We start from the raw sequence: 1,153,433 nt of genomic DNA, 5'->3' as shown, positions 1-1,153,433 counted from the left end.
GAGGCACAGAACTCCAGAGGATAGGGGATATTCGGGAAAAGTCTTGGAGGTGATTGGGTGAGGAACGAATAAGTGTGGAGGAGAGAAGGAGATCTTGGGAGGATCAAAGTTTATATAAGGGAATTTGTTGGGAGACTAATTCAGAGATGTACGAGAAGAAAGGTTAGGGATGGCTTTGTAGGTCAGTGTTAGTAGTTTGAACTTTATACACTGGGCAATTGGGAGCCAGCGAAGGGTTCATAAAGATTGTGAACTTATAGATTGCTGGAGACAGTCCACAGTAATAAAGAAGCCATAGAGTGTTTGGGAACCCTCACACAAACTTTTCTTAGCCAGGGCAGAGTTGGACGGGCCCACCAGAGAACCAGAGACTCCTCCGGTAGGTCCTGGCTTCTCCTTCAGGAGAGTTCATATTGAAAACCTTGCAGGTGGTGATGATGATAGAGGCCACTATCTCTTTTGCTTGCTGCTGGTAATTTTCTATGGGAATGAGCTTGTCTCCAACCATCAACCAACATACAATATTTCCAGTGAATTTTGGCACGCCATGGTATTAGCAGTGCAACAAGTACCAGAAGCAAAGCCATCCAAAATTTTCTTCTCAGGAATTTTATTTGGTAGACTGAGTGGCTGCCCAAACATTAGTCTCTCACAAAGTAGCTGATGACAGAGAGTGGCAATAGGTGCAAGTTTTTTCAGCATGCTAGGTATCAGAGGCATGCTGCCTTGCAGTGCTGGGATCCTGGGTTGAAATCCCACCAAGGACAACATCTGCAAGGAGTTTGTATGTTCTCCCCGTGTTTTCGGGGGTTTACACCGGGTTCTCCGGTTTCCTTCTCAGTAAAAAAGCATTCATAGAGTGTCCGGGAATCTTCACACAGACTTTTCTTAGCCACGACTGTTTCTCGGCAGGGTCGGATGGACCCACAAGATAACTGGAGACTCCTCCAGTGGGCCCTGGCTTCTACTTCAGGAGAGTTCATAGCGCAAACCTTGCAGCTGCTGTGGTGCTCTTGAGCGGGGGAGAAAGGTGGGCCCTCAGAATCAAATCCTCTGGTGAGCCCAATGTTCTTCAGTCTTACACTGCTTTTCGGTGAGAGTTGTTTTTCACCACAGCCATATTCTTTAGCTCGGTGAAAGGACTGTCAGAGAGGCTGTCATTTCTCAAAGGAAGTCCTCTAATGCAGGTTGTTTCATAAGCAATGGCAGCCCGTCCAACATCAGCTGACACTTCTTTGTGGTGCTTCGATACACAAAGATCTTTCTTTAAGCCTTGAATTTCATGATTGCAGAGTTGGGCAATGTCTTGATCTGCAATGCGTTTTAAGAAATAACGTGCATAAGCAAAGCAATGGTTTAAGCCACTGAAGGTCATCATTAAGTGAAACTCATACAGCTTTCCCACAGACTGAGAGGGATATAAAGACTTCCAAGACAGCCAAGACTTCCGTGTCATCACCAAGAGGACGAATGTCCATGTTATCCTCCTCATCCTCCTCCTCATTGTCACCCAATCCGCGTTGAGATGAAATGAGGCTGGCCTGGATAGCTTCACCCTGTTTAGTTCCTTTCTCCGCCTGTAATGCCTCCTCTTTAATTGTGAGAAACGAGCATTTAAGTAAACAGAGAAGTGGGATGGTGGCACTAATTATGGCGTCTTTGCCGCTCACCATCTTGGTGGAGTCCTCAAAGTTTTGGAGGGCAGCACAGATGTCAGACATCCATGCCAACTCATCAGCTCTTATGTGTGGAGGCTGACCTTAATTCCCATGGGCGTGTTGAAGCTGGTACCCAACAATTGTCCTTTGCTGCTCACAAATCCTTCCCAGCATCTGCAATGTTAATTTCCAATGTGTGGTGACATCGCACAGCAGTCGATGAGCTGGAAGCTGCAAATGCTGCTGAAGCACTGCTAGGGTGAAGGAAGCTTTAGCTGACTTTCTGAATTGGGCACACACACGGCATAATTTCACAAGCAGCTTTGGCAGATCTGGGTAGGTTTTGAGAAATCGCTGAGCCACTAAGTTGAGCACATTTAGTGCTCGCTCATCAATAATGTGTACCCCTGTATGTGAATCGCCCCCTGGGCCGTGGGGCACTCGGATCCGGGCAATAGGGAAACGGTGGGAGTAGTAGTGGCAACCCGGTTCCGTGGCTCAGGGTGGTCAGGCCAGTGGTAGTCCGTTATGTGCTGATGATTATGTCCGACTACGCCACCCGTGGATTTGCGGTCATTAGAAACCGCTGCTGCAAGGCAGACCGCTGGGGCTGATGATGTATCAGCTGGGATGGCGTGACTCCCCATGGGAAGAGTGCGGCCCCAGGGCAGTATAATGGATGGTGGGAGTGATGGTGGTGGGAGTCCCAGTGCCGTTAGTGCTGGAGGAGCAAGGAGCACACAGACAACAGGTTGCAGTCCAGGGTCTTTACTAGAACAGGTAAACTGACCCACAAACAGTCCCGGCTAGGAGGGGACCAGGATGTCTGAGAGCAATGGGGAAATTGGCCCTGGTCAGGGTGAGGGTGTAGGCCTACCGTGCTTTCTGCGCTCCTTTTGGCTATCTCCTCCTTATAGGATAACAGCCCACGGTCCGAGCTCTTCGTGTATTCTCGCATGTATGTCCTGCAACGTGGATTCCTTTCTGCTCCCGGCCTGGTACGGCTGTGCTGGTCCCTTCTGTTGAGGCAGAGCCTCCAGGCTTCTTAGGCCAAGGAATATACAGTCCCCTGCAGACTGGTTATCTGCTGTAGGATGTGGAATCCTCCCAGCCTCAGACACCAAAGTCTGGTAAATTAAGTCCTTTATCTGCCAAGACAGGCTCACTTCGCCTCTTGTCTCTGGCTTGTGGCTCTCCTCCTGCCACACTTCCTCTTAGGTGCAATACAACTTTCTGTCCCTGCTCTGCTCCGGGACAAGTCTCAGTACTGAGGCAGGTCATCCAGTTCTCTCTAACCCTGCCCCCAGCACCAGCTTTTATAGGGGCATCCTGCTCCCCCTACTGGCCTGAGACAGGAGGTACTGCATGCTAATGTTCCCCTGACTAGAGAACCTCCCCCTTGCTCTCAGACACAGCTTTATTATACTTGTGGCATCCAGGCCAGGGTGACACATTCCCCCCTAGTGAAATTTAGTACTCCGGGACTAAACAGTAAACAAAGACAATATACATGACTATAAAACATTATCAGGAAAGTGACGCACAGATTGAGTTCTTAAGGTCACAGTGTGGTCTGTGACCGGGTGTCCATATCACCAATACAACGGGGAGCCTTAACCAGGAGGGGGTCTGTCCTACCCCAAGTCCTTTACAGTCTTAGTTCATTCCTTGGCTAGGCTCTGAACGCAGTCCATACAAGGTCCCGGTTATAAAAAAGTCCATAACCTTTGAGTCCTTACGGTAACTGCAAGAAACTGAAACACAGAATTACCAAACATGCATGTAACTTTGCAAACATTTCAACATTTGGCAACAGGGTTATTTACAAATTTAGTGCACCCTATATTCTCCAGCGAGCGGGTATCTGCCCCTTTGTGCTCCTGGTTGACCTCCTTAATCCACTGTCTGGTGGTGGACCAACCTGGCTTTCCCCACTAGCGTTAGGGGTACAGCTACCAGCTGGGTGTACAGGTAGGGCAGGCAGCTGTCTGCGGGTCCTTTGGCTTACCGCAGGCATGGCAGGCTCACTGTCAGCAGAGGGTTGATTCTCCTGGGCTGCTGGTTCAGGCTCTTCTGCCTCTGGAACTGCTTGCTCTTCTTCACCTTCCGGCTCTGGTGCAGGTTGTTGTTGAGCCGGTTGCAGGAAATGCAGGACGGGTACCACTATGGCATCATTTATTCGGGTCCAGGACTGAGGAAACTCTCCGAGAACGGTGCTGATCATTTCTTCCTTGTCCTCTGCGGGTTCAAGGTCACTTTGATCCTCTTCTGCACTACGGAGCTGCTCGGGGCACCTTTTTAGGTGGTCTCCGGAGATGGTACTAGTGGTTTCTCCTCCGTCCTTGGTGATCACGCACACCTTCGGGTTGTCGTGATCAGACTGCAGTACGGTGTAGGGTTCCCTTTCCCACTGGTCGTCCAACTTATGTAGCCTTCTCTTTCACTTCAGGACTTGCTCACCAGGTTCTAGGGGACCAGCAGGGGCATGTTGGTTGAAGAGTTTTTCTTGCCTCTCTCTCACCTGGGCCAGGCCCTTCTCCACACTCTCCTGTACCTTCTTGTACTGCAGTTGCCTTTCCGTATCCCAGTCCGCATCCGGGGAGGTGTCCTCAGGTGTTAGGACTCCCATCTCCAGGTCTACGGGCAGCTTACCTGGTCTGGCTCGCATCAGGTAAGCCGGGGTGCAGTTTGTAGCATTCACCGGGATATGATTGTATAAGTCTATCAGATCCGGCAGTTTTTCTGGCCTCAGGCTGCGTTCCTCCAGGGGCAACGTCTTCAGGAGATCAATGACTATGTTGTTCATTTTCTCACACATCCTGTTGGTTTGTGGGTGGTAAGGCGTTGTCCGAATTTTCTTACAGCCATAGAGGTTGCAGAACTCTTGGAAGATTTCAGCCTCGAATGCGGGACCCTGGTCTGTCAGGACCTGTTCCGGATACCCGTGTGGACGGCAGAAGTATTGCTGGAAGGCTCTGGCCGCTGTTTGGGCTGTCAAGTCCTTTACCGGGACCACCACTAGAAAACGGGAATAGTGGTCCACGATTGTCAGGGCATAGATGTATCCTGACCGGCTTGGAGCCAATTTGACGTGGTCCAGAGCTACCAGCTCAAGAGGCTGCGTGGTGACGATGGGCCTCAAGGGTGTCTTCTGGCTGGCACGGTCCTTCCTCCTTAGGTGACAAGGGCCACAGTCTCTGCACCACTTTTCTACAGCCCCTCTCATGCCGACCCAAAAGAACCGTCCTCTTAGCAGGAACTCCAGTTTCTTCCAACCGAAGTGCCCCGCTCTGTCATGGTAAGCCCCCAGGACCATAGCTGCATCCCACCTTGGGACCACGACTTGCCAGGTCAGCTCGTGCGTCCGGTGGTTGACAATCCTTCTGCACAGCTTGCCTTCGTAGAGGAACAGCTTGCTCTTCTCCTTCCACAGCTGCTTGGCTTCCTCTGGAGCATCCGGATCCATGCGGGCGTCCTCCTGGGTCAGCAGATCTTTCACCAGGCGGATGGCAGGGTCACTCTCTTGGGTCTCGGCCCACCTGTGGTGAGGTAGGGGATTGATCATCACGGTTGTTAGATCCTCCTCCCTCACGCGGTGGGAGTATTGAGCGGCTCCATACCGGTGAAACGCGGGGAGTTCTACCTCCTCCAGCTCTTCTTGGTCTTCGTCACCTTCAGGTAAGTGAGGCATCCTCGATAGGGCATCAGCATTGGCATTGGTTTTGCTGGCCCAGTACTTGATCACGAAGTCATAGTTGGAGAGACGGGCCATCCACCGCTGTTCTAGGGCACCCAGTCTTGCATTGTCCAGGTGTGTCAACGGGTTGTTGTCCGTGTACACGGTGAACTTTGCGGAGGCCAGGTAATGCTTGAAGCGTTCCGTTACGGCCCACACCACCGCCTAGAATTCTAGCTTGAAGGAGCTGTAATTCTCCGGGTTCCTCTCGGTGGGCCTCAGCTTCCGGCTGGCGTACGCGATCACTCTTTCTCTGCCCTGTTGGTTTTGGGACAGTACTGCTCCCAGTCCCACATTATTGGCGTCCGTGTGGAGAATAAAAGGCTGGCCATAATCAGGGTAGGCCAGGATCTCATCCCCCATGAGGGCCATCTTCAACTGGCGGAAGGACTCCTCTTCCGGTTTATCCCATTTGAAGGGCGGCTTTTGGCTCCTGGACTTAGACTGTCCGATTAGGAGGTCCTGCATAGGAGCTGCCATCCTAGTGAACCCGGGGATGAACCTTCGGTAGTAGCCTACCAATCCGAGAAACTGTCTCACCTCTTTGATGTTCGAGGGGCTTTGCCAGCTCTTGATTGCCGTGACCTTGTCAGGGTCGGGGGCCACTCCTTCCGCCTTACCACGTGCCCTAGGTACTGGACCTTTGGTTTCAGTAGGTGACACTTCGATGGTTTCACCTTCAGGCCATAGCCTGCCAGGGCTTCGAACACCTCGGCCAGGTGCTTTAGATGGTCCTCGTAGGTTTTCGAATAGACGATCACGTCGTCCAGGTAAAGGAGGACCGTCTCGAAGTTTCGGTGCCCTAGACTGCATTCCATCAACCGCTGGAAGGTCCCTGGTGCGTTGCAGAGCCCGAAAGGCATACAGTTGAACTCGCTCAGTCCCATCAGGGTGGTGAAGGTGTTCTTCTCCTTGTCAGCCTCTGCCACAGGAACCTGCCAGTACCCGCTAGTAAGGTCCAAAGTAGAAAAGAAGTTAGCTGATTTTAGTGCTGCTAAAGACTCCTCTATTCTAGGCAGTGGGTATGCGTCTTTATGGGTGATACGGTTGATTTGTCTATAGTCTACTCACATTCTCATGGTGCTGTCCTTCTTTTTCACCAGAACCAAGGGGGCTGCCCTGGGGCTACAGCTATCTCTAATGACCCCAGCTTCTTTCATTTCTTTTAGCATGCCCTTTGCGTTCTGATAATGTGCAGGGGGTACAGGTCTGTGTCTTTCTTTTATCGGTGGGTGGCTCCCTGTGGGGATGTGGTGTTCTAACCCCTTTACTCTGCCGAAGTCCAGCGGGTGCTTACTAAAGACTCTCTCGTACTCCTGTACCACCCGGTATACTCCTTGTTTTTGGTGCAGGGGAGTGGAGTCAGCACCCACATGGAGTTTCTGGCACCAGTCCTCCTTTTGTTTCTGGGAGCCATTACCCTCCGCCTGTGGAGATGGAGGCAAGGGTTCCACGGCCCTGATAGCTTTGTGTTCGACAACAAACAGTTTGGCGAGTGTAGCGTACCTGGGTAAGTGTACTTCCCTCTCCCCAATGTTGAGGATGCGGACGGGCACCCTCCCATGACGGACATCAACCACCCCCCGGGCTGTCAAAATGGTGGGCCTGCTGTCTGAGTACACGGGTTCTACCATGGCTTGGTAGTCTCTACCTCTCAACCTGATTGCAGTCCGACACCAGATCATCATTTCACTTTTGGGAGGCATGGAAATGGGGAATGGGTCACTCAGTCTTACGCTACCGATCTCAACACCAGACAGTTCTACCTGCTGCCGTGTCATCAGGGCTTTTATCTCCTTGTTGAGGACTCTCTGTTGGCTGGAACTAGCATTCACCGCCACGTGTTGTAGAATTACAATTACCTCTGAAAGACAATTTTCAATCACGTTAGTACCCACAGTTATTTTTGGGTGACTTTCACGACGGTCAATGTCCACAATAATTACTCCCTGTGCCGACAGTTCAACTTTACCAATCTTAATGGTCATCTCTTTGAACCCCATCTGTGGCACGGGTAAGCCATTACTGGCGATGATGCTCAAGTTACTGTCTGGATACTGTGTGATATCAGCATCAGTCCAATACTGCTTAAAAAGTACATAAGGGATAGTGGTTACTTGCGACCCAGTATCCAGCAAGGCACTCATGGGGATACCGTCCAGCACCACGGGTAAAACCGGGCGCCCCCCAACGTACTTATTACGCCAATTATAAGGGCCTGGTGATCTTATGCCTGGGGGTTGGCCCTCTGCCCCAGGTTGGACCCGTTTAAATTACAGTACCTGGAAATGTGTCCGGGCTGGTTGCATCGACGGCAAATGGGCTGTCCATCCTCTGCGTAACGGTCTGTGGGCCTCCCTCGGAACGACGGGATCCTCCTCTGTCGACGCCACGGGACATCCTCCGGACTTGAAGCCAGCTCGATGGGTCTTGACCGGTCCACTTGTAACGCCTGGACGGTCCTGGTCAACGCCGCGACGCTCCTGGTCAGCTCCTGGACTTGGTGGTGCAGATCTTTCGACGGGGCTTGGTTCAGGGCCTGTGCATCAGCCCCCACGGAGTCCATAGAGGAGGGCGCCGCCTCCTGGTGGTAGGTGAGAGCAGGGCGCCGGGGGTTTATAGCGCCACTTGTTGTGGATTCACGGAGCACCCCTATGGCCCTGTCCTTGAATTGGGCAAAGGTCAGATCAGGGTTCTGAAAGAACATGAGGCACAGCTCGGTCCTGTGGTCGCTAGACAGCAGACCTTCTATAAACTGTTCTGTTAGTAGCTTATCCGTTTCCTGCACGCTGCAAGGGTCAGCTTGTTGGATGGCCCTCAAGGCTTCCTGCAAATTTAGTGCATAGTCTCTGATGCTGTCCTGTGCCCGCTGCTTACATCCATAGAACTTCATTTTAATTTCAGCGGAGGTACGTGTGTCAAAGGTACCCCGCAGCCGGGCTTGAATACCCTTCACGGTCCTTTTCTCCTCAGTGGGCCATGATTTTACCTCCCTTTGGGCTGCGCCAGTTAACTGCCCTGTTAATATGCTGACCTTCTGTTCCTCTGTCAGGGGGTAGACTTGGAACAAACTGTACAGCCTTTCCTTAAAGTCAGTTAGGGCATGGGGCTCCCCTGAGTACTTGGGCAGCCAGGCCGCTCCAGGGATGTAGGGCAGGGAAAATGGCATCACCGCTGCTGCAGCTGCATTGGTGGTAGAAGGCGCCTCTGTATCCGACATCTTCCTCCCCACTAGTTAAGCGTGGCCTACCTTCCGACGATCCTCTTCTGTAGGCCGTGGCTCCGCTGCTGCTGCTCTGGACGAGGACCTTGCGTCGCGTCCTGGTGACGTCAGCGTCGCTCTCTCTCCCTTCCAGGGCCTTGCGCAGCGTCGGTACGTGGGGCAGAGCTTTGGGTCTCGAGCGGTTTGGACGTCCACGCCCCTCTTCTTCCCACGCGGCGTCCTGAAGATGGCGTCCAATGGCGGGAAAACGGCTGAAGATGGCGGGAACCGATGGAAGATGGCGGGAGACGGCTGGAAATGGCGGGAAACGGCTCCGGACGGCGGGAAACCTCTTTTCAGGTAAGTGCAAAGTCTTTTTCAGGCACGCAATACCCGTTTGTGGCGGGTTGGTTGCAATCCTGCCGACTACGCCAAAGCTGACTCGCCCCCTGGGCCGTGGGGCACTCGGATCCGGGCAATAGGGAAACGGTGGGAGTAGTAGTGGCAACCCGGTTCCGTGGCTCAGGGTGGTCAGGCCAGTGATAGTCCATTATGTGCTGATGATTATGTCCGACTACGCCACCCATGGATTTGCGGTCATTAGGAACCGCCACTGCAAGGCAGACCGCTGGGGCTGATGATGTATGCAGCTGGGATGGTGTGACTCCCCACGGGAAGAGTGCGGCCCCAGGGCAGTATAATGGATGGTGGGAGTGATGGTGGTGAGAGTCCCAGTGCCGTTAGTGCTGGAGGAGCAAGGAGCACGCAGACAACATGTTGCAGTCCAGGGTCTTTACTAGAACAGGTAAACTGACCCACAAACAGTCCCGGCTAGGAGGGGACCTGGATGTCTGAGAGCAATGGGGAAATTGGCCCTGGTCAGGGTGAGGGTGCAGGCCTACCGTGCTTTCTGCGCTCCTTCTGGCTATCTCCTCCTTATAGGATAACAGCCCACGGTCCGAGCTCTCCGTGTATTCTCGCATGTATGGCCTGCAACGTGGGTTCCTTTCTGCTCCCGGCCTGGTACGGCTGTGCTGGTCCCTTCTGTTGTGGCAGAGCTTCCAGGCTTCTTAGGCCAAGGAATATACAGTCCCCTGCGGACTGTTATCTGCTGTAGGATGTGGAATCCTCCCAGCCTCAGACACCAAAGTCTGGTAAATTAAGTCCTTTATCTGCCAAGACAGGCTCACTTCGCCTCTTGTCTCTGGCTTGTGGCTCTCCTCCTGCCACACTTCCTCTTAGGTGCAATACAACTTTCTGTCCCTGCTCTGCTCCGGGACAAGTCTGAGTACTGAGACAGGTCATCCAGTTCTCTCTAACCCTGCCCCCAGCACCAGCTTTTATAGGGGCATCCTGCTCCCCCTACTGGCCTGAGACAGGAGGTACTGCATGCTAATATTCCCCTGACTAGAGAACCTCCCCCTTGCTCTCAGACACAGCTTTATTATACTTGTGGCATCCAGGCCAGGGTAAATAAATCCAAAAGAACAAAATAATTGATGACCAGATATCCCTTATTGAATAAAGAACCTATAAATGTGACTCATGGTCAATATAAAATAAGCGTTTATTGAAGAATTCATAAAAACACATGAAAGACAATAATACAAACGAGGAAAAAAATAAACAGAAAAATGGGCATCTGAGGGTAGGTAGAAGCATAGATCAATAAATAAACCATGTATAGGAACACATTGACCCAGGTCAGCCTGAAGTAAAAATACATATGGAGACCATCATTTAAGTAAAGTGCAAAGTGCATCAAAGATGTCCCAAGTGGGTAAATACTTAGACTACATAGAAAGGGGGTCAGTAAATTAATAGGTAAGACAGCTGATACAGGGGGTCAAAGGTACTAAAAGAAAGACATAAAGATATCAAATGAGCTACCTGTAAGTCCCTCAGAGTCCACACAGGTCCGACGCGCGTTTTGCCGTAGGCTTTTACCAGGATACAGAAAAGGGGGGTGAGGAGGGGGTATATATAGGACAATTGGCCAATGAGGAGAAGAGTATGAGGACGGAAGCATAGCGCTATGCAAAAAAAAAAAAAAAAGCGCCAAGCAGCGATCTGTCAGGAGACCGCGTCTCATCAGAGCGCCGTCCACCCACAGCATCGGTGCTGGCGTGCGTGTCACGTTGGAGCGCAACGGCGCCCGGAAGTGACGTGAACAGAACATCCGGGATGCATGTGGAACGCAAACCGGAAGTGGGGTAATGAAATGTCTCCAAGATAGTAATAGCGGAGAGGGGAGAGAGATATCTGCAAGAGATTAATGCGTGCCACCATGGTCTCCTGACAGATCGCTGCTTGGCGCTTTTTTTTTTTTTTTTTGCAAGAATAGAGCATCACACATAGATTAGATATATAGAAACAAGTCAGTCACAAATATAAGAAGTACAGTGACAGTGTTGGTTACTGTACTTGTCATTTAGTGTTAAAGGATTTATTAAAAAAAATAATAGTGTTTTCATGCACCATCTCTTTAAAAAAGCCGGCCGGCAATTCAGCATCGGTACCCGACAATTTAGAACAGAAAGAATAGAGCATTACACATAGATTAGATAGATAGAAACATGTCAGTCACATATATAATAGGTACAGTGAAAGTGTTGATTACTGTACTTGTCATTTAGTGTTAAAATAAAGGATTTATTAAAAAAAAAATTGGCGTGTGGTTCCTTGCAATTTTAGTCTCTAGCGGAGGTTAAGCAGATGGCTCGGGCAGATGTTTGAAACCTGGTAAGGGGGTAATACCCACGGAGCTTCCCAAGCTACTAATATCAGCCCCCAGCTGAATACCTAGCCTTTACTAGCTATTAAAATGGGGGACCCCTCCAAAAAAATGACGTGGGGTCCCCCCTATTTTAATAGCTAGCAAAGGCTAGGAAGACAGCTGGGGGCTGATATTAATAGCCCAGGAAGGGTGCCATGAATATTGGCCCCCTCCCAGGCTTGAAACACCAGCCGTCAGCCGCCCCGAAATGGCCCAGGTTAGTAATGGAGAGGAGTCTATAAGACACACCCATTACTAACCCCATAGTCAAAGTTAAAAAAAAAACACCACTACATCCTCCTTTGTGCAAAGAGGTACAGGAGGAGCACTGCCAGAGCCCGGCAAAATTATCTCCAGCAGGCCACAAATGTGCATGTGTCTGCACAAACGGTTAGAAACCGACTCCATGAGGGTGGTATGAGGGCCCGACGTTCACAGATGGGGGTTGTGCTCACAGCCCAACACCGTGCAGGACGCTTGGCATTTCCCACAGAACACCAGGATTGGCAAAGTCGCCACTGGCGCCATGTGCTCTTCACAGATGAAAGCAGGTTCACACTGAGCACATGTGACAGATGTGACAGAGTCTGGAGATGCTGTGGAGAGCGATCTGCTGCCTGCAACATCCTTCAGCATGATCGGTTTGGCAGTGGGTCAGTAATGCTGTGGGGTGGCATTTCTTTGGAGGGCCGCACAACCCTCCATGTGCTCGCCAGAGGTAGCCTGACTGCCATTAGGTACCGAGATGAGATCCTCAGACCCCTTGTGAGACCATATGCTGGTGCGGTTGGCCCTGGGTTCCTCCTAATGCTGGACAATGCTAGACCTCATGTGGCTTGAGTGTGTCAGCAGTTCCTACAAGATGAAGGCATTGAAGCTATGGACTGGCCCGCCCGTTCCCCAGACTTGAATCCGATTGAGCACATCTGGGACATCATGTCTCGCTCCATCCACTAACGTCACGTTGCACCACAGACTGTCCAGGAGTTAGCAGATGCTTTAGTCCAGGTCTGGGAGGGGAACCCTCAGGAGACCATCCGCAACCTCATCAGGAGCATGCCCAGGCGTTGTATGGAGGTCATACAGGCACGTGGAGGCCACACACAGTACTGAGGCTAATTTTGACTTGTTTTAAGGACATTACATCAAAGTTGGATCAGCCTGTAGTGTGTTTTTCCACTTTAACTTTGGGGGTGACTCCAAATCCAGTCCTCCATTAGTTAATAAATATGATTTCCATTGATGATTTTTGTGTGATTTTGTTGTCAGCACATTCAACTTTGTACAGAACAAAGTATTCAATGAGAATATTTAATTCATTCAGATCTAGGATGTGTTATTTGAGTGATCTCTTTATTTTTTGGAGCAGTATAGTTATACTATAGGTCCGTACCCAGCTGCTTTTATGTATTTAGTCTCACTTGTTAGGTATACTAACATTGTTAATAACTGCTGTATGCATTAGTTTCTTTGAAGCTGGGAACTAAATGTGATATGTATCTAAGCACTTTGCCCTTTTTTGCTGGACTTTCTATTCTATATTATCATATGCACTGCCACTTTACCTTATAAATGGCTTATCTCCAGCACATCAGTGATAGTCCATTGACTATTACATAAGCATATGCATTTCTTTCTTTCTATTTTGCCACATGAGCTGTTACTCAGGATGTAATGTTTTGCAGTGCATTTATATAGTTACATTTTTTCAGTAATGGGGTAATATATGGTCATGAGTCTTGTTGCACAGATATAGGGTATTGCATTTGTTCGTCCCTCACATTTGAGGCTCCAGGTATTTTAATTATTGTCATTTTATGTTACTTTTATAAAATTATATTGTTAATATTATTTGAAGTGTTCATGTTTTTGATTACCCTACCAGGGTTCTGGTTATAGGAGTAACATTTTTTGATATACGGTATATGGTTTCTCAATGACACTATATTTATGATATGGATTTTGGTTGATTATTCTAACATGCTTGTGCAGGTCAGGTATGGACCACATGAAAAAGTAGTGGTGGCTGGGAAAAATGTACTGTGGCTCCCATGATCCCAACATATTGTTAGTAGCCCTTTAGAAATCACTTGTAAGGCCACAAGTAGAATTTGTGATCCAGTGTTTGGGGGATGTACAGCTGAACGCTTCAATGGGATGGTGTGGAGATGTTCGGTGGTGCTGTCACATCCTCTTTTTGCAGGGAGCCTGGTGGCCCTGTTGCTTGGTAACGGGGAGGAGTGGCCATGACAGCAGCAGAAGAGGGAGGAGGCTCAGATCATCCCTGTTTTTTCAGGTGTGTACTCCACTGCAGCTTGTGCTTTGCCATCAGATGTCTTGTCATGCAGGTGGTGCTCAGGTTAAGAACATTTATGCCTTGCTTCAGTCTCTGATGGTGACTCGCCCCCTGGGCCATGGGGCACTCGGATCCGGGCAATAGGGGAACGATAGGGGTAGTTGTGGCTACCCGGTTCCGTGGCTCAGGGTGGTCAGGCCAGTGGTAGTCTGCGACGCGCTGTTGGTATGTCCGACTACGCCACCCGTGGATTGCGGTCAGTGCGGACCGCCGCTGCCAGGTAGACCGCTGGGGCTGATGATGTATGCAGCTGGGATAGTGTGACTCCCCATGGGAAGAGTGCGGCCCCAGGGCAGTATAATGGAAGATGGGGGTGATGGTGTAGGGCGTCCCAGTACCATTAGTGCTGGAGGAGCAAGGAGCACACAGACAACAGGTTGCAGTCCAGGGTTTTTACCTGAAAAGGTGAACTGACCCACAAACAGTCCCGGCTAGGAGGGGACCTGGATGTCTGAGAGCAATTGGGAAATTGGCCCTGGTCAGGGTGAGGGTGTAGGCCTACCGTGTTCTCTGCGCTCCTTCTGGCTATCTCCTCCTGGTAGGGTAACAGCCCTCGGTCCCGAGCTCACCGTGTCCTCTCGCCCGTATGGTTTGCAACGTGGGTTCCTTTCTACTCCCGGCCTGGTACGGCTCTGCTGGTTCCTTCTGGTGTGGCGGAACCTCCGGGCTTCTTAGGCCAAGGAACGTACAGTCCCCTGTGGACTGGTTATCTGCTGTAGGACGTGGAATCCTCACAGCCTCAGACACCAAAGTCTGGTAAATTTGGTCCTTTATCTGCCAGGACAGGCGTACTTCACCTCTTGTCCCTGGCTTGTGGCTCTCCTACTGCCACACGTCCTCTTAGGGTGCAATACAACTGTCCCTCACTGCTCTGGGACACTTCTCTATCCAGAGACAGGTTGTCCAGTTCTCTCTAACCCTGCCCCCAGTTTCAGCTTTTATAGGGGCAGCCTGCTCCCCTAACTGGCCTGAGACAGGAGGTATTGCATGCTAATGTTCCCCTTACCAGAGAACCTCCCCCTTGCTCTCAGACACAGCTTTATTATATTTGTGGCATCCAGGCCAGGGTGACACAATGGCACAGCATGCAAGCCACCTGTGTATTGTCAGGGAGCTTCTTTCAGCTGACTTTAATGTGCTCAATTAGTCGGTGGAGTGGCCAGTAGCAGCCAATGTAGTGGCTAGGGCCTTTTGCACACTGTTCAATTTTTTGTTGTGCAGCTGGGACAGCGTGACCGCCACCTCTTCCTTCGAACTGCCAACTTCACTCAGATGGCCTTGACTCCATGTGGGGTCTTGGACCTCATCATCCCCCATTGCATCATCACACTTCTCCAGTCTGTCCGCAGCTCTGCTACCCTACTAATCCACTTCTGTGCTTGCTACTGCTCCACTTCTTCTCTCTTCAAATCCCTTTATTATCTCCCAATTCCACATTGTATCCACTTCAAGCTACTACCACTGACCTACAAAGCCAGACATAATCTCTCTCCTACAAATATCTCTGAACAAATGTTCCGATATCTCACTCCACGTAATCTCTAGTCCTCCCAAGACCTCCTTCTCTCCTCCAAAATTGTACTTTCCTCATCCAGTCACCTGCAAGACTTTTCCCGAGTATCCCCCATACTGTAGAATTCTGTGGCTCAACACATTCAATTATCCCCTACATTCGGAACTCTCAAGCAGAACTTGAAAACCCATGTCTTCAGAACAGTTTACAGCCTGCAATGACCCCGCTGCCACCTCACCAACACCAGAGCTGCTACAACCCCCAAACCTACTGTATCGTTCCCCATTATCCTGTAGAATGTAAGGCCGTAAGGGTAGGGTCCTCTCCCCTCTGTACCTGTCTGTCACTATTAGATTGGTCATTGTAATTTCTATTTGAGTTTTGTATGTAACCACTCCTCATGTACAGCACCATGGAATCAATGGTTTTATAAAAAAAACAACAATAATAATCTTCCCACCGAGTCATCATCCCTCTCCTCCTTGCCGGATTACACACACACAGGAAAACTGCAGCAGTTGGCACATGTTTTTCATCATCATTGTCAGAGATGTGCTGCGGTGGCCGTTTGCAGTACCCCTCTCAAGTACTCATCCTCGAACAGAACAAGTGGTTGGGCATCAGTGCACTCAATCTCTTCCACTTGTGGGGCAAGGCCAGGTGGATGGCCTTGAAATCACAGCCAGCAGAGTAATCAAAAAGCAGAAGTGACTGCTGCATGACTTGGGGCTCAGACTGCTTGCCTGATTTGCAAGGGGGTGAGGTGGAAGACAGATGCCCATGGGCCGCAGGTGCAAAATCTGTGATTTCACCAGGGGGCCGGGTGGAAGACAAAGATAAGGCACTGAAGACACTTTTAGCAAACCACCTCTACTTCTTCTGGCCTCACTTTTCATCCAGCGGTACTCGGACCTTTGAAATTATGCAGAACTTCCTGTTGCCTGCATGCACCAGAGGAAGGTGTTTCATTTAGGTACATAGCAGGCACAGAACGACAACAGCCTCTCTCTCTCTACAGCAGCTACACCAGCACCACCAGCAACATGGTCACTACCCCTATTTGAAGCTCTCATTGTTTTCACTCAAAAAAAGTGCAGAGTATTACATTGTATACAGAGAGAGTGGCCAGCAGTTTATTACACTACTTGTTTTCACAGTACCCCATTCAAAAATCAATAAAAAAAAATAACAGTGTTGCCTACCTCCTCCTCCTCCTACACCTCTTCCACCTACACCGCCACCTCAACCCGCTCCTCTACCTTCTCCTCCACTTGGACCAACGCCTCCTTGTTCAAGAGTATAATTTTTTTGTTTTTTTTATTCTGTTTTTATTATTTTACATAGTTACATAGTTAGTAAAGCCGAATAAAGACTTGCGTCCATCAAGTTCGACCTGTTAGTTCTGTAATTGCTAAAGTTGATCCAGAGGAGGGCAAAAACCCCAAATGATTTGGCCAATCTTCACCTGAGGAAAAATTCCCTCCCGACTCTGAAACCAGCAGTCAGAATAAATCCCTGTATCAACCTATTTTATTTTATTTTTAAGTATATGCTGAAATCTGCCTGGTATCTAGAAATGCATCCAGTCCCCGCTTGAACTGGTTTAGTGAATCCGACATTACCGTCTCCTCACTCAGTGAATTCCATATTCTCACTGCTCTTACCGTAAAGAACCCCTTCCTATGCTGGTGCTGAAACCTTTTCTCTTCCAGTCTTAGTGAATGCCCTCTTGTTACCGTAATATTCCTCCTTTTGAACAAATCCCGGGCAAGATCTCTATACTGTCCCCTAACATATTTGTACACATTTATTATGTCCCCCCTCAACCTTCTCTTTTCCAGGCTGAATAGTCTTAGTTTTGCCAACCTCTCTGGGTATTGCAGTCCCTCCATTCCCTTTATTAATTTTGTTGCCCTCCTTTGTACCTTTTCAAGCTCATTTATATCCTTTCTATATATTGGGGCCCATAACTGAGCACAGTATTCCAAGTGTGGTCTGACCAGAGCTTTGTACAGTGGAAGAACAATGTTCTCATCCTTTGCAGCTATACCTCTTCTGATACATCCCATTACCCTGTTTGCCCTTACAGCAGCCGCCTGACTTTGGGCACTCCAATTTAGTTTGCTATCAATCAAGATGCCCAAGTCCTTCTCCATCTCTGAATTCCCCAATGATTTCCCATTCAGTGAGTACTGGTGACTTCCATTTTTCCTTCCCATATGTATGACCTTACATTTCTCCTCGTTAAACCTCATTTGCCATTTAATGCTCCACCTACCCAGCTTATCCAAATCCCTCTGTAGGTCTGCACTGTCCTCTTTTGTATTAATTGTTTTACATAACTTTGTGTCATCTGCAAATATTGATATTTTACTATTTATCCCGTTGACTATGTCGTTAATAAAGATATTAAATAACATTGGGCCTAGTACAGACCCCTGTGGTACCCCACTAGTGACGCTTACCCAATCTGAGTATATTCCATTTATAACCACCCTCTGCCTTCTATCCTTTAGCCAGTTAGCTACCCACTTGCAGACATTTTCCCCCAGCCCCATCATTCTCATTTTGTATACCAACCTATTATGTGGCACGCTATCGAACGCTTTTGAGAAGTCGAGATACACGATATCCACTGGTTCCCCCTGATCTACTCGAGAGCTAACCTCCTCGTAGAAGTCAATCAGGTTAGTTTGGCAGGAGCGATTCCTCATGAATCCATGTTGGTTCGGGGTTAATAGATTATTAGCATCAAGATGCTCCATGATTGCCTCATTAATAAAGCCTTCAAAAATTTTGCCCACAACGGACGTCAGACTCACCGGCCGATAGTTTCCGGCGTCACTTTTCGCTCCCTTTTTGAATATTGGCACTACATTCGCCTGTCGCCAATCAAGTGGTACAGACCCAGTCTCAACAGAGTCCTTGAATATAAGATATAACGGTCTGTCTATCACATTACTTAGTTCCCTTAGTACCCGTGGGTGTATGCCATCAGGTCCTGGTGATTTGTTTATTTTAATGTTACTGAGGCGTTTCTGTACCCCAGCTTGGGTTAGATTTGTCATACTTAGTGGAGGATTAAGTTTGTCACTTCTCATTTCTCCTGTTAGTTCGATTTCCTTTGTGAAAGTTGACGAAAAAAATTTATTTAATAGATTAGCTTTATCCTCATCTTTCTCTATGATTTTGCCTTCCTCACTTTTTATCGGTCCAATATTATCCGATTTAATCCTTTTACTATTTATATACGTAAAGAACAGTTTGGGATTTGATCTACTTTCCCTAGCAATACGTCTCTCTGTTTCCTCCTTCGCTATTTTTATTTGTTTTTTGCAGGTTCTCGTTTTTTCCTTGTAACACATTAGTGCCTCCTTACTGTTTTCCTGTTTTAATCTCTTGAATGCCTCTTTTTTGCTGTTTAACGCCCCTTTTACGTTCTTGTTCAACCATATTGGTTTCCTCTTATTTCTGGCCCTTTTATTCCCATACGGTATATACCTCTCGCACTGAGTATTCAGAATTATTTTGAAGGTTTCCCATTTACTATTCGTATTCCTTTGATTAAGAACTTTGTCCCAGTCTATAAGTTGAAGGTTTTCTTTCAGCTGATCAAACTTCGCCCTCCTAAAGTTTAATGTTTTAGTTGTTCCCTTATTGATAACCCTACTGAAGGGCATTTTGAAATTGATAATATTATGATCGCTATTACCTAGGTGCCCCCCTATCTGTACCTCAGTTATTCTATCAGGCCTATTAGTCAATATTAAGTCCAACACGGCCTTCCCTCTCGTTGGTTCCTGCACTAGTTGGGAGAGATAATTATCCTTGATATTTGTCAAGAACCTTTTTCCTTTCTGCGATCTACAGGTTTCTGTTTCCCAGTCAATATCCAGGTAGTTGAAGTCCCCCATTACAATCACCTCATTATGTTTTGCTACTTTGTCTATTTGTCCTAATAGCAGTTTCTCATTCTCCTCTGTTATATTGGGTGGCTTATAGCAGACCCCCAGTAATATTTTATTATTATTTTTTGCCCCCTCTATCTCTACCCACATGGACTCGACCCCCTCTTCTCCCTCTCCTATATCTTCCCTTAGTCTGGGCTTTAGACGTGACTTTACATATAAGCAGACTCCTCCGCCCTTCCCTGTTTCCGGTCCCTTCTAAATAAACTATAATCTGTTAAATTTACCGCCCAGTCGTAGCTATCGTCTAGCCAAGTCTCTGTTATACCTACGATGTCATACCTCTCCTCCGATATAAGCGCCCGCAGCTCATCCGCCTTATTGCTCAGGCTTCTTGCGTTGGTCAGCATGCAAGATAAAACTTTGGGGTTATTTAGCATCCTATTCTTCTCTAACGATCTAACTGTACTATCCCCACCCCCCTCTCCACCCTCATTATATTCACTTCTCCCCTTCCCCCTTGCTTGCCTCACATCCCACCTATTTCCTTGGTTCCCCCCCCCGTCTCTAGTTTAAAAACTCCTCCAACCTATTAGCCATCTTCTTCCCCAGCACCGCTGCACCCTCCCCATTGAGGTGCAGCCCGTCCCTACGGTAGAGCCTGTAGCCGACAGCGAAGTCGGCCCAGTTCTCCATGCACCCAAACCCTTCTGCCTTGCACCAACTCTTTAGCCACTTATTCACCTCCCTAACCTCCCGTTGGCGCTCCTGTGTGGCTCGCGGGATTGGTAGTATTTCTGAGAAAACTACCTTGGAGGTTCTTGCCCTAAGCTTCCTACCTAGATCCCTGAAATCATTTTTAAGGACCCTCCATCTACCACTCACTTTGTCATTGGTGCCAATGTGGACCATGACCGCTGGGTCTTCGCCAGCCCCACCCAGTAACCTGTCAACCCGATCCACGATGTGCCGGACTCGAGCGCCAGGGAGGCAGCACACCGTTCGGCGATCCCGGTCTTTGTGACAGATTGCCCTGTCTGTCCCCCTAATAATAGAGTCACCCACTACCAGGACCTGTCTAGCCTGCCCTACACTTCCCCCCTCCCCCTCATTACTGGAGCATACACTCCCCCGGCGGTCAGAGGATCTGTCGTGCTCCAATAATGCCGGTTCTGAACCAGCCTTCCTATACTTCTTCCCTCTATTCCTTCTAACTGTTACCCAGCTCCCTGCCTGTTCAGCCTGCGCTTCCCCACTAAGCTCCACCCCCATTGTTGACCCATTGAGTGTCTGCTCGGTGAGCAGCAAACTCCGTTCCATGTTGTCGATGCTCCTCAGTACCGCTATCTGAGCACTTAGATCCAGGATTTGGGCTTCCAAGTGCACGATATGCTCACATCTCTCGCAGCAGTATGGATCCCTGAGCGGTAGCTCAGGGAATGCATACATTGCGCAAGATGTACACTGCACGGCTCCGGCCAACATGGACGTCATTCTAAATATGGGGATACAGTCAGTATATATGTACAAGTACAAAACACAATTATTTATATATAGGTGTATGGACGGGGATCAATTAGGGATGTGCAAGTGTATCGATTAGATATCGATGCGGGATCCGTTAAGTATGGACGGGGGATCAATTAAGTATCAATTAAGTGTGGACGGGGGATCAGCTGAGTGGGTCAGGTGGATTAATTAAGTATGGACGGTGTGTCAATTAACTATGGACTGGGATCAATAAGTATGGACTGGGGAAATAATTAATTGAGGACTAGGGAATCAATCAATTAATTATGGACAGAGGGTTTAATTAAATAGGATGGGGGGTAAAGCAAATAAATAGGTATGGACGGTGGGTCAATTAACTAAGGACTGGGGATCAATAAGTATCAATAATATCAATAAATATGGACTGGGGAAATAATTAATTGTGGTCTGGGGAATCAATCAATTAATTATGGACAGGGGTTAATTAAATATGGTGGGGGATAAGGCAAATAGATAGGGACTGGGGATGAGTAAAAGTGGACAAGGGGAATCTATTAAATAGGACAAGGGGGATCAATCAATTATGGGCTGGGGGGGTCAATCATTTAAATGTGGTCAGGGGGATCACTTTAATATGGACGGGGGGTGGTCGGGGATCAATTAAATGAGGACTTGGGGGTCAATTTAATGTGGTCAGAGGGATCAGTTAAATATGGACGGGGGTGTTCAGGGGAATCAATTTAAATATGGACGGGGTGATCAATTAAATATGGACGGGGGGGTAATCAATTAAATATGGACTAGGGAATACAATACAATTACAATACAGATACAAATACAATACAGTACAGTACACACTTGGGTTCAGTAGGGCCGCTTATCGCGGCCTCCTGCACCTCACTCACCTCCTCTAGGGACGCTGCTCGCTATCACAGCGCGCTCGACCCTCCGGTCGCCTCTTACCGGTCCTCCTGATCACCTCCTGGTCACCACCACCTGGCACCCTCCGCCGGCCAGCACTGCACGCTGCCACAGCGCTCTCTTGCGCTCGTGCCTCCGGTCGCCTCCTACTGGTCCTCCCGGTCCGCTCGGTCACCTCCGCCTGGCTCTCCACATTTGTTTGCAGGGCAATTGTCCTGCTCTTACCCCAATTTAGCTTCCTTTTGCAGCCCCCTAACCCTTACTATGACCATTTTACAGCCATTTTGAAGCACCAGAGTTTGGGTCGTCCATGACTTCTATTGGTTTCGAGCTCAGGGTCAAGTTCAGATACCGAACCAAACTTTCAACTGTAGTTCAGCCAAACCTGACGAACCTGAACATCCGCTGATCTACAACTGTATCTCATCATCATCCACCTCTTGAGACAGTAATTGCAATTCCCCACCATCGTCTTTTACTGACCGTGGCTGCTCAGATATTTGGGCATCATTACACATGAGCGCCTCATGTCCCTCTTGAAATGTGCAGGGCGAGAGGCCAGAAAAAACAATAAATAGAGAGCTTCTCAGAGTGTCTGAGTATGGGAATTCTTGTCTCCTGGGACAAAATCTTCTCTCCTGGAACTAAATACAGCTCAGAGCAGTATCTATATATATAATTGTCTTATTCCGTCTGTCTTTCTGTCTGTCTGTCCAGGAAATCCCACGTCGCTGATTGGTCAGGCCGCGGCCAATCAGCGACGCAGGATTTCAGAACAAGATGGCGGCCGTTAGCGGCTCACCCTCACACGCTCACCCGCACACGCTCACCCTCACCCGCTCACCCTCACACCCTCAGACGCTCACCCTCAGACGCTCACCCTCACGCTCTGACGCTCATGCTCACGCTCTGACGCTCACGCTCGGACACTCACCCTCTGACGCTCACGCTCGGACGCTCACGCTCGGACGCTCTGATGCTCAGACGCTCATCCTCAGATGCTCACACTCGGACGCTCGCCCTCGGACGCTCGCCCTCGGACGCTCACATTCTCACTCTCCCACGCTCACCCTCACACACTCCCACGCTCACACGCTCCCACGCTCACCCTCACACGCTCCCATGCTCACCCTCACACGCTCCCACGCTCACCCTCACACCCGCTTCCAAACTCACCCGCTCCCACGTTCACCCTCACACCCTCACATTCTCACCCTCCCACGCTCACCCGCTCCCAGGCTCACCCTTACACGCTCCCACGCTCACCCTCACACGCTCACCCTGTGCTAGCAGGTCATCTCCCTCACACGCTCACCCTGTGCTAGCCGGTCATCTCCCGGCTGCTCGCAGCAGAAGTACCCCGACCAGCGGCCTCGCTCCCCGGTCCTCCAAAATTCATTAGGGGCCCCGGGGGGATACATTGGGCGGTTAATTTAAAGTAGTGCACAACCCATTTAAACACTGCTTCGCCTGATTAGTCGCGCCCGGTCGGATGCATACATATTCTAGAATACCCGATGCGTTAGAATCGGGCCACCATCTAGTTAATAGATAACAGAATAGAATAGAATAGATGTAGACCTGATAAGGAGTTCAGGGTTTAGGTTGCGGCAACAAGGACTGTATAGGCAGGGAGGGTGGAAGCTGAAGTATATAGGAATACACTAACTAGACAAACAAGGGGAAGATGTACAGGGATAAATTTAAATAACAATCATACAAAATACTCTCACCAAACAACAGAGTGGAACACAGAGGACTTAATGGAAGGAGAAGGATGGGTATGTGCAAGCAAACAAAACTCCAAGCAACAATCTCCTGAGCAAATCTCCAAATGCCAACGCCAACTACAACCACAGACTACACCTCCAACTCCACACCAGGCAGTAAGAACAAACACTGACAAGTCTTTAGTGCCAGAGGTGAGCATATAAAGCAGAGGGGAGTGGAAAATACTGAACAGCTGAGACAATATAGATAGGAAAGTTCCAGGAGCTTCAACTAAACAGATTAACCCTTGCACTGCTATCAAGGTAAAAGATCTGCACTGTTTAATAAGACTGTGAAGAACTTCTAACCAGGAGTTTGTGAAACCAGAAGCCATGATCATCTGGACCCTCTTTGTCTCAGTACACTCTCGGTCCGAAGCAAAAATCGGACGTGTGCCCCAAAGATTATCATAGGTATGAGTGCTATCTGTGAAAACCGGTCATGTGCACGAGCTCATAGGAAGTACAAGGAATCCTAGAAGTGATGATATGGCCCCACAAACATTATCACTTTGTCTGGGATTCCATGAAGAGACAGAAAAATTTTCTCAAAATTACATAAATTGTTTATATTTTGTAGACCTGGGTGGCTTTTGACAAATTGTTTTTTTATGTCTTTGGTATTTTCTTCTAAATATAGGTTATATGTTTTGTAATTGGCCTGAAGAGGAAAACCTTGACTACGGCATATAATCTGTAGTTTTAACCACAACAATTTTATAGGACTGCAGTGGTTTCCATGGGAATGTAACACCTGACGTCAAGGGGCCATACCAATGGAGGACTTAGAGACATGCCACCTGATGGTGTAATTGATTTGCTATGGAACAAAAAAAATAGAACCAGCACTGCTAAAGGTGTTTGCCTGATTAAGCAATAGAAAACAAGACAGAAACAGAAAAAAAACAGCATGACATACTGTAACTCTGCATGTAGACCTACTATATAGTGGTGTTCAGGAATGTGTCCTATTAATATGTAAGAAAATATTGTTACTGAAGAAAAGGTTTTTTGTTTAACAGTTGCCATAATTATTATTATGATCATTATTATTATTATTTTTTTTTAAAGCACCTTAATTGCAGGGTGCTATTCATGTGCCAAAGGGGTTAGATACACTATATATACTATATATATATATATATATATATATATATATATATATATACAGTACAGACCAAAAGTTTGGACACACCTTCTCATTTAGGCTATGTGCCCTTGATGCAGAAATGCTCCGGATTTTTTCCTAAGCGTTTCTGCATCTCCCTGGCAGAAAAAAACGCATGCGGATTGTACATGCGGATTTTACATGCGTTTTCCTGCCAGGGACATGCGGAAATGGAGCGTTATTCACTGACATTTCCGCATGCGGATTGACAAGCGCTTTCCAAGCAATTAGCATCACTTGGAAAGTGCTTGTGACAACTAGGTCACACTATATAAATCCATGCAAACAGCATGGATTTATATAGTGTGACCCGAGAGAGTGGTAAAAATAAAAAATAAATATAAACTTACCCTCCGATGGCCCGCGCTGTCTTGTTTCGCTCGGTCCCGGCTGCCGGCAGCAGTGAATTGAAAGACCTGCCGACGTCAGCGTCGCGTGACCCATCACATGACTCTGACGTCAGTGCAGGTCCTTCAATCCACTGCAAGTGCCGGGAAGCAAGGAGGAGCGCAGCGCGGGCCGCCAGAAGGTAAATATAAATTTAATTTTTATTTTATTCTTTTTTTACAGATTTTTTAATGGTACCTGGGTGTGGATGAGACTCTCCTCTCATCTACACCCGGGTACAATCCGCACATTAGAACGCTTGGATTACGCATCTACATATACAGTGATGCGTAATCCATGCGGTCTAATGCAAGTCAATGGCTGCGAAGACACAGCTCTTCTGTAAAATAATTGGTAGTGCTGCATTTTTTTCCGCAATGATAATCTGCAGCGGAAATTTCCGCAGCATGTGCACAGCACATGCGGATTATCATTGGGGAACATTGCTGCCCTTCTACCATGTATTTTTAATGCGTTTTTAATGCGCATTAAAAGCGCATCTTGGGCACACAGCCTTAAAGATTTTTCTGATTTTTAATGACTATGAAAATTGGACATTCACACTGAAGGCATCAAAACTATGAATTAACACATGTGGAATTATATACTAAACAAAAAAGTCTGAAACAACTGAAAATATGTCTTATATTCTAGGTTCTTCAAAGTAGCCACCTTTTGCTTTGATGACTGCTTTGCACACCCTTGGCATTCTCTTGATGAGCTTTAAGAGGTAGTCACCGGAAATAGTTTTCACCCCGCACTACACAAGCACGTGTCCCAAAACATCTGCAGTGCCCTCAACAACGCAGTTACTGGGAGAGTCCACCTGACAACGGACACGTGGACAAGTGCTTGTGGCCAGGGATGGCACATCCCCCTGACGGCACGCTGGGTAAACATAGTGGAAGCCAGGACCCAGTCGGACCTTGGGACGGAACACATCCGCCCCACACTGAGGATTGCGGGCCCTATGTCAGTTAGAATTGCCCCCACAGTGTAGAGCTCCTGCGCATCATCCTCCTCCTCATGTTCAGCCTCCATCTCAGATATCACCACATCAGTTACAAGCTGGAAGCACTGCAGTACTGCCTCAGCCAAGCGGCAACAGGCTCTGCTGAAACTCATAAGCTTAGGTGATAAACCTCACACTGCTTGTGACTTGTGGACAGCTGTGAAAGAGCAGGCAGATCTGTGGCTGAGACCGCTGAATCTACATCCAGGCATGCTCGTGCGTGACAATGGCCATAACCTGGTGGTGGCTCTGAGGCGAGGCGAGATCACACACGTACCATGCCTGGCTCATGTGCTTAACCTCGTGGTTCAGCGGTTTCTTAAATCGTACCCCGAGTTGCCAGATCTGCTCGTCAAAGTACGCCGCCTGTCAGCTGATTTTCGCAAGTCGGCTACAGATTCCGCCGCCCTTGCTGAGTTGCAGCAGCGTTTGCAGCTTCCGGCACATCAACTGGTATGTGATGTCCCCACACGTTGGAACTCTACCCTCCACATTTTGCAAAGGATTTGTGAGCAGAAGAGAGCAGTTGTGGAGTACCAGCTGAAACACGGCCATCGATATTCAGGTCAGACTCCACACATTAGACCTCAGGAGTGGACCTGGATGTCTGACATATGTACCATCCTGGCAAATTTTGAGGAGTCCACCAAGATGGTGAGTGGCGATGACGCCATCATTAGCGTTAGCATCCCACTTGTCTGTCTTTTGCAACGCTCTCTGCAGAGAATTAAAGAGGAGGCATTGCAGCCAGAGTATGATGAGATGGATCAAGAACCCGTAATGGGCGATTACACACAGCCCAGCCTCATCTCATCCCAATGTGCATTGGGAGACAATAAGGGAGAGGAGGAGGAGGAGGAGGAGGAAGAACAGGAGCTGTTATCATGCGCTGTAGACGGTAGTACCTGTACAACTGTCATACAGTCGGTTCAGTGTGGGTGGCCTGAGGACAGGGGGGAGGAGGAGGAGGAGGACAGCATGGTCAGACGTCATCTTGGAGAGGACATGGAAGTCTTGCCCGTCACCAGTCTGGCACGCATGGCTGACTTTATGTTACGCTGCCTTAACCGTGACCCTCGCGTTGTCAAAATATTGGGTGACAGTCATTACTGGTTGGTGACACTTTTAGACCCCCGCTATAAGGAGAACTTTCACTCTCTTATTCCTGAGGTGGGGAGGTCTACAAAAATGTGGCAGTACCAGAAGGCCCGTGCTGCAGAACTGTTAAAAAAATTCCCATCTGAACACGCTAGCGGCAGAGGTCACAGTTCGTTGACCAACCAAGGTGTACAGGCGAGAGAGATGCAACTCCAATCCAGCAGAGGCAGGGGAACACTGTCAATGTTCTGGGACAGTTTTCTGAGACCCGCCCAGCTTACAGGCCCTGAGGTGCGGGGTACTCTCACAAGGAGTGGAAAGTTTCAAAAGATGGTGAGGTAGTACCTTGCCGACCGTACCAGCGTCCTCCGTGATTCCTCTGTGCCTTTTAATTATTGGGTATTCAAGCTGGACACTTGGAATGAACTTGCTCTGTACGCCTTGGAGGTCCTGCCTGCCCTGCCGCTAGCGTATTATCGGAGCGTGTTTTTAGTGCTGCTGGGGGAATTATAACTGATAAGCGCACTCGCCTGTCAACTGACAATGCTGACAAGCTGACCCTTATCAAAATGAACAAGGGCTGGATTGGGACAGATTTCTCATCACCACCAAATGACAGCAGAGTGACATAAAGTCAAATCCACTGTGTTATTTCGGGAGGTGTATTCCCATGCACCGCTTCACACCCACACATGGGTATATGCTTCCTCAATTCAGCTTTTTTTTGCTCTTCTCCTTATCCTCAGCCTCCACTACCACTATACCACAAGGTTGACTGTGGTCCATGTTGCCAGCATTGCAAGTTCCTTCATCCTAATTTTTGGCAGCTTTTGCTTGGAAGGCATAGGCAAAGACCCACTCACCAATAATGGGAATAATGTATTTAATATGCTGTATTGCATGGCTCTTGTAAGGCGCATTAAAATCGTCTTGCTAAACCACTCTGACCTCCACGTCTCTTCCAAGGGGCATTTAAACCATCTTGTTAAGCTACTGAAACCTCCACTTCTCTTCCAAGGGGCATTAAAGCTGTCTTGTTAAGCTAATGCTACCTCCACCACTTTTCCAAGGGGCATTAAAGGTGTCTTGTTAAGCTACTGCGACCTCAACCTCTCTTCCAAGGGGCATTCAAACCGTCTTATTAAGCTACTGCAACCTCCATGTCTTTTCCATGGGGCATTAAAACCGTCTTGTTAAGCTAATGCGACCTCCACCACTTTTCCAGGGGGCATTAAAACCGTCTTGTTAAGCTACTGCGACTTCCACGTCTCTACCAAGGTGCATTTAAACCATCTTGTTAAGCAACGGCAACCTCCAAATCTCTTCCAAGGGGCATTAAAACCATCTTGTTAAGCTAATGCGACCTCCACCATTTTCCCAAGGGGCATTAAAACCATCTGGTTAAGCTACTGCGACCTCCACCACATTTCCAAGGGGCATTAAAGCTGTCATGCTAAGCTACTGTGACCTCCACCAGTTTTCCAAGGGGCATTAAAAACGTTTTATTGAGCTACTGTGACCTTCACCGCTCTTCCAAGGGGCATTAAAACCGTCTTGTTAAGCTAATGCAACCTCCACCACTTTTCCCAGGGGCATTGATATTGTCTTTTTATTCCACTGCGACCTCCTCATCTCTTCCAAGGGGCATTAAAACCGTCTTGTTAAGCTAATGCGACCTCCACCACTCTTCCCAGGGGCATTGATATTGCCTTTTTATTCCACTGCAACCTACACGTCTCTTCCAAGGGGCATTCAAACCGTCTTGGTAAGCTACTGTGACCTCCACCACTTTTCCAAGGGGCATTTAAACCGTTTTGTTAAGCTACTGCAACCTTCATGTCTCTTCCAAAGGACATTAAAACCACCTTGTTAAGCTAATGCGACCTCCACCACTTTACCAAGGGGCATTAAAACCGTCTTGTTAAGCTACTGCGACCTCCACGTCTCTTCCAAGGGGTATTTAAACCATCTTGTTAAGCTACTGTAACCTCCACGTCTCTTCCAAGGGGCATTAAAACAATCTTGTTAAGCTAATACGACCTCCATCACTTTTCCAAGGGGTGTTAAAACCGTTTTGTAAAGCTAGTGCGACCTCTACCACTTTTCCAAGGGGCAATAAAGCTGTCTTGTTAAGCTACTATGACCTCCACCACTTTTCCAAGGGGCATTGAAGCTGTCTTGTTAAGATACTGTGACCTCCACGTCTCTTCTAAGGGGCATTAAAACTGTCTTGTTAAGCTACTGCGACCTCCACCGCTCTTCCAAGGGGCATTTAAACCGTCTTGTTAAACTACTGCAACCTCAACGTTTCTTCCAAGGGGCATTAAAACCGTCTTATTAGCTAATGCGACCTCCACCACTTTTCCAAGGGGCATTAAAACCGTCTTGTTAAGCTACTGCGACCTCCACCACTTTTCCATGGGGCATTAAAGCTGTCTTGTTAAGCTACTGTAACCTCCACCACTTTTCCAAGGGGCATTTAAACAATCTTGTTAAGCTACTGCAACCTCCTCGTCTTTTCCAAGGGGCATTAAAACCATCTTGTTAAGCTAATGCGACCTCCACCATTTTCCTAAGGGGCATTAAAACCGTCTGCTTAAGCTACTGCAACCTCCACCACTTTTCCAAGGGGCATTAACGCTGTCTTGCTAAGCTACTGCGGCCTCCACCACTTTTCCAAGTTGCATTAAAGCTGTCTTGTTAAGCTATTGTGACCTCCACCACTTTTCCAAGGGGCATTAAAACCGTCTTATTAAGCTACTGTGACCTCCACCGCTCTTCCAAGGGGCATTAAAACCATCTTGTTAAGCTAATGCGACCTCCACCACTTTTCCCAGGGGCATTGATATTGTCTTTTTATTCCACTGCGACCTCCACATCTCTTCCAAGGGGCATTAAAACCATCTTGTTAAGCTAATGCGACCTCCACCACTCTTCCCAGGGGCATTGATATTGTCTTTTTATTCCACTGCAACCTCCACGTCTCTTCCAAGGGGCATTCAAACCGTCTTGTTAAGCTACTGTGACCTCCACCCCCTTTCCAAGGGGCATTAAAACTGTCTTGTTAAGCTACTGCCACCTCCACCACTTTTCCAAGGGGCATAAAAGCTGGCTTGTTAAGCTACTGTAACCTCCACCACTCTTCCAAGGGGCACTTAAACCGTCTTGTTAAGCTACTGCAACCTCCATGTCCCTTCCAAAGGGCATTAAAACCACCTTGTTAAGCTAATGTGACCTCCACCACTTTACCAAGGGGCATTAAAACCGTCTTGTTAAGCTACTGCGACCTCCACATCTCTTCTAACTGGCATTTAAACCATCTTGTTAAGCTGCTGCAACCTCCACATCTCTTCCGAGGGGCATTAAAACAGTCTTGTTAAGGTAATGCAACCTCCATCACTTTTCCAAGGGGCATTAAAACCGTCTTGTTAAGCTAGTGCGACCTCCACCACTTTTCCCAGGGGCAATAAAACTGTCTTGTTAAGCTACTACGACCTCCACCACTTTTCCAAGGGACATTAAAGCTGTCTCGTTAAGCTACTGTGACCTCCACCACTCTTCCAAGGGGCATTTAAACCATCTTGTTAAGCTACTGCAAACTCCACGTCTCATCCAAGGGGCATTAAAACCGTCTTGTTAAGCTAATGCGACCTCTATCACTTTTCCAAGTGGCATTAAAACTGTTTTGCTAAGCTAGTGCGACTTCCACCACTCTTCCCAGGGGGAATAAAGCTGTCCTGTTAAGCTACTACGACCTCCACCACTTTTCCAAGGGGCATTAAAGCTGCCTTGTTAAGCTACTACGACCTCCACCACTTTTCCAAAGGGAATTAAAGCTGTCTTTTTAAGCTACTGTAACCTCCACCACTCTTCCAAGGGGCATTAAAACTGTCTTGTTAAGTTACTGCGACCTCCACCGCTCTTCCAAGGGGCATTAAAACAGTTTTTTTAAGCTAATGCGACCTCCACCACTTTTCCAGGGGCATTGATATTGTCTTTTTATTCCACTGCGACCTCCACGTCTTTTCCAAGGGGCATTAAAACCGTCTTGTTAAGCTAATGCGACCTCCACCACTTTTCCCAGGGGCATTGATATTGTCTTTTTATTCCACTGCGACCTCCACGTCTCTTCCAAGGGGCATTAAAACCATCTTGTTAAGCTACTTTGACCTCCACCACTCTTCCAAGGGGCAGTAAAACCGTCTTGTTCAGCTACTGTGACCTCCACCACTCTTCCAAGGGGCATTAAAACCATCTTGTTATGCTACTGCGACCTCCACGTCTCTTCGAAGGGGCATTAATACCATCTTGTTAAGCTAATGCGCCCTCCACCACTTTTCCAAGGAGCATTAAAACCGTCTTGTTAAGCTAATGCGACCTCCACCACTCTTCCCAGGGGCATTGATATTGTCTTTTTATTCCACGGCAACCTCCACGTCTCTTCCAAGGGGCATTCAAACCATCTTGTTAAGCTACTGTGACCTCCACCCCCTTTCCAAGGGGCATTAAAACTGTCTTGTTAAGCTACTGCCACCTCCACCACTTTTCCAAGGGGCATAAAAGCTGGCTTGTTAAGCTACTGTAACCTCCACCACTCTTCCAAGGGGAACTTAAACCGTCTTGTTAAGCTACTGCAACCTCCACGTCTCTTCCAAAGGGCATTAAAACTAGTGTTGAGCCACCCCCGTAGTGTTCGAGTTCGGTTCGGTTCGTCGAACACCCGTGTGTTCGCCGAACTGTTTGTCGAACTGTTCGTCGAACACCTTCGAACACCGTTAAAACCAATGGCAGGCAAACAAAAACACTTAGAAACACATAGAAAACACCTTCAAAGGTGTCCAAAAGCTGACAAACTGCTCAGAAGACACAACTAACACATGGAAAAGTGACAAGTACATATAGTCATGCGAAAAGAAAAGAGGTGGAGGAGTAAAAGGAGGGGGAGACACAGATATAGGCATGTCATGCCCTTCTAAAATCCAAAAAGTGAGAAGCCGAGACGGCCAGTCCGCTCCTGCCCGTGCCACCTCCGTGTCGCCGGGTTTGTGCCAGAGCCGCGGTGAACCCTGACGGCCAGCCCCCCTCTCCCAATACTGGTGCCTGTCCGCTGGTGGGTCGAGAGAGCCCCCCTGTGGTGGAGGCAGCTCTAAGCTTTTTAATTTAAATTGTCCCTCTAATTTGAATGAATACACTTTAAATCCATTTACAAGGATCTATTGGAGGGCAAGTCTCATGCCAGCAGCCGCGTAATTCCAGCTCCAGTAGCGTCCACTAAAGCTGCTGCAGTTAAAAAGCTTTTATAAGGATCGAGCTCGGCTGTCCACCGCAAGGCATCCTAGTGCCAGTCCCAGCCCCTATGCCTTGGGGTGCCTCCTGATGCTCTTCACTGAGTATCCCGTGGTCCCGAAGCATTTCCTTTGAAAAAATTAAGTGTCCAAACTACAGGTGGTGTAGCTTGCTTAACAGCCGGGATAATCCGCTGACTAGCAGACACTGCTACTAGGCACAAAGTATTTCCTAGGCTAGATGCAGTTAAAAATTTGTAAGTAGATACTCTCGTTGGATGCTGAGAAAGCATTCCATAGAGTCTCCTGGCACGCCATATATGATTCTCTTAAAAAGCTTGGGGTAGGGGTCTAGGGGACCCTTTTATAGCCAAAATCACGGCCCTGTATCACAATACGTCACCTAGGCTGAAGATAAATAGAACTGTAGCACCGAGGGCTCGGTTGCTACAGACGTATTGCACCTCACCCAGAGGTGTGATATCTCACTCTCAGATAAGGATGGAGTGTGGATCAGGACCCGACACCTGCATGCATTACACCACATTGCCGTGGGGCAGGGCGACCAATATGCCCCTGAGATGGGCACGACAGTCCCTGTCCCTGGCTGGAGTGGGGGGAGGGAACACTGAGGAAGGGGAACCCTGCAGTGCAGGAGCAGGGAGGAAGCAGTTCCTGGGTGCATTGAGAAGGGAGTATAAAAGGTGGGCACCATCTTAGTTCAGTGCAGAGAAGTCTGAGCAGAAGTGGCAGGGAGCAGGGGCTCTGCATGAGCTCTGCTCCGGAGGCGGGCCTAGTAACAGAGGCCCAGGCCTGCAAGAGGGAGAAGGAAGGAAGAGGAGCGGAGAAGGCTCCAGGAACGAGGAATGAAGGGATCCCAGGGGTGCGGACGGGCGAGTCGCCACCGCACGCCCGAATCCACCTGCGTGGAGGGGTCAGGCCAAAGGGGGAGACCGGTCCCCGAACTAGTGGAGGCAGGAAACGACCCTCAGCTAGAAACCGGAGGCTCTGACATTTTATGTGGCGCAGCCCCTTGCTCCACCCGCTAGGAAGGCACCACATAGGGTCAGGTAAACTGGCGCCAAGTTTACCATGAGGAGGCCCGAGGCAGCCGGACAGAAGTGTTGGTAAGAAAGGCCAGACAAAGGACACACAAAGGGGGTCCTGTGAAGCGCTCCAAAGTTATCTGGGAGTTGTCTGAGCCCCTCACCTGGTGAGCACAGTACGACGTGGGCAGCCGTTACCTGCAGACGTGGTCTGGATAATAAGAACTGTGAGTAAAGGCCCTGAACTGCATCACTGACTCCGTGTCGTTACTGCTGCTGCCCTGCGCCATCACCCCCATCCTCCGCATACACTGCCCTGAGGCTATACTCCTCCCGTGGGGAGTTATGCTACGCTCTGCTGCACCCACAACACCAGCCTTAGCGGTCTGCCCTGTAGCGGCGGTTCACTCTGACCGCAATCCACGGGTGGCGTAGTCGGACATTTAAACATCAAAACCACATAAATAGTTCCGCCACTGGTTTGACCGCCCTGAGCCACGGAACCGGATCGCCGCCACGAAGACTACAACCACCAGCATCCACCAAAAAGGGTCCGGCTCCGGGTGTCCCAAGGCCCAGGGGGTGCGTCTGAACATTTTCATCACCTTTCACAATCACCAATGGGACAAGGCAGGGATGTCCTCTGTCCCCTCTCTTATACATCCTAGTGACGGAGCACCTGCTCTTATCAATTCGCCATAACCCCAATATTAGGTGGATTGAGGTGGGAGGCACCGAGTACAAGTGCTCTCTATTTGCTGATGATGTCCTAGTATATATCACTCAATCACATATATCCATCCCTGCTGTTATGGCTGAAATAGATCACTTTGTTACATGGTAAAATTTTAAAATCAATGCAGCGAAGTCTGAGTCCCTCGATGTCTCCCTCCCTAAATCCATATAGGATTCCATCCAGTCCAACTTTCCCTTTGCCTGGCCCTCACAGGGTATCAAATACTTAGGAATTCCTATTCATAGAGACCTCTCCCATCTATGTTATCTTAATTTTGGGCCCTTTATTGAACAATTCCATACAGACCACGGTTGGCTAGTTAGAACTATAAGATTCACTACGTGAACCACTGGTGTTTTGTGGAAAAGCACATGTACACCGCGTTCCAAATTATTATGCAAAAAGTGTTTAGGAGTGATAAGGGAAGAATTTGTTTGTTTGTCAGTTAAACTCATTGATGGTGATGTGTGTCAGGGCTCTTTATATCACTGTAAGCAATTGCAGACACCTGTGCTAATTAGTTTGGCAGGTGTGTCCAATGAAAGGCAAGACTACTTAAGAAGGCTCTCTCACATTATTAAGCAGCCTACATTTTCTGCCAAAATGGGAAAGAAAAAGGATGTGTCGGCTGCTGAGAAGCAACAAATTGTGGAGTGTTTAGGTCAAGGCATGACTACAATCAACATTGTGCGATGATCAGGATGAAGTGTCTTGGCAATCAAGAAGTATGTAGCTGATTCACAGTACACACGTGTGCGTGCTGATAAGGGCAAATTGAGGACTCTTTCCTACAGGCAATTACGTCAGGTTGAAAGAGCAGCGGCAAAAAAGCCTTGTCATAGCAGCAGACAAGTTTTTGAAGCTGCTTGTGCCTCCAACGTCCACCGAACAACAAGATGCAGGGTCCTTCAGAGGTTTGCAGCTGTGCATACGCCATCCTGTCGACCTCCTCTATCCACTTCACACAAGCAGAAACGGCTCCAGTGGGCCAAACATTACATGAAGACTGATTTCAAAACTGTTTTGTTCACGGATGAGTGCCGTGCAGCGCTCGATGGTCCAGATGAATGGAGTGGAGGATGGCTGGTTGATGGACACCCCACGCAAACACAGCTACAGCGCCAACAAGGAGGAGGTGGAGTAATGTTTTGGGCTGGAATCATGGGGAGAGAGATTGTCGGCCCCTTTAGGATCCCTGAAGGCGCTAAAGATGAACTCCATAATGTATGTGGATTTTCTCAAACAGCACTTCCTGCCATGTATCAAGAAGAAGAACCGTGTATTTCACAGCAAGATCATTTTTCTGCATGATAATGCACCTGTCACGGGTGTGTTGCCACGAAGATCGTCACGAGTACACAGCCTGACTTCTCGCAGCTGACTTGTTGGTGCTTTGTGTTTCTCGGCAGTGAGGGAGTTAATTCTCTCTCTCTCTCTGGGCTAGATGAGGTCCAGCCTCGCCCAGCTGCAATCAATACTTCTGTAGTGAGATTCCTTCATATACCTGCTGGTCTGTTTGGGAGGTGTCGGTGAAAGCATTTCATTCAGACTGACAGAGCGGATCGTGGTGTTTGGAGTTGCTGAGATAAGTGTATTTGGAAGTGTTTTTTCCCTTTCCTCGCTTTATCATTTATCTCCTTTCCCGTTGGTTTTCCCTCTGTTGTAGTTGAGAAGTTGTTTTTATGCAAGGTGGTTTTGGTTTTTCCCTTGTACTGTCTCGTTCGTCTAAGTACTGTGTGTGGGCATATTATTACTTGTCCCCTTTTGTTGTGATCGGGGTCCTTCTCAGGACTAGATTACTGAGGTGCAGGGATCTTCAGGAGGTAGGGGTTACGCTGGTGGCCTGGACCTCTGTACCTTTAACAGTACCTCCAGGTTGAGGGATTAGTCAGGGCCCCAGCTTAGGGTCAGCTTAGGCCCACTACCTCCAGTATACAGAGACAGCGTGACAGCACCATCTCATGCTGCACATAAAACATCTGCATCTCTGGCTGATATGGGCATAAAAGGGGACAAACTTATGGTGTGACCCCCATGCTCCCCTGACCTCTACCCCATTCAGAACCTTTGGAGCATCATCAAAAGGAGTGTCTATGATGGCGGGAGGCAGTTCACATCTAAGCAACAGCTCTGGGAGGGTATTCTGTCCTCATGCAAAACAATTGAAGCAGAAACCATCCAAAACCTGACAAATTCAATGGACGAGAGAGTTCAGAAGCTCCTTTCGAACAAGGGGTCCTATGTGAAAATGTAACATCACCTAGAATAAAGTTTTGAGTTGAAAACTGTTTGATTTCAGTTTCTAACAACCTGCTAATGCTTATAATTTCAAAAATGACCATTTTTTTGGTCTTTATTAAAATGAAAAGGTTGATCGAAAAGTTTGGGGGATCTAAGAGTGTGGCAACCCAGTAGTCATGATTACTTCGAATTCTGACAATATGAGGGTCATGCTGCAGGTAGTGCAGCAAGAAGGCACTTATGTGTCTTGCGCATCTCGGAGCCCCAAAATTATTTTCCGGGCTAGATGCAGCTAAAAATTATTTTTAATTTTAAATCTGGTGAAGCTTATTATAGATGGCCTAATAGGATCAGTGCTGCACACTGCTACAAAGCCCAAATTATTTTCCAGTCAAGATACAGATAAACATGATTAGTAATTTGAAAGCTTAAAACGGTTGGTAGGGTGATTTTAACCAATCATCAAGCTCTTACTCTCCCCAGGATGACACAGGGGTAGAAAAGTCGTTTCGGATCCATGATTTGTTCATCTTTATGAACGTGAGTCTGTCTACATTATCAGTGGAGAGCCGCGTGCGCTTATCTGTCAGCACACCACCAGCAGCGCTGAACACACGTTCAGACAGAACGCTGGCTGCGGGGCATGACAAGATCTCCAAGGCGTAAGTGGCTAGCTCCGGCCATTTATCCAGATTGGAAGCCCAAAAAGAGCAAGGGTCCAGTGACACAGTCGTGGCTTCAATGTTTACTTGGAGATACTCCTGTACCATCGTCTCTAGGCATTGACTATGTGTCAGACTTCTTGTCTCCTGTGGCCTTGCAAAGGATGGGCTAAAAAAGTGGTGAAATGATTCCGCAAAATTGATGTTACCAGCAGATACTGTGGTTCTGTTACGGTTTGAGTGCTGAACACTTGACGGTCCCACGGTTGGCAAGTTGGAACTGTGAGATTCACTACGTGCACCACTGGTATTTTGTGGAAAAGCACATGTAAGATTCTGCAACAGTCTCTGCTGATACTCCTGCATGCGTGCATCCCTTTCTATGGCAGGAATAATTTCTGCAAATTTACTTTTGTACCGGGGATCTAACAGTGTGGCAACCCAGTAGTCAGGATTATTTCAAATTCTCACAATTCGAGGGTCATGTTGCAGGTAGTGCAGCAAGAAGGCACTCATGTGTGTTGCGCATCCAGGAGCACCAAGTCCCTGTTGTGTTGGTGGCGAGGTAACAATCATGCTTCCTTCCTCTGTCCTCTCCCCCCAACCTCGCACAACAGAAATGTGATCAAGGTCTCCCTCATCTGATGAGTCTTCCATCAGTTCGTCCTCCACTTCTTCCTGGGCTCCTGCACCTTCCTCACTAGTTTGGCTGCTACCATGCGCCCTGGTAAAATCATCTCCCCCACCCTCACATGCCTGCCGCCTTGGTGCTGCCGACCGTCTGGACCTTGCAGATGTTAGCCCTTCCGCATACAACTCCTCCTCCTCTACTTCCTCCACCTCCTCTTGTGCCACCACCTGACTCCGAATTCTGTTTAACATGTGCTCCAGCATGTAAATCACCGGAATAGTCATGCTGATAATGGCATCGTCAGCACTAAACATCTTCGTCGCCATTTCAAAACTGTGCAGAAGGGTGCGTAGGTCCCTGATCTGAGACCACTCCTCCAGCGTGATTTGCCCCACCTCTGAATCTCGTTGGCCCAGGCTATACGTCAGAACGTATTGCACCAGGGCTTGTCGGTGCTGCCACAGTCGCTGCAACATGTGCAGAGTTGAATTCCACCGGGTAGGCACATCGCATTTTAGCCGGTGAAGTGGCAGGCCCAACGACTTCTGTAGAGATGTAAGTCGCTGAGCTGCGGGATGCGAACGGCGGAAGTGAGCACACAGCGACCGTGCCCTCTGCAGAAGGCCATCTAGTCTGGGATAGTGGGCTAAAAATTGCTGGACAACCAGGTTCAACACGTGAGCCGTACAAGGCACGTGTGTGACATTGCCCCGGCGAAGGGCCGCACCCAGGTTTGCAGCATTGTCGCACACGGCCTTCCCTGGTTTCAGGTCCAGTGGAGACAACCATTCATGAAATTGGTTCTCCAGAGCTGACCACAACTCCTCAGCTGTGTGACTCACATTTCCCAGACATTTCAATGTAAAAACCGCCTGATGACGTTGAGCCCTACTGCCAGCATAGTAAGGAGGTGTGCAGGATCCCTTCTGCGCAGTTAGAAAGCTTGTGGCATGACCAGACAGGCTTTGGGTGCAGGTGGAAGACCGAGAGGAGGTTGAGGAGGCAGAAGCAGTGGAGGAACTTTGACATAAAGAGGATTGACGCACAACTCGTGGGGACGGCAAGACTTGGACAGCAGCCCCTTGTCCTGCTGTCACCATAGTTACCCAGTGCCCAGTCAGCGACATGTAACGCCCCTGTCCATGCCTACTCGTCCAAGTGTCTGTGGTGAAATGCACCCTGTCACACACAGAGTTTCTCAAAGAAGCGGTGATGTTGTGTGCGACATGCTGGTGGAGCGCAGGCACACCTTTCTTTGAGAAGTAGTGCCGACTGGGCATCTGGTACTGGGGCACTGCGACGGACATAAGGTCTCGAAAATCCTCTGTGTCCACCAGGCGGAAAGGCAGCATTTCTGTAGCCAAGAGCTTGCAGATGGTGAAATTCAACCTCTTAGCTTTCTCATGGCTAGGAGGAAATGGTCTTTTACTTGTCCACATCTGAGGGACCGAGGGCTGGCTATTGTGCTTAGACGGGGTTGATAAGGGTGTCCCCGGCAAACTGCCGGTCTGTGAGGAAGATGCAGGCCTACATGTTAGGTTGCCTTGATCCAAAGGTGGTGCTATCAATGTCGGACAGCGCTCAAGACCAGCTGGTGTTACCACCTCCAAAGAAAATGATGACCTGCCAATCACGCTGGCTGTTGCGGGTAAAGAGGTGGCAGGTCTGCGCCCCAAAACAGGTGTGACTGCTGTCCCCCCAGTCACAGAGGATGAAGAGGCCGCGGATGCACAAGATATGGCAGACGGTGGTTGGCCCGGCCGGCTAGGCCGCATTGTAGCACACTGAGCTTCCCACTGCAACTTATGCTTCATGTCCATGTGCCGGTTCATGCATGAAGTACTCAAACTATGTATTTTTTGGCCTCTACTTAGCTTTTGCTGACAAATGTTACAGATAACACGAGTTGGGTCATCTTTATCGATCTGAAAAAATGCCCAGGCTATGCAAGGCTTAGCACCCATGCGACCTGAAGAGCCACCACGACTTGTGGTGAGAGGCAGAGTTGTGTTTGAGGATGCAGTTGTTGACGTGCTTCCAGTACTACGTCTCTGTCCAGGAAGGCGCAACCTGACCTCGTCGTCACTAGCATCTTCCTCCACCTCCTCTGTTGACCTCATCTCTTGGCTGACTGTGGGTTGACAGTAAGTGGGATCTCCGACCTCATCATCATCACCCTGTGCGTTATCATACCCGTCGTCCTCAGAGCCAACCTGTTCCTGCCCTGACAAAAAACTAAAGTTGTCGCTCCAATCAGGTATTTGAGTCTTATCATCGTCTTCCTCATTGTCTCCACCAACAGGAGTTACAATTTGGGAATGAGGGTCTACATTATGGTCAGAACCATCTGCGTCTGGTCCTGGATCCGACTCATAAAGATTCTGGGCATCAGTGCAGATCATTTCCTCGTCTGGATTCACAGAAGCGCTGGAGTCGACCTCTGATTCCCAGGCTATAGTATGAGTAAACAGCTCTGCAGACTCAACCATCTGTTCTACCTCATACTCAGACGGGCAGCTGGAGATTTGGGAGCTGTGAGGAAGCAAGTGCGATTTGGGTGACACCTTTGAGGACTGGAGTATTTGTGATGTTGAAGTTGATGTGGAGGAGAGCCCACTTAAAGGAGCACTTGATATCCGTTGAAGCACCTGCTGTTTTTGTGCCTCATCTGGAATTTGTAGCGATTGGCGTGGCCGTAAGAAAGGGATCTTATCACATTGTCCGCTAAAAGAAGTAGACATTTTAGTTTGGCTGGAAGATGTTCTTTCTTCTGCACCTACCCCACGGACACAACCTTTTTTCCCCTTCCCAACACGCCTATTCCCCTTTCCACCAGCAGCAGGCCTTTTTCCACTCATTTTGGTGGTTAACTAATTCACAACTCTGGAGTTGTTTGCACAAAAAAACAATGGATGGTAACCGAGCAGAGCTGAGTGGCCAAACTGTGGTATTAGGCCAAAACTATTGGCTGGGTTAGATGCAGAAAAAAATTATTTTTATTTTGCAACCTGATGGAGGTCAGTATAGATGGACTAATAGACCAAGTCCCACACACCGCTAGAAGCCCAAATATTTTTTCAGAGCTAGATGCAGAAAATTTTTTTATTCAATTTGCAACCTGATGGAGGTCAGTATAGATGGACTAATAGACCAAGTCCCACACACTGCTAGAAGCCCAAATATTTTTTCAGAGCTAGATGCAGAAAAAAATTATTTTTAATTTGCAACCTGATGGAGGTCAGTATAGATGGACTAATAGACCAAGTCCCACACACTGCTAGAAGCCCAAATATTTTTTCAGAGCTAGATGCAGAAAAAAATTATTTTTAATTTGCAACCTGATGGAGGTCAGTATAGATGGACTAATAGAACAAGTCCCACACGCTGCTAGAAGCCCAAATATTTTTTCAGAGATAAATGAAGAAAAAAATTATTTTTAATTTGCAACCTGATGGAGGTCAGTATAGATGGACTAATAGACCAAGTCCCACACACTGCTAGAAGCCCAAATATTTTTTCAGAGCTAGATGCAGAAAAAAATTATTTTTAATTTGCAACCTGATGGAGGTCAGTATAGATGGACTAATAGAATGATGCTATGCCCAAAAGATTTTACTTCACTAGGTGCAGTAAAAAAATTGGTATTCTATACACAGGTGGTATATCTTGCAACACAGATAGGCTACTCCACTGACTAACACACTCTGCAATAGGCCAAAAAGGATTAGCTTTGCTAGATTCAGCCAAATGCTGTGAAAAAAACTTGCACAGCACTGGCACAGACCTGCCTGGCAAAAACTGATAGGAACTGATGTAACCTAGTCCTGAAAAGGACTCCAATTACAATTAGTCTGTACTCCCACAATCTATCTATTTAAGAGCACAGACCTGCTTGATAAAAGTCGTAGGAAATGCTGTAACCTAGTCCTTAAAAGGACTGCAATCACAACTATTCCCTACTCCCAAGCTATCTGTATATTTGTGCGAAAATTGGCTTGAAATTAACAAGGTATAGCGCACACAGCAACAGCGGTGCCGTCTAACACGCAGCTGCAGCAGTGAGAAAATGGTGGTGACGGGGAAAATGGCTTGGTCTTATAGGGCAAGGACATGTGACATACACTGCCAATCACACATGCCCTTGCTTGTGTGAAAAAAAGCACTTCGCTCCGTGTGTGCGCTGCTGATAGGCTGACAGATTGCACCTCCCCACTGCAAATGCGGGAAAGAGAAAAAAAAATGGAGATCTTCATTGTTCCTGCAGAGATCCATCCCCTGCCCCTCCCCCCGCCCCGCTGTACACTCAAACTGCGTATTAACATTAATTTTCATCATTACTGAGAAAAAATCCAGTTATGATTTTGGTGCACGAACAGTTATCGAACATAACCTCGAACAGCCGAATTTTTCTCAAATTGTTCATGTTCGCCGACCGGCTCGAACACCGCCCAAAACAGCTCGAATTAGAGATTGGCGAACAGTTCGAGTAGAACAACGCTCATCTCTAATTAAAACCACCTTGTTAAGCTAATGCGACCTCCACCACTTTACCAAGGGGCATTAAAACCGTCTTGTTAAGCTACTGCGACCTCCACATCTCTTCCAAGGGGCATTTAAACCATCTTGTTAAGCTGCTGCAACCTCCACATCTCTTCCAAGGGGCATTAAAACAGTCTTGTTAAGGTAATGCGACCTCCATCACTTTTCCAAGGGGCATTAAAACCGTCTTGTTAAGCTAGTGCGACCTCCACCACTTTTCCCAGGGGCAATAAAACTGTCTTGTTAAGCTACTACGACCTCCACCACTTTTCCAAGGGACATTAAAGCTGTCTTGTTAAGCTACTGTGACCTCCACCACTCTTCCAAGGGGCATTTAAACCATCTTGTTAAGCTACTGCAACCTCCACGTCTCTTGCAAGGGGCATTAAAACCATCTTGTTAAGCTAATACGACCTCTATCACTTTTCCAAGTGGCATTAAAACTGTTTTGTTAAGCTAGTGCGACCTCCACCACTATTCCCAGGGTGAATAAAGCTGTCTTGTTAAGCTACTATGACCTCCACCACTTTTACAAGGGGCATTAAAGCTGTCTTGTTAAGCTACTACGACCTCCACCACTTTTCCAAAGGGAATTAAAGCTGTCTTTTTAAGCTACTGTAACCTCCACCACTCTTCCAAGGGGCATTAAAACTGTCTTGTTAAGTTACTGCGACCTCCACCGCTCTTCCAAGGGGCATTAAAACAGTTTTTTTAAGCTAATGCGACCTCCACCACTTTTTCCAGGGGCATTGATATTGTCTTTTTATTCCACTGCGACCTCCACGTCTTTTCCAAGGGGCATTAAAACCGTCTTGTTAAGCTAATGCGACCTCCACCACTTTTCCCAGGGGCATTGATATTGTCTTTTTATTCCACTGCGACCTCCACGTCTCTTCCAAGGGGCATTAAAACCATCTTGTTAAGCTACTTTGACCTCCACCACTCTTCCAAGGGGCAGTAAAACCGTCTTGTTCAGCTACTGTGACCTCCACCACTCTTCCAAGGGGCATTAAAACCATCTTGTTATGCTACTGCGACCTCCACGTCTCTTCGAAGGGGCATTAATACCATCTTGTTAAGCTAAAGCGCCCTCCACCACTTTTCCAAGGTGCATTAAAACCGTCTTGTTAAGCTAATGCGACCTCCACCACTCTTCTCAGGGGCATTGATATTGTCTTTTTATTCCACTGCAACCTCCACGTCTCTTCCAAGGGGCATTCAAACCGTAATGTTAAGCTACTGTGACCTCCACCCCCTTTCCAAGGGGCATTAAAACTGTCTTGTTAAGCTACTGCCACCTCCACCACTTTTCCAAGGGGCATAAAAGCTGGCTTGTTAAGCTACTGTAACCTCCACCACTCTTCCAAGGGGCACTTAAACCGTCTTGTTAAGCTACTGCAACCTCCACGTCTCTTCTAAAGGGCATTAAAACCACCTTGTTAAGCTAATGCGACCTCCACCACTTTACCAAGGGGCATTAAAACCGTCTTGTTAATCTACTACGACCTCCACATCTCTTCCAAGGGGCATTTAAACCACCTTGTTAAGCTGCTGCAACCTCCACATCTCTTCCAAGGGACATTATAGCTGTCTTCTTAAGCTACTGTGACCTCCACCACTCTTCCAAGGGGCATTTAAACCATCTTGTTAAGCTACTGCAACCTCCACGTCTCTTCCAAGGGGCATTAAAACAGTCTTGTTAAGCTAATGCGACCTCTATCACTTTTCCAAGTGGCATTAAAACTGTTTTGTTAAGCTAGTGCGACCTCCACCACTCTTCCCAGGGGGAATAAAGCTGTCTTGTTAAGCTACTACGACCTCCACCACTTTTCCAAGGGGCATTAATGTTAGAACTCTCCTGTTAGTTTTTTTTTAGTTTACTGGTCACATGACCATTTTTGCCTATTTAATCCGGCTCCGCCCTCCTGGTCTTGCTGGACTTCATTGTATTTACTACTCTTGAGCTAGCTTGGTGATCTGTTGCCGTTCTCTGTTAGTTTTGCTAGGTCTTCTGACCTCTATGCTTTTTGTTGTGTGTTTGTCTTTGACTGCTACTATTTCTGCTAGGAGGTGTCCAACTTATCCCAGTCCCTAGTTCTTGTTGGGATCCCTCCCTCACATCTATAGGTCTTCGTACAGACTATCCGAGGACTTTAGCGGGTCTGATCGCAGGATCAGGTTCCCCGTTACATCGTAGGGATCTAGTTTAGTTCTATTTTAGGGACAGTTCTCCTGTCTTTCCTTAGTCCCTGTAGCAGATCATAACAGTAAGTCCAGCCCTAAAAGAAAAAAAAAATTTTCTCTAAGAAAAGACCTCCAGTTTTCCATCATGGTCTCGGTTCAAGATTTGGCTCAACGCTTGCAGGGACTCTCTCTGGAGGTGGCCGAGCTCCAACAACACGTGAGTAGCTGTCGTGGAGCGCATTTTGTGGAACCAAAGGTACGTCTGCCTGATCTATTTTTTGGCGAACAACAAGATTTTTTTTCTTTTAAAAATGCTTGTTTATTGTATTTTCGTTTGAGACCCGGATCCTCTGGTGATGAATCACAGCGCATAGGGTTCATAATGTCACTTTTGCGCAAAGATCCTCAGGGATGGGCCTTCTCTCTCCAACCTAGTGATCCGTGCTTTAGATCAGTGGATAGTTTTTTTTCTGCTTTGGGTTTGTTGTATGATGATCCTGATCGTGTCTCATCTGCTGAGTCTGAATTGAGACGTTTGAGGCAGGGATCAGGTAATGTGGAAAAATATTGTTCTCACTTCCGTCGGTGGTCTGCCCAGGTGGGGTGGAACGATTCAGATTTGAAAAGCTTGTTTCTTGCAGGGCTAGGTGAAAGGGTTAATGATTTACTGATTGCTTATCCCACACCTGGAAACTTGCAGGAGGCAATGCAATTAGCTATACGGGTGGACAGGAGACTGCGTGCAAGGGTTAATGAGAGCAAATCCTCTGCTATGTCAGCTCCGAGTCCAGAGAGGGTCTGTGCTGACAATGGAGAGCCGATGGAGATTGGGGCGATGACACCCCGCTCTCAGGAAAAAGACCGCAGGCTTTCTGAAGGCTTGTGCTTCTATTGCGGAAATTCTGGTCATTTTATTAAGAACTGTGTGCTTCGTATGAAGAAAGAAAAAAAAATGGTCAGTTATGCCCGTATTGCCTGTTTAAATTCTAAGGGAGTATTCCTATCTGCCACTACTGCTGCTCAGGATGAATTAATTGAATTTCGGGTATTTGTGGATTGTGGTTCTACTCTGAATGTGATTGATGGGGGATTCTTGGAAAAACTTAGATTAGAACCTAAAACTTTGTCATCCCCTATTGCTGTGGTTTCTGTTGATGGCTCTCCCTTGAAGAGTGTTACTCATAAGGTCTGTGAATTTCCCCTCACTATTAATGGTATTCACCAAGAAAATTTGGATTTGGTGGTATTGGATAATTTGCCTTCTCCAGTAATATTGGGGTTACCCTGGTTAAAATTGCACAATCCTGTACTGGATTGGTCTACCAATGAAATTAAGTCCTGGAGCCCTAAGTGTTATGACAAGTGTTGTAACGGACGTATTGCTGCTGTGGATAAAGGGGAATTGCCTGTACCTATTCAGGATTTTTGGAGAGTTTTTTCTGAGGAGGAGTCACAAATTTTGCCTCCCCATAGAGACTATGATTGTACCATTGAATTTGTCCCTGGAGCGACTCTTCCTAAAAGTCGTTTATTTAATCTTACTATTCCTGAGAGAAAGGCTTTGGAGGAATACATACAGACAAGCTTGGCCGCCGGTCACATTAGGCCTTCCAAGTCTCCTGTGGCTGTTGGATTTTTTTTTGTAAAAATAAAAGATGGCGGTTTACGTCCTTGTCTGGACTTTCGTGAGATTAATAAAATTACTGTACGCAATCCTTACCCACTGCCATTGATTCCTGATTTATTTAACCAGTTAGTGGGGGCCAAGTGGTTCTCTAAAATTGATCTCCGGGGGGCAAACAATTTGTTGCGCATGAAGGAGGGTGATGAATGGAAGACTGCTTTTAACACTCCTGTGGGTCATTTTGAGAATCTGGTTATGCCTTTTGGTCTTACCAATGCTCCAGCATTTTTTCAGAATCTTATTAATGACATCCTTAGACCTTTAATCGGCAAAAATGTGGTTGTGTATTTGGATGACATTCTGATTTATTCGCCTGATCTGGATTCTCATTGGCGGAGCGTACGTGAGGTATTACAGTTATTAATGGACAATTCGCTTTTTGCTAAGCTGGAGAAATGTGAGTTCGCTGTACAGAGAATTAGTTTTTTGGGCTACATTATCTCCAGTGAAGGTTTTGAGATGGACCCGGTTAAAGTTCAAGCTGTGCAGGAATGGCCTAGGCCTATTGGTTTGAAATCGATACAGAGGTTTTTGGGTTTCGCCAATTATTACAGAAAATTCATAAAAATTTTTTCTATTATTGTCAAACCGCTGACCGATCTCACCAGGAAAGGTGCTAATGCGGTTCAGTGGACTTCTGAGGCCATTGAAGCTTTTGTGTTTCTAAAGGAGAGGTTCACCTCTGCTCCCATCCTTATGCAGCCTGATGTGACTAAGCCGTTTTTGGTTGAGGTTGATGCTTCTTCGGTGGGGGTCGGTGCGGTGTTGTCTCAGGAAAACAAGGATGGAGTACATCCCTGTGCCTTTTTTTCAAAAAAATTTTCTGAGACTGAACTTAATTACGATATTGGTAATCAGGAATTGCTGGCTATTAAACTCGCATTTGAACACTGGCGTCACCTCTTGGAAGGTGCTGAATTTCCCATTCAGGTTTTCACTGATCATAAAAATCTGATCTATCTTGAGGCTGCCAAGCGCTTGAATGCCCGTCAGGCTAGGTGGGCACTTTTTTTCTCGTGGTTTAATTTTTCCGTTACTTACATCCCGGGTACCAAGAATGTTAAAGCGGATGCTTTGTCTCGCAGCTTTTCTCCCATGGTCGGTGTTGAGGAGGAAGAGGAGAGCATTTTACAAGAAGGTGTTGTGATTGCTGCTTTGGACTCCGTTTTGGAGGATGAGATTCTTAAAGCTCAGGAGAATGCCCCATCTAACACTCCCCATGGGAGGTTGTTTGTGCCTAGGACATTTAAGAGAGATTTGTTTGTTGAGTGTCATGAGTCTCGGTTGGCAGGTCATCCAGGAATTTCTGAGACCAAGAGACTTGTGGGTCGCAGTTTTTGGTGGCCTGGATGGCAGAAGGAAGTCATTAAGTGGGTGCGCCAATGTACTGTGTGTGCTAGATCCAAGTCTTCGCATGCTCCTGCTGCGGGGTTGCTTTGCCCTCTGGAGGTTCCTAGTGCACCTTGGACACATCTGGCTATGGACTTTATTACTGACCTTCCCCCCTCTGAAGGTTTCACGGTCATCTGGGTGGTCGTGGATAGTGTTGAGCCACCCCCGTAGTGTTCGAGTTCGGTTCGGTTCGTCGAACACCCGTGTGTTCGCCGAACTGTTCGTTGAACTGTTCGTCGAACACCTTCGAACACCGTTAAAACCAATGGCAGGCAAACAAAAACACATAGAAACACATAGAAAACACCGTCAAAGGTGTCCAAAAGCTGACAAACTGCTCTGAAGACACAACTAACACATGGAAAAGTGACAAGTACATATAGTCATGCGAATAGAAAAGAGGTGGAGGAGTAAAAGGAGGGGGAGACACAGATATAGGCATGTCATGCCCTTCTAAAATCCAAAAAGTGAGAAGCCGACACGTTCAGTCCGCTCCTGCCCGTGCCACCTCCGTGTCGCCGGGTTTGTGCCAGAGCCGCGGTGAACCCTGATGGCCAGCCCCCCTCTCCCAATACTGGTGCCTGTCCGCTGGTGGGTCGAGCGAGCCCCCCTGTGGTGGAGGCAGCTCTAAGCTTTTTAATTTAAATTGTCTCTCTAATTTGAATGAATACACTTTAAATCCATTTACAAGGATCTATTGGAGGGCAAGTCTCATGCCAGCAGCCGCGTAATTCCAGCTCCAGTAGCGTCCACTAAAGCTGCTGCAGTTAAAAAGCTTTTATAAGGGTCGAGCTCGGCTGTCCACCGCAAGGCATCCTACTGCCAGTCCCAGCCCCTATGCCTTGGGGTGCCTCGTGATGCTCTTCACTGAGTATCCCGTGGTCCCGAAGCATTTCCTTTGAAAAAATTAAGTGTCAAAACTACAGGTGGTGTCGCTTGCTTAACAGCCGGGATAACCTGCTGACTAGCAGACACTGCTACTAGGCACAAAGTATTTCCTAGGCTAGATGCAGTTAAAAATTTGTAATTAGATACTCTCGTTCGATGCTGAGAAAGCATTCCATAGAGTCTCCTGGCACGCCATATATGATTCTCTTAAAAAGCTTGGGGTAGGGGTCTAGGGGACCCTTTTATAGCCAAAATCACGGCCCTATATCGCAATACGTCACCTAGGCTGAAGATAAATGGAACTGTATTACCCTGAGGGCTCGGTTGCTACAGAGGTATTGCACCTCACACAGAGGTGTGATATCTCACTCTCAGGTAAGGATGGAGTGTGGATCAGGACCCGACACCTGCATGCATTACACCACATTGCCGTGGGGCAGGGCAACCAATATGCCCCTGAGATGGGCACGACAGTCCCTGTCCCTGGCTGGAGTGGGGGGAGGGAACACTGAGGAAGGGGAACCCTGTAGTGCAGGAGCAGGGAGGAAGCAGTTCCTGGGTGCATTGAGAAGGGAGTATAAAAGGTGGGCACCATCTTAGTTCAGTGAAGAGAAGTCTGAGCAGAAGTGGCAGGGAGCAGGGCCTCTTCATGAGCTCTGCTCCGGAGGCGGGCCTAGTAACAGAGGCCCAGGCCTGGAAGAGGGAGAAGGAAGGAAGAGGAGCGGAGAAGGCTCCAGGAACGAGGAATGAAGGGATCCCAGGGGTGCGGACGGGCGAGTCGCCACCGCACGCCCGAATCCACCTGCGTGGAGGGGTCAGGCCAAAGGGGGAGACCGGTCCCCGAAACTAGTGGAGGCAGGAAACGACCCTCAGCTAGAAACAGGAGGCTGTGACATTTTATGTGGCGCAGCCCCTCGCTACACCCGCTAGGAAGGCACCACATAGGGTCAGGGAAACTGGCACCAAGTTTACCAAGAGGAGGCCCGAGGCAGCCGGACAGAAGGGTTGGTAAGAAAGGCCAGACAAAGGACACACAAAGGGGGTCCTGTGAAGCGCTCCAAAGTTATCTGGGAGTTGTCTGAGCCCCTCACCTGGTGAGCACAGTACGACGTGGGCAGCCGTTACCTGCAGACGTGGTCTGGATAATAAGAACTGTGAGTAAAGGCCCTGGACTGCATCACTGACTCCGTGTCGTTACTGCTGCTGCCCTGCACCATCACCCCCATCCTCCGCATACACTGCCCTGAGGCTATACTCCTCCCGTGGGGAGTTATGCTATGCTCTGCTGCACCCACAACACCAGCCTCAGCGGTCTGCCCTGGAGCGGTGGTTCACTCTGACCGCAATCCACGGGTGGCGTAGTCGGACATTTAAACATCAAAACCACATAAATAGTTCCGACACTGGTTTGACCGCCCTGAGCCACGGAACCGGGTCGCCGCCACGGAGACTACAACCACCAGCATCCACCAAAAAGGGTCCGGCTCCGGGTGTCCCAAGGCCCAGGGGGTGCGTCAGAACATTTTCATCACCTTTCACAATCACCAATGGGACAAGGCAGGGATGTTCTCTGTCCCCTCTCTTATACATCCTAGTGACGGAGCACCTGCTCTCATCAATTCGCCATAACCCCAATATTAGGTGGATTGAGGTGGGAGGCACCGAGTACAAGTGCTCTCTATTTGCTGATGATGTCCTAGTATATATCACTCAATCACATATATCCATCCATGCTGTTATGGCTGAAATAGATCACTTTGTTACATGGTCAAATTTTAAAATCAATACAGCGAAGTCTGAGGCCCTCGATGTCTCCCTCCCCAAATCCATATAGGATTCCATCCAGTCCAACTTTCCCTTTGCCTGGCCCTCACAGGGTATCAAATACTTAGGAATTCCTATTCATAGAGACCTCTCCCATCTATGTTATCTTAATTTTGGGCCCTTTTTTGAACAACTCCATACAGACCACGGTTGGCAAGTTAGAACTGTAAGATTCACTACGTGAACCACTGGTGTTTTGTGGAAAAGCACATGTACACTGTCTTCCAAATTATTATGCAAAAAGTGTTTAGGAGCGATAAGGGAAGAATTTGTTTGTTTGTCAGTTAAACTCATTGATGGTGATGTGTGTCAGGGCTCTTTATATCACTGTAAGCAATTGCAGACACCTGTGCTAATTAGTTTGGCAGGTGTGTCCAATGAAAGGCAAGACTACTTAAGAAGGCTGTCTCACATTATTAAGCAGCCTACATTTTCTGCCAAAATGGGAAAGAAAAAGGATGTGTCGGCTGCTGAGAAGCAACAAATTGTGGAGTGTTTAGGTCAAGGCATGACTACAATCAACATTGTGCGATGATCAGGATGAAGTGTCTTGGCAATCAAGAAGTATGTAGCTGATTCACAGTACACACGTGTGCGTGCTGATAAGGGCAAATTGAGGACTCTTTCCTACAGGCAATTACGTCAGGTTAAAAGAGCAGCGGCAAAAAAGCCTTGTCATAGCAGCAGACAAGTTTTTGAAGCTGCTGGTGCCTCCAACGTCCCCCGAACAACAAGATGCAGGGTCCTTCAGAGGTTTGCAGCTGTGCATACGCCATCCTGTCGACCTCCTCTATCCACTTCACACAAGCAGAAACGGCTCCAGTGGGCCAAACATTACATGAAGACTGATTTCAAAACTGTTTTGTACACGGATGAGTGCCGTGCAGCGCTCGATGGTCCAGATGGATGGAGTGGAGGATGGCTGGTTGATGGACACCCCACGCAAACACGGCTACAGCGCCAACAAGGAGGAGGTGGAGTAATGTTTTGGGCTGGAATCATGGGGAGAGAGATTGTCGGCCCCTTTAGGATCCCTGAAGGCGCTAAAGATGAACTCCATAATGTATGTGGATTTTCTCAAACAGCACTTCCTGCCATGGTTCAAGAAGAAGAACCGTGTATTTCACAGCAAGATCATTTTTTTGCATGATAATGCACCATCTCATGCTGCACATAAAACATTTGCATCTCTGGCTGATATGGGCATAAAAGGGGACAAACTTATGGTGTGACCCCCATGCTCCCCTGACCTTTACCCCATTCAGAACCTCTGGAGCATCATCAAAAGGAGTGTCTATGATGGCGGGAGGCAGTTCACATCTAAGCAACAGCTCTGGGAGGGTATTCTGTCTTCATGCAAAACAATTGAAGCAGAAACCATCCAAAACCTGACAAATTCAATGGACGAGAGACTTCAGAAGCTCCTTTCGAACAAGGGGTCCTATGTGAAAATGTAACATCACCTAGAATAAAGTTTTGAGTTGAAAACTGTTTGATTTCAGTTTCTAATAACCTGCTAATGCTTATAATTTCAAAAATGACCATTTTTTTGGTCTTTATTAAAATGAAAAGGTTGATCGAAAAGTTTGGGGGATCTAAGAGTGTGGCAACCCAGTAGTCATGATTACTTCGAATTCTGACAATATGAGGGTCATGTTGCAGGTAGTGCAGCAAGAAGGCACTTATGTGTCTTGCGCATCTCGGAGCCCCAAAATTATTTTCCGGGCTAGATGCAGCTAAAAATTATTATTAATTTTAAATCTGGTGGAGCTTAGTATAGATGGCCTAATAGGATCAGTGCTGCACACTGCTACAAAGCCCAAATTATTTTCCAGCCAAGATACAGATAAACATGATTAGTAATTTTAAATCTGGTGGAGCTTATTATAGATGGCCTAATAGAATCAGTGCTGCACACTGCTACAAAGCCCAAATTATTTTCCAGCCAAGATACAGATAAACATGATTAGTAATTTGAAAGCTTAAAACGGTTGGTAGGGTGATTTTAACCAATCATCCATCTTTTACTCTCCCCAGGATGACACAGGGGTAGAAAAGTCATTTCGGATCCATGATTTGTTCATCTTTATGAACGTGAGTCTGTCTACATTATCAGTGGAGAGCCGCGTGCGCTTATCTGTCAGCACACCACCAGCAGCGCTGAACACACGTTCAGACAGAACGCTGGCTGCGGGGCATGACAAGATCTCCAAGGCGTAAGTGGCTAGCTCCGGCCATTTATCCAGATTGGAAGCCCAAAAAGAGCAAGGGTCCAGTGACACAGTCATGGCTTCAATGTTTACTTGGAGATACTCCTGTACCATCGTCTCTAGGCGTTGACTATGTGTCAGACTTCTTGTCTCCTGTGGCCTTGCAAAGGATGGGCTAAAAAAGTGGTGAAATGATTGCACAAAATTGATGTTACCAGCAGATACTGTGGTTCTGTTATGGTTTGAGTGCTGAACACTTGACGGTCCCACGGGTGGTAAGTTGGAACTGTGAGATTCACTACGTGCACCACTGGTGTTTTGTGGAAAAGCACATGTAAGATTCTGCAACAGTCTCTGCTGATACTCCTGCATGCGTGCATCCCTTTCTATGGCAGGAATAATTTCTGCAAATTTACTTTTGTACCGGGGATCTAACAGTGTGGCAACCCAGTAGTCAAGATTATTTCTAATTCTCCCAATTCGAGGGTCATGTTGCAGGTAGTGCAGCAAGAAGTCACTCATGTGTGTTGCGCATCCAGGAGCACCAAGTCCCTGTTGTGTTGGTGGCGAGGTAACAATCATGCTTCCTTCCTCTGTCCTCTCCCCCCAACCTCGCACAACAGAAATGTGATCAAGGTCTCCCTCATCTGATGAGTCTTCCATCAATTCGTCCTCCACTTCTTCCTGGGCTCCTGCACCTTCCTCACTAGTTTGGCTGCTACCATGCGCCCTGGTAAAACCATCCACCCCACCCTCACATGCCTGCCGCCTTGGTGCTGCCGACCGTCTGGACCTTGCAGATGTTAGCCCTTCCGCATACAACTCCTCCTCCTCTACTTCGTCCACCTCCTCTTGTGCCACCACCTGACTCCGAATTCTGTTTAACATGTGCTCCAGCATGTAAATCACCGGAATAGTCATGCTGATAATGGCATCGTCAGCACTAAACATCTTCATCGCAATTTCAAAACTGTGCAGAAGGGTGCATAGGTCCCTGATCTGAGACCACTCCTCCAGCGTGATTTGCCCCACGTCTGGATCTCGTTGGCCCAGGCTATACGTCAGAACGTATTGCACCAGGGCTTGTCGGTGCTGCCACAGTCGCTGCAACATGTGCAGAGTTGAATTCCACCGGGTAGGCACATCGCATTTTAGCCGGTGAAGTGGCAGGCCCAACGACTTCTGTAGAGATGTAAGTCGCTGAGCTGCGGGATGCGAACGGCGGAAGTGAGCACACAGCGACCGTGCCCTCTGCAGAAGGCCATCTAGTCTGGGATAGTGGGCTAAAAATTGCTGGACAACCAGGTTCAACAAGTGAGCCATACAAGGCACGTGTGTGACATTGCCCCGGCGAAGGGCCGCACCCAGGTTTGCAGCATTGTCGCACACGGCCTTCCCTGGTTTCAGGTCCAGTGGAGACAACCATTCATGAAATTGGTTCTCCAGAGCTGACCACAACTCCTCAGCTGTGTGACTCACATTTCCCATACATTTCAAAGTAAAAACCGCCTGATGACGTTGAGCCCTACTGCCAGCATAGTAAGGAGGTGTGCAGGATCCCTTCTGCGCAGTTAGAAAGCTTGTGGCATGACCAGACAGGCTTTGGGTGCAGGTGGAAGACCGAGAGGAGGTTGAGGAGGCAGAAGCAGTGAAGGAACTTTGACATAAAGAGGATTGACGCACAACTCGTGGGGACGGCAAGACTTGGACAGCAGCCCCTTGTCCTGCTGTCACCATAGTTACCCAGTGCCCAGTCAGCGACATGTAACGCCCCTGTCCATGCCTACTCGTCCAAGTGTCTGTGGTGAAATGCACCCTGTCACACACAGAGTTTCTCAAAGAAGCGGTGATGTTGTGTGCGACATGCTGGTGGAGCGCAGGCACACCTTTCTTTGAGAAGTAGTGCCGACTGGGCATCTGGTACTGGGGCACTGCGACGGACATAAGGTCTCGAAAATCCTCTGTGTCCACCAGGCGGAAAGGCAGCATTTCTGTAGCCAAGAGCTTGCAGATGGTGAAATTCAACCTCTTAGCTTTCTCATGGCTAGGAGGAAATGGTCTTTTACTTGTCCACATCTGAGGGACCGAGGGCTGGCTATTGTGCTTAGACGGGGTTGATAAGGGTGTCCCCGGCAAACTGCCGGTCTGTGAGGAAGATGCAGGCGGACATGTTAGGTTGCCTTGATCCAAAGGTGGTGCTATCGATGTCGGACAGCGCTCAACATCAGCTGGTGTTACCACCTCCAAAGAAAATGATGACCTGCCAATCACGCTGGCTGTTGCGGGTAAAGAGGTGGCAGGTCTGCACCCCAAAACAGGTGTGACTTCTGTCCCCCCAGTCACAGAGGATGAAGAGGCCGCGGATGCACAAGATATGGCAGACGGTGGTTGGCCCGGCCGGCTAGGCCGCATTGTAGCACACTGAGCTTCCCACTGCAAATTATGCTTCATGTCCATGTGCCGATTCATGCATGAAGTACTCAAACTATGTATTTTTTGGCCTCTACTTAGCTTTTGCTGACAAATGTTACAGATAACACGAGTTGGGTCATCTTTATCGATCTGAAAAAATGCCCAGGCTATGCAAGGCTTAGCACCCATGCGACCTGAAGAGCCACCACGACTTGTGGTCAGAGGCAGAGTTGTGTTTGAGGATGCAGTTGTTGATGTGCTTCCAGTACTACGTCTCTGTCCAGGAAGGCGCAACCTGACCTCGTCGTCACTAGCATCTTTCTCCACCTCCTCTGCTGACCTCATCTCTTGGCTGACTGTGGGTTGACAGTAAGTGGGATCTCCAACCTCATCATCATCACCCTGTGCGTTATCACACCCGTCGTCCACAGAGCCAACCTGTTCCTGCCCTGACAAAAAACTAAAGTTGTCGCTCCAATCAGGTATTTGAGTCTCATCATCGTCTTCCTCATTGTCTCCACCAACAGGAGTTACAGTTTGGGAATGAGGGTCTACATTATGGTCAGAACCTTCTGCGTCTGGTCCTGGATCCGACTCATAAAGATTCTGGGCATCAGTGCAGATCATTTCCTCGTCTGGATTCACAGAAGCGCTGGAGTCGACCTCTGATTCCCAGGCTATAGTATGAGTAAACAGCTCTGCAGACTCAACCATCTGTTCTACCTCATACTCAGACGGGCAGCTGGAGATTTGGGAGCTGTGAGGAAGCAAGTGCGATTGGGGTGACACCTTTGAGGACTGGAGTATTTGTGATGTTGAAGTTGATGTGGAGGAGAGCCCACTTAAAGGAGCACTTGATATCCGTTGAAGCACCTGCTGTTTTTGTGCCTCATCTGGAATTTGTAGCGATTGGCGTGGCCGTATGAAAGGGATCTTATCACATTGTCCGCTAAAAGAAGTAGACATTTTAGTTTGGCTGGAAGATGGTCTTTTTTCTGCAGATGTTACTGTTGCTTTAACACCTACCCCACGGACACAACCTTTTTCCCCTTCCCAACACGCCTATTCCCCTTTCCACCAGCAGCAGGCCTTTTTCCACTCATTTTGGTGGTTAACTAATTCACAACTCTGGAGTTGTTTGTACAAAAAAACAATGGATGGGAACCGAGCAGAGCTGAGTGGCCAAACTGTGGTATTAGGCCAAAACTATTGGCTGGGTTAGATGCAGAAAAAAATTATTTTGAATTTGCAACCTGATGGAGGTCAGTATAGATGGACTAATAGAACAAGTCCCACACACAGCTAGAAGCCCAAATATTTTTTCAGAGGTAGATGCAGAAAAAAAAATATTCAGTTTGCAACCTGATGGAGGTCAGTATAGATGGACTAATAGAGAAAGTCCCACACACTGCTAGAAGGCCAAATATTTTTTCAGAGCTAGATACAGAAAAAAATTATATTCAGTTTGCACCCTGATGGAGGTCTGTATAGATGGATTAATAGAACAAGTCCCACACACAGCTAGAAGCCCAATATTTTTTCAGAGGTAGATGCAGAAAAAAATATATTCAGTTTGCAACCTGATGGAGGTCAGTATAGATGGACTAATACAACAAGTCCCACACACAGCTAGAAGCCCAATATTTTTTCAGAGCTAGATGCAGAAAAAAATTATATTCAATTTGCAACCTGAGGGAGATCAGTATAGATGGAGTAATAGAACAAGTCCCACACACAGCTAGAAGCCCAAATATTTTTTCAGAGGTAGATGCAGATAAAAATTATTTTTAATTTGCAACCTGATGGAGGTCAGTATAGATGGACTAATAGAGAAAGTCCCACACACTGCTTGAAGGCCAAATATTTTTTCAGAGCTAGATGCAGAAAATAATTATATTCAGTTTGCAACCTGATGGAGGTCTGTATAGATGGATTAATAGAACAAGTCCCACACACAGCTAGAAGCCCAATATTTTTTCAGAGGTAGATGCAGAAAAAAATATATTCAGTTTGCAACCTGATGGAGGTCAGTATAGATGGACTAATACAACAAATCCCACACACAGCTAGAAGCCCAATTTTTTTTCAGAGCTAGATGCAGAAAAAAATTATATTCAGTTTGCAACCTGATGGAGGTCAGTATAGATGGAGTAATAGAACAAGTCCCACACACAGCTAGAAGCCCAAATATTTTTTCAGAGCTAGATGCAGATAAAAATTATTTTTAATTTGCAACCTGATGGAGGTCAGTATAGATGGACTAATAGAGAAAGTCCCACACACTGCTTGAAGGCCAAGTATTTTTTCAGAGCTAGATGCAGAAAAAAATTATATTCAGTTTGCAACCTGATGGAGGTCAGTATAGATGGACTAATAGAGAAAGTCCCACACACTGCTAGAAGGCCAAATATTTTTTCAGAGCTAGATGCAGAAAAAAATTATATTCAGTTTGCAACCTGATGGAGGTCAGTATAGATGGACTAATAGAGAAAGTCCCACACACTGCTAGAAGGCCAAATATTTTTTCAGAGCTAGATGCAGAAAAAAATTATATTTAGTTTGCAACCTGATGGAGGTCTGTATAGATGGATTAATAGAACAAGTCCCACACACAGCTAGAAGCCCAATATTTTTTCAGAGGTAGATGCAGAAAAAAATATATTCAGTTTGCAACCTGATGGAGCTCAGTATAGATGGACTAATACAACAAGTCCCACACACAGCTAGAAGCCCAATATTTTTTCAGAGCTAGATGCAGAAAAAAATTTAATTCAATTTGCAACCTGATGGAGGTCAGTATAGATGGAGTAATAGAACAAGTCCCACACACAGCTAGAAGCCCAAATATTTTTTCAGAGCTAGATGCAGATAAAAATTATTTTTAATTTGCAACCTGATGGAGGTCAGTATAGATGGACTAATAGAACAAGTCCCACACACAGCTAGAAGCCCAAATATTTTTTCAGAGCTAGATGCAGATAAAAATTATTTTTAATTTGCAACCTGATGGAGGTCAGTATAGATGGACTAATAGAGAAAGTCCCACACACTGCTAGAAGGCCAAATATTTTTTCAGAGCTAGATGCAGAAAAAAATTATATTCAGTTTGCAACCTGATGGAGGTCTGATATAGATGGATTAATACAACAAGTCCCACACACAGCTAGAAGCCCAATATTTTTTCAGAGGTAGATGCAGAAAAAAATATATTCGGTTTGCAACCTGATGGAGGTCAGTATAGATGGACTAATAGAGAAAGTCCCACACACTGCTAGAAGGCCAAATATTTTTTCAGAGCTAGATGCAGAAAAAAATTATATTCAGTTTGCAACCTGATGGAGGTCTGATATAGATGGATTAATACAACAAGTCCCACACACAGCTAGAAGCCCAATATTTTTTCAGAGGTAGATGCAGAAAAAAATATATTCGGTTTGCAACCTGATGGAGGTCAGTATAGATGGACTAATACAACAAGTCCCACACACAGCTAGAAGCCCAATATTTTTTCAGAGCTAGATGCAGAAAAAAATTATATTCAATTTGCAACCTGATGGAGGTCAGCATAGATGGAGTAATAGAACAAGTCCCACACACAGCTAGAAGCCCAAATATTTTTTCAGAAGTAGATGCAGAAAAAATTATATTCAGTTTGCAACCTGATGGAGGTCTGTATAGATGGATTAATAGAACAAGTCCCACACACAGCTACAAGCCCAATATTTTTTCAGAGGTAGATGCAGAAAAAAATATATTCAGTTTGCAACCTGATGGAGGTCAGTATAGATGGACTAATAGAGAAAGTCCCACACACTGGTAGAAGGCCAAATATTTTTTCAGAGCTAGATGCAGAAAAAATTTATATTCAATTTGCAACCTGATGGAGGTCAGTATAGATGGACTAATAGAATGATGCTATGCCCAAAACATTTTACTTCACTAGGTGCAGTAAAAAAATTGGTGTTCTATACACAGGTGGTATATCTTGCAACACAGATAGGCTACTCCACTGACTAACACACTCTGCAATAGGCCAAAAAGGATTAGCTTTGCTAGATTCAGCCAAATGCTGTGAAAAAAACTTGCACAGCACTGGCACAGACCTGCCTGGCAAAAAACTGATAGGAACTGATGTAACCTAGTCCTGAAAAGGACTCCAATTACAATTAGTCTTTACTCCCACAACCTATCTATTTAAGAGCACAGACCTGCCTGATAAAAGTCGTAGGAAATGCTGTAACCTAGTCCTTAAAAGGACTGCAATCACAACTATTCCCTACTCCCAAGCTATCTGTATATTTGTGCGAAAATTGGCATGAAATTAACAAGGTATAGCGCACACAGCAACAGCGGTGCCGTCTAACACGCAGCTGCGGCAGTGAGAAAATGGTGGCGACGGGGAAAATGGCTTGGTCTTATAGGGCAAGGACATGTGACATACACTGCCAATGACACATGCCCTTGCTTGTGTGAAAAAAAGCACTTCGCTCCGTGTGTGCGCTGCTGATAGGCTGACAGATTGCACCTCCCCACTGTAAATGCGGGAAAGAGAAAAAAAAATGGAGATCTTCATTGTTCCTGCAGAGATCCATCCCCTGCCCCTCCCCCCACCCCGCTGTACACTCAAACTGCGTATTAACATTAATTTTCATCATTACTGAGAAAAAATCCAGTTATGATTTTGGTGCACGAACAGTTATCGAACATAACCTCGAACAGCCGAATTTTTCTCAAATCGTTCGTGTTCGCCGAACGGCTCGAACACCGCCCAAAACAGCTCGAATTTGAGATTGGCGAACAGTTCGAGTAGAACAACGCTCATCTCTAGTCGTGGACCGTTTTAGCAAGATGTGTCACTTGGTTCCCTTCATCAAACTGCCTTGCGCTAAGACACTCGCTAAGGCCTTTGTCAAGGAAATTGTCAGACTACATGGTGTTCCTACTGACATTGTTTCTGATAGGGGACCTCAGTTCGTGGCTCGTTTTTGGCGTGCCTTTTGTGACAGGTTGGGAGTTCATTTGTCGTTTTCATCTGGATATCATCCTGAGTCTAATGGCCAGACAGAAAGGAAGAACCAGGATGTTGAGCAGTTCTTGCGTTGTTTTGTGGCAGACAATCAAGAGGGGTGGTCTGAGTTTCTGCCACTTGCTGAATTTGCTCTTAACAACCATACATCCTCTTCTGCTGGGTGTTCGCCTTTTTTTTGTTGTTCTGGGAGACATCCGTCTTTTGGGTCATTCTCCAAATTGGTTTCGGCTGTGCCTGAGGAGGAGAGTTTTTCCGGTGATTTGGAGAGAGTTTGGATGGATGTGCGTGGTAATCTTCAGGAGGCTAACAAAAAATCTAAGAGGTACTTTGATAGGAAACGGCAAGAGGTTTTGTTTGCTGTTGGTGACCTGGTTTGGTTGTCCTCTAAGAATCTGCGATTGAGGATTCCTTCTAAAAAATTGGGTCCCAAGTTCGTAGGGCCCTTTAAGGTGCTTCAGATAGTTAACCAATCTGCTGTTAGGTTGGAGGTTCCTACGTCCTGGAAGATTAACCCGGTGTTTCATGTTTCTCTGTTGAAAAAAGCTGATGTGTCGGATGGTGACGCCTCTGCCACTGTTCCTCCGGTGGTGAAGGACCGGGAATATGAAATTTCCCGCATCCTAAATTCTAGACGGTATAGAGGGAGTTTGCAGTATCTCGTCGCTTGGAAGGGTTTCGGACCTGAGGATAACTCATGGGTGAGGGTGGATGATGTTTCTGCTTCCAGACTGGTCAGAGCGTTTCACAGGAGGTTTCCTGGTAAGCCTGGGCCTAGGGGATCCGGAAGATCCTCTTAGAAGAGGGGGTACTGTTAGAACTCTCCTGTTAGGTTTTTTTTAGTTTGCTGGTCACATGACCATTTTTGCTATTTAATCCGGCTCCGCCCTCCTGGTCTTGCTGGACTTCATTGTATTTACTACTCTTGAGCTAGCTTGGTGCTCTGTTGCCGTTCTCTGTTAGTTTTGCTAGGTCTTCTGACCTCTATGCTTTTTGTTGTGTGTTTGTCTTTGACTGCTACTATTTCTGCTAGGAGGTGTCTAACTTATCCCAGTCCCTAGTTCTTGTAGGGATCCCTCCCTCACATCTATAGGTCTTCGTACAGACTATCCGAGGACTTTAGCGGGTCTGATCGCAGGATCAGGTTCCCCGTTACATCGTAGGGATCTAGTTTAGTTCTATTGTAGGGACAGTTCTCCTGTCTTTCCTTAGTCCCTGTAGCAGATCATAACAATTAAAGCTGTCTTGTTAAGCTACTACGACCTCCATCACTTTTCCAAAGGGAATTAAAGCTGTCTTTTTAAGCTACTGTAACCTCCACCACTCTTCCAAGGGGCATTAAAACTGTCTTGTTAAGTTACTGCGACCTCCACCGCTCTTGCAAGGGGCATTAAAACAGTTTTTTTAAGCTAATGCGACCTCCACCACTTTTTCCAGGGGCATTGATATTGTCTTTTTATTCCACTGCGACCTCCACGTCTTTTCCAAGGGGCATTAAAACCGTCTTGTTAAGCTAATGCGACCTCCACCACTTTTCCCAGGGGCATTGATATTGTCTTTTTATTCCACTGCGACCTCCACGTCTCTTCCAAGGGGCATTAAAACCATCTTGTTAAGCTACTTTGACCTCCACCACTCTTCCAAGGGGCATTAAAACCGTCTTGTTCAGCTACAGTGACCTCCACCACTCTTCCAAGGGGCATTAAAACCATCTTGTTATGCTACTGCGACCTCCACGTCTCTTCGAAGGGGCATTAATACCATCTTGTTAAGCTAAAGCGCCCTCCACCACTTTTCCAAGGTGCATTAAAACCGTCTTGTTAAGCTACTGCGACCTCCACCACTTTTCCAAGGGGCATTAAAGCTGTCTTGTTAAGCTATTGCGACCTCCACCACTTTTCCAAAGGGCATTAAAATCGTTTTGTTAAGCTAATCTGACCTCCACCACTTTTCCCGGGGGCATTGATATTGTCTTTTTATTTCACTGCGACCTCCACCACTTTTCCAAGGGGCATTAAAACCGTCTTGTTAAGCTACTGCGACCTCCACCACTTTTTCAAGGGGCATTTATATTGTCCTTTTATTCCACTGCGAACTCCACCATTCTTGCAACGGGCATTGCATTTCCTCCTCATTTTAGTCAGCTTTTGCTTTTCAATGCATAGGTGAACACTAAGGGAGACCCATTCCCCAATAATGGGTAGAAGGTTTTTAGTATGCTGTAATCCACGTCTGTTTCAAGGGGCATTGCAGTTCCTCATATTTTTGGAAAGCCTTCCATTCACTGTTTAGTCCAACAGTGCACACGAGACCCTGTTGCTATAAATGGAAAAAAATGGTTTAGTTAAGGCCCTCTGACCTCCATGTCACTTCCAAGGAGCATTGGAGTCCCTTAGAATTTTTGGTATGGAAGAGAAAGGGAGAAAAAGCGCTCTATGTGAAGGACCTGATAGGTAGATGTGATGGAAACAGCCGAAAGGCCACTCACCTGTTGGAGTTGTGCACCCCTGCACAACTCCGGTGTTAGTATGAAAATGGAAGGAGCAGGCACGTCTCACCGCAAGGTACTGGTCACTTGGCACACCACGTGCCGTGTGCTGCAGACCGCCGCTCGTGCTCACAGCTTCCAGGTTCCAAAATTGCAGGCCATTTGTCCGCCCACAGATCACGTGACTCAGGATCAGATGTGCATCACCTCAGGTCCTGAAAGTTAGGACAATGCAGTACCCAACCGCAGGTCCTGAGTATAGCAGCCAGAGGGGAATTTTATAGTGGGGGGATTTAAGAATGATTAACTAGAAGCTGCTCCTGCCACTAACCCCCAAAGGGGGATTGAAAGTGGTCCAAATTAAATAAAATAAAAAAGTGGTCTATAGGGCGCTAAAATAATGAACACTAGAGGTGACTTTTTTTTTTTTTTTATGGGTAAAAAATACATTTAATGAGCCTTTTCCTTTTGGAAAGGGCTCATTAAATTTATTTTTTACTCATAAAAAAAAAATAAAAAAAATTCACCTCTAGTGTTCATTCTTTTAGTGCCCTATAGACCGCTTTTTTCTTTTATTTAATTTGGATCAAAATTTTTGGTAGGCATTGCACTCACTGCATGCCCTATAACTGTGTAGCCGAACCTCTCCTTTTGGTACAGAAACATATCCTACTAGACATGTGTGGTTGACTGGCCTGATATTGATGTGAATGGTCCCTGTTCCTCCTGCTCTTTCTGCTTTGCCACCGCCTCATCCATCATTCATCACGTGAAGCTTTGTTTTAACGGGAGTCATAGAAATGGGATAGTAGCAGGAAAACATGCAGCAATCCTCGGAGGAGGTAGGATATGCACCAAAACGCTGACCACCTCAGGCCTAGCTGCTATTACATACATGCGCTTGCATTCCAAGAAAACAAAGCAGATGCTAACTTCTATCATCATCATCATGCTCCTCACCTTGGCACTCTCAACTCCCCTGATGGAGAAGCCAGGGCCCACCGGAGGAGTCTGGTTCTCTATTGGGCTCGTCCAATGCTGCCCTAAAGCAGGCCGGGCTAAGAAAAGTGTGTGGGGATGTTCCAAGGAGAAATAGGGGCGGCTGGGGACCATTTATGGACACCCGGCCGCCCCCAGGCGGCAGGGGACCGTGTGTGGACACCCGGCCGCGGTGCGGCTGGGGACCGAGTATGGACACCCGGCCGCCGAAGCAGCTATGACATGGTGGCCGGCGTCTGCCTCCACAAGCCTAAAAGATCTCATTTCAAGTGCAAGCAAGCTAGCAGTATGGTATTGCAGCCTGGGGGTGGGTGGGTGGCAGGTTGCACACTTACGCTTGCATTCCAAGTAAACAAAGCAGATGCTAACTTCTATCATCATCATCATGCTCCTCACCTTGGCGCTCTCAACTCCCCTGATGGAGAAGCCAGGGCCCACTGGAGGAGTCTGGTACTCTGGTGGGCTCGTCCAATGCTGCCCTAAAGCAGGCCGGGCTAAGAAAAGTGTGGGGGGGATGTTCCAAGGAGAAATAGGGGCGGCTGGGGACCATTTAGGAACACCCGGCCGCCCCCAGGCGGCTGGGGACCGTGTGTGGACACCCGGCCGCGGGGTGGCTGGGAACCGAGTATGGACACCCGGCTGCCCCCTGGCGAAGCAGCCATGAGGTAGTGGCCAGCTTCGGCCTCCTCCAAACTAAAAGGCCCCATTTCAAGTGAAAAACAAGCTAGTAGTATGGTATTGGAGCCTGGGGGTGGGTGGGTGGCAGGCTGCATACTTGCGCTTGCATTGCAAGGAATGGGGTCGGTGCAATTGAACACTGCCCTGGGACAAGGACTTGCACGGGGATAGTTGCAAGTCTGCATCTTATGATGCAGAAAGGATCACTTCTGATGGGCACACTTTTAGACAGTGAACCGGGAGTCAGAGATGCTTCCAGGGGTCTTCCCCATGCTGTTCTTATGTCTTTTCAGCACTGTATGCATGTGTCACACAGCACATGGCCAGATAAGATTGTAAAATGTTAAAATGATATTTCCCGGTGAATGCATTTGTCATGGTTGAAAGCAATACAAAAGTGCAAAAACGCATAAAAAATGCTACTTGTGAACATACCCCAAGGTGTGGGGGAGTATTTTTGTTTTTGGTTATTTATTTTACCTTATACACAAGTCTTTACCGTGGAAAGGAAGTTCCTTAACATATTTCACAGTAAAACCGTTTCAGTTTGGTTTTTGAACGTTTTATTGTGAGCCCGTTAAAGTGGCTTAATACCTCTGACCACGTTGTTGACAGCAGTGACCTGAGGGTCAGAAATGCTTCCTGGGGCGATGCCCATGCTGTCCTTATGTCTTTTGAGCACTGTGACTATTGTTTTGGGCACTTTTTAGATTTTCTACAGACTGCCGGGGGTGCCGCCGCAAAAATGCTCGGGTCTCCCATAGACTAACATTGGGCTCGTTGCTCAGGTCGAGCACCCGAGAATCGCGGCGAGCTCGGCCCGAGCTTTGAGCACCCGAGCATTTTAGTGCTCGCTCAACACTATTGGCCACAACAATGGTTAGTAGCTGCAGAGGGGAGTGAGTGCCACTTTTTACCCTAATTTACTTTTGATTAACCAGCCTTGTACAATGTCACATGTGCATTCATGCCACAACAATGATATCTCTCCAGGACGGCTAATAAAAAGGAGGGATGCTGTCAAGTAAGAATCAAGTAAGAAGTGATACTAACTCTCACATCCAGAGCTCATGGATCATTGTAATGGCTGATGGACTGGGATATGTTAAACAAGTTATATTAACTTTACAAATTTCCGTATTTTTCTCCAATAGAGCATTGTCTGGGAACAATTGGGACATATTCATATTCTAACCAAAGTCACAAAGGTGATTTAGGTGATCTACATATATATAATCCGCTTGGGCTTATTATTCTGAGTTTCTCTGAATATCGCTCATAAATAATTCTTTCAGAAGCTTTCTCAACATTCAGCTTCTATAGTAAAATGATTTGTATATTATTTAAGTTAGTTAAAATATAGTCTTGTAAAAACTTAAATAGGCTTTACATTGACCAATTTTTTAAGAGCAACTAATGAACTATGATTATGCATTGATATTTGGGAGGAAAAACACATGTTTTAGGACTGTATTCTTAAGCCCTTTGCTATCAACAGATTTCTGATTTTTTTTCGGTCTTAATTCTGTGCAAGGTACATAAAATTAAAACTAGCCTGTGGAGTAAAAGTACTGCCAAAACTAATGTTTACAAATCATTAGGTGGCTTCTTATGCAAATAAGAAAGTTAATAGGTGTAGTAAATATGCCAAATACCAGAATATCATCTCACAGGTCCAAAAGGTCTTTTTGTAATGAAAGAAAACATTGAATAATTAGTGACCTTCACATTCTCATTTAAATAAGATGATCAGTGAGATTATGCTATGGGAACACTTATAATACAAGTGGGGAGTTATCTGTATATCCCAGGAAACACAGCATGAATATATATTTTCCACATATACAGTGCTCAGCATAAATGAGTACACCCCTTTGAATAGTAAAATTGTAATCAATATCACACTGAATACAAGAACAATTTCCAAACCTTTGACAAGACTAAGTTTCATAGAACATTCTTTTAAGTTATATGAAAGTAAGTTTAATAATATAACTTTCATTGCAAAATCTTCATTTTTACTCAAATTAGTTGATGCAAAAAATATATATACCCCACATCAAAAACCACTTCACCTAGTACCAGGTAAATCACATGCTATTTTACCAGGAAAAATTACTGTAACTACTAAAATAGATGATCTATCGTACAGAAATTTGGACTGTACATATCTTGGATCATGAGAAACTGATGTTAAAAAGCAGGTGTTGAAAATGTCCACCAATCACATCAAAGATTGCCTATTCTTGAATATATTCCACAGGACGTCTAGGGTAATAGCCTGAATTTCTCGCTCTGTGTTCTATCGGAGTGCCTGTATTGTTCATGGCTTGTTAATGCACACCTGACCTTTCAAATGGCCTCAAAAGAAAAACTCTGGCAGTGTTTAATCAGGCAATCTTGATGGCCACAGTCATTTGGAGATTACTCTGTCATCAAAGAAGGCTTCAATACACAGTTTGGACTATGGATTTCGACCTCCAAATTTCTTTAAAAACTCACTTTGGCACCTTTTTAAGGACTCAATTTTCCAAAAAGTTTTCACAATAAAAGCATGTTCCTCTAAACTACAGTATATACATATATATATATATATATATATATATATATATATATATATATTTTTTTTTTTTAATCTGAACTAACAGTCCTTCTGTGGACTAATCCAGCTGCATATAATCAGTGATAGGCAGGAGTTAGGCAGGCAGTGTAAGTGGCAGACTGCAGTGCATATAGCGCAAAAGGGTCCATTGAATATCCTGTCTGCTGCTGCTGTAATAATTACAGATATTTGGAGACATAGCCATAGGTATTAGGGGCAAGGGCAATTTTTTTTTATCTTAATCCTGGTTATTTACTTAAAAAGTAATGCAAAGTACACCATTTTTCTGCTCCATTTGCTTGTTCCCACTGCAAAATAAAGCCAGATCTGTTCCTTATTTCTGCGATAAAAATGCAGATATTTAAACTGAATGTGGAAAATATTGGCCTCCTTTTCCATTCTGTTTCAGTGTGTCGGTTAAGGTATTCACACTAGGTGTTCTGTGAAGAATAGTATTAGCAAACTACAGGCCTGCTATTTAAAACCGTGGTTCTCTGTCAGACATAAAACCTAAAAGAGTGTTCCAAAATCAGCCATTTCTTCCATTTTCATTTCATTGCAGTGTGTCGGTCAAGCTATTCACACTAGGTCTCTGTGTAGAATAGTATTAGTAAATTACAGGCCTGCTATTTAAAACCGTGGTTCTGTGTCAGACATAAAACATATAAGAGTGTTCCAAACTCAGCCATTTCTTCCATTTTCATTCTGTTGCAGTGTGTCTGTCAAGCTATTCATACTAGGTCTCTGTGTAGAATAATATTAGTAAATTACAGGCCTGCAATTTAAAATTATGGTTTTCTGTCAGACATAACACATATAACTGCATTCCCAAACCTGCCATTTCTCATGAACATGGAAAATATTGTCCTCCATTAAAAATGGGCAAGATGCGTGGCAAGGGACTGGGAAGTGGACGTGATGGTGATGGTGCATGCAGAGGCTGAGGCCAAGGACGTTGCTGTGGGCAAGCTGAAATTGTGCCACAACAAACACCCAAATCTTGTCGCTCAACCTTCCTGTCCCAATTACTAGGGGACCGCAAAACACCCCCATTGAACACAGAGCAGTGTCAAAAGGTTGTTGGTTGGATAGCAGATAATGCTTCCAGTCACTTTTCCACCACCACCACCACCCTGTCTTTCACACTGTCAAGTCTCAGTAGCCGTAAGTCTGAATATTCCTCATCCTGATCTTCCTTCCTCCCACCATTCTGAGTGCCCGGAGACAACTGATCCCACACTTGGACACTCAGAAGTGCTGTTCACTTTTCCATTTGTGGATTCAGGCCTCTAGCCTGGCCAGCTTCAAGCGAGTCAAGAGCAGAAGACTTGTAGTGATGCACAAATATTGGAGAAGCCATGGTCACACGAAGGCTATGGTGGGAAAGTGCAATTACTGTTGCAAGAGGGGGATGATGATGATGATGATGAGACACAATTGCCAGAAAGTCAGGAGGAGGACCAGGGTACTGAAGTGGAAGACGAGGTGGTGGATGTTATAGTAAATGACTCAACCTGGAAAAGGGACATACAGAGCGAGGACAGCAATACACAGGGGAAAGGAGGCGTAGAATCACAACAAGCAGGAAGAAGCAGTGTAATCACCGAGCCATGGACACAGGGTGGGAAAACGTTCCTCATAACGCCAACATGACAGAAGTTGCCGGTGCAACTGTTAGGTCTTCCCGAGTCTGGTTATTTTTTAAAGACTCTGCAGATAACCCCAAAAAGGCCATTTACACCACCTGCCAGGCAAGCATCAGCAGTGTAGCAAAGCTAGCAGCCTGACCACCACCAACATGATCAGGCACATGGCAGCAAAGCACCCGACTAGGTGGGCTGAACCCCAGGCTCCAGCAATAGTGTCTGCGGATGACACCACTGCTTATTCCGCTGTTGTGCATGCACGCCAATCCGCTGTCCGTGGCTCATGCCAAGATGCCTCCTGCCCTGCACCTGTTGTTGAACACTCTCAACTATCACCATCAGCAAGCATTTCCACGTCCTTGTCCCAGCGAAGCGTGCAGTTGTCGCTACCCCAGTCTTTGGACGCAAGCGCAAATACGCCTCCAATGCCTCACAGGCCACTCTACTAAATTCACACATTTTGCGAATGTTTGCGCTGGGAATGTTGCCGTTTAGGCTCGTGGAGACAGAAGCTTTCTGCAACCTGATGGCAGCAGCCATCCCTCGGTATTTGGTCCCCAGCCACCACTATTTCTCCCGGTGTGCCGTCCCCTCATTACACGAGCATGTGTCCCACAAAATTAGACATGCCCTTAACAATGCAGTTACTGGGAAGATTCACTTAACCATGGACACGTGGACAAGTGCTTGTGGGAAGGGATGGAACATCTCGCTGATGGCACACTGGGTTAATATAGTGAAAGGCAGGTCCCAGTCGGACCTTGGGACGGAACACGTCCTACCAACACCGAGGATTGCTGGCCCTGGGTCAATCAGGGTTGCCCCCACATTCTACAGCTCCTGTACCTCATCCTCCATCTCTGAAATGACCACATCAGTTGCAAGCTGGAAGCACTGCAGCACTGCTTCGGCCAAGCGGCAACAGGCTGTGCTAAAGCTAATATGCTTAGGTGACAAACCGCACAATGCTGAAGAGTTGTGTACAGCTTTGAAAGAGCAGGAAGCTCTGTAGCTGACACCTCTGACCCTACAGCCAGGCATGGTCATGTGTGACAATGACCGGAACCAGGTGGCGGCTCTGAGGTGAGGCGAGATCACATACATACCATGAATAGTACATGTGCTTAACCTAGTTGTTCAGCAGTTTCTCAAAACTTACCCAGATCTGTTGGATCTGCTTGTCAAAGTACACCACCTATGTGCCCATTTTAGAAAGTCAGCTACAGCTTCCGCCGCCCTTGCCATGTTTCAGCAGCGTCTGCAACTTCCAGCTCACCTACTGGTCTGCGATGTCGCCACGCATTGGAACTCTACATTGTAGATGTTGGGAAGGATTTGTGAGCAGAAGAGAGCAATTGTTGACTACCATAATCAACAAGGCCGTCAGTATTCAGTTCCGACTCCACACATAAAACCTCAAGAGTGGACATGGATGTCAGACTTGTGTACCATCCTCCAAAACTTTGAGGACTTCACCATGATGGTGAGCGACTATGATGCCATAATTAGCGCCACCATCCCGTTTTTCTGTCTTCTGAAACACTCTCTGCTCACAATTAAAAAGGATGCATTGCAGGCGGAGCACAGAACCATACAGGGTGAGTACACACAGCCAAGCCTCATCTCATCCCAACATGGATTGGGTGACAATGAGGAAGAGGAGGAGGAAGGACAGGAGCTAGTTTCATGCTCTATAGACGGTACTACCTGCACAGCTGTCATATCGTCTGTTCAGCGTGGATGGCCAGAGGACAGAGAGGAGGAGGAGGAGGAGGAGAGCATGGTCAGTCATCCTCTTGGAGAGAACACGGAAGTCTTGCCTGTTAGTAGTTTGGCACGCATGGCTGAGTTTAGGTTATGCTGACTTTCCTATGACCCTCGTGTTCTCAAAATTTTGGGTCACAGTCATTACTGGTTGGTGACACTTCTAGACCCATGCTACAAGGAGAACTTTATATCTCTTATTCCTGAGGCGGACAGGTCTTCAAAAATGGGGCAGTACCAGAAGGATCTTGTTGCCGAACTATTAAAAAAATTCCCATCTGAAAACGATGGCGGCAGAGGGCACACTTAGTTGGAAACAAGGAGTACAGGCGAGAGAGACGCAACTTCAATCAAGCAGAGGCATGGGGAACACTGTCAAAGTTCTGGGAAAGTTTTCTCAGACCCTCCCGTCGCACAGGCTCTGAGGTTCGGGGTACTCTCACAAGGAGTGTAAAGTTTGGGAAGATGCTGAGGGAGTACCTTGCCAACCGTACCAACGTCCTCCGTGATTCCTCTGTGCCTAATAATTATTGGGTATCCAAGCTGGATATGTGGAATGAACTGGCTCTCTATGCCTTAGAGGTCCTGGCCTGCCCTGTCGCCAGTGTTTTATCACAGCGGGTTTCTAGTACCGCTGGTGGAATTATAAGTGATAAGCGCATCCGCCTGTCAACTGAAAATGCTGACAGGCTGACTCTTATAAAAATGAACAAGGGCTGGTTTGGGGGTGAGACTTCTCAACACCACCGAATGATAGCAGTGTAACATACTCACATCCAGTGTCTTTTCTTGGGAGGTGTATTCCCATGCACCTTTTCACACCAGCACATGGTTATACGCTTCTGATTTTATTTGCTCTTGTCCTCCTCCTTCTCCTCATCCTCCACCACCATATCACTAGGGTGACCGTGGTCCGTGATGCAACACCCACATAATTTTTTTAAAGGGTGTTTATGATGGCTGTGAAAAATTTGTTTTATACAGTATGTTCATGTATAGCCCCCAAGGGTAAATGTTTGTCAGCCCAAACACTTAGTGCATGGACATTACAAGTAGAGATGAGCGTTGTTCGACTCGAACTGTTCGCCAATCTCAAATTCGAGCTGTTTTGGGCGGTGTTCGAGCCGTTCGGCGAACACGAACGATTTGAAAAAAATTCGGCTGTTCGAGGTTATGTTCGATAACTGTTCGTGCACCAAAATCATAACTGGATTTTTTCTCAGTAATGATGAAAATTAATGTTAATACGCAGTTTGAGTGTACAGCGGGGCGGGGGGAGCGCCAGGGGATGGATCTCTGCAGGAATAATGAAGATCTCCATTTTTTTTTCTCTTTCCCGCATTTACAGCGGGGAGGTGCAATCTGTCAACCTATCAGCAGCGCACACACGGAGCGTAGTGCTTTTTTTCACACAAGCAAGGGCATGTGTCATTGGCACTGTATGTCACATGTCCTTGCCCTATAAGACCCAGCCATTTTCCCCGTCGCCACCATTTTCTCACTGCTGCAGCTGCGTGTTAGACTGCACCGCTGTTGCTGTGTGCGCTATACCTTGTTAATTTCAAGCCAATTTTCGCACAAATTTAAAGATAGCTTGGGAGTAGGGAATAGTTGTGATTGCAGTCCTTTTAAGGACTAGGTTACAGCATTTCCTACGACTTTTATCAGGCAGGTTTGTGCTCTTAAATAGATAGGTTGTGGGAGTAAAGACTAATTGTAATTGCAGTCCTTTTCAGGACTAAGTTACATCAGTTCCTATCAGTTTTTGCCAGGCAGGTCTGTGCCAGTGCTGTGCAAGTTTTTTTCACAGCATTTGGCTAAATCTAGCAAAGCTAATCCTTTTTGGCCGATTGCAGAGTGTGTTAGTCAGTGGAGTAGCCTATCTGTGTTGCAAGCTACACCACCTGTATATAGAGTACCAATTTTTTTTACTGCACCTAGTGAAGTAAAACCTTTTGGGCATAGCATCATTCTATTAGTCCATCTATACTGACCTCCATAAGGTTGCAAATTGAATATAATTTTTTTCTGCATCTAGCTCTGAAAAAATATTTGGCCTTCTAGCTGTGTGTGGGACTTGTTCTATTAGTCCATCTATACTGACCGCCATCACATTGCAAATTGAATATAATTTTTTTCTGCATCTAGCTCTGAAAAAATATTTGGCCTTCTAGCAGTGTGTGGGACTTGTTCTATTAGTCCATCTATACTGAACTCCATCAGGTTGCAAATTCAAAATAATTTTTATCTGCATCTAGCTCTGAAAAAATATTTGGCCTTCTAGCAGTGTGTGGGACTTGTTCTATTAGTCCATCTATACTGACCTCCATCAGGTTGCAAATTGAATATAATTTTTTTCTGCATCTAGCTCTGAAAAAATATTTGGCCTTCTAGCACTGTGTTGGACTTGTTCTATTAGTCCATCTATACTGACCTCCATCAGGTTGCAAAATGAACATAATATTTTTCTGCATCTAGCTCTGAAAAAATATTTGGCCTTCTAGCAGTGTGTGGGACTTGTTCTATTAGTCCATCTTTACTGAACTCCATCAGGTTGCAAATTCAAAATAATTTTTATCTGCATCTAGCTCTGAAAAAATATTTGGCCTTCTAGCAGTGTGTGGGACTTGTTCTATTAGTCCATCTATACTGACCTCCATCAGGTTGCAAATTGAATATAATTTTTTTCTGCATCTAGCTCTGAAGAAATATTTGGCCTTCTAGCAGTGTGTGGGACTTGTTCTATTAGTCCATCTATACTGACCTCCATCAGGTTGCAAATTGAATATAATTTTTTTCTGCATCTAGCTCTGAAAAAATATTTGGGCTTCTAGCACTGTGTTGGACTTGTTCTATTAGTCCATCTATACTGACCTCCATCAGGTTGCAAAATGAACATAATATTTTTCTGCATCTAGCTCTGAAAAAATATTTGGGCTTTTAGTAGTGTGTGGGACTTGTTCTATTAGTGCATCTTTACTGACCTCCATCAGGTTGCAAACTGAATATAATTTTTTTCTGCATCTACCTCTGAAAAAATATTTGGGCTCCTAGCTGTGTGTGGGACTTGTTCTATTAGTCCATCTATACTGACCTCCATCAGGTTGCAAATTGAATATAATATTTTTCTGCATCTAGCTCTGAAAAAATATTTGGCCTTCTAGCAGTGTGTGGGACTTGTTCTATTAGTCCATCTATACTGACCTCCATCAGGTTGCAAAATGAACATAATATTTTTCTGCATCTAGCTCTGAAAAAATATTTGGCCTTCTAGCAGTGTGTGGGACTTGTTCTATTAGTCCATCTTTACTGAACTCCATCAGGTTGCAAATTCAAAATAATTTTTATCTGCATCTAGCTCTGAAAAAATATTTGGCCTTCTAGCAGTGTGTGGGACTTGTTCTATTAGTCCATCTATACTGACCTCCATCAGGTTGCAAATTGAATATAATTTTTTTCTGCATCTAGCTCTGAAGAAATATTTGGCCTTCTAGCAGTGTGTGGGACTTGTTCTATTAGTCCATCTATACTGACCTCCATCAGGTTGCAAATTGAATATAATTTTTTTCTGCATCTAGCTCTGAAAAAATATTTGGGCTTCTAGCACTGTGTTGGACTTGTTCTATTAGTCCATCTATACTGACCTCCATCAGGTTGCAAAATGAACATAATATTTTTCTGCATCTAGCTCTGAAAAAATATTTGGGCTTTTAGTAGTGTGTGGGACTTGTTCTATTAGTGCATCTTTACTGACCTCCATCAGGTTGCAAACTGAATATAATTTTTTTCTGCATCTACCTCTGAAAAAATATTTGGGCTCCTAGCTGTGTGTGGGACTTGTTCTATTAGTCCATCTATACTGACCTCCATCAGGTTGCAAATTGAATATAATATTTTTCTGCATCTAGCTCTGAAAAAATATTTGGCCTTCTAGCAGTGTGTGGGACTTGTTCTATTAGTCCATCTATACTGACCTCCATCAGGTTGCAAACTGAATATAATTTTTTTCTGCATCTACCTCTGAAAATTTTTTTGGGCTTCTAGCAGTGTGTGGGACTTGTTCTATTAGTCCATCTATACTGACCTCCATCAGGTTGCAAATTGAAAATAATTTTTTTCTGCATCTAGCTCTGAAAAAATATTTGGCCTTCTAGCAGTGTGTGGGACTTGTTCTATTAGTCCATCTATACTGACCTCCATCAGGTTGCAAATTAAATATAATTTTTTTCTGCATCTAGCTCTGAAAAAATATTTGGCCTTCTAGCAGTGTGTGGGACTTGTTCTATTAGTCCATCTATACTGACCTCCATCAGGTTGCAAATTGAATATAATTTTTTTCTGCATCTAGCTCTGAAAAAATATTTGGCCTTCTAGCACTGTGTTGGACTTGTTCTATTAGTCCATCTATACTGACCTCCATCAGGTTGCAAAATGAACATAATATTTTTCTGCATCTAGCTCTGTAAAAATATTTGGCCTTCTAGCAGTGTGTGGGACTTGTTCTATTAGTCCATCTATACTGACCTCCATCAGGTTGCAAATTGAATATAATTTTTTTCTGCATCTAGCTCTGAAAAAATATTTGGCCTTCTAGCTGTGTGTGGGACTTGTTCTAATAGTCCATCTATACTGACCTCCATCAGGTTGCAAACTGAATATAATTTTTTTCTGCATCTAGTCCAGACAATAGTTTTGGACTAATACCACAGTTTGGCCACTCAGCTCTGCTCGGTTCCCATCCATTGTTTTTTTGTGCAAACAACTCCAGAGTTGTGAATTTGTTAACCACCAAAATGAGTGGAAAAAGGCCTGCTGCTGGTGGAAAGGGGAATAGGCGTGTTGGGAAGGGGAAAAAAGGTTGTGTCCGTGGAGTAGGTGTTAAAGCAACAGTAACATCTGCAGAAGAAAGACCATCTTCCAGCAAAACTAAAATGTCTACTTCTTTTAGCGGACAATGTGATAAGATCCCTTTCTTACGGCCACGCCAATCGCTACAAATTCCAGATGAGGCACAAAAACAGCAGGTGCTTCAACGGATATCAAGTGCTCCTTTATGTGGGCTCTCCTCCACATCAACTTCAACATCACAAATACTCCAGTCCTCAGAGGTGTCACCCCAATCGCACTTGCTTTCTCACAGCTCCCAAATCTCCAGCTGCCCGTCTGAGTTTGAGGTAGAACATATGGTTGAGTTTGCAGAGCTGTTTACTCATACTATAGCCTGGGAATCAGAGGTCGACTCCAGCGCTTCTGTGAATCCAGACGAGGAAATGATCTACACTGATGCCCAGAATCTTTATGAGTCGGATCCAGGACCAGACGCAGAAGGTTCTGACCATAATGTAGACCCTCATTCCCAAACTGTAACTCCTGTTGGTGGAGACAATGAGGAAGACGATGATGAGACTCAAATACCTGATTGGAGCAACAACTTTAGTTTTTTGTCAGGGCAGGAACAGGTTGGCTCTGAGGACGAAGGGAGTGATAACACACAGGGTGATGATGATGAGGTTGGAGATCCCACTTACTGTCAACCCACAGTCAGCCAAGAGATGAGGTCAGCAGAGGAGGTGGAGGAGGATGCTAGTGACGACGAAGTCAGGTTGCGCCTTCCTTGACAGAGACGTAGTACTGGAAGCACGTCAACAACTGCATCCCCAAACACAACTCTGCTTCTGACCACAAGTCGTGGTGGCTCTTCAGGTCGCATGGGTGCTAAACCTTGCATAGCCTGGGATTTTTTTCAGATCGATAAAGATGACTCAACTCGTGTTATCTGTAACATTTGTCAACAAAAGCTAAGTAGAGGCCAAAAAATACATAGTTTGAGTACTTCATGCATGAACCGGCACATGGACATGAAGCATAAGTTGCAGTGGGAAGCTCACTGTGCTACAATGCGGCCTAGCCGGCCGGGCCAACCACCGTCTGCCCCATCTTGTGCATCTGCGGCCTCTTCATCCTCTGTGACTGGGGGGACAGCAGTCACACCTGTTTTGGGACGCAGACCTGCCACCTCTTTACCCACAACAGCCAGCGTGATTGGCAGGTCATTATTTTCTTTGGAGGTGGTAACACTAGCTGGTGTGGAGCGCTGTCCGACATCGATAGCACCACCTTTGGATCAAGCCAACCTAACATGTTTGCCTGCATCTTCCTCACAGACCGGCAGTTTGCCGGGGACACCCTTATCAACCCCGTCTAAGCACAACAGCCAGCTCTCAGTCCCTCAGATGTGGACAAGTAAAAGACCATTTCCTTCTAGCCAAGAGAAAGCTAATAGGTTGAATTTCACCATCTGCAAGCTCTTGGCTACAGAAATGCTGCCTTTCCGCCAGGTGGACACAGAGGATTTTCTAGACCTTATGTCCGTCGCAGTACCCCAGTACCAGATGCCCAGTCGGCACTACTTCTCAAAGAAAGGTGTGCCTGCGCTCCACCAGCATGTCGCACACAACATCACCGCTTCTTTGAGAAACTCTGTGTGTGACAGGGTGCATTTCACCACAGACACTTGGACGAGTAGGCATGGACAGGGGTGTTACATGTCGCTGACTGGGCACTGGGTAACTATGGTGACAGCAGGACAAGGGGCTGCTGTCCAAGTCTTTCCGTCCCCACGAGTTGTGCGTCAATCCTCTTTATGTCTAAGTTCCTCCACTGCTTCTGCCTCCTCAACCTCCTCTCGGTCCTCCACCTGCACCTAAAGCCTGTCTGGTCATGCCACAAGCTTTCTAACTGCGCAGAAGGGATCCTGCACACCTCCTTGCTATGCTGGCAGTAGGTCTCAACGTCATCAGGCGGTTTTTACTTTGAAATGTCTGGGAAATGTGAGTCACACAGCTGAGGAGTTGTGGTCAGCTCTTGAGAACCAATTTCATGAATGGTTGTCTCCACTGGACCTGAAACCAGGGAAGGCCATGTGCGACAGGGCTGCAAACCTTGGTGCGGCCCTTCGCTGGGGCAATGTCACACTAGTGTTGAGCCACCCCCGTAGTGTTCGAGTTCGGTTCGGTTCGTCGAACACCCTTGTGTTCGCCGAACTGTTCGTCGAACTGTTCGTCGAACACCTTCGAACACCGTTAAAACCAATGGCAGGCAAACAAAAACACATAGAAACACATAGAAAACACCTTCAAAGGTGTCCAAAAGCTGACAAACTGCTCAGAAGACACAACTAACACATGGAAAAGTGACAAGTACATATAGTCATGCGAAAAGAAAAGAGGTGGAGGAGTAAAAGGAGGGGGAGACACAGATATAGGCATGTCATGCCCTTCTAAAATCCAAAAAGTGAGAAGCCGACACGGCCAGTCCGTTTCTGCCTGTGCCACCTCTGTGTCGCCGGGTTTGTGCCAGAGCCGCGGTGGACCCTGACGGCCAGCCCCCCTATCCCAATACTGGTGCCTGTCCGCCGGTGGGTCAAGCCCCCCCACGGTGGGGGGGGGGGGAGTAACATCTGCAGAAGAAAGACCATCTTCCAGCCAAACTAAGATGTCGACTTTTTTTCGTGGACAATGTGATACGATCCCATTCTTACGGACACGCCCATCGCTACAAATTCTAGATGAGGCACAAAAACAGCAGGTGCTTCAATGGATATCAAGTGCTCCTTCAAGTGGGCTCTCCATCACCTCAATTTCAACATCACAAATACTCCAGTCCTCAGAGGTGTCACCCCAATCGCACTTGCTTCCTCACAGCTCCCAAGTCTCCAGCTGCCCGTCTGAGTATGGGGTAACACAGATGGCTGAGTCTGCCCAGCTGTTTACTCATACTATATCCTGGGAAACGGAGGTCTGCTCCAGAGCTTCTGTTAATCCAGATGAGGAAATGATCTGATCCGATGCCCAGAATCTTTATAAGTTGGATCCAGGACCAGATGAAGAAGGTTCTGACCATAATGTAGACCCTTGTTCCCAAACTGTAACTCCTGTTGGTGGAGATAATGATGAAGACGATGATGAGACTCAAATACCTGATTGGAGCGACAACTTGACTTTTCGGTCAGGGCAGGAAAAGGTTGGCTCTGAGGGTGACGGGTGTGATAACACACAGGGTGATGATGACGAGGTTGGAGATCCCACTTACTGTCAACCCACAGTCAGACAGTCGATGAGGTCAGCAGAGGAGGTGGAGGAGGATGTGACTAGCCCTGGGGATGGGGATGACTCGGTACCCGGGCATTTGCCTGGCCTTGGGGATGTCGCGGTGGTCGGCTCCCTGGCCCGTACCCTGGGGTCTCTCTTTAAAAGGGTGGATAATTGTTAATTTTATAAGAGTTCATGACGCCACCTGTGGTATCTGGTGACAAGCACCAGCGCTGCAGCAGTCCACTGAGGCCGGTGATAAGGCAACTCGATGGTATAGCTCCCCACAGGTGGAGCTAGATCTCAGGTCAGCGTATGCAGGGGGAATGCAGGACAGGCGAGACCCAGCTGGGTCAGAGAAAGAACGGGAACGGACACGGTAGTCACTTCAGTACCTTTTACTGGTGGAAATTCAGGCACATCCCGCAGCACTGTAGGGTGAAGGGTGCATATCAGGATCCTCCCCAATGAGCTAGTGTAGGGCCTCCTGTTTCTTGCCTCTGCGTAGTAAGTTTCTGACCTGCCTGGAGCTAGGCCTAACTTTGTCTCTGTCCTGCGCTGGCTGACCTTGTGGTAGGGCCTTCTCTTGGAGTTCACGCTCCCAGTATGCGGGGCCTAAGCATCTCCTGGCTCTGTTACATATCAGCACCTTAGCGATCCTGGGACTTGTAGTTCTCCAGGGATTCCGGTTATGCCTTACTGGGTCATAGAGATACCGGTAAGCTCGGATCCTGTGTCCGGTAAATGCTTCGGGGTGAGCTGGTTAAGCTCCTCTGCCCCTTATGTACTAACTCGCCACTCGCCTTCGGCCTACTCGGGCCCTCACTAGGCTATACACACTAACGGCAGCTTGCCGCGCTTCACTGATCTTACGGCACCGGCACACCTTAAGCTCTATCTGGGCTCCCTGAATCTAGCAAGCAGGAGCCTCGTGCTCCACTGCTGAACTATTAACTGCGTTCTCTAGACTAGACTGAGCTCCACTGCAGACTGACCTCTCTTAGGCTTCTCTACTGCAGGAACTCTTCAGAGGAACTGAACTGCCTAGCTCCACCTTCCCTATTTATATCCCTAACGGGCTCCCTCTGCTGGTCTGAGGTGGAAGGTGGAGATGTGTGAATGTTTATGGGGGCCTCTTGTGGAGGATTCCATCAATGCACTCTTGTAGGATCTGTGATACCAAGCGCAGCGGGGCATCACAGATGCTATTGACGACGAGGTTAGGTTGCGCCTTCCTGAACAGAGACGGAGTACTGGAAGCACGTCAACAACTGCATCCTCAACCACAACTCTGCCTCTGACCACAAGTCGTAGTGGCTCTTCAGGTCACATGGGCTCTAAGCCTTGCATAGCCTGGGCATTTATTCAGATAGATAAGGATGACCCAACTCGTGTTATCTGTAATATTTGTCAGCAAAAGCTAAGTAGAGGCCAAAAAATACATAGTTTGAGTACTTCATGCATGTACCGTCACATCGATATGAAGCATAAATTGCAGTGGGAAGCTCACTGTGCTACAATGCGGCCTAGCCGGCTGGGCCAACCACCGTCTGCCCCATCTTGTGCATCCGCAGCCTCTTCATCCTCTGTGACTGGGGGGACAGCAGTCACACATGTTTTTGGATGCAGACCTGCCACCTCTTTACCCGCAACAGCCAGTGTGATTGGCAGGTCGTCAGTTCATTGGGAAGTGGAAACACCTGCTAGTGTTGAGCGCTCTCCGACATCGAGAGCACCACCTTTGGATCAAGGCAACCTAACATGTCCGCCTGCATCTTCCTCACAGACCGGCAGTTGCAGGGGACACCCTACTCAACACCGTCTAAGCACAACAGCCAGCCCTCGGTCCCTCAGATGTGGAAAAGTAAAAGACCATTTCCTCCTAGCCATGAGAAAGCTAAGAGGTTGAATTTCACCATCTGCAAGCTGTTGGCTACAGAAATGCTGCCTTTCCACCTGGAGGACACAGAGGATTTTCAAGACCTTATGTCCGTCACAGTGCCCCAGTACCAGATGCCCAGTCGGCACTACTTCTCAAAGAAAGGTGTACCTGCGCTCCACTAGCATGTCGCACACAACATCACCGCTTCTTTGAGAAACTCTGTGTGTGACAGGGTGCACTTCACCACAGACACTTGGACGAGAAGGCATGGACAGGGGCGTTACATGTCGCTGACTGGGCACTGGGTAACTATGGTGACAGCAGGACAAGGGGCTGCTGTCCAAGTCTTACCGTCCCCACGAGTTGTGTGTTAATCCTCTTTATCTCGAACTTCCTCCACTGCTTCTGCCTCCTCAACCTCCTCTCGGTCCTCCACCTGCACCCAAAGCCTGTCTGGTAATGCCACCTGCTTTCTAACTGCGCAGAAGGAATCCTGCACACCTCCTTACTATGCTGGCAGCAGGGCTCAACGCATCAGTGTTTACTTTGAAATGTCTGGGAAATGTGAGTCACACAGCTGAGGAGTTTTGGTCAGCTCTGGAGACCCAGTTTCATGCAAGGTTGTCTCCACTGGACCTGCAACCAGGGAAGGCCATGTGCGACAATGCTGCAAACCTGGGTGCGGCACTTCGCCGGGGCAATGTCACACACGTGCCTTGTATGGCTCACGTGTTGAACCTGGTTGTCCAGCAATTTTTATCCCACTATCCCGGACTAGATGGCCTTCTGCAGAGTGCACGGTCGCTGTGTGCTCACTTCCGCCGTTCGCATCCCGCAGTTCAACGACTTCCATCTCTGCAGAAGTCCTTGGGCCTGCCAGTTCACCGGCTGAAATGCGATGTGCCGACACGGTGGAATTCAACTCTGCACATGTTGCAGCGACTGTGGCAGCACCGACAAGCCCTGGTGCAATACGTTCTGACGTATAGCCTGGGCCAACGAGATCCAGAGGTGGGGCAAATCACGCTGGAGGAGTGGTCTCAGATCAGGGACCTATGCACCCTTCTGCACAGTCTTGAAATGGCGACGAAGATGTTTAGTGCTGACGATGCCATTATCAGCATGACTATTACGGCGATTTACATGCTGGAGCACATGTTAAACAGAATTCGGAGTCAGGTGGTGGGACAAGAGGAGGTGGAGGAAGTAGAGGAGGAGTCGTATGCGGAAGGGATAACATCTCCAAGGTCCAGACGGTTGGCAGCACCAAGGCGGCAGGCATGGGAGGGTGGGGGAGAGGGATTAACCAGGGCGCATGGTAGCAGCCAAACTGTTGAGGAAGGTGCAGGAGCCGAGGAAGAAGTGGAGGACGAACTGGCAATGGGCATGGAAGACTCATCAGATGAGGGAGACCTTGATCACATTTCTGTTGTGCGAGGTTGGAGGGAGAGGGCAGAGGAAGGAAGCATGATTCTTACCTCGCTACCAACACAACAAGGACTTGGTCCTTCTGGATGCGCAAGACACATGAGTGCCTTCTTGCTGCACTACCTGCTACATGACCCCCGGATTGTCAGAATTCGAAGTAATCCCGACTACTGGGTTGCCACACTCTTAGATACCCAGTACAAAAGTATATTTGCCGAAATAATTCCTGCCATAAAAAGGTATTGACGAATGCAGGAGTATCTGTTGCAGAATCTTACATGTGCTTTTCCACAAAACACCAGTGGTGCACGTAGTGAATCTCACAGTTCTAACTTGCCAACGGTGGGACTGTCGAGTCTTCATCACTCAAACAGTAACAGTAACACAGTATCTGCTGGTAACAGCAATTTTGTGGAATTGTTTCACCACTTTTTTAGACCATCCTTTGCAAGGCCACAGGAGACAAGAAGTCTGACACATAGTCAATGCCTAGAGAGGATGGTACAGGAGAATCTCCAAGTGAACATCGAAGCCATATCTGTGTCACTGGACCCTTGCTCATTTTGGTATTCCAATCTTGAAAAATCGCCGGAGCTCGCCACTCACGCCTTGGAGATCTTGTCATGCCATGCAGCCAGCGTTCTCTCTGAACGTGTGTTCAGCGCTGCTGGTGGTGTGCTGACAGATAAGCGCACGCGGCTGTCCACTGAGAATGTAGACAGACTCACGTTCATAAAGATGATCAAATCATGGATTCGCAAGGACATTTCTACCCCTGTGTCATCCTTGGGAGACTAAAAGCTTGGGGATTTGGTAAAATCACCTCACCAACCGTTTTAAGCAACAGTGGGGCAATTGATGCCACTTAACCCTAGAACGCATGACCATAAAAATCTACACTTTCACATACCTGGGGCCCTTTAGGCCCGTGTGCAAATAACATGGAATAACTCAAACTCAAATGACAAACAACTATATACATGAAGAATACCTAGAGTTTCAAAATTCTAACTAAAGCAATCTTGCAGAAAATAGAAAACAATTAACTGGGCGGGCCTGCAAGGCCACAGGTATGCGTTCTAGGGTTAAGTGGTGTCTGTGCCACAATTTTGGGAGTCCCCTTGCTGTGTCTTACGTGACGTTGGCATCGTCAATTCCAGGTGGGTTGGGTCGCACCCCCCCCTTTTAACTGTAAGAAACTACATACACTATGGCTTGGGGTAACACAGATGGTTGAGTCTGAAGAGCTGTTTACTCAGAGGTCTGCTCCAAATCTTCAGTGTCTGCTAGTCAGCGTAGAATTTTTAACTGCATCTAGCCTAGGCAATACTTTGGGCGTAGTAGCCCAGCTGCGAAGCAAGCTGCACCGCCTGTGTATCTAATAAGAATTTTTAAATTAATCTAGCCTAGGCAGACTGTGGGGACCCCCAACCAAACCCAGATGCTCAGCCCCCCTACCGCCCCCCTTTCATGGACAACCCAATAATGTAACTCTTACAACTGGATGGGTGAGGATCGGTCACAGCTTTATTAACTCTTTATACTCATTCCATTAGAAAGGCATTTTATTTCTAAAATAATTCAGCTTGTTGCAGCATGCCCTGGGTCCCCACTCCGGCAAGTTGGCCAACAAGTGTAACTCTACAACATGTCCTTTCTATTTCCAGGCCACGGAGGATCCAGCGTACTCGTATGCAGGACTCTGACCCCCACCCATCACTCTTAACGCTTGTTCCACTCCGTCCTGGAGTCCTGACAGGAATATGTCCAGTCCAATATCTATTAAGTGAACACCGTCGGGCCGTATGAGGCCTGCTTTATCTCCTTCCAGTTGTCGGTGTCGTATCACTACACCGCCTCTGTCTCTTCTAAATTTTGCCATCTGAATATTTATTACCCGCCTTGTCCATTCGATGGCCGTGATGTCTCTCGCACCTTGCCATACCACTATCGGCACAATCTCTGACCATACTATAGCTAATTTTGTGAAAAATTCTCTGAAGCGCTCAGTGTCTAGTTTCATTATTGCCATTAGTTATGCGCTCTTGTGATGACCTAGGTTGTTTCCCCCGGCCTGTATAACTAAGAAGACCGGACCTCTTGCCTCTCTCCCTACCTTGATTACCTCCATTAGTACCTGTGGCCATAGCAGGCCTCTAATACCTCTCCAGTTTAAATATGTGTTATGAAACTCTAATTTCCTCCCGCTTGGGCGGACTTTCGCCCTTTTTTGCGCCCAATATATATACGAGTGGCCTATCACTCACACTGTTGGCTTAGCGTCACCTGTAAAAGAAACAAACCACGTTAGGATAACAAGTCCGGTCTTATGTATCTCGCCAAACACGTGGATCGCCATCTCCCTATCCTCTGAACTTCCGTTTATGACAGTCCTGCTCTTGCTGCTTCCGTGGCCGCACCTATGCGGAATGAGTGTGTCCCGTAATCTTTGGGGTGGTTCCCTGCCGATGTTATGCATTTATTAAATATAGCTTGGAACAGGTATCTTGATAATGGCGTTCCATCAATGTGTGATACGAAGAAATTACTTTGTGATCTGATGGTTAGATATGTTTTTACTATTGTTACCCGACTCAGTGTACCGTTTGTGGGTTGTAGAAGTACCCAAGTACCCCTGCCCGCTGGAACCGTTTTCGATTGGTGTATGCGTACATGTATTGCATTATTGGCTATGACTACTTCCTGGTGTAATAAGCGTCCACTGGTGGTAATTTTGGATTGAGGGACTAATTCGCTTATACATAGCGCCCCGAAGAAGGCGATCACAAATGCAGTAGACATTAGTGTTGCTTCAAATTGTGAGTGTCATGTTAATGGTGTTAGGGATAAGATGAGAGAAATCAGTTTTAGTGACACGGGACGGGACGTCTACATTCCTGACTTGGCTGACCCCTTTTCCACCCTTTTATGGATTGTCTGATGATGAATCTTTGTCACATCTCCCCAATTCAGTAGTTGGAAGTGAAATGCTACTCCTGTCAGACACCGCTGTGCTGACGCCCCTGATATGCCCCTCATCATTAGCTGGTGGAGAAATTCTATGGTGACTTGTGATCTGGCTTGTTCACATTGGTCAACCCGTCTGCCTGCTACTAGTCGTGTCCACTCTTCCCATGCCTTACCGTATGCTTGCCACGTTGACGGGGCAACTGACGCTCTGATTAATGGCATCAACTATTCGCCACTAGATCCCATAGGGAGGGTGGGCAACTGTTGCCCGATGGGTGGGCGTTGTGGAAGAGCTCTCTGAAAATCTGCCAATTGAATTGTTATAAAGCGTTAGCAGCAGCTTTATACCCCTCAGCATAGTGGCTAGCGCGGACCCATACATTGTGTTTTAGGCACAGGAATACTAGCCTGCGTAGTAGGCCTAGCACTGGGAGAGACGATGATGCCATCTTATTAATGCAGTGCGCTAGGCTGGTGTTTTGTGTTATGAAGCGTATATTTTTGTTAGCCAGGCGCGCGCCCCATATTTCTATTGCTACCACTAATGGGAAAAATTATTTTCAGGGCTAGATGCAGCTAAAAATTATTATTAATTTCAAAGCTGGTGGAGCTTGGTATAGATGGCCTAATACAATGAGTCCCACACACTGCTAGAAGCCCAAATATTTTTTCAGAGGTAGATGCAGATAAAAATTATTTTTAATTTGCAACCTGATGGAGGTCAGTATAGATGGACTAATAGAGAAAGTCCCACACACTGCTAGAAGGCCAAATATTTTTTCAGAGCTAGATGCAGATAAAAATTATATTCAATTTGCAACCTGATGGAGGTCAGTATAGATGGACTAATAGAGAAAGTCCCACACACTGTTAGAAGGCCAAATATTTTTTCAGAGCTAGATGCAGATAAAAATTATATTCAATTTGCAACCTGATGGAGGTCAGTATAGATGGACTAATACAACAAGTCCCACACACAGCTAGAAGCCCAATATTTTTTTCAGAGCTAGATGGAGACAAAAAATTATTTTGAATTTGCAACCTGATGGAGGTCAGTATAGATGGACTAATAGAGAAAGTCCCACACACTGCTAGAAGGCCAAATATTTTTTCAGAGCTAGATGCAGAAAAAAATTATATTCAGTTTGCAACCTGATGGAGGTCAGTGTAGATGGACTAATAGAGAAAGTCCCACACATTGCTAGAAGGCCATATATTTTTTCAGAGGTAGATGCAGAAAAAAATATATTCAGTTTGCAACCTGATGGAGGTCTGTATAGATGGATTAATAGAACAAGTCCCACACACAGCTAGAAGCCCAATATTTTTTCAGAGGTAGATGCAGAAAAAAATATATTCAGTTTGCAACCTGATGGAGGTCAGTATAGATGGACTAATACAACAAGTCCCACACACAGCTAGAAGCCCAATATTTTTTCAGAGGTAGATGCAGAAAAAAATATATTCAGTTTGCAACCTGATGGAGGTCTGTATAGATGGATTAATAGAACAAGTCCCACACACAGCTAGAAGCCCAAATATTTTTTCAGAGGTAGATGCAGATAAAAATTATTTTTAATTTGCAACCTGATGGAGGTCAGTATAGATGGACTAATAGAGAAAGTCCCACACACTGCTAGAAGGCCAAATATTTTTTAAGAGCTAGATGCAGATAAAAATTATATTCAATTTGCAACCTGATGGAGGTCAGTATAGATGGACTAATAGAACAAGTCCCACACACAGCTAGAAGCCCAAATATTTTTTCAGAGGTAGATGCAGATAAAAATTATTTTTAATTTGCAACCTGATGGAGGTCAGTATAGATGGACTAATAGAGAAAGTCCCACACACTGCTAGAAGGCCAAATATTTTTTCAAAGCTAGATGCAGATAAAAATTATATTCAATTTGCAACCTGATGGAGGTCAGTATAGATGGACTAATAGAACAAGTCCCACACACAGCTAGAAGTCCAAATATTTTTTCAGAGGTACTGTAGATGCAGATAAAAATTATTTTTAATTTGCAACCTGATGGAGGTCAGTATAGATGGACTAATACAACAAGTCCCACACACAGCTAGAAGCCCAATATTTTTTTCAGAGCTAGATGGAGACAAAAAATTATTTTGAATTTGCAACCTGATGGAGGTCAGTATAGATGGACTAATATAGAAAGTCCCACACACTGCTAGAAGGTCCAATATTTTTTCAGAGCTAGATGCAGAAAAAAATTATATTCAGTTTGCAACCTGATGGAGGTCAGTGTAGATGGACTAATAGAGAAAGTCCCACACATTGCTAGAAGGCCATATATTTTTTCAGAGGTAGATGCAGAAAAAAATATATTCAGTTTGCAACCTGATGGAGGTCTGTATAGATGGATTAATAGAACAAGTCCCACACACAGCTAGAAGCCCAATATTTTTTCAGAGGTAGATGCAGAAAAAAATATATTCAGTTTGTCCCTGATGGAGGTCAGTATAGATGGACTAATACAACAAGTCCCACACACAGCTAGAAGCCCAATATTTTTTCAGAGGTAGATGCAGAAAAAAATATATTCAGTTTGCAACCTGATGGAGGTCTGTATAGATGGATTAATAGAACAAGTCCCACACACAGCTAGAAGCCCAAATATTTTTTCAGAGGTAGATGCAGATAAAAATTATTTTTAATTTGCAACCTGATGGAGGTCAGTATAGATGGACTAATAGAGAAAGTCCCACACACTGCTAGAAGGCCAAATATTTTTTCAGAGCTAGATGCAGATAAAAATTATATTCAATTTGCAACCTGATGGAGGTCAGTATAGATGGACTAATAGAGAAAGTCCCACACACTGCTAGAAGCCCAAATATTTTTTCAGAGGTAGATGCAGAAAAAAATATATTCAGTTTGCAACCTGATGGAGGTCTGTATAGATGGATTAATAGAACAAGTCCCACACACAGCTAGAAGCCCAATATTTTTTCAGAGGTAGATGCAGAAAAAAATATATTCAGTTTGCAACCTGATGGAGGTCAGTATAGATGGACTAATACAACAAGTCCCACACACAGCTAGAAGCCCAATATTTTTTCAGAGGTAGATGCAGAAAAAAATATATTCAGTTTGCAACCTGATGGAGGTCTGTATAGATGGATTAATAGAACAAGTCCCACACACAGCTAGAAGCCCAAATATTTTTTCAGAGGTAGATGCAGATAAAAATTATTTTTAATTTGCAACCTGATGGAGGTCAGTATAGATGGACTAATAGAGAAAGTCCCACACACTGCTAGAAGGCCAAATATTTTTTCAGAGCTAGATGCAGATAAAAATTATATTCAATTTGCAACCTGATGGAGGTCAGTATAGATGGACTAATAGAGAAAGTCCCACACACTGCTAGAAGCCCAAATATTTTTTCAGAGCTAGATGCAGATAAAAATTATATTCAATTTGCAACCTGATGGAGGTCAGTATAGATGGACTAATAGAACAAGTCCCACACACAGCTAGAAGCCCAAATATTTTTTCATAGGTACTGTAGATGCAGATAAAAATTATTTTTAATTTGCAACCTGATGGAGGTCAGTATAGATGGACTAATACAACAAGTCCCACACACAGCTAGAAGCCCAATATTTTTTCAGAGGTAGATGCAGAAAAAAATATATTCAGTTTGCAACCTGATGGAGGTCTGTATAGATGGATTAATAGAACAAGTCAAACACACAGCTAGAAGCCCAATATTTTTTCAGAGGTAGATGCAGAAAAAAATATATTCAGTTTTCAACCTGATGGAGGTCAGTATAGATGGACTAATACAACAAGTCCCACACACAGCTAGAAGCCCAATATTTTTTCAGAGGTAGATGCAGAAAAAAATATATTCAGTTTGCTACCTGATGGAGGTCAGTATAGATGGACTAATACAACAAGTCCCACACACAGCTAGAAGCCCAATATTTTTTCAGAGGTAGATGCAGAAAAAAATATATTCAGTTTGCAACCTGATGGAGGTCTGTATAGATGGATTAATAGAACAAGTCCCACACACAGCTAGAAGCCCAAATATTTTTTCAGAGGTAGATGCAGATAAAAATTATTTTTAATTTGCAACCTGATGGAGGTCAGTATAGATGGACTAATAGAGAAAGTCCCACACACTGCTAGAAGGCCAAATATTTTTTCAGAGCTAGATGCAGATAAAAATTATATTCAATTTGCAACCTGATGGAGGTCAGTATAGATGGACTAATAGAACAAGTCCCACACACAGCTAGAAGCCCAAATATTTTTTCAGAGGTACTGTAGATGCAGATAAAAATTATTTTTCATTTGCAACCTGATGGAGGTCAGTATAGATGGACTAATAGAATGATGCTATGCCCAAAAGATTTTACTTCACTAGGTGCAGTAAAAAAATTGGTATTCTATACACAGGTGGTATATCTTGCAACACAGATAGGCTACTCCACTGACTAACACACTCTGCAATAGGCCAAAAAGGATTAGCTTTGCTAGATTCAGCCAAATGCTGTGAAAAAAACTTGCACAGCACTGGCACAGACCTGCCTGGCAAAAACTGATAGGAACTGATGTAACCTAGTCCTGAAAAGGACTCCAATTACAATTAGTCTTTACTCCCACAACCTATCTATTTAAGAGCACAGACCTGCCTGATAAAAGTCATAGGAAATGCTGTAACCTAGTCCTTAAAAGGACTGCAATCACAACTATTCCCTACTCCCAAGCTATCTGTAGATTTGTGCGAAAATTGGCTTGAAATTAACAAGGTATAGCGCACACAGCAACAGCGGTGCCGTCTAACACGCAGCTGCAGCAGTAAGAAAATGGTGGCGATGGGGAAAATGGCTTGGTCTTATAGGGCAAGGACATGTGACATACACTGCCAATGACACATGTCCTTGCTTGTGTGAAAAAAAGCACTTTGCTCCGTGTGTGCGCTGCTGATAGGCTGACAGATTGCACCTCCCCACTGTAAATGCGGGAAAGAGAAAAAAAAAATGGAGATCTTCATTGTTCCTGCAGAGATCCATCCCCTGCCCCTCCCCCCACCCCGCTGTACACTCAAACTGCGTATTAACATTAATTTTCAACATTACTGAGAAAAAATCCAGTTATGATTTTGGTGCACGAACAGTTATCGAACATAACCTCGAACAACCGAATTTTTCTCAAATTGTTCGTGTTCGCCGAACGGCTCGAACACGGCCCAAAACAGCTCGAATTTGACATTGGCGAAGAGTTCGAGTAGAACAACGCTCATCTCTATGTCACACACGTGCCTTGTATGGCTCATGTGTTGAACCTGGTTGTCCAGCAATTTTTAGCCCACTATCCCGGCGTAGATGGCCTTCTGCAGAGGGCACGGTCGCTGTGTGCTCACTTCCGCCGTTCGCATCCCGCAGCTCAGCGACTTACATCTCTACAGAAGTCGTTGGGCCTGCCACTTCACCGGCTAAAATGCGATGTGCCTACCCGGTGGAATTCAACTCTGCACATGTTGCAGCGACTGTAGCAGCACCGACAAGCCCTGGTGCAATACGTTCTGACGTATAGCCTGGGCCAACGGGATCCAGAGGTGGGGCAAATCACGCTGGAGGAGTGGTCTCAGATCAGGGACTTGTGCACCCTTCTGCACAGTTTTGAAATGGCGACGAAGATGTTTAGTGCTGACGATGCCATTATCAGCATGACTATTCCGGTGATTTACATGCTAGAGCACATGTTAAACAGAATTCGGAGTCAGGTGGTGGCACAAGAGGAGGTGGAGGAAGTAGAGGAGGAGGAGTTGTATGCGGAAGGGCTAACATCTGCAAGGTCCAGACGGTCGGCAGCACCAAGGCGGCAGGCATGTGAGGGTGGGGGAGATGGTTTTACCAGGGCGCATGGTAGAAGCCAAACTAGTGAGGAAGGTGCAGGAGCCCAGGAAGAAGTGGAGGACGAACTGATGAAAGACTCATCAGATGAGGGAGACCTTGATCACATTTCTGTTGTGCGAGGTTGGGGGGAGAGGACAGAGGAAGGAAGCATGATTGTTAACTCGCCACCAAAACAACAGGGACTTGGTGCTCCTGGATGCGCAAGACACATGAGTGCCTTCTTGCTGCACTACCTGCAACATGACCCTCGAATTGGGAGAATTAGAAATAATCCTGACTACTGGGTTGCCAGACTGTTAGATCCCCGGTACAAATGTAAATTTGCAGAAATAATTCCTGCCATAGAAAGGGATGCACGCATGCAGGAGTATCAGCAGAGACTGTTGCAGAATCTTACATGTGCTTTTCCACAAAACACCAGTGGTGCACGTAGTGAATCTCACAGTTCCAACTTGCCAACCGTGGGACCGTCGAGTGTTCAGCACTCAAACCGTAACAGAAACATAGTATCTGCTGGTAACATCAATTTTTCGGAATCATTTCACCACTTTTTTAGCTCATCCTTTGCAAGGCCACAGGAGACAAGAAGTCTGACACATAGTCAATGCCTAGAGACGATGGTACAGTAGTATCTCCAAGTAAACATTGAAGCCATGACTGTGTCACTGGACCCTTGCTCTTTTTGGGCTTCCAATCTGGATAAATGGCCGGAGCTCGCCACTTACGCCTTGGAGATCTTGTCATGCCCCGCAGCCAGCGTTCTGTCTGAACGTGGGTTCAGTGCTGCTGGTGGTGTGCTGACAGATAAGCGCACGCGGCTCTCTACTGATAATGTAGACAGACTCACGTTCATAAAGATGAACAAATCATGGATCTGAAACGACTTTTCCACCCCTGTGTCATCCTGGGGAGAGTAAAAGCTTGATGATTGGTTAAAATCACCTCACCAACCGTTTTAAGCTTTCACATTACTAATCATGTTTATCTGTATCTTGGCTGGAAAATTATTTGGGCTTTGTAGCAGTGTGCAGTAATGATTCTATTAGGCCATCTATACTAAGCTTCACCAGATTTAAAATTGCTAATCATGTTTATCTGTATCTTGGCTGGAAAATTATTTGGGCTTTGTAGCAGTGTGCAGTAATGATTCTCTTAGGCCATCTATACTAAGCTCCATCAGATTTAAAATTACTAATCATGTTTATCTGTATCTTGGCTGGAAAATAATTTGGGCTTCGTAGCAGTGTGCAGTATGGATTCTATTAGGCCATCTATACTAAGCTCCACCAGATTTAAAATTAATAATAGTTTTTTGCTGCATCTAGCCCGGAAAATAATTTTGGGGCTCCGAGATGTGCAAGACACATAAGTGCCTTCTTGCTGCACTACCAGCAACATGACCCTCAGATTGTCAGAATTCGAAGTAATCCTGACTACTTAGTTGCCACACTCTTAGATCCCCCACACTCTTCGATCAACCTTTTCATTTTAATAAAGACCAAAAAAATGGTCATTTTTGAAATTATAAGCATTAGCAGGTTATTAGAAACTGAAATCAAACAGTTTTCAACTCAAAACTTTATTCTAGGTGATGTTACATTTGCACAAAGGACCCCTTGTTCGAAAGGAGCTTCTGAACTCTCTCGTCCATTAAATTTGTCAGGTTTTGGATGGTTTCTGCTTCAATTGTTTTGCATGAGGTCAGAATACCCTCCCAGAGCTGTTGCTTAGATGTGAACTGCCTCCCGCCATCATAGACACTCCTTTTGATGATGCTCCAGAGGTTCTGAATGGGGTAGAGGTCAGGGGAGCATGGGGGTCACACCATAAGTTTGTCCCCTTTTATGCCCATATCAGCCAGAGATGCAGATGTGTTATGTGCAGCATGAGACGGTGCATTATCATGCATGAAAATGATCTTGCTGTGGAATACACGGTTCTTCTTCTTGAACCATGGCAGGCAGTGCTGTTTGAGAAACTCCACATACCTTTATGGAGTTCATCTTTACCCCTTCAGGGATCCTAAAGGGGCTGACAATCTCTCTCCCCATGATTCCAGCCCAAAACATTACTCCACCTCCTCCTTGTTGGCGCTGTAGCCGTGTTTTCATGGGGTGTCCATCAACCAGCCATCCTCCAATCCATCCATCTGGACCATCGAGCGATGCACGGCACTCATCCGTGAACAAAACAGTTTTGAAATCAGTCTTCATGTAATGTTTGGCTCACGGGAGCCATTTCTGCTTGTGTGCAGTGGATAGAGGAGGTCGACAGGATGGCGTACGCTCAGCTGCAAACCTCTGAAGGACCCTGCATCTTGTTGTTCGGGGGACGTTGGAGGCACCAGCAGCTTCAAAAACTTGTCTGCTGCTATGACAAGGCTTTTTTGCCGCTGCTGTTTTAACCTGACGTAATTGCCTGTAGGAAAGAGTCCTCAATTTGCCCTTATCGGCACGCACACGTGTGTACTGTGAATCAGCTACATACTTCTTGATTGCCAAGACACTTCATCCTGATCATCGCACAATTTTGATTGTAGTCATGCCTTGACCTAAACACTCCACAATTTGTTGCTTCTCAGCAGCCGACACATCCTTTTTCTTTCCCATTTTGGCAGAAAATGTATGCTGCTTAATAATGTGGGACAGCCTTCTTAAGTAGTCTTGCCGTTCATTGGACACACCTGCCAAACTAATTAGCACAGGTGTCTGCAATTGGTTACAGTGATATAAAGAGCCCTGACACACATCACCATCAATGAGTTAACTGACAAACAAACAAATTCTTCCCTTATCACTCCTAAACACTTTTTGTATAATAATTTGGAACACAGTGTACATGTGCCTTTCCACAAAACACCAGTGGTTCACGTAGTGAATCTTACAGTTCTAACTTGCCAACCGTGGTCTGTATGGAGTTGTTCAATAAAGGGCCCAAAATTAAGATAACATAGACGGGAGAGGTCTCTATGAATGGGAATTCCTAAGTATTTGATACCCTGTGAGGGCCAGGCAAAGGGAAAGTTGGACTGGATGGAATCCAGTATGAATTTGGGGAGGGAAACATCGAGGGCCTCAGACTTCGCTGCATTGATTTTAAAATTTGACCATGTAACAAAGAGATCTATTTCAGCCATAACAGCAGGGATGGATATATGTGATTGAGTGATATATACTAGGACATCATCAGCAAATGCAGAGCACTTGTACTCGGTGCCTCCCACCTCAATCCACCTAATATTGGGGTTATGGCGAATTGATGAGAGCAGGTGCTCCGTCACTAGGATGTATAAGAGAGGGGACAGAGGACATCCCTGCCTTGTCCCATTGGTGATTATGAAAGGTGATAAAAATGTTCTGACGCACCCCATGGACCTTGGGACATCCGGAGCCGGACCCTTTTTGGTGGATGCTTGTGTTTGTAGTCTCCGTGGCGGCGACCCGGTTCCGTGGCTCAGGGCGGTCAAACCAGTGGCAGAACTATTTATGTGGTTTTGATGTTTAAATGTCCGACTACGCCACCCGTGGATAGTGGTCAGAGTGAACCGCCGCTGCAGGGCAGACCGCTGAGGCTGGTGTTGTGGGTGCAGCAGAGCGTAGCATAACTCCCCACGGGAGGAGTATAGCCTCAGGGCAGTGTATGCGGAGGATGGGGGTGATGGTGCAGGGCAGCAGCAGTAACGACACAGAGTCAATGATGCAGTCCAGGGCCTTTACTCACAGTTCTTATTATCCAGACCACTTCTGCAGGTAACGGCTGCCCACGTCGTACTGTTCTCATCAGGTGAGGGGCTCAGACAACTCCCAGATAACTTTGGAGCGCTTCACAGGACCCCCTTTCTGTGTCATTTGTCTGGCCTTTCTTATCAACCCTTCTGTCCTGCTGCCTCGGGCCTCCTCTTGGTAAACTTGGCGCCAGTTTCCCTGACCCTATGTGCTGCACTCCTAACGGGTGTAGCGAGTGGCTGCACCACATAAAATGTCACAGCCTCCGGTTTCTAGCTGAGGGTCGTTTCCCGCCTCCACTAGTTTCGGGGACCTGTCTCCCCCTTTGGCCTGACCCCTCCACGCAGGTGGATTCGGGCGTGCGGTGGCTACTCGCCCGTCCACACCCCTGGGATCCCTTTGTTCCTCGTTCCTGGAGCCTTCTCCGCTCCTCTTCCTTCCTTCTCCCTCTTCCAGGCCTGGGCCTCTGTTACTAGGCCCACCTCTGGAGCAGAGCTCATGCAGAGCCCCTGCTCCCTGACTCTTCAGCTCAGACTTCTCTGCACTGAACTAAGATGGTGCCCACCTTTTATACTCCCTTCTCAATGCACCCAGGAACTGCTTCCTCCCTGCTCCTGCACTACAGGGTTCCCCTTCCTCAGTGTTCCCTCCCCCCCACTCCAGCCAGGGACAGGGTCCATCTCAGGGGCATATTGGTCGCCCTTCCCCACACCAATGTGGTGTAATGCATGCAGGTGTCGGGGTCCTGATCCACACTCCATCCTTACCCGAGAGTGAGATATCACACCTCTGGGTGAGGTGCAATACCTCTGCAGCAACCGAGCCCTCGGGGTGCTACAGTTCCATTTATCTTCAGCCTAGTTGACGCATTGCGATACAGGGCCGTGATTTTGGCTATAAAAGAGTCCCCTAGACCCCTACCCCAAGCGTTTTAAGAGAATAATATATGGCGTGCCAGGAGACTCTATGGAATACTTTCTCAGCATCCAACGAGAGTATCTAATTACAAATTTTTAACTGCATCTAGCCCAGGAAATACTTTGTGCCTAGTAGCAGTGTCTGCTAGTCAGCGGATTATCCCGGCTGCTAAGCAAGCTACACCACCTGTAGTTTGGACACTTAATTTTTTCAAAGGAAATGCTTCGGGACCACGGGATACTCAGTGAAGAGCATCGGGAGGCACCCCAAGGCATAGGGGCTGGGACTGGCTGTAGGACGCCTTGCGGTTGGCAGCCGAGCTCGATCCTTATAAAAGCTTTTTAACTGCAGCAGCTTTAGTGGACGCTACTGGAGCTGGAATTACGCGGCTGCTGGCATGAGACTTGCCCTTCAATAGATCCTTGTAAATGGATTTAAAGTGTATTCATTCAAATTAGAGAGACAATTTAAATTAAAAAGCTTAGAGCTGCCTCCACCACAGGGGGGCTCGCTCGACCCACCAGCGGACAGGCACCAGTATTGGGAGAGGGGGGCTGGCCGTCAGGGTCCACCGCGGCTCTGGCACAAACGGAGGTGGCACGGGCAGGAACGGACTGGCCGTGTCGGCTTCTCACTTTTTGGATTTTAGAAGGGCATGACATGCCTATATCTGTGTCTCCCCCTCCTTTTACTCCTCCACCTCTTTTCTTTTCGCATGACTATATGTACTTGTCACTTTTCCATGTGTTAGTTATGTCTTCTGAGCAGTTTGTCAGCTTTTGGACACCTTTGAAGGTGTTTTCTATGTGTTTCTATGTGTTTTTGTTTGCCTGCCATTGGTTTTAACGGTATTCGAAGGTGTTTGACGAGCAGTTCGACGAACAGTTCGGCGAACACAAGGGTGTTCGACGAACTGAACCGAACTCGAACACTACGGGGGTGGCTCAACACTAATTACAAGTATAGGAGGCCTGCTCCTTTCTAATGGGAACATTTTTTTATGAGGTCCTCCTCCACGTCTTTTGCAAGGGGCATTGAAGTGACTCGAAATTTTTGGCAGCCCTCGCATTCACTGCATAAGCCAACACTATGGGAGACTCTCTCCTTTCTAATGGGAATGGGAATTTGTCGTTACTGTGGCCCTGCTCTATGTGTCTTTAAATTCTTAGTGGAGTTTTTCCTAAAATTGGTCAGCCATTGGAATCACTGCATACCCTATAACTGTATAGCTGACCCTCTCCTTTATAATGGGAACATGTCGTACCTTGTTACTGTGGCCCTGCTCCGTGTGTCTTTAAATTCTTAGTGGGGTTTTTCCTAAAATTGGTCAGCCATTGGACTCACTGCATACCCTATAACTGTATAGCAGACTCTCTCCTTTCTAATGGGAACATCTCGTATCTTGTTACTGTGGCCCTGCTCCATCTGTCTTTGAATTCTTAGTGGGGTTTTTCCTAAAACTGGTCAGCCGTTGGACTCACTGCATACCCTATAACTATATAGCAGACCCTCTCCTTTCTAATGGGAACATGTCGTACCTTGTTACTGTGGCCCTGCTCTATGTGTCTTTAAATTCTTTGTGGGGTTTTTCCCAAATTTTGGCAGCCCTTGCAGTGACGGCAAGAGCATTACCACTATAGTAGACCAGCTCCTTTATAATGGGAACATTTTTGTACTGAGACCCTCCTCTATGTTTCTTCAAAGGGGTATTGGGTTGCGTCCAAATTTTTGGCAGCCCTTGCTGTCACTGGATACGCAATAACAGTATAGGAGACCCACATGTTAAAAATGGGAACAACAAAGCAAAGCCGGCTGATGGCTCTCTAACAATAGCCACGGCCGACTGCTGGCCTTTTAAGAATAGTAAGGGCCGTCTGATGTCCCTGTAAAAATAGGCTTTATGACTTTCAGAGTCCCTCCATCATAAATAAAAAAGGATGTGTCTGATGATGTGTCACACACCACATTGCCAGATAAGGTTGTAAAATGTTAAAAGGACATTTCCCGGTGAATGCCTTTGTCTTAAAAAATAAGGTAAAAAAAAAAAACAATAGGGTCTTTCTTTAGTATAAAAAACAGTGTCACCAATTTAACCTTAATGTAATCACATTTTTCAGCTCATGCACCTCCTCCTCCATCTCCGAAATGATAACATCAGTCACAAGCTGACAGCACTGCAGCACTGCCTTGGCCAAGCGGCAACAGGCTGTGCTGAAGATAACATGCTTAATGCTTAATTGACAAACCGCCCAGCGCTGCAGAGTTGTTGAAAGCTGTAACACAGCAGCCTAATTTGTGACTCTCACTGCTGAACATACAGCCAGGCATGGTCGCGTGTGACAATGGGTAGAACCTGGTGAAGGAGAAATGACAGCCGGAGTAGATATGGTTTCCCTCTATGCCAGTCCTTTCACCCAGCTAAAGAATATGGCTGTGGAGAAATACAACTCCCACTGAGAAGCTGTTTCAAATTGAACAACATTGTGCTCACCAGAGGTTTTGATTCTGAGGGCTAACCTTTCTCACCCGCTCAAGAGCCCCATAGCAGCTGCAAAGTTAGCGCTATCATGAACTCTCCTGAGGTAGAAGCCAAGGCACACCAGAGGATTCTCTGGTGGGACCGTCCAACCCTGCTGAGAACCAGTCCTGGCTAAGAAAAGTGTGTGGGAAGGTTCCCGGACACTCTATGGCTGCTTTTTTACTGAGGCGGAAACACACGCAAACACAGGGAGAACATACAAAGTCCTAGCAGATATTGTCCTTGCTGGGATTTTAACCCAGGATCCTAGCGCTGCAAGGCTTCAGTGCTAACCACTGATCCAATGTGCTGCCGTTCACCCTCTAATATGTAACAGGCTGGAGAAACTTGCACCTACTGCCACTCTATCTTCAGCTCCTTTGTGAGAAACTAATGTATTTGGGGAGCCACTCAGTCTACCTAATAAAATTCCTGAGAAGGAAATTGGGAATGGCTTTGCTACTGGTACTGGGGGCAGTGCTAATACCATGGCGTCGTACCATAGTTTGCTGGAAATATTCCAGACTGGTAGGAGGCAAGCAAATTCCCACAGAAAAGTACCAGCAGTAATGTTCAGGCCACATTTCAAGTGCTAACAGCTTTAGATGACTTCCTGGGAGAAATGACACTCAGGGTAGATACAATTCCCCTCTATGCCAGTCCTTTCACCAAGCTAAATTCAACTCTCAGCCAAAAAGTTGTGGACTGGCTCTGTACCGTCCCTGGCCACATTCACCTGTCCACGTGTTTGTGGTTAGGCGGTCCTTCCCAGTAAGTGCACTAGGGAGGGCACGGATAATGTTGTGGGACCCGTGCTTGTGGAAGGCGGAGGCGATATCGGGAAATAAAGTGGCGTCTGGGGACAGAGTATGGACACCCGGCCGCTGCCGGCATGAGATTGTGAAAAGCTTCCACCTCCAAGAGCTTAAAAGTCCATATTTCAAGTGCAAAGAGCTGTCCAGAAATCTGGCAGTTAAGTGTTGCTACCTGTGGGTGGGTGGTTGGCTGGCTGCATACTTGCACTTGCATTCCAAGTAACAGAAAACTAAGCAGATGGTGGCCTCTATCATCATCATGACCTCATCTCGCCACTATGAACTCTCCTGAAGGAGTAGCCAGGGCCCGCCGGAGGAGTCTCCGGTTCTCTGGTGGGCCCGTCCAACCCTGCCGAAAAGCAGCTCTGGCTAAGAAATGTGTGGGGGAAGGTTCCCGGATGCTATATGGCTGCTTTTTTAATGTGGATCGGCCATGCTTAGGCATGTTATTTCTCAAAACGCATTACAGATCAGGCCATTGTCTAACATTCAACTGTCCATGTGTTTGAGGTTAGGCGGTCCTTCCCAGTAAGTGCACCGGGGAGGGCACAGGTAACGTTGTGGAACCCGTGCTTGTGGAAAGCGGAGGCGATACCGGGAAATATAGTGGCGACTGGGAACCGAGTATGGACACTCGGCCGCCACTTGCATGAGGTTGTGAAAACCTTCCGTCTCCACGAGCCTAAAAGGCCACATTTCAAGTGCAAGCAGCTGTCAAAAATATGGCAGTATAGTATTGCAGCCTGTGGGTGGGTGGGTGGCTGCCTGCATACTTGCGCTTGCATTCCAAGGAATGGGGTAGGGGCAGCTGAATGCTGCAGTGGGACAAGGACGTGGACGGTGATTGTTGCAAGTCTGCAACGACAGGTGCATGGCGGGAAGCATCTTCGCATGCGCCAAGGACCACTTATGATGGGCACACTTTTACGCAGTGAACTGGGAGTCAGAGATGCTTCCAGAGGTCTTTCTCATGCCGTTCCCATGACTTTTCCTCACTGTATGCATGTGTCTGATAGTGTTGAGCCACCCCCGTAGTGTTCGAGTTCGGTTCGGTTCGTCGAACACCCGTGTGTTCGCCGAACTGTTCGTCGAACTGTTCGTCGCACACCTTCGAACACCGTTAAAACCAATGGCAGGCAAACAAAAACACATAGAGACACATAGAAAACACCTTCAAAGGTGTCCAAAAGCTGACAAACTGCTCAGAAGACACAACTAACACATGGAAAAGTGACAAGTACATATAGTCATGCGAAAAGAAAAGAGGTGGAGGAGTAAAAGGAGGGGGAGACACAGCTATAGGCATGTCATGCCCTTCTAAAATCCAAAAAGTGAGAAGCCGACACGTTCAGTCCGCTCCTGCCCGTGCCACCTCCGTGTCGCCGGGTTTGTGCCAGAGCCGCGGTGAACCCTGACGGCCAGCCCCCCTCTCCCAATACTGGTGACTGTCCGCTGGTGGGTCGAGCGAGCCCCCCTGTGGTGGAGGCAGCTCTAAGCTTTTTAATTTAAATTGTCTCTCTAATTTGAATGAATATACTTTAAATCCATTTACAAGGATCTATTGGAGGGCAAGTCTCATGCCAGCAGCCGCGTAATTCCAGCTCCAGTAGCGTCCACTAAAGCTGCTGCAGTTAAAAAGCTTTTATAAGGATCGAGCTCGGCTGTCCACCGCAAGGCATCCTACTGCCAGTCCCAGCCCCTATGCCTTGGGGTGCCTCCTGATGCTCTTCACTGAGTATCCCGTGGTCCCGAAGCATTTCCTTTGAAAAAATTAAGTGTCCAAACTACAGGTGGTGTAGCTTGCTTAACAGCCGGGATAATCCACTGACTAGCAGACACTGCTACTAGGCACAAAGTATTTCCTGGGCTAGATGCAGTTAAAAATTTGTAATTAGATACTCTCGTTGGATGCTGAGAAAGCATTCCATAGAGTCTCCTGGCACGCCATATATGATTCTCTTAAAACGCTTGGGGTAGGGGTCTAGGGGACCCTTTTATAGCCAAAATCACGGCCCTGTATCACAATACGTCACCTAGGCTGAAGATAAATGGAACTGTAGCACCCTGAGGGCTCGGTTGCTACAGAGGTATTGCACCTCACCCAGAGGTGTGATATCTCACTCTCAGGTAAGGATGGAGTGTGGATCAGGACCCCGACACCTGCATGCATTACACCACATTGCCGTGGGGCAGGGCGAGCAATATGCCTCTGAGATGGGCACGACAGTCCCTGGCTTTAGTGGGGGGAGGGAACACTGAGGAAGGGGAACCCTGTAGTGCAGGAGCAGGGAGGAAGCAGTTCCTGGGTGCATTGAGAAGGGAGTATAAAAGGTGGGCACCATCTTAGTTCAGTGCAGAGAAGTCTGAGCAGAAGTGGCAGGGAGCAGGGGCTCTGCATGAGCTCTGCTCCGGAGGCAGACCTAGTAACAGAGGCCCAGGCCTGGAAGAGGGAGAAGGAAGGAAGAGGAGCGGAGAAGGCTCCAGGAACGAGGAATGAAGGGATCCCAGGGGTGCGGACGGGCGAGTCGCCACCGCACGCCCGAATCCATCTGCGTGGAGGGGTCAGGCCAAAGGGGGAGACCGGTCCCCGAAACTAGTGGAGGCAGGAAACGACCCTCAGCTAGAAACCGGAGGCTGTGACAATTTATGTGGCGCAGCCCCTCGCTACACCCGCTAGGAAGGCACCACATAGGGTCAGGGAAACTGGCGCCAAGTTTACCAAGAGGAGGCCCGAGGCAGCCGGACAGAAGGGTTGGTAAGAAAGGCCAGACAAAGGACACACAAAGGGGGTCCTGTGAAGCGCTCCAAAGTTATCTGGGAGTTGTCTGAGCCCCTCACCTGGTGAGCACAGTACGACGTGGGCAGCCGTTACCTGCAGACGTGGTCTGGATAATAAGAACTGTGAGTAAAGGCCCTGGACTGCATCACTGACTCCGTGTCGTTACTGCTGCTGCCCTGCACCATCACCCCCATCCTCCGCATACACTGCCCTGAGGCTATACTCCTCCCGTGGGGAGTTATGCTACTCTCTGCTGCACCCACAACACCAGCCTCAGCGGTCTGCCCTGCAGCGGTGGTTCACTGTGACCGCAATCCACGGGTGGCATAGTCGGACATTTAAACATCAAAACCACATAAATAGTTCCGCCACTGGTTTGACCACCCTGAGCCACGGAACCGGGTCGCCGCCACGAAGACTTCAACCACCAGCATCCACCAAAAAGGGTCCGGCTCCGGGTGTCCCAAGGCCCAGGGGGTGCATCAGAACATTTTCATCACCTTTCACAATCACCAATGGGACAAGGCAGGGATGTCCTCTGTCCCCTCTCTTATACATCCTAGTGACGGAGCACCTGCTCTCATCAATTCGCCATAACCCCAATATTAGGTGGATTGAGGTGGGAGGCACCGAGTACAAGTGCTCTCTATTTGCTGATGATGTCCTAGTATATATCACTCAATCACATATATCCATCCATGCTGTTATGGCTGAAATAGATCACTTTGTTACATGGTCAAATTTTAAAATCAATGCAGCGAAGTCTGAGGCCCTCGATGTCTCCCTCCCCAAATCCATATAGGATTCCATCCAGTCCAACTTTCCCTTTGCCTGGCCCTCACAGGGTATCAAATACTTAGGAATTCCTATTCATAGAGACCTCTCCCATCTATGTTATCTTAATTTTGGGCCCTTTATTGAACAACTCCATACAGACCACGGTTGGCAAGTTAGAACTGTAAGATTCACTACGTGAACCACTGGTGTTTTGTGGAAAAGCACATGTAAGATTCTGCAACAGTCTCTGCTGATACTCCTGCATGCGTGCATCCCTTTCTATGGCAGGAATAATTTCTGCAAATTTACTTTTGTACCGGGGATCTAACAGTGTGGCAACCCAGTAGTCAGGATTATTTCTAACTCTCACAATTCGAGGGTCATGTTGCAGGTAGTGCAGCAAGAAGGCACTCATGTGTGTTGCGCATCCAGGAGCACCAAGTCCCTGTTGTGTTGGTTGCGAGGTAACAATCATGCTTCCTTCCTCTGTCCTATCCCCCCAACCTCGCACAACAGAAATGTGATCAAGGTCTCCCTCATCTGATGAGTCTTCCATCAGTTCGTCCTCCACTTCTTCCTGGGCTCCTGCACCTTCCTCACTAGTTTGGCTGCTATCATGCGCCCTGGTAAAACCATCTCCCCCACCCTCACATGCCTGCCGCCTTGGTGCTGCCGACCGTCTGGACCTTGCAGATGTTAGCCCTTCCGCATACAACTCCTCCTCCTCTACTTCCTCCACCTCCTCTTGTGCCACCACCTGACTCCGAATTCTGTTTAACATGTGCTCCAAGCATGTAAATCACCGGAATAGTCATGCTGATAATGGCATCGTCAGCACTAAACATCTTCGTCGCCATTTCAAAACTGTGCAGAAGGGTGCATAGGTCCCTGATCTGAGACCACTCCTCCAGCGTGATTTGCCCCACCTCTGGATCTCGTTGGCCCAGGCTATACGTCAGAACGTATTGCACCAGGGCTTGTCGGTGCTGCCACAGTCACTGCAACATGTGCAGAGTTGAATTCCACCGGGTAGGCACATCGCATTTTAGCCGGTGAAGTGGCAGGCCCAACGACTTCTGTAGAGATGTAAGTCGCTGAGCTGCGGGATGCGAATGTCGGAAGTGAGCACACAGCGACCGTGCCCTCTGCAGAAGGCCATCTAGTCTGGGATAGTGGGCTAAAAATTGCTGGACAACCAGGTTCAACACGTGAGCCATACATGGCACGTGTGTGACATTGCCCCGGCAAAGGGCCGCTCCCAGGTTTGCAGCATTGTCGCACACGGCCTTCCCTGGTTTCAGGTCCTGTGGAGACAACCATTCATGAAATTGGTTCTCCAGAGCTGACCACAACTCCTCAGCTGTGTGACTCACATTTCCCAGACATTTCAAAGTAAAAACCGCCTGATGACGTTGAGCCCTACTGCCAGCATAGTAAGGAGGTGTGCAGGATCCCTTCTGCGCAGTTAGAAAGCTTGTGGCATGACCAGACAGGCTTTGGGTGCAGGTGGAAGACCGAGAGGAGGTTGAGGAGGCAGAAGCAGTGGAGGAACTTTGACATAAAGAGGATTGACGCACAACTCATGGGGATGGCAAGACTTGGACAGCAGCCCCTTGTCCTGCTGTCACCATAGTTACCCAGTGCCCAGTCAGCGACATGTAACGCCCCTGTCCATGCCTACTCGTCCAAGTGTCTGTGGTGAAATGCACCCTGTCACACACAGAGTTTCTCAAAGAAGCGGTGATGTTGTGTGCGACATGCTGGTGGAGCGCAGGCACACCTTTCTTTGAGAAGTAGTGCCGACTGGGCATCTGGTACTGGGGCACTGCGACGGACATAAGGTCTCGAAAATCCTCTGTGTCCACCAGGCAGAAAGGCAGCATTTCTGTAGCCAAGAGCTTGCAGATGGTGAAATTCAACCTCTTAGCTTTCTCATGGCTAGGAGGAAATGGTCTTTTACTTGTCCACATCTGAGGGACCGAGGGCTGGCTATTGTGCTTAGACGGGGTTGATAAGGGTGTCCCCGGCAAACTGCGGGTCTGTGAGGAAGACGCAGGCGGACATGTTAGGTTGCCTTGATCCAAAGGTGGTGCTATCGATGTCAGACAGCGCTCAACACCAGCTGGTGTTACCACCTCCAAAGAAAATGATGACCTGCCAATCACGCTGGCTGTTGCGGGTAAAGAGGTGGCAGGTCTGCGCCCCAAAACAGGTGTGACTGCTGTCCCCCCAGTCACAGAGGATAAAGAGGCCGCGGATGCACAAGATATGGCAGACGGTGGTTGGCCCGGCCTGCTAGGCCGCATTGTAGCACACTGAGCTTCCCACTGCAACTTATGCTTCATGTCCATGTGCCGGTTCATGCATGAAGTACTCAAATTATGTATTTTTTGGCCTCTACTTAGCTTTTGCTGACAAATGTTACAGATAACACGAGTTGGGTCATCTTTATCGATCTTAAAAAATGACCAGGCTATGCAAGGCTTAGCACCCATGCGACCTGAAGAGCCACCACGACTTGTGGTGAGAGGCAGAGTTGTGTTTGAGCATGCAGTTGTTGATGTGCTTCCAGTACTACGTCTCTGTCCAGGAAGGCGCAACCTGACCTCGTCGTCACTAGCATCTTCCTCCACCTCCTCTGCTAACCTCATCTCTTGGCTGACTGTGGGTTGACAGTAAGTGGGATCTCCAACCTCATCATCATCACCCTGTGCGTTATCACACCCGTCGTCCTCAGAGCCAACCTGTTCCTGCCCTGACAAAAAACTAAAGTTGTCGCTCCAATCAGGTATTTGAGTCTCATCATCGTCTTCCTCATTGTCTCCACCAACAGGAGTTACAGTTTGGGAATGAGGGTCTACATTATGGTCAGAACCTTCTGCGTCTGGTCCTGGATCCGACTCATAAAGATTCTGGGCATCAGTGCAGATCATTTCCTCGTCTGGATTCACAGAAGCGCTGGAGTTGACCTCTGATTCCCAGGCTATAGTATGAGTAAACAGCTCTGCAGACTCAACCATCTGTTCTACCTCATACTCAGACGGGCAGCTGGAGATTTGGGAGCTGTGAGGAAGCAAGTGCGATTGGGGTGACACCTTTGAGGACTGGAGTATTTGTGATGTTGAAGTTGATGTGGAGGAGAGCCCACTTAAAGGAGCACTTGATATCCGTTGAAGCACCTGCTGTTTTTGTGCCTCATCTGGAATTTGTAGCGATTGGCGTGGCCGTAAGAAAGGGATCTTATCACATTGTCCGCTAAAAGAAGAAGACATTTTAGTTTGGCTGGAAGATGGTCTTTCTTCTGCAGATGTTACTGTTGCTTTAACACCTACCCCACGGACACAACCTTTTTTCCCCTTCCCAACACGCCTACTTCCCTTTCCACCAGCAGCAGGCCTTTTTCCACTCATTTTGGTGGTTAACTAATTCACAACTCTGGAGTTGTTTGCACAAAAAAACAATGGATGGGAACCGAGCAGAGCTGAGTGGCCAAACTGTGGTACTAGGCCAAAATTATTGGCTGGGTTAGATGCAGAAAAAAATTATATTCAATTTGCAACCTGATGGAGGTCAGTATAGATGGACTAATAGAGAAAGTCCCACACACTGCTAGAAGGCCAAATATTTTTTCAGAGCTAGATGCAGATATAAATTATTTTTAATTTGCAACCTGATGGAGGTCAGTATAGATGGACTAATAGAGAAAGTCCCACACACTGCTAGAAGGCCAAATATTTTTTCAGAGCTAGATGCAGAAAAAAATTATATTCAGTTTGCAACCTGATGGAGGTCAGTATAGATGGACTAATAGAACAAGTCCCACACACAGCTAGAAGCCCAAATATTTTTTCAGAGGTAGATGCAGATAAAAATTATTTTTAATTTGCAACCTGATGGAGGTCAGTATAGATGGACTAATAGAGAAAGTCCCACACACTGCTAGAAGGCCAAATATTTTTTCAGAGCTAGATGCAGATATAAATTAGTTTTAATTTGCAACCTGATGGAGGTCAGTATAGATGGACTAATAGAGAAAGTCCCACACACTGCTAGAAGGCCAAATATTTTTTCAGAGCTAGATGCCGAAAAAAATTATATTCAGTTTGCAACCTGATGGAGGTCAGTATAGATGGACTAATAGAACAAGTCCCACACACAGCTAGAAGGCCAAATAATTTTTCAGAGGTAGATGCAGATAAAAATTATTTTTAATTTGCAGCCTGATGGAGGTCAGTATAGATGGACTAATAGAGAAAGTCCCACACACTGCTAGAAGGCCAAATATTTTTTCAGAGCTAGATGCAGATATAAATTATTTTTAATTTGCAACCTGATGGAGGTCAGTATAGATGGACTAATAGAACAAGTCCCACACACAGCTAGAAGCCCAAATATTTTTTCAGAGGTAGATGCAGATAAAAATTATTTTTAATTTGCAACCTGATGAAGGTCAGTATAGATGGACTAATAGAGAAAGTCCCACACACTGCTAGAAGGCCAAATATTTTTTCAGAGCTAGATGCAGATATAAATTATTTTTAATTTGCAACCTGATGGACGTCAGTATAGATGGACTAATAGAGAAAGTCCCACAAACTGCTAGAAGGCCAAATATTTTTTCAGAGCTAGATGCAGAAAAAAATTATATTCAGTTTGCAACCTGATGGAGGTCAGTATAGATGGACGAATAGAACAAGTCCCACACACAGCTAGAAGCCCAAATATTTTTTCAGAGGTAGATGCAGAAAAAAATTATATTCAGTTTGCAACCTGATGGAGGTCTGTATAGATGGATTAATAGAACAAGTCCCACACACAGCTAGAAGCCCAATATTTTTTCAGAGGTAGATGCAGAAAAAAAATATATTCAGTTTGCAACCTGATGGAGGTCAGTATAGATGGACTAATAGAGAAAGTCCCACACACTGCTAGAAAGCCAAATATTTTTTCAGAGCTAGATGCAGACAAAAAATTATTTTTAGTTTGCAACTTGATGGAGGTCAGTATAGATGGACTAATAGAGAAAGTCCCACACACTGCTAGAAGGCCAAGTATTTTTTCAGAGCTAGATGCAGATATAAAATATTTTTAATTTGCAACCTGATGGAGGTCAGTATAGATGGAGTAATAGAACAAGTCCCACACACAGCTAGAAGCCCAAATATTTTTTCAGAGGTAGATGCAGATAAAAATTATTTTTAATTTGCAACCTGATGGAGGTCAGTATAGATGGACTAATAGAGAAAGTCCCACACACTGCTAGAAGGCCAAATATTTTTTCAGAGCTAGATGCAGACAAAAAATTATTTTGAATTTGCAGCGTGATGGAGGTCAGTATAGATGGACTAATAGAACAAGTCCCACACACTGCTAGAAGCCCAAATATTTTTTCAGAGCTAGATGCAGAAAAAAATTATATTCAATTTGCAACCTGATGGAGGTCAGTATAGATGGACTAATAGAATGATGCTATGCCCAAAAGATTTTACTTCACTAGGTGCAGTAAAAAATTGGTATTCTATACACAGGTGGTATATCTTGCAACACAGATAGGCTACTCCACTGACTAACACACTCTGCAATAGGCCAAAAAGGATTAGCTTTGCTAGATTCAGCCAAATGCTGTGAAAAAAACTGGCACAGCACTGGCACAGACCTACCTGGCAAAAAACTGATAGGAACTGATGTAACCTAGTCCTGAAAAGGACTGCAATTACAATTAGTCTTTACTCCCACAATCTATCTATTTAAGAGCACAGACCTGCCTGATAAAAGTCGTAGGAAATGCTGTAACCTAGTCCTTAAAAGGACTGCAATCACAACTATTCCCTACTCCCAAGCTATCTGTAGATTTGTGCGAAAATTGGCTTGAAATTAACAAGGTATAGCGCACACAGCAACAGCGGTGCCGTCTAACACACAGCTGCAGCAGTGAGAAAATCGTGGCGACGGGGAAAATGGCTTGGTCTTATAGGACAAGGACATGTGACATACACTGCCAATGACACATGCCCTTGCTTGTGTGAAAAAAAGCACTTCGCTCCGTGTGTGCGCTGCTGATAGCCTGACAGATTGCACCTCCCCACTGTAAATGCGGGAAAGAGAAAAAAAATGGAGATCTTCATTATTCCTGCAGAGATCCATCCCCTGCCCCTCCCCCCACCCCGCTGTACACTCAAACTGCGTATTAACATTAATTTTCATCATTACTGAGAAAAAATCCAGTTATGATTTTGGTGCACGAACAGTTATCGAACATAACCTCGAACAGCCGAATTTTTCTCAAATCGTTCGTGTTCGCCGAACGGCTCGAACATCGCCCCAAAACAGCTCGAATTTGAGATTGGCAAACAGTTCGAGTCGAACAACACTCATCTCTAGTGTCTGATGATGTGTCACACACAATGTGGCCAGATAAGGTTGTAAAATGTTAAAATAACATTTCCTAGTGAATGCATTTGTCTTGGTTGAAAGCAATTCAAAAGTGCAAAAGCGCATCAAAAATGCTACGTGTGAACATAGCCCAAGTTATGGAGGAGTATTTTTGTTTTTGGTTATTTATTTTGCCTTATATACAAGTAGTTACCTGGAAAGGATGTTCCTTAACATATTTCCCAGGAAAATCCATTTTGCTTCGTTTTCATTTTGGTTCATTGTTAGTCCGTAAAAGTGGTGAAATACTCTGACCATGTTGCTGACAGCAGTGATCTAGGAGTCAGAGATGCTTCCAGGTGTCTTCCCCATGCTGTTCCCATGTCATTTGAGCACTTTTCCCATCCATTTGCTTGTTGTCACTGCAAAGTAAAGCCAGATCTGTTCCTCATTTCTGCGTTAAAAATCTAGATATTTAAACTGAATGTGGAAAATATTGGACTCATTTTCCATTCTGTTGCAGTGTGTCGGTCAAGCCATTCACACTAGGTGTCTGTGAAGAATAGTATTAGCAAACTACAGGCCTGCTATTTAAAACCATGGTTCTGTGTCAGACATAAAACATATAAGAGTGTTCCAAACTCAGCCATTTCTTCCATTTTCATTCTGTTGCAGTGTGTCTGTCAAGCTATTCATACTAGGTCTCTGTGTAGAATAATATTAGTAAATTATAGGCCTGCTATTTAAAATTATGGTTTTCTGTCAGACATAACACATATAACTGCATTCCCAAACCAGCCATTTCTCATGAACTTGGAAAATATTGTCCTCCATTAAAAATGGGCAAGATCCGTGGCAAGGGACTGGGAAGTGGACGTGATGGTGATGGTGCATGCAGAGGCTGAGGCCGAGGATGTTGCTGTGGGCAAGCTGAAATTGTGCCACAACAAACACCCACATCTTGTCGCTCAACCTTCCTGTCCCAATTACTAGGGGACCGCAAAACACCACTATTGAACACAGAGCAGGGTCAAAAGGTTGTTGGTTGGATAGCAGATAATGCTTCCAGTCACTTTTCCACCACCACCACCACCCTGTCTTTCACACGGTCAAGTCTCAGTAGCCATGAGTCTGCATATTCCTCATCCTGATCTTCCTTCCTCCCACCATTCTGAGTGCCCAGAGACAACAGATCCCACACTTGGACACTCAGAAGTGCTGTTCACTTTTCCATTTGTGGATCCAGGCTTCTCGCCTGGCCAGCTTCAAGCGAGTCAAGAGCAGAACACTTGTAGCGATGCACAAATATCGGAGCAGCCACGGTCACACGAAGGCTACGGTGGGAAAGTGAAATTCCTGCTGCAAGAGGGGGATGATGATGATGATGATGATGAGACACAATTGCCAGAAAGTCAGGAGGAGGACCAGAGTGCGGAAGTGGAAGACGAGGTGGTGGATGATATAGTAAATGACTCAACCTGGAAGAGGGACATACAAAGAGAGGACAGCAACACATAGGGGAAGGGAGGCGTAGAATCACAACAAGCAGGAAGAAGCTGTGTAATCACTGCGCCACCGACCCAAGGTGGGAAAATGTTCCTCATAACGCCAACATGACAGAAGTTGCCAGTGCAACTGTTAGGTCTTCCCGAGTCTGGTTATTTTTTAAAGACTCTGCAGATAACCCCAAAAAGGCCATTTACACCACCTGCCAGGCAAGCATCAGCAGAGGTAGCAAAGATAGCAGCCTGACCACCACCAACATGATCAGGCACATGGCAGCAAAGCACCAGACTAAGTGGGCTGAACCCCAGGCTCCAGCAATAGTGTCTGCGGATGACACCACTGCTTATTCCGCTGTTGTGCATGCACGCCAATCCACTGTCCGTGGTGCATGCCAAGATGCCTCCTGCCCTGCACCTGTTGTTGAACACTCTCAACTATCACCATCAGCAAGCATTTCCATGTCCTTGTCCCAGCGAAGCGTTCAGTTGTCGCTACCCCAGTCTTTGGATGCAAGTGCAAATACGCAGCCAACACCTCACAGGCCACTCTACTAAATTCACACATTTTGCAAATGTTTGCGCTGGGAATGTTGCCGTTTAGGCTCATGGAGACAGAAGCTTTCCGCAACCTGATGGCAGTGGCCATCCCTCGGTACTCGATCCCCAGCCACCACTATTTCTCCCGGTGTGCCGTCTCCTCATTACACGAGCACGTGTCACACAAAATTAGACATGCCCTTAACAACGCAGTTACTGGGAAGATTCACCTAACCATGGATACGTGGACTAGTGCTTGTGGGCAGGGACGGAACATCTCGCTGATGGCACACTGGGTTAATATAGTGAAAGCCGGGTCCCAGTCGGACCTTAGGACTGAACACGTCCTACCAACACCGAGGATTGCAGGCCCTGGGTCAGTCAGTGTTGCCCTCACATTCTACATCTCCTGTACCTCCTCCTCCATCTCCAAAATGACGACATCAGTTGCAAGCTGGAAGCACTGCAGAACTGCCTCGGCCAAGTGGCAACAGGTTGTGCTAAAGCTAATATGCTTAGGTGACAAACCGCACAATGCTGAAGAGTTGTGGACAGCTTTGAAAGAGCAGGCAGATCTGTAGCTGACACCTCTGACCCTACAGCCAGGCATGGTCATGTGTGACAATGGCCGGAACCTGGTGGCGGCTCTGAGGTGTGGCAAGATCACATACATACCTTGAATAGTCCATGTGCTTAACCTAGTTGTTCAACAGTTTCTCAAAACTTACCCGGATCTGTCGGGTCTGCTTGTCAAAGTACGCCACCTATGTGCCCATCTTAGAAAGTCAGCTACAGCTTCCGCCGCCCTTGCCATGTTTCAGCAGCGTCTGCAACTTCCAACTCACCTACTGGTCTGCGATGTCGCCACGCATTGGAACTCTACATTGCAGATGTTGGAAAGAATTTGTGAGCAGAAGAGAGCAATTATTGACTAACATCATCAACAAGGCCGTCGGTATTCAGTTCAGACTCCACACATAAAACCTCAAGAGTGGACATGGATGTAAGACTTGTGTACCATCCTCCAAAACTTTGAGGACTCCATCATGATGGTGAGCGACGATGATGCCATAATTAGCGCCACCATCCCGTTTTTCAGTCTTCTGAAACACTCTCTGCTCACAATTAAAAAGGATGCATTGCAGGCGGAGCACAATGAGATGGAGCAAGAAACCATACAGGGTGAATACACACAGCCAAGCCTCATCTCATCCCAATGTGGATTGGGTGACAATGAGGAAGAGGAGGAGGAGGAGGAAGGACAGGAGCTAGTTTCATGCTCTACAGACGGTACTACCTGCACATCTGTCATATCGTCTGTTCAGCGTGCATGGCCAGAGGACAGAGAGGAGGAGGAGGAGGAGGAGAGCATGGACAGTCATCCTCTTGGTGAGAACAACGAAGTCTTGCCTGTTAGTAGTCTGGCACGCATGGCTGAGTTTATGTTACGCTGCCTTTCCCATGACCCTCGTATTCTCAAAATTTTGGGTGACAGTCATTACTGGTTGGTGACACTTCTAGACCCATGCTACAAGGAGAACTTTATATCTCTTATTCCTGAGGCGGACAGGTCTACAAAAATAGGGCAGTACCAGAAGGCTCTTGTTGCGGAACTATTAAAAAAATTCCCATCTGAAAATGCTGGCAGCAGAGGGCACACTTCGATGGACAACCAAGGAGTACAGGCAAGAGAGACACAACTTCAATCAAGCAGAGGCAGGGGAACACTGTCAAAGTTCTGGGAAAGTTTTCTCAGACCCTCCCATCGCACAGGCTCTGAGGTTCGGGGTACTCTCACAAGGAGTGAAAGTTTGGGAAGATGCTGAGGGAGTACCTTGCCGACCGTACCAACGTCCTCCGTGATTTCTCTGTGCCTTATAATTATTGGGTATCCAAGCTGGATACGTGGAATGAACTGGCTCTTTATGCCTTGGAGGTCCTGGCCTGTCCTGCCGACAGTGTTTTATCACAGCGGGTTTTTAGTGCCGCTGGTGGAATTATAAGTGATAAGTGCATCCGCCTGTCAACTGAAAATGCTGACAGGCTGACTCTTATAAAAATGAACAAGGGCTGGATTAGGCGAGACTTCTCAACACCACCGAATGATAGCAGTGTAACATAAACTCACATCCAGTGTCTTTTCTTGTATACCTTTACACACCCACACATGGTTATACGCTTCCTGATTTTGGCTACTTGCTCTTGTTCTCCTCCTTCTCCTCCTTCTCCACCACCATATCACCAGGGTGACCATGGTCAGTGATGCAACACCCACATCATTTTTTTAAAGGGTGTTTATGATGGCTGTGAAAATTTTTTTTTATACAATATGTTCATGTATACCCCCCGGGGTAAATGTTTGTCAGCCCATACCGTTAGTGCATGGACACTACAAGTATAGGAGGCCTGCTCCTTTCTAATAGGAACATTTTTTTATGATGCCCTCCTCCACGTCTTTTCCAAGGGGCATTGAAGTGCCTCCAAATTTTTGGCAGCCCTTGCATTCACTGCATAGGCCAACACTATGGAAGACTCTCTCCTTTCTAATGGTAATTTGTCATTACTGTGGCCCTGCTCTATGTGTCTTTAAATTCTTAGTGGGGTTTTTCCTAAAATTGGTCAGCCATTGGAATCACTGCATACCCTATAACTGTATAGCAGACCCTCTCCTTTCTAATGGGAACAAGTCGTACCTTGTTACTGTGGCCCTGCTCTATGTGTCTTTAAATTCTTAGGGTTTTTTTCCAAATTTTGGCAGCCCTTGCAGTCACGGCAAGGGCTTTACCACTATAGGAGACCAGCTCCTTTATAATGGGAACATTTTTGTACTGAGACCCTCCTCTATGTCTCTTCAAAGGGGTATTGGGTTGCGTTCAAATTTTTGGCAGCCCTTGCAGTCACTGAATACGCAATAACAGTATAGGAGACCCACTAGTTAATAATGTGAACAACAAAGCAAAGCCGGCTGATGGCTCTCTAACAATAGCTACGGCCGACTGCTGGCCTTTTAAGAACAGTAAGGGCCATATGATGTCCCTGTAAAAATAGGCTTTATGACTTTCAGAGTCCCTCCATCATAAATAAAAAAGGATGTGTCTGATGATGTGTCACACACCACATTGCCAGATAAGGTTGTAAAATGTTAAAATGACATTTCCCGGTGAATGCATTTGTCTTAAAAAATAAGGTAAAAAAAACAAAACAATAGGGTCTTTCTTTAGTATAAAAAACAGTGTCACCAATTTAACCTTAATGTAATCACATTGTTCATCTCATGCACCTCCTCCTCCATCTCCAAAATGATAACATCAGTCATAAACTGACAGCACTGCTGCACTGCCTTGGCCAAGCTGCAACAGGCTGTGCTGAAGATAACATGCTTAATGCTTAATTGACAAACCGCCCAGCGCTGCAGAGTTGTTAAAAGCTGTAACACAGCAGCCTGATCTGTGGCTCTCACCGCTGAACATACAGCCAGGCATGGTCATGTGTGACAATGGGCGGAACCTGGTGAAGGAGAAATGACAGCCGGAGTAGATATGGTTTACCTCTATGCCAGTCCTTTCACCCAGCTAAAGAATATGGCTGTGGAGAAATACAACTCCCACTGAGAAGCTGTTTCAAATTGAACAACATTGTGCTCACCAGAGGATTTGATTCTGAGGGCTAACCTTTCTCACCTGCTCAAGAGCCCCATAGCAGCTGCAAAGTTAGCGCTATCATGAACTCTCCTGAGGAAGAAGCCAAGGCACACCAGAGGATTCTCTGGTGGGACCGTCCAACCCTGCTGACAAGCAGTCCTGGCTTAGAAAAAGTGTGTGGGATACTCTATGTCTGCTTTTTTACTGAGGAGGAAACACACGCAAACACAGGGAGAACATACAAAGGCCTAGGAGATGTTGTCCTTGCTGGGATTTTAACCCAGGATCCCAGCGCTGCAAGGCTTCAGTGCTAACCACTGATCCAATGTGCTGCCGTTCACCCTCTAATATCTAACAGGCTGGAGAAACTTGCACCTACTGCCACTCTATATTCAGCTCCTTTGTGAGAAACTAATGTATTTGGGGAGCCACTCAGTCTACCAAATAAAATTCCTGAGAAGGAAATTGGGAATGGCTTTGCTACTGGTACTGGGGGCAGTGCTAATACCATGGCGTCGTACCATAGTTTGCTGGAAATATTCCAGGCTGGTAGGAGGTAAGCAAATTCCCACAGAAAAGTACCAGCAGTAATGTTCAGGCCACATTTCAAGTGCAAACAGCTTTAGATGACTTCCTGGGAGAAATGACACTCAGGGTAGATACAATTCTCCTCTATGCCAGTCCTTTCACCAAGCTAAATTCAACTCTCAGCCAAAAAGTTGTGGACTGGCTCCGTACCGTCCCTGGCCACATTCACCTGTCCACGTGTTTGTGGTTAGGTGGTCCTTCCCAGAAAGTGCACTGGGGAGGGCATGGGTAATGTTGTAGGACCCATGCTTGTGAAAGGCGGAGGCGATATCAGGAAATAAAGTGGCGGCTGGGGACAGAGTATGGACAACTGGCCGCTGCCGGCATGAGATTGTGAAAAGCTTCGACCTCCACGAGCTTAAAAGTCCATATTTCAAGTGCAAACAGCTGCCCAGAAATCTGGCAGTTTAGTGTTTCTGCCTGTGGGTGGGTGGGTGGCTGGCTGCATACTTGCACTTGCATTCCAAGCAACAGAAAACTAAGCAGATGGTGGCCTCTATCATCATCATGACCTCATCTCGGCACTAGGGTTGAGCCACCCCCGCAGTGTTCGAGTTCGGTTCGTCGAACACCCGTATGTTCGACGAACTGTTTGTCTAACTGTTCGACGAACACCTTTGAACACCGTTAAAACCAATGGCAGACAAACAAAATACATAGCAACACATAGAAAACACATAGAAAACAGTTCAAAGGTGTCCAAAAGCTGACAAACTGCTCAGAAGACACAACTAACACATGGAAAAGTGACAAGTACATACAGTATAGTCATGCGAAAAGAAAATAGGTGGAGGAGTAAAAGGAGGGGGAGACACAGATATAGGCATGTCATGCCCTTCTAAAACCAAAAAAGTGCGAAGCCGACACGGCCAGTTCGTTCCTGCCCGTGCGACCTCCGTGTCGCCGTGTTTGTGCCAGAGCTGCGGTGGACCCTGACGGCCAGCCCCCCTCTCCCAATACTGGTGCCTGTCCGCTGGTGGGTCGAGCGAGCCCCCCTGCAGTGGAGGCAGGTCTAAGCTTTTTCATTTAAATTGTCTCTCTAATTTGAATGAGTACACTTTAAATCCTTTTACAAGGATCTATTGGAAGGCAAGTCTGATGCCAGCAGCTGCTGGATTTCCAGCTCCAGTAGTGTCCACTAAAGCTGCTGCAGTTAAAAAGCTTTTATAAGGATCGAGCTTGGCGGTCCACCGCAAGGCGTCCTAACGCCAGTCCCAGCCCCTGTGCCTTGGGGTGCCTCCCGATGCTCTTCACTGAGTATCCCGGGGGCCCGAAGCATTTCCTTTGAAAAAATTAAGTGTCCAAACTACAGGTGGTGTAGCTTGCTTAACAGCTGGGGTAATCCGCAGACTAGCATAAACTGCTACTAGGCACAAAGTATTTCCTGGGCTTGATGCAGTTTAAAATTTGTAATTAGATACTCTCGTTGGATGCTGAGAAAGCATTCCATAGAGTCTCCTGGCATGCCATATATTATTCTCTTAAAAAGCTTAGGGTAGGGGTCTAGGGGATCCTTTTATTGCCAAAATCATGGGCCTGTATCGCAATACGTCACCTAGGCTGAAGATAAATGGAACTGTAGCACCCCGAGGGCTCATTTTCTACAGAGGTATTGTACCTTACCCAGAGGTGTGATATCTCACTCTCAGATAAGGATGGAGTGTGGATCAGGACCCCGACACCTGCATGCATTACACCACATTGCCGTGGGGCAGGGCGACCAATATGCCCCTGAGATGGGCACGACAGTCCCTGTCCCTGGCTGGAGTGGGGGGAGGGAACACCGAGGAAGGGGAACCCTGTAGTGTAGGAGCAGGGAGGAAGCAGTTCCTGGGTGCATTGAGAAGGGAGTATAAAAGGTGGGCACCATCTTAGTTCAGTGCAGAGAAGTCTGAGCAAAAGTGACAGGGAGCAGGGGCTCTGCATGTGCTCTGCTCCGGAGGCAGGCCTAGTAACAGAGGCCCAGGCCTGGAAGAGAGAGAAAGAAGGAAGAGGAGCGGAGAAGGCTCCAGGAATGAGGAACGAAGGGATCCCAGGGGTGCGGACGGGCGAGTCGCCACCAGACGCCTGAATCCACCTGCGTGGAGGGGTCAGGCCAAAGGGGGAGACCGGTCCCCGAAACTAGTGGAGGCAGGAAACGACCCTCAGCTAGAAACCGGAGGCTGTGACATTTTATGTGGCGCAGCCCCTCGCTACACCCGCTAGGAAGGCACCACATAGGGTCAGGGAAACTGGCGCCAAGTTTACCAAGAGGAGGCCCGAGGCAGACAGACAGAAGCGTGGTCACTGGTGGGGTAAGAAAGGCCAGAGAAAGGACACACAAAAGGGGTCATGTGAATCGCTCCTAAGTTATCTGGGAGTTGGCCGAGCCCCTCACCTGGTGAGCAAAGTACGACGTGGGCAGCCGTTACCTGCAGAAGTGGTCTGGATAATAAGAACTGTGAGTAAAGGCCCTGGACTGCATTACTGACTCCGTGTCGTTACTGCTGCTGCCCTGCACCATCACCCCCATCCTCCGCATACACTACCCTGAGGCTATACTCCTCCCGTGGGGAGTTATATTATGCTCTGCTGCACCCACAACACCAGCCTCAGCGGTCTGCCCTGCAGCGGCGGTTCACTCTGACCGCAATCCACGTTTGGCGTAGTCGGACATTTAAACATCAAAACCACATAAATAGTTCCGCCACTGGTTTGACCGCCCTTAGCCACGGAACCAGGCCGCCGCCACGGAGACTACAACCACCAGCATCCACCCACCCACAGGCTGCAATACTATACTGCCAGATTTTTAACAGCTGCTTGCACTTGAAATGTGGCATTTTAGGCTCGTGGAGGTGGAAGATTTTCACAACCTCATGCCGGCGGCGGCCGAGTGTCCATACTCGGTTCCCAGCCACCACTATATTTCCCGGTATCGCCTCCGCCTTCCACAAGCACGGGTCCCACAACATTACCCGTGCCTGTTAGAACCCTCCTGTTAGTTTTTGCTATCTTGTGTTTTGCGGTCACGTGACCAGCTGCCTATATATTCCAGCTCCGCCCTTCTGGCTTTGCTTGACTTTTTGCCTGTCTCTCTAGCCTGGTGCTTCGGTGCCTATCTCTGTCTAGTTTGCTTGGTCCTCTGGGACCTCTAGTACTTTTTGTCAGTTTGTCTTTTTGCTCTGCAACAACTTTTGTTAGGAGGTGTCCCATTTTTGTCCCAGTCCTTAGTTCTTTTAGGGACCCCTCCCTTTATTCTATAGGTCTCCGTTCAGACTAGCCGAGGATGAAGGCGGGTCTGTTCACAAGGAACAGGCTGCCGCTACATCGTAGGGATTCAGCTTAGTCTTACTGTAGGGACAGCTTTTCCCATTCTTTCCTTAGTTTATGTTGCAGATCATAACAGGACCGCCTAACCACAAACACGTGGACAGTTGAATGTGGCCAAGGACGGTACAGAGCCAGTCCACAACTTTTTTTGCTAAGAGTTTTATTTAGCTCGGTGAAAGGACTGGCATAGAGGGAAACCGTATCTACCCTGCTTGTCATTTCTCCCAGGAAGTCCTGTAATTGAGCTTGTTGCAGAAGCAATGGGAGCCTGTCCAACATCAACTCGCATTTTTCGGTGGTGCTTTGACACACACACATCTTTCTTTGCGCATTTAATTTCTTGAATACAGAGTTGGACAATGGCCTGATCTGTAATGCGTTTTGAGAAATAACATGCATAAGCATGGCCGATCCACATTAAAAAAGCAGCCATATAGCGTCCGGGAACCTTCCCCCACACTTTTCTTAGCCAGGGCTGCTTTTCAGCAGGGTTGGACGGGCCCACCAGAGAACCAGAGACTCCTCCGGGGGGCCCTGGCTACTCCTTCAGGAGAGATCATAGTGCTGAGTAGAGATGAGCGGTGTTCGAATCGAACTGTTTGCCAATCTCAAATACGAGCTGTTTTGGGCGGTGTTCGAGCCGTTCGGCGAACACGAACGATTTGAAAAAAATTCGGCTGTTCGAGGCTATGTTCGATAACTGTTCGAGCACCAAAATTATAACTGGATTTTTTCTCAGTAATGCTGAAAATTAATGTAATTACGCAGTTTGAGTGTACAGCGGGACGGGGGGGGGGCAGGGGATGGATCTCTGCAGAAATAAGGAAGATCTCCATTTTTTTTGTCTTTCCCGCATTTACAGTGGGGAGGTGCAATCTGTCAGCCTATCAGCAGAGCACACACGGAGCGAACTGCTTTTTTTCACAAAAGCTAGGGCATGTGTCATTGGCAGTGTATGTCACATGTCCTTGTCCTATAAGACCCAGCCATTTTCCCCGTCGCCACCATTTTCTCACTGCTGCAGCTGCGTGTTAGACGGCACCGCTGTTGCTGTGTGCGCTATACTTTTTTCATTTCAAGGCAATTTTCGCACAAATCTACAGATAGCTTGGGAGTAGGGAATAGTTGTAATTGCAGTCCTTTTCAGAGCTAGGTTACATCAGTTCCTATCACTTTTATCAGGCAGGTCTGTGCTCTTAAATAGATAAGTTGGGAGTAAAGACTAATTGTAGTTGCAGTCCTTTTGAGGGCTAGGTTAAATCAGTTCCTATCACTTTTTGCCAGCCAGGTCTGTGCCAGTGCTGTGCAAGTTTTTTTCACAGCATTTGGCAAAATCTAGCAAAGCAAATCCTTTTAGGCCTCTTGCAGTGTGTCTTAGTCAGTGGAGTAGCCTATTTGTGTTGCAAGCTACACCACCTGTGTAAAGAATACCAATTTTTTTACTGCACCTAGTGAAGTAAAACCTTTTGGCATAGCATCATTCTATTATTCCAACTATATTAACCTCCACCAGGTTGCAAATTCAATATAATTTTTATCTGCATCTAGCTCTGAAAAAATATTTCGGCTTGTAGCAGTGTGTGGGACTTGTTCTATTAGTCCATCTATCCTAACCTCCACCAGGCTTCAAATTAATTTTAATTATTTTCTGCATCTAGCTCTGAAAAAATATTTCGGCTTGTAGCCGTGTGTGGGACTTGTTCTATTAGTCCATCTATACTAACCTCCGTCAGGTTGGAAATTCAATATAATTTTTTTCTGCATCTAGCTCTGAAAAAATATTTCGGCTTGTAGCAGTGTGTGGGACTTGTTCTATTAGTCCATCTATACTAACCTCCACCAGGTTGCAAATTCAATATAATTTTTTTCTGCATCTAGCTCTGAAAAAATATTTTGGCTTGTAGCAATGTGTGGGACTTGTTCTATTAGTCCATCTATACTAACCTCCACCAGGTTGCAAATTCAATATAATTTTTTTCTGCATCTAGCTCTGAAAAAATATTTCGGCTTGTAGCAGTGTGTGGGACTTATTCTTTTAGTCCATCTATACTAACCTCCACCAGGTTGCAAATTCAATATAATTTTTATCTGCATCTAGCTCTGAAAAAATATTTCGGTTTGTAACAGTGTGTGGGACTTGTTCTATTAGTCCATCTATACTAACCTTCACCAGGATGCAAATTCAATATAATTTTTTTCTGCATCTAGCTCTCAAAAAATATTTTGGCTTGTAGCAGTGTGGGGGACTTGTTCTTTTAGTCCATCTATACAAAACTCCACCAGGTTGCAAATTCAATATAATTTTTATCTGCATCTTGCTCTGAAAAAATATTTTGGCTTGTAGCAGTGTGTGGGACTTGTTCTATTAGTCCATCTATACTAACCTCCACCAGGTTGCAAATTCAATATAATTATTTTCTGCATCTAGCTCTAAAAAAATATTTCGGCTTGTAGCAGTGTGTGGGACTTGTTCTATTAGTCCATCTATACTAACCTCCACCAGGTTGCAAATTCAATATATTTTTTTCTGCATCTAGCTCTAAAAAAATATTTAGGCTTGTAGCAGTGTGTGGGACTTGTTCTATTAGTCCATCTATACAAAACTCCACCAGGTTGCAAATTCAATATCATTTTTATCTGCATCTTGCTCTGAAAAAATATTTTGGCTTGTAGCAGTGTGTGGGTCTTGTTCTATTAGTCCATCTATACTAACCTCCACCAGGTTGCAAATTCAATATAATTTTTTTCTGCATCTAGCTCTGAAAAAATATTTTGGCTTGTAGCAATGTGTGGGATTTGTTCTATTAGTCCATCTATACTAACCTCCACCAGGTTGCAAATTCAATATAATTTTTTTCTGCATCTAGCTCTGAAAAAATATTTCGGCTTGTAGCAGTGTGTGGGACTTATTCTTTTAGTCCATCTATACTAACCTCCACCAGGTTGCAAATTCAATATAATTTTTTTCTGCATCTAGCTCTGAAAAAATATTTCGGTTTGTAACAGTGTGTGGGACTTGTTCTATTAGTCCATCTATACTAACCTTCACCAGGATGCAAATTCAATATAATTTTTTTCTGCATCTAGCTCTCAAAAAATATTTTGGCTTATAGCAGTGTGGGGGACTTGTTCTTTTAGTCCATCTATACAAAACTCCACCAGGTTGCAAATTCAATATAATTTTTATCTGCATCTTGCTCTGAAAAAATATTTTGGCTTGTAGCAGTGTGTGGGATTTGTTCTATTAGTCCATCTATACTAACCTCCACCAGGTTGCAAATTCAATATAATTATTTTCTGCATCTAGCTCTAAAAAAATATTTCGGCTTGTAGCAGTGTGTGGGACTTGTTCTATTAGTCAATCTATACTAACCTCCACCAGGTTGCAAATTCAATATAATTTTTTTCTGCATCTAGCTTTGAAAAAATATTTCGGCTTGTAGCAGTGTGTGGGACTTATTCTATTAGTCCATCTATACTAACCTCCACCAGGTTGCAAATTCAATATAATTTTTTTCTGCATCTAGCTCTGAAAAAATATTTCGGCTTGTAGCGGTGTGTGGGACTTGTTCTATTAGTCCATCTAAACTAACCTCCACCAGGTTGCAAATTCAATATAATTTTTTTCTGCATCTAGCTCTGAAAAAATATTTTGGCTTTTAGCAGTGGGTGGGAGTTGTTCAATAAGTCCATCTATACTAACCTCCACCAGGTTGCAAATTCAATATAATTTTTTTCTGCATCTAGCTCTGAAAAAATATTTCGGCTTGTAGCAGTGTGTGGGATTTTTTCTATTAGTCCATCTATAATAACCTCCACCAGGTTGCAAATTCAAAATAATTTTTATCTGCATCTAATCCAGCCAATACTTTTGAGCTAATACCACAGTTTGGCCACTCAGCTCTGCTCGGTTCCCATCCATTGTTTTTTGTGCAAACAACTCCAGAGTTGTGAATTAGTTTACCACGAAAATGAGTGGAAAAAGGCCTGCTGCTGGTGGAAAGGGGAATAGGCGTGTTGGGAAGGGAAAAAAAGGTTGTGTCCGTGGGGTAGGTGTTAAAGCCACTGTAACATCTGCAGAAGAAAGACCATCTTCCAGCCAACTAAGATGTCTACTTCTTTTAGCTGACAACGTGATAAGATCCCTTTCTTACGGCCACGCCAATCGCTACAAATTCCAGATGAGGCACAAAAACAGCAGGTGCTTCAACGGATATCAAGTGCTCCTTTAAGTGGGCTCTCCTCCACCTCAACTTCAATATCACAAATACTCCAGTCCTCAGAGGTGTCACCCCAATCGCACTTGCTTCCTCACAGCTCCCATGTCTCCAGCTGCCCGTCTGAGTATGGGGTAGAACAGATGGTTGAGTCTGCAGAGCTGTTTACTCATACTATAGCCTGGGAATCAGAGGTCGGCTCCAGAGCTTCTGTGAATCCAGGCGAGGAAATGATCTGCACTGATGCCCAGAATCTTTATGAGTCGGATCCAGGACCAGACACAGAAGGTTCTGACCATAATGTCGACCTAAGTTCCCAAACTGTAACTCCTGTTGGTGGAGACAATGAGGAAGACGATGGGAAGACAATGATGAGATTCAAATACCTGATTGGAGCGACAACTTTAGTTTTTTGTCAGGGCTGGAAGAGGTTGGCTCTGAGGACGACCGGTGTGATAACACACAGGGTGATGATGACGAGGTTGGAGATCCCACTTTCTGTCAATCCACAGTCAGCCAGTCGAGGAGGTCAGCAGAGGAGGTGGAGGAGGATGCTAGTGACGACGAGGACAGGTTGTGCCTTCCTGGACAGAGACGTAGTACTGGATGCACGTCAACAACTGCATCCTCAAACACAACTCTGCCTCTGACCACAAGTCGTGGTGGCTCTTCAGGTCGCATGGGTGCTAAGCCTTGCATAGCCTGGTCATTTTTTCAGATCGATAAAGATGACCCAACTCGTGTTATCTGTAACATTTGTCAGCAAAAGCTAAGTAGAGGCCAAAAAATCTATAGTTTGAGTACTTCATGCAGGAACCGGCACATGGATATGAAGCATAAGTTGCAGTGGGAAGCTCACTGTGCTACAATGCGGCCTAGCCGGCCGGGCCAACCACCGTCTGCCACATCTTGTGCATCTGCAGCATCTTCATCCTTTGTAACTGGGGGGACAGCAGTCTCACCTGTTTTGGGACGCTGACCTGCCAACTCTTTACCCGCAATAGCCAGCGTGATTGGCAGGTCATCATTTTCTTTGGAGGTGGAAACACCAGCTGGTGTTCAGCGCTGTCCGACATCGATAGCATCACCTTTGGATCAAGGCAACCTAACAAGTCCGCCTGCATCTTCCTCACAGACCGACAGTTTGCCGGGGACACACTTCTCAACCCTGTCTAAGCACAACAGCCAGCCCTCGGTCCCTCAGATGTGGACAAGTAAAAGACCATTTCCTCCTAGCCATGAGAAAGCTAAGAGGTTGAATTTCACCATCTGCAAGCTCTTGGCTACAGAAATGCTGCCTTTCCGCCTGGTGGACACAGAGGATTTTCGAGACCTTATGTCAATCGCAGTGCCCCAGTACCAGATGCCCAGTCGGCACTACTTCTCAAAGAAAGATGTGCCTGCTCTCCACCAGCATGTCGCATACAACATCACCGCTTCTTTGAGAAACTCTGTGTGTGACAGGGTGCATTTAACCACAGACACTTGGACGAGTAGGCATGGACAGGGGCGTTACATGTCGCTGACTGGGCAATGGGTAACTATGGTGACAGGCAGGACAAGGGGCTGCAGTCCAAATCTTGCCGTCCCCATGAGTTGTGCGTTAATCCTCTTTATCTCAAAGTTCCTCCACTGCTTCTGCCTCCTCAACCTCCTCTCGGTCCTCCACCTGCACCCAAAGCCTGTCTGGTCATGCCTCAAGCTTTCTAACTGCGCAGAAGGGATCCTGCACACCTCCTTGCTATGCTGGCAGCAGGGCTCAACGTCATCAGGCGGTTTTTACTTTGAAATGTCTGGGAAATGTGAGTCACACAGCTGAGGAGTTGTGATCAGCTCTGGAGAACCAGTTTCATGAATGGTTGTCTCCACTGGACCTGAAACCAGGGAAGGCCGTGTGCGTCAATGCTGCAAACCTGGGTGCGGCCCTTCGCCGGGGCAATGTCACACATGTGCCTTGTATGGCTCAGTGTTGAACCTGGTTGTCCAGCAATTTTTAGCCCACTATCCCGGACTAGATGGCCTTCTGCAGAGCGCACGGTCGCTGTGTGCTCACTTCCGCCGTTCGCATCCTGCAGCTCAGCGACTTACATCTCTACAGAAGTTGTTGGGCCTGCTACTTCACTGGCTAAAATGTGATGTGCCTACCTGGTGGAATTCAACTCTGCACATGTTGCAGAGACTGTGGCAGCAACGACAAGCCCTGGTGCAATACGTTCTGATGTATAGCCTGGGCCAACGAGATCCAGAGGATGGGCAAATCATGCTGGAGGAGTGGTCTCAGATCAGGGACCTATGCACCCTTCTGCACAGTTTTTAAAAGGCGACGAAGATGTTTAGTGCTGACGATGCCATTATCAGCATAACTATTCTGGTAATTTACATGCTGGAGCACATGTTAAACAGAATTCGGAGTCAGGTGGTGGCACAAGAGGAGGTGGAGGAAGTAGAGGAGGAGTTGTATGCGGAAGGGCTAACATCTGCAAGGTCCAGATGGTCGGCAGCACCAAGGCGGCAGGCATGTGAGGGTGGGGGAGATGGTTTTACCAGGGCGCATGATAGCAGCCACACTAGTGAGGAAGGTGCAGGAGCCCAGGAAGAAGTGGAGGACGAACTGATGGAAGACTCATCAGATGAGGGAGACCTTGATCACATTTCTGTTGTGCGAGGTTGGGGGGAGGGGACAGAGGAAGGAAGCAAGATTGTTACCTCGCCACCAACACAACAGGGACTTGGTGCTCCTGGAAGCGCAAGACACATGAGTGCCTTCTTGCTGCACTACCTGCAACATGACCCTCGAATTGTGAGAATTAGAAATAATCCTGACTACTGGGTTGCCACACTGTTAGATCCCCGGTACAAAAGTAAATTTGCAGAAATTATTCCTGCCATAGAAAGGGATGCACGCATGCAGGAGTATCAGCAGAGACTGATGTGCTTTTCCACAAAACACCAGTGGTGCACATAGTGAATCTCACAGTTCCAACTTGCCAACCGTGGGACAGTCGAGTGTTCAGCACTCAAACCATAACAGAAACACAGTATCTGCTGGTAACATCAATTTTGCGGAATCATTTCACCACTTTTTTAGCCCATCCTTTGCAAGGCCACAGGAGACAAGAAGTCTGACACATAGTCAACTCCTAGAGACGATGGTACAGGAGTATCTCCAAGTAAACATTGAAGCCATGACTGTGTCACTGGACCCTTGCTCATTTTGGGCTTCCAATCTGGATAAATGGCCGGAGCTTGCCACTTACTCCTTGGAGATCATGTCATGCCCCGCAGCCAGCGTTCTGTCTGAACGTGTGTTCAGCGCTGCTGGTGGTGTGCTGACAGATAAGCGCACGCGGCTCTCCACTGATAATGTAGACAGACTCACGTTCATAAAGATGAACAAATCATGGATCCGAAACGACTTTTCTAACCCTGTGTCATCCTGGGGAGAGTAAAAGCTTGATGATTTGTTAAAATCACCTCACCAACCGTTTTAAGCTTTCAAATTACTAATCATGTTTATCTGTATCTTGGCTAGAAAATAATTTGGGCCTTGTAGCAGTATGCAGTACTGATTCTATTAGGCCATCTATACTAAACTCCACCAGATTTAAAATTACTAATCATGTTTATCTGTATCTTGGCTGGAAAATAATTTGGGCCTTGTAGCAGTTTGCAGTACTGATTCTATTAGGCCATCTATACTAAGCTCCACCAGCTTTCAAATTAATAATAATTTTTAGCTGCATCTAGCCCGGAAAATAATTTTGGGGCTCCTAGATGCGCAAGACACATGAGTGCCATCTGCTGCACTACCTGCAACATGACCCTCAGATTGTCAGAATTCGAAATAATCCTGACTACTGGGTTGCCTCACTCTTAGATCCCCCACACTCTTCGATCAACCTTTTAATTTTAATAAAGAACAAAAAAATGTTCATTTTTGAAATTATAAGCATTAGCAGGTTATTAGAAACTGAAATCAAACAGTTTTCATCTCAAAACTTTATTCTAGGTGATGTTACATTTGCACATAGGACCCCTTGTTCGAAAGGAGCTTCTGAACTCTCTCGTTCATTGAATTTGTCAGGTTTTGGATGGTTTCTGCTTCAATTGTTTTGCATGAGGAAAGAATACCCTCCCAGAGCTGTTGCTTAGATGTGAACTGCCTCCCGCCATCATAGACACTCCTTCTGATGATGCTTCAGAGGTTCTCAATGGGGTTGAGGTCAGGGGAGCATGGGGGTCACACCATAAGTTTGTCCCCTTTTATTCCCATAGCAGCCAGAGATGCAGATGTGTTATGTGCAGCATGAGACGGGGCATTATCATGCATGAAAATGATCTTGCTGCAGAATGCATGGTTCTTCTTCTTGAACCATGGAAGTAAGTGCTGTTTGAGAAACTCAACATACATTATGGAGTTAATCTTTTCCCCTTCAGGGATCCTAAAAGGGCCGACAATCTCTCTCCCCATGATTCCAGCCCAAAACATTACTCCACCTCCTCCTTGTTGGCGCCGTAGCGGTGTTTGCATGGGGTGTCCATCAACCAACCATCCTCCACTCCATCCATCTGCACCATCGAGCGTTGCACGGCACTCATCGGTGAACAAAACAGTTTTGAAGTCAGTCTTCATGTATTGTTTGGCCCACTGGAGCCGTTTCTGCTTGTGTACAGTGGATAGAGGAGGTCGACAGGATGGCTTACGCATAGCTGCAAACCTCTGAAGGACCCTGCATCTAGTTGTTCGGCGGACGTTGGAGGCACCAGCAGCTTCAAAAACTTGTCTGCTGTTATGACAAGGCTTTTTTGCTGCTGCTCTTTTAACCTGACGTAATTGCCTGTAGGAAAGAGTCCTCAATTTTCTCTTATCAGCACGCACACGTGTGTACTGTGAATCAGCTACATACTTCTTGATCGTGCGATGATCAGGATGAAGTGTCTTGGCAATGTTGATTGTAGTCATGCCTTGACCTAAACACTCCACAATTTGTTGCTTCTCAGCAGCCGACACATCCTTTTTCTTTCCCATTTTGGCAGAAAATGTAGGCCGCTTAATAATGTGGGACAGCCTTCTTAAGTAGTCTTGCCTTTCATTGGACACACCTGCCAAACTAATTAGCACAAGTGTCTGCAATTGCTTACAGTAATATAAAGAGCCCTGACACACATCACCATCAATGAGTTTAACTGACAAACAAAAAAATTCTTACCTTATCACTCCTAAACACGTTTTGCATAATTATTTGGAACACAGTGTACATGTGCTTTTCCACAAAACACCAGTGGTTCACGTAGCGAATCTTACAGTTCTATCTTGCCAACCGTGGTCTGTATGGAGTTGTTCAATAAAGGGCCCAAAATTAAGATAATATAGACGGGAGAGGTCTCTATGAATACGAATTCCTAAGAATTTGATACCCTGTGAGGGCCAGGCAAAGGGAAGGTTGGACTGGATGGAATCCTGTTTGGATTTGGGGAGGAAAACATCGAGGGCGTCAGACTTCGCTGCATTGATTTTAAAATTTGACCATGTAACAAAGAGATCTATTTCAGCCATAACAGCAGGGATGGATATATGTGATTGAGTGATATATACTAGGACATCATCAGCAAATGCAGAGCACTTGTACTCGGTGCCTCCCACCTCAATCCACCTAATATTGGGGTTATGGCGAATTGATGAGAGCAGGTGCTCTGTCACTAGGATGTATAAGAGAGGGGACAGAGGACATCCCTGCCTTGTCCCATTGGTGATTATGAAAGGTGATGAAAATGTTCTGACGCGCCCCCTGGGCCGGCTGCCTGCATACTTGCATTCCAAGGAATGGGGTAGGGACAACTGAATGCTGCAGTGGGACAAGGACGTGGACGGTGATTGTTGCAAGTCTGCAACGACAGGTGCATGGCGGGAAGCATCTTCGCATGCGCCAAGGATCACTTATGATGGGCACACTTTTAGGCAGTGACCTGAGAGTCAGAGATGCTTCCAGAGGTCTTCCCCATGCTGTTTTCATGTCTTTTCAGCACTGTATGCATGTGTCTGATGATGTGTCACACACCACATGGCCAGATAAGGTTGTAAAATGTTAAAATGACATTTCCTGGTGAATGCATTTGTCTTGGTTGAAAGCAATTCAAAATTGCAAAAATGCATCAAAAATGCTACGTGTGAACATAGCCCAAGTTATGGAGGAGTATTTTTGTTTTTGGTTATTTATTTTGTCTTATATACAAGTCATTACCCTGGAAAGGATGTTCCTTAACATATTTCCCAGGAAAATCCATTTTGTTTCGTTTTCGTTTTGGTTCGTTGTGAGTCTGTAAAAGTGGTGTAATACTCTGATCACGTTGCTGTCAGCAGTGACCTGGGAGTTAGAGATGCTTCCAGGGGTATTCCCCATGCTGTTCCCATGTCATTTGAGCACTTTTCCCATCGATTTGGGCAATTTTTAGGCCCTCTGTAAACAGCCGGGGAGAGCCGCCTGAAAAATGCTCGAGTTTCCAATAGACTTACATTGGGCTCGTTGCTCGGGACGAGCACCCGAGTAATCCAATTTGCTCGACCCGAGCAATGAGTACCCGAGCATTTTAGTGCTCGCTCATCACTATTGTAGAGCCTTCAGGTTCTCGGGACATTTCCAGTCAAGGACTGCACAGATCTTCTATGGATCCATCCGAAAACCCGAAGATGACAACAAGTGCCACAAAAACTGCACCTCCTGATCAGCGAAAACACATTTTTCTTGTTTGGCATAAAGTTTGTTATCCCTTAGTATCTGGAGCACCTGCTTAACATGCCCCTGGTGAGTCTCAAAATCTGGTGAGTAAACCAAAATATCATCCAGATAGACCACCACAAACTTCCCCACCAAATGATGGAAAATATAATTTATGAAATGATGGAACACCGCACATGTATTGGTCAAACCAAAAGTCATAACCAGACTCTCAAAATGTCCTTCCGTGGTTTTGAATGCTGTTTTCCATTCGTCCCCTTGTCTGATTCTAACCAGGTTGTAGGCTCCCCTTAAATGCAACTTGGAGAATACCTTAGCTCCCACAACCTAGCTGAACAAATCAGGAATCAGAGGAAGAGGATATGAATCATGGATGGTTATTTGATTTAATTTCCCGAAATCTAAACAGGGACATAGATAGCCATTTTTTATCTTCTCAAAGAAGAACCCTGCTACCACGGGTGAAGATGATATGTCTGATATGTCCATTCTCCAGACTTTCCACAATGAAATCCTTTATGGTTTGTCTCTCAGGCCCAGAAAGATTATACAGTCTGGACTTCGGTAGTTTAGCTCCGGGGGTCAGGTTAATAGGACAGTCATAAGCACGATGAGGAGGCAAAACCTGACACCCCCTCTCAGAGAAAACATCCTTAAAATCAGACAGAAAAGCAGGTAAAATTTCCATAGAGACAGTAGCAAGAGAAATTTCTAAACAGTTCTCATGGCAGTAATCTCCCCATTCAATAATCTCCCCAATTTGCCAATCCACCAGTGGATTATTTTTAACAGGCCAAGGTATACCCAAGACAATCGGTGTGGAAAGATTGTCCAGAACATAGCAAGGAATTATTTCACAATGAACTGACCCAACCCTCAGTTTTTCACTATGTACAATCTGAGTCAATGGCAAAGATGGACATAGGTTCAGCTAAAGCACAGCAAGCAAGACCTTGAGTTTTCACAAACTCAGCATCAACCATGATGACTCCAGCTCCACTGTCAACAAACACAGAAATTTTCTTGGTTTTGATCTCTAGGACCACCTCAGCTGTCAGGACAAAATGGGAACTGCAGTTTGGCCACAAATGCACCCCTTGTTTATCCAACTCCAAACTACCAATAGTTAATTGAGTCTCCTTTTGTATAGGAATTGAAGGACAGGTCCCAACAAAATGTCCCTTTTCCCACAAAAAATACATATGCCTTTTTTCTTGTGAATCTCCTGAAAGATGAATGATATAGAGACACCCCCTAACTGCATGGGTTTCTACACCTCCCCCACTACTGGTTCACCCCCAGACTGCTCCCCTGGCAGAGATACACAACCCCGACAAGAAGGCCCCGGAGAAGGTGGTCTCACCCGTCTGTCCCGAAGGTGTCTATCAAGACGTATGGCCAACGACATGGCAGCCTCCAAGGACTGAGGGGTTTCACATACTGCCAAGGCATCTTTCAACCTTTCAGTAAGCCCCTCACAAAATTGACTTCTTTGGGCAGAGTCATTCCATATGGAATCCCTCGCCCATCTACGGAACTCCGAACTGTACGTTTCCACTGACTGATTCCCCTGCTGAAGACGACATAGCCTAGACTCAGCCAAGGCGACTTGGTCAGGGTGAGGGCCAGAGCTCCGTAAAACCCCTCCACATACTGGAGACAAACCGTATATTTTTTTTCAGTTGAGAGATCACAATACCGGAGGAGTAAGGATGAAGTTTGAAATACAATTTGCATGCCTCCTTAAATACAAAAAACTACCTCCTGAAAACCTGTCCGGGAGGGCAAGCTTGGGTTCAGGCTAGACAGGCCTACCTGCAAAGACCACTGTAACATACCTGGTGGCGTCCTTGCATAGTGGTCCATCTCCCACTGTGCAAGAGCGCGCACTTGATTTCCAGTCCAGACTATCACTCTGGCTTTCCTCCATGCTGTCTGCTTGCCTCTGTTTCTTCTGCTTAAGGGCGGCGCCCGATTACTTCCTGCTTCTTGTAGCTGCTGCGGGCACACCCCTGGTGCGTCCTCATCCTATTGCTGTCTGTCACCTGGTATTTAACCCAGCTCTTTCCTGGAATCCTTGCCTGAGCATCTTGTTCTGTCAGTTGGCCTTTGGTCGCTGACGTGCCAGGTCCTTCCCTGTTCCCTGCCTTACGGTATCAGTTCCCGTGTCTGAACTGTGTCCTGTCTGTGCACTCTAGCCAGCTACCTGTCTGAACACACTCTTAGCCTGTTCATCCTGCCTTCTAGGGGCTGCATACCTAGATCTGTTTCTGTGTTTGTTTGCCTGTCTGTCCGCCTTCCTGAGGCTGTATTTCTAGGCCAGTCTGAACACGCTCCTTGCCTGTTCGTCCTGCCTCTCTGGGGGCCGCATACCCAGACTCGCTCCTGTCTCTCGCTGCAGTGTCGGTTTCTGTCCGAACACTCAGTTCCTGTCTGAACACTCTCCTACATTTTACCTGTTTTGTTTATATGTCCATCCCTTCCCTTTTTCTGCAGAGTCTGTACCTGCTCCTTACCCATACTCGTAGTCGCTGTACTTTCGTTTGTGAGTTTAGTGTCCACTCGCTACTTCATTGCAAGTATCTAGTGTGTATCTGGTTCTGCCTTTCCCATCCTGTCTGTTCCGTGTGAACAGAGCCCTGTCCCCTCTGCTCCGCCTTGCTCACCGCTACTGCGGTTTCCGCTCTGCTCATCCTTGCTCACCACTCCTGCGGTTTCTGCTCTGCTCGGTCTTGCTCACCGCTCCTGCGGTTTTCGCACTGCTCCGCCATGCTCACCGCTCCTGCGGTTTCCGCTCTGCTCCCCCTTGCTCACCGCTCCTGCGGTTTCCGCTCTGCTCCGCCTTGCTCACCGCTCCTGCGGTTTCCGCTCTACTCCGCCTTGCTCACCGCTCATGCGGTTTCCGCTCTGCTCCGCCTTGCTCACCGCTCCTGCGGTTTCCGCTCTGCTCCGCCTTGCTCACCGCTCCTGTGGTTTCCGCTCTGCTCTGCCTTGCTCACCACTCCGGCGGTTTCCGCTCTGCTCCGCGTTGCTCACCGCTCCTGCGGTTTCCGCTCTGCTCCACCTTGCTCACCGCTCTTGCGGTTTCCGCTCTGATCTGACCTTTTGCTCACTGCTCCAGCAGCCTCGCTCTGCTCTGACCCTTTGCTCGTTGCTCCGGCAGTCTCGCTCTGCTCTGACCCTTTGCTCGCTGCTCTGGCAGCCTCGCTCTGCTCTGACCCTTTGCTCGCTGCACCGACAGTCTCGCTCTGCTCTGACCCTTTGCTCGCTGCTCCGGCAGCCTCGCTCTGCTCTTGCCCGCCGCTCCGGGTGGTCTCACCCTGCTGTGCTTGTCCGCCGCATCTGCGGTTCTGTTCTGGAAGTCCCAGTCTGTACTGGGTCCTATCCACTCTGTGCTCCAGCCTGTCGTGCCTGACAGTACCTCCCTGCCTGCATACCAGTCATGCTTACCAGCATCCACCTGCCTGCATTCCGGCCGTACCTGCCAGCACCTCTCTGCCTGCATACCAGTCGTGCTTACGAGCGTCCACCCGTCTGCATACCAGCCGTGTCTGCCTATACCACCAGTCTGTGTTCCAGCCTTACCTTCCAGTTCCTGTATTCCCCGGTGTGGGCCAACAGCCGTGTCCGGAGTCTGACCTGGAGTAGACCCTGGTCCCTCTGCTCGGTTCCTCCCAGGTGCACTGGCGTCGTATGCCGTCGTGCGACCTTGGTCGGATCGGGCAGATACTTAGTTACGCCCCTCCAGGCACTCTCCGGTTCATGGCCCAGTGGAACTACTAAACACGCACACGCCAGTCAGTCCGGGTGTGTCCATTACAACCCCCACATTGGCGACCTGAAACCACTGATGCTGCTGCTGAACCTCACAGCGGAGGTCATTCACTTCCAGAGACAAGCAGCGTAAGAGCTCTGTGAGCTCTACAACTGAACCCATACCAAAGGAGAAAGGAAAAAAAAAGTCTGTGCCGGAAAACACACACAGAAAGTTTTTTTTTTTTTTCTTTTTCAAAACATGCTCGGCCGTCTATTATGTTATGGCAGGTGTTGGAAAGACTTAGTGCAACACAGAGGGAAAGGGAGCCCAGACGCTAGGTAAAGGGGAAATTGGAGACCTCCTAGTCTGGTCTAGTGTCACCCTGTCTCAACTACCGTCCCTACATTGCCTCTTCAGCAATCGCCGCACGCGTGCCTCGCCCTGTCTTTCCCTGGCTTATGGCTAAGGCTAAGGCTAGGGATGGGAGGAGATGAGCACTAGTCAATCTCCACTAAACTCTAATGACAACAAGGGTAGACAAAGAAGGGGAGAATGCTTAGCTTTCTGACAAATGCGAACTCGACCCCAAGCTCCAGAAAGGACTAAGTACTGAACTTGCTAAGCCTTCACAAGTAGAAATGAATATAGCCGGCACCTCCCTCTCAGACACACCAGGTATATATACACCCAGGCCAGAGAGCTAATTATCAGAGGGAGGTAGCCGCTAGGTCCTAGAGACAGCTTCTCATCTAAGAAGATGTCTGTAATGCCAAACGTAGAGATCCCCTGCAACCAATTGCAGGGCGACTGTCTGTCAGCTCTGATACAGCCATAACAACAGCGTGTCACTGTGGGATTGGAAGAAAGACTGAGAAGTATGCTATGCATGTATCTCCTGACCCCTCTCGCCTAGGCTGAGCTGGCTCTCCTAACCCTTGATGGGGATACCCGGCAGACCTTGATGGCCCTCCCACTTTGGGACCGTGATATCATGGATAAAGTGATAAAAATCATGGAGGACATGCACGGTGATACCACGGACCTGGGGCACTTACATCTGAGGTCATTTCCGTGGGTCAAAGGGGAAAATGAGACCATAAACCAATATGTTAGTGCATTGCAGGAAGTGACAACCCATATCGTCAAGAAGGCTAGGCTCGAGATGAGAACGGAGAACTGGGACCATTAGACTAAGTGTTGACCAACTGATTGCTGATCTGAAGGATCCCTTCCTGAAACAGATCTTAAAGGAGCTTGAGTCCTGATCTGGGCTTCTTGGAGATTGGGGCCAAACTAGAGTCCTGGAGAAAGAGGTTCCTGTTCTAAAGTCCGCAGTCCGGGGTTATGAAGTGACTATTCCTAAATTAACCCACAAAGAGACTGACTGAGTGTCAGAGATACGCCAAGTGATCCAGGATATTCGAGGTGAGCTGCACAATATTAAAGGGACTGCCACTGCCCTCTCCCTGGAGGACCGCACAGCCCAACGTGGACGGAGATAAGAGTGAGAGAACCATTCCTATCATACTCCACCATGTCATATATCCAGCCCATCAGAGGAGTGAGGGCCAGAGTTTTCGACCTGCGAAGGTAGAGGACATATCTCTAAAGATTGCCCAAGTCAAGAAAGGAGGAGACGGAGGCAGCCGTTAAACTATGGCGCCCCACGGTCGTGGAGCATACCGTGGGGTTCTGAGCTTCAGAGAATGGAAAGGGGAACTTTGAAGACTTTGTCTCCAAGAGGCCCATCATCTGGGCTGAATTTAATGACTGACGGATTAGTGGTATAATGGACACAGGGTCTCAGGTGATTACTATGCCTGAGCGGTATTTCCAAAGTCATTTTCCGGAAGTTGCTCACTCCTGGAAAGAACCCAATTTCCGGCTGATGGCAGCTAATCAACTACCTATTCCAGTAGCGGGAGTAGTATGGATGCCTGTCTGGAGTGTGGAAAGGACCTCGGTCGAAAAGGGATAGTGTTGACCACAGGGTCTGGAGGCGAATGATCCATTGTAACTTTGGTCATGAATGTGCTAAAAGAGGTCAGGCAGATCTTAGCCGAGGGCCCGACAAAAACAATTGGACCTGTATCACTCGCGATCTGGCAATCAAGAGAGTGTTCTAGCATCTCAACCAAATTCTAAAGCTACTTGCTGTCTCCCTGTATCTCGGTAAAGTATCAATAAGGCCCGAAGCCACCGTGACACTGCCATTGGGACAGACTGTACTCACTATACCAGTACTGGCACATGTATCCTTTGAAGGTGTGGATGTTCAGATTGAACCAATGGAAGGAGAAGAGGTGCCTTCCAGACTCTTGATTGCAACAGTGGCGGGTGCCCATATGTTGCATCAACCTAAGCAGAGCGAGTCTACAGTTATTGCCCCGACAAGAGGTGGCTCGAGTTTGTATAATGCCAGAGGACCTCACCAGAGCAGTGAAAGGAGAATCATGGACCCTAGAGTTGTCACTCCACAGTCAAGAGAATGGAAGAGAAGCACTGGCTGGATGCCATCTCTTAGAGCAAATGGAGGCTAACCTTACTGAGTTTTCTGCAAGTCAAGTCAGTAAGGTTGAGAAGTTACTACAGTGGTAAATGGGCTGTTTGCTCAGCATGAAGATGACTTTGGGTGCACCCAGGACATTCAGCACAAAATACTTACAAGAAATACTGCTCCTATTCAAGAGAGATATTGGCAGATCCCACCTCAGATGTATGAGGAAGTGAAAGAACTGTTGGCTCACTTGTTGCGGAATGGCGTGATATGCGAGAGTCAGAGTCCCTGGGCAGCCCCTATCGTGTTGGTCCCGAAGAAGGACGGTACTTTGAAGTTTTGTGTAGACTACCGGAAGCTTAATGCATGCACTGTGCGGGACTCCTATCCCTTACCAGGAATCGATGAATCTCTATCAGCATTGGCAAGCACTAAATTCTTCTCTTTCCTCAACCAAGCTAGTTGCAATAGGCTTATTTTCCAACAGCACAGCCTGCACAGTGCAGCAGATTGGTTCACACAGCAACCTCCTCCAATGATGACCTAAACTCCTCGTCACTCCTGTCTGGTTCCTAGGTATTGACCAATACAGAATTATTATCATTTTCATCATTATCCATGATTCGGCTGACATGTACCTCTGTGTATGAATGTCCAGCAATCCTTGAAACCCCTGCTTGGTTCCCACCATGAGGTTTTCTTTTGCTCAAAGTGCTGTTATGTGTGTCCCTGCTATCTACTACATTGTCCCCACTACATCAGCTCACAGAGCCTGTAACACAGATTGTCATTAGAATCGGATTGTCCTTCGCCTCCGGCACCATGTCATTTTGATACATTTTTGCAAAGCAAGCTAAAAAAAATCTGTATTGATGGAGTTTACACATTTTTGTAAAATTCAAGGAGAATTTAATTCTAATCAAATAAATTTAGTCTACTGGAAATAATTAGTCTACTATTTTGCCAAAAACTAATTAACTATTTAAAAAAAATATCTATGGATAAATCTAAGAATAATTAAAAAAAATGGAAACATAAATATGTGTAGAAGTTGCTTAATAAATACCAGAAGTTTAAAGGCATCACTGTAGATTTTTTTGTATATATTTATTGTAGAAACACTAATTTGCCATTTCTTTAGCATTCCTCTGACATAATGTCAGATTTTGCACAGTCTTATTTACTTACTTTACTTATTCTAATACAGTTTCGGATTAAACAAGGGATAAACCCATTGTTGTTAATTTATTAAGCACAACTTCTCCACTGGTGGGATCTTAAGATGAAGAAAGCATAAAGTACGAAACAAATCAATCTGAATCTGCTATTGGACAAACTGTTCTTATTTTCACTGAAGATTTGGAAGGCATATCTGATTTGTTAAGCATTATGTTTCCATTTTTCACAGCTTGTAACTGTAGTTTCTTTCTATGTTAAAGTTAAATGTTTAATGTACTCTGTGTACTATACCAGAACTACAATAACTGCTGTGTACAAAGGAAAAAGAGCAGGAACAATATAACATATGTGCTTTTTTTCTTTTATACTTAATGGAATGTATCTTCTACATAATTTTTAATTAATAATAATAATATAATAATCTTTATTTAAATAGCACCAACATATTCTGCAGCGCTTTACAATTCAGAGGTTCATATACAACAATCATAAGTAACATAGTTAAAGATAATAGAATACTTAAAGCAAAAATAATAATGACGACCCTACTCGTAAGAGCTTGCAATCTACAATGTGGTGGTGTAACACAAAGCACAGTTGCTTATTTGCAATGATGGTCCAGCAATCTTAAGGAAATGAGCATAGATTAAGGCTGCCTGAACTAGTCACCAACCAAAATTTGTAGTGTCTTTGGGTGTGGTGGAGTTTGATTGAGAATTATGTTCAGAGAAATAGTGAATGGGCTATATATAAAAGGACTTCCATTAGGGAACATGATAGACCACCCTAAACAGATGTGTCTTTTAGGGAGTGCCAAAAACTGTGTAAATTATGGTTCGTCCTAATTTCTTGGGTAGAGCATTGCAGAGAAAATGTGCCAGGAGTGGGAGGTATGGATTAGGTCAGATGTTAGTCAAAAGTCGCTTGTGGAGCATAGAGAACGGGTAGGCTGATAAACAGAAATGAGGGAGGAGATGTAGGGGGGTACTGCACTGTGGAGAGTTTTATGAGTGAGAACAAGCAATTTAAATTGAATCCTATTAAATATGAAAAGCCAGTTCAATGACGTGCACATAACGGAAGTGTCAGAGTAACGATTAGCCAGATAGGCGATCTTGGCTGCTGCATTAAGGATGGATTGGAGAGGGGAAAGTTGAGTAAGGGGGAGGCCAATTAATAGAGAGTTAAAGTAGTCAAGGCGGAAGTGGATTAGTTCAACAGTGATGGTTTCTGGTTATCCCCTGGTGAGAAAGAGGGGCGGATTCTAGAGATGTTCTTCTGGTGCATCCAACAAGAGTGGGCAAGAGATTGTATAAGAGATGAAGGAAAGATTGGTGTCAAACATAACACCCAGACAGCCAGCCTGCTGACTAGGCGTTATTGTGGTGCCACACACGTAGAGGGAGATGTCAGATTTAGGGAGGTGAGTAGACGGCGGGAGCAGAAGAAGTTCAGTTTTGGAAAGGTTAAGTTTCAGATAGAGAGTGAACATGATGTTGGAAACTGCGGACAGACAGTCACTGGTGTTCTGTATTACAACAGCGGTAAGGTCAGGGGATGAAGTAATAAAAAACATACCAATATATATTTTTATATTATTTTTCCTTATATTTTTCGTCATCAGCTTGTATTTTCTTATGGCAAACTTTTATTTTTTTCTATGCATGATTATGGGAGTTACCAATGTGCCTTATCTGCAGGTAACACCGTACATGTATATGCAATACTGCAGCTACATGGACCAGAAGCCTGTAGACTGGAAAAGTTCCTTGATTTCTATAAGAGGGTTTTGTATGTATGTCCTTTGAACAGTGCAGAAGTCACAGTAGAGTGAGGAGTAGAAGATGAGCAGTGACATCACCTATTGTGATTGATAAAAATCCTGTGTTGTATGAATGCAAGTGATATCCTAAATGAGATGAATAAGTCTTTTGAAATTCAAATTTGCCAGGTTAGTTGAATTTTTCCCAAAAATTGGATTCACAGCAAATCGGTACTCCACAAATTGCAATACAGCAAAGCCAATAACTGCACTGAAAAGACATGTGTAACATTCTTAGATCTTCTAGGATTGTATTCAACCCCTTCTAAGCTTTTCAATACAAACACTGCCTTATTAATGTCAAAGTCACCTCACAATAGAAACTATTGGTAATTACTCATTTAGTAACACAGCAGAGTAACAGATTTTTCATGTTTTTTTTTTTATTAAAAAATGGTCCAAAAATGATCCCTCTAGTTATTTGTGATCAGACTATTCTTTGTAGAACACAAACTGATGGTGTCACTGTCAGTGATAACATTTTATGACTGTGATTGAGACAAATAATATGCTATATATTCCTTAACACCCTTCAATTTCTCACCACTAATACACTTTCTGGAGGAAAATGAGGTCAACTGTGACCTGTGTTTGGTAATTCTACTGCACAGTCAAATTATGTCAATGGAAGTGGTTCTGCAGCAGCTAGCTGCTCCCACATTCTTGACTTCTTATGCTATTTTCAATTTTACTATATATTATAGTGAACACTATAGCTAACTGTTAACAATCTTTCAACCCCAATTATTAATCCCTTACCAAAAATGACTTAATAAGAAATGCTAGGTAGGTATGTGTACAGAAAGAAAAAAGTGGCAGTAGGCTTCATTTTAGGTGTGGCTTGCATAGTAGCCCAAATGGACTAGTAAAATGTGCAAAAATAGACATGCAGAGTAAAATATCTACATTTTTTTAACAAAAAAAGTTATAAATGCTGGGTAGGCATGTTTACATCTAAAAAGCCAGCACCTACAATATGGAAGGAAGTTAAATTTGATTTGGGAAAGGTATATGCAAAAAAATTTGTTTGTGGCCCACACAATTTGTGATGTAGACAATCTCAGTTAAATGTAAAAACACAAGAAAAAGCTGAGTGTACGGCATATATGAAAAACTTTATTAGTAAAAGTATAAATACATAATATTACATGTATAATAGATAGATGCAGATAGGGAGGCGATACGGATACAAAAAAACACGTAACAAGTATCCACAGCTAACAAATGTAGCAGGATAGTAAAAAGAGGGGGAGAAGGAAGAGCGACCCAAGGGCAACATATGTTAGTTGATGACAAAGTAGGAGAGGTATATGTAGAAGGATATCAATAATTCAAATAATACTGAATAAGTGTCACATTTTTCCCACAGTGGGGCAAGAGTAGGTATAATCCATAATAGAGGATACACTCACCAGTATAATCACCAAGGGACGCTCAAAGGGGAGGCAAGGGGACAAGGCAGGAGCAGACCAGTGTGGGACCTGCAGGCCTCGACGCGCGTTTCGCAAGTTCGCTTTGTCAAGAGGCGTCACAATGAGAGCACCGGCGTCTTTTAAATATCCCTCCAGAAATTGGTCACATGTGCACGCATGTGACCGGAAGGAAATGGCCGCCGACCGGAAAACGTGAGCGGCGCATGCGCAGGGATTGTCAGAACATCCCGCCCCCAGAACGCCCGTCATGACGTCAGCGCGAACCCGGAAGTGCTAAAGAGCAGAGTCCGGGGCAGCGCCGACACCATGGAGACAGACGCATGGGAAGCCAGGAGGGTGAGTAGCCCCGCGCATGCGCACCACCCGACCAGGGAGCCAGGTATAGTTACCAAAATACTAATGTCCACATATACATTGTGCCACCATACTCGGATATAATAAATCTCACATGGGACATATATAGGTAGGTACAGCTACAAAGATTGAAATACATAGGGACAATAGGTGCTAATATGAAAACGTGGGGATGTCCATGGCACAAAGACAGCCTGGGGGCAGTGTCCGTGGATGTCAATGATCATTCCATTTCCTTAACTTCAATCTTATCAACGGGAGGGAGTATATCACCAGAAAGCAGGCTTCACGGCAGGTATGAAGTCCACAAAGAAAAGGACACTATGTATTAAGTATAAGGAAAAAGAAGTTAAAAATAAGCATACTAATAAATATACACATTAAAACAACATGAGCCACAGAGGCTCACTGCCATGATGAAATATATAAAGAAGGGGCCACAGGAGAGCATGCAGCGATTAACAAATAGGCTGCATGGTAAATAGTATCCAGAAAGAGGATAATCATATGGTCATAATATCTGAATTTGTTCCTCCATAGTACCCAATAGGGGATTGGAGGAACCGTCATTCCTGGGAGAGAGAGATTTTTGGCGACGGGGGAGTGCAGGGCGCGGACCGGGTCGTGTCATGGCGAGATATATAGATGACATTCTATTTTTCTGTCTGGGGACGGTGGAGGAGCTCGATGATTTTATGTCGCGACTCAATTCCAATGCTTATGCAATTAGGCTTACCTATACCTATCATCCTAAAAGGATCGACTTCCTGGATGTCACCCTTGAGGTGGATCCAGATGGTCGAATCCAGACAGATGTATTTAGGAAGACTACTGCAGTAAATTCCCTGATTCATGCCTCATCGGCTCATGATTGCTCTACCATCAGAGCCGTTCCAGTTGGACAGTTCCTCAGGATGAGGCGTATCTCCTCCACTAACTCTAGTTTTGAGAAACAGGCTGCAGATCTGGCTGATCGCTTTAAACAAAGTGGCTATAGTAATCGATGTATCGGCCGTGGCTATAAGAGGGCCCGCGACACGCCCAGGGACCCTCTCATCCATCCCTCCCCTGTGCCTAGACATGGGATACCTGAGAGGATCCGCTATATATCCACAATCATGAGTGGGGAGCTATGCGGCGGATCCTCTCTCGACATTGGAGTATACTTCATACGGAGCCCTCCCTTCGGGATTGCTTAGGCGATTTCCCTCACATGACGCCACAACGATCTAGGACGCTAGGGGACGTTCTGGTTTCTGGTTTCCAGCCACCACGTCCCCCCGCGTCCCAATTTCTTTGGATCGCGCGGTCCCACGGTGGGCTCATTCCCTTGTGGCCACTGCGTCGCATGCGCCAATGTCCTACGTTGTACGTCTTTCTCCATCTCTGATGGCTCCCGCCAATTTGACATTCGTCACCATATATCATGTGGCACCACACATGTGGTCTATTTGGCCACATGCGGGTGCCAATTAATTTATATAGGATTGACCAGCAGGGAGCTCAGAATCAGGGTTCGGGAACACGTCCGGGACATTGGCGCGGCTCGCACGGGCACGGACCCCCTGGAGCTGAAGACACTACCACGGCATTTTAAGGCTGTTCACAATTGTGACCCCCGCTCACTCAGAGTGCGGGGGATCGATAAGGTGTGTCTTGGCTCCCGGGGGGGGGAATGCTAAATGCCTCCTGGCCCAAAAAGAGGCGAGATGGAGCATCACCCTTAACACCTTGGCACCGCGGGGTCTAAATGAAAGTTTGGGCTTCTCACCTTTTTTGTGATATATATCGTGCTTTTTTGTCCTGCGCCTCCTTTGGAATGACGCTTCCTCCAATCCCCTATTGGGTACTATGGAGGAACAAATTCAGATATTATGACCATATGATTTTCCTCTTTCTGGATACTATTTACCATGCAGCCTATTTGTTAATCGCTGCATGCTCTCCTGTGGCCCCTTCTGTATATATTTCATCATGGCAGTGAGCCTCTGTGGCTCATGTTGTTTTAATGTGTATATTTATTAGTATGTTTATTTTTAACTTCTTTTTCCTTATACTTAATACATAGTGTCCTTCTCTTTGTGGACTTCATACCTGCCGTGAAGCCTGCTTTCTGGTGATATACTCCCTCCCGTTGATAAGATTGAAGATAAGGAAATGGAATGATCATTGACATCCACGGACACTGCCCCCAGGCTGCCTTTGTGCCATGGACATCCCCACGTTTTTATATTAGCACCTATTGTCCCTATGTATTTCAATTTTTGTAGCTGTACCTACCTATATATGTCCCATGTGAGATTTATTGTATCCGAGTATGGTGGCACAATGTATATGTGGACATTAGTATTTTGGTAACTATACCTGGCTCCCTGGTCGGGCGGTGCGCATGCGCGGGGCTACTCACCCTCCTGGCTTCCCATGCATCTGTCTCCATGGTGTCGGCGCTGCCCCGGACTTTGCTCTTTAGCACTTCCGGGTTCGCGCCGACGTCATGACGGGCGTTCTGGGGGCGGGATGTTCTGACGATCCCTGCGCATGCGCCGCTCATGCCTTCCGGTCGGTGGCCATTTCCTTCCGGTCACATGCGTGCACATGTGACCAATTTCTGGAGGGATATTTAAAAAGACTCCGGTGCTCTCATTGTGACGCCTCTTGACAAAGCGAACTTGCGAAACGCGCATCGAGGCCTGCAGGTCCCACACTGGTCTGCTCCTGCCTTGTCCCCTTGCCCCCCCTTTGAGCGTCCCTTGGTGATTATACTGGTGAGTGTATCCTCTATTATGGATTATACCTACTCTTGCCCCACTGTGGGAAAAATGTGATACTTATTCAGTATTATTTGAATTATTGATATCCTTCTACATATACCTCTCCTACTTTGTCATCAACTAACATATGTTACCCTTGGGTCGCTGTTCCTTCTCCCCCTCTTTTTACTATCCTGCTACATTTGTTAGCTGTGGATACTTGTTACGTGTTTTTTTGTATCCGTATCGCCTCCCTATCTGCATCTATCTATTATACATGTAATATTATGTATTTATACTTTTACTAATAAAGTTTTTCATATATGCCGTACACTCAGCTTTTTCTTGTGTTTTTACACTCATTTTGAGTAGGCAGATTTTTCCTGCGACTATGGGGTGTGAGTTGCGGTTCTTCCGCACTCCATACTCGTGACCTCTATTACGCTGGCCGAAGTGTTTACTACTATTCGTTTCTGTGTTTTCACAGCTTTTCATAGGCCAAGAATGGACTTTCGAGCCCGGGACGATACCTGGCTCGCCCAGCTGAATGAAATCTTGGGTGACGGTGCGGACCAAGCGGATGGGGGCTTTGGGATACAGCAGGGGCTACAGGACAGCATTACTAAATTTAAGTCACTCCTGAGGCGTAGGACACGTACATGGTGGAACAGGGCCTTCCTGACTAAATACATTGAGAAGGCCCTGATTCCACGTGGCTTGCGGGTGCAGATCTTCCCCTCCTTCCCCATTGAGAATGAGGCTTTTAAAGACAAATGGGAGGACCTAGCCAATACCTGCTCCTTTGGTTTCCTTAGCCTGTTGAAGGATCTGAATGACTCATCTCTTGATACAATGGAAAAGGAGATTGAGTCGATTCAAACGCAATTTAAAAAAGAATTGGATTCCACTAAATTGAAACAGCTGAACGACGAGATGGACCTGGAGTGCCAGAGATGGGTGAAAGATATCCACGCCAATAAACTTAAAAAACTACAAAGTGACATTCACGATAAACAATCAAAGAGTGTATATAGGTGGCGGATCCCCCAAGATAGATCTCGAGTCAGATCTCATTACGCCCGTCCCTCGCGCTCCAGGTCCTCCTCGCTAACCTCAACGGCTTCTACAAGTGAACAGCCGTCCTCTGAGAACCTAACCACCTGACGGGTCTCTGAGGTTCAGCAGATCTCGAGGATCAAGACGAGACCCTTCAACAGGAGGAAACCTACCACACCTTACCAGGTGAGTGTGTCCCAGGGAGGGCTCCGTGTTATTAATTTATCTTCACATACTTTTACCCGGGCACAGATGGAGGTCTTGAGCTTAGGCCTATCTTTTTCACCTACGAATGCCTTTGACTATTTCACTGCCCTCAAGGACCTCCACCTGTTTGCCCGGAAATTAATTTTACATAAATTGCATTCTAGAGCACCTGGTGAGGGATGTTCCCTGACTGTGACAGAGAGGGAGGCCCTACGATACCTCGAAGATCTACTGTTGGAGCAGGAAGAATCACCTAGTACAGGTACACGATTACAATCTCGACACCCTAGATCAACGAAGTTCCCTCCCTTGTCTCTGAGTACGGCAATTGAGATTTTTGTGCGCTTGGTAACTGAAGAGTTGGGGCGCCTCCCTACACGGAGACGCCGGGACAACCTCAAGTATCACCAGCGCACAGCACTCCATCAACTACAATCTCTGCCGGACATTGTCATTAAACCGGCAGACAAGGGAGGGAACATCGTTCTTTGGCCCTGCTCCATGTATGAGAAAGAGGCAATGCGCCAATTAAGAGATATTCAGACCTACACTAAACTGTCATACAATCCCACGGCCTCCTTCTCTGCCACACTTCAGGGTATCCTTGGGCGGGCCTGTAATATAGGTATCATCGACCAACGAACTGTGGAGGCATTAACGGTCCGCTTCTCCAAGACGGCGACCTTTTACCTCTTGCCCAAGATTCACAAGGACGCCCTCAGCCCACCGGGACGTCCGATCGTGTCAGGAATTGAGGGGCTATGTGGCCCCATCTGTCAATATATAGACTACCATCTTCGCCCTCTTGTAAGCACTCTTCCTTCCTATGTGAAGGACACGACGGACGTCCTTAAACGGGTTGACGGCGCCCTTGTGACAGATGATACCCTTATGGTCACGGCCGACGTCGAGAGCTTATACACATGCATCAGCCATGATCTGGGCCTCTCCGCAGTTCGCCTCTTCCTGGGGTGCTCTGACCTGGACGGACCCTCCAGGGAATTTATCCTTGAGCTCCTCCAATTCGTCCTCTGCCACAACTATTTTCTCTTCAATGACACGGTATATCTCCAGAGGCGTGGCACGGCCATGGGTGCGGCCTGTGCCCCCTCGTACGCCAACCTCTTCCTGGGAGCCTGGGAGAGAGAGATTTTTGGTGACGGGGGAGTGCAGGGCGCGGACCGGGTCGTGTCATGGGCGAGATATATAGATGACATTCTATTTTTCTGGCTGGGGACGGTGGAGGAGCTCAACGATTTTATGTCACGACTCAATTCCAATGCTTATGCAATTAGGCTTACCTATACCTATCATCCTAAAAGGATCGACTTCCTGGATGTCACCCTTGAGGTGGATCCGGATGGTCGAATCCAGACAGATGTATTTAGGAAGCCTACTGAAGTAAATTCTCTGATTCATGCCTCATCGGCTCATGATTGCTCTACCATCAGAGCCGTTCCAGTTGGACAGTTCCTCAGGATGAGGCATATCTGCTCCACTAACTCTAGTTTTGAGAAACAGGCTGCAGATCTGGCTGATTGCTTTAAACAACGTGGCTATAGTAATCGATGTATCGGCCGTGGCTATAAGAGGGCCCGCGACATGCCCAGGGACCATCTCATCCATCCCTCCCCTGTGCCTAGACATGGGATACCTGAGAGGATCCGCTACATATCCACATTCAATCGTGAGTGGGGAGCTATGCGGCGGATCCTCTCTCGACATTGGAGTATACTTCATACGGAGCCCTCCCTTCGGGATTGCTTAGGCGATTTCCCTCACATGACGCCACGACGATCTAGGACGCTAGGGGACGTTCTGGTTTCCAGCCACTACGTCCCCCCGCGTCCCAATTTCTTTGGATCCCGCGGTCCCACGGTGGGCTCATTCCCTTGTGGCCACTGCGTCGCATGCGCCAATGTCCTACGTTGTACGTCTTTCTCCAACTCTGATGGCTCCCGCCAATTTGACATTCGTCACCATATATCATGTGGCACCACACATGTGGTCTATTTGGCCACATGCGGGTGCCAATTAATTTATATAGGATTGACCAGCAGGGAGCTCAGAATCAGGGTTCGGGAACACGTCCGGGACATTGGCGCGGCTCGCATGGCCACGGACCCCCGGGAGCTGAAGACACTACCACGGCATTTTAAGGCTGTTCACAATTGTGACCCCCGCTCACTCAGAGTGCGGGGGATCGATAAGGTGTGTCTTGGCTCCCGGGGGGGGAATGCTAAACGCCTCCTAGCCCAAAAAGAGGCGAGATGGATCATCACCCTTAACACCTTGGCACCGTGGGGTCTGAATGAAAGTTTGGGCTTCTCACCTTTTTTGTGATATATATCGTGCTTTTTTGTCCTGCGCCTCCTTTGGAATGACGGTTCCTCCAATCCCCTATTGGGTACTATGGAGGAATAAATTCAGATATTATGACCATATGATTATCCTCTTTCTGGATACTATTTACCATGCAGCCTATTTGTTAATCGCTGCATGCTCTCCTGTGGCCCTTTCTGTATATATTTCATCATGGCAGTGAGTCTCTGTGGCTCATGTTGTTTTAATGTGTATATTTATTAGTATGTTTATTTTTAACTTCTTTTTCCTTATACTTAATACATAGTGCCCTTCTCTTTGTGGACTTCATACCTGCCGTGAAGCCTGCTTTCTGGTGATATACTCCCTCCCGTTGATAAGATTGAAGATAAGGAAATGGAATGATCATTGACATCCACGGACACTGCCCCCAGGCTGCCTTTGTGCCATGGACATCCCCACGTTTTTATATTAACACCTATTGTCCCTATGTATTTCAATCTTTGTAGCTGTACCTACCTATATATGTCCCATGTGAGATTTATTGTATCCGAGTATGGTGGCACAATGTATATGTGGACATTGGTATTTTGGTAACTATACCTGGCTCCCTGGTCGGGCGGTGCGCATGCGCGGGGCTACTCACCCTCCTGGCTTCCCATGCGTCTGTCTCCATGGTGTCGGCGCTGCCCCGGACTCTGCTCTTTAGCACTTCCGGGTTCGCGCCGACGTCATGACGGGCGTTCTGGGGGCGAGATGTTCTGATGATCCCTGCGCATGCGCCGCTCACGCCTTCCTGTCGGCGGCCATTTCCTTCCGGTCACATGCGTGCACATGTGACCAATTTCTGGAGGGATATTTAAAAAGACTCCGGTGCTCTCATTGTGACGCCTCTTGACAAAGCGAACTTGCGAAACGCGCGTCGAGGCCCGCAGGTCCCACACTGGTCTGCTCCTGCCTTGTCCCCTTGCCCCCCCTTTGAGCGTCCCTTGGTGATTATACTGGTGAGTGTATCCTCTATTATGGATTATACCTACTCTTGCCCCACTGTGGGAAAAATGTGATACTTATTCAGTATTATTTGAATTATTGATATCCTTCTACATATACCTCTCCTACTTTGTCATCAACTAACATATGTTACCCTTGGGTCGCTCTTCCTTCTCCCCCTCTTTTTACTATCCTGCTACATTTGTTAGCTGTGGATACTTGTTACGTGTTTTTTTGTATCCGTATCGCCTCCCTATCTGCATCTATCTATTATACATGTAATATTATGTATTTATACTTTTACTAATAAAGTTTTTCATATATGCCGTACACTCAGCTTTTTCTTGTGTTTTTACACTCATTTTGAGTAGGCAGATTTTTCCTGCGACTATGGGGTGTGAGTTGCGGTTCTTCCGCACTCCATACTCGTGACCTCTATTACGCTGGCCGAAGTGTTTACTACTAATCTCAGTTAAATGCCTGGATTTTGGGAAATAATTTTATTTTATATTTTAAATAAGTAATTATCCACGGTTAAAAATAATAGCCTAAAAAATGCAAAATATTCGTCTTTTTATTTCTATTGCTGACATCATTTCATCCTAAATCACCCTAAAATAGTTGCTGCATTCCCTGCCTTGACTTTTATACAGATCATGATAGTCTCTCCTGATTAGCTGCGCTATAACATGTGATGTGATTGATGCATGGCATTGAGGGGAAGCCCACACCATTGCACCTGGGGTCATGTGAACTTTATGTGTCTCATGCAATCTTCTGCAATGTGTAAAATGGAAGCAGGCATTTTTTTGTGATTTATACTTTTCAAATATCAAATTGTTTGAATTCGTTAGATACAGTGAACTTCACAAAAATCCGTTACAAATATGATTTTCAATAAATCAATCTCTATAATCTACATTATAATCCTGCTTGATAATTTGGTAATGTAATGACTTCTTAGAACAGAAAGCTACTCAACACGAAGTGTCAGCCAATAATTTTGCTTAGTGGTCAGATAGTTTCAATATACCACAATGAGCAAATGAGTAAACAGTATAGATGAGCGGATTGATCCCCTGCAGATCAACTTGGAGTCAAATTTACTCAAATTAACACGACACAGTGAAATCGAGTAGTATTTTATTGAATTATAGTATCTTAAAAAATGTGCTATTTCACACACTACTGACTCAGAGATCAGATTGATGACTTTATATGCTGCCTGGTGGTCTTCCTCATAATGCCAAGCATTTATTACATGACATGGTCTAGTGCAACCAATCAGGAGGGCTATCACAGGTATGATAAAATATGAAGGCTTGCCAAGCAGCGCCATTTTAAGCCTTTAGAGGTCAGAGTGCACAGTTCTTTTCACGTTGGGATAGAAAAGGCCTTATCCAATTGTGGTGGACTACTGCCGTGGTGAAAAATATTGAAAATGGCAGTGGTAGTCTCAGTCTGTGAATTATAACACAAATTTTCAAGTGATATAGGAAGGTATAGCCCCTGAGGAAGTTTTACATGAAAAAAGCACATTGGGGTTAACAGTCGGCATGAAACTTGCATCAGGCATGAGTAATAGCTGCTTATGCATTTGAATGTTGTTATAAGCTCTGTATTTAGGTGTCCCATGTTGTACTTGCAATGCAACATATACAGTACATACTGTACATTCATGGCCGAAAGTGTTGGCACCCTTGAAATTGTTCCAGAAAATGAAGTGTTTCTCCCAGAAAATTATTGCAGTTATTCCTGTTTCATAATACATAGGTTTATTTCCTTTGTGTGCACTGGGACAACACCAAAAACAGAACAAAAAAAACAGGCAAATTGAACACAATTTCACAGAAAACCCCCAAAAAGGGCCAGACAAATTTGTTGGCACCCTTATTTGGTTGCATATTTGTTTCATTTGTACTTGAAAAAGACGCCGGTACGGCGTTGAAACGCATTGTTAATAAATAGCCTTTTCTTCATCATCATCTCTGAAGAATTGATTTACTTCAGTAGCGCAGCCCACTTGAGTGTTCATCCAACTGTATCCAGACAAAATTGTTGGCACCCTTAACTTAATATTTGGTTGCACATCCTTTGCAATAAATGACTGCAATCAAATCGCTTCCTATAACCATAAAAAAGCTTCTTACACCTGTCAACTCTTCTTTTGCAAAATGCTTCAGGTCTCTTATATTTGAATGAGGTCTTGAGATCCAGACTCATTGCTGCCACTTCAGAACTCTCCAGCGCTTTGTTTCCATCCATTTCAGGTTGCTTCTTGAAGTATGTTTAGGGTCATTGTCCTGCTGGAAGATTCATGACCTTGGACACAAACCTAACTTTATTACACTGGGCACTATATTGCCATCCAAAATCCTTTGATAATCTTCAGATTCCATGATGCCTTGCATACAGTTAAGGCCCCCAGTTCCATATCCAGCAAAACAACCCCAAAACATCTTTGAACCTCCACTATATTTGACTGTAGGTACTTTGTTCTTTGTGTTCTTTTCTTTTTAGGCCTCATTTCATTTTTGGAAAACAGTAGAATAATGTAACCAAGATAGAGCTTTTTGGTAAAGCACATGCACAAATTGCTTTCCCAGAAGGATTTTTGGTTTACAAACATATATTTTGGCAAACTGTAGTCTAGCTTTTTTATGTCTCCGTGTCAGCAGTGGGGTCCTTCTGGATCTCCTGCCAAAGTGTTTAATTTCATTCAAATGTCAATGGATAGTTTGCACTCACACTGATGCACCCTGAGCCTGCAGCACAGCTTGAATTTCTTTAGAACTTGATTGGGACTGCTTATCCACCATCTGGACTATGCTGCGTTGCAACCTTTCATCAACTTTTCTCTGCCGTCCATGTCCAGAGAGATAAGCTACAGTGCCATCGGTTGCAAACTTCTTGATTATGTTGTGCACCATGAACAAAGGAACATCAAGATCTCTGGAGATGAACTTGTAACCTTGAGATTGTTGTATTGTTCAACAATTTTGGTTCTCAAGTTCTCAGACAGTTCCCTTCTGCTCTTTCTGTTCTCCTTGCTTAGTGTGGCACACACAGACACACAATGCAAAGATTTAGTCAAATGTTCCCCATCTTATCTGGTTTCAGGTGTGATTTTCATATTGCCCACGCCTGTTACTTGCCACAGGTGAGTTGAGTGAGCATCACATGCTTGAAGCAAAGTGGTTTACCCACATTTATTGAAAAATACCAACAATTTTATCTTGCCCATTTTGCATGTTTTGTGTGAAATTATATCCAATTTGCCTTTTTTTATCTGTTTGTTTGTGTTGTTCCAATATACACATGTTTATTTCCTTTGAGTGTAACAAAACATGTGTAACTGCAATAATTTTCTGTGAGAAATACTTCATTTTCTGGAACAATATCAAGGGTGACAACTGTTAAGGGGACGGTTGCAAACAACTTTATTATAATGGAACGCAACCGACCCCGGGGTCCGCAATGCAGCCTGGTGGACTGCTGCCGAACACTTTCTGGGTGAGAAAGAAAGCAACCAACTTAAATTATATACCCTTCCGTGTTACTGCACATGGAAATGGGTATAGCGGTTCGCTCAATCTCCGTTAACAGCATGGGAGATGTGCGACCAGGGAAGTAGCTGTAGCCCTGTTAACTACACAGGGACTATGCAGTGGGCGCTAGGATGCGTGTGTGATTCACGCCGGCGTGTAAGTGCCCTCAGCCGGCATGCTACCGGACTGAGCAGAATCACACCACGTGGCTCACAGGCAGTACAGGGAATACGGCATCTGCAGACTGCTCGGGGTGTATGGCGACCCCCTAGTCTGAGCCAGTCTGTACGGCCAAGCTACCTGCCTATTTCCACTAGCCTGCCTATTTCCACTACACCTGCCTATTTCAAGCTAAAGCACACGTGGAGCTCTATAGGCCAAGCGTCCACACAACAAGCATCACTGCCCAATGATCAGAGCGCTCCGCCAAGTTTGTGGGCGGGCTTTTTAAAGATTAAGCCCTGCACACCGTCGCACCATTGGTGACGTCACCCGCGACCAATCAGGCGGTGCCAGGTCACCGGATCAGCTGACTCCCAAACCACCAATCATGGTCCGCCATGTCACGGGCATGCTCAGTACAGAGAAGCCAGGACTTAGACTTTAACAGCCCTGTCTCCCTCCGCAACCTATGCTTCCTGTTGCTAGGCACAAAGGCCTGAGAGACAACCTGTACTTCTCGTTGACCAGCTAGACATTGGGACTGATGATGATGCTGAGCAGCATCAGCCCCAGCTGGACCGGAATGGGAAACCATAGTAGGTTCTGGACCCATTTCGAATCCAGCAAACGCCCGGCACCTAACATTTTCCCCCCTTCCAACATCCCCCTCCACTTGATGCTCATTTTCCTCAATGAGCAGGGGAGCATGAAAGTGGTCCACCGGTTCACAGGGATGATCCTCAGGTCCATGGCCCGTTCAGTGTACTGGGCAACCTTTTTTCCCACGAACCATTTTAGACCACATAATAGCCTGCACCTCGAGATCATCGCCCCTGGTGTCTGTAGGAGGTTGGGGTTCAGCAAGTTTTCACAGGTGAATGGGTCTAAGGAGCGACACATGGAAAGTGTCGTGATTCCTCAGTAGAGATGAGCGGTGTTCGACTAGAACTGATCGCCAATCTCAAATTCGAGCTGTTTTGGGCGGTGTTCAAGTCGTTCGACGAACGCGAACGATTTGCAAAAAATTCGGCTGTTCGAGGTTATGTTCGATAACTGTTCGAGCACCAAAAGCGTGTCCTGCATGTCTGGCACTATTTAGAGCACCAATCATGCAGGGATTGTCTGCCACTAACTGTAATGCCACAGCCATGGTGGTTGTGGCATTACAGTGGTTGCCCAAATCGATGGGAACAGTGCTCACAGTGAAACATGAAAAGCTGGCAATTCAGCAGCGGCATACAGTGATGGCCAAAAGTATTGAGAATGAGACAAATAGTAATTTTTCCAAAGTTTACTGCTTCATTTTTTGTAATGGCAATTTGCATATACTTCTGAATGTCAAAGAGTGATCAGCTTAACAGCAATTACTGTACTTACAAAGTCAATATTTGCCCAGAAAATGAACTTTAACCCCCAAAATACATTTCAACATCATTGCAGTCCTGCCTTAAAAGGAGCAGCTAACATCGTTTTAGTGATTGATCCATTAACACAGGTGTGGGTGTTGATGAGGACAGGGCTGGCGATCAATCAGTCATGATTAAGTAAGAATGACATCACTGGACACTTTAAAAGGAGGCTGGATCTTGGTATCATTGTTTCTCTTCAGTTAACCATGGTTATCTCTAAAGAAACACGTGCAGCCATCATTGCACTGCACAAAAATGGCCTAACAGGGAAGAGTATCGCAGCTACAAAGATTGCACCTCAGTCAACAATCTATCGCATCATCAAGAACTTCAAGGAGAGAGCTTCCATTGTTGTCAAAAAGGCTCCAGGGCGCCCAAGAAAGACCAGCAAGCGCCAGGACCGTATCTTAAAACTGTTTCAGCTGCGGGATCGGACTACCAGCAGTGCCGACCTTGCTCAGGAATGGCAGCAGACTGGTGTGAATGCTTCTGCACGCACTGTGAGGCGGAGACTCTTTGAGCAAGGGCTGGTTTCAAGGAGGGCAGCAAAGAATCCACTTCTCTCCAGAAAAAACATCAGGGACCGACTGATATTCTGCAAAAGGTACAGGGAGTGGACTGCTGAGGACTGGGGCAAAGTCATTTTCTCTGATGAATCCCCTTTTCGATTGTTTGGGACATCTGGAAAACAGCTTATTCGGAGAAGAAGAGGTGAGCGCTACCACCAGCCTTGTCTCATGCCAACTGTAAAGCATCCTGAAACCATTCATGTGTGGGGTTGCTTCTCAGCCAAGGGAATCGGCTCACTCACAGTCTTGCCTAAAAACACAGCCATGAATAAAGAATGGTACCAGAATGTCCTCCAAGAGCAACTTCTCCCAACCGTCCAAGAGCAGTTTGGCGCCCAACAATGCCTTTTCCAGCATGATGGAGCACCTTGCCATATAGCAAAGGTGATTAGAGATGAGAGTTGTTCTACTCGAACTGTTCGCCAATCTCAAATTCGAGCTGTTTTGGGCGGTGTTCGAGCCGTTCGGCGAACACGAACAATTTGAGAAAAATTCGGCTGTTCGAGGTTATGTTCGATAACTGTTCGTGCACCAAAATCATAACTGGATTTTTTCTCAGTAATGATGAAAATTAATGTTAATACGCAGTTTGAGTGTACAGCGGGGTGGGGGGAGGGGCAGGGGATGGATCTCTGCAGGAACAATGAAGATCTCCATTTTTTTTTTCTCTTTCCCGCATTTACAGTGGGGAGGTGCAATCTGTCAGCCTATCAGCAGCGCACACACGGAGCGAAGTGCTTTTTTTCACACAAGCAAGGGCATGTGTCATTGGCAGTGTATGTCACATGTCCTTGCCCTATAAGACCAAGCCATTTTCCCCGTCGCCACCATTTTCTCACTGCTGCAGCTGCGTGTTAGACGGCACCGCTGTTGCTGTGTGCGCTATACCTTGTTAATTTCAAGCCAATTTTCGCACAAATCTACAGATAGCTTGGGAGTAGGGAATAGTTGTGATTGCAGTCCTTTTAAGGACTAGGTTACAGCATTTCCTACGACTTTTATCAGGCAGGTCTGTGCTCTTAAATAGATAGATTGTGGGAGTAAAGACTAATTGTAATTGGAGTCCTTTTCAGGACTAGGTTACATCAGTTCCTATCAGTTTTTGCCAGGCAGGTCTGTGCCAGTGCTGTGCAAGTTTTTTTCACAGCATTTGGCTGAATCTAGCAAAGCTAATCCTTTTTGGCCTATTGCAGAGTGTGTTAGTCAGTGGAGTAGCCTATCTGTGTTGCAAGATATACCACCTGTGTATAGAATAACAATTTTTTTACTGCACCTAGTGAAGTAAAATCTTTTGGTCAAAGCATCATTCTATTAGTCCATCTATACTGACCTCCATCAGGTTGCAAATTGAATATAATTTTTTTCTGCATCTAGCTATGAAAAAATATTGGGCTTCTAGCTGTGTGTGGGACTTGTTGTATTAGTCCATCTATACTGACCTCCATCAGGTTGCAAACTGCATTTATTTTTTTCTTCATCTACCTCTGAAAAAATATTGGGCTTCTAGCTGTGTGTGGGACTTGTTCTATTAATCCATCTATACAGACCTCCATCAGGTTGCAAACTGAATATATTTTTTTCTGCATCTACCTCTGAAAAAATATTGGGCTTCTAGCTGTGTGTGGGACTTGTTGTATTAGTCCATTTATACTGACCTCCATCAGGTTGCAAACTGAATATATTTTTTTCTGCATCTACCTCTGAAAAAATATTGGGCTTCTAGCTGTGTGTGGGACTTGTTGTATTAGTCCATCTATACAGACCTCCATCAGGTTGCAAACTAAATATATTTTTTTCTGCATCTACCTCTGAAAAAATATTGGGCTTCTAGCTGTGTGTGGGACTTGTTGTATTAGTCCATCTATACTGACCTCCATCAGGTTGCAAACTGAATATATTTTTTTCTGCATCTACCTCTGAAAAAATATTGGGCTTCTAGCTGTGTGTGGGACTTGTTCTATTAATCCATCTATACAGACCTCCATCAGGTTGCAAACTGAATATATTTTTTTCTGCATCTACCTCTGAAAAAATATTGGGCTTCTAGCTGTGTGTGGGACTTGTTGTATTAGTCCATCTATACCTACCTCCATCAGGTTGCAAACTGAATATATTTTTTTCTGCATCTACCTCTGAAAAAATATTGGGCTTCTAGCTGTGTGTGGGACTTGTTCTATTAATCCATCTATACAGACCTCCATCAGGTTGCAAACTGAATATATTTTTTTCTGCATCTACCTCTGAAAAAATATTTGGCCTTCTAGCAGTGTGTGGGACTTTCTCTATTAGTCCATCTATACTGACCTCCATCAGGTTGCAAATTAAAAATAATTTTTATCTGCATCTAGCTCTGAAAAAATATTTGGCCTTCTAGCAGTGTGTGGGACTTTCTCTATTAGTCCATCTATACTGACCTCCATCAGGTTGCAAATTGAATATAATTTTTTTCTGCATCTAACCCAGCCAATAGTTTTGGCCTAATACCACAGTTTGGCCACTCAGCTCTGCTCGGTTCCCATCCATTGTTTTTTTGTGCAAACAACTCCAGAGTTGTTAATTAGTTAACCACCAAAATGAGTGGAAAAAGGCCTGCTGCTGGTGTAAAGGGGAATAGGCGTGTTGGGAAGGGGAAAAAAGGTTGTGTCCGTGGGGTAGGTGTTAAATAGTGTTGAGCCACCCCCGTTGTGTTCGAGTTCGGTTCGGTTTGTCGAACACCCGTGTGTTCGCCGAACTGTTCGTCGAACTGTTCGTCGAACACCTTCGAACACCATTAAAACCAATGGCAGGCAAACAAAAACACATAGAAAACACCTTCAAAGGTGTCCAAAAGCTGACAAACTGCTCAGAAGACACAACTAACACATGGAAAAGTGACAAGTACATATAGTCATGCGAAAAGAAAAGAGGTGGAGGAGTAAAAGGAGGGGGAGACACAGATATAGGCATGTCATGCCCTTCTAAAATCCAAAAAGTGAGAAGCCGACACGTTCAGTCCGCTCCTGCCCGTGCCACCTCCGTGTCGCCGGGTTTGTGCCAGAGCCGCGGTGAACCCTGACGGCCAGCCCCCCTCTCCCAATACTGGTGCCTGTGCGCTGGTGGGTCGAGCGAGCCCCCCTGTGGTGGAGGCAGCTCTAAGCTTTTTAATTTAAATTGTCTCTCTAATTTGAATAAATACACTTTAAATCCATTTACAAGGATCTATTGGAGGGCAAGTCTCATGCCAGCAGCCGCGTAATTCCAGCTCCAGTAGCGTCCACTAAAGCTGCTGCAGTTAAAAAGCTTTTATAAGGATCGAGCTCGGCTGTCCACCGCAAGGCATCCTACTGCCAGTCCGAGCCCATATGCCTTGGGGTGCCTCCTGATGCTCTTCACTGAGTATCCCGTGGTCCCGAAGCATTTCCTTTGAAAAAATGAAGTGTCCAAACTACAGGTGGTGTAGCTTGCTTAACAGCTGGGATAATCCGCTGACTAGCAGACCCTGCTACTAGGCACAAAGTATTTCCTGGGCTAGATGCAGTTAAAAATTTGTAATTAGATACTCTCGTTGGATGCTGAGAAAGCATTCCATAGAGTCTCCTGGCACGCCATATATGATTCTCTTAAAAAGCTTGGGGTAGGGGTCTAGGGGACCCTTTTATAGCCAAAATCACGGCCCTGTATCACAATACGTCACCTAGGCTGAAGATAAATGGAACTGTAGCACCCTGAGGGCTCGGTTGCTACAGAGGTATTGCATCTCACCCAGAGTTGTGATATCTCACTCTCAGGTAAGGATGTAGTGTGGATCAGGACCCGACACCTGCATGCATTACACCACATTGCCGAGGGGCAGGGCGACCAATATGCCTCTGAGATGGGCACGACAGTCCCTGTCCCTGGCTGGAGTGGGGGGAGGGAACACTGAGGAAGGGGAACCCTGTAGTGCAGGAGCAGGGAGGAAGCAGTTCCTGGGTGCATTGAGAAGGGAGTATAAAAGGTGGGCACCATCTTAGTTCAGTGCAGAGAAGTCTGAGCAGAAGTGGCAGGGAGCAGGGGCTCTGCATGAGCTCTGCTCCGGAGGCGGGCCTAGTAACAGAGGCCCAGGCCTGGAAGAGGGAGAAGGAAGGAAGAGGAGCGGAGAAGGCTCCAGGAACGAGGAACGAAGGGATCTCAGGGGTGCGGACGGGCGAGTCGCCACCGCACGCCCGAATCCACCTGCGTGGAGGGGTCAGGCCAAAGGGGGAGACCGGTCCCCGAAACTAGTGGAGGCAGGAAACGACCCTCAGCTAGAAACAGGAGGCTGTGACATTTTATGTGGCGCAGCCCCTCGCTACACCCAATAGGAAGGCACCACATAGGGTCAGGGAAACTGGCGCCAAGTTTAACAAGAGGAGGCCCGAGGCAGCCGGACAGAAGGGTTGGTAAGAAAGGCCAGACAAAGGACACACAAAGGGGGTCCTGTGAAGCGCTCCAAAGTAATCTGGGAGTTGTCTGAGCCCCTCACCTGGTGAGCACAGTACGACGTGGGCAGCCGTTACCTGCAGACGTGGTCTGGATAATAAGAACTGTGAGTAAAGGCCCTGGACTGCATCACTGACTCCGTGTCATTACTGCTGCTGCCCTGCACCATCACCCCCATCCTCCGCATACACTGCCCTGAGGCTATACTCCTCCCGTGGGGAGTTATGCTACGCTCTGCTGCACCCACAACACCAGCCTCAGCGGTCTGCCCTGGAGCGGCGGTTCACTCTGACCGCAATCCACGGGTGGCGTAGTCGGACATTTAAACATCAAAACCACATAAATAGTTCCGCCACTGGTTTGACCGCCCTGAGCCACGAAACCGGGTTGCCGCCACGGAGACTACAACCACCAGCATCCACCAAAAAGGGTCCGGCTCCGGGTGTCCCAAGGCCCAGGGGGCACGTCAGAACATTTTCATCACCTTTCACAATCACCAATGGGACAAGGCAGGGATGTTCTCTGTCCCCTCTCTTATACATCCTAGTGACAGAGCACCTGCTCTCATCAATTCGCCATAACCCCAATATTAGGTGGATTGAGGTGGGAGGCACCGAGTACAAGTGCTCTCTATTTGCTGATGATGTCCTAGTATATATCACTCAATCACATATATCCATCCATGCTGTTATGGCTGAAATAGATCACTTTGTTACATGGTCAAATTTTAAAATCAATGCAGCGAAGTCTGAGGCCCTCGATGTCTCCCTCCCCAAATCCATATAGGATTCCATCCAGTCCAACTTTCCCTTTGACTGGCCCTCACAGGGTATCAAATACTTAGGAATTCCTATTCATAGAGACCTCTCCCATCTATGTTATCTTAATTTTGGGCCCTTTATTGAACAACTCCATACAGACCACGGTTGGCAAGTTAGAACTGTAAGATTCACTACGTGAACCACTGGTGTTTTGTGGAAAAGCACATGTACACTGTGTTCCAAATTATTATGCAAAAAGTGTTTAGGAGTGATAAGGGAAGAATTTGTTTGTTTGTCAGTTAAACTCATTGATGGTGATGTGTGTCAGGGCTCTTTATATCACTGTAAGCAATTGCAGACACCTGTGCTAATTAGTTTGGCAGGTGTGTCCAATGAAAGGCAAGACTACTTAAGAATGCTGTCTCACATTATTAAGCAGCCTACATTTTCTGCCAAAATGGGAAAGAAAAAGGATGTGTCGGCTGCTGAGAAGCAACAAATTGTGGAGTGTTTAGGTCAAGGCATGACTACAATCAACATTGTGCGATGATCAGGATGAAGTGTCTTGGCAATCAAGAAATATGTAGCTGATTCACAGTACACACGTGTGCGTGCTGATAAGGGCAAATTGAGGACTCTTTCCTACAGGCAATTACGTCAGGTTGAAAGAGCAGCGGCAAAAAAGCCTTGTCATAGCAGCAGACAAGTTTTTGAAGCTGCTTGTGCCTCCAACGTCCCCCGAACAACAAGATGCAGGGTCCGTCAGAGGTTTGCAGCTGTGCATACGCCATCCTGTCGACCTCCTCTATCCACTTCACACAAGCAGAAACGGCTCCAGTGGGCCAAACATTACATGAAGACTGATTTCAAAACCGTTTTGTTCACGGATGAGTGCCATGCAGCGCTCGATGGTCCAGATGGATGGAGTGGAGGATAGGTGGTTGATGGACACCCCACGCAAACATGGCTACAGCACCAACAAGGAGGATGTGGACTAATGTTTTGGGCTGGAATCATGGGGAGAGAGATTGTCGGCCCCTTTAGGATCCCTGAAGGCGCTAAAGATGAACTCCATAATGTATGTGGATTTTCTCAAACAGCACTTCCTGCCATGGTTCAAGAAGAAGAACCGTGTATTTCACAGCAAGATCATTTTTCTGCATGATAATGCACCATCTCATGCTGCACATAAAACATCTGCATCTCTGGCTGATATGGGCATAAAAGGGGACAAATTTATGGTGTGACCCCCATGCTCCCCTGACCTCTACCCCATTCAGAACCTTTGGAGCATCATTAAAAGGAGTGTCTATGATGGCGGGAGGCAGTTCACATCTAAGCAACAGCTCTGGGAGGGTATTCTGTCCTCATGCAAAACAATTGAAGCAGAAACCATCCAAAACCTGACAAATTCAATGGACAAGAGAGTTCAGAAGCTCCTTTCGAACAAGGGGTCCTATGTGAAAATGTAACATCACCTAGAATAAAGTTTTGAGTTGAAAACTGTTTGATTTCAGTTTCTAACAACCTGCTAATGCTTATAATTTCAAAAATGACCATTTTTTTGGTCTTTATTAAAATGAAAAGGTTGATCGAAAAGTTTGGGGGATCTAAGAGTGTGGCAACCCAGTAGTCATGATTACTTCGAATTCTGACAATATGAGGGTCATGCTGCAGGTAGTGCAGCAAGAAGGCACTTATGTGTCTTGTGCATCTCGGAGCCCCAAAATTATTTTCCGGGCTAGATGCAGCTAAAAATTATTATTCATTTTAAATCTAGTGAAGCTTTAGTATAGATGGCCTAATAGGATCAGTGCTGCACACTGCTACAAAGCCCAAATTATTTTCCAGTCAAGATACAGATAAACATGATTAGTAATTTTAAATCTGGTGGAGCTTATTATAGAGCCGCGTGCGCTTATCTGTCAGTACACCACCAGCAGCGCTGAACACACGTTCAGACAGAACGCTGGCTGCCGGGCATGACAAGATCTCCAAGGCGTAAATGGCTAGCTCCGGCCATTTATCCAGATTGGAAGCCCAAAAAGAGCAAGGGTCCAGTGACACAGTCATGGCTTCAATGTTTACTTGGAGATACTCCTGTACCATCGTCTCTAGGCGTTGACTATGTGTCAGACTTCTTGTCTCCTGTGGCCTTGCAAAGGATGGGCTAAAAAAGTGGTGAAATGATTCCGCAAAATTGATGTTACCAGCAGATACTGTGGTTCTGTTACGGTTTGAGTGCTGAACACTTGACGGTCCCACGGTTGGCAAGTTGGAACTGTGAGATTCACTACGTGCACCACTGGTATTTTGTGGAAAAGCACATGTAAGATTCTGCAACAGTCTCTGCTGATACTGCTGCATGCGTGCATCCCTTTCTATGGCAGTAATAATTTCTGCAAATTTACTTTTGTACCGGGGATCTAACAGTGTGGCAACCCAGTAGTTAGGATTATTTCTAATTCTCACAATTTGAGGGTCATGTTGCAGGTAGTGCAGCAAGAAGGCACTCATGTGTGTTGCGCATCCAGGAGCAGCAAGTCCCTGTTGTGTTGGTGGCGAGGTAACAATCATGCTTCCTTCCTCTGTCCTCTCCCCGCAACCTCGCATAACAGAAATGTGATCAAGGTCTCCCTCATCTGATGAGTCTTCCATCAGTTCGTCCTCCACTTCTTCCTGGGCTACTGCACCTTCCTCACTAGTTTGGCTGCTACCATGCGCCCTAGTAAAACCATCTCCCCCACCCTCACATGCCTGCCGCCTTGGTGCTGCCGACCGTCTGGACCTTGCAGATGTTAGCCCTTCCGCATACAACTCCTCCTCCTCTACTTCCTCCACCTCCTGTTGTGCCACCACCTGACTCCGAATTCTGTTTAACATGTGCTCCAGCATGTAAATCACCGGAATAGTCATGCTGATAATGGCATCGTCAGCACTAAACATCTTCGTCGCCATTTCAAAACTGTGCAGAAGGGTGCATAGGTCCCTGATCTGAGACCACTCCTCCAGCGTGATTTGCCCCACCTCTGGATCTCGTTGGCCCAGGCTATACGTCAGAACGTATTGCACCAGGTCTTGTCGGTGCTGCCACAGTCGCTGCAACATGTGCAGAGTTGAATTCCACCGGGTAGGCACATCGCATTTTAGCTGGTGAAGTGGCAGGCCCAACGACTTCTGTAGAGATGTAAGTCGCTGAGCTGCGGGATGCGAACGGCAAAAGTGAGCACACAGTGACCGTGCCCTCTGCAGAAGGCCATCTAGTCTGGGATAGTGGGCTAAAAATTGCTGGACAACCAGGTTCAACACGTGAGCCATACAAGGCACGTGTGTGACATTGCCCCGACGAAGGGCCGCACCAAGGTTTGCAGCATTGTCGCACACGGCCTTCCCTGGTTTCAGGTCCAGTGGAGACAACCATTCATGAAATTGGTTCTCCAGAGCTGACCACAACTCCTCAGCTGTGTGACTCACATTTCCCAGACATTTCAATGTAAAAACCGCCTGATGACGTTGAGCCCTACTGCCAGCATAGTAAGGAGGTGTGCAGGATCCCTTCTGCGCAGTTAGAAAGCTTGTGGCATGACCAGACAGGCTTTGGGTGCAGGTGGAAGACCGAGAGGAGGTTGAGGAGGCAGAAGCAGTGGAGGAACTTTGACATAAAGAGGATTGACGCACAACTCGTGGGGACGGCAAGACTTGGACAGCAGCCCCTTGTCCTGCTGTCACCATAGTTACCCAGTGCCCAGTCAGCGACATGTAACGCCCCTGTCCATGCCTACTCGTCCAAGTGTCTGTGGTGAAATGCACCCTGTCACACACAGAGTTTCTCAAAGAAGCGGTGATGTTGTGTGCGACATGCTGGTGGAGCGCAGGCACAGCTTTCTTTGAGAAGTAGTGCCGACTGGGCATCTGGTACTGGGGCACTGCGACGGACATAAGGTCTCGAAAATCCTCTGTGTCCACCAGGCAGAAAGGCAGCATTTCTGTAGCCAAGAACTTGCAGATGGTGAAATTCAACCTCTAAGCTTTCTCATGGCTAGGAGGAAATGGTCTTTTACTTGTCCACATCTGAGGGACCGAGGGCTGGCTATTGTGCTTAGACGGGGTTGATAAGGGTGTCCCCGGCAAACTGCCGGTCTGTGAGGAAGATGCAGGAGGACATGTTAGGTTGCCTTGATCCAAAGGTGGTGCTATCGATGTCGGACAGCGCTCAACACCAGCTGGTGTTACCACCTCCAAAGAAAATGATGACCTGCCAATCACGCTGGCTGTTGCGGGTAAAGAGGTGGCAGGTCTGCGCCCCAAAACAGGTGTGACTGCTGTCCCCCCAGTCACAGAGGATGAAGAGGCCGCGGATGCACAAGATATGGCAGACGGTGGTTGGCCCGGCCGGCTAGGCCGCATTGTAGCACACTGAGCTTCCCACTGCAACTTATGCTTCATGTCCATGTGCCGGTTCATGCATGAAGTACTCAAACTATGTATTTTTTGGCCTCTACTTAGCTTTTGCTGACAAATGTTACAGATAACAATAGTTGGGTCATCTTTATCGATCTGAAAAAATTCCCAGGCTATGCAAGGCTTAGCACCCATGCGACCTGAAGAGCCACCACGACTTGTGGTGAGAGGCAGAGTTGTGTTTGAGGATGCAGTTGTTGACGTGCTTCCAGTACTATGTCTCTGTCCAGGAAGGCGCAACCTGACCTCGTCGTCACTAGCATCTTCCTCCACCTCCTCTGCTGACCTCATCTCTTGGCTGACTGTGGGTTGACAGTAAGTGGGATCTCCAACCTCATCATCATCACCCTGTGCGTTATCACACCCGTCGTCCTCAGAGCCAACCTGTTCCTGCCCTGACAAAAAACTAAAGTTGTCGCTCCAATCAGGTATTTGAGACTTATCATCGTCTTCCTCATTGTCTCCACCAACAGGAGTTACAGTTTGGGAATGAGGGTCTACATTATGGTCAGAACCTTCTGCGTCTGGTCCTGGATCCGACTCATAAAGATTCTGGGCATCAGTGCAGATCATTTCCTCGTCTGGATTCACAGAAGCGCTGGAGTCGACCTCTAATTCCCAGGCTATAGTATGAGTAAACAGCTCTGCAGACTCAACCATCTGTTCTACCTCATACTCAGACGGGCAGCTGGAGATTTGGGAGCTGTGAGGAAGCAAGTGCGATTGGGGTGACACCTTTGAGGGCTGGAGTATTTGTGATGTTGAAGTTGATGTGGAGGAGAGCCCACTTAAAGGAGCACTTGATATCCGTTGAAGCACCTGCTGTTTTTGTGCCTCATCTGGAATTTGTAGCGATTGGCGTGGCCGTAAGGAAGGGATCTTATCACATTGTCTGCTAAAAGAAGTAGACATTTTAGTTTGGCTGGAAGATGGTCTTTCTTCTGCAGATGTTACTGTTGCTTTAACACCTACCCCACGGACACAACCTTTTTTCCCCTTCCCAACACGCCTATTCCCCTTTCCACCAGCAGCAGGCCTTTTTCCACTCATTTTGGTGGTTAACTAATTAACAACCCTGGAGTTGTTTGCACAAAAAAACAATGGATGGGAACCGAGCCAAACTGTGGTATTAGGCCAAAACTATTGGCTGGGTTAGATGCAGAAAAAAATTATATTCAATTTGCAACCTGATGGAGGTCAGTATAGATGGACTAATAGAGAAAGTCCCACACACTGCTAGAAGGCCAAATATTTTTTCAGAGCTAGATGCAGATAAAAATAATTTTTAATTTGCAACCTGATGGAGGTCAGTATAGATGGACTAATAGAGAAAGTCCCACACACTGCTAGAAGGCCAAATATTTTTTCAGAGCTAGATGCAGATAAAAATTATTTTTAATTTGCAACCTGATGGAGGTCAGTATAGATGGACTAAAAGAGAAAGTCCCACACACTGCTAGAAGGCCAAATATTTTTTCAGAGGTAGATGCAGAAAAAAATATATTCAGTTTGCAACTTGATGGAGGTCTGTATAGATGGATTAATAGAACAAGTCCCACACACAGCTAGAAGCCCAATATTTTTTCAGAGGTAGATGCAGAAAAAAATATATTCAGTTTGCAACCTGATGGAGGTCAGTATAGATGGACTAATACAACAAGTCCCACACACAGCTAGAAGCCCAATATTTTTTCAGAGGTAGATGCAGAAAAAAATATATTCAGTTTGCAACCTGATGGAGGTCTGTATAGATGGATTAATAGAACAAGTCCCACACACAGCTAGAAGCCCAATATTTTTTCAGCGGTAGATGCAGAAAAAAATATATTCAGTTTGCAACCTGATGGAGGTCAGTATAGATGGACTAATACAACAAGTCCCACACACAGCTAGAAGCCCAATATTTTTTCAGAGGTAGATGCAGAAAAAAATATATTCAGTTTGCAACCTGATGGATGTCTGTATAGATGGATTAATAGAACAATTCCCACACACAGCTAGAAGCCCAATATTTTTTCAGAGGTAGATGCAGAAAAAAATATATTCAGTTTGCAACCTGATGGAGGTCAGTATAGATGGACTAATACAACAAGTCCCACACACAGCTAGAAGCCCAATATTTTTTCAGAGGTAGACGCAGAAAAAAATATATTCAGTTTGCAACCTGATGGAGGTCTGTATAGATGGACTAATACAACAAGTCCCACACACAGCTAGAAGCCCAATATTTTTTCAGAGGTAGATGCAGAAAAAAATATATTCAGTTTGCAACCTGATGGAGGTCAGTATAGATGGACTAATACAACAAGTCCCACACACAGCTAGAAGCCCAATATTTTTTCAGAGGTAGATGCAGAAAAAAATATATTCAGTTTGCAACCTGATGGAGGTCTGTATAGATGGATTAATAGAACAAGTCCCACACACAGCTAGAAGCCCAATATTTTTTCAGAGGTAGATGAAGAAAAAAATATATGCAGTTTGCAACCTGATGGAGGTCAGTATAGATGGACTAATACAACAAGTCCCACACACAGCTAGAAGCCCAATATTTTTTCAGAGCTAGATGCAGAAAAAAATTATATTCAATTTGCAACCTGATGGAGGTCAGTATAGATGGACTAATAGAATGATGCTATGCCCAAAAGATTTTACTTCACTAGGTGCAGTAAAAAAATTGGTATTCTATACACAGGTGGTATATCTTGCAACACAGATAGGCTACTCCACTGACTAACACACTCTGCAATAGGCCAAAAAGGATTAGCTTTGCTAGATTCAGCCAAATGCTGTGAAAAAAACTTGCACAGCACTGGCACAGACCTGCCTGGCAAAAACTGATAGGAACTGATGTAACCTAGTCCTGAAAAGGACTCCAATTACAATTAGTCTTTACTCCCACAATCTATCTATTTAAGAGCACAGACCTGCCTGATAAAAGTCGTAGGAAATGCTGTAACCTAGTCCTTAAAAGGACTGCAATCACAACTATTCCCTACTCCCAAGCTATCTGTAGATTTGTGCGAAAATTGGCTTGAAATTAACAAGGTATAGCGCACACAGCAACAGCGGTGCCGTCTAACACGCAGCTGCAGCAGTCAGAAAATGGTGGCGACGGGGAAAATGGCTTGGTCTTATAGGGCAAGGACATGTGACTTACACTGCCAATGACACATGCCCTTGCTTGTGTGAAAAAAAGCACTTCGCTCCGTGTGTGCGCTGCTGATAGGCTGACAGATTGCACCTCCCCACTGTAAATGCGGGAAAGAGAAAAAAAAAATGGAGATCTTCATTGTTCCTGCAGAGATCCATCCCCTGCCCCTCCCCCCACCCCGCTGTACACTCAAACTGCGTATTAACATTAATTTTCATCATTACTGAGAAAAAATCCAGTTATGATTTTGGTGCACGAACAGTTATCGAACATAACCTCGAACAGCCGAATTTTTCTCACATTGTTCGTGTTCGCCGAACGACTCGAACACCGCCCAAAACAGCTCAAATTTGAGATTGGCGAACAGTTCAAGTAGAACAACGCTCATCTCTCGTGTTAAAGCAACAGTAACATTTGCAGAAGAAAGACCATCTTCCAGCCAAACTAAAATGTCTACTTCTTTTAGCGGACAATGTGATAAGATCCCTTTCTTACGGCCACGCCAATCGCTACAAATTCCAGATGAGGCACAAAAACAGCAGGTGCTTCAACGGATATCAAGTGCTCCTTTAAGTGGGCTCTCCTCCACATCAACTTCAACATCACAAATACTCCAGTCCTCAAAGGTGTCACCCCAATCGCACTTGCTTCCTCACAGCTCCCAAATCTCCAGCTGCCCGTCTGAGTATGAGGTAGAACAGATGGTTGAGTCTGCAGATCTGTTTACTCATACTATAGCCTGGGAATCAGAGGTCGACTCCAGCGCTTCTGTGAATCCAGACGAGGAAATGATCTGCACTGATGCCCAGAATCTTTATGAGTCGGATCCAGGACCAGACGCAGAAGGTTCTGACCATAATGTAGACCCTCATTCCCAAACTGTAACTCCTGTTGGTGGAGACAATGAGGAAGACGATGATAAGACTCAAATACCTGATTGGAGCGACAACTTTAGTTTTTTGTCAGGGCAGGAACAGGTTGGCTCTGAGGACGACGGGTGTGATAACGCACAGGGTGATGATGATGAGGTTGGAGATCCCACTTACTGTCAACCCACAGTCAGCCAAGAGATGAGGTCAGCAGAGGAGGTGGAGGAAGATGCTAGTGACGACGAGGTTAGGTTGCGCCTTCCTGGACAGAGACGTAGTACTGGAAGTACGTCAACAACTGCATCCTCAAACACAACTCTGCCTCTCACCACAAGTCGTGGTGGCTCTTCAGGTCGCATGGGTGCTAAGCCTTGCATAGCCTGGGCATTTTTTCAGATCGATAAAGATGACCCAACTCGTGTTATCTGTAACATTTGTCAGCAAAAGCTAAGTAGAGGCCAAAAAATACATAGTTTGAGTACTTCATGCATGAACCGGCACATGGACATGAAGCATAAGTTGCAGTGGGAAGCTCAGTGTGCTACAATGCGGCCTAGCCGGCCGGGCCAACCACCGTCTGCCATATCTTGTGCATCCGCGGCCTCTTCATCCTCTGTGACTGGGGGGACAGCAGTCACACCTGTTTTGGGGCGCAGACCTGCCACCTCTTTACCCGCAACAGCCAGCGTGATTGGCAGGTCATCATTTTCTTTGGAGGTGGTAACACCAGCTGGTGTTCAGCGCTGTCCGACATCGATATCACCACCTTTGGATCAAGGCAACCTAACATGTCCGCCTGCATCTTCCTCACAGACCGGCAGTTTTCCGGGGACACCCTTATCAACCCCGTCTAAGCACAATAGCCAGCCCTCGGTCCCTCAGATGTGGACAAGTAAAAGACCATTTCCTCCTAGCCATGAGAAAGCTAAGAGGTTGAATTTCACCATCTGCAAGCTCTTGGCTACAGAAATGCTGCCTTTCCGCCTGGTGGACACAGAGGATTTTCGAGACCTTATGTCCGTCGCAGTGCCCCAGTACCAGATGCCCAGTCGGCACTACTTCTCAAAGAAAGGTGTGCCTGCGCTCCACCAGCATGTCGCACACAACATCACCGCTTCTTTGAGAAACTCTGTGTGTGACAGGGTGCATTTCACCACAGACACTTAGACAAGTAGGCATGGACAGGGGCATTACATGTCGCTGACTGGGCACTGGGTAACTATGGTGACAGCAGGACAAGGGGCTGCTGTCCAAGTCTTGCCGCCACCACGAGTTGTGCGTCAATCCTCTTTATGTCAAAGTTCCTCCACTGCTTCTGCCTCCTCAACCTCCTCTCGGTCTTCCACCTGCACCCAAAGCCTGTCTGGTCATGCCACAAGCTTTCTAACTGCGCAGAAGGGATCCTGCACACCTCCTCACTATGCTGGCAGTAGGGCTCAACGTCATCAGGCGGTTTTTACATTGAAATGTCTGGGAAATGTGAGTCACACAGCTGAGGAGTTGTGGTCAGCTCTGGAGAACCAATTTCATGAATGGTTGTCTCCACTGGACCTGAAACCAGGGAAGGCCGTGTGCGACAATGCTGCAAACCTGGGTGCGGCCCTTCGCCGGGGCAATGTCACACACGTGCCTTGTATGGCTCACGTGTTGAACCTGGTTGTCCAGCAATTTTTAGCCCACTATCCCAGACTAGATGGCCTTCTGCAGAGGGCACGGTCGCTGTGTGCTCACTTCCGCCGTTCGCATCCCGCAGCTCAGCGACTTACATCTCTACAGAAGTCGTTGGGCCTGCCACTTCACCGGCTAAAATGCGATGTGCCTACCCGGTGGAATTCAACTCTGCACATGTTGCAGCGACTGTGGCAGCACCGACAAGCCCTGGTGCAATACGTTCTGACGTATAGCCTGGGCCAACGAGATCCAGAGGTGGGGCAAATCACGCTGGAGGAGTGGTCTCAGATCAGGGACCTATGCACCCTTCTGCACAGTTTTGAAATGGCGACGAAGATGTTTAGTGCTGACGATGCCATTATCAGCATGACTATTCCGGTGATTTACATGCTGGAGCACATGTTAAACAGAATTCGGAGTCAGGTGGTGGCACAAGAGGAGGTGGAGGAAGTAGAGGAGGAGGAGTTGTATGCGGAAGGGCTAACATCTGCAAGGTCCAGACGGTCGGCAGCACCAAGGCGGCAGGCATGTGAGGGTGGGGGAGATGGTTTTACCAGGGCGCATGGTAGCAGCCAAACTAGTGAGGAAGGTGCAGGAGCCCAGGAAGAAGTGGAGGACGAACTGATGGAAGACTCATCAGATGAGGGAGACCTTGATCACATTTCTGTTGTGCGAGGTTGGGGGGAGAGGACAGAGGAAGGAAGCATGATTGTTACCTCGCCACCAACACAACAGGGACTTGCTGCTCCTGGATGCGCAACACACATGAGTGCCTTCTTGCTGCACTACCTGCAACATGACCCTCGAATTGTGAGAATTAGAAATAATCCTGACTACTGGGTTGCCACACTGTTAGATCCCCGGTACAAAAGTAAATTTGCAGAAATTATTCCTGCCATAGAAAGGGATGCACACATGCAGGAGTATCAGCAGAGACTGTTGCAGAATCTTACATGTGCTTTTCCACAAAATACCAGTGGTGCACATAGTGAATCTCACAGTTCCAACTTGCCAACCGCGGGAGCGTCAAGTGTTCAGCACTCAAACCGTAACAGAACCACAGTATCTGCTGGTAACATCAATTTTGCGGAATCATTTCACCACTTTTTTAGCCCATCCTTTGCAAGGCCACAGGAGACAAGAAGTCTGACACATAGTCAACGCCTAGAGACGATGGTACAGGAGTATCTCTAAGTAAACATTGAAGCCATGACTGTGTCACTGGATCCTTGCTCTTTTTGGGCTTCCAATCTGGATAAATGGCCGGAGCTAGCCACTTACGCCTTGGAGATCTTGTCATGCCCCGCAGCCAGCGTTCTGTCTGAACGTGTGTTCAGCGCTGCTGGTGGTGTGCTGACAGATAAGCGCACGCGGCTCTCCACTGATAATGTAGACAGACTCACGTTCATAAAGATGAACAAATCATGGATCCGAAACGACTTTTCTACCCCTGTGTCATCCTGGGGAGAGTAAAAGCTTGATGATTGGTTAAAATCACCCTACCAACCGTTTTAAGCTTTCAAATTACTAATCATGTTTATCTGTATCTTGGCTGGAAAATAATTTGGGCTTTGTAGCAGTATGCAGCACTGATTCTATTAGGCCATCTATAATAAGCTCCACCAGATTTAAAATTACTAATCATGTTTATCTGTATCTTGACTGGAAAATAATTTGGGCTTTGTAGCAGTGTGCAGCACTGATCCTATTAGGCCATCTATACTAAAGCTTCACCAGATTTAAAATTAATAATAATTTTTAGCTGCATCTAGCCCGGAAAATAATTTTGGGGCTCCGAGATGCGCAAGACACATAAGTGCCTTCTTGCTGCACTACCTGCAGCATGACCCTCATATTGCCAGAATTCGAAGTAATCATGACTACTGGGTTGCCACACTCTTAGATCCCCCAAACTTTTCGATCAACCTTTTCATTTTAATAAAGACCAAAAAAATGGTCATTTTTGAAATTATAAGCATTAGCAGGTTGTTAGAAACTGAAATCAAACAGTTTTCAACATAAAACTTTATTCTAGGTGATGTTACATTTTCACATAGGACCCCTTGTTCGAAAGGAGCTTCTGAACTCTCTCGTCCATTAAATTTGTCAGGTTTTGGATGGTTTCTGGTTCAATTGTTTTGCATGAGGACAGAGTACCCTCCCAGAGCTGTTGCTTAGATGTGAACTGCCTCCCGCCATCATAGACACTCCTTTTAATGATGCTCCAAAGGTTCTGAATGGGGTAGAGGTCAGGGGAGCATGGGGGTCACACCATAAGTCTGTCCCCTTTTATGCCCATATCAGCCAGAGATGCAGATGTTTTATGTGCAGCATGAGATGGTGCATTATCATGCAGAAAAATGATCTTGCTGTGAAATACACGGTTCTTCTTCTTGAACCATGGCAGGAAGTGCTGTTTGAGAAAATCCACATACATTATGGAGTTCATCTTTAGCGCCTTCAGGGATCCTAAAGGGGCCGACAATCTCTCTCCCCATGATTCCAGCCCAAAACATTACTCCACCTCCTCCTTGTTGGCGCTGTAGCCGTGTTTGCGTGGGGTGTCCATCAACCAGCCATCCTCCACTCCATCCATCTGGACCATCGAGCGCTGCACGGCACTCATCCGTGAACAAAACAGTTTTGAAATCAGTCTTCATGTAATGTTTGGCCCACTGGAGCCGCCGTTTCTGCTTGTGTGAAGTGGATAGAGGAGGTCGACAGGATGGAGTATGCACAGCTGCAAACCTCTGAAGGACCCTGCATCTTGTTGTTCGGGGGACGTTGGAGGCACAAGCAGCTTCAAAAACTTGTCTGCTGCTATGACAAGGCTTTTTTGCCGCTGCTCTTTCAACCTGACGTAATTGCCTGTAGGAAAGAGTCCTCAATTTGCCCTTATCAGCACGCACACGTGTGTACTGTGAATCAGCTACATACTTCTTGATTGCCAAGACACTTCATCCTGATCATCGCACAATGTTGATTGTAGTCATGCCTTGACCTAAACACTCCACAATTTGTTGCTTCTCAGCAGCCGACACATCCTTTTTCTTTCCCATTTTGGCAGAAAATGTAGGCTGCTTAATAATGTGAGACAGCCTTCTTAAGTAGTCTTGCCTTTCATTGGACACACCTGCCAAACTAATTAGCACAGGTGTCTGCAATTGCTTACAGTGATATAAAGAGCCCTGACACACATCACCATCAATGAGTTTAACTGACAAACAAAAAATTCTTCCCTTATCACTCCTAAACACTTTTTGCATAATAATTTGGAACACAGTGTACATGTGCTTTTCCACAAAACACCAGTGGTTCACGTAGTGAATCTTACAGTTCTAACTTGCCAACCGTGGTCTGTATGGAGTTGTTCAATAAAGGGCCCAAAATTAAGATAACATAGATGGGAGAGGTCTCTATGAATAGGAATTCCTAAGTATTTGATACCCTGTGAGGGCCAGGCAAAGGGAAAGTTGGACTGGATGGAATCCTATATGGATTTGGGGAGGGAGTCATCGAGGGCCTCAGACTTCGCTGCATTGATTTTAAAATTTGACCATGTAACAAAGTGATCTATTTCAGCCATAACAGCATGGATGGATATATGTGATTGAGTGATATATACTAGGACATCATCAGCAAATAGAGAGCACTTGTACTCGGTGCCTCCCACCTCAATCCACCTAATATTGGGGTTATGACGAATTGATGAGAGCAGGTGCTCCGTCACTAGTAGAGATGAGCGTTGTTCTACTCGAACTGTTCGCCAATCTCAAATTCGAGCTGTTTTGGGCGGTGTTCGAGCCGTTCGGCGAACACGAACAATTTGAGAAAAATTCGGCTGTTCGAGGTTATGTTCGATAACTGTTCGTGCACCAAAATCATAACTGGATTTTTTCTCAGTAATGATGAAAATTAATGTTAAGCAATTTGAGTGTACAGCGGGGTGGGGGGAGGGGCAGGGGATGGATCTCTGCAGGAACAATGAAGATCTCCATTTTTTTTTCTCTTTCCCGCATTTGCAGTGGGGAGGTGCAATCTGTCAGCCTATCAGCAGCGCACACACGGAGCGAAGTGCTTTTTTTCACACAAGCAAGGGCATGTGTCATTGGCAGTGTATGTCACATGTCCTTGCCCTATAAGACCAAGCCATTTTCCCCGTCGCCACCATTTTCTCACTGCTGCAGCTGCGTGTTAGACCGCACCGCTGTTGCTGTGTGCGCTATACCTTGTTAATTTCAAGCCAATTTTCGCACAAATATACAGATAGCTTGGGAGTAGGGAATAGTTGTGATTGCAGTCCTTTTAAGGACTAGGTTACAGCATTTCCTACGACTTTTATCAGGGAGGTCTGTGCTCTTAAATAGATAGGTTGTGGGAGTAAAGACTAATTGTAATTGGAGTCCTTTTCAGGACTAGGTTACATGAGTTCCTATCAGTTTTTGCCAGACAGGTCTGTGCCAGTGCTGTGCAAGTTTTTTTCACAGCATTTGGCTGAATCTAGCAAAGCTAATCCTTTTTGGCCTATTGCAGAGTGTGTTAGTCAGTGGAGTAGCCTATCTGTGTTGCAAGATATAACACCTGTGTATAGAATACCAATTTTTTTACTGCACCTAGTGAAGTAAAATCTTTTGGGCATAGCATCATTCTATTAGTCCATCTATACTGACCTCCATCAGGTTGCAAACTGAATATAATTTTTTTCTGCATCTAGCTCTGAAAAAATATTTGGGCTTCTAGCGGTGTGTGGGACTTGTTCTATTAGTCCATCTATACTGACCTCCATCAGGTTGCAAATTAAAAATAATTTTTTTCTGCATCTAGCTCTGAAAAAATATTTGGGCTTCTAGCAGTGTGTGGGACTTGGTCTATTAGTCCATCTATACTGACCTCCATCAGGTTGCAAATTAAAAATAATTTTTTTCTGCATCTAGCTCTGAAAAAATATTTGGGCTTCTAGCGGTGTGTGGGACTTGGTCTATTAGTCCATCTATACTGACCTCCATCAGGTTGCAAATTAAAAATAATTTTTTTCTGCATCTAGCTCTGAAAAAATATTTGGGCTTCTAGCAGTGTGTGGGACTTGGTCTATTAGTCCATCTATACTGACCTCCATCAGGTTGCAAATTAAAAATAATTTTTTTTTGCATCTAGCTCTGAAAAAATATTTGGGCTTCTAGCGGTGTGTGGGACTTGGTCTATTAGTCCATCTATACTGACCTCCATCAGGTTGCAAATTAAAAATAATTTTTTTCTGCATCTAGCTCTGAAAAAATATTTGGGCTTCTAGCAGTGTGTGGGACTTGGTCTATTAGTCCATCTATACTGACCTCCATCAGGTTGCAAATTAAAAATAATTTTTTTCTTCATTTAGCTCTGAAAAAATATTTGGGCTTCTAGCAGTGTGTGGGACTTGTTCTATTAGTCCTTCTATACTGACCTCCAGCAGGTTGCAAATTGAATATAATTTTTTTCTGCATCTAGCTCTGAAAAAATAGTTGGGCTTCTAGCGGTGTGTGGGACTTGGTCTATTAGTCCATCTATACTGACCTCCATCAGGTTGCAAATTAAAAATAATTTTTTTCTGCATCTAGCTCTGAAAAAATATTTGGGCTTCTAGCAGTGTGTGGGACTTGGTCTATTAGTCCATCTATACTGACCTCCATCAGGTTGCAAATTAAAAATAATTTTTTTCTGCATTTAGCTCTGAAAAAATATTTGGGCTTCTAGCGGTGTGTGGGACTTGGTCTATTAGTCCATCTATACTGACCTCCATCAGGTTGCAAATTAAAAATAATTTTTTTCTGCATCTAGCTCTGAAAAAATATTTGGGCTTCTAGCAGTGTGTGGGACTTGGTCTATTAGTCCATCTATACTGACCTCCATCAGGTTGCAAATTAAAAATAATTTTTTTCTGCATCTAGCTCTGAAAAAATATTTGGGCTTCTAGCGGTGTGTGGGACTTGGTCTATTAGTCCATCTATACTGACCTCCATCAGGTTGCAAATTAAAAATAATTTTTTTCTGCATCTAGCTCTGAAAAAATATTTGGGCTTCTAGCAGTGTGTGGGACTTGGTCTATTAGTCCATCTATACTGACCTCCATCAGGTTGCAAATTAAAAATAATTTTTTTCTTCATTTAGCTCTGAAAAAATATTTGGGCTTCTAGCAGTGTGTGGGACTTGTTCTATTAGTCCTTCTATACTGACCTCCAGCAGGTTGCAAATTGAATATAATTTTTTTCTGCATCTAGCTCTGAAAAAATAGTTGAGCTTCTAGCGGTGTGTGGGACTTGGTCTATTAGTCCATCTATACTGACCTCCATCAGGTTGCAAATTAAAAATAATTTTTTCCTGCATCTAGCTCTGAAAAAATATTTGGGCTTCTAGCAGTGTGTGGGACTTGGTCTATTAGTCCATCTATACTGACCTCCATCAGGTTGCAAATTAAAAATAATTTTTATCTGCATCTACGGTACCTCTGAAAAAATATTTGGGCTTCTAGCAGTGTGTGGGACTATTTGTATTAGTCCATCTATACTGACCTCCATCAGGTTGCAAATTCAAAATAATTTTTTTCTGCATCTAACCCAGCCAATAGTTTTGGCCTAATACCACAGTTTGGCCACTCAGCTCTGCTCGGTTACCATCCATTGTTTTTTTGTGCAAACATCTCCAGAGTTGTGAATTAGTTAACCACCAAAATGAGTGGAAAAAGGCCTGCTGCTGGTGGAAAGGGGAATAGGCGTGTTGGGAAGGGGAAAAAAGGTTGTGTCCGTGGGGTAGGTGTTAAAGCAACAGTAACATCTGCAGAAGAAAGACCATCTTCCAGCCAAACTAAAATGTCTACTTCTTTTAGCGGACAATGTGATAAGATCCCTTTCTTACGGCCGTGCCAATCGCTACAAATTCCAGATGAGGCACAAAAACAGCAGGTGCTTCAACGGATATCAAGTGCTCCTTTAAGTGGGCTCTCCTCCACATCAACTTCAACATCACAAATACTCCAGTCCTCAAAGGTGTCACCCAAATCGCACTTGCTTCCTCACAGCTCCCAAATCTCCAGCTGCCCGTCTGAGTATGAGGTAGAACACATGGTTGAGTCTGCAGAGCTGTTTACTCATACTATAGCCTGGGAATCAGAGGTCGACTCCAGCGCTTCTGTGAATCCAGACGAGGAAATGATCTGCACTGATGCCCAGAATCTTTATGAGTCGGATCCAGGACCAGACGCAGAAGGTTCTGACCATAATGTAGACCCTCATTCCCAAACTGTAACTCCTGTTGGTGGAGACAATGAGGAAGACGATGATAAGACTCAAATACCTGATTGGAGCGACAACTTTAGTTTTTTGTCAGGGCAGGAACAGGTTGGCTCTGAGGACGACGGGTGTGATAACGCACAGGGTGATGATGATGAGGTCGGAGATCCCACTTACTGTCAACCCACAGTCAGCCAAGAGATGAGGTCAGCAGAGGAGGTGGAGGAAGATGCTAGTGACGATGAGGTCAGGTTGCGCCTTCCTGGACAGAGACGTAGTACTGGAAGCACGTCAACAACTGCATCCTCAAACACAACTCTGCCTCTCACCACAAGTCGTGGTGGCTCTTCAGGTCGCATGGGTGCTAAGCCTTGCATAGCCTGGGCATTTTTTCAGATCGATAAAGATGACCCAACTCGTGTTATCTGTAACATTTGTCAGCAAAAGCTAAGTAGAGGCCAAAAAATACATAGTTTGAGTACTTCATGCATGAACCGGCACATGGACATGAAGCATAAGTTGCAGTGGGAAGCTCAGTGTGCTACAATGCGGCCTAGCCGGCCGGGCCAATCACCGTCTGCCATATCTTGTGCATCCGCGGCCTCTTCATCCTCTGTGACTGGGGAGACAGCAGTCACACCTGTTTTGGGGCGCAGACCTGCCACCTCTTTACCCGCAACAGCCAGCGTGATTGGCAGGTCATCATTTTCTTTGGAGGTGGTAACACCAGCTGGTGTTGAGCGCTGTCCGACATCGATAGCACCACCTTTGGATCAAGGCAACCTAACATGTCCGCCTGCATCTTCCTCACAGACCGGCAGTTTGCCGGGGACACCCTTATCAACCCCGTCTAAGCACAATAGCCAGCCCTCGGTCCCTCAGATGTGGACAAGTAAAAGACCATTTCCTCCTAGCCATGAGAAAGCTAAGAGGTTGAATTTCACCATCTGCAAGCTCTTGGCTACAAAAATGCTGCCTTTCCGCCTGGTGGACACAGAGGATTTCCATCGCAGTGCCCCAGTACCAGATGCCCAGTCGGCACTACTTCTCAAAGAAAGGTGTGCCTGCGCTCCACCAGCATGTCGCACACAACATCACCGCTTCTTTGAGAAACTCTGTGTGTGACAGGGTGCATTTCACCACAGACACTTGGACGAGTAGGCATGGACAGGGGCGTTACATGTCGCTGACTGGGCACTGGGTAACTATGGTGACAGCAGGACAAGGGGCTGCTGTCCAAGTCTTGCCGTCCCCACGAGTTGTGCGTCAATCCTCTTTATGTCAAAGTTCCTCCACTGCTTCTGCCTCCTCAACCTCCTCTCGGTCTTCCACCTGCACCCAAAGCCTGTCTGGTCATGCCACAAGCTTTCTAACTGCGCAGAAGGGATCCTGCACACCTCCTTACTATGCTGGCAGTAGGGCTCAACGTCATCAGGCGGTTTTTACATTGAAATGTCTGGGAAATGTGAGTCACACAGCTGAGGAGTTGTGGTCAGCTCTGGAGAACCAATTTCATGAATGGTTGTCTCCACTGGACCTGAAACCAGGGAAGGCCGTGTGCGACAATGCTGCAAACCTGGGTGCGGCCCTTCGCCGGGGCAATGTCACACACGTGCCTTGTATGGCTCACGTGTTGAACCTGGTTGTCCAGCAATTTTTAGCCCACTATCCCAGACTAGATGGCCTTCTGCAGAGGGCACGGTCGCTGTGTGCTCACTTCCGCCGTTCGCATCCCGCAGCTCAGTGACTTACATCTCTACAGAAGTCGTTGGGCCTGCCACTTCACCGGCTAAAATGCGATGTGCCTACCCGGTGGAATTCAACTCTGCACATGTTGCAGCGACTGTGGCAGCACCGACAAGCCCTGGTGCAATACGTTCTGACGTATAGCCTGGGCCAACGAGATTCAGAGGTGGGGCAAATCACGCTGGAGGAGTGGTCTCAGATCAGGGACCTATGCACCCTTCTGCACAGTTTTGAAATGGCGACGAAGATGTTTAGTGCTGACGATGCCATTATAAGCATGACTATTCCGGTGATTTACATGCTGGAGCACATGTTAAACAGGTGGTGGCACAAGAGGAGGTGGAGGAAGTAGAGGAGGAGGAGTTGTATGCGGAAGGGCTAACATCTGCAAGGTCCAGACGGTCGGCAGCACCAAGGCGGCAGGCATGTGAGGGTGGGGGAGATGGTTTTACCAGGGCGCATGGTAGCAGCCAAACTAGTGAGGAAGGTGCAGGAGCCCAGGAAGAAGTGGAGGACGAACTGATGAAAGACTCATCAGATGAGGGAGACCTTGATCACATTTCTGTTGTGCGAGGTTGGGGGGAGAGGACAGAGGAAGGAAGCATGATTGTTACCTCGCCACCAACACAACAGGGACTTGGTGCTCCTGGATGTGCAACACACATGAGTGCCTTCTTGCTGCACTACCTGCAACATGACCCTCGAATTGTGAGAATTAGAAATAATCCTGACTACTGGGTTGCCACACTGTTAGATCCCCGGTACAAAAGTAAATTTGCAGAAATTATTCCTGCCATAGAAAGGGATGCACGCATGCAGGAGTATCAGCAGAGACTGTTGCAGAATCTTACATGTGCTTTTCCACAAAATACCAGTGGTGCACGTAGTGAATCTCACAGTTCCAACTTGCCAACCGTGGGACCGTCAAGTGTTCAGCACTCAAACCGTAACAGAACCACAGTATCTGCTGGTAACATCAATTTTGCGGAATCATTTCACCACTTTTTTAGCCCATCCTTTGCAAGGCCACAGGAGACAAGAAGTCTGACACATAGTCAACGCCTAGAGACGATGGTACAGGAGTATCTCCAAGTAAACATTGAAGCCACGACTGTGTCACTGGACCCTTGCTCTTTTTGGGCTTCCAATCTGGATAAATGGCCGGAGCTAGCCACTTACGCCTTGGAGATCTTGTCATGCCCCGCAGCCAGCGTTCTGTCTGAACGTGTGTTCAGCGCTGCTGGTGGTGTGTTGACAGATAAGCGCACGCGGCTCTCCACTGATAATGTAGACAGACTCACGTTCATAAAGATGAACAAATCATGGATCCGAAACGACTTTTCTACCCCTGTGTCATCCTGGGGAGAGTAAAAGCTTGATGATTGGTTAAAATCACCCTACCAACCGTTTTAAGCTTTCAAATTACTAATCATGTTTATCTGTATCTTGACTGGAAAATAATTTGGGCTTTGTAGCAGTGTGCAGCACTGATCCTATTAGGCCATCTATACTAAAGCTTCACCAGATTTAAAATTAAAAATAATTTTTAGCTGCATCTAGCCCGGAAAATAATTTTGGGGCTCCGAGATGCGCAAGGCACATAAGTGCCTTCTTGCTGCACTACCTGCAGCATGACCCTCATATTGTCAGAATTCGAAGTAATCATGACTACTGGGTTGCCACACTCTTAGATCCCCCAAACTTTTCGATCAACCTTTTCATTTTAATAAAGACCAAAAAAATGGTCATTTTTGAAATTATAAGCATTAGCAGGTTGTTAGAAACTGAAATCAAACAGTTTTCAACTCAAAACTTTATTCTAGGTGATGTTACATTTTCACATAGGACCCCTTGTTCGAAAGGAGCTTCTGAACTCTCTCGTCCATTGAATTTGTCAGGTTTTGGATGGTTTCTGCTTCAATTGTTTTGCATGAGGACAGAATACCCTCCCAGAGCTGTTGCTTAGATGTGAACTGCCTCCCGCCATCATAGACACTCCTTTTAATGATGCTCCAAAGGTTCTGAATGGGGTAGAGGTCAGGGGAGCATGGGGGTCACACCATAAGTTTGTCCCCTTTTATGCCCATATCAGCCAGAGATGCAGATGTTTTATGTGCAGCATGAGATGGTGCATTATCATGCAGAAAAATGATCTTGCTGTGAAATACACGGTTCTTCTTCTTGAACCATGGCAGGAAGTGCTGTTTGAGAAAATCCACATACATTATGGAGTTCATCTTTAGCGCCTTCAGGTATCCTAAAGGGGCCGACAATCTCTCTCCCCATGATTCCAGCCAAAAACATTACTCCACCTCCTCCTTGTTGGCGCTGTAGCCGTGTTTGCGTGGGGTGTCCATCAACCAGCCATCCTCCACTCCATCCATCTGGACCATCGAGCGCTGCACGGCACTCATCCGTGAACAAAACAGTTTTGAAATCAGTCTTCATGTAATGTTTGGTCCACTGGAGCCGTTTCTGCTTGTGTGAAGTGGATAGAGGAGGTCGACAGGATGGCGCATGCACAGCTGTAAACCTCTGAAGGACCCTGCATCTTGTTGTTCGGGGGACGTTGGAGGCACAAGCAGCTTCAAAAACTTGTCTGCTGCTATGACAAGGCTTTTTTGCCGCTGCTCTTTCAACCTGACGTAATTGCCTGTAGGAAAGAGTCCTCAATTTGCCCTTATCAGCACGCACACGTGTGTACTGTGAATCAGCTACATACTTCTTGATTGCCAAGACACTTCATCCTGATCATCGCACAATGTTGATTGTAGTCATGCCTTGACCTAAACACTCCACAATTTGTTGCTTCTCAGCAGCCGACACATCCTTTTTCTTTCCCATTTTGGCAGAAAATGTAGGCTGCTTAATAATGTGAGAGAGCCTTCTTAAGTAGTCTTGCCTTTCATTGGACACACCTGCCAAACTAATTAGCACAGGTGTCTGCAATTGCTTACAGTGATATAAAGAGCCCTGACACACATCACCATCAATGAGTTTAACTGACAAACAAACAAATTCTTCCCTTATCACTCCTAAACACTTTTTGTATAATAATTTGGAACGCAGTGTACATGTGCTTTTCCACAAAACACCAGTGGTTCACGTAGTGAATCTTACAGTTCTAACTTGCCAACCGTGGCCTGTATGGAGTTGTTCAATAAAGGGCCCAAAATTAAGATAACATAGATGGGAGAGGTCTCTATGAATAGGAATTCCTAAGTATTTGATACCCTGTGAGGGCCAGGCAAAGGGAAAGTTGGACTGGATGGAATCCTATATGGATTTGGGGAGGGAGACATCGAGGGCCTCAGACTTCGCTGCATTGATTTTAAAATTTTACCATGTAACAAAGTGATCTATTTCAGCCATAACAGCATGGATGGATATATGTGATTGAGTGATATATACTAGGACATCATCAGCAAATAGAGAGCACTTGTACTCGGTGCCTCCCACCTCAATCCACCTAATATTGGGGTTATGGCGAATTGATGAGAGCAGGTGCTCCGTCACTAGGATGTATAAGAGAGGGGACAGAGGACATCACTGCCTTGTCCCATTGGTGATTGTGAAAGGTGATGAAAATGTTCTGACGCACCCCCTGGGCCTTGGGACACCCGGAGCCGGACCCTTTTTGGTGGATGCTGGTGGTTGTAGTCTTCATGGCGGCAACCCGCTTCCGTGGCTCAGGGCGGTCAAACCAGTGGCGGAACTATTTATGTGGTTTTGATGTTTAAATGTCCGACTACGCCACCCGTGGATTGCGGTCAGAGTGAACCGCCGCTCCAGGGCAGACCGCTGAGGCTGGTGTTGTGGGTGCAGCAGAGCGTGGCATAACTCCCCACGGGAGGAGTATAGCCTCAGGGCAGTGTATGCGGAGGATGGGGGTGATGGTGCAGGGCAGCAGCAGTAACGACACGGAGTCAGTGATGCAGTCCAGGGCCTTTACTCACAGTTCTTATTATCCAGACCACGTCTGCAGGTAACGGCTGCCCACGTCGTACTGTGCTCACCAGGTGAGGGGCTCAGACAACTCCCAGATAACTTTGGAGTGCTTCACAGGACCCCCTTTGTGTGTCCTTTGTCTGGCCTTTCTTACCAACACTTCTGTCCGGCTGCCTTGGGCCTCCTCTTGGTAAACTTGGCGCCAGTTTCCCTGACCCTATGTGGTGCCTTCCTAGCGGGTGTAGCGAGGGGCTGCGCCACATAAAATGTCACAGCCTCCTGTTTCTAGCTGAGGGTCATTTCCTGCCTCCACTAGTTTCGGGGACCGGTCTCCCCCTTTGGCCTGACCCCTCCACGCAGGTGGATTCGGGCGTGCGGTGGTGACTCGCCCGTCCGCACCCCTGAGATCCCTTCGTTCCTCGTTCCTGGAGCCTTCTCCACTCCTCTTCCTTCCTTCTCCCTCTTCCAGGCCTGGGCCTCTGTTACTAGGCCCGCCTCCGGAGCAGAGCTCATGCAGAGCCCCGGCTCCCTGCCACTTCTGCTCAGACTTCTCTGCACTGAACTAAGATGGTGCCCACCTTTTATACTCCCTTCTCAATGCACCCAGGAACTGCTTCCTCCCTGCTCCTGCACTACAGGGTTCCCCTTCCTCAGTGTTCCCTCCCCCCACTCCAGCCAGGGACAGGGACTGTCGTGCCCATCTCAGGGGCATATTGGTCGCCCTGCCCCACGGCAATGTGGTGTAATGCATGCAGGTGTCGGGTCCTGATCCACACTACATCCTTACCTGAGAGTGAGATATCACACCTCTGGGTGAGGTGCAATACCTCTGTAGCAACCGAGCCCTCAGGGTGCTACAGTTCCATTTATCTTCAGCCTAGGTGACGTATTGCGATACAGGGCCGTGATTTTGGCTATAAAAGGGTCCCCTAGACCCCTACCCCAAGCTTTTTAAGAGAATCATATATGGCGTGCCAGGAGACTCTATGGAATGCTTTCTCAGCATCCAACTAGAGTATCTAATTACAAATTTTTAACTGCATCTAGCCCAGGAAATACAGTACAGACCAAAAGTTTGGACACACCTTCTCATTTAAAGATTTTTCTGTAGTTTCAAGACTTTGAAAATTGTACATTCACACTGAAGGCATCAAAACTATGAATTAACACATGTGGAATTATATACTTAACCAAAAAGTGTGAAACAACTGAAAATATGTCTTATATTCTGGGTTCTTCAAAGTAGCCACCTTTTGCTTTGATGATTGCTTTGCACACTCTTGGCATTCTCTTGATGAGCTTCAAGTGGTAGTCACCAGAAATGGTTTTCACTTCACAGGTGTGCCCTGTCAGGTTTAATAAGTGGGATTTCTTGCCTTATAAATGGGGTTGGGACCATCAGTTGTGTTGTGCAGAAGTCTGGTGGATACACAGCTGATAGTCTTACTGAGTAGACTGTTAGAATTTGTATTATGGCAAGAAAAAAGCAGCTAAGTAAAGAAAAACGAGTGGCCATCATTACTTTAAGAAATGAAGGTCAGTCAGTCTGAAAAATTGGGCAAACTTTGAATGTCTCCCCAAGTGCAGTTGCAAAAACCATCAAGCGCTACAAAGAAACTGGCTCACATGAGGACTGCCCCAGGAAAGGACGACCAAGAGTCACCTCTGCTTCTGAGGATAAGTTTATCCGAGTCACCAGCCTCAGAAATCGCAGGTTAACAGCAGCTCAGATTAGAGACCAGGTCAATGCCACACAGAGTTCAAGCAGCAGACACATCTCTACAACAACTGTTAAGAGGAGACTTTGTCCAGCAGGCCTTCATGGTAAAATAGCTGCTAGGAAACCACTGCTAAAGACAGGCAACAAGCAGAAGAGACTTGTTTGGGCTAAAGAACATAAGGAATGGACATTAGACCAGTGGAAATCTGTGCTATGGTCTGATGAGTCCAAATTTGAGATCTTTGGTTTCAACCACTGTGTCTTTGTGCGACGCAGAAAAGGTGAACGGATGGACTCTACATGCCTGGTTCCCACCGTGAAGCATGGAGGAGGAGGTGTGATGGTGTGGGGGTGCTTTGCTTGTGACACTGTTGGGGATTTATTCAAAATTGAAGGCATACTGAACCAGCATGGCTACCACAGCATCTTGCAGCGGCATGCTATTCCATCCAGTTTGCATTTAGTTGGACCATCATTTATATTTCAACAGGACAATAACCCCAAACACACCTCCAGGCTGTATAAGGGCTATTTGACCAAGAAGGAGAGTAATGGGGTGCTACGCCAGATGACCTGGCCTCCACAGCCACCAGACCTGATCCCACTCGAGATGGTTTGGGGTGAGCTGGACCGCAGAGTGAAGGCAAAAGGGCCAACAAGTGCTAAACATCTCTGGGAACTCCTTAAAGATTGTTGGAAGACCATTTCCAGTGACTACCTCTTGAAGCTCATCAAGAGAATGCCAAGAGTGTGCAAAGCAGTCATCAAAGCAAAAGGCGGCTACTTAGAAGAACCTAGAATATAAGACATATTTTCAGTTGTTTCACACTTTTTTGTTAAGTATATAATTCCACTTGTGTTAATTCATAGTTTTGATGCCTTCAGTGTGAATGTACAATTTTCAAAGTCATGAAAATTCAGAAAAATCTTTAAATGAGAAGGTGTGTCCAAACTTTTGGTCTGTACTGTACTTTGTGCCTAGTAGCAGGGACTGCTAGTCAGCGGATTATCCCGGCTGTTAAGCAAGCTACACCACCTGTAGTTTGGACACTTCATTTTTTCAAAGGAAATGCTTCGGGACCACAGGATACTCAGTGAAGAGCATCAGGAGGCACCCCAAGGCATAGGGGCTCGGACAGGCAGTAGGATGCCTTGCGGTGGACAGCCGAGCTCGATCCTTATAAAAGCTTTTTAACTGCAGCAGCTTTAGTGGACGCTGCTGGAGCTGGAATTACGCGGCTGCTGGCATGAGACTTGCCCTCCAATAGATCCTTGTAAATGGATTTAAAGTGTATTTATTCAAATTAGAGAGACAATTTAAATTAAAAAGCTTAGAGCTGCCTCCACCACAGGGGGGCTCGCTCGACCCACCAGCGGACAGGCACCAGTATTGGGAGAAGGGGGCTGGCCGTCAGGGTTCACCGCGGCTCTGGCACAAACCCGGCGACACGGAGGTGGCACGGGCAGGAGCGAACTGAACGTGTCGGCTTCTCACTTTTTGGATTTTAGAAGGGCATGACATGCCTATATCTGTGTCTCCCCCTCCTTTTACTCCTCCACCTCTTTTCTTTTCGCATGACTATATGTACTTGTCACTTTTCCATGTGTTAGTTGTGTCTTCTGAGCAGTTTGTCAGCTTTTGGACACCTTTGAAGGTGTTTTCTATGTGTTTCTATGTGTTTTTGTTTGCCTGCCATTGGTTTTAACGGTGTTCGAAGGTGTTCGACGAACAGTTCGACGAACAGTTCGGCGAACACACGGGTGTTCGACGAACCGAACTGAACTCGAACACTACGGGGGTGGCTCAACACTAAAGGTGATAACTAAATGGCTCATGGAACAAAACATAGAGATTTTGGGTCCATGGCCTGGAAACTCCTCAGATCTTAATCTCATTGAGAACTTGTGGTCAATCATCAAGAGACGGGTGGACAAACAAAACCAACAAATTCTGGCAAAATGCAAGCATTGATTATGCAAGAATGGACTGCTATCAGTCAGGATTTGGTCCAAAAGTTGATTGAGAGCATGCCAGGGAGAATTACAGAGGTCTTGAAGAAGAAGGGGCAACACTGCAAATATTGACTTGCTGCATTAACTCATTCTAACTGTCAATATAACCTATTGGTACTCATAATATGATTGCAATTATATTTCTGTATGTGATATAAACATCAGACAAACACTAATAAAAACCAGAGGCCAGCAGATCATGTGAAAATATAATTTTGGTGTCATTCTCAAAACTTTTGGCCATGACTGTACACCGGTACCTGACAATTTAGAACCAAAAGAATAGAGTATCACACATAGTTTAAATACATAGAAACATGTCAGTCACATATATAAGAAGTGCAGTGACAGTGTTGGTTACTGTACTTGTCATTTAGTGTTAAAGGATTTATTAAAAAAAATAATAGTGTTTTCATGCAACGTCTCTTTAAAAAAGCCGGCCGGCAATTCAGCATCAGTACCCGACAATTTATAACAGAAAGAATAGAGCATCACACATAGATTAGATAGATAGAAACATGTCAGTCACATATATAAGAAGTACAGTGATAGTGCTGATTACAATTCTTATTTGAGGGCTTTTCATCCATTCTTCCTTGGAAAATTCTTCTAGTTCTGTGAGATTCCTGGGCCGTCATGCATGCACTGCTATTTTAAGGTCAAGCCACAGATTTCCAAAGGTGTTCAGATCAGGGGACTGTGAGGGCCATCGTAAAACCTTCAGCTTGCGCCTTTCAAGGTGGTCTATTGTGGATTTTGACCTGTGTTTGGGATTATTATCCATTTGTAGAAGTCATCCTTTTTTGAACTTTGGCTGTTTTACAGATAGTGTTATGTTTGCATCAAGAATTTGTTGAAAGTGCATTGAATCCATTCTTCCCTCTACCCATGAAATGTTTCCAGAAATTGTGTGCCCTTTAATGTCCACACATACCTTTGATCATTGTGACCAAAGAGTTCTATGTTAACCTCATCAGTCCACAGTACTTGTTTCTTAAATGCATCAAGATTGTTTAGATGTTGTGTTGCAAATTTGTGATGCTGAATTTTATGGTGAGGATGCAGCACAGGTTTTCAACTGATGACAAGTGTTGAGCATTCCGATGCTGAAATATCGGGTATCGACCGATATTCACGGTATCGGAGTTCCGATACTGAGTTCCGATACTTTTAGAATATCGAATACCGGAATCAGAAGTTCCCGTAATGCCTCCGCTCTGCAGTATCTCTGAAGGATGACAAGCTGGATAACTTGTCATTTAGTGTTAAAGGATTTATTAAAAAAGATAATAGTGTTTTCATGCATCGGTACCCGACAATTTAGAATAGAAAGAATAGAGTATCACACATAGATTAGATAGATAGTAACATGTCAGTCACATATATAAGAAGTACAGTGAAAGTGTTGATTACTGTACTTGTCATTTAGTGTTAAAATAAAGGATTTATAAAAAAAAAAAATTGGCGTGGGGTTCCCCGTAATTTTAGGCACTAGCGGAGGTTAAGCAGACGGCTGGGGCAGATGTTTGATGCCTGGGAAGGGGGTAATACCCACGGAGCTTCCCAGACTACTATCAGCCCCCAGCTGAATACCTAGCCTTTACTAGCTATTATAATGGGGGACCCCCCCAAAAAAATGATGTGGGGTCCCCCCTATTTTAATAGCTAGCAAAGGCTAGGCAGACAGCTGGGGGCTGATATTAATAGCCCAGGAAGGGTGGCATGAATATTGGCTCCCTCCCAGACTAGAAACACCAGCTGTCAGCCACCCCAGAAATGGCGCATCCGTAGGATGCACCAATTCTGGCGCTTAGCCTCGCTCTTCCCACTGCCCTGTAGCGGTGGCAGTGGGGTAATAGGGCTGGGGTTTATGTCAGCTGATAATGCCAGCTGACATCAAGCCCAGGTTAGTAATGGAGAGGCGTCTATAAGACACCCCCATTACTAACTCCATAGTCAAAGTTCAAAATAAAACAGAAACTCCCAGAATACAGTCCTTTAATTGAAATAAACACACAATTCTTTAATGTTCTAAATTAAACCATACTTACCATCACGCCCATTCCAGCTGATGCCAATGTCTTCTGCAATAAAAGTTAAATAATAAAGCAACATCATCCTTACCTTTCCATGGTTCCCACAAGAGCTTCAGCTCTGCTACATTGACATGACAGGCTGGATCGCAACAGAACGCTGCCATCCAGCTTGCCATGCCGCAGAGACTGAGAAGCGCAGGCATGCTTGCGCTCCTCAGTCTCTTGCTGTGACGGCATTCAGATGAGCCGAGTTCATGTCCAATGAACTCAGCTCACCTCATGCACGTCACTGACAGCGTGGGAAAATTCTCCTTCTCAAGTGCTGAGCGCAGGAGAATTTTCCCACGCTGTCAGTGACGTGCATGAGGTGAGCTGAGTTCATTGGACATGAGCTCACCTCATGCACGTCACTGACAGTGTGGGAAAATTCTCCGGCACAAGCGCTGAGCGCAGGAGAATTTTCCCACGCTGTCAGTGACGTTCATGAGGTGAGCTGAGTTCATTGGACATGACCTCGGCTCATTTGGATGCCATCACAGCGAGACACTGAGGAGCACAAGCATGCCTGCGATTCTCAGTGTCTGCGGCATGGCAAGCTGGATGACAGCTTTCTCCTGAGATCCAGCCTGTCATGTGAATGTAGCAGAGCTGGAGCCGTCGTGGGAACCATGGAAAGGTAAGAATGAGGTTGCTTTATTATTTTACTTTTATTGCAGGAGATCGTTGGCTTCAGCTGGAATGGTCGTGATGGTAAGTATGGTTTTATTTAGAACAATAAAGAATTGTGTCTTTATTTCAAATTAAAGGACTTTATTCTGGGTGTTTGTGCTTTTTTTGAACTTTGACTATGGGGTTAGTAATGGGGGTGTCTTATAGATGCCTCTCCATTACTAACCTGGGCTTGATGTCAGCTGGCATTATAAGTAGTGTTGAGCCACCCCCGTAGTGTTCGAGTTCGGTTCAGTTCGTCGAACACCCGTGTGTTTGCCGAACTGTTCGTCGAACTGTTCGTCGACCACCTTCGAACACCGTTAAAACCAATGGCAGGCAAACAAAAACACATAGAAACACATAGAAAACACCTTCAAAGGTGTCCAAAAGCTGACAAACTGCTCAGAAGACACAACTAACACATGGAAAAGTGACAAGTACATATAGTCATGCGAAAAGAAAAGAGGTGGAGGAGTAAAAGGAGGGGGAGACACAGATATAGGCATGTCATGCCCTTCTAAAATCCAAAAAGTGAGAAGCCGACACGTTCAGTCCGCTCCTGCCCGTGCCACCTCCGTGTCGCCGGGTTTGTGCCAGAGCCGCGGTGAACCCTGACGGCCAGCCCCTCTCTCCCAATACTGGTGCCTGTCCGCTGGTGGGTCGAGCGAGCCCCCCTGTGGTGGAGGCAGCTCTAAGCATTTTAATTTAAATTGTCTCTCTAATTTGAATGAATACACTTTAAATCCATTTACAAGGATCTATTGGAGGGCAAGTCTCATGCCAGCAGCCGCGTAATTCCAGCTCCAGTAGCGTCCACTAAAGCTGCTGCAGTTAAAAAGCTTTTATAAGGATCGAGCTCGGCTGTCCACCGCAAGGCATCCTACTGCCAGTCCCAGCCCCTATGCCTTGGGGTGCCTCCTGATGCTCTTCACTGAGTATCCCGTGGTCCTGAAGCATTTCCTTTGAAAAAATTAAGTGTCCAAACTACAGGTGGTGTAGCTTGCTTAACAGCCGGGATAATCCGCTGACTAGCAGACACTGCTACTAGGCACAAAGTATTTCCTGGGCTAGATGCAGTTAAAAATTTGCAATTAGATACTCTCCTTGGATGCTGAGAAAGCATTCCATAGAGTCTCCTGGCACGCCATATATGATTCTCTTAAAAAGCTTGGGGTAGGGGTCTAGGGGACCCTTTTATAGCCAAAATCACGGCCCTGTATCACAATACGTCACCTAGGCTGAAGATAAATGGAACTGTAGCACCCTGAGAGCTCGGTTGCTACAGAGGTATTGCACCTCACCCAGAGGTGTGATATCTCACTCTCAGGTAAGGATGGAGTGTGGATCAGGACCCGACACCTGCATGCATTACACCACATTGCCGTGGGGCAGGGCGACCAATATGCCTCTGAGATGGGCACGACAGTCCCTGTCCCTGGCTGGAGTGGGGGGAGGGAACACTGAGGAAGGGGAACCCTGTAGTGCAGGAGCAGGGAGGAAGCAGTTCCTGTGTGCATTGAGAAGGGAGTATAAAAGGTGGGCACCATCTTAGTTCAGTGCAGAGAAGTCTGAGCAGAAGTGGCAGGGAGCAGGGGCTCTGCATGAGCTCTGCTCCGGAGGCGGGCCTAGTAACAGAGGCCCAGGCCTGGAAGAGGGAGAAGGAAGGAAGAGGAGCGGAGAAGGCTCCAGGAACGAGGAATGAAGGGATCCCAGGGGTGCGGACGGGCGAGTCGCCACCGCACGCCCGAATCCACCTGCGTGGAGGGGTCAGGCCAAAGGGGGAGACCGGTGCCCGAAACTATTGGAGGCAGGAAACGACCCCCAGCTAGAAACCGGAGGCTGTGACATTTTATGTTGCGCAGCCCCTCGCTACACCCGCTAGGAAGGCACCACATAGGGTCAGGGAAACTGGCGCCAAGTTTACCAAGAGGAGGCCCGAGGCAGCCGGACAGAAGGGTTGGTAAGAAAGGCCAGACAAAGGACACACAAAGGGGGTCCTGTGAAGCGCTCCAAAGTTATCTGGGAGTTTTCTGAGCCCCTCACTTGGTGAGCACAGTACGACGTGGGCAGCCGTTACCTGCAGACGTGGTCTGGATAATAAGAACTGTGAGTAAAGGCCCTGGACTGCATCACTGACTCCGTGTCGTTACTGCTGCTGCCCTGCACCATCACCCCCATCCTCCGCATACACTGCCCTGAGGCTATACTCCTCCCGTGGGGAGTTATGCTACGCTCTGCTGCACCCACAACACCAGCCTCAGCGGTCTGCCCTGCAGCAGCGGTTCACTCTGACCGCAATCCACGGGTGGCGTAGTCGGACATTTAAACATCAAAACCACATAAATAGTTCCGCCACTGGTTTGACCACCCTGAGCCACGGAACCGGGTCGCCGCCACGAAGACTACAACCACCAGCATCCACCAAAAAGGGTCCGGCTCCGGGTGTCCCAAGGCCCAGGGGGTGCATCAGAACATTTTCATCACCTTTCACAATCACCAATGGGACAAGGCAGGGATGTCCTCTGTCCCCTCTCTTATACATCCTAGTGACGGAGCACCTGCTCTCATCAATTCGCCATAACCCCAATATCAGGTGGATTGAGGTGGGAGGCACCGAGTACAAGTGCTCTCTATTTGCTGATGATGTCCTAGAATATATCACTCAATCACATATATCCATCCATGCTGTTATGGCTGAAATAGATCACTTTGTTACATGGTCAAATTTTAAAATCAATGCAGCGAAGTCTGAGGCCCTCGATGTCTCCCTCCACAAATCCATATAGGATTCCATCCAGTCCAACTTTCCCTTTGCATGGCCCTCACAGGGTATAAAATACTTAGGAATTCCTATTCATAGAGACCTCTCCCATCTATGTTATCTTAATTTTGGGCCCTTCATTGAACAACTCCATACAGACCACGGTTGGCAAGTTAGAACTGTAAGATTCACTACGTGAACCACTGGTGTTTTGTGGAAAAGCACATGTACACTGTGTTCCAAATTATTATGCAAAAAGTGTTTAGGAGTGATAAGGGAAGAATTTGTTTGTTTGTCAGTTAAACTCATTGATGGTGATGTGTGTCAGGGCTCTTTATATCACTGTAAGCAATTGCAGACACCTGTGCTAATTAGTTTGGCAGGTGTGTCCAATGAAAGGCAAGACTACTTAAGAAGGCTGTCTCACATTATTAAGCAGCCTACATTTTCTGCCAAAATGGGAAAGAAAAAGGATGTGTCGGCTGCTGAGAAGCAACAAATTGTGGAGTGTTTAGGTCAAGGCATGACTACAATCAACATTGTGCGATGATCAGGATGAAGTGTCTTGGCAATCAAGAAGTATGTTACTGATTCACAGTACACACGTGTGCGTGCTGATAAGGGCAAATTGAGGACTCTTTCCTACAGGCAATTACGTCAGGTTAAAAGAGCAGCGGCAAAAAAGCCTTGTCATAGCAGCAGACAAGTTTTTGAAGCTGCTGGTGCCTCCAACGTCCCCCGAACAACAAGATGCATGGTCCTTCAGAGGTTTGCAGCTGTGCATACGCCATCCTGTCGACCTCCTCTATCCACTTCACACAAGCAGAAACAGCTCCAGTGGGCCAAACATTACATGAAGACTGATTTCAAAACTGTTTTGTTCACGGATGAGTGCCATGCAGCGCTCGATGGTCCAGATGGATGGAGTGGAGGATGGCTGGTTGATGGACACCCCACGCAAACACGGCTACAGCGCCAACAAGGAGGAGGTGGAGTAATGTTTTGGGCTGGAATCATGGGGAGAGAGATTGTCGGCCCCTTTAGGATCCCTGAAGGCGCTAAAGATGAACTCCATAATGTATGTGGATTTTCTCAAACAGCACTTCCTGCCATGGTTCAAGAAGAAGAACCGTGTATTTCACAGCAAGATCATTTTTTTGCATGATAATGCACCATCTCATGCTGCACATAAAACATCTGCATCTCTGGCTGATATGGGCATAAAAGGGGACAAACTTATGGTGTGACCCCCATGCTCCCCTGACCTCTACCCCATTCAGAACCTCTGGAGCATCATCAAAAGGAGTGTCTATGATGGCGGGAGGCAGTTCACATCTAAGCAACAGCTCTGGGAGGGTATTCTGTCCTCATGCAAAACAATTGAAGCAGAAACCATCCAAAACCTGACAAATTCAATGGACGAGAGAGTTCAGAAGCTCCTTTCGAACAAGGGGTCCTATGTGAAAATGTAACATCACCTAGAATAAAGTTTTGAGTTGAAAACTGTTTGATTTCAGTTTCTAACAACCTGCTAATGCTTATAATTTCAAAAATGACCATTTTTTTGTTCTTTATTAAAATGAAAAGGTTGATCGAAAAGTTTGGGGGATCTAAGAGTGTGGCAACCCAGTAGTCATGATTACTTCGAATTCTGACAATATGAGCGTCATGTTGCAGGTAGTGCAGCAAGAAGGCACTTATGTGTCTTGTGCATCTCGGAGCCCCAAAATTATTTTCCGGGCTAGATGCAGCTAAAAATTATTATTAATTTTAAATCTGGTGGAGCTTAGTATAGATGGCCTAATAGTATCAGTGCTGCACACTGCTACAAAGCCCAAATTATTTTCCAGTCAAGATACAGATAAACATGATTAGTAATTTTAAATCTGGTGGAGCTTATTATAGATGGCCTAATAGAATCAGTGCTGCACACCGTCTCTATGCGTTGACTATGTGTCAGACTTCTTGTCTCCTGTGGCCTTGCAAAGGATGGGCTAAAAAAGTGGTGAAAAGATTCCGCAAAATTGATGTTACCAGCAGATACTGTGGTTCTGTTACGGTTTGAGTGCTGAACACTTGACGGTCCCACGGTTGGCAAGTTGGAACTGTGAGATTCACTACGTGCACCACTGGTGTTTTGTGTAAAAGCACATGTAAGATTCTGCAACAGTCTCTGCTGATACTCCTGCATGCGTGCATCCCTTTCTATGGCAGGAATAATTTCTGCAAATTTACTTTTGTACCGGGGATCTAACAGTGTGGCAACCCAGTAGTCAGGATTATTTCTAATTCTCACAATTCGAGGGTCATGTTGCAGGTAGTGCAGCAAGAAGGCACTCATGTGTGTTGCGCATCCAGGAGCACCAAGTCCCTGTTGTGTTGGTGGCGAGGTAACAATCATGCTTCCTTCCTCTGTCCTCTCCCTCCAACCTCGCACAACAGAAATGTGATCAAGGTCTCCCTCATCTGATGAGTCTTCCATCAGTTCGTCCTCCACTTCTTCCTGGGCTACTGCACCTTCCTCACTAGTTTGGCTGCTACCATGCGCCCTGGTAAAACCATCTCCCCCACCCTCACATGCCTGTCGCCTTGGTGCTGCCGACCATCTGGACCTTGCAGATGTTAGCCCTTCCGCATACATCTCCTCCTCCTCTACTACCTCCACCTTCTCTTGTGCCACCACCTAACTCCGAATTCTGTTTAACATGTGCTCCAGCATGTAAATCACCGGAATAGCCATGCTGATAATGGCATCGTCAGCACTAAACATCTTTGTCGCCATTTCAAAACTGTGCAGAAGGGTGCATAGGTCCCTGATCTGAGACCACTCCTCCAGCGTGATTTGCCCCACCTCTGGATCTCGTTGGCCCAAGCTATACGTCAGAACGTATTGCACCAGGGCTTGTCGGTGCTGCCACAGTCGCTGCAACATGTGCAGAGTTGAATTCCACCGGGTAGGCACATCGCATTTTAGCCGGTGAAGTGGCAGGCCCAACGACTTCTGTAGAGATGTAAGTCGCTGAGATGTGGGATGCGAACGGCGGAAGTGAGCACACAGCGACCGTGCCCTCTGCAGAAGGCCATCTAGTCTGGGATAGTGGACTAAAAATTGCTGGACAACCAGGTTCAACACGTGAGCCATACAAGGCACGTGTGTGACATTGCCCCGGCGAAGGGCCTCACCCAGGTTTGCAGCATTGTCGCACACGGCCTTCCCTGGTTTCAGGTCCAGTGGAGACAACCATTCATGAAATTGGTTCTCCAGAGCTGACCACAACTCCTCAGCTGTGTGACTCACATTTCCCAGACATTTCAAAGTAAAAACCGCCTGATGACGTTGAGCCCTACTGCCAGCATAGTAAGGAGGTGTGCAGGATCCCTTCTGCGCAGTTAGAAAGCTTGTGGCATGACCAGACAGGCTTTGGGTGAAGGTGGAAGACCGAGAGGAGGTTGAGGAGGCAGAAGCAGTGGAGGAACTTGGATTGACGCACAACTCGTGGGGATGGCAAGACTTGGACAGCAGCCCCTTGTCCTGCTGTCACCATAGTTACCCAGTGCCCAGTCAGCGACTGTCCATGCCTACTCGTCCAAGTGTCTGTGGTGAAATGCACCCTGTCACACACAGAGTTTCTCAAAGAAGCGGTGATGTTGTGTGCGACATGCTGGTGGAGCGCAGGCACACCTTTCTTTGAGAAGTAGTGCCGACTGGGCATCTGGTACTGGGGCACTGCGACGGATATAAGTTCTCGAAAATCCTCTGTGTCCACCAGGCGGAAAGGCAGCATTTCTGTAGCCAAGAGCTTGCAGATGGTGAAATTCAACCTCTTAGCTTTCTCATGGCTAGGAGGAAATGGTCTTTTACTTGTCCACATCTGAGAGACCGAGGGCTGGCTATTGTGCTTAGACGGGGTTGATAAGGGTGTCCCCGGCAAACTGCCGGTCTGTGAGGAAGATGCAGGCGGACATGTTAGGTTGCCTTGATCCAAAGGTGGTGCTATCGATGTCGGACAGCGCTCAACACGAGCTGGTGTTACCACCTCCAAAGAAAATGATGACCTGCCAATCACGCTGGCTGTTGCGGGTAAAGAGGTGGCAGGTCTGCGCCCCAAAAGAGGTGTGACTGCTGTCCCCCCAGTCACAGAGGATGAAGAGGCCGCGGATGCACAAGATATGGCAGACGGTGGTTGGCCCGGCCGGCTAGGCCGCATTGTAGCACACTGAGCTTCCCACTGCAACTTATGCTTCATGTCCATGTGCCGGTTCATGCATGAAGTACTCAAACTATGTATTTTTTGGCCTCTACTTAGCTTTTGCTGACAAATGTTACAGATAACACGAGTTGGGTCATCTTTATCGATCTGAAAAAATGCCCAGGCTATGCAAGGCTTAGCACCCATGCGACCTGAAGAGCCACCACGACTTGTGGTGAGAGGCAGAGTTTTGTTTGAGGATACAGTTGTTGACGTGCTTCCAGTACTACGTCTCTGTCCAGGAAGGCGCAACCTGACCTCGTCGTCACTAGCATCTTCCTCCACCTCCTCTGCTGACTTCATCTCTTGGCTGACTGTGGGTTGACAGTAAGTGGGATCTCCAACCTCATCACCATCACCCTGTGCATTATCACACCCGTCGTCCTCAGAGCCAACCTGTTCCTGCCCTGACAAAAAACTAAAGTTGTCGCTCCAATCAGGTATTTGAGTCTCATCATCGTCTTCCTCATTGTCTCCACCAACAGGAGCTACAGTTTGGGAATGAGGGTCTACATTATGGTCAGAACCTTCTGCGTCTGGTCCTGGATCCAACTCATAAAGATTCTGGGCATCAGTGCAGATCATTTCCTCGTCTGGATTCACAGAAGCGCTGGAGTCGACCTCTGATTCCCAGGCTATAGTATGAGTAAACAGCTCTGCAGACTCAACCATCTGTTCTACCTCATACTCAGACGGGCAGCTGGAGATTTGGGAGCTGTGAGGAAGCAAATGCAATTGGGTTGACACCTTTGAGGACTGGAGTATTTGTGATGTTGAAGTTGATGTGGAGGAGAGCCCACTTAAAGGAGCACTTGATATCCGTTGAAGCACCTGCTGTTTTTGTGCCTCATCTGGAATTTGTAGCGATTGGCGTGGCCGTAAGAAAGGGATCTTATCACATTGTCCGCTAAAAGAAGTAGACATTTTAGTTTGGCTGGAAGATGGTCTTTCTTCTGCAGATGTTACTGTTGCTTTAACACCTACCCCACGGACACAACCTTTTTTTCCCCTTCCCAACACGCCTATTCCCCTTTCCACCAGCAGCTGTCCTTTTTCCACTCATTTTGGTGGTTAACTAATTCACAACTCTGGAGTTGTTTGCACAAAAAAACAATGGATGGGAACCGAGCAGAGCTGAGTGGCCAAACTGTGGTATTAGGCCAAAACTATTGGCTGGGTTAGATGCAGAAAAAAATTTTATTCAATTTGCAACCTGATGGAGGTCAGTATAGATGGACTAATAGAACAAGTCCCACACACAGCTAGAAGCCCAAATATTTTTTCAGAGGTAGATGCAGAAAAAAATTGTATTCAGTTTGCAACCTGATGGAGGTCAGTATAGATGGACTAATAGAACAAGTCCTACACACAGCTAGAAGCCCAAATATTTTTTCAGAGGTAGATGCAGAAAAAAAATATATTCAGTTTGCAACCTGATGGAGGTCAGTATAGATGGACTAATAGAGAAAGTCCCACACACTGCTAGATGGCCAAATATTTTTTCAGAGCTAGATGCAGACAAAAAATTATTTTTAATTTGCAACCTGATGGAGGTCAGTATAGATGGACTAATAGAGAAAGTCCCACACACTGCTAGAAGGCCAAATATTTTTTCAGAGCTAGATGCAGAAAAAAATTATATTCAGTTTGCAACCTGATGGAGGTCAGTATAGATGGACTAATAGAACAAGTCCCACACACAGCTAGAAGGCCAAATATTTTTTCAGAGCTAGATGCAGATAAAAATTATTTTTAATTTGCAACCTGATGGAGGTCAGTATAGATGGACTAATAGAGAAAGTCCCACACACTGCTAGAAGGCCAAATATTTTTTCAGAGCTAGATGCAGATATAAATTATTTTTAATTTGCAACCTGATGGAGGTCAGTATAGATGGACTAATAGAGAAAGTCCCACACACTGCTAGAAGGCCAAATATTTTTTCAGAGCTAGATGCAGAAAAAATTATATTTAGTTTGCAACCTGATGGAGGTCAGTATAGATGGACTAATAGAACAAGTCCCACACACAGCTAGAAGCCCAAATATTTTTTCAGAGGTAGATGCAGAAAAAAATTATATTCAGTTTGCAACCTGATGGAGGTCTGTATAGATGGATTAATAGAACAAGTCCCACACACAGCTAGAAGCCCAATATTTTTTCAGAGGTAGATGCAGAAAAAAATATATTCAGTTTGCAACCTGATGGAGGTCAGTATAGATGGACTAATAGAGAAAGTCCCACACACTGCTAGAAGGCCAAATATTTTTTCAGAGCTAGATGCAGACAAAAAATTATTTTTAATTTGCAACCTGATGGAGGTCAGTATAGATGGACTAATAGAGAAAGTCCCACACACTGCTAGAAGGCCAAATATTTTTTCAGAGCTAGATGCAGATAAAAATTATTTTTAATTTGCAACCTGATGGAGGTCAGTGTAGATGGACTAATAGAGAAAGTCCCACACACTGCTAGAAGGCCAAATAATTTTTCAGAGCTAGATGCAGAAAAAAATTATATTCAGTTTGCAACCTGATGGCGGTCAGTATAGATGGACTAATAGAACAAGTCCCACACACAGCTGGAAGCCCAAATATTTTTTCAGAGGTAGATGCAGATAAAAATTATTTTTAATTTGCAACCTGATGGAGGTCAGTATAGATGGACTAATAGAGAAAGTCCCACACACTGCTAGAAGGCCAAATATTTTTTCAGAGCTAGATGCAGACAAAAAATTATTTTGAATTTGCAGCGTGATGGAGGTCAGTATAGATGGACTAATAGAACAAGTCCCACACACTGCTAGAAGGCCAAATAATTTTTCAGAGCTAGATGCAGAAAAAAATTATATTCAGTTTGCAACCTGATGGCGGTCAGTATAGATGGACTAATAGAACAAGTCCCACACACAGCTGGAAGCCCAAATATTTTTTCAGAGGTAGATGCAGATAAAAATTATTTTTAATTTGCAACCTGATGGAGGTCAGTATAGATGGACTAATAGAGAAAGTCCCACACACTGCTAGAAGGCCAAATATTTTTTCAGAGCTAGATGCAGACAAAAAATTATTTTGAATTTGCAGCGTGATGGAGGTCAGTATAGATGGACTAATAGAACAAGTCCCACACACTGCTAGAAGGCCAAATATTTTTTCAGAGCTAGATGCAGAAAAAAATTATATTCAGTTTGCAACCTGATGGAGGTCAGTATAGATGGACTAATAGAACAAGTCCCACACACTGCTAGAAGCCCAAATATTTTTTCAGAGCTAGATGCAGAAAAAAATTATATTCAATTTGCAACCTGATGGAGGTCAGTATAGATGGACTAATAGAACAAGTCCCACACACAGCTAGAAGCCCAAATATTTTTTCAGAGGTAGATGCAGATAAAAATTATTTTTAATTTGCAACCTGATGGAGGTCAGTATAGATGGACTAATAGAGAAAGTCCCACACACTGCTAGAAGGCCAAATATTTTTTCAGAGCTAGATGCAGACAAAAAATTATTTTGAATTTGCAGCGTCATGGAGGTCAGTATAGATGGACTAATAGAACAAGTCCCACACACAGCTAGAAGGCCAAATATTTTTTCAGAGCTAGATGCAGAAAAAAATTATATTCAGTTTGCAACCTGATGGAGGTCAGTATAGATGGACTAATAGAACAAGTCCCACACACTGCTAGAAGCCCAAATATTTTTTCAGAGCTAGATGCAGAAAAAAATTATATTCAGTTTGCAACCTGATGGCGGTCAGTATAGATGGACTAATAGAACAAGTCCCACACACAGCTAGAAGCCCAAATATTTTTTCAGAGGTAGATGCAGATAAAAATTATTTTTAATTTGCAACCTGATGGAGGTCAGTATAGATGGACTAATAGAGAAAGTCCCACACACTGCTAGAAGGCCAAATATTTTTTCAGAGCTAGATGCAGACAAAAAATTATTTTGAATTTGCAGCGTGATGGAGGTCAGTATAGATGGACTTATAGAACAAGTCCCACACACTGCTAGAAGGCCAAATATTTTTTCAGAGCTAGATGCAGAAAAAAATTATATTCAGTTTGCAACCTGATGGAGGTCAGTATAGATGGACTAATAGAACAAGTCCCACACACTGCTAGAAGCCCAAATATTTTTTCAGAGCTAGATGCAGAAAAAAATTATATTCAATTTGCAACCTGATGGAGGTCAGTATAGATGGACTAATAGAATGATGCCATGCCCAAAAGATTTTACTTCACTAGGTGCAGTAAAAAAATTGGTATTCTATACACAGGTGGTATATCTTGCAACACAGATAGGCTACTCCACTGACTAACACACTCTGCAATAGGCCAAAAAGGATTAGCTTTGCTAGATTCAGCCAAATGCTGTGAAAAAAACTTGCACAGCACTGGCACAGACCTGCCTGGCAAAAACTGATAGGAACTGATGTAACCTAGTCCTGAAAAGGACTGCAATTACAATTAGTCTTTACTCCAACAATCTATCTATATAAGAGCACAGACCTGCCTGATAAAAGTCGTAGGAAATGCTGTAACCTAGTCCTTAAAAGGACTGCAATCACAACTATTCCCTACTCCCAAGCTATCTGTAGATTTGTGCGAAAATTGGCTTGAAATTAACAAGGTATAGCGCACACAGCAACAGCGGTGCCGTCTAACACGCAGCTGCAGCAGTGAGAAAATGGTGGCGACGGGGAAAATGGCTTGGTCTTATAGGGCAAGGACATGTGACATACACTGCCAATGACACATGCCCTTGCTTGTGTGAAAAAAAGCACTTCGCTCCGTGTGTGCGCTGCTGATAGGCTGACAGATTGCACCTCCCCACTGTAAATGCGGGAAAGAGAAAAAAAAATGGAGTCTTCATTATTCCTGCAGAGATCCATCCCCTGCCCCTCCCCCCACCCCGCTGTACACTCAAACTGCGTATTAACATTAATTTTCATCATTACTGAGAAAAAATCCAGTTATGATTTTGGTGCACGAACAGTTATCGAACATAACCTCGAACAGCCGAATTTTTCTCAAATCGTTCGTGTTCGCCGAACGGCTCGAACACCTCCCAAAACAGCTCGAATTTGAGATTGGCGAACAGTTCGAGTCGAACAACGCTCATCTCTAATTATAAGTTGACATCAACCCCAACCCTATTACCCCACTGCCACCGCTACAGGGCAGTGGAAAGAGCGAGGCTAAGTGCCAGAATTGGTGCATCCTTTGGATGCGCCATTTCTGGGGCGGCTGACGGCTGGTGTTTCTAGCCTGGGAGGGGGCCAATATTCATGGCACCCTTCCTGGGCTATTAATATCAGCCCCCAGCTGTCTGCCTAGCCTTTGCTAGCTATTAAAATAGGGGGGACCCCACGTCATTTTTTTCGGGGTCCCCCATTTTAATAACTAGTAAAGGCTAGGTATTCAGCTGGGGGCTGATATTAGTAGCCTGGGAAGCTCCGTGGGTATTACCCCCTTCCCAGGCTTCAAACATCTGCCCCAGCCGTCTGCTTAACCTCCGCTAGAGACTAAATTTACAGGGAACCCCACGCCAATTTTTTTTTTTATAAATCCTTTATTTTAACACTAAATGACAAGTACAGTAATAAACACTGTCACTGTACTTATTATATATGTGACTGACATGTTTCTATCTATCTAATCTATGTGTGATTCTCTATTCTTTCTATTCTAAATTGTCGGGTACCACTACTGAATTGCCGGCCAGCTTCTTTAAAGAGACGGTGCATGAAAACACTATTTTTTTTAATAAATCCTTTACACTAAATTACAATTACAGTAAGCAACACTGTCACTGTACTTAATATATATGTGACTGACATGTTTCTATCTATCTAATCTTTCTGTGATGTTCTATTCTTTCTGTTGTAAATTGTCGGGTATCGGTGTATGCCGTTGCTGAATTGCCAGCTTTTCATGTCATTCTACATTATTCTTAGTTGTTTTCCTTCATGTAGAATTAACCTACAAGGAAAGAAAGGGTTTATTTTTATTCTGATATTTGTGTCCCATTGACTTGTATTGGTTTCCGGTATCGGAATCGGCGATATCTGATACTTTTTGGGTATCGGTCCGATCCAATCCGATCCGATATTTCCCGACATCGGAAGGTATCGCTCAACACTACTGATGACTCATCCATGAAGGCCATATTTGTGCAGGTGTCTCTGAACAGTAAAACAATGTATCATAACTCCAGCATTTGCTAAATCTTTCTGAAGGTCTTTTGCAGTCAAGAGGGGGTTCTGATTTGCTTCTCAAGCAATCCTATGAGCAGCTTTCACTGAAATTTTCCTTTGTCTTCCTTTACCTCCACTGTTCCTGTTAACTGCCATTTCTTAATTACATTTTGAACTGAGGAAAGGGCAACTTGAAAACTCTTTGCTATCTTCTTATAGCCTTCTTCTGCTTTGTTGACCACCATCATTTTCATTTTCAGAGTGCTAAGCAGCTGCATAGAAGAACCCATGGCTGCTACTTTTTGGCACAAGCTTAGAGGAGGATGTTTTTTTTTATAAAGCTGGGAACTTTGCATCACCTGACCTTTCCTAATGATGGTAGTAAACAAGCCATAACAGTAGCAGGCTAATTAAGGTCTGAAACCTTCGTCAAAGTTATCTGAGCCTACAAATCTCCAAGGGTGTCAAAACTTTTGCATCAGCCAATTTTCCTTTTTGTAATTTTTAAAATGTAGAAAATGACAATATATATATTTTTTGGCCTGAAATACAAAGGCAATGTGTCATCTTTAACTTTAGGCCTTATAGAGATCATTTCTTCGTAACTTGCTTCCTTATTCACAATAACAGTACTTTTGACCAGGGGTGCCCAAACTTTTACATGCCACAGTATGTGCAATGATAATGTCACAGGATTGTCACAGGTGACAGACAGTCGCCCTGCAGTGGTTTGCAGGAGGTCTCCACGTATGGCAATGCAGACAGCTACCTAGATAGGAGTCTGTGTTAAGGACCCAGCGACTACCTCCCTTTAGTCTGGGTGTATATATACCTGATGTGTCTAGGTGGGCGTCGCCAGTTATATTCATTTCTACTTGGAACTTGGCTGAAGCAGAATCACGTCCTCTTTGGAGTCTTGAGGCCGTATGCCCTGTTGGAGTTCTTCTAACGCTAAGTTATTATTTCTCTGTGTTATCTTCCCCTTTTGTCTTCAGAGTGCTAGCGGAGGTTGACTAGTGCTCATCTCCTTCCACCCCCAGCTTTAGCTTATGCCAGGGATAGTAGGGTGAAGCACGTGATCGGCGACAGCTGTGGAGGCTGTATAGGGAAGTTAGGGGAAGACAGGGTGACGCTAGTACAGATTAGGAGGTCACCTCTTCCCCCTTTCACTAGTGTCTGGGCTCCTTTTCCCCTCTGTGCTGCACTCACACCTGGCATGATTCTCTGTGTTGCACTCACACCTGGTGTGACAGATAAATTGTATGAGAACAGAAACCTGATATAAGCATATGGCTGTAATTAAAATGTAATTCTTGAGCAAATAATATATACGTATGAAAGATTAATTTAGCATCAAATAAGTTTTCTCTTTATTTGATAGGTTAATAGATTATTATCTAGTTAATAGATTATTTTTATCAATCAACAAAATGCAAAGTGATTGAACAAAAGAGAAATCTATATCAAATCAATATTTTCTGTGATGACCGATTCCCTTCAAAACAGCATAATTTCCTCAAATTTTACTTGCACTTAGTTTTTGAAGGAACACTGCAGGGAAGTTTTTTCAAACATATTGGAGAACTAACCAGAGATCTTGTGTGGATGTCCACTTTCACAAATGATTCTGCCTCTTCATGTAAGCCCAGACAGGCTGGATGATGCTGAGTTCAGGGCTTTATAGGTACCCTATTTTCACTTCTAGAACTCCTTGAAGAATGACCATCAATTTTATTTTAATTTGATAAGTCAATAGTACTCATGAAAATAAGAAACTTTGCAATATACCTTATCTGAGAAATTGGCTTCATTCTCCTTCTGGATTGATCTTTCACTATCAATTCATGGGTACAATCTGTAAATTCTGTATTTAGTGAATATAGTTTTTCCCATTATTGAGATAGGAGTTGACAGCTAGTACTTAAAGTTCTATGGAGAGGGAAGGATGGAGGAGCTAGAGGCCGACGCAGACCTTGTTCTTCAAGCTCCCATGAAACAACAGTTACAATCCTTCAGAGAATTTTCTGAGCACCAATTGTCATCTATCTCAGTAATGAGAAAATCTGCATTCACTGAAGACAGAAGGTACCCATGAATTGAGAATTTTGAGAATGAATAATCTGCTCTTAAGGAAAAAGAATCATATTTCTCTAATAAGATACAGTATATTTCAAAATGTCATAATTTAATTTGTACTATTAATTTATGAAAAGTAAATAAATAAAACTGGTTATTCTTCATTGACATTCCCTGTATGTTTAAAGTTGTTATCCTTCTGCAGAATGAATTTAATGACAATTAAATAGAGTATTAATAAAGTATCTGCCTGTATTTCTCAGCATTGAGGACTCAAATTTTCTTGACCAAATCCCCAACTTCATTTGCTGAAATTCAGCCAAAAACTTGCAAGGAACCTGAACAATGCATCCCTTTTGCCTTGGAGAAACCTTGCTGAAGCAAAATAACTTCCTTGTGTCTTGTTCCTGTGATCAGTATAGCCATGGTGTATAACCTGAGACATGAAGCTGTCTTCTACCTTTGTAGCAGAGTTTGGCTGTTCTTCACAGTTTAAAACCTATTATACCTGATACACATCTTACTCTGTTTCAGTTAATTGCTGTGTTTCAACCGACATATCTAAATAATTACTTTAGTCACATTTGGTATAATTAGTTACTCATACAACTGAATATAATCTTAAAAAGTCCCTGACTTGCAAGTATAACTAAAAGAATTGATGCATTGGTGCTGTTTTGAAGGCAAAGGGCGGTCACAACAATTATTGAGGTGATATAGATTTCTCTTTTGTTCATTCACTTTGTAGTTTGTTAATTGATAAAAATTAACTATTAACATTTCTAATTTTGAGAACATTCTTAATTTGTAGAATTTCTTCCAAACCTTCCTAAAACTTTTGCACAGTACTAAAGTTAAAGACAGGAAAAAAATATGAATTATTCCTAATATTGGTTAACATTAGTGATGAGTGAGCACTAAAATGCTCAGATACTCGTTGCTCGGGTCGAGCAAATTGGAATACTCAGGTGCTCGACCAGAGCAACGAGCCCAATGTAAGTCTATGGGAAACTCAATCATTTTTCTGGAAGTTCCCCCCGGCTGTCTGCAGAGGGCCTAAAAAATGCCCAATTCGATGGGAACAATGCTCAAATGACATGGGAACAGCATGGGGAAGAACCCTGGAAGCATTTCTTACTCCCAGGTCACTGCTGTCAACAACGTTGTCAGAGATATTACGCCATTTTTACAGACTCACAATAAAACATACAAAAACGATACCCAAATGGAATATCCTAGGAAATACAGTATGTTAAGGAACATCCTTTCTAGGGTAACGACTTGAAGGTAAGGCAAAATAAATAAACAAAAATGCTCCTCCACACCTTGGGCTATGTTCACACGTAGCGTTTTTGATGCATTTTTCAATTTTGCATTGCTTTCAATGGTAAAACATACATTCAACAGTAAATGTCATTTTCACATTTTACAACTTTAACTGGCCATGTGGTGTATGAGGCATCATCAGACACATCCTGTTTCATTTATGAAGAAGGGATTGTGAAAGTCACAAACACTATTTTTACAGCCTTACTATTCTTAAAAGGCCAGCAGTCAGCTATGGTTTGTTGTTCCCATTTTTAAAGAGTAGGTTTCCAATACTGTTATTGTGTATGCAGTGACTGCAAGGGCTGCCAAAAATTTGGACGCAACCCAATACCCCCTTGAAAAGACATAGAGGAGAGTCTCAGTAAAAAAAAAAATTCCCATTATTAAGGAGTTGGTCTCCTATAGTGGTAATGCCCATGCTGTGACAAGGGCTTTTTAGGAAAAACCCCACTAACAATTTAAAGACACATAAAGCTGGGCCACAGTAACAACATGTTCCCATTAGAAAGGAGAGGGTCTGCTATCCAGTTACAGGGTATGCAGTGAGTGCAACGTCTGCCAAAATTTAGGAAAAACACTTCTAACAATTTAAAGACACATAGAGCAGGGCCACAGTAGTGAGTGTGACATGTTCCCATTTAAAAGGAGTGGGTCTCCCATACTGTTTGCCTATGGAGTGAATGCAACGGCTGCCAAAAATGTGGATGAACTCCAGTGTCCCTTGAAAGAGACGTAGAGGTCGGAGAGCCTCCTGAAAACAATGTTCCCATTATTAGGAAGTGGGTCTCCCATGCATTCACTGCATAGGCAAAAAGTATGGGAGACCCACTTCCTAATAATGGGAACATTGTTTTCAGGAGCCTCTCCGACCTCTACGTCTCTTGCAAGGGACACTGGAGTACCTCCTCATTTTTGGCAGCCGTTGCATTCACTGCATAGGCAAAAAGTAGCTGCTGCCAAAAATTTGGAAGAACTCCAATGCCCCTTGCAAGAGGCGTAGATTTGGTGATAAGGTAGATATGATGGTAATGCGGAGGCGGATGTGGAGGATGAGGATGAGGAGCAGAAGGAGGACAAGAGCAAATAGACAAAATCAGAAAGCATATACTTTATATGGGAATAGAGTTAGACCTCCCAAAAAAAAGCACTGCATTTGAGTTTCTGTTTATCGGCTATCATTCGGTTGTGTTGAGAAGTCTGGCCCAATCCAGCCCTTGTTCATTTTCATAATAGTCAGCCTGTCAGCATTTTCAGTTGACAGGCAGATGCTCTTATCGGTTATAATTGCACCTGTGGCACTAAAAACCCGCTCTGACAAAATGTTAGCGGCAGCGCAGGCCACGACCTCCAAGGCGTAGAGAGCCAGTTCATGCCACGTGTCCAGCTTGGATAACCAATAATTATAAGGCACAGAGGAATCACGGAGGACGTTGGTATAGTTCGCAAGTTATTCCCTCACCATCTTCTGAAACATTTCCCTCCTTGTGAGAGTACCCCGCACCTCAGGGTCTGTGCGATGGGAGGGCTGAGAAAACTGTCCCAGAATGTGGACAGAGTCCCTCTGCCTCTGCTGGATTGCATTTGTGGTTCTCTCGCTTGTACTCCTTGGTTGTCCAATGAACTGTGACCTATATCACCAGCGTTTTCAGATGGGAATTTTTAAAATAATTCTGCAACAAGAGCCTTCTCGTACTGCACCATTTTATTAGGCCTGTCCTGCAAGGGAATAAGAGACAGAAAGTTCTCCTTTTAGCATGGGTCTAGAAGTGTCACCAACCAGTAATGACTGTCACCCAAAATTTGGTCAACAAGAGGGTCACGGGAAAGGCAGCGTAACAAACTCAGCCATGTGTGCCAGACTGCTTACAGCCAAGACTTCCGTGTCCTCACCAAGAGGACGATTGACCATGGTCTCCTCCTCATCCTTCTTCCTGTCCTCAGGCCATCCACGCTGAACAGACGGTATTATAGTTGTGCAGGTAGTACCGGCTATAGCGCAGGAAACTAGCTCCTGTTCTTCCTCCTCTTCCTCATTGTCACCCATTCCACGTTGGGATGAGATGAGCCTGGGCTGTGTGGAACCACCTTGTATTGTTCCTTGCTCCATCTCATCGTGCTCCGCCTGCAATGCATCCTCTTTAATTGTGAGCAGAAAGCATTTCAGAAGACAGAGAAGTGGGATGGTGACGCTAATTATGGCGTCATCACCGCTCACTATCTTGGTGGAGTCCTCAAAGTTTTGGAGGATGGTACATATGTCTGACATCCATGTACACTCCTGAGGTCTTATGTGTGGAATCTGACCTGAATACCGACAGACTTGTTGATGCTGGTAGTCAACAACTACCTATTCTGCTCACAAATCCTTTCCAACATCTGCAATGTAGAGTTCCAACGCTTGGGGACATCGCAGATCAATCGGTAAGCTGGAAACTGCTTCAGGTTGTGGAAAGCTTCCGTCTCAACGAGCCTAAAAGGCAAAATTTCGAGTGCAAGCATTCACAAAATGTGTGAATTTATTAGTGTGGCATGTGGGTCATTGGTTGCGTATTTGTGCTTGTGTTCCAAGTACTGAGGTAGGGACAACTGGACGCTGCGCTGGGACAAGGACGTGGATGTGCTTGTTGATGGTGCTAGTTGAGAATGTGCAATGACACGTGCAGGGCAGGAGGCATCTTGGCATGAACCATGGACAGGGGATTGGTGTCAACGCACAACTCTTGAAGAAGCAATGGTGTGGCCCGCAGACACTGTTTCTGGACCCTGTGGTTCGGCCCACTTAGTCGGGTGCTTTAATGCCATGTGCCTGATCATGCTGGTAGTGGCCAGGCTGCTAGTTTTGCTACCCCTGCTGATGGTGGCCTGGCTGGTAGTGCAAATGGCCTTTTTGGGGTTATCTGCAGAGTCTTTAGAAAACTACCAGACTCGTGAAGACCTAACAGTTGTACTGGCAACTTCCGTCGTGCTGGTGTTACGAGGAACGCTTTCCCGCCTTGTGTCTGTGGCCACCACACTGCTTCTTCCTGACTGCTGTGGTGCTACGCCTCCCTCCCCCTTTATGCTGCTGTCTTCACTCTGTATGTCCCCCTGCAAGGTTGGGTCAGTTACTATATCATCCACCAGCTCATCTTCCACTTCCACACCCTGGTCCTCCTCCTGACTTTCTGGCAATTGAGTCTCATCATCATGATCATCCACCTCTTGCAACAGTAATTGCACTTTCCCACCATAGCCTTCGTGTGAACGTGGCTGCTCCAATATTTGGGCATCACTACACGCGTTCTCCTCTTGACTCGCTTGAAGCTGGCCGGGCAAGAGGCCTGATCTACAAATGGAAAAGCTCTTCGGATTGTCCAAGTGTGGGATCAGTTGTCTCTGGACACTTTGCATGGTGGGAGGAAGGAGGATCAGGGTGAGGAATATGTGGTCCAGTCTCACGGCTACTGAGACTTGACCATGTGGAAGACAGGGTGGTGGTGGTATCAAAGTGACTGGAAGCATTATCTGCTATCCAACCAACAACCTTTTGACACTAGTTTGTGTTCAATAGTGGTGTTGTGCGGTCCCTTAGTAATTGGGACAGGAAGGTCGAGCGACAAGATGTGGGTGCTTGTTGTGGCACAATTTCAGCTTGCCCACGGCCATGTCCTCGGCCTCTGCATGCACAGGGTCCATTGAATGTCCTGTTAGTATAGGTATTCCACAACATATATATATTATATATATACAGTATAAATATATATATCTCCATCTGACCTAACAGTCCTTCTGAGGACTAATCCAGCTGCATATATTCAGTGTTAGGCAGGAGTTAGGCAGGCATGCAGTGTACAATGAAGGAAATAAGTATTTGATCTCTTGCTGTTTTTGTAAGTTTGCCCACTGACAAAGACATGAACAGTCTATAATTTTAAGGGTAGGTTAATTGTATCATTGAGAGATAGAATATCAAAAAAAAATTAAGAAAATCACATTGTATCAAATAGATAATTTTTTTGCATTTTGCAGTGAGAAATAAGTATTTGATCCCCTACAAACCATTATGAGTTCTGGCTACTACAGACCAGTTAGACGCAACTGATCAATTTGTTTCCTGCATTAAAAACAGCTGTCTTACATAGTCACCTGTATAAAAGACTCCTGTCCACAGACTCAGTTAATCAGTCAGACTCTAACCTCTACAACATGGACCAGACCTAAGAGATTTCTAAGGATATCAGGTTCAAAATTATAGACCTACACAAAGCTGGTATGGGCTACAAAACCATAAGTAAGATGCTGGGTTAGAACGAGACAACTGTTGGTGCAATAGTAAGAAAATGGAAGAAATTCAAAATGACTGTCAATTGACATCGATCTGGGGCACCATGCAATATCTCACCTCCTTGGGTATCCTTGATCATGAGGAACGTGAGAGATCAGTCTAAAACTACACGAGGGGAACTTGTTAATGATCTCAAGGCAGTTGGGACCACAGTCACCAAGAAAACCATTAGTGACATATTTCGCTTTAAGGTTTAAAATCCTGCAGTGCCCGCAAGGTCCCCATGCTCAAGAAGGCACATGTGCAGGCCCGTCTGAAGTTTGCTAATGAACACCTGGATAATTCTGTGACTTATTGGGAGAAAATGCTGTGGTCAGATGAGACAAAAATTTAGCTTTTTGGCATTAACTCAACTCGCCGTGTTTGGAGGAAAAAGAAAGATGAGTACAACCCTTATAACATTGCCAACCTATGAAGCATGGTGGGGGAAACATTATACTTTGGGGGTGCTTTCTGCAAAGGGGACGTGACGACTTCACCATACTGAAGGAAAAATGGATGGGGTCATGTATTGCAAAATTTTGGCCAATAACCTCCTTCCCTCAGTTAGAGCATTGAAGATGGGTCGTGGCTGGGTCTTCCAGCAAGACAATGACCCAAAACATACAGCCAAAGCAACAAAGGAGTGGCTCAAAAAGAAGCACAGTGAGGTCAGGAGTAACCTAGCCTGTCTCCAGACCATAATCCCATAGAAAAATTATGAAGGAAGTTCATGCTCCGAAAATCTTAAAGATTTAGAGATGATCTGCAAAGAGGAGTGGACGAAAATTCCTCCTGACATGTGTGCAACAGTTATCATCAACTACAAACAACGTCTGACTACATTGCTTGCCCACAAGAGTTTTGCCACCAAGTATTAAGTGCTGCTTGCCAGAGGGATCAAATACTTATTTCTCACTGGAAAATGAAAAAAGAAATATCTAATTTATACAAAGTGATTTTCTTGATTTTTTTTAGATATTCTATCTCTCAATGTTAAAATTAACCTACCCTTAAAATTATAGACTGTTCATATCTTTGTCAGTGGGCAAACTTACAAAAACAGCAAGGGATCAAATATTTATTTCCTTCACGGTACACTGCCTGCCTGCCTAACTCCAGCCTAGCACTGAATGTATGCAGCTGGATTAGTCCTCAGAAGGACTGTTAGTTCAGATGGATATATATATATATATATATATATATATATATATATATATATATATATATATATACAGTATGTGTGTGTTGTGGAATACCTAAACTAACAGGATGTTCATTGGACCCTCTTGCACTATATGCACAGCAGTCTGCCACATACACTGCCTGCCTGCCTAATTCCTGCTATCACCTTCACCACTGAGAATATGCACCTCGATTAGTCCTCAGAAGGACTGCTAGTTCAGATGGATATATATATATAAATATCTTGTGGAATACCTATACTAACTATAAACAGGCAAATCTCTCCCTGACGCAGCAGCAGCTCCCCTTACTCTGCCTGATTCCAGGGTACACTGTGACAAGCAAGGCGGCGCCATGTCTGATATAGACCTGATGATGCTGTTCGGACAGCCAATCACTGTAATGCCACAACCAACATGGCTACAGCATTACAGTGCATGGCAGGCAATCCCTGCATGTTCATTGGCTCTCTAAAGAGCGCCAAACATGCAGGGAGGGGACGCGAGTTCCTGCCTGAACAACCCGGAAATACTTGCAGAGCGCTTAACTTGTCGAGCACAGTGATGCTCGGGCGAGTACCGAGCAGTGGCGAGCACGTTCGCTCATCACTAGTTAACATAGACACTTGATTCAATAATAGTTAATTTCCTGATGATACATTATCCATTATCTTATAATTTGACCAGCACTTTACTTATTTGGTCATATAGCCAAACCTTACAAAGCTCATTCATCTTAAAGCAATTGTGCATACAAGTCATAATTTGAATGAATTTTTATACGTTATTTGTGAATAAACATTATTGTCACTGTCAGAATTGTCACTAGAGTCAGCACAACAAGCACACAATCAGTTTCTCATGTGCTACATATGTACTAATCCAGAACCACTATTCCACAACCTCACTCCATAACCCTCTTCAGTTCCTACATTTAAACATGTATTCTTCTATATACTGTATCTTTCCTATGAAATTACAATTGATTGTTGCCTTGCATAAATCTTACAAACAACAAATTCTCTTTGAAAATCGATATAAAATTTATTTAGCAACTATTGCTTTTCTTATCTCTGCACAACATTATTACTTTATTTTTACTGTGGTTATTTTAGAGAATAAATGATATTCCGAAAGTGTTCTGAATTTTATTCACATTTTAAGTCATGTTACTGGAAAGATAGGGATATAGATAGATTGATAGATGCAGGGGCAGACACTGACAGCTTGGGGCCCCTTCACAAGAAGGGTGTCTTGGCCACTCTCCTTTTATGACGATATAGCTACAGATTTTATATACATATATATATATATATATATATATATATGTATATGTATGTATGTATGTATATATATGTAATAAGGGATCACGCTATACATAACTAGACAGGATTCTAAGTAATATGGGATAGCGCTTACATAACAAGAGATAATGGTATGTAATATAGGATGATGCTATACATAATAATAAAGAAAACTGTGAAGTTTGTGGTTTTATCACCATATACAGTGCCTACAAGTAGTATTCAACCCCCCTTGCAGATTTAACTGGTTTGATAAGATGCAAATAAGTTAGAGCCTTCAAACTGCAAACGAGAGTAGGTTTTATGAACAGAAGCATAAATCTTACAAACCAAAAATATATGTTGCTCAGTTGAATTTTATTAAATTTTAAACATAAAAGTGTGGGTCAATTATTATACAACCCCTATGTTTAATATTTTGTGGAATAACCCTTGTTTGCAATTACAGCTAATAATCGTCTTTTCTAAGACCTGATCAGGCCGGCACAGGTCTGTGGAGTTATCTTGGCCCACTCCTCCATGCAGATCTTCTCCAAGTTATCTAGGTTCTTTGGGTGTCTCATGTGGACTTTATTCTTGAGCTCCTTCCACAAGTTTTCAATTGGGTTAAGGTCAGGAGACTGACTAGGCCACTCCAACACCTTGACTTTTTCCCTCTTGAACCAGGCCTTGGTTTTCTTGGCTGTGTGCTTTGGGTCGTTGTCTTGTTGGAAGATGAAATTACGACCCATCTTAAGATCCTTGATGGAGGAGCGGAGGTTCTTGGCCAAAATCTCCAGGTAGGCAGTGCTATCCATCTTCCCATGGATGCGGACCAGATGGCAAGGCCCCTTGGCAGAGAAACAGCCCCACAGCATGATGCTGCCACCACCATGCTTGACTGTAGGGATGGTATTCTTGGGGTCGCATGCAGTGCCATCCAGTCTCCAAACGTCACGTGTGTGGTTGGCACCAAAGATCTCGATCTTGGTCTCATCAGACCATAGAACCTTGAACCAGTCTGTCTCAGAGTCCTCCAAGTGATCATGAGCAAACTGTAGATGAGCCTTGACATGACGCTTTGAAAGTAAAGGTACCTTACGGGCTCGTCTGGAACGGAGACCATTGCGGAGGAGTACGTTACTTATGGTATTGACTGAAACCAAAGTCCCCACTGCCATGAGATCTTCCCAGAGCTCCTTCCTTGTTGTCCTTGGGTTAGCCTTGACTCTCCGGACAAGCCTGGCCTCGGCACGGGAGGACACTTTCAAAGGCTGTCCTGGCCGTGGAAGGCTAACAGTAGTTCCATAAGCCTTCCACTTACGGATGATGCTCCCAACAGTGGAGACAGGTAGCCCAACTCCTTGGAAAGGGTTTTGTACCCCTTGCCAGCCTTATGACCCTCCACGATCTTGTCTCTGATGGCCTTGGAATGCTCCTTTGTCTTTCCCATGTTGACCATGTCTGAGTGCTGTTCACAAGTTTGGGGAGGGTCTTAAATAGTCAGAAAAGGCTGGCAAAAGAGATCTTTAATCCACACATGTGAAGCTCATTATTCTTGGTGCCTGAACTACTTCTTAATACTTTTGGGGGACCAAACAGAATTCTTGTGGTTTGAGGGGTTGAATAATAAATGACACTCTGAATTAACTTTTAACGTTTTTTTAAAAAAAAAAAAAAAAATTTGCTGCAGTGCATTTCCCACTTCCAGGCTGATCTACAGTACAAATGTCACAATGCCAAGTTAATTCCGCATGTGTCAACTAGCTAAATCTGCAGGGGGTTGAATACTACTTGTAGGCACTGTATATGTATAAAACTCAGTTTTCTCTCTTATTATGTATAGTACTGTCCCCTATTACATAACATTGTCTCTTATTATGTACAGCACCATCTCTTATTATATATCATACTCTCTTGTTATGTATGGCATCATCCCTTATTATATAGTGTCCATTCTTGTTATATATGGTGCCGTCCCATTATTACATGATATCATATCTAGTTATGTACTGCACCCTCCATTATATAGCAAATTCTCTTATTTTCATAATATCTCTCTTTATTACATAGAGCTAAAGATAAGCGGATCAATATGTGAAGGATCAAGTTTGTATTGAAATTTCTGAAATTACTGTATACTGTATATACAGTATATACGAGGGTCAGTCAATAAGTAATGCCTCCTATTTTTTTTCTCCTTAAATAAGGTAGTTATGTTAAATATTCAAATTTGGCACAATTCCTCAAACCTTCTTCTGCAATCCACAGCAATTGCAACTTCCTGCACCAACAGGTGTCAGGACTGTATCCGTTTGCAAAATGGCTGACATCGATGTTCGTATTAGACAACGTTCTGTGATTGAATTCTTGCATGCAGAATGTGAAACGCCCATTCGAATTCATGAGAGACTGAAAAATGTGTACAGTGATGCAACAGTGGATGTCAGTACTGTTAGACGATGGGTTAGTCGCTATAACACAGCTGAAGGGCCATCACCGTTGGCTGACGAAATGCGGAGTGGCAGGCCATTAACCACAGTGACTCCAAGCAACATTCAGCGAGTCGATGACATCATTCGTGATGACCGCCTGGTGACTGCAGATGAATTGTGTGGCATTATCTGCCTCAGTATAGGCAGTGTGATGAAAATTATTGGACAACTGGGATACAGAAAACTTTGTGCACGGTGAGTCCCAAGAATGCTTTTTACCATGCTGGAATACATGCCCTTGTTAAACGGTGGACCAAGACTGTGGAAAAGGATGGAGTTTATATTGAAAAGTGACAAGTTAATCGTTAATGTTGTGGTTTTCAACCTATGTAATTGCATTTGAATTTCTTGCCAATTAAAAGGAGAAAAAAGATAGGGCGACATTACTTATTGACTGACCCTAACATATATATGCTATATATATATAGATATATATATATATATATATATATATATATATATATATATATATATGCTATATATATATATATATATATATATATATATATATATAGTATACAGTGGTGGCCAAAAGTATTGGCACCCCTGCAATTCTGTCAGATAATACTCAGTTTCTTCCTGAAAATGATTGCAATCACAAATTCTTTGGTATTATTATCTTCATTTAATTTGCTTGCAAGGAAAAAACACAAAAGAGAATGAAGCAAAAATCAAATCATGTACCATTTGACACAAAACTCCAAAAATGGGCCAGACAAAAGTATTGGCACCCTGAGCCTAATACTTGGTTGCACAACTTTTAGCCAAAATAACTGCGAACAACCGCTTCCGGTAACCATCAGTGAGCTTCTTACAATGCTCTGCTGGAATTGTAGACCATTCTTCTTTGGCAAACTGCTCCAGGTCCCTGATATTTGAAGGTTGCCTTCTCCAAACTGCCATTTTGAGATCTCTCCACAGGTGTTCTATGGGATTCAGGTCTGGACTCATTGCTGGCCACCTTAGAAGTCTCCAATGCTTTCTCTCAAACCATTTTATAGTGCTTTTGGAAGTGTGTTTTGGGTCATTGTCCTGCTGGAAGACCCATGACCTCTGAGGGAGACCCTGCTTTCTCACACTGGGCCCTACATTATGCTGCAAAATTTGTTGGTAGTCTTCAGACTTCATAATGCCATGCACACGGTCAAGCAGTCCAGTGCCAGAGGCAGCAAAGCAACCCCAAAACATTAGGGAACCTCCGCCATGTTTTACTGTAGGGACCGTGTTCTTTTCTTTGAATCCCTCTTTTTTTTTCCTGTATACTCTATGTTGATGCTTTTTGCCAAAAAGCTCTACTTTTGTCTCATCTGACAAGAGAACATTCTTCCAAAACATTTTTGGCTTTCTCATGTAAGTTTTGGCAAACTCCAGCCTGGCTTTTTTATGTCTCGGGGTAAGAAGTGGGGTCTTCCTGGGTATCCTACCATACAGTCCCTTTTCATTCAGACGCCGACGGATAATACGGGTTGACACTGTTGTACCCTTGGACTGCAGGGCAGCTTGAACTTGTTTGGATGTTAGTCGAGGTTCTTTATGCACCATCCGCACAATCTTGCGTTGAAATCTCTCTTCAATTTTTCTTTTCCGTCCACATCTATCGAGGTTAGCCACAGTGGCATGGGCTTTAAACTTCTTGATGACACTGCGCACGGAAGACACAGGAACATTCAGGTCTTTGGAGATGGACTTGTAGCCTTGAGATTGCTCATGCTTCCTCACAATTTGGTTTCTCAAGTCCTCAGACAGTTCTTTGGTCTTCTTTCTTTTCTCCATGCTCAATGTGGTACACACAAGAACACAGGACAAAGGTTGAGTCAACTTTAATCCATGTTAACTGGCTGCATGTGTGATTTAGTTATTTCCAACACCTGTTCGGTGCCACAGGTAAGTTACAGGTGCTGTTAATTACACGAATTAGAGAAGCATCTCATGATTTTTCAAACAGTGACAATACTTTTGTCCACCCCCTTTTTTAGGTTTGGTGTGGAATTGTTTCCAATTTGGCATTAGGACAATTCTTTTTGTGTTTTTTCATTGAAGACAAATTGAATGAAGATAATAATACCAAAGAATTTGTGATTGCAATCATTTTCAGGAAGAAACTGAGTATTATCTGACAGAATTGCAGGGGTGCCAATACTTTTGGCCACCACTGTATATATGCATTATGCATTGCATGCATGTACACTGCTCAAAAAAATAAAGGGAACACTGAAATAACACATCCTAGATCTGAACGAATGAAATATTCTCATTGAATACTTTGTTCTGTACAAAGTTGAATGTACTGACAACAAAATCACACAAAAATCATCAATGTAAATTAAATTTATTAACCAATGGAGGCCTGGATTTGGAGTCACCCTCAAAATTAAAGTGGAAAAACACACTACAGGCTGATCCAACTTTGATGTAATGTCCTTAAAACAAGTCACAATGAGGCTCAGTATTGTGTGTGGCCTCCACGTGCCTGTATGACCTCCCTACAATGCCTGGGCATGCTCCTGATTAGGTTGCGGATGGTCTCCTGTGGGATCTCCTCCCAGACCTGGACTAAAGCATCCGCCAACTCCTGGACAGTCTGTGGTGCAACGTGACGTTGGTGGATGGAGCGAGACATGATGTCCCACATGTTCTCAATCGGATTCAGGTCAGGGGAACGGGTGGGCCAGTCCATAGCTTCAATGCCTTCATTCTGCAGGAACTTGTGACACACTTCAGACACATGAGGTCTGGAATTGTCCAGCATTAGGAGGAACCCAGGGCCAACCGCACCAGCATATGGTCTCACAAGGGGTCTGAGGATCTCATCTCGGTACCTAATGGCAGTCAGGCTACCTCTGGCGAGCACATGGAGGGCTGTGCGCCCCTCCAAAGAAATGCCACCCCACACCATTACTGACCCACTGCCAAACCGGTCATGCTGATGTTGCAGGCAGCAGATCGCTCTCCACGGCATCTCCAGACTCTGTCACATCTGTCACATATGCTCAGTGTGAACCTGCCTTCATCTGTGAAGAGCACAGGGCATCAGTGGCGACTTTGCCAATCCTGGTGTTCTGTGGCAAATGCCAAGCGTCCTGCACGGTGTTAGGCTGGGAGCACAACACCCATCTGTGGATGTCGGGCCCTCATACCACCCTCATGGAGTCAGTTTCTAACCGTTTGTGCAGACACATGCACATTTGTGGCCTGCTGAAGGTCATTTTGCAGGGCTCAGGCAGTGCTCCTCCTGTTCCTCCTTGCACAAAGGCAGAGGTAGCGGTCCTGCTGCTGGGTTGTTGCCCTCCTACAGCCCCCTCCACGTCTCCTGGTGCACTGGCCTGTCTCATGGTAGCACCTCCGGCCTCTGGACACTACGCTGATGCACAGCAAACCTTCTTGCCACAGCTAGCATTGATGTGCCATCCTGGATGAGCTGCACTACCTGAGCAACTTCTGTTGTCGAGTCCGTCTCATGCTACCATGAGTGTGAAAGCACAACCAACATTCAAAAGTGACCAAGACATCAGCCAGAAAGCATTGGTTCTGAGATGTGGTCTGTGGTCCCCACCTGCAGAACCAGTCCTTTATTGAGGGTGTCTTGATAATTGCCAATAATTTCCATCTATTGTCTATTCCATTTGCACAACAGCATGTGAAATTGATTGTCTATCAGTGTTGCTTCCTAAGTGGACAGTTTGAGTTACTTGGAGTTATATTCTGCTATTTAAGTGTTCCCTTTATTTTTTTGAGCAGTGTACACTGTGTTCCAAATTATCATGCATGAAAATGATCTTGCTGCGGAATGCACGGTTCTTCTTCTTGAACCATGGAAGGAAGTGCTGTTTGAGAAACTCAACATACATTATGGAGTTCATCTTTACCCCTTCAGGGATCCTAAAAGGGCCGACAATCTCTCTCCTCATGATTCCAGCCCAAAACATTACTCCACCTCCTCCTTGTTAGCGCCGTAGCCGTGTTTGCATGGGGTGTCCATCAACCAGCCATCCTCCTCTCCATCCATCTGGACCATCGAGATCATTTCATGCATGATAATGCCCAGTCTCATGCTGCACATAACACATCTGCATCTCTGGCTGTTATGGGCATAAAAGGGGACAAACTTATGGTGTGGCACCCATGCTCCCCTGACCTCAACCCCATTGAGAACCTCTGGAGCATCATCCAAAGGAGTGTCTATGATGGCGGGAGGCAGTTCACCTCTAACCAAAAGCTCTGTGAGGGTATTCTGTCTTCATGCAAAACAATTAAAGCAGAAACCATCCAAAACCTGACAAATTCAATGGATGAGAGAGTTCAGAAGCTCCTTTCGAACAAGGGGTTCTATGTGCAAATGTAACATCACCTAGAATAAAGTTTTGAGTTGAAAACTGTTTGATTTCAGTTTATAATAACCTGCTAATGCTTATAATTTCAAAAATGACCATTTTTTTGTTCTTTATTAAAATGAAAAGGTTGAAAAGGTTGAAAACTCTGCTGTGCATAATAATTTGGAACTTGCATTTTGAGTGCAGTTTGAGTTTTTTATTTTTTAAAAAATATACTGTTATCATAGGCAGTTTGTACAAAAACCTTTCAATTGTACTCTAATAGTTATTTGACTGGAAAATTACAATGACTGCAATTCATATAGGTAATTTGGGAAAATCTGAGAAAATATTATTTGCATAATAATTTGGAACACAGTGTATATACATCTATATGTCATAGCAACCCATTGGCTTCTTGCAATTGCAAGAGCAGGTGTCACAGGGTGAGGTATAAGTGCCCGAACAAACATCAAGGCCATATCGCGGCTCTTCATTTATATTTAGGCTATGTGCACACAAAGCATTTTTACTGCGCCGCAGAAACGCTGTGGAAATGCTTATTAATAGGTCTGCTAGCTATATCCATGGTAATCCTGATGTGCGGTGCACATGAAGCAGAAATTTCCGCTCAGGATTACCATTGCGGTAAAAACTGCAGCATAACCAATTGTGCGGGCGTTTCCACAGCGAATTCGCACCCATTTACTTGAATTGAACCTTGGCAAATCCACAGGTATAATATTTATACCTGCAGATTTGCTGCATTTTAATTAAAGCAAATAGGCGCGAATTTGAGGTGGAAACGCGGTGCGGGTGGTACCCGGGTCGGGAAAGGAGGACTACTACTCCTCTCATCCTACTACTGCTCCCGTTGATAACAATGACAGCGGCACATCTGGGGGGAGCAGTAGTCTTCTCAGCCAAGCCGGCTACCACACGGTGTAAAAAAAGAAAAAAAAAGTAAAAAATAAATAAAAAACACTATACTTACCTGTCAGGCTCCTCCCCGATATCCTCCTATTCCTGGTCCCCGGCAATATTCTCCTTTCAGTGGCTGGCGGTACACTGCAGGGAGTGTGCTCTCTCCCAGCAGTGTACTGCACCGCCAGGACCTGCGGTCACGTGAGCAATCAGCTGAGAGACTAGTGACTCTGCAAGAGAATTTGACATGCTGCGGTCCTGAAAGTCGCTCCGCATGTCAGTGTCCATGGGTGATTCGCAGCCTCTGATGCACGCATAGTGGACATGCGATTTCTAAAGACTCCATCCACTATGCTATAACATCTGGACGCTGCAGGATTGATGCTGTATAAACATGCAGCGTCAAACCTGCAGTGGCTCTTGATCGTGGCCACATACCCAAACTCACCCACAGCATGTCAATTTCTGTAGCGGACATGCTAGTCTCTGCTGCAGATTTTGATCGATTGAAGTGTCATTATATGCGATGGATTCACATGTACCGACAATAAAAGTGCGGCATTAGAACACCGCGTTTTGGGCGCTGCAAAAATACGCTGCTTCCAAAGGGCTGCTGAGTGTTGATCGGGGGCATGTAGCGGTCAACTAAACAGATGTGAGCTGTTAATAATGGACCATGTTTGCAAATGGCATCTTCCTGGTCTAAAAATAGCAGCTCAAATTACATGAATGGAAATGCTAATGTGATTGGGCAAATGTGATTGGGAAATGAAATTAGCTGACACCTAGCTCTTTTGTTTGGTGATGACAAGGTGTCAATCAGATCTTTTCATCACCAAACCTAATTAAAGTAAAGTAAAGAGTTAAATACGCACACAAACACAGAGCAAACACTTTATTTGAAATACAAAAGACACATTCTTTAATCATTTAAATTTGCCAATATACTCACCCCAGTTCTGATGGTAATCCAAGGGTTTAAGCAATGTGCCACCAAATAACTTACTTTAGCTCCAAAAAGCATTCATTGATGTACAAAAACACTTCAAAAACCGTATAAAAAAACGCGTTCTTTCTGCACAATTTTTCCTGCCAAAGAGAGGCAGAAACACACAGGAAATTTCTGCTTCAAATCCTGAACGTACGCACATAGCCATAGGAAGTTAATAGCAGCCATTTGTGGTCACATTGATGGCTTCTGTTAGAGGCAAATGTAAGCTACACTATATAATATAGCAGTCTTCTGCCGTCTGTGGACCAAGCTCTGTTACAGAGCCCACTACAAAGTCCTTGACTTGCTCCATGGCATAATGATACAACATGGAATGTTAGTGAGTTAGTATTATGCTATGTTGCTATTTTTAGATACAAAGTATTTTACTGCACCAAAAGAACTACGGGGGTTCTTCCTGACAAGGTATTCTGCTCTTGCAGGTTTGAGTTTCACTTTAGCAGCAACCCTGTACATCTTCACGCTAGGCTCAGTGCTATTTTATCCATGTCACTCCTGGAGCAGATGGTGCTCAGTGTGCTCCTGTATAATGAGAGATATTAGCTAGATAGTTGGGTGATTGTTTGGAAATCAGATAGTGTAGATAAGTCTTCTCCTGTGTACCTGTTCAATCGATCTTGCAGCACATTTTTTTTTCTTGTGCAATTACTGAGATTCTGACAGAAAGAGCAGGGCCAATGCCATAGAACAGTGTTGTGCACTGGTTGTATTGTGCTGTGTGCACAAGTATACCTTCAATCTATTTTTTCACTTTCTAATGTCATAAAGCAAGCAAGCCCTTGTAGGCCACTTTTTGTGGGGTTCAAATTCAGCTGTCTGCAGAGCTTCTGAGTGCAGAGCACAAAAAACTTTTTTTTCATTTGCTACTGTGATACTGCAAGCTGTGTTAGCCCAGTTTGTTATTTTTTTTTGGTGGTGAGATTCAGCTGTATGCACAGTAAAACAAATATATTTTTTCTGTTGGCAGGCAGAGTCCACAAAAGATTTTTTGTGTCGCAAACGTGATACACTCTGCTAAAAGCCACCTACTACATTAGTGGCATTGAAGTTCAGCTGTTTTAAGAGTAAAAAAATATATATTTTTTGTCTTGCTAGGCAGAGTGTCATGGGTGTGTCAGAGGTGACAGACAGTCGCCCTGCAGTTGGTTGCAGGAGATCTCTATGTTTGGCTTTGCAGACATCTTTTAAGAGGCTGGCTGTCTCTAAGACCCAGCGGCTACCTCCCTCTGGCTAATTTTCTCTTGGCTTGAGTGTATATATACCTGGTGTGTCTGAGAGGGACGTGCCAGCTATATTCATTTCTTCTTGTAAAGGCTTAGCAAGAGCAGTACTTCTTCCTCTCTGTAGCTTGAGCCGAGTTCGCATATTTCTGGAGTCATCTAAAGCTAAGCATTCTTCCCCTGTTTGGCTACCCTTGTTGTCTATAGAGTCTAGTGGAGATCGACTAATGCTCATCTCCTGACTTCCCTAGCCTTAGCCATACGCCAGGGAAAGACACAGCGAGGCACGCGTGTGACGATTGCCGAAGAGGCAATATAGGGACGTTAGTTGAGACAGGGTGACACTAGACCAAACTAGGAGGTCTCCACTCCCCCCTTTCCCTAGAGTATGGGCTCCCTTTCACTCTTCCCCCTGTGTTGCACTATGTCTTTCCCACACTAGGCATGACACAGAGTCAAAAAAACATTTTTTTGTGTCGCAAACGTGATACACTCTGCTAAAAGCCACCTACTACATTAGTGGCGTTGAAGTTAAGCTGTTTTCAGAGTAAAAAAATAGATTTTTTTTGTCTTGCTAGGCAGAGTCCAAAAATATCTAATTTTGTTTTGCTAATAGCGTGCTCCTACCACAGTATCTGAGCAACATGAGTGGGAAAATGAGAGGTCATGGTGGAAGGGGGAATAGGCTTGGTGTTCAAGGTATACGTGGGGTAGGTGGTAATGTTAGTGAAAGCACTAGTGAACAAACACTGTCATGTCCTATCGGAAGATAACTGACAACTTCTGTTAGTGGACGGGCTACTCCACTCCCTTTCTTTGGCAGCTGCCCAGCGATACGCCTTGTTGATAAGGGTCAGAAAGAGCAGGTGCTCCAGAGGATGACAAGCGCTGCTTCAAGTCGTCTCTCCTCTTTTTTCTCCACCTCAACATCACATATAGTACAGTCATGGCCAAAAGTTTTGAGAATGACACCAAAATTATATTTTCACATGATCTGATGGCCTCTGGTTTTTATTAGTGTTTGTCTGCTGTTTATATCACATACAGAAATATAATTGCAATCATTTTATGAGTACCAATAGGTTGTATTGACAGTTAGAATGAGTTAATGCAGCAAGTCAATATTTGCAGTGTTGCCCCTTCTTCTTCAAGACCTCTGTAATTCTCCCTGGCATGCTCTCAATCAACTTTTGGACCAAATCCTGACTGATAGCAGTCCATTCATGCATAATCAATGCTTGCATTTTGCCAGAATTTCTTGGTTTTTGTTTGTCCACCCGTCTCTTGATGATTGACCACTAGTTCTCAATGGGATTAAGATCTGGGGAGTTTCCAGGCCATGGACCCAAAATCTCTATGTTTTGTTCCATGAGCCATTTAGTTATCACCTTTGCTTTATGGCAAGGTGCTCCATCATGCTGGAAAAGGCATTGTTGGGTGCCAAACTGCTCTTGGACGGTTGGGAGAAGTTGCTCTTGGAGGACATTCTGGTACCATTCTTTATTCATGGCTGTGTTTTTAGGCAAGACTGTGAGTGAGCCGATTCCCTTGGCTGAGAAGCAACCCCACACATGAATGGTTTCAGGATGCTTTACAGTTGGCATGAGACAAGACTGGTGGTAGCGCTCACCTCTTCTTCTCCGAATAAGCTGTTTTCCAGATGTCCCAAACAATCGAAAAGGGGATTCATCAGAGAAAATGACTTTGCCCCAGTCCTCAGCAGTACACTCCCTGTACCTTTTGCAGAATATCAGTCGGTCCCTGATGTTTTTTCTGGAGAGAAGTGGCTTCTTTGCTGCCCTCCTTGAAACCAGCCCTTGCTCAAAGAGTCTCCGCCTCACAGTGCGTGCAGAAGCACTCACACCAGCCTGCTGCCATTCCTAAGCAAGCTCGGCACTGCTGGTAGTCCAATCCCGCAGCTGAAACAGTTTTAAGATACGGTCCTGGCGCTTGCTGGTCTTTCTTGGGCGCCCTGGAGCCTTTTTGACAACAACGGAAGCTCTCTCCTTGAAGTTCTTGATGATGCGATAGATTGGTGACAAAGGTGCTATCTTTGTAGCTGCGATACTCTTCCCTGTTAGGCCATTTTTGTGCAGTGCAATGATGGCTGCACGTGTTTCTTTAGAGATAACCATGGTTAACTGAAGAGAAACAATGATACCAAGAACCAGCCTCCTTTTAAAGTGTCCAGTGATGTCATTCTTACTTAATCATGACTGATTGATCGCCAGCCCTGTCCTCATCAGCACCCACACCTGTGTTAATGGATCAATCACTAAAACGATGTTAGCTGCTCCTTTTAAGGCAGGACTGCTATTATGTTGAAATGTGTTTTGGGGGTTAAAGTTCATTTTCTGGGCAAATATTGACTTTGCAAGTACAGTAATTGCTGTTAAGCTGATCACTCTTTGACATTCAGGAGTATATGCAAATTGCCATTACAAAAAATGAAGCTGTAAACTTTGGAAAAATTACTATTTGTCTCATTCTCAATACTTTTTTGGCCATGACTGTACAGTTCACAGAGGTGGCACCCCAATTACCCTTGCTTCCCCCCGTGGTACAACTGTCCAAGTGCCCAACTGACTGTAGCGAACCACAGATGGACGAGTCTGTAGAACTGTTCACCTATTCTATACCATGGGCATCAGAAGTGTACTCTAAATATTCACAGTGTCAAGAAGAGGAGGAAAGCATCTGCACCGATGCCCAAAAGTTTTTTAGGTTGGATTCGGGTAAGGATGGAATAGGGTCCGAGCAGGTTCCTGACCCTCATCACCAGACTTTAACCACTGTGGAGGGAGGTGATCCTGATGAGACTCAGATATCTGACGCTCATGCGGACTGTACTGTGTTGTCAGGGCAAAAAGTGGAGAAGGGTTACTCTGAGGGCGAGGAATGGGATAACATATTGGATGATGATGAGGTTGAAGATCCTACTTGGTGTAAACCCAGAGTCACACAGCCGAGTAGCTCATCTGAGGAGGTGGAGGAGGAGGTTACCTTTTGTCCTAAGGCGTAGACACAGAGTGATGCAAGCATGAGAAGCACTGCATCCTTAGCCACAACTGTGGCTTTGGCTAGCAGCGGTCGCAGGTCTGCAGCTCACTGGGATGGCAAGGGTTGCCTAGCATAGGCCTTTTTTGAGACAGCAAAGGATGAGCCAACTCACGTTATCTGCACACTTTGCAAGAAAAAACTCAGTAGAGGGAAAAAGTACAATAATTTGACTACTACATGCATGAACCTTCACATGCTCACACAACATGCATTGCGCTGGGAATCTCACTGCACTAAAATGCAGACCAGTGGACTTCAACAACCATCAGCTGCCCCATCAACCTCATCCACTGCTTTTTCCTCCTCTGTTACCGTGCCAAGTATTGTCACGCAGTTCTCCCACCGCAGAACCTCCTGTTCTTTACCGGCTCCAGTCAGGCTGAGTGAGAGCCCGTCAGTGGTATCTGAAGCGGACATGCCTGCTGTTTTTGACCGACCTCAGAAAATGAGCACACCACAACTTTATCGATCCATCGTAATATCTCCTCCAGCATCTCACTCACTTACGGTCCAGGAGTTTGTCCGGTTCTCCGTACTCTGCCCTTTCTCAGCACAGCAGCCAGCCCTCGGTCACGTAGTTTTGGTCACATAAAAGATTTGGCTATGGAAATTGTGGTTTCAGGCCCTAATTTTTTGAACTGTTAACACTCCTGTATGGCAGCTTTTTCATTGAGGAGGAAACCGAAGAACCTGAGGGAAATCTGCACAAACATGGGGAAAACATACAAACTACTTGCAGATGTTGTCCTTGGTGGAATTAGAACCCAGCACTTCAGTACTGCAAGGCTGCAGTGGTAACCACTGAGCCACCGAGCCACCATGCTGTCCTCTCTGTTCTCCCGGTTCTGATGTCTAACTTGAACCTACTGCCACTCAGTATCTACTATTACATTACGCGGGCTGCCAATATCATATGTGCACCCACAGGCCAGACAACCCACATTACCTAGCCACCACTGGAAAAACCTGCACCCTGCATAAATAAGCGTGCAAAAAAAATGTATATAATACATGAAGTATTGGTCGATATTTTGGCCAAAATAAAAAAGCTCGCAACCCACGTCAAGGGTCCTCATTATCTTTATTACTAATAAATAAATAAATGAAAAATCATAATAAATAAATAGATAAATTAATGAAAAAGATGAAGTGGGGTCCCCTCTATTTTTCATAACCAGCCAAAGGGAAAACAGACAGCTGTGAGCTGGTCTTATTATTCTGGAAAGGGCACAAAAAAGGAAATGAATTCAAAAAACATCACAGACAAAAAACAGGCCTTACCAATACCAGGTCAGATTACCATAGCACAAGCAGAATGCAGCAGACCTCAATGATAAAGGTGGGGGCAGCATAGGTGCGGAATACTGATGTGACAGCCATCCCCACCATGAATTGGCAGATATGTGAGAGGCTGTGTAGTATTGCAAATGCATCTAGATGAAGCTTGCATAGTACACCAGTCACCCAGGTAGGTGTGATGCACAGTGTCTGGTTTACAGCCTATTAATAATGCCCATAATTTTAAATCAAGGGGGCTGTCCAGCACTATGTACGTGCACCCCATAAGACAGATGCCCCAATTCACCCAACCAACACTAAAGGCCTGACTGCATCATGCAAGCATTGAAATATGTGCAATAAAAAGATGAAAAATATTTTGGCCAAAATACGCAAGCTCGCAACACGCGTCAAGGGTCCTCATTACTTGCGCATCCCTACTTTAACATTAAAAATTGCGCACAAAAGGACATGAATTCAAAAAACATCACAGACAAAAAACAGGCCTTACCAATACCAGGTCAGATTACCATAGCACAAGCAGGAGCGGCTCATTCTCTCTGGCTCCTCGGCATCTGCTGTCAGAGGATTACAGTGGGGGACATCTCTGGACTGGTTAGTATAAGGATTTTATTATTTTACACTTATTTTTACACATGGACACTGCGGGAGCAGACTACTACTCCCAACATTGTCCCTTGCTCGTGCTGATCACAGCGAGAGCAAGGGAAAATGATGAGGGCAGCGTTCGGCACCCAGCGCTTGGGAGCAGTGCTAAGTGTACACTGATTCCCAGGCGCCGGTACGTGTCACACTGAAGACACATGGATGTCATCTGTGTGTGTGCAACGAGTAAAAAGCGGACATGTCTACGTGTGGAGCACATGGTCACACGGTCCATGGAAACACACTGACATTTGCGCAGACCCATAGATTTGAATGGGTCTGCGTGTGTCAGCATCTCCAGTACGTGTGGAAACTGTTACCTCATGTATCGGACACACTGTCGTGTGAAAGAGGCCCGAATCCATATGTCATTCATTTTTATACTTCTGCACTGAATAAAATTTACAAGAACAAAAACAGTTTCATTTTTTAATAATGGTAATGTATGCATAAAATAGGATGATATTTAGTTAAACCATAGGGAAACTGACCATTTTTGGCCCTTAAATATGTGAGTGTTATCCAAAATTTGTAAGCAACTGGTGCATGCAGCAATTTTTTTTCACTTGGACATTTGGTACTTGTAAAAAAAATGGTCAGCCCAATTGAATATCATAGTTAAAATTTACATTCCTCAAAGTACCCCCATATTTTCGGCCAGAGTGCTGTCCTTGGAAAAAAAATGGAAGCACTCTGAACAAAAATATGTGGACACTTTGAGGAATCCAAGGTTTTGCAAACAGTCTGAATCTACAATGTGCACTTTCCAATAAAAACAAGGAAAACCAATGTGCATGAACAGTTGTATCCAATCTTTTGATTGGCACTGCTTTTAGTTTGTTTTCTTATTTATTTATTTATCATACTTACATTTTATTTGTAGGTTTTTATAAAGTTGTGGATTATTTCTGATTAATAGAAGGTTCATTGTCATACACAGTGTCTAAATTGTCCCCAGTGAAATAAGATAGTTGCACTTTATACTTGCATCCTATTAGTTGGCTGATTTCTTAAAAAATACTCAGAAGAATATTCAGCCATCTTGAAAAGAGAAGCCAATGCATGGTTTAATAGAGTGATTTTACGCTGCTCATTATTACTGATGAGCATGGAAGGCTAGAACTAAAATAACTGTAATTGAATAACACAGCTCTGGAGGATTGCAAGGCAGCAAACTCCGGTTAATTAGTTTTCTATACTCTAATTAGTTGCCATTGTTATGAGTAGTCAGTAGAAGAGAAAAAAATTGCTTAAAGTCATTATTTATTCATACTATATTATCACTTATGCAGTTGTAAAATGTTACTGCATGTCTACAACTTACAAATAAAGTTTAACGAAATGCCTGATTTTCTTTACCATTACACATTCTTTAAAGTCCACTCTATGTTTAATATGTTTTTATAGAAGGCTGTGGTACAAATAATTATTCTCGTGGTTATATCTTTTGCCAGTCATTTGATAAAAAATCATTTGGACAGAGCATTGATTTTTCTTCCTCCTGGCACTTTCTTGAAGGTTATATCCCATCACCAAAGGGATATATACAAAATATATTATACATACTGTAGTTCCTATTGAGATAGGACCATGAGAGGCATGACTGAATATTGACATTAATTGGTCACTTGCTGTTAGTTTGGATTTCTTAGTTTATAAGGTCAACCTTGGTTGCCAGAGGAGCATGTCCCACATTATGCAAGACACCTGATATTTTGTCATAAATAGTGTTGAGCGATACCTTCCGATATCGGGAAATATCGGATCGGATTGGATCGGACCGATACCGAAAAAGTATCGGATATCGCCGATTCCGATACCGGAAACCAATGCAAGTCAATGGGACAGAAATATCGGAATGAAAATAAACCCTTTCTTTCCTTGTAGGTTAATTCTACATGAAGGAAAACAACTAAGAATAATGTAGAATGTATTAGGGGAGGTGGGGGAGACAATAAAGGCATAGAGGTTTAGCCCAATCAAATGGAATAGCAGGAATTAATATTTTTTTTTAAGACGTTCTGAGTTACGGAAATATTGACTATGTTAAGTATTTTTATATTTTGTCAGATATTTATGTTTCACTACTTCCATGCTCTTCACCTTCTTTTTTACTTCTCCCACACTTTCTCCTTCATCATCTTCAGCATCTTTTTCATCCACTTCTTCTTCACCTTCTTCATCTTCTTCTTCTTCACCTTCTTCGTATTATTCTTTTTTTTCAAATTCTTCATATTCTACTTCTTCATCTTCTTCATCTTCTTCTTCTTCATCATATTCTTATTTGTGGCAGGCATTCCTGTAGTTGTTATCTATAAAAGGTTGGACATTACACCTTTCGTTCTGCCCGTCACAAAAGATTTACAACAGGATTTGTCCGCGTTCAGTTTGGCCTGCAGCAGCAGGTCTTTTCCAGGGGCACCACGAGGAGGAACGGACTCACCCCCATACACTGCTTAGTCATCTTCTGCTTATAATTTAGATATTATCTTTTGCTCTGATTTTTAGTCTTATGCTTAATGTTCTTCCGCTTTTTGTTCTGCAGCTTCTTGTATTTCTGCTTCTTGGCTTTCTGTCTCTTGTTCTTCTGTATCTTGGTGCTTGTCTTCTCTTCTTTGTCCTCTTGGTCAACTTCTTCAGGGTCATCTTCTTGGTCTTCTTCGGGGTGGTCTTCGGGGTCATCGTCTTCGGGGGTCCTCGTCTTCGGGGTCCTCGTCTTCTTCCGGGTCCTCGTCTTCGGGGTCCTCGTCTTCGGGGTCCTCGTCTTCTTCGGGGTGGTCTTCAGGGTCCTCGTCTTCTTCGGGGTGGTCTTCAGGGTCCTCGTCTTCTTCGGGGTGGTCTTCAGGGTCCTCGTATTCAGGGTCGTCGTCTTCGGGGTCCTCGTCTTCTTAGGGTTGGTCTTCGGGGTCCTCGTCTTAAGGGTCCTCGTCAGGGAGATCTAGAGTGATTACCAAGAACCATTTCAAAAAGCTTGAACTTGGAAATGTAGCAGAAGGTACAAGAAAGCTGAGAAACTACCGAGGACCAGATGACGGTACTGGAACTCGGTTACTAAGCAGGAGGTACCTACGCCAGAAAGCACTACCAAGGACCAGCAGATGTTGGTGGAACTTGGATACCGAGAAGGAGGCACCTAATCCAAAGGCACTGCCGAGAACCAGCTGACGGTACTGGAACCCGGATGGGTAGCAGAAGGTACCCATGTAAAAGAAAGTTCAAGGCCGCGAGCCGGCCGCAGTTACCAAAACCCACAGTCCTACAGGGGGTGCTTGTCCTATTGGCACTATGGAACCAGCCTTCATTGCCAGATCCCGCAGCCCACATAGGAGTCACCTAAACTGCAGGCACCATAGAGTCGGCTAACCCGACCGCAACACGACAGGACAACGCATTGGAGGCAAAGTGACGTTGACACTACCCGGAAACAGCTGGCGTGCTGGAACCAGGCTGGGCAGGAGGGAGTACCCGTGCCAAAGTCACTGCCGAGAACCAGCTGATGGTACTGGAACCTGGATGGGTAGTAGAAGGTACAAGAGCAAATGGAACTACCGAGGACCAGCTGACGGTACTGGAACCCGGATGGGTAGCAGAAGGTACAAGAGCCAATGGAACTGCCAAAGACCAGCTGACGGTACTGGAACTCGGTTACTAAGCAGGAGGTACCTGTGCCAGAAAGCACTACCAAGGACCAGCAGATGTTGGTGGAACTTGGATACCGAGAAGGAGGCACCTAATCCAAAGGCACTGCCGAGAACCAGCTGACGGTACTGGAACCCGGATGGGTAGCAGAAGGTACCCATGTAAAAAAAAGTTCAAGGCCGCGAGCCGGCCGCAGTTACCAAAACCCACAGTCCTACAGGGGGTGCTTGTCCTATTGGCACTATGGAACCAGCCTTCATTGCCAGATCCCGCAGCCCACATAGGAGTCACCTAAACTGCAGGCACCATAGAGTCGGCTAACCCGACCGCAACCCGACAGGAAAATGCATTGGAGGCAAAGTGACGTTGACACTACCCGAAAACAGCTGGCGTGCTGGAACCAGGCTGGGCAGGAGGGAGTACCCGTGCCAAAGTCACTGCCGAGGACCAGCTGACGGTACTGGAACCCGATGGGTAGTAGAAGGTACAAGAGCAAATGGAACTACCGAGGACCAGCTGACGGTACTGGAACCCAGATAGGTAGCAGAAGGTACAAGATCCAATGGAACTGCCGAAGACCAGATGACGGTACTTTAACTCGGTTACTAAGCAGGAGGTACCTGTGCCAGAAAGCACTACCAAGGACCAGCAGACGTTGGTGTAACTTGGATACCAAGAAGGAGGCACCTAATCCAAAGGCACTGCCGAGAACCAGCTGACGGTACTGGAACCCGGATGGGTAGTAGAAGGTACAAGAGCAAATGGAACTACCGAGGACCAGCTGATGGTACTGGAACCTGGATGGGTAGCAGAAGGTACAAGAGCAAATGGAACTACCGAGAACCAGCTGGAGGTGCTGGAACCCAGGGTAAATACTAAAAACAGAGTGGAGCCAGAGGTGTAATTGGAGCAAGTTTTAAATCCGCAGTACAGTGGATGTGGACAAAGCAGGAGAATTTGCCGGACACACAGCTGGGGATCAGCTGACGTTACTGAACCCCAATAACACTGGAGCAAGCGTTGACTGTGCAGACAGCACTTCTGAGCAGCAACTAGTGGTATTGGAGCCCAGGGTAAATACTAAAAACGGAGGAGCCAGAGGTGTATTTGGAGGAGGTTTAAAATCAGTAGTACAGTGGATGTGGACAAAGCAGGAGAATTTGCCGGACACACAGCTGGGGATCAGCTGACGTTACTGAACCCCAATAACACTGGAGCAAGCGTTGACTGTGCAGACGGCACTTCTGAGCAGCAACTAGCGGTATTGGAGCCCAGGGTAAATACTAAAAACGGAGGAGCCAGAGGTGTATTTGGAGGAGGTTTTAAATCCGTAGTACAGTGGATGTGGACAAAGCAGGAGAATTTGCCGGACACACAGCTGGGGATCAGCTGACGTTACTGAACCCCAATAACACTGGAGCAAGCGTTGACTGTGCAGATGGCACTTTCGAGCACCAACTGGCGGTGTTGGAGCTCAGGGATAATACTGAAAACAGAGGAGCCAGAGGTGTAATTGGAGCAACTTTAAAATCTGTAGTAGTGAGAATGTGGACAGAGCAGGAGAAATTTCCGTCCGCACAGCAGGGGAACAGCTGACGTTACTGAACCCCAATAACACGGCAGCAAGTGTTGACTGTGCAGACGGCACTTCCGAGCGCCAACTGGCGGTGTTGGAGCTCAGGGATAATACTGAAAACAGAGGAGCTAGAGGTGTAATTGGAGCAACTTTAAAATCTGTAGTAGTGAGAATGTGGACAGAGCAGGAGAAATTGCCGTCCGCACAGCAGGGGAACAGCTGACGTTACTGAACCCCAATAACACGGCAGCAAGTGTTGACTGTGCAGACGGCACTTCCGAGCACCAACTGGCAGTGTTGGAGCTCAGGGATAATACTGAAAACAGAGGAGCCAGAGGTGTAATTGGAGAAACTTTAAAATCTGTAGTAGTGAGAATGTGGACAGAGCAGGAGAAATTGCGGTCCGCACAGCAGGGGAACAGCTGACGTTACTGAACCCCAATAACACGGCAGCAAGTGTTGACTGTGCAGACGGCACTTCCGAGCGCCAACTGGCGGTGTTGGAGCTCAGGGATAATACTGAAAACAGAGGAGCCAGAGGTGTAATTGGAGCAACTTTAAAATTTTAAAATCTGTAGTAGTGAGAATGTGGACAGAGCAGGAGAAATTGCCGTCCGCACAGCAGGGGAACAGCTGACGTTACTGAACCCCAATAACACGGCAGCAAGTGTTGACTGTGCAGACGGCACTTCCGAGCGCCAACTGGCGGTGTTGGAGCTCAGGGATAATACTGAAAACAGAGGAGCCAGAGGTGTAATTGGAGCAACTTTAAAATCTGTAGTAGTGAGAATGTGGACAGAGCAGGAGAAATTGCCGTCCGCACAGCAGGGGAACAGCTGACGTTACTGAACCCCAATAACACGGCAGCAAGTGTTGACTGTGCAGACGGCACTTCCGAGCACCAACTGGCGGTGTTGGAGCTCAGGGATAATACTGAAAACAGAGGAGCCAGAGGTGTAATTGGAGAAACTTTAAAATCTGTAGTAGTGAGAATGTGGACAGAGCAGGAGAAATTGCCGTCCGCACAGCAGGGGAACAGCTGACGTTACTGAACCCCAATAACACGGCAGCAAGTGTTGACTGTGCAGACGGCACTTCCAAGCGCCAACTGGCGGTGTTGGAGCTCAGGGATAATACTGAAAACAGAGGAGCCAGAGTTGTAATTGGAGAAACTTTAAAATCTGTAGTAGTGAGAATGTGGACAGAGCAGGAGATATTGCCGTCCGCACAGCAGGGGAACAGCTGACGTTACTGAACCCCAATAACACGGCAGCAAGTATTGACTGTGCAGACGGCACTTCCGAGCGCCAACTGGCGGTGTTGGAGCTCAGGGATAATACTGAAAACAGAGGAGCCAGAGGTGTAATTGGAGCAACTTTAAAATCTGTAGTAGTGAGAATGTGGACAGAGCAGGAGAAATTGCCGTCCGCACAGCAGGGAAACAGCTGACGTTACTGAACCCCAATAACACGGCAGCAAGTGTTGACTGTGCAGACGGCACTTCCGAGCGCCAACTGGCGGTGTTGGAGCTCAGGGATAATACTGAAAACAGAGGAGCCAGAGGTGTAATTGGAGCAACTTTAAAATCTGTAGTAGTGAGAATGTGGACAGAGCAGGAGAAATTGCCGTCCGCACAGCAGGGGAACAGCTGACGTTACTGAACCCCAATAACACGGCAGCAAGTGTTGACTGTGCAGACGGCACTTCCGAGCACCAACTGGCGGTGTTGGAGCTCAGGGATAATACTGAAAACAGAGGAGCCAGAGGTGTAATTGGAGAAACTTTAAAATCTGTAGTAGTGAGAATGTGGACAGAGCAGGAGAAATTGCCGTCCGCACAGCAGGGGAACAGCTGACGTTACTGAACCCCAATAACACGGCAGCAAGTGTTGACTGTGCAGACGGCACTTCCAAGCGCCAACTGGCGGTGTTGGAGCTCAGGGATAATACTGAAAACAGAGGAGCCAGAGTTGTAATTGGAGAAACTTTAAAATCTGTAGTAGTGAGAATGTGGACAGAGCAGGAGATATTGCCGTCCGCACAGCAGGGGAACAGCTGACGTTACTGAACCCCAATAACACGGCAGCAAGTATTGACTGTGCAGACGGCACTTCCGAGCGCCAACTGGCGGTGTTGGAGCTCAGGGATAATACTGAAAACAGAGGAGCCAGAGGTGTAATTGGAGCAACTTTAAAATCTGTAGTAGTGAGAATGTGGACAGAGCAGGAGAAATTGCCGTCCGCACAGCAGGGAAACAGCTGACGTTACTGAACCCCAATAACACGGCAGCAAGTGTTGACTGTGCAGACGGCACTTCCGAGCGCCAACTGGCGGTGTTGGAGCTCAGGGATAATACTGAAAACAGAGGAGCCAGAGGTGTAATTGGAGAAACTTTAAAATCTGTAGTAGTGAGAATGTGGACAGAGCAGGAGAAATTGCCGTCCGCACAGCAGGGGAACAGCTGACGTTACTGAACCCCAATAACACGGCAGCAAGTGTTGACTGTGCAGACGGCACTTCCGAGCGCCAACTGGCGGTCTTGGAGCTCAGGGATAATACTGAAAACAGAGGAGCCAGAGGTGTAATTGGAGAAACTTTAAAATCTGTAGTAGTGAGAATGTGGACAGAGCAGGAGAAATTGCCGTCCGCACAGCAGGGGAACAGCTGACGTTACTGAACCCTAATAACACGGCAGCAAGTGTTGACTGTGCAGACGGCACTTCCGAGCGCCAACTGGCGGTGTTGGAGCTCAGGGATTACAGTTCAGGTGGTAGAAACATGAACAGAACAGGAGACCTGGATACTGTTGCCAACCAATTATTTATTCTGGAAGAGGACTGGCAAATTCATGAGAGATCCAGGCCTTGTTCATTTTGAGAAAAGTAAGCCGGTCAACGTTATCGGAGGATAGTCGCATGCGACGGTCTGTTAGTACACCACCTGCGGCACTAAAGACGTGTTCCGATAATACACTAGCAGCAGGGCAAGCTAGCACCTCCAATGCATACTGACTAAGCTCTGGCCATGTATCCAGATTACAGACCCAAAACTTGAAGGGAGAAGAGCCGTCTGGGAGTACACTAAGAGGGCAAGACATGTAGTCTGTCACCATCTGACGGAAACGTTGCCTCCTGCTGACTGTAGCCGTCTGTGATGGTCTAGACATTTGTGGCGGCGGGGACACAAAACTTTGCCACATTTCGGCCATACTGGTCTTGCCTTGTGCTGAGGCGCTGCTTCTGCTCCCTCTTTGTGCAGAGCTTCCTCCACTGCCTCGACGCACTGAGCTGCTTTGTAAAGCACTAGCAGCACTGCTCTCGGTTGGAATGGAGAACATGATGGAATGCACCAGTGCGTCTTGGTACTCCCGCATTTTACGCTCCCGGTTCAACGGTGTTATGAGGCTTTGTAAGTTGTCCCGGTAGCGAGGATCTAGGAGGGTGGACACCCAATAATCAGCCGTGTTGAGAATGTGGGCGATGCGGCGGTCGATTCTCAGGCACTGCAGCATGAAATCAACCATGTGCTGCAGACTGCCAACTGGCCAAGAAACGCTGTCCCCTGCTTGAGGCGTGATCTCTGACTGCTCTGCATCACCCCACCCTCGCTCTAGATACTGACTACTAGAGCATTGTGCACCTCCCTCCTCTGGACAGATGTCTTCCTCATCCATTGACTCCTCCTCATCCTCCTCACAAAGTGTCCCCTGCCTAGGCCTTTGTGAGGAACCACGTTGCGCAGACTGTAGAGAAGCAGATGGCATTTGTGACTCCTCATCCTCCACCTCTTCCAAAACCTCGTCCCTTAGTGCTTGCATTGTTTTTTCAAGCAGGCAGATAAGGGGGATAGTCATGCTGACTAGTGCATCATCTGCACTCGCCATCCGCATGGAATAATCAAAGGCACGCAAAACGTGGCAAATGTCCTTCATAGAGGCCCACTCAGTGGTGGTGAAGTGTGAACGGCGCGCACTGCGACTTGTTTGTGCCTGCTGCAGCTGGTACTCCATTACTGCTGCCTGCTGCTCACACAACCTCTCCAACATATGTAACGTTGAATTCCACCTGGTGGGTAGGTCACATATGATGCGATGTTCCGGAAGACGTAATCGGCGCTGCAGAGCTGCAATGCGTGATCTTGCATTGCTGGAACGCCGCAAATGAGCGCACTCTATGCGGACCTTGTGAAGTAGTGCATCAAGATCCGGATAGTCCCTCAAAAAACTCTGCACGACCAAGTTGAGCACATGTGCCAGACATGGGATGTGAGTGAGGTTGCCTAGGCCCAGAGTTGCCACCAGATTTCGGCCATTGTCACACACTACCATGCCTGGCTGGAGATTCGCTGGCACAAACCACACGTCGCTCTGCTGCTTGATGGCATTCCAGAGTTCCTGCGCTGTGTGGCTTCGATTCTCCAAAGAAATTAATTTTAATACGGCCTGTTGATGTTTGGCCACGGCTGTGCTCATATCGGTCATGATAACAGGTAACCGTTCACGGGTCGATGTGGAGGTAGACCGTGACGGCTCCTGCAGCGCTGATTCAGAGGAACTGGAGTATGAGGAGGAGTCAATGTGTACAGACTGGATTCCTGCAATCCTTGGAGTTGGCAGAACACGTACAGCGCCACTCTCAAGATCTGTATCCGGCTCCACAACATTTACCCAATCGGCAGTAAGAGAAAGGTATCGTCCCTGTCCATGCTTACTGGTCCACGCATCGGTGGTCAGGTGGACCTTGCTACTGACGGCGTTTTGTAGCGCATGTTTAATTTTTCCGTCCACATGATGTTGCAGGGCAGGGATGGCTTGCCTGCTGAAATAAAATCGGCTGGGCACGTTGTATTGTGGGACTGCCAATGCCATAAAGTTACGGAATGTGTCAGTCTCCACCAGCCTGAATGATAGCATTTCAAGGGCCAGTAGTTTAGCAATGCCAGCATTCAGAGCCTGTGCTCGGGGGTGGTTTGCCGAGTATGGGCGCCTTTTCTCCCATGCCTGTGCTAACGATGGCTGTAGACTGGCCTGGGAGTGTGAGGATGACTGGGAAAGTGGTGCTGTGGGTGGAATTACACTGTGTCTCTGTACAACAGTGCCAGAGATTCTTCCATGGCGATCCTGTGAGGAAGCCGAACCACCTGTGTGTGAGCTGGAGGAAGAGGCTACAACACGAGCTGAAGAGGTGGTAGGTGGCGCTGTAGGTTAACCTAGGTCTTCAGTGTGTTTTTGTAACTCCACCACGTGCTTGGTCCGCACATATTTCCACATATTTGTGGTATTGAGGTTGCTGACACTTTTCCCTCTTTTCACCTTCTGATTACACAGCTTGCATTTGACAAAGCAAATGTCATCTGCAACTGTGTCAAAAAAGGACCAGGCACTGCAAGTCTTGGGAGCGCCCGCTTTGGATTTTGGAAGAGCCATGCTCCTAATGGGTGCCGAAGTGGAGGCTACAGGCAACCAAGTCTGCCCCCTCCCTCTCCCTCCTTTTTGGGTCGTTCGGGGAATCTCTTCCTCAGAGCTGCTCCCACCACCTTCCTGTCCCTCACGCCATGATGGGTCAAGGACCTCATCATCTACACCACCCTCTTCAAACAACTGCTTCTCCTGGGTAGTCTCGACAGCACAGTAGGCACCAGAAAGTGGCACCTGAGTCTCATCATCAGATGCGTACTGAGGTGTGCTGCTGACCATAGGCACTGGCCCACCCGCCTCTTCAGATTCAGAGAGACAAAACGGTTGCGCATCACTGCATACTACCTCTTCTTCAAATTCTAGAATTCTGCTTGGCTGGCCCCCTCTTTCCAAGCCAAGAGATTCAGAGAACAGAAGTAGAGATGGCTCCTGTCCAGGGCTCTCTGACTGCCTGGGCAATTTGGCAGGCGGTGAAGAGACAGATGGGTGCTCTTCAGTGCTCAGGACCTGAGAGGATCTGGAACTAATTGAAGTCGATGCGTTAGCTGCCATCCATCCGACAACGGCTTCAATTTGGTCCTCGCGCAGCAGTGGGGTACGGCTAGCTCCTACAAAGCTGCGCATAAAGGACTGTTCCCTGGTAAAACTGGGGGATGCTGAGTCACTGGTGCCCGCAGCAGGCACAGAATCCCCACGTCCTCTCCCTGCAGGCACAGAATCCTCACGTCCTCTCCCTGCAGAAACTCCACGCCCACGCCCACGCCCACGACCACATGCCTTACTCCCTGCCTTCTTCATCTTGGTAGACTGATAAAGATAGGCAGAAAAGTACTAAGGGCTTAGTGTGCTTATTCCTGAACAGCTGCTAACAGGTATAAGAAACACTAATTTTATAAAGTGTGGACTAGACTTTAATATGAGCTAATGTGGCCTACACAACTGTAAAGTGGAGTGTTTGGTGAACTTTATTTAGGTTTTTTTTGTCACAAAAAGACACTGGATGTGCCTAAAGATGTAATAACGATAGTATCACAAACTTTTTGTAGCTATTACAATGTAGGAAGGTAACCTACAATGCAATAGATGAGGCTGCAAAAAATAGGCTAATACTAATCTGGCTGGGGCTGCAGGGCCCAATGCTGCAGAAAGGCTCCTCTAACTACTCCTATATAGTGTGTTTGGAACCAATTTAGCTGAATACGGATGGAACCACTACACTAATAGGAGAAATCAGGAAAAATTATGAATTGGCAAAAAAGGACAATGTATGAGGCAGTGACACACACTGAGTGCACTACAACCAGACGTGGTTGAAGCACACACTACAGGGTGAGCTGCACTCACACACCAGACCTTGCAGACAGCGGTGAACAGTACAGATGCAGAGCACTGTGCACTAGCGCTGCAAGACCAAAAAAATGTCTCTATCTACTCCTATATAGTGTGTTTGGAACCAATTTAGCTGAATACGGATGGAACCACCACACTAATAGGAGATATCAGGAAAAATTATGAATTGGCAAAAAAGGACAATGTATGAGGCAGTGACACACACTGAGTGCACTACAACCAGACGTGGTTGAAGCACACACTACAGGGTGAGCTGCACTCACACACACAGACCTTGCAGACAGCGGTGAACAGCACAGAGAACTGTGCACTAGCACTGCAAGGCACAGCGATTTATAAAGTAGCTTGGGTAAAGCAGAATAGACCAAATAGGTAGCTAAAACTGTCCCTCAGAACAACAGCGTCCTATCCCTAACTGAATTCACAGCAGAGTGAGCTCAAAATGGCGGCGGCGGCTTTTATAGTGCATCATGACATCATTTCAGCAGCCAATCACAGCCATGCCATTAGTTAAGATGCCTACATGCCTAACAGGATGTGCCCACACTTCTTAGGATCCTCATTGGCTGAATAAAATGAAAATGGCTCATTGCATTATGGGAACTTCCGATTCCGGTATACGATATTGCAAAAGTATCGGAATTAAGTATCGGAATTCCGATACTGCGAATATCGGCCGATACCCGATATTTCAGTATCGGAATGCTCAACACTAGTCATAAATTAAAGAATGACTGCAGAACAAGTACATCATCCTAGATTAGACACCCTATGTAGTCTCAAAAAACGAACCTGCAGAAAAGATATTTGATGCTTTATTAACTTTCTTAGGCTATGTGCCCACGATGCAGAAATGCTGCATATTTTTTCCGCTACTCCCTGGCAGGAAAAACGCATGCGGATTTTACATGCGTTTTTCCTGCCAGGTAGAAGCATTTGTCAAGTGTTTTTGCATGCATTTCCGCATGCGGGTTATCAAGCACTTTTCCAAGCAATTTTAGCATCACTTGGAAAAGTGCTTGACAACTTGTTCAAACTATATAAATCCATGCAACCGGCATGGATTTATAGTAGTGTGACCAAGTTAGTTAAAAAAGATGAATAAGAATGGTAAAAAATAAAGATTATACTTACCTTCCGATGTCCTCCCGGTCTTTTCTCCGCTCGGTCCAGTGTCTTGGACCGCTCGCGGTGTTGTGAAGTACCTGCGGTGATGTCATTGAGTCATGTGCCAGGTCACATGACTCAATTACGTCATGGCAGGTCCTTCACAACACCGCGACCCATACAGCAGACCAGACGGAGTGGAGAAAACACCGGGAGGACATCGGAAGGTTAGTATAATCTTTATTTTTTATTTTAAATTCTTTTTTTAACCGGTACCATGGTACCCAGGTCTGGATGAGAGTCTCCTCTCCTCCAGACCTGGGTACCATCCGCACATTGAACTGTGTGATATCCACATGTACAGATGCAGTGATGCGGATGTCACGCGGTCCAATGCAAGTCAATGGCGGCGATTACGCTGCATGTCCGAAAAATTAACGGACATGCTGCATATTTTTCCTCAATGATAATCCGCAGCGGAAATTTCCGCAGCATGTGCACAGCACATGCGGATTATCATTGGGGACCATGGGGCACATATTACTAAGCAATTTTTAAGCGTTTTCGCTGCAGAAATTCCGAGGCAAAAACACTTGAAAAACGCATAGTGGGCACGCAGCCTTAAGGTCATTTTGTAGACCTCTTTAGAATATTTGGCTCACATCTATTTAACACATCTATTCACATATTATCTCCTCTTTCCACAATCGCATACAAGATTTTTCCCATGCATTCCTCTACTTTGAAACTTTCTACCCCAACATATCAGACTCTCGCCTATGGTGGAAACCTTCAAAAGGAACGTGAAGCCCTATCTCTTCCGACAAGTGTACAACCTGCAGTAGCCACCGCTCCACCATGCTGCTGCACGACCAGCTGTACCCTCACCAACTGTATCCTCCCCCATCCCTTGTAGATTGTGAGTCCTCGCGGACAGGGTCCTTTCTTCTCCTGTACCAGCCGGTGACTCATTTTTGTTCAAGATTATTGTACTTGTTTTTTGCTATATATACCCCTTTTCACATGTAAAGCGCCATGGAATAAATGGCACTATAATAATAAATAATAATAATAACTGTATGAGCCTCATTACAACCAATAACAGCCCATGATTTTAGGATTCATATTAGTAGAAAAATATTCTCTATGTTTTTATACAGGGGTGGACACAGGCAGCTTGAGGGCCTTGTACAAGAAATGCGTTTGAGCTCCTCTCTTTTTATGGTGACCAAGCTACAGAAAATGCACACATTTTTATATATATCTACACACACACACATTATATAATACATAATCTCATTTCTTTGTGTATATCGCTACCCCTTATTACATAGCAACCTCTCTTTTTATGTAAAGCACCGTCCCTTATATATCGGATTCTTTTGCTATTATTGTTCTATATTGCGCCCTCTCTTTATTTCATAGTGTCCTTTCTTAGATATAAACTGAAATGACTGCTGATGGAACATGGAAAATCTTCTTTTCCAATGGAGGAGGCTGATGGACTGCTCTTCTGGTTAGGCACTGCTCCATCAGCAGTAATTTTATATCTAACAACTCTATGTAATATAGAAAGGACACTGTGAGTAAGAAAAATAACAAGACTATGCTATGTAAGGGACAATGCTGTACAGAACATGAGATGATACTATGGAATAATGGGATGGGGGTGAACATAACAGAGGATGCTATACAATGTCTTTGTCATACTTTTTGCATGTGTTCTTCATGCATTTTGTTCCTCAATGATTGGAATGGGTAAAAAACGCTGTTAAAACGTTAAGGTCATATGAACATGTTTAGTATTTGGTAAGACTAAGTATATTACATCAGTATATGTAAGTCAAAATCAGGAGTGGGTGATAAATACAGAAGTGGTGACGTGTTTCTATTATACTTTTCCTCTGACTGTTCCACTCCTGGTTTTAGTTTAAAAATACTGAACATATGAACATGACCTAAAACAATTGACATGCTGCAGATCTGAAACTGCTTCAAATCTGCAAGGAAAAAAACCATCAGCATGTGCATGAGATTTCAGAAATCTCATTAATTTGGCTGGAACGGTAAAGTGCAGCATTTTGGTGCAGGGTTTTGGGGGCATACATTTCTGCTGCTAATACTTAACGTGTGCACATACCCTTATGTGGGCTAATTAGAAGCAAGAATAAAATGACCATAATAAATATTAATAACAAAATCAGTTTTATGAGTTTAGTAGAGGTATAAATCCTGTGGTCACATACTGTACTATACTTCTTTGGGCCAAATACCATATTCTACAATCAGAGCTAGGTTCTTCATTAGGTGGGAGAGGTGTGAACCTATTCTTAGCTGTACAAAAAATATCCCCCCTCTTTTCAGGATGAGGTTGCGGATTTCATATAGTGAAAGCTGGTTCCGTTTTTGGTGTAAAAAGCCTTTTTAGATATTAATCCTGTTCTGGGTGCTATACAGTACATCACATCATATCTGTGTTATTTTGCACTGTGCTAATCAATTCTGTGCTACATTATTGTATTTTACTTGCATTTACATTTCAACAGTTTCTAAAGGCAAAGCTTAGGAGTTAATTGTATTAACACATATGACAAAGTCATTTTTCTTGGAGTTGATAAAAAGCTAAAACATTCCTTAGCGGCCTTATCGAGGTATAATGGATTCCAAATTCCCGGATGCTTATGCCAGGCATTTATTAAAACAAATAGCCCATCATGTCTATTAATGTTTTAACTCCATTCCTCTTGTGTCCCAGAAGCTACATTAAAAAGTCATTGCCTTGAAATATTAGATTAGCAAACAGGTCTTGGCGCCATAAGCAGAAACACAATATTGAAATATTTACATGTCATGGAATATAAAGTAATAACCAGCTTTTACCCATTAACAAATGACACGTACTATTTCATAAAAAATGGAGAGATGTTCTTGTATATGATGCCTTGATAATATGATGTTACTGAAGAACATGCATTACTGTGAAGTTTGTGGCTGAATGTACAGGCTGCATGCTGTTGGAGTTCACGGAGGGGTGAGAGTGTGCCCAACTAATTGGCACTTGTCTTTCTCCTTAGGATATAAAGAGTTTGATGTGAAGATTTTTTTCATCTTCATTTTTTTTTCCATAATTAAGATATGATTTAAATTTTTCAGCTGTGATACTTAGGGTTATATAGGGAGATAATGTAACAATATGAAGTGATATCAGAAAGATATTTGCTTCTATTCAGAAGTTCCATATTGTTGCATATATATAATCTTGAATTACTTTTAACCTTGTAGACTGTAGACCTTTTAAACTTTAAATGGGGCTGTGCTCCGCTAGGAAAGTTTTCGACAAGCCTTGCAGCTTGCTGAATCCTAATTATGTTTAATATACACATGAATGTATAAATCGGAAATCCGAGCTCACTCACATTCTTCAAATGGTTCTGGAGAGCCGGAAATTTCACCTTTTAATGATTGATGATAGACACTGGAAAAAATATAGTAGGTTGTCCATCTCCAGCCGCAATTGAAATTCAACTTCTTTATTTAGATACAAGTAAAATCCATAGTGGGAGGTGCTGTCCGCCAACCGCACCACCATATCTGTTTTTAATTGATTCAAAATTTAGAAGTTGAATTTCAACTGTGTTGGACAACACACTATCTTTTTTCCATTAATATAGATATGGTTAGGATTCAGCACTGTTTTACAGTCCCAATGGTTGTCAGGTGACTGCAAGTAAGTTATTTTCATAGTTGTGGTCACGTGCTAACTGGAGTCTCAGAGATTTCAAGATTTCAATAGATTCTGTTGAGAAGTGGTAGGAACAGTCAGAACATGACTTAAGCAATGCAAATCGCATACTTGTAGTCACCAGACAACCATTGGGACCAGCAATCAGAACCTAATCCTAGTGGTATGTATATTACGCAAAGATACGTTTCGGAAAATTTCCTCAAGACTGAACAACCCCTGTAACATTGAAAATCTTAGAGTACTTTTTTTTATAGAGTAAAACATCTAGAAACTATTTAATCTGCAATAGTGTCCTTTTGAAAAATGCATACGGAGTCATATGAAATGTGCTGCTTCCCTGACTTTAGTCTGGAGGGGAAGAAACTGAGATTGGGGGGCTTGGGAAAGCTGACAAATTCCTTTTAAAACTAATGTAAAGTATATTATGCTTTGGCAATGAGTAAGTTCTATATATGTAACCTGTTTCCTCCTTTGTCATAGCAGCAGCTATGAATAAGGGGACTCACGCTCCATGTGCTATAGCTAGGATTAAAGAAGTTGTCTACTACTTTAACAATGATGACCAATCTTTTATCATCGTTCATCAATGTCTGATCGGTGGGGGTGCGACACTCCATACTCTTGCAGATCAGCTGTTTTCAGTGCTGGCAGCTGACAGTAGTACTTAGTTACGGAGCTGCTCCATGTAATACTGGTGGTCAAGGCCGGTTACTACACATCCACACCTATTTAAATCAATAGGGGGTGGATGTGCAGTACTCGCCTGCGGTCACCATCAGTTTACTCAGCTACTCCATAACTACTTCTGGCCGCCACTGGCACAGAGAACAGCTGATCCTCGAGGGTGCTGTGTGTTGCACTCCCACTGATCAGACATTGATGATCTATCCCAAGGATAGATGATCAATGTTAATGTAGTAGACAACCTTTTTAAGCTTTTCCAAGAGTTGACACATCCAAAACATGTAATGCTGCTTATGACCAAAGCAGATGGCTATACAGTATGTGTTTTTCATAATGACTGAATTTAGTAAATCAAAACAAATAATAATTGGCTTACATTTTTATACCAGGTGTTGAAATTAGCATTTACAGCTTTGAATTTTAGTTCAAATTAAGAGGTGGGTGAGGAACTGATGTAGGCCTGCTGTGCTGTGATCCCTGATACCTCATGCAACAGCTCAAACTGCTTTTCTGCTCAGCAAGACTCAGGTGGCAGAAATATCAGCTTTGTAGACTACTATTGTTAGAAAAATGTAAGGAGAGCAACACAGGTAGTTGACTGAATGTAAATTCAGGCCTGCCAGTCTGGGAGCCCTATTGCTGCAGGCAACACACATGACACACTCAACTTGGAGTCCAAACATTTCCAAAAATTAGGGGCAGAAAACAATAAACTGGCATCATTTTCCCCAGAGTAGAAATATTATAATGGAGCTCAGAATCTCCTTTTACTACAGGCAACCCACCAGATGGAGACCAAACTTGGAGTCTCCACATTTCAAAAAATTGGTAGTAACATCAGCAGCAGTAACAACAGCCAGCACAGAAGCCATGACAAAAGGTGTCGAAGACTGCAATAATGCGAGGTCAATGCAGCACACTAAAACCTACACTATCAACTAGTCTGCCAAGTCTGCGACTGGGGTGCAAAAGTCATTGTAGATCCATGGCTTTTTCATCTTGATGAAAGTTAGGTGGTCTACACTTTTAGGGGTCAGCCAGATGTGCTTATTAGTGATGAGCAAGCATGCTCACTACTGCTCGGTGCTCGCCTGAGCATCTCACTGCTCTAGATCGCCTGAGCATCTCACTGCTCCAGATGCTCGGCACTCACCGAGTATTTCCGGGGTTGCTCGGCGGGAGCTCAGGTCCCCTCCCTGCATGCTTGGCGCTCTTTAGAGTGCCAATCAACATGCAGAGATTGCCTGCCACTCATTGTAATGCTGCAGCTATGGTGGTTGTGGCATTACAGTGATTGGATGGCCGCACAGCGTCATCAGGTCTATATCAGACCTAGCGCCGCTGTGCTCATCACAGTCACTCCGGAATCAGGCAGAGTAGGGAGAGGTGCTGCTGCGTCAGGGAGAGATTTGCTTGTGTATTAGGTAGTGTAGGGAAAAAACAGTACATTACACATATACATCTTAACAAACAGTCCTTCTGAGGACTAACTAATCCATCTGCAGAGATATCAGGCAGGCCGTATATATAGGCAGGCAGGGTAAATAGCAGACTGCAGTGCATATAGCACAAGAGGCTTCATTACAATTCTGCCTTCTGCTGCTGTTAGATATTTCTATACAAAGGCCCAGGTCTCTGGGGCCAGGAATACTTTTTTTTGGATATTAATCCTCATTGTTTGCTTAAAAAGCAATCAAGAGAACACCGTTTTTCTGCGCCATTTGCTTGTTGGCACTGCAGAATACAGCCAGTTCCTTTCCATATTACAGCACTAAAAATCCAGCTTTTTAAAACTTTGTTTTCTCTGTCACATTGATCACATATACGTTTTCAGAAAATACTGCCATTTTTGGCCTCCATTCCAATTTTTTTTCACTGTATCAGCGACATTTTTGACACCGGTTTGCTGTTCAAACTAGTTACCTACAGGCCAGGTATTTAAAACTCTGTTTTCTCCGTCACACTTATCACATATACGTTGTCAGAAAATACTGCCATTTCTGGCCTATATTAAAAATTTCTTTCAGTGTGTCAGCGGAGCAATTCACATCAGTTTGCTGTTCAAACTACGTACCTACAGGCCTGGTATTTACAGTAAAGCTCTGTTTTCTCCGTCACACGGATCACATATACGTTGTCACAAAATACAGCCATTTCTGGCCTCCATTAAAAATTTCCTTTAGTGTGTCAGTGAAGCATTTCACACCAGTTGTTAGAACCCTCCTGTTTGTTTTTCCCATCTTGTGTTTTGTGGTCACGTGACCATCTGCCTTTATATTCTAGCTTTGCCCTTCTGGCTGTGCTGGACTTCAGTGTTTGACTGTTTCTCTAACCTCGTGCTTCGGTGCCTTTTTCTGTCAGTTCGCTTGGTCCTCTGGGACCTCTAGTACCTTTTGTCAGTTTGTCTATTTGTGTTCTGCAACAACTTCTCTGTTTAGGAGGTGTCTCATTTTTGTCCCAGTCCTTAGTTCTTTTAGGGACCCCTCCCTTAAAGCTATAGGTCTTCGTTCGCATAAGCCGAGGACTAAGGCGGGTCTTTTCGCTAGGAACAGGCAGCCCGCTACATCGTAGGGATTCAGCTTAGTCTTACTGTTGGGACAGCTTTCCCCTATTTTTCCTTAGTCCAAGTTGCAGATCATAACAGTAAGATCAGCCCAAAAAACTAAAAGGAATGAAATTCGGGGATCAGTATGGTTTCCATCCAGGATTTGGCTCGACGCCTGCAGGGATTGTCTCTGGAGGTGACCGAGCTTCAGCAACACGTGAGTAGCTGTACTGGAGCGCATTTTGTCGAACCCAAGGTAGGACTGCCTGATGATTTTTATGGTAAACAGCAAGATTTTTTTTCCTTTAAAAATGCTTGTTTGTTACATTTTTGTTTGAGACCAATGTTCTCTGAGAATGAATGACAACTCATTGGTTTTATTATGTCACTTTTGCGCAATGAACCACAGGGGTGGGCCTTTTCTCTCCAACCTAATGATCCGTGTTTAAGGTCTGTTGAAGAATTTTTTTCTGCTATGAGGTTATTATTTGACGATCCTGATCGAATCTCATCTGCTGAGGCAGTACTCAGGCGTTTGAATCAGGGGTCAGGTGATGTTGAAAATTATTGCACACACTTCAGGAGATGGGCTTCAGAAGTCTTATAGAATGATCCTGCGCTGAAATGTTAATTTCTTGCTGGTCTGCGTGAAAGGGTTAATGATCTGCTAATTGCCTTCCCTGCACCTGAGACTCTGCAGGATGCCATGCAATTAGCTGTTCATGAGGACAAGAGACTGAGGTGCAGGCTGAATGAAGTAAAGACTCCTGTAATGTCAATTCCTAGTCCCCAGAAAATCTGCTCAGATGGCGGAGAGCCGATGGAGGTGGGGGCGATGTCACTCCGCTCTCAGGAAAGAGACCGGAGGTTTGCCGAGGGACTGTGTCTTTATTGTGGTTAAGCTGACCATTTGATTAAGTATTATGAGCATCGTTTAAGTAAAGAAAAAAAAAGGTCAGTTACTCCCGTATAGCTTGTTCACGCTTTTTCTGGGAGAAATACTTTGCAGGAAAATTTGATTGAATTTCAGGTATTTGTGGATTGTGGTTCAACACTTAATGTGATTGATAAAGGGTTTTTGGAAACCTTAAATTGAAATTCAAACCTTTGTCATCACCTATTTCTGTGATTGCAATTGATAATACTCCTTTGAAATGTATTACTCACAAGGTTTCTGCATTTCCCCTCACTATCAATGGAGTTCACCAAGAAATTTTGGACTTGGTTGTTTTAGATAATTAACCCTCTCCGGTTGTTGTAGGATTGCCTTGGTTAAAACTGCATAATCCTTTACTGGACTGGTCTACTAATGGAATTAAGTCTTGGAGTCCGAAGTGCTATGATAAATGTTGCAATGGTCGCATTGCGGCTGAGGAAAAAGGGGAATTACCTGTACCTATTCAAGATTTTTGGAAGGTTTTTTCGGAGGAGGAGTCGCAAGTTTTACCTCCTCATAGGGATTATGATTGCGCCATTGAGTTTGTTCCGGGAGCTACTCTTCCCAAGAGTCGCTTGTTTAATCTGACTATCCCTGAAAGAAAGGCCTTGGAGGAATACATACAGACTAGCCTAGCTGCTGGTCACATTAGACCTTCTAAGTCGCCTGTGGCAGTTGGATTTTTCTTTGCTAAAAAAAAAGGATGGGGGTTTACGTCCATGTCTGGATTTTGTGAAATTAATAAGATTACCGTACGCAATTCCTACCCATTCCTGACTTGTTTAATCAGTTAGTGGGGACGAAGTGGTTCTCTAAAATTGATCTCCAGGGGACATACAATTTGTTACGAGTGAAGGAGGGTCAGCCGTTAGACTCACTACATACCCTATAACTGTATAGCAGACTCTCTACTATCTAATGGGAATTTGTCATTACTGTGGCCCTGCTCTATGTGTCTTTAATTTCTTAGTGGGGTTTTTCCTAAATTTGGTCAGCCGTTGGACTCACTGCATACCCTATAACTGTATAGCAGACTCTCTCCTTTCTAATGGGAACATGTCATACTCGTTATTGTGGCCCTGCTCTATGTGTCTTTCAGAGTCAGTCCATCATCAATGAAACAGGATGTGTCTGATGATGTGTCACACACCACATTGCCAGATAAGGTTGTAAAATGTTAAAATGACATTTCTCGGTGAATGCATTTGCCTTAAAAAATAACGTAAAAAAAAAAAACAGTAGGATCTTTTTTTAGTATAAAAACAGAGTCGCCAATGTAACGTCAATGTAATCACATTGTTCAGCTCCTGCACCTCCTCCTCCATCTCCGAAATGACCACATCAGTCACAACCTGATAGCACTGCAGCACTGCCTTGGCCAAGCGGCAACAGGCGATGCTGAAGATAACATGCTTAATGCTTAGGTGACAAACTGCCCAGCGCTGTAGAGTGGTTGAAAGCTATAACACAGCAGCCTGATCTGTGTCTCTCACCGCTGAACATACAGCCAGGCATGGTCGTGTGTGACAATGGGTGGAACCTGGTGACGGAGAAATGACAGCCGGAGTAGATATGGTTTCCCTCTATGCCAGTCCTTTCACCAAGCTAAAGAATATGGCTGTGGTGAAATACAACTCCGACTGAGAAGCTGTTTCAGATTGGAAAACATTGTGCCCACCAGAGGATTTGATTCTGAGGGCTCACCTTACTCCTCCGCTTAAGAGCCCCATAGCAGCTGCAAAGTTAGCACTATCATGTACTCTCCTGATGTAGAAGCCAGGGCACACCAGAGGATTCTCTGAAGGGACAGTCCAACCCTGCAGAGAAGCATTCCTGGCTTAGAAAAGTGTGTGAGAATGTTCCCAGACACTCTAAGGCTTCTTTTTTACTAAGGTGGAAATCCATGCAAACATGGGGAGAGCATACAAAGTCCTTGCAGATGTTGTCCTTGCTGGGATGTGAACCCAGGATCCCAGTGCTGCAAGGCTTCAGTGCTAACCACTGATCCAATGCGCTGCCGTTCACCCTCTAATATCTAACAGGCTGGAAAAACTTGCACTTACTGCCACTCTATCTTCAGCTCCTTTGTGAGAAACTAATGTATTTGGGCAGCCACACAGATTACCAAATAAAATTCCTGAGAAGGAAATTGGGAATGGCTTCGCTACTGGTACTGGGGGCATTGCTAATACCATGGCGTAGTACCATAGTTTGCTGTAAATATTCCAGGCTGGTAGGAGGCAAGCAAATTCCCACAGAAAAGTACCAGAAGTAATGTTCAGGGACCTGGGCTTGTAGAAGACGGAAACAACACAGGGGAGAAATAGTGACGGCTGGGGACCGAGTATGGACACGAGGCATGAGGCATTTGGTTATTAAAAGCTTCCGCCTCCACGAGACTAAAAGGCCACATTTCAAGTGAAAGCAGCTTTACAGGACTTCCTGTGAGAAATACAAAAATATAAAGTCCAGGCTCAACTAATAAAGGAAATGTGCCAGGAACTAAACTCCTCTATGTGATACCAACTGTGGTTCCGGCACTCTAAACAATGATAGAGAGTCAATGGATATTTCAAAAAGGTGGATGCTTTAATAGATTCTTCAAAACAATGGTTGCTCATAGAGTTTCCCAACGTTTCAACCGCACCGGGGTTTTCATCAGGGGCTCCAAATAAGCTTGAAACCAGAGTATAGACATAAATACATACATGAGTATTAGTAAGTGAAGATCACAAATTAATTAACACATAAAGAGTCACATAAAATTAGACAATATTATGTACATATTGGAGAAAAAAAGGAAGAAACAACAAAACAAAAGGTGAGGAAAAAGGGAAAGGTATGTATAAATATACCAGACTGGACCCATTCAGGTGAAAAAATGGAAGGACTAAAGATATGAGGAACAAGGCAAATTTTAGCAGTACCTATATGGTAGAATCTCATATGTTCCGTTTTGCAGGATCTTGAATTATAGCATGGTGTAAACCGGCAATAATGATACAGTATGCTGGTATTAAGAGAAGGGATGTTAGACTAAGCCCCTGGCTGTGCAAAATTGCCCAAAAAGAAAGGGACCAACTGACCTCTCAATAATGAAGTGAAGAATTCCCAGATTGGGGGAGAGGGGTATTGTGCCCTCACTTTATCCTGGTCAAGGAGGTAAGTATTAGTGTCAGACTATTATTTCTAGTTTGGGCCATAATAAATAGGTATACCAACCTAGCAACGGCTGTATCTCAGATGACCAATAGATTGTTGTGAAGGATAACAGGTAAGCGTACCTAAAGAGGAGGAGTGCAGAGGACTAGTCAGAGGTAAGCCTAATAATAATTAGGGCAAGGAATGCAATAGATGACCAGAGTGGCAGTGGTAGTTCAGTGTGAGAAGCACATACCTGGCTGTGGTTCGCAGGTCCTAAAACCGGTGGTGGTATAGTGCTGTATAGGATGTTACTGCTTATATAGCGATGTGATGGTGCGTACTTCCGGTTTCCGGGGTCATAACATCCGGTCCGTGGAACGCAACATCCGGTTGCGTGGAACGCACCATCGCGCATGCGCAATGAGCGTTATGGTATATTGTATCAGATAGTGGAACGCAAATGCGTTCCACCGCCGCTAACAGTGAAGAAATGCCTGTGGGGTGGACCATACATGGTGTAAACGTGTGTGAGGGAATAAACGTGGATAGAATGGACCAAGGTGGGAGAGAAAGAAGGAGGAAGGGGTACAAAAAGGATGATGCAAGGGAGAGGAAAAGGCTGAAAAGGAGGACTAAATGTATGCATATACTTATAATAAATGAATAAAGGGACTATTTTTTGGTTATCTGAAAACACTGTAAATAGGGTACAAAATAAATACGGTTAAGAAAAGGGGGGGGGGACATGAAAACGAAGAAAGGAAGGGTATAATACATACATTATATCCTGGACACGTGTCCAGGGGACATGAATCAATGAATATATACAGACCATATAGTCAATATAATACAATAGGCCAACGTAGGAAGGATACATCAATTAGATGTGAAGAGTCTGAAAAAAGATAATACAGACAAAATATAAGATACAGCATATAGATATAAACATCGTTCAACCTCACTTATTAGGGTAAAGACAGTAGATAATGTTAATATGAAAAATAATTCTAAACATGAATCTCATATTCCCTATTGAGCCCATAGGGCTCTAATGTTTTTAGGGTAAAGATCCAGAAGGCTTCTCTCTCCTTGAGTTTGTTAATCCTATTGCCTCCTCTCCTGCCGGGTGGGACATGATCAATGACCTGGAAGCGGAGTTGCGCAATGGAATGCTGGTGGGTAAGAAAATGATTTGGGACTGGTAATAGAATATATTTACACCAAATAGTAGATTTATGTTTGCTAATGCGGTCTCGGATATGCTGGGTGGTCTCCCCAACATATCCCAGACCGCACGGGCATTTGATTAAATACACCACAAAGGACGAGTCGCACGTAAAGTATCCTTTAATGGGGAACCTTTTGCCTGACAGGGGATGGGTGAATGAACTACCTTGAGTAATGTTGGAGCACTGTCGGCATCCCAAGCATGGAAAATTGCCCAGGCGAGGTGTTGCCAATGTCATCTGGCGTATTCTAGCTTGAAAGCTGCCAATATCGGCTCGCACCAGCCTGTCTCTCAGGTTGGGAGATGGCTTGTTGCATACCATGACTGGCTGTTGGAAATCCATTATGCTCGGGTAGGCGTAGGATCTGCTTAATATTGGCCAGTGGACTCTGAGGATATCCCAAATCAGGGTCTGGTAAGAATGATATGTATTGACAAATATCATCCGATCTGTCCTCGGCGTACGTGGTCATGGATCAAGTGACGGAAAGGCTGTAGAATATGGATATCCCCTATTGACAAATTTGTGTCCCATCTCCATGTGGCGTCTGGTTCGCAGTAGGGGATCAGACACAATCCGCCTGACCCTAGTATGTTGTGAAATAGGAAGGGAGTTCTTGACATGGCGGGGATGACAGCTGGTATAATGTAAGAGGCTATTGCGATCAGTGGGTTTGACAAAAAGATCAGTCGAAAAATGTCCGCTGCTATCCAAAATGACAGTGACATCGAGGAAATGGATACGATGTTTGTTGTGGTTCATTGTGAACGAGATTTGGGATGTGCAATGGTTTAGATAGTCAACGAACTCCTCAAGTTCGTGGTCATTACCGTCCCAGATGACGAAAACGTCATCATTGTAACGTTTCCATATTTTGATATTGGGAAATATGTCATTACTTAATGGCACATATTGCTCCTCAAAATGTGCCATAAAAATGTTGGCATAAGGAGGGGCCATGTTGGATTTGCGTTCCACCATCTGATACACTATACCATAACGCTCATTGCGCATGCGCGATGGTGCGTTCCACGCAACCAGATGTTGCGTTCCACGGACCGGATGTTATGACCCCGGAAACCGGAAGTACGCACCATCACATCGCTATATAAGCAGTAACATCCTATACAGCACTATACCACCACCGGTTTTAGGACCTGCGAACCACAGCCAGGTATGTGCTTCTCACACTGACCTACCACTGCCACTCTGGTCATCTATTGCATTCCTTGCCCTAATTATTATTAGGCTTACCTCTGACTAGTCCTCTGCACTCCTCCTCTTTAGGTACGCTTACCTGTTATCCTTCACAACAATCTATTGGTCATCTGAGATACAGCCGTTCCCAGGTTGGTATACCTATTTATTATGGCCCAAACTAGAAATAATAGTCTGACACTAATACTTACCTCCTTGACCAGGATAAAGTGAGGGCACAATACCCCTCACCCCCAATCTGGGAATTCTTCACTTCATTATTGAGAGGTCAGTTGGTCCCTTTCTTTTTGGGCAATTTTGCACAGCCAGGGGCTTAGTCTAACATCCCTTCTCTTAATACCAGCATACCGTATCATTATTGCCGGTTTACACCATGCTATAATTCAAGATCCTGCAAAACGGAACATATGAGATTCTACCATATAGGTACTGCTAAAATTTGCCTAGTTCCTCATATCTTTAGTCCTTCCTTTTTTCACCTGAATGGGTCCAGTCTGGTATATTTATACATACCTTTCCCTTTTTCCTCACCTTTTGTTTTGTTGTTTCTTCCTTTTTTTCTCCAATATGTACATAATATTGTCTAATTTTATGTGACTCTTTATGTGTTAATTAATTTGTGATCTTCACTTACTAATACTCAAGTATGTATTTATGTCTATGCTCTGATTTCAAGCTTATTTGGAGCCCCTGATGAAAACCCCGGTGGAGTTGAAACGTTGGGCAACTCTATGAGCAAGCCTTGTTTTGGAGAATCTATTAAAGCATCCACCTTTTTGAAATATCCATTGACTCTCTATCATTGTTTAGAGTTCCGGAACCACAGTTGGTATTTCCTGTGAGAAATGACACGCAGAGTAGATAGGGTCTCCCTCTATGCCAGTCCTTTCGCCGAGCTAAATACAACTGTCAGCAAAAAAAGTTGTGGACTGGCTCCGTACCGTCCCTGGCCATAAACCTGTCCACGTGTTTGTGGTTAGGCGGTCCTTCCCAGTAAGTGCACTGGGGAGGGCAAGGGCATTGTTGTGGGACCAGTGCTTGTGGAAGGCGGAGGCGATACCGGGAAATATAGTGGCGGCTGGGGACCGAGTATGGACACCCGGCCGACGTCGACATGAGGTTGTGTATTGCTTCCGCCTCCACGAGCTTAAAAGGCCATATTTCAAGTGCAAAAAGCTTCCCAAAAATCTGGCAGTTTAGTGCTGTGGCCTGTGGGTGGGTGCTTGGCTGCATACTTGCACTTGCATTCCAAGTAACAGAAAACTAAGCAGATGGTGGCCTCTATCATCATCATGGCCTCACCTCGGCACTATGAACTCTCCTGAAGGAGAAGCCAAGGCCCGCCGGAGGAGTATCCGGTTCTCTGGTGAGCCAGTCCAACCCTGCCTAAAAGCAGCCCTGGCTAAGAAAAGTGTGGGAGAAGGTTCCTGGACACTCTATGGCTGCTTTTTTAATGTGGATCGGCCATGCTTATGCATGTTATTTCTCAAACCGCATAACAGATCAGGCCATTGTCCAACTCTTTATTCAAGAAATTAAATGCGCAAAGAAAGATGTGTGTTTGTCAAAGCACCACCGTCAAGGGCGAGTTGATGTTGGCTGGGCTGCCATTGCTTCTGCAACAAGCTGCATTACAGGACTTCCTGTGAGAAATGACATGCAGGGTAGATACGGTTTCCCTCTATGCCAGTCCTTTCACCGAGCTAAATACAACTGTCAGCAAAAAAAGTTGTGGACTGGATCTGTACCGTCCCTGGCCACATTCACCTGTCCACGTGTTTGTGGTGAGGCGATCCTTCCCAGAAAGTGCACTGGGGAGGGCACGGGTAATGTTGTGGGTCCCGTGCTTGTGGAAGGCGAAGGCGATACCGGGAAATATAGTAGCGGCTGGGGACCGAGTATGGACACCCGGCTGGCGCCGGTATGAGGTTATGAAATGCTTCTGCCTCCTAAGACTTAAAGTCTACATTTCAAGTGCAAGCAGCTGTCAAAAAATTGGCAGTATAGTATTGCAGCCTGTGGGTGGGTGGCTGGCTGCCTGCATACTTGCGCTTGCATTCCAAAGAATGGGGTAGAGTTAACTGAATGCTGCAGTGGGACAAGGATGTGGACGGTGATTGTTGCAAGTCTGCAATGACAGGTTCATGGCAGGAGGCATCTTCGCATGCGCCAAGGATCACTTATGATGGGCATACTTTTAGGCAGTGACCTGGGAGTCAGAGATGCTTCCAGACTTCTTCCCCATGCTGTTCCCATGACTTTTAGCACTGTATGCATGTGTCTGATGATGTGTCACATGCCACATGACCAAATTAGGTTGTAAAATGTTAAAATTAAATTTCCTGGTGAATGCATTTGTCTTGGTTGAAAGCAATGCAAAAGTGCAAAAACACATAAAAAAATGCTACGTGTGAACATAGCCCAAAGTGTGGAGGGGTATTTTTGTTTTTGGTTATTTATTTTGCTTTATGTACATTGTACATGTCATGGAAAGGATGTTCCTTAACACATTTCCCAGGAAAATCCATTTTGGTTTTGTTTTGGTATGTTTTATTGTGAGTCCGTAAAAGTGGCATAATACCTCTGACAACTTTGTTGACAGAAGTGACCTGGGAGTCAGAAATGCTTCCAGGGGTCTTCCCCATGCTGTCTCCATGTCATTTGAGCACTGTTCCCATCGATTTGGGCAATTTTTAGGCCCTCTGCAGACCGCCCGGGAGGAGCCGCCTGAAAAATGCTCTAGTTTCCCATAGACTTACATTGGGCTCATTACTTGGGTCGAGCACCTGAGTATTACATTTTGCTCGAACCGAGCAACGAGTACCCAAACTTTTTATTGCTCTGTCATCATTAATCTTAAACAATACTATTCAGCGACTGGTACAGGAGGAGAGAAGACCCTGCCCGTGAGGGCTCACAATCTGCAAGGGAAGGGTGAGGATACAGTAGGTGAGGGTAGAGCTGGCAGTTCAGGGGTATGGTGGAGCAGTGGTTACTGCGGGTTGTAGGCTTGTCGGAAGAGGTGTGTCTTCAGGTTCTTTTTGATGGTTTCCACAGTAGGCGAGAGTCTGACATGTTGAGATACAGAGTTCCAGAGTAGCAGGGATGCACGGGAGAAATCTTGTATGTGACTATGGGAAGAGGAAATAAGAGGGGAGTAGAGAAGGAGATCTTGTGAGGATCAGAGGTTGCAGGCAAGTATGAACTTTATTCCTTCCGGGGTTCTCCGAATTTCATTTATAGAGGCATGCCAGAAGTAACTACAGTCACAGCTCAGTACAGAGTGAGTGGTGACTGGAAGCACGCCCTGGCACTTTGATTTGACACACAAAAAAATTTCATATTTTTTTTGTTTGCATCAAATATGGGTACCTCTTTAAAGTAAAAAAAAGCCTTACCTAGTGCACCTTAATAGGTTGTAGTCTTATTCACAAAACATAAATACACTTTTAATAAAACAGTATACAGGTCATATAAATCATGAGAGTATTAAAATAACTTTTTTGATGTACTTTAAAAAACAATAAATATTAAAAACATATGTGGCACCCCAGGGGTCTGGTTTCCACAGTAACGGCAATGTTATGTCTGAGAGCAGGTGGGAGGTCTCTTGGTCAGGAATCCTATGCATGCCACACCTCCTGCCCAGTCCTGGGAGGGGAAGAACTTCCCCTATATAAACCTGGGGCTGAGGCAGGGTTAGGAAGTTCAGAGGGAGAGTTCAGCCAGGAGGGCTGACAGTGAGCTGTGGCTCCGGCTGGGCCCAGCTCCTGGGCCATGCCAGAAGTAGAGACAGAGAAGAGAAGCAGCTATGGGAAGAAACAACAGGAGCTCTGTGGGAGCAGTGTTACAAGGAGTCAGGGGCTGGCAGCTGCAGAGCTCGCCCTGACTGAGAAGATTTCTTACCGGACCCGGAGTCCCAGGCTGTGGGGACTAACTCCTACCCAGCAGCAGAATCCGTCAGGCAGGGGATTTCAGGTCCTCTGGCCAAGAAACCCGAAGGCCCGGTCACACGCATGGGACCAGCACCGCCGTCGTGGAGCGGAAGCTACTAGAAGGCCCCGAGTCACCGGCCATACGGGTGAGCACCACACGGTACACTCAGGGACGTGGGCTACTTATACCCGCCTCTAGCAAGGTAGCCAAAAGAGTACAGTTAGTTTGGGAGGCCTACAACTCCGCCTGGCCAGGGGAGATCCCATCTGCTCAAGGACTGACCAGGCCCCAATCGCTAGCCAGTACTCCGGGAGGGTCTATCGTTGTCACCAGTAAAGACCCTGAACTACACCGTACCATCTCTGAGTGGTTCCTGCTACCCCCATCATCCACGTCGGCTGCCCTGAGGCCATACCCCTCCCGTTGGGGGTTATACTATCACGCTGCACAATCCTAAAACCGGCCTCAGCGGTCTGCCCTGCAGCGGCAGCTCCTTCGCTGCATTCAACGGGTGGCGTAGTCGTCCAACATCTACCGCTGATACAGCGCCACTTAGTCTGACTCCCTGGGCACGGACCGGATCACCGCCACGAGACTACAACCCTCAAGAGATCCGGCTCCGGGTAAGCTCCCGCGTGCGCAACGCAGCGCGACACAGGCCCAGGGGCGCGTCAACTTTTGGCGTAGTCGGCAGGATTTCGTGCCCGCAACCACCGGGTACTGCGTGCCTGAAAAAGACTGTTCAAACTTACCTGTGGTGAAGATTCCCGCCATCCGGCGCCATCTCCCGCTTCCTTCCCGCCATCGGTGGAGTTTTCCCGCCATCCGGCGCCATCTTCGGCCTTCTTCCCGCCATACGTGGAGTTTTCCCGCCATTGGACGCCATCTTGAGGACGCCGCGCGGGAAGAAGAGGGGCGTGGACTCCGAAAGCGCGCGAGAACTGAACCCCCCCTCACGTCCAGACGTTGCGTAAGGTCCTGGAAGGAGCCCAGCAGACGCCGACGTCACAGGAGCACGACGGAAGGTCCTCAACCCTGACGATCCACTGCGGAGCCGCGGCCTACGGAAGAGGATCATCGCAAGGTAGGCCACGGTCCACTAGGGGGGAGAAGGATGCCGGATACGGAGGAGAGCTTCACCGCTTCAACCCCCGCCAGCGCCACCGCTGTTGCGGTCATGCCTTTCACCATGCCCTATATCCCGGGGGCAGCCTGGCTACCCAAGTGCTCAGGGGAGTCACATACCCTGCATGACTTTAGAGAAAAGCTGGATAGCCTCTTCCAGGTGTACCCCCTCACAGAGGAGCAAAAAGTGAGCATCCTGGTGGCCCAATTAACCGGGGCAGCCCAAAGGGAGGTAAAGTCCTGGCCACCTGGGAGGAGGACTGTCGCAGAGATACTAACCCAGCTAACCGAGGAGGAGCTGCAGTACTACCAATACGAGGAAAGCCAAGAGGACCCGGACGGGTCTGAGGACTACCCTCAGGAGGGAGCACAAAGAGGACATAGCTACTGAAGGGAAGTAGCGTGAATAAAGAGCTGTACATAGTTACCCGTTAGGGTACAAGGACTGCTGCTAATTAAAATATGGTCCCCGTTGGGATTAGTGAATTGTTCCCCGTGTGTCCCTATCCCTTACCAGGCTGAGGACTGTGAGCAGCCATCCCCTATCCCTTACCAGGCTGAGGACTGTGAGCAGCCAATCCTTATCCCCACTGGCCGAGGACTGAGAGCGGCCATATCCTGTAAATAATTATGTGTTTCTAGTAATTTATAGGAGTCCTTGGTGGATTTACCGGGAATCCTTTGTACAGTTAGTGGAGCGTAACCCAGGATGGACTAAAAGACTGTTAAGGACTCGGGGCAGGACAGACCCCTACCTGGTTACGTCTCCCTGTTTTGGTGAAATGGACACCTTTGTTTCCTTCAAAGACTGCACCCGGTTGCGGACACGCCGTAACCATCTTTATATGTTTTTCTTATTGTACTATTATTGTTTATACCTTGTTATGTTTAAAAATATGTTTAGTCCCGGAGTACTAAATTTCACTAGGGGGGAATGTGGCACCCCAGGGGTCTGGTTTCCACAGTAACGGCAATGTTATGTCTGAGAGCAGGTGGGAGGTCTCTTGGTCAGGAATCCTATGCATGCCACACCTCCTGCCCAGTCCTGGGAGGGGAAGAACTTCCCCTATATAAACCTGGGGCTGAGGCCGGGTTAGGAAGTTCAGAGGGAGAGTTCAGCCAGGAGGGCTGACAGGGAGCTGTGGCTCCGGCTGGGCCTAGCTCCTGGGCCATGCCAGAAGTAGAGACAGAGAAGAGAAGCAGCTATGGGAAGAAACAACAGGAGCTCTGTGGGAGCAGTGTTACAAGGAGTCAGGGGCTGGCAGCTGCAGAGCTCGCCCTGACTGAGAAGATTTCTTACCGGACCCGGAGTCCCAGGCTGTGGGGACTAACTCCTACCCAGCAGCAGAATCCGTCAGGCAGGGGATTTCAGGTCCTCTGGCCAAGAAACCCGAAGGCCCGGTCACACGCATGGGACCAGCACCGCCGTCGTGGAGCGGAAGCTACTAGAAGGCCCCGAGTCACCGGCCATACGGGTGAGCACCACACGGTACACTCAGGGACGTGGGCTACTTATACCCGCCTCTAGCAAGGTAGCCAAAAGAGTACAGTTAGTTTGGGAGGCCTACAACTCCGCCTGGCCAGGGGAGATCCCATCTGCTCAAGGACTGACCAGGCCCCAATCGCTAGCCAGTACTCCGGGAGGGTCTATCGTTGTCACCAGTAAAGACCCTGAACTACACCGTACCGTCTCTGAGTGGTTCCTGCTATCACGCTGCACAATCCTACCACCGGCCTCAGCGGTCTGCCCTGCAGCGGTCTGCCCTGCAGCGGCAGCTCCTTCGCTGCATTCAACGGGTGGCGTAGTCGTCCAACATCTACCGCTGATACAGCGCCACTTAGTCTGACTCCCTGGGCACGGACCGGATCACCGCCACGAGACTACAACCCTCAAGAGATCCGGCTCCGGGTAAGCTCCCGCGTGCGCAACGCAGCGCGACACAGGCCCAGGGGCGCGTCACATACAGCAGATAAGATTAAGGGGAGTGAAACAGAGCATATGCAGTAAATGAATAATGCCAAGGCAACTCCAGTATGCATGAGCAATAATATCAAATCAAAGTGATAATCTTTAAAGGGTAAACTACCTACACACGTCATAATAAGGTACAGAAGTATACTTAATGTCTTTTTCAACTGCATAGAATAAATTCTCAATCACAGAACAAAATAATAATAGGCAAATTTAATGGGTTTTTTTCCATAGAGGTGATGTGTATAATACTCCTCAAAATTGAAATCATAACACCAGGAAGGAAAAGTCAATACACGCATTTACACACATTGGCATACTATCAATGTGGATATTTATAGTTGCCATAGGAATGTTATTCTACACTCAATGACCTTGGGTATACAAATCAAGATCCACTGATATCAGCTCCCTTTGCAATTGTCAACCAATGACGTCCTAGATGATATCAGTTGAAGACAAGTACCGTGACGCTGCAGGCCATGATAGCATGTTTAGGCTAAGCAGGCTGCTCAGGTTAGCATGAGCAACATGTGGATTGGCTTTGTCATGTTGAAAAACGGCTCTTAGGACACTTTGAAAAAATGTCTGTACCAATGGGTTAATGACTAAATCAAGGTAACACACAGCTGTTAGTGGAGCTGTTAGGCTGTGTGCCCACGATGCGTTTTTAATGCATCTCTGCAGCGTTTTTGCCGCTGCGGAAATGTATTAAAAACTCATGGTAGATGGTCAGCAATGTTCCCCAATGATAATCCGCATGGGCTGTGCACATGCTGCGGAAATTTCCGCTGCGGATTATCATTGCGGAAAAAAACACAGCACTACCAATTATTTTGCGGAAGTGCTGCGTCTTCGCCGCCATTGACTTGCATTAGACCGCATGGATTATGCATCCCTGTATATGTAGATGCGTAATCCAAGCGTTCTAATGTGCGGATGGTACCCGGGTGTAGAGGAGAGGAGAGTCTCACCCACACCCAGGTACCATTAAAAAATCTGTAAAAAAAGAATAAAATAAAAACTAAATGGATATTTACCTTCCGGCGGCCGCGCTGCGCTCCTCCTTGCTTCCCGGCACTTTGCAGTGAATTGAAGGACCTGCGCTGACGTCAGAGTCATGTGACGGGTCACGCGACGCTGACGTCGGCAGGTCTTTCAATCCAACACTGCCGGCAAGGGAGAACGGAATGAGCAGTACACAGGGGGCCATCGGAGGGTAAGTATACATTTATTTTTTTATTTTTAACCACTCTCTCGGTCACACTATATAAATCCATGCAGTTTGCATGGATTTATATAGTGTGACCTAGTTGTCACAAGCACTTTCCAAGTGATGCTAATTGCTTGGAAAGCGCTTGTCAATCCGCATGCGGAAATGTCAGTGAATAACGCTCCATTTCCGCATGTCCCTGGCAGGAAAACGCATGTACAATCCGCATGCGTTTTTTCTGCCAGGGGAGATGCAGAAACGCTCAGGAAAAAATCCTGAGCACTTCTGCATCGTGGGCACATAGCCTTAGTGTACCTAGAATGAAAATTAGAGGGCTCAGGTTACTGTACAATATTCCGTAGTTGAAAAAAACGGGAGAAACAAAGAGTAGATATGGCATAAAACAGATTTTTTATTTGGTACAAATATAAAATTCAAAATGTATAATCAAAGAATTATAATATCAAGGAATCATAGTAGACAGAAAGTGCAGTGTGCAAGGAGAAACAGCTGCTGCGCCCTACCATTCACCCCTCAAATAAATCATCATCACATCGCAACATTATGTGTTATATTAAATACTGGCCCTAAATAGGGTTAAAAAATGTGCTTGACCTAACATTAGGTCCATGAATTCAAAGGGAAAATTGCACTAAGTAATGCTTACCACTAGATATAATGGGTGTAGCGAGGAGAGCCGCAGCAGAAGAAATCTCAGCAGATTAACGCCCCAACGCGTGTTTTGCCACTGCTAACGCTGGCTTTCTCAAGAGAGGAGAATGGTAAGGCACAGTAGCTGTTTCTCCCAGCACACTGCACTTTCTGTCTATTATGATTCCTTGATATTATAATTCTTTGATTATACATTTTGAATTTTATATTTGTACCAAATAAAAAATCTGTTTTATGCCATATCTACTCTTTGTTTCTCCCGTTTTTTTCATTATATTTCAGAGTAGGCATGTGGGTTGCGGGCACAGGTTACTTATAGGTTGCCCCGTAATCAAATGATAATATGAACCTCGCTGTTTGTTTATTAATATTCCATAGCTGTAGAAATTTACCGCACATCCAAAACATATACATTAATCTATTGTGGCTAAGCAAAAATTTACAAAACTGATCTTGAAGTTCTTAGTTAACATTCTGATCAGACTGTAGGAAGCCCACTGCAACATCACAGTGAACCTCATAGTGGATTCCCGTATTTAAAAGTGTGGTACCATGAGATCACCACCACTGAATCAATAGCACATCAGCCGAGTGATCGACCTAATGCTCCAAAAACACTTGCTGCAAGGCCCCTATCACAGGCAAAGCACTACAGCAACCATGGCTGCCACATAGCACCAACACCAACTGAATAGATCTTAAAAACTCACCTTCTACATGGCTTTAGACTAACAGAGCATTAATCTGTGGAACCTCACTTGTAGTCTCCTGCTAATTAAAAACACTTGGGTCAATTGGGGTGTGTATTTGTACCAAGTAAAACAAAAAAAAAAAGAGTGGACTGACCAAGAAATATACCATAGCTGAAAAAAAGAAGCATGGACCCTAAGTCAAAATTTATACAATGACCAATTTTGCCTGAGTTAAAATTCACAAAACTGAACATGAGGATCTTAGTTTAACATTCTGATCGGACTATATTAAGCCCACTGCCATGTCACAGTGGCATTTCCCACATCATCTCCAGATCAATCCCCAGATATCATACAGAAGTGGGACATCACTGAAGAGGATAGAACCATAATAGCTTTTAGGATTGGTGGCATAAAGTCAATGGAACCCTTGTAGCTTCATGTCTGGCTTGTAGCCAAATGTTATGCTAATGCTTTCTGTATGTTATGTCCAATTTAACTTGCAATACAGACTGGATCAATCATGGAACCAGTCATGCAATAATTTCTGCAAAGTATTCTAGGTATTCTAGCATTCGTTCTTTAACACAATAGCACAAAGATTCTTGGCCTGCAGCATCTTCGGTCTTGTCTCCCATCATATACATCTGAGATGTCATTGGTCGGCAATTGCAAAGGGTACTGCTACGGGGGATCTTGATAATTTACATTCCCAAGTGCATTCAGCATAGAGGAACATTCCGCAGACAACCATTAGTAACCTCATTGATACCATGCTAAAGTAGGTACATGTGTGTATTTATATGTGTGGTGCTCATGCTCGATAATGAAAAAATGTGAATTAATTTTAACATTTTGTTTTAATTTTTTCAGCATTTCCATATCATTAAAATTGTCTATCCATCTTGTGATTTTCATAATTCCACAATTTTTTCTTCTTGGTGCTGCAATTTCAATATTGAGATGTGCATATACAGTATGTGCTTGTAAACATCATTGCAATTACAGAATGTACAGAACTTGTAACCTAGAACGAAAAACTAAATTTCTTCCATGATTTTTGTTAGTTAAAATGTTACATTTACTTCAATGTGTATTTCCTTAAGAAAATTCAAAAATTTTTTTTTGGTTATTACCAACCAATTTACTGCAGTTTGCTTATTATACAGCAAAGGGACTATTAGGAATTACTGGCATCCAGCTACCCCGCTTACTGTTTGCATTTCACCATCTGATGAGATCATTGAAGCATATCTTGTAGAATGCACCCAGGCCGTGAAAAAAGCCCAGACAGTTTAAAAATTAACGTGAACACCATATTGCTTTATGATCATAATAAAGTATTCATGATAAACTCAGGTTGCATCAAAGATCCTGCAGACTACTCCTAAGGGTTATTGGTGGAAGGATTCTAAATGGTTGAGTGGTGTTGAAAATGGCAAAGAATTTAAAATGAAACAGATGCTCGTTGATAGCTTTGTGAACACAAAACTCGGAAAGAAACAGGAATGAATATGTTTTCTCCTCCTATCATATTATAACAGACGGACAGTCTCATTTGCATTCCCTTTACTCCCTGTCTTATCTCTGACCTTTCTTCTAAAGGTATTCATAGAGGGGAATGTCAGTTTATCTACCTGCTGTGCTCCCATCTGTCTTTCCAATGCATGAATGCACACAAAATTATATTTCCTTTGCAAAACTTAAATGGCAGAAGTGCTTGCTGGACTCTTTTTACACACAGCAAAATAATCCAGTCTTATTATTCAGTTTACAATAAAAAAAAAGGAACATAATTTCACATCTGTACGGTTTCACTAGTAACAGGTGTTTGACAAAGCCGCTTTCAGTCCTGGCTTATTGTCTAATATTCCACAGACGTACCTGCCCCCACCATCCTCATCAGTCTTGTCTTAAGCTCTTTGCCTTTGCTATTCAGCAGGGATGTGTCAGACTATAATCTTTAAATCATTTATACATTGGAATATATAAAGTATATATGTCTCCTGAGAACAGACTTGAACTAAGCGGGTTCTCACAGCTGTGTTCTGTTGTATGAACAAATCACGGAGGTTGTACAAATGTTTACAGTGCTTATGGCAAATTGTGTTTCTTCTTAAACATCAATTTTAAAGTAAAAGAATTATTACCATTTCACGACTTGGACAAAACTCAGACCTAGACTAATCATGATCCATATAGGCCACTGTCCAGGGGCCTTCTGCAATTTGAAGAAGGAGGAAATTCTAGGTTAATACTGCCATTATATGAGTCAGTAGGAATATGGCACTCCTGGATAAGTCAGTGCTCGGATAGGATCTTAACCCAAATCCAAAAACAGAAAGAATCTGGTACTCGAATGGAGGTTATGGTGAAATCAGATGAAAATTGTATTTTGTGGTCCAAACTGTGCGTACAATACATGACGTTTCAGTCTTACATAGACATTTTTCAAACATACACACTGGTGATCCTGAAAGATCCTGTTCAGGGTGAATTGTAATTGTATTGTACAAACAGTTTTGACCGCATAATACATTTTTCAACTTATTTCACCATAACCCCCATTCGAGTGCCGGATTCTTTCTATTTACTTCCATTATATGACCACAACATAGTGTCTGAAAATTACCACTGTATAATACTAAACAAAGATAAACCAAAAAGTGCCCACAAAAAACTGCGAATTTCAGTTAATACATTATGGTGGCATGAGAAACTACCAGACCTTTTTAATACTAAAAGGGAATCCGTCAGTAGAATCAACCCTCGTAAGCCATCTATATGAGTATGCAGGTCATAGGAAGCTGAATAAAATGATATCTTGATATATGAAATTTGCTGTTTTATGCTAGAGTAATCTACATTATTCTTAATATGCAAATGAACCTTTAAGATTTATGGGCTGGAAACTGCCCTCCCTGAGAGTTTGCCTTCAGAGCTTATTTTATATGAAAGGGAGCATTACCAGTTTGAGACATGTAATGACTGACAGTCTTCTCTGCTAATCTAAATGTCTCACACTGATAATGTCCTCTTTCATTTAAAATAATCTGTATCTTAACAATAGATCTTATTTTTAACAGCTCAGTTACTTATTAAAAAAACGTGACTAAGTCTGGAATAATAATTACAGATGTCAAGGTTTCACCTTATTCAGCTTACTACGGCCATATAGACGGCTTATGAGGGTTGATCCTACTCACACATGCCTTTTAAATAATAATTCTTTACAGTTTCAAGAAACTGCAACAATAAAATTATACAGGAAGCAGAAGACAACAATACTGGCAGTCACAAGTCTATATTTGCTTCAAAGTAGAAGATAAATTCTCCAGATATGGATTTTCATGGAGTATGTAAATGAGGCTGATGAGAAGATATTGGCAATTTTAGAGATGAATTCTTAATTGCAATTTTCCATATCCACCATGCATGAATCATCCTAATTTGCTAAAGATATCAAATATGGGAAATCATTTTTTTCATATTCAAGCTGAATTTATTAGGTAATTTTGAGGACCATGAGTAAGGATGTTTGCCTTCATATGTGTCATTGGTAGGTGAGCAATCCAAAGTATGAGTAGGGAAAATATGAATTAATGTGAAATTTTGATCTATGCATCTGCTGAAGCATCAAAATGCTTTCAAAAATAGATAATTTATTTTTGTTAGTTAACAAAATGCAAACTGAATGAACAAAAAGAAATCTAAATAAAATCAATATTTGGTATGACTGCCCTTTGTCTTTAAAATAGTATCAATTCTTCTAGGTAATCTTCATTGATTTTGTAGGGTTGTAGTCAAGTGTATGAGTGCCAATTGTACCGAAGAAGGTTGAAACAGTCATTAACTGAAAAAGAAACGGCTGTGTAGGAGTCTTATGTTAGGCTCGCCAGGTGGGTTGGATCCTTTAAGCTCCATACCCAGGTGGGCACATGTATCCGTGGGGTTGATACAATATTGCGAAGCCACATGTGGAGCGAGGACTTAGAACAATCGAAGCCACAGACAAATGGGGCAGAGAAGAAGCAGGAAAATCTGAAACAATGCAGGCAGATGCAGGCCAGGAAAACGGAGAGGTGCATAGCAAAACAAACAGGACTGTGAGTCTTAATATAAAAAAACAGATGCGTGTCTTAGTAGGCCTTAAGTAAGCCTAGGCAGATGACAACATGGGAGCATGCCAGCCCACTTGCAAAACCAGATGTGGAAAACAGCAGAGGACAGTAGACCCAGGGTAAAAAATGGAGCTCGGACACCAGGGGACAAGTGTTTAATATTACAACTTCTTCTTAGAGCCCCTCCCAGATAACCCAGTGACAGCAGAAAGAGGATATGACTCACCCCCTGGGCCATGGGGCACTCGGATCCGGGCAATAGGGAAACGGTGGGAGTAGTAGTGGCAACCCGGTTCCGTGGCTCAGGGTGGTCAGGCCAGTGGTAATCCGTTATGTGCTGATGATTATGTCCGACTACGCCACCCGTGGACTGCGGTTATTAGGAACCGCCGATGCATGCAGACCGCTGGGGCTGATGAGGTGTGCAGCTAGGGTAGTGTGACTCCCCACGGGAAGAGTGCGGCCCCAGGGCAGTATAATGGATGGTGGGAGTGATGGTGGTGAGAGTCCCAGTACCGGTAGTGCTGGAGGCGCGAAGGAGCACACAGACAACAGGTTGCAGTCCAGGGTCTTTACTAAAACAGGTAAACTGACCCATAAACAGTCCCGGCTAGGAGGGGACCTGGATTTCTGAGAGCAATTGGGAGATTGGCCCTGGTCAGGGTGTGGGTGTAGGCCTACCGTGCTTTCTGCGCTCCTTTGGCTATCTCCTCCTTATAGGGTAACAGCCCACGTTTCCGAGCTCTCCATGTATTCTCGCCTGTATGGCCTGCGACGTGGGTTCCTTTCTGCTCCCAGCCTGGTACGGCTTTGCTGGTCCCTTCTGTTGGGGCAGAGCCTCCAGGCTTCTTAGGCCAAGGAATATACAGTCCCCTGCGGACTGGTTATCTGCGGTGGGATGTGGAATCCTCCCAGCCTCAGACACCAAAGTCTGGTAAATTAAGTCCTTTATCTGCTAAGACAGGCTCACTTCGCCTCTTGTCTCTGGCTTGTGGCTCTCCTCCTGCCACACTTTCTCTTAGGTGTAATACAACTTTCTGTCCCTGCTCTGCTCCGGGACACGTCTCAGTACTGAGACAGGTCATCCAGTTCTCTCTAACCCTGCCCCCAGCACCAGCTTTTATAGGGGCAGCCTGCTCCCCCTACTGGCCTGAGACAGGAGGTACTGCATGCTAATGTTCCCCTGACTAGAGAACCTCCCCCCTGCTCTCAGACACAGCTTTATTACATTTTGTTGCATCCAGGCCAGGGTGACACAGATACTTCACATGTAATCTTTTGAGCAGGATTGCAGCATCTATGTTTTTTTAGGCACCCAGCATCTCTCATGAGGACCGCGAGTCATTTCAGAGCTCAGAACTTAGCTAATTTCAAATTTTGCAATTGGATCAGAAGTAGAAGCAGGGACTGTTCTTATTGTAGAAGAGGATTTGTTGAAGAGGATGACCTGCAGATAGAGAGTTGGAAAACAAAGAAGCAGAAGCAAGAACACACATAGGCTCAGTCATGTCTTCTTTGTAGCTCTGTTTGGCCTCATGCCCAAAGAAGACCACCAGCAAAGTTTTGATAGGAGGCAGCTAATGCAGAGCAGAGCTTCTGAGAAGGTGGTTGAGGTGGAATTTTGAAGCAATTATGAAAACAAGATGATCCCCACTGGGTGATATGAACACTCAACCAGTCAATGACCAGAGCGTGTAGCTGTAGCACCGGAAGTACCAAAAGCATCAGCGCATCTGTGGCGCCCCTGAGTGTTCGGTCGCCACAGGGGTACTGCATCTCTTTAACCGGTTCCCGACCGCCCACTGTAGATAAACGTCGGCGCTTGCGGGGCTCTGTGCAGCGCCGACGTTTAAAAACGGTGGGTGGTCTCGCAGCGCTCAGGACCCCCAGAGTCCTGCAAGCGCTGCGATTCCGGTGCAGAGCGTTAGCTCTGACAGGAGACATCATCGGGACCTGATTGGATCAGGTCCCAGTGATGTTAACCCTTAGCTATGTTCTATATGCCGCGATCTATAGTGATCGCGGCATATAGAAGATAGAAGGAGGAGAGGGGGTCGTCTTACTTACCTCTCCGACGACCCCTGATAGCTTCCAGGACCTGGGGTTGCTATGGCAGCTGGAGGTCACATGACCGCCTCCAGATCTGCCATATATGGTGTCCTGCCTGGCTCAGCCTGCAGCTGAAGCCAGGCAGGAGACTGACTGTGAAACAGTCAGCGAAGATCTCATGTAATGTAATACATGCCTATTACATTACATGAGATCAGTGATCATAAAAATAAAAATTAATGTCCCATACAGGGACTAAGTAAAAATGGAAAAAAAAGTAAAAAAAAAAGTTTTTAAACTGTTAAAAAAAATCACAAAATAAATAAAAATAAATAAATAAAATATTAAACCAATAAATCCGTATATTTGTACAAAACCAAAAAAAGTACACATATTTGGTATCGCCGCATCCGAAACAACCCGAGCTATAAAACTGTCACACTAATTAACTCCTTCTGTGCACACCGTAATAAAAATAAATAAAAAACGGAACAAAAAAATATGCTTTTTCATCATATCGCCAAACAAAAAGTGGAAAAAAATGCGATCAAAAAAACAAAATAGAAATAAAAATGGTACCGCTGAAAACGTCATCTTGTTCCGCAAAAAAAAAGCCGCCATACAGCTCCATCAGCCAAAAAATAAAAAAGTTATAGTGCTCAGAATAAAGAGATGCAAAAAAAATATTTTTTTCTATAAAATTGTTTTATTGTGTAAAAGCGCCAAAACATAAAAAAAAATACAGTAAGTGTAGTATCGCTGTAAACATACTGACCCGAAGAATAACGCTGCCTGATCACTTTTACCACACGCAGAACGGCATAAAAAAAAAACTTCAAAAAACAATTCCTGATTTGTTTGTTTTTGTTAATTTTACCTCCCATAAAGCGAAATAGAAAGCGATCAAAAAATGTCACTTACCCAAAAATGGTACCAATAAATATGTCAACTCGTCCCACAAAAAACAAGCCATCAAATTACTCTGTCGGCCGAAATATGGAAAAATTATAGCTCTCAAAATATTTAGTGTGTGACAGCTGTCAGTCATAAAAACCCGATATAAATCTGGTATCTCTGTAATCGCACTGACCCGAAGAATAAAGTAATCTAATCAGTTATATCACACTAGGAACGGCGTAAAAAATAAATAAAACCAATTCTTCACCTGCTACTGATTTGTTTATTATGTCTCCCAAAGATCGCAGTAAGGCTCTGCTCACATTTATCCTCCGCTCTGCGTTAAGCGCTTACACCAGAGTTTCCGTGTAAATCTCTGAAATATGTGATTCAGCCGGAACCCACGGCAGAAGATTATCTGTAATGAGGCAGATATAGGCCACTGTGAATGCCGTCTGGCCTGTGATCCCACGGTGTCATTTGTTTTAGGCGTGCATAAAAGTGCGGTTGGACACAGTTTTGTGCACTTCTGAAAAAAAGGACACCGCTAAACAGAGGCCAGACGGAGTGCAGAGTAACTCTGCTGCCTCATTACAGTAAATGGATCTGGCAGGGGTTTCATCTGAATTACATCACTTGGAAATTTAGATGGAAACCCCGATGTAAGTGCTCAGCCTAGAGCGCCGGATAAATGTTACGTAAAATGTTCCCAATAAAAGCTTCAATTCAGTCCTCAAAAAAAGCTAGTCCCCACTCAGGTCCGTCATCTGTTAAAAATATAAGGGACTTCCAAGTTACTGGTAGCAGAAAGGCTCTGGAAAAGCAAAATGGCCCTTGCCCCCCAAAAGAAAATCAGAAAATTTTGTGCTCCCAAATCCAAATGCCTATTCTACAATAATTTGTTCTCCAATTGTCAAATAGCACTCCGTCCCCCCAGATCTCACCGTATGGCTGAGCGGTACGATACAGCCACATATGGGGTATTGCCACTTTTAGAAGAAATTGTGTGACACATTTCGGCACCATTATTACCCATTGCCCTGTGTGAAAATGTAAAATCTGAGGGTAAAACATTTTTTTGTGGTAAAAATATAATTATGCTTTTTTCACTGCGCAATGGTATAAATTTAAAAATTAAAAAATACTCACTACTTCCCTAGATGAATTCCTTGAGAGGTGTAGTTTACAAAATGGGGTCACTTGTGGGGGTTTCTGCTGTTTTGGCATGTCAGCGACTCTTCAAATGTGACATGGTGTCTGCTGCCTATCCCAGCCAACATAGCGCTCCTTTCTCTTCCGAACCCTGCCATACACCAAAGCAGTGGTTTTCCCCCACATATGGGGTATCGGCCTACTCAGGAGAAACTGCACAACAAATTTCATGGTGCAATTTATCCTGTTACCCTTATGATAATACAAAATTAGGGAATGAAAAACATTTTTTGTGGGAAAAATGTGAAAATTTTATTTTTACGGCTCAATATTATAAACTTCTGTGAAGCAGCTGGGGGTGCAAGGTGCTCACCACACATCTAGATAAGTTCCCTAAGGGGTCTAGTTTCCAAAATGGTGGCATTTGTGGGGGGTTTCCACTGTTTAGGCACATTAGGGGCTCCCCAAATGCGACATGGCGTCTGCTAATTATTCAAACAAATTTTACATTCAAAAGGTCTAATGGCGCTCCTTCCCTTCCGAACCCTGCAGTGCACCCAAACAGTGGTTTTCCCATACATATGGGGTATCAGCACGCTTAAGAGAAATTGCTCAAAAAATTTGGGGTGCATTTTTTCCTGTTACCCCTGTGAAAATAAAAAAAATTGGGTCTAAAGTAACATTTTTGTGAAAAAAGTTAAATGTTAATTTTTTTCTTCCACATTCCAAAAATTCCTGTGAAGCACCTGAAGGGTTAATAAAGTTTTTGAATGTGGTTTTGAGCACCTTGAGGGGTGCAGTTTTTAGAATGGTGTCACTTTTGTGTATTTTCTGTCATAAAGACCCCTCAAAGAGACTTCAAATATGATGTGGTCCCTAAAAAAATGTTTTTGTAAATTTTGTTGGAAAAATGAGAAATCGCTGGTCAAATTTTAACCCTTATAGCTCCCTAACAAAAAAAAATTTTGGTTCCAAAATTGTGCTGATATAAAGGAGACATGTGGGAAATGTTATTTATTAACTATTTTGTGTGACATATCTCTCTAATTTAAGGGCATGAAAATTCAAATGTTGAAAATTGCTACATTTTCACAATTTTCGCCAAATTTCAGATTTTTTCACAAATAAACGCAAATTATATCGAAGAAATTTTACCACTCTCATGAAGTACAATATGCCATGAAAAAACCTTCTCATAATCAGGGTAATACGTTGAAGCGTTCCAGAGTAATTACTTCATAAATTGACAGTGGTCAGAATTGAAAAAATTGGCCCGGTCACGAAGGCAAAAACAGGCTCTGGTGCAAAGTGGTTAAAGAGGTGTGGTATCTTTCCTTCGAGGTAAGGATGGTGCAGCTGTCAGGACCCCACCTCTGCATTCATTACTAAATCTCTCCCAACTGAGGGGGGGCTAATATGCACCAGTGTGCTGCCCCTCCTGGGATAAGAGGAGATGGGGGAACCAAAAGATAGGGGGAACCATGTAGTGGGAGAGGGTGGAGGACGCACTTTTAGGTTACACTTAATAATTCATATTTAATAAACAGCCATCTTGGGCTTATGGTCTTTGATTGTGATCTTCATCACTGAACGTGGCTTTCTGTGTGAACCTGCAGTTGATGGGGACACGGTCCTCGTACTCTGGCCTTGAGTCGAGGAGCGGGCAAGAGTTAACGGTTGTCTCTACCCGGTCAAGGTCCCTACCTAAGAAGGCCTGGAGGAGAGCAGAGGAGACAAGCTCCACAGGCAAAAGGATCCCAGGGGGATGCAGACAGAGCGGCATACGCCACCTGTCCTCACTATTCTGGCCTAGTCAGAGGGACTCCTGCTGCAAAAGGGGTACCGGCCCACGTCACCTGACTTTGTCATTTCACGTCCTAGTCAGGAAAGCCCGGAAGGCTCAGTGGATCCCACCGGGTAACGGACGGAGTGGAGTCGCCACCCGTACTCTTGTTCTGTGAATAGACCAGAGGGAGACCTGGCCTTACCACACGTAGTACACACGGACAGGAGAGGACCCAGTGGAAAGTCTAGGAACACTCTGGTGCGGGGTCCTGACTAAAGCACCTGAACTACCCGTAGGTTGTCAAACCCCTGGTCCTGGTGGCCGCAGAGCGCCATGAGGAGCAGGGAGAAGCCTTGCAGCTGCATGCTCTACCGTGAGTAAAACCTGGAAGACTACCCCTTGAGTCCGAGACTCACCGTTCCCAGGAGCAGTCATGGACGCTTCTGAGGAAAGCCCACCGGAGCCTTCCGAGGTCGGCCCAAGTCCTGCTACCGTTGGAGAAGGGGAGGCATGTTCCTGACCCCGGGAGATACTGAATTTCTCCTTAGGGAAACACAGGACCTTGCCCGAATGGTTGCTGAGGCCCAGCGTGCAGCGTCTGCCGCATGGGGGAAGAGATGCTGCAAAAGATCCGGGCCTGCCGCCAAGGAGCAGCAGCCCAGGAGGAAGAAGCATCAGAGGTCGCGTGCAGCCCAGGATCGGGTAAGAGTGATACCCCGGTCCCGGCCGCTGAGCCCACCGTGCCCCTCCTGGATCTGATGTCAGAATACCTGATACCTGGTGCTGTAACTTGGGAGCAAGTCTTTGCCCCGGAGCTGGAAGCCTCCGTCACCGCCGGAGGCCTGCATTGCCTCCCGCCTCCCATCTCGGAGGAACTTGTGCCCGCTGGGGAGTCCACCGACCCCAACCCGGACTGGTCCGCACTTACCGAGGACCTGCAGCAACCCCTGCTGTCACCGCTACTGGCACTTCCAGATACCTGGCCGGCGGCGGAGGAGATGGCCTGGGACAACCAGGGGGGGGACCTGATGGGCTGAGCCCAGGAGACCCGGGCTGAAGCTCGGAGGAGGAGCGAAAGCTGTAAGCAGCAAATCCTCCAGCTTGACAGGGAGCGACGTCAGAGGGAGATCCGCTGCGAGCGACTGGAGGTGCGCGCAAAGGCCGCAAAATCCAAAGCCCGCCAGGAGGAGGCAGCCCGTCCAAGCCCCCGGGAGGAAGGGCAAGTTGTCCGCTTCCACCAGGAGGCGGGATGGGGCTTCATTCAGAGTCCCCAGATCGAGCACGACGTCTTTGTCAGCCGGTGGGACTTTGAGCCACAACTAAAGAAGGGACACCCTGGCCGGAACCTTTTCCCAGGTGACCTTGTCTCGTACACCCATCACGGGGTGCGGGGGTGGTACGCCCTGGATGTGCATAAAGTGTCCAGGAGTGACGCCCCCTCGCGCTTGACAGTGGAGGATCAGCCAGCCTCCGTTGGGAGGAATGAACCTTTCCCCCCGTGGGGATACTTGGAGAGAGCGGCCCCGATGGCTGTAACTTTTGCAGTTTAAATTGTTATGGTTTGATATGTTGTTTTCCTTTTTTCACCCATTAGAGAGACACCCATCCCTGTGGACTAGCAGTAGACAGATTCTTCTACTACTTGTATATAGTTTGCATCTATTTAGGTGCTCCCTTTTGGTTTTATACAAAACCACTCTATTGCTACCTCAGACCTCAGAAACAAAACCTGTCTGGAGTGGCTCTCCTGGAGGTTCAACTCGGGATCTTCATGCCCTGCAGCCACCCCAGGGCCTACGTTGAGGGTTTGGGACAGGTCCCTCTTGCTTCTGAACTGACTCCTTCCTACTGCACTTTAATCAGTCTGCCTTTATGCATAATGTCTCTGTGATGTTTTTATACTTTTGTACTATTTAAAGTTTGCAACGTTCAAGAAAAAGTGCCTCCCATAATGGGAAGATTGTTACATTGTTATGCAAAAATGTAAAAAGTCTGTACCATGTTTTTGCTCTCTTTGCAGCCCGCGGACGTGCTGTGTTTCACCAGGGGGAAATGTAGCACCGCTGAGGGTTCGGTCGCCACAGGGGTACTGCATCTCTTTAATGAGGTGTGGTATCTTTCCTTCGAGGTAAGGATGGTGCAGCTGTCAGGACCCCAGCTCTGACCTCTGCATTCATCACTACATCTCTCCCACCTGAGGGGGGCTAATATGCACCAGTGTGCTGCCCCACCCGGGATGAGAGGAGATGGGGGGAACCAAAAGATAGGGGGAACCATGTAGTGGGAGAGGGTGGAGGACGCACTATTAGGTTACACTTAATAATTCATATTTAATAAACGGCCATCTTGGGCTTTCGTTCTTCGATTGTGATCTTCATCACTGAATGTGGCTTTCTGTGTGAACCTGCAGTTGATGGGGACACAGTCCTTGTACTCTGGCCTTGAGTCGAGGAGTGGGCAAGAGTTAACGCTTGTCTCTACCCGGTCAAGGTCCCTACCTAAGAAGGCCTGGAGGGGAGCAGAGGAGACAAGCTCCACAGGCAAAATGATCCCAGGGGGATGCAGACAGAGCGGAATACGCCACCTGTCCTCACTATTGTGGCCTAGTCAGAGGGACTCCTGCTGCAAACGGGGTACCGGCCCCCGTCACCTGACTTTGTCACTTCACGTCCTACTCAGGAAAGCCCGGAAGGCTCAGTGGATCACACCGGGTAACGGACCAAGCGGAGTTGCCACCCGTACCCTTGTTCTGTGAATAGACCAGAGGGAGACCCGGCCTTACCACACGTAGTACACACGGACAGGAGAGGACCTAGTGGAAAGTCTAGGAACACTCTGGTGCGGGGTCCTGACCAAAGCACCTTAACTACCCGGAGGTTGTCGGACCCCCGGTCCTGGTGGCCACAGAGCGCCATGAGGAGCAGAGAGAAGCCTTGCTGCTGCATGCTCTACCGTGAGTAAAACCTGGAAGACTACCCCTATGGCCTCTGGTCCTTTATTCCCGCGCCGCACTGCACTACAACAGAATTCACTACTACTCCCTCCATCCGCGTCTCTGCCCTGAGGCCCTGCTCTGCCTGTGGGGAGTAGCACCATCAAAGCTGCCACTACATCTCGCCTCAGAGGACTGCCGCAGCACTGGTGGCCATCACCAGACACCACTGGTGGCGTAGTCTTTCACACCACTCGATTACCACCAAACCCTGATAGCCCATTAAATCTTTTATGTGACGGCCCAGGCCACGACTGCAACCCCCAACATCTGACCCGGTTCCGAGTACCCCCATCTCCCAGGGTGGGCTGTGAGCGTCACACATCAGAAAGTGGCAAAATTAAAAAAGATATATCAACATGTAGTGTAGGAATCTCAAGAGTTACTTTCACTGTCCAGAATTGGATACGAACACTTGGAATTCTTGAGCCATTCATGGAGGTTAGCTCCAGGGGTGTCTTCAAAAAACTAAGGGAATTTTCAGCCTTTTGGCCAGAGAGAAATCCAGAAAATTCTTTGTTGTTCTAGAATCAATAAGTGCTTGTCCCAAGAACACAGAGGAATTGTAAGTATTGGAAATAGGTACGAACAATTTATATTTAGTTGAGGAAAGAGTTAATTCTAGAGTGATACCACTTCCCTGGCTAAGGGTTTACTGTTCTCCCCATTTGGCCTTCAGTTAGGAACAATTTATGTGATAATGATCCCGTTCACTACAATACGAACAGAGTCCACCAGTAAGGTGACAGGATCTTTCAGCTGGACATAATCTGTTCCAATCAATCTCCATGGGTTCCAGTTCAGCCATTTAGGGAATAGATTTTGAAGATGATTTGTGATGTGAGACACGGAAATCAAGTGTTTTTTCCTTAGACTGTTTTTCAAAATGCAAGTCCACTCGGCTGGCAAATGTCTACCATCATTTTATCTTTGATCCAACTGGATTAGCCGGCATGGCAAACAGAAAAGGGAGCATCATTTTTTCAGATCAGTTTAGCAGACATGGTGCGGAACTGAATGGCATAATGTCCCACAGATTTAGGCCCTTGTCTGAGCCGCAGTATGGAATCAGAGATGGAGTGGACACAACCCAGTTCATCAAACGCTTTACAGAAGAAACACAGGAAGAATGGTATGGATAGGGTTAACTAATTTTCTCAATGGCACTGCTCACACCAGGGCCATCTCAAGACAAAAAAGAAAAAATGTAGGCCACTTTGGATAGGTCAGAAAAAAATGCTGTGAACATAACTCAAAATTTACCGTGCATTGGTTTACAAAGCCACAGCAGGCCTTAATGTCTGCATCCAAACATGCAGGAATGGGAAAATATGGAGATTTTTCCCAAGCAGAATGTGGCAGGTGCACATTATTCTATTGCAGTTTTTGAGGATTTGGCGGTGAAGTTTCAAGTGTCTGAGACAGTGCGTCCACATGGGCTGTGAGATCCTGCATAGCCTGGACAAGCTCCAGTTGACTTGCAGCAAATTGAAAAACCAGTACAGACATGTCCACCATATCAAACGGCATTGGTGATGAAGCTGCTGCACCAGGTGAGGTGGGTCCTCTTAGCCCCAGGTCTGGCTGGCACAAGGATCTTGGGTTTTGTTACAGCAGCAGGGCCGCAAGTGTGGAGCAAGGTCTTGGAACACAGAGGCCACAGGAAGACAGGTGCAAAAAAGACGCAGAAAAATCCAAAACAATGCAGGCAGATGTAGGCCAAGAACAAATAAAGGTGACACCAAAACAAAAATTGACTGAAACTGAATACCAAGATACAGGTGTATGCCTTAGTGGGTCTTACATAGGCCTAAGCAGATGGTTTCACAGGGCCATGCCAGGCTACTTGTAAAACCCACAGTAGAGAACAGCAGAGGGCAACAGACCCAATTGAAGAAAACGGAGCCAGGGATACACAGGACAGGTGTGCAGCAGCTTAAAACTGGGAGAGGGACTCCCCGACTCTTCTAAAAAGGTGAAGCTGTTTTGTGTCACACAGGACATACATTATGGCAAGACTGAGCACACCAAGGAGACACCAAATAATTGTACTGCACCAGCAAGGTCTCTCCTAGGCAAAGATTACCAAGAAGACTTGACAGCATTTCAACAGATGGAGTTTGGGATTTTGTCAGGATCAATGCTAAGAAATCAGGCAAATACTTATCTATCGTGTAATACCATCAGGTAGGTATCTGATTGGCCCCAAATTTATTCTGGAGAAAAAGGAAAATCCAGCTTCCACAATGTAAAATCTTCTTTCTTTGTTTAATCCTTTAAAAATAGAGACATGGGTACAAACCACTGAGGGAGGTGTGAGGGGAAGGAAAAACGCAGCACACTAGACGCGTTTCGAGCACATTACATGCTCTTGAACTCAGGTACACATCTGATTGGCCCCAAATTTATTCTGCAGCAGGGTAAACAACCAAAAAACATACAGCCAATGTCTTTAGGAATCATCTTCAGTGTAAAGAAAAACAAGGAGTCCTGGAAAAGATTATATGGCACCCACAGAACTCTGTTCTGAACATTATTAAGTCTGTCTGGGATTACGTGAAGAGACAGAAAGATTTGCTTGGATTAGTTCTCTAGAATGTTTGGAACAAACTCCCTGCCGAGTTCCTTTGAAAAGTGTAACTTGAAGAAGTAATGTTGTTTTTAAGACAAAGGGTGGTCACATCAAATAGTGATCTGATTTAAATTTCTCTTTTGTACATTCACTTTGCATTTTGTAAATTGAACAAATATAAACTTGTAAAACTTCTATTTTTGAAAGTATTCTTACTTTCAAGCATTTTTTTTATACCTGCCTAAAACTTTTGCATAGTATTGTATATTAGAGATGATCTCACATCTTTTGAATTCCACATTTTCCAAATTCTGCAATTTTTTTCAAAATGTTCAAATTTTTTTGGGTGAACTAATTTACAAGTTCTCTAATTGCCCTGTAAAGGTTTGTATAACATTCTGAGGTCTACTAGGATTGTTAAAAAATGCAAAGAGAAAAAAAAACAATAAAAAATACCTTTATTTCTTCACTATTAAAACTATTATTATAGTATAAAAAAACTTTCAAGGAAATGGTGTAATCAAAAGCACCACTGACAAATGACCAGTATGAAATTATACTAGTACTGTGAGAGAACAAATTCCATTTTGCTTCTGTGGTATCCAACTTGTCTTATAACTCCTATATCATGGTGATCAAATAACACTGATGGATGGAGAAGATTGACACCCCTAAAGTTGCTTTTGGATCATATTTTGGCAGGTACTTTTCCTTTGTCTGTGACACTATTGAAGTAGTTTACATATGCTAATAAACCAGAAATCCTGGGTACACCATAGAAGTCTGTGCTGCATTGCTTTTCTGAGCTCTCGTAAACCAATTTTATTAATTTAGAGTTCCAAAGGCATATAAGAGTTTATTTCACTCAGAATTTGGTGCTGAAAGTGCCATGAACAGACTTGCAATATACCATCAGGATCTTGATTGAGAATGGACCCTCCAGAAAACGTAAAGCTAAAAACCTGCAGCATGAGGTAGGAAGCCTGGAGACTGAGTGGTCCTAAAAGGTCACATAAGGAAAAGCCTTAAGCCAAGATTTGATGGGCCAAACAAGATTCTCCTAACCACAGCAAGTTCAATAAAGTGTGAGGGAAAACCCATTTGCATATACTCAGCCGCTATAAAGAGTCACACCACCAGTAGGATTGGGTCTCAACTAGTGTTGAGCCACCCCCGTAGTGTTCGAGTTCGGTTCGGTTCGTCGAACACCCGTGTGTTCGCCGAACTGTTCGTCGAACTGTTCGTCGAACACCTTCGAACACCGTTAAAACCAATGGCAGGCAAACAAAAACACATAGAAACACATAGAAAACACCTTCAAAGGTGTCCAAAAGCTGACAAACTGCTCAGAAGACACAACTAACACATGGAAAAGTGACAAGTACATATAGTCATGCGAAAAGAAAAGAGGTGGAGGAGTAAAAGGAGGGGGAGACACAGATATAGGCATGTCATGCCCTTCTAAAATCCAAAAAGTGAGAAGCCGAGACGGCCAGTCCGCTCCTGCCCGTGCCACCTCCGTGTCGCCGGGTTTGTGCCAGAGCCGCGGTGAACCCTGACGGCCAGCCCCCCTCTCCCAATACTGGTGCCTGTCCGCTGGTGAGTCGAGAGAGCCCCCTGTGGTGGAGGCAGCTCTAAGCTTTTTAATTTAAATTGTCCCTCTAATTTGAATGAATACACTTTAAATCCATTTACAAGGATCTATTGGAGGGCAAGTCTCATGCCAGCAGCCGCGTAATTCCAGCTCCAGTAGCGTCCACTAAAGCTGCTGCAGTTAAAAAGCTTTTATAAGGATCGAGCTCGGCTGTCCACCGCAAGGCATCCTAGTGCCAGTCCCAGCCCCTATGCCTTGGGGTGCCTCCTGATGCTCTTCACTGAGTATCCCGTGGTCCCGAAGCATTTCCTTTGAAAAAATTAAGTGTCCAAACTACAGGTGGTGTAGCTTGCTTAACAGCCGGGATAATCCGCTGACTAGCAGACACTGCTACTAGGCACAAAGTATTTCCTGGGCTAGATGCAGTTAAAAATTTGTAAGTAGATACTCTCGTTGGATGCTGAGAAAGCATTCCATAGAGTCTCCTGGCACGCCATATATGATTCTCTTAAAAAGCTTGGGGTAGGGGTCTAGGGGACCCTTTTATAGCCAAAATCACGGCCCTGTATCACAATACGTCACCTAGGCTGAAGATAAATGGAACTGTAGCACCGAGGGCTCGGTTGCTACAGACGTATTGCACCTCACCCAGAGGTGTGATATCTCACTCTCAGATAAGGATGGAGTGTGGATCAGGACCCGACACCTGCATGCATTACACCACATTGCCGTGGGGCAGGGCGACCAATATGCCCCTGAGATGGGCACGACAGTCTCTGTCCCTGGCTGGAGTGGGGGGAGGGAACACTGAGGAAGGGGAACCCTGCAGTGCAGGAGCAGGGAGGAAGCAGTTCCTGGGTGCATTGAGAAGGGAGTATAAAAGGTGGGCACCATCTTAGTTCAGTGCAGAGAAGTCTGAGCAGAAGTGGCAGGGAGCAGGGGCTCTGCATGAGCTCTGCTCCGGAGGCGGGCCTAGTAACAGAGGCCCAGGCCTGCAAGAGGGAGAAGGAAGGAAGAGGAGCGGAGAAGGCTCCAGGAACGAGGAATGAAGGGATCCCAGGGGTGCGGACGGGCGAGTCGCCACCGCACGCCCGAATCCACCTGCGTGGAGGGGTCAGGCCAAAGGGGGAGACCGGTCCCCGAACTAGTGGAGGCAGGAAACGACCCTCAGCTAGAAACCGGAGGCTCTGACATTTTATGTGGCGCAGCCCCTTGCTCCACCCGCTAGGAAGGCACCACATAGGGTCAGGGAAACTGGCGCCAAGTTTACCAAGAGGAGGCCCGAGGCAGCCGGACAGAAGTGTTGCTAAGAAAGGCCAGACAAAGGACACACAAAGGGGGTCCTGTGAAGCGCTCCAAAGTTATCTGGGAGTTGTCTGAGACCCTCACCTGGTGAGCACAGTACGACGTGGGCAGCCGTTACCTGCAGACGTGGTCTGGATAATTAGAACTGTGAGTAAATGCCCTGAACTGCATCACTGACTCCGTGTCGTTACTGCTGCTGCCCTGCACCATCACCCCCATCCTCCGCATACACTGCCCTGAGGCTATACTCCTCCCGTGGGGAGTTATGCTACGCTCTGCTGCACCCACAACACCAGCCTTAGCGGTCTGCCCTGTAGCGGCGGTTCACTCTGACCGCAATCCACGGGTGGCGTAGTCGGACATTTAAACATCAAAACCACATAAATAGTTCCGCCACTGGTTTGACCGCCCTGAGCCACGGAACCGGATCGCCGCCACGAAGACTACAACCACCAGCATCCACCAAAAAGGGTCCGGCTCCGGGTGTCCCAAGGCCCAGGGGGTGCGTCAGAACATTTTCATCACCTTTCACAATCACCAATGGGACAAGGCAGGGATGTCCTCTGTCCCCTCTCTTATACATCCTAGTGACGGAGCACCTGCTCTCATCAATTCGCCATAACCCCAATATTAGGTGGATTGAGGTGGGAGGCACCGAGTACAAGTGCTCTCTATTTGCTGATGATGTCCTAGTATATATCACTCAATCACATATATCCATCCCTGCTGTTATGGCTGAAATAGATCACTTTGTTACATGGTAAAATTTTAAAATCAATGCAGCGAAGTCTGAGGCCCTCGATGTCTCCCTCCCTAAATCCATATAGGATTCCATCCAGTCCAACTTTTCCTTTGCCTGGCCCTCACAGGGTATCAAATACTTAGGAATTCCTATTCATAGAGACCTCTCCCATCTATGTTATCTTAATTTTGGGCCCTTTATTGAACAATTCCATACAGACCACGGTTGGCAAGTTAGAACTGTAAGATTCACTACGTGAACCACTGGTGTTTTGTGGAAAAGCACATGTACACCGCGTTCCAAATTATTATGCAAAAAGTGTTTAGGAGTGATAAGGGAAGAATTTGTTTGTTTGTCAGTTAAACTCATTGATGTGATGTGTGTCAGGGCTCTTTATATCACTGTAAGCAATTGCAGACACCTGTGCTAATTAGTTTGGCAGGTGTGTCCAATGAAAGGCAAGACTACTTAAGAAGGCTCTCTCACATTATTAAGCAGCCTACATTTTCTGCCAAAATGGGAAAGAAAAAGGATGTGTCGGCTGCTGAGAAGCAACAAATTGTGGAGTGTTTAGGTCAAGGCATGACTACAATCAACATTGTGCGATGATCAGGATGAAGTGTCTTGGCAATCAAGAAGTATGTAGCTGATTCACAGTACACACGTGTGCGTGCTGATAAGGGCAAATTGAGGACTCTTTCCTACAGGCAATTACGTCAGGTTGAAAGAGCAGCGGCAAAAAAGCCTTGTCATAGCAGCAGACAAGTTTTTGAAGCTGCTTGTGCCTCCAACGTCCCCCGAACAACAAGATGCAGGGTCCTTCAGAGGTTTGCAGCTGTGCATACGCCATCCTGTCGACCTCCTCTATCCACTTCACACAAGCAGAAACGGCTCCAGTGGGCCAAACATTACATGAAGACTGATTTCAAAACTGTTTTGTTCACGGATGAGTGCCGTGCAGCGCTCGATGGTCCAGATGAATGGAGTGGAGGATGGCTGGTTGATGGACACCCCACGCAAACACGGCTACAGCGCCAACAAGGAGGAGGTGGAGTAATGTTTTGGGCTGGAATCATGGGGAGAGAGATTGTCGGCCCCTTTAGGATCCCTGAAGGCGCTAAAGATGAACTCCATAATGTATGTGGATTTTCTCAAACAGCACTTCCTGCCATGGTTCAAGAAGAAGAACCGTGTAATTCACAGCAAGATCATTTTTCTGCATGATAATGCACCATCTCATGCTGCACATAAAACATCTGCATCTCTGGCTGATATGGGCATAAAAGGGGACAAACTTATGGTGTGACCCCCATGCTCCCCTGACCTCTACCCCATTCAGTACCTTTGGAGCATCATTAAAAGGAGTGTCTATGATGGCGGGAGGCAGTTCACATCTAAGCAACAGCTCTGGGAGGGTATTCTGTCCTCATGCAAAACAATTGAAGCAGAAACCATCCAAAACCTGACAAATTCAATGGACGAGAGAGTTCAGAAGCTCCTTTCGAACAAGGGGTGCTATGTGAAAATGTAACATCACCTAGAATAAAGTTTTGAGTTGAAAATTGTTTGATTTCAGTTTCTAACTAGTGTTGAGCCACCCCCGTAGTGTTCGGGTTCGGTTCGGTTCGTCGAACACCGGGATGTTCGAGGAACTGTTCGTCGAACTGTTCGTCGAACACCTTAGAACACCGTCGAACACCGTTAAAACCAATGGCAGGCAAACAAAAACACATAGAAACACATAGAAAACACCTGCAAAGGTGTCCAAAAGCTCACAAACTGCTCAGAAGACACTCTCTTTAAAAAAGCCGGCCGGCAAATTCAGCAGCGGCATACACCGGTACCCGACAATTTAGACAAGAAGGAATAGAGCATCACACATAGATTAGATAGATAGAAACATGTCAGTCACACATATAAGAAGCACAGTGACAGTGTTGGTTACTGCACTTGTCATTTAGTGTAAAGGATTTATTTAAAAAAATATTAGTGTTTTCATGCACCGTCTCTTTAAAAAAGCCGGCCGGCAATTCAGCATCTGTACCCGACAATTTAGAACAGAAAGAATAGAGCTTCACACATAGATTAGATCGATAGAAACATGTCAGTCACATATATAATAAGTACAGTGATAGTGTTGCTTACTGTACTTGTCATTTAGTGTAAAGGATTTATTTAAAAAAATAATAGTGTTTTCATGCACTGTCTCTTTAAAAAAGCCGGCCGGCAATTCAGCAGCGGTACCCGACAATTTAGAACAGAAAGATAGAGCATCACACATAGATTAGATAGATAGAAACATGTCAGTCACATATATATGAAGTACAGTGATAGTGTTGGTTACTGTACTTGTCATTTAGTATTAAAATAAAGGATTTATTATTAAAAAAATTGGCGTGGGGTTCCCCTTAATTTTAGGCTCTAGCGGAGGTTAAGCAGACGGCTGGGGCAGATGTTTGAAGCCTGGGAAGGGGGTAATACCCACGGAGCTTCCCAGGCTACTAATATCAGCCCCCAGCTGAATACATAGCCTTTACTAGCTATTAAAATGGGGGACCCCCCAAAAAAAATGACGTGGGGTCCCCCCTAATTTAATAGCTAGCAAAGGCTAGGCAGACAGCTGGGGGCTGATATTAATAGCCCAGGAAGGGAGCCATGAATATTGGCCCCCTCCCAGGCTAGAAACACCAGCCGTCAGCCGCCCCAGAAATGGCGCATTCATAGGATGCGCCAATTCTGGCACTTAGCCTCGCTCTTCCACGCTGCCCTGGTGCGGTGGCAGGGGGTAATAGGGTTGGGGTTGATGTCAGCTTATAATGCCAGCTGACATCAAGCCCAGGTTAGTAATGGAGAGGCGTCTATAAGACACCCCCATTACTAACCCCATAGTCAAAGTTAAAAAAAACACAAACACCCAGAATAAAGTCCTTTAATTGAAATAAAGACACAATCCTTTATTGTTCTAAATTAAACCATACTTACCATCACGCCCATTCCAGCTGAAGCCAACGATCTCCTGCAATAAAAGAAAAATAATAAAGCAACCTCATCCTTACCTTTCCATGGTTCCCACGACAGCTTCAGCTCTGCTACATCGAGATGACAGGCTGGACCGCAGCAGAACGCTGCCATCCAGCCTGTCATCCCGCAGACACTGAGAAGCGCAGGCATGCTTGCGCTGCTCAGCGTCTCTCTGTGACGACATCCAGATGAGCCGAGGTCATGTCCAATGAACTCGGCTCACCTCATGCACGTCACTGACAGCGTGGGAAAATTCTCACGCTGAAGCGCTGATTGCAGGAGAATTTTCCCACGCTGTCAGTGACGTGCATGAGGTGAGCCGAGTTCATTGGACATGACCTCGGCTCATCTGGATGCCGTCACAGCGAGACAGTGAGGAGCGCAAGCATGCCTGCGCTTCTCAGTGTCTGCGGGATGACAGACTGGATGGCAGCGTTCTGCTGCGGTCCAGCCAGTCATCTCGATGTAGCAGAGCTGAAGCTGTCGTGGGAACCATGGAAAGGTAAGGATGAGGTTGGTTTATTATTTTTCTTTTATTGCAGGAGATCGTTGGCTTCAGCTGGAATGGGCGTGATGGTAAGTATGGTTTAATTTAGAACAATAAAGAATTGTGTCTTTATTTCAATTAAAAGACTTTATTCTGGGTGTTGTGTTTTTTTTAAATACTTTACTAGAAATTCATGGTGGTCATGTCTAATACTGGCGTGACCCCATGAATTTTGGGCTTGGGGCCAGCTGATAATACCAAGCTGGCCCTAACCCCTTTATTACCCAGTGAGCCACCGCACCAGGGCCCTGGATGAGTTGGGTACAGCGCCAGAAGATGGCGCTTCTATGAACGCGCCATTTTCCGGGGTGGCTGCGGACTGCAATTTGTAGCGGGGGGGGCCCAGAAAGCTTGGGCCTCCCTGCGCTGCAGATTCCAGCCCCCAGCTGCCTAGTTGTACCTGGCTGGACACAAAAATAGGGCGAAGCCCCACGTACTTTTTTTTTAATTATTTCATGAAATTCATGAAATAATTAAGAAAAAAAGGCCTTCCCTATATTGTTGTGTCCGGCCAGGTACAAATAGGCAGCTGGTGGATGGGGGCAGCCCGTTCCTGCCTGCTGTACCTGGCTGGACACAAATATAGTGCGAAGCCCCACTTCAATTTTTTTTAATTATTTCATGAAATTCATGAAATAATTAAGAAAAAAAGGGCTTCCCTATATTGTTGTGTCCGGCCAGGTACAAATAGGCAGCTGGTGGATGGGGGCAGCCCGTTCCTGCCTGCTGTACCTGGCTGGACACAAATATAGTGCGAAGCCCCACTTCAATTTTTTTAAATTATTTCAGGAAATTCATGAAATAATTTAAAAAAAATTGACGTGGGGCTTCGCACTATATTTGTGTCCAGCCAGGTACAGCAGGCAGGAACGGGCTGCCCCCAACCACCAGCTGCCTATTTGTACCTGGCCGGACACAACAATATAGGGAAGCCCTTTTTTTCTTAATTATTTCATGAAATAATTTAAAGAAAATTGACGTGGGGCTTCGCCCTGTTTTTGTGTCCAGCCAGGTACAACTAGGCAGCTGGGGGCTGGAATCCGCAGCGCAGGGAGGCCCAAGCTTTCTGGGCCACCCCCGCTGCAAATTGCAGTCCGCAGCCACCCCGGAAAATGGCGCGTTCATAGAAGCGCCATCTTCTGGCGCTGTACCCAACTCATCCAGGGCCCTGATGCGGTGGCTCACTGGGTAATAAAGGGGTTAGGGCCAGCTTGGCATTATCAGCTGGCCCTAAGCCCGAAATTCATGGGGTCACGCCAATATTAGACATGACCACCATGAATTTCTAGTAAAGTATTTAAAAAAAACACAACACCCAGAATAAAGTCTTTTAATTGAAATAAAGACACAATTCTTTATTGTTCTAAATTAAACCATACTTACCATCACGCCCATTCCAGCTGAAGCCAACGATCTCCTGAAATAAAAGAAAAATAATAAAGCAACATCATCCTTACCTTTCCATGGTTCCCATGACAGCTTCAGCTCTGCTGCATCGAGATGACAGGCTGGACCGCAGCAGAACGCTGCCATCCTGCCTGTCATCCCGCAGACACTGAGAAGCGCAGGCTTGCTTGCGCTCCACAGTGTCTCTCTGTGAGGGCATCCAGATGAGCCGAGTTAATGTCCAATGAACTCGGCTCACCTCATGCACGTCACTGACAGCGTGGGAAAATTCTCCTGCACTCAGCGCTTCAGCGTGGGAGAATTCTCACACTGAAGCGCTGAGTGCAGGAGAATTCTCCCACGCTGTCAGTGACGTGCAGGAGGTGAGCTGAGTTCATTGGACATGAGCTCACCTTATGCACGTCACTGACAGCGTGGGAAAATTCTCCTGCACTCAGCGCTTCAGCGTGGTAGAATTCTCACGCTGAAGCGCTGAGTGCAGGAGAATTCTCCCACGCTGTCAGTGACGTGCAGGAGGTGAGCTGAGTTCATTGGACATGAGCTCACCTTATGCACGTCACTGACAGCGTGGGAGAATTCTCCTGCACTCACCGCTTCAGCGTGAGAATTTTCCCACGCTGTCAGTGACGTGCATGAGGTGAGCCGAGTTCATTGGACATGAACTCGGCTCATCTGGATGTCGTCACAGAGAGACGCTGAACAGCGCAAGCAAGCCTGCGCTTCTCAGTGTCTGCGGGATGAGAGGCTGGATGGCAGCGTTCTGCTGCGGTCCAGCCTGTCATCTCGATGTAGCAGAGCTGAAGCTGTCGTGGGAACCATGGAAAGGTAAGGATGAGGTTGCTCTATTATTTTTCTTTTATTGCAGGAGATCGTTGGCTTCAGCTGGAATGGGCGTGACGGTAAGTATGGTTTAATTTAGAACAATAAAGGATTGTGTCTTTATTTAAATTAAAGGACTTTATTCTGGGTGTTTGTGTTTTTTTTAACTTTGACTATGGGGTTAGTAATGGGGGTGTCTTATAGACGCCTCTCCATTACTAACCTGGGCTTGATGTCAGCTGGCATTATAAGCTGACATCAACCCCAACCCTATTACCCCCTGCCACCGCACCAGGGCAGCGTGGAAGAGCGAGGCTAAGTGCCAGAATTGGCGCATCCTATGAATGCGCCATTTCTGGGGCGGCTGACGGCTGGTGTTTCTAGCCTGGGAGGGGGCCAATATTCATGGCTCCCTTCCTGGGCTATTAATATCAGCCCCCAGCTGTCTGCCTAGCCTTTGCTAGCTATTAAATTAGGGGGGACCCCACGTAATTTTTTTGGGGGGGTCCCCCATTTTAATAGCTAGTAAAGGCTATGTATTCAGCTGGGGGCTGATATTAGTAGCCTGGGAAGCTCCGTGGGTATTACCCCCTTCCCAGGCTTCAAACATCTGCCCCAGCCGTCTGCTTAACCTCCGCTAGAGCCTAAAATTAAGGGGAGCCCCACGCCAATTTTTTTAATAATAAATCCTTTATTTTAATACTAAATGACAAGTACAGTAACCAACACTATCACTGTACTTCATATATATGTGACTGACATGTTTCTATCTATCTAATCTATGTGTGAAGCTCTATTCTGTCTGTTATAAATTGTCGGGTACCGCTGCTGAATTGCCGGCCGGCTTTTTTAAAGAGACAGTGCATGAAAACAATATTATTTTTTTTGATAAATCCTTTACGCTAAATGACAAGTACAGTAAGCAGCACTGTCACTGTACTTCATATATATGTGACTGACATGTTTCTATCTATCTAATCTATGTGTGATTCTCTATTCTTTCTATTCTAAATTGTCGGGTACCGCTGCTGAATTGCCGGCCGGCTTTTTTAAAGAGACGGTGCATGAAAACACTATTATTTTTTTTGATAAATCCTTTACGCTAAATGACAAGTACAGTAAGCAGCACTTTCACTGTACTTCGTATATATGTGGCTGACATGTTTCTATCTATCTAATCTATGTGTGATGCTCTATTCTTTCGGTTCTAAATTGTCGGGTACAGGTGTATGCCGCTGCTGAATTGCCGGCTTTTCATGTTTCACTGTTGGCACTGTTCCCATCGATTTGGGCAATCACTGTAATGCCACAACCACCATGGCTGTGGCATTACAGTGAGTGGCAGACAATCCCTGCATGATTGGTGCTCTAAATAGCGCCAGACATGCAGGACACGCTTTTGGTGCACGAACAGTTATCGAACATAACCTCGAACAGCCGAATTTTTTGCAAATCGTTCGGGTTCGTCGAACAACTCGAACACCGCCCAAAACAGCTCGAATTTGAGATTGGCGAACAGTTCTAGTCGAACACCGCTCATCTCTATTTCTAACAACCTGCTAATGCTTATAATTTCAAAAATGACCATTTTTTTGGTCTTTATTAAAATGAAAAGGTTGATCGAAAAGTTTGGGGGATCTAAGAGTGTGGCAACCCAGTAGTCATGATTACTTCGAATTCTGACAATATGAGGGTCATGCTGCAGGTAGTGCAGCAAGAAGGCACTTATGTGTCTTGCGCATCTCGGAGCCCCAAAATTATTTTCCGGGCTAGATGCAGCTAAAAATTATTTTTAATTTTAAATCTGGTGAAGCTTATTATAGATGGCCTAATAGGATCAGTGCTGCACACTGCTACAAAGCCCAAATTATTTTCCAGTCAAGATACAGATAAACATGATTAGTAATTTGAAAGCTTAAAACGGTTGGTAGGGTAACCAATCATCAAGCTTTTACTCTCCCCAGGATGACACAGGGGTAGAAAAGTCGTTTCGGATACATGATTTGTTCATCTTTATGAACGTGAGTCTGTCTACATTATCAGTGGAGAGCCGCGTGCGCTTATCTGTCAGCACACCACCAGCAGCGCTGAACACACGTTCAGACAGAACGCTGACTGCGGGGCATGACAAGATCTCCAAGGCGTAAGTGGCTAGCTCCGGCCATTTATCCAGATTGGAAGCCCAAAAAGAGCAAGGGTCCAGTGACACAGTCGTGGCTTCAATGTTTACTTGGAGATACTCCTGTACCATCGTCTCTAGGCGTTGACTATGTGTCAGACTTCTTGTCTCCTGTGGCCTTGCAAAGGATGGGCTAAAAAAGTGGTGAAATGATTCCGCAAAATTGATGTTACCAGCAGATACTGTGGTTCTGTTACGGTTTGAGTGCTGAACACTTGACGGTCCCATGGTTGGCAAGTTGGAACTGTGAGATTCACTACGTGCACCACTGGTATTTTGTGGAAAAGCACATGTAAGATTCTGCAACAGTCTCTGCTGATACTCCTGCATGCGTGCATCCCTTTCTATGGCAGGAATAATTTCTGCAAATTTACTTTTGTACCGGGGATCTAACAGTGTGGCAACCCAGTAGTCAGGATTATTTCTAATTCTCACAATTCGAGGGTCATGTTGCAGGTAGTGCAGCAAGAAGGCACTCATGTGTGTTGCGCATCCAGGAGCACCAAGTCCCTGTTGTGTTGGTGGCGAGGTAACAATCATGCTTCCTTCCTCTGTCCTCTCCCCCCAACCTCGCACAACAGAAATGTGATCAAGGTCTCCCTCATCTGATGAGTCTTCCATCAGTTCGTCCTCCACTTCTTCCTGGGCTCCTGCACCTTCCTCACTAGTTTGACTGCTACCATGCGCCCTGGTAAAATCATCTCCCCCACCCTCACATGCCTGCCGCCTTGGTGCTGCCGACCGTCTGGACCTTGCAGATGTTAGCCCTTCCGCATACAACTCCTCCTCCTCTACTTCCTCCACCTCCTCTTGTGCCACCACCTGACTCCGAATTCTGTTTAACATGTGCTCCAGCATGTAAATCACCGGAATAGTCATGCTGATAATGGCATCGTCAGCACTAAACATCTTCGTCGCCATTTCAAAACTGTGCAGAAGGGTGCATAGGTCCCTGATCTGAGACCACTCCTCCAGCGTGATTTGCCCCACCTCTGAATCTCGTTGGCCCAGGCTATACGTCAGAACGTATTGCACCAGGGCTTGTCGGTGCTGCCACAGTCGCTGCAACATGTGCAGAGTTGAATTCCACCGGGTAGGCACATCGCATTTTAGCCGGTGAAGTGGCAGGCCCAACGACTTCTGTAGAGATGTAAGTCGCTGAGCTGCGGGATGCGAACGGCGGAAGTGAGCACACAGCGACCGTACCCTCTGCAGAAGGCCATCTAGTCTGGGATAGTGGGCTAAAAATTGCTGGACAACCAGGTTCAACACGTGAGCCATACAAGGCACGTGTGTGACATTGCCCCGGCGAAGGGCCGCACCCAGGTTTGCAGCATTGTCGCACACGGCCTTCCCTGGTTTCAGGTCCAGTGGAGACAACCATTCATGAAATTGGTTCTCCAGAGCTGACCACAACTCCTCAGCTGTGTGACTCACATTTCCCAGACATTTCAATGTAAAAACCGTATGATGACGTTGAGCCCTACTGCCAGCATAGTAAGGAGGTGTGCAGGATCCCTTCTGCGCAGTTAGAAAGCTTGTGGCATGACCAGACAGGCTTTGGGTGCAGGTGGAAGACCGAGAGGAGGTTGAGGAGGCAGAAGCAGTGGAGGAACTTTGACATAAAGAGGATTGACGCACAACTCGTGGGGACGGCAAGACTTGGACAGCAGCCCCTTGTCCTGCTGTCACCATAGTTACCCAGTGCCCAGTCAGCGACATGTAACGCCCCTGTCCATGCCTACTCGTCCAAGTGTCTGTGGTGAAATGCACCCTGTCACACACAGAGTTTCTCAAAGAAGCGGTGATGTTGTGTGCGACATGCTGGTGGAGCGCAGGCACACCTTTCTTTGAGAAGTAGTGCCGACTGGGCATCTGGTACTGGGGCACTGCGACGGACATAAGGTCTCGAAAATCCTCTGTGTCCACCAGGCGGAAAGGCAGCATTTCTGTAGCCAAGAGCTTGCAGATGGTGAAATTCAACCTCTTAGCTTTCTCATGGCTAGGAGGAAATGGTCTTTTACTTGTCCACATCTGAGGGACCGAGGGCTGGCTATTGTGCTTAGACGGGGTTGATAAGGGTGTCCCCGGCAAACTGCCGGTCTGTGAGGAAGATGCAGGCGGACATGTTAGGTTGCCTTGATCCAAAGGTGGTGCTATCGATGTCGGACAGCGCTCAAGACCAGCTGGTGTTACCACCTCCAAAGAAAATGATGACCTGCCAATCACGCTGGCTGTTGCGGGTAAAGAGGTGGCAGGTCTGTGCCCCAAAACAGGTGTGACTGCTGTCCCCCCAGTCACAGAGGATGAAGAGGCCGCGGATGCGCAAGATATGGCAGACGGTGGTTGGCCCGGCCGGCTAGGCCGCATTGTAGCACACTGAGCTTCCCACTGCAACTTATGCTTCATGTCCATGTGCCGGTTCATGCATGAAGTACTCAAACTATGTATTTTTTGGCCTCTACTTAGCTTTTGCTGACAAATGTTACAGATAACACGAGTTGGGTCATCTTTATCGATCTGAAAAAATGCCCAGGCTATGCAAGGCTTAGCACCCATGCGACCTGAAGAGCCACCACGACTTGTGGTGAGAGGCAGAGTTGTGTTTGAGGATGCAGTTGTTGACGTGCTTCCAGTACTACGTCTCTGTCCAGGAAGGCGCAACCTGACCTCGTCGTCACTAGCATCTTCCTCCACCTCCTCTGCTGACCTCATCTCTTGGCTGACTGTGGGTTGACAGTAAGTGGGATCTCCGACCTCATCATCATCACCCTGTGCGTTATCACACCCGTCGTCCTCAGAGCCAACCTGTTCCTGCCCTGACAAAAAACTAAAGTTGTCGCTCCAATCAGGTACTTGAGTCTTATCATCGTCTTCCTCATTGTCTCCACCAACAGGAGTTACAGTTTGGGAATGAGGGTCTACATTATGGTCAGAACCTTCTGCGTCTGGTCCTGGATCCGACTCATAAAGATTCTGGGCATCAGTGCAGATCATTTCCTCGTCTGGATTCACAGAAGCGCTGGAGTCGACCTCTGATTCCCAGGCTATAGTATGAGTAAACAGCTCTGCAGACTCAACCATCTGTTCTACCTCATACTCAGACGGGCAGCTGGAGATTTGGGAGCTGTGAGGAAGCAAGTGCGATTTGGGTGACACCTTTGAGGACTGAAGTATTTGTGATGTTGAAGTTGATGTGGAGGAGAGCCCACTTAAAGGAGCACTTGATATCCGTTGAAGCACCTGCTGTTTTTGTGCCTCATCTGGAATTTGTAGCGATTGGCGTGGCCGTAAGAAAGGGATCTTATCACATTGTCCGCTAAAAGAAGTAGACATTTTAGTTTGGCTGGAAGATGGTCTTTCTTCTGCACCTACCCCACGGACACAACCTTTTTTCCCCTTCCCAACACGCCTATTCCCCTTTCCACCAGCAGCAGGCCTTTTTCCACTCATTTTGGTGGTTAACTAAATCACAACTCTGGAGTTGTTTGCACAAAAAAACAATGGATGGTAACCGAGCAGAGCTGAGTGGCCAAACTGTGGTATTAGGCCAAAACTATTGGCTGGGTTAGATGCAGAAAAAAATTATTTTTAATTTGCAACCTGATGGAGGTCAGTATAGATGGACTAATAGACCAAGTAACACACACCGCTAGAAGCCCAAATATTTTTTCAGAGCTAGATGCAGAAAATTTTTTTATTCAATTTGCAACCTGATGGAGGTCAGTATAGATGGACTAATAGACCAAGTCCCACACACTGCTAGAAGCCCAAATATTTTTTCAGAGCTAGATGCAGAAAAAAATTATTTTTAATTTGCAACCTGATGGAGGTCAGTATAGATGGACTAATAGACCAAGTCCCACACACCGCTAGAAGCCCAAATATTTTTTCAGAGCTAGATGCAGAAAAAAATTATATTCAATTTGCAACCTGCTGGAGGTCAGTATAGAAGGACTAATAGAACAAGTCCCACACACTGCTAGAAGCCCAAATATTTTTTCAGAGCTAAATGAAGAAAAAAATTATTTTTAATTTGCAACCTGATGGAGGTCAGTATAGATGGACTAATAGACCAAGTCCCACACACTGCTAGAAGCCCAAATATTTTTTCAGAGCTAGATGCAGAAAAAAATGATTTTTAATTTGCAACCTGATGGAGGTCAGTATAGATGTACTAATAGAACAAGTCCAACACGCTGCTAGAAGCCCAAATATTTTTTCAGAGATAAATGAAGAAAAAAATTATTTTTAATTTGCAACCTGATGGAGGTCAGTATAGATGGACTAATAGACCAAGTCCCACACACTGCTAGAAGCCCAAATATTTTTTCAGAGCTAGATGCAGAAAAAAATTATTTTTAATTTGCAACCTGATGGAGGTCAGTATAGATGGACTAATAGAACAAGTCCCACACGCTGCTAGAAGCCCAAATATTTTTTCAGAGATAAATGAAGAAAAAAATTATTTTTAATTTGCAACCTGATGGAGGTCAGTATAGATGGACTAATAGTCCAAGTCCCACACACTGCTAGAAGCCCAAATATTTTTTCAGAGCTAGATGCAGAAAAAAATTATTTTTAATTTGCAACCTGATGGAGGTCAGTATAGATGGACTAATAGACCAAGTCCCACACACCGCTAGAAGCCCAAATATTTTTTCAGAGCTAGATGCAGAAAAAAATTATATTCAATTTGCAACCTGCTGGAGGTCAGTATAGAAGGACTAATAGAACAAGTCCCACACACTGCTAGAAGCCCAAATATTTTTTCAGAGCTAAATGAAGAAAAAAATTATTTTTAATTTGCAACCTGATGGAGGTCAGTATAGATGGACTAATAGACCAAGTCCCACACACTGCTAGAAGCCCAAATATTTTTTCAGAGCTAGATGCAGAAAAAAATTATTTTTAATTTGCAACCTGATGGAGGTCAGTATAGATGGACTAATAGACCAAGTCCCACACACCGCTAGAAGCCCAAATATTTTTTCAGAGTTAGATGCAGAAAACTTTTTTATTCAATTTGCAACCTGATGGAGGTCAGTATAGATGGACTAATAGACCAAGTCCCACACACTGCTAGAAGCCCAAATATTTTTTCAGAGCTAGATGCAGAAAAAAATTATTTTTAATTTGCAACCTGATGGAGGTCAGTATAGATGGACTAATAGACCAAGTCCCACACACTGCTAGAAGCCCAAATATTTTTTCAGAGCTAGATGCAGAAAAAAATTATTTTTAATTTGCAACCTGATGGAGGTCAGTATAGATGGACTAATAGAACTAGTCCCACACGCTGCTAGAAGCCCAAATATTTTTTCTGAGATAAATGAAGAAAAAAATTATTTTTAATTTGCAACCTGATGGAGGTCAGTATAGATCGACTAATAGACCAAGTCCCACACACTGCTAGAAGCCCAAATATTTTTTCAGAGCTAGATGCAGAAAAAAATTATTTTTAATTTGCAACCTGATGGAGGTCAGTATAGATGGACTAATAGAACAAGTCCCACACGCTGCTAGAAGCCCAAATATTTTTTCAGAGATAAATGAAGAAAAAAATTATTTTTAATTTGCAACCTGATGGAGGTCAGTATAGATGGACTAATAGACCAAGTCCCACACACTGCTAGAAGCCCAAATATTTTTTCAGAGCTAGATTCAGAAAAAAATTATTTTTAATTTGCAACCTGATGGAGGTCAGTATAGATGGACTAATAGACCAAGTCCCACACACCGCTAGAAGCCCAAATATTTTTTCAGAGCTAGATGCAGAAAAAAATTATATTCAATTTGCAACCTGCTGGAGGTCAGTATAGAAGGACTAATAGAACAAGTCCCACACACTGCTAGAAGCCCAAATATTTTTTCAGAGCTAAATGAAGAAAAAAATTATTTTTAATTTGCAACCTGATGGAGGTCAGTATAGATGGACTAATAGACCAAGTCCCACACACTGCTAGAAGCCCAAATATTTTTTCAGAGCTAGATGCAGAAAAAAATTATTTTTAATTTGCAACCTGATGGAGGTCAGTATAGATGGACTAATAGACCAAGTCCCACACACCGCTAGAAGCCCAAATATTTTTTCAGAGATAAATGAAGAAAAAAATTATTTTTAATTTGCAACCTGATGGAGGTCAGTATAGATGTTCTAATAGACCAAGTCCCACACACTGCTAGAAGCCCAAATATTTTTTCAGAGCTAGATGCAGAAAAAAATTATTTTTAATTTGCAACCTGATGGAGGTCAGTATAGATGGACTAATAGAACAAGTCCCACACGCTGCTAGAAGCCCAAATATTTTTTCAGAGATAAATGAAGAAAAAAATTATTTTTAATTTGCAACCTGATGGAGGTCAGTATAGATGGACTAATAGTCCAAGTCCCACACACTGCTAGAAGCCCAAATATTTTTTCAGAGCTAGATGCAGAAAAAAATTATTTTTAATTTGCAACCTGATGGAGGTCAGTATAGATGGACTAATAGACCAAGTCCCACACACCGCTAGAAGCCCAAATATTTTTTCAGAGCTAGATGCAGAAAAAAATTATATTCAATTTGCAACCTGCTGGAGGTCAGTATAGAAGGACTAATAGAACAAGTCCCACACACTGCTAGAAGCCCAAATATTTTTTCAGAGCTAAATGAAGAAAAAAATTATTTTTAATTTGCAACCTGATGGAGGTCAGTATAGATGGACTAATAGACCAAGTCCCACACACTGCTAGAAGCCCAAATATTTTTTCAGAGCTAGATGCAGAAAAAAATTATTTTTAATTTGCAACCTGATGGAGGTCAGTATAGATGGACTAATAGACCAAGTCCCACACACCGCTAGAAGCCCAAATATTTTTTCAGAGCTAGATGCAGAAAACTTTTTTATTCAATTTGCAACCTGATGGAGGTCAGTATAGATGGACTAATAGACCAAGTCCCACACACTGCTAGAAGCCCAAATATTTTTTCAGAGCTAGATGCAGAAAAAAATTATTTTTAATTTGCAACCTGATGGAGGTCAGTATAGATGGACTAATAGACCAAGTCCCACACACTGCTAGAAGCCCAAATATTTTTTCAGAGCTAGATGCAGAAAAAAATTATTTTTAATTTGCAACCTGATGGAGGTCAGTATAGATGGACTAATAGAACTAGTCCCACACGCTGCTAGAAGCCCAAATATTTTTTCTGAGATAAATGAAGAAAAAAATTATTTTTAATTTGCAACCTGATGGAGGTCAGTATAGATCGACTAATAGACCAAGTCCCACACACTGCTAGAAGCCCAAATATTTTTTCAGAGCTAGATGCAGAAAAAAATTATTTTTAATTTGCAACCTGATGGAGGTCAGTATAGATGGACTAATAGAACAAGTCCCACACGCTGCTAGAAGCCCAAATATTTTTTCAGAGATAAATGAAGAAAAAAATTATTTTTAATTTGCAACCTGATGGAGGTCAGTATAGATGGACTAATAGACCAAGTCCCACACACTGCTAGAAGCCCAAATATTTTTTCAGAGCTAGATTCAGAAAAAAATTATTTTTAATTTGCAACCTGATGGAGGTCAGTATAGATGGACTAATAGACCAAGTCCCACACACCGCTAGAAGCCCAAATATTTTTTCAGAGCTAGATGCAGAAAAAAATTATATTCAATTTGCAACCTGCTGGAGGTCAGTATAGAAGGACTAATAGAACAAGTCCCACACACTGCTAGAAGCCCAAATATTTTTTCAGAGCTAAATGAAGAAAAAAATTATTTTTAATTTGCAACCTGATGGAGGTCAGTATAGATGGACTAATAGACCAAGTCCCACACACTGCTAGAAGCCCAAATATTTTTTCAGAGCTAGATGCAGAAAAAAAATATTTTTAATTTGCAACCTGATGGAGGTCAGTATAGATGGACTAATAGACCAAGTCCCACACACCGCTAGAAGCCCAAATATTTTTTCAGAGCTAGATGCAGAAAATTTTTTTATTCAATTTGCAACCTGATGGAGGTCAGTATAGATGGACTAATAGACCAAGTCCCACACACTGCTAGAAGCCCAAATATTTTTTCAGAGCTAGATGCAGAAAAAAATTATTTTTAATTTGCAACCTGATGGAGGTCAGTATAGATGGACTAATAGACGAAGTCCCACACACTGCTAGAAGCCCAAATATTTTTTCAGAGCTAGATGCAGAAAAAAATTATTTTTAATTTGCAACCTGATGGAGGTCAGTATAGATGGACTAATAGAACAAGTCCCACACGCTGCTAGAAGCCCAAATATTTTTTCAGAGATAAATGAAGAAAAAAATTATTTTTAATTTGCAACCTGATGGAGGTCAGTATAGATGGACTAATAGAATGATGCTATGCCCAAAAGATTTTACTTCACTAGGTGCAGTAAAAAAATTGGTATTCTATACACAGGTGGTATATCTTGCAACACAGATAGGCTACTCCACTGACTAACACACTCTGCAATAGGCCAAAAAGGATTAGCTTTGCTAGATTCAGCCAAATGCTGTGAAAAAAACTTGCACAGCACTGGCACAGACCTGCCTGGCAAAAACTGATAGGAACTCATGTAACCTAGTCCTGAAAAGGACTCCAATTACAATTAGTCTTTACTCCCACAATCTATCTATTTAAGAGCACAGACCTGCTTGATAAAAGTCGTAGGAAATGCTGTAACCTAGTCCTTAAAAGGACTGCAATCACAACTATTCCCTACTCCCAAGCTATCTGTATATTTGTGCGAAAATTGGCTTGAAATTAACAAGGTATAGCGCACACAGCAACAGCGGTGCCGTCTAACACGCAGCTGCAGCAGTGAGAAAATGGTGGCGACGGGGAAAATGGCTTGGTCTTATAGGGCAAGGACATGTGACATACACTGCCAATCACACATGCCCTTGCTTGTGTGAAAAAAAGCACTTCACTCCGTGTGTGCGCTGCTGATAGGCTGACAGATTGCACCTCCCCTCTGCAAATGCGGGAAAGAGAAAAAAAAATGGAGATCTTCATTGTTCCTGCAGAGATCCATCCCCTGCCCCTCCCCCCGCCCCGCTGTACACTCAAACTGCGTATTAACATTAATTTTCATCATTACTGAGAAAAAATCCAGTTATGATTTTGGTGCACGAACAGTTATCGAACATAACCTCGAACAGCCGAATTTTTCTCAAATTGTTCGTGTTCGCCGACCGGCTTGAACACCGCCCAAAACAGCTCGAATTTGAGATTGGCGAACAGTTCGAGTAGAACAACGCTCATCTCTAGTCTCAACCCACCATAATGCTAGACTATCTCACAGCAAGAGATTGCAGATGTGTCAGATAATAGTTCCGACATGAGGTTACTGTGTTAACGTTATGGGAAATCTCTAGGTTGGGGCTGATATACAGAAAATAGCCGAAATAAGGAATAAATGGTTACAAGAGCATGATGCAAACAAAGACTCATGATGGGAGAACATTTCTTTTTCTTGATCCAGCCAATTACTTGAAAAGTCTAAAGTGGTGTTTCTCAGAGATCACGCAAACCTGTATGCAACTAGTATTGTTTTGTTTGTTAGTATATGTAGCTATAAAAGCATGAATCAGTGTTATGCCCAAGGTAATCAAGTTATGTGTAAGAGAAAACTTGTCACAGAACCCCTGGTTATATATTATGGACCGTAGAAGAGAAGAAATCCTTTGCTGAGGTACAATTAAGGATGTTAAGGTAAGGGAATTGAGGTCAAGCTAGTAGTAAAGTCTTGAGAATGCTGGGAGTGCACTTCTATATACCTCCTGAGATACCCATAATTGGTCACAAAAGAGAGGAATGTGAGAGAACAGATTCCATTTTATGCCTGTGGTATCCATCTTGTCTTATAATTCCTGTGTCATGGTGATCAAATAACACACATGGACGTGAAAGTTTCACATTTCTATTCATGCCCCTAAAGCTGCTATTTGCTAGTATTTTGGAGGGAACTTTTCTTTTGACTGCGACACTTTTTAACTAGCTTATATATGCTAATAAACCAGAAATCCTGGGTACACCATACAAGGCTATGCTGTATTGATTTCCAAAGCACTTGGCAAACAAATTTTATTAATTTGAAGTCCTAAAGGCATAGAAGATAGTGTAGGTTGCTCACACTACTCTCCCTACTTTTAGAACTGATTAGGTGAGTATTGTATGATATATTGGGATCCCTTTTTTACTAAGTCCCTGCAACTTGCCATATCTATCTGGGCATACATATTGATGCTCCTAATTATTGGCTTAATATGTTCATATTGGTTATTTGTCAATTTCTGAGAGTACTCACTAATTTATTAGTAATACTTATGAAAATTATCATCAGTCAATCACCCAAACCTGGTATGTAATATAGGCAATTTCAGAAGTGTTGAATAGACTAAACCAAAATTTCAATAAGCTAAACAGATGACCCAATGAAACTGCAGCTTGTGGTGAAACGTGTCGGGCTGTAGAGGGACTCAGCTGCTGGCTACCACGGACTGTCACCTTGGCTTTACGTGGAGTAATTGCTATTTGCTACATTATTTCTGCTTAGGATGGGTACCTGTTGGAATATACTCAATCTAGTGGATACACTTTAACATCTCATTTTACATTGACATAGTCAATTTAATACTTCGGAAATTGCCTATATTACATACCAGGTTTGGGTGATTGACTGATGATAATTTTCATAAGAATTGCTAATAGATTTGTGAGTACTCTCAGAAATGTGGCACTATTTGATGTGCCAGTGATACCTGTTGGGTCTGACTTAAACATCTCTGATGTATGTCTTGGTGGCATTGGGGTGTCAGATTTGTGCTATAGTCATATGCAAGTGTGAGCCCTTTAAGGATGTATGCCATGGTTCCATCAAGTTACATATTAGGGTAGTATTATCCATAATGACACTACTGATAACTGTATATGTGGTGTGCATATTTGGTCTCTTCTGATTGTATTCTGTCTAGTTAAACATTATGTTACCTTATGTGTTTAGTAAAGATTTATATATTTATAGAATCTCTGGGTCGTATACTCCTTCTTAGCTCTCTATAGGTAGTATGTAGTGATGAGCGAGTGCTAAAATGCTCAGGTACTCTTTGTTCGAGTTGAGCAAATTGGAATGCTCGAGTGCTCGGACCGTGTAACGAGCCCAATTTAAGTCTATAAGAAACTCAAGCATTTTTCTGGTGGCACCCCCAGGTGGTCTTCAGAGGGCCTAAAAAATGCCCAAATCGATGGGAACAGTGCTCAAATGACATGTGAACAGCACGGGGAAGACCCCTGGAAGCATTTCTGACTCTCAGGTCACTGCTGTCAACAACGTTGTCAGAAGTATTACGCCACTTTCATGGACTCACAATATAACATTAAAAAACAAAACCAAAATGTATTTTCCTGGGAAATAGGTTAAGGAACATCCTTTCCAGGGTAATGATTTGTATATAAGGCAAAATAAACATACTAAAACAAAAATGCTCCTCCACACCTTGGGCTATGTTCACACGTAGCGTTTTTGATGCGTTTTTGTACTTTTGCATTGCTTTCAACCAAGACAAATGCATTCACCTGGAAATGTCATTTTAAAGTTTACAATCATATCTAGCCATGTGGTGTGTGACATATCATCAGATACATCCTATTTCATTTATGATGGAGGGACACTGAAAGTCACAAAGACTATTTTTATAGGGCCATCAGGCGGCCCTTACTATTCTTAAAGGGCCAGCAGTTGGCTGTGCTTCGTTGTTCCCAACGAGTGGGTCTCCTGGTGACTGCAACGGCTGCCAAAAATGACCCTTACAAGAGACGTAGAGGTTGGAGGGCCTCCTGCAAAAAATGCTCCCATTATTAGTAAGTGTGTCTCCCATACTGTTTGCCTGTGCAGTGAAGCAACGGCTGTCAAAAATTTGGAAGAACTCAAATGCCCCTTGCAAGAGACGTAGATATGTTGATATGGTACATATGGTGATGATATGGTGGTGTAGGATGAGAATGCGGAGAAGGAGGAGGATAAGAGCAAATAGACAAAATCAGGAAGCGTATACTCAAGTCTGGGTGTGAAGACAGAGGTGTATGGGAATAGAGTTAGACCTACCAAAAAAAAGACAATGTATTTGAGTTTATGTTACGCTGCTATCATTCGTTGGTGTTGAGTAGACTGGCCCAATCCAGCCCTTGTTCATTTTTATAAGAGCCAGCCTGTCAGCATTTTCAGTGGACAGGGTGATGCGCCTATTGGTTATAATTCCACCAGCGGCACTAAAAAAACGCTCTGACAAAATGCTAGCGGCAGGGCAGGCCAGGACCTCCAAGGTGTAGAGAACCAGTTCATGCCACGTGTTCAGCTTGGACACCCAATAGTTATAAGGCACAGAGGAATCACGGAGGACGTGTGTATGGTCGGCAAGGTACTCCCTCACCATCTTCTGAAACTTTCCCATCTTTGGGAGAATACCCCGCGCCTCAGGGCTTGTGCAATGGGAGGGTCTGAGAAAACTATCCCAGAACTATAACAGTGTTCCCCTGCCTCTGCTGGATTGCATTTGTGTCTCTCTTGTGTGTACTCCTTGGATGTCCAACGAACTGTGACCACTGTCACCAGAGTTTTCAGATGGGAATTATTTAAATAATTCCGCAAAAGGTCCTCCTTGTACTGCCCCATTTTTTAAGGCCTGTCCTGCAAGGGAATAAGAGACAGAAAATTCTCCTTTCAGCGTGGGTCTAGAAGTGTCACCAACCAGTAATGACTATCACCCAAAATTTGAACAACGTGAGGGTCACGGGAAAGGCAGCATAACAAAAACTCAGCCATGTGTGCCAGACTGCAAAGAGGCAGGACTTCCATGTCCTCACCAAGAGGACGACTGACCATTCTCTCCTACTCCTCTTCCTCCTCCTCCCTGTACTCAGGCCATCCATGCTGAAAAGACGATATGACAGTTGTGCAGGTAGTACTGTCTATAGCTCAGGATACTAGCTTCTGTTCTTCCTCCTCCTACTCTTCCTCATCATCATCCAATCCACATTAGGATGAGATGAGGCTGGGCTTGCTTCATCTCAACGTGCTTCGTCTGCAATGCATCCTCTTTAATTGCGAGCAGAGAGCGTTTCAGAAGACAGAGAAGCGGGATGGTGACGCTAATTATGGTGTCATCACCACTCACCATCTTGATGGAGTCCTCAAAGTTTTGGAGGATGGTACAAATGTCTGACATTCATGTCCACTCCTGATGTTTTATGTGGGGAGTCTGACCTGAATACCGATGGCCTTGTTGATGCTGGTAGTCAACAACTGCCATCTTCTGCTCACAAATCCTTCCCAACAACTGCAATGGAGAGTTCCAACGCGTGGGGACATCGCAGATCAGTCTGTGAGCTGGAAGCTGCAAACGCTGCTGAAGCACGGTATGGGCGGCGGAAGCTGTAGCTGACTTTCTAAAATTTCGTACTTTGACAAGCAGATCCAACAGATCTGTGAAGGTTTTGAGAAACCGATGAATCACAAGGTCAAGCACATCGGCCACGCCTGGTATGTGTGAGAGCTCACCTCACCTCAGAGCCGCTACCAATTTCTGGGCATTTTCACACATGACCATGCCTGGCTCTAGGTTCAGTGGTGTCAGCCACAGATCTGCCTGCTCTTTCAGAGCTGTCCACAACCCTTCAGCATTGTGCGGTTTGTCACCTAAGCATATTAGCTTCAACACAGCCTGTTTCCGCATGGCTGAGGCAGTGCTGCAGTGCTTCCTGCTGATGTGGTTTCGGAGATGGAGGCTGTAGAGAAGGAGGAGGAGGTGCAGGAGCTGTAGAATATGGGGGCAACCGTGATTGACCGATGGCCCCTAAACCCCGGCGTCGGGAGGACGTGTTCCGTCCCAAGGTCCGACTGGGTCCCTGCTTCCACGATATTAACCCAGTGTGCCGTCAGTGAGATATACCGGTCATGCTCATAAGCACTTGTCCATGTGTCCGTGGTTAGGTGGACTTTCCCAGCAACTGCATTGCTGAAGTCACGTCTAATGTTGTGGGCCATGTGCTTGTGTAATGCGGGGATGGCACACTGGGTGAAATAGTGGTGGCTGGGGTCCGATTACCGAGGGACGGCCGCAGCCATAAGGTTGCGGAAAACTTCCGTCTCCACGAGCCTAAAATGCAACATTTCGAGAGCAATCATTCACGAAATGTGTGAATTTAGTAGTGTGGCCTGTGGGGCATTGGCTGCGTATTAGCGTTTGCGTTCCATGGACTGGGGTAGCGACAACTGACCGCTGCTCTGGCACAAGGACGTGGACTTGCTTACTGATGGTGCTACTTGAGAGTGTGCAATGACAGGTGCAGGGCGGGAGGCATCTTGACATGCGCCATGGACAGGGGATTGACGTGAACGCACAACAGCGGAACAAGCAGTCGTGTCACCCGCAGACACCGCTGCTGGACCCTGGGATTCGGCCAACTTTGTCAGGTGCTCTGCTACCATGTGCCTGTTCATGCTGGTGGTGGTCAGACTGCTAGTTTTGCAACCCCTGCTGATGCTCGCCTGGCACGTGGTGCAAATGGCCTTTTTGAGGTTATCTACAGAGTCTTTAAAAAATAACCAGACTCGTGAAGACCTAACAATTGTACTGTCAACTTCCGTCGTGCTGGCGTTACGAGGAACGCTTTTCCACCTTGTGTCTGCGGCCTCCACACTGCTTCTTCCTGCCTGTTGTGGTGCAATGCCTCCCCCTGTGTGCTGCTGTCCTCGCTCTCTATGACCCCCCTGCCAGGTTGGGTCAGTTACTATATCATCCACCACCTCATCTTCCACTTCCACACCCTGGTCCTACTTTCTGGCAATTGTGTCTCATCATCATCATCCACCTCTTGCAACAGTAATTGCACTTTCCCACTGTCACCTTCGTGTGACCGTGGCTGCTCCAATATTTGGGTATCGCTACATCCATTTTCCTCTTGACTCGCTTGAAGCTGGCCGGGCGAGAAGCCCGAATCTACAAATGGAAAAGTGAACAGCTCTTTGAAGTGTCCAAGTGTGGGATCAGTTGTCTCCGGGCACTTGGCATGGTGGGAGGAAGGAGGATAAGGGTGAGGAATATGCGGTCCAGTCTCACGGCTACTGAGACTTGACCGTGTGGAAGACAGGGTTGTGGTGGTGGCTAAGTGACTGGAAGCATTATCTGCTATCCAACCAATAACCTTTTGACACTGCTCTGTGTTCAATAGTGGTGTTCTGCGGTCCAATATTAATTGGGAGAGGAAGGTCAAGTGGCAAGATGTGGGTGTTTGTTGTGGCAAAATTTCAGCTTGACCACGGCCACGTCCTCGACACCATCACATCCACTTCCCCTTCCCTTGCCACGCACCTTGTCCATTTTTAAGGAGGACAACATTTTCCACGTTCACGAGAAATGGCTGATTTTGGAACGCAGTTATGTGTGATACGTCTGACAGAGAACCACAATTTTAAATAGCAGGCTTCAAATTTGCTAATACTATCCTTCACAGACACCTAGTGTGAATAGCTTGACCGACACACTGCAATGGAATGGATCCTTTTCTCTTACCCCCCCTTTTTTGCGCCCTTTGATTTCTTTTTTTGTTTCTTCTTCCTCCTTCCTCCAGATTTCCAATTTGGATGGCCTATTATGAAGATGAGCCCCTCCTGGTCAGACCTTGGTAACGCAAGATTCCTCCTCTTACAATGGTTCTATATGACGACTTCCAATTTTTATACTTGTCTGTGTAATTTTGTCTTTACATGTATGTAGATTTTGTATTCAGTTTTTGCATATATCTGTTTTTGCCAGATAGACTGATGAAGGTCTTACTGACCAAAACGTCATGAATCTGGAATTTCTATGAACAATAAAGTAATTCAGTCTATGTGAAGAAGCGAGTGCCAAGTCTTTCTTACACTGAATAATTTGACCGACACACTGCAACGGAGAGAAAATGGAAGAAATGTCTGATTTTGGAACACTCTTATAGGTGTTATGACTGACAGAGAACCACGGTTTTAAATATCAGGCCTGTAATTTACAAATACTGTTCTTCACAGACACCTAGTGTGAATAGCTTGACCGACACACTGCAACAGAATGAAAATGAAATAAATGTCTGATTTTGGAACACTCTAATAGGTGTTATGTCTGACAGAGAACCACGGTTTTAAATAGCAGGCCTGTAATTTGCTAATACTATCCTTCACATACGCCTAGTGTGAATAGCTTGACCGACACACTGCAACGGAATGAAAATGGAAGAAATATCTGATTTTGGAACACTCTTATAGGTGCTATGTCTGACAGAGAACCACGGTTTTAAAGAGCAGGCCTGTAATTTGCTAATACTATCCTTCTCAGACACCTAGTGTGAATAGCTTGACCAACACACTGCAACAGAATGAAAATGGAAGAAATGTCTGATTTTTGAACACTCTTATAGGTGTTATGTCTGCCAGAGAATCACAGTTTTAAATAACAGGTCTGTAATTTACTAATACTATTCTTCACAGACACCTAGTGTAAATAGCTTGACTGACACACTGCAACAGAATGGAAAAGGAGGCCAATATTTTCCACGTTCACTTTAAATTTCTGGATTTTTATCGCTGAAATATGGAACAGATCTGGCTTTATTCTGCAGTGAGAACAAGCAAATTGAGCAGAAAAATGGTGTACTCTGGATTGCTTTTTAAGCAAATAACCAGAATTAAGATAACATTTTTTTCCCCTGGCCCCTGATATCTAGGGCTATGTCTACAAATATAAGTAAAAACAGCAGCAGCAGCAACGTTCAATGGACCCTCTTGCAGTATATGCACTGCAGTCTGCACATACACTGCCTACCTGCCTAATTTCTGCTATCACCACTGAATATATGCAGCTGGATTATTTCTCAGCAGGACTGTTAGTTCAAATGGATGTACTGTATATATATATATATATATATATATATATATATAAATGTTGTGGAATACCTATACTAGCAGGACGTTCAATGGATCCTCTTGTGCTGTATCATGCACAGCAGTCTGCCACATACACTGACTGTCTGCCTAACTCCTACTACCATCACTGAATATATGCAGCTGGATTAGTACTCAGAAGGACTGTTAGTTCAGTTGGATATGTATATGTTGTGGAATACCTATATTAACTATGAAGAAACAAATCTCTCCCTGACGCAGCAGCAGCTCTCCCTACTCTGCCTGGTTCCGGAGTAGACTGTGACAAGCATGGCGGCACCCGGTTTTATATACACCTGATGATGCTGTGTGGCCAGCCAATCACTGTATTGCCCACAACCAACATGGCTACGGCATTACAGTGCATGGCAGGCAATCCCTGCATGTTCATTGGCTCTTTAAAGAGCACCAAACAAGCAGGGAGGGGACCCAAGTTCTCACCCAAGCAATCCAGAAATACTCGCCGAGCTTGTCGATCCAGTGATGCTCGGGCGAGTACCGAGCAGTGGCGAGCACGTTCGCTCATCACTAGTAGTGTTCGGGTTCGGTTCGGTTCGTCGAACACCGGGATGTTCGAGGAACTGTTCGTCGAACTGTTCGTCGAACACCTTAGAACACAGTCGAACACCGTTAAAACCAATGGCAGGCAAACAAAAACACATAGAAACACATAGAAAACACCTTCAAAGGTGTCCAAAAGCTGACAAACTGCTCAGAAGACGCTTTCTTTAAAAAAGCCGGCCGGCAATTCAGCAGCGGCATACACCGGTACCCGACAATTTAGACAAGAAGGAATAGAGCCTCACACATAGATTAGATAGATAGAAACATGTCAGTCACATATATATGAAGTACAGTGACAGTGTTGCTTACTGTACTTGTCATTTAATGTAAAGGATTTATTAAAAAATATAATAGTGTTTTCATGCACTGTCTCTTTAAAAAAGCCGGCCGGCAATTCAGCATCTGTACCCGACAATTTATAACAGACAGAATAGAGCTTCACACATAGATTAGATAGATAGAAACATGTCAGTCACATATATATGAAGTACAGTGATAGTGTTGGTTAATGTACTTGTCATTTAGTATTAAAATAAAGGATTTATTATTAAAAAAAATTGGCGTGGGGTTCCCCTTAATTTTAGTCTCTAGCGGAGGTTAAGCAGACAGCTGGGGCAGATGTTTGAAGCCTGGGAAGGGGGTAATACCCACGGAGCTTCCCAGGCTACTAATATGAGCCCCCAGCTGAATACATAGCCTTTACTAGCTATTAAAATGGGGGACCCCCCAAAAAAAATGACGTGGGGTCCCCCCTAATTTAATAGCTAGCAAAGGCTAGGCAGACAGCTGGGGGCTGATATTAATAGCCCAGGAAGGGAGCCATGAATATTGGCCCCCTCCCAGGCTAGAAACACCAGCCGTCAGCCGCCCCAGAAATGGCGCATTCATAGGATGCGCCAATTCTGGCACTTAGCCTCGCTCTTCCACGCTGCCCTGGTGCGGTGGCAGGGGGTAATAGGGCTGGGGTTGATGTCAGCTTATAATGCCAGCTGACATAAAGCGCAGGTTAGTAATGGAGAGGCGTCTATAAGATACCCCCATTACTAACCCCATAGTCAAAGTTAAAAGAAAACACAAACACCCAGAATAAAGTCCTTTAATTGAAATAAAGACACAATCCTTTATTGTTCTAAATTAAACCATACTTACTATCACACCCATTCCAGCTGAAGCCAACGATCTCCTGCAATAAAAGAAAAATAATAAAGCAACATCATCCTTACCTTTCCATGGTTCCCACGACAGCTTCAGCTCTGCTACATCGAGATGACAGGCTGGACCGCAGCAGAACGCTGCCATCCAGCCTGTCATCCTGCAGACACTGAGAAGCGCAGGCATGCTTGCGCTCTGCAGTGTCTGGCTGTGACGGCATAAAGATGAGACGAGTTCATGTCCAATGAACTCGGCGCACCTCATGCACGTCACTGACAGCGTGGGAAATTTCTCACGCTGAAGCGCTGAGTGCAGGAGAATTCTCCCACGCTGTCAGTGACGTGCATAAGGTGAGCTCATGTCCAATGAACTCAGCTCACCTCCTGCACGTCACTGACAGCGTGGGAGAATTCTCCTGCACTCAGCGCTTCAGCGTGAGAATTCTCCCACGCTGAAGCGCTGAGTGCAGGAGAATTTTCCCACGCTGTCAGTGACGTGCATAAGGTGAGCTCATGTCCAATGAACTCAGCTCACCTCCTGCACGTCCCTGACAGCGTGGGAGAATTCTCCTGCACTCAGCGCTTCAGTGTGAGAATTCTCCCACGCTGAAGCGCTGAGTGCAGGAGAATTTTCCCACGCTGTCAGTGACGTGCATGAGGTGAGCCGAGTTCATTGGACATTAACTCGGCTCATCTGGATGCCCTCACAGAGAGACACTGTGGAGCGCAAGCAAGCCTGCGCTTCTCAGTGTCTGCGGGATGACAGGCTGGATGGCAGCGTTCTGCTGCGGTCCAGCCTGTCATCTCGATGTAGCAGAGCTGAAGCTGTCATGGGAACCATGGAAAGGTAAGGATGATGTTGCTTTATTATTTTTCTTTTATTTCAGGAGATCGTTGGCTTCAGCTGGAATGGGCGTGACGGTAAGTATGGTTTAATTTAGAACAATAAAGAATTGTGTGTTTATTTCAATTAAAGGACTTTTTTCTGGGTGTTGTGTTTTTTTTAAATACTTTACTAGAAATTCATGGTGGTCATGTCTAATATTGGCGTGACCCCATGAATTTTGGGCTTAGGGCCAGCTGATAATGCCAAGCTGGCCCTAAACCCTTTATTACCCAGTGAGCCACCGCATCAGGGCCCTGGATGAGTTGGGTACAGCGCCAGAAGATGGCGCTTCTATGAACGCGCCATTTTCCGGGGTGGCTGCGGACTGCAATTTGCAGCGGGGGTGGCCCAGAAAGCTTGGGCCTCCCTGCGCTGCGGATTCCAGCCCCCAGCTGCCTAGTTGTACCTGGCTGGACACAAAAACAGGGCGAAGCCCCACGTCAATTTTCTTTAAATTATTTCATGAAATAATTAAGAAAAAAAGGGCTTCCCTATATTGTTGTGTCCGGCCAGGTACAAATAGGCAGCTGGTGGTTGGGGGCAGCCCGTTCCTGCCTGCTGCACCTGACTGGACACAAATATAGTGCGAAGCCCCACGTCAATTTTTTTTTAATTATTTCATGAATTTCCTGAAATAATTTAAAAAAATTGAAGTGGGGCTTTGCACTATATTTGTGTCCAGCCAGGTACAGCAGGCAGGAATGGGCTGCCCCCAACCACCAGCTGCCTATTTGTACCTGGCCGGACACAACAATATAGGGAAGGCCTTTTTTTCTTAATTATTTCATGAATTTCATGAAATAATTAAAAAAAATTGAAGTGGGGCTTCGCACTATATTTGTGTCCAGCCAGGTACAGCAGGCAGGAACGGGCTGCCCCCAACCACAAGCTGACTATTTGTACCTGGCCGGACACAACAATATAGGGAAGGCCTTTTTTTCTTAATTATTTCATGAATTTCATGAAATAATTAAAAAAAAAATACGTGGGGCTTCGCCCTATTTTTGTGTCCAGCCAGGTACAACTAGGCAGCTGGGGGCTGGAATCTGCAGCGCAGGGAGGCCCAAGCTTTCTGGGCCCCCCCGCTGCAAATTGCAGTCCGCAGCCACCCCGGAAAATGGCGCGTTCATAGAAGCGCCATCTTCTGGCGCTGTACCCAACTCATCCAGGGCCCTGGTGCGGTGGCACACTGGGTAATAAAGGGGTTAGGGCCAGCTTGGTATTATCAGCTGGCCCCAAGCCCAAAATTCATGGGGTCACGCCAGTATTAGACATGACCGCCATGAATTTCTAGTAAAGTATTTAAAAAAAACACAACACCCAGAATAAAGTCCTTTAATTGAAATAAACACACAATTCTTTATTGTTCTAAATTAAACTATACTTACCATCAAGCCCATTCCAGCTGAAGCCAACGATCTCCTGCAATAAAAGAAAAATAATAAACCAACCTCATCCTTACCTTTCCATGGTTCCCACGACAGCTTCAGCTCTGCTACATCGAGATGACAGGCTGGACCGCAGCAGAACGCTGCCATCCAGCCTGTCATGTCGCAGACACTGAGAAGAGCAGGCATGCTTGCGCTCCTCAGTGTCTCGCTGTGACGGCATCCAGATGAGCCGAGGTCATGTCCAATGAACTCGGCTCACCTCATGCACGTCACTGACAGCGTGGGAAAATTCTCCTGCACTCAGCGCTTCAGCGTGAGAATTCTCCCACGCTGTAAGTGACGTGCATGAGGTGAGCCGAGTTCATTGGACATGACCTCGGCTCATCTTTATGCCGTCACAGAGAGACAATGTGGAGCGCAAGCATGTCTGCTCTTCTCAGTGTCTGCGGGATGACAGGCTGGATGGCGGCGTTCTGCTGCGGTCCAGCCTGTCATCTCGATGTAGCAGAGCTGAAGCTGTCGTGGGAACCATGGAAAGGTAAGGATGAGGTTGCTTTATTATTTTATTTTTATTACAGGAGATCGTTGGCTTCAGCTGGAATGGGCGTGACGGTAAGTATGGTTTAATTTAGAACAATAAAGAATTGTGTCTTTATTTCAATTAAAGGACTTTATTCTGGGTGTTTGTGTTTTTTTTAACTTTGACTATGGGGTTAGTAATGGGGGTGTCTTATAGACGCCTCTCCATTACTAACCTGGGCTTGATGTCAGCTGGCATTATAAGCTGACATCAACCCCAGCCCTATTACCCCCTGCCACCGCACCAGGGCAGCGTGGAAGAGCGAGGCTAAGTGCCAGAATTGGCGCATCCTATGAATCCGCCATTTCTGGGGCGGCTGACGGCTGGTGTTTCTAGCCTGGGAGGGGGCCAATATTCATGGCTCCCTTCCTGGGCTATTAATATCAGCCCCCAGCTGTCTGCCTAGCCTTTGCTAGCTATTAAATTAGGGGGGACCCCACGTCATTTTTTTGGGGGGGTCCCCCATTTTAATAGCTAGTAAAGGCTATGTATTCAGCTGGGGGCTGATATTAGTAGCCTGGGAAGCTCCGTGGGTATTACCCCCTTCCCAGGCTTCAAACATCTGCCCCAGCTGTCTGCTTAACCTCCGCTAGAGCCTAAAATTAAGGGGAACCCCACGCCAATTTTTTTAATAATAAATCCTTTATTTTAATACTAAATGACAAGTACAGTAACCAACACTATCACTGTACTTCATATATATGTGACTGACATGTTTCTATCTATCTAATCTATGTGTGAAGCTCTATTCTTTCTGTTATAAATTGTCGGGTACAGATGCTGAATTGCCGGCCGGCTTTCTTAAAGAGACGGTGCATGAAAACACTATTATTTTTTTTGATAAATCCTTTACACTAAATGACAAGTACAGTAAGCAACACTGTCACTGTACTTCATATATATGTGACTGACATGTTTCTATCTATCTAATCTATGTGTGATTCTCTATTCCTTCTATTCTAAATTGTTGGGTACAGATGCTGAATTGCCGGCCGGCTTTTTTAAAGAGACGGTGCATGAAAACACTATTATTTTTTTTGATAAATCCTTTACACTAAATGACAAGTACAGTAATCAACACTGTCACTGTACTTCATATATATGTGACTGACATGTTTCTATCTATCTAATCTATGTGTGATTCTCTATTCCTTCTATTCTAAATTGTCGGGTACCGCTGCTGAATTGCCGGCCGGCTTTTTTAAAGAGACGGTGCATGAAAACACTATTATTTTTTTTTTATAAATCCTTTACGCTAAATGACAAGTACAGTAAGCAACACTGTCACTGTACTTCATATATATGTGACTGACATGTTTATATCTATCTAATCTATGTGTGAAGCTCTATTCTTTCGGTTCTAAATTGTCGGGTACCGGTGTATGCCGCTGCTGAATTGCCGGCTTTTCATGTTTCACTGTTGGCACTGTTCCCATCGATTTGGGCAATCACTGTAATGCCACAACCACCATGGCTGTGGCATTACAGTGAGTGGCAGACAATCCCTGCATGATTGGTGCTCTAAATAGCACCAGACATGCAGGACACGCTTTTGGTGCACGAACAGTTATCGAACATAACCTCGAACAGCCGAATTTTTTGCAAATCGTTCGGGTTCGTCGAACAACTCGAACACCGCCCAAAACAGCTCGAATTTGAGATTGGCGAACAGTTCTAGTCGAACACCGCTCATCTCTAATCTCTAGTAGTATGTTCTATTTTAAGGGATCCTTTGTACAATGTGAGCATCAAAATATTACTCACTATTAGTGATGAGCGAGGGTACTCGCAAGTACTCGGTACTCGCCCAAGCATCTCAGTTCTCGAGATGCTTGGAGCTCGCTTAGTACTTGTGAAATGCTCAAGCGGATGCTCGGGGCTCCTCCCTGCATGTTTGGCACTCTTTAGAGCACCAATCAACATGCAGGGATTGCCTGCCACTCATTGTAATGCCTCAGCCATGGGGGTTGTGGCATTACAGTGATTGAATGGCCGCACAGCATCATCTGGTCTATATCAGACCTTGTGCCGCTGTGCTTGTCACAGTCACTCCAGAATCAGGCAGAGTAGGGAGAGGTGCTGCTGGGTCAGGGAGAGATTTGCTTGTGTATTAGGTAGTGTACGGAGAAAAAACATACATTACATATATCCATCTTAACAAACAGTCCTTTTGAGGACTAACTAATCCATCTGCAGAGATATCAGGCAGGCAGGGTATATAGGCAGGCCGTGTATATAGCACAAGAGGCTCCATTCCAATTCTGCCTTCTCCTGCTGTTAGATATTTCTATACAAAGGCCCAGGTCTCAGGGGCTAGAAATAATTTTTTTTGGATCGTAATTAGTGTTGAGCGAGTATGTTCTGTCCAAGTATGCTCGGGCCGAGCTTCGAGTAATTATAGCTGCTCGTTGAAATGGTTGAATCGCTCCCGTGTGCATGATTTGCAACTGTTTGACAGTTTTGTTACATGTGAGGAATGTGTAAGAAATAGACATTCTTCACATGTAATAATACTGTCAAACAGTTGTAAATCATGCACACAGGAGCGATTCAACCATATCACCGAGCAGCTATAAATACTCGGAGCTCGGCCCGAGCATACTCGGCGAAAGGGTTAATAGAACATACTCGCTCAACACTAATCTTAATCCTCATTATTTGCTTAAAAAGCAATCCAGAGAACACCGTTTTTCTGCGCCATTTGCTTCTTGGCACTGCAGAATACAGCCAGGTCCTTTCCATATTACAGTGCTAAAAATCCATCACACGGATCACATATACGTTTTCAAAAAATACTGCCATTTTTGGCCTCCATTAAAAATTTCTTTCAGTGTGTCAGTGAAGCAATTCACACCAGTTTGCTCTTCAAACTAGTTACCTACAGGCCAGGTATTTAAAACTCTGTTTTCTCCATAACACGGATCACATACACGTTGTCAGAAAATACTGCCATTTCTGGCCTCTATTAAAAATTTCTTTCAGTGTGTCAGTGAAGCTATTCACACCAGTTTGCTCTTCAAACTAGTTACCTGCAGGCCAGGTATTTAAAACTCTGCTTTTTCCATCACAAGCGTGGAAGATACTGTCCTCCATTTAAAATGGGCAAGGCACGTGGCAAGGGACGGGGAACTGGACGTGATGGTGATGGTGCATGCAGAGACCGTGGACAAGGCCGTGGGCAAGCTGAAATTGTGCCACAACGAACACCCACATCTTCTCGCCCGACCTTCCTGTCCAAATTCCTAGGGGACCGCAGAACACCACTATTGAACCCAGAGCAGTGTCAAAAGGTTGTTCGTTGGATAGCGGAAAATGCTTCCAGTCACTTAGCCACCACCACCACCCTGTCTTCCATATGGTCAAGTCTCAGTAGCCGTCAGTCTGGACCGCATATTCCTCACCCTGATCCTCCTTCCTCCCACCATGCCAAGTGCCCGGAGACAACTGATCCCACACTTGAGCACTCTGAAGATCTGTTCACTTTTCCATTTATAGATACAGGCCTCTCGCCCGGTCCACTTGAAGCGGGGCTAGAGGAGATCGCATGTAGTGATGCCCAAAAATTTGAGCATCCACGGTCACACAAAGGCGACGGTGGGAAAGTGTCACAAGAGATGGACAATGATGAGACACAATTGCCCGAAAGTCAGGAGGAAGATCAGGGTGCGGAACTGGAAGACGAGGTCGTGGATGATATAGTACCTAACCTGGCAGGAGGATATGCAGAGCGAGGACAGCAGCACACAGGGGGAGGGAGGCAGAGCACTCCAACAGGCAGGAAGAAGCAGTGTGGTGGCCGCAGACAGAAGGCAGGCAACCGTTCCCCGTAACACCAACACGAAGGAAGTTGCCAGTACAACTGTAAGGTCTTCCCGAGTCTGGTTGTTTTTTAAGGTCTCTGCCAATAACCCCAAAAAGGTCATTTGCACCACCTGCCAGGCCAGCATCAGCAGGCATGGCAAAACTAGCAGCCTGACCACCACCAGGATGATCAGGCAGATGGCAGCAAAGCACCCAACTTTGTGGGCCAAACCTCAGGGTCCAAGAAAAGTGTTTGCGAGTGGCACCATTGATTCTTCCGCTGTTGTGCATGCAAGCCAATCCCGTCAATGGTTCATGCGATGATGCCTCCTGCCCTGCACCTGTCGTTGCACACTCTCAAGTAGCAGCATCAGGAAGCACGTCTATGTCCTTGTCCCAGCGTAGCGTTCAGTTGTCCATACCCCAGTCCTTGGAACGCAAGTGCAAATATGCAGCCAACGCCCCACAGACCACAATACTAATTTCTCCCATTTCATGACTGCTTGCGCTCGAAATGTTACCTCTTAGGCTCGTGGAGACGGAAGCATTCCGCAACCTGATGGTGGCCTCCTTCCCTCGGTACTCGGTCCCCAGCCACCACTATTTCCCAGCATTACACAAGCTCGTGTCCCAAAACATTAGCCGTGCACTCAACAACGCAGTTACCGGGAAACTCCACCTAACCACGGACACGTGGACAAGTGTTTGTGGGCAGGGATGGTACATCTCTCTGACGGCACACTGTGTTAACATAGTGAAAGCCGGAACCCAGTCGGACCTTGGGATGGAACACGTCCTCCCGATGCCAAGGATTGCGGGCCCTAGGTCAGTCAGGGTTGGCCCCATGGTCTACAGCTCCTGCACCTCATCCTCCTCAGCCTCCTCCTCCTCTTCAGCCTCCATCTCCGAAATGACCACATCAGTCACAAGCAGGAAGCACTACAGCACTGCCTCAGCCAAGCGGCAACAGGCTGAGCTGAAGCTAATATGCTTAGGTGACAAACCACACAATGCTGAAGAGTTGTGGACAGCTCTGAAAGAACAGGCTGATCTGTGGCTCACATCGCTGAACCTACAGCTAGGCATGGTCATATGTGACAATGGCCGGATCCTGGTGGCGGCTCTGAGGCGAGGCGAGCTCACACACGTACCATGCCTGGCCCATGTGCTTAACCTCATGGTTCAGCAGTTTCTCAAATCCTACCCGAAGCTGCCGGATCTGCTTGAGCCCATTTTAGAAAGTCACCTACAGCTTCCGCCGCCCTTGCCTTGTTTCAGCAGCGTTTGCAGCTTCCAGCTGACAGACTGGTGGGTGATGTACCCACGTGTTGGAACTCTACACTGCAGATGTTGGGAAGGATTTGTGAGCAGAAGAGGGCAGTTGTTGAGCACCAGCATCAACAAGGCCATCAGTATTCAGTTCAGACTCCAGACATAAGACCTCAGGAGTTGACATGGATGTCAGACATATGTACCATCCTCCAAAACTTTAAGGACTCCACCAAGATGGTGAGCAGCGATGATGCCATAATTGGCGTCACCATCCCACTTCTCTGCACAGCTGTCATACCGTCTGTTCAGCGTGGATGGCCAGAGGACAGAGAGGAGGAGGAGGAGAGCATGGTCATCCTCTTGGTGAGGACACGGAAGTCTTGCCTGTTAGTAGTCTGGCACGCATGGCAGAGTTTATGTTATGCTGCCTTTCCCATGACCCTCGCTTTCTCAAAATTTTGGGTGACAGTCATTACTGGTTGGTGACACTTCTAGACCCACGCTACAAGGAGAACTTTATATCTCTTATTCCTGAGGCGGACATGTCTACAAAAATGGGGCTGTACCAGAAGGCCCTTGTTGTGGAACTATTAAAAAAATTCCCATCTGAAAATGCTGGCGGCAGAGGGCACACTTCGTTGGACAGCCAAGGAGTACAGGCGAGAGAGACACAACTTCAATCCAGCAGAGGCAGGGGAACACTGTCAAAGTTCTGGGAGAGTTTTCTCTGGCCCTCCCATCGCACAGGCCCTGAGGTGCGGGGTTCTCTCACAAGGAGTGCAAAGTTTGGGAAGATGCTGAGTGTGTACCTTTCCGACCGTACCAACGTCCTCCGTGATTCCTCTGTGCCTTATAATTATTGGGTATCCAAGCTGGATACGTGGAATGAATTGGCTCTCTATGCCTTGGAGGTCCTGGCCTGCCCTGCTGCCAGCGTTTTATCAGAGTGGGTTTTTAGTGCCGCTGGTGGAGTTATAACTGATAAGCGCATCCGCCTGTCAACTGAAAATGCTGACAGGCTGACTCTTATAAAAATGAACAAGGGATGGATTGGGCCAGACTTCTCAACATCACCGAATGAGAGCAGCGTAACATAAACTCAAATACTGTGTCTTTTCTTGGGAGGTGTATTCCCATGCATCTTTTCACACCCAGACATGGGTATACGCTTCCTGATTTTGTCTATTTGCTCTTGTCCTCCTGCTTCTCCTCATCCTCCACCACCAAATCACCAGGGTGACCGTGATCCGTGATGCAACAGCCACATAATTTTTTTAAAGGGTGTTTATGATGTCCGTAAAAAAATTTTTTTATACAGTATGGTCATGTATACCCCCAGGGGTAAATTTTTGTCAGCCCATACACTTAGTGCATGGGCATTACAAGTATAGGAGGCCCGCTCCTTTCTAATGGGAATTTTTTTTATGAGGCCCTCCTCCACGTCTCTTCCAAGGGGCATTGGAGTGCCTCCCAATTTTTGGCAACCCTTGCATTCACTGCATAGGCCAACACTATGGGAGACCCACTTCCTAATTATGGGAACATTGTTTTGAGGAGGCCCTCTGACCTCCATGTCTCTTCCAAGGGGCATTGAAGTGCCTCCAAATTTTTGGCAACCCTTGCATTCACTGCATAGGCCAACACTATGGGAGACCGACTTCCTAATAATGGGAACATTGTTTTGAGGAGGCCCTCTGACCAACATGTCTCTTCCAAGGGGCATTGAAGTACCTCCAAATTATTGACAACCCTTGCATTCACTGCATAGGCCAACAATATGGGAGTCCCACTTCCTAATTATGGGAACATTGTTTTGAGGAGGCCCTCTGACCTCCATGTCTCTTCCAAGGGGCATTGAAGTGCCTCCAAATTTCTGGCAACCCTTGCATTCACTGGATAGGCAAACACAATGGGAGACCTACTTCCTAATAATGGGAACATTGTTTTCAGGAGGCCCTCCTCTAAGTCTCTTCAAAGGGGTATTGGGGTGCATCCAAATTTTCAAAGAGGTATTTGGGTGCGTCAAAATTTTGGGCAGCCCTTGCAATCACTGCATACGCAATAACAGTATAGGAGACCCACTCTTTAGTAATGGGAACAATAAAACATAGCTGGCTAATGGCTCTCTAAGAATAGTGAGGGCCGACTGCTGATCCTTTAAGAATAGTAAAGGCCGCCTGATGGCCCTATAAAAATAGACTTTGTGTCTTTCAGAGTCCCTCCTTCATAAATGAAACACGATGTGTCTGATAATTTCTCACACACCACATGGCTAGATAAGGTTGTAAAATGTTAAAATGACATGATCCTGGAAAGGATGCTCCTTAACATATTTCCCAGTAAAATCCATTTTGGTTTCGTTTTGGTATGTTTTATTGTGAGTCCGTAAAAGTGGCCTAATACCTCTGACAACGTTGTTTCCAGAAGAGACCTGGGAGTCAGAAATGCTTCCAGGGGTCTTCCCCGTGCTGTCCCCATGTCATTTGAGCACTGTTTCCATTGATTTGGGCAATTTTTAGGCCCTCTGAAGACCGCCGGGGGGAGCGGCTTGAAAAATGCTTGAGACTTACATTGAGCTCGTTGCTCGGGTCGAGCACCGGAGTATTCCAATGTGCTCGACCCGAGCATCGAGCACCCGAGAATTTTAGTGCTCACTACTCACTATATATATAGTGCTTCTCACTAAATTTGAATATCATCAAAAAGTTAATTTATTTCAGTTTTTCAATACAAAAAGTGAGACTCATATATTATATAGAGTCATTACAAACAGAGAGATCTATTTCAAGTGTTTATTTCTGTTAATGTTGATGATTATGGCTTGATGGCAATGAAAATACAAAGTCATTATCTCAGTAAATTAGAATAATTAACAATAAACACATGCAAAGGCTTCTGATGCTTTTAAAAAGGTCCCTTAGTCTGGTTCAGTAGGCTCCACAATCATGGGAAAGACTGCGGACATGACAGATGTCGAGAAGGCAGTCATTGACACACTCCACGAGGAGGTTAAGCCACAAAAGGTCATTGCTAAAGAAGCTGGCTGTTCACAGAGTGCTGTATCCAAGCATATTAATGGAAAGTTGAGTGAAAGGAAAAAGTGTGATAGAAAAAGGTGGACAAGAAACCGGGATAACCACAGCCTTGAAAGGATTGTTAAGAAAAGGCCATTAAAAAATTTGGGGGAGATTCACAAGGAGTGGACTGCTGCTAGAGTCATTGCTTTAAGAGCCACTACACACAGATATATCCTGGACATGGTCTACAAGTGTCACATTTCTTGTGTCAAGCCACTCATGACCAATAGACAGCGCCAGAAGCGTCTGACCTGTGTCAAGGAGAAAAAAAACTGTACTGATGCTCAGTGGTCCAAGATGTTATTTTCAGATGAAAGTAAATTTTGCATTTCATTTGGAAATCAACGTCCCAGAGTCTGGAGGAAGAGTGGAGAGGCACACAATCCAAGCTGCTTGTGGTCTAGAGTGAAGTTTCCACAATCAGTGATGGTTTGGCGAGCCATGTCATCTGCTGGTGTAGGTCCACTGTATTTTATCAAGACCAAAGTCAGCACAGCCGTCTACCAAGAAATTTTAGAGCAGTTCATGTTCCCTCTGCCGACAAGCTTTTTGGAGATGGAAATTTAATTCTCCAGCTGGACTTGGCACCTGTCCACACTGCCAAAAGTACCAATATCTGGTTTAAAAACAACAATATCACTGTGCTTGATTGGTCAGCAAACTCGCCTGACCTTAACCCCATAAAGAATCTAGGGTGTATTGTCAAGAGGAAGATGAGAGACACCAGACCCAACAATGCAGATGAGCTGAAGGCTGCTAGCAAAGCAACCTGGGCTTCCATAATACCACAGCACTGCCACAGGCTGATCACGTCCATGCCACGCCACATTGATGCTGTAATTGATGCAAGAGGAGCCCCGACCAAATATTGAGTGTATTTACTGAACATACATTTCAGTAAATGCTCCTCCTCACTGCTGGCAATATCTCCCCAAATCCTGGCCCTACTCACCACATCTCCACAGTCACTTCCACCTCCTATCCACGATCTATCACAAACTCTCAAAACCCTTCTAAACCTCATACACATCCGCCCAACCCCCGCTTCCCCAGTCCCGCTAACAGTAGCTCTATGGAACGCACTCTCTGTCTGCAACAAACTTTCCTACATCCACGACCTTTTCATCACTAACAAACTTTCCTTCCTCGGCATCACCGAAACCTTGCTCACCCCTTCTGACAAGGCCTCTCTAGCTGCACTTTCGCACGGTGGATTCCACCTTTCCCACACACCCCGCCCCATTGGCAAGCATGGTGGAGTAGGTTTTCTCCTGTCAGATAACTGCTCCTTCACCCAGATCCCACTGCCACCCTCCATTATTCTCCCCTCTTCTGAGGTGCACTGTGTGCGCATCTACTCCCCCTCCAACCTCCAACTGGCTGTCATTTACCGTCCCCCAGGACCAGCCACCACCTTCTTAGACAACTTCATCACCTGGCTACTTCATTCCCTTTCAGCTGACATCCCTACTATCATCATGGGTGACTTCAACATCCCCATCGACACTTCTCAGCTGCCTCTAAGCTTCTATCGCTCACAATCGCTTTTCTCTCATCTCAGCTGAAGACTTTGCGTCATTCTTCAAGCAGAAGATTGACACCATCAGACAAAGCATTTGCCTAAAGTCCGCCCAGCCCCTCCTCACACCTACTCAATTCTCCTTCTCCAAAACCAACTTATTCACCACAGAGAAGATCAACTTTCCTCTTTACTCTCCAAATCACACCTCATCACCTGTGAACTTGACCCAATCCCGTCCCACCTAATCCCTAGCCTTACAACTATCTTCATTCCAACCCAAACTCACCTCTTCAACCTGTCACTAACAACTGGTGTATTCCCCTCATGCTTCAAACATGCCTCAATTACATCCATCCTCAAAAAGCCCTCCCTTGACCCATCCTCTCTGACAAGCTAATGATCCATTTCACTTCTCCCCTATACCTCAAAACTACTGGAACAACATGTCCATTTTAAACTGTTCTCCCACCTCATCCTGCTCTCTCTTTGACCGCCTCCATTCTAGCTTCTGACTGCACCATTCTACTGAAACTGCCAAGACTAAAGTCACCAATGACCTACTAAACCCCAATTCAAGCGACACTAATCTATCCTCCTCCTCCTAGACCTGTCATCTGCCTTTTGACACAGTGGACCATTCCCTCTTACTATAGACTCTCTCATCTCTCAGCATCACAGACTTGGTCCTATCTTTGATCTCTTCATACCTAACAGACAGGACATTCAATGTCTCCCACTCACACACCACCTCCTCATCTCACCCCCTATCTGTCGGTGTCCCTCAAGGTTCAGCTCTAGGACCCTTGCTCTTCTCCATCTACACCTTTGGCCTGCGACAGCTCATAGAGTCTGATGGTTTTCAGTATCACCTCTATGCTGATGACACACATATATACCTCTCTGGATCCGATATCTCCTCCCTACTAACAAAAATCCCACAATGTCTGTCCGCTATCTCATTCTTCTTCTCTGCCAGATTTCTAAAACTTAACATTGATAAAACAGAATTCATCATCTTTCCACCTTCCCATTCATCCCCATAATCTGACCTATTTATCAATGTCAATGGCTGGTCGCTCTCCCCAGTCCCGCAAGCTCGCTGCCTTGGGGTAACCCTGGACTCTGATCTCTCCCTCAAACCTCATATCCAAGCCCTTTCCACTTCCTGCCGACTCTAACTCAAAAATATTTCCCGGATCCGCATATTGCTCAACCACGAATCTGCAAAAACACTCGTGCCTCATCTCCCGCCTCGACTACTGCAACCTCCTGCTCTGTGACCTCCCTTCCCACACTCTCGCACCTTTCAATCTATCCTAAACTCTACTGCCCGGCTAATCCACCTGTCCCCCCACTGTTCCCCAGCCTCTCCTCTCCTGTCAATCCCTTCACTGACTCCCCATTGCCCAGAGTCTCCAGTTCAAAACCCTAACCACGGCATACAATGCAATCCACAACCTGTCTCCTCCATATATCTGTGACCTATTCTCCCGGTACATACCTGCACGCCACCTCCGATCCTCACAAGATCTCCTGCACTACTCCCCTCTTATATCCTCTAGCCACAATTGCATACAAGATTTCTCCCATGCATCCCCCCTACTCTGGAACTCTCTGCCCCAAACATATCAGACTCTCGTCTACCATGGAAACCTTCAAAAGGAACCTGAAGGCAATGTCAGGTGTACGATGTTTGGATTCACAAGTCTGCAGTCACATAGAGTGACAGCAAACTTGTGGCCTATGGCCTGACAACTCCTTTATGCTTGGATTAAGGTAAATTTTCTTTATTATTTTAAAAACAATGCTCCCATTACATAAAGGATTGCACAAGAAATGCAAAAACTCAATATAGTCACTTGTGATGAGCAAGCTCATGGTCTGACAATGATTTCAGATTTTTTTTAATGTAACGTTTCTCCTTATGGAGAGTGACACACCAGCTCTGGCACGTCAAGGTAAGGAGGCTTACATTATTCAGAATCTCAATTTGCAGACACGGTGTTTCAGGCTGTTGGCCCTCATCAGTGCAAAGTATGAGAACTGATTTGGCTGGGTGAGAGGCTCTGGACTGAGTTCTAAGGGGTAATGTTTCTCCTTATGGAGAGTGACACACCAGCTCTGGCACGTCAAGGTAAGGAAATTGAGATTCTGATTTGGCTTTTATCCTAAGTCATATTGCACGACTCGTTAAAGGGTTGATTGTGACTTGTAGGATTGCTGCTTCCAATAGGTGGCGCTATAGAGTTCAAGTTCTCTTTTTCTCTGAAGAGGCAATTTGCATATTAAATTTCCCAGAGGAGCATTGCACGGCGAATAAGCCTCCTTACCTTGATGTGCCAGAGCTGGTGTGTCACTCTCCATAAGGAGAAATGTTACCCCTTAGACCTCAGTCCAGAGCCTCTCACCTAGCCAAATCAGTTCCCATACTTTGCACTGAGTGGTATATGATCCCTCATCCTAGTCCTGGCATATGTTCCCCCATCGTGGTATATGCTCCCTCATCTTGGTATATGCTCCCCCATCCTGGTTCCCCATCCAGGTATATGCTCCCCCGTCCTGGTATATTCTCCCCATCCTAGTCCCCCATTCTAGTATATGCTACCCCATCCTGGTCATACATCCTGATATATGCTCCTCCTTCCTGGTATATGTTCCCACATCCTAGCCCCCTATTCTGCCTGTGCTGCTGTTCTTGCCATCTATCCATTCATACCAAAAAAACACTTCTACCCACCTTTTACCTACTCCCCTGCAGTGTGTCACCATTTTATTGAAGAAACTGTGTGCAAATTTGTCTTCAACAAAATGGCATCGGAGATCATGCTATTTGCAGGCACCACACTCCTCCTCCAGTCTTGCCAGAGATCATGGCGACGGTATGTCTTAATGGCACTGGAGATGGCGGTATCCGGTCTGTGCCTACACATATTGTGATCTCCGGTGCCAAACTCCGCCATCTTCGTCCTCTTCCCTGTCACCTCTAAATGCTGGATGTGTCTTACTGTCTCCGGTCATAAGCAAGCTCAGTCTATAGAGGCTTTGGAAAGAAGGACACATCCCTTGGTATATTATAGGTACGAATATATAAATATATATGTGTGTGTCTAAATAAATATATATATATATATATATATATATATATATATATATATATGTACTGTATATACACACGCATTGGTACGAAAAAGTTTGGACACCCCTGGTTAAAATTACTGTTATTGTGAACAGTTACGAAAGTTGAAGATGAAATGATCTCTAAAAGGCTTAAAGTTAAAGATTACACATTTCTTTTGTATTTTAGGCAAAAAAATATATATATTTTTTCATTTTTTACATTTTAAAAATTACAAAAAGGAAAATGGGCTGATGCAAAAGTTTGGGCAACCTGAACAGTTATTACTTAGTATCACCCCTTTTTGAAAGTATTACAGCTTGTAAACACTCTAAACACCAGCCAAGAGTATTTCAATTCTTGTTTGAGGGATTTTCATCCATTTTTCCTTGAAAAATGTTTCCAGTTCTTTGAGACTCCTGGATCGCCTTGCATGCACAGCTATTTTGAGGTCTAGCTACATAATTTCAATGATGTTCAGATTAGGTGACTGTGAGGGCCACTGTAAAGCCTTCAGCAAGTGCCTTTTGAGGTAGTCTATTAAGGATTTTGAAGTGTGTTTAGGAGCATTATCCATTTGTAGAAGCCATCCTCCTTTCAACTTGAGCTTTTTTACATATGGTGTTATGTTTGCATCAAGAATTTCTTGAAATTTCATTGAATCCATTCTTCCTTCTGCCTGTGAACTGTTCCCTGTGCCAATGATGGAACACAACCCCAAAGCATGATTGATCCACCCCCATGCTTATTGGTTGGCGAGATGTTCTTTTCCTGAAATTCTGCGCCCTTTTTTCTCCACACAAACCTTTGATCATTGTGGCAAAAGAGTTTTTAACCTCATTGGTCGACAGGACTTATTTCCAAAATGCATCAGGCTTGTTTAGATGTTCTTTTGCATACTTGCGACCCTGGATTTTGTGGTGTGGGAGCAGGAGAGGTTTTCTTTTGATGACTCTTCCATGAAGGCCCTATTTGTGCAGGTGTCTCTGAGCAGTAGAACAATGTATCACAACTGCAGAGTATGCTAAATCTTTCTGAAGATCTGTTACAGACAAGCAGGAGTTCTGATTTGCCTCTCTAACAATCCCACTAGCAGCTCTCACTGAAATTTTGCTTGTTCTTCCAGACCCCCACTGTTTCTGTTAACTGCCATTTCTTAATTATATTTCGAACTAAGGAAAGGGAAAGTTGAAAACGCATTGCTATGTTTTTATAGCCTTCTCCTGCTTTTTAGGCCTCCACCATTTTGATTTTCAGTGTTAGGCAGCTGTTTAGATCATCCATGGCTGCAATTTCTCAGCACAAGGTTAGAGGAGGCTGGGTTTTTATAAAGCTGGGAAATTTGTATCACCTGGCCTTTCCAAATGATGATGGTGAACAAACAATAACTCTAACAGACTAATTTAGGTCTCATACCTTGGTCAAAGTTATAGGAGTACCCAAATCTGCAAGGGTGCCCAATCTTTTGCATCAGCCCATTTTCCTTTTTGTAATTTTCAAAATTGAAAAAATTACTATATGTATATATATATATATATATATATATATATATATATATATATATATATATATACATATAAATATATATTTTTGCCTAAACTACAAAGGAAATGTAGTCCTCAAACTTTTACATGCCACTGTATATATAATGTTTACTTTTTTAAGAACTGTTTTGGGGTACATATAAATTACTGTGTAATATATGTATTTATTATAAAGGTGCATAGTTGTAACGCAGTGTAGACCGGATTGTGGATAACCAGCCCTAATCAAATTCCAAAGAAATTCAAGCTGTGCTGCAGGCTCAGGGTGCATCAGTGTCAGTGCAAACTATCCGTCGACATTTGAATGAAATGAAACACTATGTCAGGAGACCCAGGAGGACCCCACTGCTGACAGAGAAACATAAAAAAGCTGGACTACAGTTTTCCAAAATGTGTGTGAGTGTGCACACGGACCAGCGGTTGGCACTCATAGCATGTGAGCAAATCTGTTACACACAGGTGATCTGGTCATCGCCTGTGTGTAGTACTGGTTATCAGGCAAGTGCTGCTTCTAGTCTCCCATGGAGACTATTGAAGCATGCAAAAAGTTTAAAAAAATATTTTTAAAAATATAAAAAAATAGAAATCACCCCCCTTTCGCCCCATTCAAAATAATACTGTAAAAAAAACACACATACACATATTTGGTATCGCCGCGTTCAGAATCAATCGATCTATAAAAAATAATTAATCCAATCGATAAACGGCATAGCGAGAAAAAAATTCAAAACTCCAGAATTATGTTTTTTTTTAATACATGTGAGGAATGCTGGAAAAACAGGCATTCCTCACATGTATTAAAGCTGTCAAACAGTCGCAAATCATGTTCACGGAGCGACGAAAATGTAACCCCCGAGCACGCTGAAGATAATAGGTACTCTCTCGAGCATGCTCGTAAATCTCGAGCAACGAGTATGCTCGATCATCACTAATAGAAACCTAATTGCTGAATGGGGTGAAAGAACCCATCTAGAGATGCTAGGAAGCTCAGGGTGGTGCAGGGCAAATATCAGGGGTGCCCCCTTGTATCCTTACCTAGTGGCAGAGCTTCTTCCCCCTTCTGTCTCACCGTGCACCATCTTGCTTCTGGTAGAAGTGTGACACATTGATTACAGTTTTTTATTCCAAGGGGTATGCAACCAAATATTAAGTTGAGGGTGTCAACAATTTAGTCTTGTCCACTTTGTGAGACTTTGTGTTAAATTATGTCCAATTTGCCTTTTTTTCTCTGTTTTGTGTGATTTTCCAATGCATACAAAGGAAATAAACATGTGTATAACAAAATATGTGCAATTGCTTTAATTCTCATGGAGAAATAAGTCATCTTCAGGAACAATTTCAAGGATGCCAACACTTTTGTCCATGACTGTATAGATGTGCAGTATTACAGGCCTAATATGACACTGCAGCACTTGCTAAGAAAATATTATTTCTGTAATTCTAGTAATGTAGTAAGTGGAAAAATAGTTCAATTACAGTTAGCTTTCTAAAGTTTCCTAGGTATAATCTATGATATGTAAGAGAGCATAAATGGAAGAAAGCAAGGTGTTACTTAATATATTGCATTATCGCATAAAGTCATCTTCATTTCAACAGCAGTAATTTATGGTGCATTTCAAATGTTATCTAAAGGACGCTGTAACCACCTTTATCACAGGGTGACAACACCATCTATTGTGTTGATGGGAATACAAGATCACATCTCCAGCTGTATTAGTTTAGATTCTGCGTAAGCCAAGTCCATAAATAACTCCTAAATGTTCTGCAATGATTTCCCAGTTAGCTTGGATTTGAATCCACAGACTGAGGCATGTATCACTATAAGGTGTACAGTGGGGAAATAGTGATGTGTTTCTGCAAGTAAAATGATTTGTTAAGTCCTTTTTCTTGAAGTCAATTTTGGTATGAATCCATAAAAATATGGATGCTGCAAACTATACAAGAAATGCAAACATGATGATAAATTAAATCATTTTTACACAATGTACATATTTTATATACAGCAGTAATGTTGTTAAACATAATAATTTGTGGAAAAATTGATACAAATTAATTATTTTACATCTAAAAACTTTTGGTTTCACTTTAAAAGGGTTTTCCTATGGTGCCATATAACTGACTTCCCTCTCCCTTTATAAGCCAGAACAGTGAGTTTCTCATAAACATTTGTTCTTTCTCAAGCAGACCCATGCTGTGAAAGTGTTAAAAGGTCAAAGAGTTATTGGAATTAAAGGCATGCAATACAACATTTTACCAGTAGTGGTTGCAGTGCCGGAGAATTGTCTGGTTGAAAGCAGATTCCTGTTCCCCAGTTTATCATCAGGGAATTCTTTTGACAAATCTGCAATAATAATATATCACTAGATAAACTTAATATTGCTTAAATTTAATGAAAGGTTGTCTCCATTTTATTATGCCTTTAAGGTTCACACTTTTTATGCATGCTAAAGGGGTGGTCCGAAACCAAATACATTTTCATCCTAAAACCCTATCAATTTTTGCCATAATCTAAACAGTTTTCTTATATACTTAAATGAAAAATTCCATATTCTTCCTTAACTACACTAACTGCTTTTGTTTTATTTTCCCATTTCATTTTTGATGATGCTTCATTTGAGCACTGAGTAACATCGCCCCTTCAAGTGACGGGTGACGCTGGTCTCTGCACACCGGGTGTTCTGTCAACATGCTTTGTTGCCAGCTTGTTACTGCTAAACTGAGCCGGCAAAAGAGCATGCTGTCATTGTGCATATCGCAGAGTGGTAGAGCATGGACAGGGCCAGTCCCTGAAATGAGCCTCACTGATAACACTTTGTTCAAGGGTAAAAAAAAGAAAAAGGAGATCATCCAGCAAAAAATATAATAAAAAATACAAACTTTATTAATCCATCAGGGGACGTCAAAAAACATGTAGACACCACTAGGAATTCATGGAACAACGACCTTTCCATTTCCCCCTTTCCTTCAAGTTGTTTTTGTTCAAGGGTGGGGCAGAGGCTGCCACTACCGCAGCCTCTGCCCACTGATAATTGGGATTCACAAACAAAGCATCATCAAAAAGGAAATATGAAAGAACAAAACCAAAGTAGTTTGTGTAGATAGGGAAAGATGGGCAATTTTTAATTGAAGCATATTATAAAATAGTTCAGATTATGGCATTAAATAGATGTGGATTTAGGATGAAAATTTATTTGGATTTCGAACCATCGCTTCAACCACTGACGTCAATAATAAAAAATCATAACGCATTCTGAAAAAAATAAGATCAAGATGGAACTGATGACAGCTAATGTATTTTGTCAGTTTGAGTTTAAATAAAAAATAGTCAATAATTCTGCTAAGTTCTTTCTTGTTAACAATTTTTAAAATAAAACTGTAAATGTGAAGTGCTTCTTGGGTAAACCTGACCTTTAAAAGGTTCTCCAAGAATGTGATAAAAATGGCCACATCACGAATTTCAAACTGCAGTCTTTAAAAGTCGCTTGTCAGGATGGCTTACAGTCTAAAGAAACACAGCTTGTGACGTGTCTCAACTGTCAGAAGAGCCGAATCATAAACAAACATACTGTACCTCAATCAGCAAAGGAGAAGGGCTGTGACATGAGAAGACATACATTTTATGCTTATGTGATTGAGCACAAAGGATTACAACTGTAATATGCATCAATATCTGGGTGCAAAAGCTAAAATGAGAATCATCACTATTTATGTCTATATAACTCTATATTTGCTGCAGTCTATAGAGTCCATATCATGAGGGAAGTTTGAGTATAAGTGCTGCCTCTGTCAGTGTTCAAACAATAATGCTATAAAAAGTAAGTGTATCAAAGTATTATAACCAACTCCCTGAAAAGGACATAAAATTCAAAAAACATAACAGAAAAAAGGCAGTCATATTTACCAACACCAGGTCAAAATTATAATGGGCTACAAGATGCAACAGGCCCCTATGTTAGTGGAAGAGGCAGCACAGATGCAAAATACTGATGAAACAAGCACTCATACATACTGTGCTACCATCCATATAGGGTTTGGTTGCCAAGTATTATAAATGAACTCAGACAAGGCTTGAATAGGACACATGTAGTACACAGTGCCTGATTAACAGCCTATTGATCATATATACTATTAGAAAAGGCAGGCTGTCCAACTGTCCATATAATTGCACCCCACAGTTCTTTCAGCCAATACTAAAGGGTCCGGTTGTATCCTGCAAAAGAAAAAATGTGTAACAAAAAAGTTGCATGAAATATTGGTGGATATTTTGGCCAATATATGCAAGCTTGCAACTGACATCATAAGCCCTCATTGTCCTGCGAGTTCCAACACTAAAATTAAAAGCAACTCATCACAAAGGGTAAAAATGTAAAAATCTCGGATCTTGCTGGGACTGGCGTGAAAAGGTCAAAAGTCACAAACTTTTTGCAAAATTTAAAGTTGCGCAAATCTTTTGCAGCTTTTCAAAGTGTTTAACTCCAGATATTAGGCGAAAACCTTGGGATGAATCAAGGACAAATTTTTCTGGTTGCAATTAGTAATGTTAAATGTCATGCAGACAATTATTAAGCTTTAGAGGAGAGTTACTTTTTCATATGCATTATTATCTATTTTTTTCTGTGACTAACGTGATGCAACACGCCATAGCCCACCTTGACATTTTGTGGCGGTGAAATTCAGCTGTATGCAGAGCTCATGCAGAGTAAACAAAAATGTTTTTTTTCTGTGACTCACGTGATGCAGCAAGGGAGATCTCAGTTTAAAATTGTTTGGAGCATATTTTCTATGCTATACAGGCCTCATCCACAGTAAAAAAAAAATATTTCTTCTGTTAGTAACGTCATACAGCAGGCCAGATGTCAGTTTAAAATTTTTGGCTGCTGATATTGTTCCCCACACAGGGGTACACATGATAAAAACCAAATTGGTTTTCTTACTACTGTGGTATATAAAGCAGGCTATATTTCATCTTTTTATTCTTTGGTGCAGATATTGTTCTCACAGGGGTACACATAATAAAATCAAAATAGATTTTCTTATTACCATGGTATATAAAGCAGATTACATTTCATCTTTTAATTCTTTAGTGCTGATATTGTTCTTCATACAGAGGTACACATTACCACTAAGTTGAGCAAATGTGCTCAACTTAGTGGTTCAGTGGTTTCTCAAAACCTACCCAGTTCTGCCAGAGCTGCTTGTGAAAGTACGCCACGTGTGTGACCATTTCAGAAAGTCAGCTACAGATTCCACTACCCCGGCAGTGCTTAGCAGCGTTTGCAGCTTCCAGCTCAACGACTGGTGTGCGATGTCATTACACATTGGAAATTAACGTTGCAGATGTTGGGAAGGATTTGTGAGCAATAGAGGGCAGTTGTTGAGTACCAGCTTCAATATGCCCATTGGAATCCAGGTCAGCCTCCGCACATAAAAGCTGATGAGTGGGCGTGGATGTCTGACATCTGTGCCATACTTCAAAACTTTGAGGACTCCACCAAGATGGTGAGCGACGATGATGCCATAATTACCATTACCATCTCCCTTCTCTGCATATTGAAATGTTCGCTGCTCACAATTAAAGAGGAGAAATTGCAGGCGCAGCAAGGAACTATGCAGGGTGATGCTACACAGCCAAGACTCATCTCATTTCAATGCGGATTGGGTAATAATGAGGAGGAGGAGAATGACGAGGAGAACATGGACAGTTAGCCTCTTGGACAGGACAGAGTCTTGCCTGTCTTGGAAGTCTTGATATCCCTCTTTCAGTCTGTGGAAAAGCTGTATGAGTTTTGCTTAATGATGACCTTCAGTGGCCTAAACCATGGCTTTGCTTATGCACGTTATTTGACAAAATGCATTGCAGATCAGGCCATTGCCCAACTCTGTAGTCATGAAATTCAAGGCATAAAGATCTTTGTGTGTAGAAGCAACGAGAAGTGTGAGCTGATGCTGGACGGGCTGCCATTGCTTATGGAACAAGCTGTATTTAAGGACTTCCTGGGAGAAATGACAGCCAGAATAGATACTGTTTCCCTCTATGCCAGTCCTTTTGTCACGGAACAACAAGGGGGTGACCCGAGGATGGCACAAGACACGAATGCAATGTTATGATAGAGGGGGAAGGCGGGCCCAAGCAGTAGAGAAAATATGCTCCAAATAATTTCAAACTCAGATATAGCCTGCTGAATCACGTTTGTCAAAGAAAAAAATAGATTTTTTAGACTATGCATAAGCTCTGCATACAGCTGAATTTCACCGCCACAAAATGTCAAGGTGAGATATGACGTGCTGCATCATGTTAGTCACAAAAAAAAATATTTTTTACTCACATAAAGCTGAATTTCACTGCCACAAAATGACAAGGTGGGCTATGGCGTGCTACATCACATTATTCACAGAAAAATATATCTTTTTACTCTGCATGAGCTCTGCATACAGCTCAATTTCACCACCACAAAATCTCAAGGTGAGATATGGTGTGCTGCATCATGTTAGTCACAAAAAAAATATTTTTTTACTCTGCATACAGCTGAATTTCACCGCCACAAAATGACAAGGTGGGCTATAGCGTGCTGCATCACGTTAGTCACCAAAATAAATAGATTTTTTTACTCTGCATGAGCTCTGCATTCAGCTGAATTTCACAGTCACAAAATGACAAGGTGGGCTTTGGTGGGCTGCATCACATTAGTTACAGAAAAAAAAAGATTTTTTTACTCTGCATGAGCTATGCATACAGCTGAATTTCACCACAAAATGACAAGGTGAGATATGGCTTGCTGTATCACGTTAGCAACTGAAAAAAATAGATTTTTAAAAATGTATTCATGCATGCAGCACAATGGAAGTGGTGGACAACAGACTTCTATGAAATGTGCCCTGCTGTTTTTGTCTGGACCCCACTAATGGCACAAGAAAAAAAAATCTTCTGGAAGGTCGATTTCACAGCCACACAGGACACTAGCTATCTAAACTATCTGACTTAGAAGAAACCGCCTAGCTAACTAGCTAAAATCTCTCAATATCTAGGAGCAGCGTCAGGAGAATCCTCTCTATGCTGTTATACTGACAAAATGAGGCTAAAACAACATGTCCACTCTTTATATGGAGAGAGACAGGTTATTTCAGCAGCCATTGTTGAGGGTTCCTGCGCCCTGATTGGCTACCCTCAATTTACACCCATAAAGTTAGGGCAAAAAAAAAGATTACAGTTATGCCGCTCCTTTGAGCTCTCCCCACCCCCTCCCCTCATAAAACACATCCCCCCACTCATCATACACCACCACTATCCTAGCCAAAGTGCTAAAAGTACTTCGGTTGCAACGCAATCATTTTCCGCACTTTTACCATTTTTTTAAGATTTTTACCGATTTTAAGCAAAAATGCTCATGTTTCCGATCACAAATCTGAATGTGCCATATTCGTGCTGAATTTAAAATTGGCGATCTTTTTTCAAACATGTTTGCTCATCTCTATTGTACATGTCAGTAAAAATTCTTGCAAAATCCCAAATATTCACTGTAAGATGTACCCTGATTTTGGCAAGATTTGTTTGTTCACCAGATCTTTAATTACCTTATATCTTACGTATATTGATCATCTTCTTTAAGAAGATCATCCCTGTAGAAGACCATTTTTCTAGGCAATTTAAGGTCGACTCCCAAAAAGCTGTTACAAGGAAAATCTTCAGGTGTACAGTATACGCTATAGTCTAACACACAGACAACTATGAATTCCAAGCACCACTACGCTGACAGACACAGCAATCCTTCTTGCCACAGCTCGCATTTATGTGCCATCCCGGAGGAGATCCCACAGGAGACCATCCGCAACCTCATCAGGAGCATGCCCAGGCATTGTAGGGAGGTCATACAGGCACGTGGAGGCCACACACAATACTGAGCCTCATTTTGACTTGTTTTAAGGACATTACATCAAAGTTAGATCAGCCTGTAGTGTTTTTCCACTTTAATTTTGGGGGTTACTCCAAATCCAGGCCTCCAATGGTTAATACATTTGATTTCCATTGATGATTTTTGTGTGATTTTGTTGTCAGCACATTCAACTTTATACAGAACAAAGTATTCAATGAGAATATTTCATTCATTCAGATCTAGGATGTGTTATTTGAGTGTTATCTTTACATTTTTGAGCAGTATATATATATATATATATATATATATATATATATATATTGTAAGGCAGTGCTAGTCAGCATACTGGGGGACACTTGCTGCACTGGGTCAATTTAAGCACACATGAAATGTCTTTCCGGTATTTCACAATGCAGCCGTTTATTATTTATAATAAACCGCTTATCACACATATAATGTCCACGAGCCTTTCCAGTGGCAGTCACGTCCACTTGGCTCCAGTTACAGCCCTCAGCTAGGCAACAACATAATTGTCCATATAACGCAGTGTTTTTACCTTTGGCAGGTTTTAAGCTGCTTCAGGTTTATTCTGCCACCACTGTGGCTTTATGGCTTCCCAGATGGGGGTCTCCAGCCCTCGTACCATCCAAGGCTACTGGTATGCTTACACAGCCAACATCCAGCCTCCGCCTTTCAGGCTCTTGCCTTTCAAGTCTCCGGCCCTCCAAGGCTACTGGGATCGCTTACACCGCTAAGGATCCAACCTCCGCCTTTCAGGCTCCACCAGGCTTCAATAGTCCTCACTAGGCCTCACACTCTAGCGATGTCCCACACAGGAACAGGCCTCACGCCTTACACACACACCACTGTGTCAAGACTACCAGGGTTTATATATCCTGTAGTACACACCCACAGGACCTGTGCTGATGTCACAGTCATGTGATCAGACATTCTGTGCATACAGGACCTGCACTATGTCACAGTCATGTGACCAGTCACCTGAGGGGGAGGTACATGGTCAGGCAAAAGACATCCTGGACCATTACTGTAATGCCAAGCAAGCCGCTGCATTACATATTCCCCCCCTCTGTTCAAACTTGTGGGGTTGAACACATAGTATACACAATTACCTCATAACCCACAGTTCACACCAAGTCCATGTACTTGACAATTGCACTGTTCAGCGCCTGGAACATTAGTCATCGACATTAGCCCATTCCTTATGGACCTACCATTCGTCATTGTCACTAACCTCGTCAAGTCACATTTCCGGGTCGTAACTTTGTCAGACCTCCCCCGCTCCCAGCGGTCAGTCGTAACCTTGTCAGACCTCCCCCATTCCCAGCGGACAATACAGCAGTGTGACTCACATGCCCTGGTATCTAAGGTCCGGTTCAACTCCGTACTGTCCCGTCCTCTATTGAGTCATTTGTATGGGCCACTCAAACCTGAGTTACTGGAGGTCTCACTACCTCTAAACCCACGCCCACTACTCTCAGGACATCTTGAAAGGTCCCTAACTTCAGCTGTAGCTGTTCTGTTACTTAGGGGGCCCTTTCTCTGTCTGGTCTCTAGACGGCTGCCATCTTCTGCTGCTCAGATGATGCTGTCTATCCACTCGCAGTCTACCAAGATTCAACTGTTCTACCTCTCGCAGGTAGGTCACTCGGTACTCCATCAGCATGCGTATATATTCCAGGCTTTCTTCCGTTCCTACAGCGGAGAAGGACACCATGCCGTCTTCATCTGGTATCCAGTCCTGACGATCACGTGGACTGCTTACTTTCACCACACCAGACTTCTTTACCATCATCTGCATGGCTCGGCCATTCCTCCCAATGAGCTTTCTCACCAGAACATGAGGCACCCGGATGACCTCTTCCCGCAGACTGTGAGCTTTTCTCATAAGCTCCAGTTGTCTAACGGCTTGGTCCGTCTTCAACCGGAGAAACCGCTTCGTGCGAATACATCGCCAGTGCATGTCACTTAGGATCGCCACCCTCCTCACTGTGACTTCGGTCGTGGACAGGACCACCAGCTGTTTAGCTCCTGAGGTCGAGTACACCTTACAGGCTCCCACGGCCTTCTTAAACTCTTCATGCACGGTCTCACTGGTGCATTCTTTCCTCAAATCCTCGGGTACATCTATGAGTCATTTGTACCGGGACGTTTCTGTCTCACCAGTGGTCCCCAAAAGATCATCTAGCTCAGGTTTCAGGGGCAACTGACTTTCAGCTTCTTCACCCTGTATGCTTCCCCTGAGCTGACTCACAGCTACAACTTCAAGAATTTTCATCTTGACCACTTCCATCTCATATTTATATGCTGTTGACACACTCTTAGCTCTCCTCAGGTCCACCTTCTCATGGTATAAAGGAGTAAGTGCAACTTTTTTTTCCTTTTCCTTATCCAAGGAGGCCTCGTTCACTGAATGATACTTTGCCAGGCGATTTTCGACCTTGAGAACTTCTTCATCTAGCTCAGCTACTCGCCTCTCGGCAGCCCCTCTCTGAAGCTCTTCCTGCTTCAGCTGCTCCTTTAACAGTAGAGTTCTCTCAGACCTCTCTGTCTCCAATGCGCCCACTCGGCTCTCAACAGCCAGTCTCTCAAGCTTCTCTTGCATCATATGGGCTTGTAGCGACTCCTTGAGCTCCTTGATCTCGGCTCCTACATCCACCGAATCATCCGAGCACGCATTATTCGAGGAGGTATCTGTTTCATATCTCCCATCTCCAGTGGCCAACTCCTGGCCCTGGTCTGTGGCTTCTCTGATAGACTCCAACTTTTTCTACTCAGCTTCCATCTTGCTGATTCTTTCCTTAAGGCACGTCTCTGCCCTCTGGAAATTAACATAGAACGTCTGCAGCTCCTTCACCTGAGCTTCCAGACCTAGGGTTTTTCTGCGCAGATCACCATTTTCATCACGGGTGTACTGCAGAGTGGTCCCAACCACTTGGCGCATGTGCTCTGCCTCAGTTTTATCATCCTCTGGTTTTTCCTTAACCTTGAGGAGATCCTCATAGTCTCTCTTGATTTGTTGCAGTTCCCTATTGAACTTTTCATGTCTCTTTTCTGCCTCACGATCGTGACCCGACACTTCATATTTTATTGCCTCTTTCAGGGCGGATAGCTCCTGGTCTCGCTGGTACAGAGAGTCCACCAGCTGCTCCTTCTCCTGCATTAGAGGGTTTAATTGGTCCTGGAATTGCTGCAGCTCCCTCATGAGTAGTGTTGAGCCACCCCCGTAGTGTTCGAGTTCGGTTCGGTTCGTCGAACACCCGTGTGTTCGCCGAACTGTTCGTCGAACTGTTCGTCGAACACCTTCGAACACCGTTAAAACCAATGGCAGGCAAACAAAAACACATAGAAACACATAGAAAACACCTTCAAAGGTGTCCAAAAGCTGACAAACTGCTCAGAAGACACAACTAACACATGGAAAAGTGACAAGTACATATAGTCATGCGAAAAGAAAAGAGGTGGAGGAGTAAAAGGAGGGGGAGACACAGATATAGGCATGTCATGCCCTTCTAAAATCCAAAAAGTGAGAAGCCGAGACGGCCAGTCCGCTCCTGCCCGTGCCACCTCCGTGTCGCCGGGTTTGTGCCAGAGCCGCGGTGAACCCTGACGGCCAGCCCCCCTCTCCCAATACTGGTGCCTGTCCGCTGGTGGGTCGAGAGAGCCCCCCTGTGGTGGAGGCAGCTCTAAGCTTTTTAATTTAAATTGTCCCTCTAATTTGAATGAATACACTTTAAATCCATTTACAAGGATCTATTGGAGGGCAAGTCTCATGCCAGCAGCCGCGTAATTCCAGCTCCAGTAGCGTCCACTAAAGCTGCTGCAGTTAAAAAGCTTTTATAAGGATCGAGCTCGGCTGTCCACCGCAAGGCATCCTAGTGCCAGTCCCAGCCCCTATGCCTTGGGGTGCCTCCTGATGCTCTTCACTAAGTATCCCGTGGTCCCGAAGCATTTCCTTTGAAAAAATTAAGTGTCCAAACTACAGGTGGTGTAGCTTGCTTAACAGCCGGGATAATCCGCTGACTAGCAGACACTGCTACTAGGCACAAAGTATTTCCAGGGCTAGATGCAGTTAAAAATTTGTAAGTAGATACTCTCGTTGGATGCTGAGAAGGCATTCCATAGAGTCTCCTGGCACGCCATATATGATTCTCTTAAAAAGCTTGGGGTAGGGGTCTAGGGGACCCTTTTATAGCCAAAATCACGGCCCTGTATCACAATACGTCACCTAGGCTGAAGATAAATGGAACTGTAGCACCGAGGGCTCGGTTGCTACAGACGTATTGCACCTCACCCAGAGGTGTGATATCTCACTCTCAGATAAGGATGGAGTGTGGATCAGGACCCGACACCTGCATGCATTACACCACATTGCCGTGGGGCAGGGCGACCAATATGCCCCTGAGATGGGCACGACAGTCCCTGTCCCTGGCTGGAGTGGGGGGAGGGAACACTGAGGAAGGGGAACCCTGCAGTGCAGGAGCAGGGAGGAAGCAGTTCCTGGGTGCATTGAGAAGGGAGTATAAAAGGTGGGCACCATCTTAGTTCAGTGCAGAGAAGTCTGAGCAGAAGTGACAGGGAGCAGGGGCTCTGCATGAGCTCTGCTCCGGAGGCGGGCCTAGTAACAGAGGCCCAGGCCTGCAAGAGGGAGAAGGAAGGAAGAGGAGCGGAGAAGGCTCCAGGAACGAGGAATGAAGGGATCCCAGGGGTGCGGACGGGCGAGTCGCCACCGCACGCCCGAATCCACCTGCGTGGAGGGGTCAGGCCAAAGGGGGAGACCGGTCCCCGAACTAGTGGAGGCAGGAAACGACCCTCAGCTAGAAACCGGAGGCTCTGACATTTTATGTGGCGCAGCCCCTTGCTCCACCCGCTAGGAAGGCACCACATAGGGTCAGGGAAACTGGCGCCAAGTTTACCAAGAGGAGGCCCGAGGCAGCCGGACAGAAGTGTTGCTAAGAAAGGCCAGACAAAGGACACACAAAGGGGGTCCTGTGAAGCGCTCCAAAGTTATCTGGGAGTTGTCTGAGCCCCTCACCTGGTGAGCACAGTACGACGTGGGCAGCCGTTACCTGCAGACGTGGTCTGGATAATAAGAACTGTGAGTAAAGGCCCTGAACTGCATCACTGACTCCGTGTCGTTACTGCTGCTGCCCTGCACCATCACCCCCATCCTCCGCATACACTGCCCTGAGGCTATACTCCTCCCGTGGGGAGTTATGCTACGCTCTGCTGCACCCACAACACCAGCCTTAGCGGTCTGCCCTGTAGCGGCGGTTCACTCTGACCGCAATCCACGGGTGGCGTAGTCAGACATTTAAACATCAAAACCACATAAATAGTTCCGCCACTGGTTTGACCGCCCTGAGCCACGGAACCGGATCGCCTCCACGAAGACTACAACCACCAGCATCCACCAAAAAGGGTCCGGCTCCGGGTGTCCCAAGGCCCAGGGGGTGCGTCAGAACATTTTCATCACCTTTCACAATCACCAATGGGACAAGGCAGGGATGTCCTCTGTCCCCTCTCTTATACATCCTAGTGACGGAGCACCTGCTCTCATCAATTCGCCATAACCCCAATATTAGGTGGATTGAGGTGGGAGGCACCGAGTACAAGTGCTCTCTATTTGCTGATGATGTCCTAGTATATATCACTCAATCACATATATCCATCCCTGCTGTTATGGCTGAAATAGATCACTTTGTTACATGGTAAAATTTTAAAATCAATGCAGCAAAGTCTGAGGCCCTCGATGTCTCCCTCCCTAAATCCATATAGGATTCCATCCAGTCCAACTTTCCCTTTGCCTGGCCCTCACAGGGTATCAAATACTTAGGAATTCCTATTCATAGAGACCTCTCCCATCTATGTTATCTTAATTTTGGGCCCTTTATTGAACAATTCCATACAGACCACGGTTGGCAAGTTAGAACTGTAAGATTCACTACGTGAACCACTGGTGTTTTGTGGAAAAGCACATGTACACCGCGTTTCAAATTATTATGCAAAAAGTGTTTAGGAGTGATAAGGGAAGAATTTGTTTGTTTGTCAGTTAAACTCATTGATGGTGATGTGTGTCAGGGCTCTTTATATCACTGTAAGCAATTGCAGACACCTGTGCTAATTAGTTTGGCAGGTGTGTCCAATGAAAGGCAAGACTACTTAAGAAGGCTCTCTCACATTATTAAGCAGCCTACATTTTCTGCCAAAATGGGAAAGAAAAAGGATGTGTCGGCTGCTGAGAAGCAACAAATTGTGGAGTGTTTAGGTCAAGGCATGACTACAATCAACATTGTGCGATGATCAGGATGAAGTGTCTTGGCAATCAAGAAGTATGTAGCTGATTCACAGTACACACGTGTGCGTGCTGATAAGGGCAAATTGAGGACTCTTTCCTACAGGCAATTACGTCAGGTTGAAAGAGCAGCGGCAAAAAAGCCTTGTCATAGCAGCAGACAAGTTTTTGAAGCTGCTTGTGCCTCCAACGTCCCCCGAACAACAAGATGCAGGGTCCTTCAGAGGTTTGCAGCTGTGCATATGCCATCCTGTCGACCTCCTCTATCCACTTCACACAAGCAGAAACGGCTCCAGTGGGCCAAACATTACATGAAGACTGATTTCAAAACTGTTTTGTTCACGGATGAGTGCCGTGCAGCGCTCGATGGTCCAGATGAATGGAGTGGAGGATGGCTGGTTGATGGACACCCCACGCAAACACGGCTACAGCGCCAACAAGGAGGAGGTGGAGTAATGTTTTGGGCTGGAATCATGGGGAGAGAGATTGTCGGCCCCTTTAGGATCCCTGAAGGCGCTAAAGATGAACTCCATAATGTATGTGGATTTTCTCAAACAGCACTTCCTGCCATGGTTCAAGAAGAAGAACCGTGTATTTCACAGCAAGATCATTTTTCTGCATGATAATGCACCATCTCATGCTGCACATAAAACATCTGCATCTCTGGCTGATATGGGCATAAAAGGGGACAAACTTATGGTGTGACCCCCATGCTCCCCTGACCTCTACCCCATTCAGAACCTTTGGAGCATCATTAAAAGGAGTGTCAATGATGGCGGGAGGCAGTTCACATCTAAGCAACAGCTCTGGGAGGGTATTCTGTCCTCATGCAAAACAATTGAAGCAGAAACCATCCAAAACCTGACAAATTCAATGGACGAGAGAGTTCAGAAGCTCCTTTCGAACAAGGGGTCCTATGTGAAAATGTAACATCACCTAGAATAAAGTTTTGAGTTGAAAACTGTTTGATTTCAGTTTCTAACAACCTGCTAATGCTTATAATTTCAAAAATGACCATTTTTTTGGTCTTTATTAAAATGAAAAGGTTGATCGAAAAGTTTGGGGGATCTAAGAGTGTGGCAACCCAGTAGTCATGATTACTTCGAATTCTGACAATATGAGGGTCATGCTGCAGGTAGTGCAGCAAGAAGGCACTTATGTGTCTTGCGCATCTCGGAGCCCCAAAATTATTTTCCGGGCTAGATGCAGCTAAAAATTATTTTTAATTTTAAATCTGGTGAAGCTTATTATAGATGGCCTAATAGGATCAGTGCTGCACACTGCTACAAAGCCCAAATTATTTTCCAGTCAAGATACAGATAAACATGATTAGTAATTTGAAAGCTTAAAACGGTTGGTAGGGTGATTTTAACCAATCATCAAGCTTTTACTCTCCCCAGGATGACACAGGGGTAGAAAAGTCGTTTCGGATCCATGATTTGTTCATCTTTATGAACGTGAGTCTGTCTACATTATCAGTGGAGAGCCGCGTGCGCTTATCTGTCAGCACACCACCAGCAGCGCTGAACACACGTTCAGACAGAACGCTGGCTGCGGGGCATGACAAGATCTCCAAGGCGTAAGTGGCTAGCTCCGGCCATTTATCCAGATTGGAAGCCCAAAAAGAGCAAGGGTCCAGTGACACAGTCGTGGCTTCAATGTTTACTTGGAGATACTCTTGTACCATCGTCTCTAGGCGTTGACTATGTGTCAGACTTCTTGTCTCCTGTGGCCTTGCAAAGGATGGGCTAAAAAAGTGGTGAAATGATTCCGCAAAATTGATGTTACCAGCAGATACTGTGGTTCTGTTACGGTTTGAGTGCTGAACACTTGACGGTCCCACGGTTGGCAAGTTGGAACTGTGAGATTCACTACGTGCACCACTGGTATTTTGTGGAAAAGCACATGTAAGATTCTGCAACAGTCTCTGCTGATACTCCTGCATGCGTGCATCCCTTTCTATGGCAGGAATAATTTCTGCAAATTTACTTTTGTACCGGGGATCTAACAGTGTGGCAACCCAGTAGTCAGGATTATTTCTAATTCTCACAATTCGAGGGTCGTGTTGCAGGTAGTGCAGCAAGAAGGCACTCATGTGTGTTGCTCATCCAGGAGCACCAAGTCCCTGTTGTGTTGGTGGCGAGGTAGCAATCATGCTTCCTTCCTCTGTCCTCTCCCCCCAACCTCGCACAACAGAAATGTGATCAAGGTCTCCCTCATCTGATGAGTCTTCCATCAGTTCGTCCTCCACTTCTTCCTGGGCTCCTGCACCTTCCTCACTAGTTTGGCTGCTACCATGCGCCCTGGTAAAATCATCTCCCCCACCCTCACATGCCTGCCGCCTTGGTGCTGCCGACCGTCTGGACCTTGCAGATGTTAGCCCTTCCGCATACAACTCCTCCTCCTCTACTTCCTCCACCTCCTCTTGTGCCACCACCTGACTCCGAATTCTGTTTAACATGTGCTCCAGCATGTAAATCACCGGAATAGTCATGCTGATAATGGCATCGTCAGCACTAAACATCTTCGTCGCCATTTCAAAACTGTGCAGAAGGGTGCATAGGTCCCTGATCTGAGACCACTCCTCCAGCGTGATTTGCTCCACCTCTGAATCTCGTTGGCCCAGGCTATACGTCAGAACGTATTGCACCAGGGCTTGTCGGTGCTGCCACAGTCGCTGCAACATGTGCAGAGTTGAATTCCACCGGGTAGGCACATCGCATTTTAGCCGGTGAAGTGGCAGGCCCAACGACTTCTGTAGAGATGTAAGTCGCTGAGCTGCGGGATGCGAACGGCGGAAGTGAGCACACAGCGACCGTGCCCTCTGCAGAAGGCCATCTAGTCTGGGATAGTGGGCTAAAAATTGCTGGACAACCAGGTTCAACACGTGAGCCATACAAGGCACGTGTGTGACATTGCCCCGGCGAAGGGCCGCACCCAGGTTTGCAGCATTGTCGCACACGGCCTTTCCTGGTTTCAGGTCCAGTGGAGACAACCATTCATGAAATTGGTTCTCCAGAGCTGACCACAACTCCTCAGCTGTGTGACTCACATTTCCCAGACATTTCAATGTAAAAACCGCCTGATGACGTTGAGCCCTACTGCCAGCATAGTAAGGAGGTGTGCAGGATCCCTTCTGCGCAGTTAGAAAGCTTGTGGCATGACCAGACAGGCTTTGGGTGCAGGTGGAAGACCGAGAGGAGGTTGAGGAGGCAGAAGCAGTGGAGGAAAAATGACATAAAGAGGATTGACGCACAACTCGTGGGGACGGCAAGACTTGGACAGCAGCCCCTTGTCCTGCTGTCACCATAGTTACCCAGTGCCCAGTCAGCGACATGTAACGCCCCTGTCCATGCCTACTCGTCCAAGTGTCTGTGGTGAAATGCACCCTGTCACACACAGAGTTTCTCAAAGAAGCGGTGATGTTGTGTGCGACATGCTGGTGGAGCGCAGGCACACCTTTCTTTGAGAAGTAGTGCCGACTGGGCATCTGGTACTGGGGCACTGCGACGGACATAAGGTCTCGAAAATCCTCTGTGTCCACCAGGCGGAAAGGCAGCATTTCTGTAGCCAAGAGCTTGCAGATGGTGAAATTCAACCTCTTAGCTTTCTCATGGCTAGGAGGAAATGGTCTTTTACTTGTCCACATCTGAGGGACCGAGGGCTGGCTATTGTGCTTAGACGGGGTTGATAAGGGTGTCCCCGGCAAACTGCCGGTCTGTGAGGAAGATGCAGGCGGACATGTTAGGTTGCCTTGATCCAAAGGTGGTGCTATCGATGTCGGACAGCGCTCAAGACCAGCTGGTGTTACCACCTCCAAAGAAAATGATGACCTGCCAATCACGCTGGCTGTTGCGGGTAAAGAGGTGGCAGGTCTGCGCCCCAAAACAGGTGTGACTGCTGTCCCCCCAGTCACAGAGGATGAAGAGGCCGCGGATGCACAAGATATGGCAGACGGTGGTTGGCCCGGCCGGCTAGACCGCATTGTAGCACACTGAGCTTCCCACTGCAACTTATGCTTCATGTCCATGTGCCGGTTCATGCATGAAGTACTCAAACTATGTATTTTTTGCCCTCTACTTAGCTTTTGCTGACAAATGTTACAGATAACACGAGTTGGGTCATCTTTATCGATCTGAAAAAATGCCCAGGCTATGCAAGGCTTAGCACCCATGCGACCTGAAGAGCCACCACGACTTGTGGTGAGAGGCAGAGTTGTGTTTGAGGATGCAGTTGTTGACGTGCTTCCAGTACTACGTCTCTGTCCAGGAAGGCGCAACCTGACCTCGTCGTCACTAGCATCTTCCTCCACCTCCTCTGCTGACCTCATCTCTTGGCTGACTGTGGGTTGACAGTAAGTGGGATCTCCGACCTCATCATCATCACCCTGTGCGTTATCACACCCGTCGTCCTCAGAGCCAACCTGTTCCTGCCCTGACAAAAAACTAAAGTTGTCGCTCCAATCAGGTATTTGAGTCTTATCATCGTCTTCCTCATTGTCTCCACCAACAGGAGTTACAGTTTGGGAATGAGGGTCTACATTATGTCAGAACCTTCTGCGTCTGGTACTGGATCCGACTCATAAAGATTCTGGGCATCAGTGCAGATCATTTCCTCGTCTGGATTCACAGAAGCGCTGGAGTCGACCTCTGATTCCCAGGCTATAGTATGAGTAAACAGCTCTGCAGACTCAACCATCTGTTCTACCTCATACTCAGACGGGCAGCTGGAGATTTGGGAGCTGTGAGGAAGCAAGTGCGATTTGGGTGACACCTTTGAGGACTGGAGTATTTGTGATGTTGAAGTTGATGTGGAGGAGAGCCCACTTAAAGGAGCACTTGATATCCGTTGAAGCACTTGCTGTTTTTGTGCCTCATCTGGAATTTGTAGCGATTGGCGTGGTCGTAAGAAAGGGATCTTATCACATTGTCCGCTAAAAGAAGTAGACATTTTAGTTTGGCTGGAAGATGGTCTTTCTTCTGCACCTACCCCACGGACACAACCTTTTTTCCCCTTCCCAACACGCCTATTCCCCTTTCCACCAGCAGCAGGCCTTTTTCCACTCATTTTGGTGGTTAACTAATTCACAACTCTGGAGTTGTTTGCACAAAAAAACAATGGATGGTAACCGAGCAGAGCTGAGTGGCCAAACTGTGGTATTAGGCCAAAACTATTGGCTGGGTTAGATGCAGAAAAAAATTATTTTTAATTTGCAACCTGATGGAGGTCAGTATAGATGGAATAATAGACCAAGTCCCACACACCGCTAGAAGCCCAAATATTTTTTCAGAGCTAGATGCAGAAATTTTTTTTATTCAATTTGCAACCTGATGGAGGTCAGTATAGATGGACTAATAGACCAAGTCCCACACACTGCTAGAAGGCCAAATATTTTTTCAGAGCTAGATGCAGAAAAAAATTATTTTTAATTTGCAACCTGATGGAGGTCAGTATAGATGGACTAATAGACCAAGTCCCACACACCGCTAGAAGCCCAAATATTTTTTCAGAGCTAGATGCAGAAAAAAATTATTTTTAATTTGCAACCTGATGGAGGTCAGTATAGATGGACTAATAGACCAAGTCCCACACACCGCTAGAAGCCCAAATATTTTTTCAGAGCTAGATGCAGAAAAAAATTATTTTTAATTTGCAACCTGCTGGAGGTCAGTATAGAAGGACTAATAGAACAAGTCCCACACACTGCTAGAAGCCCAAATATTTTTTCAGAGCTAAATGAAGAAAAAAATTATTTTTAATTTGCAACCTGATGGAGGTCAGTATAGATGGACTAATAGACCAAGTCCCACACACTGCTAGAAGCCCAAATATTTTTTCAGAGCTAGATGCAGAAAAAAATTATATTCAGTTTGCAACCTGATGGAGGTCAGTATAGATGGACTAATAGAATGATGCTATGCCCAAAAGATTTTACTTCACTAGGTGCAGTAAAAAAATTGGTATTCTATACACAGGTGGTATATCTTGCAACACAGATAGGCTACTCCACTGACTAACACACTCTGCAATAGGCCAAAAAGGATTAGCTTTGCTAGATTCAGCCAAATGCTGTGAAAAAAACTTGCACAGCACTGGCACAGACCTGCCTGGCAAAAACTGATAGGAACTGATGTAACCTAGTCCTGAAAAGGACTCCAATTACAATTAGTCTTTACTCCCACAATCTATCTATTTAAGAGCACAGACCTGCCTGATAAAAGTCGTAGGAAATGCTGTAACCTAGTCCTTAAAAGGACTGCAATCACAACTATTCCCTACTCCCAAGCTATCTGTATATTTGTGCGAAAATTGGCTTGAAATTAACAAGGTATAGCGCACACAGCAACAGCGGTGCCGTCTAACACGCAGCTGCAGCAGTGAGAAAATGGTGGCGACGGGGAAAATGGCTTGGTCTTATAGGGCAAGGACATGTGACTAGTGTTGAGCCACCCCCGTAGTGTTCGGGTTCGGTTCGGTTCGTCGAACACCGGGATGTTCGAGGAACTGTTCGTCGAACTGTTCGTCGAACACCTTAGAACACCGTCGAACACCGTTAAAACCAATGGCAGGCAAACAAAAACACATAGAAACACATAGAAAACACCTGCAAAGGTGTCCAAAAGCTGACAAACTGCTCAGAAGACACTCTGTTTAAAAAAGCCGGCCGGCAAATTCAGCAGCGGCATACACCGGTACCCGACAATTTAGACAAGAAGGAATAGAGCATCACACATAGATTAGATAGATAGAAACATGTCAGTCACACATATAAGAAGCACAGTGACAGTGTTGGTTACTGCATTTGTCATTTAGTGTAAAGGATTTATTAAAAAAAATATTAGTGTTTTCATGCACCGTCTCTTTAAAAAAGCCGGCCGGCAATTCAGCATCTGTACCCGACAATTTAGAACAGAAAGAATAGAGCTTCACACATAGATTAGATAGATAGAAACATGTCAGTCACATATATAATAAGTACAGTGAAAGTGCTGCTTACTGTACTTGTCATTTAGTGTAAAGGATTTATTTAAAAAAATAATAGTGTTTTCATGCACTGTCTCTTTAAAAAAGCCGGCCGGCAATTCAGCAGCGGTACCCGACAATTTAGAACAGAAAGATAGAGCATCACACATAGATTAGATAGATAGAAACATGTCAGTCACATATATATGAAGTACAGTGATAGTGTTGGTTACTGTACTTGTCATTTAGTATTAAAATAAAGGATTTATTATTAAAAAAATTGGCGTGGGGTTCCCCTTAATTTTAGGCTCTAGCGGAGGTTAAGCAGACGGCTGGGGCAGATGTTTGAAGCCTGGGAAGGGGGTAATACCCACGGAGCTTCCCAGGCTACTAATATCAGCCCCCAGCTGAATACATAGCCTTTACTAGCTATTAAAATGGGGGACCCCCCAAAAAAAATGACGTGGGGTCCCCCCTAATTTAATAGCTAGCAAAGGCTAGGCAGACAGCTGGGGGCTGATATTAATAGCCCAGGAAGGGAGCCATGAATATTGGCCCCCTCCCAGGCTAGAAACACCAGCCGTCAGCCGCCCCAGAAATGGCGCATTCATAGGATGCGCCAATTCTGGCACTTAGCCTCGCTCTTCCACGCTGCCCTGGTGCGGTGGCAGGGGGTAATAGGGTTGGGGTTGATGTCAGCTTATAATGCCAGCTGACATCAAGCCCAGGTTAGTAATGGAGAGGCGTCTATAAGACACCCCCATTACTAACCCCATAGTCAAAGTTAAAAAAAACACAAACACCCAGAATAAAGTCCTTTAATTGAAATAAAGACAAAATCCTTTATTGTTCTAAATTAAACCATACCTACCATCACGCCCATTCCAGCTGAAGCCAACGATCTCCTGCAATAAAAGAAAAATAATAAAGCAACCTCATCCTTACCTTTCCATGGTTCCCACGACAGCTTCAGCTCTGCTACATCGAGATGACAGGCTGGACCGCAGCAGAACGCTGCCATCCAGCCTGTCATCCCGCAGACACTGAGAAGCGCAGGCTTGCTTGCGCTGCTCAGCGTCTCTCTGTGACGACATCCAGATGAGCCGAGTTCATGTCCAATGAACTCGGCTCACCTCATGCACGTCACTGACAGCGTGGGAAAATTCTCACGCTGAAGCGCTGATTGCAGGAGAATTTTCCCACGCTGTCAGTGACGTGCAGGAGGTGAGCTGAGTTCATTGGACATGAGCTCACCTCATGCACATCACTGACAGCGTGGGAGAATTCTCCTGCACTCAGCACTTCAGCGTGAGAATTTTCCCACGCTGTCAGTGACGTGCATGAGGTGAGCCGAGTTCATTGGACATGACCTCGGCTCATCTGGATGCCGTCACAGCGAGACAGTGAGGAGCGCAAGCATGCCTGCGCTTCTCAGTGTCTGCGGGATGACAGACTGGATGGCAGCGTTCTGCTGCGGTCCAGCCTGTCATCTCGATGTAGCAGAGGTGAAGCTGTCATGGGAACCATGGAAAGGTAAGGATGATGTTGCTTTATTATTTTTCTTTTATTTCAGGAGATCGTTGGCTTCAGCTGGAATGGGCGTGATGGTAAGTATGGTTTAATTTAGAACAATAAAGAATTGTGTCTTTATTTCAATTAAAGGACTTTATTCTGGGTGTTGTGTTTTTTTAAATACTTTACTAGAAATTCATGGTGGTCATGTCTAATACTGGCGTGACCCCATGAATTTTGGGCTTGGGGCCAGCTGATAATACCAAGCTGGCCCTAACCCCTTTATTACCCAGTGAGCCACCGCACCAGGGCCCTGGATGAGTTGGGTACAGCGCCAGAAGATGGCGCTTCTATGAACGCGCCATTTTCCGGGGTGGCTGCGGACTGCAATTTGTAGCGGGGGGGGGCCCAGAAAGCTTGGGCCTCCCTGCGCTGCAGATTCCAGCCCCCAGCTGCCTAGTTGTACCTGGCTGGACACAAAAATAGGGCGAAGCCCCACGTACTTTTTTTTAAATTATTTCATGAATTTCATGAAATAATTAAGAAAAAAAGGCCTTCCCTATATTGTTGTGTCCGGCCAGGTACAAATAGGCAGCTTGTGGTTGGGGGCAGCCCGTTCCTGCCTGCTGTACCTGGCTGGACACAAATATAGTGCGAAGCCCCACTTCAATTTTTTTTAATTATTTCATGAAATTCATGAAATAATTAAGAAAAAAAGGCCTTCCCTATATTGTTGTGTCCGGCCAGGTACAAATAGGCAGCTGGTGGATGGGGGCAGCCCGTTCCTGCCTGCTGTACCTGGCTGGACACAAATATAGTGCGAAGCCCCACTTCAATTTTTTTAAATTATTTCAGGAAATTCATGAAATAATTTAAAAAAAATTGACGTGGGGCTTCGCACTATATTTGTGTCCAGCCAGGTACAGCAGGCAGGAACGGGCTGCCCCCAACCACCAGCTGCCTATTTGTACCTGGCCGGACACAACAATATAGGGAAGCCCTTTTTTTCTTAATTATTTCATGAAATAATTTAAAGAAAATTGACGTGGGGCTTCGCCCTGTTTTTGTGTCCAGCCAGGTACAACTAGGCAGCTGGGGGCTGGAATCCGCAGCGCAGGGAGGCCCAAGCTTTCTGGGCCCCCCCCCGCTGCAAATTGCAGTCCGCAGCCACCCCGGAAAATGGCGCGTTCATAGAAGCGCCATCTTCTGGCGCTGTACCCAACTCATTCAGGGCCCTGATGCGGTGGCTCACTGGGTAATAAAGGGGTTAGGGCCAGCTTGGCATTATCAGCTGGCCCTAAGCCCGAAATTCATGGGGTCACGCCAATGTTAGACATGACCACCATGAATTTCTAGTAAAGTATTTAAAAAAAACACAACACCCAGAAAAAAGTCCTTTAATTGAAATAAACACACAATTCTTTATTGTTCTAAATTAAACCATACTTACCATCACGCCCATTCCAGCTGAAGCCAACGATCTCCTGAAATAAAAGAAAAATAATAAAGCAACATCATCCTTACCTTTCCATGGTTCCCATGACAGCTTCAGCTCTGCTACATCGAGATGACAGGCTGGACCGCAGCAGAACGCTGCCATCCAGCCTGTCATCCCGCAGACACTGAGAAGCGCAGGCTTGCTTGCGCTCCACAGTGTCTCTCTGTGAGGGCATCCAGATGAGCCGAGTTAATGTCCAATGAACTCGGCTCACCTCATGCACGTCACTGACAGCGTGGGAAAATTCTCCTGCACTCAGCGCTTCAGCGTGGGAGAATTCTCACACTGAAGCGCTGAGTGCAGGAGAATTCTCCCACGCTGTCAGTGACGTGCAGGAGGTGAGCTGAGTTCATTGGACATAAGCTCACCTTATGCACGTCACTGACAGCGTGGGAAAATTCTCCTGCACTCAGCGCTTCAGCGTGGGAGAATTCTCACGCTGAAGCGCTGAGTGCAGGAGAATTCTCCCACGCTGTCAGTGATGTGCAGGAGGTGAGCTGAGTTCATTGGACATGAGCTCACCTTATGCAAGTCACTGACAGCGTGGGAGAATTCTCCTGCACTCACCGCTTCAGCGTGAGAATTTTCCCACGCTGTCAGTGACGTGCATGAGGTGAGCCGAGTTCATTGGACATGAACTCGGCTCATCTGGATGTCGTCACAGAGAGACGCTGAGCAGCGCAAGCAAGCCTGCGCTTCTCAGTGTCTGCGGGATGACAGGCTGGATGGCAGCGTTCTGCTGCGGTCCAGCCTGTCATCTCGATGTAGCAGAGCTGAAGCTGTCGTGGGAACCATGGAAAGGTAAGGATGAGGTTGCTTTATTATTTTTCTTTTATTGCAGGAGATCGTTGGCTTCAGCTGGAATGGGCGTGACGGTAAGTATGGTTTAATTTAGAACAATAAAGGATTGTGTCTTTATTTCAATTAAAGGACTTTATTCTGGGTGTTTGTGTTTTTTTTAACTTTGACTATGGGGTTAGTAATGGGGGTGTCTTATAGACGCCTCTCCATTACTAACCTGGGCTTGATGTCAGCTGGCATTATAAGCTGACATCAACCCCAACCCTATTACCCCCTGCCACCGCACCAGGGCAGCGTGGAAGAGCGAGGCTAAGTGCCAGAATTGGCGCATCCTATGAATGCGCCATTTCTGGGGCGGCTGACGGCTGGTGTTTCTAGCCTGGGAGGGGGCCAATATTCATGGCTCCCTTCCTGGGCTATTAATATCAGCCCCCAGCTGTCTGCCTAGCCTTTGCTAGCTATTAAATTAGGGGGGACCCCACGTCATTTTTTTTGGGGGGTCCCCCATTTTAATAGCTAGTAAAGGCTATGTATTCAGCTGGGGGCTGATATTAGTAGCCTGGGAAGCTCCGTGGGTATTACCCCCTTCCCAGGCTTCAAACATCTGCCCCAGCCGTCTGCTTAACCTCCGCTAGAGCCTAAAATTAAGGGGAACCCCACGCCAATTTTTTTAATAATAAATCCTTTGTTTTAATACTAAATGACAAGTACAGTAACCAACACTATCACTGTACTTCATATATATGTGACTGACATGTTTCTATCTATCTAATCTATGTGTGAAGCTCTATTCTGTCTGTTATAAATTGTCGGGTACAGATGCTGAATTGCCGGCCGGCTTTTTTAAAGAGACGGTGCATGAAAACACTATTATTTTTTTTGATAAATCCTTTACGCTAAATGACAAGTACAGTAAGCAGCACTGTCACTGTACTTCATATATATGTGACTGACATGTTTCTATCTATCTAATCTATGTGTGATTCTCTATTCTTTCTATTCTAAATTGTCGGGTACAGGTGTATGCCGCTGCTGAATTGCCGGCTTTTCATGTTTCACTGTTGGCACTGTTCCCATCGATTTGGGCAATCACTGTAATGACACAACCACCATGGCTGTGGCATTACAGTGAGTGGCAGACAATCCCTGCAAGATTGGTGCTCTAAATAGCACCAAACATGCAGGACACGCTTTTGGTGCACGAACAGTTATCGAACATAACCTCGAACAGCCGAATTTTTTGCAAATCGTTCGGGTTCGTCGAACAACTCGAACACCGCCCAAAACAGCTCGAATTTGAGATTGGCGAACAGTTCTAGTCGAACACCGCTCATCTCTACATGTGACATACACTGCCAATCACACATGCCCTTGCTTGTGTGAAAAAAAGCACTTCGCTCCGTGTGTGCGCTGCTGATAGGCTGACAGATTGCACCTCCCCACTGCAAATGCGGGAAAGAGAAAAAAAAATGGAGATCTTCATTGTTCCTGCAGAGATCCATCCCCTGCCCCTCCCCCCGCCCCGCTGTACACTCAAACTGCGTATTAACATTAATTTTCATCATTACTGAGAAAAAATCCAGTTATGATTTTGGTGCACGAACAGTTATCGAACATAACCTCGAACAGCCGAATTTTTCTCAAATTGTTCGTGTTCGCCGACCGGCTCGAACACCGCCCAAAACAGCTCGAATTTGAGATTGGCGAACAGTTCGAGTAGAACAACGCTCATCTCTACTCATGAGTTCACCATATTCCTTCTTGGAGTCACACAGCTCCCAGTTGAACTGTTTGCACTGTCGTTCTAGGTTTTGTTCACGCCCAGAAACTTCATCCTGCAGCGCCTCTTTGAGGGCAGACAGCTCTAACTGTACCAGGGAGAAGTGATCTTTCACCTCGCATAACTCATCTTAACACTCCGCTTTGTCAATCTCTAATTGAAAAACCTCCTCCTTGATTTTGTGGCGGTCCTCCTCTATTTCGTAGAACGCTTCCTTCCATTGGTTAACCTCCTCGTCGCTTCCCTCTAGGTCTCGCTGCCAGTTCCTCACAACCTGGTATATTTTCTGCTGTTCAGACTCCAGGTTCAGCTGGTCTGAGGATATGTTCTCCAGGTTTTTCCTTAGTTGCTGCACGTCACTCTGACACTGCTGCCTGATAGGCCCCAGCTCTTGGTCAGGACTGGCCGCCTCCTCTTTCAGGGCTGTCAGATCCTTCTGACTCAGTACTGTACCGGAGGTTGCTATTGGCAACGTCACCTCCTCTTCTGCTTCTAAAGGAGGATCCACACTTGAAATAAAGGCACACAGAACTACATTTTCTTTATTTTCATTTGCAGCAAAGACTACTGGAGCAACCTTTTTGTGGCCCTTGCGCCGTCGACGACGAGAGGGGGACTCTCTCCCCTCGTCTAGCCCCTTCTGACTGACCTCTCTTTCTACTTTTGTAGTGTCACCGTCAGTTGTGGTGTCTGCGTCACTCCCTATGGTGTCGTGGACCAACAAGTCACCTCCCACCTTGACGTCACCCCCTTCTACTGGAGCTACTCCATTATCAACGGTCACATTGTCATTTTTAGGCGGTACCAACCCACCACCATTCATTTTTTTTGATTTTCTATACTCCACGCTGTTTTGAACAACCGCCCCTTTTTTAGACTCCGCCCCCTTTTAAACAAACACACCGGTAGGAGAATCTTTACAAGAAAAATCAACAATAGTTTTAGGACTCAGTTCACAACAGCTCTTACCACCTCCCCGGGCACTCTGGGACAACAATGGCGCCCCCGGAGAGTTCACAGAATGGCTCACTGCCGCCATTCTATACGGTGCCCACAGCTCCTGCGGTTCCAGCACCATGCCCAGTAGACGTTTCTCAAATTCATGGTGCGGTTTTAACAGGCACTTTAATCGCTCAATAGCTTTAGACTCATTTGCTGCTCCCTTCAAAGCCATCTTTATCTGCTCCTGCATTTCTTCAGGACACTCCATCGCTTTCCCCGGAAAAATTTTCATGGCCCTGCCGAGCCACAGCAAACCAGGTTTGAGTGCGAGGACAATTTTCGTAACCCCTGCCAAGTTACCGCGAGATGCTTTAATCTTCGTGACCCCGTTGAGCCACAGCAAAACCGGGTTTGAGTGCGACGACAATCTTCGCAACCCCTCCGAGTTGCATCCAGATGCTTTAATCTTCATGACCCCGCCGAGCCACATCAAGATGTTTGCATCCACACTCGTCATTCAATGCCATTACCTCTAGCAACAAGGCTGCTGTTGCCCCTAGCAACCGGGCTGCGGTTGCCCCTAGCAACCGGGCTGCATTTGCCCGCATACTCGAACCACATGTAAGGCAGCGCTAGTCATCATACTGGGGGATATTCGCTGCACCGGGTCAATTTAAGCACACATGAAATGTCTTTCCGGTATTTCACAATGCAGCCGTTTATTATTTATAATAAACCGCTTATCACACATATAATGTCCACGAGGCTTTCGAGTGACAGTCACGTCCACTTGGCTCCAGTTTCAGCCCTCAGCTAGGCAACAACATAAATGTCCATATAACGCAGTGTTTTTACCTTTGGCGGGTTTTTAGCTGCTTCAGGTTTATTCTGCCACCACTGTGACTTTATGGCTTCCCAGTTGGGGGTCTCCAGCCCTCGTACCATCCAAGGCTACTGGTATGCTTACACAGCCAACATCCAGCCTCCGCCTTTCAGGCTCTTGCCTTTCAAGTCTCTGGCCCTCCAAGGCTACTGGGATCGCTTACACCGCTAAGGATCCAACCTCCGCCTTTCAGGCTCCACCAGGCTTCAATAGGCCTCACTAGGCCTCACACTCTAGCGGTGTCCCACACAGGAACAGGTCTCACGCCTTACACACACACCACTGTGTCAAGACTACCAGGGTTTATATATCCTGTAGTACACACCCACAGGACCTGTGCTGATGTCACAGTCATGTGATCAGACATTCTGTGCATGCAGTATCTGCACTATGTCACAGTCATGTGACCAGTCACCTGAGGGGGATGTACATGGTCAGGCAAAACACATCCTGGACCATTACCATAATGCCAAGCAAGCCGCTGCATTACAATATATATATATATATATATATATATATATATATATATCCATCTGAACAAACAATCCTTCTGAGGACTCATCCAGCTGCATATAATCAGTGCTAGGCTGGCAGGCAGTATATGTGGCAGACTGCAGTGTATGATACAGCACAATAGTGTCCAATGAACTTCCCGACTGCTGCTGCTGTTATAATTACATATGTTTGTAGACATAGCCCCAGATATCAGGGGCCAGGGCAATTTTTTTATCTTAATCCTGGTTATTTGCTTAAAATGCAGTCCAGAGTACACCATTTTTCTGTTCAATTTGCTTCTTCTCACTGCAGAATCCAGCCAGATGTGTTCCATATTTCAGCTATAAAATTCCACAAATTTAAAATGAAAGTGGAAAATATTGGCCTCCTTTTCCAATCTGTTGCAGTGTGTCGGTCAAGCTATTCACACTAGGTGTCTGTGAAGAATATTATTAGTAAATTACAGGCCTGTTATTTAAAAACATGGTTCTCTGTAAGACATAACGCCTATAAGAGTTTTCCAAAATCAGCCATTTCTTCAATTTTCAATCTCTTGCAGTGTGTCGGTCAAGCTATTCACACTGGGTGTCTGTGAAGAATAGTATTAGCAAATTACAGGCCAGCTATTTAAAACCGTGGTTCTCTATCAGACATATCACCTATAACACTGTTCCAAAATCAGCCATTTCTTCCTTTTCCATTCTGCTGCAGTGTATCGGTGAAGCTTTTCATGCTAGTTCTCTGTGTGGGATAATATTAGTAAATTACACGCCAGCTATTTAAAATTATGGTTCTCTGTCAAACACATCACAGAAAACTTCGTTCCAAAATCAGCCATTTCTCGTGAACGTGGAAAATATTGTCCTCCATTAAAAATGGGCAAGTTGCGCGGCAATGGATGGGGAAGTGGTTGTGATGGCGATGGTGCATTCAGAGGCCGAGACCGAGAACATGGCCATGGGCAAGCTGAAATTGTGCCACAACAAACACCCACATCTTGTCACTCGACATTCCTGTCCCAATTACTAGGGGACCGCAGTACACCACTATTGAACCCAGAGCAGTTTGAAAAGGTTGTTGGTTGGATAGCAGATAATGCTTCCAGTCTCTTTGATACCACCATCACCACCCTGTCTTCCACACGGTCAAGTCTCAGTAGCCGTGAGTCTGGACCGCATATTAATGACCCTGATCCTCCTTCTTACCACCATGCCAAATGCCTGGGCAACTGATCTCACACTTGAACACTCCGAAGAGCTGTTCATTTTTCCATTTGTAGATTCGGGCCTCTTGCCCGACCAGCTTCAAGCGAGTCAAGAGGAAAACGCATGTAGCGATGCCTAAATATTGGAGCCGCCATGGTCACATGAAGGCGACAGTGGGAAAGCGCAATTACTGTCGCAAGAGGTGGATGATGATGATGATGAGACATAATTGCCAGAAAGTCAGGAGGAGGATAAGGGTGCAGAAGTGGAAGATGAGTTGGTGGATGATATAGTAACTGACCCAACCTGGCAGGGGGGCATACAGAGCGAGGACAGCAGCACACAGGGGAGGGAGGCATAGCAACACAACAGGCAGGATGAAGCACAGTGGTTGCTGCAGACACATGGTGGGAAAGCATTCCTCGTAATGCCAACACGATGGAAGTTGCCAGAACTACTGTTAGGTCTTCCCGAGTCTGGTTATTTTTTAAAGACTCTGCTGATAACCCAAAAAGGCCATTTGCACCACCTGCCAGGCCAGCATCAGCAGGGGGAGCAAAACTACCAGCCTGACCACCACCAGTATGATCAGGCACATGGCAGAAAAGCACCTAAGTGGGCTGAACCCCAGGGTCAAGCAACAGTGTATGCGGGTGACAACACTGCTTGTCCCGCTGTTGTGCATGCACGCCAATTCCCTGTCCATGACACATGCAAAAATGCCTCCCGCCCTGCACCAGTCGTTGAACACTCTCAACTAGCACCATCAGCAAGTATGTCCACGTCCATGTCCCAGCGCAGCGTTCAGTTGTCCCTACCCCAGTCCTTGGAACGCAAGCGCAAATACGCAGCCAACTCCCCACAGGCCACACTACTAAATTCACACATTTTGCGAATGCTTGAGCTCGAAATGCTGCCTTTTATGCTCGTGGAGATGGAAGCTTTCCGCAACCTGAAGGCAGCAGCTGTCCCTCGGTACTCGGTCCCCATCTGCCACTATTTCTCCCGGTGTGCCATCACTGCCTTACACGAGCACGTGTCCCACAACATTAGAGATGCCCTCAACAACGCAGTTACTGGGAAAGTACACCTAACCACGGACACGTGGACTAGTGCTTGAGGGCAGGGACGGTACATTTCACTGACGGCACACTGGGTTAATATAGTGGAAGCCGGGACCCAAACCTCACAACGCTGAAGAGTTGTGGACAGCTTTGAAAGAGCAGACAGATCTGTGGCTGACACCGCTGAACCTACTGCCAGGCATGGTCATGTGTGACAATGGCAGGAACCTGGTGGAGACTCTGAGGTGAGGCGATCTTTCATACGTACCATGCCTAGCCCATGTGCTTAATCTCGTGGTTCAGAGGTTTTTCAAAACCTACCCGGATCTGCCAGATCTGCTTGTCAAATTAAGCCGCCTGTATGCCCATTTTAGAAATTAAGCTACAGCTTCCGTCGACCTTGCTGTACTTCAGCAACGTTTGCAGCTTCCCACTCACTGACTGATCTGCGATGTCCCCACGCATTGGAACTCTACATTGCAGGTGTTTGGAAGGATTTGTGAACAGAAGAGGGCAGTTGTTGACTACCAGCATCAACAAGGCCATTGTTATTCAGGTCAGACTCCACACATAAGACCTCAGGAGTGGATATATATGTCAGACATATGTACCATCCTCAAACCTTTAAGGACTCCACCAAGATGGTGAGCGGTGATGATGCCATAATTAGCGACACCATCCCACTTCTCTGTCTTCTGAAATGCTCTCTGCTCATAATTAAAGAGGATGCATTGCAGGCGGAGCACGATGAAATGGAGCAAGGAACCATACAGGGTGATTCCACACAGCCCAGCCTTATTTCATCCCAACGTGGATTGGGTGACAATGAGGAAGAAAAGGAGAAGGAGGAAGAACAGGAGCTAGTTTCCTGAGCTATAGACGGTACTACATGCAAAACAGTCATACCGTCTTTTCAGCGTGGATGGCCTGAGGACAGGGAGGAGGAGGAAGAGAAGGAGGATGAAGAGGAGAGCATGGTCAGTCATCTTCTTGGTGAGGACATGGAAGTCTTGCCTCTTTGCAGTCCGGCACACATGGTTGAGTTTATGTTATGCTGCCTTTCCCGTGACCCTCGGGTTGTCCAAATTTTGGGTGACAGCCATTACTGGTTGGTGACACTTCTAGACCCACTCTACAAGGAGAACTTTCTGTCTCTTATTCCCGCGCAGGACAGGACTAATAAAATGGGGCAGTAGGAGAAGGCCCTTGTTGCGGAATTATTAAAAAAATTCCCAGTTGAAAACGCTGTCGGCAGAGGTCACAGTTCATAAGACAACCAAGGAGTACAGGCGAGAGAGACACAAATGCAATCGAGCAGAGGCAGAGGAACACTGTCAAAGTTCTGGGACATTTTTCTCAGACCCTCCCATCACACAAGCCCTGACGCGCGGAGTACTCTACCAAGGAAGGAAAAGTTTCGGTAGATGCTGAGGGAGTACCTTGCCAACTGTACCAACATCCTCCGTGATTCCTCTTTGTGTCGTATAATTATTGGCTATCCAAGCTTGACACGTGGCATGAACTGACTCTCTATGCCTTGGAGGTTCTGGCCTTCCCTGCTGCTAGCATTTTTTCAGAGCTGGTTTATAGTGCCGCTGGTGGAATTATAACTGATAGGCGCAACCGTCTGTCAACTGAAAATGCTGACAGGCTGACTCTTATAAAAATGAACAAGGGCTGGGTTGGGCCAGACTTCTCAACACCACCGAATGATAGCAGCGTAACATAAACTCAAATACAGTGTCTCTTTTTGGGAGGTATAGCTCTATTCCCATGCACATCTGTCTTCACACCCAGACATACAGTAGATATCCGCTTCCTGATTTTGTCTATTTGCTCTTGTCCTCCTCCTTCTCCGCATCCTCATCCTCCACCACCATATCACTACCATATGTACCATGTCAACATATCTACGTCTCTTGCAAGGGACATTGGAGTTTCCCCAAATTATTAGCAGCCGTTGCTTCACTGCATAGGCAAAGAGTATGGGAGATCCACTTCCTAATAATGGGAACATTGTTTTCAGGAGGCCCTCCGACCTCTATGCCTCTTGCAAGGGACATTGGAGTTCCTCTAAATTTTTGGCAGCTGTTGCTTCACTGTATAGACAAGCAGTATAGGAGACCCACTTCCTAATAATGGGAACATTGATTTCAGGAGTCCGTCCGACCTCTCTGTCTCTTACAAGGGGCATTAGAGTTCCAGCAAATTTTTGGCAGCCGTTGCTTCACTGCATAGGCAAACAGTATGGGAGTCCCACTTCCTAATAATGGGAACACTGTTTTCAGGAGGCCCTCTAGCCTCAACGTCTCTTGCAAGGGGCATTGGAGTGACTCCAAAATTTTGACAGCCATTGCAGTCACTGAATAGGCAAACAGTTTGAGGGACCCTCTCCTTTCTAATGGGAATATGTCATTTCTGAGACCCACCTCTATGTGTATTTGAATTGTTAGAGGGGTTTTTCCTAAATTTTGGCAGCCGTTGGACTCACTGCATACCCTATAACTGAATAGCAGACCCTCTCCTTTCTAATGGGAACATGTCGTTACTGTGTCCCAACTCTATATGTCTTTAAATTGTTAGTAGGGGTTTTTCCTAAATTTTGGCAGCCTTGAACTCCCTGCATAACCAGTAACTGAATAGCAGACCCTCTTCTTTCTAATGGGAACATGCCATACAAATTTTGGCAGCCCTTGCAGTCGCAGCATGGGCATTACCAGTATAGGAGACCCGCTCCTATATAGAGATGATAATTTTTATCTGTATCTTGTATAGAAAATAATTTTGGGCATAGTAGTAGTGTGTGGTACTCATTATATTAGGACATGTATACTAAGCTCCACCAGCTTGCAAATTACAAATATTTTTTAGCTGCATCTAGCTCGGAAAATAATTTTGGGCTTATAGCAGTGTGTGGGATTTATTCTATTAGTCCATCTATACTAAGCTCCACCAGCTTGCAAATTACATATTATTTTTAGCTGCATCTTGTCTGGAAAATAATTGTGGGAATAGTAGCAGTGTGTGGTACTCATTCTATTAGGCCATCTATACTAAGCTCCACCAGCTTGCAAATTACAAATAATGTTTATCTGCATCTAGCTCGGAAAATAATTTTGGGCATGTAGCAGTGTGTGGGACTTATTCTATTAGTCCATCTATACTAACCTCCACCAGCTTGCAAATTACAAATAATTTTTAGCTGCATCTAGCTCGGAAAATAATTTTGGGCTTGTAGCAGTGTGTGGGATTTATTCTATTAGTCCATCTATATTAAGCTCCACCAGCTTGCAAATTACAAATAATTTTCAGCTGCATCTAGCTCGGTAAATAATTTTGGGCATAGTAGCAGTGTGTGGTACTCATTCTATTAGGCCATCTATACTAAGCTCCACCAGCTTGCAAATTACAAATAATTTTTATCTGTATCTAGCTCGGAAAATAATTTTGGGCTTGTAGCAGTGTGTGGGACTCATTCTATTAGTACATCTATACTAAGCTCCACCACCTGTGTATGTAATAAAATTGTTTTACTGCATCTAACCCAGCCAATCCTTTTGGGCTAATATCACAGTTTGGCCACTCAGCTCTGCTCGGTTCCAATCCATCGTTTGTTGTGCAAACAACTCCAGAGTTGTCAATTAGTTAACCACCAAAATGAGTGGAAAAAGGCCTGCTGCTGGTGGAAAGGGGAATAGGCGTGTTGGGAAGGGAAAAAAAGGTTGTGTCCGTGGGGTAGGTGTTAAAGCAACAGTAACATCTGCAGAAGAAAGACCATCTTCCAGCCAAACTAAGATGTCTACTTCTTTTAGCGGACAATGTGATACGATCCCTTTCTTACGGCCACGCCAATCGCTACAATTCCAGATGAGGCACAAAAACAGCAGGTGCTTCAACGGATATCAAGTGCTCCTTTAAGTGGGCTCTCCTCCACCTCAACTTCAACATCACAAATACTCCAGTACTCAGAGGTGTCACCCCAATCGCACTTGCTTCCTCAAAGCTCCCAAGTCTCCAGCTGTCCGTCTGAGTATGAGGTAGAACAGATGGTTGAGTCTGCAGAGCTGTTTACTCATACTATAGCATGGGAATCAGAAGTCGGCTCCAGAGCTTCTGTGAATCCAGACGAGGAAATGATCTGCACTGATGCCCAGAAGCTTTGATTCGGATCCATGACCAGACGCAGAAGGTTCTGACCAAAATGTAGACCCTCGTTCCCAAACTGTAACTCCTGTTGGTGGAGACAATGAGGAAGATGATGATGAGACTCAAATACCTGATTGGAGCGACAACGTGAGTTTTTGGTCAGGGCAGGAAGAGGTTGGCTCTGAGGACGACGGATGTGAGAACACACAGGGGTGATGATGACGAGGTTGCAGATCCCACTTACTGTCAACCCACAGTCAGCCAGTCGATGAGGTCAGCAGAGGAGGTGGAGAAGGTTGCTAGTGACGATGAGGTTAGGTTGCGCCTTCCTGGACAGAGACATAGTACTGGAAGCACGTCAACAACTGTATCCTCAAACACAACTCTGCCTCTGACCACAAGTCGTGGTGGCTCTTCAGGTCGCATGGGTGCTAAGCCTTGCATAGCCTGGGCATTTTTTCAGATCGATAAGGATGATCCAACTCATGTTATCTGTAACATTTGTCACCAAAAGCTAAGTAGAGGCCAAAAAATCCATAGTTTGAGTACTTCATGCATGAACCGTCACATGGATATGAAGCATAAATTGCAGTGGAAGCTCACTGTGCTACAATGAGGCCTAGCGGGCCGGGCAACCACCGTCTGCCCCATCTTGTGCATCCGCAGCCTCATCATCCTCTGTGACTGGGGGGACAGCAGACACACCTGTTTTGGGACGCAGACCTGCCTCCTCTTTACCCGCAACAGCCAGCGTGATTGGCAGGTCATCATTTTCTTTGGAGGTGGAAACACCAGCTGGTGTTGAGCGCTCTCCGACATCGAGAGCACCACCTTTGGATCAAGGCAACCTAACATGTCCGCCTGCATCTTCCTCACAGACCGGCACTTTGCCGGGGACACCCTTCTCAACCCCGTCTAAGCGCAACAGCCAGCCCTCGGTCCCTCAGATGTGGACAAGCAAAAGACCATTTCCTCCTAGCCATGAGAAAGCTAAGAGGTTGAATTTCACCATCTGAAAGCTCTTGGCTACAGAAATGCTGCCTTTGCGCCTGGTGGACACAGAGGATTTTCGAGACCTTATGTCCGTCGCAGTGCCCCAGTACCAGATGCCCAGTCGGCACTACTTCTCAAAGAAAGGTGTGCCTGGCTACACCAGCATGTCGCACACAACATCACCGCTTCTTTGAGAAACTCTGTGTGTGACAGGGTGCATTTCACCACAGACATTTGGATGAGTAGGCATGGACAGGCTCGTTACATGTCGCTGACTGGGCACTGGGTAACTATGGTGACAGCAGGACAAGGGGCTGCTGTCCAAGTCTTGCCGTCCCCACGAGTTGTGCATCAATCCTCTTTATCTCAAAGTTCCTCCACTGCTTCTGCCTCCTCAACCTCCTCTCGGTCCTCCACCTGCACCCAAAGCCTGTCTGGTCATGCCACATGCTTTCTAACTGTGCAGAAGGGATCCTGCACACCTCCTTACTATGCCGGCAGCAGGGCTCAACGTCATCAGGTGGTTTTTACTTTGAAATGTCTGGGAAATGTGAGTCACACAGCTGTGGAGTTGTGGTCAGCTCTTGAGAACCAGTTTCATGAATAGTTGTCTCCACTGGACCTGCAACCAGGGAAGGACATGTGCGACAATGCTGCAAACCTGGGTGCGGCCCTTCGCCGGGGAAATGTCACACACGTGCCTTGTATGGCTCACGTGTTGAACCTGGTTGTTCAGCAATTTTTAGCCCACTATCCCGGACTAGATGGCTTTCTGCAGAGGGCACGGTCACTGTGTGCTCACTTCCGCTGTTCGCATCCCGCAGCTCAGCGACTTACATCTCTACAGAAGACGTTGGGCCTGCCACTTCATCGGCTAAAATGCGATGTGCCTACCCGGTGGAATTCAACTCTGCACATGTTGCAGCGACTGTGGCAGCACCGACAAGCCCTGGTGCAATACGTTCTGGAAGAGTTGGTGCAAGGCAGAAGGGTTTGGGTTCATGGAGAACTGGGCCGACTTCGCGGTCGGCTACAGGCTCTACCGTAGGGACGGGCTGCTCCTCAATGGGGAGGGTGCAGCGGTGCTGGGGAAGAAGATGGCTAATAGGTTGGAGGAGTTTTTAAACTAGAGACGGGCGGGGGGAAACCAAGGAAATAGGTGGGATGTGAGGCAAGCAAGGGGGAAGGGGAGAAGTGAATATAATGAGGGTGGAGAGGGGGGTGGTGATAGTACAGTTAGATCGTTAGAGAAGAATAGGATGCTAAATAACCCCAAAGTTTTATCTTGCATGCTGACCAACGCAAGAAGCCTCACCAATAAGGCGGATGAGCTGCGGGCGCTTATATCGGAGGAGAAGTATGACATCGTAGGTATAACAGAGACTTGGCAAGACGATAGCTACGACTGGGCGGTAAATTTATTAGATTATAGTTTATTTAGAAGGGACCGGAAACAGGAGAAAGGCGGAGGAGTCTGCTTATATGTAAAGTCATGTCTAAAACCCAGACTAAGGGAAGATATAGGACAGGGAGAAGAGGGGGTCGAGTCCATGTGGGTAGAGATAGAGGGGGCAAAAAATAATAATAAAATATTACTGGGGGTCTGCTATAAGCCACCAAATATAACAGAGGAGAATGAGAATCTGCTATTAGGACAAATAGACAAAGTAGCAAAACATAATGAAGTGATTGTAATGGGGGATTTCAACTACCCGGATATTGACTGGGAAACAGAAACCTGTAGATCTCAGAAAGGAAAAAGGTTCTTGACAAATATTAAGGATAATTATCTCTCCCAACTAGTGCAGGAACCAACAAGAGGGAAGGCCGTGTTGGACTTAATATTGACTAATAGGCCTGATAGAATAACTGAGGTACAGATAGGGGGGCACCTAGGTAATAGCGATCATAATATTATCGACTTCAAAATGCCCTTCAGTAGGGTTATCAATAAGGGAACAACAAAAACATTAAACTTTAGGAGGGCGAAGTTTGATCAGCTGATAAAAAATCTTCAACTTATTGACTGGGACAAAGTACTTAATCAATGGAATACGAATAGTAAATGGGAAACCTTCAAAAGAATTCTGAATACTCAGTGCGAGAGGTATATACCGTATGGGAATAAAAGGGCCAGAAATAAGAGGAAACCAATATGGTTGAAGAAGAACGTAAAAGGGGCGTTAAATAGCAAAAAAGAGGCATTCAAGAGATTAAAACAGGAAAACAGTAAGGAGGCACTAATGTGTTACAAGGAAAAAACGAGAACCTGTAAAAAACAAATAAAAATAGCAAAGGAGGAAACAGAGAAACGTATTGCTAGGGAAAGTAGATCAAATCCCAAACTGTTCTTTACGTATATAAATAGTAAAAGGATTAAATCGGATAATATTCGACCGATAAAAAGTGAGGAAGGCAAAATCATAGAGAAAGATGAGGATAAAGCTAATCTATTAAATAATTTTTTTTCGACAACTTTCACAAAGGAAATAGAACTAACAGGAGAAATGAGAAGTGACAAGCTTAATCCTCCACTAAGTATGTCTAATCTAACCCAAGTTGAGGTACAGAAACGCCTCAGTAACATTAAAATAAACAAATCACCAGGACCTGATGGCATACACCCACGGGTACTAAGGGAACTAAGTAATGTGATAGACAGACCGTTATATCTTATATTTAAGGACTCTGTTGAGACTGGGTCTGTACCACTTGATTGGCGACAGGCGAATGTAGTGCCAATATTAAAAAAGGGAGCGAAAAGTGACTCCGGAAACTATCGACCGGTGAGTCTGACGTCCGTTGTGGGCAAAATTTTTGAAAGCTTCATTAAAGAGGCAATTACGGAGCATCTTGATGCTAATAATCTTTTAATCCCGAACCAACATGGATTCATGAGGAATCGCTCCTGCCAAACAAACCTGATTTACTTCTACGAGGAGGTTAGTTCTCGATTAGATCAGGGGGAACCAGTGGATGTCGTGTATCTCGACTTCTCAAAAGCGTTCGATAGCATGCCACATAATAGGTTGGTATACAAAATGAGAATGATGGGGCTGGGGGAAAATGTCTGCAAGTGGGTAGCTAACTGGCTAAAGGATAGAAGGCAGAGGGTGGTTATAAATGGAAAATTCTCAGATTGGGTAAGCGTCACTAGTGGGGTACCACAGGGGTCTGTACTAGGCCCAATGTTATTTAATATCTTTATTAACGACATAGTTAACGGGATAAATAGTAAAATATCAATATTTGCAGATGACACAAAGTTATGTAAAACAATTAATACAAAAGAGGACAGTGCAGACCTACAGAGGGATTTGGATAAGCTGGGTAGGTGGAGCATTAAATGGCAAATGAGGTTTAACGAGGAGAAATGTAAGGTCATACATATGGGAAGGAAAAATGAAAGTCACCAGTACTCACTGAATGGGAAATCATTGGGGAATTCAGAGATGGAGAAGGACTTGGGCATCTTGATTGATAGCAAACTAAATTGGAGTGCCCAAAGTCAGGCCGCTGCTCTAAGGGCAAACAGGGTAATGGGATGTATCAGAAGAGGTATAGCTGCAAAGGATGAGAACATTGTTCTTCCACTGTACAAAGCACTGGTCAGACCACACTTGGAATACTGTGCTCAGTTATGGGCCCCAATATATAGAAAGGATATAAATGAGCTTGAAAAGGTACAAAAGAGGGCAACAAAATTAATAAAGGGAATGGAGGGACTGCAATACCCAGAGAGGTTGGCAAAACTAGGACTATTCAGCCTGGAAAAGAGAAGGTTGAGGGGGGACATAATAAATGTGTACAAATATGTTAGGGGACAGTATAGAGATCTTGCCCGGGATTTGTTCAAAAGGAGGGATATTACGGTAACAAGAGGGCATTCACTAAGACTGGAAGAGAAAAGGTTTCAGCACCAGCATAGGAAGGGGTTCTTTACGGTAAGTGAGAATATGGAATTCACCAGTTCAAGTGGGGACAGGATGCATTTCTAGATACCAGGCAGATTTCAGCATATACTTAAAAATAAAATAAAATAGTAGGTTGATACAGGGATTTATTCTGACTGCTGGTTTCAGAGTCGGGAGGGAATTTTTCCTCAGGTGAAGATTGGCTAAATCATTTGGGGTTTTTGCCCTCCTCTGGATCAACTTTAGCAATTACAGAACTAACAGGTCGAACTTGATGGACGCAAGTCTTTATTCGGCTTTACAAACTATGTTACTATGTATAGCCTGGGCCAACGGGATCCAGAGGTGGGCCAAATCACGCTGGAGGAGTGGTCTCAGATCAGCGACCTATGCACCCTTCTGCACAGTTTTGAAATGGCTATGAAGATGTTTAGTGCTGAAGATGCCATTATCAGCATGACTATTCCAGTGATTTACATGCTGGAGCACATGTTAAACAGAATTCGGAGTCAAGAGGAGGTGGAGGAAGTAGAGGAGGAGGAGTTGTATGTGGAAGGGCTAACATCTACAAGGTCCAGACGGTCGGCAGCACCAAGGCGGCAGGCATGTGAGGGTGGGGGAGATGGATTTACCAGGGCGCATGGTAGCAGCCAAACTAGTGAGGAAGGTGCAGGAGCCCAGGAAGAAGTGGAGGAGGAACTGATGGAAGACTCATCAGATGAGGGAGACCTTGATCACATTTCTGTTGTGCGAGGTTGGGGGGAGAGGGCAGAGGATGGAAGCATGATTGTTACCTCGCCACCAACACAACAGTGACTTGGTGCTCCTGGATGCGCAAGACACATGAGTGCCTTCTTGCTGCACTACCTGCAACATGACCCTCGAATTGTCAGAATTCGAATTAATCCCGACTACTGGGTTGCCACACTGTTAGATCCCCGGTACAAAAGTAAATTTTCAGAAATAGTTCCTGCCATAGAAAGGGATTCACGCATGCAGGAGTATCAGCAGAGACTGTTGCAGAATCTTACATGTGTTTTTCCACAAAACACCAGTGGTGCATGTAGTGAATCTCACAGTTCTAACTTGCCAACCGTGGGAATGTCGAGTGTTCAGCACTCAAACCATAACAGAAACACAGTATCTGCTGGTAACAGCAATTTTGCGGAATCATTTCACAGCTTTTTTAGCCCATCCTTTGCAAGGCCACAGGAGACCAGACGTCTGACACATAGTTAATGCCTAGAGACGATGGTACAGGAGTATCTCCAAGTAAACATCGAAGCCATGACTGTGTCACTGGACCCTTGCTCTTTTTGGGCTTCCAATCTGGATAAATGGCCGAGCTCGCCACTTACGCCTTGGAGATCTTGTCATGCCCCGCAGCCAGCGTTCTCTCTGAACGTGTGTTCAGCGCTGCTGGTGGTGTGCTGACAGATAAGCGCACGCGGCTGTCCACTGAGAATGTAGACAGACTCACGTTCATAAAGATGAACAAATCATGGATCCGCAAGGACTTTTCTACCCCTGTGTCATCCTGGGGAGAGTAAAAGCTTGAGGATTTCGTAAAATCACCGCACCAACCGTTTTAAGCTTTCAAATTACTAATAATTTTTAGCTGCATCTTGTCTGGAAAATAATTTTGGGCCTATAGCAGTGTGCGGTACTCATTCTATTATGCCATCTATACTAAGCTCCACCAGCTTGCAATTTACTAATAATTTTTAGCTTCATCTTGTCTGGAAAATAATTTTGGGCCGGTAGCAGTGTGCGGTGCTCATTCTATTATGCCATCTATACTAAGCTCCACCAGCTTGCAAATTACTAATAATTTTTAGCTGCATCTTGTCTGGAAAATAATTTTGGGCATAGTAGCAGTGTGTGGTACTCATTCTAACCAACCGTTTTAAGCAACTCTGGGGCAATTGATGGCACTTAAGTGGTGTCTGTGCCACAAATTTTTGGAAAAAATGGAGACTCTTTTTGGAGTCCCCTTGCTTTGTTTTACTTGACGTTGCCATCGTCAATTAGAGGTTGGTTGGGTCTCCCCCCCCTTTTAACCGTAAGAAAATACATACACTATGGCTTGGGGTAACACAGATGGTTGAGTCTGAAGAGCTGTTTACTCAGAGGTCTGCTCCAAAGCGTCAGTGTCTGCTAGTCAGCGTAGTAACCCAGCTGCAAAGCAAGCTGCATCGCCTGTGTATCTAATAATGATTTTAAATGCATCTAGCCTAGGCAGACTGTGGGGACCCCTAACCAAACCCAGACGCTCAGTCCCCTAACGCCCCCCTTTCATTGACAATACAATCATGTAACTTTTACAACTGGATGGGTGAGGATCGGTCACAGCTTTATTAACTGTTTATACTCATTCCATTAGAAATGCATTTTATTTCTAAAATAATTCAGCTTGTTGCAGCATGCCCTGTGTCTCCAGTCTCCACAACGGCAAGTTGGCCAACAAGTGTAACTCTCCAACATGTCCTTTCTATTTCCAGGCCACGGAGGCTCCTGCTTATTCGTATGCAGGACTGCGACATCCATCCATCACTCTTAACGCTTGTTCCACTGCGTCCTCGAGTCCTGACAGTAATATGTCCAGTCCAATATCCATTAAGTGAACACCGTTGGGCCGTATGAGGCCTGCTTTATCTCCTTCCAGTTGTCGGTGTCGTATCACTACACCGCCTCTGTCTCTTCTAAATTTTGCCATCCGAATATTTATTACCTGCCTTGTCCGTTCGATGGCCGTGATCTCTCACGCACCTTGCCTTACCGCTCTCGGTACAATCTCTGACCATACTATAGTTAGTTTTGTGAAAAATTCTCTGAAGCGCTCAGTGTCTAGTTTCATTATTGCCATTAGTTATGCGCTCTTGTGATAAGCTATGTCATTTCCCCGGCCTGTATAACTAAGATGACCGGACTTCTTGCCTCTCTCCCTACCTTGATTACCTCCATTAGTACCTGTGGCCATTGCAGGCCTCTAATACCTCTCCAGTTCAGATATGTGTTATGAAACTCCAATTTCCTCCCGCCTGGGCGGACTTTCACCCTTCTTTCTGCATAATATATATACGAGTTCTTAATCATTGCATCGCAAAAAAACAGCAAGGAAGTGGTATTTAAATGTCATGTCCTGCTATGCACCTGTTCAAGGCTGAGTTAATCAGAAATTTAAACACACATACCATGTTAAAATCATATAGCATAGAAACAATGCATATAAATGTAAATAATCAAAAAGAAAAAGAAATGAAAAAAGGAACATATATATAATAATAATCTATAAATGATCACTCATAATGATACATCAAATCATGTCTGATCTTTAAACCCGCTGGTACACGTGTATTTAAAGTATAAATCCACCAACTTTCTCTATTAAGGATCTTTCTCCTATAATCATCCACCAAATCTCCACCAATCGCCACAGCCCACGGAGGGGCCACCACAGTCAGTGAATCCTTCCTTATTTAGTATAGAGTCTACCAATACTTTGGGCGTATTAACTGCGAAGCAAGCTGCATCGCCTGTGTATCTAATGAGAATTTTTAACTGCATCTAGCCTAGGCAGACTGTGGGGACCCCCAACCAAACCCAGACGCTCTGCATCTAACCCAGCCAATCATTTGATAGTATTGCTAGTAACAGAGTTGCATGGGTTCTAAACCTTGCATAGCCTGTGCATTTTTTCAGATTGCTAAGGATGACCCAACTCGTGTTATCTGTAACATTTGTCACCAAAAGCTAAGTAGAGGCCAAAAAATCCATAGTTTCAGTACTTCATGCATGAACCGTCACATGGATATGAAGCATAAGTTGCAGTGCTAAGTAGAGATGAGCGTTGTTCTACTCGAACTGTTCGCCAATCTCAAATTCGAGCTGTTTTGGGCGGTGTTCGAGCCGGTCGGCGAACACGAACAATTTGAGAAAAATTCGGCTGTTCGAGGTTATGTTCGATAACTGTTCGTGCACCAAAATCATAACTGGATTTTTTCTCAGTAATGATGAAAATTAATGTTAATACACAGTTTGAGTGTACAGCGGGGCGGGGGGAGGGGCAGGGGATGGATCTCTGCAGGAACAATGAAGATCTCCATTTTTTTTTCTCTTTCCCGCATTTGCAGTGGAGAGGTGCAATCTGTCAGCCTATCAGCAGCGCACACACGGAGCGAAGTGCTTTTTTTCACACAAGCAAGGGCATGTGTGATTGGCAGTGTATGTCACATGTCCTTGCCCTATAAGACCAAGCCATTTTCCCCGTCGCCACCATTTTCTCACTGCTGCAGCTGCGTGTTAGACGGCACCGCTGTTGCTGTGTGCGCTATACCTTGTTAATTTCAAGCCAATTTTCGCACAAATATACAGATAGCTTGGGAGTAGGGAATAGTTGTGATTGCAGTCCTTTTAAGGACTAGGTTACAGCATTTCCTACGACTTTTATCAAGCAGGTCTGTGCTCTTAAATAGATAGATTGTGGGAGTAAAGACTAATTGTAATTGGAGTCCTTTTCAGGACTAGGTTACATCAGTTCCTATCAGTTTTTGCCAGGCAGGTCTGTGCCAGTGCTGTGCAAGTTTTTTTCACAGCATTTGGCTGAATCTAGCAAAGCTAATCCTTTTTGGCCTATTGCAGAGTGTGTTAGTCAGTGGAGTAACCTATCTGTGTTGCAAGATATACCACCTGTGTATAGAATACCAATTTTTTTACTGCACCTAGTGAAGTAAAATCTTTTGGGCATAGCATCATTCTATTAGTCCATCTATACTGACCTCCATCAGGTTGCAAATTAAAAATAATTTTTTTCTGCATCTAGCTCTGAAAAAATATTTGGGCTTCTAGCAGTGTGTGGGACTTGGTCTATTAGTCCATCTATACTGACCTCCATCACGTTGCAAATTAAAAATAATTTTTTTCTTCATTTATCTCTGAAAAAATATTTGGGCTTCTAGCAGCATGTGGGACTTGTTCTATTAGTCCATCTATACTGACCTCCATCAGGTTGCAAATTAAAAATATTTTTTTTCTGCATCTAGCTCTGAAAAAATATTTGGGCTTCTAGCAGTGTGTGGGACTTGGTCTATTAGTCCATCTATACTGACCTCCATCAGGTTGCAAATTAAAAATAATTTTTTTCTTCATTTAGCTCTGAAAAAATATTTGGGCTTCTAGCAGTGTGTGGGACTTGTTCTATTAGTCCTTCTATACTGACCTCCAGCAGGTTGCAAATTGAATATAATTTTTTTCTGCATCTAGCTCTGAAAAAATATTTGGGCTTCTAGCGGTGTGTGGGACTTGGTCTATTAGTCCATCTATACTGACCTCCATCAGGTTGCAAATTAAAAATAATTTTTTTCTGCATCTAGCTCTGAAAAAATATTTGGGCTTCTAGCAGTGTGTGGGACTTGGTCTATTAGTCCATCTATACTGACCTCCATCAGGTTGCAAATTAAAAATAATTTTTTTCTTCATTTATCTCTGAAAAAATATTTGGGTTTCTAGCAGCGTGTGGGACTTGTTCTATTAGTCCATCTATACTGACCTCCATCAGGTTGCAAATTAAAAATAATTTTTTTCTGCATCTAGCTCTGAAAAAATATTTGGGCTTCTAGCAGTGTGTGGGACTTGGTCTATTAGTCCATCTATACTGACCTCCATCAGGTTGCAAATTGAATAAAAAAAATTTCTGCATCTAGCTCTGAAAAAATATTTGGGCTTCTAGCGGTGTGTGGGACTTGGTCTATTAGTCCATCTATACTGACCTCCATCAGGTTGCAAATTAAAAATAATTTTTTTCTGCATCTAACCCAGCCAATAGTTTTGGCCTAATACCACAGTTTGGCCACTCAGCTCTGCTCGGTTACCATCCATTGTTTTTTTGTGCAAACAACTCCAGAGTTGTGAATTAGTTAACCACCAAAATGAGTGGAAAAAGGCCTGCTGCTGGTGGAAAGGGGAATAGGCGTGTTGGGAAGGGGAAAAAAGGTTGTGTCCGTGGGGTAGGTGCAGAAGAAAGACCATCTTCCAGCCAAACTAAAATGTCTACTTCTTTTAGCGGACAATGTGATAAGATCCCTTTCTTACGGCCACGCCAATTGCTACAAATTCCAGATGAGGCACAAAAACAGCAGGTGCTTCAACGGATATCAAGTGCTCCTTTAAGTGGGCTCTCCTCCACATCAACTTCAACATCACAAATACTCCAGTCCTCAAAGGTGTCACCCAAATCGCACTTGCTTCCTCACAGCTCCCAAATCTCCAGCTGCCCGTCTGAGTATGAGGTAGAACAGATGGTTGAGTCTGCAGAGCTGTTTACTCATACTATAGCATGGGAATCAGAGGTCGACTCCAGCGCTTCTGTGAATCCAGACGAGGAAATGATCTGCACTGATGCCCAGAATCTTTATGAGTCGGATCCAGGACCAGACGCAGAAGGTTCTGACCATAATGTAGACCCTCATTCCCAAACTGTAGCTCCTGTTGGTGGAGACAATGAGGAAGACGATGATAAGACTCAAATACCTGATTGGAGCGACAACTTTAGTTTTTTGTCAGGGCAGGAACAGGTTGGCTCTGAGGACGACGGGTGTGATAACGCACAGGGTGATGATGATGAGGTCGGAGATCCCACTTACTGTCAACCCACAGTCAGCCAAGAGATGAGGTCAGCAGAGGAGGTGGAGGAAGATGCTAGTGACGACGAGGTCAGGTTGCGCCTTCCTGGACAGAGACGTAGTACTGGAAGCACGTCAACAACTGCATCGTCAAACACAACTCTGCCTCTCACCACAAGTCGTGGTGGCTCTTCAGGTCGCATGGGTGCTAAGCCTTGCATAGCCTGGGCATTTTTTCAGATCGATAAAGATGACCCAACTCGTGTTATCTGTAACATTTGTCAGCAAAAGCTAAGTAGAGGCCAAAAAATACATAGTTTGAGTACTTCATGCATGAACCGGCACATGGACATGAAGCATAAGTTGCAGTGGGAAGCTCAGTGTGCTACAATGCGGCCTAGCCGGCCGGGCCAACCACCGTCTGCCATATCTTGTGCATCCGCGGCCTCTTCATCCTCTGTGACTGGGGGGACAGCAGTCACACCTGTTTTGGGGCGCAGACCTGCCACCTCTTTACCCGCAACAGCCAGCGTGATTGGCAGGTCATCATTTTCTTTGGAGGTGGTAACACCAGCTGGTCTTGAGCGCTGTCCGACATCGATAGCACCACCTTTGGATCAAGGCAACCTAACATGTCCGCCTGCATCTTCCTCACAGACCGGCAGTTTGCCGGGGACACCCTTATCAACCCCGTCTAAGCACAATAGCCAGCCCTCGGTCCCTCAGATGTGGACAAGTAAAAGACCATTTCCTCCTAGCCATGAGAAAGCTAAGAGGTTGAATTTCACCATCTGCAAGCTCTTGGCTACAGAAATGCTGCCTTTCCGCCTGGTGGACACAGAGGATTTTCGAGACCTTATGTCCGTCGCAGTGCCCCAGTACCAGATGCCCAGTCGGCACTACTTCTCAAAGAAAGGTGTGCCTGCGCTCCACCAGCATGTCGCACACAACATCACCGCTTCTTTGAGAAACTCTGTGTGTGACAGGGTGCATTTCACCACAGACACTTGGACGAGTAGGCATGGACAGGGGCGTTACATGTCGCTGACTGGGCACTGGGTAACTATGGTGACAGCAGGACAAGGGGCTGCTGTCCAAGTCTTGCCGTCCCCACGAGTTGTGCGTCAATCCTCTTTATGTCAAAGTTCCTCCACTGCTTCTGCCTCCTCAACCTCCTCTCGGTCTTCCACCTGCACCCAAAGCCTGTCTGGTCATGCCACAAGCTTTCTAACTGTGCAGAAGGGATCCTGCACACCTCCTTACTATGCTGGCAGTAGGGCTCAACGTCATCAGGCGGTTTTTACATTGAAATGTCTGGGAAATGTGAGTCACACAGCTGAGGAGTTGTGGTCAGCTCTGGAGAACCAATTTCATGAATGGTTGTCTCCACTGGACCTGAAACCAGGGAAGGCCGTGTGCGACAATGCTGCAAACCTGGGTGCGGCCCTTCGCCGGGGCAATGTCACACACGTGCCTTGTATGGCTCACGTGTTGAACCTGGTTGTCCAGCAATTTTTAGCCCACTATCCCAGACTAGATGGCCTTCTGCAGAGGGCACGGTCGCTGTGTGCTCACTTCCGCCGTTCGCATCCCGCAGCTCAGCAACTTACATCTCTACAGAAGTCGTTGGGCCTGCCACTTCACCGGCTAAAATGCGATGTGCCTACCCAGTGGAATTCAACTCTGCACATGTTGCAGCGACTGTGGCAGCACCGACAAGCCCTGGTGCAATACGTTCTGACGTATAGCCTGGGCCAACGAGATTCAGAGGTGGGGCAAATCACGCTGGAGGAGTGGTCTCAGATCAGGGACCTATGCACCCTTCTGCACAGTTTTGAAATGGCGACGAAGATGTTTAGTGCTGACGATGCCATTATCAGCATGACTATTCCGGTGATTTACATGCTGGAGCACATGTTAAACAGAATTCGGAGTCAGGTGGTGGCACAAGAGGAGGTGGAGGAAGTAGAGGAGGAGGAGTTGTATGCGGAAGGGCTAACATCTGCAAGGTCCAGACGGTCGGCAGCACCAAGGCGGCAGGCATGTGAGGGTGGGGGAGATGATTTTACCAGGGCGCATGGTAGCAGCCAAACTAGTGAGGAAGGTGCAGGAGCCCAGGAAGAAGTGGAGGACGAACTGATGGAAGACTCATCAGATGAGGGAGACCTTGATCACATTTCTGTTGTGCGAGGTTGGGGGGAGAGGACAGAGGAAGGAAGCATGATTGTTACCTCGCCACCAACACAACAGGGACTTGGTGCTCCTGGATGTGCAACACACATGAGTGCCTTCTTGCTGCACTACCTGCAACATGACCCTCGAATTGTGAGAATTAGAAATAATCCTGACTACTGGGTTGCCACACTGTTAGATCCCCGGTACAAAAGTAAATTTGCAGAAATTATTCCTGCCATAGAAAGGGATGCACGCATGCAGGAGTATCAGCAGAGACTGTTGCAGAATCTTACATGTGCTTTTCCACAAAATACCAGTGGTGCACGTAGTGAATCTCACAGTTCCAACTTGCCAACCGTGGGACCGTCAAGTGTTCAGCACTCAAACCGTAACAGAACCACAGTATCTGCTGGTAACATCAATTTTGCGGAATCATTTCACCACTATTTTAGCCCATCCTTTGCAAGGCCACAGGAGACAAGAAGTCTGACACATAGTCAACGCCTAGAGACGATGGTACAGGAGTATCTCCAAGTAAACATTGAAGCCACGACTGTGTCACTGGACCCTTGCTCTTTTTGGGCTTCCAATCTGGATAAATGGCCGGAGCTAGCCACTTACGCCTTGGAGATCTTGTCATGCCCCGCAGCCAGCGTTCTGTCTGAACGTGTGTTCAGCGCTGCTGGTGGTGTGCTGACAGATTAGCGCACGCGGCTCTCCACTGATAATGTAGACAGACTCACGTTCATAAAGATGAACAAATCATGGATCCGAAACGACTTTTCTACCCCTGTGTCATCCTGGGGAGAGTAAAAGCTTGATGATTGGTTAAAATCACCCTACCAACCGTTTTAAGCTTTCAAATTACTAATCATGTTTATCTGTATCTTGACTGGAAAATAATTTGGGCTTTGTAGCAGTGTGCAGCACTGATCCTATTAGGCCATCTATAATAAGCTTCACCAGATTTAAAATTAAAAATAATTTTTAGCTGCATCTAGCCCGGAAAATAATTTTGGGGCTCCGAGATGCGCAAGACACATAAGTGCCTTCTTGCTGCACTACCTGCAGCATGACCCTCATATTGTCAGAATTCAAAGTAATCATGACTACTGGGTTGCCACACTCTTAGATCCCCCAAACTTTTCGATCAACCTTTTCATTTTAATAAAGACCAAAAAAATGGTCATTTTTGAAATTATAAGCATTAGCAGGTTGTTAGAAACTGAAATCAAACAGTTTTCAACTCAAAACTTTATTCTAGGTGATGTTACATTTTCACATAGGACCCCTTGTTCGAAAGGAGCTTCTGAACTCTCTCGTCCATTGAATTTTTCAGGTTTTGGATGGTTTCTGCTTCAATTGTTTTGCATGAGGACAGAATACCCTCCCAGAGCTGTTGCTTAGATGTGAACTGCCTCCCGCCATCATAGACACTCCTTTTAATGATGCTCCAAAGGTTCTGAATGGGGTAGAGGTCAGGGGAGCATGGGGGTCACACCATAAGTTTGTCCCCTTTTATGCCCATATCAGCCAGAGATGCAGATGTTTTATGTGCAGCATGAGATGGTGCATTATCATGCAGAAAAATGATCTTGCTGTGAAATACACGGTTCTTCTTCTTGAACCATGGCAGGAAGTGCTGTTTGAGAAAATCCACATACATTATGGAGTTCATCTTTAGCGCCTTCAGGGATCCTAAAGGGGCCGACAATCTCTCTCCCCATGATTCCAGCCCAAAACATTACTCCACCTCCTCCTTGTTGGCGCTGTAGCCGTGTTTGCGTGGGGTGTCCATCAACCAGCCATCCTCCACTCCATTCATCTGGACCATCGAGCGCTGCACGGCACTCATCCGTGAACAAAACAGTTTTGAAATCAGTCTTCATGTAATGTTTGGCCCACTGGAGCCGTTTCTGCTTGTGTGAAGTGGATAGAGGAGGTCGACAGGATGGCGTATGCACAGCTGCAAACCTCTGAAGGACCCTGCATCTTGTTGTTCGGGGGACGTTGGAGGCACAAGCAGCTTCAAAAACTTGTCTGCTGCTATGACAAGGCTTTTTTGCCGCTGCTCTTTCAACCTGACGTAATTGCCTGTAGGAAAGAGTCCTCAATTTGCCCTTATCAGCACGCACACGTGTGTACTGTGAATCAGCTACATACTTCTTGATTGCCAAGACACTTCATCCTGATCATCGCACAATGTTGATTGTAGTCATGCCTTGACCTAAACACTCCACAATTTGTTGCTTCTCAGCAGCCGACACATCCTTTTTCTTTCCCATTTTGGCAGAAAATGTAGGCTGCTTAATAATGTGAGAGAGCCTTCTTAAGTAGTCGTGCCTTTCTTTGGACACACCTGCCAAACTAATTAGCACAGGTGTCTGCAATTGCTTACAGTGATATAAAGAGCCCTGACACACATCACCATCAATGAGTTTAACTGACAAACAAATTCTTCCCTTATCACTCCTAAACACTTTTTGCATAATAATTTGGAACGCGGTGTACATGTGCTTTTCCACAAAACACCAGTGGTTCACGTAGTGAATCTTACAGTTCTAACTTGCCAACCGTGGTCTGTATGGAATTGTTCAATAAAGGGCCCAAAATTAAGATAACATAGATGGGAGAGGTCTCTATGAATAGGAATTCCTAAGTATTTGATACCCTGTGAGGGCCAGGCAAAGGGAAAGTTGGACTGGATGGAATCCTATATGGATTTAGGGAGGTAGACATCGAGGGCCTCAGACTTCGCTGCATTGATTTTAAAATTTTACCATGTAACAAAGTGATCTATTTCAGCCATAACAGCAGGGATGGATATATGTGATTGAGTGATACATACTAGGACATCATCAGCAAATGCAGAGCACTTGTACTCGGTGCCTCCCACCTCAATCCACCTAATATTGGGGTTATCGCGAATTGATGAGAGCAGGTGCTCCATCACTAGGATGTATAAGAGAGGGGACAGAGGACATCCCTGCCTTATCCCATTGGTGATTATGAAAGGTGATGAAAATGTTCCATTTATCTTCAGCCTAGCTGACGGATTGCGATACAGGGCCATGATTTTGGGTATAAAAAGGTCCCCTAGACCCCTACCCCAAGCTTTTTAAGAGAATAATATATGGCGTGCCAGGAGACTCTATGGAATGCTTTCTCAGGATCCAATGAGAGTATCTAATTACAAATTTTTAACTGCATCTAGGCAATACTTTGGGCCTAGTAGCAGTGTCTGCTAGTCAGCGGATTATCCCACCTGTTAAGCAAGCTACACCACCTGTAGTTTGAACACTTAATTTTTTCAAAGGAAATGCTTTGGTCCCCTGGGACACTTAGTGAAGAGCATCAGGGAGGCACCCCAAGGCACAGGGGCTGGGACTGGCGGCAGGACGCCTTGCGGTGGACCGCCAAGCTCGATCCTTATAAAAGCGTTTTAACTGCACCAGCTTTAGTGGACGATACTGGAGCTGGAATTCCCGCAGCTGCTGGCATCAGACTTGCCCTCCAATAGATCCTTGTAAAAGGATTTAAAGTGTACTCATTCAAATTACAGAGACAATTTAAATTAAAAGGCTTAATCCTGCCTCCACCGCAGGGGGGCTCGCTCGACCCACCAGCGGACAGGCACCAGTATTGGGAGAGGGGGGCTGGCCGTCAGGGTCCACCGCAGCTCTGCCACAAACCCGGCGACACAGAGATCGCAGGGGCAGGAATGGACTGGCCGTGTCAGCTTCGCACTTTTTTGGTATTAGAAGGGCATGACATGCCTATATCTGTGTCTCCCCCTCCTTTTACTCCTCCACCTCTTTTCTTTTCGCATGACTATATGTACTTGTCACTTTTCCAGGTGTTAGTTGTGTCTTCTGAGCAGTTTGTCAGGTTTTGGACACCTTTGAAGGTGTTTTCTATGTGTTTCTATTTGTTTTTGTTTGCCTGCCATTGGTTTTAACGGTGTTCGACGGTGTTCGACGAACAGTTCGGCGAACATACTTGTGTTCAACAAACCGAACCGAACTCGAACACTACAGGGGTGGCTCAACTCAACTCTTATATAATGGGAATATTTTTTTTACTGAGACCCTCCTCTATGTCTCTTCAAACGGGTATTGGGTTGCGTTCAAATTGTTAGCAGCCCTTACAGTTACTTCATATGCAATAACAGTATAGGAGACCCACTCATTAATAATGGGAACAACAAAGCATTGCCGGCTGATGGCTCTCTAACAATAGCGAGGGCCAACTGCTGGCCCTTTAAGAATAGTAAGGGCTGCCTGATGGCCCTATAAAAATAGGTTTTGTGACTTTCAGAGTCCCTCCATCATAAATGAAACAGGAAGTGTCTGATGATACCTCACACACCACATGGCCAGATAAGGTTGTAAAATGTTGAAATGACATTACCTGGTGAATGCATTTGTCTTGGTTAAAAGCAATGCAAAAGTACAAAAACACATCCAAAACGCTACGTGTGAACATAGCCCAAGATGTGGAGGAGCATTCTTGTTTTTGTATATTTATTTTGCCTTATATACAAGCCATTACAATTGAAAGGATGTTCTTTAACATATTTCCCAGGAAAATACATTTTGGTTTCATTTTTGTATGTTTTATTGTGAGTCCGTAAAAGTGGCGTAATACCTCTGACAACATTGTTGACGTCATTGACCTGGGAGTCTGAAATGCTTCCAGGGGACTTCCCCATGCTGTCCCCATGTCATTTGATCACTGTTCCCATCAATTTGGGCAATTTTTTAGGCCCTCTGCAGACCGCTGGGGGGAGCTGCCGGAAAAATGCTCGAGTTTCCCATAGACTTAAATTGGGCTTGTTACACAGATAGAGCACTCAAGCATTCCAATTTGCTCAACTCGAACAATGAGTACCCGAGCATTTTAGTGTCACTAGTCATCATGTGTCTTGGAAGAGAAGCTTGTTGGCATATAATGGCAAGGGTGTGTTTGCACTCAATGTATTTTAGACGACAGTGTACCTACCAAGTTTTCCAAGGTGAAGTCACTTCAGAAAAATGCCAGTGGTGTTTTAGCATAAGCATCTTTATTGGCTCCTTTTCCATCATTTTTGTGATGGCTTCCCCTGCTGGCATCTTTTTAGTAATTTAAGCTAAAAACAGCATGTAGCTTCTAAGGGGAAACCACCAAAAAAATGAACATGCTACTTCTGGCTATCAAAGCCTGTAGCTGGTAAAAGAAGTGACAATTGATAGAACATATGCACAACAATACAGGTTTTAACAGTTTTTTTTGGGGTTTCAGCCAAAATCAGTCACAAAAAGACATTGTGTGCACATATCCTTAGAGTGAAAATCATTTATGAGTGGTCATGTGATGACCGCTGGAATCTGTAAGCAGACCCTAATCATGACAATAAATATCTTACACACTTTTAGGACTTGCCATGTTACAGTGCTTAATCTTATAATTAATGTTCCTAAAATAAATACAGATGCAATAGTCATTAACCTGTCACATACCACAGTACATTATTAACATAACCATGTATGACTTTATCTGTAAAAATTATGTACTGCTACATGTGTGCAGAATCAGAACCAATGACAGTACATGAATACAGCCCCAGACCCTCCACCAGTACATGAATGCACCACTCGAACAACAATCAGTACAATATCACAACAACAAAACCACCATCAGTCCATACATACGTCACCAAAACCATCATCAGTACATGAATATAGCATGAAAAACACAATCAGTACATGAATAGGTAGCCAAAATTAGTACAGGCATCAATTTCAATGTCCGATTAGTGCCATACACAATTGTATCACATTAACCTATAACTCCTGGTATATTCTTAACAATAGCAATTAGATGATAGGAAGTGTTGTGCACAACCATCATCAAACTGCAGACCATACAAGTCACGGATGTGTCAGAGGTGACAGACAGTCGCCCTGCAGTTGGTTGCAGGAGATCTCTATGTTTGGCATTACAGACATCTTCTTAGAGGCTGTCTCACGGACCCAGCGGCTACCTGCCTCTGGCTAATTAACACCCAGCCTGGGTGTATAAATACCTGCTGTGTTTCAGAGGGAGGTGCCAGAAATGTTGATTACTACCTGTGAAAGCTTTAGCAAGAGCAGTACGTTTTCCTCTCTGGAGCTTAAGGACGTCTGCGCATCTCTCTGGAGTTCATCTAAAGCTAAGCAATTTCCCCCTGTTTTTCCACCCCTGTTGTCTATAGTGTTTAGTGGAGATCGACTAGTGCTCATCTCTTCCCTTCCCTAGCCTTAGTCATACGCCACGGAAAGGTATGGCGAGGCATGCGTGCGGCGATCGGTGAAGAGCCAATACAGGGACATTAGGGGACACAGGATGACACTAGATCAACTTAGGAGATCTCCACTTTCCCCTTTTCCCTAGAGTCTGGGCTCCCTTTCCCTCTTCCCTTTGTGTTGCACTCTTTCCCACACCTTGCGTGACAATACAGGAGCTAAAGTACTGATGAGACGTAGTCATTATCACAAATAAACATTTACATCCAGGTACCTTATAGGTGACATTTTCTTTGATTGGAGTCATTTGCTTTCTTTTCTTCTGCATCTGTCACATCCACAGGGCCACCTTCTCCGGTCTTCATCTATTACATATTCCGACATAGTCCATTTCAAAATAACACTGTTATTATAATATCCTTGAATAAAATTATCTGACTCATGCTGTGACCCTGAATAAATAATTGTATCTCACTGTATTCAATGTACAAAATATGATGCCTTTTATAGTATGGCCTCTTCGGGTACATGGTTTCCACACTGTTTTCTTCTATAAAATATTGGCTCCACACTATTCGCCCTTATGAAATAAATTGACACCGTCTGATCCTATTAGCTATAAATGCCACATTGCACATCTTAATTTTCTATAACTGCCCATTGTCTGCCTTTATTAGGTATGAATGCCACACTCTCTGCCCTTATTCGCTATAGCATCCCTTATGAGCTATATTTGCCACACTCTCTGCTCTTGTGAACTACAACTGCCAAACTGTCTGCCCTTATGAACTACAACTGGCACAATGTCCCACTTTTCCTGCTATTTGTTACATTTTGTAGTGAACAATATCCTTATTTGATTAATAGAAAACACAATTAAGTCTCTAATTTTTTATATTAGGCAAAAAGGGTTTTGCAATTCTACTGCATTTATAAAGTGAAAAATATGTCACTTGCTTTATTCCAAGCTGCTATTCAGATTAATTTCTAATGTTTGTCAATAAATATGGAATTTTGCTTTAATGGACACTTTTTAACTGTGACAAAAGAAAAGCTTTTTGACAAGGCCACTCACTTATACACCAGATATTTGTGAGACAAATTTTACATAATTTCTGTTACATTCTATGGTTAAGAACCTTTTTTTTCTAGGGAGAATAAGGCTTTTTTATGTCAATTTAGGCTGGTTATCTCAAAAAGACTTTACGGCATTGCTTTGCTCAATGGGTTCCTTTAAAGGAATCTGTCAGCAGAATTTCACCCCAAACTATTTATCTGTGCTTATAGCTTTTTCAAACACACGTCCAGTGATACTTTTACATGGCCGTTCAATTCTTCCATTCCTGAAAAATCAACATTTCAATTGAAGTGAAAAATGATGCTCTGGATCTGAATCCTCTGTCACTCCAGCTCTATTCCATGCTCAGCATTGCCTCTTCCTGCTTAACTAATAGCTCCTTAGCCTGAAGTTACACAGCATAGAGTCTGTCAGTCAAACAGGAGGAGGTTGTGCTTGGTGTGGAATTGAGTTTGAGTGACAGAGACTTCAAATTTGTAGCCTCATTTTCATATCAATCGAAACGCTTATTTCTCAGTAACAGAGGAATGGACTGTTTAGGTAAAGCTAATGCTGGAATTGTCTTTGAAAAATATAAATGCACGTATAGTTTGTGGTTTGAAATCCTGCTTCTAAATTCCCTTTAACTGTAAGGATTGGATTTCATATTTTAGCGAGAAAAGATAGAAACTTGTCGTGTATGTTTTGAATGTTCTATTTTGTTGTAAATCAGAAAGCGAAAAATGTATCTCTCTCTCTTTCAAACTGATAAATTTAGTAAAGAACTGAATTAACTTCATAGGCTTATCAAATCTATGTAAATAAAGCATGTCCTTCACAGTTATTTTCACAAACAGAATATTTCATTTTCTCTGTGGAAGAATGGCTTAACAGAATGCAGCTAGTGTTGCATGGATTTGCATCATAGATGTGAGAATAGACAAAGATAAAGAGAACTGGTCAGCAGATTTATGCTGCCCTAACCACCGGAAGGGTGAAATAGCAACAGGATCCTTCATTACAATGAACCATGTTTTGCTGTAAAATGCCATGTTTTTTTTTTGAAGAAAACATAGTTTTTGAATGAGTCTGGTATGGGAAGTATTATCCATTTTGTGTCCCAATTACAGCTTACATAATTCAGCTTGGCTTGATTGACAGTTTCCACCTCCTTCAGTTTCATAACACCTGATGTTTTATATAGGAGAATTTCCATTTAAAGGGGGTTGTCTGGTCTAAATTGATAAGTCTGCAGTTACTCTGTGTGACTGCAGACTTATGAATCACCCCAGCACATGCATTGTCTGCTACAAGGATTTGCCAGTTTCTGAGCCAGGAACGGTAGTGATGAATGCATTATGCAAAGTATATCTGTGGAGGTTTCACCAATTTAAGATACACCAGGTAACTGCTCTCCTCCAAATTAAAGATGTCCGAGTGCATGCAGAGAAGCTAACTAACCAAATCTGCTAATCTGGTTGAAAAACTTCACTCAGAGACTGAACCACGCAAATGGCATACTTTATTACGTAGACATGGGGATATATAGTATTCTCCTTCTAGGTAGGATTAGTAAAATGTATTGCTCTTTTCTGATAACTCGGCACACTGTAATTTGTTCATCTATGTATCTCTTGGTATGAGTAACGCCTTAGGAATTCCGATGGGAGGTGGTGAGTTCGTCTCTCAGCGCCTTCTTTGCCAACTCAACATGAATCTCTCTGTTATCAGCCATGCACATGCATACGTCATTTCCAGGAAATCATTTAGTTGTTCGTGTCTACAAATTAGAACAGAAGCTGTTAGTTATATATTCATTAACTATTAACATAATCCATGTGCATATACACATATGCATACATACATAAACATAGATTATTCCATCATCTCTATATTGATTCACACTGATTAGGTAATCTATTAAAAGAAACTAATTGATTTTCTATAATATATATTTTACCTTGACATATCTATAGTGTATCCACACACTTGTAATGAGCAAGGCCACGCCCCATCGAGAGACAGGTCCATCCAGTGGACGTGGCCATCTAGTGGGAGCAGTCTCTCTCAATACAAGTGTATGGATACACTCTGCATAATGCATGCATCACCATCTATGTGGAGCAATATCTTCTTCTCTGGGGAAGGTGATAATGGATGTTACCAATTAAAATAATCTGAGGAAGGGTAAAAAGAAAAATCCTCAGCTCACCAGTGAAAGAGGAATGACAGATAAATTGCGGTGCATGGATAGCACCAGGCCAGTTTCCGGGTTGAATATGCATGAGAAAGGGTGTTCATCCAGAAGAGATTATATAAGAACAAATGAAACCTAAAACTTTACATTTATTAGGCTAAACATTAAAAACTGGGAAAAATTAAAATCATGGCATTAAGCATCCAGACATCTGGTCTATGCATTTTGAGCAAAACAGCTCTTATTCATGACGCATTTAGGAGCGTATTTGCTCAAAACGCACACACCGGATGTCTGGATGCCTACTAGAGATGAGCGAACATGTTCAAAAAACGATTGCCAATTTAAAATTTGACACGAATATTGCACATCCGGATTCATAATCGGACACACGAGCGTTTTTACTTAAAATCGGCAAAATTCGGTAAAAGTGCTGGAAATTATTGTGTTTCCACTACTGTATTTTTATCACTTTGGCTAGGATAGTAGTGCTGTATGATGATGTTAGGGAGATGTGTTTGATGAAAGGAGGGGGTGGGAAGAGATCAGAGGAGCGGCATGCTTGTAATCTAATTTTTTTTTCTCATAACTTTGTGTGCTAATTGCGGCTAGCCAATCAGGGTGCAGGAGCCATCCACAATGTCCACAAGGGCTTGTCATTGGCTGCTGAAATTACATGTCCCTCTTGATATAAAGAGCAGAAATTTTGTTTTAGTGCCATTTTGTGACTCTAGAAGGTCAGAGAGGCTGCTCCTGGTCTGCTCCTGGATACTGGAAGATTTAAGCTAGTTAGCTAGGTGGTTGCTTCTAAGTCAGATAGTTAGATAGCTAGTGTCCTGTATGGCTGTGAAATCGACATTCCAGCAGATTTTTTTTCGTGTGCCATTGATGAGGTCCAGACAAAGACACCAGTGCACATTTCAGCACAGAACTCTGTTGTGCCCTGCTTTTATTGTACTCCATGCACGAGTAAACCTTAAAAATCTAATTTTGCCTGATACAAACATAATGCAGCATAACATATCTCAGTTTGTCATTTTGTGGCTGTGAAATTCAGCTGAAGGCAGAGCTTTTCCAGAGTAAAAAAATCTATTTTTTCTGATACTAACGTGAAAAAGCAGGGGAGATCCCAGTTTCAAATTATTTGGAGCAGATATTCCATTTCATACCGACCTCATCCACAGTAAAAAAAATAATTTCTTCTGTTACTAACATGGTAAAGTAGGACAGATGTCATTTTGAACTTGTTTAGAGCATATATTCTCATCCATACAGCCCTCGTCCACAGTAAAAAAAATATTTCTTCTGCTACTAATGTGATAAAGTAAGCCTGATCTCAGTTTAAAATTTCTTGGAGCATATGTTCTATTTAGAATAGGCCTCATCCACAGTAAAAGAAATAATTTCTTCTGTTACTAATGTGATACAGTAGGCCAGATCTCTGTTTGAACTTGTTTGGAGCATATATTCTATTTCATACAGGCTTCATCGGCAGTAAAAAAAAAATATTTCTTCTGTTTCTAACATGATGCAGTAAGCCAGATTTCAGTTTGAACTTGTTTGGAGCATATATTCTATTTAATACAGGCATCATCAACAGTAAAAAAAAATTCTTCTGCTACTAACGTAATACAGCAGGGGAGATTCAGTTTCAAATTGTTTGGAGCATATATTCTATTTCATACAGGCCTCATCCACAGTAAAAACAAAAAATTCTTCTGCTACTAACGTGATAAAGTAGGCAAGATCTCAGTTTGAACTTGTATAGAGCATATATTCTATTCCATACAGGCCTCATCCAAAGTAAAAACATAATTTCTTCTGTTACTAACATGATAAAGTATGCCAGATCTCAGTTTGAACTTATTTAGAGCATATATTCTATTCCATACAGGCCTCTTCCACAGTAAAAAAAATGATAATTTCTTCTGTTACTAACTTGATAAGGTAGGGCAAATTTAAGTTTGAAACTTCTTGGAGCATATATTCTATTTCATACTGGCCTCATCGACAGTGAAAATAATATATATATTTTTTCTGCTTCTAAAAAAGATACAGTAGGCCAGATCTCAGTTTGAACTTGTTTGGAGCATATATTCTATTTTATACAGGCCTCATCCACAGTAAAAAATATAATATATTCTGTTTCTAATATGATAAAGTAGGCCAGATTTCAGTTTCAACTTGTTTGGAGCATATATTCTATTTAATACAGGCCTCATCCACAGTAAAAAAAAATATTTCTTCGATTTCTAACGTGATACAGCAGGGGAGATCTCAGTTTCACAATGTTTGGAGCATATCTTCTATTTCATACAGGGCTTACCCACAGTAAAAAAAAAATTCTTCTGTTACTAACATGATAAAGTAGGCCTGATTTCAGTTTGAAATTTGTTGGAGCATATATTCTATTTAATACAGGCCTCATCCGCAGTAAAAAAAAATCTAATTTTGTGTTGCTAATAGCATGTTCCAACCACACTATGTGAACAACATGAGTGGGAAAAAGTGAGCTCCAGGTGGAAGGGGGAATAGGCTTGGTGTTCAAAGTATACATGGAGTAGGTGGTAATGTTAGTGAAATCACTAGTGAACCAACACCGTCACGTCCTATCCAAACACAACTGACAACTTCTGTTACTGGTCGGGCTACTCAACTCCCTTTCTTGGGCAGCCACACAGAGGTACGCCTTGTAGATGAGGGCCAGAAAGAGCATGTGCTCCAGTGGATGGCAAGTACTGTATCAAGTGGCCTCTCCTCCTCTTCCTCTACCTCAACATGTATCAACGAACCGATGTAGAAGAAAGGTGTCTAAATGTCCATGCTCCTCTGCATACAATGATGATCTCGTGTCCAATGGATAGATGTAAGAATTTTATTAAATAAAAGCCACATTCAAATGCGTTTTGAGGACGTCCTGTCCGCTTCCTCAGTGAGTAGCTACATCTGTTCATTGATACATTTTGGAAACCCTGCTAGGGTTGATGTTATCTGCAGCTCTCCACATTAGCACTTATATGTGTTGTGCATCATCACAACACGACAAGGTGAGCGTCCTTTTTATTATTCAACCATTGTTTCATTGGGTAACAGCACCATTTGTGCCCCTATTCTATTTTGTTTTAGAATATCTACCTCAATATCACACACAGTACAGTCAACACAGCTGACACCATAATTACCCTTGTTTCTCCCGCATCACAACTCTCCAACTGCCCAACTGACTGTTGGGAACCACAGATGGGTGAGTCTGCAGAGCTGTTCACACATTCTGTGCCATGGGCATCAGAAGTGTACTCCAAAGATTCACAGACTCAAGAGGAGGAAAGCATCTGCACCGATGGCCAAAATTTTTTATATTGGATCTGGGGTAGGACGAAGGAGGGTTTGAGCAGCATACTCACCCTCGTCACCAGACATTAACCCCCGGGGGAAAGGTGATCCTGATGAGACTTAGATACCTGAGGCTCACGCGGACTGTACTGTGCAGTCAGGGTAGGAAATGGAGGAAGGTGACTCTCAGGGCGAGGAATGAGAGAACAGAGAGGATGATAATGAGGTTGTAGATCCCACTTGGCACGAAGAGGCACACAGCTGTGTACGTCATCTGAGGAGGTGGAGGAGGAAGACAAGGAGGTTACGTTGTGCCCTATGTTGCAGACACGTAGTGATGCGACCTTGACTAGCACTGCATCCTTAGCCACAACTGTTGCTGTGGCCAGCTCGCAGGGGCAGCAAGGGTTGCCTAGCCTGGGCCATTTTTGACACCGCAAAGGATGATCCAACTCACTTTGTCTGCCAACTTTGCAAAAAAAATCTTAGTAGAGGGAAAAAGTGCAATAATTTGACTACTACATGCATGAACCTTCACATGCGCAATCAACATGCATTACTGTGGCAATCTCACTGCAGTGGACTGCCACATCAACCGTATATGCTGCTTCTTCCTCCTCTCCTGTTACTGTGCCAAGTGTTATCACGCAGGTCTCCAACCACAGAACCTCCGGTTGTTTATCTGCTCCAGTCAGGCTGAGTGAGAGCCGATCAGCTGTAATGGAAGCGGACATACCTGTTGTTTTTGATCGATTTCAGAGAATTAGTATACCACATCTTTATCATCCCAACATAACATCTCTGCCTAAACCTCACTCACGGTCCAGCAGTTTGTCCGTTTCACCGTAATCACCCCTCTCTCAGCACTGCAAACAGCCCTCGGTCCCTCAGTTGTGGTCACGTAAAAGATTATTTCCTCCTACACATGACAAAGCAAAGAGGTTGAGCTTCACCATTTCCAATCTGTTGGCCACGGAAATGCTGCCTTTCCACCAGGTAGATGCAGAAGGTTCCCGAAAGCTGATGGCCTTAGCAGTTCCCAGTACCAGTTGCCTAGTTGCCACTACTTCTCTAAAAAAGCTGTGCCTGTGCTACACCAGCATATCATAGACAACATCACCCGTTCCTTGAGTAAATCTATGTCTGCCAGGGTGCATTTCACAACACAGACACCTGAACAAGTAAGCATGACCAGGGGCGTTACATCTTGCTGACTGGGCACTGGGTTACTCTGGTCGCTGTGGGGGTAGGCGGGGATGGGGCTGCTCCACAAGTTTTGAATCCCCAAGGCTCTGCATTTCATACTTTCTACACTGCTTCAACCTCCTCCACCTCCTCTAGGACCTCCACCTGCGGCCTCAACCTCTGCCTTAATGAGACACGCGTTCCAACAGTGCAGAGCGCATCCCCACCACATCCATATTGCACAGCCAGGGCTCACCGCAATCAGGCAGTCTTAAAATTAATATGCCTTGGAGGTCGCAGCCATACAGCTGAAGAGTTGTGGACAGCTATCCAGGCCAAGTTTGAGCAATGGCTATCTCCACTGAACCAGGAGCTAGGGAAGGCTGTGTGCGATAACGGTGGTATCCTGGTGGCATCTCTACGCCGAGGCTTACTCACACACTTGTCTTGCATGGCTCACGTCCTCAACCTGGTGGTACAGCGATTTTTCTGCCACTATCCTGGCTTGGGTGCGCTGCTGCAGAAAGACAGAAGCTGTGTGCTCAATTCTGCCTTTGGCACCACTCAGGTCATCAATTTGCATCGATACAGAGGTCTTTGTCCATGCCAGTTAATCGGTTGATATGCGATGTGCCGACACGGTGGAATTCCACTCTGCATATGTTGCAGCACCTGTGGCAGCAGCAACGAGCCCTGACGCAGTATGTCATGTCACATAGCCTGGGCAGTACGGATGTGGAGGATATCACATTTATGGAGTGGGCACAGATTAAGGACCTCTGCACCCTTCTGCACAGTTTCGAAACAGCTACTAAGATTGTTAGCGCTGACTATTCAGCATCACTTTTCCAGTCATCTACGTGCTGGAGCAGACTTTGAATAGCATGCGGGAGGAGGTGGTGGTCCCAGAGGAAGTGTTATGATCTGCTACAGGGACTAAGGAAAGACAGGAGAACTGTCCCTATAATACAACTAAACTAGATCCCTACGATGTAACATTTTTAAAAGAAAAAAAATCTTGTTGTTCGCCAAAAAATAAATCAGGCAGACGTACCTTTGGTTCCACAAAATGTGCTCCAGAACAGCTACTCACGTGTTGTTGGAGCTTGGCCACCTCCAGAGAGAGTCCCTGCAAGCGTTGAGTCAAATCTTGAACCGAGACCATGATGGAAAACTGGAGGTCTTTCCTTAGAGAAAATTTTTTTTTTTTTCCTTTTAGGGCTGGACTTACTGTTATGATCTGCTACAGGGACTAAGGAAAGACAGGAGAACTGTCCCTACAATAGAACTAAACTAGATCCCTACGATGTAACGGGGAACCTGATCCTGCGATCAGACCCGCTAAAGTCCTCGGCTAGTCTGAACGAAGACCTATAGATGTGAGGGAGGGATCCCTACAAGAACTAGGGACTGGGATAAGTTGGACACCTCCTAGCAGAAATAGTAGCAGTCAAAGACAAACACACAACAAAAAGCATAGAGGTCAGAAGACCTAGCAAAACTAACAGAGAACGACAACAGAGCACCAAGCTAGCTCAAGAGTAGTAAATACAATGAAGTCCAGCAAGACCAGGAGGGCGGAGCCGGATTAAATAGGCAAAAATGGTCATGTGACCAGCAAACTAAAAAAAACCTAACAGGAGAGTTCTAACAGTACCCCCTCTTCTAAGAGGATTCTCTGGATCCCCTAGGGCCAGGCTTACCAGGAAACCTGCTGTGAAACGCTCTGACAAGTCTGGAAGCAGAAACATCATCCGCCCTCACCCATGAGTTATCCTCAGGTCCGAAACCCTTCCAAGCGACGAGATGCTGAAAACTCCCTCTATACCGTCTAGAATTTAGGATGCGGGAAATTTCATATTCCCCGTCTTCCACCACCGGAGGAACAGTGGCAGAGGCGTCACCATCAGACACATCAGTTTTTTTCAACAGATAAACATGAAACACCGGGTTAATCTTCCAGGACGTAAGAACCTCCAACCTAACAGCAGATTGGTTAACTATCTGAAGCACCTTAAAGGGCCCTACGAACTTGGGACCCAATTTTTTAGAAGGAATCCTCAATCGCAGATTCTTAGAGGACAACCAAACCATGTCACCAACAGCAAACAAAACCTCTTGCCGTTTCCTATCAAAGTACCTCTTAGATTTTTTGGTAGCCTCCTGAAGATTACCACGCACATCCGTCCAAACTCTCTCCAAATCACCGGAAAAACTCTCCTCAGGCACAGCCGAAACCAATTTGGAGAATGACCCAAGAGATGGATGTCTCCCAGAACAACAAAAAAAAGGCGAACACCCAGCAGAAGAGGATGTATGGTTGTTAAGAGCAAATTCAGCAAGTGGCAGAAACTCAGACCACCCCTCTTGATTGTCTGCCACAAAACAACGCAAGAACTGCTCAACATCCTGGTTCTTCCTTTCTGTCTGGCCATTAGACTCAGGATGATATCCAGATGAAAACAACAAATGAACTCCCAACCTGTCACAAAAGGCACGCCAAAAACGAGCCATGAACTGAGGTCCCCTATCAGAAACAATGTCAGTAGGAACACCATGTAATCTGACAATTTCCTTGACAAAGGCCTTAGCGAGTGTCTTAGCGCAAGGCAGTTTGATGAAGGGAACCAAGTGACACATCTTGCTAAAACGGTCCACGACCACCCAGATGACCGTGAAACCTTCAGAGGGGGGAAGGTCAGTAATAAAGTCCATAGCCAGATGTGTCCAAGGTGCACTAGGAACCTCCAGAGGGCAAAGCAACCCCGCAGCAGGAGCATGTGAAGACTTGGATCTAGCACACACAGTACATTGGCGCACCCACTTAATGACTTCCTTCTGCCATCCAGGCCACCAAAAACTGCGACCCACAAGTCTCTTGATCTCAGAAATTCCTGGATGACCTGCCAACCGAGACTCATGACACTCAACAAACAAATCTCTCCTAAAGGTCCTAGGCACAAACAACCTCCCATGGGGAGTGTTAGATGGGCCATTCTCCTGAGCTTTAAGAATCTCATCCTCCAAAACGGAGTCCAAAGCAGCAATCACAACACCTTCTTGTAAAATGCTCTCCTCTTCCTCCTCAACACCGACCATGGGAGAAAAGCTGCGAGACAAAGCATCCGCTTTAACATTCTTGGTACCCGGGATGTAAGTAACGATAAAATTAAACCGCGAGAAAAAAAGTGCCCACCTAGCCTGACGGGCATTCAAGCGCTTGGCAGCATCAAGATAGATCAGATTTTTATGATCAGTGAAAACCTGAATGGGAAATTCAGCACCTTCCAAGAGGTGACGCCAGTGTTCAAATGCGAGTTTAATCGCCAGCAATTCCCGATTACCAATATCGTAATTAAGTTCAGTCTCAGAAAATTTTTTTGAAAAAAAGGCACAGGGATGTACTCCATCCTTGTTTTCCTGAGACAACACCGCACCGACCCCCACCGAAGAAGCATCAACCTCAACCAAAAACGACTTAGTCACATCAGGCTGCATAAGGATGGGAGCAGAGGTGAACCTCTCCTTTAGAAACACAAAAGCTTCAATGGCCTCAGAAGTCCACTGAACCGCATTAGCACCTTTCCTGGTGAGATCGGTCAGCGGTTTGACAATAATAGAAAAAATTTTTATGAATTTTCTGTAATAATTGGCGAAACCCAAAAACCTCTGTATCGATTTCAAACCAATAGGCCTAGGCCATTCCTGCACAGCTTGAACTTTAACCGGGTCCATCTCAAAACCTTCACTGGAGATAATGTAGCCCAAAAAACTAATTCTCTGTACAGCGAACTCACATTTCTCCAGCTTAGCAAAAAGCGAATTGTCCATTAATAACTGTAATACCTCACGTACGCTCCGCCAATGAGACTCCAGAACAGGCGAATAAATCAGAATGTCATCCAAATACACAACCACATTTTTGCCGATTAAAGGTCTAAGGATGTCATTAATAAGATTCTGAAAAAATGCTGGAGCATTGGTAAGACTAAAAGGCATAACCAGATTCTCAAAATGACCCACAGGAGTGTTAAAAGCAGTCTTCCATTCATCACCCTCCTTCATGCGCAACAAATTGTATGCCCCCCGGAGATCAATTTTAGAGAACCACTTGGCCCCCACTAACTGGTTAAATAAATCAGGAATCAATGGCAGTGGGTAAGGATTGCGTACAGTAATTTTATTAATCTCACGAAAGTCCAGACAAGGACGTAAACCGCCATCTTTTTTTTTACAAAAAAAAATCCAACAGCCACAGGAGACTTGGAAGGCCTAATGTGACCGGCGGCCAAGCTTGTCTGTATGTATTCCTCCAAAGCCTTTCTCTCAGGAATAGTAAGATTAAATAAACGACTTTTAGGAAGAGTCGCTCCAGGGACAAATTCAATGGTACAATCATAGTCTCTATGGGGAGGCAAAATTTGTGACTCCTCCTCAGAAAAAACTCTCCAAAAATCCTGAATAGGTACAGGCAATTCCCCTTTATCCACAGCAGCAATACGTCCGTTACAACACTTGTCATAACACTTAGGGCTCCAGGACTTAATTTCATTGGTAGACCAATCCAGTACAGGATTGTGCAATTTTAACCAGGGTAACCCCAATATTACTGGAGAAGGCAAATTATCCAATACCACCAAATCCAAATTTTCTTGGTGAATACCATTAATAGTGAGGGGAAATTCACAGACCTTATGAGTAACACTCTTCAAGGGAGAGCCATCAACAGAAACCACAGCAATAGGGGATGACAAAGTTTTAGGTTCTAATCTAAGTTTTTCCAAGAATCCCCCATCAATCACATTCAGAGTAGAACCACAATCCACAAATACCCGAAATTTAATTAATTCATCCTGAGCAGCAGTAGTGGCAGATAGGAATACTCCCTTAGAATTTAAACAGGCAATAGGGGCATAACTGACCATTTTTTTTTCTTTCTTCATACGAAGCACACAGTTCTTAATAAAATGACCAGAATTTCCGCAATAGAAGCACAAGCCTTCAGAAAGCCTGCGATCTTTTTCCTGAGAGCGGGGTGCCATCGCCCCAATCTCCATCGGCTCTCCATTGTCAGCACAGACCCTCTCAAGACTCGGAGCTGACATAGCAGAGGATTTGCTCTCATTAACCCTTGCACGCAGTCTCCTGTCCACCCGTATAGCTAATTGCATTGCCTCCTGTAAGTTTCCAGGTGTGGGATAAGCAATCAGTAAATCCTTAACCCTTTCACCTAGCCCTGGAAGAAACAAGCTTTTCAAAGCTGAATCGTTCCACCCCACCTGGGCAGACCACCGACAGAAGTGAGAACAATAATTTTCCACATTACCTGATCCCTGCCTCAAACGTCTCAATTCAGACTCAGCAGATGAGACACGATCAGGATCATCATACAACAAACCCAAATCAGAAAAAAAACTATCCACTGATCTAAAGCACGGATCACTAGGTTGGAGAGAGAAGGCCCATCCCTGAGGATCTTTGCGCAAAAGTGACATTATGAACCCTATGCGCTGTGATTCATCACCAGAGGATCCGGGTCTCAAACGAAAATACAATAAACATGCATTTTTAAAAGAAAAAAAATCTTGTTGTTCGCCAAAAAATAAATCAGGCAGACGTACCTTTGGTTCCACAAAATGTGCTCCAGAACAGCTACTCACGTGTTGTTGGAGCTTGGCCACCTCCAGAGAGAGTCCCTGCAAGCGTTGAGTCAAATCTTGAACCGAGACCATGATGGAAAACTGGAGGTCTTTCCTTAGAGAAAATTTTTTTTTTTTCCTTTTAGGGCTGGACTTACTGTTATGATCTGCTACAGGGACTAAGGAAAGACAGGAGAACTGTCCCTACAATAGAACTAAACTAGATCCCTACGATGTAATGGGGAACCTGATCCTGCGATCAGACCCGCTAAAGTCCTCGGCTAGTCTGAACGAAGACCTATAGATGTGAGGGAGGGATCCCTACAAGAACTAGGGACTGGGATAAGTTGGACACCTCCTAGCAGAAATAGTAGCAGTCAAAGACAAACACACAACAAAAAGCATAGAGGTCAGAAGACCTAGCAAAACTAACAGAGAACGACAACAGAGCACCAAGCTAGCTCAAGAGTAGTAAATACAATGAAGTCCAGCAAGACCAGGAGGGCGGAGCCGGATTAAATAGGCAAAAATGGTCATGTGACCAGCAAACTAAAAAAAAACTAACAGGAGAGTTCTAACAGGAAGAGGAAGAAGTATAGGAGGATGTGGAAGGAATAACAATGTCTCAAAGTTCCAGACTGTCGTCACACAGGCGGGTGCCGAGGGAAGATGGATTACAGCGATCAAGGGGGGCTCGTGATGCCAGACAAACTGGAGGTGAAGGAGCTGAGGAACATATGGAGGAGGAGGAGGTAATGGGTGAGCAACATACAGGAGATGAAGAGGATAATCATCCCTTCTCTGTTGTTCGTGGTTGGCGGGAGGGGACAGAGGAAACAAGCATCAGTGTTACCTAGTCACCAACGCAGCATGGCCTTGAACCTCATGGAAGAGCCTGACATATGAGTACCTTCATGCTGCACTATCTGCAACATGATCTCTGTATAGTTAGGATTTGAAATTGCCAACTACTGGGTTCCCACACAGTTAGATCTGCATTATAAGAGTAAATTTTGCTAGATGCTTCCCGCCCTGTTAAGGGACCCGCAAATGCTGGAGTACTGAAAAACGCTTTTACACAACTTCAAGAGAGGTTTTCCCCAAGACAGCAGTGACGTACACAGTGTGAATCACAGCTCTAGACTTCCAACCTCGGGAACGTCAATTTATCATTGCCAAAACATTAGATGCAGTAATTGATGCAAAAGGAGCCCCGACCAAGTATTGAGTGCATTTACTGAACATACATTTCAGTAGGCCAACATTTGGGATTTTAAAAACATTTTTTAAGCTGTGGTTATAAAGTATTTTAATTTACTGAGATAATGACTTTTGTGTTTTCATGGGCTGTAAGCCATAATCATCAACATTAACAGAAATGAATACTTAAAATAGATCACTCTGTTTGTAATGACCCTATATAATATATGAGTTTCACTTTTTGTATTGAAGAACTGAAATAAATAAACTTTTTGATGATATTCTAATTTAATGAGATGCACCTGTATATGCGCTTGCATTCCAAGGACTGGGGTAGGGGCAACTGAACACTGAGGGACAACTGAGGAATATGCTGACGTCAAGTAAAAAAAATCTCGAATTGTACATGCTCTCATCATATCCAGACTCGACTACTGCAATCTCCTGCTCTGTGGCCTCCCTTCTCTCACCCCTCCAATCTATCCTAAAATCTGGTGCCCGACTAATCCTCCTGTCCCCCCACTATTCCCTGGCCTCTCCTCTTTGTCAATCCCTTCACTGGCTCCACATTACCCAGAGACTTCAGTTCAAAACCCTAACTTTGGCATGCAAAGCCATCCACAACCTGTCTCCTCCATAGATCTGTGACCTAGTCTCTTGGTACTTACCTGCACGCAACCTCCGATCTTCACAAGATCTTCAGAAGATCTCCTTCTCTACTACCCTCTTATCTCCTTTTCCCACAATCACATACAAGATTTCTCCCATGCATCCCCCCTACTCTGGAACTCTCTACCCCAACATATCAAGCTCTCAACTACCGTGGAAACCTTCAAAAGGAACCTGAAGACCTATCTCTTCCGACAAGCCTACAACCTGCAGTAACCACTGCTCCACCATACCACTGCACGATCAGCTCAACCCTCACCTACTATATCCTCACCCATCCCTTGTAGACTGTGATACATCGCGGACAGGGTCCTTTCTTCTCCTGTACCAGTCTCTATCACGTTTTTGTTCAAGATTATTGAAATTGTTTTTGCTATATATACCCCTTTGTCACATATAAAGCGCCATGTAATAAATGGCGCTATAATAATAATAATAATAATGTGGTCCAGACTCATGACTACTGAGACTGGACCGTGTGGAAGACATGGTGGTGGTTGTGGCAAACTGACTGGATCATTATCTGCTATCCAACCAACAGCCTTTTCACACTGCTCTAGCTTCAATTGTGGTGTTCTGTGGCCCCCTACAAAGGGGGACAGGAAAGTAGAGTGTCATGATGTGGGTGCTTGCTGTGCTTCCTCAGCCGGCACAATTTCAGCAGGCACAATTTCAGCTTGCCCACGGCCTCTGCCTCTGCGTGCACCATCACCATCACCATTACGTCCACTCCCCATCCCTTACCACGCGCCTTGCCTATTTTAAATAAAGTTTAATATTTAGCACGTTGCCAAAAATGTCTGCATTATTACCGCAGTTATATAGGATCACGTCTGATGATCACAGTTTTAGGCATTGACCTGGGATGCAGAGATGCTTCCATGGGTCTTTCCCATTCAGTCCCCATGTCATTTCAGCATTGTAGGGATGTGTCTGATCATGTCTCACACACTGCATGACCAGATAAGGTAAAAAAATGTTAAAATTACATTTACTGGTGAATGTATTTTTCACCGTTAAAAGCAAGGCAAAAGTGCAAAAATGCATCAAAAATGCTACTTGTGAACATAGACCAAGGTGTCGAGGAGCATTTTTGTTTATTTATTTAGCCTTATATACAAGTCATTACTCTGGAAAGAATGTTCCTTAACATTTTTTCCAGGAAAATCCATTTTGGCTTTGTATTTGTATGTTTTATTGTCAGTCCGTAAAAGTGGGGTAATACTCTGACAACATTGCTCACAGCAGTGACCTGGGAGTCATAAATGCTTCCAGGGGTCTTCCACTTGCTATTCTCATGTCATTTGAGCACTGTTCGAATTGAATTGACCAATTTTTTGGCCCCTGTCAAGGGTGTGTCAGATGTGACAGTCGCCCTGCAGTTGGTTGCAGAAGATCTCTTCGTTTGGCATTACAGACACCTTCTTAGCTGTTTCACTCTAGGACCCAGTGGCTACCTCCTTCCTGCTAATTGAAACCCTGGCCTGGGTATTTAACCCCTTTACCCCCGAGGGTGGTTTGCACTCTGGAATGCTTCAACGGATCCCGCTTATTCTGATATTTTTTTGTGACTTATTGTACTTCATGATATAGTGGTAAACTTTCTTCGATATCACTTGCATTTATTTGTGAAAAAATCGGAAATTTGGCAAAACTTTTGAAAATTTCGCAATTTTCAAACTATGAATTTTTATTCCCTTAAATCAGAGAGATATGTTACACAAAATAGTTAATAAATAACATTTCCCACATGTCTACTTTTCATCAGCACAATTTTGGAACAAAATTTTTTTTTGATTAGGAAGCTATAAGGGTTAAAAGTTGACCAGCGATTTCTCACTTTTACAACAAAATTTACAAAACCATTTTTTTAGAGACCACATCCCATTTGACGTGACTTTGAAGGGTCTTTATGACAGAAAATACCCAAAAGTGACACCATTCAAAAAATTGCACCCCTCAAGGTGCTCAAAACCACATTCAAGAAGTTTATTAACCCTTCAGGTGCATCACAGGAATTTTTGGAATATGGAAGAAAAAAATGAACATTTCTTTATTTTCACAGGGGTAACAGGAAAAAATGGACCCCATAATTTGTTGTGCAATTTTACCTGAGCATGCAAATACCTCATATGTGAGGAAAAAACACTGTTTGCGTGCATGGCAGGGTTCGGAAGAGAAGGAGCGACATTTGACTTTTTGAATGTAAAATTTGCTTGAATAATTAGCAGACACCATGTTGTGTTTGGGGAGCCCCTGATGTGCCTAAACAGTGGAAACCTCCCACAAGTGACACCATTTTGGAAAATAGACCCCTCAGGGAACTTATCTAGGTATGTGGTGAGCACCTTGAACCCCCAGGTGCTGCACAGAAGTTTATATCATTGAGCCATAAAAATAAAATGTTCACATTTTTCCAACAAAAATGTTTTTCTGCGCCCAATTTTGCATTTTTATTGGGGTAACAGGAGAAATTTCTCCACGCAATTTGTTGTGCAATTTCTCCTGAGTAAGTCGATACCCCATATGTGGGGGAAAACCACTGTTTGGGCACACGGCAGGTTTCGGAAGGGAAGGAGCGCCATTTGACTTTTTGATTGCAAAATTTGCTTGAATAATTAGCGGACGCCATGTTGCTTTTGGGGAGCCCCTGATGTGCCCAAACAGTTGAAACCCCCCACAAGTGACCCAATTTTGTAAACTATATCCCCCCAGGGAACTTATCTAGATGTGTGGTGAGAACCCTGAACCCCCAGGTGCTTCACAGAAGTTTATAACATTGAGCTGTAAAAATAAAATTTTCACATTTTTCCAACAAAAATGTTTTTCAGCCCCCAATTTTGCATTTTCATAAGGGTAACAGGAGAAATTGCTCCATGAAATTTGTTGTGCAATTTCTCCTGAGAAAGCCCAATCCCCTATGTGGGGGATAACTACTGTTTGGGCGCACGGCTGGGTTCGGAAGGGATGGAGCGCCATTTTACTTTTTGAATCTAAAATTTGCTTGAATAATTAGCGGACGCCATGTTGCGTTTGAGGAATCCCTGATGTGCCTAAATAGTGGAAACCCCCCCAAGTGACTCCATTTTGGAAACTACACCCCTCAAGGATTTTAACAAGGTGTATAGTGAACATTTTGAACCCAGAGGTACGACACAGAATTTGATAACATTAGGTCGTCATATTGAATAAGTTGTCATTAGTCTTGAGTGCAAGTGCTCGCTACTTGAGTTTGCATCGGGTACTCGGGTATGCACCAAGTATCGAGGGTGCTCAAGTGACATGCTCGAGTCCCCACCCCGCATGTTTCACGATTATTAGACACCCAAAAAAAAACATGCGGGGATCGCTCGTGCATGGCAGGCAATCCCCACGAGGTTTGTTTGGCTATATAACAGCTGCAAAACATTTGGGGCGGAGACTCGAGCATGTGACTCGAGCACCCGCTTTACTCGGTGCATACCCGAGCACCCGATGCAAACTCAAGTAGCGAGCACTTGTGCTCAACATTAGTCGCCATATCGTCGTCATTTTTTTATTGTTTACTTCAGAAAAAATCCCAACCCCATCCCTAATACAACCCCAACCCTAGCCCAACCCTAACCTTAGCCCAACCCTAACCTTTGCCCAACCCTAACCCTAGTCCAACCCTAACCCTAGCCTAGCCATAACCTTAGCCCAACCCTAACCCTAACCCTAGTCCAACCCTAACCCTAGCCTAACCCTAACCCTAGCCTAACCCTAACCCTAGCCTAAACCTAGCACAATTTTAACCCTAGCACAACCTTAACCTTAGCACAACTCTAACCCTAGCACACCCCTAACCCTAGCCCTAGCACAACCATAACTCTAGCACAACCCTAACCCTAGCACAACCCTAACCCTAGCACAACCCTAACCCTAGCCCTACCCTATCCATAGCCCAACCCTACCCCTAGCCCAAACCTACCACTAGCCCAAGCCTAGCTCAAACCTAACCCTAGCTCAACCCTAACCGTAGCCCAACCCTAACCCTAGCACAACCCTAGTCCTAGCACAACCCTAACCTTAGAGTTTATTATTTATGCCGTTCCTCGTGCGGTATAAGTGATTAGACGACTTTATTCTTCGGGTCTGTGCAATTACAGCGATACTAGATTCATATCGGGTTTTTATGATTGACAGCTGTCACACACTGAAAAAAACTTTTTTTTGCAAAGACTAGTTTTTGCATTGCCATATTTTGAGAGCTATAATTTTTTCATATTTTGGCCAACAGAGTCATGAGATGGCTTGTTTTTTGCGGGACAAGTTGACGTTTTTATTGGTACCATTTTCGGGCACTTGACATTTTTTGATCGCTTTCTATTCCGATTTTTGGAAGGCAGAATGAACAAAAAACAACAATTCAGGAATTGGTTTTTTTATGCCGTTCTACGTGGGGTAAAATTGATAAGGCAGCTTTATTCTTCGGGTCAGTACGTTTACAGCGGTACCACATTTATATATTTTTTTATGTTTTGGCGCTTTTACACAATAAAAACTATTTTATAGAAAAAATAATTGTTTTTGCATCGCTTTATTCTGAGAGCTATAACTTTTTTATTTTTCGGCCGTTGGAGCTGTATGGAGGCTTGTTTTTTGCAAGACAAGATGACCTTTTCAGCGGTATTATTTTTATTTACATTTTTCTTTTTAATCGCGTTTTATTCCATTTTTTGTTTGACGGTATGATTATAAAGTATAGTTTTATGTTTCGTTTTTTATTTTTATTTTTTTACCATGTTCACTAAAGGGAATATCTAGTGAGACAGTTTTATAGGTCAGGTCATTCTGAATGCGGTGATACCAAATATGTTAACTTTTATTGGTTTATTTTTTTTTTCATAAGATTATTTATTTATTGGTACAATACATTTTTATTTATTTTTTTTATTATTTTTTCATTTTTTTTTATATTTTTGCAATTTTTTTTTTCACTTTCTGACATTTTTATTACTTTTACACTTTGTCCCACTATGGGACTGTCACTTTTTGCAGCCTGATCGGCTGTGTAGCACAGGAATGCAGCACTATCCCTATGCTATGCAGCCTGTCAGTGTTGCACAGGGAGAAGTTACTTTGGCAGTGCACTGCGCATGACCAAAGCAACTTCCTGCCTTCTGGTGACCCGGATGTTGTCATAATGACATCAGGTCACCATGACAACATTCGGGACCGGATTCAGATGCCGCTGGACGCCGGCAGAGAAGGTAAGAATCGCGCTTACCTCCTCTTGCCACCGGAATGCTGCAATTGATTTTGATCGCAGAATTTCGGGGGTTAATGTGCAGGGAGCGGTGCAGGGAGTGGTGCGGGACCACTCCCTGCACATAGCACTGGGTGTCAGCTGTGACAATCAGCTGACACCCGGCGGTGATCTCGCCCACAACACTTGTGTGTGGACGAAATCGCCAGGGCGTACTAATACGTATCAGGCCATAAGGCCCCGGGCACCGATACATATTAGTATGCCCTGGGCCAGAAAGGGGTTAAATAGCTTCACTTTGCAGCAGAGAGGGGCCGGTGATACTCACATGATTCCTTGTGAATGCTTGGAGCTCTCAGACTGCTTTCTTCCTTGGGCTGCTAGTAGGACCCTTGTAGTTATCTCTCTGAAGTGAGCTAGAGGTAAGCTACTTTTCCCCATTCCTGTCTCCCTTGTTGTCTTTAGTTGTCAGTGGGGATCGACTAGCGCTCATCCTTCCCTTCCCTATCCAGGGCCAAGAGAAATACAGGGTTTAGGTTCATGTGCTGCGATTGGTGAGGAACCAATACAGAGACGTTAGTGGAGACAGGGTGATATCAGATCAGCCATGAGGTCTCCACTCCCCCTTTCCCTAGAGTCAGGGCTCCCTTTCCCCCTTCCCTTTGTGTTGCACTTTGTGTTTCCTACACTGTGTGTGACAGCCCCCTCCAGACCTCTGGGGGGTCACCGAAAAATGCATGAGTTTCCCATTGACTTACATTGGGCTTGTTACCCGGTCGAGCACCCGAGCATTACGATTTGCTCGACCAGAGCAACAAGCACCTGAGCATTTTAGTGCTCGCTCATCACTAGTGGAGAGTATTAAACAATAGGCTGATTCAGTCTATCCAGTCTATACCCAGATGGGGGATACCGAAGAAGCCATGGAATTTTCACACTTTGCTTTTTAAAATGATAACTTCTTCACAAACCTTCCAAAAAGTATCTCTATAATAAGAAAGACAAAACAGGAGTAGTGTTTTGAACAGGAAGGAGTAATGCCTTCTCAAATACTGTACGTGTGCAAAAAGTATTCATTGTTTTGTATTCACAATAGATTTGCTAATCACAAAAGTATTTTGAATCCCTTTCGAAAGCTGTATAAAATTCCTGCCTTATGTTTTTATAGCGAGGGTCTAAAAACATACCTAACCAATAATATTCACTTTGCTTCATGTTATTATTACTAGTGATGAGCGAGCACTAAAATGCTCGGGTGCTCGAAGCTCGGGCTGAGCACATCGTGATACTCGGTTGCTCGACCCGAGCGATGAGCCCAATGTAAGTCTATGGGAAGCCCGAGCATTTTTCTGGCGGCCCCCCCCCCCGGCGGTTCTTTAGAAGGTCAAAAATTGCCCAAATCGATGGGAACAGTGCACAATGAAACATGTCAGGCAGGCAAGCAGAATATATAGGCAGACAGACAGGCAGGGTATATAGGAGGGTGCATGAAAAACATAGCAGGGCACTCGAACAACACTTGTGCCCTCCAATTTTCACACACCCGTCTCTTTAAAAAAACGGCAATTCATCAGCCGCATACAGTTATAACATCGGTACAAGACAATTTAGAACAGAAAGAATAGAGCATCACACATAGATTAGATAGATAGAAACATGTCAGTCACATATATAATAAGTACAGTGACAGTGTTGGTTACTGTACTTGTCATTTAGTGTTAAAATAAAGGATTTATTAAAATAGAATTGGCGTGGGGTTCCCCGTAATTTTTGTCTCTAGTGGAGGTTAAGCAGATGGCTGGGGCTGTGTTTGAAGCCTGGGAAGGGGGTAATAGCCACGGAGCTTCCCAGGCTACTAATATCAGCCCCCAGCTGAATACCGAGCCTTTACTAGCTATTAAAATGGAGGACCCAAAAAAAGTGACGTGGGGTCTAACTAATTTAATAGCTAGCAAAGGCTAGACAGACAGCTGGGGGCTGATATTAATAGCCCAGGAACAGTGCCATGAATATTGGCCCCCTCCCAGGCTATAAACACCAGCCCTCAGCCGCCCCAGAAATGGCGCATCCATAGGATGTGGCAATTCTGGCACTTAGCCTCGCTCTTCCCACTGCCCTGTAGCGGTGGCAGTGGGGTAATGGGGCTGGGGTTGATGTCAGCTTATAATGCCAGCTGACATCAAGCCCAGGTTAGTAATGGGGAGGCGTCTATAAGACGCCCCTTTTACTAACCCCATAGTGAAAGTGAAAAAAAACACCAACACCCAGAATAAAATCTTTTAATTGAAATAAACAAGCAATACTTTAATATTCTAAATTAAACTCATCATTACCATTACGCCCATTCCAGCTGAAGCCAATGTCTCCTGCACTAAAAGTAAAATAATTAACAAACCTCATCCTTACCTTTCCATGGTTCCCACAAAGGCTTCAGCTCTGCTACATTGAGATGGCAGGCTGGATCGTAGCAGAACGGTGCCATCCAGCTTGCCATGCCGCAGAGACACTGAGAAGCCTTGCGCTCCTCAGTGTCTTGCTGTGACCGGCATCCAGATGAACTCGGCTCTCCTCATGCATGTCTCTGACAGCGTGGGAGAATTCTCTTGCGCATGCGGTGCCGGCAAATGAAGTCACCGCGTGAGCAGGAGAATTCTCCCACGCTGGGATGGCATTAAGATGGCAGGCTGGATCGTTGCAGACTGCTGCCATCCAGCTTGTCATTCTTCAGAGAACCTGTAGAGCAAAGGCATGCTTGCACTCCTCAGTGCCTCGCTGCGGCGGCATCCAGATGAGCCGAGTTCATGTCAAATGAACTCGGCTCATCTCAAATGAACTCGGCTCATCTCATGCACTTTACTGACAGCGTGGGAGAATTCTCTTGCTCATGCGGTGACGTCATTTGCCGGCACCGCATGCGCAGGAGAATTCTCCAACACTGTCAGTGACGTGAATGAGGTGAGCCGAGTTCATCTGGATGCCGGTCAGCAAGGAGCACAAGGTTTCTCAGTGTCTCTGCAGCATGGCAAGCTGGATGGCAACGTTCTGCTATGATCCAGCCTGCCATCTCAATGTAGCAAAGCTGGAGCCGTCATGGGAACCATGGAAAGGTAATGATGAGGTTTGTTAATTATTTTACTTTTATTGCAGGAGACATGGGATTCAGCTGGAATGGGCGATATGGTAAGTAGAGTTTAATTTAGAATATTAAAGTATTGTGTGTTTATTTCAAATAAAAGATTTTATTCTGGGTGTTGGTGGTTTTTTTCACTTTCACTATGGGGTTAGTAATGGGGGGGTCTTATAGACGCATCCCCATTACTAACCTGGGCTTGATGTCAGCTGGCATTATAAGCTGACATCAACCCCAGCCCCATTACCCCACTGCCACCGCTACAGGGCAGTGGGAAGAGCAAGGCTAAGTGCCAGAATTGGCACATCCTATGGATGCGCCATTTCGGGGGCGGCTGAGGGCTGGTGTGTCTAGCCTGGGAGGGGGCCAATATTCATGGCACCCTTCCTGGGATATTAATATCAGCCCCCAGCTGTCTGCCTAGCCTTTGCTAGCTATTAAAATAGGGGACCCCACATCATTTTTTTGGTCGGCCCCCATTTTAATAGCTAGTAAAGGCTAGGTATTCAGCTGGGGGCTGATATTAGTAGCCTGGGAAGCTCTGTGGGTATTACCTCCTTCCCAGGCTTCAAACATCTGCCACAGCCGTCTGCTTAACCTCGGCAAGAGACTAAAATTACGGGGAACCCCACGCTAATTTTTTTTTTAATAAATCCTTTATTTTAACACTAAATGACAAGTACAGTAACCAACACTCTCACTGTACTTAATATATATGTGACAGACATGTTTCTATCTATTTAATCTATGTGTAATACTCTATTCTTTCTGTTCTAATTTGTCGGGTACTGATGTTATAACTGTATGCCACTGATGAATTGTCGGCTTTTCATTTTTCACTGAGCACTGTTCCCATCAATTTGAGAAATCGCTGTAATGCCACAACCAACATGGCGGCGGCATTACAGTGAGTGGCAGGCAATCCCTGCATGTTGATTGGCACTTTAAATAGCGCCAAACATTCAGGACGGGGACCCGAGCATCCGCCCGAGCATCACACAAGTACTCGGCGAGCTCCGAGCATCTCGAATACTGAGATGCTCAGGCGAGCACCGAGCAGTGGAGAGCATGCTCGCTCATTACTAATTATTACATCTGTCATCCCATTACAACATACGGTTTGTCATGCTTGCCAGCACAACAGATGGTCCTGTTGTTTTACTGCCATCAATCTGCTGTCACATATTGATGTCATGTCCAGCGTTATTGTCACCATAACTTTTATTCTCACTGTCATCAACATCCCGTGCCTGCTCCAAGTCTATGTCCTCCTTCACATTAACCAACTGTTGATCAGCCTCCTCCTCCAAATCCTGCAGCATGTAACATGGACTTTGAGGGCCATGAAAAGATATAGGCAGTGGCTCTAAACAGGTGAAAATTGGTGTTCTTTCTTCATCATCTCCTGTATTTTGGTGTGTTTTTCTAAGATACATATTAGTGGTATGACATAATTGATTCCATATGTGTCCCCACTGACAAATTTTTGTCACCTCTTCGAAAGACTACAGAAGGCGATACACATACCTCATCAGCAGTCAATCATATGTAAGGTGCAAAGGGCGGTAGTCATGGGCGAGGGGCTGCTGTGTTCTCTTTGCTATGCATGTGGTGTGTAACACTCACTCGTTTTCACTCATTTTGGTTGAAGACCCCTGCTGTCTCCAGCTCTTCCACTTCAGAAACCACTGCACACACATTAGGGGACATCAAATTCATTTTATAATAAAGAAGTTTAATTAACTGTCCATTTACATTATATTGAAATATGCAGTATTACATAGTAACATAGTAACATAGTTTTTAAGGTTGAAGGAAGACTAAGTCCATCTTGTTCGACCCATAGCCTAACATGTTGATCCAGAGGAAGGCAAAAAAAAACATGTGGCAAACACTAAGTTCCACATTGGGGAAAAAAATCCTTCCTAACTCCATACGGCAATCAGACTAGTTCCCTGGATCAATGCCCTATCAAGGAATCTAGTATGTATAACCTGTAATATTATACTTTTCAAAAAAGGCATCCATGCCCTTCTTAAGTTTTAGTAGTAAATCACTCATTACAACATCATGCGGCAGAGAGTTCCATGGTCTCACTGCTCTTACAGTAAAGAATCCGCGCCTGTGATTATGATTAAACCTTCTTTCCTCCAGACGTAGAAGATGCTCCCTTGGTCCCATCTCAGGCCTCAGAGTAAAAAGATCAGTAGAAAGTCCCCTCATATACTTGTACATAGTAATAAGATCACCGATAATTCTTCGTTTTTCCAGACTAAATAACCCCAAGTGTAATAAGTTAACCTGTCTTGGTATTGCAGACACACCCAGTCCTCTAATAACCTTGGTTGCTGTTCTCTGCACCCGCTCTAGTTCAGCTATGTCTTTCTTATACACCGGAGACCAGAACTGTAGACAGTATTCTAAGTGTGGTCGCACTAGTGACTTGTATAGAGGTAAAATTATGTTCTCATGAGCTTCTATTCCTCTTTTAATGCATCCCTTTATTCTATTTACCTTTGCAGCAGCTGCCTGACACTGGCCACTAAACGTGAGCTTGTCGTCCATCAATACACCTAGGTCTTTTTGAGTGACAGTTTTGCCCAGTGTTTTACAATTAAGCATATAATTATACATTTTGTTTCCTCTGCCCAAGTGCATTACCTTACATTTATCCCCATTAAAGCTCATTTGCCATTTATCAGCCCAAGCTGTTAGTTTAGATCCTCCTGTAACATAAAATTGTCCTCCTCTGTATTGATTACCCTGCAGAGTTTAGTGTCATCTGCAAATATTGAAATACTACTGTATGCCCCCTACAAGGTCATTAATAAATATGTTAAAATGAAGCGGGCCCAATACTGACCCCTGTGGTACCCCACTGTTAAGTGTGACCCAGTCTGAGTGTGTTCCATTAATAACCACCCTTTGCTTCCTATCACTGAGCCAGTTCTTAACTCACATACAAATATTTTCCCCTATCCCCATTGTTCTCATTCTATGTATAAACCTTTTGTGTGGAACCATATCAAAAGCTTTTGAAAAGTCCATATACACAACATCCACTGCATTTCCTTGATCCAGTCTGGAACTTACCTCTTCATAAAAGCTGATTAGATTAGTTTGACAGGAACCGTCCCTCATAAACCCATGTTGATATTGGGTCATGAGGTTATTTTTCTTCAGATACTCTAGTATAGCATCTCTTAGGAAACCCTCCAGTATTTTACCCACATTAGAGATTAAGCTTACTGGCCTATAATTTCCAAGTTCAGTTTTTGTCCCCTTTTTGAATATTGGCACCACATTTGCTATGCGCCAGATCTGTGGTACAGACCCTGTTATTATGAAATCTTTAAAGATTAAAAATAATGGTCTATCTATGACGTTACTTAATTCCTGCAGTACTCGCCGGTGAATCCGATCCGGGCCCGTGGATTTGTCAACTTTAGTGATTTTTAGACACCGCCATACTTCCTGCTGGGTTAAGCAAGTGACATTTAATGGAGAATTTTTTATTTCACTGACCATGTTTTCTGTCATGCGATTTTCTTGTGTAAATACTGTTGAAAAAAAATCATTTAGCATATTGGCTTTTTCCTCATCCTCATCCACCATTTCACCCATACTATTTTTAAGGGGGCCAACACTATAATTTTTTAGTTTTTTACTATTTATGTAGTTAAAGAATATTTGGGGATTATTTTTACTTTCTCTGGCAATGAGTCTCTCTGTTTCAATCTTTGCTGCCTTGATTTGTTTTTTTACAGAATTTATTTAATTTTCTGTATTTATTTAATGCCTCATCACTACCTACTTGCTTTAATTCTCTAAATGCTTTCTTTTTGTCACTTATTTCACCCCTTACAGCTCTATATAGCCATAGTGGTTTCCTCCTATTTCTAGCATGTTTATTCCCATAGGGCATTTATTGTGCACCGGTCCTATTCAGGATGCTAATAAATGTCTCCCATTTGCTTTGTGTGGTTTTATGTCTCAGGATATCGTCCCAGTTTATTGCACTAAGATCATCTCTCAACTGTTGGAAATTTGCCTTCCTGAAGTTTAGTGTCCTTGTAACCCCTCTACTACACATCTTATTAAAGGATACATGAAAGTTTATTATTTTGTGATCACTATTACCCAAGTGATCCCCAACTCGTATATTTCATATGCGGTCTGGCCTGTTGGTTAATATTAGGTCTAGCAATGGTTTTTGTTCCCCAATGTATTTCAGGGTAGTTAAAGTCCCCCATAATAATGACTTCTCAGTGAGTCGCTGCTTGATCCATTTGCTTTATGAGGATATTCTCCGCTGCTTCCATTATTTTTGGAGACTTATAACAAAATAACAAACCCCTATCAGTAATTTATTATTTTTCCCCCTCCACTTATCTCCCCCCACAAGGACTCTACATTTTCATTAGATTCACATACATTGTCACTCAAGATGGGTTTTAAGGATGATTTTACATATAAACACCCCCTCCCTCGCTTGTTTGTATGGTCATTTCTGAATAGACTATAGCCCTGTAAATTAACTGCCCAGTTATGGCTCTCATCCAGCCATGTCTCAGATATCCCCACCATGTCATAATTATTTTCCAACAAAACTAATTCTAATTCCTCAATTTTGCTGGTGAGGCTTCTGGCATTAGTGTACATACATTTTTTGCATCTCTCTCTGTACCTCTATTCCTTCTTACTATATTGACTGTTCTAACCCCACCCCCAATTTCTTTATTTGTGCCCAGGTCACTATCTGCACTATCTTCCCCACGCATAAAATGAATACCCTCCCCCACCAATCCCTAGTTTAAACACTCCTCCAACCTTCTAGCCATTTTCTCCCCCAGCACAGCTGCACCCTCCCCATTGAGGTGCAACCCGTCCCTAGCGTAGAACCTGTAGCCAACTGAGAAGTCGGCCCAGTTCTCCAGGAACCCAAACCCCCCCTTCCTACACCAATTCCTGAGCCACTTATTTATCTCTCTGGCGTGGCCCATGGTACAGGCAGTATTTCAGAGAATACCACCTTGGAGGTCCTCGCTTTAAGCTTGCAGCCTAATTCCCTGAAATCATCTTTAAGGACCTTCCACTTACCTCTAACTTTGTCATTTGTGCCAATGTGCACCATGACCACTGGGTCCTCACCAGCCACTCCCATAAATCTGTCAAACCAATCAGCGATGTAGGCAGCCAGGTAGGCAGCACACTGTTTGATGATACCTGTCCTTGTGACAGATTGCCCTATCTGTTCATCTAATAATTGAGTCCCCCACTACCATCACCTGCCTGGCCTGCTCTGCTCTCCTATTTCCCCCCTTACTGGAGCTGACACTCCTCTAGCTTTCAGAGGACATGCCTTGCTGCAGCAGTGCTACCCTGTACTGACACCCCCTTCATCTGCCAACTTTGCAAACTTATTGGGGTGTGCCAGATCAGGACTAGCCTCCCTGGCACTCTTCCCTCTACCCCCCCCCTTCTATCTGTCACCCAGCTAGCTGCCTCACTGTCCTGCAGCTCCATACTACCACCCTCCCCAACATCTACCCCAATGAGCAGCTGCTAAGTGAGCAGCAGACTCCTTTCCATATTGTCTATGGATTTCAGTGTTGCCAGCTGCTCATTTAGATCCACTACCTGGGCTTCCAAACGCACAATGTGCGCATATCTCACATAGCAGTATGCACCCACGACCGGCTGTTCAAGGATTGCATACATGTGGCAAGATGCACACTGGATAGCATTGTCAATAATGGAGCTCATTTCCTAATGGGGATTGCACTAGGCAGAAATGTTAAGTAAAAAATAAATGTAAAGAATTAATAAAATACAGACAGCAATTCAGTCCAAATTCCTCCCTTCCAAACTCCCTGAATCCAAATCACTGAATCACAAGTCACACACTTACTTCCGTTGGCACTTGCGCTCTGGTCACACTCAGCTCATTCACACTCACTAAGGAAGAAGATTTAAAGAGTTTTATTTCCCCTTTAGCAGGAATCCAACCAACAGCTCAATGCACTTCCAAAGGGTATTGGGCACAAACTTTTCAAAGTCCATAGCACAGCACATTCTGATGTCTGCTGTTTGCTAGCCCTGAGCTATCCCTTCCTGGTCTGACATCTCTGGCCCCTGGGATAATCCATCTTGCTCTGCAGCTTCCATGAGTCCGGTCCCCCTCCATTATGCAATTCCCAGTCCAATGTCGTCTGCTGGGAAGATATTGAGGCATGATTCTGAGTGCATAAGTTGGATTGTAAGCCCTGGACATTCCAGGAATGTCCGCTTGCTGAACAGCCCATGCTCCTCCTGCCCTTAGACTTCCACCTATTGATATCTCTCCATCTAATCTCTCACTCTCACTTCACTAACCAGGAAGTGCTTCACTTGTTAACTGGCCATGCCCCTCCCACACTGGGGATGTTTCTGAACACATTATCTGTTTCTATCCTAAACCTGTCTACTTCCTGAACTTATTGTGCCCATCAATGCACTGTTCCCAATCCTATCTTTTAGATAAATCTAAATCTATGTGCTATGTACTAATCTCATCATTTCCCTATATCTAATACATTTATCAGAACATATTGAGTCATCCACATATTATATGCACATTGGTGCCTATAAGGTTCTATACATAATAGAACACTTTTTCGCATGTACAAGTTGTAACCTTATTTCTAATCAAGGGAGAAGCACATGACCGTCCGGTCACCCTCTTTCAAATGGATCTCAGGCTAACGTATGCTCCTGTTTGGCTGCTGCATGATGTAGTCCATCACTGATTTACGCTGTTTGTACAAACACTGCAGCATATACCTCGTCAAATTCCAATGGGTTGCGATATCATAAACAAAGTGGCACTCTGACAGCCCATTTTGGTTGTGCAAAGTCAGGAAAGGATGCTGCGCCACAAAAGATTGATTGAAACAAGCTAAAACTTTCCGTGCCATAGTTACCACCTCAGCCAAAGGGTAAATTTGTGAAAGAAATGTTGCACAATTAAATTCAGCACATGGACCATACACGGAGCGTGAGTTACTGTGCCTGACCATAAGGCAGCCAGAAAGGTTTGGGCATTGTTGCCAACAAAAATTCTGATCTGCAGTTCACTGGGAGCCAGGCAAGTTTGATAAATCGCAGTAAGTCATTGTGCTGTATTACCTTAATCCCCCAAGTCTTTCAAGCTGTAAAACTTATTGACATTGCTTTGACTTAAATGAGCAAAAATAAAGAAGTCAGTGTGTGAAATCATCAATGTTACCTATGACTATTGGGGATGTCACGTCAGGTGAACAGGATTTGAAGGTGTAGTAGACAGATGACTGCTGCCTGACAGAGTAAACAGCTTTCATTTGTGGAGGTTGCCTCCGTTGAAATGTGCATTATGCCTGTAATCCTTCGCTCAGTGAGCTGTGAGACTCATAGATTGTCCCTGCCAATAGTTTCTGCTCCAGATATTTAAAGTGAAGTGCACTTTGGAGATGAAAGACAAGTCAAGAGAGTGGCCTATGTTCTCCTGCAGGAGAGAACAGAGTTGGCACTCTTTTCTGTGAGAAAAAATGGTGGCTTGGTATCTTCCAGTGAGCCTAAGGCTATGTGCCCACTATGCAGAAATGAAGCAGAAAATTTCTGCAGCATTTCTGCATCTCCCTGGCAGAAAAAACGCATGCAGATTGTGCATGCTTTTTCCTGCGGAATACATTCGGATTCACATGCGTACCCACATGCGTTAACGCACGTGTTTCCGCATGCAGATTGACAAGCGCTTTCCAGGCGATAGCATCACTTGGAAAGTGCTTGACAACTAGGTCACACTATATAAATCCATGCAAAAGGCATGGATTTATATAGTGTGACCGTAAAAATAAAAAAATAAAGCTATACTTACCCCCGATCCCCCGCAGCGTGTGCTGTCGCGCTCGTCCTGGCTTCTTCCGGGTTGCCGGCATCTCACGAGACAGCCTGCGGTCACATGATCGCGACGTCATCTCAGGTCCTGGAAGATAAGCACTGCCGGCAAGCAGAGAGAAGCCGCCGGACAGGTGAATATAAACTTTATTTATTATTTTATTCTTTTTTTTACAGGTACAATGGTACCCAGGTCTGGATGAGAGTCTTCTCTCCTTCAGAACTGGGTATCATCTGCACATAGAGACGCATATAATCCGCTTGTACAAATGTACAGACATGGATTCTATGCGTCTCAATGCAAGTCAATGGCGGCGCTTCCGCTGCGCTTCCGGAAAATTAATGAACATGCTGCGGATTTATTTGCGCTGCAGAAACGCTGCAGAAAAATCCGCAGCATGAGCATTGACATTGCGGAATGCCATTGGGGACCATGGAGTGCGGATTACCATGCGTTTTTGGTGCGTTTCTGCTGCGGATATTCCGCAGCATAAACGCATGAAAAACGCATCGTGTGCACGCAGCCTAAGTGCATGCCTTAATTTCTCAAAAGGCAGCAAAATCCACAAGATTTTGAAAGCAGCAACTGTAAAATCAGCTTGACCAGTTACAGTTTAACGTTCATTTGGCAAACCAGTGGATGACTTGATTCCTCAACACACAATCAGAGATGATGTTTGCCAAATATCAGGAATGATATTTTCAATATGACAAAGGAGGAGGAAGAGGTGTAATCAAAATATGACACGCTGTAGTATTGGATGACAATGATGATAGTGGTGAGGATGACACCAAACAGGTACTACTTGAGGGTGCAGCTTGGATGACAGAAAGACAAACATGGCAGCAAAGGTGGGGGAGGACAGCTTAAAGCTAGCTGTGATTGCTGGATGCGTTGACTTTATCAAAGAAATAGGTGATATCACTTCATGAGCTGACGGTGAGCCGCAGTACCTAGTCTTAATCAACTGGGATGTCCATGGCTTATTTTCCTCATGCAGAGCCTTGTGGAGTGCCAAAGAATCACCTGGCAGCAATACGCAAAGGAACTCCCATACACAAGAAGCACACACGTATCACTAGCCATCACGAAAACCAGACCTTTCATACACTGTTAAGCCTCCTACACTAGATGCACATGTGGCATCACATGCTCCAGAGTTGACTGCAGAAAAAGCTGCTTTGGCTCCTATGATAACTATCCCTGCTGCCAACAACCGCCTTCTCTGATGGCTTTACCCCCTTGTCACGTCTGACTGGTTCCCAGGTTTTTTTCCACCACTTCATTTTCATCATCTTCTTTGATTCAGCTGGCTGTTGCCTCTGTGTGTGAAATGGCCAGCACTCCCAAACCCCTTGCCTGGTTCCCAATTCCAGATTTGCACTGACTCAAAGTGCTTCTACCATGTCAATGTTTCTACGACCCAAACCAAAAATACAGCTAGGTTAGCCAGTAGAAAAGATTGACTTTAGAATTATGTTCTTCATGTCCTCCATCACCATGTCTTCCAAGTACAAAGTCTGACTGTTCATCTCTCCCAAAATATCACCTTTAAGAATTTGTTATTTTGTAGTATATTTCTTTGCCACTATAGTGCTTTTGGTTTGGAAACATTGGGGCAAAAAAGAAACAGGTAGCATTGAAGGGTTTGAAATATTTACAACATATTTACAACATTAATTGTTATGTCAGCGGAGGAGATGTACTGAGTAGAACACTGACGCTAGCTCATTGTTTTGCTGTCCAAGGTTACATCATCTTGCTGTGATTTTAATCAATAGTGTGACAGATATTCCATTATGCCTTTCACGTTCATCCCAATAACACTTTCCAGAGGTAAAGGAAGCCAAGTGTGACCAGAGTTTGTACTACTACTGCCGAGAAAGTTGGAGGCATTAGTGTCGGTAGTGTTGCTGTTGCTAGTGGCTTCCACCCTGTTATTCACTATGTGAGGGATTGTTTTCTGTCATGATATTATATCCATTACCTGTGCCACTAGAATTACAAATACTTCATTTACAAAACTTTGATACCACACTTAGTCAATCTTGGAAAAATATAACATCAACCAGTAATGCGGCACTGGTAGGGTTCACGTGATTGCCCTACCCATAATATCAATGTGGCATGTATGTGTTTACATTTTGACAATTTAAACAGGTATGCCAAAACAGACCTGTGCAGTTAAATGTCTCTATTTACTATAATTTATTTACACATTTTTGGTTAAAGTAAAATCACATGAATTTAACCTGTCCCAAAAAAGAACATGTTAAAATAAATGTCTGGAACACTGCCTAAAAATGCTTCAACAGCCCACAGTACAGTAATGTGGTGTATCGTTGCCAAAAACTGAATGATTAAAATAGGTATGCAAAAAAGTAGAACTTGTCTAACTGTGTATACTTTTTGCATTTTATTTTTATTTTATATTTTTTTCTTTTGGAGTGGGTTTAGATATTTTTTGTTTAAAATCTCCTTAACCCACAACCCATTGCTTAACTCTAAATAAATAGGTAACTGCGTAGGTACATGCAGACAGTATTTTGTGGCAACAGCCAGCAGTATTGTAGCACTTAGTGGCGCCTAGTGAGACAGTTCTACATATTGTAATTTAACCCTAGAACGCATGACCTTAAAAATCTACATTTTCACATACCTGGGGCCTTTTAGGCCCGTGTGCAAATAACATGGAATAACTCAAACAAAAATGACAAACAACTATATACCTGAGGAATACCTAGAGTTTCAAAATTCTAACTAAAGTAATCTTGCAGAAAATAGAAAACAATTAACAGGGCGGGCCTGCGAGGCCCCAGGTATGCGTTCTAGGGTTAAGGAAACCTAAAACGCTATGTTGTGAAGTAGCTACATATAGGTTCATGACTGGGAACAAACATGTGGCAACAGGGAGCATAATGATTTTGGGATGTATGGATGCTAAATTGGACAATTAAACAGGTATTGAAAAACTGAAATGTGAACTTTCTTTAAATGACTTTTTAAAAATGTGGCTTTTGTGTCTCAAGCTGCAGGAATTACATGTGACAGACATGACTGAGATACAGACTTAGATTTTAGCAGCAAAATTAGCACTGAAGGGGTAATACTGCCTCTTCTTGTTTTCAGTGTGTAAAGAAGAATAAAATAATGAAGTTAATAAGGTGCTCCTACTAGAGCATATAGCTACTGCAGTTTACTGTTTATCACTTAATCTTTGGATTCATTTTTACAGAGAGCACCACTTTCATTTTCAATCTGAATCTTCAGCCCTAATTGGATTAGGTTTTACAGTGGGTACAGAAGGTATTACATTTTTCACTCTTTGTTTCATTGCAGACATTTGGTAAATTCTAAAAAGTTTTTTTTCTCATTAATGTACACTCTGCACCCCATCTTGACTGAAAAAAAAACAGAAATGTAGAAATTTTTACAAACTTATTAAAAAAGAAAAACTTAAATATCACATGGTCATAAGTATTCAGACCCTTTGCTCAGACACTCATATTTAAGTCAAATGCTGTCCATTTCCTTGTGATCCTCCTTGAGATGGTTCTACTCCTTCATTGGAGTCCAGCTGTGTTTAATTAAACTGATATGACTTAATTTGGAAAGGCACACACCTGTCTGTATAAGACCTCACAGCTCACAGTGCATGTTAGACCAAATGAGAATCATGAGCTCAAAGGAACTGCCCAAGGAGCTCAGAGACAGAATTGTGGCAAGGCACAGATCTGGCCAAGGTTACAAAAGAATTTCTGCATTACTCAAAGTTCCTAAGAGCACAGTGACCTCCATAATCCTTAAATGGAAGAAGTTTGGGACCATCAGAAGTCTTCCTAGACCTGGGTGTCCAGCCAAACTGAGCAATCGTGGGAGAAGAGCCTTGGTGAGAGAAGTAAAAAAGAACCCCAAGATCACTGTGGCTGAGCTCCAGAGATGCAGTAGAGAGATGGGAGAAAGTTCCACAAAGTCAACTATCACTGCAGCCCTCCACCAGTCAGGCATTTATGATAAAGTGGCCCAATGGAAGCCTCTCCTCAGTGCAAGACATATGAAAGCCCGCATAGAGTTTGCTTAAAAATACATGACGGACTCCCACACTATGAGAAATAATATTCTCTGGTCTAATGAGACGAAGACAGAACTTTTTGGTGATAATTCTAAGCGGTATGTGTGGAGAAAACCAGGCACTGCTCATCACCTGCCCAATACAATCCCAATAGTGAAACATGTTTTTCAGCTGCAGGGACAGGACGACTGGTTGCAATTGAAGGAAACATGAATGCGGCCAAGTACAGAGATATCCTGGATGAAAACCTCTTCCAGAGTGCTCTGGACCTCAGACTTGGCCAAAGGTTCACCTTCCAACAAGACAATGACCCTAAGCACACAGCTAAAATAACAAAGGAGTGGATTCAGAACTACTCTGTGACAATTCTTGACTAGCCCATGCAGAGCCCTGACCTAAACCCAATTGAGCATCTCTGGAGAGAGCTGAAAATGGCTGTCCACCAACGTTCACCATCCAACCTGACGGAACTGGAGAGAAGGAAGAATGGCAGAGGATCCCCCAAATCCAGGTGTGAAAAACTTGTTGCATCATTCCCAAGAAGACTCATGACTGTTCTAGCTCAAAAGGGTGCTTCTACTCAATACTGAGCAAAGGGTCTGAATACTTATGAGCATGTGATCTTTCAGTTTTTCTTTTTTAATAAATTTGCAAAAATTTCTACATTTCTGTTTTTTTCAGTCAAGATGGGGTGCAGAGTCTACATTAATGAAAAAAAATGAACTTTTTAGAATTTACCAAATGGCTGCAATGAAACAAAGAGTGAAAAATTTAAAGGGGTCTGAATACTTTCTGTACCTACTGTATCTATCCCTATGATGTGTACTCTGACCTCCTATCCCCACACAATACAAGCATAAAATGGTTCTCCTTGGCCAGCCCCTATCTTTTAACTTGCTGTTATAGACCCCAATTCTCTTGTGCTAGACAATGCAATGTGATATGTGCAGGGCACTATGGATAGTCCTGCGTGGCCATGTTTGTTGTCATGAGACTTGTCCTCACAAAATTTCAGGAAATTCGACTCAATCTCAATGCTTAGCAGATCGATCCGCTCATCTCCATTAGCTACCATTATTTATCGCAGAAGGGGTGCCTACTCTGTACTTTCGCGTACAGGAGAATTTTGGTTGCTCGTTTGACTTGTACAGCAGTTACATTGTTTTTATTCTCTTATGCCTCTTCTGCATCCTCCTCAACAGACATGACCCATTCCCTAATGTTAAAAGGGTACACCGCTGATTCTACACACTGCCCTCACTTTATTTGTTGATCCAAAGGATAACGCTGTGTAATGGTTTTACAAAGCATGGGAGACAAAGCCATACAGTGGACAACTTGCTGATGTCCATAAAGTGTCAACCTCATGCTGTGAGGCTTCTCATCAATTACATCTGGTCATGGTCATAGATGATAATGCCAGGAAAATTCCGATTGCCTTTTATTTTGGCAAAGAAACTCAGAATCCTTGAAGGGCAGTCACCTTTAATTAATTTGTGCAAAATTTCTTAAAGAAATAAGCCCACTTGTCGAAGGTTGTGGCTATGGCCAAAAAGTGTCTGCTCCTTTCAACCATACTTATACAAAAAAGCATGGCTTGCCAAAACAGATTGGTCTGCCAGAATCCACCTAATTTGAAACATTACAACTAGTGATGAGCGAGTATGTTCTGTTAACCCTTTCGGCGAGTATGCTCGGGCCGAGCACCGAGTAGTTACAGCTGCTCAGCAGTGGCGAACCGCCAATGGCGGCAGACAATGTGACTGCTATGGGGCCCGTGAGCCGGGGGGGCCCCATAGCAGTCCAGGGGTGGACATACTGCCACCGGTGTAGCGGCGCCAGGTCCCCACCATGCAGCTGCACCAAGGGGCCCACAAGGTGCAGCTGCTCTCTGCACCTGGCGGTCAGTGAGCGATCCCTGGAGCTCTGCCGCTATCAGGAGGAGAATAGCAGTGGAGCTGGAGGGTTCGTCCTCTGCTTCCTCTCTGACCCAGGTACGCGCAGCTTGATTACTTCATCATGCAGTGCGTGCCTGAGTAATGGAGAAAGCTGCTGGCAACCAGGAGGATGTTGCAGGGGAGCAAGCTGAGGTAAGTTGTTTTTCTTTTTTTTTTTTTTTTTACTGAAACGCTGGGGAGGGGAGGTGGGGGGAGAGCAATGGTAGGATGGTGGGGCTGGGGAGAGCAATAATGGGGCTGATGGGGCTTGGGAGTAGTGTTGAGCCACCCCCGTAGTGTTCGAGTTCGGTTCGGTTCGTCGAACACCCGTGTGTTCGTCGAACTGTTCGTCGAACACCTTCGAACACCGTTAAAACCAATGGCAGGCAAACAAAAACACATAGAAACACATAGAAAACACCTTCAAAGGTGTCGAAAAGCTGACAAACTGCTCAGAAGACACAACTAACACATGGAAAAGTGACAAGTACATATAGTCATGCGAAAAGAAAAGAGGTGGAGGAGTAAAAGGAGGGGGAGACACAGATATAGGCATGTCATGCCCTTCTAAAATCCAAAAAGTGAGAAGCCGACACGTTCAGTCCGCTCCTGCCCGTGCCACCTCCGCGTCGCCGGGTTTGTGCCAGAGCCGCGGTGAACCCTGACGGCCAGCCCCCCTCTCCCAATACTGGTGCCTGTCCGCTGGTGGGTCGAGCGAGCCCCCCTGTGGTGGAGGCAGCTCTAAGCTTTTTAATTTAAATTGTCTCTCTAATTTGAATGAATACACTTTAAATTCATTTACAAGGATCTATTGGAGGGCAAGTCTCATGCCAGCAGCCGCGTAATTCCAGCTCCAGTAGCGTCCACTAAAGCTGCTGCAGTTAAAAAGCTTTTATAAGGATCGAGCTCGGCTGTCCACCGCAAGGCATCCTACTGCCAGTCCAAGCCCCTATGCCTTGGGGTGCCTCCTGATGCTCTTCACTGAGTATCCCGTGGTCCCGAAGCATTTCCTTTGAAAAAATTAAGTGTCCAAACTACAGGTGGTGTAGCTTGCTTAACAGCCGGGATAATCCGCTGACTAGCAGACACTGCTACTAGGCACAAAGTATTTCCTGGGCTAGATGCAGTTAAAAATTTGTAATTAGATACTCTCGTTGGATGCTGAGAAAGCATTCCATAGAGTCTCCTGGCACGCCATATATGATTCTCTTAAAAAGCTTGGGGTAGGGGTCTAGGGGACCCTTTTATAGCCAAAATCACGGCCCTGTATCGCAATACGTCACCTAGGCTGAAGATAAATGGAACTGTAGCACCCTGAGGGCTCGGTTGCTACAGAGGTATTGCACCTCACCCAGAGGTGTGATATCTCACTCTCAGGTAAGGATGTAGTGTGGATCAGGACCCGACACCTGCATGCATTACACCACATTGCCATGGGGCAGGGCGACCAATATGCCCCTGAGATGGGCACGACAGTCCCTGTCCCTGGCTGGAGTGGGGGGAGGGAACACTGAGGAAGGGGAACCCTGTAGTGCAGGAGCAGGGAGGAAGCAGTTACTGGGTGCATTGAGAAGGGAGTATAAAAGGTGGGCACCATCTTAGTTCAGTGCAGAGAAGTCTGAGCAGAAGTGGCAGGGAGCAGGGGCTCTGCATGAGCTCTGCTCCGGAGGCGGGCCTAGTAACAGAGGCCCAGGCCTGGAAGAGGGAGAAGGAAGGAAGAGGAGCGGAGAAGGCTCCTGGAACGAGGAACGAAGGGATCCCAGGGGTGCGGACGGGTGAGTCGCCACCGCACGCCCGAATCCACCTGCGTGGAGGGGTCAGGCCAAAGGGGGAGACCGGTCCCCGAAACTAGTGGAGGCAGGAAACGACCCTCAGCTAGAAACCGGAGGCTCTGACATTTTATGTGGCGCAGCCCCTCGCTACACCCGCTAGGAAGGCACCACATAGGGTCAGGGAAACTGGCGCCAAGTTTACCAAGAGGAGGCCCGAGGCAGCCGGACAGAAGGGTTGGTAAGAAAGGCCAGACAAAGGACACACAAAGGGGGTCCTGTGAAGCGCTCCAAAGTTATCTGGGAGTTGTCTGAGCCCCTCACCTGGTGAGCACAGTACGACGTGGGCAGCCGTTACCTGCAGACGTGGTCTGGATAATAAGAACTGTGAGTAAAGGCCCTGGACTGCATCACTGACTCCGTGTCGTTACTGCTGCTGCCCTGCACCATCACCCCCATCCTCCGCATACACTGCCCTGAGGCTATACTCCTCCCGTGGGGAGTTATGCTACGCTCTGCTGCACCCACAACACCAGCCTCAGCGGTCTGCCCTGGAGCGGCGGTTCACTCTGACCGCAATCCACGGGTGGCGTAGTCGGACATTTAAACATCAAAACCACATAAATAGTTCCGCCACTGGTTTGACCGCCCTGAGCCACGGAACCGGGTCGCCGCCACGGAGACTACAACCACCAGCATCCACCAAAAAGGGTCCGGCTCCGGGTGTCCCAAGGCCCAGGGGGCGCGTCAGAACATTTTCATCATCTTTCACAATCACCAATGGGACAAGGCAGGGATGTTCTCTGTCCCCTCTCTTATACATCCTAGTGACGGAGCACCTGCTCTCATCAATTCACCATAACCCCAATATTAGGTGGATTGAGGTGGGAGGCACCGAGTACAAGTGCTCTCTATTTGCTGATGATGTCCTAGTATATATCACTCAATCACATATATCCATCCATGCTGATATGGCTGAAATAGATCACTTTGTTACATGGTCAAATTTTAAAATCAATGCAGCGAAGTCTGAGGCCCTCGATGTCTCCCTCCCCAAATCCATATAGGATTCCATCCAGTCCAACTTTCCCTTTGCCTGGCCCTCACAGGGTATCAAATACTTAGGAATTCCTATTCATAGAGACCTCTCCCATCTATGTTATCTTAATTTTGGGCCCTTTATTGAACAACTCCATACAGACCACGGTTGGCAAGTTAGAACTGTAAGATTCACTACGTGAACCACTGGTGTTTTGTGGAAAAGCACATGTACACTGTGTTCCAAATTATTATGCAAAAAGTGTTTAGGAGTGATAAGGGAAGAATTTGTTTGTTTGTCAGTTAAACTCATTGATGCTGATGTGTGTCAGGGCTCTTTATATGACTGTAAGCAATTGCAGACACCTGTGCTAATTTGTTTGGCAGGTGTGTCCAATGAAAGGCAAGACTACTTAAGAAGGCTGTCTCACATTATTAAGCAGCCTACATTTTCTGCCAAAATGGGAAAGAAAAAGGATGTGTCGGCTGCTGAGAAGCAACAAATTGTGGAGTGTTTAGGTCAAGGCATGACTACAATCAACATTGTGCGATGATCAGGATGAAGTGTCTTGGCAATCAAGAAGTATGTAGCTGATTCACAGTACACACGTGTGCGTGCTGATAAGGGCAAATCGAGGACTCTTTCCTACAGGCAATTACGTCAGGTTGAAAGATCAGCGGCAAAAAAGCCTTGTCATAGCAGCAGACAAGTTTTTGAAGCTGCTGGTGCCTCCAACGTCCCCCGAACAACAAGATGCAGGGTCCTTCAGAGGTTTGCAGCTGTGCATACGCCATCCTGTCGACCTCCTCTATCCACTTCACACAAGCAGAAACGGCTCCAGTGGGCCAAACATTACATGAAGACTGATTTCAAAACTGTTTTGTTCACGGATGAGTGCCGTGCAGCGCTCGATGGTCCAGATGGATGGAGTGGAGGATGGCTGGTTGATGGACACCCCACGCAAACACGGCTACAGCGCCAACAAGGAGGAGGTGGAGTAATGTTTTGGGCTGGAATCATGGGGAGAGAGATTGTCGGCCCCTTTAGGATCCCTGAAGGCGCTAAAGATGAACTCCATAATGTATGTGGATTTTCTCAAACAGCACTTCCTGCCATGGTTCAAGAAGAAAAACTGTGTATTTCACAGCAAGATCATTTTTTTGCATGATAATGCACCATCTCATGCTGCACATAAAACATCTGCATCTCTGGCTGATATGGGCATAAAAGGGGACAAACTTATGGTGTGACCCCCATGCTCCCCTGACCTCTACCCCATTCAGAACCTTTGGAGCATCATTAAAAGGAGTGTCTATGATGGCGGGAGGCAGTTCACATCTAAGCAACAGCACTGGGAGGGTATTCTGTCCTCATGCAAAACAATTGAAGCAGAAACCATCCAAAACCTGACAAATTCAATGGACGAGAGAGTTCAGAAGCTCCTTTCGAACAAGGGGTCCTATGTGAAAATGTAACATCACCTAGAATAAAGTTTTGAGTTGAAAACTGTTTGATTTCAGTTTCTAACAACCTGCTAATGCTTATAATTTCAAAAATGACCATTTTTTTGGTCTTTATTAAAATGAAAAGGTTGATCGAAAAGTTTGGGGGATCTAAGAGTGTGGCAACCCAGTAGTCATGATTACCTCGAATTCTGACAATATGAGGGTCATGCTGCAGGTAGTGCAGCAAGAAGGCACTTATGTGTCTTGCGCATCTCGGAGCCCCAAAATTATTTTCCGGGCTAGATGCAGCTAAAAATTATTATTAATTTTAAATCTGGTGAAGCTTTAGTATGGATGGCCGAATTGGATCAGTGCTGCACACTGCTACAAAGCCCAAATTATTTTCCAGTCAAGATACAGATAAACATGATTAGTAATTTTAAATCTGGTGGAGCTTATTATAGATGTCCTAATAGAATCAGTGCTGCACACTGCTACAAAGCCCAAATTATTTTCCAGCCAAGATACAGATAAACATGATTAGTAATTTGAAAGCTTAAAACGGTTGGTAGGGTGATTTTAACCAATCATCAAGCTTTTACTCTCCCCAGGATGACACAGGGGTAGAAAAGTCGTTTCGGATCCATGATTTGTTCATCTTTATGAATGTGAGTCTGTCTACATTATCAGTGGAGAGCCGCGTGCGCTTATCTGTCAGCACACCACCAGCAGCGCTGAACACACGTTCAGACAGAACGCTGGCTGCGGGGCATGACAAGATCTCCAAGGCTTAAGTGGCTAGCTCCGGCCATTTATCCAGATTGGAAGCCCAAAAAGAGCAAGGGTCCAGTGACACAGTCGTGGCTTCAATGTTTACTTGGAGATACTCCTGTACCATCGTCTCTAGGCGTTGACTATGTGTCAGACTTCTTGTCTCCTGTGGCCTTGCAAAGGATGGGCTAAAAAGTGGTGAAATGATTCCGCAAAATTGATGTTACCAGCAGATACTGTGGTTCTGTTACGGTTTGAGTGCTGAACACTTGACGGTCCCACGGTTGGCAAGTTGGAACTGTGCGATTCACTACGTGCACCACTGGTATTTTGTGGAAAAGCGCATGTAAGATTCTGCAACAGTCTCTGCTGATTAGTGTTGAGCCACCCCCGTAGTGTTCGGGTTCGGTTCGGTTCGTCGAACACCGGGATGTTCGAGGAACTGTTCGTCGAACTGTTCGTCGAACACCTTAGAACACCGTCGAACACCGTTTAAACCAATGGCAGGCAAACAAAAACACATAGAAACACATAGAAAACACCTGCAAAGGTGTCCAAAAGCTGACAAACTGCTCAGAAGACACTCTCTTTAAAAAAGCCGGTCGGCAAATTCAGCAGCGGCATACACCGGTACCCGACAATTTAGACAAGAAGGAATAGAGCATCACACATAGATTACATAGATAGAAACATGTCAGTCACACATATAAGAAGCACAGTGACAGTGTTGGTTACTGCACTTGTCATTTAGTGTAAAGGATTTATTAAAAAAAATATTAGTGTTTTCATGCACCGTCTCTTTAAAAAAGCCGGCCGGCAATTCAGCATCTGTACCCGACAATTTAGAACAGAAAGAATAGAGCTTCACACATAGATTAGATAGATAGAAACATGTCAGTCACATATATAATAAGTACAGTGATAGTGTTGCTTACTGTACTTGTCATTTAGTGTAAAGGATTTATTTAAAAAAATAATAGTGTTTTCATGCACTGTCTCTTTAAAAAAGCCGGCCGGCAATTCAGCAGCGGTACCCGACAATTTAGAACAGAAAGATAGAGCATCACACATAGATTAGATAGATAGAAACATGTCAGTCACATATATAAGAAGTACAGTGATAGTGTTGGTTACTATACTTGTCATTTAGTATTAAAATAAAGGATTTATTATTAAAAAAATTGGCGTGGGGTTCCCCTTAATTTTAGGCTCTAGCGGAGGTTAAGCAGACGGCTGGGGCAGATGTTTGAAGCCTGGGAAGGGGGTAATACCCACGGAGCTTCCCAGGCTACTAATATCAGCCCCCAGCTGAATACATAGCCTTTACTAGCTATTAAAATGGGGGAACCCCCCAAAAAAATGACGTGGGGTCCCCCCTAATTTAATAGCTACAAAGGCTAGGCAGACAGCTGGGGGCTGATATTAATAGCCCAGGAAGGGAGCCATGAATATTGGCCCCCTCCCAGGCTAGAAACACCAGCCGTCAGCCGCCCCAGAAATGGCGCATTCATAGGATGCGCCAATTCTGGCACTTAGCCTCGCTCTTCCACGCTGCCCTGGTGCGGTGGCAGGGGTTAATAGGGTTGGGGTTGATGTCAGCTTATAATGCCAGCTGACATCAAGCCCAGGTTAGTAATGGAGAGGCGTCTATAAGACACCCCCATTACTAACCCCATAGTCAAAGTTAAAAAAAACACAAACACCCAGAATAAAGTCCTTTAATTGAAATAAAGACAAAATCCTTTATTGTTCTAAATTAAACCATACTTACCATCACGCACATTCCAGCTGAAGCCAACGATCTCCTGCAATAAAAGAAAAATAATAAAGCAACCTCATCCTTACCTTTCCATGGTTCCCACGACAGCTTCAGCTCTGCTACATCGAGATGACAGGCTGGACCGCAGCAGAACGCTGCCATCCAGCCTGTCATCCCGCAGACACTGAGAAGCGCAGGCTTGCTTGCGCTGCTCAGCGTCTCTCTGTGACGACATCCAGATGAGCCGAGTTCATGTCCAATGAACTCGGCTCACCTCATGCACGTCACTGACAGCGTGGGAAAATTCTCGCGCTGAAGCGCTGATTGCAGGAGAATTTTCCCACGCTGTCAGTGACGTGCAGGAGGTGAGCTGAGTTCATTGGACATGAGCTCACCTCATGCACATCACTGACAGCGTGGGAGAATTCTCCTGCACTCAGCACTTCAGCGTGAGAATTTTCCCACGCTGTCAGTGACGTGCATGAGGTGAGCCGAGTTCATTGGACATGACCTCGGCTCATCTGGATGCCGTCACAGCGAGACAGTGAGGAGCGCAAGCATGCCTGCGCTTCTCAGTGTCTGCGGGATGACAGACTGGGTGGCAGCGTTCTGCTGCTGTCCAGCCAGTCATCTCGATGTAGCAGAGCTGAAGCTGTCGTGGGAACCATGGAAAGGTAAGGATGAGGTTGGTTTATTATTTTTCTTTTATTGCAGGAGATCGTTGGCTTCAGCTGGAATGGGTGTGATGGTAAGTATGGTTTAATTTAGAACAATAAAGAATTGTGTCTTTATTTCAATTAAAGGACTTTATTCTGGGTGTTGTGTTTTTTTTAAATACTTTACTAGAAATTCATGGCGGTCATGTCTAATACTGGCGTGACCCCATGAATTTTGGGCTTGGGGCCAGCTGATAATACCAAGCTGGCCCTAAACCCTTTATTACCCAGTGAGCCACCGCACCAGGGCCCTGGATGAGTTGGGTACAGCGCCAGAAGATGGCGCTTCTATGAACGCGCCATTTTCCGGGGTGGCTGCGGACTGCAATTTGTAGCGGGGGGGGCCCAGAAAGCTTGGGCCTCCCTGCGCTGCAGATTCCAGCCCCCAGCTGCCTAGTTGTACCTGGCTGGACACAAAAATAGGGCGAAGCCCCACGTACTTTTTTTTTAATTATTTCATGAAATTCATGAAATAATTAAGAAAAAAAGGCCTTCCCTATATTGTTGTGTCCGGCCAGGTACAAATAGGCAGCTGGTGGTTGGGGGCAGCCCGTTCCTGCCTGCTGTACCTGGCTGGACACAAATATAGTGCGAAGCCCCACTTCAATTTTTTTTAATTATTTCATGAAATTCATGAAATAATTAAGAAAAAAAGGGCTTCCCTATATTGTTGTGTCCGGCCAGGTACAAATAGGCAGCTGGTGGATGGGGGCAGCCCGTTCCTGCCTGCTGTACCTGGCTGGACACAAATATAGTGCGAAGCCCCACTTCAATTTTTTCAAATTATTTCAGGAAATTCCTGAAATAATTTAAAAAAAATTTACGTGGGGCTTCGCACTATATTTGTGTCCAGCCAGGTACAGCAGGCAGGAACGGGCTGCCCCCAACCACCAGCTGCCTATTTGTACCTGGCCGGACACAACAATATAGGGAAGCCCTTTTTTTCTTAATTATTTCATGAAATAATTTAAAGAAAATTGACGTGGGGCTTCGCCCTATTTTTGTGTCCAGCCAGGTACAACTAGGCAGCTGGGGGCTGGAATCCGCAGCGCAGGGAGGCCCAAGCTTTCTGGACCACCCCCGCTGCAAATTGCAGTCCGCAGCCACCCCGGAAAATGGCGCGTTCATAGAAGCGCCATCTTCTGGCGCTGTACCCAACTCATCCAGGGCCCTGATGCGGTGGCTCACTGGGTAATAAAGGGGTTAGGGCCAGCTTGGCATTATCAGCTGGCCCTAAGTCCGAAATTCATGGGGTCACGCCAATATTAGACATGACCACCATGAATTTCTAGTAAAGTATTTAAAAAAAACACAACACCCAGAAAAAAGTCCTTTAATTGAAATAAACACACAATTCTTTATTGTTCTAAATTAAACCATACTTACCATCACGCCCATTCCAGCTGAAGCCAACGATCTCCTGAAATAAAAGAAAAATAATAAAGCAACATCATCCTTACCTTTCCATGGTTCCCATGACAGCTTCAGCTCTGCTACATCGAGATGACAGGCTGGACCGCAGCAGAACGCTGCCATCCAGCCTGTCATCCCGCAGACACTGAGAAGCGCAGGCTTGCTTGCGCTCCACAGTGTCTCTCTGTGAGGGCATCCAGATGAGCCGAGTTAATGTCCAATGAACTCGGCTCACCTCATGCACGTCACTGACAGCGTGGGAAAATTCTCCTGCACTCAGCGCTTCAGCGTGGGAGAATTCTCACACTGAAGCGCTGAGTGCAGGAGAATTCTCCCACGCTGTCAGTGACGTGCAGGAGGTGAGCTGAGTTCATTGGACATGAGCTCACCTTATGCACGTCACTGACAGCGTGGGAAAATTCTCCTGCACTCAGCGCTTCAGCGTGGGAGAATTCTGACGCTGAAGCGCTGAATGCAGGAGAATTCTCCCACGCTGTCAGTGACGTGCAGGAGGTGAGCTGAGTTCATTGGACATGAGCTCACCTTATGCACGTCACTGACAGCGTGGGAGAATTCTCCTGCACTCACCGCTTCAGCGTGAGAATTTTCCCACGCTGTCAGTGACATGCATGAGGTGAGCCGAGTTCATTGGACATGAACTCGGCTCATCTGGATGTCGTCACAGAGAGACGCTGAGCAGCGCAAGCAAGCCTGCGCTTCTCAGTGTCTGCGGGATGAGAGGCTGGATGGCAGCGTTCTGCTGCGGTCCAGCCTGTCATCTCGATGTAGCAGAGCTGAAGCTGTCGTGGGAACCATGGAAAGGTAAGGATGAGGTTGCTTTATTATTTTTCTTTTATTGCAGGAGATCGTTGGCTTCAGCTGGAATGGGCGTGACGGTAAGTATGGTTTAATTTAGAACAATAAAGGATTGTGTCTTTATTTCAATTAAAGGACTTTATTCTGGGTGTTTGTGTTTTTTTTAACTTTGACTATGGGGTTAGTAATGGGGGTGTCTTATAGACGCCTCTCCATTACTAACCTGGGCTTGATGTCAGCTGGCATTATAAGCTGACATCAACCCCAAACCTATTACCCCCTGCCACCGCACCAGGGCAGCGTGGAAGAGCGAGGCTAAGTGCCAGAATTGGCGCATCCTATGAATGCGCCATTTCTGGGGCGGCTGACGGCTGGTGTTTCTGGCCTGGGAGGGGGCCAATATTCATGGCTCCCTTCCTGGGCTATTAATATCAGCCCCCAGCTGTCTGCCTAGCCTTTGCTAGCTATTAAATTAGGGGGGACCCAACGTCATTTTTTTTGGGGGGTCCCCCATTTTAATAGCTAGTAAAGGCTATGTATTCAGCTGGGGGCTGATATTAGTAGCCTGGGAAGCTCCGTGGGTATTACCCCCTTCCCAGGCTTCAAACATCTGCCCCAGCCGTCTGCTTAACCTCCGCTAGAGCCTAAAATTAAGGGGAACCCCACGCCAATTTTTTTAATAATAAATCCTTTATTTTAATACTAAATGACAAGTACAGTAACCAACACTATCACTGTACTTCATATATATGTGACTGACATGTTTCTATCTATCTAATCTATGTGTGAAGCTCTATTCTGTCTGTTATAAATTGTCGGGTACAGATGCTGAATTGCCGGCCGGCTTTTTTAAAGAGACGGTGCATGAAAACACTATTATTTTTTTTGATAAATCCTTTACGCTAAATGACAAGTACAGTAAGCAACACTGTCACTGTACTTCGTATATATGTGGCTGACATGTTTCTATCTATCTAATCTATGTGTGAAGCTCTATTCTGTCTGTTATAAATTGTCGGGTACCGCTGCTGAATTGCCGGCCGGCTTTTTTAAAGAGACTGTGCATGAAAACACTATTATTTTTTTTGATAAATCCTTTACGCTAAATGACAAGTACAGTAAGCAGCACTTTCACTGTACTTCGTATATATGTGGCTGACATGTTTATATCTATCTAATCTATGTGTGAAGCTCTATTCTTTCGGTTCTAAATTGTCGGGTACAGGTGTATGCCGCTGCTGAATTGCCGGCTTTTCATGTTTCACTGTTGGCACTGTTCCCATCTATTGGGCAATCACTGTAATGCCACAACCACCATGGCTGTGGCATTACAGTGAGTGGCAGACAATCCCTGCATGATTGGTGCTCTAAATAGCGCCAGACATGCAGGACACGCTTTTGGTGCACGAACAGTTATCGAACATAACCTCGAACAGCCGAATTTTTTGCAAATCGTTCGGGTTCGTCGAACAACTCGAACACCGCCCAAAACAGCTCGAATTTGAGATTGGCGAACAGTTCTAGTCGAACACCGCTCATCTCTACTGCTGATACTCCTGCATGCATGCATCCCTTTCTATGGCAGGAATAATTTCTGCAAATTTACTTTTGTACCGGGGATCTAACAGTGTGGCAACCCAGTAGTCAGGATTATTTCTAATTCTCACAATTCGAGGGTCATGTTGCAGGTAGTGCAGCAAGAAGGCACTCATGTGTGTTTCGCATCCAGGAGCACCAAGTCCCTGTTGTGTTGGTGGTGAGGTAACAATCATGCTTCCTTCCTCTGTCCTCTCCCCCCAACCTCGCACAACAGAAATGTGATCAAGGTCTCCCTCATCTGATGAGTCTTCCATCAGTTCGTCCTCCACTTCTTCCTGGGCTCCTGCACCTTCCTCACTAGTTTGGCTGCTACCATGAGCCCTGGTAAAACCATCTCCCCCACCCTCACATGCCTGCCGCCTTGGTGCTGCCGACCGTCTGGACCTTGCAGATGTTAGCCCTTCCGCATACAACTCCTCCTCCTCTACTTCCTCCACCTCCTCTTGTGCCACCACCTGACTCCGAATTCTGTTTAACATGTGCTCCAGCATGTAAATCACCGGAATAGTCATGCTGATAATGGCATCGTCAGCACTAAACATCTTCGTCGCCATTTCAAAACTGTGCAGAAGGGTGCATAGGTCCCTGATCTGAGACCACTCCTCCAGCGTGATTTGCCCCACCTCTGGATCTCGTTGGCCCAGGCTATACGTCAGAACGTATTGCACCAGGGCTTGTCGGTGCTGCCACAGTCGCTGCAACATGTGCAGAGTTGAATTCCCCCGGGTAGGCACATCGCATTTTAGCCGGTGAAGTGGCAGGCCCAACGACTTCTGTAGAGATGTAAGTCGCTGAGCTGCGGGATGCGAACGGCGGAAGTGAGCACACAGCGACCGTGCCCTCTGCAGAAGGCCATCTAGTCTGGGATAGTGGGCTAAAAATTGCTGGACAACCAGGTTCAACACGTGAGCCATACAAGGCACGTGTGTGACATTGCCCCGGCGAAGGGCCGCACCCAGGTTTGCAGCATTGTCGCACACGGCCTTCCCTGGTTTCAGGTCCAGTGGAGACAACCATTTATGAAATTGGTTCTCCAGAGCTGACCACAACTCCTCAGCTGTGTGACTCACATTTCCCAGACATTTCAATGTAAAAACCGCCTGATGACGTTGAGCCCTACTGCCAGCATAGTAAGGAGGTGTGCAGGATCCCTTCTGCGCAGTTAGAAAGCTTGTGGCATGACCAGACAGGCTTTGGGTGCAAGTGGAAGACTGAGAGGAGGTTGAGGAGGCAGAAGCAGTGGAGGAACTTTGACATAAAGAGGATTGACGCACAACTCGTGGGGACGGCAAGACTTGGACAGCAGCCCCTTGTCCTGCTGTCACCATAGTTACCCAGTGCCCAGTCAGCGACATGTAACGCCCCTGTCCATGCCTACTCGTCCAAGTGTCTGTGGTGAAATGCACCCTGTCACACACAGAGTTTCTCAAAGAAGCGGTGATGTTGTGTGCGACATGCTGGTGGAGCGCAGGCACACCTTTCTTTGAGAAGTAGTGCCGACTGGACATCTGGTACTGGGGCACTGCGACGGACATAAGGTCTCGAAAATCCTCTGTGTCCACCAGGCGGAAAGGCAGCATTTCTGTAGCCAAGAGCTTGCAGATGGTGAAATTCAACCTCTTAGTTTTCTCATGGCTAGGAGGAAATGGTCTTTTACTTGTCCACATCTGAGGGACCGAGGGCTGGCTATTGTGCTTAGACGGGGTTGATAAGGGTGTCCCCGGCAAACTGCCGGTCTGTGAGGAAGATGCAGGCGGACATGTTAGGTTGCCTTGATCCAAAGGTGGTGCTATCGATGTCGGACAGCGCTCAACACCAGCTGGTGTTACCACCTCCAAAGAAAATGATGACCTGCCAATCACGCTGGCTGTTGCGGGTAAAGAGGTGGCAGGTCTGCGCCCCAAAACAGGTGTGACTGCTGTCCCCCCAGTCACAGAGGATGAAGAGGCCGCGGATGCACAAGATATGGCAGACGGTGGTTGGCCTGGCCGGCTAGGCCGCATTGTAGCACACTGAGCTTCCCACTGCAACTTATGCTTCATGTCCATGTGCCGGTTCATGCATGAAGTACTCAAACTATGTAGTTTTTGGCCTCTACTTAGCTTTTGCTGACAAATGTTACAGATAACACGAGTTGGGTCATCTTTATGGGTCTGAAAAAATGCCCAGGCTATGCAAGGCTTAGCACCCATGCGACCTGAAGAGCCACCACGACTTGTGGTGAGAGGCAGAGTTGTGTTTGAGGATGCAGTTGTTGACGTGCTTCCAGTACTACGTCTCTGTCCAGGAAGGCGCAACCTGACCTCGTCGTCACTAGCATCTTCCTCCACCTCCTCTGCTGACCTCATCTCTTGGCTGACTGTGGGTTGACAGTAAGTGGGATCTCCAACCTCATCATCATCACCCTGTGCGTTGTCACTAGAGATGAGCGTTGTTCTACTCGAACTGTTCGCCAATCTCAAATTCGAGCTGTTTTGGGCGGTGTTCGAGCCGGTCGGCGAACACGAACAATTTGAGAAAAATTCGGCTGTTCGAGGTTATGTTCGATAACTGTTCGTGCACCAAAATCATAACTGGATTTTTTCTCAGTAATGATGAAAATTAATGTTAATACGCAGTTTGAGTGTACAGCGGGGCGGGGGGAGGGGCAGGGGATGGATCTCTGCAGGAACAATGAAGATCTCCATTTTTTTTTCTCTTTCCCGCAATAGCAGTGGGGAGGTGCAATCTGTCAGCCTATCAGCAGCGCACACACGGAGCGAAGTGCTTTTTTTCACACAAGCAAGGGCATGTGTGATTGGCAGTGTATGTCACATGTCCTTGCCCTATAAGACCAAGCCATTTTCCCCGTCGCCACCATTTTCTCACTGCTGCAGCTGCGTGTTAGACGGCACCGCTGTTGCTGTGTGCGCTATACCTTGTTAATTTCAAGCCAATTTTCGCACAAATATACAGATAGCTTGGGAGTAGGGAATAGTTGTGATTGCAGTCCTTTTAAGGACTAGGTTACAGCATTTCCTACGACTTTTATCAGGCAGGTCTGTGCTCTTAAATAGATAGATTGTGGGAGTAAAGACTAATTGTAATTGGAGTCCTTTTCAGGACTAGGTTACATCAGTTCCTATCAGTTTTTGCCAGGCAGGTCTGTGCCAGTGCTGTGCAAGTTTTTTTCACAGCATTTGGCTGAATCTAGCAAAGCTAATCCTTTTTGGCCTATTGCAGAGTGTGTTAGTCAGTGGAGTAGCCTATCTGTGTTGGAAGATATACCACCTGTGTATAGAATACCAATTTTTTTACTGCACCTAGTGAAGTAAAATCTTTTGGGCATAGCATCATTCTATTAGTCCATCTATACTGACCTCCATCAGGTTGCAAACTGAATATAATTTTTTTCTGCATCTAGCTCTGAAAAAATATTTGGGCTTCTAGCGGTGTGTGGGACTTGGTCTATTAGTCCATCTATACTGACCTCCATCAGGTTGCAAATTAAAAATAATTTTTTTCTGCATCTAGCTCTGAAAAAATATTTGGGCTTCTAGCAGTGTGTGGGACTTGGTCTATTAGTCCATCTATACTGACCTCCATCAGGTTGCAAATTAAAAATAATTTTTTTCTTCATTTATCTCTGAAAAAATATTTGGGCTTCTAGCAGCGTGTGGGACTTGTTCTATTAGTCCATCTATACTGACCTCCATCAGGTTGCAAATTAAAAATAATTTTTTTCTGCATCTAGCTCTGAAAAAATATTTGGGCTTCTAGCAGTGTGTGGGACTTGGTCTATTAGTCCATCTATACTGACCTCCATCAGGTTGCAAATTAAAAATAATTTTTTTCTGCATCTAGCTCTGAAAAAATATTTGGGCTTCTAGCAGTGTGTGGGACTTGGTCTATTAGTCCATCTATACTGACCTCCATCAGGTTGCAAATTGAATAAAAAAATTTTCTGCATCTAGCTCTGAAAAAATATTTGGGCTTCTAGCGGTGTGTGGGACTTGGTCTATTAGTCCATCTATACTGACCTCCATCAGGTTGCAAATTAAAAATAATTTTTTTCTGCATCTAGCTCTGAAAAAATATTTGGGCTTCTAGCAGTGTGTGGGACTTGGTCTATTAGTCCATCTATACTGACCTCCATCAGGTTGCAAATTAAAAATAATTTTTTTCTTCATTTAGCTCTGAAAAAATATTTGGGCTTCTAGCAGTGTGTGGGACTTGTTCTATTAGTCCTTCTATACTGACGTCCAGCAGGTTGCAAATTGAATATAATTTTTTTCTGCATCTAGCTCTGAAAAAATATTTGGGCTTCTAGCGGTGTGTGGGACTTGGTCTATTAGTCCATCTATACTGACCTCCATCAGGTTGCAAATTAAAAATAATTTTTTTCTGCATCTAGCTCTGAAAAAATATTTGGGCTTCTAGCAGTTTGTGGGACTTGGTCTATTAGTCCATCTATACTGACCTCCATCAGGTTGCAAATTAAAAATAATTTTTTTCTGCATCTAGCTCTGAAAAAATATTTGGGCTTCTAGCAGTGTGTGGGACTTGGTCTATTAGTCCATCTATACTGACCTCCATCAGGTTGCAAATTAAAAATAATTTTTTTCTGCATCTAGCTCTGAAAAAATATTTGGGCTTCTAGCAGTGTGTGGGACTTGGTCTATTAGTCCATCTATACTGACCTCCATCAGGTTGCAAATTGAATAAAAAAAATTTCTGCATCTAGCTCTGAAAAAATATTTGGGCTTCTAGCGGTGTGTGGGACTTGGTCTATTAGTCCATCTATACTGACCTCCATCAGGTTGCAAATTAAAAATAATTTTTTTCTGCATCTAACCCAGCCAATAGTTTTGGCCTAATACCACAGTTTGGCCACTCAGCTCTGCTCGGTTACCATCCATTGTTTTTTTGTGCAAACAACTCCAGAGTTGTGAATTAGTTAACCACCAAAATGAGTGGAAAAAGGCCTGCTGCTGGTGGAAAGGGGAATAGGCATGTTGGGAAGGGGAAAAAAGGTTGTGTCCGTGGGGTAGGTGCAGAAGAAAGACCATCTTCCAGCCAAACTAAAATGTCTACTTCTTTTAGCGGACAATGTGATAAGATCCCTTTCTTACGGCCACTCTAATCGCTACAAATTCCAGATGAGGCACAAAAACAGCAGGTGCTTCAACGGATATCAAGTGCTCCTTTAAGTGGGCTCTCCTCCACATCAACTTCAACATCACAAATACTCCAGTCCTCAAAGGTGTCACCCAAATCGCACTTGCTTCCTCACAGCTCCCAAATCTCCAGCTGCCCGTCTGAGTATGAGGTAGAACAGATGGTTGAGTCTGCAGAGCTGTTTACTCATACTATAGCCTGGGAATCAGAGGTCGACTCCAGCGCTTCTGTGAATCCAGACGAGGAAATGATCTGCACTGATGCCCAGAATCTTTATGAGTCGGATCCAGGACCAGACGCAGAAGGTTCTGACCATAATGTAGACCCTCATTCCCAAACTGTAACTCCTGTTGGTGGAGACAATGAGGAAGACGATGATAAGACTCAAATACCTGATTGGAGCGACAACTTTAGTTTTTTGTCAGGGCAGGAACAGGTTGGCTCTGAGGACGACGGGTGTGATAACGCACAGGGTGATGATGATGAGGTCGGAGATCCCACTTACTGTCAACCCACAGTCAGCCAAGAGATGAGGTCAGCAGAGGAGGTGGAGGAAGATGCTAGTGACGACGAGGTCAGGTTGCGCCTTCCTGGAGAGAGACGTAGTACTGGAAGCACGTCAACAACTGCATCCTCAAACACAACTCTGCCTCTCACCACAAGTCGTGGTGGCTCTTCAAGTCGCATGGGTGCTAAGCCTTGCATAGCCTGGGCATTTTTTCAGATCGATAAAGATGACCCAACTCGTGTTATCTGTAACATTTGTCAGCAAAAGCTAAGTAGAGGCCAAAAAATACATAGTTTGAGTACTTCATGCATGAACCGGCACATGGACATGAAGCATAAGTTGCAGTGGGAAGCTCAGTGTGCTACAATGCGGTCTAGCCGGCCGGGCCAACCACCGTCTGCCATATCTTGTGCATCCGCGGCCTCTTCATCCTCTGTGACTGGGGGGACAGCAGTCACACCTGTTTTGGGGCGCAGACCTGCCACCTCTTTACCCGCAACAGCCAGCGTGATTGGCAGGTCATCATTTTCTTTGGAGGTGGTAACACCAGCTGGTCTTGAGCGCTGTCCGACATCGATAGCACCACCTTTGGATCAAGGCAACCTAACATGTCCGCCTGCATCTTCCTCACAGACCGGCAGTTTGCCGGGGACACCCTTATCAACCCCGTCTAAGCACAATAGCCAGCCCTCGGTCCCTCAGATGTGGACAAGTAAAAGACCATTTCCTCCTAGCCATGAGAAAGCTAAGAGGTTGAATTTCACCATCTGCAAGCTCTTGGCTACAGAAATGCTGCCTTTCCGCCTGGTGGACACAGAGGATTTTCGAGACCTTATGTCCGTCGCAGTGCCCCAGTACCAGATGCCCAGTCGGCACTACTTCTCAAAGAAAGGTGTGCCTGCGCTCCACCAGCATGTCGCACACAACATCACCGCTTCTTTGAGAAACTCTGTGTGTGACAGGGTGCATTTCACCACAGACACTTGGACGAGTAGGCATGGACAGGGGCGTTACATGTCGCTGACTGGGCACTAGGTAACTATGGTGACAGCAGGACAAGGGGCTGCTGTCCAAGTCTTGCCGTCCCCACGAGTTGTGCGTCAATCCTCTTTATGTCATTTTTCCTCCACTGCTTCTGCCTCCTCAACCTCCTCTCGGTCTTCCACCTGCACCCAAAGCCTGTCTGGTCATGCCACAAGCTTTCTAACTGCGCAGAAGGGATCCTGCACACCTCCTTACTATGCTGGCAGTAGGGCTCAACGTCATCAGGCGGTTTTTACATTGAAATGTCTGGGAAATGTGAGTCACACAGCTGAGGAGTTGTGGTCAGCTCTGGAGAACCAATTTCATGAATGGTTGTCTCCACTGGACCTGAAACCAGGGAAGGCCGTGTGCGACAATGCTGCAAACCTGGGTGCGGCCCTTCGCCGGGGCAATGTCACACACGTGCCTTGTATGGCTCACGTGTTGAACCTGGTTGTCCAGCAATTTTTAGCCCACTATCCCAGACTAGATGGCCTTCTGCAGAGGGCACGGTCGCTGTGTGCTCACTTCCGCCGTTCGCATCCCGCAGCTCAGCGACTTACATCTCTACAGAAGTCGTTGGGCCTGCCACTTCACCGGCTAAAATGCGATGTGCCTACCCGGTGGAATTCAACTCTGCACATGTTGCAGCGACTGTGGCAGCACCGACAAGCCCTGGTGCAATACGTTCTGACGTATAGCCTGGGCCAACGAGATTCAGAGGTGGGGCAAATCACGCTGGAGGAGTGGTCTCAGATCAGGGACCTATGCACCCTTCTGCACAGTTTTGAAATGGCGACGAAGATGTTTAGTGCTGACGATGCCATTATCAGCATGACTATTCCGGTGATTTACATGCTGGAGCACATGTTAAACAGAATTTGGAGTCAGGTGGTGGCACAAGAGGAGGTGGAGGAAGTAGAGGAGGAGGAGTTGTATGCGGAAGGGCTAACATCTGCAAGGTCCAGACGGTCGGCAGCACCAAGGCGGCAGGCATGTGAGGGTGGGGGAGATGGTTTAACCAGGGCGCATGGTAGCAGCCAAACTAGTGAGGAAGGTGCAGGAGCCCAGGAAGAAGTGGAGGACGAACTGATGGAAGACTCATCAGATGAGGGAGACCTTGATCACATTTCTGTTGTGCGAGGTTGGGGGGAGAGGACAGAGTAAGGAAGCATGATTGTTACCTCGCCACCAACACAACAGGGACTTGGTGCTCCTGGATGCGCAACACACATGAGTGCCTTCTTGCTGCACTACCTGCAACATGACCCTCGAATTGTGAGAATTAGAAATAATCCTGACTACTGGGTTGCCACACTGTTAGATCCCCGGTACAAAAGTAAATTTGCAGAAATTATTCCTGCCATAGAAAGGGATGCACGCATGCAGGAGTATCAGCAGAGACTGTTGCAGAATCTTACATGTGCTTTTCCACAAAATACCAGTGGTGCACGTAGTGAATCTCACAGTTCCAACTTGCCAACCGTGGGACCGTCAAGTGTTCAGCACTCAAACCGTAACAGAACCACAGTATCTGCTGGTAACATCAATTTTGCGGAATCATTTCACCACTTTTTTAGCCCATCCTTTGCAAGGCCACAGGAGACAAGAAGTCTGACACATAGTCAACGCCTAGAGACGATGGTACAGGAGTATCTCCAAGTAAACATTGAAGCCACGACTGTGTCACTGGACCCTTGCTCTTTTTGGGCTTCCAATCTGGATAAATGGCCGGAGCTAGCCACTTACGCCTTGGAGATCTTGTCATGCCCCGCAGCCAGCGTTCTGTCTGAACGTGTGTTCAGCGCTGCTGGTGGTGTGCTGACAGATAAGCGCACGCGGCTCTCCACTGATAATGTAGACAGACTCACGTTCATAAAGATGAACAAATCATGGATCCGAAACGACTTTTCTACCCTTGTGTCATCCTGGGGAGAGTAAAAGCTTGATGATTGGTTAAAATCACCCTACCAACCGTTTTAAGCTTTCAAATTACTAATCATGTTTATCTGTATCTTGACTGGAAAATAATTTGGGCTTTGTAGCAGTGTGCAGCACTGATCCTATTAGGCCATCTATAATAAGCTTCACCAGATTTAAAATTAAAAATAATTTTTAGCTGCATCTAGCCCGGAAAATAATTTTGGGGCTCCGAGATGCGCAAGACACATAAGTGCCTTCTTGCTGCACTACCTGCAGCATGACCCTCATATTGTCAGAATTCGAAGTAATCATGACTACTGGGTTGCCACACTCTTAGATCCCCCAAACTTTTCGATCAACCTTTTCATTTTAATAAAGACCAAAAAAATGGTCATTTTTGAAATTATAAGCATTAGCAGGTTGTTAGAAACTGAAATCAAACAGTTTTCAACTCAAAACTTTATTCTAGGTGATGTTACATTTTCACATAGGACCCCTTGTTCGAAAGGAGCTTCTGAACTCTCTCGTCCATTGAATTTGTCAGGTTTTGGATGGTTTCTGCTTCAATTGTTTTGCATGAGGACAGAATACCCTCCCAGAGCTGTTGCTTAGATGTGAACTGCCTCCCGCCATCATAGACACTCCTTTTAATGATGCTCCAAAGGTTCTGAATGGGGTAGAGGTCAGGGGAGCATGGGGGTCACACCATAAGTTTGTCCCCTTTTATGCCCATATCAGCCAGAGATGCAGATGTTTTATGTGCAGCATGAGATGGTGCATTATCATGCAGAAAAATGATCTTGCTGTGAAATACACGGTTCTTCTTCTTGATCCATGGCAGGAAGTGCTGTTTGAGAAAATCCACATACATTATGGAGTTCATCTTTAGCGCCTTCAGGGATCCTAAAGGGGCCGACAATCTCTCTCCCCATGATTCCAGCCCAAAACTTTACTCCACCTCCTCCTTTTGGCGCTGTAGCCGTGTTTGCGTGGGGTGTCCATCAACCAGCCATCCTCCACTCCATTCATCTGGACCATCGAGCGCTGCACGGCACTCATCCGTGAACAAAACAGTTTTGAAATCAGTCTTCATGTAATGTTTGGCCCACTGGAGCCGTTTCTGCTTGTGTGAAGTGGATAGAGGAGGTCGACAGGATGGCGTATGCACAGCTGCAAACCTCTGAAGGACCCTGCATCTTGTTGTTCGGGGGACATTGGAGGCACAAGCAGCTTCAAAAACTTGTCTGCTGCTATGACAAGGCTTTTTTGCCGCTGCTCTTTCAACCTGACGTAATTGCCTGTAGGAAAGAGTCCTCAATTTGCCCTTATCAGCACGCACACGTGTGTACTGTGAATCAGCTACATACTTCTTGATTGCCAAGACACTTCATCCTGATCATCGCACAATGTTGATTGTAGTCATGCCTTGACCTAAACACTCCACAATTTGTTGCTTCTCAGCAGCCGACACATCCTTTTTCTTTCCCATTTTGGCAGAAAATGTAGGCTGCTTAATAATGTGAGAGAGCCTTCTTAAGTAGTCTTGCCTTTCATTGGACACACCTGCCAAACTAATTAGCACAGGTGTCTGCAATTGCTTACAGTGATATAAAGAGCCCTGACACACATCACCATCAATGAGTTTAACTGACAAACAAACAAATTCTTCCCTTATCACTCCTAAACACTTTTTGCATAATAATTTGGAACGCGGTGTACATGTGCTTTTCCACAAAACACCAGTGGTTCACGTAGTGAATCTTACAGTTCTAACTTGCCAACCGTGGTCTGTATGGAATTGTTCAATAAAGGGCCCAAAATTAAGATAACATAGATGGGAGAGGTCTCTATGAATAGGAATTCCTAAGTATTTGATACCCTGTGAGGGCCAGGCAAAGGGAAAGTTGGACTGGATGGAATCCTATATGGATTTAGGGAGGGAGACATCGAGGGCCTCAGACTTCGCTGCATTGATTTTAAAATTTTACCATGTAACAAAGTGATCTATTTCAGCCATAACAGCAGGGATGGATATATGTGATTGAGTGATATATACTAGGACATCATCAGCAAATAGAGAGCACTTGTACTCGGTGCCTCCCACCTCAATCCACCTAATATTGGGGTTATGGCGAATTGATGAGAGCAGGTGCTCCGTCACTAGGATGTATAAGAGAGGGGACAGAGGACATCCCTGCCTTGTCCCATTGGTGATTGTGAAAGGTGATGAAAATGTTCTGACGCACCCCCTGGGCCTTGGGACACCCGGAGCCGGACCCTTTTTGGTGGATGCTGGTGGTTGTAGTCTTCGTGGCGGCGATCCGGTTCCGTGGCTCAGGGCGGTCAAACCAGTGGCGGAACTATTTATGTGGTTTTGATGTTTAAATGTCCGACTACGCCACCCGTGGATTGCGGTCAGAGTGAACCGCCGCTACAGGGCAGATCGCTAAGGCTGGTGTTGTGGGTGCAGCAGAGCGTAGCATAACTCCCCACGGGAGGAGTATAGCCTCAGGGCAGTGTATGCGGAGGATGGGGGTGATGGTGCAGGGCAGCAGCAGTAACGACACAGAGTCAGTGATGCAGTTCAGGGCCTTTACTCACAGTTCTTATTATCCAGACCACGTCTGCAGGTAACGGCTGCCCACGTCGTACTGTGCTCACCAGGTGAGGGGCTCAGACAACTCCCAGATAACTTTGGAGCGCTTCACAGGACCCCCTTTGTGTGTCCTTTGTCTGGCCTTTCTTACCAACACTTCTGTCCGGCTGCCTCGGGCCTCCTCTTGGTAAACTTGGCGCCAGTTTCCCTGACCCTATGTGGTGCCTTCCTAGCGGGTGGAGCAAGGGGCTGCGCCACATAAAATGTCAGAGCCTCCGGTTTCTAGCTGAGGGTCGTTTCCTGCCTCCACTAGTTCGGGGACCGGTCTCCCCCTTTGGCCTGACCCCTCCACGCAGGTGGATTCGGGCGTGCGGTGGCGACTCGCCCGTCCGCACCCCTGGGATCCCTTCATTCCTCGTTCCTGGAGCCTTCTCCGCTCCTCTTCCTTCCTTCTCCCTCTTGCAGGCCTGGGCCTCTGTTACTAGGCCCGCCTCCGGAGCAGAGCTCATGCAGAGCCCCTGCTCCCTGCCACTTCTGCTCAGACTTCTCTGCACTGAACTAAGATGGTGCCCACCTTTTATACTCCCTTCTCAATGCACCCAGGAACTGCATCCTCCCTGCTCCTGCACTGCAGGGTTCCCCTTCCTCAGTGTTCCCTCCCCCCACTCCAGCCAGGGACAGGGACTGTCGTGCCCATCTCAGGGGCATATTGGTCGCCCTGCCCCACGGCAATGTGGTGTAATGCATGCAGGTGTCGGGTCCTGATCCACACTCCATCCTTATCTGAGAGTGAGATATCACACCTCTGGGTGAGGTGCAATACGTCTGTAGCAACCGAGCCCTCGGTGCTACAGTTCCATTTATCTTCAGCCTAGGTGACGTATTGTGATACAGGGCCGTGATTTTGGCTATAAAAGGGTCCCCTAGACCCCTACCCCAAGCTTTTTAAGAGAATCATATATGGCGTGCCAGGAGACTCTATGGAATGCTTTCTCAGCATCCAACGAGAGTATCTACTTACAAATTTTTAACTGCATCTAGCCCAGGAAATACTTTGTGCCTAGTAGCAGTGTCTGCTAGTCAGCGGATTATCCCGGCTGTTAAGCAAGCTACACCACCTGTAGTTTGGACACTTAATTTTTTCAAAGGAAATGCTTCGGGACCACGGGATACTTAGTGAAGAGCATCAGGAGGCACCCCAAGGCATAGGGGCTGGGACTGGCACTAGGATGCCTTGCGGTGGACAGCCGAGCTCGATCCTTATAAAAGCTTTTTAACTGCAGCAGCTTTAGTGGACGCTACTGGAGCTGGAATTACGCGGCTGCTGGCATGAGACTTGCCCTCCAATAGATCCTTGTAAATGGATTTAAAGTGTATTCATTCAAATTAGAGGGACAATTTAAATTAAAAAGCTTAGAGCTGCCTCCACCACAGGGGGGCTCTCTCGACCCACCAGCGGACAGGCACCAGTATTGGGAGAGGGGGGCTGGCCGTCAGGGTTCACCGCGGCTCTGGCACAAACCCGGCGACACGGAGGTGGCACGGGCAGGAGCGGACTGGCCGTCTCGGCTTCTCACTTTTTGGATTTTAGAAGGGCATGACATGCCTATATCTGTGTCTCCCCCTCCTTTTACTCCTCCACCTCTTTTCTTTTCGCATGACTATATGTACTTGTCACTTTTCCATGTGTTAGTTGTGTCTTCTGAGCAGTTTGTCAGCTTTTGGACACCTTTGAAGGTGTTTTCTATGTGTTTCTATGTGTTTTTGTTTGCCTGCCATTGGTTTTAACGGTGTTCGAAGGTGTTCGACGAACAGTTCGACGAACAGTTCGGCGAACACACGGGTGTTCGACGAACCGAACCGAACTCGAACACTACGGGGGTGGCTCAACACTAGTTATCACACCCGTCGTCCTCAGAGCCAACCTGTTCCTGCCCTGACAAAAAACTAAAGTTGTCGCTCCAATCAGGTATTTGAGTCTTATCATCGTCTTCCTCATTGTCTCCACCAACAGGAGTTACAGTTTGGGAATGAGGGTCTACATTATGGTCAGAACCTTCTGCGTCTGGTCCTGGATCCGACTCATAAAGATTCTGGGCATCAGTGCAGATCATTTCCTCGTCTGGATTCACAGAAGCACTGGAGTCGACCTCTGATTCCCAGGCTATAGTATGAGTAAACAGCTCTGCAGACTCAACCATCTGTTCTACCTCATACTCAGACGGGCAGCTGGAGATTTGGGAGCTGTGAGGAAGCAAGTGCGATTGGGGTGACACCTTTGAGGACTGGAGTATTTGTGATGTTGAAGTTGATGTGGAGGAGAGCCCACTTAAAGGAGCACTTGATATCCGTTGAAGCACCTGCTGTTTTTGTGCCTCATCTGGAATTTGTAGCGATTGGCGTGGCCGTAAGAAAGGGATCTTATCACATTGTCCGCTAAAAGAAGTAGACATTTTAGTTTGGCTGGAAGATGGTCTTTCTTCTGCAGATGTTACTGTTGCTTTAACACCTACCCCACGGACACAACCTTTTTTCCCCTTCCCAACACGCCTATTCCCCTTTCCACCAGCAGCAGGCCTTTTTCCACTCATTTTGGTGGTTAACTAATTCACAACTCTGGAGTTGTTTGCACAAAAAAACAATGGATGGGAACCGAGCAGAGCTGAGTGGCCAAACTGTGGTATTAGGCCAAAACTATTGGCTGGGTTAGATGCAGAAAAAAATTATATTCAATTTGCAACCTGATGGAGGTCAGTATAGATGGACTAATAGAACAAGTCCCACACACAGCTAGAAGCCCAAATATTTTTTCAGAGGTAGATGCAGAAAAAAAATTTATTCAGTTTGCAACCTGATGGAGGTCTGTATAGATGGATTAATAAAACAAGTCCCACACACAGCTACAAGCCCAATATTTTTTCAGAGGTAGATGCAGAAAAAAATATATTCAGTTTGCAACCTGATGGAGGTCAGTATAGATGGACTAATAGAGAAAGTCCCACACACTGCTAGAAGGCCAAATATTTTTTCAGAGCTAGATGCAGATAAAAATTATATTCAATTTGCAACCTGATGGAGGTCAGTATAGATGGACTAATAGAGAAAGTCCCACACACTGCTAGAAGGCCAAATATTTTTTCAGAGCTAGATGCAGATAAAAATTATATTCAATTTGCAACCTGATGGAGGTCAGTATAGATGGACTAATAGAACAAGTCCCACACACAGCTAGAAGCCCAAATATTTTTTCAGAGGTACTGTAGATGCAGATAAAAATTATTTTTAATTTGCAACCTGATGGAGGTCAGTATAGATGGACTAATAGAGAAAGTCCCACACACTGCTAGAAGGCCAAATATTTTTTCAGAGCTAGATGCAGAAAAAAATTATATTCAGTTTGCAACCTGATGGAGGTCAGTATAGATGGACTAATAGAGAAAGTCCCACACACTGCTAGAAGGCTACATATTTTTTCAGAGGTAGATGCAGAAAAAAATATATTCAGTTTGCAACCTGATGGAGGTCTGTATAGATGGATTAATAGAACAAGTCCCACACACAGCTAGAAGCCCAATATTTTTTCAGAGGTAGATGCAGAAAAAAATATATTCAGTTTGCAACCTGAGGAGGTCAGTATAGATGGACTAATACAACAAGTCCCACACACAGCTAGAATCCCAATATTTTTTCAGAGGTAGATGCAGAAAAAAATATATTCAGTTTGCAACCTGATGGAGGTCTGTATAGATGGATTAATAGAACAAGTCCCACACACAGCTAGAAGCCCAATATTTTTTCAGAGGTAGATGCAGAAAAATATATATTCAGTTTGCAACCTGATGGAGGTCAGTATAGATGGACTAATACAACAAGTCCCACACACAGCTAGAAGCCCAATATTTTTTCAGAGGTAGATGCAGAAAAAAATATATTCAGTTTGCAACCTGATGGAGGTCTGTATAGATGGATTAATAGAACAAGTCCCACACACAGCTAGAAGCCCAATATTTTTTCAGAGGTAGATGCAGAAAAAAATATATTCAGTTTGCAACCTGATGGGGGTCAGTATAGATGGACTAATACAACAAGTCCCACACACAGCTAGAAGCCCAGTATTTTTTCAGAGCTAGATGCAGAAAAAAATTATATTCAATTTGCAACCTGATGGAGGTCAGTATAGATGGACTAATAGAGAAAGTCCCACACACTGCTAGAAGGCCAAATATTTTTTCAGAGCTAGATGCATTTAAAAATTATTTTTAATTTGCAACCTGATGGAGGTCAGTATAGATGGACTAATAGAGAAAGTCCCACACACTGCTAGAAGGCCAAATATTTTTTCAGAGCTAGATGCAGATAAAAATTATATTCAATTTGCAACCTGATGGAGGTCAGTATAGATGGACTAATAGAACAAGTCCCCCACACAGCTAGAAGCCCAAATATTTTTTCAGAGGTACTGTAGATGCAGATAAAAATTATTTTTAATTTGCAACCTGATGGAGGTCAGTATAGATGGACTAATAGAGAAAGTCCCACACACTGCTAGAAGGCCAAATATTTTTTCAGAGCTAGATGCAGAAAAAAATTATATTCAGTTTGCAACCTGATGGAGGTCAGTATAGATGGACTAATAGAGAAAGTCCCACACACTGCTAGAAGGCCACATATTTTTTCAGAGGTAGATGCAGAAAAAAATATATTCAGTTTGCAACCTGATGGAGGTCTGTATAGATGGATTAATAGAACAAGTCCCACACACAGCTAGAAGCCCAATATTTTTTCAGAGGTAGATGCAGAAAAAAATATATTCAGTTTGCAACCTGATGGAGGTCAGTATATATGGACTAATACAACAAGTCCCACACACAGCTAGAAGCCCAATATTTTTTCAGAGGTAGATGCAGAAAAAAATATATTCAGTTTGCAACCTGATGGAGGTCAGTATAGATGGACTAATACAACAAGTCCCACACACAGCTAGAAGCCCAATATTTTTTCAGAGCTAGATGCAGAAAAAAATTATATTCAATTTGCAACCTGATGGAGGTCAGTATAGATGGACTAATAGAATGATGCTATGCCCAAAAGATTTTACTTCACTAGGTGCAGTAAAAAAATTGGTATTCTATACACAGGTGGTATATCTTGCAACACAGATAGGCTACTCCACTGACTAACACACTCTGCAATAGGCCAAAAAGGATTAGCTTTGCTAGATTCAGCCAAATGCTGTGAAAAAAACTTGCACAGCACTGGCACAGACCTGCCTGGCAAAAACTGATAGGAACTGATGTAACCTAGTCCTGAAAAGGACTCCAATTACAATTAGTCTTTACTCCCACAATCTATCTATTTAAGAGCACAGACCTGCCTGATAAAAGTCGTAGGAAATGCTGTAACCTAGTACTTAAAAGGACTGCAATCACAACTATTCCCTACTCCCAAGCTATCTGTAGATTTGTGTGAAAATTGGCTTGAAATTAACAAGGTATAGCGCACACAGCAACAGCGGTGCCGTCTAACACGCAGCTGCAGCAGTGAGAAAATGGTGGCGACGGGGAAAATGGCTTGGTCTTATAGGGCAAGGACATGTGACATACACTGCCAATGACACATGCCCTTGCTTGTGTGAAAAAAAGCACTTCGCTCCGTGTGTGCGCTGCTGATAGGCTGACAGATTGCACCTCCCCACTGTAAATGCGGGAAAGAGAAAAAAAAAATGGAGATCTTCATTGTTCCTGCAGAGATCCATCCCCTGCCCCTCCCCCCACCCCGCTGTACACTCAAACTGCGTATTAACATTAATTTTCATCATTACTGAGAAAAAATCCAGTTATGATTTTGGTGCACGAACAGTTATCGAACATAACCTCGAACAGCCGAATTTTTCTCAAATTTTTCGTGTTCGCCGAACGGCTCGAACACCGCCCAAAACAGCTCGAATTTGAGATTGGCGAACAGTTCGAGTAGAACAACGCTCATCTCTACTTGGGAGAGGAATAATGGGGCTGGGAAGAGCAATAATGGGGCTGATGGGGCTGGGGAGAGGAATGATGGGGCTAGGGAGAGAAATAATGGGGTTGTTGGGCTGGGGAGAGCAATATTCGGGTTGATGGGGCTGGGGAGAGTAATGATGGAGCTGGGGAGGGGAATAATGGGGCTGGGAAGAGCAATATTGGGGCTGATGGGGCTTGGGAGAGGAATAATGGGGCTGGGAAGAGCAATAATGGGGCTGATGGGGCTGGGGAGAGGAATGATGGGGCTAGGGAGAGAAATAATGGGGTTGTTGGGCTGGGGAGAGCAATATTCGGGTTGATGGGGCTGGGGAGAGGAATGATGGAGCTGGAGAGGGGAATAATGGGGCTGGGAAGAGCAATAATGGGGCTGATGGGGCTGGGGAGAGGAATGATGGGGCTAGGGAGAGAAATAATGGGGTTGTTGGGCTGGGGAGAGCAATATTCGGGTTGATGGGGCTGGGGAGAGGAATGATGGAGCTGGGGAGGGGAATAATGGGGCTGGGAAGAGCAATATTGGGGCTGATGTGGCAGGGAAGAGGAATGATGGGGCTGGGGAGAGGAATAATGGGGTTGATGGGGCTGGGGAGAGGAATAATAGGATGGTGGGGCTGGGGAGAGCAATGAGGGGGCTGGGGAGAGGAATGACGGGGGCTGGGGAGAGCAATGATGGGGATGATGGGGCTGGGGAGAGCAATGATGGGATGGTGGGGCTGGGGAGAGCAATAATGGGGATGGGGATAGGAATAATTGAGTTGATGGGGCTGGGGAGAGGAATGATGGGATGATGGGGCTGGGAAGAGCAATGATGGGGCTGGGGAGAGCAATGATGGGGCTAGGGAGAGGAATGATGGGGCTGGGAAGGGCAATAATGGGGCTGATAGGGCTGGGGAGAGCAATGATGGGGATGGTGGGGCTGGGAGACAGCAATGACGTGTTGCTGGGAGAGAGCAATGATGGGGGTGCTGGTAGAGAGCAATGATGGGGTGGTGGGAGAGAGCAATAATGGGGGTGCTGGGAGAGAGCAATGATGGGGGTGCTGGGAGAGAGCAATGATGGGGGTGCTGGGAGAGAGCAATGATGGAGGTGCTGGGACAGAGCAATGATGGAGGGGCTGGGAGAGAACAATGATGGAGGTGCTGGGACAGAGCAATGATGGGGGGGCTGGGAGAGAGCAATGATGGGGGGGCTGGGAGAGAGCAATGATGGCGGTGCTGGGACAGAGCAATGATGGGGTTGCAGGGACAGAGCATTGATGAGGGGCTGGGAGAGAGCAATGATGGAGGTGCTGGGAGAGAGCAATGATGGGGTGCTGAGAGAGAGCAATGATGGGGGTGCTGATAGAAAGCAATGATGGAGGTGGTGGGACAGAGCAATGATGGGGGTGCTGGGAGAGAGCAACTATGGGGGTTTCACTTTGCTTGTACTGTGAAGCCTTGTATGTTTTCCGTGTACACATAGCCTTACAGTTAATTGGGGAGAGTCACAGAGACTGAATAATTTATATAATTGGCTGGTGGAGATTATAGTTAATGGGGGGCACAGTGCTGCTTATCACTTTATATTTTGATTACTAAGTGGCTAATAGTATATTAATGAGGGGTACATATCTGTATTCGAGGACGCAGAGCGGGGGAGACACATGTATGCATACAATATGTGACCTTGTTATTTTCTAGGCTGGAGATCATCATGACAAGACGAGTCGTGGCTGGGAGATGTCGACATGAAGGTCTGACCAGATGGAGAAGAAGCAGCAGAAACCGACTCTGATCAGACGAGAAGTCAGCGGTAAGTGCCCAGATGTAAATATTATTCTATATCTGCACTGTGTGACTTGGAGTGATAATGTTATGTGTAAAATCCCTTAGGCTGCATTCTCACATTTGTGTGAAATGTCCGTGTGCTGCCAGATTTTTTTATAGGATGGTCTACGGACTCGTAGAGTTTTATAGATCCATTCACACATCCATGAAACTCACGGATCTGAGAATGAGATCTAAGAGGGTCAGAGAATGTCCTGTTCTTATCCGATTTTGAGGATTAGAATAGGACATGCTCAATGTGTCGGTAAAACAGGGCTGCACACTGACACTGCACACAGATGCAGGAATGTAGCCTTATTATGTATAGCACAGTCCCTTAGTATATAGTGTACTCACTTATTATGTATAGCACCATCCTTAGTTATATAGTTTCGTCTTTTATTATGTATAACACCCTCCCTTATTATGTACCATCCTCTCTAGCTCTAGGGGCTCACAGTTGGGGGATCATACTGTGTTGGGGTCAGCATACTTTGCCCTGGGAGTTGAGGTGGGGTATAGTAAGGTCATTATACTGCGTATGTGGAGGAATTCACCATGGGGGTATTATACTATGTTTGGGGGCCATTTTATTTGCATCACACTTTATGGGGCAATGAAAGAGAGATCTAGGACTTCAGCAGGAGGAAAATTACTATGTAAAGGATGGAAAGTTGTGAGATCTGATCTTTGGTGACCCCGACTATTATTTACATTTTTTTTGGGGGAGGGGCCCAATTAGAGCTTCTGCTATGGGGCCCCATGATTCCTATGTACGCCCCTGCTGCTCAGTGTTATGTTTGAATCACTCCAATGATTTGCGACTGTTTGACAGCTTTAGTACATGTAAGGAATGTCTATTTCTTACACATTCCTCACATGTATTAAAGTTGTCAAACAGTCGCAAATCATGCAAATGGGAGTGATTCAAACATAACACTGAGCAGCTGTAACTACTCAGTGTTCGGCCCGAGAATACTCGCCGAAAGGGTTAACAGAACATACTCGCTCATCACTATTCACAACTAGTGTTAAGCGAGCATGTTCTGTTAACCCTTTCGGTGAGTATGCTTAGGCCGAGCTCCGAGTATTTACAGCTGCTCAGTGATATGGTTGAATCGCTCCCGTGTGCATGATTTGCAACTGTTTGATAGCTTTACTACATGTGAGGAATGTCTATTTCTTACACATTCCTCACATGTAATAAAGATGTCAAACAGTTGCAAATCATGCACACGGGAGCGATTCAAACATAACACCGAGCAGCTGTAAATACTCGGAGCTCGCCCGAGCATACTCGGAACAGAACACACTCGCTCATCACTAATCACAACCTATTTGTTTTTGACACACCAGCACACACATATTGGAGAGTCAGTACAAGCAGTTTAAAGTGGTGATGGAATATACACTGCTCAAAGAAATAAAGGGAACACTCAAATAACACATGCTAGATCTGAATGAATGAAATATTCTCGTTGAATACTTTGTTCTGTACAAGGTTGAATGTGCTAACAACAAAATCACACAAAAATCATCAATGGAAATCAAATTTATTAACCAATGGAGGCCTGGATTTGGAGTCACCCCCAAAATTAAAGTGGAAAAACACACTACAGGCTGATCCAACTTTGATGTAATGTCCTTAAAACAAGTCAAAATGAGGCTCAGTATTGTGTGTGGCCGCCACGTGCCTGTATGACCTCCCTACAATGCCTGGGCATGCTCCTGATGAGGTTTTGGATGGTCTCCTGTGGGATCTCGTCCCAGACCTGGACTAAAGCATCTGCTAACTCCTGGGCAGTGTGTGGTGCAACGTGATGTTGGTGGATGGAGCAAGACATGATGTCCCAGATGTGCTAAATTGGATTTAGGTATGGGGAACGGGCGGGCCAGTAAATAGCTTCAATGCCTTCATCTTGCAGGAACTGCTGACACACTCCAGCCACATGAGGTCTGGCATTGTCCTGCATTAGGAGGAACCCAGGGCCAACCGCACCAGCATATGGTCTCACAAGGGGTCTGAGGATCTCATCTCTGTACCTAATGGCAGTCAGGCTACCTCTGGCAAGCACATGGAGGGCTGTGCGGCCCTCCAAAGAAATGCCACCCTACACCATTACTCTGTCACGTCTGTCACATGTGCTCAGTGTGAACCTGCTTTCATCTGTGAAGAGCACAGGGCACCAGTGGTGACTTTGCCAATCCTGGTGTTCTGTGGCAAATGCCAAGCGTCCTGCATGGTGTTGGGCTGTGAGCACAACCCCCATCTGTGGACGTCGGGCCCTAATATATCACCCTCATGGAGTCGGTTTCTAACCGTTTGTGCAGACACATGCACATTTGTGGCCTGCTGGAGGTCATTTTGCAGGGCTCTGGCAGTGCTCCTCCTGTTCCTCCTTGCACAAAGGCAGAGGTAGCGGTCCTGCTGCTGGGTTGTTGCCCTCCTACAGCCCCCTCCATGTCTCCTGGTGTACTGGCCTGTCTCCAGGTAGCACCTCCAGCCTCTGGACACTACGCTGACAGACACAGCAAACCTTCTTGCCACAGCTCGCATTGATGTGCCATCCTGGATGAGCTGTACTACCTGAGCAACTTATGTTGGTTGTAGAGTTCGTCTCATGCTACCACGAGTGTGAAAGCACAACCAACATTCCAAAGTTACCAAAACATCAGCCAGAAAGCATTGGTACTGAGATGTGGTCTGTGGTCCCCACTTGCAGAACCACTCCTTTATTGAGTGTGTCTTGATAATTGCCAATAATTTCCATCTATTGTCTATTCCATTTGCACAACAGCATGTGAAATTGATTGTCAATCAGTGTTGCTTCCAAAGTGGACAGTTTGATTTCACAGAAGTTTGATTTACTTGGAGTTATATTCTGTTGTTTAAGTGTTCCCTTTATTTTTTTGAGCAGTGTATCTGTAGCACCCTGAGGATTCGGCTGCTACAGGGGTATTGCACCTCAACCCAGAGGTGTGATATTCCACTCCCGGGTAAGGATGGAGTGTGGAACTGAGCTCAGTTAGCTGCATGCACTACACACATCCCATTTCCGAGGAACAGGCCGATGGTACTCCCACTAGAGAAATGTGCAGGTACGACAGTGTCTGTTCCTGGCTGGAGTGGGAGGGGGGTGGAACATCCCAGTAGTGTAGGGGCAGATAGGGGGAGCAGTCTGGGTAGTGCTAGGAGCTCATTGGGTGCTGGTCACCTGAGCTCACACATAGAGGGAGTATATAAGGTGGGAACCATCTTAGATCAGGGTCAGTCTGTCAGTCTTTTGTCAGAGCAAAGCAGAGGAAGAGAGCAGAGGAGAAGAGCAGCTCCAAGGCCCAGAGAGAGAGAGGAGAAAGAAAGACCCAGAGGGGGAGAAAGAAGGAACTCCAAGAGCCCAAATTAGACCAGAGGGTGAAGAGTTGGCAACAGGGTACCGGATCCCAAGCTGGCAGAGGCTACAGCACACCTTAGCCAGGAACCGGAGGTCGTGGGCAGGACTGATCTGCCACGATCACCCACTAAATCCACCCGGAAGGCAGACCAGGAATAGGGTCAGGGAACCCAGAAACAAGGGTTTACCACCAAGAGGCCCGAGGGAGCCGGACATAGGTGGATCCCTGGTGGGGAAGGCCAGAGAAGAGGACAGGACAGAAAGGGAGCTCAGGACCACGCTCCAGAATCACCTGGGGGTTGGCCGAGTCCAGGACCTGGTGGACGCAGCACGGCTCGGGTGGTCACTCAAGGCCGGAGTGACCAGAACAACTGCAGTAAGTAAACAAACCCTGAACTGCACAGCCCGACTCTGAGTCTCATTTCCATCCCCGCTGCACCACCACAACCCCCATCCTCTGCAACTGACCCCCCTCCCGTTGGGGGTTATACTACCTAAGCTGCACATACATCACCAGCCTCAGCGGACCCTGCTGCAGCGGCGGCCGTATTGACCGCAATTCAACGGGTGGCGTAGTCGACACAAAAGAACATCTAGTAACATCATAAGGACTGCCACACACTGAGCTTGACACCCTGGGCACGGACCGGGTCACAGCCACTCGGAGACTACAACCCCCATCTGATCCGGCTCCGGGTATCCCTAACAGCACTGGCCCAGGGGGCGCGTCATATCATACAGGAGCAGACTTCAGCATGGGTCACCCGGAAATCAGCCATTGGCAGGAACATGTGTCGCCTACTAAAGCCCTTTAAAGAGGCTACATAATTTTTCACTAGAGATAACTGTATCATCAATGTTGCCATTGCCTTCATAATTATCTTGGAAAAAACACTAATCAGTATGCAAAAGGAAATGGAGTTACAACAGCAAATTGTGCATGTTTGTTGTTGTCCTATGGCTGTTGGATACCCTCATCATCCATGCTACATGCAGCACAATGTAAGGGAGAGGAAGGAGGAGCAATAGGTAGATGTGGAGTTATCCCAGGCTCAGGCAGGTAACAACGCAGACAGTGAGAGTGAAAATGATGAGGACAACCTTGACGCTGGCCATGATGAGGAACCATTGCAGACATGTGTGAAAAGTGAATAGTTAGGGCCATCAGTCATGCTGGCAAGCATGGCAATCTGTATACTGGAATATATGTGGGAAGGCAAGGTTATCATTGCTATAAAGCAAATTAATAAAATTGGCTAGTAATGCTTTTTGATCATCATTATAAAAGCAAATAGGGTGGATCTTTTTCCAGCTTCTGAAAGTCCAAAGTGGCAGTTTCTACATTATAAATATGGAGATAATTTTTGGATGGCTTGTAAAAAGCTATTGCTTCTTTGCATAGCAAAATACAATTGATTCTCCCAAACAGGGATAGTTTTTGATCCATCCCTTGTGATCAAGCTACATCTTTTTCTATGTACACCATCTTTGCAGAAAAATCAGTACTGCAGGCATCTGGCCCCAAAAAGAGAAAATTTTGGACCATTTTTATAGTCTAAAAGTCTGTTAACAGGCTGTTACCATCCACGTTCCTCTAAACAGAAATGTTGTGGTCATGTTCACATTTCTTAGGTTGTGCATTTGCATTAAAGGGATTTGATTAGAGATGAGCGTTGTTCTACTCGAACTGTTCGCCAATCTCAAATTCGAGCTGTTTTGGGCGGTGTTCGAGCCGTTCGGCGAACACGAACAATTTGAGAAAAATTCGGCTGTTCGAGGTTATGTTCGATAACTGTTCGTGCACCAAAATCATAACTGGATTTTTTCTCAGTAATGATGAAAATTAATGTTAATACGCAGTTTGAGTGTACAGCGGGGTGGGGGAGGGTCAGGGGATGGATCTCTGCAGGAACAATGAAGATCTCCATTTTTTTTTCTCTTTCCCGCATTTACAGTGGGGAGGTGCAATCTGTCAGCCTATCAGCAGCGCACACACGGAGCGAAGTGCTTTTTTTCACACAAGCAAGGGCATGTGTCATTGGCAGTGTATGTCACATGTCCTTGCAATATAAGACCAAGCCATTTTCCCCGTCGCCTACCATTTTATCACTGCTGCAGCTGCGTGTTAGACGGCACCGCTGTTGCTGTGTGCGCTATACCTTGTTAATTTCAAGCCAATTTTCGCACAAATATACAGATAGCTTGGGAGTAGGGAATAGTTGTGATTGCAGTCCTTTTAAGGACTAGGTTACAGCATTTCCTACGACTTTTATCAGGCAGGTCTGTGCTCTTAAATAGATAGGTTGTGGGAGTAAAGACTAATTGTAATTGGAGTCCTTTTCAGGACTAGGTTACATCAGTTCCTATCAGTTTTTGCCAGGCAGGTCTGTGCCAGTGCTGTGCAAGTTTTTTTCACAGCATTTGGCTGAATCTAGCAAAGCTAATCCTTTTTGGCCTATTGCAGAGTGTGTTAGTCAGTGGAGTAGCCTATCTGTGTTGCAAGAAATACCACCTGTGTATAGAATACCAATTTTTTTACTGCACCTAGTGAAGTAAAATCTTTTGGGCATAGCATCATTCTATTAGTCCATCTATACTGACCTCCATCAGGTTGCAAATTGAATATAATTTTTTTCTGCATCTAGCTCTGAAAAAATATTGGGCTTCTAGCTGTGTGTGGGACTTGTTCTATTAAACCATCTATACAGACCTCCATCAGGTTGCAAACTGAATATATTTTTTTCTGCATCTACCTCTGAAAAAATATTGGGCTTCTAGCTGTGTGTGGGACTTGTTCTATTAATCCATCTATACAGACCTCCATCAGGTTGCAAACTGAATATATTTTTTTCTGCTTCTACCTCTGAAAAAATATTGGGCTTCTAGCTGGGTGTGGGACTTGTTGTATTAGTCCATCTATACTGACCTCCATCTGGTTGCAAACTGAATATATTTTTTTCTGCATCTACCTCTGAAAAAATATTGGGCTTCTAGCTGTGTGTGGGTCTTGTTCTATTAATCCATCTATACAGACCTCCATCAGGTTGCAAACTGAATATAATTTTTTTCTGCATCTAGCTCTGAAAAAATATTTGGCCTTCTAGCAGTGTGTGGGACTTGTTCTATTAGTCCACCTATACTGACCTCCATCAGGTTGCAAATTCAAAATAATTTTTTGTATGCGTCTAGCTCTGAAAAAATATTTGGCCTTCTAGCAGTGTGTGGGACTTTCTCTGTTAGTCCATCTATTCTGACCTCCATCAGGTTGCAAATTAAAAATAATTTTTATCTGCATCTACAGTACCTCTGAAAAAATATTTGGGCTTCTAGCTGTGTGTGGGACTTGTTGTATTAGTCCATCTATACTGACCTCCATCAGGTTGCAAACTGAATATATTTTTTTCTGCATCTACCTCTGAAAAAATATTGGGCTTCTAGCTGTGTGTGGGTCTTGTTCTATTAATCCATCTATACAGACCTCCATCAGGTTGCAAACTGAATATATTTTTTTCTGCATCTACCTCTGAAAAAATATTGGGCTTCTAGCTGTGTGTGGGACTTGTTGTATTAGTCCATCTATACTGACCTCCATCAGGTTGCAAATTGAATATAATTTTTTTCTGCATCTAACCCAGCCAATAGTTTTGGCCTAATACCACAGTTTGGCCACTCAGCTCTGCTCGGTTACCATCCATTGTTTTTTTGTGCAAACAACTCCAGAGTTGTGAATTAGTTAACCACCAAAATGAGTGGAAAAAGGCCTGCTGCTGGTGGAAAGGGGAATAGGCGTGTTGGGAAGGGGAAAAAAGGTTGTGTCCGTGGGGTAGGTGTTAAAGCAACAGTAACATCTGCAGAAGAAAGACCATCTTCCAGCCAAACTAAAATGTCTACTTCTTTAAGCAGACAATGTGATAAGATCCCTTTCTTACGGCCACGCCAATCGCTACAAATTCCAGATGAGGCACCAAAACAGCAGTTGCTTCAATGGATATCAAGTGCTCCTTTAAGTGGGCTCTCCTCCACATCAACTTCAACATCATAAATACTCCAGTCCTCAAAGGTGTCACCCAAATCGCACTTGCTTCCTCACAGCTCCCAAATCTCCAGCTGCCCGTCTGAGTATGAGGTAGAACAGATGGTTGAGTCTGCAGAGCTGTTTACTCATACTATAGCCTGGGAATCAGAGGTCGACTTCAGCGCTTCTGTGAATCCAGACGAGGAAATGATCTGCACTGATGCCCAGAATCTTTATGAGTCGGATCCAGGACCAGACGCAGAAGGTTCTGACCATAATGTAGACCCTCATTCCCAAACTGTAACTCCTGTTGGTGGAGACAATGAGGAAGACGATGATAAGACTCAAATACCTGATTGGAGCGACAACTTTAGTTTTTTGTCAGGGCAGGAACAGGTTGGCTCTGAGGACGACGGGTGTGATAACACACAGGGTGATGATGATGAGGTTGGAGATCCCACTTACTGTCAACCCACAGTCATCCAAGAGATGAAGTCAGCAGAGGAGGTGGAGGAAGATGCTAGTGACGACAAGGTCAGGTTGCGCCTTCCTGGACAGAGACATAGTACTTGAAGCACGTCAACAACTGCATCCTCAAACACAACTCTGCCTCTCACCACAAGTCGTGGTGGCTCTTCAGGTCGCATGGGTGCTAAGCCTTGCATAGCCTGGGCATTTTTTCAGATCGATAAAGATGACCCAACTCGTGTTATCTGTAACATTTGTCAGCAAAAGCTAAGTAGAGGCCAAAAAATACATAGTTTGAGTACTTCATGCATGAACCGGCACATGGACATGAAGCATAAGTTGCAGTGGGAAGCTCAGTGTGCTACAATGCGGCCTAGCCGGCCGGGCCAACCATCGTCTGCCATATCTTGTGCATCCGTGGCCTCTTAATCCTCTGTGACTGTGGGGACAGCAGTCACACCTGTTTTGGGGCGCAGACCTGCCACCTCTTTACCCGCAACAGCCAGCGTGATTGGCAGGTCATCATTTTCTTTGGAGGTGGTAACACCAGCTGGTGTTGAGCGCTGTCCGACATCGATAGCACCACCTTTGGATCAAGGCAACCTAACATGTCCGCCTGCGTCTTCCTCACAGACCGGCAGTTTGCCGGGGACACCCTTATCAACCCCGTCTAAGCACAATAGCCAGCCCTCGGTCCCTCAGATGTGGACAAGTAAAAGACCATTTCCTCCTAGCCATGAGAAAGCTAAGAGGTTGAATTTCACCATCTGCAAGCTCTTGGCTACAGAAATGCTGCCTTTCCGCCTGGTGGACACAGAGGATTTTCGAGACCTTATGTCCGTCGCAGTGCCCCAGTACCAAATGCCCAGTCGGCACTACTTCTCAAAGAAAGGTGTGCCTGCGCTCCACCAGCATGTCGCACACAACATCACCGCTTCTTTGAGAAACTCTGTGTGTGACAGGGTGCATTTCACCACAGACACTTGGACGAGTAGGCATGGACAGGGGCGTTACATGTCGCTGACTGGGCACTGGGTAACTATGGTGACAGCAGGACAAGGGGCTGCTGTCCAAGTCTTGCCGTCCCCACGAGTTGTGCGTCAATCCTCTTTATGTCAAAGTTCCTCCACTGCTTCTGCCTCCTCAACCTCCTCTCGGTCTTCCACCTGCACCCAAAGCCTGTCTGGTCATGCCACAAGCTTTCTAACTGCGCAGAAGGGATCCTGCACACCTCCTTACTATGCTGGCAGTAGGGCTCAACGTCATCAGGCGGTTTTTACTTTGAAATGTCTGGGAAATGTGAGTCACACAGCTGAGGAGTTATGGTCAGCTCTGGAGAACCAATTTCATGAATGGCTGTCTCCACTGGACCTGAAACCAGGGAAGGCCGTGTGCGACAATGCTGCAAACCTGGGTGCGGCCCTTCGCCGGGGCAATGTCACACACGTGCCTTGTATGGCTCACGTGTTGAACCTGGTTGTCCAGCAATTTTTAGCCCACTATCCCAGACTAGATGGCCTTCTGCAGAGGGCACGGTCGCTGTGTGCTCACTTCTGCCATTCGCATCCCGCAGCTCAGCGACTTACATCTCTACAGAAGTCGTTGGGCCTGCCACTTCACCGGCTAAAATGCGATGTGCCTACCCGGTGGAATTCAACTCTGCACATGTTGCAGCGACTGTGGCAGCACCGACAAGCCCTGGTGCAATACGTTCTGATGTATAGCCTGGGCCAACGAGATCCATAGGTGGTGAAAATCACGCTGGAGGAGTGGTCTCAGATCAGGGACCTATGCACCCTTCTGCACAGTTTTGAAATGGCGACGAAGATGTTTAGTGCTGATGATGCCATTATCAGCATGACTATTCCGGTGATTTACATGCTGGAGCACATGTTAAACAGAATTCGGAGTCAGGTGGTGGCACAAGAGGAGGTGGAGGAAGTAGAGGAGGAGGAGTTGTATGCGGAAGGGCTAACATCTGCAAGGTCCAGACGGTCGGCAGCACCAAGGCGGCAGGCATGTGAGGGTGGGGGAGATGGTTTTACCAGGGCGCATGGTAGTAGCCAAACTAGTGAGGAAGGTGCAGGAGCCCAGGAAGAAGTGGAGGACGAACTGATGGAAGACTCATCAGATGAGGGAGACCTTGATCACATTTCTGTTGTGCGAGGTTGGGGGGAGAGGACAGAGGAAGGAAGCATGATTGTTACCTCGCCACCAACACAACAGGGACTTGGTGCTCCTGGATGCGCAACACACATGAGTGCCTTCTTGCTGCACTACCTGCAACATGACCCTCGAATTGTGAGAATTAGAAATAATCCTGACTACTGGGTTGCCACACTGTTAGATCCCCGGTACAAAAGTAAATTTACCGAAATTATTCCTGCCATAGAAAGGGATGCACGCATGCAGGAGTATCAGCAGAGACTGTTGCAGAATCTTACATGTGCTTTTCCACAAAACACCAGTGGTGCACGTAGTGAATCTCACAGTTCCAACTTGCCAACCGTGGGACCGTCAAGTGTTCAGCACTCAAACCGTAACAGAACCACAGTATCTGCTGGTAACATCAATTTTGCGGAATCATTTCACCACTTTTTTGGCCCATCCTTTGCAAGGCCACAGGAGACAAGAAGTCTGACACATAGTCAACGCCTAGAGACGATGGTACAGGAGTATCTCCAAGTATACATTGAAGCCACGACTGTGTCACTGGACCCTTGCTCTTTTTGGGCTTCCAATCTGGATAAATGGCCGGAGTTAGCCACTTACGCCTTGGAGATCTTGTCATGCCCCGCAGCCAGCGTTCTGTCTGAACGTGTGTTCAGCGCTGCTGGTGGTGTGCTGACAGATAAGCGCACGCGGCTCTCCACTGATAATGTAGACAGACTCACGTTCATAAAGATGAACAAATCATGGATCCGAAACGACTTTTCTACCCCTGTGTCATCCTGGGGAGAGTAAAAGCTTGATGATTGGTTAAAATCACCCTACCAACCGTTTTAAGCTTTCAAATTACTAATCATGTTTATCTGTATCTTGACTGGAAAATAATTTGGGCTTTGTAGCAGTGTGAAGCACTGATCCTATTAGGCCATCTATAATAAGCTCCACCAGATTTAAAATTAAAAATAATTTTTAGCTGCATCTAGCCCGGAAAATAATTTTGGAGCTCCGAGATGCACAAGACACATAAGTGCCTTCTTGCTGCACTACCTGCAGCATGACCCTCATATTGTCAGAATTCAAAGTAATCATGACTACTGGGTTGCCACACTCTTAGATCCCCCAAACTTTTCGATCAACCTTTTCATTTTAATAAAGACCAAAAAAATGGTCATTTTTGAAATTATAAGCATTAGCAGGTTGTTAGAAACTGAAATCAAACAGTTTTCAACTCAAAACTTTATTCTAGGTGATTTTACATTTTCACATAGGACCCCTTGTTCGAAAGGAGCTTCTGAACTCTCTCGTCCATTGAATTTGTCAGGTTTTGGATGGTTTCTGCTTCAATTGTTTTGCATGAGGACAGAATACCCTCCCAGAGCTGTTGCTTAGATGTGAACTGCCTCCCGCCATCATAGACACTCCTTTTAATGATGCTCCAAAGGTTCTGAATGGGGTAGAGGTCAGGGGAGCATGGGGGTCACACCATAAGTTTGTCCCCTTTTATGCCCATATCAGCCAGAGATGCAGATGTTTTATGTGCAGCATGAGATGGTGCATTATCATGCAGAAAAATGATCTTGCTGTGAAATACACGGTTCTTCTTCTTGAACCATGGCAGGAAGTGCTGTTTGAGAAAATCCACATACATTATGGAGTTCATCTTTAGCGCCTTCAGGGATCCTAAAGGGGCCGACAATCTCTCTCCCCATGATTCCAGCCCAAAACATTACTCCACCTCCTCCTTGTTGGCGCTGTAGCAGTGTTTGCGTGGGGTGTCCATCAACCAGCCATCCTCCACTCCATCCATCTGGACCATCGAGCGCTGCACGGCACTCATCCGTGAACAAAACAGTTTTGAAATCAGTCTTCATGTAATGTTTGGCCCACTGGAGCCTTTTCTGCTTGTGTGAAGTGGATAGAGGAGGTCGACAGGATGGCGTATGCACAGCTGCAAACCTCTGAAGGACCCTGCATCTTGTTGTTCGGGGGACGTTGGAGGCACAAGCAGCTTCAAAAACTTGTCTGCTGCTATGACAAGGCTTTTTTGCCGCTGCTCTTTCAACCTGACGTAATTGCCTGTAGGAAAGAGTCCTCAATTTGCCCTTATCAGCACGCACACGTGTGTACTGTGAATCAGCTACATACTTCTTGATTGCCAAGACACTTCATCCTGATCATCGCACAATGTTGATTGTAGTCATGCCTTGACCTAAACACTCCACAATTTGTTGCTTCTCAGCAGCCGACACAACCTTTTTCTTTCCCATTTTGGCAGAAAATGTAGGCTGCTTAATAATGTGAGAGAGCCTTCTTAAGTAGTCTTGCCTTTCATTGGACACACCTGCCAAACTAATTAGCACAGGTGTCTGCAATTGCTTACAGTGATATAAAGAGCCCTGACACACATCACCATCAATGAGTTTAACTGACAAACAAACAAATTCTTCCCTTATCACTCCTAAACACTTTTTGCATAATAATTTGGAACGCGGTGTACATGTGCTTTTCCACAAAACACCAGTGGTTCACGTAGTGAATCTTACAGTTCTAACTTGCCAACCGTGGTCTGTATGGAATTGTTCAATAAAGGGCCCAAAATTAAGATAACATAGATGGGAGAGGTCTCTATGAATAGGAATTCCTAAGTATTTGATACCCTGTGAGGGCCAGGCAAAGGGAAAGTTGGACTGGATGGAATCCTATATGGATTTGGGGAGGGAGACATCGAGGGCCTCAGACTTCGCTGCATTGATTTTAAAATTTTACCATGTAACAAAGTGATCTATTTCAGCCATAGTAGCAGGGATGGATATATGTGATTGAGTGATATATACTAGGACATCATCAGCAAATAGAGAGCACTTGTACTCGGTGCCTCCCACCTCAATCCACCTAATATTGGGGTTATGGCGAATTGATGAGAGCAGGTGCTCCGTCACTAGGATGTATAAGAGAGGGGACAGAGGACATACCTGCCTTGTCCCATTGGTGATTGTGAAAGGTGATGAAAATGTTCTGACGCACCCCCTGGGCCTTGGGACACCCGGATCCGGACCCTTTTTGGTGGATGCTGGTGGTTGTAGTCTTCGTGGCGGCGACCCGGTTCCGTGGCTCAGGGCGGTCAAACCAGTGGCGGAACTATTTATGTGGTTTTGATGTTTAAATGTCCGACTACGCCACCCGTGGATTGCGGTCAGAGTGAACCGCCGCTACAGGGCAGACCGCTGAGGCTGGTGTTGTGGGTGCAGCAGAGCGTAGCATAACTCCCCACGGGAGGAGTATAGCCTCAGGGCAGTGTATGCGGAGGATGGGGGTGATGGTGCAGGGCAGCAGCAGTAACGACACGGAGTCAGTGATGCAGTCCAGGGCCTTTACTCACAGTTCTTATTATCCAGACCACGTCTGCAGGTAACGGCTGCCCACGTCGTACTGTGCTCACCAGGTGAGGGGCTCAGACAACTCCCAGATAACTTTGGAGCACTTCACAGGACCCCCTTTGTGTGTCCTTTGTCTGGCCTTTCTTACCAACACTTCTGTCCGGCTGCCTCGGGCCTCCTCTTGGTAAACTTGGCGCCAGTTTCCCTGACCCTATGTGGTGCCTTCCTAGCGGGTGTAGCAAGGGGCTGCGCCACATAAAATGTCAGAGCCTCCGGTTTCTAGCTGAGGGTCGTTTCCTGCCTCCACTAGTTCGGGGATCGGTCTCCCCATTTGGCCTGACCCCTCCACACAGGTGGATTCGGGCGTGCGGTGGCGACTCGCCCGTCCGCACCCCTGGGATCCCTTCATTCCTCGTTCCTGGAGCCTTCTCCGCTCTTCTTCCTTCCTTCTCCCTCTTCCAGGCCTGGGCCTCTGTTACTAGGCCCGCCTCCGGAGCAGAGCTCATGCAGAGCCCCTGCTCCCTGCCACTTCTGCTCAGACTTCTCTGCACTGAACTAAGATGGTGCCCACCTTTTATACTCCCTTCTCAATGCACCCAGGAACTGCTTCCTCCCTGCTCCTGCACTACAGGGTTCCCCTTCCTCAGTGTTCCCTCCCCCCAATCCAGCCAGGGACAGGGACTGTCGTGCCCATCTCAGGGGCATATTGGTCGCCCTGCCCCACGGCAATGTGGTGTAATGCATGCAGGTGTCGGGTTCTGATCCACACTCCATCCTTACCTGAGAGTGAGATATCACACCTCTGGGTGAGGTGCAATACGTCTGTAGCAACCGAGACCTCAGGGTGCTACAGTTCCATTTATCTTCAGCCTAGGTGACGTATTGCGATACAGGGCCGTGATTTTGGCTATAAAAGGGTCCCCTAGACCCCTACCCCAAGCTTTTTAAGAGAATCATATATGGCGTGCCAGGAGACTCTATGGAATGCTTTCTCAGCATCCAACGAGAGTATCTAATTACAAATTTTTAACTGCATCTAGCCCAGGAAATACTTTGTGCCTAGTAGCAGTGTCTGCTAGTCAGCGGATTATCCCGGCTGTTAAGCAAGCTACACCACCTGTAGTTTAGACACTTAATTTTTTCAAAGGAAATGCTTCGGGACCATGGGATACTTAGTGAAGAGCATCAGGAGGCACCCCAAGGCATAGGGGCTGGGACTGGCAGTAGGATGCCTTGCGGTGAACAGCCGAGCTCGATCCTTATAAAAGCTTTTTAACTGCAGCAGCTTTAGTGGACGCTACTGGAGCTCGAATTACCGCGGCTGCTGGCATGAGACTTGCCCTCCAATAGATCCTTGTAAATGGATTTAAAGTGTATTCATTCAAATTAGAGAGACAATTTAAATTAAAAAGCTTAGAGCTGCCTCCACCACAGGGGGGCTCGCTCGACCCACCAGCGGACAGGCACCAGTATTGGGAGAGGGGGGCTGGCCGTCAGGGTTCACCGCGGCTCTGGCACAAACCCGGCGACACGGAGGTGGCACGGGCAGGAGCGGACTGGCCGTGTCGGCTTCTCACTTTTTGGATTTTAGAAGGGCATGACATGCCTATATCTGTGTCTCCCCCTCCTTTTACTCCTCCACCTCTTTTATTTTCGCATGACTATATGTACTTGTCACTTTTCCATGTGTTAGTTATGTCTTCTGAGCAGTTTGTCAGCTTTTGGACACCTTTGAAGGTGTTTTCTATGTGTTTTTATGTGTTTTTGTTTGCCTGCCATTGGTTTTAACGGTGTTCGAAGGTGTTCGACGAACAGTTCGGCGAACACACGGGTGTTCAACGAACCGAACCGAACTCGAACACTACGGGGGTGGCTCAACACTAGATTTGATTCGAATGGGGTTTAAAAAAGTCCAAGCAGACCTCAAAGTGTAACACATCTCCTCTGGGCAATTGAAAGTCTAGCAGTACTTGTAAGTCACTGTGAATCAATTTGCTGCAAAGCTATTTTTTTTTACATTTGTCAAGCCTGGTCAATTTAAATCTTAAAATATTTGATCATCTCAAATTATAGCTGTTATCACAGAGAACCAGACCATCTCTTTTGATGAAATATAATCACTGATTTTAACTAGAATTATAATTTATTTCTTGTTGAAAAATAACAAAATACATCAACAGACTCTCGGGCACAATTTACTTATGGCATGGGAAAATGAAAATGTGCTTAATTAGCTAATTTAAAGTGGTGTACTGAAGAGAGGACATCGTGGCTAGACTGTATTTCAACAGCTTAAATATGTACTCATGACTTAACAGAATTTGTCATTCAATTACACATTTCATTGAAATAATAAGAAAATAGCATTACTTCCATATGGTGTACCCATATCCTTAACCTGTGAGATTTGGGTGGAAAAATATGCCATATGGAAGCATACAGTGCCGTGACAACATTCCAATAATACTTTCCGATTAGATTTTAAGCAATTACAGACGGCATTTTTTTTTCAGAAAGTTGTGATGTATAAAAATTTGTTTTGTTACTTTTTATTTAGACACACAAACCACAGTTAATAATCTGGTTTAAGGAAGATATACAACAAAGAATCTTAATAAAATCATTCTTTTATTTCATCAATTAAAAAAATTTTTTAAGAATATAATAAGAAATAAGTAAAAGCAGAGACCTAAAAACAATAAGGAGACCACTCCCAGTCAATCCAGTAACATATAGTATTATCCCTAACTGATATATCTACAAGAAATTATATCACTGCAGATCCATTAAGACATCAATACAAATTGCACTATTCCCATAAAAATTGCTCCCAATTTAATTTTGTGCATAATATGGAAAGCAATTTTATAAATAAATGTCAAGTGGCTGTCTTAAATATAGATACTTTAGACATATCTTAGATGCCTTAGACATACCCTAGATATCTTATACCTGGGTTTCTCACTATAACAATTGCACTATTTTTTGGCACTTTATGATATGATAACATTCTATAATTAGTCTGTCACTTGTCATTTATTTATAAAATTGCTTTCCATATTATGCACAAAATTAAATTGGGAGCAATTTTTATGGGAATAGTGCAATTTGTATTGATGTCTTAATGGATCTGCAGTGATATAATTTCTTGTAGATATATCAGTTAGGGATAATACTATATGTTACTGGATTGACTGGGAGTGGTCTCCTTATTGTTTTTAGGTCTCTGCTTTTACTTATTTCTTATTATATTCTTAAAAAAATTTTTTTAATTGATGAAATAAAAGAATGATTTTATTAAGATTCTTTGTTGTATATCTTCCTTAAACCAGATTATTAACTGTGGTTTGTGTGTGTAAAAGATTCTATGGCGGAGGAATACTCTTTGACCTTTTTGATATGAAACTACTTTTTATTTAGGCAGGATTACTAATCTAAAAATAAAAATAAGATGTGGATTGAAAGAAAATTCTAACTTTATTATAAAAAAAATTGAAAATGTATAATATGTGGTAATGCACCTATACAGAAATATAATACCTATACACAAATCAAAACACACCAAGATCATAAAATCAGTAAATACTTTAATAATAATATGATTAAAAAAATTGCAATATATAAAAAATAAGTACAGATACAGAAAATATCAACACCAGCAAATATAACCAGCAGTGGTATATAAGCAATAAAAGATGCATTCATGATTGCTCATTAATAAACATGCATACACTTAGAGGAAATGTACAGCATGGTAGGAATACCCAATAAAATTAGGACATACTTGTAGTAAGAATTTAGGAATGCAAAGGTAAAGCTAGGTAAGCAGGGTAATAGTAATAAATTGAATGACTCATAGTCACAATGCAGTATATCAAAGGATGGTAAAGTGTCAAGTGCAATGAGGCAAATATGCTTGTGACATATTAATGGTAAAGCAAAAAGATAAATTGCACAAATCTAATACCATGTTCAGTAGCATATATACAATAAATGAAAAATATACAAACTCTAACATACAGGAGAACTGAAATTACATGCAATAGACAACAGCATCATGCATGGATCTATTGGATCCTAAGATTTATTGCAGCATACAAAGCTCATATGTTACTAGCAGAGGTAAAGTGCCAAATGCAAAGGGGCAGGTAAGCCTATTAAGTATAGTAATTGCTAGATAACAATATACAAGCCCCTTAGAGAAATAAACTGGCATTAAGTAAAGGTATAAAGCCCCAACCCTGCAAAAAAATCATATTTACATGCAATATCACAAAGGGGAAAGTAAGCCTTTGTAGTGCAGTGCTCAGCATAAATGAGCACACCAAAGCAGATTTGTCAAAAAAACTTTAATTTCCTTTCAAAATAAACATTTTCCATGATATTGTGATAAAAAGGAATGGAAGTAGCACTCACCGGTTCTTCAAAATCCAAAGTCTTTATTTAAGGCATAAAAAAAACTTGCAGCAGGGAGGGATAGAGCACAATGAACGGACGATGGACGTTTCGTGCAAAGTGCGCTTCAACTGGTTTTGGAATCTCCCATGGTCACTCAGGTTGAGCCGCACAGATCCACAGCTCAGGTGGGAGAATATGTCCACAGGACAACTATTAGTCGTGTGCTCCGCATAGCTGACCTTTATGGAAGAGTCACAGGAAGGAAGACAAATTTTAAAGCAAAGCATCAGAATTCCAATTTGCAGTTTGCAAAAATCCATGTAGGGGAACCAGCCAGCATGTGGAAGAAGGTGCTCTGGTCAGATGAGACCAAACTTGAACTTTTTGGGCTAAATGCAAAATGCTATATTTGATGGAAAACTAACACTGCACATCGCCGTGAAAACACCATCTGGCGGTGGCAGCATCATGCTGCAGGGATGCTTTTCTTCAGCAGCTGTTTAGAAATGATGGGAAGGTGGATGGACCTAAATACAATGCAATCCTGAAGAAAATTCTAATAGAGGCTGCAAAAGATTTGAGACTGGGTAGGTTCACCTTCCAGCAGGACAACGACCCTAAACATACTGCCAGAGCTACAATGGAATGGTTCAGAACAAAGCAAATTCATGTGTTTGAATGGTCAGATTATGGTGGTGATGCTAGGAGTCTCCATTTTCAAAGATTTGAGCTTTTCCAACCTTCAGTAAGAAAAGGTGATTTTGATAATAGACTGCTAAGTAAAGACGGGACAGGGACAGGAAGCAGCGGAATCAGCTGGAAAAGTGAGCAGTCAGGTGAGTATATTTCCTTTTCAGAAACTTTTCGAAGCTCTCTACTTTTCAGCAATGTTTAAGTACTCAAATAAATTCACTCTTCTCTAGTAACTATGTAATATGTTATGGGTTCTCTCCTCAGACGCCAGAGCATAGGATAAGAAGGGTGAAAAAATGTAAAATATAGTTTTCACCGCACTGCTAATCTTTCTTGGTTCTGCAGCTTCCCATCTGGTCCTCTGTGCAGCTCCCTCTAGCATCTTCATTTCCGCACCTTGAGACATCCTCTTTCTCCATCTTCACCTTATACCAGGGTATTTTGAAATGAGCAGACTTCTATCTAGAGATGATTGAATCATAGGAAATTCAAGTTCACCAGATTTGTCAAATTTTTCCCCAAAATATGATTTGCAGCAAATCAGTTTGTTACAAATGGCAGTACTGCAAAGCCTCTATTTGACAGCCTACGTATGAATACAAAGTGACACTCCCCTTGATAAAGCACCAGTGTGAAACGTGCGCTGGGGCGGCTATGGTGGTCTTGATCGTTCTGTGACTATACCATGGGTTAGCAATAATTTCCCAGCTCTGCTTAACCTGTTTGAATTGGGTACATTTTAGACCAAATAAACATACTAATGTCCGGCAGACATTTTTTAAGCATAGGTTATATAATTTAGGTCTGACCTGACTTACCACCACTTCTCTTAACTTGATATTCCTCTTTTGATTCCTCATACATGTAATATTGTTACATGTCCTTTGTTTTTAAGAATGTTCAATGCAGTTTAATTTATTTGATCTATTTTGTGAGTGGTTTAAGGAATACTTTGCATTCATACGTAGGCTGTCTTATGGAGTAATTAACTCCCATATAATTTTCTCTTTAATATTAATGGAGGGACAGACAATGACATGCCTCTATCCATACATAAAGTTATATGCTATTTGAATATTTGCATGAGAAAACCTCTAATTAGCCTGAATATACAGTACAGACCAAAAGTTTGGAAACACCTTCTCATTTAAAGATTTTTTCGGTATTTTCATGACTATGAAAATTGTACATTCACACTGAAGGCATCAAAACTATGAATTAACACATGTGGAATTATATACTTAACAAAAAAGTGTGAAACAACTGAAAATATGTCTTATATTCTAGGTTCTTCAAAGTAGCCACCTTTTGCTTTGATAACTGCTTTGCACACTCTTGGCATTCTTTTAATGAGCTTCAAGAGGTAGTCACCGGAAATGGTCTTCCAACAATCTTGAAGGAGTTCCCAGAGATGCTTAGCACTTGTTGGCCCTTTTGCCTTCACTCTGCGGTCCAGCTCACCCCAAACCATCTCGATTGGGTTCAGGTCTGGTGACTGTGGAGGCCAGGTCATCTGGCGTAGCACCCCATCACTCTCCTTCTTGGTCAAATAGCCCTTACACAGCCTGGGGGTGTGTTTGGGGTCATTGTCCTGTTGAAAAATAAGTGATGGTCCAACTAAACGCAAACCGGATGGAATAGCATGCCGCTGCAAGATGCTGTAGTAGCCATGCTGGTTCAGTATGCCTTCAATTTTGAATAAATCCCCAACAGTGTCACCAGCAAATCACCACCACACAATCACACCTCCTCCTCCATGCTTCACGGTGGGAACCAGGCATGTAGAGTCCATCCGTTCACCTTTTCTGCATCGCACAAAGACACGGTGGTTGGAACAAAAGATCTCAAATTTGGACTCATCAAACCAAAGCACAGATTTCCACTGGTCTAATGTCCATTCCTTGTGTTGTTTAGCCCAAACAAGTCTCTTCTGCTTGTTGCTTGTCCTTAGCAGTGGTTTCCTAGCAGCTATTTTACCATGAAGGCTTGCTGCACAAAGTCTCCTCTTAACAGTTGTTGAAGAGATGTGTCTGCTGCTAGAACTCTGTGTGGCATTGACCTGGTCTCTAATCTGAGCTGCTGTTAACCTGCGATTTCTGAGGCTGGTGACTCGGATAAACTTATCCTCAGAAGCAGAGGTGACTCTTGGTCTTCCTTTCCTGGGGCGGTCCTCATGTGAGCCAGTTTCTTTGTAGCGCTTGATGGTTTTTGCAACTGTACCTGTGGACATATTCAAAGTTTTCCCAATTTTTCAGACTGACTGACCTTCATTTCTTAAAGTAATGATGGGCACTCGTTTTTCTTTATTTAGCTGCTTTTTTCTTGCCATAATACAACTTCTAACAGTCTATTCAGTAGGACTATCAGCTGGGTATCCACCAGACTTCAGCACAACACAACTGATGGTCCCAACCCCATTTATAAGGCAAGAAATCCCACTTATTAAACCTGACAGGGCACACCTGTGAAGTGAAAACCATTTCCAGTGACTACCTCTTGAAGCTCATCAAGAGAATGCCAAGAGTGTGCAAAGCAGTCATCAAAGCAAAAGGTGGCTACTTTGAAGAACCTAGAATATAAGACATATTTTCAGTTGTTTCACACTTTTTTGTTAAGTATATAAATCCACATGTGTGAATTCATAGTTTTGATGCCTTCAGTGTGAATGTGACGCGCCCCTGGGCCTGCTGTGTCGTGCGGCATCGCGCGCACGGGGGCTTACCCGGAGCCGGATCAGATGGGGGTAGTAGTCTCGTGGCAGTGACCCGGTCCGTGCCCAGGGAGTCAAACTGAGCGGCAGTCTTTAGCAGTAGATGTTAGAATGTTCGACTACGCCACCCGTGGATTGCGGTCACGGGACCGCCGCTGCACGGCAGTCCGCTGAGGCCGGTGTTGTTTGTGCAGCTGAGAATGAGATGACTCCCCATGGGAGGAGTATGGCCTCAGGGCAGATCTGTTAGAGATGATGATGGGAGTGATGGTGCGGGTGTCCCAGTGCTGAGGGTGCAGGTGTGACGGCAGGAACACAGAGGCGGGAAGTGCAGTTTCAAAAGCTTTACTCACAGTTCTTTATCAGATCCTTGTGCACAGTAGGACCACCCGAGCCGTGCTGCGTCCACCAGGTCAGGGACTCGGCCAACTCCCAGGCGATTCCAGAGCGTGGTCCAGAGCTCCGCTCTCTTCCTTCCTTCCTCTCTCTGCTTCAGGCCTAGCTCTGGAGCTGGGCCCAGACGGAGCCACAGCTCCCTGTCAGCCCTCTCTGGCTGAGCTCCTTTCTCCACTCCTCCAGGCTGAACAGGACCCTGTCTAAAGATGGTGCCCACCTTATATACTCCCTCTGACACCCGAGCCTAGGTGACTAGCACCCAATGGGCTCCTACCTATGCCCAGAGTCCCTCCCCTATCTGCTCCTACACTACTGGGATGTTCCTCTCCCCCCCCACTCCAGCCAGGGACAGACGCTGTCGTACCTGCACATCTATCTGGTGGGAGTACCGTTGTTCTGTCCCCCGGAAATAGGGTGAGTGTAGTGCATGCAGCTATCTGAGCTCTGTCCCACACTCCATCCTTACCCGGGAGTGGAATACCACACCTCTGGTTTGAGGTGCAATACTCCTGTAGCAGCCGAGTCCTCGGGGTGCTACATTCCCCCCTGGTAAACCACAGCACGTCCTCGGGCTGGAAAAGAGCAAAACATAATAAACATACAAAATTTTAAAGTATACGCTAACATATAAAACATTAACTACAAACTCATCCCTTTATGGGAGGTACTTTTCTCTTTTAACTTTACGGGTATAAAACATTACGAAAACATTATCAGAAAATATAACATTACAGGTAACTTCTTATATTATAATCTTAGCAGCATAAACTTTCAATATAAAACTCCTTCATATAAAACGTTCTTGTTCTTCCGGCCACGGTGCAACTTGTGACCGGGTAAAGTGCAACAGTCACTAGTAGAAAAACAGTTCCTTATAAAACCAGTAGGGGGCGCCTTAAGAAGCGCAACTATTTACAGGGTATGGCCGCTCTCAGTCCTCGGCCAGTGGGAATAGGGGAGTGGCTGCTCACAGTCCTCAGCCTGATTGGGGATAGGGGCACACAGGAAACAGTTCCTTTAAACAGTTCCACACTAGTCCCAACGGGGACCACACTTCGCTCAGCAACAGTTTCAGGTACCCTGACGGGTAACTATATACAGTACTTTGTTTATGCTACTTCCCTTTAGTAGCGATGTCCTCCCCTTGTCTCCTCCTGAGGGTAGTCTTCAGACCCGTCCGGGTCCTCTTGATCTTCCTCATCCTGTATCTCCTTCTCCGTCAACCGGTGCACGTGAAGGGCGTATGGTCCTTTGGCACACTGGTGCCGGCTGAAGGTGACCTCATCACCCGGGTGAAGGTCACGTCCTCTGTGTCCCTCCGGCAGGTGAGACTCGACATCCCTGCGGGTGACAAAGACGTCGCCGGGGGTTCGGTGATCCCGGATAAAGCCCCAGCCATGCTCCAACTGGAACTTTATTACGGTCGTACGGGGGCCGTACGGGGGTTTCGTCGGGCCCGGCGTTTCTGCTCCGCGCTTTGGACCTGCAGCCGTTCCTCGCGGATCCGCCTCTCTCGCCGTTCTCTCCCGAAGACCTCTAACTGCTGACGGCAGCACTCCTCACGCCGGGCTGCGGTTGCCCGGGTCTCCTGGGTGAACCCCATGAGGTTTTCACCGGTGGGGTCCCATGCAAATTGGTTATTTCCCGATACCGTAGGGATTTAAGATTTAGCTCCTTTATATGAATGTCTATCATATAAATGGCATACAGAGATTTATTACTAGGAGGTCTGTAATATTGGTAGACTAAGATAATCATTTTTTGGAGCCTATGATATACTGAATCGTTGTGCAGGAATCTGTCCCCCTTACTGGGCACTCTGCTTTTTTACTTTATGTTGTTGTTATGTTTTTAATTTACTGATGTAATAAAATTTATTTTTAATTACAATAATGGATCTCTTTGTTTTTCTGCACTATAATCAAGTGTAGAGGTGGTGTTTTATGGATTTGTTTGAAGAGCCATTTGGTACATATACCTATATATATCCAAACATTTGATGTTTACTAAAATATAAGTGTAGCATTATCTTGCCTCAACATGTCCCAATGTGAATGTGGGGTATTTCCGCCTAATCCAGCTCAGCCTGTGCATGTGAATGTAGTCACGCTGATATAGATCAAGACTTAATGAAGTTTTCCACTACTTGGACAACCCCTTCTCATACCCCACTCTTGGCCCCAATAAAATGAAAAAGCTTATACTCAACTCCCGTGCCAACGTCCTTCTAGTGGTGTTGGCACTTGTGTTCCCGGGACTCTCGTCTGATTGTTATCACAGGTGACCTTGTATCACTGGCCCCTTCTTCATAAAAATTGAACAAGAAGGGAAGTGAGAGCACATCCACAGTCCTGACTTCCTCTTCATGCTCAATTTGTATGAAGGTGGGGCCACTGACATCAGGGCTGGTTGGGCACCAGGCTCACATGTCATAACAACCACACGAGCACTAATATCACTGGAATGGTGCTAGCACAGGAGGAGAGTATAAGCTTTTTTATTTTATTGGGGTCAAACATACAGATCAAGAAGGGGTTGTCCTAGTAGTGGACAACCCCTTTAATGTTAGATCTTAAACATGCAGGCTGAAACAATGAATAAACTGTAATGATACCTTTATATGGTAATGTGAAACCAGGGGCTCCTCCCCTGTCCCAACGCTAGGGGCGCAAAAGCTATCCTTGCTCCCCAGCTTACTTCTGATAGTGAAGATGCTGGAGGCATGTACCTTGCTGTTCTCCTGAATCAGCCCTTTTCTGTCCCCTCCCCCAACCAGGGAAATGGGAAGGAATAGTGTATGTAAATACACAAACCAGACAAACAAGGAAAGGACGTACAGGGATAAATGAAAATACAAAACATACAAAATATGCACTCAAAGAGAAAAGAGGGAAAAAACCAAGGGGATTAGGAAGGTAAACAAAAGTAGAAGAGGAAGTGACTACGCACACAGCCAAAACACCAAGCAACAGTCACAGAACAACTGTCCTTAAACACATCTACTAAACCCCAAATTCTCCACACCTCACCAGGCATTACAAGACTGCTAGATTTCCAGAGTAGAGACTCTATAGGAGAGTGGTGTGGCTAATACTGTACAGCTGAGAATTTCCACAAAGGAAGCTACAGAGACTCCAAGCTGAGCAGTTTAAGTCCCGCAATGCTGCAAGAAACCAGCACCATTTAATAAGAGGGAGAAGTGCTCAGACGCTGTGGTCTTTTGGGTCCTCTCTGTCATGGTAAATACATCTTTAGAGATTAAACTAAACATTATTCATGCATAGTTTGTCAGGAGCATTTCTTAAACTTGTAAAAAATGTGAACTGATCCATAGAATAAAAGGTGTCCATGTGCTATTTAACAAACTTATATGGCATGTATGACAAAAACAGATGTGCAAACTAGGCCTAAGGCTAAGGTGACCTCACCTGCTTCTCTGATAAAATTATCTCCATATGAGAATGATTTCTACTTGTCACACAAGGATTTTCTACAGAAATAATAGGTCTTTTTTGAATGACTTCAGTGTAAACTCCACCAGGACAAGCTGAATTGCCCTTTTTGTACAACATGAAAAACAGCTGTTTGACAAATGCCAATTACAGTATGTAAAATTATCAATTCACCTGAGTCCTAAATGATTTGAATTGTAAATGTATTTGTGCCAATATATTAAATCAATTGCAGCCCTTACTTTTATCTATCTGTTTAATGTGATATTTTAACATTTACAAAATCATTATTAAAATCATTGCTTATTTTAGCAGTAGGAAATGTTTCTATATATACTGAATAACAAGATAATTAATTACAAACTCTGGAAAAGAAATAAATATACAATTTTTTTTTGGAGCTGTCTGTTAGTGAATTTCATGAAGGTAAAAGAGGACTTATCACCTGCTAAAAAAATTGAGTTAAAAATCTTTTGAAAATCCCTGAATTTCCTAGATTCTGCTGATTTTACCATATTGCATTGCGTCGCTTCATTGTAGATATATTCACATGTGTTACTTTTGAAGCACAGTATGTAAAATCTCTGCTTTCAAAGGACAAAAATGGCAGTCATGGGGGCCTTTAGCAGGCCTCCAGTTGCCATAGGTTCACCCACAATCTTATCAGACCAATTAAGCTATTTAAATACTGTTGTCAGTGATTGACAATCAAATTACTGTTAGATGTTGCAAATGGCCTTTTTGGGGTTATCTGAACAGTCTTTAAAAAAGAGCCAGACTTTGGAAGACTTAACAGTTGGTCTGGCAACTTCCCTCATGTTGGTTTTCAGGGGAACAGTTGCCCGCCTTGTGTCTGTGGCCACCACGCTGCTTGTTCCTGCCTGTTGTGGTGCTACACCTCCCTCCCCCTGTGTGCTGCTGTTCTTAATATGCATGTCACCTTGCCAGGTTGGGTCAGTGATTCCTCATCATCCACAACCTCATCTTCCACGTACGCACCCTGGGCCTCCTCCTGACTTGGTGGCAATTGTGTCTCATCATCATCATCCACCTCTTGCAACAGTAATTGCACTTTCACACTGTCGCCTTCATGTGACCGTGGCTGCTTACATATTAGGGCATCACTTCATATGATCTCCTCTTGCCCAGCTTGAAGCAGAATCTATAAATGGAAATGTGAGCAGCTCTTTGTAGTGTCCAAGTGTGGGATCACTTGTCTCTGGGCACTCGGCATGGTGGGAAGAAGGAGGATCAGGGTGAGGAATATGTGATCCAGACTCATGGCTACTGAGACTGTATCATGTGGAAGACAGGGTGGTGGTGGTGGCAAAGTGACTGGAATCATTATCTACTATCCAACCAACAACCCTTTTAACACTGCTCTGGCTTCAAGAGTGGTGTTCCGCGGCCTCCTAGAAAGTGGGACAGGAAGGTAGGGCAACATGATGTTGGAGCTGCCCTCAGCAGGCACAGTTTCAGCTAGCCCACAGCCTCAGCCTCTGCATGCACTATCTATCACCATGATGTCCACTTCCCCATCTTTTGCCACGCGCCTTGTCCATTTTGAATGGAGTAGAATATTTGTCACAATCACAAAAATGTCAGGATTATTACCAGAGGAATATAGGATCGCACCTGATGACCATGGTATTAGGCAGTGACTTTATAGGTATAGTATTGGTCATCGACCAAGTGTGAATACGTTTAAACACACAACTGGCAGATGTTAAATGGAGTAGAATATTTGTCATGTTCACAAAAATGTCATGATTATTACCGCAGTAATATTTGACCACTTGAGATGATGGACAAGTTTATCTACTTCCACAATACAGCAATGCTATTAAAATCAGCCAAATCTGTCTGTATGCTGCTAACAAGCAAATGGAGCAGTAAAAATGGTGTATTGTATTGCTTTTCACCAAAATTTAGGGTTAAAAGCATAAAGATTTTTTGGCCCTGATTAGTGATGAGCAAGTACTAAAATGCTCGGGTACTCATTGCTTGAGTCGAGCAAATTGGAAATGCTCGAATGCTCGACCTGAGCAATGAGCCCAATGTAAGTGTAAAGGAAACTCGAACATTTTTCCGGCGATCCCCGCCGGTGGTCTGCAGAGGGCCTAAAAATTGCCCAAATCGATGGGAACAGTGTTCATAGGACATGGGAACTAGAGATGAGCGTTGTTCTACTCGAACTGTTCGCCAATCTCAAATTCGAGCTGTTTTGGGCGGTGTTCGAGCCGGTCGGCGAACACGAACAATTTGAGAAAAATTCGGCTGTTCGAGGTTATGTTCGATAACTGTTCGTGCACCAAAATCATAACTGGATTTTTTCTCAGTAATGATGAAAATTAATGTTAATACGCAGTTTGAGTGTACAGCGGGGCGGGGGGAGGGGCAGAGGATGGATCTCTGCAGGAACAATGAAGATCTCCATTTTTTTTTCTCTTTCCCGCATTTGCAGTGGGGAGGTGCAATCTGTCAGCCTATCAGCAGCGCACACACGGAGCGAAGTGCTTTTTTTCACACAAGCAAGGGCATGTGTGATTGGCAGTGTATGTCACATGTCCTTGCCCTATAAGACCAAGCCATTTTCCCCGTCGCCACCATTTTCTCACTGCTGCAGCTGCGTGTTAGACGGCACCGCTGTTGCTGTGTGCGCTATACCTTGTTAATTTCAAGCCAATTTTCACACAAATATACAGATAGCTTGGGAGTAGGGAATAGTTGTGATTGCAGTCCTTTTAAGGACTAGGTTACAGCATTTCCTACGACTTTTATCAGGCAGGTCTGTGCTCTTAAATAGATAGATTGTGGGAGTAAAGACTAATTGTAATTGGAGTCCTTTTCAGGACTAGGTTACATCAGTTCCTATCAGTTTTTGCCAGGCAGGTCTGTGCCAGTGCTGTGCAAGTTTTTTTCACAGCATTTGGCTGAATCTAGCAAAGCTAATCCTTTTTGGCCTATTGCAGAGTGTGTTAGTCAGTGGAGTAGCCTATCTGTGTTGCAAGATATACCACCTGTGTATAGAATACCAATTTTTTTACTGCACCTAGTGAAGTAAAATCTTTTGGGCATAGCATCATTCTATTAGTCCATCTATACTGACCTCCATCAGGTTGCAAACTGAATATAATTTTTTTCTGCATCTAGCTCTGAAAAAATATTTGGGCTTCTAGCAGTGTGTGGGACTTGGTCTATTAGTCCATCTATACTGACCTCCATCAGGTTGCAAATTAAAAATAATTTTTTTCTTCATTTAGCTCTGAAAAAATATTTGGGCTTCTAGCAGTGTGTGGGACTTGTTCTATTAGTCCTTCTATACTGACCTCCAGCAGGTTGCAAATTGAATATAATTTTTTTCTGCATCTAGCTCTGAAAAAATATTTGGGCTTCTAGCGGTGTGTGGGACTTGGTCTATTAGTCCATCTATACTGACCTCCATCAGGTTGCAAATTAAAAATAATTTTTTTCTGCATCTAGCTCTGAAAAAATATTTGGGCTTCTAGCAGTGTGTGGGACTTGGTCTATTAGTCCATCTATACTGACCTCCATCAGGTTGCAAATTAAAAATAATTTTTTTCTTCATTTATCTCTGAAAAAATATTTGGGCTTCTAGCAGCGTGTGGGACTTGTTCTATTAGTCCATCTATACTGACCTCCATCAGGTTGCAAATTAAAAATATTTTTTTTCTGCATCTAGCTCTGAAAAAATATTTGGGCTTCTAGCAGTGTGTGGGACTTGGTCTATTAGTCCATCTATACTGACCTCCATCAGGTTGCAAATTAAAAATAATTTTTTTCTGCATCTAGCTCTGAAAAAATATTTGGGCTTCTAGCAGTGTGTGGGACTTGGTCTATTAGTCCATCTATACTGACCTCCATCAGGTTGCAAATTGAATAAAAAAAATTTCTGCATCTAGCTCTGAAAAAATATTTGGGCTTCTAGCGGTGTGTGGGACTTGGTCTATTAGTCCATCTATACTGACCTCCATCAGGTTGCAAATTAAAAATAATTTTTTTCTGCATCTAGCTCTGAAAAAATATTTGGGCTTCTAGCAGTGTGTGGGACTTGGTCTATTAGTCCATCTATACTGACCTCCATCAGGTTGCAAATTAAAAATAAATTTTTTCTTCATTTAGCTCTGAAAAAATATTTGGGCTTCTAGCAGTGTGTGGGACTTGTTCTATTAGTCCTTCTATACTGACGTTCAGCAGGTTGCAAATTGAATATAATTTTTTTCTGCATCTAGCTCTGAAAAAATATTTGGGCTTCTAGCGGTGTGTGGGACTTGGTCTATTAGTCCATCTATACTGACCTCCATCAGGTTGCAAATTAAAAATAATTTTTTTCTTCATTTATCTCTGAAAAAATATTTGGGCTTCTAGCAGCGTGTGGGACTTGTTCTATTAGTCCATCTATACTGACCTCCATCAGGTTGCAAATTAAAAATATTTTTTTTCTGCATCTAGCTCTGAAAAAATATTTGGGCTTCTAGCAGTGTGTGGGACTTGGTCTATTAGTCCATCTATACTGACCTCCATCAGGTTGCAAATTAAAAATAATTTTTTTCTGCATCTAGCTCTGAAAAAATATTTGGGCTTCTAGCAGTGTGTGGGACTTGGTCTATTAGTCCATCTATACTGACCTCCATCAGGTTGCAAATTGAATAAAACAATTTTCTGCATCTAGCTCTGAAAAAATATTTGGGCTTCTAGCGGTGTGTGGGACTTGGTCTATTAGTCCATCTATACTGACCTCCATCAGGTTGCAAATTAAAAATAATTTTTTTCTGCATCTAGCTCTGAAAAAATATTTGGGCTTCTAGCAGTGTGTGGGACTTGGTCTATTAGTCCATCTATACTGACCTCCATCAGGTTGCAAATTAAAAATAAATTTTTTCTTCATTTAGCTCTGAAAAAATATTTGGGCTTCTAGCAGTGTGTGGGACTTGTTCTATTAGTCCTTCTATACTGACGTCCAGCAGGTTGCAAATTGAATATAATTTTTTTCTGCATCTAGCTCTGAAAAAATATTTGGGCTTCTAGCGGTGTGTGGGACTTGGTCTATTAGTCCATCTATACTGACCTCCATCAGGTTGCAAATTAAAAATAATTTTTTTCTGCATCTAGCTCTGAAAAAATATTTGGGCTTCTAGCAGTGTGTGGGACTTGGTCTATTAGTCCATCTATACTGACCTCCATCAGGTTGCAAATTAAAAATAATTTTTTTCTGCATCTAGCTCTGAAAAAATATTTGGGCTTCTAGCAGTGTGTGGGACTTGGTCTATTAGTCCATCTATACTGACCTCCATCAGGTTGCATATTAAAAATAATTTTTTTCTTCATTTAGCTCTGAAAAAATATTTGGGCTTCTAGCAGTGTGTGGGACTTGTTCTATTAGTCCTTCTATACTGACCTCCAGCAGGTTGCAAATTGAATATAATTTTTTTCTGCATCTAGCTCTGAAAAAATATTTGGGCTTCTAGCGGTGTGTGGGACTTGGTCTATTAGTCCATCTATACTGACCTCCATCAGGTTGCAAATTAAAAATAATTTTTTTCTGCATCTAGCTCTGAATAAATATTTGGGCTTCTAGCAGTGTGTGGGACTTGGTCTATTAGTCCATCTATACTGACCTCCATCAGGTTGCAAATTAAAAATAATTTTTTTCTTCATTTTTCTCTGAAAAAATATTTGCGCTTCTAGCAGCGTGTGTGACTTGTTCTATTAGTCCATCTATACTGACCTCCATCAGGTTGCAAATTAAAAATAATTTTTTTCTGCATCTAGCTCTGAAAAAATATTTGGGCTTCTAGCAGTGTGTGGGACTTGGTCTATTAGTCCATCTATACTGACCTCCATCAGGTTGCAAATTAAAAATAATTTTTTTCTGCATCTAGCTCTGAAAAAATATTTGGGCTTCTAGCAGTGTGTGGGACTTGGTCTATTAGTCCATCTATACTGACCTCCATCAGGTTGCAAATTGAATAAAAAAATTTTCTGCATCTAGCTCTGAAAAAATATTTGGGCTTCTAGCGGTGTGTGGGACTTGGTCTATTAGTCCATCTATACTGACCTCCATCAGGTTGCAAATTAAAAATAATTTTTTTCTGCATCTAGCTCTGAAAAAATATTTGGGCTTCTAGCAGTGTGTGGGACGTGGTCTATTAGTCCATCTATACTGACCTCCATCAGGTTGCAAATTAAAAATAATTTTTTTCTTCATTTAGCTCTGAAAAAATATTTGGGCTTCTAGCAGTGTGTGGGACTTGTTCTATTAGTCCTTCTATACTGACGTCCAGCAGGTTGCAAATTGAATATAATTTTTTTCTGCATCTAGCTCTGAAAAAATATTTGGGCTTCTAGCGGTGTGTGGGACTTGGTCTATTAGTCCATCTATACTGACCTCCATCAGGTTGCAAATTAAAAATAATTTTTTTCTGCATCTAGCTCTGAAAAAATATTTGGGCTTCTAGCAGTGTGTGGGACTTGGTCTATTAGTCCATCTATACTGACCTCCATCAGGTTGCAAATTAAAAATAATTTTTTTTCTGCATCTAGCTCTGAAAAAATATTTGGGCTTCTAGCAGTGTGTGGGACTTGGTCTATTAGTCCATCTTTACTGACCTCCATCAGGTTGCAAATTAAAAATAATTTTTTTCTTCATTTAGCTCTGAAAAAATATTTGGGCTTCTAGCAGTGTGTGGGACTTGTTCTATTAGTCCTTCTATACTGACCTCCAGCAGGTTGCAAATTGAATATAATTTTTTTCTGCATCTAGCTCTGAAAAAATATTTGGGCTTCTAGCGGTGTGTGGGACTTGGTCTATTAGTCCATCTATACTGACCTCCATCAGGTTGCAAATTAAAAATATTTTTTTTCTGCATCTAGCTCTGAAAAAATATTTGGGCTTCTAGCAGTGTGTGGGACTTGGTCTATTAGTCCATCTATACTGACCTCCATCAGGTTGCAAATTAAAAATAATTTTTTTCTTCATTTATCTCTGAAAAAATATTTGGGCTTCTAGCAGCGTGTGGGACTTGTTCTATTAGTCCATCTATACTGACCTCCATCAGGTTGCAAATTAAAAATAATTTTTTTCTGCATCTAGCTCTGAAAAAATATTTGGGCTTCTAGCAGTGTGTGGGACTTGGTCTATTAGTCCATCTATACTGACTTCCATCAGGTTGCAAATTAAAAATAATTTTTTTCTGCATCTAGCTCTGAAAAAATATTTGGGCTTCTAGCAGTGTGTGGGACTTGGTCTATTAGTCCATCTATACTGACCTCCATCAGGTTGCAAATTAAAAATAATTTTTTTCTTCATTTAGCTCTGAAAAAATATTTGGGCTTCTAGCAGTGTGTGGGACTTGTTCTATTAGTCCTTCTATACTGACATCCAGCAGGTTGCAAATTGAATATAATTTTTTTCTGCATCTAGCTCTGAAAAAATATTTGGGCTTCTAGCGGTGTGTGGGACTTGGTCTATTAGTCCATCTATACTGACCTCCATCAGGTTGCAAATTAAAAATAATTTTTTTCTGCATCTAGCTCTGAAAAAATATTTGGGCTTCTAGCAGTGTGTGGGACTTGGTCTATTAGTCCATCTATACTGACCTCCATCAGGTTGCAAATTAAAAATAATTTTTTTCTGCATCTAGCTCTGAAAAAATATTTGGGCTTCTAGCAGTGTGTGGGACTTGGTCTATTAGTCCATCTATACTGACCTCCATCAGGTTGCAAATTAAAAATAATTTTTTTCTTCATTTAGCTCTGAAAAAATATTTGGGCTTCTAGCAGTGTGTGGGACTTGTTCTATTAGTCCTTCTATACTGACCTCCAGCAGGTTGCAAATTGAATATAATTTTTTTCTGCATCTAGCTCTGAAAAAATATTTGGGCTTCTAGCGGTGTGTGGGACTTGGTCTATTAGTCCATCTATACTGACCTCCATCAGGTTGCAAATTAAAAATAATTTTTTTCTGCATCTAGCTCTGAAAAAATATTTGGGCTTCTAGCAGTGTGTGGGACTTGGTCTATTAGTCCATCTATACTGACCTCCATCAGGTTGCAAATTAAAAATAATTTTTTTCTGCATCTAGCTCTGAAAAAATATTTGGGCTTCTAGCAGTGTGTGGGACTTGGTCTATTAGTCCATCTATACTGACCTCCATCAGGTTGCAAATTAAAAATAATTTTTTTCTGCATCTAGCTCTGAAAAAATATTTGGGCTTCTAGCAGTGTGTGGGACTTGGTCTATTAGTCCATCTATACTGACCTCCATCAGGTTGCAAATTAAAAATAATTTTTTTCTTCATTTATCTCTGAAAAAATATTTGGGCTTCTAGCAGCGTGTGGGACTTGTTCTATTAGTCCATCTATACTGACCTCCATCAGGTTGCAAATTAAAAATATTTTTTTTCTGCATCTAGCTCTGAAAAAATATTTGGGCTTCTAGCAGTGTGTGGGACTTGGTCTATTAGTCCATCTATACTGACCTCCATCAGGTTGCAAATTAAAAATAATTTTTTTCTGCATCTAGCTCTGAAAAAATATTTGGGCTTCTAGCAGTGTGTGGGACTTGGTCTATTAGTCCATCTATACTGACCTCCATCAGGTTGCAAATTGAATAAAAAAAATTTCTGCATCTAGCTCTGAAAAAATATTTGGGCTTCTAGCGGTGTGTGGGACTTGGTCTATTAGTCCATCTATACTGACCTCCATCAGGTTGCAAATTAAAAATAATTTTTTTCTGCATCTAGCTCTGAAAAAATATTTGGGCTTCTAGCAGTGTGTGGGACTTGGTCTATTAGTCCATCTATACTGACCTCCATCAGGTTGCAAATTAAAAATAAATTTTTTCTTCATTTAGCTCTGAAAAAATATTTGGGCTTCTAGCAGTGTGTGGGACTTGTTCTATTAGTCCTTCTATACTGACGTTCAGCAGGTTGCAAATTGAATATAATTTTTTTCTGCATCTAGCTCTGAAAAAATATTTGGGCTTCTAGCGGTGTGTGGGACTTGGTCTATTAGTCCATCTATACTGACCTCCATCAGGTTGCAAATTAAAAATAATTTTTTTCTTCATTTATCTCTGAAAAAATATTTGGGCTTCTAGCAGCGTGTGGGACTTGTTCTATTAGTCCATCTATACTGACCTCCATCAGGTTGCAAATTAAAAATATTTTTTTTCTGCATCTAGCTCTGAAAAAATATTTGGGCTTCTAGCAGTGTGTGGGACTTGGTCTATTAGTCCATCTATACTGACCTCCATCAGGTTGCAAATTAAAAATAATTTTTTTCTGCATCTAGCTCTGAAAAAATATTTGGGCTTCTAGCAGTGTGTGGGACTTGGTCTATTAGTCCATCTATACTGACCTCCATCAGGTTGCAAATTGAATAAAACAATTTTCTGCATCTAGCTCTGAAAAAATATTTGGGCTTCTAGCGGTGTGTGGGACTTGGTCTATTAGTCCATCTATACTGACCTCCATCAGGTTGCAAATTAAAAATAATTTTTTTCTGCATCTAGCTCTGAAAAAATATTTGGGCTTCTAGCAGTGTGTGGGACTTGGTCTATTAGTCCATCTATACTGACCTCCATCAGGTTGCAAATTAAAAATAAATTTTTTCTTCATTTAGCTCTGAAAAAATATTTGGGCTTCTAGCAGTGTGTGGGACTTGTTCTATTAGTCCTTCTATACTGACGTCCAGCAGGTTGCAAATTGAATATAATTTTTTTCTGCATCTAGCTCTGAAAAAATATTTGGGCTTCTAGCGGTGTGTGGGACTTGGTCTATTAGTCCATCTATACTGACCTCCATCAGGTTGCAAATTAAAAATAATTTTTTTCTGCATCTAGCTCTGAAAAAATATTTGGGCTTCTAGCAGTGTGTGGGACTTGGTCTATTAGTCCATCTATACTGACCTCCATCAGGTTGCAAATTAAAAATAATTTTTTTCTGCATCTAGCTCTGAAAAAATATTTGGGCTTCTAGCAGTGTGTGGGACTTGGTCTATTAGTCCATCTATACTGACCTCCATCAGGTTGCATATTAAAAATAATTTTTTTCTTCATTTAGCTCTGAAAAAATATTTGGGCTTCTAGCAGTGTGTGGGACTTGTTCTATTAGTCCTTCTATACTGACCTCCAGCAGGTTGCAAATTGAATATAATTTTTTTCTGCATCTAGCTCTGAAAAAATATTTGGGCTTCTAGCGGTGTGTGGGACTTGGTCTATTAGTCCATCTATACTGACCTCCATCAGGTTGCAAATTAAAAATAATTTTTTTCTGCATCTAGCTCTGAATAAATATTTGGGCTTCTAGCAGTGTGTGGGACTTGGTCTATTAGTCCATCTATACTGACCTCCATCAGGTTGCAAATTAAAAATAATTTTTTTCTTCATTTTTCTCTGAAAAAATATTTGCGCTTCTAGCAGCGTGTGTGACTTGTTCTATTAGTCCATCTATACTGACCTCCATCAGGTTGCAAATTAAAAATAATTTTTTTCTGCATCTAGCTCTGAAAAAATATTTGGGCTTCTAGCAGTGTGTGGGACTTGGTCTATTAGTCCATCTATACTGACCTCCATCAGGTTGCAAATTAAAAATAATTTTTTTCTGCATCTAGCTCTGAAAAAATATTTGGGCTTCTAGCAGTGTGTGGGACTTGGTCTATTAGTCCATCTATACTGACCTCCATCAGGTTGCAAATTAAAAATAATTTTTTTCTTCATTTAGCTCTGAAAAAATATTTGGGCTTCTAGCAGTGTGTGGGACTTGTTCTATTAGTCCTTCTATACTGACGTCCAGCAGGTTGCAAATTGAATATAATTTTTTTCTGCATCTAGCTCTGAAAAAATATTTGGGCTTCTAGCGGTGTGTGGGACTTGGTCTATTAGTCCATCTATACTGACCTCCATCAGGTTGCAAATTAAAAATAATTTTTTTCTGCATCTAGCTCTGAAAAAATATTTGGGCTTCTAGCAGTGTGTGGGACTTGGTCTATTAGTCCATCTATACTGACCTCCATCAGGTTGCAAATTAAAAATAATTTTTTTCTGCATCTAGCTCTGAAAAAATATTTGGGCTTCTAGCAGTGTGTGGGACTTGGTCTATTAGTCCATCTTTACTGACCTCCATCAGGTTGCAAATTAAAAATAATTTTTTTCTTCATTTAGCTCTGAAAAAATATTTGGGCTTCTAGCAGTGTGTGGGACTTGTTCTATTAGTCCTTCTATACTGACCTCCAGCAGGTTGCAAATTGAATATAATTTTTTTCTGCATCTAGCTCTGAAAAAATATTTGGGCTTCTAGCGGTGTGTGGGACTTGGTCTATTAGTCCATCTATACTGACCTCCATCAGGTTGCAAATTAAAAATATTTTTTTTCTGCATCTAGCTCTGAAAAAATATTTGGGCTTCTAGCAGTGTGTGGGACTTGGTCTATTAGTCCATCTATACTGACCTCCATCAGGTTGCAAATTAAAAATAATTTTTTTCTTCATTTATCTCTGAAAAAATATTTGGGCTTCTAGCAGCGTGTGGGACTTGTTCTATTAGTCCATCTATACTGACCTCCATCAGGTTGCAAATTAAAAATAATTTTTTTCTGCATCTAGCTCTGAAAAAATATTTGGGCTTCTAGCAGTGTGTGGGACTTGGTCTATTAGTCCATCTATACTGACCTCCATCAGGTTGCAAATTAAAAATAATTTTTTTCTGCATCTAGCTCTGAAAAAATATTTGGGCTTCTAGCAGTGTGTGGGACTTGGTCTATTAGTCCATCTATACTGACCTCCATCAGGTTGCAAATTGAATAAAAAAAATTTCTGCATCTAGCTCTGAAAAAATATTTGGGCTTCTAGCGGTGTGTGGGACTTGGTCTATTAGTCCATCTATACTGACCTCCATCAGGTTGCAAATTAAAAATAATTTTTTTCTGCATCTAGCTCTGAAAAAATATTTGGGCTTCTAGCAGTGTGTGGGACTTGGTCTATTAGTCCATCTATACTGACCTCCATCAGGTTGCAAATTAAAAATAATTTTTTTCTTCATTTAGCTCTGAAAAAATATTTGGGCTTCTAGCAGTGTGTGGGACTTGTTCTATTAGTCCTTCTATACTGACATCCAGCAGGTTGCAAATTGAATATAATTTTTTTCTGCATCTAGCTCTGAAAAAATATTTGGGCTTCTAGCGGTGTGTGGGACTTGGTCTATTAGTCCATCTATACTGACCTCCATCAGGTTGCAAATTAAAAATAATTTTTTTCTGCATCTAGCTCTGAAAAAATATTTGGGCTTCTAGCAGTGTGTGGGACTTGGTCTATTAGTCCATCTATACTGACCTCCATCAGGTTGCAAATTAAAAATAATTTTTTTCTGCATCTAGCTCTGAAAAAATATTTGGGCTTCTAGCAGTGTGTGGGACTTGGTCTATTAGTCCATCTATACTGACCTCCATCAGGTTGCAAATTAAAAATAATTTTTTTCTTCATTTAGCTCTGAAAAAATATTTGGGCTTCTAGCAGTGTGTGGGACTTGTTCTATTAGTCCTTCTATACTGACCTCCAGCAGGTTGCAAATTGAATATAATTTTTTTCTGCATCTAGCTCTGAAAAAATATTTGGGCTTCTAGCGGTGTGTGGGACTTGGTCTATTAGTCCATCTATACTGACCTCCATCAGGTTGCAAATTAAAAATAATTTTTTTCTGCATCTAGCTCTGAAAAAATATTTGGGCTTCTAGCAGTGTGTGGGACTTGGTCTATTAGTCCATCTATACTGACCTCCATCAGGTTGCAAATTAAAAATAATTTTTTTCTTCATTTATCTCTGAAAAAATATTTGGGCTTCTAGCAGCGTGTGGGACTTGTTCTATTAGTCCATCTATACTGACCTCCATCAGGTTGCAAATTAAAAATATTTTTTTTCTGCATCTAGCTCTGAAAAAATATTTGGGCTTCTAGCAGTGTGTGGGACTTGGTCTATTAGTCCATCTATACTGACCTCCATCAGGTTGCAAATTAAAAATAATTTTTTTCTGCATCTAGCTCTGAAAAAATATTTGGGCTTCTAGCAGTGTGTGGGACTTGGTCTATTAGTCCATCTATACTGACCTCCATCAGGTTGCAAATTAAAAATAATTTTTTTCTGCATCTAGCTCTGAAAAAATATTTGGGCTTCTAGCAGTGTGTGGGACTTGGTCTATTAGTCCATCTATACTGACCTCCATCAGGTTGCAAATTAAAAATAATTTTTTTCTGCATCTAGCTCTGAAAAAATATTTGGGCTTCTAGCAGTGTGTGGGACTTGGTCTATTAGTCCATCTATACTGACCTCCATCAGGTTGCAAATTAAAAATAATTTTTTTCTGCATCTAGCTCAGAAAAAATATTTGGGCTTCTAGCAGTGTGTGGGACTTGGTCTATTAGTCCATCTATACTGACCTCCATCAGGTTGCAAATTAAAAATAATTTTTTTCTTCATTTAGCTCTGAAAAAATATTTGGGCTTCTAGCAGTGTGTGGGACTTGTTCTATTAGTCCTTCTATACTGACCTCCACCAGGTTGCAAATTGAATATAATTTTTTTCTGCATCTAGCTCTGAAAAAATATTTGGGCTTCTAGCGGTGTGTGGGACTTGGTCTATTAGTCCATCTATACTGACCTCCATCAGGTTGCAAATTAAAAATAATTTTTTTCTGCATCTAGCTCTGAAAAAATATTTGGGCTTCTAGCAGTGTGTGGGACTTGGTCTATTAGTCCATCTATACTGACCTCCATCAGGTTGCAAATTAAAAATAATTTTTTTCTTCATTTAGCTCTGAAAAAATATTTGGGCTTCTAGCAGTGTGTGGGACTTGTTCTATTAGTCCTTCTATACTGACATCCAGCAGGTTGCAAATTGAATATAATTTTTTTCTGCATCTAGCTCTGAAAAAATATTTGGGCTTCTAGCGGTGTGTGGGACTTGGTCTATTAGTCCATCTATACTGACCTCCATCAGGTTGCAAATTAAAAATAATTTTTTTCTGCATCTAGCTCTGAAAAAATATTTGGGCTTCTAGCAGTGTGTGGGACTTGGTCTATTAGTCCATCTATACTGACCTCCATCAGGTTGCAAATTAAAAATAATTTTTTTCTGCATCTAGCTCTGAAAAAATATTTGGGCTTCTAGCAGTGTGTGGGACTTGGTCTATTAGTCCATCTATACTGACCTCCATCAGGTTGCAAATTAAAAATAATTTTTTTCTTCATTTAGCTCTGAAAAAATATTTGGGCTTCTAGCAGTGTGTGGGACTTGTTCTATTAGTCCTTCTATACTGACCTCCAGCAGGTTGCAAATTGAATATAATTTTTTTCTGCATCTAGCTCTGAAAAAATATTTGGGCTTCTAGCGGTGTGTGGGACTTGGTCTATTAGTCCATCTATACTGACCTCCATCAGGTTGCAAATTAAAAATAATTTTTTTCTGCATCTAGCTCTGAAAAAATATTTGGGCTTCTAGCAGTGTGTGGGACTTGGTCTATTAGTCCATCTATACTGACCTCCATCAGGTTGCAAATTAAAAATAATTTTTTTCTTCATTTATCTCTGAAAAAATATTTGGGCTTCTAGCAGCGTGTGGGACTTGTTCTATTAGTCCATCTATACTGACCTCCATCAGGTTGCAAATTAAAAATATTTTTTTTCTGCATCTAGCTCTGAAAAAATATTTGGGCTTCTAGCAGTGTGTGGGACTTGGTCTATTAGTCCATCTATACTGACCTCCATCAGGTTGCAAATTAAAAATAATTTTTTTCTGCATCTAGCTCTGAAAAAATATTTGGGCTTCTAGCAGTGTGTGGGACTTGGTCTATTAGTCCATCTATACTGACCTCCATCAGGTTGCAAATTAAAAATAATTTTTTTCTGCATCTAGCTCAGAAAAAATATTTGGGCTTCTAGCAGTGTGTGGGACTTGGTCTATTAGTCCATCTATACTGACCTCCATCAGGTTGCAAATTAAAAATAATTTTTTTCTTCATTTAGCTCTGAAAAAATATTTGGGCTTCTAGCAGTGTGTGGGACTTGTTCTATTAGTCCTTCTATACTGACCTCCACCAGGTTGCAAATTGAATATAATTTTTTTCTGCATCTAGCTCTGAAAAAATATTTGGGCTTCTAGCGGTGTGTGGGACTTGGTCTATTAGTCCATCTATACTGACCTCCATCAGGTTGCAAATTAAAAATAATTTTTTTCTGAATCTAGCTCTGAAAAAATATTTGGGCTTCTAGCGGTGTGTGGGACTTGGTCTATTAGTCCATCTATACTGACCTCCACCAGGTTGCAAATTAAAAATAATTTTTTTCTGCATCTAGCTCTGAAAAAATATTTGGGCTTCTAGCAGTGTGTGGGACTTGGTCTATTAGTCCATCTATACTGACCTCCATCAGGTTGCAAATTGAATAAAAAAATTTTCTGCATCTAGCTCTGAAAAAATATTTGGGCTTCTAGCGGTGTGTGGAACTTGGTCTATTAGTCCATCTATACTGACCTCCATCAGGTTGCAAATTAAAAATAATTTTTTTCTGCATCTAACCCAGCCAATAGTTTTGGCCTAATACCACAGTTTGGCCACTCAGCTCTGCTCGGTTACCATCCATTGTTTTTTTGTGCAAACAACTCCAGAGTTGTGAATTAGTTAACCACCAAAATGAGTGGAAAAAGGCCTGCTGCTGGTGGAAAGGGGAATAGGCGTGTTGGGAAGGGGAAAAAAGGTTGTGTCCGTGGGGTAGGTGCAGAAGAAAGACCATCTTCCAGCCAAACTAAAATGTCTACTTCTTTTAGCGGACAATGTGATAAGATCCCTTTCTTACGGCCACGCCAATCGCTACAAATTCCAGATGAGGCACAAAAACAGCAGGTGCTTCAACGGATATCAAGTGCTCCTTTAAGTGGGCTCTCCTCCACATCAACTTCAACATCATAAATACTCCAGTCCTCAAAGGTGTCACCCAAATCGCACTTGCTTCCTCACAGCTCCCAAATCTCCAGCTGCCCGTCTGAGTATGAGGTAGAACAGATGGTTGAGTCTGCAGAGCTGTTTACTCATACTATAGCCTGGGAATCAGAGGTCGACTCCAGCGCTTCTGTGAATCCAGACGAGGAAATGATCTGCACTGATGCACAGAATCTTTATGAGTCGGATCCAGGACAAGACGCAGAAGGTTCTGACCATAATGTAGACCCTCATTCCCAAACTGTAACTCCTGTTGGTGGAGACAATGAGGAAGACGATGATAAGACTCAAATACCTGATTGGAGCGACAACTTTAGTTTTTTGTCAGGGCAGGAACAGGTTGGCTCTGAGGACGACGGGTGTGATAACGCACAGGGTGATGATGATGAGGTCGGAGATCCCACTTACTGTCAACCCACAGTCAGCCAAGAGATGAGGTCAGCAGAGGAGGTGGAGGAAGATGCTAGTGACGATGAGGTCAGGTTGCGCCTTCCTGGACAGAGACGTAGTACTGGAAGCACGTCAACAACTGCATCCTCAAACACAACTCTGCCTCTCACCACAAGTCGTGGTGGCTCTTCAGGTCGCATGGGTGCTAAGCCTTGCATAGCCTGGGCATTTTTTCAGATCGATAAAGATGACCCAACTCGTGTTATCTGTAACATTTGTCAGCAAAAGCTAAGTAGAGGCCAAAAAATACATAGTTTGAGTACTTCATGCATGAACCGGCACATGGACATGAAGCATAAGTTGCAGTGGGAAGCTCAGTGTGCTACAATGCGGTCTAGCCGGCCGGGCCAACCACCGTCTGCCATATCTTGTGCATCCACGGCCTCTTCATCCTCTGTGACTGGGGGGACAGCAGTCACACCTGTTTTGGGGCGCAGACCTGCCACCTCTTTACCCGCAACAGCCAGCGTGATTGGCAGGTCATCATTTTCTTTGGAGGTGGTAACACCAGCTGGTGTTGAGCGCTGTCCGACATCGATAGCACCACCTTTGGATCAAGGCAACCTAACATGTCCGCCTGCATCTTCCTCACAGACCGGCAGTTTGCCGGGGACACCCTTATCAACCCCGTCTAAGCACAATAGCCAGCCCTCGGTCCCTCAGATGTGGACAAGTAAAAGACCATTTCCTCCTAGCCATGAGAAAGCTAAGAGGTTGAATTTCACCATCTGCAAGCTCTTGGCTACAGAAATGCTGCCTTTCCGCCTGGTGGACACAGAGGATTTTCGAGACCTTATGTCCGTCGCAGTGCCCCAGTACCAGATGCCCAGTCGGCACTACTTCTCAAAGAAAGGTGTGCCTGCGCTCCACCAGCATGTCGCACACAACATCACCGCTTCTTTGAGAAACTCTGTGTGTGACAGGGTGCATTTCACCACAGACACTTGGACGAGTAGGCATGGACAGGGGCGTTACATGTCGCTGACTGGGCACTGGGTAACTATGGTGACAGCAGGACAAGGGGCTGCTGTCCAAGTCTTGCCGTCCCCACGAGTTGTGCGTCAATCCTCTTTATGTCAAAGTTCCTCCACTGCTTCTGCCTCCTCAACCTCCTCTCGGTCTTCCACCTGCACCCAAAGCCTGTCTGGTCATGCCACAAGCTTTCTAACTGCGCAGAAGGGATCCTGCACACCTCCTTACTATGCTGGCAGTAGGGCTCAACGTCATCAGGCGGTTTTTACATTGAAATGTCTGGGAAATGTGAGTCACACAGCTGAGGAGTTGTGGTCAGCTCTGGAGAACCAATTTCATGAATGGTTGTCTCCACTGGACCTGAAACCAGGGAAGGCCGTGTGCGACAATGCTGCAAACCTGGGTGCGGCCCTTCGCCGGGGCAATGTCACACACGTGCCTTGTATGGCTCACGTGTTGAACCTGGTTGTCCAGCAATTTTTAGCCCACTATCCCAGACTAGATGGCCTTCTGCAGAGGGCACGGTCGCTGTGTGCTCACTTCCGCCGTTCGCATCCCGCAGCTCAGCGACTTACATCTCTACAGAAGTCGTTGGGCCTGCCACTTCACCGGCTAAAATGCCATGTGCCTACCCGGTGGAATTCAACTCTGCACATGTTGCAGCGACTGTGGCAGCACCGAAAAGCCCTGGTGCAATACGTTCTGACGTATAGCCTGGGCCAACGAGATTCAGAGGTGGGGCAAATCACGCTGGAGGAGTGGTCTCAGATCAGGGACCTATGCACCCTTCTGCACAGTTTTGAAATGGTGACGAAGATGTTTAGTGCTGACGATGCCATTATCAGCATGACTATTCCGGTGATTTACATGCTGGAGCACATGTTAAACAGAATTCGGAGTCAGGTGGTGGCACAAGAGGAGGTGGAGGAAGTAGAGGAGGAGGAGTTGTATGCGGAAGGGCTAACATCTGCAAGGTCCAGACGGTCGGCAGCACCAGGGCGGCAGGCATGTGAGGGTGAGGGAGATGATTTTACCAGGGCGCATGGTAGCAGCCAAACTAGTGAGGAAGGTGCAGGAGCCCAGGAAGAAGTGGAGGACGAACTGATGGAAGACTCATCAGATGAGGGAGACCTTGATCACATTTCTGTTGTGCGAGGTTGGGGGGAGAGGACAGAGGAAGGAAGCATGATTGTTACCTCGCCACCAACACAACAGGGACTTGGTGCTCCTGGATGCGCAACACACATGAGTGCCTTCTTGCTGCACTACCTGCAACATGACCCTCGAATTGTGAGAATTAGAAATAATCCTGACTACTGGGTTGCCACACTGTTAGATCCCCGGTACAAAAGTAAATTTGCAGAAATTATTCCTGCCATAGAAAGGGATGCACGCATGCAGGAGTATCAGCAGAGACTGTTGCAGAATCTTACATGTGCTTTTCCACAAAATACCAGTGGTGCACGTAGTGAATCTCACAGTTCCAACTTGCCAACCGTGGTCTGTATGGAATTGTTCAATAAAGGGCCCAAAATTAAGATAACATAGATGGGAGAGGTCTCTATGAATAGGAATTCCTAAGTATTTGATACCCTGTGAGGGCCAGGCAAAGGGAAAGTTGGACTGGATGGAATCCTATATGGATTTAGGGAGGGAGACATCGAGGGCCTCAGACTTCGCTGCATTGATTTTAAAATTTTACCATGTAACAAAGTGATCTATTTCAGCCATAACAGCAGGGATGGATATATGTGATTGAGTGATATATACTAGGACATCATCAGCAAATAGAGAGCACTTGTACTCGGTGCCTCCCACCTCAATCCACCTAATATTGGGGTTATGGCGAATTGATGAGAGCAGGTGCTCCGTCACTAGGATGTATAAGAGAGGGGACAGAGGACATCCCTGCCTTGTCCCATTGGTGATTGTGAAAGGTGATGAAAATGTTCTGACGCACCCCCTGGGCCTTGGGACACCCGGAGCCGGACCCTTTTTGGTGGATGCTGGTGGTTGTAGTCTTCGTGGCGGCGATCCGGTTCCGTGGCTCAGGGCGGTCAAACCAGTGGCGGAACTATTTATGTGGTTTTGATGTTTAAATGTCCGACTACGCCACCCGTGGATTGCGGTCAGAGTGAACCGCCGCTACAGGGCAGACCGCTAAGGCTGGTGTTGTGGGTGCAGCAGAGCGTAGCATAACTCCCCACGGGAGGAGTATAGCCTCAGGGCAGTGTATGCGGAGGATGGGGGTGATGGTGCAGGGCAGCAGCAGTAACGACACGGAGTCAGTGATGCAGTTCAGGGCCTTTACTCACAGTTCTTATTATCCAGACCACGTCTGCAGGTAACGGCTGCCCACGTCGTACTGTGCTCACCAGGTGAGGGGCTCAGACAACTCCCAGATAACTTTGGAGCGCTTCACAGGACCCCCTTTGTGTGTCCTTTGTCTGGCCTTTCTTACCAACACTTCTGTCCGGCTGCCTCGGGCCTCCTCTTGGTAAACTTGGCGCCAGTTTCCCTGACCCTATGTGGTGCCTTCCTAGCGGGTGGAGCAAGGGGCTGCGCCACATAAAATGTCAGAGCCTCCGGTTTCTAGCTGAGGGTCGTTTCCTGCCTCCACTAGTTCGGGGACCGGTCTCCCCCTTTGGCCTGACCCCTCCACGCAGGTGGATTCGGGCGTGCGGTGGCGACTCGCCCGTCCGCACCCCTGGGATCCCTTCATTCCTCGTTCCTGGAGCCTTCTCCGCTCCTCTTCCTTCCTTCTCCCTCTTGCAGGCCTGGGCCTCTGTTACTAGGCCCGCCTCCGGAGCAGAGCTCATGCAGAGCCCCTGCTCCCTGCCACTTCTGCTCAGACTTTTCTGCACTGAACTAAGATGGTGCCCACCTTTTATACTCCCTTCTCAATGCACCCAGGAACTGCTTCCTCCCTGCTCCTGCACTGCAGGGTTCCCCTTCCTCAGTGTTCCCTCCCCCCACTCCAGCCAGGGACAGGGACTGTCGTGCCCATCTCAGGGGCATATTGGTCGCCCTGCCCCACGGCAATGTGGTGTAATGCATGCAGGTGTCGGGTCCTGATCCACACTCCATCCTTATCTGAGAGTGAGATATCACACCTCTGGGTGAGGTGCAATACGTCTGTAGCAACCGAGCCCTCGGTGCTACAGTTCCATTTATCTTCAGCCTAGGTGACGTATTGTGATACAGGGCCGTGATTTTGGCTATAAAAGGGTCCCCTAGACCCCTACCCCAAGCTTTTTAAGAGAATCATATATGGCGTGCCAGGAGACTCTATGGAATGCTTTCTCAGCATCCAACGAGAGTATCTACTTACAAATTTTTAACTGCATCTAGCCCAGGAAATACTTTGTGCCTAGTAGCAGTGTCTGCTAGTCAGCGGATTATCCCGGCTGTTAAGCAAGCTACACCACCTGTAGTTTGGACACTTAATTTTTTCAAAGGAAATGCTTCGGGACCACGGGATACTTAGTGAAGAGCATCAGGAGGCACCCCAAGGCATAGGGGCTGGGACTGGCACTAGGATGCCTTGCGGTGGACAGCCGAGCTCGATCCTTATAAAAGCTTTTTAACTGCAGCAGCTTTAGTGGACGCTACTGGAGCTGGAATTACGCGGCTGCTGGCATGAGACTTGCCCTCCAATAGATCCTTGTAAATGGATTTAAAGTGTATTCATTCAAATTAGAGGGACAATTTAAATTAAAAAGCTTAGAGCTGCCTCCACCACAGGGGGGCTCTCTCGACCCACCAGCGGACAGGCACCAGTATTGGGAGAGGGGGGCTGGCCGTCAGGGTTCACCGCAGCTCTGGCACAAACCCTGCGACACGGAGGTGGCACGGGCAGGAGCGGACTGGCCGTCTCGGCTTCTCACTTTTTGGATTTTAGAAGGGCATGACATGCCTATATCTGTGTCTCCCCCTCCTTTTACTCCTCCACCTCTTTTCTTTTCGCATGACTATATGTACTTGTCACTTTTCCATGTGTTAGTTGTGTCTTCTGAGCAGTTTGTCAGCTTTTGGACACCTTTGAAGGTGTTTTCTATGTGTTTCTATGTGTTTTTGTTTGCCTGCCATTGGTTTTAACGGTGTTCGAAGGTGTTCGACGAACAGTTCGATGAACAGTTCGGCGAACACACGGGTGTTCGACGAACCGAACCGAACGCGAACACTACGGGGGTGGCTCAACACTAATGGGAACAGCATGGGGAAGACCCTTTGAAGCATCTCCGTCTCCCAGGTCACTTCTGTATTATGCCACTTTTACTGACTCACAATAAAACATACAAAAACTAAATCAAAATGGATTTTCCTGGGAAAAAATGTTAAGGAATATTGTTTCCAGGGTAATGACTTGTATATAAGGCAAAATAAATATACAAAAATAAAAATGCTCCTCCACACCTTAGGCTATGTTCACACGTAGCGTTTTTGAAGCGTTTTTGAACTTTTGCATTGCTTTCAACTGTGAAAAATACATTCACCGGTAAATGTCATATTAGCATTTACTACCTTATCTGGCCATGTCGTGTGTGAGAGATGATCAGATACATCCTATTTCATTTATGAAGGAGGGACTCTGAAAGTCACAAAGTCTATTTTTATAGGGCCATCAGGCGGCCCTTACTATTCTTAAAGTGCCAGCAGTCAGCCCTCACTATTGTTAGAGAGCCATCAGCCGGCTATGCTTTGTTGCTACCATTATTAACGAGGTCTCCTATACTGTTATTGCATATGCAGTGATTGCAAGGGTTGCCAAAAATTTTGACGCACCCCAATACCTCTTTGAAGAGACATAGAGGAGTGCCTCAGTAAAAATTTTTTTCCCATTATAAAGGAGTGGGTCTCCTATAGTGGTAATGCCCATGCTGTAACTGCAAGGGCTGCCAAAATTTGGGAAAAACCCCAATAACAATTTAAAGACACTTAAAGGTGGGCCTCAGTAATGAGTATGACATGTTCCCATTAGAAAGGAGCTTGTATGCTATACAGTTATAGGGTATGCAGTGAGTACAACACCTGCCAAAATATAGGAAAAACCCCAATAACAATTTAAAGATACATAGAGGTGGGCCAAAGAAACTACATGTTCCCATTAAAAAGGAGCGAGTCTGCTATACAGTTATAGGGTAAGCAGTGAGTACAACGGCTGCCAAAATTTAGGAAACACCCCAATAACAATTTAAAGACAGATAGAGGTGGGCCTCAGTAGCGACATGTTCCCATTAGAAAGGAGTGGGCCTCCTATACAGTTCTTGCATATGCAGTGACTGCAATGGCTGCTAAAAATTTGTAGGGACTCCAATGTCCCTCGCTAGAGACATAGAGGAGAGCCTCCTGAAAAAAATGTTACCATTATTTGGAAGTGGGTCTCTCATACTGTTTGCCTATGCAGTGAATGCAACGGCTGCCAAAAATTTGGAGACACTCCAATGTTCCCTGCAAGAGCGGTAGAGTTCGGAGGGCCTCATGAAAAAAATGCAAAAAACGGAGCATGAACTGCAGCTCCAAAAAATCATACCTTTGATCTTATGCCTCTCAGCAAAAATATATATAACTGAACATGAGGTTCTTAGTTTAACATTCTGATCAGACTGTAGGGAGGACAGCCTGGTGCCTCACAGCACCCATGCTATAAGACTGATTCCCCATGACTCCAGGCTACGCCGCTCCACAAGCACAAAACCACAGCAACAATGGCCGACACACTGCATCAACACCACATGAAGGGAGCATTTCAACTCGCCTTCCTCAAGCTCTCAAGTGAGAGCAAATATAGGCTAGACCCTCTTTGCTGTCTCCCGCTAATTAAAATCACCTGTGCCAAATGGGAGGAGTGCTGGTGCAAGAAAGGGGAAAGAATATGCAATGCAAAAAAAGGAGCATGGGACCACACCTCCTAAAAATCATACAATGGATCTAATGCCTCTCGGCCAAAATATATATAACTGAACATGAGGTTCTTAGTTTAACATTCTGATCAGACTGTATAAAGCCCACTGCCACCTCACGGCAAGCCTCCTAGTAGGTCCTAACGTTTCTTGCCATTAAAGCAGCGGCGCCGTGTGCCAACCACCGCCGCAACGACAATGCACCAGCAGGGAGGGCGAAGTGGTGCCTCACAGCACCCAAGCTGTAAGACTGAGTCCCCATGACTCCAGGCCACACAGCCCCACAAGCACAAAACCACAGCAACAATGACCGACACACTGCACCAACACCACATGAAATGAGCTTTTCAATTCACTTTCCTCAAGCTCTCAAGTGAGAGCAAAAAGAGGCTAGACCCTCTTTGCAGTCTCATGCTAATTAAAATCCCCTGTGCTAAATTGGGCATGGGAATAGAGGTAGACCTCCCAAAAAAAAGACACTGGCTTTGAGTTTTTGTTATGCTGCTATCATTTGGTTGTGTTGAGAAGTCTGGCCCAATCCAGCCCTTCTTCATTTTTATAAGAGTCAGCCTGTCATCATTTTCAGTTGACAGGCGGATGCGCCTATTGGTTATAATTCCACCGATGGCACTAAAAACTCGCTCTGATAAAATGCTATCTGCAGGGCATGCCAGGACCTCCAAAGCATAGAGAGCCAGTTCATGCCACGTGTCCAGCTTGTATATCCAGTAATTATAAGGCACAGAAGAATCACGGAGGATGTTGGTACGGGCAGCAAGGTACTCCTTCAGCATCTTCCCAAACTTTTCCCTCCTTGTGAGAGTACCCCACGCATCAGGTCCTGTGAAATCTAGGGGTTTGAGAAAACTGTCCCAGAACATTGACAGCGTTCCCCTGCCTCTGCTGGATTTGATTTGTGTCTCTCTCACCTATACTCCTTGATTGTCCAAAGAACTGTGACCTCTGCCGCCAGCGCTTTTAGATGGGAATTTTTTTTAATAATTCAGCAACAAGGGTCTTCTGGTACTGCCCCATTTTATTAGGCCTGTCCGCCGCAGGAATAAGAGATAGAAAGTTCTCCTTGTAGCGTGGGTCTAGAAGTGTCACTAACCAGTACGGACTTTCACCAAAAATTTGGACAACTCGAGGGTCATGGGAAAGGCAGGGTAATATAAACTTAGCCATGTGTGCCAGACTGCTAACAGGCAAGACTTTCATGTCCTCACCAAGAGGACTACTAACCATGCTGTCCTCCTCATCCTCCTCCTCCCTGTCCTCAGGCCATCCACGCTGAATAGACGGTATGACAGAAGGTAGTACTGTCTATAGCGCAGGAAACTAGCTTCTTTTCTTCTTCCTCCTCTTCCTCATTGTCACCCAATCCACATTGGGATGAGATGAGGCTGAGCTGTGTGGAATTATCCTGTATGGATCCTTGCTCCATCTCATAATGCTCTGCCTGCAATGCATCCTCTTTAATTGTGAGCAGAGAGCGTTTCAAAAGACAGAGAATCGGGATGGTGACGCTAATTATGGCGTCATCGCCGCTCACCATCTTGATGGAGTCCTCAAAGTTTTGGAGAATGGTACATATGTCAGACATCCATGTCCACTCCTGAGGTCTTATGTGTGGAGTTTGACCTGAATGCCCACAGCCGTGTTGATGCTGGTAGCCAACAACTGCCCTCTTCTGCAGCATACTTTGACAAGCAGATCCGGCAGATCAGGGTAGGTTTTGAGAAGCTACTGAACCATGGGGCTAAGCACATGGGCCAGGCATGGTACGTGTGTGAGCTTGCCTCGCTTCAGAGCCGCCACCAGGTTCCAGCCATTGTCACACATGACCATGCGTGGCTGTAGTTTCAGTAGTGTCAGCCACAGATCTGCCTGCTCTTTCAGAGGTGTCCTCAACTCTTCAGCATTGTGCAGTTTGTCACCTAAGCATATTAGCTTCAGCACAGCCTGTTGCCGCTTTGCCTAGGCAGTGCTGCAGTGCTTCCAGCTTGCAACTGATGTGGTCATTTCAGAGATCAAGGCTGAAGAGGAGGAAGAGTAGGAGGTGCAGGAGCTGTAGAATATGGGGGCAACCCTGAATGACCAAGGGCCCGCAATCCTCGGTGTCGGGAGGACGTGTTCCATCCCAAGGTCCGACTGGGTCCCGACTTCCACTATACTAACCCAGTGTGACATCAGCGAGATGTACTGTCCCTGCCCACAAGCACTTGTCCACGTGTCCGTGGTTAGGTGGACTTTCCCAGTAACTGCGATGTTGAGGGCATGGCTAATGTTGTGAGACATGTGCTCGTGTAATGCGGGGATGGCACACTGGGAGAAATAGCGGCGGCTGGAGACCGAGTACCGAGGGACGTCCACCACCATCAATTTGTGTAAAGCATCTGTCAAGCCTTAAAGGCAACATTTCAAGCACAAGCATTCGTGAAATGTGTGAATTTAGTTGTGTGGCCTGTGGGGTGTTGGCTGCGTATTTGCGCTTGTTCCAAGGACTTGGGTAGGGACAACTGAACGCTGCGCTGGGACAAGGACATGGACATGCTTGCAGATGATGCTAGTTGAGGGTGTACAATGACAGGTGAAGGGCGGGAGGCATTTTCACATGCGCCATGGACAGGGGATTGGCGTGCACGCACAACAGCGGAAGAGGCAGTGGTGTCCACCCGCAGACACTGTTGGTGGACCCTGGAGTTTGGCCCACTTAGTGGGGTGCTTTGCTGCCATGTGCCTGATCATGCTGGTGGTGATCAGGCTGCTAGTTTTGCTACCCCTGCTGATGCTAGCCTGGCAGGTGGTGCAAATTGCCTTTTTGGGGTTATCGGCAGAGTCTTTAAAAAACAACCAGACTCGGGAAGACCTAGTGTCCAAGTGTGGCATCAGTTGTCTCCAGCCACTCGGCTGGGAAAAAAGAGAATCAGAGTGATAAATATGCGGTCCAGACTCACGGCTTGTGAGACTTGACTTTGTGAAAGACATGGTGGTGGTGGTGGTAAAGTAACTGGCAGCATTATCTGCTATCCAACCAGCAACCTTTTTACACTGGTCTATATTCAATAGTGGTGTTGTGCTGTCACCTAGTAATTGGGACAGGAAGATCGAACGACAGAATGTGTGTGTTTGTTGTGGCACAATTTCTGCTTGCCGTCGGTCTTGGCCTCGGCCTCTGCATGCACCATCACCATCACATACACTTCCCCGTGCCTTGCCACCTGCCTTGCTCATTTTAAATGGAGGCCAATATTTTCCACGTTCACTATAAATTGCTGGATTTGAACCTCAGTTATAAGTGATATCTCTGACACACAACCACGATTTCAATAACGGGCCTGTAGTTTACTAATACTATTTTTCTCAGCGAACTCGTGTGAATAGCTTCACTGACACACTGCAACAAAATGTAAATGAAGGCCAGAAATGGCTGAATTTGGACCGCAGTTATATCTGATACTTCGGATGAAAAACCACGGTTTTATATAGTGGGCCTATTGGTTACTATTCTACACAGCGACCTCGTGTGAATAGCTTCACTGACACACTGCAACAAACTGTAAATCGAAGCCAATATTTTCCACTTTCACTACAAATTTCTCGATTTTTATTGCTGCAATATGGAAAAGATCTGGCTGTATTCTGCAGTGCTAATTTAACATGTAAATTATACCAAGAAGGTTTGTGGTGAAGTAAATATACCCTCTCAAAACAATACTTTAATTTTATACTATTTAAAACACATCTATGCACGTGGATATTAAGAAACAGAATATTTCTATAATTGTAAGAAATTGAATAATGGCACATCTCCCTAAGGAGGATAATTGCTCAAAGATTAGCAAGGACTTATATAGCCCTAATATGCCTCTAATCTTATCCTGCCTGACGCGGAAATTGGCACCCTAATAGCGCTTTTGGCGCCCGCGCTCATCGGCGGCTGTCCCTACCTTTCCCTGTTGCACCTTACGGGGTAAACTAAACAGGATATATAAAGGTGACTGACTAGTCTAATACATAGATATTCCTAGTATACAAATGGTTAAAAATATATATAGATAGATAAAGGTAAATTGATAGACTTATCTTTCATTCAAAGTATGCCTCGACACTTTTCCTCATCATTAGGTTCATCAGGAGGCTGATACCAGGATTCTATGTCAAGGAATGATGAAGCTGCATGATGTGTATTGCAGGAAGGCTGATGGCTGCACCTCTTGTGCTGTATACACTGTCTGCCACAAACCCTGCCTGCCTTGCCTTTTAAGCAAATAACCAGGATTAAGATAAAAAAAAATAGCCCTGGCCCATGATATCTGGGTCTATGTCTATAAATATCTGTAACAACAGCATCAGACAGAATGTGCAATGGACCCTCTTGTGCTGTATGCACTGCAGTCTGCCACAAACCCTGCCTGCCTGCCTAACTCCTGCTATCACCGCTACAACTGTATTAGTCCTCACAAGGACTGTTATTTCAGATGGATATATAGATATGCTTTGGAATACCTATACTAGCTATAAACAAGCAAATCTCTCCCTGACTAAGCAGCAGCTCTACCTATTCTGCCTGTTTTAGGGGTAGACTGTGACAAGCCTAGCGTCACCTGGTCTTAAATAGATCTGATGACGCTATGCGGCCAGCTAATCACTGCAATGCCACAACCAATATATGGCTACAGCATTACAATGCTTGGCAGGTGATCCCTGCATGTTCATTGGCTCTCTAAAGAGCGCCAAATTAGCAGGGCGGGGGCCCAAGCTCCCACCCGAGCAACCCGGAAATACTCGCCAAGAGCCGAGCTTGTCAAGCACCGTGAGTAGTGGCGAGCACGTTCGCTCATCACTAGCCCTGATATCTAGGCTATGGATGAGTAACAGCAGAAGAAAGAACGTGCAATGGACCCTATTCTGTTGTATACTCTCTCCACAAACTCTGCCTGCCTAACTCCTGCTATCACCAGGATTGATATGCATCAGAATTAGTCCTTAGAAGGACTGTTAGAGTAGATTTCCAATAGTAGTGTGGAATTTCTGTTTAAAATAACCATTGCAACGCTGCCTACTCTGCGTCTTGACTGGTAGACTGTGACGAGTATAGGTTCCCGGGTCTTATATAGACCCAATGACGCTATGCGGCCAGCAAATCACTGTAATGCCACAACCAACATGGTAAATTCTCTGTTTAAACAGTGACAAACATGTGGGGCAGGGACTCGACCTCCTTGTAGTTGGATGCGGATATTCGAAAAGCACAGCCTTTGGCCACTTCCGCTGCACCGAGTTCCAAATTATTTGTGCCCAGTCTATCTAAGATTATGTGTTTTACAGGAATTTCGTGATTCCATTTTGACTGGTCATCCTAGAGTTACAGCTACATGGAACGCTACTGCTAGACTCTTTTTGTGGCCATTCATGTATAATGATATTAAAAATTCTGTATGCGCTTGTGAAACTTGCGCACACACTGAAGTCTGTCATAACTGACCGGCTAGGGAATTGGTTCCATTGCCAATTCCAGAAAGACCGTGGACTCATTTGTAGTGTTGAGCCACCCCCGTAGTGTTCGAGTTCGGTTCGGTTCGTCGAACACCCGTGTGTTCGCCGAACTGTTCGTCGAACTGTTCGTCGAACACCTTCGAACACCGTTAAAACCAATGGCAGGCAAACAAAAACACATAGAAACACATAGAAAACACCTTCAAAGGTGTCCAAAAGCTGACAAACTGCTCAGAAGACACAACTAACACATGGAAAAGTGACAAGTACATATAGTCATGCGAAAAGAAAAGAGGTGGAGGAGTAAAAGGAGGGGGAGACACAGATATAGGCATGTCATGCCCTTCTAAAATCCAAAAAGTGAGAAGCCGAGACGGCCAGTCCGCTCCTGCCCGTGCCACCTCTGTGTCGCCGGGTTTGTGCCAGAGCCGCGGTGAACCCTGACGGCCAGCCCCCCTCTCCCAATACTGGTGCCTGTCCGCTGGTGGGTCGATAGAGCCCCCCTGTGGTGGAGGCAGCTCTAAGCTTTTTAATTTAAATTGTCCCTCTAATTTGAATGAATACACTTTAAATCCATTTACAAGGATCTATTGGAGGGCAAGTCTCATGCCAGCAGCCGCGTAATTCCAGCTCCAGTAGCGTCCACTAAAGCTGCTGCAGTTAAAAAGCTTTTATAAGGATCGAGCTCGGCTGTCCACGCAAGGCATCCTAGTGCCAGTCCCAGCCCCTATGCCTTGGGGTGCCTCCTGATGCTCTTCACTAAGTATCCCGTGGTCCCGAAGCATTTCCTTTGAAAAAATTAAGTGTCCAAACTACAGGTGGTGTAGCTTGCTTAACAGCCGGGATAATCCGCTGACTAGCAGACACTGCTACTAGGCACAAAGTATTTCCTGGGCTAGATGCAGTTAAAAATTTGTAAGTAGATACTATCGTTGGATGCTGAGAAAGCATTCCATAGAGTCTCCTGGCACGCCATATATGATTCTCTTAAAAAGCTTGGGGTAGGGGTCTAGGGGACCCTTTTATAGCCAAAATCACGGCCCTGTATCACAATACGTCACCTAGGCTGAAGATAAATGGAACTGTAGCACCGAGGGCTCGGTTGCTACAGACGTAGTGCACCTCACCCAGAGGTGTGATATCTCACTCTCAGATAAGGATGGAGTGTGGATCAGGACCCGACACCTGCATGCATTACACCACATTGCCGTGGGGCAGGGCGACCAATATGCCCCTGAGATGGGCACGACAGTCCCTGTCCCTGGCTGGAGTGGGGGGAGGGAACACTGAGGAAGGGGAACCCTGCAGTGCAGGAGCAGGGAGGAAGCAGTTCCTGGGTGCATTGAGAAGGGAGTATAAAAGGTGGGCACCATCTTAGTTCAGTGCAGAGAAGTCTGAGCAGAAGTGGCAGGGAGCAGGGGCTCTGCATGAGCTCTGCTCCGGAGGCGGGCCTAGTAACAGAGGCCCAGGCCTGCAAGAGGGAGAAGGAAGGAAGAGGAGCGGAGAAGGCTCCAGGAACGAGGAATGAAGGGATCCCAGGGGTGCGGACGGGCGAGTCGCCACCGCACGCCCGGATCCACCTGCATTGAGGGGTCAGGCCAAAGGGGGAGACCGGTCCCCGAACTAGTGGAGGCAGGAAACGACCCTCAGCTAGAAACCGGAGGCTCTGACATTTTATGTGGCGCAGCCCCTTGCTCCACCCGCTAGGAAGGCACCACATAGGGTCAGGGAAACTGGCGCCAAGTTTACCAAGAGGAGGCCCGAGGCAGCCGGACAGAAGTGTTGGTAAGAAAGGCCAGACAAAGGACACACAAAGGGGGTCCTGTGAAGCGCTCCAAAGTTATCTGGGAGTTGTCTGAGACCCTCACCTGGTGAGCACAGTACGACGTGGGCAGCCGTTACCTGCAGACGTGGTCTGGATAATAAGAACTGTGAGTAAAGGCCCTGAACTGCATCACTGACTCCGAGTCGTTACTGCTGCTGCCCTGCACCATCACCCCCATCCTCCGCATACACTGCCCTGAGGCTATACTCCTCCCGTGGGGAGTTATGCTACGCTCTGCTGCACCCACAACACCAGCCTTAGCGGTCTGCCCTGTAGCGGCGGTTCACTCTGACCGCAATCCACGGGTGGCGTAGTCGGACATTTAAACATCAAAACCACATAAATAGTTCCGCCACTGGTTTGACCGCCCTGAGCCACGGAACCGGATCGCCGCCACGAAGACTACAACCACCAGCATCCACCAAAAAGGGTCCGGCTCCGGGTGTCCCAAGGCCCAGGGGGTGCGTCAGAACATTTTCATCACCTTTCACAATCACCAATGGGACAAGGCAGGGATGTCCTCTGTCCCCTCTCTTATACATCCTAGTGACGGAGCACCTGCTCTCATCAATTCGCCATAACCCCAATATTAGGTGGATTGAGGTGGGAGGCACCGAGTACAAGTGCTCTCTATTTGCTGATGATGTCCTAGTATATATCACTCAATCACATATATCCATCCCTGCTGTTATGGCTGAAATAGATCACTTTGTTACATGGTAAAATTTTAAAATCAATGCAGCGAAGTCTGAGGCCCTCGATGTCTCCCTCCCTAAATCCATATAGGATTCCATCCAGTCCAACTTTCCCTTTGCCTGGCCCTCACAGGGTATCAAATACTTAGGAATTCCTATTCATAGAGACCTCTCCCATCTATGTTATCTTAATTTTGGGCCCTTTATTGAAGAATTCCATACAGACCACGGTTGGCAAGTTAGAACTGTAAGATTCACTACGTGAACCACTGGTGTTTTGTGGAAAAGCACATGTACACCGCGTTCCAAATTATTATGCAAAAAGTGTTTAGGAGTGATAAGGGAAGAATTTGTTTGTTTGTCAGTTAAAATCATTGATGGTGATGTGTGTCAGGGCTCTTTATATCACTGTAAGCAATTGCAGACACCTGTGCTAATTAGTTTGGCAGGTGTGTCCAATGAAAGGCAAGACTACTTAAGAAGGCTCTCTCACATTATTAAGCAGCCTACATTTTCTGCCAAAATGGGAAAGAAAAAGGATGTGTCGGCTGCTGAGAAGCAACAAATTGTGGAGTGTTTAGGTCAAGGCATGACTACAATCAACATTGTGCGATGATCAGGATGAAGTGTCTTGGCAATCAAGAAGTATGTAGCTGATTCACAGTACACACGTGTGCGTGCTGATAAGGGCAAATTGAGGACTCTTTCCTACAGGCAATTACGTCAGGTTGAAACAGCAGCGGCAAAAAAGCCTTGTCATAGCAGCAGACAAGTTTTTGAAGCTGCTTGTGCCTCCAACGTCCCCCGAACAACAAGATGCAGGGTCCTTCAGAGGTTTGCAGCTGTGCATATGCCATCCTGTCGACCTCCTCTATCCACTTCACACAAGCAGAAACGGCTCCAGTGGGCCAAACATTACATGAAGACTGATTTCAAAACTGTTTTGTTCACGGATGAGTGCCGTGCAGCGCTCGATGGTCCAGATGAATGGAGTGGAGGATGGCTGGTTGATGGACACCCCACGCAAACACGGCTACAGTGCCAACAAGGAGGAGGTGGAGTAATGTTTTGGGCTGGAATCATGGGGAGAGAGATTGTCGGCCCCTTTAAGATCCCTGAAGGCGCTAAAGATGAACTCCATAATGTATGTGGATTTTCTCAAACAGCACTTCCTGCCATGGTTCAAGAAGAAGAACCGTGTATTTCACAGCAAGATCATTTTTCTGCATGATAATGCACCATCTCATGCTGCACATAAAACATCTGCATCTCTGGCTGATATGGGCATAAAAGGGGACAAACTTATGGTGTGACCCCCATGCTCCCCTGACCTCTACCCCATTCAGAACCTTTGGAGCATCATTAAAAGGAGTGTCTATGATGGCGGGAGGCAGTTCACATCTAAGCAACAGCTCTGGGAGGGTATTCTGTCCTCATGCAAAACAATTGAAGCAGAAACCATCCAAAACCTGACAAATTCAATGGACGAGAGAGTTCAGAAGCTCCTTTCGAACAAGGGGTCCTATGTGAAAATGTAACATCACCTAGAATAAAGTTTTGAGTTGAAAACTGTTTGATTTCAGTTTCTAACAACCTGCTAATGCTTATAATTTCAAAAATGACCATTTTTTTGGTCTTTATTAAAATGAAAAGGTTGATCGAAAAGTTTGGGGGATCTAAGAGTGTGGCAACCCAGTAGTCATGATTACTTCGAATTCTGACAATATGAGGGTCATGCTGCAGGTAGTGCAGCAAGAAGGCACTTATGTGTCTTGCGCATCTCGGAGCCCCAAAATTATTTTCCGGGCTAGATGCAGCTAAAAATTATTTTTAATTTTAAATCTGGTGAAGCTTATTATAGATGGCCTAATAGGATCAGTGCTGCACACTGCTACAAAGCCCAAATTATTTTCCAGTCAAGATACAGATAAACATGATTAGTAATTTGAAAGCTTAAAACGGTTGGTAGGGTGATTTTAACCAATCATCAAGCTTTTACTCTCCCCAGGATGACACAGGGGTAGAAAAGTCGTTTCGGATCCATGATTTGTTCATCTTTATGAACGTGAGTCTGTCTACATTATCAGTGGAGAGCCGCGTGCGCTTATCTGTCAGCACACCACCAGCAGCGCTGAACACACGTTCAGACAGAACGCTGGCTGCGGGGCATGACAAGATCTCCAAGGCGTAAGTGGCTAGCTCCGGCCATTTATCCAGATTGGAAGCCCAAAAAGAGCAAGGGTCCAGTGACACAGTCGTGGCTTCAATGTTTACTTGGAGATACTCCTGTACCATCGTCTCTAGGCGTTGACTATGTGTCAGACTTCTTGTCTCCTGTGGCCTTGCAAAGGATGGGCTAAAAAAGTGGTGAAATGATTCCGCAAAATTGATGTTACCAGCAGATACTGTGGTTCTGTTACGGTTTGAGTGCTGAACACTTGACGGTCCCACGGTTGGCAAGTTGGAACTGTGAGATTCACTACGTGCACCACTGGTATTTTGTGGAAAAGCACATGTAAGATTCTGCAACAGTCTCTGCTGATACTCCTGCATGCGTGCATCCCTTTCTATGGCAGGAATAATTTCTGCAAATTTACTTTTGTACCGGGGATCTAACAGTGTGGCAACCCAGTAGTCAGGATTATTTCTAATTCTCACAATTCGAGGGTCATGTTGCAGGTAGTGCAGCAAGAAGGCACTCATGTGTGTTGCGCATCCAGGAGCACCAAGTCCCTGTTGTGTTGGTGGCGAGGTAACAATCATGCTTCCTTCCTCTGTCCTCTCCCCCCAACCTCGCACAACAGAAATGTGATCAAGGTCTCCCTCATCTGATGAGTCTTCCATCAGTTCGTCCTCCACTTCTTCCTGGGCTCCTGCACCTTCCTCACTAGTTTGGCTGCTACCATGCGCCCTGGTAAAACCATCTCCCCCACCCTCACATGCCTGCCGCCTTGGTGCTGCCGACCGTCTGGACCTTGCAGATGTTAGCCCTTCCGCATACAACTCCTCCTCCTCTACTTCCTCCACCTCCTCTTGTGCCACCACCTGACTCCGAATTCTGTTTAACATGTGCTCCAGCATGTAAATCACCGGAATAGTCATGCTGATAATGGCATCGTCAGCACTAAACATCTTCGTCGCCATTTCAAAACTGTGCAGAAGGGTGCATAGGTTCCTGATCTGAGACCACTCCTCCAGCGTGATTTGCCCCACCTCTGAATCTCGTTGGCCCAGGCTATACGTCAGAACGCATTGCACCAGGGCTTGTCGGTGCTGCCAGAGTCGCTGCAACATGTGCAGAGTTGAATTCCACCGGGTAGGCACATCGCATTTTAGCCGGTGAAGTGGCAGGCCCAACGACTTCTGTAGAGATGTAAGTCGCTGAGCTGCGGGATGCGAACGGCGGAAGTGAGCACACAGCGACCGTGCCCTCTGCAGAAGGCCATCTAGTCTGGGATAGTGGGCTAAAAATTGCTGGACAACCAGGTTCAACACGTGAGCCATACAAGGCACGTGTGTGACATTGCCCCGGCGAAGGGCAGCACCCAGGTTTGCAGCATTGTCGCACACGGCCTTCCCTGGTTTCAGGTCCAGTGGAGACAACCATTCATGAAATTGGTTCTCCAGAGCTGACCACAACTCCTCAGCTGTGTGACTCACATTTCCCAGACATTTCAATGTAAAAACCGCCTGATGACGTTGAGCCCTACTGCCAGCATAGTAAGGAGGTGTGCAGGATCCCTTCTGCGCAGTTAGAAAGCTTGTGGCATGACCAGACAGGCTTTGGGTGCAGGTGGAAGACCGAGAGGAGGTTGAGGAGGCAGAAGCAGTGGAGGAACTTTGACATAAAGAGGATTGACGCACAACTCGTGGGGACGGCAAGACTTGGACAGCAGCCCCTTGTCCTGCTGTCACCATAGTTACCCAGTGCCCAGTCAGCGACATGTAACGCCCCTGTCCATGCCTACTCGTCCAAGTGTCTGTGGTGAAATGCACCCTGTCACACACAGAGTTTCTCAAAGAAGCGGTGATGTTGTGTGCGACATGCTGGTGGAGCGCAGGCACACCTTTCTTTGAGAAGTAGTGCCGACTGGGCATCTGGTACTGGGGCACTGCGACGGACATAAGGTCTCGAAAATCCTCTGTGTCCACCAGGCGGAAAGGCAGCATTTCTGTAGCCAAGAGCTTGCAGATGGTGAAATTCAACCTCTTAGCTTTCTCATGGCTAGGAGGAAATGGTCTTTTACTTGTTCACATCTGAGGGACCGAGGGCTGGCTATTGTGCTTATACGGGGTTGATAAGGGTGTCCCCGGCAAACTGCCGGTCTGTGAGGAAGATGCAGGCGGACATGTTAGGTTGCCTTGATCCAAAGGTGGTGCTATCGATGTCGGACAGCGCTCAACACCAGCTGGTGTTACCACCTCCAAAGAAAATGATGACCTGCCAATCACGCTGGCTGTTGCGGGTAAAGAGGTGGCAGGTCTGCGCCCCAAAACAGGTGTGACTGCTGTCCCCCCAGTCACAGAGGATGAAGAGGCCGCGGATGCACAAGATATGGCAGACGGTGATTGGCCCGGCCGGCTAGGCCGCATTGTAGCACACTGAGCTTCCCACTGCAACTTATGCTTCATGTCCATGTGCCGGTTCATGCATGAAGTACTCAAACTATGTATTTTTTGGCCTCTACTTAGCTTTTGCTGACAAATGTTACAGATAACACGAGTTGGGTCATCTTTATCGATCTGAAAAAATGCCCAGGCTATGCAAGGCTTAGCACCCATGCGACCTGAAGAGCCACCACGACTTGTGGTGAGAGGCAGAGTTGTGTTTGAGGATGCAGTTGTTGACGTGCTTCCAGTACTACGTCTCTGTCCAGGAAGGCGCAGCCTGACCTCGTCGTCACTAGCATCTTCCTCCACCTCCTCTGCTGACCTCATCTCTTGGCTGACTGTGGGTTGACAGTAAGTGGGATCTCCGACCTCATCATCATCACCCTGTGCGTTATCACACCCGTCGTCCTCAGAGCCAACCTGTTCCTGCCCTGACAAAAAACTAAAGTTGTCGCTCCAATCAGGTATTTGAGTCTTATCATCGTCTTCCTCATTGTCTCCACCAACAGGAGTTACAGTTTGGGAATGAGGGTCTACATTATGGTCAGAACCTTCTGCGTCTGGTCCTGGATCCGACTCATAAAGGTTCTGGGCATCAGTGCAGATCATTTCCTCGTCTGGATTCACAGAAGCGCTGGAGTCGACCTCTGATTCCCAGGCTATAGTATGAGTAAACAGCTCTGCAGACTCAACCATCTGTTCTACCTCATACTCAGACGGGCAGCTGGAGATTTGGGAGCTGTGAGGAAGCAAGTGCGATTTGGGTGACACCTTTGAGGACTGGAGTATTTGTGATGTTGAAGTTGATGTGGAGGAGAGCCCACTTAAAGGAGCACTTGATATCCGTTGAAGCACCTGCTGTTTTTGTGCCTCATCTGGAATTTGTAGCGATTGGCGTGGCCGTAAGAAAGGGATCTTATCACATTGTCCGCTAAAAGAAGTAGACATTTTAGTTTGGCTGGAAGATGGTCTTTCTTCTGCACCTACCCCACGGACACAACCTTTTTTCCCCTTCCCAACACGCCTATTCCCCTTTCCACCAGCAGCAGGCCTTTTTCCACTCATTTTGGTGGTTAACTAATTCACAACTCTGGAGTTGTTTGCACAAAAAAACAATGGATGGTAACCGAGCAGAGCTGAGTGGCCAAACTGTGGTATTAGGCCAAAACTATTGGCTGGGCTAGATGCAGAAAAAAATTATTTTTAATTTGCAACCTGATGGAGGTCAGTATAGATGGACTAATAGAACAAGTCCCACACGCTGCTAGAAGCCCAAATATTTTTTCAGAGATAAATGAAGAAAAAAATTATTTTTAATTTGCAACCTGATGGAGGTCAGTATAGATGGACTAATAGACCAAGTCCCACACACTGCTAGAAGCCCAAATATTTTTTCAGAGCTAGATGCAGAAAAAAATTATTTTTAATTTGCAACCTGATGGAGGTCAGTATAGATGGACTAATAGACCAAGTCCCACACACTGCTAGAAGCCCAAATATCTTTTCAGAGCTAGATGCAGAAAAAAATTATTTTTAATTTGCAACCTAATGGAGGTCAGTATAGATGGACTAATAGACCAAGTCCCACACACTGCTAGAAGCCCAAATATTTTTTCAGAGCTAGATGCAGAAAAAAATTATTTTTAATTTGCAACCTGATGGAGGTCAGTATAGATGGACTAATAGACCAAGTCCCACACACCGCTAGAAGCCCAAATATTTTTTCAGAGCTAGATGCAGAAAAAAATTATATTCAGTTTGCAACCTGATGGAGGTCAGTATAGATGGACTAATAGAATGATGCTATGCCCAAAAGATTTTACTTCACTAGGTGCAGTAAAAAAATTGGTATTCTATACACAGGTGGTATATCTTGCAACACAGATAGGCTACTCCACTGACTAACACACTCTGCAATAGGCCAAAAAGGATTAGCTTTGCTAGATTCAGCCAAATGCTGTGAAAAAAACTTGCACAGCACTGGCACAGACCTGCCTGGCAAAAACTGATAGGGACTGATGTAACCTAGTCCTGAAAAGGACTCCAATTACAATTAGTCTTTACTCCCACAATCTATCTATTTAAGAGCACAGACCTGCCTGATAAAAGTCGTAGGAAATGCTGTAACCTAGTCCTTAAAAGGACTGCAATCACAACTATTCCCTACTCCCAAGCTATCTGTATATTTGTGCGAAAATTGGCTTGAAATTAACAAGGTATAGCGCACACAGCAACAGCGGTGCCGTCTAACACGCAGCTGCAGCAGTGAGAAAATGGTGGCGACGGGGAAAATGGCTTGGTCTTATAGGGCAAGGACATGTGACATACACTGCCAATCACACATGCCCTTGCTTGTGTGAAAAAAAGCACTTTGCTCCGTGTGTGCGCTGCTGATAGGCTGACAGATTGCACCTCCCCACTGCAAATGCGGGAAAGAGAAAAAAAAATGGAGATCTTCATTGTTCCTGCAGAGATCCATCCCCTGCCCCTCCCCCCGCCCCGCTGTACACTCAAAGTGCGTATTAACATTAATTTTCATCATTACTGAGAAAAAATCCAGTTATGATTTTGGTGCACGAACAGTTATCGAACATAACCTCGAACAGCCGAATTTTTCTCAAATTGTTCGTGTTCGCCGACCGGCTCGAACACCGCCCAAAACAGCTCGAATTTGAGATTGGCGAACAGTTCGAGTAGAACAACGCTCATCTCTACTCATTTGTCCATGAATTTCATTCCTGATTTGCCTTTGTCTGGAGGGAAGACTGTTAGCTGGGTGATAGTTAACCGTTTCAGTAAACAAGCTCACTTTGTTCCATTATTGTGGTTACCTAATGCTGAAACGCATTCCATGTTGTTTATCAATCATGTGGTGAGATTGCATAGTTTCCCTATAAATATTGTATCTGATATGGGGGTGCAATTTGTCTCCAAATTCTGGAGAGTGCTTTGTAAAAAATTGGGGATTGATTTGTCATTCTCCTCTGCTTACCACTGTGAAAACAACAGTCAGACAGAGAGGACAAACCAATCATTGCAACAGATTTTAAGATGTTTTGTTGCAGCTCAGCAGGGGGACTGGTCTTCATTTTTACCTCTTGCTAAGTGTGCATTTAACAGTCGGGTCAATCAATCCACTCGAACCTTGCCTCTTTTTTGCAATCATGGTTTTCATCCACATTTTGGTGAATTCTCTAGGATGAGTTCTGGGTCTCCTATGGTAGAGGTGGCCATATAGAAATGTGGGGATGGCTGGAGAGAGGTGCAGGTCACATCTTCAAAGTAGGGAATAAAGTTTGGATAAATTCCAAAAATTTTAAGTTAAAATTTCCATTCGCGAAGTTGGGTTCTAAATTCATTGGCCCATATGAGATTCTAGAGGTAGTCAGTCCGGTTGTTTTCAGATTAAACTTCCTCTGCCTTTTCGTGTCGCTATTGAGTTCCATAGATCTTTGTTAAAAGAGTTTGTCCCTTCTGTGTTGTCTATCTCGCCCTCACCTCCTCCAGTTCTTTTCGATGGACATTTAAATTATGAGGTGCAGAGGATTGTGGATTCTCGGAGGGTTCAAAATTCCCTCCAGTACCTTGTTCTATGGAGGGGATACAAACCCGAGGATAAATCCTGAGTTCTGGCTCGATCTGTGAAGGTCGATTGTTTGGTCAGGGCCTTCCATATTAGGTTTCCTGGGAAACCTGGGGTGTGAAGAGGCCCCAGCTAGAAGAAGGGGTACTGTAACGATTCTTCCCCTCAGTATGTCTTGGGCGCAGTGAGTGATGGCTCAGTCATCCAATCAGATGCAGAGGTGTGCTGAGCTGTCAGTGTGTTGATAGACAGCTAAGTCATCCTATCCAGTGAAGGAGTGTGCTGAGCTGTCGGTACTTTGATAGCTCAGCCATCCAATATGAGACTGAGAGGTGCTCAGCTTTTTCCAGGGGCCCCCTTCTTCTAAATAATTACCTTGCTACTTAGTTGAGTTTCCAGCCCCTGATCTTTGTCAATCATATAATTTGCTCAGTGGTTCTGGTTGCCTGGTAAATTTGTGCTCTGTTCATTGATCTATCGCTTCCTGACTTTGGACTTTATTCTGTCCATCCGTTTGATCAACCCCTTTGCTCTGATCTGCTTTTTTCCTGGTATTCTGATATTGGACCATGACCTGACTTAGCCTTTGTCTTGTCCCTTTTGTTTAATATGTGCTCTCTTGGTATCTGACACGTTGACTAACGTTACACTTTGTTCATATTTCCAATAGCCATCCGGTAGAGTGGAAGCAGTAGAAATCTGTTGGCAAAAAAGTTGTGCAGACATGAATTTTTGTCCGTTTTAAAAAAAAAACTGATTTCAGTTGGATCTGTTTATTTAACACTGAAGTCTAAGGAAAACTGATCTGTTAAATAGTAATCCATTTTCTTTCATTTGAAACAGATCAAGTAAGCAAAAAAATAGATCCTACTCAAATTAAAGAAAAACGGATCCAGCTGAAATCAGTTTTTTCAGGTGGACAAAAAAGTTGTTCCTGCACAATCAGATTTCTGCTGGATCCGTTCTACTGGATGATTACTAGACATGTGAACATAGCCTTAGTGATGTGACAAAGCTCTTTAAAGGGTCAATATTTAACTTTTAGGATTGTTACTTCCAATAAGTGACACTAGAGTTCCTTTCCTCTTCTTCTCTGTAGAGGCTATTTGCTTATTTACTTATTGTAGTCATTAAATGACAGTTCAGCCTTTTTGAGAAATTATTTGGACATTCTATGAAAGTATTCTAATTATCCACACTTTCTTTCTGGACATATTGACTTTGTTTTATAATACACAATCAAGTGAATAAATCATATTGTTCATTGCAACTATATGTGAGATACTTTTTAAACTGCAAATTACTATGCCGGGTGAATGATGAACAGGATGGGTAATAGTTTTGTAAACTAAAATACTTCCACAGATAATGGTTTATCACGTTACCTGGCAAAGGCAGAATATAATGAATAGATTGCTGCCCGCAGGTGATGGCACTATCCGTGTTGAAATTCAGTTCTGCCTGATATCTGTCTATAGGACTGTAATCAATTACAGCTCAAGGACAAGAAAGAACTCTGTGCAAGGATCAAAGGACAAGACAGTTGCCACCTTGGTAATCAGCATGGGGCTGATGATGATTGATGATACCTGACTGATTTTACACACTTATGGCTAGAAAGAGAATGTCAAACAAAGGGGCCTCAGCCCCAACACATATGAGAAATAACCTGTCTCCATACAGGGACAGAGAACTTGTTACATTAAAAAGAGAGTTTTTTTGTAAACAATGTACACATGTAGATAATAAAATAACACATTATTATTTTTTTCCACTACAAAAATATCATTAGGTAGAATTGTAAAAGTTGTGTTTTTTAAATAATTATATTTGCAAATATTCTTCTTTTTTTTTTTATAAAGAACAATTAAATGGTGGTCTCAGAGAGCTAGCTGGAAAGAAACTGCCTAGACGTCAGAGGCTACAAAAATATATAATGAACTTGTACAGTTTTTGGAACTCACAGGTTAACATTAGATGGATAAAATCAACAGCTGCAAAATTTCATAACTTTCCAGTGTATCATTAGGCTACTGAAAAGCCCTCTTTGTGATTTTGTTAAAAATATAGGTACCTACTAGAGATGAGTGAAAATGAGCCTCACCCGTCCAGTCCTCACCCCATCTTCAGATCACTGTTGCTCAATCAGAAATCTCCAGGCTCCACCAAGGGATTGCAGCACAAGTGTTGGGAATATGAACATGCAGTGAGGACTAGATCAATGACAGATTTTTTTACATATTACATTTATTATATTCTTGGTTTTGGAGAGGCTCCAAAGTATAATAAGGGATATTAAATTCACAAAGAATAATTTCTCTGTGAATCCAGGAAAAATTGTCTGAACAGGTGATTTCAAATTTTGCATGATCTGCTCTTCTCTAACCCCAGTTCATTAAATGTCATCGGTTACAAATGAGTTTGTGTATTGGTTTATTTGACAAGTTATAATTAAAAATAAAAATATGTTTTTACAATTGTTTGTGTTTTGTCTTTACATTTTTAGCAAGTAGCAGTAAATGCTTAAATATAAGTATATATCTATTTAATAAAAATAAGTGTATTTATGTGAACTTTGTATTGTGAAGCACAGAACCTTGTGGAATTTGTAGTGCGATGATTAAACTTTGATTACGTAGTGAAGTAAATAAAAGTGAAATGAAAGGAGCTTGTCATCTGCTTGATGCTACCTGAACAATGGGCAACATGAATCGGACTCTAAGTTATTGCAGCCATGTACCTTTTACTTTTAAACTCTGTAATGCTTCACAGAAAACTTACTTGAAAAGCAACATTGTGACTATGCAGCTAGAATAACTATACAGAGGCAGGTCCTTGGTGACTTCTCCCATCAGCCCGTGACTGACAGGTCCCTTTCTCTCTATGTATATGCATATTGAGAGTCCAATGGATCAGGGTGAAAAGAAGTCACTGGGGCCTAGTCTCGAACTATCTGAATATGTGATGTGTGATCCTAGGCCAGCTTTTCATAGTATGTTTCTCTGAAACGGTGTAGCTTTTCAGAGTAAAACATGCATAGCTGCAAAAATGCAGCCACTGCCTAATTCATACTGCACATGTGTTATGACTGAGCCCTAACATGAACAAACCATGGGACATGTTAAACTTACACCCCACACGTCCCTATAAGGACTAGGCAAATGCGTATCTTGTCCGTGACTTGTCCAGGTCTGACCACAGAGGTTGGCACCCTAAAATTAAGCAATGGCCAGGAGAGTATAAAAAATAAAGTATAGTATATTATAATTATAGTATTATAATTAAAAGTATAGTATAGTATAATTAATAAATGTGCCAAGAAAGTATAAATAGCCCCTCTAAAGATGTGATAGGACAAACCAAACGAGGAAGTGAAAACACCTGCATAGCAGCAACACAGCAAAGCAAAGACAAGAGAATTATCAGCAGTTAGACAAAGACAACACAGGCTGTGGTCCAACAGAGAGGGAAACCACCTACACAGCCAGATGTCACCGGATTGAGCCATGGAGTCAAGCCATGATAACATGATTTGGGCAACATGAATCATATGTCAAGTTCTCTTCAAATTAACTCTAAAATGCATTCATTTTTTTATTTAAAGGTATATTATCAAATTGTCTCTTGAGAAGCTCAGAGCTATTCAGTTTCCTTACAATCTCCATACTTCCCGGTTTCTGACAGGGTGGACTCTCCTCCTTCAGTGACAGTTCTGGTGAGCAGAGTCGTAGTATTAGTAGATCTTTAAAGTTAAACACAAGTTCTCCTGTAACACATTTTGCTTTCATTGGTTTGTTCTGAAGTATTCATTGCTATCACTGTATTTGAATATAGTGACTATGGTGCATTTGAACAAGCACACAGCTTGGGAAAATTAGAGTCATGATGCAGAGAATTGGGAATTGTGATTCAGCAAGATTAGTAAGAGCAGCTTGTCAGAAGCTGATAGGGAGTGGTAGGGAGGTGTGAAGCTAATTGTTGTATAGAAATCAATGGATTAGAGAGCTGACTAGTATGTTAGGAATCAACCCCTCTCCAGGAATGTAACTACTCAGCATACTCGGCCAGGGTCTGGGCATGCATTAGTGGTCAAGCTACATGGAAATTAGCTGTACACTATGAAAGACAAAAGCTGTCACTGCAGGAGAATGACAGCAATAGAAAAACCAAGTCAAAGGCAAACTTACTGATTTTCATGCTGTCTAACTAATTAAAGCAATGTAGCATGTAATGTAAGCTTAAACTTGTGTTTGATTTCTTGAATGACATTACAATAACAATCCATGAATAGTATAAAACTTTTCATTGTTAACAACAGCACCTCGCAAATCTATGTGATTATTGGAGTCACATGCATATGAAGATCAACAAGTAACCACATAACGCCATAGCACCCATTCAATTTTCCACATTTCCCTTTTATTATCTATAGTGGTTACAGAGTCATATCACATTGAAAACCCATACTGACCAGGCAATTTACTTTTATTATTTCTCCTTCTTCTTCTTCGGTATAGTCATATAATGGCATATTTTTGGGGGGATGAGTGGTAGTTTGGAATGGCAGCATTTATTTTTACAATACATTGTACTGAAAACAAGAAAAAAGTTCAAGTAAAGGAAAATTGCGCAGAAAACACAATTCTGCAATTATCTTTTGGGTTTTGTAATGACAGCATTTATTGTGCTGTAAAAATTGCCTGGAACCAAAATTTTACAGTTCATTGCAATTACAAGGATAACAAACTTGTACAGGTTTTTTTACAAGATGAAAAAAATTTCAGAAGTTAATTAAAGAATAAATTTCACTCATGTTTTTATAGATACAATTTTGGGATAGACTTAATCATTTTATCTTTTCCTATTTCATTTCCAATCAATGACAATTCTTGTGTTTCAATTTTTTTGTCTCATTTTGCCATTACCGATCAGGTTCATTAATCTTATTTTTTGATTGACCAGACTTTTACGAATGCTTCAATAGCAAATATGTTTTATCTATTTTTATTTGCAATGCAGGAAAGAGATTGATTCAAACTATTATATAATTTTGAATTTTTTCAGACTTACTTTTTTTTTACACTATTTTTTTTAATAACCTCAGGAGATCTGGAGATCTGAACTTGAATCGTTCAATCGCTTATACTATATAATGAATTACCACAGGCTGGGCTTCATAGAAGGACAAAGATGGAAGTGACGAGGGCTTTCAGCTGGCCCCCAGTGGAAGCTGATGACTGCATGCACTGACACTCACACCATTTAAGTGCTCGTGTCAAAGATTAACAGTGTCATCTAAGTGGCTAAACTACAGTATATAGTGCGTGCTCCGAACGCTGTTCCTACAGGCAGATGCCATCTACATGCTACAGCTGTATTGAAAAGCTTTTATCATCACTTTGAAGAGAGCAAGCTGGATACATCACAAGCCCAAGCCTTATCCATGCATAGTGGAGGGAATTATCCGGGAACCAGACTGAATAACACGCACACCGGTTCATCTCACTAAATTAGAATATCATCAAAAAGATAATTTGTTTCAGTTCTTCAATACAAAAAGTGAAACTCATATATTATATAGAGTCATTACAAACAGAGTGATCTATTTCAAGTGTTTATTTCTGTTAATGTTGATGATTATGGCTTACAGCCAATGAAAACACAAAAGTCATTAGCTCAGTAAATTAGAAGAATTAACAAAAAACATCAGCAAAGGCTTCCTAAGCATTTAAAAAGGTCCCTTAGTCTGTTTCAGTAGGGTCCACAATCATGGGGAAGACTGCTGACTTGACAGATGTCCAGAAGGCAGTCGTTGACACACAAAGTAAATTGTGCATTTCATTTGGAAATTAAGGTCTCAGAGTCTGGAGGAAGAGTGGAGAGGCACACAATCCAAGCTGCTTGAGGTCTAGTGTGTCCCCCTACAAGCTTTTTGGAGATGGAAATCTCCATCAGGACTTGGCACCTGTCCACACTGCCAAAAGTACCAATACCTGGTTTAAAGACAACAGTATCACTGTGCTTTATTCGCCAGCAAACTTGCCTGACCTTAACCCCATAGAGAATCTATGGGGTATTGTCAAGAGAAAGATGAGAGACACCAGACCCAACAATGCAGACGAGCTGAAGGCTGCTATCAAAGCAACCTGGGCCTCCATAACATCTCAGCAGTGCCACAGGCTGATCACCTCCATGCCACACCACATTGATGCAGTAATTGATGTAAAAGGAGCCCCGACCAAATATTGAGTGCATTTACTGAACATACATTTCAGTAGGCCAACATTTCATAGTAACATAGTTTTTAAGGTTGAAGGAAGACTAAGTCCATCTAGTTCAACCCATAGCCTAACATGTTGATCCAGAGGAGGGCAAAAAAAAAACATGTAGCAAACACCAGGCTCACCCCTAAGCCTTCGTTTTCCCAAAGTAAATAACCCCAAGTGTAATAACCTGTCTTGGTATTGCAGACCCCCCAGTCCTCTAATAACCTTGGTCGCTCTTCTCTGCACCCACTTTAGTTCAGCTATGTCTTTCTTATACACCGGAGACCAGAACTGTTTACAGTATTCTAAGTATGGTCGCACTAGTGACTTGTAGGCTATATGCCCACGATGCAGAAATGCTCCGGATTTTTCCTGAGCGTTTCTGAATCTCCCCTGGCAGACTGCCGGCAGATCGCGGTACACTGAAGGACCTGTCGACGTCAGCGTCGCGTGACCCACCAAATGACTATGACATCAGCGCAGGTCCTTCAGTCCATCGCGATTTGCCGGCATGAGAGGAGGACGAGCGCATCGGGAGCCGACAGAAGGTAAGTGTAGCATTTATTTTTTATTTTATTCTTTTTTTCACAGTTTCTATGATACCCGGGTCCGGAGGAGAGTCTCCTCTCCTCTAGACCTGGGAACCATCCGCACATTGGAACACGTGGATTGCGCATCTACATATACAGTGATGTGTAATCCATGCGTTCTAATGCAAGTCAATGGCGGCGAAAATGCAGCACTTCCGCAAAATAATTGGTAGTGCTGCATTTTTTTCGCAATGATAATCTGCAGCGGAAATTTCCACAGCATGTGCACAGCACATGCGGATTATCATTGGGGAACATGGCAGGCCTTCTACCATGCGTTTTTTAAGCATTTCTGCAGCGTTTTTACCGCTGCGGAAACGCTTAAAAAAACGCTTAAAAAACGCATCGTGGGCACACAGCCATATAGAGGTAAAATTATGTCCTCCTCATGAGCATCTATGCCTCTTTTAATGCATCCCATTATTTTATTTGCCTTTGTAGCAGCTGCCTCACACTGGCCACCAAACGTGAGCTTGTCGTCCACCAATACACCCAGATCTTTTTCAGTGACAATTTTGCCCAGTGTTTTACAATTAAGCATATAATTATACATTTTATTTCCTCTGCCAAAATGCATTACCTTACATTTATCCCCATTAAAGCTCATTTGCCATTTATTAGCCCAAGCTTCTAGTTTACATAGATCCTCCTGTAATAAAAAATTGTCCTCCTCTGTATTGATTACCCTGCAGAGTTTTATGTCATCTGCAAATATTGAAATACTACTCTGTATGCCCCCTACAAGGTCATTAATAAATATGTTAAAAAGAAGCGGGCCCAATACTGACCCCTATGGTACCCCACTGTTAACTGTGACCCAGTCTGAGTGTGTTCCATTAATAATCACCCTTTGTTTCCTATCACTATTTCAGATGTTAAAAACATTTTTCTAGCTGTTGTTATAAAGTATTCTAATTTACTGAGATAATGAGTTTTGTGTTTTCATTGGCTGTAAGCCATAATCATCAACATTAACAGAAATAAACACTTGAAATAGATAACTCTGTTTGTAATGACTCTATATAATAATAGTATCTTTTTATTTATATAGTGCTAACATATTCCACAGTGCTTTACAACTGAGACAATTTACAGACATTATCGGCACTGTCCCCATTATGGCTTACAATCTACATTCCCTATCAGTATGTCTATGGAGTGTGTATATAATATATGAGTTTCACTTTTTGTATTGAAGCACTGAAATAAATTAACCTTTTGATGATATTCTAATTTAGTGAGATGCACCTCTATATTGGATGGGGTGAACTGTATCCACAAACTGTCCTGAACTCAGCAGGGACGTTGTTCCAAACATCTTGGAGAACTAACTGGAGATCTTCTGTGGATATGGGCTTGTGCAAATCCTTCTGTCTCTCCATGTAATCCTGGACAGACATGATGATGTAGAGATGCTACGGGTTATTTGGAATGAAATGTAAACAGGAAAAAATTGTAAACAAAAGTAAAAAAAATCTATCTTAAAGTTGCTTCTTTCTATATTTGCATCTAAAAAAAAATAATGTAACAAAATAATTTACATGTATCCCAAAACACTGTCAAAAAATAATGCAGTATGTGCCACATAAAAAAATCTTATACAGTTATGTCAGTGAAAAAAAATTAAAAATACATAGCTGCTGAACACTGGAGAGGCAAAGATGAAAAAAAAATTGATGGGTCATGAAAGGGTCGTTCCTAAAAAAATCAAGTTATCCGCTATTCATTGGCTGATGAATAACTTGATGATCACTGAGGGTCCGCTCCTGAAACTCGGGCTCTGGAACCCCAATACAGACCCTTTTTGAATAGATTGGAGGTGAGCAATCACATATCCACTACTTTCAAGACAAGGCTACTGAGCACCAAACTACGGATTGCTGGGGATCAGAGCGGTTAGACACTCAGAGATCAGAAAGATACTTCCTAGGCTGGGGCCTAGTCATTAAAGATTTAATAGAGAATGGGCACATTGTAGACATTTAGAATCCATCATAGTATCTTAGATATACTTAAAATCATGAATGTTTTCACGGTGACCTCAGTGGTTTGTAGCTACTTGCCTTGCTTATTTTCATTGTCGTATATAATGCTATGGCAACTACATAAAAATAGATATGTTTTATGGAATTTTAACTATGCTGATATATAGTATATGAATACAGCAAAATCATTTAATAATATGGACATCTTTATACTGCAAACGAAACAAGCAGTCAGCTCATCACTTAGTGTCTTTGTACCAGGATATCTCGTGCAAAGACATCTAACACTCAAATGGATTAAACTTGCATATTGATTAACCAGAAAATGTACTGAGTGTTTGTTCTACACAACTGCCAACCAAAAGGCATCAATTTATGTCAGGGTTGTTTATGCTATTATTGACCTTAAAGGGCTTTTCCCATGAACAAAATAGATTTTAATCAATGGATCTTGGAATAATACTAAGTTCTATAATTGGATGTGTTTAAATAAAATGTTCCTGTGCTCAGATAATCTTATAAATGTGCCCCTGCTGTGTACTGTGTAATGACTGTGTCTAACCATGTATGGAACATGGTCTGGTCATACCACAGCTCCTGGGCAGGGGAAGAAGCAAAAGAGTATAGAGACATTTCAGCAGTGGATCACAAATGATTCTTTTTGTGAGGTAAAACATTTTCCTTCCTGTTTTTAAGCAATGCTTTACTTCAAAGAAAAAATCAGCTGTGATCCCATGCGGTCCTGTCTGTATACTCTTTTGCTTCCTCCCCTGCCCAGGAGATGTGGTATGATGAGACCATGTCCCTGCACGGTCAGACACAGACATTACACAGTACACAGCAGGGGCATATTTATAAGATTATCTCAACACAGGAACATTTTATACATCCAATTGTAGAAATTATTATTATTCCAAGATCTATTAATTAAAATTAACTTTTGTTCATGGGAAAACCCCTTTAAGGCTACGTTCCCAAGATGAGATTTTGGTGAGTTTTTGCTGTTTCTGATTTTCTGCCCCACTTCTGCACCTGTTTTTTAACCCCTTTTCAAACCAAGGTGGTTTGCACGTTAATGACCTGGCCAATTTTTACAATTCTGACCACTGTCACTTTATGGAGGTAATTACTCTAGAATGCTTCAACGGATCCCCCTGATTCTGAGATTGTTTTTTCATGACATATTGTACTTCATGATTGTGGTAAAAAAATTTTCGATATCACTTGAGTTTATTTGTGAACAAAATTGAAATTTGGTGAAAATTTGAAAATTTTACTATTTTCAAAATTTGAATTTTTATGCCCTTAAATCAGAGAGATATGTCACACAAAATAGTTAATAAATAACATTTCCAACATGTCTACTTTACATCAGCACAATTTTGGAACCAAATTTTTTTTTTATTGGGGAGCTATAAGGGTTAAAAGTTGACCAGTGATTTCTCATTTTTCCAACAAAATTTGCAAAACCATTTTTTTTAGCGACCACATCATATTTAAAGTCACTTTGAGGGGTCTTTATGACAGAAAATACCCAAAAGTGACACCATTCTAAACACTGCATCCCTCAAGGTGCTCAAAACCAGATTCAAGAACTTTATTAACTCTGCAGGTGCTTCACAGGAATTTTTGGAATGTGGAAGAAAAAAATTAACATTTAACTTTATTCACAAAAATGTTACTTTAGACCCAATTTTTTTTATTTTCGCAGGGGTAACAGGAAAAAATGGGCCCCAAAATTTGTTTTGCAATTTCCTCTGGGCACGCAGATACCACATATGTGGGGGAAAACCATTGTTTGGGCGCGCAGCAGGGTTCGGAAGGGAAGGAGCGCCATTTGACTTTATGAATGTAAAATTTGCTTGAATAATTAGCGGATGCCATGTTGCATTTGGGGAGCCCCTGATGTGCCTAAACAGTGGAAACCCACCACAAGTGACACCATATTGGAAAGTAGACCCCTCAGGGAACTTATCTAGATGTGTGGTTAGCACTAGAGATGAGCGTTGTTCTACTCGAACTGTTCGCCAATCTCAAATTCGAGCTGTTTTGGGCGGTGTTCGAGCCGTTCGGCGAACACGAACAATTTGAGAAAAATTCGACAGTTCGAGGTTATGTTCGATAACTGTTCGTGCACCAAAATCATAACTAGATTTTTTCTCAGTAATGATGAAAATTAATGTTAATACGCAGTTTGAGTGTACAGCGGGGTGGGGGGAGGGGCAGGGGATGGATCTCTGCAGGAACAATGAAGATCTCCATTTTTTTTTCTCTTTCCCGCATTTACAGTGGGGAGGTGCAATCTGTCAGCCTATCAGCAGCGCACACACGGAGCGAAGTGCTTTTTTTCACACAAGCAAGGGCATGTGTCATTGGCAGTGTATGTCACATGTCCTTGCCCTATAAGACCAAGCCATTTTCCCCGTCGCCACCATTTTCTCACTGCTGCAGCTGCGTGTTAGGCGGCACCGCTGTTGCTGTGTGCGCTATACCTTGTTAATTTCAAGCCAATTTTCGCACAAATATACAGATAGCTTGGGAGTAGGGAATAGTTGTGATTGCAGTCCTTTTAAGGACTAGGTTACAGCATTTCCTACGACTTTTATCAGGCAGGTCTGTGCTCTTAAATAGATAGGTTGTGGGAGTAAAGACTAATTGTAATTGGAGTCCTTTTCAGGACTAGTTTACATCAGTTCCTATCAGTTTTTGCCAGGCAGGTCTGTGCCAGTGCTGTGCAAGTTTTTTTCACAGCATTTGGCTGAATCTAGCAAAGCTAATCCTTTTTGGCCTATTGCAGAGTGTGTTAGTCAGTGGAGTAGCCTATCTGTGTTGCAAGATATACCACCTGTGTATAGAATACCAATTTTTTTACTGCACCTAGTGAAGTAAAATCTTTTGGGCATAGCATCATTCTATTAGTCCATCTATACTGACCTCCATCAGGTTGCAAACTGAATCTAATTTTTTTCTGCATCTAGATCTGAAAAAATATTGGGCTTCTAGCTGTGTGTGGGTCTTGTTCTATTAATCCATCTATACTGACCTCCATCAGGTTGCAAACTGAATATAATTTTTTTCTGCATCTAGCTCTGAAAAAATATTGGGCTTCTAGCTGTGTGTGGGTCTTGTTCTATTAATCCATCTATACTGACATCCATCAGGTTGCAAACTGAATATAATTTTTTTCTGCATCTAGCTCTGAAAAAATATTGGGCTTCTAGCTGTGTGTGGGTCTTGTTCTATTAATCCATCTATACTGACCTCCATCAGGTTGCAAACTGAATATAATTTTTTTCTGCATCTAGCTCTGAAAAAATATTGGGCTTCTAGCTGTGTGTGGGTCTTGTTCTATTAATCCATCTATACTGACCTCCATCAGGTTGCAAACTGAATATAATTTTTTTTCTGCATCTAGCTCTGAAAAAATATTGGGCCTTCTAGCAGTGTGTGGGACTTGTTCTATTAGTCCACCTATACTGACCTCCATCAGGTTGCAAACTGAATATATTTTTTTCTGCATCTACCTCTGAAAAAATATTGGGCTTCTAGCTGTGTGTGGGACTTGTTGTATTAGTCCATCTATACTGACCTCCATCAGGTTGCAAACTGAATCTAATTTTTTTCTGCATCTAGCTCTGAAAAAATATTGGGCTTCTAGCTGTGTGTGGGCCTTGTTCTATTAATCCATCTATACTGACCTCCATCAGGTTGCAAACTGAATATAATTTTTTTCTGCATCTAGCTCTGAAAAAATATTGGGCCTTCTAGCAGTGTGTGGGACTTGTTCTATTAGTCCACCTATACTGACTTCCATCAGGTTGCAAACTGAATATATTTTTTTCTGCATCTACCTCTGAAAAAATATTGGGCTTCTAGCTGTGTGTGGGACTTGTTGTATTAGTCCATCTATACTGACCTACATTAGGTTGCAAACTGAATTTAATTTTTTTCTGCATCTAGCTCTGAAAAAATATTGGGCTTCTAGCTGTGTGTGGGTCTTGTTCTATAAATCCATCTACAGTGCCTACAAGTAGTATTCAACCCCCTGCAGATTTAGCTGGTTGACACATGCGGAATTAACTTGGCATTGTGACATTTGTACTGTAGATCAGCCTGGAAGTGGGAAATGCACTGCAGCAAATTTTTTTTTTTTTTTTTTTTTTTTTTTTAAATGTTAAAAGTTAATTCAGAGTGTCATTTATTATTCAACCCCTCAAACCACAAGAATTCTGTTTGGTCCCCCTAAAGTATTAAGAAGTAGTTCAGGCACCAAGAATAATGAGCTTCACATGTGTGGATTAAAGATCTCTTTTGCCAGCCTTTTCTGACTATTTAAGACCCTCCCCAAACTTGTGAACAGCACTCAGACATGGTCAACATGGGAAAGACAAAGGAGCATTCCAAGGCCATGAGAGACAAGATCGTGGAGGGTCACAAGGCTGGCAAGGGGTACAAAACCCTTTACAAGAAGTTGGGCCTACCTGTCTCCACTGTTGGGAGCATCATCCGTAAGTGGAAGGCTTATGGAACTACTGTTAGCCTTCCACGGCCAGGACAGCCTTTGAAAGTGTCCTCCCGTGCCGAGGCCAGGCTTGTCCGAAGAGTCAAGGCTAACCCAAGGACAACAAGGAAGGAGCTCCGGGAAGATCTCATGGCAGTGGGGACATTGGTTTCAGTCAATACCATAAGTAACGTACTCCACCGCAATGGTCTCCGTTCCAGACGAGCCCATAAGGTACCTTTACTTTCAAAGCGTCATGTCAAGGCTCGTCTACAGTTTGCTCATGATCACTTGGAGGACTCTGAGACAGACTGGTTCAAGGTTCTATGGTCTGATGAGACCAAGATCGAGATCTTTGGTGCCAACCACACACATGACGTTTGGAGACTGGATGGCACTGCATACGACCCCAAGAATACCATCCCTACAGTCAAGCATGGTGGTGGCAGCATCATGCTGTGGGGCTGTTTCTCTGCCAAGGGGCCTGGCCATCTGGTCCGCATCCATGGGAAGATGGATAGCACAGCCTACCTGGAGATTTTGGCCAAGAACCTCCGCTCCTCCATCAAGGATCTTAAGATGGGTCGTAATTTCATCTTCCAACAAGACAACGACCCAAAGCACACAGCCAAGAAAACCAAGGCCTGGTTCAAGAGGGAAAAAGTCAAGGTGTTGGAGTGGCCTAGTCAGTCTCCTGACCTTAACCCAATTGAAAACTTGTGGAAGGAGCTCAAGAATAAAGTCCACATGAGACACCCAAAGAACCTAGATAACTTGGAGAAGATCTGCATGGAGGAGTGGGCCAAGATAACTCCACAGACCTGTGCCGGCCTGATCAGGTCTTATAAAAGATGATTATTAGCTGTAATTGCAAACAAGGGTTATTCCACAAAATATTAAACATAGGGGTTGAATAATAATTGACCCACACTTTTATGTTTAAAATTTAATAAAATTCAACTGAGCAACATAACTTTTTGGTTTGTAAGATTTATGCTTCTGTTCATAAAACCTACTCTCGTTTGCAGTTTGAAGGCTCTAACTTATTTGCATCTTATCAAACCAGCTAAATCTGCAGGGGGTTGAATACTACTTGTAGGAACTGTATACTGACCTCCATCAGGTTGCAAACTGAATATAATTTTTTTCTGCATCTAGCTCTGAAAAAATATTGGGCTTCTAGCTGTGTGTGGGTCTTGTTCTATTAATCCATCTATACTGACCTCCATCAGGTTGCAAACTGAATATAATTTTTTTCTGCATCTAGCTCTGAAAAAATATTGGGCCTTCTAGCAGTGTGTGGGACTTGTTCTATTAGTCCACCTATACTGACCTCCATCAGGTTGCAAACTGAATATATATTTTTCTGCATCTACCTCTGAAAAAATATTGGGCTTCTAGCTGTGTGTGGGACTTGTTGTATTAGTCCATCTATACTGACCTCCATCAGGTTGCAAACTGAATCTAATTTTTTTCTGCATCTAGCTCTGAAAAAATATTGGGCTTCTAGCTGTGTGTGGGTCTTGTTCTATTAATCCATCTATACTGACCTCCATCAGGTTGCAAACTGAATCTAATTTTTTTCTGCATCTAGCTCTGAAAAAATATTGGGCTGCTAGCTGTGTGTGGGTCTTGTTCTATTAATCCATCTATACTGACCTCCATCAGGTTGCAAACTGAATATAATTTTTTTCTGCATCTAGCTCTGAAAAAATATTGGGCCTTCTAGCAGTGTGTGGGACTTGTTCTATTAGTCCACCTATACTGACCTCCATCAGGTTGCAAACTGAATATATTTTTTTCTGCATCTAGCTCTGAAAAAATATTGGGCTTCTAGCTGTGTGTGGGTCTTGTTCTATTATTCCATCTATACTGACCTCCATCAGGTTGCAAACTGAATATAATTTTTTTCTGCATCTAGCTCTGAAAAAATATTGGGCCTTCTAGCAGTGTGTGGGACTTGTTCTATTAGTCCACCTATACTGACCTCCATCAGGTTGCAAACTGAATATATTTTTTTCTGCATCTACCTCTGAAAAAATATTGGGCTTCTAGCTGTGTGTGGGACTTGTTGTATTAGTCCATCTATACTGACCTCCATCAGGTTGCAAACTGAATATAATTTTTTTCTGCATCTAGCTCTGAAAAAATATTGGGCCTTCTAGCAGTGTGTGGGACTTGTTCTATTAGTCCACCTATACTGACCTCCATCAGGTTGCAAACTGAATATATTTTTTCTGCATCTACCTCTGAAAAAATATTGGGCCTCTAGCTGTGTGTGGGACTTGTTGTATTAGTCCATCTATACTGACCTCCATCAAGTTGCAAATTGAATATAATTTTTTTCTGCATCTAACCCAGCCAATAGTTTTGGCCTAATACCACAGTTTGGCCACTCAGCTCTGCTCGGTTACCATCCATTGTTTTTTTGTGCAAACAACTCCAGAGTTGTGAATTAGTTAACCACCAAAATGAGTGGAAAAAGGCCTGCTGCTGGTGGAAAGGGGAATAGGCGTGTTGGGAAGGGGAAAAAAGGTTGTGTCCGTGGGGTAGGTGTTAAAGCAACAGTAACATCTGCAGAAGAAAGACCATCTTCCAGCCAAACTAAAATGTCTACTTCTTTTAGCGGACAATGTGATAAGATCCCTTTCTTACGGCCACGCCAATCGCTACAAATTCCAGATGAGGCACAAAAACAGCAGGTGCTTCAACGGATATCAAGTGCTCCTTTAAGTGGGCTCTCCTCCACATCAAGTTCAACATCACAAATACTCCAGTCCTCAAAGGTGTCACCCAAATCGCACTTGCTTCCTCACAGCTCCCAAATCTCCAGCTGCCCGTCTGAGTATGAGGTAGAACAGATGGTTGAGTCTGCAGAGCTGTTTACTCATACTATAGCCTGGGAATCAGAGGTCGACTCCAGCGCTTCTGTGAATCCAGACGAGGAAATGATCTGCACTGATGCCCAGAATCTTTATGAGTCGGATCCAGGACCAGACGCAGAAGGTTCTGACCATAATGTAGACCCTCATTCCCAAACTGTAACTCCTGTTGGTGGAGACAATGAGGAAGACGATGATAAGACTCAAATACCTGATTGGAGCGACAACTTTAGTTTTTTGTCAGGGCAGGAACAGGTTGGCTCTGAGGACGACGGGTGTGATAACACACAGGGTGATGATGATGAGGTTGGAGATCCCACTTACTGTCAACCCACAGTCAGCCAAGAGATGAGGTCAGCAGAGGAGGTGGAGGAAGATGCTAGTGACGACGAGGTCAGGTTGCGCCTTCCTGGACAGAGACGTAGTACTGGAAGCACGTCAACAACTGCATCCTCAAACACAACTCTGCCTCTCACCACAAGTCGTGGTGGCTCTTCAGGTCGCATGGGTGCTAAGCCTTGCATAGCCTGGGCATTTTTTCAGATCGATAAAGATGACCCAACTCGTGTTATCTGTAACATTTGTCAGCAAAAGCTAAGTAGAGGCCAAAAAATACAGAGTTTGAGTACTTCATGCATGAACCGGCACATGGACATGAAGCATAAGTTGCAATGGGAAGCTCAGTGTGCTACAATGCGGCCTAGCCGGCCGGGCCAACCACCGTCTGCCATATCTTGTGCATCCGCGGCCTCTTCATCCTCTGTGACTGGGGGGACAGCAGTCACACCTGTTTTGGGGCGCAGACCTGCCACCTCTTTACCCGCAACAGCCAGCGTGATTGGCAGGTCATCATTTTCTTTGGAGGTGGTAACACCAGCTGGTGTTGAGCGCTGTCCGACATCAATAGCACCACCTTTGGATCAAGGCAACCTAACATGTCCGCCTGCATCTTCCTCACAGACTGGCAGTTTGCCGGGGACACCCTTATAAACCCCGTCTAAGCACAATAGCCAGCCCTCGGTCCCTCAGATGTGGACAAGTAAAAGACCATTTCCTCCTAGCCATGAGAAAGCTAAGAGGTTGAATTTCACCATCTGCAAGCTCTTGGCTACAGAAATGCTGCCTTTCCGCCTGGTGGACACAGAGGATTTTCGAGACCTTATGTCCGTCGCAGTGCCCCAGTACCAGATGCCCAGTCGGCACTACTTCTCAAAGAAAGGTGTGCCTGCGCTCCACCAGCATGTCGCACACAACATCACCGCTTCTTTGAGAAACTCTGTGTGTGACAGGGTGCATTTCACCACAGACACTTGGACGAGTAGGCATGGACAGGGGCGTTACATGTCGCTGACTGGGCACTGGGTAACTATGGTGACAGCAGGACAAGGGGCTGCTGTCCAAGTCTTGCCGTCCCCACGAGTTGTGCGTCAATCCTCTTTATGTCAAAGTTCCTCCACTGCTTCTGCCTCCTCAACCTCCTCTCGGTCTTCCACCTGCACCCAAAGCCTGTCTGGTCATGCCACAAGCTTTCTAACTGCGCAGAAGGGATCCTGCACACCTCCTTACTATGCTGGCAGTAGGGCTCAACGTCATCAGGCGGTTTTTACATTGAAATGTCTGGGAAATGTGAGTCACACAGCTGAGGAGTTGTGGTCAGCTCTGGAGAACCAATTTCATGAATGGTTGTCTCCACTGGACCTGAAACCAGGGAAGGCCGTGTGCGACAATGCTGCAAACCTGGGTGCGGCCCTTCGCCAGGGCAATGTCACACACGTGCCTTGTATGGCTCACGTGTTGAATAGAGATGAGCGTTGTTCTACTCGAACTGTTCGCCAATCTCAAATTCGAGCTGTTTTGGGCGGTGTTCGAGCCGGTCGGCGAACACGAACAATTTGAGAAAAATTCGGCTGTTCGAGGTTATGTTCGATAACTGTTCGTGCACCAAAATCATAACTGGATTTTTTCTCAGTAATGATGAAAATTAATGTTAATACGCAGTTTGAGTGTACAGCGGGGCGGGGGGAGGGGCAGGGGATGGATCTCTGCAGGAACAATGAAGATCTCCATTTTTTTTTCTCTTTCCCGCATTTGCAGTGGGGAGGTGCAATCTGTCAGCCTATCAGCAGCGCACACACGGAGCGAAGTGCTTTTTTTCACACAAGCAAGGGCATGTGTGATTGGCAGTGTATGTCACATGTCCTTGCCCTATAAGACCAAGCCATTTTCCCCGTCGCCACCATTTTCTTACTGCTGCAGCTGCGTGTTAGACGGCACCGCTGTTGCTGTGTGCGCTATACCTTGTTAATTTCAAGCCAATTTTCGCACAAATATACAGATAGCTTGGGAGTAGGGAATAGTTGTGATTGCAGTCCTTTTAAGGACTAGGTTACAGCATTTCCTACGACTTTTATCAAGCAGGTCTGTGCTCTTAAATAGATAGATTGTGGGAGTAAAGACTAATTGTAATTGGAGTCCTTTTCAGGACTAGGTTACATCAGTTCCTATCAGTTTTTGCCAGGCAGGTCTGTGCCAGTGCTGTGCAAGTTTTTTTCACAGCATTTGGCTGAATCTAGCAAAGCTAATCCTTTTTGGCCTATTGCAGAGTGTGTTAGTCAGTGGAGTAGCCTATCTGTGTTGCAAGATATACCACCTGTGTATAGAATACCAATTTTTTTACTGCACCTAGTGAAGTAAAATCTTTTGGGCATAGCATCATTCTATTAGTCCATCTATACTGACCTCCATCAGGTTGCAAACTGAATATAATTTTTTTCTGCATCTAGCTCTGAAAAAATATTTGGGCTTCTAGCAGTGTGTGGGACTTGGTCTATTAGTCCATCTATACTGACCTCCATCAGGTTGCAAATTAAAAATAATTTTTTTCTTCATTTAGCTCTGAAAAAATATTTGGGCTTCTAGCAGTGTGTGGGACTTGTTCTATTAGTCCTTCTATACTGACCTCCAGCAGGTTGCAAATTGAATATAATTTTTTTCTGCATCTAGCTCTGAAAAAATATTTGGGCTTCTAGCGGTGTGTGGGACTTGGTCTATTAGTCGATCTATACTGACCTCCATCAGGTTGCAAATTAAAAATAATTTTTTTCTGCATCTAGCTCTGAAAAAATATTTGGGCTTCTAGCAGTATGTGGGACTTGGTCTATTAGTCCATCTATACTGACCTCCATCAGGTTGCAAATTAAAAATAATTTTTTTCTTCATTTATCTCTGAAAAAATATTTGGGCTTCTAGCAGCGTGTGGGACTTGTTCTATTAGTCCATCTATACTGACCTCCATCAGGTTGCAAATTAAAAATAATTTTTTTCTGCATCTAGCTCTGAAAAAATATTTGGGCTTCTAGCAGTGTGTGGGACTTGGTCTATTAGTCCATCTATACTGACCTCCGTCAGGTTGCAAATTGAATAAAAAAAATTTCTGCATCTAGCTCTGAAAAAATATTTGGGCTTCTAGCGGTATGTGGGACTTGGTCTATTAGTCCATCTATACTGACCTCCATCAGGTTGCAAATTAAAAATAATTTTTTTCTTCATTTATCTCTGAAAAAATATTTGGGCTTCTAGCAGCGTGTGGGACTTGTTCTATTAGTCCATCTATACTGACCTCCATCAGGTTGCAAATTAAAAATAATTTTTTTCTGCATCTAGCTCTGAAAAAATATTTGGGCTTCTAGCAGTGTGTGGGACTTGGTCTATTAGTCCATCTATACTGACCTCCGTCAGGTTGCAAATTGAATAAAAAAAATTTCTGCATCTAGCTCTGAAAAAATATTTGGGCTTCTAGAAGTGTGTGGGACTTGGTCTATTAGTCCATCTATACTGACCTCCATCAGGTTGCAAATTAAAAATAATTTTTTTCTTCATTTAGCTCTGAAAAAATATTTGGGCTTCTAGCAGTGTGTGGGACTTGTTCTATTAGTCCTTCTATACTGACCTCCAGCAGGTTGCAAATTGAATATAATTTTTTTCTGCATCTAGCTCTGAAAAAATATTTGGGCTTCTAGCGGTGTGTGGGACTTGGTCTATTAGTCCATCTATACTGACCTCCATCAGGTTGCAAATTAAAAATAATTTTTTTCTGCATCTAGCTCTGAAAAAATATTTGGGCTTCTAGCAGTGTGTGGGATTTGGTCTATTAGTCCATCTATACTGACCTCCATCAGGTTGCAAATTAAAAATAATTTTTTTCTGCATCTAGCTCTGAAAAAATATTTGGGCTTCTAGCAGTGTGTGGGACTTGGTCTATTAGTCCATCTATACTGACCTCCATCAGGTTGCAAATTGAATAAAAAAATTTTCTGCATCTAGCTCTGAAAAAATATTTGGGCTTCTAGCGGTGTGTGGGAGTTGGTCTATTAGTCCATCTATACTGACCTCCATCAGGTTGCAAATTAAAAATAATTTTTTTCTGCATCTAACCCAGCCAATAGTTTTGGCCTAATACCACAGTTTGGCCACTCAGCTCTGCTCGGTTACCATCCATTGTTTTTTTGTGCAAACAACTCCAGAGTTGTGAATTAGTTAACCACCAAAATGAGTGGAAAAAGGCCTGCTGCTGGTGGAAAGGGGAATAGGTGTGTTGGGAAGGGGAAAAAAGGTTGTGTCCGTGGGGTAGGTGCAGAAGAAAGACCATCTTCCAGCCAAACTAAAATGTCTACTTCTTTTAGCGGACAATGTGATAAGATCCCTTTCTTACGGCCACGCCAATTGCTACAAATTCCAGATGAGGCACAAAAACAGCAGGTGCTTCAACGGATATCAAGTGCTCCTTTAAGTGGGCTCTCCTCCACATCAACTTCAACATCACAAATACTCCAGTCCTCAAAGGTGTCACCCAAATCGCACTTGCTTCCTCACAGCTCCCAAATCTCCAGCTGCCCGTCTGAGTATGAGGTAGAACAGTTGGTTGAGTCTGCAGAGCTGTTTACTCATACTATAGCCTGGGAATCAGAGGTCGACTCCAGCGCTTCTGTGAATCCAGACGAGGAAATGATCTGCACTGATGCCCAGAATCTTTATGAGTCGGATCCAGGACCAGACGCAGAAGGTTCTGACCATAATGTAGACCCTCATTCCCAAACTGTAACTCCTGTTGGTGGAGACAATGAGGAAGACGATGATAAGACTCAAATACCTGATTGGAGCGACAACTTTAGTTTTTTGTCAGGGCAGGAACAGGTTGGCTCTGAGGACGACGGGTGTGATAACGCACAGGGTGATGATGATGAGGTCGGAGATCCCACTTACTGTCAACCCACAGTCAGCCAAGAGATGAGGTCAGCAGAGGAGGTGGAGGAAGATGCTAGTGATGATGAGGTCAGGTTGCGCCTTCCTGGACAGAGACGTAGTACTGGAAGCACGTCAACAACTGCATCCTCAAACACAACTCTGCCTCTCACCACAAGTCGTGGTGGCTCTTCAGGTCGCATGGGTGCTAAGCCTTGCATAGCCTGGGCATTTTTTCAGATCGATAAAGATGACCCAACTCGTGTTATCTGTAACATTTGTCAGCAAAAGCTAAGTAGAGGCCAAAAAATACAGAGTTTGAGTACTTCATGCATGAACCGGCACATGGACATGAAGCATAAGTTGCAATGGGAAGCTCAGTGTGCTACAATGCGGCCTAGCCGGCCGGGCCAACCACCGTCTGCCATATCTTGTGCATCCGCGGCCTCTTCATCCTCTGTGACTGGGGAGACAGCAGTCACACCTGTTTTGGGGCGCAGACCTGCCACCTCTTTACCCGCAACAGCCAGCGTGATTGGCAGGTCATCATTTTCTTTGGAGGTGGTAACACCAGCTGGTGTTGAGCGCTGTCCGACATCGATAGCACCACCTTTGGATCAAGGCAACCTAACATGTCCGCCTGCATCTTCCTCACAGACCGGCAGTTTGCCGGGGACACCCTTATCAACCCCGTCTAAGCACAATAGCCAGCCCTCGGTCCCTCAGATGTGGACAAGTAAAAGACCATTTCCTCCTAGCCATGAGAAAGCTAAGAGGTTGAATTTCACCATCTGCAAGCTCTTGGCTACAGAAATGCTGCCTTTCCGCCTGGTGGACACAGAGGATTTTCGAGACCTTATGTCCGTCGCAGTGCCCCAGTACCAGATGCCCAGTCGGCACTACTTCTCAAAGAAAGGTGTGCCTGCGCTCCACCAGCATGTCGCACACAACATCACCGCTTCTTTGAGAAACTCTGTGTGTGACAGGGTGCATTTCACCACAGACACTTGGACGAGTAGGCATGGACAGGGGCGTTACATGTCGCTGACTGGGCACTGGGTAACTATGGTGACAGCAGGACAAGGGGCTGCTGTCCAAGTCTTGCCGTCCCCACGAGTTGTGCGTCAATCCTCTTTATGTCAAAGTTCCTCCACTGCTTCTGCCTCCTCAACCTCCTCTCGGTCTTCCACCTGCACCCAAAGCCTGTCTGGTCATGCCACAAGCTTTCTAACTGCGCAGAAGGGATCCTGCACACCTCCTTACTATGCTGGCAGTAGGGCTCAACGTCATCAGGCGGTTTTTACATTGAAATGTCTGGGAAATGTGAGTCACACAGCTGAGGAGTTGTGGTCAGCTCTGGAGAACCAATTTCATGAATGGTTGTCTCCACTGGACCTGAAACCAGGGAAGGCCGTGTGCGACAATGCTGCAAACCTGGGTGCGGCCCTTCGCCGGGGCAATGTCACACACGTGCCTTGTATGGCTCACGTGTTGAACCTGGTTGTCCAGCAATTTTTAGCCCACTATCCCAGACTAGATGGCCTTCTGCAGAGGGCACGGTCGCTGTGTGCTCACTTCCGCCGTTCGCATCCCGCAGCTCAGCGACTTACATCTCTACAGAAGTCGTTGGGCCTGCCACTTCACCGGCTAAAATGCGATGTGCCTACCCGGTGGAATTCAACTCTGCACATGTTGCAGCGACTGTGGCAGCACCGACAAGCCCTGGTGCAATACGTTCTGACGTATAGCCTGGGCCAACGAGATTCAGAGGTGGGGCAAATCACGCTGGAGGAGTGGTCTCAGATCAGGGACCTATGCACCCTTCTGCACAGTTTTGAAATGGCGACGAAGATGTTTATTGCTGACGATGCCATTATCAGCATGACTATTCCGGTGATTTACATGCTGGAGCACATGTTAAACAGAATTCGGAGTCAGGTGGTGGCACAAGAGGAGGTGGAGGAAGTAGAGGAGGAGGAGTTGTATGCGGAAGGGCTAACATCTGTAAGGTCCAGACGGTCGGCAGCACCAAGGCGGCAGGCATGTGAGGGTGGGGGAGATGATTTTACCAGGGCGCATGGTAGCAGCCAAACTAGTGAGGAAGGTTCAGGAGCCCAGGAAGAAGTGGAGGACGAACTGATGGAAGACTCATCAGATGAGGGAGACCTTGATCACATTTCTGTTGTGCGAGGTTGGGGGGAGAGGACAGAGGAAGGAAGCATGATTGTTACCTCGCCACCAACACAACAGGGACTTGGTGCTCCTGGATGCGCAACACACATGAGTGCCTTCTTGCTGCACTACCTGCAACATGACCCTCGAATTGTGAGAATTAGAAATAATCCTGACTACTGGGTTGCCACACTGTTAGAACTCCGGTACAAAAGTAAATTTGCAGAAATTATTCCTGCCATAGAAAGGGATGCACGCATGCAGGAGTATCAGCAGAGACTGTTGCAGAATCTTACATGTGCTTTTCCACAAAATACCAGTGGTGCACGTAGTGAATCTCACAGTTCCAACTTGCCAACCGTGGGACCGTCAAGTGTTCAGCACTCAAACCGTAACAGAACCACAGTATCTGCTGGTAACATCAATTTTGCGGAATCATTTCACCACTTTTTTAGCCCATCCTTTGCAAGGCCACAGGTGACAAGAAGTCTGACACATAGTCAACGCCTAGAGACGATGGTACAGGAGTATCTCCAAGTAAACATTGAAGCCACGACTGTGTCACTGGACCCTTGCTCTTTTTGGGCTTCCAATCTGGATAAATGGCCGGAGCTAGCCACTTACGCCTTGGAGATCTTGTCATGCCCCGCAGCCAGCGTTCTGTCTGAACGTGTGTTCAGCGCTGCTGGTGGTGTGCTGACAGATAAGCGCACGCGGCTCTCCACTGATAATGTAGACAGACTCACGTTCATAAAGATGAACAAATCATGGATCCGAAACGACTTTTCTACCCCTGTGTCATCCTGGGGAGAGTAAAAGCTTGATGATTGGTTAAAATCACCCTACCAACCGTTTTAAGCTTTCAAATTACTAATCATGTTTATCTGTATCTTGACTGGAAAATAATTTGGGCTTTGTAGCAGTGTGCAGCACTGATCCTATTAGGCCATCTATAATAAGCTTCACCAGATTTAAAATTAAAAATAATTTTTAGCTGCATCTAGCCCGGAAAATAATTTTGGGGCTCCGAGATGCGCAAGACACATAAGTGCCTTCTTGCTGCACTACCTGCAGCATGACCCTCATATTGTCAGAATTCGAAGTAATCATGACTACTGGGTTGCCACACTCTTAGATCCCCCAAACTTTTCGATCAACCTTTTCATTTTAATAAAGACCAAAAAAATGGTCATTTTTGAAATTATAAGCATTAGCAGGTTGTTAGAAACTGAAATCAAATAGTTTTCAACTCAAAACTTTATTCTAGGTGATGTTACATTTTCACATAGGACCCCTTGTTCGAAAGGAGCTTCTGAACTCTCTCGTCCATTGAATTTGTCAGGTTTTGGATGGTTTCTGCTTCAATTGTTTTGCATGAGGACAGAATACCCTCCCAGAGCTGTTGCTTAGATGTGAACTGCCTCCCGCCATCATAGACACTCATTTTAATGATGCTCCAAAGGTTCTGAATGGGGTAGAGGTCAGGGGAGCATGGGGGTCACACCATAAGTTTGTCCCCTTTTATGCCCATATCAGCCAGAGATGCAGATGTTTTATGTGCAGCATGAGATGGTGCATTACCATGCAGAAAAATGATCTTGCTGTGAAATACACGGTTCTTCTTCTTGAACCATGGCAGGAAGTGCTGTTTGAGAAAATCCACATACATTATGGAGTTCATCTTTAGCGCCTTCAGGGATCCTAAAGGGGCCGACAATCTCTCTCCCCATGATTCCAGCCCAAAACATTACTCCACCTCCTCCTTGTTGGCGCTGTAGCCGTGTTTGCGTGGGGTGTCCATCAACCAGCCATCCTCCACTCCATTCATCTGGACCATCGAGCGCTGCACGGCACTCATCCGTGAACAAAACAGTTTTGAAATCAGTCTTCATGTAATGTTTGGCCCACTGGAGCCGTTTCTGCTTGTGTGAAGTGGATAGAGGAGGTCGACAGGATGGCGTATGCACAGCTGCAAACCTCTGAAGGACCCTGCATCTTGTTGTTCGGGGGACGTTGGAGGCACAAGCAGCTTCAAAAACTTGTCTGCTGCTATGACAAGGCTTTTTGGCCGCTGCTCTTTCAACCTGACGTAATTGCCTGTAGGAAAGAGTCCTCAATTTGCCCTTATCAGCACGCACACGTGTGTACTGTGAATCAGCTACATACTTCTTGATTGCCAAGACACTTCATCCTGATCATCGCACAATGTTGATTATAGTCATGCCTTGACCTGAACACTCCACAATTTGTTGCTTCTCAGCAGCCGACACATCCTTTTTCTTTCCCATTTTGGCAGAAAATGTAGGCTGCTTAATAATGTGAGAGAGCCTTCTTAAGTAGTCTTGCCTTTCATTGGACACACCTGCCAAACTAATTAGCACAGGTGTCTGCAATTGCTTACAGTGATATAAAGAGCCCTGACACACATCACCATCAATGAGTTTAACTGACAAACAAACAAATTCTTCCCTTATCACTCCTAAACACTTTTTGCATAATAATTTGGAACGCGGTGTACATGTGCTTTTCCACAAAACACCAGTGGTTCACGTAGTGAATCTTACAGTTCTAACTTGCCAACCGTGGTCTGTATGGAATTGTTCAATAAAGGGCCCAAAATTAAGATAATATAGATGGGAGAGGTCTCTATGAATAGGAATTCCTAAGTATTTGATACCCTGTGAGGGCCAGGCAAAGGGAAAGTTGGACTGGATGGAATCCTATATGGATTTAGGGAGGGAGACATCGAGGGCCTCAGACTTCGCTGCATTGATTTTAAAATTTTACCATGTAACAAAGTGATCTATTTCAGCCATAACAGCAGGGATGGATATATGTGATTGAGTGACATATACTAGGACATCATCAGCAAATAGAGAGCACTTGTACTCGGTGCCTCCCACCTCAATCCACCTAATATTGGGGTTATGGCGAATTGATGAGAGCAGGTGCTCCGTCACTAGGATGTATAAGAGAGGGGACAGAGGACATCCCTGCCTTGTCCCATTGGTGATTGTGAAAGGTGATGAAAATGTTCTGACGCACCCCCTGGGCCTTGGGACACCCGGAGCCGGACCCTTTTTGGTGGATGCTGGTGGTTGTAGTCTTCGTGGCGGCGATCCGGTTCCGTGGCTCAGGGCGGTCAAACCAGTGGCGGAACTATTTATGTGGTTTTGATGTTTAAATGTCCGACTACGCCACCCGTGGATTGCGGTCAGAGTGAACCGCCGCTACAGGGCAGACCGCTAAGGCTGGTGTTGTGGGTGCAGCAGAGCGTAGCATAACTCCCCACGGGAGGAGTATAGCCTCAGGGCAGTGTATGCGGAGGATGGGGGTGATGGTGCAGGGCAGCAGCAGTAACGACACGGAGTCAGTGATGCAGTTCAGGGCCTTTACTCACAGTTCTTATTATCCAGACCACGTCTGCAGGTAACGGCTGCCCACGTCGTACTGTGCTCACCAGGTGAGGGGCTCAGACAACTCCCAGATAACTTTGGAGCGCTTCACAGGACCCCCTTTGTGTGTCCTTTGTCTGGCCTTTCTTACCAACACTTCTGTCCGGCTGCCTCGGGCCTCCTCTTGGTAAACTTGGCGCCAGTTTCCCTGACCCTATGTGGTGCCTTCCTAGCGGGTGGAGCAAGGGGCTGCGCCACATAAAATGTCAGAGCCTCCGGTTTCTAGCTGAGGGTCGTTTCCTGCCTCCACTAGTTCGGGGACCGGTCTCCCCCTTTGGCCTGACCCCTCCACGCAGGTGGATTCGGGCGTGCGGTGGCGACTCGCCCGTCCGCACCCCTGGGATCCCTTCATTCCTCGTTCCTGGAGCCTTCTCCGCTCCTCTTCCTTCCTTCTCCCTCTTGCAGGCCTGGGCCTCTGTTACTAGGCCCGCCTCCGGAGCAGAGCTCATGCACAGCCCCTGCTCCCTGCCACTTCTGCTCAGACTTCTCTGCACTGAACTAAGATGGTGCCCACCTTTTATACTCCCTTCTCAATGCACCCAGGAACTGCTTCCTCCCTGCTCCTGCACTACAGGGTTCCCCTTCCTCAGTGTTCCCTCCCCCCACTCCAGCCAGGGACAGGGACTGTCGTGCCCATCTCAGGGGCATATTGGTCGCCCTGCCCCACGGCAATGTGGTGTAATGCATGCAGGTGTCGGGTCCTGATCCACACTCCATCCTTACCTGAGAGTGAGATATCACACCTCTGGGTGAGGTGCAATACGTCTGTAGCAACCGAGCCCTCAGGGTGCTACAGTTCCATTTATCTTCAGCCTAGGTGACGTATTGCGATACAGGGCCGTGATTTTGGCTATAAAAGGGTCCCCTAGACCCCTACCCCAAGCTCTTTAAGAGAATCATATATGGCGTGCCAGGAGACTCTATGGAATGCTTTCTCAGCATCCAACGAGAGTATCTAATTACAAATTTTAAACTGCATCTAGCCCAGGAAATACTTTGTGCCTAGTAGCAGTGTCTGCTAGTCAGCGGATTATCCCGGCTGTTAAGCAAGCTACACCACCTGTAGTTTAGACACTTAATTTTTTCAAAGGAAATGCTTCGGGACCATGGGATACTTAGTGAAGAGCATCAGGAGGCACCCCAAGGCATAGGGGCTGGGACTGGCAGTAGGATGCCTTGCGGTGGACAGCCGAGCTCGATCCTTATAAAAGCTTTTTAACTGCAGCAGCTTTAGTGTACGCTACTGGAGCTGGAATTACCGCGGCTGCTGGCATGAGACTTGCCCTCCAATAGATCCTTGTAAATGGATTTAAAGTGTATTCATTCAAATTAGAGAGACAATTTAAATTAAAAAGCTTAGAGCTGCCTCCACCACAGGGGGGCTCACTCGACCCACCAGCGGACAGGCACCAGTATTGGGAGAGGGGGGCTGGCCGTCAGGGTTCACCGCAGCTCTGGCACAAACCCGGCGACACGGAGGTGGCACGGGCAGGAGCGGACTGGCCGTGTCGGCTTCTCACTTTTTGGATTTTAGAAGGGCATGACATGCCTATATCTGTGTCTCCCCCTCCTTTTACTCCTCCACCTCTTTTATTTTCGCATGACTATATGTACTTGTCACTTTTCCATGTGTTAGTTATGTCTTCTGAGCAGTTTGTCAGCTTTTGGACACCTTTGAAGGTGTTTTCTATGTGTTTCTATGTGTTTTTGTTTGCCTGCCATTGGTTTTAACGGTGTTCGAAGGTGTTCGACGAACAGTTCGACGAACAGTTCGGCGAACACACGGGTGTTCGACGAACCAAACCGAACTCGAACACTACCGGGGTGGCTCAACACTAGTGTTGAACCTGGTTGTCCAGCAATTTTTAGCCCACTATCCCAGACTAGATGGCCTTCTGCAGAGGGCACGGTCGCTGTGTGCTCACTTCCGCCGTTCGCATCCCGCAGCTCAGCGACTTACATCTCTACAGAAGTCGTTGGGCCTGCCACTTCACCGGCTAAAATGCGATGTGCCTACCCGGTGGAATTCAACTCTGCACATGTTGCAGCGACTGTGGCAGCACCGACAAGCCCTGGTGCAATACGTTCTGACGTATAGCCTGGGCCAACGAGATTCAGAGGTGGGGCAAATCACGCTGGAGGAGTGGTCTCAGATCAGGGACCTATGCACCCTTCTGCACAGTTTTGAAATGGCGACGAAGATGTTTAGTGCTGACGATGCCATTATCAGCATGACTATTCCAGTGATTTACATGCTGGAGCACATGTTAAACAGAATTCGGAGTCAGGTGGTGGCACAAGAGGAGGTGGAGGAAGTAGAGGAGGAGGAGTTGTATGCGGAAGGGCTAACATCTGCAAGGTCCAGACGGTCGGCAGCACCAAGGCGGCAGGCATGTGAGGGTGGGGGAGATGGTTTTACCAGGGTGCATGGTAGCAGCCAAACTAGTGAGGAAGGTGCAGGAGCCCAGGAAGAAGTGGAGGACGAACTGATGGAAGACTCATCAGATGAGGGAGACCTTGATCACATTTCTGTTGTGCGAGGTTGGGGGGAGAGGACAGAGGAAGGAAACATGATTGTTACCTCGCCACCAACACAACAGGGACTTTGTGCTCCTGGATGCGCAACACACATGAGTGCCTTCTTGCTGCACTACCTGCAACATGACCCTCGAATTGTGAGAATTAGAAATAATCCTGACTACTGGGTTGCCACACTGTTAGATCCCCGGTACAAAAGTAAATTTGCAGAAATTATTCCTGCCATAGAAAGGGATGCACGCATGCAGGAGTATCAGCAGAGACTGTTGCAGAATCTTACATGTGCTTTTCCACAAAATACCAGTGGTGCACGTAGTGAATCTCACAGTTCCAACTTGCCAACCGTGGGACCGTCAAGTGTTCAGCACTCAAACCGTAACAGAACCACAGTATCTGCTGGTAACATCAATTTTGCGGAATCATTTCACCACTTTTTTAGCCCATCCTTTGCAAGGCCACAGGAGACAAGAAGTCTGACACATAGTCAATGCCTAGAGACGATGGTACAGGAGTATCTCCAAGTAAACATTGAAGCCACGACTGTGTCACTGGACCCTTGCTCTTTTTGGACTTCCAATCTGGATAAATGGCCGGAGCTAGCCACTTACGCCTTGGAGATCTTGTCATGCCCCGCAGCCAGCGTTCTGTCTGAACATGTGTTCAGCGCTGCTGGTGGTGTGCTGACAGATAAGCGCACGCGGCTCTCCACTGATAATGTAGACAGACTCACGTTCATAAAGATGAACAAATCATGGATCCGAAACGACTTTTCTACCCCTGTGTCATCCTGGGGAGAGTAAAAGCTTGATGATTGGTTAAAATCACCCTACCAACCGTTTTAAGCTTTCAAATTACTAATCATGTTTATCTGTATCTTGACTGGAAAATAATTTGGGCTTTGTAGCAGTGTGCAGCACTGATCCTATTAGGCCATCTATACTAAAGCTTCACCAGATTTAAAATTAAAAATAATTTTTAGCTGCATCTAGCCCGGAAAATAATTTTGGGGCTCCGAGATGCGCAAGACACATAAGTGCCTTCTTGCTGCACTACCTGCAGCATGACCCTCATATTGTCAGAATTCGAAGTAATCATGACTACTGGGTTGCCACACTCTTAGATCCCCCAAACTTTTCGATCAACCTTTTCATTTTAATAAAGACCAAAAAAATGGTCATTTTTGAAATTATAAGCATTAGCAGGTTGTTAGAAACTGAAATCAAACAGTTTTCAACTCAAAACTTTATTCTAGGTGATGTTACATTTTCACATAGGACCCCTTGTTCGAAAGGAGCTTCTGAACTCTCTCGTCCATTGAATTTGTCAGGTTTTGGATGGTTTCTGCTTCAATTGTTTTGCATGAGGACAGAATACCCTCCCAGAGCTGTTGCTTAGATGTGAACTGCCTCCCGCCATCATAGACACTCCTTTTAATGATGCTCCAAAGGTTCTGAATGGGGTAGAGGTCAGGGGAGCATGGGGGTCACACCATAAGTTTGTCCCCTTTTATGCCCATATCAGCCAGAGATGCAGATGTTTTATGTGCAGCATGAGATGGTGCATTATCATGCAGAAAAATGATCTTGCTGTGAAATACACGGTTCTTCTTCTTGAACCATGGCAGGAAGTGCTGTTTGAGAAAATCCACATACATTATGGAGTTCATCTTTAGCGCCTTCAGGGATCCTAAAGGGGCCGACAATCTCTCTCCCCATGATTCCAGCCCAAAACATTACTCCACCTCCTCCTTGTTGGCGCTGTAGCCGTGTTTGCGTGGGGTGTCCATCAACCAGCCATCCTCCACTCCATCCATCTGGACCATCGAGCGCTGCACGGCACTCATCCGTGAACAAAACTGTTTTGAAATCAGTCTTCATGTAATGTTTGGCCCACTGGAGCCGTTTCTGCTTGTGTGAAGTGGATAGAGGACGTCGACAGGATGGCGTATGCACAGCTGCAAACCTCTGAAGGACCCTGCATCTTGTTGTTCGGGGGACGTTGGAGGCACAAGCAGCTTCAAAAACTTGTCTGCTGCTATGACAAGGCTTTTTGGCCGCTGCTCTTTCAACCTGACGTAATTGCCTGTAGGAAAGAGTCCTCAATTTGCCCTTATCAGCACGCACACGTGTGTACTGTGAATCAGCTACATACTTCTTGATTGCCAAGACACTTCATCCTGATCATCGCACAATGTTGATTGTAGTCATGCCTTGACCTAAACACTCCACAATTTGTTGCTTCTCAGCAGCCGACACATCCTTTTTCTTTCCCATTTTGGCAGAAAATGTAGGCTGCTTAATAATGTGAGAGAGCCTTCTTAAGTAGTCTTGCCTTTCATTGGACACACCTGCCAAACTAATTAGCACAGGTGTCTGCAATTGCTTACAGTGATATAAAGAGCCCTGACACACATCACCATCAATGAGTTTAACTGACAAACAAACAAATTCTTCCCTTATCACTCCTAAACAGTTTTTGCATAATAATTTGGAACGCAGTGTACATGTGCTTTTCCACAAAACACCAGCGGTTCACGTAGTGAATCTTACAGTTCTAACTTGCCAACCGTGGTCTGTATGGAGTTGTTCAATAAAGGGCCCAAAATTAAGATAACATAAATGGGAGAGGTCTCTATGAATAGGAATTCCTAAGTATTTGATACCCTGTGAGGGACAGGCAAAGGGAAAGTTGGACTGGATGGAATCCTATATGGATTTGGGGAGGGAGACATCAAGGGCCTCAGACTTCGCTGCATTGATTTTAAAATTTGACCATGTAACAAAGTGATCTATTTCAGCCATAACAGCAGGGATGGATATATGTGATTGAGTGATATATACTAGGACATCATCAGCAAATAGAGAGCACTTGTACTCGGTGCCTCCCACCTCAATCCACCTAATATTGGGGTTATGGCGAATTGATGAGAGCAGGTGCTCCGTCACTAGGATGTATAAGAGAGGGGACAGAGGACATCCCTGCCTTGTCCCATTGGTGATTGTGAAAGGTGATGAAAATGTTCTGACGCACCCCCTGGGCCTTGGGACACCCGGAGCCGGACCCTTTTTGGTGGATGCTGGTGGTTGTAGTCTTCGTGGCGGCGACCCGGTTCCGTGGCTCAGGGCGGTCAAACCAGTGGCGGAACTATTTATGTGGTTTTGATGTTTAAATGTCCGACTACGCCACCCGTGGATTGCGGTCAGAGTGAACCGCCGCTACAGGGCAGACCGCTAAGGCTGGTGTTGTGGGTGCAGCAGAGCATAGCATAACTCCCCACGGGAGGAGTATAGCCTCAGGGCAGTGTATGCGGAGGATGGGGGTGATGGTGCAGGGCAGCAGCAGTAACGACACGGAGTCAGTGATGCAGTCCAGGGCCTTTACTCACAGTTCTTATTATCCAGACCACGTCTGCAGGTAACGGCTGCCCACGTCGTACTGTGCTCACCAGGTGAGGGCCTCAGACAACTCCCAGATAACTTTGGAGCACTTCACAGGACCCCCTTTGTGTGTCCTTTGTCTGGCCTTTCTTACCAACACTTCTGTCCGGATGCCCCGGGCCTCCTCTTTGTAAACTTGGCGCCAGTTTCCCTGACCCTATGTGGTGCCTTCCTAGCGGGTGTAGCGAGGGGCTGCGCCACATAAAATGTCAGAGCCTCCGGTTTCTAGCTGAGGGTCGTTTCCTGCCTCCACTAGTTCGGGGACCGGTCTCCCCCTTTGGCCTGACCCCTCCATGCAGGTGGATTCGGGCGTGCGGTGGCGACTCGCCCGTCCGCACCCCTGGGATCCCTTCATTCCTCGTTCCTGGAGCCTTCTCCGCTCCTCTTCCTTCCTTCTCCCTCTTCCAGGCCTGGGCCTCTGTTACTAGGCCCACATCCGGAGCAGAGCTCATGCAGAGCCCCTGCTCCCTGCCACTTCTGCTCAGACTTCTCTGCACTGAACTAAGATGGTGCCCACCTTTTATACTCCCTTCTCAATGCACCCAGGAACTGCTTCCTCCCTGCTCCTGCACTACAGGGTTCCCCTTCCTCAGTGTTCCCTCCCCCCACTCCAGCCAGGGACAGGGACTGTCGTGCCCATCTCAGGGGCATATTGGTCGCCCTGCCCCACGGCAATGTGGTGTAATGCATGCAGGTGTCGGGTCCTGATCCACACTCCATCCTTACCTGAGAGTGAGATATCACACCTCTGGGTGAGGTGCAATACGTCTGTAGCAACCGAGCCCTCAGGGTGCTACAGTTCCATTTATCTTCAGCCTAGGTGACGTATTGCGATACAGGGCCGTGATTTTGGCTATAAAAGGGTCCCCTAGACCCCTACCCCAAGCTTTTTAAGAGAATCATATATGGCGTGCCAGGAGACTCTATGGAATGCTTTCTCAGCATCCAACGAGAGTATCTAATTACAAATTTTTAACTGCATCTAGCCCAGGAAATACTTTGTGCCTAGTAGCAGTGTCTGCTAGTCAGCGGATTATCCCGGCTGTTAAGCAAGCTGCACCACCTGTAGTTTAGACACTTAATTTTTTCAAAGGAAATGCTTCGGGACCATGGGATACTTAGTGAAGAGCATCAGGAGGCACCCCAAGGCATAGGGGCTGGGACTGGCAGTAGGATGCCTTGCGGTGGACAGCCGAGCTCGATCCTTATAAAAGCTTTTTAACTGCAGCAGCTTTAGTGGACGCTACTGGAGCTGGAATTACCGCGGCTGCTGGCATGAGACTTGCCCTCCAATAGATCCTTGTAAATGGATTTAAAGTGTATTCATTCAAATTAGAGAGACAATTTAAATTAAAAAGCTTAGAGCTGCCTCCACCACAGGGGGGCTCGCTCGACCCACCAGCGGACAGGCACCAGTATTGGGAGAGGGGGGCTGGCCGTCAGGGTTCACCGCAGCTCTGGCACAAACCCGGCGACACGGAGGTGGCACGGGCAGGAGCGGACTGGCCGTGTCGGCTTCTCACTTTTTGGATTTTAGAAGGGCATGACATGCCTATATCTGTGTCTCCCCCTCCTTTTACTCCTCCACCTCTTTTATTTTCGCATGACTATATGTACTTGTCACTTTTCCATGTGTTAGTTATGTCTTCTGAGCAGTTTGTCAGCTTTTGGACACCTTTGAAGGTGTTTTCTATGTGTTTCTATGTGTTTTTGTTTGCCTGCCATTGGTTTTAACGGTGTTCGAAGGTGTTCGACGAACAGTTCGACGAACAGTTCGGCGAACACACGGGTGTTCGACGAACCGAACTCGAACACTACGGGGGTGGCTCAACACTAGTTAGCACCTTGAACCCCCAAGTCCTTTACAGAAGTTTATAACATGGAGCCGTGAAAATAAAAAAAATTAAACTTTTTCCACAAAAATTATGTTTTAGCCCCTATTTTTTTATTTTCACAAGGGCAAGAGGATAAAATGGACCCCAAAAACTTTGGTGCAATTTCTCCTGAGTACGCCAATACCCCATATGTGGGGAAAATACAGTGTTTGGGCGCACAGCAGAGTTCAGAAGGGAAGGAGCATTGTGTGACTTTTGGAATCGAGAGCGGACGCCATGTCACGTTTGGAGAGCCCCTGATGTGCCTAAATGGTGGAAACTCCCCACAAGTGACCCCATTTTGGAAACTACACCCCTCATGGATTTTATCAAGGGGTATGGTGAACATTTTGTACCCAGAGGTACGACACAGAATTTGATAACATTAGGTCATCATATTGAATAAGTTGTCATTAGTCTTGAGCGCAAGTGCTCGCTACTTGAGTTTGCATCGGGTACTCAGGTATGCACCATGTATCACGCGTGCTCAAGTGAAATGCTCGAGTCCCCGCCCACATGTTTCACGGTTATTAGACACCCCAAAAAAAACATGCGGGGATCGCTCGTGCATGGCAGGCAATCCCAGCATGTTTTTTTGGGCCGTGAAGCATATTGGGCGGAGACTCGAGCACCTGTGATACTCAATGCATACCCGAGCACCCAATGCAAACTCAAGTAGCGAGCACTTGCGTTCAACACTAGTTGCCATATCGTCATCTTTTTTTTTTTTTATTATTTTTTTTACTTTTGAAAAAAAAACAAACAACCCTATCCCCAACCCTAACATTAGCACAACCCTTACCCCAACCCCAGCCCTAGCGTTTATTTTTTACGCCGTTCCTAGTGCAGTATAATTGATTAAACGACCTTATTCTTCAGGTCTGTGCGACTACAGAGATACCAGAATCATATCGGGTTTTTATGATTGACAGCTGTCACACACTAAAAGACACATATTTTGTAAAATCTAGTTTTTGCATCGTCATATTTTGAGAGGAATAATTTTTCCATACTTTGGCCGACAGTCATGTGACGGCTAGTTTTCTGCGGGATGAGTTGACGTTTTTATTGGTGCCATTTTTTGATCGCTTTCTATTCCAGCTTTTGGGAGGCAGAATAAACAAAAACCAACAATTCAGGAATTGTTTTTTTTTTTAATTTTTATTCTACTCCGCGTGTGGTAAAATTGATAAGGTAGATTTATTCTTCGAGTCAGTACGTTTACAGCGGTACCACATTTATATAGTTTTTCTATGTTTTGGCGCTTTTACACATTAAAAACTATTTTATAGAAAAAATTATTTTTTTGCCACGCTTTATTCTGAGAGCTATAACTTTTTGATTTTTCGGATGATGGAGCTGTATGGTGGCTTTTTTTTTGTGGGACAAGATGACGTTTTCAGCGGTACCATTTTATTTATATTCGGCTTTTTGATCGCGTGTTATTCCATTTTTTGATTGGCGGTATGATGATAAAGCATTGTTTTTTGCTTCTTCTTTTTTTTTTTTACCGTGTTCACTGAAGGGGTTAACTGGTTGGACAGTTTTATAGGTCAGGTCGTTCCGAACGCGGCGATACCAAATATGTGTACTTTTATTGTTTTTTTTTTCATAATAATATTTATTGATGGGTACATTATATTTTTATTTTTGGTGGATTATTTTATTTATTTTTTTAAAATATTTTTATAATTTTTTTTTCACTTTCTGACAGTTTTTTTATTTGTATACTTTGTCCCACTATGGGACTTTCACTTTTTTTATTCTGATCGCTTGCATAGCATAGGGATGCAGCACCATCCCTGTGCCATGCAGGCAGTCAGCGCTGCACAGTGAGAAGATTGTTTGGTCATGCACTGCGCATGACAAAAAAAATCTTCCTGCTGTCTGGTGACCCGGATGTTGTCATGACGACATTGTGTCGTCATGGCAATACCCGGGAAGCCGCGGCAGACAGCGCTGGAGGCCGGAAGAGAAGGTGAGTCTACCGATCACCTCCCCTTGCCACTGCAATGATGCGATCGACTTCGATCACAGCATTGCAGGGGTTAATGTGCCGGGAGTGCTGCGGGACCACTCCCTGCACATAGAACCGGGTGTCAGCTGTAACAGCTGACACCCGGCGGCGATCGCACCCGAACAGCCTGTGTGCGCGCGCGATCGCCATGACTTCTAACACGGGTCAGGCTCTTAAATCCCAGGGCACAGACTCGTATTAGTACGTCATGGGCTTTAAATTGGTTAAATTAACTTACTTGCAGATTTTCATTGCTTATTTGAGTGAGCTTTTTAACGTGTTTTTATTGCGTTTTTTTGTCTATTGTTGGTGTGTCATGCTTTAAATAAAGCTGTTTTTTCATTGAAATTTCCTGGTACTTGGCTTTAATAAAACCTTATTGCTATACTTAGGTGCGGAATACATGCATTTTTTATGCGTTTCCGCCTTGGAAATGCACTACAAACGTATATGCGTTTTATACCTGTGGATTTTCTTCATTTAATGCAAGTCTATTGGGAAAATCTGGACTGAAAACTCAGCGTACCCGCAAGAGAAATTGAGATGTTGTGGATTTAAAACGCGTACCGCAGGTCAGTTTACGCTGAGTAAAATAGAAGCACAGTGAGCAGGAGATCTCTAGAAATCCCATCCACCTTACTGAACATGTAAGTTGCTGCTTTTTTGACGCAGTGAAAATATGCAAAGTAAAAATTGCACAAAAAGCTCATTGTGAGATGGGTGTGAACAATTTTCTGCAAACCAAGTGTTAGGCTCCAATTAGTGTCTAGATTACTTATAATAGGGCAGCTTATGCCTATAGTCAGACAGTGCTTATATGAGTGCTATGTTTTGTCTTTGACCACACAGTACGTTTGTTAACAGTGCCTTGTTATTAACTATCTCAGACAGGTTGTTCAACCTTTTTCATATATAGCTTTTTTTTATTCCAGAGATCAAGGACAGAGTGTGAACTATCACATCAACTGTTATTGCATCACCATGGTCTAGGCTGGTAATTATACAGTACTTTTGTTGTTGAGGTAATACTATACTTTGCCACATATGTAACATATTGCCAAATGTATAGGGTTTTGTTATATGTAAGATGATTTCAAGCCTATATAATGCTTTTTAAAGAGGACCTGTCATGACGTCAAGGTGGCCCATTTTGGATCTTATGTTATTGTCTGTGTTTCGAAAGCATTATATATTTATTTATTATGTTTGTCTAAATAACTCCATAATATTTCACAGTGGTTTACAGACATTATCATCACTGTCCCAATTAGGGCCCATAATTTAAATTTCCTTTTTAGATATCGGGAGCAAATAGAATAACTGAAAGAAACCCACACAAACACAAGGAGAAAATACAAACTCCTTGAAGATGTTGTCCTTGATGGGATTTAAACACAGGTCCCCAGCACTTTTATTCAAATCCACTATACAGTTCGAAAGATAAAGCTATTTTAAGTTTTTTTGTTTTCGTTTTCTCCTTCCCTTCTTGTGAAGGGTTATTTTTTGAGTTTTAGTTGATGTTTTTATTGATACCATTTTGGAGTATATGCACTGTTTTGATCAGCTTTTATTGCATTTTAGTGAAATGTTGTGGAAGCCAAAAATCCATAATTCTGGCTTTTTTTTCTTTTTTCATTGCCCTGTTTACCAATCAGATTAATTTATTTTACATTTTGATAGATCGGATATTTCTGAATGCTGCGATATCAAATATGTGTATTTTTTATTTTTTTTAATTGTTTTATTTTCAATGGGGCAACAGGGGGTGATTTGAACTTTTGTGTATTTTTTTTAACTTTTTTCATATTTTTAAAAACTTGTTTCTTTTTTACTTTTCACTGCATTTAATACTTCCTTTAGGGAACTTGAAATAGCAATCATACAATTGCTTGTGCTATATAAAGCAGTGCTTAAGCCTGCTATTGTCTTGCTTTCACAGGAGTATCGTCATGACTACCCATCAGCGCCCCACAATCACGTCATGATGTGTGCATGGAGTGACATGCTTCCTGCCGGAGCGTGTGGAATCCCGCTGTCATAGATTGACTTTAAATCAGCCATCATGTGAGGGCACATGATGACTGATAAAATCAGCAGAATCAGCGGAAAGATGTGGGTTTGGCATGCTATCTCACACCAAAAACAGGGACATGACATATTACATAAATGTATGTCATATGTCGTGAAGGTGTTAACAAAGGGGTGTGGGTCACAGGGTTATGATGCAGAGGATTAAAAAGGTCCTCCCCGTATGCCTCATATCAGAAGCATGGTTGTGGTGAAATCATCTTTTATCACTTTATGTAAATGACCTCTTCCAGGCTATGGGGAGAATGCTGCCTGGAAGATAACTTTGCCTCCAGGGATTATTTTACATAAAGGGGAATTACCAGTGTGATGTGTAATGGCCGCTCTCTGCTCTCCTGATTTCACTGCAGAGTTGTGTCTGGTTATAACTGATACATCTACAGGTTCCTCTCAGCGTCTATCTCACATGCAGACAGGGTTGCAATATTGTCGCAATGCAGGAGAGCTCAGAGAGAAGCAAAAAATGACAGACTCATTTCAGTTCTGTTGTTCTGTGTTAATTACTTGTCTCACACTGGTAACTCCCCTTCATGTAAAATAATCTCTGGAGGCAGAGTTATCTTCCAGGCTGCCTGGAAGAGGTCATTTACATAAAGTGATAAAAGATGATTTCTCCTCAAACAGGCATCTGATATGAAACATACAGGTATGACTTTTTACATCATTCCTGTATGCATGACCTGAATGCATCTATTAATAGTTTAGATAGCTCAAACGTGATGGCATATTCCCTTTAAGTCCTTTTTAAGTATAGTTTTTAGTTCTTTTTCATATAATTTAATTAATATTATCATGTTAATTTATAGTGTACACTTTTGTGAGTTTTTTTTAAATAGTACCAGTGCACTAGCTATGTTTGTAGTTTAACCCCTTTACAGCCCATGACGTATTAATACACGTCAGTGCCCTGGGCTTTAAGAGCCTGACCCGTATTAGTACGTCATCGCGATCGCGCGCGCACACAGGCTGTGCGGGCGCAATCGCCGCCGGGTGTCAGCTGATTGACACAGCTGACACCCAGTACTATGTGTAGGGAGCAGTCCTGCACTGCTCCTGACACATTAACCCCCGCAATGCTGCGATCTAAGTCGATCGCAGCATTGCGGTGGCAAGGGGAGGTGATCGGTATACTCACCTCCTCTTCCGGCCTCCAGCGCTGTCTGCCCCGGCTTCCCGGGTGTTGCCATGACGACCCGATGTCGTCATGACAACATCCGGGTCACCAGGCAGCAGGAACATTGTTTGGTCATGCGCAGTGCATGACCACACAATGTTCTCACTGTGCAGCGCTGACTGCCTGCATAGCACAGGGATGGTGCTCCATCCCTATGCTGTGCAGGCGATCAGAATTAAAAAAGTTAAAGTCCCAGAGTGGGACAAAGTAAAAAAGTGTAAAAACTCTCAGAAAGTGAAAAAAAAAAAAAAAATGGTAAAAATATTTAAAAAAAAATAAAAAAAATAATCCACCAAAAATAAAAATATAATGTACCCATCAATAAATATTATTATGAAAAAAAAGCAAACAAACAATAAAAGTACACATATTTGGTATCGCCGTGTCCGGAACGACCTGACCTATAAATCTGTCCCACTAGTTAACCCCTTCAGTGAACACGGTAAAAAAAAGAAAAAAAAAGAAGCAAAAAGCAATGCTTTATCACCATACCGCCAAACAAAAAATGGAATAACATGTGATCAAAAAGACGAATATAAATGAGAATAGTACCGCTGAAAACATCATCTTGTCCCGCAAAAAACAAGCCACCATACAGTTCCATCATCCGAAAAATCAAAAAGTTATAGCTCTCAGAATAAAGCGATGCAAAAAATATATTTTTCTATAAAATAGCTTTTATTGTGTAAAAGCGGTAAAACATAGAAAAACGATATAAATGTGGTACCGCTGTAAATGTACTGACCCGAAGAATAAAGCTCCCTTATCAATTTTACCACACGTGTAGTGTTGAGTGATGCCTTCCGATATCGGGAAATATCGGATCGGATTGGATCGGACCGATACCCAAAAAGTATCGGATATCGCCGATTCCGATACCGGAAACCAATGCAAGTCAATGGGACAGAAATATCGGAATGAAAATAAACTCTTTCTTTCCTCTTAGGTTAATTCTACATGAAGGAAAACAACTAAGAATAATGTAGAATGTATTGTGGGAGGTGGGGGAGACAATAAAGGCATAGAGGTTTAGCCCAATCAAATGCAATAGCAGGAATTAATTTTTTTTTTAAGACGTTCTGAGTTACAGAAATATTGACTATGTTAAGTATTTTTATATTTTGTCAGATATTTATGTTTCACTACTTCCATGCTCTTCACCTTCTTTTTTACTTCTCCCATACTTTATCCTTCATCATCCTCAGCATCAGCATCTTTTTCATCAACTTCTTCTTCACCTTCTTCATTTTCTTCTTCTTCACCTTCTTCGTATTATTATTTTTTTTTACATTCTTCATATTCTTCTTATTCAACTATTATTCTTCTTCATATTCTACTTCTTCATCTTCTTCATATTCTTCTTCTTCATCATATTCTTATTTGTGACAGGCATTCCTGTAGTTGCTATCTATAAAAGTTTGAACATTACACCTTTCGTTCTGCCCGTCACAAAAGATTTACAACAGGATTTGTCCGCGTTCAGTTTGGCATGCAGCAGCAGGTCTTTTCCAGGGGCACCATGAGGAGGAACGGACTCACCCCCATACACTGCTTAGTCATCTTCTGCTTATAATTTAGATATTATCTTTTGCTCTGATTTTTAGTCTTATGCTTAATGTTCTTCCGCTTTTTGTTCTGCAGCTTCTTGTACTTCTGCTTCTTGGTTTTCTGTCTCTTGTTCTTCTGTATCTTGGTGGTTGTCTTCTCTTCTTTGTCCTCTTGGTCAACTTCTTCAGGGTCATCTTCTTGGTCTTCTTCGGGGTGGTCTTCAGGGTCGTCGTCTTCGGGGTCCTCATCTTCAGGGTCGTCGTCTTCGGGGTCCTCATCTTCGGGGTCCTCGTCGACTTCGGGGTGGTCTTCAGGGTCCTCGTCTTCTTCGGGGTGGTCTTCAGGGTCCTTGTCTTCAGGGTAGTCGTCTTAGGGGTCCTCGTCTTCTTCGGGTTGGTCTTCAGGGTCCTCGTCTTCAGGGTCCTCGTCAGAGAGATCCAGAGTAATTACCAAGAACCATTTCAAAAAGCTTGAACTTGGAAATGTAGCAGAAGGTACAAGAAGGCTGAGGAACTACTGAGGACCAGCAGACGGTACTGGAACCCGGATGGGTAGCAGAAGGTACAAGAGCCAATGGAACTTCCGAAGACCAGCTGACGGTACTGGAACTCGGTTACTAAGCAGGGGGTACCTGTGCCAGAAAGCACTACCAAGGACCAGCAGACGTTGGTGGAACTTGGATACCGAGAAGGAGGCACCTAATCCAAAGGCACTGGCGAGAACCAGCTGACTGTACTGGAACCCGGATGGGTAGCAGAAGGTACCCATGTAAAAAAAAGTTCCAAGGCCGCGAGCCGGCCGCAGTTACCAAAACCCACAGTCCTACAGGGGGTGCTTGTCCTATTGGCACTATGGAACCAGCCTTCATTGCCAGATCCAGCAGCCCACAAAGGAGTCACCTAAACTGCAGGCACCATAGAGTCGGCTAACCTGACCGCAACACGACAGGACAACGCATTGGAGGCAAAGTGACGTTGACACTACCTGGAAACAGCTGGCGTGCTGGAACCAGGCTGGGCAGGAGGGAGTACCCGTGCCAAAGTCACTGCAGAGAACCAGCTGACGGTACTGGAACCCGGATGGGTAGTAGAAGGTGCAAGAGCAAATGGAACTACCGAGGACCAGCAGACGGTACTGGAACCCGGATGGGTAGCAGAAGGTACAAGAGCCAATGGAACTACCGAAGACCAGCTGACGGTACTGGAACTCGGTTACTAAGCAGGAGGTTCCTGTGCCAGAAAGCACTGCCAAGGACCAGCAGACGTTGGTGGAACTTGGATACCGAGAAGGAGGCACCTAATCCAAAGGCACTGCCGAGAACCAACTGACGGTACTGGAACCCGGATGGGTAGCAGAAAGTACCCATGTAAAAAAAAGTTTCAAGGCCGCGAGCCGGCCGCAGTTACCAAAACCCACAGTCCTACAGGGGGTGCTTGTCCTATTGGCACTATGGAACCAGCCTTCATTGCCAGATCCCGCAGCCCACATAGGAGTCACCTAAACTGCAGGCACCATAGAGTCGACTAACCCGACCGCAACACGACAGGACAATGCATTGGAGGCAAAGTGACGTTGACACTACCTGGAAAAAGCTGGCGTGCTGGAACCAGGCTGGGCAGGAGGGAGTACCCGTGCCATAGACACTGCCGAGAACCAGCTGACGGTACTGGAACCCGGATGGGTAGTAGAAGGTACAAGAGCAAATGGAACTACCGAGGACCAGCTGACGGTACTGGAACCCAGATGGGTAGCAGAAGGTACAAGAGCCAATAGAACTACCGAAGACCAGCTGACGGTACTGGAACTCGGTTACTAAGCAGGAGGTACCTGTGCCAGAAAGCACTACCAAGGACCAGCAGACGTTGATGGAACTTGGATACCGAGAAGGAGGCACCTAATCCAAAGGCACTGGCGAGAACCAGCTGACGGTACTGGAACCCCAATACCACTGGAGCAAGCGTTGACTGTGCAGACGGCACTTCTGAGCAGCAACTAGCCGTATTGGAGCCCAGGTAAATACTAAAAAACAGAGGAGCCAGAGGTGTAATTGGAGCAAGTTTTAAATCAGTAGTACAGTGGATGTGGACAAAGCAGGAGAATTTGCCGGACACACAGCTGGGGAGCAGCTGACGTTACTGAACCCCAATAACACTGGAGCAAGCGTTGACTGTGCAGGCGGCACTTCTGAGCAGCAACTAGCGGTATTGGAGCCCAGGGTAAATACTAAAAACAGAGGAGCCAGAGGTGTAATTGGAGCAAGTTTTAAATCAGTAGTACAGTGGATGTGGACAAAGCAGGAGAATTTGCCGGACACACAGCGGGGGAACAGCTGACGTTACTGAACCCCAATAACACTGGAGCAAGCGTTGACTGTGCAGACGGCACTTCTGAGCAGCAACTAGCGGTATTGGAGCCCAGGGTAAATACTAAAAACAGAGGAGCCAGAGGTGTAATTGGAGCAAGTTTTAAATCAGTAGTACAGTGGATGTGGAGAAAGCAGGAGAATTTGCCCGACACACAGCGGGGGAACAGCTGACGTTACTGAACCCCAATAACACTGGAGCTAGCGTTGACTGTGCAGACGGCACTTCTGAGCAGCAAATAGCGGTATTGGTGCCCAGGGATAATACTGAAAACAGAGGAGCCAGAGGTGTAATTGAAGCAACTTTAAAATCTGTAGTAGTGAGAATGTGGACAGAGCAGGAGAAATTGCCGTCCGCACAGCAGGGGAACAGCTGACGTTACTGAACCCCAATAATACGGCAGCAAGTGTTGACTGTGCAGACGGCACTTCCGAGTGCCAACTGGCGGTGTTGGAGCTCAGGGATAGTACTGACAACAGAGGAGCCAGAGGTGTAATTGGAGCAACTTTAAAATCTGTAGTAGTGAGAATGTGGACAGAGCAGGAGAAATTGCCGTCAGCAGAGCAGAGGAACAGCTGACGTTACTGAACCCCAATAACACGGCAGCAAGTGTTGACTGTGCAGACGGCACTTCCGAGCGCCAACTGGCGGTGTTGGAGCTCAGGGATTACAGTTCAGGTGGTAGAAACATGAACACAACAGGAGACCTGGATACTGTTGCCAACCAATTATTTATTCTGTAAGAGGACTGGCAAATTCATGAGAGATCCAGGCCTTGTTCATTTTGAGAAAAGTAAGCCGGTCAACGTTATCGGAGGATAGTCGCATGCGACGGTCTGTTAGTACACCACCTGCGGCACTAAAGACGCATTCCGATAATACACTAGCAGCAGGGCAAGCTAGCACCTCCAATGCATACTGACTAATCTCTGGCCATGTTTCCAGCTTACAGACCCAAAACTTGAGGGAGAAGAGCCGTCTGGGAGTACACTAAGAGGGCAAGACATGTAGTCTGTCACCATCTGACGGAAACATTGCCTCCTGCTGACTGGAGCCGTCTGTGATGGTGTAGACATTTGTGGCGGCGGGGACACAAAACTTTGACACATTTTGGCCATACTGGTCTTGCCTTGTGCTGTGGCGCTGCTTCTGCTCCCTCTTTGGGCAGAGCTTCCTCCACTGCCTCGACGCACTGAGCTGCTTTGTAAAGCACTAGCAGCACTGCTCTCGGTTTAAATGGAGAACATGATGGAATGCACCAGTGCATCTTGGTACTCCCGCATTTTACGCTCCCGGTTCAACGGTGTTATGAGGCTTTGTAAGTTGTCCCGGTAGCCAGGATCTAGGAGGGTGGACACCCAATAATCAGCAGTGTTGAGAATGTGGGCGATGCGGCGGTCGTTTCTCAGGCACTGCAGCATGAAATCAACCATATGCTGCAGACTGCCAACAGGCCAAGAAACGCTGTCCCCTGCTTGAGGCGTGATCTCTGCCTGCTCTGCATCACCCCACTCTCGCTCTAGATACTGACTACTAGAGCATTGTGTACCTCCCTCCTCTGGACAGATGTCTTCCTCATACATTGACTCCTCCTCATTCTCCTCACAAAGTGTCCACGTTGCGCAGACTGTAGAGAAGCAGTTGACATTTGTGACTCCTCGTCCTCCACCTCTTCCAAAACCTCGTCCCTTAGGGCTTGCAGTGTTTTTTCAAGCAGGCAGATAAGGGGGATAGTCATGTTGACTAGTGCATCATCTGCACGCGCCATCTGCGTGGAATAATCGAAGGCACGCAAAACGTGGCAAATGTCCTTCATAGAGGCCCACTCAGTGGTGGTGAAGTGTGAACGGCGCGCACTGCGACTTGTTTGCGCCTGCTGCAGCTGGTACTCCATTACTGCTGCCTGCTGCTCACACAACCTCTCCAACATATGTAACGTTGAATTCCACCTGGTGGGTAGGTCACATATGATGCGATGTTCCAGAAAACGTAATCGGCGCTGCAGAGCTGCAATGCGTGATCTTGCGTTGCTGGAATGCCGCAAGGGAGCGCACTCTATGCGGACCTTGTGAAGCAGTGCATCAAGATCCGGATAGTCCCTCAAAAAACTCTGCACAACCAAGTTGAGCACATGAGCCAGACATAGGATGTGAGTGAGGTTGCCTAGGCCCAGAGCTGCCACCAGATTTTGCCCATTGTCACACACTACCATGCCTGGCTGGAGATTCGCTGGCACAAACTACACGTCACTCTGCTGCTTGATGGCATTCCAGAGCTCCTGCGCTGTGTGGCTTCGATTCCCCAAAGAAGTTAATTTTAATACGGCCTGTTGACGTTTGGCCACGGCTGTGCTCATATCGGTCATCATAACAGGTAACCTGCTCCTGCAGCGCTGATTCAGAGGAACTGGAGTATGAGGAGGAGTCAATGTGTACAGACTGGATTCCTCCAATCCTTGGAGTTGGCAGAACACGTACAACGCCACTCTCAAGATCTGTACCCGGCTCCACAACATTTACCCAATGGGCAGTGAGGGAAAGGTATCGTCCCTGTCCATGCTTACTGGTCCACGCATCGGTGGTCAGTTGGACCTTGCTACTGACGGCGTTTTGTAGCGCTTGTTTAATTTTTCCCTCCACATGATGTTGCAGGGCAGGGACGGCTTGCCTGCTGATATAAAAGTGGCTGGGCATGTTGTATTGTGGGACTGCCAATGCCATAAAGTTACGGAAGGTGTCAGTCTCCACCAGCCTGAATGATAGCATTTCAAGGGCCAGTAGTTTAGCAATGCCAGATTTCAGAGCCTGTGCTCGGGGGAGGTTTGCCGAGTATGGGCGCCTTTTCTCCCATGCCTGTGCTAACAATGGCTGTAGACTGGCCTGGGAGTGTGAGGATGACTGGGAAAGTGGTGCTGTGGGTGGAATGACACTGTGTCTCTGTACAACAGTGCCAGAGATTCTTCCATGGCGATCCTGTGAGGAAGCCGAACCAGCTGTGTGTGAGCTGGAGGAACAGGCTACAACACGAGCTGAAGAGGTGGTAGGTGGCGCTGTAGGTTGGCCTAGGTCTTCAGTGTGTTTTTGTAACTCCACCACGTGCTTGGTCCGCACATGTTTCCACATATTTGTGGTATTGAGGTTGCTGACACTTTTCCCTCTTTTCACCTTCTGATTACACAGCTTGCATTTGACAAAGCAAATGTCATCTGCAACTGTGTCAAAAAAGGACCAGGCACTGCAAGTCTTGGGAGTGCCCGCTTTGGATTTTGGAAGAGCCATGCTCCTAATGGGTGCCGAAATGGAGGCTACAGGCAACCAAGTCTGCCCCCTCCCTCTCCCTCCTTTTTGGGCTGTTCGGGGAATCTCTTTCTCAGAGCTGCTCCCACCACCTTCCTGTCCCTCACGCCATGATGGGTCAAGGACCTCATCATCTACACCACCCTCTTCAAACAACTGCTTCTCATGGGTAGTCTCGACAGCACAGTACGCACCAGAAAGTGGCACCTGAGTCTCATCATCAGATGAGGTGTGCTGCTGACCATAGGCACTGGCCAACCCGCCTCTTCAGATTCAGAGAGACAAAACGGTTGCGCATCACTGCATACTACCTCTTCTTCAAATTCTCGAATTCTGCTTGGCTGGCCCCCTCTTTCCAAGCCAAGAGATTCAGAGAACAGAATTAGAGATGGCTCCTGTCCAGGGCTCTCTGACTGCCTGGGCAATTTGGCAGGTGGTGAAGAGACAGATGGGTGCTCTTCAGTGCTCAGGACCTGAGAGGATCTGGAACTAGTTGAAGTCGATGCGTTAGCTGCCATCCATCCGACAACGGCTTCAATTTGGTCCTCCCGCAGCAGTGGGGTACGGCTAGCTCCTACAAAGCTGCGCATAAAGGACTGTTCCCTGGTAAAACTGGGGGATGCTGAGTCACTGGTGCCCGCAGCAGGCACAGAATCCCCACGTCCTCTCCCTGCAGGCACAGAATCCTCACGTCCTCCCCTGCAGAAACTCCACGCCCACAACCACGACCACATGCCTTACTCCCTGCCTTCTTTATCTTGGTAGACTGATAAAGATAGGCAGAAAAGTACTAAGGGCTTAGTGTGCTTATTCCTGAACAGCTGCTAACAGGTATAAGAAACACTAATTTTATAAAGTGTGGACTAGACTTTAATATGAGCTAATGTGGCCTACACAACTGTAAAGTGGAGTGTTTGGTGAACTTTATTTAGGTTTTTTTTGTCACAAAAAGACACTGGATGTGCCCAAAGATGTAATACCGATAGTATCACAAACTTTTTGTAGCTATTACAATGTAGGAAGGTAACCTACAATGCAATAGATGAGGCTACAAAAAATAGGCTAATACTAATCTGGCTGGGGCTGCAGGGCACAATGCTGCAGAAAGGCTCTTCTAATGACTCCTATATAGTGTGTTTGGAACCAATTGAGCTGAATACGGATGGAACCACCACACTAATAGGAGAAATCAGGAAAAATTATGAATTGGCAAAAAAGGACAGTGTATGAGGCAGTGACACACACTGAGTGCACTACAACCAGACGTGGCTGAAGCACACACTACAGGGTGAGCTGCACTCACACACACAGACCTTGCAGACAGCGGTGAACAGTACAGATGCAGAGCACTGTGCACTAGCGCAGCAAGACAAAAAAAAATTCTCTATCTACTCCTATATAGTGTGTTTGGAACCAATTTTGCTGAATACGGATGGAACCACCACACTAATAGGAGATATCAGGAAAAATTATGAATTGGCAAAAAAGGACAATGTATGAGGCAGTGACACACACTGAGTGCACTTCAACCAGACGTGGCTGAAGCACACACTACAGGGTGAGATGCTCTCACACACACAGACCTTGCAGACAGCGGTGAACAGCACAGAGAACTGTGCACTAGTGCTGCAAGGCACAGCGATTTATAAAGTAGCTTGGGTAAAGCAGAATAGACCAAATAGGTAGCTAAAACTGTCCCTCAGAACAACAGCGTCCTATCCCTAACTGAGTTCACAGCAGAGTGAGCTCAAAATGGCGGCAGCGGCTTTTATAGTGCCTCATGACATCATTTCAGCAGCCAATCACAGCCATGCCATTAGTTAAGATGCCTACATACCTAACAGGATGTGCCCACACTTCTTAGGATCCTCATTGGCTGAATAAAATGAAACTGGCTCATTGCATTATGGGAACTTCCGATTCCGGTATACGATATTGCAAAAGTATCGGAATTAAGTATCGGAATTCCGATACCGCGAATATCGGCCGATACCCGATATTTCAGTATCGGAATGCTCAACACTACACACGTGGAACAGAATACAAAAAAAAACAAAAAAAACAATTCCTGAATTGGTGTTTTCTGTTTATTCTGCCTCACAAAAATCGGAATAGAAAGCAATCAAAAAATGTCACGTGCCTGAAAATGGCACCAATAAAAACGTCAACTCATCCCGCAAAAAACAAGTCATCACATGACTCTGTCTGCCAAAATATGGAAAAATTATAGTTCTCAAAATATGGCGATGCAAAAACTAGATTTTACAAAAAATGCGTCTTTTAGTGTGTGACAGCTGTCAGTCTTAAAAACCCCATATGATTCTGGTATCGCTGTGATCGCACCGACCCAAAGAATAAAGTCGCCTAATCACTTATACCACACGAGGAACGGCGTAAAAAATAAACTCTCGGGTTAGGGTTGTACTAGGGTTAGGGTTGTGCTAGGTTTAGGGTTGGGCTAGGGTTAGGGCTGGGGTTGGGGTTAGGGTTGTGATGGGGTTGGGATTTTTTTCAAAAGTAAGAAAAAAAGATGACGATATGGCGACTAGTGTTGAGTGCAAGTGCTCGCTACTTGAGTTTGCATCGGGTGCTCTGGTATGCATTGAGTATCGTGGGTATTTGAGTGACATGCTCGAGTCTCTGTCCCATATGCTTCGCGGCCAAAAAATCTTTGCGGGGATTGCCTGCCATGCACGAGCGATCCCCACATAGTTTTTTTTGGGTGTCTAATAACCGTGAAAAAAGCGGGGCAGGGACTCGAGCATGTCACTCGAGCACACGCAGTACATGGTGCATACCTGAGTACCCGATGCAAACTCAAGTAGAGAGCACTTGCACTCAAGACTAATGACAACTTATTCAATTTGATGACCTAATGTTATCAAATTCTGTGTCGTACCTCTGGGCTCAAAATGTTCACTATACCCCTTGATAAAATCCTTGAGGGGTCTAGTTTCCAAAATGGGGTCACTAGTGGGTGTTTCCACTGTTTAGGCACACAGGGGCCCTCCAAACGCGACATAGTGTCCGCTAACAAATCGAATGGAAAATCGGCTCAAATTGTTAGCCTAAACATTTGAGCTCCCCCACAAGTGACCCCATTTTGGAAACTAGACCCCCCAAGGCACATATCTAGATGCATAGTGAGCACTTAGAACCCCAGGTGCTTCACAAATGAATCTGTAAAAATAAAAAAGTGGAAAAAAAAATACTTTTTCATTTTTACGGATTCATTTGTGAAGCACCTGGGGGTTCAAAATGCTCACCACACATCTAGATAAGTTCCCATGGGGGTCTAGTTTCCAAAATGGGGTCACTTGTGGGGGGTTTCCACTGTTTAGGCACATCAGGGGCTCTCCAAACGCAACATGGCATCCACTAATTATTCAAGCAAATTTTACAATCAAAAATTCAAATGGCGCTCCTTCCCTTCCGAGCCCTGCCGTGCACCCAAACAGTGGTTTTTCCCCACATATGTGGTATCTGCGTGCCCAGGGGAAATTGCACAACAATTTTTGGGGACCATTTTTTCCTGTTACCCCTGCGAAAATAAAAAAAATTGGGTCTAAAGTAACATTTTTGTGAAAAAAGTTAAATGTTCATTTTTTTCTTCCACATTCCAAAAATTCCTGTGAAGCACCTGAAGGGTTAATAAAGTTCTTGAATGTGGTTTTAAGCACCTTGAGGGGTGCAATGTTTAGAATGGTGTCACTTTTGGGTATTTTCTGTCATAAAGACCTCTCAAAGTGACTTCAAATGTGATGTGGTCCCTAGAAAAATGGTTTTGTAAATTTTGTTGGAAAAATGAGAAATCGCTGGTCAACTTTTAACCCTTATAGCTCCATAACAAAAAAAAATTTTGGTTGCAAAATTGTGCTGATGTAAAGTAGACATGTGGGAAATGTTATTTATTAAGTATTTTGTGTGACATATATGTCTCTGATTTAAGGGCATAAAAGTTCAAATTTTGAAAATTGCAAAATTTTCAAAATTTTCGCCAAATTTCTGTTTTTTTCACAAATAAACGCAAGTGATATCGAAGAAATTTTACCACTATCATGAAGTACAATATGTCACGAAAAAACAATCTCAGAATCAGGGGGATCCGTTGAAGTGTTCCAGTGTAATTACCTCATAAATTGACAGTGGTCAGAATTGTTAAAATTGGCCTGGTCATTAACGTGCAAACCACCTTGGGGGGTAAAGGGGTTAAAGATCTATGCAATGTTGCAGAGTTTTGATATGTTTTTACTAGAACATTTGTAAGCTCTGCTGACTAATTAAGCAACTATCTGGCCCATGATAATGGTTTCAAAGTGGTTTTCCTACTTTACACTGCCTGTCATGTAAAATAGGAAAATCAAATAGTACTCTCTATAACCAAGTCCAGCACTGGCTCCGGTCTCATATTTACTGAAGAAGCTGGCATGAGCCCCTGAGCTCAGTGATTGGCTGTATCGGTTGATTTGATGTCACCCCTGCAGCCAAAACACTGAAACCAAAGCTGCAGTGGAGAGCTGGAACTATACTCAGGATGAGTACTATTTGATTTTTTTATTTCACATGACATATCAGGTTTGGGGTTCTCTTTTCTAAAAATGGAAAACCATTTCAAGGAACGAGTTTGTTTTGATATTTTAGGTCCTGAATAAGGACATATCTGTCTGAAAAGCATAAGACAAAGTTAAGGTTTAGAATTTTTAATATACATGAAATAAACTGAATGTTTTATAAGAAATTCTCACTGCTGGTGGGATTTTCATTTTTTTTACAAATAGTTTTACACTGCTGCATTGATCTTATTACAATTATTAGATTTATTTTTGAATTTTGGTTCATCCCTTTATCCCCTTCCCATATTTACCATACATGTGTGGTGCATTTCAGGTGTGGATGTAAAGAGCCAACTCAGCACTTGATCCTGCATCATACCAAGCAATTACCGGCTGAGTTATATAGCAGGCAACAGCATATGCAGCGATTGTAGCTGAGCTCCGATCATATTACTGCAGTTATTCCCTTAAAAGCTACTAATAATATAAGGCTAAACCTACAAATAGTAACACGCACTGCAAGGATAAAATCTATAGTTTATTAAAGTTTAAAATATATAATAAATCATATCACAGATACATTAATATAAAAATCAGGGAAATGTCAATCACATAAGCAGACATGTGGGGGAGAGCAAGGGCTTAAATAACATGTCCTAAGGTCAATAAATAGTAGATCAATTCATGAGAAATATACCATGATATACCATTACAATAAGTTCTATGGAATGCATACTAAATAAAGTGCATATGCATAAATATAAATCTCAGACATAATTAGGAATTAGAAAAGGATATGAAACTTGATTATACAGGTTACATAACTAAATATTAGTTAAGTGATTAATATAAAAGCTAAATCTGTAAACAAATTTTAGTTTATACTTTAGTTATTCCAGTTTGTAATTGATAATGCAGAAACTGATATTATTTTGAACAGCCTACTATTCCTTTTACCTCAATTTCACTTTAAAAATTGTTTTTTGTTCATGTTTTCATTTGGATTTGAATGTGCAGTGTTCTTAGTGCTTTTGTGTATATGGAAATAAACTATTATGAGGTTTGAGCTTTTTTTCAGTTGATTAAAACACACTACTCTTATTTTGCACATAACTGTACCTTGTAGTAGTGGTAGAGCACAGTTTGTACGTCAGAGTCATTCTCCATCTCCAGTTACTGGGCTAGTCTCTCTCTCCTGTAGAGTATAAGCTTTTGTGGCCAGCATCATCCTCTATCTCTCTCGCCTGTAAAGTGTAAGCTCCTATAATCATCAGGGTCATCTCTCTCCTTTAGAGTGAAAACTCTTATGGTCAGTGAGACCCTTTATCTCCTCTCCCCATATGTATATTATGAGCAATTGCAAGATTTGCAGTATTGAAATTACATTCACCGTGAATCAATTTTTTACGAAAATTTGGCAAATTTGATATTCGAAACATTTGCTAATATCTACATATTCCATAATGCTAATTGATAGCATTAGCTGGGCGGCACCGTGGCTCAGTGGTTAGCACTACAGCCTTGCAGCACTGTGGTCCTGGGTTCAAATGGCACCAAGGACAATATCTGCAATGAGTTTGTATGTTTGAGTGGGTTTCCTTTGGGTTCTCCGGTTTCTCTCCACATTCCAAAGACATACTGATAGGGAATGTAGATTCAGAGCCCCAATTGGGACAGTGATGATAATGTTTGTAAAGCGTTGTGGAATATGTTGGCGCTATGTAAGTAAAAAGATTATTATTATTATTGTTTAATTTCCAATTATATGTCTTTGTCTATACATGGGAATTGAAAAGGTCATGACTTGAACAATCAAGTTCCAATGTTTGATGGAATACTAATATTAAATACTTGCTGTCTAGTATAGAATATAATGAGGAGGCAGTATTCATTGGTTGGCATGAGTGTCTCCATCTGTTGTTTGTACTTTTTCACTATTTAATGATTAGAGCACAGTGGCTCAGTGGTTAGCACTGTTGCTTTACAGAGTTAGGGTCCTAGATTCAAATCCCACCAAGGACAATATACGTAAGGAGTTTATATGTTTTTCCCTGTGTCTGCATGGCTTTCCTCTGGGTACTCTGGTTTTCTCTCACACTCCAAATACAATAGGGAATTTAGATTGTGAGCCCCAATGGGGACATGGATGTCAATGTCTGTAATGGGCTGTGGAATGTGATGGCACTATACAAAGTAAAATAAATACATTAACAAGTACACCAGGGGTGTAACCCATGGGAAAGAGGAACAGATGAGGCACTTTTATCATGGAGTGTGGGGGTGTCAGCCCCTCTAACTGTGACTGCATACTCAGAGGTGAAGAAGAGCATCAACACTGATGACAGCCTCCCCAAATTCAGAGGACTCTGTTTGCAGTAATTAAATGTTTTATACACCTAACAGAAGATCTCTCTGTAACAGCTGCCTCACACACAGAGCACATCAGCCAACTAAGAAGGTACTGCTAAGAGCAAAGCAAAGCGAGTGGTGATCTCTTTGCTATTATGCCTGAGGCTAGGTGCACACCAGAATATATTCTCTCATCTGAGAAAATTATGCTAATTATGTTAATCACACGCTGATCAAACTCTGATCAGAGTTTGATCAGAGTGTGATCATAGTGAATTGCAATTTTCTCAGATGAGGGGACAATGAAAAATAAAAATTCTCCATCTTCTCCATTCTGTCATTCCATGAAAATCATACTGCAGTCAGATGTCATCCGAACACAGTCCGATGGTTACCACGGACTCATTGACTTGCATGGCCGAGTGTGATCCGATAATCGGATCCAACTCGGGCAAGCTGCAAGTTTTACTCTATTCAAGGAAAAAATCTGACACATGAAGATCAATCCGATGTTGTGTTGGATCACTCTCAGACCGCCAAAAATACAGTTATGTGCACAAGCCCTAACTCTGAAGCATTTACAAGTTGAAGGGTTAGGATAAAGCTCCATGGAGTTACTGAAAAACACTCTGAAACGCAAATTAATGATTTAATTTTACTGTGCAGATATGTCAGATGAGGGAAGGGGCAGCAAACTGAGCTAATCTTCAATAATATTGGCAACATTTTACTCTAAATCAGGGATGTCAAACTCAAACACACAGAGGGCCAAAATGAAAAACTTGGACAAAGTCGCAGGTCAACCAGTATACAGTATAATGGCACCACATAGTCCTTCATACAGAATAATGGGCCCCACATAGTCCTCCATACAGAAAATTGGCCCCACATAATCCTCCATACAGTATAATGGGCCTCACATAGTCCTCCATACAGAATAATGGGCCCCACATAGTACTCCATATAGTATAATGGCCCCACATAGTCGATCATACAGAATAATGTGCCCCACATAGTCCGCAATACAGAATAATGGCCCCACATAGGGGTGATGGTTCTTGTGTGGCGGGCTAAATAAAACAAACCTGTGGGGCAGAATAGGCCCATGGGCTACAGTTTGACATGTATGCTCTAAATGATGAAACAACATTGATTATAGTAATGCAGTTAAAGTAACATTACTGGATTAAAAGACCAACTGTAGTCTATTTACATTATTTGAAACCAGATAGGGACACTATGAGAGATTTTAGTAATTAGTATTTATTGATGAGGAACATATGGGGTCTATTTCCCTTTTGGGCAATTGTGGGTTATTACATATTATTACAGGATATGGTCCAGTAGTCGGCATGGTGCAATATATAACTGTAAAGAAAATTCACTAAAATACTGCACTAGAATAATCGTAATAGGCTCTCCAGTCACATTGTTGTTTCATACAGTTTTACAAACTGTTTTATCTTTTATTCATAATTTGAATTTTATAAATATTTAGCAACTTATAGAAATTCAGTTAGTTTTTTTTCTGAGAACAGAATAAAAAAGTTGGTTGTTTTTTTCTGTTAGGCTAAAAAAAGTAAATCTTCAACAACAGTTCCAAGCCAATACTGTATATCATGAATTGACAAGGACATGGAATATGTTTGGTAGACTAGTTTTACCTAGTTTCAGTTTGTAAAAGTGTTGAAAGTATATCTTATACCCTTATGTAATTATTAAAGGGGTTGTGCCACCATCATATTTATAATTATTTGTGGCAAAATTTTATTTTTTTAATTTTCTTTCTTTTTTTTACTCCTATTAAAAATTTTAAATGGTTACACAGATATTTATACTTTATTTTGAGGCTGGTTCCCTACAGAAACACCAGTGCTGCCTGCATAGTGGTTCTGTGCATATAATTGTCTCTAGGTCATGGTGGCTCAGTGGTTAGCACTGCTGCTTTGCAGAACTGGTGTCCTGGGTTTTAATCCCACCAAGGACAACATCTGTAAGGAGTTTGTATGTTCACCCAGTGGCTTTGATAGGCATATTGATAGTAAATTTAGATTGTGAGCCCCAATGGGGACAGTGATGAAAATGTATGTTAAGCGCTGTGGAATATGATTGCGCTTAATAAGGAAAGCATAATACATAAATAGGTTGCCAAGCATGTGCAGTATATCTTTGTCAATAACTGTGCTCAAATATAAAAGTATAACCCCTCATTCTGGATGGAGTACATTTGCAGATGTGACAGAAGACATATGGCCAAGGAAGCGCAGTAACTCTGTCATGATAGCTGAGCAAACAGCAGTACAATTAGATTCCTCTGTCTCAGCCAGCTCTGTAACAACTACTCCAGTTGGGAAGAAGGATTATAATTTTACATATGAGAGCTCATAATGACAGAAGGAACAAATATTGCACATGCTCGGCCACCTAGAGACAGTTACAAACACAGAGCCACTAGGCAGGCACCATTAGTAACACTATATTACACCATTATTTTTAATAGGAGTAAATTGAAATAATGTAAAAAAAAAGAAGAAATTTCTTCATAAATAAGCATAAATATTAGGATGGCGAAACCCCCTTTAACCCCTTTACCCCCGAAGGTGGTTTGCACGTTAATGACCAGGCCACTTTTTACAATTCTGACCACTGTCATTTTATGAGGTAATAACTCTGGAATGTTTCAACGGATCCCCCTGATTTTGAGATTGTTTTTTCATGACTTAGGCTATGTGCTCACAATGCAGAAATGCTCTGGATTTTTTCCTGAGCGTTTCTGCATCTCCCTGGCAGAAAAAAAAGCATGCGGATTGTACATGCGGATTGTACATGCGGATTGTACATGCGGATTGTACATGCTTTTTCCTGCCAGGGACATGCGGAAATGGAGCGGTTACCCACTGACATTTCCGCATGCAGATTGACAAGCGCTTTCCAAGCGATTAGCATCACTTGGAAAGTGCTTGTGACAACAATGTCACACTATATAAATCCATGCAAACAGCATGGATTTATATAGTGTGACCCAAGAGAGTGGTAAAAGTAAAAAAATAAATGTATACTTCCCCTCCGATGGCCCCCGGTGTCCTGCTTTACACTCCGTTCTCCCGGCTGCCGGCAACAGTGAATTGAAAGACCTGCCGACGTCAGCGTCACGTGACCCGTCACATGACTCTGACGTCAGCGCAGGTCCTTCAACTCACTCCAAAGTGCCGGGAACCAAGCAGGAGCGGTGCGCGGGCCGACAGAAGGTAAGCATACATTTATTTTTTATTTTATTCTTTTTTTACAGATTTTTTAATGGTACCTGGGTGTGGAGGAGACTCTCCTCTCATCTACACTCGGGTACCATCCGCACATTAGAACACTTGGATTACGCATCTACATATACAGTGATGCGTAATCCATGCGGTCTAATGCAAGTTAATGGCGGCGAAGACGCAGCACTTCCGCAAAATAATTGGTAGTGCTGCGTTTTTTTCCGCAATGATAATCCGCAGCGGAAATTTCCGTAGCATGTGCACATCATATGCGGATTATCATTGGGGAACATTGCTGCCCTTCTACCATGCATTTTTAATGCTTTTCCGCAAATGCAAAAACGCAGCAGAAACGCATTAAAAACGCATCGTGTGCACACAGCCATAGTGTGCTTCATGATAGTGATAACATTTCTTTGATAAGACTTGCCTTACTTTGTCAAGAAATATGAAATTTGGCAAACATTTTGCAATTTCAAACTTTGAATTTTCATGCACTGAAATCAGGAAGTAATGTCACACAAAATAGTTAATAAATAAAATTTCCCACATGTCTACTTTACATCAGCACAATTTTGGAACCCAAATTTTTTTTTGTTAGGAAGTTAAAAGTTGACCAGCGATTTCTCATTTTTCCAACAAAATTTACAAAACCATTTTTCTAGGGACATTTGAAGGGACATTGATGGGCCTTCATAACAGAAAATACTCAAAGATGACACCATTCTAAAAACTGCACCCCTCAAGGTGCTCAAAACCACATTCAAGAAGTTTATTAACCCTTCAGGTGCTTCACTGGAATTTTTGAAATGTGGAAGAAAATAATGAACATTTAACTTTTTTTCACAAAAATATTAATTTAAACCCACTATCTACTGGCTATCACGGTACAAGAATATATATTTTCCCTATATCATTAATTTAGACCCAAATTTTTTTATTTTCACAAGGGTAACAGGGAAAAATGGCCTAAAATTTGTTGTGTAATTTCTCCTGAGCACGCCAATACCCTAAATGTAGGGGAAAACTACTGTTTGGGCACATGGCAGGGCTCTGAAAGAAAGGAGCGACATTTGACTTTTTGAATGTAAAATTTGCTTACATAATTAGTAGATGCCAGGTCACGTTTGGGGAGCTCCTAATGTGCCTAAACAGTGGAAACCCCCCATAAGTGACACCATTTTGGAAACTAAATCCCTCAGGGAACTTATATAGATGTGTAGTGAGCACCTTGAACGTCCAGGTGATTCACATAAGTTTATAACATTGAGCCATAAAAATAAAATTTTCACATTTTTCCCACAAAAATGTTTTTCAGCCCTCAATTTTGCATTTTCATAAGGGTAACAGGTGAAATTGCACAATGCCATTTGTTGTGCAATTTCTTCTGAGGAAGCCGATGCCCTATGTGTGGGGAAAAACTAATGTTTAGGCACACGGCAGGGTTCGGAAGGGAAGGAGCGCCATTTGACTTTTTGAATGTAAAATTTGCCTGAATAATTAGCGGATGCCATGTCGCGAAAGGAGAGCCCCTGATGTGCCTAAACAGTGGAAACCCCCCACAAGTGACACCATTTTGGAAATTAGACCCCTCTGGGAACTTATTTATATATATGGTGAGCACTTTGAACGCCCAGGTGCTTCACATAAGTTTATAACATTGAGCCATAAAAATAAAATTTTCACATTTTTCCCACAAAAATGATTTTCAGCCCCCAATTTTGCATTTTCATAAGGGTAACAGGAGAAATTGCACCATAACATTCGTTGTGCTATTTTTCCTGAGTAGGACCATACCCAACATGTGGGGTAAAACCATTGTTTGGGCGCACAGCAGGGTTCAGAAAGGAAGGAGCGCCACTTGACTTTTTGAATGTAAAATTTGTTTGAATAATTAGCGGATGCCATGTGGCGTTTGGAGAGCCCCTGATATGCCTGAACAGTGGAAACTGCCCAACATTTTGGAAACTATACCCTTCAAGGAACTTTTCTAGATGTATAGTGAGCTCCCTGAACCCCCAGGTGCTTCACAGAAGTTTATAACATAGAGCCGTGAAAATAAAAGGATCAAACTTTTTCCACAAAAATGATCTTTTAGCCCCAATATTTTTATTTTCACAAGGATAAGAGGAGAAAATGGACAACAAAAATTGTTGTGCAATTTCTCCTGAGCACGCCAATACCCCATATGTGCTGAAAATACACTGTTTGGGCGAACGGCAGGTTTCAGAAGGGAAGGAGCACTGTGTGACTTTTTGAACGCAAAATTGGCTGGAATCAAGAGCGGACGCCATGTGGCGTTTGGCGCCCCTGATGTGCCTAAACAGTGGAAATCTCCCACAAGTGACCCAATTTTGGAAACTATACCCCTCAAGGATTTTATCAAGTGGTATAGTGAACATTTTGAACCCAGAGTTATGACACAGAATTTGGTAACAATAGGTCATCAGATTGAATCAATTGTCATCAGTCTTTAGCGCAAGTGCTCGCTACTTGAGTTTGCATTAGGTACTCGGGTATGCATCATGTATCACGGGTGCTGGAGTGACATGCTCGAGTTCCCACCCTGCATGTTTCATGGTTGTTAGGCACACAAAAATAAAACATGCGGGGATCGCTCATGCATTGCAGGAAATCCCCGCATGTTCTTTTTTGGCTGTATAACACAGCGAAACATATGGGACGGAGACTCGAGAATGTCACTCGAGCAGCTGTGATACTCTGTGCATACCTGAGCACCTGATGCAAACTCAAGTAGCGAGCACTTGCTCTCATAGTAGAAGCCATATCGTCATCATTTTCTTTTTCTTTACTTTTGAAAAAATACCAACACCAACACAAACTTAACCCCAACCCTAATACAACCCCAAACCTAATACAACACTAACCCTAGCACAACCCCAACCCTAGCACAACCCCATCCCTAGCACAACCATAACCCTAGCACAACCTTAACTCTAGAGTTTATTTTTTACACCATTCCTTGTGCGGTATAAGTGATTAGATGACTTTATTCTTCGGGTCGGAGCGATTACAGCGATACCAAATTCATATCGGGTTTTTATTTTTGACAGCTCTAACACACTAAAAAATGCTTTTTTTTGCAAAGATTAGTTTTTGCAATCATTTTTCCATATTTTGGCTGACAGAGTCATGTAAGGGCTTGTTTTTTGCGGGACAAGTTGATGCTTTTATTTGTAGCATTTTTGGGCACGTGACATTTTTTGATCGCTTTCTAATCCGATTTATAGGAGGCAGAATAAGCAAAAAGCAACAATTCAGGAATAGTTTTTTTTAATGCCGTTCCGCGTGTGGTAAAATTGATAAGGCAGCTTTATTCTTCGGGTCAGTACGTTTGCAGCGATATTACATTTATATAGTTTTTTTTATATTTTGGCACTTTTACACAATTAAAACTGCAGTGTACTTTATAGAAAAAATTACTTTATTCTGAGAGCTAACTTTTTTTTTTTTTGGCTGATGGTGACGTATTTTTGCTGGACAATATGACGTTTTCAGCGATACCATTTTTTTTACATTCACCTTTTACATCACGTTTTATTCCAATTTTATTCCATTTTGTTTTTTTCTAATTTATGGGTATAGTATATACACTGCTCAAAAAAATAAAGGGAACAGTTAAACAACACAATGTAACTCCAAGTAAATAACACTTCTGTGAAATCTACCTGTCCAGTTATGAAGCAACACTGATTGTGAATCAATTTCTCCTGCTGTTGTGCAAATAGAACAGACAACTGGTAGAAATGATAGGCAATTAGCAAGATACTCTCTATAAAGGAGTGGTTCTGCAGGTGGTGACCATAGACCATTTCTCTGTTCTCATCCTTTTTGGCTGTTGTTTTGGTCACTTTTTCATTTTTCCATTGTACAGTAGCATGAGCCAGTGTCTACAGTACAACCCACAGAAGTTGCTCAGGTAGTGCAGTTCATCCAGGATGGCACATCAGTGCGAGCTGTGGCAAGAAGGGTAGCTGTGTCTGTCATCACAGTGTCCAGAGCATGGAGCAAATACCAGGAGATGTGGAGGGAGCCATAGTAGGGCAACAACCCAGCAGCATGACCGTTACCTCCTCCTTTGTGCAAGGAGGAACAGGAGGAGCACTGCCAGAGCCCTGCAAAATGACCTCCAGCAGGCCACAAATGTGCATGTGTCTGCACAAACAGTTAGAAACCGACTCAATGAGGCTGGTATGAGGGCCCGACGTCCACAGATGGGGGTTGTGCTCACAGCCCAACACCGTGCAGGACGCTTGCCATTTGCCACAGAACACTAGGATAGGCAAAGTCGCCACTGGCGCCCTGTGCTCTTCCCAGATGTAAGCAGGTTCACACTGAGAAAATGTGACAGACGTGAGTCTGGAGACGCCGTGGGGAGTGATCTGCTGCCGGCAACATCCTTCTGCATGACCGGTTTGGCAGTGGGTCAGTAATGGTGTGGGGTGGCATTTCTTTGGAAGGCCGCACAGCCCTCCATGTGCTCGCCAGAGGTAGCCTGACTGCCATTAGGTACCGATATGAGATCCTCAGACCCCTTGTGAGACCATATGCTGGTGCGGTTGGCCCTGGGTTCCTCCTAATGCAAGACAATGCCAGAACTCATGTCGCTGGAGTGTGTCAGCAGTTCCTGCAAGATGAAGGCATTGAAGCTATGGACTGGCCCTCCCATTCTCCAGACCTGAATACGATTGAGCACATCTGGGACATCATGTCTCGCTCCATCCACCAACGTCATGTTGCACCACAGAGTGTCCAGGAGTTGGCGGATGCTTTAGTCCAGGTCTGGGCAGAGATCCCACAGGAGACCATCTGCAACCTCATCAGGAGCATGCCCAGGCATTGTAGGGAGGTCATACAGGCACGTGGAGGCCACACACAATACTGAGCCTCATTTTGACTTGTTTTAAGGACATTAAATCAAAGTTGGATCAGCCTGTAGTGTGTTTTATCACTTTAATTTTGGGGGTGACTCCAAATCCAGGCCTCCATTTGGTTAATAAATTTGATTTCCATTGATGATTTTTGTGTGACTTTGTTGTCAGTACATTCAACTTTGTATAGAACAAAGTATTCAATGAGAATATTTCATTCATTCAGATCTAGGATGTGTTATTTGAGTGTTCCCTTTATTTTTTGAGCTGTGTATATATATTTCTTTAGATTATTTTTTCTTCTTTTTTTTTATATTTTTACAATTTTTTTTTCGCTTTCTGACATTTACCTTCACTTTTATACGTTGTCCCATTATGTGACTTTCATTTGTTGCAGGCTGATGGTTTGCATAGCATAGAGATGCAGAAGCAGTTCCCGACGGATTTAATTGGAACAGCTCCTTTAGATCACACAGTACTGTTTTTTTCCATGTTATTTTGAACTTTTCACAGTTAAACTAGTAGGAAGCTTATTAATAGAGTATTTTAAATATTTTTCATGTGGATTTGCAGGAAAATCCGCTTCTAAAACCTCATGAGTGAATAGTCCGTAAAGAGGAAGAGATGATGCATGCACTTATCTCTCTCATGGTTTTTGCTTACTGCCTATTGATTCGGAACTCCCATAAAGTATAATGGAGTCGCAGACACCGGCAGCCACCTGTCTAATTCATATACTCCTTTTTTGGAGTGCCAAACAGGTTAAGAGACCAATTCTCCTGACGTATGAGGCATCCAGAGATATCTACACAGAGCACCATTAGTACTTGCCAGCACTAACAGACACAGACAGAAGAGAGGCCCTGTGCAAGAACAATATATGGCCCTTTGCAATCCAATAGCTCATCATAAAGCACAATTCCAGATGCTTTGGAGGTAGAAGTGGGCCCCCTTTTCATCTTGGGCACCTGTGCGGTTGCACAAATGATATGTCTGTCCAGGCTTGCCAGTCCCGGCTTTGCAGCTGCTGTCCACTACTCTTCTGTATGTAGCTGCTCACATGTAGTTAACCTGTCAGACAGTCATTTTTCTGTCCATATGGTTGGGGGCCTCACAGAATGATATCGCAGGTCGCATGTGGCCCCCTGTTCTACACTTTATTTTCTATGGTATTACATATACTGTGTAGTGATTTTATATAGACTGTCCAGCTAATTTTCAAGGAGTATCCTTCTATATAAATGTAAGAAATACAGCCAGATATATGAAGTTACAGAACCAGATACTACTGAACTTTTCTGCTTTGTGATCAAGCTTTACTCTGCTTCCCTTGCTATTTCACAGGTTTTAATGCATGTTTAAAAAAGAACAGTGGGATGTATCACATCTTGTCAGCATCAGATAAAGAGCCTACCCCAGTTCAGAACACAAAGTACATCTGTGTGTGAAATTTTCTAATGTGCTTTATTTAGAGCTCACTATATCATAAGACTTCCTCAGAGACTGCGGTTTTCAGTACAATAAAGTGTATCATCCCTTATGAGAGTTTAGTCAGCAATAGTCTACACAGGCAACAACTGCCTCATCTGCAGCTAATACAGAAGTAGAAAGTTCCACTAAAATCTGCAATCTGTGTTCAAAGATGTCTGTATTTCCCATGTTATTAGCTCAAGATCCTTTGAGTAAATAACATGAACCATGGCCGCGATTCCTCAATTGTGTTTTTCTTTAAGTAATTTTCCTTGGTTGTCTTATGGTAGTAGTTGCTATTTTTGGTGCAAAAAGCATCAAAATAGCAAATGTGATTCATGAATTTGTTGCAAAGTCAAAAAAAGTATTTTTTTTTCTGTTTTGATCTGTTTTAAGACAATTTTGCCGAAGTACTGGCATATTCTAAAATACACCACAAGGGGACTGGAGTGAAGTTGCACAAAATTTTGTGATTAATGAATCAGGCTAAAACATCTGGAATCACTAAAGTAATCTTTCTCGTCAGAAGATAGGGTCACAATCCCGCCACTCATTGTGTCCTAGGGAAGCTGTGAGTGACAACTCAGTCATCCTATGGTTGTTAGTGACAGCTCAGCTGCCCTATGGATAGCAGGGGCGTGTTGGGCTGTCAGTGTTGTGTTTGGGTTTCTCCAGGTGTTTTCCTTTATGGATAATTGACAGGCTATTTAACTGGCTGCCAATGTTAAATTGCCAATTGTAGCTTTGCTCAAGAGGTGTGTGTTTGCTCTGTACTCTTTGTCTGGTATTCTGATCTTTGCTTCTCAATCTTGGATTTGTCTTGACAATCCGTCTGCCTAGCCCTTTTGTCATGATCCGCTACCTTTTTGGAATTCTGACCTCAGAATGTTTCCTGACTACACCTTTGTCTCACCCCTCTATTTATGACATACCCTCTTGGCTTTTAACCTCAGACCTCTTGACTACCCATCCTCATGGCTTGTCTGTGAGTATTGATTAGCGTCACAGATGGCTGATTTAGCTGAAGACCTTTGTGCTTGTCATGAGGATTCCCATGTGAAAGCCAGCGTTTAACTGGCTTTCAAAGCAGACTGTGATTTTTGCTATACATAGCAGTGCTGATAGCTATGTGATCAGATCACAGTAAACAAGTCCACTAAGGGAACTAACAAATACAGTAAGAAGTGAAAAAATGTTTTTTAAAAATATGAAAAAAAATACTAAAAAAAAAAATTCAACTCACCCCACTCCTTTTGCCCCATTAAAATAAAGCAATTAAAAAAAATAAAAAATACACATTTAGTATTGCTGCGTTCATAAAAGTCCGATCTATTAAAACATAAAATAGATTATTATAATTAGTAAATAGTGTAACATGAAAAAAGATCAAAATACCAGAATTGTGTTTTTTTGGCCGCCGCAACAATCCAATAAAATGCAATGAGAGGCGATCAAAACATCATGTTTACCCCATAATGCTATCAATAAAAACATCTGCTCAGGGTGCAAAAAATAAGCCACAAACAGCCCCATATTCTGAAAATTTAAAACATAGTGGGTCTCAGAAAATGGCAACACAAGCAAATTTTTTTTTCCAAAATATTTTTCCGCCACTTAAATAAAAAAGATCAATACATGTTTGATATCTGTGTAATCATACTGACCTGGAGAATCATACTGCCAATCGAAAACATTATTTTAGATTTGCACCTTTTTGAGAATTTTGTTTTCGGTTTCCAGTGCATCATTTGATAAAATGAATGGTGTTATTCAAAAGTACAACTTGTCCCAAAAGAAACAAACCCTCATATGGCTATGTGAGTGGAAAATTAAAAAAAATTCTCGATCTTGTAAAAAAAACAAAAAGGAAAAAAAAAGTAAAATAACTCGGTCATGAAAGGGTTAATAGCTTATGTAGTATACTCAACAATGTACATAAACTTTGACAAAAAATGTCAGATTGGTAAGCATTAGTGTTGAGCGAGCATGCTCGACACTGCTCGGTACTCGCCCGAGCATCACACTACTCGGGATGTTCGGCGAGCACCGAGCATTTCCGGGTTACTCGGGCGGGAGCTCGGGTCTCCGCCCTGCATGTTTGGCGCTCTTTACAGAGCCAATGAACATGCAGGGATTGCCAGCCAGTCACTGTAATGCCGCAGCCATGTTGTTTGTGGGCATTACAGTGATTGGCTGGCCGCACAGCGTCACCTCGAGTATTTAAAACCGGGCGCCGCCATCTTGGACACAGTCGCTCCGAATCAGACAGTGTAGGGACTAGTGTTGAGCCACCCCCGTAGTGTTCGAGTTCGGTTCGGTTCGTCGAACACCCGTGTGTTCGCCGAACTGTTCGTCGAACTGTTCGTCGAACACCTTCGAACACCGTTAAAACCAATGGCAGGCAAACAAAAACACATAGAAACACATAGAAAACACCTTCAAAGGTGTCCAAAAGCTGACAAACTGCTCAGAAGACACAACTAACACATGGAAAAGTGACAAGTACATATAGTCATGCGAAAAGAAAAGAGGTGGAGGAGTAAAAGGAGGGGGAGACACAGATATAGGCATGTCATGCCCTTCTAAAATCCAAAAAGTGAGAAGCCGACACGGCCAGTCCGCTCCTGCCCGTGCCACCTCCGTGTCGCCGGGTTTGTGCCAGAGCCGCAGTGAACCCTGACGGCCAGCCCCCCTCTCCCAATACTGGTGCCTGTCCGCTGGTGGGTCGAGAGAGCCCCCCTGTGGTGGAGGCAGCTCTAAGATTTTTAATTTAAATTGTCCCTCTAATTTGAATGAATACACTTTAAATCCATTTACAAGGATCTATTGGAGGGCAAGTCTCATGCCAGCAGCCGCGTAATTCCAGCTCCAGTAGCGTCCACTAAAGCTGCTGCAGTTAAAAAGCTTTTATAAGGATCGAGCTCGGCTGTCCACCGCAAGGCATCCTAGTGCCAGTCCCAGCCCCTATGCCTTGGGGTGCCTACTGATGCTCTTCACTGAGTATCCCGTGGTCCCGAAGCATTTCCTTTGAAAAAATTAAGTGTCCAAACTACAGGTGGTGTAGCTTGCTTAACAGCCGGGATAATCCGCTGACTAGCAGACACTGCTACTAGGCACAAAGTATTTCCTGGGCTAGATGCAGTTAAAAATTTGTAAGTAGATACTCTCGTTGGATGCTGAGAAAGCATTCCATAGAGTCTCCTGGCACGCCATATATGATTCTCTTAAAAAGCTTGGGGTAGGGGTCTAGGGGACCCTTTTATAGCCAAAATCACGGCCCTGTATCACAATACGTCACCTAGGCTGAAGATAAATGGAACTGTAGCACCAAGGGCTCGGTTGCTACAGACGTATTGCACCTCACCCAGAGGTGTGATATCTCACTCTCAGATAAGGATGGAGTGTGGATCAGGACCCGACACCTGCATGCATTACACCACATTGCCGTGGGGCAGGGCGACCAATATGCCCCTGAGATGGGCACGACAGTCCCTGTCCCTGGCTGGAGTGGGGGGAGGGAACACTGAGGAAGGGGAACCCTGCAGTGCAGGAGCAGGGAGGAAGCAGTTCCTGGGTGCATTGAGAAGGGAGTATAAAAGGTGGGCACCATCTTAGTTCAGTGCAGAGAAGTCTGAGCAGAAGTGGCAGGGAGCAGGGGCTCTGCATGAGCTCTGCTCCGGAGGCGGGCCTAGTAACAGAGGCCCAGGCCTGCAAGAGGGAGAAGGAAGGAAGAGGAGCGGAGAAGGCTCCAGGAACGAGGAATGAAGGGATCCCAGGGGTGCGGACGGGCGAGTCGCCACCGCACGCCCGAATCCACCTGCGTGGAGGGGTCAGGCCAAAGGGGGAGACCGGTCCCCGAACTAGTGGAGGCAGGAAACAACCCTCAGCTAGAAACCGGAGGCTCTGACATTTTATGTGGCGCAGCCCCTTGCTCAACCCGCTAGGAAGGCACCACATAGGGTCAGGGAAACTGGCGCCAAGTTTACCAAGAGGAGGCCCGAGGCAGCCGGACAGAAGTGTTGGTAAGAAAGGCCAGACAAAGGACACACAAAGGGGGTCCTGTGAAGCGCTCCAAAGTTATCTGGGAGTTGTCTGAGCCCCTCACCTGGTGAGCACAGTACGACGTGGGCAGCCGTTACCTGCAGACGTGGTCTGGATAATAAGAACTGTGAGTAAAGGCCCTGAACTGCATCACTGACTCCGTGTCGTTACTGCTGCTGCCCTGCACCATCACTCCCATCCTCCGCATACACTGCCCTGAGGCTATACTCCTCCCATGGGGAGTTATGCTACGCTCTGCTGCACCCACAACACCAGCCTTAGCGGTCTGCCCTGTAGCGGCGGTTCACTCTGACCGCAATCCACGGGTGGCGTAGTCGGACATTTAAACATCAAAACCACATAAATAGTTCCGCCACTGGTTTGACCGCCCTGAGCCACGGAACCGGATCGCCGCCACGAAGACTACAACCACCAGCATCCACCAAAAAGGGTCCGGCTCCGGGTGTCCCAAGGCCCAGGGGGTGCGTCAGAACATTTTCATCACCTTTCACAATCACCAACGGGACAAGGCAGGGATGTCCTCTGTCCCCTCTCTTATACATCCTAGTGACGGAGCACCTGCTCTCATCAATTCGCCATAACCCCAATATTAGGTGGATTGAGGTGGGAGGCACCGAGTACAAGTGCTCTCTATTTGCTGATGATGTCCTAGTATATATCACTCAATCACATATATCCATCCCTGCTGTTATGGCTGAAATAGATCACTTTGTTACATGGTAAAATTTTAAAATCAATGCAGCGAAGTCTGAGGCCCTCGATGTCTCCCTCCCTAAATCCATATAGGATTCCATCCAGTCCAACTTTCCCTTTGCCTGGCCCTCACAGGGTATCAAATACTTAGGAATTCCTATTCATAGAGACCTCTCCCATCTATGTTATCTTAATTTTGGGCCCTTTATTGAACAATTCCATACAGACCACGGTTGGCAAGTTAGAACTGTAAGATTCACTATGTGAACCACTGGTGTTTTGTGGAAAAGCACATGTACACCGCGTTCCAAATTATTATGCAAAAAGTGTTTAGGAGTGATAAGGGAAGAATTTGTTTGTTTGTCAGTTAAACTGATTGATGGTGATGTGTGTCAGGGCTCTTTATACCACTGTAAGCAATTGCAGACACCTGTGCTAATTAGTTTGGCAGGTGTGTCCAATGAAAGGCAAGACTACTTAAGAAGGCTCTCTCACATTATTAAGCAGCCTACATTTTCTGCCAAAATGGGAAAGAAAAAGGATGTGTCGGCTGCTGAGAAGCAACAAATTGTTGAGTGTTTAGGTCAAGGCATGACTACAATCAACATTGTGCGATGATCAGGATGAAGTGTCTTGGCAATCAAGAAGTATGTAGCTGATTCACAGTACACACGTGTGCGTGCTGATAAGGGCAAATTGAGGACTCTTTCCTACAGGCAATTACGTCAGGTTGAAAGAGCAGCGGCAAAAAAGCCTTGTCATAGCAGCAGACAAGTTTTTGAAGCTGCTTGTGCCTCCAACGTCCCCCGAACAACAAGATGCAGGGTCCTTCAGAGGTTTACAGCTGTGCATACGCCATCCTGTCGACCTCCTCTATCCACTTCACACAAGCAGAAACGGCTCCAGTGGGCCAAACATTACATGAAGACTGATTTCAAAACTGTTTTGTTCACGGATGAGTGCCGTGCAGCGCTCGATGGTCCAGATGAATGGAGTGGAGGATGGCTGGTTGATGGACACCCCACGCAAACACGGCTACAGCGCCAACAAGGAGGAGGTGGAGTAATGTTTTGGGCTGGAATCATGGGGAGAGAGATTGTCGGCCCCTTTAGGATCCCTGAAGGCGCTAAAGATGAACTCCATAATGTATGTGGATTTTCTCAAACAGCACTTCCTGCCATGGTTCAAGAAGAAGAACCGTGTATTTCACAGCAAGATCATTTTTCTGCATGATAATGCACCATCTCATGCTGCACATAAAACATCTGCATCTCTGGCTGATATGGGCATAAAAGGGGACAAACTTATGGTGTGACCCCCATGCTCCCCTGACCTCTACCCCATTCAGAACCTTTGGAGCATCATTAAAAGGAGTGTCTATGATGGCGGGAGGCAGTTCACATCTAAGCAACAGCTCTGGGAGGGTATTCTGTCCTCATGCAAAACAATTGAAGCAGAAACCATCCAAAACCTGACAAATTCAATGGACGAGAGAGTTCAGAAGCTCCTTTCGAACAAGGGGTCCTATGTGAAAATGTAACATCACCTAGAATAAAGTTTTGAGTTGAAAACTGTTTGATTTCAGTTTCTAACAACCTGCTAATGCTTATAATTTCAAAAATGACCATTTTTTTGGTCTTTATTAAAATGAAAAGGTTGATCGAAAAGTTTGGGGGATCTAAGAGTGTGGCAACCCAGTAGTCATGATTACTTCGAATTCTGACAATATGAGGGTCATGCTGCAGGTAGTGCAGCAAGAAGGCACTTATGTGTCTTGCGCATCTCGGAGCCCCAAAATTATTTTCCGGGCTAGATGCAGCTAAAAATTATTTTTAATTTTAAATCTGGTGAAGCTTATTATAGATGGCCTAATAGGATCAGTGCTGCACACTGCTACAAAGCCCAAATTATTTTCCAGTCAAGATACAGATAAACATGATTAGTAATTTGAAAGCTTAAAACGGTTGGTAGGGTGATTTTAACCAATCATCAAGCTTTTACTCTCCCCAGGATGACACAGGGGTAGAAAAGTCGTTTCGGATCCATGATTTGTTCATCTTTATGAACGTGAGTCTGTCTACATTATCAGTGGAGAGCCGCGTGCGCTTATCTGTCAGCACACCACCAGCAGCGCTGAACACACGTTCAGACAGAACGCTGGCTGCGGGGCATGACAAGATCTCCAAGGCGTAAGTGGCTAGCTCCGGCCATTTATCCAGATTGGAAGCCCAAAAAGAGCAAGGGTCCAGTGACACAGTCGTGGCTTCAATGTTTACTTGGAGATACTCCTGTACCATCGTCTCTAGGCGTTGACTATGTGTCAGACTTCTTGTCTCCTGTGGCCTTGCAAAGGATGGGCTAAAAAAGTGGTGAAATGATTCCGCAAAATTGATGTTACCAGCAGATACTGTGGTTCTGTTACGGTTTGAGTGCTGAACACTTGACGGTCCCACGGTTGGCAAGTTGGAACTGTGAGATTCACTACGTGCACCACTGGTGTTTTGTGGAAAAGCACATGTAAGATTCTGCAACAGTCTCTGCTGATACTCCTGCATGCGTGCATCCCTTTCTATGGCAGGAATAATTTCTGCAAATTTAATTTTGTACCGGGGATCTAACAGTGTGGCAACCCAGTAGTCAGGATTATTTCTAATTCTCACAATTCGAGGGTCATGTTGCAGGTAGTGCAGCAAGAAGGCACTCATGTGTGTTGCGCATCCAGGAGCACCAAGTCCCTGTTGTGTTGGTGGCGAGGTAACAATCATGCTTCCTTCCTCTGTCCTCTCCCCCCAACCTCGCACAACAGAAATGTGATCAAGGTCTCCCTCATCTGATGAGTCTTCCATCAGTTCGTCCTCCACTTCTTCCTTGGGCTCCTGCACCTTCCTCACTAGTTTGGCTGCTACCATGCGCCCTGGTAAAATCATCTCCCCCACCCTCACATGCCTGCCGCCTTGGTGCTGCCGACCGTCTGGACCTTGCAGATGTTAGCCCTTCCGCATACAACTCCTCCTCCTCTACTTCCTCCACCTCCTCTTGTGCCACCACCTGACTCCAAATTCTGTTTAACATGTGCTCCAGCATGTAAATCACCGGAATAGTCATGCTGATAATGGCATGGTCAGCACTAAACATCTTCGTCGCCATTTCAAAACTGTGCAGAAGGGTGCATAGGTCCCTGATCTGAGACCACTCCTCCAGCGTGATTTGCCCCACCTCTGAATCTCGTTGGCCCAGGCTATACGTCAGAACGTATTGCACCAGGGCTTGTCGGTGCTGCCACAGTCGCTGCAACATGTGCAGAGTTGAATTCCACCGGGTAGGCACATCGCATTTTAGCCGGTGAAGTGGCAGGCCCAACGACTTCTGTAGAGATGTAAGTCGCTGAGCTGCGGGATGCGAACGGCGGAAGTGAGCACACAGCGACCGTGCCCTCTGCAGAAGGCCATCTAGTCTGGGATAGTGGGCTAAAAATTGCTGGACAACCAGGTTCAACACGTGAGCCATACAAGGCACGTGTGTGACATTGCCCCGGCGAAGGGCCGCACCCAGGTTTGCAGCATTGTCGCACACGGCCTTCCCTGGTTTCAGGTCCAGTGGAGACAACCATTCATGAAATTGGTTCTCCAGAGCTGACCACAACTCCTCAGCTGTGTGACTCACATTTCCCAGACATTTCAATGTAAAAACCGCCTGATGACGTTGAGCCCTACTGCCAGCATAGTAAGGAGGTGTGCAGGATCCCTTCTGAGCAGTTAGAAAGCTTGTGGCATGACCAGACAGGCTTTGGGTGCAGGTGGAAGACCGAGAGGAGGTTGAGGAGGCAGAAGCAGTGGAGGAACTTTGACATAAAGAGGATTGACGCACAACTCGTGGGGACGGCAAGACTTGGACAGCAGCCCCTTGTCCTGCTGTCACCATAGTTACCCAGTGCCCAGTCAGCGACATGTAACGCCCCTGTCCATGCCTACTCGTCCAAGTGTCTGTGGTGAAATGCACCCTGTCACACACAGAGTTTCTCAAAGAAGCGGTGATGTTGTGTGCGACATGCTGGTGGAGCGCAGGCACACCTTTCTTTGAGAAGTAGTGCCGACTGGGCATCTGGTACTGGGGCACTGCGACGGACATAAGGTCTCGAAAATCCTCTGTGTCCACCAGGCGGAAAGGCAGCATTTCTGTAGCCAAGAGCTTGCAGATGGTGAAATTAAACCTCTTAGCTTTCTCATGGCTAGGAGGAAATGGTCTTTTACTTGTCCACATCTGAGGGACCGAGGGCTGGCTATTGTGCTTAGACGGGGTTGATAAGGGTGTCCCCGGCAAACTGCCGGTCTGTGAGGAAGATGCAGGCGGACATGTTAGGTTGCCTTGATCCAAAGATGGTGCTATCGATGTCGGACAGCGCTCAAGACCAGCTGGTGTTACCACCTCCAAAGAAAATGATGACCTGCCAATCACGCTGGCTGTTGCGGGTAAAGAGGTGGCAGGTCTGCGCCCCAAAACAGGTGTGACTGCTGTCCCCCCAGTCACAGAGGATGAAGAGGCCGCGGATGCACAAGATATGGCAGACGGTGGTTGGCCCGGCCGGCTAGGCCGCATTGTAGCACACTGAGCTTCCCACTGCAACTTATGCTTCATGTCCATGTGCCGGTTCATGCATGAAGTACTCAAACTATGTATTTTTTGGCCTCTACTTAGCTTTTGCTGACAAATGTTACAGATAACACGAGTTGGGTCATCTTTATCGATCTGAAAAAATGCCCAGGCTATGCAAGGCTTAGCACCCATGCGACCTGAAGAGCCACCACGACTTGTGGTGAGAGGCAGAGTTGTGTTTGAGGATGCAGTTGTTGACGTGCTTCCAGTACTACGTCTCTGTCCAGGAAGGCGCAACCTGACCTCGTCGTCACTAGCATCTTCCTCCACCTCCTCTGCTGACCTCATCTCTTGGCTGACTGTGGGTTGACAGTAAGTGGGATCTCCGACCTCATCATCATCACCCTGTGCGTTATCACACCCGTCGTCCTCGGAGCCAACCTGTTCCTGCCCTGACAAAAAACTAAAGTTGTCGCTCCAATCAGGTATTTGAGTCTTATCATCGTCTTCCTCATTGTCTCCACCAACAGGAGTTACAGTTTGGGAATGAGGGTCTACATTATGGTCAGAACCTTCTGCGTCTGGTCCTGGATCCGACTCATAAAGATTCTGGGCATCAGTGCAGATCATTTCCTCGTCTGGATTCACAGAAGCGCTGGAGTCGACCTCTGATTCCCAGGCTATAGTATGAGTAAACAGCTCTGCAGACTCAACCATCTGTTCTACCTCATACTCAGACGGGCAGCTGGAGATTTGGGAGCTGTGAGGAAGCAAGTGCGATTTGGGTGACACCTTTGAGGACTGGAGTATTTGTGATGTTGAAGTTGATGTGGAGGAGAGCCCACTTAAAGGAGCACTTGATATCCGTTGAAGCACCTGCTGTTTTTGTGCCTCATCTGGAATTTGTAGCGATTGGCGTGGCCGTAAGAAAGGGATCTTATCACATTGTCCGCTAAAAGAAGTAGACATTTTAGTTTGGCTGGAAGATGGTCTTTCTTCTGCACCTACCCCACGGACACAACCTTTTTTCCCCTTCCCAACACGCCTATTCCCCTTTCCACCAGCAGCAGGCCTTTTTCCACTCATTTTGGTGGTTAACTAATTCACAACTCTGGAGTTGTTTGCACAAAAAAACAATGGATGGTAACCGAGCAGAGCTGAGTGGCCAAACTGTGGTATTAGGCCAAAACTATTGGCTGGGTTAGATGCAGAAAAAAATTATTTTTAATTTGCAACCTGATGGAGGTCAGTATAGATGGACTAATACACCAAGTCCCACACACCGCTAGAAGCCCAAATATTTTTTCAGAGCTAGATGCAGAAATTTTTTTTATTCAATTTGCAACCTGATGGAGGTCAGTATAGATGGACTAATAGACCAAGTCCCACACACTGCTAGAAGCCCAAATATTTTTTCAGAGCTAGATGCAGAAAAAAATTATTTTTCATTTGCAACTTGATGGAGGTCAGTATAGATGGACTAATAGACCAAGTCCCACACACCGCTAGAAGCCCAAATATTTTTTCAGAGCTAGATGCAGAAAAAAATTATATTCAATTTGCAACCTGCTGGAGGTCAGTATAGAAGGACTAATAGAACAAGTCCCACACACTGCTAGAAGCCCAAATATTTTTTCAGAGCTAAATGAAGAAAAAAATTATTTTTAATTTGCAACCTGATGGAGGTCAGTATAGATGGACTAATAGACCAAGTCCCACACACTGCTAGAAGCCCAAATATTTTTTCAGAGCTAGATGCAGAAAAAAATTATTTTTAATTTGCAACCTGATGGAGGTCAGTATAGATGGACTAATAGACCAAGTCCCACACACCGCTGGAAGCCCAAATATTTTTTCAGAGCTAGATGCAGAAATTTTTTTTATTCAATTTGCAACCTGATGGAGGTCAGTATAGATGGACTAATAGACCAAGTCCCACACACTGCTAGAAGCCCAAATATTTTTTCAGAGCTAGATGCAGAAAAAAATTATTTTTAATTTGCAACCTGATGGAGGTCAGTATAGATGGACTAATAGACCAAGTCCCACACACTGCTAGAAGCCCAAATATTTTTTCAGAGCTAGATGCAGAAAAAAATTATTTTTAATTTGCAACCTGATGGAGGTCAGTATAGATGGACTAATAGACCAAGTCCCACACACCGCTAGAAGCCCAAATATTTTTTCAGAGCTAGATGCAGAAAAAAATTATATTCAATTTGCAACCTGCTGGAGGTCAGTATAGAAGGACTAATAGAACAAGTCCCACACACTGCTAGAAGCCCAAATATTTTTTCAGAGCTAAATGAAGAAAAAAAATATTTTTAATTTGCAACCTGATGGAGGTCAGTATAGATGGACTAATAGACCAAGTCACACACACTGCTAGAAGCCCAAATATTTTTTCAGAGCTAGATGCAGAAAAAAATTATTTTTAATTTGCAACCTGATGGAGGTCAGTATAGATGGACTAATAGACCAAGTCCCACACACCGCTAGAAGCCCAAATATTTTTTCAGAGCTAGATGCAGAAAATTTTTTTATTCAATTTGCAACCTGATGGAGGTCAGTATGGATGGACTAATAGACCAAGTCCCACACACTGCTAGAAGCCCAAATATTTTTTCAGAGCTAGATGCAGAAAAAAATTATTTTTAATTTGCAACCTGATGGAGGTCAGTATAGATGGACTAATAGACCAAGTCCCACACACTGCTAGAAGCCCAAATATTTTTTCAGAGCTAGATGCAGAAAAAAATTATTTTTAATTTGCAACCTGATGGAGGTCAGTATAGATGGACTAATAGAACAAGTCCCACACGCTGCTAGAAGCCCAAATATTTTTTCAGAGATAAATGAAGAAAAAAATTATTTTTAATTTGCAACCTGATGGAGGTCAGTATAGATGGACTAATAGACCAAGTCCCACACACTGCTAGAAGCCCAAATATTTTTTCAGAGCTAGATGCAGAAAAAAATTATTTTTAATTTGCAACCTGATGGAGGTCAGTATAGATGGACTAATAGAACAAGTCCCACACGCTGCTAGAAGCCCAAATATTTTTTCAGAGATAAATGAAGAAAAAAATTATTTTTAATTTGCAACCTGATGGAGGTCAGTATAGATGGACTAATAGACCAAGTCCCACACACCGCTAGAAGCCCAAATATTTTTTCAGAGCTAGATGCAGAAAAAAATTATATTCAATTTGCAACCTGCTGGAGGTCAGTATAGAAGGACTAATAGAACAAGTCCCACACACTGCTAGAAGCCCAAATATTTTTTCAGAGCTAGATGCAGAAAAAAATTATATTCAGTTTGCAACCTGATGGAGGTCAGTATAGATGGACTAATAGAATGATGCTATGCCCAAAAGATTTTACTTCACTAGGTGCAGTAAAAAAATTGGTATTCTATACACAGGTGGTATATCTTGCAACACAGATAGGCTACTCCACTGACTAACACACTCTGCAATAGGCCAAAAAGGATTAGCTTTGCTAGATTCAGCCAAATGCTGTGAAAAAAACTTGCACAGCACTGGCACAGACCTGCCTGGCAAAAACTGATAGGAACTGATGTAACCTAGTCCTGAAAAGGACTCCAATTACAATTAGTCTTTACTCCCACAATCTATCTATTTAAGAGCACAGACCTGCTTGATAAAAGTCGTAGGAAATGCTGTAACCTAGTCCTTAAAAGGACTGCAATCACAACTATTCCCTACTCCCAAGCTATCTGTATATTTGTGCGAAAATTGGCTTGAAATTAACAAGGTATAGCGCACACAGCAACAGCGGTGCCGTCTAACACGCAGCTGCAGCAGTGAGAAAATGGTGGCGACGGGGAAAATGGCTTGGTCTTATAGGGCAAGGACATGTGACATACACTGCCAATCACACATGCCCTTGCTTGTGTGAAAAAAAGCACTTCGCTCCGTGTGTGCGCTGCTGATAGGCTGACAGATTGCACCTCCCCACTGCAAATGCGGGAAAGAGAAAAAAAAATGGAGATCTACATTGTTCCTGCAGAGATCCATCCCCTGCCCCTCCCCCCGCCCCGCTGTACACTCAAACTGCGTATTAACATTAATTTTCATCATTACTGAGAAAAAATCCAGTTATGATTTTGGTGCACGAACAGTTATCGAACATAACCTCGAACAGCCGAATTTTTCTCAAATTGTTCGTGTTCGCCGACCGGCTCGAACACCGCCCAAAACAGCTCGAATTTGAGATTGGCGAACAGTTCGAGTAGAACAACGCTCATCTCTAGTAGGGACAGCGCTGCTGATTTAGGGAGAGATATATCCTGCGAAATAGTTAGTGTAGGGTCTGTAAAGGCTGCCAGATCAAACAAACAGTCCTCCTCAGGACTAATATCCATCCCAGATATCAGGCAGGCAGGCAGGCTCTATAGGAGACGCAGTGGTTATACCACCAAATGCTGCATTATAGTCCTGTGTGCTCCTGTTGCTGAAATTGCTGGACTTAGCTCCAGATCTCGGGGGCCAGGAAAAATCCTTTTCTTTTCATCTAAATCCTCTTTTTTTTTCCTCCTTCACACACAAATACCCATCTTATTAACCTTTCTGTCCCCCCCCCCCAAAAAAAAAAGTGTGTCTCTGATTTTTCAGACACAAATATATCTGTTGAAAATAGTCTGGTGTAGGCTAGAGAAATAGAAGTGTGGTTTTGCAGTTCCATGAGCCATTTGTATCTAAAAAAAACAGTTTGAGTGTGTCGCTCACTGTTCAGCCGCAAATATATATATATTTAAAAAAGTCTGGTATACACCAGTAAATTATAACTATGGTTTTGCTGTTCCATGGTAAAAAATCTCTGTTATCCTATTTTTGGCACTTTTTGCCGTGAAAAAAAAAATAATAGTGTCTCCCTGATTTTTCAGACACAAATATATCTGTTGAAAATAGTCTGGAGTAGGCCAGAGAGACAGAAGTGTGCTTTTGTTGTTCCACGGTAAAAAATGTGTATTATCCTGCTCTTGGCATTTTTTGCCGTAAAAAAAAAAATAATAGTGTCTCCCTGATTTTTCAGACACAAATATATCTGTTGAAAATAGTCTGGTGCAGGCCAGAGAGACAGAAGTGTGCTTTTGCTGTTCCACGGTAAAAAATCTCTATTATCCTGCTCTTGGCATTTTTTGCCGTAAAAAAAATAGTAGTGTCTCCCTGATTTTTCAGACACAAATATATCTGTTGAAAATAGTCTGGTGTAGGCCAGAGAGACAGAAGTGTGCTTTTGCTGTTCCACGGTAAAAAATCTGTATTATCCTGCTTTTTGCATTTTTTGCCGTAAAAAAAAGAATAATAGTGTCTCCCTGATTTTTCAGATACAAATATATCTGTTGAAAATAGTCTGGTGTATGCCCGAGAAATACAAGTGTGGTTTTGCAGTTCCATGGTTCAAACCTCTGTATTATCCACTTTTGGGCCATTTGTATCTTAAAAAAACAGTTTGAGTGTGTCGCTCACTGTTCAGCCGCAAATATATATATATTTAAAAAAGTCTGGTATACACCAGTCAATTATAACTGTGGTTTTGCTGTTCCACGGTAAAAATCTCTATTATCCTGCTTTTGGCATTTTTTGCCGTAAAAAATAAATAGTGTCTCCTGATTGTTCAGACACAAATATATCTGTTGAAAATAGTCTGGTGTAGGCCCGAGAAATACAAGTGTGGTTTTGCAGTTCCACGGTTCAAACCTCTGTATTATCCACTTTTGGGTCATTTGTATCTAAAAAAAACAGTTTGAGTGTGTCGCTCACTGTTCAGCCGCAAATATATATATTTAAAAATGTCTGGTATACATACAGCAGTAAATTATAACTGTGGTTTTGCTGTTCCACGGTAAGAAATCTCTATTATCCTGCTTTTGGCATTTTTTGCCGTAAAAAATAAATAGTGTCTCCTGATTGTTCAGACACAAATATATCTGTTGAAAATAGTCTGGTGTAGGCCCGAGAAATACAAGTGTGGTTTTGCAGTTCCACGGTTCAAACCTCTGTATTATCCACTTTTGGGTCATTTGTATCTAAAAAAAACAGTTTGAGTGTGTCGCTCACTGTTCAGCCGCAAATATATATATTTAAAAATGTCTGGTATACATACAGCAGTAAATTATAACTGTGGTTTTGCTGTTCCACGGTAAGAAATCTCTATTATTCAGCTTTTGGTATTTTTTCAGTAAAGAAAAACAATAATATTTTCTCCCTGATTGTTCAGATTGTTTAAAAGAGTCGGGTGGAGGCCAGAGAAATAGAACTGTGGTTCTCCTCTTCCACAGTTCTAATCTACTTTATATTACCCTTTTTCCATTGATAGTGCGAGTGTAAGCTATTTTACTTACTTTACAATGGGCAAGGCGCATTGCAAGGGAGTTGGAAGTGGACGTTCTGGTGATGGTGCGTGCAGAGGACGGGGCCGTGGCCAAGGTGAAAATGTGCCACAACCAACAGCCACATCTTCTCGCTCCCACTTCTTGACTGAATTACTAGGGAAGCACAGAGCAACACCAGTATTGCGAACTGATCAGTGTGAACAGGTCATTAATTGGATAGCAGATAATACTTCCAGTTACCTGGGCACCACCACCTCCGGCCAGTCTTCCACACGGTCGACTCTTAGGAGCCGTGAGTCTCGACCGCATATTCCTCCTCACCCTGATGCTCCTTACTCCCACCATGCCGAGTGTCGTCAGACAGCAACTGATCCCACACTTGGACACTCTGAAGAGCTGTTCACTGGTCCATTTCCATATTTGTGCCCCTCGCCTGCTCCGCTTGAAGTGGTGGAAGAGGAGATCCCATGTAGCGATGCCCAAATATTTGAACAGCCACGGCCACAGGAAGTCGACGTTGGCAATTTGTCACAAGAGGTGGATGATGACGAGACACAATTGCCAGGAAGTGAGGAGGAGGATCGTGGTGCACAAGTGGAAGAGGTGGATGATCTAGTAACTGACCCAACGTGGCAGGAGGACATGCAGAGTGAGGCCAGCAGCACACAGGGGGAGGGAGGCAGAGTACCCCAACAGGCAGGAAGAAGCAGTGTAGTGGCCGCACACAGAAGGCGGGCATCCTTTCCCCGTAACACCAACGCGAGGGACGTTGCTAGTACAACCGGTAGGTCTTCCAGAGTCTGGAATTTTTTTAAAGACTCTGCTGATAACCCCAAAAAGGTCATTTGTACCACCTGCCATGCCAGCATCAGCAGGGGTGACAAAACTACCAGTCTGACCACCACCAGCATGATCAGGCACATGGCAGCAAAGCACCGGACTTTGTGAGGCGAACCCCATGGTCCACGACCAGTGTCAGCGGGTGTCACCACTGTTTCTTCCACTGTTATGCGTGCAATAGAAGCCCCTGTTGTGTGTGCAAGGCAATCCCCTGTCCATACTGCATGCAAAGATGCCCCCTCCTCTAAGTCTTCAGTTGTTATGGCAGTTTCTCAAGAAACAGCATCAACGTCCACGTCCACGTCCCACCGCAGCGTTCAATTGTCCATATCCCAGACCTTTGAACGAAAGCGGAAATTAAAAGCTAACGCCCCACTGGCCGCAGTCCAAAATTCGCACATTTCACGACTGCTTGCGTTGGAAATGCTGCCTTTTAGGCTGGTGGAGACGGAATCTTTCTGCAACCTTATGGTGGTGGCCGTCCCTCGGTAGTCGGTCCCCAGCCGACACTATTTTGCCCGGTGTGCCATCCCCGCACTACACAAGCACGTGTCCCAAAACATCTGCCGTGCCCTCAACAATGCAGTTACTGGGAGAGTACACCTGACAGCGGACACGTGGACAAGTGCTTGTGGCCAGGGATGGTACATCTCCCTGACGGCACACTGGGTAAACAAAGTGGAAGCCGGGACCCAGTCGGACCTTGGGACGGAACACATCCTCCCCACATCAAGGATTGCGGGCCCTATGTCAGTCAGAGTTGACCCCACAGTGTACAGCTCCTGCGCATCATCCTCCTCCTCCTCCTCATGTTCAGCCTCCATCTCAGATATCACCACATCAGTTACAAGCTGGAAGCATTGCAGTACTGCCTCCGCCAAGCGGCAACAGGCTGTGCTGAAACTCCTAAGCTTAGGTGAGAAACCTCACACTGCTTGTAAGTTGTGGACAGCCGTGAAAGAGCTGGCAGATCTGTGGCTGAGACCGCTGAACCTACATCCAGGCATGGTCATGTGTGGCAATGGCCGTAACCTGGTGGCGGCTCTGAGGCGAGGCAAGATCACACACGTAACATGCCTGGCTCATGTGCTTAACCTCGTGGTTAAATCGTTCCCCGAGTTGCCAAATCTGCTCGTCAAAGTACGCCGCCTGTCAGCTCATTTTCGCAAGTCGACCACAGCTTCCGCCGCCCTTGCTGTGTTGCAGCAGCATTTGCAGCTTCCGTCACACCGACTGGTGTGTGATGTCGCCACACGTTGAAACTCTACCCTTCACATGTTGCAAAGGATTTGTGAGCAGAAGAGAGCAGTTGTGGATTACCAGCTGCAACAAGGCCGTCGATATTCAGGTCAGACTCCACACATAAGACCTCAGGAGTGGACCTGGATGTCTGACATCTGTACCATTTTGACAAACTTTGAGGAGTCCACCAAGATGGTGAGTGGTGATGACGCCATCATTAGCGTCAGAATTCCACTTGTCTGTCTTTTGCAACGCTCTCTGCAGAGAATTAAAGAGGAGGCATTGCAGCAAGAGTATGATGAGATGGATCAAGAAGCCGTAGCGGTCGATTACACACAGCCCAGCCTCATCTCATCCCAACGTGCATTGGGGGACAATGAGGGAGAGGAGGAGGAGAAGGAGGAAGAAGAGGAGCTTGTATCATGCGCTGTAGACGGTAGTACCTGTACAAGTGTCATATCGTCAGTTCAGCGTGGGTGGCCTGAAGACAAGGAGGAGGAGGAGGAGGAGGAGGAAAGCATGGTCAGTCGTCATCTTGTTGAGGACACGGAAGTCTTGCCCGTTACCAGTCTGGCACGCATGGCTGACTTTATGTTACGCTGCCTTAATCATGACCCTCGCGTTGTCAAAATGTTGGGTGACAGCATTACTGGTTGGTGACACTTTTAGACCCCCAAAACAAGGAGAACTTTCCCTCTCTTATTCCTGAGGTGGAGAGGTCTGCAAAAATGGGGCAGTACCAGAAGGCCCTTGCTGCAGAACTGTTAAAAAAGTTCCCATATGAACACGCTAGCGGCAGAGGTCACAGCTCGTTGACCAACCAAGGCGTACAAGCGAGAGAGAGGCAACTCCAATCCAGCAGTGGCAGGGGAATACTGTCAACATTCTGGGACAGTTTTCTGAGACCCGCCCCACTTACAGACACTGAGGCGTGTGGTACTCTCACAAGGAGTGGAAAGTTTCAAAAGATGGTACACCCCTTGCCGACCGTACCAGCATCCTCCGTGCCTTTTAATTATTGGGTATCCAAGCTGGACAATAGGAATGAACTCGCTCTGTACACCTTGGAGGTCCTGGCCTGCCCTGCCGCTAGCGTGTTTTCGGAGCGTGTTTTTAGTGCCGCTGGGGGAATTATAACTGATAAGCGCACTCGCCTGTCAACTGACAATGCTGACAAGCTGACCCTTATCAAAATGAACAAGGGCTGGATTGGGCCAGATTTCTCATCACCACCAAGTGACAGCAGAGTAACAAAGTCAAATACACTGTGTTTTTTCGGGAGGTGAATTCACATGCACCGCTTCACACCCACACATGGGTATACGCTTCCTCATTTCGGCTGTTTTATGTTCTTCTCCTTATCCTCAGCCTCCACCACCACTATACAACCAGGGTGACCGTGGTCCGTGTTGCCATTATTCCAAGTTCCTCCGTCCTTATTTTTGTCAGCTTTTGCTTGGAAGGCATAAGCAAAGACTGTGGGAGACCCACTCCCCAATAATGGAAATAATAATTTTAAGATGCTGTCCTGTATGGCTCTTGCAAGGGGCATTGCAAGTTCCTCCGTCCTAATTTTTGGCAGCTTTTGCTTGGAAGGCATAAGCAAATACTATGGGAGACCCACTCCCCAATCATGGGAATAATGTTTGTAATATGCTGTACTGCATGGCTCTTGTAAGGGGCATTGCAAGTTCCTCCATCCTAATTTTTGGCAGCTTTTGCTTGGAAGGCATATGCAAAGACTATGGAAGACCCACTCCCCAATAATGGTAATAATGTTTGTAATATGCTGTACTGCATGGCTCTTGTAAGGGGCATTGCAAGCTCCTCCGTCCTAATTTTTGGCAGCTTTTGCTTGGAGGCATAAGCAAATACTATGGGAGACCCACTCCCAAATCATGGGACTTATGTTTGTAATATGCTGTACTGCATGGCTCTTATAAGGGGCATTGCAAGTTTCCCCGTCCTAATTTTTGGCAGCTTTTGCTTGGAAGGCATAAGCAAATACTATGGGAGACACACTCCCCAATAATGGGAATAATTTCTTTAAGATTCTGTACTGTATGGCTCTTGTAAGGGGCATTAAAAGCGTCTTGTTAAGCTACTGCGACCTCCACCACTTTTCCGAGGGGCATTAAAAGCGTCTTATTAAGCTACTGGGACCTCCACGTCTCTTCTGAGGGGCATTAAAAGCATCTTGTTAAGCTACTGGGACCTCCACGTCTCTTCTGAGGGGCATTAAAAGTGTCTTGTTAAGCTACTGGGACCTTTACGTCTCTTCTGAGGGGCATTAAAAGCGTCTTGTTAAGCTACTGTGACCTCCAACACATTTCCGAGGGGCATTAAAAGCGTCTTGTTAAGTAACTGGGACTTCCACGTCTCTTCTGAGGGGCATTAAAAGCGTCTTGTTAAGCAACTGGGACCTCCACGTCTCTTCTAAGGGGCGTTAAAAGCATCTTGTTAAGCTACTGGGACCTCCACCACTTTTCCGAGGGGCATTAAAACCGTCTTGTTAAGCTACTGGGACCTCCACGTCTCTTCTGAGGGGCATTAAAAGCATCTTGTTAAGCTACTGGGACCTCCACCACTTTTCCGAGGGGCATTAAAACTGTCTTGTTAAGCTACTGGGACATCCACGTCTTTTCTGAGGGGCATTAAAAGCGTCTTGTTAAGCTACTGTGACCTCCACAACTTTTCTGAGGGGCATTAAAAGCGTCTTGTTAAGCTACTGGGACCTCCACGACTCTTCTGAGGGTCATTAAAAGCGTCTTGTTAAGCTACTGGGACCTTCACGTCTCTTCTGAGGGGCATTAAAAGCGTCTTGTTAAGCTACTGGGACCTCCATGTCTCTTCTGAGGGGCATTAAAACCGTCTTGTTAAGCTACTGGGACCTCCACCACTTTTCTGAGGGGCATTAAAACCGTCTTGTTAAGCTACTGGGACCTCCACGTCTCTTCTGAGGGGCATTAAAAGCATCTTGTTAAGCTACTGTGACCTCCACCACTTTTCCGAGGGGCATTAAAAGCGTCTTGTTAAGCTACTGTGACCTCCACCACTTTTCGGAGGGGCATTAAAAGCGTCTTGTTAAGCTACTGGGACCTCCACGTCTCTTCTGAGGGGCATTAAATGCGTCTTGTTAAGCTACTGGGACCTCCATGTCTCTTCTGAGGGGCATCAAAAGCGTCTTGTTAAGCTACTGTGACCTCCACCACTTTTCCGAGGGGCATTAAAAGCGTCTTGTTAAGCTACTGCGACCTCCACGTCTCTTCCAAGGGGCATTCAAACCATCTTGTTAAGCTACTGTGACCTCCACGCCTCTTCAAAGGGCCATTAAAAGCATCTTCTTAAGCCACTATGAACTCCACAGCTCTTCCAAGGGGCATTGAAATGTTGTTTTTAATTACCTCTAACCTCCACGACTCTTCCAACGGGCATTGCATTTCCTCCTAATTTTAGTCAGCTTTTGCTTTTCAATGGAAAGGCGAAAACTAAGGGAGACCCACTCCCCAATAATGGGTAGAAGGTTTTTAGTACGCTGTAATCCACGTCTGTTTCAAGGGGCATTGCAGTTCCTCATAATTTTTGAAAGCTTTCCATTCACTGCTTAGGCCAACAGTGTACATGAGACCCAGTTGCTATAAATGGAAAAAACGGTTTAGTTAAGGCCCTCTGACCTCCATGTCATTTCCAAGGGGCATTGGAGTGCCTCAAAATTTTCTGTAGGCATTGCACTCACTGTATGCCCTATAACTGTGTAGCTGAACCGCTCCTTTTGTTACAGAAACATATCCTACAAGACATATCTGGTTGACTGGCCTGGTAGTGATGTGAATGGTCCCTGTTCCTCCTGCTCATTCTCCTTTGCCACTACCTCATCCATCATTTATCACCTGAAGCTTTGTTTTAACGGGAGTCATTGAACTGGGATAGTAGCAGGAAAACATCCAGCAATCCTCGGAGGAGGTAGGATATGCGCCAAAACGCTGACCACATCAGGACTAGCCGCTACTACATACATGCGCTTGCATTCCAAGAAAACAAAGCAGATGCTAACTTGTATCATCATCATCATGCTCCTCACCTTGGCACTCTCAACTCCCCTGATGGAAAAGCCAGGGCCCACCAGAGGAGTCTGGTTCTCTAGTGGGCTCGACCAATGCTGCCCTAAAGCAGGCCAGGCTAAGAAAAGTGTGTGGGGGGATGTTCCAAGGAGAAATAGGGGTGGCTGGGGACCGTTTATGGACACGTGGCTGCCCCCAGGCGGCTGGGGAGCGTGTGTGGACACCCGGCCGTGGGGCGGATGGGGACCGAGTATGGACACCCGGCCGCCCCCTGGCGGCTGGGGACCAAGTGTGGACACCCCACCGCCGGGCGGCTGGGGACTGAGTATGGATTTCAGGCCGCCAATACAGCCATGACGTGGTGGCCAGATTCCGCCTCCACATGCCTAAAAGGCCCAATTTCAAGTGCAAGCAATCAAGCAGTATCGTATTGCAGCCTGGGGATGGGTGGGTGGCAGGCTGCACACTTATGCTTGCATTCCAAGAAAACAAAGCAGATGCTATCTTGCATCATCATCATCATGCTCCTCACATTGGCACTTTCAACTCCCCTGATGGAGAAGCCAGGGCCCACCGGAGGAGTCTGGTTCTCTGGTGGGCTCATCCAATGCTGCCCTAAAGCAGGCCGGGCTAAGAAAAGTGTGTGGGGGGATGTTCCAGGGAGAAATAGGGGCAGCTGGGGACCGTTTATGGACTCCCGGCTGCCCCCAGGTGGCTAGGGACCGTGTGTGGACACCCGGCCGCGGGGTGGCTGAGGACCGAGTATGGACACCCGGCCACCCCCTGGCGGCTGGGGACCAAGTGTGGACACCCGGCCGCCGGGCGGCTGGGGACTGAGTATGGATTCCAGGCTGCCAACGCAGCCATGACGTGGTGGCCAGATTCTACCTCCACATGCCTTAAAGGCCTAATTTCAAGTGCAAGCAAGCAGTATGGTATTGCTGTCTGGGGGTGGGTGGGTGGTTGGCTGCATATTTGCGCTTGCATTGCAAGGAATGGGGGAGGTACAATTGAACAGTGCCCTGGGACAAGAACTTGCACGGGGATAGTTGCAAGTCTGCATCTTCTGATGCGACAAGGATGACTTCTGAAGGGCACACTTTTAGGCAGTGACCTTGGTGTCAGAGATGCTTCCAGGGGTCTTCCCCATGCTGTTCCCATGTCTTTTCAGCACTGTATGCATGTGTCACACAGCACATGGCCAGATAAGGTTGTAAAATGTTAAAATGACATTTCCCGGTGAATGCATTTGTCACGTTTGAAAGCAATACAAAAGTGCAAAAGCGCATAAAATATGCTACTTGTGAACATAGCCCAAGGTGTGGAGGAGTATTTTTTTTTTGGTTATTTATTTTTCCTTATACACAAGTCTTTACCCTGGAAAGGAACTTCCTTAACATATTTTACAGGAAAGCAGTTTCAGTTTTGTTTTTTAATGTTTTATTGTGAGCCCTTAAAAGTGGCTTAATACCTCTGACCACTTTGTTGACAGCAGTGACCTGGGAGTCAGAAATGCTTCCTGGGGCAATCCCCATGCTGTACCCGTGTCATTTGAGCACTGTCACTATCGTTTTGGGCACTTGTTAGGCTTTTAAAAGACTGCCGGGGGTGCCGCCGCAAAAATGCTCGGGTCTCCCATAGACTAACATTGGGCTCGTTGCTCGGGTCGAGCACCCGAGTATCACGGTGAGCTCGGCCTGAGCTTCGAGCACCCGAGCATTTTAGTGCTCGCTCAACACTAGTAAGCATCCAATTAGTGAAAGAACAGAAGATCTGTGTCCTTTGTTACAGTTTTAAACCCACTGAAAAGAGAGAAAGAGGGCAAAGAATTCTGGTACATCCCGTGGAAGCAAAAGAAAAAAAAGTTCAGAACCTGAATTAAAGTTTTATCATCGAATATTCCTCAAGTTGAGTACAATTAATTCATTCTGTGTGGTCTTCGGCATTTTTTGTTAAAGAGTTTGCCTCTACTTATTAGATGGGGAGGAATTCTAACTAACTACTTAGCAATTTATTCTCCTATTAAGAATGCTCTCCGTTCTCAAAAAGGAGGGATTTTTAATTTTATAGTTCACTGCTCTTTGCCTAGGTTACCAACTACCTCTGCAGTCTTTAACAGGTGTTTGGTTTCCTAGCCAAGGAGCTCACTTGCAAGATGTTTGCTAAACTGTTTGGAAGCACAACTCGGAACCTGTCTGAATTTTGCCAACTTCAGCGTCGCTACACTCTTCTAATGCTACAGAAACAAACCTGCCTCAGCTTGCAGCATGGAAGAAAGCACAGTTCAGACTAGCGGCGTGATAATGAGAGTGTATGGACCACAGAAGTCAGGAAGCCAAGAGGCAGAGGAGCAGTTTGTTCCTGATTAACCATTTCACGACCTTTGATATAAGTTTACGTCATGGTGGGGGAGGGGTTCATGACCCATGATGTAAATTTACGTCATGAGGATCTTGCCAGCACAGGAGCAATGTCTGCCAATCACCGCCAGAAGCACAGCATAAGTGATAGCCTAGCTCTCGCTGTCAAGGTCAGAAGCAGTGCTCGCTCTGCATGGGGCAATTTAAACCCCTAAATGCCGTGTTTGATATTGATCTCAACATTAAGGAGGTTGGGAGAGAGAGGAGGCTCGTTCTCCTTTCTGATCGGCACCCCTGTCATCATGAGGGTCAGATCAGTTCCATGGCAACCTCTGGGTCTGCCAGCTACAGTGGCTTTGTTAGTTCATGCCCAGAGCAGAGTAAGGTCTAAGAGGCTTCTGACAGTGCAGCACCGACAGGTATAATGCACTGCAATGCATTATACCAGTGATCAGAGTAATAAAAGTTAAAGTCCCATAGACAGACTAAGTAAAAAAGTTTAAAAAAAAAGTTAAAAAATATAATATAAAAAATCACAAAATAAATCATAAAAAAAAACTAAACAAAAAAGTACACTTAGTTGATGTCTCCACATTCGTAACCAATCGATCTGTAAAACTGTCACACTAGTTAACCCCTTCAGTGAATACAGTAAAAAAAAAAACACGGTAAAAAAGATGCTTTTTCATCATACCACAGAACAGAAGGAGGAATGAAACAAGATTAAAAAGTTAAATGTAAATAAAAATGGTATAGCTGAAAACGTCATCTAGTCCTGCAAAAAAACAAGCCACTATACAGGTCCATCAGCTGGGAAATAAAAAGATATAGCTCTCAGAATATAGCGATGCAAAAACAATTAAAAAAATATATATATATTGTGTAAAAGCTCCAAAAGCATATTGACCCACACAGTGATCGGGATAAAAAAAAATAAAAATACAATTCCTGAATTGCTGTTTTTTGTTCTTTACTACTCCCAAAAATCAGAATAGAAAGCGGTCAAATAAATGATAGCAATAAATACATCAACTCCTGCAAAAAACAAGGCCTCACGTTACTTTGTCAGCAGAAATATAGAAAAATTATAGGTCTCAGAATATGGCAATGCAAAACCTTTTTTTTTGTAAAAATAAAAAGCGTATTTTAGTGTGTGAGAGTAGCCAAACATAGAAAAACAATATAAATCTGGTTTCGCTGTAATTGCAACGACCCAAAGAATAAATCTAATCTAATCACTTATACTGCATGGGGAACAGGGTAAAAAATAAATAGATCAAATTCTTTACCTGCTGTTGATTTGTTTATTCCGCCTCCCAAAGATCGCAGTATGGCTCGGCTCACATTTACCCTGCGCTCTACGCTGAGCGCTGACACCGGTGCTTTCGTGTAAATCTCTGAAATACGTAATTCAAATGGAACCCTCGACAAAGGATTTCCTCTAATAAGGCAGATGGAAGCACTCTGGATACCGTCTAGCCTATGATTCGGTGGTGTCTGTCTTTTCAAGTGTGCATAAAAGCACATTCGGCCACAGTTTTGTGTCCCTCTGAAAAGAAGGACATCCCTGAACATAGGTCAGATGGAGTCCAGAGTAGTGTTAATCGAGTATGTACCATTAACCCTTTCCGGGGAGCACCCGAGCATTTTGGCGTGCTCGGCGTTTCATTCACTGTCACTGTTCCTTCACATGAAATGCAGAGCACGACAAAATACTTGGCGAGCACCCGAGCGTGCTCGCTGGACAGGGTTAATGATACATACTCGATCAACACTAGTCCAGAGTAACTCTGCTGTCTCATTATAGTGAATGGATCAGTGGGGGTTTTATCTGAATCATGTCATTTAGAGATTTAAATGTAAACCTCATTGTAAGTGCTTAGCATAGAGCGCAGAATAAATATGATCCAAAATACACTGCTCAAAAAAATAAAGGGAACACTTAAACAACAGAATATAACTCCAAGTCAATAACACTTCTGTGAAATCAAACTGTCCAGTTATGAAGCAACACTGATTGTGAATCAATTTCTCCTGCTGTTGTGCAAATGGAACAGACAACTGGTAGAAATGATAGGCAATTAGCAAGATACCCCCTATAAAAGAGTGGTTCTGCAGGTGGTGACCCCAGACCATTTCTCTGTTCTCATCCTTTTTGGCTGTTGTTTTGGTTACTTTTTCATTTTGCCATTGCTCTCACCCCTAGAGGTACAGTAGCATGAGGCGGTGTCTACAGTACAACCTACAGAAGTTGCTCAGGTAGTGCAGTTCATCCAGGATGGCACATCAGTTTGAGCTGTGGCAAGAATGGTAGCTGTGTCTGTCAGCACAGTGTCCAGAACATGGAGCAGATACCAGGAGATGTGGAGGGAGACATAGGAGGGCAACAACCCAGCAGCAGGACTGTTACCTCCTCCTTTATGCAAGGAGGAACAGGAGGAGCACTGCCAGAGTCCTGCAAAATGACCTCCAGCAGGCCAAAAATGTGCAAGTGTCTGCACAAACAGTTAGAAACCAACTCCATGAGGGTGGTATGAGGGCCCGACATCCACAGATGGGGGGTTGTGCTCACAGCCCAACACCGTGCAGGATGCTTGGCATTTGCCACAAAACACCAGGATTGGCAAAGTCGCCACTGGCGCCCTGTGCTCTTTACAGATGAAAGCAGGTTCACACTGAGCACATGTGATAGATGTGACAGAGTCTGGAGACGCCGTGGAGAGCGATATTCTGCCTGCAGCATCCTTCAGCATGACCGGTTTGGCAGTGGGTCAGTAATGGTGTTGCTTGGCATTTCTTTGGAGGGCCGCACAGCCCTCCATGTGCTTGACAGAGGTAGCCTGACTGCCATTATGGTCTCACCCCTTGTGAGACCATAGCTGGCGCGGTTGGCAGTGGGTTCCTCCTAATGCAGGACAATTCCAGACCTCATGTGGCTGGAGTGTGTCAGCAGTTTCTGCAAGATGAAGGCATTGAAGCTATGGACTGGCCCAACGGTTCCCCAGACCTGAATATGATTGAGCACATCTGGGACATCATGTCTCGATCCATCCACCCACGTCACGTTGCACCACAGACTGTCCAGGAGTTAGCAGATGCTTTAGTCCAGGTCTGGGAGTAGATCCAACAGGAGACCATCCGCAACCTCATCAGGAGCATGCCCAAGCATTGTAGGGAGGTCATACAGGCACGTGGAGGCCACACACAATACTGAGCCTCATTTTGACTTGTTTTAAGGACATTAAATCAAAGTTGGATCAGCCTGTAGTGTGTTTTTCCACTTTAATTTTGGGGGTGACTCCAAATCCAGGCCTCCATTGGTTAATAAATTTGATTTCCATTGATGATTTTTGTGTGATTTTGTTGTCAGCACATTCAACTTTGTACAGAACAAAGTATTCAATGAGAATATTTAATTCGTTCAGATCTTGGATGTGTTATTTGAGTGTTCCCTTTATTTTTTCGAGCAGTGTATTCTATAAAATGTTCCCAATAAAAGCTTCAACTCAATCTACGAAAAAAAAAACAAGTCCCCACTCAGATCCGTCATCTGTCAATGAAAATATACCGTATCTTTCAGACTATGAGACACACTTTTTTCCTCCAAAACTTTGGAGGAGAGAGGGGGGTGCGTCTTATAGTCCGATAGACATAAATATTGTGGCTGTGGGTGGTGGGGGATGTGGGGGAAGCGACAGTGGCGAAGTACCGGTGCACAGGAGGCAGCAGCCGCCTGCTGCAGCCTACACCGTGCCCGCTGCTAAAGAAAATAAGCGTGGGGAGCAGTGAATATTAATTTTCCTTAAACGGCACACTGTGGAGCGTGGCTTCTGGTATGTATGGCATCCTTCATCCCAGTATGTATTGCCCCCCTCATCCCGGTATGTATGGCACCCTTCATCCCTGTATGTATGGCCCCCCTCATCCAGGTATGCTTGGCACCCCCTGATCCCCGTCACACTACACATGGGTGTAGTGAATATTCATGGACTTTAATAGCGGGCAAGCTGACAGCCGAGCGCAGCAGGAGCCGCGCTGCAACTAAAGAGTGCACGCTATTAGGGAGAATGAATGGTCACTGCTCCACACGCACGCAGTCCCGGCGTAACACAGCGCTGGAGGAGAGAGGAGGTGAGTATGATTGCTTATTTTTTTTCCGTGCAGTGTGAAGGGGATCAGGGGGTGCCAAGCATACCATGATGAGGGGGCCATACAGCCATGGCCAAAAGTATTGAGAATGAGACAAATAGTAATTTTTCCAAAGATTACTGCTTCATTTTTTGTAATGGCAATTTGCATATACTCCTGAATGTCAAAGAGTGATCAGCTTAACAGCAATTACTGTACTTGCAAAGTCAATATTTGCCCAGAAAATGAACTTTAACCCCCAAAACACATTTCAACATCATTGCAGTCCTGCCTTAAAAGGAGCAGCTAACATCGTTTTAGTGATTGATCCATTAACACAGGTGTGGGTGTTGATGAGGACAGGGCTGGCGATCAATCAGTCATAATTAAGTAAGAATGACATCACTGGACACTTTAAAAGGAGGCTGGTTCTTGGTATCATTTCTCTTCAGTTAACCATGATTATCTTTAAAGAAACACGTGCAGCCATCATTGCACTGCACAAAAATGGCCTAACAGGGAAGAGTATCGCAGCTACAAAGATTGCACCTCAGTCAACAATTTATCGCATCATCAAGAACTTCAAGGAGAGAGCTTCTATTGTTGTCAAAAAGGCTCCAGGGCACCCAAGAAAGACCAGCAAGCGCTAGGACCATATCTTAAAACTGTTTCAGCTGCGGGATCGGACTACCAGCAGTGCCGAGCTTGCTTAGGAATGGCAGCAGGCTGGTGTGAGTGCTTCTGCATGCACTGTGAGGCGGAGACTCTTTGAGCAAGGGTTGGTTTCAAGGAGGGCAGCAAAGAAGCCACTTCTCTCCAGAAAAAACATCAGGGACCGACTGATATTCTGCAAAAGGTACAGGGAATGGACTGCTGAGGACTGGGGCAAAGTCATTTTCTCTGATGAATCCCCTTTTCGATTGTTGGGACATCTGGAAAACAGCTTATTCTGAGAAGAAGAGGTGAGCGCTACCACCAGTCTTGTCTCATGCCAACTGTAAAGCATCCTGAAACCTTTCATGTGTGGGGTTGCTTCTCAGCCAAGGGAGTCGGCTCACTCACAGTCTTGCCTAAAAACACAGCCATGAATAAAGAATGGTACCAGAATGTCCTCCAAGAGCAACTTCTCCCAACCGTCCAAGAGCAGTTTGGCGCCCAACAATGCCTTTTCCAGCATGATGGAGCACCTTGCCATAAAGCAAAGGTGATAACTAAATGGCTCATGGAACAAAACATAGAGATTTTGGGTCCATGGCCTGGAAACTCCCTAGATCTTAATCCCATTGAGAACTTGTGGTCAATCATCAAGAGACGGGTGGACAAACAAAACCCAACAAATTCTGGCAAAATGCAAGCATTGATTATGCAAGAATGGACAGCTATCAGTCAGGATTTGATCCAAAAGTTGATTGAGAGCATGCCAGGGAGAATTACAGAGGTCTTGAAGAAGAAGGGGCAACACTGCAAATATTGACTTGCTGCATTAACTCATTCTGTCAATATAACCTATTGGTACTCATAATATGATTGCAATTATATTTCTGTATGTGATATAAACATCAGACAAACACTGATAAAAACCAGAGGCCAGCAGATCATGTGAAAATATAATTTTGGTGTCATTCTCAAAACTTTTTGCCATGACTGTACATACAGGGATGAAGGGGGCCATGCATACAAGGATGAGGGGGGCCATACATACCGGGATGAGTGGCGCCATGCATACAAGGATGAGGGAGGCCGTGCATACAGGGATGAGGCATGAGGGGGGCCATACACACAGGGATGAAGGGGACCATACATACAGGGATGAAGGGGGCCTTACATACCAGGATGAGGGGACCATACATGCAGGGATGAAGGATGAGGGGGGCTATACATACAGGGATGAAGGGGGCCATACATACCAGGATGAGGGGGACCATACACACAGTGATGAAGAGTGCAATACATACCAGGAAGAGGAATGAAGGTACTATACATACCAGGAAGAGGGATGAACATGGCATACATACCAGGATGGGTGTGAGGGGGGCCATATATAACAGGATGAAGGGTGCCATACATGCCAGGAAGAGAGATGAGGGAGCCATACAAACCAGGATGGGGGATTGGGGTGCCATGCATATCAGGATGGGAATGGGGGCCACGTATAACAGGAAGGAGGGGGCCATATATTCCAGGATGGGGGATATTAACAGAATTGGGGGACATTACCCCTATAGTAGTTTCAGCAGCAGACCCCTTCCCCCTTAACAGGGCATCATGACCACATTTTTTGCTTAAATTTTTTTTCTATTTTCCTCCTCTAAAAGCTAGGTGCATCTTATGGTCCGGTGTGTCTTATAGTCTGAAAAATACGGTAGGTGGCTTCCACATTACTGGTAGCACAAAGGGACTGGAAAAACACTATGGCTTCTTAGCCCCCCAAAAGAAATCCAGCAAATTCTGCACTCCTTAAATCCTAATGCCCCTTTCTCTTCTGAAGTTCTGCTTAAATCGCACTGAGCATCTACATGTTTGGCACTTCTGTCGCAATGATAGCCTGCTGAATTTATGGGGTCCATGTCTCCAGAAGCAGAAGCTGGGCACAATGTATGGGCACTACAACGTACTGGGCATTAAAAAGTAGGGGTACTACAACATAAGATTTGCAATTTTCACTCAGCAACAGCCAATGCTGCTTGTTTCTCGAAAACACCCATGGAGTCAAAATTGTTAATACTTCTGTAGATAAATTCCCAGAGCAGTGTAATTTCCAAAATGTGGTCACTTGAGGGTGGATTCGGCTCTTCTGGCACTTAGGGTCTCTGTATATGGAGTCCACAAACTATTCTACTAAAATTTGGTCTCCAAGAGTCAAATAGCTCTCCTCTTTCAAGTTGCGCCGTGTGGCTAAGCAGTACTGTACAGCCATAGAAGGGGTATTGCTGCTTTCAATAGAAATTGTGTGACATATTTTGGTGCTATTTTTGCATATTTCCCCATGTGAAATGTAATTTCTGTTGCTAAAATAATTTTTTTGTGGTAAAAATGATTTTATTTTTTCTTCACCACCCAATGGTATAACATTCTTTGACACACTCATTGTGTCAATATGATCATGGTCTGCTTAGATGAATTAATTGAGAGGTGTAATTTGTATAATGGGGTTACTTATGTGGAAGTTTGTTGTTCTGGCACCTCAGGGGCTCTGCCAATGTGACATGGCACCGGCAAACCTTAACAGCAAAATTTGCATTATATTATGGAGCTCTTTCCCTTCTGAGCTTTCCACTGTGCCTGAGAAGTATTTCCCGATTACATGTAGGCTATTGGTGCACTCAGGAGAAATATTACAACAAACTGAGGTCCATTTTTTCCCATTAGCCCTTATAAAAATTAAAAACTTGGGAATAATTCAACATTTTAGTGGTAAAAATGTAATTATTCTTTTCTCATCACCCAATGGTATAAAATTATGTCAGACATGTGGTGTCAATATGTTGACTGCACCCCTAAGTGAGTTCATTGACGGATTTATTCTGTAAAGTGGGGTCAGTTATAGGGGGTCTGTCTTTCTGCCATGTCAGTGGCTCTGCCAATGTGGCATGGATCCACATCAAACCATTCCAGCAAAATCTGAAGTCCATTATGGTGCTTCTTCCCTTCTTAGCTTTGCACTGTGTATCAAAAGTAGTTTTCAACCACATATGGGGTATTGGTGTACTCAGGAGAAATTGTGTAAGAAGCTGTAATGTTCAATTTCTCCTAGTACCCCTTCTGAAGATTAAAAGCTTAGGGCCAAAGCAACATTTTAGTAGAAAAAATGGTCATTTTCTATTTACTCAGCCTAATGTTATAGAAATCTGTGAATTTCCTGAAGTTGAAAAATGCTCATTACACATCCAGATGAATTTGTCGCGATGTGTAGTTTCCAAAATGGGGTCAGTTGTTGGTGTTTCTGCTATTTTTGCATGTCAGAGGCTCTTCAAATGTGACATGGAGTCTAGTGATGAGCAAGTATATTCTGTTAACCCTTTCGCCGAGTATGCTCGGGCGAGCACCGAGCAGTTACAGCTGCTCAGTGTTATGTTTGAATCACTCCCATGTGAATGATTGATTTGCGACTGTTTAACAGCTTTAATACATGTGAGGAATGTCTATTTCTTACACATTCCTCATATGTATTAAAAAGCTGTCAAACAGTTGCACACGGGAGTGATTCAAACATGACACTGAGCAGCTGTAACTACTCGGTGCTCGCCCGAGCATACTCGGCAAAAGGGTTAACAGAACATACTCGTCACTAATGGCTTCCGCAATCTATTCCAGCCAAAATTATGTTCTAAAATTCAAATGGCGTTCCTTCCTTTCAAAGCCCTTCTGTGCACACAAACAGCAGTTTTTCACCACATATGGGTATCAGTGCACTCAGGAGAAATTGCTCAAAAAATTTTGAGGACACTTTCTCCTGTTACTCTTATGAAAATGAAAAATTTTAGGCTAAAATGAACATTTTTATGGGAAAAATGTAATGTTTAATTTTCAAGGCTCAATGTTATAAAATTCTGTGAAGCACCTGTAAATACAAGGTGCTTACCAAATCTCTAAATAAATTCCTTGATAGGGTGTAGTTTCTGTAAATGTGATCACTTGTGTGGGGTTTCCACTGTTTAGGCACAGCAGGCGCTCTGCAAATGAAACATGACATCTGCTATCTATTCCAGACAATTTTGCACTACAAACAGCAAATGGTGCTCGTTCCCTTCCAAGTACTGTCATCTGTCAAAACAGTTGTTTTCCACCAAGTATGGTGTATCAGTGTACTCTGAAGTAATAATTCAACAAAGTTTGGGGTTCATTTTCTCCTCTTCCCATTGTGGAAATAAAAAAAATTGTGACTATAGTAACATTTTGGTGGGAAAATGTGATTTTTTTATTTTCACGGCTCACTGTTATAAAATTTTGTGAAGCACTTATGGATTTAAAATGCTCCCCACACATCTAAATAAATTCTTTGAGGGTTGTAGTTTCAAAAATGGGGTCACTTGTTGAGAGTTTCCACAGTAAAGGCACATTAGGGGCTCTGAAAACATAACATGGCATCCGCTATCTATTCTAGCCATTTTTGCATTCCAAAAGTCAAATGGCACCACTTTTTCCACTGCATAAGGGGTATGAATGTACTCAGGAGAAATTGCAAAAAAAAATTGTATAGACCTTTTTCTCTTGTTAACCTTGTGAAAATAAAAAATGTGGGGCTAAAACATTTTTGTGGGAAAAAGTAAAATTTTCATTTTCTCTTTCTAAATTGCTTTAACTCCTGTGAAGCACCTGAAATGTTAATAATCTTTTGAATGTGGTTTTAAGCACTTTCGGGGGTGGAGTTTTTAATTTGGTGTCACCTTTGGGTATTGTCTGTCACATAGGCCCTCAAAGCCACATCAAATGGTATGCGGTCCTTCAAAAAAATGGATTTGTAAATTTTGATGGAAGAACGAGAAATTGATGATCAATTTTTAACCCTTATAACTTAATAACAAAAAAATTATGTTTCAAAAATGATGCTGATAAATATGTAGTGGTACATGTTATTTATTAACTATTTTGTGTGATATAACTATCTGGCTAAGGACATAAAATTAAAAAATTTAAAATTGTTAAATTTTAATTTTTTTTGCCCAAATTCCAATATTTTTACAAATAAACGCAAAAAATATTGACCTAAATTTCCCCACTAACATTATGTACAATGTGTCATGAATAGAGATGAGCGGTGTTCGACTAGAACAGTTCGCCAATCTCAAATTCGAGCTGTTTTGGGCGGTGTTCGAGTTGTTCGACGAACCCGAACGATTTGCAAAAAATTCGGCTGTTCGAGGTTATGTTCGATAACTGTTCGTGCACCAAAAGCGTGTCCTGCATGTCTGGTGCTATTTAGAGCACCAATCATGCAGGGATTGTCTGCCACTCACTGTAATGCCACAGCCATGGTGGTTGTGACATTACAGTGATTGCCCAAATCGATGGGAACTGTGCTCACAGTGAAACACGAAAAGCCGGCAATTCAGCAGCGGCATACACCGGTACCCGACAATTTAGAACCGAAAGAATAGAGCTTCACACATAGATTAGATAGATATAAACATGTCAGCCACATATATACGAAGTATAGTGAAAGTGCTGCTTACTGTACTTGTCATTTAGCGTAAAGGATTTATCAAAAAAAATAATAGTGTTTTCATGCACCGTCTCTTTAAAAAAGCCGGCCGGCAATTCAGCAGCGGTACCCGACAATTTAGAATAGAAGGAATAGAGAATCACACATAGATTAGATAGATAGAAACATGTCAGTCACATATATATGAAGTACAGTGACAGTGTTGCTTACTGTACTTGTCATTTAGTGTAAAGGATTTATCAAAAAAAATAATAGTGTTTTCATGCACCGTCTCTTTAAAAAAGCCGGCCGGCAATTCAGCATCTGTACCCGACAATTTATAACAGACAGAATAGAGCATCACACATAGATTAGATAGATAGAAACATGTCAGTCACATATATATGAAGTACAGTGACAGTGTTGCTTACTGTACTTGTCATTTAGTGTAAAGGATTTATTAAAAAAAATAATAGTGTTTTCATGCACCGTCTCTTTAAGAAAGCCGGCCGGCAATTCAGCATCTGTACCCGACAATTTATAACAGACAGAATAGAGCTTCACACATAGATTAGATAGATAGAAACATGTCAGTCACATATATATGAAGTACAGTGATAGTGTTGGTTACTGTACTTGTCATTTAGTATTAAAATAAAGGATTTATTATTAAAAAAATTGGCGTGGGGTTCCCCTTAATTTTAGTCTCTAGCGGAGGTTAAGCAGACAGCTGGGGCAGATGTTTGAAGCCTGGGAAGGGGGTAATACCCACGGAGCTTCCCAGGCTACTAATATCAGCCCCCAGCTGAATACATAGCCTTTACTAGCTATTAAAATGGGGGACCACCCCCAAAAAATGACGTGGGGTCCCCCCTAATTTAATAGCTAGCAAAGGCTAGGCAGACAGCTGGGGGCTGATATTAGTAGCCCAGGAAGGGAGCCATGAATATTGGCCCCCTCCCAGGCTAGAAACACCAGCCGTCATCCGCCCCAGAAATGGCGCATTCATAGGATGCGCCAATTTTGGCACTTAGCCTCGCTCTTCCACGCTGCCCTGTAGCGGTGGCAGGGGGTAATAGGGCTGGGGTTGATGTCAGCTTATAATGCCAGCTGACATCAAGCCCAGGTTAGTAATGGAGAGGCGTCTATAAGACACCCCCATTACTAACCCCATAGTCAAAGTTAAAAGAAAACACAAACACCCAGAATAAAGTCCTTTAATTGAAATAAAGACACAATCCTTTATTGTTCTAAATTAAACCATACTTACCATCACGCCCATTCCAGCTGAAGCCAACGATCTCCTGCAATAAAAGAAAAATAATAAAGCAACATCATCCTTACCTTTCCATGGTTCCCACGACAGCTTCAGCTCTGCTACATCGAGATGACAGGCTGGACCGCAGCAGAACGCCACCATCCAGCCTGTCATCCCGCAGACACTGAGAAGAGCAGGCTTGCTTGCGCTCCACATTGTCTCTCTGTAACGGCATAAAGATGAGCCGAGGTCATGTCCAATGAACTCGGCTCGCCTCATGCACGTCACTTACAGCGTGGGAGAATTCTCACGCTGAAGCGCTGAGTGCAGGAGAATTTTCCCACGCTGTCAGTGAGGTGCATGAGGTGAGCTGAGTTCATTGGACATGAGCTCACCTCATGCACGTCACTGACAGCATGGGAGAATTCTCCTGCACTCAGCACTTCAGCGTGAGAATTTTCCCACGCTGTCAGTGACGTGCATGAGGTGCGCCGAGTTCATTGGACATGAACTCGTCTCATCTTTATGCCGTCACAGCCAGACACTGCAGAGCGCAAGCAAGCCTGCTCTTCTCAGTGTCTGCGGGATGACAGGCTGGATGGCAGCGTTCTGCTGCGGTCCAGCCTGTCATCTCGATGTAGCAGAGCTGAAGCTGTCGTGGGAACCATGGAAAGGTAAGGATGATGTTGCTTTATTATTTTTCTTTTATTGCAGGAGATCGTTGGCTTCAGCTGGAATGGGCGTGATGGTAAGTATGGTTTAATTTAGAACAATAAAGGATTGTGTCTTTATTTCAATTAAAGGACTTTATTCTGGGTGTTTGTGTTTTCTTTTAACTTTGACTATGGGGTTAGTAATGGGGGTGTCTTATAGACGCCTCTCCATTACTAACCTGGGCTTGATGTCAGCTGGCATTATAAGCTGACATCAACCCCAGCCCTATTACCCCCTGCCACCGCTACAGGGCAGCGTGGAAGAGCGAGGCTAAGTGCCAGAATTGGCGCATCCTATGAATGCGCCATTTCTGGGGCGGCTGACGGCTGGTGTTTCTAGCCTGGGAGGGGGCCAATATTCATGGCTCCCTTCCTGGGCTACTAATATCAGCCCCCAGCTGTCTGCCTAGCCTTTGCTAGCTATTAAATTAGGGGGGACCCCACGTCATTTTTTTGGGGGGGTCCCCCATTTTAATAGCTAGTAAAGGCTATGTATTCAGCTGGGGGCTCATATTAGTAGTCTGGGAAGCTCCGTGGGTATTACCCCCTTCCCAGGCTTCAAACATCTGCCCCAGCTGTCTGCTTAACCTCCGCTAGAGACTAAAATTAAGGGGAACCCCACGCCAATTTTTTTTAATAATAAATCCTTTATTTTAATACTAAATGACAAGTACAGTAACCAACACTATCACTGTACTTCATATATATGTGACTGACATGTTTCTATCTATCTAATCTATGTGTGAAGCTCTATTCTGTCTGTTATAAATTGTCGGGTACAGATGCTGAATTGCCGGCCGGCTTTTTTAAAGAGACAGTGCATGAAAACACTATTATATTTTTTAATAAATCCTTTACACTAAGTGACAAGTACAGTAAGCAACACTGTCACTGTACTTCATATATATGTGACTGACATGTTTCTATCTATCTAATCTATGTGTGAGGCTCTATTCCTTCTTGTCTAAATTGTCGGGTACCGGTGTATGCCGCTGCTGAATTGCCGGCCGGCTTTTTTAAAGAAAGCGTCTTCTGAGCAGTTTGTCAGCTTTTGGACACCTTTGAAGGTGTTTTCTATGTGTTTCTATGTGTTTTTGTTTGCCTGCCATTGGTTTTAACGGTGTTCGACGGTGTTCTAAGGTGTTCGACGAACAGTTCGACGAACAGTTCCTCGAACATCCCGGTGTTCGACGAACCGAACCGAACCCGAACACTACGGGGGTGGCTCAACACTAGTCATGAAATAACAGTTTTGTAATCACTGGGATATGTTGAAGCGTTTCAGAGCTATAACCTCATAATTTGACACTGGTCAAAATTGTAAAATTTGGCCTGATCCAGAAGGTGAAAACAGGCTGAGGGGTGAAAGGGATAAAGAAGATTAAGCAAACCCTTAACCACTTCGCACCAGAGCCTGTTTTTGCCTTCGTGACCGGGCCAATTTTTTCAATTCTGACCACTGTCACTTTATGAAGTAATTACTCTGGAACGCTTCAACGTATTCCCCTGATTCTGAGATTGTTTTTTCATGACATATTATACTTCGTGATAGTGGTAAAATTTCTTTGATATAACTTGCGTTTATTTGTGAAAAAATCGGAAATTTGGCCAAAATTTTGAAAATTTTGCAATTTTCAAACTTTGAATTTTCATGCCCTTAAATCAGAGAGATATGTCGCACAAAATAGTTAATAAATAACATTTCCCTCATGTGTACTTTACATCAGCACAATTTTGGAACCAAAATTTTTTTTTGTTAGGGAGCTATAAGGGTTAAAAGTTGACCAGCGATTTCTCATTTTTCCAACAAAATTTACAAAAACATTTTTTTAGGGACCACATCATACTTGAAGTCACTTTGAGGGGTCTTTATGACAGAAAATACCCAAAAGTGACACCATTCTAAAAACTGCACCCCTCAAGGTGCTCAAAACCACATTCAAGAACTTTATTAACCCTTCAGGTGCTTCACAGGAATTTTTGGAATGTGGAAGAAAAAAATTAACATTTAACTTTTTTCACAAAAATGTTAATTTAGACCCAATTTTTTTTATTTTCACAGGGGTAACAGGAAAAAATGGTCCCCAAATTTTTTGTGCAATTTCTCTTGAGTGTGCTGATACCCCATATGTGAGGGAAAACCACTGTTTGGGCGCACTGCAGGGCTCGGAAGGGAAGGAGCGCCATTAGACTTTTTGAATGTAAAATTTGTCTGAATAATTAGCAGACGCCATGTTGCGTTTGGAGAGCTCCTGATGTGCCTAAACAGTGGAAACCCCCCACAAGTGACACCACTTTGGAAACTAGACCCCTTAGGGAACCATTTTTCCCACAAAAATGTTTTTCATCCCTTAATTTTGCATTATCATAAGGGTAATAGGAAAAATTGCACCATGGGGTTTGTTGTGCAATGTCTCCTGAACACGCTGATACCCCATATGTGGAGGCAAACCACTGTTTGGGCGCACGGCAGCGTTTGAAAGGGAAGGAGCGCCATTTGACTTTTTGAATGTAAAATTTGTTTGCATAATTATCGGACGCCATGTTGCATTTGGGGAGCCCCTGATGTGCCTAAACAGTGGAAACCCCCCACAAGTGACACCATTTTGGAAACTAGACCCCTTAGGGAACGTATCTAGATGGGTGGTGAGCACCTTGAACCCCAAGGTGCTTCACAGAAGATTATAATATTGAGCTGTAAAAATAAAATATTCACATTTTTCCCACAAAACCGTTTTTCATCCCTTAATTTTGCATTATCATAAGGGTAATAGGATAAATTGCATCATGAAATTTGTTGTGCAATTTCTCCTGAACACGCCGATACCCCATATGTGGAGGCAAATTACTGTTTGGGCGCATGGCAGGGTTTGAAAGGGAAGGAGCGCCATTTGACTTTTTGAATGTAAAATTTGTTTGAATAATTAGCGGACGCCATGTTGCATTTGGGGAGCCCCTGATGTGCCTAAACAGTGGAAACCCCCCACAAGTGACACCATTTTGGAAACTAGACCCCTTAGGGAACTTATCTAGATGGGTGGTGAGCACCTTGAACCCCAAGGTGCTTCACAGAAGATTATAATATTGAGCTGTAAAAATAAAATATTCACATTTTTCCCACAAAACCGTTTTTCATCCCTTAATTTTGCATTATCATAAGGGTAATAGGATAAATTGCATCATGAAATTTGTTGTGCAATTTCTCCTGAACACGCCGATACCCCATATGTGGAGGCAAATTACTGTTTGGGCGCATGGCAGGGTTTGAAAGGGAAGGAGCGCCATTTGACTTTTTGAATGTAAAATTCGTTTGAATAATTAGCAGACGCCATGTCGCATTTGGGGAGCCCCTAATGTGCCTAAACAGTGGAAACCCCCCACAAGTGCAACCATTTTGGAAACTAGACCACTTAGGGAACTTATCTGGATGTGTGGTGAGCACCTTGCACCCCCAGCTGCTTCACAGAAGTTTAAAATATTGAGCCGTAAAAATAAAATTTTCACATTTTTCCCACAAAAAATGTTTTTCATTCCCTAATTTTGTATTATCATAAGGGTAACAGGATAAATTGCACCATGAAATTTGTTGTGCAATTTCTCCTGAGTACGCCGATACCCCATATGTGGGGGAAAACCACTGCTATGGTGTACGGCAGGGTTCGGAAGAGAAAGGAGCGCTATGTTGGCTGGGATAGGCAGCAGACACCATGTCACATTTGAAGAGTCGCTGACATGCCGAAACAGCAGAAACCCCCACAAGTGACCCCATTTTGTAAACTACGCCTCTCAAGGAGGGAAGTATTGAGTATTTTTTAATTTTTAAATTTATACCATTGGGCAGTGAAAAAAGCATAATTATATTTTTACCACAAAAAAATGTTTTACCCTCAGATTTTACATTTTCACACAGGGCAATGGGTAAAAATGGTGCCGAAATGTGTCACACAATTTCTTCTAAAAGTGGCAATACCCCATATGTGGCTGTATCGTACCGCTCAGCCATACGGCGAGATCTGGGGGGGACGGAGTGCTATTTGACAATTGGAGAACAAATTATTAAAGAATAGGCATTTGGATTTGGGAGCACAAAATTTTCTGAATTTCTTTTGGGGGGCAAGGGCCATTTCGCTTTTCCAGAGCCTTTCTGCTACCAGTAACTTGGAAGTACCTTATATTTTTAACAGATGACGGACCTGAGTGGGGACTAGCTTTTTTTGAGGACTGAGTTGAAGCTTTTATTGGTAACATTTTACGTAACATTTATCCGGCGCTCTAGGCTGAGCACTTACATCGGGGTTTCCATCTAAATTTCCAAGTGATGTAATTCAGATGAAACCCCTGCCGGATCCATTTACTGTAATGAGGCAGCAGAGTTACTCTGGACTCCGTCTGGCCTCTTTTTAGCAGTGTCCTTTTTTTCAGAAGTGCACAAAACTGTGGCCAACTGCACTTTTATGCACGCCTAAAACAAATGACATCGTGGGATCCCAGGCTAGACGGCGTCCACAGTGGCCTATATCTGCCTCATTACAGGGAATCTTCCATCATGGGTTCTGGCTGAATCACATATTTCAGAGATTTACACGGAAACTCTGGTGTAAGCGCTTAGCGCAGAGCGCAGGATAAATGTGAGCAGAGCCTTACTGCGATCTTTGGGAGACATAATAAACAAATCATTAGCAGGTGAAGAATTGGTTTTATTTATTTTTTACGCCATTCCTAGAGTGATATAACTGATTGGATTACTTTATTCTTCGGGTCAGTGCGATTACAGAGATACCAGATTTATATCGGGTTTTTATGACTGACAGCTGTCACACACTAAAAGACCCTTTTTTTGCAAAATCTAGTTTTTGCATCACCATATTTTGAGAGCTATAATTTTTCCATATTTCGGCCGACAGAGTCATGTGATGGCTTGTTTTTTGCGGGACGAGTTGACATTTTTATTGGTACCATTTTTGGGTACGTGACATTTTTTGATCGCTTTCTATTCCATTTTTTGGGAGGTAAAATTAACAAAAACAAACAATTCAGGAATTGTTTTTTGAGGGTTATTTTTATGCCGTTCTGCGTGTGGTAAAAGTGATCAGGCAGCATTATTCTTTGGGTCAGTACGTTTACAGCGATACTACACTTACTGTATTTTTTTTATGTTTTGGCGCTTTTACACAATCAAACAATTTTATAGAAAAAAATATTTTTTTTGCATTGCTTTATTCTGAGCGCTATAACTTTTTATTTTTTGGCTGATGGAGCTGTATGGCGGCTTTTTTTTTGCGGAACAAGATGACGTTTTCAGCGGTACCATTTTTATTTCTATTTTGTTTTTTGATCGCATTTTTTTCCACTTTTTGTTTGGCGATATGATGAAAAAGCATATTTTTTTGCTCCGTTTTTTATTTATTTTTATTACGGTGTGCACAGAAGGAGTTAATTAGTGTGACAGTTTTATAGCTCGGGTTGTTTCGGACGCGGCGATACCGAATATGTGTACTTTCTTTGGTTTTGTAAAAATATACGGATTTATTGGTTTAATATTTTATTTATTTATTTTAATTTATTTTGTGATTTTTTTTTAACAGTTTAAAAACTTTTTTTAACTTTTTTTTACATTTTTACTTAGTCCCTGTATGGGACATTAATTTTTATTTTTCTGATCACTGATCTCATGTAATGTAATAGACACTCAACCGCCATGGTCTGCATGCTCACTCACCATCACAGATTCCTTTGCTGAACAAAAAAAATCACTTCTGATCAATGCATGCGTTTAGTTTCTCCATACAGGAGGCGTCTTGAAGCTGTCATCACCAACAAAGGCTTTTGTAAAAGTATTAATTACATTTCAGTAAGCATGTTCAATTATTTTTCCCAGTGTCATTTCTCAATATTACACATAACTTAAAAAAATTATTTTATACAATGTCCATTTGCTGCAGAAAATAATAAAATGAAATAATGAAATGAAAAGATTATCAGAAAAAGCCCCAAATCGCATGCGCTGGAGAAAAGCACTGCACAGAGCGGCAGTGCTTTTCTCCAGCACCACACAGTTTTGGGCTTTTTCTGATAATCTTTTCATTCTCAACTCTTGCTACACATTATTATAGCAGTATTCTGTTCTGAGGAAGGCCAATTTTTGTCCGAAACGTCAATTATTATTTTTTGCAAAAAATGGACATTGTATAAAATAAATAATTTTGCATGACATTTTGGAGTGCCAAATTCTTATTTTACTATTATTGAAGTGGATTCCTATTTGAGCACTCTTGTAGTGAGTGCCGCATAGCCTCTATTACACATAACTTAATTTATGATTGTCTATGGTTTGATTTCTTTGCCTGTTTGGATTGGATGGGTTGCTACTAACATCTGGTGAGAAATTCATGTCAATAGCACTTTTAGAAATATATTTACTTAGAAAATTGGTGCCGTATTCAATATTTATTTTGCCTGCTGTAAATATATACTTATGTCTACACTGCTCAAAAAAATAAAGGGAACACTCAAATAACCCAAAAAAAAAAACAACTTTGCCAATCCTGGTTTTCTATGGCATTTCTTTGGAGGTCCGCACAGCCCTCCATGTGCTCGCCAGAGGTAGCCTGACTGCCATTAGGTACCGAGATGAGATCCTCAGACCCCTTGTGACACCATATGCTGGTGCGGTTGACCCTGGGTTCATCCTAATGCAGGGCAATGCCAGACCTCATGTGGCTGGAGTGTGTCAGCAGCTCCTGCAAGATGAAGACATTGAAGCTATGGACTGGCCCGCCCGTTCCCCAGACCTGAATCCGATTAAGCACATCTGGGACATCATGTCTCGCTCCATCCACCAACGTCACGTTGCACCACAGACTCTCCAGGAGTTGGTGGATGCTTTAGTCCAGGTCTGGGAGGAGATCCCACAGGAGACCATCCACAACCTCATCAGGAGCATGCCCAGGCATTGTAGGCAGGTCATACAGGCACGTGGAGGCCACACACAATACTGAGCCTCATTTTGACTTATTTTAAGGACATTACATCAAAGTTGGATCAGCCTGTAGTGTATTTTTCCACTTTAATGTTGGGGGTGACTCTAAATCCAGGCCTCCATTGGTTAATATATTTGATTTCCATTGATGATTTTTGTGTGATTTTGTTGTCAGCACATTCAACTTTGTACAGAACAAAGTATTCAATGAGAATATTTCATTCATTCAGATCCAGGATGTGTTATTTGAGTGTTCCCTTTATTTTTTTGAGCAGTGTATATTTATAGTTCTACATATGTATATAGTTATGTGTGTGTGTGCGTGTATAATGGAACCATCCCTTCATTTCTTACATCAACTTGCTTTGTAAAAACTTTTTGTAAATGAGGAAAAAGATTATATATTATCAAAGAAAATGGGAAATGCCTCCATCCAGTTCAAAGGTCAAAGTCTTACCTTTTACATTGTGGCTATATTTCAGAAGTTCAGAATATCGTATCAATTTACTACTAATTTTTTTTCTATCTAAAAGTTTCAAAATCCTTATCTAATTTTTTCCATTTTTTATAGACATTAGCATTTTCAAAGAGAAATTGTAAAATAAAATCGCAAGAAAGTAACCATTTTATTATCACATTTTTAATTTTTCATAAATTATATATTTCACTTTCTGAATTTGGCCATTCGTTTTTTTATATGTTAAAGCCAATCTCTGTTCACTGGTTTGTGCAGATGGCATCCTGCTATTTTATTTCATATTTCAAATCCTCACAAACTTTTCAAAAAGAAGACCTTGAATCCTACAATATAAAATAACCACATGAAGCAGTAAAAGCCTTCTGTCACCATTATTCGGATTTATATACTTCAACATCATAATAATGAAAACATCCAGAGAATATATCAGTAGGCACAAAACCTTCAGGTAACTTTTAAGTTAGCTTAAAATAAAGTTAAGATACAAATGGTATTATGCAATCAAATGTAATATATATATTTTTTAAATTTCGCAATATAGCATTGATTTCTGCAGTGTTATCACTATTTGTAATTCTTAAGAATAAAACTTCACGTGAAATAATGAACATCATCATCATTACTGTCCCAAAAATAACAACATTCCAGAAATATGTCACTTAGAGCCTTATCCTTCTTGATTCTATTGTATCTTATATTATAATAAAGCTATAAGAAATATAAAAAAAATAGATAAACCATTGCCCAACTACTTGTAGTGGGGTCCTTCCTTTTTTGCTTTGCTTGTAATTAGAGATAATGAATGCTAAATACTAGAGATGATTGACTCTTTTGATATTCAAAATTGCCAGCTTTAATGTATTTTTAAAAAAAAAAAACTCAAATCATACCGAATTGATTAGTAGTGATGGTCGAGCACTAACATGCTAGAGTGCTCGATGCTTGGGTCGAGCACATTGGAATACTCGGGTGCTCGACCCCAGCAAACGAGCCCAATGTAAGTCTATGGGATACTCGAACATTTTTCAGGCGGCTCCCCGCGGCAGTCAGTAGAGGGCCTAAAAATTGCCCAAATCGATGGGAACAGTGCTCAAATGACATGGGAACAGCATGGAGAAGACCAATGGAAGCATTTCTGACTCCCAGGTAACTTCTGTCAACAACGATGTCAGAGGTATTATGCCACTTTTACGGACTCACAATAAAACATACAAAAATAAAACCAAAATGGATTTTCCTGGGAAATATGTTAAGGAACATCCTTTCCAGGGTAATGACTTGTATATAAGGAAAAATAAATAACCAAAACCAAAAATACTCCTCCACACCTTGGGCTATGTTCACACTTAGCATTTTTGATGTGTTTTTGCACTTTTGCATTGCTTTCAGCCATGACAAATGCATTCACCAGGAAATGTCATTTTAACATTTTACAACCTTATCTGGCCATGTGTAAGGGTAAGACGGTTCGCACAATCTCCAAGAACCGCAGGGAGATGTGCGACCGTGGGAACAGCAGTAGTCTTTGATACAGGCGCTACGCTATGGGGATTGGCGCTAAAGCGGTTCACACTATTCTCCAAGAACCGCAAGGAGACGTGTGACCGGACTATGAGCAGTAGCCCTGTCTACGGTACAGGCGCTACGCTATAGGAGACAGCGCTAGCGTGCGGGTGATTCCCGCCGGGTATTCGAGCACTCAGCCGGCATGCTACCGGACTGAGCAAACCCGCTCTATTTAGCTCACAGGCGGCTCGGGGTGTAAGGTGAACCCCCTGGTTAGAGCCAGTCAGCGAGGCGAAGCTACCTGCCTAGCTAAAGTTATGGCTCTTTGAGCCCAGCCTCTACCTGCCTAGCTAAAGCTATGGCTCTTTGAGCACGGAGTAAGCGTGCACACACCACAAACAGCTAGCTCAAATGATATGAGCGCGCCGCCATGTTTGTGGGCGGGCCTTTTAAAGATTAAGCCCTGCCCCACTGTCGCACCATTGGTGACGACACCCGTAACCAATCAGGCGGTGCCAGGTCACCGGGTCAGGTGGGTGCCAAACCACCAATCATGATCCGCCAGGTCACGGACATGCTCAGTGCGATGCATTTTAGACTTAGGCTGCAGTGGCCTAGTCTCTCTCCGCAACCTGTGCTTCATGTTGCTAGGCAAAAATACGCGAGATACCACTTGTACCTCTTGTGCATTGGCTAGGCGTTGGGACTGACAGCGATGCTGTGCAGCATCAGCCCCAGCTGAACCAGAATGGGAGACCACAGAATCCCCTGATGATTCAGAACCCATTTCTGATCCAGCAAGCGCCCGGCGCCTAACATTATCCCCCCTTCTAACCTCCCCCTCCACTTGATGCTCATATTCCTCAATGAGCAGGGGGGCATGAATGTGGTCCACAGGCTCCCAGGAGTGATCCTCAGACCCATGACCTCTCCAGTGTACGAGGTAAAATTTTTTCCCCCAAACCATCTTAGACCCCACAATTGCCTGTACCTCAAAATCATCACCCCTCGTGTCTGGAGTAGATTGGGGTTCTGAAAATTTGGTCAGACGAACCGGCTTGAGAAGCGACACATGAAAGGTGTCATGAATCCTCATGTGTCGAGGTAATTGTAACCGGTACACTACGGGGTTTATTTGGGCCAGGATTCTGAAAGGACCAATAAAACGGGAGCAAACTTAACGGATTCCACGCGTACCCTGATGTTGCGAGCCGCGAGCCACACTCTGTTGCCCGGGGAGAATACGGGAGCTGGACGACGATGAGCGTCAGCCGACTCTCTCATCCAATTCTTGGTAGCCAAAATAGCCTCCTGGGTATGATCCAAAACCTCCCGCGCCTCCTGAGCCCAATCTCTGACCCCAGGTTCCACAGAGGAAACCGGCATAGGAACCGGGACTCGCGGATGTTGGCCATTATTTAGGAGAAACGGAGTCTGACCCGTGGAATCCGCCACTGCGTTGTTTAAGGCAAACTCTGCCCAGGGAAGCAATATCGACCAGTCATTCTGGTTGGCAGAAACGAAATGGCGCAAGTATGTCACCAGCGTCTGGTTAGTGCGTTCCACCAGACCATTGGTCTCTGGGTGATAAGCAGTGGAAGGATTTAGTTCAATGTCAAGCAAATTACAAAATTCTCTCCAAAACCAGGAGGAAAACTGTGGTCCCCGATCACAGACAATCCTATCACGCATCCCGTGGAGATGGAAAACGTGACGAATAGTGTTGAGCGATACCTTCTGATATCAGGAAATATCGTATCGGATTGGATCGGGCCGATACCCAAAAAGTATCGGATATCGCTGATTCCGATACCGGAAACCAATGCAAGTCAATGGGACACAAATAACGGAATGAAAATAAACCCTTTCTTTCCTTGTAGGTTAATTCTACATGAAGGAAAACAACTAAGAATAGTGTAGAATGTATTACGCGAAAAGCCGGCAATTCATCAGCGGCATACACCGGTACCCGACAATTTACAACAGAAAGAATAGAGCTTCACACATAGATTAGATAGATAGAAACATGTCAGTCACATATATATGAAGTACAGTGACAGTGTTGCTTACTGTACTTGTCATTTAGTGTAAAGGATTTATTAAAAAAAATAATAGTGTTTTCATGCACCATCTCTTTAAAAAAACCGGCCGGCAATTCAGCAGCGGTACCCGACAATTTAGAATACAAGGAATAGAGAATTACACATAGATTAGATAGATAGAAACATGTCAGTCACATATATAAGAAGTACAGTGATAGTGTTGATTACTGTACTTGTCATTTAGTGTTAAAATAAAGGATTTGGCGTGGGGTTCCCCGTAATTTTAGTCTCTAGCGGAGGTTTAGCAAACGGCTGGGGTAGATGTTTGAAGCCTGGGAAGAGGGTAATACCCACGGAGCTTCCCAGGCTACTAATATCAGCCCCCAGCTGAATACCTAGCCTTTACTAGCTATTAAAATGGGGGACCCCCCCAAAAAAATGAGGTGGGGTCCCCCCTAATTTAATAGCTAGCAAAGGCTAGGCAGACAGCTGGGGGCTGATATTAATAGCCCTGAAAGGGTGCCATGAATATTGGCCCCCTCCCAGGCTAGAAACACCAGCCGTCAGCCGCCCCAGAAATGGCGCATCCATAGGATGCGCCAATTCTGGAACTTAGCCTCGCTCTTCCCACTGCCCTGTAGCGGTGGCAGTGGGGTAATAGGGCTGGGGTTGATGTCAGCTTATAATGCCAGCTGACATCAAGCCCAGATTAGTAATGGAGAGGCGTGTATAAGACACCCCCATTACTAACCCCACAGTGAAAGTTTAAAAAAAAACACAAACACCCAGAATAAAGTCCTTTAATTGAAATAAATACACAATTCTTTATTGTTCTGAATTAAACTCTACTTACCGTCACGCCCATTGCAGCTGAAGCCAACGATCTCCTCCAATAAAAGTAAAATAATAAAGCAACCTCATCCTTACCTTTACATGGTTCCCACGACAGCTTCAGCTCTGCTACATCGAGATGACAGCCTGGACCGCAGCAGAACGCTGCCATCTAGCCTGTCATCCCGTGGACACTGAGAAGCGCAGGCTTGCTTGCGCTCCTCAGTGTCTTGCTGTGACGGCATCCAGATGAGCCGAGGTCATGTCCAATGAACTCGGCTCACCTCATGCACGTCACTGACAGCGTGGGAAAATTCTCCTGCACTCAGCGCTTCAGCGTGAGAATTTTCCCACGCTGTCAGTGAAGTGCATGAGGTGAGCCGAGTTCATTGGACATGACCTCGGCTCATCTTTATGCCGTCACAGCGAGACACTGAGGAGCGCAAGCATGCCTGCGCTTCTCAGTGTCTGCGGGATGACAGGCTGGATGGCAGCGTTCTGCTGCGGTCCAGCCTGTCATCTCGATGTAGCAGAGCTTAAGCTGTCGTGGGAACCATGGAAAGGTAAGGATGATGTTGCTTTATTATTTTTCTTTTATTGCAGGAGATCGTTGGCTTCAGCTGGAATGGGCGTGATGGTAAGTATGGTTTAATTTAGAACAATAAAGAATTGTGTGTTTATTTCAATTAAAGGACTTTATTCTGGGTGTTGTGGTTTTTTTAAATACTTTACTAGAAATTCATGGTGGTCATGTCTAATATTGGCGTGACCCCATGAATTTCAGGCTTAGGGCCAGCTGATAATGCCAAGCTGGCCCTAACCCCTTTATTACCCAGTGAGCCACCACACCAGGGCCCTGGATGAGTTTGGTACAGCGCCAGAAGATGGCGCTTCTATGAACGCGCCATTTTCCGGGGTGGCTGCGGACTGCAATTTGCAGCGGGGGTGGCACAGAAAGCTTGGGCCTCCCTGCGCTGCAGATTCCAGCCCCCAGCTGCCTAGTTGTACCTGGCTGGACACAAAAACAGGGCGAAGCTCCACGTCAATTTTTTTTAAATTATTTCATGAAATAATAAAAAAAAAAGGGCTTCCCTATATTGTTGTGTCCGGCCAGGTACAAATAGGCAGCTGGTGGTTCGGGGCAGCCCGTTCCTGCCTGCTGTACCTGGCTGGACACAAATATAGTGCGAAGCCCCACGTCAATTTTTTTTTAATTATTTCATGAAATAATTTAAAAAAAAAGGGCTTCCCTATATTGTTGTGTCCGGCCAGGTACAAATAGGCAGCTGGGAGTTGGGGGCAGCCCGTTCCTGGATGCTGTACCTGGCTGGCATACAAAAATATGGCAAAGCCTACGTCAAAATTTTTGGGGAAAATAAATAAAAAAATAAATAATAATTTAGGGACTGCATCTTTATTAACCCCTCAAGTGTCATTTAGTGTTAAAATAAAGGATTTATTAAAAATAAAATTGACCTGGGATCCCCCATAATTTTAGTCTCTAGCGGAGGTTAAGCAGACGGCTGGGGCAGATGTTTGAAGCCTGGGAAGGGGTAAAACCCACGGAGCTTCCCAGGCTACTAATATCAGCCCCCAGCTGAATACCTAGCCTTTACTAGCTATTAAAATGGGGGACCCCCCCAAAAAAATGACGTGGGGTCTCCCCTAATTTAATAGCTAGCAAAGGCTAGGCAGACAGCTGGGGGCTGATATTAATAGCCCAGGAAGGGTGCCATGAATATTGGCCCCCTCCCAGGCTAGAAACACCAGCCGTCAGCCGCCCCAGAAATGGCGCATCCATAGGATGAGCCAATTCTGGCACTTAGCCTCGCTCTTCCACGCTGCACTGGTGCGGTGGCAGGGGGTAATAGTGGTGGGGTTCATGTCAGCGCCAGCTGCCATGAAGCCCAGGTTAGTAATGATGGGCATCTATAAGACACCCCCATTACTAACCTACAAAGTGTTAAAAATAAAAAACACACACTACACCCAGAAAAAAAATAATTTATTTGAAATAAAACACACCATTTTATTTAATTCTTAGCTTACTAAAAAAAAAAAATAGTTACCTGTCCACGTTCCTGCGCTGATCTCCCATGCACAGCTGTCACATCTGGAGATGGTGACAGCTGTGCATGGCTGCTGTAAGCTCACGCTGCCGGGAACACGTCCGCTCCCGGCAGCGGGAGCCACTGACTGAGGTCACCGGAGTGCATTCAGTCAGCGCAGCTCCGGAGACCTCCTTTACGGCACTGCTGTACCGTGGGAATTTCTCACGGTACAGCGGGGCCGTAAAGCAGCTAACCGGAGCAGCGCTGCCTGAACTCCGGCGAACCCGCTTATGCAATGACGGGGCTGCTTTACAGCCCCGTCATTCTAGCGGCGGCAGCGGTTCAGAGCGGTCACATTCTATGTGGCTGCTCTAAACTGAAGATCATCGTGGGACACTCGTGGACTACTACGGAGGGGTAAGGATAAGGTTGTGGTTTATTATTTTATATTTTATTACAGGAGATCGATGGCTTCGGGAAATTAGGTGTCTAGGTGAGTATAGGTGTAGTTTTTTATTTCTTACTTTATTTTAGGTGGCGATCGGCGGGGACAGGTAATGTATGAACTAATTTATTGTAGGTAACCACTGGCCACCAATGAAATGTATTTAAAATTTATTGGGGAAACAGTAGGGCAATTTAAATAGCAGGATCCGGCTGATGGGAACTACTACTCCCATCGAGCTGATCCTGCTGGCACGAGTGGACGGGGGACAGACATAGGCCGATGGGAGTAGTAGTGTCACATCGGCCTATGTTTGCCTGCACGCACACATCCGCAGACATCGCACAGACACCGCGCATACCCGCACACATCGCACAGACACCGCGCGCACACCCGCACACACCCGCACACACTCGCAGACACCGCACAGACACCGCACACACCCGCAGACATCGCACAGACACCGCGCACACACTAATCATGACGGGCTGATTGTCTGGGAGGTGAGGCTGACCTGTGCGGCCATGGGAAAGTTCATGTGAGTTCATGCAGTCAAGCATGAACTCACATGAACCCTCCGAGGGCACCGCGGCTACTTCAAATGAACAGCTGATCGGCATCACCTGATACCTCAGCTGTTCATTTGAAATAACCGGCGGGAAAGCGCAGCTCAGAACGGGAAAGCCGGCGGTGAAGTCTTTTCACTGCCGGCTTCCCCGCCCGGGTTCTTCGCTCCCCGCTCCTTGGTGCTGCGCTCCCCGCCCGGTCCTAACTTACGGTCGGGATGTGAGGTGGCGGGGGAGCAGTATGGGGCTGTGTGATTGTTTAAAAGCCGGCGGCTTTTTACCGCCCGCCGGCTTTTAAACAATCAGGAGAATTCTCTCAAGCTGGGATGGCATTTTGATGACAGGCTGGATCGCAGCTGAGCGCTGCCATCCAGCTTGTCATCCTTCAGAGACACTGCAGAGCGCAGGAATTATGGGAACTTCCGATTCAGGTATTCGATATTGTAAAAGTATCGGAATTAAGTATCGGAATTCCGATACCGCGAATATCGGCCGATACCCGATATTTCAGTATCGGAATGCTCAACACTAGTGACGAATGAACAACATTGCCAGAACTCGGGAGGAAGGAACCCTAGGCAGAGGGACCAGGTGAACCATCTTAGAGAAATGGTCAGACACCACCCATATAGTCGTGTTTCCCCGGGACTTAGGCAACTCCACAATAAAATCCATCCCAACCAGCTCCCAAGATCTATCCGCCACGGGTAACGGATGAAGAAGACCAGCCGGCTTCTGACGGGATGGTTTATTTCTCGCTCAGGAGACACATGCTTGGACATACTTCTTAACGTCCTGGGGTAACCGAGGCCACCAATATGAGCGTTGGAGAAGCTCTGTGGTACGCTTGACCCCAAAATGACCTCCCATCTTAGAGGCATGTGCCCAGGACAGTACCTCGTTCTGTAAATTTAGTGGAACAAACGTCCTCCCGGGAGGAACCTGATTTAGAGACACTGGAGCCAGCGTCCGCATACACTCAGGCGAAACAATGAGCCTTGGCTCGTCCCCCCCCATTCCCCATTGCTGGCCATTAAAATGGCTTTTTCAGAATGGAGGTACCTCTTGGAGGGAGCTGTCAGTGACGTGCATGAGGTGAGCTCATGTCCAATGAACTCAGCTCACCTCATGCACGTCACTGACAGCGTGGGAAAATTCTCCTGCACTCAGCGCTTCAGCTTGAGAATTCTCCCACGCTGTCAGTGACGTGCATGAGGTGAGCTGAGTTCATTGGACATGAGCTCGGCTCATCTGGATGCCGTCACAGAGAGACACTGAGAAGCGCAAGCAAGCCTGCGCTTCTCAGTGTCTGCGGGATGACAGGCTGGATGGCAGCTTTCTGCTGCGGTCCAGCCTGTCATCTCGATGTAGCAGAGCTGAAGCTGTCGTGGGAACCATGGAAAGGTAAGGATGATGTTGCTTTATTATTTTTCTTTTATTTCAGGAAATCGTTGGCTTCAGCTGGAATGGGCGTGATGGTAAGTATGGTTTAATTTAGACCAATAAAGAATTGTGTGTTTATTTCATTTAAAGGACTTTTTTCTGGGTGTTGTGGTTTTTTTAAATACTTTACTAGAAATTCATGGTGGTCATGTCTAATATTGGCGTGACTCCATGAATTTCGGGCTTAGGGCCAGCTGATAATGCCAAGCTTGCCCTAACCCCTTTATTACCCAGTGAGCCACCGCACCAGGGCCCTGGATGAGTAGGGTACAGCGCCAGAAGATGGCGCTTCTATGAACGCGCCATTTTCCGGGGTGGCTGCGGACTGCAATTTGCAGCGGGGGTGGCCCAGAAAGCTTGGGCCTCCCTGCGCTGCGGATTCCAGCCCCCAGCTGCCTAGTTGTACCTGGCTGGACACAAAAACAGGGCGAAGCCCCACGTCAATTTTCTTTAAGTTATTTCATAAAATAATTAAGAAAAAAAGGGCTTCTCTATATTGTTGTGTCCGGCCAGGTACAAATAGGCAGCTGTTGGTTGGGGGCAGCCCGTTCCTGCCTGCTGTACCTGACTGGACCCAAATATAGTGCGATGCTCCACGTCAATTTTTTTAAAATTATTTAATGAAATAATTAAAAAAAAAAAGAGCTTCCCTATATTGTTGTGTCCGGCCAGGTACAAATAGGCAGCTGGTGGTTCGGGGCAGCCCGTTCCTGCCTGCTGTCCCTGGATGGACACAAATATAGTGCGAAGGCCCAAGTCAATTTTTTTTTAATTATTTCATGAAATAATTAAAAAAAAAAAGGGCTTCCCTATATTGGTGTGTCCGGCCAGGTACAAATAGGCAGCTGGTGGTTGGGGGCAGCCCGTTCCTGCCTGCTGTACCTGACTGGACACAAATATAGTGCGAAGCCCCACGTCAATTTTTTTTAAATTATTTCTTGAATTTCCTGAAATAATTGAAAAAAATTGAAGTGGGGCTTCGCACTATATTTGTGTCCAGCCAGGTACAGCAGGCGGGAACGGGCTGCCCCCAAACACCAGCGTGGGAAAATTCTCCTGCACTCAGCGCTTCAGCGTGTGAATTCTCCAACGCTGTCAGTGACGTACATGAGGTGAGCTGAGATCATTGGACATGAACTCACCTCATGCAGGTCACTGACAGCGTGGAAAAGTTCTCACGCTGAAGCGCTTAGTGCAGGAGAATTTTCCCACGCTGTCAGTGACGTGCATGAGGTGAGCCGAGTTCATTGGACATGACCTCGGCTCATCTGGATGCCGTCACAGCCAGACACTGAGGAGCGCAAGAATGCCTGCGCTACTAAGTGTCTGCGGGATGACAGGCTGGATGGCAGCGTTCTGCTGCGGTCCAGCCTGTCATCTCGATGTAGCAGAGCTGAAGCTGTCCTGGGAACCATGGAAAGGTAAGGATGATGTTGCTTTATTATTTTTCTTTTATTGCAGGAGATCGTTGGCTTCAGCTGGAATGGGCGTGACGGTAAGTATGGTTTAATTTAGAACAATAAAGAATTGTGTGTTTATTTCAATTACAGGACTTTATTCTGGGTGTTTGTGTTTTTTTTTTTAACTTTCACTATGGGGTTAGTAATGGGGGTGTCTTATAGACGCCTCTCCATTACTAACCTGGGCTTGATGTCAGCTGGCATTATAAGCTGACATCAACCCCAGCCCTATTACCCCACTGCCACCGCTACAGGGCAGTGGGAAGAGCAAGGCTAAGTGCCAGAATTGGCGAATCCTATGGATGAGCCATTTCTGGGGAGGCTGACGGTTGGTGTTTCTAGCCTGGGAGGGGGCCAATATTCATGGCACCCTTCCTGGGCTATTAATATCAGCCCCCAGCTGTCTGCCTAGCCTTTGCTAGCTATTAAAATAGGGGGGACCCCACGTCATTTTTTGGGGGGGGTCCCCCATTTTAATAGCTACTAAAGGCTAGGTATTCAGCGGGGGGCTGATATTAGTAGCCTGGGAAGCTCCATGGGTATTACCCCCTTCCCAGGCTTCAAACATCTGCCCCAGCCGTCTGCTTAACCTCCGCTAGAGACTAAAATTACGGGGAACCCCACGCCAATTTTCTTTTTAATAAATCCTTTATTTTAACACTAAATGACAAGTACAGTAACCAACACTATCACTGTACTTATTATATATGTGACTGACATGTTTCTATCTATCTAATCTATGTGTGATGCTCTATCTTTCTGTTCTAAATTGTCGGGTACAGATGCTGAATTGCCGGCCGGCTTTTTTAAAGAGACGGTGCATGAAAACACTAATATTTTTTTTAATAAATCCTTTACACTAAATGACAAGTACAGTAAGCAACACTGTCACTGTACTTATTATATATGTGACTGACATGTTTCTATCTATTTAATCTATGTGTGAAGCTCTATTCTTTCTGTTCTAAATTGTCGGGTACCGCTCCTGAATTGCCGGCCGGCTTTTTTAAAGAGACGGTGCATGAAAACACTAATATTTTTTTTAATAAATCCTTTACACTAAATGACAAGTACAGTAACCAACACTGTCACTGTGCTTCTTATATGTGTGACTGACATGATTCTATCTATCTAATCTATGTGTGATGCTCTATTCCTTCTTGTCTAAATTGTTGGGTACCGGTGTCTGCCGCTGCTGAATTGCCGGCCGGCTTTTTTAACCGGTTCAGGACCGCCCACTGTACATAAACGTCGGCGCTGCCCGGGCTCTGTGCAGCGCCGACGTTTAAAAACGGTGGGTGGTCCCGCAGCGCTCAGGACCCCCAGGGTCCTGCTAGCGCTGCGGTACCGGTTCAGAGCGATAGCTCTGACATGTGGCATCATGGGGACCTGAATGGATCAGGTCCCCATGATGTTAACCTGTTCCTATCTTCTAGATGCCGCGATCCATAGCGATCGCGGCATTTAAAAGATAGTAACAGCTGGTGGTCGGTGATCGGGACCCCCCACATACCTCAGGAGCGGCGGGGATCCTGGTGCTGTGACCTCTGACATCATTGAGACCTGATTGGCTCAGGTCTCGATGATGTCAGCGTCACACCAGCCAATCAGAGAGATCACCAGGGAAGTTAGTTTTAGCAACAAACTTTCCCGGGCGATCTGCCTGATAAATACACTGTTTCTCCTCCGATCTCAGTGAGAGAGCAGAGGAGAAACAGTGTGACAAGAGCTGTGTCAGCCTTGCCACTGTGAAAGTAAAAAAAATAAAATAAAAAAGAAAGTAAGAGTTAGGGTTAGTGAGTCTGTCAGATCAGTCAGTCCTGTCAGATCAGTCCTGTCAGATCTGTCAGTCAGTCAGTCCTGTCAGATCTATGAGTCAATCAGTCCTGTCAGATCTATCAGTCAGTCAGTCCTGTCAGATCAGTCAGTCAGTCCTGTCAGATCTATCAGTCAGTCAGTCCTGTCAGATCAGTCAGTCCTGTCAGATCTGTCAGTCAGTCAGTCCTGTCAGATCTGTCAGTCAATCAGTCCTGTCAGATCTGTCAGTCAGTCAGTCCTGTCAGATCAGTCAGTCAGTCCTGTCAGATCAGTCAGTCCTGTCAGGTCAGTCAGTCCTGTCAGATCAGTCCAGTCAGTCAGTCCTGCCAGATCTGTCAGTCAATCAGTCCTGTCAGATCTGTCAGTCAGTCAGTCCTGTCAGATCAGTCAGTCAGTCCTGTCAGATCAGTCAGTCCTGTCAGGTCAGTCAGTCCTGTCAGATCAGTCCAGTCCGTTCAGTCCGGTCCGTTCAGTCCAGTCAAAAAATCTAAAAATAAAATGGCCCGTCAGACTTATACTGCAGAGGAGGTGTATGCCCTGCTGTGTTCTGACACTGATGACAGCGCAATCTCAGATGGAGATGTGGATTTTGAGGACTTTAGTAGCGGCGACACTGAGAGCTCAGAAATGAGCAGTGATTCTGGTCCATCCTCAAGCCCAAGGACCAGTACAACAATAGGGGCAAATAGCGCTACTGGAGAAACGTCTCCAAATCAGGGAACACTGCCCAGTACAAGCGCTGTCCCTGCTACTAGTGAATTGGCGCACGCCAGTGTACAAGGGGCTTTGCCACATGATCTAGCATTTCCCAGATGGGAGGCTTCGGATTCGGCTGCTCCATTCAGCCCTGATTTCAACGCCACTCCTGGTATAAATGTGGAGGTGGAAGATTTTGGACCAATTCATTTTTTTAATTTGTTTTTTACAGACAGCTTGCTAGAGCATATTGTCGTGCAAACAAATTTATATGCATCCCAATTCATAAGCCAGAATCCCCGATCTTACTATGCTAGGGCAAATTTATGGACACCAACTAATGTCCCGGAAATAAAAAAATTTTTAGGACTTACATTTGCCATGGAGCTTGTTAAAAAACCGAGCATTCGATCCTACTGGTCCAACCACCCTGTTCAAGCCACCCCTATGTTTTCAGTCATTCTGCCTAGGACCCGTTATGAAATGCTCATGCGGTTTTGGCATTTTAACGACAATAGTCAATGCCTGCCCAGAAATGCCCCAGAACATGACAGGTTATATAAAATTAGACCCATCATTGAAAATTTGTCAGAAAAATTCTTAAGCCTCTACACCCTAACACAAAATATTTCTATAGATGAGTCCCTTGTAAAATTCAAAGGAAGACTGCACCTCAAGAAATTTATCCCATCGAAAAGGGCAAGGTTTGGAATAAAGATCTATAAAATGTGCGAAAGTTCAACGGGATACACATCCGCTTTCCGCATATATGAGGGGAAAGATAGCCAACTAAACCCACCAGGATGCCCTACTTATCTGGGGACATCTGCAAAAATTGTTTGGGAGCTGATAAGTCCATTTTTTCAAAAAGGCTACAATCTATATGTGGACAATTATTATACCAGCATACCCCTATTTAAAAGTCTGGTTGAACACAACATCGGGGCTTGTGGGACCATCCGTAAAAACCGTCAGGGGTTTCCACAACCATTGGTCAACCAAAAGTTCCAAAAGGGGCAGTCAGGGGCTGTACGCAACGGAGAGCTGCTTGCCCTGAAATATAGGGATAAGAGGGATATTTTTGTCCTCAGCTCGATCCACACAGATGCCACAAGGGCCACTGTAGAACTAGGATCCACCACTCCGAAGCAAAAACCTGTGTCAGTCATTGACTACAACAAACACATGGGGGGTGTGGACCTTGCAGACCAGGTTCTACAGCCATACCAGGTATCAAGAAAGTCCTATACCTGGTATAAAAAGTTGGTTATCTATTTGTTTCAGGTGGCCACATACAATTCTTTTGTGTTGTACAAAAAAGCAGGAAATTCAGATCCTTTTCTTGATTATCAAGAAAAGGTAATTGAAAATCTTGTCTTTCAAAGTGTTAGCCCCGCTCATCCATTAGAATCTGAGGATGTGAAAAGACTCACTGAGCGACATTTTATTGCACTTATTCCAGCAACGGAAACAAGAAGGAACCCCCAGAAAAGATGTTGTGTATGTACTAAGAGAGGAATGAGGCGTAATACCCGCTACTATTGCCCACAATGCCCATCAATGCCAGCCTTATGCGTCACTGACTGCTTTAAAATCTACCACACAGAACCACGTTTTTAAACTGTAAAAATGTATCCCAATTTGTCATTCAAACATTTGGTTCATTTAGTGAATGACATATTCGAGTAGAGCTCACTTAATTTCCAGGGGGGGTTCTCCAGAATCTAAACCTTCCATTGTGTGCTTATTTCTGGAAATCATCCATCGAGTTAAAATGGTCACTAAACCCATAGATGAATTCCCAGAGGGGTGTCATTTCCAAAATGGGGTCACTTCAGGGGGGATTCTTTAGCTCTGGTACTCTGAAAAGTGCCAGAACAGCATAATCCCCCCTGAAGTGACCCCATTATGGAAATGACACCTCTGTGGGAATTCATCTATGGGTTTAGTGACCATTTACCTACTTATTTTCCCACCACTAGATTAATTTATACAGAGGAGTAGATTGTAAAATTCGGTCACTTGTTGTGGGTTTCCTCTGTTTAGGCACCTCAGGGGCTCTCCAAATGCAACATGGCGTCCGCTATCCATTCCAGTCAAATTTCCATTCCAAAAGTCAAATGGCGCTCCTTACCTTCCGAGCCATGCCGTGCGCCCAAACAGTGGCTTTGCACCACATATGGGGTATCAGCGTGCTCAGGAGAAATTGCACAACACATTTTGGGGTCCAATTTTTCTGGCTGCCCTTGTGAAAATTAAAAATTTGAGGCTAAAGTAGCAGTTTTGTGTTAAAAATGTGTCTTTTTATTTTCACCCTTCAACATTATAAAATTGTGTGAAGCCCCTGGGGGTTCAAGGTGCTCACCACACATCTAGATAAGTTCCTTGAGGGGTCTAGTTTCCAAAATGGGGTGACTTGTTGGGGGTTTCCTCTGTTTAGGCACCTCAGGGGCTCTCCAAATGCAACATGGCGTCCGCTATCGATTCCAGTCAAATTTCCATTCCAAAAGTCAAATGGCGCTCCTTACCTTCCGAGCCATGCCGTGCGCCCAAACAGTGGCTTTGCACCACATATGGGGTATCAGCGTGCTCAGGAGAAATTGCACAACACATTTTGGGGTCCATTTTTTCTGGCTGCCCTTGTGAAAATTAAAAATTTGAGGCTAAAGTAGCAGTTTTGTGTTAAAAATGTGTTTTTTTATTTTCACCCTTCAACATTATAAAATTGTGTGAAGCCCCTGGGGGTTCAATGTGCTCATCACACATCTAGATAAGTTCCTTGAGGGGTCTAGTTTTCAAAATGGGGTGACTTGTTGGGGGTTTCCTCTGTTTAGGCACCTCAGGGGCTCTCCAAATGCAACATGGCGTCCGCTATCGATTTCAGTCAAATTTCCATTCCAAAAGTCAAATGGCGCTCCTTACTAGTGTTGAGCCACCCCCGTAGTGTTCGAGTTCGGTTCGGTTCGTCGAACACCCGTGTGTTCGCCGAACTGTTCGTCGAACTGTTCGTCGAACACCTTCGAACACCGTTAAAAACAATGGCAGGCAAACAAAAACACATAGAAACACATAGAAAACACCTTCAAAGGTGTCCAAAAGCTGACAAACTGCTCAGAAGACATAACTAACACATGGAAAAGTGACAAGTACATATAGTCATGTGAAAATAAAAGAGGTGGAGGAGTAAAAGGAGGGGGAGACACAGATATAGGCATGTCATGCCCTTCTAAAATCCAAAAAGTGAGAAGCCGACACGGCCAGTCCGCTCCTGCCCGTGCCACCTCCGTGTCGCCGGGTTTGTGCCAGAGCCGCGGTGAACCCTGACGGCCAGCCCCCCTCTCCCAATACTGGTGCCTGTCCGCTGGTGGGTCGAGCGAGCCCCCCTGTGGTGGAGGCAGCTCTAAGCTTTTTAATTTAAATTGTCTCTCTAATTTGAATGAATACACTTTAAATCCATTTACAAGGATCTATTGGAGGGCAAGTCTCATGCCAGCAGCCGCGTAATTCCAGCTCCAGTAGCGTCCACTAAAGCTGCTGCAGTTAAAAAGCTTTTATAAGGATCGAGCTCGGCTGTCCACCGCAAGGCATCCTAATGCCAGTCCCAGCCCCTATGCCTTGGGGTGCCTCCTGATGCTCTTCACTAAGTATCCCATGGTCCCGAATCATTTCCTTTGAAAAAATTAAGTGTCTAAACTACAGGTGGTGTAGCTTGCTTAACAGCCGGGATAATCCGCTGACTAGCAGACACTGCTACTAGGCACAAAGTATTTCCTGGGCTAGATGCAGTTAAAAATTTGTAATTAGATACTCTCGTTGGATGCTGAGAAAGCATTCCATAGAGTCTCCTGGCACGCCATATATGATTCTCTTAAAAAGCTTGGGGTAGGGGTCTAGGGGACCCTTTTATAGCCAAAATCACGGCCCTGTATCGCAATACGTCACCTAGGCTGAAGATAAATGGAACTGTAGCACCCTGAGGGCTCGGTTGCTACAGACGTATTGCACCTCACCCAGAGGTGTGATATCTCACTCTCAGGTAAGGATGGAGTGTGGATCAGGACCCGACACCTGCATGCATTACACCACATTGCCGTGGGGCAGGGCGACCAATATGCCCCTGAGATGGGCACGACAGTCCCTGTCCCTGGCTGGAGTGGGGGGAGGGAACACTGAGGAAGGGGAATCCTGTAGTGCAGGAGCAGGGAGGAAGCAGTTCCTGGGTGCATTGAGAAGGGAGTATAAAAGGTGGGCACCATCTTAGTTCAGTGCAGAGAAGTCTGAGCAGAAGTGGCAGGGAGCAGGGGCTCTGCATGTGCTCTGCTCCGGAGGCGGGCCTAGTAACAGAGGCCCAGGCCTGGAAGAGGGAGAAGGAAGGAAGAGGAGTGGAGAAGGCTCCAGGAACGAGGAATGAAGGGATCCCAGGGGTGCGGACGGGCGAGTCGCCACCGCACGCCCGAATCCACCTGCGTGGAGGGGTCAGGCCAAAGGGGGAGACTGGTCCCCGAACTAGTGGAGGCAGGAAACGACCCTCAGCTAGAAACCGGAGGCTCTGACATTTTATGTGGCACAGCCCCTCGCTACACCCGCTAGGAAGGCAACACATAGGGTCAGGGAAACTGGCGCCAAGTTTACCAAGAGGAGGCCCGAGGCAGCCGGACAGAAGTGTTGGTAAGAAAGGCCAGACAAAGGACACACAAAGGGGGTCCTGTGAAGTGCTCCAAAGTTATCTGGGAGTTGTCTGAGCCCCTCACCTGGTGAGCACAGTGTAACGGGTCTGGGAGGCGGAACCTCTGAGCTACTATACAAGGGGGCAGTCCTTGTAAGGGAGCGGGTGGCGACCAGGGAAGACGGGCAGGAGGTCACAGCAGGTGACCGGGACAGTCTCTGAGTGAACGGGCTGGAGGTCACGGCAAGTGACCGGGGCAGTCTCTGAATGAACGGGCAGATGATCACGGCAAGTGACCGGGGCAGTCTCTGGATGAACGGGCAGATGGTCACGGCAAGTGACCGGGGCAGTCTCTGGATGAACGGGCAGATGGTCACGGCAAGTGACCGGGGCAGTCTCTAGGTAAAGGGTTGGTACGACCTGTGGCGGCTGATGAGAGACGTGAGCTCCCAGGTGAGCAGGCAAGAGTCTCTGGATGAACGGGTGGTCACAGCATGTGACGGCGGAGCCTCCAGGAAGACCAACGGACAGGCGGCAGATGAGCGCTCCCAGGTGAGCGGGCAGAAGTCTCTGGACAGGGGAGTGGTCACAGCACGTGACGGCAGAGCCTCCAGGTAGGCTAGCGGACAGGCAGCAGATGAGCGCTCCCAGGTGAGCGAGCAGGAGTCACTGGACAGGCAGGTGGTCACAGCACGTGACGGCGGAGCCTCCAGGTAGACTAGCAGGCAGGTAGCAGGTGTGTGCTCCCAGGTGAGCGGGCAAGCTGGTCCATAGACAGACTGACAGGAGTTGGTAGGCAGACCGTCGGACCTCAGGCAAGCAGGCAGGTGTCTGATGTGCGCTCCCAGGTGAGCGGGCAGGCTGGTCCTTAGACAGACTGACAGGAGTAGTAAGGCAGACCGTCGGACCTCAGACTAGCAGACAGGTAGCAGATAATCAGGCAGGAATCTGGCAGGTAACTGGCAACGGGACCTGAGGGCTGAAGCAGAGTAGTGAACAGTGCAACAACATTGCTCGGGCACCTCCATTTTGGAGGAGGTGCCTTATATATGGTAAAGTTCTCCTGCCATTGGCCGGGGACTCCTTAGGACGGCGCGCGCGGCCCCTTTAAGAGGGAGGGAGGGCGCGCGCGCGCGCCCTAAGCACAGTGGCCGGGAAGGAGCGCGCGCTGCCAGCAGAGTGGGAGAGGGACGCCGGGCACGGAGCAGAGCGGTGAGGGGAACAGCGTCCCTGCCTAGCAGAGGGCAGGGACGCCGGCACTACAGTACCCCCCCCTTTAGGCCCCCCCTTTTTTAGGCCAGATAGAAATTTAGCTAGGATGAGAGGGGCATGGATGTTCTCCCGGGGCTCCCACGTTCTCTCCTCAGGACCAAACCCCTTCCAATCTACCAGAAAAAAGGTCTTTCCTCTTACCCTTTTGGTGGCTAGAATGTTCTCTACCTCAAACTCGTCCTCAGCAGAAACCGGAGCAGGAGGCGTACCTGTAGACTTGGAAAAAGAGTTAAGCACCACGGGTTTGAGGAGAGATACATGGAAGGAGTTAGGGATCCGTAAGTTGGCCGGGAGTTTCAATTTATAGGCCACCGGGTTGATCTGACTGATGACCTCCAGAGGACCGATGAACCGAGGCCCTAACTTGTAAGAAGGTATCTTGAGTCGAACATATTTAGATGAGAGCCAGACTTTATCTCCTGGACGAAATTGTGGAGGATCCAGGCGTTTTTTGTCAGCGTGTCTTTTCATACGCTCGGATGACAGAAGGAGTGCGGACCGGGTACTCTCCCATATGGAGGAAAATTTGCTAATGAGAGATTCCGCAGCCGGGTTGTCCACAGAGGTGGAGACAGGAAAAGGAATCCGAGGATGCTGACCAAAGACTACAAAAAACGGGGATTTGGAGGAGGATTCGCTCTCGTGATTATTATAAGAGAACTCGGCCCATGGTAGGAGATCCACCCAGTCAGAATGGTGGGCATTAACGAAGTGCCGGAGGTAACTGGTCAGGTTCTGATTGATCCGCTCCACTTGACCATTGGACTGTGGGTGGTAAGCGGAAGAGAAGTCCAGGGTGACGTCTAGTAGTTTACAAGTGGCTCTCCAGAAACGTGAGGTGAACTGTACCCCACGATCCGACACGATGTGGAGGGGCAGGCCATGAAGACGGAAGATGTGGCGGATAAAGTCTTTAGCCAGCTCGGGTGCAGACGGAAGGCCTGGCAGGGGAATAAAGTGAGCCATCTTGGAAAAGCGGTCAGCGACCACCCAAATGACCGTACAACCGGCAGAGACTGGGAGGTCAGTTATAAAGTCCATTGCTATATGCTGCCAGGGGGCAGCAGGTACAGGAAGCGGAAGGAGGCGTCCGGCTGGCAGATGTCTCGGGACTTTGTTGCGGGCGCAGGACACACAGGCAGAAACAAAGTCTAATATGTCCTTGTGCAGGGTAGGCCACCAATAGTGCCGGCCAATAAGCTGGAGGGTCTTTTTCTGACCGGCGTGGCCAGCTAGTTTAGACGAATGGCCCCAGTGTAGGATCCTCTCCCGATCAGGTACTGAAACAAACGTCTTACCGGGAGGGAGACGATTTAGACTCACGGGAGCCACCTGCATTACTCTGGCGGGATCGATGATATGTTTAGGTTCTTCCTCGAGATCGGACACCAGAAAGGATCGGGACAAGGCGTCTGCTTTGACGTTTTTGTCAGCCGGGCGAAAATGAAGAACAAAATCAAAGCGAGCAAAAAACAAGGACCACCGGGCTTGGCGTGGGTTAAGTCTCTGGGCATGCTGGAGGTAAGCCAAGTTCTTGTGGTCAGTGTAAATTATTACCGGATGAAGAGCCCCCTCGAGTAGGTAACGCCACTCCTCCAACGCCAGCTTGATGGCCAATAACTCTCGGTCTCCTATGGAATAGTTGCGCTCAGAAGAGGAGAAGAGTTTGGAGAAGAAGCCACAAGTTACCATTCTCCCGGAAGATGATTTTTGAGTAAGTACCGCTCCGGCTCCAGAGGAGGAGGCGTCAACTTCCAGGAAGAACTGCTTGTTGCCGTCCGGGCGATGCAGCACTGGGGCGGAAGAGAAGGCCTGTTTTAGGGAAAGAAAGGCCTCCTCTGCTTCGGGCGGCCACTCTTTGGGATTAGTACCCTTACGGGTGAGCGCGGAAATTGGGGCAGTCCGGGAAGAGAAGTGCGGGATGAAGATGCGGTAATAGTTGGCGAAGCCCAGGAACCGTTGAATAGCCTTCAACCCCTCTGGTCGGGGCCATTTCTCGATGGCAGACAGTTTCTCAGGATCCATTTGTAGGCCGGTCTGAGAGATAATTTAGCCCAGAAACGGAAGCGAGGTCTGCTCAAAGAGGCACTTCTCATATTTAGCGTAGAGATGGTTCTGCCTGAGCCTGAGCAGGACCTGACGAACATCCCTCGGGTGAGTCTGGAGATCCGGAGAGAAGACCAAGATGTCGTCCAGGTACACCACTACGCAGGAGTAGAGAAGGTCCCGGAAGATGTCATTGACCAACTCTTGAAAGACGGCAGGAGCGTTGCAGAGACCAAAGGGCATTACCAGATATTCATAGTGGCCGTCCCGGGTGTTGAATGCCGTCTTCCATTCATCCCCATGACGGATACGAACCAGGTTGTACGCCCCACGGAGGTCCAGTTTGGTGAAGATTCTAGCCCCCCTCAGACGATCAAATAACTCCGGAATGAGCGGAAGGGGGTACTTATTCTTCACCGTGATCTGGTTAAGGCCTCTATAGTCTATACAGGGACGGAGAGAGCCGTCCTTCTTTTTGACGAAAAAGAAGCCTGCTCCCGCCGGGGAGGTAGATTTCCGGATGAATCCCCTGGCCAGATTCTCCTCAATATATTCGGACATCGACCGGGTCTCAGCAGCGGATAATGGATAAATACGCCCACGGGGAGGAGAAGTACCAGGTAACAGGTCGATAGGGCAGTCGTATGGTCTATGAGGGGGTAGTGTCTCTGCCTCCTTTTTATTAAAGACATCAGCATAAGACCAATAAGGAATCGGAAGTCCAGGTAGATTAGCTGGGGTAGGAGAAGGACGGACGGGATGAACGGGAACCAGACAGGTCTTATGGCAGCCCTGTCCCCAGCGAAGGACTTCTCCGGTCTGCCAGTCAAGAACGGGTGCATGTTTCTGGAGCCAAGGTAGGCCTAGCAAGAGGGCGTGAGAGAGTCCAGGCAGAACATGGAAGGAGATACTTTCAGAATGCAGCATTCCCACCTGCAGAGTAATGGATTCGGTGATGAGTTGGATGGGGCGTGGTAAGAGCCCCCCATCCACGGCAACAACAGACAAGGGTACAGCCAGAGGTTTGGTGGGGATGCGGTATTTCTCTACCAGGGACTGTGAAATAAGATTCCCGGCTGCTCCAGAGTCCAGTTGGGCTAGTTCGAAATAACGGTTCTCCCCGTAGACGATTGAAACTGACAACAGCAGGGATGGAGAGGATTTATTCTTGTCTAGGTGGACCTCTCTGAGCGAACCTAGACACAGGCGTTTCCCGACCTCTCCGGGCAGGCACCGATCCGGTGCTCCTTACTGCCACAGTAGAAGCAGGTCCCCTCGGCACGGCGTAAGTCCTGACGGGTCTTGACCATCTTGGTCTGGTCGACCTGCATAGGCTCAGGAGGGTGTACCTGGTTAGAGACAGAAGGAGTGATGGGTTTCTGAAAAGTAGGAGCTAGACGTGGTAACCTCCTCTCACGGGTGACCTCTCTGGCACGCTCCTGGAACCGTAGGTCAATCCGGGTGGCAAGAGTTATTAAGTCATCGAGAGTGGTAGGAATGTCCCGACCGGCAAGTTCATCTTTAATACGGCCGGACAGACCCTCCCAGAAGACGGAAACCAGAGCGTCGTTATCCCAGGCCAGCTCCGAGGCAAGGGTACGGAACCGTATGGCATATTGGCCCACGGTGAGACTTTCCTGACGGAGGCGTAGCAACGATGATGCGGATGAGGTCTTCCGTCCGGGTTCGTCGAAGACTTTCCGGAAAGCCGTGAGAAAAGCAGGCAAGTTGGACACCAGGGGGTCTCCTCTCTCCCATAGAGGATTTAGCCAGGCCAGGGCCTCCCCGGTGAGATGGGACATGATGAATGCAATTTTGGCTCGGTCGGAGTTAAACTGGTGGGACAATAGTTCAAAGTGCAGGGTGCACTGATTTATGAAGCCCCGAGCCTGGGCTGAGTCGCCTCCGAAGCAAGGAGGTGCAGAAAGCCGAGGTCCGGGGTAGGATATCATGGTGTTAGTGGAAAGCGGACCTGACGGATTGCGAGACATGGCACTGGCGGAGGATGTTGGTGGAGCAGTCAGAGTGTCCAGGCGAGTATTGACATTCCGCAGGTGACCCAGGATGGACTCCTGTTGGGACCTTTGACGGGACAGTTCATGACACAGGTCCGAGAGCGAGGGAGCTTGGGTGCCACCGGGTTCCATGGCCCGAGCAAACTGTAACGGGTCTGGGAGGCGGAACCTCTGAGCTACTATACAAGGGGGCAGTCCTTGTAAGGGAGCGGGTGGCAACCAGGGAAGACGGGCAGGAGGTCACAGCAGGTGACCGGGACAGTCTCTGAGTGAACGGGCTGGAGGTCACGGCAAGTGACCGGGGCAGTCTCTGAATGAACGGGCAGATGATCACGGCAAGTGACCGGGGCAGTCTCTGGATGAACGGGCAGATGGTCACGGCAAGTGACCGGGGCAGTCTCTGGATGAACGGGCAGATGGTCACGGCAAGTGACCGGGGCAGTCTCTAGGTAAAGGGTTGGTACGACCTGTGGCGGCTGATGATAGACGTGAGCTCCCAGGTGAGCAGGCGAGAGTCTCTGGATGAACGGGTGGTCACAGCATGTGACGGCGGAGCCTCCAGGAAGACCAACAGACAGGCGGCAGATGAGCGCTCCCAGGTGAGCGGGCAGAAGTCTCTGGACAGGCGGGTGGTCACAGCACGTGACGGCAGAGCCTCCAGGTAGGCTAGCGGACAGGCAGCAGATGAGCGCTCCCAGGTGAGCGAGCAGGAGTCACTGGACAGGCAGGTGGTCACAGCACGTGACGGCGGAGCCTCCAGGTAGACTAGCAGGCAGGTAGCAGGTGTGTGCTCCCAGGTGAGCGGGCAAGCTGGTCCATAGACAGACTGACAGGAGTTGGTAGGCAGACCGTCGGACCTCAGGCAAGCAGGCAGGTGTCTGATGTGCGCTCCCAGGTGAGCGGGCAGGCTGGTCCTTAGACAGACTGAAAGGAGTAGTAAGGCAGACCGTCGGACCTCAGACTAGCAGACAGGTAGCAGATAATCAGGCAGGAATCTGGCAGGTAACTGGCAGGTAACTGGCAACGGGACCTGAGGGCTGAAGCAGAGTAGTGAACAGTGCAACAACATTGCTCGGGCACCTCCATTTTGGAGGAGGTGCCTTATATATGGTAAAGTCCTACAGCCATTGGCCGGAGACTCCTTAGGACGGCGCGCGCGGCCCCTTTAAGAGGGAGGGAGGGCGCGCACGCGCGCCCTAAGCACAGTGGCCGGGAAGGAGCGCGCGCTGCCAGCAGAGCGGGAGAGGGACGCCGGGCACGGAGCAGAGCGGTGAGGGGAACAGCGTCCCTGCCTAGCAGAGGGCAGGGACGCCGGCACTACACACAGTACGACGTGGGCAGCCGTTACCTGCAGACGTGGTCTGGATAATAAGAACTGTGAGTAAAGGCCCTGGACTGCATCACTGACTCCGTGTTGTTACTGCTGCTGCCCTGCACCATCACCCCCATCCTCCGCATACACTGCCCTGAGGCTATACTCCTCCCGTGGGGAGTTATGCTACGCTCTGCTGCACCCACAACACCAGCCTCAGCGGTCTGCCCTGGAGCGGCGGTTCACTCTGACCGCAATCCACGGGTGGCGTAGTCGGACATTTAAACATCAAAACCACATAAATAGTTCCGCCACTGGTTTGACCGCCCTGAGCCACGGAACCGGGTTGCCGCCACGGAGACTACAACCACCAGCATCCACCAAAAAGGGTCCGGCTCCGGGTGTCCCAAGGCCCAGGGGGCGCGTCAGAACATTTTCATCACCTTTCACAATCACCAATGGGACAAGGCAGGGATGTTCTCTGTCCCCTCTCTTATACATCCTAGTGACGGAGCACCTGCTCTCATCAATTCGCCATAACCCCAATATTAGGTGGATTGAGGTGGGAGGCACCGAGTACAAGTGCTCTCTATTTGCTGATGATGTCCTAGTATATATCACTCAATCACATATATCCATCCCTGCTGTTATGGCTGAAATAGATCACTTTGTTACATGGTCAAATTTTAAAATCAATGCAGCAAAGTCTGAGGCCCTCGATGTCTCCCTCCCCAAATCCATATAGGATTCCATCCAGTCCAACTTTCCCTTTGCCTGTCCCTCACAGGGTATCAAATACTTAGGAATTCCTATTCATAGAGACCTCTCCCATCTATGTTATCTTAATTTTGGGCCCTTTATTGAACAACTCCATACAGACCACGGTTGGCAAGTTAGAACTGTAAGATTCACTACGTGAACCGCTGGTGTTTTGTGGAAAAGCACATGTACACTGCGTTCCAAATTATTATGCAAAAAGTGTTTAGGAGTGATAAGGGAAGAATTTGTTTGTCAGTTAAACTCATTGATGGTGATGTGTGTCAGGGCTCTTTATATCACTGTAAGCAATTGCAGACACCTGTGCTAATTAGTTTGGCAGGTGTGTCCAATGAAAGGCAAGACTACTTAAGAAGGCTCTCTCACATTATTAAGCAGCCTACATTTTCTGCCAAAATGGGAAAGAAAAAGGATGTGTCGGCTGCTGAGAAGCAACAAATTGTGGAGTGTTTAAGTCAAGGCATGACTACAATCAACATTGTGCGATGATCAGGATGAAGTGTCTTGGCAATCAAGAAGTATGTAGCTGATTCACAGTACACACGTGTGCGTGCTGATAAGGGCAAATTGAGGACTCTTTCCTACAGGCAATTACGTCAGGTTGAAAGAGCAGCGGCCAAAAAGCCTTGTCATAGCAGCAGACAAGTTTTTGAAGCTGCTTGTGCCTCCAACGTCCCCCGAACAACAAGATGCAGGGTCCTTCAGAGGTTTGCAGCTGTGCATACGCCATCCTGTCGACCTCCTCTATCCACTTCACACAAGCAGAAACGGCTCCAGTGGGCCAAACATTACATGAAGACTGATTTCAAAACAGTTTTGTTCATGGATGAGTGCCGTGCAGCGCTCGATGGTCCAGATGGATGGAGTGGAGGATGGCTGGTTGATGGACACCCCACGCAAACACGGCTACAGCGCCAACAAGGAGGAGGTGGAGTAATGTTTTGGGCTGGAATCATGGGGAGAGAGATTGTCGGCCCCTTTAGGATCCCTGAAGGCGCTAAAGATGAACTCCATAATGTATGTGGATTTTCTCAAACAGCACTTCCTGCCATGGTTCAAGAAGAAGAACCGTGTATTTCACAGCAAGATCATTTTTCTGCATGATAATGCACCATCTCATGCTGCACATAAAACATCTGCATCTCTGGCTGATATGGGCATAAAAGGGGACAAACTTATGGTGTGACCCCCATGCTCCCCTGACCTCTACCCCATTCAGAACCTTTGGAGCATCATTAAAAGGAGTGTCTATGATGGCAACAGCTCTGGGAGGGTATTCTGTCCTCATGCAAAACAATTGAAGCAGAAACCATCCAAAACCTGACAAATTCAATGGACGAGAGAGTTCAGAAGCTCCTTTCGAACAAGGGGTCCTATGTGAAAATGTAACATCACCTAGAATAAAGTTTTGAGTTGAAAACTGTTTGATTTCAGTTTCTAACAACCTGCTAATGCTTATAATTTCAAAAATGACCATTTTTTTGGTCTTTATTAAAATGAAAAGGTTGATCGAAAAGTTTGGGGGATCTAAGAGTGTGGCAACCCAGTAGTCATGATTACTTCGAATTCTGACAATATGAGGGTCATGCTGCAGGTAGTGCAGCAAGAAGGCACTTATGTGTCTTGCGCATCTCGGAGCCCCAAAATTATTTTCCGGGCTAGATGCAGCTAAAAATTATTTTTAATTTTAAATCTGGTGAAGCTTTAGTATAGATGGCCTAATAGGATCAGTGCTGCACACTGCTACAAAGCCCAAATTATTTTCCAGTCAAGATACAGATAAACATGATTAGTAATTTGAAAGCTTAAAACGGTTGGTAGGGTGATTTTAACCAATCATCAAGCTTTTACTCTCCCCAGGATGACACAGGGGTAGAAAAGTCGTTTCGGATCCATGATTTGTTCATCTTTATGAACGTGAGTCTGTCTACATTATCAGTGGAGAGCCGCGTGCGCTTATCTGTCAGCACACCACCAGCAGCGCTGAACACACGTTCAGACAGAACGCTGGCTGCGGGGCATGACAAGATCTCCAAGGCGTAAGTGGCTAGCTCCGGCCATTTATCCAGATTGGAAGCCCAAAAAGAGCAAGGGTCCAGTGACACAGTCGTGGCTTCAATGTTTACTTGGAGATACTCCTGTACCATCGTCTCTAGGCGTTGACTATGTGTCAGACTTCTTGTCTCCTGTGGCCTTGCAAAGGATGGGCTAAAAAAGTGGTGAAATGATTCCGCAAAATTTATGTTACCAGCAGATACTGTGGTTCTGTTACGGTTTGAGTGCTGAACACTTGACGGTCCCACGGTTGGCAAGTTAGAACTGTGAGATTCACTACGTGCACCACTGGTGTTTTGTGGAAAAGCACATGTAAGATTCTGCAACAGTCTCTGCTGATACTCCTGCATGCGTGCATCCCTTTCTATGGCAGGAATAATTTCGGCAAATTTACTTTTGTACCGGGGATCTAACAGTGTGGCAACCCAGTAGTCAGGATTATTTCTAATTCTCACAATTCGAGGGTCATGTTGCAGGTAGTGCAGCAAGAAGGCACTCATGTGTGTTGCGCATCCAGGAGCACCAAGTCCCTGTTGTGTTGGTGGCGAGGTAACAATCATGCTTCCTTCCTCTGTCCTCTCCCCCCAACCTCGCACAACAGAAATGTGATCAAGGTCTCCCTCATCTGATGAGTCTTCCATCAGTTCGTCCTCCACTTCTTCCTGGGCTCCTGCACCTTCCTCACTAGTTTGGCTGCTACCATGCGCCCTGGTAAAACCATCTCCCCCACCCTCACATGCCTGCCGCCTTGGTGCTGCCGACCGTCTGGACCTTGCAGATGTTAGCCCTTCCGCATACAACTCCTCCTCCTCTACTTCCTCCACCTCCTCTTGTGCCACCACCTGACTCTGAATTCTGTTTAACATGTGCTCCAGCATGTAAATCACCGGAATAGTCATGCTGATAATGGCATCGTCAGCACTAAACATCTTCGTCGCCATTTCAAAACTGTGCAGAAGGGTGCATAGGTCCCTGATCTGAGACCACTCCTCCAGCGTGATTTGCCCCACCTCTGAATCTCGTTGGCCCAGGCTATACGTCAGAACGTATTGCACCAGGGCTTGTCGGTGCTGCCACAGTCGCTGCAACATGTGCAGAGTTGAATTCCACCGGGTAGGCACATCGTATTTTAGCCGGTGAAGTGGCAGGCCCAACGACTTCTGTAGAGATGTAAGTCGCTGAGCTGCGGGATGCGAACGGCGGAAGTGAGCACACAGCGACCGTGCCCTCTGCAGAAGGCCATCTAGTCTGGGATAGTGGGCTAAAAATTGCTGGACAACCAGGTTCAACACGTGAGCCATACAAGGCACGTGTGTGACATTGCCCCGGCGAAGGGCCGCACCCAGGTTTGCAGCATTGTCGCACACGGCCTTCCCTGGTTTCAGGTCCAGTGGAGACAACCATTCATGAAATTGGTTCTCCAGAGCTGACCACAACTCCTCAGCTGTGTGACTCACATTTCCCAGACATTTCAATGTAAAAACCGCCTGATGACGTTGAGCCCTACTGCCAGCATAGTAAGGAGGTGTGCAGGATCCCTTCTGCGCAGTTAGAAAGCTTGTGGCATGACCAGACAGGCTTTGGGTGCAGGTGGAAGACCGAGAGGAGGTTGAGGAGGCAGAAGCAGTGGAGGAACTTTGACATAAAGAGGATTGACGCACAACTCGTGGGGACGGCAAGACTTGGACAGCAGCCCCTTGTCCTGCTGTCACCATAGTTACCCAGTGCCCAGTCAGCGACATGTAACGCCCCTGTCCATGCCTACTCGTCCAAGTGTCTGTGGTGAAATGCACCCTTTCACACACAGAGTTTCTCAAAGAAGCGGTGATGTTGTGTGCGACATGCTGGTGGAGCGCAGGCACACCATTCTTTGAGAAGTAGTGCCGACTGGGCATCTGGTACTGGGGCACTGCGACGGACATAAGGTCTCGAAAATCCTCTGTGTCCACCAGGCGGAAAGGCAGCATTTTTGTAGCCAAGAGCTTGCAGATGGTGAAATTCAACCTCTTAGCTTTCTCATGGCTAGGAGGAAATGGTCTTTTACTTGTCCACATCTGAGGGACCGAGGGCTGGCTATTGTGCTTAGACGGGGTTGATAAGGGTGTCCCCGGCAAACTGCCGGTCTGTGAGGAAGATGCAGGCGGACATGTTAGGTTGCCTTGATCCAAAGGTGGTGCTATCGATGTCGGACAGCGCTCAACACCAGCTGGTGTTCCGACCTCCAAAGAAAATGATGACCTGCCAATCATGCTGGCTGTTGCGGGTAAAGAGGTGGCAGGTCTGCGCCCCAAAACAGGTGTGACTGCTGTCCCCCCAGTCACAGAGGATGAAGAGGCCGCGGATGCACAAGATATGGCAGACGGTGGTTGGCCCGGCCGGCTAGGCCGCATTGTAGCACACTGAGCTTCCCATTGCAACTTATGCTTCATGTCCATGTGCCGGTTCATGCATGAAGTACTCAAACTATGTATTTTTTGGCCTCTACTTAGCTTTTGCTGACAAATGTTACAGATAACACGAGTTGGGTCATCTTTATCGATCTGAAAAAATGCCCAGGCTATGCAAGGCTTAGCACCCATGCGACCTGAAGAGCCACCACGACTTGTGGTGAGAGGCAGAGTTGTGTTTGAGGATGCAGTTGTTGACGTGCTTCCAGTACTACGTCTCTGTCCAGGAAGGCGCAACCTGACCTCGTCGTCACTAGCATCTTCCTCCACCTCCTCTGCTGACCTCATCTCTTGGCTGACTGTGGGTTGACAGTAAGTGGGATCTCCAACCTCATCATCATCACCCTGTGTGTTATCACACCCGTCGTCCTCAGAGCCAACCTGTTCCTGCCCTGACAAAAAACTAAAGTTGTCGCTCCAATCAGGTATTTGAGTCTTTTCATCGTCTTCCTCATTGTCTCCACCAACAGGAGTTACAGTTTGGGAATGAGGGTCTACATTATGGTCAGAACCTTCTGCGTCTGGTCCTGGATCCGACTCATAAAGATTCTGGGCATCAGTGCAGATCATTTCCTCGTCTGGATTCACAGAAGCGCTGGAGTCGACCTCTGATTCCCAGGCTATAGTATGAGTAAACAGCTCTGCAGACTCAACCATCTGTTCGACCTCATACTCAGACGGGCAGCTGGAGATTTGGGAGCTGTGAGGAAGCAAGTGCGATTTGGGTGACACCTTTGAGGACTGGAGTATTTGTGATGTTGAAGTTGATGTGGAGGAGAGCCCACTTAAAGGAGCACTTGATATCCGTTGAAGCACCTGCTGTTTTTGTGCCTCATCTGGAATTTGTAGCGATTGGCGTGGCCGTAAGAAAGGGATCTTATCACATTGATCGCTAAAAGAAGTAGACATTTTAGTTTGGCTGGAAGATGGTCTTTCTTCTGCAGATGATACTGTTGCTTTAACACCTACCCCACAGACACAACCTTTTTTCCCCTTCCCAACACGCCTATTCCCCTTTCCACCAGCAGCAGGCCTTTTTCCACTCATTTTGGTGGTTAACTAATTCACAACTCTGGAGTTGTTTGCACAAAAAAACAATGGATGGTAACCGAGCAGAGCTGAGTGGCCAAACTGTGGTATTAGGCCAAAACTATTGGCTGGGTTAGATGCAGAAAAAAATTATATTCAATTTGCAACCTGATGGAGGTCAGTATAGATGGACTAATACAACAAGTCCCACACACAGCTAGAAGCCCAATATTTTTTCAGAGGTAGATGCAGAAAAAATTATATTCAGTTTGCAACCTGATGGAGGTCAGTATAGATGGATTAATAGAACAAGACCCACACACAGCTAGAAGCCCAATATTTTTTCAGAGCTAGATGCAGAAAAAAATTATATTCAGTTTGCAACCTGATGGAGGTCAGTATAGATGGATTAATAGAACAAGACCCACACACAGCTAGAAGCCCAATATTTTTTCAGAGCTAGATGCAGAAAAAAATTATATTCAGTTTGCAACCTGATGGAGGTCAGTATAGATGGATTAATAGAACAAGACCCACACACAGCTAGAAGCCCAATATTTTTTCAGAGCTAGATGCAGAAAAAAATTATATTCAGTTTGCAACCTGATGGAGGTCAGTATAGATGGATTAATAGAACAAGACCCACACACAGCTAGAAGCCCAATATTTTTTCAGAGGTAGATGCAGAAAAAAATATATTCAGTTTGCAACCTGATGGAGGTCAGTATAGATGGACTAATACAACAAGTCCCACACACAGCTAGAAGCCCAATATTTTTTCAGAGGTAGATGCAGAAAAAAATATATTCAGTTTGCAACCTGATGGAGGTCAGTATAGGTGGACGAATAGAACAAGTCCCACACACTGCTAGAAGGCCAAATATTTTTTCAGAGCTAGATGCAGAAAAAAATTATATTCAGTTTGCAACCTGATGGAGGTCAGTATAGATGGATTAATAGAACAAGACCCACACACAGCTAGAAGCCCAATATTTTTTCAGAGGTAGATGCAGAAAAAAATATATTCAGTTTGCAACCTGATGGAGGTCAGTATAGATGGACTAATACAACAAGTCCCACACACAGCTAGAAGCCCAATATTTTTTCAGAGGTAGATGCAGAAAAAAATATATTCAGTTTGCAACCTGATGGAGGTCAGTATAGATGGACTAATACAACAAGTCCCACACACTGCTAGAAGGCCAAATATTTTTTCAGAGCTAGATGCAGAAAAAAATTATATTCAGTTTGCAACCTGATGGAGGTCAGTATAGATGGATTAATAGAACAAGACCCACACACAGCTAGAAGCCCAATATTTTTTCAGAGCTAGATGCAGAAAAAAATTATATTCAGTTTGCAACCTGATGGAGGTCAGTATAGATGGATTAATAGAACAAGACCCACACACAGCTAGAAGCCCAATATTTTTTCAGAGCTAGATGCAGAAAAAAATTATATTCAGTTTGCAACCTGATGGAGGTCAGTATAGATGGATTAATAGAACAAGACCCACACAAAGCTAGAAGCCCAATATTTTTTCAGAGGTAGATGCAGAAAAAAATATATTCAGTTTGCAACCTGATGGAGGTCAGTATAGATGGACTAATACAACAAGTCCCACACACAGCTAGAAGCCCAATATTTTTTCAGAGGTAGATGCAGAAAAAAATATATTCAGTTTGCAACCTGATGGAGGTCAGTATAGGTGGACGAATAGAACAAGTCCCACACACTGCTAGAAGGCCAAATATTTTTTCAGAGCTAGATGCAGAAAAAAATTATATTCAGTTTGCAACCTGATGGAGGTCAGTATAGATGGATTAATAGAACAAGACCCACACACAGCTAGAAGCCCAATATTTTTTCAGAGGTAGATGCAGAAAAAAATATATTCAGTTTGCAACCTGATGGAGGTCAGTATAGATGGACTAATACAACAAGTCCCACACACAGCTAGAAGCCCAATATTTTTTCAGAGGTAGATGCAGAAAAAAATATATTCAGTTTGCAACCTGATGGAGGTCAGTATAGATGGACTAATACAACAAGTCCCACACACTGCTAGAAGGCCAAATATTTTTTCAGAGCTAGATGCAGAAAAAAATTATATTCAGTTTCAACCTGATGGAGGTCAGTATAGATGGATTAATAGAACAAGACCCACACACAGCTAGAAGCCCAATATTTTTTCAGAGCTAGATGCAGAAAAAAATTATATTCAGTTTGCAACCTGATGGAGGTCAGTATAGATGGATTAATAGAACAAGACCCACACACAGCTAGAAGCCCAATATTTTTTCAGAGCTAGATGCAGAAAAAAATTATATTCAGTTTGCAACCTGATGGAGGTCAGTATAGATGGATTAATAGAACAAGACCCACACACAGCTAGAAGCCCAATATTTTTTCAGAGCTAGATGCAGAAAAAAATTATATTCAGTTTGCAACCTGATGGAGGTCAGTATAGATGGATTAATAGAACAAGACCCACACACAGCTAAAAGCCCAATATTTTTTCAGAGCTAGATGCAGAAAAAAATTATATTCAGTTTGCAACCTGATGGAGGTCAGTATAGATGGATTAATAGAACAAGACCCTCACACAGCTAGAAGCCCAATATTTTTTCAGAGCTAGATGCAGAAAAAAATTATATTCAGTTTGCAACCTGATGGAGGTCAGTATAGATGGATTAATAGAACAAGACCCACACACAGCTAGAAGCCCAATATTTTTTCAGAGCTAGATGCAGAAAAAAATATATTCAGTTTGCAACCTGATGGAGGTCAGTATAGATGGACTAATACAACAAGTCCCACACACAGCTAGAAGCCCAATATTTTTTCAGAGGTAGATGCAGAAAAAAATATATTCAGTTTGCAACCTGATGGAGGTCAGTATAGGTGGACTAATAGAACAAGTCCCACACACTGCTAGAAGGCCAAATATTTTTTCAGAGCTAGATGCAGAAAAAAATTATATTCAGTTTGCAACCTGATGGAGGTCAGTATAGATGGATTAATAGAACAAGACACACACACAGCTAGAAGCCCAATATTTTTTCAGAGCTAGATGCAGAAAAAAATTATATTCAGTTTGCAACCTGATGGAGGTCAGTATAGATGGATTAATAGAACAAGACCCACACACAGCTAGAAGCCCAATATTTTTTCAGAGCTAGATGCAGAAAAAAATTATATTCAGTTTGCAACCTGATGGAGGTCAGTATAGATGGATTAATAGAACAAGACCCACACACAGCTAGAAGCCCAATATTTTTTCAGAGCTAGATGCAGAAAAAAATTATATTCAGTTTGCAACCTGATGGAGGTCAGTATAGATGGATTAATAGAACAAGACCCACACACAGCTAGAAGCCCAATATTTTTTCAGAGCTAGATGCAGAAAAAAATTATATTCAGTTTGCAACCTGATGGAGGTCAGTATAGATGAATTAATAGAACAAGACCCACACACAGCTAGAAGCCCAATATTTTTTCAGAGCTAGATGCAGAAAAAAATTATATTCAGTTTGCAACCTGATGGAGGTCAGTATAGATGGATTAATAGAACAAGACCCACACACAGCTAGAAGCCCAATATTTTTTCAGAGCTAGATGCAGAAAAAAATTATATTCAGTTTGCAACCTGATGGAGGTCAGTATAGATGGACTAATACAACAAGTCCCACACACAGCTAGAAGCCCAATATTTTTTCAGAGGTAGATGCAGAAAAAAATATATTCAGTTTGCAACCTGATGGAGGTCAGTATAGGTGGACTAATAGAACAAGTCCCAAACACTGCTAGAAGGCCAAATATTTTTTCAGAGCTAGATGCAGAAAAAAATTATATTCAGTTTGCAACCTGATGGAGGTCAGTATAGATGGATTAATAGAACAAGACCCACACACAGCTAGAATCCCAATATTTTTTCAGAGCTAGATGCAGAAAAAAATTATATTCAGTTTGCAACCTGATGGAGGTCAGTATAGATGGATTAATAGAACAAGACCCACACACAGCTAGAAGCCCAATATTTTTTCAGAGCTAGATGCAGAAAAAAAATATATTCAGTTTGCAACCTGATGGAGGTCAGTATAGATGGATTAATTGAACAAGACCCACACACAGCTAGAAGCACAATATTTTTTCAGAGCTAGATGCAGAAAAAAATTATATTCAGTTTGCAACCTGATGGAGGTCAGTATAGATGGATTAATAGAACAAGACCCACACACAGCTAGAAGCCCAATATTTTTTCAGAGCTAGATGCAGAAAAAAATTAGATTCAGTTTGCAACCTGATGGAGGTCAGTATAGATGGACTAATAAAATGATGCTATGCCCAAAAGATTTTACTTCACTAGGTGCAGTAAAAAAATTGGTATTCTATACACAGGTGGTATATCTTGCAACACAGATAGGCTACTCCACTGACTAACACACTCTGCAATAGGCCAAAAAGGATTAGCTTTGCTAGATTCAGCCAAATGCTGTGAAAAAAACTTGCACAGCACTGGCACAGACCTGCCTGGCAAAAACTGATAGGAACTGATGTAATCTAGTCCTGAAAAGGACTCCAATTATAATTAGTCTTTACTCCCACAACCTATCTATTTAAGAGCACAGACCTGCCTGATAAAAGTCGTAGGAAATGCTGTAACCTAGTCCTTAAAAGGACTGCAATCACAACTATTCCCTACTCCCAAGCAATCTGTATATTTGTGCGAAAATTGGCTTGAAATTAACAAGGTATAGCGCACACAGCAACAGCGGTGCCGTCTAACACGCAGCTGCAGCAGTGAGAAAATGGTGGCGACGGGGAAAATGGCTTGGTCTTATAGGGCAAGGACATGTGACATACACTGCCAATGACACATGCCCTTGCTTGTGTGAAAAAAAACACTTCGCTCCGTGTGTGCGCTGCTGATAGGCTGACAGATTGCACCTCCCCACTGTAAATGCGGGAAAGAGAAAAAAAAATGGAGATCTTCATTGTTCCTGCAGAGATCCATCCCCTGCCCCTCCCCCCACCCCGCTGTACACTCAAACTGCGTATTAACATTAATTTTCATCATTACTGAGAAAAAATCCAGTTATGATTTTGGTGCACGAACAGTTATCGAACATAACCTCGAACAGCCGAATTTTTCTCAAATTGTTCTTGTTCGCCGAACGGTTCGAACACCGCCCAAAACAGCTCGAATTTGAGATTGGCGAACAGTTCGAGTAGAACAACGCTCATCTCTACTCCTTACCTTCCGAGCCATGCCGTGCGCCCAAACAGTGGCTTTGCACCACATAGGGGGTATCAGCATGCTCAGGAGAAATTGCACAACACATTTTGTGGTCCATTTTTTCTGGCTGCCCTTGTGAAAATTAAAAATTTGAGGCTAAAGTAGCAGTTTTGTGATAAAAATGTGTTTTTTTATTTTCACCCTTCAACATTATAAAATTGTGTGAAGCCCCTGGGGGTTCAAGGTGCTCACCACACATCTAGATAAGTTCCTTGAGGGGTCTAGTTTCCAAAATGGGGTGACTTGTTGGGGGTTTCCTCTGTTTAGGCACCTCAGGGGCTCTCCAAATGCAACATGGCGTCCGCTATCGATTCCAGTCAAACTTCCATTCCAAAAGTCAAATGGCGCTCCTTACCTTCCGAGCCATGCCGTGCGCCCAAACAGTGGCTTTGCACCACATATGGGGTATCAGCATGCTCAGGAGAAATTGCACAACACATTTTGGGGTCCATTTTTTCTGGCTGCCCTTGTGAAAATTAAAAATTTGAGGCTAAAGTAGCAGTTTTGTGTTAAAAATGTGTTTTTTTATTTTCACCCTTCAACATTATAAAATTGTGTGAAGCCCCTGGGGGTTCAAGGTGCTCACCACACATCTAGATAAGTTCCTTGAAGGGTCTAGTTTCCAAAATGGGGTGACTTGTTGGGGGTTTCCTCTGTTTAGGCACCTCATGGGCTCTCCAAATGCAACATGGTGTCCTCTATCGATTCCAGTCAAATTTCCATTCCAAAAGTCAAATGGCGCTCCTTACCTTCCGAGCCATGCCGTGCGCCCAAACAGTGGCTTTGCACCACATATGGGGTATCAGCGTGCTCAGGAGAAATTGCACAACACATTTTGGGGTCCATTTTTTCTGGCTGCCCTTGTGAAAATTAAAAATTTGAGGCTAAATTAGCAGTTTTGTGAAAAAAAGTTAAATGTTCATTGTTTTCTTCCACATTCCAAAAATTCCTGTGAAGCACCTGAAGGGTTAATAAACTTCTTGAATGTGGTTTTGAGCACCTTGAGGGGTGCAGTTTTTAGAATGGTATCACTTTTGGGTATTTTCTGTCATAAAGGCTCCTCAAAGTCACTTCAAATAAGATGTGGTCCCTAAAAAAATGTTTTTGTAAATTTTGTTGTAAAAATGAGAAATCGCTGGTCAACTTTTAACCCTTATAGCTTCCTAACAGAAAAAAATTTTGGTTCCAAAATTGTGCTGATGTGAAGTAGACATGTGGGAAATGTTATTCATTAACTATTTTGTGTGATATATCTCTCTGATTAAAGGGCATGAAAATTCAAAGCTTGAAAATTGCAAAATTTTCAAAATTTTCGCCAAATTTCCGATTTTTTCACAAATAAACGCAAGTGATATCGAAGAAATTTTACCACTATCTTGAAGTAGAATATGTCACAAAAAAACAATCTCAGAATCAGGGGGATCCGTTGAAGCGTTCCAGAGTAATTACCTCATAAAGTGACAGTGGTCAGAATTGAAAAAATTGGCCCGGTCACGAAGGCAAAAACAGGCTCTGGCGCGAAGTGGTTAAAGAGGGTGTCTTCTGAGCAGTTTGTCAGCTTTTGGACCCCTTTGAAGGTGTTTTCTATGTGTTTCTATGTGTTTTTGTTTGCCTGCCATTGCTTTTAACGGTGTTCGACTGTGTTCTAAGGTGTCCGACGAACAGTTCGACGAACACTTCCTCGAACATCCCGGTGTTCGACGAACCGAACCGAACCCGAACACTACGGGGGTGGCTCAACACTACCTGCCAGTTCTGTACCACCACCAACTTTTGTGGATCCATAGCCAATCCCTTACTGGAAATGATGTAGCCCAGGAACGGTAACGACTCTCGTTCAAATTGACACTTCTCCAGCTTACAGTACAAGGAATTTGCTCGCAATCGCTCGAAAACCCTGCGAACATCCTCTCGGTGTGTGGAGAGGTCCGGGGAAAAAATGAGATTATCATCAAGATAGACTACCACGGAAGATAGCAGCAAATCCCGAAAGATATCGTTGACGAAATCTTGAAAAACCGCGGGGGCATTGCATAATCCGAAAGGCATGACGAGATACTCGTAATGGCCATCACAAGTGTTAAAGGCTGTTTTCCACTCGTCGCCCTCATGGATTCGCACCAGATTATATGCCCCTTGCAGGTCCAGTTTAGTGAAAATATGAGCCCCTCGCAACCTGTCAAACAGCTCAGAAATAAGGGGCAGAGGATATTTATTCTTGATGGTGATGGCATGTAATCAATGCAGGGACGCAAATCACCCCCTTTTTTCTGAACGAAGAAAAACCCCGCTCCCGCAGGAGAGACCGATTTTCTGATAAACGCCCGAGCCAGATTCTCTTTGATATAATCAGACATGGCCTGGGTCTCGGGTACAGACAGAGGGTAGACCCTACCGCGAGGAGGCTCAGTACCGTGGACCAGGTCAATAGGGCAGTCATACGGTCGGTGGGGAGGTAAAGTCTCAGCAGCCTTTTTAGAAAATACATCCGCAAAGCTCCGGTATTGCACAGGCAGAGTGGACAAGTCGGAAGGAGTCTCAGAGACTGCTCCTCGGGCAGCTGTAACCATACACTGGAGCACACAGTCTTTACCCCAGGACGAAATTCTCCCTGTACACCAGTCAATGTGTGGAGAGTGATGGCTTAGCCAAGGAAGGCCCAATAACACCTCATCTAATCCCCCGGGGATAATAAGGAAGGAGTTAACCTCCCGGTGACCCTGAGGAAACGACATGGTGGGAGGAACAGACTGGTGGGTAATTTGTGTATCCAGCAGGGACCCATTGACCACCCTGATGTTCTTTGGCCTAGTCAGTAAGTCCATAGGAATGGCATGTCTCTGGGCAAATGCTGCAGACAAAAAGTTGCCATCAGCTCCAGAATCCACCCACGCCTTGGCTGTGACCACGGTTATTCCGAAGGACAACGTCACCTCATAAAGTAATTTGGAGGACGAGACCCCTGAATCTAACACACTCCCTCCAACGGCGGTTAGACACTCTCCTTTCCCGACTGCTTGGACACCTTATTAACGGGGTACTCCAGGGGACGTGTAAGTCGGGAATGAGGGGACTTAGACTTAGTCCGGGATATGTCCATAACCTCAGGCTCCGGATTGGAAACCGCGGGTTTGGAGATAGGCCTAGAGAAAGCGGGTGCCAACCGAAACCGGGGTCTGGAAAGCTCCAGCTCTAACTTGCGTTCTGCATGACACAGATCAATTCTGTTAGCAAGTGTAATTAACTCTTCCAGAGAGGTTGGAATCTCTCTGGCAACTAGAGCATCTTTAATGTGCCCAGCCAGCCCCCTCCAAAACACCGGGATCAGAGACCGCTCCGGCCAATCCAGTTCAGCCGCGAAGGTTCTGAACTGAATGGCATAATGGCTGGCGGTGACCGAACCCTGGGTCAACGCAAGCAGCTTAAGAGCCGTATCATGCGTGACCTGAGGCCTCAGAAAGATGCTTTTTAAGGTCCTAAGAAAAAGACCTGCATTAGCCACAACCGGGTCATTCTGCTCCCACAGTGGAGTAGCCCACTCCAGAGCACTGTAGGAGAGCAATGAGATAACATAACCCACTTTAGCTCTCTCGGAAGGAAATCGTGCCTCCATCATCTCCAAGTGAATGGAGCATAAATTTATAAAACCCCTGCAAAATTTACTGTCCCCAGAAAATTTCTCCGGGAGAGCAAAGCAGGGTAATGGAGCACTTGCAGCGGTGGCAGCCGAGTTTATCATGCTGGCTGCTAGAGAAGCCGCCTGGGTAGCTACTGCAGTGGTATCAGCAACCGGGACCGTTTGTTCCAGAGACCTGAGTCTGGTCACCAGTTGCTGTATATGAGACTGCAGCAGCTGGTTGTCGGCCATGTTCGGCAAGACCCTGGTGCTCAGATACTGTTAGGGGGACGGTTGCAAACACTTTATTAAATAGGAACGCAACCGACCCCGGGGTCCGCGATGCAGCCTGGTGGACTGCTGCCGAACTCTTCCTAGGTGAGAAGGGAAGACAACCAACTAAAGATAACCCTTCCATGTTAACTTCACACTGGACAGGGTATAGCGGTACGCTCTATCTCTGTTGACTGCACGGAGGGAGAGTGACCGGCGACGCACCTAACAAAACCTTAGCCCTTCGTGTTAAAGCACACGGAAGGGTAAGAAGGTTCGCACAATCTCCAAGAACCACAGCGAGACGTGCGACCGTGGGAACAGCAGTAGCCCTGTCTTTGATACAGGCGCTACGCTATGGGGATTGGCGCTAAAGCGGTTCACACTATTCTCCAAGAACCGCAAGGAGACGTGTGACCGGACTATGAGCAGTAGCCCTGTCTACGGTACAGGCGCTACGCTATAGGAGACGGCGCTAGCATGCGGGTGATTCCCGCCGGGTATTCGAGCACTCAGCCGGCGTGCTACCGGACTGAGCAAACCCGCTCTATTTAGCTCAGGGGTGTAAGGCGAACCCCCTGGTTAGAGCCAGTCAGCGAGGCGAAGCTACCTGCCTAGCTAAAGCTATGGCTCTTTGAGCCCGGCCTCTACCTGCCTAGCTAAAGCTATGGCTCTTTGAGCCCAGAGTAAGCGTGCACACACCACAAACAGCTAGCTCAAATGATCTGAGCGCGCCGCCATGTTTGTGGGCGGGCCTTTTAAAGATTAAGCCCTGCCTCACTGTCGCACCATTGATGACGACACCCGTGACCAATCAGGCGGTGCCAGGTCACCGGGTCAGGTGGGTGCCAAACCACCAATCATGATCCGCCAGGTCACGGACATGCTCAGTGCGATGCATTTTAGACTTAGGCTGCAGTGGCCTAGTCTCTCTCCGTAACCTGTGCTTCATGTTGCTAGGCACAAATAAATGAGATACCACTTGTACCTCTCGTGCATTGGCTAGGCGTTGGGACCGACAGTGATGCTGTGCTGCATCAGCCCTGGCTGAACCAGAATGGGAGACCACAGAATCCACTGATGATTCAGAACCCGTTTCTGATCAAGCAAGCGCCCGGCGCCTAACAGTATACATGAACATAATGTATAAAAAAAATTTTTTACGAGCATCGTAAACACCCTTTAAAAAAATTATGTGGGTGTTGCATTACGGACCACAGTCACCCTGGTGATATAGTGGTGGAGGATGAGGATGAGGAGAAGGAGGGGGACAAGAGCAAATAGCGAAAATCAGGAAGAGTATACTCATGTGTGGGTGTGAAGAGGTGCAAGGGAATACACCTCCCAAAAAAAGTCAATGGATTTGAGTTTATGTTATGCCGCTATCATTTGGTGGTGTTGAGAAGTCTGGCCCAATCCAGCCCTTGTTGATTTTTATAAGAGTCAGCCTGACAGCATTTTCAGTTGACAGGCGGATGCACTAATCAGTTACATTCCACCAGCGGCAATTAAAACCCACTCTGATAAAACGCTGACGGCAGGGCAGGCCAGGACCTCCAAGGCATAGAGAGTCAGTTCATTCCACGTATCCAGCTTGGATACCCAATAATTATAAGGCACAGAGGAATCACGAAGGATGTTGGTACGGTCGGCAAGGTACTCCCTCAGCATCTTCCCAAAATTTGCATTCCTTGTGAGAGTACCCAGCGCCTCAGGGCCTATGCAATGGGAGGAGCTGCGAAAATTCTCCCAGAACTTTGACAGTGTTCCCCTGCCTCTGCTGGATTGGAATGGTGTCTCTCTAGCTTGTACTCCGTGGTTGTCCAACAAACTATGACCTCTCCCATCAGCGTTTTCAGATCGGAATTTTTTTAATAGTTCCGCAACAAGGGCCTTCTGATACTGCCCCATTTTTGTAGACCTGTCCGCCTCAGGAATAAGAGATATAAAGTACTCCTTGTAGCGTGGGTCTAGAAGTGTCACCAAACAGTAATGACTGTCACCCAGAATTTTGAGAATGCGAGGGTCATTGGAAAGGCAGCGTAACTTAAACTCAGCCATGCGTGCCAGACTGCTGACAGGCAAGACTTCCATGTCCTCACCAAGAGGAAAACTGATCATGCTCTCCTCCTCCTCTTCCGCTCTGTCCTCTGGCCATCCACGCTGAACATATGGTATGACAGTTGCGCAGGTAGCACCATCTATAGCGCAGGAAACTAGCTCCTGTTCTTCCTCATCCTCCTCATCTTCCTCATTGTCATCCAATCCACGTTGGGATGCGATGCGGGTGGGCTGTGTGCAATCACCCTGTATGGTTTCTTTCTCCATCTCATCGTGCTGCGCCTGCAATGCATCCTCTTTGATTGTGAGCAGAGAGCATTTCAAAAGACAGAGAAGTGGGATGGTGATGATAATTATGGCATCATCGCCGCTCACCATCTTGGTGGAGTCCTCAAAGTTTTGGAGGATGGTACATATGTCTGATATCCATTTCCACTCCTGAGGTCTTATGTGTGGAGTCTGAACTGAATACCGACGGCCTAGTTGATGCTGGTACTCATCAACTGCCCTCTTCTGCTCCCAAATCGTTCCCAACATCTGCAGTGTAGAGTTACAACGCGTGGGGACATCACACACCAGTCTGTGAGCCGGAAGCTGCAAACGCTGCTGAAACACGACAAGGGCGGCAGAAGCTGTAGGTGACTTTCTAAAATGGGCACACAGGCGGCGTACTTTAACAAGAAGATCCGGCAGCTTCAGGTAGGATTTGAGAAATCGCTGCACCACGAGGTTAAGCACATGGGCCAGGCATAGTACGTGTGTGAGCTCGTCTTGCCTCAGAGCCGCCACCAGGTTCTTGCATTGTCACACATGACCATGCCTTACTGTAGGCTCAGAGGTGTGAGCCACAGATCTGCCTGCTCTTTCAGAGCTGTCCACAACTCTTCAGCATTGTGTGGTTTTTCACCTAAACATACTAGCTTCAGCACAGCCTGTTGCCGCTTGGCTGAGGCAGTGTTGCAGTGCTTCCAGCTTTTGACTGATGTGGTCATTTCAGAGATGGGGACTGAAGAGGAGGAGGAGGAAGCTGAGGAGGATGAGGTGCAGAAGCTGTAGACTGTGGGGGCAACCCTGATTGACCTAGGGCCCGCAATCCTTAGCGTTGGGAGGACGTGTTCCGTCCCAAGGTCCAACTGGTTCCCAGCTTCCACTATGTTAACCCAGTGTGCCGCCAGCGAGATGTACCGTCCCTGCCCACAAGCACTTATCCACGTGTCCATGGTTAAGTGGACTTTCCCGGTAACTGCGTTGTTGAGGTCATGGCTAATTTTGTGGGACACGTGCTTGTGTAATGCGGGGATGGCACACCAGGAGAAATAGCCATCAGGTAGAGGAATGCTTCCGTCTCCACGTGCCTAAAAGGCAACATTTCGAGCTCAAGCAGTCGTGAAATGTGGGAATTTAGTAGTGTGGCCTGTGGGGCGTTGGCTGCGTATTTGTCAGGTGCAGGGCAGGAGGCATCTTCGCAAGCACCATGGACAGGGTATTGGCTTGCATGCACAACACTGAAGAAGAAGTGATACCACCTGCAGACCCTGTTTCTGGACCCTGGGGGTCGGCCCACAAAGTCGGGTGCTTTGCTGCCATGTGCCTGATCATGCTGGTGGTGGTCAGGCTGGTTGTTTTGCCACCCCTGCTGATGCTGGCCTGGCAAGTGGTGCAAATGGCCTTTTTGAGGTTATCGGCAGAGTCTTTAAAAAACAACCAGACTCGGGAAGACTTAACAGCTGCATTGGCAACTTCCTTAGTGTTGGTGTTCCAGGGAACGGTTGCCTGCCTTCTGTCTGCGGCCAACACACTGCTTCTTCCTGCCTGTTGGGGTGCTCTGCCTCCCTCCCCCTGTGTGCTGCTATCCTCGCTCTGCATGTCCTCCTGCTAGGTTGAATAAGTTACTATATCATCCACCACCTCGTCTTCTACTTCCGCACCCTGGTCCGCCTCCTGACTTTCTGGCAATTGTGTCTCATCATCGTCCACCTCTTGTTATACTTTTCCACCGTCGCCTTCGTGTGACCGTGGCTGCTCAAATATTTGGGCATCGCTACATGCGATCTCCTCTTGCCCCGCTTCAAGTGGACCGGGCGAGAGGCCCGAATCTATAAATGGAAAAGTGAACAACTCTTCGGAGTGTCCAAGTGTGGGATCACCTGTCTCCGAGCACTCGGCATGGTGGGAGGAAGGAGGATCAGGGTGGGGAATATTCGGTCCAGACTCATGGCTACTGTGACTTGACCGTGTAGAAAACAGGGTGGTGGTGGTGGTGGCGGCTAAGAGACTGGAAGCACTATCTGCTATCCAACCAATAACCTTTTCACACTGCTCTGGGTTCAATAGTGGTGTGCTGCAGTCCCCTACAAATTGGGACAGGATGGTCGGGCAAGAAGATGTGGGTGTTTGTTGTGGCACAATTGCAACTTGCCCACGGCCTCGTCCAGTTCTCCGTCCCTTGCCACACACTTTGCCTATTTTAAATGTAGGACAATATCTTCCACGCTCACTACAAATGGCTGAATTTGGAGCGAAGTTATATGTAATCTGTGTGACGGAGAAACCACAGTTTTAAATACCTGGCCTGTAGGTAACTATTTTGAACAGCAAACTGGTGTCAAAAACTTTGCTGACACACTGAAAAAAATTTTTAATGGAGGCCAGAAATGGCAGTATTTTCTGAAAACGTATATGTGATCTTTGTGACGGAGAAAACACAGTTTTAAATACCTGGCCTGTAGGTAACTATTTTGAACAGCAAACTGGTGTCAATTGCTTCATTGACACACTGAAACAAATTTTTAATGGAGGACAGAAATGACAGTATTTTCTGAAAATGTATATGTGATCCGTGTGATGGAAAAACCACAATTTTAAACAATTGGCCTGTAGTTAGTTATTTTGAACAGCAAACTGGTGTCAATTGCTTCACTGACACACTGAAACAAATTTTTAATGGATGCCAGAAATGGCAGTATTTTCAGCGCAATTGTGATCCATGTGACGGACAAACCACAGTTTTAAATAGCTGGATTTTTAGTGCTGTAATATGGAAAGGACCTGGCTGTATTCTGCAGTGCCAACAAGCAAATGGCGCAAAAAACGGTGTCATCTGGATTGCTTGATAAGCAAATAATGAGGACTTTTTATGCTAATTAAATTTTAAAACTGCTCCAAAAAATATAAATTTTTGTGTCTAGATGACAGCTTTTTAGTGTTTATACACAGGTGGCATACATTAAAGAAGTCATGGCTTTTTGATAAGCACTCCAAAAAAATTATCTATATCTGGAGAGAGATTTGTTATTTGTTAAATGAAGGATCTTCAGATTTTTGACAATCTTCCTAAAGATTAATGCTATTTTGGCATGAGCAACTGATTCAATTTTGGACAGAGAGGAAACAATGGCAATGTATCAGATGTTACAGCTAATCAAATCATTGGTATCAGCCATAAGTGAATGGAAATGGACACTGATCCATACCTGAATAATATTGACAAATGTAATGTTTTTCACGATTGTAATGGACAATCTAGCAAGTGTGGGCATTAGAGATGAGCGTTGTTCTACTCGAACTGTTCGCCAATCTCAAATTCGAGCTGTTTTGGGCGGTGTTCGAGCCGTTCGGCGAACACGAACGATTTGAGAAAAATTCGGCTGTTCGAGGTTATGTTCGATAACTGTTCGTGCACCAAAATCATAACTGGATTTTTTCTCAGTAATGATGAAAATTAATGTTAATACGCAGTTTGAGTGTACAGCGGGGTGGGAGGAGGGGCAGGGGATGGATCACTGCAGGAATAATGAAGATCTCCATTTTTTTTTCTCTTTCCCGCATTTGCAGTGGGGAGGTGCAGTCTGTCAGCCTATCAGCAGCGCACACACGGAGCGAACTGCTGTTTTTCACACAAGCAAGGGCATGTGTCATTGGCAGTGTATGTCACATGTCCTTGCCCTATAAGACCAAGCCATTTTCCCCGTCGCCACCATTTTCTCACTGCTGCAGCTGCGTGTTAGACGGCACCGCTGTTGCTGTGTGCGCTATACCTTGTTAATTTCAAGCCAATTTTCGCACAAATCTACAGATAGCTTGGGAGTAGGGAATAGTTGTGATTGCAGTCCTTTTAAGGACTAGGTTACAGCATTTCCTACGACTTTTATCAGGCAGGTCTGTGCTCTTAAATAGATAGATTGTGGGAGTAAAGACTAATTGTAATTGCAGTCCTTTTCAGGACTAGGCTACATCAGTTCCTATCAGTTTTTGCCAGGCAGGTCTGTGCCAGTGCTGTGCAAGTTTTTTTCACAGCATTTGGCTGAATCTAGCAAAGCTAATCCTTTTTGGCCTATTGCAGAGTGTGTTAGTAAGTGGAGTAGCCTATCTGTGTTGCAAGATATACCACCTGTGTATAGAATACCAATTTTTTTACTGCACCTAGTGAAGTAAAATCTTTTGGGCATATCATCATTCTATTAGTCCATCTATACTGACCTCCATCAGGTTGCAAATTGAATATAATTTTTTTCTGCATCTAGCTCTGAAAAAATATTTGGGCTTCTAGCAGTGTGTGGGACTTGTTCTATTAGTCCATCTATACTGACCTCCATCAGGTTGCAAACTGAATATAATTTTTTTCTGCATCTAGCTCTGAAAAAATATTTGGCCTTCTAGCAGTGTGTGGGACTTTCTCTATTAGTCCATCTATACTGACCTCCATCAGGTTGCAAATTAAAAATAATTTTTATCTGCATCTACCTCTGAAAAAATATTTGGGCTTCTAGCTGTGTGTGGGACTTGTTCTATTAGTCCATCTATACTGACCTCCATCAGGTTGCAAACTGAATATAATTTTTTTCTGCATCTAGCTCTGAAAAAATATTTGGCCTTCTAGCAGTGTGTGGGACTTTCTCTATTAGTCCATCTATACTGACCTCCATCAGGTTGCAAACTAAAAATAATTTTTATCTGCATCTAGCTCTGAAAAAATATTTGGCCTTCTAGCAGTGTGTGGGACTTTCTCTATTAGTCCATCTATACTGACCTCCATCAGGTTGCAAATTAAAAATAATTTTTATCTGCATCTACCTCTGAAAAAATATTTGGGCTTCTAGCTGTGTGTGGGACTTGTTCTATTAGTCCATCTATACTGACCTCCATCAGGTTGCAAACTGAATATAATTTTTTTCTGCATCTAGCTCTGAAAAAATATTTGGCCTTCTAGCAGTGTGTGGGACTTTCTCTATTAGTCCATCTATACTGACCTCCATCAGGTTGCAAATTAAAAATAATTTTTATCTGCATCTACCTCTGAAAAAATATTTGGGCTTCTAGCTGTGTGTGGGACTTGTTCTATTAGTCCATCTATACTGACCTCCATCAGGTTGCAAACTGAATATAATTTTTTTCTGCATCTAGCTCTGAAAAAATATTTGGCCTTCTAGCAGTGTGTGGGACTTTCTCTATTAGTCCATCTATACTGACCTCCATCAGGTTGCAAATTAAAAATAATTTTTATCTGCATCTAGCTCTGAAAAAATATTTGGCCTTCTAGCAGTGTGTGGGACTTTCTCTATTAGTCCATCTATACTGACCTCCATCAGGTTGCAAAATAAAAATAATTTTTATCTGCATCTACCTCTGAAAAAATATTTGGGCTTCTAGCTGTGTGTGGGACTTGTTCTATTAGTCCATCTATACTGACCTCCATCAGGTTGCAAACTGAATATAATTTTTTTCTGCATCTAGCTCTGAAAAAATATTTGGCCTTCTAGCAGTGTGTGGGACTTTCTCTATTAGTCCATCTATACTGACCTCCATCAGGTTGTAAATTAAAAATAATTTTAATCTGCATCTACCTCTGAAAAAATATTTGGGCTTCTAGCTGTGTGTGGGACTTGTTCTATTAGTCCATCTATACTGACCTCTATCAGGTTGCAAACTGAATATAATTTTTTTCTGCATCTAGCTCTGAAAAAATATTTGGCATTCTAGCAGTGTGTGGGACTTTCTCTATTAGTCCATCTATACTGACCTCCATCAGGTTGCAAATTAAAAATAATTTTTTTTCTGCATCTACCTCTGAAAAAATATTGGGCTTCTAGCTGTGTGTGGGAATTGTTCTATTAATCCATCTATACAGACCTCCATCAGGTTGCAAACTGAATATAATTTTTTTCTGCATCTAGCTCTGAAAAAATATTTGGCCTTCTAGCAGTGTGTGGGACTTTCTCTATTAGTCCACCTATACTGACCTCCATCAGGTTGCAAATTCAAAATATTTTTTTTGTCTGCATCTAGCTCTGAAAAAATATTTGGCCTTCTAGCAGGGTGTGGGACTTTCTCTATTAGTCCATCTATACTGACCTCCATCAGGTTGCAAACTGAATATATTTTTTTTCTGCATCTACTTCTGAAAAAATATTTGGGCTCCTAGCTGTGTGTGGGACTTGTTCTATTAGTCCATCTATACTGACCTCCATCAGGTTGCAAATCGAAAATAATTTTTTTATGCATCTAACCCAGCCAATAGTTTTGGCCTTAAACCACAGTTTGGCCACTCAGCTCTGCTCGGTTCCCATCCATTGTTTTTTTGTGCAAACAACTCCAGAGTTGTGAATTAGTTAACCACCAAAATGAGTGGAAAAAGGCCTGCTGCTGGTGGAAAGGGGAATAGGCGTGTTGGGAAGGGGAAAAAAGGTTGTGTCCATGGGGTAGGTGTTAAAGCAACAGTAACATCTGCAGAAGAAAGACCATCTTCCAGCCAAACTAAAATGTCTACTTCTTTTAGCGGACAATGTGATAAGATCCCTTTCTTACGGCCACGCCAATCGCTACAAATTCCAGATGAGGCACAAAAACAGCAGGTGCTTCAACGGATATCAAGTGCTCCTTTAAGTGGGCTCTCCTCCACATCAACTTCAACATCACAAATACTCCAGTCCTCAAAGGTGTCACCCCAATCGCACTTGCTTCCTCACAGCTCCCAAATCTCCAGCTGCCCGTCTGAGTATGAGGAAGAACAGATGCTTGAGTCTGCAGAGCTGTTTACTCATACTATAGCCCGGGAATCAGAGGTCGACTCCAGCGCTTCTGTGAATCCAGACGAGGAAATGATCTGCACTGATGTCCAGAATCTTTATGAGTCGGATCCAGGACCAGACGCAGAAGGTTCTGACCATAATGTAGACCCTCATTCCCAAACTGTAACTCCTGTTGGTGGAGACAATGAGGAAGACGATGATGAGACTCAAATACCTGATTGGAGCGACAACTTTAGTTTTTTGTCAGGGCAGGAACAGGTTGGCTCTGAGGACGACGGGTGTGATAACGCACAGGGTGATGATGATGAGGTTGGAGATCCCACTTACTGTCAACCCACAGTCAGCCAAGAGATGAGGTCAGCAGAGGAGGTGGAGGAAGATGCTAGTGACGACGAGGTCAGGTTGCGCCTTCCTGGACAGAGACGTAGTACTGGAAGCACGTCAATAACTGCATCCTCAAACACAACTCTGCCTCTCACCACAAGTCGTGGTGGCTCTTCAGGTCGCATGGGTGCTAAGCCTTGCATAGCCTGGGCATTTTTTCAGATCGATAAAGATGACCCAACTCGTGTTATCTGTAACATTTGTCAGCAAAAGCTAAGTAGAGGCCAAAAAATACATAGTTTGAGTACTTCATGCATGAACCGGCACATGGACATGAAGCATAAGTTGCAGTGGGAAGCTCAGTGTGCTACAATGCAGCCTAGCCGGCCGGGCCAACCACCGTCTGCCATATCTTGTTCATCCGCGGCCTCTTCATCCTCTGTGACTGGGGGGACAGCAGTCACACCTGTTTTGGGGCGCAGACCTGCCACCTCTTTACCCGCAACAGCCAGCGTGATTGGCAGGTCATCATTTTCTTTGGAGGTGGTAACACCAGCTGGTGTTGAGCGCTGTCCGACATCGATAGCACCACCTTTGGATCAAGGCAACCTAACATGTCCGCCTGCATCTTCCTCACAGACCGACAGTTTGCCGGGGACACCCTTATCAACCCCGTCTAAGCACAATAGCCAGCCCTCGGTCCCTCAGATGTGGACAAGTAAAAGACCATTTCCTCCTAGCCATGAGAAAGCTAAGAGGTTGAATTTCACCATCTGCAAGCTCTTGGCTACAGAAATGCTGCCTTTCCGCCTGGTGGACACAGAGGATTTTCGAGACCTTATGTCCGTCGCAGTGCCCCAGTACCAGATGCCCAGTCGGCACTACTTCTCAAAGAAAGGTGTGCCTGAGCTCCACCAGCATGTCGCACACAAAATCACCGCTTCTTTGAGAAACTCTGTGTGTGTCAGGGTGCATTTCACCACAGACACTTGGACGAGTAGGCATGGACAGGGGCGTTACATGTTGCTGACTGGGCACTGGGTAACTATGGTGACAGCAGGACAAGGGGCTGCTGTCCAAGTCTTGCCGTCCCCACGAGTTGTGCGTCAATCCTCTTTATGTCAAAGTTCCTCCACTGCTTCTGCCTCCTCAACCTCCTCTCGGTCTTCCACCTGCACCCAAAGCCTGTCTGGTCATGCCACAAGCTTTCTAACTGCGCAGAAGGGATCCTGCACACCTCCTTACTATGCTGGCAGTAGGGCTCAACGTCATCAGGCGGTTCTTACTTTGAAATGTCTGGGAAATGTGAGTCACACAGCTGAGGAGTTGTGGTCAGCTCTGGAGAACCAATTTCATGAGTGGTTGTCTCCACTGGACCTGAAACCAGGGAAGGTCGTGTGCGACAATGCTGCAAACCTGGGTGCGGCCCTTCGCCGGGGCAATGTCACACACGTGCCTTGTATGGCTCACGTGTTGAACCTGGTTGTCCAGCAATTTTTAGCCCAATATCCCAGACTAGATGGCCTTCTGCAGAGGGCACGGTCCCTGTGTGCTCACTTCCGCCGTTCGCATCCCGCAGCTCAGCGACTTACATCTCTACAAAAGTCGTTGGGCCTGCCACTTCACCGGCTAAAATGCGATGTGCCTACCCGGTGGAATTCAACTCTGCACATGTTGCAGCGACTGTGGCAGCACCGACAAGCCCTGGTGCAATACGTTCTGACGTATAGCCTGGGCCAACGAGATCCAGAGGTGGGGCAAATCACGCTGGAGGAGTGGTCTCAGATCAGGGACCTATGCACCCTTCTGCACAGTTTTGAAATGGCGACGAAGATGTTTAGTGCTGACGATGCCATTATCAGCATGACTATTCCGGTGATTTACATGCTGGAGAACATGTTAAACAGAATTCGGAGTCAGGTGGTGGCACAAGAGGAGGTGGAGGAAGTAGAGGAGGAGGAGTTGTATGCGGAAGGGCTAACATCTGCAAGGTCCAGACGATCGGCAGCACCAAGGCGGCAGGCATGTGATGGTGGGGGAGATGGTTTTACCAGGGCGCATGGTAGCAGCCAAACTAGTGAGGAAGGTGCAGGAGCCCAGGAAGAAGTGGAGGACGAACTGATGGAAGACTCATCAGATGAGGGAGACCTTGATCACATTTCTGTTGTGCGAGGTTGGGGGGAGAGGACAGAGGAAGGAAGCATGATTGTTACCTCGCCACCAACACAACAGGGACTTGGTGCTCCTGGATGCGCAACACACATGAGTGCCTTCTTGCTGCACTACCTGCAACATGACCCTCGAATTGTGAGAATTAGAAATAATCCTGACTACTGGGTTGCCACACTGTTAGATCCCCGGTACAAAAGTAAATTTGCCGAAATTATTCCTGCCATAGAAAGGGATGCACGCATGCAGGAGTATCAGCAGAGACTGTTGCAGAATCTTACATGTGCTTTTCCACAAAACACCAGTGGTGCACGTAGTGAATCTCACAGTTCCAACTTGCCAACCGTGGGACCGTCAAGTGTTCAGCACTCAAACCGTAACAGAACTACAGTATCTGCTGGTAACATAAATTTTGCGGAATCATTTCACCACTTTTTTAGCCCATCCTTTGCAAGGCCACAGGAGACAAGAAGTCTGACACATAGTCAACGCCTAGAGACGATGGTACAGGAGTATCTCCAAGTAAACATTGAAGCCATGACTGTGTCACTGGACCCTTGCTCTTTTTGGGCTTCCAATCTGGATAAATGGCCGGAGCTAGCCACTTACGCCTTGGAGATCTTGTCATGCCCCGCAGCCAGCGTTCTGTCTGAACGTGTGTTCAGCGCTGCTGGTGGTGTGCTGACAGATAAGCGCACGCGGCTCTCCACTGATAATGTAGACAGACTCACGTTCATAAAGATGAACAAATCATGGATCCGAAACGACTTTTCTACCCCTGTGTCATCCTGGGGAGAGTAAAAGCTTGATGATTGGTTAAAATCACCCTACCAACCGTTTTAAGCTTTCAAATTACTAATCATGTTTATCTGTATCTTGGCTGGAAAATAATTTGGGCTTTGTAGCAGTGTGCAGCACTGATTCTATTAGGCCATCTATAATAAGCTCCACCAGATTTAAAATTACTAATCATGTTTATCTGTATCTTGGCTGGAATATAATTTGTGCTTTGTAGCAGTGTGCAGCACTGATCCTATTAGGCCATCTATACTAAGCTCCACCAGATTTAAAGTTAATAATAATTTTTAGCTGCATCTAGCCCGGAAAATAATTTTGGGGCTCCGAGATGCGCAAGACACATAAGTGCCTTCTTGCTGCACTACCTGCAACATGACCCTCATATTGTCAGAATTTGAAGTAATCATGACTACTGGGTTGCCACACTCTTAGATCCCCCATACTTTTCGATCAACCTTTTCATTTTAATAAAGACCAAAAAAATTGTCATTTTTGAAATTATAAGCATTAGCAGGTTATTAGAAACTGAAATCAAACAGTTTTCAACTCAAAACTTTATTCTAGGTGATGTTACATTTTCACATAGGACCCCTTGTTCGAAAGGAGCTTCTGAACTCTCTCGTCCATTGAGTTTGTCATGTTTTGAATGGTTTCTGCTTCAATTGTTTTGCATGAGGACAGAATACCCTCCCAGAGCTGTTGCTTAGATGTGAACTGCCTCCCGCCATCATAGACACTCCTTTTGATGATGCTCCAGAGGTTCTGAATGGGGTAGAGGTCAGGGGAGCATGGGGGTCACACCATAAGTTTGTCCCCTTTTATGCCCATATCAGCCAGAGATGCAGATGTTTTATGTGCAGCATGAGATGGTGCATTATCATGCAAAAAAATGATCTTGCTGTGAAATACACGGTTCTTCTTCTTGAACCATGGCAGGAAGTGCTGTTTGAGAAAATCCACATACATTATGGAGTTCATCTTTAGCGCCTTCAGGGATCCTAAAGGGGCCGACAATCTCTCTCCCCATGATTCCAGCCCAAAACATTACTCCACCTCCTCCTTGTTGGCGCTGTAGCCGTGTTTGCGTGGGGTGTCCATCAACCAGCCATCCTCCACTCCATCCATCTGGACCATCGAGCACTGCACGGTACTCATCCGTGAACAAAACAGTTTTGAAATCAGTCTTCATGTAATGTTTAGCCCACTGGAGCCGTTTCTGCTTGTGTGAAGTGGATAGAGGAGGTCGACAGGATGGCGTATGCACAGCTGCAAACCTCTGAAGGACCCTGCATCTTGTTGTTCGGGGGACGTTGGAGGCACAAGCAGCTTCAAAAACTTGTCTGCTGCTATTACAAGGCTTTTTTGCCGCTGCTCTTTTAACCTGACGTAATTGCCTGTAGGAAAGAGTCCTCAATTTGCCCTTATCAGCACGCACACGTGTGTACTGTGAATCAGCTACATACTTCTTGATTGCCAAGACACTTCATCCTGATCATCGCACAATGTTGATTGTAGTCATGCCTTGACCTAAACACTCCACAATTTGTTGCTTCTCAGCAGCCGACACATCCTTTTTCTTTCCCATTTTGGCAGAAAATGTAGGCTGCTTAATAATGTGAGACAGCCTTCTTAAGTAGTCTTGCCTTTCATTGGACACACCTGCCAAACTAATTAGCACAGGTGTCTGCAATTGCTTACAGTGATATAAAGAGCCCTAACACACATCACCATCAATGAGTTTAACTGACAAACAAACAAATTCTTCCCTTATCACTCCTAAACACTTTTTGCATAATAATTTGGAACACAGTGTACATGTGCTTTTCCACAAAACACCAGTGGTTCACGTAGTGAATCTTACAGTTCTAACTTGCCAACCGTGGTCTGTATGGAGTTGTTCAATAAAGGGCCCAAAATTAAGATAACATAGATGGGAGAGGTCTCTATGAATAGGAATTCCTAAGTATTTGATACCCTGTGAGGGCCAGGCAAAGGGAAAGTTGGACTGGATGGAATCCTATATGGATTTGGGGAGGGAGACATAGAGGGCCTCAGACTTCGCTGCATTGATTTTAAAATTTGACCATGTAACAAAGTGATCTATTTCAGCCATAACAGCATGGATGGATATATGTGATTGAGTGATATATACTAGGACATCATCAGCAAATAGAGAGCACTTGTACTCGGTGCCTCCCACCTCAATCCACCTAATATTGGGGTTATGGCGAATTGATGAGAGCAGGTGCTCCGTCACTAGGATGTATAAGAGAGGGGACAGAGGACATCCCTGCCTTGTCCCATTGGTGATTGTGAAAGGTGATGAAAATGTTCTGATGCACCCCCTGGGCCTTGGGACACCCGGAGCCGGACCCTTTTTGGTGGATGCTGGTGGTTGTAGTCTTCGAGGCAGCGACCCGGTTCCGTGGCTCAGGGTGGTCAAACCAGTGGCGGAACTATTTATGTGGTTTTGATGTTTAAATGTCCGACTACGCCACCCGTGGATTGCGGTCAGAGTGAACCGCCGCTGCAGGGCAGACCGCTGAGGCTGGTGTTGTGGGTGCAGCAGAGCGTAGCATAACTCCCCACGGGAGGAGTATAGCCTCAGGGCAGTGTATGCGGAGGATGGGGGTGATGGTGCAGGGCAGCAGCAGTAACGACACGGAGTCAGTGATGCAGTCCAGGGCCTTTACTCACAGTCCTTATTATCCAGACCACGTCTGCAGGTAACGGCTGCCTACGTCGTACTGTGCTCACCAGGTGAGGGGCTCAGACAACTCCCAGATAACTTTGGAGCGCTTCACAGGACCCCCTTTGTGTGTCCTTTGTCTGGCCGTTCTTACCAAACCTTCTGTCCGGCTGCCTCGGGCCTCCTCTTGGTAAACTTGGCGCCAGTTTCCCTGACCCTATGTGGTGCCTTCCTAGCGGGTGTAGCGAGGGGCTGCGCCACATAAAATGTCAGAGCCTCCGGTTTCTAGCTGAGGGTCGTTTCCTGCCTCCACTAGTTTCGGGGACCGGTCTCCCCCTTTGGCCTGACCCCTCCACGCAGGTGGATTCGGGCGTGCGGTGGCGACTCGCCCGTCCGCACCACTGGGATCCCTTCATTCCTCGTTCCTGGAGCCTTCTCCGCTCCTCTTCCTTCCTTCTCCCTCTTCCAGGCCTGGTCCTCTGTTACTAGGCCCGCCTCCGGAGCAGAGCCCATGCAGAGCCCCTGCTCCCTGCCACTTCTGCTCAGACTTCTCTGCACTGAACTAAGATGGTGCCCACCTTTTATACTCCCTTCTCAATGCACCCAGGAACTGCTTCCTCCCTGCTCCTGCACTACAGGGTTCCCCTTCCTCAGTGTTCCCTCCCCCCACTCCAGCCAGGGACAGGGACTGTCGTGCCCATCTCAGAGCATATTGGTCGCCCTGCCCCACGGCAATGTGGTGTAATGCATGCAGGTGTCGGGTCCTGATCCACACTCCATCCTTACCTGAGAGTGAGATATCACACCTCTGGGTGAGGTGCAATACGTCTGTAGCAACCGAGCCCTCAGGGTGCTACAGTTCCATTTATCTTCAGCCTAGGTGACGTATTGTGATACAAGGCCGTGATTTTGGCTATAAAAGGGTCCCCTAGACCCCTACCCCAAGCTTTTTAAGAGAATCATATATGGCGTGCCAGGAGACTCTATGGAATGCTTTCTCAGCATCCAACGAGAGTATCTAATTACAAATTTTTAACTGCATCTAGCCCATTAAATACTTTGTGCCTAGTAGCAGTGTCTGCTAGTCAGCGGATTATCCCGGCTGTTAAGCAAGCTACACCACCTGTAGTTTGGAAACTTAATTTTTTCAAAGGAAATGCTTCGGGACCACGGGATACTCAGTGAAGAGCATCAGGAGGCACCCCAAGGCATAGGGGCTGGTACTGGCAGTAGGATGCCTTGCGGTGCACAGCCGAGCTCGATCCTTATAAAAGCTTTTTAACTGCAGCAGCTTTAGTGGACGCTACTGGAGCTGGAATTACGTGGCTGCTGGCATGAGACTTGCCCTCCAATAGATCCTTGTAAATGGATTTAAAGTGTATTCATTCAAATTAGAGAGACAATTTAAATTAAAAAGCTTAGAGCTGCCTCCACCACAGGGGGGCTCGCTCGACCCACCAGCGGACAGGCACCAGTATTGGGAGAGGGGGGCTGGCCGTCAGGGTTCACCGCGGCTCTGGCACAAACCCGGCGACACGGACGTGGCACGGGCAGGAGCGGACTGAACGTGTCGGCTTCTCACTTTTTGGATTTTAGAAGGGCATGACATGCCTATATCTGTGTCTCCCCCTCCTTTTACTCCTCCACCTCTTTTCTTTTCGCATGACTATATGTACTTGTCACTTTTCCATGTGTTATTTGTGTCTTCTGAGCAGATTGTCAGCTTTTGGACACCTTTGAAGGTGTTTTCTATGTGTTTCTATGTGTTTTTGTTTGCCTGCCATTGGTTTTAACGGTGTTCGAAGGTGTTCGACGAACAGTTCGACGAACAGTTCGGCAAACACACGGGTGTTCGACGAACCGAACCGAAGTCGAGCACTACGGTCGTGGCTCAACACTAGTGGGCATCACAAAGTCACCTGTTGCCTTGAATATACTTCTCACAGCACACTAGAGATTGGACAACTGAACATAACAGGACATTCATGACAATCTGGGCCAGTTCTTTCCAGCACTCTATTCTGATAGTGAAATCCATGGAATCAAAGATCAGAGTATCAGTTGGAGAAAGATATTGTCCAGGTACGACTGAGCTTGACAGCTCAGGTAGTGTGTCTCTGTTTGTTGAGTGCATCATGTTTGTGCAGTGGAAGATAAAACATCTGGTTCATCATGTAATATATACTTTAATAACTGCAGCTGCTGCCTCTACTACATGTTCTATCTCAAGTGCTGGTCTGGTAGGGAGTGTTTGCTTTGCATTTAAGAAAAAGAGATATCCTGGTCAGACATGCCATCAGCTGGCATCTGCTAAGCAAAACCTTTATACATACAGTTTTCAACTGGTGCATATTAGTTAGAGTTCAAAAGTAGAATAATTCACACCTTAGGATAATGGTAAGGGAAAATCGCCTAACATGGAAATTAGATAGAGGAAAAAACACGCGATCAGGAAGACCCAAGAACTTAATTAATTGATATAAAAATTAGCTTTTATTAAGTATAATAAGATAAAAGATATCTGACAAAGGCGGTACAAAACACATACAATGTAAAAAATCCATCATAATGGAGGACCAACTAGGTTCATACTGTGAGAGATAGTATGGCACTATGGCCCATAACTTCATCTCAAATACCTCACATAGTCATAGGTACAGTCTCAGAAAGATTATATTATAAATGTCCAAGAAGTCTGGTTATCTACTATGGCTAGCAATGCATTAATCATTTACTGCCAAATAACCATACAGCCAGCCACGACCAACAGGACAAACAAGTTAGCAAAACATGTATACGGTATATACCTGGACTCTGGACAGGACCGTGTGGGGACTCACAGATGGACCACGCGTCCACCCCAACGCGCGTTTCGGCGTTGCCTTCTTCAGGGGGCATGAATCACCTCCGGAGGTGTGCTATTTTATATGCTAACCCAACCAATAGGAGATGGGAAAAGGACCTTAAATGACGCGTGTAGCGTCACGGCCGTCAGGCCAATCCCCGATGTCAGCGTCATGCAATAGGAGGTGCGGAGATCACGTGGGCCCACGTGATCCCGCAGGTCCTGCATAGAGACGCCGACATCGCAGGGGCGCCGAGACAGCTCGCAACGCGCACACGCACAGGTCCAGTCGGCCACATATTATAACAGGGTATTCAATTAAGCTGTCATGTCAACACTGGCAGTCATATGTCAATCTAAGAGTATACAGAATGTAAACAGTACACGCTATACATCCAAATCAATCAAATAAGCAAAGAAGCAAAACTGTCTCAGTGATATTGTGTGATTCAAACTAATACATGAATCATCAAAAGTACGCAATTGAGCAATCAAAATACAATTTAATACAGTAGAAATATATAGGTAGAGCTGATAGACAATCTGAAAAATGCTTAAAAAATCCTCTCCAACTGCCATGGGGCTGTATAATGATGATCATAATAATAAATAATACCTTTGAATCACACAACACATGCAAGACGTAATTGCAGTATTTCAAACACATAGTCATATATTCGCTGCATACGGACCACGCGTGTACAACTATTTTCACAGATTGACATCATAGACATCACAAAGCAGATACTCCTGTTTAACAATCAATACATGGTATACAAGAAAAAATAATGAATCGCAATAGTTGGCGTTATTGTAGCCGACGAGTCTATCCCACAGACATTAACATATCATATCTCAGGGAGTATTTCTTCTCCATAAAGGGAAATTTCTTTCAACCACATATGGTTGGGCCGCCACCACCCGAAGGGATATAAGACGAAACAGATGGATATATACTATAAAGAATAAAACAAAAATTAAAAACAATATAAAAACAATACAATAGTATGGTGCAGGTGGAGAGTGATCAAATAAACGGGACAAAACTAAGGTTTTCATTTAATCCATTGGGATATACCGTACCCAACCTCCAAATCCATTTCGACTCAAGTTGGGCTAAGCGCTGGCTGAGTTTACCCCCACGAATGCCGTATTTGAGTAGGTCGATACCCCTAACCTTCAAAAGAGAGCTATCACAATCATGACAGAGTTTAAAATGACGTGGTATTGTCCTGAGTGTGGAGGTGTCTATACAGTCGACAGCTGCAGAATGCCCAATACATGTTCTCTCACTCTCACCTTAAGTTGGCGTGTTGTTAAGCCAACATAAATTAGTCCACAAGGACAAGTAGCATAATATATGACATAACGTGAGGTACATGTGATGCGGCTCCTAATATCATATACCTTAGTTCCGGCCGCATTTTTAAAGTTGGTAATTCTTTCCATGTTCGGGCAGGCAACACATCGACTGCAGGGAAAACTTCTACACTCAGGACTAGAGGCACCAAAAATTGTGGTTACCGATTCAGTCTGATAATGACTGTGAACTAATCGGTCACGTAAATTTTGAGAACGACGTATAGTAATAGAGGGACGATTTGGAAGAATTTTAGACAGTATAGGTTCTACCAATAAAATTGGCCAAGCCTTGGTCAAACAGTCCCTCATGCGTCCAAATTGGCTATGGTAGTTAGTTATAAATCTTATTCTGTCATCAATTTTAGGGCATTTCTGCTTATATAACAACTCATGTCGGTTAGAATATTTCGCACGGTGGTAAGCCTTTTTTATCATTCGCCTACTATAGCCTCTCTCGTAAAATCTTTCTTTCAAATCATCAGACTTTTCAATAAAGTCTCTATCATTAGAACAGAGTCTACGTAGGCGCAAAAGTTGGCCTGTTGGTACAGATTGGATCATATAGGGAGGATGGGAGGATTTGGCGTGGAGTAACATATTTGTAGAGGTTTCTTTCCTATAGATGCTCGTCTGTAAGATATTATCTCGATCCCTAGTCAGAGTCACGTCTAAAAAATTTACAACATCTCTATCCCACGTGAATGTGATATGGATATTCATCTCATTTTTGTTAAGGGAATCCATAAATATTAGTAAGTCTTCCACCGACCCATGCCAGATCAATAGGAGATCATCAATGTACCGCGTCCAAAAGAAGACACAGTCCATTGATGACTGCCGATCCGGCAGGGTAAGGTCCCTCTCCCACAGCCCCAGGAAAAGGTTGACATAGGCTGGTGCAAAAGCTGCACCCATAGCGGTACCCTGGAGCTGTAGGTAGAAGGACCCCTTGAACGTGAAGAAGTTGTGGGTGAGGGCAAATTCCAAGAGTTCCATCACCAACTTAATCATGTCACTAGAGAGATTCGACGTATGAAGAAAAAAGGCACATGCCCTAAGGCCATCAGGGTGTTTAATGCTCGTGTAGAGGGACTCAACATATCCTGTCACTAGAATCATTTCAGAGTTCAAGCACAGCCCATCCACTCTTCTTAACAAATCACCAGTATCCAAAAGGAATGAGGGTAGACTTTCTACTAATGGTTGAAGCTTGCTATCGATCCACCGGCTAACCTTCTCAAGATAATTCCCTGCCCCTGAAATAATAGGACAACCAGGTGGTGTAGAAATGTTTTTGTGCACCTTCGGCAACAAGTAAAGTGTAGACACCATCGGTTCGGTAACAAGTAGTGCCGAAGCCAGCTCCTTAGTGATGACGCCATTGTCTGCAGCCCGATTAATAATTAAAGATAATTGTAAGGAGAATGAGGCCAAAGGATTGAATGTTAACCGTTTATAGCAAGTTTTGTTATTTAGCTGACAAAAGGCCTCCTTCTCATACATATCTTTGGGCCACAGTACAATGTTGCCACCCTTGTCGGCTGGCTTCAGCAGTACATCAGGGAGGTTTTGTAGAACTCGTAAACGTTCACGCTCATTTATTGTGAGGTTATCGTTTTGTATGTGGCATGGGATACGTTCAAACTCCTTTGTTACTACTTGAACAAATAAATCAATATTTGCACAAGTGGACAGTGGGGGATATTTCTTTGATTTAATCCTAATTGATGAAGGGATCTTACCTCCCTCTTCGCTAATGTGTTAACTGGCAAGTTCCTCCAAAGTTCGTAAAGCTAATTGCTCTTCTTCTGTTGGAAATAGATTGAATAATTTGTCATTAAAATAATGTTTTTTAAACAACAGAGACCTAGCAAACAAATGGAGGACTTTTATAGCAGTGAACACATCAACTGTATGTATATTTACTCTTTCCGTGTTCTGCACGGGTATTTTGTCTTCAACAGTGATGCATTTCAGAGCCAAGGAACAGTCCTGGCTCTGTCAAATGGATCAGGTGTTTGGCATGGGTGGTGCCGAGCAGCAGGTGGAGAGTGATCAAGATTGGGACAATCAGGTTCAGTCCATACAGGACTTACTTTTGAAACGGATTAAGTTGTGGTGGAATAGGGCTTTTCTTCAGAGGTACATCACCAACAAATTAATTCCAAGAGGACTAAGAGTATATGTGATCCCTACCTTTATAGTAGATGATAAGGACTTCATCTCTGGTTGGGAGAGTTTGTGCAACACCTGCTCTTTAGGACTCATGCAGTTATTGATCGAAAATAATACTAAGACTATTTTGGCCCTTGACGTATGTATTGATGAAGCACAAAACAAGCTTAAAACCACCTGTCCATCTGAGAAACTGCAGGAATTTAACGCACAAATAGAGAAAAATCTTGATATATGTGTCAAGAAAATTCATGACATTCAAACATCCAAAATGTCTAGAGATCAACGTGATTTTGCCTCCAACATGGTATATAATTGGAGGAAGACTATTATTCCATCCTCATCTGCAAAACGCTCCGCTTCTATTACATCACTTTCATCTCTTAGCGAATCATCAGGCATGTCGTCTTCATCAATCACTACAAGATCGGGACTTAGCCTCAAAAGGACACGTGATGCCAATTTTCACCCCTACAGACGTAGACCGTATAAACAAGTGGACAGTGGGCAGAATAAGGTAATCAATTTAAGTAGTTATGACTTGACTGACATTGATCTTAAATTGTTGTATAGGGGTCTGTCATTTTCACCTAAAAGCAATTTTGATGTGTTCACTGCTATAAAAGACCTCCATTTGTTTGCTAGGTCTCTGTTGTTTAAAAAGCATTATTTTAATGACAAATTATTCAATCTATTTCCAACAGAAGAAGAGCAATTAGCTTTACGAACTTTGGAGGAACTTGCCAGTGAACACATTAGCGAAGAGGGAGGTAAGATCCCTTCATCAATTAGGATTAAATCAAAGAAATTTCCCCCACTGTCCACTTGTGCAAATATTGATTTATTTGTTCAAGTAGTAACAAAGGAGTTTGAACGTATCCCATGCCACATACAAAACGATAACCTCACAATAAATGAGCGTGAACGTTTACGAGTTCTACAAAACCTCCCTGATGTACTGCTGAAGCCAGCCGACAAGGGTGGCAACATTGTTCTGTGGCCCAAATATATGTATGAGAAGGAGGCCTTTTGTCAGCTAAATAACAAAACTTGCTATAAACGGTTAACATTCAATCCCTTGGCCTCATTCTCCTTACAATTATCTTTAATTATTAATCGGGCTGCAGACAATGGCGTCATCACTAAGGAGCTGGCTTCGGCACTACTTGTTACCGAACCGATGGTGTCTACACTTTACTTGTTGCCGAAGGTGCACAAAAACATTTCTACACCACCTGGTCGTCCTATTATTTCAGGGGCAGGGAATTATCTTGAGAAGGTTAGCCGGTGGATCGATAGCAAGCTTCAACCATTAGTAGAAAGTCTACCCTCATTCCTTTTGGATACTGGTGATTTGTTAAGAAGAGTGGATGGGCTGTGCTTGAACTCTGAAATGATTCTAGTGACAGGAGATGTTGAGTCCCTCTACATGAGCATTAAACACCCTGATGGCCTTAGGGCATGTGCCTTTTTTCTTCATACTTCAAATCTCTCTAGTGACATGATTAAGTTGGTGATGGAACTCTTGGAATTTGCCCTCACCCACAACTTCTTCACGTTCAAGGTGTCCTTCTACCTACAGCTCCAGGGTACCGCTATGGGTGCAGCTTTTGCACCAGCCTACGCCAACCTTTTCCTGGGGCTGTGGGAGAGGGACCTTACCCTGCCGGATCGGCAGTCATCAATGGACTGTGTCCCCTTTTGGACGCGGTACATTGATGATCTCCTATTGATCTGGCATGGGTCGGTGGAAGACTTACTTATATTTATGGATTCCCCTAACAAAAATGAGATGAATATCCATATCACATTCACGTGGGATAGAGATGTTGCAAATTTTTTAGACGTGACTCTGACTCGGGATCGAGATAATATCTTACAGACGAGCATCTATAGGAAAGAAACCTCTACAAATATGTTACTCCACGCCAAATCCTCCCATCCTCCCTATATGATCCAGTCTGTACCAACAGGCCAATTTTTGCGCCTACGTAGACTCTGTTCTAATGATAGAGACTTTATTGAAAAGTCTGATGATTTGAAAGAAAGATTTTACGAGAGAGGCTATAGTAGGCGAATGATAAAAAAGGCTTACCACCGTGCGAAATATTCTAACCGACATGAGTTGTTATATAAGCAGAAATGCCCTAAAATTGATGACAGAATAAGATTTATAACTAACTACCATGGACAATTTGGACGCATGAGGGACTGTTTGACCAAGGCTTGGCCAATTTTATTGGTAGACCCTATACTGTCTAAAATTCTTCCAAATCGTCCCTCTATTACTATACGTCGTTCTCAAAATTTACGTGACCGATTAGTTCACAGTCATTATCAGACTGAATCGGTAACCACAATTTTTGTTGCCTCTAGTCCTGAGTGTGGAAGTTTTCCCTGCAGTCGATGTGTTGCCTGCCCGAACATGGAAAGAATTACCAACTTTAAAAATGCGGCCGGAACTAAGGTATATGATATTAGGAGCCGCATCACATGTACCTCACGTTATGTCATATATTATGCTACTTGTCCTTGTGGACTAATTTATGTTGGCTTAACAACACGCCAACTTAAGGTGAGAGTGAGAGAACATGTATTGGGCATTCTGGCAGCCGTCGACTGTATAGACACCTCCACACTCAGGACAATACCACGTCATTTTAAACTCTGTCATGATTGTGATAGCTCTCTTTTGAAGGTTAGGGGTATCGACCTTCTCAAATACGGCATTCGTGGGGGTAAACTCAGCCAGCGCTTAGCCCAACTTGAGTCGAAATGGATTTGGAGGTTGGGTACGGTATATCCCAACGGATTAAATGAAAACCTTAGTTTTGTCCCGTTTATTTGATCACTCTCCACCTGCACCATACTATTGTATTGTTTTTACATTGTTTTTAATTTTTGTTTTATTCTTTATAGTATATATCCATCTGTTTCGTCTTATATCCCTTCGGGTGGTGGCGGCCCAACCATATGTGGTTGAAAGAAATTTCCCTTTAGGGAGAAGAAATACTCCCTGAGATATGATATGTTAATGTCTGTGGGATAGACTCGTCGGCTACAATAACGCCAACTATTGCGATTCATTATTTTTTCTTGTATACCATGTATTGATTGTTAAACAGGAGTATCTGCTTTGTGATGTCTATGATGTCAATCTGTGAATATAGTTGTACACGCGTGGTCCATATGCAGCGAATATATGACTATGTGTTTGAAATACTGCAATTACGTCTTGCATGTGTTGTGTGATTCAAAGGTATTATTTATTATTATGATCATCATTATACAGCCCCATGGCAGTTGGAGAGGATTTTTTAAGCATTTTTCAGATTGTCTATCAGCTCTACCTATATATTTATATTGTATTAAATTGTATTTTGATTGCTCAATTGCGTACTTTTGATGATTCATGTATTAGTTTGAATCACACAATATCACTGAGACAGTTTTGCTTCTTTGCTTATTTGATTGATTTGGATGTATAGCGTGTACTGTTTACATTCTGTATCCTCTTAGATTGACATATGACTGCCAGTGTTGACATGACAGCTTAATTGAATACCCTGTTATAATATATGGCCGACTGGACCTGTGCGCGTGCACGTTGCGAGCTGTCTCGGTGCTCCTGCGATGTCGGCGTCTCTATGCAGGACCTTCGGGATCACGTGGGCCCACGTGATCTCCGCACCTCCTATTGCATGACGCTGACATCGGGGATTGGCCTGACGGCCGTGACGCTACACGCGTCATTTAAGGTCCTTTTCCCATCTCCTATTGGTTGGGTTAGCATATAAAATAGCACACCTCCGGAGGTGATTCATGCCCCCTGAAGAATGCAACGCCGAAACGCGCGTTGGGGTGGATGCGTGGTCCTTCTGTGAGTCCCCACACGGTCCTGTCCAGAGTCCAGGTATATACCGTATACATTTTTTGCTAACTTGTTTGTCCTGTTGGTCGTGGCTGGCTGTATGGTTATTTGGCACTAAATGATTAATGCATTGCTAGCCATAGTAGATAACCAGACTTCTTGGACATTTATAATATAATCTTTCTGAGACTGTACCTATGACTATGTGAGGTATTTGAGATGAAGTCATGGGCCATAGTGCCATACTATCTCTCACAGTATGAACCTAGTTGGTCCTCCATTATGATGGATTTTTTACATTGTATGTGTTTTGTACCGCCTTTGTCAGATATCTTTTATCTTATTATACTTAATAAAAGCTAATTTTTATATCAATTAATTAAGTTCTTGGGTCTTCCTGATCGCGTGTTTTTTCCTCTATCTAAGCAAAACCTTTGATGAGCAGGTAACACAACTTACCTTGATAATGCATGAATTTTGATATCAATTTAAAAGTGAGAAAACAATTCTCCATTTTACTTTTATACCAAAGGTCTAAAAGCCTGGATATTGAATAGTCATCAATTTGCTTGATTTTAACAATATGCCTGTTATTCCACAAGCAATCAAACATACAGCTTGTCATGCACAATTGGGAGCCCCATTGGCTCACTTCTTGCATCTCACTGTGATGGTTGGTTGACATAACCAGTGCCATCATTTTCATTAATTTCACTCTGTCAGCCTCATCCCTTTGCTATTGGCTGGGATAGCTCATTGCACCTCTACATCCACCTGCATCTGGTTCTACTCCTCCTCTCTCTCCTCCACATTCTCCTGCATGTAACATTAACCTTGAGGGTACCCAATAGCTTTGAGGCGGCAATAAGTATATACAAGTTGCTGATCTTCCTTCATCCCCAGTTAAAATCTTCATAAGCGTTTTTTCCAAGATAAAAATAAGAGATTCCACAGTTATCTCTACTTACAAATTTAGTTGCATCTTTGAATGGCTTCAGTCAGAGACACATGTTCCTCATCTTCTTCCAGTGGCAGATTTCAAAGCAGCCAAAGCTCAAGTTTGCTTGCTGCATGAGAAAATCCATCATTGCTTACACTTATCACACAGATGTTCCAACATATGAAGTGTCGAATCCCAGCAGGTTACGACATCGCAAATCAAGTTACCATTTTATTTTTGCAAACCCTGAAAGACATGCTTTACCATGTAAGAATGATTGAAATAAGCAAACATTTTCATGCCAATCACCTTCATTTAGTAGGTATACTTAAGAAATTTTGCACAATTAAGTCCAGAATGAGCGCCATTCATGGAGCATGAGTTACTTTGCCCAAATGTACTGCAGCCGGAATGTTTCAGGTATTGATGCTCATGAAAGTGCTCAGTTGCAGCTTATGGGAGCCATCCATCTTGATATTTGCTGCTTTATGCACGGCAACAACTAATCCACTGTATGACTTTTGTTATTTTTGTTATCAATGCTCCTAAACTGTAAAACTACCTGGCAGCAGTGCTTTACTGTGCATGAAAGGGCTGAGTCATGGTTTTCCTGTGTAGTGGCTTTACTGTAGTGTGACAACCTCATAGAAATGCATAAAACTGACACGCTCCAGTTTGGAGGCCTGAAGCCAGTCCATTCATTGTGGTACAATCTTGGACTGATTTGCCAAGAGGTCGGAATGAGTCCAAAGAATGAGGGCAAAGGTTAAATGTAAGATTGCGCCCTGTTGCTGTTGAGGATGGAGTCATATATGTTGCGGAGCATACGAAGGAGGTGGTAGAGAAGACAGATCATTGCCACTTGGTGGTGGAACCAGATGTTACTTGCAGCTGTGGAGCATTCACTACCTGTCTTGGTTACAGTAGTGCATTGCTATTGCTCAAAATATTCACACAGTGGGCTATGAAAGGCATGTACTGTTCATGTCCATAGTCGGTGCACCCAGTGGCTACAGTGTAATGTGTTTCCCTGCTGCCGACTGCCAAATATTCATCAGTTGCAAATACAAAAAAGAACTACAACACCAGATAAGCTTGCATGTAGGACTCGACACCACAATGGCCACAATTAGGACTTTTGGATGCTATTGAACCTATTCCAAAAATCACGTGCTCCTAAACTGACTGCGCAAAAAGCAGATTTAGGCCACAAGTAATCTTTTGCCACATGTCGTCTCTGTTGTGTATTTCTGAGGTAAACTCAGTCTTCTTCTGATTACATTACCTCCTCGGCACTCTAACATAGTTCCCATGTATTGTCCCCTTCACTATAATCATCTTCCCTGAGAGTTGTCTTAGTGTAAAAATTCCCACATCCAGATTTGCCTTGACTCATGGTGTCACTACCACTACCAGTGTTCACTCAGTCTGACAAAGGCAGCACCTTAGCTAAGCTTTTAAATTGGATCCTCCATCTCCTCCAGTCACCTATCTTCCAAATACAAAGGCTGACTGTTCATCTCATCAACTAAATCAGCTGGAATAAGTTGCTCTTGTGAAATATCTTCCTTAGCCCTTGGGTTGATGTTGGTTTGTGAACTAATTGGCTAAATATATAGAGGTGTCATTGATGGTATTGAAAGAAAATGTAAGACATTAAGTGTTTTGTCAGCAAAGTAGGAGGACTGTACAGAACACTAACTCAAACTAATGGTGTTGCACATCATCCTATTATGATTGAGATTAGTAAGTTGCCACTTACTATTTACCACTAAAACACTTTCTGGAGTCAAAGGAGGACAATTGTGACCAGCGTGTGGTAGTACTACTACAAGGATGGTTGGTGTCTACGGTTGATGTAATGATGTTGCGCGCAGCTCCCACATTTTTAGCCATAGTATGGGATTTTATTTCTTTTTTACTACCCGTCTGTTACCACTTTTTCTTTTGCTGTATATATAGTGCACAAATATAACATTTGTTAAGTACACGCCCAGAAATCAAAATGTGGCAACATACTGTTTTATTGTCAGGGAGTATGTATTTGCTAACTTCTACTAATAAAGCAGGCATTCAACAAGTAACAAGTGTGTATATTTTTTAAATTATTTTTCCCTCTTCCTTAACAAATAATAAATGCTATGACAATAATGAAAAAATGCTATTTAGGAACTGTTATAAAGGACAAGGATATTTTTTTCATTTTAAATTCCAAAAAGAACAGAAGCTGACATGAAATGCTAAATAGATACACATTCCAAAAGCCAGCACCTCCAACCTCCAATGGGGCACTGTATTTGTTTTGTGCTTACAGGTGTAAAAATGTATATCAAGTGTACCAAATGAGCAAATAATAGTGAGGTAGATAGTTGCATTTAAATGTCTGTAAGGTTGGGATTTTATTTCTGTGTTTGTAAAAAAAAAATTACCCCTTCATAAAAATGAATGCACAAGAAATGTAAAAAGTTTTCATGTATTGCTTGTCTGTAGAGATGAGGGGACCATTTGAAATTCAAAATCACTGGCTTCACCAAATTTTCCCAACAATTCAATTAACTCCAGTATTTGTCGATACATTTTAAACAAATCGTAATACTAGGAAGCCAATAATTGCAGTAAAATATGTGTGTAACACTCCAAATAATGTATTGAACCTGTTTTGAGCCTGTCTTACAGTTCCAGTAGCATACTTTCTATGATACACCATCCTTGGATTTTGTTTTCATAGCAAAACTAGCACTGAGGAGTCTAATACTGCATTCCTTATTTGCAGCGTGTGAAGAATAGATGAAAAACTGTTATTGAAGTGCTGTTACCACAGTATATCTCGGATCAATCAATTCACAGTCAAACTGAGTGACTATACAGGTACAGTAGTTCCCTATATCATTTGAATCTTTGGATTAGCATTTATAGACTAGCACTCACATTTTCATTATACTTCAATAATTAATCAGACTGAGTCTTTTTCTGTCTCTAGCTGGAATGAGCTGGAATTGTGCACTCTGACATTCTATCCCTAGACTGTACAAGAATAAAATGGCACTCTTTGGCCGGCCCCCATCTTTTGTACTGGCTGTCATAGTTTTACTAATTGGCTGCACTTGAACAAGTAATGTGATATCTGCAGGGCATTATGGGAAAGCCCATGAGACCTTGCCTGACAGTTTTGGAGCTTGCTTTTTGAGTCTTCAGCAGTGTGTAAAATGGCAAAAAACATTTTTTTTGGGTGGGGGTGATCATCAAGAATTCAATCTCAGAGACAGAATATGCTGGGGATCTGCAAATTTCAGAAAATTGGTCTTCAAGTAGATCCTCTGCGGATTTATCTTCTTAACTCTACTTGTCAGTGTCACAAGCCAGCAAGCAAATTTCAGTAGAAACAAAAATAGAACCAAGGGGTATTGAGCTGCCTTCCTATGTTATAGTGCTTGGGTAACACGGTGGCTCCTTGGTTAGCACTGTAGCCTTGCAGCACTGGAGCCCTGGGTTCGAACCCCATCAAGTACAACATCTGCAAACAATTTGTATGTTCTCCCAGTGTTTGTGTGTTTCCTCCCATACCTGTACTTCTAAAACATGCTGATAGAGAATTTAGATTGTGAGCCCTACTAGGAACAGCATTGATAATGTTTTTAAAGCACTGTGTGAATTAATGGCGTTATATCAGTGAGTAAAAGAGTAAAAATAAATAGTGCTTCAAGAATGTTAAAAAAGAATGTGAAAGTTAAATTTCAGGGAGCTGAAAAAGGTGCCCTACTTAAGTATTTCACAATTTGATCAATACACACAGAACCCACAACTGCTGACAAATCTCTCACCCTATCAATTGACTAAGTATTATTCACAGACTTCTACTATCACTATGTTCTGTCCTAAGGCTATGTGCCCACGATGCAGAAATGCTTCGGATTTTCCTGAGCGTTTCTGCATCTCCCTGGCAGAAAAAACGCATGCGGATATTACATGCATTTTTCCTGCCAGGGACAAGCGGAAGTGAAGCGTTTTTCACATGCATTTCCGCTTGCGGGTTGTCAAGCACTTTCCAAGCAATTTTAGCATCACTTGGAAAGTGCTTGACAATCTTGGTCACACTATATAAATCCATGCAAACGGTGGATGGTAAAAAATAAAAAATAAATATTATATTTACCTTCTGATGGCCCCCAGTGTTTTTATCCGATGCCTCTTGGCTTGCCGGCAGCTCGCGGTAGACTAAAAAGGACCTGCCATGACATCATTTAGTCTTGTGATGGGTCACGCGACCCCCGACATCAGCGGTCGCGTAACCCGTCACAGGACTAAATGACATCATGGCAGGTCCTCTTCTCCAAACCATCCGCACATTGAGCCGCATGATATATCCCCATCTGCAGATGCAGTGATGCGAATGTCATGCGGTCCAATGCAAGTCAATGGCGGCGAAAACGCCGCGATTCCACAAAATAATTGGTAGTGCTGCAGATTTTTACGCAATGATAATCCGCAATGGAAATTTCCGCAGCATGTGCACAGCACATGCGGATTATCATTGGGGAACATGGCAGACCTTCTACTAAGCATTTTTTAAGCGATTCTGCAGCAGAATTGCAGCTGCGGAAACGCTTAAAAAATGCATAGTGGGCACACAGCCTAACACTACTGCAGTAGTTGTCCAATCTATTTTAGGCATTTATCTCCTCATCTCTAAGACTATGCGCACATAACATTTTACCCCACTTAAGTGGTTCCGTCTGGCCTTACGTCTGAAGCCTTGGAAAACAGGATATGAGTGTTTTGCGCTAAAGGACCATTGACTGTAATGTTGCAGTTGGAGTTACTGTGTACTCTGTCGGACATCATTTTCATCTGTATACGCCTGTTTGAGGCGGTCTCCAAGACTCGATCGACCGCGTCTTGAAGCCTTTTAATTTTCATCAAATCAATTCTCTTATTTCTATTAATCACAGGAAATGTAGTTAGATTGGGTATAAATTTGAATTAGCTGTTCAGAAACTATTGTTATGTCAGGATGTTGAATCCAATTTTTATAGATTTTCTGAGGTCTGAGATGCTAATTGTAAAGCAACTTCCTATATTTTTTTTTAAATGCCATTAATGAATTAATGAATTTATAAATATCAATATATCTAAATGTAAACAAAACATAATTACTTTGGGTGCTGCACCAACATTTGATTTCCATTTTATTATTTTGGTAGATATTTTGATAATAGTTTTACTGTGGAACAAAAATGGGTGCCGTATTTTAGCATTTGTGTTCTCTTTTAAGTACCACCTTATTTTCATGTATGAATGAGATAATTTAATATTCAGACATTTTTAAGAATGATGTTTTGTAAGTACTGGACTTTCTTATCTCTTCTCTCAACTCAACTATTTAAGGATAAACACTTAATTGGTCTAGTTTTTCAATTGAGATAGATGGTGACATTGCTATTAAAAGCATTGTTAGCAAGAACTGATTACTCTGCTAAGCAAGTCTCAGAAATCCCTCCAGGCTGCTAATGTAGCAAAGTCTCTGTAGAAATGCTTTTAGTGTTTTTGGTCTTGTCCTCTGAGCAATCGTTGCGGTGACTAACGATCCTTATATCAGGTCCAAATGAGCATTTCCATTTAAACTGAGTTTACTTAGAAATTTGATGTGAATTTGCAAAGCAGAGACAATTATTCACATTTATCTTTCTTTCTTTTTCTCAATGTTTGAAGGCAATATTGAACACTGGATTAATGATAAGCAATAGCTGAAGTTAAGAATCTCAGGCATTTGACTGCATGCGAGATATAATTTAAAGAAGTGCAAAATCATTTTGGATACTCTGAAGCTATCAGTTTAGTGTTTAAGGAAAAAATAACTTGAAATACTCATTCACAAACAATTAAAAGGATGCAAAGAAAGATTAGTAATGAAATCTTACTAAAGATTTAATTGAAATTCAAATTCACCAACTTCGCCAAATTTTCCAAAATAATTAGATTAATGAAGAATAAATTTGCACAAATCTCAATATTGAAAAGCATGTAATTTCTCAGAAAATATACATGGGGAGAGGAGAGAGAAATAGCCCATCTGACTATAAGAGCTTAAAATCTATGGGAGAGAGAGGACTTTGCTGACCATAAAAGCTTACACTTTATAGAAAAGAGAAAAAGAGGACCCCACTGACAATAAGAGCATACACTCTATAGTAACAAGAGAGAAAGAGAGAGAAAGAACCCCTCTAATCATAAGAGGTTATACACTAAAGGAGAAAGGAAAAAAAGGACTCGGATGATCATAAGAGCTTAAACTCTACAGGAGAGAGAGACTCACTGTCACACAGAGTGTGGGAAAGACTTAGTGCAACACAGAGCGAAGTGGAAAAGGGAGCCCAGACACTAGGGAAAGGGGAAGTGAAGACCTCCTAGTCTGTCTCAACTACCGTCGCTATATTGACTCTTCACCAATCGCCGCACGCGTGCCTCGCCCTGACTTTCCCAGCCATATGGCTAAGGCTAGGGAAGGGAGGAGATGAGCACTAGTCGATCTTCACTAAGCTCTATAGACAACAAGGGTAGACAAACAGGAGGGGATTGCTTAGCTTTTGACGACTCCAGCCAAATGCGCACATGGCCTCAAGCTCCAGAGAGGAAGAAGTATTGCTCTTGCTAAAGACTCACAAGTAGTAATGAATATCGCTGTCACTTCTCTCTCAGACACCCCAGGTATTTATACACTCAGCCCAGGGAGCTAATTAGCCAGAGGGAGGTAGCCGCTGGGTCCTAGAGACAGCCAGCATCTAAGAAGATGTCTGTAATGCCAAACGTAAAGTTCTCCTGCAACCAACAGCAGGGCGACTGTCTGTCACTTCTGACACACCCGTGACAGTCCCCCCCTCTACGAGTGGCCTCCGCACACACAGAACTGGGTTTGTCAGAAAAAGAGGTGTCAAATGAGAGAACCATTCTGGGAGCTTTCACCTCTGATGCTGAAACCAACATCCTCTCATCTGGACCATAGCCACTCCAGTGCACCAAGTATTGTAGAGAATGACATTGAAGACGAGAATCTACAATCCTTCAAAATCTGGAACTCCAGATTAAAATCAACCATTACTGGAGGCAGTGGTAGAGGTGAGGGCTTGAGAGGTTCCACATATTTTTTAAGTAAGGACCTATGGAACATGTTGTGGACTTTAAGGGCCTGAGGAAGTTCAAGACGAAATGCTGCTGGGTTAATGATGGCGATTATTTTATAGGGACCAATAAACCTAGGTCCCAACTTCCAAGAAGGAACTTTCAATCTTATATTCCTGGTAGACAACCACACAAAGTCATTCATATTCAGGTCCGTACCTGGTAAGTGTTTTCTGTCAGCCATACGTTTATACTTGTTTCCCATGACTTTTAAATTTCTCAGCACAGTCTGCCATACCGAGGAGAGTGACAAAGCAAACTGTACCTCCTCAGGAACTCCTGAAGCTCCTCCCCCACTAAAGGTACCAAAATGTGGGTGATAACCGTATGCACCGAAGAACGGTGACCTGCCAGTGGATTCTTGACCATGATTATTAATGACAAATTCTGCCAGCGGTAGGTAGGATGCCCAATCCTCCTGATTTTCGGAAATGAAACACCTGAGGTAGGTCTCCAAATTCTGATTGACACGCTTGGTCTGACCATTCGACAGAATGCCTTCATAACTTGGAAACAAACTGGGTCCCCCAATCTGACACCACATCGGAGGGAATCCCGTGAAGCTTCAAGATCTAATTTACGAACACCTGAGCAAGTGTCTTGGCATTTGGAAGTGCAGGCAATGCGAAAAAATGAACCATTTTACTGAACCTACCACCAAAACCACCATTTTGCCTGAAGAAACCAGTAGGTCAGTAATAAAATCCATGGACACATGTGTCCATGGCCTACTAGAGATAGGTTGCGGAAGAAGAGTACCAGACGAACGTGTATGCGAAACCTTAGAACGCACGCAAATACTACAAGCAGCTACGTGTTCAATTAATTCCCGATGCAACCCCGGCCTCCAAAAACGACGAGAGAGGAGGTCCGCGGTTGCCTTACCACCTGGATGCCCAGCAAGCACAGAGTTATGATGTTCCTTAATAATGTTGCGGCGCAAATTATATGGTACAAATAACTTTCCTGAAGGGCAGGAGGCAGGGGCTTCCCCCTGTGACTCCAACACCTCAGCCTACAGTTCAGGATAAAGTGCCGAAATGACTTCCCCTTTCTGTAATATCGGGGCAGGGTTCTCATGGTCACTACCACCAGGGAAGCTCCAGGACAAAGCATCAGCCTTGACATTTTGACCCCTGGACGAAAAGTGACAAAAAAATTGAACCTAGTAAAAAACAGGGACCATCTGGCTTGCCTAGGGTTGAGACGTTTAGTTGACTGGAGATATGACAGGTTCTTATGGTCAGTAATAACAGTAATAGGATGGACAGCCCCCTCCAACCAATGTCGCCATTCCTCAAATGCCAAATTGATTGCCAAAAGTTCCCTATTACCCATGTCATAATTTCTCTCAGCCGAAGACAATTTTTTAGAAAAGAAGGCGCATGGACGCCATTTACCACAGGACAGACCCTGAGACAACACAGCCCCAACCCCCACATCCAATGCATCAATCTCCACCACAAAGAGTTGAGAAACAATGGGTTGACTGAGTATAGTTGCAGCAGCAAAATGATTCTTTAAGGAAGAAAAAGCCTGGAGGGAAACATCCGACCATTTGGAAAAATCAGACCCCTTCTTAGTCATGTAAATAAGGGGTTTCACTATAACAGAGACATTTTGGATGAATTTCTGGTAAAAATTAGTAAAGCTCAGAAAATGTTGTAGAGCCTTCCGGTTCTCGGGGCATTCCCATTCATGGACTGCACAGATCTTCTCCAGATCTATTTGAAAACCCGAAGATGACAATAAGTACCCCAAAAACTGCACCTCCTGAGCATCGAAAACACATTTTTCTAGTTTGGCATAAAGTTTGTTATCTCTTAAATCTGGAGCACCTGCTTAACATGTCCCCGATGACTCTCAAAATCAGGTGAGTAAACCAAAATATCGCCCAGATAGACCACCACAAACCTCCCCACCAAATGATGGAAAATATCATTTATGAAATGCTGGAATACCGCAGGTGCATCAGTCAAACCAAAAGGCATAACCAGACTCTCGAAATGTCCTTCCGGGGTATTGAACACTGTTTTCCATTTGTCCCCTTCTCTGATTCTAACCAGGTTGTAGGCTCCCTTTAAATCCAACTTGGAGAATACCTTAGCTCCCACAACCAGGCTGAACAAATGAGGAATCAGAGGAAGAGGGTATGGATCATGGATGGTAATTTGATTTAATTTTCAGAGATCCAAGCAGGCACGTAGACCGCCATCTTTTTTCTTCACAAAGAAGAACCCTGCAGCCACGGGCGAAGATGAGGGTCTGATATGTCCCTTCTCCAGACTTTCCACAATGAAATCCTTCATGGCTTGTCTCTCAGGGCCAGAGAGATTATACAGTCTTGACTTCGGTAGTTTAGCTCAGGGAGTCAGGTTAATAGGCCAGTCATAAGCACGATGAGGAGGCAAAGCCTGACAACCGCTCTCAGAAAAAACGTCCTCAACACCAGACAGAAAAGCAGGTAATATTTCCATAGAGACACTAGCAAGGGAAATCTCTAAACAGTTCTCATGGCAGTAATCTCCCCATTCAATAATCTCCCTGGTTTGCCAATCCACCAACAGATTATATTTAACAAGCCAAGGGATATCCAAGACAATCGGTGTGGGAAGATTTTCCAGAACATAACAAGGGATTATTTCACAATGAACCGACCCCACCCTCAGTTTTACATTATGTACAATCTGAGTAAATGCTTTCTGTGCAAGTGGCGCTGAGTCAATGCCAAAGATGGAAATAGGTTCAGCTAGAGCACAGCAAGCAAGACCATGAGTTTCACAAGCTCAGCATCAACCATGCTGACTCCGGCTCCACTATCAACAAAAACAGAAATTTTCTCGGTTTTGCTCTATAGCACCACCTCTGCTGTCAGGACAAAGCGGGAACTGCAGTTTGGCCACAAATGCACCCCTTGTTTATCCAACTCCAGACTACCAAGAGTTAATCGAGTCTCCTTTTGTTTAGGAATTGAAGGACATGCCCCAACAAAATGTCCCTTTTTCCCACACAAAAAAACATACTCCTTTTTTCTTGTGAATCTCTGGGGAGATGTATGATGTAGAGATACCACCTAACTGCATGGGTTCCTTCACCTCCCCCAGTATTGGCTCAAACCCAGACCGCTCCCCCTGCAGAAGTACACAACCCCGACAAGAAGGCCCTGGAGAAGGTGATCTTACCCGTCTATCCCGAAGGCATCTATCAAGACATATGGCCAATGACATGGCAGCCTCCAAGGACTGAGGGGTTTCATATACTACCAAGGCATCTTTCAACCTTTCAGTAAGTCCCTCACAAAATTAACTTCTAAGGGCTGAGTCATTCGATTTGGAATCCGTTGCCCATTTACGGAATTCCGAACTGTACGTTTCCACTGACGGGTTCCCCTGCTGAAGGCGACGTAGCCTAGAATCAGCCAAGGTGACTCGGTCAGGGTCATCATAGATGAGGGCCAGAGCCCCGAAATATCCCTTCACAGACTGTAGACAAACCGAGTCCTGCGGTAACAAAAACGCCCATGACTGAGGCTCTCCCTGCAATAGAGAGGAGATCACAATATCAACCTGTTGCTCCTCATTTCTGAAGGAGTAGGGACAAAGTTTAAAATACAGTTTGCAGGCCTCCTTCAATACAAAAAACTTGTCCCTAGCTCCTGTAACCTCCAGTTTTTTGCTTTTTTTTTTCCTTTTCAAAATGTTCTCGGCCTGCGATAATGTCACGCAGAGTGTGGGAAAGACTTAGTGCAACACAGAGGGAAGAGGGAAAGGGAGCCCAGACACTAGGAAAAGGGGAAGTGGAGACCTCCTAGTCTGGTCTAGTGTCACCCTGTCTCAACTACCATCGCTATATTGGCTTTTCACCAATCACCACACGCGTGCATCGCCCTGACTTTCCCAGGCGTATGGCTAAGGCTAGGGAAGGGAAGAGATGAGCACTAGTCGATCTCCACTAAACTCTATAGACAACAAGGGTAGACAAACAGCGGGGACTGCTTAGCTTTTGACGACTCCAGCCAAATGCGGACACGGCCTCAAGCTCCAGAGAGGAAGAAGTACTGTTCTTGCTAAACCCTCACAAGTAGTAATGAATATCGCCAGCATCTCCCTCTCAGACACACCAGGTATTTATACACTCAGGCCAGGGGGCTAATTAGCCAGAGGGAGGTAGCCGTTGGGTCCTAGAGACAGACAGCCTCTAGGAAGCTGTCTGTAATGCCAAATGTAGAGCTCTCCTGCATCCAACTGCAGGGTGACTGTCTCCTCTGACACGCCTGTGACACTCACTCAGTGATTTTGGAGATGGAAAACTACTCAGATGCACAAAACTGTGTTACAGTGAGAACCAATGATCTCAGATGGCCCAGGTACTGACTCCCCATACGCAAGGTAAGATGTCATAGTTGCAGGGCATTATGAGGAAGCCCAGGTGGTCAAGCAAAATGATGTTGGACTGCTCTCTAATTCTTCAGCAGTGTGGGAAATAGTCCAGGGCAATTATTTTTTTCAAAACTGCATATCGAATCTCAAAATGCTCAAATTCACATGAAATTGAGAAATTCAGGAAATTTCAGCAGATCGATCAGCTCATCTGTAACTCTTACACTAACCTCATGATTTCCATTTATAATGGAAGGCATGACTGCCATACTGTGGCCAACAGGATTTGCAGACATAGGCTGCATTTACACTGCCATATTTTTAGTCCAAGTCCTTTTCGAGAAAAACAGCATCTGAACAAATGGTAATTCAATAGGGCTATTCAGATGACCATTTTTTTATTTTCTTGGACCGAATATCCACTTGAAAAAAGTAGCAGCATGTCCTAGTCTCATCCGTAGATCAGATTCAATCTATGGGTGCATAAGCAAAATTCAGATTCCATGCGTATCATCTGCATAGCATCCAAAATTTATGGAGACATTGCAATTCTTTAACATAGAAAACTGCATTTGGTCTTGTAAATTTGAATAACTGAAGATATATAAAAACAGATGCCATTCGGATGCCACATGGATTGAATATGGCTGAGAATACAAAAAAATGTTTGTTTTTTCTGGATGAAAATGTAAGAATTTTTTATTCACCCATATAAAGTCAGTCTTAAAAAGGCATCTTTGAGGTTTATGTTGTTTGACTGCAACAATTTTGGAATTCTTTGGTATTCTTACTGTTAAGAGTAGTGGAAATCATCATGCAACTCTTGACAAAAAAAAAACTTCAAGACATGATGACAAAATCAGACTACTCACAAGAGCTCGAAGTCAACTGATTGACAATAATTACCTCCTAATGTATGAGTACTCAGCGTTATCAGTATATGTATACCTTATTGAGTGTGTTTGTAGTCGGTAAACATGGGGAACTTACAGATGCATAGCAACTGAATTCAAAAATTGGTATTACTTATATTAGAATAATAGAAAATAGTTACAATTCTTAAAATATCGTTTGTTATATACAAATTCATTCCTTAGTGAAATAACAATTCTCTAAACATTGTAATGAAGACATATTCTTGTTTATATGTATAAATGTTAGAATTATGTTATTTGTTCAGCACTTCCTTATCCCAAGTTTTAAAGTCTATTGGGAATGCATTTGCTGCCAAAAGGCAATATACATATTAAATTGTATGGATAATACAGCAGTTTTGTTATACACTGGTTAAGGTTATCCCGGGCTCCACTTCCTTCCCATGTGTCCGCTGCCCTCTGTTGTGCTCCATGTCGGATTTTGCAAGTTGTCCAGCGTGGATCAATAACATCATCTCCCTAGACCTATTTAAGGCCCATTGACACACACACCTGTGTCTTGGGATTAAGACTCTAGTATTATTGGTTTGTTGTACTCAATTATCTGTGCTACTGAGTTTTGTAATGCACACGCCCGGGCTGAGCGGCGTGTGCGTGTGATTCCACTGGACCGTGCCGGAGAGTGAATGCCTGGAGGGGCGTAACTAGGTATTCACTCGATCCGACCAGGGTCGCACGACGGCATACGACGCCAGTGCACCAAGGAGGAACCGAGCAGAGGGACCAGGTGCTACTCCAGGACAGACCCCAGACTCGGCTGTTGACCCACACAGGGGAAAACAGGAACAGACTGGTTAGGCTGGCACACAGACTGGTGGGTATAGGCAGGCACGACTGGTATGCAGGCAGGCGGGTATGCAGGCAGGGGGGTACAGGCAAGCACAGCTGGTATGCAGGCAGGCTGGTGTGCAGGCAGGCGGGTATGCACAGGCGGGATAGGACCCAGTACACACTGGGACTCAGGAATAGAACCACAGATGTGGCGGACAAACACAGCAGAGTGAGGCCGCCCAGAGAGGTGAGCGAGAGCAGGGCAGGACGAGACCGCCAAGAGCAGAGAGCAAGAGTAGAGCAGGACGAGACCACCTGGAGCAGTGAGCAAGAGTAGAGCAGGACAAGGCCGCCTGGCGCGGTGAGCAAGAGTAGAGCAGGACAAGGCCGCCTGGAGCGGTGAGCAAGAGTAGAGCAGGACAAGGCCGCCTGGAGCGGTGAGCAAAGGCAGAGCAGGCTAGAACCGCCAGAGCAGTGAGCAAAGGCAGAGCAGGCTAGAACCGCCAGAGCGGTGAGCAGAGGCAGAGCAGGCTAGAACCGCCGGAGCGGTGAGCAGAGACAGAGCAGGCTAGAACCGCCAGAGCGGTGAGCAAGGCAGAGCAGGGGGGACAGGGCTCTGTTCACACGGATCAGACAGGAAGGGAAAGGCAGAACCAGATACCCACAGGGTACTTGCAGTGAAGTAGCGAGTGGACCACAAACTCACAAACGGGAGTACAGTGACAATGAGAAGGAGTTAGGTACGAGTTAAGACTCTGCAGAAAAAGGAAATGTACGGACATAGAGAAACACGCAAAAACAGGCTAGAAGAGTATACAGACAAGAACAGACACAATAGCAAGATACAGGAGCGGGTCTAGGAATGCAGCCCCTAGAAGGCGGGAGGAACAGGCCAGGAGCGTGTTCAGACAGGACAGACAAGATACAGGAGCGGGTCTAGGTATGCGGCCCCTAGAAGGTGGGAGGAACAGGCTAGGAGCGTGTTCAGACAGGACAGACTAGATACAGGAGCGGGTCTAGGAATGCAGCCCCTAGAAGGCGGGAGGAACAGGCTAGGAGCGTGTTCAGACAGGACAGATAAGATACAGGAGCGGGTCTAGGTATGCGGCTCCTAGAAGGCGAGACGAACAGGCAAGGTGCGTGTTCAGACAGGACTGGAAATACAGCCTCCAGGATAGGCAGACAAGAGAACACAGAAGGGGACTGGCACATTCAGAGTGAAAGACCACACTGAATGAAACACAATGCTCAGGAAAGGGTTAATTGGAGCAGCTGGGTTAAATACCAGGTGACAGACAGCAATAGGCTGAGGACGCACAAGGGGTGTGCCTGCAGCAGGTACAAAAAGCAGGAAGTGATTGGGCGCCGCCCTTAAGCAGCAGAAAGAGAAGCAAACAGACAGCATGGAGGGAAGCCAGAGAGACATTCTGGATTGGAGATCAAGTGCGCTCTCTTGCACAGTGGGAGATGGACCACTATGCAAAGACGCCGCCAGGTATGTTAAAAGTTTCAACTTGCATCCATCCCTGCTGAGTTCCACTCAATCTGTCCATCTGCTCCTGAGTTTCTAGTTAGTTCTAATCCCCATGATTGCATGTGTCCTTTGGAAGCTGTACCAAAGCCTGGTCTCCATTTGCCCTCTTAGACAAGAGACTGAGGCTGTGTGCCCACTATGCATTTTTCAAGAGTTTTTGCCGTGGAATTTCCGCAACAAAAACGCTTAAAAAATGCTGGGTAATACGTGCCCCATGGTCCCCAATGATAATCCGCATGTGCTGTGCACATGCTGCGGAAATTTCCGCTGCGGATTATCATTGCAGAAAAATATGCAGCATGTCCATTAATTTTGCGGACACGCAGCGTAATTGCCGCCATTGACTTGCATCGAATCACTTAATATCCGCATGACTACACGTGCACATGCGGATATTAAGCGATTCAATGTGTGGATGGTACCCGGGTCTGGAGAAGAGGAGACTCTCCTCCAGACCCGGGTACCATAGTACCTGTAAAAAAAAGAATTAAAAAAAGCCCACAAAGATTATACTTACCTTCCGATGGCCCCTGGTCTCCTGTATGATGCGTCCTAGCTCCCCAGCATCTCGCGATGGTCTAGAAGGACCTTCCATGACGTCATATAGTCATGTGTCAGGTCATGCGACCGCTGACGTCGGCGGTCGCATGACCTGTCACATGGCTAAATGACATCATGGAAGGTCCTTTTAGACCACCGCAAGCTGTAGAAGAGACCGGACGCACTGGAGAAAAGACAGGGGGCTATCGAAGGGTAAGTATAATGTTTATTTTTTACCATTTTTATTAGTTTTTTCAACTATTAACTTGGTCACACTATATAAATCCATGCAGGTTGCATGGATTTATATAGTGTGACCACGTTGTCAAGCACTTTTCCAAGAGATGCTAAAATCATTTGGAAAAGTGCTTGTCAACCCGCATGTAGAAATGCATGCAAAAATGCTTGATAAACGCTTCTACCTGGCAGGAAAAACGCATGTAAAATCCGAATGCGTTTTTCCTGCCAGGGAGAAGCAGAAAAAATATGCAGCATTTCTGCATCATGGGCACATAGCCTGAGCGGATCCACCTCACCTGGTTAAACGTCCTCTGTAAAGCTATGTGCCCACAATGCAGAAATGAAGCAGAAAATTTCTGCAGCATTTCTGCATCTCCCTGGCAGAAAAAACGCATGAAGATTGTGCATGCGTTTTTCCTGCAGAATACATGCGGATCCACATGCGGATTCACATGCGTTTCCGCATGCAGATTGACAAGCGCTTTCCAGGCGATAGCATCACTTGGAAAGTGCTTGACAACTAGGTCACACTGTATAAATCCATGCAAACAGCATGGATTTATACAGTGTGAACCGTAAAAATTAAAACAAATAAAGCTATACTCACCCCTGAGGCCCCGGCGTGGCTGCAGCGTTGCTTCCTGGCTGGTTCCCGGCTGCCGGCATATCGCAAGACAGAGCGGTGAAGGGCCTGCGGTCACATGACTGTGACATCACCAAAGGTCCTTCAGCGCTGCTGGCATTCAGAGAGAAGCCTTCGGAAAGGTGAGTATAAACTTTATTTGTTATTTTATTATGTTTTTACAGGTACAATGGTACCCAGGTCTGGATGAGAGTCTCCTCTCCTCCAGAACTGGGTACCATCCGCACATAGAGACGCATAGAAGCCACTTGCAAAAATGTACAGTCGCGGTTTCTGTGTGTCTCAATGCAAGTCAATGGCGGGAGTTCCGCTGCGCTTCCGCAAAATTAAATGACATGCTGCGGATTTTTGTACGCAGCATTAACGCTGTGGAAAAATCCGCAGCATGGGCATAGAACTTGCGGATTCTCATTGGGGACAATGGGATGCGGATTACCAAGCGTTTTACAAGCGTTTCCGCAGCAAAAACGCTTGTAATCCGCAACGTGGGCACGCAGCCTAAATGCAGATAAGAGTTACTGCCGACTCCATCCATGGTATTGCAAATGTAAAAATTTAAAAACTGCTTTTTCTCGACAGCATGTGGATGAGATTTTATATACCTCATTGACCAGCCTGGTACTATAATACTTAGATAGTTTTCCTCCCTCAGCTAATATGTCTATCCCTTTTATTGAATTAACCCCCTTACAATCTAGCATAGTATTCTTAAATAAAAGAATCTTACATCGCTCAAAACTTATTGCAATGAAGTGTTCAATCAAATTCTATGGCAATGGAATAAAATTGCATTATTAAGGTCAGTGATACCCCCTTCAGCAATGGCAAGTGGAGTCAGCTCTGAATCTACTTTGGGAATAAGGTGGAATGTATTGTTTTATGTTTTTTTTCACATGCATATTACAATTTTCTATTTCAGCATTTTATTTTTGCTGATTGATTTGTTGCTTATTGATTGTGATAAAAAGTTCATTGAGCGATGTTATGATTCAATGCTTTCTATACTAAGGAGCTATTTTCTGTGACCTTTTCAAACATTTGCATAATGTGCCCTGGAAGGTTAAACTGCTTCCTCACAGCAGCATATTTATAGTCATCATTTTCCCTGATTAAGTCTATAGTTATATCACTAATAAATATTCCCCAAATCAGTCATTTTTATTTTAATTATGAATTATGTAGAAACCTTGACATTTATAAGAAAAATACAGCTAATCAATTCTATACACAGTTTTTAATATCTATCCTTTTATTACAGTAATTTCTTAACCCCTCAAACACAGCTATTTTAACTTTTTGCTCGTTTCCCCTCCCAATTATCAAGAACCATAACATTTTTATTTTAGCAGTCTAAGGGCTTAATTTTTATACAGAAGCTGTAATTTTTAGTGGGGTTATTTAATTTACTGAATATTGTATTGAAAAACGAATATTTTTGAGTGTAATTAAAAGAAAAAAGTAATAAAAGAAAAAAACAGCAATTCTGGCATTGTTTAACTTTGCTAACTTTACAGTCAAAATGACCTGTAATGTTTGTTCTCCAAGTTAATATGTCTTTGTCGATACCAAATTTATGCAGTTCATTTAGTGTTGTACTCTATAAAAAAATAATACTTTTGTAAAAAAAAAAATTACACTTTGATTCTGAGAGATATAACTATTTTGTCATTCAGTGAATTGAGCTGCATTGTTCTTTTTTGGGGGGTTGTGCTACAAGTTGTAGTTTTATCAGGGTCATTGGAGCATTTATGAATTTTTGAAAGCTGCTAATTACAATTTTGGTGGATGTTACGTACCAAAAAAGAACAATTCTACCATTTAAAATCTTCTTTTTGGGCGTTCACTAAGAAAACAAATATTATATTTCAGCAGATTTGATAATTATAACCGAAACACTTTAAAATATGTTTATTATTTATTTTTAAAGTATTAGAAAATCATGGTAATTTTTTTAGCCCTCCTAGGGGACTTGAACCTGCAATCACCTGATAATATACAACACTTGCTGTATGTGATCATTTACCTCTTTCCTAACAAGCCCTGTCTAAGTAATAACATGGCAGACATGAGCTCTAAGTTTCCATAACAACCACTTGGCAAACCACAGTCATATCATGGGAAGAAGTTGGTGAAGGAGCCTACCTTTGCCTAATCACTTAGATGGATTGGTCATTATTGACCATGGCATCTAATGGTTTAAACTGCTACTCTCAGCTATTAAGAATTCACCAGACAACTCCGGCCATAAATGTATTGCAGATGTTGCAAAGATATTAGATGGGCTGCTAATTAATAAAAAAATGGACCAGGTAATACCTAAAAATAGCAGAAATAGCATTATTTATCTGTTGAATTCCCTTCTACTCCAGCTCCACTTCTTCACTGCTTTCCTGTCTACAAAACCTGACAAGTGCCATTCACTTGTCTCAGCGGCCTTAAGATGTTCTCTTCATCATGACTGCATCACGAGCTAATGATTGTCTGTAGGGGTTACATATTAAGGTGTTTAAGGTAGTATTTTGATGTGTACATGGTGATAATTTTTCTCCTTTTTCAAAGAAAATGTGTGGGCACATGTTATTCCAAAGTCTGGACTAAAATATCACAATAACTACAAATGATTGTAAAAAATGACTAAATATAAAAGCCACTAAAATGCTTGTAAAATCACATTTTCAATCTAAAGACTCTAAGCTAAAGTGTTTTTTATTATCCTTATTTTTTATTGAAAATATGCCCTTTAACGCAAACATGGCCTTAGTGCAATTAAAGACAGATAAGGCTGTCAGTAGCCAGAAGCTAACCAATGACAATATAAAATATGTTTATAAATTACAGTGGGGAAAATAAGCATTTGATACACTACCGATTTTGCAGGCTTTCCTACCTAAAAAGAATGGAAATTATGATAATTTTTATCATAGGTACACTTCAACTGTGAGAGACAGAATCTAAAAAAATCCAGAAAATCACATTAAATATTTTTTAAATTATTAAATTGCATTTTATTGCGTGCAATAAGTATTTGATCACCTACCAACCATCAAGAATTTTGGCTCTCACAGACCTGTGATCCATGGTCCATAAATTATCTTTTTATGGGAAGAAGCAACTGGTTTGGTATTTGCAAGGTAAGAAGCAATGGCTTGGTTTGTTTTTTAGCAAAATAAACAATCCTTTGTCTATAGTAGCATCAAGTTTTGAATGTATTTGTTAAGAGAATGAGTGCCAGGTCCCAGACATTATCTCCAATTAAGAAGAAATGAGAAGCACCTGTCTAAGACCCAGAAAGCCAATAGCTCATCATTTTAGCTGTTCCATTACAATGCAGTGAGTGAAGAGTCTTAAGCGTTCATGACTTATTTTAGCCATGACAACAAACTTGAAAATTTGTTTGTCAGCAAAAATAATTTTATTCAAAAATAGTAAAATCATTTTCCAATTGTAAAAAGATGGTATGGCCCATGCCGAGACAAACTGTCCAAAAATGTTCCCTTATTGGGATTAACAACAGGTTTGTTCAGAAAGTGAAGACACAATGGCTTTTTAAAAAGCAATAAAAAATTCTCCAAATTTTTAGAGCTGTTTCGGGTTTCTTATATTTACCCCAGTGCACGATAAGGTACCAAATAGTACAATATAGACATAGAATACCATAGGCAAGCAGAAAATTTATAGCAATTTGTTGGCATCAGCATTTATGGCTATGTAGCACCAGCACTGGCAATCGCAAGATCAGCAGTGGCTGTGGCTATCTATTGGCAGTGGAAGCAACAACAATGCCACAGTAAAGAACTTGATGTTGATGAACAGCCAGGAGATTTCCATTTGTGAAGGTCTAGGAATGAAAGCCACTCTTCAGAGAGCCGAGAGGAGTTTCCTGGTCAGACATCAGGATAGCAAGTGTGTGATAGGCAAAAGCTTTGTTGAGTAGGGAGCATAGTTAATCCTGGTAGTACACCAATTTAGACTACCCTTGCTTAGCCTATACAAATTCTCCCATATTGGTTTTATAGCAAGGAACTAAATGCATGGCCATCCAAGAAAAATTCCTTTGCTTGATGTTAATAATATAATAAAATAACTCAATGTTTCCTTCACATCCATATACTGCTGCACCTGCTCCTTTACCACATATTTCTACATTTGACATTATTCCTGAGGGTCCCAACCATTCTAAGCCATTAAACATATACAAGTTACTGTTCTTCATACACCCCTTGTTGCATCCTTGTGAGTGCTTTATCCAATATAAATATCAGAGAGAGGGGAGACATCATTGATGCCACAATTGTCCCTACTTACATGTTTAAGGACCTCAATAGTATACAGTACAGACCAAAAGTTTGGACACACCTTCTCATTTAAAGATTTTTCTGTATTTTCATGACTATGAAGAGAATGCCAAGAGTGTGCAAAGCAGTCAACAAAGCAAAAGGTGGCTACTTTGAAGAACCTAGAATATAAGACATATTTTCAGTTGTTTCACACTTTTATGTTAAGTATATAATTCCTCATGTGTTAATTCATAGTTTTGATGCCTTCAGTGTGAATGTACAATTTTCATAGTCATGAAAATACAGAAAAATCTTTAAATGAGAAGGTTTGTCCAAACTTTTGGTCTGTACTGTACATTCATCCCTCTTTAGCTGCCAATGGTAGATTTTAAAGTATGTTCGAGTTTTTCTTTTGCATGATATAATCATTCACCACTTTACACTGTGTAATGACACATCAACATATGCAGCTTTGAATTCCATTGTGCTGCAGTGTCATAAATTAAGAGGTGTTCAGACAGACTGTTCTGTTTTTTCAGTGCTTAGAGACCATAGATCGCCATTTTAAAAACACTCTCCAAGCCATGGCCGCCACCTTCCTTATGTAGGTATTTTTCTTTAAAAAGTTTTCACAATGAAATTTAGAACTTGCAGGCAGCATGTGTTATTTTGCTCAAATATAGTGGCGCCCAAATATTTCAAATCTAGATGCTTAGAACAATGCCCATTTGTAGTGGTTTGAGTACCATTCAGCATGAGTTTTGCTGCTTGATCCAGAGGAACAACAAGTACACTATACAATGGATTTTGAAAGTTAGTGAACCCATGATAATTTTCTGTATTTCTGAATAAATTTTATCTAAAAGAAATTCATTTTTTTAAACATACCTAAAAGTAGATAAAGAGAATCAGATCAAACAAATTAAAAACATTAGACTTTGTAATTTTTTTCTGAGGAAAATGATCCTCAATATCTATGAGTGGCAAAAGTATTTGAATCTTTAAGATTAGCAAATTATTTGAAGGTGCAATTAAAGACTGTTTTTCCAGTCAAAAGTGGCAATCAGGTGTGAATGGGCGACCTGTTTTATCTAAGAACAGGGATATATCAAGGTCTGATATTCACAACACATGCTTGTAGATGTATATCATGGCATGAATGAAATGGTTTTCTGAGAATCTTAGGAGAAGAGTTGATGATGATCATCAGGTAGTGAAATTTTGCAAAGCTATCTCTAAAGTGCTTGGGCTCCATTCAATCCACAGTCAGACAGATTAGGTGCAAATGTAGGAAATTCAAGACCATTATTAACTTCCTCAGCAGATGTTGACCAACAGAGAACACTCCAAAAGTAAGGTGTATAATACTCTGCAAGGTCACAATGGAATCCAAGGATACCTCGAAACAACCATTTGTTAATGGCACTGCTCATGAATCTATCATCAGGAAGAAACTGACCAAAATGGTGTGTATGGCAGGACTGCCAGGAGAAAGCAATGGCTCTTTAAAAAGAATATTGCTGCCCATCTGCAGTTTACTAAAGATCACATGGACAAAGCCAGGAGGCTTTTGAATAGAGATGGTGAAAAACAATTCTCTGGGCCCGGTCCAGTGGCCAGGTTACTAATATGTGGCTGCCAGATTGGAGCCCTGAGAACTGCTTCCTATGTACCAGAATCTGAAGCTCTCCATTTGAATGCCCAGTCTGGCACAATATCACATAACCGTCGCACTACAACAATGATAACATACCAGGCCAAATTAGAAAAAAGACCTGGGATGCCATCAAGTATGAGGCAGTTTGCAGAGTTCCTATTTGCACCATTTTCTAATATTGGAACAATGTCTTGAGGATAGATGAGATCAAAATATAACTTTTTGGTTCAAATGAGAAGCATTATGCTTGAAGAAAGAAAAACATGACATTACAGTGCATAAATGTCATACCAACTGTGAAACATGATAGAGGCAGTATCATGGTTTGGGTCCTTTTTGCTGTATCTGGGCCAGGGGATTGGAAACCCGGAGTCTGTATGTCCACTCTGACCTGCGGCTTCATGGATCCACATCATTGATGGAACACTGAATTCTGATCTTAATCAGCAAATTCTAAAGGAAAATATCAGTACATCTGTCCATTAACTAAATATCAAGATAACATGGTTGTGCTGAAAGTCATTTTATAAACAAAGGGTTAAAGAAAAATAAATTTAAAGTTTTTCATGCTTTAGTCAACATCTTAGCCCCAGCCCTTAGCCCTATAGAAATGTTACATAAGGAATTGAAGTTAGCAGTTCAAGGAAGAAAATTTACCAACATTGCAGCGTTTAAGCTGATCAGTAGGGAAGAATGGGCTAAAATACATGCTAGTCAATGTACAAAACTGATCACACAATTACAGGAACATTTAGATGCAGTTATTACTGCACAAGCGGGTCACACCAGATATTGAAACAAAAATTCTCATACTTTTGCAACTCACAGACATGTGATATTGGTTCTTTTACCACAATTAAAAATGTCAAAATCTATTTATGTTTGATTTGCCTCCCTCTATCTACTTTTTAGAATTGTATGATGTGTGTGAAAATCTGATATAGTTTTAGGTAAGAATTAATACATAAATATGGAAAATTATGAAGGGTTCAAAAAACTTCAAGCCCCACTTTAATGGATTTGGTCAATCACAAGTAGTGTTGAGCCACCCCCATAGTGTTCGAGTTCGGTTCGGTTCGTTGAACACCCATATGTTCGTCGAACAGTTCGTCGAACACCTTCGAACACCGTTAAAAACAATGGCAGGCAAACAAAAACACATAGAAACACATAGAAAACACTTTCAAAGGTGTTCAAAAGCTGACAAACTGCTCAGAAGACACAACTAACACATGGAAAAGTAACAAGTACATATAGTCATGCGAAAGGAAAAGAGGTGGAGGAGTAAAAGGAGGGGGAGACACAGATATAGGCATGTCATGCCCTTCTAAAACCAAAAAAGTGCGAAGTCGACAAGGCCAGTCCGTTCCTGCCCGTGCGACCTCCGTGTCGCCGGGTTTGTGCCAGAGCTGCGGTGGACCCTGATGGCCAGCCCCCCTCTCTCAATACTGGTGCCTGTCCGCTGGTGGGTCGAGCCCCCCTGCGGTGGGGGGGAGTAACATCTGCAGAAGAAAGACCATCTTCCAGCCAAACTAAGATGTCTACTTCTTTTCGTGGACAATGTGATACGATCCCTTTCTTACGGACACGCCCATCGCTACAAATTCCAGATGAGGCACAAAAACAGCAGGTGCTTCAACGTATATCAAGTGCTCCTTCAAGTGGGCTCTCCTCCACCTTAACTTCAACATCACAAATCCTCCAGTCCTCAGAGGTGTCACCCCAATCGCACTTGCTTCCTCACAGCTCCCAAGTCTCCAGCTGCCCGTCTGAGTATGGGGTAACACAGATGGTTGAGTCTGCACAGCTGTTTACTCATACTATAGCCTGGGAAAAGGAGGTCTGCTCCAGAGCTTCTGTTAATCCAGACGAGGAAATGATCTGCACTGATGCCCAGAATCTTTATGAGTCGGATCCAGGACCAGATGAAGAAGGTTCTGAGCATAATGTAGACCCTCGTTCCCAAACTGTAACTCCTGTTGGTGGAGACAATGATGAAGACGATGATGAGACTCAAATACCTGATTGGAGCGACAACTTGACTTTTCGGTCAGGGCAGGAAGATGTTGGCTCTGAGGACGACGGGTGTGAGAACACACAGGGTGATGATGACGAGGTGGAAGATCCCACTTACTGTCAACCCACAGTCAGCCAGTCGATGAGGTCAGCAGAGGAGGTGGAGGAGGATGTGACTAGCCCAGGGGATGGGGATGATGACTCGGTACCCGGGCCTTTGCCTGGCCTTTGGGTTGTCGCGGTGGTCGGCTCCCGGGCCCGTACCCTGGGGTCAGTCTTTAAAAGGGTGGATAATTGTTAATTTTATAAGAGTTCATGACGCCACCTGTGGTATCTGGTGAGACGCACCAGCGCTGCAGTAGTCCACTGAGGCCGGTGATAAGGCAGCTCGATGGTAAAGCTCCCACAGGTGGAGCTAGGCCTCAGAAAAGCGTACGCAGGGGGAATGCAGGACAGGCGAGACCCAGCTGGGTCAGAGCAAGAATGGGAACGGACACGGTAGTCACTTCAGTACCTTTTACTGGTGGAAATTCAGGCACATACTGGAGCACTGTAGGGTTAAGGGTGCATATCAGGATCCTCCCCAATGAGCGGGTGTAGGGCCTCCTGTTTCTTGCCTCTGCGTAGTAAGTTTCTGACCTGCCTGGAGCTAGGCCTAACTTTGTCTCTGTCCTGCGCTGGCTGACCTTGTGGTAGGGCCTTTTCTCGGAGTTCACGCTCCCAGTATGCGGGGCCTAAGTGTCTCCTGGCTCTGTTACATATCAGCATCTTAGCGATCCTGGGACTTGTAGTTCTCCAGGGATTCCGGTTATGCCTTACTGGGTCAGAGATCCTGGTAAGCTCGGAACCGGTGTCCGGTAAATGCTTCGGGGTAAGCTGGTTGAGCTCCTCTGCCCCCTATGTACTAACTCTCCACTCGCCTTCGGCCTACTCAGGCCCTCACTAGGCTATACACACTAACGGCAACTTGCCGCACTTCACAGATCTTATGGCGCCAGCACACCTTAAGCTCTAACTGGGCTCCCTGAATCTAGCTAACAGGAGCCTCGTGCTCCACTGCTGAACTATTAACTGAGTTCTCTAGACTAGACTGAGCTCCACTGCAGACTGACCTCTCTTAGGCTTCTTTACTGCAGGAACTCTTCAGAGGAACTGAACTGCCTAGCTCCACCTTCCCTATTTATATCCCTAGAGGGCTCCCTCTGCTGGTCTGAGGTGGAAGGTTGAGATGTGTGAATGTTTATGGGGGCCTCTTGTGGAGGATTCCATCAATGCACTCTTCCAGGAGATGTGATACCAAGCGAAGCTCGGCGTGACAGATGCTATTGACGACGAGGTTAGGTTGCGCCTTCCTGGACAGAGACGGAGTACTGGAAGCACGTCAACAACTGCATCCTCAACCTCAACTCTGCCTCTGACCACAAGTCGTAGTGGCTCTTCAGGTTGCATGGGCTCTAAGCCTTACATAGCCTGGGCATTTTTTCAGATCAATAAGAATGACCCAACTCGTGTTATCTGTAATATTTGTCACCAAAAGCTAAGTAGAGGCCAAAAAAACCATAGTTTGAGTACTTCATGCATGAACCGTCACATGGATATGAAGCATAAGTTGCAGTGGGAAGCTCACTGTGCTACAATGCGGCCTAGCGGTCCGGGCCAACCACCGTCTGCCCCATCTTATGCATCCGCGGCCTCTTCATCCTCTGTGACTGGGGGGACAGCAGTCACACATGTTTTTGGATGCAGACCTGCCACCTCTTTACCCGCAACAGCCAGTGTGATTAACCATTTCATTTGGAAGTGGAAACACCAGCTGGTGTTGAGCGCTCTCCGACATCGAGAGCACCACCTTTGGATCAAGGCAACCTAACTTTTCCACCTGCATCTTCCTCACAGACCGGCAAGGGACACCCTACTCAACCCCGTTTAAGCACAACAGCCAGCCCTCGGTCCCTCAGATGTGGACAAGTAAAAGACCATTTCCTCCTAGCCATGACAAAGCTAAGAGGTTGAATTTCACCATCTGCAAGCTCTTGGCTACAGAAATGCTGCCTTTCCGCCTGGTGGACGCAGAGGATTTTCGAGACCTTATGTCTGTCGCAGTGCCCCAGTACCAGATGCCCAGTCGGCAGTACTTCTCAAAGAAAGGTGTGCCTGCGCTACACCAGCATGTCGCACACAACATCACCGCTTCTTTGAGAAACTCTGTGTGTGACAGGGTGCATTTCACCACAGACACTTGGGCGAGTAGGCATGGACAGGGGCGTTACATGTCGCTGACTGGGCACTGGGTAACTATGGTGACAGCAGGACAAGGGGCTGCTGTCCAAGTCTTGCCGTCCCCACGAGTTGTACGCCAATCCTCTTTATCTCGAAGTTCCTCCACTGCTTCTGCCTCCTCAACCTCCTCTCAGTCCTCCACCTGCACCCAAAGCCTATCTGGTAATGCCACCCGCTTTCTAACTGCGCAGAAGGAATCCTGCACACCTCCCTACTATGCTGGCAGCAGGGCTCAACGGCATCAGGCGGTGTTTACTTTGAAATGTCTGGGAAATGTGAGTCACACAGCTGAGAAGTTGTGGTCAGCTCTGGAGACCCAGTTTCATGAATGGTTGTCTCCACTGGACCTGCAACCAGGGAAGGCCATGTGCGACAATGCTGCAAACCTGGGTGCGGCCCTTAGCCAGGGCAATGTCACACACGTGCCTTGTATGGCTCACGTGTTGAACCTGGTTGTCCAGCAATTTTTATCCCACTATCCCGGACTAGATGGAATTCTGCAGAGGGCACGGTCGCTGTGTGATCACTTCCGCCGTTCGCATACCGCAGCTCAACGACTTACATCTCTACAGAAGTCGTTGGGACTGCCAGTTCACCGACTGAAATGCGATGTGCTGACATGGTGGAATTCAACTCTGCACATGTTGCAGCGACTGTGGCAGCACCGACAAGCCCTGGTGCAATACGTTCTGACATATAGCCTGGGCCAACGAGATCCAGAGGTGGGGCAAATCACGCTACAGGAGTGGTCTCAGATCAGGGACCTATGAAGTTTACACGCCCCCTGGGCCGTGGGGTACCCGGAGCCGGGCCGGTAGATGCTGGGGGTTGTATTCACTGTGGCGGCGACCCGATCCTTGACCCAGGGCGGTCAATCCAAGGGTAATTTGCATATATGGGTTTTATAATGTCCGACTACGCCACCTGTGGAGTGTGGCCAAAGAGGCCGCCACTGCAGAACAGTCCTCTGAAGCTGGTGGATTTGCAGCAATGGTATTATTACTCCCCACAGGAAGAGTGTAGCTTCAGGGCAGTGTGGGTGGATGATGGTGGTTGTAGTGCAGGGAGTCAGTAATGAACACAGAGTCCATGTGATGCAGTCCCAAGATCTTTACTCACAGTTGTTGCAGTCCAGATTACAGGTACCAGAGCAATCTCCCCCGTCGTGCTGTGCGTACTAAGTGAGGGGCTCAGTCCACCCACAGATAGCTCCGGAGTACTTAGCAGGACCCCTTTCTGTGTGTCCTTTCTCTGGCCTTCTCCCTGCACCTCACTGCAAGCGACACTTCTATCTGGTATTCTCGGGCCTTGGGGGGCGATGTGTGTTCCGTCCCCTGGGTCCTATGTGGCTACCTTCTTAGTGAGACTGGTGTGGACTTTGGCCTGCAGTACATGAAATGCTGCAGCCTCCAGTTTCTAGTTGAGCCTTGCTGTTTCTCCACTAGTTGAGGGACTGGTTCCCCTTATCTGGCCTGACTCCTCTACCTCCTGGTAGCAGGGGGCGTACGGGTGGCCTTCTGCACGGCCCGTACTCCTAGAGTCCCTTCGGTTCCTGGAGCCATCCTGCTCCCACTCCTCTCTTCTCTCCTTCAGTCCTGGGCCTCCCAGGCTAGGCCCGCCTCCGGAGCAGAGCTCATGCAGAGCCTCTGCTCCTGTCACTTCTCCTCCTCTGACTGGCTTGCTATTTCTAAGATGGCTTCCTATTTATACTCTCCCTGTCATGTGCTCCCCTAAGCTGCTTTATCCACCCACACCCACTACATAGGACCCTCCCACCATCTAGGGACCTGGGACTGTGCTCTCCCTTAGGAGCAATCTCGCCCTACCCCCACTGCGGGTATGTGCTGGATGCAGGTGTTAGCGTCCCGAGCCATACTCCTTCCTTACCTGAGGGTGAGATACCACACCTCTGGGTGAGATGCAGTACCTCTGTGGCGACTGAACCCTCAGGGTCGCCACACACCCTTCTGCACAGTTTTGAAATGGCGACGAAGATGTTTAGTGCTGACGACGATGCCATTATCAGCATGACTATTCTGGTGATTTACATGCTGGAGCACACATTAATCAGAATTCAGAGTCAGGTGGTGGGACAAGAGGAGGTGGAGGAAGTAGAGGAGGAGTCGTATGCGGAAGGGATAACATCTCCAAGGTCCAGACGGTCGGCAGCACCAAGGCGGCAGGCATGGGAGGGTGGGGGAGAGGGATTAACCAGGGCGCATGGTACCAGCCAAACTGTTGAGGAAGGTGCAGGAGCTGAGGAAGAAGTGGAGGACGAACTGGGGATGGGCATGTAAGACTCATCAGATGAGGGAGACCTTGATCACATTTCTGTTGTGCGAGGTTGGGGGGAGAGGACAGAGGAAGGAAGCATGATTCTTAGCTCGCTACCAACACAACAAGGACTTGGTCCTCCTGGATGCGCAAGACTCATGAGTGCCTTCTTGCTGCACTACCTGCAACATAACCCTCGGATTGTGAGAATTAGAAGTAATCCTAACTACTGGGTTGCCACACTCTTAGATCCCCGGTACAAAAGTAAATTTGCCGAAATAATTCCTGCCATAGAAAGGGATTCACGCATGCAGGAGTATCAGCAGAGGCTGTTGCAGAATCTTACATGTGCTTTTCTACAAAACATCAGTGGTGCACGTAGTGAATCTCACAGTTCTAACTTGCAAACCGTGGGACTATCGAGTCTTCATCACTCAAACCGTAACAGTAACACAGTATCTGCTGGTAACAGCAATTTTGTGGAATCGTTTCACCACTTTTTTAGACCATCCTTTGCAAGGCCACAGGAGACAAGAAGTTTGACACATAGTCAACGCCTAGAGAGGATGGTACAGGAGTATCTCCAAGTGAACATAAAAGCCATGACTGTGTCACTGGACCCTTGCTCATTTTGGGATTCCAATCTGGAAAGATGCCCTGAAGCCAGCATTCTCTCTGAACGTGTGTTCAGCGCTGCTCGTGGTGTGCTGACAGAAAAGCGCACGCGGCTGTCCACTGAGAATGTAGACAGACTCACGTTCATAAAGATGAACAAATCATGGATCTGCAAGGACTTTTCTACCCCTGTGTCATCCTGGGGAGACTAAAAGCTTGAGGTTTTGGTAAAATCACCTCACCAACCGTTTTAATCAACTCTGGGGCAATTGATGCCACTTATGTGGTGTCTGTGCCACAATTTTTGGAAAAAATGGAGACTCTTTTTGGAGTCCCCTTGCTGTGGTTTACGTGACGTTGGCATCGTCAATTCCAGGTGGGTTGGGTCGCCCCCCCCCTTTTAACTGTAAGAAACTACATACACTATGGCTTGGGGTAACACAGATGGTTGAGTCTGAAGAGCTGTTTACTCAGAGGTCTGCTCCAAAGCTTCAGTGTCTGCTAGTCAGCGTAGAATTTTTAACTGCATCTAGCCTAGGCAATACTTTGGGCATAGTAGCCCGCTGCGAAGCAAGCTGCACCGCCTGTGTATCTAATAAGAATTTTTAAATGCATCTAGCCTAGGCTAACTGTGGGGACCCCCAACCAAACCCAGACGCTCAGCCCCCCTACCGCCCCCCTTTCCTTGACAATACAATAATGTAACTCTTACAACTGGATTGGTGAGGATCGGTCACAGCTTTATTAACTCTTTATACTCATTCCATTAGAAAGGCATTTTATTTCTAAAATAATTCAGCTTGTTGCAGCATGCCCTGGGTCTCCACACCGGCAAGTTGGCCAACAAGTGTAACTCTCCAAAATGTCCTTTCTATTTCCAGGCCACGGAGGATCCTGCGTACTCGTATGCAGGACTCTGACCCCCACCCATCACTCTTAACGCTTCTTCCACTCCGTCCTGGAGTCCTGACAGGAATATGTCCAGTCCAATATCCATTAAGTGAACACAGTCGGGCCGTATGAGGCCTGCTTTATCTCCTTCCAGTTGTCGGTGTTGTATCACTACACCACCTCTGTCTCTTCTAAATTTTGCCATCCGAATATTTATTACCCGCCTTGTCCGTTCGATGGCCGTGATGTCTCGCGCACCTTGCCATACCGCTATCGGCACAATCTCTGACCATACTATGGTTAGTTTTGTGAAAAATTCTCTGAAGCGCTCAGTGTCTAGTTTCATTATTGCCATTAGTTATGCGCTCTTGTGATGACCTAGGTCGTTTCCCCCGGCCTGTATAACTAAGATGACCAGACCTCTTGCCTCTCTCCATACGTTGATTACCTCCATTAGAACCTGTGGACATAGCAGGCCTCTAATACCTCTCCAGTTGAAATATGTGTTATGAAACTCTAATTTCCTCCCGCCTGGGCGGACTTTCGCCCTTTTTTCTGCCCAATATATATACGAGTGGCCTATCACCCACACTGTTGGCTTAGCATCACCTGTAAAAGAAACAAACAACGTTAGGATAACAAGTCCGGTCTTATGTATCTCGCCAAACACGTGGATCGCCATATCCCTATCTTCTGAACTTCCATTTCTGACAGTCCTGCTCTTGCTGCTTCTGTGGCCGCGCCTATGCGGAATGAGTTTGTCCCGTAATCTTTGGGGTGGTTCCCTGCCGATGTTATGCATTTATTAAATAGAGCTTGGAACTGGTATCTTGATAATGGTGTTCCATCAATGTGTGATAGGAAGAAATTATTTTGTGATCTGATGGTTATATATGTTTTTACTATTGCTACCCGACTCAGTGTACCGTTTGTGGGTTGTAGAAGTACCCAAGTGCCCTTGCCCGCTGGAACCGTTTTCAATTGGTGTATGCGTAGACGTATTGCATTATTGGCTATGACTATGTCCTGGTGTAATAAGCCTCCACTGGTGGTAATTTTGGATTGAGGGACTAATTCGCTTATGCATAGCACCCCGAAGAAGGCAATCGCAAATGTAGTAGACAGTACTGTTGCTTCAAATTGTGAGTGTCATGTTAATGGTGTTAGGGATATGATGTGAGAAATCAGTTTTAGTGACACGTGACAGGACGTCTACACTCCTGACTTGGCTGACCCCTTTTCCACCCTTTTATGGATTGTCTGATGATGAATCTCTTTGTCACATCTCCCCAATTCAGTAGTTGGAAGTGAAATGCTACTCTGGTCAGACACCGCTGCGCTGACGCCCCTGATATGCCCCTCATGATTAGGTTGTGGAGAAATTCTATGGTGACTTGTAATCTGGCTTGTTCACATTGGTCAACCCATCTGCCTGCTACTAGTCGTGTCCACTCTTCCCATGCCTTACCATATGCTTGCCACGTCGACGGGGCAACTGACGCTCTAATTAATGGCATCAACTATTCGCCACTAGATCCCATAGGGAAGGTGGGCAACTGTTGCCCGATGGGTGGGCGTTGGGGAGGAGCTCTGTGAAAATCTGCCAATTGAATTGTGATAAAGCGTTAGCAGCAGCTTTAGACCCCTCAGCATCGTGGCTAGCGCGGACCCATGCATTGTGTTTTAGGCACAGGGATGCTAGCCGGCGTAGACAGGAGAGACGATGATGCCATCTTATTAATGCAGTGCGCTAGGCTGGTGTTTTTTGTTATGAAGCGTATATTTTTGTTAGCCAGGAGCGCGCCCCATATTTCTATTGCTACCACTATTGGGAAGAAAATATTTTTTCCGGGCTAGATGCAGCTAAAAATTATTATTAATTTCAAAGCTGGTGGAGCTTGGTATAGATGGCCTAATACAATGAGCACCACACACTGCTACAATGCCCAAAATTATTTTCCAGGCAAGATGCAGCTAAAAATTATTATTAATTTGAAAGCTGGCGGAGCTTAGTATAGATGGCCTAATAGAATGAGTACCACACACTGCAAATATGCCCAATATTAGTTTACAGGCAAGATGCAGCTAAAAATTATTATTAATTTCAAAGCTGTTGGAGCTTGGTATAGATGGCCTAATACAATGAGTACCACACACTGCTACTAAGCCCAAAATTATTTTCCGGGCTAGATGAAGCTAAAAATTATTTTGAATTTGCAACCTGGTGGAGGTTAGTATAGATGGACTAATAGAACAAGTCCCACACACTGCTACAAGCCGAAGACCAAATATTTTTTCAGAGCTAGATGCAGATAAAAGTTATATTGAATTTGCAACCTGATGGAGGTTAGAATAGATGGACTAATAGAACAAGTCCCACACACTGCTACAAGCCGAAGCCCAAATATTTTTTCAGAGCTAGATGCAGATAAAAATTATATTGAATTTTGAACCTGGTGGCGGTTAGTATAGATGGACTAATAGAACAAGTCCCACACACTGCTACAAGCCGAAGCCCAAATATTTTTTCAAAGCTAGATGCAGATAAAAATTATATTGAATTTGCAACCTGGTGGAGGTTAGTATAGATGGACCAATAGAACAAGTCCCACACACTGCTACAAGCCGAAGCCCAAATATTTTTTCAGAGCTAGATGCAGATAAAAATTATATTGAAATTTCAACCTGATGGAGGTTAGTATAGATGGACTAATAGAACAAGTCCCACACACTGCTACAAGCCGAAGCCCAAATATTTTTTCAGAGCTGGATGCAGATAAAAATTATATTGAATTTGCAACCTGGTGGAGGTAAGTATAGATGCACTAATAGAACAAGTCCCACACACTGCTACAAGCCGAAGCCCAAATTTTTTTTCAGAGCTAGAAGCAGATAAAAATTATATTGAATTTGCAACCTGGTGGAGGTTAGTATAGATGGACTAATAGAACAAGTCCCACACACTGCTTCAAGCCGAAGCCCAACTATTTTTTCAGAGCTAGATGCAGATAAAAATTATATTGAATTTGCAGCCTGGAACAGGTTAGTATAGATGGACTAATAGAACAAGTCCCACACACTGCTACAAGCCGAAGCCCAAATATTTTTTCAGAGCTAGATGCAGATAAAAATTATATTGAATTTGCAACCTGGTGGAGGTAAGTGTAGATGGACTAATAGAACAAGTCCCACACACTGCTACAAGCCGAAGACCAAATATTTTTTCAGAGCTAGATGCAGATAAAAATGATATTGAATTTTCAACCTGGTGGAGGTTAGTATAGATGGACTAATAGAACAAGTCCCACACACTGCTACAAGCCGATGCCCAAATATTTTTTCAGAGCTAGATGCAGATAAAAATTATATTGAATTTGCAACCTGGAACATGTTAGTATAGATGGACTAATAGAACAAGTCCCACACACTGCTACAAGCCGAAGCCCAAATATTTTTTCAGAGCTAGATGCAGATAAAAATTATATTGAATTTGCAACCTGGTGAAGGTAAGTATAGATGGACTAATAGAACAAGTCCCACACACTGCTACAAGCCGAAGCCCAAATATTTTTTCAGAGCTAGATGCAGATAAAAATGATATTGAATTTGCAACCTGGAGGAGGTTAGTATAGATGGACTAATAGAACAAGTCCCACACACTGCTACAAGCCGAAGCCCAAATACTTTTTCAGAGCTAGATGCAGATAAAAATTATATTGAATTTGCAACCTGGTGGAGGTTAGTATAGATGGACTGATAGAACAAGTCCCACACACTGTTACAAGCCGAAGCCCAAATATTTTTTCAGAGCTAGATGCAGATAAAAATTATATTGAATTTGCAACCTGGAACAGGTTAGTATAGATGAACTAATAGAACAAGTCCCACACACTGCTACAAGCCGAAGCCCAAATATTTTTTCAGAGATAGATGCAGATAAAAATTATATTGAATTTGCAACCTGGTGGAGATAAGTATAGATGGACTAATAGAACAAGTCCCACACACTGCTACAAGCCGAAGCCCAAATATTTTTTCAGAGCTAGATGCAGATAAAAATTATATTGAATTTGCAACCTTGAGGAGGTTAGCATAGATGGACTAATAGAACAAGTCCCACACACTGCTACAAGCCGAAGCCCAAATATTTTTTCAGAGCTAGATGCAGATAAAAATTATATTGAATTTTCAACCTGATGGAGGTTAGTATAGATGGACTAATAGAACAAGTCCCACACACTGCTACAAGCAGAAGCCCAAATATTTTTTCAGAGCTAGATGCAGATAAAAATTATATTGAATTTTCAACCTTGTGGAGGTTAGTATAGATGGACTAATAGAACAAGTCCCACACTCTGCTACAAGCCGAAGCCCAAATATTTTTTCAGAGCTAGATGCAGATAAAAATGATATTGAATTTTCAACCTGGTGGAGGTTAGTATAGATGGACTAATAGAACAAGTCCCACACTCTGCTACAAGCCGAAGCCCAAATATTTTTTCAGAGCTAGATGCAGATAAAAATGATATTGAATTTTCAACCTGGTGGAGGTTAGTATAGATGGACTAATAGAACAGGTCCCACACACTGCTACAAGCTGAAGCCCAAATATTTTTTCAGAGCTAGATGCAGATAAAATCCCATAAAAGCCCATGTTCTGATCAATGTATCGAAGGTGCAGTGCACTTTCCAGCTCAAGTACAAGTCAATAAAGTGACTGAGATTCTTATGCAAGTGAGAGCACAGAACAAGCACGTTGGGAGGGGGCATTATTTTTATAAGGAAGCCTAGGGGACACTATTACTATAAGGAGGTACAGAGAGGTTAATTTTACTGTGTAGGGGCACAGAGCAAGCACCGGTACTGTTTGGGACATAAAAAAATTTGTATAGGGAGGGCATTATTACTATCTATAGTACTGGTTATAGGATTATATGGTTTGTGTACAGGTGAATCTACATTCTGCAGTGATGACTCATGGATAGTGTTGAGCATTCCGATACTGTAATATCGGGTATCGGCCGATATTCGCGGTATCGGAGTTCCGATACTGAGTTCCGATATTTTTACAATATCGGATACGGGAATCGCAAGTTCCCATAATGCCTGCGCTCTGCAGTGTCTCTGAAGGATGACAAGCTGGATGGCAGCGCTCAGCTGCGATCCAGCCTGTCATCAGAATGCCATCCCAGCATGGGAGAATTCTCCTGATTGTTTAAAAGCCGGCGGCTTTTACCGCCCGCTGGCTTTTAAACAATCACTCAGCCCCATACGCGCTTCCCCGCAGCCTCCCACCCCGATCCTCCGCTCCCCTCACCACCTCCCATCCCGATCGTAAGTTAGGACTGGGCGGTGAGCACAGCACCAAGGAGCGGGGAGCGAAGGACCCGGGCGGGGAAGCCGGCAATGAAAAGACTTCACCGCTGGCTTTCCCGCTCTGTGCTGCGCTTTCCTGCCGGTTATTTCAAATGAACAGCTGAGGTATCAGGTGATGCCGATTAGCTGTTCATTTGAAGTCGCCGCGGTGCCCTCAGGGGGTTCATGTGAGTTCATGCTTGACTGCATTGCATGAACTCACATGAACTTTCCCATGGCCGCACTGGTCAGCCACACCTCGCAGACCATCAGCCCGTCATGATTGGTGTGTGCGTGCATGCAGACATAGGCCGATGTGACACTACTACTCCCATCGGCCTATGTCTGTCCCCCGTCCACTCGTGCCAGCAGGATCAGCTCGATGGGAGCAGTAGTTCCAATCAGCCTGATCATGCTATTTAAATTGCCCTACTGTGTCCCCAATAAATTTTAAATACATTTCATTGGTGGAAAGTGGTTACCTAAAATAAATTAGTTCATACATTACCTGTCCCCACTGATCGCCACCTTAAATAAAGTAAAAAATAAAAAAATACACCTATACTCACCTAGACACCTAATTCCCCGAAGCCATCGATCTCCTGTAATAAAATATAAAATAATAAACCACAACCTTATCCTTACCCCTCCGTAGTAGTCCACGAGTGTCCCACGATGATTTCCAGTTTAGAGCAGCCACATAGAATGTGACCGCTCTGAACCGCTGCCGCCGCTAGAATGCCGGGGCCGTAAAGCAGCCCCGTCATTGCATAAGCGGGTTCGCCGGAGTTCAGGCAGCGCTGCTCCGGTCAGCTCCTTTACGGCCCTGCTGTACCGTGAGAAATTCCCACGGTACAGCAGTGCCGTAAAGGAGGTCTCCAGAGCTGCACTGACTGAATGCACTCCAGTGACCTCAGTCAGGGCTCACGCTGCCGGGAGCGGACGTGTTCCCGGCAGCGTGAGCTTACAGCAGTCATGCACAGCTGTCACCATCTCCAGATGTGACAGCTGTGCATGGGAGTTCAGCGCAGGAACGGGGACAGGTTTTTTTTTTTTTTTTAGTAAACTAAGAATTAAATAAAATGGTGTGTTTTATTTCAAATAAATTATTTTTTTCTGGGTGTAGTGTGTGTTTTTTCTTTTTAACACTTTGTAGGTTAGTAATGGGGGTGTCTTATAGACACCCATCATTACTAACCTGGGCTTCATGGCAGCTGGCGCTGACATGAACCCCAACCCTATTACCCCCTGCCACCGCACCAGGGCAGCGTGGAAGAGCGAGGCTAAGTGCCAGAATTGGCGCATCATATGAAATAATTAAAAAAAAATTGATGTGGGGCTTCGCACTATATTTGTGTCCAGCCAGGTACAGCAGGCTGGAACGGGCTGCCCCCAACCACCAGCTGCCTATATGTACCTGGCCGGACACAACAATATAGGGAAGCCCTTTTTTTCTTAATTATTTCATGAATTTCCTGAAATAATTTAAAAAAAATACGTGGGGCTTCGCCCTATTTTTGTGTCCAGTCAGGTACAACTAGGCAGCTGGGCACTGGAATCTGCAGCGCAGGGAGGCCCAAGCTTTCTGGGCCCCACCCGCTGCAAATTGCAGTCTGCAGCCAACCCGGAAAATGGCGCGTTCATAGAAGCGCCATCTTCTGGCGCTGTACCCAACTCATCCAGGGCCCTGGTGCGGTGGCTCACTGGGTAATAAAGGGGTTAGGGCCAGCTTGGTATTATCAGCTGGCACTAAGCCCGAAATTGAATGAATTTCTAGTAAAGTATTAAAAAAAAACACAAACACCCAGAATAAAGTCCTTTAATTGAAATAAAGACACAATTCTTTATTGTTCTAAATTAAACCATACTTACCATCACGCCCATTCCAGCTGAAGCCAACGATCTTCTGCAATAAAAGAAAAATAATAAAGCAACATCATCCTTACCTTTCGATGGTTCCCTGGACAGCTCCAGCTCTGCTACATCGAGATGACAGGCTGGACCGCAGCAGAAAGCTGCCATCCAGCCTGTCATCCCGCAGACACTGAGAAGTGCAGGCATGCTTGCGCTCCTCAGTGTCAGGCTGTGACGGCATCCCGATGAGCCGAGTCACTCACACTCACCGCATGCGCAGGAGAATTCTCCCACGCTGTCAGTGACGTGCATTAGGTGAGCTGAGTTCATTGTCGGCTCATCTGGATGCCATCACAGCCAGACACTGAGGAGCGCAAGCATGCCTGCGCTTCTCAGTGTCTGCGGGATGACAGGCTGGATGGCAGCTTTAATTTAGAACAATAAAGAATTGTGTCTTTATTTCAATTAAAGGACTTTATTCTTGGTGTTCGTGTTTTTTTTTTACTTTGACTATGTGGTTAGTAATGGGGGTGTCTTATAGATGCCTCTCCATTACTAACCTGGGCTTGATGTCAGCTGGCATTATAAGCTGGCATCAACCCCAGCCCTATTACCCCACTGCCACCGCTACAGGGTAGTGGGAAGAGCGAGGCTAAGTGCCAGAATTGACGCATCCTATGGATGCGCCATTTCTGGGGCGGCTGACGGCTGGTGTTTCTAGCCTGGGAGGGGGCCAATACTCATGGCACCCTTCCTGAGCTATTGATATCAGCCCCCAGCTGTCTGCCTAGCCTTTGCTAGATATTAAAATAGGGGGGACCCCACGTCATTTTTTTGGGGGGGTCCCCCATTTTAATAGCTAGTAAAGGCTAGGTATTCAGCTGGGGGCTGATATTAGTAGCCTGGGAAGCTCCGTGGGTATTACCCCCTTCCCAGGCTTCAAACATCTGCCCCAGCTGTCTGCTTAACCTCCGCTAGAGACTAAAATTACGGGGAACCCCACGCCAATTTTTTTTTTAATAAATCCTTAATTTTAACACTAAATGACAAGTACAGTAACCAACACTATCACTGTACTTATTATATATGTGACTGACATGTTTCTATCTATCTAATCTTTGTGTGATGCTCTATTATTTCTGTTGTAAATTGTCGGGTACCGCTGCTGAATTGCCGGCCGGCTTTTTTAAAGAGACGGTGCATGAAAACACTATTATTTTTTTAAATAAATCCTTTACACTAAATGACAAGTACAGTAAGCAACACTGTCACTGTACTTCTTATATATGTGACTGACATGTTTCTATGTATCTAATTTATGTGTGATGCTCTATCTTTCTGTTATAAATTGTCGGGTACTGCTGCTGAATTGACGGCCGGCTTTTTTAAAGAGACGGTGCATGAAAACACTAATATTTTTTTAAATAAATCCTTTACACTAAATGACAAGTACAGTAAGCAACACTGTCACTGTACTTCATATACATGTGTCTGACATGTTTCTATCTATCTAATCTATGTGTGAAGCTCTATTCTTTCTGTTCTAATTTGTCGGGTACCGGTGTATGCCGCTGCTGAATTGCCGGCTTTTCATGTTTCACTGTGAGCACTGTTCCCATCGATTTGGGCAACCACCTCCCCCATTACATTCTACATTATTGTTAGTTGTTTTTCTTCATGTAGAATTAACCTACAAGGAAAGAAAGGGTTTATTTTCAATCCAATATTTGTGTCCCATTGACTTGCATTGGTTTCCGGTATCGGAATTGGCGATATCCGATACTTTTTGGGTATCGGCCCGATCCAATCCGATACGATATTTCCTGATATCGGAAGGTAACACTCAACACAACTCATGGATGAAAGAAAAATTTATGGTGGTTTGGGCTTAATGGAAAATAAAAGGTAAAACGAATGATAAGGATCAGCAAAAACATCACCAGTGAGAAAAAATGAATAAATATATTTTAATGGAATTAAATTCTACTCAAATATTTAAAAGATACACATTTGTTAAAATTGAACTTTTTTTCCATGTGGATTTAGCCAGATGGCAGCTACTGGCCTGCATTTGGCTGAATCGTAAAGGGTAGTGATGAGCGAGCATTAAAATGCTCGGGTGCTCATTGCTCAAGTCGAGCAAATTGGAATGCCCGGGTACTCGACCTGAGCAACGAGCCCAATGTAAGTTTATGGGAAATTCAAGCATTTTTCAGGCGGCTTTCCCGCGGAGGTCTGCAGGGGGCCTGAAAATTGCCCAAATTAATGAAAACAGTGCTCAAATGACATGGGAACAACATGGGGAAGACCCCTGGAAGCATTTCTGACTCCCAGGTCACTGCTGTGAACAATGTTTTAAGAGTATTACGCCACTTTAACGGACTCTCAATATAACATACAAAAACTAAACCAAAATGGATTTTCCTGGAAAAAATATTAAGGAACATCCTTTCTAGGATAATGATTTGTATATATATATTTGTATTTGTAAGGCAAAATGAATAACCAAAATCAAAAATGATCCTCCATACATTGGGCTATTTTCACACGTAGCGGTTTGGATGCATTTTTGCACTTTTGCATTGCTTTCAATGATGAAAAATACATTTACCAGTAAATGTCATTTTAACATTTTACAACCTTATCTGACCATATGGTGTGTGAGACATGATCAGACACATCCTGTTTCATTTATGAAGGAGGGACAATGAAAGTTACAAAGCTTATTTTTATAGGGCCATCAGGCGGCCCTTACTATTGTTAAATGGCCAGCAGTCGTCCCTCAACATTGTTAGAGGGCCATCAGCTGGCTATGCTTTGTTTTTCCCACTATTAAGGAGCGGGTCTCCTATAGTGTTATAGTGTATGCAGTGACTGCAAGGGCTGCCCAAAATTTGGAAAAACCCCAATACCCCTTTGAACAAACCTAGAGGGCTTAATTTAAAAAAATAATTTCCCATTATTAAGGAGCGGGTCTCCTAAACTGTTATTGCATATGCAGTGACTGAAAGGGCTGCCAAAATTTTGGAAAAATCCCAATACCAATTTGAAGAGACATAGAAGAGGGCCTCAGTAATAAAATGTTCCCATTGTAAAGGAGCATTTCTGCTATACAGTTATTGCGTATGCAATTACTGCAACGGCTGCCTAAATTTTTGTCACATCCCAATACCCCTTTGAAGAGACATAGAGGAGGGCCTCAGTAACAAAATGTTCCCATTATAAAGGAGCGGTTCTGCTATAAAGTAATTGGGTATGCAGTGACTTGCAATGTCTGCCTAAATTTTCGATGCATCCCAATACCCCTTTGAGAAGATGTAGGGGAGGGCTTCAGTAACAAAATGTTCCCAGTATAAAGGAGCAGGTCTCCTATACTGCTCTTGCGTATGCAGTCACTGCAAGGGCTACCAAAAATTTGGACACACTCCAATGCCCCTTGGAAGAGACGTAGAAGAGGGCCTCATTAAAAAAAATGTTCCCATTATAAAGGAATGGGTCTCCTATACCTGTGATGCCCCTGGCGGCACTAATAACCCGCTCTGACAAAACAGTAGCGGCAAGGCAGGCCAGGACCTGGAAGTTGTAGAGAGCCAGCTCATGCCACGTGTTCAGCTTGGATACCCACTAATTATAAGGCAAAGAGGAATCACGGAGGACATTGGTACAGTCAGAAAGGTACTCCTTCAGCATCTTTGTAAAATTATCCCTCCTTGTGAGAGTACCCCATGAATCAGGGTCTGTGCGATGGCAAGGTCTGAGAAAACTCTCCCAGACCTTTGTCAGTGTTCCCCTGCCTCTGCTGGATCATATTTGTATCTCTCTCGCCTGTACTCCTTGGCTGTCCAACGAACTGTGACCTCTGCCATCAGTGTTTTCAGATGGGAATTTTTTTTATAATTCCGCAACAAGGGCCTTCTGGTACTGCACCATTTTAGTAGACCTAGAGATAGAATTATCTCCTTGTAGCATGGGTCTAGAAATGTCACCAACTAGTAATGACTGTCACCCAAAATTTGGAGAATGCGAGGATCACGGGAAAGGCAGCATAACAAACTCAGCCACGTGTGCCAGACTGCTAAAAGGCAATTGGGTGGCACTTCCTTGCCGCTCAATCAAGTGACCGGACTGTAGATCATGTGACTGGATCCTGGGAAGATCCCACACAGCAGCAGCAACGCTGGGCCTCTGCTGATGAGCGATCAACTGGGTTTGTGGAGAGGTGCACAACCCAAGGAGGTGAGAGGCCAATTGTCCTACATACTCCTGTCATTTTATTTGACCACTGGGTATCTCTTATTGCGCTTTTCATCCCTTTTTCTTTCATCTTTAATTGTGAGCAGCGATCGTTTCAGAAGACAGAAAAGGGGGATGGTGAAGCTAATTATGGCGCCATCGCTGCTCACCATCTTGGTGGAGTCCTCAAAGATTTGAAGTTCAGCACAGATGTCTGACATCCATGCCCACTCCTGAGCTCTTATGTGCGGAGGCTGACCAGAATTCCGACAGACGTTTTGAAGCTGGTACTCAACAACTGCTCTGTGTTACTCACAAATCCTTCCTAATATATGCAACGCTGAGCTCCAATGCATGGGGACATCACACACCAGTCGATGAGCTGAAAGCTGCAAACACTGCTGAAGCACGGCAAGGGCAGCAGAAGCTGTATGTTAGGAGGGCGGTTGCAGACAACTTTATTAAAATGAAACGCAACCGACCCCGGGGTCCGCGATGCAGCCTGGTGGACTGCTGCCGAACACTTCCCGGGTGGAAAGGGAAGTAACCAACTAAAATGGTAACCCATCCATGATAACTGCACACAGAACCGGGTTAAGCGGTACGCTCTATCTCCGTTAACTGCACAGAGGAAGAGCGACCGGCGACGCACCAACAAACTATCTAAGCCCTTCGTGTTAATGCACACGGAAGGGTAAGACGGTTCGCACAATCTCCAAGAACCGCAGGGAGACGTGCGACCGTGGGAGAAGCAATAGCCCTGTCTTCGATACAGGCGCTACGCTATAGGAGTTGGTGCTAGTATAACGGTTCACACAATCTCCAAGAACCGCAGGGAGACGTGTGACCGTGGGAGAAGCAGTAGCCCTGTCTTCGATACAGGCGCTACGCTATAGGAGTTTGCGCTAGTATGTGGGTGTGATTCCCACCGGGTATTCGTGCACTCAGCCGGCGTGCTACCGGACTGAGCAGACCGGCTCTATATGGCTCAAGCTACCTGCCTGCATAAAGCTATGGCTCTTCGAGGAGCCCAAGAGTTAAGCGTGCACACCACAAACAACCAGCTCAAATGATCTGAGCGCGTCGCCATGTTTGTGGGCGGGCCTTTTAAAGACTAAGCCCTTCCTACCGACACGCCATTGGTGACGTTACCCGTGGACCAATCAGGCGGTGCCAGGTCACGGGATCAGGTGGGTGCCAATCCAACAATCATGATCCGCCAGGTCACGGACATGCTCAGTGCGGCAAATCCTGGACTTAGATTCCACAAGCCCTGTTTCCCTCTGCAACCCAGGCATAACAATGCTAAGCACAACTACATGGGAGACAAACAGTGCTCGCGGACCAGCTAGGCATTGGGACTGACGGCGATGCTGAAATGGGAGACCACAGAAGGTCCTGGACCCATTTCGAATCCAGCACCAGACCGACGCCTAACACTGTAGCTGACTTGTTAAAATGGGCACACACACAAAGTAATTTGTCAAGCAGATCTGGCAGATCCGGGTAGGTTTTGAGAAACCGCTGAACCACTAGGTTGAGCACATGGGCCAGGCATGGTATGTGTGTGAGCTTGCCTTGCCTCAGAATCGCCACCAGGTTCTTGCCATTGTCACACACGACCATGCCTGGTTGTAGGTTCCGAGATGACAGCCACAGATTTGCCTGCTTGTTAGAGCTGTCAACAACTCTTCAGCGGTGTGCGATTTCTCACCTAAGCATATTAGCTTCAGCACAGCCTGTTGCCGCTTGGCCGAGGTAGTGCTGCAGTGCTTCCAGCTTCCGACTGATGTGGTCATTTTGGAGATGGAGGCTGAAGAGGAGGAGAAGTAGGAGCTGTATAATGTGGGGGTAATCCTGATTGACCTAGAGCCTGCAAACCTAAGCGCCGCTGGACGTGTTCCGTCCCATGGTCTGACTGGGTCCCGCCTTCGACTATATTAACCCAGTGTGCCGTCAGCGAGATGTACCGTCCCTGCCCTCAAGCACTTGTCCACGTGTCTGTGGTTAGGTGGACTTTCCCAGTAACTGCGTTGTTGAGGGCATGGCTAATCTTGTGGGACACATGCTTGTCTAATGCGGGGACAGCACACCAGGAGAAATAGAGGCGGCTGGGGTCGAGAGCCGATGGACGGCCACCGCCATCAGGTTGCGGAAAGCTTCTGTCTCTGTGAGCCTAAAAGGCAACATTTCAAGCGCAAGCATTCAATAAATGTGTGAGTTTAGTAGTGTGGCCTGTGGGGCATTAGCTGCGTATTTGCGCTTGCGTTCCCAGGACTGAGGTAGGGACAACTGAATGCTGCACTCGGACAAAGACATGGACGTGGTTGCTGATGGTGCTAATTGTGAGTGTGCAACAACAGGTGAAGGGCAAGAGGCATCTTCACATGCGCCATGGACAGGGGATTGGCATTCACACACAACAGCATTTATCTGCAGAGTCTTTAAATAATAATCAGACTCGGGAAGACCTAACAGTTCTACTGGCAACTTCTGTCAGGTCGGTGTTCCGGGGAACAGTTGCCCGCCTTGTTTCTGTGGCCAGCCACCACACTGCTTGTTCCTGCCTGTTGTGGTGCTACACCTTCCTCCCCCTGTGTGCTGCTGTCCTTGCTTTGCATGTCCCCTTCCCAGGTTGGGCCAGTGACTTCATCGTTTACCACCTTGTCTTCCACTTCCGCACCCTAGTCCTCCTCCTAACTTCATGGCAATTGTGTCTCATCATCATCATACACCTATTGTGACAGTAATTGCACTTTCCCATTGTTGCCTTCGTGTGACTGTGGCTGCTCAAATATTTGGGTCAGTGAATTCATCGTCCACCACCTCGTCTTCCACGTATGCACCCTGGTTCTCCTCCTGACTTGGTGGCAATTGTGTATCATCATCATCCACCTCTTGCGACAGCCACGTGACTGTGGCTGCTCAAATCTCCTCTTTCCCTGCTTGAAGCTGGCTGGGCGAGAGGCCAGAATCTATAAATGGAAAAGTGAACAGCTCTTCGGAGTGTCCAAGTGTGGGATCAGTTGTCTCCGGGCACTCGGCTTGGTGGAAGGAAGGAGGATCAGAGTGAGGAATATGCGGTCCAGACCCACGGTTACTGAGACTTGTCTGTGTAGAAGACAGGGTGGTGGTGGTGGTGGCAAAGTGACTGGAAGCATTATCTGCTATCCTACCAACAACCTTTTGACACTGGTCTGGGTTCAATAGTGGTGTGCTGCAGTCTCCAAGCAATTGGGAGAGGAAGGTCGGGCAACAAATTCCGACCTTGTAGTTTGCAATTATTGGCAGCAACCATGTGTGAATAGCTTCACCTACATACTGCTGCCTAACTGTAAAAGGAGGATAATATTTTGCATGGTCCCTAAAAATTGCTGGATTTGTACCGCAGTAATATGGGATCACGTCTAATGATAGAAAAGATCTGGCTGTATTCTGCAGTGCTAACAAGCAAATGAAGAAGTAAAATGTTGGACACTATTACCTTTTTAGAAAATAATCAGGATTAAGATAAAAAAAAGTCCTGATATTTAGTCCAATGGCTATCTGCAACAGGCAGCAGCAGCAGGCAGATCGTGCAATGGACACTATTGTGCTGTATAGTGGTCACAAATTTATCTGCCTGCCTAACTCCTGCTAACACCACTAATATATGTAGCAGGATTAGTCCTCAGAAGGACTGTTAATTCAAATGGCTATGTATCCTGGTGTGGAATACCTATAACTAACTATTACACCATCAATTCTGTCCCGCACAAAGCAGCACCTCTCCCTACTCTGCCTGTCTGAAGGTTAGACTGTGACGAGCATAGCTGTGACCAGCGGCCAGCCAATCACTGTAATGCCACAACCAAGATGGCTACGGCATTACAGTGAGTGGCAGACAATCCCTGCATGTTCATTGTCTCTCTAAAGAGTGCCAAACATGAAGAGCGGGAACCCGAGCACCCTCCCGAGCATCCTGGAAATACTCGCTGAGCGCAGAGCATCTCGAGCAGTGAGATGCTCGAGCGAGTTCCGGACAGTTCTAGGCCTCTTCAGAGCTGGAAGTAGGGCATTAGTGTGATGAGGCCCAGGGATCCAGCCCTCATTGATAAGACAATGTGCCGGGAACCAGGCAGCTGAAAGTGAGGAGCAGAAGGGACATAGAGGTGAGCAGTAAGGTTAGTATACTGTACTGTAAGTATTTTTTTTCTTTTTTTTACATCTTATGTTTCTTATATTCTGGGGTCTCTGGAATAATAAGGGATATTCAAAAGGCTGAGAATAACTTTTCTGTGAATTGAATTTCATGGGAAAATCAGCATGAACAGGTAAAATAGAATTTTGCCTGACCCACTCATCTATAGCAGTGAATTAAAAGTATTAGCCATTATATATTCACTGTATGGTTGTAATTAGAGATGAGCGTTGTTCTACTCGAACTGTTCGCCAATCTCAAATTCGAGCTGTTTTGGGCGGTGTTCGAGCCGTTCGGCGAACACGAACAATTTGAGAAAAATTCGGCTGTTCGAGGTTATGTTCGATAACTGTTCGTGCACCAAAATCATAACTGGATTTTTTCTCAGTAATGATGAAAATTAATGTTAATACGCAGTTTGAGTGTACAGCGGGGTGGGGGGAGGGGCAGGGGATGGATCTCTGCAGGAACAATGAAGATCTCCATTTTTTTTTCTCTTTCCCGCATTTACAGTGGGGAGGTGCAATCTGTCAGCCTATCAGCAGCGCACACACGGAGCGAAGTGCTTTTTTTCACACAAGCAAGGGCATGTGTCATTGGCAGTGTATGTCACATGTCCTTTCCCTATAAGACCAAGCCATTTTCCCCGTCGCCACCATTTTCTCACTGCTGCAGCTGCGTGTTAGACGGCACCGCTGTTGCTGTGTGCGCTATACCTTGTTAATTTCAAGCCAATTTTCGCACAAATATACAGATAGCTTGGGAGTAGGGAATAGTTGTGATTGCAGTCCTTTTAAGGACTAGGTTACAGCATTTCCTACGACTTTTATCAGGCAGGTCTGTGCTCTTAAATAGATAGGTTGTGGGAGTAAAGACTAAATGTAATTGGAGTCCTTTTCAGGACTCGGTTACATCAGTTCCTATCAGTTTTTGCCAGGCAGGTCTGTGCCAGTGCTGTGCAAGTTTTTTTCACAGCATTTGGCTGAATCTAGCAAAGCTAATCCATTTTGGCCTATTGCAGAGTGTATTAGTCAGTGGAGTAGCCTATCTGTGTTGCAAGATATACCACCTGTGTATAGAATACCAATTTTTTTACTGCACCTAGTGAAGTAAAATCTTTTGGGCATAGCATCATTCTATTAGTCCATCTATACTGACCTCCATCAGGTTGCAAACTGAATATAATTTTTTTCTGCATCTAGCTCTGAAAAAATATTTGGCCTTCTAGCAGTGTGTCAGACTTTCTCTATTAGTCCATCTATACTGACCTCCATCAGGTTGCAAATTCAAAATAATTTTTATCTGCATCTACAGAACCTCTGAAAAAATATTTGGGCTTCTAGCTGTGTGTGGGACTTGTTGTATTAGTCCATCTATAATGATCTCCATCAGGTTGCAAATTAAATATAATTTTTTTCTGCATCTAACCCAGCCAATAGTTTTGGCCTAATACCACAGTTTGGCCACTCAGCTCTGCTCGGTTACCATCCATTGTTTTTTTGTGCAAACAACTCCAGAGTTGTGAATTAGTTAACCACCAAAATGAGTGGAAAAAGGCCTGCTGCTGGTGGAAAGGGGAATAGGCGTGTTGGGAAGGGGAAAAAAGGTTGTGTCTGTGGGGTAGGTGTTAAAGCAACAGTAACATCTGCAGAAGAAAGACCATCTTCCAGCCAAACTAAAATGTCTACTTCTTTTAGCGGACAATGTGATAAGATCCCTTTCTTACGGCCACGCCAATCGCTACAAATTCCAGATGAGGCACAAAAACAGCAGGTGCTTCAACGGATATCAAGTGCTCCTTTAAGTGGGCTCTCCTCCACATCAACTTCAACATCACAAATACTCCAGTCCTCAAAGGTGTCACCCAAATCGCACTTGCTTCCTCACAGCTCCCAAATCTCCAGCTGCCCGTCTGAGTATGAGGTAGAACAGATGTTTGAGTCTGCAGAGCTGTTTACTCATACTATAGCCTGGGAATCAGAGGTCGACTCCAGCGCTTCTGTGAATCCAGACGAGGAAATGATCTGCACTGATGCCCAGAATCTTTATGAGTCGGATCCAGGACCAGACGCAGAAGGTTCTGACCATAATGTAGACCCTCATTCCCAAACTGTAACTCCTGTTGGTGGAGACAATGAGGAAGACGATGATAAGACTCAAATACCTGATTGGAGCGACAACTTTAGTTTTTTGTCAGGGCAGGAACAGGTTGGCTCTGAGGACGACGGGTGTGATAACACACAGGGTGATGATGATGAGGTTGGAGATCCCACTTACTGTCAACCCACAGTCAGCCAAGAGATGAGGTCAGCAGAGGAGGTGGAGGAAGATGCTAGTGACGACGAGGTCAGGTTGCGCCTTCCTGGACAGAGACGTAGTACTGGAAGCACGTCAACAACTGCATCCTCAAACACAACTCTGCCTCTCACCACAAGTCGTGGTGGCTCTTCAGGTTGCATGGGTGCTAAGCCTTGCATAGCCTGGGCATTTTTTCAGATCGATAAAGATGACCCAACTCGTGTTATCTGTAACATTTGTCAGCAAAAGCTAAGTAGAGGCCAAAAAATACATAGTTTGAGTACTTCATGCATGAACCGGCACATGGACATGAAGCATAAGTTGCAGTGGGAAGCTCAGTGTGCTACAATGCGGCCTAGCCGGCCGGGCCAACCACCGTCTGCCATATCTTGTGCATCCGCGGCCTCTTCATCCTCTGTGACTGGGGGGACAGCAGTCACACCTGTTTTGGGGCGCAGACCTGCCACCTCTTTACCCGCAACAGCCAGCGTGATTGGCAGGTCATCATTTTCTTTGGAGGTGGTAACACCAGCTGGTGTTGAGCGCTGTCCGACATCGATAGCACCACCTTTGGATCAAGGCAACCTAACATGTCTGCCTGCATCTTCCTCACAGACCGGCAGTTTGCCGGGGACACCCTTATCAACCCCGTCTAAGCACAATAGCCAGCCCTCGGTCCCTCAGATGTGGACAAGTAAAAGACCATTTCCTCCTAGCCATGAGAAAGCTAAGAGGTTGAATTTTACCATCTGCAAGCTCTTGGCTACAGAAATGCTGCCTTTCCGCCTGGTGGACACAGAGGATTTTCGAGACCTTATGTCCGTCGCAGTGCCCCAGTACCAGATGCCCAGTCGGCACTACTTCTCAAAGAAAGGTGTGCCTGCGCTCCACCAGCATGTCGCACACAACATCACCGCTTCTTTGAGAAACTCTGTGTGTGACAGGGTGCATTTCACCACAGACACTTGGACGAGTAGGCATGGACAGGGGCGTTACATGTCGCTGACTGGGCACTGGGTAACTATGGTGACAGCAGGACAAGGGGCTGCTGTCCAAGTCTTGCCGTCCCCACGAGTTGTGCGTCAATCCTCTTTATGTCAAAGTTCCTCCACTGCTTCTGCCTCCTCAACCTCCTCTCGGTCTTCCACCTGCACCCAAAGCCTGTCTGGTCATGCCACAAGCTTTCTAACTGCGCAGAAGGGATCCTGCACACCTCCTTACTATGCTGGCAGTAGGGCTCAACGTCATCAGGCTGTTTTTACTTTGAAATGTCTGGGAAATGTGAGTCACACAGCTGAGGAGTTGTGGTCAGCTCTGGAGAACCAATTTCATGAATGGTTGTCTCCACTGGACCTGAAACCAGCGAAGGCCGTGTGCGACAATGCTGCAAACCTGGGTGCGGCCCTTCGCCGGGGCAATGTCACACACGTGCCTTGTATGGCTCACGTGTTGAACCTGGTTGTCCAGCAATTTTTAGCCCACTATCCCAGACTAGATGGCCTTCTACAGAGGGCACGGTCGGTGTGTGCTCACTTCCGCCGTTCGCATCCCGCAGCTCAGCGACTTACATCTCTACAGAAGTCGTTGGGCCTGCCACTTCACCGGCTAAAATGCGATGTGCCTACCCGGTGGAATTCAACTCTGCACATGTTGCAGCGACTGTGGCAGCACCGACAAGCCCTGGTGCAATCCAGAGGTGGGGCAAATCACGCTGGAGGAGTGGTCTCAGATCAGGGACCTATGAACCCTTCTGCACAGTTTTGAAATGGCGACGAAGATGTTTAGTGCTGACGATGCCATTATCAGCATGACTATTCCGGTGATTTACATGCTGGAGCACATGTTAAGCAGAATTCGGAGTCAGGTGGTGGCACAAGAGGAGGTGGAGGAAGTAGAGGAGGAGGAGTTGTATGCGGAAGGGCTAACATCTGCAAGGTCCAGACGGTCGGCAGCACCAAGGCGGCAGGCATGTGAGGGTGGGGGAGATGGTTTTACCAGGGCGCATGGTAGCAGCCAAACTAGTGAGGAAGGTGCAGGAGCCCAGGAAGAAGTGGAGGACGAACTGATGGAAGACTCATCAGATGAGGGAGACCTTGATCACATTTCTGTTGTGCGAGGTTGGGGGGAGAGGACAGAGGAAGGAAGCATGATTGTTACCTCGCCACCAACACAACAGGGACTTGGTGCTCCTGGATGCGCAACACACATGAGTGCCTTCTTGCTGCACTACCTGCAACATGACCCTCGAATTGTGAGAATTAGAAATAATCCTGACTACTGGGTTGCCACACTGTTAGATCCCCGGTACAAAAGTAAATTTGCAGAAATTATTCCTGCCATAGAAAGGGATGCACGCATGCAGGAGTATCAGCAGAGACTGTTGCAGAATCTTACATGTGCTTTTCCACAAAATACCAGTGGTGCACGTAGTGAATCTCACAGTTCCAACTTGCCAACCGTGGGACCGTCAAGTGTTCAGCACTCAAACCGTAACAGAACCACAGTATCTGCTGGTAACATCAATTTTGCGGAATCATTTCACCACTTTTTAGCCCATCCTTTGCAAGGCCACAGGAGACAAGAAGTCTGACACATAGTCAACGCCTAGAGACGATGGTACAGGAGTATCTCCAAGTAAACATTGAAGCCACGACTGTGTCACTGGACCCTTGCTCTTTTTGGGCTTCCAATCTGGATAAATGGCCGGAGCTAGCCACTTACGCCTTGGAGATCTTGTCATGCCCCGCAGCCAGCATTCTGTCTGAACGTGTGTTCAGCGCTGCTGGTGGTGTGCTGACAGATAAGCGCACGTGGCTCTCCACTGATAATGTAGACAGACTCACGTTCATAAACAAATCATGGATCCGAAACGACTTTTCTACCCCTGTGTCATCCTGGGGAGAGTAAAAGCTTGATGATTGGTTAAAATCACCCTACCAACCGTTTTAAGCTTTCAAATTACTAATCATGTTTATCTGTATCTTGACTGGAAAATAATTTGGGCTTTGTAGCAGTGTGCAGCACTGATCCTATTAGGCCATCTATAATAAGCTCCACCAGTAGAGATGAGCGGTGTTCGACTAGAACTGTTCGCCAATCTAATATTCGAGCTGTTTTGGGCGGTGTTCGAGTTGTTCGACGAACCCGAACGATTTGCAAAAAATTCGGCTGTTCGAGATTATGTTCGATAACTGTTCGTGCACCAAAAGCGTGTCCTGCATGTCTGGCGCTATTTAGAGCACCAATCATGCAGGGATTGTCTGCCACTCACTGTAATGCCACAGCCATGGTGGTTGTGGCATTACAGTGATTGCCCAAATCGATGGGAACAGTGCCAACAGTGAAGCATGAAAAGCCGGCAATTCAGCAGCGGCATACACCTGTACCCGACAATTTAGAACCGAAAGAATAGAGCTTCACACATAGATTAGATAGATATAAACATGTCAGCCACATATATACGAAGTACAGTGAAAGTGCTGCTTACTGTACTTGTCATTTAGCGTGAAGGATATATCAAAAAAAATAATAGTGTTTTCGTGCACCGTCTCTTTAAAAAAGCCGGCCGGCAATTCAGCAGCGGTACCCGACAATTTAGAATAGAAGGAATAGAGAATCACACATAGATTAGATAGATAGAAACATGTCAGTCACATATATAAGAAGTACAGTGACAGTGTTGCTTACTGTACTTGTCATTTAGTGTAAAGGATTTATTTAAAAAAATAATAGTGTTTTCATGCACTGTCTCTTTAAAAAAGCCGGCCTGCAATTCAGCATCTGTACCCGACAATTTATAACAGACAGAATAGAGCATCATACATAGATTAGATAGATAGAAACATGTCAGCCACATATATACGAAGTACAGTGACAGTGTTGCTTACTGTACTTGTCATTTAGCGTAAAGGATTTATCAAAAAAAATAATAGTGTTTTCATGCACCGTCTCTTTAAGAAAGCCGGCCGGCAATTCAGCATCTGTACCTGACAATTTATAACAGACAGAATACAGTATCACACATAGATTAGATAGATAGAAACATGTCAGTCACATATATATGAAGTACAGTGATAGTGTTGGTTACTGTACTTGTCATTTAGTATTAAAATAAAGGATTTATTATTAAAAAAATTGGCGTGGGGTTCCCCTTAATTTTAGGCTCTAGCGGAGGTTAAGCAGACGGCTGGGGCAGATGTTTGAAGCCTGGGAAGGGGGTAATACCCACGGAGCTTCCCAGGCTACTAATATCAGCCCCCAGCTGAATACATAGCCTTTACTAGCTATTAAAATGGGGGACCCCCCCAAAAAATGACGTGGGGTCCCCCCTAATTTAATAGCTAGCAAAGGCTAGGCAGACAGCTGGGGGCTGATATTAATAGCCCAGGAAGGGAGCCATGAATATTGGCCCCCTCCCAGGCTAGAAACACCAGCCGTCAGCCGCCCCAGAAATGGCGCATTCATAGGATGCGCCAATTCTGGCACTTAGCCTCGCTCTTCCACGCTGCCCTGGTGCGGTGGCAGGGGGTAATAGGGTTGGGGTTGATGTCAGCTTATAATGCCAGCTGACATCAAGCCCAGGTTAGTAATGGAGAGGCGTCTATAAGACACCCCCATTACTAACCCCATAGTCAAAGTTAAAAAAAGCACAAACACCCAGAATAAAGTCCTTTAATTGAAATAAAGACACAATCCTTTATTGTTCTAAATTAAACCATACTTACCGTCACGCCCATTCCAGCTGAAGCCAACGATCTCCTGCAATAAAAGAAAAATAATAAAGCAACCTCATCCTTACCTTTCCATGGTTCCCACGACAGCTTCAGCTCTGCTACATCGAGATGACAGGCTGGACCGCAGCAGAACGCTGCCATCCAGCCTGTCATCCCGCAGACACTGAGAAGCGGAGGCTTGCTTGCGCTGCTCAGCGTCTCTCTGTGACGACATCCAGATGAGCCGAGTTCATGTCCAATGAACTCGGCTCACCTCATGCACGTCACTGACAGCGTGGGAAAATTCTCAAGCTGAAGCGGTGAGTGCAGGAGAATTCTCCCACGCTGTCAGTGACGTGCATAAGGTGAGCTCATGTCCAATGAACTCAGCTCACCTCCTGCACGTCACTGACAGCGTGGGAGAATTCTCCTGCACTCAGCGCTTCAGCGTGAGAATTCTCCCGCTGAAGCGCTGAGTGCAGGAGAATTTTCCCACGCTGTCAGTGACGTGCATAAGGTGAGCTCATGTCCAATGAACTCAGCTCACCTCCTGCACGTCACTGACAGCGTGGGAGAATTCTCCTGCACTCAGCGCTTCAGTGTGAGAATTCTCCCACGCTGAAGCGCTGAGTGCAGGAGAATTTTCCCACGCTGTCAGTGACGTGCATGAGGTGAGCCGAGTTCATTGGACATTAACTCGGCTCATCTGGATGCCCTCACAGAGAGACACTGTGGAGCGCAAGCAAGCCTGCGCTTCTCAGTGTCTGCGGGATGACAGGGTGGATGGCAGCGTTCTGCTGCGGTCCAGCCTGTCATCTCGATGTAGCAGAGCTGAAGCTGTCGTGGGAACCATGGAAAGGTAAGGATGATGTTGCTTTATTATTTTTCTTTTATTTCAGGAGATCGTTGGCTTCAGCTGGAATGGGCGTGATGGTAAGTATGGTTTAATTTAGAACAATAAAGAATTGTGTGTTTATTTCAATTAAAGGACTTTTTTCTGGGTGTTGTGTTTTTTTTAAATACTTTACTAGAAATTCATGGTGGTCATGTCTAATATTGGCGTGACCCCATGAATTTCGGGCTTAGGGCCAGCTGATAATGCCAAGCTGGCCCTAACCCCTTTATTACCCAGTGAGCCACCGCATCAGGGCCCTGGATGAGTTGGGTACAGCGCCAGAAGATGGCGCTTCTATGAACGCGCCATTTTCCGGGGTGTACCTGGCTGGACACAAAAACAGGGCGAAGCCCCACGTCAATTTTCTTTAAATTATTTCATGAAATAATTAAGAAAAAAAGGGCTTCCCTATATTGTTGTGTCCGGCCAGGTACAAATAGGCAGCTGGTGGTTGGGGGCAGCCCGTTCCTGCCTGCTGTACCTGGCTGGACACAAATATAGTGCGAAGCCCCACGTCAATTTTTTTTAATTTCCTGAAATAATTTAAAAAAATTGAAGTGGGGCTTCGCACTATATTTGTGTCCAGCCAGGTACAGCAGGCAGGAACGGGCTGCCCCCATCCACCAGCTGCCTATTTGTACCTGGCCGGACACAACAATATAGGGAAGCCCTTTTTTTCTTAATTATTTCATGAATTTCATGAAATAATTAAAAAAAATTGAAGTGGGGCTTCGCACTATATTTGTGTCCAGCCAGGTACAGCAGGCAGGAACGGGCTGCCCCCAACCACCAGCTGCCTATTTGTACCTGGCCGGACACAACAATATAGGGAAGGCCTTTTTTTCTTAATTATTTCATGAATTTCATGAAATAATTAAAAAAAAAGTACGTGGGGCTTCGCCCTATTTTTGTGTCCAGCCAGGTACAACTAGGCAGCTGGGGGCTGGAATCTGCAGCGCAGGGAGGCCCAAGCTATCCTATGAATGCGCCATTTCTGGGGCCGCTGATGGCTGGTGTTTCTAGCCTGGGAGGGGGCCAATATTCATGGCTCCCTTCCTGGGCTATTAATATCAGCCCCCAGCTGCCTGCCTAGCCTTTGCTAGCTATTAAATTAGGGGGGACCCCACGTCATTTTTTTGGGGGGTCCCCCATTTTAATAGCTAGTAAAGGCTATGTATTCAGCTGGGGGCTGATATTAGTAGCCTGGGAAGCTCCGTGGGTATTACCCCCTTCCCAGACTTCAAACATCTGCCCCAGCCGTCTGCTTAACCTCCGCTAGAGCCTAAAATTAAGGGGAACCCCACGCCAATTTTTTTAATAATAAATCCTTTATTTTAATACTAAATGACAAGTACAGTAACCAACACTATCACTGTACTTCATATATATGTGACTGACATGTTTCTATCTATCTAATCTATGTGTGATGCTCTATCTTTCTGTTCTAAATTGTCGGGTACCGCTGCTGAATTGCCGGCCGGCTTTTTTAAAGAGACAGTGCATGAAAACACTATTATTTTTTTAAATAAATCCTTTACACTAAATGACAAGTACAGTAAGCAACACTATCACTGTACTTATTATATATGTGACTGACATGTTTCTATCTATCTAATCTATGTGTGAAGCTCTATTCTTTCTGTTCTAAATTGTCGGGTACAGATGCTGAATTGCCGGCCGGCTTTTTTAAAGAGACGGTGCATGAAAACACTAATATTTTTTTTAATAAATCCTTTACACTAAATGACAAGTGCAGTAACCAACACTGTCACTGTGCTTCTTATATGTGTGACTGACATGTTTCTATCTATCTAATCTATGTGTGATGCTCTATTCCTTCTTGTCTAAATTGTCGGGTACCGGTGTATGCCGCTGCTGAATTTGCCGGCCGGCTTTTTTAAAGAGAGTGTCTTCTGAGCAGTTTGTCAGCTTTTGGACACCTTTGCAGGTGTTTTCTATGTGTTTCTATGTGTTTTTGTTTGCCTGCCATTGGTTTTAACGGTGTTCGACGGTGTTCTAAGGTGTTCCACGAACAGTTCGACGAACAGTTCCTCGAACATCCCGGTGTTCGACGAACCGAACCGAACCCGAACACTACGGGGGTGGCTCAACACTATCCACCAGATTTAAAATTAAAAATAATTTTTAGCTGCATCTAGCCCGGAAAATAATTTTGGGGCTCCGAGATGCGCAAGACACATAAGTGCCTTCTTGCTGCACTACCTGCAGCATGACCCTCATATTGTCAGAATTCGAAGTAATCATGACTACTGGGTTGCCACACTCTTAGATCCCCCAAACTTTTCGATCAACCTTTTCATTTTAATAAATACCAAAAAAATGGTCATTTTTGAAATTATAAGCATTAGCAGGTTGTTAGAAACTGAAATCAAACAGTTTTCAACTCAAAACTTTATTGTAGGTGATGTTACATTTTCACATAGGACCCCTTGTTCGAAAGGAGCTTCTGCACTCTCTCGTCCATTGAATTTGTCAGGTTTTGGATGGTTTCTGCTTCAATTGTTTTGCATGAGGACAGAATACCCTCCCAGAGCTGTTGCTTAGATGTGAACTGCCTCCCGCCATCATAGACACTCCTTTTAATGATGCTCCAAAGGTTCTGAATGGGGTAGAGGTCAGGGGAGCATGGGGGTCACACCATAAGTTTGTCCCCTTTTATGCCCATATCAGCCAGAGATGCAGATGTTTTATGTGCAGCATGAGATGGTGCATTATCATGCAGAAAAATGATCTTGCTGTCAAATACACGGTTCTTCTTCTTGAACCATGGCAGGAAGTGCTGTTTGAGAAAATCCACATACATTATGGAGTTCATCTTTAGCGCCTTCAGGGATCCTAAAGGGGCCGACAATCTCTCTCCCCATGATTCCAGCCCAAAACATTACTCCACCTCCTCCTTGTTGGCGCTGTAGCCGTGTTTGCGTGGGGTGTCCATCAACCAGCCATCCTCCACTCCATCCATCTGGACCATCGAGCGCTGCACGGCACTCATCCGTGAACAAAACAGTTTTGAAATCAGTCTTCATGTAATGTTTGGCCCACTGGAGCCGTTTCTGCTTGTGTGAAGCGGATAGAGGAGGTCGACAGGATGGCGTAAGCACAGCTGCAAACCTCTGAAGGACCCTGCATCTTGTTGTTCGGGGGACGTTGGAGGCACCAGCAGCTTCAAAAACTTGTCTGCTGCTATGACAAGGCTTTCTTGCCGCTGCTCTTTTAACCTGACGTAATTGCCTGTAGGAAAGAGTCCTCAATTTGCCCTTATCAGCACGCACACGTGTGTACTGTGAATCAGCTACATACTTCTTGATTGCCAAGACACTTCATCCTGATCATCGCACAATGTTGATTGTAGTCATGCCTTGACCTAAACACTCCACAATTTGTTGCTTCTCAGCAGCCGACACATCCTTTTTCTTTCCCATTTTGGCAGAAAATGTAGGCTGCTTAATAATGTGAGAGAGCCTTCTTAAGTAGTCTTGCCTTTCATTGGACACACCTGCCAAACTAATTAGCACAGGTGTCTGCAATTGCTTACAGTGATATAAAGAGCCCTGACACACATCACCATCAATGAGTTTAACTGACAAACAAACAAATTCTTCCCTTATCACTCCTAAACACTTTTTGCATAATAATTTGGAACGCAGTGTACATGTGCTTTTCCACAAAACACCAGTGGTTCAAGTAGTGAATCTTACAGTTCTAACTTGCCAAACGTGGTCTGTATGGAATTGTTCAATAAAGGGCCCAAAATTAAGATAACATAGATGGGAGAGGTCTCTATGAATCGGAATTCCTAAGTATTTGATACCCTGTGAGGGCCAGGCAAAGGGAAAGTTGGACTGGATGGAATCCTATATGGATTTGGGGAGGGAGACATCGAGGGCCTCAGACTTCGCTGCATTGATTTTAAAATTTTACCATGTAACAAAGTGATCTATTTCAGCCATAACAGCAGGGATGGATATATGTGATTGAGTGATATATACTAGGACATCATCAGCAAATAGAGAGCACTTGTACTCGGTGCCTCCCACCTCAATCCACCTAATATTGGGGTTATGGCGAATTGATGAGAGCAGGTGCTCCGTCACTAGGATGTATAAGAGAGGGGACAGAGGACATCCCTGCCTTGTCCCATTGGTGATTGTGAAAGGTGATGAAAATGTTCTAACGCACCCCCTGGGCCTGGGGACAAACGGAGCCGGACCCTTTTTGGTGGATGCTGGTGGTTGTAGTCTTCGTGGCGGCGACCCGGTTCCGTGGCTCAGGGCGGTCAAACCAGTGGCGGAACTATTTATGTGGTTTTGATGTTTAAATGTCCGACTACGCCACCCGTGGATTGCAGTCAGAGTGAACCGCTGCTACAGGGCAGACCGCTGAGGCTGGTGTTGTGGGTGCAGCAGAGCGTAGCATAACTCCCCACGGGAGGAGTATAGCCTCAGGGCAGTGTATGCGGAGGATGGGGGTGATGGTGCAGGGCAGCAGCTGTAACGACACGGAGTCAGTGATGCAGTCCAGGGCCTTTACTCACAGTTCTTATTATCCAGACCACGTCTGCAGGTAACGGCTGCCCACGTCGTACTGTGCTCACCAGGTGAGGGGCTCAGACAACTCCCAGATAACTTTGGAGCACTTCACAGGACCCCCTTTGTGTGTCCTTTGTCTGGCCTTTCTTACCAACACTTCTGTCCGGCTGCCTCGGGCCTCCTCTTGGTAAACTTGGTGCTAGTTTCCCTGACCCTATGTGGTGCCTTCCTAGCGGGTGTAGCGAGGGGCTGCGCCACATAAAATGTCAGAGCCTCCGGTTTCTAGCTGAGGGTCGTTTCCTGCCTCCACTAGTTCGGGGACCGGTCTCCCCCTTTGGCCTGACCCCTCCACGCAGGTGGATTCGGGCATGCGGTGGCGACTCGCCCGTCCGCACCCCTGGGATCCCTTCATTCCTTGTTCCTGGAGCCTTCTCCGCTCCTCTTCCTTCCTTCTCCCTCTTCCAGGCCTGGGCCTCTGTTACTAGGCCCGCCTCCGGAGCAGAGCTCATGCAGAGCCCCTGCTCCCTGCCACTTCTGCTCAGACTTCTCTGCACTGAACTAAGATGGTGCCCACCTTTTATACTCCCTTCTCAATGCACCCAGGAACTGCTTCCTCCCTGCTCCTGCACTACAGGGTTCCCCTTCCTCAGTGTTCCCTCCCCCCACTCCAGCCAGGGACAGGGACTGTCGTGCCCATCTCAGGGGCATATTGGTCGCCCTGCCCCACGGCAATGTGGTGTAATGCATGCAGGTGTCGGGTCCTGATCCACACTCCATCCTTACCTGAGAGTGAGATATCACACCTCTGGGTGAGGTGCAATACGTCTGTAGCAACCGAGCCCTCAGGGTGCTACAGTTCCATTTATCTTCAGCCTAGGTGACGTATTGCGATACAGGGCCGTGATTTTGGCTATAAAAGGGTCCCCTAGACCCCTACCCCATGCTTTTTAAGAGAATCATATATGGCGTGCCAGGAGACTCTATGGAATGCTTTCTCAGCATCCAACGAGAGTATCTAATTACAAATTTTTAACTGCATCTAGCCCAGGAAATACTTTGTGCCTAGTAGCAGTGTCTGCTAGTCAGCGGATTATCCCGGCTGTTAAGCAAGCTACACCACCTGTAGTTTAGACACTTAATTTTTTCAAAGGAAATGCTTCGGGACCATGGGATACTTAGTGAAGAGCATCAGGAGGCACCCCAAGGCATAGGGGCTGGGACTGGCAGTAAGATGCCTTGCGGTGGACAGCCGAGCTCGATCCTTATAAAAGCTTTTTAACTGCAGCAGCTTTAGTGGACGCTACTGGAGCTGGAATTACCGCGGCTGCTGGCATGAGACTTGCCCTCCAATAGATCCTTGTAAATGGATTTAAAGTGTATTCATTCAAATTAGAGAGACAATTTAAATTAAAAAGCTTAGAGCTGCCTCCACCACAGGAGGGCTCGCTCGACCCACCAGCGGACAGGCACCAGTATTGGGAGAGGGGGGCTGGCCGTCAGGGTTCACCGCGGCTCTGGCTCAAACCCGGCGACACGGAGGTGGCACGGGCAGGAGCGGACTGGCCGTGTCGGCTTCTCACTTTTTGGATTTTAGAAGGGCATGACATGCCTATATCTGTGTCTCCCCCTCCTTTTACTCCTCCACCTCTTTTATTTTCGCATGACTATATGTACTTGTCACTTTTCCATGTGTTAGTTATGTCTTCTGAGCAGTTTGTCAGCTTTTGGACACCTTTGAAGGTGTTTTCTATGTGTTTCTATGTGTTTTTGTTTGCCTGCCATTGGTTTTAACGGTGTTCAAAGGTGTTCGACGAACAGTTCGACGAACAGTTCGGCGAACACACGGGTGTTCGACGAACCGAACCGAACTCGAACACTACGGGGGTGGCTCAACACTAGTTGTAATATTAGTATTAGTACAGTAGTTTTGGTTAATGATTTAAAAAAGTAGCATTATTACTACTGTATCTTCTGGTAAAATGTATTTATAGTCTGGTGATTAGTGTTGAGCGATACCTTCCGATATCGGGAAATATCGGATCGGATTGGATCGGACCGATACCGAAAAAGTATCGGATATCGCCGATTCCGATACCGGAAACCAATGCAAGTCAATGGGACAGAAATATCGGAATGAAAATAAACCCTTTCTTTCCTTGTAGGTTAATTCTACATGAAGGAAAACAACTAAGAATAATGTAGAATGTATTGGTGGAGGTGGGGGAGACAATAAAGGCATAGAGGTTTAGCCCAATCAAATGGAATAGCAGGAATTAATATTTTTTTTAAGACGTTCTGAGTTACGGAAATATTGACTATGTTAAGTATTTTTATATTTTGTCAGATATTTATGTTTCACTACTTCCATGCTCTTCACCTTCTTTTTTACTTCTCCCACATTTTCTCCTTCATCATCCTCAGCATCTTTTTCATCCTCTTCTTCTTCACCTTCTTCATCTTCTTCTTCTTCACCTTCTTCGTATTATTCTTTTTTTTTACATTCTTCATATTCTACTTCTTCATCTTCTTCATATTCTTCTTCTTCATCATATTTTTATTTGTGACAGGCATTCCTGTAGTTGTTATCTATAAAAGGTTGGACATTACACCTTTCGTTCTGCACGTCACAAAAGATTTACAACAGGATTTGTCCGCGTTCAGTTTGGCCTGCAGCAGCAGGTCTTTTCCAGGGGCACCACGAGGAGGAACGGACTCACCCCCATACACTGCTTAGTCATCTTCTCCTTATAATTTAGATATTATCTTTTGCTCTGATTTTTAGTCTTATGCTTAATGTTCTTCCGCTTTTTGTGCTGCAGCTTCTTGTATTTATGCTTCTTGGTTTTCTGTCTCTTGTTCTTCTGTATCTTGGTGCTTGTCTTCTCTTCTTTGTCCTCTTGGTCAACTTCTTCAGGGTCATCTTCTTGGTATTCTCCGGGGTGGTCTTCAGGGTCGTCGTCTTCGGGGGTCCTCGTCTTCGGGGTCCTCGTCTTCTTCGAGTTGGTCTTCTGGGTCCTCGTCTTCGGGGTCCTCGTCTTCTTCGGGTATTCTTCAGGGTCCACGTCTTCTTCGGGGTGGTCTTCAGGGTCCTCGTCTTCTTCGGGGTGGTCTTCAGGGTCCTCGTCTTCAGGGTCGTTGTCTTTGGGGTCCTCGTCTTCTTAGGGTTGGTCTTCAGGGTCCTCGTCTTCAGGGTCCTCGTCAGGGAGATCCAGAGTGATTACCAAGAACCATTTCAAAAAGCTTGAACTTGGAAATGTAGCAGAAGGTACAAGAAAGCTGAGGAACTACCGAGAACCAGCTGACGGTACTGGAACCCGGATGGGTAGCAGAAGGTACAAGAGCCAATGGAACTGCCGAAGACCAGCTGACGGTACTGGAACTCGGTTACTAAGCAGGAGGTACCTGTGCCAGAAAGCACTACCAAGCACCAGCAGACGTTGGTGGAACTTGGATACCGAGAAGGAGGCACCTAATCCAAAGGCACTGCCGAGAACCAGCTGACGGTACTGGAACCCGGATGGGTAGCAGAAGGTACCCATGTAAAAAAAAGTTCAAGGCCGCGAGCCGGCCGCAGTTACCAAAACCCACAGTCCTACAGGGGGTGTTTGTCCTGTTGGAACTATGGAACCAGCCTTCATTGCCTGATCCCGCAGCCCACATAGGAGTCACCTAAACTGCAGGCACCATAGAGTCGGCTAACCCGACCGCAACACGACAGGACAACGCATTGGAGGCAAAGTGACGTTAACACTACCCGGAAACAGCTGGCGTGCTGGAACCAGGCTGGGCAGGAGGGAGTACCCGTGCCAAAGTCACTGCCGAGAACCAGCTGACGGTACTGGAACCCGGATGGGTAGTAGAAGGTACAAGATCAAATGGAACTACCGAGGACCAGCTGACGGTACTGGAACCCGGATGGGTAGCAGAAGGTACAAGAGCCAATGGAACTGCCGAAGACCAGCTGACGGTACTGGAACTCGGTTACTAAGCAGGAGGTACCTGTGCCAGAGAGCACTACCAAGGACCAGCAGACGTTGGTGGAACTTGGATACCGAGAAGGGGGCACCTAATCCAAAGGCACTACCGAGAACTAGCTGATGGTACTGGAACCTGGAGGGGTAGCAGAAGGTACCCATGTAAAAAAAAAGTTCAAGGCCGCGAGCCGGCCGCAGTTACCAAAACCAACAGTCCTACAGGGGGTGCTTGTCCTATTGGCACTATGGAACCAGCCTTCATTGCCAGATTCCGCAGCCCACATAGGAGTCACCTAAACTGCAGGCACCATAGAGTCGGCTAACCCGACCGCAACACGACAGGACAACGCATTGGAGGCAAAGTGACGTTGACACTACCCAGAAACAGCTGGCGTGCTGGAACCAGGCTGGGCAGGAGGGAGTACCCGTGCCAAAGTCACTGCCGAGAACCAGCTGACGGTACTGGAACCCGGATGGGTAGTAGAAGGTACAAGAGCAAATGGAACTACCGAGGACCAGCTGACGGTACTGGAACCCGGATGGGTAGCAAAAGGTACAAGAGCCAATGGAACTGCCGAAGACCAGCTGACGGTACTGGAACTCGGTTACTAAGCAGGAGGTACCTGTGCCAGAAAGCACTACCAAGGACCAGCAGACGTTGGTGGAACTTGGATACCGAGAAGGAGGCACCTAATCCAAAGGCACTGCCGAGAACCAGCTGACGGTACTGGAAACCGGATGGGTAGTAGAAGGTACCCATGTAAAAAAAAGTTCAAGGCTGCGAGCCGGCTGCAGTTACCAAAACCCACAGTCCTACAGGGGGTGCTTGTCCTATTGGCACTATGGAACCAGCCTTCATTGCCAGATCCCGCAGCCCACATAGGAGTCACCTAAACTGCAGGCACCATAGAGTCGGCTAACCCGACCGCAACACGACAGGACAACGCATTGGAGGCAAAGTGACGTTGACACTACCCGGAAACAGCTGGCGTGCTGGAACCAGGCTGGGCAGGAGGGAGTACCCGTGCCAAAGTCACTGCCGAGAACCAGCTGACGGTACTGGAACCAGGATGGGTAGTAGAAGGTACAAGAGCAAATTGAACTACCGAGAACCAGCTGACGGTACTGGAACCCGGATGGGTAGCAGAAGGTACAAGAGCCAATGGAACTGCCGAAGACCAGCTGACGGTACTGGAACTCCGTTACTAAGCAGGAGGTACCTGTGCCAGAAAGCACTACCAAGAACCAGCAGACGTTGGTGGAACTTGGATACCGAGAAGGAGGCACCTAATCCAAAGGCACTGCCGAGAACCAGCTGACAGTACTGGAACCCGGATGGGTAGTAGAAGGTACAAGAGCAAATGGAACTACCGAGAACCAGCTGGCATTGCTGGAACCCAGGATAAATACTAAAAACAGAGTGGAACCAGAGGTATAATTGGAGCAAGTTTTATATCAGTAGTACAGTGGATGTGGACAAAGGAGGAGAATTTGCCGGACACACAGCAGGGGAACAGCTGACGTTACTGAACCCCAATAACACTGGAGCAAGCGTTGACTGTGCAGACTGCAAATCTGAGCAGCAACTAGCGGTATTGGAGCCCAGGGTAAATACTAAAAACAGAGGAGCCAGAGGTGTATTTGGAGGAGGTTTTAAATCAGTAGTACAGTGGATGTGGACAAAGCAGGAGAAATTGCCGTCCGCACAGCAGGGGAACAGCTGCCGTTACCGAACCCCAATAACACGGCAGCAAGTGTTGACTGTGCAGACGGCACTTCCGAGCGCCAACTGGCGGTGTTGGAGCTCAGGGATAATACTGAAAACAGAGGAGCCAGAGGTGTAATTGGAGCAACTCTAAAATCTGTAGTAGTGAGAATGTGGACAGAGCAGGAGAAATTGCCGTCCGCACAGCAGGGGAACAGCTGACGTTACTGAACCCCAATGACACGGCAGCAAGTGTTGACACGTCTTCTTCGGGGTGGTCTTCAGGGTCCTCGTCTTCTTCGGGGTGGTCTTCAGGGTCCTCGTCTTCAGGGTCGTTGTCTTTGGGGTCCTCGTCTTCTTAGGGTTGGTCTTCAGGGTCCTCGTCTTCAGGGTCCTCGTCAGGGAGATCCAGAGTGATTACCAAGAACCATTTCAAAAAGCTTGAACTTGGAAATGTAGCAGAAGGTACAAGAAAGCTGAGGAACTACCGAGAACCAGCTGACGGTACTGGAACCCGGATGGGTAGCAGAAGGTACAAGAGCCAATGGAACTGCCGAAGACCAGCTGACGGTACTGGAACTCGGTTACTAAGCAGGAGGTACCTGTGCCAGAAAGCACTACCAAGGACCAGCAGACGTTGGTGGAACTTGGATACCGAGAAGGAGGCACCTAATCCAAAGGCACTGCCGAGAACCAGCTGACGGTACTGGAACCCGGATGGGTAGCAGAAGGTACCCATGTAAAAAAAAGTTCAAGGCTGCGAGCCGGCTGCAGTTACCAAAACCCACAGTCCTACAGGGGGTGCTTGTCCTATTGGCACTATGGAACCAGCCTTCATTGCCAGATCCCGCAGCCCACATAGGAGTCACCTAAACTGCAGGCACCATAGAGTCGGCTAACCCGACCGCAACACGTCAGGACAACGCATTGGAGGCAAAGTGACGTTGACACTACCCGGAAACAGCTGGCGTGCTGGAACCAGGCTGGGCAGGAGGGAGTACCCGTGCCAAAGTCACTGCCGAGAACCAGCTGACGGTACTGGAACCAGGATGGGTAGTAGAAGGTACAAGAGCAAATTGAACTACCGAGAACCAGCTGACGGTACTGGAACCCGGATGGGTAGCAGAAGGTACAAGAGCCAATGGAACTGCCGAAGACCAGCTGACGGTACTGGAACTCCGTTACTAAGCAGGAGGCACCTGTGCCAGAAAGCACTACCAAGAACCAGCAGACGTTGGTGGAACTTGGATACCGAGAAGGAGGCACCTAATCCAAAGGCACTGCCGAGAACCAGCTGACAGTACTGGAACCCGGATGGGTAGTAGAAGGTACAAGAGCAAATGGAACTACCGAGTACCAGCTGGCGTTGCTGGAACCCAGGATAAATACTAAAAACAGAGTGGAACCAGAGGTATAATTGGAGCAAGTTTTATATCAGTAGTACAGTGGATGTGGACAAAGGAGGAGAATTTGCCGGACACACAGCAGGGGAACAGCTGACGTTACTGAACCCCAATAACACTGGAGCAAGCGTTGACTGTGCAGACTGCAAATCTGAGCAGCAACTAGCGGTATTGGAGCCCAGGGTAAATACTAAAAACAGAGGAGCCAGAGGTGTATTTGGAGGAGGTTTTAAATCAGTAGTACAGTGGATGTGGACAAAGCAGGAGAAATTGCCGTCCGCACAGCAGGGGAACAGCTGCCGTTACCGAACCCCAATAACACGGCAGCAAGTGTTGACTGTGCAGACGGCACTTCCGAGCGCCAACTGGCGGTGATAGAGCTCAGGGATAATACTGAAAACACAGGAGCCAGAGGTGTAATTGGAGCAACTCTAAAATCTGTAGTAGTGAGAATGTGGACAGAGCAGGAGAAATTGCCGTCCGCACAGCAGGGGAACAGCTGACGTTACTGAACCCCAATGACACGGCAGCAAGTGTTGACTGTGCAGACAGCACTTCCGAGCGCCAACTGGCGGTGTTGGAGCTCAGGGAAAATACTGAAAACAGAGGAGCCAGTGGTGTAATTGGAGCAACTTTAAAATCTGTAGTAGTGAGAATGTGGACAGAGCAGGAGAAATTGCCGTCCGCACAGCAGGGGAACAGCTGACGTTACTGAACCCCAATAACATGGCAGCAAGTGTTGACTGTGCAGACGGCACTTCCGATCGCCAACTGGCGATGTTGGAGCTCAGGGATAATACTGAAAACAGAGGAGCCAGAGGTGTATTTGGAGGAGGTTTTAAATCAGTAGTACAGTGGATGTAGACAGAGCATGAGAAATTGCCGTCCGCACAGCAGGGGAACAGCTGACGTTACTGAACCCCAATGACACGGCAGCAAGTGTTGACTGTGCAGACGGCACTTCCGAGCGCCAACTGGCGGTGTTGGAGCTCAGGGATAATACTGAAAACAGAGAAGCCAGAGGTGTAATTGGAGCAACTTTAAAATCTGTAGTAGTGAGAATGTGGACAGAGCAGTAGAAATTGCTGTCCGCACAGCAGGGGAACAGCTGACGTTACTGAACCCCAATGACATGGCAGCAAGTGTTGACTATGCAGACGGCACTTCCGAGTGCCAACTGGAGGTGTTGGAGCTCAGGGATAATACTGAAAACAGAGGAGCCAGAGGTGTAATTGGAGCAACTTTAAAATCTGTAGTAGTGAGAATGTGGACAGAGCAGGAGAAATTGCCGTCCGCACAGCAGGGGAACAGCTGACGTTACTGAACCCCAATAACACGGCAGTAAGTGTTGACTGTGCAGATGGCACTTCCGAGCGCCAACTTGCGGTGTTGGAGCTCAGAGATAATACTGAAAACAGAGGAGCCAGAGGTGTAATTGGAGGAGGTTTTAAATCAGTAGTACAGTGGATGTGGACAGAGCACGAGAAATTGCCGTCCGCACAGCCGGGGAACAGCTGACGTTACTGAACCCCAATAACACGGCAGCAAGTGTTGACTGTGCAGACGGCACTTCCGAGCGCCAACTTGCGGTGTTGGAGCTCAGGGATAATACTGAAAACAGAGGAGCCAGAGGTGTAATTGGAGCAACTTTAAAATCTGTAGTAGTGAGAATGTGGACAGAGCAGGAGAAATTGCCGTCCGCACAGCAGGGGAACAGCTGACGTTACTGAACGCCAATGACACAGCAGCAAGTGTTCACTGTGCAGATGGCACTTCCGAGTGCCAACTGGCGGTGTTGGAGCTCAGGGATAATACTGAAACAGAGGAGCCAGAGGTGTAATTGGAGCAACTTTAAAATCTGTAGTAGTGAGAATGTGGACAGAGCAGGAGAAATTGCCGTCCGCAGAGCAGGGGAACAGCTGACGTTACTGAACCCCAATGACACGGCAGCAAGTGTTGACTGTGCAGATGGCACTTCCGAGCGCCAACTGGCGGTGTTGGAGCTCAGGGATAATACTGAAAACAGAGGAGCCAGAGGTGTAATTGGAGCAACTTTAAAATCTGTAGTAGTGAGAATGTGGACAGAGCAGGAGAAATTGCCATCCGCACAGCAGGGGAACAGCTGACGTTACTGAACCCCAATAACATGGCAGCAAGTGTTGACTGTGCAGACGGCACTTCCGAGCGTCAACTGGCGATGTTGGAGCTCAGGGATAATACTGAAAACAGAGGAGCCAGAGGTGAATTTGGAGGAGGTTTTAAATCAGTAGTACAGTGGATGTGGACAGAGCAGGAGAAATTGCCGTCCGCACAGCAGGGGAACAGCTGACGTTACTGAACGCCAATGACACAGCAGCAAGTGTTCACTGTGCAGATGGCACTTCCGAGTGCCAACTGGCGGTGTTGGAGCTCAGGGATAATACTGAAACAGAGGAGCCAGAGGTGTAATTGGAGCAACTTTAAAATCTGTAGTAGTGAGAATGTGGACAGAGCAGGAGAAATTGCCGTCTGCACAGCCGGGGAACAGCTGACATTACTGAACCCCAATGACACGGCAGCAAGTGTTGACTGTGCAGACGGCACTTCCGAGCGCCAACTGGCGGTGTTGGAGCTCAGGGATTACAGTTCAGGTGGTAGAAACATGAACAGAACAGGAGACCTGGATACTTTTGCCAACAATTATTTATTCTGGAAGAGGACAGGCAAAATCATGAGTGATCCAGGCCTTGTTTATTTTGAGAAAAGTAAGCCGGTCAACGTTATCGGAGGATAGTCGCATGCGACGGTCTGTTAGTACACCACCTGCGGCACTAAAGACGCGTTCCGATAATACACTAGCAGCAGGGCAAGCTAGCACCTCCAATGCATACTGACTTAGCTCTGGCCATGTATCTAGCTTACAGACCCAAAACTTGAAGGCAGAAGAGCCGTCTGGGAGTACACTAAGAGGGCAAGACATGTAGTCTGTCACCATCTGACGGAAACGTTGCCTCCTGCTGACTGGAGCCGTCTGTGATGGTGTAGACATTTGTGGCGGCGGGGACACAAAACTTTGCCACATTTCGGCCATACTGGTCTTGCCTTGTGCTGAGGCGCTGCTTCTGCTCCCTCTTTGTGCAGAGCTTCCTCCACTGCCTCGACGCACTGAGCTGCTTTGTAAAGCACTAGCAGCACTGCTCTCGGTTGGAATGGAGAACATGATGGAATGCACCAGTGCATCTTGGTACTCCCGCATTTTACGCTCCTGATTCAACGGTGTTATGAGGCTTTGTAAGTTGTCCCAGTAGCGAGGATCTAGGAGGGTGGACACCCAATAATCAGCCATGTTGAGAATGTGGGCGATGCGGCGGTCGTTTCTCAGGCACTGCAGTATGAAAACAACCATGTGCTGCAGACTGCCAACTGGCCAAGAAACGCTGTCCCCTGCTTGAGGCGTGATCTCTGCCTGCTCTGCATCACCCCACCCTCGCTCTAGATACTGACTAATAGAGCATTGTGTACCTCCCTCCTCTGGACAGATGTCTTCCTCATCCATTGACTCCTCGTCATCCTCCTCACAAAATGCCCCTGCCTAGGCCTTTGTGAGGAATCACGTTGCGCAGACTGTAGAGAAGCAGATGGCATTTGTGACTCCTCATCCTCCACCTCTTCCAAAACCTCGTCCCTTAGTGCTTGCAGTGTTTTTTCAAGCAGGCAGATAAGGGGGATAGTCATGCTGACTAGTGCATCATCTGCACTCACCATCCGCGTGGAATAATCGAAGGCACGCAAAACGTGGCAAATGTCCTTCATAGAGGCCCACTCAGTGGTGGTGAAGTGTGAACGGCGCGCACTGCGACTTCTTTGCACCTGCTGCAGCTGGTACTCCATTACTGCTGCCTGCTGCTCACACAACCTCTCCCACATATGTAACGTTGAATTCCACCTGGTGGGTAGGTCACATATGATGCGATGTTCCGGAAGACGTAATGGGCGCTGCAGAGCTGCAATGCGTGATCTTGCATTGCTGGAACGCCGCAAGTGAGCGCACTCTATGCGGACCTTGTGAAGCAGTGCATCAAGATCCGGATAGTCCCTCAAAAAACTCTGCACGACCAAGTTGAGCACATGTGCCAGACATGTGATGTGAGTGAGGTTGCCTAGGCCCAGAGCTGCCACCAGATTTCGGCCATTATCACACACTACCATGCCTGGCTGGAGATTCGCTGGCACAAACCACACGTCGCTCTGCTGCTTGATGGCATTCCAGAGCTCCTGCGCTGTGTGGCTTCGATTCCCCAAAGAAATTAATTTTAATACGGCCTGTTGACGTTTGGCCACGGCTGTGCTCATATTGGTCACCATAACAGGTAACCGTTGACGGGTCGATGTGAAGGTAGACCGTGACGGCTCCTGCAGCGCTGATTCAGAGGAACTGGAGTATAAGGAGGAGTCAATGTGTACAAACTGGATTCCTGCAATCCTTGGAGTTGGCAGAACACGTACAGCTCCACTCTCAAGATCTGTACCCGGCTCCACAACATTTACCCAATGGGCAGTGAGGGAAAGGTATCGTCCCTGTCCATGCTTACTGGTCCACGCATCGGTGGTCAGGAGGACCTTGCTACTGATGGCGTTTTGTAGCGCATGTTTAATTTTTCCCTCCACATGATGTTGCAGGGCAGGGACGGCTTGCCTGCTGAAATAAAATCGGCTGGGCACGTTGTATTGTGGGACTGCCAATGCCATAAAGTTACGGAATTTGTCAGTCTCCACCAGCCTGAATGATAGCATTTCAAGGGCCAGTAGTTTAGCAATGCCAGCATTCAGAGCCTGTGCTCGGGGGTGGTTTGCCGAGTATGGGCGTCTTTTCTCCCATGCCTGTGCTAACGATGGCTGTAGACTGGCCTGTGGTGCTGTGGGTGGAATTACACTGTGTCTCTGTACAACAGTGCCAGAGATTCTTCCATGGCGATCCTGTGAGGAAGCCGAACCAGCTGTGTGTGAGCTGGAGGAAGAGGCTACAACACGAGCTGAAGAGGTGGTAGGTGGCACTGTAGGTTGGCCTAGGTCTTCAGTGTGTTTTTGTAACTCCACCACGTGCTTGGTCCGCACATGCTTCCACATATTTGTGGTATTGAGGTTGCTGACACTTTTCCCTCTTTTCACCTTCTGATTACACAGCTTGCATTTGACAAAGCAAATGTCATCTGCAACTGTGTCAAAAAAGGACCAGGCACTGCAAGTCTTGGGAGCACCCGCTTTGGATTTTGGAAGAGCCATGCTCCTAATGGGTGCCGAAGTGGAGGCTACAGGCAACCAAGTCTGCCCCCTCCCTCTCCCTCCTTTTTGGGCTGTTCGGGGAATCTCTTCCTCAGAGCTGCTCCCACCACCTTCCTGTCCCTCACGCCATGATGGGTCAAGGACCTCATCATCTACACCACCCTCTTCAAACAACTGCTTCTCCTGGGTAGTCTCGACAGCACAGTAGGCACCAGAAAGTGGCACCTGAGTCTCATCATCAGATGCGTACTGAGGTGTGCTGCTGACCATAGGCACTGGTCCACCCGCCTCTTCAGATTCAGAGAGACAAAACGGTTGCACATCACTGCATACTACCTCTTCTTCAAATTCTCGAATTCTGCTTGGCTGGCCCCCTCTTTCCAAGCCAAGAGATTCAGTGAACAGAAGTAGAGATGGCTCCTGTCCAGGGCTCTCTGACTGCCTGGGCAATTTGGCAGGTGGTGAAGAGACAGATAGGTGTTCTTCAGTGCTCAGGACCTGATAGGATCTGGAACTAATTGAAGTCGATGCGTTAGCTGCCATCCATCTGACAACGGCTTCAATTTGGTCCTCCCGCAGCAGTGGGGTACGGCTAGCTCCTACAAAGCTGCGCATAAAGGACTGTTCCCTGGTAAAACTGGGGGATGCTGAGTCACTGGTGCCGGCAGCAGGCACAGAATCCCCACGTCCTCTCCCTGCAGGCACAGAATCCTCACGTCCTCCCCCTGCAGAAACTCCACGCCCACGCCCACGCCCACGACCACATGCCTTACTCCCTGCCTTCTTCATCTTGGTAGACTGATAAAAATAGGCAGAAAAGTACTAAGGGCTTAGTGTGCTTATTCCTGAACAGCTGCTAACAGGTATAAGAAACAGTAATTTTATAAAGTGTGGACTAGACTTTAATATGAGCTAATGTGGCCTACACAACTGTAAAGTGGAGTGTTTGGTGAACTTTATTTAGGTTTTTTTTGTCACAAAAAGACACTAGATGTGCCTAAAGATGTAATACCGATAGTATCACAAACTTTTTGTAGCTATTACAATGTAGGAAGGTAACCTACAATGCAATAGATGAGGCTGCAAAAAATAGGCTAATACTAATCTGGCTGGGGCTGCAGGGCCCAACGCTGCAGAAAGGCTCCTCTAACTACTCCTATATAGTGTGTTTGGAACCAATTTAGCTGAATACGGATGGAACCACCACACTAATAGGAGAAATCAGGAAAAATTATGAATTGGCAAAAAAGGACAATGTATGAGGCAGTGACACACACTGAGTGCACTACAACCAGACGTGGTTGAAGCACACACTACAGGGTGAGCTGCACTCACACACCAGATCTTGCAGACAGCGGTGAACAGTACAGATGCAGAGCACTGTGCACTAGCGCTGCAAGACCAAAAAAATTTCTCTATCTACTCCTATATAGTGTGTTTGGAATAAATTTAGCTGAATACGGATGGAACCACCACACTAATAGGAGATATCAGGAAAAATTGTGAATTGGCAAAAAAGGACAATGTATGAGGCAGTGACACACACTGAGTGCACTATAACCAGACGTGGCTGAAGCACACACTACAGGGTGAGCTGCACTCACACACAGAGACCTTGCAGAAAGCGGTGAACAGCACAGAGAACTGTGCACTAGCACTGCAAGGCACAGCGATTTATAAAGTAGCTTGGGTAAAGCAGAATAGACCAAATAGGTAGCTAAAACTGTCCCTCAGAACAACAGCATCCTATCCCTAACTGAATTCACAGCAGAGTGAGCTCAAAATGGCGGCGGCGGCTTTTATAGTGTATCATGACATCATTTCAGCAGCCAATCACAGCCATGGCATTAGTTAAGATGCCTACATGCCTAACAGGATGTGCCCACACTTCTTAGGATCCTCATTGGCTGAATAAAATGAAAATGGCTCATTGCATTATGGGAACTTCCGATTCCGGTATACGATATTGCAAAAGTATCGGAATTAAGTATCGGAATTCCAATACCGCGAATATCGGCCGATACCCGATATTTCAGTATCGGAATGCTCAACACTACAGGTGATATAATTTGTCTCTGAGATTGCAGTATTATTGGTAATATTTGTATTGGTACAGTCGTGTTTGGTAATAATTAGTACGGTCTCATTCTGTCACAATATGGTAGTATGTGTGCGGTATTATTTAACCTTATATAGCAATATTGTTGGTGCTATTGATCTTGCACTAAATCTTGATTTCCACCAATGTCAGACAGGATTATAGTTGTAATACAAACTCCCATCTGGGAAAGTAGGTCTGGTGGCTGCATGGCCCTGCGTGCTTTCAATTGTCATGGTCTGGTAATAAACTGTTGAACAAATCTCATAATGTGCAGATATATGCAAAATATTTTTAAAAGGTTTAACAGAATCAAAGTTGCAAGGAATTACATGCCACTTTTCTAATCTCAGCATCAAATGTAGCCTATAGATAAATACACATAATATTCTCTCTAGCATTTCCTGGATATTAAAAGCACAAAATACATGATTGACTATTATTTATCATTCCGGAATTTTATTTTTTAAGAAAATGTTTAACATTACATAAATCCTTAGATCTAAAGCGACTTTCTTGCTGACATTTTCATAACCCAGTTTTGAAGATTAAAAGATGCAGTTCTTTAATATGGAAGAATCTCACTCATTTGATGTTAGTGACAGTTTCTGACATTATTTAAAACCTCTCAGCAGTATTCAATTAAATATATGGCATCTGCAAAGGGTTTAAAAAATACTTTGCATTTGACTTTTAATGTACATTTTTCAGGTATGATTTTATTGATCTGAGCAGTGCATAGTACAATGAAAAGAAAACAATAATAAGTACATTATGCAACACAGAGAATAATAAACTTTTTCTTATTTTTGTAAAGAAGGCAAAATGAGGGAAAACTTACTTTTTTAAATCACAATTTTTATCTTAAAGAGATATAAAAGCTAATTATATTGGTTATGAATATATATTAAAATATAAAAAAGGTAAAAGAAAGGAAAATATTTGATAAAATATTTTTAGAATAATAAAATGTACAACTTTTTTTATTAGATTTGGGGATTTGAAACCCAGGGTTTGTGTGTCCACTCTGGCCTGCAGCTTCATGGATCCTCATCACCAGCTGAACCTAACAGAGTACTCTTGAGAGACCCGAACCTCACCACTAGAGATGAGTGAACCCAAACAGTAAAGTTCGGGGTCCATACCGGCACGGACCCCTAATATGGACTTCCTCAGGAAGCCCGTGTTACTGTTCTGGTGTTTCCCACGCAGTCATCTGCATGTTAGCGAGGAACACAGGGTCTCTGATCGGTGGTAACATCATTGTCAGATGTCAGGGTGATCCTGCAGCTGTGACTGTGACCCGTGGTAAGAAAACTTACCTCAGGTCACAGGCATCGGCTTATAAGAGTACTTTTACCAGTATGGGACGGTATGGATTATTTCATCAATTTGGACATGTGGGGGATTTTGCTTGTTTCTTTTTTGTTTTGTTTTTTTACAGGTGACAATGCCTTCAAAGACATTGGGTGTTAGGTGAGCATAAGGTTGCTTTTTTATTTTCTGTTTTTTACAGGGGACAATGTCTTTAGAGAATTGGGCATTAGGTGAGTATAGCTCTGTTTTTTTATTTTTAAATAAATGTGTAAAAAATGGTATGAAGAGCAGCCCATTTACTAAAGACTTTTCCAGCACGGAGTACTCATTTTCATCTATCATATTGTTGTGTTTTGTTAGAAATTAGCTTTCTGTCTTTTATTAGTGATTTGTTTGCGCAGCAGTTCAACCTCAGGTATAAATGCCTCCATTCAGTGACCTTATCTCAGGGGCCTTGGGCCATTGTTCTCTCAGACCAAGAAATTCACTGGTGAATTTCATAGAAAGCTGAGTGAATTTTTCCTCAAATACCAATTTCCCTTTCCCTCGGGTGTGCCGGTGAAAGGTCACTGAGCAATCTGTGAGTGATATATTGATCTATTTAATAAGAACTTGTTTTAATTCACACAGCAGTCTCAGGTATGAAAACAGAGACTAGAATAAAAGTGGATATATACCCTTAACAATCTTAATTACTTTACATTTAAGTATGCTTATACTTTAAGCAATAATATGTGTATAAGGCCAAAGAAATAAAAAAATTAAAGTTATGGACTGTGAAAGAAATTTATGAGACCAGAATGAATACTCATGTGTAGCTGGTGATGATACAACCAAGCAGCAGCACCTGTTCCTATTGTAAATGCATCTGACAGCATTATCGATAAGGGATAGAATAGATTTAAAAAAATTTTGGGCAGCACCAGCAGCAAGCAGTATAAGGCAATAATACCTGGCTGGATCGGTATAATATGCTATCCATGCTGCGATACCTCACCCGTAAAAGAATTTCAGATAAGGCAGTTAATATTCTAGAACATAGAATCTATTTGAATTGTCCTTCCCATTATTAAGGAGTGTGTCTCCTACACTGTTATTGCATATGCAACAATTTCAAGGGCTGCCAAAAATTAGAAAGCACTCCAATACACATTTGAAGAGACGTAAAAAAAATAAATAAAATAAAAACACAGTAGGATCTTTCTTTAGTATAAAAACAAGACTCACCAATGTAACCTCAATTTAATCAAATTGTTCAGCTCCTACACCTCCTCCTCCAGTTCGGCCTCCTTCTCCAAAATGACCACATCAGTCACAAGCTGGAAGCACTGCAGCACTGCCTTGGCCAGGCGGCCACAGGCTGTGCTGAAGATAATATGCTTAATGCTTTGGTGAAAAACTGCCCACCGCTGCAGACTTGTTGAAAGCTGTAACACAGCAGCCTGATCTGTGGCTCTCACCGCTGAACATACAGCCAGACATGGTCGTGTAAGACAGTGGGCGGAACCTGGGGGTGGAGAAATGACAGCCGGAGTAGATACAGTTTCCCTCTATGCCAGTCCTTTCAATGAGCTAAAGAATATGATTGTAGTGAAATACAACTCTCACTGAAAAGCAGCGTCAGTGAAAAACATGGGGCCTTCTGTAATCTTCCCACAATCGCATACAAGATTTTTCCTGTGCATTCCTTCTACTCTTGAGCTGTGTACCCCAACATATCAGACTCTCACCTACTGTTGAAACCTTTAAAAAGAAGCTGAAGACCCACCTCTTCCAAAAAGCCTACAACCTGCAGTAACCTTCACTCCACCATACCGCTGCATGTCCAACTGTACCCTCACCTACTGTATCCTCACCCATCCCTCACGGGCAGGGTCCTCTCTGCTCTTGTACCAGTCAGTGACTTCTTTTCACATGTAAAGTGCAATGGAATAAATGGCGCTATAATAATGAATAATAATAATTGTACTACTTGTACTCTGGGTCAATAGATGGCATTTTTCTGGGACTGCCCCTAAATTGATGTGTTTTGGCAGCTTTTGGTCCTGTTTGAAGGTGTTGTGTAATTGTTTGTTTTTGGCACCCATTGAATCCAATGGCGTTTGGCAATGTCGCTTGTACTCTTTGGTTGTCCAATGAACTGTCTGACTGTGACCTCTGCTGCTCGCGTTGTCAGATGTGATTTTTTTTTGTTATAATTATTCAACAAGAGCCTGAACTTAACATCTCCAAAAATGAACTCCCTCTACTAACCTACCTATACCTGAATTTGCAATTTCCTTCACGTGGTGCCACCATAACTCCCACTCGGCACGCCAGCTATCTTGGAGTCATATTTGACACACAACTTTCCTTTATTCAACTTGGAAAATCACTCACTCGCTCATATCAACTGCACCTTAAAAACTTCTCCAGAAATCGACCTTTTCTCACCTTTGATACTGCAAAACCTCTTACTGTCACTCTTATTCACTAGTGCAACTCTCTTCCAATCGGTCTCCCTCTAAACAATCTGTCTCCTCTCTAATCCCTGATGAATGCAGCAGACAGGGTCGTATTTCTATCAAGCCGTTTCACCAAAGCCTCTATCCTTTGCTAGTCATTACATGGTTGAGGTTAAACAATCACTACAGAATACAATACAAACTCATCTCTCTCACCCATCAAGCTGTCCACAGTTCTGCGCCGACTATATCTCTTCCCTCATTTCTGTGTATCACCCCTCCTGTGCCCTCCGTTCTGCAACTGATCTAAGACAGACTTCCTCCTTAATCAGAACTCCACACCTCCGTTTCCAAAAATTCTCTTGTGCCGTGCCAGTTTTCTGTAATGCCCAAAATTCGTACAATGTGATGGTCACAGTAAAGGCAGGGGAGCATAAATTCGGCCTTGTGTGCCAGACTGCCAACAGCCAAGACTTCCCCCTTCTCACCAAGAGTATTACAGTCTATGTTCTCTTCCTCCTCCTCCTCATTATCACCCAATCCGAGCTGACATAAGGCTGGGCTGGGTAGCATTACCCTGTACAGTTCCTTGCTCTGCCTGCAATGCCTCTTTAATTGTGAGCAGCAAGAGTTTCAGTAGACAGAGAGGAGGGATGGTGACGCTAATTATGGCGTCATTGCCATTCACTATCTTGGTGGAGTCCTCAAAATTTGGAGGCCGGCACAGATGTCTGACATCCATGCCCACTCATCAGCTCTTATGTGCGGAGGCTAACCTGAATGCCGAAGGATGTGTTGAAGCTGGTACTCAACAACTGCTCTCTGCTGCTCAAAATCATTCCAAACATCTGCAACGTTGATTTCCAATGCGTAGTCACATTGCACACCAATCGGTGAGCTGGAAGCTGTAAATGCTGCTGAATCCCTGCCAGGGCAACGGAAGTTGTAGCTGACATTATGAAATGGGCACACATGCGGCGTACTATCACAAGCAGCTCTGGCAGTTCCATGTAGATTTTGAGAAACTGCAGAACCACTAAGTTGAGCACATGGGCCATGCATGGTACATGTGCGAGCTTGCCTAGCTTCAGAGCTGACACCAGGTTCTCTGATACAGCTTTCAACAACTCTGCAACGGCGTGCAGTTTGTCACCTAAGCATACAGTCCTGCTTATTGTAATTGCCACACACGAAGTTTAAGTAAATAATCTGGAATATTTCCTGAAAAAATGAATCAAGTGATGGAGATGGAGGCTGAAGAGGAAGAGGAGGAGGTGGTGCAGGAGTTGTAGAATGTAGGGGTAGCCCTGATTGACCCAGGCCCACAAACCTCTGTGTCGGGAGGACGTGTTCTGTCCCAGGGTCCCACTGGGCCCCGGCTTCCACAATATTAACCCAGTGAAATTGTCTATGAGTTTGTGGATAGGCGGTCCTCCCCATTTAAGTGCACTGGGGAGGGCAAGGGTAATGTTCTGGGACTCACACTTGTGGAAGGCGGAGACGATACCGGGAGAAATAGTGGTGGCTGGGGACTGAGTATGGACAATCGGCCACCGCCGCCATGAGGTTTTGCCTCCATGAGCCTAAAAGGCAACATTTCAAGTGCAAGCAGTCCAGAAATGTGTCAGTTTAGTATTGCGGCCTGTGGGTGAGTGAATGGCTGAATACTTGCACTTGCATTCCAATTAACAGAAAACTAAGCAGATGGTGGCCTCTATCATTATCACGACCTCGCCTCGGCACTATGAACTCCCCTGAAGGAGAAGCCAGGGCCCACCGGAGGAGTCTCCGGTTCTCTGGTGGGCCCGTCCAAAGCTGCCCCTGCCAAGAAGCAGCCCTAGTTAAGAAAAGTGTGTGGGATGGTTCCGGGACACTCTATGGCTGTTTCTTTTTACTGTAGTCTATCTCCGTACCGTCCCTAGCTACATTCACCTGTCCACGTATTTGTGGTTAGGCAGTCCTACCAAGTAAGTGCACTGGGGAGGACACGGGTAATTTTCTGGGACCCGTGCTTGTGGAAGGCGCAGTCGATACCGGGAGAAATAGTGGCGGCTGGGGACCGAATATGGACACCCGGCCGCCACCGCCATGAGGCTGTGAAAAGCTTCCGCCTCCACGATCCTAAAATGCAACATTTCAAGTCCAAGCAGTGCAGAAATATGTCAGTTTAGTATTGTGGTCTGTCGGTGGGTGGGTGGCTGAACTATGGTAGGGACAACTGAATGCTGCAAAGGGACAAGGATGTGGACGGTGATGGTTGCAAGTCTGCAATGACAGGTACAGGGCGGGAGGTATCTTTGCATGCACCATGGACAGGGCATTGTCGTGCACGCAAAACAACGGAAGAGGCAGTGGTGTCACCCGCAGACACTGTTTCTGGACCTTGGTGTTTGGCCCAGTTTGTCAGGTGCTTTTCTGTCATGTGCCTGAGCATGCTGGTGGTGGTGAGGCTGGTAGTTTTGGTGCTCTTGCTGATGCTGGCCTGGCAGATGTTTCAAATGGCCTTTTTAGGGTTATCTAAACAGTCTTTAAAAAAGAACTAGACTGGGGAAGACCTAACAGTTGTACTGGCAACTTCTGTTGTGTTGGTGTTCCGGGGAGCAGTTGCCCGCCTTGTGTCTGACTTTCTGTCCATTGTGTCTCATCATTATCCACCTCTTGAGACAGTATTTGCACTTTCCCACCTTCACCTCTGGGTGACCATGGCTTCTCAAATCGCTACATGTGATTTTCTGTTGCCCTGCTCGAAGCTGGCCGGTCGAGAGGCCCAAATTTATTGATGGAAAAGTGAACAGCTCTTGGGGTAACCCTGGACTCTAATCTCTCCTTCAAACCACATATCCAAGCTCTTTCCACTTCCAAGTGGACCGAGCGAGTGGCAAGAATCTTTAAATGGAAAGATGAACAAAACAGCTCTTCGAAGTGTCCAAGTGTGAGATCAGTTGTCTCAGGGCACTCGGAAAGGTGGGAGGAAGGAGGAGCAGGGTGAGGAAGATGCCGACTCCAAGTAAAAAAATCTCCTGGATCTGCACATTCCTCAACCACAAATCTACAAAAACACTAGTGCATGTGCTCATATCCCTTCTTGACAACTGCAACCTCCTGCTCTGTGGCATCCCTTCTAACACTCTCGCATTCCTCCAATCTATCCTAAACTCCGTTGCCAGACTAATCCACCTGTCCCCTCGCTATTCCCTGGCCTCTTTTTTCTGTCAATCCCTTCACTGGCTCCCCATTACCCAGAAACTCCAGTTCAAAACCCTAACCATGGAATGCAAAGTTATCCACAACCTGTCTCCTCCATACATCTGTGACCTAGTCTCCCGGTACTTACCTGCACGCAACCTCCGATCCTCACAAGATCTCCTTCTCTACTCCCCTCTTATCTCCTCTTCCTACAATCGCATATAAGATTTCTCCAGTGCATCCCCTCTTCTCTGGAACTCTCTACCCCACCATTTCTGACTCTCGCCTACTGTTGAAACCTTTATAAGGAAGCTGAAGACCCACCTCTTGCGACATGTGTACAACCTGCAGTAACCCTCGCTCCACAATACTGCTGCAAGACCAGCTCTATCCTCACCTTCTGTATACTCAACCATGCCTTGTATACTGATCCCTCGCCGGCAGGGTCCTCTCATCTCCTGTACCAGTTGTTGTCACATTTTTGTTCAAGAATATTGTAATTATTTTTGCAATGTATACCCCTTTTTCACATGTAAAGTGCCATGGAATAAATGGTGATAAAGTAATAATAATAATGTGATCCAGACTCAAATCTACTGAAACTGGACCATGTGGAACACAGGGTTGTGGTGCTGGCAAACTGACTGGAAACTTTATCTGCTATCCAACCAACAACCTTTTCACACTGCTCTGGCTTCAATAGTGGTGTTCCGCGGTTCCCTAGAAATTGGGACAGGAAGGTAGTTCTACATGATGTGAGTGTTTGTTGTGCTCCCTCAGCAGGCACAGTTTCATCTTGCCCATGGCCTCTGCATGCACTATCACCATCACCATAACGTCCACTTCCCGGTCCCTTGACACACACCTTGCCCATTTTAAATGAAGTTTAAGATTTGTCACGTTGCCAAAAATGTCGGTATTATTACTGTAGTAATATAGGATCACATCTGATGAGATGACCACAGTTTTAGGAGGTGCCCTGGGAGTCAGAGATGCTTCCAGGGGTCTTCCCAATGCTGTTCCCATGTCACACATCACATGGCCAGATAAGGTTGTAAAATGTTAAAATTACATTTCCCGGTGAATTCATTTGTCACGGTTGAAAGCAATGTAAAAGTGCAAAAACGCATCAAAAACGCTACGCGTTAACATAGCCAAAGGTGTTGAGGAGCATTTTCGCTTCAGTATATTTATTTTGCCTTATATACAAGTCATTACCCTGGAAAGGATGTTCCTTAACATATTTTCCTGGAAAATCCATTTTGGTTTTGTTTTTGTATGTTTTATTGTGAGTCCGTAAAAGTGGCATAATACCTCTAACAACATTGTTGACAGCAGTGACCTGGGAGTCAGAAATGCTTCCAGTGGTCTTCCCCATGCTGTTCCCAAGCCTTTTGAGCACTGTTCCCACCAATTTGGTTAATTTTTAGGCCCTCTGCCGACCGCTGGCGGTGGCCGCCAGACAAAAATGCTCTAGTTACCCATAGACTTATATTGGGCTTGTTACTCGGACCGAGCACTCGAGCATTCCAATTTGCTCGACTCGAACATTGAGTTGCCAAGCATTTTACTGCTTGCTCACTAATAATTAGGCTTGGGTGTGTGACTTCAGTTTCAGAAACTTTGGATTCAGGGAGTCTAGAAGGGATTAACTTTAAATAGTTCACTGTTCATATTTACTTATTTATATTTCTGTTTTTGCCATCCCCATTACTAAAATGTGCTCCATTAATGACAATACCATCCAGTGTAAATTTTGTTACATGTATACAGTTCGTGATCAGACAATTGAAGATGAAGACATCTGTGCAAATCATGTGCATGTTGAAAATTTGGAAGCCCAGATATGGGCAACATTGAGATCCACTGATAATATGCAAAGGAGTTTGTTTCTCACTGAACAGGTTCTCATTGGGATATACAGTACAGACCAAAAGTTTGGACACACCTTTTCATTTAAAGATTTTTCTGTACTTTCATGACTATGAAAATTGTACATTCACACTGAAGGCATCAAAACTATGAATTAACACATGTGGAATTATATACTTAACAAAAAAGTGTGAAACAACTGAACATATGTCTTATATTCTAGGTTCTTCAAAGTAGCCACCTTTTGCTTTGATGACTGCTTTGCACACTCTTGGCATTCTCTTGATGAGCTTCAAGAGGTAGTCACAGGAAATGGTCTTCCAACAATCTTGAAGGAGTTCCCAGATATGCTTAGCACTTGTTGGCCCTTTTGCCTTCACTCTGCGGTTCAGCTCACCCCAAACCATCTCGATTGGGTTCAGGTCTGGTGACTGTGGAGGCCAGGTCATCTGGCTTAGCACCCCATCACTCTCCTTGGTTAAATAGCCCTTATACAGCCTGGAGGTGTGTTTGGGGTCATTGTCCTGTTGAAAAAAAAATGATGATCCAAATAAACGCAAACCGGATGGAATAGCATGCCGCTGCAAGATGCTGTGGTAGCCATGCTGGTTCAGTATGCCTTCAATTTTGAATAAATCCCCAACAGCAAAGCACCCCCACACCATCACACCTCCTCCTCCAGGCTTCACGGTGGGAACCAGGCATGTAGAGTCCATCCGTTCACCGTTTCTGCGTCGCACAAAGACACGGTGATTGGAACCAAAGATCTCAGATTTGGACTCATCAGACCAAAGTACAGATTTCCACTGGTCTAATGTCCATTCCTTGTGTTCTTTAGCCCAAACAAGTCTCTTCTGCTTGTTGCCTGTCCTTAGCAGTGGTTTCCTAGCAGCTATTTTACCATGAAGGCCTGCTGCACAAAGTCTCCTCTTAACAGTTGTTGTAGAGATGTGTCTCCTGCTAGAACTCTGTGTGGCATTGACCTGGTCTCTAATCTGAGCTGCTGTTAACCTGCAATTTCTGAGGCTGGTGACTCGGATAAACTTATCCTCAGAAGCAGAGGTGACTCTTGGTCTTCCTTTCCTGGGGCGGTCCTCATGCGAGCCAGTTTCTTTGTAGCGCTTGATGGTTTTTGCAACTGCACTTGGGGACACATTCAAAGTTTGCCCAATTTTTCGGACTGACTGACCTTCATTTTTTAAAGTAATGATGGCCACTCGTTTTTCTTTACTTAGCTGCTTTTTTCTTGCCATAATACAAATTCTAACAGCCTATTCGGTAGGACTATGAGCTGTGTATCCACCAGACTTCTGCACAACACAACTGATGGTCCCAACCCCATTTATAAGGCAAGAAATCCCACTTATTAAACCTGACAGGGCACACCTGTGAAGTGAAAACCATTTCCGGTGACTACCTCTTGAAGCTGATCAAGAGAATGCCAAGAGTGTGCAAAGCAGTCATCAAAGCAAAATGTGGCTATTTTGAAGAACCTAGAATATAAGACATATTTTCAGTTGTTTCACATTTTTTTGTTAAGTATATAATTCAACATGTGTTAATTCATAGTTTTGTTGCCTTCAGTGTGAATGTACAATTTTCATAGTCATGAAAATACAGAAAAAATTTTAAATGAGAAGGTGTGTCCAAACTTTTGGTCTGTACTGTATATGAAGGAGGGAATAGCATGGAGCTGCAAGACATTGAAGCAACTAGGTAGGTAACAGAAGGTAGGGTGGAGGGAAGAGCATGAAAGAGGTTAGTCCTGATCTGGTACACCTGAACGAGTTTGTTAAATTGGCAGATGAGGGGATATCAGTACTGAGGTAGTTTTGTTCAGCAAGACATCTCCTCTAAAAGCCATAAGGATATCTGTTCCAATACGGATTATAATAGGGGTGCAGGCCAGACAGGTGATGTAGTGTTGGATTCAATTATTAGGGGAACACACAGGAAAATCTGTCAGATCAGGATCGTCAGACAGTATGTTGTGTTCCTGGCACTCGAGGTCAACACATCGCAGATCATGTTGATAGATTACTTGGGAGGGCCTAGTGAGGACCCAGCCATCTAGTTGCAAATAAGCATCAATGAAAAAGTTAGCGGCAGGTGAAAGAGCCTTAAAAATTATTTCAGGGATTTGAGCCGTAAATGTAATGCAAAGACCTCAAAGGAAGTATTCGCTGAAATACTGACTGTAACCCAAACCATGACAGAGTGACAGAGGGAGATTAGGAAGGTAACTAAGTGACTCAAAAATTAATACAGAAAGGAGGGTTTTTGGTTCCTGGAGGCTGGACAGACTTCTCTATTGGCTACAGTTTTTACTGTAGGGATGGGCTGCATCAAAATGGGATCACCTGGGTATAAGTAATGAAAGTGGGGACATGAAGAGGTGGAGCATTAGAAAAGTTAAAGGGGATCTCATAGAAATATGCTAAAAGAAATAAAAGAAATAATACATATTTAAATATTAACCCCTTAAGGAATGAGCCACTTTGTAATTGTCAATTGCAAGTGTCAATTTATGTGGTAATAACTCGGGAACGCTTTAACATATTTCAGTGATTCTGAGACAGTTTTTTTTGTGACATCTTGTAATTTGTGGTAATGGTAAATGTTGGTTGATATGATTAGCATTTATTTATGAAAATATTGAAACTTTGAAAAGAAAATGAGAAAATTTCACAATTTTCAAATTTTACATTTTATGCCCTTAACCCCTTTACCCCTGAGGGTGGTTTGCTCGTTAATGACCGGGTGAATTTTTACAATTCTGACCACTGTCACTTTTTGAGGTAATTACTCTGGAATGCTTCAACAGATCCCGCTGAGAATGTGTTTTCGTGACATATTGTACTTCATGATAGTGGTAAAATTTCTTTGATATCACTTGCGTTTATTTGTGAAAAAAACGGAAATTTGGCGAAAATTGTGAAAATTTTGCAATTTTCAAAGTTTTAATTTTTATGCCCTTAAATCAGAGAGATATGTCACACAAAAGAGTTAATAAATAACATTTCCCACATGTCTACTTTACATCAGCGCAATTTTGGAACCAAAATTTTTTTTTGTTAGGGAGCTATAAGGGTTAAAATTTGACAAGTGATTTCTCATTTTTCCAACAAAATTTGCAAAACCATTTTTTTACGGACCACATCACATCTGAAGTCACTTTGAGAGGTCTTTATGACAGAAAATACCCAAAAGTGACACCATTCTAAAAACTGCACCCCTCAAGGTGCTCAAAACCACATTTAAGAACTTTATGAACCCTTCAGGTGCTTCACAGGAATTTTTTGAACGTGGAAGAAAAATTTTTTCACAAAAATGTTACTTTAGACCCAATTTTTTTTATTTTCACAGGGGTAACAAGAAAAAATGGACCGCAAAATTTGTTGAACAATTTCCCCTGGGCACGCAGATACCCAATATTTGGGGAAAAAACACTGTATGGGCGCACAGCAGGGCTCGGAAGGGAAAGAGCGCCATTTGACTTTTTGATTGTAATATTTGCTTGAATAATTAGCGGATGCCATGTTGTGTTTGGAGAGCCCCTGTGTGCCCAAACATTGGAGCTTCCCCACAATTGACCCCATTTTGGAAACTAGACCCCCCAAGGCACCTATCTAGATGCATAGTGAGCACTTAGAACCCCCAGGTGCTTCACAAATTGATTCGTAAAAATGAAAAAGTGTTTTTTTTTTCACTTTTTCATTTTTACGAATCAATTTGTGAAGCACCTAGGGGTTCCAAGTGTTCACTATGCATCTAGATAGGTGCCTTGGGGGGTCTAGTTTCCAAACTGGGGTCACTTGTGGGGGAGCTCCAATGTTTGGGCACGCAGGGGCTCTCCAAACGCAACATGACGTCCGCTAACAATTTGAGACGATTTTCCATTCAATTTGTTAGCGGACACCATGTCGCGTTTGGAGAGCCCGTGATGTGCCTAAACAGTGGAGCTCCCCCACAAGTGACCCCATTTTGGAAACTATACCCCCCAAGGATTTTATTAAGGTGTATAGTGAACATTTTGAACCCAGAGGTACGACACAGAATTTGTTTACATTAGGTCATCATATTGAATAAGTTGTCATTAGTCTTGAGCGCAAATGCTCGCTCCTTGAGTTTGCATCGGGTACTCAGGTATGCGCCATGTACAGCGTGTGCTCGAGTGACATGCTCGAGTCCCTGCTCCGCATGTTTCACGGTTATTAGACACCCAAAAAAAAACATGCGGGGATCGCTCGTGCATGGCAGGCAATCCCCGTAAAGTTTTTTTGTCCGCGAAGCATATGGGGCAGAGACTCAAGCATGTCACTCAAATACCCACGATACTCAATTCATACCAGAGCACCCGATGCAAACTCAAGTAGCGAGCACTTGCGCTCAACAATAGTCGCCATATCGTCATCTTCTTTTCTTACTTTTGAAAAAAATCCCAACCCCATCACAACCCCAACCCTAACCCCAGCCCTAACCCTAGCACAACCCTAACCCTAGCCCAACCCTAACCCTAGAACAACCCTAGCCCCAAACCCAGCCCTAACCCTAGCCCAATCCTAACCCAAGAGTTTATTTTTGACGCCGTTCCTTGTGCGGTATAAGTGATTAGACGACTTTATTCTTCGGGTCGGTGAGACTACAGCGATACCAGAATCATATGGGGTTTTTATGACTGACAGCTGTCACACACTAAAAGACGCATTTTTTGTAAAATCTAGTTTTTGCATCGCCATATTTTGAGAGCTATAATTTTTCCAGATTTTGGCAGAGAGTCATGTGACGGCTCGTTTTTTGCAGGATGACTTGACGTTGTTATTGGTGCCATTTTCAGGCACGTGACATTTTTTGATCTCTTTCTATTCCGATTTTTGGGAGGCAGAATAAACAAAATCCAACAATTCAGGAATTGTTTTTTTTGTTTTTTTTTATTCTGTTCCGCGTGTAGTAAAATTGATAAGGCAGCTTTATTCTTCGGGTCAGTACGTTTACAGCGGTACCACATTTATATCGTTTTTATATGTTTTGCACTTTTACATAATAAAAGCAATTTTATAGAAAAAAATATTTTTTAGCATCGCTTTATTCTGAGAGCTATATCTTTTTTATTTTTCGGATGATGGATGATGGATGACGTTTTCAGCGGTACCATTTTTATTTATATTTGTCTTTTTGATTGCGTGTTATTCCATTTTTTGTTTGGCGGTATGGTGATAAAGCATTGTTTTTTGCTTCGTTTTTTTTTTTACCGTGTTCACTGAAGGGGTTAACTAGTGGGACAGATTTATAGGTCAGTTTGTTCCGGACGCGGCGATACCAAATATGTGTACTTTTATTGTTTTTTTTTATAATAATATTTATTGATGGGTACATTATATTTTTATTTTTGGTGGATTATTTTTTTTATTTTTTTTTTATATTTTTGCAATTTTTTTTTTTTTTTTTTTTCACTTTCTGGAAGCTTATATAGTTTATTACTTTGTCCCACTCTGGGACTTTCACTTTTTTTTCTCTGATCGGCTGCATGGCACAGGAATGCAGCAACATCCCTGTGCCATGCAGGCTGTCAGCGCCAGACAGGGAGAAGATTGTTTGGAGATGCACTGCGCATGTCCAAACAATCTTCCTGCTGTCTGGTGACCTGGATGTTGTCATGACGACATCGGGTCATCATGGCAACACCCGGGAAGCCTTTGCAGACAGCGCTGGAAGCCGGAAGAGGAGGTGAGTATCTGCGATCACCTCCCCTTGCCCCCGCAATGCTGCGATCGACTTCAATCTACTTCGATCGCAGCATCGCGGGGGTTAATGTGCTGGGAGCGGTGCAGGACCGCTTCCTGCACATAGTATCGGGTGTCAGCTGTGACAATCAGCTGACACCCGGCGGTGATCGCGCCCGCACAGCCTGTGTGCGCGCGCGATCGCCATGACGTACTAATACGGGTCTGGCTCTTAAGTCCCAGGGCACAGACGCGTATTAGTACGTCAGATGTTATTAAGGGGTTAATGACCGGGTGAATTTTTACAATTTTGACCACTGTCACCTTATGAGGTAATTACTCTGGAATACTTCAACAGATCCCGCTGAGAATGTGTTTTCATGACATATTGTACTTCATGGTGGTAAAATTTCTTTGATATCACTTGCGTTTATTTGTGAAAAAAATGGAAATTTGGCAAAAATGTAGAAAATTTTGCAATTTTCAAAATTTGAATTTTTATGCCCTTAAATCTGAGAGATATATCACACAAAATAGTTAATAAATAAGATTTCCCACATGTCTACTTTATATCAGCACAATTTTGGAACCAAAATTTTTTTTTAGTAGGGAGCTATAAGGGTTAAAAGATAACCAGCGATTTCTCATTTTTACAACAAAATTTACAAAACCATTTTTTTAGGGACCACATCACATTTGAAGTCACTTTGAGGGGTCTTTATGAGAAAATACCCAAAAGTGACACCATTCTAAAAACTGCACCCCTCAAGGTGCTCAAAACCACATTCAAGAACTTTATTTACCCTTCAGGTGCTTCGCAGGAATTTTTGAAATGTGGAAGAAAAAAATTAACATTTAACTTTTTTCACAAAAATGTTACTTTAGACCCAATTTTTTTTATTTTTGCAGGGGTAACAGGAAAAAATGGACCGCAAAATTTGTTGTGCAATTTCCCCTGAGCACGCAGATACCCCAAATTTTCACATTTTTCCCACAAAAATGTTTTTCAGCCCCGAAATTTTGCATTTTCATAAGGGTAACAGAAGGAATTGCACCATGTAGTTTGGTGTGCAATTTCTCCTGAATAAGCAAATGCCCCATATGTGGGGGAAAACCACTGTTTGGGTGCATGGCAGGGTTTGGAAGGGAAGAAGTGCCATTTGACTTTTTGAATGTAAAATTTACTTAAATACTTAGCGGATGTGCCCCTGATGTGTCTAAACAGTGGAAAAACCCCACAAGTGACACTATTTGGGAAGGTAGACCCCTCAGGGAACTTATCTAGATGTGTGGTGAGCACCCTGAACCCCCAAGTGCTTTGCATAAGTTTATAACATGGAGCCGTGAAAAGAAAAAAATCAAACTTTTTCCCCAAAAATAATGTTTTAACCCCAATTTTTTTATTTTCACAAGGGTAAGAGGAGAAAATTGACCCCAAAAACTGTTGAGCAATTTCTCCTGAGTACGACAATACCCCATATGTGGGGAAAATACAGTGTTTGGGCGCACGGCAGATTTCAGAAGGGAAGGAGAATTGTGTGACTTTTTGAACCAAAAATTGGCTGGAATTGAGAGCGGATGCCAAGTTGCGTTTGGAGAGCCCCTGATGTACCTAAACAGTGGAAACCCCCCCCACAATTGACCCCATTTTGGAAACTACACCCCCTAAGGATTTTATCAAGGGGTATAGTGAACATTTTAAATCCAGAGGTACAACACAGAATTTGATAACATTAGGTCATCATATTGAATAAGTTGTCATTAGTCTTGAGTGCAAGTGCTCGCTACTTGAGTTTGCATCAGGTACTCAGGCATGCACCATGTATCATAGGTGCTCAAGTGACATGCTCAAGTCCCCGCTCGCATGTTTCATGGTTATTAGACACCCAAAAAAACAACATGTGGGGATCGCTCGTGCATGGCAGGCAATCCCCGCAAGGTTTTTTGTCCATGAAGTATATGGGGCAGAGACTCGAGCATGTTACTTGAGCACCCGCGATACTCAGTACATTCCTGAGCACCCGATGCAAACTCAAGTAGCGAGCACTTGCGCTCAACACTAGTCGCCATATCGTCATATTTTTTGTTTTTACTTTTGAAAAATATCCCAACCCCATCACAACCCTAACCCTAACACAACCCTAACCTTAGAGTTTATTTTTTACGCCGGTCCTCCTGCAGTATAAGTGATTAGACGACTTTATTCTTTGGGTCGGTGCGATTACAGCGATACCATATTCATATCGGGTTTTTATGATTGACAGCTGTCACACACTAAAAGACTAATGTTTTTGCAAAATCTAGTTATTGCATCGCCATATTTAGAGAGCTATAATTTTTCTATATTTTGGCCGACAGAGTCATGTGATGGCTTGTTTCTTGCGGGATGACTTGACGTTTTTATTGGTGCCATTTTCAGGCACTTGACATTTTTTGATCGCTTTCTATTCCGATTTTTGGGAGGCAGAATAAACAAAAAACAGCAATTCCAGAATTTTTTTTATGTTTTTTTTTTATGCTGTTCCGCGTGTGGTAAAATTTATAAGGCAGCGTTTTTCTTCTGGTCAGTACGTTTACAGCGGTACCACATTTATATTGTTTTTCTATGTTTTGGCGCTTTTACACAATAAAAGCTATTTTGTAGAAAAAAATATTTTTTTGCATCGCTTTATTTTGAGAGCTATAACTTTCTTTTTTTTTGGCTGATAAAGATGTATCGCGGCTTGTTTTTTGCGGGAAGATGACGTTTTCAGCAGTACAATTTTTATTTATATTCGTCTTTTTGATTGTGTGTTATTTCAATTTTTGTTTTGCGGTATGATGATAAAGCATTGTTTTTTGCTTCGTTTTTTATTTTATTTTTTTACCGTGTTCACTAAAGGGGTTAACTAGTGGGACAGTTTTGTAGGTCATGTCGTTCCGGACACGGCGATATCAAATATGTGTGCTTTTATTGTTTTGTTTTTTTTTCATAATAATATTTATTGATGGGTACATTATATTTTTATTTTTGGTGGATTATTTTTTTTTCTTTTTTTTTAATATTTTTACAATTTTTATTATTTATTTTTTTCATTTTTTAACACTTTTTGGACTTTTATTCTGTGTCCCACTCTGGGACTTTCACTTTTTATATTCAGATCGCCTGTATAGCACAGGAATGCAGCACCATCCCTGTGCTATACAGGCTGTCAGAGCTGCACAGGGAGAAGATATTTTGGTCATGCACTGCGCATGAACAAAGAATCTTCCTGCTGTCTGGTGACCCCGATGTTGTCATGATGACGCTGGAGGCCGGAAGAGGAGGTGATCACCTCACCTTGCCACCCCAATGCTGCGATCGTCTTTGATCGCAGCATTGAGGGGGTTAATGTGCCGTAGCGGTGCGGGACCGCTCCTTGCACATAGTACCAGGTGACAGCTGTGACTATCAGCTGACACCCGGCGGCGATCGCCCCGCACCGCTTGTGTCTGGGGGCGATTGCCATATGACCTAACAGTACGTCATTGGTCCAATTGGCCCAGGTCACCAAGATGTACTATTAGGTCATACATCAGAAAGGGGTTAACTAGTGATGAGCGAGCGTGCTCATCACTGCTCGATACTTGTGCAAGCATCTCACTGCTCAAGATGCTCAGTGCTCCTCAAGTATTTCCGGGTTGCTCCGGCGAGAGCGCGGGTCCCCTCCCCGCATGTTTGGGACAGCCAATTAACATGCAGTGATTGCCAGCCACTCACTGTAATGCCATAGCCATGTTGTTTGTGGCATTACAGTGATTGGCTGGCCTCATAGTGTCATCAGATCTATATAAGACCTGGTGGCCCTATGCTCATCACAGTCTACCCGGAAACAGGCAGGGTAGGGAGCGGAGCTGTTGAGTGAGATATAGAATTGGTGGTTATTTTAATGAGGTATTCCACAGCTATATATACATCTAAACTAACAGTCCTTCTGAGGACTAATCTAGTTGCATACAGTACAGACCAAAAATTTGGACACAACTTCTCATTTAAAGATTAAGAGATGATGAGTGGGCATGGATGTTTGACATCTGTGACATCCTCCAAAACCTGCCATATTTAACATCACCATCCCGCATCTCTGTCTACTGAAATGCTCACTGCTCACAATTAAAGAGGAGGCAATGCAGGTGAAGCATGATGAGATGGAGCAAGGAACTATACAGGGTGATGCCACACAGCCCAGCCTCATCTCATCTCAACACGGACTGGGTGATAATGAGGAGGAGGAGGAAGAGGAGAAAGAGGAAGAGGAATAGGAGGAACAGGAGCTGTTTTCCTGCGCTAGAGCCGGTACTACCCACACAACAATCATACCGTTTGTTCAGTGTGGATGTCCTGAGGAGAGGGAGAATGAGGAGGTGGACCAGGAGGGAGAGAAGGAGGAGGAGGAGAGCATGGACAGTTGTTCTATTAGTCAAGGTCATCTCTAGTCAGGACAGGGAAGTCTTGGCTGTTGGCAGTCAGGCACTTATGGCTGACTTTATGTTCCGCTGCCTTTTCCCATTATTAAGGAATGGGTCTCCTATACTGGTAATACCCATGCAATAAGTATATGGGCTGAAAAACATTTACCCCTGAGGGTATACATGAAATGCAGAATGTTAGAGGTAGGCCTCTAAAATGATTTCCTACGGGCATCATAAACACCATTAAAAAATTATGTGGGTGTTGCATGATGGTCACCCTGTTGATATGATGGTGGAGGATGAGGAGAAGGAGAAGGAGGAGGGTGACATAAAATAGATAAAATCAGGAAGCATAAACCTATGTCTGGGTGTGAAAAGGTGCATGAGAATAGACCCCCTCAAAAAAAAAAACCACTGGATTTGACTTTATGTTCCGCTGCTATCATTCGGTGGTGTTGAGTCTGGCCCAATCCAGCCCTTGTTCATTTTGATAAGAGTCAGTCTGTCAAAATTTTCAGCTGACAGGCGGATGTGCCTATCAGTTATAATGCCCCCGGCGGCACTAAAAACCTGCTCTGACAAAACACTAGCGACCGGGCAGGCCAGGACCTCCAAGGCATAGAGAGCCAGTTCATGCCACGTGTCCAACTTGGATACCCAATAATTGTAAGGCACAGAGGAATCAGGGAGGATGTTAATACGGTCACCAAAGTAGTCCTTCAGAATCTTCCAAAACTTTTCCCTCCTTGTCAGAGTACCCCACGCATCAGGGCCTGAGCGCTGGAGGGTCTGAGAAAACTGTCCCAGGACTTTGGCAGTGTTCCCCTTCCTCTGCTGGATCGAAGTTGTGTCTCTCTCATCCATACTCCTTGGTTGTTCAATGAACTATGACCTCTGCCACCAGCGTTTTCAGATGTGAATTTTTTTAATAGTTCCTCAAAAAGGGTCTTCTGGTACTGCCCCATTTTTGTAGACCTGTCCGCCTCTGGAATGAATAAGAGATATAAATTTCTCTTTGTAGCGTGGGTTTAGAAGTGTCACCAACCAGTAATGACTGTCACCCAAAATTTTGAGAATGCGAGGGTCATGGGAAAGGCAGCGTAACATAAACTCAGCCATGCGTGTCAGACTGCTAACAGGCAAGACTTCCGTGTCCTCATCAAGAGGATGACTGAGCATGCTCTCCTCCTTCTCCTCCTCCCTGTCCTCATGCCATCCACGCTGAACAGATGGTATGACAGTTGTTCAGGTAGTACCGTCTATAGTGCATGAAACTAGCTCCTGTTCTTCCTCCTCCTCCTCCTCTTCCTCATTGTCACCCAATCCATGTTGGGATGAGATGAGGTTGGGCTGTGGGTAATCACCCGGTATGGTTCCTTGTACCATCTCATCATGCTCCGTCTGCAATGCATCCTCTTTGATTGTGAGCAGAGAGCATTTCAAAAGACAGAGGAGCAGGATGGTGATGCTAATTAAGGTGTCATGGCCGCTCACCATCATGGTGGAGTCCTCAAAGATTTGGAGGATTGTACATATGTCTGACATCCATGTCCAATCCTGAGGTCTTATGTGTGGAGTCTGAACTGAATACCGATGGCCTTGTTGATGCTGGTACTCAACAACTGCTCTCTTCTGCTCACAAATCCTTCCCAACATGTGCAGTGTAGAGTTCCAACACGTGGGATCATCACACACTGGTCTGTCAGCCAGAATCTGCAAACGCTGCTGAAACATGGAAAGGAGAGCGGAAGCTGTAGGTGACTTTCTAAAATGGGCACACAGGCATGTACTTTAACCAGCAGATCCGGCAGCTCCGAGTAGGATTTGAGAAACCGCTGAACTACGCAATTAAGCACAAGGGCCATGCATGGCACCTGTGTGAGCTCGCCTCACCTCAGAGCCGCCACCAGGTTCCGGCCATTGTCACACACCAACATGCCTGGCTGTAGGTTTAGCGGTGTGAGCTACAGATCTGCCTGCTCTTTCAGAGCTGTCCACAACTCTTCAGAATTGTGCAGTTTGTCACATAAGCATATTAGCTTCAGCACAGCCTGTTGCCGCATGGCCAAGGCAGTGCTGCAGTGCTTCTAGCTTGTGAATGATGTGGTCATTTCGGAGATGGAGGCTAAAAAGGAGGAGGAGGCTGAGGAGGATGAGGTGCAAGAGCTGTAGACTGTGGGGGCAACCCTGATTGACCTAAGGCCCGCAATCCTTTGCGTCGGGAGGACGTGTTACGTCCCAAGGTCCGACTGGTTCCCAGCTTCCACTATGTTAACCCAGCGTGCCGTCAGCAAGATGTACCATCCCTGCCCACAAGCACTTGTCCACCTGTCAGTGGTTAAGTGGGCTTTCCCGGTAACTGCGTTGTTGAGGGCACAGCTAATGTTTTTGTACACGTGCTTATGTAATCCGGGGATGACACACCGGGAAAAATAGTGGCTGCTGGGGACCGAGTACCGAGGGATGGTCGCCACCATCAGGTTGCGGAATGCTTCCATCTCCACGAGCCTAAAAGTAACATTTCGAGCACAAGCAGTCGTGAGATGTTGAAATTTAGTAGTGTGGCCGGTGGGGCGATGGCAGCATATTTGCGCTTGCGTTCCAAGGACTGGGGTAAGGACAACTGAACACTGCATTGGGACAAGGATGTGGATGTGCTTCTTGATGCTGCTACTTGAGAGTGTGCAACGACAGGTGCAGGGCAGGAGGCACCTTCGCATGCACCATGGACAGGGGATTGGCTTGCATGCACAACAGCAGAAGAAGCAGTGGTGCCACCCGCAGACACTCTTCCTCGACCATGGGGTTTGACCCACAAATTGGGCGCTTTGCTGCCATGTGCCTGATCATGCTGGTGGTGGTCAAGCTGCTAATTTTGCCACCCCTGCTGATCCTGACCTGGCAGTTGGTGCAAATGGCCTTTTTGGGGTTATCGGCAGAGTCTTCAAGAAACCACCAGACTTAGGAAGACCTAACAGTTGTACTGGCAACTTACTTTTTGTTGGTGTTACGGGGAACGGTTGCCTGCCTTCTGTCTGCAGCCACCACTCTGCTTCTTCCTTCCTGTTGGGGTGCTGTGCCTCCCTCCCCCTGTGTGCTGCTCTCCTCGCTCTGCATGTCCTCCTGCCAGGTTGGGTCAGTTACTATATCATCCACCACCTCGTATTCCACTTCCGCACCCTGGTCCTCCTCCTGACTTTCTGGCAATTGTGTCACATCATCGTCCACCACTTGTGACACTTTTCCATCGTCGCCTTCATGTGACCGTGGCTGCTCAAACATTTGGGCATCGCTACATGCAATCTCCTCTTGCCTCATTTCAAGTGGACCAGGCGAGAGGCCTGAATCTATAAATGGAAAAGTGAACAGCTCTTCGGAGTGTTCAAGTTTGGGATCAGTTGTCTCCGGGTACTCGGCATGGTGGGAGGAAGGAGGATCAGGGTGAGGAATATGCTGTCCAGACTCACGGCTACTGAGGCTTGACCGTGTGGAAGACAGGGTGGTGGCAAAGTGACTGGATCCGCAATCCAACCAACAACCTTTTGACACTGCTCTGGGTTCAATAGTGGTGTGCTGCGGTCCCCTAGGAATTGGGACAGGAAGGTCAGGTGAGAAGATGTGGGTGTTTGTTGAGGCACAATTTCGGCTTGCCCACAGCCTCGGCCTCTACATGCACCATCACCATCTCGTCCAGTTCCCTGTCTCTTGCCACGCGCCTTGCCCATTTTAAATGGAGGACAATATTTTCTACGCTCACTACAAATAGCTGAATTTAGAGTGAAGTTATATGTAATCCGTGTGACGGAGAAACCACAGTTTTAAATACCTGGCCTGTAGGTAACTATATTTAAAAGCAAACCGGTGTCAAAAACTTTGCTGACACACTGAAAAAAAATTAGAATGGAGGCCAGAAATGGCAGAATTTTCAGAAAATGTATATGTGGTCCATGTAATGGACCAACCAGAATTTTAAATACCTGGCATGTAAGTAACTATTTTGAACAGCAAGCCGGTGTCAAAAACTTTGCTGACACACTGAAAAAAAATTTGAATGGAGGCCAAAAATGGCAGTATTTTCAGCGCAATTATATGTGATCCATGTGACAGACAAACCACAGTTTTAAATAGCTGGAATTTTAGCACTGAATATGGAAAGGACCTGGCTGTATTCTGCAGTGTCAACAAGCAAATGGCACAGAAACAGTATTCTGTGCATTGCTTTTTAAGCAAATAATGAGGATTAAGATCCAAAAAAAAATTATTCCTGGCCCCTGAGACCTGGGCCTTTGTATAGAAATGTCTAACAGCTGCAGAAAGCAGAACTGGAATGGAGCCTCTTGTACTATATGCACTGCAGTCTGCTAAATACACTGCCTGCCTGCCTATATACACTGCCTGCCTGATATCTCTGCGGATGGTTTAGTCCTCAGAATGGCTGTTTGTTGAGATGGATATGTGTAATGTACTTGTTTTCTCCCTACACTACCTAATACACAACCAAATCTCTCCCTAGCTCAGCAGCACCTCTCCCTACACTGCCTGTTTGCAGAGTAGACTGACGAGCACAGCGGCGCCAGATCTGATATAGACATGATGATGCTGTGCGGCCAGCCAATCATTGTAATGCCACAAAAAACATGGCTGTGGCATTACAGTGGGTGGCAGGCAATCCCTGCATGTTGATTGGCTCTAAAGAGCGCCAAACATTCAGGGAGGGGACGCGAGCATCCACCCGAGCATCTCACAAGTACTCAGCGATCTCCGAGCATCTCGAGTACTGAGATACTTGGGCGAGTACTTGCGAGTATGCTCGCTCATCACTATTATCCACACTATACTTATTTCGATATCAATGTACAAATATATGAATGGAAAGTACATCTTCTATGTCTGTAGGAAAGAGTCATCATACACTGCAATCCTTTACTGTATGAGCAACGAGATTATAGAACTCTCTTTCTCATGATATTTTAATTAACTCACTAAAAGCTTTCAAGAAGGGCCTGAATGCCTGTCTTTATAAATATGATATTACAATTTATGGGTATTAAATTCTTTGAAGGGACATTGATCCAGGGAATTAGTTTGACTATATTTGGAGTCAATGAATAATATCGGGAAATAAGCTTCTGCCTCGTGTGTTTTTATTCCATCCTCTAGTTCAACATATTAGGTTCTAAGTTGAATTCGATGGGCTTGCGTATTCATTCAAGTAGGGAGGTGTGATGTATTTTAAATCTCAATATCAGAATTCCTTACAGGCTAAAACTCCACAAGGAAATTATGCTAAATTACTAACTTTTAAATTTCTTTTTGTACTCTTTAGATGTTGTTTTGCTCTTTTTCATTCATGTTTTTTATATATTAAATTATTTTTCATATTATATCTGACTAGTGGGAATCAGGGGTAAACACTCTCCAATCACATAATTTACCATTACGTTCCGTGATATTTACCAATTGATATTGGTCCATTCCTGATGCTTAATGTGACAGAAATTCATGTGTGGAACAGAGGTTCTGTGGATTAGTTATACTGCTTTTAAATTAATTAAAATAAAACACTGAAAATGTTGTAGTGAATGGAGGACAGATCATGCTAGTCTGAGATAAAACAAACATAAATGGCTCCCACACACATTATATTCTCTAGCTGGTGGGCAAATGATGTTTCGATTTTTCGGCTGACAGATAATTCTCTCTACTTCCCCATACACAAGAATTCTTGTCTCCAGTGTACTGAGAAAGTCATTGCCTGACTCTGGCAGCGGCTTTTGTAAGCAGAGAACAAAATGATTGGCCATTGGAAATTCAGGTCAGATCCATCTTTCCCGAGAAATTATCAGCACACCTTTTATAGTTTTGGCAGCAACTGTTGAATGAGAGTCGGAAAGCCTCCATACTCATTGGACAGTCTGTAAATCCTTCTGATATTGGTAGGTTTATCTGAATCTATTATATGTATGAATATATTTATTTTACAGACTCACAGAAATGACTTTTCTGATTAGAGTCACTAACTTTTCTTTACTTCACCAATTGGTGCAGTCTGTCATGGCCGCTTCTTACAGCAAAGATGTAACACTGGAGGATGTGAACCAACTGCGACATGGCCCAGGTTTATCTTGGAGGGGCATAACTAAGTGACTACAAGGTATTCACTAGAGCCTCTGATGGTAAGGATAGGCTTTGCTGCCAGTAGTCACTAGGTACCACTCCAGGGCTGTCCCCGGGTCTGCAGCAGCTAACTGGAAGGTCAGAGGTGCAGGTCCAATGTGAGGAGCAGAGAGGTCAGGCCGGACAGGTAAAGAAACTGGGTCATTAGCGGTAAGCGGAGTACAGAGGAATGCATAAACAGGCACTATCAGGATAGGAAACAACGTTCAGGTGGGAAGTGGTAGGAGGAGCTGCATAATACACTGTGTTCCAAATTATTATGCAAATAATATTTTCTAAGATTTTCCCAAATTACCTATATGAATTGTAGTCATTGTAATTTTCCAGTCAAATAACTATTAGAGTACAATTGAAAGGTTTTTGTACAAACTGCCTATGATAATAGTATATTTTTAAAAAAATAAAAAACTCAAACGGCACTCAAAATGCATGTTCCAAATTATTATGCACAGCAGAGTTTTCAACCTTTTCATTTTAATAAAGAACAAAAAAATTGTCATTTTGAAATGATAAGCATTAGCAGGTTATTACAAACTGAAATCAAACAGTTTTCAACTCAAAACTTTATTCTAGGTGATGTTACATTTGCACATAGGACCGATTGTTCGAAAGGAGCTTCTGAACTCTCTCGTCCATTGAATTTGTCAGGTTTTGGATGGTTTCTGCTTCAATTGTTTTGCATGAGGACAGAATACCCTCCCAGAGGTGTTGCTTAGGTGTGAACTGCCTCCCGCCATCATAGACACTCCTTTTGATGATGCTCCAGAGGTTCTCAATGGGGCTGAGGTCAGGGGAGCATGGGTGCAACACCATAAGTTTGTTCCCTTTTATGCCCATAGCAGCCAGAGATGCAGATGTGTTATGTGCAGCATGAGACGGGGCATTATCATGCATGAAATGATCTCGATGGTCCAGATGGATGGAGTGGAGGATGGCTGGTTGATGGACACCCCATGCAAACATGGCTACGGCGCTAACAAGGAGGAGGTGGAGTAATGTTTTGGGCTGGAATCATGGGGAGAGAGATTGTTGGCCCTTTTAGGATCCCTGAAGGGGTAAAGATGAACTCCATAATGTATGTTGAGTTTCTCAAACAGCACTTCCTTCCATGGTTCAAGAAGAAGAACAATGCATTCCGCAGCAAGATTATTTTCATGCATGATAATGCCCCATCTCATGCTGCACATAACACATCTGCATCTCTGGCTGCTATGGGCATAAAAAGGGACAAACTTATGGTGTGGCACGCATGCTCCCCTGACCTCAACCCCATTGAGAACCTCTGGAGCATCATCAAAAGGAGTGTCTATGATGGCGGGAGGCAGTTCACATCTAAGCAACAGCTCTGGGAGGGTATTCTGTCCTCATGCAAAACAATTGAAGCAGAAACCATCCAAAACCTGTCAAATTCAATGGACGAGAGAGTTCAGAAGCTCCTTTCAAACAAGCGGTCCTATGTGCAAATGTAACATCACCTAGAATAAAGATTTGAGTTGAAAACTATTTGATTTCAGTTTGTAATAACCTGCTAATTAGTGTTGACCGAACATGCTCGACACTGCTCGGTACTCGCCCGAGCATCACGCTACTCGGGATGTTCGGCGAGCACCGAGCATTTCCGGGTTACTCGGGCGGGAGCTCGGGTCTCCGCCCTGCATGTTTGGCGCTCTTTACAGAGCCAATGAACATGCAGCGATTGCCAGCCAGTCACTGTAATGCCGCAGCCATGTTGTTTGTGGGCATTACAGTGATTGGCTGGCGGCGCAGCGTCACCTCGAGTATTTAAAACCGGGCGCCCCCATCTTGGACACAGTCGCTCCGGATCAGACAGTGTAGGGACAGCGCTGCTGATTTAGGGAGAGATCTATCCTGCAAAATTGTTAGTGTAGGGTCTGTAAAGGCTGCCAGATCAAACAAACAGTCCTTCTCAGGACTAATATCCATCCCAGGTATATCAGGCAGGCAGGCAGGCAGGCTGTATAGGAGACGCAGTGGTTATACCAGCAAACGCTGCATTACAGTCCTGTGTGCTGCTCCTGTTGCTGAAATTGCTGGACTTAGCTCCAGTTCCCGGGGGCCAGGAAAAATCCTTTTTTTTTATCTAAATCCTGTTTTTTTTTTCCTCCTTCACAATGTACAAATACCTATCTTATTAACCTTTTGGTGCCCCCCCCCCCAAAAAAAAGTGTGCCTCTGATTTTTCAGACACAAATATATCTGTTGAAAATAGTCTGGTGTAGGCCAGAGAAATAGAAGTGTGGTTTTGCAGTTCTATGGGCCATTTGTATCTAAAAAAAACAGTTTGAGTGTGTCGCTCACTGTTCAGCCGCAAATATATATATATTTTAAAAAGCCTGGTATACACCGGTAAATTATTACTGTGGTTTTGATGTTCCATGGTAAAACATCTCTATTATCCTGTTTTTGGCATTTTTTGCTGTATAAAAATAATAAGTGTCTCCCTGATTTTTCAGACACAAATATATCTTTTGAAAATAGTCTGGTGTAGGCCAGAGAGACAGAAGTGTGCTTTTGCTGTTCCACGGTAAAAAATCTCTATTATCCTGCTTTTTGCATTTTTTGCTGCAAAAAAAAAAAAAATAGTGTCTCCCTGATTTTTCAGACACAAATATATCTGTTGAAAATAGTCTGGTGTAGCCCGAGAAATACAAGTGTGGTTTTGCAGTTCCACGGTACAAACCTCTGTATTATCCACTTTTGGGCCATTTGTATCTAAAAAAAACAGTTTGAGTGTGTCGCTCACTGTTCAGCCGCTAATATATATATATTTTAAAAAGCCTGGTATACACCAGTAAATTATTACTGTAATTTTGATGTTCCACGGTAAAACATCTCTATTATCCTGTTTTTGGCATTTTTTGCTGTATAAAAATAATAATAGTGTCTCCCTGATTTTTCAGACACAAATATATCTGTTGAAAATAGTCTGGTGTAGGCCAGAGAGACAGAAGTGTGCTTTTGCTGTTCCACGGTAAAAAATCTCTATTATCCTGCTTTTTGCATATTTTGCTGTAAAAAAAAAAAAAATAGTGTCTCCCTGATTTTTCAGACACAAATATATCTGTTGAAAATAGTCTGGTGTAGGCCCGAGAAATACAAGTGTGGTTTTGCAGTTCCACGGTACAAACCTCTGTATTATCCACTTTTGGGCCATTTGTATCTAAAAAAAACAGTTTGAGTGTGTCGCTCACTGTTCAGCCGCAAATATATATATATTTTAAAAAGCCTGGTATACACCAGTAAATTATTACTGTGGTTTTGATGTTCCACGGTAAAACATCTCTATTATCCTGTTTTTGGCATTTTTTGCTGTATCAAAATAATAATAGTGTCTCCCTGATTTTTCAGACACAAATATATCTGTTGAAAATAGTCTGGTGTAGGCCAGAGAGACAGAAGTGTGCTTTTGCTGTTCCACGGTAAAAAATCTCTATTATCCTGCTTTTTGCATTTTTTGCTGTAAAAAAAAAAAAAATAGTGTCTCCCTGATTTTTCAGACACAAATATATCTGTTGAAAATAGTCTGGTGTAGGCCAAAGAGACAGAAGTGTGCTTTTGCTGTTCCACGGTAAAAAATCTCTATTATCCTGCTTTTTGCATTTTTTGCTGTAAAAAAAAAAAAATAGTGTCTCCCTGATTTTTCAGACACAAATATATCTGTTGAAAATAGTCTGGTGTAGGCCCGAGAAATACAAGTGTGGTTTTGCAGTTCCACGGTACAAACCTCTGTATTATCCACTTTTGGGCCATTTGTATATAAAAAAAACAGTTTGAGTGTGTTGCTCACTGTTCAGCCGCAAATATATATATATTTTAAAAAGCCTGGTATACACCAGTAAATTATAACTGTGGTTTTGCTGTTCCACGGTAAAAAATCTCTATTATTCAGGTTTTGGTAGTTTTTTCCGTAAAGAAAAACAGTAGTGTCTCCTGACTGTTGTGACACAAAAATATATCAGTTGAAAATAGTCTTGTGTAGGCCCGACATCCCAGTGTGGTTTCGCAGTTCCACGGGTCAAATCGCTGTACTATCCAGTTTTGGGCCTTTGGTATCTAAAAAAAAAGCAGTTTGAGTGTGTCGCTCACTGTTGAGCCGCAAATATCTCTATTTAAAAAAGTGTGGTATACCCCAGTAAACAATAACTGTGGTTTTCCTCTTCCACGGTTCTAATCTACTCTTTATTACCCTTTTTCCATTGATAGTGCAAGTGTAAGCTCTTTTACTTCATTTACAATGGGCAAGGCGCGTGGCAAGGGACGTGGAAATGGACGTTCTGGTGATGGTTCGTGCAGAGGACGGGGCCGTGGCCAAGGTGAAAATGTGCCACAACCAACAGCCACATCTTTTCGCTCCCACTTCTTGACCAAATTACTAGGGAAGCACAGAACAACACCAGTATTGAGAACTGATCAGTGTGAACAGGTTATTAATTGGATAGCAGACAATACTTCCAGTTACCTGGGCACCACCACCTCCGGTCTGTCTTCCACACAGTCAACTCTTAGTAGCCGTGAGTCTCGACCGCATACTCCTCCTCACCCTGATGCTCCTTCCTCCCACCATGCCGAGTGTCGTCAGACAGCAAGTGATCCCACACTTGGACACTCTGAAGAGCTGTTCACTGGTCCATTTCCAAATTTGGGCCCCTCGCCTGATACGCTTGAAGTGGTGGAAGAGGAGATTCCATGTTGCGATGCCCAAATATTTGAACAGCCACGGCCACAGGAAGTCGACGTTGGCAATCAGTCACAAGAGGTGGACGATGACGAGACACAGTTGCCAGGAAGTGAGGAGGAGGATCGTGGTGCGCAAGTGGAAGAGGAGGAGGTGGTGGATGATCTAGTAACTGACCCAACGTGGAAGGAGGACATGCAGAGTGAGGCCAGCAGCACACAGGGGGAGGGAGGCAGAGTACCCCAACAGGCAGGAAGAAGCAGTGTGGTGGCCGCAGACAGAAGGCAGGCAACCGTTCCCCGTAACACCAACACGAGGGACGTTGCCAGTACAAGCGGTAGGTCTTCCAGAGTCTGGAATTTTTTTAAAGACTCTGCTGATAACCCCAAAAAGGCCATATGTTCCACCTGCCATGCTAGCATCAGCAGGGGTGACAAAACTACCAGCCTGACCACCACCAGCATGATCAGGCACATGGCAGCAAAGGCAGGCAACCGTTCCCCGTAACACCAACACGAGGGACGTTGCCAGTACAAGCGGTAGGTCTTCCAGAGTCTGGAATTTTTTTAAAGACTCTGCTGATAACCCCAAAAAGGCCATATGTTCCACCTGCCATGCTAGCATCAGCAGGGGTGACAAAACTACCAACCTGACCACCACCAGCATGATCAGGCACATGGCAGCATGCACCCGACTTTGTGGGGCGAAACCCAGGGTCCACAGTGTCAGCGGGTGTCACCACTGCTTCTTCCACTGTTGTGAGTGCAATAGAACCCCCTGTTGTGTGTGCAAGGTAATCCCCTGTCTATACTGCAGGTAAAGATGCCCCCTCCTCTCAGTCTTCACTTGTTATGGCAGTTTCTCAAGAAACAGCATCAACGTCCACGTCCACGTCCCACCGCAGCGTTCAATTGTCCATATCCCAGACCTTTGAACGAAAGCGGAAATTCGCAGCTAACACCCCACAGCCACAGTCCTAAATTTGCACATTTTACGACTGCTTGCATTGGAAATGCTGCCTTTTAGGCTGGTGGAGACGGAATCCTTCCGCAGTCTTATGGCGGTGGCCGTCCCTCGGTACTCGGTCCCCAGCCGACACTATTTTGCCCGGTGTGCCATCCCCGCACTACACAAGCACGTGTCCCAAAGCATCTGCCGTGCCCTGAACAACGCAGTTACTGGGAGAGTCCACCTGACAACGGACACGTGGACAATTGCTTGTGGCCAGGGACGGTACATCTCTCTGATGGCACACTGGGTAAACATAGTGGAAGCCGGGACCCAGTCGGACCTTGGGACGGAACACATCCTCCCCACACCGAGGATTGCGGGCCCTATGTCAGTCAGAGTTGCCCCCACAGTGTACAGCTCCTGCGCATCCTCCTCCTCCTCCTTCTCCTCATGTTCAGCCTCCATATCAGATATCATCACATCAGTTACAAGCTGGAAGCATTGCAGTACTGCCTCCGCCAAGCGGCAACAGGCTGTGCTGAAACTCATAAGCTTAGGTGATAAACCTCACACTGCTTGTGAGTAGAGATGAGCGTTGTTCTACTCGAACTGTTCGCCAATCTCAAATTCGAGCTGTTTTGGGCGGTGTTCGAGCCGGTCGGCGAACACGAACAATTTGAGAAAAATTCGGCTGTTCGAGGTTATGTTCGATAACTGTTCGTGCACCAAAATCATAACTGGATTTTTTCTCAGTAATGATGAAAATTAATGTTAATACGCAGTTTGAGTGTACAGCGGGGCGGGGGGAGGGGCAGGGGATGGATCTCTGCAGGAACAATGAAGATCTCCATTTTTTTTTCTCTTTCCCGCATTTGCAGTGAGGAGGTGCAATCTGTCAGCCTATCAGCAGCGCACACACGGAGCGAAGTGCTTTTTTTCACACAAGCAAGGGCATGTGTGATTGGCAGTGTATGTCACATGTCCTTGCCCTATAAGACCAAGCCATTTTCCCCGTCGCCACCATTTTCTCACTGCTGCAGCTGCGTGTTAGACGGCACCGCTGTTGCTGTGTGCGCTATACCTTGTTAATTTCAAGCCAATTTTCGCACAAATATACAGATAGCTTGGGAGTAAGGAATAGTTGTGATTGCAGTCCTTTTAAGGACTAGGTTACAGCATTTCCTACGACTTTTATCAGGCAGGTCTGTGCTCTTAAATAGATAGATTGTGGGAGTAAAGACTAATTGTAATTGGAGTCCTTTTCAGGACTAGGTTACATCAGTTCCTATCAGTTTTTGCCAGACAGGTCTGTGCCAGTGCTGTGCAAGTTTTTTTCACAGCATTTGGCTGAATCTAGCAAAGCTAATCCTTTTTGGCCTATTGCAGAGTGTGTTAGTCAGTGGAGTAGCCTATCTGTGTTGCAAGATATACCACCTGTGTATAGAATACCAATTTTTTTACTGCACCTAGTGAAGTAAAATCTTTTGGGCATAGCATCATTCTATTAGTCCATCTATACTGACCTCCATCAGGTTGCAAACTGAATATAATTTTTTTCTGCATCTAGCTCTGAAAAAATATTTGGGCTTCTAGCGGTGTGTGGGACTTGGTCTATTAGTCCATCTATACTGACCTCCATCAGGTTGCAAATTAAAAATAATTTTTTTCTGCATCTAGCTCTGAAAAAATATTTGGGCTTCTAGCAGTGTGTGGGACTTGGTCTATTAGTCCATCTATACTGACCTCCATCAGGTTGCAAATTAAAAATAATTTTTTTCTGCATCTAGCTCTGAAAAAATATTTGGGCTTCTAGCAGTGTGTGGGACTTGGTCTATTAGTCCATCTATACTGACCTCCATCAGGTTGCAAATTAAAAATAATTTTTTTCTTCATTTATCTCTGAAAAAATATTTGGGCTTCTAGCAGCGTGTGGGACTTGTTCTATTAGTCCATCTATACTGACCTCCATCAGGTTGCAAATTAAAAATAATTTTTTTCTGCATCTAGCTCTGAAAAAATATTTGGGCTTCTAGCAGTGTGTGGGACTTGGTCTATTAGTCCATCTATACTGACCTCCATCAGGTTGCAAATTAAAAATAATTTTTTTCTGCATCTAGCTCTGAAAAAATATTTGGGCTTCTAGCAGTGTGTGGGACTTGGTCTATTAGTCCATCTATACTGACCTCCATCAGGTTGCAAATTAAAAATAATTTTTTTCTTCATTTATCTCTGAAAAAATATTTGGGCTTCTAGCAGCGTGTGGGACTTGTTCTATTAGTCCATCTATACTGACCTCCATCAGGTTGCAAATTAAAAATAATTTTTTTCTGCATGTAGCTCTGAAAAAATATTTGGGCTTCTAGCAGTGTGTGGGACTTGGTCTATTAGTCCATCTATACTGACCTCCATCAGGTTGCAAATTAAAAATAATTTTTTTCTGCATCTAGCTCTGAAAAAATATTTGGGCTTCTAGCAGTGTGTGGGACTTGGTCTATTAGTCCATCTTTACTGACCTCCATCAGGTTGCAAATTAAAAATAATTTTTTTCTGCATCTAGCTCTGAAAAAATATTTGGGCTTCTAGCAGTGTGTGGGACTTGGTCTATTAGTCCATCTATACTGACCTCCATCAGGTTGCAAATTGAATAAAAAAAATTTCTGCATCTAGCTCTGAAAAAATATTTGGGCTTCTAGCAGTGTGTGGGACTTGGTCTATTAGTCCATCTATACTGACCTCCATCAGGTTGCAAATTGAATAAAAAAATTTTCTGCATCTAGCTCTGAAAAAATATTTGGGCTTCTAGCGGTGTGTGGGACTTGGTCTATTAGTCCATCTATACTGACCTCCATCAGGTTGCAAATTAAAAATAATTTTTTTCTGCATCTAGCTCTGAAAAATATTTGGGCTTCTAGCAGTGTGTGGGACTTGGTCTATTAGTCCATCTATACTGACCTCCATCAGGTTGCAAATTAAAAATAATTTTTTTCTGCATCTAGCTCTGAAAAAATATTTGGGCTTCTAGCGGTGTGTGGGACTTGGTCTATTAGTCCATCTATACTGACCTCCATCAGGTTGCAAATTAAAAATAATTTTTTTCTGCATTTAGCTCTGAAAAAATATTTGGGCTTCTAGCAGTGTGTAGGACTTGGTCTATTAGTCCATCTATACTGACCTCCATCAGGTTGCAAATTAAAAATAATTTTTTTCTGCATCTAGCTCTGAAAAAATATTTGGGCTTCTAGCAGTGTGTGGGACTTGGTCTATTAGTCCATCTATACTGACCTCCATCAGGTTGCAAATTAAAAATAATTTTTTTCTTCATTTATCTCTGAAAAAATATTTGGGCTTCTAGCAGCGTGTGGGACTTGTTCTATTAGTCCATCTATACTGACCTCCATCAGGTTGCAAATTAAAAATAATTTTTTTCTGCATCTAGCCCAGCCAATAGTTTTGGCCTAATACCACAGTTTGGCCACTCAGCTCTGCTCGGTTACCATCCATTGTTTTTTTGTGCAAACAACTCCAGAGTTGTGAATTAGTTAACCACCAAAATGAGTGGAAAAAGGCCTGCTGCTGGTGGAAAGGGGAATAGGCGTGTTGGGAAGGGGAAAAAAGGTTGTGTCCGTGGGGTAGGTGCAGAAGAAAGACCATCTTCCAGCCAAACTAAAATGTCTACTTCTTTTAGCGGACAATGTGATAAGATCCCTTTCTTACGGCCACGCCAATCGCTACAAATTCCAGATGAGGCACAAAAACAGCAGGTGCTTCAACGGATATCAAGTGCTCCTTTAAGTGGGCTCTCCTCCACATCAACTTCAACATCACAAATACTCCAGTCCTCAAAGGTGTCACCCAAATCGCACTTGCTTCCTCACAGCTCCCAAATCTCCAGCTGCCCGTCTGAGTATGAGGTAGAACAGATGGTTGAGTCTGCAGAGCTGTTTACTCATACTATAGCCTGGGAATCAGAGGTCGACTCCAGCGCTTCTGTGAATCCAGACGAGGAAATGATCTGCACTGATGCCCAGAATCTTTATGAGTCGGATCCAGGACCAGACGCAGAAGGTTCTGACCATAATGTAGACCCTCATTCCCAAACTGTAACTCCTGTTGGTGGAGACAATGAGGAAGACGATGATAAGACTCAAATACCTGATTGGAGCGACAACTTTAGTTTTTTGTCAGGGCAGGAACAGGTTGGCTCTGAGGACGACGGGTGTGATAACGCACAGGGTGATGATGATGAGGTCGGAGATCCCACTTACTGTCAACCCACAGTCAGCCAAGAGATGAGGTCAGCAGAGGAGGTGGAGGAAGATGCTAGTGACGACGAGGTCAGGTTGCGCCTTCTGGACAGAGACGTAGTACTGGAAGCACGTCAACAACTGCATCCTCAAACACAACTCTGCCTCTCACCACAAGTCGTGGTGGCTCTTCAGGTCGCATGGGTGCTAAGCCTTGCATAGCCTGGGCATTTTTTCAGATCGATAAAGATGACCCAACTCGTGTTATCTGTAACATTTGTCAGCAAAAGCTAAGTAGAGGCCAAAAAATACATAGTTTGAGTACTTCATGCATGAACCGGCACATGGACATGAAGCATAAGTTGCAGTGGGAAGCTCAGTGTGCTACAATGCGCCCTAGCCGGCCGGGCCAATCACCGTCTGCCATATCTTGTGCATCCGCGGCCTCTTCATCCTCTGTGACTGGGGGGACAGCAGTCACACCTGTTTTGGGGCGCAGACCTGCCACCTCTTTACCCGCAACAGCCAGCGTGATTGGCAGGTCATCATTTTCTTTGGAGGTGGTAACACCAGCTGGTGTTGAGCGCTGTCCGACATCGATAGCACCACCTTTGGATCAAGGCAACCTAACATGTCCGCCTGCATCTTCCTCACAGACCGGCAGTTTGCCGGGGACACCCTTATCAACCCCGTCTAAGCACAATAGCCAGCCCTCGGTCCCTCAGATGTGGACAAGTAAAAGACCATTTCCTCCTAGCCATGAGAAAGCTAAGAGGTTGAATTTCACCATCTGCAAGCTCTTGGCTACAGAAATGCTGCCTTTCTGCCTGGTGGACACAGAGGATTTTCGAGACCTTATGTCCGTCGCAGTGCCCCAGTACCAGATGCTCAGTCGGCACTACTTCTCAAAGAAAGTTGTGTCTGCGCTCCACCAGCATGTCGCACACAACATCACCGCTTCTTTGAGAAACTCTGTGTGTGACAGGGTGCATTTCACCACAGACACTTGGACGAGTAGGCATGGACAGGGGCGTTACATGTCGCTGACTGGGCACTGGGTAACTATGGTGACAGCAGGACAAGGGGCTGCTGTCCAAGTCTTGCCGTCCCCACGAGTTGTGCGTCAATCCTCTTTATGTCAAAGTTCCTCCACTGCTTCTGCCTCCTCAACCTCCTCTCGGTCTTCCACCTGCACCCAAAGCCTGTCTGGTCATGCCACAAGCTTTCTAACTGCGCAGAAGGGATCCTGCACACCTCCTTACTATGCTGGCAGTAGGGCTCAACGTCATCAGGCGGTTTTTACATTGAAATGTCTGGGAAATGTGAGTCACACAGCTGAGGAGTTGTGGTCAGCTCTGGAGAACCAATTTCATGAATGGTTGTCTCCACTGGACCTGAAACCAGGGAAGGCCGTGTGCGACAATGCTGCAAACCTGGGTGCGGCCCTTCGCCGGGACAATGTCACACACGTGCCTTGTATGGCTCACGTGTTGAACCTGGTTGTCCAGCAATTTTTAGCCCACTATCCCAGACTAGATGGCCTTCTGCAGAGGGCACGGTCGCTGTGTGCTCACTTCCGCCGTTCGCATCCCGCAGCTCAGCGACTTACATCTCTACAGAAGTCGTTGGGCCTGCCACTTCACCGGCTAAAATGCGATGTGCCTACCCGGTGGAATTCAACTCTGCACATGTTGCAGCGACTGTGGCAGCACCGACAAGCCCTGGTGCAATACGTTCTGACGTATAGCCTGGGCCAACGAGATTCAGAGGTGGGGCAAATCACGCTGGAGGAGTGGTCTCAGATCAGGGACCTATGCACCCTTCTGCACAGTTTTGAAATGGCGACGAAGATGTTTAGTGCTGACGATGCCATTATCAGCATGACTATTCCGGTGATTTACATGCTGGAGCACATGTTAAACAGAATTCGGAGTCAGGTGGTGGCACAAGAGGAGGTGGAGGAAGTAGAGGAGGAGGAGTTGTATGCGGAAGGGCTAACATCTGCAAGGTCCAGACGGTCGGCAGCACCAAGGCGGCAGGCATGTGAGGGTGGGGGAGATGGTTTTACCAGGGCGCATGGTAGCAGCCAAACTAGTGAGGAAGGTGCAGGAGCCCAGGAAGAAGTGGAGGACGAACTGATGGAAGACTCATCAGATGAGGGAGACCTTGATCACATTTCTGTTGTGCGAGGTTGGGGGGAGAGGACAGAGGAAGGAAGCATGATTGTTACCTCGCCACCAACACAACAGGGACTTGGTGCTCCTGGATGCGCAACACACATGAGTGCCTTCTTGCTGCACTACCTGCAACATGACCCTCGAATTGTGAGAATTAGAAATAATCCTGACTACTGGGTTGCCACACTGTTAGATCCCCGGTACAAAAGTAAATTTGCAGAAATTATTCCTGCCATAGAAAGGGATGCACGCATGCAGGAGTATCAGCAGAGACTGTTGCAGAATCTTACATGTGCTTTTCCACAAAATACCAGTGGTGCACGTAGTGAATCTCACAGTTCCAACTTGCCAACCGTGGGACCGTCAAGTGTTCAGCACTCAAACCGTAACAGAACCACAGTATCTGCTGGTAACATCAATTTTGCGGAATCATTTCACCACTTTTTTAGCCCATCCTTTGCAAGGCCACAGGAGACAAGAAGTCTGACACATAGTCAACGCCTAGAGACGATGGTACAGGAGTATCTCCAAGTAAACATTGAAGCCACGACTGTGTCACTGGACCCTTGCTCTTTTTGGGCTTCCAATCTGGATAAATGGCCGGAGCTAGCCACTTACGCCTTGGAGATCTTGTCATGCCCCGCAGCCAGCGTTCTGTCTGAACGTGTGTTCAGCGCTGCTGGTGGTGTGCTGACAGATAAGCGCACGCGGCTCTCCACTGATAATGTAGACAGACTCACGTTCATAAAGATGAACAAATCATGGATCCGAAACGACTTTTCTACCCCTGTGTCATCCTGGGGAGAGTAAAAGCTTGATGATTGGTTAAAATCACCCTACCAACCGTTTTAAGCTTTCAAATTACTAATCATGTTTATCTGTATCTTGACTGGAAAATAATTTGGGCTTTGTAGCAGTGTGCAGCACTGATCCTATTAGGCCATCTATAATAAGCTTCACCAGATTTAAAATTAAAAATAATTTTTAGCTGCATCTAGCCCGGAAAATAATTTTGGGGCTCCGAGATGCGCAAGACACATAAGTGCCTTCTTGCTGCACTACCTGCAGCATGACCCTCATATTGTCAGAATTCGAAGTAATCATGACTACTGGTTTGCCACACTCTTAGATCCCCCAAACTTTTCGATCAACCTTTTCATTTTAATAAAGACCAAAAAAATGGTCATTTTTGAAATTATAAGTATTAGCAGGTTGTTAGAAACTGAAATCAAACAGTTTTCAACTCAAAACTTTATTCTAGGTGATGTTACATTTTCACATAGGACCCCTTGTTCGAAAGGAGCTTCTGAACTCTCTCGTCCATTGAATTTGTCAGGTTTTGGATGGTTTCTGCTTCAATTGTTTTGCATGAGGACAGAATACCCTCCCAGAGCTGTTGCTTAGATGTGAACTGCCTCCCGCCATCATAGACACTCCTTTTAATGATGCTCCAAAGGTTCTGAATGGGGTAGAGGTCAGGGGAGCATGGGGGTCACACCATAAGTTTGTCCCCTTTTATGCCCATATCAGCCAGAGATGCAGATGTTTTATGTGCAGCATGAGATGGTGCATTATCATGCAGAAAAATGATCTTGCTGTGAAATACACGGTTCTTCTTCTTGAACCATGGCAGGAAGTGCTGTTTGAGAAAATCCACATACATTATGGAGTTCATCTTTAGCGCCTTCAGGGATCCTAAAGGGGCCGACAATCTCTCTCCCCATGATTCCAGCCCAAAACATTACTCCACCTCCTCCTTGTTGGCGCTGTAGCCGTGTTTGCGTGGGGTGTCCATCAACCAGCCATCCTCCACTCCATTCATCTGGACCATCGAGCGCTGCACGGCACTCATCCGTGAACAAAACAGTTTTGAAATCAGTCTTCATGTAATGTTTGGCCCACTGGAGCCGTTTCTGCTTGTGTGAAGTGGATAGAGGAGGTCGACAGGATGGCGTATGCACAGCTGCAAACCTCTGAAGGACCCTGCATCTTGTTGTTCGGGGGACGTTGGAGGCACAAGCAGCTTCAAAAACTTGTCTGCTGCTATGACAAGGCTTTTTTGCCGCTGCTGTTTCAACCTGACGTAAATGCCTGTAGGAAAGAGTCCTCAATTTGCCCTTATCAGCACGCACACGTGTGTACTGTGAATCAGCTACATACTTCTTGATTGCCAAGACACTTCATCCTGATCATCGCACAATGTTGATTGTAGTCATGCCTTGACCTAAACACTCCACAATTTGTTGCTTCTCAGCAGCCGACACATCCTTTTTCTTTCCCATTTTGGCAGAAAATGTAGGCTGCTTAATAATGTGAGAGAGCCTTCTTAAGTAGTCTTGCCTTTCATTGGACACACCTGCCAAACTAATTAGCACAGGTGTCTGCAATTGCTTACAGTGATATAAAGAGCCCTGACACACATCACCATCAATGAGTTTAACTGACAAACAAACAAATTCTTCCCTTATCACTCCTAAACACTTTTTGCATAATAATTTGGAACGCGGTGTACATGTGCTTTTCCACAAAACACCAGTGGTTCACGTAGTGAATCTTACAGTTCTAACTTGCCAACCGTGGTCTGTATGGAATTGTTCAATAAAGGGCCCAAAATTAAGATAACATAGATGGGAGAGGTCTCTATGAATAGGAATTCCTAAGTATTTGATACCCTGTGAGGGCCAGACAAAGGGAAAGTTGGACTGGATGGAATCCTATATGGATTTAGGGAGGGAGACATCGAGGGCCTCAGACTTCGCTGCATTGATTTTAAAATTTTACCATGTAACAAAGTGATCTATTTCAGCCATAACAGCAGGGATGGATATATGTGATTGAGTGATATATACTAGGACATCATCAGCAAATAGAGAGCACTTGTACTCGGTGCCTCCCACCTCAATCCACCTAATATTGGGGTTATGGCGAATTGATGAGAGCAGGTGCTCCGTCACTAGGATGTATAAGAGAGGGGATAGAGGACATCCCTGCCTTGTCCCATTGGTGATTGTGAAAGGTGATGAAAATGTTCTGACGCACCCCCTGGGCCTTGGGACACCCGGAGCCGGACACTTTTTGGTGGATGCTGGTGGTTGTAGTCTTCGTGGCGGCGATCCGGTTCCGTGGCTCAGGGCGGTCAAACCAGTGGCGGAACTATTTATGTGGTTTTGATGTTTAAATGTCCGACTACGCCACCCGTGGATTGCGGTCAGAGTGAACCGCCGCTACAGGGCAGACCGCTAAGGCTGGTGTTGTGGGTGCAGCAGAGCGTAGCATAACTCCCCACGGGAGGAGTATAGCCTCAGGGCAGTGTATGCGGAGGATGGGGGTGATGGTGCAGGGCAGCAGCAGTAACGACACGGAGTCAGTGATGCAGTTCAGGGCCTTTACTCACAGTTCTTATTATCCAGACCACGTCTGCAGGTAACGGCTGCCCACGTCGTACTGTGCTCACCAGGTGAGGGGCTCAGACAACTCCCAGATAACTTTGGAGCGCTTCACAGGACACCCTTTGTGTGTCCTTTGTCTGGCCTTTCTTACCAACACTTCTGTCCGGCTGCCTCGGGCCTCCTCTTGGTAAACTTGGCGCCAGTTTCCCTGACCCTATGTGGTGCCTTCCTAGCGGGTGGAGCAAGGGGCTGCGCCACATAAAATGTCAGAGCCTCCGGTTTCTAGCTGAGGGTCGTTTCCTGCCTCCACTAGTTCGGGGACCGGTCTCCCCCTTTGGCCTGACCCCTCCACGCAGGTGGATTCGGGCGTGCGGTGGCGACTCGCCCGTCCGCACCCCTGGGATCCCTTCATTCCTCGTTCCTGGAGCCTTCTCCGCTCCTCTTCCTTCCTTCTCCCTCTTGCAGGCCTGGGCCTCTGTTACTAGGCCCGCCTCCGGAGCAGAGCTCATGCAGAGCCCCTGCTCCCTGCCACTTCTGCTCAGACTTCTCTGCACTGAACTAAGATGGTGCCCACCTTTTATACTCCCTTCTCAATGCACCCAGGAACTGCTTCCTCCCTGCTCCTGCACTGCAGGGTTCCCCTTCCTCAGTGTTCCCTCCCCCCACTCCAGCCAGGGACAGGGACTGTCGTGCCCATCTCAGGGGCATATTGGTCGCCCTGCCCCACGGCAATGTGGTGTAATGCATGCAGGTGTCGGGTCCTGATCCACACTCCATCCTTATCTGAGAGTGAGATATCACACCTTTGGGTGAGGTGCAATACGTCTGTAGCAACCGAGCCCTCGGTGCTACAGTTCCATTTATCTTCAGCCTAGGTGACGTATTGTGATACAGGGCCGTGATTTTGGCTATAAAAGGGTCCCCTAGACCCCTACCCCAAGCTTTTTAAGAGAATCATATATGGCGTGCCAGGAGACTCTATGGAATGCTTTCTCAGCATCCAACGAGAGTATCTACTTACAAATTTTTAACTGCATCTAGCCCAGGAAATACTTTGTGCCTAGTAGCAGTGTCTGCTAGTCAGCGGATTATCCCGGCTGTTAAGCAAGCTACACCACCTGTAGTTTGGACACTTAATTTTTTCAAAGGAAATGCTTCGGGACCACGGGATACTTAGTGAAGAGCATCAGGAGGCACCCCAAGGCATAGGGGCTGGGACTGGCACTAGGATGCCTTGCGGTGGACAGCCGAGCTCGATCCTTATAAAAGCTTTTTAACTGCAGCAGCTTTAGTGGACGCTACTGGAGCTGGAATTACGCGGCTGCTGGCATGAGACTTGCCCTCCAATAGATCCTTGTAAATGGATTTAAAGTGTATTCATTCAAATTAGAGGGACAATTTAAATTAAAAAGCTTAGAGCTGCCTCCACCACAGGGGGGCTCTCTCGACCCACCAGCGGACAGGCACCAGTATTGGGAGAGGGGGGCTGGCCGTCAGGGTTCACCGCGGCTCTGGCACAAACCCGGCGACACGGAGGTGGCACGGGCAGGAGCGGACTGGCCGTCTCGGCTTCTCACTTTTTGGATTTTAGAAGGGCATGACATGCCTATATCTGTGTCTCCCCCTCCTTTTACTCCTCCACCTCTTTTCTTTTCGCATGACTATATGTACTTGTCACTTTTCCATGTGTTAGTTGTGTCTTCTGAGCAGTTTGTCAGCTTTTGGATACCTTTGAAGGTGTTTTCTATGTGTTTCTATGTGTTTTTGTTTGCCTGCCATTGGTTTTAACGGTGTTCGAAGGTGTTCGACGAACAGTTCGACGAACAGTTCGGCGAACACACGGGTGTTCGACGAACCGAACCGAACTCGAACACTACGGGGGTGGCTCAACACTACTTGTGAGTTGTGGACAGCTGTGAAAGAGCAGGCAGATCTGTGGCTGAGACCGCTGAACCTACATCCCGGCATGGTCGTGTGTGACAATGGCCGTAACCTGGTGGCGGCTCTGAGGCGAGGTGAGATCACACACATACCATGCCTGGCTCATGTGCTTAACCTCGTGGTTCAGCGGTTTCTTAAATCGTACCGCGAGTTGCCAGATCTGCTCGTGAAAGTACGCCGCCTGTCAGCTCATTTTTGCAAATCGGCTACAGCTTCCACCGCCCTTGCTGTGTTGCAGCAGCATTTGCAGCTTCCGGCACACCGACTGGTGTGTGATGTCCCCACACGTTGGAACTCTACCTTCCACATGTTGCAAAGGATTTGTGAGCAGAAGAGAGCAGTTGTGGAGTACCAGCTGCAACAAGGCCGTCAATATTCAGGTCAGACTCCACACATACAGTGCTGGCCAAAAGTATTGGCACCCCTGCAATTCTGTCAGATAATACTCAGTTTCTTCCTGAAAATGATTGCAATCACAAATTCTTTGGTATTATTCTCTTCATTTAATTTGCTTGCAAGGAAAAAACACAAAAGAGAATGAAGCAAAAATCAAATCATTGATCATTTCACACAAAACTCCAAAAAAGGGCCGGACAAAAGTATTGGCACACTCAGCCTAATACTTGGTTGCACAACCTTTAGCCAAAATAACTGCGTACAACCGCTTCCGGTAACCATCAATGAGTTTCTTACAATGCTCTGCTGGAATTGTAGACCATTCTTCTTTGGCAAACTGCTCCAGGTCCCTGATATTTGAAGGGTGCATTCTCCAAACTGCCATTTTGAGATCTCTCCTCAGGTTTTCTATGGGATTTAGGTTTGGACTCATTGCTGGCCATCTTAGAAGTCTCCAGTGCTTTCTCTAAAACCATTTTATAGTGCTTTTGGAAGTGTGTTTTGGGTCATTGTCCTGCTGGAAGACCCATGACCTCTGAGGGAGACCCAGCTTTCTCACACTGGGCCCTACATTATGCTGCAAAATTTGTTGGTAGTCTTCAGACTTCATAATGCCATGCACACGGTCAAGCAGTCCAGTGCCAGAGGCAGCAAAGCAACCCCAAAACATCAGGGAACTTCCACCATGTTGGACTGTAGGGAACGTGTTCTATTCTTTGAATGCCTCTTTTTTTTTTCTGTACACTCTATACTGATGCTTTTTCCCAAAAGCTCTACTTTTGTCTCATCTGACCTGAGAACATTCTTCCAAAACGTTTTAGGCTTTCTCAGGTAAGTTTTGGCAAACTCCAGCCTGGCTTTTTAATGTCTCGGGGTAAGAAGTGGGGTCTTCCTGGGTATCCTACCATACAGTCCCTTTTTATTCAGACGTCGACGGATAGTACGGGTTGACACTGTTTTACCCTCGGACTGCAGGGCAGCTTGAACTTCTTTGGATGTTAGTCGAGGTTCTTTATCCACCATCCGCACAATCTTGCGTTGAAATCTCTCGTCAATTTTTCTTTTCCGTCCACATCTAGGGAGGTTAGCCACAGTGCCATGGGCTTTAAACTTCTTGATGACACTGCGCACGGAAGACACAGGAACATTCAGGCCTTTGGAGATGGACTTGTAGCCTTGAGATTGCTCATGCTTCCTCACAATTTAGTTTCTCAAGTCCTCAGACAGTTCTTTGGTCTTCTTTCTTTTCTCCATGCTCAATGTGGTACACACAAGGACACAGGACAGAGGTTAAGTCAACTTTAATCCATGTTAACTGGCTGCAAGTGTGATTTAGTTATTGCCAACACCTGTTAGGTGCCACAGGTAAGTTACAGGCGCTGTTAATTACACGAATTAGAGAAGCATCACATGATTTTTCAAAGGGTGCCAATACTTTTGTCCACCCCTTTTTTTAAGTTTGGTTTGGAATTATATCCAATTTGGCTTTAGGATAATTATTTTTGTGTTTTTTTCATTGAAGACAAATTAAATGAAGAGATTAATACCAAAGAATTTGTGATTGCAATAATTTTCAGGAAGAAACTGAGTATTATCTGACAGAATTGCAGGGGTGCCAATACTTTTGGCCAGCACTGTAAAACCTCAGGAGTGGACCTGGATGTCTGACATATGTACCATCCTGACAAACTTTGAGGAGGCCACCAAGATGGTGAGTGGCGATGACGCCATCATTAGTGTCAGCATCCCACTTGTCTGTCTTTTGCAACGCTCTCTGCGAGAATTAAAGAGGAGGCATTGCAGCCAGAGTATGATGAGATGGATCAAGAAGCCGTAGCGGGCGATTACACACAGCCCAGCCTCCTCTCATCCCAACGTGCATTGGGGGACAATGAGGGAGAGGAGGAGGAGGAGGACGAACAGGAGCTGCTATCATGCGTTGTAGACGGTAGTACCTGTACAAGTGTCATACCGTCGGTTCAGCGTGGGTGGCCTGAGGACAGGGGGGAGGAGGAAGAGGAGGAGAGCATGTTCAGTTGTCATCTTGGTGAGGACACGGAAATCTTGCCCGTTACCAGTCTGGCACGCATGGCTGATTTTATGTTACGCTGCCTTAACCGTGACCCTCGCGTTGTCAAAATGTTGGGTGACAGTCATCACTGGTTGGTGACAATTGTAGACCCCCGCTACAAGGAGAACTTTCACTCTCTTATTCCTGAGGTGGAGAGGTCTACAAAAATGTGGCAATACCAGAAGGCCCTTGCTGCAGAACTCTTAAAAAAATTCCCATCTGAACACGCTAGCGGCAGAGGTCACAGTTCGTTGCCCAACCAAGGCGTACAGGCGAGAGAGATGCAACTCCAATCCAGCAGAGGCAGGGGAACACTGTCAACGTTCTGAGACAGTTATCTGACACCCGCCCAGCTTACAGGCCCTGAGGCGCGGGGTACTCTCACAAGGAGTGGAAAGTTTCAAAAGATGGTGAGGGAGTACCTTGCCAATCGTACCAGCGTCCTCCGTGATTCCTCTGTGCCTTTTAATTATTGGGTATCCAAGCTGGACACTTGGAATGAACTCGCTCTGTACGCCTTGGAGGTCCTGGCCTGCCCTGCCGCTAGCGTGTTATCGGAGCGTGTTTTTAGTGCCGCTGGGGGAATTATAACTGATAAGCGCACTCGCCTGTCAACTGACAATGCTGACTAGCTGACCCTTATCAAAATGAACAAGGGCTGGATTGGGCCAGACTTCTCATCACCACAAAATCACAGCAGAGTAACATAAAGTCAAATCCACTGTGTTATTTCGGGAGGTGTATTCACATGCATCGCTTCACACCCACACATGGGTATACGCTTCCTTGTTTCAGCTGTTTAATCTTCTTTTCCTTATCCTCAGCCTCCACCACGACTATACCACCAGGGTGCCAGCATTGAAAGTTCCTCCGTCCTTATTTTTGGCATCTTTTGCTTGCAAGGCATAAGCAAATACTATGGGACACCCACTCCCCAATAATGGGACTTATGTTTGTAATATGCTGTACTGCATGGCTCTTGTAAGGGGCATTGCAAGTTGCTCCGTCCTAATTTTTGGCAGCTTTTGCTTGGAAAGCATAAGCAAATACCATGGGACACCCACTCCCCAATAATGGGACTTATGTTTGTAATATGCTGTACTGCATGGCTCTTGTAAGGGGCATTGCAAGTTGCTCCGTCCTAATTTTTGGCAGCTTTTGCTGGGAAAGCATAAGCAAATACTATGGGACACCCACTCCCCAGTAATGGGACTTATGTTTGTAATATGCTGTACTGCATGGCTCTTGTAAGGGGCATTGCAAGTTGCTCCGTCCTAATTTTTGGCAGCTTTTGCTGGGAAAGCATAAGCAAATACTATGGGACACCCACTCCCCAATAATGGGACTTATGTTTGTAATATGCTGTACTGTATGGCTCTTGTAAGGGGCATTGCAAGTTGCTCCGTCCTAATTTTTGGCAGCTTTTGCTTGGAAAGCATAAGCAAATACTATGGGACACCCACTCCCCAATAATGGGACTTATGTTTGTAATATGCTGTACTGCATGACTCTTGTAAGGGGCATTGCAAGTTGCTCCATCCTAATTTTTGGCAGCTTTTGCTGGGAAAGCATAAGCAAATACTATGGGACACCCACTCCCCAATAATGGGACTTATGTTTGTAATATGCTGTACTGCATGGCTCTTGTAAGGGGCATTGCAAGTTGCTCCGTCCTAATTTTTGGCAACTTTTGCTTGGAAAGCATAAGCAAATACCATGGGACACCCACTCCCCAATAATGGGACTTATGTTTGTAATATGCTTTACTGCATGTGACGCGCCCCCTGGGCCGTGTGTACACGTGTGTGGGATACCCGGTGCCGGGTCTCTGGGGTCTGTAGTCTCCGTGGCGGTGACCCGGTCCCGTGGCTCAGGCTGGTCAAACCAGTGGCAGTCCTTCTTAGGTTTTGAGGTTAATTGTCCGACTGCGCCACCCGTGGATTGTGGTCAGGGAATACCACCGCTGCGAGGCAGACCGCTGTGGCTGGTGTTGTGTGCGCAGCATAGAATGGGATTACTCCCCTCGGGAGGAGTATAGCCTCAGGGCAGTGAGTGTGGATGATGGGGGTGATGGTGCACGAGCGCAGCAGGAATGACTCAGAGTCTTTGCAGTGCAGTTCAGGGTCTTTACTGATGATTATAAGGTAGACCCTCCCGGGAGTACTGGCTAGCATAAGAGGCCTGGTCAGTCTGTGAGCAAGCATGAGTTCCCCTGGCCAGGTGGAGTTGTAGGCCTCCCCGTCTGTCTGCACTCTTCCTGGCTACCTTGCTGTAAGCCGGTAGAAGTAGCCCACGTCCCTGAGTGTACCGTGTAGTGCTCACCCGTATGGCTGGTGACTTGGGGCCTTCTGTTAGCCTCCGTTCCACGACGGTGGTGCTGGTCCCTTGCTTGTGACTGAGCCTCCAGGCTTCTATGGCCAGAGGACCTGAAATCCCCTGCCGGCTGGTTTCTGCTGCTGGATATATAAGTCCTCACAGCTTCGGACTCCTGTGTCCGGTTCCTATTGTCTTCTGCCAGGGCGAGCTCTGCTCAGCTTCCAGCCCCTGGTCTTTAGCTCCTAGCTCCCTAGCTCCTACAGAGCTCCTTGCTGTTACTTTCCCTTGCTCTCACTCTGACTCTGACTGTTCTCTGACTCACTCAACCCCGCCCCAGATCCAGTTTATAAGGGCAGAATTCTCCCCTCCCAGGATTGGGGCAGGAGGATGTTGCATGTTTAAGGGATCCTGACCAGGAAACCTCCCACTTGCTCTCCGACGTAATATCTCTATTACTGTGGTGACCAGACCCCTGGGGTGCCACACATGGCTCTTGTAAGGGGCATTGCAGTTCCTCATAATTTTTGGAAAGCCTTCCATTCACTGCTTAGGCCAACAGTGCACGGGAGACCCAGTTGCTATAAATGGAAAAAAAGGTTTAGTTAACGCCCTCTGACCTCCATGTCATTTTCAAGGGGCATTGGAGTGGCTCAAAATTTTTGGTAGGCATTGCACTCACTGTATGCCCTATAACTGTGTAGCTGAACCGCTCCTTTTGTTACAGAAACATATCCTACAAGACATATCTGGTTTACTGTCCTGATATTGATGTGAATGGTCCCTGTTCCTCCTGCTCTTTCTCCTTTGCCACTACCTCATCCATCATTTATCACCTGAAGATTTGTTTTAACTGGAGTCATAGAACTTGGATAGTAGCAGGAAAACATCCAGCAATCCTCGGAGGAGGTATGATATGCGCCAAAACGCTGACCACCTCAGGCCTAGCCGCTACTACATACATGCGCTTGCATTACAACAAAACAAAGCAGATGCTAACTTCTATCATCCTCATCATGCTCCTCACCTTGGCACTCTCAACTCCCCTGATGGAGAAGCCAGGGCCCACCGGAGGAGTCTGATAGTCCGGTGGGCTCGGCCAATGCTGCCCTAAAGCAGGCCAGGCTAAGAAAAGTGTGGGAAAGGTTACCGGGACAAATAGGGGTGGCTGGGGACCGAGTATGGACACTCGGCCACCCCCTGGAGGCTGGGGAGCAAGCGGGGACACTCGGCCACCAGGCGGCTGGGGACTGAGTATGGATACCAGGCCGCCGACACAGCCATGGCGTGGTGGCCAGATTCCGCCTCCACATGCCTAAAAGGCCCAATTTAAAGTGCAAGCAAGCAAGCAGTATGGTATTGCAGCCTGGGGGTGGGTGGGTGGCAGGCAGCATACTTGAGCTTGTATTGCAAGGAATGGGGGAGGTACAATTGAACACTCCCCTGGGACTAGAACTTGCATGGGGATAGTTGCAAGTCTGCATCTTCTGATGCGGTAAGGATCACTTATGATGGGCACACTTTTAGACAGTGACCTGGGAGTCAGAGATGCTTCCAGGGGTCTTCCCCATGCTGTTCCCTTGTCTTTTCAGCACTTTATGCATGTGTCACACAGCACATGGCCAGATAAGGTTGTAAAATGTTAAAATGACATTTCACGGTGAATGCATTTGTCATAGTTGAAAGCAATACAAAAGTGCAAAAACGCATAAAAAATGCTACTTGTGAACATAGCCGAAGGTGTTGAGGAGTATTTTTGTTTTTGGTCATTTATTTTAACTTATACACAAGTCTTTTCCCTGGAAAGGATGTTCCTTAACTAGTGTTGAGCATTCCGATACTGAAATATCGGGTATCGGCCGATATTCGCGGTATCGGAATTCCGATACTTAATTCCGATACTTTTACAATATCGAATACCGGAATCGGAAGTTCCCATAATGCCTGCGCTCTGCAGTGTCTCTGAAGTATGACAAGCTGGATGGCAGCGCTCAGCTGAGATCCAGCCTGTCATCAGAATGCCATCCCAGCGTGGGAGAATTCTCCTGATCGTTTAAAAGCCGGCGGGCGGTAAAAAGCCGCCGGCTTTTAAACAATCACACAGCCCCATACTGCTTCCCTGCAGCCTCCCACCCCGATCCTCCGCTCCCCTCGCCACCTCCCATCCCGATCGTAAGTTAGGACCGGGCGGGGAGCGCAACACCAAGGAGCGGGGAGCGAAGGACCCGGGCGGGGAAGCCGGCAGTGAAAAGACTTCACCGCCGGCTTTCCCGTTCTGTGCTGCGCTTTCCCGCCAGTTATTTCAAATGAACAGCTGAGGAATCAGGTGATGCTGATCAGCTGTTCATTTGAAGTAGCCGTGGTGCCGTCAGAGGGTTCACGTGAGTTCATGCTTGACTGCATTGCATGAACTCACATGAACTTTCCCACGGCCGCACAGGTCAGCCTCACCTCCCAGACGATCAGCCCGTCATGATTGGTGTGTGTGGGTGTCTGTGCGTGTGTCTGCGAGTGTGTGCGGGGTGTCTGTGCGTGTGTCTGCGAGTGTGTGCGGGGTGTCTGTGCGATGTCTGCGGGTGTGTGCGATGTCTGCGGGTGTGTGCGGTGTCTGTGCGATGTGTGCGGGTGTGTGCGGGTGTGCGCGGTGTCTGTGCGATGTCTGCGGTGTCTGTGCGATGTCTGCGAGTGTGTGCGGTGTCTGTGCGATGTCTGCGAGTGTGTGCTGTGTCTGTGCGATGTCTGCGGGTGTGTGCGGTGTCTGTGCGATGTCTGCGAGTGTGTGCGGTGTCTGTGCGATGTCTGCGGGTGTGTGCGTGCAGGCAGACATAGGCCGATGTGACACTACTACTCCCATCGGCCTATGTCTGTCCCCCGTCCACTCGTGCCAGCAGGATCAGCTCGATGGGAGCAGTAGTTCCCATCAGCCTGATCCTGCTATTTAAATTACCCTACTGTGTCCCCAATAAATTTTAAATACATGTCATTGGTGGCCAGTGGTTGCCTACAATAAATTAGTTCATACATTACCTGTCCCCGCCGATCGCCACCGAAAATAAAGTAAAAAATAAAAAACTACACCTATACTCACCTCGACACCTAATTCCCCGAAGCCATCGATCTCCTGTAATAAAATATAAAATAATAAACCACAACCTTATCCTTACCCCTCCGTAGTAGTCCACGAGTGTCCCACGATGATCTCCAGTTTAGAGCAGCCACATAGAATGTGACCGCTCTGAACCGCTGCCGCCGCTAGAATGATGGGGCCGTAAAGCAGCCCCGTCATTGCATAAGCGGGTTCGCCGGAGTTCAGTCAGCGCTGCTCCGGTTAGCTCCTTTACGGCCCTGCTGTATCTTGAGAAATTGCCACAGTACAGCAGTGCCGTAAAGGAGGTCTCCGGAGCTGCGCTGCCTGAATCCACTCCGGTGACCTCAGTCAGTGGCTCCCGCTGCCGGGAGTGGACGTGTTCCCGGCAGTGTGAGCTTACAGCAGCCATGCACAGCTGTCACCATCTCCAGATGTGACAGCTGTGCATGGGAGATCAGCGCAGGAACGTGGACAGGTAACTATTTTTTTTTAGTAAACTAAGAATTAAATAAAATTGTGTGTTTTATTTCAATTAAATTATTTTTTTCTGGGTGTAGTGTGTTTTTTCTTTTTAACACTTTGTAGGTTAGTAATGGGGGTGTCTTATAGACGCCCATCATTACTAACCTGGGCTTCATGGCAGCTGGCGCTGACATGAACCCCAACCCTATTACCCCCTGCCACCGCACCAGGGCAGCGTGGAAGAGCGATGCTAAGTGCCACAGTTGGCGCATCCTATGGATGCGCCATTTCTGGGGCGGCTGACGGCTGGTGTTTCTAGCCTGGGAGGGGGCCAATATTCATGGCACCCTTCCTGGGCTATTAATATCAGCCCCCAGCTGTCTGCCTAGCCTTTGCTAGCTATTAAATAGGGGGTACCCCACGTCATTTTTGGGGGGGTGGTCCCCATTTTAATAGCTAGCAAAGGCTAGGTATTCAGCTGGGGGCTGATATTAGTAGTCTGGGAAGCTCCGTGGGTATTACCCACTTCCCAGGCTTCAAACATCTGCCCCAGCCGTCTGCTTAACCTCCGCTAGAGCCTAAAATTATGGGGGATCCCACGCCAATTTTTTTTTAAATAAATCCTTTATTTTAACACTAAATGACATTTGAGGAGTTAATAAAGATGCAGTCCCTAAATTATTATTTATTTTTTAATTAATTTTTCCCAAAAATGTTGACGTAGGCTTTGCCATATTTTTGTATGCCAGCCAGGTACACCATCCAGCTTCTATGAACGCGACATTTTCCGGGGTGGCTGCGGACTGCAATTTGCACCGGGGGGGGGGGGGGGCAGAAAGCTTGGGCCTCCCTGCGCTGCAGATTCCATCCCCCAGCTGCCTAGTTGTACCTGGCTGGACACACAAATAGGGAGAAGCCCCACGTATATTTTTTTATTATTATTTCATGAAATTCATGAAATAATAAAGAAAAAAAGGGCTTCCCTATATTGTTGTGTCCGGCCAGGTACAAATAGGCAGCTGGTGGTTGGGCGCAGCCTGTTCCTGCCTGCTGTACCTGGCTGGACACAAATATAGTGCGAAGCCCCACGTCAATTTTTTTTAATTATTTCAGGAAATTCATGAAATAATTAAAAAAAAATTGATGTGGGGCTTCACCCTATATTTGTGTCCAGCCAGGTACAGCAGGCAGGAACGGGCTGCGCCCAGCCACCAGCTGCCTATTTGTACCTGTCCGGACACAACAATATAGGGAAGCCCTTTTTTTAAAAAATAATTTCATGAAATAATTAAAAAAAAATTGACGTGGGGCTTCGCCCTATTTTTGTGTCCAGCCAGGTACAGCTAGGCAGCTGGGGGCTGGAATCCGCAGCACAGGGAGGCCCAAGCTTTCTGGGCCCCACCCGCTGCATATTGCAGTCCGCAGCCACCCCGGAAAATGGCGCGTTCATAGAAGCGCCATCTTCTGGCGCTGTACCCAACTCATCCAGGGCCCTGGTGCGGTGGCTCACTGGGTAATAAAGGGGTTATTCCAGCTTGGCATTATCAGCTGGCCCTAAGCCCGAAATTCATGGGGTCACGCCAATATTAGACATGACCACCATGAATTTCTAGTAAAGTATTTAAAAAAAACACAACACCCAGAAAAAAGTCCTTTAATTGAAATAAACACACAATTCTTTATTGTTCTAAATTAAACTATACTTACCATCACGCCCATTCCAGCTGAAGCCAACGATCTCCTGCAATAAAAGAAAAATAATAAAGCAACCTCATCATTACCTTTCCATAATTCCCACGACAGCTTCAGCTCTGCTACATCGAGATGGCAGGCTGGACCGCAGCAGAACGCTGCCATCCAGCCTGTCATCCCGCAGACACTGAGAAGAGCAGGCATGCTTGCGCTCCTCAGTGTCTCTCTGTGATGGCATAAAGATGAGCCGAGGTCATGTCCAATGAACTCGGCTCACCTCATGCACGTCACTGACAGCGTGGGAAAATTCTCCTGCACTCAGCGCTTCAGCGTGAGAATTTTCCCACGCTGTCAGTGACGTGAATGAGGTGAGTTCATGTCCAATGAACTCAGCTCACCTCATGCACGTCACTGACAGCGTGGGGAAATTCTCACGCTGAAGCGCTGAGTGCAGGAGAATTCTCCCACGCTGTCAGTGACGTGCATGAGGTGAGCTGAGTTCATTGGACATGAACTCGGCTCATCTTTATGCCGTCACAGAGAGACACTGAGGAGCGCAAGCATGCCTGCGCTTCTCAGTGTCTGCGGGATGACAGGCTGGATGGCAGCGTTCTGCTGCGGTCCAGCCTGTCATCTCGATGTAGCAGAGCTGAACCTGTCCTGGGAACCATGGAAAGGTAAGAATGAGGTTGCTTTATTATTTTTCTTTTATTGCAGGAGATCGTTGGCTTCAGCTGGAATGGGCGTGATGGTAAGTAGAGTTTAATTTAGAACAATAAAGAATTGTGTATTTATTTCAATTAAAGGACTTTATTCTGGGTGTTTGTGTTTTTTTTCTTAACTTTGAATATGGGGTTAGTAATGGGGGTGTCTTATAGACGCCTCTCCATTACTAACCTGGGCTTGATGTCAGCTGGCATTATAAGCTGACATCAACCCCAGCCCTATTACCCCACTGCCACCACTACAGGGCAGTGGGAAGAGCAAGGCTAAGTGCCAGAATTGGCGCATCCTATGGATGTGCCATTTCTGGGGCGGCTGACTGCTGGTGTTTCAAGCCTGGGAGGTGGCCAATATTCATGGCACCCTTCCTGGGCTATTAATATCAGCCCCCAGCTGTCTGCCTAGCCTTTGCTAGCTATTAAATTAGGGGGGACCCCACGTCATTTTTTTGAGGGGGTCCCCCATTTTAATAGCTAGTAAAGGCTAGGTATTCAGCTGGGGGCTCATATTAGTAGCCTGGGAAGCTCCGTGGGTATTACCCCCTTCCCAGGCTTCAAACATCTGCCCCAGCCGTCTGCTTAACCTCTGCTAGAGACTAAAATTAAGGGGAACCCCAAGCCAATTTTTTTTAAATAAATCCTTTATTTTAACACTAAATGACAAGTACAGTAATCAACACTGTCACTGTACTTCATATATATGTGACTGACATGTTTCTATCTATCTAATCTATGTATGATTCTCTATTCCTTCTATTCTAAATTGTCGGGTACAGATGCTGAATTGCCAGGCGGCTTTTTTAAAGAGACGGTGCATGAAAACACTATTATATTTTTAAATAAATCCTTTACACTAAATGACAAGTACAGTAAGCAACACTGTCACTGTACTTCATATATATGTGACTGACATGTTTCTATCTAATCTGTCTGTGATGCTCTATTCTTTCTGTTGTAAATTGTCGGGTACCGGTGTATGCCGCTGATGAATTGCCGGCTTTTCGCGTAATACATTCTACATTATTCTTAGTTGTTTTACTTCATGTAGAATTAACCTACAAGGAAAGAAAGGGTTTATTTTCATTCCGATATTTGTGTCCCATTGACTTGCATTGGTTTCCGGTATCGGAAAAGGCGATATCCGATACTTTCTGGGTATCGGTCCGATCCAATCCGATACGATATTTCCTGATATCGAAAGGTATCGCTCAACACTATCCTTAACATATTTCACAGGAAAAAAGTTTCACTTTCGTTTTTGAACGTTTTATTGTGAGCCCGTAAAAGTGGCTTAATACCTCTGACCACGTTGTTGACAGCAGTGACCTGGGGGTCAGAAATGCTTCCTGGGGCGATCCCCGTGCTGTCCCATGTCATTTGAGCACTGTCACTATCGTTTTGGGCACTTGTTAGGCTTTTAAAAGACTGCCGGGGGTGCCACCGCAAAAATGCTCGAGTCTTCCATAGACTAACATTGGGCTCGTTGCTCGGGTCGAGCACCCGAGTATCACGGCGAGCTTGGCCCGAGCTTCGAGCACCCGAGCATTTTAGTGCTCGCTCAACACTACTGCAAATGCTTATAATTTCAAAAATGACAATTTTTTTGTTCTTTATTAAAATGAAAAGGTTGAAAACTCTGCTGTGCATAATAATTTGGAACATGCATTTTGAGTGCAGTTTGAGTTTTTTATTTTTTTAAAAATATACTGTTATCATAGGCAGTTTGTACAAAAACCTTTCAATTGTACTCTAATAGTTATTTGACTGGAAAATTACAATGACTACAATTCATATAGGTAATTTGGGAAAATCTGAGAAAATATTATTTGCATAATAATTTGGAACACAGTGTAAAGGCCCTGCTAGCAGGATATAGTAGGTTTAAATTCCTGCAGAGACTGGCCACGCCCCCTAATGATAAATGAATGGCAAATGCAGAAGTAGCAATCATGCAAGAAGCATACTCAACAGGACGGATGAGCGGGGATAAACCTCAAAGTGAGTAGAGGTGCATTGAGGAGGCAAGCGAGCTACCACTAAGACAAAAGCCTAGACTGTAGTTTTTTAACCCCAGGCTTTTGACTCCTTACTAGTTCAGCAGATTCTTATCCTCTATACTAGTACCAAATACTGCCACAAACTGTGCCCCTCAATATAATAATGCCACTCGCTGCCTCATTTAGAAATAATAGTGCCAGTGTTTTTTCTTGCTCATTCTATTCTCAATATGTTCTCCACACTAAATTGCCATTTTTGAAATACTGGCCTCATCTAGTCTAGCAACTATGACCTTGTTAATAGTTATTCAAATCACTAAGCAATTTATTTGAGTAGCCATTTATACCAAACAGGTGACAATACTCATCAATTTCATTTGTAGGTTAAAACACAGTCATTAACTGAAAAATAAGTAACTGGTTAGCATGCTTACAACTAGTTGAGGAACAGCCAAACTCTGTTACAAAGGTAAAGTCGTGGAAAGACAGTTTAATGTCAACTGGCAGGACTAAGTTCAGCAACAACCCATGAGGAAGTTATACTGCATCTGAAAGATCTCTTCCAGGTGAAGATTTCAAAGCAGACTTGGATTGAAGATGTACTGCTAAAGATGTTTTGAAGAAATGAGCAATATTGTGGACCGTAGACACAATGGTCAGCCAAAAAAACTTAATGCAGCAAATGAAATATAGATCATGCTGACTTCCCTTCCAAACTGGAAGATGTTCAGCAGTGCCATCAGCTCTGAACTGACAACAACCAATAGGACACAACTACACATATCTGCTGTGTAGAGAAGTCAGGCTAAAAGTGGTCCTCATGGAAGAATTGTATTTCCAAATTGCAGAATGGAATGCAGAGACATGGCAGCAGATGTACTGGACTAATGTATCAAAAGTAGAAATATTTAGCTGTAACAGAAGGCAGTTTTTCAATGAGAGGTTACAATAATGAGCATCTGCAAGCAGCAGTGAAGCATGATGGAGGTTCCTTGCAAGTTTGAGGCTGCATTTTGGTAAACATAAAAGGAGATTTGGTGAGGATTACTGGTGCCATCAAAGCAGAGAAATGCAGGCAGATACCATCCATCATTCATTGATATCTATCATGCAATACCATTAGAAAGGCATTAGATCGCCTCCAAAATTATTCTGCAGCTGGGCAATAACCCCAAATATACAGCTAATGTCATTATGAATTATCTTAAAGGGGTACTCTGGGGAGATAAAAAAAATTGTACTATCTCTGCCCTCATAAACTACAATGGTGAGATGCCCAGTGCACTTCTAAAAATCTTTATAACCCTTGTAATTCAGTTTGACAGGAGCTGCTTCTTACTGCACTCACCTCCTATCTGGGGCAATACATCACACACCAGTGTGCAGCTTCCCCTTTTGAGTAACAGCTAGTCAAAGAAGAGGGGCCTTGATGACGCCACCTGTTCTCTACAGGGAAACAGCTATTATCAGGAGACTGGCTCATAGTAACAGCATGGAGCTGCACACTGGTGTAATGTCCCAGACGGAGGGGTAAGCAGTAAGGAGCAGCTCTTGTGAAATAGAATTACAAGTGTTTGAAAGATAATAGAATGGTATTACATCTTTATAGTTTATGAGGACAGGGACAGTACAAAATACATTTATCTCCCCGGAGTACCCCTTTAAGTGTAAAGCAGAACAAGGAGTCCTGGATATGATTATATGGCCCCCACAGAGCTCTGCAGTGTTGCAACTAGAGTGCGATGGACCCTGGTGCAAAATCTGGACCTGGTCCCCCACATGAATGTTGATGAGATGTATGGACCCTTGTAGCATTCTAGATACTATAAAGACATGCATATTTGCCGGCATGTAATAATTTCTCCTGTACTGGCTCTTTCTTGTAATATTGTCCTCCATCCTTGGCCTGTTCCAGGACTAATATTTCCCATCCTGGGCCCCTTCAAGCAATAATGTCCCCTTTCTTGGCCCCTCCAATAATAATACCCCTAATAATGGGCCCAATTCCACCTGGGCCCCATGGTAATTTATACAAATATACTGTATACAGTAGATTCACTCCAATTTAAATAAATGAAACCAAGATTCACCAAGATACATGCAATGCTTTAGCTCCTCATTTGAATACATATATATGTACTGTGTATATATATATTACTTTCTTTCCCTTGGTATACAATTTAATTTAGTTAAGATTTTAATATACATTTTCAGAGCACATTGTATAATGTTTTTAGCTTAGAATTAAATATGAAGACAAAATGTCTATTACAATATGACTCATTGGAACAATTTAATTTCAGCAATGGCTAGCAGATAAAATTTACCGCTAAAACAGAGGACAATGAAATTTTATTTAGGAAAAAAAAAAACCCTGTCCTTTTCTGTAACAGCAGGGCTACAGTATGTTATATCACTAGACTGAAAACAGTGTAATAGAAATCTCATGTGGAGATTCTCTGATCAATTCAGATTCCATTTGAAGAAGCAACAATTGGACTGAAATAGCCCAATTTTCTCTTAATGTGTGAAAAATTTTGTAAGGGGCTAAGATATCACACATTACAGAAAAACAAGGAAAAGATAGAAGGTAATATCTAATCTAACATGTAAGGGAAGAAATGGTATAATGTGGTCATACTTCTGAGAAAGCTAAAAAACAACTTAGTACAAAGTTATTTCTTCATAAAAAAACTAACATATTAGTAAAAAACACATAAGTTATTTTACTTGTTTCTACCGTAAGTATGAAGTTTATCGTACTGTATAAAGATTAACATTGTTTTTTTTTGTTTTTTTTTAATAAACTTAAAGCTGGAACTCTAGGTGTGTTTATCTGTGCACCACTAAGGATCTACTGTATCTGCAAGGCCACGGACCCACTAACAGTATTTGTTCAGTGTTCGGTCAGTATTTTTTCCCACTAGTGGGAGCCAAAACCAGGAGTGGGTTATAAATGCGGAATTGCTGCACTTGTTTCCATTAAACCTTTTCTCTGATTGTTCCTCACCTGGTTTGGCTCCCACTCCTGAGAAAAAATACTGACCGAATACTGACCGAATACTGATAGTGGGGCTGTGGCCTAAGTCTCATAAGCTCACTATGCTTTTTTGCTCTTTCAACAAAAGGAACTATTGAAAATTCTTGGTGAGAATCAACAACTATCCAGAATGCTACTTGTCACTTCTTGTAGAACTTAAAATTGCCAGGATCAAGTTTTCTGTGTGAACAGAATTTACTGTCTCAGAATTCTTTAATATTGTATTTAAAATGGCTTTTCTAAACCAGGAGACCTCCTTAATTCAACAGAAAAAAATAGGATTTAAGCTGGGAATACCCAATAAATAGGACAAGTATCATATCTTTTAGACTATAGGATGTACCTTACCATAAGATTTAGAAAGAAGGAAAACGATTTAGAGATCAGAAAATAGGAAAAAACTATTCCTACTAATTAAAACCTCCCTGGCAGTGTTAAGAAATGGAGGTGTCAATATCACTGATTTTAATGCAATGTGGAAGGATAGGGAGGTACTAGACCTACTTGCTACACGCAAGCCGCCTAAGTTCAGATAGGGGCAAGACCAGTTACATGAATTTGTTGGAATCCTGGGGGAACCGTTACTCAGGGCGACGATAGGCTGCAGCTTCTCTCAGGCAAACGATAGATTCAGTTGCTGACCAGACACATCTGACAACAGTCTTCATAAACGGTAGAACAGTAACATTTAATGAGGCACGGCCAGTGCAATGCAAATGTCTCTTTGAGCAACAAGCTCCAGTAATAACAGTACAGTCTCCTTTGCAGCACAGCAGTACACAGTCTATTATCCGGTAGCACAGTACAGTACAGTTTTAATGCATACACAACCACAGGCTTTTCCTTCACAAGGGCTCAATAGTACACCACATTCTTTATCCTGCATGGAGATGGAGGTGTGAAGGCTATGATGAGGGAGATGATCTCTATGACAGACTTCCTACCAGTCCTTATCATCCTGGCCGATAATACTCCACACTGTTAGCTCAGGGAGTCTAACTGACCTTTGTTTAGCTTCCCTCCTGACCTGAATTCTGTTCCATTGACTTCTGTGAGATACAGATCACACACTAAGTTTTTCTTTGGCTCCGGCCAGACAGTAAACTGCTTTCCCACAATCCCCCTGGGGCTCTGCTAAAACACTCCCCTTCTCCTGTGACTGTATTAACCCCTATAGTTGCTGGATGCTTCTGGAGCACAACAAAACCTGTCTCCTGTGCTTGTGTTACTTCTAAAAGTTGCTGAATGCTTTTAAAGCAACAGCACTACTTCTGCATGTCACACTCTGCAACAGCACTACTTCTGCATGTGACATACTGTTAGTGTTTCTTTTCAGCATGTGAATTATACAAATATAGCTGAACAGCATGCACATTATGCACAATTTCTGCAGCACACATATACAACACTTCTGAATACAAACTTAACTCTGCTGTATGTAGACATACAGCTCTGCTACATACTCACAAGCACACAGTTCTGCAGCTTACACAAAACTCTGCTACACACTCACAATTCTGCTACATTTAAACACAAACAGCTCTCTTACATATGCACACAACTCTACTACACACAAACACACAGCTTTGCAACATACAAACAACTCTCTTGCATAAACACTCACAGCTCTGCTTCATATACACAAAGCTCTGTTACATACAAACGCAGCTTTGCTACATCAACTACACACTTATGTAATATCAATATTCATACAACCCAAATACATTAACACACACTACTCTGCTACATCAGCACAAAATTCTGCTACATCAACTCTCACAACGTTCTGCTATATCAACACACACACACACCTACCTCTGTTGCGCATGTAAACACTATACATTTTGAATTTCCTTACAGGCATTTTATTAAATACATACCTAAAAAGTCATTTAGCTACTCATGACATGCAGGTCCTATGCAGCTTTGGTGATGTTAACCCCTTAACCCCCGAGGGTGGTTTGCACGTTAATGACCATTCCAAATTTTACAATTCTGACCACTGTCACTTTATGAGGTAATTACTCTGGAACGCTTCAACAGATCCCCCTGATTCTGAGAATTTTTTTTGTGACATATTGTACTTCTTGATTTTGGTAAAATTTCTTCGATATTACTTGCGTTTATTTGTGAAAAAAATGGAAATTTGGTGAAAATTTTTTAAATTTTGCAATTTTCAAAATTTGAATTTTTATGCCCTTAAAACAGAGAGATATGTCAAACAAAATACTTAATAAATAACATTTCCCACATGTGTACTTTTCATCAGCACAATTTTGGAAGCAAAATTTTTTTTTGTTAGGGAGCTATAAGGGTTAAAAGTTGAATGGAAAATCGGCTCAAATTGTTAGCGGACACCATGTTGCGTTTGGAGAGCCCCTGTGTGTCTAAACATTGCAGCTTCCCCACAAGTGACCCCATTTTGGAAACTAGACCCCCCAAGGCACCTATCTAGATGCATAGTGAGCACTTGGAACCTCAAGGTGCTTCACAAATTGATTCGTAAAAATGAAAAAGTGATTTTTTTTTCACTTTTTCATTTTTACGAATCAATTTGTTAAACACCTGGGGGTTCCAAGTGCTTACTATGCATCTAGATAGGTGCCTTGGATGGTCTAGTTTCCAAAATGGAGTCACTTGTGGGGGAGTTCCAATGTTTAGGCACACAGGGGCTCTCCAAACACGACATGGTTCCAATTTGTTAGTGGACACCATTACCGCCATCAGAGCGTTGTGGCATCATGCTGACAGGTATCAGCATGATGCCACAGCTGTGACAGTGACCCAGCAGTAAAAAGCTTACCGCGGGTCATAGGCGCTGGCTGATGGTACTACTACAACCATCAGAAAGCGCCTCTTGCCATAGGAAACAGCGAGCACAGGCGCCGCTGGATGGGAGCACTAGTCTCCCTTCAGCCGTGGCCTGTGCTGTGCTAAATGTAAAAAAAAATGTTAAAATTAATAAAAAAATATTAAAATAAAACACATTATACTCACCTACACATTGTCCCCCATGTTCTCCGCCCCTGCAAAATATAAAAAAACACCATATACTCACCTTACAACTAATCTCCGATGTCCACGATCACCTGTAATAAAATTAAAATAATAGACCAACCTCATCCTTAGCTTTCCGACGCAGTCCAAATAACAAATGTCCCACAAAGATCCCATGAACAGAGCGGCCAAACTGTATGTGACCGCTGTGTTCATTTGCCTTGTCCCCAATGTTCACTGCCCCTGCAAAATATAAAAAATAAAAAAACACCATATACTCACCTTACCCCTAATCCCCGAAGCCCACGATCATCTGTAGTAAAAATAAAATAATAAACCAACCTCATCCTTACCTTTCCGACGCAGTCCAAATAACGAAGGTCCCACGTAGATCCCATGAACAGAGCGGCCACTCAGTGTATTCCCGGCAAATGAGGTCTGCGCATGCGCAGTGAGTATTTTCCCATGCTTGCAATGAGTTGAACTCAGTTCAACTCATTGCATGGGTGACCTGTAGGTTTTTCTGATTCATGGCCATTGCGAAACATGCATATATGTGCTTCATGTATACCAACTTAACCAAGCTCAAATTTTGTGTTTTTTCTTTGCATTTTTTGCATTCTGTGCAGACCTGGGTGTGGCCTCCTTCCTATAGCTGGATAATACATTTAAAGCTTCCCTAGACTGATGTTCACAGTTTGCGACTCAGTCCTTTGTCTGCCCTTATTCACACACTGAGGTAAACTTTGACACATGGTAAGCTTTTTAATATTAGACAAAAACAGTGTTACTAAGAACCCTATTTTATTTAAATGCACTTGATTTTTATTTATTTACAGCAGGGATTTTGTTTATTTTGCTTCTTGTAGGTTTTTCCCACTCCCATGGGTTGTAGTGAATATTCATGGTTTTTAATAGCGGGCACACTGAACGCCGAGTGCAGCAGGAGCCATGCTGCGGCTACAGTGTGCACGCTATTGAATGGAGTGAATGGTCACTGCTCCCCATGCACACAGTCCCAGTGCCATGCGCGCCCTGTCATGCGTGGCTCCCACAGTGAGAGTGTCGGAAGCAGAGCTTGATGCAGTGCTAGAGGAGAGAGGAGGTGAGTATGATTCTTTATTTTTTGTGGGCAGCGTGATGGGGATTAGAGAGTGCCAAGCATACCAGGATGGAGGGGTGCCATGCATACCAGGATCAAGGGGTGCCTATCGATCTATTATCTATCAATCTATCTATCCATATATCTATCTATCGATCTATTATCTATCTATCTATCTATCTAGATATATGGATAGATAGATAAATAGATAGAGAATAGATTGACAGATAGATATATGGATAGATTTATGGATAGATAGATCATAGATGTATGGATATATATATATATATATATATATATATATATATATATAAATAATAGATCTATTGATAAATAGATAGATATATGGATAGATAATAGATAGCTATATAGATAGATATGGATCGATATATGGATAGATAAATAGATTTATAGATAGATAATAGTTAGCTATATGGATATATATAGATATATTGATAGATAATAGATATATGGATATATATATATTATCTATCTATCTATCTATCTATCTATATATATATATGGATAGATTTATTGATAGATATATAGACAGATAATAGATATATGGATAGGCAGATAGATAGATAACAGATATATAGATATACAGTACAGACCAAAAGTTTGGACACACCTTCTCATTTAAAGATTTTTCTGTATTTTCATGACTTTGAAAATTGTACATTCACACTGAAGGCATCAAAACTATGAATTAACACATGTGGAATTATATACTTAGCAAAAAAGTGTGAAACAACTGAAAATATGTCTTATATTCTAGGTTCTTCAAAGTAGCCACCTTTTGCTTTAATGACTGCTTTGCACACTCTTGGCATTCTCTTGATGAGCTTCAAGAGGTAGTCACCGGAAATGGTTTTCACTTCACAGGTGTGCCCTGTCAGGTTTAATAAGTTGGATTTCTTGCCTTATAAATGGGGTTGGGACCATCAGTTGTGTTGTGCAGAAGTCAGGTGGATACACAGTTGATAGTCCTACTGAATAGACTGTTAGAATTTGTATTATGGCAAGAAAAAAGTAGCTAAGTAAAGAAAAACGAGTGGCCATCATTACTTTAAGGAATGAAGGTCAGTCAGTCCGAAAAATTGGGCAAAGTTTGAAAGTGTCCCCAAGTGCAGTTGAAAAAACCATCAAGCGCTACAAAGAAACTGGCTCACATGAGGACCGCCCCAGGAAAGGAAGACCAAGAGTCAACTCTGCTTCTGAGGATAAGTTTATCTGAGTCACCAGCCTCAGAAATCGCAGGTTAACAGCAGCTCAGATTAGAGACCAGGTCAATGCCACACAGAGTTGTAGCAGCAGACACATCTCTACAAAAACTGTTAAGAGGAGACTTTGTGCAGCAGGCCTTCATGGTAAAGTAGCTGCTAGGAAACCACTGCTAAGAACAGGCAACAAGCAGAAGAGACTTGTTTGGGCTAAAGAACACAAGGACTGAACATTAGACCTGTGGAAATCTGTGCTTTGGTCTGATGAGTCCAAATTTGAGATCTTTGGTTCCAACCACCGTGTCTTTGTGCGACGCAGAAAAGGTGAACGGATGGACTCTACATGCCTGGTTCCCACCGTGAAGCATGGAGGAGGAGGTGTGATGGTGTGGGTGTGCTTTGCTGGTGACACTGTTGGGGATTTATTCAAAATTGAAGGCATACTGAACCAGCATGGCTACCACAGCATCTTGCAGCGGCATGCTATTCCATCCGGTTTGCGTTTAGTTGGACCTTCATTTATTTTTCAACAGGACAATGACCCCAAACACACCTCCAGGCTGTGTAAGGGCTATTTGACCAAGAAGGAGAGTGATGGGGTGCTACGCCAGATGACCTGGCCTCCACAGTCACCAGACCTGAACCCAATCGAGATGGTTTGGGGTGAGCCGGACCGCAGAGTGAATGCAAAAGGGCCAACAAGTGCTAAGCATCTCTGGGAACTCCTTCAAGATTGTTGGAAGACCATTTCCGGTGACTACCTCTTGAAGCTCATCAAGAGCATGCCAAGAGTGTGCAAAGCAGTCATAAAAGCAAAAGGTGGCTACTTTGAAGAACTTAGAATATAAGACATATTTTCAGTTGTTTCACACTTTTTTGTTAAATATATAATTCCACATGTGTTAATTCATAGTTTTGATGCCTTCAGTGTGAATGTACAATTTTCATAGTCGTGAAAATACAGAAAAATCTTTAAATGAGAAGATGTGTCCAAACTTTTGGTCTGTACTGTATATATGGATCGAAAATAGATAGATAAATGAAGAGATAAATAGATTTATAGGTAAATAGATAATAGTTAGATTTATGGATATATAGATAGATAATAGATATATGGATATATAGATAAATAGATTAATAGATATATGGATAGATATATAGATAGATATATGGATAGATAGATAATAGATAGATAGATACCAGATAGATACAGTATATGGATAAATAATAGATAGATAAATAGATAATAGATCAATAGATACAGTATATGGATAGATGTAGGATAGATAAATAGATAATAGATCGGCAGATAGATCTATGGATAGCTAGATATATAGATATAAATATGTGATAGATATAATCCGTGCTTTGTGTGTGCACCTTACTGTTCATGTCATCCTACTAATATTATAAATGCGAATGTTTGTGAGTATGTATGTTTGTTACTCTTTCACGAAAAAACTACTGGACGGATTTGCATGAAACTTTACAGTAATATAGATTATGCATCGGAATAACATATAGGTTACAATTTGTAATGATTTTATGTAATTTTGGTCGTAATATAACGATACATGTCAATTAAGTCGGAAAAAAATCTGGCCTCTGAGAGCTATCTTGGAGTACGCTGCCTAAACCGTTGGAGTTACACAAAGATGATGTACCGTAGAATGGCTTGTGTTGAATAGTTCTAAATAAAAGTCTGCGACAGCATATATCTACCTTTTATGTGGAAGCCACTATGACCAAAATTGTGAACCATAAATTTAATTAAATTAGATACTATTTTAGAATTTTACAATGCACATTTTAGTATATTTATCAAACTTTTTAGTATATTTATCAAACTCTTATATACACACATACACAGGTGATATTTAAATGGCTGATTTACAGCAGTCAGAAGAGATTGATAATACATTAATTTGCCCATAGTGGATCATTGTATAGTGAGGTCACAGTTGCCGCCTGTTCACAGTCAGAATACGGGGGTGATCATATACCGTGGCCAGGTTCACACACGACCCCCAGGGACTGACATTTCCTAGAAACTTTGGCAGCTGTCAGTCATGAGCTCACCCTGATATATTACACTCTGGAAACAGCTGAAGGGAGAAGGATAATTTATGACATTTTCTCAGACTTAAAAAAAAAAAAAAAAAAAAAAAAAAAAAAAATAGCCCAGAAAACAGCCCATATGTCAGGAACAGGTTACTAGGGAACTACACGTCCCAGCATGGCCTGCTCACGCCCACAGCCCGGGGGGAGTGTGAGGCTTCCTCCTGCAGGTTGCCCGGGGGCACCGGGCCATCATTGTCCTCACACAGGGGGTCCCCGCCGCCATTGTCCCTCCACATAACACCGTATAATAAAACATGCGCTCACCTGCGCCAGCTGCTGCTGCCGGGAAAGTTCCGAGCGCCTCACCTGGGCGGAGGGGAAGTGACTCACACATGAGGAGGGGCAGTAACCTGAGCGCGGCTCCATGGAGGATGCACACACTGCAGCCTGACAGCACCGGCAGCAGCGCTACACAAATGGCGTCCTCCCCTCCTGTGTGCAGCACAGCCCTGTGTGTGTGCAGCGCAGCATGTCACCCACAGCACCAGCAGGCTGCTCTCAGCTCCCACAGAGCACTGGGAATGGTTGCTATGGGTAAGCGCGCCACAGCTGCTCCTCATAGACCAGTCGTATACAACTGATATCGTCTGTACAGCGATCGAAATATAACTAATTAGATTGTTTTAGTATTTTGTTTGAACTTTACTAAGTACCTATTTTGTAATTAGTACTTATAAAAATGCCGCGAAAGCGTAAGTCTAACATTTCCGAAAGCTCTAATAAAGCCCGAGCTATGAAAATAATTAGACGTGATGAGACGTCTCAACAAGCCGAGCAGCGAAGGCTTGAGCAGGCAGTGCGTTGTGCGGCACATAGAGCTGGAGAGACTCCAGAACAATCCCAAGCCCGACGTGAACAGCATGCGTAGTATCTGGCATCTCAACGGGCTGCTGAAACTCCAGAACAGTCCCAAGCTCGACGTCAGCAGCAAGCGACTTACATGGCGTCCCAAAGAGCCACTGAAACTTATGAAATGGCCGAATCTCGCAGACGCACTGTTGCTGAAAGGGCAGCACAGCGATGTCAAACATTTACAAGAAATACATGGATATTGTTTAATAAAGCTGCATTTGTGTATGACCAGACTCTTGATTATGAAACTCACAAGCTTATAAAAATAGAAGCATTGACCATAGATTGCAAATATTGCGGAGCTCTTAAGTGGAAAGAGGAAGCAGCAGGTATGTGTTGTTTGGGCGGGAAAGTAGCTCTTCCTTATATAGACGAGCCAGTTCAACCTTTAAAAGAGCTTTTCTCTAATGAAACTGATGAATCTCGCCTTTTTCTAAATAATATAAGAAAATACAACATGTGCTTTCATATGACGTCTTTTGGAGCAGATCAAATTGTCTCAATGCCAGGGTTTTGCCCGACCTTTACAATACAAGGACAAGTATACCACCGTATCGATTCTTTAATTCCTACGTCCATTTCGCAACCACAATTTTTACAAGTTTATTTCATAGGTGACGAAGAAGAACAAATCAACAGGCATACTGAGTGCGTGCAAAGCGTAGATAGAAACATAGTTAAAAAATTACAACGAGTACTTCACGACCACAACATTTTGGTGCATGAATTTAAAACGGCTAGAGACAGAATGATCAATGATGATCATTTCAAAGTAGTGATTCACCCAGACCGTGTACCACGTGGTCAACATGAGAGACGATTCAATGCCCCTACTACAAATCAAATAGCTGCTGTAATAGTAAGTAGCGAACAAACTATGTCTCGGGTCATCGTTGTGCAGCCGCGCGATGGCATGCTCACTAGGGTTCCCGATACACATAGATTCTATGACGCTCTCGAGTACCCAATAATTTTTTGGAAAGGACAAGAGGGGTACAGCATTGATATTCCTCAGATAAATCCAATTATCAAACAAGCAATGCCAAGCAAAAAGGTGTCCTGCAAAGATTTTTATGCCTTTCACTTGATGGTCCGTCGCAGCGATTTTAATTTGATGCTTAAGTGTAGGCTCCTACTTCATCAGTTTCTGGTCGACATGTATGTAAATATGGAAAGTGAGCGCTTAAGGTTCATTTCTTTAAAACAAAAAAAACTGCGCACAGAAAATTATATTCACTTGCAAGATGCAATAAGAAATGATGCGGATTTGGATCCAAATAACTTAGGTCAGATGGTGATTCTCCCGTTATCATTTGTAAATAGCCCGAGATACCTACACGAATACACACAAGATGCGTTCACATACGTACATAATTATGGGAGGCCTGATTTATTTATTACAATGACATGCAACCCCGCTTGGCCAGAAATCACCAAAGAGCTTATGGCTGGTCAAAATTCAACGGACAGACATGACTTAACAGCCCGAGTATTTAGAATAAAAGTACAGAAGTTGGTAGCTCTACTTACAAAAGGTAACATATTTGGTGATATGCAATGCTTCATGTACTCGATCGAGTGGCAAAAGCGAGGTTTGCCTCATGTGCACTTACTGCTGTGGTTAAAGGAAAAATTGCATCCGAAACAAATTGACGAAATCATATGTGCTGAGATACCAAACCCAGAAACCGATCAAAAGCTCTATGATACAGTGACAAAGAATATGATTCACGGGCCATGTGGTACATTCAATTCTTCATCGCTATGCATGAAGGAAGGAAAATGTACCAAAAAATATCCGAGGAAGCTTTTAAAAGATACTCAAACCAATGACAAAGCACCAGAGAATGGTGGACGCACGACGATTATAAAAACCCGTGGAGGAACACAGGAAATATTGGTGGACAATAGCTGGGTGGTCCCATATTCTCCACTCTTATCAAAAAATTTAAATTCTCATTTAAATGTAGAGTTCTGTAATACGGTACAGGCGATAAAATATGTTTGTAAATATATTAATAAGGGTAGCGACCAGGCTATTTTTAACATGCGCCAGCAAGGGAATGTTAACATTGACCCAAGAGATGAGGTGCAGACCTTTAGAACCGACCGATATGTTAGTAGTAACGAAGCAGTGTGGCGGATCTTAGGTCTGCCTCTGCACGAGAGACACCCAACCGTCACTCATCTCGCGATTCATTTACCCAATGGCGAGAGGGTTTACTTTACGGAAAATAATTTTAGAGACAGATTAGAAGCACCACCTAAAACTACACTAACTGTATTTTTCCTGTTGTGCCAAAGTGATACGTTTGCAAAAACATTACTTTACATTGACGTGCCTCGCTACTATACTTGGAATGTGGCACGGAAGCAATGGAAACATCGTTTACAAGGAACACCTGTCGATGGCTGGCCAGGTGTGAAGGCAAGAGACGCTCTAGGTCGCATTTACACGGTGCACGTTAGCAATTTTGAATGTTATTGCTTGCGTATGCTGCTGAATGTAATAAGGGGTCCAACCAACTTCTCGGATTTAAAAACATTTGAAGGTCAAGAATAGAGATGAGCGGTGTTCGACTAGAACTGTTCGCCAATCTCAAATTCGAGCTGTTTTGGGCGGTGTTCGAGTTGTTCGACGAACCCGAACGATTTGCAAAAAATTCGGCTGTTCGAGGTTATGTTCGATAACTGTTCGTGCACCAAAAGCGTGTCCTGCATGTCTGGCGCTATTTAGAGCACCAATCATGCAGGGATTGTCTGCCACTCACTGTAATGCCACAGCCATGGTGGTTGTGGCATTACAGTGATTGCCCAAATCGATGGGAACAGTGCTCACAGTGAAACATGAAAAGCCGGCAATTCAGCAGCGGCGAACACCGGTACCCGACAATTTAGAACCGAAAGAATAGAGCTTCACACATAGATTAGATAGATAGAAACATGTCAGTCACATATATATGAAGTACAGTGATAGTGTTGCTTACTGTACTTGTCATTTAGCGTAAAGGATTTATCAAAAAAATAATAGTGTTTTCATGCACCGTCTCTTTAAAAAAGCCGGCCGGCAATTCAGCAGCGGTACCCGACAATTTAGAACAGACAGAATAGAGCTTCACACATAGATTAGATAGATAGAAACATGTCAGTCACATATATATGAAGTACTGTGACAGTGCTGGTTACTGTACTTGTCATTTAGTATTAAAATAAAGGATTTATTATTAAAAAAATTGGCGTGGGGTTCCCCTTAATTTTAGGCTCTAGCGGAGGTTAAGCAGACGGCTGGGGCAGATGTTTGAAGCCTGGGAAGGGGGTAATACCCACGGAGCTTCCCAGGCTACTAATATCAGCCCCCAGCTGAATACATAGCCTTTACTAGCTATTAAAATGGGGGACCCCCCAAAAAAAATGACGTGGGTCCCCCCTAATTTAATAGCTAGCAAAGGCTAGGCAGACAGCTGGGGGCTGATATTAATAGCCCAGGAAGGGAGCCATGAATATTGGCCCCCTCCCAGGCTAGAAACACCAGCCGTCAGCCGCCCCAGAAATGGCGCATTCATAGGATGCGCCAATTCTGGCACTTAGCCTCGCTCTTCCACGCTGCCCTGGTGCGGTGGCAGGGGGTAATAGGGTTGGGGTTGATGTCAGCTTATAATGCCAGCTGACATCAAGCCCAGGTTAGTAATGGAGAGGCGTCTATAAGACACCCCCATTACTAACCCCATAGTCAAAGTTAAAAAAACCACAAACACCCAGAATAAAGTCCTTTAATTGAAATAAAGACACAATCCTTTATTGTTCTAAATTAAACCATACTTACCGTCACGCCCATTCCAGCTGAAGCCAACGATCTCCTGCAATAAAAGAAAAATAACAAAGCAACCTCATCCTTACCTTTCCATGGTTCCCACGACAGCTTCAGCTCTGCTACATCGAGATGACAGGCTGGACCGCAGCAGAACGCTGCCATCCAGCCTCTCATCCCGCAGACACTGAGAAGCGCAGGCTTGCTTGCGCTGCTCAGCGTCTCTCTGTGACGACATCCAGATGAGCCGAGTTCATGTCTAATGAACTCGGCTCACCTCATGCACGTCACTGACAGCGTGGGAAAATTCTCACGCTGAAGCGGTGAGTGCAGGAGAATTCTCCCACGCTGTCAGTGACGTGCATAAGGTGAGCTCATGTCCAATGAACTCAGCTCACCTCCTGCACGTCACTGACAGCGTGGGAGAATTCTCCTGCACTCAGCGCTTCAGCGTGAGAATTCTCCCACGCTGAAGCGCTGAGTGCAGGAGAATTTTCCCACGCTGTCAGTGACGTGCATAAGGTGAGCTCATGTCCAATGAACTCAGCTCACCTCCTGCACGTCACTGACAGCGTGGGAGAATTCTCCTGCACTCAGCGCTTCAGTGTGAGAATTCTCCCACGCTGAAGCGCTGAGTGCAGGAGAATTTTCCCACGCTGTCAGTGACGTGCATGAGGTGAGCCGAGTTCATTGGACATTAACTCGGCTCATCTGGATGCCCTCACAGAGAGACACTGTGGAGCGCAAGCAAGCCTGCGCTTCTCAGTGTCTGCGGGATGACAGGCTGGATGGCAGCGTTCTGCTGCGGTCCAGCCTGTCATCTCGATGTAGCAGAGCTGAAGCTGTCATGGGAACCATGGAAAGGTAAGGATGATGTTGCTTTATTATTTTTCTTTTATTTCAGGAGATCGTTGGCTTCAGCTGGAATGGGCGTGATGGTAAGTATGGTTTAATTTAGAACAATAAAGAATTGTGTGTTTATTTCAATTAAAGGACTTTTTTCTGGGTGTTGTGTTTTTTTTAAATACTTTACTAGAAATTCATGGTGGTCATGTCTAATATTGGCGTGACCCCATGAATTTCGGGCTTAGGGCCAGCTGATAATGCCAAGCTGGCCCTAACCCCTTTATTACCCAGTGAGCCACCGCATCAGGGCCCTGGATGAGTTGGGTACAGCGCCAGAAGATGGCGCTTCTATGAACGCGCCATTTTCCGGGGTGGCTGCGGACTGCAATTTGCAGCGGGGGTGGCCCAGAAAGCTTGGGCCTCCCTGCGCTGCGGATTCCAGCCCCCAGCTGCCTAGTTGTACCTGGCTGGACACAAAAACAGGGCGAAGCCCCACGTCAATTTTCTTTAAATTATTTCATGAAATAATTAAGAAAAAAAGGGCTTCCCTATATTGTTGTGTCCGGCCAGGTACAAATAGGCAGCTGGTGGTTGGGGGCAGCCCGTTCCTGCCTGCTGTACCTGGCTGGACACAAATATAGTGCGAAGCCCCACGTCAATTTTTTTTAAATTATTTCATGAATTTCCTGAAATAATTAAAAAAAATTGAAGTGGGGCTTCGCACTATATTTGTGTCCAGCCAGGTACAGCAGGCAGGAACGGGCTGCCCCCATCCACCAGCTGCCTATTTGTACCTGGCCGGACTCAACAATATAGGGAAGCCCTTTTTTTCTTAATTATTTCATGAATTTCATGAAATAATTAAAAAAAATTGAAGTGGGGCTTCGCACTATATTTGTGTCCAGCCAGGTACAGCAGGCAGGAACGGGCTGCCCCCAACCACCAGCTGCCTATTTGTACCTGGCCGGACACAACAATATAGGGAAGGCCTTTTTTTCTTAATTATTTCATGAATTTCATGAAATAATTAAAAAAAAAGTACATGGGGCTTCGCCCTATTTTTGTGTCCAGCCAGGTACAACTAGGCAGCTGGGGGCTGGAATCTGCAGCGCAGGGAGGCCCAAGCTTTCTGGGCCCCCCCCGCTACAAATTGCAGTCCGCAGCCACCCCGGAAAATGGCGCGTTCATAGAAGCGCCATCTTCTGGCGCTGTACCCAACTCATCCAGGGCCCTGGTGCGGTGGCTCACTTGGTAATAAAGGGGTTAGGGCCAGCTTGGTATTATCAGCTGGCCCCAAGCCCAAAATTCATGGGGTCACGCCAGTATTAGACATGACCGCCATGAATTTCTAGTAAAGTATTTAAAAAAAACACAACACCCAGAATAAAGTCCTTTAATTGAAATAAAGACACAATTCTTTATTGTTCTAAATTAAACCATACTTACCATCACACCCATTCCAGCTGAAGCCAACGATCTCCTGCAATAAAAGAAAAATAATAAACCAACCTCATCCTTACCTTTCCATGGTTCCCACGACAGCTTCAGCTCTGCTACATCGAGATGACTGGCTGGACCGCAGCAGAACGCTGCCATCCAGTCTGTCATCCCGCAGACACTGAGAAGCGCAGGCATGCTTGCGCTCCTCACTGTCTCGCTGTGACGGCATCCAGATGAGCCGAGGTCATGTCCAATGAACTCGGCTCACCTCATGCACGTCACTGACAGCGTGGGAAAATTCTCACGCTGAAGTGCTGAGTGCAGGAGAATTCTCCCACGCTGTCAGTGATGTGCATGAGGTGAGCTCATGTCCAATGAACTCAGCTCACCTCCTGCACGTCACTGACAGCGTGGGAAAATTCTCCTGCAATCAGCGCTTCAGCGTGAGAATTTTCCCACGCTGTCAGTGACGTGCATGAGGTGAGCCGAGTTCATTGGACATGAACTCGGCTCATCTGGATGTCGTCACAGAGAGACGCTGAGCAGCGCAAGCAAGCCTGCGCTTCTCAGTGTCTGCGGGATGACAGGCTGGATGGCAGCGTTCTGCTGCGGTCCAGCCTGTCATCTCGATGTAGCAGAGCTGAAGCTGTCGTGGGAACCATGGAAAGGTAAGGATGAGGTTGCTTTATTATTTTTCTTTTATTGCAGGAGATCGTTGGCTTCAGCTGGAATGGGCGTGATGGTAAGTATGGTTTAATTTAGAACAATAAAGGATTGTGTCTTTATTTCAATTAAAGGACTTTATTCTGGGTGTTTGTGTTTTTTTTAACTTTGACTATGGGGTTAGTAATGGGGGTGTCTTATAGACGCCTCTCCATTACTAACCTGGGCTTGATGTCAGCTGGCATTATAAGCTGACATCAACCCCAACCCTATTACCCCCTGCCACCGCACCAGGGCAGCGTGGAAGAGCGAGGCTAAGTGCCAGAATTGGCGCATCCTATTTCTGGGGCGGCTGACGGCTGGTGTTTCTAGCCTGGGAGGGGGCCAATATTCATGGCTCCCTTCCTGGGCTATTAATATCAGCCCCCAGCTGTCTGCCTAGCCTTTGCTAGCTATTAAATTAGGGGGGACCCCACGTCATTTTTTTGGGGGGGTCCCCCATTTTAATAGCTAGTAAAGGCTATGTATTCAGCTGGGGGCTGATATTAGTAGCCTGGGAAGCTCCGTGGGTATTACCCCCTTCCCAGGCTTCAAACATCTGCCCCAGCCGTCTGCTTAACCTCCGCTAGAGCCTAAAATTAAGGGGAACCCCACGCCAATTTTTTTAATAATAAATCCTTTATTTTAATACTAAATGACAAGTACAGTAACCAACACTATCACTGTACTTCATATATATGTGACTGACATGTTTCTATCTATCTAATCTATGTGTGATGCTCTATCTTTCTGTTCTAAATTGTCGGGTACCGCTGCTGAATTGCCGGCCGGCTTTTTTAAAGAGACAGTGCATGAAAACACTATTATTTTTTTAAATAAATCCTTTACACTAAATGACAAGTACAGTAAGCAACACTGTCACTGTACTTATTATATATGTGACTGACATGTTTCTATCTATCTAATCTATGTGTGAAGCTCTATTCTTTCTGTTCTAAATTGTCGGGTACCGCTGCTGAATTGCCGGCCGGCTTTTTTAAAGAGACAGTGCATGAAAACACTAATATTTTTTTTAATAAATCCTTTACACTAAATGACAAGTGCAGTAACCAACACTGTCACTGTGCTTCTTATATGTGTGACTGACATGTTTCTATCTATCTAATCTATGTGTGAAGCTCTATTCCTTCTTGTCTAAATTGTCGGGTACCGGTGTATGCCGCTGCTGAATTTGCCGGCCGGCTTTTTTAAAGAGAGTGTCTTCTGAGCAGTTTGTCAGCTTTTGGACACCTTTGCAGGTGTTTTCTATGTGTTTCTATGTGTTTTTGTTTGCCTGCCATTGGTTTTAACGGTGTTCGACGGTGTTCTAAGGTGTTCGACGAACAGTTCGACGAACAGTTCCTCGAACATCCCGGTGTTCGACGAACCGAACCGAACCCGAACACTACGGGGGTGGCTCAACACTAGTCAAGAACTTGCAATTTTTCGGCAGGTGTGTGAGAAGATGGGGTTGTTGGAAGATGATAACCACTAGGATACCACCTTAGAAGAGGCCGTGCTATGTCGCTCCCCGGTGCAAATAAGAGAGCTGTTTGCCATATTGATATGCACTTGCGGTTTATCCAATCATCTACAACTCTGGCACAAGTATAAAACTGCGTTATCAGAGGATATCATGCACAGATTTGAAAGAATGGATCACGTTAACGATGATCTCTGTTTCAATGAGGCGTTGGGGCTTATCGAGGACAAAATATGTTTGCGAAACTGAGCCACGTTTGCTACTTGATCAAAGAGAGATTTATCACAAAATAGTAGGACGAGTTGAGTATGGTGAAGGCGGACTTTTTTTCCTTGATGCCCCCGGTGGTACAGGAAAAACTTTCTTGCTTAATTTACTTTTAGCAAAAATTCGTAGCGGTCATAACGTTGCATTAGCTGTGGCTTCCTCTGGAATTGCTGCAACATTGCTAAGCGGTGGATGGATGGCACATTCAGTCTTTAAATTACCTCTTAATCTGGTGAACGAAGAAACCCCATCGTGTAATATCAGCAAGTGCAGCGCCCGTGGCCTCCTGTTGCAACAGTGCAAACTAATCGTGTGGGACGAGTGCACAATGTCACACAAACGCGCCATCGAAGCTCTTGATCGTTGTCTACAAGACTTACACAGTAAACAAACAATAATGGGTGGTGTGGTTGTTTTATTGGCTGGGGACTTTAGGCAAACTTTGCCTGTCATCGAGCGAGGCACTGCAGCAGACGAAATTAACGCATGTCTGAAATCCTCATATTTATGGACCAAAGTTGAAAAGCTGCACCTCACGACCAACATGCGTGTCCAGTTATTCAGTGATCTAGAGTCGGGCGCGTTTGCTGAGAAACTGCTCGAGATCGGTGAAGGTCGAATCGAAACTGACGAAGAAGGTATGGTTCTATTCACTAACCAATTTTGTCATGTTGTGGATTCGGAAGACGCACTTATTGCTCAAGTTTTTCCAAATTTGCAACAAAACATCCACGATGAAGATTGGCTATGTGAAAGAACTATACTAGCACCAAGAAATGAAACAGTTGCGAAAATCAATAAAATTATCTTGGACCAAGTAACCAGTGATGCAACAACCTACAACTCCATCGACACAGTCATGTCATCTGAATACTGTACGAGCTACCCCGTAGAGTTTCTCAACTCTTTGGAGCTATCCGGGGTCACATCTCATAAGCTCGAATTAAAGGTCGGTATACCCGTTTTGTTAATGCGCAACTTGGACGCCCCGAGATTATGTAATGGCACTAGATTGCGAGTCACTATACTAGGCAGGCACATTGTAGAGGCCACAATTTTAACTGGAGAAGCTAAGGGTGAAAATATTCTTATACCACGCATCCCAATAATACCCAATAACTTACCCTTTAATTTCAAACGTTTGCAGTTCCCACTTAAAGTTGCATTTTCAATGACCATCAATAAATCGCAAGGGCAAACTTTGAAGGTAGCGGGGATACATTTAGGCACGCCCTGTTTTTCCCACGGTCAGTTATACGTAGCTTGCTCACGTGTTTCTAAATCGCAAAATCTACATATTTTCGCTGAACGAAAGAAATCAAATAACATAGTTTACAGGAGTAAATTGCAGTAAAAACACATAGATAAATTACCTGCAGATGTCCATTATTCCAATTACATACTAATTCTTTACTAACACAAACAATATTAAACGCAAGTAACTTCAGTCCGTCCTGTTTATTAATCAGTGTTTAGTAATCCGTTTGTGATGAAATTTGATATGGATAATTTCAAGCCTGGGGAAGGACATAGGGCTACTTTTTATAAACACACCATACTGGCGAAGATTATATAAAACTGTAAACCTGATTGACACACCTAGCGGTCAATGCACAGCCGAAACCATTGAACTTAGCATCTTGAAATTTGCAGATAGGTTCTATTATAGCTTAAATGAGCACTAAGAAAGGAATTTTCATAATTCCACCATCAAGAGTTTCCCTCTTAATATTATAGGGGTTCAAAGATTGTATGGAATCCGTCAGTTTTGAAGTTAGACATCTGAATTTTGGATGTACGAGTAACTAAATAAGATTTTTTTTTTTACTATTAAGATTATTTTTTTTTACTATAAAGATTATTTTTTTTTACTATTAAAATGATCTGTCACGAAACTTAATGTGGCAGACCAAATTCCACGCGAGCGAAGCCGCGGGTAAAAGCAAGTTTATTAATAAATGAGTACATTTTGGGAAAAAAGTTGGCGTGGGGTCCCCCATAATTTTATTAACCAGCAGAGGGAAAGCGGACAGCTGGGGCTGATGTTTTTAGCCTGGGAAGGGGGTAATACCCATGGAGCTTCCCAGGCTACTACACTCTCTGACAGAAGTTATGTCACTTTAATGAACACAGAATGGTCAGATTTTGGTAAGACAAAAGTTTTGTTGCCCACAGAAAGTAATGTGATATTCAAACAAATAATTATCTTAAAATACAAATATATGTTGCAAAACATTGGTGAATGACGTTGTGGTGCTATCAGAGTCATATTTAATATTTTGTGTGACTTCCATGAGCTTGAAGGACTGCATCCATGCGGTTCAACAATGATTCATACAATTTATTAATGAAGTCATCAGGAATAGCAAAGAATGCAGTCTTAAATGCCTCCCAGAGTTCATCTAGATTCTTTGGTTTGGTCTTCTAAGCTTCCTCTTTCATCCTACCCCAAACATGCTCAATGATGTTCATGTGTGGTGACTGGGCTGGCCAGTCCTTGAGCACCTTGATCTTTTTTGCCTGGAGGAACATTGTTGTAGAGATGGATGTATGAGATGGAGCACCATCCTGCTGCAGAATTTAAATTATATGACCAGGCGACAAAACTTTTGTCTTGCCAAAATCTGATCATTCTGTGTCCATTAAATCATCAATATTTCAGCATTGATGCCAATTTATTTTCTTAACCTATACCAAATTTGGGAGGGTTTCAGCTTTCAAAAGAGTAATTTATAAAACCAATGGATGAATTTAACGTCAGGTTATAAGCTTTTATTTACATAACATGGATAAGCGACTTAACTTCTGTCAGGCTCTTGAAGAAGCACGTGCGAAACGCGCGTTAAGGTGGACATTTCTGTGTGGCTGACCATTCCTTACTTGATAATTATGTTATAAAAGAAGTCATGAGGATTTGTGTGCTTTGATGGTGCTTCATGGACATGGATATATTATGTTGTTATAATGTTTCTAGATTGTGTCACTGTCTAATGCCCATGCTGCACCATCGGTACGACAATTAACAGGACGGTAATAGTGCATAAAAGTCCATGGTAAAAGATTGATTTATGTGCAATTCATTTAAATAAATATTTGTTGCCTGTTTTTATAAACATCTTCACTAGGTGGTGACACTTTAGTACTTTCCCAGCACTATGCACTTTAAAAATATGTATATCATGTATCCTGTTTATGAATAAAGACATAATGTTTATTGGTCATGCCACTTGATGCCCATTACTTCAATATTTTCATGCTTTTTTAAATGTTTTGTTGTTTTTAATTATGTATGAAATAAAGAGTTATTATCTTTCTGAAGCAGTCCAAATAGCGATGGTCCCACGAAGATCCCATGAACAGAGCAGCCACATATTATGTGACTGCTCTGCTCATATGCAAGCAATACTCTGACTCAGTGTATTGCCGGCAAATCAGGTCACAGCATGTGCAGTGAGTATTTTCCCATGCATGCAACTCATAATGTTTATTGGTCATGCCACTTGATGCCCATTACTTCAATATTTTCATGCTTTTTTAAATGTTTTGTTGTTTTTAATTATGTATGAAATAAAGAGTTATTATCTTTCTGAAGCAGTCCAAATAGCGATGGTCCCACGAAGATCCCATGAACAGAGCAGCCACATATTATGTGACTGCTCTGCTCATATGCAAGCAATACTCTGACTCAGTGTATTGCCGGCAAATCAGGTCACAGCATGTGCAGTGAGTATTTTCCCATGCATGCAACTCATTGCAAGCGTGGGAAAATACTCACTGTGCATGCACAGACCTCATTTGCCGGGAATACACTGAGTGGCCGCTCTGTTCATGGGATCTACCTGGGACCTTCGTTATTTGGACTGCGTCGGAAAGGTAAGGATGAGGTTGGTTTATTATTTTATTTTTATTACAGATGATCGTGGGCTTCGGGGATTAGGGGTAAGGTGAGTATATGGTGTTTTTTTATTTTTTATATTTTGCAGGGGCAGAAAACATCGGGGACAAGGTGTTGGTGTGTATAATATATTTTAGTTTTATTTTAATATTTTTTTATTCATTTTAACAATTTTTTTTGCATTCAGCACAGCACAGGCATCGGCGGATGGGAGACTACTGATCCCATCCAGCGGTGCCTATGACCCGCGGTAAGCTTTTTACTGCCGGGTCAACTGTCACAGCTGTGGCAACATGCTGACACCTGTCAGCATGATGCCACAGCGCTCTGATCGCGGTAATGCAAGAGCCTGTGTTTCCTATTCTGTCACGCAAGTGACAGCGTGGGAAACTAGGTCACTGTCACAGCTGAGGCATTATGCTGACACCTTCATCAGAATTTTTGCTGGAAGTGACTTAAAGGGTAATTTCCATATTCATAAATAAGTATTTTTGGACAGTATATGTAAATACAAGCAATCTTTCAATTTACTGCTTATTAAAATTTTCATGAGCCCAAAAATAGGGGAAAATTTTTTTTTTTTTATGCTGCCAAGTAAACTATTGATAATTCCAAAAAAAAGGAGCAGGAACCAGAATAAAGAAATGCGGTTTATCGTTGATGCGTTTCAAAGAAAAACAAACTTCTTTCTTAGAACAAACCAGGACTTGTGTTTTGTCCTGACTCCTGAGGAAGATGTTTGTTTTACTTTGAAATGTGTTGATAATAAACCGCATTCCTTTATCCTGAACCTTTCATTGGAATTATCATTGGCATACTTGGCAGCACAGAAAAGCTGCCTTTCTTCCCCTACTTCTTGTTTCTTGGACAGTCAGTTGAAAAGACGCTTTTACTTGAAAAGACACTTTTGTGCCATTGTTTTTTCCAGTTCTTCTACATTGCAATTAAAATTTTCAGCCATTTTTTAGATATTGTACAACCACTTTTTTTGTATTTTACAGTTCATTGTATTGAAGACCGACCACAAATTTTAGACAACAGAACATGCACAGTACTTCCAAGCTCTTTCTATTGAGCATGTAAACACTGTTTGAAGCTGATCAAGTTGGCTGGAGCATGCACTCCTTCTTTAACGGTCGTTGGCACTGCCCTGAGCCATGGCAATTTGATGGATGAACAATCTTCAGGAAGATCGGTCTTGTGCAAGTTTAGATAGGTCCGCCAGAGTATTCTGCACTGTTGTTTCAATATTATCAAGCCATCAGGTTACTGGTCTTCCTCTTTGCCTTGTTTCTTCTATTTTTCCGATCATGATGTCCATCTCCAGTAATTGCTCTCTTCGTATGATGGGTCCAAAGTAGGCAAGTTTTAATTTGGTGATCCTTGCTTCAAGTGACAAATCTGGCTTGATTTGTTCCAAAATTGATTTGTTTGTTCTTTTGGCCATCCATGGTATTGATAACATCCTTCTCCAGCACTACATTGCGAAAGGATCGATTCTTGTTTTGCTTCTTTATCATCCAGGTTTCACATCCGTATGTTACCACAAAAAAGACCAAACTATGTACGAGCTGTGCCTTCATCTTGAGTGATATATTCCTTGATTTGAAGACCTTACTCAGGTCAGGTCTAGAAGAGTGCTCACAAAGTAACAAGCTTTAAACAAAACAAAATAATAGTCTTAATATCTCCAGAATGGCTGCAAACTTCAATAGAGTAGTAAATAGCAAAAGTGTTTGTTTTTACAAACACTAGCCAACAATATCCATCCATTAAGATGGGAGAAATCCTGTAAGAGATACAAAGACAGCATACCACACTGATTGGATTGGCTTGTTTGACCTGCAACATGGATCAAAGTAGGACATGTCTCAGTTTTTTTGTTTTGTTTCTTAATGACAAATGGCCCACAAAATAGGAAATGTGAAAATGTACATTGATGTTGTAATGGGTCTGTGAACCATCAGTTTAAAAAAGCATAGCACAGGTTCCAAAAAACCTTATGTATGAAAGAGTCATAATTTTGTGTGCTAAACACAAGTTTAGAATTACCAGGGAAGCAGATTTACAGTTGATGTACAGTACAGAAAAATAGGAGGTCAGCTTTAAACATGCATTAATAGAGAAAAAATGAACATAATTACAGAAAGATGAAAAGGTGCTGGAGTGGTTATTCTTTTTTGGGCAGGGGAGGGGGGTGGCTGAGGGTCAATGGACAACCAGTACCTTTTTTTTTCTATCACATTATGGTGTACAATAAGGAAAATGGGCCGATGCAAAAGTTTGGGCACTATTGGATATCTCTTTGCCCGGAAATTGACTTTAAAAAAACTCCATTCTAGGTCGGAGGGTGATCACGGCCCGATGGTAACGGAGGAGGAGGCCTTACAACATCTTGAGGACCTGTTCTTGGAACAAACGTCTCCTCCCTCAGGTGGGTTACCACAGGCTAGGAACCCTAAATCAACGAGGTTCCCTCCCTTGTACATCTGTCAAGCAGTGGAAATTTTTGTTAACCTAGTGGCGGAGGATTTTAAAAAACTCTCCATGCGGAGAAAATATGACAACTTAACGTCCGCCCAACGCCAAGCTATTCATCAACTCAAAACACTCAAGGATACGGTTATTAAACCGGCGGACAAGGGAGGAAACATTGTCCTGTGGCCCCACCATAAATATGAGAGGGAGGCTTTGCGACAACTGAGAGACAAGGAGACCTACTCCAGGCTGTCATACAATCCCACAACCTCCTTCTCCGCTTCCTTACAGGGGATCCTGGCTCGGGCCTGTGAGAGGGGTATTATTGATAAGAGGACTGTGGAGACCCTGACGGTACGTTCCCCTAAAACAGCCACCTTCTATTTATTCCCTAAGGTACATAAAGACGCCACCAACCCTCCGGGACATCCGATTGTGTCAGGTCTGGGGGCTCTATGTGGTCCAATTTCCCAGTATGTTGACAGTCACCTGAGACCACTGGTTGAGACCCTTCCTTCCTATATTAAGGACACGACGGAGGTCCTTACTAGGGTTGATGGCGTTTATTTGGAACCGGGCACCATCATGGTCACCGCCGACGTCGAAAGCCTGTATACCTGTATAACCCATGACCTGGGCTTAGCATCTGCTCGTCTCTTTCTGGGAACCTCCGACCTGGACGGCCCTTCACTTGAATTTATTCTCGAGCTCCTCCACTTTATCCTTTGCCACAATTATTTTCTTTTCAAAGATATGGTATGATTGCAGCGACGGGGCACAGCCATGTGTGCAGCCTGTGCGCCTTCATACGCGAACCTCTTCCTTGGTGCATGGGAGAGGGACATTTTCGGGGGCGACGGTGTATGGGGCGGTGACCGGGTAGTGGCCTGGCTCAGGTATATCGATGACGTTTTATTCTTTTGGCGAGGATCAGTGGAGGAGCTCGATGAGTTCATGGGGCAGCTAAATGCCAATGAGAGAGGAATCAAACTTACATATAACCACAGCCCTACATGCATGGACTTCCTGGACGTCACTCTGGAGGTGGACTCACACTCCCTCATCCAGACTGACGTCTACAGGAAGCCCACGGCTGTGAACTCCTTGGTACATGCTGCCTCTGGACATACTTCTTCCACAATCAGAGCCAGCCCGGTCGGACAGTTCATGAGGATTAAGCGCATCTGCTCCACGGATGCCTATTTTGAGAGACAGGCGGCGGATTTGACACATCGTTTCAAACAGAGAGGTTACAGCAATCAATGTGTAGGCCGTGGCTATGGCAGAGCCCGTAGTAACCCCCGCAGTCGCCTTCTGTACCCCTCTCCCAGACCCTCTCCTGGATTCCCTGAGAGGACCCGCTTTATCTCTACCTACAACCACGAATGGGGGGCTATGAGGCGGGTCCTCTCGAAACATTGGATTGTTCTTGGGGCGGAGCCCTCCCTTAGGGATTCGGTGGGACAGTTCCCACTTATGACTGCTAGAAGAGCCAAGAATTTGGGAGATCTGGTCACTTCTAGCCATTACATCCCTCCAATTCCCAACCCGTTTGGGTCACGCGGTCCCAGGATTGGGTCCTATCCATGTGGCCATTGTTTGGCTTGCGCCAATGTCTTTCGCTGTTCATCCTTTGTCACCTCGGATGGTTAACGTACCTATCAAATCCTCAAATATATTTCCTGTAGCACAACACATGTCGTCTACTATGCCATGTGTAGTTGTCAGAAAATCTACGTGGGACTTACCACGAGGGAATTGAGGATCCGGGTGCGGGAACATGTGCGGGACATTGGCGCGGCCAAATCCATCTCAGATCCCCGGGAGCTCAGGAAGTTACCACGACATTTTAAAAAATGTCACGATTGTGATCCACGTAGCCTAATGGTACGTGGTATTGATGTGGTGGACCTGGGCTCCCGGGGTGGTGATTATAAAGTTTGTCTTGCACGTAAGGAAGCCAGATGGATTAGTACCCTGGATACCCTGGTGCCGCGTGGCCTTAATGAAAATTTGAGTTTTTCCTCATTCTTGTGATTCGGTCTCTTTGTTTGATGATACTCTCCCCCAGTGTTTTGTACATCTCTGATCTTCTAGTCTGTGCTTCAGTTTTTTAGCCTGTTTTATTTTTGGTTTTTAAATGTTTTTCTTCCACTTTCTTTTAGATTTTGGGCTATCTATCTAGTGTTCTTGTGCACTCTCTCTATGGACCTTCCTCAACTTGAACTTTGAGACATTCTCTGCTGCGAGTATGGAGCATCCCTCAAGACCTCCTCTAATGGGCTCCCCCCTGATTTGGAGAGAAACTAACCTACATTGAATTACATCATTCTGTTGGACTCAGATACTTTGACATGGTTTCCCCGACAGGTGTTTAAATGTATACCTGTCTGGGGGATTGTTTGTTGTATTGTCATTTATTTTCACTATTTTTGCAGCACCGAGTGTGTTCCGCTTTAAATTTATCTGTGATGGAGTTATATTTCTCCGTTGTTTGCATTTATCTTAGAACATAGTATTTCCTTTTGCATCATTGGTGGTGCGCGTGCTTCCTGGTCCCTTGCTACCCTGCGCGCGTATCCGGCTGTCTCTCTCTTCCCGGCACACCTCTGGGGGGCGTTCCTAGGCGCGCTCCCTGTACGCGTGTCCGGGACCTGACGGCTGTGATGCGCGCGGCGGGGGGCGGGGCCCCGGACGCACGCGCCGCTGTACACCAATGAGCTCCCTTTCCAGCCGATCATGTGATTGGATATGGGTGTACATAACCAGGTCCTTGCAGATGCACTACATAGCGCCTCTTGATAAAGAAGAAGCGAAACGCGCGTCGGGGCGCGTCTGTCACTGTTTGCACTTTCTGAGGCTATCCTGGTGCCTGGTGGGCTCTTCCCTACTGAGGTTCTCCCCTCCTCCCTACATCTGGGTGAGTTATGCACATTTTACTTTATATGTATTTTTGACACTGCAACTTATTACAAGTTGGAGATTGGCATGGGCGCATTTTTACTTGTTGAATTGAGGTCCCCTTTGGTCATTGATTTCTTTATTATATTTGATATACTTCTATATTGACTGCTGTGACTCTCTGTTTTTTAATGGGGCGTTTCCCCTGCTATTGGATGGTCCTTAGGGACCTATATATGTACCCATGTCTTAATTCTCTGTCTTTTGTGTACAATACCCTTTAGGGTGGGTTTTCCCTCTATATGACTCCCAGGACATGCCTTGTGTTTGGCACCTCCTCTCATCCCCTTGTTATATTACCTCTGTATGATTTTTAACACTATGGTAATTTAATACGAATAAAGATTTTTTATCTTCTTGCCACATTGCTCTTTTGTCCTCCTTTCTTTCTACTATTGGATATTTGTGTGCTCAGGTAACTTTGACCAAGGTTTTAGGCCTTAATTAGCCTGTTAGGGTTATGGCTTTTTCACTATCATCATTACGAAAGGCCAGGTAATGCAAATTTCCCAGCTTTATAAAAACTCAGCCACCTCTAACTTTGTGCCAAAAGCAGCAGCCATTGGTTCTTCTAAGACCAAGCAAAACTTCAGAGAGGGCTGCTCTAGGATTGCTAGTGAGGTAAATCAGAACCCCGCTTGACTGCAAAAGACCTTCAGAAAGATTTTGCAGACTCTGGATTTGTGGTACATTGTTTTACTGTTCAGAGACACCTGCACAAGTATGGCCTTCATGGAAGAGTCATCAGAAGAAAACCTCTCCTGTATTCTCACCATAAAGTTCAGCATCAGAAGTAGGCAACAGAAGATCTAAACAAGCCTGATGCATTTTAGAAACATATCCTGTGGACTGATGAGGTTAAAATAGAGCTCTTTGGCCACAATCATCAGAGGTACAGTACAGACCAAAAGTTTGGACACACCTTCTCGTTTAAAGATTTTTCTGTATTTTCATGACTATGAAAATTGTACATTCACACTGAAAGCATCAAAACTATGAATTAACACACGTGGAATTATATACTTAACAAAAAAGTGTGAAACAACTGAAAATAAGTCTTATATTCTAGGTTCTTCAAAGTAGCCACCTTTTGCTTTGATGACTACTTTGCACACTCTTGGCATTCTCTTGATGAGCTTCAAGAGGTAGTCACCGGAAATGGTCTTCCAACAATCTTGAAGGAGTTCCCAGAGATGCTTAGCACTTGTTGGCCCTTTTGCCTTCACTCTGCGGTCCGGCTCACCCCAAACCATCTCGATTGGGTTCAGGTCTGGTGACTGTGGAGGCCAGGTCATCTGACGTAGCACCCCATCACTCACCTTCTTGGTCAAATAGCCCTTATACAGCCAGGAGTGTGTTTGGGGTCATTGTCCTGTTGAAAAATAAATGATGGTCCAACTAAACGCAAACCGGATGGAATAGCATGCCGCTGCAAGATGCTGTGGTAGCCATGCTGGTTCAGTATGCCTTCAATTTTGAATAAATCCCCAACAATGTCACCAGCAAAGCACTCCCACACCATCACACCTCCTCCTCCATGCTTCACTGTGGGAACCAGGCATGTAGAGTCCATCCGTTCACCTTTTCTGTGTCGCACAAAGACACGGTGGTTGGAACCAAAGATCTCAAATTTGGACTCATCAGACCAAAGCACAGATTTCCACTGGTCTAATGTCCATTCCTTGTGTTGTTTAGCCCAAACAAGTCTCTTCTGCTTGTTGCCTGTCCTTAGCAGTGGTTTCCTAGCAGCTATTTTACCATGAAGGCCTGCTGCACAAAGTCTCCTCTTAACAGTTGTTGTAGAGATGTGTCTGCTGCTAGAACTCTGTGTGACATTGACCTGGTCTCTAATCTGAGCTGCTGTTAACCAGCTATTTCTGAGGCTGGTGACTTGGATAAACTTATCCTCAGAAGCAGAGGTGACTCTTGGTCTTCCTTTTCTGGGGCGGACCTCATGTGAGCCAGTTTCTTTGAAGAGCTTGATGGTTTTTGCAACTGCACTTGGGGACACTTTCAAAGTTTTCCCTATTTTTCGGACTGACTGACCTTCATTTCTTAAAGTAATGATTGCCACTCGTTTTTCTTTACTTAGCTTCTTTTTTCTTGCCATAATACAAATTCTAACAGTCTATTCAGTAGGACTATCAGCTGTGTATCCACCAGACTTCTGCACAACACAACTGATGGTCCCAACCCCATTTATAAGGCAAGAAATCCCACTTATTAAACCTGACAGGGCACACCTGTGAAGTGAAAACCATTTCCGGTGACTACCTCTTGAAGCTCATCAAGAGAATACCAAGAGTGTGCAAAGCAGTCATCAAAGCAAAAGGTGGCTACTTTGAAGAACCTAGAATATAAGACATACTAGATGGTGGCCCGATTCTAACGCATCGGGTATTCTAGCATATGTCTCCCGGCCCTCCTTTATAATGCCCCATGCAGGAAGTCACATCCCCCGTATATAAGACCCCATGCATATAATACCCCATGCAGGATGTCACATCCCCCGTATATAATACCCCATGCAGGATGTCACATCCCCCCTCTATAATGCCCCATGCAGGAAGTCACATCCCACTATAGTGCCCCATGCAGGATGTCACATCCCCCTATATAATACCCCATGCAGGATGTCACCTCTCCCCCATATAATGTCCCATGTAGGTTGTCACCTCTCCCCCCATATAATGGCCCATGAAGGATGTCACCTCTCCCCCCATATAATGCCCCATGCAGGCTGTCACATCCCCCCTATATAATATCCCATGCAGGATGTCCCATCCCCCCATAGTGCCCCATGCAGGTCCCCTATGGCCCCATACAAAAAAAAATAATCCAGTACTCACCTCACTGCTTCTCTGGACTCCAGAGTAGCTGGCATCTTCACGCTGTGCGCTGTGACCGGTCAGGAGAGAGCGCGGTGTAAAGACGTCACCGCGCCCTCTGACCTGAGACGTCACAGAGCTGCCGCGGAAGACACAGGAGCTGCTGCGCAGGCACGGGGAGGGGTAAATATGACGCCAGGTGCCGGGGTCCTGATCGAGCGGGGGGAGGGACGGGAGGAGAAGGGAGAGGAGAGGAGGGGAGGGGTAAGTATGACGCCGGGTGCCGGGGTCCTGATCGAGCGGGGGGAGGGACGGGAGGAGAGGGGAGGGGAGGGGAGAGGAGAGGAGGGGAAAGGAGGGGAGGGGCGGGGTGTCACACTTGTCCTCTGGAGATAAGCGGCCGTAGCCGCTGATCTTCCGACGATAGCCGCATGTAGGTCAGCGGCGCCTGCGGTCGGGAAACTTATGCTGCGAGCAGCCGGCTGCATCTCCCGGCTGCATCGCCACTGACCTCTGTGCCACACATGAGCCGCTAATGGCCGCCATGTTTTTCTGAAATGCCGCGTCACTGATTGGCCGCGGCCGGACAAATCAGCGACCCGGGATTTCCAGGACAGACAGACAGACAGACAGAAAGACAGACAGACAGAAAGACAGACAGACAGATGGGATAAGACAATTACATAGATAGATTTTCAGTTGTTTCACACTTTTTAATTAAGTATATAATTCCACATGTGTTAATTCGTAGTTTTGAAGCCTTCAGTGTGAATGTACAATTTTCAAAGTCATAAAAATACAGAAAAATCTTTAAATGAGAAGGTGTGTCCAAACTTTTGGTCTGTACTGTATGTGCGGACAAAAAAGGGCTCAGAATTGAAGGAAAAATTTCATGGGTAGAGGGAAGAATGGATTCAATGAAATTTCAACAAATTCTTGATGCAAACATAACACCTATGTAAAAAAAGCTGAAGTTGAAAAGAGGATGGCTTCTACAAAGTATAATGATCCTAAACACACGCCAAAATCCACAATAGACTACCTTGAAAGGCACAAGCTGAAGGTTTTACAATGGCCCTCACAGTCCCCTGATCTGAACATCATTGAAAATCTGTGGCTAGACCTCAAAATAGCAGTGCATGCAAAATGACCCAGGAATCTCACAGAACTGAAAGAATTTTCCATGGAAGAATGGATGAGAATCTCTCAAACAAGAATTGAAAGACTCTTGTTTGGCCACAAAAAGCATTTACAAACTATGATACTTTCAAAAAGGGGTTCTACTAGGTACTAACCATGCAGGGTGCACAAACTTTTGCATTTGCCCATTTTCCTTTTTGTAATTTTTAAAATGTAAAATATGAAGAAAAAACAAATATTTTACACCCTCGACTGTGCCTCTTGTGCTTTGAGGAGGTGTTCTTTCACAATGGGCATCACCTCTGCAATCCTCTCTTACATCTTGGCCACATGTTCGATTATACTCCTGTAGGGTGTAGATTCCGCCTCTCAGGTCTCCTTTGCCACGTCCAGGAGCCACGGGGGTGTTGGCCATACAACAGCTCGAAAGGGAAGGATCCAATAGAGGCCAGTTGGACTTCTCTGATGGAGAATAGAAGGTATGGCAGTTGACAGTCCCAGTCCCGGCCATCTTTCTCTATGACCTTCTTCAACATGGCCTTCAAGGTTTTAATAAACCTCTCTACCAAGCCATCTGTCTGTAGGTGGTAGACTGAGGTCCTGAGTTGTGTGATTTGCAGGGTCTTGCACAACTCCCTCATCACCTTTGACATAAACGGAGTCCCTTGGTCCGTTAGGATCTCTGTAGGCAACCCCGTCCTGGAAAAGATATGGACCAACTCCAGGGCTATACACTTGGAGAAGGAGTTTCGTAGTGGTACAGCCTCCAGATACCTTGTAGCATAGTCCAGTACCACCAGGATATACTGATGTCCTCTGGCAGACTTAACTAGGAGTTCCACTAGATCCATAGCTATGCGATTGAAGGGCACCTTAATGATCGGCCATGGCACTAAGGGGCTACGGAAGTGAGCCACAGGGGAGGTCAGCTGGCAGGTGGGACATGACCTACAAAAATTTACAATTTCTCTGTGACAACTGGGCCAGTAGAAACTCTGGAGGAACCTTTCCTGGGTTTTCTCTACATCCAGATGACCACCCAACATATGTGTATGGGCCATATCTAACACCCTGTGTCTGTACGGCCCTGGCACTAGTAACTGCTCGATTACCTCCCCTCTGAGCTTGATGACCCGATATAGTATCTCCCCATTTACAGCAAAGTATGGATATCGGGTGTCAGCCCCCGGCACTTGAGCAAAACCATTAAGAACAGTTACGTTATCAAATGCCCATTTTGAAGTTAAATCCCTGAGCTAGGTGGTTCCAAAGTTTCCCCCAGACATTTCCAGTTCAGGGATGTTGACCTCCAAGAATGATGACTCATCCTCATGCCTGACAAGCACACAAAACTGAAACCCATCGGCTGCGGCCTGCAATGAGGTTTCTTTAGGAGCGACCTGGTTGTTGTATGAACAAGTCGGCATCCTTCCTTTCTTCCACAAGTCCCAAAACAAGGCAAAGTCCTGTCCTATTTTAACAGGGTGCAACAGGTCCTTGACTATGCCCATTCCATGGGACTTGGCATCACAGTTTGTGTCTATGACCACTCGGGCCACAGGGTAGTCCTTAGCGTCTCCATGGATACAGCGGACGCCGACTTTTTTTTCCTGGAACCAGCCGATGAGGAATTGTGGCCCTCACTAGGGTTACCAAACTCCCCGAGTCCAATAGACCAGTCATTTGTACCCCATTCACTGATACGGGGCATGCTTGTGGTCCATCACCTAGTTGAGGGACAGCACTGCAGACGGGATATGCAAAGTATGAGTTTCGCCGTCCTGCGTTGCAGTCCATTGGCTCATTGGTCATGGGGTAACAGGCAGCTATGTGACCTGGTGTGTGTCATCTCCAACAAATTACGTTATTGGATGGGGTCTTTGGGTCAACTCAGACCCCTCCTGGACTCTAGGACGAGCTCCACATGTGGCTCTAGTTCCCCTCTTTTGGGTGTCCGCCACCCTTTGGGAACTCCATTATGGAGATTCTACGACCCCTTGTTTCCCCAAGGAACTCTCTACCGCCTGGTACCTTTCCTCTTACCCCACCCTGTCATTGGCATTACGGGGATCTCCCTGGGCAACCAAGGATTGCACTAACCTTGGAAGGGAGTGTATAAACATGTCCATAACAACTTTCTCTACCATCTGTGTTGGGGAGGAAGATTCAGGTTGCAACCACTTTTGGACCGGGTATAGGAGGTTGAACATTTGGGACTGGGAAGGTTTGTCATTGCAATAGGCCCAGTTTTGCACCCATTGGCCCTAATAGACAGAGTCACTCCCAAGCGAGACAAAAAAAATGTTCAAGGAAGGTTTATTCAAACTCCATAAACCGCACTTTCAAAATAAATAAAAAACAGCCTTGTCCGGCACAAAGTAACAAAGCAGAAAAACAAACAGTCCATACAATACTGTGGCTTTGCCTGCTCACAGTCAGTGTCCTTTAGCACAGACACACTGGAGGTCTCCACACCTACAGCAACAGACACTGAATGAGACACTCGGTCTCCATTTTATTTACAGGCCCTGGGGTTGGGATATGTAAGCAACCAATCCCTCCCAATTCTTATGACTGCTCAGAAAAACCGGCTCTGATACGCCCTATTAACCCTCTCAGCACTATGTGTGCTGGAGCATGCTTCTCGGGTTTACATCACCAAAGCTACTAACGTCGGTGACACATATCTAGCCTCAAGGACCTGTCCGGTGGCCATCTTACTATCTATATATATATAATCGTCTAAGTTGTCTGTTTGTAACGGAAATCCCGCGTCGCTGATTGGTCGCACCAGCCGCCCGCGACCAATCAGCGACAGGCGCAGTCCGGCCGCGAATTGGCGAGGGATTGGAACCACGCTTCACTGATTGGTCGTGGCCGGCCGGGCCCGACCAATCAGTGATATTGGCACGGCTACTTTAAATTAACCCCCAATGTATCCTGGCGGGGCCCCTAATGAATTTCGTAAATACCTCATGTTGCCAATACTGCCTGTGCGTGGCACTATCACTGACCACGCACAGGCAGCACGTGACCCCTAGCTTCAGCCGGCTCTTGCTTCCGCTTACGTCATGACTATTTGCGGCTGTAGCCAGGGGTCTCCTGTTCCGCGTTCCACGGTGAGTGACGGGTTGTGGGCGGGGTTATCCCCCATCGCATCACACCCGGCATCCACCGCGCGCTCTCTCAATGAATGAGCGCGTGCGGTGGATGCCGGGTGTGACTCGATGGGGGATAACCCTGCCCACAAACTGTCACTCACCGTGGAATGCTGAACAGGAGACCCCTGGCTGCAGCCGCAAATAGTCGTGACATAAGCGGAAGCAAGAGCAAGCTGCAGCCGGGGATCACGTGCTGCATGTACGCGGTCAGCGATAGCGCCGCGCACAGGCAGTATTGGCAACATGAGGTATTTAAGATATACATTAGGGGCCCCGTAGGGATAAATTGGGGGGTTAATTTAAAGTAGTGGACAACCCCTTTAAACCCCGCTATGCTGATTGGTCGCGCCCATCTGGCTGCGACCAATCAGAGATATTGGCGTGGAATTTAACCAGCAGTCATAGCGCGATGAAGTTCAGTCACGTTTAATGAACAAGTTCTGCCAGTCACAGTGTGATGTAGTTCAGTCACGTTTATTGGACAAGTTCTGTCAGTCACAGTGCCACGTAGTTCAGTCACGTTTATTGGACAAGTTCTGTCAGTCACAGTGCCACGTAGTTCAGTCACGTTTACTGGACAGATTCTGTCAGTCACAGTGCCACATAGTTCACTCAGGTTTACTGAACAAGTTCTGTCAGTCACAGTGTGACGTAGTTCAGTCACGTTTACTGAACAAGTTCTGTCAGTCACAGTGCCAAGTAGTTCAGTCACGTTTACTGAACAAATTCTGTCAGTCACAGTGCCACGTAGTTCAGTCACGTTTACTGAATAAGTTCTGTCTGTCACAGTGCCACATAGTTCAGTCACGTTTACTTAACAAGTTCTGTCAGTCACAGCGCCATGTAGTTCAGTCACGTTTACTGAACAAGTTCTGTCAGTCACAGTGCCACATAGTTCACTCACGTTTACTGAATAAGTTCTGTCAGTCACAGTGCCACGTAGTTCAGTCACGTTTACTTAACAAGTTCTGTCAGTCACAGTGCCATGTAGTTCAGTCACGTTTACTTAACAAGTTCTGTCAGTCACAGTGCCATGTAGTTCAGTCACGCTTACTGAACAAGTTCTGTCAGTCACAGTGCCACGTAGTTCAGTCACAATTACTTAACAAGTTCTGTCAGTCACAGTGCCACGTAGTTCACTCACGTTTACTGAACAAGTTCTGTCAGTCACAGTGCCAAGTAGTTCAGTCACGTTCACTGAAAAATGTCTGTCAGTCACAGTGCCACATAGTTCAGTCACGTTTACTTAACAAGTTCTGTCAGTCACAGTGCCACGTAGTTCACTCACGTTTACTGAACAAGTTCTGTCAGTCACAGTACCAAGTAGTTCAGTCACGTTCACTGAATAAGTTCTGTCAGTCACAGTGCCACGTAGTTCACTCACATTTACTGAACAAGTTCTGTCAGTCACAGTGCCACGTAGTTCACTCACGTTTACTGAACAAGTTCTGTCAGTCACAGTGCCACATAGTTCACTCACGTTTACTGAACAAGTTCTGTCAGTCACACTGTGATGTAGTTCAGTCACGTTTACTGAACAAGTTCTGTCAGTAACAGTGCCACGTAGTTCACTCACGTTCACTGAACAAGTTCTGTCAGTCACAGTGCCAAGTAGTTCAGTCACGTTTACTGAATAAGTTCTGTCAGTCACAGTGCCACGTAGTTCAGTCACGTTTACTTAACAAGTTCTGTCAGTCACAGTGCCATGTAGTTCAGTCACGTTTACTTAACAAGTTCTGTCAGTCACAGTGCCATGTAGTTCAGTCACGTTTACTGAACAAGTTGTCAGTCACAGTGCCATGTAGTTCAGTCACATTTACTTAACAAATTCTGTCAGTCACAGTGCCACGTAGTTCAGTCACGTTTACTTAACAAGTTCTGTCAGTCACAGTGCCATGTAGTTCAGTCACGTTTACTGAACAAGTTCTGTCAGTCACAGTGCCACGTAGTTCACTCACGTTTACTGAACAAGTTCTGTCAGTCACAGTACCAAGTAGTTCAGTCACATTCACTGAATAAGTTCTGTCAGTCACAGTGCCACGTAGTTCACTCACATTTACTGAACAAGTTCTGTCAGTCACAGTGCCACGTAGTTCACTCACGTTTACTGAACAAGTTCTGTCAGTCACAGTGCCACGTAGTTCACTCACGTTTACTGAACAAGTTCTGTCAGTCACAGTGTGATGTAGTTTAGTCACGTTTACTGAACAAGTTCTGTCAGTAACAGTGCCACGTAGTTCACTCACGTTCACTGAACAAGTTCTGTCAGTCACAGTGCCAAGTAGTTCAGTCACGTTTACTGAATAAGTTCTGTCAGTCACAGTGCCACGTAGTTCAGTCACGTTTACTTAACAAGTTCTGTCAGTCACAGTGCCATGTAGTTCAGTCACGTTTACTGAACAAGTTCTGTCAGTCACAGTGCCACGTAGTTCACTCACGTTTACTGAACAAGTTCTGTCAGTCACAGTGCCAAGTAGTTCAGTTCCGTTTACTGAATAAGTTCTGTCAGTCACAGTGCCACGTAGTTCAGTCACGTTTACTTAACAAGTTCTGTCAGTCACAGTGCCATGTAGTTCAGTCACATTTACTTAACAAGTTCTGTCAGTCACAGTGCCACGTAGTTCAGTCACGTTTACTTAACAAGTTCTGTCAGTCACATTGCCATGTAGTTCAGTCACGTTTACTGAACAAATTCTGTCAGTCACAGTGCCATGTAGTTCAGTCACAATTACTTAACAAGTTCTGTCAGTCACAGTGTGATGTAGTTCAGTCACGTTAACTTAACAAGTTCAGTCAGTCACAGTGCCATGTAGTTCAGTCACGTTTACTGAACAAGTTCTGTCAGTCACAGTGCCACGTAGTTCACTCACGTTTACTGAATAAGTTCTGTCAGTCACAGTGCCAAGTAGTTCAGTCACGTTCACTGAATAAGTTCTGTCAGTCACAGTGCCACATAGTTCAGTCACGTTTACTTAACAAGTTCTGTCAGTCACAGTGCCACGTAGTTCACTCACGTTTACTGAACAAGTTCTGTCAGTCACAGTGCCAAGTAGTTCAGTCACGTTCACTGAATAAGTTCTGTCAGTCACAGTGCCACATAGTTCACTCACGCTTACTGAACAAGTTCTGTCAGTCACAGTGCCACGTAGTTCACTCACGTTTACTGAACAAGATCTGTCAGTCACAGTGTGATGTAGTTCACTCACGTTTACTGAACAAGTTCTGTCAGTCACAGTGTGATGTAGTTCAGTCACATTTACTGAACAAGTTCTGTCAGTCACAGTGCCAAGTAGTTCAGTCACGTTTACTGAATAAGTTCTGTCAGTCACAGTGCCTCGTAGTTCAGTCGCGTTTACTTAACAAGTTCTGTCAGTTACAGTGCCATGTAGTTCAGTCACGTTTACTTAACAAGTTCTGTCAGTCACAGTGCCATGTAGCTCAGTCACGTTTACTGAACAAGTTCTGTCAGTCACAGTGCCACATAGTTCAGTCACATTTACTTAACAAATTCTGTCAGTCACAGTGCCACGTAGTTCAGTCACGTTTACTTAACAAGCTTTGTCAGTCACAGTGCCATGTAGTTCAGTTACGTTTACTGAACAAGTTCTGTCAGTCACAGTGCCACGTAGTTCACTCATGTTTACTGAACAAGTTCTGTCAGTCACAGTGCCACATAGTTCAGTCACGTTTACTTAACAAGTTCTGTCAGTCACAGTGCCATGTAGTTCAGTTACGTTTACTTAACAAGTTCTCTCAGTCACAGTGCCACGTAGTTCACTCACGTTTACTGAACAAGTTCTGTCAGTCACAGTGCCAAGTAGTTCAGTCACGTTCACTGAATAAGTTCTGTCAGTCACAGTGCCACATAGTTCACTCACGCTTACTGAACAAGTTCTGTCAGTCACAGTGCCACGTAGTTCACTCACGTTTACTGAACAAGATCTGTCAGTCACAGTGTGATGTAGTTCACTCACGTTTACTGAACAAGTTCTGTCAGTCACAGTGTGATGTAGTTCAGTCACATTTACTGAACAAGTTCTGTCAGTCACAGTGCCAAGTAGTTCAGTCACATTTACTGAATAAGTTCTGTCAGTCACAGTGCCAAGTAGTTCAGTCACATTTACTGAATAAGTTCTGTCAGTCACAGTGCCTCGTAGTTCAGTCACGTTTACTTAACAAGTTCTGTCAGTCACAGTGCCATGTAGCTCAGTCACGTTTACTGAACAAGTTCTGTCAGTCACAGTGCCACGTAGTTCAGTCACATTTACTTAACAAATTCTGTCAGTCACAGTGCCACGTAGTTCAGTCACGTTTACTTAACAAGTTCTGTCAGTCACAGTGCCATGTAGTTCAGTTACGTTTACTGAACAAGTTCTGTCAGTCACAGTGCCACGTAGTTCACTCACGTTTACTGAACAAGTTCTGTCAGTCACAGTGCCATGTAGTTCAGTCACGTTTACTTAACAAGTTCTGTCAGTCACAGTGCCATGTAGCTCAGTCACGTTTACTGAACAAGTTCTGTCAGTCACAGTGCCACGTAGTTCAGTCACATTTACTTAACAAATTCTGTCAGTCACAGTGCCACGTAGTTCAGTCACGTTTACTTAACAAGTTCTGTCAGTCACAGTGCCATGTAGTTCAGTTACGTTTACTGAACAAGTTCTGTCAGTCACAGTGCCACGTAGTTCACTCACGTTTACTGAACAAGTTCTGTCAGTCACAGTGCCACATAGTTCAGTCACGTTTACTTAACAAGTTCTGTCAGTCACAGTGCCATGTAGTTCAGTCACGTTTACTTAACAAGTTCTGTCAGTCACAGTGCCACGTAGTTCAGTCACGTTTACTTAACAAGTTCTGTCAGTCACAGTGCCATGTAGTTCAGTCACGTTCACTGAATAAGTTCTGTCAGTCACAGTGCCACATAGTTCAGTCACGTTTACTTAACAAGTTCTGTCAGTCACAGTGCCACATAGTTCACTCACGTTTACTGAACAAGTTCTGTCAGTCACAGTGCCAAGTAGTTCCGTCACGTTCACTGAATAAGTTCTGTCAGTCACAGTGCCACGTAGTTCACTCACGTTTACTGAACAAGTTCTGTCAGTCACAGTGCCACATAGTTTTCTCACGTTTACTGAACAAGTTCTGTCAGTCACAGTGCCACATAGGTCAGTCACGTTTACTGAACAAGTTCTGTCAGTCACAGTGCCACGTAGTTTAGTCACGTTTACTGAACAAGTTCTGTCAGTCACAGTGCCACGTAGTTCAGTCACGTTTGCTGAACATGTTCTGTCAGTCACAGTGCGACATAGTTCACTCACGTTTACTGAACACGTTCTGTCAGTCACAGTGCGCTGCACAGATACTTCTTTACTGTATGCTATCACGATTTACGCTTCCTGTCTTCCAATGGGTCGTAACCGAAAATACGCCATTGTGGATGACAGAAAAGCAGTAGCAGTAGCAAGGCAACGACAACTTCGAGAGCAAGAGACACTTCAACAAACTGCCGCCAGACAATCCCAGGATGCGGAATCTCACAGACAACGTCGCCGACTCGCCAACATGAAACAACACAACTAACTGCCACACGACAGGTACAAGTAGCTGATTTACAGAGACAACATCGGGAACAGGAGACACCACACTGCCGCTAGGCAGGAACACGATGCGAAATCCCACAGATAACATCGGGTGAATGAACCTCCACAATCCAGGGCAAACAGACAACAACACGATGGCCAAATTCATAAAAAACGAGTGCTCTACCAACTAAGGCAAGCCCAGCAGATTATTCAACAACTTGCACGTTACATAACAGACAACAAAACTACAATTATTTAACACTACTGTGGGAATAAGAATGCAGTTTGCTCTAAATGCGACACTCTGAATTTTATTGATGAAAAACCATCTGACAATCAGTTTACTCAATGCTGCCAAAGAGGAAAAGTTATGCTACCGAGACCTCATTACTCAGATCTGTTTGAGCAGTTGATGAAAGTAACGCATCAACACAGTAGAAATTTTATGGAAAATATCAGAAGCATCAACAGCGTTTGCTTCATTTGGTGCCAACATTGCTCCGCCCCCTGGATTCGGACCGTATTGTTTAAAAATTCACGGCCAGATCTACCACCGCACTTGAACACTTCACCCAGAAATAGGACAACCACCAAAATTTGCACAATTATACATCCTTGATACAAATCAGGCTACAGAAAAAAGGATGAACCTGAAGGAAAACGAAAAGTGTGATGCTGAACTGATGAACCAAATTGCCATACATTTACAAAAAATCATCCCATTTGCTGCCGCATATCGCATGCTAAAAGACGTCGAAGCTGAGGAGGAACAGAGGGCTAGACAAAATGGGACTGAAATGCCTTCTATTGTCATGGCCAATAAGCAAGAACGTAAACAGGATCCCCAAATTTACAACAAACCACGTGTAAGTGAGGTCGCAGTTGTTTTTCAAAATGATGACGGAGAGCCTACTTTTCAAAGGGATATATTAGTCCATCTTAAGCCAGACCTAAACAACCCTTTGGTTCCTAAGACGCAACGAATTAGCATTTTGCACAGCAACCTTGATGCCCTTCTGTATCTGCTATTCTTTCCAAGAGGTGATCAAGGGTGGCATGAAAACCTACACCAGCAAGGAACTTCACGAGGAATTACATAACTGCAATACTACAGTTTTCTGTCGGTCCGAAATTACTTCAATCCTATTTTAAACGGTGGGAAACTGACACAACATTACTTAGTCGACGCATACGTTAAAATTGAAGCTAATCATCTAAATTTCATACGAATGTACCAAAAACAGCTTAAAGTTGAAGACTAGTGATGAGCGAGCACTAAATTGCTCGGGTACTGGTTGCTCAGGTGGAGCAAATTGGAATACTCGGGTGCTCGACCCAAGCAATGAGCCCAATGTGAGTCTATGGGAAACTCGAGCATTTTTCAGGCGGCTCCCCCCGGCGGTCTGCAGAGGGCCTAAAAATTGCCCAAATCGATGGAAACAGTGCTCAAATGACATGGGGACAGCAAGGGGAAGACCCCTGTAAGCATTTCTGACTCCAAGGTCACTTCTGTCAACAACGTTGTCAGAGGTATTACGCCACTTTTACGGACTCACAATAAAACATACCTTTTCCTGGGTAATATGCTAACGAACATCCTTTCCATGACATGTACAATGCATATAAAGCAAAATAAATAACCAAAACCAAAAATACTCCTCCACACCTTGGGCTATGTTCACACTTAGCGTTTTTGATGCGTTTTTGCACTTTTGCATTGCTTTCAACAAAGACAAATGCATTCACTGGGAAATGTCATTTTATCATTTTACAACCTTATCTGGCCACGTGGTGTGTGACACATCATCAGACACATGCATGCAGTGCTGAAAAGACATGGGAACAGCATGGGGAAGACCTCTAGAAGCATTTCTGACTCACAGGTCACTGCCTAAAAGTGTGCCCATCATAATTGATCCTTGGCGCATGCAAAGATGCCTCCCGTCATGCACCTGTCTTTGCAGACTGGCAACAATCACTGTCCACGTCCTTGTTCCAGTGCAGCATTCAGTTGTCCCTACCCCATTCATTGAAATGAAAGCGCAAGTATGCAGCCAGCCACCCACCCACCCACAGTCTGCAATACTATACTGCCAAATTTTTGACAGCTGCTTGCACTTGAAATGTGGCCTTTCAGGCTCATGGAGGTGGAAGCTTTTCATAACCTCATGCCGGCGGTGGCCGGGTGTCCATACTCGGTCCCCAGCCGCCACTATTTCTCCCGGTATCGTCTCCGCCTTCCACAAGCACGTGTCCCACAACATTACCCTTGCCCTCCCCAGTGCACTTACTGGGAAGGACCGCCTAACCACAAACACGTGGACAGGTAAATGTGGCCAGGGACGGTGCGGAGACAGTCCACAACTTTTTTTGCTGAGAGTTGTATTTAGCTCGGTATAAGGACTGGCATAGAGGGAAACCGTATCTACCCTGGGTGTCATTTCTCCCAGGAAGTCCTCTAATGAAGCTTGTTGCAGAAGCAATGGCAGCCTGTCCAACATCAACTCGCACTTGTCGGTGATGCTTTGACACACACACATCTTTCTTTGCGCATTTAATTTCTTGAATGCAGAGCTGGACAATGGCCTGATCTGTAATGCGGTTTAAGAAATAACATGCATAAGCATGGCCGATCCACATTAAAAAAGCAGCCATAGAGTGTCCGGGAACCTTCCGCCACACTTTTCTTAGCCAGGACTGCTTCTCGGCAGCGTTGGATGGGCCCAACAGAGAGCTTAGTGAAAGTACCGGCATAGAGCGAAACCGTATCTATTCCGGCTGTCATTTCTCCGTCACCAGGTTCTGCCCATTGTCACACACGACCATGCCTGGCTTTATGTTCAGCGGTGAGAGCCACAGATCAGGCTGCTGTGTTACAGCTTTCAACAACTCTGCAGCGCTGGGCGGTTTGTCAATTAAGCATTAAACATGTTATCTTCAGCACAGCCTGTTGACGCTTGAGCAAGGCAGTGCTGCAGTGCTGTCTGCTTGTGACTGATGTGGTCATTTCGGAGATGGAGGAGAAGGTGCATGAGCTGAACAATGTGATTACATTGAGTTTAAATTGGTGATGCTGTTTTTTATACTAAAGAAAGATCCTATTGTTTTGTTTTTTTTACGTTATTTTTTAAGACAAATGCATTCACCGGTAAATGTCATTTTAACATTTTAAAACCTTATCTGGCAATGTGGTGTGTGACACATCATCAGACACATCCTGTTTTATTTATGATGGAGGGACTCTGAAAGTCATAAATCCTATTTTTATAGGGACATCAGACGGCCCTTACTATTCTTAAAAGGCCAGCAGTCAGTCCTCGCTATTGTTAGAGAGCCATCAGCCGGCTATGCTTTGTTGTTCCCACTATTAACAAGTGGGCCTCCTATACTGTTATTGCGTATCCAGTGACTGCAAGGGCTGCCAAAAATTTGGACCCAACCCAATACCCCTTTGAAGAGACATAGAGGAGGGTCTCAGTAAAAAAAATGTTCCCATTATAAAGGAGCGGGTCTCCTATAGTGGTAATGCCCATGCTGTGACTGCAAGGGCTGCCAAAATTTGGGAAAAACCTCACTAAGAATTTAAAGACACATAGAGCAGGGCCACAGTAACAAGATACGACATTTTCCCATTAGAAAGGAGAGTGTCTGCTATACAGTTATAGGGTATACAGTCAGTCCAACGGCTGACCAATTTTAGGAAAAACCCCACTAAGAATTTAAAGATACACAGAGCAGGGCCACAGTAACAAGTACGACATGTTCCCATTAGAAAAGAGAGAGTCTGCTATACAGTTATAGGGTATGCAGTGAGTCCAACGGCTGACCAATTTTAGGAAAAACCCCACTAAGGATTTAAAGACACATAGAGCAGGGCCACAGTAATGACAAATTCCCATTAGAAAGGAGAGAGTCTCCCATAGTGTTCGCCTATGCAGTGAATGCAAGGTCTGCCAAAAATGTGGAGGCTCTTCAATGCCCCTTGGAAGAGACGTGGAGGAGGGCCTCTTAAAAAAATGTTCCCATTAGAAAGGAGCGGACCTCCTATACTTGTAATGCCCATGCACTAAGTGTATGGGCTGACAAACATTTACCCCTGGGGGGTATACATGAACATACTGTATAAAAAAAATTTTTTACGGGCATCATAAACACTCTTTAAAAAAATTATGTGGGTGTTGCATCACAGACCACGGTCACCCTGGTGATATGGTGGTGGAGGATGAGGAGAAGGAGGAGGACAAGAGCAAATAGCCCAATTCAGGAAGCGTATACCCATGTGTGGGTGTGAAAAGGTGCATGGGAATACACCTCCCAAGAAAAGACACTGGATTTGAGTTTATGTTACGCTGCTATCATTCGGTGGTGTTGAGAAGTCTGGCCCAATCCAGCCCTTAATTTTTAGAAGAGTCAGCCTGTCAGCATTTTCAGTTGACAGGCGGATGCGCTTATCAGTTATAATTTCACCAGCGGCACTAAAAGCCCTTTCTGATAAAACGCTGGTGGCAGGGCAGGCCAGGACATCCAAGGCATAGAGAGCCAGTTCATTCCACGTATCCAGCTTGGATACCCAATAATTATAAGGCACAGCGGAATCACGGAGGACGTTGGTACGGTCAGCAAGGTACTCCCTCAGCATCTTCCCAAACTTTGCACTCCTTGAGAGAGTACCCCGCGCCTCAGGGCCTGTGCAATGGGCTGGTCTAAGAAAACTCTCCCAGTACTTTGACAGTGTTCCCCTGCCTCTGCTGGATTGAAGTTGTGTCTCTCTCGCCTGTACTCCTTGGTTGTCCAACGGAGTGTGCCCTCTGCCGCCAGCATTTTCAGATGGGAATTTTTTTAATAGTTCCGCAACAAGGGCCTTCTGGTACAGCCCCATTTTTGTAGACCTGTTGGCCTCAGGAATAAGAGATTGAAAGTTCTCCTTGTAGCGTGGGTCTAGAAGTGTCACCAACCAGTAATGACTGTCACCCACAATTTTGAGAATGCGAGGGTCATGGGAAAGGCAGCGTAACATAAACTCAGCCATGCGTGCCACTCTACTAACAGGCAAAACTTCCGTGTCCTCACCAAGAGGATGACTGACCATGCTCTCCTCCTCCTCCTCCTCTCTGTCTTCTGGCCATCCACGCTGAACAGATGGTATGACATCTGTGCAGGTAGTACCGTCTATAGTGCATGAAACTAGCTCATGTCCTTCCTCCTCCTCCTTTTCCTCATTGTCATCCAATCCACATTGGGATGAGATGAGGCTTGGCTGTGTGTAATCACCCTGTATGGTTCCTTGCTCCATCTCATCGTGCTCCGCCTGCAATGCATCCTCTTTGATTGTAAGCAGAGAGCGTTTCAGAAGACAGAGAAGTGGGATGGTGATGCTAATTATGACGTCATTTCCGCTCACCATCTTGGTGGAGTCCTCAAAGTTTTGGAGGATGGTACATATGTCTGACATCCATGTCCACTCCTGAGGTCTTATGCGTGGAGTCTGAACTGAATAGCGACTGCCTTGTTGATGCTGGCACTCAACAACTACCCTGTTCTGCTCACAAATCCTTCCCAACTTCTGCAGTGTAGAGTTCCAACACGTGGGGACATCACACACCAGTCTGTGAGCTGTAAGCTGCAAATGATGCTTAAACATTGCAAGGGCTGTGGAAGCTGTAGATGACTTTCTAAAGTGGGCACACAGGTGGCCTACTTTAACAAGCAGATCTGGCAGCTCCGGGTAGGATTTGAGAAACTGCTGAACCACGAGCTTAAGCACATGGGCCAGGCATGGTACGTGTGTGAGCTCGCCTCGCCTCAGAGCCGCCACCAGGTTCCGGCCATTGTCACACATGACCATGCCTGGCTGTAGTTTCACCAGTGTGAGCCACATATCTTCCTGCTCTTTCAGAGCTGTCCACAACTCTTCAGCATTGTGCGGTTTGTCATCTAAGCATATTAGCTGCAGCACAGCCTTTTGCCGCTTTCTCGAGGCAGTGCTGGAGTGATTGCAGCTTGTGACTGATGTGGTCATTTTGGAGATGGAGGCTGAAGAGGAGGAGGAGGCTGAGGAGGATGAGGAGCTGTAGACCGTGGGGGCAACCCTAATTGACCTAGGGCCCGCAATCCTTGGCGTCCAGAGGACGTGTTCCATCCCAAGGTCTGACTGGGTTCCGGCTTCCACTATGTTAACCCAGTGTGCCATCAGCGAGATGTACCAACCCTGTCCACAAGCACTTGTCCACGTGTCCGTGGTTAGGTGGACTTTCCCGGTAACTGCGTTGTTGAGGGCATAGCTAATGTTTTGGGACACGTGCTTGTATAATGCGGGGACGGCGCACCCAGAGAAATAGTGGCGGCTGGGGACCGAGTACCGACGGATGGCCGCTGCCATCAGGTTGCGGAATGCTTCCGTCTCCATGAGCTTAATAGGCAACATTTCGAGCGCAAGCAGTCATGATATGTGAGAATTTAGTAGTGTGGCCTTTGGGGCGTTGGCTGCATATTTGCGCTTGCGTTCTAATGACTGGGGTATGGACAACTGAACGCTGCGCTGGGACATGGACATGGACTTGCTTCCTGATGCTGCTACTTGATAGTGTGAAATGACAGGTGCAGGGCAGGAGGCATCTTTGCATGCACCATGGACAGGGGATTGGCTTGCATGCACAACAGCGGAAGAAGCAATGGTGCCACCCGCAGACACTGCTCCTGGACCCTGGGATTTGGCCCACAAAGTCAGGTGCTTTGCTGCCATGTGCATGATCATGCTGGTGGTGGTCAGGCTGCTAGTTTTGCCACCCCTGCTGATGCTGACCTGGCAGGTGGTGCAAATGGACTTTTAGGGGGTTATCAGCAGAGTCTTTAAAAACAACCAGACTCGGGAAGACCTAACTGTTGTATTGGCAACTTCCTTCGTGTTGGTGTTACGGGGAACTGTTGCCTGCCTTCTGTCTGCGACAACTGTACTGCTTCTTCCTGCCTGTTGAAGTGCTCTGCCTCCCTCCCCCTGTGTGCTGCTGTAATCGCTCTGCATGTCCTCCTGCCAGGTTGGGTAAGTTACTATATCATCCACAACCTCGTCTTCCACTTCCGCACCCTGGTCCACCTCTGTAATATGGAAAGGACCTGGCTGTATTCTGCAGTGCTAACAAGCAAGTGGCGCAGAAAAATGGTGTTCTCTGGATTGCTTTTTAAACAAATAATGAGGATTAAGGTCCAAAGAAAAGTATTCCTGGTCCCTGAGACCTGGGCATTTGTATAGAAATATCTAACAGCAGCAGAAGGCAGAATTGGAATGGAGCCTCTTGTGCTATATGCACTGCAGTCTGCTATATACCCTGCCTGCCTGCCTATATACACTACCTGCCTGATATCTCTGCAGATGGATTAGTTAGTCCTCAAAAGGACTGTTTATTAAGATGGATATGTGTAATGTACGGTTTTTCTCCCTACACTTCCTAATACACAAGCAAATCTCTCCCTGATGCAGCAGCACCTCTCCCTACACAAGCAAATGGCAGAGAAAAACGGTGTTCTCTGGATTGCTTTTTAAGCAAATAATGAGGATTAAGATCCAAAGAAAAGTATTCCTGGCCCCTGAGACCTGGGCCTTTGTATAGAAATATCTAACAGCAGCAGAAGGCAGAATTGGAATGGAGCCTCTTGTGCTATATGCACTGCAGTCTGCTATATACACTGCCTGCCTCTACACCCTGCCTGCCTGATATCTCTGCAGATGGATTAGTCCTCAGAAGGACTGTTTGTTAAGATGGATATGTGTAATGTATGGTTTTTCTCCCTACACTACCTAATGCACAAGAAAATCTCTCCCTGACGCAGCAGCACCTCTCCCTACACTGTCTGATTCCATAGTGACTGTGACGAGCATGGCGGCGCCAGGTCTGATATAGACCTGATGATGCTGTGCGGCCAGCCAATCACTGTAATGCCCACAACCAACATGGCTACGGCATTACAGTGCATGGCAGGCAATCCCTGCATGTTCATTGGCTCTCTAAAGAGTGCCAAACATGCAGGGAGGGGACCCGAGTTCCCACCCGAGCAACCCGGAAATACTCGGCGAGCGCAGAGCATCTCGAGCAGTGAGCATCTCAAGAATGCTCGCTCATCACTATTGAAGACTACTGCGTTCTTCAAGAACATTTGCAAAAACAATCAATTCAAAAGGGAATTCCAACTGGAAAAACAGTAAATCTCCCGTCATAGTTTGAAGTTAGCCCCCGCAACATGCAACAGCGTTATCAAGATGCAATGGCTATAGGAACAAAGTATGGAAGACCTGACATTTTTGTGACAATGACCTCTAATCCTAAATGGACGGAAATTACCGAAAATCTAGAACCCTGGCAACAAGTTGAACACAGACAGGAGTTAGTTACACGTGTATTTTCACTGAAACTCAGCAGCCTTTTGAAAGACATCAAAAATTGGCTTTTTGGAACAGTCATACCAATGGTACACGTCATATAGTTTCAGAAACGAGGTCTCCCACATGCGCATATACTAATTATCTTAGACGTGGATTCCAAGTTTCGCACAGAGGAAGAAATCGACAACATAGTGTGGGCTGAAATTCCTAACCAAGAAAAGTATCCTGAACTGTATAATATTGTAGTCTCTCATATGGTTCATGGCCCATGCGGTGTAGCAAATCCAAAAAGTCCATGCATGGAAAACGGAAAGTGTACAAAAGGGTTTCCAAAAGCGTTCAAACAGCACACTGTTAAAGACTTGGATGGCTACCCATCCTACCGGCAACAACACATTGATAACATTGTTCGCAACAAAAAAATTATAAATAACTCATGGATAGTTCCATACAACCCGTACTTATCAAAACGCTTCAACTGTCACATCAACATAGAAATCTGTGCTTCAATAAAAAGTGTAAAATATCTTTTCAAGTACATCTACAAGGGGCATGGCAAAGCTAACGTCGAATACAGCAGAAAACAGTCAATCATGATGAATCATCAAGCTTTGTTGACTCAAGATATGTGAGTGCTCCCGAAGCTGCTTGGAGGATATTTGCATTTCCAATGCATTCACAGTCCCATGCCATTATACATTTAGTTATTCATTTACCAAATCAACAGCAGCTTTATTTCTTTGAAGATGCTCAAGTCAAAGATGTCTCAAAAACTTTAAGCACAACGTCAACATTAATGGAATGGTTTTTGCTAAACCAACGTGAAGAAAACGCAAGGCAGTATTTATATTGAGAGATTCCAGAGCATTACGTTTGGAATAAAACTTGGAATCCAAGACAACGAGGACTTAGCTGAATAATTGGACGCATGTATACTGTTAGTGTCAAGGATCAAGAAAGATATTGCCTTCGGCTGTTACTACTGCATGTGAAAGGCAAGTTATGACGATTTGAAAACAGTTAACAGAGTATTGCACGATACATTTAAAGCTCCAGCTTTGGCATTAGGACTTCTATTGGATGATATTGTGTGGAGACCTACTTTATAAAATGCAGTTACCCTACATATGCCTAAGAAACTTCGTGAATTGTTTGCCTACATCTGCGTATTTGGACCGCCTACAAATCCGGCTCAACTTTGAACAATTTCAAAGAACATATAATCGAGGATTACTACTTACGTCTTTACAACAGAAGTGGAAATTGTCAAAATTGCGAATCTTATGCCATGCAAGATGTCCAAAATGTCTTACTACTGCATGGAAAAACGTTTTCAGACTTTAATTTGCCACAGCCAGCAATTCAAGTTCCACAAGTTCCAGAGTATGACGAAGCTTACGAATTATTGTTGGCAACAGAGAAGAGAAACTCCTTAAATGAACAACAACGGATTGTATATGACACTATTGGGAGCGCTATAGAAAACCAATCAGATGCAAGGCCAAAATGCTTCTTTATTGACGGTCCAGGAGGGAGCGGTAAAACATACCTCTATGAAGTTTTAATGCATCACGTTAGAGGGTTGGGAAAAGTCATATTGCCATCAGCTACTACAGGTATTGCAGCAAACCTTTTACGAGGAGGTCGCACTATCCATTCAGTCTTTGGGATACCAGTTCCAGTCAACGAAATCTCCATTTCCAGAATAAAACATGATACATTTGCAGGAAGACAGTTAAACAACGAAAATCTTTTGATACTTGACAAGTGCACCATGGCACCCAAATACACTTTGAGCTTAATTGACTGACTTCTGCGTGAAGTAATGACTACAAATGTTGCTGAAAAAAATGAAATTCCATTTGGAGGTAAAGTTTTTGTCATTGGCGGAGATTTTAGGCAATGCCTTCCAGTCATACCAAATGGAACAAGAACAGATGTTATCGAGTCCAGCTTAAAAATGGCTGACCTTTGGAAACAGTTTAATAAACTCCAACTAATTAACAACTAGAGTTGAGCCACCCCTGTAGTGTTCGGGTTCACTTCGTCGAACACCGGTGTGTTCACCGAACTGTTCGTCAAACACCTTCGAACACCGTTAAAACCAATGGCAGGCAAACAAAACACATAGAAACACATAGAAAACACCTTCAAAGGTGTCCAAAAGCTTACAAACTGCTCAGAAGACACAACTAACACATGGAAAAGTGACAAGTACATATAGTCATGTGAAAAGAGAAGAGGTGGAGGAGTAAAATGAGGGGGGAGACACAGATATAAACATGTCATGCCCTTCTAAAATCAAGAAAGGCTGGAGTAAAAATCTAAAATCAGCCTACCAACACCCAGACGTCGTGACAAGAAAATTTAAAATAGAAACATCTTTAGGTAGAATGGCGGTTCCATTCAAAACACTATCCTTACAAGACATAGTGGTATCCCCGTTGTGAGTTGTGCCAAAACCAGAACCCAATACATTCGGACTAATCCACCATTTGTCATATCCAAGGGTCAGGTCAGTAAACGACAACATCGACGCGGAACCAAGTACAGTAGTATATACTGTACATCCTTTGACTGGCAATCAGGCGGATCAAGAAGTTGGGAAGGGTCACCCTAATGGCCAAAACAGACATTGATGCGGCGTTCTGGTTACTTACTACCTGTGCCTCCGAATAGTGTCCACCTATTGGGCTGCTTCTGGGAAGGAGCTTACTATATAGATCGCTGTTTGCCCATGGGGTGGTCCAGATCCTGCTCACTATTTGAGGCGTTTAGTTGCTTCCTCGAATGGGTTGTAATGGACGTTTCTAAGGGGGCACATATTATCCATTACCTCGACAACTTCTTATGCTTGGGCCCAAAAGATTTGCCACAGTGTGAATACACGCGGTAGTCCACCTGTGAGAAGGAGAGAACTGGAGGGAGAGCGGACACTACAGAGCTGAGGGGTTAGATGGAGAACGGAAGAAGGAAAGAGGGCGAGGGAGGTAAGGGAGTACAGTGGAAGGCCGACCTGAGCTCCCACACGTTCCTGCTGGGCGGGGAACAGCCCTGGGAAGAAAAGCCGCTTGAGCATCCATTTGAGGTTACGGGCGCGAGCGGGCAGAGGGACTATGCTGGAGTGCAAAGCCGACACGGGCAGTCCGTTCCTGCCCGTGCGACCTCCGTGTCGCCGGTTTTGTGTCAGGGCCGCGGTGGACCCTGACGGCAAGCCCCCCTCTCCCAATACTTGTGCCTGTCCGCTGGTGGGTCGAGCCCCCCCCGCGGTGGAGGCAGGTCTAAGCTCTGTAATTTAAATTGGCTCTGTAATTTGAATGAGTACACTTTAAATCCTTTTACAAGGATCTATTGGAGGGCAAGTCTGATGCCAGCAGCCGCGGTAATACCAGTTCCAGTAGCGTCCACTAAAGCTGCTGCAGTTAGAAAGCTTTTATAAGGATCGAGCTTGGCGGTCCACCGCAAGGTGTGCAACCACCAGTCCCAGCCCCTTTGCCTTGGGGCGCCTCCCCGATGCTCTTCACTGAGTGTCCCGGGGGCCCGAAGCATTTCCTTTGAAAAAATTAAGTGTCCAAACCACAGGTGGAGTAGCTTGCTTAACAGCTGGGATACTCCGCTGACTAGCAGACACTGCTACTAGGCCCAAAGTATTGCCTGGGCTAGATGCAGTTAAAAATTTCTAATTAGATCTACTCCGCTGACTAGCAGACACTGAAGCTTTGGAGCAGACCTCTGATTCCCAGGCTATAGTATGAGTAAACAGCTCTTCAGACTCAACCATCTGTGTTACCCCAAGCCATAGTGTATGTAGTTTCTTACGGTTAAAACGGGGGGGAGAGACCCGACCCACCTGGAATTGACGATGCTAATGTCATGTAAAACACAGCAAGGGGACTCCAAAAAGAGTCTCCATTTTTTCCAAAAATTGTGGCACAGACACCACTTAAGTGGCATCAATTGTCCCAGAGTTGCTTAAAATCGTTGGTGAGGTGATTTTCCAAAATCCTCAAGCTTTTAGTTTCCCCAGGACGACATGAGTTGGGTCATCCTTAGCGATCTCAAAAAATGCCCAGGCTATGCAAGGTTTAGAGCCAATGTGACACTGCTACTAGCAATACTAGCAAATGATTGGCTGGGTTAGATGCAGTAAAAAATTGTTATCAGATACACAGGCGGTGCAGCTTGCTTCACAGCTGGGCTACTACAATGAGTAACATTCACTGCTACAGGCCCAAAAGTATTTACTGGGCTAGATGCAGTAAAAAATTGTTATTAAATACAAAGTTGGTGTAGCTTAGCACAGATGGGCTACTACAATGAGTAACAGACACTGCTACTATGCCCAAAAGGATTTACTTTGCTAGATGCAGTAAAAAATTGTTATTAAATACAAAGGTGGTGTAGCTTGGTACAGATGGGCTACTACAATAAGTAACAGACACTGCTACAGGCCCAAAAGTATTTACTGTGCTAGATGCAGTAAAAAATTGTTATTAAATACAAAGGTGGCGTAGCTTGGTACAGATGGGCTACTACAATGAGTAACAGACACTGCTACAGGCACAAAAGTATTTACTGGGCTAGATGCAGTAAAACATTGTTAAAAAATACAAAGGTGGTGTAGCTTGGTACAGATGGGCTACTACAATGAGTAACAGACACTGCTACAGGCCGAAAAGTATTTACTGGGCTAGATATGGTAAAAAATTGTTATTAAATTCAAAGGTGGTGTAGCTTGGTACAGATGGGCTACTACAATGAGTAACAGACACCGCTACTATGCCCAAAGGGTTTTACTTGGCTAGATGCAGTAAAAAATTTTTATTAAATACAAAGGTGGTGTAGCTTGATACAGATGGGCTACTACAATGAGTAACAGACACTGCTACAGGCCCAAAAGAATTTACTGGGCTAGATGCAGTAAAAAATTGTTATTAAATACAAAGGTGGTGTAGCTTGGTACAGATGCGCTACTACAATGAGTAACATACATTGCTACAGGCCCAAAAGTATTTACTGGGCTAGATGCAGTAAAAAATTGTTATTAAATACAAAGGTGGTGTAGCTTAGTACAGATGGGCTACTACAATGTGTAACAGACATTGCTACTATGCCCAAAAGGTTTTACTTGGCTAGATGCAGTAAAAAATTGTTATTAAATACAAAGGTGGTGTAGCTTGGTACATATGGGCCACTACAATGAGAAACAGACACTGCTACAGGCCCAAAAGGATTTACTGGGCTAGATGCAGTAAAAAATTGTTATTAAATACAAAGGTGGTGCAACTTGGTACAGATGGGCTACTCCAATGTGTAACAGACACTACTACTATGCCCAAAAGGTTTTACTTGGCTAGGTGCAGTAAAAAATTTGTATTAGATACACAGGTTTTGTAGCTTGCAACACAGATAGGCTACTCCACTGACTAACACACGCTGCTAGAGGCCCAAAAGGATTGGCTTAGCTAGATTTAGCCAAATGCTGTGAAAAACACTTGCACAGCACTGGCACAGACCTGCCTGGCAAAAAGTGCTAGGAACTGCTGTAACCTAGCCCTCAAAAGGGCTGCAATTACAACTAGTCCCTACTCCCTAAACCTATCTGTCTATTTAAGAGCAAATTTGCTTGCAATTCACACAGGAACAAAGTATAGCGCCCACAGCAGCAGCGGTGCCGTCTAACACTCAGCTGCAGCAGTGAGAAAATGGTGGCGACGGGGAAAATGGCTGGGTCTTATAGGGCAAGGACATGTGACATACACAGCCAATGACACATGCCCTTGCTTGTGTGAAAAAGAAGCACTTCGCTGCGTGTGTGCATTGCTGATAGGCTGACAGACTGCACCTCACCACTGTAAATGCGGGAAAGAAAAAAAAAATGGAGATCGGCATTATTTCTGCAGAGATCCATCCCCTGCCCTTCCCCCCGCCCACTCTACACTGAAACTGTCTATTAACATTGATTAACAGTATTACTGTGAAAAAATCCAGTTACGATTTTGGTGCACGAACAGTTATCGAACATAAACTCGAACAGCCGGATTTTTTGCAAATCGTTCGGGTTCGTCGAACGGCTCGAACACCGCCCAAAACAGCTCGAATTTGAGATTGGCGAACAGTTCGAGTCGAACACCGCTCATCTCTATTAACAACATGCAATCTTCTGACCCAGAGTACAGCAAGTGGCTTCTTAAACTTGGTAACAGTGAACTTAGCAAGGAATACAACCTTGGAGAAGACATTATTGAAATACCAGATGACATGTTGTGCATTGTAAGTGATGTTTTTGGACAATGCGTTGAAATTGATGTGAACGACCAAAGCAGTGTTGAGAGGGCCTTTTCCCATGCAATTCTCTGTCCCAAGAACGATGACGTGGCTCTGCTATATTCCCATGTGATGGATAGAATGCCTGGAGAGTGTAAGTTATACAAAAGTGATGATTCAATGGATGAGGACAATGAAGATGAATGAGAGCATTATCCAGTTGAATTTTTAAATAGTCTTACGCCATCAGGAATGCCATCCGACAGACTACAACTCAAAGTTGGAACAATCGTAATGTTGCTGCGGAATCTAAATACAAAAAATGGTCTATGTAATGGAACTCGCCTTATTGTTACTGGACTCCATTCCCACGTAATTCAAGCAAGAGTGATCACTGGATCAGGAAAAGGAGACGAAGTGTTCATTCCACGCATTGATTTATGTCCTTCGGACATCGGTCTTCCATTTTGGCTTCGGCGTTGACAGTTTCCAGTAAAACCAGCTTTTGCCATGACAATAAACAAGTCATAAGGTCAAACTCTACACTGTGTGGGCATATATCTACCGGAGCCCGTTTTTGGTCATGGACAACTCTACGTTGCATTTTCCATCATGTAGATTGTGAGCCCTTGCGGGCAGGGTTCTCGCTCCTCCTGTACCAGTCGCTGTCACGTTTTGTTCAAGATTATTGTAATTGTTTTTGTATGTATACCCCTTTTTCACATGTAAAGCGCCATGGAATAAAATACACTATAACAATAAATAATAATAACCAAACCTCTAGATAAAGCCTTTAACAATTTCATAACTGCAGCTCTAAGAGAATTTATGATTCACTCAGCTGACATGGCAAGCCACTAACTGTCACCAAATCATGATGTCAATGGAGTGATAGAAGTAGCCCATACCAATGTCTAACCTCTCATGTGCCATCGTTACTATTGACTGCCGCATCTATGGGGTTAAGCAGCTGCAATGGGAGATATCTTGAATATTGCCGGTTGCAGCAGAGTTTTAGCCAAACCAAGGCTGTCTGCAGGATTTTAACATTTTAAGATAATTTCTTTCCTGTACAACTTGATATATGCTTATTGACTTCAAAGAGAGTGGTCCCCTGTTCAGGAATCCCTATATTAGCCAGAATAGAGGGTCACTCAATGAAATATAGTGATAATTCTGATTCACACAAAATATTTATTTTGTACATAAAGTAGGGCATTTGTTATAGGTTTTTTTCCCACATATTATTTAGTGCATATTATATATCCATTATGCCACTCTTCATTGTCAGCATACCGTAATTAGATTCAGTATTAATTGGCCAAAAGTTTGTAATACATCTGTGGATATTGTGTATTGCTGACAATATGATATGGGAGCCAAAAAAACATCCTGCAGCTTTAGAAAACGAGGCAGCATAAAGAATTTATACATTTCTCCAACACAAGTTTACCTGGGAGATTTGAGGTTTCACTGACAAAATATAAATGCCTGAGGTTTGTTTTCTCCAAAGACTTCAGCTACTCACTAGAATTCCAAAAGATTTTTTAATCTTGTTTGTTGTCACTCCCACCTCCATGTTAACTCAGTACAGTGAATAGCTGCAAACTGTTAATTGGAAACGGCATTGGGATGCATAGGCTTTAGTTGGAATCACAATGAAGAACTGCAATTAATATCAACATTATCTTAATTATATGGATGAATTATTAAGTCTCTTACAATATTCACAGCTGGTTATGATTTCACAGACGCTGCTGGTAAATATGCATGATATGTAAAGGTGGGTAAAATATTTAGTCATATTTTATTATTAATGGTGGGAACTTTGCCTCTATCATTTCCTTTTATGAACCTGCAGATGTCACTGTTAATGTTGCATAAAAAATATAAATTAAACATTCCAACACATTAAAGGGTTTTGTACCTATAACTTGTTAGGGCACACAAGTGTAGATGTGGGGTGTTGAGAAGACCTTCCCTAAATTGGTGTGTGCAGGGATAAAGCTGATGGAACACATTACCTTGGATGTCATATTTAGATACAGAGCTTTGACTACAAATTATATTTTTGTTATGGGTGACAGAAAGCCTTGCTAATATTTTATTATGGCATATAAAATCCCTTGCTGTGAGCCTAAGAAAAGGGGAAATCTTTCTATTGGCTATTTATGTGACAGCAATGATTCAGTGAACATAATTTATATTTTCTAAAAAGTCTTAACATTAGTAACACAAACTGATTGATAGTAAAGCTGAAAACCAGTTTACTTAGAGAACTTACCACTTTTATACTCATATGGTGATGACAGGGAATGCTTCTAATGGACAAAATAAACGTCAGTTTTCATTTACAGTGGCCCCTGGTCAAAATTACTGTTATTGTGAGCAATTAAGCAAGTTGAAGATGAAAGATTACACATTTCTTTTGCATTTTAGGCTATATACAGTATATATATACTAGATGGTGGCCCGATTCTAACGCATCGGGTATTCTAGAATATGTATGTAGCTTATTTATGAAGACGTAAGAATAATGCAATGAATACACAGGATTTTCCGGGTAAAATATATAAATTATCATTAAATTTTATTGCTCATAGAACTTAATACAACTGAACTAAATTATTAAACAGATCATCAAAATATATAAACCATTACATGAATATCTAACTGTATTTAAATAAATCATCGGACGAAAGAAGTACATCGACACTATAATATATTTGTTAACAATATCAAATCAAAATATTTTTGAACACCACATTTCTTGTGAATACGTTTTGACTATCTATAAGCAACTTTCCTTGTAAAGGGGTTTGAAGAACTTGCACCTTGACGTTGGATCTCATTTTAACTCTTGAAAATGCAGCGCTCAGCTGCGATCCAGCCTGTCATCTCAATGCCATCCCAGCGTGGGAGAATTCTCCTGCTCAAGCGCTGAGCGCTGAGAATTTTCCCACACAGTCAGTGTCGTGCATGAGATGAGCTGAGTTCATTGGACTTGAGCTCACCTCATGCACGTCACTGACAGCGTGGGAAAATTCTTCTGCGCTCACCGCATGCGCAGGAGAATTTTCCCATGCTGTCAGTGACGTGCATGAGGTGAGCAGAGTTCATTGGACATGTAAGTATGATGTTGCTTTATTGTTTTACTTTTATTGCAGGAGATCGTTGGCTTCAGCTGGAATGGGCGTGATGGTAAGTATGGTTTAATTTAGAACAATAAAGAATTGTGTCTTTATTTCAATTAAAGGACTTTATTCTGGGTGTTTGTGTTTTTTTGTAACTTTGACAATGGGGTAAGTAGTGGAGGTGTCTTATAGACGACTCTCCATTACTAACCTGGGCTTGATGTCAGATGGCATTATAAGCTGACATCAACCCCAACCCTATTACCCCACTGCCACCGCTACAGGGCAGTGGGAAGAGCGAGGTTAAGTGCCAGAATGGTCGCATCCTATGGATGCGCCATTTCTGGGGCAGCTGACGGCTGGTGTTTCTAGCCTGGGAGGGGGCCAATATTCATGGCACCCTTCCTAGGCTATTAATATCAGCCCCCAGCTGTCTGCCTAGCCTTTGCTAGCTATTAAAATAGGGGGGACCCCACATCATTTTTTTGGGGGTCCCCCATTTTAATAGCTAGTAAAGGCTATGTATTCAGCTGGGGGCTGATATCAGTAGCCTGGGAAGCTCCGTGGGTATTACCCCCTTCCCAGGCTTCAAACATCTGCCCCAGCCGTATGCTTAACCTCCGCTAGAGACTAAAGTTACGGGGAACCCCACGCCAAATTTTTTTTTAATAAATCCTTTATTTTAACACTAAATGACAAATACAGTAATCAACACTGTCACTGTACTTCTTATATATGTGACTGACATGGTTCTATCTATCTAATCTATGTGTGATACTCTATTCTTTCGGTTCTAAATTGTCGGGTACCGGTGTATGCCGCTGCTGAATTGCCGGATTTTCATGTTTCACTGTGAGCACTGTTCCCATCGATTTGGGCAACCACTGTAATGCCACAACCACCGTGGCTGTGGCATTACAGTGAGTGGCAGACAATCCCTGCTTGATTGGTGCTCTAAATAGCGCCAGACATGCAGGACACGCTTTTGGTGCACGAACAATTATCGAACATAACCTCGAACAGCCGAATTTTTTGCAAATCGTTCGCGTTCCTTGAAAGACTCAAACACCGCCCAAAACAGCTCGAATTTGAGATTGGCGAACAGTTCTAGTCGAACACCGCTCATCTCTATTTGTTACATGGTCAAATTTTAAAATCAATGCAGCGAAGTCTGAGGCTCTCGATGTCTCGCTCCCCAAATCCATACAGGATTCCATCCAGTCCAACTTTCCCTTTACCTGGCCCTCACAGGGGATCAAATACTTAGGAATTCCTATCCATAGAGACCTCTCCCGTCTATGTTATCTTAATTTTTGGCCTTTTATTGAACAACTCCATACAGACCACGGTTGGCAAGTTAGAACTGTAAGATTCACTACATGAACCACTGGTGTTTTGTGGAAAAGCACATGTACACTGTGTTCCAAATTATTATGCAAAAAGTGTTTAGGAGTGATAAGGGAAGAATTTGTTTGTTTGTCAGTTAAACTCATTGCTGGTGATGTGTGTCAGGGCTCTTTATATCACTGTAAGCAATTGCAGACACCTGTGCTAATTAGTTTGGCAGGTGTGTCCAATGAAAGGCAAGACTACTTAAGAAGGCTGCCCCACATTATTAAGCAGCCTACATTTTCTGTCAAAATGGGAATGAAAAAGGATGTGTCGGCTGCTGAGAAGCAACAAATTGTGGAGTGTTTAGGTCAAGGCATGACTACAATCAACATTGCCAAGACACTACATCCTGATCATCGCACAAACAAGAAGTATGTAGCTGATTCACAGTACACACGTGTGCGTGCTGATAAGGGAAAATTGAGGACTCTTTCTTTCAGGCAATTACTTCAGGTTAAAAGAGCAGTGGCAAAAAAGCCTTGTCATAGCAGCAGACAAGTTTTTGAAGCTGCTGGTGCCTCCAACGTCCCCCGAAAAACAAGATGCAGAGTCCTTCAGAGGTTTGCAGCTGTGCGTAAGCCATCCTGTCGACCTCCTCTATCCACTGCACACAAGCAGAAACGGCTCCAGTGGGCCAAACAATACATGAAGACTGACTTCAAAACTGTTTTGTTCACCGATGAGTGCCGTGCAATGCTCGATGGTCCAGATGGATGGAGTGGAGGATGGCTGGTTGATGGACATCCCACGCAAACACGTCTACGGCGCCAACAAGGAGGAGGTGGAGTAATGTTTTGGGCTGGAATCATGGGGAGAGAGATTGTAGGCCCCTTTAGGATCCTTGAAGGGGTAAAGATGAACTCCATAATGTATGTGGAGTTTCTCAAACAGCACTTCCTGCCATGGTTCAAGAAGAAGAACCGTTTTTTCCGCAGCAAGATCATTTTCATGCATGATAATGCACCGTCTCATGCTGCACATAACACATCTGCATCTCTGGTTGATATGGGCATAAAAGGGGACAAACTTATGGTGTGACCCCCATGCTCCGCTGACCTCAACCCCATTCAGAACCTCTGGAGCATCATCAAAAGGAGTGTCTATGATGGCGGGAGGCAGTTCACATCTAAGCAACAGCTCTGGGAGGATATTCTGTTCTCATGCAAAACATTTGAAGCAGAAACCATCCAAAACCTGACAAATTCAATGGATGAGAGAGTTCAGAAGCTCCTTTCGAACAAGGGGTCCTATGTGCAAATGTAACATCACCTAGAATAAAGTTTAGAGTTGAAAACTGTTTGATTTCAGTTTCTAATAACCTGCTAATGCTTATAATTTCAAAAATTACCATTTTTTTCTTCTTTATTAAAATGAAAAGGTTGATCGAAGAGTGTGGGGGATCTAAGAGTGTGGCAACCCAGTAGTCATGATTACTTCGAATTCTGACAATCTGAGGGTCATGTTGCAGGTAGTGCAGCAAGAAGGCACTCATGTGTCTTGCGCATCTAGGAGCCCTAAAATTATTTTCCGGGCTAGATGCAGCAAAAAATTATTATTAATTTGAAAGCTGGTGGAGCTTAGTATAGATGGCCTAATAGAATCAGTACTGCAAACTGCTACAAAGCCCAAATTATTTTGCAGCCAAGATACAGATAAACATGATTCGTAATTTTAAAGCTTAAAATGGTTGGTGAGGTGATTTTAACCTATCATCATGCTTTTACTCTCCCCAGGATGACACAGGGGTAGAAAAGTGGTTTCGGATCCATGATTTGTTCATCTTTATGAATGTGAGTCTGTCTACAATATCAGTGGAGAGCCGCGTGCGCTTATCTGTCAGCACACCACCAGCAGCACTGAACACACGTTCAGACAGACCGCTGGCTGCAGGGCATGACAAGATCTCCAAGGTGTAAGTGGCGAACTCCGGACATTTATCCTGATTGGAAGCCCTAAAGAGCAAGGGTCCAGTGACACAGTCATGGCTTCAATGTTTACTTGGAGATACTCCTGTACCATCGTCTCTAGGCGTTGACTATGTGTCAGATTTCTTGTCTCCTCTGGCCTTGCAAAGGATGGGCTAAAAAAGTGGTGAAATGATTCAGCAAAATTGATGTTACCAGCAGATACTGTGCTTCTGTTACGGTTTGAGTGCTGAACACTCGACGGTCCCACGGTTAGCAAGTTGGAACTGTGAGATTCACTACGTGCACCACTGGTGTTTTGTGGAAAAGCACATGTAAGATTCTGCAACAGTCTCTGCTGATACTCCTGCATGCGTGCATCCCTTTCTATGGCAGGAATAATTTCTGCAAATTTACTTTTGTACCGGGGATCTAACAGTGTGGCAACCCAGTTGTCAGGATTATTTCAAATTCTCACAATTGGAGGGTCATGTTGCAGGTAGTGCAGCAAGAAGGCACTCATGTGTCTTGCGCATCCAGGAGCACCAAGTCCCTGTTGTGTTGGTGGCGAGGTAACAATCATGCTTCCTTCCTCTGTCCTCTGCCCCCAACCTCGCACAACAGAAATGTGATCAAGGTCTCCCTCATCTGATGAGTCTTCCATCAGTTCGTCCTCCACTTCTTCCTGGGCTCCTGCACCTTCCTCACTAGTTTGGCTGCTACCATGCGCCCTGTTAGAACCATCTCCCCCACCCTCACATGCCTGCCGCCTTGGTGCTGCCGACCGTCTGGACCTTGCAGATGTTAGCCCTTCCGCATACAACTCCTCCTCCTCTACTTCCTCCACCTCCTCTTGTGCCACCACCTGACTCCGAATTCTGTTTAACATGTGCTCCAGCATGTAAATCACAGGATTAGTCATGCTGATAATGGCATCGTCAGCACTAAACATCTTCGTCGCCATTTCAAAACTGTGCAGAAGGGTGCATAGGTCCCTGATCTGAGACCACTCCTCCAGCGTGATTTGCCCCACCTCTGGATCTCGTTGGCCCAGGCTATACGTCAGAACGTATTGCACCAGGGCTTGTCGGTGCTGCCACAGTCGCTGCAACATGTGCAGAGTTGAATTCCACCGGGTAGGCACATTGCATTTTAGCCAGTGAAGTGGCAGGCCCAACGACTTCTGTAGAGATGTAAGTCGCTGAGCTGCGGGATGCGAATGGCAGAAGTGAGCACACAGCGACCGTGCCCTCTGCAGAAGGGCATCTAGTCCGGGATAGTGGGCTAAAAATTGCTGGACAACAAGGTTCAATACGTGAGCCATACAAGGCACGTGTGTGACATTGCCCCGGCGAAGGGCCGCACCCAGGTTTGCAGCATTGTCGCACACGGCCTTCCCTGGTTTCAGGTCCAGTGGAGAAAACCATTCATGAAACTGGTTCTCCAGAGCTGACCACAACTCCTCAGCTGTGTGACTCACATTTCCCAGACATTTCAAAGTAAAAACCACCTGACGACGTTGAGCCCTGCTGCTAGCATAGTAAGGAGGTGTGCAGGATCCCTTCTGCGTAGTTAGAAAGCTTGTGGCATGACCAGACAGGCTTTGGGTGCAGGTGGAGGACCGAGAGGAGGTTGAGGAGGCAGAAGCAGTGGAGGAACTTTGAGATAAAGAGGATTGACGCACAACTCATGGGGACGGCAAGACTTGGACAGCAGCCCCTTGTCCTGCTGTCACCATAGTTACCCAGTGCCCAGTCAGCGAAATGTAACGCCCCTGTCCATGCCTACTCGTCCAAGTGTCTGTGGTGAAATGCACCCTGTCATACACAGAGTTTCTCAAAGAAGCGGTGATGTTGTGTGCAACATGCTGGTGGAGCGCAGGCACACCTTTCTTTGAGAAGTAGTGCCGACTGGGCATCTGGTACTGGGGCCCTGCGACGGACATAAGGTCTCGAAAATCATCTGTGTCCACCAGGCGGAAAAGCAGCATTTCTGTAGCAAAGAGCTTGCAGATGGTGAAATTCAACCTCTTAGCTTTGTCATGGCTAGGAGGAAATGGTCTTTTACTTGTCCACATCTGAGGGACCGAGGGCTGGCTGTTGTGCTCTGACGGGGTTGAGAAGGGTGTGCCCGGCAAACTGCTGGTCTGTGAGGAAGATGCAGGCGGACATGTTAGGTTGCCTTGATCCAAAGGTGGTGCTATCGATGTCGGACAGCGCTGAACACCAGCTGGTGTTTCCACCTCCAAAGAAAATGATGACCTGCCAATCACGCTGGCTGTTGCGGGCAAAGAGGTGGCAGGTCTGCATCCCAAAACAGGTCTGACTGCTGTCCCCCCAGTCACAGAGGATGAAGAGGCTGCGGATGCACAACATGTGGCAGACGGTGGTTGGCTCTGCCAGCTAGGACGCATTGTAACACAGTGAGCTTCCCACTGCAACTTATGCTTCATATCCATGTGCCGGTTCATGCATGAAGTACTCAAACTATGTATTTTTTGAAAAAAAAAGGTTGAAGAAACCAGCTTCCAAAAGTGCAAATATTTATTGAAGCAAATCCACGCAGTTTAAAAATTTCCAAATTACATTGGGGAATCTCACATGGAAAAAACGCAACGCGTTTCGAACACAGAGCTGTGTTCTTTGTCAAAGCTGACATGCATATGACACTCTATAGTATTATGTCCAATAACAACCAATCAGATCGATATGCTTGGTCACATGAGAGTGTGAGTAGGGTGCATAATTAGTGTGAGCCAATCACATAAAATGGAAAAAAACAATAAAACCATTATGGAGAGAAAGAACAAAAACAGAGATAAAATTCATTTTAACATAGAATGTTACATGAAATAAATAAAATAAACTGACAGAAACATGAAGTAGAATCAATAATGAAACATGATTTCACGGTGTGCATTGAGTCCGTCTGGGAAACGGGATCCAAGGTTGTAAATCCAGAATGCTTCTCTGGTGAGTAAACGGTGTCTGGAATCTCCTCCTCAATGTGCAGGTTTAACCCTCTCTATACCAATGACCTGTAGAGAACTGCATGATCTCTGGTGAAATTGAATAAAATGCCTAGAGGCATGTGAAATATTACGGTTGGTACTAGAAAGAGAAGATATATCAGTTAAATGTTCTGAAATGCGAACTTTAAGATTTCTTGTTGTGCAACCAACATATATAAGATCACAAATTTTGCATAGAATTATATAAACCACATTCGTGCTGTTACAATTTATGTGTCCTTTGATTTTGAAAGTTTCTGTGTGGTTATAATTGAAAAATTCTTTAGTAGCTGATGTATATTTGCATGTCCGACATCTATTTTGGCCGCACTTATAGAAACCAGAGTAATTTAGCCAAGTATTACTTTTTAAATTATTAGAGGAGAAAAAAGACAGTGAAATGATGTTACCAATAGTGACACCTCTCCTTGCTACTACAGAGCAATTGGATTGTAACATTTTAGATAAAGTTGCATCCTCATACAAAATGGATATGTGTTTGAAAAAAATAGATTTGATTATATTAAACTGAGGGCTATGCTGCAATGACAGAACTAGTCTATTGGAATTATTGTGAACAATACGTGGTCCCAAATTTTGGTGTCTCTTGTGTTTGATTATATGTTTGGCTCTACTCAGGGTCCATTTAGGATACCCCCTTTCTGAAAGTTTGGACCATGTATGTGTAAGTTCTGTAGATAGAGTGTTTTCATCATTGCAGTTCCTTGCAACACGTGTAAATTCACCCACAGGTAATGCTTTGATAGTATGGGGCGGATGACTACTACTTGCATGCAAAATAGTATTTCCAGACTGTGGTTTACAGTAAGTACTAGTCAATATGTGTTGATCTGGAATGCCCCGCAAATTCAAATCCAAAAATGAAATGGCAGAAATTTCAACCCTATGCGTAAATGTCAGATTGCAATGATTGACATCTAAATATTGCACAAAGTCGGGTATGGCAAACACATCGCCCGACCAAACGAACAGTAGGTCATCTATGTACCTGCCATACCAAACCAGGTGTTTGGTAAAAGGATTATCAGTACTGTAAAGATAACCTTCCTCCCAATAGGCTTAACTAGATTGGCTAATGATGGAGAGTGTGTAGCACCCATTGACACGCCTCTCGATTGTAAATAATATTGGCCATCAAAAGAAAAATAATTACATGTCATAAGAAAATTGACCACTTGTATAATAAATGTACATAGGTCTTCCGTATAATCACTATATTTTTTCAGATGATATAAGAGTGCTTCCACTGCAATTTCTCGGGGGATTGAGGTATATAATGCCGTTGGGTAACAAGTAATCCATGCAAAATCTTGTCTCCAAACTATATTAGAAAGTTGTCCCAATACATCTCCAGTATCTTTGAGAAAACCAGCTGTTCGTTGTGATAATGGTTGCAAAAGCGAGTCAACCCACTCACTTAATCGTTCAGTGACTGATCCTATGCCCGAGATGATGGGCCTCATAGGGGGTGGGCTGACTCCCTTATGTACTTTGGGCAATGCATGCATAATAGGGGTGATTGGAAAATCTACCAAAAGGTAATCTCTTTGGTTTTTAGATAATACACCCAACATATAACCGTCACTTACAATTTCATAGGTTTGTTTTTTAATATCTACAATCGGATCACACCTTAATTTACGATATGTGGATGAGTCTTCCAATAAAGATGCAACCTTGGATCTATATGTGTCAGTGTCCAGCACAACTACTAAGCCCCCCTTATCAGCCATACGTATAACAATATGTGGCATATTTCTCAATTCCTGCAATGCTTGATAGTGTAAAGATGATAAGTTATGGTGGGAACCATGATGCTTGACATCCTGTGCCAGCGATTTGAGCTCTCTTTCCATTGTGTCCTGGAAGCGATCCATACAGTCCACCCGTGTTTGTAAGGGATAAAAAGAAGGATTTCTGGTTTTGAACGAAGTAGACATTGAGGTTTGAATAGAAGCCGGTTCCAAAGGATTCTGAAGATCCTGCAAACGCAATAAAGACATCTGTTCCTTGAAATTCAAGTCTCTGTATTCATTGACAGTAATTTGAGGGAGTTCAGGTTGCTCATTATCCTCTGTTGTAAAGTGTTTTTTTATAATAAGATTCCGTATGAATCTATTCAGATCCAATAGAGTGCAGAAAAGGTTGAAATTACGGTCTGGTACAAAATACAAGCCAAGTGAAAGAACTTCATCTTGTTTCTGAGTTAAAACTTGTTTTGACAAATTCAGAACATTGGATTTATGTGATGTTAGAAAAATTTCTTTCGGCGAGTTGTCATGCCTGGGGGTTTGCTGTGTTTGTGTCCTCCCCTCCTTTTCCGTTTTTTGTCTGTTTGTGGCTCTTGCAATATTTGGGCTTGCGATAATAAGTGAGATTCTCCCGAGTTTCTGTGTCTGTGACATTACTGTCTATTGACTCTTGGTCAGAGGAACTAAAACTGACGTGGAAATCAGATGGCGTATTAGACTGATTATTTTTCTTTTTTAGAATGGACTTAGGTGATTGGGAGGTGCGTGCCCACCTACCCCAATCATACACCTGTTGTTGTGAATAATCCATTTGATCCCTTTGGAATTTAGACTTTTTCCGTGTCATAATAGTGGTTTCTAATCTGGAAACTGCTTGTTGTATGCGATCATTATAAGTCTGATAATCAGGGTTAATTTTGTATTGCTCCAATTTTTGTGTGTGGCTTCAATCTCTTTTTGTAATTCAGTGAGTTTTGACTCCTCATGTTTGATAATGAGCCTCATCAGATTCAAGGAGCAGTCTGAAAGGAGCTGATTCCAGTTCACAAAAAATTCCTCAGAGTAAATAGTTGTGGGTATTTTTTTGATTCTTAAACCTCTAGGGATCATATTTTTGTGCATGTAATTCGACAGAGTAGTCTGATCCCACCAGACTTTGGTTTCATTTAGCATGAGTTTTTCCAATTGCTTAAATAAAGCGCTCATGTCATTCACATCTGAGGGGTTAATAGAGTCCACAGAAAAAACACTCTCCGCCTAGGCGTTCAGATTGAGAGTGTGCCATCTGATTTTTATGCACCAAAAAATCTAAGTATATAGCCTTAAGCAAATGATTCCACAATATTTGTTATCTTCATTAGTCCTAATATGGTTCAATATGAAAAAAATATTATAGTGGAATTGTGAGCACGAAAATGTGACCATTCAAAGTGAAAAAAGAGGAAAGTAGATTCAGCTCACCTGATTGCTGTAGGCTTTGGAAGGAAGCACGGGTACGTGTGGCCTCACGTGTTTGCATGATAAAAAAAGGTTGAAGAAACCAGCTTCCAAAAGTGCAAATATTTATTGAAGCAAATCCACGCAGTTTAAAACTTTCCAAATTACATCGGGAAATCTCACATGGAAAAAACGCAATGCGTTTCGAACACAGAGCTGTGTTCTTTGTCAAAGCTGACATGCATATGACACTCTATAGTATTATATCCAATAACAACCAATCAGATCGATATGCTTGGTCACATGAGAGTGTGAATAGGGTGCATAATTAGTGTGAGCCAATCACATAAAATGGAAAAAAACAATAAAACCATTATGGAGAGAAAGAACAAAAACAGAGATAAAATTCATTTTAACATAGAATGTTTGTAGCATCGGCGTCTCTGCCCCGTTCTAGGCAGAGACGCCGTCCCTCTCACCTCCCCGCTCCTGGCACGGCGTCCTCCAGCGCCGCTCTCCCCGCTGCTTCCGGCGCGCGCTCCTTCCCCGGCAGTGTGCTTAGGGTGCGCGCGCGCTCCCCCTCTCTTAAAGGGACCGCGCGCCGTCCTAAGGAGTCCCCGGCCAATTGCCGGAGGACCTCCCATATAAAAGGCACCTCCTCAAAAATGGAGGTGCCCGAGCAATGTTGTTTGCACTGTGTCTCACCTGTGCTTCAGCCCTCAGGTCCCGTTGCCAGTTACCTGCCAGATTCCTGCCAGCTTGCTGTCTTTGTCCTGCCTGATATCCAGTCACCTGCCTGCCAGCCTGAGGTCCGACGGTCTGCCTTCCAACTCCAGTCAGTCTGTCTAAGGACCAGCTTGCCCGCTCACCCGGGAGCGCACGTCTGCTACCTGCCTGCTAGCCTGAGGTCCGACGGTCTGCCTTCCAACTCCTGTCAGTCTGTCTATGGACCAGCTTGCCCGCTCACCTGGGAGCGCACATCAGTTACCTGCCTGCTTGCCTACCTGGAGGCTCCGCCGTCATGTGCTGTGACCATCTGCCTTTCCAGAGACTCCTGCCCGCTCACCTGGGAGCGCCCACCTGTTTCCTGCCTGCTAGCCTACCTGGAGGCTTCGCCGTCACGTGTTGTGACCACCTACCATTCCAGAGACTCTCGCTTGCTCACCTGGGAGCACACATCTACCACCTGCCTGCTAGCCTACCCGGAGGCTCTGCCATCACAGGTCGTACCTACCCTTTACCCAGAGACTGCCCCGGTCGCTTGCCGTAACTCCCTGCCCATTCCTCCAGAGACTGCCCCGATCACTTGCCGTGACCCCCTGCCCGTTCATCTAGAGACTGCCCGGTCACTTGCCGTGACCTCCAGCCCGTTCTCTCAGAGACTGTCCCGGTCACCTGCTGTGACTGCCTGCCCGTCATCCCTGGTTGCCACCCGCTCCCTTACAAGGTCCGCCCCCTTGTATAGTAGCTCAGAGGTTCCGCCTCCCAGACCCGTTACAGTTTACTCGGGCCATGGAACCCGGTGGCACCCAAGCCCCCTCGCTCTCGGACCTGTGTCATGAACTGTCCCGTCAAAGGTCCCAACAGGAGTCCATCCTGGGTCACCTGCGGAATGTCAATACTCGCCTGGACACTCTGACTGCTCCACCAGCAACCTCCGCCAGTGCCATGTCTCGCAATCCGGCAGCTCCGCTGCCCACTAATACCATGATATCCTACCCCGGACCCCGGCTTTCTGCACCTCCTCGCTTCGGAGGCGACTCCGCGCAGGCTCGGGGCTTCATAAATCAGTGCACCCTGCACTTTGAACTATTGTCCCACCAGTTTAACTCCGACCGAGCCAAAATTGCATTCATCATGTCCCATCTCACCGGGGAGGCCCTGGCCTGGCTAAATCCTCTATGGGAGAGAGGAGACCCCCTGGTGTCCAACTTGCCTGCTTTTCTCACGGCTTTCCGGAAAGTCTTCGACGAACCCGGACGGAAGACCTCATCCGCATCGTCACTGCTACGCCTCCATCAGGGAAGCCTCACCGTGGGCCAATATGCCATACGGTTCCGTACCCTTGCCTCAGAGCTGGCCTGGGATAATGACGCTCTGGTTTCCGTCTTCTGGGAGGGTCTGTCCGGCCGTATTAAAGATGAACTTGCCGGTCGGGACATTCCTACCACCCTCGATGACCTGATAACTCTTGCCACCCGGATTGACCTGCGGTTCCAGGAGCGTGCCCAAGAGGTCACCCGTGAGAGGAGGTTTCCACGCCTAGCTCCTACTTTTCAGCAACCCGTCACTCCCTCTGTCTCTCCTGAGCCTATGCAGGTCGACCAGACCAAGATGGTCGGTTCTCGCCAAGAATCTCGCCGAGCCGAGGGAAGCTGTTTCTATTGTGGCAGTAAGAAGCACTTCATCCGTTCCTGCCCGGAAAAGCCGGGAAACGCCAGTGTCTAGGACCACTCGGAGAGGTCGTCCTAGACAAAAGTAAGTCCTCTCCGTCTCTGACCTTACCGGTCTCTATTGCTTGGGGAGAAAACCGTCTCTTTGAACTCGCCCATCTGGATTCTGGAGCTGCTGGAAACCTCATCGCCCAGTCTCTGGTAGAGAGATACCATATTCCCACCAAGTCCCTGGCTGAGCCATTGTCAGTTGCCTCCGTGGATGGAAGACTTCTCTCGGAGACCATCCTGCTCGTCACCGAGCCTATAACCCTACAGGTGGGAATGCTGCACTCTGAGGAGATCTCATTCCATGTGCTGTCCGGACTTTCTCACTCCTTGTTGCTAGGTCTACCTTGGCTCCAGACACATGAACCCGTATTGAACTGGCGGTCCGGTGAAGTACTCCGATGGGGCCCTGACTGCCATAGGACCTGCCTGGTTCCAGTCCGTCCACTTCACCCTCAGCCTACTCCAGCTAACTTACCTGGTCTCCCGGCTCCCTACTGGCCCTATGCGGATGTCTTCGGTAAGAAGGAAGCTGAGACGTTGCCACCCCATAGGCCATACGATTGCCCGATCGACCTGGTACCTGGCACCACTCCTCCCCATGGGCGTATCTACCCGTTATCTGCAGCCGAGACCCGAGCCATGTCTGAGTACATTGAAGAGAATCTGGCTAGGGGATTTATCCGAAAATCTACCTCCCCGGCTGGAGCCGGATTCTTCTTTGTCAAAAAGAAAGACGACTCGCTACGTCCCTGTATTGACTACAGAGGACTCAATCTCATCACGGTAAAAAACAAATATCCCCTGCCACTCATCTCCGAATTGTTTGACCGGCTCAAGGGCGCCAGGATCTTCTCCAAGCTGGATCTTCGAGGAGCGTATAATCTGGTCCGTATCCGTCAAGGAGACGAGTGGAAGACGGCATTCAATACCCGGGACGGTCACTACGAGTACCTTGTGATGCCCTTCGGTCTCTGTAATGCTCCCGCGGTCTTTCAGGAACTAGTCAATGACATCTTCCGTGACCTCCTGTACTCCTGCGTAGTGGTATACCTGGACGATATCTTGGTCTTCTCTCTGGATCTCCCCACACACCGGAGGGATGTTCGTCAGGTCCTGCTTGGGCTTCGGCAGAACCACCTTTACGCCAAATACGAGAAGTGCCTCTTCGATCAGACCTCCCTTCCGTTCTTGGGCTATGTCATCTCCCAAACAGGTCTGCAAATGGATCCCGAGAAGCTCTCTTCCGTTCTAAAATGGCCTCGTCCTGAAGGTTTGAAGGCGATACAGCGATTCCTGGGCTTCGCTAATTATTATCGTCTTTTCATCCCACACTTCTCGTCTCGGACTGCTCCCATATCTGCACTTACCCGTAAGGGGGCTAACCCCAGGATATGGTCGCCTGAAGCCGAGGAGGCCTTCCTTTCCCTAAAAAAAGCCTTCGCCTCTGCTCCCGTCCTGCACCGTCCGGACTGTAATAAACAATTCTACCTGGAGGTTGATGCTTCCTCCTCCGGAGCCGGAGCGGTGCTCACCCAGAAGTCTTCTACCGGGAGAATGGTAACGTGCGGCTTCTTCTCCAAAATCTTCTCCTCGTCGGAGCGCAACTACTCCATTGGAGACCGGGAATTGCTAGCCATCAAATTGGCACTAGGAGAGTGGCGCTATCTGCTTGAAGGGGCTCTCTACCCGGTAATTATCTACACGGATCACAAAAACCTGGCATATCTCCAAAATGCCCAGAGGCTCAATCCTCGCCAGGCCCGGTGGTCGTTGTTTTTTGCCCGCTTCGACTTCACTCTTCATTTCCGTCCGGCGGACAAGAACGTCAAAGCTGATGCCTTGTCTCGGTCCTTCCTGTCCTCCGATCAAGAGGAGGAACCTACGCACATCATCGACTCCTCCAAGGTGATGAATGTGGCCCCCTTGGATCTAACTCGTCTTCCACCCGGTAAGACGTTCATAGCTGTGCCAGATCGGGAGAGGGTTCTTCGCTGGGGACATTCTTCTAAACTAGCTGGCCATGCTGGCCAAAAGAAGACCTTTCAACTTATTGCCCGGCATTACTGGTGGCCTACCCTACGTAAGGACGTGGTAGACTTCGTCGCGGCCTGTTCATCCTGTGCCCGTAACAAAGTTCCCCGACATCTACCTGCCGGCCATCTCCTGCCCCTTCCTGTACCTGCTGCTCCTTGGCAACACATCGCTATGGACTTTATCACCGATCTTCCAGTTTCTGCCGGTTGTACCGTCATTTGGGTTGTCGCTGACCGTTTTTCTAAGATGGCCCACTTTATTCCCCTGCCTGGTCTTCCGTCTGCACCCGAGTTGGCTAAAGACTTTATCCGCCACATCTTCCGTCTCCATGGTCTGCCCCTCCACATCGTGTCGGATTGTGGGGTTCAGTTCACCTCTCGTTTCTGGAGAGCCACTTGTAAGCTGCTGGACATTACCCTGGATTTCTCCTCCGCTTACCACCCTCAGTCCAATGGTCTAGTGGAGCGGATCAATCAGATCTTGTCCAGCTACCTCCGGCACTTCGTGGATGCTCACCACTCGGACTGGGTGGATCTCCTACCGTGGGCCGAGTTCTCTTATAACAACCATGAGAGCGAGTCCTCTTCCAAATCCCCGTTCTTTATAGTTGGTGGCCAACATCCCCGGATTCCACTTCCTGTCTCCGTTTCTGTGGACAACCCTGCTGCGGAGTCTCTAGTCAGCGAATTTTCTACTATTTGGGAGAGCACCAGGTCCGCTCTTCTTCTCTCCTCTGAGCGGATGAAACGATATGCTGATAATAGACGTCTGGATCCGCCCCAATTCCGTCCGGGAGACAAGGTTTGGCTCTCATCCAAACATGTGCGGCTCAAAATACCCTCCTACAAGTTGGGTCCTCGATTCATCGGTCCCTTCGAAGTCCTCAGGCAAATTAACCCTGTGGCCTACAAATTAAAACTCCCGGCCACCCTACGGATCCCCAACTCCTTCCACGTGTCTCTCCTCAAACCCGTTGTCTTTAACTCTTTTTCCAAAAATCCAGGTGTCCCTCCTGCTCCGGTTTCCGCTGATGACATCTTTGAGGTAGAGAGTATTCTGGCCTCCAAGAGGGTAAGAGGAAAAACCTTTTTTCTGGTAGATTGGAGGGGGTTTGGTCCTGAGGAGAGAACTTGGGAACCCAGGGAGAACATCAACGCCCCGCTTCTCCTTGAAAAATTTCTTTCTGGCCAAAAAAAGAGGGGGCCTAAAGGGGGGGGTACTGTAGCATCGGCGTCTCTGCCCCGTTCTAGGCAGAGACGCCGTCCCTCTCACCTCCCCGCTCCTGGCACGGCGTCCTCCAGCGCCGCTCTCCCCGCTGCTTCCGGCGCGTGCTCCTTCCCCGGCAGTGTGCTTAGGGCGCACGCGCGCGCGCTCCCCCTCTCTTAAAGGGACCGCGCGCGCCGTCCTAAGGAGTCCCCGGCCAATTGCCGGAGGACCTCCCATATAAATGGCACCAAAATGGAGGTGCCCGAGCAATGTTGTTTGCACTGTGTCTCACCTGTGCTTGAGCCCTCAGGTCCCGTTGCCAGTTACCTGCCAGATTCCTGCCAGCTTGCTGTCTTTGTCCTGCCTGATATCCAGTCACCTGCCTGCCAGCCTGAGGTCCGACGGTCTGCCTTCCAACTCCAGTCAGTCTGTCTAAGGACCAGCTTGCCCGCTCACCCGGGAGCGCACGTCTGCTACCTGCCTGCTAGCCTGAGGTCCGACGGTCTGCCTTCCAACTCCTGTCAGTCTGTCTATGGACCAGCTTGCCCGCTCACCTGGGAGCGCACATCAGTTACCTGCCTGCTTGCCTACCTGGAGGCTCCGCCGTCACGTGCTGTGACCATCTGCCTTTCCAGAGACTCCTGCCCGCTCACCTGGGAGCGCCCACCTGTTACCTGCCTGCTAGCCTACCTGGAGGCTTCGCCGTCACGTGTTGTGACCACCTACCATTCCAGAGACTCTCGCTTGCTCACCTGGGAGCACACATCTACCACCTGCCTGCTAGCCTACCCGGAGGCTCTGCCATCACAGGTCGTACCTACCCTTTACCCAGACTGCCCCAGTCGCTTGCCGTAACTCCCTGCCCGTTCCTCCAGAGACTGCCCCGATCACTTGCCGTGACCCCCTGCCCGTTCATCTAGAGACTGCCCGGTCACTTGCCGTGACCTCCAGCCCGTTCTCTCAGAGACTGTCCCGGTCACCTGCTGTGACTGCCTGCCCGTCATCCCTGGTTGCCACCCGCTCCCTTACAAGGTCCGCCCCCTTGTATAGTAGCTCAGAGGTTCCGCCTCCCAGACCCGTTACAATGTTACATGAAATAAATAAAATAAACTGACAGAAACATGAAGTAGAATCAATAATGAAACATGATTTCACGGTGTGCATTGAGTCCGTCTGGGAAACGGGATCCAAGGTTGTAAATCCAGAATGCTTCTCTGGTGAGTAAACTGTGTCTGGAATCTCCTCCTCGATGTGCAGGTTTAACCCTCTCTATACCAATGACCTGTAGAGAACTGCATGATCTCTGGTGAAATTGAATAAAATGCCTAGAGGCATGTGAAATATTACGGTTGGTACTAGAAAGAGAAGATATATCAGTTAAATGTTCTGAAATGCGAACTTTAAGATTTCTTGTTGTGCAACCAACATATATAAGATCACAAATTTTGCATAGAATTATATAAACCACATTCGTGCTGTTACAATTTATGTGTCCTTTGATTTTGAAAGTTTCTGTGTGGTTATAATTGAAAAATTCTTTAGTAGCTGATGTATATTTGCATGTCCGACATCTATTTTGGCCGCACTTATAGAAACCAGAGTAATTTAGCCAAGTATTACTTTTTAAATTATTAGAGGAGAAAAAAGACTGTGAAATGATGTTACCAATATGTATTTTTTGGCCTCTACTTAGTTTTTGCTGACAAATGTTACACTCCACCTCCTCTGCTGACCTCATCTCTTGGCTGACTGTGGGTTGACAGTAAGTGGGATCTCCAACCTCATCATCATCACCCTGTGTGTTATCACACCCGTCGTCCTCAGAGCCAACCTGTTCCAGCCCTGACAAAAAACTAAAGTTGTCGCTCCAATCAGGTATTTGAGTTTCATCATCGTCTTCCTCATTGTCTCCACCAAAAGGAGTTACAGTTTGGGAACGAGGGTCTACATTATGGTCAGAACCTTCTGCGTCTGGTCCTGGATCGGACTCATAAGGATTCTGGGCATCAGTGCAGATCATTTCCTCATCTGGATTCACAGAAACTCTGGAGCCGACCTCTGATTCCCAGGCTATAGTATAAGTAAACAGCTCTGCAGACTCAACCATCTGTTCTACCCCATACTCAGATGGGCAGCTGGAGACTTGGGAGCTGTGAGGAAGCAAGTGCGATTTGGGGTGACACCTCTGAGGACTGGAGTATTTGTGATGTTGAAGTTGAGGTGGAGGAGAGCCAACTTGAAGGAGCACTTGATATCTGTTGAAGCACGTGCTGTTTTTGTGCCTCATCTGGAATTTGTAGCGATTGGCGTGGCCGTAAGAAAGGGATCTTATCACATTGTCCGCTAAAAGAAGTAGACATCTTAGTTTGGCTGGAAGATGGTCTTTCTTCTGCAGATGTTACTGTTGCTTTAACACCTACTCCATGGACACAACCTTTTTTTCCCATCCCAACACGCCCATTCCCCTTTCCACCAGCAGAAGGCCTTTTTCCACTCATTTTGGTGGTTAACTAATTCACAACTCTGGAGTTGTTTGCACAAAAACAATGGATGGGAACCGAGCAGAGCTGAGTAACCAAACTGTGCTATGAGCCCAAAAGTAGTGGCTGGGTTAGAGGCAGAAAAAAATTACATTGAATTTGCAACCTGATGGAAGTCAGTATAGATGGACTAATAGAACAAGTCCCACATACTGCTACAAGCAGAAATATTTTTTCAGAGCTAGATGCATAAAAAAATTATATTGAATTTGCAACCTGGTGGAGGTTAGTATAGATGGACTAATAGAACAAGTCCCACACACTGCTAGAAGCCAAAATATTTTTTTGGAGCTAGATGCAGAAAAAAATTATATTGAATTTGCAACCTGGTGGAGTTTAGTATAGATGGACTAATAGAACAAGTCCCACAAACTGCTAGAAGCCGAAATATTTTTTCAGAGCAAGATGCAGAAAAAAATTATATTGAATTTGCAACCTGGTGGAGGTTAGTATAGATGGACTAATAGAACAAGTCCCACACACTGCTAGAAGCCGAAATATTTTTTCAGAGCTAGATGCAGAAAAAAATTATATTGAATTTGCAATCTGGTGGAGGTTAGTATAGATGGACTAATAGAACAAGTCCCACACACTGCTAGAAGCCGAAATATTTTTTCAGAGCTAGATACAGAAAAAAATTATATTGAATTTGCAATCTGATGGAGGTCAGAATAGATGGACTAATAGAACAAGTCCCACACACTGCTACAAGCTGAAATATATTTTCAGAGCTAGATGTAGAAAAGAATTATATTGAATTTGCAACCTGATGGAGGTCAGTATAGATGGACTAATAGAACAAGTCCCACACACTGCTAGAAGCCAAAATATTTTTTCAGAGCAAGATGCAGAAAAAAATTATATTGAATTTGCAACCTGATGGAGGTTAGTATAGATTGACTAATAGAACAAGTCCCACACACTGCTAGAAGCTGAAATATTTTTTCAGATCTAGATGCAGAAAAAATTTATATTGAATTTGCAATCTGATGGAGGTCAGTATAGATGGACTAATAGAACAAGTTCCACACACTGCTAGAAGCCGAAATATTTTTCAGAGCTAGATGCAGAAAAAATTATATTGAATTTGCAGCCTGGTGGACGTTAGCATGGATGGACTAATAGAACAAGTCCCACACACTGCTACAAGCCGAAATATTTTTTCAGAGCTAGATGCAGAAAAAAATTATATTGAATTTGCAACCTGATGGAGGTCAGTATAGATGGGCTAATAGAACAGATCCTACACACTGCTACAAGCTGAAATATTTTTTCAGAGCTAGATGCAGAAAAAATTATATTGAATTTGCACCCTGATGTAGGTCAGTATAGATGGACTAATAGAATAAGTCCCACACACTGCTAGAAGACAAAATATTTTTACAGAGCTAGATGCAGAAAAAAATTATATTGAATTTGGAACCTGATTGAGGTCAGTATAGATGGACTAATAGAACAAGTCCCACACACTGCTAGAACCCGAAATATTTTTCAGAGCTAGATGCAGAAAAAAATTATATTGAATTTGCAACATGATGGATGTCAGTATTGATGAACTAATAGAAAAAGTCCCATACACTGCTACAAGCTGAAATATTTTTTCAGAGCTACATGCAGAAAAAAATTATATTGAATTTGCAACCTGATGGAGGTCAGTAAAGATGGACTAATAGAACAAGTCCCAAACACTGCTAGAAGCCAAAATATTTTTTCAGAGCTAGATGCAGAAAAAAATGATATTGAATTTTCAACCTGATCGAGGTCAGTATAGATGGAATAATAGAACAAGTCCCACCACTGCTACAAGCCGAAATATTTTTTCAGAGCTAGATGCAGAAAAAAATTATATTGAATTTTCAAGCTGATGGAGGTCAGTATAGATGGACTAATAGAACAAGTCCCACACACTGCTGGAAGCCGAAATATTTTTTCAGAGCTAGATGCAGAAAAAAATTATATTGAATTTGCAACCTGATGGAGGTCAGTATAGATAGACTAATAGAACTAGTCCCACACACTGCTAGAAGCCGAAATATTTTTTCAGAGCTAGATGCAGAAAAAAATTATATTGAATTTGCAACCTGATGGAGGTCAGAATAGATGAACTAATAGAACAAATCCCACACAGTGCTACAAGCTGAAATATTTTTTCAAAGCTAGGTGCTGAAAAAAATTATATTGAATTTGCAACCTGATGGAGTTCAGTATAGATGGACTAATAGAACAAGTCCCACACACTGCTTGAAGCCAAAATATTTTTTCAGAGCTAGATGCAGAAAAAAATTATATTGAATTTGCAACCTGATTGAGGTCAGTATAGATGGACTATTAAAACAAGTCCCACACACTGCTAGAACCCGAAATATTTTTTCAGAGCTAGATGCAGAAAAAAATTATATTGAATTTGGAACCTGATTGAGGTCAGTATAGATGGACTAATAGAACAAGTCCCACACACTGCTAGAACCCGAAATATTTTTCAGAGCTAGATGCAGAAAAAAATTATATTGAATTTGCAACCTGATTGATGTCAGTATTGATGGAATAATAGAACAAGTCCCATACACTGCTACAAGCTGAAATATTTTTTCAGAGCTACATGCAGAAAAAAATTATATTGAATTTGGAACCTGATGGAGGTCAGTATAGATGAACTAATAGAACAAGTCCCACACACTGCTAGAAGCCGAAATATTTTTCAGAGCTAGATGCAGAAAAAAATGATATTGAATTTGCAACCTGATGGAGGTCAGTATAGATGGACTAATAGAACAAGTCCCACACACTGCTACAAGCTGAAATATTTTTTCAAAGCTAGATGCAGAAAAAAATTATATCGAATTTGCAACCGAATGGAGGTCAGTATAGATTGACTAATAGAACAAGTCCCATACACTGCTAGAAGCTGAAATATTTTTTCAGATCTAGATGCAGAAAAAAATTATATTGAATTTGCAATCTGATGGAGGTCAATATAGATGGACTAATAGAACAAGTCCCACACACTGCTAGAAACCGAAATATTTTTCAGAGCTAGATGCAGAAAAAAATTATATTGAATTTGCAACCTGATGGAGGTCAGTATAGATGGGCTAATAGAACAGATCCTACACACTGCTACAAGCTGAAATATTTTTTCAGAGCTAGATGCAGAAAAAAATTATATTGAATTTGCAACCTGATTGAGGTCAGTATAGATGGACTAATAGAACATGTCCCACACACTGCTAGAAGCCGAAATATTTTTTCAGAGCTAGATGCAGAAAAAAATGATATTGAATTTGGAACCTGATTGAGGTCAGTATAGATGGACTAATAGAACAAGTCCCACACACTGCTAGAACCCGAAATATTTTTCAGAGCTAGATGCAGAAAAAAATTATATTGAATTTACAACCTGATGGAGGTCAGTATAGATGGACTAATAGAACAAGTCCCACCACTGCTACAAGCCGAAATATTTTTTCACAGCTAGATGCAGAAAAAAATTATATTGAATTTTCAAGCTGATGGAGGTCAGTATAGATGGACTAATAGAACAAGTCCCACACACTGCTAGAAGCCGAAATATTTTTTCAGAGCTAGCTGCAGAAAAAAATGATACTCAATTTGCAACCTGATGGAGGTCAGTATAGATAGACTAATAGAACAATTCCCACACTCTGCTAGAAGCCGAAATATTTTTTCAGAGCTAGATGCAGAAAAAAATTATATTGAATTTGCAACCTGATGGAGGTCAGAATAGATGGACTAATAGAACAAGTCCCACACACTGCTACAAGCTGAAATATTTTTTTAAAGCTAGATGCTGAAAAAAATTATCTTGAATTTGCAACCTGATGGAGTTCAGTATAGATGGACTAATAGAACAAGTCCCACACACTGCTTGAAGCCAAAATATTTTTTCAGAGCTAGATGCAGAAAAAAATTATATTGAATTTGCAACCTGATTGAGGTCAGTATAGATGGACTATTAGAACAAGTCCCACACACTGCTAGAACCCGAAATATTTTTCAGAGCTAGATGCAGAAAAAAATTATATTGAATTTGCAACCTGATGGAGGTCAGTATAGATGGACTAATAGGACAAGTCCCACACACTGCTAGAAGCCAAAATATTTTTTCAGAGCTAGATGCAGAAAAAAATTATATTGAATTTGCAACTTGATGGAGTTCAGTATAGATGGACTAATAGAACAAGTCCCACACACTGCTAGAAGCCAAAATATTTTTTCAGAGCTAGATGCAGAAAAAAATTATATTGAATTTGCAACCTGATGTAGGTCAGCATAGATGGACTAATAGAACAAGTCCCACACACTGCTACAAGCCGAAATATTTTTCAGAGCTAGATGCAGAAAAAAATGATGTTGAATTTGGAACCTGATGGAGGTCAGTATAGATGGACTAATAGAACAAGTCCCACACACTGCTAGAAGCCGAAATATTTTTCAGAGCTAGATGCAGAAAAAAATGATATTGAATTTGCAACCTGATGGAGGTCAGTATAGATGGACTAATAGAACAAGTCCCACACACTGCTACAAGCTGAAATATTTTTTCAAAGCTAGATGCAGAAAAAAATTATATTGAATTTGCAACCTGATGGAGGTCAGTATAGATGGGCTAATTGAACAGATCCTACACACTGCTACAAGCTGAAATTTTTTTTCAGAGCTAGATGCAGAAAAAAATTATATTGAATTTGCAACCTGATGTAGGTCAGTATAGATGGAATAATAGAACAAGTCCCACACACTGCTAGAAGCCGAAATATTTTTTCAGAGCTAGATGCAGAAAAAAATTATAGTGAATTTGGAACCTGATTCAGGTCAATATAGATGGACTAATAGAAAAAGTCCCACACACTGCTAGAAGCCGAAATATTTTTCAGAGCTAGATGCAGAAAAAAATGATATTGAATTTGCAACCTGATGGAGGTCAGTATAGATGGACTAATAGAACAAGTCCCACACACTGCTACAAGCTGAAATATTTTTTCAAAGCTAGATGCAGAAAAAAATTATATTGAATTTGCAACCGAATTGAGGTCAGTATAGATGGACTAATAGAACAAGTCCCACACACTGCTAGAAGCCAAAATATTTTTTCAGAGGAAGATGCAGAAAAAAATTATATTGAATTTGCAACCTGGTGGAGGTTAGTATAGATTGACTAATAGAACAAGTCCCACACACTGCTAGAAGCTGAAATATTTTTTCAGATCTAGATGCAGAAAAAAATTATATTGAATTTGCAATCTGATGGAGGTCAGTATAGATGGACTAATAGAACAAGTCCCACACACTGCTAGAAACCGAAATATTTTTCAGAGCTAGATGCAGAAAAAAATTATATTGAATTTGCAACCTGATGGAGGTCAGTATAGATGGACTAATAGAACAAATCCCAAACACTGCTACAAGCTGAAATATTTTTTCAGAGCTAGATGCAGAAGAAAAATATATTGAATTTGCAACCTGATTGAGGTCAGTATAGATGGACTAATAGAACAAGTCCCACACACTGCTGGAAGCCTAAATATTTTTTCAGAGCTAGATGCAGAAAAAATTATATTGAATTTGCAGCCTGGTGGAGGTTAGCATGGATGGACTAATAGAACAAGTCCCACACACTGCTACAAGCCGAAATATTTTTTCAGAGCTAGATGCAGAAAAAAATTATATTGAATTTGCAACCTGATGGAGGTCAGTAAAGATGGGCTAATAGAACAGATCCTACACACTGCTACAAGCTGAAATATTTTTTCAGAGCTAGATGCAGAAAAAAATTATATTGAATTTGCAACCTGATGTAGGTCAGTATAGATGGAATAATAGAACATGTCCCACACACTGCTAGAAGCCGAAATATTTTTTCAGAGCTAGATGCAGAAAAAGATTATATTGAATTTGGAACCTGATTGAGGTCAGTATAGATGGACTAATAGAACAAGTCCCACACACAGCTAGAACCCAAAATATTTTTCAGAGCTAGATGCAGAAAAAAATTATATTGAATTTGCAACCTGATGGAGGTCAGTATAGATGGCCTAATAGAACAAGTCCCACCACTGCTAAAAGCCGAAATATTTTTTCAGAGCTAGATGCAGAAAAAAATTATATTGAATTTTCAAGCTGATGGAGGTCAGTATAGATGGACTAATAGAACAAGTCCCACACACTGCTAGAAGCCGAAATATTTTTTCAGAGCTAGATGCAGAAAAAAATTATATTGAATTTGCAACCTGATGGAGGTCAGTATAGATAGACTAATTGAACAAGTCCCACACACTGCTAGAAGCCGAAATATTTTTTCAGAGCTAGATGCAGAAAAAAATTATATTGAATTTGCAACCTGATGGAGGTCAGAATAGATGGACTAATAGAACAAGTCCCACACACTGCTACAAGCTGAAATATTTTTTCAAAGCTAGATGCTGAAAAAAATTATATTGAATTTGCAACCTGATGGAGTTCAGTATAGATGGACTAATAGATCAAGTCCCACACACTGCTTGAAGCCAAAATATTTTTTCAGAGCTAGATGCAGAAAAAAATTATATTGAATTTGCAACCTGATTGAGGTCAGTATAGATGGACTATTAGAACAAGTCCCACACACTGCTAGAACCCAAAATATTTTTTCAGAGCTAGATGCAGAAAAAAATATATTGAATTTGAAACCTGATTGAGGTCAGTATAGATGGACTAATAGAACAAGTCCCACACACTGCTAGAACCCGAAATATTTTTCAGAGCTAGATGCAGAAAAAAATTATATTGAATTTGCAACCTGATGGATGTCAGTATTGATGGAATAATAGAACAAGTCCCATACACTGCTACAAGCTGAAATATTTTTTCAGAGCTACATGCAGAAAAAAATTATATTGAATTTGCAACCTGATGGAGGTCAGTATAGATGTACTAATAGAACAAGTCCCACACACTGCTAGAAGCCAAAATATTTTTTCAGAGCTAGATGCAGAAAAAAATTATATTGAATTTGCAACCTGATGGAGTTCAGTATAGATGGACTAATAGAACAAGTCCCACACACTGCTAGAAGCCAAAATATTTTTTCAGAGCTAGATGCAGAAAAAAATTATATTGAATTTGCAACCTGATGTAGGTCAGCATAGATGGACTAATAGAACAAGTCCCACACACTGCTACAAGCCGAAATATTTTTCAGAGCTAGATGCAGAAAAAAATGATATTGAATTTGGGACCTGATGGAGGTCAGTGTAGATGGACTAATAGAACAAGTCCCACATACTGCTAGAAGCCGAAATATTTTTCAGAGCTAAATGCAGAAAAAAATTATATTGAATTTGCAACCTGATGGAGGTCAGTATAGATGGACTAATAGAACAAGTCCCACACACTGCTACAAGCTGAAATATTTTTTCAAAGCTAGATGCAGAAAAAAATTATATTGAATTTGCAACCGAATGGAGGTCAGTATAGATGGACTAATAGAACAAGTCCCACACACTGCTAGAAGCTGAAATATATTTTCAGATCTAGATGCAGAAAAAAATTATATTGAATTTTCAATCTGATGGAGGTCAGTATAGATGGACTAATAGAACAAGTCCCACACACTGCTAGAAACCGAAATATTTTTCAGAGCTAGATGCAGAAAAAAATTATATTGAATTTTCAATCTGATGGAGGTCAGTATAGATGGACTAATAGAACAAGTCCCACACACTGCTAGAAACCGAAATATTTTTCAGAGCTAGATGCAGAAAAAAATTATATTGAATTTGCAACCTGATGGAGGTCAGTATAGATGGACTAATAGAACAAGTCCCAAACACTGCTACAAAATGAAATATTTTTTCAGAGCTAGATGCAGAAAAAAATTATATTGAATTTGCAACCTGATTGAGGTCAGTATAGATGGACTAATAGAACAAGTCCCACACACTGCTAGAAGCCTAAATATTTTTTCAGAGCTAGATGCAGAAAAAATTATATTGAATTTGCAGCCTGGTGGAGGTTAGCATGGATGGACTAATAGTACAAGTCCCACACACTGCTACAAGCCGAAATATTTTTTCAGAGCTAGATGCAGAAAAAAATTATATTGAATTTGCAACCTGATGGAGGTCAGTATAGATGGGCTAATTGAACAGATCCTACACACTGCTACAAGCTGAAATATTTTTTAAGAGCTAGATGCAGAAAAAAATTATATTGAATTTGCAACCTGATGTAGGTCAGTATAGATGGACTAATAGAACAAGTCCCACACACTGCTAGAAGCCGAAATATTTTTTCAGAGCTAGATGCAGAAAAAAATTATATTGAATTTGGAACCTGATTGAGGTCAGTATAGATGGACTAATAGAAAAAGTCCCACACACTGCTAGAAGCCGAAATATTTTTCAGAGCTAGATGCAGAAAAAAATGATATTGAATTTGGAACCTGATGGAGGTCAGTGTAGATGGACTAATAGAACAAGTCCCACACACTGCTAGAAGCCGAAATATTTTTCAGAGCTAGATGCAGAAAAAAATGATATTGAATTTGCAACCTGATGGAGGTCAGTATAGATGGACTAATAGAACAAGTCCCACACACTGCTACAAGCTGAAATATTTTTTCAAAGCTAGATGCAGAAAAAAATTATATTGAATTTGCAACCGAATGGAGGTCAGTATATATGGACTAATAGAACAAGTCCCACACATTGCTAGAAGCCGAAATACTTTTTCAGAGGAAGATGCAGAAAAAAATTATATTGAATTTGCAACCTGGTGGAGGTTAGTTTAGATTGACTAATAGAACAAGTCCCACACACTGCTAGAAGCTGAAATATTTTTTCAGATCTAGATGCAGAAAAAAATTATATTGAATTTTCAATCTGATGGAGGTCAGTATAGATGGACTAATAGAACAAGTCCCACACACTGCTAGAAACCGAAATATTTTTCAGAGCTAGATGCAGAAAAAAATTATATTGAATTTGCAACCTGATGGAGGTCAGTATAGATGGACTAATAGAACAAGTCCCAAACACTGCTACAAAATGAAATATTTTTTCAGAGCTAGATGCAGAAAAAAATTATATTGAATTTGCAACCTGATTGAGGTCAGTATAGATGGACTAATAGAACAAGTCCCACACACTGCTAGAAGCCTAAATATTTTTTCAGAGCTAGATGAAGAAAAAATTATATTGAATTTGCAGCCTGGTGGAGGTTAGCATGGATGGACTAATAGTACAAGTCCCACACACTGCTACAAGCCGAAATTTTTTTTCAGAGCTAGATGCAGAAAAAAATTATATTGAATTTGCAACCTGATGGAGGTCAGTATAGATGGGCTAATTGAACAGATCCTACACACTGCTACAAGCTGAAATATTTTTTCAGAGCTAGATGCAGAAAAAAATTATATTGAATTTGCAACCTGATGTAGGTCAGTATAGATGGACTAATAGAACAAGTCCCACACACTGCTAGAAGCCGAAATATTTTTTCAGAGCTAGATGCAGAAAAAAATTATATTGAATTTGGAACCTGATTGAGGTCAGTATAGATGGACTAATAGAAAAAGTCCCACACACTGCTAGAGGCCGAAATATTTTTCAGAGCTAGATGCAGAAAAAAATGATATTGAATTTGCAACCTGATGGAGGTCAGTATAGATGGACTAATAGAACAAGTCCCACACACTGCTACAAGCTGAAATATTTTTTCAAAGCTAGATGCAGAAAAAAATTATATTGAATTTTCAAGCTGATGGAGGTCAGTATAGATGGACTAATAGAACAAGTCTCACACACTGCTAGAAGCCGAAATATTTTTTCAGAGCTAGATGCAGAAAAAAATTATATTGAATTTGCAACCTGATGGAGGTCAGTATAGATAGACTAATAGAACAAGTCCCACACACTGCTACAAGCTGAAATATTTTTTCAAAGCTAGATGCAGAAAAAAATTATATTGAATTTTCAAGCTGATGGAGGTCAGTATAGATGGACTAATAGAACAAGTCTCACACACTGCTAGAAGCCGAAATATTTTTTCAGAGCTAGATGCAGAAAAAAATTATATTGAATTTGCAACCTGATGGAGTTCAGAATAGATGGACTAATAGAACAAGTCCCACACACTGCTACAAGCTGAAATATTTTTTCAAAGCTAGATGCTGAAAAAAATTATATTGAATTTGCAACCTGATGGAGTTCAGTATAGATGGACTAATAGAACAAGTCCCACACACTGCTTGAAGCCAAAATATTTTTTCAGAGCTAGATGCAGAAAAAAATTATATTGAATTTGCAACCTGATTGAGGTCAGTATAGATGGACTATTAGAACAAGTCCCACACACTGCTAGAACCCAAAATATTTTTTCAGAGCTAGATACAGAAAAAAATATATTGAATTTGGAACCTGATTGAGGTCAGTATAGATGGACTAATAGAACAAGTCCCACACACTGCTAGAACCCGAAATATTTTTCAGAGCTAGATGCAGAAAAAAATTATATTGAATTTGCAACCTGATGGATGTCAGTATTGATGGAATAATAGAACAAGTCCCATACACTGCTACAAGCTGAAATATTTTTTCAGAGCTACATGCAGAAAAAAATTATATTGAATTTGCAACCTGATGGAGGTCAGTATAGATGTACTAATAGAACAAGTCCCACACACTGCTAGAAGCCAAAATATTTTTTCAGAGCTAGATGCAGAAAAAAATTATATTGAATTTGCAACCTGATGGAGTTCAGTATAGATGGACTAATAGAACAAGTCCCACACACTGCTAGAAGCCAAAATATTTTTTCAGAGCTAGATGCAGAAAAAAATTATATTGAATTTGCAACCTGATGTAGGTCAGCATAGATGGACTAATAGAACAAGTCCCACACACTGCTACAAGCCGAAATATTTTTCAGAGCTAGATGCAGAAAAAAATGACATTGAATTTGGAACCTGATGGAGGTCAGTATAGATGGACTAATAGAACAAGTCCCACACACTGCTAGAAGCCGAAATATTTTTCAGAGCTAGATGCAGAAAAAAATTATATTGAATTTGCAACCTGATGGAGGTCAGTATAGATGGACTAATAGAACAAGTCCCACACACTGCTACAAGCTGAAATATTTTTTCAAAGCTAGATGCAGAAAAAAATTATATTGAATTTGCAACCGAATGGAGGTCAGTATGGATGGACTAATAGAACAAGTCCCACACACTGCTAGAAGCCAAAATATTTTTTCAGAGCTAGATGCAGAAAAAAATTATATTGAATTTTCAAGCTGATGGAGGTCAGTATAGATGGACTAATAGAACAAGTCCCACACACTGCTAGAAGCCAAAATATTTTTTCAGAGCTAGATGCAGAAAAAAATTATATTGAATTTGCAACCTGATGGAGGTCAGAATAGATGGACTAATAGATCAAGTCCCACACACTGCTACAAGCTGAAATATTTTTTCAAAGCTAGATGCTGAAAAAAATTATATTGAATTTGCAACCTGATGGAGTTCAGTATAGATGGACTAATAGAACAAGTCCCACACACTGCTTGAAGCCAAAATATTTTTTCAGAGCTAGATGCAGAAAAAAATTATATTGAATTTGCAACCTGATTGAGGTCAGTATAGATGGACTATTAGAACAAGTCCCACACACTGCTAGAACCCAAAATATTTTTCAGAGCTAGATGCAGAAAAAAATTATATTGAATTTGCAACCTGATGGATGTCAGTATTGATGGAATAATAGAACAAGTCCCATACACTGCTACAAGCTGAAATATTTTTTCAGAGCTACATGCAGAAAAAAATTATATTGAATTTGCAACCTAATGGAGGTCAGTATAGATGGACTAATAGAACAAGTCCCACACACTGCTAGAAGCCAAAATATTTTTTCAGAGCTAGATGCAGAAAAAAATTATATTGAATTTGCAACCTGATGAAGTTCAGTATAGATGGACTAATAGAACAAGTCCCACACACTGCTAGAAGCTGAAATATTTTTTCAGATCTAGATGCAGAAAAAAATTATATTGAATTTGCAATCTGATGGAGGTCAGTTTAGATGGACTAATAGAACAAGTCCCACACACTGCTAGAAATCGAAATATTTTTCAGAGCTAGATGCAGAAAAAAATTATATTGAATTTGCAACCTGATGGAGGTCAGTATAGATGGACTAATAGAACAAGTCCCACACACTGCTAGAAGCCTAAATATTTTTTCAGAGCTAGATGCAGAAAAAATTATATTGAATTTGCAGCCTGGTGGAGGTTAGCATGGATGGACTAATAGTACAAGTCCCACACACTGCTACAAGCCGAAATATTTTTTCAGAGCTAGATGCAGAAAAAAATTATATTGAATTTGCAACCTGATGGGGGTCAGTATAGATGGGCTAATTGAACAGATCCTACACACTGCTACAAGCTGAAATGTTTTTTCAGAGCTAGATGCAGAAAAAAATTATATTGAATTTGCAACCTGATGTAGGTCAGTATAGATGGACTAATAGAACAAGTCCCACACACTGCTAGAAGCCGAAATATTTTTTCAGAGCTAGATGCAGAAAAAAATTATATTGAATTTGGAACCTGATTGAGGTCAGTATAGATGGACTAATAGAAAAAGTTGCACACACTGCTAGAACCCGAAATATTTTTCAGAGCTAGATGCAGAAAAAAATTATATTGAATTTGCAACCTGATGGAGGTCAGTATAGATGGACTAATACAACAAGTCCCACCACTGCTACAAGCCAAAATATTTTTTCAGAGCTAGATGCAGAAAAAAATTATATTGAATTTTCAAGCTGATGGAGGTCAGTATAGATGGACTAATAGAACAAGTCCCACACACTGCTAGAAGCCAAAATATTTTTTCAGAGCTAGATGCAGAAAAAAATTATATTGAATTTGCAACCTGATGGAGGTCAGAATAGATGGACTAATAGATCAAGTCCCACACACTGCTACAAGCTGAAATATTTTTTCAAAGCTAGATGCTGAAAAAAATTATATTGAATTTGCAACCTGATGGAGTTCAGTATAGATGGACTAATAGAACAAGTCCCACACACTGCTTGAAGCCAAAATATTTTTTCAGAGCTAGATGCAGAAAAAAATTATATTGAATTTGCAACCTGATTGAGGTCAGTATAGATGGACTATTAGATCAAGTCCCACACACTGCTAGAACCCAAAATATTTTTCAGAGCTAGATGTAGAAAAAAATTATATTGAATTTGCAACCTGATGGATGTCAGTATTAATGGAATAATAGAACAAGTCCCATACACTGCTACAAGCTGAAATATTTTTTCAGAGCTACATGCAGAAAAAAATTATATTTAATTTGCAACCTAATGGAGGTCAGTATAGATGGACTAATAGAACAAGTCCCACACACTGCTAGAAGCCAAAATATTTTTTCAGAGCTAGATGCAGAAAAAAATTATATTGAATTTGCAACCTGATGGAGTTCAGTATAGATGGGCTAATAGAACAAGTCCCACACACTGCTAGAAGCCAAAATATTTTTTCAGAGCTAGATGCAGAAAAAAATTATATTGAATTTGCAACCTGATGTAGGTCAGCATAGATGGACTAATACAACAAGTCCCACACACTGCTACAAGCCGAAATATTTTTTCAGAGGAAGATGCAGAAAAAAATTATATTGAATTTGCAACCTGGTGGAGGTTAGTATAGATTGACTAATAGAACAAGTCCCACACACTGCTAGAAGCTGAAATATTTTTTCAGATCTAGATGCAGAAAAAAATTATATTGAATTTGCAATCTGATGGAGGTCAGTATAGATGGACTAATAGAACAAGTCCCACACACTGCTAGAAGCCGAAATATTTTTCAGAGCTAGTTGCAGAAAAAAATTATATTGAATTTGCAACCTGATGGGGGTCAGTATAGATGGACTAATAGAACAAGTCCCAAACACTGCTACAAGCTGAAATATTTTTTCAGAGCTAGATGCAGAAAAAAATTATATTGAATTTGCAACCTGATTGAGGTCAGTATAGATGGACTAATAGAACAAGTCCCACACACTGCTAGAAGCCTAAATATTTTTTCAGAGCTAGATGCAGAAAAAATTATATTGAATTTGCAGCCTGGTGGAGGTTAGCATGGATGGACTAATAGAACAAGTCCCACACACTGCTACAAGCCGAAATATTTTTTCAGAGCTAGATGCAGAAAAAAATTATATTGAATTTGCAACCTGATGGAGGTCAGTATAGATGGGCTAATAGAACAGATCCTACACACTCCTATAAGCTGAAATATTTTTTCAGAGCTAGATGCAGAAAAAAATTATATTGAATTTGCAACCTGATGTAGGTTAGTATAGATGGACTTATAGAACAAGTCCCACACACTGCTAGAAGCCGAAATATTTTTTCAGAGCTAGATGCAGAAAAAAATTATATTGAATTTGGAACCTGATTGAGGTCAGTATAGATGGACTAATAGAACAAGTCCCACACACTGCTAGAACCCGAAATATATTTCAGAGCTAGATGCAGAAAAAAAATATATTGAATTTGCAACCTGATGGATGTCAGTATTGATGAACTAATAGACCAAGTCCCATACACTGCTACAAGCTGAAATATTTTTTCAGAGCTACATGTAGAAAAAAATTATATTGAATTTGCAACCTGATGGAGGTCAGTAAAGATGGACTAATAGAACAAGTCCCACACACTGCTAGAAGCCAAAATATTTTTTCAGAGCTAGATGCAGAAAAAAATTATATTGAATTTTTAAGCTGATGGAGGTCAGTATAGATGGACTAATAGAACAAGTCCCACACACTGCTAGAAGCCGAAATATTTTTTCAGAGCTAGATGCAGAAAAAAATTATACTGAATTTTCAACCTGATGGAGGTCAGTATAGATAGACTAATAGAACAAGTCCCACACACTGCTAGAAGCCGAAATATTTTTTCAGAGCTAGATGCAGAAAAAAATTATATTGAATTTGCAACCTGATGGAGGTCAGAATAGATGGAATAATAGAACAAGTCCCACACACTGCTAGAAGCCAAAATATTTTTTCAGAGCTAGATGCAGAAAAAAATTATATTGAATTTGGAACCTGATTGAGGTCACTATAGATGGACTAATAGAACAAGTCGCACACACTGCTAGAACCCAAAATATTTTTCAGAGCTAGATGCAGAAAAAAATTATATTGAATTTGCAACCTGATGGATGTCAGTATTGATGGAATAATAGAACAAGTCCCATACACTGCTACAAGCTGAAATATTTTTATAGAGCTACATTCAGAAAAAAATTATATTGAATTTGCAACCTGATGGAGGTCAGTATAGATGGACTAATAGAACAAGTCCCAAACACTGCTACAAGCTGAAATATTTTTTCAGAGCTAGATGCAGAAAATTTTTTTATTGAATTTGCAACCTGATTGAGGTCAGTATAGATGGACTAACAGAACAAGACCCACACACTGCTAGAAGCCTTAATATTTTTTCAGAGCTAGATGCAGAAAAAATTATATTGAATTTGCAGCCTGGTGGAGGTTAGCATGGATGGACTAATAGAACAAGTCCCACACACTGCTACAAGCCGAAATATTTTTTCAGAGCTAGATGCAGAAAAAAATTATATTGAATTTGCAACCTGATGGAGGTCAGTATAGATGGGCTAGTAGAACAGATCCTACACACTGCTACAAGCTGAAATATTTTTTCAGAGCTAGATGCAGAAAAAAATTATATTGAATTTGCAACCTGATGTAGGTCAGTATAGATGGACTAATAGAACAAGTCCCACACACTGCTAGAAGCCAAAATATTTTTTCAGAGCTAGATGCAGAAAAAAATTATATTGAATTTGGAACCTGATTGAGGTCAGTATAGATGGACTAATAGAACAAGTCCCACACACTGCTAGAAACCGAAATATTTTTCAGAGCTAGATGCAGAAAAAAATTATATTGAATTTGCAACCTGATGGATGTCAGTATTGATGAACTAATAGAACAAGTCCCATACACTGCTACAAGCTGAAATATTTTTTCAGAGCTACATGTAGAAAAAAATTATATTGAATTTGCAACCTGATGGAGGTCGGTAAAGATGGACAAATAGAACAAGTCCCACACACTGCTAGAAGCCAAAATATTTTTTCAGAACTAGATGCAGAAAAAAATTATATTGAATTTTCAACCTGATGGAGGTCAGTATAGATGGACTAATAGAACAAGTCCCACGAATGCTACAAGCCGAAATGTTTTTTCAGAGCTAGATGCAGAAAAAAATTATATTGAATTTTCAAGCTGATGGAGGTAAGTATAGATGAACTAATAGAACAAGTCCCACACACTGATAGAAGCCGAAATATTTTTTCCGAGCTAGATGCAGAAAAAAATTATATTGAATTTGCAACCTGATGGAGGTCAGTATAGATAGAATAATAGAACAAGTCCCACACACTGCTAGAAGCCGAAATATTTTTTCAGAGCTAGATGCAGAAAAAAATTATATTGAATTTGCAACCTGATGGAGGTCAGAATAGATGGACTAATAGAACAAGTCCAACACACTGCTACAAACTGAAATATTTTTTCAAAGCTAGATGCTGAAAAAAATTATATTGAATTTGCAACCTGATGGAGGTCAGTATAGATGGACTAATAGAACAAGTCCCATACACTGCTACAAGCTGAAATATTTTTATAGAGCTACATTCAGAAAAAAATTATATTGAATTTGCAACCTGATGGAGGTCAGTATAGATGGACTAATAGAACAAGTCCCAAACACTGCTACAAGCTGAAATATTTTTTCAGAGCTAGATGCAGAAAATTTTTTTATTGAATTTGCAACCTGATTGAGGTCAGTATAGATGGACTAAAAGAACAAGACCCACACACTGCTAGTAGCCTAAATATTTTTTCAGAGCTAGATGCAGAAAAAATTATATTGAATTTGCAGCCTGGTGGAGGTTAGCATGGATGGACTAATAGAACAAGTCCCACACACTGCTACAAGCCGAAATATTTTTTCAGAGCTAGATGCAGAAAAAAATTATATTGAATTTGCAACCTGATGGAGGTCAGTATAGATGGGCTAGTAGAACAGATCCTACACACTGCTACAAGCTGAAATATTTTTTCACAGCTAGATGCAGAAAAAAATTATATTGAATTTGCAACCTGATGTAGGTCAGTATAGATGGACTAATAGAAAAAGTCCCACACACTGCTAGAAGCCAAAATATTTTTTCAGAGCTAGATGCAGAAAAAAATTATATTGAATTTGGAACCTGATTGAGGTCAGTATAGATGGACTAATAGAACAAGTCCCACACACTGCTAGAAACCGAAATATTTTTCAGAGCTAGATGCAGAAAAAAATTATATTGAATTTGCAACCTGATGGATGTCAGTATTGATGAACTAATAGAACAAGTCCCATACACTGCTACAAGCTGAAATATTTTTTCAGAGCTACATGTAGAAAAAAATTATATTGAAATTGCAACCTGATGGAGGTCGGTAAAGATGGACTAATAGAACAAGTCCCACACACTGCTAGAAGCCAAAATATTTTTTCAGAGCTAGATGCAGAAAAAAATTATATTGAATTTTCAACCTGATGGAGGTCAGTGTAGATGGACTAATAGAACAAGTCCCACGAATGCTACAAGCCGAAATGTTTTTTCAGAGCTAGATGCAGAAAAAAATTATATTGAATTTTCAAGCTGATGGAGGTAAGTATAGATGAACTAATAGAACAAGTCCCACACACTGATAGAAGCCGAAATATTTTTTCCGAGCTAGATACAGAAAAAAATTATATTGAATTTGCAACCTGATGGAGGTCAGTATAGATAGAATAATAGAATAAGTCCCACACACTGCTAGAAGCCGAAATATTTTTTCAGAGTTAGATGCAGAAAAAAATTATATTGAATTTGCAACCTGATGGAGGTCAGAATAGATGGACTAATAGAACAAGTCCAACACACTGCTACAAACTGAAATATTTTTTCAAAGCTAGATGCTGAAAAAAATTATATTGAATTTGCAACCTGATGGAGTTCAGTATAGATGGACTAATAGAACAAGTCCCACACACTGCTAGAAGCCAAAATATATTTTCAGAGCTAGATGCAGAAAAAAATTATATTGAATTTGCAACCTGATTGAGGTCAGTATAGATGGACTATTAGAACAAGTCCCACACACTGCTAGAACCCGAAATATTTTTTCAGAGCTAGATGCAGAAAAAAATTATATTGAATTTGGTACCTGATTGAGGTCAGTATAGATGGACTAATAGAACAAGACCCACACACTGCTAGAACCCGAAATATTTTTCAGAGCTAGATGCAGAAAAAAATTATATTGAATTTGCAACCTGATGGATGTCAGTATTGATGGAATAATAGAACAAGTCCCATACACTGCTACAAGCTGAAATATTTTTTCAGAGCTACATGCAGAAAAAAATTATATTGAATTTGCAACCTGATGGAGGTCAGTATAGATGGACTAATAGAACAAGTCCCACACACTGCTAGAAGCCGAAATATTTTTTCAGAGCTAGATGTAGAAAAAAATTATATTGAATTTGCAACCTGATGGAGGTCAGAATAGATGAACTAATAGAACAAGTCCCACACATTGCTACAAGCTGAAATATTTTTTCAAAGCTAGATGCTGAAAAAAATTATATTGAATTTTCAAGCTGATGGAGTTCAGTATAGATGGACTAATAGAACAAGTCCCACACACTGCTAGAAGCCAAAATATTTTTTCAGAGCTAGATGCAGAAAAAAATTATATTGAATTTGCAACCTGATTGAGGTCAGTATAGATGGACTATTAGAACAAGTCCCAAAAACTGCTAGAACCCAAAATATTTTTTCAGAGCTAGATGCAGAAAAAAATTATATTGAATTTGAAACCTGATTGAGGTCAGTATATATGGACTAATAGAACAAGTCCCACACACTGCTAGAACCCAAAATATTTTTCAGAGGTAGATGCAGAAAAAAATTATATTGAATTTGCAACCTGATGGATGTCAGTATTGATGGAATAATAGAACAAGTCCCATACACTGCTACAAGCTGAAATATTTTTTCAGAGCTACATGCAGAAAAAAATTATATTGAATTTGCAACCTGATGGAGGTCAGTATAGATGGACTAATAGAACAAGTCCCACACACTGATAGAAGCAGAAATATTTTTTCAGAGATAGATGCAGAAAAATATTATATTGAATTTTCAACCTGATGGAGGTCAGTATAGATGGACTAATAGAACAAGTCCCACACACTGCTAGAAGCCAAAATATTTTTTCAGAGCTAGATGCAGAAAAAAATTATATTGAATTTGCAACCTGATTGAGGTAAGTATAGATGGACTATTAGAACAAGTCCCACACACTGCTAGAACCCGAAATATTTTTTCAGAGCTAGATGCAGAAAAAATTATATTGAATTTGGAACCTGATTGAGGTCAGTATAGGTGGACTAATAGAACAAGTCCCACACAATGCTAGAACCCGAAATATTTTTCAGAGCTAGATGCAGAAAAAAATTATATTGAATTTGCAACCTGATGGATGTCAGTATTGATGGAATAATAGAACAAGTCCCATACACTGCTACAAGCTGAAATATTTTTTCAGAGCTACATGCAGAAAAAAATTATATTGAATTTGCAACCTTATGGAGTTCAGTATAGATGGACTAATAGAACAAGTCCCACACACTGCTAGAAGCCAAAATATTTTTTCAGAGCTAGATGCAGAAAAAAATTATATTGAATTTGGAACCTGATTGAGGTCACTATAGATGGACTAATAGAACAAGTCCCACACACTGCTAGAACCCGAAATATTTTTCAGAGCTAGATGCAGAAAAAAATTATATTGAATTTGCAACCTGATGGATGTCAGTATTCATGGAATAATAGAACAAGTCCCATACACTGCTACAAGCTGAAATATTTTTTCAGAGCTACATTCAGAAAAAAATTATATTGAATTTGCAACCTGATGGAGGTCAGTATAGATGGACTAATAGAACAAGTCCCAAACACTGCTACAAGCTGAAATATTTTTTCAGAGCTAGATGCAGAAAAAAATTATATTGAATTTTCAACCTGATTGAGGTCAGTATAGATGGACTAATAGAACAAGACCCACACACTGCTAGAAGCCTAAATATTTTTTCAGAGCTAGATGCAGAAAAAATTATATTGAATTTGCAGCCTGGTGGAGGTTAGCATGGATGGGCTAATAGAACAAGTCCCGCACACTGCTACAAGCCGAAATATTTTTTCAGAGCTAGATACAGCAAAAAAATTATATTGAATTTGCAACCTGATGGAGGTCAGTATAGATGAGCTAACAGAACAGATCCTACACACTGCTACAAGCTGAAATATTTTTTCAGAGCTAGATGCAGAAAAAAATTATATTGAATTTGCAACCTGATGTAGGTCAGTATAGATGGACTAATAGAACAAGTCCCACACACTGCTAGAAGCCGAAATATTTTTTCAGAGCTAGATGCAGAAAAAAATTATATTGAATTTGGAACCTGATTGAGGTCAGTATAGATGGACTAATAGAACAAGTCCCACACAGTGCTAGAACCCGAAATATTTTTCAGAGCTAGATGCAGAAAAAATTATATTGAATTTGCAACCTGATGGATGTCAGTATTGATGAACTAATAGAACAAGTCCCATACACTGCTACAAGCTGAAATATTTTTTCAGAGCTACATGTAGAAAAAAATTATATTGAATTTGCAACCTGATGGCGGTCGGTAAAGATGGGATAATAGAACAAGTCCCACACACTGCTAGAGGCCAAAATATTTTTTCAGAGCTAGATGCAGAAAAAAATTATATTGAATTTTCAACCTGATGGAGGTCAGTATAGATGGACTAATAGAACAAGTCCCACGAATGCTACAAGCCGAAATATTTTTTCAGAGCTAGATGCAGAAAAAAATTATATTGAATTTTCAAGCTGATGGAGGTAAGTATAGATGGACTAATAGAACAAGTCCCAAACACTGCTACAAGCTGAAATATTTTTTCAGAGCTACATTCAGAAAAAAATTATATTGAATTTGCAACCTGATGGAGGTCAGTATAGATGGACTAATAGAACAAGTCCCAAACACTGCTACAAGCTGAAATATTTTTTCAGAGCTAGATGCAGAAAAAAATTATATTGAATTTTCAACCTGATTGAGGTCAGTATAGATGGACTAATAGAACAAGACCCACACACTGCTAGAAGCCTAAATATTTTTTCAGAGCTAGATGCAGAAAAAATTATATTGAATTTGCAGCCTAGTGGAGGTTAGCATGGATGGGCTAATAGAACAAGTCCCGCACACTGCTACAAGCCGAAATATTTTTTCAGAGCTAGATACAGCAAAAAAATTATATTGAATTTGCAACCTGATGGAGGTCAGTATAGATGAGCTAACAGAACAGATCCTACACACTGCTACAAGCTGAAATATTTTTTCAGAGCTAGATGCAGAAAAAAATTATATTGAATTTGCAACCTGATGTAGGTCAGTATAGATGGACTAATAGAACAAGTCCCACACACTGCTAGAAGCCGAAATATTTTTTCAGAGCTAGATGCAGAAAAAAATTATATTGAATTTGGAACCTGATTGAGGTCAGTATAGATGGACTAATAGAACAAGTCCCACACAGTGCTAGAACCCGAAATATTTTTCAGAGCTAGATGCAGAAAAAATTATATTGAATTTGCAACCTGATGGATGTCAGTATTGATGAACTAATAGAACAAGTCCCATACACTGCTACAAGCTGAAATATTTTTTCAGAGCTACATGTAGAAAAAAATTATATTGAATTTGCAACCTGATGGCGGTCGGTAAAGATGGGCTAATAGAACAAGTCCCACACACTGCTAGAGGCCAAAATATTTTTTCAGAGCTAGATGCAGAAAAAAATTATATTGAATTTTCAACCTGATGGAGGTCAGTATAGATGGACTAATAGAACAAGTCCCACGAATGCTACAAGCCGAAATATTTTTTCAGAGCTAGATGCAGAAAAAAATTATATTGAATTTTCAAGCTGATGGAGGTAAGTATAGATGAACTAATAGAACAAGTCCCACACACTGCTAGAAGCCGAAATATTTTTTCAGAGCTAGGTGTAGAAAAAAATTATATTGAATTTGCAACCTGATGGAGATCAGTATAGATAGACAAATAGAACAAGTCCCACACACTGCTAGAAGCTGAAATATTTTTTCAGAGCTAGATGCAGAAAAAAATTATATTGAATTTGCAACCTGATGGAGGTCAGAATAGATGGACTAATAGAACAAGTCCCACACACTGCTACAAACTGAAATATTTTTTCAAAGCTAGATGCTGAAAAAAATTATATTGAATTTGCAACCTGATGGAGTTCAGTATAGATGGACTAATAGAACAAGTCCCACACACTGCTAGAAGCTGAAATATTTTTTCAGAGCTAGATGCAGAAAAAAATAATATTGAATTTGCAACCTGATTGAGGTCAGTATAGATGGACTATTAGAACAAGTCCCACACACTGCTAGAACCCGAAATATTTTTTCAGAGCTAGATGCAGAAAAAAATTATATTGAATTTGGTACCTGATTGAGGTCAGTATAGATGGACTAATAGAACAAGACCCACACACTGCTAGAACCCGAAATATTTTTCAGAGCTAGATGCAGAAAAAAATTATATTGAATTTGCAACCTGATGGATGTCAGTATTGATGGAATAATAGAACAAGTCCCATACACTGCTACAAGCTGAAATATTTTTTCAGAGCTACATGCAGAAAAAAATTATATTGAATTTGCAACCTGATGGAGGTCAGTATAGATGGACTAATAGAACAAGTCCCACAGACTGCTAGAAGCCGAAATATTTTTTCAGAGCTAGATGTAGAAAAAAATTATATTGAATTTGCAACCTGATGGAGGTCAGAATAGATGGACTAATAGAACAAGTCCCACACATTGCTACAAGCTGAAATATTTTTTCAAAGCTAGATGCTGAAAAAAATTATATTGAATTTTCAAGCTGATGGAGTTCAGTATAGATGGACTAATAGAACAAGTCCCACACACTGCTAGAAGCCAAAATATTTTTTCAGAGCTAGATGCAGAAAAAAATTATATTGAATTTGCAACCTGATTGAGGTCAGTATAGATGGACTATTAGAACAAGTCCCAAAAACTGCTAGAACCCAAAATATTTTTTCACAGCTAGATGCAGAAAAAAATTATATTGAATTTGAAACCTGATTGAGGTCAGTATAGATGGACTAATAGAACAAGTCCCACACACTGCTAGAACCCGAAATATTTTTCAGAGGTAGATGCAGAAAAAAATTATATTGAATTTGCAACCTGATGGATGTCAGTATAGATGGAATAATAGAACAAGTCCCATACACTGCTACAAGCTGAAATATTTTTTCAGAGCTACATGCAGAAAAAAATTATTTTGAATTTTCAACCTGATGGAGGTCAGTATAGATGGACTAATAGAACAAGTCCCACACACTGCTAGAAGCAGAAATATTTTTTCAGAGATAGATGCAGAAAAATATTATATTGAATTTTCAACCTGATGGAGGTCAGTATAGATGGACTAATAGAACAAGTCCCACACACTGCTAGAAGCCAAAATATTTTTTCAGAGCTAGATGCAGAAAAAAATTATATTGAATTTGCAACCTGATTGAGGTCAGTATAGATGGACTATTAGAACAAGTCCCACACACTGCTAGAACCCGAAATATTTTTTCAGAGCTAGATGCAGAAAAAATTATATTGAATTTGGAACCTGATTGAGGTCAGTATAGGTGGACTAATAGAACAAGTCCCACACAATGCTAGAACCCGAAATATTTTTCAGAGCTAGATGCAGAAAAAAATTATATTGAATTTGCAACCTGATGGATGTCAGTATTGATGGAATAATAGAACAAGTCCCATACACTGCTACAAGCTGAAATATTTTTTCAGAGCTACATGCAGAAAAAAATTATATTGAATTTGCAACCTTATGGAGTTCAGTATAGATGGACTAATAGAACAAGTCCCACACACTGCTAGAAGCCAAAATATTTTTTCAGAGCTAGATGCAGAAAAAAATTATATTGAATTTGGAACCTGATTGAGGTCACTATAGATGGACTAATAGAACAAGTCCCACACACTGCTAGAACCCGAAATATTTTTCAGAGCTAGATGCAGAAAAAAATTATATTGAATTTGCAACCTGATGGATGTCAGTATTCATGGAATAATAGAACAAGTCCCATACACTGCTACAAGCTGAAATATATTTTCAGAGCTACATTCAGAAAAAAATTATATTGAATTTGCAACCTGATGGAGGTCAGTATACATGGACTAATAGAACAAGTCCCAAACACTGCTAAAAGCTGAAATATTTTTTCAGAGCTAGATGCAGAAAAAAATTATATTGAATTTTCAACCTGATTGAGGTCAGTATAGATGGACTAATAGAACAAGACCCACACACTGCTAGAAGCCTAAATATTTTTTCAGAGCTAGATGCAGAAAAAATTATATTGAATTTGCAGCCTGGTGGAGGTTAGCATGGATGGGCTAATAGAACAAGTCCCACACACTGCTACAAGCCGAAATATTTTTTCAGAGCTAGATGCAGCAAAAAAATTATATTGAATTTGCAACCTGATGGAGGTCAGTATAGATGAGCTAACAGAACAGATCCTACACACTGCTACAAGCTGAAATATTTTTTCAGAGCTAGATGCAGAAAAAAATTATATTGAATTTGCAACCTGATGTAGGTCAGTATAGATGGACTAATAGAACAAGTCCCACACACTGCTAGAAGCCAAAATATTTTTTCAGAGCTAGATGCAGAAAAAAATTATTTTGAATTTGCAACCTGATTGAGGTCAGTATAGATGGACTATTAGAACAAGTCCCAAAAACTGCTAGAACCCAAAATATTTTTTCAGAGCTAGATGCAGAAAAAAATTATATTGAATTTGAAACCTGATTGAGGTCAGTATAGATGGACTAATAGAACAAGTCCCACACACTGCTAGAACCCGAAATATTTTTCAGAGGTAGATGCAGAAAAAAATTATATTGAATTTGCAACCTGATGGATGTCAGTATTGATGGAATAATAGAACAAGTCCCATACACTGCTACAAGCTGAAATATTTTTTCAGAGCTACATGCAGAAAAAAATTATATTGAATTTGCAACCTGATGGAGGTCAGTATAGATGGACTAATAGAACAAGTCCCACACACTGCTAGAAGCAGAAATATTTTTTCAGAGATAGATGCAGAAAAATATTATATTGAATTTTCAACCTGATGGAGGTCAGTATAGATGGACTAATAGAACAAGTCCCACACACTGCTAGAAGCCAAAATATTTTTTCAGAGCTAGATGCAGAAAAAAATTATATTGAATTTGCAACCTGATTGAGGTCAGTATAGATGGACTATTAGAAGTAGTCCCACACACTGCTAGAACCCGAAATATTTTTTCAGAGCTAGATGCAGAAAAAATTATATTGAATTTGGAACCTGATTGAGGTCAGTATAGGTGGACTAATAGAACAAGTCCCACACAATGCTAGAACCCGAAATATTTTTCAGAGCTAGATGCAGAAAAAAATTATATTGAATTTGCAACTTGATGGATGTCAGTATTGATGGAATAATAGAACAAGTCCCATACACTGCTACAAGCTGAAATATTTTTTCAGAGCTACATGCAGAAAAAAATTATATTGAATTTGCAACCTTATGGAGTTCAGTATAGATGGACTAATAGAACAAGTCCCACACACTGCTAGAAGCCAAAATATTTTTTCAGAGCTAGATGCAGAAAAAAATTATATTGAATTTGGAACCTGATTGAGGTCACTATAGATGGACTAATAGAACAAGTCCCACACACTGCTAGAACCCGAAATATTTTTCAGAGCTAGATGCAGAAAAAAATTATATTGAATTTGCAACCTGATGGATGTCAGTATTCATGGAATAATAGAACAAGTCCCATACACTGCTACAAGCTGAAATATTTTTTCAGAGCTACATTCAGAAAAAAATTATATTGAATTTGCAACCTGATGGAGGTCAGTATAGATGGACTAATAGAACAAGTCCCAAACACTGCTACAAGCAGAAATATTTTTTCAGAGCTAGATGCAGAAAAAAATTATATTGAATTTTCAACCTGATTGAGGTCAGTATAGATGGACTAATAGAACAAGACCCACACACTGCTAGAAGCCTAAATATTTTTTCAGAGCTAGATGCAGAAAAAATTATATTGAATTTGCAGCCTGGTGGAGGTTAGCATGGATGGGCTAATAGAACAAGTCCCACACACTGCTACAAGCCGAAATATTTTTTCAGAGCTAGATGCAGCAAAAAAATTATATTGAATTTGCAACCTGATGGAGGTCAGTATAGATGAGCTAACAGAACAGATCCTACACACTGCTACAAGCTGAAATATTTTTTCAGAGCTAGATGCAAAAAAAAATTATATTGAATTTGCAACCTGATGTAGGTCAGTATAGATGGACTAATAGAACAAGTCCCACACACTGCTAGAAGCCGAAATATTTTTTCAGAGCTAGATGCAGAAAAAAATTATATTGAATTTGGAACCTGATTGAGGTCAGTATAGATGGACTAATAGAACAAGTCCCACACACTGCTAGAACCCGAAATATTTTTCAGAGCTAGATGCAGAAAAAATTATATTGAGTTTGCAACCTGATGGATGTCAGTATTGATGAACTAATAGAACAAGTCCCATACACTGCTACAAGCTGAAATATTTTTTCAGAGCTACATGTAGAAAAAAATTATATTGAATTTGCAACCTGATGTCGGTCGGTAAAGATGGACTAATAGAACAAGTCCCACACACTGCTAGAGGCCAAAATATTTTTTCAGAGCTAGATGCAGAAAAAAATTATATTGAATTTTCAACCTGATGGAGGTCAGTATAGATGGACTAATAGAACAAGTCCCACGAATGCTACAAGCCGAAATATTTTTTCAGAGCTAGATGCAGAAAAAAATTATATTGAATTTTCAAGCTGATGGAGGTAAGTATAGATGAACTAATAGAACAAGTCCCACACACTGCTAGAAGCCGAAATATTTTTTCAGTGCTAGGTGTAGAAAAAAATTATATTGAATTTGCAACCTGATGGAGGTCAGTATAGATAGACAAATAGAACAAGTCCCACACACTGCTAGAAGCCGAAATATTTTTTCAGAGCTAGATGCAGAAAAAAATTATATTGAATTTGCAACCTGATGGAGGTCAGAATAGATGGACTAATAGAACAAGTCCCACACACTGCTACAAACTGAAATATTTTTTCAAAGCTAGATGCTGAAAAAAATTATATTGAATTTGCAACCTGATGGAGTTCAGTATAGATGGACTAATAGAACAAGTCCCACACACTGCTAGAAGCCAAAATATTTTTTCAGAGCTAGATGCAGAAAAAAATTATATTGAATTTGCAACCTGATTGAGGTCAGTATAGATGGACTATTAGAACAAGTCCCACACACTGCTAGAACCCGAAATATTTTTTCAGAGCTAGATGCAGAAAAAAATTATATTGAATTTGGAACCTGATTGAGGTCAGTATAGATGGACTAATAGAACAAGACCCACACACTGCTAGAACCCGAAATATTTTTCAGAGCTAGATGCAGAAAAAAATTATATTGAATTTGCAACCTGATGGATGTCAGTATTGATGGAATAATAGAACAAGTCCCATACACTGCTACAAGCTGAAATATTTTTTCAGAGCTACATGCAGAAAAAAATTATATTGAATTTGCAACCTGATTGAGGTCAGTATAGATGGACTAATAGTACAAGTCCCACACACTGCTAGAAGCCGAAATATTTTTTCAGAGCTAGATGTAGAAAAAAATTATATTGAATTTGCAACCTGATGGAGGTCAGAATAGATGAACTAATAGAACAAGTCCCACACACTGCTACAAGCTGAAATATTTTTTCAAAGCTAGATGCTGAAAAAAATTATATTGAATTTTCAAGCTGATGGAGTTCAGTATAGATGGACTAATAGAACAAGTCCCACACACTGCTAGAAGCCAAAATATTTTTTCAGAGCTAGATGCAGAAAAAAATTATATTGAATTTGCAACCTGATTGAGGTCAGTATAGATGGACTATTAGAACAAGTCCCACACACTGCTAGCACCCGAAATATTTTTTCAGAGCTAGATGCAGAAAAAAATTATATTGAATTTGGAACCTGATTGAGGTCAGTATAGATGGACTAATAGAACAAGTCCCACACACTGCTAGAACCCGAATTATTTTTCAGAGCTAGATGCAGAAAAAAATTATATTGAATTTGCAACCTGATGGATGTCAGTATTGATGGAATAATAGAACAAGTCCCATACACTGCTACAAGCTGAAACATTTTTTCAGAGCTACATGCAGAAAAAAATTATATTGAATTTGCAACCTGATGGAGGTCAGTATAGATGGTCTAATAGAACAAGTCCCACACACTGCTAGAAGCCGAAATATTTTTTCAGAGATAGATGAAGAAAAAAATTATATTGAATTTGCAACCTGATGGAGGTCAGTATAGATGGACTAATAGAACAAGTCCCACACACTGCTAGAAGCCAAAATATTTTTTCAGAGCTAGATGCAGAAAAAAATTATATTGAATTTGCAACCTGATTGAGGTCAGTATAGATGGACTATTAGAACAAGTCCCACACACTGCTAGAACCCGAAATATTTTTTCAGAGCTAGATGCAGAAAAAAATTATATTGAATTTGGAACCTGATTGAGGTCAGTATAGATGGACTAATAGAACAAGTCCCACACACTGCTAGAACCCGAAATATTTTTCAGAGCTAGATGCAGAAAAAAATTATATTGAATTTGCAACCTGATGGATGTCAGTATTGATGGAATAATAGAACAAGTCCCATACACTGCTACAAGCTGAAATATTTTTTCAGAGCTACATGCAGAAAAAAATTATATTGAATTTGCAACCTGATGGAGGTCAGTATAGATGGACTAATAGAAAAAGTACCACACACTGCTAGAAGCCGAAATATTTTTTCAGAGATAGATGCAGAAAAAAATTATATTGAATTTTCAACCTGATGGAGGTCAGTATAGATGGACTAATGGAACAAGTCCCACCACTGCTACAAGCCGAAATATTTTTTCAGAGCTAGATGCAGAAAAAAATTATATTGAATTTGCAACCAGATGGAGGTCAGTATAGATGGACTAATAGAACAAGTCCCACAAACTGCTAGAAGCCGAAATATTTTTTCAGAGCTAAATGCAGAAAAAAATTATATTGAATTTGCAACTTGATGGAGGTCAGTATAGATAGACTAATGGAACAAGTCCCACACACTGCTAGAAACCGAAATAGTTTTACAGAGCTAGAAGCAGAAAAAAATTATATTGAATTTTCAACCTGATGGAGGTCAGTATAGATGGACTAATAGAACAAGTCCCAAACACTGCTACAAGCTGAAATATTTTTTCAGAGCTAGATGCAGAAAAAAATTATATTGAATTTGCAACCTGATGGAGGTTAGTATACATGGACTAATAGAACAAGTCCCACACACTGCTAGAAGCCAAAATATTTTTTCAGAGCTAGATGCAGAAAAAAATTATATTGAATTTGCAACCTGGTGGAGGTTAGTATGGATTGTCTAAAAGAACAAGTCCCACACACTGCTACAAACTGAAATATTTTTTCAGAGCTAGATGCAGAAAAAAATTATATTGAATTTGCAGCCTGATGGAGGTTAGTATAGATGGACTAATAGAACAAGTCCCACACATTGCTAGAAGCCTAAATATTTTTTCAGAGCTAGATGCAGAAAAAAATTATATTGAATTTGCAACATGATAGAGGTCAGTATAGATGGACTAATAGAACAAGTCCCACACACTGCTAGAAGCCAAAATATTTTTTCAGAGCTAGATGCAGAAAAAAATTATATTGAATTTGCAACCTGGTGGAGGTTAGTATGGATTGTCTAAAAGAACAAGTCCCACACACTGCTACAAGCTGAAATATTTTTTCAGAGCTAGATGCAGAAAAAAATTATATTGAATTTGCAACCTGATGGAGGTCAGTATAGATGGACTAATAGATCAAGTCCCACACACTGCTACAATCTGAAATATTTTTTCAGAGCTAGATGCAGAAAAAAATTATATTGAATTTGCAACCTGATGGAGGTCAGTATAGATGGACTAATAGAACAAGTCCCACACACTGCTAGAAGCTGAAATATATTTTCAGAGCTAGATGCAAAAAAAATTATATTGAATTTGCAACCTGATGGAGGTTAGTATAGATGGACTAATAGAACAAGTCCCACACACTGCAAGAAGCCTAAATATTTTTTCAGAGCTAGAAGCAGAAAAAAATTATATTGAATTTGCAATCGGATGGAGGTCAGTATAGATGGACTAATAGAACAAGTCCCACACACTGATAAAAGCCGAAATATTTTTTCAGAGCTAGATGCAGAAAAAAATTATATTGAATTTTCAACTTGATGGAGGTTAGTACAGATGGACTAAAAGAACAAGTCCCATACACTGCTAGAAGCCTAATTATTTTTTCAGAGCTAGATGCAGAAAAAAATTATATTAAATTTGCAACCTGATGGAGGTCAGTATAGATGGACTAATAGAACAAGTCCCTCACACTGCTAGAAGCCGAAATATTTTTTCAGAGCTAGATGCAGAAAAAAATTATATTGAATTTGGAACCTGATTGAGGTCAGTATAGATGGACTAATAGAACAAGTCCCACACACTGCTAGAACCCGAAATATTTTTCAGAGCTAGATGCAGAAAAAAATTATATTGAATTTGCAACCTGATGGATGTCAGTATTGATGGAATAATAGAACAAGTCCCATACACTGCTACAAGCTGAAATATTTTTTCAGAGCTACATGCAGAAAAAAATTATATTGAATTTGCAACCTGATGGAGGTCAGTATAGATGGACTAATAGAAAAAGTACCACACACTGCTAGAAGCCGAAATATTTTTTCAGAGATAGATGCAGAAAAAAATTATATTGAATTTTCAACCTGATGGAGGTCAGTATAGATGGACTAATGGAACAAGTCCCACCACTGCTACAAGCCGAAATATTTTTTCAGAGCTAGATGCAGAAAAAAATTATATTGAATTTGCAACCAGATGGAGGTCAGTATAGATGGACTAATAGAACAAGTCCCACAAACTGCTAGAAGCCGAAATATTTTTTCAGAGCTAAATGCAGAAAAAAATTATATTGAATTTGCAACTTGATGGAGGTCAGTATAGATAGACTAATGGAACAAGTCCCACACACTGCTAGAAACCGAAATAGTTTTACAGAGCTAGAAGCAGAAAAAAATTATATTGAATTTTCAACCTGATGGAGGTCAGTATAGATGGACTAATAGAACAAGTCCCAAACACTGCTACAAGCTGAAATATTTTTTCAGAGCTAGATGCAGAAAAAAATTATATTGAATTTGCAACCTGATGGAGGTTAGTATACATGGACTAATAGAACAAGTCCCACACACTGCTAGAAGCCAAAATATTTTTTCAGAGCTAGATGCAGAAAAAAATTATATTGAATTTGCAACCTGGTGGAGGTTAGTATGGATTGTCTAAAAGAACAAGTCCCACACACTGCTACAAACTGAAATATTTTTTCAGAGCTAGATGCAGAAAAAAATTATATTGAATTTGCAGCCTGATGGAGGTTAGTATAGATGGACTAATAGAACAAGTCCCACACATTGCTAGAAGCCTAAATATTTTTTCAGAGCTAGATGCAGAAAAAAATTATATTGAATTTGCAACATGATAGAGGTCAGTATAGATGGACTAATAGAACAAGTCCCACACACTGCTAGAAGCCAAAATATTTTTTCAGAGCTAGATGCAGAAAAAAATTATATTGAATTTGCAACCTGGTGGAGGTTAGTATGGATTGTCTAAAAGAACAAGTCCCACACACTGCTACAAGCTGAAATATTTTTTCAGAGCTAGATGCAGAAAAAAATTATATTGAATTTGCAACCTGATGGAGGTCAGTATAGATGGACTAATAGATCAAGTCCCACACACTGCTACAATCTGAAATATTTTTTCAGAGCTAGATGCAGAAAAAAATTATATTGAATTTGCAACCTGATGGAGGTCAGTATAGATGGACTAATAGAACAAGTCCCACACACTGCTAGAAGCTGAAATATATTTTCAGAGCTAGATGCAAAAAAAATTATATTGAATTTGCAACCTGATGGAGGTTAGTATAGATGGACTAATAGAACAAGTCCCACACACTGCAAGAAGCCTAAATATTTTTTCAGAGCTAGAAGCAGAAAAAAATTATATTGAATTTGCAATCGGATGGAGGTCAGTATAGATGGACTAATAGAACAAGTCCCACACACTGATAAAAGCCGAAATATTTTTTCAGAGCTAGATGCAGAAAAAAATTATATTGAATTTTCAACTTGATGGAGGTTAGTACAGATGGACTAAAAGAACAAGTCCCATACACTGCTAGAAGCCTAATTATTTTTTCAGAGCTAGATGCAGAAAAAAATTATATTAAATTTGCAACCTGATGGAGGTCAGTATAGATGGACTAATAGAACAAGTCCCTCACACTGCTAGAAGCCGAAATATTTTTTCAGAGCTAGATGCAGAAAAAAATTATATTGAATTTGCAACATGATGGAGGTCAGTTTACATGGACTAATAGAACAAGTCCCACACACTGCTAGAAGCATAAAGATTTTTTCAGAGCTAGATGCAGAAAAAAATTATATTGAATTTGCAACCTGATGGAGGTCAGTATAGATGGACTAATAGAACAAGACCCACACACTGCTAGAAGCCGAAATATTTTCTTCAGAGCTAGATGCAGAAAAAAATTATATTGAATTTGCAAGCTGATGGTGGTGAGTAAAGATGGACTAATAGAACAAGTCCCACACACTGCTACAAGCTGAAATTTTTTTTCAGAGCAAGATGCAGAAAATGTTTTTATTGAATTTGCAACCTGATGGAGGTCAGCATAGATGGACTAATAGAACAAGTCCCTCACACTGCTAGAAGCCGAAATACATTTTCAGAGCTCGATGCAGAAAAAAATTATATTGAATTTGCAACCTGACCGATGTCTGTATAGATGGACTAATAGAACAATTCCCAAAACTGCTAGAAGCAAAATATTTTTTCAGAGCTAGAAGCAGAAAAAAATTATATTGAATTTTCAACCTGATGGAGGTCAGTATAGATGGAATAATAGAACAAGTCCCAAACACTGCTACAAGCTGAAATATTTTTTCAGAGCTAGATGCAGAAAAAAATTATATTGAATTTGCAACCTGATGGAGGTTAGTATACATGGACTAATAGAACAAGTCCCACACACTGCTAGAAGCCAAAATATTTTTTCAGAGCTAGATGCAGAAAAAAATTATATTGAATTTGCAACCTGGTGGAGGTTAGTATGGATTGTCTAAAAGAACAAGTCCCACACACTGCTACAAACTGAAATATTTTTTCAGAGCTAGATGCAGAAAAAAATTATATTGAATTTGCAACCTGATGGAGGTTAGTATAGATGGACTAATAGAACAAGTCCCACACATTGCTAGAAGCCTAAATATTTTTTCAGAGCTAGAAGCAGAAAAAAATTATATTGAATTTGCAATCGGATGGTGGTCAGTATATATGGACTAAAAGAACAAATCCCACACACTGCTAGAAGCCAAAATATTTTTTCAGAGCTAGATGCAGAAAAAAATTATATTGAATTTGCAAATTGATGGAGGTTAGTATAGATGGACTAATAGAACAAGTCCCATACACTGCTAGAAGCCTAAATATTTTTTCAGAGCTAGATGCAGAAAAAAATTATATTGAATTTGCAACATGATAGAAGTCAGTATAGATGGACTAATAGAACAAGTCCCACACACTGGTAGAAGCCGAAATATTTTTTCAGAGCTAGATGCAGATAAAAATTATATTGAATTTGCAACCTGGTGGAGGTTAGTATGGATTGTCTAAAAGAACAAGTCCCACACACTGCTACAAGCTGAAATATTTTTTCAGAGCTAGATGCAGAAAAAAATTATATTGAATTTGCAACCTGATGGAGGTCAGTATAGATGGACTAATAGATCAAGTCCCACACACTGCTACAATCTGAAATATTTTTTGAGAGCTAGATGCAGAAAAAAATTATATTGAATTTGCAATCGGATGGAGGTCAGTATAGATGGACTAATAGAACAAGTCCCACACACTGATAAAAGCCGAAATATTTTTTCAGAGCTAGATGCAGAAAAAAATTATATTGAATTTTCAACTTGATGGAGGTTAGTACAGATGGACTAAAAGAACAAGTCCCATACACTGCTAGAAGCCTAATTATTTTTTCAGAGCTAGATGCAGAAAAAAATTATATTAAATTTGCAACCTGATGGAGGTCAGTATAGATGGACTAATAGAACAAGTCCCTCACACTGCTAGAAGCCGAAATATTTTTTCAGAGCTAGATGCAGAAAAAAATTATATTGAATTTGCAACATGATGGAGGTCAGTTTACATGGACTAATAGAACAAGTCCCACAAACTGTTAGAAGCATAAAGATTTTTTCAGAGCTAGATGCAGAAAAAAATTATATTGAATTTGCAACCTGATGGAGGTCAGTATAGATGGACTAATAGAACAAGACCCACACACTGCTAGAAGCCGAAATATTTTTTTCAGAGCTAGATGCAGAAAAAAATTATATTGAATTTGCAAGCTGATGGTGGTGAGTAAAAATGGACTAATAGAACAAGTCCCACACACTGCTACAAGCTGAAATATTTTTTCAGAGCTAGATGCAGAAAATGTTTTTATTGAATTTGCAACCTGATGGAGGTCAGTATAGATGGACTAATAGAACAAGTCCCACACACTGCTAGAAGCCAAAATATTTTTTCAGAGCTAGATGCAGAAAAAAATTATATTGAATTTGCAACCTGATGGAGGTCAGTATAGATGGACTAATAGAACAAGTCCCACACACTGCTAGAAGACGAAATATTTTTTCAGAGCTAGATACAGAAAAAAATTATATTGAATTTGCAACTTGATTGAGTTCAGTATAGATGGACTAATAGAACAAGTCCGACACACTGCTAGAACCCGAAATATTTTTTCAGAGCTAGATGCAGAAAAAAATTATATTGAATTTGCAACCTGATGGAGGTCAGTATAGATGGACTAATAGAACAAGTCCCACACACTGTTTCAAGCCTAAATATTTTTTCAAAGCTAGATGCAGAAAAATAATTATATTGAATTTGCAACCTGATGGAGGTCAGTATAGATGGACTAATAGAACAAGTCCGACACACTGCTAGAAACCGAAATATTTTTTCAGAGCTAGATGCAGAAAAAAATTATATTGAATTTGCAACCTGATGGAGGTCAGTATAGATGGACTAATAGAACAAGTCCCACACACTGCTTCAAGCCTAAATATTTTTTCAAAGCTAGATGCAGAAAAAAAATTATATTGAATTTGCAACCTGATGGAGGTCAGTATAGATGGACTAATAGAACAAGTCCCACACACTGCTAGAAGACGAAATATTTTTTCAGAGCTAGATGCAGAAAAAAATTATATTGAATTTGCAACATGATGGAGGTCAGTATAGATGGACTAATAGAACAAGTCCCACACACTGCTAGAAGCCGAAAACATTTTTCAGAGCTAGATGCAGAAAAAACTTACATTGAATTTTCAACCTGATGGAGGTCAGTATAGATGGACTAATAGAACAAGTCCCACACACTGCTAGAAGCCAAAATATTTTTTTCAGAGCTAGATGTAGAAAAAAATTATATTGAATTTGCAACCTGATGGAGGTCAGTATAGATGGACTAATAGAACAAGTCCGACACACTGCTAGAACCCGAAATATTTTTTCATAGCTAGATGCAGAAAAAAATTATATTGAATTTGAAACCTGATGGAGGTCAGTATAGATGGACTAATAGAACAAGTCCCACACACTGCTACAAGCCGAAATATTTTTTCAGAGCTAGATGCAGAAAAAAATTATATTGAATTTGCAACCTGATGGAGGTCAGTATAGATGGACTAATAGAACAAATCCCACACACTGCTAGAAGCCAAAATATTTTTTCAGAGCTAGATGCAGAAAAAAATTATATTGAATTTGCAACCTGATGGAGGTCAGTATAGATGGACTAATAGAACAAGTCCCACACACTGCTAGAAGCCGAAATATTTTTTCAGAGCTTGATGCAGAAAAAAATTATATTGAATTTTCAACCTGTTGGAGGTCAGTATAGATGGACTAATATAACAAGTCCCACACACTGCTACAAGCTGAAATATTTTTTCAGAGCTAGATGCAGAAAAAAATTATATTGAATTTTCATCCTGATGGAGGTCAGTATAGATGGACTAAAAGAACAAGTACCACACACTGCTACAAGGTGAAATATTTTTTCAGAGCTAGAAGCAGAAAAAAATTATATTGAATTTGCAACCTGATGGAGGTCAGTATAGATGGACTAATAGAACAAGTCCCACACACTGCTAGAAGCCGAAATATTTTTTCAGAGCTTGATGCAGAAAAAAATTATATTGAATTTGCAAACTGATAGAGGTCAGTATAGATGGACTAATAGAACAAGTCCCACACACTGCTAGAAGCCGAAATATTTTTTCAGAGCTAGATGCAGAAAAAAATTATATTGAATTTGCAACATGATAGAGGTCAGTATAGATGGACTAATAGAACAAGTCCCACACACTGCTAGAAGCCGAAATATTTTTTCAGAGCTAGATGCAGAAAAAAATTATATTGAATTTGCAACCTGGTGGAGGTTAGTATGGATTGTCTAAAAGAACAAGTCCCACACACTGCTACAAGCTGAAATATTTTTTCAGAGCTAGATGCAGAAAAAAATTATATTGAATTTGCAACCTGATGGAGGTCAGTATAGATGGACTAATAGATCAAGTCCCACACACTGCTACAATCTGAAATATTTTTTCAGAGCTAGATGCAGAAAAAAATTATATTGAATTTGCAACCTGATGGAGGTCAGTATAGATGGACTAATAGAACAAGTCCCACACACTGCTAGAAGCTGAAATATATTTTCAAAGCTAGATGCAAAAAAAATTATATTGAATTTGCAACCTGATGGAGGTTAGTATAGATGGACTAATAGAACAAGTCCCACACACTGCTAGAAGCCTAAATATTTTTTCAGAGCTAGAGGCAGAAAAAAATTATATTGAATTTGCAATCGGATGGAGGTCAGTATAGATGGACTAATAGAACAAGTCCCACACACTGATAAAAGCCGAAATATTTTTTCAGAGCTAGATGCAGAAAAAAATTATATTGAATTTTCAACTTGTTGGAGGTTAGTACAGATGGACTAAAAGAACAAGTCCCATACACTGCTAGAAGCCTAATTATTTTTTCAGTGCTAGATGCAGAAAAAAATTATATTAAATTTGTAACCTGATGGAGGTCAGTATAGATGGACTAATAGAACAAGTCCCTCACACTGCTAGAAGCCGAAATATTTTTTCAGAGCTAGATGTAGAAAAAAATTATATTGAATTTGCAACATGATGGAGGTCAGTTTACATGGACTAATAGAACAAGTCCCACACACTGATAAAAGCCGAAATATTTTTTCAGAGCTAGATGCAGAAAAAAATTATATTGAATTTTCAACTTGTTGGAGGTTAGTATAGATGGACTAATAGAACAAGACCCACACACTGCTAGAAGCCTAATTATTTTTTCAGTGCTAGATGCAGAAAAAAATTATATTAAATTTGCAAGCTGATGGTGGTGAGTAAAGATGGACTAATAGAACAAGTCCCACACACTGCTACAAGCTGAAATATTTTTTCAGAGCTAGATGCAGAAAATGTTTTTATTGAATTTGCAACCTGATGGAGGTCAGCATAGATGGACTAATAGAACAAGTCCCTCACACTGCTAGAAGCCGAAATACATTTTCAGAGCTCGATGCAGAAAAAAATTATATTGAATTTGCAACCTGACCGATGTCTGTATAGATGGACTAATAGAACAATTCCCAAAACTGCTAGAAGCGAAATATTTTTTCAGAGCTAGAAGCAGAAAAAAATTATATTGAATTTTCAACCTGATGGAGGTCAGTATAGATGGAATAATAGAACAAGTCCCAAACACTGCTACAAGCTGAAATATTTTTTCAGAGCTAGATGCAGAAAAAAATTATATTGAATTTGCAACCTGATGGAGGTTAGTATACATGGACTAATAGAACAAGTCCCACACACTGCTAGAAGCCAAAATATTTTTTCAGAGCTAGATGCAGAAAAAAATTATATTGAATTTGCAACCTGGTGGAGGTTAGTATGGATTGTCTAAAAGAACAAGTCCCACACACTGCTACAAACTGAAATATTTTTTCAGAGCTAGATGTAGAAAAAAATTATATTGAATTTGCAACCTGATGGAGGTTAGTATAGATGGACTAATAGAACAAGTCCCACACATTGCTAGAAGCCTAAATATTTTTTCAGAGCTAGAAGCAGAAAAAAATTATATTGAATTTGCAATCGGATGGTGGTCAGTATATATGGACTAAAAGAACAAATCCCACACACTGCTAGAAGCCAAAATATTTTTTCAGAGCTAGATGCAGAAAAAAATTATATTGAATTTGCAAATTGATGGAGGTTAGTATAGATGGACTAATAGAACAAGTCCCATACACTGCTAGAAGCCTAAATATTTTTTCAGAGCTAGATGCAGAAAAAAATTATATTGAATTTGCAACATGATAGAAGTCAGTATAGATGGACTAATAGAACAAGTCCCACACACTGGTAGAAGCCGAAATATTTTTTCAGAGCTAGATGCAGATAAAAATTATATTGAATTTGCAACCTGGTGGAGGTTAGTATGGATTGTCTAAAAGAACAAGTCCCACACACTGCTACAAGCTGAAATATTTTTTCAGAGCTAGATGCAGAAAAAAATTATATTGAATTTGCAACCTGATGGAGGTCAGTATAGATGGACTAATAGATCAAGTCCCACACACTGCTACAATCTGAAATATTTTTTGAGAGCTAGATGCAGAAAAAAATTATATTGAATTTGCAATCGGATGGAGGTCAGTATAGATGGACTAATAGAACAAGTCCCACACACTGATAAAAGCCGAAATATTTTTTCAGAGCTAGATGCAGAAAAAAATTATATTGAATTTTCAACTTGATGGAGGTTAGTACAGATGCACTAAAAGAACAAGTCCCATACACTGCTAGAAGCCTAATTATTTTTTCAGAGCTAGATGCAGAAAAAAATTATATTAAATTTGCAACCTGATGGAGGTCAGTATAGATGGACTAATAGAACAAGTCCCTCACACTGCTAGAAGCCGAAATATTTTTTCAGAGCTAGATGCAGAAAAAAATTATATTGAATTTGCAACATGATGGAGGTCAGTTTACATGGACTAATAGAACAAGTCCCACAAACTGTTAGAAGCATAAAGATTTTTTCAGAGCTAGATGCAGAAAAAAATTATATTGAATTTGCAACCTGATGGAGGTCAGTATAGATGGACTAATAGAACAAGACCCACACACTGCTAGAAGCCGAAATATTTTTTTCAGAGCTAGATGCAGAAAAAAATTATATTGAATTTGCAAGCTGATGGTGGTGAGTAAAAATGGACTAATAGAACAAGTCCCACACACTGCTACAAGCTGAAATATTTTTTCAGAGCTAGATGCAGAAAATGTTTTTATTGAATTTGCAACCTGATGGAGGTCAGTATAGATGGACTAATAGAACAAGTCCCACACACTGCTAGAAGCCAAAATATTTTTTCAGAGCTAGATGCAGAAAAAAATTATATTGAATTTGCAACCTGATGGAGGTCAGTATAGATGGACTAATAGAACAAGTCCCACACACTGCTAGAAGACGAAATATTTTTTCAGAGCTAGATACAGAAAAAAATTATATTGAATTTGCAACTTGATTGAGTTCAGTATAGATGGACTAATAGAACAAGTCCGACACACTGCTAGAACCCGAAATATTTTTTCAGAGCTAGATGCAGAAAAAAATTATATTGAATTTGCAACCTGATGGAGGTCAGTATAGATGGACTAATAGAACAAGTCCCACACACTGTTTCAAGCCTAAATATTTTTTCAAAGCTAGATGCAGAAAAATAATCATATTGAATTTGCAACCTGATGGAGGTCAGTATAGATGGACTAATAGAACAAGTCCGACACACTGCTAGAAACCGAAATATTTTTTCAGAGCTAGATGCAGAAAAAAATTATATTGAATTTGCAACCTGATGGAGGTCAGTATAGATGGACTAATAGAACAAGTCCCACACACTGCTTCAAGCCTAAATATTTTTTCAAAGCTAGATGCAGAAAAAAAATTATATTGAATTTGCAACCTGATGGAGGTCAGTATAGATGGACTAATAGAACAAGTCCCACACACTGCTAGAAGACGAAATATTTTTTCAGAGCTAGATGCAGAAAAAAATTATATTGAATTTGCAACATGATGGAGGTCAGTATAGATGGACTAATAGAACAAGTCCCACACACTGCTAGAAGCCGAAAACATTTTTCAGAGCTAGATGCAGAAAAAACTTACATTGAATTTTCAACCTGATGGAGGTCAGTATAGATGGACTAATAGAACAAGTCCCACACACTGCTAGAAGCCAAAATATTTTTTTCAGAGCTAGATGTAGAAAAAAATTATATTGAATTTGCAACCTGATGGAGGTCAGTATAGATGGACTAATAGAACAAGTCCGACACACTGGTAGAACCCGAAATATTTTTTCAGAGCTAGATGCAGAAAAAAATTATATTGAATTTGAAACCTGATGGAGGTCAGTATAGATGGACTAATGGAACAAGTCCCACACACTGCTACAAGCCGAAATATTTTTTCAGAGCTAGATGCAGAAAAAAATTATATTGAATTTGCAACCTGATGGAGGTCAGTATAGATGGACTAATAGAACAAGTCCCACACACTGCTAGAAGCCGAAATATTTTTTCAGAGCTTGATGCAGAAAAAAATTATATTGAATTTTCAACCTGTTGGAGGTCAGTATAGATGGACTAATATAACAAGTCCCACACACTGCTACAAGCTGAAATATTTTTTCAGAGCTAGATGCAGAAAAAAATTATATTGAATTTTCATCCTGATGGAGGTCAGTATAGATGGACTAAAAGAACAAGTACCACACACTGCTACAAGGTGAAATATTTTTTCAGAGCTAGAAGCAGAAAAAAATTATATTGAATTTGCAACCTGATGGAGGTCAGTATAGATGGACTAATAGAACAAGTCCCACACACTGCTAGAAGCCGAAATATTTTTTCAGAGCTTGATGCAGAAAAAAATTATATTGAATTTGCAAACTGATAGAGGTCAGTATAGATGGACTAATAGAACAAGTCCCACACACTGCTAGAAGCCGAAATATTTTTTCAGAGCTAGATGCAGAAAAAAATTATATTGAATTTGCAACTTGATTGAGTTCAGTATAGATGGACTAATAGAACAAGTCCGACACACTGCTAGAACCCGAAATATTTTTTCAGAGCTAGATGCAGAAAAAAATTATATTGAATTTGCAACCTGATGGAGGTCAGTATAGATGGACTAATAGAACAAGTCCCACACACTGCTACAAGTCGAAATATTTTTTCAGAGCTAGATGCAGAAAAAAATTATATTGAATTTGCAACCTGATGGAGGTCAGCATAGATGGACTAGTAGAACAAATCCCACACACTGCTAGAAGCCAAAATAATTTTTCAGAGCTAGATGCAGAAAAAAATTATATTGAATTTGCAACCTGATGGAGGTCAGTATAGATGGACTAATAGAACAAGTCCCACACACTGCTAGAAGCCGAAATATTTTTTCAGAGCTAGATGCAGAAAAAAATTATATTGAATTTTCAACCTGATGGAGGTCAGTATAGATGGACTAATAGAACAAGTCTAACACACAGCTAGAAACCTAAATATTTTTTTCAGAGCTAGATGCAGAAAAAAATTATATTGAATTTGCAACCTGATGGAGGTCAGTATAGATGGACTAATAGAACAAGTCCCACACACTGCTACAAGCTGAAATATTTTTTCAGAGCTAGATGCAGAAAAAAATTATATTGAATTTGCAACCTGATGGAGGTCAGTATAGATGGACTAATAGAACAAGACCCACACACTGCTAGAAGCCGAAATATTTTTTCAGAGCTAGATGCAGAAAAAAATTATATTGAATTTGCAAGCTGATGGTGGTGAGTAAAAATGGACTAATAGAACAAGTCCCACACACTGCTACAAGCTGAAATATTTTTTCAGAGCTAGATGCAGAAAATGTTTTTATTGAATTTGCAACCTGATGGAGGTCAGCATAGATGGACTAATAGAACAAGTCCCACACACTGCTAGAAGCCGAAATACATTTTCAGAGCTCGATGCAGAAAAAAATTATATTGAATTTGCAACGTGACCGATGTCTGTATAGATGGACTAATAGAACAATTCCCACACACTGCTAGAAGCCGAAATATTTTTTCAGAGCTAGATGCAGAAAAAAATTATATTGAATTTGCAAACTGGTGAAGGTTAGTATAGATGGACTAAAAGAACAAGTCACACACACTGCTAGAAGACGAAATATTTTTTCAGAGCTAGATGCAGAAAAAAATTATATTGAATTTGAAACCTGATGGAGGTCAGTATAGATGGACTAATAGAACAAGTCCCACACACTGCTACAAGCCGAAATATTTTTTCAGAGCTAGATGCAGAAAAAAATTATATTGAATTTGCAACCTGATGGAGGTCAGTATAGATGGACTAATAGAACAAATCCCACACACTGCTAGAAGCCAAAATATTTTTTCAGAGCTAGATGCAGAAAAAAATTATATTGAATTTGCAACCTGATGGAGGTCAGTATAGATGGACTAATAGAACAAGTCCCACACACTGCTAGAAGCCGAAATATTTTTTCAGAGCTTGATGCAGAAAAAAATTATATTGAATTTTCAACCTGTTGGAGGTCAGTATAGATGGACTAATATAACAAGTCCCACACACTGCTACAAGCTGAAATATTTTTTCAGAGCTAGATGCAGAAAAAAATTATATTGAATTTTCATCCTGATGGAGGTCAGTATAGATGGACTAAAAGAACAAGTACCACACACTGCTACAAGGTGAAATATTTTTTCAGAGCTAGAAGCAGAAAAAAATTATATTGAATTTGCAACCTGATGGAGGTCAGTATAGATGGACTAATAGAACAAGTCCCACACACTGCTAGAAGCCGAAATATTTTTTCAGAGCTTGATGCAGAAAAAAATTATATTGAATTTGCAAACTGATAGAGGTCAGTATAGATGGACTAATATAACAAGTCCCACACACTGCTAGAAGCCGAAATATTTTTTCAGAGCTAGATGCAGAAAAAAATTATATTGAATTTGCAACTTGATTGAGTTCAGTATAGATGGACTAATAGAACAAGTCCGACACACTGCTAGAACCCGAAATATTTTTTCAGAGCTAGATGCAGAAAAAAATTATATTGAATTTGCAACCTGATGGAGGTCAGTATAGATGGACTAATAGAACAAGTCCCCCACACTGCTACAAGTCGAAATATTTTTTCAGAGCTAGATGCAGAAAAAAATTATATTGAATTTGCAACCTGATGGAGGTCAGTATAGATGGACTAGTAGAACAAATCCCACACACTGCTAGAAGCCAAAATAATTTTTCAGAGCTAGATGCAGAAAAAAATTATAATGAATTTGCAACCTGATGGAGGTCAGTATAGATGGACTAATAGAACAAGTCCCACACACTGCTAGAAGCCGAAATATTTTTTCAGAGCTTGATGCAGAAAAAAATTATATTGAATTTTCAACCTGTTGGAGGTCAGTATAGATGGACTAATATAACAAGTCCCACACACTGCTACAAGCTGAAATATTTTTTCAGAGCTAGATGCAGAAAAAAATTATATTGAATTTTCATCCTGATGGAGGTCAGTATAGATGGACTAAAAGAACAAGTACCACACACTGCTACAAGGTGAAATATTTTTTCAGAGCTAGAAGCAGAAAAAAATTATATTGAATTTGCAACCTGATGGAGGTCAGTATAGATGGACTAATAGAACAAGTCCCACACCCTGCTAGAAGCCGAAATATTTTTTCAGAGCTTGATGCAGAAAAAAATTATATTGAATTTGCAAACTGATAGAGGTCAGTATAGATGGACTAATAGAACAAGTCCCACACACTGCTAGAAGCCGAAATATTTTTTCAGAGCTAGATGCAGAAAAAAATTATATTGAATTTGCAACTTGATTGAGTTCAGTATAGATGGACTAATAGAACAAGTCCGACACACTGCTAGAACCCGAAATATTTTTTCAGAGCTAGGTGCAGAAAAAAATTATATTGAATTTGCAACCTGATGGAGGTCAGTATAGATGGACTAATAGAACAAGTCCCCCACACTGCTACAAGTCGAAATATTTTTTCAGAGCTAGATGCAGAAAAAAATTATATTGAATTTGCAACCTGATGGAGGTCAGTATAGATGGACTAGTAGAACAAATCCCACACACTGCTAGAAGCCAAAATAATTTTTCAGAGCTAGATGCAGAAAAAAATTATATTGAATTTGCAACCTGATGGAGGTCAGTATAGATGGACTAATAGAACAAGTCCCACACACTGCTAGAAGCCGAAATATTTTTTCAGAGCTTGATGCAGAAAAAAATTATATTGAATTTTTCAACCTGTTGGAGGTCAGTATAGATGGACTAATATAACAAGTCCCACACACTGCTACAAGCTGAAATATTTTTTCAGAGCTAGATGCAGAAAAAAATTATATTGAATTTTCATCCTGATGGAGGTCAGTATAGATGGACTAAAAGAACAAGTACCAGACACTGCTACAAGGTGAAATATTTTTTCAGAGCTAGAAGCAGAAAAAAATTATATTGAATTTGCAACCTGATGGAGGTCAGTATAGATGGACTAATAGAACAAGTCCCACACACTGCTAGAAGCCGAAATATTTTTTCAGAGCTTGATGCAGAAAAAAATTATATTGAATTTGCAAACTGATAGAGGTCAGTATAGATGGACTAATAGAACAAGTCCCACACACTGCTACAAGTCGAAATATTTTTTCAGAGCTAGATGCAGAAAAAAATTATATTGAATTTGCAACCTGATGGAGGTCAGTATAGATGGACTAGTAGAACAAATCCCACACACTGCTAGAAGCCGAAATATTTTTTCAGAGCTAGATGCAGAAAAAAATTATATTGAATTTTCAACCTGATGGAGGTCAGTATAGATGGACTAATAGAACAAGTCTAACACACTGCTAGAAGCCTAAATATTTTTTTCAGAGCTAGATGCAGAAAAAAATTATATTGAATTTGCAACCTGATGGAGGTCAGTATAGATGGACTAATAGAACAAGACCCACACACTGCTAGAAGCCGAAATATTTTTTCAGAGCTAGATGCAGAAAAAAATTATATTGAATTTGCAAGCTGATGGTGGTGAGTAAAAATGGACTAATAGAACAAGTCCCACACACTGCTACAAGCTGAAATATTTTTTCAGAGCTAGATGCAGAAAATGTTTTTATTGAATTTGCAACCTGATGGAGGTCAGCATAGATGGACTAATAGAACAAGTCCCACACACTGCTAGAAGCCGAAATACATTTTCAGAGCTCGATGCAGAAAAAAATTATATTGAATTTGCAACGTGACCGATGTCTGTATAGATGGACTAATAGAACAATTCCCACACACTGCTAGAAGCCGAAATATTTTTTCAGAGCTAGATGCAGAAAAAAATTATATTGAATTTGCAACCTGATGGAGGTCAGTATAGATGGACTAATAGAACAAGTCCCACACACTGCTGGAAGCCAAAATATTTTTTCAGAGCTAGATGCAGAAAAAAATTATATTGAATTTGCAAACTGATGGAGGTCAGTATAGATGGACTAATAGAACAAGTCCCACACACTGCTAGAAGCCAAAATATTTTTTCAGAGCTAGATGCAGAAAAAAATTATATTGAATTTGCAACCTGATGGAGGTCAGTATACATGGACTAATAGAACAAGTCCCACACACTGCTAGAAGACGAAATATTTTTTCAGAGCTAGATACAGAAAAAAATTAAATTGAATTTGCAACTTGATTGAGTTCAGTATAGATGGACTAATAGAACAAGTCCGACACACTGCTAGAACCCGAAATATTTTTTCAGAGCTAGACGCAGAAAAAAATTATATTGAATTTGCAACCTGATGGAGGTCAGTATAGATGGACTAATAGAACAAGTCCCACACACTGCTACAAGCCTAAATATTTTTTCAAAGCTAGATGCAGAAAAAAAATTATATTGAATTTGCAACCTGATGGAGGTCAGTATAGATGGACTAATAGAACAAGTCCCACACACTGGTAGAAGCCGAAAACATTTTTCAGAGCTAGATGCAGAAAAAAATTATATTGAATATTCAACCTGATGGAGGTCAGTATAGATGGACTAATAGAACAAGTCCCACACACTGCTAGAAGACGAAATATTTTTTCAGAGCTAGATGCAGAAAAAAATTATATTGAATTTGCAACATGATGGAGGTCAGTATAGATGGACTAATAGAACAAGTCCCACACACTGTTAGAAGCCGAAAACATTTTTCAGAGCTAGATGCAGAAAAAAATTATATTGAATATTCAACCTGATGGAGGTCAGTATAGATGGACTAATAGAACAAGTCCCACACACTGCTAGAAGCCGAAATATTTTTTTCAGAGCTAGATGTAGAAAAAAATTATATTGAATTTGCAACCTGATGGAGGTCAGTATAGATGGACTAATAGAACAAGTCCGACACACTGCTAGAACCCGAAATATTTTTTCAGAGCTAGATGCAGAAAAAAATTATATTGAATTTGAAACCTGATGGAGGTCAGTATAGATGGACTAATAGAACAAGTCCCACACACTGCTACAAGCCGAAATATTTTTTCAGAGCTAGATGCAGAAAAAAATTATACTGAATTTGCAAGCTGATGGAGGTCAGTATAGATGGACTAATAGAACAAATCCCACACACTGCTAGAAGCCAAAATATTTTTTCAGAGCTAGATGCAGAAAAAAATTATATTGAATTTGCAACCTGATGGAGGTCAGTATAGATGGATTAATAGAACAAGTCCCACACACTGCTAGAAGCCGAAATATTTTTTCAGAGCTAGATGCAGAAAAAAAAATATATTGAATTTTCAACCTGTTGGAGGTCAGTATAGATGGACTAATATAACAAGTCCCACACACTGCTACAAGCTGAAATATATTTTCAGAGCTAGATGCAGAAAAAAATTATATTGAATTTTCATCCTGATGGAGGTCAGTATAGATGGACTAAAAGAACAAGTACCACACACTGCTACAAGGTGAAATATTTTTTCAGAGCTAGAAGCAGAAAAAAATTATATTGAATTTGCAACCTGATGGAGGTCAGTATAGATGGACTAATAGAACAAGTCCCACACACTGCTAGAAGCCGAAATATTTTTTCAGAGCTTGATGCAGAAAAAAATTATATTGAATTTGCAAACTGATAGAGGTCAGTATAGATGGACTAATAGAACAAGTCCCACACACTGCTAGAAGCCGAAATATTTTAACAGAGCTAGATGCAGAAAAAAACTATATTGAATTTGCAACTTGATTGGGTTCAGTATAGATGGACTAATAGAACAAGTACGACACACTGCTAGAACCCGAAATATTTTTTCAGAGCTAGATGCAGAAAAAAATTATATTGAATTTGCAACCTGATGGAGGTCAGTATAGATGGACTAATAGAACAAGTCCCACACACTGCTACAAGCCGAAATATTTTTTCAGAGCTAGATGCAGAAAAAAATTATATTGAATTTGCAACCTGATGGAGGTCAGTATAGATGGACTAGTAGAACAAATCCCACACACTGCTAGAAGCCAAAATAATTTTTCAGAGCTAGATGCAGAAAAAAATTATATTGAATTTGCAACCTGATGGAGGTCAGTATAGATGGACTAATAGAACAAGTCCCACACACTGCTAGAAGCCGAAATATTTTTTCAGAGCTAGATGCAGAAAAAAATTATATTGAATTTTCAACCTGATGGAGGTCAGTATAGATGGACTAATAGAACAAGTCTAACACACTGCTAGAAGCCTAAATATTTTTTTCAGAGCTAGATGCAGAAAAAAATTATATTGAATTTGCAACCTGATGGAGGTCAGTATAGATGGACTAATAGAACAAGTCCCACACACTGCTAGAAGTCGAAATATTTTTTCAGAGCTAGATGCTGAAAAAAATTATATTGAATTTTCAACCTGTTGGAGGTCAGTATAGATGGACTAATAGAACAAGTCCCACACACTGCTACAAGCTGAAATATTTTTTCACAGCTAGATGCAGAAAAAAATTATATTGAATTTGCAACCTGATGGACGTTAGTATAGATGGACTAATAGAAAAAGTCCGACACACTGCTAGAAGCCGAAATATTTTTTCAGAGCTAGATGCAGAAAAAAATTATATTGAATTTGCAACCTGATGGATGTCAGTATAGATGGACTAATAGAACAAGTCGCACACACTGCTAGAAGTCGAAATATTTTTTCAGAGCAAGATGCAGAAAAAAATTATATTGAATTTGCTTCCTGATGGATGTCAGTATAGATGGACTAATAGAAAAAGTCCCACACACTGCTAGTAGCCGAAATATTTTTTCAGAGCTAGATGCTGAAAAAAATTATATTGAATATACAATCTGTTGGAGGCTAGTATGGATGGACTAATATAACAAGTCCCACACACTGCTACAAGCCGAAATATTTTTTCAGAGCTAGATGCAGAAAAAAATTATATTGAATTTGCAACCTGTTGGAGATCAGTATAGATGGACTAAAAGAACAAGTCCCATACACTGCTATAATCTGAAATATTTTTTCAGAGCTAGATGCAGAAAAAAATTATATTGAATTTGCAACCTGAAGGAGGTCAGTATAGATGGACTAATAGAACAAGTCCTACACACTGCTAGAAGCTGAAATATTTTTTCAGAGCTAGATGCAGAAAAAAATATATTGAATTTGCAACTTGATGGAGGTTAGTATAGATGGACTACTAGAACAAGTCCCACACACTGCTAGAAGCCGAAATATTTTTTCAGAGCTAGATGCAGAAAAAAATTATATTGAATTTGCAACTTGATGGATGTCAGTATAGATGGACTAATAGAAAAAGTCCTACACACTGCTAGAAGCCGAAATATTTTTTCAGAGCTAGATGCAGAAAAAAATTATATTGAATTTGCAACCTGATGGAGGTCTGTATAGATGGACTAATAGAACAAGTCCCACACACTGCTAGAAGCCGAAATATTTTTTTAGAGCTAGATGCAGAAAAAAATTATATTGAATTTGCAACCTGATGGAGGTCAGTATAGATGGACTAATAGAACAAGTCCCACACACTGCTAGAAGCCGAAATATTTTTTCAGAGCTAGATGCAGAAAAAAATTATATTGAATTTGCAACCTGATGGAGGTCAGTAAAGATAAACTAATAGAACATGTCCCATACACTGCTAGAAGCCTAAATATTTTTTCAGAGCTAGATGCAGAAAAAAATTATATTGAATTTGCAACCTGATGGAGGTAAGTATAGATGGACTAATAGAACAAGTCCCACACACTGTTAGTAGCCAAAATATTTTTTCAGAGCTAGATGCTGAAAAAAATTATATTGAATATGCAACCTGGTGGAGGTTAGTATGGATGGACTAATATAACAAACAAGTCCCACACACTGCTACAAGCCGAAATATTTTTTCAGAGCTAGATGCAGAAAAAAATGATATTGAATTTGCAACCTGTTGGAGGTCAGTATATATGGACTAATAGAACAAGTCCCACACACTGCTACAATCTGAAATATTTTTTCAGAGCTAGATGCAGAAAAAAATTAAATTGAATTTGCAACCTGATGGAGGTCAGTATAGATGGACTAATAGAACAAGTCCCATACACTGCTAGAAGCTGAATTATTTTTTCAGAGCTAGATACAGAAAAAAATATATTAAATTTGCAACCTGATGGAGGTCACTATAGATGGACTAATAGAACAAGTCCCACACACTGCTAGAAGCCGAAATATCTTTTCAGAGCTAGATGCAAAAAAAAATTATATTGAATTTGCAACATGATGGAGGTCAGTATACATGGACTAATAGAACAAGTCCCACACACTGCTAGAAGCATAAATATTTTTTCAGAGCTAGATGCAGAAAAAAATTATATTGAATTTGCAACCTGATGGAGGTCAGTATAGATGGACTAATAGAAAAGTACCATACACTGCTAGAAGCCGAAATATTTTTTCAGAGCTATATGCAGAAAAAAATTATATTGAATTTGCAACCTGATGTAGGTCAGTAAAGATGGACGAATAGATCAAGTCCCACGCACTGCTACAAGCCGAAATATTTTTTCAGAGCTAGATGCAGAAAAAAATTATATTGAATTTGCAACCTGTTGGAGGTCAGTATAGATGGACTAATAGAACAAGTCCCACACACTGCTACAGTCTGAAATATTTTTTCAGAGCTAGATGCAGAAAAAAATTATATTGAATTTGCAACCTGATGGAGGTCAGTATAGATGGACTAATAGAACAAGTCCCACACACTGCTAGAAACTGAAATATTTTTTCAGAGCTAGATGCAGAAAAAAATATATTGAATTTGCAACCTGATGGAGGTTAGTATAGATGGACTACTAGAACAAGTCCCACACACTGCTAGAAGCCGAAATACTTTTTCAGAGCTAGATGCAGAAAAAAATTATATTGAATTTGCAACTTGATGGAGGTTAGCATAGATGGACTAATAGAACAAGTTCCACACATTGCTAGAAGCATAAACATTTTTTCAGAGCTAGATGCAGAAAAAAATTATATTAAATTTGCAACCTGATGGAGGTCAGTATAGATGGACTAATAGAACAAGTCCCACACACTGCTAGAAGCCGAAATATCTTTTCAGAGCTATATGCAGAAAAAAATTATATTGAATTTGCAACCTGATGGAGGTCAGTATAGATGTACTAATAGAAAAGTACCATACACTGCTAGAATCTGAAATATTTTTTCAGAGCTAGATGCAGAAAAAAATTATATTGAATTTGCAACCTGATGGAGGTCAGTAAAGATGGACTAATAGAACAAGTCCCACGCACTGCTACAAGCTGAAATTTTTTTCAGAGCTAGATGCAGAAAAAAATTATATTGAATTTGAAACCTGATGGAGGTCAGTATAGATGGACTAATAGAACAAGTCCCACACACTGCTAGAAGCCTAGATAGTTTTTCAGAGCTAGATGCAGAAAAATTATATTGAATTCATCACCTGGTGGAGGTTAGTATAGATGGACTAATAGAACAAGTCCCACACACTGCTAGAAACTGAAATATTTTTTCAGAGCTAGATGCAGAAAAATTTTTTATTGAATTTGCAACCTGATGGAGGTCAGTATAGATGGACTAATAGAAAAAGTCACACACACTGCTAGAAGCCGAAATATTTTTTCACAGCTAGATGCAGAAAAAAATTATATTGCATTTGCAACCTGATGGAGGTCAGTATAGATGGACTAATAGAACAAGTCCCACACACTGCTACAGGCTGAAATATTTTTTCAGCGCTAGATGCAGAAAGAAATTATATTGAATTTGCAACCTGATGGAGGTTAGTATAGATGGACTAATAGAACAAGTCCCACACACTGCTAGAAGCATAAATATTTTTTCAGAGCTAGATGCAGAAAAAAATTATATTGAATTTGCAACCTGATGGAGGTCAGTAAAGATGGACTAATAGAACAAGTTCCACACACTGCTACAAGCTGAAATATTTTTTCAGAGCTAGATGCAGAAAAAAATTATATTGAATTTGCAACCTGATGGAGGTCAGTATAGATGGACTAATAGAACAAGTCACAAACACTGCTAGAATCTGAAATATTTTTTCAGAGCTAGATGCAGAAAAAAATTATATTGAATTTGCAACCTGATGGAGGTTAGTATAGATGGACTAATAGAACAAGTCCCACACACTGCAAGAAGCATAAATATTTTTTCAGAGCTAGATGCAGAAAAAAAATATATTGAATTTGCAACATGATGTAGGTCAGTATAGATGGACTAATAGAAAAGTCCCATACACTGCTAGAATCCAAAATATTTTTTCAGAGCTAGATGCAGAAATAAATTATATTGAATTTGCAACCTGATGGAGGTCAGTAAAGATGGACTAATAGAACAAGTCCCACACACTACTACAAGCTGAAATATTTTTTCAGAGCTAGATGCAGAAAAAAATTATATTGAATTTGCAACCTGATGGAGGTTAGTATAGATGGACTAATAGAACAAGTCCCACACACTGCTAGAAGCCTAAATATTTTTTCAGAGCTAGATGCAGAGAAAAATTATATTAAATTTGCAACCTGATGGAGGTCAGTATAGATGGACTAATAGAACAAGTCCCACACACTGCTAAAAGCCCAAATATTTTTTCAGAGCTAGATGCAGAAAAAAATTATATTGAATTTGCAACCTGATGGAGGTCAGTATAGATGGACTAATAGTAAAAGTCACAAACATTGCTAGAAGCTGAAATATTTTTTCAGAGCTAGATGCAGAAAAAAATTATATTGAATTTGCAACCTGATGGAGGTTAGTATAGATGGACTAATAGAACAAGTCCCACGCACTGCTAGAAGCCGAAATATTTTTTCAGAGCTAGATGCAGAAAAAAATTATATTGAATTTGCAACATGATGGAGGTCAGTATACATGGACTAAGAGAACAAGTCCCACACACTGCTAGAAGCATAAATATTTTTTCAGAGCTAGATGCAGAAAATTTTTTTATTGAATTTGCAACATGATGTAGGTCAGTATAGATGGACTAATAGAAAAGTCCCATACACTGCTAGAAGCCGAAATATTTTTTCAGAGCTAGATGCAGAAAAAAATTATATTGAATTTGCAACCTGATGGAGGTCAGTAAAGATGGACTAATAGAACAAGTCCCACACACTGCTTCAAGCTGAAATATTTTTTCAGAGCTAGATGCAGAAAAAAATTATATTGAATTTGAAACCTGATGGAGGTCAGTATAGATGGACTAATAGTACAAGTCCCACACACTGCTACAAGCTGAAATATTTTTTCAGATCTAGATGCAGAAAAAAATTATATTGAATTTTCAACCTGATGGAGGTTAGTATAGATGGACTAATAGAACAAGTCCCACACACTGCTAGAAGCATAAATATTTTTTCAGAGCTAGATGCAGAAAAAAATTATATTGAATTTGCAACCTGATGGAGGTCAGTATAGATGGACTAATAGTACAAGTCACAAACATTGCTAGCAGCTGAAATATTTTTTCAGAGCTAGATGCAGAAAAAAATTATATTGAATTTGCAACCTGATGGAGGTTAGTATAGATGGACTAATAGAACAAGTCCCACACACTTCTAGAAGCCTAAATAATTTTTCAGAGCTAGATGCACAGAAAAATTATATTAAATTTGCAACCTGATGGAGGTCAGTATAGATGGACTAATAGAACAAGTCCCACACACTGCTAGAAGCCGAAATATTTTTTCAGAGCTAGATGCAGAAAAAAATTATATTGAATTTGCAACCTGATGGAGGTCAGTATACATGGACTAATAGAACAAGTCCCACACACTACTACAAGCTGAAATATTTTTTCAGAGCTAGATGCAGAAAAAAATTATATTGAATTTGCAACCTGATGGAGGTCAGTATAGATGGAAGAATAGAACAAGTCCCACACACTGCTAGTAGCCGAAACATTTTTTCAGAGCTAGATGCTGAAAAAAATTAGATTGAATTTGCAACCTGATGGAGGTCAGTATAGATGGAGTAATAGAACAAGTCCCACACACTGCTGCAATCTGAAATATTTTTTCAGAGCTAGATGCAGAAAAAAATTATATTGAATTTGCAACATGATGGAGGTCAGTATACATAAACTAATAGAACAAGTCCCAAACACTGCTAGAAGCATAAATATTTTTCAGAGCTAGATGCAGAAAAAAATTATATTGAATTTGCAACCTGATGGAGGTCAGTATAGATGCACTAATAGAAAAGTACCATACACTGCTAGAAGCCGAAATATTTTTTCAGAGCTAGATGCAGAAAAAAATTATATTGAACTTGCAACCTGATGGAGGTCAGTAAAGATGGACTAATAGAACAAGTCCCACACACTGCTACAAGCTGAAATATTTTTTCAGATCTAGATGCAGAAAAAAATTATATTGAATTTGAAACCTGATGGAGGTCAGTATAGATGGACTAACAGAATAAATCCCACACACTGCTACAAGCTGAAATATTTTTTCTGAGCTAGGTGCAGAAAAAAATTATATTGAATTTTCAACCTGATGGAGGTTAGTATAGATGGACTAATAGAACAAGTCCCACACACTGCTAGAAGCCTAGATAGTTTTTCAGAGCTAGATGCAGAAAAAATTATATTGAATTCATAACCTGGTGGAGGTTAGTATAGATGGACTAATAGAACGAGTCCCACACACTGCTAGAAACTGAAATATTTTTTCAGAGCTAGATGCAGAAAAAAATTATATTGAATTTGCAACCTGATGGAGGTCAGTATAGATGGACTAATAGAACAAGTCACACACACTGCTAGAAGCCGAAATATTTTTTCACAGCTAGATGCAGAAAAAAATTATATTGAATTTGCAACCTGATGGAGGTCAGTATAGATGGACTAATAGAACAAGTCCCACACACTGCTACAAGCTGAAATATTTTTTCAGCACTAGATGCAGAAAAAAATTATATTGAATTTGCAACCTGATGGAGGTTAGTAAAGATGGACTAATAGAACAAGTTCCACACACTGCTACAAGCTGAAATATTTTTTCAGAGCTAGATGCAGAAAAAAATTATATTGAATTTGCAACCTGATGGAGGTCAGTATAGATGGACTAATAGAACAAGTCACAAACACTGCTAGAATCTGAAATATTTTTTCAGAGCTAGATGCAGAAAAAAATTATATTAAATTTGCAACCTGATGGAGGTTAGTATAGATGGACTAATAGAACAAGTCCCACACACTGCTAGAAGCCTAAATATTTTTTCAGAGCTAGATGCGGAAAAAAATGATATTAAATTTGCAACCTGATGGAGGTCAGTATAGATGGACTAATAGAACAAGTCCCACACACTGCTAGAAGCCGAAATATTTTTTCAGAGCTAAAAGCAGAAAAAAATTATATTGAATTTGCAACATGATGGAGGTCAGTATACATGGACTAAGAGATCAAGTCCCACACACTGCTAGAAGCATAAATATTTTTTCAGAGCTAGATGCAGAAAAAAATTATATTGAATTTGCAACCTGATGGTGGTCAGTATAGATGGACTAATAGAAATGTACCATACACTGCTAGAAGCCGAAATATTTTTTCAGAGCTAGATGCAGAAAAAAATTATATTGAATTTGCAACCTGATGGAGGTCAGTAAAGATGGACTAATAGAACAAGTCCCACACACTGCTACAAGCTGAAATATTTTTTCAGAGCTAGATGTAGAAAAATATTATATTGAATTTGAAACCTGATGGAGGTCAGTATAGATGTACTAATAGTACAAGTCCCACACACTGCTACAAGCTAAAATATTTTTTCAGATCTAGATGCAGAAAAAAATTATATTGAATTTTCAACCTGATGGAGGTTAGTATAGATGGACTAATAGAACAAGTCCCACACACTGCTAGAAGCATAAATATTTTTTCAGAGCTAGATGCAGAAAAAAATTATATTGAATTTGCAACCTGATGGAGGTCAGTATAGATGGACTAATAGTACAAGTCACAAACATTGCAAGAAGCTGAAATATTTTTTCAGAGCTAGATGCAGAAAAAAATTATATTGAATTTGCAACCTGATGGAGGTTAGTATAGATGGACTAATAGAACAAGTCCCACACACTGCTAGAAGCCGAAATATTTTTTCAGAGCTAGATGCAGAAAAAAATTATATTGAATTTGCAACCTGATGGAGGTCTGTATAGATGGACTAATAAAACAAGTCCCACACACTGCTAGAAGACGAAATATTTTTTCAGAGCTAGATGCAGAAAAAAATTATACTGAATTTGCAACCTGATGGAGGTCTGTAAAGATGGACTAATAGAACAAGTCCCACACACTGCTAGTAGCCGAAATATTTTTTCAGAGCTAGATGCTGAAAAAAATTATATTGAATATACAATCTGTTGGAGGCTAGTATGGATGGACTAATATAACAAGTCCCACACACTGCTACAAGCCGAAATATTTTTTCAGAGCTAGATGCAGAAAAAAATTATATTGAATTTGCAACCTGTTGGAGATCAGTATAGATGGACTAAAAGAACAAGTCCCATACACTGCTACAATCTGAAATATTTTTTCAGAGCTAGATGCAGAAAAAAATTATATTGAATTTGCAACCTGAAGGAGGTCAGTATAGATGGACTAATAGAACAAGTCCTACACACTGCTAGAAGCTGAAATATTTTTTCAGAGCTAGATGCAGAAAAAAATATATTGAATTTGCAACTTGATGGAGGTTAGTATAGATGGACTACTAGAACAAGTCCCACACACTGCTAGAAGCCGAAATATTTTTTCAGAGCTAGATGCAGAAAAAAATTATATTGAATTTGCAACTTGATGGATGTCAGTATAGATGGACTAATAGAAAAAGTCCTACACACTGCTAGAAGCCGAAATATTTTTTCAGAGCTAGATGCAGAAAAAAATTATATTGAATTTGCAACCTGATGGAGGTCTGTATAGATGGACTAATAGAACAAGTCCCACACACTGCTAGAAGCTGAAATATTTTTTTAGAGCTAGATGCAGAAAAAAATTATATTGAATTTGCAACCTGATGGAGGTCAGTATAGATGGACTAATAGAACAAGTCCCACACACTGCTAGAAGCCGAAATATTTTTTCAGAGCTAGATGCAGAAAAAAATTATATTGAATTTGCAACCTGATGGAGGTCAGTAAAGATAAACTAATAGAACATGTCCCATACACTGCTAGAAGCCTAAATATTTTTTCAGAGCTAGATGCAGAAAAAAATTATATTGAATTTGCAACCTGATGGAGGTAAGTATAGATGGACTAATAGAACAAGTCCCACACACTGTTAGTAGCCAAAATATTTTTTCAGAGCTAGATGCTGAAAAAAATTATATTGAATATGCAACCTGGTGGAGGTTAGTATGGATGGACTAATATAACAAACAAGTCCCACACACTGCTACAAGCCGAAATATTTTTTCAGAGCTAGATGCAGAAAAAAATGATATTGAATTTGCAAACTGTTGGAGGTCAGTATATATGGACTAATAGAACAAGTCCCACACACTGCTACAATCTGAAATATTTTTTCAGAGCTAGATGCAGAAAAAAATTAAATTGAATTTGCAACCTGATGGAGGTCAGTATAGATGGACTAATAGAACAAGTCCCATACACTGCTAGAAGCTGAATTATTTTTTCAGAGCTAGATACAGAAAAAAATATATTAAATTTGCAACCTGATGGAGGTCACTATAGATGGACTAATAGAACAAGTCCCACACACTGCTAGAAGCCGAAATATCTTTTCAGAGCTAGATGCAAAAAAAAATTATATTGAATTTGCAACATGATGGAGGTCAGTATACATGGACTAATAGAACAAGTCCCACACACTGCTAGAAGCATAAATATTTTTTCAGAGCTAGATGCAGAAAAAAATTATATTGAATTTGCAACCTGATGGAGGTCAGTATAGATGGACTAATAGAAAAGTACCATACACTGCTAGAAGCCGAAATATTTTTTCAGAGCTATATGCAGAAAAAAATTATATTGAATTTGCAACCTGATGTAGGTCAGTAAAGATGGACGAATAGATCAAGTCCCACGCACTGCTACAAGCCGAAATATTTTTTCAGAGCTAGATGCAGAAAAAAATTATATTGAATTTGCAACCTGTTGGAGGTCAGTATAGATGGACTAATAGAACAAGTCCCACACACTGCTACAGTCTGAAATATTTTTTCAGAGCTAGATGCAGAAAAAAATTATATTGAATTTGCAACCTGATGGAGGTCAGTATAGATGGACTAATAGAACAAGTCCCACACACTGCTAGAAACTGAAATATTTTTTCAGAGCTAGATGCAGAAAAAAATATATTGAATTTGCAACCTGATGGAGGTTAGTATAGATGGACTACTAGAACAAGTCCCACACACTGCTAGAAGCCGAAATACTTTTTCAGAGCTAGATGCAGAAAAAAATTATATTGAATTTGCAACTTGATGGAGGTTAGCATAGATGGACTAATAGAACAAGTCCCACACATTGCTAGAAGCATAAACATTTTTTCAGAGCTAGATGCAGAAAAAAATTATATTAAATTTGCAACCTGATGGAGGTCAGTATAGATGGACTAATAGAACAAGTCCCACACACTGCTAGAAGCCGAAATATCTTTTCAGAGCTATATGCAGAAAAAAATTATATTGAATTTGCAACCTGATGGAGGTCAGTATAGATGTACTAATAGAAAAGTACCATACACTGCTAGAAGCTGAAATATTTTTTCAGAGCTAGATGCAGAAAAAAATTATATTGAATTTGCAACCTGATGGAGGTCAGTAAAGATGGACTAATAGAACAAGTCCCACGCACTGCTACAAGCTGAAATTTTTTTCAGAGCTAGATGCAGAAAAAAATTATATTGAATTTGAAACCTGATGGAGGTCAGTATAGATGGACTAATAGAACAAGTCCCACACACTGCTAGAAGCCTAGATAGTTTTTCAGAGCTAGATGCAGAAAAATTATATTGAATTCATCACCTGGTGGAGGTTAGTATAGATGGACTAATAGAACAAGTCCCACACACTGCTAGAAACTGAAATATTTTTTCAGAGCTAGATGCAGAAAAATTTTTTATTGAATTTGCAACCTGATGGAGGTCAGTATAGATGGACTAATAGAAAAAGTCACACACACTGCTAGAAGCCGAAATATTTTTTCACAGCTAGATGCAGAAAAAAATTATATTGCATTTGCAACCTGATGGAGGTCAGTATAGATGGACTAATAGAACAAGTCCCACACACTGCTACAGGCTGAAATATTTTTTCAGCGCTAGATGCAGAAAGAAATTATATTGAATTTGCAACCTGATGGAGGTTAGTATAGATGGACTAATAGAACAAGTCCCACACACTGCTAGAAGCATAAATATTTTTTCAGAGCTAGATGCAGAAAAAAATTATATTGAATTTGCAACCTGATGGAGGTCAGTAAAGATGGACTAATAGAACAAGTTCCACACACTGCTACAAGCTGAAATATTTTTTCAGAGCTAGATGCAGAAAAAAATTATATTGAATTTGCAACCTGATGGAGGTCAGTATAGATGGACTAATAGAACAAGTCACAAACACTGCTAGAATCTGAAATATTTTTTCAGAGCTAGATGCAGAAAAAAATTATATTGAATTTGCAACCTGATGGAGGTTAGTATAGATGGACTAATAGAACAAGTCCCACACACTGCAAGAAGCATAAATATTTTTTCAGAGCTAGATGCAGAAAAAAATTATATTGAATTTGCAACATGATGTAGGTCAGTATAGATGGACTAATAGAAAAGTCCCATACACTGCTAGAATCCAAAATATTTTTTCAGAGCTAGATGCAGAAAAAAATTATATTGAATTTGCAACCTGATGGAGGTCAGTAAAGATGGACTAATAGAACAAGTCCCACACACTACTACAAGCTGAAATATTTTTTCAGAGCTAGATGCAGAAAAAAATTATATTGAATTTGCAACCTGATGGAGGTTAGTATAGATGGACTAATAGAACAAGTCCCACACACTGCTAGAAGCCTAAATATTTTTTCAGAGCTAGATGCAGAGAAAAATTATATTAAATTTGCAACCTGATGGAGGTCAGTATAGATGGACTAATAGAACAAGTCCCACACACTGCTAAAAGCCCAAATATTTTTTCAGAGCTAGATGCAGAAAAAAATTATATTGAATTTGCAACCTGATGGAGGTCAGTATAGATGGACTAATAGTAAAAGTCACAAACATTGCTAGAAGCTGAAATATTTTTTCAGAGCTAGATGCAGAAAAAAATTATATTGAATTTGCAACCTGATGGAGGTTAGTATAGATGGACTAATAGAACAAGTCCCACGCACTGCTAGAAGCCGAAATATTTTTTCAGAGCTAGATGCAGAAAAAAATTATATTGAATTTGCAACATGATGGAGGTCAGTATACATGGACTAAGAGAACAAGTCCCACACACTGCTAGAAGCATAAATATTTTTTCAGAGCTAGATGCAGAAAATTTTTTTATTGAATTTGCAACATGATGTAGGTCAGTATAGATGGACTAATAGAAAAGTCCCATACACTGCTAGAAGCCGAAATATTTTTTCAGAGCTAGATGCAGAAAAAAATTATATTGAATTTGCAACCTGATGGAGGTCAGTAAAGATGGACTAATAGAACAAGTCCCACACACTGCTTCAAGCTGAAATATTTTTTCAGAGCTAGATGCAGAAAAAAATTATATTGAATTTGAAACCTGATGGAGGTCAGTATAGATGGACTAATAGTACAAGTCCCACACACTGCTACAAGCTGAAATATTTTTTCAGATCTAGATGCAGAAAAAAATTATATTGAATTTTCAACCTGATGGAGGTTAGTATAGATGGACTAATAGAACAAGTCCCACACACTGCTAGAAGCATAAATATTTTTTCAGAGCTAGATGCAGAAAAAAATTATATTGAATTTGCAACCTGATGGAGGTCAGTATAGATGGACTAATAGTACAAGTCACAAACATTGCTAGCAGCTGAAATATTTTTTCAGAGCTAGATGCAGAAAAAAATTATATTGAATTTGAAACCTGATGGAGGTTAGTATAGATGGACTAATAGAACAAGTCCCACACACTTCTAGAAGCCTAAATAATTTTTCAGAGCTAGATGCACAGAAAAATTATATTAAATTTGCAACCTGATGGAGGTCAGTATAGATGGACTAATAGAACAAGTCCCACACACTGCTAGAAGCCGAAATATTTTTTCAGAGCTAGATGCAGAAAAAAATTATATTGAATTTGCAACCTGATGGAGGTCAGTATACATGGACTAATAGAACAAGTCCCACACACTACTACAAGCTGAAATATTTTTTCAGAGCTAGATGCAGAAAAAAATTATATTGAATTTGCAACCTGATGGAGGTCAGTATAGATGGACGAATAGAACAAGTCCCACACACTGCTAGTAGCCGAAACATTTTTTCAGAGCTAGATGCTGAAAAAAATTAGATTGAATTTGCAACCTGATGGAGGTCAGTATAGATGGAGTAATAGAACAAGTCCCACACACTGCTGCAATCTGAAATATTTTTTCAGAGCTAGATGCAGAAAAAAATTATATTGAATTTGCAACATGATGGAGGTCAGTATACATAAACTAATAGAACAAGTCCCAAACACTGCTAGAAGCATAAATATTTTTCAGAGCTAGATGCAGAAAAAAATTATATTGAATTTGCAACCTGATGGAGGTCAGTATAGATGCACTAATAGAAAAGTACCATACACTGCTAGAAGCCGAAATATTTTTTCAGAGCTAGATGCAGAAAAAAATTATATTGAACTTGCAACCTGATGGAGGTCAGTAAAGATGGACTAATAGAACAAGTCCCACACACTGCTACAAGCTGAAATATTTTTTCAGATCTAGATGCAGAAAAAAATTATATTGAATTTGAAACCTGATGGAGGTCAGTATAGATGGACTAACAGAATAAATCCCACACACTGCTACAAGCTGAAATATTTTTTCTGAGCTAGGTGCAGAAAAAAATTATATTGAATTTTCAACCTGATGGAGGTTAGTATAGATGGACTAATAGAAAAAGTCCCACACACTGCTAGAAGCCTAGATAGTTTTTCAGAGCTAGATGCAGAAAAAATTATATTGAATTCATAACCTGGTGGAGGTTAGTATAGATGGACTAATAGAACGAGTCCCACACACTGCTAGAAACTGAAATATTTTTTCAGAGCTAGATGCAGAAAAAAATTATATTGAATTTGCAACCTGATGGAGGTCAGTATAGATGGACTAATAGAACAAGTCACACACACTGCTAGAAGCCGAAATATTTTTTCACAGCTAGATGCAGAAAAAAATTATATTGAATTTGCAACCTGATGGAGGTCAGTATAGATGGACTAATAGAACAAGTCCCACACACTGCTACAAGCTGAAATATTTTTTCAGCACTAGATGCAGAAAAAAATTATATTGAATTTGCAACCTGATGGAGGTTAGTAAAGATGGACTAATAGAACAAGTTCCACACACTGCTACAAGCTGAAATATTTTTTCAGAGCTAGATGCAGAAAAAAATTATATTGAATTTGCAACCTGATGGAGGTCAGTATAGATGGACTAATAGAACAAGTCACAAACACTGCTAGAATCTGAAATATTTTTTCAGAGCTAGATGCAGAAAAAAATTATATTGAATTTGCAACCTGATGGAGGTTAGTATAGATGGACTAATAGAACAAGTCCCACACACTGCTAGAAGCCTAAATATTTTTTCAGAGCTAGATGCGGAAAAAAATTATATTAAATTTGCAACCTGATGGAGGTCAGTATAGATGGACTAATAGAACAAGTCCCACACACTGCTAGAAGCCGAAATATTTTTTCAGAGCTAAAAGCAGAAAAAAATTATATTGAATTTGCAACATGATGGAGGTCAGTATACATGGACTAAGAGATCAAGTCCCACACACTGCTAGAAGCATAAATATTTTTTCAGAGCTAGATGCAGAAAAAAATTATATTGAATTTGCAACCTGATGGTGGTCAGTATAGATGGACTAATAGAAATGTACCATACACTGCTAGAAGCCGAAATATTTTTTCAGAGCTAGATGCAGAAAAAAATTATATTGAATTTGCAACCTGATGGAGGTCAGTAAAGATGGACTAATAGAACAAGTCCCACACACTGCTACAAGCTGAAATATTTTTTCAGAGCTAGATGTAGAAAAATATTATATTGAATTTGAAACCTGATGGAGGTCAGTATAGATGTACTAATAGTACAAGTCCCACACACTGCTACAAGCTAAAATATTTTTTCAGATCTAGATGCAGAAAAAAATTATATTGAATTTTCAACCTGATGGAGGTTAGTATAGATGGACTAATAGAACAAGTCCCACACACTGCTAGAAGCATAAATATTTTTTCAGAGCTAGATGCAGAAAAAAATTATATTGAATTTGCAACCTGATGGAGGTCAGTATAGATGGACTAATAGTACAAGTCACAAACATTGCAAGAAGCTGAAATATTTTTTCAGAGCTAGATGCAGAAAAAAATTATATTGAATTTGCAACCTGATGGAGGTTAGTATAGATGGACTAATAGAACAAGTCCCACACACTGCTAGAAGCCTAAATATTTTTTCAGAGCTAGATGCAGAAAAAAATTATATTGAATTTGCAACCTGATGGAGGTCAGTATAGATGGACTAATAGAACAAGTCCCACACACTGCTACAAGCTGAAATATTTTTTCAGCACTAGATGCAGAAAAAAATTATATTGAATTTGCAACCTGATGGAGGTTAGTAAAGATGGACTAATAGAACAAGTTCCACACACTGCTACAAGCTGAAATATTTTTTCAGAGCTAGATGCAGAAAAAAATTATATTGAATTTGCAACCTGATGGAGGTCAGTATAGATGGACTAATAGAACAAGTCACAAACACTGCTAGAATCTGAAATATTTTTTCAGAGCCAGATGCAGAAAAAAATTATATTGAATTTGCAACCTGATGGAGGTTAGTATAGATGGACTAATAGAACAAGTCCCACACACTGCTAGAAGCCTAAATATTTTTTCAGAGCTAGATGCGGAAAAAAATTATATTAAATTTGCAACCTGATGGAGGTCAGTATAGATGGACTAATAGAACAAGTCCCACACACTGCTAGAAGCCGAAATATTTTTTCAGAGCTAAAAGCAGAAAAAAATTATATTGAATTTGCAACATGATGGAGGTCAGTATACATGGACTAAGAGATCAAGTCCCACACACTGCTAGAAGCATAAATATTTTTTCAGAGCTAGATGCAGAAAAAAATTATATTGAATTTGCAACCTGATGGTGGTCAGTATAGATGGACTAATAGAAATGTACCATACACTGCTAGAAGCCGAAATATTTTTTCAGAGCTAGATGCAGAAAAAAATTATATTGAATTTGCAACCTGATGGAGGTCAGTAAAGATGGACTAATAGAACAAGTCCCACACACTGCTACAAGCTGAAATATTTTTTCAGAGCTAGATGTAGAAAAATATTATATTGAATTTGAAACCTGATGGAGGTCAGTATAGATGTACTAATAGTACAAGTCCCACACACTGCTACAAGCTAAAATATTTTTTCAGATCTAGATGCAGAAAAAAATTATATTGAATTTTCAACCTGATGGAGGTTAGTATAGATGGACTAATAGAACAAGTCCCACACACTGCTAGAAGCATAAATATTTTTTCAGAGCTAGATGCAGAAAAAAATTATATTGAATTTGCAACCTGATGGAGGTCAGTATAGATGGACTAATAGTACAAGTCACAAACATTGCAAGAAGCTGAAATATTTTTTCAGAGCTAGATGCAGAAAAAAATTATATTGAATTTGCAACCTGATGGAGGTTAGTATAGATGGACTAATAGAACAAGTCCCACACACTGCTAGAAGCCTAAATATTTTTTCAGAGCTAGATGCAGAGAAAAATTATATTAAATTTGCAACCTGATGGAGGTCAGTATAGATGGACTAATAGAACAAGTCCCACACACTGCTAGAAGCCGAAATATTTTTTCAGAGCTAGATGCAGAAAAAAATTATATTGAATTTGCAACATGATGGAGGTCAGTATACATGGACTAAGAGAACAAGTCCCACACACTGCTAGAAGCATAAATATTTTTTCAGAGCTAGATGCAGAAAAAAATTATATTGAATTTGCAACATGATGTAGGTCAGTATAGATGGACTAATAGAAAAGTCCCCTACACTGCTAGAAGCCGAAATATTTTTTCAGAGCTAGATGCAGAAAAAAATTATATTGAATTTGCAACCTGATGGAGGTCAGTAAAGATGGACGAATAGAACAAGTCCCACACACTGCTAGTAGCCGAAATATTTTTTCAGAGCTAGATGCTGAAAAAAATTAGATTGAATATGCAACCTGGTGGAGGTTAGTATGGATGGACTAATAGAACAAGTCCCACACACTGCTACATGCCGAAATATTTTTTCAGAGCTAGATGCAGAAAAAAATTATATTGAATTTGCAACCTGATGGAGGTCAGTATAGATGAAGTAATAGAACAAGTCCCATACACTGCTACAATCTGAAATATTTTTTCAGAGCTAGATGCAGAAAAAAATTATATTGAATTTGCAACATGATGGAGGTCAGTATACATAAACTAATAGAACAAGTCCCAAACACTGCTAGAAGCATAAATATTTTTCAGAGCTAGATGCAGAAATAAATTATATTGAATTTTCAACCTGATGGAGGTCAGTATAGATGCACTAATAGAAAAGTACCATACACTGCTAGAAGCCAAAATATTTTTTCAGAGCTAGATGCAGAAAAAATTATATTGAACTTGCAACCTGATGGAGGTCAGTAAAGATGGACTAATAGAACAAGTCCCACACACTGCTACAAGCTGAAATATTTTTTCAGAGCTAGATGCAGAAAAAAATTATATTGAATTTGAAACCTGATGGAGGTCAGTATAGATGGACTAATAGAATAAATCCCACACACTGCTACAAGCTGAAATATTTTTTCAGAGCTAGGTGCAGAAAAAAATTATATTGAATTTGCAACCTGATGAAGGTTAGTATAGATGGACTAATAGAACAAGTCCCACACACTGCTAGAAGCCTAAATAGTTCTTCAGAGCTAGATGCAGAAAAAATTATATTGAATTTGAAACCTGATGGAGGTTAGTATATATGGACTAATAGAATAAATCCCACACACTGCTACAAGCTGAAATATTTTTTCAGAGCTAGGTGCAGAAAAAAATTATATTGAATTTTCAACCTGATGGAGGTTAGTATAGATGGACTAATAGAACAAGTCCCACACACTGCTAGAAGCCTAAATAGTTTTTCAGAGCTAGATGCAGAAAAAAATTATATTGAATTTATAACCTGGTGGAGGTTAGTATAGATGGACTAATAGAACAAGTCCCACACACTGCTACAAGCTGAAATATTTTTTCAGAGCTAGATGCAGAAAAAAATTATATTGAATTTGCAACCTGATGGAGGTCAGTATAGATGGACTAATAGAACAAGTCCCACACACTGCTAGTAGCCGAAATATTTTTTCAGAGCTAGATGCTGAAAAAAATTAGATTGAATGTGCAACCTGGTGGAGGTTAGTATGGATGGACTAATAGAAAAAGTCCCACACACTGCTACAAGCCGAAATATTTTTTCAGAGCTAGATGCAGAAAAAAATTATATTGAATTTGCAACCTGATGGAGGTCAGTATAGATGTAGTAATAGAACAAGTCCCACACACTGCTACAATCTGAAATATTTTTTCAGAGCTAGATGCAGAAAAAAATTATATTGAATTTGCAACATGATGGAGGTCAGTATAGATGTAGTAATAGAACCAGTCCCACACACTGCTACAATTTGAAATATTTTTTCAGAGCTAGATGCAGAAAAAAATTATATTGAATTTGCAACATGATGGAGGTCAGTATGCATAAATTAATAGAACAAGTCCCACACACTGCTAGAAGCATAAATATTTTTCAGAGCTAGATGCAGAAAAAAATTATATTGAATTTGCAACCTGATGGAGGTCAGTATAGATGGACTAATAGAAAAGTACCATACACTGCTAGAAGCCGAAATATTTTTTCAGAGCTAGATGCAGAAAAAAATTATATTGAACTTGCAACCTGATGGAGGTCAGTAAAGATGGACTAATAGAACAAGTCCCACACACTGCCACAAGCTGAAATATTTTTTCAGAGCTAGATGCAGAAAAAAATTATATTGAATTTGAAACCTGATGGAGGTCAGTATAGATGGACTAATAGAATAAATCCCACACACTGCTACAAGCTGAAATATTTTTTCAGAGCTAGGTGCAGAAAAAAATTATATTGAATTTTCAACCTGATGGAGGTTAGTATAGATGGACTAATAGAACAAGTCCCACACACTGCTACAAGCTGAAATATTTTTTCAGAGCTAGATGCAGAAAAAAATTATATTGAATTTGAAACCTGATGGAGGTCAGTATAGATGTACTAATAGTACAAGTCCCACACACTGCTACAAGCTGAAATATTTTGTCAGATCTAGATGCAGAAAAAAATGATATTGAATTTTCAACCTGATGGAGGTTAGTATAGATGGACTAATAGAACAAGTCCCACACACTGCTAGAAGAATAAATATTTTTTCAGAGCTAGATGCAGAAAAAAATTATATTGAATTTGCAACCTGATGGAGGTCAGTATAGATGGACTAATAGTACAAGTCACAAACATTGCTAGAAGCTGAAATATTTTTTCAGAGCTAGTTGCAGAAAAAAATTATATTGAATTTGCAACCTGATGGAGGTAAGTATAGATGGACTAATAGAACAAGTCCCACACACTGCTAGAAGCCTAAATATTTTTTCAGAGCTAGATGCAGAGAAAAATTATATTAAATTTGCAACCTGATGGAGGTCAATATAGATGGACTAATAGAACAAGTCCCACACACTGCTAGAAGCCGAAATATTTTTTCAGAGCTAGATGCAGAAAAAAATTATATTGAATTTGCAACATGATGGAGGTCAGTATACATGGACTAAGAGAACAAGTCCCACACACTGCTAGAAGCATAAGTATTTTTTCAGAGCTAGATGCAGAAAAAAATTATATTGAATTTGCAACATGATGTAGGTCAGTATAGATGGACTAATAGAAAAGTCCCCTACACTGCTAGAAGCCGAAATATTTTTTCAGAGCTAGATGCAGAAATTTTTTTTATTGAATTTGCAACCTGATGGAGGTCAGTAAAGATGTACTAATAGAATAAGTCCCACACACTACTACAAGCTGAAATATTTTTTCAGAGCTAGATGCAGAAAAAAATTATATTGAATTTGCAACCTGATGGAGGTCAGTATAGATGGACGAATAGAACAAGTCCCACACACTGCTAGTAGCCGAAATATTTTTTCAGAGCTAGATGCTGAAAAAAATTAATTGAATATGCAACCTGGTGGAGGTTAGTATGGATGGACTAATAGAACATGTCCCACACACTGCTACAAGCCGAAATATTTTTTCAGAGCTAGATGCAGAAAAAAATTATATTGAATTTGCAACCTGATGGGGGTCAGTATAGATGAAGTAATAGAACAAGTCCCACACACTGCTACAATCTGAAATATTTTTTCAGAGCTAGATGCAGAAAAAAATTATATTGAATTTGCAACATGATGGAGGTCAGTATACATAAACTAATAGAACAAGTCCCAAACACTGCTAGAAGCATAAATATTTTTCAGAGCTAGATGCAGAAAAAATTATATTGAATTTGCAACCTGATGGAGGTCAGTATAGATGCACTAATAGAAAAGTACCATACACTGCTAGAAGCCGAAATATTTTTTCAGAGCTAGATGCAGAAAAAAATTATATTGAACTTGCAACCTGATGGAGGTCAGTATAGATGGACAAATAGAACAAGTCCCACACACTGCTAGTAGCCGAAATATTTTTTCAGAGCTAGATGATGAAAAGAATTAGATTGAATATGCAACCTGGTGGAGGTTAGTATGGATGGACTAATAGAACAAGTCCCACACTCTGCTACAAGCCAAAATATTTTTTCAGAGCTAGATGCAGAAAAAAATTATATTGAATTTGCAACCTGATGGAGGTCAGTTTAGATGTAGTAATAGAACAAGTCCCACACACTGCTATAATCTGAAATATTTTTTCAGAGCTTGATGCAGAAAAAAATTATATTGAATTTGCAACATGATGGAGGTCAGTATGCATAAACTAATAGAACAAGTACCATACACTGCTAGAAGCATAAATATTTTTCAGAGCTAGGTGCAGAAAAAAATTATATTGAATTTGCAACCTGATGGAGGTCAGTATAGATGGACTAATAGAAAAGTACCATACACTGCTAGAAGCCGAAATATTTTTTCAGAGCTAGATGCAGAAAAAAATTATATTGAATTTGCAACCTGATGGAGGTCAGTAAAGATGGACTAATAGAACAAGTCCCACACACTGCTACTAGCTGAAATATTTTTTCAGAGCTAGATACAGAAAAAAATTATATTGAATTTGAAACCTGATGGAGGTCAGTATAGATGGACTAATAGTACAAGTCCCACACACTGCTAGAAGCCTAAATATTTTTTCAGAGCTAGATGCAGAAAAAAATTATATCAAATTTGCAACCTGATGGAGGTCAGTATAGATGGACTAATAGAACAAGTCCCACACACTGCTAGAAGCCGAAATATTTTTTCAGAGCTAGATGCAGAAAAAAATTATATTGAATTTGCAACATGATGGAGGTCAGTATACATGGACTAAGAGAACAAGTCCCACACACTGCTAGAAGCATAAATATTTTTTCAGAGCTAGATGCAGAAAAAAATTATATTGAATTTGCAACATGATGTAGGTCAGTATAGATGGACTAATAGAAAAGTCCCATACACTGCTAGAAGCCGAAATATTTTTTCAGAGCTAGATGCAGAAAAAAATTATATTGAATTTGCAACCTGATGGAGGTCACTAAAGATGGACTAATAGAACAAGTCCCACACACTACTACAAGCTGAAATATTTTTTCAGAGCTAGATGCAGAAAAAAATTATATTGAATTTGCAACCTGATACAGGTCAGTATAGATGGACTAATAGAACAAGTCCCAAACACTGCTAGTAGCCGAAATATTTTTTCAGAGCTAGATGCTGAAAAAAATTAGATTGAATATGCAACCTGGTGGAGGTTAGTATGGATGGACTAATAGAACAAGTCCCACACACTGCTACAAGCCGAAATATTTTTTCAGAGCTAGATGCAGAAAAAAATTATATTGAATTTGCAACCTGATGGAGGTCAGTATAGATGGAGTAATAGAACAAGTCCCACACACTGCTACAATCTGAAATATTTTTTCAGAGCTAGATGCAGAAAAAAATTATATTGAATTTGCAACATGATGGAGGTCAGTATAGATGGACTAATAGAATAAATCCCACACACTGCTATAAGCTGAAATATTTTTTCAGAGCTAGGTGCAGAAAAAAATTATATTGAATTTTCAACCTGATGGAGGTTAGTATAGATGGACTAATAGAACAAGTCCCACAAACTGCTAGAAGCCTAAATAGTTCTTCAGAGCTAGATGCAGAAAAAAATTATAGTGAATTTGAAACCTGATGGAGGTCAGTATAGATGGACTAATAGAATAAATCCCACACACTGCTACAAGCTGAAATATTTTTTCAGAGCTAGGTGCAGAAAAAAATTATATTGAATTTTCAACCTGATGGAGGTTAGTATAGATGGACTAAAAGAACAAGTCCCACACACTGCTAGAAGCCTAAATAGTTTTTCAGAGCTAGATGCAGAAAAAAATTATATTGAATTTATAACCTGGTGGAGGTTAGTATAGATGGACTAATAGAACAAGTCTCACACACTGCTAGAAGCCGAAATATTTTTTCAGAGCTAGATGCAGAAAAAAATTATATTGAATTTGCAACCTGATGGAGGTCAGTATAGATAGACTAATAGAACAAGTCCCACACACTGCTACAAGCTGAAATATTTTTTCAGAGCTAGATGCAGAAAAAAATTATATTGAATTTGCAATCTGATGGAGGTTAGTATAGATGGACTAATAGAACAAGTCCCACACACTGCTAGAAGCCTAAATAGTTCTTCAGAGCTAGATGCAGAAAAAAATTATATTGAATTTGAAACCTGATGGAGGTCAGTATATATGGACTAATAGAATAAATCCCACACACTGCTACAAGCTGAAATATTTTTTCAGAGCTAGGTGCAGAAAAAAATTATATTGAATTTTCAACCTGATGGAGGTTAGTAAAGATGGACTAATAGAACAAGTCCCACACACTGCTAGAAGCCTAAATAGTTTTTCAGAGCTAGATGCAGAAAAAAATTATATTGAATTTATAACCTGGTGGAGGTTAGTATAGATGGACTAATAGAACAAGTCCCACACACTGCTACAAGCTGAAATATTTTTTCAGAGCTAGATGCAGAAAAAAATTATATTGAATTTGCAACCTGATGGAGGTCAGTATAGATGGACTAATAGAACAAGTCCCACACACTGCTAGTAGCCGAAATATTTTTTCAGAGCTAGATGCTGAAAAAAATTAGATTGAATATGCAACCTGGTGGAGGTTAGTATGGATGGACTAATAGAAAAAGTCCCACACACTGCTACAAGCCGAAATATTTTTTCAGAGCTAGATGCAGAAAAAAATTATATTGAATTTGCAACCTGATGGAGGTCAGTATAGATGTAGTAATAGAACAAGTCCCACACACTGCTACAATCTGAAATATTTTTTCAGAGCTAGATGCAGAAAAAAATTATATTGAATTTGCAACATGATGGAGGTCAGTATGCATAAACTAATAGAACAAGTCCCACACACTGCTAGAAGCATAAATATTTTTCAGAGCTAGATGCAGAAAAAAATTATATTGAATTTGCAACCTGATGGAGGTCAGTATAGATGGACTAATAGAAAAGTACCATACACTGCTAGAAGCCGAAATATTTTTTCAGAGCTAGATGCAGAAAAAATTATATTGAACTTGCAACCTGATGGAGGTCAGTAAAGATGGACTAATAGAACAAGTCCCACACACTGCCACAAGCTGAAATATTTTTTCAGAGCTAGATGCAGAAAAAAATTATATTGAATTTGAAACCTGATGGAGGTCAGTATAGATGGACTAATAGAATAAATACCACACACTGCTACAAGCTGAAATATTTTTTCAGAGCTAGGTGCAGAAAAAAATTAAATTGAATTTTCAACCTGATGGAGGTTAGTATAGATGGACTAATAGAACAAGTCCCACACACTGCTAGAAGCCTAAATAGTTCTTCAGAGATAGATTCAGAAAAAAATTATATTGAATTTGAAACCTGATGGAGGTCAGTATAGATGGACTAATAGAATAAATCCCACACACTGCTACAAGCTGAAATATTTTTTCAGAGCTAGGTGCAGAAAAAAACTATATTGAATTTTCAACCTGATGGAGGTTAGTATAGATGGACTAATAGAATAAGTCCCACACACTGCTAGAAGCATAAATATTTTTTCAGAGCTAGATGCAGAAAAAAATTATATTGAATTTGCAACCTGATGGAGGTCAGTAAAGATGGACTAATAGAACAAGTCCCACACAGGGCAGCACGGTGGTGCAGTGATTAGCACTGCAGCCTTGCAGCGCTGGGGTCCTGGATTCAAATCCCACCAAGGACAACATCTGCAAGGAGTTTGTATGTTCTCCCCGTGTTTGCGTGGGTTTCCTCCAGGTTCTCCAGTTTCCTCCCACACTCCAAAGACATACTGATAGGGAATCTAGATTGTGAGCCCCGATGGGGACAGCGACGATAATGTATATAAAGCGCTGCGGAATAAGTTAGCGCTATTTAAAAATAAAAGATTATTATATTATTGCTACAAGCTGAAATATTTTTTCAGAGCTAGATGCAGAAAAAAATTATATTGAATTTGCAACCTGATGAAGGTCAGTAAAGATGGACTAATAGAACAAATCCCACACACTGCTACAAGCTGAAATATTTTTTCAGAGCTAGGTGCAGAAAAAAATTATATTGAATTTTCAACCTGATGGAGGTTAGTATAGATGGACTAATAGAACAAGTCCCACACACTGCTAGAAGACTAAATAGTTTTTCAGAGCTAGATGCAGAAAAAAATTATATTGAATTTATAACCTGGTGGAGGTTAGTATAGATGGACTAATAGAACAAGTCCCACACACTGCTACAAGCTGAAATATTTTTTCAGAGCTAGATGCAGAAAAAAATTATATTGAATTTGCAACCTGATGGAGGTCAGTATAGATGGACAAATAGAACAAGTCCCACACACTGCTAGTAGCCAAAATATTTTTTCAGAGCTAGATGATGAAAAAAATTAGATTGAATATGCAAACTGGTGGAGGTTAGTATGGATGGACTAATAGAACAAGTCCCACACACTGCTACAAGCCAAAATATTTTTTCAGAGCTAGATGCAGAAAAAAATTATATTGAATTTGCAACCTGATGGAGGTCAGTTTAGATGTAGTAATAGAACAAGTCCCACACACTGCTATAATCTGAAATATTTTTTCAGAGCTTGATGCAGAAAAAAATTATATTGAATTTGCAACATGATGGAGGTCAGTATGCATAAACTAATAGAACAAGTACCATACACTGCTAGAAGCATAAATATTTTTTCAGAGCTAGATGCAGAAAAAAATTATATTGAATTTGCAACCTGATGGAGGTCAGTAAAGATGGACTAATAGAACAAGTCCCACACAGGGCAGCACGGTGGTGCAGTGATTAGCACTGCAGCCTTGCAGCGCTGGGGTCCTGGATTCAAATCCCACCAAGGACAACATCTGCAAGGAGTTTGTATGTTCTCCCCGTGTTTGCGTGGGTTTCCTCCGGGTTCTCCAGTTTCCTCCCACACTCCAAAGACATACTGATAGGGAATCTAGATTGTGAGCCCCGATGGGGATAGCGACGATAATGTATATAAAGCGCTGCGGAATAAGTTAGCGCTATATAAAAATAAAAGATTATTATATTATTGCTACAAGCTGAAATATTTTTTCAGAGCTAGATGCAGAAAAAAATTATATTGAATTTGCAACCTGATGAAGGTCAGTAAAGATGGACTAATAGAACAAATCCCACACACTGCTACAAGCTGAAATATTTTTTCAGAGCTAGATGCAGAAAAAAATTATATTGAATTTGAAACCTGATGGAGGTCAGTATAGATGTACTAATAGAATAAATCCCACACACTGCTACAAGCTGAAGTATTTTTTCAGAGCTAGGTGCAGAAAAAAATTATATTGAATTTTCAACCTGATGGAGGTTAGTATAGATGGACTAATAGAACAAGTCCCACACACTGCTAGAAGACTAAATAGTTTTTCAGAGCTAGATGCAGAAAAAAATTATATTGAATTTATAACCTGGTGGAGGTTAGTATAGATGGACTAATAGAACAAGTCCCACACACTGCTACAAGCTGAAATATTTTTTCAGAGCTAGATGCAGAAAAAAATTATATTGAATTTGCAACCTGATGGAGGTCAGTATAGATGGACAAATAGAACAAGTCCCACACACTGCTAGTAGCCGAAATATTTTTTCAGAGCTAGATGATGAAAAAAATTAGATTGAATATGCAACCTGGTGGAGGTTAGTATGGATGGACCAATAGAACAAGTCCCACACACTGCTACAAGCCAAAATATTTTTTCAGAGCTAGATGCAGAAAAAAATTATATTGAATTTGCAACCTGATGGAGGTCAGTTTAGATGTAGTAATAGAACAAGTCCCACACACTGCTATAATCTGAAATATTTTTTCAGAGCTTGATGCAGAAAAAAATTATATTGAATTTGCAACATGATGGAGGTCAGTATGTATAAACTAATAGAACAAGTACCATACACTGCTAGAAGCATAAATATTTTTCAGAGCTAGGTGCAGAAAAAAATTATATTGAATTTGCAACCTGATGGAGGTCAGTATAGATGGACTAATAGAAAAGTACCATACACTGCTAGAAGCCGAAATATTTTTTCAGAGCTAGATGCAGAAAAAAATTATATTGAATTTGCAACCTGATGGAGGTCAGTAAAGATGGACTAATAGAACAAGTCCCACACACTGCTACAAGCTGAAATATTTTTTCAGAGCTAGATACAGAAAAAAATTATATTGAATTTGAAACCTGATGGAGGTCAGTATAGATGGACTAATAGAATAAATCCCACACACTGCTACAAGCTGAAATATTTTTTCAGAGCTAGGTGCAGAAAAAAATTATATTGAATTTTCAACCTGATGGAGGTTAGTATAGATGGACTAATAGAACAAGTCCCACACACTGCTAGAAGCCGAAATATTTTTTCACAGCAAGATAAAGAAAAAAATTATATTGAATTTGCAACCTGATGGAGGTCAGTATAGATGGACTAATAGTACAAGTCCCACACACTGCTAGAAGCCTAAATATTTTTTCAGAGCTAGATGCAGAAAAAAATTATATCAAATTTGCAACCTGATGGAGGTCAGTATAGATGGACTAATAGAACAAGTCCCACACACTGCTAGAAGCCGAAATATTTTTTCAGAGCTAGATGCAGAAAAAAATTATATTGAATTTGCAACATGATGGAGGTCAGTATATATGGACTAAGAGAACAAGTCCCACACACTACTACAAGCTGACATATTTTTTCAGAGCTAGATGCAGAAAAAAATTATATTGAATTTGCAACCTGATACAGGTCAGTATAGATGGACTAATAGAACAAGTCCCACACACTGCTAGTAGCCGAAATATTTTTTCAGAGCTAGATGCTGAAAAAAATTAGATTGAATATGCAACCTGGTGGAGGTTAGTATGGATGGACTAATAGAACAAGTCCCACACACTGCTACAAGCCGAAATATTTTTTCAGAGCTAGATGCAGAAAAAAATTATATTGAATTTGCAACCTGATGGAGGTCAGTATAGATGGAGTAATAGAACAAGTCCCACACACTGCTACAATCTGAAATATTTTTTCAGAGCTAGATGCAGAAAAAAATTATATTGAATTTGCAACATGATGGAGGTCAGTATAGATGGACTAATAGAATAAATCCCACACACTGCTATAAGCTGAAATATTTTTTCAGAGCTAGGTGCAGAAAAAAACTATATTGAATTTTCAACCTGATGGAGGTTAGTATAGATGGACTAATAGAACAAGTCCCACAAACTGCTAGAAGCCTAAATAGTTCTTCAGAGCTAGATGCAGAAAAAAATTATATTGAATTTGAAACCTGATGGAGGTCAGTATAGATGGACTAATAGAATAAATCCCACACACTGCTACAAGCTGAAATATTTTTTCAGAGCTAGGTGCAGAAAAAAATTATATTGAATTTTCAACCTGATGGAGGTTAGTATAGATGGACTAAAAGAACAAGTCCCACACACTGCTAGAAGCCTAAATAGTTTTTCAGAGCTAGATGCAGAAAAAAATTATATTGAATTTATAACCTGGTGGAGGTTAGTATAGATGGACTAATAGAACAAGTCTCACACACTGCTAGAAGCCGAAATATTTTTTCAGAGCTAGATGCAGAAAAAAATTATATTGAATTTGCAACCTGATGGAGGTCAGTATAGATAGACTAATAGAACAAGTCCCACACACTGCTACAAGCTGAAATATTTTTTCAGAGCTAGATGCAGAAAAAAATTATATTGAATTTGCAACCTGATGGAGGTCAGTATAGATGGACTAATAGAACAAGTCCCACACACTGCTAGTAGCCGAAATATTTTTCCAGAGCTAGATGCTGAAAAAAATTAGATTGAATATGCAACCTGGTGGAGGTTAGTATGGATGGACTAATAGAACAAGTCCCACACACTGCTACAAGCCAAAATATTTTTTCAGAGCTAGATGCAGAAAAAAATTATATTGAATTTGCAACCTGATGGAGGTCAGTATACATGGAGTATTAGAACAAGTCCCACACACTGCTACAATCTGAAATATTTTTTCAGAGCTAGATGCAGAAAAAAATTATATTGAATTGGCAACATGATGGAGGTCAGTATAGATGGACTAATAGAACAAGTCCCACACACTGCTAGAAGCTGAAATATTTTTTCAGAGCTAGATGCAGAAAAAAATTATATTGAATTTGCAACCTGATGGAGGTTAGTATAGATGGACTACTAGAACAAGTCCCACACACTGCAAGAAGCCTAAATATTTTTTCACAGCTAGATACAGAAAAAAATTATATTGAATTTGCAATTTGATGGAGGTCAGTATAGATGGACTAATAGAACAAGTCCCACACACTGCTAGAAGCTGAAATATTTTTTCAGAGCTAGATGTAGAAAAAAATTATATTGAATTTGCAAGTTGATGGAGGTTAGCTTAGATGGACTAATAGAACAAGTCCCACACACTGCTAGAAGTCAAAATATTTTTTCAGAGCTAAATGCAGAAAAAAATTATATTAAATTTGCAACCTGATGGAGGTCAGTATAGATGGACTAATAGAACAAGTCCCACACACTGCTAGAAGTCAAAATATTTTTTCAGAGCTAAATGCAGAAAAAAATTATATTGAATTTGCAACATGATGGAGGTCAGTATACATGGACTAATAGAACAAGTCCCACACACTGCTAGAAGCATAAAGATTTTTTCAGAGCTAGATGCAGAAAAAAATTATATTGAATTTGCAACCTGATGGAGGTCAGTAAAGATGGACTAATAGAACAAGTCCCACACACTGCTACAAGCTGAAATATTTTTTCAGAGCTAGATACAGAAAAAAATTATATTGAATTTGAAACCTGATGGAGGTCAGTATAGATGGACTAATAGAATAAATCCCACACACTGCTACAAGCTGAAATATTTTTTCAGAGCTAGGTGCAGAAAAAAATTATATTGAATTTTCAACCTGATGGAGGTTAGTATAGATGGACTAATAGAACAAGTCCCACACACTGCTAGAAGCCGAAATATTTTTTCACAGCAAGATGCAGAAAAAAATTATATTGAATTTGCAACCTGATGGAGGTCAGTATAGATGGACTAATAGTACAAGTCCCACACACTGCTAGAAGCCTAAATATTTTTTCAGAGCTAGATGCAGAAAAAAATTATATCAAATTTGCAACCTGATGGAGGTCAGTATAGATGGACTAATAGAACAAGTCCCACACACTGCTAGAAGCCGAAATATTTTTTCAGAGCTAGATGCAGAAAAAAATTATATTGAATTTGCAACATGATGGAGGTCAGTATATATGGACTAAGAGAACAAGTCCCACACACTACTACAAGCTGAAATATTTTTTCAGAGCTAGATGCAGAAAAAAATTATATTGAATTTGCAACCTGATACAGGTCAGTATAGATGGACTAATAGAACAAGTCCCACACACTGCTAGTAGCCGAAATATTTTTTCAGAGCTAGATGCTGAAAAAAATTAGATTGAATATGCAACCTGGTGGAGGTTAGTATGGATGGACTAATAGAACAAGTCCCACACACTGCTACAAGCCGAAATATTTTTTCAGAGCTAGATGCAGAAAAAAATTATATTGAATTTGCAACCTGATGGAGGTCAGTATAGATGGAGTAATAGAACAAGTCCCACACACTGCTACAATCTGAAATATTTTTTCAGAGCTAGATGCAGAAAAAAATTATATTGAATTTGCAACATGATGGAGGTCAGTATAGATGGACTAATAGAATAAATCCCACACACTGCTATAAGCTGAAATATTTTTTCAGAGCTAGGTGCAGAAAAAAACTATATTGAATTTTCAACCTGATGGAGGTTAGTATAGATGGACTAATAGAACAAGTCCCACAAACTGCTAGAAGCCTAAATAGTTCTTCAGAGCTAGATGCAGAAAAAAATTATATTGAATTTGAAACCTGATGGAGGTCAGTATAGATGGACTAATAGAATAAATCCCACACACTGCTACAAGCTGAAATATTTTTTCAGAGCTAGGTGCAGAAAAAAATTATATTGAATTTTCAACCTGATGGAGGTTAGTATAGATGGACTAAAAGAACAAGTCCCACACACTGCTAGAAGCCTAAATAGTTTTTCAGAGCTAGATGCAGAAAAAAATTATATTGAATTTATAACCTGGTGGAGGTTAGTATAGATGGACTAATAGAACAAGTCTCACACACTGCTAGAAGCCGAAATATTTTTTCAGAGCTAGATGCAGAAAAAAATTATATTGAATTTGCAACCTGATGGAGGTCAGTATAGATAGACTAATAGAACAAGTCCCACACACTGCTACAAGCTGAAATATTTTTTCAGAGCTAGATGCAGAAAAAAATTATATTGAATTTGCAACCTGATGGAGGTCAGTATAGATGGACTAATAGAACAAGTCCCACACACTGCTAGTAGCCGAAATATTTTTCCAGAGCTAGATGCTGAAAAAAATTAGATTGAATATGCAACCTGGTGGAGGTTAGTATGGATGGACTAATAGAACAAGTCCCACACACTGCTACAAGCCAAAATATTTTTTCAGAGCTAGATGCAGAAAAAAATTATATTGAATTTGCAACCTGATGGAGGTCAGTATACATGGAGTATTAGAACAAGTCCCACACACTGCTACAATCTGAAATATTTTTTCAGAGCTAGATGCAGAAAAAAATTATATTGAATTGGCAACATGATGGAGGTCAGTATAGATGGACTAATAGAACAAGTCCCGCACACTGCTAGAAGCTGAAATATTTTTTCAGAGCTAGATGCAGAAAAAAATTATATTGAATTTGCAACCTGATGGAGGTTAGTATAGATGGACTACTAGAACAAGTCCCACACACTGCAAGAAGCCTAAATATTTTTTCACAGCTAGATACAGAAAAAAATTATATTGAATTTGCAATTTGATGGAGGTCAGTATAGATGGACTAATAGAACAAGTCCCACACACTGCTAGAAGCTGAAATATTTTTTCAGAGCTAGATGTAGAAAAAAATTATATTGAATTTGCAAGTTGATGGAGGTTAGCTTAGATGGACTAATAGAACAAGTCCCACACACTGCTAGAAGTCAAAATATTTTTTCAGAGCTAAATGCAGAAAAAAATTATATTAAATTTGCAACCTGATGGAGGTCAGTATAGATGGACTAATAGAACAAGTCCCACACACTGCTAGAAGTCAAAATATTTTTTCAGAGCTAGATGCAGAAAAAAATTATTTTGAATTTGCAACATGATGGAGGTCAGTATAGGTGGACTAATAGAACAAGTCCCACACACTGCTAGAAGCCGAAATATTTTTTCAGAGCTAGATGCAGAAAAAAATTATATTGAATTTGCAACCTGATGGAGGTCAGTGTAGATGGACTAATAGAACAAGTCCCACACACTGCTAGAAGCCGAAATATTTTTTCAGAGCTAGATGCAGAAAAAAATTATATTGAATTTGCAACCTGATGGAGGTCAGTAAAGATGGACTAATAGAACAAGTTCCACACACTGCTACAAGCTGAAATATTTTTTCAGAGCTAGATGCAGAAAAAAATTATATTGAATTTGCAACCTGATGGAGGTCAGTATAGATGGACTAATAGAACAAGTCACACACACTGATAGTAGCTGAAATATTTTTTCAGAGCTAGATGCAGAAAAAAATTATATTGATTTTGCAACCTGATGGAGGTTAGTATAGATGGACTAATAGAACAAGTCCCACACACTGCTAGAAGCCTAAATAATTTTTCACAGCTAGATGCAGAAAAAAATTATATTAAATTTGCAACCTGATGGAGGTCAGAATAGATGGATTAATAGAACAAGTCCCACACAGTGCTAGAAGCCGAAATATTTTTTCAGAGCTAGATGCAGAAAAAAATGATATTGAATTTGCAACATGATGGAGGTCAGTATACATGGACTAAGAGAACAAGTCCCACACACTGCTAGAAGCATAAAGATTTTTTCAGAGCTAGATGCAGAAAAAAATTATATTGAATTTGCAACCTGATGGAGGTTAGTATAGATGGACTAATAGAACAAGTCCCACACACTGCTAGAAGCCTAAATAATTTTTCACAGCTAGATGCAGAAAAAAATTATATTAAATTTGCAACCTGATGGAGGTCAGAATAGATGGATTAATAGAACAAGTCCCACACAGTGCTAGAAGCCGAAATATTTTTTCAGAGCTAGATGCAGAAAAAAATGATATTGAATTTGCAACATGATGGAGGTCAGTATACATGGACTAAGAGAACAAGTCCCACACACTGCTAGAAGCATAAAGATTTTTTCAGAGCTAGATGCAGAAAAAAATTATATTGAATTTGCAACCTGATGGAGGTCAGTATAGATGGACTAATAGAAAAGTCCCACACACTGCTAGAAGCCAAAAATTGTTTTCAGAGCTAGATGCAGAAAAAAATATATTGAATTTGCAACATGATGGAGGTCAGTGTAGATGGACTAATAGAAAAAGTCCCACACACTGCTAGAAACCAAAATATTTTTTCAGAGCTAGATGCAGAAAAAAATTATATTGAATTTGCAACTTGATGGATGTCAGTATAGATGGACTAATAGAACAAGTCCCACACACTGCTAGAAGCCGAAATATTTTTTTAGAGCTAGATGCATAAAAAAATTAAATTGAATTTGCAACCTGATGGAGGTCAGTAGAGATGGACTAATAGAAAAGTCCCACACACTGCTAGAAGCCGAAATATTTTTTCAGAGCTAGATGCAGAAAAAAATTATATTGAATTTGCAACATGATGGAGGTCAGTGTAGATGGACTAATAGAACGAGTCCCACACACTGCTAGAAGCCGAAATATTTTTTCAGAGCTAGATGCAGAAAAAATTATATTGAATTTGCAACATGATGGAGGTCAGTATACATGGACTAAGAGAACAAGTCCCACACACTGCTAGAAGCATAAAGATTTTTTCAGAGCTAGATGCAGAAAAAAATTATATTGAATTTGCAACCTCATGTAGGTCAGTATAGATGGACTAATAGAAAGGTCCCACACACTGCTAGAAGCCAAAATTGTTTTTCAGAGCTAGATGCAGAAAAAATTTATATTGAATATGCAACCTGGTGGAGGTTAGTATGGATGGACTACTAGAACAAGTCCCACACACTGCTACAAGCCGAAATATTTTTGTGAGCTAGATGCAGAAAAAAATTATATTGAATTTGCAACCTGATGGAGGTCAGTATAGATGGACTAATAGAACAAGTCCCACACACTGCTACAATCTGAAATATTTTTGTGAGCTAGATGCAGAAAAAAATTATATTGAATTTGCAACCTGATGGAGGTCAGTATAGATGGACTAATAGAACAAGTCCCACTCACTTCTAGAAGCTGAAATATTTTTTCAGAGCTAGATGCTGAAAAAAATTATATTGAATTTGCAACCTGATGGAGGTTAGTACAGATGGACTACTAGAACAAGTCCCACACACTGCTAGAAGCCTAAATATTTTTTCAGAGCTAGATGTAGAAAAAAATTATATTGAATTTGCAATCTGATGGAGGTCAGTATAGATGAACTAATAGAACAAGTCCCAAACACTGCTAGAAGCCGAAATATTTTTTCAGAGCTAGAGGCAGAAAAAAATTATATTGAATTTGCAACTTGATGGAGGTTAGCATAGATGGACTAATAGAACAAGTCCCACACACTGCTAGAAGCATAAACATTTTTTCAGAGCTAGATGCAGAAAAAAATATATTAAATTTGCAACATGATGTAGGTCAGTATAGATGGACTAATAGAAAAGTCCCATACACTGCTAGAAGCCGAAATATTTTTTCAGAGCTAGATGCAGAAAAAAATTATATTGAATTTGCAACCTGATGGAGGTCACTAAAGATGGACTAATAGAACAAGTCCCACACACTACTACAAGCTGAAATATTTTTTCAGAGCTAGGTGCAGAAAAAAATTATATTGAATTTTCAACCTGATGGAGGTTAGTATAGATGTACTAATAGAACAAGTCCCACACACTGCTAGAAGCCGAAATATTTTTTCACAGCTAGATGCAGAAAAAAATTATATTGAATTTGCAACCTGATGGAGGTCAGTATAGATGGACTAATAGTACAAGTCCCACACACTGCTACAAGCAGAAATATTTTTTCAGATCTAGATGCAGAAAAAAATTATATTGAATTTGCAACCTGATGGAGGTTAGTTTAGATGGACTAATAGAACAAGTCCCACACTCTGCTAGAAGCCTAAATATTTTTTCAGAGCTAGATGCAGAAAAAAATTATATTAAATTTGCAACCTGATGGAGGTCAGTATAGATGGACTAATAGAACAAGTCCCACACACTGCTAGAAGCCGAAACATTTTTTCAGAGCTAGATGCAGAAAAAAATTATATTGAATTTGCAACATGATGGAGGTCAGTATACATGGACTAAGAGAACAAGTCCCACACACTGCTAGAAGCATAAATATTTTTTCAGAGCTAGATGCAGAAAAAACTTATATTGAATTGCAACATGATGTAGGTCAGTATAGATGGACTAATAGAAAAGTCCCATACACTGCTAGAAGCCGAAATATTTTTTCAGAGCTAGATGCAGAAAAAAATTATATTGAATTTGCAACCTGATGGAGGTCACTAAAGATGGACTAATAGAACAAGTCCCACACACTACTACAAGCTGAAATATTTTTTCAGAGCTAGATGCAGAAAAAAATTATATTGAATTTGCAACCTGATGGAGGTCAGTATAGATGGACTAATAGAACAAGTCCCACACACTGCTAGTAGCCGAAATATTTTTTCAGAGCTAGATGCTGAAAAAAATTAGATTGAATATGCAACCTGGTGGAGGTTAGTATGGATGGACTAATAGAACAAGTCCCACACACTGCTACAAGCCGAAATATTTTTTCAGAGCTAGATGCAGAAAAAAATTATATTGAATTTGCAACCTGATGGAGGTCAGTATAGATGGAGTAATAGAACAAGTCCCACACACTGCTACTATCTGAAATATTTTTTCAGAGCTAGATGCAGAAAAAAATTATATTGAATTTGCAACATGATGGAGGTCAGTATACATAAACTAATAGAACAAGTCCCACACACTGCTAGAAGCATAAATATTTTTCAGAGCTAGATGCAGAAAAAAATTATATTGAATTTTCAACCTGATGGAGGTTAGTATAGATGGACTAATAGAACAAGTCCCACACACTGCTAGAAGCCTAAATAGTTCTTCAGAGCTAGATGCAGAAAAAAATTATATTGAATTTGAAACCTGATGGAGGTCAGTATAGATGGACTAATAGAATAAATCACACACACTGCTACAAGCTGAAATATTTTTTCAGAGCTAGGTGCAGAAAAAAATTATATTGAATTTTCAACCTGATGGAGGTTAGTATAGATGGACTAAATGAACAAGTCCCACACACTGCTAGAAGCATAAATATTTTTTCAGAGCTAGATGCAGAAAAAAATTATATTGAATTTTCAACCTGATGGAGGTTAGTATAGATGGACTAAAAGAACAAGTCCCACACACTGCTAGAAGCCTAAATAGTTTTTCAGAGCTAGATGCAGAAAAAAATTATATTGAATTTGCAACCTGATGGAGGTCAGTATAGATGGACTAATAGAACAAGTCCCACACACTGCTAGTAGCCGAAATATTTTTTCAGAGCTAGATGCTGAAAAAAATTAGATTGAATATGCAACCTGGTGGAGGTTAGTATGGATGGACTAATAGAACAAGTCCCACACACTGCTAAAAGCCGAATTATTTTTTCAGAGCTAGATGCAGAAAAAAATTATATTGAATTTGCAACCTGATGGAGGTCAGTATAGATGGAGTGTTAGAACAAGTCCCACACACTGCTACAATCTGAAATATTTTTTCAGAGCTAGATGCAGAAAAAAATTATATTGAATTGGCAACATGATGGAGGTCAGTATAGATGGACTAATAGAACAAGTCCCACACAATGCTAGAAGCTGAAATATTTTTTCAGAGCTAGATGCAGAAAAAAATTATATTGAATTTGCAACCTGATGGAGTTTAGTATAGATGGACTACTAGAACAAGTCCCACACACTGCAAGAAGCCTAAATATTTTTTCAGAGCTAGATACAGAAAAAAATTATATTGAATTTGCAATTTGATGGAGGTCAGTATAGATGGACTAATAGAACAAGTCCCACACACTGCTAGAAGCTGAAATATTTTTTCAGAGCTAGATGTAGAAAAAAATTATATTGAATTTGCAACATGATGGAGGTCAGTATAGATGGACTAATAGAACAAGTCCCACACACTGCTAGAAGTCAAAATATTTTTTCAGAGCTAAATGCAGAAAAAAATAATATTGAATTTGCAACATGATGGAGGTCAGAATACATGGACTAATAGATCAAGTCCCACACACTGCTAGAAGCATAAAGATTTTTTCAGAGCTAGATGCAGAAAAAAATTATATTGAATTTGCAACCTGATGGAGGTCAGTATACATGGACTAATAGAAAAGTCACACACACTGCTAGAAGCCGAAATATTTTTTCAGAGCTAGATGCAGAAAAAAATTATATTGAATTTGCAACATGATGGAGGTCAGTATAGGTGGACTAATAGAACAAGTCCCACACACTGCTAGAAGCCGAAATATTTTTTCAGAGCTAGATGCAGAAAAAAATTATATTGAATTTGCAAACTGATGGAGATCAGTATAGATGGACTAATAGAACAAGTCCCACACACTGCTAGAAGCCGAAATATTTTTTCAGAGCTAGATGCAGAAAAAAATTATATTGAATTTGCAACCTGATGGAGGTCAGTAAAGATGGACTAATAGAACAAGTCCCACACACTGCTACAAGCTGAAATATTTTTTCAGAGCTAGATGCAGAAAAAAATTATATTGAATTTGCAACCTGATGGAGGTCAGTATAGATGGACTAATAGAACAAGTCACACACACTGATAGTAGCTGAAATATTTTTTCAGAGCTAGATGCAGAAAAAAATATATTGAATTTGCAACATGATGGAGGTCAGTGTAGAAGGACTAATAGAAAAAGTCCCACACACTGCTAGAAGCCAAAATATTATTTCAGAGCTAGATGCGGAAAAAAATTATATTGAATTTGCAACTTGATGGATGTCAGTATAGATGGACTAATAGAACAAGTCCCACACACTGCTAGAAGCCGAAATATTTTTTTAGAGCTAGATGCATAAAAAAATTAAATTGAATTTGCAACCTGATGGAGGTCAGTAGAGATGGACTAATAGAAAAGTCCCACACACTGCTAGAAGCCAAAATATTTTTTCAGAGCTAGATGCAGAAAAAAATTATATTGAATTTGCAACCTGATGGAGGTCAGTATAGATGGAGTAATAGAACAAGTCCCACACACTGCTACTATCTGAAATATTTTTTCAGAGCTAGATGCAAAAAAAAATTATATTGAATTTTCAACCTGATGGAGGTTAGTATAGATGGACTAATAGAACAAGTCCCACACACTGCTAGAAGCCTAAATAGTTCTTCAGAGCTAGATGCAGAAAAAAATTATATTGAATTTGAAACCTGATGGAGGTCAGTATAGATGGACTAATAGAATAAATCACACACACTGCTACAAGCTGAAATATTTTTTCAGAGCTAGGTGCAGAAAAAAATTATATTGAATTTTCAACCTGATGGAGGTTAGTATAGATGGACTAAATGAACAAGTTCCACACACTGCTAGAAGCATAAATATTTTTTCAGAGCTAGATGCAGAAAAAAATTATATTGAATTTTCAACCTGATGGAGGTTAGTATAGATGGACTAAAAGAACAAGTCCCACACACTGCTAGAAGCCTAAATAGTTTTTCAGAGCTAGATGCAGAAAAAAATTATATTGAATTTATAACCTGGTGGAGGTTAGTATAGATGGACTAATAGAACAAGTCTCACACACTGCTAGAAGCCGAAATATTTTTTCAGAGCTAGATGCAGAAAAAAATTATATTGAATTTGCAACCTGATGGAGGTCAGTATAGATAGACTAATAGAACAAGTCCCACACACTGCTACAAGCTGAAATATTTTTTCAGAGCTAGATGCAGAAAAAAATTATATTGAATTTGCAACCTGATAGAGGTCAGTATAGATGGACTAATAGAACAAGTCCCACACACTGCTAGTAGCCGAAATATTTTTTCAGAGCTAGATGCTGAAAAAAATTAGATTGAATATGCAACCTGGTGGAGGTTAGTATGCATGGACTAATAGAGCAAGTCCCACACACTGCTAAAAGCCGAAATATTTTTTCAGAGCTAGATGCAGAAAAAAATTATATTGAATTTGCAACCTGATGGAGGTCAGTATAGATGGAGTATTAGAACAAGTCCCACACACTGCTACAATCTGAAATATTTTTTCAGAGCTAGATGCAGAAAAAAATTATATTGAATTGGCAACATGATGGAGGTCAGTATAGATGGACTAATAGAACAAGTCCCACACAATGCTAGAAGCTGAAATATTTTTTCAGAGCTAGATGCAGAAAAAAATTATATTGAATTTGCAACCTGATGGAGTTTAGTATAGATGGACTACTAGAACAAGTCCCACACACTGCAAGAAGCCTAAATATTTTTTCAGAGCTAGATACAGAAAAAAATTATATTGAATTTGCAATTTGATGGAGGTCAGTATAGATGGACTAATAGAACAAGTCCCACACACTGCTAGAAGCTGAAATATTTTTTCAGAGCTAGATGTAGAAAAAAATTATATTGAATTTGCAAGTTGATGGAGGTTAGCTTAGATGGACTAATAGAACAAGTCCCACACACTGCTAGAAGCATAAACATTTTTTCAGAGCTAGATGCAGAAAAAAATTATATTAAATTTGCAACCTGATGGAGGTCAGTATAGATGGACTAATAGAACAAGTCCCACACACTGCTAGAAGTCAAAATATTTTTTCAGAGCTAAATGCAGAAAAAAATAATATTGAATTTGCAACATGATGGAGGTCAGTATACATGGACTAATAGAACAAGTCCCACACACTGCTAGAAGCATAAAGATTTTTTCAGAGCTAGATGCAGAAAAAAATTATATTGAATTTGCAACCTGATGGAGGTCAGTATACATGGACTAATAGAAAAGTCCCACACACTGCTAGAAGCCGAAATATTTTTTCAGAGCTAGATGCAGAAAAAAATTATATTGAATTTGCAACATGATGGAGGTCAGTATAGGTGGACTAATAGAACAAGTCCCACACACTGCTAGAAGCCGAAATATTTTTTCAGAGCTAGATGCAGAAAAAAATTATATTGAATTTGCAACATGATGGAGGTCAGTATACATGGACTAAGAGAACAAGTCCCACACACTGCTAGAAGCATAAAGATTTTTTCAGAGCTAGATGCAGAAAAAAATTATATTGAATTTGCAACCTGATAGAGGTCAGTATAGATGGACTAATAGAAAAGTCCACACACTGCTAGAAGCCAAAAATTGTTTTCAGAGCTAGATGCAGAAAAAAATATATTGAATTTGCAACATGATGGAGGTCAGTGTAGATGGACTAATAGAAAAAGTCCCACACACTGCTAGAAGCCAAAATATTTTTTCAGAGCTAGATGCAGAAAAAAATTATATTGAATTTGCAACTTGATGGATGTCAGTATAGATGGACTAATAGAACAAGTCCCACACACTGCTAGAAGCCGAAATATTTTTTTAGAGCTAGATGCATAAAAAAATTAAATTGAATTTGCAACCTGATGGAGGTCAGTAGAGATGGACTAATAAAAAAGTCCCACACACTGCTAGAAGCCGAAATATTTTTTCAGAGCTAGATGCAGAAAAAAATTATATTGAATTTGCAACATGATGGAGGTCAGTGTAGATGGACTAATAGAACGAGTCCCACACACTGCTAGAAGCCGAAATATTTTTTCAGAGCTAGATGCAGAAAAAATTATATTGAATTTGCAACATGATGGAGGTCAGTATACATGGACTAAGAGAACAAGTCCCACACACTGCTGGAAGCATAAAGATTTTTTCAGAGCTAGATGCAGAAAAAAATTATATTGAATTTGCAACCTGATGTAGGTCAGTATAGATGGACTAATAGAAAGGTCCCACGCACTGCTAGAAGCCAAAATTGTTTTTCAGAGCTAGATGCAGAAAAAAATTATATTGAATTTGCAACATGATGGAGGTCAGTGTAGATGGACTAATAGAACGAGTCCCACACACTGCTAGAAGCCGAAATATTTTTTCAGAGCTAGATGCAGAAAAAAATTATATTGAATTTGCAACCTCATGGAGGTCAGTATAGATGGACTAATAGAACAAGTCCCACACACTGCTAGAAGCCAAAATAACTTTTCAGAGCTAGACGTAGAAAAAAATTATATTGAATATGCAACCTGGTGGAGGTTAGTATGGATGGACTACTAGAACAAGTCCCACACACTGCTACAAGCCGAAATATTTTTTCAGAGCTAGATGCAGAAAAAAATTATATTGAATTTGCAACCTGATGGAGGTCAGTATAGATGGACTAATAGAACAAGTCCCACACACTGCTACAATCTGAAATATATTTTATGAGCTAGATGCAGAAAAAAATTATATTGAATTTGCAACCTGATGGAGGTCAGTATAGATGGACTAATAGAACAAGTCCCACTCACTTCTAGAAGCTGAAATATTTTTTCAGAGCTAGATGCTGAAAAAAATTATATTGAATTTGCAACCTGATGGAGGTTAGTATAGATGGACTACTAGAACAAGTCCCACACACTGCTAGAAGCCTAAATATTTTTTCAGAGCTAGATGTAGAAAAAAATTATATTGAATTTGCAATCTGATGGAGGTCAGTATAGATGGACTAATAGAACAAGTCCCAAACACTGCTAGAAGCCGAAATATTTTTTCAGAGCAAGATGCAGAAAAAAATTATATTGAATTTGCAACTTGATGGAGGTTAGCATAGATGGACTAATAGAACAAGTCCCACACACTGCTAGAAGCATAAACATTTTTTCAGAGCTAGATGCAGAAAAAATTATATTGAATTTGCAACATGATGTAGGTCAGTATAGATGGACTAATAGAAAAGTCCCATACACTGCTAGAAGCCGAAATATTTTTTCAGAGCTAGATGCAGAAAAAGATTATATTGAATTTGCAACCTGATGGAGGTCACTAAAGATGGACTAATAGAACAAGTCCCACACACTACTACAAACTGAAATATTTTTTCAGAGCTAGATGCAGAAAAAAATTATATTGAATTTGCAACCTGATGGAGGTCAGTGTAGATGGACTAATAGAACAAGTCCCACACACTGCTAGTAGCCGAAATATTTTTTCAGAGCTAGATGCTGAAAAAAATTAGATTGAATATGCAACCTGGTGGAGGTTAGTATGGATGGACTAATAGAACAAGTAGCACACACTGCTACAAGCCGAAATATTTTTTCAGAGCTAGATGCAGAAAAAAATTATATTGAATTTGCAACCTGATGGAGGTCAGTATAGATGGAGTATTAGAACAAGTCCCACACACTGCTACAATCTGAAATATTTTTTCAGAGCTAGATGCAGAAAAAAATTATATTGAATTGGCAACATGATGGAGGTCAGTATAGATGGACTAATAGAACAAGTCCCACACAATGCTAGAAGCTGAAATATTTTTTCAGAGCTAGATGCAGAAAAAAATTATATTGAATTTGCAATGTGATGGAGTTTAGTATAGATGGACTACTAGAACAAGTCCCACACACTGCAAGAAGCCTAAATATTTTTTCAGAGCTAGATACAGAAAAAAATTATATTGAATTTGCAATTTGATGGAGGTCAGTATAGATGGACTAATAGAACAAGTCACACACACTGCTAGAAGCTGAAATATTTTTTCAGAGCTAGATGTAGAAAAAAATTATATTGAATTTGCAAGTTGATGGAAGTTAGCTTAGATGGACTAATAGAACAAGTCCCACACACTGCTAGAAGCATAAACATTTTTTCAGAGCTAGATGCAGAAAAAAATTATATTAAATTTGCAACCTGATGGAGGTCAGTATAGATGGACTAATAGAGCAAGTCCCACACACTGCTAGAAGTCAAAATATTTTTTCAGAGCTAAATGCAGAAAAAAATAATATTGAATTTGCAACATGATGGAGGTCAGTATACATGGACTAATAGAACAAGTCCCACACACTGCTAGAAGCATAAAGATTTTTTCAGAGCTAGATGCAGAAAAAAATTATATTGAATTTGCAACCTGATGGAGGTCAGTATACATGGACTAATAGAAAAGTCCCACACACTGCTAGAAGCCGAAATATTTTTTCAGAGCTAGATGCAGAAAAAAATTATATTGAATTTGCAACATGATGGAGGTCAGTATAGGTGGACTAATAGAACAAGTCCCACACACTGCTAGAAGCCGAAATATTTTTTCAGAGCTAGATGCAGAAAAAAATTATATTGAATTTGCAACCTGATGGAGATCAGTATAGATGGACTAATAGAACAAGTCCCACACACTGCTAGAAGCCGAAATATTTTTTCAGAGCTAGATGCAGAAAAAAATTATATTGAATTTGCAACCTGATGGAGGTCAGTAAAGATGGACTAATAGAACAAGTCCCACACACTGCTACAAGCTGAAATATTTTTTCAGAGCTAGATGCAGAAAAAAATTATATTGAATTTGCAACCTGATGGAGGTCAGTATAGATGGACTAATAGAACAAGTCACACACACTGATAGTAGCTGAAATATTTTTTCAGAGCTAGATGCAGAAAAAAATTATATTGATTTTGCAACCTGATGGAGGTTAGTATAGCTGGACTAATAGAAAAAGTCCCACACACTGCTAGAAGCCTAAATAATTTTTCAGAGCTAGATGCAGAAAAAAATTATATTAAATTTGCAACCTGAAGGAGGTCAGAATAGATGGACTAATAGAACAAGTCCCACACAGTGCTAGAAGCCGAAATATTTTTTCAGAGCTAGATGCAGAAAAAAATTATATTGAATTTGCAACCTGATGGAGATCAGTATAGATGGACTAATAGAACAAGTCCCACACACTGCTAGAAGCCGAAATATTTTTTCAGAGCTAGATGCAGAAAAAAATTATATTGAATTTGCAACCTGATGGAGGTCAGTAAAGATGGACTAATAGAACAAGTCCCACACACTGCTACAAGCTGAAATATTTTTTCAGAGCTAGATGCAGAAAAAAATTATATTGAATTTGCAACCTGATGGAGGTCAGTATAGATGGACTAATAGAACAAGTCACACACACTGATAGTAGCTGAAATATTTTTTCAGAGCTAGATGCAGAAAAAAATTATATTGATTTTGCAACCTGATGGAGGTTAGTATAGCTGGACTAATAGAAAAAGTCCCACACACTGCTAGAAGCCTAAATAATTTTTCAGAGCTAGATGCAGAAAAAAATTATATTAAATTTGCAACCTGAAGGAGGTCAGAATAGATGGACTAATAGAACAAGTCCCACACAGTGCTAGAAGCCGAAATATTTTTTCAGAGCTAGATGCAGAAAAAAATTATATTGAATTTGCAGCATGATGGAGGTCAGTATACATGGACTAAGAGAACAAGTCCCACACACTGCTAGAAGCATAAAGATTTTTTCAGAGCTAGATGCAGAAAAAAATTATATTGAATTTGCAACCTGATAGAGGTCAGTATAGATGGACTAATAGAAAAGTCCACACACTGCTAGAAGCCAAAAATTGTTTTCAGAGCTAGATGCAGAAAAAAATATATTGAATTTGCAACATGATGGAGGTCAGTGTAGATGGACTAATAGAAAAAGTCCCACACACTGCTAGAAGCCAAAATATTTTTTCAGAGCTAGATGCAGAAAAAAATTATATTGAATTTGCAACTTGATGGATGTCAGTATAGATGGACTAATAGAACAAGTCCCACACACTGCTAGAAGCCGAAATATTTTTTTAGAGCTAGATGCATAAAAAAATTAAATTGAATTTGCAACCTGATGGAGGTCAGTAGAGATGGACTAATAGAAAAGTCCCACACACTGCTAGAAGTCGAAATATTTTTTCAGAGCTAGATGCAGAAAAAAATTATATTGAATTTGCAACATGATAGAGGTCAGTGTAGAGGACTAATAGAACGAGTCCCACACACTGCTAGAAGCCGAAATATTTTTTCAGAGCTAGATGCAGAAAAAATTATATTGAATTTGCAACATGATGGAGGTCAGTATACATGGACTAAGAGAACAAGTCCCACACACTGCTAGAAGCATAAAGATTTTTTCAGAGCTAGATGCAGAAAAAAATTATATTGAATTTGCAACCTGATGTAGGTCAGTACAGATGGACTAATAGAAAGGTCCAACGCACTGCTAGAAGCCAAAATTGTTTTTCAGAGCTAGATGCAGAAAAAAATTATATTGAATTTGCAACATGATGGAGGTCAGTATAGATGGACTAATAGAACAAGTCCCACACACTGCTAGAAGCCAAAATATTTTTTCAGAGCTAGATGCAGAAAAAAATTTAATTGAATTTGCAACCTGATGGAGGTCAGTAGAGATGGACTAATAGAAAAGTACCACACAATGCTAGAAGCCGAAATATTTTTTCAGAGCTAGATGCAGAAAAAAATTATATTGAATTTGCAACATGATGGAGGTCAGTGTAGATGGACTAATAGAACGAGTCCCACACACTGCTAGAAGCCGAAATATTTTTTCAGAGCTAGATGCAGAAAAAAATTATATTGAATTTGCAACCTCATGGAGGTCAGTATAGATGGACTAATAGAACAAGTCCCACACACTGCTAGAAGCTAAAATATCATTTCAGAGCTAGACGTAGAAAAAAATTATATTGAATATGCAACCTGGTGGAGGTTAGTATGGATGGACTACTAGAACAAGTCCCACACACTGCTACAAGCCGAAATATTTTTTCAGAGCTAGATGCAGAAAAAAATTATATTGAATTTGCAACCTGATGGAGGTCAGTATAGATGGACTAATAGAACAAGTCCCACACACTGCTACAATCTGAAATATTTTTTATGAGCTAGATGCAGAAAAAAATTATATTGAATTTGCAACCTGATGGAGGTCAGTATAGATGGACTAATAGAACAAGTCCCACTCACTTCTAGAAGCTGAAATATTTTTTCAGAGCTAGATGCTGAAAAAAATTATATTGAAATTGCAACCTGATGGAGGTTAGTATAGATGGACTACTAGAACAAGTCCCACACACTGCTAGAAGCCTAAATATTTTTTCAGAGCTAGATGTAGAAAAAAATTATATTGAATTTGCAATCTGATGGAGGTCAGTATAGATGGACTAATAGAACAAGTCCCAAACACTGCTAGAAGCCGAAATATTTTTTCAGAGCAAGATGCAGAAAAAAATTATATTGAATTTGCAACTTGATGGAGGTTAGCATAGATGGACTAATAGAACAAGTCCCACACACTGCTAGAAGCATAAACATTTTTTCAGAGCTAGATGCAGAAAAAACTATATTGAATTTGCAACATGATGTAGGTCAGTATAGATGGACTAATAGAAAAGTCCCATACACTGCTAGAAGCCGAAATATTTTTTCAGAGCTAGATGCAGAAAAAAATTATATTGAATTTGCAACCTGATGGAGGTCACTAAAGATGGACTAATAGAACGAGTCCCACACACTGCTAGAAGCCGAAATATTTTTTCAGAGCTAGATGCAGAAAAAAATTATATTGAATTTGCAACCTCATGGAGGTCAGTATAGATGGACTAATAGAACAAGTCCCACACACTGCTAGAAGCCAAAATATCTTTTCAGAGCTAGACGTAGAAAAAAATTATATTGAATATGCAACCTGGTGGAGGTTAGTATGGATGGACTACTAGAACAAGTCCCACACACTGCTACAAGCCGAAATATTTTTTCAGAGCTAGATGCAGAAAAAAATTATATTGAATTTGCAACCTGATGGAGGTCAGTATAGATGGACTAATAGAACAAGTCCCACACACTGCTACAATCTGAAATATTTTTTATGAGCTAGATGCAGAAAAAAATTATATTGAATTTGCAACCTGATGGAGGTCAGTATAGATGGACTAATAGAACAAGTCCCACTCACTTCTAGAAGCTGAAATATTTTTTCAGAGCTAGATGCTGGAAAAAATTATATTGAATTTGCAACCTGATGGAGGTTAGTATAGATGGACTACTAGAACAAGTCCCACACACTGCTAGAAGCCTAAATATTTTTTCAGAGCTAGATGTAGAAAAAAATTATATTGAATTTGCAATCTGATGGAGGTCAGTATAGATGGACTAATAGAACAAGTCCCAAACACTGCTAGAAGCCGAAATATTTTTTCAGAGCAAGATGCAGAAAAAAATTATATTGAATTTGCAACTTGATGGAGGTTAGCATAGATGGACTAATAGAACAAGTCCCACACACTGCTAGAAGCATAAACATTTTTTCAGAGCTAGATGCAGAAAAAACTATATTGAATTTGCAACATGATGTAGGTCAGTATAGATGGACTAATAGAAAAGTCCCATACACTGCTAGAAGCCGAAATATTTTTTCAGAGCTAGATGCAGAAAAAAATTATATTGAATTTGCAACCTGATGGAGGTCACTAAAGATGGACTAATAGAACAAGTCCCACACACTACTACAAGCTGAAATATTTTTTCAGAGCTAGATGCAGAAAAAAATTATATTGAATTTGCAACCTGATGGAGGTCAGTGTAGATGGACTAATAGAACAAGTCCCAAACACTGCTAGTAGCCGAAATATTTTTTCAGAGCTAGATGCTGAAAAAAATTAGATTGAATATGCAACCTGGTGGAGGTTAGTATGGATGGACTAATAGAACAAGTCCCACACACTGCTACAAGCCGAAATATTTTTTCAGAGCTAGATGCAGAAAAAAATTATATTGAATTTGCAACCTGATGGAGGTCAGTATAGATGGAGTAATAGAACATGTCCCACACACTGCTATTATCTGAAATATTTTTTCAGAGCTAGATGCAGAAAAAAATTATATTGAGTTTGCAACATGATGGAGGTCAGTATACATAAACTAATAGAACAAGTCCCACACACTGCTAGAAGCATAAATATTTTTCAGAGCTAGATGCAGAAAAAAATTATATTGAATTTGCAACCTGATGGAGGTCAGTATAGATGGACTAATAGAATAAATCCCACACACTGCTACAAGCTGAAATATTTTTTCAGAGCTAGGTGCAGAAAAAAATTATATTGAATTTTCAACCTGATGGAGGTTAGTATAGATGGACTAATAGAACAAGTCCCACACACTGCTAGAAGCCTAAATAGTTCTTCAGAGCTAGATGCAGAAAAAAATTATATTGAATTTGATACCTGATGGAGGTCAGTATAGATGGACGAATAGAATAAATCACACACAGTGCTGCAAGCTGAAATATTTTTTCAGAGCTAGGTGCAGAAAAAAATTATATTGAATTTTCAAACTGATGGAGGTTAGTATAGATGGACTAAATGAACAAGTCCCACACACTGCTAGAAGCATAAATATTTTTTCAGAGCTAGATGCAGAAAAAAATTATATTGAATTTTCAACCTGATGGAGGTTAGTATAGATGGACTAAAAGAACAAGTCCCACACACTGCTAGAAGCCTAAATAGTTTTTCAGAGCTAGATGCAGAAAAAAATTATATTGAATTTATAACCTGGTGGAGGTTAGTATAGATGGACTAATAGAACAAGTCTCACACACTGCTAGAAGCCGAAATATTTTTTCAGAGCTAGATGCAGAAAAAAATTATATTGAATTTGCAACCTGATGGAGGTCAGTATAGATAGACTAATAGAACAAGTCCCACACACTGCTACAAGCTGAAATATTTTTTCAGAGCTAGATGCAGAAAAAAATTATATTGAATTTGCAACCTGATGGAGGTCAGTATAGATGGACTAATAGAACAAGTCCCACACACTGCTAGTAGCCGAAATATTTTTTCAGAGCTAGATGCTGAAAAAAATTAGATTGAATAGGCAACCTGGTGGAGGTTAGTATGGATGGACTAATAGAACAAGTCCCACACACTGCTACAAGCCGAAATATTTTTTCAGATCTAGATGCAGAAAAAAATTATATTGAATTTGCAACCTGATGGAGGTCAGTATAGATGGAGTATTAGAACAAGTCCCACACACTGCTACAATCTGAAATATTTTTTCAGAGCTAGATGCAGAAAAAAATTATATTGAATTGGCAACATGATGGAGGTCAGTATAGATGGACTAATAGAACAAGTCCCACACAATGCTAGAAGCTGAAATATTTTTTCAGAGCTAGATGCAGAAAAAAATTATATTGAATTTGCAACCTGATGGAGGTTAGTATAGATGGACTACTAGAACAAGTCCCACACACTGCAAGAAGCCTAAATATTTTTTCAGAGCTAGATACAGAAAAAAATTATATTGAATTTGCAATTTGATGGAGGTCAGTATAGATGGACTAATAGAACAAGTCCCACACACTGCTAGAAGCTGAAATATTTTTTCAGAGCTAGATGTAGAAAAAAATTATATTGAATTTGCAAGTTAATGGAGGTTAGCTTAGATGGACTAATAGAACAAGTCCCACACACTGCTAGAAGCATAAACATTTTTTCAGAGCTAGATGCAGAAAAAATTTATATTAAATTTGCAACCTGATGGAGGTCAGTATAGATGGACTAATAGAACAAGTCCCACACACTGCTAGAAGTCAAAATATTTTTTCAGAGCTAAATGCAGAAAAAAATTATATTGAATTTGCAACATGATGGAGGTCAGTATACATAAACTAATAGAACAAGTCCCACACACTGCTAGAAGCATAAATATTTTTCAGAGCTAGATGCAGAAAAAAATTATATTGAATTTGCAACCTGATGGAGGTCAGTATAGATGGACTAATAGAATAAATCCCACACACTGCTACAAGCTGAAATATTTTTTCAGAGCTAGGTGCAGAAAAAAATTATATTGAATTTTCAACCTGATTGAGGTTAGTATAGATGGACTAATAGAACAAGTCCCACACACTGCTAGAAGCCTAAATAGTTCTTCAGAGCTAGATGCAGAAAAAAATTATATTGAATTTGAAACCTGATGGAGGTCAGTATAGATGGACTAATAGAATAAATCCCACACACTGCTACAAGCTGAAATATTTTTTCAGAGCTAGGTGCAGAAAAAAATTATATTGAATTTTCAACCTGATGGAGGTTAGTATAGATGGACTAAAAGAACAAATCCCACACACTGCTAGAATCATAAATATTTTTTCAGAGCTAGATGCAGAAAAAAATTATATTGAATTTTCAACCTGATGGAGGTTAGTATAGATGGACTAATAGAACAAGTCCCACACACTGCTAGAAGCCTAAATAGTTTTTCAGAGCTAGATGCAGAAAAAAATTATATTGAATTTATAACCTGGTGGAGGTTAGTATAGATGGACTAATAGAACAAGTCTCACACACTGCTACAAGCCGAAATATTTTTTCAGAGCTAGATGCAGAAAAAAATTATATTGAATTTGCAATCTGATGGAGGTCAGTATAGATGGACTAATAGAACAAGTCCCACACACTGCTACAATCTGAAATATTTTTTATGAGCTAGATGCAGAAAAAAATTATATTGAATTTGCAACCTGATGGAGGTCAGTATAGATGGACTAATAGAACAAGTCCCACACACTGCTAGAAGCTGAAATATCTTTTCAGAGCTAGATGTAGAAAAAAATTATATTGAATTTGCAAGTTCATGGAGGTTAGCTTAGATGGACTAATAGAACAAGTTCCACACACTGCTAGAAGCATAAACATTTTTTCAGAGCTAGATGCAGAAAGAAATTATATTAAATTTGCAACCTGATGGAGGTCAGTATAGATGGACTAATAGAACAAGTCCCACACACTGCTAGAAGTCAAAATATTTTTTCAGAGCTAAATGCAGAAAAAAATTATATTGTATTTGCAACATGATGGAGGTCAGTATACATGGACTAAAAGAACAAGTCCCACACACTGCTAGAAGCATAAAGATTTTTTCAGAGCTAGATGCAGAAAAAAATTATATTGAATTTGCAACCTGATGGAGGTCAGTATACATGGACTAATAGAAAAGTCCCACACACTGCTAGAAGCCAAAATATTTTTTCAGAGCTAGATGCAGAAAAAAATTATATTGAATTTGCAACATGATGGAGGTCAGTATAGGTGGACTAATAGAACAAGTCCCACACACTGCTAGAAGCCGAAATATTTTTTCAGAGCTAGATGCAGAAAAAAATTATATTGAATTTGCAACCTGATGGAGGTCAGTATAGATGGACTAATAGAACAAGTCCCACACACTGCTAGAAGCCGAAATATTTTTTCAGAGCTAGATGTAGAAAAAAATTATATTGAACTTGCAATCTGATGGAGGTCAGTATAGATGGACTAATAGAACAAGTCCCAAACACTGCTAGAAGCCGAAATATTTTTTCAGAGCAAGATGCAGAAAAAAATTATATTGAATTTGCAACTTGATGGAGGTTAGCATAGATGGACTAATAGAACAAGTCCCACACACTGCTAGAAGCATAAACATTTTTTCAGAGCTAGATGCAGAAAAAATTATATTAAATTTGCAACATGATGTAGGTCAGTATAGATGGACTAATAGAAAAGTCCCATACACTGCTAGAAGCCGAAATATTTTTTCAGAGCTAGATGCAGAAAAAAATTATATTGAATTTGCAACCTGATGGAGGTCACTAAAGATGGACTAATAGAACAAGTCCCACACACTACTACAAGCTGAAATATTTTTTCAGAGCTAGATGCAGAAAAAAATTATATTGAATTTGCAGCCTGATGTAGGTCAGTATAGATGGACTAACAGAACAAGTCCCCCACACTGCTAGTAGCCGAAATATTTTTTCAGAGCTAGATGCTGAAAAAAAATAGATTGAATATGCAACCTGGTGGAGGTTAGTATGGATGGACTAATAGAACAAGTCCCACACACTGCTACAAGCCGAAATATTTTTTCAGAGCTAGATGCAGAAAAAAATTATATTGAATTTGCAACCTGATGGAGGTCAGTATAGATGGAGTAATAGAACAAGTCCCACACACTGCTAAAATCTGAAATATTTTTTCAGAGCTAGATGCAGAAAAAAATTATATTGAATTTGCAACATGATGGAGGTCAGTATACATAAACTAATAGAACAAGTCCCACACACTGCTAGAAGCATAAATATTTTTCAGAGCTAGATGCAGAAAAAAATTATATTGAATTTGCAACCTGATGGAGGTCAGTATAGATGGACTAATAGAATAAATCCCACACACTGCTACAAGCTGAAATATTTTTTCAGAGCTAGGTGCAGAAAAAAATTATATTGAATTTTCAACCTGATGGAGGTTAGTATAGATGGACTAATAGAACAAGTCCCACACACTGCTAGAAGCCTAAATAGTTCTTCAGAGCTAGATGCAGAAAAAAATTATATTGAATTTGAAACCTGATGGAGGTCAGTATAGATGGACTAATAGAATAAATCCCACACACTGCTACAAGCTGAAATATTTTTTCAGAGCTAGGTGCAGAAAAAAATTTAATTGAATTTTCAACCTGATGGAGGTTAGTATAGATGGACTAAAAGAACAAGTCCCACACACTGCTAGAAGCATAAATATTTTTTCAGAGCTAGATGCAGAAAAAAATTATATTGAATTTTCAACCTGATGGAGGTTAGTATAGATGGACTAATAGAACAAGTCCCACACACTGCTAGAAGCCTAAATAGTTTTTCAGAGCTAGATGCAGAAAAAAATTATATTGAATTTATAACCTGGTGGAGGTTAGTATAGATGGACTAATAGAACAAGTCTCACACACTGCTAGAAGCCGAAATATTTTTTCAGAGCTAGATGCAGAAAAAAATTATATTGAATTTGCAACCTGATGGAGGTCAGTATAGATAGACTAATAGAACAAGTCCCACACACTGCTACAAGCTGAAATATTTTTTCAGAGCTAGATGCAGAAAAAAATTATATTGAATTTGCAACCTGATGGAGGTCAGTATAGATGGACTAATAGAACAAGTCCCACAAACTGCTAGTAGCCGAAATATTTTTTCAGAGCTAGATGCTGAAAAAAATTAGATTGAATATGCAACCTGGTGGAGGTTAGTATGGATGGATTAATAGAACAAGTCCCACACACTGCTACAAGCCGAAATATTTTTTCAGAGCTAGATGCAGAAAAAAATTATATTGAATTTGCAACCTGATGGAGGTCAGTATAGATGGAGTATTAGAACAAGTCCCACACACTGCTACAATCTGAAATATTTTTTCAGAGCTAGATGCAGAAAAAAATTATATTGAATTGGCAACATGATGGAGGTCGGTATAGATGGACTACTAGAACAAGTCCCACACACTGCAAGAAGCCTAAATATTTTTTCAGAGCTAGATACAGAAAAAAATTATATTGAATTTGCAATTTGATGGAGGTCAGTATAGATGGACTAATAGAACAAGTCCCACACACTGCTAGAAGCTGAAATATTTTTTCAGAGCTAGATGTAGAAAAAAATTATATTGAATTTGCAAGTTGATGGAGGTTAGCTTAGATGGACTAATAGAACAAGTCCCACACACTGCTAGAAGCATAAACATTTTTTAAGAGCTAGATGCAGAAAAAATTTATATTAAATTTGCAACCTGATGGAGGTCAGTATAGATGGACTAATAGAACAAGTCCCACACACTGCTAGAAGTCAAAATATTTTTTCAGAGCTAAATGCAGAAATAAATTATATTGAATTTGCAACATGATGGAGGTCAGTATACATCGACTAATAGAACAAGTCCCACACACTGCTAGAAGCCTAAATATTTTTTCAGAGCTAGATGCAGAAAAAAATTATATTGAATTTGCAACCTGATGGAGGTCAGTATACATGGACTAATAGAAAAGTCCCACACACTGCTAGAAGCCGAAATATTTTTTCAGAGCTAGATGCAGAAAAAAATTATATTGAATTTGCAACATGATGGAGGTCAGTATAGGTGGACTAATAGAACAAGTCCCACACACTGCTAGAAGCCGAAATATTTTTTCAGAGCTAGATGCAGAAAAAAATTATATTGAATTTGCAACCTGATGGAGGTCAGTATAGATGGACTAATAGAACAAGTCCCACACACTGCTAGAAGCCGAAATATTTTTTCAGAGCTAGATGCAGAATAAAATTATATTGAATTTGCAACCTGATGGAGGTCAGTAAAGATGGACTAATAGAACAAGTCCCACACACTGCTACAAGCTGAAATATTTTTTCAGAGCTAGATGCAGAAAAAAATTATATTGAATTTGCAACCTGATGGAGGTCAGTATAGATGGACTAATAGAACAAGTCACACACACTTATAGTAGCTGAAATATTTTTTCAGAGCTAGATGCAGAAAAAAATTATATTGATTTTGCAACCTGATGGAGGTTAGTATAGATGGACTAATAGAGCAAGTCCCACACACTGCTAGAAGCCTAAATAATTTTTCATAGCTGGATGCAGAAAAAAATTATATTAAATATGCAACCTGATGGAGGTCAGTATAGATGGATTAATAGAACAAGTCCCACACACTGCTAGTAGCCGAAATATTTTTATAGAGCTAGATGCAGAAAAAAATTATATTGAATTTGCAACCTGCTGGAGGTCAGTATAGATAGACTAATAGAACAAGTCCCACACACTGCTACAAGCTGAAATATTTTTTCAGAGCTAGATGCAGAAAAAAATTATATTGAATTTGCAACCTGATGGAGGTCAGTATAGATGGACTAATAGAACAAGTACCACACACTGCTAGTAGCCGAAATATTTTTTCAGAGCTAGATGCTGAAAAAAATTAGATTGAATATGCAACCTGGTGGAGGTTAGTATGGATGGACTAATAGAACAAGTCCCACACACTGCTACAAGCCGAAATATTTTTTCAGAGCTAGATGCAGAAAAAAATTATATTGAATTTGCAACCTGGTGGAGGTCAGTATAGATGGAGTATTAGAACAAGTCCCACACACTGCTACAATCTGAAATATTTTTTCAGAGCTAGATGCAGAAAAAAATTATATTGAATTTGCAACCTGATGGAGGTCAGTATAGATGGAGTAATAGAACAAGTCCCACACACTGCTACAATCTGAAATATTTTTTCAGAGCTAGATGCAGAAAAAAATTATATTGAGTTTGCAACATGATGGAGGTCAGTATACATAAACTAATAGAACAAGTCCCACACACTGCTAGAAGCATAAATATTTTTCAGAGCTAGATGCAGAAAAAAATTATATTGAATTTGCAACCTGATGGAGGTCAGTATAGATGGACTAATAGAATAAATCCCACACACTGCTACAAGCTGAAATATTTTTTCAGAGCTAGGTGCAGAAAAAAATTATATTGAATTTTCAACCTGATGGAGGTTAGTATAGATGGACTAATAGAACAAGTCCCACACACTGCTAGAAGCCTAAATAGTTCTTCAGAGCTAGATGCAGAAAAAAATTATATTGAATTTGAAACCTGATGGAGGTCAGTATAGATGGACTAATAGAATAAATCCCACACACTGCTACAAGCTGAAATATTTTTTCAGAGCTAGGTGCAGAAAAAAATTTAATTGAATTTTCAACCTGATGGAGGTTAGTATAGATGGACTAAAAGAACAAGTCCCACACACTGCTAGAAGCCTAAATAGTTTTTCAGAGCTAGATGCAGAAAAAAATTATATTGAATTTATAACCTGGTGGAGGTTAGTATAGATGGACTAATAGAACAAGTCTCACACACTGCTAGAAGCCGAAATATTTTTTCAGAGCTAGATGCAGAAAAAAATTATATTGAATTTGCAACCTGATGGAGGTCAGTATAGATAGACTAATAGAACAAGTCCCACACACTGCTACAAGCTGAAATATTTTTTCAGAGCTAGATGCAGAAAAAAATTATATTGAATTTGCAACCTGATGGAGGTCAGTATAGATGGACTAATAGAACAAGTCCCACACACTGCTAGTAGCCGAAATATTTTTTCAGAGCTAGATGCTGAAAAAAATTAGATTGAATATGCAACCTGGTGGAGGTTAGTATGGATGGATTAATAGAACAAGTCCCACACACTGCTACAAGCCGAAATATTTTTTCAGAGCTAGATGCAGAAAAAAATTATATTGAATTTGCAACCTGATGGAGGTCAGTATAGATGGAGTATTAGAACAAGTATCACACACTGCTACAATCTGAAATATTTTTTCAGAGCTAGATGCAGAAAAAAATTATATTGAATTTGCAACCTGATGGAGGTCAGTATAGATGGACTAATAGAATAAATCCCACACACTGCTACAAGCTGAAATATTTTTTCAGAGCTAGGTGCAGAAAAAAATTATATTGAATTTTCAACCTGATGGAGGTTAGTATAGATGGACTAATAGAACAAGTCCCACACACTGCTAGAAGCCTAAATAGTTCTTCAGAGCTAGATGCAGAAAAAAATTATATTGAATTTGAAACCTGATGGAGGTCAGTATAGATGGACTAATAGAATAAATCCTACACACTGCTACAAGCTGAAATATTTTTTCAGAGCTAGGTGCAGAAAAAAATTTAATTGAATTTTCAACCTGATGGAGGTTAGTATAGATGGACTAAAAGAACAAGTCCCACACACTGCTAGAAGCATAAATATTTTTTCAGAGCTAGATGCAGAAAAAAATTATATTGAATTTTCAACCTGATGGAGGTTAGTATAGATGGACTAATAGAACAAGTCCCACACACTGCTAGAAGCCTAAATAGTTTTTCAGAGCTAGATGCAGAAAAAAATTATATTGAATTTATAACCTGGTGGAGGTTAGTATAGATGGACTAATAGAACAAGTCTCACACACTGCTAGAAGCCGAAATATTTTTTCAGAGCTAGATGCAGAAAAAAATTATATTGAATTTGCAACCTGATGGAGGTCAGTATAGATAGACTAATAGAACAAGTCCCACACACTGCTACAAGCTGAAATATTTTTTCAGAGCTAGATGCAGAAAAAAATTATATTGAATTTGCAACCTGATGGAGGTCAGTATAGATGGACTAATAGAACAAGTCCCACAAACTGCTAGTAGCCGAAATATTTTTTCAGAGCTAGATGCTGAAAAAAATTAGATTGAATATGCAACCTGGTGGAGGTTAGTATGGATGGATTAATAGAACAAGTCCCACACACTGCTACAAGCCGAAATATTTTTTCAGAGCTAGATGCAGAAAAAAATTATATTGAATTTGCAACCTGATGGAGGTCAGTATAGATGGAGTATTAGAACAAGTCCCACACACTGCTACAATCTGAAATATTTTTTCAGAGCTAGATGCAGAAAAAAATTATATTGAATTGGCAACATGATGGAGGTCGGTATAGATGGACTACTAGAACAAGTCCCACACACTGCAAGAAGCCTAAATATTTTTTCAGAGCTAGATACAGAAAAAAATTATATTGAATTTGCAATTTGATGGAGGTCAGTATAGATGGACTAATAGAACAAGTCCCACACACTGCTAGAAGCTGAAATATTTTTTCAGAGCTAGATGTAGAAAAAAATTATATTGAATTTGCAAGTTGATGGAGGTTAGCTTAGATGGACTAATAGAACAAGTCCCACACACTGCTAGAAGCATAAACATTTTTTAAGAGCTAGATGCAGAAAAAATTTATATTAAATTTGCAACCTGATGGAGGTCAGTATAGATGGACTAATAGAACAAGTCCCACACACTGCTAGAAGTCAAAATATTTTTTCAGAGCTAAATGCAGAAATAAATTATATTGAATTTGCAACATGATGGAGGTCAGTATACATCGACTAATAGAACAAGTCCCACACACTGCTAGAAGCCTAAATATTTTTTCAGAGCTAGATGCAGAAAAAAATTATATTGAATTTGCAACCTGATGGAGGTCAGTATACATGGACTAATAGAAAAGTCCCACACACTGCTAGAAGCCGAAATATTTTTTCAGAGCTAGATGCAGAAAAAAATTATATTGAATTTGCAACATGATGGAGGTCAGTATAGGTGGACTAATAGAACAAGTCCCACACACTGCTAGAAGCCGAAATATTTTTTCAGAGCTAGATGCAGAAAAAAATTATATTGAATTTGCAACCTGATGGAGGTCAGTATAGATGGACTAATAGAACAAGTCCCACACACTGCTAGAAGCCGAAATATTTTTTCAGAGCTAGATGCAGAATAAAATTATATTGAATTTGCAACCTGATGGAGGTCAGTAAAGATGGACTAATAGAACAAGTCCCACACACTGCTACAAGCTGAAATATTTTTTCAGAGCTAGATGCAGAAAAAAATTATATTGAATTTGCAACCTGATGGAGGTCAGTATAGATGGACTAATAGAACAAGTCACACACACTTATAGTAGCTGAAATATTTTTTCAGAGCTAGATGCAGAAAAAAATTATATTGATTTTGCAACCTGATGGAGGTTAGTATAGATGGACTAATAGAGCAAGTCCCACACACTGCTAGAAGCCTAAATAATTTTTCATAGCTGGATGCAGAAAAAAATTATATTAAATATGCAACCTGATGGAGGTCAGTATAGATGGATTAATAGAACAAGTCCCACACACTGCTAGTAGCCGAAATATTTTTATAGAGCTAGATGCAGAAAAAAATTATATTGAATTTGCAACCTGCTGGAGGTCAGTATAGATAGACTAATAGAACAAGTCCCACACACTGCTACAAGCTGAAATATTTTTTCAGAGCTAGATGCAGAAAAAAATTATATTGAATTTGCAACCTGATGGAGGTCAGTATAGATGGACTAATAGAACAAGTACCACACACTGCTAGTAGCCGAAATATTTTTTCAGAGCTAGATGCTGAAAAAAATTAGATTGAATATGCAACCTGGTGGAGGTTAGTATGGATGGACTAATAGAACAAGTCCCACACACTGCTACAAGCCGAAATATTTTTTCAGAGCTAGATGCAGAAAAAAATTATATTGAATTTGCAACCTGGTGGAGGTCAGTATAGATGGAGTATTAGAACAAGTCCCACACACTGCTACAATCTGAAATATTTTTTCAGAGCTAGATGCAGAAAAAAATTATATTGAATTTGCAACCTGATGGAGGTCAGTATAGATGGAGTAATAGAACAAGTCCCACACACTGCTACAATCTGAAATATTTTTTCAGAGCTAGATGCAGAAAAAAATTATATTGAGTTTGCAACATGATGGAGGTCAGTATACATAAACTAATAGAACAAGTCCCACACACTGCTAGAAGCATAAATATTTTTCAGAGCTAGATGCAGAAAAAAATTATATTGAATTTGCAACCTGATGGAGGTCAGTATAGATGGACTAATAGAATAAATCCCACACACTGCTACAAGCTGAAATATTTTTTCAGAGCTAGGTGCAGAAAAAAATTATATTGAATTTTCAACCTGATGGAGGTTAGTATAGATGGACTAATAGAACAAGTCCCACACACTGCTAGAAGCCTAAATAGTTCTTCAGAGCTAGATGCAGAAAAAAATTATATTGAATTTGAAACCTGATGGAGGTCAGTATAGATGGACTAATAGAATAAATCCCACACACTGCTACAAGCTGAAATATTTTTTCAGAGCTAGGTGCAGAAAAAAATTTAATTGAATTTTCAACCTGATGGAGGTTAGTATAGATGGACTAAAAGAACAAGTCCCACACACTGCTAGAAGCCTAAATAGTTTTTCAGAGCTAGATGCAGAAAAAAATTATATTGAATTTATAACCTGGTGGAGGTTAGTATAGATGGACTAATAGAACAAGTCTCACACACTGCTAGAAGCCGAAATATTTTTTCAGAGCTAGATGCAGAAAAAAATTATATTGAATTTGCAACCTGATGGAGGTCAGTATAGATAGACTAATAGAACAAGTCCCACACACTGCTACAAGCTGAAATATTTTTTCAGAGCTAGATGCAGAAAAAAATTATATTGAATTTGCAACCTGATGGAGGTCAGTATAGATGGACTAATAGAACAAGTCCCACACACTGCTAGTAGCCGAAATATTTTTTCAGAGCTAGATGCTGAAAAAAATTAGATTGAATATGCAACCTGGTGGAGGTTAGTATGGATGGATTAATAGAACAAGTCCCACACACTGCTACAAGCCGAAATATTTTTTCAGAGCTAGATGCAGAAAAAAATTATATTGAATTTGCAACCTGATGGAGGTCAGTATAGATGGAGTATTAGAACAAGTATCACACACTGCTACAATCTGAAATATTTTTTCAGAGCTAGATGCAGAAAAAAATTATATTGAATTGGCAACATGATGGAGGTCGGTATAGATGGACTAATAGAACAAGTCCCACACACTGCTAGAAGCTGAAATATTTTTTCAGAGCTAGATGCAGAAAAAAATTATATTGAATTTGCAACCTGATGGAGGTTAGTATAGATGGACTACTAGAACAAGTCCCACACACTGCAAGAAGCCTAAATATTTTTTCAGAGCTAGATACAGAAAAAAATTATATTGAATTTGCAATTTGATGGAGGTCAGTATAGATGGACTAATAGAACAAGTCCCACACACTGCTAGAAGCTGAAATATTTTTTCAGAGCTAGATATAGAAAAAAATTATATTGAATTTGCAAGTTGATGGAGGTTAGCTTAGATGGACTAATAGAACAAGTCCCACACACTGCTAGAAGCATAAACATTTTTTCAGAGCTAGATGCAGAAAAAAATTATATTAAATTTGCAACCTGATGGAGGTCAGTATAGATGGACTAATAGAACAAGTCCCACACACTGCTAGAAGTCAAAATATTTTTTCAGAGCTAAATGCAGAAATAAATTATATTGAATTTGCAACATGATGGAGGTCAGTATACATCGACTAATAGAGCAAGTCCCACACACTGCTAGAAGCCTAAATATTTTTTCAGAGCTAGATGCAGAAAAAAATTATATTGAATTTGCAACCTGATGGAGGTCAGTATACATGGACTAATAGAAAAGTCCCACACATTGCTAGAAGCCGAAATATTTTTTCAGAGCTAGATGCAGAAAAAAATTATATTGAATTTGCAACATGATGGAGGTCAGTATAGGTGGACTAATAGAACAAGTCCCAAACACTGCTAGAAGCCGAAATATTTTTTCAGAGCTAGATGCAGAAAAAAATTATATTGAATTTGCAACCTGATGGAGGTCAGTATAGATGGACTAATAGAACAAGTCCCACACACTGCTAGAAGCCGAAATATTTTTTCAGAGCTAGATGCAGAAAAAAATTATATTGAATTTGCAACCTGATGGAGGTCAGTAAAGATGGACTAATAGAACAAGTCCCACACACTGCTACAAACTGAAATATTTTTTCAGAGCTAGATGCAGAAAAAAATTATATTGAATTTGCAACCTGATGGAGGTCAGTATAGATGGACTAATAGAACAAGTCACACACACTGATAGTAGCTGAAATATTTTTTCAGAGCTAGATGCAGAAAAAAATTATATTGATTTTGCAACCTGATGGAGGTTAGTATAGATGGACTAATAGAACAAGTCCCACACACTGCTAGAAGCCTAAATAATTTTTCATAGCTAGATGCAGAAAAAAATTATATTAAATATGCAACCTGATGGAGGTCAGTATAGATGGACTAATAGAACAAGTCCCACACACTGCTAGTAGCCGAAATATTTTTTCAGAGCTAGATGCAGAAAAAAATTATATTGAATTTGCAACCTGCTGGAGGTCAGTATAGATAGACTAATAGAACAAGTCCCACACACTGCTACAAGCTGAAATATTTTTTCAGAGCTAGATGCAGAAAAAAATTATATTGAATTTGCAACCTGATGGAGGTCAGTATAGATGGACTAATAGAACAAGTCCCACACACTGCTAGTAGCCGAAAAATTTTTTCAGAGCTAGATGCTGAAAAAAATTAGATTGAATATGCAACCTGGTGGAGGTTAGTATGGATGGACTAATAGAACAAGTCCCACACACTGCTACAAGCCGAAATATTTTTTCAGAGCTAGATGCAGAAAAAAATTATATTGAATTTGCAACCTGATAGAGGTCAGTATAGATGGAGTATTAGAACAAGTCCCACACACTGCTACAATCTGAAATATTTTTTCAGAGCTAGATGCAGAAAAAAATTATATTGAATTGGCAACATGATGGAGGTCAGTATAGATGGACTAATAGAACAAGTCCCACACACTGCTAGAAGCTGAAATATTTTTTCAGAGCTAGATGCAGAAAAAAATTATATTGAATTTGCAACCTGATGGAGGTTAGTATAGATGGACTACTAGAACAAGTCCCACACACTGCAAGAAGCCTAAACATTTTTTCAGAGCTAGATACAGAAAAAAATTATATTGAATTTGCAATTTGATGGAGGTCAGTATAGATGGACTAATAGAACAAGTCCCACACACTGCTAGAAGCTGAAATATTTTTTCAGAGCTAGATGTAGAAAAAAATTATATTGAATTTGCAAGTTCATGGAGGTTAGCTTAGATGGACTAATAGAACAAGTCCCACACACTGCTAGAAGCATAAACATTTTTTCAGAGCTAGATGCAGAAAAAAAATTATATTAAATTTGCAACCTGATGGAGGTCAGTACAGATGGACTAATAGAACAAGTCCCACACACTGCTAGAAGTCAAAATATTTTTTCAGAGCTAAATGCAGAAAATAATTATATTGTATTTGCAACATGATGGAGGTCAGTATACATGGACTAATAGAACAAGTCCCACACACTGCTAGAAGCATAAAGATTTTTTCAGAGCTAGATGCAGAAAAAAATTATATTGAATTTGCAACCTGATGGAGGTCAGTATACATGGACTAATAGAAAAGTCCCACACACTGCTAGAAGCCGAAATATTTTTTCAGAGCTAGATGCAGAAAAAAATTATATTGAATTTGCAACATGATGGAGGTCAGTATAGGTGGACTAGAATAACAAGTCCCACACACTGTTAGAAGCCGAAATATTTTTTCAGAGCTAGATGCAGAAAAAAATTATATTGAATTTGCAACCTGATGGAGGTCAGTATAGATGGACTAATAGAACAAGTCCCACACACTGCTAGAAGCCGAAATATTTTTTCAGAGCTAGATGCAGAAAAAAATTATATTGAATTTGCAACCTGATGGAGGTCAGTAAAGATGGACTAATAGAACAAGTCCCACACACTGCTACAAGCTGAAATATTTTTTCAGAGCTAGATGCAGAAAAAAATTATATTGAATTTGCAACATGATGGAGGTCAGTATAGATGGACTAATAGAACAAGTCCCACACACTGCTAGAAGCCAAAATATTTTTTCAGAGCTAGATGCAGAAAAAAATTAAATTGAATTTGCAACCTGATGGAGGTCAGTAGAGATGGACTAATAGAAAAGTCCCACACAATGCTAGAAGCAGAAATATTTTTTCAGAGCTAGATGCAGAAAAATTATATTGAATTTGCAACATGATGGAGGTCAGTGTAGATGGATTAATAGAACAAGTCCCACACACTGCTAGAAGCCGAAATATTTTTTCAGAGCTAGATGCAGAAAAAAATTATATTGAATTTGCAACCTGATGGAGGTTAGTATAGATGGACTACTAGAACAAGTCCCACACACTGCTAGAAGCCTAAATATTTTTTCAGAGCTAGATGTAGAAAAAAATTATATTGAATTTGCAATCTGATGGAGGTCAGTATAGATGGACTAATAGAAAAAGTCCCAAACACTGCTAGAAGCCGAATAATTTTTTCAGAGCTAGATGCAGAAAAAAATTATATTGAATTTGCAACTTGATGGAGGTTAGCATAGATGGACTAATAGAACAAGTCCCACACACTGCTAGAAGCATAAACATTTTTTCAGAGCTAGATGCAGAAAAAAGTTATATTGATTTTGCAACCTGATGGAGGTTAGTATAGATGGACTAATAGAACAAGTCCCACACACTAATAGTAGCTGAAATATTTTTTCAGAGCTAGATGCAGAAAAAAATTATATTGAATTTGCAACCTGATGGAGGTCTGTATAGATGGACTAATAGAACAAGTCCCACACACTGCTAGAAGCCAAAATATTTTTTCAGAGCTAGATGCAGAAAAAAATTATATTGAATTTGCAACCTGATGGAGGTCAGTATAGATGGACTAATAGAACAAGTCCCACACACTGCTAGAAGCCGAAATATTTTTTCAGAGCTAGATGCAGAAAAAAATTATATTGAATTTGCAACCTGATGGAGGTCAGTAAAGATGGACTAATAGAACAAGTCCCACACACTGCTACAAGCTGAAATATTTTTTCAGAGCTAGATGCAGAAAAAAATTATATTGAATTTGCAACCTGATGGAGGTCAGTATAGATAGACTAATAGAACAAGTCCCACACACTGCTAGTAGCCGAAATATTTTTTCAGAGCTAGATGCTGAGAAAAATTATATTGAATATGCAACCTGGTGGAGGTTTGTATGGATGGACTAATATAACAAGTCCCACACACTGCTACAAGCCAAAATATTTTTTCAGAGCTAGATGCAGAAAAAAATTATATTGAATTTGCAACCTGTTGGAGGTCAGTATAGATGGACTAATAGAACAAGTCCCAAACACTGCTAGAAGCCGAATAATTTTTTCAGAGCTAGAGGCAGAAAAAAATTATATTGAATTTGCAACTTGATGGAGGTTAGCATAGATGGACTAATAGAACAAGTCCCACACACTGCCAGAAGCATAAACATTTTTTCAGAGCTAGATGCAGAAAAAAGTTATATTGATTTTGCAACCTGATGGAGGTTAGTATAGATGGACTAATAGAACAAGTCACACACACTAATAGTAGCTGAAATATTTTTTCAGAGCTAGATGCAGAAAAAAATTATATTGATTTTGCAACCTGATGGAGGTTAGTATAGATGGACTAATAGAACAAGTCCCACACACTGCTAGAAGCCTAAATAATTTTTCAGAGCTAGATGCAGAAAAAAATTATATTAAATTTGCAACCTCATGGAGGTCAGTATAGATGGACTAATAGAACAAGTCCCACACAGTGCTAGAAGCCGAAATATTTTTTCAGAGATAGATGCATAAAAATTATATTGAATTTGCAACATGATGGAGGTCAGTGTACATAGACTAAGAGAACAAGTCCCACACACTGCTAGAAGCATAAAGATTTTTTCAGAGCTAGATGCAGAAAAAAATTATATTGTATTTGCAACATGATGGAGGTCAGTGTAGATGGACTAATAGAAAAGTCCCACACACTGCTAGAAGCCGAAATATTTTTTCAGAGCTAGATGCAGAAAAAAATTATATTGAATTTGCAACATGATGGAAGTCGGTGTAGATGGACTAATAGAACAAGTCCCACACACTGCTAGAAGCCTAAATAGTTTTTCAGAGCTAGATGCAGAAAAAAATTATATTGAATTTATAACCTGGTGGAGGTTAGTATAGATGGACTAATAGAACAAGTCCCACACAGCTAAAAACTGAAATATTTTTTCAGAGCTAGATGCAGAAAAAAATTATATTGAATTAGCAACCTGATGGAGGTCAGTATAGATGGACTAATAGAACAAGTCCCACACATTCCTAGAAGCCGAAATATTTTTTCAGAGCTAGATGCAGAAAAAAATTATATTGAATTTGCAACCTGATGGAGGTCAGTATAGATGGACTAATAGAACAAGTCCCACACACTGCTACAAGCTGAAATATTTTTTCAGAGCTAGATGCAGAAAAAAATTATATTGAAGTTGCAACCTGATGGAGGTTAGTATAGATGGACTAATAGAACAAGTACCACACACTGCTAGAAGCATAAATATTTTTTCAGAGCTAGATGCAGAAAAAAATTGTTTTGAATTTGCAACCTGATGAAGGTCAGTAAAGATGGACTAATAGAACAAGTCCCACACACTGCTACGTGCTGAAATATTTTTTAGAGCTAGATGCAGAAAAAAATTATATTGAATTTGCAACCTGATGAAGGTCAGTAAAGATGGACTAATAGAACAAGTCCCACACACTGTTACAAGCTGAAATATTTTTTCAGAGCTAGATGCTGAAAAAAATTATATTGAATTTGAAACCTGATGGAGGTCAGTGTAGATGGACTAATAGAATAAATCCCACACACTGCTACAAGCTGAAATATTTTTTCAGAGCTAGGTGCAGAAAAAAATTATATTGAATTTTCAACCTGATGGAGGTTAGTATAGACGGACTAATAGAACAAGTCCCACACACTGCTAGAAGCCTAAATAGTTTTTCAGAGCTAGATGCAGAAAAAAATTATATTTAATTCATAACTTGGTGGAGGTTAGTATAGATGGAATAATAGAACAAGTCCCACACACTGCTAGAAACTGAAATATTTTTTCAGAGCTAGATGCAGAAAAAAATTATATTGAATTTGCAACCTGATGGAGGTCAGTATAGATGGACTAATAGAACAAGTCCCACACACTGCTAGAAGCCGAAATATTTTTTCAGAGCTAGATGCAGAAAAAACTTATATTGAATTTGCAACCTGATGGAGGTCAGTATAGATGGCCTAATAGAACAAGTCCCACACACTGCTAGAACCCAAAATATTTTTTCAGAGCTAGATGCAGAAAAAAATGATATTGAATTTGCAACCTGATGGAGGTCTGTTTAGATGGACTAATAGAACAAGTCCCACACACTGCTAGAAGCCAAAATATTTTTTCAGAGCTAGATGCAGAAAAAAATTATATTGAATTTGCAACATGATGGAGGTCAGTATACATGGACAAAGAGAACAAGTCCCACACACTGCTAGAAGCATAAATATTTTTTCAGAGCTAGATGCAGAAAAAAATTATATTGAATTTGCAACCTGATGGAGGTCAGTATAGATGGACTAATAGAAAAGTCCCATACACTGCTAGAAGCCGAAATATTTTTTCAGAGCTAGATGCAGAAAAAAATTATATTGAATTTGCAACCTGATGGAGGTCTGTATAGATGGACTAATAGAACAAGTCCCACACACTGCTAAAAGCTGAAATATTTTTTCAGAGCTAGATGCAGAAAAAAATTATATTGAATTTGCAACCTGATGGAGGTCAGTATAGATGGACTAATAGAACAAGTCCCACACACTGCTAGTAGCCGAAATAATTTTTCAGAGCTAGATGCTGAAAAAACTTAGATTGAATATGCAACCTGGTGGAGGTTAGTATGGATGGACTATTAGAACAAGTCCCACACACTGCTACAAGCCGAAATATTTTTTCAGAGCTAGATGCAGAAAAAAATAATATTGAATTTGCAATCTGATGCAGGTCAGTATAGATGGACTAATAGAACAAGTCCCACACACTGCTACAAGCCTAAATAGTCTTTCAGAGCTAGATGCAGAAAAAAATTATATTTAATTCATAACTTGGTGGAGGTTAGTATAGATGGAATAATAGAACAAGTCCCACACACTGCTAGAAGCCGAAATATTTTTTCAGAGCTAGATGCAGAAAAAAATTATATTGAATTTGCAACCTGATGGAGGTCAGTATAGATGGACTAAAAGAACAAGTCCCACACACTGCTAGTAGCCGAAAAATTTTTTTAGAGCTAGATGCTGAGAAAAATTATATTGAATATGCAACCTGCTGGAGGTTTGTATGGATGGACTAATATAACAAGTCCCACACACTGAAACAAGCCAAAATTTTTTTTCAGAGCTAGATGCAGAAAAAAATTATATTGAATTTGCAACCTGTTGGAGGTCAGTATATATGGACTAATAGAACAAGTCCCACACACTGCTACAATCTGAAATATTTTTTCAGAGCTAGATGCAGAAAAAAATTATATTGAATTTGCAACCTGATGGAGGTCAGTATAGATGGACTAATAGAACAAGTCCCACACACTGCTAGAAGCTGAAATATTTTTTCAGAGCTAGATGCAGAAAAAAATTATATTGAATTTGCAACCTGATGGAGTTTAGTATAGATCCACAACTAGAACAAGTCCCACACACTGCTAGAAGCCGAAATATTTTTTCAAAGCAAGATGCAGAAAAAAATTATATTGAATTTGCAACCTGATGGAGGTTAGTATAGATGGACAACTAGAACACGTCCCACACACTGCTAGACGCCTAAATAGTTTTCAGAGCTAGATGCAGAAAAAAATTATATTGAATTTATAACCTGGTGGAGGTTAGTATAGATGGACTAATAGAACAAGTCCCACACACTGCTAAAAACTGAAATATTTTTTCAGAGCTAGATGCAGAAAAAAATTATATTGAAGTTGCAACCTGATGGAGGTTAGTATAGATGGACTAAAAGAACAAGTCCCACACACTGCTAGAAGCATAAATATTTTTTCAGAGCTAGATGCAGAAAAAAATTATTTTGAATTTGCAACCTGATGGAGGTCAGTAAAGATGGACTAATAGAACAAGTCCCACACATTGCTACGTGCTGAAATATTTTTTAGAGCTAGATGCAGAAAAAATTATATTGAATTTGCAACCTGATGAAGGTCAGTAAAGATGGACTAATAGAACAAGTCCCACACACTGTTACAAGCTGAAATATTTTTTCAGAGCTAGATGCTGAAAAAAATTATATTGAATTTGAAACCTGATGGAGGTCAGTATAGATGGACTAATAGAATAAATCCCACACACTGCTACAAGCTGAAATATTTTTTCAGAGCTAGGTGCAGAATAAAATTATATTGAATTTTCAACCTGATGGAGGTTAGTATAGATGGACTAATAGAACAAGTCCCACACACTGCTAGAAGCCAAAATATTTTTTCAGAGCTAGATGCAGAAAAAACTTATATTGAATTTGCAACCTGATGGAGGTCAGTATAGATGGCCTAATAGAACAAGTACACACACTGCTAGAAGCCAAAATATTTTTTCAGAGCTAGATGCAGAAAAAAATTAGATTGAATTTTCAACCTGATGGAGGTCAGTATAGATGGACTAAAAGAACAAGTACCACACACTGCTACAAGGTGAAATATTTTTTCAGAGCTAGATGCAGAAAAAAATTATATTGAATGTGCAAACTGATGGAGGTCAGTATAGATGGACTAATAGAACAAGTCCCACAGACTGCTAAAAGCCGAAATATTTTTTCAGAGCTAGATGCAGAAAAAAATTATATTGAATTTGCAACCTGATGGAGGTCAGTATAGATGGACTGATAGAACAAGTCCCACACACTGCTAGAAGCCGAAATATTTTTTCAGAGCTAGATACAGAAAAAAATTATATTGAATTTGCAACTTGATTGAGGTCAGTATAGATGGACTATTAGCACAAGTCCGACACACTGCTAGAACCCGAAATATTTTTTCAGAGCTAGATGCAGAAAAAAATTATATTGAATTTGCAACATGATGGAGGTCAGTGTAGAAGGACTAATAGAACGAGTCCCACACACTGCTAGAAGCCGAAATATTTTTTCAGAGCTAGATGCAGAAAAAAATTATATTGAATTTGCAACCTAATGGAGGTCAGTATAGATGGACTAATAGAAAAGTCCCACACACTGCTAGAAGCCGAAATATTTTTTCAGAGCTAGATGCAGAAAAAAATTATATTGAATTTGCAACATGATGGAGGTCAGTGTAGAAGGACTAATAGAAAGAGTCCCACACACTGCTAGAAGCCGAAATATTTTTCAGAGCTAGATGCAGAAAACAATTATATTGAATTTGCAACCTAATGTAGGTCAGTATAGATGGACTAATAGAACAAGTCCCACACACTGCTAGAAGCCAAAATATTTTTTCAGAGCTAGATGCAGAAAAAAATTATATTGAATTTGCAACCTGATGGAGGTCAGTATAGATGGACTAATAGAACAAGTCCCACACACTGCTAGAAGCCGAAATATTTTTTCAGAGCTAGATGCAGAAAAAAATTATATTGAATTTGCAACCTGATGGAGGTCAGTAAAGATGGACTAATAGAACAAGTTCCACACACTGCTAGAAGAATAAACATTTTTTCAGAGCTAGATGCAGAAAAAAATTATATTGAATTTGCAACCTGATGGAGGTCAGTATAGATGGACTAATAGAAAAGTACCATACACTGCTAGAAGGCAAAATATTTTTTCAGAGCTAGATGCAGAAAAAAATTATATTTAATTCATAACTTGGTGGAGGTTAGTATAGATGGAATAATAGAACAAGTCCCACACACTGCTAGAAACTGAAATATTTTTTCAGAGCTAGATGCAGAAAAAAATTATATTGAATTTGCAACCTGATGGAGGTCAGTATAGATGGACTAATAGAACAAGTCACACACACTGCTAGAAGCCAAAATATTTTTTCAGAGCTAGATGCAGAAAAAACTTATATTGAATTTGCAACCTGATGGAGGTCAGTATAGATGGCCTAATAGAACAAGTACACACACTGCTAGAATCCAAAATATTTTTTCAGAGCTAGATGCAGAAAAAAATTAGATTGAATTTTCAACCTGATGGAGGTCAGTATAGATGGACTAAAAGAACAAGTACCACACACTGCTACAAGGTGAAATATTTTTTCAGAGCTAGATGCAGAAAAAAATTATATTGAATGTGCAAACTGATGGAGGTCAGTATAGATGGACTAATAGAACAAGTCCCACAGACTGCTAAAAGCCGAAATATTTTTTCAGAGCTAGATGCAGAAAAAAATTATATTGAATTTGCAACCTGATGGAGGTCAATATAGATGGACTGATAGAACAAGTCCCACACACTGCTAGAAGCCGAAATATTTTTTCAGAGCTAGATACAGAAAAAAATTATATTGAATTTGCAACTTGATTGAGGTCAGTATAGATGGACTATTAGCACAAGTCCGACACACTGCTAGAACCCGAAATATTTTTTCAGAGCTAGATGCAGAAAAAAATTATATTGAATTTGCAACATGATGGAGGTCAGTGTAGAAGGACTAATAGAACGAGTCCCACACACTGCTAGAAGCCGAAATATTTTTTCAGAGCTAGATGCAGAAAAAAATTATATTGAATTTGCAACCTAATGGAGGTCAGTATAGATGGACTAATAGAAAAGTCCCACACACTGCTAGAAGCCGAAATATTTTTTCAGAGCTAGATGCAGAAAAAAATTATATTGAATTTGCAACATGATGGAGGTCAGTGTAGAAGGACTAATAGAAAGAGTCCCACACACTGCTAGAAGCCGAAATATTTTTCAGAGCTAGATGCAGAAAAAAATTATATTGAATTTGCAACCTAATGTAGGTCAGTATAGATGGACTAATAGAACAAGTCCCACACACTGCTAGAAGCCAAAATATTTTTTCAGAGCTAGATGCAGAAAAAAATTATATTGAATTTGCAACCTGATGGAGGTCAGTATAGATGGACTAAAAGAACAAGTACCACACACTGCTACAAGGTGAAATATTTTTTCAGAGCTAGATGCAGAAAAAAATTATATTGAATGTGCAAACTGATGGAGGTCAGTATAGATGGACTAATAGAACAAGTCCCACAGACTGCTAAAAGCCGAAATATTTTTTCAGAGCTAGATGCAGAAAAAAATTATATTGAATTTGCAACCTGATGGAGGTCAGTATAGATGGACTGATAGAACAAGTCCCACACACTGCTAGAAGCCAAAATATTTTTTCAGAGCTAGATGCAGAAAAAAATTAGATTGAATTTTCAACCTGATGGAGGTCAGTATAGATGGACTAAAAGAACAAGTACCACACACTGCTACAAGGTGAAATATTTTTTCAGAGCTAGATGCAGAAAAAAATTATATTGAATGTGCAAACTGATGGAGGTCAGTATAGATGGACTAATAGAACAAGTCCCACAGACTGCTAAAAGCCGAAATATTTTTTCAGAGCTAGATGCAGAAAAAAATTATATTGAATTTGCAACCTGATGGAGGTCAGTATAGATGGACTGATAGAACAAGTCCCACACACTGCTAGAAGCCGAAATATTTTTTCAGAGCTAGATACAGAAAAAAATTATATTGAATTTGCAACTTGATTGAGGTCAGTATAGATGGACTATTAGCACAAGTCCGACACACTGCTAGAACCCAAAATATTTTTTCAGAGCTAGATGCAGAAAAAAATTATATTGAATTTGCAACATGATGGAGGTCAGTGTAGAAGGACTAATAGAACGAGTCCCACACACTGCTTGAAGCCGAAATATTTTTTCAGAGCTAGATGCAGAAAAAAATTATATTGAATTTGCAACCTAATGGAGGTCAGTATAGATGGACTAATAGAAAAGTCCCACACACTGCTAGAAGCCGAAATATTTTTTCAGAGCTAGATGCAGAAAAAAATTATATTGAATTTGCAACATGATGGAGGTCAGTGTAGAAGGACTAATAGAAAGAGTCCCACACACTGCTAGAAGCCGAAATATTTTTCAGAGCTAGATGCAGAAAAAAATTATATTGAATTTGCAACCTAATGTAGGTCAGTATAGATGGACTAATAGAACAAGTCCCACACACTGCTAGAAGCCAAAATATTTTTTCAGAGCTAGATGCAGAAAAAAATTATATTGAATTTGCAACCTGATGGAGGTCAGTATAGATGGACTAGTAGAACAAGTCCCACACACTGCTAGAAGCCGAAATATTTTTTCAGAGCTAGATGCAGAAAAAAATTATATTGAATTTGCAACCTGATGGAGGTCAGTAAAGATGGACTAATAGAACAAGTCCCACACACTGCTAGAAGAATAAACATTTTTTCAGAGCTAGATGCAGAAAAAAATTATATTGAATTTGCAACCTGATGGAGGTCAGTATAGATGGACTAATAGAAAAGTACCATACACTGCTAGAAGCCGAAATATTTTTTCAGAGCGGGATGCAGAAAAAAATTATATTGAATTTGCAATCTGATGGAGGTCAGTAAAGATGCACTAATAGAACAAGTCCCACACACTGCTACAAGCTGAAATATATTTTCAGAGCTAGATGCAGAAAAAAATTATATTGAATTTGAAACCTGATGGAGGTCAGTATAGATGGACTAATAGAATCAATCCCACACACTGCTACAAGCTGAAATATTTTTTCAGAGCTAGGTGCAGAAAGAAATTATATTGAATTTTCAACCTGATGGAGGTTAGTATAGATGGACTAATAGAACAAGTCCCACACACTGCTAGAAGCCTAAATAGTTTTTTAGAGCTAGATGCAGAAAAAAATTATATTGAATTTATAACCTGGTGGAGGTTAGTATAGGTGGACTAATAGAACAAGTCCCACACACTGCTAGAAGCTGAAATATTTTTTCAGAGCTAGATGCAGAAAAAAATTATATTGAATTTGCAACCTGATGGGGGTTAATATAGATGGACTAATAGAACAAGTCCCACACACTGCTAGAAGCCTAAATATTTTTTCAGAGCTAGATGCAGAAAAAAAATATATTAAATTTGCAACCTGATGGAGGTCAGTATAGATGGACTAATAGAACAAGTCCCACACACTGCTAGAAGCCGAAATATTTTTTCAGAGCTAGATGCAGAAAAAAATTATATTGAATTTGCAACATGATGGAGGTCAGTATACATGGACAAAGAGAACAAGTCCCACACACTGCTAGAAGCATAAATATTTTTTCAGAGCTAGATGCAGAAAGAAATTATATTGAATTTGCAACCTGATGGAGGTCAGTATAGATGGACTAATAGAAAAGTCCCATACACTGCTAGAAGCCGAAATATTTTTTCAGAGCTAGATGCAGAAAAAAATTATATTGAATTTGCAACCTGATGGAGGTCAGTAAAGATGGACTAATAGAACAAGTCCCACACACTGCTACAAGCTGAAATATTTTTTCAGAGCTAGATGCAGAAAAAAATTATATTGAATTTGCAACCTGATGGAGGTCAGTATAGATGGACTAATAGAACAAGTCCCACACACTGCTAGTAGCCGAAATAATTTTTCAGAGCTAGATGCTGAAAAAAATTAGATTGAATATGCAACCTGGTGGAGGTTAGTATGGATGGACTATTAGAACAAGTCCCACACACTGCTACAAGCCGAAATATTTTTTCAGAGCTAGATGCAGAAAAAAATTATATTGAATTTGCAATCTGATGGAGGTCAGTATAGATGGAGTAATAGAACAAGTCCCACACACTGCTACAATCTGAAATATTTTTTCAGAGCTAGATGCAGAAAAAAATTATATTGAATTTGCAACATGATGGAGGTCAGTATAGATGGACTAATAGAACAAGTCCCACACACTGCTAGAAGCCAAAATATTTTTTCAGAGCTAGATGCAGAAAAATATTATTTTGAATTTGCAACATGATGGAGGTCAGTATAGGTGGACTATTAGAACAAGTCCCACACACTGCTAGAAGCTGAAATATTTTTTCAGAGCTAGATGCAGAAAAAAATTATATTGAATTTGCAACCTGATGGAGGTCAGTATAGATGGACTAATAGAACAAGTCCCACACAATGCTAGAAGCCGAAATATTTTTTCATAGCTAGATGCAGAAAAAAATTATATTGAATTTGCAACCTGATGGAGGTCAGTATAGATGGACTAATAGAACAAGTCCCACACACTGCTAGAAGCCGAAATATTTTTTCAGAGCTAGATGCAGAAAAAAATTATATTGAATTTGCATCATGATGGAGGTCAGTATACATGGACTAATAGAACAAGTCCCACACACTGCTAGAAGCATAAATATTTTTTCAGAGCTAGATGCAGAAAAAAATTATATTGAATTTGCAACCTGATGGAGGTCAGTAAAGATGGACTAATAGAACAAGTCCCACACACTGCTACATGCTGAAATATTTTTTCAGAGCTAGATGCAGAAAAAAATTATATTGAATTTATAACCTGGTGGAGGTTAGTATAGATGGACTAATAGAACAAGTCCCACTCCCTACTAGAAACTGAAATATTTTTTCAGAGCTAGATGCAGAAAAAAATTATATTGAATTTGCAACCTGATGGAGGTCAGTATAGATGGACTAATAGAACAAGTCCCACACACTGCTAGAAGCCGAAAATGTTTTTCAGAGCTAGATGCAGAAAAAAATTATATTGAATTTGCAACCTGATGGAGGTCAGTATAGATGGACTAATAGAACAAGTCCCACACACTGCTACAAGCTGAAATCTTTTTTCAGAGCTAGATGCAGAAAAAAATTATATTGAGTTTTCAACCTGATGGAGGTTAGTATAGATGGACTAATACAACAAGTACCACACACTGCTAGAAGCATAAATACTTTTCAGAGCTAGATGCAGAACAAAATTAAGTTGAATTTGCAACCTGATGAAGGTCAGTAAAGATGGACTAATAGAACAAGTCCCACACACTGCTACAAGCTGAAATATTTTTTCAGAGCTTGATGCAGAAAAAAATTATATTGAATTTGCTACCTGATGGAGGTCCGTTTAGATGGACTAATAGAACAAGTCACAAACACTGCTAGAAGCTGAAATATTTTTTCAGCGCTAGATGCAGAAAAAAATTATATTGAATTTGCAACCTGATGGAGGTTAATATAGATGGACTAATAGAACAAGTCCCGCACACTGCTAGAAGCCTAAATATTTTTTCAGAGCTAGATGCAGAAAAAAATTATATTAAATTTGCAACCTGATGGAGGTCAGTATAGATGGACTAACAGAACAAGTCCCACACACTGCTAGAAGCCGAAATATTTTTTCAGAGCTAGATGCAGAAAAAAATTATATTGAATTTGCAACATGATGGAGGTCAGTATAGGTGGACTAATAGAACAAGTCCCACACACTGCTAGAAGCATAAATATTTTTTCAGAGTTAGATGCAGAAAAAAATTATATTGAATTTGCAACATGATGGAGGTCAGCATAGATGGACTAATAGAACAAGTCCCACACATTGCTAGAAGCCGAAATATTTTTTCAGAGCTAAATGCAGAAAAAAATTATATTGAATTTGCAACATGATGTAGGTCAGTATAGGTGGACTAATAGAACAAGTCCCACACACTGCTAGAAGCATAAATATTTTTTCAGAGCTAGATGCAGAAAAAAATTATATTGAATTTGCAACCTGATGGAGGTCAGTATAGATGGACTAATAGAAAAGTCCCACACACTGCTAGAAGCCGAAATATTTTTTCAGAGCTAGATGCAGAAAAAAATTATATTGAATTTGCAACATGATGGAGGTCAGTATAGGTGGACTGATAGAACAAGGCCTACACACTGCTAGAAGCCGAAATATTTTTTCAGAGCTGGATGCAGAAAAAAATTATATTGAATTCGCAACCTGATGGAGGTCATTATAGATGGACTAATAGAACAAGTCCCACACACCGCTAGAAGCCGAAATATTTTTTCAGAGCTAGATGCAGAAAAAAATTATATTGAATTTGCAACCTGATGGAGGTCAGTGTAGATAAATTAATAGAACAAGTCCCTCACACTGCTAGAAGCCGAAATATTTTTTCAGAGCTAGATGCAGAAAAAAATTATATTGAATTTTCAACCTGTTGGAGGTCAGTATAGATGGACTAATAGAACAAGTCCCAAACACTGCTACAAGCTGAAATATTTTTTCTGAGCTAGATGCAGAAAAAAATTATATTGAATTTGCAACCTGATGGAGGTTAGTATAGATGGACTAATAGAAGAAGTCCCACACACTGCTAGAAGCCAAAATATTTTTTCAGAGCTAGATGCAGAAAAAAATTATATTGAATTTGCAACCTGGTGGAGGTTAGTATAGATGGACTAATAGAACAAGTCCCATACACTGCTAGAATCCAAAATATTTTTTCAGAGCTAGATGCAGAAAAAAATTATATTGAATTTGCAACATGATGGAGGTCAGTGTAGATGGACTAATAGAACATGTCCCACACACTGCTACAAGCCAAAATATTTTTTCAGAGCTAGATGCAGTAAAAACTTATATTGAATTTGCAACCTGATGGAGGTCAGTATAGATGGACGAATAGAACAAGTCCCACACACTGCTAGAAGCCGAAATATTTTTTCAGAGCTAGATGCAGAAAAAAATTATATTGAATTTGCTACCTGATGGATGTCAGTATAGATGGACTAATAGAAAAAGTCCCACACACTGCTAGGAACAGAAATATTTTTTCAGAGCTAGATGCAGAAAAAAATTATATTGAATTTGTAACCTGATGGAGGTCAGTATAGATGGACTAATAGAACAAGTCCCACACACTGCTACAAGCCAAAATATTTTTTCAGAGCTAGATTCAGAAAAAAATTATATTGAATTTGCAACCTGATGGAGGTCAGTAAAGATGGACTAATAGAACAAGTCCCACACACTGCTACAAGCTGAAATATTTTTTCAGAGCTAGATGCAGAAAAAAATTATATTGAATTTGCAACCTGATGGAGGTCCGTATAGATGGACTAATAGAACAAGTCACAAACACTGCTAGAAGCTGAAATATTTTTTCAGCGCTAGATGCAGAAAAAAATTATATTGAATTTGCAACCTGATGGAGGTTAATATAGATGGACTAATAGAACAAGTCACAAACACTGCTAGAAGCTGAAATATTTTTTCAGAGCTAGTTGCAGAACAAAATTATATTGAATTTGCAACATGATGGAGGTCAGTATACATGGACTAAGAGAACAAGTCCCACACACTGCTAGAAGCTTAAATATTTTTTCAGAGCTAGATGCAGAAAAAAATTATATTGAATTTGCAACCTGATGGAGGTCAGTATAGATGGACTAATAGAAAAGTCCCATACACTGCTAGAAGCCGAAATATTTTTTCAGAGCTAGATGCAGAAATAAATTATATTGAATTTTCAACCTGATGGAGATCAGTAAAGATGGACTAATAGAACAAGTCCCACACACTGCTAGTAGCCGAAATATTTTTTCAGAGCTAGATGCTGAAAAAAATTAGATTGAATATGCAACCTGGTGGAGGTTAGTATGGATGGACTAATAGAACAAGACCCACACACTGATACAAGCCGAAATATTTTTTCAGAGCTAGATGCAGAAAAAAATTATATTGAATTTGCAACCTGATGGAGGTCAGTATAGATTGATTAATAGAACAAGTCCCACACACTGCTACAAGCCAAAATATTTTTTCAGAGCTAGATTCAGAAAAAAATTATATTGAATTTGCAACCTGATGGAGGTCAGTAAAGATGGATTAATAGAACAAGTCCCACACACTGCTACAAGCTGAAATATTTTTTCAGAGCTAGGTGCAGAAAAAAATTATATTGAATTTGCAACCTGATGGAGGTCAGTATAGATGGACCAATAGAACAAGTCCCACACACTGCTAGTAGCCGAAATATGTTTTCAGAGCTAGATGCAGAAAAAAATTATATTGAATTTGCAACCTGTCGGAGGTCAGTATAGATGGACTAATAGAACAAGTCCCACACACTGCTACAATCTGAAATATTTTTTCAGAGCTAGATGCAGAAAAAATTATATTGAATTTGCAACCTGATGGAGGTCAGTATAGATGGTCTAATAGAACAAGTCCCACACACTGCTAGAAGCTGAAATATTTTTTCAGAGCTAGATGCAGAAAAAAAATATTTTGAATTTGCAACCTGATGGAGGTTAGTATAGATGGACAACTAGAACAAGTCCCACACACTGCTAGAAGGCCAATTTTTTTTCAGAGCTAGATGCAGAAAAAAATTATATTGAATTTGCAACTTGATGAAGGTTAGCATAAATGGACTAATAGAACAAGTCCCACACACTGGTAGAAGCCGAAATATTTTTTCAGAGCTAGATGCAGAAAAAAATTATATTGAATTTGCAACCTGATGGAGGTTAGCATAGATGGACTAATAGAACAAGTCCCACACACTGCTAGAAGCCTAAATAGTTTTTCAGAGCTAGATGCAGAAATTAATTATATTGAATTTATAACCTGGTGGAGGTTAGTATAGATGGACTAAAAGAACAAGTCCCACACACCGCTAGAAACTGAAATATTTTTTCAGAGCTAGATGCAGAAAAAAATTATATTGAATTTGCAACCTGATGGAGGTTAGTACAGATGGACTATTAGAACAAGTCCCACACACTGCTAGAAGCATAAATATTTTTTCAGAGCTAGATGCAGAAAACAATTATATTGAATTTGCAACCTGATGGAGGTCAGTAAAGATGGACTAATAGAACAAGTCCCACACACTGCTACAAGCTGAAATATTTTTTCAGAGCTAGATGCAGAAAAAAATTATATTGAATTTGCAACCTGATGGAGGTTAATATAGATGGACTACTAGAACAAGTCCCACACACTGCTAGAAGCCGAAATATTTTTTCAGAGCTAGATGCAGAGAATTTTTTTATTGAATTTGCAACTTGATGGAGGTTACCTTAGATGGACTAATAGAACAAATACCACACACTGCTAGAAGCATAAACATTTTTTGAGAGCTAGATGCAGAAAAAAATTATATTAAATTTGCAACCTGATGGAGGTCAGTATAGATGGACTAATAGAACAAGTCCCCACACTGCTAGAAGCCAAAATATTTTTTCAGAGCTAGATGCAGTAAAAAATTATATTGAATTCGCAACCTGATGGAGGTCATTATAGATGGACTAATAGAACAAGTCCCACACACCGCTAGAAGCCGAAATATTTTTTCAGAGCTAGATGCAGAAAAAAATTATATTGAATTTGCAACCTGATGGAGGTCAGTGTAGATAAATTAATAGAACAAGTCCCTCACACTGCTAGAAGCCGAAATATTTTTTCAGAGCTAGATGCAGAAAAAAATTATATTGAATTTTCAACCTGTTGGAGGTCAGTATAGATGGACTAATAGAACAAGTCCCAAACACTGCTACAAGCTGAAATATTTTTTCTGAGCTAGATGCAGAAAAAAATTATATTGAATTTGCAACCTGATGGAGGTTAGTATAGATGGACTAATAGAAGAAGTCCCACACACTGCTAGAAGCCAAAATATTTTTTCAGAGCTAGATGCAGAAAAAAATTATATTGAATTTGCAACCTGGTGGAGGTTAGTATAGATGGACTAATAGAACAAGTCCCATACACTGCTAGAATCCAAAATATTTTTTCAGAGCTAGATGCAGAAAAAAATTATATTGAATTTGCAACATGATGGAGGTCAGTGTAGATGGACTAATAGAACATGTCCCACACACTGCTACAAGCCAAAATATTTTTTCAGAGCTAGATGCAGTAAAAACTTATATTGAATTTGCAACCTGATGGAGGTCAGTATAGATGGACGAATAGAACAAGTCCCACACACTGCTAGAAGCCGAAATATTTTTTCAGAGCTAGATGCAGAAAAAAATTATATTGAATTTGCTACCTGATGGATGTCAGTATAGATGGACTAATAGAAAAAGTCCCACACACTGCTAGGAACAGAAATATTTTTTCAGAGCTAGATGCAGAAAAAAATTATATTGAATTTGCAACCTGATGGAGGTCAGTATAGATGGACTAATAGAACAAGTCCCACACACTGCTAGAAGCCAAAATATTTTTTCAGAGCTAGATGCAGAAAAAAATTATATTGAATTTGTAACCTGATGGAGGTCAGTATAGATGGACTAATAGAACAAGTCCCACACAATGCTACAAGCCAAAATATTTTTTCAGAGCTAGATTCAGAAAAAAATTATATTGAATTTGCAACCTGATGGAGGTCAGTAAAGATGGACTAATAGAACAAGTCCCACACATTGCTACAGGCTGAAATATTTTTTCAGAGCTAGATGCAGAAAAAAATTATATTGAATTTGCAACCTGATGGAGGTCCGTATAGATGGACTAATAGAACAAGTCACAAACACTGCTAGAAGCTGAAATATTTTTTCAGCGCTAGATGCAGAAAAAAATTATATTGAATTTGCAACCTGATGGAGGTTAATATAGATGGACTAATAGAACAAGTCACAAACACTGCTAGAAGCTGAAATATTTTTTCAGAGCTAGTTGCAGAACAAAATTATATTGAATTTGCAACATGATGGAGGTCAGTATACATGGACTAAGAGAACAAGTCCCACACACTGCTAGAAGCTTAAATATTTTTTCAGAGCTAGATGCAGAAAAAAATTATATTGAATTTGCAACCTGATGGAGGTCAGTATAGATGGACTAATAGAAAAGTCCCATACACTGCTAGAAGCCGAAATATTTTTTCAGAGCTAGATGCAGAAATAAATTATATTGAATTTTCAACCTGATGGAGATCAGTAAAGATGGACTAATAGAACAAGTCCCACACACTGCTAGTAGCCGAAATATTTTTTCAGAGCTAGATGCTGAAAAAAATTAGATTGAATATGCAACCTGGTGGAGGTTAGTATGGATGGACTAATAGAACAAGACCCACACACTGATACAAGCCGAAATATTTTTTCAGAGCTAGATGCAGAAAAAAATTATATTGAATTTGCAACCTGATGGAGGTCAGTATAGATTGACTAATAGAACAAGTCCCACACACTGCTACAAGCCAAAATATTTTTTCAGAGCTAGATTCAGAAAAAAATTATATTGAATTTGCAACCTGATGGAGGTCAGTAAAGATGGATTAATAGAACAAGTCCCACACACTGCTACAAGCTGAAATATTTTTTCAGAGCTAGATGCAGAAAAAAATTATATTGAATTTGCAACCTGATGGAGGTCAGTATAGATGGACCAATAGAACAAGTCCCACACACTGCTAGTAGCCGAAATATGTTTTCAGAGCTAGATGCAGAAAAAAATTATATTGAATTTGCAACCTGTCGGAGGTCAGTATAGATGGACTAATAGAACAAGTCCCACACACTGCTACAATCTGAAATATTTTTTCAGAGCTAGATGCAGAAAAAAATTATATTGAATTTGCAACCTGATGGAGGTCAGTATAGATGGTCTAATAGAACAAGTCCCACACACTGCTAGAAGCTGAAATATTTTTTCAGAGCTAGATGCAGAAAAAAAATATTTTGAATTTGCAACCTGATGGAGGTTAGTATAGATGGACAACTAGAACAAGTCCCACACACTGCTAGAAGGCCAATTTTTTTTCAGAGCTAGATGCAGAAAAAAATTATATTGAATTTGCATCTTGATGAAGGTTAGCATAAATGGACTAATAGAACAAGTCCCACACACTGGTAGAAGCCGAAATATTTTTTCAGAGCTAGATGCAGAAAAAAATTATATTGAATTTGCAACCTGATGGAGGTTAGCATAGATGGACTAATAGAACAAGTCCCACACACTGCTAGAAGCCTAAATAGTTTTTCAGAGCTAGATGCAGAAATTAATTATGTTGAATTTATAACCTGGTGGAGGTTAGTATAGATGGACTAAAAGAACAAGTCCCACACACCGCTAGAAACTGAAATATTTTTTCAGAGCTAGATGCAGAAAAAAATTATATTGAATTTGCAACCTGATGGAGGTTAGTACAGATGGACTATTAGAACAAGTCCCACACACTGCTAGAAGCATAAATATTTTTTCAGAGCTAGATGCAGAAAACAATTATATTGAATTTGCAACCTGATGGAGGTCAGTAAAGATGGACTAATAGACCAAGTCCCACACACTGCTACAAGCTGAAATATTTTTTCAGAGCTAGATGCATAAAAAAATTATATTGAATTTGCAACCTGATGGAGGTTAATATAGATGGACTACTAGAACAAGTCCCACACACTGCTAGAAGCCGAAATATTTTTTCAGAGCTAGATGCAGAGAATTTTTTTATTGAATTTGCAACTTGATGGAGGTTACCTTAGATGGACTAATAGAACAAATACCACACACTGCTAGAAGCATAAACATTTTTTGAGAGCTAGATGCAGAAAAAAATTATATTAAATTTGCAACCTGATGGAGGTCAGTATAGATGGACTAATAGAACAAGTCCCACACACTGCTAGAAGCCAAAATATTTTTTCAGAGCTAGATGCAGTAAAAAATTATATTGAATTTGCAACATGATGGAGGTCAGTATACATGGACTAATAGAACAAGTCCCACACACTGCTAGAAGCATAAATATTTTTTCAGAGCTACATGCAGAAAAAAATTATATTGAATTTTCAACCTGATGAAGATCAGTAAAGATGGACTAATAGAACAAGTCCCACACACTGCTACAAGCTGAAATATTTTTTCAGAGCTAGATGCAGAAAAAAATTGTATTGAATTTGCAACCTGATGGAGGTCAGTATAGATGGACTAATAGAACAAGTCCCACACACTGCTAGTAGCCGAAATATTTTTTCAGAGCTAGATGCTGAAAAAAATTAGATTGAATATGCAACCTGGTGGAGGTTAGTATGGATGGACTAATAGAACAAGTCCCACACACTGCTACAAGCCAAAATATTTTTTCAGAGCTAGATGCAGAAAAAAATTATATTGAAGTTGCATCCTGATGGAGGTCAGTATAGATGGAGTAATAGAACAAGTCCCACACACTGCTACAATCTGAAATATTTTTTCAGAGCTAGATTCAGATAAAAATTATATTGAATTTGCAGCATGATGGAGGTCAGTATAGATGGACTAATAGAACAAGTCCCACACACTGCTAGAAGCTGAAATATTTTTTCAGAGCTAGATGCAGAAAAAAATTATATTGAATTTGCAACCTGATGGAGGTTAGTATAGATGGACTACTAGCACAAGTCCCACACACTGCTAGAAGCCTAAATATTTTTTCAGAGCTAGATGTAGAAAAAAATTATATTGAATTTGCAACCTGATGGAGGTCAGTATAGATGGACTAATAGAAAAAGTCCAACACACTGCTAGAAGCCGAAATATTTTTTCAGAGCTAGATGCAGAAAAAAATTATATTGAAATTGCAACAAGATGGAGGTCAGTATACATGGACTAATAGTACAAGTCCCACACACTGCTAGAAGCATAAATATTTTTTCAGAGCTAGATGCAGAAAAAAATTATATTGAATTTGCAACCTGATGGAGGTCTGTATAGATGGACTAATAGAAAAGTCCCACACACTGCTAGAAGCCAAAATATTTTTTCAGAGCTAGATGCAGAAAAAAATTATATTGAATTGGAACATGATGGAGGTCAGTATAGATGGACTAATAGAACATGTCACACACACTGCTAGAAGCTGAAATATTTTTTCAGAGCTAGATGCAGAAAAAAATTATATTGAATTTGCAACCTGATGGAGGTTAGTATAGATGGACTAATAGAACAAGTCCCACACACTGCTAGAAGCCTAAATATTTTTTCAGAGCTAGATGCAGAAAAAAATTATATTAAATTTGCAACCTGTTGGAGGTCTGTATAGATGGACTAATAGAAAAGTCCCACACACTGCTAGAAGCCAAAATTTTTTTTCAGATCTAGATGCAGAAAAAAATTATATTGAATTTGCAACCTGATGGATGTCAGTATAGATGGACTAATAGAACAAGTCCCACACACTGCTATAAGCCAAGATATTTTTTCAGAGCTAGATGCAGAAAAAAATTAAATTGAATTTGCAACCTGATGGAGGTCAGTAGAGATGGACTAATAGAAAAGTCCCACACACTGCTAGAAGCCGAAATATTTTTTCAGAGCTAGATGCAGAAAAAAATTATATTGAATTTGCAACATGATGGAGGTCAGTGTAGATGGACTAAGAGAACGAGTCCCACACACTGCTAGAAGCCAAAATATTTTTTCAGAGCTAGATGCAGAAAAAATTATATTGAATTTGCAACCTGATGGAGGTCAGTATAGATGGACTAAGAGAACAAGTCCCACACACTGCTAGAAGCTGAAATATTTTTTCAGAGCTAGATGCAGAAAAAAATTATATTGAATTTGCAACCTGATGGAGGTCAGTATAGATGGACTAAGAGAACAAGTCCCACACACTGCTAGAAGCTGAAATATTTTTTCAGAGCTAGATGCAGAAAAAAATTATATTGAATTTGCAACCTGATGGAGGTCAGTATAGATGGACTAATAGAACAAGTCCCACACAATGCTAGAAGCCGAAATATTTTTTCAGAGCTAGATGCAGAAAAAAATTATATTGAATTTGCAACCTGATGGAGGTCAGTAAAGATGGACTAATGTAACAAGTCCCACACACTGCTACAAGCTGAAATATTTTTTCAGAGCTAGATGAAGAAAAAAATTATATTGAATTTGCAACCTGATGGAGGTCAGTATAGATGGACTAATAGAACAAGTCCCACACACTGCTAGTAGCCGAAATATTTTTTCAGAGCTAGATGCTGAAAAAAATTATATTGAATATGCTAGCTGGTGGAGGTTAGTATGGATGGACTAATAGAACAAGTCCCACACACTGCTACAAGCCGAAATATTTTTTCAGAGCTAGATGCAGAAAAAATTATATTGAATTTGCAACCTGATGGAGGTCAGTATAGGTGGACTAATAGAACAAGTCCCACACACTGCTACAATCTGAAATATTTTTTATGAGCTAGATGCAGAAAAAATTTATATTCAATTTGCAACCTGATGGAGGTCAGTATAGATGGACTAATAGAACAAGTCCCACTCACTTCTAGAAGCTGAAATATTTTTTCAGAGCTAGATGCAGAAAAAAATTATATTGAATTTGCAACTTGATGGAGGTTAGCATAGATGGACTAATAGAACAAGTACCACACACTGCTAGAAGCATAAACATTTTTTCAGAGCTAGATGCAGAAAAAAATTATATTGAATATGCAACCTGGTGGAGGTTAGTATGGATGGACAAATAGAACAAGTCCCACACACTGTTAGAAGCCAAAATATTTTTTCAGAGCTAGATGCAGAAAAAAATTATATTGAATATGCAACCTGGTGGAGGTTAGTATGGATGGACAAATAGAACAAGTCCCACACACTGTTAGAAGCCAAAATATTTTTTCAGAGCTAGATGCAGAAAAAAATTAAATTGAATTTGCAACCTGATGGAGGTCAGTAGAGATGGACTAATAGAAAAGTCCCACACACTGCTAGAAGCCGAAATATTTTTTCAGAGCTAGATGCAGAAAAAAATTATATTGAATTTGCAACCTGATGGAGGTCAGTATAGATGGACTAATAGAACAAGTCCCACACATTGCTAGAAGCCAAAATATTTTTTCAGAGCTAGATGCAGAAAAAAATTATATTGAATATGCAACCTGGTGGAGGTTAGTATGGATGGACTAATAGAACAAGTCCCACACACTGTTAGAAGCCAAAATATTTTTTCAGAGCTAGATACAGAAAAAAATTATATTGAATTTGCAACCTGATGGAGGTCAGTATAGATGGACTATTAGAACAAGTCTCACACACTGCTAGAAGCCAAAATATTTTTTCAGAGCTAGATGCAGAAAAAAATTATATTAAATATGCAACCTGGTGGACGTTAGTATGGATGGACTAATAGAACAAGTCCCACACACTGCTAGAAGCTGAAATATTTTTTCAGAGCTAGATGCAGAAAAAAATTATATTGAATTTGCAACCTGATGGAGGTCAGTATAGATGGACTAATAGAACAAGTCCCACACAATGCTAGAAGCCGAAATATTTTTTCAGAGCTAGATGCAGAAAAAAATTATATTGAATTTGCAACCTGATGGAGGTCAGTAAAGATGGACTAATGTAACAAGTCCCACACACTGCTACAAGCTGAAATATTTTTTCAGAGCTAGATGAAGAAAAAAATTATATTGAATTTGCAACCTGATGGAGGTCAGTATAGATGGACTAATAGAACAAGTCCCACACACTGCTAGTAGCCGAAATATTTTTTCAGAGCTAGATGCTGAAAAAAATTATATTGAATATGCAAGCTGGTGGAGGTTAGTATGGATGGACTAATAGAACAAGTCCCACACACTGCTACAAGCCGAAATATTTTTTCAGAGCTAGATGCAGAAAAAAATTATATTGAATTTGCAACATGATGGAGGTCAGTATACATGGACTAAGAGAACAAGTCCCACACACTGCTAGAAGCACAAAGATTTTTTCGAGCTAGATGCAGAAAAAAATTATATTGAATGTGCAACCTGATGGAGGTCTGTATAGATGGACTAATAGAAAAGTCCCACACACTGCTAGAAGCCAAAATTTTTTTTCAGAGCTAGATGCAGAAAAAAATTATATTGAATTTGCAGCCTGATGGATGTCAGTATAGATGGACTAATAGAACAAGTCCCACACACTGCTATAAGCCAAAATATTTTTTCAGAGCTAGATGCAGAAAAAAATTAAATTGAATTTGCAACCTGATGGAGGTCAGTAGAGATGGACTAATAGAAAAGTCCCACACACTGCTAGAAGCCGAAATATTTTTTCAGAGCTAGATGCAGAAAAAAATTATATTGAATTTGCAACATGATGGAGGTCAGTGTAGATGGACTAAGAGAACGAGTCCCACACACTGCTGGAAGCCAAAATATTTTTTCAGAGCTAGATGCAGAAAAAATTGTATTGAATTTGCAACCTGATGGAGGTCAGTATAGATGGACTAAGAGAACAAGTCCCACACACTGCTAGAAGCTGAAATATTTTTTCAGAGCTAGATGCAGAAAAAAATTATATTGAATTTGCAACCTGATGGAGGTCAGTATAGATGGACTAATAGAACAAGTTCCACACAATGCTAGAAGCCGAAATATTTTTTCAGAGCTAGATGCAGAAAAAAATTATATTGAATTTGCAACCTGATGGAGGTCAGTAAAGATGGACTAATGTAACAAGTCCCACACACTGCTACAAGCTGAAATATTTTTTCAGAGCTATATGAAGAAAAAAATTATATTGAATTTGCAACCTGATGGAGTTCAGTATAGATGGACTAATAGAACAAGTCCCACACACTGCTAGTAGCCGAAATATTTTTTCAGAGCTAGATGCTGAAAAAAATTATATTGAATATGCTAGCTGGTGGAGGTTAGTATGGATGGACTAATAGAACAAGTCCCACACACTGCTGCAAGCCGAAATATTTTTTCAGAGCTAGATGCAGAAAAAAATGATATTGAATTTGCAACCTGATGGAGGTCAGTATAGGTGGACTAATAGAACAAGTCCCACACACTGCTACAATCTGAAATATTTTTTATGAGCTAGATGCAGAAAAAAATTATATTCAATTTGCAACCTGATGGAGGTCAGTATAGATGGACTAATAGAACAAGTCCCACTCACTTCTAGAAGCTGAAATATTTTTTCAGAGCTAGATGCAGAAAAAAATTATATTGAATTTGCAACTTGATGGAGGTTAGCATAGATGGACTAATAGAACAAGTACCACACACTGCTAGAAGCATAAACATTTTTTCAGAGCTAGATGCAGAAAAAAATTATATTAAATTTGCAACCTGATGGAGGTCAGTATAAATGGACTAATAGTACAAGTCCCACACACTGCTAGAAGCATAAAAAAATTTTCAGAGCTAGATGCAGAAAAATTTTTTATTGAATTTGAAACCTGATGGAGGTCAGTATAGATGGATTAATAGAAAAGTCCCACACACTGCTAGAAGCCGAAATATTTTTTCAGAGCTAGATGGAGAAAAAAATTAAATTGAATTTGCAACCTGATGGAGGTCAGTAGAGATGGACTAATAGAAAAGTCCCACACACTGCTAGAAGCCGAAATATTTTTTCAGAGCTAGATGCAGAAAAAAATTATATTGAATTTGCAACCTGATGGAGGTCAGTATAGATGGACTAATAGAACAAGTCCCACACACTGCTAGAAGCCAAAATATTTTTTCAGAGCTAGATGCAGAAAAAAATTATATTGAATATGCAACCTGGTGGAGGTTAGTATGGATGGACTAATAGAACAAGTCCCACACACTGTTAGAAGCCAAAATATTTTTTCAGAGCTAGATGCAGAAAAAAATTATATTGAATTTGCAACCTGATGGAGGTCAGTATAGATGGACTAATAGAACAAGTCCCACACAATGCTAGAAGCCGAAATATTTTTTCAGAGCTAGATGCAGAAAAAAATTATATTGAATTTGCAACCTGATGGAGGTCAGTAAAGATGGACTAATGTAACAAGTCCCACACACTGCTACAAGCTGAAATATTTTTTCAGAGCTAGATGAAGAAAAAAATTATATTGAATTTGCAACCTGATGGAGGTCAGTATAGATGGACTAATAGAACAAGTCCCACACACTGCTAGTAGCCGAAATATTTTTTCAGAGCTAGATGCTGAAAAAAATTATATTGAATATGCAAGCTGGTGGAGGTTAGTATGGATGGACTAATAGAACAAGTACCACACACTGCTACAAGCCGAAATATTTTTTCAGAGCTAGATGCAGAAAAAAATTATATTAAATTTGCAACCTGATGGAGGTCAGTATAAATGGACTAATAGTACAAGTCCCACACACTGCTAGAAGCATAAAAAATTTTTCAGAGCTAGATGCAGAAAAAAATTATATTGAATTTGAAACCTGATGGAGGTCAGTATAGATGGATTAATAGAAAAGTCCCACACACTGCTAGAAGCCGAAATATTTTTTCAGAGCTAGATGCAGAAAAAAATTAAATTGAATTTGCAACCTGATGGAGGTCAGTAGAGATGGACTAATAGAAAAGTCCCACACACTGCTAGAAGCCGAAATATTTTTTCAGAGCTAGATGCAGAAAAAAATTATATTGAATTTGCAACCTGATGGAGGTCAGTATAGATGGACTAATAGAACAAGTCCCACACACTGCTAGAAGCCAAAATATTTTTTCAGAGCTAGATGCAGAAAAAAATTATATTGAATATGCAACCTGGTGGAGGTTAGTATGGATGGACTAATAGAACAAGTCCCACACACTGTTAGAAGCCAAAATATTTTTTCAGAGCTAGATGCAGAAAAAAATTATATTGAATTTGCAACCTGATGGAGGTCAGTATAGATGGACTATTAGAACAAGTCTCACACACTGCTAGAAGCCAAAATATTTTTTCAGAGCTAGATGCAGAAAAAAATTATATTGAATTTGCAACCTGATGGAGGTCAGTAAAGATGGACTAATGTAACAAGTCCCACACACTGCTACAAGCTGAAATATTTTTTCAGAGCTAGATGAAGAAAAAAATTATATTGAATTTGCAACCTGATGGAGGTCAGTATAGATGGACTAATAGAACAAGTCCCACACACTGCTAGTAGCCGAAATATTTTTTCAGAGCTAGATGCTGAAAAAAATTATATTGAATATGCAAGCTGGTGGAGGTTAGTATGGATGGACTAATAGAACAAGTCCCACACACTGCTACAAGCCGAAATATTTTTTCAGAGCTAGATGCAGAAAAAAATTATATTGAATTTGCAACCTGATGGAGGTCAGTATAGTTGGACTAATAGAACAAGTCCCACACACTGCTACAATCTGAAATATTTTTTATGAGCTAGATGCAGAAAAAAATTATATTCAATTTGCAACCTGATGGAGGTCAGTATAGATGGACTAATAGAACAAGTCCCACTCACTTCTAGAAGCTGAAATATTTTTTCAGAGCTAGATGCAGAAAAAAATTATATTGAATTTGCAACTTGATGGAGGTTAGCATAGATGGACTAATAGAACAAGTCCCACACACTGCTAGAAGCATAAACATTTTTTCAGAGCTAGATGCAGAAAAAAATTATATTAAATTTGCAACCTGATGGATGTCAGTATAGATGGACTAATAGAACAAGTCCCACACACTGCTAGAAGCCGAAATATTTTTTCAGAGCTAGATGCAGAAAAAAATTATATTGAAATTGCAACATGATGGAGGTCAGTATACATGGACTAATAGTACAAGTTCCAAACACTGCTAGAAGCATAAATATTTTTTCAGAGCTAGATGCAGAAAAAAATTATATTGAATTTGAAACCTGATGGAGGTCAGTATAGATGGATTAATAGAAAAGTCCCACACACTGCTAGAAGCCGAAATTTTTTTTCAGAGCTAGATGCAGAAAAAAATTAAATTGAATTTGCAACCTGATGGAGGTCAGTAGAGATGGAATAATAGAAAAGTCCCACACACTGCTAGAAGCCGAAATATTTTTTCAGAGCTAGATGCAGAAAAAAATTATATTGAATTTGCAACCTGATGGAGGTCAGTATAGATGGACTAATAGAACAAGTCCCACACAATGCTAGAAGCCGAAATATTTTTTCAGAGCTAGATGCAGAAAAAAATTATATTGAATTTGCAACCTGATGGAGGTCAGTAAAGATGGACTAATGTAACAAGTCCCACAAACTGCTACAAGCTGAAATATTTTTTCAGAGCTAGATGAAGAAAAAAATTATATTGAATTTGCAACCTGATGGAGATCAGTATAGATGCACTAATAGAACAAGTCCCACACACTGCTAGAAGCAAAAATATTTTTTCAGAGCTAGATGCAGAAAAAAATTATATTGAATTTGCAACCTGATGGAGGTCAGCATAGATGGACTAATAGAACAAGGCCCACACACTGCTACAAGCCGAAATATTTTTTCAGAGCTAGATGCAGAAAAAAATTATATTGAATTTGCAACCTGATGGAGGTCAGTATAGATGGACTAATAGAACAAATCCCACACACTGCTAGAAGCCAAAATATTTTTTCAGAGCTAGATGCAGAAAAAAATTATATTGAATATGCAACCTGGTGGAGGTTAGTATGGATGGACTAATAGAACAAGTCCCACACACTGCTAGAAGCCAAAATATTTTTTCAGAGCTAGATGCAGAAAAAAATTATATTGAATTTGCAACCTGATGGAGGTCAGTATAGATGGACTATTAGAACAAGTCCCACACACTGCTAGAAGCCAAAATATTTTTTCAGAGCTAGATGCAGAAAAAAATTATATTAAATATGCAACCTGGTGGAGGTTAGTATGGATGGACTAATAGAACAAGTCCCACACACTGCTATAAACCAAAATATTTTTTCAGAGCTAGATGCAGAAAAAAATTATATTGAATATGCAACCTAGTGGAGGTTAGTATGGATGGACTAATAGAACAAGTCCCACACACTGCTGCAAGCCAAAATATTTTTTCAGAGCTAGATGCAGAAAAAAATTATATTGAATTTGCAACCTGATGGAGGTCAGTATAGATAGATGAATAGAACAAGTCCCACTCACTGCTACAATCTGAAATATTTTTTCAGAGCTAGATGCAGAAAAAAATTATATTGAAATTACAACCTGAAGGAGGTCAGTATAGATGGACTAATAGAACAAGTCCCACACACTGCTAGTAGCTGAAATATTTTTTCAGAGCTAGATGCAGAAAAAAATTATATTGAATTTGCAATCTGATGGAGGTCAGTATATATGGACTAATAGAACAAATCACACACACTGCTAGAAGCCGAAATATTTTTTCAGAGCTAGATGCCGAAAAAAATTATATTGAATTGGCAACCTGATGGAGGTCAGTATAGATTTACTAAAAGAACAAGTCCCAAACACTGCTACAAGCTGAAATATTTTTTCAGAGCTAGATGCCGAAAAAAATTATATTGAATTTGCAACCTGATGGAGGTCAGCATAGATGGACTAATAGAACATGTCCCATGCACTGCTAGAAGCCTATGTAATTTTTCAGAGCTAGATGCAGAACAAAATTATATTGAATTTGAAACTTGATGGAGGTCAGGATAGATGGACAAATAGAACAAGTCCCACAAACTGCTAGAAGCTGAAATATTTTTTCAGAGCTAGATGCAGATCAAAATTATATTGAATTTGAAACTTGATGGAGGTCAGTATAGATGGACTAATAGAACAAGTCCCACACACTGCTAGAAGCCGAAATATTTTTTCAGATCTAGATGCAGAAAAAAATTATATTGAATTTGCAACCTGATGGAGATCAGTATAGATGGACTAATAGAACAAGTCCCACACACTGCTACAAGCTGAAATATTTTTTCAGAGCTAGATGCAGAAAAAAATTATATTGAATTTGCAACCTGATGGAGGTCAGAATAGATGGACTAATAGAACAAGTCCAACACACTGCTAGAAGCTGAAATATTTTTTCAGAGCTAGATGCAGAAAAAAATTATATTGAATTGGCAACCTGATGGAGGTTAGTATAGATGGACTAATAGAACAAGTCCCACACACTGCTGGAAGCCTAAATATTTTTTCAGAGCTAGATGCAGAAAAAAATTATATTGAATTTGCAACCTGATGGAGGTCAGTATAGACGGACTTATAGAACAAGTCCCACACACTGCTAGAAGCCAAAATATTTTTTCAGAGCTAGATGCAGAAAAAAATTATATTGAATTGGCAACCTGATGGAGGTCAGTATAGATTTACTAAAAGAACAAGTCCCACACACTGCTACAAGCTGAAATATTTTTTCAGAGCTAGATGCCGAAAAAAATTATATTGAATTTGCAACCTGATGGAGGTCAGTATAGATGGACTAATAGAACAAGTCCCACACACTGCTAGAAGCCAAAATATTTTTCAGAGCTAGATGCAGAAAAAAATTATATTGAATTTGCAACCTGATGGAGGTCAGTATAGATGGACTAATAGAACAAGTCCCACACACTGCTAGTAGCCAAAATATTTTTTCAGATCTAGATGCAGAAAAAAATTATATTGAATTTGCAACCTGATGGAGGTTAGTATAGATGGACTTATAGATCAAGTCCCACACATTGCTAGTAGCCTAAATATTTTTCAGAGCTAAATGAAGAAAAAAATTATATTGAATTTGCAACCTGATGGAGGTCAGTATAGACAGACTAATAGAACAAGTCCCACACACTGCTAGAAGCCAAAATATTTTTTCAGAGCTAGATGCAGAAAAAAATTATATTGAATTGTCAACCTGATGGAGGTAAGTATAGATTTACTAATAGAACAAGTCCCAACCACTGCTACAAGCTGAAATGTTTTTTCAGAGCTAGATGCAGAAAAAAATAATATTGAATTTGCATCCTGATGGAGGTCAGTATAGATGGACTAATAGAACAAGTCCCAAACACTCCTAGAAGCCGAAATATTTTTCAGAGCTAGATGCAGAAAAAAATTATATTGAATTTGCAACCTGATGGAGGTCAGTATAGATGGACTAATAGAACAAGTTCCACACACTGATAGAAGCTGAAATATTTTTTCAGAGCTAGATGCAGAAAAAAATTATAGTGAATTTGCAACCTGATGGAGGATAGTATAGATGGACTGATAGAACAAGTCCCAGACACTGCTACAAGCTGAAATATTTTTTCAGAGCTAGATGCAGAAAAAAATTATATTGAATTTGCAACCTGATGGAGATCAGTATAGATGGACTAATAGAACAAGTCCCACACACTGCTACAAGCTGAAATATTTTTTTAGAGCTAGATGCAGAAAAAAATTATATTGAATTTGCAACCTGATGGAGGTCAGAATAGATGGACTAATAGAACAAGTCCCACACACTGCTAGAAGCTGAAATATTTTTTCAGAGCTAGATGCAGAAAAAAATTATATTGAATTGGCAACCTGATGGAGGTTAGTATAGATGGACTAATAGAACAAGTCCCACACACTGCTGGAAGCCTAAATATTTTTTCAGAGCTAGATGCAGAAAAAAATTATATTGAATTTGCAACCTGATGGAGGTCAGTATAGATTTACTAAAAGAACAAGTCCCACACACTGCTACAAGCTGAAATATTTTTTCAGAGCTAGATGCCGATAAAAATTATATTGAATTTGCAACCTGATGGAGGTCAGTATAGATGGACTAATAGAACAAGTCCCACACACTGCTAGAAGCCAAAATATTTTTCAGAGCTAGATGCAGAAAAAAATTATATTGAATTTGCAACCTGATGGAGGTCAGTATAGATGGACTAATAGAACAAGTCCCACACACTGCTAGTAGCCGAAATATTTTTTCAGATCTAGATGCAGAAAAAAATTATATTGAATTTGCAACCTGATGGAGATCAGTATAGATGGACTAATAGAACAAGTCCCACACACTGCTACAAGCGGAAATATTTTTTCAGAGCTAGATGCAGAAAAAAATTATATTGAATTTGCAACCTGATGGAGGTCAGTATAGATGGACTAATAGAACAAGTCCCATACACTGCTAGAAGCCTAAATATTTTTTCAGAGCTAGATGCAGAAAAAAATTATATTGAATTTGCAACCTGATGGAGATCAGTATAGATGGACTAATAGAACAAGTTCCACACACTGCTACAAGCTGAAATATTTTTTCAGAGCTAGATGCAGAAATTTTTTTTATTGAATTTGAAACCTGATGGAGGTCAGTATAGATGGACTAATAGAACAATTCCCACACACTGATAGAAGCTGAAATATTTTTTCAGAGATAGATGCAGAAAAAAATTATATTGAATTTGCAACCTGATGGAGGTTAGTATAGATGGTCTAATAGATCAAGTCCCACACACTGCTAGAAGCCTAAATATTTTTCAGAGCTAAATGAAGAAAAAAATTATATTGAATTTGCAACCTGATGGAGTTCAGTATAGACGGACTAATAGAACAAGTCCGACACACTGCTAGAAGCCAAAATATTTTTTCAGAGCGAGATGCAGAAAAAAATTATATTGAATTGTCAACCTGATGGAGGTAAGTATAGATTTACTAATAGAACAAGTCCCACCCACTGCTACAAGCTGAAATATTTTTTCAGAGCTAGATGCAGAAAAAAATTATATTGAATTTGCAACCTGATGGAGGTCAGTATAGATGGACTAATAGAACAAGTCCCACACACTGATAGAAGCTGAAATATTTTTTCAGAGCTAGATGCAGAAAAAAATTATAGTGAATTTGCAACCTGATGGAGGATAGTATAGATGGACTGATAGAACAAGTCCCACACACTGCTAGAAGCCTAAATATTTTTTCTGAGCTAGATGCAGAAAAAAATTATATTGAATTTGCAACCTGCTGGAGGTCTGTATAGATGGACTAATAGAACAAGTCCCACACACTGCTAGAAGCCTAAATATTTTTTCAGAGCTAGATGCAGAAAAAAATTATATTGAATTTGCAACCTGATGGAGGTCAGTATAGATGGACTAATAGAACAAGTCCCACACGCTGCTAGAAGCCGAAATATTTTTTCAGAGCTAGATGCAGAAAAAAATTATATTGAATTTGCAACCTGATGGAGGTCAGTATAGATGGACTAATAGAACAAGTCCCGCACACTGCTAGAAGCCGAATTATTTTTTCAGATCTAGATGCAGAAAAAAATTATATTGAATTTGCAACCTGATGGAGATCAGTATAGATGGACTAATAGAACAAGTCCAACACACTGCTACAAGCTGAAATATTTTTTCAGATCTAGATGCAGAAAAAAATTATATTGAATTTGCAACCTGATGGAGATCAGTATAGATGGACTAATAGAACAAGTCCAACACACTGCTACAAGCTGAAATATTTTTTCAGATCTAGATGCAGAAAAAAATTATATTGAATTTGCAACCTGATGGCGATCAGTATAGATGGACTAATAGAACAAGTCCCACACACTGCTAGAAGCCTAAATATTTTTTCAGTGCTAGATGCAGAAAAAAATTATATTGAATTTGCAACCTGATGGAGGTCAGTATAGATGGACTAATAGAACAAGTTCCACACACTGCTACAAGCTGAAATATTTTTTCAGAGCTAGATGCAGAAATTTTTTTTATTGAATTTGAAACCTGATGGAGGTCAGTATAGATGGACTAATAGAACAATTCCCACACACTGATAGAAGCTGAAATATTTTTTCAGAGATAGATGCAGAAAAAAATTATATTGAATTTGCAACCTGATGGAGGTTAGTATAGATGGACTAATAGATCAAGTCCCACACACTGCTAGAAGCCTAAATATTTTTCAGAGCTAAATGAAGAAAAAAATTATATTGAATTTGCAACCTGATGGAGTTCAGTATAGACGGACTAATAGAACAAGTCCGACACACTGCTAGAAGCCAAAATATTTTTTCAGAGCGAGATGCAGAAAAAAATTATATTGAATTGTCAACCTGATGGAGGTAAGTATAGATTTACTAATAGAACAAGTCCCACCCACTGCTACAAGCTGAAATATTTTTTCAGAGCTAGATGCAGAAAAAAATTATATTGAATTTGCATCCTGATGGAGGTCAGTATAGATGGACTAATAGAACAAGTCCCAAACACTGCTAGAAGCCAAAATATTTTTCAGAGCTAGATGCAGAAAAAAATTATATTGAATTTGCAACCTGATGGAGGTCAGTATAGATGGACTAATAGAACAAGTCCCACACACTGCTGGAAGCCAAAATATTTTTCAGAGCTAGATGCAGAAAAAAATTATATTGAATTTGCAACCTGATGGAGGTCAGTATAGATGGACTAATAGAACAAGTCCCACACACTGCTAGTAGCCGAAATATTTTTTCAGATCTAGATGCAGAAAAAAATTATATTGAATTTGCAACCTGATGGAGATCAGTATAGATGGACTAATAGAACAAGTCCCACACACTGCTACAAGCGGAAATATTTTTTCAGAGCTAGATGCAGAAAAAAATTATATTGAATTTGCAACCTGATGGAGGTCAGTATAGATGGACTAATAGAACAAGTCCCATACACTGCTAGAAGCCTAAATATTTTTTCAGAGCTAGATGCAGAAAAAATTGATATTGAATTTGAAACCTGATGGAGGTCAGTATAGATGGACAAATAGAACATGTCCCACACACTGCTAGAAGCTGAAACATTTTTTCAGAGATAGATGCAGAAAAAAATTATTTTGAATTTGCAAACTGATGGACGTCAGTATAGATGGACTAATAGTACAAGTCCCACACACTGCTAGAAGCCGAAATATTTTTTCAGATCTAGATGCAGAAAAAAATTATATTGAATTTGCAACCTGATGGAGATCAGTATAGATGGACTAATAGAACAAGTTCCACACACTGCTACAAGCTGAAATATTTTTTCAGAGCTAGATGCAGAAAATTTTTTTATTGAATTTGAAACCTGATGGAGGTCAGTATAGATGGACTAATAGAACAATTCCCACACACTGATAGAAGCTGAAATATTTTTTCAGAGATAGATGCAGAAAAAAATTATATTGAATTTGCAACCTGATGGAGGTTAGTATAGATGGACTAATAGATCAAGTCCCACACACTGCTAGAAGCCTAAATATTTTTCAGAGCTAAATGAAGAAAAAAATTATATTGAATTTGCAACCTGATGGAGTTCAGTATAGACGGACTAATAGAACAAGTCCGACACACTGCTAGAAGCCAAAATATTTTTTCAGAGCGAGATGCAGAAAAAAATTATATTGAATTGTCAACCTGATGGAGGTAAGTATAGATTTACTAATAGAACAAGTCCCACCCACTGCTACAAGCTGAAATATTTTTTCAGAGCTAGATGCAGAAAAAAATTATATTGAATTTGCATCCTGATGGAGGTCAGTATATATGGACTAATAGAACAAGTCCCAAACACTGCTAGAAGCCAAAATATTTTTCAGAGCTAGATGCAGAAAAAAATTATATTGAATTTGCAACCTGATGGAGGTCAGTATAGATGGACTAATAGAACAAGTCCCACACACTGATAGAAGCTGAAATATTTTTTCAGAGCTAGATGCAGAAAAAAATTATAGTGAATTTGCAACCTGATGGAGGATAGTATAGATGGACTGATAGAACAAGTCCCACACACTGCTAGAAGCCTAAATATTTTTTCTGAGCTAGATGCAGAAAAAAATTATATTGAATTTGCAACCTGCTGGAGGTCTGTATAGATGGACTAATAGAACAAGTCCCACACACTGCTAGAAGCCTAAATATTTTTTCAGAGCTAGATGCAGAAAAAAATTATATTGAATTTGCAACCTGATGGAGGTCAGTATAGATGGACTAATAGAACAAGTCCCACACACTGCTAGAAGCCGAAATATTTTTTCAGAGCTAGATGCAGAAAAAAATTATATTGAATTTGCAACCTGATGGAGGTCAGTATAGATGGACTAATAGAACAAGTCCCACACACTGCTAGAAGCCGAATTATTTTTTCAGATCTAGATGCAGAAAAAAATTATATTGAATTTGCAACCTGATGGAGATCAGTATAGATGGACTAATAGAACAAGTCCAACACACTGCTACAAGCTGAAATATTTTTTCAGATCTAGATGCAGAAAAAAATTATATTGAATTTGCAACCTGATGGCGATCAGTATAGATGGACTAATAGAACAAGTCCCACACACTGCTAGAAGCCTAAATATTTTTTCAGTGCTAGATGCAGAAAAAAATTATATTGAATTTGCAACCTGATGAAGATCAGTATAGATGGACTAATAGAACAAGTTCCACACACTGCTACAAGCTGAAATATTTTTTCAGAGCTAGATGCAGAAATTTTTTTTATTGAATTTGAAAGCTGATGGAGGTCAGTATAGATGGACTAATAGAACAATTCCCACACACTGATAGAAGCTGAAATATTTTTTCAGAGATAGATGCAGAAAAAAATTATATTGAATTTGCAACCTGATGGAGGTTAGTATAGATGGACTAATAGATCAAGTCCCACACACTGCTAGAAGCCTAAATATTTTTCAGAGCTAAATGAAGAAAAAAATTATATTGAATTTGCAACCTGATGGAGTTCAGTATAGACGGACTAATAGAACAAGTCCGACACACTGCTAGAAGCCAAAATATTTTTTCAGAGCGAGATGCAGAAAAAAATTATATTGAATTGTCAACCTGATGGAGGTAAGTATAGATTTACTAATAGAACAAGTCCCACCCACTGCTACAAGCTGAAATATTTTTTCAGAGCTAGATGCAGAAAAAAATTATATTGAATTTGCAACCTGATGGAGGTCAGAATAGATGGACTAATAGAACAAGTCCCACACACTGCTAGAAGCTGAAATATTTTTTCAGAGCTAGATGCAGAAAAAAATTATATTGAATTGGCAACCTGATGGAGGTTAGTATAGATGGACTAATAGATCAAGTCCCACACACTGCTAGAAGCCTAAATATTTTTCAGAGCTAAATGAAGAAAAAAATTATATTGAATTTGCAACCTGATGGAGTTCAGTATAGACGGACTAATAGAACAAGTCCGACACACTGCTAGAAGCCAAAATATTTTTTCAGAGCGAGATGCAGAAAAAAATTATATTGAATTGTCAACCTGATGGAGGTAAGTATAGATTTACTAATAGAACAAGTCCCACCCACTGCTACAAGCTGAAATATTTTTTCAGAGCTAGATGCAGAAAAAAATTATATTGAATTTGCATCCTGATGGAGGTCAGTATATATGGACTAATAGAACAAGTCCCAAACACTGCTAGAAGCCAAAATATTTTTCAGAGCTAGATGCAGAAAAAAATTATATTGAATTTGCAACCTGATGGAGGTCAGTATAGATGGACTAATAGAACAAGTCCCACACACTGATAGAAGCTGAAATATTTTTTCAGAGCTAGATGCAGAAAAAAATTATAGTGAATTTGCAACCTGATGGAGGATAGTATAGATGGACTGATAGAACAAGTCCCACACACTGCTAGAAGCCTAAATATTTTTTCTGAGCTAGATGCAGAAAAAAATTATATTGAATTTGCAACCTGCTGGAGGTCTGTATAGATGGACTAATAGAACAAGTCCCACACACTGCTAAAAGCCTAAATATTTTTTCAGAGCTAGATGCAGAAAAAAATTATATTGAATTTGCAACCTGATGGAGGTCAGTATAGATGGACTAATAGAACAAGTCCCACACGCTGCTAGAAGCTGAAATATTTTTTCAGAGCTAGATGCAGAAAAAAATTATATTGAATTTGCAACCTGATGGAGGTCAGTATAGATGGACTAATAGAACAAGTCCCACACACTGCTAGAAGCCGAATTATTTTTTCAGATCTAGATGCAGAAAAAAATTATATTGAATTTGCAACCTGATGGAGATCAGTATAGATGGACTAATAGAACAAGTCCAACACACTGCTACAAGCTGAAATATTTTTTCAGAGCTAGATGCAGAAATTTTTTTTATTGAATTTGAAACCTGATGGAGGTCAGTATAGATGGACTAATAGAACAATTCCCACACACTGATAGAAGCTGAAATATTTTTTCAGAGATAGATGCAGAAAAAAATTATATTGAATTTGCAACCTGATGGAGGTTAGTATAGATGGACTAATAGATCAAGTCCCACACACTGCTAGAAGCCTAAATATTTTTCAGAGCTAAATGAAGAAAAAAATTATATTGAATTTGCAACCTGATGGAGTTCAGTATAGACGGACTAATAGAACAAGTCCGACACACTGCTAGAAGCCAAAATATTTTTTCAGAGCGAGATGCAGAAAAAAATTATATTGAATTGTCAACCTGATGGAGGTAAGTATAGATTTACTAATAGAAAAAGTCCCACCCACTGCTACAAGCTGAAATATTTTTTCAGAGCTAGATGCAGAAAAAAATTATATTGAATTTGCATCCTGATGGAGGTCAGTATAGATGGACTAATAGAACAAGTCCCAAACACTGCTAGAAGCCAAAATATTTTTCAGAGCTAGATGCAGAAAAAAATTATATTGAATTTGCAACCTGATGGAGGTCAGTATAGATGGACTAATAGAACAAGTCCCACACACTGATAGAAGCTGAAATATTTTTTCAGAGCTAGATGCAGAAAAAAATTATAGTGAATTTGCATCCTGATGGAGAATAGTATAGATGGACTGATAGAACAAGTCCCACACACTGCTAGAAGCCTAAATATTTTTTCTGAGCTAGATGCAGAAAAAAATTATATTGAATTTGCAACCTGCTGGAGGTCTGTATAGATGGACTAATAGAACAAGTCCCACACACTGCTAGAAGCCTAAATATTTTTTCAGAGCTAGATGCAGAAAAAAATTATATTGAATTTGCAACCTGATGGAGGTCAGTATAGATGGACTAATAGAACAAGTCCCACACACTGCTAGAAGCCGAAATATTTTTTCAGAGCTAGATGCAGAAAAAAATTATATTGAATTTGCAACCTGATGGAGGTCAGTATAGATGGACTAATAGAACAAGTCCCACACACTGCTAGAAGCCGAATTATTTTTTCAGATCTAGATGCAGAAAAAAATTATATTGAATTTGCAACCTGATGGAGATCAGTATAGATGGACTAATAGAACAAGTCCAACACACTGCTACAAGCTGAAATATTTTTTCAGATCTAGATGCAGAAAAAAATTATATTGAATTTGCAACCTGATGGCGATCAGTATAGATGGACTAATAGAACAAGTCCCACACACTGCTAGAAGCCTAAATATTTTTTCAGTGCTAGATGCAGAAAAAAATTATATTGAATTTGCAACCTGATGAAGATCAGTATAGATGGACTAATAGAACAAGTTCCACACACTGCTACAAGCTGAAATATTTTTTCAGAGCTAGATGCAGAAATTTTTTTTATTGAATTTGAAAGCTGATGGAGGTCAGTATAGATGGACTAATAGAACAATTCCCACACACTGATAGAAGCTGAAATATTTTTTCAGAGATAGATGCAGAAAAAAATTATATTGAATTTGCAACCTGATGGAGGTTAGTATAGATGGACTAATAGATCAAGTCCCACACACTGCTAGAAGCCTAAATATTTTTCAGAGCTAAATGAAGAAAAAAATTATATTGAATTTGCAACCTGATGGAGTTCAGTATAGACGGACTAATAGAACAAGTCCGACACACTGCTAGAAGCCAAAATATTTTTTCAGAGCGAGATGCAGAAAAAAATTATATTGAATTGTCAACCTGATGGAGGTAAGTATAGATTTACTAATAGAACAAGTCCCACCCACTGCTACAAGCTGAAATATTTTTTCAGAGCTAGATGCAGAAAAAAATTATATTGAATTTGCATCCTGATGGAGGTCAGTATAGATGGACTAATAGAACAAGTCCCAAACACTGCTAGAAGCCAAAATATTTTTCAGAGCTAGATGCAGAAAAAAATTATATTGAATTTGCAACCTGATGGAGGTCAGTATAGATGGACTAATAGAACAAGTCCCACACACTGATAGAAGCTGAAATATTTTTTCAGAGCTAGATGCAGAAAAAAATTATAGTGAATTTGCAACCTGATGGAGGATAGTATAGATGGACTGATAGAACAAGTCCCGCACACTGCTAGAAGCCTAAATATTTTTTCTGAGCTAGATGCAGAAAAAAATTATATTGAATTTTCAACCTGCTGGAGGTCTGTATAGATGGACTAATAGAACAAGTCCCACACACTGCTAGAAGCCTAAATATTTTTTCAGAGCTAGATGCAGAAAAAAATTATATTGAATTTGCAACCTGATGGAGGTCAGTATAGATGGACTAATAGAACAAGTCCCACACACTGCTAGAAGCCGAAATATTTTTTCAGAGCTAGATGCAGAAAAAAATTATATTGAATTTGCAACCTGATGGAGGTCAGTATAGATGGACTAATAGAACAAGTCCCACACACTGCTAGAAGCCGAATTATTTTTTCAGATCTAGATGCAGAAAAAAATTATATTGAATTTGCAACCTGATGGAGATCAGTATAGATGGACTAATAGAACAAGTCCAACACACTGCTACAAGCTGAAATATTTTTTCAGATCTAGATGCAGAAAAAAATTATATTGAATTTGCAACCTGATGGAGATCAGTATAGATGGACTAATAGAACAAGTCCCACACACTGCTACAAGCTGAAATATTTTTTCAGAGCTAGATGCAGAAAAAAATTATATTGAATTTGCAACCTGATGGAGGTCAGAATAGATGGACTAATAGAACAAGTCCCACACACTGCTAGAAGCTGAAATATTTTTTCAGAGCTAGATGCAGAAAAAAATTATATTGAATTGGCAACCTGATGGAGGTTAGTATAGATGGACTAATATAACAAGTCCCACACACTGCTGGAAGACTAAATATTTTTTCAGAGCTAGATGCAGAAAAAAATTATATTGAATTTGCAACCTGATGGAGGTCAGTATAGATGGACTAATAGAACAAGTCCCATACACTGCTAGAAGCCTAAATATTTTTTCAGAGCTAGATGCAGAAAAAATTTATATTGAATTTGAAACCTGATGGAGGTCAGTATAGATGGACAAATAGAACATGTCCCACACACTGCTAGAAGCTGAAACATTTTTTCAGAGATAGATGCAGAAAAAAATTATTTTGAATTTGCAACCTGATGGAGATCAGTATAGATGGACTAATAGAACAAGTTCCACACACTGCTACTAGCTGAAATATTTTTTCAGAGCTAGATGCAGAAAAAAATTATATTGAATTTGAAACCTGATGGAGGTCAGTATAGATGGACTAATAGAACAATTCCCACACACTTATAGAAGCTGAAATTTTTTTTCAGAGATAGATGCAGAAAAAAATTATATTGAATTTGCAACCTGATGGAGGTTAGTATAGATGGACTAATAGATCAAGTCCCACACACTGCTAGAAGCCTAAATATTTTTCAGAGCTAAATGAAGAAAAAAATTATATTGAATTTGCAACCTGATGGAGGTCAGTATAGACGGACTAATAGAACAAGTCCCACACACTGCTAGAAGCCAAAATATTTTTTCAGAGCTAGATGCAGAAAAAAATTATATTGAATTGTCAACCTGATGGAGGTAAGTATAGATTTACTAATAGAACAAGTCCCAACCACTGCTACAAGCTGAAATATTTTTTCAGAGCTAGATGCACAAAAAAATAATATTGAATTTGCATCCTGATGGAGGTCAGTATAGATGGACTAATAGAACAAGTCCCAAACACTGCTAGAAGCCGAAATATTTTTCAGAGCTAGATGCAGAAAAAAATAATATTGAATTTGCATCCTGATGGAGGTCAGTATAGATGGACTAATAGAACAAGTCCCAAACACTGCTAGAAGCTGAAATATTTTTTCAGAGCTAGATGCAGAAAAAAATTATATTGAATTTGCAACCTGATGGAGGATAGTATAGATGGACTGATAGAACAAGTCCCACACACTGCTACAAGCTGAAATATTTTTTTCAGAGCTAGATGCAGAAAAAAATTATATTGAATTTGCAACCTGATGGTGATCAGTATAGATGGACTAATAGAACAAGTCCCACACACTGCTAGAAGCCTAAATATTTTTTCAGTGCTAGATGCAGAAAAAAATTATATTGAATTTGCAACCTGATGGAGATCAGTATAGATGGACTAATAGAACAAGTCCCACACACTGCTAGAATCTGAAATATTTTTTCAGAGCTAGATGCAGAAAAAAATTATATTGAATTTGCATCCTAATGGAGGTCAGTATAGATGGACTAATAGAACATGTCCCATACACTGCTAGAAGCCTATGTATTTTTTCAGAGCTAGATGCAGAAAAATATTATATTGAATTTGAAACTTGATGGAGGTCAGTATAGATGGACAAATAGAACAAGTCCCACACACTGCTAGAAGCTGAAATATTTTTTCAGAGCTAGATGCAGAACAAAATTATATTGAATTTGAAACTTGATGGAGGTCAGTATAGATGGACTAATAGAACAAGTCCCACACACTGCTAGAAGCCGAAATATTTTTTCAGATCTAGTTGCAGAAAAAAATTATATTCAATTTGCAACCTGATGGAGATCAGTATAGATGGACTAATAGAACAAGTCCCACACACTGCTACAAGCTGAAATATTTTTTCAGAGCTAGATGCAGAAAAAAATTATATTGAATTTGCAACCTGATGGAGGTCAGAATAGATGGATTAATAGAACAAGTCCCACACACTGCTAGAAGCTGAAATATTTTTTCAGAGCTAGATGCAGAAAAATATTATATTGAATTGGCAACCTGATGGAGGTTAGTATAGATGGACTAATAGAACAAGTCCCACACACTGCTGGAAGCCTAAATATTTTTTCAGAGCTAGATGCAGAAAAAAATTATATTGAATTTGAAACCTGATGGAGGTCAGTATAGACGGACTAATAGAACAAGTCCCACACACTGCTAGAAGCCAAAATATTTTTTCAGAGCTAGATGCAGAAAAAAATTATATTGAATTGGCAACCTGATGGAGGTCAGTGTAGATTTACTAAAAGAACAAGTCCCACACACTGCTACAAGCTGAAATATTTTTTCAGAGCTAGATGCCGAAAAAAATTATATTGAATTTGCAACCTGATGGAGGTCAGTATAGATGGACTAATAGAACAAGTCCCACACACTGCTAGAAGCCGAAATATTTTTCAGAGCTAGATGCAGAAAAAAATTATATTGAATTTGCAACCTGATGGAGGTCAGTATAGATGGACTAATAGAACAAGTCCCACACACTGCTACTAGCCGAAATATTTTTTCAGATCTAGATGCAGAAATTTTTTTTATTGAATTTGCAACCTGATGGAGATCAGTATATATGGACTAATAGAACAAGTCCCACACACTGCTACAAGCGGAAATATTTTTTCAGAGCTAGATGCAGAAAAAAATTATATTGAATTTGCAACCTGATGGAGGTCAGTATAGATGGACTAATAGAACAAGTCCCATACACTGCTAGAAGCCTAAATATTTTTTCAGAGCTAGATGCAGAAAAAATTTATATTGAATTTGAAACCTGATGGAGGTCAGTATAGATGGACAAATAGAACATGTCCCACACACTTCTAGAAGCTGAAACATTTTTTCAGAGATAGATGCAGAAAAAAATTATTTTGAATTTGCAAACTGATGGACGTCAGTATAGATGGACTAATAGTACAAGTCCCAAACACTGCTAGAAGCCGAAATATTTTTTCAGATCTAGATGCAGAAAAAAATTATATTGAATTTGCAACCTGATGGAGATCAGTATAGATGGACTAATAGAACAAGTTCCACACACTGCTAAAGCTGAAATATTTTTTCAGAGCTAGATGCAGAAAATTTTTTTATTGAATTTGAAACCTGATGGAGGTCAGTATAGATGGACTAATAGAACAATTCCCACACACTGATAGAAGCTGAAATATTTTTTCAGAGATAGATGCAGAAAAAAATTATATTGAATTTGCAACCTGATGGAGGTTAGTATAGATGGACTAATAGATCAAGTCCCACACACTGCTAGAAGCCTAAATATTTTTCAGAGATAAATGAAGAAAAAAATTATATTGAATTTGCAACCTGATGGAGGTCAGTATAGACGGACTAATAGAACAAGTCCCACACACTGCTAGAAGCCAAAATATTTTTTCAGAGCTAGATGCAGAAAAAAATTATATTGAATTGTCAACCTGATGGAGGTTAGTATAGATTTACTAATAGAACAAGTCCCACCCACTGCTACAAGCTGAAATATTTTTTCAGAGCTAGATGCAGAAAAAAATTATATTGAATTTGCATCCTGATGGAGGTCAGTATAGATGGACTAATAGAACAAGTCCCAAACACTGCTAGAAGCCAAAATATTTTTCAGAGCTAGATGCAGAAAAAAATTATATTGAATTTGCAACTTGATGGAGGTCAGTATAGATGGACTAATAGAACAAGTCCCACACACTGATAGAAGCTGAAATATTTTTTCAGAGCTAGATGCAGAAAAAAATTATAGTGAATTTTCAACCTGATGGAGGATAGTATAGATGGACTTATAGAACAAGTCCCACACACTGCTAGAAGCCTAAATATTTTTTCAGAGCTAGATGCAGAAAAAAATTATATTGAATTTGCAACCTGCTGGAGGTCTATATAGATGGACTAATAGAACAAGTCCCACACACTGCTAGAAGCCTAAATATTTTTTCAGAGCTAGATGCAGAAAAAAATTATATTGAATTTGCAACCTGATGGAGGTCAGTATAGATGGACTAATAGAACAAGTCCCACACACTGCTAGAAGCCGAATTATTTTTTCAGATCTAGATGCAGAAAAAAATTATATTGAATTTGCAACCTGATGGAGATCAGTATAGATGGACTAATAGAACAAGTCCAACACACTGCTACAAGCTGAAATATTTTTTCAGATCTAGATGCAGAAAAAAATTATATTGAATTTGCAACCTGATGGCGATCAGTATAGATGGACTAATAGAACAAGTCCCACACACTGCTAGAAGCCTAAATATTTTTTCAGTGCTAGATGCAGAAAAAAATTATATTGAATTTGCAACCTGATGGAGGTCAGTATAGACGGACTAATAGAACAAGTCCAACACACTGCTACAAGCTGAAATATTTTTTCAGAGCTAGATGCAGAAAAAAATTATATTGAATTTGCAACCTGATGGAGGTCAGAATAGATGGACTAATAGAACAAGTTCCACACACTGCTAGAAGCTGAAATATTTTTTCAGAGCTTGATGCAGAAAAAAATTATATTGAATTTGCAACCTGATGGAGGTCAGTATAGATGGACTAATAGAACAAGTCCCACACACTGCTAGTAGCCGAAATATTTTTTCATATCTAGATGCAGAAAAAAATTATATTGAATTTGCAACCTGATGGAGATCAGTATAGATGGACTAATAGAACAAGTCCAACACACTGCTAGAAGCCTAAATATTTTTTCAGAGCTAGATGCAGAAAAAATTTATATTGAATTTGAAACCTGATGGAGGTCAGTATAGATGGACAAATAGAACATGTCCCACACACTGCTAGAAGCTGAAACATTTTTCAGAGATAGATGCAGAAAAAAATTATTTTGAATTTGCAAACTGATGGACGTCAGTATAGATGGACTAATAGTACAAGTCCCACACACTGCTAGAAGCCGAAATATTTTTTCAGATCTAGATGCAGAAAAAAATTATATTGAATTTGCAACCTGCTGGAGATCAGTATAGATGGACTAATAGAACAAGTTCCACACACTGCTACAAGCTGAAATATTTTTTCAGAGCTAGATGCAGAAAATTTTTTTTATTGAATTTGAAACCTGATGGAGGTCAGTATAGATGGACTAATAGAACAATTCCCACACACTGATAGAAGCTGAAATATTTTTTCAGAGATAGATGCAGAAAAAAATTATATTGAATTTGCAACCTGATGGAGGTTAGTATAGATGGACTAATAGATCAAGTCCCACACACTGCTAGAAGCCTAAATATTTTTCAGAGCTAAATGAAGAAAAAAATTATATTGAATTTGCAACCTGATGGAGGTCAGTATAGACGGACTAATAGAACAAGTCCCACACACTGCTAGAAGCCAAAATATTTTTTCAGAGCTAGATGCAGAAAAAAATTATATTGAATTGTCAACCTGATGGAGGTAAGTATAGATTTACTAATAGAACAAGTCCCACCCACTGCTACAAGCTGAAATATTTTTTCAGAGCTAGATGCAGAAAAAAATTATATTGAATTTGCATCCTGATGGAGGTCAGTATAGATGGACTAATAGAACAAGTCCCAAACACTGCTGGAAGCCAAAATATTTTTCAGAGCTAGATGCAGAAAAAAATTATATTGAATTTGCAACCTGATGGAGGTCAGTATAGATGGACTAATAGAACAAGTCCCACACACTGATAGAAGCTGAAATATTTTTTCAGAGCTAGATGCAGAAAAAAATTATAGTGAATTTGCAACCTGATGGAGGATAGTATAGATGGACTGATAGAACAAGTCCCACACACTGCTAGAAGCCTAAATATTTTTTCAGAGCTGGATGCAGAAAAAAATTATATTGAATTTGCAACCTGCTGGAGGTCTGTATAGATGGACTAATAGAACAAGTCCCACACACTGCTATAAGCCTAAATATTTTTTCAGAGCTAGATGCAGAAAAAAATTATATTGAATTTGCAACCTGATGGAGGTCAGTATAGATGGACTAATAGAACAAGTCCCACACACTGCTAGAAGCCGAAATATTTTTTCAGAGCTAGATGCAGAAAAAAATTATATTGAATTTGCAGCCTGATGGAGGTCAGTATAGATGGACTAATAGAACAAGTCCCACACACTGCTAGAAGCCGAATTATTTTTTCAGATCTAGATGCAGAAAAAAATTATATTGAATTTGCTTCCTGATGGAGATCAGTATAGATGGACTAATAGAACAAGTCCCACACACTGCTACAAGCTGAAATATTTTTTCAGAGCTAGATGCAGAAAAAAATTATATTGAATTTGCAACCTGATGGAGGTCAGAATAGATGGACTAATAGAACAAGTCCCACACACTGCTAGAAGCTGAAATATTTTTTCAGAGCTAGATGCAGAAAAAAATTATATTGAATTGGCAACCTGATGGAGGTTAGTATAGATGGACTAATATAACAAGTCCCACACATTGCTGGAAGACTAAATATTTTTTCAGAGCTAGATGCAGAAAAAAATTATATTGAATTTGCAACCTGATGGAGGTCAGTATAGACGGCCTAATAGAACAAGTCCCACACACTGCTAGAAGCCAAAATATTTTTTCAGAGCTAGATTCAGAAAAAAATTATATTGAATTGGCAACCTGATGGAGGTCAGTATAGATTTACTAAAAGAACAAGTCCCACACACTGCTACAAGCTGAAATATTTTTTCAGAGCTAGATCCCGAAAAAAATTATATTGAATTTGCAACCTGATGGAGGTCAGTATAGCTGGACTAATAGAACAAGTCCCACACACTGCTAGAAGCCGAAATATTTTTCAGAGCTAGATGGAGAAAAAAATTATATTGAATTTGCAACCTGATGGAGGTCAGTATGGATGGTCTAATAGAACAAGTACCACACACTGCTAGTAGCCGAAATATTTTTTCAGGTCTAGATGCAGAAAAAAATTATATTGAATTTGCAACCTGATGGAGATCAGTATAGAAGGACTAATAGAACAAGTCCCACACACTGCTACAAGCTGAAATATTTTTTCAGAGCTAGATGCAGAAAAAAATTATATTGAATTTGTAACCTGATGGAGGTCAGAATAGATGGACTAATAGAACAAGTCCCACACACTGCTAGAAGCCTAAATATTTTTTCAGAGCTAGATGCAGAAAAAAATTATATTGAATTTGCAACCTGATGGAGGTCAGTATAGATTTACTAAAAGAACAAATCCCACACACTGCTACAAGCTGAAATATTTTTTCAGAGCTAGATCCCGAAAAAAATTATATTGAATTTGCAACCTGATGGAGGTCAGTATAGCTGGACTAATAGAACAAGTCCCACACACTGCTAGAAGCCGAAATATTTTTCAGAGCTAGATGGAGAAAAAAATTATATTGAATTTGCAACCTGATGGAGGTCAGTATATATGGACTAATAGAACAAGTCCCACACACTGCTAGTAGCCGAAATATTTTTTCAGGTCTAGATGCAGAAAAAAATTATATTGAATTTGCAACCTGATGGAGATCAGTATAGATGGACTAATAGAACAAGTCCCACACACTGCTACAAGCTGAAATATTTTTTCAGAGCTAGATGCAGAAAAAAATTATATTGAATTTGCAACCTGATGGAGGTCAGAATAGATGGACTAATAGAACAAGTCCCACACACTGCTAGAAGCTGAAATATTTTTTCAGAGCTTGATGCAGAAAAAAACTATATTGAATTTGCAACCTGATGGAGGTCAGTATAGATGGACTAATAGAACAAGTCCCACACACTGCTAGAAGCCGAAATATTTTTTCATATCTAGATGCAGAGAAAAATTATATTGAATTTGCAACCTGGTGGAGGTTAGTATAGTTGAACTAATAGAACAAGTCCCACACACTGCTAGAAGCCTAAATATTTTTTCAGAGCTAGATGCAGAAAAAAATTATATTGAATTTGCAACCTGATGGAGGTCAGTATAGATGGACTAATAGAACAAGTCCCACACACTGCTAGAAGCCAAAATATTTTTTCAGAGCTAGATGCAGAAAAAAATTATATTGAATTTGCAACCTGATGGAGGTCAGTATAGATGAACTAATAGAACAAGTCCCACACACTGCTAGAAGCCGAATTATTTTTTCAGATCTAGATGCAGAAAAAAATTATTTTGAATTTGCAACCTGATGGAGATCAGTATAGATGGACTAATAGAACAAGTCCAACACACTGCTAGAAGCCTAAATATTTTTTCAGAGCTAGATGCAGAAAAAATTTATATTGAATTTGAAACCTGATGGAGGTCAGTATAGATGGACAAATAGAACATGTCCCACACACTGCTAGAAGCTGAAACATTTTTCAGAGATAGATGCAGGAAAAAATTATTTTGAATTTGCAAACTGATGGACGTCAGTATAGATGGACTAATAGTACAAGTCCCACACACTGCTAGAAGCCAAAATATTTTTCAAAGCTAGATGCAGAAAAAAATTATATTGAATTTGCAACCTGATGGAGGTCAGTATAGATGGACTAATAGAACAAGTCCCACACACTGATAGAAGCTGAAATATTTTTTCAGAGCTAGATGCAGAAAAAAATTATAGTGAATTTGCAACCTGATGGAGGATAGTATAGATGGACTGATAGAACAAGTCCCACACACTGCTAGAAGCCTAAATATTTTTTCAGAGCTAGATGCAGAAAAAAATTATATTGAATTTGCAACCTGCTGGAGGTCTGTATAGATGGACTAATAGAACAAGTCCCACACACTGCTAGAAGCCTAAATATTTTTTCAGAGCTAGATGCAGAAAAAAATTATATTGAATTTGCAACCTGATGGAGATCAGTATAGATGGACTAATAGAACAAGTCCCACACACTGCTAGAAGCCGAAATATTTTTTCAGAGCTAGATGCAGAAAAAAATTATATTGAATTTGCAACCTGATGGAGGTCAGTATAGATGGACTAATAGAACAAGTCCCACACACTGCTAGAAGCCGAATTATTTTTTCAGATCTAGATGCAGAAAAAAATTATATTGAATTTGCAACCTGATGGAGATCAGTATAGATGGACTAATAGAACAAGTCCAACACACTGCTACAAGCTGAAATATTTTTTCAGATCTAGATGCAGAAAAAAATTATATTGAATTTGCAACCTGATGGCGATCAGTATAGATGGACTAATAGAACAAGTCCCACACACTGCTAGAAGCCTAAATATTTTTTCAGTGCTAGATGCAGAAAAAAATTATATTGAATTTGCAACCTGATGGAGATCAGTATAGATGGACTAATAGAACAAGTCCCACACACTGCTAGAATCTGAAATATTTTTTCAGATCTAGATGCAGAAAAAAATTATATTGAATTTGCAACCTGATAGAGATCAGTATAGATGGACTAATAGAACAAGTCCCACACACTGCTAAAAGCTGAAATATTTTTTCAGAGCTAGATGCAGAAAAAAATTATATTGAATTGGCAACCTGATGGAGGTTAGTATACATGGACTAATATAACAAGTCCCACACACTGCTGGAAGACTAAATATTTTTTCAGAGCTAGATGCAGAAAAAAATTATATTGAATTTGCAACCTGATGGAGGTCAGTATAGACGGACTAATAGAACAAGTCCCACACACTGCTAGAAGCCAAAAAATTTTTTCAGAGCTAGATGCAGAAAAAAATTATATTGAATTGGCAACCTGATGGAGGTCAGTATAGATTTACTAAAAGAATAAGTCCCACACACTGCTACAAGCTGAAATATTTTTTCAGAGCTAGATCCCGAAAAAAATTATATTGAATTTGCAACCTGATGGAGGTCAGTATAGCTGGACTAATAGAACAAGTCCCACACACTGCTAGAAGCCAAAATATTTTTCAGAGCTAGATGGAGAAAAAAATTATATTATATTTGCAACCTGATGGAGGTCAGTATAGATGGACTAATAGAACAAGTCCCACACACTGCTAGTAGCGAAAATATTTTTTCAGGTCTAGATGCAGAAAAAAATTATATTGAATTTGCAACCTGATGGAGATCAGTATAGATGGACTAATAGAACAAGTCCCACACACTGCTACAAGCTGAAATATTTTTTCAGAGCTAGATGTAGAAAAAAATTATATTGAATTTGCAACCTGATGGAGGTCAGAATAGATGGACTAATAGAACAAGTCCCACACACTGCTAGAAGCTGAAATATTTTTTCAGAGCTTGATGCAGAAAAAAACTATATTGAATTTGCAACCTGATGGAGGTCAGTATAGATGGACTAATAGAACAAGTCGCACACACTGCTAGTAGCCGAAATATTTTTTCATATCTAGATGCAGAAAAAAATTATATTGAATTTGCAACCTGGTGGAGGTTAGTATAGATGAACTAATAGAACAAGTCCCACACACTGCTAGAAGCCAAAATATTTTTTCAGAGCTAGATGCAGAAAAAAATTATATTGAATTTGCAACCTGATGGAGGTCAGTATAGATGGACTAATAGAACAAGTCCCACACACTGCTAGAAGCCGAATTATTTTTTCAGATCTAGATGCAGAAAAAAATTATATTGAATTTGCAACCTGATGGAGATCAGTATAGATGGACTAATAGAACAAGTCCAACACACTGCTACAAGCTGAAATATTTTTTCAGATCTAGATGCAGAAAAAAATTATATTGAATTTGCAACCTGATGGCGATCAGTATAGATGGACTAATAGAACTAGTCCCACACACTGCTAGAAGTCTAAATATTTTTTCAGAGCTAGATGCAGAAAAAAATTATATTGAATTTGCAACCTGATGGAGATCAGTATAGATGGACTAATAGAACAAGTCCCACACACTGCTAGAAGCTGAAATATTTTTTCAGAGCTAGATGCAGAAAAAAATTATATTGAATTTGCATCCTGATGGATGTCAGTATAGATGGACTAATAGAACATGTCCCATACACTGCTAGAAGCCTATGTATTTTTTCAGAGCTAGATGCAGAACAAAATTATATTGAATTTGAAACTTGATGGAGGTCAGTATAGATGGACAAATAGAACAAGTCCCACACACTGCTAGAAGCTGAAATATTTTTTCAGAGACAGATGCAGATAAAAATTATATTGAATTTGAAACTTGATGGAGGTCAGTATAGATGGACTAATAGAACAAGTCCCACACACTGCTAGAAGCCGAAATATTTTTTCAGAGATAGATGCAGATAAAAATTATATTGAATTTGCAACCTGATGGAGGTCAGTATAGATCGACTAATAGAACAATTCCCACACACTGCTAGAAGCCTAAATATTTTTTCAGAGGTAGATGCAGAAAAAAATTATATTGAATTTGCAACCTGATGGAGGTCTGTATAGATGGACTAATAGAACAAGTCCCACACACTGCTAGAGGCTGAAATATTTTTCAAAGCTAGATGCAGAAAAAAATTATATTGAATTTGCAACCTGATGGAGGTCAGTATAGATGGACTAATAGAACAAGTCCCACACACTGATAGAAGCTGAAATATTTTTTCAGTGATATATGCAGATAAAAATTATATTGAATTTGCAACCTGATGGAGGTCAGTATAGATGGACTAATAGAACAAGTCCCACACACTGCTAGAAGCCGAAATATTTTTTCAGATCTAGATGCAGAAAAAAATTATATTGAATTTGCAACCTGATGGAGGTCAGTATAGATCGACTAATAGAACAATTCCCACACACTGCTAGAAGCCTAAATATTTTTTCAGAGGTAGATGCAGAAAAAAATTATATTGAATTTGCAACCTGATGGAGGTCTGTATAGATGGACTAATAGAACAAGTCCCACACACTGCTAGAGGCTGAAATATTTTTCAAAGCTAGATGCATAAAAAAAATATATTGAATTTGCAACCTGATGGAGTTCAGTATAGATGGACTAATAGAACAAGTCCCACACACTGATAGAAGCTGAAATATTTTTTCAGTGATATATGCAGATAAAAATTATATTGAATTTGCAACCTGATGGAGGTCAGTATAGATGGACTAATAGAACAAGTCCCACACACTGCTAGAAGCCGAAATATTTTTTCAGAGATAGATGCAGAAAAAAATTATATTGAATTTGGAACCTGATGGAGGATAGTATAGATGGACTGATAGAACAAGTCCCACACACTGCTAGAAGCCGAAATATTTTTTCAGAGATAGATGTAGAAAAAAATTATATTGAATGTGCAACCTGGTGGAGGTTAGTATAGATGGACTAATAGAACAAGTCCCACACACTGCTAGAAGCCAACATATTTTTTCAGAGCTAGATGCAGAAAAAAATTATATTGAATTTGCAACCTGATGGAGGTCAGTATGGATGGACTAATAGAACAAGTCCAACACACTGCTAGAAGCCGAAATATTTTTTCAGATCTAGATGCAGAAAAAATTTATATTGAACTTGCAACCTGATGGAGATCAGTATAGATGGACTAATAGAACGGGTCCCACATACTGCTACAAGGTGAAATATTTTTCATATCTAGATGCAGAAAAAAATTATATTGAATTTGCAACCTGATGGAGATCAGTATAGATGGACTAATAGAACAAGTCCCACACACTGCTAGAAGCTGAAATATTTTTTCAGAGCTAGATGCAGAAAAAAATTATATTGAATTTGCATCCTGATGAAGGTCAGTATAGATGGACTAATAGAACATGTCCCATACACAGCTAGAAGCCTATGTATTTTTTCAGAGCTAGATGCAGAAAAAAATTATATTGAATTTGCAACCTGATGGAGGTCAGTATAGACGGACTAATAGAACAAGTCCCACACACTGCTAGAAGCCAAAATATTTTTTCAGAGCTAGATGCAGAAAAAAATTATATTGAATTGGCAACCTGATGGAGGTCAGTATAGACGGACTAATAGAACAAGTCCCACACACTGCTAGAAGCCAAAATATTTTTTCAGAGCTAGATGCAGAAAAAAATTATATTGAATTGGCAACCTGATGGAGGTCAGTATAGATTTACTAAAAGAACAAGTCCCACACACTGCTACAAGCTGAAATATTTTTTCAGAGATAGATGCAGAAAAAAATTATATTGAATTTGCAACCTGATGGAGGTCAGTATAGATGGACTAATAGAACCAGTCCCACACACTGCTAGAAGCTGAAATATTTTTCAGAGCTAGATGCAGAAAAAAATTATATTGAATTTGCAACCTGATGGAGGTCAGTATAGATGGACTAATAGAACAAGTCCCACACACTTGTAGAAGCTGAAATATTTTTTCAGAGATAGATGCAGAAAAAAATTATATTGAATTTGCAACCTGATTAAGGATAGTATAGATGGACTGATAGAACAAGTCCCACACACTGCTAGAAGCCGAAATATTTTTTCAGAGCTAGATGTAGAAAAAAATTATATTGAATGTGCAACCTGGTGGAGGATAGTATGGATGGACTAATAGAACAAGTCCCACACACTGCTAGAAGCCAAAATATTTTTTCAGAGCTAGATGCAGAAAAAAATTATATTGAATTTGCAACCTGATGGAGGTCAGTATAGATGGACTAATAGAACAAGTCCCACACACTGCTAGAAGCCAAAATATTTTTTCAGAGCTAGATGCAGAAAAAAATTATATTGAATTTGCAACCTGATGGAGGTCAGTATAGATGGAATAATAGAACAAGTCCCACAAACTGCTAGAAGCCGAAATATTTTTTCAGATCTAGATGAAGAAAAAAATTATATTGAACTTGCAACCTGATGGAGATCAGTATAGATGGACTAATAGAACAAGTCCCACATACTGCTACAAGGTGAAATATTTTTTCAGATCTAGATGCAGAAAAAAATTATATTGAATTTGCAACCTGATGGAGATCAGTATAGATGTACTAATAGAACAAGTCCCACACACTGCTAGAAGATTAAATATTTTTTCAGAGCTAGATGCATAAAAAAATTATATTGAATTTGCAACGTGATGGAGGTTAGTATGGATCGACTAATAGAACAATTCCCACACACTGCTAGAAGCCTAAATATTTTTTCAGAGGTAGATGCAGAAAAAAATTATATTGAATTTGCAACCTGATGGAGGTCTGTATAGATGGACAAATAGAACAAGTCCCACACACTGCTAGAGGCTGAAATATTTTTCAAAGCTAGATGCAGAAAAAAATTATATTGAATTTGCAACCTGATGGAGGTCAGTATAGATGGACTAATAGAACAAGTCCCACACACTGATAGAAGCTGAAATATTTTTTCAGACATAGATGCAGAAAAAAATTATATTGAATTTGCAACCTGATGGAGGATAGTATAGATGGACTGATAGAACAAGTCCCACACACTGCTAGAAGCTGAAATATTTTTTCAGAGCTAGATGTAGAAAAAAATTATATTGAATGTGCAACCCGGTGGAGGTTAGTATAGATGGACTAATAGAAGAAGTCCCACACAAAGCTAGAAGCCAAAATATTTTTTCAGAGCTAGATGCAGAAAAAAATTATATTGAATTTGCAACCTGATGGAGGTCTGTATAGATGGACTAATAGAACAAGTCCCACACACTGCTAGAAGCCGAAATATTTTTTCAGAGCTAGATGCAGGAAAAAATTATATTGAATTTGCAACCTGATGGAGGTCAGTATAGATGGAATAATAGAACAAGTCCCACACACTGCTAGAAGCTGAAATATTTTTTCAGATCTAGATGCAGAAAAAAATTATATTGAACTTGCAACCTGATGGAGATCAGTATAGATGGACTAATAGAACAAGTCCCACATACTGCTAGAAGGTGAAATATTTTTTCAGATCTAGATGCAGAAAAAAATTATATTGAATTTGCAACCTGATGGAGATCAGTATAGATGGACTATTAGAACAAGTCGCACACACTGCTAGAAACTGAAATATTTTTTCAGAGCTAGATGCAGAAAAAAATTATATTGAATTTGCATCCTGATGGAGGTCAGTATAGATGGAATAATAGAACATGTCCCATACACTGCTAGAAGCATATGTATTTTTTCAGAGCTAGATGCAGAACAAAATTATATTGAATTTGAAACTTGATGGAGGTCAGTATAGATGGACAAATAGAACAAGTCCCACACACTGCTAGAAGCTGAAATATTTTTTCAGAGATAGATGCAGATAAAAATTATATTGAATTTGCAACCTGATGGAGGTTAGTATAGATGGACTAATAGAACAAGTCCCACACACTGCTAGAAGCCGAAATATTTTTTCAGATCTAGATGCAGAAAAAAATTATATTGAATTTGCAACCTGATGGAGATCAGTATAAATGGACTAATAGAACAAGTCCCACACATTGCTACAAGCTGAAATATTTTTTCAGAGCTAGATGCAGAAAAAAATTATATTGAATTTGCAACCTGATGGAGGTCAGAATAGATGGACTAATAGAACAAGTCCCACACACTGCTAGAAGCTGAAATATTTTTTCAGAGCTAGATGCAGAAAAAAATTATATTGAATTGGCAACCTGATGGAGGTTAGTATAGATGGACTAATAGAACAAGTCCCACACACTGCTGGAAGCCTAAATATTTTTTCAGAGCTACATGCAGAAAAAAATTATATTGAATTTGCAACCTGATGGAGGTCAGTATAGACGGACTAATAGAACAAGTCCCACACACTGCTAGAAGCCAAAATATTTTTTCAGAGCTAGATGCAGAAAAAAATTATATTGAATTTGCAACCTGATGGAGGTCAGTATAGATGGACTAATAGAACCAGTCCCACACACTGCTAGAAGCCGAAATATTTTTCAGAACTAGATGCAGAAAAAAATTATATTGAATTTGCAACCTGATGGAGGTCAGTATAGATGGACTAATAGAACAAGTCCCACACACTGTTAGAAGCTGAAATATTTTTTCAGAGATAGATGCAGAAAAAAATTATATTGAATTTGCAACCTGATGGAGGATAGTATAGATGGACTGATAGAACAAGTCCCACACACTGCTAGAAGCCGAAATATTTTTTCAGATTTAGATGCAGAAAAAAATTACATTGAACTTGCAACCTGATGGAGATCAGTATAGATGAACTAATAGAACAAGTCCCACATACTGCTACAAGGTGAAATATTTTTTCAGATCTAGATGCAGAAAAAAATCATATTGAATTTGCAACCTGATGGAGATCAGTATAGATGGACTAATGGAACAAGTCCCACACACTGCTAGAAGCCTAAATATTTTTTCAGAGCTAGATGCATAAAAAAATTATATTGAATTTGCAACATGATGGAGGTTAGTATAGATCGACTAATAGAACAATTTCCACACACTGCTAGAAGCCTAAATATTTTTTCAGAGGTAGATGCAGAAAAAAATTATATTGAATTTGCAACCTGATGGAGGTGTGTATAGATGGACTAATAGAACAAGTCCCACACACTGCTAGAGGCTGAAATATTTTTCAAAGCTAGATACAGAAAAAAATTATATTGAATTTGCAACCTGATGGAGGTCAGTATAGATGGACTAATAGAACAAGTCCCACACACTGATAGAAGCTGAAATATTTTTTCAGTGATATATGCAGATAAAAATTATATTGAATTTGCAACCTGATGGAGGTCAGTATAGATGGACTAATAGAACAAGTCCCACACACTGCTAGAAGCCAAAATATTTTTTCAGAGCTAGATGCAGAAAAAAATTATATTGAATTTGCAACCTGATGGAGGTCAGTATAGATGGACTAATAGAACAAGACCCACACACTGCTAGAAGCCGAAATATTTTTTCAGAGCTAGATGCAGAAAAAAATTATATTGAATTTGCAACCTGATGGAGGTCAGTATAGATGGAATAATAGAACAAGTATCACACACTGCTAGAAGCCGAAATATTTTTTCAGATCTAGATGCAGAAGAAAATTATATTGAACTTGCAACGTGATGGAGGTTAGTATAGATCGACTAATAGAACAATTCCCACACACTGCTAGAAGCCTAAATATTTTTTCAGAGGTAGATGCAGAAAAAAATTATATTGAATTTGCAACCTGATGGAGTTCTGTATAGATGGACTAATAGAACAAGTCCCACACACTGCTAGAGGCTGAAATATTTTTCAAAGCTAGATGCAAAAAAAATTATATTGAATTTGCAACCTGATGGAGGTCAGTATAGATCGACTAATAGAATAAGTCCCACACACTGATAGAATCTGAAATATTTTTTTCAGTGATATATGCAGATAAAAATTATATTGAATTTGCAACCTGATGGAGGTCAGTATAGATCGACTAATAGAACAATTCCCACACACTGCTAGAAGCCTAAATATTTTTTCAGAGGTAGATGCAGAAAAAAATTATATTGAATTTGCAACCTGATGGAGGTCTGTATAGATGGACTAATAGAACAAGTACCACACACTGATAGAAGCTGAAATATTTTTTCAGTGATATATGCAGATAAAAATTATATTGAATTTGCAACCTGATGGAGGTCAGTATAGATGGACTAATAGAACAAGTCCCACACACTGCTAGAAGCCGAAATATTTTTTCAGAGATAGATGCAGAAAAAAATTATATTGAATTTGCAACCTGATGGAGGATAGTATAGATGGACTGATAGAACAAGTCCCACACACTGATAGAAGCCGAAATATTTTTTCAGAGCTAGATGTAGAAAAAAATTATATTGAATGTGCAACCTGGTGGAGGTTAGTATAAATGGACTAATAGAACAAGTCCCAGACACTGCTAGAAGCCAAAATATTTTTTCAGAGCTAGATGCAGAAAAAAATTATATTGAATTTGCAACCTGATGGAGGTCAGTATAGATGGACTACTAGAACAAGTTCCACACACTGCTAGAAGCCGAAATATTTTTTCAGATCTAGATGCAGAAAAAAATTATATTGAACTTGCAACCTGATGGAGATCAGTATAGATGGACTAATAGAACAGGTCCCACATACTGCTACAAGGTGAAATATTTTTTCAGATCTAGATGCAGAAAAAAATTATATTGAATTTGCAACCTGATGGCGATCAGTATAGATGGACTAATAGAACAAGTCCCACACACTGCTAGAAGCTGACATATTTTTTCAGAGCTAGATGCAGTAAAAAATTATATTGAATTTGCATCCTGATGGAGGTCAGTATAGATGGACTAATAGAACATGTCCCATACACTGCTAGAAGCCTATGTATTTTTTCAGAGCTAGATGCAGAAAAAAATTATATTGAATTTGAAACTTGATGGAGGTCAGTATAGATGGACAAATAGAACAAGTCCCACACACTGCTAGAAGCCGAAATATTTTTTCAGATCTAGATGCAGAAAAAAATTATATTGAATTTGCAACCTGATGGAGATCAGTATAGATGGACTAATAGAACAAGTCCAACACATTGCTACAAGCTGAAATATTTTTTCAGAGCTAGATGCAGAAAAAAATTATATTGAATTTGCAACCTTATGGAGGTCAGAATAGATGGACTAATAGAACAAGTCCCACACACTGCTAGAAGCTGAAATATTTTTTCAGAGCTAGATGCAGAAAAAAATTATATTGAATTGGCAACCTGATGGAGGTTAGTATAGATGGACTAATAGAACAAGTCCCACACACTGCTGGAAGCCTAAATATTTTTTCAGAGCTAGATGCAGAAAAAAATTATATTGAATTTGCAACCTGATGGAGGTCAGTATAGACGGACTAATAGAACAAGTCCCACACACTGCTAGAAGCCAAAATATTTTTTCAGAGCTAGATGCAGAAAAAAATTATATTGAATTGGCAACCTGATGGAGGTCAGTATAGATTTACTAAAAGAACAAGTCCCACACACTGCTACAAGCTGAAATATTTTTTCAGAGCTAGATGCAGAAAAAAATTATATTGAATTTGCAACCTGATGGAGGTCAGTATAGATGGACTAATAGAACAAGTCCCACACACTGCTAGAAGCCGAAATATTTTTCAGAGCTAGATGCAGAAAAAAATTATATTGAATTTGCAACCTGATGGAGGTCAGTATAGATGGACTAATAGAACAAGTCCCACACACTGATAGAAGCAGAAATATTTTTTCAGAGATAGATGCAGAAAAAAATTATATTGAATTTGCAACCTGATGGAGGATAGTATAGATGGACTGATAGAACAAGTCCCACACACTGCTAGAAGCCCAAATATTTTTTCAGATCTAGATGCAGAAAAAAATTATATTGAACTTGCAACCTGATGGAGATCAGTGTAGATGGACTAATAGAACAAGTCCCACATACTGCTACAAGGTGAAATATTTTTTCAGATCTACATGCAGAAAAAAATTATATTGAATTTGCAACCTGATGGAGATCAGTATAGATGGACTAATAGAACAAGTCCCACACACTGCTAGAAGCCTAAATATTTTTTCAGAGCTAGATGCATAAAAAAATTATATTGAATTTGCAACGTGATGGAGGTTAGTACATATCGACTAATAGAACAATTCCCACACACTGCTAGAAGCCTAAATATTTTTTCAGAGGTAGATGCAGAAAAAAATTATATTGAATTTGCAACCTGATGGAGGTCTGTATAGATGGACTAATAGAACAAGTCCCACACACTGCTAGAGGCTGAAATATTTTTCAAAGCTAGATGCAGAAAAAAATTATATTGAATTTGCAACCTGATGGAGGTCAGTATAGATGGACTAATAGAACAAGTCCCACACACTGATAGAAGCTGAAATATTTCTTCAGTGATATATGCAGAAAAAAATTATATTGAATTTGCAACCTGATGGAGGTCAGTATAGATGGACTAATAGAACAAGTCCCACACACTGCTAGAAGCCGAAATATTTTTTCAGAGATAGATGCAGAAAAAAATTATATTGAATTTGCAACCTGATGGAGGATAGTATAGATGGACTGATAGAACAAGTCCCACACACTGCTAGAAGCTGAAATATTTTTTCAGAGCTAGATGTAGAAAAAAATTATATTGAATGTGCAACCCGGTGGAGGTTAGTATAGATGGACTAATAGAACAAGTCCCACACACTGCTAGAAGCCAAAATATTTTTTCATAGCTAGATGCAGAAAAAAATTATATTGAATTTGCAACCTGATGGAGGTCAGTATAGATGGACTAATAGAACAAGTCCCACACACTGCTAGAAGCCGAAAAAATTTTTCAGAGCTAGATGCAGGAAAAAATTATATTGAATTTGCAACCTGATGGAGGTCAGTATAGATGGAATAATAGAACAAGTCCCACACACTGCTAGAAGCCGAAATATTTTTTCAGATCTAGATGCAGAAAAAAATTATATTGAACTTGCAACCTGATGGAGATCAGCATAGATGGACTAATAGAACAAGTCCCACATACTGCTACAAGGTGAAATATTTTTTCAGATCTAGATGCAGAAAAAAATTATATTGAATTTGCAACCTGATGGAGATCAGTATAGATGGACTAATAGAACAAGTCCCACACACTGCTAGAAGCTGAAATATTTTTTCAGAGCTAGATGCAGAAAAAAATTATATTGAATTTGCATCCTGATGGAGGTCATTATAGATGGACTAATAGAACATGTCCCATACACTCCTAGAAGCCTATGTATTTTTTCAGAGCTAGATGCATAACAAAATTATATTGAATTTGAAACTTGATGGAGGTCAGTATAGATGGACAAATAGAACAAGTCCCACACACTGCTAGAAGCTGAAATATTTTTTCAGAGATAGATGCAGATAAAAATTATATTGAATTTGAAACCTGATGGAGGTTAGTATAGATGGACTAATAGAACAAGTCCCACACACTGCTAGATGCCGAAATATTTTTTCAGATCTAGATGCAGAAAAAAATTATATTGAATTTTGCAACCTGATGGAGATCAGTATAGATGGACTAATAGAACAAGTCCCACACATTGCTACAAGCTGAAATATTTTTTCAGAGCTAGATGCAGAAAAAAATTATATTGAATTTGCAACCTGATGGAGGTCAGAATAGATGGACTAATAGAACAAGTCCCACACACTGCTAGAAGCTGAAATATTTTTTCAGAGCTAGATGCAGAAAAAAATTATATTGAATTTGCAACCTGATGGAGGTCAGTATAGATGGACTAATAGAACCAGTCCCACACACTGCTAGAAGCCGACATATTTTTCAGAGCTAGATGCAGAAAAAAATTATATTGAATTTGCAACCTGATGTAGGTCAGTATAGATGGACTAATAGAACAAGTCCCACACACTGATAGAAGCTGAAATATTTTTTCAGAGATAGATGCAGAAAAAAATTATATTGAATTTGCAACCTGATGGAGGTCAGTATAGATGGAATAATAGAACAAGTCCCACACACTGCTAGAAGCCGAAATATTTTTTCAGATCTATATGCAGAAAAAAATTATATTGAACTTGCAACCTGATGGAGATCAGTATAGATGGACTAATAGAACAAGTCCCACATAATGCTACAAGGTGAAATATTTTTTCAGATCTAGATGCAGAAAAAAATTATATTGAATTTGCAACCTAATGGAGATCAGTATAGATGGACTAATAGATCAAGTCCCACACACTGCTAGAAGCCTAAATATTTTTTCAGAGCTAGATGTATAAAAAAATTATATTGAATTTGCAACGTGATGGAGGTTAGTATAGATCGACTAATAGAACAATTTCCACACACTGCTAGAAGCCTAAATATTTTTTCAGAGGTAGATGCAGAAAAAAATTATATTGAATTTGCAACCTGATGGAGGTGTGTATAGATGGACTAATAGAACAAGTCCCACACACTGCTAGAGGCTGAAATATTTTTCAAAGCTAGATGCAGAAAAAAATTATATTGAATTTGCAACCTGATGGAGGTCAGTATAGATGGACTAATAGAACAAGTCCCACACACTGATAGAAGCTGAAATATTTTTTCAGTGATATATGCAGATAAAAATTATATTGAATTTGCAACCTGATGGAGGTCAGTATAGATGGACTAATAGAACAAGTCCCACACACTGCTAGAAGCCGAAATATTTTTTCAGATCTAGATGCAGAAAAAAATTATATTGAATTTGCAACCTGATGGAGGTCAGTATAGATCGACTAATAGAACAATTCCCACACACTGCTAGAAGCCTAAATATTTTTTCAGAGGTAGATGCAGAAAAAAATTATATTGAATTTGCAACCTGATGGAGGATAGTATAGATGGACTGATAGAACAAGTCCCACACACTGCTAGAAGCCGAAATATTTTTTCAGAGATAGATGCAGAAAAAAATTATATTGAATTTGCAACCTGATGGAGGATAGTATAGATGGACTGATAGAACAAGTCCCACACACTGATAGAAGCCGAAATATTTTTTCAGAGCTAGATGTAGAAAAAAATTATATTGAATGTGCAACCTGGTGGAGGTTAGTATAGATGGACTAATAGAACAAGTCCCAGACACTGCTAGAAGCCAAAATATTTTTTCAGAGCTAGATGCAGAAAAAAATTATATTGAATTTGCAACCTGATGGAGGTCAGTATAGATGGACTACTAGAACAAGTTCCACACACTGCTAGAAGCCGAAATATTTTTTCAGAGCTAGATGCAGAAAAAAATTATATTGAATTTGCAACCTGATGGAGGTCAGTATAGATGGAATAATAGAACAAGTCCCACACACTGCTAGAAGCCGAAATATTTTTTCAGATCTAGATGCAGAAAAAAATTATATTGAACTTGCAACCTGATGGAGATCAGTATAGATGGACTAATAGAACAGGTCCCACATACTGCTACAAGGTGAAATATTTTTTCAGATCTAGATGCAGAAAAAAATTATATTGAACTTGCAAAATGATGGAGATCAGTATAGATGGACTAATAGAACAAGTCCCACACACTGCTAGAAGCTGACATATTTTTTCAGAGCTAGATGCAGTAAAAAATTATATTGAATTTGCATCCTGATGGAGGTCAGTATAGATGGACTAATAGAACATGTCCCATACACTGCTAGAAGCCTATGTATTTTTTCAGAGCTAGATGCAGAAAAAAATTATATTGAATTTGCATCCTGATGGAGGTTAGTATAGATGGACTAATAGAACAAGTCCCACACACTGCTAGATGCCGAAATATTTTTTCAGATCTAGATGCAGAAAAAAATTATATTGAATTTGCAACCTGATGGAGATCAGTATAGATGGACTAATAGAACAAGTCCCACACATTGCTACAAGCTGAAATATTTTTTCAGAGCTAGATGCAGAAAAAAATTATATTGAATTTGCAACCTGATGGAGGTCAGAATAGATGGACTAATAGATCAAGTCCCACACACTGCTAGAAGCTGAAATATTTTTTCAGAGCTAGATGCAGAAAAAAATTATATTGAATTTGCAACCTGATGGAGGTCAGTATAGATGGACTAATAGAACCAGTCCCACACACTGCTAGAAGCCGACATATTTTTCAGAGCTAGATGCAGAAAAAAATTATATTGAATTTGCAACCTGATGTAGGTCAGTATAGATGGACTAATAGAACAAGTCCCACACACTGATAGAAGCTGAAATATTTTTTCAGAGATAGATGCAGAAAAAAATTATATTGAATTTTCAACCTGATGAAGGATAGTATAGATGGACTGATAGAACAAGTCCCACACACTGCTAGTAGCCGAAATATTTTTTCAGAGCTAGATGTAGAAAAAAATTATATTGAATGTGCAACCTGGTGGAGGTTAGTATAGATGGACTAATAGAACAAGTCCCACACACTGCTAGAAGCCGAAATATTTTTTCAGAGCTAGATGCAGAAAAAAATTATATTGAATTTGCAACCTGATGGAGGTCAGTATAGATGGAATAATAGAACAAGTCCCACACACTGCTAGAAGCCGAAATATTTTTTCAGATCTATATGCAGAAAAAAATTATATTGAACTTGCAACCTGATGGAGATCAGTATAGATGGACTAATAGAACAAGTCCCACATAATGCTACAAGGTGAAATATTTTTTCAGATCTAGATGCAGAAAAAAATTATATTGAATTTGCAACCTAATGGAGATCAGTATAGATGGACTAATAGAACAATCCCACACACTGCTAGAAGCCTAAATATTTTTTCAGAGCTAGATGCATAAAAAAATTATATTGAATTTGCAACGTGATGGAGGTTAGTATAGATCGACTAATAGAACAATTTCCACACACTGCTAGAAGCCTAAATATTTTTTCAGAGGTAGAAGCAGAAAAAAATTATATTGAATTTGCAACCTGATGGAGGTGTGTATAGATGGACTAATAGAACAAGTCCCACACACTGCTAGAGGCTGAAATATTTTTCAAGGCTAGATGCAGAAAAAAATTATATTGAATTTGCAACCTGATGGAGGTCAGTATAGATGGACTAATAGAACAAGTCCCACACACTGATAGAAGCTGAAATATTTTTTCAGTGATATATGCAGATAAAAATTATATTGAATTTGCAACCTGATGGAGGTCAGTATAGATGGACTAATAGAACAAGTCCCACACACTGCTAGAAGTCGAAATATTTTTTCAGATCTAGATGCAGAAAAAAATTATATTGAATTTGCAACCTGATGGAGGTCAGTATAGATCGACTAATAGAACAATTCCCACACACTGCTAGAAGCCTAAATATTTTTTCAGAGGTAGATGCAGAAAAAAATTATATTGAATTTGCAACCTGATGGAGGTCTGTATAGATGGACTAATAGAACAAGTCCCACACACTGCTAGAGGCTGAAATATTTTTCAAAGCTAGATGCAGAAAAAAATTATATTGAATTTGCAACCTGATGGAGGTCAGTATAGATGGACTAATAGAACAAGTCCCACACACTGATAGAAGATGAAATATTTTTTCAGTGATATATGCAGATAAAAATTATAGTGAATTTGCAACCTGATGGAGGTCAGTATAGATGGACTAATAGAACAAGTCCCACACATTGCTAGAAGCCTAAATATTTTTTCAGAGGTAGATGCAGAAAAAAATTATATTGAATTTGCAACCTGATGGAGGATAGTATAGATGGACTAATAGAACAAGTCCCACACACTGCTAGAAGCCGAAATATTTTTTCAGAGATAGATGCAGAAAAAAATTATATTGAATTTGCAACCTGATGGAGGATAGTATAGATGGACTGATAGAACAAGTCCCACACACTGATAGAAGCCGAAATATTTTTTCAGAGCTAGATGTAGAAAAAAATTATATTGAATGTGCAACCTGGTGGAGGTTAGTATAGATGGACTAATAGAACAAGTCCCAGACACTGCTAGAAGCCAAAATATTTTTTCAGAGCTAGATGCAGAAAAAAATTATATTGAATTTGCAACCTGATGGAGGTCAGTATAGATGGACTACTAGAACAAGTTCCACACACTGCTAGAAGCCGAAATATTTTTTCAGAGCTAGATGCAGAAAAAAATTATATTGAATTTGCAACCTGATGGAGGTCAGTATAGATGGAATAATAGAACAAGTCCCACACACTGCTAGAAGCCGAAATATTTTTTCAGATCTAGATGCAGAAAAAAATTATATTGAACTTGCAACCTGATGGAGATCAGTATAGATGGACTAATAGAACAGGTCCCACATACTGCTACAAGGTGAAATATTTTTTCAGATCTAGATGCAGAAAAAAATTATATTGAACTTGCAAAATGATGGAGATCAGTATAGATGGACTAATAGAACAAGTCCCACACACTGCTAGAAGCTGACATATTTTTTCAGAGCTAGATGCAGTAAAAAATTATATTGAATTTGCATCCTGATGGAGGTCAGTATAGATGGACTAATAGAACATGTCCCATACACTGCTAGAAGCCTATGTATTTTTTCAGAGCTAGATGCAGAAAAAAATTATATTGAATTTGCATCCTGATGGAGGTTAGTATAGATGGACTAATAGAACAAGTCCCACACACTGCTAGATGCCGAAATATTTTTTCAGATCTAGATGCAGAAAAAAATTATATTGAATTTGCAACCTGATGGAGATCAGTATAGATGGACTAATAGAACAAGTCCCACACATTGCTACAAGCTGAAATATTTTTTCAGAGCTAGATGCAGAAAAAAATTATATTGAATTTGCAACCTGATGGAGGTCAGAATAGATGGACTAATAGATCAAGTCCCACACACTGCTAGAAGCTGAAATATTTTTTCAGAGCTAGATGCAGAAAAAAATTATATTGAATTTGCAACCTGATGGAGGTCAGTATAGATGGACTAATAGAACCAGTCCCACACACTGCTAGAAGCCGACATATTTTTCAGAGCTAGATGCAGAAAAAAATTATATTGAATTTGCAACCTGATGTAGGTCAGTATAGATGGACTAATAGAACAAGTCCCACACACTGATAGAAGCTGAAATATTTTTTCAGAGATAGATGCAGAAAAAAATTATATTGAATTTTCAACCTGATGAAGGATAGTATAGATGGACTGATAGAACAAGTCCCACACACTGCTAGTAGCCGAAATATTTTTTCAGAGCTAGATGTAGAAAAAAATTATATTGAATGTGCAACCTGGTGGAGGTTAGTATAGATGGACTAATAGAACAAGTCCCACACACTGCTAGAAGCCGAAATATTTTTTCAGAGCTAGATGCAGAAAAAAATTATATTGAATTTGCAACCTGATGGAGGTCAGTATAGATGGAATAATAGAACAAGTCCCACACACTGCTAGAAGCCGAAATATTTTTTCAGATCTATATGCAGAAAAAAATTATATTGAACTTGCAACCTGATGGAGATCAGTATAGATGGACTAATAGAACAAGTCCCACATAATGCTACAAGGTGAAATATTTTTTCAGATCTAGATGCAGAAAAAAATTATATTGAATTTGCAACCTAATGGAGATCAGTATAGATGGACTAATAGAACAAGTCCCACACACTGCTAGAAGCCTAAATATTTTTTCAGAGCTAGATGCATAAAAAAATTATATTGAATTTGCAACGTGATGGAGGTTAGTATAGATCGACTAATAGAACAATTTCCACACACTGCTAGAAGCCTAAATATTTTTTCAGAGGTAGATGCAGAAAAAAATTATATTGAATTTGCAACCTGATGGAGGTGTGTATAGATGGACTAATAGAACAAGTCCCACACACTGCTAGAGGCTGAAATATTTTTCAAAGCTAGATGCAGAAAAAAATTATATTGAATTTGCAACCTGATGGAGGTCAGTATAGATGGACTAATAGAACAAGTCCCACACACTGATAGAAGCTGAAATATTTTTTCAGTGATATATGCAGATAAAAATTATATTGAATTTGCAACCTGATGGAGGTCAGTATAGATGGACTAATAGAACAAGTCCCACACACTGCTAGAAGTCGAAATATTTTTTCAGATCTAGATGCAGAAAAAAATTATATTGAATTTGCAACCTGATGGAGGTCAGTATAGATCGACTAATAGAACAATTCCCACACACTGCTAGAAGCCTAAATATTTTTTCAGAGGTAGATGCAGAAAAAAATTATATTGAATTTGCAACCTGATGGAGGTCTGTATAGATGGACTAATAGAACAAGTCCCACACACTGCTAGAGGCTGAAATATTTTTCAAAGCTAGATGCAGAAAAAAATTATATTGAATTTGCAACCTGATGGAGGTCAGTATAGATGGACTAATAGAACAAGTCCCACACACTGATAGAAGATGAAATATTTTTTCAGTGATATATGCAGATAAAAATTATAGTGAATTTGCAACCTGATGGAGGTCAGTATAGATGGACTAATAGAACAAGTCCCACACATTGCTAGAAGCCGAAATATTTTTTCAGAGATAGATGCAGAAAAAAATTATATTGAATTTGCAACCTGATGGAGGATAGTATAGATGGACTGATAGAACAAGTCCCACACACTGCTAGAAGCCGAAATATTTTTTCAGAGATAGATGCAGAAAAAAATTATATTGAATTTGCAACCTGATGGAGGATAGTATAGATGGACTGATAGAACAAGTCCCACACACTGATAGAAGCCGAAATATTTTTTCAGAGCTAGATGTAGAAAAAAATTATATTGAATGTGCAACCTGGTGGAGGTTAGTATAGATGGACTAATAGAACAAGTCCCAGACACTGCTAGAAGCCAAAATATTTTTTCAGAGCTAGATGCAGAAAAAAATTATATTGAATTTGCAACCTGATGGAGGTCAGTATAGATGGACTACTAGAACAAGTTCCACACACTGCTAGAAGCCGAAATATTTTTTCAGAGCTAGATGCAGAAAAAAATTATATTGAATTTGCAACCTGATGGAGGTCAGTATAGATGGAATAATAGAACAAGTCCCACACACTGCTAGAAGCCGAAATATTTTTTCAGATCTAGATGCAGAAAAAAATTATATTGAACTTGCAACCTGATGGAGATCAGTATAGATCGACTAATAGAACAGGTCCCACATACTGCTACAAGGTGAAATATTTTTTCAGATCTAGATGCAGAAAAAAATTATATTGAACTTGCAACCTGATGGAGATCAGTATAGATGGACTAATAGAACAAGTCCCACACACTGCTAGAAGCTGACATATTTTTTCAGAGCTAGATGCAGTAAAAAATTATATTGAATTTGCATCCTGATGGAGGTCAGTATAGATGGACTAATAGAACATGTCCCATACACTGCTAGAAGCCTATGTATTTTTTCAGAGCTAGATGCAGAAAAAAATTATATTGAATTTGAAACTTGATGGAGGTCAGTATAGATGGACAAATAGAACAAGTCCCACACACTGCTAGAAGCCGAAATATTTTTTCAGATCTAGATGCAGAAAAAAATTATATTGAATTTGCAACCTGATGGAGATCAGTATAGATGGACTAATAGAACAAGTCCAACACATTGCTACAAGCTGAAATATTTTTTCAGAGCTAGATGCAGAAAAAAATTATATTGAATTTGCAACCTTATGGAGGTCAGAATAGATGGACTAATAGAACAAGTCCCACACACTGCTAGAAGCTGAAATATTTTTTCAGAGCTAGATGCAGAAAAAAATTATATTGAATTGGCAACCTGATGGAGGTTAGTATAGATGCACTAATAGAACAAGTCCCACACACTGCTGGAAGCCTAAATATTTTTTCAGAGCTAGATGCAGAAAAAAATTATATTGAATTTGCAACCTGATGGAGGTCAGTATAGACGGACTAATAGAACAAGTCCCACACACTGCTGGAAGCCTAAATATTTTTTCAGAGCTAGATGCAGAAAAAAATTATATTGAATTTGCAACCTGATGGAGGTCAGTATAGACGGACTAATAGAACAAGTCCCACACACTGCTAGAAGCCAAAATATTTTTTCAGAGCTAGATGCAGAAAAAAATTATATTGAATTGGCAACCTGATGGAGGTCAGTATAGATTTACTAAAAGAACAAGTCCCACACACTGCTACAAGCTGAAATATTTTTTCAGAGCTAGATGCAGAAAAAAATTATATTGAATTTGCAACCTGATGGAGGTCAGTATAGATGGACTAATAGAACAAGTCCCACACACTGCTAGAAGCCGAAATATTTTTCAGAGCTAGATGCAGAAAAAAATTATATTGAATTTGCAACCTGATGGAGGTCAGTATAGATGGACTAATAGAACAAGTCCCACACACTGATAGAAGCAGAAATATTTTTTCAGAGATAGATGCAGAAAAAAATTATATTGAATTTGCAACCTGATGGAGGATAGTATAGATGGACTGATAGAACAAGTCCCACACACTGCTAGAAGCCCAAATATTTTTTCAGATCTAGATGCAGAAAAAAATTATATTGAACTTGCAACCTGATGGAGATCAGTATAGATGGACTAATAGAACAAGTCCCACATACTGCTACAAGGTGAAATATTTTTTCAGATCTAGATGCAGAAAAAAATTATATTGAATTTGCAACCTGATGGAGATCAGTATAGATGGACTAATAGAACAAGTCCCACACACTGCTAGAAGCCTAAATATTTTTTCAGAGCTAGATGCATAAAAAAATTATATTGAATTTGCAACGTGATGGAGGTTAGTACATATCGACTAATAGAACAATTCCCACACACTGCTAGAAGCCTAAATATTTTTTCAGAGGTAGATGCAGAAAAAAATTATATTGAATTTGCAACCTGATGGAGGTCTGTATAGATGGACTAATAGAACAAGTCCCACACACTGCTAGAGGCTGAAATATTTTTCAAAGCTAGATGCAGAAAAAAATTATATTGAATTTGCAACCTGATGGAGGTCAGTATAGATGGACTAATAGAACAAGTCCCACACACTGATAGAAGCTGAAATATTTCTTCAGTGATATATGCAGAAAAAAATTATATTGAATTTGCAACCTGATGGAGGTCAGTATAGATGGACTAATAGAACAAGTCCCACACACTGCTAGAAGCCGAAATATTTTTTCAGAGATAGATGCAGAAAAAAATTATATTGAATTTGCAACCTGATGGAGGATAGTATAGATGGACTGATAGAAGAAGTCCCACACACTGCTAGAAGCTGAAATATTTTTTCAGAGCTAGATGTAGAAAAAAATTATATTGAATGTGCAACCCGGTGGAGGTTAGTATAGATGGACTAATAGAACAAGTCCCACACACTGCTAGAAGCCAAAATATTTTTTCATAGCTAGATGCAGAAAAAAATTATATTGAATTTGCAACCTGATGGAGGTCAGTATAGATGGACTAATAGAACAAGTCCCACACACTGCTAGAAGCCGAAATATTTTTTCAGAGCTAGATGCAGGAAAAAATTATATTGAATTTGCAACCTGATGGAGGTCAGTATAGATGGAATAATAGAACAAGTCCCATACACTGCTAGAAGCCGAAATATTTTTTCAGATCTAGATGCAGAAAAAAATTATATTGAACTTGCAACCTGATGGAGATCAGTATAGATGGACTAATAGAACAAGTCCCACATACTGCTACAAGGTGAAATATTTTTTCAGATCTAGATGCAGAAAAAAATTATATTGAATTTGCAACCTGATGGAGATCAGTATAGATGGACTAATAGAACAAGTCCCACACACTGCTAGAAGCTGAAATATTTTTTCAGAGCTAGATGCAGAAAAAAATTATATTGAATTTGCATCCTGATGGAGGTCATTATAGATGGACTAATAGAACATGTCCCATACACTCCTAGAAGCCTATGTATTTTTTCAGAGCTAGATGCATAACAAAATTATATTGAATTTGAAACTTGATGGAGGTCAGTATAGATGGACAAATAGAACAAGTCCCACACACTGCTAGAAGCTGAAATATTTTTTCAGAGATAGATGCAGATAAAAATTATATTGAATTTGAAACCTGATGGAGGTTAGTATAGATGGACTAATAGAACAAGTCCCACACACTGCTAGATGCCGAAATATTTTTTCAGATCTAGATGCAGAAAAAAATTATATTGAATTTGCAACCTGATGGAGATCAGTATAGATGGACTAATAGAACAAGTCCCACACATTGCTACAAGCTGAAATATTTTTTCAGAGCTAGATGCAGAAAAAAATTATATTGAATTTGCAACCTGATGGAGGTCAGAATAGATGGACTAATAGAACAAGTCCCACACACTGCTAGAAGCTGAAATATTTTTTCAGAGCTAGATGCAGAAAAAAATTATATTGAATTTGCAACCTGATGGAGGTCAGTATAGATGGACTAATAGAACCAGTCCCACACACTGCTAGAAGCCGACATATTTTTCAGAGCTAGATGCAGAAAAAAATTATATTGAATTTGCAACCTGATGTAGGTCAGTATAGATGGACTAATAGAACAAGTCCCACACACTGATAGAAGCTGAAATATTTTTTCAGAGATAGATGCAGAAAAAAATTATATTGAATTTGCAACCTGATGAAGGATAGTATAGAAGGACTGATAGAACAAGTCCCACACACTGCTAGTAGCCGAAATATTTTTTCAGAGCTAGATGTAGAAAAAAATTATATTGAATGTGCAACCTGGTGGAGGTTAGTATAGATGGACTAATAGAACAAGTCCCACACACTGCTAGAAGCCGAAATATTTTTTCAGAGCTAGATGCAGAAAAAAATTATATTGAATTTGCAACCTGATGGAGGTCAGTATAGATGGAATAATAAAACAAGTCCCACACACTGCTAGAAGCCGAAATATTTTTTCAGATCTATATGCAGAAAAAAATTATATTGAACTTGCAACCTGATGGAGATCAGTATAGATGGACTAATAGAACAAGTCCCACATAATGCTACAAGGTGAAATATTTTTTCAGATCTAGATGCAGAAAAAAATTATATTGAATTTGCAACCTAATGGAGATCAGTATAGATGGACTAATAGAACAAGTCCCACACACTGCTAGAAGCCTAAATATTTTTTCAGAGCTAGATGCATAAAAAAATTATATTGAATTTGCAACGTGATGGAGGTTAGTATAGATCTTCTAATAGAACAATTTCCACACACTGCTAGAAGCCTAAATATTTTTTCAGACTTAGATGCAGAAAAAAATTATATTGAATTTGCAACCTGATGGAGGTGTGTATAGATGGACTAATAGAACAAGTCCCACACACTGCTAGAGGCTGAAATATTTTTCAAAGCTAGATGCAGAAAAAAATTATATTGAATTTGCAACCTGATGGAGGTCAGTATAGATGGACTAATAGAACAAGTCCCACACACTGATAGAAGCTGAAATATTTTTTCAGTGATATATGCAGATAAAAATTATATTGAATTTGCAACCTGATGGAGGTCAGTATAGATGGACTAATAGAACAAGTCCCACACACTGCTAGAAGCCGAAATATTTTTTCAGATCTAGATGCAGAAAAAAATTATATTGAATTTGCAACCTGATGGAGGTCAGTATAGATCGACTAATAGAACAATTCCCACACACTGCTAGAAGCCTAAATATTTTTTCAGAGGTAGATGCAGAAAAAAATTATATTGAATTTGCAACCTGATGGAGGTCTGTATAGATGGACTAATAGAACAAGTCCCACACACTGCTAGAGGCTGAAATATTTTTCAAAGCTAGATGCAGAAAAAAATTATATTGAATTTGCAACCTGATGGAGGTCAGTATAGATGGACTAATAGAACAAGTCCCACACACTGATAGAAGATGAAATATTTTTTCAGTGATATATGCAGATAAAAATTATAGTGAATTTGCAACCTGATGGAGGTCAGTATAGATGGACTAATAGAACAAGTCCCACACATTGCTAGAAGCCGAAATATTTTTTCAGAGATAGATGCAGAAAAAAATTATATTGAATTTGCAACCTGATGGAGGATAGTATAGATGGACTGATAGAACAAGTCCCACACACTGCTAGAAGCCGAAATATTTTTTCAGAGCTAGATGTAGAAAAAAATTATATTGAATGTGCAACCTGGTGGAGGTTAGTATAGATGGACTAATAGAACAAGTCCCACACACTGCTAGAAGCCAAAATATTATTTCAGAGCTAGATGCAGAAAAAAATTATATTGAATTTGCAACCTGATGGAGGTCAGTATAGATGGAATAATAGGACAAGTCCCACACACTGCTAGAAGCCGAAATATTTTTTCAGATCTAGATGCAGAAAAAAATTATATTGAACTTGCAACCTGATGGAGATCAGTATAGATGGACTAATAGAACAAGTCCCACATACTGCTACAAGGTGAAATATTTTTTCAGATCTAGATGCAGAAAAAAATTATATTGAATTTGCAACCTGATGGAGATCAGTATAGATGGACTAATAGAACAAGTCCCACACACTGCTAGAAGCCTAAATATTTTTTCAGAGCTAGATGCATAAAAAAATTATATTGAATTTGCAAAGTGATGGAGGTTAGTATAGATCGACTAATAGAACAATTCCCACACACTGCTAGAAGCCTAAATATTTTTTCAGAGGTAGATGCAGAAAAAAATTATATTGAATTTGCAACCTGATGGAGGTCTGTATAGATGGACTAATAGAACAAGTCCCGCACACTGCTAGAGGCTGAAATATTTTTCAAAGCTAGAAGCAGAAAAAAATTATATTGAATTTGCAACCTGATGGAGGTCAGTATAGATGGACTAATAGAACAAGTCCCACACACTGCTAGAAGCCGAAATATTTTTTCAGAGATAGATGCAGAAAAAAATTATATTGAATTTGCAACCTGATGGAGGATAGTATAGATGGACTGATAGAACAAGTCCCACACACTGCTAGAAGCCGAAATATTTTTTCAGAGCTAGATGTAGAAAAAAATTATATTGAATTTGCAACCTGGTGGAGGTTAGTATAGATGGACTAATAGAACAAGTCTCACACACTGCTAGAAGCCAAAATATTTTTTCAGAGCTAGATGCAGAAAAAAATTATATTGAATTTGCAACCTGATGGAGGTCAGTATAGACGGACTAATAGAACAAGTCCCACACACTGCTAGAAGCCGAAATATTTTTTCAGAGCTCGACGCAGAAAAAAATTATACTGAATTTGCAACCTGATGGAGGTCAGCATAGATGGAATAATAGAACAAGTCCCACACACTGCTAGAAGCCGAAATATTTTTTCAGATCTAGATGCAGAAAAAAATTATATTGAACTTGCAACCTGATGTAGATCAGTATAGATGGACTAATAGAACAAGTCCCACATACTGCTACAAGGTGAAATATTTTTTCAGATCTAGATGCAGAAAAAAATTATATTGAATTTGCAACCTGATGGAGATCAGTATAGATGGACTAATAGAACAAGTCCCACACACTGCTAGAAGCTGAAATATTTTTTCAGAGCTAGATGCAGAAAAAAATTATATTGAATTTGCATCGTGATGGAGGTTAGTATAGATCGACTAATAGAACAATTCCCACACAGTGCTAGAAGCCTAAATATTTTTTCAGAGGTAGATGCAGAAAAAAATTATATTGAATTTGCAACCTGATGGAGGTCAGTATAGATGGACTAATAGAACAAGTCCCACACACTGCTAGAGGCTGAAATATTTTTCAAAGCTAGATGCAGAAAAAAATTATATTGAATTTGCAACCTGATGGAGGTCAGTATAGATGGACTAATAGAACAAGTCCCACACACTGATAGAAGCTGAAATATTTTTTCAGTGATATATGCAGATAAAAATTATATTGAATATGCAACCTGATGGAGGTCAGTATAGATGGACTAATAGAACAAGTCCCACACACTGCTAGAAGCCGAAATATTTTTTCAGAGATAGATGCAGAAAAAAATTATATTGAATTTGCAAACTGATGGAGGATAGTATAGATGGACTGATAGAACAAGTCCCACACACTGCTAGAAGCCGAAATATTTTTTCAGAGCTAGATGTAGAAAAAAATTATATTGAATGTGCAACCTGGTGGAGGTTAGTATAGATGGACTAATAGAACAAGTCCCACACACTGCTAGAAGCCAAAATATTTTTTCAGAGCTAGATGCAGAAAAAAATTATATTGAATTTGCAACCTGTTGGAGGTCAGTATAGATGGACTAATAGAACAAGTCCCACACACTGCTAGAAGCCGAAATATTTTTTCAGATCTAGATGCAGAAAAAAATTATATTGAACTTGCAACCTGATGGAGATCAGCATAGATGGACTAATAGAACAAGTCCCACATATTGCTATAAGGTGAAATATTTTTTCAGATCTAGATGCAGAAAATTTTTTTATTGAATTTGCAACCTGATGGAGATCAGTATAGATGGACTAATAGAACAAGTCCCACATACTGCTACAAGGTGAAATATTTTTTCAGATCTAGATGCAGAAAAAAATTATATTGAACTTGCAACCTGATGGAGATCAGTATAGATGGACTAATAGAACAAGTCCCACACACTGCTAGAAGCCTAAATATTTTTTCAGAGCTAGATGCATAAAAAAATTATATTGAATTTGCAACGTGATGGAGGTTAGTATAGATCGACTAATAGAACAATTCCCACACACTGCTAGAAGCCTAAATATTTTTTCAGAGGTAGATGCAGAAAAAAAATATATTGAATTTGCAACCTGATGGAGGTCTGTATAGATGGACTAATAGAACAAGTCCCACACACTGCTAGAGGCTGAAAAATTTTTCAAAGCTAGATGCAGAAAAAAATTATATTGAATTTGCAACCTGATGGAGGTCAGTATAGATGGACTAATAGAACAAGTCCCACACACTGATAGAAGCTGAAATATTTTTTCAGTGATATATGCAGATAAAAACTATATTGAATTTGCAACCTGATGGAGGTCAGTATAGATGGACTAATAGAACAAGTCCCACACACTGCTAGAAGCCTAAATATTTTTTCAGAGGTAGATGCAGAAAAAAATTATATTGAATTTGCAACCTGATGGAGGTCTGTATAGATGGACTAATAGAACAAGTCCCACAAAGTGCTAGAGGCTGAAATATTTTTCAAAGCTAGATGCAGAAAAAAATTATAATGAATTTGCAACCTGATGGAGGTCAGTATAGATGGACTAATAGAACAAGTCCCACACACTGATAGAAGCTGAAATATTTTTTCAGTGATATATGCAGATAAAAATTATATTGAATTTGCAACCCGATGGAGGTCAGTATAGATGGACTAATAGAACAAGTCCCACACACTGCTAGAAGCCGAAATATTTTTTCAGAGCTAGATGTAGAAAAAAAATATATTGAATGTGCAACCTGGTGGAGGTTAGTATAGATGGACTAATAGAACAAGTCACACACACTGCTAGAAGCCAAAATATTTTTTCAGAGCTAGATGCAGAAAAAAATTATATTGAATTTGCAACCTGATGGAGGTCAGTATAGATGGACTAATAGAACAAGTCCCACACACTGCTAGAAGCCGAAATATTTTTTCAGAGAGAGATGCAGAAAAAAATTATATTGAATTTGCAACGTGATTGAGGTTAGTATAGATCGACTAATAGAACAATTCCCACACACTGCTAGAAGCCTAAATATTTTTTCAGAGGTAGATGCAGAAAAAAATTATATTGAATTTGCAACCTGATGGAGGTCTGTATAGATGGCCTAATAGAACAAGTCCCACACACTGCTAGAGGCTGAAATATTTTTCAGAGCTAGATGCAGAAAAAAATTATATTGAATTTGCAACCTGATGGAGGTCAGTATAGATGGACTAATAGAACAATTCCCACACACTGATAGAAGCTGAAATATTTTTTCAGTGATATATGCAGATAAAAATTATATTGAATTTGCAACCTGATGGAGGTCAGTATAGATGGACTAATAGAACAAGTCCCACACACTGCTAGAAGCCGAAATATTTTTTCAGATCTAGATGCAGAAAAAAATTATATTGAATTTGCAACCTGATGGAGGTCAGTATAGATGGACTAATAGAACAAGTCCCACACAATGCTAGAAGCCGAAATATTTTTTCAGAGCTAGATGCAGAAAAAAATTATATTGAATTTGCAACCTGATGGAGGTCAGTAAAGATGGACTAATGTAACAAGTCCCACACACTGCTACAAGCTGAAATATTTTTTCAGAGCTAGATGAAGAAAAAAATTATATTGAATTTGCAACCTGATGGAGGTCAGTATAGATGGACTAATAGAACAAGTCCCACACACTGCTAGAGGCTGAAATATTTTTCAAAGCTAGATGCAGAAAAAAATTATATTGAATTTGCAACCTGATGGAGGTCAGTATAGATGGACTAATAGAACAAGTCCCACACAATGATAGAAGCTGAAATATTTTTTCAGAGATAGATGCAGATAAAAATTATATTGAATTTGCAACATGATGGAGGTCAGTATAGATGGACTAATAGAAAAAGTCCCACACACTGCTAGAAGCAGAAATATTTTTTCAGATCTAGATGCAGAAAAAAATTATATTTAATTTGCAACCTGATGGAGATCAGTATAGATGGACTAATAGAACAAGTCCCACACACTGCTACAAGCTGAAATATTTTTTCAGAGCTAGATGCAGAAAAAAATTATATTGAATTTGCAACCTGATGGAGGTCAGAATAGTTGGACTAATAGAACAAGTCCCACACACTGCTAGAAGCCGAAATATTTTTCAGAGCTAGATGCAGAAAAAAATTATATTGAATTTGCAACCTGATGGAGGTCAGTATAGATGGACTAATAGAACAAGTCCCACACACTGATAGAAGCTGAAATATTTTTTCAGAGATATATGCAGAAAAAAATTATATTGAATTTGCAACCTGATGGAGGATAGTATAGATGGACTACTAGAACAAGTCCCACACACTGCTAGAAGCCGAAATATTTTTTCAGAGCTAGATGCAGAAAAAAATTATATTGAATTTGCAACCTGGTGGAGGTTAGTATAGATGGACTAATAGAACCAGTCCCACACACTGCTAGAAGCTGAAATATTTTTTCAAAGCTAGATGCAGAAAAAAATTATATTGAATTTGCAACCTGATGGAGGTCAGTATAGATGGACTAATAGAACAAGTCCCACACACTGATAGAAGCTGAAATATTTTTTCAGTGATATATGCAGATAAAAATTATATTGAATTTGCAACCTGATGGAGGTCAGTATAGATGGACTAATAGAACAAGTCCCACACACTGCTAGAAGCCGAAATATTTTTTCAGATCTAGATGCAGAAAAAAATTATATTGAATTTGCAACTTGATGGAGATCAGTATAGATGGACTAATAGAACAAGTCCCACACACTGCTAGAGGCTGAAATATTTTTCAAAGCTGGATGCAGAAAAAAATTATATTGAATTTGCAACCTGATGGAGATCAGTATAGATGGACTAATAGAACAAGTCCCACACACTGCTACAAGCTGAAATATTTTTTCAGAGCTAGATGCAGAAAAAAATTATATTGAATTTGCAACCTGATGGAGGTCAGAATAGATGGACTAATAGAACAAGTCCCACACACTGCTAGAAGCCGAAATATTTTTCAGAGCTAGATGCAGAAAAAAAATATATTGAATTTGCAACCTGATGGAGGTCAGTATAGATGGACTAATAGAACAAGTCCCACACACTGATAGAAGCTGAAATATTTTTTCAGAGATAGATGCAGAAAAAAATTATATTGAATTTGCAACCTGACGGAGGATAGTATAGATGGACTGATAGAACAAGTCCCACACACTGCTAGAAGCCGAAATATTTTTTCAGAGCTAGATGCAGAAAAAAATTATATTGAATTTGCAACCTGGTGGAGGTTAGTATAGATGGACTAATAGAACCAGTCCCACACACTGCTAGAAGCCGAAATATTTTTTCAGAGCTAGATGCAGAAAAAAATTATATTGAATTTGCAACCTGATGGAGGTCAGTATAGATGGACTAATAGAACAAGTCCCACACACTGCTACAAGCTGAAATATTTTTTCAGAGCTAGATGCGGAAAAAATTATATTGAATTTGCAACCTGATGGAGGATAGTATAGATGGACTGATAGAACAAGTCCAACACACTGCTAGAAGCCGAAATATTTTTTCAGAGCTAGATGTAGAAAAAAATTATATTGAATGTGCAACCTGGTGGAGGTTAGTATAGATGGACTAATAGAACAAGTCCCACACACTGCTAGAAGCCAAAATATTTTTTCAGAGCTAGATGCAGAAAAAAATTATATTGAATTTGCAACCTGATGGAGGTCAGTATAGATGGACTAATAGAACAAGTCCCACACACTGCTAGAAGCCGAAATATTTTTTCAGAGATAGATGCAGAAAAAAATTATATTGAATTTGCAACGTGATGGAGGTTAGTATAGATCGACTAATAGAACAATTCCCACACACTGCTAGAAGCCTAAATATTTTTTCAGAGGTAGATGCAGAAAAAAATTATATTGAATTTGCAACCTGATGGAGTTCTGTATAGATGGCCTAATAGAACAAGTCCCACACACTGCTAGAGGCTGAAATATTTTTCAAAGCTAGATGCAGAAAAAAATTATATTGAATTTGCAACCTGATGGAGGTCAGTATAGATGGACTAATAGAACAAGTCCCACACACTGATAGAAGCTGAAATATTTTTTCAGTGATATATGCAGATAAAAATTATATTGAATTTGCAAACTGATGGAGGTGAGTATAGATGGACTAATAGAACAAGTCCCACACACTGCTAGAAGCCGAAATATTTTTTCAGAGATAGATGCAGAAAAAAATTATATTGAATTTGCAACCTGATGGAGGATAGTATAGATGGACTGATAGAACAAGTCCCACACACTGCTAGAAGCCGAAATATTTTTTCAGAGCTAGATGCAGAAAAAAATTATATTGAATTTGCAACCTAATGGAGGTCAGTATAGATGGACTAATAGAACAAGTCCCACACACTGCTAGAAGCCGAAATATTTTTTCAGAGCTAGATGCAGAAAAAAATTATATTGAATTTGCAACCTGATGGAGATCAGTATAGATGGACTAATAGAACAAGTCCCACACACTGCTAGCAGCCTAAATATTTTTTCAGAGCAAGATGCATAAAAAAATTATATTGAATTTGCAACGTGATGGAGGTTAGTATAGATCGACTAATAGAACAATTCCCACACACTGCTAGAAGCCTAAATATTTTTTCAGAGGTAGATGCAGAAAAAAATTATATTGAATTTGCAACCTGATGGAGGTCTGTATAGATGGACTAATAGAACAAGTCCCACACACTGCTAGAGACTGAAATATTTTTCAAAGCTAGATGCAGAAAAAAATTATATTGAATTTGCAACCTGATGGAGGTCAGTATAGATGGACTAATAGAACAAGTCCCACACACTGATAGAAGCTGAAATATTTTTTCAGTGATATATGCAGATAAAAATTCTATTGAATTTGCAACCTGATGGAGGTCAGTATAGATGGACTAATAGAACAAGTCCCACACACTGCTAGAAGCCGAAATATTTTTTCAGATCTAGATGCAGAAAAAAATTATATTGAATTTGCAACCTGATGGAGATCAGTATAGATGGACTAATAGAACAAGTCCCACACACTGCTAGAGGCTGAAATATTTTTCAAAGCTAGATGCAGAAAAAAATTATATTGAATTTGCAACCTGATGGAGGTCAGTATAGATGGACTAATAGAACAAGTCCCACACAATGATAGAAGCTGAAATATTTTTTCAGAGATAGATGCAGATAAAAATTATATTGAATTTGCAACCTGATGGAGGTCAGTATAGATGTACTAATAGAACAAGTCCCACACACTGCTAGAAGCAGAAATATTTTTTCAGATCTAGATGCAGAAAAAAATTATATTGAATTTGCAACCTGATGGAGATCAGTATAGATGGACTAATAGAACAAGTCCCACACACTGCTAGAAGCCGAAATATTTTTCAGAGCTAGATGCAGAAAAAAATTATATTGAATTTGCAACCTGATGGAGGTCAGTATAGATGGACTAATAGAACAAGTCCCACACACTGATAGAAGCTGAAATATTTTTTCAGAGATAGATGCAGAAAAAAATTATATTGAATTTGCAACCTGATGGAGGATAGTATAGATGGACTGATAGAACAAGTCCTACACACTGCTAGAAGCCGAAATATTTTTTCAGAGCTAGATGCAGAAAAAAATTATATTGAATTTGCAACCTGGTGGAGGTTAGTATACATGGACTAATAGAACCAGTCCCACACACTGTTAGAAGCTGAAATATTTTTTCAGAGCTAGATGCAGAAAAAAATTATATTGAATTTGCAACCTGATGGAGGTTAGTATAGATGGACTAATAGAACAAGTCCCACACACTGCTAGAAGCATAAATATTTTTTCAGAGCTAGATGCAGAAAATTTTTTTATTGAATTTGCAACCTGATGGAGGTCAGTATAGATGGACTAATAGAACAAGTCCCACACACTGCTAGAAGCAAAAATATTTTTTCAGAGCTAGATGCAGAAAAAAATTATATTGAATTTGCAACCTGATGGAGGTCAGTATAGATGGACTAATAGAACAAGTCCCACACACTGCTACAAGCTGAAATATTTTTTCAGAGCTAGATGCGGAAAAAATTATATTGAATTTGCAACCTGATGGAGGTCAGTATAGATGGACTAATAGAACAAGTCCCACACACTGCTAGAAGCTGAAATATTTTTTCAGAGCTAGATGCAGAAAAAAATTATATTGAATTTGCAACCTGATGGAGGTCAGTATAGATGGACTAATAGAACAAATCCCACTCACTGCTAGAAGCCAAAATATTTTTTCAGAGCTAGATGCAGAAAAAAATTATATTGAATTTGCAACCTGATGGAGGTCAGTATATATGGACTAATAGAACAAGTCCCACACACTGCTAAAGACCTAAATATTTTTTCAGAGCTAGATGCAGAAAAAAATTATATTGAATTTGAAACTTGATGGAGGTTAGTATAGATGGACTAATATAACAAGACCCATACACTGCTAGAAGACTAAATATTTTTTCAGAGATAGATGCAGAAAAAAATTATATTGAATTTGCAACCTGATGGATCTCAGTATAGATGGACTAATAGAACAAGTCCCACACACTGCTAGAAGCCAAAATATTTTTTCAGAGCTAGATGCAGAAAAAAATTATATTGAATTTGCAACCTGGTGGAGGTTAGTATAGATGGACTAATAGAACAAGTCCCACACACTGCTAGAAGTCTAAATATTTTTTCAGAGCTAGATGCAGAAAAAAATTATACTGAATTTGCAACCTGATGGAGGTTAGTATAGATGGAGTAATTGAACAAGTCTCACAAACTGCTAGAAGCCAAAATATTTTTTCAGAGCTAGATGTAGAAAAATTTTTTATTGAATTTGCAACCTGATGGAGGTCAGTATTGATGGACTAATAGAACAAGTCCCACACACTGCTAGAAGCCGAAAACATTTTTCAGAGCTAGATGCAGAAAAAAATTATATTAAATTTGCAACCTGGTGGTTAGTATAGATAGACTAGTAGTACAAGTCCCACACATTGCTTCAAGCAGAAATATTTTTTCAGATCTAGATGCAGAAAAAAATTATATTGAATTTGCAACCTGATGGAGGTCAGTATAGATGGACTAATAGAACAAGTCCCACACATTGCTAGAAGCCGAAATATTTTTTCAGAGCTATATGCAGAAAAAAATTATATTGAATTTGCAACCTGGTGGAGTTTGGTAGAGATGGACTAATAGAACAAGTTCCAGACACTGCTAGAAGCCTAAATATTTTTTCAGAGTTAGATGCAGAAAAATATTATATTGAATTTGCAACCTCATGGAGCTTAGTATAGATGGACTAATAGAACAAGTCTCACAAACTGCTACAAGCCAAAATATTTTTTCAGAGCTATATGCAGAAAAAAATTATATAGAATTTGCAACCTGATGGAGGTCAGTATAGATGGACTAATAGAACAAGTCCCACACACTGATAGAAGCTGAAATATTTTTTCAGAGATAGATGCAGAAAAAAATTATATTGAATTTGCAACCTGATGGAGGATAGTATAGATGGACTGATTGAACAAGTCCCACACACTGCTAGAAGCCGAAATATTTTTTCAGAGCTAGATGCATAATAAAATTATATTGAATTTGCATCCTGATGGAGGTCAGTATAGATGGACTAATAGAACAAGTCCCACACACTGCTAGAGACTGAAATATTTTTCAAAGCTAGATGCAGAAAAAAATTATATTGAATTTGCAACCTGATGGAGGTCAGTATAGATGGACTAATAGAACAAGTCCCACACACTGATAGAAGCTGAAATATTTTTTCAGTGATATATGCAGATAAAAATTCTATTGAATTTGCAACCTGATGGAGGTCAGTATAGATGGACTAATAGAACAAGTCCCACACACTGCTAGAAGCCGAAATATTTTTTCAGATCTAGATGCAGAAAAAAATTATATTGAATTTGCAACCTGATGGAGATCAGTATAGATGGACTAATAGAACAAGTCCCACACACTGCTAGAGGCTGAAATATTTTTCAAAGCTAGATGCAGAAAAAAATTATATTGAATTTGCAACCTGATGGAGGTCAGTATAGATGGACTAATAGAACAAGTCCCACACAATGATAGAAGCTGAAATATTTTTTCAGAGATAGATGCAGATAAAAATTATATTGAATTTGCAACCTGATGGAGGTCAGTATAGATGTACTAATAGAACAAGTCCCACACACTGCTAGAAGCAGAAATATTTTTTCAGATCTAGATGCAGAAAAAAATTATATTGAATTTGCAACCTGATGGAGATCAGTATAGATGGACTAATAGAACAAGTCCCACACACTGCTAGAAGCCGAAATATTTTTCAGAGCTAGATGCAGAAAAAAATTATATTGAATTTGCAACCTGATGGAGGTCAGTATAGATGGACTAATAGAACAAGTCCCACACACTGATAGAAGCTGAAATATTTTTTCAGAGATAGATGCAGAAAAAAATTATATTGAATTTGCAACCTGATGGAGGATAGTATAGATGGACTGATAGAACAAGTCCTACACACTGCTAGAAGCCGAAATATTTTTTCAGAGCTAGATGCAGAAAAAAATTATATTGAATTTGCAACCTGGTGGAGGTTAGTATACATGGACTAATAGAACCAGTCCCACACACTGTTAGAAGCTGAAATATTTTTTCAGAGCTAGATGCAGAAAAAAATTATATTGAATTTGCAACCTGATGGAGGTTAGTATAGATGGACTAATAGAACAAGTCCCACACACTGCTAGAAGCATAAATATTTTTTCAGAGCTAGATGCAGAAAATTTTTTTATTGAATTTGCAACCTGATGGAGGTCAGTATAGATGGACTAATAGAACAAGTCCCACACACTGCTAGAAGCAAAAATATTTTTTCAGAGCTAGATGCAGAAAAAAATTATATTGAATTTGCAACCTGATGGAGGTCAGTATAGATGGACTAATAGAACAAGTCCCACACACTGCTACAAGCTGAAATATTTTTTCAGAGCTAGATGCGGAAAAAATTATATTGAATTTGCAACCTGATGGAGGTCAGTATAGATGGACTAATAGAACAAGTCCCACACACTGCTAGAAGCTGAAATATTTTTTCAGAGCTAGATGCAGAAAAAAATTATATTGAATTTGCAACCTGATGGAGGTCAGTATAGATGGACTAATAGAACAAATCCCACTCACTGCTAGAAGCCAAAATATTTTTTCAGAGCTAGATGCAGAAAAAAATTATATTGAATTTGCAACCTGATGGAGGTCAGTATATATGGACTAATAGAACAAGTCCCACACACTGCTAAAGACCTAAATATTTTTTCAGAGCTAGATGCAGAAAAAAATTATATTGAATTTGAAACTTGATGGAGGTTAGTATAGATGGACTAATATAACAAGACCCATACACTGCTAGAAGACTAAATATTTTTTCAGAGATAGATGCAGAAAAAAATTATATTGAATTTGCAACCTGATGGATCTCAGTATAGATGGACTAATAGAACAAGTCCCACACACTGCTAGAAGCCAAAATATTTTTTCAGAGCTAGATGCAGAAAAAAATTATATTGAATTTGCAACCTGGTGGAGGTTAGTATAGATGGACTAATAGAACAAGTCCCACACACTGCTAGAAGTCTAAATATTTTTTCAGAGCTAGATGCAGAAAAAAATTATACTGAATTTGCAACCTGATGGAGGTTAGTATAGATGGAGTAATTGAACAAGTCTCACAAACTGCTAGAAGCCAAAATATTTTTTCAGAGCTAGATGTAGAAAAATTTTTTATTGAATTTGCAACCTGATGGAGGTCAGTATTGATGGACTAATAGAACAAGTCCCACACACTGCTAGAAGCCGAAAACATTTTTCAGAGCTAGATGCAGAAAAAAATTATATTAAATTTGCAACCTGGTGGTTAGTATAGATAGACTAGTAGTACAAGTCCCACACATTGCTTCAAGCAGAAATATTTTTTCAGATCTAGATGCAGAAAAAAATTATATTGAATTTGCAACCTGATGGAGGTCAGTATAGATGGACTAATAGAACAAGTCCCACACATTGCTAGAAGCCGAAATATTTTTTCAGAGCTATATGCAGAAAAAAATTATATTGAATTTGCAACCTGGTGGAGTTTGGTAGAGATGGACTAATAGAACAAGTTCCAGACACTGCTAGAAGCCTAAATATTTTTTCAGAGTTAGATGCAGAAAAATATTATATTGAATTTGCAACCTCATGGAGCTTAGTATAGATGGACTAATAGAACAAGTCTCACAAACTGCTACAAGCCAAAATATTTTTTCAGAGCTATATGCAGAAAAAAATTATATAGAATTTGCAACCTGATGGAGGTCAGTATAGATGGACTAATAGAACAAGTCCCACACACTGATAGAAGCTGAAATATTTTTTCAGAGATAGATGCAGAAAAAAATTATATTGAATTTGCAACCTGATGGAGGATAGTATAGATGGACTGATTGAACAAGTCCCACACACTGCTAGAAGCCGAAATATTTTTTCAGAGCTAGATGCATAATAAAATTATATTGAATTTGCATCCTGATGGAGGTCAGTATAGATGGACTAATAGAACAAGTCCCACACACTGATAGAAGCTGAAATATTTTTTCAGAGATAGATGCAGAAAAAAATTATATTGAATTTGCAACCTGATGGAGGTTAGTATAGATGGACTAATAGAACAAGTCCCACACACTGCTAGAAGCCTAAATATTTTTTCAGAGCTAGATGCAGAAAAAAATTATATTGAATTTGCAACCTGATGGAGGTCAGTATAGATGGACTAATAGAACAAATCCCACTCACTGCTAGAAGCCGAAATATTTTTTCAGAGCTAGATGCAGAAAAAAATTATATTGAATTTGCAACCTGATGGAGGTCAGTATATATGGACTAATAGAACAAGTCCCACACACTGCTAAAGACCTAAATATTTTTTCAGAGCTAGATGCAGAAAAAAATTATATTGAATTTGAAACTTGATGGAGGTTAGTATAGATGGACTAATATAACAAGACTCATACACTGCTAGAAGCCTAAATATTTTTTCAGAGATAGATGCAGAAAAAAATTATATTGAATTTGCAACCTGATGGAGGTCAGTATTAATGGACTAATAGAACAAGTATCACACACTGCTAGAAGCCGAAAACATTTTTCAGAGCTAGATGCAGAAAAAAATTATATTAAATTTGCAACCTGGTGGAGGTTAGTATAGATAGACTAGTAGTACAAGTCCCACACACTGCTAGAAGCCGAAATATTTTTTCAGAGCTAGATGCAGAAAAAAATTATATTGAATTTGCAACCAGATGGATGTCAGTATAGATGGGCTAATAGAACAAGTCCCACACACTGCTACAAGCAGAAATAATTTTTCAGAGCTAGATGCAGAAAAAAATTATATTGAATTTGCATCCTGATGGAGGTCAGTATAGATGGACTAATAGAACAAGTCCCACACACTGATAGAAGCTGAAATATTTTTTCAGAGATAGATGCAGAAAAAAATTATATTGAATTTGCAACCTGATGGAGGTTAGTATAGATGGACTAATAGAACAAGTCCCACACACTGCTAGAAGCCTAAATATTTTTTCAGAGCTAGATGCAGAAAAAAATTATATTGAATTTGCAACCTGATGGAGGTCAGTATAGATGGACTAATAGAACAAGTCCCACACACTGCTAGAAGCTGAAATATTTTTTCAGAGCTAGATGCAGAAAAAAATTATATTGAATTTGCAACCTGATGGAGGTCAGTATAGATGGACTAATAGAACAAATCCCACTCACTGCTAGAAGCCGAAATATTTTTTCAGAGCTAGATGCAGAAAAAAATTATATTGAATTTGCAACCTGATGGAGGTCAGTATATATGGACTAATAGAACAAGTCCCACACACTGCTAAAGACCTAAATATTTTTTCAGAGCTAGATGCAGAAAAAAATTATATTGAATTTGAAACTTTATGGAGGTTAGTATAGATGGACTAATATAACAAGACTCATACACTGCTAGAAGCCTAAATATTTTTTCAGAGATAGATGCAGAAAAAAATTATATTGAATTTGCAACCTGATGGAGGTCAGTATTAATGGACTAATAGAACAAGTCCCACACACTGCTAGAAGCCGAAAACATTTTTCAGAGCTAGATGCAGAAAAAAATTATATTAAATTTGCAACCTGGTGGAGGTTAGTATAGATAGACTAGTAGTACAAGTCCCACACACTGCTAGAAGCCGAAATATTTTTTCAGAGCTAGATGCAGAAAAAAATTATATTGAAATTGCAACCAGATGGATGTCAGTATAGATGGGCTAATAGAACAAGTCCCACACACTGCTACAAGCAGAAATAATTTTTCAGAGCTAGATGCAGAAAAAAATTATATTGAATTTGCAACCTGATGGAGGTTAGTAAAGATGAACTAATAGAACAAGTCCCATACACTGCTAGAAGCCTAAATATTTTTTTCCGAGCTAGATGCAGAAAAAAATTATATTGAATTTGCAACCTGATGGAGGTCAGTATAGATGGACTAATAGAACAAGTCCCACACATTGCTAGAAGCCGAAATATTTTTTCAGAGCTAGATGCAGAAAAAAATTATATTGAATTTGCAACCTGGTGGAGGTTTGTATAGATGGACTAATAGAACAAGTTCCAAACACTGCTAGAAGCCTAAATATTTTTTCAGAGCTAGATGCAGAAAAATATTATATTGAATTTTCAACCTCATGGAGGTTAGTATAGATGGACTAATAGAACAAGTCTCACAAACTGCTAGAAGCCAAAATATTTTTTCAGAGCTATATGCAGAAAAAAATTATATTGAATTTGCAACCTGGTGGAGTTTGGTAGAGATGGACTAATAGAACAAGTTCCAGACACTGCTAGAAGCCTAAATATTTTTTCAGAGCTAGATGCAGAAAAATATTATATTGAATTTGCAACCTCATGGAGGTTAGTATAGATGGACTAATAGAACAAGTCTCACAAACTGCTACAAGCCAAAATATTTTTTCAGAGCTATATGCAGAAAAAAATTATATAGAATTTGCAACCTGATGGAGGTCAGTATAGATGGACTAATAGAACAAGTCCCACACACTGATAGAAGCTGAAATATTTTTTCAGAGATAGATGCAGAAAAAAATTATATTGAATTTGCAACCTGATGGAGGATAGTATAGATGGACTGATTGAACAAGTCCCACACACTGCTAGAAGCCGAAATATTTTTTCAGAGCTAGATGCATAATAAAATTATATTGAATTTGCATCCTGATGGAGGTCAGTATAGATGGACTAATAGAACAAGTCCCACACACTGATAGAAGCTGAAATATTTTTTCAGAGATAGATGCAGAAAAAAATTATATTGAATTTGCAACCTGATGGAGGTTAGTATAGATGGACTAATAGAACAAGTCCCACACACTGCTAGAAGCCTAAATATTTTTTCAGAGCTAGATGCAGAAAAAAATTATATTGAATTTGCAACCTGATGGAGGTCAGTATAGATGGACTAATAGAACAAGTCTGACACACTGCTAGAAGCTGAAATATTTTTTCAGAGCTAGATGCAGAAAAAAATTATATTGAATTTGCAACCTGATGGAGGTCAGTATAGATGGACTAATAGAACAAATCCCACTCACTGCTAGAAGCCGAAATATTTTTTCAGAGCTAGATGCAGAAAAAAATTATATTGAATTTGCAACCTGATGGAGGTCAGTATATATGGACTAATAGAACAAGTCCCACACACTGCTAAAGACCTAAATATTTTTTCAGAGCTAGATGCAGAAAAAAATTATATTGAATTTGAAACTTGATGGAGGTTAGTATAGATGGACTAATATAACAAGACTCATACACTGCTAGAAGCCTAAATATTTTTTCAGAGATAGATGCAGAAAAAAATTATATTGAATTTGCAACCTGATGGAGGTCAGTATTAATGGACTAACAGAACAAGTCCCACACACTGCTAGAAGCCGAAAACATTTTTCAGAGCTAGATGCAGAAAAAAATTATATTAAATTTGCAACCTGGTGGAGGTTAGTATAGATAGACTAGTAGTACAAGTCCCACACACTGCTAGAAGCCGAAATATTTTTTCAGAGCTAGATGCAGAAAAAAATTATATTGAATTTGCAACCAGATGGATGTCAGTATAGATGGGCTAATAGAACAAGTCCCACACACTGCTAGAAGCCGAAATATTTTTTCAGAGCTAGATGCATAATAAAATTATATTGAATTTGCATCCTGATGGAGGTCAGGATAGATGGACTAATAGAACAAGTCCCACACACTGATAGAAGCTGAAATATTTTTTCAGAGATAGATGCAGAAAAAAATTATATTGAATTTGCAACCTGATGGAGGTTAGTATAGATGGACTAATAGAACAAGTCCCACACACTGCTAGAAGCCTAAATATTTTTTCAGAGCTAGATGCAGAAAAAAATTATATTGAATTTGCAACCTGATGGAGGTCAGTATAGATGGACTAATAGAACAAGTCTGACACACTGCTAGAAGCTGAAATATTTTTTCAGAGCTAGATGCAGAAAAAAATTATATTGAATTTGCAACCTGATGGAGGTCAGTATAGATGGACTAATAGAACAAATCCCACTCACTGCTAGAAGCCGAAATATTTTTTCAGAGCTAGATGCAGAAAAAAATTATATTGAATTTGCAACCTGATGGAGGTCAGTATATATGGACTAATAGAACAAGTCCCACACACTGCTAAAGACCTAAATATTTTTTCAGAGCTAGATGCAGAAAAAAATTATATTGAATTTGAAACTTGATGGAGGTTAGTATAGATGGACTAATATAACAAGACTCATACACTGCTAGAAGCCTAAATATTTTTTCAGAGATAGATGCAGAAAAAAATTATATTGAATTTGCAACCTGATGGAGGTCAGTATTAATGGACTAATAGAACAAGTCCCACACACTGCTAGAAGCCGAAAACATTTTTCAGAGCTAGATGCAGAAAAAAATTATATTAAATTTGCAACCTGGTGGAGGTTAGTATAGATAGACTAGTAGTACAAGTCCCACACACTGCTAGAAGCCGAAATATTTTTTCAGAGCTAGATGCAGAAAAAAATTATATTGAATTTGCAACCAGATGGATGTCAGTATAGATGGGCTAATAGAACAAGTCCCACACACTGCTACAAGCAGAAATAATTTTTCAGAGCTAGATGCAGAAAAAAATTATATTGAATTTGCATCCTGATGGAGGTCAGTATAGATGGACTAATAGAACAAGTCCCACACACTGATAGAAGCTGAAATATTTTTTCAGAGATATATGCAGAAAAAAATTATATTGAATTTGCAACCTGATGGAGGTTAGTATAGATGGACTAATAGAACAAGTCCCACACACTGCTAGAAGCCTAAATATTTTTTCAGAGCTAGATGCAGAAAAAAATTATATTGAATTTGCAACCTGATGGAGGTCAGTATAGATGGACTAATAGAACTAGTCCCACACACTGCTAGAAGCTGAAATATTTTTTCAGAGCTAGATGCAGAAAAAAATTATATTGAATTTGCAACCTGATGGAGGTCAGTATAGATGGACTAATAGAACAAATCCCACTCACTGCTAGAAGCCGAAATATTTTTTCAGAGCTAGATGCAGAAAAAAATTATATTGAATTTGCAACCTGATGGAGGTCAGTATATATGGACTAATAGAACAAGTCCCACACACTGCTAAAGACCTAAATATTTTTTCAGAGCTAGATGCAGAAAAAAATTATATTGAATTTGAAACTTGATGGAGGTTAGTATAGATGGACTAATATAACAAGACTCATACACTGCTAGAAGCCTAAATATTTTTTCAGAGATAGATGCAGAAAAAAATTATATTGAATTTGCAACCTGATGGAGGTCAGTATTAATGGACTAATAGAACAAGTGCCACACACTGCTAGAAGCCGAAAACATTTTTCAGAGCTAGATGCAGAAAAAAATTATATTAAATTTGCAACCTGGTGGAGGTTAGTATAGATAGACTAGTAGTACAAGTCCCACACACTGCTAGAAGCCGAAATATTTTTTCAGAGCTAGATGCAGAAAAAAATTATATTGAATTTGCAACCAGATGGATGTCAGTATAGATGGGCTAATAGAACAAGTCCCACACACTGCTACAAGCAGAAATAATTTTTCAGAGCTAGATGCAGAAAAAAATTATATTGAATTTGCAACCTGATGGAGGTTAGTAAAGATGAACTAATAGAACAAGTCCCATACACTGCTAGAAGCCTAAATATTTTTTTCTGAGCTAGATGCAGAAAAAAATTATATTGAATTTGCAACCTGATGGAGGTCAGTATAGATGGACTAATAGAACAAGTCCCACACATTGCTAGAAGCCGAAATATTTTTTCAGAGCTAGATGCAGAAAAAAATTATATTGAATTTGCAACCTGGTGGAGGTTTGTATAGATGGACTAATAGAACAAGTTCCAAACACTGCTAGAAGCCTAAATATTTTTTCAGAGCTAGATGCAGAAAAATATTATATTGAATTTTCAACCTCATGGAGGTTAGTATAGATGGACTAATAGAACAAGTCTCACAAACTGCTAGAAGCCAAAATATTTTTTCAGAGCTATATGCAGAAAAAAATTATATAGAATTTGCAACCTGATGGAGGTCAGTATAGATGGACTAATAGAACAAGTCCCACACACTGATAGAAGCTGATATATTTTTTCAGAGATAGATGCAGAAAAAAATTATATTGAATTTGCAACCTGATGGAGGATGGTATAGATGGACTGATAGAACAAGTCCCACACATTGCTAGAAGCCGAAATATTTTTTCAGAGCTATATGCAGAAAAAAATTATATAGAATTTGCAACCTGATGGAGGTCAGTATAGATGGACTAATAGAACAAGTCCCACACACTGATAGAAGCTGAAATATTTTTTCAGAGATAGATGCAGAAAAAAATTATATTGAATTTGCAACCTGATGGAGGATAGTATAGATGGACTGATTGAACAAGTCCCACACACTGCTAGAAGCCGAAATATTTTTTCAGAGCTAGATGCATAATAAAATTATATTGAATTTGCATCCTGATGGAGGTCAGTATAGATGGACTAATAGAACAAGTCCCACACACTGATAGAAGCTGAAATATTTTTTCAGAGATAGATGCAGAAAAAAATTATATTGAATTTGCAACCTGATGGAGGTTAGTATAGATGGACTAATAGAACAAGTCCCACACACTGCTAGAAGCCTAAATATTTTTTCAGAGCTAGATGCAGAAAAAAATTATATTGAATTTGCAACCTGATGGAGGTCAGTATAGATGGACTAATAGAACAAGTCTGACACACTGCTAGAAGCTGAAATATTTTTTCAGAGCTAGATGCAGAAAAAAATTATATTGAATTTGCAACCTGATGGAGGTCAGTATAGATGGACTAATAGAACAAATCCCACTCACTGCTAGAAGCCGAAATATTTTTTCAGAGCTAGATGCAGAAAAAAATTATATTGAATTTGCAACCTGATGGAGGTCAGTATATATGGACTAATAGAACAAGTCCCACACACTGCTAAAGACCTAAATATTTTTTCAGAGCTAGATGCAGAAAAAAATTATATTGAATTTGAAACTTGATGGAGGTTAGTATAGATGGACTAATATAACAAGACTCATACACTGCTAGAAGCCTAAATATTTTTTCAGAGATAGATGCAGAAAAAAATTATATTGAATTTGCAACCTGATGGAGGTCAGTATTAATGGACTAACAGAACAAGTCCCACACACTGCTAGAAGCCGAAAACATTTTTCAGAGCTAGATGCAGAAAAAAATTATATTAAATTTGCAACCTGGTGGAGGTTAGTATAGATAGACTAGTAGTACAAGTCCCACACACTGCTAGAAGCCGAAATATTTTTTCAGAGCTAGATGCAGAAAAAAATTATATTGAATTTGCAACCAGATGGATGTCAGTATAGATGGGCTAATAGAACAAGTCCCACACACTGCTAGAAGCCGAAATATTTTTTCAGAGCTAGATGCATAATAAAATTATATTGAATTTGCATCCTGATGGAGGTCAGTATAGATGGACTAATAGAACAAGTCCCACACACTGATAGAAGCTGAAATATTTTTTCAGAGATAGATGCAGAAAAAAATTATATTGAATTTGCAACCTGATGGAGGTTAGTATAGATGGACTAATAGAACAAGTCCCACACACTGCTAGAAGCCTAAATATTTTTTCAGAGCTAGATGCAGAAAAAAATTATATTGAATTTGCAACCTGATGGAGGTCAGTATAGATGGACTAAGAGAACAAGTCTGACACACTGCTAGAAGCTGAAATATTTTTTCAGAGCTAGATGCAGAAAAAAATTATATTGAATTTGCAACCTGATGGAGGTCAGTATAGATGGACTAATAGAACAAATCCCACTCACTGCTAGAAGCCGAAATATTTTTTCAGAGCTAGATGCAGAAAAAAATTATATTGAATTTGCAACCTGATGGAGGTCAGTATATATGGACTAATAGAACAAGTCCCACACACTGCTAAAGACCTAAATATTTTTTCAGAGCTAGATGCAGAAAAAAATTATATTGAATTTGAAACTTGATGGAGGTTAGTATAGATGGACTAATATAACAAGACTCATACACTGCTAGAAGCCTAAATATTTTTTCAGAGATAGATGCAGAAAAAAATTATATTGAATTTGCAACCTGATGGAGGTCAGTATTAATGGACTAATAGAACAAGTCCCACACACTGCTAGAAGCCGAAAACATTTTTCAGAGCTAGATGCAGAAAAAAATTATATTAAATTTGCAACCTGGTGGAGGTTAGTATAGATAGACTAGTAGTACAAGTCCCACACACTGCTAGAAGCCGAAATATTTTTTCAGAGCTAGATGCAGAAAAAAATTATATTGAATTTGCAACCAGATGGATGTCAGTATAGATGGGCTAATAGAACAAGTCCCACACACTGCTACAAGCAGAAATAATTTTTCAGAGCTAGATGCAGAAAAAAATTATATTGAATTTGCATCCTGATGGAGGTCAGTATAGATGGACTAATAGAACAAGTCCCACACACTGATAGAAGCTGAAATATTTTTTCAGAGATATATGCAGAAAAAAATTATATTGAATTTGCAACCTGATGGAGGTTAGTATAGATGGACTAATAGAACAAGTCCCACACACTGCTAGAAGCCTAAATATTTTTTCAGAGCTAGATGCAGAAAAAAATTATATTGAATTTGCAACCTGATGGAGGTCAGTATAGATGGACTAATAGAACAAGTCCCACACACTGCTAGAAGCTGAAATATTTTTTCAGAGCTAGATGCAGAAAAAAATTATATTGAATTTGCAACCTGATGGAGGTCAGTATAGATGGACTAATAGAACAAATCCCACTCACTGCTAGAAGCCGAAATATTTTTTCAGAGCTAGATGCAGAAAAAAATTATATTGAATTTGCAACCTGATGGAGGTCAGTATATATGGACTAATAGAACAAGTCCCACACACTGCTAAAGACCTAAATATTTTTTCAGAGCTAGATGCAGAAAAAAATTATATTGAATTTGAAACTTGATGGAGGTTAGTATAGATGGACTAATATAACAAGACTCATACACTGCTAGAAGCCTAAATATTTTTTCAGAGATAGATGCAGAAAAAAATTATATTGAATTTGCAACCTGATGGAGGTCAGTATTAATGGACTAATAGAACAAGTGCCACACACTGCTAGAAGCCGAAAACATTTTTCAGAGCTAGATGCAGAAAAAAATTATATTAAATTTGCAACCTGGTGGAGGTTAGTATAGATAGACTAGTAGTACAAGTCCCACACACTGCTAGAAGCCGAAATATTTTTTCAGAGCTAGATGCAGAAAAAAATTATATTGAATTTGCAACCAGATGGATGTCAGTATAGATGGGCTAATAGAACAAGTCCCACACACTGCTACAAGCAGAAATAATTTTTCAGAGCTAGATGCAGAAAAAAATTATATTGAATTTGCAACCTGATGGAGGTTAGTAAAGATGAACTAATAGAACAAGTCCCATACACTGCTAGAAGCCTAAATATTTTTTTCTGAGCTAGATGCAGAAAAAAATTATATTGAATTTGCAACCTGATGGAGGTCAGTATAGATGGACTAATAGAACAAGTCCCACACATTGCTAGAAGCCGAAATATTTTTTCAGAGCTAGATGCAGAAAAAAATTATATTGAATTTGCAACCTGGTGGAGGTTTGTATAGATGGACTAATAGAACAAGTTCCAAACACTGCTAGAAGCCTAAATATTTTTTCAGAGCTAGATGCAGAAAAATATTATATTGAATTTTCAACCTCATGGAGGTTAGTATAGATGGACTAATAGAACAAGTCTCACAAACTGCTAGAAGCCAAAATATTTTTTCAGAGCTATATGCAGAAAAAAATTATATAGAATTTGCAACCTGATGGAGGTCAGTATAGATGGACTAATAGAACAAGTCCCACACACTGATAGAAGCTGATATATTTTTTCAGAGATAGATGCAGAAAAAAATTATATTGAATTTGCAACCTGATGGAGGATGGTATAGATGGACTGATAGAACAAGTCCCACACATTGCTAGAAGCCGAAATATTTTTTCAGAGCTAGATGCAGAAAAAAATTATATTGAATTTGCAACCTGATGGAGGTCAGTATATATGGACTAATAGAACAAGTCCCACACACTGCTAAAGACCTAAATATTTTTTCAGAGCTAGATGCAGAAAAAAATTATATTGAATTTGAAACTTGATGGAGGTTAGTATAGATGGACTAATATAACAAGACCCATACACTGCTAGAAGACTAAATATTTTTTCAGAGATAGATGCAGAAAAAAATTATATTGAATTTGCAACCTGATGGATCTCAGTATAGATGGACTAATAGAACAAGTCCCACACACTGCTAGAAGCCAAAATATTTTTTCAGAGCTAGATGCAGAAAAAAATTATATTGAATTTGCAACCTGGTGGAGGTTAGTATAGATGGACTAATAGAACAAGTCCCACACACTGCTAGAAGTCTAAATATTTTTTCAGAGCTAGATGCAGAAAAAAATTATACTGAATTTGCAACCTGATGGAGGTTAGTATAGATGGAGTAATTGAACAAGTCTCACAAACTGCTAGAAGCCAAAATATTTTTTCAGAGCTAGATGTAGAAAATTTTTTTATTGAATTTGCAACCTGATGGAGGTCAGTATTGATGGACTAATAGAACAAGTCCCACACACTGCTAGAAGCCGAAAACATTTTTCAGAGCTAGATGCAGAAAAAAATTATATTAAATTTGCAACCTGGTGGAGGTTAGTATAGATAGGCTAGTAGTACAAGTCCCACACATTGCTTCAAGCAGAAATATTTTTTCAGATCTAGATGCAGAAAAAAATTATATTGAATTTGCAACCTGATGGAGGTCAGTATAGATGGACTAATAGAACAAGTCCCACACATTGCTAGAAGCCGAAATATTTTTTCAGAGCTATATGCAGAAAAAAATTATATTGAATTTGCAACCTGGTGGAGTTTGGTATAGATGGACTAATAGAACAAGTTCCAGACACTGCTAGAAGCCTAAATATTTTTTCAGAGCTAGATGCAGAAAAATATTATATTGAATTTGCAACCTCATGGAGGTTAGTATAGATGGACTAATAGAACAAGTCTCACAAACTGCTACAAGCCAAAATATTTTTTCAGAGCTATATGCAGAAAAAAATTATATAGAATTTGCAACCTGATGGAGGTCAGTATAGATGGACTAATAGAACAAGTCCCACACACTGATAGAAGCTGAAATATTTTTTCAGAGATAGATGCAGAAAAAAATTATATTGAATTTGCAACCTGATGGAGGATAGTATAGATGGACTGATTGAACAAGTCCCACACACTGCTAGAAGCCGAAATATTTTTCAGAGCTAGATGCATAATAAAATTATATTGAATTTGCATCCTGATGGAGGTCAGTATAGATGGACTAATAGAACAAGTCCCACACACTGATAGAAGCTGAAATATTTTTTCAGAGATAGATGCAGAAAAAAATTATATTGAATTTGCAACCTGATGGAGGTTAGTATAGATGGACTAATAGAACAAGTCCCACACACTGCTAGAAGCCTAAATATTTTTTCAGAGCTAGATGCAGAAAAAAATTATATTGAATTTGCAACCTGATGGAGGTCAGTATAGATGGACTAATAGAACAAGTCCCACACACTGCTAGAAGCTGAAATATTTTTTCAGAGCTAGATGCAGAAAAAAATTATATTGAATTTGCAACCTGATGGAGGTCAGTATAGATGGACTAATAGAACAAATCCCACTCACTGCTAGAAGCCGAAATATTTTTTCAGAGCTAGATGCAGAAAAAAATTATATTGAATTTGCAACCTGATGGAGGTCAGTATATATGGACTAATAGAACAAGTCCCACACACTGCTAAAGACCTAAATATTTTTTCAGAGCTAGATGCAGAAAAAAATTATATTGAATTTGAAACTTGATGGAGGTTAGTATAGATGGACTAATATAACAAGACTCATACACTGCTAGAAGCCTAAATATTTTTTCAGAGATAGATGCAGAAAAAAATTATATTGAACTTGCAACCTGATGGAGGTCAGTATTAATGGACTAATAGAACAAGTCCCACACACTGCTAGAAGCCGAAAACATTTTTCAGAGCTAGATGCAGAAAAAAATTATATTAAATTTGCAACCTGGTGGAGGTTAGTATAGATAGACTAGTAGTACAAGTCCCACACACTGCTAGAAGCCGAAATATTTTTTCAGAGCTAGATGCAGAAAAAAATTATATTGAATTTGCAACCAGATGGATGTCAGTATAGATGGGCTAATAGAACAAGTCCCACACACTGCTACAAGCAGAAATAATTTTTCAGAGCTAGATGCAGAAAAAAATTATATTGAATTTGCAACCTGATGGAGGTTAGTAAAGATGAACTAATAGAACAAGTCCCATACACTGCTAGAAGCCTAAATATTTTTTTCCGAGCTAGATGCAGAAAAAAATTATATTGAATTTGCAACCTGATGGAGGTCAGTATAGATGGACTAATAGAACAAGTCCCACACATTGCTAGAAGCCGAAATATTTTTTCAGAGCTAGATGCAGAAAAAAATTATATTGAATTTGCAACCTGGTGGAGGTTTGTATAGATGGACTAATAGAACAAGTTCCAAACACTGCTAGAAGCCTAAATATTTTTTCAGAGCTAGATGCAGAAAAATATTATATTGAATTTTCAACCTCATGGAGGTTAGTATAGATGGACTAATAGAACAAGTCTCACAAACTGCTAGAAGCCAAAATATTTTTTCAGAGCTATATGCAGAAAAAAATTATATAGAATTTGCAACCTGATGGAGGTCAGTATAGATGGACTAATAGAACAAGTCCCACACACTGATAGAAGCTGATATATTTTTTCAGAGATAGATGCAGAAAAAAATTATATTGAATTTGCAACCTGATGGAGGATGGTATAGATGGACTGATAGAACAAGTCCCACACATTGCTAGAAGCCGAAATATTTTTTCAGAGCTAGATGCAGAAAAAAATTATATTGAATTTGCAACCTGATGGAGGTCAGTATATATGGACTAATAGAACAAGTCCCACACACTGCTAAAGACCTAAATATTTTTTCAGAGCTAGATGCAGAAAAAAATTATATTGAATTTGAAACTTGATGGAGGTTAGTATAGATGGACTAATATAACAAGACCCATACACTGCTAGAAGACTAAATATTTTTTCAGAGATAGATGCAGAAAAAAATTATATTGAATTTGCAACCTGATGGATCTCAGTATAGATGGACTAATAGAACAAGTCCCACACACTGCTAGAAGCCAAAATATTTTTTCAGAGCTAGATGCAGAAAAAAATTATATTGAATTTGCAACCTGGTGGAGGTTAGTATAGATGGACTAATAGAACAAGTCCCACACACTGCTAGAAGTCTAAATATTTTTTCAGAGCTAGATGCAGAAAAAAATTATACTGAATTTGCAACCTGATGGAGGTTAGTATAGATGGAGTAATTGAACAAGTCTCACAAACTGCTAGAAGCCAAAATATTTTTTCAGAGCTAGATGTAGAAAATTTTTTTATTGAATTTGCAACCTGATGGAGGTCAGTATTGATGGACTAATAGAACATGTCCCACACACTGCTAGAAGCCGAAAACATTTTTCAGAGCTAGATGCAGAAAAAAATTATATTAAATTTGCAACCTGGTGGAGGTTAGTATAGATAGGCTAGTAGTACAAGTCCCACACATTGCTTCAAGCAGAAATATTTTTTCAGATCTAGATGCAGAAAAAAATTATATTGAATTTGCAACCTGATGGAGGTCAGTATAGATTGACTAATAGAACAAGTCCCACACATTGCTAGAAGCCGAAATATTTTTTCAGAGCTATATGCAGAAAAAAATTATATTGAATTTGCAACCTGGTGGAGTTTGGTATAGATGGACTAATAGAACAAGTTCCAGACACTGCTAGAAGCCTAAATATTTTTTCAGAGCTAGATGCAGAAAAATATTATATTGAATTTGCAACCTCATGGAGGTTAGTATAGATGGACTAATAGAACAAGTCTCACAAACTGCTACAAGCCAAAATATTTTTTCAGAGCTATATGCAGAAAAAAATTATATAGAATTTGCAACCTGATGGAGGTCAGTATAGATGGACTAATAGAACAAGTCCCACACACTGATAGAAGCTGAAATATTTTTTCAGAGATAGATGCAGAAAAAAATTATATTGAATTTGCAACCTGATGGAGGATAGTATAGATGGACTGATTGAACAAGTCCCACACACTGCTAGAAGCCGAAATATTTTTCAGAGCTAGATGCATAATAAAATTATATTGAATTTGCATCCTGATGGAGGTCAGTATAGATGGACTAATAGAACAAGTCCCACACACTGATAGAAGCTGAAATATTTTTTCAGAGATAGATGCAGAAAAAAATTATATTGAATTTGCAACCTGATGGAGGTTAGTATAGATGGACTAATAGAACAAGTCCCACACACTGCTAGAAGCCTAAATATTTTTTCAGAGCTAGATGCAGAAAAAAATTATATTGAATTTGCAACCTGATGGAGGTCAGTATAGATGGACTAATAGAACAAGTCCCACACACTGCTAGAAGCTGAAATATTTTTTCAGAGCTAGATGCAGAAAAAAATTATATTGAATTTGCAACCTGATGGAGGTCAGTATAGATGGACTAATAGAACAAATCCCACTCACTGCTAGAAGCCGAAATATTTTTTCAGAGCTAGATGCAGAAAAAAATTATATTGAATTTGCAACCTGATGGAGGTCAGTATATATGGACTAATAGAACAAGTCCCACACACTGCTAAAGACCTAAATATTTTTTCAGAGCTAGATGCAGAAAAAAATTATATTGAATTTGAAACTTGATGGAGGTTAGTATAGATGGACTAATATAACAAGACTCATACACTGCTAGAAGCCTAAATATTTTTTCAGAGATAGATGCAGAAAAAAATTATATTGAATTTGCAACCTGATGGAGGTCAGTATTAATGGACTAATAGAACAAGTCCCACACACTGCTAGAAGCCGAAAACATTTTTCAGAGCTAGATGCAGAAAAAAATTATATTAAATTTGCAACCTGGTGGAGGTTAGCATAGATAGACTAGTAGTACAAGTCCCACACACTGCTAGAAGCCGAAATATTTTTTCAGAGCTAGATGCAGAAAAAAATTATATTGAATTTGCAACCAGATGGATGTCAGTATAGATGGGCTAATAGAACAAGTCCCACACACTGCTACAAGCAGAAATAATTTTTCAGAGCTAGATGCAGAAAAAAATTATATTGAATTTGCAACCTGATGGAGGTTAGTAAAGATGAACTAATAGAACAAGTCCCATACACTGCTAGAAGCCTAAATATTTTTTTCCGAGCTAGATGCAGAAAAAAATTATATTGAATTTGCAACCTGATGGAGGTCAGTATAGATGGACTAATAGAACAAGTCCCACACATTGCTAGAAGCCGAAATATTTTTTCAGAGCTAGATGCAGAAAAAAATTATATTGAATTTTCAACCTGGTGGAGGTTTGTATAGATGGACTAATAGAACAAGTTCCAAACACTGCTAGAAGCCTAAATATTTTTTCAGAGCTAGATGCAGAAAAATATTATATTGAATTTTCAACCTCATGGAGGTTAGTATAGATGGACTAATAGAACAAGTCTCACAAACTGCTAGAAGCCAAAATATTTTTTCAGAGCTATATGCAGAAAAAAATTATATAGAATTTGCAACCTGATGGAGGTCAGTATAGATGGACTAATAGAACAAGTCCCACACACTGATAGAAGCTGATATATTTTTTCAGAGATAGATGCAGAAAAAAATTATATTGAATTTGCAACCTGATGGAGGATAGTATAGATGGACTGATAGAACAAGTCCCACACATTGCTAGAAGCCAAAATATTTTTTCAGAGCTAGATGCAGAAAAAAATTATATTGAATTTGCAACCTGGTGGAGGTTAGTATAGATGGACTAATAGAACCAGTCCCACACACTGCTAGAAGCCGAAATATTTTTTCAGAGCTAGATGCATAAAAAAATTATATTGAATTTGCAACCTGATGGAGGTTAGTATAGATGGACTAATAGAACAAGTCCCACACACTGCTAGAAGCCTAAATATTTTTTCAGAGCTAGATGCAGAAAAAAATTATATTGAATTTGCAACCTGATGGAGGTCAGTATAGATGGACTAATAGAACAAGTCCCACACACTGCTAGAAGCAAAAATATTTTTTCAGAGCTAGATGCAGAAAAAAATTATATTGAATTTGCAACCTGATGGAGGTCAGTATAGATGGACTAATAGAACAAGTCCCACACACTGCTACAAGCTGAAATATTTTTTCAGAGCTAGATGCGGGAAAAATTATATTGAATTTGCAACCTGATGGAGGTCAGTATAGATGGACTAATAGAACAAGTCCCACACATTGCTAGAAGCTGAAATATTTTTTCAGAGCTAGATGCAGAATAAAATTATATTGAATTTGCAACCTGATGGAGGTCAGTATAGATGGACTAATAGAACAAATCCCACTCACTGCTAGAAGCCAATATATTTTTTCAGAGCTAGATGCAGAAAAAAATTATATTGAATTTGCAACCTGATGGAGGTCAGTATATATGGACTAATAGAACAAGTCCCACACACTGCTAAAGACCTAAATATTTTTTCAGAGCTAGATGCAGAAAAAAATTATATTGAATTTGAAACTTGATGGAGGTTAGTATAAATGGACTAATATAACAAGACCCATACACTGCTAGAAGCCTAAATATTTTTTCAGAGATAGATGCAGAAAAAAATTATATTGAATTTGCAACCTGATGGAGGTCAGTATAGATGGACTAATAGAACAAGTCCCACACACTGCTAGAAGCCGAAATATTTTTTCAGAGCTAGATGCAGAAAAAAATTATATTGAATTTGCAACCTGGTGGAGGTTAGTAAAGATGGACTAATAGAACAAGTCCCACACACTGCTAGAAGTCTAAATATTTTTTCAGAGCTAGATGCAGAAAAAAATTATACTGAATTTGCAACCTGATGGAGGTTAGTATAGATGGACTAATTGAACAAGTCTCACAAACTGCTAGAAGCCAAAATATTTTTTCAGAGCTAGATGCAGAAAAAAATTATATTAAATTTGCAACCTGGTGGAGTTTAGTATAGATAGACTAGTAGTACAAGTCCCACACACTGCTTCAAGCCGAAATATTTTTTCAGAGCTAGATGCAGAAAAAAATTATATTAAATTTGCAACCAGATGGATGTCAGTATAGATGGGCTAATAGAACAAGTCCCACAAACTGCTAAAAGCAGAAATAATTTTTCAGAGCTAGATGCAGAAAAAAATTATATTGAATTTGCAACCTGATGGAGGTTAGTATAGATGAACTAATAGAACAAGTCCCATACACTGCTAGAAGCCTAAATATTTTTTCCGAGCTAGATGCAGAAAAAAATTATATTGAATTTGCAACCTGATGGAGGTCAGTATAGATGGACTAATAGAACAAGTCCCACACATTGCTAGAAGCCGAAATATTTTTTCAGAGCTAGATGCAGAAAAAAATTATATTGAATTTGCAACCTGGTGGAGGTTGGTATAGATGGACTAATAGAACAAGTTCCAGACACTGCTAGAAGCCTAAATATTTTTTCAGAGCTAGATGCAGAAAAATATTAAATTGAATTTGCAACCTCATGGAGGTTAGTATAGATGGACTAATAGAACAAGTCTCACAAACTGCTAGAAGCCAAAATATTTTTTCAGAGCTAGATGCAGAAAAAAATTATATAGAATTTGCAACCTGATGGAGGTCAGTATTGATGGACTAATAGAACAAGTCCCACACACTGATAGAAGCTGAAATATTTTTTCAGAGCTAGATGCAGAAAAAAATTATATTGAATTTGCAACCTGATGGAGGATAGTATAGATGGACTGATAGAACAAGTCACACACACTGCTAGAAGCCAAAATATTTTTTCAGAACTAGTTGCAGAAAAAAATTATATTGAATTTGCAACCTGGTGGAGGTTAGTATAGATGGACTAATAGAACAAGTCACACACACTGCTAGAAGCCTAAATAATTTTTCAGAGCTAGATGCAGAAAAAAATTATATTGAATTTGCAACCTGATGGCGGTCAGTATAGATGGACTAATAGAACAAGTCCCACACACTGCTACAAGCTGAAATATTTTTTCAGAGCTAGATGCAGAAAAAAATTATATTGAATTTGCAACCTGATAGAGGTCAGTATAGATGGACTAATAGAACATGTCCCATACACTGCTAGAAGCCTAAATATTTTTTCAGAGCTAGATGCAGAAAAAATTTATATTGAATTTGAAACCTGATGGAGGTCAGTATAGATGGACAAATAGAACATGTCCCACACACTGCTAGAAGCTGAAACATTTTTTCAGAGATAGATGCAGAAAAAAATTATATTGAATTTGCAACCTGATGGAGGTCAGTATAGATGGACTAATAGTACAAGTCCCACACACTGCTAGAAGCCGAAATATTTTTTCAGATCTAGATGCAGAAAAAAATTATATTGAATTTGCAACCTGATGGAGATCAGTATAGATGGACTATTAGAACAAGTCCCACACACTGCTACAAGATGAAATATTTTTTCAGAGCTAGATGCAGAAAAAAATTATATTGAATGTGCAGCCTGATGGACGTTAGTATAGATGGACTAATAGACCAAGTCCCACACACTGCTGGAAGCCTAAATATTTTTTCAGAGCTAGATGCAGAAAAAAATTATATTGAATGTGCAACCTGATGGAGGTCAGTATAGATGGACTAATAGAACAAGTCCCACATACTGCTAGAAGCCGAAATATTTTTTCAGAGCTAGATGCAGAAAAAAATTATATTGAATTGGCAACCTGATGGAGGTCAGTATAGATTTACTAAAAGAACAAGTCCCACACACTGCAACAAGCTGAAATATTTTTTCAGAGCTAGATGCAGAAAAAAATATATTGAATTTGCAACCTGATGGAGGTCAGTATAGATGGACTAATAGAACAAGTCCCACACACTGCTAGAAGCCGAAATATTTTTCAGAGCTAGATGCAGAAAAAAATTATATTGAATTTGCAACCTGATGGAGGTCAGTATAGATGGACTAATAGAACAAGTCCCTCACACTGATAGCAGCTGAAATATTTTTTCAGAGATAGATGCAGAAAAAAATTATATTGAATTTGCAACCTGATGGAGGATAGTATAGATGGACTGATAGAACAATTCCCACACACTGCTAGAAGCCGAAATATTTTTTCAGAGCTAGATGCAGAAAAAAATTATATTGAATTTGCAACCTGGTTTAGGTTAGTATAGATGGACTAATAGAACAAGTCCCACACACTGCTAGAAGCCGAAATATTTTTTCAGAGCTAGATGCAGAAAAAAATTATATTGAATTTGCAACCTGGTGGAGGTTAGTATAGATGGACTAATAGAACAAGTCACACTCACTGCTAGAAGCCAAAATATTTTTTCAGAACTAGTTGCAGAAAAAAATTATATTGAATTTGTAACCTGGTGGAGGTTAGTATAGATGGACTAATAGAACAAGTCACACACACTGCTAGAAGCCTAAATAATTTTTCAGAGCTAGATGCAGAAAAAAATTATATTGAATTTGCAACCTGATGGCGGTCAGTATAGATGGACTAATAGAACAAGTCCCACACACTGCTACAAGCTGAAATATTTTTTCAGAGCTAGATGCAGAAAAAAATTATATTGAATTTGCAACCTGATAGAGGTCAGTATAGATGGACTAATAGAACATGTCCCATACACTGCTAGAAGCCTAAATATTTTTTCAGAGCTAGATGCAGAAAAAATTTATATTGAATTTGAAACCTGATGGAGGTCAGTATAGATGGACAAATAGAACATGTCCCACACACTGCTAGAAGCTGAAACATTTTTTCAGAGATAGATGCAGAAAAAAATTATATTGAATTTGCAACCTGATGGAGGTCAGTATAGATGGACTAATAGTACAAGTCCCACACACTGCTAGAAGCCGAAATATTTTTTCAGATCTAGATGCAGAAAAAAATTATATTGAATTTGCAACCTGATAGAGGTCAGTATAGATGGACTAATAGAACATGTCCCATACACTGCTAGAAGCCTAAATATTTTTTCAGAGCTAGATGCAGAAAAAATTTATATTGAATTTGAAACCTGATGGAGGTCAGTATAGATGGACAAATAGAACATGTCCCACACACTGCTAGAAGCTGAAACATTTTTTCAGAGATAGATGCAGAAAAAAATTATATTGAATTTGCAACCTGATGGAGGTCAGTATAGATGGACTAATAGTACAAGTCCCACACACTGCTAGAAGCCGAAATATTTTTTCAGATCTAGATGCAGAAAAAAATTATATTGAATTTGCAACCTGATGGAGATCAGTATAGATGGACTATTAGAACAAGTCCCACACACTGCTACAAGATGAAATATTTTTTCAGAGCTAGATGCAGAAAAAAATTATATTGAATGTGCAGCCTGATGGACGTTAGTATAGATGGACTAATAGACCAAGTCCCACACACTGCTGGAAGCCTAAATATTTTTTCAGAGCTAGATGCAGAAAAAAATTATATTGAATGTGCAACCTGATGGAGGTCAGTATAGATGGACTAATAGAACAAGTCCCACATACTGCTAGAAGCCGAAATATTTTTTCAGAGCTAGATGCAGAAAAAAATTATATTGAATTGGCAACCTGATTGAGGTCAGTATAGATTTACTAAAAGAACAAGTCCCACACACTGCAACAAGCTGAAATATTTTTTCAGAGCTAGATGCAGAAAAAATTATATTGTATTTGCAACCTGATGGAGGTCAGTATAGATGGACTAATAGAACAAGTCCCACACACTGCTAGAAGCCGAAATATTTTTCAGAGCTAGATGCAGAAAAAAATTATATTGAATTTGCAACCTGATGGAGGTCAGTATAGATGGACTAATAGAACAAGTCCCTCACACTAATAGAAGCTGAAATATTTTTTCAGAGATAGATGCAGAAAAAAATTATATTGAATTTGCAACCTGATGGAGGATAGTATAGATGGACTGATAGAACAATTCCCACACACTGCTAGAAGCCGAAATATTTTTTCAGAGCTAGATGCAGAAAAAAATTATATTGAATTTGCAACCTGGTGGAGGTTAGTATAGATGGACTAATAGAACAAGTCCCACACACTGCTAGAAGCCGAAATATTTTTTCAGAGCTAGATGCAGAAAAAAATTATATTGAATTTGCAACCTGGTGGAGGTTAGTATAGATGGACTAATAGAACAAGTCACACACACTGCTAGAAGCCAAAATATTTTTTCAGAACTAGTTGCAGAAAAAAATTATATTGAATTTGCAACCTGGTGGAGGTTAGTATAGATGGACTAATAGAACAAGTCCCACACACTGCTAGAAGCCTAAATAATTTTTCAGAGCTAGATGCAGAAAAAAATTATATTGAATTTGCAACCTGATGGCGGTCAGTATAGATGGACTAATAGAACAAGTCCCACACACTGCTACAAGCTGAAATATTTTTTCAGAGCTAGATGCAGAAAAAAATTATATTGAATTTGCAACCTGATAGAGGTCAGTATAGATGGACTAATAGAACATGTCCCATACACTGCTAGAAGCCTAAATATTTTTTCAGAGCTAGATGCAGAAAAAATTAATATTGAATTTGAAACCTGATGGAGGTCAGTATAGATGGACAAATAGAACATGTCCCACACACTGCTAGAAGCTGAAACATTTTTTCAGAGATAGATGCAGAAAAAAATTATATTGAATTTGCATCCTGATGGAGGTCAGTATAGATGGACTAATAGTACAAGTCCCACACACTGCTAGAAGCCGAAATATTTTTTCAGATCTAGATGCAGAAAAAAATTATATTGAATTTGCAACCTGATGGAGATCAGTATAGATGGACTATTAGAACAAGTCCCACACACTGCTACAAGATGCCGAAATATTTTTTCAGAGCTAGATGCAGAAAAAAATTATATTGAATGTGCAGCCTGATGGACGTTAGTATAGATGGACTAATAGACCAAGTCCCACACACAGCTGGAAGCCTAAATATTTTTTCAGAGCTAGATGCAGAAAAAAATTATATTGAATGTGCAACCTGATGGAGGTCAGTATAGATGGACTAATAGAACAAGTCCCACATACTGCTAGAAGCCGAAATATTTTTTCAGAGCTAGATGCAGAAAAAAATTATATTGAATTGGCAACCTGATGGAGGTCAGTATAGATTTACTAAAAGAACCAGTCCCACACACTGCAACAAGCTGAAATATTTTTTCAGAGCTAGATGCAGAAAAAATTATATTGAATTTGCAACCTGATGGAGGTCAGTACAGATGGACTAATAGAACAAGTCCCACACACTGCTAGAAGCCGAAATATTTTTCAGAGCTAGATGCAGAAAAAAATTATATTGAATTTGCAACCTGATGGAGGTCAGTATAGATGGACTAATAGAACAAGTCCCTCACACTGATAGAAGCTGAAATATTTTTTCAGAGATAGATGCAGAAAAAAATTATATTGAATTTACAACCTGATGGAGGATAGTATAGATGGACTGATAGAACAATTCCCACACACTGCTAGAAGCCGAAATATTTTTTCAGAGCTAGATGCAGAAAAAAATTATATTGAATTTGCAACCTGGTGGAGGTTAGTATAGATGGACTAATAGAACAAGTCCCACACACTGCTAGAAGCCTAAATAATTTTTCAGAGCTAGATGCAGAAAAAAATTATATTGAATTTGCAACCTGATGGCGGTCAGTATAGATGGACTAATAGAACAAGTCCCACACACTGCTACAAGCTGAAATATTTTTTCAGAGCTAGATGCAGAAAAAAATTATATTGAATTTGCAACCTGATAGAGGTCAGTATAGATGGACTAATAGAACATGTCCCATACACTGCTAGAAGCCTAAATATTTTTTCAGAGCTAGATGCAGAAAAAATTTATATTGAATTTGAAACCTGATGGAGGTCAGTATAGATGGACAAATAGAACATGTCCCACACACTGCTAGAAGCTGAAACATTTTTTCAGAGATAGATGCAGAAAAAAATTATATTGAATTTGCAACCTGATGGAGGTCAGTATAGATGGACTAATAGTACAAGTCCCACACACTGCTAGAAGCCGAAATATTTTTTCAGATCTAGATGCAGAAAAAAATTATATTGAATTTGCAACCTGATAGAGGTCAGTATAGATGGACTAATAGAACATGTCCCATACACTGCTAGAAGCCTAAATATTTTTTCAGAGCTAGATGCAGAAAAAATTTATATTGAATTTGAAACCTGATGGAGGTCAGTATAGATGGACAAATAGAACATGTCCCACACACTGCTAGAAGCTGAAACATTTTTTCAGAGATAGATGCAGAAAAAAATTATATTGAATTTGCAACCTGATGGAGGTCAGTATAGATGGACTAATAGTACAAGTCCCACACACTGGTAGAAGCCGAAATATTTTTTCAGATCTAGATGCAGAAAAAAATTATATTGAATTTGCAACCTGATGGAGATCAGTATAGATGGACTATTAGAACAAGTCCCACACACTGCTACAAGATGAAATATTTTTTCAGAGCTAGATGCAGAAAAAAATTATATTGAATGTGCAGCCTGATGGACGTTAGTATAGATGGACTAATAGACCAAGTCCCACACACTGCTGGAAGCCTAAATATTTTTTCAGAGCTAGATGCAGAAAAAAATTATATTGAATGTGCAACCTGATGGAGGTCAGTATAGATGGACTAATAGAACAAGTCCCACATACTGCTAGAAGCCGAAATATTTTTTCAGAGCTAGATGCAGAAAAAAATTATATTGAATTGGCAACCTGATTGAGGTCAGTATAGATTTACTAAAAGAACAAGTCCCACACACTGCAACAAGCTGAAATATTTTTTCAGAGCTAGATGCAGAAAAAATTATATTGTATTTGCAACCTGATGGAGGTCAGTATAGATGGACTAATAGAACAAGTCCCACACACTGCTAGAAGCCGAAATATTTTTCAGAGCTAGATGCAGAAAAAAATTATATTGAATTTGCAACCTGATGGAGGTCAGTATAGATGGACTAATAGAACAAGTCCCTCACACTAATAGAAGCTGAAATATTTTTTCAGAGATAGATGCAGAAAAAAATTATATTGAATTTGCAACCTGATGGAGGATAGTATAGATGGACTGATAGAACAATTCCCACACACTGCTAGAAGCCGAAATATTTTTTCAGAGCTAGATGCAGAAAAAAATTATATTGAATTTGCAACCTGGTGGAGGTTAGTATAGATGGACTAATAGAACAAGTCCCACACACTGCTAGAAGCCGAAATATTTTTTCAGAGCTAGATGCAGAAAAAAATTATATTGAATTTGCAACCTGGTGGAGGTTAGTATAGATGGACTAATAGAACAAGTCACACACACTGCTAGAAGCCAAAATATTTTTTCAGAACTAGTTGCAGAAAAAAATTATATTGAATTTGCAACCTGGTGGAGGTTAGTATAGATGGACTAATAGAACAAGTCCCACACACTGCTAGAAGCCTAAATAATTTTTCAGAGCTAGATGCAGAAAAAAATTATATTGAATTTGCAACCTGATGGCGGTCAGTATAGATGGACTAATAGAACAAGTCCCACACACTGCTACAAGCTGAAATATTTTTTCAGAGCTAGATGCAGAAAAAAATTATATTGAATTTGCAACCTGATAGAGGTCAGTATAGATGGACTAATAGAACATGTCCCATACACTGCTAGAAGCCTAAATATTTTTTCAGAGCTAGATGCAGAAAAAATTAATATTGAATTTGAAACCTAATGGAGGTCAGGATAGATGGACAAATAGAACATGTCCCACACACTGCTAGAAGCTGAAACATTTTTTCAGAGATAGATGCAGAAAAAAATTATATTGAATTTGCATCCTGATGGAGGTCAGTATAGATGGACTAATAGTACAAGTCCCACACACTGCTAGAAGCCGAAATATTTTTTCAGATCTAGATGCAGAAAAAAATTATATTGAATTTGCAACCTGATGGAGATCAGTATAGATGGACTATTAGAACAAGTCCCACACACTGCTACAAGATGCCGAAATATTTTTTCAGAGCTAGATGCAGAAAAAAATTATATTGAATGTGCAGCCTGATGGACGTTAGTATAGATGGACTAATAGACCAAGTCCCACACACAGCTGGAAGCCTAAATATTTTTTCAGAGCTAGATGCAGAAAAAAATTATATTGAATGTGCAACCTGATGGAGGTCAGTATAGATGGACTAATAGAACAAGTCCCACATACTGCTAGAAGCCGAAATATTTTTTCAGAGCTAGATGCAGAAAAAAATTATATTGAATTGGCAACCTGATGGAGGTCAGTATAGATTTACTAAAAGAACCAGTCCCACACACTGCAACAAGCTGAAATATTTTTTCAGAGCTAGATGCAGAAAAAATTATATTGAATTTGCAACCTGATGGAGGTCAGTACAGATGGACTAATAGAACAAGTCCCACACACTGCTAGAAGCCGAAATATTTTTCAGAGCTAGATGCAGAAAAAAATTATATTGAATTTGCAACCTGATGGAGGTCAGTATAGATGGACTAATAGAACAAGTCCCTCACACTGATAGAAGCTGAAATATTTTTTCAGAGATAGATGCAGAAAAAAATTATATTGAATTTACAACCTGATGGAGGATAGTATAGATGGACTGATAGAACAATTCCCACACACTGCTAGAAGCCGAAATATTTTTTCAGAGCTAGATGCAGAAAAAAATTATATTGAATTTGCAACCTGGTGGAGGTTAGTATAGATGGACTAATAGAACAAGTCCCACACACTGCTAGAAGCCGAAATATTTTTTCAGAGCTAGATGCAGAAAAAAATTATATTGAATTTGCAACCTGATGGAGATCAGTATAGATGGACTAATAGAACAAGTCCCACTTACTGCTACAAGGTGAAATATTTTTTCAGATCTAGATGCAGAAAAAAATTATATTGAATTTGCAACCTGATGGAGATCAGTATAGATGGACTAATACAACAAGTCCCACACACTGCTAGAAGCCTAAATATTTTTTCAGTGCTAGATGCATAAAAAAATTATATTGAATTTGCAACCTGATGGAGGTTAGTATAGATTGACTAATAGAACAAGTCCCACACACTGCTGGAAGCCTAAATATTTTTTCAGAGCTAGATGCAGATAAAAATTATATTGAATTTGCAACCTGATGGAGGTCAGTATAGACGGACTAATAGAACAAGTCCCACACACTGCTAGAAGCCAAAATATTTTTTCAGAGCTAGATGCAGAAAAAAATTATATTGAATTGGCAACCTGATGGAGGTCAGTATAGATTTACTAAAAGAACAAGTCCCACACACTGCTACAAGCTGAAATATTTTTTCAGAGCTAGATGCAGAAAAAAATTATATTGAATTTGCAACCTGATGGAGGTCAGTATAGATGGACTAAAAGAACAAGTCCCACACACTGCTAGAAGCCGAAATATTTTTTCAGAGCTAGATGCAGAAAAAAATTATATTGAATTTGCAACCTGATGGAGGTCAGTATAGATGGACTAATAGAACAAGTCCCACACACTGCTAGAAGCCGAAATATTTTTTCAGATCTAGATGCAGAAAAAAATTATATTGAATTTGCATCCTGATGGAGATCAGTATAGATGGACTAATAGAACAAGTCCCACTTACTGCTACAAGGTGAAATAATTTTTTAGATCTAGATGCAGAAAAAAATTATATTGAATTTGCAACCTGATGGAGGTTAGTATAGATGGACTAATAGAACAAGTCCCACACACTGCTAGAAGCCTAAATATTTTTTCAGAGCTAGATGCAGAAAAAAATTATATTGAATTTGCAACCTGATGGAGGTTAGTATAGATGGACTAATAGAACAAGTCCCACACACTGCTAGAAGCCTAAATATTTTTTCAGAGCTAGATGCAGAAAAAAATTATATTGAATTTGCAACCTGATGGAGGTTAGTATAGATGGACTAATAGCACAAGTCCCACACACTGCTAGAAGCCTAAATATTTTTTCAGAGCTAGATGCAGAAAAAAATTATATTGAATTTGCAACCTGATGGAGGTCAGTATAGATGGACTAATAGAACAAGTCCCTCCCACTGCTAGAAGCCAAAATATTTTTTCAGAGCTAGATGCAGAAAAAAATTATATTGAATTTGCAACCTGATGGAGGACAATATAGATTTTCTAATAGAACAAGTCCCACACACTGCTACAAGCTGAAATATTTTTTCAGAGCTAGATGCAGAAAAAAATTATATTGAATTTGCAACCTGGTGGAGGTTAGTATAGATGGACTAATAGAACAAGTCCCACACACTGCTAGAAGCTGAAATATTTTTTCAGATATAGATGCAGAAAAAAATTATATTGAATTTGCAACCTGATGGAGGTTAGTATAGATGGACTAATAGAACAAGTCCCACTTACTGCTACAAGGTGAAATAATTTTTCAGATCTAGATGCAGAAAAAAATTATATTGAATTTGCAACCTGATGGAGATCAGTATAGATGGTCTAATAGAACAAGTCCCACACACTGCTAGAAGAATAAATATTTTTTCAGAGCTAGATGCAGAAAAAAATTATATTGAATTTGCAACCTGATGGAGGTTAGTATAGATGGACTAATAGAACAAGTCCCACACACTGCTAGAAGCCTAAATATTTTTTCAGAGCTAGATGCAGAAAAAAATTATATTGAATTTGCAACCTGATGGAGGTCAGTATAGATGGACTAATAGAACCAGTCCCACACACTGCTAGAAGCCGAAATATATTTTCAGAGCTGGATGCAGACAAAAATTATATTGAATTTGCAACCTGATGGAGGTCAGTATAGATGGACTAATAGAACAAGTTCCACACACTGCTACAAGCTGAAATATTTTTTCAAAACTAGATGCAGAAAAAAATTAGATTGAATTTGCAACCTGATGGAGGTCAGTATAGATGGACTAATAAAACAAGACCCACACACTGCTAGAAGCTGAAATATTTTTTCAGAGCTAGATGCAGAAAAAAATTATATTGAATTTGCAACCTGATGGAGGTCAGTATAGCTGGAATAATAGAACAAGTCCCACTCACTGCTAGAAGCCGAAATATTTTTTCAGAGCTGGTTGCAGAAAAAAATTATATTGAATTTGCAAGCTGATGGAGGTCAGTATATATGGACTAATAGAACAAGTCCCACACACTGCTAGAGACCTAAATATTTTTTCAGAGCTAGATGCAGAAAAAAATTATATTGAATTTGCAACCTGTTGGAGGTCAGTATAGATGGACTAATAGAACAAGTCCCACACACTGCTAGAAGCCGAAATATTTTTCAGAGCTAGATGCAGAAAAAAATTATATTGAATTTGCAACCTGATGGAGGTCAGTATAGATGGACTACTAGAACAAGTCCCACACACTGATAGAAGCTGAAATATTTTTTCAGAGATAGATGCAGAATAAAATTATATTGAATTTGCAACCTGATGGAGGATAGAATAGATGGACTGATAGAACAAGTCCCACACACTGCAAGAAGCCGAAATATTTTTTCAGAGCTAGATGCAGAAAAAAATTATATTGAATTTGCAACCTGGTGGAGGTTAGTATAGATGGACTAATAGAACAAGTCCCACACACTGCCAGAAGCCGAAATATTTTTTCAGAGCTGTATGCAGAAAAAAATTATATTGAATTTGCAACCTGATGGAGGTCAGTATAGATGGACTAATAGAACAAGACCCACACACTGCTAGAAGCTGAAATATTTTTTCAGAGATAGATGCAGAAAAAAATTATATTGAATTTGCAGCCTGATGGAGGTCAGTATAACTGGACTAATAGAACAAGTCCCACTCACAGCTAGCAGCCGAAATATTTTTTCAGAGCTGGATGCAGAAAAAAATTATATTGAATTTGCAACCTGATGGAGGTCAGTATATATGGACTAATAGAACAAGTCCCACACACTGCTAGAGACCTAAATATTTTTTCAGAGCTAGATGCAGAAAAAAATTATATTGAATTTGCAACCTGATGGAGGTCAGTATAGATGGACTAATAGAACAAGACCCATACACTGCTAGAAGCCTAAATATTTTTTCAGAGCTAGATGCAGAAAAAAATTATATTGAATTTGCAACCTGATCGAGGTCAGTATAGATGGACTAATAGAACAAGTCCCACACACTGCTAGAAGCCGAAATATTTTTTCAGAGCTACATGCAGAAAATAATTATATTGAATTTGCAACCTGGTGGAGGTTAGTATAGATGGACTAATAGAACAAGTCCCACACACTGCTAGAAGTCTAAATATTTTTTCAGAGCTAGATGCAGAAAAAAATTATATTGAATTTGCAACCTGATGGAGGTCAGTATTGATGGACTAATAGAACAAGTCCCACACACTGCTAGAAGCCGAAAACATTTTTCAGAGCTAGATGCAGAAAAAAATTATATTGAATTTGCAACCTGATGGAGGTCAGTATTGATGGACTAATAGAACAAGTCCCACCCACTGCTAGAAGCCGAAAACATTTTTCAGAGCTAGATGCAGAAAAAAATTATATTGAATTTGCAACCTGATGGAGGTCAGTATAGATGGGCTAATAGAACAAGTCCCACACACTGCTACAAGCAGAAATAATTTTTCAGAGCTAGATGCAGAAAAAAATTATATTGAATTTGCAACCTGATGGAGTTTAGTATAGATGAACTAATAGAACAAGTCCCATACACTGCCAGAAGCCTAAATATTTTTTCCAAGCTAGATGCAGAAAAAAATTATATTGAATTTGCAACCTGATGGAGGTCAGTATAGATGGACTAATAGAACAAGTCCCAGACACTGTTAGAAGCTTAAATATTTTTTCAGAGCTAGATGCAGAAAAATATTATATTGAATTTGCAACCTCATGTAGGTTAGTATAGATATACTAATAGAACAAGTCTCACAAACTGCTAGAAGCCAAAATATTTTTTCAGAGCTAGATGCAGAAAAAAATTATATAGAATTTGCAACCTGATGGAGGTCAGTATTGATGGACTAATAGAACAAGTCCCACACACTGCTAGAAGCCGAAATATTTTTTCAGAGCTAGATGCAGAAAAAAATTATATTGAATTTGCAACCTGATGGAGGTCAGTATAGATTGGCAAATAGAACAAATCCCACACACTGCTACAAGCTGAAATATTTTTTCAGAGCTAGATGCAGAAAAAAATTATATTGAATTTGCAACCTGATGTAGGTCAGTATAGGTGGACTAATAGAACAAGTACCACACAATGCTAGAAGCCTAAATATTTTTTCAGAGCTAGATTCAGAAAAAAATTATATTGAATTTGCAACCTGATGAAGGTCAGTATAGATGGACTAATAAAACAAGTCCCACACACTGCTAGATGCCTAAATATTTTTTCAGAGCTCGATGCAGAAAAAAATTATATTGAATTTGCAACCTGACGGAGGTCTGTATAGATGGACTAATAGAACAAGTCCGACACACTGCTAGAAGCCAAAATATATTTTGAGAGTTAGATGCAGAAAAAATTTATATTGAATTTGCAACCTGATGGAGGTCAGAATAGATGGACTAATAGAACAAGTCCCACACACTGCTAGAAGCTGAAAGATTTTTTCAGAGCTAGATGCAGAAAAAAATTATATTGAATTGGCAACCTGATGGAGGTTAGTATAGATGGACTAATAGCACAAGTCCCACACACTGCTAGAAGCCTAAATATTTTTTCAGAGCTAGATGCAGAAAAAAATTATATTGAATTTGCAACCTGATGGAGGTCAGTATAGATGGACTAATAGAACAAGTCCCTCCCACTGCTAGAAGCCAAAATATTTTTTCAGAGCTAGATGCAGAAAAAAATTATATTGAATTTGCAACCTGATGGAGGACAATATAGATTTTCTAATAGAACAAGTCCCACACACTGCTACAAGCTGAAATATTTTTTCAGAGCTAGATGCAGAAAAAAATTATATTGAATTTGCAACCTGGTGGAGGTTAGTATAGATGGACTAATAGAACAAGTCCCACACACTGCTAGAAGCTGAAATATTTTTTCAGATATAGATGCAGAAAAAAATTATATTGAATTTGCAACCTGATGGAGGTTAGTATAGATGGACTAATAGAACAAGTCCCACTTACTGCTACAAGGTGAAATAATTTTTGAGATCTAGATGCAGAAAAAAATTATATTGAATTTGCAACCTGATGGAGATCAGTATAGATGGTCTAATAGAACAAGTCCCACACACTGCTAGAAGAATAAATATTTTTTCAGAGCTAGATGCAGAAAAAAATTATATTGAATTTGCAACCTGATGGAGGTTAGTATAGATGGACTAATAGAACAAGTCCCACACACTGCTAGAAGCCTAAATATTTTTTCAGAGCTAGATGCAGAAAAAAATTATATTGAATTTGCAACCTGATGGAGGTCAGTATAGATGGACTAATAGAACCAGTCCCACACACTGCTAGAAGCCGAAATATATTTTCAGAGCTAGATGCAGACAAAAATTATATTGAATTTGCAACCTGATGGAGGTCAGTATAGATGGACTAATAGAACAAGTTCCAGACACTGCTACAAGCTGAAATATTTTTTCAAAACTAGATGCAGAAAAAAATTAGATTGAATTTGCAACCTGATGGAGGTCAGTATAGATGGACTAATAAAACAAGACCCACACACTGCTAGAAGCTGAAATATTTTTTCAGAGCTAGATGCAGAAAAAAATTATATTGAATTTGCAACCTGATGGAGGTCAGTATAGCTGGACTAATAGAACAAGTCCCACTCACTGCTAGAAGCCGAAATATTTTTTCAGAGCTGGTTGCAGAAAAAAATTATATTGAATTTGCAACCTGATGGAGGTCAGTATATATGGACTAATAGAACAAGTCCCACACACTGCTAGAGACCTAAATATTTTTTCAGAGCTAGATGCAGAAAAAAATTATATTGAATTTGCAACCTGTTGGAGGTCAGTATAGATGGACTAATAGAACAGGTCCCACACACTGCTAGAAGCCGAAATATTTTTCAGAGCTAGATGCAGAAAAAAATTATATTGAATTTGCAACCTGATGGAGGTCAGTATAGATGGACTACTAGAACAAGTCCCACACACTGATAGAAGCTGAAATATTTTTTCAGAGATAGATGCAGAATAAAATTATATTGAATTTGCAACCTGATGGAGGATAGAATAGATGGACTGATAGAACAAGTCCCACACACTGCAAGAAGCCGAAATATTTTTTCAGAGCTAGATGCAGAAAAAAATTATATTGAATTTGAAATGTGATGGAGGTTAGTATAGGTGGACTAATAGAACAAGACCCATACACTGCTAGAAGCCTAAATATTTTTTCAGAGCTAGATGCAGAAAAAAATTATATTGAATTTGCAACCTGATCGAGGTCAGTATAGATGGACTAATAGAACAAGTCCCACACACTGCTAGAAGCCGAAATATTTTTTCAGAGCTACATGCAGAAAATAATTATATTGAATTTGCAACCTGGTGGAGGTTAGTATAGATGGACTAATAGAACAAGTCCCACACACTGCTAGAAGTCTAAATATTTTTTCAGAGCTAGATGCAGAAAAAAATTATATTGAATTTGCAACCTGATGGAGGTCAGTATTGATGGACTAATAGAACAAGTCCCACACACTGCTAGAAGCCGAAAACATTTTTCAGAGCTAGATGCAGAAAAAAATTATATTGAATATGCAACCTGATGGAGGTCAGTATAGATGGGCTAATAGAACAAGTCCCACACACTGCTACAAGCAGAAATAATTTTTCAGAGCTAGATGCAGAAAAAAATTATATTGAATTTGCAACCTGATGGAGTTTAGTATAGATGAACTAATAGAACAAGTCCCATACACTGCCAGAAGCCTAAATATTTTTTCCAAGCTAGATGCAGAAAAAAATTATATTGAATTTGCAACCTGATGGAGGTCAGTATAGATGGACTAATAGAACAAGTCCCAGACACTGTTAGAAGCTTAAATATTTTTTCAGAGCTAGATGCAGAAAAATATTATATTGAATTTGCAACCTCATGGAGGTTAGTATAGATGGACTAATAGAACAAGTCTCACAAACTGCTAGAAGCCAAAATATTTTTTCAGAGCTAGATGCAGAAAAAAATTATATAGAATTTGCAACCTGATGGAGGTCAGTATTGATGCACTAATAGAACAAGTCCCACACACTGCTAGAAGCCAAAATATTTTTTCAGAGCTAGATGCAGAAAAAAATTCTATTGAATTTGCAACCTGGTGGAGGTTAGTATAGATGGACTAGTAGAACAAGTCCCACACACTGCTACAAGCCGAAATATTTTTTCAGAGCTAGATGCAGAAAAAAATTATATTGAATTTGCAACCTGATGGAGGTCAGTATAGATTGGCAAATAGAACAAATCCCACACACTGCTACAAGCTGAAATATTTTTTCAGAGCTAGATGCAGAAAAAAATTATATTGAATTTGCAACCTGATGTAGGTCAGTATAGGTGGACTAATAGAACAAGTCCCACACACTGCTAGAAGCCTAAATATTTTTTCAGAGCTAGATTCAGAAAAAAATTATATTGAATTTGCAACCTGATGAAGGTCAGTATAGATGGACTAATAAAACAAGTCCCACACACTGCTAGAAGCCTAAATATTTTTTCAGAGCTCGATGCAGAAAAAAATTATATTGAATTTGCAACCTGACGGAGGTCTGTATAGATGGACTAATAGAACAAGTCCGACACACTGCTAGAAGCCAAAATATATTTTGAGAGTTAGATGCAGAAAAAATTTATATTGAATTTGCAACCTGATGGAGGTCAGAATAGATGGACTAATAGAACAAGTCCCACACACTGCTAGAAGCTGAAAGATTTTTTCAGAGCTAGATGCAGAAAAAAATTATATTGAATTGGCAACCTGATGGAGGTTAGTATAGATGGACTAATAGAACAAGTCCCACACACTGCTGGAAGCCTAAATATTTTTTCAGAGCTAGATGCAGAAAAAAATTAAATTGAATTGGCAACCTGATGGAGGTCAGTATAGATTTACTAAAAGAACAAGTCCCACACACTGCTACAAGATGAAATATTTTTTCAGAGCTAGATGCAGAAAAAATTATATTGAATTTGCAACCTGATGGAGGTCAGTATAGATGGACTAATAGAACAAGTCCCACACACTGCTAGAAGCCGAAATATTTTTTAGAGCTAGATGCAGAAAAAAATTATATTGAATTTGCAACCTGATGGAGGTTAGTATAGATGGACTAATAGAACAAGTCCCACACACTGCCAGAAGCCGAAATATTTTTTCAGAGCTAGATGCAGAAAAAAATTATATTGAATTTGCAACCTGATGGAGGTTAGTATAGATGGACTAATAGAACAAGTCCCACACACTGCCAGAAGCCGAAATGTTTTTTCAGAGCTAGATGCAGAAAAAAATTATATTGAATTTGCAACCTGATGGAGGTCAGTATAGATGGACTAATAGAACAAGTCCCACACACTGCTAGAAGCCGAAATATTTTTTCAGAGCTAGATGCAGAAAAAAATTATATTGAATTTGCAACCTGATGGAGGTCAGTATAGATGGACTAATAGAACAAGTCCCACACACTGCTAGAAGCCGAAATATTTTTTCAGATCTAGATGCAGAAAAAAATTATATTGAATTTGCAACCTGATGGAGATCAGTATAGATGGACTAATAGAACAAGTCCCACAAACTGCTAGAAGCCTAAATATTTTTTCAGAGCTAGATGCATAAAAAAATTATATTGAATTTGCAACCTGATGGAGGTTAGTATAGATGGACTAATAGAACAAGTCCCACACACTGCTAGAAGCCTAAATATTTTTTCAGAGCTAGATGCATAAAAAAATTATATTGAATTTGCAACCTGATGGAGGTTAGTATAGATGGACTAATAGAACAAGTCCCACACACTGCTACAAGCCGAAATATTTTTTCAGAGCTAGATGCAGAAAAAAACTATATTGAATTTGCAACCTGATGGAGGTCAGTATAGATTGGCAAATAGAACAAGTCCCACACACTGCTACAAGCTGAAATATTTTTTCAGAGCTAGATGCAGAAAAAAATTATATTGAATTTGCAACCTGATGGAGGTCAGTATAGGTGGACTAATAGAACAAGTCCCACACACTGCTAGAAGCCTAAATGTTTTTTCAGAGCTAGATTCAGAAAAAAATTATATTGAATTTTTTAACCTGATGAAGGTCAGTATAGATGGACTAATAAAACATGTCCCACACACTGCTAGAAGCCTAAATATTTTTTCAGAGCTCGATGCAGAAAAAAATTATATTGAATTTGCAACCTGACGGAGGTCTGTATAGATGGACTAAAAGAACAAGTCCGACACACTGCTAGAAGCCAAAATATATTTTGAGAGTTAGATGCAGAAAAAAATTATATTGAATTTGCAACCTGATGGAGGTCAGAATAGATGGACTAATAGAACAAGTCCCACACACTGCTAGAAGCTGAAAGATTTTTTCAGAGCTAGATGCAGAAAAAAATTATATTGAATTGGCAACCTGATGGAGGTTAGTATAGATGGACTAATAGAACAAGTCCCACACACTGCTGGAAGCCTAAATATTTTTTCAGAGCTAGATGCAGAAAAAAATTAAATTGAATTGGCAACCTGATGGAGGTCAGTATAGATTTACTAAAAGAACAAGTCCCACACACTGCTACAGATGAAATATTTTTTCAGAGCTAGATGCAGAAAAAATTATATTGAATTTGCAACCTGCTGGAGGATAGTATAGATGGACTGATCGAACAAGTCCCACACACTGCTAGAAGCCGAAATATTTCTTCAGAGCTAGATGCAGAAAAAAATTATATTGAATTTGCAACCTGGTGGAGGTTAGTATAGATGGACTAATAGAACAAGTCCCACACACTGCCAGAAGCCGAAATATTTTTTCAGAGCTAGATGCAGAAAAAAATTATATTGAATTTGCAACCTGATGGAGGTCAGTATAGATGGACTAATAGAACAAGTCCCACACACTGCTAGAAGCCGAAATATTTTTTCAGAGCTAGATGCAGAAAAAAATTATATTGAATTTGCAACCTGATGGAGGTCAGTATAGATGGACTAATAGAACAAGTCCCACACACTGCTAGAAGCCGAAATATTTTTTCAGAGCTAGATGCAGAAAAAAATTATATTGAATTTGCAACCTGATGGAGGTCAGTATAGATGGACTAATAGAACAAGTCCCACACACTGCTAGAAGCCGAAATATTTTTTCAGATCTAGATGCAGAAAAAAATTATATTGAATTTGCAACCTGATGGAGATCAGTATAGATGGACTAATAGAACAAGTCCCACAAACTGCTAGAAGCCTAAATATTTTTTCAGAGCTAGATGCATAAAAAAATTATATTGAATTTGCAACCTGATGGAGGTTAGTATAGATGGACTAATAGAACAAGTCCCACACACTGCTAGAAGCCTAAATATTTTTTCAGAGCTAGATGCAGAAAAAAATTATATTGAATTTGCAACCTGATGGAGGTCAGTATAGATGGACTAATAGAACAAGTCCCTCCCACTGCTAGAAGCCAAAATATTTTTTCAGAGCTAGATGCAGAAAAAAATTATATTGAATTTGCAACCTGATGGAGGTCAGTATAGATTTACTAATAGAACAAGTCCCACACACTGCTAGAGGCTGAAATATTTTTCAAAGCTAGATGCAGAAAAAAATTATATTGAATTTGCAACCTTATGGTGGTCAGTATAGATGGACTAATAGCACAAGTCCCACACACTGATAGAAGCTGAAATATTTTTTCAGAGATAGATGCAGAAAAAATTTATATTGAATTTGCAACCTGATGGAGGATAGTATAGATGGACAAATAGAAAAAGTCCCACACACTGCTAGAAGCCGAAATATTTTTTCAGAGCTTGATGCAGAAAAAAATTATATTGAATTTGCAACCTGGTGGAGGTTAGTATAGATGGACTAATAGAACAAGTCCCACACACTGCTAGAAGACGAAATATTTTTTCAGATCTAGATGCAGAAAAAAATTATATTGAATTTGCAACCTGATGGAGGTCAGTATAGATGGACTAATAGAACAAGTCCCACACACTGCTAGAAGCAAAAATATTTTTTCAAAACTAGATGCAGAAAAAAATTATATTGAATTTGCAACCTGATGGAGGTCAGTATAGATGGACTAATAGAACAAGTCCCACACACTGCTAGAAGCTGAAATATTTTTTCAGAGCTAGATGCAGAAAAAAATTATATTGAATTTGCAACCTGATGGAGGTCAGTATAGATGGACTAATAGAACAAGTCCCACTCACTGCTAGAAGCCGAAATATTTTTTCAGAGCTGAATGCAGAAAAAATTATATTGAATTTGCAACCTGATGGAGGTCAGTATAGATGGACTAATAGAACAAGTCCCACACACTGCTACAAGCTGAAATATTTTTTCAAAACTAGATGCAGAAAAAAATTATATTGAATTTGCAACCTGATGGAGGTCAGTATTGATGGACTAATAGAACAAGTCCCACACACTGCTAGAAGCCGAAAACATTTTTCAGAGCTAGATGCAGAAAAAAATTATATTGAATTTGCAACCTGATGGAGGTCAGTATAGATGGGCTAATAGAACAAGTCCCACACACTGCTACAAGCAGAAATAATTTTTCAGAGCTAGATGCAGAAAAAAATTATATTGAATTTGCAACCTGATGGAGGTTAGTATAGATGAACTAATAGAACAAGTCCCATACACTGCCAGAAGCCTAAATATTTTTTCCAAGCTAGATGCAGAAAAAAATTATATTGAATTTGCAACCTGATGGAGGTCAGTATAGATGGATTAATAGAACAAGTCCCAGACACTGTTAGAAGCCTAAATATTTTTTCAGAGCTAGATGCAGAAAAATATTATATTGAATTTGCAACCTCATGGAGGTTAGTATAGATGGACTAATAGAACAAGTCTCACAAACTGCTAGAAGCCAAAATATTTTTTCAGAGCTAGATGCAGAAAAAAATTATATAGAATTTGCAACCTGATGGAGGTCAGTATTGATGGACTAATAGAACAAGTCCCACACACTGCTACAAGCCGAAATATTTTTTCAGAGCTAGATGCAGAAAAAAATTCTATTGAATTTGCAACCTGGTGGAGGTTAGTATAGATGGACTAGTAGAACAAGTCCCACACACTGCTACAAGCCGAAATAATTTTTCAGAGCTAGATGCAGAAAAAAACTATATTGAATTTGCAACCTGATGGAGGTCAGTATAGATTGGCAAATAGAACAAGTCCCACACACTGCTACAAGCTGAAATATTTTTTCAGAGCTAGATTCAGAAAAAAATTATATTGAATTTGTAACCTGATGAAGGTCAGTATAGATGGACTAATAAAACATGTCCCACACACTGCTAGAAGCCTAAATATTTTTTCAGAGCTCGATGCAGAAAAAAATTATATTGAATTTGCAACCTGACGGAGGTCTGTATAGATGGACTAAAAGAACAAGTCCGACACACTGCTAGAAGCCAAAATATATTTTGAGAGTTAGATGCAGAAAAAAATTATATTGAATTTGCAACCTGATGGAGGTCAGAATAGATGGACTAATAGAACAAGTCCCACACACTGCTAGAAGCTGAAAGATTTTTTCAGAGCTAGATGCAGAAAAAAATTATATTGAATTGGCAACCTGATGGAGGTTAGTATAGATGGACTAATAGAACAAGTCCCACACACTGCTGGAAGCCTAAATATTTTTTCAGAGCTAGATGCAGAAAAAAATTAAATTGAATTGGCAACCTGATGGAGGTCAGTATAGATTTACTAAAAGAACAAGTCCCACACACTGCTACAGATGAAATATTTTTTCAGAGCTAGATGCAGAAAAAATTATATTGAATTTGCAACCTGATGGAGGTCAGTATAGATGGACTAATAGAACAAGTCCCACACACTGCTAGAAGCCGAAATATTTTTCAGAGCTAGATGCAGAAAAAAATTATATTGAATTTGCAACCTGATGGAGGTCAGTATAGATGGACTAATAGAACAAGTCCCACACACTGATAGAAGCTGAAATATTTTTTCAGAGATAGATGTAGAAAAAAATTATATTGAATTTGCAACCTGTTGGAGGATAGTATAGATGGACTGATCGAACAAGTCCCACACACTGCTAGAAGCCGAAATATTTCTTCAGAGCTAGATGCAGAAAAAAATTATATTGAATTTGCAACCTGGTGGAGGTTAGTATAGATGGACTAATAGAACAAGTCCCACACACTGCCAGAAGCCGAAATATTTTTTCAGAGCTAGATGCAGAAAAAAATTATATTGAATTTGCAACCTGATGGAGGTCAGTATAGATGGACTAATAGAACAAGTCCCACACACTGCTAGAAGCCGAAATATTTTTTCAGAGCTAGATGCAGAAAAAAATTATATTGAATTTGCAACCTGATGGAGGTCAGTATAGATGGACTAATAGAACCAGTTCCACACACTGCTAGAAGCCAAAATATTTTTTCAGATCTAGATGCAGAAAAAAATTATATTGAATTTGCAACCTGATGGAGATCAGTATAGATGGACTAATAGAACAAGTCCCACTTACTGCTACAAGGTGAAATATTTTTTCAGATCTAGATGCAGAAAAAAATTATATTGAATTTGCAACCTGATGGAGATCAGTATAGATGGACTAATAGAACAAGTCCCACACACTGCTAGAAGCCTAAATATTTTTCAGAGCTAGATGCATAAAAAACTTATATTGAATTTGCAACCTGATGGAGGTTAGTATAGATGGACTAATAGAACAAGTCCCACACACTGCTAGAAGCCTAAATATTTTATCAGAGCTAGATGCAGAAAAAAATTATATTGAATTTGCAACCTGATGGAGGTCAGTATAGATGGACTAATAGAACAAGTCCCTCCCACTGCTAGAAGCCAAAATATTTTTTCAGAGCTAGATGCAGAAAAAAATGATATTGAAATTGCAACCTGATGGAGGTCAGTATAGATGGACTAATAGAACAAGTCCCACACACTGCTAGAGGCTGAAATATTTTTCAAAGCTAGATGCAGAAAAAATTATATTGAATTTGCAACCTTATGGAGGTCAGTATAGATGGACTAATAGAACAAGTCCCACACACTGATAGAAGCTGAAATATTTTTTCAGAGATAGATGCAGAAAAAAATTATATTGAATTTGCAACCTGATGGAGGTCAGAATAGATGGACTAATAGAACAAGTCCCACACACTGCTAGAAGCTGAAAGATTTTTTCAGAGCTAGATGCAGAAAAAAATTATATTGAATTGGCAACCTGATGGAGGTTAGTATAGATGGACTAATAGAACAAGTCCCACACACTGCTGGAAGCCTAAATATTTTTTCAGAGCTAGATGCAGAAAAAAATTAAATTGAATTGGCAACCTGATGGAGGTCAGTATAGATTTACTAAAAGAACAAGTCCCACACACTGCTACAGATGAAATATTTTTTCAGAGCTAGATGCAGAAAAAATTATATTGAATTTGCAACCTGATGGAGGTCAGTATAAATGGACTAATAGAACAAGTCCCATGCACTGCTAGAAGCCGAAATATTTTTCAGAGCTAGATGCAGAAAAAAATTATATTGAATTTGCAACCTAATGGAGGTCAGTATAGATGGACTAATAGAACAAGTCCCACTCACTGCTAGAAGCCGAAATATTTTTTCAGAGCTGAATGCAGAAAAAAATTATATTGAATTTGCAACTTGATGGAGGTCAGTATAGATGGACTAATAGAACAAGTCCCACACACTGCTACAAGCTGAAATATTTTTTCAAAACTAGATGCAGAAAAAAATTATATTGAATTTGCAACCTGATGGAGGTCAGTATAGATGGACTAATAGAACAAGTCCCACACACTGCTAGAAGCTGAAATATTTTTTCAGAGCTAGATGCCGAAAAAAATTATATTGAATTTGCAACCTGATGGAGGTCAGTATATATGGACTAATAGAACAAGTCCCACTCACTGCTAGAAGCCGAAATATTTTTTCAGAGCTGGATGCAGAAAAAAATTATATTGAATTTGCAACATGATGGAGGTCAGTATATATGGACTAATAGAACAAGTCCCACACACTGCTAGAGACCTAAGTATTTTTTCAGAGCTAGATGCAGAAAAAAATTATATTGAATTTGAAACTGGATGGAGGTTAGTATAGATGGACTAATAGAACAAGACCCATACACTGCTAGAAGCCTAAATATTTTTTCAGAGCTAGATACAGAAAAAAATTATATTGAATTTGCAACCTGATGGAGGTCAGTATAGATGGACTAATAGAACAAGTCCCACACACTGCTAGAAGCCGAAATATTTTTTAGAGCTAGATGCAGAAAAAAATTATATTGAATTTGCAACCTGATGGAGGTTAGTATAGATGGACTAATAGAACAAGTCCCACACACTGCCAGAAGCCGACATATATTTTCAGAGCTAGATGCAGAAAAAAATTATATTGAATTTGCAACCTGATGGAGGTTAGTATAGATGGTCTAATAGAACAAGTCCCACACACTGCCAGAAGCCGAAATATTTTTTCAGAGCTAGATGCAGAAAAAAATTATATTGAATTTGCAACCTGATGGAGGTCAGTATAGATGGACTAATAGAACAAGTCCCACACACTGCTAGAAGCCGAAATATTTTTTCAGAGCTAGATGCAGAAAAAAATTATATTGAATTTGCAACCTGATGGAGGTCAGTATAGATGGACTAATAGAACAAGTCCCACACACTGCTAGAAGCCGAAATATTTTTTCAGATCTAGATGCAGAAAAAAATTATATTGAATTTGCAACCTGATGGAGATCAGTATAGATGGACTAATAGAACAAGTCCCACACACTGCTAGAAGCCTAAATATTTTTTCAGAGCTAGATGCATAAAAAAATTATATTGAATTTGCAACCTGATGGAGGTTAGTATAGATGGACTAATAGAACAAGTCCCACACACTGCTAGAAGCCTAAATATTTTTTCAGAGCTAGATGCAGAAAAAAATTATATTGAATTTGCAACCTGATGGAGGTCAGTATAGATGGACTAATAGAACAAGTCCCTCCCACTGCTAGAAGCCAAAATATTTTTTCAGAGCTAGATGCAGAAAAAAATTATATTGAATTTGCAACCTGATGGAGGTCAGTATAGATTTACTAATAGAACAAGTCCCACACACTGGTAGAGGCTGAAATATTTTTCAAAGCTAGATGCAGAAAAAAATTATATTGAATTTGCAACCTTATGGAGGTCAGTATAGATGGACTAATAGAACAAGTCCCACACACTGATAGAAGCTGAAATATTTTTTCAGAGATAGATGCAGAAAAAATTTATATTGAATTTGCAACCTGATGGAGGATAGTATAGATGGACAAATAGAAAAAGTCCCACACACTGCTAGAAGCCGAAATATTTTTTCAGAGCTTGATGCAGAAAAAAATTATATTGAATTTGCAACCTGGTGGAGGTTAGTATAGATGGACTAATAGAACAAGTCCCACACACTGCTAGAAGCCGAAATATTTTTTCAGATCTAGATGCAGAAAAAAATTATATTGAATTTGCAACCTGATGGAGGTCAGTATAGATGGACTAATAGAACAAGTCCCACACACTGCTACAAGCAGAAATAATTTTTCAGAGCTAGATGCAGAAAAAAATTATATTGAATTTGCAACCTGATGGAGGTTAGTATAGATGAACTAATAGAACAAGTCCCATACACTGCCAGAAGCCTAAATATTTTTTCCAAGCTAGATGCAGAAAAAAATTATATTGAATTTGCAACCTGATGGAGGTCAGTATAGATGGATTAATAGAACAAGTCCCAGACACTGTTAGAAGCCTAAATATTTTTTCAGAGCTAGATGCAGAAAAATATTATATTGAATTTGCAACCTCATGGAGGTTAGTATAGATGGACTAATAGAACAAGTCTCACAAACTGCTAGAAGCCAAAATATTTTTTCAGAGCTAGATGCAGAAAAAAATTATATAGAATTTGCAACCTGATGGAGGTCAGTATTGATGGACTAATAGAACAAGTCCCACACACTGCTAGAAGCCGAAATATTTTTTCAGAGCTAGATGCAGAAAAAAATTCTATTGAATTTGCAACCTGGTGGAGGTTAGTATAGATGGACTAGTAGAACAAGTCCCACACACTGCTACAAGCCGAAATATTTTTTCAGAGCTAGATGCAGAAAAAAACTATATTGAATTTGCAACCTGATGGAGGTCAGTATAGATTGGCAAATAGAACAAGTCCCACACACTGCTACAAGCTGAAATATTTTTTCAGAGCTAGATGCAGAAAAAAATTATATTGAATTTGCAACCTGATGGAGGTCAGTATAGGTGGACTAATAGAACAAGTCCCACACACTGCTAGAAGCCTAAATATTTTTTCAGAGCTAGATTCAGAAAAAAATTATATTGAATTTGTAACCTGATGAAGGTCAGTATAGATGGACTAATAAAACATGTCCCACACACTGCTAGAAGCCTAAATATTTTTTCAGAGCTCGATGCAGAAAAAAATTATATTGAATTTGCAACCTGACGGAGGTCTGTTTAGATGGACTAAAAGAACAAGTCCGACACACTGCTAGAAGCCAAAATATATTTTGAGAGTTAGATGCAGAAAAAAATTATATTGAATTTGCAACCTGATGGAGGTCAGAATAGATGGACTAATAGAACAAGTCCCACACACTGCTAGAAGCTGAAAGATTTTTTCAGAGCTAGATGCAGAAAAAAATGATATTGAATTGGCAACCTGATGGAGGTTAGTATAGATGGACTAATAGAACAAGTCCCACACACTGCTGGAAGCCTAAATATTTTTTCAGAGCTAGATGCAGAAAAAAATTAAATTGAATTGGCAACCTGATGGAGGTCAGTATAGATTTACTAAAAGAACAAGTCCCACACACTGCTACAGATGAAATATTTTTTCAGAGCTAGATGCAGAAAAAATTATATTGAATTTGCAACCTGATGGAGGTCAGTATAGATGGACTAATAGAACAAGTCCCACACACTGCTAGAAGCCGAAATATTTTTCAGAGCTAGATGCAGAAAAAAATTATATTGAATTTGCAACCTGATGGAGGTCAGTATAGATGGACTAATAGAACAAGTCCCACACACTGATAGAAGCTGAAATATTTTTTCAGAGATAGATGTAGAAAAAAATTATATTGAATTTGCAACCTGTTGGAGGATAGTATAGATGGACTGATCGAACAAGTCCCACACACTGCTAGAAGCCGAAATATTTCTTCAGAGCTAGATGCAGAAAAAAATTATATTGAATTTGCAACCTGTTGGAGGTTAGTATAGATGGACTAATAGAACAAGTCCCACACACTGCCAGAAGCCGAAATATTTTTTCAGAGCTAGATGCAGAAAAAAATTATATTGAATTTGCAACCTGATGGGGGTCAGTATAGATGGACTAATAGAACAAGTCCCACACACTGCTAGAAGCCGAAATATTTTTTCAGAGCTAGATGCAGAAAAAAATTATATTGAATTTGCAACCTGATGGAGGTCAGTATAGATGGACTAATAGAACAAGTTCCACACACTGCTAGAAGCCGAAATATTTTTTCAGATCTAGATGCAGAAAAAAATTATATTGAATTTGCAACCTGATGGAGATCAGTATAGATGGACTAATAGAACAAGTCCCACTTACTGCTACAAGGTGAAATATTTTTTCAGATCTAGATGCAGAAAAAAATTATATTGAATTTGCAACCTGATGGAGATCAGTATAGATGGACTAATAGAACAAGTCCCACACACTGCTAGAATCCTAAATATTTTTTCAGAGCTAGATGCAGAAAAAAATTATATTGAATTTGCAACCTGATGGAGGTCAGTATAGATGGACTAATAGAACAAGTCCCTCCCACTGCTAGAAGCCAAAATATTTTTTCAGAGCTAGATGCAGAAAAAAATGATATTGAATTTGCAACCTGATGGAGGTCAGTATAGATGGACTAATAGAACAAGTCCCACACACTGCTAGAGGCTGAAATATTTTTCAAAGCTAGATGCAGAAAAAATTATATTGAATTTGCAACCTGATGGAGGTCAGTATAGATGGACAAATAGAACAAGTCCCACACACTGATAGAAGCTGAAATATTTTTTCAGAGATAGATGCAGAAAAAATTTATATTGAATTTGCAACCTGATGGAGGATAGTATAGATGGACAAATAGAAAAAGTCCCACACACTGCTAGAAGCCGAAATATTTTTTCAGAGCTTGATGCAGAAAAAAATTATATTGAATTTGCAACCTGGTGGAGGTTAGTATAGATGGACTAATAGAACAAGTCCCACACACTGCTAGAAGCCGAAATATTTTTTCAGATCTAGATGCAGAAAAAAATTATATTGAATTTGCAACCTGATGGAGGTCAGTATAGATGGACTAATAGAACAAGTCCCACACACTGCTAGAAGCAAAAATATTTTTTCAAAACTAGATGCAGAAAAAAATTATATTGAATTTGCAACCTGATGGAGGTCAGTATAGATGGACTAATAGAACAAGTCCCACACACTGCTAGAAGCTGAAATATTTTTTCAGAGCTAGATGCAGAAAAAAATTATATTGAATTTGCAACCTGATGGAGGTCAGTATAGATGGACTAATAGAACAAGTCCCACTCACTGCTAGAAGCCGAAATATTTTTTCAGAGCTGAATGCAGAAAAAAATTATATTGAATTTGCAACCTGGTGGAGGTTAGTATAGATGGACTAATAGAACAAGTCCCACACACTGCTAGAAGCCGAAATATTTTTTCAGATCTAGATGCAGAAAAAAATTATATTGAATTTGCAACCTGATGGAGGTCAGTATAGATGGACTAATAGAACAAGTCCCACACACTGCTAGAAGCAAAAATATTTTTTCAAAACTAGATGCAGAAAAAAATTATATTGAATTTGCAACCTGATGGAGGTCAGTATAGATGGACTAATAGAACAAGTCCCACACACTGCTAGAAGCTGAAATATTTTTTCAGAGCTAGATGCAGAAAAAAATGATATTGAATTTGCAACCTGATGGAGGTCAGTATAGATGGACTAATAGAACAAGTCCCACACACTGCTAGAGGCTGAAATATTTTTCAAAGCTAGATGCAGAAAAAATTATATTGAATTTGCAACCTGATGGAGGTCAGTATAGATGGACTAATAGAACAAGTCCCACACACTGATAGAAGCTGAAATATTTTTTCAGAGATAGATGCAGAAAAAATTTATATTGAATTTGCAACCTGATGGAGGATAGTATAGATGGACAAATAGAAAAAGTCCCACACACTGCTAGAAGCCGAAATATTTTTTCAGAGCTTGATGCAGAAAAAAATAATATTGAATTTGCAACCTGGTGGAGGTTAGTATAGATGGACTAATAGAACAAGTCCCACACACTGCTAGAAGCCGAAATATTTTTTCAGATCTAGATGCAGAAAAAAATTATATTGAATTTGCAACCTGATGGAGGTCAGTATAGATGGACTAATAGAACAAGTCCCACACACTGCTAGAAGCAAAAATATTTTTTCAAAACTAGATGCAGAAAAAAATTATATTGAATTTGCAACCTGATGGAGGTCAGTATAGATGGACTAATAGAACAAGTCCCACACACTGCTAGAAGCTGAAATATTTTTTCAGAGCTAGATGCAGAAAAAAATTATATTGAATTTGCAACCTGATGGAGGTCAGTATAGATGGACTAATAGAACAAGTCCCACACACTGCTAGAAGCTGAAATATTTTTTCAGAGCTAGATGCAGAAAAAAATTATATTGAATTTGCAACCTGATGGAGGTCAGTATAGATGGACTAATAGAACAAGTCCCACTCACTGCTAGAAGCCGAAATATTTTTTCAGAGCTGAATGCAGAAAAAAATTATATTGAATTTGCAACTTGATGGAGGTCAGTATAGATGGACTAATAGAACAAGTCCCACACACTGCTACAAGCTGAAATATTTTTTCAAAACTAGATGCAGAAAAAAATTATATTGAATTTGCAACCTGATGGAGGTCAGTATAGATGGACTAATAGAACAAGTCCCACACACTGCTAGAAGCTGAAATATTTTTTCAGAGCTAGATGCCGAAAAAAATTATATTGAATTTGCAACCTGATGGAGGTCAGTATATATGGACTAATAGAACAAGTCCCACACACTGCTAGAGACCTAAGTATTTTTTCAGAGCTAGATGCAGAAAAAAATTATATTGAATTTGAAACTGGATGGAGGTTAGTATAGATGGACTAATAGAACAAGACCCATACACTGCTAGAAGCCTAAATATTTTTTCAGAGCTAGATACAGAAAAAAATTATATTGAATTTGCAACCTGATGGAGGTCAGTATAGATGGACTAATAGAACAAGTCCCACACACTGCTAGAAGCCGAAATATTTTTTCAGAGCTAGATGCAGAAAATAATTATATTGAATTTGCAACCTGGTGGAGGTTAGTATAGATGGACTAATAGAACAAGTCCCACAAACTGCTAGAAGTCTAAATATTTTTTCAGAGCTAGATGCAGAAAAAAATTATACTGAATTTGCAACCTGGTGGAGGTTAGTATAGATGGACTAATTGAACAAGTCTCGCAAACTGCTAGAAGCTAAAATATTTTTTCAGAGCTAGATGGAGAAAAAAATTATATTGAATTGGCAACCTGATGGAGGTCAGTATTGGTGGACTAATAGAACAAGTCCCACACACTGCTAGAAGCTGAAAACATTTTTCAGAGCTAGATGCAGAAAAAAATTATATTGAATTTGCAACCTGATGGAGGTCAGTATAGATGGACGAATAGAACAAGTCCCACACACTGCTAGAAGCCGAAATATTTTTTCAGAGCTAGATGCAGAAAAAAATTATATTGAATTTGCAACCGGGTGGAGGTTGGTATAGATAGACTAACAGAACAAGTCCCAGACACTGCTAGAAGCCTAAATATTTTTTCAGAGCTAGATGCAGAAAAAAATTCTATGGAATTTGCAACCTGGTGTAGGTTAGTACAGATGGACTAGTAGAACAAGTCCCACACACTGCTACAAGCCGAAATATTTTTTCAGAGCTAGATGCAGAAAAAAACTATATTGAATTTGCAACCTGATGGAGGTCAGTATAGATAGGCTAATAGAACAAGTCCCACACACTGCTACAAGCTGAAATATTTTTTCAGAGCTAGATGCAGAAAAAAATTATATTGAATTTGCAACCTGATGGAGGTCAGTATAGGTGGACTAATAGAACAAGTCCCACACACTGCTAGAAGCCTAAATATTTTTTCAGAGCTAGATTCAGAAAAAAATATATTGAATTTGTAACCTGATGAAGGTCAGTATAGATGGTCTAATAGAACAAGTCCCAAACACTGCTAGAAGCCTAAATATTTTTTCAGAGCTCGATGCAGAAAAAAATTATATTGAATTTTCAACCTGACGGAGGTCTGTATAGATGGACTAATAGAACAAGTCCGACACACTGCTAGAAGCCAAAATATATTTTGAGAGTTAGATGCAGAAAAAAATTATATTGAATTTGCAACCTGATGGAGGTCAGTATAGATGGACTAATAGAACAAGTCCCACACAATGTTAGAGGCCGAAATATTTTTTCAGAGCTAGATGCAGAAAAAAATTATATTGAATTTGCAACCTGATGGAGGTCAGTATAGATGGACTAATAGAACAAGTCCCACACACTGCTACAAGCCGAAATATTTTTTCAGAGCTATATGCAGAAAAAAATTATATTGAATTTGCAACCTGATGGAGGTCAGTATAGATGGACTAATAGAACAAGTCCCACACACTGCTAGAAGCCGACATATTTTTTAGAGCTAGATGCAGAAAAAAATTATATTGAATTTGCAACCTGATGGAGGTCAGTATAGATGGACTAACAGAACAAGTCCCACTCACTGCTAGAAGCCGAAATATTTTTTCAGAGCTGGATGCAGAAAAAAATTATATTGAATTTGCAACCTGATGGAGGTCAGTATAGATGGACTAATAGAACAAGTCCCACACACTGCTAGAAGATGAAATATTTTTTCAGAGCTAGATGCAGAAAAAAATTATATGGAATTTGCAACCTGATGGAGGTCAGTATAGATGGACTAATAGAACAAGTCCCACTCACTGCTAGAAGCCGAAATATTTTTTCAGATCTGGATGCAGAAAAAAATTATATTGAATTTGCAACCTGATGGAGGTCAGTATATATGGACTAATAGAACAAGTCCCACACACTGCTAGAGACCTAAATATTTTTTCAGAGCTAGATGCAGAAAAAAATTATATTGAATTTGAAACTGGATGGAGGTTAGTATAGATGGACTAATAGAACAAGACCCATACACTGCTAGAAGCCTAAATATTTTTTCACAGCTAGATGCAGAAAAAAATTATATTGAATTTGCAACCTGATGGAGGTCAGTATAGATGGACTAATAGAACAAGTCCCACACACTGCTAGAAGCCGAAATATTTTTTCAGAGCTAGATGCAGAAAATAATTATATTGAATTTGCAACCTGGTGGAGGTTAGTATAGATGGAATAATAGAACAAGTCCCACAAACTGCTAGAAGTCTAATTATTTTTTCAGAGCTAGATGCAGAAAAAAATTATACTGAATTTGCAACCTGGTGGAGGTTAGTATAGATGCACTAATTGAACAAATCTCACAAACTGCTAGAAGCCAAAATATTTTTTCAGAGCTAGATGGAGAAAAAAATTATATTGAATTTGCAACCTGATGGAGGTCAGTATTGGTGGACTAATAGAACAAGTCCCACACACTGCTAGAAGCTGAAAACATTTTTCAGAGCTAGATGCAGAAAAAAATTATATTGAATTTGCAACCTGGTGGAGGTTAGTATAGATAGACTAGTAGTACAAGTCCCACACACTGCTTCAAGCCGAAATATTTTTTCACAGCTAGATGCAGAAAAAAATTATATTGAGTTTGTAACCTGATGGAGGTCAGTATAGATGGGCTAATAGAACAAGTCCCACACACTGCTACAAGCAGAAATAATTTTTCAGAGCTAGATGCAGAAAAAAATTATATTGAATTTGCAACCTGATGGAGGTTAGTATAGATGAACTAATAGAACAAGTCCCATACACTGCTAGAAGCCTAAATATTTTTTGCAAGCTAGATGCAGAAAAAAATTATATTGAATTTGCAACCTGATGGAGGTCAGTATAGATGGACGAATAGAACAAGTCCCACACACTGCTAGAAGCCGAAATATTTTTTCAGAGCTAGATGCAGAAAAAAATTATATTGAATTTGCAACCGGGTGGAGGTTGGTATAGATGGACTAACAGAACAAGTCCCAGACACTGCTAGAAGCCTAAATATTTTTTCAGAGCTAGATGCAGAAAAAAATTCTATGGAATTTGCAACCTGGTGTAGGTTAGTACAGATGGACTAGTAGAACAAGTCCCACACACTGCTACAAGCCGAAATATTTTTTCAGAGCTAGATGCAGAAAAAAACTATATTGAATTTGCAACCTGATGGAGGTCAGTATAGATAGGCTAATAGAACAAGTCCCACACACTGCTACAAGCTGAAATATTTTTTCAGAGCTAGATGCAGAAAAAAATTATATTGAATTTGCAACCTGATGGAGGTCAGTATAGGTGGACTAATAGAACAAGTCCCACACACTGCTAGAAGCCTAAATATTTTTTCAGAGCTAGATTCAGAAAAAAATATATTGAATTTGTAACCTGATGAAGGTCAGTATAGATGGTCTAATAGAACAAGTCCCAAACACTGCTAGAAGCCTAAATATTTTTTCAGAGCTCGATGCAGAAAAAAATTATATTGAATTTTCAACCTGATGGAGGTCTGTATAGATGGACTAATAGAACAAGTCCGACACACTGCTAGAAGCCAAAATATAATTTGAGAGTTAGATGCAGAAAAAAATTATATTGAATTTGCAACCTGATGGAGGTCAGTATAGATGGACTAATAGAACAAGTCCCACACAATGTTAGAGGCCGAAATATTTTTTCAGAGCTAGATGCAGAAAAAAATTATATTGAATTTGCAACCTGATGGAGGTCAGTATAGATGGACTAATAGAACAAGTCCCACACACTGCTACAAGCCGAAATATTTTTTCAGAGCTATATGCAGAAAAAAATTATATTGAATTTGCAACCTGATGGAGGTCAGTATAGATGGACTAATAGAACAAGTCCCACACACTGCTAGAAGCCGAAATGTTTTTTCAGAGCTAGATGCAGAAAAAAATTATATTGAATTTGCAACATGATGGAGGTCAGTATAGATGGACTAATAGAACAAGTCCCACACACTGCTAGAAGCCAAAATATTTTTTCAGAGCTAGATGCAGAAAAAAATTATATTGAATTTGCAACCTGATGGAGGTCAGTATAGATGGACTAATAGAACAAGTCCCACACACTGCTACAAGCTGAAATATTTTTCAGAGCTAGATGCCGAAAAAAATTATAGTGAATTTGCAACCTGATGGAGGTCAGTATAGATGGACTAATAGAACAAGTCCCACACACTGCTAGAAGCCGAAATATTTTTTCAGAGCTAGATGCAGAAAAAAATTATATTGAATTTGCAACATGATGGAGGTCAGTATACATGGACTAAGAGAACAAGTCAAACACACTGCTAGAAGCTGAAATATTTTTTCAGAGCTAGATGCAGAAAAAAATTATATAGAATTTGCAACCTGGTGGAGGTTAGTATAGATAGACTAATAGAACAAGTCCCACACACTGCTAGAAGCCGAAATATTTTTTAGAGCTAGATGCAGAAAAAAATTATATTGAATTTGCAACCTGATGGAGGTCAGTATAGATGGACTAACAGAACAAGTCCCACTCACTGCTAGAAGCCGAAATATTTTTTCAGAGCTGGATGCAGAAAAAAATTATATTGAATTTGCAACCTGATGGAGGTCAGTATAGATGGACTAATAGAACAAGTCCCACACACTGCTAGAAGATGAAATATTTTTTCAGAGCTAGATGCAGAAAAAAATTATATGGAATTTGCAACCTGATGGAGGTCAGTATAGATGGACTAATAGAACAAGTCCCACTCACTGCTAGAAGCCGAAATATTTTTTCAGATCTGGATGCAGAAAAAAATTATATTGAATTTGCAACCTGATGGAGGTCAGTATATATGGACTAATAGAACAAGTCCCACACACTGCTAGAGACCTAAATATTTTTTCAGAGCTAGATGCAGAAAAAAATTATATTGAATTTGAAACTGGATGGAGGTTAGTATAGATGGACTAATAGAACAAGACCCATACACTGCTAGAAGCCTAAATATTTTTTCACAGCTAGATGCAGAAAAAAATTATATTGAATTTGCAACCTGATGGAGGTCAGTATAGATGGACTAATAGAACAAGTCCCACACACTGCTAGAAGCCAAAATATTTTTTCAGAGCTAGATGCAGAAAATAATTATATTGAATTTGCAACCTGGTGGAGGTTAGTATAGATGGAATAATAGAACAAGTCCCACAAACTGCTAGAAGTCTAATTATTTTTTCAGAGCTAGATGCAGAAAAAAATTATACTGAATTTGCAACCTGGTGGAGGTTAGTATAGATGCACTAATTGAACAAATCTCACAAACTGCTAGAAGCCAAAATATTTTTTCAGAGCTAGATGGAGAAAAAAATTATATTGAATTTGCAACCTGATGGAGGTCAGTATTGATGGACTAATAGAACAAGTCCCACACACTGCTAGAAGCTGAAAACATTTTTCAGAGCTAGATGCAGAAAAAAATTATATTGAATTTGCAACCTGGTGGAGGTTAGTATAGATAGACTAGTAGTACAAGTCCCACACACTGCTTCAAGCCGAAATATTTTTTCAGAGCTAGATGCAGAAAAAAATTATATTGAATTTGCAACCTGATGGAGGTTAGTATAGATGAACTAATAGAACAAGTCCCATACACTGCTAGAAGCATAAATATTTTTTCAAGCTAGATGCAGAAAAAATTTATATTGAATTTGCAACCTGATGGAGGTCAGTATAGATGGACTAATAGAACAAGTCCCACACACTGCTAGAAGCCGAAATATTTTTTCAGAGCAAGATGTAGAAAAAAATTATATTGAATTTGCAACCGGGTGGAGGTTGGTATAGATGGACTAATAGAACAAGTCCCAGACACTGCTAGAAGCCTAAATATTTTTTCAGAGCTAGATGCAGAAAAATATTATATTGAATTTGCAACCTCATGGAGGTTAGTATAGATGGACTAATAGAACAAGTCTCACAAACTGCTAGAAGCCAAAATATTTTTTCAGAGCTAGATGAAGAAAAAAATTATATAGAATTTGCAACCTGATGGAGGTCAGTATTGATGAACTAATAGAACAAGTCCCACACACTGCTAGAAGCCGAAATATTTTTTCAGAGCTAGATGCAGAAAAAAATTCTATTGAATTTGCAACCTGGTGTAGGTTAGTATAGATGGACTAGTAGAAAAAGTCCCACACACTGCTACAAGTCGAAATATTTTTTCAGAGCTAGATGCAGAAAAAAATTATATTGAATTTGCAACCTGATGGAGGTCAGTATAGATGGACTAATAGAACAAGTCCCACACACTGCTACAAGCTGAAATATTTTTCAGAGCTAGATGCCAAAAAAAATTATATTGATTTTGCAGCCTGATGGAGGTCAGTATAGATGGACTAATAGAACAAGTCCCACACAATGATAGAAGCCAAAATATTTTTTCAGAGCTAGATGCAGAAAAAAATTATATTGAATTTGCAACATGATGGAGGTCAGTATACATGGACTAAGAGAACAAGTCCCACAGACTGATAGAAGCCTAAATATTTTTTCAGAGCTAAATGCAGAAAAAAATTATATTGAATTTGCAACCTGATGGAGGTCAGTATAGATGGACTAATAGAACAAGTCCCACACACTGCTAGAAGCCGAAATATTTTTTCAGAGCTAGATGTAGAAAAAAATTATATTGAATTTGCAACCTGATGGAGGTCAGTATAGATGGACTAATAGAACAAGTCCCACACACTGTTAGAAGCCGAAATATTTTTTCAGAGCTAGATGCAGAAAAAAATTATATTGAATTTGCAACCTGATGGAGATCAGTCTATATGGACTAATAGAACAATCCCACACACTGCTACAATCTGAAATATTTTTTCAGAGCAAGATGCAGAAAAGAATTATATTGAATTTGTAACCTGATGGAGGTCAGTATAGATGAACTAATAGAACAAGTCCCACACACTGCTAGAAGCTGAAATATTTTTTCAGAGATAGATGCAGAAAAAAATTATATTGAATTTGCAACCTGATGGAGGTTAGTATAGATGGACTATTAGAACAAGTCCCACACACTGCTAGAAGCCTTAAGATTTTTTTCAGAGCGAGATGCAGAAAAAAATTAAATTGAATTTGCAACCTGATGGAGGTCAGCATTGATGGACTAATAGAACAAGTCCAACACACTGCTAGAAGCCTAAATATTTTTTCAGAGCTAGATGCAGAAAAAAATTATATTGAATTTGGAACCTGATTGAGGTCAGTATAGATGGACTAATAGAACAAGTCCCACACACTGCTAGATGCTGAAATATTTTTTCAGAGATAGATGCAGAAAAAAATTATATTGAATTTGCAACCTGGTGGACGTTAGTATAGATGAACTAATGGAACAAGTCCCACACACTGCTAGAAGCTGAAATATTTTTTCAGAGCTAGATGCAGAAAAAAATTATATAGAATTTGCAACCTGGTGGAGGTTAGTATAGATAGAATAATAGAACAAGTCCCACACACTGCTAGAAGCCTAAATATTTTTTCAGAGCTAAATGCAGAAAAAAATTGTATTGAATTTGCAACCTGATGGAGATCAGTTTAGATGGACTAATAGAACAAGTACCACACACTGCTAGAAGCCGAAATATTTTTTCAGAGCTAGATGCAGAAAAAAATTATATTGAATTTGCAACCTGATGGAGAACAGTCTATATGGACTAATAGAACAATCCCACACACTGCTACAATCTGAAATATTTTTTCAGAGCAAGATGCAGAAAAGAATTATATTGAATTTGTAACTTGATGGAGGTCAGTATAGATGGACTAATAGAACAAGTCCCACACACTGCTAGAAGCTGAAATATTTTTTCAGAGCTAGATGCAGAAAAAAATTATATGGAATTTGCAACCTGATAGAGGTTAGTATAGATGGACTATTAGAACAAGTCCCACACACTGCTAGAAGCCTTAATATTTTTTTCAGAGCGAGATGCAGAAAAAAATTATATTGAATTTGGAACCTCATTGAGGTCAGTATAGATGGACTAATAGAAAAAGTCCCACACACTGCTAGATGCTGAAATATTTTTTCAGAGATAGATGCAGAAAAAAATTATATTGAATTTCCAACCTGATGGAGGTTAGTATAGATGGACTAATAGAACAAGTCCCACACACTGCTAGAAGCCGAAATATTTTTCAGAGCTAGATGCAGAAAAAATTATATTGAATTTGCAACCTGACGGAGGTCAGTATAGATGGACTAATAGAACAAGTTCCACACACTGATAGAAGCTGAAATATTTTTTCAGAGATAGATGCAGAAACAAATTATATTGAATTTGCTACCTGATGGAGGATGGTATAGATGGACTGATAGAACAAGTCCCACACACTGCTAGAAGCCGAAATATTTTTTCAGAGCTAGATGCAGAATAAAATTATATTGAATTTGCAACCTCGTGGAGGTTAGTATAGATGGACTAATAGAACAAGTCCCACACACTGCTAGAAGCCGAAATATTTTTTCAGAGCTAGATGCAGAAAAAAATTATATTGAATTTGCAACCTGATGGAGGTCAGTATAGATGGACTAATAGAACAAGTCCCACACACTGCTAGAAGCCGAAATATTTTTTCAGAGCTAGATGCAGAAAAAAATTATATTGAATTTGCAACCTGATGGAGGTCTGTATAGATGGACTAATAGAACAAGTCCCACACACTGCTAGAAGCCGAAATATTTTTTCAGATCTAGATGCAGAAAAAAATTATATTGAACTTGCAACCTGATGGAGATCAGTATAGATGGACTAATAGAACAAGTCCCACATACTGCTACAAGGTGAAATATTTTTTCAGATCTAGATGCAGAAAAAAATTATATTGAATTTGCAACCTGATGGAGATCAGTATAGATGGACAAATAGAACAAGTCCCACACACTGCTAGAAGCCTAAATATTTTTTCAAAGCTAGATGCATAAAAAAATTATATTGAATTTGCAACCTGATGGAGATTAGTATAGATGGACTAATAGAACAAGTCCCACACACTGCTAGAAGCCTAAATATTTTTTTCAGACGTAGATGCAGAAAAAAATTATATTGAATTTGCAACCTGATGGAGGTCAGTATAGATGGACTAATAGAACAAGTCCCTCCCACTGCTAGAAGCCAAAAAATTTTTTTAGAGCTAGATGCAGAAAAAAAATTATATTGAATTTGCAACCTGATGGAGCTCAGTATAGATTTACTAATAGAACAAGTCCCACACACTGCTAGAAGCTGAAATATTTTTTCAGAGCTAGATGCAGAAAAAAATTATATTGAATTTGCAACCTGATGGAGGTCAGTACAGATGGACTAATAGAACAAGTCCCACACACTGCAAGAGGCTGAAATATTTTTCAAAGCTAGATGCAGAAAAAAATTATATTGAATTTGCAACCTGATGGAGGTCAGTATAGATGGACTAATAGAACAAGTCCCACACACTGCTAGAAGCCGAAATATTTTTTCAGAGCTAGATGTAGAAAAAAATTATATTGAATTTGCAACCTGATGGAGGTCAGTATAGATGGACTAATAGAACAAGTCCCACACACTGTTAGAAGCCGAAATATTTTTTCAGAGCTAGATGCAGAAAATAATTATATTGAATTTGCAACCTGATGGAGATCAGTCTATATGGACTAATAGAACAATCCCACACACTGCTACAATCTGAAATATTTTTTCAGAGCAAGATGCAGAAAAGAATTATATTGAATTTGTAACCTGATGGAGGTCAGTATAGATGGACTAATAGAACAAGTCCCACACACTGCTAGAAGCTGAAATATTTTTTCAGAGATAGATGCAGAAAAAAATTATATTGAATTTGCAACCTGATGGAGGTTAGTATAGATGGACTATTAGAACAAGTCCCACACACTGCTAGAAGCCTTAAGATTTTTTTCAGAGCGAGATGCAGAAAAAAATTAAATTGAATTTGCAACCTGATGGAGGTCAGCATTGATGGACTAATAGAACCAGTCCAACACACTGCTAGAAGCCTAAATATTTTTTCAGAGCTAGATGCAGAAAAAAATTATATTGAATTTGGAACCTGATTGAGGTCAGTATAGATGGACTAATAGAACAAGTCCCACACACTGCTAGATGCTGAAATATTTTTTCAGAGATAGATGCAGAAAAAAATTATATTGAATTTGCAACCTGGTGGACGTTAGTATAGATGAACTAATGGAACAAGTCCCACACACTGCTAGAAGCTGAAATATTTTTTCAGAGCTAGATGCAGAAAAAAATTATATAGAATTTGCAACCTGGTGGAGGTTAGTATAGATAGAATAATAGAACAAGTCCCACACACTGCTAGAAGCCTAAATATTTTTTCAGAGCTAAATGCAGAAAAAAATTGTATTGAATTTGCAACCTGATGGAGATCAGTTTAGATGGACTAATAGAACAAGTACCACACACTGCTAGAAGCCGAAATATTTTTTCAGAGCTAGATGCAGAAAAAAATTATATTGAATTTGCAACCTGATGGAGGTCATTATAGATGGACTAATAGAAAAAGTCCCACACACTGCTAGAAGCCGAAATATTTTTTCAGAGCTAGATGCAGAAAAAAATTATATTGAATTTGCAACCTGATGGAGAACAGTCTATATGGACTAATAGAACAATCCCACACACTGCTACAATCTGAAATATTTTTTCAGAGCAAGATGCAGAAAAGAATTATATTGAATTTGTAACTTGATGGAGGTCAGTATAGATGGACTAATAGAACAAGTCCCACACACTGCTAGAAGCTGAAATATTTTTTCAGAGCTAGATGCAGAAAAAAATTATATGGAATTTGCAACCTGATAGAGGTTAGTATAGATGGACTATTAGAACAAGTCCCACACACTGCTAGAAGCCTTAATATTTTTTTCAGAGCGAGATGCAGAAAAAAATTATATTGAATTTGGAACCTCACTGAGGTCAGTATAGATGGACTAATAGAAAAAGTCCCACACACTGCTAGATGCTGAAATATTTTTTCAGAGATAGATGCAGAAAAAAATTATATTGAATTTCCAACCTGATGGAGGTTAGTATAGATGGACTAATAGAACAAGTCCCACACACTGCTAGAAGCCGAAATATTTTTCAGAGCTAGATGCAGAAAAAATTATATTGAATTTGCAACCTGACGGAGGTCAGTATAGATGGACTAATAGAACAAGTTCCACACACTGATAGAAGCTGAAATATTTTTTCAGAGATAGATGCAGAAACAAATTATATTGAATTTGCTACCTGATGGAGGATGGTATAGATGGACTGATAGAACAAGTCCCACACACTGCTAGAAGCCGAAATATTTTTTCAGAGCTAGATGCAGAATAAAATTATATTGAATTTGCAACCTCGTGGAGGTTAGTATAGATGGACTAATAGAACAAGTCCCACACACTGCTAGAAGCCGAAATATTTTTTCAGAGCTAGATGCAGAAAAAAATTATATTGAATTTGCAACCTGATGGAGGTCAGTATAGATGGACTAATAGAACAAGTCCCACACACTGCTAGAAGCCGAAATATTTTTTCAGATCTAGATGCAGAAAAAAATTATATTGAACTTGCAACCTGATGGAGATCAGTATAGATGGACTAATAGAACAAGTCCCACATACTGCTACAAGGTGAAATATTTTTTCAGATCTAGATGCAGAAAAAAATTATATTGAATTTGCAACCTGATGGAGATCAGTATAGATGGACAAATAGAACAAGTCCCACACACTGCTAGAAGCCTAAATATTTTTTCAAAGCTAGATGCATAAAAAAATTATATTGAATTTGCAACCTGATGGAGATTAGTATAGATGGACTAATAGAACAAGTCCCACACACTGCTAGAAGCCTAAATATTTTTTTCAGACGTAGATGCAGAAAAAAATTATATTGAATTTGCAACCTGATGGAGGTCAGTATAGATGGACTAATAGAACAAGTCCCTCCCACTGCTAGAAGCCAAAAAATTTTTTTAGAGCTAGATGCAGAAAAAAAATTATATTGAATTTGCAACCTGATGGAGCTCAGTATAGATTTACTAATAGAACAAGTCCCACACACTGCTAGAAGCTGAAATATTTTTTCAGAGCTAGATGCAGAAAAAAATTATATTGAATTTGCAACCTGATGGAGGTCAGTACAGATGGACTAATAGAACAAGTCCCACACACCGCTAGAAGCAAAAATATTTTTTCAGAGCTAGATGCAGAAAAAAATTATATTGAATTTGCAACCTGATGGAGGTCAGTATAGATGGACTAATAGAACAAGTCCCACACACTGCTACAAGCTGAAATATTTTTTCAGAGCTAGATGCAGAAAAAAATTATATTGAATTTGCAACCTGGTGGAGGTTGGTATAGATGGACTAATAGAACAAGTCCCCGACACTGATAGAAGCCTAAATATTTTTTCAGAGCTAGATGCAGAAAAATATTAAATTGAATTTGCAACCTCATGGAGGTTAGTATAGATGGACTAACAGAACAAGTCTCACAAACTGCTAGAAGCCAAAATATTTTTTCAGAGCTAGATGCAGAAAAAAATTCTATTGAATTTGCAACCTGACGGAGGTCTGTATAGATGGACTAATAGAACAAGTCCCACACACTGCTAGAAGCCAAAATATATTTTCAGAGTTAGATGAAGAAAAAAATTATATTGAATTTGCAACCTGATGGAGGTCAGTATAGATGGACTAATAGAACAAGTCCCACACAATGTTAGAGGCCGAAATATTTTTTCAGAGCTAGATGCAGAAAAAAATTATATTGAATTTGCAACCTGATGGAGGTCAGTATAGATGGACTAATAGAACAAGTCCCACACACTGCTACAAGCCGAAATATTTTTTCAGAGCTAGATGCAGAAAAAAATTATATTGAATTTGCAACCTGATGGTGGTCAGTATAGATGGACTAATAGATCAAGTCCCACACACTGCTAGTAGACTAAATATTTTTTCAGAGCTAGATGCAGAAAAAAATTATATTGAATTTGCATCCTGGTGGACCTTAGTATAGATGAACTAATAGAACAAGTCCCACACACTGCTAGAAGCTGAAATATTTTTTCAGAGCTAGATGCAGAAAAAAATTATATAGAATTTGCAACCTGGTGGAGGTTAGTATAGATGGACTAATAGAACAAGTCCCACACACTGCTAGAAGCCTAAATATTTTTTCAGAGCTAAATGCAGAAAAAAATTATATTGAATTTGCAACCTGATGGAGGTCAGTATAGATGGACTAATAGAACAAGTCCCACACACTGCTAGAAGCCGAAATATTTTTTCAGAGCTAGATGCAGAAAATAATTATATTGAATTTGCAACCTGATGGAGGTCAGTATAGATGGACTAATAGAACAAGTCCCACACACTGCTAGAAGCC

Source organism: Phyllobates terribilis, unplaced genomic scaffold (genome assembly GCF_046119375.1).
Source record: "Phyllobates terribilis strain yellow unplaced genomic scaffold, ASM4611937v1 Scaffold_5__5_contigs__length_657084704, whole genome shotgun sequence".
Classification (NCBI taxonomy): Eukaryota; Metazoa; Chordata; class Amphibia; order Anura; family Dendrobatidae; genus Phyllobates; species Phyllobates terribilis.
Note: the sequence above shows the minus strand (reverse complement) of the source record.